Source organism: Hemicordylus capensis, chromosome 16, assembly GCF_027244095.1.
Source record: "Hemicordylus capensis ecotype Gifberg chromosome 16, rHemCap1.1.pri, whole genome shotgun sequence".
Taxonomy (NCBI): Eukaryota; Metazoa; Chordata; class Lepidosauria; order Squamata; family Cordylidae; genus Hemicordylus; species Hemicordylus capensis.
The window spans coordinates 307,843-1,434,166 of NC_069672.1; the positions used below are offsets into that span (position 1 = coordinate 307,843).

Consider the following 1,126,324-nt stretch of genomic DNA (forward strand, 5'->3'; position numbering starts at 1 on the left):
AACGCGCAAAAACACCTTAAAACGCGCATTTTTACCTCAGAAACACGCATTTTTACCTCAGAAACGCGCAAAAACACCTTAAAATGCGCATTTTTACCTCAGAAACACCTTAAAACGCTCACTTTTACCTCAGAAACGCGCAAAAACACCTTAAAACGCGCATTTTTACCTCAGAAACGCGCATTTTTACCTCAGAAATGCGCAAAAACACCTTAAAACGCGCACTTTTACCTCAGAAACGCGCAAAAACACCTCAAAACGCGCACTTTTACCTCAGAAACGCGCAAAAACACCTTAAAATGCGCACTTTTACCTCAGAAACGCGCAAAAACACCTTAAAACGCGCATTTTTACCTCAGAAACGCGCATTTTTACCTCAGAAACGCGCAAAAACACCTTAAAACGCGCATTTTTACCTCAGAAACGCGCAAAAACACCTTAAAACGCGCATTTTTACCCTAGAAACGCGCAAAAACACCTTAAAACACGCATTTTTACCTCAGAAACGCGCAAAAACACCTTAAAACGCGCATTTTTACCTCAGAAACGCGCAAAAACACCTTAAAACGCGCATTTTTACCTCAGAAACGCGCAAAAACACCTTAAAACGCGCATTTTTACCTCAGAAACGCGCATTTTTACCTCAGAAACGCGCAAAAACACCTTAAAACGCGAACTTTTACCTCAGAAACGCGCAAAAACACCTCAAAACGCGCACTTTTACCTCAGAAACGCGCATTTTTACCTCAGAAACGCGCAAAAACACCTTAAAACGCGCACTTTTACCTCAGAAACGCGCAAAAACACCTTAAAACGCGCATTTTTACCTCAGAAACGCGCATTTTTACCTCAGAAATGCGCAAAAACACCTTAAAACGCGCACTTTTACCTCAGAAACGCGCAAAAACACCTCAAAACGCGCACTTTTACCTCAGAAACGCGCAAAAACACCTTAAAATGCGCACTTTTACCTCAGAAACGCGCAAAAACACCTTAAAACGCGCATTTTTACCTCAGAAACGCGCATTTTTACCTCAGAAACGCGCAAAAACACCTTAAAACGCGCATTTTTACCTCAGAAACGCGCAAAAACACCTTAAAACGCGCATTTTTACCCTAGAAACGCGCAAAAACACCTTAAAACACGCATTTTTACCTCAGAAACGCGCAAAAACACCTTAAAACGCGCATTTTTACCTCAGAAACGCACAGAAACACCTTAAAACGCGCATTTTTACCTCAGAAACGCGCAAAAACACCTTAAAACGCGCATTTTTACCTCAGAAATGCGCATTTTTACCTCAGAAACGCGCAAAAACACCTTAAAACGCGCATTTTTACCTCAGAAACGCGCAAAAACACCTTAAAACGCGCATTTTTACCTCAGAAACGCGCATTTTTACCTCAAAAACGCGCAAAAACACCTTAAAACGCGCATTTTTACCTCAGAAACGCGCATTTTTACCTCAGAAACGCGCAAAAACACCTTAAAACGCGCATTTTTACCTCAGAAACGCGCAAAAACACCTTAAAACGCGCATTTTTACCTCAGAAACGCGCATTTTTACCTCAGAAATGCGCAAAAACACCTTAAAACGCGCACTTTTACCTCAGAAACGCGCAAAAACACCTCAAAACGCGCACTTTTACCTCAGAAACGCGCAAAAACACCTTAAAATGCGCACTTTTACCTCAGAAACGCGCAAAAACACCTTAAAACGCGCATTTTTACCTCAGAAACGCGCATTTTTACCTCAGAAACGCGCAAAAACACCTTAAAACGCGCATTTTTACCTCAGAAACGCGCAAAAACACCTTAAAACGCGCATTTTTACCCTAGAAACGCGCAAAAACACCTTAAAACACGCATTTTTACCTCAGAAACGCGCAAAAACACCTTAAAACGCGCATTTTTACCTCAGAAACGCACAGAAACACCTTAAAACGCGCATTTTTACCTCAGAAACGCGCAAAAACACCTTAAAACGCGCATTTTTACCTCAGAAATGCGCATTTTTACCTCAGAAACGCGCAAAAACACCTTAAAACGCGCATTTTTACCTCAGAAACGCGCAAAAACACCTTAAAACGCGCATTTTTACCTCAGAAACGCGCATTTTTACCTCAGAAACGCGCAAAAACACCTTAAAACGCGCACTTTTACCTCAGAAACGCGCAAAAACACCTCAAAACGCGCACTTTTACCTCAGAAACGCGCAAAAACACCTTAAAACGTGCATTTTTACCTCAGAAACGCGCAAAAACACCTTAAAACGTGCGTTTTTACCTCAGAAACGCGCATTTTTACCTCAGAAACGCGCAAAAACACCTTAAAACGCGCATTTTTACCTCAGAAACGCGCAAAAACACCTTAAAACGCGCGTTTTTACCTCAGAAACGCGCATTTTTACCTCAGAAACGCGCAAAAACACCTTAAAACGCGCATTTTTACCTCAGAAATGCGCATTTTTACCTCAGAAACGCGCAAAAACACCTTAAAACGCGCATTTTTACCTCAGAAACGGGCATTTTTACCTCAGAAACGCGCAAAAACACCTTAAAACGCGCATTTTTACCTCAGAAACGCGCAAAAACACCTTAAAACGTGCACTTTTACCTCAGAAACGCGCAAAAACACCTTAAAACGCGCACTTTTACCTCAGAAACGCGCATTTTTACCTCAGAAACGCGCAAAAACACCTTAAAACGCGCATTTTTACCTCAGAAACGCGCAAAAACACCTTAAAACGCGCATTTTTACCTCAGAAACGTGCAAAAACACCTTAAAACGCGCATTTTTACCTCAGAAATGCGCATTTTTACCTCAGAAACGCGCAAAAACACCTTAAAACGCGCATTTTTACCTCAGAAACACGCATTTTTACCTCAGAAACGCGCAAAAACACCTTAAAATGCGCATTTTTACCTCAGAAACACCTTAAAACGCTCACTTTTACCTCAGAAACGCGCAAAAACACCTTAAAACGCGCATTTTTACCTCAGAAACGCGCATTTTTACCTCAGAAATGCGCAAAAACACCTTAAAACGCGCACTTTTACCTCAGAAACGCGCAAAAACACCTCAAAACGCGCACTTTTACCTCAGAAACGCGCAAAAACACCTTAAAATGCGCACTTTTACCTCAGAAACGCGCAAAAACACCTTAAAACGCGCATTTTTACCTCAGAAACGCGCATTTTTACCTCAGAAACGCGCAAAAACACCTTAAAACGCGCATTTTTACCTCAGAAACGCGCAAAAACACCTTAAAACGCGCATTTTTACCCTAGAAACGCGCAAAAACACCTTAAAACACGCATTTTTACCTCAGAAACGCGCAAAAACACCTTAAAACGCGCATTTTTACCTCAGAAACGCACAGAAACACCTTAAAACGCGCATTTTTACCTCAGAAACGCGCAAAAACACCTTAAAACGCGCATTTTTACCTCAGAAATGCGCATTTTTACCTCAGAAACGCGCAAAAACACCTTAAAACGCGCATTTTTACCTCAGAAACGCGCAAAAACACCTTAAAACGCGCATTTTTACCTCAGAAACGCGCATTTTTACCTCAGAAACGCGCAAAAACACCTTAAAACGCGCACTTTTACCTCAGAAACGCGCAAAAACACCTCAAAACGCGCACTTTTACCTCAGAAACGCGCATTTTTACCTCAGAAACGCGCAAAAACACCTTAAAACGCGCACTTTTACCTCAGAAACGCGCAAAAACACCTTAAAACGCGCATTTTTACCTCAGAAACGCGCATTTTTACCTCAGAAATGCGCAAAAACACCTTAAAACGCGCACTTTTACCTCAGAAACGCGCAAAAACACCTCAAAACGCGCACTTTTACCTCAGAAACGCGCAAAAACACCTTAAAATGCGCACTTTTACCTCAGAAACGCGCAAAAACACCTTAAAACGCGCATTTTTACCTCAGAAACGCGCATTTTTACCTCAGAAACGCGCAAAAACACCTTAAAACGCGCATTTTTACCTCAGAAACGCGCAAAAACACCTTAAAACGCGCATTTTTACCCTAGAAACGCGCAAAAACACCTTAAAACACGCATTTTTACCTCAGAAACGCGCAAAAACACCTTAAAACGCGCATTTTTACCTCAGAAACGCACAGAAACACCTTAAAACGCGCATTTTTACCTCAGAAACGCGCAAAAACACCTTAAAACGCGCATTTTTACCTCAGAAATGCGCATTTTTACCTCAGAAACGCGCAAAAACACCTTAAAACGCGCATTTTTACCTCAGAAACGCGCAAAAACACCTTAAAACGCGCATTTTTACCTCAGAAACGCGCATTTTTACCTCAGAAACGCGCAAAAACACCTTAAAACGCGCACTTTTACCTCAGAAACGCGCAAAAACACCTCAAAACGCGCACTTTTACCTCAGAAACGCGCAAAAACACCTTAAAACGCGCATTTTTACCTCAGAAACGCGCAAAAACACCTTAAAACGCGCATTTTTACCTCAGAAACGCGCAAAAACACCTTAAAATGCGCATTTTTACCTCAGAAACGCGCATTTTTACCTCAGAAACGCGCAAAAACACCTTAAAACGCGCACTTTTACCTCAGAAACGCGCAAAAACACCTTAAAACGCGCATTTTTACCTCAGAAACGCGCAAAAACACCTTAAAACGCGCATTTTTACCTCAGAAACGCGCAAAAACACCTTAAAACGCGCATTTTTACCTCAGAAACGCGCATTTTTACCTCAGAAACGCGCAAAAACACCTTAAAACGCGCATTTTTACCTCAGAAATGCGCATTTTTACCTCAGAAATGCGCAAAAACACCTTAAAACGCGCACTTTTACCTCAGAAACGCGCAAAAACACCTTAAAACGCCAGGGTTTTTTTGTTGCTCCTGGAGTCTCCTCCTCTTTTCGATAGTTATGCCCCTTTGGGGGGCGAAGTCGAAGGTTTGATGTCACAGGTTTTGGAAGAGGATCCGTTAGGGTCAGAACGAGACCACTCTGAAGAGTTTCGGACCAGGGGTGCAGGATCTACACCCCCCTTTTCGATGAGGCCTACAGAAGTGCAATCAAAAGTGAAACCAGTGAGTAAAACTGATCTAAATTTCCTAGGGACAGACTCTATTTTATCGCGTCAAAAGGAAACCCCAGCGTCTAGAATTTCGGGAGAGCCAGCAATAGTTCCCCAAGAGCTTGGAGAAACTTTTGATTGTAATAAGAAAGGGGGATCCCTAAGTGAAGGACCCCAAAAAGCTGAAAGAAAAGAGGCTGTGTTATCCCCATTGCAAGGGAGGCCTGAAATACAAACAAAAGAGAAACTAATGCAACCTGTGGAGGCTTCTGCAGGAAAACTATCAGCAATGGCTGATATTATACCCCCTTCTCCTGAAAAGATTATCTCTGGGGCTGCTGGGGAGTATGCTAAAGCCGTAGAAGAAATATCTAAGAAGATGTTTTTAAGCAGCTCAACTTTGCTGCAAAAAACTGTGAGTGCAGAAAGTCTGGCTGAAGATCAGAGGGACAGATCTCCTATTAAAGGCCCTGAGTGGAATACCAGGTTTCAAGATACAGATTTTGAAGTCCCTGGGAAACATAGATCTCATCTTTCAGGGAAAAAACGTTTATCCCTATCTCTGGGTCAGATCAGGGATGAATCTATGATTGCTGAACTGAGTGCTTTAGATAATAATGCTGGAACTTTACCAGTAGCTGATGAGGCTGTACAAAATAGGAGAGAGGATTCTGGAAATGTTGAGGACATACAAATAGAAGAAGAGGATGCTAACCTCTCAGAATATGAATCTGTGAAAGAGTTTGAGTCTTCAGAAGACTTATCAGATGATTTATCAGGAGATGAAGCTTCTGAGTTAGAGGAAAATGATGCACAGCAGGAAAGTGAGGAGAATGTCTCTAAAACCAAAGGCTTGGAAAATTGGGAAGATTTTCTCTGTAGTGATGCTTTCCTAGAATCTGAAGCAAGACTGGTTTTGGAACAGGGGGGTAAATATACATCTTCTCAATGGAAAGATTTAATGAAAAAAGATATAAGAAATGTCTCAAGTTTTTTGCTAACATCAGAATATTACTCAATTGAGCTGTTTGAGTTTTGGGCCTTTTTTATAGCACATATTACTCTACCCAGATCAAAGGTTTCTGAATCCACTTGGAAGAACAAAAGCACATTTGAACACTGGAATAGACTGGAACGAGATTACCAACTTATTGTTCAATGGTTCCTGGGGGAGAATAAGAAATCTCAGCTCAAGGTGGCGCTTGCGGTAGATAGCAGCGCATTCATTTTGGAAAAACTGATGACTGAGGGACGTGTAAAAAATACAAAAGTGGGGAAAAAACCCAAAAAAGTATTGCAATTCCCAAAGTGCTTATGTGAATCTAATCTGTTAAAAGACTTTCAAAGAATAATTCGTTTTCTACAGACAAAAGATGCCACTGATGATATGATTTCTTTCTCTATGGGCACAGAAGAATCTGCCTCACCCATGTCAGTGGGTCAATGTGTGGACTGGCTTTTCACTATCACAACCTACCTGAAACAAAGACTGAAAGGGAAAAAAACTGACATAAAACAATTGATGGATAGATTAGGGAAAGAAGAAGTCTGTAGCATGGAGAGACCATCCTTGGAGGAGACACAATCTAGTTTACCTGAAACTGGATCACAACTTAAAACAGCTCCCAGAAGGTCATCTTTAAGATCCGGGAAGGCACTTGATAAAGAAAACCAGAGACAAGAACCATCACTATTGGTTGAGAAAGTGGCACAAGGCGATGCCTCAGGAAGTAATGCACCTAAGAGGCCTAGACTAGAAGAGACTCTGCAATTGAATACGACTCCAATTGAGAAAGGACAGGGTGACACTGTAGAACAGATAGCGTGTGGGCCTCATGAATTACAGACAAGGCCTCAGGAATTACAGACAAGGCCTCTGATAGAGGGTGAGATGGAGGTCTCGGTAGAGACTAGAGGAGTGGCCTCTGTAATGGCAGAAAACTCTCCAGTTGACCTAGAAGAAGCTTTATTTTTGAAAGAATTAGAAATGTATGCAAAAAAAGGAGCTAGGCCAAAGACCTCTCAAGGACAACTGACAAGAATACCTGTAATGGAAGGACGGACTGAAGGCTCGACATCCACTGTTGCTTCAGTGGCACATGGATCTGAGGAGTTATCTTCCGGAAAGGAAAGATCAACTTTAATACCGAGAGCAGGAACAACCAAACGAACTGACCCAATTGGACTGTCCGATACTTCTAAAGGAAAATCTCAACTTCCCCGTACTTTCGCTTCAGTAGCAGACCCGGATAGACGACAGAAGGGTGCTGCGAGGAAGCGGGGTGAGACAACAAATGAAGGTGGTGTGGATCCTAGAGCCCAATTTGAGCTTGAGGATGAGGTGATGGCGGCACTTCCGGATTCTCTGAATGAGAATGAAGACCCGAAAAAGCGCTTTGTCATCAGGCTGCGCTATGTGGGGACAGATGAAGAAAAAGCTACTAGGGAGTATGTAATCAAATCAATTCTGATAGATGCCATGGATTTTACACTCCCGTGGATACGTGCGGTCATCCAGTTGGAAGGCTCAAAGGAGATTGATGTCTGTCTCAGGCATCAAGTAGCGTATCATCGTTTCTGGTCGCAGTGCAGAATTGTAGACAAACTAATGCCACATTTGTTAGCAGGCTTTCAACTAGTCCCTTTATTCAAGGCGGACACGAGAGTTCTGACCATAGCCTTCCGGACGACTACAGTACCGGCTGAAGACGTGGCAATATGGCTGGAAAGACATGTAAAGGTGCTAATGGGTCCTTATGAACGCAAGGACGCCTATGGCATCTGGACAGGGGAATATCGCTGTATTATTGCGCTTCGTACGGATCCACAGACTGGTGCTCTGCAGCACCTCCCAAAATATTTCTTTTTGGGGTCAGACAGGGCCAGCCTTCGCTATAGTGGTCAACCTCCGGCCTGCTTCCATTGTGGCGCCTACGATCACATCAGGAGAGACTGTCAAGTTTCGCTTTGCTCCAAATGTGGTGTGCACGGGCACAGTACCATAAGTTGCCATAAAAGTATCCGGTGCAACTTGTGCCTTGGCATCGGACACACATATTTCTGGTGCCCGGAGGCGCATTACAATAAGATGGACAAGGAGAGAGCGGAAAAAGCGGCTAAAGTGGCTGAGATGGGAAGGAAGAGGGCGCAGCGACAGGAAAAGCGTCCGCAACCAGAATCGGGGAGCCGAGAGGAGAATGTGATGGAGACGGATCCGGCTTCGTCGACGGGTCCGGGTGAGCGGAGTGGCGGAGACAAAGAGATAGAAGACACCTCGCAATCCGCGTGGACACAAATTTCCTCACGAAAGAGGGAAAGGAAAAGACACTCGGGGGGAGGGAAAGATTTTCTGCCTGCTTTGGGAAATAGGTTTGAGTCTCTTGACGACTCAGGACCGGTGTCATTTGGCGCAAGTAGGTTTGACGTGCTGAATGTTGAAGAGGACGACCTTCCAGAGGACACTGGGGAGGCACCGGAGCCCCGCCGGTCCCCTAGTCGCCGACAGAACACTTCTCCTAAGGAACAACGAAAGCAGAAAAAGATGAAGGACATGAATAAGGCAAGATCTAGTGGTAATGGGCCCTCTGGACACCCTTTGGTGACCTCTGGGAAAGAGGACAAGAATGTACAAGAGCTTGTAAAAGAGTTACAACAAAAATTGATAGTGGAAAAAGATAAAAGGGAGGAGTTCTGGAGTCTTCGCCAGTACTCCAAGGATAAACTTAAGGATTTGGGGAAAGAAAAGGAGAAATTGTGTGAGATGATAGGAACAAAAAACCCCTTAGAAAAGGGAGATGGCAGTGAGGATGAAGAGGTGGGTAGACTAGACCAGGTATTGAGTAAAATTCAGAAAGAGAACAAGAATTTTAGATCTATAGATTCTAAATACTGTTATCATTTAAATATGGTGACAAAACTGGTGGAGGACATTGAGAACCTGCAACAACAGATGCAGGGTAACTCCTCAGTCTCTGATATGGATGGGGTGGAAGTTGAAGGACCAGAAGTAATTGTTCAGGAAATTGTAATCGATGCACCAGAGGTGGCAGACGACCCGTTACCGGAAGGGGAAACTCAAGAAATGATTACTGGTAAAAACTGGGAAGACCAGGTGGAACAGGTCTTCCCATTAGAAATTGTTTTAGAATCCGGTATGGAAGCTGAGAAAAATGTGGGGCATAGTGATAAAACCCCTGTGATCCCTCGGCCCTCTACCGTTACCCATACTACCGGAATTCCCGGACCCGATCCTGACCCCGGTCCTGACCCTCCTTCTTCCCGATTGTCCCCTTCCCTGTCCCTTATCCGGGATGCACACACAGCTAAAAGTAGGACTACACTCTCATATGGAAAAGGTATGGGAGGGGTAGAAGGTAGCTCTCCGATCCGAGAGGGCATTGAGGAAGTGGAATGATGGTAATTGTAAAATCTGCTGTATATTACGTCATCTTTTTAACCCTGAAGTTGATGTGTATATATATATATTCGTGTATATTTGACTTTATACTGCTCTTAAAGTGTCTGCTACTATTGATGGGTTCTCCTCTTGATAATGATTATATGATTCTTCTGTATTATTTCTATTATATTAAGTTTCCCTGGTTCACCTTAAGATTTATGTTTCCTTTATATTACTATCTTTATTTATGGCTATACCCTTTAATTTATTAACTTGGAATGTCCGTGGCCTGAAGTCTTTGGACAAAAGGCGGGACATTTTTCGATATATAACACGCCTAAATTATCATATTTATGTTCTTCAGGAAACACATTTTCAACATGAAGGGCAGCGTTTCTCGGCGCAGCAGCAATGGATGTGGGGCCCCTCCTATTGGTCTTATGATGGGAGTGGCCATGCGGGGGTGGCAGTGCTTTTCAAGAACAACCCCAATTTGAGAATCGATAGCGTGTTAGAGATTGAACCGGGGAGACTCATGTATATTGATTTTACCATTTTTGGGGACCAGGCTTCTGGAGCTCAATGGGGCGCATCTAATCGTATCTTCCGTCTGTGTGTAGTGTATGCCCCGGTGAAAGTTTCTCTGAGGAAAAAAGTATGGGCTAAACTAAAAGATATCACAATCACTAGACGTCATCTACTAGTTGTGGGCGATTTTAACAACAGGGCGCGCCCGGAGGATAGGAGGACCTTTATAGACGGATGTCCCATTTCATCCCCACATTCCTCTCTAACCGTAGAGGAGAGTAGTTTGCAATCTTACTTATCGAGAACTCTGGGGTTAGAGGACAAGGCTTTGGATGTGCACAATGTTATTGAGTTTTTTCCTATTTCTCATAAATTGGCCTTTCCTCTTAAGTATAAGCAAACATGTGAGTCTGAAAATAAATTCACCTATTTCCATCCGAGAGTAGCCAGCCGATTAGATAGACTATGGGCGCCTCCCTCCTTTCAGGTGTACGGCTGTAAATTAAGGTTGACTCCGTGGTCAGACCACGCTATGGTCGGATTCACATGTACCTATGGAGAGGTCTTGCCCAGAGGGAAATCGCTATGGCGCTTACAACCCAAGCATTTGAGTTCCGAAATTTTTAAGTCACTTTTGTTATTGGAGTTGGACCGGCAGACAAGACGGTTGTTAAATGCCGCTGAAGATGTCGTGGGGAACTGGGAGATCTTAAAGAGAAGGATCTCTCAGTGCGTGAGATTAGCTGACAGTAATATCTATAGGAAAGATGTTCAAGAGTACCAAAGAGCCATTGCTCAATTGTTAAGAATCACGGATAAGATGAATAAAGGGGAGGCTTTCGAAGAGGAGAGACTTAGGGGATGCAGAGCGACTATCCGTCGATTTCAGCACCAACTTCGTCAGAATCGGCTGACGAGTAAGATGTACAGGACTAGAGGTGCGCTAGTTGATAAAGATGAATGGGCTAAAGAGAACATGCCAAAACCGCATCTGGGCTTCCAAGGTCTGAGGACTGAGGAAGGAGTTCTAAAAACTGACCCTCGAGACATGCTCTGTGTCATGTCTAAATTTTACCAAAAGATGTATGCGGAACGAATCATCGAGGAAAAGGATGTGAACGTCTATTTGGAGAACTGTCGCGCGATGGCGGATACCAGAGAGGGTCGGCCCTTGACGGAGGAACGATGTGACTCGATGGTCCGACGGGTGACGCCCGAAGAAGTGAAGAAAGTCATCTCGGGAGGCAAAGGAAATTCGGCTCCAGGCCCGGATGGCCTGACGTGGGCCTTCTACAAAGAATTTGTGGACCTCCTGTTGCCGGTACTAGTCAAGTTATTCAACTCCTGTATGGAGAAGGGTGCTCTCGGTCGATCCTTCGCAGACGGGCTTTTGATCTTCTTCCCCAAAAAAGGGGATATCACTTTACCTAAGAATTGGAGACCCATCACGCTGACCAATGTCGATTACAGGATCTTGGCGAAGATCTTGAATCAGAGATTGGCGGCGACGGCGGCGGAGCTAATCCACAGCCTTCAGACGAGCGCCGTACCGGGCAGAAGCATGGTGGATTCTCTGTGTCTAGTGAGGGAAGTCTTTCAATCCATCCAAAAGGATCGATGGAAGGGTCATCTATTACTTCTCGACCAGATCAAGGCTTTCGATAAGATCAACCATACCTATCTGTGGGCACTACTCCGAAGCAAAGGAGTTCCTTCGAGATTTGTGGACTGGGTACGGATGTTGTATGCAGATGCGGGCGTGGTTCCGCAAGTAAACGGCTGGAGAGGAGACCGTATTGTCTTGCATTCGGGGGTTCGCCAGGGTTGCCCCCTGAGTCCATTATTATACGTCTTTGCTCTGGATCCAGTTTTGAGGAGAATACAATGTGAACCCCGTTTGCCTGGATTCGTGATTCCCCTACCTTCGCCGGGAGAGGTCTTCCCGGGATCTCGCGAGGAAGTGGAACCGGCGACCGCGACGATGTCCTCAGAATCGTCGCTTGACATCGGAAAAGGGGCCCTCGGGGACTTCCGTGTGAAGTTTATAGCGCACGCCGATGACGTGACTTTGCTCTTAACGGAGGAGAAGGAGGTCCGGGTGGCGCTGGACCTTTTTGCAGAATATGGAGCCATCTCGGGTTCAGAAGTGAACGTGGAGAAGAGCTTCTTCGTTGAAGTGGATCGGGGGAAGGGCCAATTACGTTATCGGCCGGTGACGGATCGAGCCGCGGATGACCCAGAGGAAGAAGGGACCTTGGGAGAATGGAAAGATGCAGTGCGCGTTTTAGGACTCGGATTTGGAGTAAAAAATCAGATCTGGAAGGAAGACTGGCTCGCGTGGGAAAAGAAAGTCACCACTAAAATCGCCCAGTGGAAAAACTGGAAACTGTCAATGTATCAAAGGGCGGTTTATGTCAGAACTTACCTCGTGCCCATGGCCCACAATCTGGCGACGGTATACCCCCCTCCGGCCGATCTGCTGAGGAGGGTAGAGGGACAAGTTTTTGCTTTCGTGTGGAAAATGCGCACCTTCCCGCTGCCCAGGGCGGTGGCCTACCAGACGGTGGAACAGGGAGGCCTGGCTCTTCCGGCGTTACAGTCTCTCTTTCTGGCCAAATTCGTGTCTTATAATTTTGGAATTTGGATTTTTTGCGTTGTCTACGACAGAGGGAATTTGTTACAGAGACTCTGGGCGGCATTATTCGCCACCGGATGGCGAAATTCCCGATGGGGAGTGGACTGGTGGGAGAAAGGCGCCTTTATCGGGAATGTGACCCGGAAGGTGAAAGAAGCTGTACCGGAGTATTTCGAGGATCTCATCGGATGGATGAAAAAAGGAAAAATCATACCCACCGTATTGAGGACGCCCCGGACCGTCCGGCAGATGAATAAGAATGTTTATGACACGGCGCTGACGGAGGGACCCTTTTCACGGGCACGGAGGCGCGGCTTGTCTCGAGCCGGGAGTTCACGACCCTTCTACCAGCTGGGCGAATCAGTCGCTTTCTTGAAGGAAAAAGAGATTCCCTTCCATCTTTGGGAATTTAGGTGGAGGATATACCATCGAGTGTTACCCCTTAATGGGAGTAAACCGTGGCTCTCGCCCGATCAACAGCTCTGCCCCAGAATACATTGCCAACAGGAGACCGCCTTTTCAGAAACGCCTCCGATAGAGACTCACGCTCATTTCCTCAAAGACTGCGTGACTGCGAAGGAAGTGTGGCGAAGGGCGGGGACCCTTTTCCGATGGCCCGAATTGGGTGAGCGGTCCTGGGAGGCTCTGACCACGGGCGAGGTTGGGGATCCTCTACCACCAGGCCCTAGTAAGGGAGTGGCTAGGAAGAGGGATAGGCTAGGGAGAGTGATAGAAAGTAAATGGAAGGTTCCGATCTATGTTTTTTGGGTAACAAGTCTGTACATTATGCATGCCATGTTTTTGCATCGTAACGGGGAAGTAAAACGAGACTATGAGATTGGAGCGGGAAAGACGATGCAGTTAGCCTGGAAAAGACTCTATGGTTTTGTTCAAAAGGAACGGAGCTCTTTAACGAGGGAGGAATGGCAAAAACGTTGGAAATGGACCATCGATGTCCCTCCCCCGATCACGTGAGAGTTCAACGTGTAATTTTGTTTCTATGGACTAATTTGTATTTCTTGGGTTTTAATCACTGTATTAGGGTATGTATGGCTAACCTGTGTATTCCTAAATTAGTGAATGTATCGTAATGTAAAATATTAGTAGTTTGTAAATCAATAAAGAAAACTTGTACCTTAAAAAAACTTGTACCTTAAAACGCGCACTTTTACCTCAGAAACGCGCAAAAAAACCCTTAAAATGGGCACTTTTACCTCAGAAACGCGCAAAAACACCTTAAAACGCGCATTTTTACCTCAGAAACGCGCATTTTTACCTCAGAAACGCGCAAAAACACCTTAAAACGCGCATTTTTATCTCAGAAACGCGCAAAAACACCTTAAAACGCGCACTTTTACCTCAGAAATGCGCAAAAACACCTTAAAACGCGCACTTTTACCTCAGAAACGCGCAAAAACACCTTAAAACTCGCACTTTTACCTCAGAAACGCGCAAAAACACCTTAAAACGCGCATTTTTACCTCAGAAACGCGCATTTTTACCTCAGAAACGCGCAAAAACACCTTAAAACGCGCATTTTTACCTCAGAAACGCGCATTTTTACCTCAGAAACGCGCAAAAACACCTTAAAACGCGCATTTTTACCTCAGAAACGCGCAAAAACACCTTAAAACGCGCACTTTTACCTCAGAAACGCGCAAAAAAACCCTTAAAATGGGCACTTTTACCTCAGAAACGCGCAAAAACACCTTAAAACGCGCATTTTTACCTCAGAAACGCGCATTTTTACCTCAGAAACGCGCAAAAACACCTTAAAACGCGCATTTTTATCTCAGAAACGCGCAAAAACACCTTAAAACGCACACTTTTACCTCAGAAACGCGCAAAAACACCTTAAAACGCGCACTTTTACCTCAGAAACGCGCAAAAACACCTTAAAACTCGCACTTTTACCTCAGAAACGCGCAAAAACACCTTAAAACGCGCATTTTTACCTCAGAAACGCGCATTTTTACCTCAGAAACGCGCAAAAACACCTTAAAACGCGCATTTTTACCTCAGAAACGCGCATTTTTACCTCAGAAACGCGCAAAAACACCTTAAAACGCGCATTTTTACCTCAGAAACGCGCAAAAACACCTTAAAACGCGCATTTTTACCTCAGAAACGCGCATTTTTACCTCAGAAACGCGCAAAAACACCTTAAAACGCGCATTTTTACCTCAGAAACGCGCACTTTTACCTCAGAAACGCGCAAAAACACCTTAAAACGCGCACTTTTACCTCAGAAACGCGCATTTTTACCTCAGAAACGCGCAAAAACACCTTAAAACGCGCACTTTTACCTCAGAAACGCGCAAAAACACCTTAAAACGCGCATTTTTACCTCAGAAACGCACAAAAACACCTTAAAACGTGCATTTTTACCTCAGAAACGCGCATTTTTACCTCAGAAACGCGCAAAAACACCTTAAAACGCGCATTTTTACCACAGAAACGCGCAAAAACACCTTAAAACGCGCGTTTTAACCTCAGAAACGCGCATTTTTACCTCAGAAACGCGCAAAAACACCTTAAAACGCGCACTTTTACCTCAGAAACGCGCAAAAACACCTTAAAAAGCGCATTTTTACCTCAGAAATGTGCATTTTTACCTCAGAAACGCGCAAAAACACCTTAAAACGCGCATTTTTACCTCAGAAACGCGCATTTTTACCTCAGAAACGCGCAAAAACACCTTAAAACGCGCACTTTTACCTCAGAAACGCGCAAAAACACCTTAAAACGCGCACTTTTACCTCAGAAACGCGCAAAAACACCTTAAAACGCGCATTTTTACCTCAGAAACGCGCAAAAACACCTTAAAACGCGCATTTTTACCTCAGAAACGCGCAAAAACACCTTAAAACGTGCATTTTTACCTCAGAAACGCGCAAAAACACCTTAAAACGTACATTTTAACCTCAGAAACGCGCATTTTTACCTCAGAAACGCGCAAAAACACCTTAAACACCTTAAAACGCGCATTTTTACCTCAGAAACGCGCATTTTTACCTCAGAAACGCGCAAAAACACCTTAAAACGCGCACTTTTACCTCAGAAACGCGCAAAAACACCTTAAAACGCGCACTTTTACCTCAGAAACGCGCAAAAACACCTTAAAACGCGCATTTTTACCTCAGAAACGCGCAAAAACACCTTAAAACGCGCATTTTTACCTCAGAAACGCGCATTTTTACCTCAGAAACGCGCAAAAACACCTTAAAACGCGCATTTTTACCTCAGAAACGCGCAAAAACACCTTAAAACGCGCATTTTTACCTCAGAAACACGCATTTTTACCTTAAAACGCGCAAAAACACCTTAAAACGCGCATTTCTACCTCAGAAACGCGCAAAAACACCTTAAAACGCGCATTTTTACCTCAGAAACGCGCATTTTTACCTCAGAAACGCGCAAAAACACCTTAAAACGCGCATTTTTACCTCAGAAACGCGCATTTTTACCTCAGAAACGCGCAAAAACACCTTAAAACGCGCATTTTTACCTCAGAAACGCGCAAAAACACCTTAAAACGTGCGTTTTTACCTCAGAAACGCGCATTTTTACCTCAGAAACGCGCAAAAACACCTTAAAACGCGCATTTTTACCTCAGAAACGCGCAAAAACACCTTAAAACGCGCGTTTTTACCTCAGAAACGCGCATTTTTACCTCAGAAACGCGCAAAAACACCTTAAAACGCGCATTTTTACCTCAGAAATGCGCATTTTTCCTCAGAAACGCGCAAAAACACCTTAAAACGCGCATTTTTACCTCAGAAACGGGCATTTTTACCTCAGAAACGCGCAAAAACACCTTAAAACGCGCATTTTTACCTCAGAAACGCGCAAAAACACCTTAAAACGTGCACTTTTACCTCAGAAACGCGCAAAAACACCTTAAAACGCGCACTTTTACCTCAGAAACGCGCATTTTTACCTCAGAAACGCGCAAAAACACCTTAAAACGCGCATTTTTACCTCAGAAACGCGCAAAAACACCTTAAAACGCGCATTTTTACCTCAGAAACGTGCAAAAACACCTTAAAACGCGCATTTTTACCTCAGAAATGCGCATTTTTACCTCAGAAACGCGCAAAAACACCTTAAAACGCGCATTTTTACCTCAGAAACGCGCAAAAACACCTTAAAACGCGCACTTTTACCTCAGAAACGCGCAAAAACACCTCAAAACGCGCACTTTTACCTCAGAAACGCGCAAAAACACCTTAAAACGTGCATTTTTACCTCAGAAACGCGCAAAAACACCTTAAAACGTGCGTTTTTACCTCAGAAACGCGCATTTTTACCTCAGAAACGCGCAAAAACACCTTAAAACGCGCATTTTTACCTCAGAAACGCGCAAAAACACCTTAAAACGCGCGTTTTTACCTCAGAAACGCGCATTTTTACCTCAGAAACGCGCAAAAACACCTTAAAACGCGCATTTTTACCTCAGAAATGCGCATTTTTCCTCAGAAACGCGCAAAAACACCTTAAAACGCGCATTTTTACCTCAGAAACGGGCATTTTTACCTCAGAAACGCGCAAAAACACCTTAAAACGCGCACTTTTACCTCAGAAACGCGCAAAAACACCTTAAAACGTGCACTTTTACCTCAGAAACGCGCAAAAACACCTTAAAACGCGCACTTTTACCTCAGAAACGCGCATTTTTACCTCAGAAACGCGCAAAAACACCTTAAAACGCGCATTTTTACCTCAGAAACGCGCAAAAACACCTTAAAACGCGCATTTTTACCTCAGAAACGTGCAAAAACACCTTAAAACGCGCATTTTTACCTCAGAAATGCGCATTTTTACCTCAGAAACGCGCAAAAACACCTTAAAACGCGCATTTTTACCTCAGAAACGCGCAAAAACACCTTAAAATGCGCACGTTTACCTCAGAAACGCGCAAAAACACCTTAAAACGCGCATTTTTACCTCAGAAACGGGCATTTTTACCTCAGAAATGCGCAAAAACACCTTAAAACGCGCATTTTTACCTCAGAAACGTGCAAAAACACCTTAAAACGCGCACTTTTACCTCAGAAACGCGCAAAAACACCTTAAAACTCGCACTTTTACCTCAGAAACGCGCAAAAACACCTTAAAACGCGCACTTTTACCTCAGAAACGCGCAAAAACACCTTAAAACGTGCACTTTTACCTCAGAAACGCGCAAAAACACCTTAAAACGCGCATTTTTACCTCAGAAACGCGCATTTTTACCTCAGAAACGCGGAAAAACACCTTAAAACGCGCATTTTTACCTCAGAAATGCGCATTTTTACCTCAGAAACGCGCAAAAACACCTTAAAACGCGCATTTTTACCTCAGAAACGCGCATTTTTACCTCAGAAACGCGCAAAAACACCTTAAAACGCGCACTTTTACCTCAGAAACGCGCAAAAACACCTTAAAACGCGCATTTTTACCTCAGAAACGCGCATTTTTACCTCAGAAACGCGCAAAAACACCTTAAAACGCGCATTTTTACCTCAGAAACGCGCAAAAACACCTTAAAACGCGCACTTTTACCTCAGAAACGCGCAAAAACACCTTAAAACTCGCACTTTTACCTCAGAAATGCGCAAAAACACCTTAAAACGCGCATTTTTACCTCAGAAACGCGCATTTTTACCTCAGAAACGCGCAAAAACACCTTAAAACGCGCATTTTTACCTCAGAAACGCGCAAAAACACCTTAAAACGCGCATTTTTACCTCAGAAACGCGCATTTTTACCTCAGAAACGCGCAAAAACACCTTAAAACGCGCATTTTTACCTCAGAAACGCGCAAAAACACCTTAAAACGCGCGTTTTTACCTCAGAAACGCGCATTTTTACCTCAGAAACGCGCAAAAACACCTTAAAACGCGCACTTTTACCTCAGAAACGCGCAAAAAAACCCTTAAAATGGGCACTTTTACCTCAGAAACGCGCAAAAACACCTTAAAACGCGCATTTTTACCTCAGAAACGCGCATTTTTACCTCAGAAACGCGCAAAAACACCTTAAAACGCGCATTTTTATCTCAGAAACGCGCAAAAACACCTTAAAACGCGCACTTTTACCTCAGAAATGCGCAAAAACACCTTAAAACGCGCACTTTTACCTCAGAAACGCGCAAAAACACCTTAAAACTCGCACTTTTACCTCAGAAACGCGCAAAAACACCTTAAAACGCGCATTTTTACCTCAGAAACGCGTATTTTTACCTCAGAAACGCGCAAAAACACCTTAAAACGCGCATTTTTACCTCAGAAACGCGCATTTTTACCTCAGAAACGCGCAAAAACACCTTAAAACGCGCATTTTTACCTCAGAAACGCGCAAAAACACCTTAAAACGTGCACTTTTACCTCAGAAACGCGCAAAAAAACCCTTAAAATGGGCACTTTTACCTCAGAAACGCGCAAAAACACCTTAAAACGCGCATTTTTACCTCAGAAACGCGCATTTTTACCTCAGAAACGCGCAAAAACACCTTAAAACGCGCATTTTTATCTCAGAAACGCGCAAAAACACCTTAAAACGCGCACTTTTACCTCAGAAACGCGCAAAGACACCTTAAAACGCGCACTTTTACCTCAGAAACGCGCAAAAACACCTTAAAACTCGCACTTTTACCTCAGAAACGCGCAAAAACACCTTAAAACGCGCATTTTTACCTCAGAAACGCGCATTTTTACCTCAGAAACGCGCAAAAACACCTTAAAACGCGCATTTTTACCTCAGAAACGCGCATTTTTACCTCAGAAACGCGCAAAAACACCTTAAAACGCGCATTTTTACCTCAGAAACGCGCAAAAACACCTTAAAACGCGCATTTTTACCTCAGAAACGAGCATTTTTACCTCAGAAACGCGCAAAAACACCTTAAAACGCGCATTTTTACCTCAGAAACGCGCACTTTTACCTCAGAAACGCGCAAAAACACCTTAAAACGCGCACTTTTACCTCAGAAACGCGCATTTTTACCTCAGAAACGCGCAAAAACACCTTAAAACGCGCACTTTTACCTCAGAAACGCGCAAAAACACCTTAAAACGCGCATTTTTACCTCAGAAACGCACAAAAACACCTTAAAACGTGCATTTTTACCTCAGAAACGCGCATTTTTACCTCAGAAACGCGCAAAAACACCTTAAAACGCGCATTTTTACCACAGAAACGCGCAAAAACACCTTAAAACGCGCGTTTTAACCTCAGAAACGCGCATTTTTACCTCAGAAACGCGCAAAAACACCTTAAAACGCGCACTTTTACCTCAGAAACGCGCAAAAACACCTTAAAAAGCGCATTTTTACCTCAGAAATGCGCATTTTTACCTCAGAAACGCGCAAAAACACCTTAAAACGCGCATTTTTACCTCAGAAACGCGCATTTTTACCTCAGAAACGCGCAAAAACACCTTAAAACGCGCACTTTTACCTCAGAAACGCGCAAAAACACCTTAAAACGCGCACTTTTACCTCAGAAACGCGCAAAAACACCTTAAAACGCGCATTTTTACCTCAGAAACGCGCATTTTTACCTCAGAAACGCGCAAAAACACCTTAAAACGCGCATTTTTACCTCAGAAACGCGCAAAAACACCTTAAAACGCGCGTTTTTACCTCAGAAACGCGCATTTTTACCTCAGAAACGCGCAAAAACACCTTAAAACGCGCACTTTTACCTCAGAAACGCGCAAAAAAACCCTTAAAATGGGCACTTTTACCTCAGAAACGCGCAAAAACACCTTAAAACGCGCATTTTTACCTCAGAAACGCGCATTTTTACCTCAGAAACGCGCAAAAACACCTTAAAACGCGCATTTTTATCTCAGAAACGCGCAAAAACACCTTAAAACGCGCACTTTTACCTCAGAAACGCGCAAAGACACCTTAAAACGCGCACTTTTACCTCAGAAACGCGCAAAAACACCTTAAAACTCGCACTTTTACCTCAGAAACGCGCAAAAACACCTTAAAACGCGCATTTTTACCTCAGAAACGCGCAAAAACACCTTAAAATGCGCACGTTTACCTCAGAAACGCTCAAAAACACCTTAAAACGCGCATTTTTACATCAGAAACGCGCATTTTTACCTCAGAAATGCGCAAAAACACCTTAAAACGCGCATTTTTACCTCAGAAACGTGCAAAAACACCTTAAAACGCGCACTTTTACCTCAGAAACGCGCAAAAACACCTTAAAACTCGCACTTTTACCTCAGAAACGCGCAAAAACACCTTAAAACGCGCATTTTTACCTCAGAAATGCGCATTTTTACCTCAGAAACGCGCAAAAACACCTTAAAACGCGCATTTTTACCTCAGAAACGCGCAAAAACACCTTAAAACGCGCATTTTTACCTCAGAAACGCGCATTTTTACCTCAAAAACGCGCAAAAACACCTTAAAACGCGCATTTTTACCTCAGAAACGCGCATTTTTACCTCAGAAACGCGCAAAAACACCTTAAAACGCGCATTTTTACCTCAGAAACGCGCAAAAACACCTTAAAACGCGCGTTTTTACCTCAGAAACGCGCATTTTTACCTCAGAAACGCGCAAAAACACCTTAAAACGCGCACTTTTACCTCAGAAACGCGCAAAAACACCTTAAAACGCGCATTTTTACCTCAGAAACGCGCATTTTTACCTCAGAAATGCGCAAAAACACCTTAAAACGCGCACTTTTACCTCAGAAACGCGCAAAAACACCTCAAAACGCGCACTTTTACCTCAGAAACGCGCAAAAACACCTTAAAATGCGCACTTTTACCTCAGAAACGCGCAAAAACACCTTAAAACGCGCATTTTTACCTCAGAAACGCGCATTTTTACCTCAGAAACGCGCAAAAACACCTTAAAACGCGCATTTTTACCTCAGAAACGCGCAAAAACACCTTAAAACGCGCATTTTTACCCTAGAAACGCGCAAAAACACCTTAAAACACGCATTTTTACCTCAGAAACGCGCAAAAACACCTTAAAACGCGCATTTTTACCTCAGAAACGCACAGAAACACCTTAAAACGCGCATTTTTACCTCAGAAACGCGCAAAAACACCTTAAAACGCGCATTTTTACCTCAGAAATGCGCATTTTTACCTCAGAAACGCGCAAAAACACCTTAAAACGCGCATTTTTACCTCAGAAACGCGCAAAAACACCTTAAAACGCGCATTTTTACCTCAGAAACGCGCATTTTTACCTCAGAAACGCGCAAAAACACCTTAAAACGCGCACTTTTACCTCAGAAACGCGCAAAAACACCTCAAAACGCGCACTTTTACCTCAGAAACGCGCAAAAACACCTTAAAACGTGCATTTTTACCTCAGAAACGCGCAAAAACACCTTAAAACGTGCGTTTTTACCTCAGAAACGCGCATTTTTACCTCAGAAACGCGCAAAAACACCTTAAAACGCGCATTTTTACCTCAGAAACGCGCAAAAACACCTTAAAACGCGCGTTTTTACCTCAGAAACGCGCATTTTTACCTCAGAAACGCGCAAAAACACCTTAAAACGCGCATTTTTACCTCAGAAATGCGCATTTTTCCTCAGAAACGCGCAAAAACACCTTAAAACGCGCATTTTTACCTCAGAAACGGGCATTTTTACCTCAGAAACGCGCAAAAACACCTTAAAACGCGCATTTTTACCTCAGAAACGCGCAAAAACACCTTAAAACGTGCACTTTTACCTCAGAAACGCGCAAAAACACCTTAAAACGCGCACTTTTACCTCAGAAACGCGCATTTTTACCTCAGAAACGCGCAAAAACACCTTAAAACGCGCATTTTTACCTCAGAAACGCGCAAAAACACCTTAAAACGCGCATTTTTACCTCAGAAACGTGCAAAAACACCTTAAAACGCGCATTTTTACCTCAGAAATGCGCATTTTTACCTCAGAAACGCGCAAAAACACCTTAAAACGCGCATTTTTACCTCAGAAACGCGCAAAAACACCTTAAAATGCGCACGTTTACCTCAGAAACGCGCAAAAACACCTTAAAACGCGCATTTTTACCTCAGAAACGGGCATTTTTACCTCAGAAATGCGCAAAAACACCTTAAAACGCGCATTTTTACCTCAGAAACGTGCAAAAACACCTTAAAACGCGCACTTTTACCTCAGAAACGCGCAAAAACACCTTAAAACTCGCACTTTTACCTCAGAAACGCGCAAAAACACCTTAAAACGCGCACTTTTACCTCAGAAACGCGCAAAAACACCTTAAAACGTGCACTTTTACCTCAGAAACGCGCAAAAACACCTTAAAACGCGCATTTTTACCTCAGAAACGCGCATTTTTACCTCAGAAACGCGCAAAAACACCTTAAAACGCGCATTTTTACCTCAGAAATGCGCATTTTTACCTCAGAAACGCGCAAAAACACCTTAAAACGCGCATTTTTACCTCAGAAACGCGCATTTTTACCTCAGAAACGCGCAAAAACACCTTAAAACGCGCACTTTTACCTCAGAAACGCGCAAAAACACCTTAAAACGCGCATTTTTACCTCAGAAACGCGCATTTTTACCTCAGAAACGCGCAAAAACACCTTAAAACGCGCATTTTTACCTCAGAAACGCGCAAAAACACCTTAAAACGCGCACTTTTACCTCAGAAACGCGCAAAAACACCTTAAAACTCGCACTTTTACCTCAGAAATGCGCAAAAACACCTTAAAACGCGCATTTTTACCTCAGAAACGCGCATTTTTACCTCAGAAACGCGCAAAAACACCTTAAAACGCGCATTTTTACCTCAGAAACGCGCAAAAACACCTTAAAACGCGCATTTTTACCTCAGAAACGCGCATTTTTACCTCAGAAACGCGCAAAAACACCTTAAAACGCGCATTTTTACCTCAGAAACGCGCAAAAACACCTTAAAACGCGCGTTTTTACCTCAGAAACGCGCATTTTTACCTCAGAAACGCGCAAAAACACCTTAAAACGCGCACTTTTACCTCAGAAACGCGCAAAAAAACCCTTAAAATGGGCACTTTTACCTCAGAAACGCGCAAAAACACCTTAAAACGCGCATTTTTACCTCAGAAACGCGCATTTTTACCTCAGAAACGCGCAAAAACACCTTAAAACGCGCATTTTTATCTCAGAAACGCGCAAAAACACCTTAAAACGCGCACTTTTACCTCAGAAATGCGCAAAAACACCTTAAAACGCGCACTTTTACCTCAGAAACGCGCAAAAACACCTTAAAACTCGCACTTTTACCTCAGAAACGCGCAAAAACACCTTAAAACGCGCATTTTTACCTCAGAAACGCGTATTTTTACCTCAGAAACGCGCAAAAACACCTTAAAACGCGCATTTTTACCTCAGAAACGCGCATTTTTACCTCAGAAACGCGCAAAAACACCTTAAAACGCGCATTTTTACCTCAGAAACGCGCAAAAACACCTTAAAACGCGCACTTTTACCTCAGAAACGCGCAAAAAAACCCTTAAAATGGGCACTTTTACCTCAGAAACGCGCAAAAACACCTTAAAACGCGCATTTTTACCTCAGAAACGCGCATTTTTACCTCAGAAACGCGCAAAAACACCTTAAAACGCGCATTTTTATCTCAGAAACGCGCAAAAACACCTTAAAACGCGCACTTTTACCTCAGAAACGCGCAAAGACACCTTAAAACGCGCACTTTTACCTCAGAAACGCGCAAAAACACCTTAAAACTCGCACTTTTACCTCAGAAACGCGCAAAAACACCTTAAAACGCGCATTTTTACCTCAGAAACGCGCATTTTTACCTCAGAAACGCGCAAAAACACCTTAAAACGCGCATTTTTACCTCAGAAACGCGCATTTTTACCTCAGAAACGCGCAAAAACACCTTAAAACGCGCATTTTTACCTCAGAAACGCGCAAAAACACCTTAAAACGCGCATTTTTACCTCAGAAACGAGCATTTTTACCTCAGAAACGCGCAAAAACACCTTAAAACGCGCATTTTTACCTCAGAAACGCGCACTTTTACCTCAGAAACGCGCAAAAACACCTTAAAACGCGCACTTTTACCTCAGAAACGCGCATTTTTACCTCAGAAACGCGCAAAAACACCTTAAAACGCGCACTTTTACCTCAGAAACGCGCAAAAACACCTTAAAACGCGCATTTTTACCTCAGAAACGCACAAAAACACCTTAAAACGTGCATTTTTACCTCAGAAACGCGCATTTTTACCTCAGAAACGCGCAAAAACACCTTAAAACGCGCATTTTTACCACAGAAACGCGCAAAAACACCTTAAAACGCGCGTTTTAACCTCAGAAACGCGCATTTTTACCTCAGAAACGCGCAAAAACACCTTAAAACGCGCACTTTTACCTCAGAAACGCGCAAAAACACCTTAAAAAGCGCATTTTTACCTCAGAAATGCGCATTTTTACCTCAGAAACGCGCAAAAACACCTTAAAACGCGCATTTTTACCTCAGAAACGCGCATTTTTACCTCAGAAACGCGCAAAAACACCTTAAAACGCGCACTTTTACCTCAGAAACGCGCAAAAACACCTTAAAACGCGCACTTTTACCTCAGAAACGCGCAAAAACACCTTAAAACGCGCATTTTTACCTCAGAAACGCGCATTTTTACCTCAGAAACGCGCAAAAACACCTTAAAACGCGCATTTTTACCTCAGAAACGCGCAAAAACACCTTAAAACGCGCGTTTTTACCTCAGAAACGCGCATTTTTACCTCAGAAACGCGCAAAAACACCTTAAAACGCGCACTTTTACCTCAGAAACGCGCAAAAAAACCCTTAAAATGGGCACTTTTACCTCAGAAACGCGCAAAAACACCTTAAAACGCGCATTTTTACCTCAGAAACGCGCATTTTTACCTCAGAAACGCGCAAAAACACCTTAAAACGCGCATTTTTATCTCAGAAACGCGCAAAAACACCTTAAAACGCGCACTTTTACCTCAGAAATGCGCAAAAACACCTTAAAACGCGCACTTTTACCTCAGAAACGCGCAAAAACACCTTAAAACTCGCACTTTTACCTCAGAAACGCGCAAAAACACCTTAAAACGCGCATTTTTACCTCAGAAACGCGCATTTTTACCTCAGAAACGCGCAAAAACACCTTAAAACGCGCATTTTTACCTCAGAAACGCGCATTTTTACCTCAGAAACGCGCAAAAACACCTTAAAACGCGCATTTTTACCTCAGAAACGCGCAAAAACACCTTAAAACGCGCACTTTTACCTCAGAAACGCGCAAAAAAACCCTTAAAATGGGCACTTTTACCTCAGAAACGCGCAAAAACACCTTAAAACGCGCATTTTTACCTCAGAAACGCGCATTTTTACCTCAGAAACGCGCAAAAACACCTTAAAACGCGCATTTTTATCTCAGAAACGCGCAAAAACACCTTAAAACGCACACTTTTACCTCAGAAACGCGCAAAAACACCTTAAAACGCGCACTTTTACCTCAGAAACGCGCAAAAACACCTTAAAACTCGCACTTTTACCTCAGAAACGCGCAAAAACACCTTAAAACGCGCATTTTTACCTCAGAAACGCGCATTTTTACCTCAGAAACGCGCAAAAACACCTTAAAACGCGCATTTTTACCTCAGAAACGCGCATTTTTACCTCAGAAACGCGCAAAAACACCTTAAAACGCGCATTTTTACCTCAGAAACGCGCAAAAACACCTTAAAACGCGCATTTTTACCTCAGAAACGCGCATTTTTACCTCAGAAACGCGCAAAAACACCTTAAAACGCGCATTTTTACCTCAGAAACGCGCACTTTTACCTCAGAAACGCGCAAAAACACCTTAAAACGCGCACTTTTACCTCAGAAACGCGCATTTTTACCTCAGAAACGCGCAAAAACACCTTAAAACGCGCACTTTTACCTCAGAAACGCGCAAAAACACCTTAAAACGCGCATTTTTACCTCAGAAACGCACAAAAACACCTTAAAACGTGCATTTTTACCTCAGAAACGCGCATTTTTACCTCAGAAACGCGCAAAAACACCTTAAAACGCGCATTTTTACCACAGAAACGCGCAAAAACACCTTAAAACGCGCGTTTTAACCTCAGAAACGCGCATTTTTACCTCAGAAACGCGCAAAAACACCTTAAAACGCGCACTTTTACCTCAGAAACGCGCAAAAACACCTTAAAAAGCGCATTTTTACCTCAGAAATGTGCATTTTTACCTCAGAAACGCGCAAAAACACCTTAAAACGCGCATTTTTACCTCAGAAACGCGCATTTTTACCTCAGAAACGCGCAAAAACACCTTAAAACGCGCACTTTTACCTCAGAAACGCGCAAAAACACCTTAAAACGCGCACTTTTACCTCAGAAACGCGCAAAAACACCTTAAAACGCGCATTTTTACCTCAGAAACGCGCAAAAACACCTTAAAACGCGCATTTTTACCTCAGAAACGCGCAAAAACACCTTAAAACGTGCATTTTTACCTCAGAAACGCGCAAAAACACCTTAAAACGTACATTTTAACCTCAGAAACGCGCATTTTTACCTCAGAAACGCGCAAAAACACCTTAAACACCTTAAAACGCGCATTTTTACCTCAGAAACGCGCATTTTTACCTCAGAAACGCGCAAAAACACCTTAAAACGCGCACTTTTACCTCAGAAACGCGCAAAAACACCTTAAAACGCGCACTTTTACCTCAGAAACGCGCAAAAACACCTTAAAACGCGCATTTTTACCTCAGAAACGCGCAAAAACACCTTAAAACGCGCATTTTTACCTCAGAAACGCGCATTTTTACCTCAGAAACGCGCAAAAACACCTTAAAACGCGCATTTTTACCTCAGAAACGCGCAAAAACACCTTAAAACGCGCATTTTTACCTCAGAAACACGCATTTTTACCTTAAAACGCGCAAAAACACCTTAAAACGCGCATTTCTACCTCAGAAACGCGCAAAAACACCTTAAAACGCGCATTTTTACCTCAGAAACGCGCATTTTTACCTCAGAAACGCGCAAAAACACCTTAAAACGCGCATTTTTACCTCAGAAACGCGCATTTTTACCTCAGAAACGCGCAAAAACACCTTAAAACGCGCATTTTTACCTCAGAAACGCGCAAAAACACCTTAAAACGCGCGTTTTTACCTCAGAAACGCGCATTTTAACCTCAGAAACGCGCAAAAACACCTTAAAACGCGCACTTTTACCTCAGAAACGCGCAAAAACACCTTAAAACGCGCATTTTTACCTCAGAAATGCGCATTTTTACCTCAGAAATGCGCAAAAACACCTTAAAACGCGCACTTTTACCTCAGAAACGCGCAAAAACACCTTAAAACGCGCACTTTTACCTCAGAAACGCGCAAAAACACCTTAAAATGCGCACTTTTACCTCAGAAACGCGCAAAAACACCTTAAAACGCGCATTTTTACCTCAGAAACGCGCATTTTTACCTCAGAAACGCGCAAAAACACCTTAAAACTCGCACTTTTACCTCAGAAACGCGCAAAAACACCTTAAAACGCGCATTTTTACCTCAGAAACGCGCATTTTTACCTTAAAACGCGCAAAAACACCTTAAAACGCGCACTTTTACCTCAGAAACGCGCAAAAAAACCCTTAAAATGGGCACTTTTACCTCAGAAACGCGCAAAAACACCTTAAAACGCGCATTTTACCTCAGAAACGCGCATTTTTACCTCAGAAACGCGCAAAAACACCTTAAAACGCGCATTTTTACCTCAGAAACGCGCAAAAACACCTTAAAACGCGCACTTTTACCTCAGAAACGCGCAAAAACACCTTAAAACGCGCACTTTTACCTCAGAAACGCGCAAAAACACCTTAAAACGCGCATTTTTACCTCAGAAACGCGCATTTTTACCTCAGAAACGCGCAAAAACACCTTAAAACGCGCATTTTTACCTCAGAAACGCGCATTTTTACCTCAGAAACGCGCAAAAACACCTTAAAACGCGCATTTTTACCTCAGAAACGCGCAAAAACACCTTAAAACGCGCATTTTTACCTCAGAAACGCGCAAAAACACCTTAAAACGTGCATTTTTACCTCAGAAACGCGCATTTTTACCTCAGAAACGCGCAAAAACACCTTAAACACCTTAAAACGCGCATTTTTACCTCAGAAACGCGCACTTTTACCTCAGAAACGCGCAAAAACACCTTAAAACGCGCATTTTTACCTCAGAAACGCGCATTTTTACCTCAGAAACGCGCAAAAACACCTTAAACACCTTAAAACGCGCATTTTTACCTCAGAAACGCGCATTTTTACCTCAGAAACGCGCAAAAACACCTTAAAACGCGCACTTTTACCTCAGAAACGCGCAAAAACACCTTAAAACGCGCACTTTTACCTCAGAAACGCGCAAAAACACCTTAAAACGCGCATTTTTACCTCAGAAACGCGCAAAAACACCTTAAAACGCGCATTTTTACCTCAGAAACGCGCAAAAACACCTTAAAACGCGCATTTTTACCTCAGAAACGCGCAAAAACACCTTAAAACGTGCACTTTTACCTCAGAAACGCGCAAAAACACCTTAAAACGCGCATTTTTACCTCAGAAACGCGCAAAAACACCTTAAAACGTGCATTTTTACCTCAGAAACGCGCAAAAACACCTTAAAACGCGCGTTTTTACCTCAGAAACGCGCAATTTTACCTCAGAAACGCGCAAAAACACCTTAAAACGCGCACTTTTACCTCAGAAACGCGCAAAAACACCTTAAAACGCGCATTTTTACCTCAGAAACGCGCAAAAACACCTTAAAACGCGCATTTTTACCTCAGAAACGCGCATTTTTACCTCAGAAACGCGCAAAAACACCTTAAAACTCGCACTTTTACCTCAGAAACGCGCAAAAACACCTTAAAACGCGCATTTTTACCTCAGAAACGCGCATTTTTACCTTAAAACGCGCAAAAACACCTTAAAACGCGCATTTCTACCTCAGAAACGCGCAAAAACACCTTAAAACGCGCATTTTTACCTCAGAAACGCGCATTTTTACCTCAGAAACGCGCAAAAACACCTTAAAACGCGCATTTTTACCTCAGAAACGCGCATTTTTACCTCAGAAACGCGCAAAAACACCTTAAAACGCGCATTTTTACCTCAGAAACGCGCAAAAACACCTTAAAACGCGCACTTTTACCTCAGAAACGCGCATTTTAACCTCAGAAACGCGCAAAAACACCTTAAAACGCGCACTTTTACCTCAGAAACGCGCAAAAACACCTTAAAACGCGCATTTTTACCTCAGAAATGCGCATTTTTACCTCAGAAATGCGCAAAAACACCTTAAAACGCGCACTTTTACCTCAGAAACGCGCAAAAACACCTTAAAACGCGCACTTTTACCTCAGAAACGCGCAAAAACACCTTAAAATGCGCACTTTTACCTCAGAAACGCGCAAAAACACCTTAAAACGCGCATTTTTACCTCAGAAACGCGCATTTTTACCTCAGAAACGCGCAAAAACACCTTAAAACGCACACTTTTACCTCAGAAACGCGCAAAAACACCTTAAAACGCGCATTTTTACCTCAGAAACGCGCAAAAACACCTTAAAACGTGCATTTTTACCTCAGAAACGCACAGAAACACCTTAAAACGCGCATTTTTACCTCAGAAACGCGCATTTTTACCTCAGAAACGCGCAAAAACACCTTAAAACGCGCATTTTTACCTCAGAAACGCGCAAAAACACCTTAAAACGCGCGTTTTTACCTCAGAAACGCGCATTTTTACCTCAGAAACGCGCAAAAACACCTTAAAACGCGCATTTTTACCTCAGAAATGCGCATTTTTACCTCAGAAACGCGCAAAAACACCTTAAAACGCGCATTTTTACCTCAGAAACGGGCATTTTTACCTCAGAAACGCGCAAAAACACCTTAAAACGCGCATTTTTACCTCAGAAACGCGCAAAAACACCTTAAAACGTGCACTTTTACCTCAGAAACGCGCAAAAACACCTTAAAACGCGCACTTTTACCTCAGAAACGCGCATTTTTACCTCAGAAACGCGCAAAAACACCTTAAAACGCGCATTTTTACCTCAGAAACGCGCAAAAACACCTTAAAACGCGCATTTTTACCTCAGAAACGTGCAAAAACACCTTAAAACGCGCATTTTTACCTCAGAAATGCGCATTTTTACCTCAGAAACGCGCAAAAACACCTTAAAACGCGCATTTTTACCTCAGAAACACGCATTTTTACCTCAGAAACGCGCAAAAACACCTTAAAATGCGCATTTTTACCTCAGAAACACCTTAAAACGCTCACTTTTACCTCAGAAACGCGCAAAAACACCTTAAAACGCGCATTTTTACCTCAGAAACGCGCATTTTTACCTCAGAAATGCGCAAAAACACCTTAAAACGCGCACTTTTACCTCAGAAACGCGCAAAAACACCTCAAAACGCGCACTTTTACCTCAGAAACGCGCAAAAACACCTTAAAATGCGCACTTTTACCTCAGAAACGCGCAAAAACACCTTAAAACGCGCATTTTTACCTCAGAAACGCGCATTTTTACCTCAGAAACGCGCAAAAACACCTTAAAACGCGCATTTTTACCTCAGAAACGCGCAAAAACACCTTAAAACGCGCATTTTTACCCTAGAAACGCGCAAAAACACCTTAAAACACGCATTTTTACCTCAGAAACGCGCAAAAACACCTTAAAACGCGCATTTTTACCTCAGAAACGCACAGAAACACCTTAAAACGCGCATTTTTACCTCAGAAACGCGCAAAAACACCTTAAAACGCGCATTTTTACCTCAGAAATGCGCATTTTTACCTCAGAAACGCGCAAAAACACCTTAAAACGCGCATTTTTACCTCAGAAACGCGCAAAAACACCTTAAAACGCGCATTTTTACCTCAGAAACGCGCATTTTTACCTCAGAAACGCGCAAAAACACCTTAAAACGCGCACTTTTACCTCAGAAACGCGCAAAAACACCTCAAAACGCGCACTTTTACCTCAGAAACGCGCATTTTTACCTCAGAAACGCGCAAAAACACCTTAAAACGCGCACTTTTACCTCAGAAACGCGCAAAAACACCTTAAAACGCGCATTTTTACCTCAGAAACGCGCATTTTTACCTCAGAAATGCGCAAAAACACCTTAAAACGCGCACTTTTACCTCAGAAACGCGCAAAAACACCTCAAAACGCGCACTTTTACCTCAGAAACGCGCAAAAACACCTTAAAATGCGCACTTTTACCTCAGAAACGCGCAAAAACACCTTAAAACGCGCATTTTTACCTCAGAAACGCGCATTTTTACCTCAGAAACGCGCAAAAACACCTTAAAACGCGCATTTTTACCTCAGAAACGCGCAAAAACACCTTAAAACGCGCATTTTTACCCTAGAAACGCGCAAAAACACCTTAAAACACGCATTTTTACCTCAGAAACGCGCAAAAACACCTTAAAACGCGCATTTTTACCTCAGAAACGCACAGAAACACCTTAAAACGCGCATTTTTACCTCAGAAACGCGCAAAAACACCTTAAAACGCGCATTTTTACCTCAGAAATGCGCATTTTTACCTCAGAAACGCGCAAAAACACCTTAAAACGCGCATTTTTACCTCAGAAACGCGCAAAAACACCTTAAAACGCGCATTTTTACCTCAGAAACGCGCATTTTTACCTCAGAAACGCGCAAAAACACCTTAAAACGCGCACTTTTACCTCAGAAACGCGCAAAAACACCTCAAAACGCGCACTTTTACCTCAGAAACGCGCAAAAACACCTTAAAACGCGCATTTTTACCTCAGAAACGCGCAAAAACACCTTAAAACGCGCATTTTTACCTCAGAAACGCGCAAAAACACCTTAAAATGCGCATTTTTACCTCAGAAACGCGCATTTTTACCTCAGAAACGCGCAAAAACACCTTAAAACGCGCACTTTTACCTCAGAAACGCGCAAAAACACCTTAAAACGCGCATTTTTACCTCAGAAACGCGCAAAAACACCTTAAAACGCGCATTTTTACCTCAGAAACGCGCAAAAACACCTTAAAACGCGCATTTTTACCTCAGAAACGCGCATTTTTACCTCAGAAACGCGCAAAAACACCTTAAAACGCGCATTTTTACCTCAGAAATGCGCATTTTTACCTCAGAAATGCGCAAAAACACCTTAAAACGCGCACTTTTACCTCAGAAACGCGCAAAAACACCTTAAAACGCCAGGGTTTTTTTGTTGCTCCTGGAGTCTCCTCCTCTTTTCGATAGTTATGCCCCTTTGGGGGGCGAAGTCGAAGGTTTGATGTCACAGGTTTTGGAAGAGGATCCGTTAGGGTCAGAACGAGACCACTCTGAAGAGTTTCGGACCAGGGGTGCAGGATCTACACCCCCCTTTTCGATGAGGCCTACAGAAGTGCAATCAAAAGTGAAACCAGTGAGTAAAACTGATCTAAATTTCCTAGGGACAGACTCTATTTTATCGCGTCAAAAGGAAACCCCAGCGTCTAGAATTTCGGGAGAGCCAGCAATAGTTCCCCAAGAGCTTGGAGAAACTTTTGATTGTAATAAGAAAGGGGGATCCCTAAGTGAAGGACCCCAAAAAGCTGAAAGAAAAGAGGCTGTGTTATCCCCATTGCAAGGGAGGCCTGAAATACAAACAAAAGAGAAACTAATGCAACCTGTGGAGGCTTCTGCAGGAAAACTATCAGCAATGGCTGATATTATACCCCCTTCTCCTGAAAAGATTATCTCTGGGGCTGCTGGGGAGTATGCTAAAGCCGTAGAAGAAATATCTAAGAAGATGTTTTTAAGCAGCTCAACTTTGCTGCAAAAAACTGTGAGTGCAGAAAGTCTGGCTGAAGATCAGAGGGACAGATCTCCTATTAAAGGCCCTGAGTGGAATACCAGGTTTCAAGATACAGATTTTGAAGTCCCTGGGAAACATAGATCTCATCTTTCAGGGAAAAAACGTTTATCCCTATCTCTGGGTCAGATCAGGGATGAATCTATGATTGCTGAACTGAGTGCTTTAGATAATAATGCTGGAACTTTACCAGTAGCTGATGAGGCTGTACAAAATAGGAGAGAGGATTCTGGAAATGTTGAGGACATACAAATAGAAGAAGAGGATGCTAACCTCTCAGAATATGAATCTGTGAAAGAGTTTGAGTCTTCAGAAGACTTATCAGATGATTTATCAGGAGATGAAGCTTCTGAGTTAGAGGAAAATGATGCACAGCAGGAAAGTGAGGAGAATGTCTCTAAAACCAAAGGCTTGGAAAATTGGGAAGATTTTCTCTGTAGTGATGCTTTCCTAGAATCTGAAGCAAGACTGGTTTTGGAACAGGGGGGTAAATATACATCTTCTCAATGGAAAGATTTAATGAAAAAAGATATAAGAAATGTCTCAAGTTTTTTGCTAACATCAGAATATTACTCAATTGAGCTGTTTGAGTTTTGGGCCTTTTTTATAGCACATATTACTCTACCCAGATCAAAGGTTTCTGAATCCACTTGGAAGAACAAAAGCACATTTGAACACTGGAATAGACTGGAACGAGATTACCAACTTATTGTTCAATGGTTCCTGGGGGAGAATAAGAAATCTCAGCTCAAGGTGGCGCTTGCGGTAGATAGCAGCGCATTCATTTTGGAAAAACTGATGACTGAGGGACGTGTAAAAAATACAAAAGTGGGGAAAAAACCCAAAAAAGTATTGCAATTCCCAAAGTGCTTATGTGAATCTAATCTGTTAAAAGACTTTCAAAGAATAATTCGTTTTCTACAGACAAAAGATGCCACTGATGATATGATTTCTTTCTCTATGGGCACAGAAGAATCTGCCTCACCCATGTCAGTGGGTCAATGTGTGGACTGGCTTTTCACTATCACAACCTACCTGAAACAAAGACTGAAAGGGAAAAAAACTGACATAAAACAATTGATGGATAGATTAGGGAAAGAAGAAGTCTGTAGCATGGAGAGACCATCCTTGGAGGAGACACAATCTAGTTTACCTGAAACTGGATCACAACTTAAAACAGCTCCCAGAAGGTCATCTTTAAGATCCGGGAAGGCACTTGATAAAGAAAACCAGAGACAAGAACCATCACTATTGGTTGAGAAAGTGGCACAAGGCGATGCCTCAGGAAGTAATGCACCTAAGAGGCCTAGACTAGAAGAGACTCTGCAATTGAATACGACTCCAATTGAGAAAGGACAGGGTGACACTGTAGAACAGATAGCGTGTGGGCCTCATGAATTACAGACAAGGCCTCAGGAATTACAGACAAGGCCTCTGATAGAGGGTGAGATGGAGGTCTCGGTAGAGACTAGAGGAGTGGCCTCTGTAATGGCAGAAAACTCTCCAGTTGACCTAGAAGAAGCTTTATTTTTGAAAGAATTAGAAATGTATGCAAAAAAAGGAGCTAGGCCAAAGACCTCTCAAGGACAACTGACAAGAATACCTGTAATGGAAGGACGGACTGAAGGCTCGACATCCACTGTTGCTTCAGTGGCACATGGATCTGAGGAGTTATCTTCCGGAAAGGAAAGATCAACTTTAATACCGAGAGCAGGAACAACCAAACGAACTGACCCAATTGGACTGTCCGATACTTCTAAAGGAAAATCTCAACTTCCCCGTACTTTCGCTTCAGTAGCAGACCCGGATAGACGACAGAAGGGTGCTGCGAGGAAGCGGGGTGAGACAACAAATGAAGGTGGTGTGGATCCTAGAGCCCAATTTGAGCTTGAGGATGAGGTGATGGCGGCACTTCCGGATTCTCTGAATGAGAATGAAGACCCGAAAAAGCGCTTTGTCATCAGGCTGCGCTATGTGGGGACAGATGAAGAAAAAGCTACTAGGGAGTATGTAATCAAATCAATTCTGATAGATGCCATGGATTTTACACTCCCGTGGATACGTGCGGTCATCCAGTTGGAAGGCTCAAAGGAGATTGATGTCTGTCTCAGGCATCAAGTAGCGTATCATCGTTTCTGGTCGCAGTGCAGAATTGTAGACAAACTAATGCCACATTTGTTAGCAGGCTTTCAACTAGTCCCTTTATTCAAGGCGGACACGAGAGTTCTGACCATAGCCTTCCGGACGACTACAGTACCGGCTGAAGACGTGGCAATATGGCTGGAAAGACATGTAAAGGTGCTAATGGGTCCTTATGAACGCAAGGACGCCTATGGCATCTGGACAGGGGAATATCGCTGTATTATTGCGCTTCGTACGGATCCACAGACTGGTGCTCTGCAGCACCTCCCAAAATATTTCTTTTTGGGGTCAGACAGGGCCAGCCTTCGCTATAGTGGTCAACCTCCGGCCTGCTTCCATTGTGGCGCCTACGATCACATCAGGAGAGACTGTCAAGTTTCGCTTTGCTCCAAATGTGGTGTGCACGGGCACAGTACCATAAGTTGCCATAAAAGTATCCGGTGCAACTTGTGCCTTGGCATCGGACACACATATTTCTGGTGCCCGGAGGCGCATTACAATAAGATGGACAAGGAGAGAGCGGAAAAAGCGGCTAAAGTGGCTGAGATGGGAAGGAAGAGGGCGCAGCGACAGGAAAAGCGTCCGCAACCAGAATCGGGGAGCCGAGAGGAGAATGTGATGGAGACGGATCCGGCTTCGTCGACGGGTCCGGGTGAGCGGAGTGGCGGAGACAAAGAGATAGAAGACACCTCGCAATCCGCGTGGACACAAATTTCCTCACGAAAGAGGGAAAGGAAAAGACACTCGGGGGGAGGGAAAGATTTTCTGCCTGCTTTGGGAAATAGGTTTGAGTCTCTTGACGACTCAGGACCGGTGTCATTTGGCGCAAGTAGGTTTGACGTGCTGAATGTTGAAGAGGACGACCTTCCAGAGGACACTGGGGAGGCACCGGAGCCCCGCCGGTCCCCTAGTCGCCGACAGAACACTTCTCCTAAGGAACAACGAAAGCAGAAAAAGATGAAGGACATGAATAAGGCAAGATCTAGTGGTAATGGGCCCTCTGGACACCCTTTGGTGACCTCTGGGAAAGAGGACAAGAATGTACAAGAGCTTGTAAAAGAGTTACAACAAAAATTGATAGTGGAAAAAGATAAAAGGGAGGAGTTCTGGAGTCTTCGCCAGTACTCCAAGGATAAACTTAAGGATTTGGGGAAAGAAAAGGAGAAATTGTGTGAGATGATAGGAACAAAAAACCCCTTAGAAAAGGGAGATGGCAGTGAGGATGAAGAGGTGGGTAGACTAGACCAGGTATTGAGTAAAATTCAGAAAGAGAACAAGAATTTTAGATCTATAGATTCTAAATACTGTTATCATTTAAATATGGTGACAAAACTGGTGGAGGACATTGAGAACCTGCAACAACAGATGCAGGGTAACTCCTCAGTCTCTGATATGGATGGGGTGGAAGTTGAAGGACCAGAAGTAATTGTTCAGGAAATTGTAATCGATGCACCAGAGGTGGCAGACGACCCGTTACCGGAAGGGGAAACTCAAGAAATGATTACTGGTAAAAACTGGGAAGACCAGGTGGAACAGGTCTTCCCATTAGAAATTGTTTTAGAATCCGGTATGGAAGCTGAGAAAAATGTGGGGCATAGTGATAAAACCCCTGTGATCCCTCGGCCCTCTACCGTTACCCATACTACCGGAATTCCCGGACCCGATCCTGACCCCGGTCCTGACCCTCCTTCTTCCCGATTGTCCCCTTCCCTGTCCCTTATCCGGGATGCACACACAGCTAAAAGTAGGACTACACTCTCATATGGAAAAGGTATGGGAGGGGTAGAAGGTAGCTCTCCGATCCGAGAGGGCATTGAGGAAGTGGAATGATGGTAATTGTAAAATCTGCTGTATATTACGTCATCTTTTTAACCCTGAAGTTGATGTGTATATATATATATTCGTGTATATTTGACTTTATACTGCTCTTAAAGTGTCTGCTACTATTGATGGGTTCTCCTCTTGATAATGATTATATGATTCTTCTGTATTATTTCTATTATATTAAGTTTCCCTGGTTCACCTTAAGATTTATGTTTCCTTTATATTACTATCTTTATTTATGGCTATACCCTTTAATTTATTAACTTGGAATGTCCGTGGCCTGAAGTCTTTGGACAAAAGGCGGGACATTTTTCGATATATAACACGCCTAAATTATCATATTTATGTTCTTCAGGAAACACATTTTCAACATGAAGGGCAGCGTTTCTCGGCGCAGCAGCAATGGATGTGGGGCCCCTCCTATTGGTCTTATGATGGGAGTGGCCATGCGGGGGTGGCAGTGCTTTTCAAGAACAACCCCAATTTGAGAATCGATAGCGTGTTAGAGATTGAACCGGGGAGACTCATGTATATTGATTTTACCATTTTTGGGGACCAGGCTTCTGGAGCTCAATGGGGCGCATCTAATCGTATCTTCCGTCTGTGTGTAGTGTATGCCCCGGTGAAAGTTTCTCTGAGGAAAAAAGTATGGGCTAAACTAAAAGATATCACAATCACTAGACGTCATCTACTAGTTGTGGGCGATTTTAACAACAGGGCGCGCCCGGAGGATAGGAGGACCTTTATAGACGGATGTCCCATTTCATCCCCACATTCCTCTCTAACCGTAGAGGAGAGTAGTTTGCAATCTTACTTATCGAGAACTCTGGGGTTAGAGGACAAGGCTTTGGATGTGCACAATGTTATTGAGTTTTTTCCTATTTCTCATAAATTGGCCTTTCCTCTTAAGTATAAGCAAACATGTGAGTCTGAAAATAAATTCACCTATTTCCATCCGAGAGTAGCCAGCCGATTAGATAGACTATGGGCGCCTCCCTCCTTTCAGGTGTACGGCTGTAAATTAAGGTTGACTCCGTGGTCAGACCACGCTATGGTCGGATTCACATGTACCTATGGAGAGGTCTTGCCCAGAGGGAAATCGCTATGGCGCTTACAACCCAAGCATTTGAGTTCCGAAATTTTTAAGTCACTTTTGTTATTGGAGTTGGACCGGCAGACAAGACGGTTGTTAAATGCCGCTGAAGATGTCGTGGGGAACTGGGAGATCTTAAAGAGAAGGATCTCTCAGTGCGTGAGATTAGCTGACAGTAATATCTATAGGAAAGATGTTCAAGAGTACCAAAGAGCCATTGCTCAATTGTTAAGAATCACGGATAAGATGAATAAAGGGGAGGCTTTCGAAGAGGAGAGACTTAGGGGATGCAGAGCGACTATCCGTCGATTTCAGCACCAACTTCGTCAGAATCGGCTGACGAGTAAGATGTACAGGACTAGAGGTGCGCTAGTTGATAAAGATGAATGGGCTAAAGAGAACATGCCAAAACCGCATCTGGGCTTCCAAGGTCTGAGGACTGAGGAAGGAGTTCTAAAAACTGACCCTCGAGACATGCTCTGTGTCATGTCTAAATTTTACCAAAAGATGTATGCGGAACGAATCATCGAGGAAAAGGATGTGAACGTATATTTGGAGAACTGTCGCGCGATGGCGGATACCAGAGAGGGTCGGCCCTTGACGGAGGAACAATGTGACTCGCTGGTCCGACGGGTGACGCCCGAAGAAGTGAAGAAAGTCATCTCGGGGGGCAAAGGAAATTCGGCTCCAGGCCCGGATGGCCTGACGTGGGCCTTCTACAAAGAATTTGTGGACCTCCTGTTGCCGGTACTAGTCAAGTTATTCAACTCCTGTATGGAGAAGGGTGCTCTCGGTCGATCCTTCGCAGACGGGCTTTTGATCTTCTTCCCCAAAAAAGGGGATATCACTTTACCTAAGAATTGGAGACCCATCACGCTGACCAATGTCGATTACAGGATCTTGGCGAAGATCTTGAATCAGAGATTGGCGGCGACGGCGGCGGAGCTAATCCACAGCCTTCAGACGAGCGCCGTACCGGGCAGAAGCATGGTGGATTCTCTGTGTCTAGTGAGGGAAGTCTTTCAATCCATCGAAAAGGATCGATGGAAGGGTCATCTATTACTTCTCGACCAGATCAAGGCTTTCGATAAGATCAACCATACCTATCTGTGGGCACTACTCCGAAGCAAAGGAGTTCCTTCGAGATTTGTGGACTGGGTACGGATGTTGTATGCAGATGCGGGCGTGGTTCCGCAAGTAAACGGCTGGAGAGGAGACCGTATTGTCTTGCATTCGGGGGTTCGCCAGGGTTGCCCCCTGAGTCCATTATTATACGTCTTTGCTCTGGATCCAGTTTTGAGGAGAATACAATGTGAACCCCGTTTGCCTGGATTCGTGATTCCCCTACCTTCGCCGGGAGAGGTCTTCCCGGGATCTCGCGAGGAAGTGGAACCGGCGACCGCGACGACGTCCTCAGAATCGTCGCTTGACATCGGAAAAGGGGCCCTCGGGGACTTCCGTGTGAAGTTTATAGCGCACGCCGATGACGTGACTTTGCTCTTAACGGAGGAGAAGGAGGTCCGGGTGGCGCTGGACCTTTTTGCAGAATATGGAGCCATCTCGGGTTCAGAAGTGAACGTGGAGAAGAGCTTCTTCGTTGAAGTGGATCGGGGGAAGGGCCGATTACGTTATCGGCCGGTGACGGATCGAGCCGCGGATGACCCAGAGGAAGAAGGGACCTTGGGAGAATGGAAAGATGCAGTGCGCGTTTTAGGACTCGGATTTGGAGTAAAAAATCAGATCTGGAAGGAAGACTGGCTCGCGTGGGAAAAGAAAGTCACCACTAAAATCGCCCAGTGGAAAAACTGGAAACTGTCAATGTATCAAAGGGCGGTTTATGTCAGAACTTACCTCGTGCCCATGGCCCACAATCTGGCGACGGTATACCCCCCTCCGGCCGATCTGCTGAGGAGGGTAGAGGGACAAGTTTTTGCTTTCGTGTGGAAAATGCGCACCTTCCCGCTGCCCAGGGCGGTGGCCTACCAGACGGTGGAACAGGGAGGCCTGGCTCTTCCGGCGTTACAGTCTCTCTTTCTGGCCAAATTCGTGTCTTATAATTTTGGAATTTGGATTTTTTGCGCTGTCTACGACAGAGGGAATTTGTTACAGAGACTCTGGGCGGCATTATTCGCCACCGGATGGCGAAATTCCCGATGGGGAGTGGACTGGTGGGAGAAAGGCGCCTTTATCGGGAACGTGACCCGGAAGGTGAAAGAAGCTGTACCGGAGTATTTCGAGGATCTCATCGGATGGATGAAAAAAGGAAAAATCATACCCACCGTATTGAGGACGCCCCGGACCGTCCGGCAGATGAATAAGAATGTTTATGACACGGCGCTGACGGAGGGACCCTTTTCACGGGCACGGAAGCGTGGCTTGTCTCGAGCCGGGAGTTCACGACCCTTCTACCAGCTGGGCGAATCAGTCGCTTTCTTGAAGGAAAAAGAGATTCCCTTCCATCTTTGGGAATTTAGGTGGAGGATATACCATCGAGTGTTACCCCTTAATGGGAGTAAACCGTGGCTCTCGCCCGATCAACAGCTCTGCCCCAGAATACATTGCCAACAGGAGACCGCCTTTTCAGAAACGCCTCCGATAGAGACTCACGCTCATTTCCTCAAAGACTGCGTGACTGCGAAGGAAGTGTGGCGAAGGGCGGGGACCCTTTTCCGATGGCCCGAATTGGGCGAGCAGTCCTGGGAGGCTCTGACCACGGGCGAGGTTGGGGATCCTCTACCACCAGGCCCTAGTAAGGGAGTGGCTAGGAAGAGGGATAGGCTAGGGAGAGTGATAGAAAGTAAATGGAAGGTTCCGATCTATGTTTTTTGGGTAACAAGTCTGTACATTATGCATGCCATGTTTTTGCATCGTAACGGGGAAGTAAAACGAGACTATGAGATTGGAGCGGGAAAGACGATGCAGTTAGCCTGGAAAAGACTCTATGGTTTTGTTCAAAAGGAACGGAGCTCTTTAACGAGGGAGGAATGGCAAAAACGTTGGAAATGGACCATCGATGTCCCTCCCCCGATCACGTGAGAGTTCAACGTGTAATTTTGTTTCTATGGACTAATTTGTATTTCTTGGGTTTTAATCACTGTATTAGGGTATGTATGGCTAACCTGTGTATTCCTAAATTAGTGAATGTATCGTAATGTAAAATATTAGTAGTTTGTAAATCAATAAAGAAAACTTGTACCTTGAAAAAAAAGAAAACTTGTACCTTAAAACGCGCACTTTTACCTCAGAAACGCTCAAAAACACCTTAAAACGCGCATTTTTACCTCAGAAACGCGCAAAAACACCTTAAAACGTGCATTTTTACCTCAGAAACGCACAGAAACACCTTAAAACGCGCATTTTTACCTCAGAAACGCGCAAAAACACCTTAAAACGCGCATTTTTACCTCAGAAACGCGCAAAAACACCTTAAAATGCGCACGTTTACCTCAGAAACGCTCAAAAACACCTTAAAACGCGCATTTTTACCTCAGAAACGCGCATTTTTACCTCAGAAATGCGCAAAAACACCTTAAAACGCGCATTTTTACCTCAGAAACGTGCAAAAACACCTTAAAACGCGCACTTTTACCTCAGAAACGCGCAAAAACACCTTAAAACTCGCACTTTTAACTCAGAAACGCGCAAAAACACCTTAAAACGCGCATTTTTACCTCAGAAATGCGCATTTTTACCTCAGAAACGCGCAAAAACACCTTAAAACGCGCATTTTTACCTCAGAAACGCGCAAAAACACCTTAAAACGCGCATTTTTACCTCAGAAACGCGCATTTTTACCTCAAAAACGCGCAAAAACACCTTAAAACGCGCATTTTTACCTCAGAAACGCGCATTTTTACCTCAGAAACGCGCAAAAACACCTTAAAACGCGCATTTTTACCTCAGAAACGCGCAAAAACACCTTAAAACGCGCATTTTTACCTCAGAAACGCGCATTTTTACCTCAGAAATGCGCAAAAACACCTTAAAACGCGCACTTTTACCTCAGAAACGCGCAAAAACACCTCAAAACGCGCACTTTTACCTCAGAAACGCGCAAAAACACCTTAAAATGCGCACTTTTACCTCAGAAACGCGCAAAAACACCTTAAAACGCGCATTTTTACCTCAGAAACGCGCATTTTTACCTCAGAAACGCGCAAAAACACCTTAAAACGCGCATTTTTACCTCAGAAACGCGCAAAAACACCTTAAAACGCGCATTTTTACCCTAGAAACGCGCAAAAACACCTTAAAACGCGCACTTTTACCTCAGAAACGCGCATTTTTACCTCAGAAACGCGCAAAAACACCTTAAAACGCGCACTTTTACCTCAGAAACGCGCAAAAACACCTTAAAACGCGCATTTTTACCTCAGAAACGCACAAAAACACCTTAAAACGTGCATTTTTACCTCAGAAACGCGCATTTTTACCTCAGAAACGCGCAAAAACACCTTAAAACGCGCATTTTTACCACAGAAACGCGCAAAAACACCTTAAAACGCGCGTTTTAACCTCAGAAACGCGCATTTTTACCTCAGAAACGCGCAAAAACACCTTAAAACGCGCACTTTTACCTCAGAAACGCGCAAAAACACCTTAAAAAGCGCATTTTTACCTCAGAAATGTGCATTTTTACCTCAGAAACGCGCAAAAACACCTTAAAACGCGCATTTTTACCTCAGAAACGCGCATTTTTACCTCAGAAACGCGCAAAAACACCTTAAAACGCGCACTTTTACCTCAGAAACGCGCAAAAACACCTTAAAACGCGCACTTTTACCTCAGAAACGCGCAAAAACACCTTAAAACGCGCATTTTTACCTCAGAAACGCGCAAAAACACCTTAAAACGCGCATTTTTACCTCAGAAACGCGCAAAAACACCTTAAAACGTGCATTTTTACCTCAGAAACGCGCAAAAACACCTTAAAACGTACATTTTAACCTCAGAAACGCGCATTTTTACCTCAGAAACGCGCAAAAACACCTTAAACACCTTAAAACGCGCATTTTTACCTCAGAAACGCGCATTTTTACCTCAGAAACGCGCAAAAACACCTTAAAACGCGCACTTTTACCTCAGAAACGCGCAAAAACACCTTAAAACGCGCACTTTTACCTCAGAAACGCGCAAAAACACCTTAAAACGCGCATTTTTACCTCAGAAACGCGCAAAAACACCTTAAAACGCGCATTTTTACCTCAGAAACGCGCATTTTTACCTCAGAAACGCGCAAAAACACCTTAAAACGCGCATTTTTACCTCAGAAACGCGCAAAAACACCTTAAAACGCGCATTTTTACCTCAGAAACACGCATTTTTACCTTAAAACGCGCAAAAACACCTTAAAACGCGCATTTCTACCTCAGAAACGCGCAAAAACACCTTAAAACGCGCATTTTTACCTCAGAAACGCGCATTTTTACCTCAGAAACGCGCAAAAACACCTTAAAACGCGCATTTTTACCTCAGAAACGCGCATTTTTACCTCAGAAACGCGCAAAAACACCTTAAAACGCGCATTTTTACCTCAGAAACGCGCAAAAACACCTTAAAACGCGCGTTTTTACCTCAGAAACGCGCATTTTAACCTCAGAAACGCGCAAAAACACCTTAAAACGCGCACTTTTACCTCAGAAACGCGCAAAAACACCTTAAAACGCGCATTTTTACCTCAGAAATGCGCATTTTTACCTCAGAAATGCGCAAAAACACCTTAAAACGCGCACTTTTACCTCAGAAACGCGCAAAAACACCTTAAAACGCGCACTTTTACCTCAGAAACGCGCAAAAACACCTTAAAATGCGCACTTTTACCTCAGAAACGCGCAAAAACACCTTAAAACGCGCATTTTTACCTCAGAAACGCGCATTTTTACCTCAGAAACGCGCAAAAACACCTTAAAACTCGCACTTTTACCTCAGAAACGCGCAAAAACACCTTAAAACGCGCATTTTTACCTCAGAAACGCGCATTTTTACCTTAAAACGCGCAAAAACACCTTAAAACGCGCACTTTTACCTCAGAAACGCGCAAAAAAACCCTTAAAATGGGCACTTTAACCTCAGAAACGCGCAAAAACACCTTAAAACGCGCATTTTACCTCAGAAACGCGCATTTTTACCTCAGAAACGCGCAAAAACACCTTAAAACGCGCATTTTTACCTCAGAAACGCGCAAAAACACCTTAAAACGCGCACTTTTACCTCAGAAACGCGCAAAAACACCTTAAAACGCGCACTTTTACCTCAGAAACGCGCAAAAACACCTTAAAACGCGCATTTTTACCTCAGAAACGCGCATTTTTACCTCAGAAACGCGCAAAAACACCTTAAAACGCGCATTTTTACCTCAGAAACGCGCATTTTTACCTCAGAAACGCGCAAAAACACCTTAAAACGCGCATTTTTACCTCAGAAACGCGCAAAAACACCTTAAAACGCGCATTTTTACCTCAGAAACGCGCAAAAACACCTTAAAACGTGCATTTTTACCTCAGAAACGCGCATTTTTACCTCAGAAACGCGCAAAAACACCTTAAACACCTTAAAACGCGCATTTTTACCTCAGAAACGCGCACTTTTACCTCAGAAACGCGCAAAAACACCTTAAAACGCGCATTTTTACCTCAGAAACGCGCATTTTTACCTCAGAAACGCGCAAAAACACCTTAAACACCTTAAAACGCGCATTTTTACCTCAGAAACGCGCATTTTTACCTCAGAAACGCGCAAAAACACCTTAAAACGCGCACTTTTACCTCAGAAACGCGCAAAAACACCTTAAAACGCGCACTTTTACCTCAGAAACGCGCAAAAACACCTTAAAACGCGCATTTTTACCTCAGAAACGCGCAAAAACACCTTAAAACGCGCATTTTTACCTCAGAAACGCGCAAAAACACCTTAAAACGCGCATTTTTACCTCAGAAACGCGCAAAAACACCTTAAAACGTGCACTTTTACCTCAGAAACGCGCAAAAACACCTTAAAACGCGCATTTTTACCTCAGAAACGCGCAAAAACACCTTAAAACGTGCATTTTTACCTCAGAAACGCGCAAAAACACCTTAAAACGCGCGTTTTTACCTCAGAAACGCGCAATTTTACCTCAGAAACGCGCAAAAACACCTTAAAACGCGCACTTTTACCTCAGAAACGCGCAAAAACACCTTAAAACGCGCATTTTTACCTCAGAAACGCGCAAAAACACCTTAAAACGCGCATTTTTACCTCAGAAACGCGCATTTTTACCTCAGAAACGCGCAAAAACACCTTAAAACTCGCACTTTTACCTCAGAAACGCGCAAAAACACCTTAAAACGCGCATTTTTACCTCAGAAACGCGCATTTTTACCTTAAAACGCGCAAAAACACCTTAAAACGCGCATTTCTACCTCAGAAACGCGCAAAAACACCTTAAAACGCGCATTTTTACCTCAGAAACGCGCATTTTTACCTCAGAAACGCGCAAAAACACCTTAAAACGCGCATTTTTACCTCAGAAACGCGCATTTTTACCTCAGAAACGCGCAAAAACACCTTAAAACGCGCATTTTTACCTCAGAAACGCGCAAAAACACCTTAAAACGCGCACTTTTACCTCAGAAACGCGCATTTTAACCTCAGAAACGCGCAAAAACACCTTAAAACGCGCACTTTTACCTCAGAAACGCGCAAAAACACCTTAAAACGCGCATTTTTACCTCAGAAATGCGCATTTTTACCTCAGAAATGCGCAAAAACACCTTAAAACGCGCACTTTTACCTCAGAAACGCGCAAAAACACCTTAAAACGCGCACTTTTACCTCAGAAACGCGCAAAAACACCTTAAAATGCGCACTTTTACCTCAGAAACGCGCAAAAACACCTTAAAACGCGCATTTTTACCTCAGAAACGCGCATTTTTACCTCAGAAACGCGCAAAAACACCTTAAAACGCACACTTTTACCTCAGAAACGCGCAAAAACACCTTAAAACGCGCACTTTTACCTCAGAAACGCTCAAAAACACCTTAAAACGCGCATTTTTACCTCAGAAACGCGCAAAAACACCTTAAAACGTGCATTTTTACCTCAGAAACGCACAGAAACACCTTAAAACGCGCATTTTTACCTCAGAAACGCGCAAAAACACCTTAAAACGCGCATTTTTACCTCAGAAACGCGCAAAAACACCTTAAAATGCGCACGTTTACCTCAGAAACGCTCAAAAACACCTTAAAACGCGCATTTTTACCTCAGAAACGCGCATTTTTACCTCAGAAATGCGCAAAAACACCTTAAAACGCGCATTTTTACCTCAGAAACGTGCAAAAACACCTTAAAACGCGCACTTTTACCTCAGAAACGCGCAAAAACACCTTAAAACTCGCACTTTTAACTCAGAAACGCGCAAAAACACCTTAAAACGCGCATTTTTACCTCAGAAATGCGCATTTTTACCTCAGAAACGCGCAAAAACACCTTAAAACGCGCATTTTTACCTCAGAAACGCGCAAAAACACCTTAAAACGCGCATTTTTACCTCAGAAACGCGCATTTTTACCTCAAAAACGCGCAAAAACACCTTAAAACGCGCATTTTTACCTCAGAAACGCGCATTTTTACCTCAGAAACGCGCAAAAACACCTTAAAACGCGCATTTTTACCTCAGAAACGCGCAAAAACACCTTAAAACGCGCATTTTTACCTCAGAAACGCGCATTTTTACCTCAGAAATGCGCAAAAACACCTTAAAACGCGCACTTTTACCTCAGAAACGCGCAAAAACACCTCAAAACGCGCACTTTTACCTCAGAAACGCGCAAAAACACCTTAAAATGCGCACTTTTACCTCAGAAACGCGCAAAAACACCTTAAAACGCGCATTTTTACCTCAGAAACGCGCATTTTTACCTCAGAAACGCGCAAAAACACCTTAAAACGCGCATTTTTACCTCAGAAACGCGCAAAAACACCTTAAAACGCGCATTTTTACCCTAGAAACGCGCAAAAACACCTTAAAACACGCATTTTTACCTCAGAAACGCGCAAAAACACCTTAAAACGCGCATTTTTACCTCAGAAACGCACAGAAACACCTTAAAACGCGCATTTTTACCTCAGAAACGCGCAAAAACACCTTAAAACGCGCATTTTTACCTCAGAAATGCGCATTTTTACCTCAGAAACGCGCAAAAACACCTTAAAACGCGCATTTTTACCTCAGAAACGCGCAAAAACACCTTAAAACGCGCATTTTTACCTCAGAAACGCGCATTTTTACCTCAGAAACGCGCAAAAACACCTTAAAACGCGCACTTTTACCTCAGAAACGCGCAAAAACACCTCAAAACGCGCACTTTTACCTCAGAAACGCGCAAAAACACCTTAAAACGTGCATTTTTACCTCAGAAACGCGCAAAAACACCTTAAAACGTGCGTTTTTACCTCAGAAACGCGCATTTTTACCTCAGAAACGCGCAAAAACACCTTAAAACGCGCATTTTTACCTCAGAAACGCGCAAAAACACCTTAAAACGCGCGTTTTTACCTCAGAAACGCGCATTTTTACCTCAGAAACGCGCAAAAACACCTTAAAACGCGCATTTTTACCTCAGAAATGCGCATTTTTACCTCAGAAACGCGCAAAAACACCTTAAAACGCGCATTTTTACCTCAGAAACGGGCATTTTTACCTCAGAAACGCGCAAAAACACCTTAAAACGCGCATTTTTACCTCAGAAACGCGCAAAAACACCTTAAAACGTGCACTTTTACCTCAGAAACGCGCAAAAACACCTTAAAACGCGCACTTTTACCTCAGAAACGCGCATTTTTACCTCAGAAACGCGCAAAAACACCTTAAAACGCGCATTTTTACCTCAGAAACGCGCAAAAACACCTTAAAACGCGCATTTTTACCTCAGAAACGTGCAAAAACACCTTAAAACGCGCATTTTTACCTCAGAAATGCGCATTTTTACCTCAGAAACGCGCAAAAACACCTTAAAACGCGCATTTTTACCTCAGAAACACGCATTTTTACCTCAGAAACGCGCAAAAACACCTTAAAATGCGCATTTTTACCTCAGAAACACCTTAAAACGCTCACTTTTACCTCAGAAACGCGCAAAAACACCTTAAAACGCGCATTTTTACCTCAGAAACGCGCATTTTTACCTCAGAAATGCGCAAAAACACCTTAAAACGCGCACTTTTACCTCAGAAACGCGCAAAAACACCTCAAAACGCGCACTTTTACCTCAGAAACGCGCAAAAACACCTTAAAATGCGCACTTTTACCTCAGAAACGCGCAAAAACACCTTAAAACGCGCATTTTTACCTCAGAAACGCGCATTTTTACCTCAGAAACGCGCAAAAACACCTTAAAACGCGCATTTTTACCTCAGAAACGCGCAAAAACACCTTAAAACGCGCATTTTTACCCTAGAAACGCGCAAAAACACCTTAAAACACGCATTTTTACCTCAGAAACGCGCAAAAACACCTTAAAACGCGCATTTTTACCTCAGAAACGCGCAAAAACACCTTAAAACGCGCATTTTTACCTCAGAAACGCGCAAAAACACCTTAAAACGCGCATTTTTACCTCAGAAACGCGCATTTTTACCTCAGAAATGCGCAAAAACACCTTAAAACGCGAACTTTTACCTCAGAAACGCGCAAAAACACCTCAAAACGCGCACTTTTACCTCAGAAACGCGCATTTTTACCTCAGAAACGCGCAAAAACACCTTAAAACGCGCACTTTTACCTCAGAAACGCGCAAAAACACCTTAAAACGCGCATTTTTACCTCAGAAACGCGCATTTTTACCTCAGAAATGCGCAAAAACACCTTAAAACGCGCACTTTTACCTCAGAAACGCGCAAAAACACCTCAAAACGCGCACTTTTACCTCAGAAACGCGCAAAAACACCTTAAAATGCGCACTTTTACCTCAGAAACGCGCAAAAACACCTTAAAACGCGCATTTTTACCTCAGAAACGCGCATTTTTACCTCAGAAACGCGCAAAAACACCTTAAAACGCGCATTTTTACCTCAGAAACGCGCAAAAACACCTTAAAACGCGCATTTTTACCCTAGAAACGCGCAAAAACACCTTAAAACACGCATTTTTACCTCAGAAACGCGCAAAAACACCTTAAAACGCGCATTTTTACCTCAGAAACGCACAGAAACACCTTAAAACGCGCATTTTTACCTCAGAAACGCGCAAAAACACCTTAAAACGCGCATTTTTACCTCAGAAATGCGCATTTTTACCTCAGAAACGCGCAAAAACACCTTAAAACGCGCATTTTTACCTCAGAAACGCGCAAAAACACCTTAAAACGCGCATTTTTACCTCAGAAACGCGCATTTTTACCTCAGAAACGCGCAAAAACACCTTAAAACGCGCACTTTTACCTCAGAAACGCGCAAAAACACCTCAAAACGCGCACTTTTACCTCAGAAACGCGCAAAAACACCTTAAAACGCGCATTTTTACCTCAGAAACGCGCAAAAACACCTTAAAACGCGCATTTTTACCTCAGAAACGCGCAAAAACACCTTAAAATGCGCATTTTTACCTCAGAAACGCGCATTTTTACCTCAGAAACGCGCAAAAACACCTTAAAACGCGCACTTTTACCTCAGAAACGCGCAAAAACACCTTAAAACGCGCATTTTTACCTCAGAAACGCGCAAAAACACCTTAAAACGCGCATTTTTACCTCAGAAACGCGCAAAAACACCTTAAAACGCGCATTTTTACCTCAGAAACGCGCATTTTTACCTCAGAAACGCGCAAAAACACCTTAAAACGCGCATTTTTACCTCAGAAATGCGCATTTTTACCTCAGAAATGCGCAAAAACACCTTAAAACGCGCACTTTTACCTCAGAAACGCGCAAAAACACCTTAAAACGCGCACTTTTACCTCAGAAACGCGCAAAAACACCTTAAAATGCGCACTTTTACCTCAGAAACGCGCAAAAACACCTTAAAACGCGCATTTTTACCTCAGAAACGCGCATTTTTACCTCAGAAACGCGCAAAAACACCTTAAAACTCGCACTTTTACCTCAGAAACGCGCAAAAACACCTTAAAACGCGCATTTTTACCTCAGAAACGCGCATTTTTACCTTAAAACGCGCAAAAACACCTTAAAACGCGCACTTTTACCTCAGAAACGCGCAAAAAAACCCTTAAAATGGGCACTTTTACCTCAGAAACGCGCAAAAACACCTTAAAACGCGCATTTTTACCTCAGAAACGCGCATTTTTACCTCAGAAACGCGCAAAAACACCTTAAAACGCGCATTTTTACCTCAGAAACGCGCAAAAACACCTTAAAACGCGCACTTTTACCTCAGAAACGCGCAAAAACACCTTAAAACGCGCACTTTTACCTCAGAAACGCGCAAAAACACCTTAAAACTCGCACTTTTACCTCAGAAACGCGCAAAAACACCTTAAAACGCGCATTTTTACCTCAGAAACGCGCATTTTTACCTCAGAAACGCGCAAAAACACCTTAAAACGCGCATTTTTACCTCAGAAACGCGCATTTTTACCTCAGAAACGCGCAAAAACACCTTAAAACGCGCATTTTTACCTCAGAAACGCGCAAAAACACCTTAAAACGCGCATTTTTACCTCAGAAACGCGCAAAAACACCTTAAAACGTGCATTTTTACCTCAGAAACGCGCATTTTTACCTCAGAAACGCGCAAAAACACCTTAAACACCTTAAAACGCGCATTTTTACCTCAGAAACGCGCACTTTTACCTCAGAAACGCGCAAAAACACCTTAAAACGCGCATTTTTACCTCAGAAACGCACATTTTTACCTCAGAAACGCGCAAAAACACCTTAAACACCTTAAAACGCGCATTTTTACCTCAGAAACGCGCATTTTTACCTCAGAAACGCGCAAAAACACCTTAAAACGCGCACTTTTACCTCAGAAACGCGCAAAAACACCTTAAAACGCGCACTTTTACCTCAGAAACGCGCAAAAACACCTTAAAACGCGCATTTTTACCTCAGAAACGCGCAAAAACACCTTAAAACGCGCATTTTTACCTCAGAAACGCGCAAAAACACCTTAAAACGCGTATTTTTACCTCAGAAACGCGCAAAAACACCTTAAAACGTGCACTTTTACCTCAGAAACGCGCAAAAACACCTTAAAACGCGCATTTTTACCTCAGAAACGCGCAAAAACACCTTAAAACGTGCATTTTTACCTCAGAAACGCGCAAAAACACCTTAAAACGCGCGTTTTTACCTCAGAAACGCGCAATTTTACCTCAGAAACGCGCAAAAACACCTTAAAACGCGCACTTTTACCTCAGAAACGCGCAAAAACACCTTAAAACGCGCATTTTTACCTCAGAAACGCGCAAAAACACCTTAAAACGCGCATTTTTACCTCAGAAACGCGCATTTTTACCTCAGAAACGCGCAAAAACACCTTAAAACTCGCACTTTTACCTCAGAAACGCGCAAAAACACCTTAAAACGCGCATTTTTACCTCAGAAACGCGCATTTTTACCTTAAAACGCGCAAAAACACCTTAAAACGCGCATTTCTACCTCAGAAACGCGCAAAAACACCTTAAAACGCGCATTTTTACCTCAGAAACGCGCATTTTTACCTCAGAAACGCGCAAAAACACCTTAAAACGCGCATTTTTACCTCAGAAACGCGCATTTTTACCTCAGAAACGCGCAAAAACACCTTAAAACGCGCATTTTTACCTCAGAAACGCGCAAAAACACCTTAAAACGCGCGTTTTTACCTCAGAAACGCGCAAAAACACCTTAAAATGCGCACTTTTACCTCAGAAACGCGCAAAAACACCTTAAAACGCGCATTTTTACCTCAGAAACGCGCATTTTTACCTCAGAAACGCGCAAAAACACCTTAAAACGCGCACTTTTACCTCAGAAACGCGCAAAAACACCTTAAAACGCGCACTTTTACCTCAGAAACGCTCAAAAACACCTTAAAACGCGCATTTTTACCTCAGAAACGCGCAAAAACACCTTAAAACGTGCATTTTTACCTCAGAAACGCACAGAAACACCTTAAAACGCGCATTTTTACCTCAGAAACGCGCAAAAACACCTTAAAACGCGCATTTTTACCTCAGAAACGCGCAAAAACACCTTAAAATGCGCACGTTTACCTCAGAAACGCGCATTTTTACCTCAGAAACGCGCAAAAACACCTTAAAACGCGCATTTTTACCTCAGAAACGCGCAAAAACACCTTAAAACGCGCGTTTTTACCTCAGAAACGCGCATTTTAACCTCAGAAACGCGCAAAAACACCTTAAAACGCGCACTTTTACCTCAGAAACGCGCAAAAACACCTTAAAACGCGCATTTTTACCTCAGAAATGCGCATTTTTACCTCAGAAATGCGCAAAAACACCTTAAAACGCGCACTTTTACCTCAGAAACGCGCAAAAACACCTTAAAACGCGCACTTTTACCTCAGAAACGCGCAAAAACACCTTAAAATGCGCACTTTTACCTCAGAAACGCGCAAAAACACCTTAAAACGCGCATTTTTACCTCAGAAACGCGCATTTTTACCTCAGAAACGCGCAAAAACACCTTAAAACGCGCACTTTTACCTCAGAAACGCGCAAAAACACCTCAAAACCCGCACTTTTACCTCAGAAACGCGCAAAAACACCTTAAAACGCGCATTTTTACCTCAGAAACGCGCAAAAACACCTTAAAACGTGCATTTTTACCTCAGAAACGCACAGAAACACCTTAAAACAGGCATTTTTACCTCAGAAACGCGCAAAAACACCTTAAAACGCGCATTTTTACCTCAGAAACGCGCAAAAACACCTTAAAATGCGCACGTTTACCTCAGAAACGCGCAAAAACACCTTAAAACGCGCATTTTTACCTCAGAAACGCGCATTTTTACCTCAGAAATGCGCAAAAACACCTTAAAACGCGCATTTTTACCTCAGAAACGTGCAAAAACACCTTAAAACGCGCACTTTTACCTCAGAAACGCGCAAAAACACCTTAAAACTCGCACTTTTACCTCAGAAACGCGCAAAAACACCTTAAAACGCGCATTTTTACCTCAGAAATGCGCATTTTTACCTCAGAAACGCGCAAAAACACCTTAAAACGCGCATTTTTACCTCAGAAATGCGCATTTTTACCACAGAAACGCGCAAAAACACCTTAAACACCTTAAAACGCGCATTTTTACCTCAGAAACGCGCATTTTTACCTCAGAAACGCGCAAAAACACCTTAAAACGCGCACTTTTACCTCAGAAACGCGCAAAAACACCTTAAAACGCGCACTTTTACCTCAGAAACGCGCAAAAACACCTTAAAACGCGCACTTTTACCTCAGAAACGCGCAAAAACACCTTAAAACGTGCACTTTTACCTCAGAAACGCGCAAAAACACCTTAAAACGCGCATTTTTACCTCAGAAACGCGCATTTTTACCTCAGAAACGCGCAAAAACACCTTAAAACGCGCATTTTTACCTCAGAAATGCGCATTTTTACCTCAGAAACGCGCAAAAACACCTTAAAACGCGCATTTTTACCTCAGAAACGCGCATTTTTACCTCAGAAACGCGCAAAAACACCTTAAAACGCGCACTTTTACCTCAGAAACGCGCAAAAACACCTTAAAACGCGCATTTTTACCTCAGAAACGCGCATTTTTACCTCAGAAACGCGCAAAAACACCTTAAAACGCGCATTTTTACCTCAGAAACGCGCAAAAACACCTTAAAACGCGCACTTTTACCTCAGAAACGCGCAAAAACACCTTAAAACTCGCACTTTTACCTCAGAAATGCGCAAAAACACCTTAAAACGCGCATTTTTACCTCAGAAACGCGCATTTTTACCTCAGAAACGCGCAAAAACACCTTAAAACGCGCATTTTTACCTCAGAAACGCGCAAAAACACCTTAAAACGCGCATTTTTACCTCAGAAACGCGCATTTTTACCTCAGAAACGCGCAAAAACACCTTAAAACGCGCATTTTTACCTCAGAAACGCGCAAAAACACCTTAAAACGCGCGTTTTTACCTCAGAAACGCGCATTTTTACCTCAGAAACGCGCAAAAACACCTTAAAACGCGCACTTTTACCTCAGAAACGCGCAAAAAAACCCTTAAAATGGGCACTTTTACCTCAGAAACGCGCAAAAACACCTTAAAACGCGCATTTTTACCTCAGAAACGCGCATTTTTACCTCAGAAACGCGCAAAAACACCTTAAAACTCGCACTTTTACCTCAGAAACGCGCAAAAACACCTTAAAACGCGCATTTTTACCTCAGAAACGCGCATTTTTACCTCAGAAACGCGCAAAAACACCTTAAAACGCGCACTTTTACCTCAGAAACGCGCAAAAAAACCCTTAAAATGGGCACTTTTACCTCAGAAACGCGCAAAAACACCTTAAAACGCGCATTTTTACCTCAGAAACGCGCAATTTTACCTCAGAAACGCGCAAAAACACCTTAAAACGCGCACTTTTACCTCAGAAACGCGCAAAAACACCTTAAAACGCGCATTTTTACCTCAGAAACGCGCAAAAACACCTTAAAACGTGCATTTTTACCTCAGAAACGCGCAAAAACACCTTAAAACGCGCGTTTTTACCTCAGAAACGCGCAATTTTACCTCAGAAACGCGCAAAAACACCTTAAAACGCGCACTTTTACCTCAGAAACGCGCAAAAACACCTTAAAACGCGCATTTTTACCTCAGAAACGCGCAAAAACACCTTAAAACGCGCATTTTTACCTCAGAAACGCGCATTTTTACCTCAGAAACGCGCAAAAACACCTTAAAACTCGCACTTTTACCTCAGAAACGCGCAAAAACACCTTAAAACGCGCATTTTTACCTCAGAAACGCGCATTTTTACCTTAAAACGCGCAAAAACACCTTAAAACGCGCATTTCTACCTCAGAAACGCGCAAAAACACCTTAAAACGCGCATTTTTACCTCAGAAACGCGCATTTTTACCTCAGAAACGCGCAAAAACACCTTAAAACGCGCATTTTTACCTCAGAAACGCGCATTTTTACCTCAGAAACGCGCAAAAACACCTTAAAACGCGCATTTTTACCTCAGAAACGCGCAAAAACACCTTAAAACGCGCACTTTTACCTCAGAAACGCGCATTTTAACCTCAGAAACGCGCAAAAACACCTTAAAACGCGCACTTTTACCTCAGAAACGCGCAAAAACACCTTAAAACGCGCATTTTTACCTCAGAAATGCGCATTTTTACCTCAGAAATGCGCAAAAACACCTTAAAACGCGCACTTTTACCTCAGAAACGCGCAAAAACACCTTAAAACGCGCACTTTTACCTCAGAAACGCGCAAAAACACCTTAAAATGCGCACTTTTACCTCAGAAACGCGCAAAAACACCTTAAAACGCGCATTTTTACCTCAGAAACGCGCATTTTTACCTCAGAAACGCGCAAAAACACCTTAAAACGCACACTTTTACCTCAGAAACGCGCAAAAACACCTTAAAACGCGCACTTTTACCTCAGAAACGCTCAAAAACACCTTAAAACGCGCATTTTTACCTCAGAAACGCGCAAAAACACCTTAAAACGTGCATTTTTACCTCAGAAACGCACAGAAACACCTTAAAACGCGCATTTTTACCTCAGAAACGCGCAAAAACACCTTAAAACGCGCATTTTTACCTCAGAAACGCGCAAAAACACCTTAAAATGCGCACGTTTACCTCAGAAACGCTCAAAAACACCTTAAAACGCGCATTTTTACCTCAGAAACGCGCATTTTTACCTCAGAAATGCGCAAAAACACCTTAAAACGCGCATTTTTACCTCAGAAACGTGCAAAAACACCTTAAAACGCGCACTTTTACCTCAGAAACGCGCAAAAACACCTTAAAACTCGCACTTTTAACTCAGAAACGCGCAAAAACACCTTAAAACGCGCATTTTTACCTCAGAAATGCGCATTTTTACCTCAGAAACGCGCAAAAACACCTTAAAACGCGCATTTTTACCTCAGAAACGCGCAAAAACACCTTAAAACGCGCATTTTTACCTCAGAAACGCGCATTTTTACCTCAAAAACGCGCAAAAACACCTTAAAACGCGCATTTTTACCTCAGAAACGCGCATTTTTACCTCAGAAACGCGCAAAAACACCTTAAAACGCGCATTTTTACCTCAGAAACGCGCAAAAACACCTTAAAACGCGCATTTTTACCTCAGAAACGCGCATTTTTACCTCAGAAATGCGCAAAAACACCTTAAAACGCGCACTTTTACCTCAGAAACGCGCAAAAACACCTCAAAACGCGCACTTTTACCTCAGAAACGCGCAAAAACACCTTAAAATGCGCACTTTTACCTCAGAAACGCGCAAAAACACCTTAAAACGCGCATTTTTACCTCAGAAACGCGCATTTTTACCTCAGAAACGCGCAAAAACACCTTAAAACGCGCATTTTTACCTCAGAAACGCGCAAAAACACCTTAAAACGCGCATTTTTACCCTAGAAACGCGCAAAAACACCTTAAAACACGCATTTTTACCTCAGAAACGCGCAAAAACACCTTAAAACGCGCATTTTTACCTCAGAAACGCACAGAAACACCTTAAAACGCGCATTTTTACCTCAGAAACGCGCAAAAACACCTTAAAACGCGCATTTTTACCTCAGAAATGCGCATTTTTACCTCAGAAACGCGCAAAAACACCTTAAAACGCGCATTTTTACCTCAGAAACGCGCAAAAACACCTTAAAACGCGCATTTTTACCTCAGAAACGCGCATTTTTACCTCAGAAACGCGCAAAAACACCTTAAAACGCGCACTTTTACCTCAGAAACGCGCAAAAACACCTCAAAACGCGCACTTTTACCTCAGAAACGCGCAAAAACACCTTAAAACGTGCATTTTTACCTCAGAAACGCGCAAAAACACCTTAAAACGTGCGTTTTTACCTCAGAAACGCGCATTTTTACCTCAGAAACGCGCAAAAACACCTTAAAACGCGCATTTTTACCTCAGAAACGCGCAAAAACACCTTAAAACGCGCGTTTTTACCTCAGAAACGCGCATTTTTACCTCAGAAACGCGCAAAAACACCTTAAAACGCGCATTTTTACCTCAGAAATGCGCATTTTTACCTCAGAAACGCGCAAAAACACCTTAAAACGCGCATTTTTACCTCAGAAACGGGCATTTTTACCTCAGAAACGCGCAAAAACACCTTAAAACGCGCATTTTTACCTCAGAAACGCGCAAAAACACCTTAAAACGTGCACTTTTACCTCAGAAACGCGCAAAAACACCTTAAAACGCGCACTTTTACCTCAGAAACGCGCATTTTTACCTCAGAAACGCGCAAAAACACCTTAAAACGCGCATTTTTACCTCAGAAACGCGCAAAAACACCTTAAAACGCGCATTTTTACCTCAGAAACGTGCAAAAACACCTTAAAACGCGCATTTTTACCTCAGAAATGCGCATTTTTACCTCAGAAACGCGCAAAAACACCTTAAAACGCGCATTTTTACCTCAGAAACACGCATTTTTACCTCAGAAACGCGCAAAAACACCTTAAAATGCGCATTTTTACCTCAGAAACACCTTAAAACGCTCACTTTTACCTCAGAAACGCGCAAAAACACCTTAAAACGCGCATTTTTACCTCAGAAACGCGCATTTTTACCTCAGAAATGCGCAAAAACACCTTAAAACGCGCACTTTTACCTCAGAAACGCGCAAAAACACCTCAAAACGCGCACTTTTACCTCAGAAACGCGCAAAAACACCTTAAAATGCGCACTTTTACCTCAGAAACGCGCAAAAACACCTTAAAACGCGCATTTTTACCTCAGAAACGCGCATTTTTACCTCAGAAACGCGCAAAAACACCTTAAAACGCGCATTTTTACCTCAGAAACGCGCAAAAACACCTTAAAACGCGCATTTTTACCCTAGAAACGCGCAAAAACACCTTAAAACACGCATTTTTACCTCAGAAACGCGCAAAAACACCTTAAAACGCGCATTTTTACCTCAGAAACGCACAGAAACACCTTAAAACGCGCATTTTTACCTCAGAAACGCGCAAAAACACCTTAAAACGCGCATTTTTACCTCAGAAATGCGCATTTTTACCTCAGAAACGCGCAAAAACACCTTAAAACGCGCATTTTTACCTCAGAAACGCGCAAAAACACCTTAAAACGCGCATTTTTACCTCAGAAACGCGCATTTTTACCTCAGAAACGCGCAAAAACACCTTAAAACGCGCACTTTTACCTCAGAAACGCGCAAAAACACCTCAAAACGCGCACTTTTACCTCAGAAACGCGCATTTTTACCTCAGAAACGCGCAAAAACACCTTAAAACGCGCACTTTTACCTCAGAAACGCGCAAAAACACCTTAAAACGCGCATTTTTACCTCAGAAACGCGCATTTTTACCTCAGAAATGCGCAAAAACACCTTAAAACGCGCACTTTTACCTCAGAAACGCGCAAAAACACCTCAAAACGCGCACTTTTACCTCAGAAACGCGCAAAAACACCTTAAAATGCGCACTTTTACCTCAGAAACGCGCAAAAACACCTTAAAACGCGCATTTTTACCTCAGAAACGCGCATTTTTACCTCAGAAACGCGCAAAAACACCTTAAAACGCGCATTTTTACCTCAGAAACGCGCAAAAACACCTTAAAACGCGCATTTTTACCCTAGAAACGCGCAAAAACACCTTAAAACACGCATTTTTACCTCAGAAACGCGCAAAAACACCTTAAAACGCGCATTTTTACCTCAGAAACGCACAGAAACACCTTAAAACGCGCATTTTTACCTCAGAAACGCGCAAAAACACCTTAAAACGCGCATTTTTACCTCAGAAATGCGCATTTTTACCTCAGAAACGCGCAAAAACACCTTAAAACGCGCATTTTTACCTCAGAAACGCGCAAAAACACCTTAAAACGCGCATTTTTACCTCAGAAACGCGCATTTTTACCTCAGAAACGCGCAAAAACACCTTAAAACGCGCACTTTTACCTCAGAAACGCGCAAAAACACCTCAAAACGCGCACTTTTACCTCAGAAACGCGCAAAAACACCTTAAAACGCGCATTTTTACCTCAGAAACGCGCAAAAACACCTTAAAACGCGCATTTTTACCTCAGAAACGCGCAAAAACACCTTAAAATGCGCATTTTTACCTCAGAAACGCGCATTTTTACCTCAGAAACGCGCAAAAACACCTTAAAACGCGCACTTTTACCTCAGAAACGCGCAAAAACACCTTAAAACGCGCATTTTTACCTCAGAAACGCGCAAAAACACCTTAAAACGCGCATTTTTACCTCAGAAACGCGCAAAAACACCTTAAAACGCGCATTTTTACCTCAGAAACGCGCATTTTTACCTCAGAAACGCGCAAAAACACCTTAAAACGCGCATTTTTACCTCAGAAATGCGCATTTTTACCTCAGAAATGCGCAAAAACACCTTAAAACGCGCACTTTTACCTCAGAAACGCGCAAAAACACCTTAAAACGCCAGGGTTTTTTTGTTGCTCCTGGAGTCTCCTCCTCTTTTCGATAGTTATGCCCCTTTGGGGGGCGAAGTCGAAGGTTTGATGTCACAGGTTTTGGAAGAGGATCCGTTAGGGTCAGAACGAGACCACTCTGAAGAGTTTCGGACCAGGGGTGCAGGATCTACACCCCCCTTTTCGATGAGGCCTACAGAAGTGCAATCAAAAGTGAAACCAGTGAGTAAAACTGATCTAAATTTCCTAGGGACAGACTCTATTTTATCGCGTCAAAAGGAAACCCCAGCGTCTAGAATTTCGGGAGAGCCAGCAATAGTTCCCCAAGAGCTTGGAGAAACTTTTGATTGTAATAAGAAAGGGGGATCCCTAAGTGAAGGACCCCAAAAAGCTGAAAGAAAAGAGGCTGTGTTATCCCCATTGCAAGGGAGGCCTGAAATACAAACAAAAGAGAAACTAATGCAACCTGTGGAGGCTTCTGCAGGAAAACTATCAGCAATGGCTGATATTATACCCCCTTCTCCTGAAAAGATTATCTCTGGGGCTGCTGGGGAGTATGCTAAAGCCGTAGAAGAAATATCTAAGAAGATGTTTTTAAGCAGCTCAACTTTGCTGCAAAAAACTGTGAGTGCAGAAAGTCTGGCTGAAGATCAGAGGGACAGATCTCCTATTAAAGGCCCTGAGTGGAATACCAGGTTTCAAGATACAGATTTTGAAGTCCCTGGGAAACATAGATCTCATCTTTCAGGGAAAAAACGTTTATCCCTATCTCTGGGTCAGATCAGGGATGAATCTATGATTGCTGAACTGAGTGCTTTAGATAATAATGCTGGAACTTTACCAGTAGCTGATGAGGCTGTACAAAATAGGAGAGAGGATTCTGGAAATGTTGAGGACATACAAATAGAAGAAGAGGATGCTAACCTCTCAGAATATGAATCTGTGAAAGAGTTTGAGTCTTCAGAAGACTTATCAGATGATTTATCAGGAGATGAAGCTTCTGAGTTAGAGGAAAATGATGCACAGCAGGAAAGTGAGGAGAATGTCTCTAAAACCAAAGGCTTGGAAAATTGGGAAGATTTTCTCTGTAGTGATGCTTTCCTAGAATCTGAAGCAAGACTGGTTTTGGAACAGGGGGGTAAATATACATCTTCTCAATGGAAAGATTTAATGAAAAAAGATATAAGAAATGTCTCAAGTTTTTTGCTAACATCAGAATATTACTCAATTGAGCTGTTTGAGTTTTGGGCCTTTTTTATAGCACATATTACTCTACCCAGATCAAAGGTTTCTGAATCCACTTGGAAGAACAAAAGCACATTTGAACACTGGAATAGACTGGAACGAGATTACCAACTTATTGTTCAATGGTTCCTGGGGGAGAATAAGAAATCTCAGCTCAAGGTGGCGCTTGCGGTAGATAGCAGCGCATTCATTTTGGAAAAACTGATGACTGAGGGACGTGTAAAAAATACAAAAGTGGGGAAAAAACCCAAAAAAGTATTGCAATTCCCAAAGTGCTTATGTGAATCTAATCTGTTAAAAGACTTTCAAAGAATAATTCGTTTTCTACAGACAAAAGATGCCACTGATGATATGATTTCTTTCTCTATGGGCACAGAAGAATCTGCCTCACCCATGTCAGTGGGTCAATGTGTGGACTGGCTTTTCACTATCACAACCTACCTGAAACAAAGACTGAAAGGGAAAAAAACTGACATAAAACAATTGATGGATAGATTAGGGAAAGAAGAAGTCTGTAGCATGGAGAGACCATCCTTGGAGGAGACACAATCTAGTTTACCTGAAACTGGATCACAACTTAAAACAGCTCCCAGAAGGTCATCTTTAAGATCCGGGAAGGCACTTGATAAAGAAAACCAGAGACAAGAACCATCACTATTGGTTGAGAAAGTGGCACAAGGCGATGCCTCAGGAAGTAATGCACCTAAGAGGCCTAGACTAGAAGAGACTCTGCAATTGAATACGACTCCAATTGAGAAAGGACAGGGTGACACTGTAGAACAGATAGCGTGTGGGCCTCATGAATTACAGACAAGGCCTCAGGAATTACAGACAAGGCCTCTGATAGAGGGTGAGATGGAGGTCTCGGTAGAGACTAGAGGAGTGGCCTCTGTAATGGCAGAAAACTCTCCAGTTGACCTAGAAGAAGCTTTATTTTTGAAAGAATTAGAAATGTATGCAAAAAAAGGAGCTAGGCCAAAGACCTCTCAAGGACAACTGACAAGAATACCTGTAATGGAAGGACGGACTGAAGGCTCGACATCCACTGTTGCTTCAGTGGCACATGGATCTGAGGAGTTATCTTCCGGAAAGGAAAGATCAACTTTAATACCGAGAGCAGGAACAACCAAACGAACTGACCCAATTGGACTGTCCGATACTTCTAAAGGAAAATCTCAACTTCCCCGTACTTTCGCTTCAGTAGCAGACCCGGATAGACGACAGAAGGGTGCTGCGAGGAAGCGGGGTGAGACAACAAATGAAGGTGGTGTGGATCCTAGAGCCCAATTTGAGCTTGAGGATGAGGTGATGGCGGCACTTCCGGATTCTCTGAATGAGAATGAAGACCCGAAAAAGCGCTTTGTCATCAGGCTGCGCTATGTGGGGACAGATGAAGAAAAAGCTACTAGGGAGTATGTAATCAAATCAATTCTGATAGATGCCATGGATTTTACACTCCCGTGGATACGTGCGGTCATCCAGTTGGAAGGCTCAAAGGAGATTGATGTCTGTCTCAGGCATCAAGTAGCGTATCATCGTTTCTGGTCGCAGTGCAGAATTGTAGACAAACTAATGCCACATTTGTTAGCAGGCTTTCAACTAGTCCCTTTATTCAAGGCGGACACGAGAGTTCTGACCATAGCCTTCCGGACGACTACAGTACCGGCTGAAGACGTGGCAATATGGCTGGAAAGACATGTAAAGGTGCTAATGGGTCCTTATGAACGCAAGGACGCCTATGGCATCTGGACAGGGGAATATCGCTGTATTATTGCGCTTCGTACGGATCCACAGACTGGTGCTCTGCAGCACCTCCCAAAATATTTCTTTTTGGGGTCAGACAGGGCCAGCCTTCGCTATAGTGGTCAACCTCCGGCCTGCTTCCATTGTGGCGCCTACGATCACATCAGGAGAGACTGTCAAGTTTCGCTTTGCTCCAAATGTGGTGTGCACGGGCACAGTACCATAAGTTGCCATAAAAGTATCCGGTGCAACTTGTGCCTTGGCATCGGACACACATATTTCTGGTGCCCGGAGGCGCATTACAATAAGATGGACAAGGAGAGAGCGGAAAAAGCGGCTAAAGTGGCTGAGATGGGAAGGAAGAGGGCGCAGCGACAGGAAAAGCGTCCGCAACCAGAATCGGGGAGCCGAGAGGAGAATGTGATGGAGACGGATCCGGCTTCGTCGACGGGTCCGGGTGAGCGGAGTGGCGGAGACAAAGAGATAGAAGACACCTCGCAATCCGCGTGGACACAAATTTCCTCACGAAAGAGGGAAAGGAAAAGACACTCGGGGGGAGGGAAAGATTTTCTGCCTGCTTTGGGAAATAGGTTTGAGTCTCTTGACGACTCAGGACCGGTGTCATTTGGCGCAAGTAGGTTTGACGTGCTGAATGTTGAAGAGGACGACCTTCCAGAGGACACTGGGGAGGCACCGGAGCCCCGCCGGTCCCCTAGTCGCCGACAGAACACTTCTCCTAAGGAACAACGAAAGCAGAAAAAGATGAAGGACATGAATAAGGCAAGATCTAGTGGTAATGGGCCCTCTGGACACCCTTTGGTGACCTCTGGGAAAGAGGACAAGAATGTACAAGAGCTTGTAAAAGAGTTACAACAAAAATTGATAGTGGAAAAAGATAAAAGGGAGGAGTTCTGGAGTCTTCGCCAGTACTCCAAGGATAAACTTAAGGATTTGGGGAAAGAAAAGGAGAAATTGTGTGAGATGATAGGAACAAAAAACCCCTTAGAAAAGGGAGATGGCAGTGAGGATGAAGAGGTGGGTAGACTAGACCAGGTATTGAGTAAAATTCAGAAAGAGAACAAGAATTTTAGATCTATAGATTCTAAATACTGTTATCATTTAAATATGGTGACAAAACTGGTGGAGGACATTGAGAACCTGCAACAACAGATGCAGGGTAACTCCTCAGTCTCTGATATGGATGGGGTGGAAGTTGAAGGACCAGAAGTAATTGTTCAGGAAATTGTAATCGATGCACCAGAGGTGGCAGACGACCCGTTACCGGAAGGGGAAACTCAAGAAATGATTACTGGTAAAAACTGGGAAGACCAGGTGGAACAGGTCTTCCCATTAGAAATTGTTTTAGAATCCGGTATGGAAGCTGAGAAAAATGTGGGGCATAGTGATAAAACCCCTGTGATCCCTCGGCCCTCTACCGTTACCCATACTACCGGAATTCCCGGACCCGATCCTGACCCCGGTCCTGACCCTCCTTCTTCCCGATTGTCCCCTTCCCTGTCCCTTATCCGGGATGCACACACAGCTAAAAGTAGGACTACACTCTCATATGGAAAAGGTATGGGAGGGGTAGAAGGTAGCTCTCCGATCCGAGAGGGCATTGAGGAAGTGGAATGATGGTAATTGTAAAATCTGCTGTATATTACGTCATCTTTTTAACCCTGAAGTTGATGTGTATATATATATATTCGTGTATATTTGACTTTATACTGCTCTTAAAGTGTCTGCTACTATTGATGGGTTCTCCTCTTGATAATGATTATATGATTCTTCTGTATTATTTCTATTATATTAAGTTTCCCTGGTTCACCTTAAGATTTATGTTTCCTTTATATTACTATCTTTATTTATGGCTATACCCTTTAATTTATTAACTTGGAATGTCCGTGGCCTGAAGTCTTTGGACAAAAGGCGGGACATTTTTCGATATATAACACGCCTAAATTATCATATTTATGTTCTTCAGGAAACACATTTTCAACATGAAGGGCAGCGTTTCTCGGCGCAGCAGCAATGGATGTGGGGCCCCTCCTATTGGTCTTATGATGGGAGTGGCCATGCGGGGGTGGCAGTGCTTTTCAAGAACAACCCCAATTTGAGAATCGATAGCGTGTTAGAGATTGAACCGGGGAGACTCATGTATATTGATTTTACCATTTTTGGGGACCAGGCTTCTGGAGCTCAATGGGGCGCATCTAATCGTATCTTCCGTCTGTGTGTAGTGTATGCCCCGGTGAAAGTTTCTCTGAGGAAAAAAGTATGGGCTAAACTAAAAGATATCACAATCACTAGACGTCATCTACTAGTTGTGGGCGATTTTAACAACAGGGCGCGCCCGGAGGATAGGAGGACCTTTATAGACGGATGTCCCATTTCATCCCCACATTCCTCTCTAACCGTAGAGGAGAGTAGTTTGCAATCTTACTTATCGAGAACTCTGGGGTTAGAGGACAAGGCTTTGGATGTGCACAATGTTATTGAGTTTTTTCCTATTTCTCATAAATTGGCCTTTCCTCTTAAGTATAAGCAAACATGTGAGTCTGAAAATAAATTCACCTATTTCCATCCGAGAGTAGCCAGCCGATTAGATAGACTATGGGCGCCTCCCTCCTTTCAGGTGTACGGCTGTAAATTAAGGTTGACTCCGTGGTCAGACCACGCTATGGTCGGATTCACATGTACCTATGGAGAGGTCTTGCCCAGAGGGAAATCGCTATGGCGCTTACAACCCAAGCATTTGAGTTCCGAAATTTTTAAGTCACTTTTGTTATTGGAGTTGGACCGGCAGACAAGACGGTTGTTAAATGCCGCTGAAGATGTCGTGGGGAACTGGGAGATCTTAAAGAGAAGGATCTCTCAGTGCGTGAGATTAGCTGACAGTAATATCTATAGGAAAGATGTTCAAGAGTACCAAAGAGCCATTGCTCAATTGTTAAGAATCACGGATAAGATGAATAAAGGGGAGGCTTTCGAAGAGGAGAGACTTAGGGGATGCAGAGCGACTATCCGTCGATTTCAGCACCAACTTCGTCAGAATCGGCTGACGAGTAAGATGTACAGGACTAGAGGTGCGCTAGTTGATAAAGATGAATGGGCTAAAGAGAACATGCCAAAACCGCATCTGGGCTTCCAAGGTCTGAGGACTGAGGAAGGAGTTCTAAAAACTGACCCTCGAGACATGCTCTGTGTCATGTCTAAATTTTACCAAAAGATGTATGCGGAACGAATCATCGAGGAAAAGGATGTGAACGTATATTTGGAGAACTGTCGCGCGATGGCGGATACCAGAGAGGGTCGGCCCTTGACGGAGGAACAATGTGACTCGCTGGTCCGACGGGTGACGCCCGAAGAAGTGAAGAAAGTCATCTCGGGGGGCAAAGGAAATTCGGCTCCAGGCCCGGATGGCCTGACGTGGGCCTTCTACAAAGAATTTGTGGACCTCCTGTTGCCGGTACTAGTCAAGTTATTCAACTCCTGTATGGAGAAGGGTGCTCTCGGTCGATCCTTCGCAGACGGGCTTTTGATCTTCTTCCCCAAAAAAGGGGATATCACTTTACCTAAGAATTGGAGACCCATCACGCTGACCAATGTCGATTACAGGATCTTGGCGAAGATCTTGAATCAGAGATTGGCGGCGACGGCGGCGGAGCTAATCCACAGCCTTCAGACGAGCGCCGTACCGGGCAGAAGCATGGTGGATTCTCTGTGTCTAGTGAGGGAAGTCTTTCAATCCATCGAAAAGGATCGATGGAAGGGTCATCTATTACTTCTCGACCAGATCAAGGCTTTCGATAAGATCAACCATACCTATCTGTGGGCACTACTCCGAAGCAAAGGAGTTCCTTCGAGATTTGTGGACTGGGTACGGATGTTGTATGCAGATGCGGGCGTGGTTCCGCAAGTAAACGGCTGGAGAGGAGACCGTATTGTCTTGCATTCGGGGGTTCGCCAGGGTTGCCCCCTGAGTCCATTATTATACGTCTTTGCTCTGGATCCAGTTTTGAGGAGAATACAATGTGAACCCCGTTTGCCTGGATTCGTGATTCCCCTACCTTCGCCGGGAGAGGTCTTCCCGGGATCTCGCGAGGAAGTGGAACCGGCGACCGCGACGACGTCCTCAGAATCGTCGCTTGACATCGGAAAAGGGGCCCTCGGGGACTTCCGTGTGAAGTTTATAGCGCACGCCGATGACGTGACTTTGCTCTTAACGGAGGAGAAGGAGGTCCGGGTGGCGCTGGACCTTTTTGCAGAATATGGAGCCATCTCGGGTTCAGAAGTGAACGTGGAGAAGAGCTTCTTCGTTGAAGTGGATCGGGGGAAGGGCCGATTACGTTATCGGCCGGTGACGGATCGAGCCGCGGATGGCCCAGAGGAAGAAGGGACCTTGGGAGAATGGAAAGATGCAGTGCGCGTTTTAGGACTCGGATTTGGAGTAAAAAATCAGATCTGGAAGGAAGACTGGCTCGCGTGGGAAAAGAAAGTCACCACTAAAATCGCCCAGTGGAAAAACTGGAAATTATCAATGTATCAAAGGGCGGTTTATGTCAGAACTTACCTTGTGCCCATGGCCCACAATCTGGCGACGGTATACCCCCCTCCGGCCGATCTGCTGAGGAGGGTAGAGGGACAAGTTTTTGCTTTCGTGTGGAAAATGCGCACCTTCCCGCTGCCCAGGGCGGTGGCCTACCAGACGGTGGAACAGGGAGGCCTGGCTCTTCCGGCGTTACAGTCTCTCTTTCTGGCCAAATTCGTGTCTTATAATTTTGGAATTTGGATTTTTTGCGTTGTCTACGACAGAGGGAATTTGTTACAGAGACTCTGGGCGGCATTATTCGCCACCGGATGGCGAAATTCCCGATGGGGAGTGGACTGGTGGGAGAAAGGCGCCTTAATCGGGAACGTGACCCGGAAGGTGAAAGAAGCTGTACCGGAGTATTTCGAGGATCTCATCGGATGGATGAAAAAAGGAAAAATCATACCCACCGTATTGAGGACGCCCCGGACCGTCCGGCAGATGAATAAGAATGTTTATGACACGGCGCTGACGGAGGGACCCTTTTCACGGGCACGGAAGCGCGGCTTGTCTCGAGCCGGGAGTTCACGACCCTTCTACCAGCTGGGCGAATCAGTCGCTTTCTTGAAGGAAAAAGAGATTCCCTTCCATCTTTGGGAATTTAGGTGGAGGATATACCATCGAGTGTTACCCCTTAATGGGAGTAAACCGTGGCTCTCGCCCGATCAACAGCTCTGCCCCAGAATACATTGCCAACAGGAGACCGCCTTTTTAGAAACGCCTCCGATAGAGACTCACGCTCATTTCCTCAAAGACTGCGTGACTGCGAAGGAAGTGTGGCGAAGGGCGGGGACCCTTTTCCGATGGCCCGAATTGGGCGAGCAGTCCTGGGAGGCTCTGACCACGGGCGAGGTTGGGGATCCTCTACCACCAGGCCCTAGTAAGGGAGTGGCTAGGAAGAGGGATAGGCTAGGGAGAGTGATAGAAAGTAAATGGAAGGTTCCGATCTATGTTTTTTGGGTAACAAGTCTATACATTATGCATGCCATGTTTTTACATCGTAACGGGGAAGTAAAACGAGACTATGAGATCGGAGCGGGAAAGACGATGCAGTTAGCCTGGAAAAGACTCTATGGTTTTGTTCAAAAGGAACGGAGCTCTTTAACGAGGGAGGAATGGCAAAAACGTTGGAAATGGACCATCGATGTCCCTCCCCCGATCACGTGAGAGTTCAACGTGTAATTTTGTTTCTATGGACTAATTTGTATTTCTTGGGTTTTAATCACTGTATTAGGGTATGTATGGCTAACCTGTGTATTCCTAAATTAGTGAATGTATCATAATGTAAAATATTAGTAGTTTGTAAATCAATAAAGAAAAACTTGTACCTTAAAAAAAAACTTGGACCTTTAAACGTGCACTTTTACCTCAGAAACGCACAACACCTTAAAACGGGCACTTTTACCTCAGAAACGCGCAAAAACACCATAAAACGGGCACTTTTACCTCAGAAACGCGCAAAAACACCTTAAAACGCCAGGGTTTTTTGTTGCTCCTGGAGTCTCCTCCTCTTTTCGATAGTTATGCCCCTTTGGGGGGCGAAGTCGAAGGTTTGATGTCACAGGTTTTGGAAGAGGATCCGTTAGGGTCAGAACGAGACCACTCTGAAGAGTTTCGGACCAGGGGTGCAGGATCTACACCCCCCTTTTCGATGAGGCCTACAGAAGTGCAATCAAAAGTGAAACCAGTGAGTAAAACTGATCTAAATTTCCTAGGGACAGACTCTATTTTATCGCGTCAAAAGGAAACCCCAGGGTCTAGAATTTCGGGAGAGCCAGCAATAGTTCCCCAAGAGCTTGGAGAAACTTTTGATTGTAATAAGAAAGGGGGATCCCTAAGTGAAGGACCCCAAAAAGCTGAAAGAAAAGAGGCTGTGTTATCCCCATTGCAAGGGAGGCCTGAAATACAAACAAAAGAGAAACTAATGCAACCTGTGGAGGCTTCTGCAGGAAAACTATCAGCAATGGCTGATATTATACCCCCTTCTCCTGAAAAGAGTATCTCTGGGGCTGCTGGGGAGTATGCTAAAGCCGTAGAAGAAATATCTAAGAAGATGTTTTTAAGCAGCTCAACTTTGCTGCAAAAAACTGTGAGTGCAGAATGTCTGGCTGAAGATCAGAGGGACAGATCTCCTATTAAAGGCCCCGAGTGGAATACCAGGTTTCAAGATACAGATTTTGAAGTTCCTGGGAAACATAGATCTCATCTTTCAGGGAAAAAACGTTTATCCCTATCTCTGGGTCAGATCAGGGATGAATCTATGATTGCTGAACTAAGTGCTTTAGATAATAATGCTGGAACTTTACCAGTAGCTGATGAGGCTGTACAAAATAGGAGAGAGGATTCTGGAAATGTTGAGGAAATACAAATAGAAGAAGAGGATGCTAACCTCTCAGAATATGAATCTGTGAAAGAGTTTGAGTCTTCAGAAGACTTATCAGATGATTTATCAGGAGATGAAGCTTCTGAGTTAGAGGAAAATGATGCACAGCAGGAAAGTGAGGAGAATGTCTCTAAAATCAAAGGCTTGGAACATTGGGAAGATGTTCTCTGTAGTGATGCTTTCCTAGAATCTGAAGCAAGACTGGTTTTGGAACAGGGGGGTAAATATACATCTTCTCAATGGAAAGACTTAATGAAAAAAGATATAAGAAATGTCTCAAGTTTTTTGCTAACATCAGAATATTATCCAATTGAGCTGTTTGAGTTTTGGGCCTTTTTTATAGCTCATATTACTCTACCCAGATCAAAGGTTTCTGAATCCACTTGGAAGAACAAAAGCACATTTGAACACTGGAATAGACTGGAACGAGATTACCAACTTATTGTTCAATGGTTCCTGGGGGAGAATAAGAAATCTCAGCTCAAGGTGGCGCTTGCAGTAGATAGCAGCGCATTTATTTTGGAAAAACTGATGACTGAGGGACGTGTAAAAAATACAAAAGTGGGGAAAAAACCCAAAAAAGTATTGCAATTCCCAAAGTGCTTATGTGAATCTAATCTGTTAAAAGACTTTCAAAGAATAATTCGTTTTCTACAGACAAAAGATGCCACTGATGATATGATTTCTTTCTCTATGGGCATAGAAGAATCTGCCTCACCCATGTCAGTGGGTCAATGTGTGGACTGGCTTTTCACGATCACAACCTACCTGAAACAAAGACTGAAAGGGAAAAAAACTGACATAAAACAATTGATGGATAGATTAGGGAAAGAAGAAGTCTGTAGCATGGAAAGATCATCCTTGAAGGAGACACGATCTGGTTTACCTGAAACTGGATCACAACTTAAAACAGCTCCCAGAAGGTCATCTTTAAGATCCGGGGAGGCACTTGATGAAGGAAACCAAAGACAAGAACCATCACTATTGGTTAAGAAAGTGACACAAGGCGATGCCTCAGGAAGTAATGCACCTAAGAGGCCTAGACTAGAAGAGACTCTGCAATTGAATACGACTCCAATTGAGAAAGGACAGGGTGACACTGTAGAACAGATAGCGTGTGGGCCTCGTGAATTACAGACAAGGCCTCAAGAATTACAGACAAGGCCTCTGACAGAGGGTGAGATGGAGGTCTCGGTAGAGACTAGAGGAGTGGCCTCTGAAATGGCAGAAAACTCTCCAGTTGACCTAGAAGAAGCTTTATTTTTAAAAGAATTAGAAATGTATGCAAAAGAAGGAGCTAGGCCAAAGGCCTCTCAAGGATAACTGACGAGGATACCTGTAATGGAAGGACTGACTGAAGGCTCAACATCCACTGGTGCTTCGGTGGCACATGGATCTGAGGAGTTATCTTCCAGAAAGGAAAGATCAACTCTAATACCGAGAGCAGGAACAACCAAAAGAACTGACCCAACTGGACTGTCCGATACTTCTAAAGAACAATCTCAACTTCCTCGTACTTTTGCTTCAGTAGCAGACCCGGATAGACGACAGAAGGGTGCCGCGAGGATGCGGGGTGAGACAACAAATGAAGGTGGTGAGGATCCTAAAGCCCAATTTGAGCTTGAGGATGAGGTGATGGCGGCACTTCCAGATTCTCTGAATGAGAATGAAGACCCGAAAAAGCGCTTTGTCATCAGGCTGCGCTATGTGGGGACAGATGAAGAAAAAGCCACTAGGGAGTATGTAATCAAATCAATTCTGATAGATGCCATGGATTTTACACTCCCGTGGTTACGTGCGGTCATCCAGTTGGAAGGCTCAAAGGAGATTGATGTCTGTCTCAGGCATCAAGTGGCGTATCATCGTTTCTGGTCGCAGTGCAGAATTGTAGACAAACTAATGCCACATTTGTTAGCAGGCTTTCAACTAGTCCCTCTATTCAAGGCGGACACGAGAGTTCTGACCATAGCCTTCCGGACGACTACAGTACCGGCTGAAGACGTGGCAATATGGCTGGAAAGACATGTAAAGGTGCTAATGGGTCCTTATGAACGCAAGGACGCCTATGGCATCTGGACAGGGGAATATCGCTGTATTATTGCGCTTCGTACGGATCCACAGACTGGTGCTCTGCAGCACCTCCCAAAATATTTCTTTTTGGGGTCAGACAGGGCCAGCCTTCGCTATAGTGGTCAACCTCCGGCCTGCTTTCATTGTGGCGCCTACGATCACATCAGGAGAGACTGTCACGTTTCGCTTTGCTCCAAATGTGGTGTGCACGGGCACAGTACCATAAGTTGCCATAAAAGTATCCGGTGCAATTTGTGCCTTGGCATCGGACACACATATTTCTGGTGCCCGGAGGCGCATTACAATAAGATGGATAAGGAGAGAGCGGAAAAAGCGATTAAAGTGGCTGAGATGGGAAGGAAGAGGGCGCAGCGACAGGAAAAGCGGCTGCAACCAGAATCGGGGAGCCGAGAGGAGAATGTGATGGAGATGGATCCGGCTTCATCGACGGGTCCGGGTGCGCGAAGTGGCGGAGACAAAGAGAGAGAAGACACCTCGCAATCCACGTGGACACAAATTTCCTCACGAAAGAGGGAAAGGAAAAGACACTCGGGGGGAGGGAAAGAGTTTCCGCCTGCTTTGGGAAAGAGGTTTGACTCTCTCGATAACTCAGGACCGGTGTCATTTGGCGCAAGTAGGTTTGACGTGCTGAGTGTTGAAGAGGACGACCTTCCAGAGGACACTGGGGAGGTACCGGAACTCCGCCGGTCCCCTAGTCACCAACAGAACACTTCTCCTAAGGAACAACGAAAGCAGAAAAAGATTAAGGACATGAATAAGGCAAGATCTAGTGGTAATGGGCCCTCTGGACACCCTTTGGTGACCTCTGGGCAAGAGGGCAAGAATGTACAAGAGCTCGTAAAAGAGCTAAAACAAAAATTGATAGTGGAAAAAGATAAAAGGGAGGAGTTCTGGAGTCTTCGCCAGTACTCCAAGGATAAGCTTAAGGAATTGGGGAAGGAAAAGGAGAAGTTGTGTGAGATGATAGGAACAAAAAAACCCTTAGAAAAGGGAGATGGCAGTGAGGATGAAGAGGTGGGTAAATTAGATCAGGTATTGAGTACAATTCAGAAAGAGAACAAGAATTTTAGATCTATAGATTCTAAATACTGTTATCATTTAAATATGGTGACAAAACTGGTGGAGGACATTGAGAACCTGCAACAACAGATGCAGGGTGACTCCTCAGTCTCTAATATGGATGGGGTGGAAGTTGGAGGACCAGAAGTAATTGTTCAAGAAATTGTAATCGATGCACCAGAGGTGGCAGACGACCCGTTGCCGGAAGGGGAAACTCAAGAAATGGTTACTGGTAAAAACTGGGAAGACCAGGTGGAACAGGTCTTCCCATTAGAAATTATTCTAGAAACCGGTGTGGAAGCCGAGGAAACTGTGTGGCATAGTGATAAACCCACTTTGATTCCTCAGCCCTCTACCGTCACCCATACTACCGAAATTCCCGGACCTGATCCTGACCCCGATCCTGATCCTCCTCTGACTCTTTCTTCCCGATTGTCCCCTTCCCTGTCCCTTATCCGGGATGCACACACGGCTAAAAGTAGGACTACACACTCATATGGAAAAGATATGGGAGGGGTAGAAGGTAGCTCTCCGATCCGAGAGGGCATCGAGGAAGTGGAATGATGGTAATTGTAAAATCTGCTGTATATTACGTCATCTTTCAACCCTGAAGTTGATGTGTATATATATATATATTCGTGTATATTTGACTTTATACTGCTCTTAAAGTGTCTGCTACTATTGATGGGTTCTCCTCTTGATAATGATTATATGATTTTTCTGTATTATTTCTATTATATTAAGTTTCCCTGGTTCACCATAAGATTTATGTTTCCTTTATATTACTATCTTTATTTATGGCTATACCCTTTAATTTATTAACTTGGAATGTCCGTGGCCTGAAGTCTTTGGACAAAAGGCGGGACATTTTTCGATATATAACACGCCTAAATTATCATATTTATATTCTTCAGGAAACACATTTTCAACATGAAGGGCAGCGTTTCTCGGCGCAGCAGCAATGGATGTGGGGCCCCTCCTATTGGTCTTATGATGGGAGTGGCCATGCGGGGGTGGCAGTGCTTTTCAAGAACAATCCCAATTTGAGAATCGATAGCGTGTTAGAGATTGAACCGGGGAGACTCATGTATATTGATTTTACCATTTTTGGGGACCAGGCTTCTGGAGCTCAATGGGGCGCATCTAATCGTATCTTCCGTCTGTGTGTAGTGTATGCCCCGGTGAAAGTTTCTCTGAGGAAAAAAGTATGGGCTAAACTAAAAGATATCACAATCACTAGACGTCATCTACTAGTTGTGGGCGATTTTAACAACAGGGCGCGCCCAGAGGATAGGAGGACCTTTATAGACGGATGTCCCATTTCATCCCCACATTCCTCTCTAACCGTAGAGGAGAGTAGTTTGCAATCTTACTTGTCGAGAACTCTGGGGTTAGAGGACAAGGCTTTGGATGTGCACAATGTCATTGAGTTTTTTCCTATTTCTCATAAATTGGCCTTTACTCTTAAGTATAAGCAAACATGTGAGTCTGAAAATAAATTCACCTATTTCCATCCGAGAGTAGCCAGCCGATTAGATAGACTATGGGCGCCTCCCTCCTTTCAGGTGTACGGCTGTAAATTAAGGTTGACTCCGTGGTCAGACCACGCTATGGTCGGATTCACATGTACCTATGGAGAGGTCTTGCCCAGAGGGAAATCGCTATGGCGCTTACAACCCAAGCATTTGAGTTCTGAAATTTTTAAGTCACTTTTGTTATTGGAGTTGGACCGGCAGACAAGAGGGTTGTTAAATGCCGCTGAAGATGTCGTGGGGAACTGGGAGATCTTAAAGAGAAGGATCTCTAAGTGCGTGAGATTAGCTGACAGTAATATCTATAGGAAAGATGTTCAAGAGTACCAAAGAGCCATTTCTCAATTGTTAAGAATCACGGATAGGATGAATAAAGGGGAGGCTTTCGAAGAGGAGAGACTTAGGGGATGCAGAGCTACTATCCGTCGATTTCAGCACCAACTTCGTCAGAATCGGCTGACGAGTAAGATGTACAGGACTAGAGGTGCGCTAGTTGATAAAGATGAATGGGCTAAAGAGAACATGCCAAAACCGCATCTGGGCTTCCAAGGTCTGAGGACTGAGGAAGGAGTTCTAAAAACTGACCCTCGAGACATGCTCTGTGTCATGTCTAAATTTTACCAAAAGCTGTATGCGGAACGAATCATCGAGGAAAAGGATGTGAACGTATATTTGGAGAACTGTCGCGCGATGGTGGATACCAGAGAGGGTCGGCCCTTGACGGAGGAACAATGTGACTCGCTGGTCCGACAGGTGACGCCCGAAGAAGTGAAGAAAGTCATCGCGGGAGGCAAAGGAAACTCGGCTCCAGGCCCGGATGGCCTGTCGTGGGCCTTCTACAAAGAATTTGTGGACCTCCTGTTGCCAGTACTAGTCAAGTTATTCAACTCCTGTATGGAGAAGGGTGCTCTTGGTCGATCCTTTGCAGACGGGCTTTTGATCTTCTTCCCCAAAAAAGGGGATAGCGCTTTACCTAAGAATTGGAGACCCATCACGCTGACCAATGTCGATTACAGGATCTTGGCGAAGATCTTGAATCAGAGATTGGCGGCGACGGCGGCGGAGCTAATCCACAGTCTTCAGACGAGCGCCGTACCGGGCAGAAGCATGGTGGATTCTCTGTGTCTAGTGAGGGAAGTCTTTCAATCCATCAAAAAGAATCGATGGAAGGGTCATCTATTACTTCTCGACCAGATCAAGGCTTTTGATAAGATCAACCGTACTTATCTGTGGGCACTACTCCGAAGCAAAGGAGTTCCTTCGAGATTTGTGGACTGGGTACGGATGTTGTACGCCGATGCGGGCGTGGTTCCGCAAGTAAACGGCTGGAGAGGAGACCGTATTGTCTTGCATTCAGAGGTTCGCCAGGGCTGCCCCCTGAGTCCATTATTATACGTCTTTGCTCTGGATCCAGTTTTGAGGAGGATACAATGTGAACCCCGTTTGCCTGGATTCGTGATTCCCCTACCTTCGCCGGGAGAGGTCTTCCCGGGATCTCGCGAGGAAGTGGAACCGGCGACCGCGGCGACGTCTTCGGAATCGTCTTTTGACATCGGAAAAGGGACCCCCGGGGACTTGCCCGTGAAGTTTATAGCGCACGCCGATGACATGACTTTGCTTTTAACGCCGTTTTAGAAACGCCTCCGATAGAGACTCACGCTCATTTCCTCAAAGACTGCGTGACTGCGAAGGAAGTGTGGCGAAGGGCGGGGACCCTTTTCCGATGGCCCGAATTGGGCGAGCAGTCCTGGGAGGCTCTGACTACGGGCGAGGTTGGAGATCCTCTACCACCAGGCCCTAGTAAGAAAGTGGCTACGAAGAGGGATAGGCTAGGGAGAGTGATAGAAAGTAACTGGAAGGTTCCGATTTATGTGTTTTGGTTAACCAGTTTGTATATTATGCATGCCATGTTCTTACATCGTAACGGGGAAGTAAAAAGAGACTATGAGATTGGAGCGGGAAAGACGCTGCATTTAGCCTGGAAAAGACTCTATGGTTTTGTTCAAAAGGAACGAAGCTCTTTAACGAGGGAGGAATGGCAAAAACGTTGGAAATGGACCATCGATGTCCCTCCCCCGATTACGTGAGAGTTCAAGGTGTAATTTTGTTTGTATGGACTAATTTGTACTTTCTGGGTTTTAATCGATGTATCAGAGTATGTATGGTTAACTTGTGTATTCCTAAATTAGTGAATGTATCGTAATGTAAAATATTAGTAGTTTGTAAATCAATAAAGAAAACCTTATACTGAAAACCTTATACTGAAAACCTTATACTGAAAAACGCGCACTTTTACCTCAGAAACACGCAAAAACACCTTAAAACGCGCACTATTACCTCATAAACGCGTAAAAACACTGAAAAACGGGCACTTTTACCTCAGAAACGTGCAAAAACACTGAAAAAAGCAGATTGGCTTTAATGGTTGTTTCCCGGGGGGACTCCTTTAGGAGTTGCGCCCATTGGCTTTAATGGTTGTTTCCCGGGGGGAAGCCTTTAGGGGTTGTGCCCATTGGCTTTAATGGTTGTTTCCCGGGGGGACGCCTTTAGGGGTTGCGCCCATTGGTTTTAATGGTTGTTTCCCGGGGGGATACCTTTAGGTGTTGCGCCCATTGGCTTTAATGGGGGGACACGTTTAGGCATTGCGCCCATTTTGTTTAATGGTTTTTTCCCGGGGGGACGCCTTTAGGAGTTGCGCCCACTGGCTTTTATGGGGGGACGCCTTTAGGGGTTGCGCCCATTGGCTTTAATGGTTGTTTCCCGGGGGGAAGCCTTTAGGGGTTGCACACCGATGGTTTGATCAAAGGGACAATCCCTATATAAGCCCAGATGAGGAGGACCAGGAGAAGGCACAAGTCTGGAAGAAGTCGTGGAGCTGTCTGGAATCTCAGAGGAGTGTCTACTCTGAGATTTGGCCTCCCTTGCCAGCTAAGCGGGCTAGACTGAGCCCTGATTGTTGAAGGTCGACATACTCAAGGCGTCTAGAGAAGATAGCAGCCACCCGAGCAGATGACCCACGGAAGCAGGCCGTCTTTCACAAGAGAGCTGCCTCTGCACTCCTTCCCCACCCCTCACTCTCATCTCCCACCACTTCATACCTATCCCTTATCACTCTCCCCCAGCACTCCCTGTCTGTCTCTCTCTCTCTCCTGAGCTCTCCGTCCTTTCTATGTCAGACTCTGAAGAATTATTGCTAGCTGGCTATATGAGGGTCGCACTGTGCCACCTTGTGGGCTTTTAGCAGCATTGCAGCTTTAAAGGAAATTCTGTAGATGTTGCCTCATATTTTACATGCAATTAACCACATAGCAGCTTTGAAACACACTTAAATAGATATTGTGCTAGTCTGTGATCATAATAAAGGAATTGAGTTGAATAGATATTGCTTTTTATATTTATTATATATTATATGCAATTAATACAGAGCAAAGTTTCTAAAACATGTTGGAAATGGAGTTCTGCATGTGTGTCTGTTCAAGAGAATGATGTATTTTGCCTTGCCTTTTACACCATGCATTGCTTTTCAAGGTACAGCTACTTTTTTAAAAACACACATGCAACACTTGTAGCACTACAATGCAAAGATAATATCTGAAAGGTGGCATCAGAAATGTGAACGGCACCTTGCTGTCCGTGCAGGGACTGCAAATGGAGGGAGAGACTATGGTGGGGGCTGCATTGTTCCTGCTGAGCTGACTCATGAGGAGGGAGGGGTGAAGCAAAAGCAAGCAGTAAGTAAGTGCAATGCATCTATGTGAAGTCAAATGGGGGAAAACAGGGAGAGAGGAGTGAAAAGGGGGCAGTTAAAGGGGGCAGTGTGGGGGAAGCTAAGCAAGATATGAAATGGAGGAGAGGCAAGGAGGGAAAGGAGGATGAAGAAGGAGCTAGCAAGGAAAGAGAGAGCCAGCCAGGCACAAGGAAAGGGAAAGGGAGGACACAGCGGTAGCAGCAGTTCAGTGGAGTGGGGGTGCTCAACATGGGGGGGCTCTTGCAGGCCGAGTCATCCATTCAATGCAGTGCTAAAGCACCTGGACAAATGAGTTTGACTTGCATCAAAACAAGACTGCAAACCAGTGGGTGGGTTTTTTTTAAAAAGCTTTTTTAAGGGAGATCTTTCCTTTAGGCCTCCTCCCAGGGGCGCCCTTCGCCCCGCCCCACTTTGGTCGACTGCGTGCCGAGCAGAACTTTGGCTGGCGCTTCTCAAGGCAAGCAAGCGGGCGACGGGGCCCACACAGGTGCGGCGCTATCTCTGCGCAGCCCACCGTCTGCCCCCATTCATCCGTTTCCCCCTACAAACCAGGGCCACTGGCTTCCAGGTGTGAGACACATCATGCTTTCCTTCTCATGGCCCAGATCTACAGTGCCCTCCTCCTCCTCCCCTGGCAGCTCCATCCTCTTGCCCCTCCTCCTCGACACCCCCACTGCTGTGTGGAGTTGGAGCAGAGCTGCTTCCCAGCCGGGCTGCCTCCTGCCATCTTGCCCTCTTTCCGCTTGGGTTTTTTGCATGTTGATGTTGCTGCTTCCGTTCCCCTGCCTGGTCTGTGGGGACTGAGCAACAGGGCTACACTACAACGTACTGTAGCCACGCAAAGGATGCAGAGCCTTCTTCCGGTGGAGTATCCGCAACATGCACATCAACAGATGCAGCCACAGCAGAAACTGGGTCATGTCCCACGAGCTGCGCAACCAGGGCCAGCACCCACCCAACAGGGGGGCATGAGTCCCAAGGTACCCTGTGTTGGAAATTCTGTGTGGTGAGAGAATCCCTTTCTCATTACAGCAGAGTGCACAGAGGCACAACACAGCGGAATCTACTTAGGCATGCGTGTGTGCTGAGAGTAAAGTAACTGGGAGCCAGTTCATAGTTTCAAATCAATATAAATGGTATTTATTAGAGAACTCCATTCTAGATAGGAAAGCGAGGAGTTAGGATCTCTACTCTAGCTAGCTAGCTGGATGCAGATGTATTCTGCATCTTCTCTGCACACATGGTGCAGGGAGAGAGGCTTGCCATGTTGCAAGGTAGAAGGGCAGGTAGGGAAGAGAGAGGGGAAAGGAAGTTAGTCCCTGAGATTAGCAATCTACATATCCAAAGGGATAGTGTCAGAGCAGTGGAGAAGGGGTGACCAATTTCTTGACCCTCTAGCCCAGTGTTTCTCAACCTTTTTGGAGTCAAGGACCGCTAAATTCTTCGTGCAGAGTTTCAAGGACCGCTACATTCTTCATGTGCAGTTTCCCGGACCAGCAGTTAGTAAAGGGGTTTCAAATCTATCTATCTATCTATCTATCTATCTATCTATCTATCTATCTATCTATCAGACTTCTATACTGCCCAAAACTTTCATCTCTGGGCAGTTTACAATTAAAATAATATAAGCATTAAAATAATTAAATTTGGAATCTTTTGCAAACATGGAATATTAGGGGTTCTCAACCTTGGGTCCCTCAGTTAAACTCCCATAACCCCCAACCACAATGGCATTTGGCCATTATGGCTGGGGATTATGGGAGTAGAAGTCCACCAACGTCTGGGTACCCAAGGTTGAGAACCCCTGAATCTAAAAGCCTGGGTGAACAAATTTGTCTCCAGTATGTCTTCAGTATGTGTGGGGTGGGGGTGGAGGTGCTTGTGATTACTCAGTGGAGAGGGGATGTTGGGCCATTAGAAAAATTCAAAAGCTACATGGGGGCAATGAAAACAGCACACAAGCAAGCTTTTGAATCCCCCAAAATGCTTCATCAGGCTGGATGTCAAGCAAAGCAAAAAGGAGGTGAGGAGAGGAGAGCAGGGCAAGCTCAGTAGAGCCGGAAATCTACAGTTTAACCCTCTCATGATGGAGGTGGAGTTTTAGCAGGAGTTGTGTAGTCGCAGGGCAGGATCCAGACAACGTTAGTCACGAGCACCCACTGAAATTAATTTAGTCATCTCTCATTTTTGTCAATGCTGCTTGGTCATGATCACCTGACTTGATCTGGATCCTGCTCTTAGATGTGCACTTTGTGAGGTGGACCTAATGAAACCCGTGCAGCTCCTCCAAAACTCGTTAAAAATGGTTACATAGCAGGTGCTGGGAATGGGTTTTTTTTTAATGGTGAAAGAAAATGTGAAGAAGAGCGGTGGAGACCTGGCATTAAAAGGAAGGGGGTGATTCTGAGATGGCGGAGGGTGTGGGGCGTTGTAGTGGTAGATGCCTCATTTTCCTCGCTGGGGAGACGAGGCACTGTTTAGGGTGGGTGAGGCAATGGTGCACCGGACTGCACTCGGAAGGTCGCCTGGGTCCAAGAGCTGCCGCCACTGTGCTTGCGCACCAGAGTGTAGCAAGTGTTCCCCATCCTCTCTCACAATGTGCACTTCTGTGCCCCCCTCCCAACTCCCCTGCGGGAGCCAATCACACCAGCCTGCCTTTGGGGCCACGCAGCTCACGTGGTCCCACATGCTGCCCGCGCATACCTGCGAGGTGAGCCAAGGCAGCCCTCCTCCCTCCCTCCTCTGCTTAGCCCTCACCGCGGCATGATCCCGGCCAGAGATTGTCCCCCGCACCCGGCGAGGTCATAAAGGGGACCGCCATCTTCCACCGGCAGTGCAGACCAGGGGGTTACAGGGGGCAGAGGGACCACAACACCCCACCGATGCAAGAGGGAAACAGCGTTCCCTCTCAAGGCGCCTCAATCACAATAGGCAGCTGGGTTTCAATCAATCAACCTTTGGCTGCAAACAATGAGCATGCAAGAACCAGCAGCCCTTCAAGTGGCAGCCCTTCAAGTGGCATACCTTTTCATGCCCCCGCACCGCATACAGTTTGAAGCTGTAAAGATAGGGAATAAAATAGCTGTAGGAAGTTCACAGCAGCACGTGGAGGCAAGGGACAAGAAGGTGATACTCTTCCTCTTCCGTATCATGTGCAAAATTGAGGAAGTGAGTGCCTTGATTGCAGTTGTTGGGGGGGGGGTTGACTCCCAGTCAGGGACCGGCGCTCAACCCTTCGGGGACCGGCAGCGGTCCCCGGACCGGTGGTTGAGAAACTCTGCTCTAGCCCTCTGACTCACTAGTCTGTCCTCCACTGTCTGAGACAAGAGACAGCGCAAAGTCCTTTAACTCCCAGCACCCTGGAGGGTGGCCTCACTCGTCCAAGTTCTGGTGCTCTCCACAGTGGGGACCCTCCTGGTCCTGCCCACCTTTGGCCTGCTTCCTTCCCCCCACCCCGCAGTCAGCGCAGGCGTTGCAGCCCCCCTTACCCCGACTCCCGAGATAAGTGGTCCAAACCAGGGCCTCTCTCCCCGAGGAGGAGCATGTGTGATTGTGTGATGAGGAGGAGGTCTTGCTGGGAGATAGGGGGCCCCTGGGTCACCTGGGGTTGTTGCTCCTCCTCGGCTCCTCCTCTTCCCCCCCTCTTCCCTAACCTCCTTGACCAGGGAACATGGATCTCCTCGTTTGGGGTTTGCACATCACTGATTCCATTTTTAGCCCACTGACTCCTGCACAAGCAGTTCGAGGTGCCAGAGAAGGTTCTCACCACCACCACCACCACCACCACCACCACATTAACCCCTCACAGAAGTTAGAGGCTGAGCCAAGCTTATTATGCAGGGAGGCTGATGATGCAATAAGGACACCTCACATAAGCTTCAGAAAAGTGATGACACTGTCTAGGGGCAGGCTAAAGGTCTGGTCCCCTAACCCACATGGCCTCCTCTCCGCTGAAAAATCAGATGACAAATTAGTCCAGACTGGGTTACAAAACCAGGAGCCTGCCAGGTTCCAGACACCGGGGTGGGGGGTCTGGGCAGGATACAGGCAGGACCCTAACTGAACAGCTGATGCTGCCCTGCCCTGCCCAGACTCAAGCATCGTCTCCTTTGGCAAGCAGCAGCAATCTCGGCTCAGCAGAGACAGGCCTCCTCTCCCACCACCGGCTTCCCCATCCTTTACCAGCTGCTGAGGATGCCAGGCACAGGGGAGCCAAGTGTGTCTCCTGCTGCACATCAGACAAGTGATCTGGTGCAGGGCTGTTGTGCCCCCTCCCTAATAACCTAAATCTGTGGATAGCCCTGCTGGGATGTCGTCATCTGACTGCATCCCATTTGAAGTGCCCGGACTCTCTCGAACCCCTGAAGAGAGGGCAGCAGCAGCCATGGCAGAGCCAGCGGCACTTTGAGAGGGAAGGACGTTTGGTGAGACTCACAGATCATTCCGTCCATTTATTTGCTTAGCCCTAACCATCACAAAAGTTCTGTCAAGGTTAATTTAAAAACATGTAGATTTCCCAAAAACTCATATCACAGAACATTGACTTGTAATAATAAAGCAAATGCCAACCCTTTTTTGGGAAAGTTTTTTGGAACATGAGACTTGGTGTCAGCTAATTAAAAAAATTAACATAAAACCCCAAGGACCTCCCACTATAGGGCATAAGGAGTGAATAAATATTTCACCTACTGTTATAAAAAGTATAGTGGAAAAAGTACATGACTCAAATCTTTCACTTTCCCAGACCCACATGGACACAAATGTTTTAGAATCAGAATTCCAGCCATACAACCTGGCAAGTGAGAAATCTCTCCTAAACCTTAACTGTCTCAAGTTTAATAGACAAAGAGCTGGAAAGGAAGAAGGTGAAAGATTAAGACAAGTAAGAAGAGAGGAACAATACTTCCTAGCTGAAGCTATTGTTCATTGGCAATCAATATCTAGAAGTCTTTCTGTAAAAGAGATTCTAGCTTTACAATACCCCACAATACTAGAACATCAAGTTGAAGGGAAGGCCGACATTATCCAACTTATACTGTCAAATTTCCGTCAAAGGACACACAAAGGAATATGCAGATACTCATGGTGATAATCCTTGAGCTGGAAAACATAATAGATTCAGCCCATCGTTTAAGGCAGCCAGTCACACTGTGTTCTATACAGTAGGTAAGCCAGCTTGCAAATGCACTCCATCGTTGGCTACACATTTGGGAACAGTCAGTCAGAAGAATAACTTGGGGGGGGAGGGGAATTCCTGAATGCAGGGACACCCAAACGTTGTCTTAGATCTTCCAGCAGTCACTTGAGAGTCCTCCTGCTGGAGAGTATCCAGATGGCTTCTGTATTGTCAGCTGTTTTATGGGCAGCAGGAAGGCACCTCTGTGCCTTCCCGGAGCTACAGAGAGGGTGGGAACCAAAAATGTTCCCAATGTTTCATTCTTTGGGGGGGATTCAGACAGAACAGATGCCACAAATCTCTTCCTGTGTCCTTTTGCTATCCATGTGGATTTACACACAAATTGTTCTTCGAAGTAGAGTTCTGCAGTGTGTCCTTCTCCCTCCCAGGCGTCCCTGCTGATGGCTTTGCATACCTGATGTCCTCTCCCATCATGATGTCTCCTCTGTCGAGATGAGATGTTGCCTGGTATTCATCGAGGCCCCTTTGTGCGGCTCTCCTATGAAACGGCCTGTGACAGGGTATTCATCTCCCTTCCTTTACCGCTTCATTTCAGCTTTGGCTGAACTGCTCGCCAAAAGACAGGCCCTTCCATTATGTCCCCAACTTGGAGAGGGACATATGGCTCTGTTTCTTTGAAACCTCCCTTTCAGGCTCTCCCTAATCCTTCCTCCGAAGGAAGCATTCACTCCAGCTGAGAGAAAGTTCCCTTCATAGCCCTCACACTGAATACCTCGTTCTTTCTACACACACACAAAAAGAGGGCGGCGGGGAGGGCATCTTCTCTTCACATCATACCATGTTTTGTTTGATGTGGTCGTGAATAAAGACAGGCCCCAAATCCCTGCTCACCAGGAGACACTTGGGATGCCATTCATCTTTCTTCTTCTTCTTCTTCCCCTCCATCAAGATCAGGCCTGTTGAGGCTTCACAAGACCCAAGCCAGGTGGGTCCATCTCTCCAAGCAGGGGGATGCCCATCGGCCATCTTGGCAAAGAGATGGCGGCAGGATGGCCCATGTGAGTGGGCGTCATCTCCCTTACCGGAGGCCCTTATGGGCAGTGCCTGCAAGTGTGGCATCTGTGAAGGGGGGTCTGTGAAGGCTAAGTGGTGTGTGTGTGTGTGTGTGTGTGTGTGTGTGTCCGTGAGCTCGTCAGTGTCTGTACTCCATTCGTACCTATGTAAACAACCCTGTTACGTGTCAACATCAGTCTTACTCTCCTGCCCCCACCTCCACCCCCTTTTCTAGCTTTAAGAGGCCTTAAACGGAAGGCATTATTGGAATCCCTGTAAAAGTTGAATCTTCCAGTCATATTTTTAAAGGGGTCCCACCATTCAAAATGGGGGCCCTGGGGTGTGTGTGTCAAAAGTCTTGCTGAAAGCCAGGCTGAACATCATCTAGGGCAGTTTTCACCATCCCCAAACAGGGCTGCTATATGGCTGCTCTGAATGTGCTTTGCTCTGAGACAGTAGAGTGCTTTCCAGACTAGCTGCTCAACAGCGGCAAAATGCCTCAATTGGGGCAAGTCGCATTCGAAATGTAAACAGTGGGGCGGGGGGGGCCGCTTGCAGCAACTAACCACCCAAAAAACCAGCAACTTTTTCACGCTGGATATATGACGACCTAGCTCTATATCACAGCCATTAAATTTGAAACAAGGCAATGGAAATGTGAACAGCCCCCTGCTCTCCACGTAGGGACTGGGGTGTCACAAACTGATCAAAGTCAAAGCAATCTAAGTCAGCATGATAGAAAACTGAATGGAATTTTGAAATGCAGTTAAGGGACACACTTTGTACAATGCAGCGAACGCAGATGTATTGACTTCCAAGGAGGAAGGGAAAGAGAAAGGTTCCGGGCAGTTGCATGCACAGCCTAACTCTGGCTAGGACGGCCCAGTGGCCTGGATGAGGCTGAATGTGCAAAGCACTAGGAGCAAGGTTGCGCCCTATGCTGCCCCTACCTGCACCAAGCCCCACTGCTGAACCTGGTATTTAGCCAAGGTTAAGCGGTCGGCCCTGTGGTTCGCTTAACCTTGGCTGGCAAGCACCTGGGCGAACCATCGCTGGATTAAACGGCTCCCCCCACCACCTGCCCCCATTTCCGACAGTGAGCGGGGGGGGGGGCTCCTGTGCCCCAAGGCACCCTGGGATGAGGGAGGGGGAAGAAGTCCTCCCGTTCCCAGCATCTCCCTTTGCCCTGCTGCCGCCATCCCAGTGTGGGGAGGACAGGAGCCAGCAGCCACTCATCTGCCAGCCCACACACCCTCCCCAGCAAGGCCTTGCAAACCTTTTCATGTGTTACAGAAACATCAAGCTGCATTTTATCCACTGTGTGGGCTCGGCTTGTTTGCTTCACTTTGCTTTTTCCGCGCGCGTGTGTGTGTGGCCTACTTTGCTTCTCTATCAAGTGCAAGTAGCACAACTTACTCAGCACTGTCTCAAGGCTACCTCTACAGTGAGCCAGGCTCCCTCAACCCCACCACCCTCTCCACACATGAGCCCTCCTCCCTCCGCGAGCTCAGACTGGCTCCTCCCCGTCTCCCCCAGCTCAGCTTGCCTCCCAGGGTCCTTGCTGGCTTCTTCCCTTATCAGTCAGCCTTGACTACAGCAGCAGTCAGCCCTGGAGGGGGCTCTGCCCTCCAACTCGCTTTCACTGTAGCCCTGCCCCCCCCATAAGTAGGCGCGGTTTAGACAGCAGGGACCCCCGGGTGGAGCTGCTGCCTCTCCCCCTCCTCCAGAGGCCAACCGTAAGTGCCCTGAAGACAGACGCCTCATTCCAGCCCAGAGCTTGGACCTGCTGTGGGGCTCAGAGTTGAGGGCATTTCAGTGAACTAGACTGTGTGTCAGTCTGCCTTGCTGGAGGAGTTTCCACTTCTGCTCGTTTAGGATGGAGACGCTTCTGTCTAAACCAACTGCCCAGCCTGTGAGGGGGGCTGCTTGTCATCATCACAAGGCTGCCTTTTCAGTGCCTACTGACTGGTTACAAAACCTTCTGTTATCTACAGATAAGCAAAGTGTGGAATTCCTCCTTTGCTGGCCGGGATCCAGACCCCTGGGCTGCCCGTGTTGGCGTTTCCCAGCATGCAGCATCCTCCACACAGCCTTTTGCGTCTGGGAAGCTGCCGTCCTGGCCCTCCTTGGCCATGGCAGGTCCATGAGAGCCACTGAGGCCTCTGTGTGCTGATTGCCTCCCCCCTTCTGCGTACCCTTCTCCCCCCTTTAAAGGGGGGGCCCCAGAAGGGCATTGTGTCATCTTTCTGGTGCCCTGATGCAGCTGCCTGCAGCCACCACCCTAACCATGGCCAGTCCCAGCTGCCAGGGAAACAGCCCAGGAACTGCTCGGAGGCCCTTCCTCCGGAACTCTGAGCCAGACTCCTGATCTGGGGCCCCATCTTGGTCCTCTCACCGGATGAGACACACCAGAGACCGACTTAATTGCAGTGCTGAGGCTGTTCCTGCACCAGCCAGCTGGAAAAACCTGCCAGGCCACTTTGCCTGGCTCCGATGGGCGGCTCTTCCATCCCGCAGAAGCCCTGCCAGCCACACTGAAGTGGCAGGAGGGGGGACCGACCGCCAGCAGCCCAAGAGGTGTGGGTGTGACCCTCCTGCCAAGAGCCTTGCAGGGCCAGAACCCCGCCCCCCCCCCCGCCCGCCGGTGGGAGGACTCGTGAACCACCCCCTTGCCACCCCCTTTGGCCTGCACAGAAATGCCAAGGCTACACTTAATGTCTCTGCTCAAGAGAAATGTCCAAGGAATTTTGAGGGACACTAAAAGAGGGTTGGGGGGGGAGGGGGGCTTTCACATGCCCCTGAACATGACTGTTTCTGCCACACCTGAAACCTACCACTAGATGGCATGTTGATTCCCTCCATTTAAATTTGTCTCCCAGTATATCCCAAAGGCTCAGAGTGGATTGGAGGAGAGCTGGTCTTGTGGTAGCAAGCATGACTTGTCCCTTAGCTAAGCAGGGTCCACCCTGGTTGCATATGGCTGGGTGACTAGAAGTGTGAGCAGCACTGGAAGAGATTCCCCCTCAGGGGATGGAGACGCTCTGGGAAGAGCTGAAGGTTCCCAGTTCCCTCCCTGGCGGCTTCTCCAAGACAGGGCTGAGAGAGACTCCTGCCTGCAACCTGGGAGAAGCCGCTGCCAGTCTGTGAAGACAATACTGAGCTAGAAGGACTCAGTATATGGCAGCTTCCTATGTTCCTATGATCATGGGTCTGATATCTATTTGTTTTTCAGCACAGAAAGTCAAACAAGATACTGTGTTTCTATGGTCTGAACTCAAAATGCAAGCTCAAGTGTGGACTTAAACTGCCCTCAGAAAATGCCACAGGCAGATTTAGAGATTCAGAACTACCTGGGGTACAGCCCCACTTGGGATTGTCTCACCTCAGAAGGCACTGGAGGGTTTGGAACACAAAGATGTCTGATTAGGCCGTGGACTGGCCTCACGACGCAGCCTGGCCTTTCCCCTAGGGCCGTCCCCCCCCCCCCCGGCTGCCAGGAGGGCCCTGCCTGGGAGCCTTGGGGAGAGCCCCTGGCCGGTGGTTTCCTCCTCCCACATGTCCTGGAGTGTTAAAAAACAAACGCTGGCTGCTTTTCTGGTTGAGTTCCGAGAACAAGCAGTGCCAGCCTGAGCTGGCCCAAGCACAAGGGCGGGGGGGCTGCTCCTCCTCCTCCCCCCCCAGCTGCCTCTCCCGCCCCCAGCGGGGCCCTGAGGTCACGCTCAGCCTGACACTGGAGCAAGGGCTGCCAAGGAGTCCGGCCGGGGCCAGACGCAAGAGCACAGCAGGCCTCCCCCCGCCATGTCTAGAAGAACACAAACACGCCAAGGGGACTGGGGGGGCAGGATCTCCCTCCACACAGAGTAAACGTCTGCCCGCCACCCACTCCGGCCTCCTCGAGGAAGCGCCGGCCCAGCTCAGCATGGTGGGGGGTGCTCAGCTCTCCTCCCAGCTCCAGGTAGCTGCAAACAAGGTCCGCACAACTGTGTGCAAAGCTGGAACGCCGCCGCCAACTGAGGGGGCTAATCAGTTGGCTGGCAGAAACGGCAACCTTTGGCCGCCCAAGGCCCAGCGTGAGCAGCAGCACGTTCGCCTGAAATGAAAGGAGTGAGGCCAGTTTTGGAGGCCCCTGGCTGGGAGAAGAAACACCTGAGGGATGCTTATTGGTTACCTTGCAAGACGCCTTTCTTCTGGCAAGGGACATGCGCCCCCCCCCCCCCCGCCAGCACACACACACTTTAAATCCTCCTCACAACTGCCACACTGTCCGAGAGAGACTGACCGCCCCACGGCCCCCTAGCGAGGGGGCGAATTGGGACCTGGATCTCCCAGGGCTCTGGTCACTCTGCCACACCAGCTCTCCTCTCATGTTGAGGGAAGGAAGCTAAACAAACACAAAACAGGCACTTCCTAGGGACTCGCAACAACTGTGGGGAGAAGAACACCCACCACCACCACCACACAGCCATCTCTCCTGAGTGCCCAGAGGGCAGAGACGAGCGCTCTTGCGGTGGAAAGGGGGCTCTCGGTGGCGCTTCCAGATGCAATGCTGGGGTGGGGGAGGTTTTCTCTCTTTCTTCCGAATCAACCGGGTGCAAATAATTGGAGCCTAATTATCTCTGGACAGAAGTGGTGCCTCTGCAGGACTGCAGTGGTGCCTGCATTTTGCCCGCTGCCGCCACCTCCTCCAGCAAGTCCTCATCTCCTCTCAGAGGGAAGTTCGGCAGCAGCAGCCTTCTCCGGAAGCGAGGAGGCTTCTCACCCTGCTAATGGAAGCCCAAGGAAGCAATTAGAAGCCCACTTCGGCTCAGCCTGTCACCCTGGGCAGAGCCCTGACATCCCTGCCAGTAATTCTCTTAATTGCAGTCGATCGTCATCGCAGTTCACCTGGGCCTGCTGCTTCGGAGGAGGCAGCGTTGCTCTCCAGAGGCTTCCGACCCATCTCAGCATTGCATCCCAGGGTCCTTGGACGGCTTTTCCTTTCTTTTCAACCTTCCAGCCCCTTTGTCTTATAGCCGCTTTCCTCACAAACACAAAGCGATCTTACATAGATTCCACCCAGAGTTGATTCAGAAACAAGCAACTCCATCCCCGTGACTGGGACAAACTTCTAAACGACAAAGCACAAAAGATACTGGATAGAACACAACCCCCTTCCACCCTGGGAGCCTTCTGGAGTCACGGGGGCAGCTGGCGGGGGGGGGCAGGCTTGATATGCAAGTGGGGGGCTGTGAGCTGATTCAGGCCATCAGAGCTACCACTGACCAAGGTAAGGGGGGGCGGGGGACACAACCATCTTGGGGGTCAGCTTGCTCTCTGCTCTGTCCCTCCTGAAGAAGAGAAGCAGCAGCAGCAGCAGCAGAGTGGAGAGGGGGGCCCACCTTCTCTCTCTGTCCCAGGGCCCACCCCAACTTTGCTGCACCCTGGAGCTGCTTGGCTGCTCCCTGCAGATCAGGGTCTGGCCCTTGCAGCACAAAGGGATCTCCACGTGCCCTCCTGACTAGGGATGGTCCTCTCTCTAGATGAGCAGTGCATGGGGCGGGGGGCAGGGTTTGGCAAGGGAGGGGTGAGTGTCTATGGAGGGAGGGGGTTGGTTTCCTTCGGCCTGCGGAGTAGTGCCTGCCTCTTTGCCTACACTCATGCCCTGTGGATGCCCTTCATATACCTTTAAATAAACAAAGGAGTTTTCAGAAAGACCCCAAGTCTCCTGTGTGCTCCCTCCCTCTCCCTGGAACTTCTCACAAAGCTGTCCTCAGGCTCCATTGCTGGGAACAGACCATGAGGAAAGAACTTTGCTAGGGATCAGCCGGCTTGCTTTTCCTAATTCCTCCAAATCCAGCGGAACTCAAAGATGATGTGAAATGGACTAGAGCAGCTTGGAAGGCACTTCTGGCTTTGTCAATATCAATAACACATGCGCTGGGAAGTTTGCATCGTTCTCACTTCCTAAGTTCACAGCTATTTACTCAGTTTTCTGTTTGTTTGTTTAATCTAAGAAATTTTATTTATTATTAACCAAATTTGACTGCCCCAAACTTCCTTCTCGGGGCAGTTTACAACACCACAAAACAAATGAAGACAAAAATTTAAAACCACAGGCAAGTTAAAAAGCTTAAATAAGTCTTTAAAGCCCTTTAAAAAGTTGTCAGAGATGGGGAGGCTCTTCTTTCAGCTGGGACTTGGACACACAGCAGCCTCTACCACACATTTACTGGGAGGCTTTACTGCAAACTTGAAGTTATCCAAACAAATCGACACAAATAGTGGATTTTTTTACCCCAGATATAAATCAGGCTACACTCTTAACACACAGTGTAAAACCCGAATTGTGTGCTCCCCAATAACTCACAGGGACTTGGGGATAAATCTGGCTGATATGTGAACACACCCCCTCCATTCTGGAGACGAGAGTTAAAGGGCTCCCAAGGCCCCGTGTGGGAAACTCCCAGAAGTCCTGGGGCAACAAGAGGAGAGTTGCTCCCCAGGGTGGTGGTGGTGAAGGGGGAAGTGTGCTTCGCACCCCCATCCCATGCCACTTGCGCCTGGTCTGCAGTCAATAGCCTGAGTCTCAGGGCGGCGGCTGCTGCTGCTGCTGGACCTGGCTTGTGAAACTAGCGGAGGGAGAGCTCACCGGGTGGGTCAGGATCCATCCCAGCTTGGAGAAGGAGTTGGCCCCTCCAGAAGACACCCCTGCCAGGAGTCTGGGGCCTCAGTGCCCCACCCGGCAGTGTCCTCCTGCTTCAGCCGTGGCCCACCCTGGTCATCCTCAGGATCCCTGGGCCAGTGCTGAACCAGGAGGAGCGAGCTTCCAATCGGTGGCCAAGAAAAGCACCCACCTGGCCAGCTGGAGCTCCCTTTCCTTGAGAGGAGGGAAAGCAAGCGTGCACACTTGCCAAGTGGGACACCAGCTGCAGGAGGGGGGGGTGGGCTTCCAGCACAGAGAGAAGCGCCTCACCCGATCACGCCGGACGGACCAGTGCTGGTCCCCGTTCAAGACTGGGAGTGTGCCTCCGAGCTCCATCCTCTGCCCCTGGCTGCCTGGCCTGTGCCTGGCCCTCCAGTGGTCCCCTGTCTGAAGCTTCACGTGCCTCACGGTTCTGCTCTGCCACTCCTCACACGGCCCTCCTTGTCCTCCTGGAGCAGAGAGACTGGCAGGTGGTGACTTCCTCACACACCCCTCTATCTCCAAGGCTCACTGGCCCAAATGCAGCCATTAGCGAGGTCAGCCTCAGGAAACCTGGGAAGCAGAGACCAAGCAGCTGAGGGAGTTGGGATCAAGGCACAGCGGCCCACCGTGTTCATTTCAGTGGGACTGTGCAGAGGACCATAAATCTCAAAGCCTCTTTGGCTTGGCGGAAATTGTCCCATTCCTGGGTGCTGGGAAGCCAGTTTGGGGGAAACCCTCCCCCATGCAAAACTGCACCCCTTTCCAGGGAAGCTGGTTAGAGAACTGGAGTTTTCTCCAACAGCATTTGGCCCCTTGGTCTTCTGATGGCCAGCAAGGCATTGCTTCTAACTAAAACAGATTATGAAGATAGATAGATAGATAGATAGACAGATAGATAGATAGACAGACAGACAATCTTTACTTTGGTCATTGACCAGCAGTGATTTTGAAGATTTGTGAAGGCACTTCCTTGCCCCGTTGAGGAAAGACTGTGGCAGCCCACAGTCTGGAAGGAGCAAGCGCTGGGCACGTTCCTTCTCCTACTCAGGTGGGAGCCTTGAATGGCTCCCTTGGGTGCTGCTGAAGAGAGCAACACCAGGAGGCCATCCTCAAGGGGGTGGTGTGCGCAGGGAGGCCCAGCACTCCCCTCAGCCCAGCAGCAGGGGGCAGCAGAGGGCAACACTGGCCCCTTGGTGGCCAGGCAGGATGAGGCCTCCAGCTGGGCCAGGCGGATGATCTTGGATAGAGCAAGAGCTTCTGCCCACCCGCCTCCTGCTTTTCCTCCAGAGTCCAGACAACACCCTCCTGGCTCCTGATTCCAGGGACTCTGTTCCTCCCTCTCAGGTGCTCTGAACTGGCAAGGCAAACATCACCCCCCACCCACCCAACCCCCAAGGACTGTCCATCTCTGGGAGCAGGAAAGACTAGCCAGAGCCAACTGGCTGCAGGTAGAAGAAGCCCCACCCAGGAGACAACCCTGCTGCTCTCTGTGGTCAGCGTGATCGCCCCTCCCTGCCTGCAGGATCCTCCCTGCGCCCCAGGACAGAAGCATCTTCTCCTTCCCTCAGTCCCCCAAGAGACACCAGTGCCGAGAGGAAACCAGCCGGCCTCTTCTCTCTTGGGATGCGGCCCCCAAGAAGCCAGCTGCAGGCTCACCTCTGAGGACGCTCAGTGCCAGCAGACCCCACCGTGCCTGGTGCCCAGATCCCACGCAGACTGATCCCACGCAGGCTAACCCCCCCCCCCCCACCGCCTCCCCTGCCTCTCTGGCAGGCCATTCTGAACCAGGCATGGCCTTCCACCTGGCACGGCCCAGACGGGTCACAGGGACAGAGGAAGCTGCCATAGACTGTCAGACCCCTGGGGGGTCCACCTAGCTCAGTATTGTCTGCACAGATTGGCAGCGGCGTCTCCAAGGTTGCAGGCAGGAGTCTCTCTCCCCCAGCCCTGTCTTGGAGATGCTTCCAGGGAGGGAACTTGGGACCACCTGCTTCCCAGAGGGGAAGATCTTCCAGTGCTGCTCACGCTTCTAGTCTCCCATTCATAGGAGGACCCTGCTTAGCTAAGGGGACAAGTCCTGCTTGCTGCCACCAGACCAGCTCTCCTTGCTGGTCTTGTGGCCACCCCATGTGCTGTTTTTAGCAGCTGGAGATCAGCCGTTCCACCTGGGCGCTTTCCAGATTACACCCTAGTACAGCCGTCAAATGCTTCGGCTTGGCAGGATTATATTGAAAATGACCCCCAGAATCTCAAACTCCTACAATGGGGAAATACAGCTATTTTTCTGTGACGGACTTGCAGCGTTGTAAGACTGTAATGCAAAGATAAAATCCAAAATAAAGCACCGTCAAAGTGGACAGCCCCTTGCTGTCAGTGCAGGGACAGGGGTAGTGTCCCCACAAAGGAAGTGCAGAAGCCCACTCAGCAGATCCATCGTCCTGCCCCTGAGGCGGAGTTTGATCTGGAAAGTGCCCTGCTGGGAAATGGTTCGCCACCTTGCTGGTGTTTGCTGGCTGTTGGTTTGCACAGCACATGGACCTGCAGGTTGCAAGCCCAGCTGGGAGGGAGGGGGAGACGAAAAGTGTCGTCGTCCGGGGCTTCTTCAGCACCTCCATCTATCTCTGCTTTGCCCAAAGGGGATCGCTGCACGGCTCCAGGATGCTCAAGCGGCTGAGTCTGCACAGCCATCACCACCTCTGGGCCGGTAAACAGAGCCAGCCTCTCTGTGTGTTTGCAGCCCTGCTCTGCCCACTCTGGGAAAGGAGCAAACAGATCCTTCCTTCCTGCCCTGCCAAAAGGGGCAAGGAAGCATGTGGGAGGGGAGAGTCCTCCGTTTGCTTAAACCAGATTCCTGGTTTGGAACCAGATTAACGGTGAGCGCACCTCCCCCACTCCTGGGGAGTGTGAGTTTGCGACAGTGAGGAGGTTGCACTGAAGGACTCTCTTTCTAGTCCCTCCACAGAACGGCAGTTTCTTGGGGGGCCTCGACAAACCAGTTTCAAACACGGAAGGGCCTCTGAACCGGAGAAGAATGTACACATTTGCTGGTCTGCAAACAGCAGCTCTACACATGCTCTTCTCTCTGGATCTTCCTTTCTTATAAAGGGGTCCGTTCTGCCAGGTGAGGCCTCTGGCCATGCTGCTCAGCCACAAGGCTGGGCCTGCCTTCACCAGGAGTTTCTTTTCCTGGGCAGGATTTCCTGCACAGTCTGAAGAACGACTCCAGAGGAGCTGTGGCTGTGCACTGGGCATGCAAAGACGGAGCTGCAAAGCCCCATAGAGGGGGCCAGCAAGGGGTGTATGTCATGGGCGCCTGTTGGGACTGCGCCCCCCCCCCGCCTGGGAAGGCAACCAGCAGCCAGCGCAGAGGAGGACCTGAGCTCCCTCCTCCCACTCAGCCAAGTGGCTGCCTTGGGTGGCCCCTGCGCCCAAGCCAGCGAATGCCACCGCAAGAGTTCAGAACCTGGGCGGAACGGCACACAGTTCCAGCCGGTATTACTCAGATCTGCCAAGCACTCCCAGTGGAATTGATTCTGTTAACTTCTGGCACACGAGATGAAGGCTGTCGAATTGGAGTCAGGAGGGAGGCAGTTTGGAGACGCCTGGCGATGAACTCCTGTCTTCCAGACTGATGGAGGCTGGAGCTTGAACTCATTAGCACGAGAGCTTGGACATCTTAGGTGAAGGGACCGTCCTTCTGCTGGGGATAAAGGTCTCTTTCTCAGAGGTAAACGAGGCACCCATGTTTTCACTGGCTCTCAAACGGAGACAGACACACAGGCCTGACCAAACTCTTCCTCACTGACACAGAGGAAGTCATTCTCCTAGAGTTACATACACCAGCAAGAACACTAACCATATCAGCCTGTCTTGCTGCTCCGTATGCATACTGAACCCATAATACTCAACCCCTCCTGTATTCTACCCAAGACAGCCACAGAGCTCTGTGGTTGCCAAGAGTCGACACTGACTCAACAGCACACTCTTACCTCTTTCCCTGAAGGGAAAAGCAGCTCTGCACATGCTCAGAGACCAGCATTCCTGAGTGCCAACCAAATAAGTTGCTCTCGAGCCCCTTTTTAAAAAGGTGTGTCCCCCACCTGCCAGGAGGCAGGTACAGAGTGGGGCCAGAGAACACATATGGCACATGTGGGGCTTCAGCATCTCTGCCCCACTTGTTTATGTTCTTTACTGGTGTGTGTTAAAATTCAGGAGAGCCAGTTTATAAATAAGAGGGGGAGTTATAAATAAGCTGGAGAAGTGTTCCCAAACGCCCAGCAGACCTAACAATCCCTCCAGCTGCAGGAGGAGGGAGAGGCACCAAATGGAAGAAGAGAGGGGGGTTGTCAACACAGATCTGTGAATGGGCCCCAAGAGAGACGCCAAGGCCCAGCAGGTCCTCTGCCCTGGGAGTGGCCGGCAGAGACTCACACGGCGGGGGCGGGGGGGGGCTTCTCCAAGGGGGAAAGGAAGGCTCCCCCCAGCGCCCCAGGCAGGCTTCCTCCAGCCATGCACTGAACACCCACTCATCCGCAAGAGGCATCGGATTTGGTTGAGGTCTCCCTCCATCCTGCCATGACTGTGGAAGTCGCGCTGCTGCTGTCCCATGATCTGCCCTCTGTTCTGGAAGCTTCTGCATCTTCTTGTCTTAGCTGGTTCTCTGAGAGAGTTTCCCTCCCAAGTGAGGTCCGTGTGGCTGCCTGAAGACTTGCAGGCTTGTGATCGGGGGGGGGAAACTGCCACAAATAGTGGTTTTTTAAAATCTTGGATATAAATCGGGCTACACTCTAACGCACAGTGAAAACCCTGAATTGTGTGTGAACTGCTCCCCGATAACTCACAAGGACTTCAGGATCTAAATCTGGCTGATATGTGAAAAAATACCCCTCCATTCCAGAGGAGGAGATGCAGATTAAAGGGCTTCAAAAGCCCCGTGTGAAAAGCTTCCAGTGAAACCAGAATGACAATGCCTCATTTTAAGACCCATTTTGAACACGTTCATTTTACATTTTGCCAGATTTCAGGGCATAGAATGGGCCTGTGTGGAAGAGTGGGTGGCCATTCCAGCCAAGGCCCAGTTTGAGTTCCCTCAACAGAGGAGGAGGAGGAGGAGGCGCAGAATGAAGCCGATTGGGGGCCACCAGCAGGCCCTTCTAGGTGGCCTTGTGAGAAGAGCCACCACTAGACCGACTGGCTGGTGGGGTGAGGCAAAGGTGGAGGAGGAGGAAGGAAATCTCTCCAGGTTCCTGACCCTGACCGGAATGTGGGGCAGTCAGTGGGGTGGCAGGCAGCAAGTGTCTCCCCACCCCCTGTTCAGCACAATGCAGACAAGCAGCTCTGCAAGTGGCAAGTGGCCCCTCAGTGAGCGTGTGCCCCCCCCGGCAGTCACCTGACACTTCTCCCAGGACGGCTGCTTGGGCTGAGGCCACAGGCAAGGGCCACGCCGCCAGCCCTCTGTGGTTCCAGCCTCATGTTTGATAATGGAAAACATAATGCAGGGCAAGATCTGCGTTAGAGTTTGCAAGTGCAGACGGCAAGTCCAAAATTAAATTCCTTCCCAGCCTCATGCCCTTAACTCTCCTCCAGAGCTTTGTTCAGCAACTGCCAGGGATGGAACCTAAGGCGGGAAAATGTGCATCCTGCAACATTTTGTCTTGTCATTTTAGCCTTTAATAAAACTCCATATAATTGGGAGGGTTGTGATAAAATCACAGCAGTTGTCAACCTGACGCTGAATGGGAAGTTATGAAGCATCCTACACAGTCTAAGAATAAATCACCAGTTGTGCTGTCTAATTGCTGGTGTGTGGCATCAATATTATGGGATGCCGTCTCTGTCCTGTTAGCTTACTCCTCTGCCAGGAAGCCAGAGGTCAGGAGGGACAGAAAGAAGAAAAGGCCAACCATGGAAAAGATTTTCTGTGAAAAGACCAGCCTCCCCCCCCCCCACCACCACCACACATGCATCAGAAGGCACCGGGCAGTTGCTTAAAGCAAAGGGACCATCTCCCACTTGCAGCCGCCGTCTTGGACTCCCACACTTCCTGCCTGGCCACAGTTCGCTTTTGTGGGATGCTGGAGAGGCACCCTACAGCACAAGCTCTGCGTGTAGGAGGAGCCTGTTGTGTCCCGTCCCACCCCCACACCCACCCCACAAGCCCACTGCCTGACGGTCTCCTGCTCAAAGGGTCTCAGGAAGCAGACCTGAAGAAGATGCTGCTGCCACTCAGGCCAAAGGGGCTGGGAGACCTCAAACCGAATCAGGGTGAAGAAGAAGAAGAAGAAGAAGAAGAAGAAGAAGAAGAAGAAGAAGAAGAAGAAGAAGGCTCCTGGCTTATGATTTCTCCTGCTGAAGTTTAGGAGCTGCAAAACCAAACATTTCCCAGTCCCAGAAATCAGCTGCTTCTCATATCCACCCAAGGCCCAACCTCTCTGATCTTATATTTCTATTATTTTCCTAAACAAACAAACAACTATTTATATACGGCTTTTCAACAAGGTAATTAGTAAGTAAGTAAGTAAGAAAAATAGGTTTGAAGGAAGGGCTCGCAAGCTAAAAAGAAATTTTAGGTAGACCCCAGCAACAGGCACTGGAGGGATGCTGTGCTGGGGACGGATAGGGCCAGTTGCTCTCCCCCTGCTAAATACAAGAGCATCACCCCGTTCAAAAGGTGCCTCTTCGCCCAGTTAGCACAGGTTGCACCTCTGTGTGAGGGTGCATTGGTAGTCACCTGCTGTAGAATTCTGTTCCTCATGAGGAGGGCTCAGGAGCTGAGTGGACGACTGGAACTCCCTGCCGCTGGGGCTTGACAGGGCCTGGTGGGCCTGGATTGGACAAGGACCTGACAAGGAGCAGTCCTGCAGCCAAGGCGGCACTCTGGCCACAGAGACATGATGCCGTGGAAACCGCACACGTGGGGGCCTCACAGGCCAGAGGGAAGCCCCCAGCGCGGCCAGGCTGCTGCAGAGAGGAAGTCCCTGGAGGGAAGAGACACACCCAGCCCTCTGCCTCCCCCCGGGGCAAGTGATGGGGTCAAATAACTCAAGGCCCCCTCCCCAGCTCCACCCCTCCCTATTTTCTTCATGTTCTCCCTCACTTCGAGGGGTGGACACTCACACTCACTCACACACACACTCCCGGCATCACCTCACGTTTACAGCCTAATCCTGATGAGGTGATTCCAGCTGCAATGTCCACAGCTGGTCCTGGGCAGCCACGTGAGAGGAGACGGTGTCAGAAGACGTCCAGAAGACGAGCAAAGCGGCAGCTACGGAAGCTTCACGAGGATGTTTCCGAAAGTGATATTCACGATGCCATAGCAACCACCCAGAAACCTGATCTTCAGCCCACGGGGAATGTTGGCCATTAGTTTACATACTGGAGCATGATGATGCATCATACTTGGCCTTTATATTTGGATCAAGTGTTCAGTGCACGCTGCAGAGATCACATCAGCCCTGTGAGGTAGTCCCGGAAATCACCCCCCAAATGCAGAGGGGCTGCTGGGCTACCCTCAGAATGGGGGGCCATCATCTCGCCCCAAGAGCAGAGCTTCCTGGCCAGTCACTGGCAAAGAGCCCACCTGGGCAGGCTTTGCCTTCGCTGCAGCAGGCTCTCTGGGGGCTGCCCTCCATGGCCTCACCCCCAGGGCTGGATGGCAAAGCAAAGGGGTCTCTTGGAGGCCAAGGGGCAGCTGTGGGGGCGGGTGGAGGCCCTCTGCTCTCCTGCCAGCTGTCAAATCTCATTTCTAACCTAAACATTTCAGACGGGAAAAGCCACTAACAAATGTATAGATGGGAGGCACGCTTGGCTTGCAGGATGGGTGGGACACCGAAACACCACCGAGTAGGCAGCCATGCTTGCGGCTGGGTGGCCTTGTTAATTAATCCCCTTGCTGCCATCTGTCTTTACTTTGCTAATCCTCCTGTGCGCACCCCCCCTGCAGATGGCGCTGGGAGGGGGCTCTCCCAGCCAGCCAGCTCTGAGCATTCCTTGCTAATATGGCTCAGCAGATGAGCCTCAGCAAAGCTCTCGGAGGTGGTGGTGCTGCTGCTGCAGACCAGGGTTGCTGGCGAGATGGTCATCTGGAAACATTTGGCCTGATGTCAGTGGACAGAACCCGGGATGGGGGAAGGCGGATGATCCCCGTCACCAGGGAGATTCAGACCGTGACTTCAGGCTCACCTCTGGTCTGCTGGCATCATTTCCGTCTCTTCCGTCTCTTCTTCACGAGCCACCTGACTGCCATGGGCAGATGCAAGGCTAGAGATGGCTGGCACAGAAGGTGCTGAGTGGGCTGGAGCAGGGAGGGAAGGGGCTTTGAGACTGGGGAGACCAGTCTCCCTCCCCGCAAGCATTCAGCACAGCTGCCTGCACTGGGGTGCAGGCCGAGAAAACCTGGGGGTCTGCCAGGCCAATTACTAGGCCACCCTAGAGGTCCTCAGAATGCAGCCACCCTGAAGAGTCATTCATTCATTCAATGCATAGACTGCCCTTCCTAAAGTGGCTCAGGTCAGGTTTATATTAAACTCAAACACACATAATAAAACGATTTTTAAAACACACAAACAAACCAGATTAGTTGCAGTGCTGTTGGTGTCCATTTGGGCAACCAAGTTCCGGGTTTCAACCCTGCCAGATACCTAAACCAGATAATTGTGCCAAAATACCACAGAGCTCTGACACAGGCGTGCTGCAACGCCTTGCAATCAGCAGTCCTGGAAGGGAGAGATCAAAAACTCCCCTACAAAGACGTCCTTGTCTCTGCAAATCGAGAGATACCGAAACAAGGGCTCGTGTGGTCATCCACTGCCAATGGAGTATACATATATGTATACTCCATATACATATATGACGGTGTATACATGTAACCCCTTTTATTCATTGCCATCCTGGTTGTACAGACTCTTTTTAGCTTGATTATCTTTTAAATGAACAGAATGACCTGAGATCCTATAATGTGGCTAAGTTCTGTTTGATAGCCAGTAAAACCCACCAGGAGTTCATTAAGAATCATTGGTAACTGATCTGTATGCTTAAGGATGTGCTCAACCACTGCCTTATAAATCTTTAGGTTATGTAGGTTTTTGTTGGACTTGTGTTTGTAAACCGTGCTGGTCTGTGGCCGTAATACAGGGATTGAACTGAACTGCAGGGCAGCCTCTTTGGAGCCACGGCTGCGGCTGTGCAGTGACCCTGCCCACCCCCTGCTACTCAGTGCCCCCCAGGAGAAGCCTTGGAGACTGAGCCAGGGGAGCGGCTGCCTGCAGAAAAGAAGGCTGGCCGGGGAGGGGGCGGCGGCTGGCCCACCACTTCATGGAAACAGGGCAAGAAATCAATCCAGATTTCACAACAGAACTGCAAACAGGGCCTCTCTGTGACCTCCTTACTCACACAGGGTTAGATTTTAACCAGTGACAGATATCAGAATATTTGTCTACCTGGGGGGTGGGGGGAAACCTGGCACCTTTCTTTCTTTTTTGCCCAGGTCTCAAAGGTTACATCACCGGTCCTCCTTCCTCGGATGATGCAACCCCAAGGAATGGGGTAGAACTGCTGTTTGCCCAGGAGGGTGTGAGCAGCAGCTGAAGGAACAGCCGGGAACTGAGGAGGGGGTGACCTCGTTGTCAACACACCGCAGCCGGGGGCTTGCAGGGCGAGTTCTCCTCCTCAGAGGCAACCCACCAGGCTCTGAGTGGCCACCCTGCCCGGCCGGCAGCCCCTTTGGGGGAGAGTGGGGCTTGAGCAGCAGGGCCAGAAGCGGCAGCTGTGCCCACAGGGTCACCCACCCCCTCAGGACCAAGGCTGGCCACAGGGACTGGGAGGCCCACCCGGCCACATCTCAGCCAGGAATGGGGTTGCCATGGCCCCCAGAAGGCAGGGCAGCCCCCAGATTTTGGCTCCTCCACCCGGCCGCTAAATTCCACCCAGATTTACACGGATTTCAAAGGTGCTGCCCAGATTGCCTGGATTTTACTCTGGATCCAATCACATGGGAGGGCAGAGAAGGCGGGGGAGTATGCAAATCTGTCAAATAAATAAATAAATAATGTGAATTAGTTGCCACATAATTTGCATAATATGCTAATTAGGCCACCCAGATTTTGGAAGCTTGAAGATGGCAACTCTAGCCACAAAGAAAGAGACAAACACGATGGGGTGACTGGAGATTTTGTCTCCATTTCTAAAACATGGAAAATAGCACTCTTATGGGCAGGATTTAGATGATGACCGTGGCACTGGTGGAGAGGGGATAGCCACCCCCCCCTGCTTTTTTTCTTGGTTGAAACTCTCCCCACACCCTCCCCCCACAACTGCAATTCACTACATGGGGGCAAGATTGTTGTCCAACCACATCTGGTGCCCTAAGGTTGGGATGGGAACCCAACGGAAGTGACAGGCCTCCTGCTCAGGGCGAAACTCTAGAGTTCCTCCAGGCTGTGCAGGATCATGGACGTTTTCCACACCAGACTTTTCATGCGCATCTCCTCTGGAATGGAGGGGGGACTGCATTCACAGATTGGCCAAATTAACCCCAAGGTCCCTGTGAGCTCTCGGGGAGCACTTCACACACCATTCGGGTTCTTCATCGCACATGAGGGTGTAGCTCGATTTACATCAGGGTTAAAAAAAACACCTCACTTTTTGCTTGGGTTTAAAAGGGCGACTTTGAACTCGAAGTAAAGCCTAGCAGAAAACCTGCTATCTGGGAAAGCTTCTATCCTCTTGTGCTCCCCACTCCCCACATAACCCGTAAGGCTCAGGGTCGTGGATGGCGCTCTTGAAGCCAAAGACAGGAGCCTGGTGGTTAGGGTGGTCCTTCCCCCACAGCTCTTAGATGCCACCGCTGGTGTCATTTGAGGTCTGCTCTGCTGCTGCCTGTGCTGAGGTCTCCACCTCCCCCACCAACCACCACTCCTGCGGCAACAACACTTGGGGACCCTGCTCTGCATCCATAAGATCCCAAGTCCAGAGCCACAAGGTGAAAGGCTGATTGTGCAGGATCGGAAGGAACTCCGGAGATGATTTTGACTGGCCAGTTCTGGATGCTTTTGATCAGCTTCAGCTCAGATGCCAGCTGCAGCCGTTCCTTGACCTCAGATGACCTCAGAACAGTGGTACCTATGCTGGTCACCTCTAGGCTGGATTACTGCAATGCGCTCGATGTGGAGCTGCCTTTGTACGTAGTCCGGAAACTGCATTTGGTCCAGAATGCAGCAGCCTGATTGGTTTCTGGGTCATCTAGGAGAGACTGTATCACTCCTGTGTTGAAGGAACTACACTGGCTGCCGACACGTTTCCAGGCAAAATACAAGCTGCTGGTTATTACCTATAAAGCCCTAAACAGCTTAGGCCCTGCTAGGTATTGAAGAGAACATCTTCGCCATGAGCCTCACCGCCTGTTAAGATCATCTGGAGAGGTTCATCTGCAGTTGCCGCAAACTCGTTTGTCGGCTACTCGGGGACGGGTCTTCTCTGTTGCTGCCCCTGGACTTTGGAATGTGCTCCCTGTTGAAATAAGAGCCACCCCCACCATCTCTGGCAACCTTTTAAAAGACACTGAAGACATATTTATTCATCCAGGCTTTTAATTAGATTTATAGTTTTAATATTTTTAATGTTGCGTTTTAAATGATTTTAATGTTAATGATTTTAATGTTTCAATGATTTTAATTGCAAACCGCCCAGAGATGCAAGTTTTGGGCGGTATAGAAATATGTTAAATACATACATACATACATGTCTGCTGTCTGCTGAGGAGACTCCAGATGTAACACACACACCCCTGGGTGCTTCCCAGATTCAACCCTATACCAGTGTCACGACAGATCTGCCAAGTGTGCTTCCGTCCTTCTTCTGTTGTGACACCGCAGTCCCTGTGCTGACAGCAAGTGGCCGTTCACATTTCCGATGCCGGGTTTCAGATTTTATCTTTGAGATTTAGTGCTACAACATTGCAAGTCCATTGCAGAAAAGTAGCTGCAGTTTCCCGTCACAGGAGTCTGAGATTCTGGGGATCATTTTCAATATGATCCTGCCAAGCCAAAGGAATTTTACTGTTGTTCTAGGGTGGAATCTGGAAAGCGCCCTGGTTGCAATCTCTCTCCCCCCCCCCCCCGCTCCACCCCAAGACTTTTCTCTGGCTGGAAAATTACAACCCTTTGCTCCAAGCCTGAACAAATGGCCAGGGCGACCTGCTGCTGTTGGAGATGCAGCTTCTGATGCCATCGAATCTTAGCACCAGCCACCCTATTGACCACAAGGGGCGTTGGAGGTAGAGGCAGCCAGGAAAGGCATTCCTCTCCTGACCATGCTTCTTCCGATAGCCTCAGGCTTCCACCTTCTCCCTTCCTCACTTCCTGTATGTAGCAAGCAATGAGGCATGCAGAGTTAATCTGTCTCCCTGATGGATTTCCTAAATCAATCCACGACTTTATTTGGAGCTTTTTTAACTCCATGTCTCCAGACAGTATTAATTATCAGTGCTCCCCTTACCTGTGTGCTTCTGCCGCAGCTGCTGGGGTAGTTACATGAATCTCCCACACACACTGTCTAACAGCTGCCGGGTAGGAAGTGATTCAAACCGCAGTCCGATTGCTTTCTTGGTTTCGCAACGTATGAGTAATTCTAGTCCTCCTTCCCACCACACACACACACACACAAACAGGTCATCTTTTTTCTCTTTGGATCCATTCCAAAGTAGCAGAAGGTAGAAAGGGGATTGGTTCAGCTGTTGTAATGTGCGGTGTTTATGCAGTGAATGTATTGTTGTTATCCTGGTTAGAGATCGAATTAAATTGAAATTGAAACTGTGCACTGCCAAGTGAGCCTGAGATAGTGGCAGGCCAGAGAGTAGGGCAGATGAAGAGGCCCTAACCCCCGAGCCGGGTTCGCATGGGCGTAGTGGGCAGTCCCCTTCAGGGGTCCTGGTCCCAGATGAGGCAGGGCTTTGAAAGGTGGTCGGCACTCTGGAGCCGTCTCAGCAGTGAACCAGTGCAGCTGGCATGAAGAAGAGGCATCACGCTAGGAGGGGCTGAGAGGCCCCCGTGAGCTCCTCAGGGTCACTTTCTGCACCTGCCGAAGCTTCCGAGCCCTTTTCAAGGCAGCCACAGTGCTGCTGCCAACCAGAATGAGACCCATGCATGGGAAACGGGTGTCAGGTCCACTCCTTCCAGGCAAGTGGCATCTCCACCGATGCTGAGAGAAGGTACTCCAAGCTTCCACTCACACCGGGACATCCAGAAGGATCCCCAGAGGGTGAACTGGGCCTTTTCTGGCCCTGTCATAGAAGGCAGCCAATGGGGAAAGCTCTGGGCTGAACTTGGCTTTCTGTTTCCGCTCCATCTGGCAAGCAGTCCTGGCACAGGGTTATGCTGCTTCTGTGTCCCAGACCCATCCCTGCTATGGCACCCAACCTGCAGCCATTTCCCAGCCTTGTTGTAGGGTCTCTAAAACCAGTCAATGAGCCGGCTGCCGCTTCTGGAGAACATTGCTGCCTCTGTCAACAGGGCTGCACAGTTGCCAATACATGTGGTGTGCCCTGGGTTCAAGTCCCACCTGGAATAAAGAGAGTGGATGGAGAGAAATTTTTCTCCCTCTCTCACAACACAAGAACCAGCATCATCTCATGAAACTGACAGCCGGGAAATTTAGGACCTACAAAAGGAAGTACAGTCATCCCTGACTTATCACGGTTTTCCCAGTCGCGGATTTGAGTATCTGTGACTGGGAAATTATGACCATCCTCACCAACTGCGGCCTGAGTATCTGTGGTTTGGTAATTTTTTAAAAAAATTGGTGTTTGGGGTCATTTGGGGGGTTCAGGGGGTCATTTCTGGGTCCAGAGGGTCAATTTCTAGGGTTTGGGGGTGATTTGGGGGGTTCAGGGGGATCGTTTCGGGGTCTGGGGGGAGATTCTTTCAACTTTTTACCTTGTTTTCAGTCACTTTGCACTTTGCAATGCCCCTAACCCCCCGTTTGCCATTGAAACCAATGGCTTGTCTACCACAAATTCACCAATTGCGAGGGTTTCCAGGAATGGATTTCCTAATGATTCCTTCAACTTGCACAGTTGTTGCAGGCATTTATAGATAATGGTAGCTGTTCATTTTCTTTGTTGCTGTTGAAGTTCCCTTTGACATAAGGCATAGTTTCTATTAGATGCAATTACTGAGGACGTTACCTTGCAATGTGGGGAGAAACTCTCGTAACAAGTATCTGCTTTCAAAGAACAAGCTTAATCCATGCAAAGAGGGCAAAACTCTTCCAGTGCAAGACTATTTCAGGTGGGATGGAGTGGGGAGAACCTCACTGGGTGCTCTGCTAAGAAAAAGGGTTGCCTGTGCATACGAAATGGACTATCAAATGCTGCTATTTATCTCTGCTGGCACAGACATTCCCACATGTCAGTGCAGCCCTTGGTTTTCTGCCCTTGAGGTGCAGGCATTCACTTTTCCAGTTCCAGTGGGGGACATGGGCTGGATGCAAAGGGAAGTCTGCAGAAGCCTCTCGACCATCCCACTGTGATGGTCCTGGATGTGTAGTGCCAGGGAGCAGCACCATGATCTGGGTCTCCTCCTTCACCCTAACCTTAACCCCATTGAAGAACCAAGAGTTGCAATGCTCAGATCTCCTGCGGTTCTCCTTGCCCATTTACTCAAACTGGCCCTCTCTCTCTGCTCAGCTTTTTCCTCTTTGCCAAAGTGGGCAAGCCACAGAGGTTACACTCAGGCTGTTTTAAGGCAGCCACTGGGCTCTCCCCACACCAGATTTTGCCCCCGTTTTTCAAGGGCTGGCACTCTTGTGACATCACCAGCCACCACCTTGTGGCATCAGCAGGCCCCGCCTCAGAGAAACCTCAGGATTTGGGATGTATCCAGCTCAGCAACTCTCTCTGCCAAGTAGCTGTCAGTGGCTTTGTCTTGTTCCAGCTCTGAGCCACCGGCACCGGAAGGGCTGCGTGCCCCACGCCCGGCCGTGGGTTCCGTGGCTCATCTTGACCTGCTGCCTGTTTGCCTGAGTCACCTGGTCACTGGCTCTCCAGCAGCTTTTCACACTGGCCTACAAGTGGAGGTGGTGTTTCCAGCTGTAACCTTGATCTCTCTCCATCTCTCTCCCCATCCTTGTCTTCAGGCCTCACCTGACATAAGGATTGCAGGCGACACCTAAACCAACCGGTTAGTGGAGTTTGCATTAACTCTTTCCTGAGCTTGCCATGCTCTCTTTGCAAAGAGCTTTCAAGTCTATATGGACGACACAGCAGAATCAATTTTCAGGTCCTATCGTCTCATGCTTGTCCCTTCCATTCTGCACATCTGCCCTGACATTTCCAAATCTGTTGCAAGAAATTCCACTTCCATGGTACTCTAAGATGGCATTTACTGCTTCAAAACCTAAGCTCTAGACAAATCCAAACCCTGCTTAGCTCTGGTGCTTGTAATATGCCTAACCCCCAAGCACCTGAGGAACAGCAGCAGATCACAAACTGGGCTGCTTCCCACAATCGGAAGCAAGGTGGAGGAGTTCCGTGTGTGCTCCTGAAAATGGATCGTGTGGGTGAAGGAAATGTTGGGCAGAAGGCCAGGAAGTGATCGTGTGTGAGGCCATGAGAGAACTGGTCCCACAAGCAAGCCTCGCTGTGCAAAAGGAGTCCCACCCACGCAGGGCTAACAACTCTTCAAGATCAGGCTGGGAGTCTCCACGAATTGGCAATCATCTCCAGGAGACTGAAGACGAAAGCAGCCCTGGAGGAGGTGCTAATGGCTTCATCTTGCAACTGAACAAACTGAGAAGAAATGCTGGGACTCAGATCTCCAGAACCGCTTCAGTCCGAGTTGGCTACATAACCTGGGTCCCACAGCAAAACAGCCAAGCCAGGGAGGGAAGGCCTTGGCGGTCCTCGAAGCAGCCGGATCTGGTGTCCTCAGCCCACCCAGACGGGAGCCCTGGCATTCTTTCGAGGACAGTGTTATTGAAGAAGGCAAAGAGATTCTGCCCTCAGAGATAAAATGCTGGCTATATCAGGGGCCCGGTGTGGTAAGGTCACACATCACAAGACAGCTTTCTTCTTCACGGCCTCTTAAGGCACAAAACTACATGCAAAGAACTCTGGAGCTTCCAAGAGACCAGCCTCATTGCAGCAGTTGGCACTGAGCATTAGCCAGAAGGCACCAGCTGGGTTTATTAGTGGAGTGCATATGAAGCAGCCTGATGCTCTTTAATTAGGAGATCATTCGGCACCACCACATGGGGTAGCTAGCTGTCCTTTGTGATGGCAGGTGTACAATCTGAAGTTTCACTGGAGAGCTGTTGCAAAGTGCACTTAAGTCATCGCTTCCTGGGATTAGCTGCTAGAAGAGATTCACACCCTGGAAAATAATGTGGAGGGAATAACTCATCTGCATATGTGTGCATGTGCACACATGCACACGCAGTGGTGCGCCAGGACCCTCCCTGTGAGCCTATCTGATCAGACCTGAAACCTCTAAGTTTGTGGTTTGGGGGAGGGGGGGAGGCATCCAGCTGCTGACCCCAGTATTATCTTTGAGAAACAAAACGCATTTGACAGAGTTCAAGTGTTGCAGCAGCAACAGGTGCAGATCTGCTGAGCACAAGCTGTTACTCCAAGGCCCGTCTCTGGCACTCCACTTGGAGCAAAACCTGTCTAGTAGGACTGCACTTGCCTAGAAAAGGAATGCTAGGAAGGATCTTGGAGGAACTGCCGAGTTTAGTTGGTGGGGTACAGCCGTAACTCAATGGTAGGCAGAGGTCAAGGTCACTCCCAGTTACACACACACACACACACACACACACACACACACACACACACACCCCTGGGCGGAAACCTCCCTCCGTCTGAACCCTCACCTTGGAAAGTGTTGTAGAGAGGGCTTGACTCAGGGGTCTGATTCCAGAAAATGAGCGAAAGTGCCCCCTGCCTCAAAGCCATCCCCTCTTCGAACTACTCCAGGCAGATGTGCAGATGAAGCAGAAGAACCCATGAGAGCCAGTTCTGCACCAAGTGGCTGAGAGTGTGAGCTGGGAAGCCTCCTCTTGAGTCACAAACATAGGAAGCTGCTCTTCTCGCAGCCGCAGCCTCCCTCTGTAATGTGGCGGGCAAGAACAAGCAGGTCTGGGAGAACCCCCAAGAGCCATGGGCGACCCGCAACAGCATGGCATTTCCAAGGAATGCCAGCTGCCTTTTTTCTTTTTTATTGGCAACTTTCTGGCCAGTTTCTGTGTGGCCAGTTCTTGCTGAGATCCCAGAAGCCAGAGGTGGGGAGGAAATAGGAGGCTGGACAGCCCAGTTAAGTGCTGGGGGAACTGGAATGAAGTTTGGTGTACTGGGATATCCAGGTTATTCCAGCACATGGCTCAGGGGAGGCAGCCGAGGGCTGGACCCCCCACCTCACTCCGCCATCGTTTTGCCCCCATTTTGCACCTGACTCCAACTGGAGGACCTCAAGTGTCTCCAAAACACAAAGTCAACCCTGTAAGCCTGAAGTCCGTGCCCCCCCCCCCCGCTGCCACCTCTGCTCCAAGTTTGCATAAAAATCCTCAAGCAAGTTTTGCCTTTGTTCTTCACAGTAAGAGGCTTGCAGTCTGTGCCCCCCCCCCGCCCGCCCGCCCGCTGCTGTGCCAGATCTCTGAGCCTTGGTTAAGAGTAGGCAGCCATTACACCTGCCATGCATTTGTCCTGTGGCCAGGATCCAAGCCCCTGGAGGGGGAGACCCCCACCACACACAGCCTACACTACAGAGCAGTGTCAGATATTCCCCTCAGGGGACGGCAGGGGCATAGCGAGGTTGGCGGTGGTCAGGGGACAAATCAGAGCTAGGGGGCCTCAAAGCACGCGTGTGCCCTAGTGCCCAAGCCACACCCCCTGCGCCTGATGTCAGAGGACAAGGGCAGGGCCACCTCCCCTTCCCCTCAGCTGGCTCACTTCCTGTGCAGAGTGGGAGGGTGCCGAGGAGCAGTGCCCGCTCGATGGTGTGGAGCTGGACCAGGCAGGGGGCCACCAGGGGTCGCCATCTGCCAGGGGTGGCAGCAGCGGATCCGGGCCAGGCAGCATGGAGGGCGGCGAGGGTCGGTCCACGGCCTGGGAGTAGGAAGCGAAGGGGAGAGGAGGAGGAAGGAAGCCCAGCCCGCCCCCCCCCGGGCGCTGCTTCTCTCCCCATCACACTCCGGAAGAGTGTGCGTGCCCCAGCTGCAGGGCACCCTTGTCCAATAGACCAGACACCCATGCTTGGGGGCCTCTGTGGGCCCAGCTGCATTTGTCGCCCCTTGTCCAATGGCAGCTACGCCCCTGGGGGGTGAGCAGAAGGCTCCAAGTTCCCTCCCTGGCAGCAGCATCCCCCAGGTAGGGCTGCCTGCCACCTTGGAGAAGCTGCTGCCAGTCTGTGAAGACAATGAGATGGACCCAGGGCCTGACTCTGGTAGAAGGCAGCTTCCTCTGTTCCTCTGTAAAGCTGGAGGGTTGCGGTTCTTGGCTGCGCTCTTGAGTTGCCCCTTTCCACTTTAAATGTTACGTTTTTCAACAGGGAAGTGGGTTGCCTCGTCAGATATTAGGAACAGGTTTCAATTCAAGCAGCAGCCACAGTTACTCTGCTTACTGTATTCGAAAGTGTTTGGGGTAGAAACAGCGTATATTTATAAACAATACCGGCGACTGGAGGTTCCACCCGGACTTTGCAAAGCTAACCTGAGCGATGGGATCTTCTGCAGAGTCCTGATCATTCCCTGCACCTCAAACAACGTGCAGAGCAGGGCTGTGGGAGCCGGCCAGCGGCAGCTTCTGCCTCCCCTCCCAGACCCCTCAGTCCCGCAACCCCCACCCCTGCGGCAACGGGCAGTCGCTAGCCTGCCAGACGGTTCCCTCCTCTTCTTCCAGGGCACCCTCAGAAACCACCCGTCTCCCAGACACCCCTGCCATCCGCCGCTGCTTCTGGGGGACAAGCAGGGCACACACACACACACACACACACACACAACCGGTGTGTGGCTACGGCCTTTCCCCATCACAGAGGCATGGCTGCTCTGCTTCCCTTCAGACTCGGGAAGAGACATGGCCTCCCGTGACGCCAGGGGTGGCAGCGGCCTCAGGAGGTGGGGGGGGGAGTCTGGATTTGCCACAAAAGCCTCTGGGAGGAGAGGGGGGCAGTTGGGTGGGGGGGGTCGTGCCCAGGCATTGCCTCCATTCAGAGGTGCACTTGGGCAATTTTGGAGCCTGGACCTAAAGGAAATTGGAGGCCCCCCTCCGTTGGAGGCCCCCCCAAATTGAGCACCATCTCCCTACACACACACACACACACACACACTATGACAAACTTGAGGGCACAGACAGCAACTGAACTCAAAAGAACGTCAGGATGCAAACCAAATATATTAATCCCAATCTGCAGTAGCGTGAACATTTCAACAGGCAACTTAACGTATTTCCATCCCCCACATTCCTTTCCCCCACTCCCCGCTCACACTCCGCTGCCCAGCGCAGCACACCACACCACCCGGGGACAGACGGAAGAGGCTTGGAGGGCCCCCTGGGGGGGTGGAGGCCCTGGATGCTGGCCCCGAAGCCCGGGGGTGAGAGCGCCCCTGCCTCCATCCAGCTGAGGGAGACTTGCACAAGAAGACCTGCCGGGATGAAGGGTGGTGTGTGTGCGCGCGCAGGCCAGTTGCACCTGTTTCCCCCCCAGGCACCAGCAACACGTCTTGACTTCACGGCAACATTTTGAACAGCACGATGGGAAAGGATCTCCCCCGTCATTCCCCCTGTCAAAGCAGCAGCTGGAGGGGAGGAGACGCCTCCTTGTGCCTGGGAGACGCCCCCCCCGCCCCCCCGGCAGGAGGAAAGACCTTTGCTTGTGCTCCGGAGACTCAACAAAGGAGCGAGCCACAGCTCACCACCGCCGCCATTAGTGTCACCAGGGAAGAGGATTTATGCGGGGGAGAGGAGGGCGGGCTGGCCTTCTCCGCACAATGCAGCCGATTGTCCCTGTCGGCCACATTCAGTCCAATGTTTACTTTTTTGTTTCACAACCAAACAGGAAGCCGGAGGTCAGCAAGGCCTCCCTTGGGGGCAAGGAGGGGTTTCCCTCTGTGCTTCAGCCATTCATCTCCAGCCAAGTCCCTGGCGGCCTTGCCATTCGCTCCACTTTCAGAAAGCTTGCAGAGGAGCCATCGGGTGGCAAATCAACAGGCCAACAGGCCTCCTCAGGCGCTCCCGCCGCCGCTGCCACCAACCCAGCCAGGAGGAGCAGGCCGGAGGGCCTGGTGTTCCCTCCCTCCCAGCTGGGCCCAGGGGTGGAGACGCAGGGAGGGGGGCTGACTGGCCCCAGCAGGCAACAGAGCCCCACTCTGCTCTTGGAAAAGCCACGGAGAGCAAAGCAAACTGAAAGGGAGCAGCAGAGCTTCCCCAACATGCAACAGCTGAGGCTGGCAGCAGCGCCTCATGAAATATCACACACACACACACACCCCCGTCAGCAGCCATGACAACTAGGGACCTATCCCAAGGCGTCTTGCTGCTGGTCACATGCTTGATCTGGGCTTTCACTCTGATCAGGGTGGTGTTCCGTGGGTGGGGACCCTTGTGATTTCCCCATTGTCATGGAGAGACCACCACCTGATTAAGGTTGGACTCACGGTCACTCCCCACCATTGCAAGGGCAAGTGGCCCATTAGAATGGTCCATCCGAGAAGGTTATTGGATCCAGTAGGGTTCCAAGAAGCCTTGGAGGGATTTAGTGTTGGCTCTGCCAGTGATCCTGCTGATGCCCGGGTGGAGAACTGGAGCAGTAAACTCACCAGGGCAGTAGACATGATCACTCTTAAGCGTCCTTTCCGACCCAATTCAAAATTGGCCTCTTGGTATACAGCAGAACAACGAGGGCTGAAGCAGCGAGGTAGGTGACTGGAGCGCAAGTGGAGGGAGACGCGACTCAAATCCGACCAATTACAGCATAGAGCACATTTTAAGATCTATGCTTTGGCAATACAGGCGGTAAAGAAGAGATTTTGAGCCCGTATTGTGTCCACAAGTTCACGTCCAGCGGAGTTGTTCAGGGTTGTGAGAGGGCTAGTAAAGGCCCCTCCTCCCTTGAATTGGAACTTGGTATTACCCACTGTGACATGTTTAATGAGATTTCGGGGCAGGGGGATAAAATCTCTTGTATTTGGGCCGACCTGGATTTAGACCCCACAATTACTGCAGTGTCTGAATCGGAGGTGTCCAGCGACTCCTCTTATGTGGTCAGGCTGGATCAGTTCCAGTTTGTGACTCCTGAGGATGTGGACAAGCTGCTTGGAGTGGTGCAGCCTACCACCTGTTTCCTTGACCCTTGCCCAACATGGCTTATACTATCTGGCAGGGGAGTTGTTGTAGAAGGCCTGGTAGAGATTATAAATGAGGGAGGGCAGGATGCCTCCTTGCCTTAAGGAGGCCATTATTAGACCTCTTTAGGCCTGCCTTGGATCCCTCAGAATTAAGTAACTATAGGCCTGTCTCCAACCTTCTGTGGCTGGGCAAGATAATTGAGAGGGTGGTGGCCTCCCAACTCCAGGCAATCTTGGATGAAACTAATTATCTAGACCCGTTTCAGACAGGCTTTCGGGTGGGGTATGGGGTGGAGACTGCCTTGGTCAGCCTGATGGATGACCTCCAATTGGGAATTGACAGAGGAAGTGTGACTCTGTTGGTCCTTTTGGACTTCTCGGCGGCTTTCGATAATTTCGACCATAGTATGCTTCTGGAGCATCTGAGGGGGTTGGGAGTGGGAGGCGCTGCTTTGCAGTGGTTCCACTCCTATCTCTCGGGCAGATTCCAGATGGTGTCTCTCGGGGACTGTTGTTCTTCAAAAACTGAACTTCGGTATGGTGTCCCTCAGGGCTCCATATTGTCTCCAATGTTGTTTAACATCTACATGAAACCGCTGGGAGAGATCATCAGGAGATTTGGTGCAGGGTGTTATCAGTATGCTGATGACACCCAAATCTTTTTCTCCATGTCAACATAATCAGGAGAAGGCATAACCTCCCTAAATGCCTGCCTGGAGATTGAGATGGGCTGGATGAAAGATAACAGGCTGAGACTGAATCCAGATAAGTCGGAGGTACTCAGGAGATGATTTTGATCTGCCTGTTCTGGATGGGGATCACACTTCCCCAGAAGGAACAGGTACGCAGTCTGGGGGTGCTTCCGGACACACACCTCTCCCTGGGGTCCCAGGTTCAGGCAGTGGCCGGAAGTGCCTTTTATCAGCTTCGGCTGATACGCCAGCTGCGTTCCTTTCTTGAGATGAATGACCTCAGAACAGGAGGACATCTGCTGGTCACCTCCAGACTTGACTACTGCAATGCGCTCTCTGTGGTAGTCTTTGCATATAGTCTGAAAACTGCAGTTGGTCCAGAATGCAGCATCCAGGTTGGTCTCTGGGTCAACTTGGAGAGATCATATCACTCCTGTCTTAAAAGATCTACAATGGTTACTGATAAGTTTCCAGGCAAATTACAAGTTATTTTGGTTATAACCTATAAAGCCTTAAACAGCTTGGGCCATGGGTACTTAAGAGAACGCCTTCTTTGCTATGAACCGCCCATTGAGATCATCTGGAGATATTCGTCTGCAGTTGCCATCAGCTCCTCTGGTGGCTACTTGGGGATGGGCCTTTTCCATTGCTGCCCTGAGGCTTTGGAACACTGCTGAAAATAAGAGCTTCCCCGTCACTTACAACTTTTTTAAAAGGCAGTCAAGACACATTTGTTCTCCCAGGTTTTTAATTAGATACGGCTCATTGTTTGATTATTTTTAATAGTTTTAACGTTTCAGATTTTAAATTGTTGTGATGCTTCAACCTTTTTCTTTGCTTGTTTTATTGTTTTGTTGAGGTAGATAAATATGTTAAACAAACAAACAAACAAACATGTATAAACAAACCATTGGCCCCAGCAAGTGTCACTCATCTCCACAGTAAGCGGGGGATGCTGAAGAGACCCTCGTCCTAAGCAGCACAGGGGACAACTGGAGAAAGGTTGCACTCCTGCAGGTGTGCAAATCCTCCCCCCCACCCATTAAAACAAAGTGTATCGGTCACATCAGAAGGCTGTGAGGTAGGAGTGGCACCCCTGCAAAGCAGTGCCTCCCACCCCCAACCTCCTCAGACGCTCCAGAAAGAGGGAGGAGAGCGGGGTGAGAGGCTGCTGCCAGTGTGGTCAGCCTGCCTGCCTGCCTGCCTGCCGTCCTCCTTGCTGTATCTCTCCCTCGCTCACTCTCTGCACAGAAAACGACAGAGATTCTGCTGGGAGAGGAATGTCGCAAACCAACCACAGAGAGTCGCTTCCCCTGGAGATTTCCAGGGTTTCAAGGTCTTCTTAGAAGCGATTCCACTGAGAGCCGGAGACTTGTAGCGTTCCTCAACGAGCCCATTTATTGGTCCAGTCAATAAGCAAAGCACTGAGGTGGCTTTTCAAAGTAATATATACATTTCAAAAACCTGAAAACGGCTGAAAATGAAGAGACCCACATCAGTCACCAGCCAGCCCTTTGCAGCTGCCAGAAGCAGCAACACTGGAGGTCAGGAAATGAAGGCGGTGGCGGCGGCGGCAACAGCAGGAGGGACCTCCCAGCTCCCTGCTCTGGGGGTGGGGGATTATGCACTGGGGTGGGGGGTGGATTTGCTGCTCTGAATGGTTCTGTTGAAAGCAGACGGTTGGATATAATAGTATTATTATTTAATTAACTATTTGTTAGCTGCCCCATAACAAATTGTTCTCTGAATGGCTCACAACACAACATTAAAATATAAAATAAAGACACACAACACATTAAAACTCAACAATCCAAATGATGGGGGGGGGAGAGACAGAATACAATACAAAACTATCTAAAAACTCTTTTAACATCAGTTAAAAATCAAATTTGAAAATCAAAATTTAAAAGGGCCAAGTGCACAAAAACGTCCCTACCTGGCATCTAAAAGAACAGAGTGACGAAGCCAGGCGAACCTCACTGGGGAGGCGATTTCGGTGCCACCACTGAAAAGGCCCTTTCCCTGGTAGCCACCCGCCTCACCTCGTTTGGCAGGGGCACTCAGAGCAGGGCCTCTGAAGAAGACCTTCAGGCCCTAGTTGGGCAAGGCACTCTCTCAGGTAACCCGGCCCCAAGCCATTTTATTTATTTATTTATTTATTTAATATAAAACGAAAGAATAGTGAGGATTCCAATGGGCTTACGACCTTAGTGACGGTTTGTGCATATTTTATTCAATGGCTGAATTTTATTTTGATGCACTTCTAAGGAATCCAGAGGGGTGGAGCACCCCCTCAACCACCATCCATCTTTGTGGCCACACTGATGTGCATTTCACTCCTGTCTTCATTTCTGTTTCCCAAGAAGCTCCACAAAACAAACCCTCCGTTCTGCGCAGTCCCTCCCCCTTGCAGAGGCTGTGAGGAGGAACAAGAGCATCGTGTGCCTGAAAACTATTGGTTGTGTCCTCAGTGACTGCAGCAGAAGCTCCTCTGTGTGGCAAACACAGCCAGTGGGGCACAACTTGGTCCGAGAAGAGCCTCCCCCAACCAGCACCTTTTGCAAAGAGGATGGGGGGGGGGGGCAACCAGCCAGGGCCAGCCAACCCAGGGAACTCCCTGCCAGCTGCCATGTTGCCCCCCCCCCCCGCTCTTTCCTCCTCCTCCTCCTGTGTCCAAAGGGGGCATTGGAGCCTGAACACGCACAACTCTCCCAGGCGGCTCCTTCCAGCCTCAGGCCCAGATGGTCCTCCTGGCTATATGTTGCGGGGTGGGGTGGGGAGGAGCCAGGGCAGGCACCCTTTGGAGCCAGGGGGGCCCTTCCACCCAGGCCATATGAGGCAGGGATCGTCCTCTCTCTCTGGGAGATGCTCTTCGGAGTCCAAGCCAAGGAGCCCGACAACGACGTGACTCAGGCCTGCTGCTGTATTGACTCTGCAGCCAACTCGGAGGGAGGAGGCTGGAGAAAGCGGGGGGGGGGGGGGCGCGGCGGCTTTCTAATTTTAGCTGTGTTTGCTTTAGAGTAAGATGTGGATGGTTCCCACTGAAATTCCTGGCCTGCTTAAGGGCTGAGTCACATCCATGGAACACAGAGCTGGCGGCCCAGGAAAGGATGCAGGTCAAGACCGCTTGGAGGAGCTGCCAGAGCACTTCTGAGTCATTCCGGAGCAAAGGGGAGGGGGGGGGGAGGATGTGCACCCCGTGCGCGGCGCGCCAGGCAAGGAGAGGCACTGTGCATCTAGCCAGCCATGCCTCCAGAAGGCAATGCCTCAGGGTCTGCAGCAGCATAACCGCCATAACTAAAACCAGCTTGTGGGAGGAGGAGGAGGAACATGGGAAGCGGCCATATCCTGAGTCAGACCCTTGGTCCACCTAGCTCAGTATTGTCTTCACAGACTGGCAGCGGCTTCTCCAAGGCTGCAGGCAGGAGTCTCTCTCCCAGCCCTATCTCGTTGGAGATGCTGCTGCCAGGGAGGGAACTGGGAAGCTTCTGCATGCAAGCAGGCAGGGGCTCCCCTTCCCAGAGCGGCCCCATCCCCTGAGGGCTCACGCACAGACCCTGCCTGGCAAAGGGGAGGAGGCATGCTTGCTACCACCAGACCAGCACTCCTCTCAAGCAGCTGCATCGCAGAGGCGATCCCTTGGCCATCGCTGAGAAAAGGCATTGCTGCAATTGTGGCATCTCCACGTTGGGGGAAACATGCAGGACGGCAGCTGGTGGTGGGGAACAGTCTGGTAAAATCAGCTGAGCCGTTGGCCTGGACCCCAGAGACGGCCCCCACGAGGCATCAGGGCCAGAAGGGGGCCCCAACAGAAGGGCCAGGCCAGCGGTGAGCGGAGACCCTCCTGCCCCCCAGGTCTTCCCTGCATGTCTTGGAGGGCAGACCCAGAACCCTCCCAGTGCTTGGGTGCTGCAGCTGGCGGCCTCCACCTCTTCCTCTGCTTATCGGCTTGTCATCCTCTCCACCGCCAGGCAGGCGAGACTCAAAAACGCTGAGAACGTGGCTCCAATTAGTTGCTTTAGGAAGCAGGTGTGGGCCCTGCCTGAGCCAAGCAGCCATCGGGTGTCTTCATTTCCCGCCCATCCCTGGAGCCATTTGGGGCATTTCAGAGTCACTTGATCTGCCAGACGCACCTTTTGTCAAAGGAGAACGGCTCCACCTGCCCCAGTCAAAGGCTTCAGTTTGACGCCACCAGATCTCCCTCCGACACTCAGGAAGGAGAACCGGGAGTCATGCAGGGCCGGAGGGAGAGCCAGAGCCAGAGCAGAGCAGAGGGAGGCCTGCTGGCGCTGCTGATCCCCTTGTCCCAACGCCTCTCTCTGCCAGTCAGCTCTCCTGGGACTCGGGGGCCCTTTTAAAAAAAAACACCCCACCCTTAGTGAGTTCAGGGAGACACATTAATCCACCATACAGGTCCTCCCGTGGGCCTCTTCCTCCCACGCTGCCAACATCTAGACTGCAAGTTCCTCAGGGCAGAGACCTGGGCTCTTTCTCATTAGGGGACTCTCCGAAGCACCACGAACAGCCATCCTCATAATGACGGCGACGATAATGAAGAACACAACAAGCTTCAGTCAAGTTAAGTGGCAGAGAAATCAAGTGAAGCTTTTGTTGGCTAATTGGTGGTGGCCAATTGAGTGGCTTGGAGAAGGGCCAGTCAGCCACTAAGACTCCTCTGAGGAGCCCGACAGGGTGTGTGCGCAGGGGTGTGTGTGTGGGGAGGCGGGCCCAGCTGGCCCCTGGATCATGGCAAGCAGCCCTGGCCTCCCAGTGGCCTGCAGAGGGGCCGATGCAGAGGAGCTGGAGGGGGAGCCAGGCCCCAGCCCTAGATTTTGCGGGGGGGGAGGGGGGAGCGAGTGGCTCGGTTGCTCCTCCTCCTCGTCTGCCCTCCCTCGTGTCGCCCCCCCCCCGGGGGTCCGTCCTGCTGCCAGGAGCTCAGTCAACAGGACCTTGGTGGGGACGTGGCGCTGGACTCCGCTCCCCCTGGGTCGGTCAGGGCACACCAGGCCTCCTCGGTCCCGGCTCTCCTGGCCCAGAGCGGCTCCACTTCAGCAAACACGTTTGGAGGGGCGAGAGGAGGAGGAGGAGGAGGAGGGCCGAGCCCTTCTGCTGACAGCTGTGAGGAGGACCTTGAGAGCAGCCCTGCTGCGGGATCAGGCCCACCCAGCCCAGCCTCCTGTTCCCCACCACAGTGGCCCACCCAATGCCTCGGAGAAGCCCCCAGGCCAGAGGGGTGGGCCTGCCCTCTCTCCTGCTGGGGCTACCCTGCAGCTGGGGCTGAGAGCCATCTGGCCTCTGAAGCTGGAGGTGGCCTGTAGCCAGCTGTCCCCAAGTCCCTTTCAAAGCCTGTCTGTGGGGCCTGCAGGTAGGGTGCTGTGGAGGGCGCAGGGGGGGCCGCACTCTCCAACCAGAGCCTTTGGGGTCCAGGCAGAACAGCAGGCTTGGCACCTGCTGACCTCCCCTCCCCACCCCACCCCCTTGAGGGAATGCATGGCCACAGCCGCCCCCACACCCCTGGGGGACAAGGGGGAGAAGAGGGCCACCCGGGGAGGGGCTGAGCTGCCCCAGGGACCCCAGGGCCTGTCTTGTGCTGCAAGGCCCCCCTGCCCACTGTCTCCCAGAGCAAGACCCATGGATGGTGGATGGTGCCTCCTCGCACTCGGGGCCGCAGCTAGAGCAGCTGATCATGCAGGGCCTATGGGGAGGGGCTGGTCTTGGGCCTGGCCGGGGGGGGGGAGGGAGCCTTGGCCTCCACTGCAGTACCAATCCAGGGGTGGTGGGAGGTCCTTGCTGCTGCTGCTGCTGCTGCTGCTTGACCCAGGTGGGGAAAGGGCTGAAGGAGCTTCCGGCAGAGAGAAGAAGGCCAATGCATCTGGGGCTGCCTGGGTGAACGCTCTGGGGAGAGGCGAGAGAGAAGAGTGCCTTGCTTCTTTTTGGAAAGTTAAAGGACTTTAACTTTCCAACAGGTTATGGGCCCAGCAAGGTACCGTAGTTTGATGATAGAGGCAATTTCCAACACTTCTGGCATCCTCAAGATGCTCCTGGCATCTGGAGTGCACTCCCTGTTGAAATAAGGGCCTCCCCCCATCTCTGGCAACCTTTAACACTGCACTGAAGACATATTTGTTCACCCAGGCTTTTAATTAGATGTATAGTTTCAATACTTTTAATGTTGGGTTTTAGATGATTTTAATTGTAAAACACCCAGAGACGCAAGTTTTGGGCAGTATAGAAATATGTTAAATAAATGAATAAATAGATCAGTCAATCAACCAGGAGACCCAAGAATGCTGATCAGCAGCACAGAAGGAAGGAAGGAAGGAAGGAAGGAAGGAAGGAAGGAAGCCGAGTGACCTGCACAGGCAGATTTCACCATCACAGGATGGTTGCCAGCCTAGAGTCAAACTAGACCAGATGTTAGAGCCCACAAGGGCTTGTTTCCCCCTCTAGAAATAGCCACTGTGGGAGAGGTGTGGACTGGGGCCCGGGGGGGGGGCGTGGGGCGGATTCCTACCCAGCCATGCTGATTTCCCCACCCAAAATGGCTCCGCAGCCAAGTGTCCGGAGGCCGCCTGCTCAGAGGCCGCCCCCCCCTCCACCCACCGCCCATCTGCTTCCTGGACGGCTGCTTCGGGCTGAGGCGGCAGCTGACCTGGTGCAAATGCTCCCTTCTTGGTTCTCCAGGGCGCCTTCCAGATGACACCCTGTTCTGCTCAGCAGGAAAATGCTTCTGGGTTTGGGAGGACCGTTCTGAACGACTTCTCCGCCACGATCCCCACCGCCATTGAGATCAGCCAGAAAGGTCCGTCTGGAGTTGCTGCCGCCGGCTTGTCTGGCGCCTACTCAGGAAGGGGCCTTCTCCGTTGTGGCCCCCCTGAGACCCTGGAATGCGGCGCTCCCTGCTGAAAGAAGAGCCTCCCCATCTCGGACCACTTTTAAGAAGTCATTGAAGACCTCCCCCCTCCCCAAGCTTTTTAACTTGACTGTGGTTTTAAATGGTTTCAAGGTCTTCATTTTTGTCTTACACTACAGCAACGCCCTGGAGGGATGTCACTCTGTCACTTCTCTCCCTTCGTTGGGGGGACGCAGGCTCAAACCCTCACTCAGCCACGAGATTCAGAAGGCGCTCTTCAGCCAGTCACCTTCCTGAAGGCTACCCTACCTCACAGGGCTGTTGTGAGGAGGATTCAAGCGGGGAGCACTGTCTCTCCCACTCTGCCAGGCTCCTTGGAAGGAGGGCAGGATTTGTGGCATGGAAGAAATCAAGACAGGGGAAGAAGCAGAGGAGAAAGCCGGCCACTCTGAGCCAGCACAGAGCTGGTCCAAGCCCCGATCAGGAGGAAGCAGGCCAGGTTTCCTTTTCTTCTGTAACTTGGGCAGCAGCACCAGGCTAGTAATGGTGAGCCAGTCCCAAAAGCCCACTCGCCAAGGCCCTCCCAAGTCCCTGGACACTGTGGGCTGTGCTGACCTCGCCAGGGAGGAATCCATCTCTTCTCGCAGGGCCCGGCAAGCACAGACGGACCAGGCTTTGGGGGGCTTGAGAACTGCCCAGGAACAAACTCAGGGCTTTGCTCATCGGTGAGTCACAGGATACAGCAAACCACCTACTGGAACAGCTGGCCAGATGTCACGCCCTGCCCACAAAGAGCTACAGTGCTCCAGGCTGAAGGAGGAAGCCACAGCTGGCCACCAGCTGCAGCGAGCCAGGCCGGTGGGGCCCCGGGACGGAGGAGAGATCCCTGCGTGGTGGCATCGCGCCAACTCCCAGGGCCGGCCCTCCCCTCCCCTCCCCCGGAGTCCCTCCGCATGCAGCTCCATGCATGCTTCTAGATCTCTCCTGTTAAAAGCTCCCTGCATGGAGTTTTCTAGAGCATCAGGCAGGGGAGACGACACTAAGCCAGAAGGGCTGGTTTCCTACATGCAGAGAGGAAGGAGGTGGTTCTGTGCAGTGCTGGTGGAAGGAAGATTTGGCCCAGCCATGGCAAACCCATCGCTTTTGTAGCAAAGCCTTTTCAATAAGTCAGCCAAGTAGGAACATAGGAAGCTGCCATACCCCGAGTCAGACCCTGGGTCCATCTCGCTCAGGACTCTGTTCAGCAGAAAAATGCCTGGGTTTGGTAGGATCGTTTTGAGCCCGTAAATGGCTTGTCCCACCCTCCTACGACGGAAATGGCAGACTGGCAGCGGCTTCTCTGAGGTTGCAGTGCCTGCAAGCAGGCCCCATTATCCCCTCAGGGGAAGATTTCACAGGGCTTGCACATGTGGTCTCCCATTCAAATGCAAACCAGGGTGGACTCTGGTTGGCAAAGACGACAATTCATGCTTGCTAACACAAGACTAGCTCTCCTCCCATTATAGTCGCAGGTGTCCCAAGCAACACATTTCTGTTCAAAAGCTCTGCCATTGAGCTCAGAAGATTTCTGTGTCCACCTGCGCTTCTTTTTCTCATTCTTCTTTGTGTTGTTTCATGGACATTAACACAGGCAGACCTTCTCTTTGTCCCTGCAGTCACGCTCCTTTTGCATGTTTACATTGTGTTTTAATAGTTTTAACTTTTTAATTTCAATTGTTGAAATGTTTTAATCTTTTATTGGCTGTTTTTATTGTTTTGTAAACCGCCAAGAGAACTTGCGTTTCAGGCGGTATAGAAATGGAATAAGTCAATAAAATACCGTGTTCCCTTGCACAAGACTAGCTCTCCTCCCATTACAGTTGCCTTGGAGTGAGCACCATGTTTTGCAGCTTCTCATCGGTGTCTGTTCACGAGAACTGTTTGCTCTGCCACATGGGTAGTTTCTTGGTCATGCTTGACAGTGGGGGCCCTGCTTTTTGTATGCCACAGAATGAGGCATGCAGAAAATAACTGGCATGTAGATAGTGTCTTAATTGTGTTTTAAAAGTTTTAACTTTTAAATTTTAATTGTTGAAATGTTTTAATCTTCTTATTGGTTGTTTTTATTCTCTTGTAAACCGCCCAGAGAACTTGCGTTTCGGGCAGTATAAAATATGGTGGTTAGTTAGTTAGCTGATTAATTAAATACAGACAAACCCAGGCAAGGCAAGGTCAGCGAGGAGGGCAGGGGCCCTCCTCCAGGGAGGTCTGAGGCAGTGCCAGAGAGGCTGGGGGGGCCTGGTTGCCTTCTTCCCACCTTCCCTTTGCTCCCAGACACTGGGAGAGCAAGGAGGCAAGGAGAAGGAGCTGGCACTGCAGGGAGGAACAGCTGCTGCTGCTGCTGCTGCTGCGGCACAGAAAAACCTTCCTCCAGCCTCTCCTGGTTTGCTTCCATTTCCACCCAGAGCCTGCCAGCACTGCTGAGGCATTGCTTTCTGCAACTAGCCAGCCGTGGAATTAAAACTGAAGTCTCCCGTAGCCCTTAATAGGGCATTGCAGTATCCTGCAATACCTTCCCCCAAGGCCCTGCTCCAAGGTCTACTCATGCGGAAGTTCCTTTCCGCAGAGGCCTCCACAGTGCTGAGTGAAAGCTTCCCATGTGCAGGCAGAACTGGTCTTACTGCTCCCTTGTTCAGCACGGCTGAGCGATTAGGCCTAAATTGCCCCTGATTTAGTCAGCTTTCATTTCTTTGCCCAAGGGAGTAGGTATGTGTCTGACATTACTGGCTCCTTGCCACGATCATCCCCCTCCCCTGCTCTTCTCTTTCCATTATGGTGAACTCGCTCTGATCCTGCAGCCATGGCAAGCAATAGATGAGCCTGCAAACAGGAAACTCCCCCCACCCAAGGAACTGTTGGTCTGCCCCCCCCTTTGGTTCAGAGTCCTGTTCTGTGGGCTCTCGAAGACCCGCCCTGCCCAGTGTGTGAGTTTTAAACCCTCAATAGCAGCAATAAATCGGACACAAACGGAGTATGGAAGAAGACAGGACCAAGAGAGAAAACGCCTGCAGCCCCTTGGCACGGAGAGATCCTCCAAATTCTCTGGGGGAAGTGCTGACCCCAGGACAGCAAATCCAGAGAAAAGTGCCGGCAGCAGCCCTGCCTGGCCTGAGCGCTGCTGCTGGGAGGGAGGGAGGTATGGCTGGTGAGGCTCTTGTTCATTTCGGACTTCTGCAGGAGAACTTCCCTGGCTAGCACTACAAGTAGTCTGCAAGTGGCAGGCCGCCGCTGGAGGAACCCTTTCCACTGGTGGCGCAGTGGTAAAACTGCAGCCCTGTAACCAGAAGGTTGCCAGTTCGATCCTGACCAGGGGCTCAGGGTTGACTCAGCCTTCCATCCTTCCAAGGTCGGTAAAATGAGTACCCAGAATGTTGGGGGCAATATGCTAAATCATTGCAAACCGCTTAGAGGGCTTCCAGCTATAGAGCGGTAGATAAATGTAAGTGCTATTGCTATTGCTATATACCATGGTGGGCGGGTGGGGAGAGAGAGAGAAACAGGTGACTGACTGCAGGCCTTTGATGTCACAAGCCTCCTTTCAGAGAGAGAGAGAGCGAGAGAGCGCAGACAGATGGAAAATATGCTCGACAGCCTTCCTCTTGAGTCTGGCCTGACCTGAAATTCCAGTTTCCCTGTAGCGGCAGCGGCGGGATGGGGTTTTTGCAACCGACAGACGTGCCACCCCAGCCAGTGGTGCTGCCTCCTCTTAACCCTTCAGTCCCTCATCCTTCCTGCCTGAGCCCAGCCTTTGCTGCTTGGTGCCTCTCTGGGGGTGGGGGCAGCAAGCCCGGCCTCTTGTCCTGGACTCAGCAGCAGCAGCAGCTGGCGCCAGGTCTGTGCCGTGCCTGCCTCCAGCATCAGGAACCCCAACCCATTCTCTTGTTGAGCTTTGAGCAGGAACCTCCTCTGTGAAGCAACACCACGGGGGCATGCAGCCGGGGCAGGCCAGTGGGGGGCAGAACGGGGGAAAGCTGCCCCCTTGCCAGGCCCAGCAGCAGCAGCAGGTTCCTCCCCCTCGGCTCCTAGAGGGCCGGGCATGAAGCAGGGCTCTGCAGCCCGACTGAGCCTCACCCCGCTCTGGGGAGCCACAAGGAGGGGCAACAGCCACCCCATGGGGCAAGCAAGCTGCCTGGCTCCAAGAGGCCAGAGGAGGAGAAGGGCAGGCCTCACTCCCGGCTCCCGGAGCCTCTGCTTGTGCCACTGGGCGGACTCCCCCTCCTGGCACTCAGCACCCTCCTGGTGAGCAGAAAGACCTCTGAGCCTGGCCCAGAGACACTCGCTTGCGCCTCCCCCCCACCCCCGGAGAGCACGGCTGGTCGGGAAGCAGCGAGGAGAGGCGTGTTCCGTTTCCAGGGCTGATTTTCCCAGAGACTGGCTGTGGAAGGAGGCGGCCTGGAATATGCAATCCATCAGTGCCCCCCCCAGGGCAAGGGAAGCCCCTCAGCAACAGACATCTGCAAATGCCATCCAGGAACAAGGGCCCGGAGAGCCCGTGTGTGCGCAAGTGTGTTTCTGCCGCAGCAGCAGCAGCGCCTGGGAGACAGGATGCCGAGTGCACCGTCCCTGGCAGGGCCGAGGGGCCCGTCGTGGCCAGGGATGAGTTATGGCCGCTCTGGCGTCATGGGGGGGGACTCTGGTCTCCTGCAGCCGCTCTCCAAAGGCCCAGAGGCAGAAGCTGGAAAGAACATCTCCTGCCTCTGCTCAGCCGGGGCGAGGAAGTGCTCGGCCTGAGCCAAAGGGCTGTGGGGAGAGAGGAGGGACGGTGAAGAAGCCGGCCAGCAAGCCAGGCAGGCAGACTGGCAGCTCCTGAGTAGGGAGTTACTGACGTAGCAAAACACTGGGAAAGAGCCAGAAGCGGAACAGCAGCCGCAGCCCCCCCTGGGAGGGAGGGGAGAAGAGGGGAGGGGGGCTGCACGGAGGAGTCCAGCCAGCCCCTCTCCAGACCGCCTCCCTGGAAAGCTCCGTCAGGCCACACAGCCAAACACACCCCCCCCCGTGGAAAGGCGGAAAGGCCACCAAGACTGCCTTGGGGTAGGGTGGCGGCGGGGGGGGGGGGCAGAAATCCTGAGCCTGCGGCAGGGAATACGGAGGGGAAGGAGCACGAGGGGCACAGAGGCCAGGAGCAGCCGGTAGCAGCTTCCAGCCAGCACTGCTGCTGTTCAGCAATCGGCAGCCCAGCCGGAAGCAGCGAGAGAGACCCCAGTTCTCACCAGGGCCCGGGGAGGGATAAGGCCAGGCTTTTACACACACACACACACACACACACACACACACACACACACACACACACAGAGTGGGATCTTGCCTCTGAGGCCAGAGGTGGCCTCTAGCCACCAGACCAATAGCCATTGGCAGACTTGTCCTCCATGAATCCGTCTCAGCCCCTTTTCAAGCCATCCAAGCTGTGGCCGTCACCACATCCCGTGGCACAGAACTCCATAGGTTGAATGATGTGCTGCTGTGTGGAAAAGGACTGCCTCTGGTTGGCCCGAAGTTTCCTGACTGGTTCTAGTGTTGTGTGAGAGGGAGAACATTTTCGTTTTCCAATCTAAATGGCCCACACAAACTGCGTTCCCCGCGGCAGCAGAAAAGAGATGGAGGCCACATGTGGGCGTTTGGATCCCACCTAAGCAGTGGCGGTGGCAGCGGCTGAGAGTGGGAGCGGGGCTGGGGGAGTGCTGGGGCCCTCCTCAGAAGCCCGCCCCCTGCCCAGGAGACTGATCTGGCCCCAGGCTAGAAAGCTGCAGCTCTGCTGCTGGGGGTCGTGTGAAGCGCTGGGCTCTGAGGTCTTGGAGAGTGGGTGCCTCCTCCAGGCTCCTTCCCCCCCCCCGGCAAAGCAGCAGGCTGGGGCTGGCTTTGGCTCCTCAGGACAAGCAGGGCTCTCTGGAAAAGGCGGGGGACCCATTCTGTGCCAGACGCAGGTCGCAGGCTCCCCACTCGCCTCATGCAGCTGGCCGGTTTGCAAATACGCCGAGGTTACAAAAGCACCAGCGTCCCTCTCTCTGCTGGCCCCCAAAGAGGGGTGTAGTGGAGGGAGGGTGTGCAAGGACTCCTCAGCTTCTCTGGCTGTTGGGGGGCTGTGGCCAAGGGGGCTGCTGGGGGCCCCACATCACGGAGGGCGCCTGAGAATGACTGGCCCACCGGCCACCTTGCTTCATGGGAGGGCCGGCCCTGCGGTCTCCGGCCCTGTCTTCTTCCTCACAAGGAAACAAGCCCCATCAAAGGCTGCCCACCTCCGGGAAGAAGGAAGCACAAACTTTACAAGGCCCCTGTTCAGACCTGCGGAAGAAGCAGGAGCGTTTTTAGCAGAGAGAACCCAAAACAAGAATTACGAGGCTGGAGGGTGGGGGCTGCTCTCTCTGTGCCGCTTTCTGGGTGTTTTTTTTAAAACCCTCCTCGTTCAGAGGCTGCTTCCCCGCACTGGTCCAGCATTCTGCCCTTTCCCCATTGCACAAACCTCCGAGGAGGAGGAGGAGGAGGAGATGAAAAGGGGGCGCTTGCAAGCCGTGGCCTGTGAAGATAGTTAAGGGAAGCTCTGCGCCTGGCAAGGATGATGGATTGGCTCCCTCTGAAGCCATGAACTTTGCAGAACATTGACAGTGTGTGGGAGACCGAGCTGCCCCACAGCCAGCTGCTTTCCTCCTCCAGGAGGCGTCCAGGCTTCCTCCCGGATCCAGACAGGGGGGTTTTGCTACAAAAGTAGCAATAATTAATGCAGCAAGATGTTAAGACGACAAAGAATATCATATGTAAGACAACCGGGAAAAGAAAAATAGGATAAAAGGGACTCTTCCTATTTCAGAGAGAAAGAACATCCTTCCAAAATGTATACCTGAGTCATGAAAGCTATCTGGATGCTTGTTTGTGCATGATCTAAGAGGATACCACCAGGGCAGGCCTTGCTTAGAATTCCGTTTCCTGACCAGCACAGATGGATCTTCCGAAGGAGGACCACTCTCTTGCGTTCCAAAGCAAGATTATTTGCAAAGGCTGGATCTGGAAAGCATAAGAACATGGGAAGAGCCCTGCTGGATCAGGCCCAAGGAAGCCCCTCCAGTCCAACATCCTGTTTCACACAGTGGCCCACCAGATGCCCTGAGAAGCCCTCTCTCTCTCTCTCTCTCCTGCTGCTCCCCTACAACTGGCAAGCACGAGGGTGAGCAGCATATGGACAGAACAAGTGCAGAAGGCAAGGCCACACAACAATCCTCGATGCCCAAGGCCAGCCAGCAGATCGCTGCCTGCTGGCCTGGCTGGCCTGGTCCTTGCTTTCACCCTGACTCCCCCTCTTATCAGCACAGACTTTAGGAAATGTACTGCCTCAGCACCTCTTAGCAGCTAAGGGCCGACTAGTTGTAATAGGAACATAGGAAGCTGCCATATACTGAGTCAGACCATTGGTCTATCTAGCTCAGTGTTGTCTTCACAGACTGGCAGTGGCTTCTCCAAGGTTGTAGGCAGGAATCTCTCTCAGCCCCATCTTGGAGATACTGCCAGGAAAGGAACTTGGAACCTTCTGCTCTTCCCAGAAAAGCTTCATCCCCTGAGGGGAATATCTTGCAGTGCTCACACAATAGTATTCGCTTGTACATACTGATGGAGAAATCCCGGGAATTCTGTGTTTGCTTAATGAGCAGAGGCCAAGCTGTCCGTCAAGGTTCAAGCTTTTATTGATCACGCATGCTCGGTGTCTGTCTTCCAAGAGCACACATTCAGGCTTTTGGGAAGAATCTTTTATACCGTTTACATACAGCCTATCAGAGGCCAACATTTCATGGTATACACCAATCATACTAGTCCAAGCAGAATAAAGCTTAGCCATTGGTAGACAAGGTGAACCATTGACAAGGCAGAAACCAGCAATAATGAACCAATCAGCTTTAGCTGTGTTTACGCCCAGTCAGGCAGGGCAAGCTATGGTCAACAGGAGCTTATTTCGACTCTGGCAGGGCAGAGTATTGTTTCCAAGAAAAGGGGCCCTGTAACAGCAGGGTGCAGAAACTTGTGGCCTTTGGGACTTATGTAGGAAACACAATTAGGTGAAAGGGGATAGTGGAATTTCCCTTCATCAATACAGGACAGGAGTCTTAAAAAAAATTCTGCCCTGCTATAAAATTGGTTCATTTTGTGTATTTATCAAATGCATTTATACCCCACTTTTAAGTCAGGAATATCCAAGTGGCTTACAAAAAAGAGAAACAGAATTTAGAATCCTGCAATCAGAAGATAAACCAGCCGAGCTGAGACGACACCACAGAACTAACAGCCTTCTGGTGCAAAACAGTCTTCTCTATCCATCTCAAGGTGGGGAGAGAAGGAGCCCGGCTGATCTCCCCAGGAGAGCACCCCACAGCTGTGGCAGCCGTGCGCAAGGCTCCTGTCTCTGGTGCCCAGCAAGAGGATTTCTACTACGGGTGAGCCTGCCCTAGTTGGGGCTGAAGGGGAGGGATCCCTAAAGGGGAATTAGTGGCACTTGGATCCCAGGGGTCTCTGCGGGAAGCCATGACAGACGGGCAAACCAGCACCCACCATCTAGATTGGCCGGCCATTTCTTTCATCCTGTGGATTTCATCCCAGCTGGATTTGGGTCACAGCAGGTCAGCCACTAAGAAGTGCTTTAAGGACGAGTAGCAGGCAGAGGGAGGTATGGCGGTGGGAGTTGGGCAGGCCGTTACAGGGGGAAACGGTCCAGGCAATTGAGGCCTGTTCCTTTTTCCGGCCCTTCTCCCAACCCTCTGACCCTAGGGAGCTCTGTGAACACTCCTTCGAGGATTAGGGTGCTGCTGCTGAATGCCAGGTCAGTTAACGCAAAAACATCTCTCATCCACGATTTGATTGTGGATGAGCGTGCTGACCTGGTATGTGTGACGGAGACCTGGCTGGATGCGCTGGGCGGGGTTGGTCTCTCTCTCAGCTTTGTCCTCCAGGTTTCCAGATCGTGCAGCAGCCCCGCCTCGAGGGCCGGGGAGGAGGCGTTGCAGTCATCTTTCAAGAGACCCTCCCCGTTTCCAGGTGCCCGGTCAGGCAATCTCAGAATTTCGAGTGTTTGTCCTTGAGGGTGGGCCTCTGAAATAGGCTGGGGATTCTGCTGGTGTACCGACCACCCCGCTGCACTTCAGTCTCCCTGCCTGAGCTGGCGGGGGTGGTCTCGGAGGTGGCCTTGGGTTCCCCCAGGCTAATTGTTTTGGGGGATTTCAATGTCCAGGCCCCCCTAGTGGATGCAGCTCAGGATTTCATGGCCTCCATGGCAACCATGGGCCTGTCTCAATTGGTATCGGGCCCTACCCACGTGGCGGGACACACTCTAGATCTGGTTTTTGCCGATCGGGAAATAAATGATCTGGAGGTGGGGGAATTTGAGACCACTCCCTTGTCATGGACAGATCATCACCTGGTGGGGTTTAGTTTGACTGCTCCGTCTGCCCTCTGCAGGGGTGGTGGGCCGATTAAGATGGTCCGCCCCCGGAGGCTTATGGATCCGCTTGGATTTCAGACAGCCCTCGGAGAGTTTCCAGTGTCCAGAGCTGGTGACCCTGTCGAGGCCTTGGTTGACCTCTGGAATGGAGAGATGGCCCGGGCTGTTGACACGGTTGCTCCTAAACGCCCTCTCTGGCTTGGTGGAGCCCGTTCTGCTCCTTGGTTTTCCTCGGAGCTTAGGGTGATGAAGCAACTCGGACGACGGCTAGAACAACGCTGGAGGAAGAGTCGTCACGAATCCGATCGAACACGGGCTAGAGCCCATTTTAGGGACTATGCCGTGGCGGTGGGGGCGATGAAGAAATGCTTTTTCTCCGCCTCCATTGCGTCTGCTCAGTGCAGGCAAACAGAGCTGTTTCGTGTGGTGAAAACCTTGCTCCACACATCCCCCCGGACAATGGGGGAGGAGTCATCTACAGCTCTTTGTGATCGGTTTGCCTGTTGCTTTGCAGATAAAGTCGCTTGCATCCGTGCTGACCTGGACTCCAGAGTTCTGGCAGTTCCGGCAGACGTGCCTTTGGTACCATCTGGTCCCGTTGTGTTGGATTCTTTTCAGTTGGTGCAGCCTGAGGATGTGGACAAGATCCTGGGCAGTGTGCGGGCGACTTCGTGCGCTCTTGACCCTTGCCCTTCATGGCTAATAAAAGCTGCCAGGGAGGGAACAGACAGACGGCTAGAGGTGATCGTTAATGCTTCATTAAGGGAGGGCAGGATGCCATCGTGCCTCAAGGAGGCGGTGGTAAGACCTCTATTAAAAAAGCCCTCCCTTGATCCCTCCAACCTGGACAACTATAGACCTGTGTCTAACCTCCCCTTTTTGGGCAAGGTGATGGAGCATGTGGTGGCGTCCCAGCTACAGAGGGTCTTGGATGATACGGATTATCTGGACCCTTTTGAATCTGGCTTCCGCCCCGGGTATGGGACTGAGACTGCCTTGGTCGCTCTAGTGGATGACCTACGCTGGGAACTAGACAGGGGGAGTGCGTCCCTGTTGGTTCTGCCGGACCTCTCGGCGGCGTTCGATACCATCAACCATGGTATCCTTCTGGGCCGCCTCTTGAGTATGGGAATCGGAGGCACTGCGTTGCAGTGGTTCCGGTCCTTTCCTGAGGGGAGGGTCCAGAAGGTGGTGCTGGGGGACTACTGCTCGGCCCCGTGGCCGTTGGCCTGTGGGGTCCCGCAGGGTTCGGTCTTGTCCCCCATGCTGTTTAACATCTACATGAAGCCGCTGGGAGAGGTCATCCGGGGATTTGGACTGAGTTGTCAGCAATATGCAGATGACACTCAGCTCTATCTCTCCTTGTCATCTGATCCTAGGGAGGCGGTGGATGTCCTGAATCGGGGGCTGGAGGCCGTGATGGGTTGGATGTGGGCTAACAAACTGAAATTGAATCCAGATAAGACGGAGGTACTGTTGGTCAGTAGGAGAGCCAATCGGGATGAGGAGATTTTACCGGTTCTGGATGGGGTTGCACTCCCCTTGAAGGAGCAAGTACGCAGCTTGGGGGTACTACTGGACCCGGCTCTGCTTTTGGAAGCTCAGGTGGAGGCGGTGGCCAGGGGTGCCTTTGCACAGCTTCGGCTGGTGCGCCAGCTGCGTCCCTTTCTCGAGAAGGCAGATCTGGCCATGGTTACCCACGCCTTAGTCACGTCACGGCTGGATTACTGTAACACGCTCTACGTGGGGCTGCCCTTGAAGAATATCCGGAAACTGCAGCTAGTGCAAAACACGGCAGCGAGGGTTTTATCCGGAACTGCCCATTGGGACCATATCACCCCCATTTTGAAAGAGCTGCACTGGCTACCGGTTCGTTTCCGGGTCCAATTCAAGGTGCTGGTTTTGACCTTTAAAGCCCTAAACAGAGCCCCTGGTGGCGCAGTGGTAAAACTGCTGCCCTGTAACCAGAAGGTTACAAGTTCGATCCTGACCAGGGGCTCAAGGTTGACTCAGCCTTCCATCCTTCCGAGGTCGGTAAAATGAGTACCCAGAATGTTGGGGGCAATATGCTAAATCATTGTAAACCGCTTAGAGAGCTTCCAGCTATAGAGCGGTATATAAATGTAAGTGCTATTGCTATTGCTATTGCTAAACGGTTTGGGCCCGGGGTATCTGAGGGACCGCCTGCTCCCAAGGGTTGCTGCCCGCTTGACGAGGACATCTGAGGGGGCCCTGCTCCGGGTGCCGACAATGAGAGAGGCCCGGCTGTCGTGCACTCAGGACAGGGCCTTCTCTGTTGCTGCCCCCAGACTCTGGAATGCTCTCCCAGTGGCCATTCGTTCCTTGGACTCCATCACGGCTTTTAGAAAACTTGTAAAGACTTGGCTTTTTACCCAGGCTTTTACATAATTGTTTTTACTGCTGCTCTGGGTGTTTTTATCTGTTGTATTGTTTTATGCCTGTTTTTATATGTTTTTATACTTTTAGCATGATGTTTTTATTGTATGTTTTTAACTTTTGTAAACCACCTTGGGGTTATCTTTTTAATGAAAGGCGGTATAAAAATGCAAAAATAAATAAATATAAATAAATAAAAGGATGTGGCAGCAGGCCGTCTGCGCCCCTTCCTCCCCTTTTGGCCCAAGGGGCATTGTTGGTGGCTGAGGGCACCCTCCTCCTCCCGCTGCCCCCGCCCAGCCCCCACAGAAACTAGGGAAGGAGCATGAGCAGCGGCTTGCTCACCGAGGAAGTGACCCCATCCCATGTGTCATGAGGACGACAAGCCTTGAGCTCCTGCGTCCGTCTGGGTGATGATGAGGTAACTGGGGCTCACTTTCCCTGTTCCCTGCACTGGCAAACTTGCAGGCATTAGGAAAGAGCTTGATGGCTCATTCCTTCTCTGCCAAACATTCTGGCCAGGAGTTCTCTGACCCCTGCAGGGAACAGGAATTCCAAGACAGACACTGAGCGTTTGGAGGCCTTTCCAGATGAAGTTGGTTTTGCCCAGGAATTTCTGCAGCTGCTGCTGCCGCCTATTTGCTGAGTGCAACCCAGGTGGTGCTCCTGCTGCAAGGACAGCTGTTGCTGCAAACAGCACCACAAAGGAGCCATTTTTGCCTCTGGGGAAAGCTGCCTAACCTGAGCCCCACCCACCCCTGGAACCAGCACCACACGCAGGATTGTGTCTGTGGTAAACCAAGAAGCAGAAGGCAGGAGATGCTGACGGGAATGAGGGATGCTGAGTGAAGAATGGGCCTGTGGACCCTTAAGGCGTCTGCTACAGGAAGTCTGCTCTCACTGCCTCAGATAGACTGCTCCTACCCAGAAGCTCTTCTGTGAAAGAGAAAAAGGAGAGACTGCAGCTGCTAACTAGAACAACTGGGCTGTGGCTTCTCCTCTTGCCCCTCACAGCAGCCTTTCTTGAGGGGCCTGGCTGAGCGTGCTGCACTGCATGCGCATGCAGCAAGCCCAGGGCCAGCCCTGCAGAGCCACCACTCTGGGTGACCTGCTGCTGTCCCCACTCAGCCCAACGCTGGTCTTTCTTTCCTTCCGTCCTCCTCAAAAAGTGACCAATAATGCTGTGCCGAGAATGTAAAAACTCCATCACTTAAGACCATGTCAAAAGATTCACTCCTGATGAGGCCGCTATGGGCCACACCCCAGCTGCTGCACACAAGACTCTGGCATTTAGTCCTCGGAAGGGAGCCCTTTCCCTTTCCCTCCCCTTGGGAGGTGCACCTTGTTTTGGGAGGTGGCTGGGGGGGGGGGCGCTGCTCTCTGCTGGTGCATTTGTCCGTAAACAGACCTCGCAGAAGAGAGACCATCCACCCCACCCCCTTGCTGGCTGCCGCTTGGGGCAGAAGAGCGGCTGCTCCTGGGTGCCTTTTGTCTTGCTTCACACGAAATCTCTTGCAGCCTCAGCGTGCACACAGGCAGCTCTGCAGGAACCAGGCTGGCGTGCCTCCGGCCCTGCAATCCAAAGGACACGATGGATGGAGGCATTCAGAGGGGAAACGGCACTGAGAAGCCCCCCTGGAAAGCTGTTCTGCCCACACAGCCACTGAGATGTCACCAATGGTCCCCTGGCCGGCTCTGAGTGCAAGTCAACAGAAAACGGCTTGGTGACTGCTTCTGGGGGAGGGCAGCGGCCAGGCAAGAAGGCCAGAAATGGCAACTTTGGGGTGGGGCGCTATATCACTCCCCCCAACAATTCCAGGCAACAGGGTTACCTCAGTTGTGTGGGTCTGGCCTGGATGCAAGAGATCCAAAGCATGAGCGCATACACACACACACCCCTGCATGGTGGCCTTTGCATGGAAGTCAGCTCCCAGTGGAACTTACTTCCCAGCTCCGTCAAATCCTACACTGCTGGAGGAAACTGAGGAAGCACTTCAGTGCAGCCTTCCCACCTCCTTGGAATAAGCTGAGGAGAAAGCTAAGCCAGACCCCAGACCACTTTCTTCCTCTGTGGGAGGTGAGGCTGCAGCTGCCCAGCAGCCCACTGCGATTCTCCCATGCAGAACCATCCATTTCCTGGGAAGGGAGGAGAGCACACCCTAGTGGCTAGTGAGAGATCCCGGGCCTGCTGAGCAGATCGAGAGGGAAGTCAGCGGGCAGGCAGGCGGGCAGGCCCCTGAAGTGCCATCCAATCAAAACGAGAGTGAAACAATGTGCTGCTTTCAAATATTCCTCTTGGAGAATCCAGTGAGGTCTGTATGAGCACCTCTGGAAGTTGCAATTCAGCACACAATCATCTGCCAGGCATTTCTCCTCCGTGGCTTCTGTCCCCTTCCCCAGATGCATGAGAGAACCGGATTTCCAGATGAAACGAGCATCTCACCACAAACACATTGTACTTTGTGGCTGGAGTCACACCGAGAAGGGGGAATCGCACCTTCTCAGCCGCCATTTCCCACACGGTCTTTGGTTTATCTCCTCCTCCAACCTTGGTTCTGATTGGACACATTTGCCCACATCTGTTTCTCCTTGCCATGGCCTGTCCCTGCTCCCCCAGAGTCTGTTCTGGACTATAAGCTCTTTGGAAGCAGAGGGACCTTCCCAACTCGGCAGCCGGTGTCCCTTGGTAAGGCCCGGTGCATCCACTGACGGGGTGGCATCGGCAATGCCTTGTTGTATCCAGGAGGCCGGAGGGAGCTCTGGCCAGCTGCAGCTCAGCACGCAGAAGTGGTGCACAGGCCTGGTGCCTTGTCGTCCCCTTTAAAGTGTGATTCAGCATTAAGAAAAAGAAGCTGGGAAGCACCCAACGAGGGGATCCAGAAGGTGCAGCAAGCAGGAGAATATCATTTGTAAAAATAAAATTAAAAATCCCACATTTCAAGTTTGCTTACTTGCTCCCCCCGCCCCAGGGCACTGCAACTACTCACAAGCCAAACAGCCGAAGAGTATCTCTCACACACCAACCCACACACACCCAGAAGAAGGGCCACTTCTTGGCATGGATCCAGGCTTTCACCTGTCCTCCAGCTCTCAGCTTAAGATAGCGCGGAGTCTGAAAAAAGGCCTCCGAGTCCAACTGAGGTCTGCACAGTAAAGAGATTCTGCTCAGGTACAAAAAGACCACGGACTCCACAGATGCACTTGCCCCCCTCCCCCCGGCTGTAGTTGTGGCCTGTCAGGACATCTGCCCCAGTGCCGTGGGAGTGACCCACAGGGGCACCGGACCTTGCCTTGCCGTTTCAGACCAACCATATGGGAGGGAGCTTGGCAGCCCTGGTCCCAAGGCAAGCACCACAGCCGAGTGAATCTTCCCCAGAAGGAGGGAGGGAGGAGGACAGGCGTCCCCCTCACCCCTGCCCTGCCCACGAGTCCATTATACAACTCCTAGCACAGGCTCGCCTTCAGTTCCTCAGAAGTGCCTTGGCTAGGATCAGGAGAGGGATCCACCCCACACACCAACCCAAGGAGCAGAGTCCATTCTGGACAAGTGAGGTGAGGTTCTGGTTCACTGCAAGCGAACTCAAGCACACCAGCATCTCTTCCAAGGGAAAGGGCCGGGCTCTGCCTTCCAAGGCAAAGGTGCTCCCCTCAAGCCCCCCAGCCGGCTTCACCTTCTGCCCTCTGATGGGATATCCTCTGCTCAGGACACCCTGCCCAGGTTCCTGCCCAGCCAGTGCCAAAGAAGGAGACTCTGCCCCCTGCGCTCCAGGACTCAGTCAGTGGGCCTCCTCTCCACATGGTTCTTGAATTTGTATTCCAAAAAGGCAACAACGTACATGTCAAGAACAACTCAAGCCCTACTTTCAGAGAAAAAGGAAGCCAAGTTGAGGGATGCCAGACAAACAGATTAATGCCATGCCCCCTGAAGATGGTGGAAGCGGTGATCTGGGGAGGTCAGCAGTTCCCAAACCATGCCGACCTCCTTACAAAAACATGTAACTGATCCCTGCAATCAGGCTCCGTACTGGAGGACTGGAAAGCAGCCAATGTGGCACCAATTTTCAAAAAGGCAGGGGGGGGGGTGTGTCTGGGAAATTGCAGGCCAGTTAGCTTAATGTCCATTCCAGGCAAATTGATGGAAAGCATCCTCAAGGATAAAACTGTTAAGCATATCGAAGAATAGGCTCTGCTGGCTTCTGCAAAGGGAAATCTTGCTGAACTTCTGGAGTTGAGAATGTCAACAGGCATGTGGATAAAGGGGGTCCAGTTGACATATTATTCTTGGACTTTGAAAAAGCTTTTGACAAAGTTCCTCATCAAAGACTCTTGAAAACCTAGTTTTGGCATAAGAGGACAGATTCATGTGTGGTTTGTAACTAGTCGAAGGACAGGAAACAGAGGGTAGGTATGAATGGACAATTATCTAAATGGAGGGAAGAAGTGGGGTCCCCCGGGGATCGGTCCTGGGATGGGACCACTGCTCTTTAACTTGTTCATAAATGATCTAGAAGTTGGGGTACGCAGCAAGGTGGCCAAATTTGCAGATGACACTAAACTATTGAGGGTAGTGAAATCCAAAGGAGATTGTGAGGAGCTCCAAAAGGATCTCTCCAAACTGGGGGAGTGGGCGACAAAATGGCAAATGCCAGTGTTGGCAGGTGTAAAGTGATACACACTGGGATGAAACACCCCAACTTCAAGAATATGCTGATGGGATCTGAGGTGACTGACCAAGAGAGGGATCTTGGAGTCTTGGTGGACAGCTCACTGAAAGTGTCAACTCAATGTGCGGCAGCTGTGAAAAAGGCCAGTTCCATGCTTGGAATAATTAGGAAGGGATCTGAAAATAAAACTGCTAATATAAAATAAAACTATGGTGCAGCCACACCTGGAGTACTGTGTACAGTTCCAGTCACCATATCTTAAGAAGGACATTGTAGAATAAGGTGCAGAAGAAAAAGAGGTGCAGAGGAAAAGGTGCAGAAGAGGACAAGCAAGATGTTCAAGGACTAGAACATCTTCCTTATGAGGCAAGGCTCCAACACCTGGGGCTGTTTAGTTTAGAAAAACAGGCAACTGAAGGGAGACATGACAGAGGCTTATAAAATCATGCATGGTGTGAAGAAAGTTTATAATTTTTTTTGTCCCTCTTGCATAACACTAGAACCAGGGGACATCCCATGAAACTGATTATCCAGAAATTTAGGACCAACAAGAAGTACTTTTTCCTCATCATGCATATCAACCTATGGAATTATCTGCCACAAGATGACAGCCAACAGCCTGGAGGGCTTTAAGAGGGGTCTAGATAAATTCATGAAGGACATTCTATCAATAGTCTGAGGGCTATAGGCCAGCCACAGAGGAAAGATGCCTCTAAATATCAGTTGCAGGGAGTAAGTAATAGTAGGAGAGAGGGAATGCCCTCAGCTCTTGCCTGTGGACTTCCCAGAGGCAGCTGGTGGGCCACTGCTGGTGGGGACAAGCTATCGCCCGCCAGATCAAAACGCTGGTATTGTTGCAGCAGGAAATCAGGGAGGCGTCAAGGAGAGGCAGGGTTGTCATAATGGGTGACTTCAATTACCCACACATAGACTGGGTAAATTCAGTCATGTCATGTCAAAGAGGTCAGATTTCTACATACGCTGAATGACTGTGCCCTAGAACAGTTGGTCTTGGAACCAACCAGAGAGAAGGCGACCTTGGACTTAATTCTGAGTGGCACTCAGGACCTGGTGCGGGATGTCAGTGTCATTGACCCTTTAGGGAACAGTGACCATAGTGCCATCAAATTCAGCATACATGTGGGGAGAGAATCAGCAAGGAAGTCTAACATAGACATTTTGAATTTCAGAAGAGGAAACTTCTCCAAAATGAGGAGTATCGTGAAAAGAAAGCTGAAAGGGAAAATAAAGAGAGTCACATTGCTCGAGAATGCACGGAGTTTACTCAAAACCACAATACTAGAAGCCCAGTTAGATTGTATACCCAAAAGGAGGAAAGGTACCACTAAGTCCAGGAGGATGGCAGCATGGCTAACGGGGAAAGTTAGCCATGCATAGTGGCCATGCATAGAAGCCAGCATAGTATAGTGGTTAGAGTGCTGCTGGTGGTTGGAGACTGGAATGCCAAAGTTGGAAATGGTAAGGAGGAAAACACAGTTGGACTGTTTGGCCTAGGAAACAGAAACGAAGCAGGAGAATGATCGCCAAGTCAATGATCTCTTCATTGCTAAAACATTCTTCATACAACCAGAGTGGTGCCTATGCACATGGACTTCATCAGAGGAGTACACAGGAATCAAATTGATTACATTATTGGTGGAAGAGCTCAGTTATAACAGCAAAGACGTGACCGGGGGCCAATTGTGGAACAGATCACGAACTGTTCATGTGCAAGTTTCAGGTCAAGCTAAAGTGGAAAAACAAAGCTACCCAGTTTCCATGGTATATTCCATCTCAAGAATATACCTAACATTTTCAAGGAGAACGTCAAGAACTGCTTTGAAGTTCTAAACCTCATTGATAGGGAACCAAAGGAACTGTTGAATGAAATCAAACAAGTTGTCAAGGACAAATGTGAAGAGAGACTGCCAAAGACCAAGAAACAGAAGAAAGCAAAATGGAAGTCAGAACAAATGGTAGAAATTGCCATGAAGAGGAGAGAAGTCAAAGTCAAGAAAGATAAAGACCTCAGGAAGGAACTTAATAGGAAATTTTAGAAAGGTGTTAGAAGAGACATGGAATAGTACTATCTGTAAAGACCTTGAGGATGGAAATAGTAATGGAAAAACAAGGAAAGTTTTCCAAAAGATCTCTGAACTCAGGAGGTTCCAACCTTGAATTGGTATGTTAAGGGATTCCAAAAGAGCAGATAATAACTGATTCAGAGATCAAACAGATGGAAGGCATATACTGAAAATCTGTACAGCAGGGACATCAACATCCAAGATTCTCTAGAATATATTCCCTATTTGCAAGAACCTCTAGTACAGGAAGATGAAGTTAGATCAGCACTCCGGTCATTACCAAGTTGGAAGGCTACAGGAATTGATGGAATAGCTACAGAAATATGGCAGGCAACAGAAGAATCTGTCAAGGCTCTAACCAAAATGAGTGGCCAACAGATTAGAAGAGGTCAGTCTACATACCCATGCCCAGGGGCATAGCTAGGGGAGAGAGGGCTTGTGTGTGCTCCTCTCCCTGGCAGCCCCTCAGAGTGAGGGAGATAATGAAGAAAATAGGGAGGGGTGGAGCTGGGGGCCCCAGGTTCCTTGAACCCATCTGCTCAATTATAGCTACATCCCTGCCCATACCAAAGAAAGGAGATTTAGCAGATTGCACAAACCACTGCACAAGATCCTTAATTTCATATGCTAGCAAAATAATGCTCAGGATCATCCAATGCATATTAAAGCCCTACATAGAAAGAGAATGCCAGATGTTCAAGCTGGTTTCAGAAAAGACCGAGGAACAAGAGACATCATTGCTGATGCACGCTGGATAACTGAGAAAGCCAAAGAATACCAGAAAGAAATCAATATGTGCTTTATTGACTACAGAAAAGCCTTTGATTGTGTCGACCATGTCAAGTTGTGGAATATCTTTAGGAAAATGGGTGTCCCAGAACATCTCATTGTTCGAGAGAAACCTATACACAGGACAGGAAGCCACAGTCCAGATGGAACACGGTGAAACAGACAGGTTCCAGATCAGCAGGGGAGCAAGACAAGGCTGTATACTTTCTCCTTTATTCAATGTATATGCTGAACATATACTGAGAGAAGCTGGATTGGAAGAAGATGAGCGTGGTTTTAAAGTTGGAGGAAGAAACATCAACAACTTGTGCTACACTGATACCACTCTGATAGCTGAGAACGCGGATGATCTGCAAGCTCTAGCAATGAAAGTCAAGGAGCACAGTGGGGAAAAATGGGACTACAATGAAATGTAAAGAAGACTAAACTAATGACAATGGGTACAGCAACCAGTCGCAGAATTGACAATGAAGACACTGAAGTGGTGGACAGTTTCTCTCTTTTAGGATCAACCATCAACAGTAAAGGATTCAGCAGTCAAGAAATATGCCACAGATTAGCACTTGGTAGGATTGAAATGAAGGCTTTGGAAAGGATATTTAGATGCCATGACGTGTCTACACCCACAAAGATTAGAATTGTCCAGACAATGGTTTTCCCCATGATACTCTATGGATGTGAAAGCTGAACTTAGAAGAAGAAAGATAGAAAAAGTATTGATGCTCTTGAACTTTGGTACTGGAGAAGACTTTTGAGGATACCATAGAGAGCCAGGAAAACAAATAAATGGATCCTAGAACAAATCAATCCATTTTTCACTTGAGGCACAAATGGCCAGGCTCAAACTATCATAGTTCAGACACATTATGTGAAGATCCAGCATGAAGCCATTTGTGAATAACTCCCGAGAGGCTTTACTGTGAGTTCAAAGTTGCCCCCAAAAACCAATGCAATGGCTTTTTGTTTTGTTTTTTAAACTCCAGATATAAATACGCAAGTCAAGAACTACAGGCCAATCTCACTCTTAAACAATGACTACAAACTTTTTGCCACCATTTTGGCAAGAAGAATGAAGGTTATATTAAGACTTTTTATTCATGAAGATCAAGCAGGTTTTTTGCCAAAACGGCAACTAAGAGATAATGTGAGAACAGTTTTGAATGTATTGGAGTATTACGAAAAACGCAATGATAAACAGATAGCTATGATTTTTCTGGACGCAGAGAAAGCTTTTGATAATGTCTCCTGGCAGTTTATGTGGAGGCTATTAGATGTAATGGGAGTTGGTAACAATTTCATTAGGGCTATCAAGACAATCTATTCAGAGCAATATGCTAAAATTATTATAAATGGGGAACTATCAGACAATTGTAAAATACAAAAAGGAACTAGACAAGGGTGTCCACTTTCCCCATTACTTTTTATATTAGTACTGGAAGTGCTTTGTAGAAATATTAGAGAAGATGATCAAATACAAGGCCCAAAAATTGGGAAACAGAAGTATAAACTAAGAGCCTCTGCAGATGATGTAGTGTTTTTTCTAGAAATTCATTAGAGAAGATCGGAAGACTCTTGGAAAAAAATACAACAATTTGGCTAACTGGCTGGGTTTTATATAAATAAGACTAAAACGAAGGTGTTGACAAAAAATATGGATCAGAAATTTAAGGATAGATTTTTTGAAATAAGTGAACTGAAAGTGGAGAAGAAAATTAAATACTTGGGTGTCTGGTTGACAAACAAAAACGCTTTGTTGTTTTTGAATAATTATATTAAAATATGGAATACAGTAAAAACTGACTTGCAAAGATGGACTAGAATGAACTTATCTTTAATGGGAAGAATTTCAGTTGTGAAGATGAATGTTTTACCTAAAATGCTGTTTCTTGTCCAGACTATTCCTATAATTAATATTTTAACTTGTTTTAAGCAATGGCAAAAGGACATGACCAAATTTGTTTGGCAAGGGAAAAGACCAAGAATTAATTTTAAAAATTTAACGGATGCTAAAGAAAGAGGTGGTCTTATCCTGCTAGACTTAAGGTTGTATTTTGATGCTGTTTGTTTGATGTGGTTAAAAGAATGGATAACATTAAGAAATCCCAGAATACTTGATCTGGAAGGATTTGATAGAAGGTTTGGATGGCATTCATATTTGTGGTATGATAAAAGTAAAGTACATAAAGATTTCCTTAATCACTATGTAAGAAGAAGTCTAATGAGAGTGTGGGTAAAATATAAAAAATGGTTGGAACCTAAAACTCCGTTATGGCTATCCCCGATTGAAGCTTTAGCACGTAAAGAGATAAATATGCAACCGGAATGGGGTACCTATAGGGATTTGTTATGTTTCCAAGAAAAGGGCTGTAAATTAAAAAACCTAATTGAAGTACAAAATTTGGTTAGTAATTGGTTTCAGTATCATCAGTTAAATGAAGTTTATAAGAAGGATCTTAAAGTTGGATTTGAGGATCAAATGTTGAGATTTGAGAAGGAGCTGTGTGAAAATGATGAAAAATTAGTTTCTAAGATGTATAGGCTGTTGCTTTTGGAGGAGACAAGAGATGAAGTGGTTAAAACAGCTATGATAAAATGGGCTCAAGATGTGGGTCATAATATAGATATGGCAGCTTGGGAAAAATTATGGAAAATGGATTTAAAGTTCACTGCATGTTATACTTTAAAAGAAAATTATTATAAGATGATGTACAGATGGTATTTGACACCTAAAAAATTAGCATTAATGTATAAAAATGTTTCAAACAAATGCTGGAAATGTGGACACTGTGAAGGAACTTTTTTTTCCATATGTGGTGGTCCTGTAGGAAGGCAAAGGCCTTTTGGGACATGATATATGAGTTAAAGAAAAAATTTAAAATGACATTTCCTAAGAGACCAGAATCCTTCCTGCTGGGAATAACGCAAGGGGAGTTTTCCACAAGAAATTTAACATTCTTTATGTATGCAACCATGGTGGCCAGAATAGTATATGCGCAGAAATGGAAGGATAATGAATTGCCCTCAAACGAAGATTGGTTGATAAAAATTTTGGAATATGCTGAGATGGCAAAACTTACAGTACTGATAAGAGATCAAAACTTGGAATGTTTTAAAGAAGATTGGAAACCATTCTTATTATGCCTAAAGAACTATTTTTCTAATATTGATTTTTCAACAGGGTTTGAAATTTAGTAATATTATCAGGTTGAGTAGAGTAAAAAATTCAATGGTTGAATTGTATAGTTAGTGATTTGCGCCGAATTGGTGAGCGGAAGTCAACATTTGTTTAATTGGATGTAACGAGATTGTTAAGATATTGTAAAAATCAATAAAAATTTTAAAAGCAAAAAAAAACACAACTCCAGATATAAATCAGGCTACACTCTTAATAATGTGCAGTGAAAAACCAGAATCGTGTGTGAAGTGCTCCCTGAGAGCTTGCAGGGACTTCGGGGTAATAGATAGATATAGATAGATATAGATATGAACACACAGCGTCCATTCCGGAGAAGCAGCGAACTAGAAGCTGGGTGTGGAAGACCCCCCAGTGGCTCCCTTTTAGAAGGGTTTCCAGCTCTGTGGGGCGGCTCCTGCAAAGGGGGCCTATCGGGGGTGTGGGGTGTGGAGGTTCTCTCTCTCTCTCTCTCGGAGTATCAAGACTTGGGGTCACTCCAAGAAACTAATGGGGGGCAGCAGCAGCGAGTTCTCCCTCGCCACAGGGTGTGGGGTGTCCAGGGGGCTCGGAAGAGGGGAGCACCCACCCCCGCCACGCCCCACAGCCCTGGAAGGGGGCGCCCCCATTGGCAGACTCATTGGCCGAGCAGCAGAGACGAGGCCAGGCGCCCCCTCCTCACCCCCCCCCGGCCTGGAGGGGGGTCTCTGGGCCCGCTTCGCTCCTCGCAGGGCTCTGCCGGCGTCCTTGCCGCAGCCGAGCAGGGCCGGGCGCCGCGGAGCCCCGACTCTGAACCCAACAGGAGGAAGAAGAGGCCGCGGGGTCGGGGTGGGGCTGACGCTGCTGCTGCAGCAAGACGGAGGGGCTTTTGCCGCCACCGCCGCCGCTGACCGCGAGGGGCTTCCAGGGAGCCCGGGAAGGCGACCCCCGCCCCGCGGCGACCCCCGCCCCGCGCACGAGGACGGCCGCCGAGGGCCCCCCCTGCCCCCCCGCCTGGCTCCCCCCCGCCGCCGCCGCCGCCGCCGGCCCTGCGGCCTGAGGAGGGCGGCCAGGCCAGCGGAAGGAGACGAGAGCCCAGCCGCTTCTCCGCCGCCGCCCCGGATTGTCCCCGCCCCTTCCGTTCCGCTCTCTGCGGCGTCATCGCCCTTTTAAGCCCCTGGCCCCGCCCCCTGGCCGAGAAGGAGGACTACGGCGGGCGAGCAGCGGCGGCCCCATTTCGCAGGGAAGCAGCCGCTGCGGGAAGAGCAGCCGCTGGGAGACAGCGCGTGCGCAGCAGCCGCAGCAGCCGCCCGGGAGGGACATGCCGAGCTACGGGGCTGCTCTCTGGGTAAGCGGGGGGCGGTTGCCATGGCGACACGCGAACGGTGGAGGAGAGGGGATCGCTCTTGTGGACCGGTGTACACGCGTCTCCTGGTGGGTGCCGAGTTGGGACAGGAGCCCCTCCGAGGCGCATCAGTGGGAGCCTCCCAGGGAGAAGGGCGCGGAATGGGGGGGGGGGCGGATCGGAGACACGCGGTGGTCGTCTGAAGGGGGCTTCGTCGGGGGGAAGGCGGGCCGGGGAAGGGGCGCTAGTCTCCTCGTCGCTCGCCCCCGATCGCCGCGGACCCCCCTCGGGCCAGCCCTCCTCCTCCTCCTCCTCCTCCCGCACCTGCCGCGCAGGCAGGACAGGACCGGCGCCAGGCAACCGTCCGGGCGAGGAGGAGGAGGAGGAGGAGGAGGAGGAGGAGGCCGGCGGGGGGGGGAGTCTCCCGCTGCTGCAACTCGCCCCAGCGCGGACGGGAGCCCCGCTGCCTGGCTGCTCGTCCGGTGGAGCTGGCTGCACGGTTAACCGCGCAGCTCTCCCTGACGGACGCCCAGCCTGCTGGCGGCGGAGGCTGCTCCCCGTGTTCCGGGTGCAGCAGCAGCCAGCGGGGCGACCCGCAGGAGGCGGAGGCGGAGGCGGAGGGCGATACAGGTCCTGCCGGATGGTTGTCGCGATGAGTCACTGCCAGCAGCAGCAGCAGCAGCAGCCGCCGGCCTGAGCCCGGCGCCGGAGCTGCTTCCTCCTGCTGCTCCTGCCGAGCGGCTGCCTGGCCGTCCGGAGCTGCCCTTCGGCTCCCTGGCTGGCTGGCTGCCCTTCGCGCCGGGGCGCGGGGAGGCGGCTTCCCTGCCGGTGCCGTGAGGACCACCCCGGGGCTGGGGAAGCGGCTGCCCCGGCCCCCCATGGCTGGCAGCAGCGCGCTCTCTCCAGGGCCTCCCGGAGGGACCCTCTGCCTGCTGGGCATCCGTGCGCGGCTGAGCCCTGGGAGGCGCCTTGGGGAGCCCCCTTGCCGCCTCCCTCAAACTCTGGCATCTCTTGAACCAGGCTGGGGAGCCGCTGGTTGTGGGGCTGCAGAATGCCATGGGGCACTCTGGTGTGTGTGGGGGGGGTGAGGGGGGTGGCGTGACGACAAGGCCAGAGGGTGGCCGGTTGGTTGGACTCCTGCGCCTGGCCGTGTCCCTGCCTGCGGCCGCCCAGCACTGCCTTCTGCTCCGCCAAAGCAGAGCTGCAGCCGGGGGGGGGGGGGCGGGGGGGGGGCTCTGTCCCTCCCTGCCTGGTGAGGCAGATCCGGGAGACAGCTCTGCTCCTCCGGGGCCACTGGGGATGGCCCAGGAGATCTTCCCAGGCAGCAGCCTGGCCTCCTGACGTGCTTTTCCTTCCTGAGGGGCAGCCCCCTCCATCCAGCCTTCCCTCCTCCCTGCGGAGGTTTGGGGCTTGGTAGGTTCACTGGGATGGAGAAGGGCCTGGGAGCCTCAGCGGCAGAGCCTGGCCTTGGTGGGCTGCCCAGGCGCCCCTGCTGGTCTCTGTCTGATGGGCTGGCCTGTTTGGCTGGGGGGCAGGGGGCGGGCTTCAGCCCCACTCTTGCCCCTGTGTGGGAAGTAGAGAGCTCCTGAAGAAAGCAGCTCCCCTCAGTGGGGGGGGGAGACACGGGAGGCCTCTGCTCTGGGCCCCCAAATGCTGCCTTGCAAGGGGTGTCCTCCGTGTGAGGAGGAATGAGGTGGGGGGGGCCAGCAGGGTCTTTCCAGGCAAAGAAGCCCTGGATTGCGGGGGGGGGGCGCTCACTCCTGGCTTTACTCTTTGGGCACAGGGCTGCAGGGTAAGCTGGGGGCGAAGGAAGACGCCCCCCTCCCCCTGTCTCCCTTGGCTGGGGGCGTTCCTCTTTGCCCAGGGCCCGCTCAGCTCACCTGCGACTAGCTCTTCTGTCCCCAGAGATCCCTCCTAGCCCCACTTCCCATGTGGAGAAGCCAGCAGGACTGGCCCTCCTCCCCTGCCCCCGAAGTGCGGGAGCCCTGGTGGGGGCACCAAGCAAAGAGCTCTCCTTGGGGAGGCCATTCAGGTGGCCCTTCCCAGGACTCTTTAGGGAGAGCAGGACCAGCCACTACTCCCAACACTGACCGGCCGCTTTTCAACACCAGTCCCCCACCAGAGCTGTCGGTCAGCCCCTGCAAGGGCTCCCTGCCCCCCAAGGGCACGCTGGCCACAGCCGCCCTCCACCCCGTGGAAAAGGGGCCTCTTGGCCCAGTGAGGAAGGAGGGAGGGAGGGTGGGGCTGGCCTGCCGTCTGGCTCTCTCTCTGGGGAGGGGGGCCCCTGCTTGCCAGCCAGCCTTGTGGCTGCCCCACAGGAGGGGCCCGGCCCAGTGTGTCCTGTGTGCTGCCCAGCAGGCCTTCCGCTCCTTCTGGCAGGGAGGCTTGCTGGGGCCACTGACGATGGTGTGGGGTAGTTCAGAAGCCAACCGGGGGTCCTTGTGGGCAGCAGGTGTAAGCCCCCCTCATACTAATTGCTCCGTAGCATGTGCAGAGTGCTCCCTCATGGGGGGGGGCAGCCTGGTAAGGTAGGCCAGTCCTGTCCTCCTCCCCATGAGGCAGGGTGGCTGAGGGGCTGCCTCCGGACGGCCGGGGCTGGGCCGGAGGCTCCCTGCCCTCTCGCTAAGATCCTAGTCCAGACCTGACCCCCCCCCGCCGCCGCCCCTCCCCTCATGCTGCTTCTCAGGCTGCGGGGTGTGCGCGCGTGCAGAAGGGTAGCTCCTCACTGCCGTCCCGCTTGGGGGTTTCTAGCGACAGGCTCCTGCTCCCCTCCCTGAGGCAGGGTGGTGTGGGGGGGGAGGCAGGCCAGACTGGCAGGGGAACGCCTGGCCTGCCCAGCTCTTTGGTCCCCTTGTGACCTCCTGCTGCTGCTGGGCCAGCAAGAGCTGGTCTTGCTCCCGGCTGGGAGACCCTCCGGCCAGGGCTTCTTCCATGGGCAGCCATTCCCGCCAGGCCCAGCTTCTTTCTGCACGCCCCACCCCCCACCGGTGCTCTGGTCAGGAGTGTGGGAGGCCTCGGGAATGGGGCTGGCAGCAGGCCCCGGGGAAGGCGCTCTCCCCCCTTCCGAAAGAGCAGAGTCCTGGGCCTCCTTCCGCAGAGAGAGGCTGCTGGAGAGAGCCGGTGGGGTGGGGTGGGGGGCTGCGCGGCCCGGGCCCCTTGGCAGAGGGGGCCTCTCCGGGAGGGAGGGACGGGCCTGGCCTCCTCCATGGGCTGCCAAGCGCAGCTTCCCTCCCTTGGCACAGACCCCCCCCCCCCCCGTGGCCCTCCCTCGTTTGGCCATTGGCAGGATCCAATGGCCTGGCCCAGCGGCTTCTCTCCCTCCTTCCGGCTGCTGCGTCCTCCTCCTCCTCCTCGCCGGCCACAGCTGCTAGCTAGCCAAGCCGCCTCCCACCCCTCCAGCCCTGGGAGGGGGTTCCTCCATGGGGGGCTGCCCCTCCTACCTGCCAGTGCCACACCTTCCCAGGGCGACCCAGGCAGCAGCCGAGAGATCTGGCTCCTGGGATCTGAATGCCTTGACTTCTGGCAGTGTGTCTGTGTGTGTGTGTGGCGGTGGGGGGGGGGGGGAGTATGCAGATCACGTGTGGGTCGCCCGGGGCAGGGGCAGAGCCTGCTCCCTCCCTTCAGCAGCATCCATGGAGCTTGGCTGGCCAATATTTGTATGCCGCTTTCCATCAAAAGTCCCCAAAGCGGCTCCCATAGATACAAATAAAGGGGATCACCACTTTAAAAAGGTGCTTTGCTCAGTCAGCAGGGGAGGACGGAGTTCGGGGGGTCTGCTCAGCGCTGGGCTGCCAGGCAGAACGTGGGGCCACGAGGCTCCCCCAGGCCCACCTTGGGCAAGGCACCGATTGCAGGCGGGGTCAGCCGGTTACTCGGCAACAGGTTTTGTGAAAGTCAGGGCGGGGGGGGGCACCCACCCTCGTGTTCCTGTGTCCGTCATTTGTGGCAGAGTGAAAGGCGGGGCTGGGGAAGGCAGAGGCTGTGGCTTGCTGCTGCCAGCCAGTGCAGGATGATAGGGACCTCGGGAGCAGGAGGCAGCTTGCTTGCAAAGGGCCAGTCGCAGTTTCTTCTGGGTGAGCAAGCGGTCAGATCCCACCGGTCAAACGATATCAGGACACAGAGATGTGTGTAGGAGGGTAGGCTGGCCACTTTAATTAAAAGCAACAAAGCAAACAAAATAAGCTTATCAGCAGGGCAGCATTCGTGATGCAGAGGAAATGACAAAGCGGTTGTAAACCCCCAGAGGTCTGTGGCAATCTGTGTGTTTTGTGGAGATCCGGATTTCCTGGCGTTTACCTGCACTTAAAGTGATGTAACCAGCCGTCCAAAGCGTGGCCTTTTATGACTTCCAGGAAGTGGATTATCCTTGCGGGCCGCCCATCTGGGGTGTGTGTGTGTGTGTGTGTTTTGCTGCAGGGGTTTCCTGGGCCCTGCGACTGCTCTGAGCTCTGAAGTAGCTGGACAGGCTCAGAGCCACCTCCAAACGGGCAGGTTGCCTTCTCAGCCAGGCTGGGAGGGGAAATGACGCCATCCCTCCCTCCCTCCCTCCTGCGGTTGTCAGACAAGGAACAGCAACAGGGTTGGCCGATGATTTGGCTGCTAGCAATGTGCCTCCTCCTCCTGCTGCTGCTGTGAGTCGCTTCTGAGATTCACTCCTGATTCTTGACGGTTAGGTAGGCAAAACTAGGTTACGGGCGGTGGGGGGGGAGAAGCTGCCTGATTCTCCCAATTAAAAAGTGGGGCAGCAAAAAGACAGCTCTCCGTTGCCCTGAGGACGGCCTGCCACCCCTTCCAGAGTGAGGCACAGTTGGATTCTGGTGGTGCTCCCGGGCCTGGGCAGATTTCTGGCGTGGTCTGCATCTGGTTTGGATGTGGGACTTCCCCCACCCCCAGCGGCAGAAGGGCCCCCTCTCCCTGTTTAGGGTTGGCAGAACTGACGGTGGCTTCTTCCCCTTCCACCTTGCGTCTCAGTGCCGTAAACCAGAGCTAAGAATCGGCTGCAAACTGGGATGGGAAACCAGTTTCAAAAAGGGTTTCTGGCCATGGGTCAGTGGTGCAAACTGTAGCTCGGACAGTTTTCCAGCCAACAGCCCCATCTTGGTGGGGTCTCCCTGCATCGCTCAGCCAGGGTCCTGCTGTTCTTTGGATATCAGCCAGGGTTAGGGTGAGGCCAGAGTTACGCTCTGGGCCTCAGGCAAGGCACACAGGGAAAGACAGACCCCGTGTGTGCCCCTGAGGTTTGGGACCTCCTGACAGGAGCCCTGGTTTATTTTCTAAATGTGTACTAGTTCCTAACAAGGAACTGTTCAGTCTGAGACAACCACTAGAAATAGATAAATAAAGATACACCCGGATAAAATGCAGTGGCAAGCGAGTAACACACAAAAGTACCTTCCGAGAGTCGTGAGAAGGAGCTTGGGCAGGTGGAGTTCATTGCCATGATACCCTCTTATGCAGAACTTGGATTTCGGCTGATGGAGCACCCGTTTCGGCTGCTCCAACTTGAGCGGGTCTCAAATGAATTGAGCGGACCCCCGTGAGTGTGTGCATGTGCAGATGCCTGAGAGGGAGCAGTGGTCCCCACAGCCGCCCTGGTCTTGCTGGATCTGGCCCAGCAAGGGAGGGGCTAGAGCAGACCCTGCCTCCGTCCAGGCGCGCTCTGCTCTGGGGTGGAGCGCTTGCCCCTGCTGCCTGCCCCTTTGCGGGGGGGGGGGGCTGGGGGGCGCTGCAGAAGCCAGACTGGGAGAGCTGGGCTACCTTTCAAGCTTTTTTAAAAAACCTGCGAGCAGCTGGGGGGTGGATTTGGTTGGGGCCGCCGAGCTGGGGAGGGGAGGGAGAGATGCCCCTTCCCACACTGCCCTGTCCCAGTCCAGGCTCACAGGCCTGGCTAGCTTGCCTGGATCTCCTGGTCTCTCGGTCTGTCCCTGTTTTCTCTTCTTGCCCTGCTCCCCTCTACAGGGTCCTCCCTCAGCAAGTCTGGTGATTTTGGCAGGTATCCATTATCTGACTCCTAAGCGTGGTGTAGTGGTTAGAGTGCTGGACTAGGACCGGGGAGACCCGAGTTCAAATCCCCATTCAGCCATGAGACTTGCTGGGTGACTCTGGGCCAGTCACTTCTCTCCCAGCCTCACCTACTCCACAGGGTTGTTGTGAGGAGAAACTCAAGTATGGAGTACACCGCTCAGGGCTCCTTGGAGGAAGAGCGGGATATAAATGTCCCTGGCCAGGGTGGCTTGTGTGTGTCGTCGGAACTGCCAGGCTGAGTCTTCGCCCGCTTTGTGGCCACGGGGCTGCCCCAAGGGGAGCCGCCTGGCCCTGCCAACGGGGGTGCAGTGGCGGGCCGGGAAATCCCCACATTGCAGACCTGGAACTGCCAGGTCAAGAAGGAGCTGCTGCTGCTGCTGTTGGGAGCCTCTGGAGCTGCGCTGCGCCCCCAGCAGACCCCGCTCCTGTCTGCTCTGCGGTCCTGACGCCGCCTCCTCCTCTCTTTTTCCCCTCTCCAAAGGGAGGAGAAGTTGCGGGTTGCCTGGCGAGGATGGCGGACTTCTGAGAGCCCAGCGCAAGCAGCCGGCCGCCAGCGAGGGCACGATGTCGACCGCAGGCCTCGCTGCTCCTGGGAGGAGCGTCCCCCCGCTGAAGAGCCGCTTCCTCCACGGCGGGCAGAGCGTGAGGGCCCTGAAGGCCTGCTGGAGCGGCCCCGCTGGGCTTGGGAAGTGAGTGCGGGGGGAGGAGAGCGCAGGGCCGCGGGAGGGCACCCCCCCGCCCCGCCCCGCTGAGCCCGCCTGCCCTCTCTTTCAGCTCTTTCTTCAGCGTGGAGCCTGTCTCCGTGGCCTGCGATGGGATGAACTCCCCAGCCCAGCAGCCCTGGGCACCTGCTGGTGAGTCCTTGGGAGGGGTGTGCTCTGGGGAAGCTCCAAGGCGGAGGGCGGCTGTGTTTTTGCCTGTAGGGAACCCCGAGCCTCCTCCTTCCCGCCCAAGCGAGCCATTTCGGTGCCTCCAGAGGGGTAGCTGAGTTAGTCTGCTGCTCAGGGGCCAACACGTTGGGGGCGAGTGCAGACAATCCTTGAAATCCTGGTTTAGATTCTTGAGAAAAGCCCGGAGAGCTGGAGAGGTGTGTGCTCCCCCCCCCAGCTCCTCATCAGGTGCACCAAGCAGGACGGAAGCTCGGTCTTGAGTTTGGGATGGACCTCTGGAACCATGCATTGCCCAGGCTCGAGGAGCTGTGTTTCCTCTGAACTCTGCTGGTTTGTGACCAACAATCTGAAACCATGGCTCGATCCTGGTTGGTTTTGTACATAGGAACATAGGCAGCTGCCACATACTGAGTCAGAACATTGGCCCATCTAGCTCAGTATTGTCTATACAGACTGGCAGCGGCTTCTCCAAGGTTGCAGGCAGGAATCGCTCCCAGGCCTATCTTGGAGATGCTGCCAGGGAGGGAACTTGGAGCCTAGTTGCTCTTCCCAGAGCGGCTCCATCCCCTGCTGAGGGGAATATCTTGCAGGGCTCACACATCAAGTCTCTCATTCACATGCAACCAGGGCGGACCCTGCTTAGCTATGGGGACAAGTCATGCTTACTACCACAAGACCAGCTCTCTGCGCTAATGTAATTGAAGCTAAGGACAGTTGCCCAGTTTCAGATGAGAGTGGAGCTGTGTTCAGTTGCAGATTTGAGAGCCAACCTCGCTCTCTTCCTCTGGCCCAGGAAGGCAGAGGAGTCCGGGGGGAGTGTGGGACTCCCCACTCCCACCCTCTGGGGCACATCCACAGCTGTCTGAACCTGCCTGTGTGGTGGCCGAGAGCCTGCTTGGTTGGCCGCCTGAAGAGTTGCGCCTGCAGACAGACATCTTGTCTCCCTCCATTGGGCTTCTCTCTGTGTCAGCTGAGGATCACACTTGGTGCATCCAGCCATGGGCTCCGCTCCGTGCCACGAAAGTGGCTGCCACGACAAGCCCATCTTCCAAGAGCGGCCAGGTCCCTCGGGTGTCGTTGCCCGTCCTTCTGGGCCCCCAAGGGAGGTGCCTCCACTGCTCTCTTCCCCACCCTGACTAGCTCACCAGTCGTTGAACATTGTGTTGTGCCTCGAGGCTTCCCAGCACTCTCTGGCGTAAAGGGCTTGAGGTATGCTGTGCACCTCCGCAGGAGGGGCTCTTGGTCTCTGCAGCAAGTGGCCAAGGCCTTCCTGACTTCTGCCGGTCTTCGCCTGCCCTCTAGTGATGGGACTTTGCCTCACAGTAGCACCTCAGAGGGCCAGAAGACGGGGAATTTCTTCCTGACAAACACTCAGGGCTATCTTTGGGTCATAACTGGTGCCGACAGGAGACCTCCCCAGTGGACTTCTGTAGGCAGGCACAGAACCATCTCCACAGGACAGCGTGACATGAGTATTATCCGCCGCTCCTGTGCAGGTCTGTGGCCAGGACCCCATAGAAATGTGGGACCCTGTCCGTGGATACATCTGTGGAGCGGGGCAGGGGAACATTTCCAAGGGCACGTTTGGGAGCGTCAGGACCTGGCCTCCTCCCTCCCTTTCTGGCCAAGAGGCTCTCCGAGGGGGCAGCCCCAGAGGCCTCTGCAGCAGCAATTGCACAGGCTTCGCTCCGGCCCTTCGGGGCCTGCATGGGGGGTGCTGGGGGTGTTCCAGAAATTTCCCGCTGGGGTAGTGGAAGCAGCCCCCCCACCCCATGTGGAGGGGCTGTTCAGCTGCCCTGGCTTCAGTGGGCGTGGAGTGCCCTGTGCCTGGTGTGAGCGCAGAAGGGGGCCCTCGTGGTGGGCCCTGTGCCCCACTGCCTCCCCCTCCCCTCTCCCACAGGGCATCAGGCAGCGGGGTAAGTGAGAGACCAGAATCCCTGTGGGAAGAAACTGTCCCTGTCAATGGAAAGAGATTGATTCCCAGCCTTCCCCGAGTCGTGACTTCCAGGCAGCAGCGTGTCTTTCTCTGGGGCCACAGACCCGCCCAGGAGCAGCGGGTCCCACTGGTGTCAGGCTGTCCTGTGGAGACGAGGCTTCTGGGGGTTCCCCTCCAGCCACTGGCCTGCCTGAGACCTGCTTAGCTTCAGCCAAGGGGCAGCACCAGACCCCCCCCCCCCCGCTCACAGTCCTGCTGTCCCCCTGACCCGCATTCTGGGCTGGGGGTGAGATGGAGAAGACCAGGGAGGCCATTGAAGGAGGAGGTGCTGGGACTTGCCTTGCGGACCGTGTGGAAGGGAAGCCTCTCGAGGCAAGGCCAGTGATGGCGCCTTGGGAGACGTAGGGAGCTGGGGCGGGGCGGGGCGGGGCGGGGGTGTCACCCGGGAGGGAGGGAGGAGGGAGGTCTACTCAGGGCTGCTAGCCAGGGGCAGGAGGCGGCTGAGGTACCAGGTGCCGGGGGGGTGTATGTGTGTCTGTCTGGGCTCCCAGCCAGCCAGGGGCATCTGGCCAGCTCCTCTGGGCCTGGAGGGGATGGCCCCGCCTTGGCCTCATCCAGCAGGGGAGCGCAGGGCTCTGCCGTGCAGGACCAGGTGCTCACGCTGGCTTTGCCTCTCGCCCCTTGCAGACCTCCGTCCGGCCAGCGAGCAGCACGGCAGCCAGGCCCGGCCTCGGAAAGGCGGCTCCCCTCCGCGGAGCCCCGGAAGCGAGAGGCCCGGCCCCGGAGACCCCCCCACCCTCCCCGGCTTCGGCAGACTCTCCGTCAGCACCGGCTGCGTTCCCGACGAGGCGCCTCCTCACGCCCCGGGGAAGAGCGGGCCGCTTCTCACGCCGCCGGCGCCCTCCACGGAGCGGAGCGCCAGGCCTCTGCCCCCCTTGCCCATCGCGGAGGACTCCCTGCATGACGAGGAGGAGGAGGAGGACCGGGAGGTCGAGTTCCTGACCAGCTCCGACACGGACTTCCTGCTCGAAGGCGGTGGAGCTGCTGGCGTGAAGCCCTCCGCCCCGGACAGGCGGAGCTTCCGGGACTGTGGGCAGATCAACTATGCCTACCTGGAGGCCCCAGTGGCGGGGCCTGAAGCCGGAGAGCCCTGCTCCGCAGCGGCCCCAGTGGCGGGGTGCGCGGCCAGCACCTGCCCTCCTCCACCACCTCCCCAGCAGCTGCACCGACGCCTGCGCCGCTCGCACTCGGGGCCTGCGGGGTCCTTCAACAAGCCGGTGGTGAGGATCGCGAGCCACTTCCACCGGGCCTCTCCCAGCTCCGACGACGACAAGCCCGAGGTGCCCCCCAGGGCCCCCATCCCTCCCAGGGCGCTCAAACCGGACTATCGGCGGTGGTCTGCCGAGGTGGCCTCCCACACTTACAGCGATGAGGACAAGCCTCCCAAGGTGCCTCCGAGAGAACCCCTGTCCCCCCGGAGCAACTCCCGGACACCCAGCCCCAAAAGCCTGCCCTTGTACCTCAACGGCATCATGCCGCCCACCCAGAGCTTTGCCCCGGACCCCAACTACGTCAGCAGCAAAGCTCTCCAGCGGCAGCACAGCGAGGGCTCGGCCCACAAGGTGCCCTGCATCCTGCCCATCATCGAGAATGGCAAGAAGGTCAGCTCCACCCACTACTACCTCTTGCCCGAAAGGCCTCCCTATCTGGACAAGTACGAGAAGTTCTTCCGGGAGGCGGAGGAGAGCACCGCAAGCGCAGATGGGCACCTGTGGGGCAGGGAGGCTGCCGCCGCCGCCACCACCAGGCTGGACTTGCAGGGCCCAGTGGCTGTGGAGGGCCCCGTGAAAAGCAGACACTGGCCCTGCATGGTTTCTCCGTAGGCCTGGCGGAGACGGTGCCTCCAAGTGGCAGAAGTGTCGGCCCCGGCCGGAGCGGTTTCCCAAGGGGGAAGTCCAGCAGCGCTGCTCTGGGTCTTCCCGGGGGGGGGGGGGGGAGTGGGCTGCCCCCACTGGCGTGGCTCCGGAAGAGGACCAGAGGAACGCTGGAGTCTGCGTAGCTATCCTTAGCCAGTTCTTCCTTATGCTAGAGTAATATATATCTATCTATATTTTTAGGAACTCACGGTAGTAGGGAAAAGAATTGCCGTCTTCTCACTCAGTGAGCAGCCGAAGCTGAACCCAGAGAGGGGCGCGCAGAGCTGTGTGGTCTGCTGGGCAAGGGACAACAGTGGCATCGGGGAGTCCTTCTTCTGAAAAACGTGGGTTGGCTCTTCTCCGCCTGCTGCCGGCCCGTGCCAGGAATGGCCCTGGCGGTGGCTGGGCTGCCCCCGTCTCTGGACTCCGAAAGGCCCCCCAGTGTCTGGAGAGGCGGCCTGAATTCTTCAAGGTGTGGGGTGGAGGTGGGGGCTCTCTGGCTGGGCTGGCCTCTCCGTCTTGCACGCCGCCGCCGGGCTTCTGCTTCGTGCAGTTCAGCCGACATTCCACTGACTGGGCCAGACCAATGTCTCTGCACCCCACGGTCATCCTCACGAACCCGAGGAAGGAGCCGTGTTGACCTGTTGGGAGCAAAAGGTGCGTCTCTGCACTGGGGTCGGAGTGATGTTGCCGAGGGAAAGGGGGGCGCCCCCTAGGCAAGAAGGAGACCCTTTATTTTTCCCCTTTTTGAGATGGACCAATGTCCGCCCCCCAGGCAGGAAGTCTGTTTCTATATAGCAAAGGGGCACAAGCTGGTCTTGGGCCTGATCCTGTTCAGTATTTTGCAGGGAGGTGGGCTTGGTTTGGTGAGCAAAGCCCCGGCCCCCCCTTGAAGGGGTGGGTTCTTCTGCCGCCCCCCCCCCAATCGCTGCCGGAGAGGCAGCCACGGAGTGCTGAGCCAAAGGCCGGGGGGGCTTTCCTTGCACATCCCCCCCACCCCACCCCCACCTTGAGCCACTGAAGGAGGCCCACGGCCAAAGGTGCTGCGGCAGCGGCGGAGGAGGGTCCGTGGCGGTGGGCTCCCCGGGGACCGAAGGCATCCGTTTACAGTTTCAGGAGCAGCCGCGGCTGCCACCAACTGCAGCTTCTGGGAAGCTGGCTTGGTTCTGGTTGACTCCCCAAATGAAGGGAAAGCGCAGGGTGTGTCCGAGGCGCGCCACGCACTGAGCATTCTGCACCAGGTGGACAGTATTGAGCGGGGAGGAAGTCGTCCTTCCCGTTGTGTTTGGGATCTTGCCACGTCTTGGACGGAATAAAGCGATCATGTCCTTATTTATCATAACGCCACGGCCTCTGGCCTCCTCTGTGGGCTGCCTGGGGCGGGGTCTCTGCTCAGGGTCATGGCGGCCTGGAGGCAGCGCTCCCCCCTCCTGGCTGGGCCGCCTCCCCTTCCTCGGCCCCAAGGCCAGAGCCGGGCCCCCCTTTTGGGGGGGGTGGGGCTGTCCAGCAGCTCCCTGCAGTCCTGCTGCAGGTGACTTGTCCAGATGGGGCAGCTCGGCACGCCTGCCCACCTCTGGGGCCAGCCCTTCTGTGGGCAGGCAGCAGGCGGGACGCCTGGGAAGGCTCTGCCTCTGCCCTGGCAAGCGCGGGGCGGGATCCTGGCTTGAAGCGGAGAGGCCGCTGGGTGTGGGGGGGAGAGATGGCGGCTGCAGGGCCTGTGGTCCCCTTTGGGGAGCGGGGAGGAACAGCCTGGCCAGGCGGGTGCAGGGGAGACTGGAGGGGGGCCGGGGGGGGCCGGCCGGAGCAACCGCTCTCCCGCTGGGGGGGGCTTTCCTGGGCCCTCCTGCCTGGTGGATTCAGCGTTGCCCAGCTTGGCCCCCTCTCTTCTGCCGCGCCCCCCCAGCAGGCTCTGAGGGGCTCTTCCCTAGAGAGAGAGATGGGGCATGGCGGTGGGCTCTTTGGCCTCTCCGCCAGCAGGGGCTCCTCCTCCTGCTCACCCTCCTGGGTTGCGTCTGCAGAGAGGTTTAGCAAGCCGAGGGGCTGAGCGGGCGGGTGGTGCCCAGGGGGCTGGCAGGCAGGCAGGCTGTGGGAGAGGGTGCTGCCCCCCAGAAGAGCCTTGGGGGCGGGTGGGGCTGGGGGGCTGCAGCTGCATTTGCAGGGGGGAACCTGCCCACCCCCAGCCGGCCTCTCGGCAGGCCCCCTTGGGACTGAGGCAAGCAGGCCACGTGCCCGAGGGAGACGGGCAGGGCGACCCTCTCCTTGTTGGGTCTGTCTCAAGGAAGCCTGTTGGTCTCCTCGTGGGCAGACCAGTCGCCCCTGGGCCTTGTGCACGGACGGGGGGACCTGCAAGGCAGGGAAATGCTCTGTCCCGCCTGCCAAGACTGTCGTAAGGACTGTTGAGACCATGTCTATGAAAAAGCATGAAGCCATCGGGGGAAGGGCTTCTCAGCCGGGGGACGCAGGAGAGGGGTGAGGGTCCAGAGGCGCTGTGGGGCCGCCCTGGTGTGGCACGTTCCCCCGTGTGGCTGCCTCTCCCATGGAGACATGGGAGGTCTTTGGGAAGAGATCCCGAAGAGGCTGACGGCGGAAGGTCCGTTCAAGATGGAGGCTCAGCCAAGGCCGGATGGGCTCCCAGTCCTTCCACCTCCTCCACGCCTGCGCTGATGTGGGGTGAAGCCCTCTTCACCCTGACGGCCCACGCCTGCCGTGTGGCCGTGCACTCCGGAGGGGACTCCCCGTTTGGGGAGGAGAATCTTCTGCGCCTTCTCTGTGTCTAGTCAAATCCTGTCTCTGGGACGATGGCAGTTTCATCCAAAAACTACAGAGAACACGGATCAAGCCGAGGAAAGGGCTGCCCTCTTGACGCTGGATCCCTATACGGATATTGATATACTGCTTTTCAACCAAAGTTCCCAAAGAGCTTTGCGTACAGAAATTCATTCATTGATTCATTGGCTCCCTGTCCCCAAAGGGTTCACAGTCTAAAAAAGGAACCTACTGTAGGAAAGGCACCTGCCACAGCCACTGGAGGGATGCTGTGCTGGGGTTGGAGAGGGTCAGTTGCTCTCCCCCTGCTCAATACAGAGAATCACCACTTTTAAACGGGACCTCTTGGCTCAGTTTGCAGGGGTACACAATAGATACAGATACAGTTAATAGGTCTACTTTGAAGTGCTTGACTAGGACACTCCAGTTATCCTTTGGGGTTGCCATGGGGAATCCGCTTGACTGTGGAGGAGCAATCTATTACAGTATTAATCGTGAGCAAAGCTAATTATTGTGAGCAGGGCAAATCTGGAAATGACGAAGTAACGCATATGCAGCTTAAAGATGTCTTTGAGGGGAACAGGGGTACAGAAAACGGAAAGTTGGTTAAACAAAGCAATAAATTCATTTAAAAACAAATAGTTAACAATCCTAACAAGGATCTCACAAAGAGGAATTTTAGCTTAAGGTCCAAGTTGGAAATAAATCCGCTTAAGGCTTGCCATAAAAAGGGCCTTGGGTGCTGAAATGAAAAGGAACGAGAAGTGGGCAAGGAGATTTTAAAGGGGCACAAGGTTCGTATGATGTGTCCTCGTCTGGGGGGCCCTTGCAGAGGAGCAGATTTCCTTGGGGGGGGGGAGGCAGCAAAAAAGCAGGAAGAAGAAGAAATGGCAAGTGGCCAAGAGCTACTGCTTGCCAGCTTGAGAACCAGGAGGGTCAAGGTCCGCATAGATTCAGATCCCCATTCAGATCCCCCAGACCACGTGGCTGGGCCAGGAGGACTTGGACTCCAAAATATAGCCAGGGGCGATGCACAAATCATTTGTGCATCGCCTCCCTGGAGGGGCAGAAGCTCGGGGAGAACCAGGGAGTTGGTGGTTGCAGGAGTTGGCCAGCTTGGCTGTGAACCCTCCGGACACAAGGCTGGAAATGGCTGGGGGAAGTCTGGGTGGAGGACTGGATAGGTGGCCCGTAGAAGCGGATCGGAGCACCTGGTGCTGGAGAGAGACGTTTTCCTTCAGTCGACTGGCTCCTTAGTCCTCCTTGCCAACTCATTCAGCTGTTGACAGGGGGGTGGGGATGCGCCCCACCTATCTGAGTGGCTGCAGAGGAGGGTTATCTCCTGCAGGAGGGAGGGAGGGAGCTCTCCCCTCTGTTTTTAACCTGCCCGCTTCGCCTTTTCTTTGACAGTCAGACAAGGAGAGGTCTGGGGGAGGATTCCCTTCAGTTCTATGTGGTGGTGACCAAATTGCATCCTTGGCCAAATGTGGGCATGCGCAGAGTGACTCATGATGCTGTGAGCTCAGGTCTCCCCAAACGGAAGCTGTGGTTCCCCCCTGCCCCCCCCCCACTCCAAAGCGTATAGAGGGCTCCTGTCTGCTGCCCCAAGACAAGCAGCTTGGGCAACAATAGTGGCCGGCAGCAGGAGAAGCTTCATCTCATAGACCAGTTGCCCGTGGGGGGTGGGGGGGGTGCCAGAGGAGGCAGCTTGGGTTGCTCCCCCCCGCCCCCCCACCCTTTGTGCTGCCTGCAGCCTGGAAATTCCTCTGGCAGAGCTCTACCTGATGGCTGGCCAGCCTGCAGGCAGCAGGGCTCTGGGGAGGGGCAGCAGGAGAGGGAGCAGCATCCTGAGCCGCCTCCTTGGGTGCCCCCCCCCGCAGCCCGTTGCTTGGCAACCTTTGCAGAAATAGCTTGGACCAAGAATTACTTGCTTTGCAACAGCAGCGTTGGGGGGGGGGCAGGGGTCTAGCTGGGGGGGCACCTTCTGTGGTCCTTGAAAGGGCCCCCCCCTCAGGTGCTGCTGGAATCTGAGCAAACACCCACACAACAGGCCTTGCTCAGTCATGTTCTGCAGGCTGCTGCACATTGCCAAGAAGAAACAGATGCAATCTTGGCTCCAAGCCGGGCACTCTGGAAGCAGCAGCAGCAGCAGCAGCAGGTTCTTCCTCCCTCTGGGTCACCCGACTGTGTTCGCATGGAGCTGCCGCCGCCGCCAGTGGGGGAACTGGGTGGGTCGGGGGGGGGCTATCCTTGTCCATGGCTCCTAAACAGAAAGGCTTGTGGCTCAGGCCTGCCTGCCAGTCTCTTTTCCCAAAAGGAACTTGAGGAGGGCAGTGTTAAGAAGCAGGGTCTGGGGGCGGGGGGGCACAGAGAGGTGAGAACCCCCTTGGTGGCCAGTCCCCTGCTGCAGAGCTTGCCCAGTCCCTGCCCAGCGCACCTGGCAGGCAGAAGGGGCCTTTGGGGTCCCAGCCCTGAAAGCATCTCCAGGGAGGGCAAGACCCCCCTCTCTGCCTGGAATGCTGCCAGCCAGTGCAGACGACAGGAGGCAGCTGCCTCTGTTGGCACCCGGGGCAAATGCGGGGAGGAGCCCTGAGAGCTAGGGGGACATGTGGGGCAGATCCCCAACAGCTGGCCTGGAAGCTGCAAGGCCAGACTCAGCTGGAGAAGCCAGCCAGGAAGGAAGCCGCTGAGCCCAAGGAAGGCTGCAGGTCAGCCAGGCTTGGGAAGGAGGAGAGCCAGCAGGGTGTGGAGAGGGAGGGAGCACCAACCCGCCCCCACCCACCACCACCCCACCATGGGAGAAGAAAGCCCTTCAGGGAGATCCCCTCTGACCAGCTGGGCCCTCTGGGAGTGGCTGGCTGGCGGAGCCACCCTGACCCCCTCCGTCCGTCCCACAAGGGAGGTGAGGCTGGAAGCAGGGAAGAAGCGGCATTTCCACTCCAGCCTTTCTCTGGCAAAGAGACGACAGACAGTTCTGAGCCACTGCACTGCAGGGAGGCTAAATGGTGCACACCCAAGGGAAGAACAAACCACAAGGTGGGGCAGGAAGGAATCTGTGGCCCAAACCCAAGCCTTCCTCCTCCTCCTCCTCCTCCCCCCCCCCCCACAGGATCCCTGTGCACCACCATCCACCCCGTCCCCTCTCCGAGGCAGGCACTGAGCACCACAAGAGTGTGGCCCACAGCAGTGCAGTGCAGGCTCCTAAGTCAGGTGGCTGGAGAGGCAGCCGGCCCCAGAGAGGGAGGAGGGTCCCAGTCTGGGATGAGCCCCCCGCCACCCTCCTGCTCTTGGGCCTGGCAGATGGGATGATGCTCGCAGGGGAGCAGAGTTGGTCCCACAGCAGGGGAGAGGACAGAATCAGCAAACAGGCCGCATGATGCCCTGAGGTGGGGTGGGGGGGTTGATTTTTCAAGGGTTTGCGGATCCTGTTCTCTCCCCTGCTGTACGACTAACTCAGCTCCAGGAGGAGGAGGAGGAGGAGGAGGAGGAAGGCTTGGGTTTGGGCCACAGATTCCTTCCTGCCCCACCTTGTGGTTTGTTCTTCCTTTGGGTGTCAACCATTTAGCCACTGGTGCAGCGCAGTGGCTCAGAACTGTGTGTCGTCTGTGTGGGGTCAGCGGGACGGTGCCACTCGGCCCATTTCTCCCTTGGTGAGCTGGAAGAAGATGGCAGCAGCAACCAGTTCTTCAAGGAAAGATTTCCTGTGTAGGCCACACGCCCCGAGAGAGAGAGAGAGAGAGAGAGAGCCGGCGTTGGGCAACAGCAGCAGCAGCAGCAGCCCGGGGCGGGGGAAGCTGGCTCTAGAGCCTGGCAGGAGCCCTGCTGCAGCCGCAAGATCACACAGAGCGCTGCCGCCGCCGCCGCCTGCCTGGGCGGATTCCAGGAGAGGCAGTGCCCATTTGCCCGGCTTCCCTGGAACTAGGAGCCTGGCCCTGCCTGCCCTCCTCCCTGAACCCGCGTCCATTTGGACCGCTTGGAGGAAAGACCAGCAGCGCCTGAGACTGCTGGGGGGTTAAAGGCCTTGCTCTTCCTGGCTGCCTGCTGTGTGTTTCTGCTCGGACAGAGCCGTTGGGCAGCAGCATGAAGCTAGGGCTGGCATGTCTCGGGGCGGGGGGGGGCTGTGAATTGGCCCCCGCCTTTACGAACGGGTCGGAGTGCTGTATGGAAAGCATCCGCACCCCAGAGGCCCGCGAGGGCTTCCCAAGGTGCCTCTGAGGGTGGGGAGGGGGCAGGAGACCCACCCTGAGACCCCGCTCTTTGGCCGGCACGCAGCAGCAGCAGCAGCACTCGGCGTCCTCCCACTTCCCCGCCCAGGAGAGGTGAGGGGCGGCTGCCACGGCATGCCTGCCTCTTCTGGAGGGTCCCCCGGTTGACAGCCGCCTTGCCCTGCATCCCCGGGTCAGGCCTCTGGGCTGAAGGAAAGGAAGAGACCCCCCCCCCACCGGCCCCACCCTGGCTGCTCTGCTGGAGGATGCATTCCTCCCCCTCCTCCTGCTCATCATTCGGGCAGAGAAGTGGGGAAGCTTTCCAAGCTGCTGCTGCTGCTGCTGCTTGAGAGGCAGGGAAACAAAGAGGCCTCTGGGCTGGGGAGGATCCGTGTGTCCCCCACCACCACCGCCCCTGGCCACACTCTTTTCAGGTGGACGTCCCTGGAATGGTGTTGCGGGGGGTGTTGGTGTTGGTGTTGAATCTGAGTCTTCAGAGGGTTCAACTGGCATTTTTTTAGGGTGTTCCCCACCCCCACCCCACCCCCGCTCAAAGCAGGGCCTTAGGGGGAAAGATTCCTTCCCCAGAGTCCTCTGTGGGGGGTGTGGGGGTCACACCGCCGGCTTGCGCTGCAGGCTTCATGATCTCCCACAGGAACAGGAGCTGCCCCGAGGTCCAAAGGCCGCCTCCTCCTCCTCTGGGGTGGCATTTTATTGAGTAGCCGGGTCATTCTGGGCTGCCTTTGGGGCTCGAGCAGAAAGCAGGAGGCTAGAAGAAAGCGTGGCCAGCAGCAGCACCCTCCTCCCAGCCCCTCCAGATGAGCGGGAAAGAAGCGGGTCACCTAGGGGGGTCCTTCTCCCTGCTTCTGGAAAAGGCACCTGCCGCCGCCGCCGCCTCCTCCTTGTGGGTCTCGCAGAGGCTGCTGCCGGCCGGGAAAGCCCAACCTCGCCTGGGACCATGGAGGGCGGCTCCTCCGGGGCTGCGAGCCACGCTGTTTTGCGTGACCACCACACGGTGGCGCCACAAGCAAGCCGAGTCTGCTGCCATCGCGGCGGCTGCGTTGGGAAGGTCTCCTCTGGCCAGTGTGAATGGTGGGACTGACCCTCCCTGAACACACCAGAACCCCCTCCAAAAGCAACAGCCTCCTTCCACCCACCCGACTAGAACCAGAGGATGCTTCTGTCAGATAAGCCGCATCGAATGCATTCGACACCATCGACCATGGTTTTTACTGCTGAACGGATTTTAAGGTTTTAAATGTCGTTTCTATGGAGTTTCATTGTCTTTTGACCTTTGTAAACCGCCTTGAGATGCATTATGAAAGGTGGTATAAATACTGAACAGTAAGTATAATCAATCAATGTTAGAGATGGAAGGGTCCCTGGAGGTCATCGAGTCCAGCCCCTGCCCGGTGGAGGATACTTCTGTGGGGAACCTCCAGCCACTGCATGAGGCAGACACTTCCACTGTCCAACAACCCTTACAGTCAGGAAATGCCTCCCAATGTCTAGCCTAAACCTGCTTCCTTGTCATTTCAACCCACTGACACTAGTCTTGCATTTATGGGTGGGTGGGTGGGCTGTCCCACCTAATAGATTTCTGAAACAGAAATGGGGGGGAGGGAGCTACGTGTCTGAGGGGGTGCTTGCCCTCCCCTCAAAGCCCCCCTTGCTGGAGCAACAGAGAACTTCTTCAGCCCTTCAGATATTGGAAGGCAGGGATTAGATACTTTTCGGGGCTGGGGAGAGGCGTTGCCATCATATTTTGGTGGTTCTGAAAAACGGCACCTCCCCGCCATTAAAGCCCCTGCCACGCTCACCTGACGATGAAGCTGAAGGGAGACTTTTAGGAGAAAAAGACCCCTTAAGCCAGACAGAAGCCTGAGCAGGAAGAGCTGGATGGATCCAACGCCAGTCAGTTGGATGAACCAGCTCAAACTGGTTGGGAGTGGTTCGCCATCAAGCCACTCAAACCAGACCAGTCCACGGTGGTCCGGTTCGTGACTGAAACAGTTCTGCACATCCCTACTCTCTATGGCAGGACTCAGTCGGCAGCATTTCATTCTCTTTGCCCATTTAAACAGACTTGATGTGTGAGCCCTGCAAGATATTCCCCTCAGTCGATGATGGAGCTGCTCTGGGAGGAGCAGAAGGTTCCCAGTTCCTTCCCTGGCAGCATCTCCAAGATAGGGCTGAGAGAGATTCCTGCCTGCAACCTTGGAGAAGCCGCTGCCAGTCTGGGTAGAAAATGCTGAGCTAGATGGACCAAGGGTCTGACTCAGTATATGGCAGCTTCCTATGTTCCTATGAACCAGGCTGGAGGATCAAGTGCAAAGCCTGCTGGGGGGAAAGCAGGACTGATTGACATGACTACCAAAAAAGTTAGTGGTGAGGTGTGGTAGATGCTCGAAAAAGCATCGAAACAGCACACGGTCGTTCTTAGGATGCTGCAGATACAAGAGTCTCCCTCAGAATGTGTTCCCAGAACATAAAGAGCCGTGGCAGCCTGTAAGGAAGCATCCGGCCAGAACGAGATCCCTGCCCGGGTGACTTTTCCGCTCTGCCTACTTTACCATAAAGCCAGGAGCAGAGCGGCTGGCCCTAAATAATGAGCCGTGGGGTGTGTGAGCTCCCCACCCCCACCCCACCCCACCCCGCCACCCTGTGCTGCCTGAAGGCCGGCCACTTGTCAGGTAGAGCTGTGGGGCTGGCTCCTCCCCCCTGCCCCCTATGGTCAACTCCCTCAGGCCAGGTGGTCACAGCTTTTTTTATTGCAATGGAACTGGAGAGAGGGGTGGGCTGGATTCCTGCAAATGCACAGGAGCACTGCCAGGAAAAGGCATGGCAACTCTTCCACCTTTGGGTAGCAGGACTGTGCTCCTCCGCTTTTCGGTCTGGCAGGTTCCCCACTTCCCTCTGGGCCGCAGCTGGTTCTCCGCCTTCCTCCCACATCCTCAACCCCCCCCCCACACACACAACATTAAGCAAAGCAGGCTCAGCTGCAGGCAAAACACCCCTCTCGGCAAACAGACCAAGGAGAGGAAGGCCCCAGAGCAGCTGCTGGCCTCCAGCCTCCCACCCACCTGGACCCCCTTCCCAAGGAGAACAAGGAGATGGTCTCCCCCGCTTGACCGGGCGGCTGCTCTTCGCACCCGGAGGAGGAGGAGGAGGAGGATGTGGTGGATGTGGCTGGCAGCAACAGCCCTCCTGGTGGGCCGCAGTGGAGGAGGAGGAGGAAGAGGAAGAGGAGGAGGAGGAGGAGGAACCCCCCCCAGCTCCTGCAGGTCTCTCTTCAGCCTGCCTGGGAAGTTTGTGATCGGCGGCCTCTTCCCAGTGCACAGCAATAGCACCCGGGGGAACCCCTGGCCTCTCCCACTGGAGCAGCCCATCTGTAAAGAGTGAGTGAGCGAGCCAGCCCTTGATGTGCGGGGGGGGGGGACGGGATGGGACTCCTCCTCCCCTCCCCTCCCCTCCCCACCCTACCCCGCTCCCTGCTTTCCTGCTGTGGGGGTGGGGGGCCAGTGGGGCTGGGGCTGTTCTCCTGCCCCCTTTGCTGCACAGCGCCACCCCCATCCCGCCTCTGTGCTTCAGACCCCCAAGCAATGTCTCCTCAAGTTGTGTCCCTGGCCAGCTCGCTGGTCACACACACACACACACATACACACACACACCCCAGGCACTGTGTCTTGCATGGGCAACCAGCGGGCAAGAGATGGCCAGCAGCACACGAAACATGGCGGGGGGAGAGGGAGGGGTGTGTGTGTGTGTCTTTCCCTGGATGGTCCCTGCACTGAGCACTGCTGCGCTCTCGGGAACCAAATGCCAGGAGTCTCTGTGGATATTGTGGGCTACCAGCCAACCGCCTCGCCTCATTCACCTAGTAGAGATGTGCTGGTCAGGTGGGGCGGCCACCCCAGTTCTCACAGTAGCACCCGCCTCCCCCCCCCACCACCGGCCAGTCACAGGAAGGAATGACTCCTCGTGGCAGCCCCCCCCATGCCGAAAGCCAGGCCCCTCCTTCAAGGACGGGCCTCGCAGCCCACGGAGACTTCCCCCTTTCTCTGTGAAAATATTTGGTCTGACTGGTAGCCCCACCACGGGGGCTGCTAAGCAGCATGGCGGTGGGGGCATCATCACTCGGTGGCAGAGCCCGGCTTTGCGCGCAGAAGGTCCCCGCTTCAATCTCTGGCGGCAGCGGCAGCAGCAGCCCCTCCAGGTAGGGCCGAGACATCAACTGCCTGAAACCGTCGAGAACTGCTGCCAGTCAGAGCAGGAGGCAATACTGAGGTGTCAGTCATGTCCGCAATCGCTGGGACCAGACTATGAGGCAGCTTCTTGTGCTCATCTGGCAGAGCGTTACTGTTTGTTTCTTAAATTTATGTCTGGTTGACAAACATCAGTGGATCTTGGTTGCCAGGGCCTTCTCCCTTGCAGGTGCCAGCACTTACTTCCTTCTAGCACACATTTGCACATGGCAGCCTTTGGCTCTTCTCAAAGCACCTCTCTCTGCATTATGGGGGGTGGTTCCTGTGGCTTGACGCAGTCTTGTGGGCCTTGTTTCTGCAGTTTGCATCCGTGGGGCTACACTCAGTTCCAAGCCATGCGGCTGGCCGTGGAAGAAATCAACAATTCCTCCCTCCTGCTGCCCAACGTCACCCTGGGCTACCACATTTGGGACACCTGCCAGAACCAGCTCTTCCTGCAGGCTGCCTTCCAGCTGGCCCCCGGGGAGCTGGGCTGCTCCCACAACGTGGTCGGCGTCGTGGGGCCTGACAGCACAGACATGACGGAACTGACGGCCCGGATCTTCACCCTGTATCGTTTCCCTCAGGTGAGCCGCAGCCCAGGCAGCCCGGCCATCCCAGCTCTCGGCTCAAGCAGACTTCAGCGTCCTTGCAGTGCAACCCGTGTGTGGTGTGTGAGCAAAGAGTGATGTGCAGGAGTGTGTTCCACGGGAGTGTGCCGGGTTTGCCTTGAAAATGAGCACGTGTCGTGTGGACAGAGACCTGCAGGCACATACAGCGCGATCTGGGCTGTCCATTGTCAGCAGACTGGTCCATGTCATTGACTGGAAGCCCAAACCCAAGAGCCCGGGGCGTAGACGCCAGCTGCTTGATATGCGGAAAGTCGCCTGGGAACCCCAATGCCTCAGAGGGACTCCCTGCTACTTGCTCAGCTCCCTGGCCATCTGCTGCTGCATCAGAGCCGCAGAGCCTGGGTCAGCCAGAGGTGGGCATCGGAGAAGGGGGAGAAGGTGGGGAGGTCCAAGGAGGCCAGGCCAGTTGGGCCCAGGGCAAAGGGGGGGCAGGATCTCAAGAGAGGAAGGCTCCACAAGACACACCACACACACACACACACCCGCCCTGCTGTGCTGCTGGGCCCTTCCTTTGTGTCTGATGATTTTGCTCAATTGTTGTGCAACTTTGTGCATGGTGGAAATGGCCGGACCAGGCCCTTCCTCCTGACTACAACAAGCCTCGTAGCAAACCTGTGTCTTTCTCCCCATCCGCCCATCCATCCAGATCAGCTACAGTGCCAAGAACGAGATCTTCACCAACAAGGACCTTTTCCCGCTCCTCTTCCGCATGGTCCCGAATGAGAACCACCAGATCGTGGGCCTCGTCTCTCTGATCAAAGCCTTCGACTGGAAGTGGGTCTCTGCTGTGGGCAGCGGCACCAGAGCCAGCCAAGCGTCTGTGCAGATGCTGATCCAGCAGGCTTCCCAGAGGGGCATCTGCATTTCATACCAGGGGGTCATGACAGCCGATGTGGCCATCTCCCGGCATCAGCTGCAGAGGGTGATTGAGAACATCCAGAAAGTCCAGACCAGCATCGTCCTCCTCCTAACTGGTGCCAACGTGGCTGAGAAGTTCTTCAAAGTCGTCATTGAGCTGAAGATCACGGGCAAAGTCTGGATCGCCCCCGAGACCTGGGTCTTGTCCCACTCGGTGGCTTCCATGCCGGGCATCGAGCAGACAGGCACGGTCCTCGGCCTCACCATTAAGCCCGTCCAGCTGCCCCAGTTCACCCACTTTGTGCAGAAGACGCTGCAGTGCTTCTCCTCTGCCAGGGCCACAGCCAGCCCCATGGAGAGCGGGGGGGAGGGGGAGGGGGTGGGGGGCTGCCGCCAGGCCTGCCAGGAGTGCCACTTGCTCTCCCCGGCGCTGCTGGCGGAGATCTTGAACTCTTCCATCTGGCACTGGTCCTTCTACTCCTACGCTGCGGTTTACTCTCTGGCCCAGGCCCTCCACAGTCTACTCGACTGCCGCCCAGAAGCGACCTGTCAAGCCGACAAGAAGTTTGAGCCCTGGCAGGTGAGTGCTGCCGCCCCCCCGCCCCCCTGTGTGTGCGGCAAGGCAAGGGGGCTCAGAGGAAGGGGGTCGGCACGGGGGGGGGCCGCGTGGGGTGGGCTTCCTCTCATGGGGGCAGCCGAGGACGAGTCGTGGAAGGCAATTGCACAGGCTGGGGAAGAGCTTGCTGAGGCTTCGGAAGCCGAATGCCCCACACCAGGCCAGGGAGGAGCTGCTGCCGCCGCCCCCACCTCATGACAAGTGTGGGATATGGAGGGAGGCGCCACAGAAGCACGGAGGGGGGCGGGTCTGGTGGTAGCGAGCAGAACTGGTCCCCCTAGCTAAGCAGGGTCCGCCCTGGTTGCATTTGAATGGGAGACTTGCACTGTAAGATCTTCCCCTCGGGGGATGCAGCCGCTCTGGGAAGAGCACCCAGGTTCCCAGTCCCCTCCCTGGCAGCATCTAGGTTCCTGCCTGCCACCTTGGAGAAGCTGCTGCCAGTCTGTGAAGACAATATCCCGACCGTCCTCTGCATGTAAAATAACAAAACAATAACCAGTCAACCTTTCTGCAAGAACCCAAGAATCCCCACTCTCCCATTCCTGCGTGCCTGATTCTGGTTTGCCAGCCCCTCCCCGCCAACCCCAAGTCCTGCGTCAGAATACCATGTTAAGCCCTGGTGAAGCTTCCATCACTTTGGTCCATCATCCTCTCTGTGCCAAACTTTAGAATTGCTAGAAGGAAGAAGAAATGCTTATAAGTTCCAAAAATGGTGTACAGAGCTGAGGAAGAGAGAGAATGAGAAGACGGTTCCCTGCCCCAAGGAGCTGACCTGCTGCTCCCAAGAAGCACAAGGAGAGGGTGAGCCCTAACCAGCAACAGCCACTGGGGGCCTGGGGCCCCCCCTCTATGCTGGACTACTGGAGAGGGACAGTTGCTCTCCCCCTGCTAAGTAGAAAAGCCCCACCCCCGCTTGACAAGGGGCCTGTGGGCTCAGAGAAGTGGGGTTCGCTCTGCTTCAGGCACGTTTCTGGTCTGGTTTGGTTTCTGCTTGTCTTGGCAAAAGAGACATCACATTTCGAAGGTTTCTGGTGGCCCTTTTAAAAAGTAGGTGTTTCTTTTTCTGAAGGAGTGGTGACTTACCGGGGCACCGGCTATGACAGCTAATCCAAAAGGTTTGTTGCTTTAAAAACTGTATCCTGCATTTCCATTTAAACAAATGTCCAGGGGGGGGGTGTTTATTCAAAACTAGCTCTTCCCACCCCTGGGGCTGTGCCACCTCCTCCGCCCACCCCTGGGGCTCTGCCACCTCCTCCGCCTGCAGAATATTGCTGTCTAATCCAGCAGAGGGCTGGGCTGGGCTGAGCTCTACTCTGGGGGATGCTAAGCCCCTTTCCTGAATTTCCAGCTGCTCCCCTGCCTGACATCTCTGCCATGAATTGGGGCACTGCAGGCGGGAATTTCGGCTGGGGAGCCCATTGCCCCTGTGTGGCGGGTTGTGGGTGTGCCGGGAGCAGATCCCGTGTGCCTGGAAGATTTGCCAAGCCCTTGGGGTGCGTGAGGAGCGGAGGACGAGATGACCGCCTGGGCTCCAGACGTCTCCGCCCAGCCACGATCCTATGACGACGACTACGGAGATTTATATCCCAACAAGTTTTTATATCCCGCTTTTCGACATAAGCCCCCAGACGATTTCCATCAGCATCGATCCATAAATAGACAGGCAGGCCCAGCCCTGCACCTGGACCCAGGTGGCCGCAGAGCATAGTCCAAGGGCCCAGGGCGATGAGGCAGCCGCCTGGCGGAAGCAGCACCACAGACCTTGGTGTGGCTCCCGCGTTGATGGTTCCAGCAGCAAAAAAGCACAACACCCTCCCAACAAGAAGTTGTGAGTAAATTAAAAGACATGAGTTTGGAAAATGCTCACAGCAGATAAAATCCACATTTCAAGAGCAGACAAGTGGACATATATAAAATATAACAAGGATGAATTACAGACTTTAAGAGCAAAGCCCTACACCGTAGAAGAAGGTGCAAGAAGCTTACTCAGCGCTGAGCAAATGGTGCCGTGAAAGAGGTCATGAGGAACGTCTTCCACAGAACAGCCGGCGCAGGGAGAGAGGCGAGAATCTGATGGGACTTTTGTGAAACGGCTGCCTTCTAGAGCAGCAGGTGGCATCTGTGGCCTGTGTCTGGATGGGAGACCCATGTATGCTGCTTTGGGGGGAAGGGGTCATAGCTCTGTTAGAGGTGGTTGATTTTTACCCACAATAATAGGTAAAACAGCAGAGCACTAAGGAATGAGCACACCCTCCAGTTACAGAGTAGGCAGCAGAGGATGGTTTGGATGTTGCAGCTGTTTAGAGAAAACACATGGAGATCCTTGTATGACTAAATACTAAACATTTATTGGTTAAATACACTTAGACAGGAAAGACCTATCTCTAATCTAAAGAACTACATAGTGGATAGGTAAGGAGAGAGAGAGAGAGAGAGGTTTCCATCTGCTCACTAAGAGGAAAGGAAGGATTGTGAAGTGCTGCAGAGTCAGTTCAGGGGTCATCGAGTAGGGACAGATAGGGAGACCCTGACTCACTGTCTCTACTCCCAATGCCCCTAGTGGTCACTGGGACAGTTGGTGCAAAAGGTCGATGCACTGGAAGTTCATCTCCAACAAGCTCAGGGTTAGAACATCTGCTGGGCATGCAGAAGGTCCTGCCAGGTTCAATCCCTGGCAGCATCTCCAGGTAGGGCTGAGAGAGCGACTCCTGCCTGCAACCTTCGAGAAGCTGCTGCCAGTCAGTGTAGACAATCCTGAGCTAGATGGACCAAGGGTCGGACTCCGTAGAAGGCAGCTTCCTGTGTTCTTAACTAGAGGGTCCGCCCTACTGCAGAGAGCGGTTAAAAGCTGAGATGCAAGGAACGTTGTTCCCTAAATTATTCTCTGTCAAATATTCACCATGCAGCCAACTGCTTGCTGAGACTACATGGTGAGTAGTAGAGAAGCAGCAGGGTACAGAAAGCAAGAGCCCCCAACCCCAACCCCACAGGGTCGCAAGAGTGCAATCGCAGCCAAATGACATCGCCGTGCCAGCAGGGTCTCCAAGTAGGAACCTCTACAGAAAAACGTGCAGTCACACCCGATCAAGGCAGAGAGCAGCCTCCGTTCCTCCAGCAGGACCCAGTCATGTCCATGTGTAAAGACCCTGACCCATGGGGATGATGCAGCATCCTCATGAAGGACTCCCCAGGGGGCAGGCAGCTGAGCAGCAGCAGCAGCGGCGGCGGAAGAAGAAGCCGTCTGCCACCTTGGGGAGGCCAAAGCCCTCGTTCAGACACGTTGGCCTGAGAATGGATGGCTTTAGCTGTGTGTGTGGCCAGAGATGACCACACAGGCTGTCCAAACAGACGTTGCCTATTATTCAACGACTCCATGGGATCTCTGTCGGACGTCCGATAGGACTGCATTTCCCCCTTCAGCCCTGATCCTTGCTGGGCGACTCTGGGCCAGTCACTTCTCTCTCAGCCTAGCCTACTTCGCAGGGTTGTGGTGAAAGAGAAACTTTAGTATGCAGTACACCACTCTGGGCTCCCTGGAAGAAGAGCAACATTTCAGTATTTGACGACTTGGCATGCTGACTATTTATTGACTTATTTCGTGCATTTTTATACTGCCCCCCCCGTATGTAATTCACTGGGCGGTTTCCAATTTTGACACACAATTAAAACATTAAGTCAAGTAAAGCAGTTTAAAATATAGATAGAAATAACTTTAAAACGAAGAACGGAAAGCCTGACTGAACCGGTAGGTCACGTATCGTCCCACTTTGTGCTGAGCGGCCCTGGCCGGCTGGCCACACCGTGGAGGTGGCCGGCGTGGGGAGGTGGTCCAGGGGGGCTTTTTGCCAGGGGACAATTCTCTGTTCTTTTCTCTCTCCTCAGCTTTATGAGAAGTTGTCTATGGTGGACTTCCCTCTGCAGAACAACACCATCAAATTCAGCGAGCAGGGGGACCTTTCCCTGGGCTACAACGTGATCACCTGGGCCTGGGAAAATGGCACTGCTGGATTCAGGACCATTGGCAGTTACGCTTCCAACCACCTGGCCATCAACCGGACCGAAATCATCTGGCTGGCGGGCGATGGGCAGGTAAAGCCAAACCTATGGATCTGCCAGCCACGCCCAATCTGCCTGAAGTGCCAGCCAGCCAGGAAGGCCTCCTTGACCTCTTCTTGGCCAGGGAGGGGCCGTCTGGGCAGAGAGAGCCTGGCCCCCCCAGGCCTGCTGCCGCCACCACTGCCTGCCGTCCCCTTCGCTCTTGGGTGCAGAAACCGGGCGCGGTGTTGCCCCTGATGAAGTTTGGCCTTCTTATGCTTGGAGGCATGAGGGAATCGAGGATGCCAAAGCGACACTGTGGCTGGCTCACCGGCGCTTTGAGCTCAGCACTGGCAGGCAGCGTCAAAGAGGCCATGCTCAGGATCAGAGACAAGCGCCAGCAAGGACAGATGCACATGGAGGAACCCATCACTCTCCGTCCAGGCCATTTACAGATCTGAAGGGAGAAGGAACCGACTTCTCCTCCCTCTGTTGTGCCCAAGGGCGGAGTAGAGCCAGTGGGCTGGGACAACAAGGAGCAGATTCAGGCTAGGCATGGAAAGGCGTTTTTCCCAGCTGCAGGAACTGTTCAACAGTAGAACAGGCTGCCTCATGCGGGGGGGGGGGCGCTCCCCTTGGCTGGGGGTTTCCAAACAGAGGCTGGGCAGCCACCGGCCCGGGAGGCTGGAGCAGTTTCCTGCCCTGAGCAGCGGGGTGGACGAGGAGATCACTCAGCCCAGGCCTTCACCTTCCGGCTCCACCTTCTGCCCCTGTCCGCAAAGGGTGCAATCTCCCCACCCCGGCGGCTGCTTTCCTCCTGGCCAATTGCTCTACCTAACCAACTGTGCCCTCTCCAGGTTCCAGAGTCGCCCTGTATCACGACGTGCATCCCGGGCAAAATCAAGAGCAGGCAAATGTTGGACGAGTGCTCTTGTCGCTGTGACGACTGCCAGGAGGGAACCTACCAGAACCAGACAGGTAGGGGGGCAGATTCAGGGCAGGCCTCCTTTTGGCATCTGTGCAGAGCTGTCTGTGGAGGCACCACCCAGGAGGAAGCTTCTGACCCCTGCGTGAATCTTGCAGAAAGGAAACCGAGCTGTCGTAAAAAGAGTGTCACCAGTTCAATAGTTTTCTTCCAAAGGTAGGCATTCAAAATCACAGACACCACCAAAAGTCTCTTAAAAGCCTCTCGTGTTTGTAGACGACTGGCTAAAATGGTTTCATTTCACAAGGCTTTGAAGGTGTTTGTAGGCACTTGATCTGTGTCATTTGTTTATTATGTTCTTGTTAATTTGGGAGGTATTTCAATAAGCTGCCTTCAGGACTCCTTGGGTACCAAAAGGTGCAGTCAGAAACAATTACATAAATAATTTCATAGGTAGAAATAAGCTCCCATATTCAGGACCAGAAAGCTTTAATTCAGTATTCCTCTGGTAAGAAGGTATCCCTTACCATTCTGATATTTATAAATTATTAGTATGTGTGGCCTGTTGGTGACCAGGCAAAGTCATTTTGCATAGATCACACTTACAGGAAAGTTCAAGGAATTAAGTATACGTAATAGAATCTTTGATTAATGTGCTTACAAAAAGGGAAGGTAAAAGATCAATTTGACATTTGCAGATTTTCATCTTCAAACATTACTGGTTTTATTGCATTACCATAAATCTGAATCATAGTCAATCTGAACCTGAGAAAGATCTTCTGCTTCTTTTGGCACGATGTGGCTTTGGAATTACTGATCTGATTATCGAGCGTTAACAATATGTTGAGAACAGTTAGAACTTCTTCTAAAATATAAAAGTTAACACATTTAAACCTTTTCCCCAGCATATTCTGGTGTAAAAAGTTGGTATCTGTAGGTTCTAGGAAGTAAGATTTTATTTTGCACAAACCAACCAACCAAAACAAAAAACAATTATTCAAGTTTCAGTTTAGTTTGTTTATGGTCACAGACCAAAAATGTAGAGTATACACAATAATAAAAAGTGTACACAAAAATACATAAAATATAAACATATATTCAAAAGGTCTAAAATTATATCACCCTAGTCAATATCTCCAGTTTACACAATTTGATTTACTATCTGTTGTCTAGCATTCTTAGCTGCCACACAAAACTTAGCAACTTTAGTTGTTACCTCCTCCTTCTGATCTGAGAGCAAATAATTAACATAAAATACATCTGTATGCCTATATTGGGAGATCAGCCAATAAAGGAAAGATGTAACAGAAGCAAAAATCCCTATAAAATGGGCAATGAAGTAAAATATGGAAAATTGATTCCCGTTCTCCAGAGCCCCAAGGGCATCATCTCTGCTCCTTAGGTATTCCTCTAAATCTGCCCTCTAGATCAGCTGAAGGTAACACATTAAATCTGGCCAAAGTAAACATCCTGCGATATTTGACAATTGTGAGTTTATCTAAATAATTCGCAGGTTTAATATTATAAGGTTGTAATCCCAAAATAACTTCCTTAAGAATTCAAGACCGATCAATCTGTATTTCCATGTCATGGGTCCGCTGTTTTAGTACCAGTCTTGGCACGAGAGAATATCATTTTCAATTAAACATCTGGACTAAAGCCATATAAACATAGTCTACGAGATATTGACAACTTTCAGCAAGAGTTGAAATTATCAGTAAAGATTAAATGGACAAGGCCTGTGGAGGGGGGAAGAATTCTGTGCCATCATTTTTTGACCTATTTGATTAAGGGTCAAAAATGATATTAATCAAAAATGATTAAGGGTCAAAAATGTTGAAAATGATAAAAGTCAAGTCTCTCCTGATTCTGCTACTGGGCGTTCCACATGTGATCCACAAGACCAGTGGTTTCTTTCTACTGTTGAAAAACTAATTAAACAACAGGAGCAAATTAATAAGCTTGCTTCCACCTGGTCCACTGAAATTCCTCTTATAAGAGCTTTTTTGGAGGAGTGCAAGAATCTTTGAATACGCTCACAGAAGTAGCTTTACAACTCCTTATCATTAAAGGTGAGGCCTTAGCAAATGATAATCACCCTTCATCCAGTTTGAATATACCTTTGGCTTCTATACAGCCAGATAAAGAGAAATCAATACGACCTGCCTATACATTCTCCTAAACGGAGGAGAAAGATCTTAAGAAGAAAAGTAAAAAATATAAAGACTTCTTTGTCTAGACGTGGAACTAAAATGAATTTAAACAAGCTTTTAAAGATTTTAGACGCACAGCAAAGCCCTCATGTTGGTAATAAGACTAAAGCTGGGAAATGTAAGACGGAGAGGAAGACCTCTACCAAGAATGCAGTAAATGTTGCCCCTGATCAAATCTCTGGAGCTGAAATTCCTTCTGAAAGGCCATCTGAGGGTCCTGAGATTCTGGAGCCCCTGGTGGCGCAGTGGTAAAAAACTGCCGCCCTGTAACCAGAAGGTTACAAGTTCGATCCTGACCAGGGGCTGAAGGCTGACTCAGCCTTCCATCCTTCCGAGGTCGGCAAAATGAGTACCCAGAATGTTGGGGGCAATATGCTAAATCATTGTAAACCGCTTAGAGAGCTCCGGCTATAAAGTGGTATATAAATGTAAGTGCTATTGCTATCCGGATCAGAATGATTGTATAATATATGGAGATGAGACCTCTCGGGAACCTTTTTCTCCAGTGATGTTGCCTAGACCTTCTTCCTCTCCATTATTAGAATCATTGGAACTCCAGAGACTTAGGAGACAGGAATTTATGTTATTTACAATTAGTCCCTCATAAAGTAGCTTTTATAAATTTCCCTAAGCCTAGAGGGTTTTTACCTCAGAGTGATCGTAAGTTGCATTTTATTCAATTAATGAAAGCATTTAATTTGACTTTTTTTTACTTTTCAAGATATTGTTGATGTCCAATATCTGTTTTATAATTATTGCAATGCTTGTGCTATAACAACTTTTTCTTCTAAGGTAATGGTCTCTAGATTGCTTAGTCATCAATATGTGCTCCAGGGCTGCAAAATGCGAGTAACCAGAGTTTTCCGATATTTAAGGCATATTGATGGATCTCAAGTGCAATCAATTGAGACATTACCTACCAAGGCTGTTGATAAACATTTAGATGGTTTCCTCCCTGAAGAGGAAGCATTGATTGCGAGCTTTTGGAAACTCCCAGCTAATGAACAAAGAGAAATTGTAACCAAATTAGCCAGTTTAAAAGATGCTCTTGTTAACAGAAGTTTGGGTTGTGATAGAACTCGGAGGGGGGGGGGTCTCACCTTTCAGAGGAATTACCTATTGGAACAAAAGATTCTGTGACCTCACCTTTGTTGCATAATGAGTTGGAATCTGCTTTGCTTTTGACTAAAAAGGGTCTTAGTGCATCTGAAAGGCTAGCTGGGGTTCAGCCTAGTTGAGGCCAATTGACTTGAAATGACAAACAATTCTTCAAAATATAGAACTGATATTGACACCATAAAATAGGCAATGGGGAAAATGCATGATTGCTACCTCCTTGATTTTACGTGTGCGTTAAGCAGTGAGTTCAGCTGATAGTTGATTACAAAGTGAATTGTCTGAGAATTATGTGTTTGTTCCTGTATATCTGATGCAACTTGGGAATGCTTGTTCCTTTAAAAAGAGAAGAGGGTTTCTTATTTGAAAATCAAAATAAGGTGTTGTTTTTTTAAAGCTACGTAAATCTAAGGAGCATTTCAGAGGACCGAGTGTGGCTGACCACAGGCAGGGTGAGATTCTCTTTGTTCCCTCCACATGCCTGACTGAGCTCAGGGCTTGCCACACGACCATGCCGGCACAGACAGGGCATTCCTCACGGCTGGAAACCCTTTCCCAGTCCCCAGGTCTCTGCTTCAAACAGCCTCTGTTCTCCGGAGAGAGAACTGTGCTTGGGGGCTTGAGGCAGCATTCGCACCCACCCCCACCCCCGGCCACGTTGGCCTCAGAGCCATCTGTGTGTGTGTCCAGGCCTGCTGCCGTCTGCTCACTGAGTCTTCCGCGAGGGCTCTCAGTTGGCACTCATCCAGCGGAGGAGCAAGGGGTGCTCTGGAAGAGTCCCAAGGCCAGCTGTCCCTAGCTGGGCCTGGGCCACTGGGAACATTCAAGCAAGAGAAAAGTGGTACCCACGGATGGAGGGACCATCATCGCAATGGTCCAGGCAGCACATCCAGAACGGTCCAGTGCCTCTCCCGTTGCCCTTTGCAGACAGCAGAGAGTGTCCTGCTTTGTCTTGAAGAAAGTTGCAACTGATCTTTATATTAGCTGGGGCCAGTTAATGGAATTGAGGGAAGGCTGACAAGCCAGCCACATTGGCTTTGCCCACTGACTAGCGGTCCACCGGCGGAAGGGAAGATCTCAGGGCCCCTTACCCGAGTCTCTTCTCAGCTCAGAAGCAGAAGCAGAACGGACAAATAAGGAGGGGGGAGGGGGGCTGAAGCTGGGGCTATTCTCAATAATAATGATGATGATGATGATGCCACAGAAATCACCATCAGCCAGTTACAAAAAGCAGCTTTACTGGGAACAGCCTATATTCTGCGACGATATCTATAACAACAGCAACAACATTGACAATAAAATTCAGCCACCCTAGGTCCTTGGGAAGGACTCGATGTCTGGATAAAACAAACCAGTCAATCACACCTGTCTGACTGTGTAAAATAATAAATAAATAAATAAATAAATAAATAAATAAATAATATTCTGGGTCCAAATGTGGGGCATTAGCCCCTGGAGCTAAGGGCCCCCTTCTCCCTCCCATAGATTGCTGCCAAGCAGAGCCCCCTGCCGCCCAAGCTCGCCAGCCCTTGACCTCCTCCTCCTCCTCCTCTGCAGATGCGGAGACCTGCCTCCCGTGCCCGCCGGAGACTTGGTCCCCCCTGGGGAGCGCAGAGTGCTTCCCGCCACGCATCACCTTCCTGGACACGACCGACCCCAACACCTCCGCCCTGGTGAGCGTGAGCATCCTCGGCTTCCTGCTGCTCAGCGGCTGCCTGCTGGTGTTTGCCACCCACTGGCAGACGCCTGTGGTCAAGGCCGCCGGGGGCAAGCTGGCGTTGGCCATGCTGGCCTCGCTGCTGGCCTCCTGCGCCAGCACCGCCCTCTTCGTCGGGAAGCCCAGCCAGGCCAGCTGCAGGGTCCGGCAGCCCTTCTTCGCCGTCAGCTTCACGTTCTGCGTCTCCTGCCTCCTGGTCCGCTCCTTCCAGATCCTCTTCGTCTTCAAGATGGCCAGCCGCCTCCCCCGGGCCCGGCACGCCTGGGTCCGGGCCAGGGGCGTCGGCTGCTGCGTGGGGCTCAGCACCGGCCTGCAGGCCTGCCTCTGCAGCCTCTGGCTGGCCTTCTCCCCGCCCAGCCTGCAGAGGGACCTGGTCAGCCCCCGGGAGACCTTCCTGCGCTGCTCCGAGGGCCACTTCTTGTGGCTGGGGGCCGTGCTGGGCTACCTCACGCTGCTGGGGGCGGCCTGCTTGGTGTGCGTCTTCTGGGGGCGGAACCTGCCCAAGAACTACAGCGAGGCCCGGCTGGTCACCCTCAGCCTGCTGCCTTTCCTGATGGGCTGGGGCTGCTTCCTGCTGCTCTACGCCACCACCGAGGGGAAGGGCAAGCAGGTCGCCACCCTGCAGATGTTCACCGTGCAGACCAGCATCTACGCCATCCTCGGCACCTTCTTCCTCCCCAAGTGCTACGTCATCCTCTGCCGGCCCCAGCACAACACCGTGGCCCACTTCCAGACCTGCATCCAGGCCTACACCACCAGCACCCGCCACCCCGAGCAGTGAGCGCCGCCCTCCTGGGGCCACTCGGCGGGGGGGGGCCTGCAAGCGGGCACCGCGGCCCCTCCTCCCTCTCCCCAAGAAAAGCCCCGCCGAGCGCTGGAGCCGAGGCGTGGCGGACACGGGGGAACAGCCACCAAGGGCCCCTGCACGGGGGGGGAGGGGAGGGGGCCGTGCAGGGCGAGGGGAGGGTCTGGCTCTGCATTGTGGGCAGCTCAGATTTCCAGGGTGCCGCACTTGCCCGTAGCCCAGAGCCTGAAGCGCGGTGGTGGGTAAGCAGATGGTCTCTCCAGGGCGGCCCTGAGCTCTCCAGCAGACCGAGAAAGGACCTCACAGGGCAGGGCTGGGGAAGGGCCAGAGGCCACGTGCCGAAGGCCACAGCCCAGGGCTAGTAGCCACATGGCCTGAGTGAATCTGTACAAGGCGGCCCTAGATGCCCCTCGGGTCCCACCTCCACCACTGCCCCACAGGCAGCTCGTCCGTTTAGCTTTCGTTCGGATAGGGACCCCACCCCACACAAGCACAAGCCCAGGTGATTCCCTGCCCCGTCTCCAGGGGCTGCGATCAAAGGGCCTTCCGGAAAGGGACCTGAGCGTGCGTGGGGCAGCCCTCCAGGAGTCTTGCCAGGGGGCTCTTCCTGGGCCGAGGGGCGGCTCCAGAGGGGGCCCTGGGAGGCACAGCCCCTTGGCAAGGCCGAACAAAGCCGAGGAGCAGCCGCCTCGCAAACCCACATCTGGCCGCACGTCTCGTGACCCAAGCGCATGGAATCGCCCGGGATGGATCCTGTGTGGAGGGGAGGCACGCAGGAGGGGGGGCGGCCCCAACACCCTCTCCGTGTTCTTCATCCTGGCGCCTGAGGGTGGCCAGTCAGAGCACTAGAAGGGCCAAGACCCGGCTCCGTCGAGGGCCGGGCCACTTCCGACGCAGGGTCAGCACACCGACCCCTCTGGCTGCCTTGCCCAGGCCTGAGCCCCCTGTTACAATCCTGCCTTTCAGTTCCTGGGGAAAGCTGCCTCTTCCTCCCTAGCAAAAAGGCGGCCAGGTGTGGAGACCACAACCAGCGGCAGAAGGCCAGGCTGGGCAGCCGCTTGCCTTCCAAGCAGCCAACTGGCTCCCATTTATCCGAAGGGGAGCAGCATTCCCAATCCGCCCTCCCCCCCCCCCCCCCGGCACTCTCCCTTGTAAACACCTATAAATAGCAGGTATGGAAATGCTGGCGCTTGGGAGTCATGGGGGCCTCATCAGCATGAGCCAGGGCTCTCTGGCAGGCTGTGCATTGGCCAAAATCCTCTCGCTCTCTGGGTTGCCTTTCTTCGACTGCCATTTGCATGGGATGACCAGTCAAACGACTTCATTTGGCAGGCAAAGAGGCCGTTTTGCATGGAGGTCAGAGAGGCGTTTTGCATCCGCCCCTCTGCCAAATTCTATGGAAGGGGCCGTGGAATGCACTCCCGGCAGAAATCTCTAATTTGAATTCATTACCGTCTTTCAGAAGAGCCCTTAAAACCTATCTGTTTGGCCTTGCTTTCCAGGGTTTTTCAACTGTTGTAAATCGTTTTAAATGTTTGCCCTGGTTTTCTAGGGTTTTTTATTGTTTGAATGTTTAATTGGTTTTATTCTGGTTTCTATAGTTTTGATTTTAATTGTTAGCTGGTTCTAATTGTTTTTGTTCTGTTGTAAACCGCCCTGAGCCATTTTGGAAGGGCGGTATATAAATCAGATCACTCAAAATAAATCAATCCTACAGAATAGCTGAGGCAGTTGCTTCAAGTGCTCTCTGACAACTTTCTCCTGCCACTCAGCCCGCCTAGTGCAGCGGTTCTGCACCCTGGCTCCCCAGATGTTGTCGTGGGACTTCAGCTCCCATAATCCCCCACCTCGAGGGCCTTTGGCCAAGTCTGTGGGTGCACTTGTACTTTGAACATGGGGCTGGATTTGCCCCACTCCTGAGCCCTGCACGACGGACCGGCAGGCCGGTTTCTGTGGGGCTTCCGTGGAAACTCAGGTCTCTGTTTTCGGTCATTTGGCCTTACGAGCATCTCCACCAGATCCATGAGCTAGTCTGGACCAGGGGTGTCGCAGGAGCCGGCGATGCCCTGAACCACCAACCGGACAGCCAGGAAATCCAGAACTGACAAAAGGGAAGGCTTTCCCCCGGCAGCAGCAGCAGCAGCGCACAGTCCATCTGTGGGATCCTCTGCCCTGGGACGGGGTGATGGCCACCAGCGCGGACGGCTTGAAGCCAGGCTTTGGCGGCTCTTGGCCACCGCCAGGCTCTCAGTTGCAGGGAGGGGTTGCCTCCGTCTGCTGGTTCGGGTTAGGCTTCCCACGGCATCTCGCGGGAAAGAGGACACTGGGCCAGCGAGGTGGCCTCAGGGCTGACCCAGCAGCAGGGCTGTCTGTCCTGGTTCTATCCCGGCCCTGCCGCCCCCTCTTGGCTTACCCTGCCGGGCACGTTTCCTTCCTTCCAGTCTACCCGCCCCAGTTTGCCACAAAGTCTGGCCTTTCTTCGTTCAGCCCACTTTCAAGGGTGGATGGTGGAGGGCGGGGGGGCTTGCTTAGATGCCTCCTCCTTTCTGCTCCCCCAGTCTTCTCCTAAGACTCTTTTGTTTGGGGTATTTTGGTCGTGTCTGGTCCGTCTTGTGCTTAGATGCTCTGAAGGGACCTTAACAACCCACCCACCCCAATGCCTGCTTGGCTCCAGAGTTTCCCCTGAAACCTGCAGTATACAGTTGGATGTTGGTTGTGTCTTCCGCTCTGTATAGAGGAGAGGAGATCTGGTCTGGTGGTAGCAAGCAGGACTTGCCCCCTTAGCTAAGCAGGGCCCACCCTGGTTGCATATGAATGGGAGACTAGACGTGTGAGCACATATTCCCCTCAGAGGGATAATGGGGCCACTCTGGGAAGAGCGTCTAGGTTCCCAGTTCCCTCCCTGGCAGCATCTCCAAGAGAGGGCCGAGAGAGACTCCTGCCTGCAACCTTGGAGAAGCTGCTGCCAGTCTGTGTAGAGAGAATACTGAGCTAGATGGACCAGTGGTCTGACTCAGTCTATGGCAGCTTCCGATGTTCCTAGATGGAAAGAGCCGAGGCAGTCAATTCCTAATAGACTAAGTCCGAGGCCCTTAAACTCTATGCAGACATTACCCTGTACAAGTGTACGGACATCTGTGCACTCAGGCATGTTTTTGTGCGAGTGACTACACCTGCATTCATTTTAAAAGCGGACCTGGGTCCAGGCCCCCTGGAATGCAGGATACAGATAGGGAGTGGACGTCTGGCCCCATGTACAACATGATGTGTGAATAACTGATCCGTGCAAGTGCATCGTGTGCACAGGCACAAGTGCTGAATCCACGTAAAGCTTTAGGTGTCCCTTAACGGGGTCTTTAGGGTGGCATTCAGGGGGCGTTGTGAGCAGCAGCAAGGAGAGGGAGCTGCAACTCCGCGGCAGAACGCCTCCCCCCACCCACTGGCTTTGCATGCAGGAGGCCAACACCGGCAACCCCCCCCCCCAAAAAAAAAACAACCACAACCCACTAGTCGCCACCCAGCACTCATCCAGAGAGCTCCTCTTTATTGAAGGCAAACAAGAAGTAACAGGAAGGCTACTGGGACCCAACCCGGTCCCGGGTTCTAGGTCATCCTCACGACTGCGGTGCTGAAGGGGAGTGAGCAAACCAGGCCTGTGTTGTGGCTCAGGTGGGCAGACCTGCTGCGGGCAGCGGCCCTAATCTTTCAGGACGAGGGGCACCTTCACCTGCTCGGCCGCCTCCTTCCCCAGCAACGCCTCCACAATCGCCAGGCCGAACTCAAAGCTGGTGCCCGGCCCCCGGCTGGTGAGGATGTGGCCGTCCTTCTCCACGCGGCTCTCGGAGTACGTGTAGTGACCTTGAGAAGGGACACACGGCACAGAAGGAGTGGCGAGGCGGGGGCCAGGCAGCCTGCCCCAGATCCAGCACACAGGGCCAGGAGCCCCCTCAGCATCTGTGGGGCAGGGCTCCCTCAGACGCTCGCCGCAGCATAGCAAGTAGGGAGGCCCCTGTCCGGAGCCCTCGGCTGCAAGCGCCTTCAGGTCATCTCCCGACTCCTTGAGGAGGAGAATCGGCCTGGTGGCAGCAAGCATGGATTGTCCCCTTTGCTAAGCAGGGTCCAGCTTGGCTTGCCTTGGGATGGGGGACTACACATGTGAGCACTGGAAGAGACTCCCCTTCTTAGGGGAGGAGGCCATCGCTCAGTGGTAGGGACCCCGTTTTGCATGCAGAAGGTCCCAAGATCCCTCCCTGGCAGCATCCCCAAGTAGGGCTGGGAGAGACTCCTGCCTGCAACCTGGGAGAAGCTGCTGCCAGCCAGAGTAGACAATACTGAGCTAGCTGGACCAAGGGTCTGACTCGGTAGAAGGCCGCTTCCTATGCTCCAGACTTCTGCTGCTGAAGACCCAAGCCTCCCAGGAAGCCAGCTCATGCAGGAGGGCCTTGGCACTGTTTCATGGGCACACGTGTTCCCCTTTCCAACCCGGAAGAGAATTGCAGCGCAGAGAACCCCTCCCAGGGCCACCTACCTCCGTTCATCATCTTGTCTTTGGCCAGGGGATGTGTGGTCACTTTGCTTCCAAACCCTATTCCGTGGGCCAGCAAAGCAGTGGGGCCTGAGAAGAGAGGAGGAGGAGGAAGCATCACCACAAATATGCAGAAATAAATATTTTATATGGTAGGGATTCTCCAATTTGGGTCCCCAAGATAATGCTGGTCTACAGCCGACCTGCTCAACTTTGGCCCTCCTGCAGATGTTGGCCTACAACTCCCATAAGTGTGGTGTTGTGGTCAGAGTGTTGGACTAGGACCGGGGAGACCCGAGTTCAAATCCCCATTCAGCCATGAAACTCACTGGGAGACTCTGGGCCAGTCATGCATATCTCAGCCTAAACTACCTCACAGGGTTGTTGTTGTGAGGATATACATAACCATAACTCTGGGCTCCTTAGAGGAAGAGCGGGATATAAATGTTATTTATTTCTCTCCCCCCCCACCGGCTATTGGCCTTTGTGGCTGGGGATTGTGGGAGTTGTAGTCCAAAAACTGCTGGGGGGGGCAAAGTTGAGCAGCCCTCGACTACAGCACCATTGCCCTCCCGCCCTTTCCATACATCTGGACCACCTGGAGACAGAAAATGCTGCCAGACCCCACACCAGCTTTCATAATGGTTGCCCCCAGGCTGTGGTGCTTCCTTGGGGCTGAAACAGGCACAGCTCCCTCTCTCCCAGCCTTTCGGAGGAACGTGAATCCTGCCCCTTTTTATCCAGTTTTTTTGCCCTTTTTAAAAGTTCAGCTGCATTTGTTTTTATTGAATTGTTTCTTCTTCTTGTGAACCACCCTGGGTTCTTAGGACAACAGGCAGCATACAAATATAAACAAACAAACAGACAGACTGGAAGTCACTTTGAGTAGTAAAGCCCATTTTTGGAAGGGCAGTATAGAAATTGAATGAATGAATGAATGAATGAATGAAGCAGACACCAACACAGATCACAGGAGTGTCTTTTGCACAGTGAAGGAGGCTCGGCCCACAGGCAGTCAAGGCACAGCAGCTGTTTCAAGGCGATGTTTTCCTGCAGCCCTAGAGAAACACCTGCGCTTCGGAGGGGCCTGGCTCTAAAAAGGAGCCATGAGACAAAGGCACGGGAGGTTTCTGGAGGCCAGGCGCTCTGAAAGGCTGCGCCTTTCCCAGGGCAAGCCTATGACACACTGTGAATTATGAATGCCATCATCACTGAGACTCAGAGCAAGTCAGCAGCAGGTGGGTTCTGGTAAAACCTACTCCAGGAAGGGCACCGGAAATGTGGTAAGACCTTTTGGGTGTGTGGGGCGACCACAGCACCCAGGGCCCACAACAGACACAAGCTCCTGCGTAGAAAGAATTTCCAGCCCGTCCTCTGACGAATCAATCCAGCCCTCAGAGGTGCCTTCTGAACGGGACGCTGCAAGCTGAGAGGCTCTGGGTTCTGGGCAGCCCCTCTTATCAGGCCCAGGACAGGCGGAAGCCACAGCCGAGGGGGCCAAGCCAGGGAAACGGTCCCCGTGGCCCAGAGACATCCAGGCACTCTGGGCTGCGAGTAACATGGCCGTGGGTCACATGGCCGCCACTCACCTTCAGTTGTGGGGGGAACCCTCTGGACTCTCCCCCCACCCACCCCCCGCCTAGCGCAGAGAAGGTTGTGGGAGAAGCAAGGCTCAGGGGCAGGGTCCCCAGATGACGTGAGACTACAACTCCCATCACCCCCGCCATCATGGCCAAAGGGCTGCTGTCTGGGTCCCCAGGTGCTGCTGTCCCCACAATCCTCTGGAGGGGACGGGCCCACGAGAGTCTGGGAGGACTCCCCAGAGATCAGCCCCTTCTCCCGCAAAGAGCTCTGCTCCATTTCCCCCAGGCTCACAGCATCCGTCCTCCCCCAGGCATAACGGACTCTCCAGCAAGCTTGGCATTAAGCCAGCCGAGACTGCCCCCCCCAACCCCAATCCGGGACTGGAGAGAGGCAGACCCAACCCCTGGAGTGGGCAGGGGAGGGCCCCAGCAACCTCCCTTCACACTGGGTGGCTCTCTGCCCCACAGGGGTGGGGAGGGCTTGATTTGCTGGGGCTGCAGGCACAGCTTCTAGCCCCTTTCCCTAAGCCATACAGCCTGTGCAGAATTGCTCTGATGCCTCTTGCCTTGGTGCAGACAGAGAAGCACCTGACGAGATTTGAAATACTGCCGGGGGCAGCGGGGGGGGGGGGGGAGGCCAATGCCAAGAAGCTGCCATATACTGAGTCAGACCCTTGGTCTATCTAGCTCAGTATTGCCTTCACAGACTGGCAGCGGCTTCTCCAAGGCAGCTCCATCCCTGGAGGGGAATCTTCTTCCAGTGCTCACACGTCTCCTTTCATATGCAACCGGGGCGGACAAGTCCTGCTTGCCACCACAAGACCAGCTCTCCTCTCCTCTCTTTCCTTTCCAAGAAGGGAAGGATCTGCAAGGGCTATGCACCGCCCCCCCCCCTCCACTCCATGCAGGCTCCGAGGACCCACTTCCTGCGCTCTCCTCTCCTCTCCTCTCCTGGGGGCAGCCCTCCTGAACCTGCAGGGCAAGCCCACCGCCCTGCAGGTCTGGCATTCCCAAAGGTGACCAGAAGAGATCCAGCCAGCCTTGCTTCCAGGAGGCGGCGTCATCCCTCGTAATCCTAGCCCGGCAGCCTCTAAAGGGCAAAAGGCAAGAGAAGGTCAAGCAGCAACTGCCAGGATGAACACGGAGCCAGCCAGCCAGGCCATCTCAAGACTGGCACCCAGAGAGCGGGAGGCGTCTGCTTCCAACGCAGCTGCTTCTGCTTTAAAGCTGCACGAAAGGACTTCTGGAGTGTGGCTGTTCTTGTTATTCCAAAAGGCCTTTTCTCTTGGGCATTTACTCAGAGAAGCGTCTAGCTTCTCTGGGGCCTCATTGACTGACTGACATGATGGAACTCCCAGAACAAACTGGGAAAGAGACAGATGCTGTTTCCACAGGGTTGGCTTTAAAGGGGGCTTAGACAAATCCATGGAGGGCAAGTCTAACCATGGCTACTCGACTGGGGGCTAGAGGCCGCCTCCAGCCTCAGAAGCACGATGCCTCTCAATACCGGCTGCAAGAGAGCAGTGGTGGCAGCAGCAGGAGGAGGAGGAGAGAGGGCCTGCACAGACCTTTTGCCTGTGGGCTCCCCAGAGGTGGTGTGAAACTGGATGCTGGACTAGAGAGGTCTTCCTGGGCCCGATCCAGCAGGGCTGTTCTGAAGCAGGCAGGTTCCAGACCTTGCCCAGACTACCAGAAAAACTGAAAAATTCCCCCACAAAGTTCTTAATTCCCGGGAAAATGCAGAAAAACTCTCGGACTTGAAATGCATGATACCTTTCTACAAACTTTGGCAGTTTTCTTGCGTGCCTTTTGAGAGACAACACGATTGCCTCCTCAAAACAAAGCAGCTCTTCCGTTCATCAACTAGCAGGGAGTGCAGTGGAGTCTCTGGTCTGTTCATGGCACAGGAAGGAGGCTTGCAAGACACAAGCCCCTTCACTAGGACCACCTGTTTTTACTACCATTTTAACCCTAACCCTAACCCTATTGCTGCCAGTCACCCTGTTCGCCCCTCAGTATGAAACACGGCGATTAATTCTGCGCAGTGTTCCTGCAGCTGCAGCAGGTCAGGTCAGGTGCAGAATGGCCTGCCCTAAAGGCTGCCTGCCTGCCTGCCGCAGAACTGGAGCGGGAATCCTCTGGCCTTGGTTTGTCTCCTGCCTCATCTCCAGGGCAGTGATGGGCCTCCGGGTGCCCCCCCGCCCCCCCACCCCCCGGAGGACTCTGAAGGGGCAGTGACAGAAAGCGGGCTCTGGGCCCAGGGGCCGTGGCCACCGTGAGGCCTGCCTCTACTTCCCTTTCAGCCACATAAAGCGATACGATCTTTGAGGTTCTCTCGGAACGGGTGTGACTGCTGCAGAACAGCAAAATAATTCGCAGAATTTCCATTCCCAGAAGGCCCCTGGAGGGTCAGTATGAGTCACACTTGCTGTCAAGGCACAGCGGAGCAAGTCAGCCCAAACCCCAGCACTGACGAGAGCCGCTGGAAGGCACACCGGGAACGGCGGGGGGGGGGGGCGTGCTCAGCAGAGCACCTGCTCCCCCCCCCTTGGGGGCTGCCTCCCTGCAAACAGGAGACGGTCCTCAGCGGTGCCCACCTGCACAGATGGCTGCAATCAGCCCTTTCCGGCCATCCTGGTCCTTCAAGACGTCCCTCACAGCAGGCGACTGGAAGCAAAGAGAAGAGTTGCCCTTGGTCAAGACACGGGTCTGTCCAGCCTGCCTAGGTAAGGGGGCTGCGAGGCGCTCGGCTGAAGACCAGAGTGGTGCTGATGTTTAGAAAGGCTCAGAACGCGGCAAGAGGTCCAGAGGGGCAACATGAGAGGCCCCATGAGAGGCCCCAAGGACGTCTCTCCATCCTCTATCCTCCCCGGGGACATGCACACCTGCACACACCTGCCCGTGGGGCATGGCATGAGGCACTGAAGAGGATGTGGTGCTCCCAGCACCAGGAGCCCGTGACTCACAGAACACACACACACCCCTTGCGGGGCAGGGGTTCCCAACGCTGGAAGGTCATGGGGGGTGATGGGAGTTGGAGTCCAACCAGGTGGGGAGCCAGCTTCACCGGGAGGGCCAGGAGGAGGAGCAGGCACCAGCACTGTCCTGCAAGGGGGCCCCAGGGACCCCCCAGCCCCCCCCGGCTCCCCTAAGCTGACAGCCAGCCCCGGGCTTCCGGGAGGAAAAGCCAGCCAGCTCCTCCCAGCAGCTGCGCTGGGCCCTGCCAAGAACGGGCAGACCTGGGCAAGACCACCCTCTGCGCCTCCGCCTGCAGCAGGGCCGAGCGCTTTCCCCACAGGGAGAGAACTCCCGGCACGTTCGCAGGGGCCTGCAGGGTTACCTCGGACAGGTTTTGGGCTCCCAGGTTCCCTCCTGGCAAGACCACCACATCGTAGGGCCCCTGAAAATGAGAAGAAAGGGTTGCTGGGCAGAAGAAAAGCCGCAAGGAGGGAGGCACCGAACAAGGCGACAAGCCAAACAGTATGGAACGCGTCTGCAAGGGCACGGCTAGAGGGGGAAACAGCCGTCACCCACCTCACTGGCAGGGATTCTTGGGGTTCAAAAACCGGGCAACTCTCGATTTGTCTGCCTAGAGGGCTGTGCTGCCCCCCCACCTAAAAGGCCCCTTCCCTGAGCAAAAAGGGGTTCAACAGCCCACCGCGCTCTCCCTGAAATGCTGCTCACCATACCGCCAACTTGGGTACCGTGTTGATTTCCAAGCGGGTGGGATGCCTGAGCACCAGAGCTGCGCACTGCCACCCAATTCAGCCGCGGGCCTGTCTGGGGTGGGGGGGGGGAGGCCAGAGCGCATCTCCAACGGAAGCTCGTTCATCCCAAGGGGAAAGAGGAGCAGAACCCACAGCCCCTGCAAGTTCTTGCCCCAGGGCCTCACCGCACCACAGACCAAGGCAGTGGCCACCACAGGGCCCAAGAGACCCCTCCCAGACCTGCAGGCCGCTCCCCAACTCTTTGCTTTTAGCACAGACTGCACAAAAACCGGTCTGGGGCCTCTTCTGGGTCTGGGCCCCAATAACTGGGCAACGAGACACCTTTTTAATGTGGCGATTCTCTTGTATTTAGCAGGGGGAGAGTCACTGGCCCTCCCCACCCCCAGCACAGCCTCCCTCCAGTGACTGTCGCTGGTGTCTGTCTTATGGGGTTTTTTTTAAGATTGTGAGCCTTTTGGGGACAGGGAGCCATCTCATTTATTTATTATTTGTCTCTGTAAACTGCTTTGGAAACTTTTGTTTCCAAATACATATATTTGTTGTTGTTGATATATATTTGTATATATTTGATATATTTGTTGTTGGGCAAGGGAGGCTGCACAAGGTTGACTGTGGGGGAGGAGGAGGAGGAGGAGGAGGCAGACCATAAGGTGGTTGAGGTGGCTGGCACGGACCCGTGGCAGGCACAGGTTGGTGCTTCGGGGGGGGCAGGGGGCATGGAAGATGCCCGAGAGCCCTCCTCCTCCTCCTCCGTGGCTGCAGCCACTGCCCAGCAGGGAGGTCCCCGAGTGGCGGTGGCATTCCCAATGGCCCAGGCCCAAACTGGCCGGCCCTCAATGCTGCCTGGTGCACACAGCCTGACGTGTCTTCATACGGGAACGGGAATGGGTGGGGTTCCCCACTGTGAAAGCATCTGGCTGCTAGATCAAGAGCCGTTCAGTTGAAATATTGCATGAAGGGAGTGGGGGGGAGACCCTGGGAGGAGAACAGCTTCTCTCTCTTTGAGTTTGGCCATTAAGCCAAGAACACAAATGATCTTTGATGAGTTGGGAATGTTAATGCTCCTGGATTATTTCATTATTTGCACATAAAGACATCTTATGTGCCAATCTGAGTTTCTACTAGGTTGTGTTTGTTTTCTTTTTTTGGTGGTCTGGAGGTCTGTGACAGTGACATGAAACAAAAAAACCGACTTGTCCATTCAAAATTCCAAGGAAACCTGCATTTCTCCTGCGGTTTCCACTGCGGTTCTGGGTGCCAACTGAAGGTGCCCCACAGCCCACAGTGACCCCTTGGGGACCTGTGGCAGAATCCAGGAGTGGCTACCTGGGCAGGTCACCCACGTCTGCACCTGAGACTCAGTTAGCAACTGACGGCCTAAAACAAACCCTCTGTGGAGGACCAAAAGGGAAGGCCAGAGAGTTCAGCAGGACTCACCTGCTTTCGGGCATCCTCCAGGCTCTTATCTGGACAAATGACGACATCCCGGCTGCACTGCACGGGGTCTTTCCCAGCCAGGCCCGCCACTGTCACGTGAATCTGAGAAGAAGACAGACAAACATCCTCACCTAGGGATGGATGCAGATCATGATCACTGTCCAACTGTATACGTGGCATCAGGCAACTGGGGCTCTTCCTGCCCAGTTCTTGCTGGGACCTTACAAGCTGCACCACCATCTTTTCTACCCAGTGAGTCAGGCCGCACAAGGAGTCACCATGTGATAGAGCAGCTGCCGACAGACAGACAGACAGACAGCCAGACCTCCCTCCCCAAACCAAGAAGACTCTTCTGGGGGGCTGCTGATCTAGCCTCGCCAACTGTCAGACACTTTGGCCTCTGGTGTGTGCAGGGAGGTGGTACGGAGGAACACTCGACTAGGCAGGTGCCTATTACACACCGCCTGAAACGGTACAATCCAGAACGGATCTGCCACAGGCACTGATGCTTCTGCAGATCGGCTGAAGTTTGGAGGCTCCAACGTTGGAGAAACGGCCCGGCTTTGGACTCTGGCTCTCTTGGGCCTTTCACGGCCATGCAGGTGATGCAGTGGATGCAGCTGCTCAGACCTCTCCAGAACTGCAGAGTGACAGGCTGCACCTCACCTGCACAACTCCTAACAGTCCCCAAGGGGGACCTCAGAGATCCCAGGTCCGGGCCCCCTTGGGCTGAGAGGCAGCGGGGGCAACCGAAGGACCCCTCCTCCCAGAGGCGCCTCGGAAGCCAGGCCACGCACTCACATTGGCCCTTCGCATGACGTCCGTGGGAATCACCGTCTCCATCTCCTCGGCTCCTTTGGCCAGAATCACCAGGGCTCTTTTGGAAGCCATTTGGACAGCCAGGGGTCTCGCTGCACGCTCTGAGGCTCAAAGGCCGATTCCTGCTGGGATCTTCCTCCTGCTGCACAAAACCAAAGAGGGACTATTCAGCAAGCCATACCTCTGCATGGGTGCGGACTCACCCACCCTCTTCTTGCTGCCCAGCAATGTTTGCAACTGGGGCCGTGCTCCAACCCCAGGAGATGGTGGGGTCCTGCAAGGCGAGGGAGGCTGCTGGCACAATTCCAACCAGGCCCAGCCGGCAAGAAGAAGCTCCTTGGAGCACTTGGGCGGGCCAGAGCTGGCAGCAGCAAAGACGGGCGGTGGGGTGGGGCTTGTGCCCCTGGAAAGCACTGCTCCCTGGCCTCTCAGGCGTGCCCGCAGGCAGACGCTCACCCCTTCCTGATGTCCCCTCCGTTCATTTTAGATCCCGCTCAGGCTGAACCAGGAAGGCCCCACTCGGAATGCGCATGGTGCACACACAGCGCCTGGATCCTGCCGCCCAGAAGAAAACTCATTCCGCCCAGAGATGGACAGAGATTAGAGGGCCCACTGCTGGAAAGGCCACAGCCCCCAGCTGAACACCTCTTTCCTGGAAGGGCGAGGGCCGAGTGGCTGCCTACCGCCTTCCTATCTCCCTATCTGATCGCAGCTGCTCCTGCGATCAGATAGGAGAGGAGAGCTGGTCTTGTGGCAGCAAGCATGACATGTCCCCTTAGCTAAGCAGGGTCCGCCCTGGTTGCATCTGAATGGGAGACTAGAAGTGTGAGCAGCACTGGAAGATATTCCCCCACTTAGGGGATAGAGACGCTCTGGAAGAGCAGAATGCTTCAGGTTCCCTCCCTGGCAGCATCTCCAAGAGAGGGCCGAGAGAGACTCCTGCCTGCAACCTGGGAGAAGCCGCTGCCAGTCTCTGAAGACAATACTGAGCTAGAGGGACCAAGGGTCTGACTCAGCATATGGCAGTTTCCTATGTTCCTATGTTCCACCTTGATCTTTGGGAGAAGTGAGGAGGAGAAGGTGGCCACAGATACCCACGGCTCACTTTAAGGAAAGGGAAGGCAGGGGCTCAGGGGAATGGCTTCATGTGCCTAGAAATTCACTCCTTCCCTCAGGTGTGCTGCAAGCGAGGAGGAGGGCGGCCTCCATATTGTCCAAGGCTTCACGCAAGCAAGCAAGAGAACCTGCATCTCGCCACCTGGCAAAGGATGGGGATGGGGTGGGGGAAATGTGCACAGAGGCCATTGTTGCTGCAGCTTGGCCAGTGGCTTCAGCCAGAGGCTATCCACCTTGTCCCTAGGTGTTGCCAGACTACAACCCCCATCATCCCCTGCCACAATGGCTGCAGGCCCATGAATGGAGTTGCAGGCCAACCACATCTAGGTGGGGAGTCTTTGCCCCTGCTCACTGGGCAAAGAGGTTTCAAAGAGTCTCTTAATGGAGCAGGCAGGGGGAGAGCAACTGGCCCTCTCCGTCCCCAGGCAGGGGGAGAGCAACTGGCCCTCTCCGTCCCCAGGCAGGGGGAGAGCAACTGGCCCTCTCCGTCCCCAGGCAGGGGGAGAGCAACTGGCCCTCTCCGTCCCCAGCACAGCATCTCGCCAGTGGCTGTTGCTGGTGTCTATTTCGCGTTCCTTTTTTAGATCGTGAGTCCTTTGGGAGCCGTTTTGTTTATTTACATTTCTTTATGTAAACTGCTTTGGAAAGGTATATAGATATTTTGCTGTTGTTGATTAAGAAGTGTGCTGAGCAGGCAAACATACAATGGAGTCGGGCTATTCTGCTGCACCCCCCTCACTTCCAGCCCAAACCCCTACCTCACTCCCCCCCTCACAAACACACACAAAAAGGACACCAGAGTGTGGGCCTGGCTGGACTCCAGCGCCCCCCATCAAGGCAGTTCGGGGGCTTGTTTCAGGGGGAAGAACCCACTTCGGGCAAGAGCTTTCGGTGTTTGTTTGGGGATTGGCCGATGACCCCGAAGGGCCTCGATCCAGGGCAAGCGAGCCACGCTTAAATCTCAGGGGCAGCAGGCACAGAAGTGAAGTCACTTGCAACGAGCAGAGTTCAAGGGCGCAGGAGGGAGCCCGGCCAACCGGGGCTGGATTGGGGCCACGACGGCACCCGCCGGTGCAGCAGACCCGGAGAGGAGAAGGACCAGGAAGCGGAGGGGCAGCCCACTCAGGCGGCGGCTCGCGGGGGGGGGGAGAGAGCGCCCCCTCCCCCCCCGAAGGGCGGAGGCGGGGCCAGCCGGGTCGCCCTTCACCTTCCTGCGAGAGAGACATCACCCCCCGCCCCGCCCCGCGCCTGGCTTGCAGGGAGGCCCCCAGCCCAGAGAGAGAGGCCTCCCGTTGCCTCGGCCCGGCTCAAGGGCCCCCGACTCCCTCCTGGGCCCCAGCGGCGCCTCGTGCACGCCGCGCCTCCCCGTTCCGACGTGCAAGGGAGGAGCCCCGCGACGCCAGCAGCCGCCTCAGCCCGCTCACCTCCGAGGACGCAGCAGGCCAGGCAGTGGCGGTGGCACCTCTTGGGCCGCGGCAGCGACGTGGGGCGACTCACGCGCGTGCCCGCCGGAGGAGGCGGGTCTCCTTCGCGTCCGCAGCTCCACGGCCGAATGGGGGTGGGGCCAGTCGGGAGCTCCGCCCCTCCCGGCCTCCTCGGTTAACCTCTTCCCCGCCGAGGCACACAGCGAAGCACCAGACCCCCCCCTCTCCGCCGCGGCTGCGGACGACGCGCGTCTCTGTTGCTTGCAGCACGCACACCGGACTGGAGCGAGGGGAGCGGCGCGGCGCGTTCTTTGCACGTCGGGATGCTTGTCTGTCTTAGCAATCACGTGCTTTGGACACCTTATTCAGACGGGAGGCAGAGGCTTGGGCGAGAACCTTTCTCCCGGGTGTTTGCATTTGTTGCAAAGGTGGCTTCATGGCTTTTATTGCTCTTTGTTTTCACCTGGTTGATCTCCACCTTGGGGTCCATGAATGGAAGGCACGATGTAAACAGAACTCACAGCCAGGACATCGCTGCACCATGGAGTGCATGGAATGGAGCTGGGGGTGTGGGGAGAGACGGCCAGTGTGAGAAACGACGGGAACTTCTGCCCACTTTCTTTGGTGCTGCCAAGGAGACGCCATCTGTGCCCAGTGGGATGACCATGCCTCTGCCCCAAGAAGCCTGTTCTTCTCCTCTGGTGTTTTGTGTGTGTGTGTCTGTCCATGTTGTGAGTGCAGGAAGGGGAGCAGATTAACCTGCATTCCCTGCTCCCTGGGGGTGCCGGCCATGATGGGGAAATGTGTCCCTGGTTTGACCTCCTCCTTTGAAGCAGAGGGTGCTGTCTGGAGGCTTCTGCTGTCTTGGGAAGGGCTGCTCTGCTCTGGCTAACCTTCCAGCAGGAGTTCCTAAACGTAGGAGTTCCCCCACCTGTGTTGCCGGACTACAACTCCCATCACCCCCAGCCGCCATGGCTAGTTTGGCAACTCACACAGGGAGAGGATGGGCAAGCCAAGGGGGCTCCCAGCCTGCAGCCCCCACTGCTGGCGAGCTCCTTCTCTCCCTCCTGCTTTGTTTGCCAAACGGCCCTGGTGGTTGGGGGCGATGCTCCCGGCACTGGGCAAGGGGTGTTGCGTGTCTCTGCTGGCCCGGACACCCCTCCTCACAGCCCAGCCCAGCCCAGCCCAGGGGCTCGGGGTGTGATGCTGGTACCCCCGCCCGCCAGCCCTCGCTTTGGAAATCTGGAGCCTCTGCAGGGCATCGGGGCAGGGACCCACCCCCACGCATCCGCCCTCGGGCCTCTTTGCTACGGCGGCGGCTTCCGCTCCGTGCCCTCTGGTTTCTGCAGGTGTCGTGCACCGGGGCTCTCCCGAGGCGGCCGCAGCGGCCGCTACGGAGGGGCTTTCCCCCCCCGCCGCCCCGACCTCAGCCCAGCGAGAAGGCGGGGGAGAGGCGGGGCTGACGTCACCAGTGACGGACCCAGGAGGCGGAGGTCGCTGGCCACGCCCACCGCCGGCAGCAGCCAATCGCAGCAGCCAGGCTTGCAAGCGCACTGGAGGCACCTCGCTCCGCTCCTGGCCGCTTCTTCGCCCCTCCGTTGCCTTCTCAGCCGGGCTCCTCCGGCGCCAGAAGAAGCCGTGGAGGAAGGAAGGAAGCCCTCTTCACACGTTCTGTTCAGTGCGCACCCTGACCCGCGTGTGCGGTACACGGGCACAGATCTGCACGCAGATGCGGTTACTCACACGTTATGTCCAGAGTTGGTCTTAGGAACGGAGGAAGCTGCCATACATACCGAGTCAGACCCTTGGTCCCTCTGGCTCAGTACTGTCTACCCAGACTGGCAGCGGCTTTTCCAAGGCTGCAGGCAGGAGTCTCTCTCTCAGCCCTCTCTTGGAGCTGCTGCCGTGGAGGGAACTGGGAAGCTTCTGCAGGCAGAGCGGCCCCATCATCCGCGGAGGGGAAGATCTTCCAGTGCTCACACACATAGTGACGCAAGCCAGGGTGGACCCTGCTTAGCAAGAGGGACCCTCCATGCTTGCTACACAAGACCAACTCTCTCTCCTCATTGGTAGCAAGCGCGACTGGTCCCCTTGGCTAAGCAGGGTCTGCCCTGGCTTGCATTTGCATGGGAGACTACTTGTGTGAGCACTGGAAGATGTTCCCTCCCTGGCAGCATCTCCCAGCTAGGACAAGATTTTTTTTTTTTAATTGAACCAACAAACTACCAAAGCATACAGTACGTTGCCAAAGCACAATTATATACAAAGTGGTTGTTTGTACATGATATATCTACAAAGATTTACACACAAGGATTTGGAAACCCACAAGGTTATGAGGTATATGCAGGTAGTACTGTAACTCGGGGGGTGGGGAATTTCCAGGCACATCAGGTAATGGGGGGGGGGGTACGTCCGACATCCATTTCCACAATTTGTCCCATTGCAACCCTGGAGAAGTTGCTGCTGCCTGTCTGTGCAGACAATCCTGAGCGAGATGGCTCAAGGGTCTGACTCGGTAGAGGGCAGCTTCCGGTGTCCTTTCCTTGCAGCCTTGAGATGGGGGTGGGTGGTGGGAGTGAGAAGAGTGGCACGGAGTCCCCGAGGCGGCTGCCCGGCTGCTGCCTGCGAAGCGCACCGTTGGCCGCCGCCGGCTCTCCTCCCTCCAGGACTCCCTCCCTCCTTATCCCCAACGGGGGCTGCGGCGGGGGCAGAGGCTTAGCCAGTGGACCCCCACCCGCGCCGGACTCACTGAGCCCGGGCAGGCAGGCGGCAGTGGCGGCGGCTCCCTCCCTCCCGCCGGCCCGGCTTGCTTCAGCTTGGCTGCCGCGCGTGGCGGGGTGAGCCAGGAGGGGCGGGCCGGGAGCAGCAGGGGGCGGGCCGGAGGGCGGGGCCGGCGGGGCCACCTGGCTGCGCCCCCGGCCGGACTGCACAGGGGCGGCAGCAGCAGCAGCATCTCTTGCCGGCGGCGACGACGCGCGCGGGGAAGGAGGACGGAGCCCAGCGCCCAGACAGAGAGCCGCCGCCGACAGGCACCGCCAGCCCGCCGCGACCACGAGCCGATGGGAGGCAGCCGAGGCCGGCGCCCGCCGCCCGCCGCTCTCCTCCTCCTCCTGCTGCTGCTGCAGCTGCTCCTCTGGAGCCCTGGCCGCGTCTGCGGGGAGCGCCCCTGCCCGACAGGTGAGCCTAGCCCGAACCGGCCCGGCTCCGCTGCCGCCGCGCTCCTCGGCTGGTTGGCTGCCACTCGGGGGCCGCGGTGCGGCGGGCGCTGGTGGCAGCAGAGACGGGGGTGATGGTACCTGGGGGTGTGTGTGTTGGGGTGGGGGTCTTTGCCGCGGCCGCCGCCTCCTCCTCCTCCTCCAGGGGCTGGGCGCGGAGCCCGGCGCCATCGCCACGGGCTGGACCCCCGCGCGCCTCCCCACGCCCCGGCAAAAGCCTGGGGGGCGGCTTCGCTTGCAGGTGTCTCCGCGTCCTCTCCGCGCGCCCCGCCTGCCTGCTGCCGCTCAGGGGTCCCCCCTCCCGCCCCGCCCCGCTGCAAGTCAAGAGGAGCAGCGCAGCAGTCAGACCCTCTGCAAGCACCGGCGGGCGGGCGGGCGCGGGCGACGCCGGCCGCCCTCCACCCACGGCGCGCGCTCTCTCGCTTTTCCAGCCACCTACCGCGACCACACCACAGGCGACTGTAAACTCTGCAAGACGTGCGATGGTAAGCAAGCGCCCGCCCCCCCCCCGCCAAGGTGGGCACCTGTGTCCGCGGCGGCCCCTCCTGCTGCAGACCCAGACGCCGGGTGGGAGAAGGAGCGTAGAGCCTGTGCCGGAAGGTGCCGCCCCGGGGCATCCTCGGCAGGCCTCCTCACCTGCCGCTGCCTTCTCGTGTCTGATGCTGGACCGTGGCTAGTCTCCTCCCTGTGGGGAGTCTCGCACCGTGGCCCAGGGGGCTCTTCCTCCTCGGGCAGCTGGGATGCCTGGATGGGCCACCTTGGCTCCAGACAGATGGGCCTGTGGCCCAAAACAGGATCCCTCGCCTTGGCACACCAGGGAGTCTGCTGGTAGCTGGTGGGGGCACAGAAATCAAAATTGAGAGGGGGGGAAATGCATTTATGGCTGGCCCTGCTGAAAGAGAATTGGGGGTGAGGGGAACGACTATTGGGGGGGTGCTTGCCCCCACTGGAGCCACCCTTACTGGTGACCCTCCAGTCGGCTGGGTGCCTCTTTGGGCAGAATGTGCTAACGCCCCCCCCCCACACACACCATAGGGCAGAGCTCCCCCTGCCCACCCGCCGTTCAGGCCACTCAGCAATTCCCTTTGTGACCCCCATCTCGGGGCGTTCAGTCAATGGCCCCCCTGCTGACCCCCACCAACAAAATCCATCACAAGTGCCTGTTGCCAGCAGAAGCGGGTTACCCGTCTGATTGCAACAGAGGCCTCCCCCCACTCAAAATATTTTGACTTGTTAGGAATCCGCGAATACGAAACGAAGTGCTCTGCAACTGCCAACGCCGTCTGTCGCTGCGTCCCGAAGTTTCGGTGTGGTTCGGGGAGCCTGTGTGAACTCTGTGAATGCACAGAAGGCCAAGAGCTGACCGAGCAAGGTGAGGCCGGCTCCTCTCCCGAAGGATCCTGCTGGCTGGGATGTATAATGCCTGGAGGTGACTTTGGGGGGCCACAGGCAGGAAGAAGGGCCCTGCTGCTGGCAGCCCCAAGGAGGCCTCTCTGGCCCGCCAGATGCTGCCGGGAGCCCACAGGCCAGAGGCGAGGAGGGCGTTTCTTCTCCGGCTGCTGTTGCTGCCCTGCAGGGGGGCTGAGAGGCATCTGGCCTCTCTCTGAGGCTGGAGGGGGCCGGTCGGCATGGACAGCCCTCGCCTCCATGGATTTGCCGAAGCCCCTTTTAAAGCCATCCCAGCCGGTGGCCATCCCCACCTCCTCCTGTGGCAGAGAAGTCCACGGCTCAGTCCTGCGCAGTGCGAATCAGTCCTTCCTCTGGTTGCCCCCCCCCCCAATTTCCAGCCAATCAGTCTCAGGGGATGCTGACCTCTGGTTCTGCTGTCATGGGAGGAGGGGGAGGAGGGAAACCCCCGCCTGCCCCCACAGCGACCGACCTCTCTCCTGCCTTCTCTTAGCCGCCTTTTTTCTACATGAAAAGCTTTGTGGAGCTAGAGGGGTGGGGGTGGGGTGGGGCAAAAGAGGGGCTGGGCACTCTCTCACTGGGTGGTGGTGGGGAGACTGAGCTTGGGGCAGGAGCAGCCAGGAGGCCAAGATGACCCACCTGCCCCCCACCCTGGGGCTGCTGTGCTCACCCCCACCCTGGTGGCAGCCCCTCCCTGGGCCCAGCTTCCAGCCCCCTCTTAGCCCAGCAGAGGGGTGAGCCTGAGGTGAGCCTGAGAACTCTGGTCCAGGTTGCTGCTGCTGCTGCTGCTGCTGCTGCCGCTTCCGTCTCCGGCCCCCTCGCCAGCTCTGCCCCCTCACTTTCCACTTGCGGCGGTGGAGCCTTTTCTCAGAAGCCACGAGCAGACCTTGAAGCTGGTACTGAGGGTGGTGGTGCTGTTGGAGCCTGGCAGGATCGTGCCAGCCCATCCGAGAGCCAAGCCGCAAAGAGACCGTTGTGCGGAAACACCCCCCCCGGAAACCCCTCCGCGGAGAGTCCACTGGCCAAGCAGAGCAGAGGAGACGGGGGGGGCTCCCGGGCAGGCCTCCCGCTGCTCTTGGGAAGTTGCCCCTCCGGGGGGGGGAGGGAGGGAGGGAGGGAGGGAGGGTCCTTGGCCCTGAGCCAGGCGTTGGCAAGTGCTGCCCAGATGTCGGGGGCGGGAAGAAATGTGGCTCCTGGCAGCCTCCCAATCCCACTGACGGATCTGCTGCCAACCAGCCCACAGGTTCCCTGGCCAGCTACTCCTCTCCCTTGAAAAGTCCACCAAGGGGCTGACCTAGAGAAACCAAGGAGAAACAAACAAGGGAGTTCCCAGAAGGGCTCACAATCTAACCCCCCCCACACACACACAAAGTCGCCACCAGCAACAGCCACGGGAAGGATGCTGCTCGGGGGGCGGAGGGGGCCAGGCACTCCCCGCCATGGAATAGAAGAGAAGGCCTCTTTCAAAGGTGCCTCTGTGCTCAGTTAGCGGGCGGGGGGGGGGGGCGTAACCCTAAGCCTGCCCTCTGGCTGCTGCGGCCCAGGCCTTGCAAGGGGGAAGACAAGACTCCCCGGCTGTCTCTCCCTGCCAGCCGTGGGGCCATGAGAGGCCAGCCTCCAGGTGGGGGGGGGTCAGCTGGCGGCCTGGAATTGACGCCTGCCTCTTCCTCAAAGGTTGCCAGAGCTGTCCTGAAGGGACATTTAATGACCGGCCTGCAGGGAGCTGCCAGCCCTGGAAGCAGTAAGTCCTCCTCCAGACCCAGAAATGCACACGCTCCGCGGCCTCATTGCGCTTGCTCTGGGGGGGTGGGGGGTGGGCTGTGCGCTGAACCCTCTTTGGTTGCCTGCAGATGTCCAGACAGCAGGCTCTTGAGGCCTGGAACCAAGACCTCCGATGCCGTTTGCATGTCGGAAGACCCAACGAGGAGACCCCGCTCCACCCGGCCCCCCTCCACCCGACCCAGCTCCACACGGCTCCCCCCATCGCCAGTCCCCCCCACCAAGATGTCAGGTCAGGTTAGGCTGTGTGGTGGACCCCTTGCCAGATGGGGGCTCTCAGTCCAGGGCAAGCTCTCTGGAGTGTGTGTGTGTGTGTGTGTGGGGGGCCTTCAGAAGGGAGGGGGGCTTAGTCAGCCGGTCTGGAGGGAAGCCGATGGGGGCAAGGCTAGCCGGGCAGCTGCAGCCAGGATGGCGGGAATGGGAGGTGCCGAGGCGAAGAAGCCCTTCTCAGATGCCCGCCTGCCGCCCACGTGGGCAGTTGCAGGGGCCGCTGTGGGGGTGCCCGTGCCCGCCTGGCTCCAGTGAATGCCCCGCTGCCGACGGCTTCTGCTTTTCGGCGGCTTTCTTTGAACTTTTTGTTCAGTGTGCCTTAGGACTGCTTTTTCCCCTTATGGTTCAAGATCACCTTATTTATTGTTGGGTTTTGAGTACTGTAAGAACCAACACCGCCCCCCCAACCCAAACCCAATCTATGCAGGGGGAAACCGGCTCCCCCAGCCACAACTGTGAAGAGGTACGATCCGGTCATGGGGGGGGGGAGAAGGGCCCTCTTCTCCTGCCACCACCCCGGGATCCCCCCCCCCTTTTAACATACTACTTCCAGTGTGCAATAAGACTGCCTTGTGCATTCTGCAAGCGAGCTGAGTTTGCCGTCTTTCGCGAGAGTTCAAGCTGGCTTCTCGGCAGCAGTGTATACGATGGACGGGTGGCCTGACTCTGTGTGTGCGGAGGGGTCCCGGCACAAAGGCTCGCCCTCTTTGGGAAGGGGGCTGAGGCCTGCTTTCTGCCTGCCTGTTTGCAGAGATGGACGACCAGCTGACCACCCTCCGAGTGGCCCTGATCCTGGCCTTGCTGCTGTGTGTCCTGCTCCTGCTGTTCTTCTGCTTCTTCTTCAGCTCCTGGATCTCCAAGCGGCTGCCAGCCATTTTCGCCAAATGTAAGGCCAGCCCCAGGCAGTTTGTCCCCGACACCAAAACTCTCCACACTAGACGGCTCGGTGCCCAGCTGCGTCTGGCCCCGAGTCCAGGTTAGATGGGAACCCAGGTGCTGAGAGGGCCCCCTGGCCAGATGGGGACGCTGTGCTGCCTCCAGGCAGATGGGAGGGGAGGGGGCTTCAGGGCCCTGAGGAGCTCCTGCCCCTCCCCATGACCAGCAAAACCAGCATCCTGCAAAACCGGGCGGGGGGGGGGGACAGCAGCACTGCAGATTCGAGGAGCTGGGTGTCTGCTTGCTCGGCACCTTTGAGAATGTCAGCCAGAGACCTTGCCTTACCTTGCCAGGTGGGGGTGGGGGGTGCTTTTGTTCAAGCACAGAGTAGACACAGCCCTCTGGTTCTCAGCCCACCCTCGCTCCCCATAGACCCTTGATTCTGGGGGTCTGAGGGCCCGTGCTTCCAGCCAGGAGGAGGCTTTGCCTTCCAGCATCCCGGGCCAAGCGGCCTCCACCTTCCCTGGCCTCTGCCATGAGAGCAGGCAGGGAAGATTCCATCCAGGGAAGGGCAGCCCAAGAGGGGCCCTTGGGGGCTGCCCCACAGTGGTGGCTTCCTGCAAGCAGGGTTAAACCAGGGCCAACTACTGGTGGGCACTGGAGGCCTGGCTGTGGCCGCAGGATGTCGTTTTTCATTTGAAAACGAAAGCCCCCATCCCCTGAGGGGAATCTCTTCCAGTGCTGTTCCCACTTCTAGTCTCCCTTTCATATGCAACCAGGGCGGACCCTGCTTAGCTAAGGGGACGGGTCGTGCTTCCTAACACCAGACCAGCTCTCCTGGGTTCCACTCCGGGGTGTGCCTGCCTCACTCACTCCAGGGGAGCAACGTCTGAGTCCCTTCCGGCTGCTGCATCCGGGACGGGCACCCGAGCCTGCTTGGGCACCGAGGCCTGAATCCTCCTTCCCCAGTACTGTGTGTGTGTGTGTGTGTGTGTGTGTGTGTGTGTGTGTGTGTGTGTGTGTGTGTGCGCGCGTGTGCAAAGCAGTTGCTCATGTTGTCGCCCCCCCCCCCCCCGCTTCTCTCCCTCGGCCCCATCCTGTAGTGCCCATTGGGCAGCTGGCCCAGGAAGTGGAGGACTGCAGCTACTGCTACCCGGAGGAAGAGGAGGGAGGAAGCAGCAGCAGCAGCAGCAGCAGCAAAGAAGCCGCGGCCCTGAAGGGAGAGCTGCTGGGGAGGAACCCTTGAGCGGCCCCAGGACCCCTCCCCGGGGAGCAGGAGGAGGTTGATGGTCCTCGGCAGCCTGGCTCAGGGATGTTGCCCCCATTGTTTAAAAAATCAACCTGCACGGCGGGGGCCTGGAGGGAGAGGGAGGCTCCGGCCCCCCAAGCACCTTTCCGCCCAGAGCGCAGCTGCACTGGGGCAAGGCGGGGGGGGGGGCAGGCAGACACCAGCAGGCCATGGGGGGCCAGCCCAGAAGGGCCCTCCTCTCCTGCTGCTGCTGCTCTGCCCCCTTCCCTTGAGGCTGGGCAGGAGAGCTTCCCGGGGGGCCATGGGAGGGCAAGCCTCTGGGGCTCCCTCCTCTGAAGCCAGGGCCGTGAAGCACCTTCTGTGGCAGGAGAGCCCCGGTGGTCGTGGAAACCTGTCCTGGCCCCAGAGGGGTGGCTGTTGCCTCCCACCCTGGCTGCGCTCCGCCCGCCCTGCCCTCTGGACCCACAAAAGCCCCCCTCCCAGTGACGGCATGACTCATCCAGCGACCTGCCCTTCGCCTCTGACATCAGCCAGCTCTGGAGGTTGGGGGTCGACGGAAACATTTGTGACGCCGCTGTGCGGTTTGTGTCTGTGATCTACCCACGACAGCCATGACTGCCTTCTTCCGGACCCATTTGCCATTTGCCTTTGAGCTCTGTGAACACAGCAGCTCACCACAGTTGTGGGGTGTGTGTGTGTGCGTGTGTAACACACTGGGCTCTCTGACTGTGGTTCTATATTTATACACCACCCACCCGCAAAGATGGAAAGATTTAACCAAGGAGGCGAATCTCTGCCTCCAAATCTGATGGGGGGGGGCTGGAAGTTTCCCAGGCAGCCCCTCGAGGCCAGCGGGAGGGAGGGAGGGAGGACCCTTCTCACCCCTAGCCAAGGACCCTCTGTAGATCCAATCAGGTCTAGCAGGCTCCCCCAGAAGCAAGACTCTGCACTTTTACGATGCAGCCAGCAACCTGTCATTTTTAAGTTCTTGACACAGACTTCACTCAGGGAGGGGTTGGCTTTGGAAAATGCAGACCTGGGTCAGGCAGGATCTTGATTTCCGATGAATTGGGTTATTACATGCGTGCATGTGCGCACACACACACAGACTTGGGAGCCTTGAAGGGGTTTTCAACCAAGATCTGAGAGATTCGGGGCAGTGAAGGTCAGTCCTGCCCATAATAGTAACAAATCTAAAGTGATTCCCCCCAAATTGGGGCTTTTCTCTCTCAAACCCAAAACGTAGCAACTCTTGGTGGGGGTGGGGCAGCCAAGTTGGGACTGAAGGGTTAGGGTTACAGCTCCCCCCCCCCCCGCCCGCCCGATCTGAATGCAGCTGCCATCTCTTGCAAAATCAAAACACAAAGCATATTCCAGCAGCGCTGGGCACGGCTTCCTGTAATGAATGTTTGCCCCCCCCCCCTTCTGCATCCCCGCCTTTGTCTCCCCTCTACCTCCTCTGTGTTGCACACCTTCGACTGTAAGCTCCTCGGGGCAGGAGCCTTCTCCTCTTGTGCTTGTTCAAGAGAAACCAAGAAATGCTCCTGGGGCTGAGCAGTGGCCATCTGGATTGGGCCCTCCCAGTTGGGCCTCCGAGGTTTGTTTCTGGCCGAGTTCTGTCGGGTTCTTTTTTACAGCCTATACAACTATAACTTATAGTTGTTTTATTATTGGGGGGGGGGAGTGTTTCTGGAGCAGCTCAGCCACACGCCTGACCTGCTCTTATGGGGCACAGAAGTAGATGCTTATTTTTGAAATAAATGGAAGCTTCAGACTTCAGGCCTTTCTCTCCGTCCCGCTTGCACGGCGACACCCAGGGGAAGCCACCCTCGGCCACCGTCCAGGCAGCTCTCAATAGGGCTGGGGGTGCAATGCCGCCTGCAGGAGGGTCCCAGAAGCACCGGATCTCCTGAAGTGCCCAAAGCAGATGGCTCAGCACTGGAGAGCCAAGCGGCCGAAGATGGCCCGAGTCGAGACACCCCTGGCTGCTGCTCTCCATCCGGCCCCCGTGATCTCCTTCCCAGCTTTGCTCCCTCAGTGTTCCTGGCAACAGATGGGCAGGCTGCTGATTCTGCATCCTCCCCCCCCCCCGTCTCTGGAAAGGGCTCAGGACTCCTTCACGGGCCTTGAGCTCCCCACGCCTGCCCGAGTAGTTGGGCTCTTGCCTCCCGTCACCAGGCAGGCAATGCCCAACAATGCTGCCTCCCCAGCAGCAGCAAAACGGGTCTCTAGCTGAAGCATGTTGATCCAGAAGGGAAACCACCACTGTCTGGGATTCCTGCATTGGTCCGTGGAGGAGGCGAGTGGCGCGCCGCGAAACCCGAGTGGCAGTGGCCGCCTTTTGCATCCACCACACCAGAGGTCTGATCCGAGGCACTGGCGACGGGTCATTCGAACCCAGACCCAGAAGCGGACTGCAGCACAGCAGACCTTGTCCCGTTCCGTCCGCCCCCTGGTGGGGCTGGAGGCCAGCGCTCTGGGGGCCGAGGGGGCGGCCGGGTGGCCCGGCACTCACTGCTGCTTGCAGCCTTCTTTCTTCTCCCGGGATTTCGGGCGGCCCGTCTTTTCCGGCTGTCGTTTGGTCGGGGACACGAAGGCGGCTTCCACGGCCTCATCCAGGTAATCGAAGAAGCCGTCCACTGGGACCAGACGCCCTGGGCTGGCGGCTAAAGGGAGGAGGGCAGAGGAGGAGGGAAGGGAAGGGAAGCTTCCTGCTGCTGGGACCGTGCCAAGGCCAGAGGCAGAGGGGCTCTTGGCTGCCCGCTCCCCTGCCCCCCAGTCCCCGGCCCCAAAGGCCACCACCTTCTCTTTCTGGGGGGCTCCCAAACTGCAGCCCCTGCCTCCTGCAGGTGAATCCTCCTCCTCCTCCCCCCTGACTGGTGGCCATTGGGACCCCTGGGTGCCTGGAAGGCCCTGGAGGCCAGGCCCAGGCCAGGGGGGCCGTCTCCACGTCGGCCGCCATTCAGTGCCCAGGCACGGTCCCTGGACACTCACGGCCACCCACCGTTGGCGGGGTGATGCTGCTGCCGCTGCCGCTGCTGCGAGGACCACACACAAGGGGGGAAGGTGAAGGAGCAGCACGGGCAGGCAGGCAGCGTGTGGGGGGGAGCGGAAAACCCCAGGGCAGGAACCTCTGGGCTGCCAGCCTCTCTCAGCCCGTCCGCCAGGGGCTCAGTGGGGGTCGGGCGGGGAAAGGGGGCACCCTACTGCTCATTGCTCCCCCTCCCCCAATCCCGCCAGATGTGCCCCCCCCACCAAAGCACCACCTTTGCCGTGCATGTGTAGGCACACGGACACGGTCTGTGCATGCGCTGCGGAACGGCTTGTGCCCACGTCCGTGGCCGCCTCCTGTGGGAACGTCATCGCTCCCTCTTTCCTTGATGGTGGCCTGCCTATCCCAGGCTTCCTCCAAGGAGCCCAGAGTGGCGCGTCGGGCAATGCTTATCCTCACCGCAGCCCTAGGAGTTCAGTGAAGCAGCGGGATAAGCGACTGAGCCAGAGGCCCCCAGCACGTGTCATGGCAGAGCGGGGATTCGAACTGGGGCCTCCTTGGTCCTGGCCCAGCACTCTCCCCACCACTGCGCCCTGCTGGCTCTCTCCAGCCCTTTAGGAGCACACGGTCCACTTTCACGAGGGAGGGGCAGGAGCCCTGCACGTTCCTTCCATGTTTGAGATGAAAGTAGCCTTTTTGCCAGTTTAGACTACTATTATTCAATAGTTCTAGCCTGCATTTCAACAACAACAACAACAAAGGTCTCAGGGCCATTTCCACGGCACGGCAGAAGGAGTGGAAAGATGGTTCTCTGACCCCAAGGGGCTCCCAATCTCAAAATAAAGTTGTGCAAGGGAGACCCCAGCAGGAGGGGCTGCCGAGGGGGGCACAGTTGCTCTCCGCTGAGCAGCAGAAGCCAGACCCGGACCTTCTTGGCCCAGTTAGCGGGTGGGGGCAGGGTCTGAAGGCACATTGTGCAAAAGGCGGCTGCAGAACAGGAGAAGCTGCCTTTCAAGGGGGCCGCTTGGCACGGCTGGTCTGGGCCGTTTCCTAGTGGGCTTTCCCCACCCGCTCCTGCCCGCTGCAGAGCGCTCACCACAGAAATGCTTGGGAACTCTCAGACAGTTGGGACAAACTGACTTGCAGTTGTAACAGGAACATCCCAGGTTTCAAGAAAGCAGAACACTGTGTGTGTGACCTCTCCGGTGCCCATAACGTGCTCCCCGTTTGGAACAAGCCGTATTGCACACACCCTTCTCAGTCTACCCCTGGCTGTCCTGAGTGAGTCAGGATCAGCTGCACGGATCCCTGCGCTTCAGAACTGGAAGAGCTTTGGAACTGTTCCCAGGGGCTGCCGACGTGCCAGAAACGGCCAGCAGAGGGGGCTGCAGGTGGGCGCTCTGGCATGACGCCCTGGCCGGCTGAAGCAAGCAATGACTCGCTCGCTGCTTTGATTTCAATGCTTCCTCAGGATCAGAACTACCCTTTCAAGGCGGAGACTCGCTCTCTTTTCAGCAGGGAGAGAGCAACTCGCCCTCTCCAGCCCCAGCGCAGCATCCCTCCAGTGGCTGTGGCTGGGGTCTACCTTTGAGTTGCCTTTTAGATTGTGAGCCCTTGGAGGGCAGGGAAGCACCTTCTCCTCCTTTTGCTGTGTAAACTGCCTTTTTTGTACTGAACAGGAGTCTATAAACAGGAGCAACCGTAGTCGAAGCCAGTAAGTTCTCTTCTTGCACAGCCAGAGAGCAGCACAGGACTGGGTGAGCCAGGGGTGCTTGGGTGGGTGTGTACAAGAAATACCCACCAGCCCTCCAAGCGACAGGGAGGTGCCCGTGCCTATCTTGGGGGGCTCACCAAAGCCCTGCTGCCCCCTGCCTCTCTCTTTTCAAAGGGGAGGGGGTGGAGCGGAAGGATCCTGAGAGGAGACGAACCCGCAGAGGGAAGGCTCCTCTCCTCTCCGGAAAGTGTGCCCAGGACTGAAGGCTCGTACCTTGAGAGCTGTGGGCAGCCGTCCCGTCCACAGGCGCCTCCGTCCTCTTGGCCTTAAAGGTGGGGTCCAGATCCTCAGCAATGTTCCGGCAAAGCTGCAGTCTAAGAGAGAACCGAGACTCCGAGGAGACCACCCCGGGGCTGCTCACGCCAAGCATCTTCAAGGCCAGCTTTCCCAATCTGCTCCTTGGCCACCAGGGCAGTCAGTGGGTTCCCAAAGGTGGCTTGAAAGAAAAAGCACCCTGGATCCCTCCCCGTCCGCCTGAGCACTGACCTGGGGTCTGCCTGGCCTCCTCTTGCTGGCACCGCCGACCTTCTCCCCAGGGACCGGATATGGGGGGCAGCTTCAAAGCCCGGAGGGGCCGCCTTCTGGCAAGAGAGCAACAAGACGCCCTGAGAGAGGAGAAAGGGGAGCCGGACCTGCCGGCTGGGGGCTTCCACGATTGACCCCGACCACAGTGCGCTTCCGTACTTCCTGGGCTGTGACAGCAAAGGGCCGTCCACATTTCCGAGGCCTTCCTTCGGATTTTATCTTTGCGATCTAGCGCTACAATGTTGCAAGTCCGTTGCAGAAAAGTAGCTGTATTTTCCCACTGAAGGTGTTTGAGATTCTGGGGGTCGTCTTCAATACGACCCTGCCAAGCCAAAGCCTTTGACTGCTGCTCTAGGGTGGAATCTGGGAAGCGCCCGGGGGGGGGAGGGGGAGGCAGCTGCCGGGCCCTTTCCCGATCCTGGATGAATGGGCACTTTCTCCACGGGCCAGTTCAGTGCTGCTGGAAAAGGCAGGGAGAAGCGGAGGGCCGTCCAAGGACCCCCCCCCGCCCCCAGCCCCAGAGAGCAGAGCAGACCCCCCCGCCCACCCCCCCGGGAGAAGGCGCTAGCCCTGGGGGGCCCAGAAGTTGTAGAGCTAGAACTCTCATCATCCTCAGCCACATCGGCCAATAGTCAGAGGTGATGGGCGTTGTAGTCCAACTCCTCCGGGGGAAGGAGGGGGCTGTTCTGGGCTGGACTAAAGGCCCCCAGCGCCCTTTGCCTGGCACCCTGGCTGCTGGCTCCTCCCCTCCCCGAGCCCAGCTGCCGCCAGCCTCTCCGCCTCTGCTCCCTGAGCCCAGACTCCCGAGGGGACAAGGGAGCTCCCCCTGGGCTGCAAATACATACGGCGGCTTCTTCTTCGCCCTTCTGGGAAGGCGGCGATGCCTCCATTCCTGCCGGGACCTCCTGCGCTGAGAGGCTGTGGGCCGCCCCCCTGACGCCTGGGCCCAGAGTCCTCTGCTGGGCTTCCAGCTCCTGCTCTTGCATGTACCGAGCAATCTCCTGCGTGATGGAGGAGGAGGAGGAGGGTGAGAGAGGCTGCCTGCCCACTCCTCTCCCGGCCGGAAAGCTGGGATGGGCAGGAGGGCCCCCGCCCCACTCCTGCCCCCAGAGCAGCCAGGGGGGCTCCAGACTGGGCTGCGTCTGCCACACCCCAAGGCAGGGAAGTGCCCCGGCTGCTAGAATCTCTGCAAGCCCCCGAAGCCAGCCTTTTCGGCCGAGGAGGCAGGCAGGCAGGATCCAGGGGGGACAGAGAGACCCTTCCCTCCCTCCCTCCCTCCCTCTCCCAGAATGCCAGGACCCAGGATCATATGGCTGGCTGCTTGCCCCCCCCCCGCCCCGTCAGCAGGCCCTGCAGCCACACCCAGAGCTCAGCCATGGGGAGCCCTGCTGGAGGCCAAGGAGAGGAGGGGGGGAAGCCGCTGGCACCTGACCTCATCCTGGGCCACCTGGGCAACTCTGTAGTCATCGTCACACTGCCGGGTCTTCCTGGCTCTCTGCATGGGGGGGGGGAGCAAACAGGAAACGACTTGGTGGGGGGGCGGAACCCTTTGGAGAAAGGAGCTCTCTCCCTGCCCCCCCACCCCATGCTCTCTCTCTCTCTCTCTCTCTCTCTCTCTCTGCAGAGACGACAGCTGCAAACCCCCCCCCCCGTAGTTTATTCCTCAGCCAGGCAAGGAGACGCTGGCTTATTCTCTGCAATGGTGTCCATTCTGGTAAAATATGCACCAGGCAAAGACGGATCCAGGTGTGAAGCTTCTCAGAAGGCAGAAGTTTTCTCAGTCTCTGGCGAGGGCTGATCCCAGCCCAGGACGGAGCCTGGAGCCTCCTGAGTCCACAGCAGGGGCCCTGCCACTCATGGGGGGTGGCCTGGGGCCATCTGAGGGAATGCGAAAGACAAGGCCGGAGGGGGCTGTTTATTCCATCAAGTAGGACTGTGCAACATCTTCTTTCTAAAGGCACCAGCATTGTGGTCTGGGCAAGATCCAAATGCATTGATATGTAAGAATTATATTGAATTAAACGGTGAATCAATTAAAGGCAGGTAATCAATCAACCGCGTAAGGAGAGCTCTGCTGGATCAAAGCCCAGCATCCAGTTTCCAACCGTGGTCAGCCTTTCTGAAGGCTGGGTCTGACTGTACAGTAGCCGCTGCTCCCAAGGGGGATCTTGGCCACCCCACAGGGTCGAGGGCTGCCTCCCCACAAACTCCTCGGTAAAGTAAAGTTGCGCCTCCGACTGGCCAAGAGGCCTAGTGGTCCCTCCCAGGAAGAGCGGCCGGCCCTCCTCTGCCCTGGCTGCTGCTGGCCACCTAAGGGGCGGGGCAGGTGTGGGGCACCCCCTGGTGGGGCACTCACCAGCCGCGTCTGCCGCTCCTCCTCCCGCTGCAGCCTCCGGGCCAGCTCTTCATCCTGCCGGAGCAGCAGCTCCCGGCTCCGGAGCGCCAGACCTGCCATGGCCCAGTTCAGAGGCACAAGACCATCCTCTGGACCAAACACACCAAAGGAAAAGGGGGGGGGAGCACAGCGGGCGTGAGGGGGCGAGGCGGGGGGAGAGGGTCCGCTGCCCGAGGAGGAGGCAGCCCTGTGCAGATGGCAGGGCTGGCGCTGGGCTGGGCACCTCCAGCTGTGGGTCAGACCCGGCAGGGCCCTCAAGCACAGCCAAGGCACAGCTGGACTCCCCCTGAGGGGCCCCTTTTCTTAAAGTGGCGATTCTCTTGTCTTCAGCAGGGGGAGAGCTACTGGTCCCATCCAACCCCAGCACAGCACCAGTGGTTGTTGCTGCTGCTGCCGCCGCCAGGTGGATGCTCTGGGTCCAGCTGCTGCCTCCCAGCTCCCTGCCTCCGCTGAGTCAAGTCAGCCCTCTTCCCGCCCTGCCCTGGCCTCTGAAAAGAGGCTCCAAAGGAAATTGCTGGCGAGGTCCTGAGAGGTCCTCTGCGTGCCAGTCCAAACTGCAGCCAGGGAGGGGCCCTCCTGGCCCTTGGTGCCCAGCAAGCCCTGCTCTGCTTGCAGCCAGCCACATTGCGGGCAGCGCTGGGGCCACCTGGGGCCACACACTCGGGTCCCGGAGGAGCAGGGCTGGAGCTGAGCTGCTCCAGGGTCCTGAACCGACTGTGCACCCCCCAGATCCCGAGGGGTCTTGGGGCTGACGGGTCAATGGGGAAAGGGCTCCAGGGACAGACTGCGGAAGCCGCTGCCTCAGACGGCCAAACACTCCAGCCGCCCTTGGTGAGACGGCGCAGTGGCTGAGAGCTCCGGGTTCAGCTCTTGCTCACCTGGTGACCTTGGGCTAGCAACCCCCCCCACTCTCAGCCTCCAGCCTGCACCACGGGGCTAGCCACGCTGGCCACCCTTGTATGGCCTTGGAAGGATGTTGCAGTCGGCCAGAAAGGGGCCTTCCAGGTCAGGGTGCTTTTTAAGAGGGCAAGGCCAATTCATGGGGGGGCAGGGGGGGCGACCACCAGCGGCTGTCAGCCACAAGCGCTAAATGGAGCATCTACACACATGGGCAGCATACTGCCGGCCACCTGTCTATGGAGGCCAGGTGCAAGGAATGCCCCCCTCCTCTGCCCCCCGCCCAGCCTGTGGGTTTTCCAGGGAACAGAATGCTGGGCTAGGTGGACTGGGGGCGAGGCAGGGTCTGATCCTGCAAAGCTGTCCTCATCTGGTTTGGCAACACGTCCCATTGGCTCATTTCCCAGTCATGGGGCAGTGCCAAGCCAGCCCAGAGCGGCCTTGCCCCCTCCCCTCCAGGGCCCACGTGGTCTGGCCAGCCTGTGGCAGGGAGGCAGGGGAAGCAGCAGGGCGCCCAGCACCACCCTGGCCTCCAGAAGGCAGCTACCTCTGGCCCGGCCTGGGCTCCCGAGGAGTCTCCGCTTCTGCTGGCGGCCGGCCGCCTCCTCCTCCAGGTCCTGCAGCCGCTGGGCTATTTCCTGGGCAGGGGAGAAAAAGCAGAGCCGGCTGGAGGGAAACAACAACTATTTATATTCCGCTTTTCAACAAAAGTTTCCAAAGCACTTTACACAGAAAAATAATAAATAGAAATAAGATGGCTCCCTGTCCCCAAAGGGCTCCCAATCTAACATTGTGAAACATCTTTCTAACGCGAGGAGTCTTCAGGCAACAACTGCTCCATAGACCTGCAGAATCTGCAAGTGTATTATTATTATTATTATTTTATTATTATTCTTACATTTATATCCCGCTCTTCCTCCAAGGAGCCCAGAGCGATGCACTACATACTTGAGCTTCTCTTGCACAACAACCCTGTGAAGTAGGCTAGGCTGAGAGAGAAGTGGCTGGCCCAGAGTCACCCAGCAAGTCTGAATGGGGATTTGAACTCAGCTCTCCACGGTCCTAGTCCAGCACTCTAACCACTATACCACGCTGGCTCTGTCATCACCACCACTTTAAAGTTGCGTGAAGATCCCTTTTGAATTCTGAACAGCTAAGAGGCAGAGGAAGGACCCCGTTCCTCTCTTGGGCTCTAGGAATCAAGAATTCCAAACGAAGAGCTTTGGGCAGACAGCAAACCACCCTTGTGAAAACAGGTTTCTGAGCTGGACAACCCTCATCATGCCACGAAAGAAGAGACACCAGGAGCTTTCCCAGACGGGCAGCTTTACTATGGCAGGAAGTTCCACAAGTTAAGCCGTTCTGAGCACTGCACCAAAGTGCTACTTTTTAAGGACGCACATAACTGTGAATCGTCAGCAGCAAAGCTGAATAATGCCGTTGGCTGTATGAGCAGCACCGTCCGTTGGCCGTCTTGACGTCGCAGTGAATGATTCCCTCGTATGAACTCCCCTCTCCCCCCAACACACACCCCTAAGTGTAGTGAAGTTCAGCTGCCACTTGGAAAAGCTCCAGGGAGCAAAAGACGACCAGCACAGCTCACCACTGGGGGCTAGTAATGGTTAGCCAAGAACTTCCAGGGCATTTTCCAGATTACACGCTGCAGATTTTGCAAGGTGTCCATTAAGCACCCCTCTGCATTTCTCATGTTGTGACATCACGGTCGCTGTGCGGTCACCAGGGCGCCGCCAATATTTCCGATGCCTTGATTCGGGTTTTATTGGTGTGTTTGGGCCCTATAACATTGGGCCTTATAGAATGTGCGTTTGGACCCTATAGAATGTGAGCCCTTTGGGGACAGGGAGCCATCTTGTTTGTTTTATTTCTCTTTGTAAACCGCCCTGAGCCATTTTTGGAAGGGCGGTATAGAAATCGACTAAATAATAATAATAATAATAACAACAACAACAACAACAACAACAACAACAACAACAACAACGTTGTAAAACTGTTGCAGGGAAGTGCTGTGTTTTTCCATTGTACAGAGGCTTGCCCCGTGTTTGACGCGGTGTGGGCTGGGCAGTTCACTTGGATTTGCCAATTTTTACTGCCCCTTTCCGCTCATTCCTGAAATAATGTTGCCACTCATGTAGTAGTAGTAGTAGTTGCTATTATTATTAATAGTTATTATTCTTATTTTCCGTGTAAGTTCTTGTGCAAGAGTGCAATCCACACTGATGCAACTTGTTTCTCATTTTCTTTTGGCTTTTGATTTTGATTGCTCATGTTTTTCATTAAGACTTTTTTTTGTGTGTGTGGACACATTCATGCTGTGGATTTGCTTGCTCATTCGGCAGATCAAGGAGCTGTTGATATGTAAAGCCACACAATAAATATTTTTGCACAACTGAAAGTAATTGTAAATTATGTTTGTAAGCTTGTTTCAATTCTTAGCCACCTGAAAACTAATGATAAATATTTGACAATGCAGATGTATTTTGATACACTGAAGCTTACTGTGCCCAACATCTGCTTCCTTGGTGTTTAAATTTGTGTTAAGACTGCTTTCAATGATTGTTTATGCCTGTTACTTTCAAGACCACACCTTTGCACAAAAGCACTGAGAAATGTTTTGGGTTTTTTTTTTAAAAAAAAGAGTTTGTTGTGTCAGCAGTTCCCCACTCCTTCCATGACCCTATTGTCCCTGGAATCTGATATGTCAAGCCGATTTTTCTTTTTACAAATATAGCTAATGTATTTCTGCTCGATTTCCACTTTCATCCTTGGCTTTTGATCCCATGGGTCTCGTGGCCCATGGTACTTCTGCTTGCACAAAAGCACCAAGAAATGGGTTTTTTTGTTATTTTTTTAAAAAAGAGTTGGTTGCGTCTCCACACTCTCCGCAACCCTATTGGCTGGAAATGGTAGAGGAGGAGGGGGCAGTGATTGCGATCCAGGTGGAATATGGACACCTGCCTGGAATATCCGCTGCAGTGGTGGGCAATATGAACAGCCCAAACCCTGCCATGTTGCATAGAAAAATGCATCAAAGCCGCTGCATTCATGCTTTCAAACTGCTGCCTAATTCCGCTGCACTATGCAACACTTTAACCGTTGCAAATCTCGTCATCCGGAAAACGCCCTGGAGCTTTCCCAGACAGCTGGCTTTCCTGCGAGTTTGAAGTTGCCCCCACAAACTGACGCAAAAAGTGGATTTTCTTAACCCCAGATATAAACCGGGCCACACTCTTAATGTGCAGTGAAAAACCCGAATTGTGTGTGAAGTGCTCCCCGAAAGCTCTCAGGGACTTCGGGGTAAGTTTGGCCGATATATGAACGCCCCCCCCATCCATTCTGGAGGAAATGAGAACGAAAAGCCGAGCATGAAAAACTTCCCTAGCATGCACAGGAGTCCTTGTGAAATGAATGCAACACATTCCATCCCCCTAGACAGCTCCCATCTAGTCGGCGCCCGGAAGGAATAGGAAGCCCCACAGAGACGCGGGACGCCCAATATCATAGGAGCCGGGCTCTCCCAGCCCTGAGCCTTGCTAAGAACCGGAGCCTCAAGCAGCCTTGCGGGCGGCCTGACACCCGTTGCCTGACGGAGGAGGCTGCCCAGACATTCGGAGCCTTTGCTCTCCGTGCTGGCAGCCCCTCCTCCTCCCCAGGGCGCCCCCCCCCCCCAGCCTCCACTTCCTGCCTCTGAGCTCTCTGCTCAGCAGCCTCTCTTCTCCTTCCGGGCTGATCTCCTGCAGGCCGCCGCACTCTGGATTCCAGCGTCATCCTTGGCACAGGACTGTGGCCAGCCACGAACTGCAGGGAGCGGGCAGCGGTTCTGCAGGGGCTTGGAGCAGCCAGGCCGGCAGCTCTCTCTGGGTTTCAGGGATGCCCCACGGCAATGTGCCCACTCCGCAGGGGAGGCGCGGCTCCCACACCCCTTGGAGGGGCCCCCTGGACCCCCTTTCGCTCAACTCGCACTTGAGCGGTCCAGAGCCCCAGCTGGCTCTCGGGGTGAGGCTGGGACAGGACACCGGGGGGGGGGGTGGCGGCACAGGGGTGGAATTCATCCCCCCAGGAAGGCCCGTCAGCTGCTAGGAAGCTGCCCCTTGCCAAGGAAGGGGAAGGCACGCCGGGCTCACCCCTTCCCTTCCCTTCCCACCTGCAGGCCATGTCTCTGACCCCCTCGATTCCCTGGTGCATCCTGGCATCCGGCCACTCTTGTAGGGCCACCAGCAGCAGCCCGACGGAAGAGACAGCCCGGCCTGCCCCTCGGAGGAAGGCGCAGGGCGGCCCCACTCCTGCCAAGTACCTGGTCTCGCTCCTCCCGCTGCCGACTCGCTCCGGCTTTCCTCCGAATGTCCTCCTGGACGGCGGCGCGGGCCGTGTGGGAGTCGCTCTCTTCACTGGGGAGGGAGGGAGCTGTGAGGGCGGCAGACCGAGGGGCAACCCAGCCAGCCCTGCAGGGCAGATCCCCAGCTCTGGCGCCTGCCCCACGGCCTGCCGCAGGGTGATTCTCCAGAGTGTCCAGCCGCAGCCCCGGAGGGGCCCACCAGAAGCAGCCGGACCCCAGGAGCGGCCCCCCCCCTCTGGCCTCCGAGCTTGTGCTCCCCACTGCCCCCAGGGGCTGGCAGGTCTGTGGGGCTGGGAGGCAGGCCTGGCCGGCACTGGGGTGACCCCAGATCCCCTCGTCCATGTGCACCACGAGGAACAGCAGCCCCCAAGAAGCAGCAGAAGCCTCCACCGGCTGCTGCCCAGGGAGATCCCAAGGCAACCTACATCTGCTGCTGCTGAGCGCTGTGCCGCTGGCTCCCTTCCTCCTCCTCCTCCCTGCCCTGAAGCTCTTTGGCGATCCGGATGTCCTTCTGGACCAGCCGGCTCTTCTGGACGTTGGAGGCATAATGCTGTTCAACTGGTGGAGAGACGAGAGGGACGGAAATCTCAGGGCTCCACCTCCCCTGCAGCCCCACTGCTCCTGCTGTGCCCCCCGCCCAGCGCCAAGAAGCAGCAGCCCCCTTCCCCAAAGGGACTGGATGGCAGCCCTCCCTGTCTGAGGTGCTTCCGACTAGGCGGAGTGGGGCGGGGGGGGCACCAAGGGGGAGATGGAGCCGGCCTCGCTTCGAGGGGGCAGCCAGCAAGGCAGGGCGTCCACCCGGATCACGCTTGTGCCCAGGCTGGCCGGGGCAACCCGTCAAGGAAGCTTGGAGGCAGCAGGCGCCCCGGCAGGAGGAGAGGGGCGGCCTGTTGCTCCGTGGCAGAGCCTCGGCCTGGCCTGCAGGACCCCCCCCCGCCCCCTCCAGGAAGGGCCCCCACCTGAAAGCCCAGAGAGCAGAGGAAGATGCTCAGGGCAGGGGGAGGGAGAGGGAGAGCCTCCCTTCCCAGCCCCACGGCTGGAAAATGGCCCCCCACTCAGGAAGCCGCGGGCTCTGCACGACCCCTTGGCCGGCAGGGAGCCCAGAGAGGCTCCTGCCAGTCCAGGGATGGGGCTGCCTCTGGGGCCCTTGTGCCCTCTGGAGGGGCCGGCAGGGCCAGATCGTCCCCTCCGGGGGTCATGGGGCCAGTCTGGGAAGAGCATCCAGGGGCCAAGTTGTTCCCTCCCTGGCAGAGAGAGTCCTGCCTGCAACCTGGGGAAAGTCGCTGCTGCCCGTCTGTGCAGACAAGGCTGAGCCAGAGGGACTCAGGGTCTTATCCTGAGGCAGCTGCCGCGGTTCCTCTGGGGACAAGATGGAGCAGCCGGGCCCCCCTTCCGCACCCCACCGGGACCCTCTGGCTGGACGCAGCCCTGCAGCCCTGGGCCTCGCCTGGACTCCTCCCTCCCACCCTGCCTGTCCACCCTCCACTGCCACTCACTCATCCCTGGCAGTGGGGGGGGGCGCAGGGGGGGGCAGAGAAGCCTCTGGGCTTTGGGCACGTCTTCCCTCCCTCCCTCCCTCCCTGCAGAGGGGAAGTCTTGACGTCAGGGGATGATTCACGAGCGCTGGCCGTGGCCGCCCAACCTGGCTGAGATGCGCAAGGAGACACCTCTGGGCTGGGGCCACGGCGGGGGGGGGGGGGGCGGGCCGGGATGGATCCCTGCAGGCAGCTGCCAGGAGAAGCCCCCACCCCGCCCTCTCCACAAGCAACCTTGAGAACGTCCCTCCAGGCAGCCCGACCCCCCTCGTTAAAACTCACCGGTTTGCGTCACAGAAGCGCTAGACTCCATTTAATTAACCAAAGTAGGATCGTAAAAGGACAGGAGCCAAGTCCCCCAGGCAGGCAGGCAGGCAGCCCCCCCCCCCCCGGGCAAGCAGGCGGTTTCCAGGGCAGCCGTCCTCCCTGGTGCCTCCTTGGCTCTCCGGGGCAGAGGCCGGGGCCACTGAGAAAGAGGCCCAGGCCAGCCCAAAGCAAGCCCACCCGACCCAACACCCATCCTTACTCTCTTGTTCCTGCAGGGAACAGGCCAGCGCTCCGTCTTCCAGGACAGCAAAGTCACGGCGGACTGCAGAGAGGAAGAGCAGGCAGCAGGAGCGACCAGGCTCCGCTCACAAGGAAGACCCCCGCCGCCCTCCCCCTTGCCCCCGTGGAGGCACACGCACACTCCCGCCCTCACACACAGGGCCTGGCCCTCCCTCGCACGCCCAGCAGTTTCCCTCCCGCCGGTCCTTCTCCTCCTGTCCGAACGTGCCCAGCCTCCAGCTTGCAGCCACCGACCGGCCCACCCCACCCACCCACCCACCCACCCTGGACACCCCGCGGCTGCCGCCAAGGGGGCTTCCCCATGCAACACCCAGCTCTCCACCCCCAGCTGGGGAGACCAGGCAAGGCTGGAAAGCAGAAGCAGCAGGGGGAGGGAGCGGGGCTCTCGGTGGCCATGGGGCCGCCCCACACCATGCCTTATACCCCCTGGGGTTTCTGGAGCACCTTCTGGAGCAGCCCCCTACAAGCGCCCCGGAAGCCAGTTCAGCAGGGCGATTCATTCCCATTTAGAGTCACTCAGCATTATTGCTGCATTCAGTAGGAGCATTACTCCCCCTGAAATGTCTTTATAGTTACCTTTATTCAGTGGGATTCTTATTTCCACATGTATTAATGTGAGACGCAACACAGGGGCAGCTCACAAGAAAAGAAACAACCACAACAAAGTGCGACAAATGTTGGGAGGTCAGAGAACCAGCACTCTGAATCTGGCCTGGAAGTCACCTGTTGCTGCAGGATTGGTGCCGTCCTGGTGGAGACCGCAATGCCCACAGGCTTCCTGAACCTGCTGAAGTTTTTGAACGGTCTCTGTAGGCAGCCCCACAGAGAGGGCACTGCAGCGACCCTCTCTGGATGCCACCCGCGCTGGGCTCAGGGGACCTCCGGAGGCGTGGAGGAGAGGGCCTTGCCTAAAGCAGTGGCCAGGGGTGAGAGTCATAGGAAGATAGGGACATAGGGAGCTGCCTTCTACCGAGTCAGACCCTTGGTCCATCTAGCTCAGGATTGTCTTCACAAACTGGCAGCGGCTTCTCCAAGGCTGCAGGCAGGAATCTCTCTCTCAGCCCTCTCTTGGAGATGCTGCTGCCAGGGAGGGAATTTGGAACTTCCTTCTGCTCTTCCCAGAGCAGCTCCATCATCCCCTACGGGGAATATCTTGCAGTGCTGCTCCCACATCAAGTCTCCCATTCATATGCAACCAGGGCAGACCCTGCTTAGCAAAGGGGACCAGTCCTGCTTGCTGCCCCCAGACCAGCTCTCCTCTCCTGGGCTGGTCTCCCCTCTGGGCTTCCCGGCTGACCCTCTTCTGAGTCCCAACGCGAGACCTCCCCAGGGGCAGGCGAGGGCTTTGCACACCACAGTGAGAGCCAGGAGGGCTTGACTGAGGCAGGGGTGGTCCGGGCTGGCTGCTGTGCCCCAGAGCCCGGCTGCTCCCCTCCAACAACCTGGCAACCTCGGCAGGCACCACACCAGGCATGGAGCCCGCCCAAGTCAGCAGGGCCCTCCCTGCAGGAGTTTGAGGGGTGGGACACACTGGCGAGACCCCGGAGACATCTTGGCACCGGCAAAGCCCCGCCCGCCTCCACACCCTGGCATGCAGCAGCAGCAGCAGCATTCCTCGGCCGCTCAGCTGGCAACAAGAGGGTGTGGAAAGCAGCGCCCCATCTGCCTGGGCTCTGGCAAGATTTATGTAACACCAGACGAGGGAGGGAGGGAGGGAACACGGAGGAGGCTTGCACACCTGAAGGCGATGATGATGCCGGGCCTGTGCCAGTGGGGCCTCTTGCAGAGCGACCCACAGCTCAGCCACGCGCCAGAGAGATGCTGGCCCACATCTGTGGGTTGCAGGAAGATCTCCTGCAGCTCAGGGGGTTCAGCCCAAAACAAAGGCCAAAAAAAGGGGCCAGAACTCCCCAGGAAATCCTGGTAGATTTACTCAGAATGTTTTTATTGGCACCTTCCGTAAAACTAGTTCAGTGTGGCCTGACACGTTTTGAGGGAACGCCTCTGAAGAAGAGCATTGCCTCAAAAGGCGCAAGGCAGCACTGAACCGATTTTATGAAAGGCTACCAATAACAACATACTGAGTCAATCTACCAGCACCTGGGGAGTTCTGTGCCCCCCCCCACAGCAGTCCGGATGAGAGCAGCAGTGCAGACTCACCCCACTCTTTCTGCCCCCAACTTGTGGGATTGATTACCCAGGAGAGTCAGTGCTGGGCGACCCCCCCTGCTCAGGGGATTTTAGGCCACACCCCACCCCACATGCCGGCCATAATGTCTAAAAGCAGAACATCCATCTCCAGGAGCAGGAGACCCCCCCCGAGGATCCAATGCTGGGGACATCTCCGTCACCTTGCCCTCCTCCGAACAAAGAACCCCTGTGACTTTCACCCCTTGAGGATCTGAATCCCATCCCGCCCCCCACCCCAAGCCCGCCCCAACAAATCAAGGCCAGGTCTAGGGAGGCTGGGCACCCAGCCAGATCCACGGCTTACCTTCCTGAACCGGAGGCAGACGGGAACTGTCCACTTGGACGTCGGTCATCTTCAGAGCCACGCTGCCAGCCAGCCAGCCCTGCTCCCTCGGGGGCCGCGCAGAGGCACTCTTGCGAGGAGAGAGGCGCCCTGGGAGGAAAGGCAGCCAGCTGGGACCGCAAGGAAGGATCCCCCGAGAGCCAGCTGGGTTTCCAAGGGGGCGCCAGAGGCAGCAGGCCACGGAACTGCCCGACCCCAGCAGGGGTGGCCTCCCTGGCAGCTTCCTGGCTCCCACCAGCAGCCAGAGCTGCTCCTCCCAAAAGCCTCTCCTGGGGCCGAGGGAAGAGGAGACGCTCCAGTCCGTGGAGATGCAGGCAGGGAGCCCCCAGAGAAGCTTCTCCCTGCCTTCCCAAGGAGAGGAACTGCTGAAGGCTCCTGCCACCCCCCAGCTCATGAGACGGCTGGGATCCCAAGAGCAGCCTCGAGTGGTGTCAGGCCCCCAGTGGGGGGGGTGGAGGACACGGGCTCCCCCCTCCAGTCCAGCAATGTCACCGTCGGCTTTCCAGGGGTGATGTGCTGTTCTTAATGGGCAAGGTGCCCTTTTCTCCCTGGGACTCCCAGCTCCAGAGCCCTGTCAGGAGACGGGCCCCTTAAGGAGAGACTCCACCCAGTTGGCAGCTGCACCAGGTGCTGCAAAGGAGGCTTCCCTCTCCCTTCCCAGGAGAGCCTGGAGCTGCCCAGGCATGCCGGGGCCCGAACAAGCCTCTCCCGGCGGGGGCGGGGCTGAGCACACCTTGGGTCTGCCAGCTGTCTCTTGGACCACAGCGCCCATCACCCCCAGCCAGAGGGGCCCACAGAGGGGAGTTGTAGGCCAGCATCGGCCTGAGGGGGAGTCGGGGTCTCCCGGCTTGCTCAGAGCTGTCTCCAAGCAGGAGCTGGGAAGCAGCAGCTTGGACCAAGTAAGGGCAGCAGCAGCAGCAGCCGCTCCCCCAGCGGCCAGCTTTCCCCGTCTTGACGGAGGCCAAGGCACTTCTCCTGCCCAGCGCCCAGGCGTCAGGCTGCAGCCGAGCAGGGCCAGACTCCAAGGGGGGGGGCAACCATGTCCCCTCTCAGGTGTGTGTGTGCACACGGTTTGTGCTGTCCGCACAGGTTGGATCAGGGAGGCCCCACCCTGCAGGCGCATGGTGCGCGCACACTGCCTGCATCCTGGTGCCCGGAACGCAACACACTCTGTGCACAGGCGGTGGTGATGGGGGGACCCCCAAGGAAGCCCTGGTGGCCCCCTGCCCCTCCATCCAGGCCAGGGTTTGGCCAGGACAGGACGGCACCAGGGGGGCCCCCTCCTGGTCAGAAGCCTCTGCCCCTTGGTCCAGGCCCAGCACAAGGCTCCTGCGTCCATGCCAGGGGGGCCCCAGCCAGGAGAGTTGACAAGCAGCCTGGCAGAGGGCAGTGGGCTCAGGAGGACCCCCCCCCAGTGCCACCCCAGCACCCAGGAGGGTGCTGCCGGGCTAGCTGTTGACCTCCTGGCCTGGCACCAGCAGGGCATCCTTTGAGGGCTACCCCTCAGGAGCACTGAGCCCCTCTTTCTGAAGAGACAAAGGAAAAGCAAGCGCTCTGCGCATGAGCAGAGGCACACTGGGTCTTTTCCTTTCAAAAGGGCCTCTGGGGGTGGGAAGCCTTTGTGGGGTGGGCTACAACTTGGGGGGGAGGGTCTGCAGAGGCGGCAAGCTGGCCTTCCAAAGATGCAAGAGAGAGGCACTCTGTGCATGAACAGAGGCACTCCTCAACCCTCGCCTCTCAAAAGGCACTTTGTAGTGGGGATGCTCCTTGGGGCATGGCCTTTGCAGACACGTGCCACAAGCCCATATGCCAAGGTCCCACCCCAGGCTGGCAAAGGAAGCCTCCTGCACCCCCAACCAGCCTACGCATGCTGCGGCTGCTGCCAGCCAGTATCTTCACCGCCCTGGGCCTGGGGCCTGACTCTGGCCGGCAGCGGGCCACCCTGACACCTGGCAGAGAGCCTGGAGGAGACCCAGGGAGCTCTGCACATGCACCCCAGTGCTTTTGCTGGGGAGGGGTTGGAGGGCGACAGAGAGGCACTCTGTGCTCCCCGGGACGGGGGAGGGGAGGGAATGGGAGAGGCGCCCCCCCCGCGAGGAGGGGAGGCCCCTCGCACGGGCGGCGGCGGCGGCAGTGGATCCTTTTACCTGGCAGGTGGGGGGGGGGGTGTGGAGGGGCCGCCGCGGCCAGCCCTCGGGCGGGGGTCTCCCGGCCTCTCCTCCTCCGCCTCCCGCGGCTCGCCCGGCTCGCCGTCTCCGCCCCCTGCAAGCAGCAGCAGCAGCAGCCCGGCCCCAAAGGGCTGGCCGGGGCGGAGCCGGGAGGCCGGCAGAGCGAGAGAGACCCTCCTCCCTCTTTCGCGGGGCGCCCCCCCCGCCTCTGCAAGGCACCCCCACGCGGGCTCGCCCTTCGCCAAGGACAGCCGCCGCAGCCGCAGCCGCAGAGGGGTCGCCGGCCCGGTTCCTTCCTTCTCTGCAGCCAGCGCCTCCCGCCTGCCCCACCGCAGCACCACTGCTGGTGCGCACCGGGAATGGGGCTGCTCGCCCGCCCGCCCCGCCCGCCCGCCGCGGCGCACCTGGCCCGGCCCCTGCAGGCAGCCCATCATCACTAGCCTCTGGGCTTGCTTTTCTCTTTCCCTCCGTCGTCCCCACGGGAGCCCAGGATGGGAGCTGCGCTGCCTCCTCCGCCGACCCAGTCAGACTCTTGGTCCATCCAGCTTATGGTTGTCTACCCAGACTGGCAGCAGCTTCTCCAAGGCTGGAGTCTCTCTCTCCCCGCCCTCTCTTGGAGATGCTGCCACGGAGGGAACCTGGGACGTTCTGCAGGCGAGCAGGCAGGTGCTCCTCTTCCCAGAGCGGCCCCATCACCCCCTGAGGGGCATACCTTCCAGTGCTCACACTTCTAGTCTCCCATTCAGATGCGAACCTGGGTGGACCCTGCTTAGCACAGGGGACCATTCATGCTTGCTACCACCAGACCAGCTCTCTTCCCGGCAGAGGAAAGCTGGTCTTGTGGTAGCAAGCATGACCTGTCCCCTTAGCTAAGCAGGGTCTGCCCTGGTTGCATATGAATGGGAGACTCGAAGTGTGAGCAGCACTGGAAGACCTTCCCCTCCGGGGATGATGGAGCCGCCACTCTGGGAAGAGCAGAAGGTTTCAAGTTCCCTCATCTCCAAGATAGAGTTGAGAGAGATTCCTACCTGCAACTTTAGCTCTCCGGAATCCTGATTATTCCTTCTGAATGAGCCCAACAAACTAGCTCTGTACAAACAAATCGTTCCCTCCCTAGCAGCGTTCCCTCCTATGGTTCTTTGGAGTAAAGCATGCTGAATACTGGAGGGAATGCTGCCTCCATGAAGATTTGCATGCATAAAGCTCCAGTTTATTGGGCTCATTCTGGACACTGGATTCCTCGGAAGAAGGAAGGTTTCTGAAATGGGCTTAGCAAAATCCCGGGTCAGCCTATTAGGATCTTGTCTGCGGCTCCCAGACAGAGGAGAGGAGAGCTGGTCTTGTGGTAGCAAGCATTGACTTGTCCCCATAGCTAAGCAGGGTTGCATATGAATGGGAGACTTGATGTGTGAGCACTGTAAGAGAGCAGAAGGTTTCAAGTTCCCTCCCTGGCTTCTCCAAGAAAGGACAAGATTTATTTATTTTTTACTAGGACAAGATTTTTTTATTGAACCAACAAACTACCAAAGCATACAGTACATTGCCAAAGCACAATTATATACAAAGTGGTTGTTTGTACATGATATATCTACAAAGATTTACACACAAGGATTTGGAAACCCACAAAGTTATGAGGTATATGCAGGTAGTACTGTAACTCGGGGGGTGGGGAATTTCCAGGCACATCAGGTAATGGGGGGGGGTTACGTCCGACATCCATTTCCACAATTTGTCCCATTGCTGTTTAGAAGAGATACTCTTGTCTTTTTGCACATAACCATACAAACTTTTCCAGAAGAGATTAACTGTCTCATCTGCGTGAACCTCTTGGTCGCGTCTTCCCTCCCTATTCCTATGCAGGAGCATTGCATAAATGACATACAGGTTTCCTAACCTGATTACGAGAAGGGGAACGTTCCAATTCCCTAGTATGAGGGCACCAGTTCTGTCCTGTTTCCTTGAAGGTTTCTTTCTGGGACCTCGAAAGGAGGTTCTATCGCTCAAACCAGAGGTTAGTTCTTCCCAAGTCTGTTTTTCCAAATCAGGCCACTCTAACAGCTTGCTTACTCCCTGCCACACTCTTTTGGCTACCACACACTCTTTTAAGAAATGTGAGTGGGTTTCCCTGAATGTTTTGCCTAGCTCACTAGCTTTCTGTTTGCAGGTGATTTTAGGGCACTCTTGCTGGTCCTCTGGGAGCCATGGCTTAGCCGCATTAAGTGGTAGTACTTGATAGGGCTGAGAGAGATTCCTGCCTGCAACCTTGGAGAAGCCATTGCCAGTCTGTGTGAAGACAATACTGAGCTAGATAGACCAAGGGTCTGACTCAGTATACGGCAGTTTCCTGTGTTCCTATGTTCCTATATGTTCCAGTATATGAATGGTTTTCAGCACAACTTGCAACTGGTTTCTGGAACTGTTACTAGTATGCTACTGTGCATCTGAGGACTGGAATTGCTATAGGTTTTGGTCTAAAGGGCTTGTTTTCTGCAACTCAAGGGTTTACTTTTGTTAATCCGTACACATTGAAAATATTGTTTTAGGATATGACAGTTTGTTTACAGAATTTGTTATTGTTTCTTGGTTTTTTGTTTTTCCATGATGCTATATACAGCCATTCATCATTTTTGTTGATTAAGTTTTGCAAAAAGCTGGTTTACTCAGGCTGTTATATATTATTTTGATTGTCACGTTTTATATGGGTTTCAAAACAGCAACTCTATTCAGTAGATAGATGGTATGTGTATTTTGTCAATGGGAACAACCTTAATTCCCCCCCCCCTATATATTGATACAGATTTTCAGGTTGCAGTTCTATCCATGGCATTCTAGCTTCACATCAAATTTATTTTTTTCTTTACCAGTAGTGTGCACGTTATTTCCGGCTTTGGTTTGCACTCTGTTTGTTTTTCTGAAAAAAAGGAGACCAAGCAGGACCTGATCCCCCCCTCGGCCCCTTTGGCTGCCTTGTAGCATCTTCAAGCTCAGCCAACTGAACGGGGCCAATCCAAGACTGGCATTTCGATCTAGAAACGGGATTCGACTGCACACATTCCTTGCCAAAGCTTCACACCTGGGAGTAAAAGCCCAGCCAGGGTGTCAGGGACTCCCCCCCCGCCGCCCCCAGCCACTGACCCAGAAGACCAGATCTGTCATGCACAATGTCGTCCTGGCACAACTTGTCACTTCTCTGCCTTTTTCTTTTTCCTTTTAATTGAATCCCCCCTTCGTGCAATCCTCATTTTATTGACTTTATCATTGGATCCAAACTCACTCCTGTCAGTTTAGTCACTTCCTCTGTCCTGGGCAGGCTCCTGCCTGCTGGTATGAAAAATGGCAGGGCGTCCAGCCCAGGGCGCCTGGCTGCCGCTACGGCTGTGCAGCCCCGGGACGGCCAGGCTGACAAAGACAAGGATGGCTTGGAGGGACCCCTCCAAGGAGAGAGCGGGGGGGGGGGGCAAGGACTTTGGCCACCAGCGGAAGGAGGGCTTCCAGAGATCCCGGGAGAGTTTCGGGTGGGCTCCTGACAGCCACATGCATGTCACTGGGGACCGGATGGCCTCCCCTTGGCAGCTGCCTGCCTGCCTTTCCCCACATGGTCAAGGTCTTTAGGCACGGCTGCCTTTTACACAATGAGGGGCAAAAACGACTCATGTTCACAGCCCTCTGTGGCTCATCACGCTACCAGGGTGGTCACAGGTGAGCCAGAAAACCGCTTCCTCTCCCTCCAGATGGCCCCCAACATCTCTTTGGGCCCATAAACCAAGACGTTACCTGCAGGCAGAAAACCCCACCACTACCTCCCTCCTCCTCTCCCTCCCTCCCTCCCTCCCAAAACTGAGTTGCCTTCTTTTAAAAAACCGTGTTGTTTACATCCATGTGGGATGCAGGCAGTGGAAATTAGGTCCTTGGAATCAACAATACTACGGCATTCCCAAAGGAGACACCCCCGCCTTCTAGAGGCTGCAAAGTCAAGACCCTCTTTGAGAAGCCCCCACACCTGAGAGCAACTCCATTAAGGAGGAGGCAGAGAGGAGGCCGATTCCACAGTCCGGGCACCAGAATCTGCTTCTTCAGGACATCCCCGTGAGAAGCGGGCCTGGCTCACACATGCATGTTTGCTGGTGGTGGTGCTGGGAGTGGGTTTGCAGGAGAGCTGCTCTGGTGGTAGCAAGCACAAGTTGGCTAAGCAGGGTCTGCCCTGGTTTTCATTTGGATGGGAGACCACAGGTGTGAGCACCACAACAGCACACACCTGTCAGCAGCACACACACTCCCTGGCGGGGTCCTCCACCGTGGCCCTGGAATCCTTGCCATTTCTGCTGCTTGACACCTATTGCATGCCCAAAGATGCCACCACCAGCAGAGCGTGGTCCCAGCTGACAAGGAGCAGAGGGCCTGATCCCCCCACCCCAGGCCACCACACTTAGGAACAGAGGCAGCTGCCATATACTGAGTCAGGCCCTGGGTCTGTCTCGCTCAGTATTGTCTACCCAGACTGGCAGCAGCTTCTCCCAGGTTGCAGGCAGGAATCTCTCTCAGCTTGAGCTTGGAGATGCCACCAGGGAGGGAACTTGGGACCTAGATGCTCTTCCCAGAATGGACCCATTATCCCCTGAGGGGCATCTCTTCCAATTCTGCTCACGCTTCTAGTCTCCCATTCAAATGCAAACCAGGGCAGACCCTGCTTAGCCCAGGGGACCAGCCATGCTTGCGGCCCCCAGACCAGCTCACCCCTTCCCTTGCTTCCTGAGGCTGCTGTGCCTGCTCTGGGAAGGGCTCTCCTCATTAGATTTCCAGGGAGGCGGCCGGAGCGCTTGTCATTGGGGATCTGCTGGAGGAGAAGGCAGAGCTGGAGGCCGCTGCGAGTCACGCCAGACCTCATTACTTGGAGGGGCTGATGAGTCACGGGGGAAGCGGGGGGGGGGGAGAGCTGGGCTGGTCTTCTGTCTGGCTGGGGGGGGCAGGGGGGTTAGGCTGGGCTACCAACCAGGGTCAGGACTCTGAGCTGGGGGCGCATCTGCTTCCTCCTGGATGAAGGAGCCCATCCAATTTAGATGAATCTGCATATTGCCAACACCTCAGCAGGGGGTCTTCCTGTCGCCCCCCAGTGGAGCCGGAGAGCCCCTGCCCTCCACCCTCCTTACCGCCAGGCCTCCCCATGGATGGAGAGGCAGCCTCACCAGGGAAGCTGCTGTGCACCACCCAGAGGACGCCCAGCGGCCCCCCTCGCCCCACCTCCGGCATGAAGGGAGGGAGGACTGGGGAGGGGCAGGGAAAAAGGGCCTTGCATGGAGACCCCAGGCTGGGGGGCTGGGCCGGAGCACCTTCCTGAAGCACCTGAGGCCCCGTAGCAACCTCGGAGGCAACTGCAGGAAGCAACTCCAGCAAACAGGGTGGGGGGACGCCATGGGGCCAAGGTGTCGAAGAGGATGCCTCCAGTGGAGAGAGCGATTCCTCTTCTTCTCTCCCCACACTAGATCCCATCCCATGAAACAGGAAGGCCCGGAAATTTAAGGACCAACAAGAGGAAGTCTTTTTCCACCCAGCCCATCATTCATTGATGGAATTCTCTGCCACTGGATGGGGTGATGGCCACCACTTTGGATGGCTTTCAAAGGGGCTGGGACAAATTCACGGCGGGCAGGCCCATCCGTGGCTACTGGTTGCCAGCTCCAACCCCAGAGGCCAGATGTTTCCAGTTCCAGGGGAGCAGCAGCAGGAGGGAGGTCAGACCCCCTTCAGCTCCCCAGAGGCATCGGGTGGGAAACAGGGTGCTGAGCTGGATGGGCTTCCTGGGCCTGATCCTGCAGGGCTGCTCTTCTTTCCTGGGGGAGACGCTCAGCCGGAGCCTTTGGAGAGCTGGGCCAACGGTGGGCCAACGGGCCGACTCCGGGTTCGGCAGAGGCTGCCCAGGATGCACACCCACACCTGCCTCACCCCCTCCCCCGGCCGGGGCCCTTCCTTTGCCCCCCTCCTTCGCAACACCAGTCAGGCCCCAGTGGAAGAAACAGACACCCCAGGCTGGAGCTGGGTGCCTCCCAGCCACTTCCAGCCAATGAGCAAGGCAGCCGGCTTCCCCTGCAGCCAGCCCTTGACAGACAGGCCTCCTCAGGACCCCTCCGCAAACACCACCACCCCAACACACAGCCAGGCCATGCGGGGCCCCACTGCTGCCCCACTGTCCTGACAAAAGGCTGCTCTGGGTCCCCTTTTCAGGCGGAGCAGCTGTTCCACCGGCAGGCCGGCCGGCTGGCCCGGGTTCCCTCCCTTGGCCTCAGGCTCTCTCCCCACCACCCATCCGACTAGGACACGCCTGGGCAGCAGTTCAGCTCCAAGGGGTTGCCAGCACAGCCACGCACCCCCCACCCCACCGGCCTCCGAGATCAGTGGGGCCCCATCCGCAGTGGATACGCTCAGCAGGAGGACCAGGCCGGGGAGGGCGGTGTGTCCTGCCCCCCCCCCCCCCGTGCTGAGCCAACCGAGGCATGAGCAACACGGATGGCCCGGGAGATGAAAGCCAGGCTGCTCAGGGCCAAGTGGCGGTCTCTGCATCACCCTTGAAAGAGGCTTTGGCAAGCAGGGAGAAGAAATAAACAGGCCCGGGAATGTCTGCCAGCATCCTTGCCTCACCTTCCCTTTGATGAGTCGGAGGGGTTGGGGGGGGAGGACAGAACGGAGCCTGAGCAGGATTGGATCTGGCATTGTCGTCCTCCCCCCCCCCCGTGGCCGCTCTTCCCTTGGCACACGGGCGCCTCCCTCGCCCCAGGACGTCTCCTCCATCCATCTCCCCCCCCCAAGGTGGGGGGAGGTCGCCCGCACCTTGCTCGCCGCGGGGTCTTGCGTCAGGCCCGCCCGGCTCCATAAATCAGCCGTTCCACTGCTCAGGTCACCGTCCATGACGTCCAGCCCTTCCGTTAGCTCATGATTGATCACGCCAAGGTGCTCTCCTCTGTTTTATGCCCAATTGATAAACTTTCTGCCTGTTCTCACCCGCCCCCTCTCCGAGAGAGCATGCTTGCCCACTGGGTGCACCAGGCAATGATGAGACAGGAAATTTATTGTCAATGATCATCTGCTCTTGGGAAAGATGACATCAATGCAAACGCGCATTTCTGTGGAGCGTCTCTGGGCCATCAATTCATTGGAGAATCCTCCTTGGGCGTCGTGAGGTCACGGGTGGCTCCCTTAGAGATGTGCGTGCGTGTGTGTCTATATATGTGCCCCCACACACCTGACAGGACTGACCACCAGCCAGGCAGCAGGCAACCCGAGGGTCTACTTGTTGCAGCTGGGCAGAGATGAGGGTGCCGCCGGGGACAGCCCGCTGGGGGCCATGGGGCAGTGGCGGCTGCTGCTGCTGCCTGCTGCTGCTGGGCCTCTCTGGGCCCCTCTGGGCTCTACCCCTGGGCAGCTCTGGGGAAATCGCCTCTTGGCTTGCAGGTAAGATGCCTCCCCCCTCCCTTGCTGCTCTCTGGCTCAGATCTGGGCAGCAGGAGGGCCCTCCTTCCCCAGCTCCCACCCCTCCTGAGCCCGGGACAAGGCTGGTGCCCGCAGAGATTGCTCCTCCGCTGCAGACAGCATTGCTCTGGGGCTTGAGGGGTCTGGGTGGAAGTCCAGCTGGCCGGCCTGCCTGTGGGCTTGCTCCGAGATGGCCTCTTCATACAGGATGCCAGCCAGCCAGCCCTGAGCAGGGACCAGGCACTGGCCAGAGGGCCCCTGCTGAGGGCATCCTCTGGCACAACAGCTCGCGCGCGGCCAAGCACTGCCTTCTGTAGGCTGGCCCTTGGGGAAGGGAGGGAGGCCGGCCGCTGCCCCCTGCGGCCAGGAGAGGCTTGCTCTGCTCGCTGACACCCCCCCCCCAGAGGGGGAAAAGCTGCAGGCAACAGGAACCCAGCAAACCAAGCCCCGGGGCTGCGGGGAGGAGAAGTGCCTCACGTTGAGCCCCTGGCAGTGGGACTTGGGTGTCAGGAGCAGGCAGCGAATGCCATACGAGGGACCCCCGCAAGCAAGCAAGGCACGGCTTTGTTTACTTCTCTCTTTTGGCGGGGGGGGCAGCCAGATATGAGCTGGCTGCTTGGGGGGGGGCTCTGCCGCCTGCATGTGTATGGGGCATTGAGCCGATTGGAACCCCCTTTCTAACTAAGGGCTCCCCCCCTCCCTCCCCCACCATGCCCCAGCCCACCAGCAGGGAGGATCTCTGGGCAAAGTGGGCCATGGACAAGCCAACCATGGGACCTCTTTGTGGTGCTGAATCATGGAAGATTTGCAACCCTTTGGGGGAGAGAAGTTCTCTAAAGGGACATCCAAATGCCGGCTTTGACGGTTTTTTTAACCTAGGCAATTGTTTGCTGTCTGGATGGCTGGCCTGGCTGGATGGTTTTGCTCTCGGCAGCAGGCTCTGAGAACAAAAACCAGAGCATGTCCCCGGTCACTTCTGCATGTCCTGTCCTCGTCCTTCCTTTGCTGCAAGGCAGAAAACACCAAGACCTGCCCACTCTAGAAATACCACCTCGGGGGAAACGCCATTTGCATGTCAGCCGTCAAAGAGCCGGTTAGGGTTAGTTTCCGGGTAACTCTGGAAGCACCTCAATTAGGAGAAGAGCCGGACAAGAGCGCTTGCACCCCCTCCCCCAAATGCCTTCCACTGCAATGTGCAGCCAGGCGAGGGGCTCGGGGATGTTGGAGGAAGACGAGGTCTCAGCCCCCCGTGGGGCAGGAGGGGGGGGAGAGCAGCATGCAGAGGAGGGGGGCTCCCTTCTGCTGCCCCTGTAAACCACATCCCCCCTCAACGTGGAAGGATTCTGTGGGGGCCATGTGAGGGAGTCCACTTCTGCAGGCATCAGTGCAGGAAGCATTAGCTGGAGGGAAAGCGTTTGTCAGCTGCTGCTGCGACTCGTCTGGTGGCTACACAGAGACGGGGCCTTCTCGGTCGCTGCCCCAGATTGTGGGATGCGCTCCCTGCTGAGATACAATCTTCCCCATCTCTGGCAATTTTCAGAAAACACCTGAAAACCCATCTTTTCGCCCAAGCTTTCTCAGCTTCCTAATATTTTGGGGTTTTAATTTCCGGTTATTTTAAAATGGTTAAATTGCTCTTAAGTTTTTGTATATGTTTTTAACTGGTTTTATGTTATTGTAAACTGCCCAGAGATGAAAATTTGGGGCAGTATACAAATTTGATAGATAAATAAATAAATATCAATACGGTCAAATACTACATTCCATTGCATGTTAGCTAACAAAAGCTGAAAACTGTCGACAGCCGGATGGGCTGGGAGCCATTCTGGTGGGCTGTCAGATCTGCTTAACTCACACTTGGAGGGTCCTGAAGCACCCCAGGACTATCTGAAGACCTTTGCAATCCCAGTCCCTGGAGGACACCCCTCTCTTGTCTCTCTTGTCTCTCCCCTCCCCTCACAGCAGCCGCCGACGCCGCCGATGCCAGGTTGAATCTGGAGGCACTGAACAGCAGGAGCGGAGGGCCCCAGTGGCAGGCAGTCCCGGGGCTGCTGGGTGCCCAGGCGAATGGCAGCCCAAGCAAAGCAGGTGAGCCTCCACACACCCATGAGAAGATGGGTGCTTAGGATGCAAAGCTCTGGGTGGAGAAGCAGAGGCCCCCTCACCCTCCCCGGGGATCTGCTGCACTTCTGAGGGAGGGAGGGAGGGAGGGAGGGGCTCTCTGAACATCTCTCCGTTTCCATTCCAGGTCATGGGCCCAACAGCTTCACCCCTAGGGAAAGCGTGAAAGAGGTAAGGCTGGACCAGGGAGCTGGTGGTGGTGGTGGTGGGGCCTTCCAAGCTGAAAATGGCTCCCCCCTCTGCCTCCCGGATGCTCAGGGGCAAGGGCGCACCCACCTCCCCCCCCCGGCCAGTTGGGTGCTCCAGAGAAGCCAGAAGGCAGCAGTGAGGGACATCCATCCCCCCCCAGTGCAAAATGGCTCTCTCTGTTGCCTCTCCTCCCCCCTCCCCCTCAGGAAACACGGCTTGCCCCTCTGTCCCTCCCTCAAGCACAGCCAGACCCACATGGGGGTGGGCAGCTGTGTGGGCTCATTGTCCAGCCCCCCCCCCCACGGCAGCCCCCTTCTCCACTTCCTGGTCCTGTCCAGGGCAGCCGAGTGACGGGGGGGGGTTCCGTCCAGGCGGCCAGAAGCTCCAGGCCAAAGCCGCCCCCCCCGTTTGAGATGCCAGCAGGTGGATCCTGGGCTCTGCCCACTGGGGCTGTGCTGAGGTCGGCAGACATCTGGCCACTTCCCTGCAGGAGCCACAAGCAGCCCCCCACTCAATTCCTGGCGTGGCGGCAAGGCTGACCCAGGCTGCACCCACTGCTGGTGGCTCCCCGCTGAGGCTGTGGCCGGGGGGTGGGTGGCGGGGGGGGGCTTCCCCAAGCCCATGACCCACGGTGAGGGTTTTGCACTGGGGCTCAACCAGGGCTTCCGGCCCCCCAAGAAGGCTGCTGGACCCCCCCCCCCCCCGGCATGCCCAGGCAGAGCCTTCAGTCCCGAACCACCAGAGCCAGCCAGGAGCTCGGCCAGCGCAGCTGCAGCCTGACACTGAGCGGCCAAGGGGGTGCCCCCCTGCCTGGCCTGCTGCCCCCCGGGGAGAGGAGTCCGCTGGCTGCAAACGTGGCAGGTCTGGATGCCCTGGGCCCTGGGCTGGCCGCCCTCTTGCACTTCTGTTCCCCCTCCTGGTCCTCCGCCCCCCCCGCCTTCTCCAGACTGCTGAGCGGCCTTTCTCCCCCCCCCTTTCCTCTGGCCCAGGTGCTCTTGGGAAGCCTTCCCCGCAACACTTGGCTGAGCCGCTTGCTGGGAAAGGAGAGGAAGCAGGACAAGAAACGAGGAGGCGGAGGCAACCTCCCCGAGTGCTTTTGGAAGTACTGCGTGTAACTGGCCCAGCTTTCTCCCCCCCACCACCCCCCAGCCCGGCCCCTTAATTTATGATGTGATCCAGGAGGGTCCCAGAGCCCTGCAGACAGAGGTGTGCACACTCCGACATGATGATGGTGACGACAGCAGCGAAGCAACATGGAACTGGCAAGAAAACCCACGTCCCCCTCCCTGGTGGTTAGAGAATAAACCAATCCTCCTTTTGCAGAGATCCGGTGAGCAGAGTCGTTTCTTCCGTCGTGGGAGGGAGCACAGGCTTCGGGGCCAAGGAGAGCCTCTTTCCAGCCCAGACCCCCTTGTTCCTTGGGGGAGGCCCTCACTCACTGACCACCCGCTCCCCCCGCAGGGTCCAGCCTCAGGGAGGCATGGATGGAGACCCTCTCCCCCTGGAAGGAGCCCCTTCTGAATCAGGACTCAGAGGGGTGCTCAGTCCCACCGTGTGGGGCCTGCCCACGGGGACCCCTTCCAGGGTGCAGTTGTCCTCTCACGCGCAAGCGCCCCAGCGAGGCCGGCTCTAAGCTGAGAGGGCTCCGATTGTGGTCCAAAGGGCTGCACAGGAGAACAAGTTGCAAAGCGGATCAAAGTGGCACCTGCGATCTCTCTCCGTACAAGCCCTCCCCGCTGAAAGAAGAGCCTCCCCATCTCTGACAACTCTCCAAAGACACAGTTCTTCACCCAAGCTTTTCAACTTGTGGTTTTGAATTGTTTTAGGGTTTTGATTTCTGTGTTAATTTGCTTTATGTTGCCATCAGCCGCCCAGAGATGGACACTGGTGGCGTCTCCTGGAGGTCACGCTGGAGGGCGGGCAACACTTTATACCTGTGTGGGTGGGCGGCGGATGGAGGAGGAGGAGGAGGAGGATCCCCCCTTTGCTGAAAAAGAGCCCTCCAAGTTCTTGACATAGGAAAGGGAATGACACCGAGACCCTTCCCTGGCCTAGAAGGGCTCACCGTCTACAAAGAAACACAAAGGTAGAGACCAGCAGCAGAAGTCACTGGGAGAGGGATGCTCTGCAGGGCTTCGGCGGGGGGGGGGGCTGCACCCCCTGCTAAATATGAGAGCCCCCCCCGCAAAGGTGCCTCTTGGGAGGGGTGGGAGCAGCCCCCCCACCGCAAGGCCGCAGAAGAGGAGGAGGAGGAGAGAGCGGCTCCTCGTGAGTTGCTGCGGATGAGTAGGGAGTCGTAGGATGAGAAGTGGTGTGGGAAGGGGCCGGGTGGGACATCTTTCCCCTTCTCCGCCTCCGGCTGCTGCCGCCGCCTCCCAGCTGGCTGTGTCCAGCTGGCTGCTTGGCTCCCCTCCTGGCTCCCTTGCTGTCCAGAGCACGGCACCACCCTCCAGGATTGGCTTCTGGTGGAGCTGGCTGTCCTTCCTTCCCAGCATCCCACCCTGACCCCATCCCAGCAAGACAGGAGGCCTTCCCCAGGAGGGACCCCCGTGGCCTGTAGGGCTTGCCGCCCCCACCACACGCAGGGATCCACCTTGTCACAGAGACCAGCCTGGCCACCAATCTGGGTCTTGTCTGGTAGACACCAAGGGGGGTCGGGGGGTGGTTAATCTTAGGAGTCCTCTTCTTGAGGTTGAAGGCAAACCCCAGGCTGGATCGGGTGGGGGCTTCTCTTCTCTTCTGGCAGGATCAGGTTGGAAGGCAGAGAATGGACCTCTAGGCACCCAGAAACAGGGCAGAGAAGGACGCCCCCCCCCACCGCCAGAATGGAACCCGGGGCCCCCAGGCCAACCCTTCGAGCCAAGGCCAGCTTCTCAGCACCCCCACCTGCCCCCTCCCGCCGTGGGCACAAACAAGCTTGCCTGCCCTTCGGCCTCACGTGAAGACGGCCGCCGCTGGCAGTGACGAATGGGGGGCAGCCCCCTCCCTGAAGCCCGCCATCCATCTCCATCCAGCTGGCCCAGAGCCCACTTCCCAGTCATATCAACCACATCCCATTTCCATGCATCCGAAACGAGGAAGCCACTACAGCGACGCGGCTGCAGCTACGACACTTGGCGAGGCATCCCAAATCTGCCCAGCAAACAGGCCTGTTGTCCTCAGACGCTGCGGAGGCCAAGGCAGGGCACGGAAACCCAGCCTGGAGGGGAAGGGTCCTGGGCCGCCATCGGGTGCACCCCCCCCCAGGACAGGCTCTGCCTCTCTTGTTATGGCTTCGTTAAGACCACCGGCCTCCAATCGGATGCTGCCAAGCCCCAAGTAGCACTTTCCACTCCCAATGCATGACGGTTCAGAGTGGCTGCAGATCCCTTTTGGGGCGGGGGGGAGGGAGCTTCTCTGGCTAGCTCCGTGGCCTCTGTCCCCTCTCCTGCTCATTCTGCCCGTCACTGCGTGCATCTGACTGTAGGCCACTCCTCCAAGTTGCTCCAGGGCAGGGTCCGAGCGGGCCGGCCTCTTCCGCCACACAGGCAGCAGTCAAGAGCAGGGGCCGCCCCTGTTGTGGGCCGAGGTGTTGCTGGACAACAACTCCCAGCACCCCCAGGGGGAGCGGCTGGCTGGCTGGCAGCATCTGGGCCCCCAAGGCTGGGAAGCCCCCTCCCCTCCCCCAAGCACGGAGGCTGGTCTGGGCCTAGAGAGGAGAAGCAGATCTCGCCTCCTCCAAGGGGGCTGCAAGTTGTCCCTTCGTGGAAGAAAGATGGGAGAGGGGCCTGGAAAATGCATCTTCTGGCACCGACACATACATTGAGAACGTCTTTGTTGAAAAGTGGTGTGTATGCACACACACACACACACACACACACTCTTACTCATAACCAACTGGGAGAACGTAAGCACGGCAAGGTGGCCGCTGCCCAGGAGCCCCCTGGGACTCCTAGCGGGTGGGGCAGCCCCACTGAGGGCATGGCCCTTTCCGCTCGGCCACGTGGGTCGGAGGCTGCTTGTGGCTGCAGCCAAAGTCCAAACCTGCCAGCCTGGACTCTTCGCTGCCCCTCAAAATGAGGGAACACGCTTCAGTGCTGAACCCCAGGAGGCCACGTGGAAGCGGGAAGATTTCCAGACTTTATTGTAAAAGGGGAGAGAACAAGACACACAACAGGACAGCTTGCAACACACCCCCCCCCCCCCAGCAGCCAGGCTCTCCTGGGAGGAGAAGGGGCAGGGGCTTCTGCAGCCGGGCGGCCTCCTCGTCCCCAGGGACTCTCAGCGCCTCCGACGGGGGCAGCAGCGGCCACTGGCTGCTTCCACAGCACATGACACTGGGGAGGAAAGCCAGCCCTGGGGGCCCACAGCGGCACATGGGGCCCAAGGCAGGCCAACCAAACAGGCCCCCCCCCCACCCCCAGAAGTTCTCCTCTGCGAGGCCCACTGACTGAAAGGAGCGGGGCCTGCTGGTGGGGGCTGCCCCAAGGGCCAGCCCCGTGTCCTGCTGGGGCTCTGAAAGCCACCTGCTCTCTCTGCTCCGTGCCCAAAACGCAGCGGGGTGCGGACCGGCCGGGCCAAGGCCTCCGGTTGGTGCCAGCGATGGGCGCAGCTTGCTTTGCGGCTTCCCTCCGGGGGGGGGTCTCCAGCTTCAGGGGTGGGGGTCCTGCAGCCAGCCAGCCCCCCTGCTGATGTCGCACGTGACGCAGCCCGAGGGAGGGGAAGGGAGCCAGGGATGGAGACGCACCTGCAGACCCCGAGGAGCAGGAACCCGCCCGGGCCAAAGCGCCAGCAGCCGGTCAGCACCTCGCCTGCAGCCAGGGCCAGAGAGGCCTTGCCGAGAGAGCGTCCCTGGCTGGGAGGGGGGGCTTCTGGACGGCCCAGCCAGCCTCACCGCTGGGAAGAGGAGACCCGGCACCTCTCGGCCCCCAAGAGCAGCTCTGTGGCTGGGGGAGCCTTTGTGCATTGGCCTCAAGCTCGTCCCCAGACTGAGAAGAGGCCACAAGAGTCGGTGAAGCAAAGGCCGCCAGAGGCAGCAGCGGCACCAGCCCTCGGCCAGAAGGCGGCCCTGGCCAGGAGAAGCCACCCACCAGTCGGGGTCCTGGGATTTCCACACGGATCCGAACCCCACCCAGCCCTCAGCAGCAGCCACGGGGGGGGGGGGGCTCGGAGAGCAGGGCGCAGGCCCCGGCTCCCTTACGTGGGCGTCCATTTCCTGCGGGAGGGTCTGGGTGCGAATCCAAGGGTGCACTCCAGCCAGCTCCTCCTTCTGCTCCTCTGTGAATCAGGGCTGAGGGGCCCCCAGGGCTGCCAGCTTCTCCAGGTCCTCCCTCAGCACCTCCTCTGTAATCCTGCACATGGGGTGGGGAGGGAGGCTGCTCAGCAAGGCAGGGCCCCCACACTCCCCGGGAATCCTCATAAACAACCCCCCCTCCTTTTTTTTGGTTAGCTGCCTCAGTGTCCCCTGCATGGCTTGCAACAAAGCATTAAAACATCAAGTAAAAATGCATCTCATGTAATAACCACCCCACCCCCCGCCCCACATACAAAGTAAGACAATTTTATTTAAAGTCAGTTTTAAAAATCAGATTTGAACATCAAGATTTAAGAAGCCCGAGTGAACCAGGTCTTCACCTGGCATCTAAACGAACAAAATGATGAACCCCACTGGGGAGGCTGTTCCAGGTGTGGCTTCAAAGGGTGGTGCGCCATCTGAGCTGGGGCCCTGCCTCGCCCCCAGCGAAGTGGGGAGCCGGCTTCGGGGGCCCCCAGGACTCTCCGCCCACCGGAAAGAGAGGGGTCTGCAAGGCAGGCAAGGAGCCAGCCCGACCGCCCTGGGCCCTGCAAGTCCAAGAGGAGGGCAGGCGTGGCCCCTGAACTTGGGACAGAGGGAGCTGCTGCCATCAGGGGCTGAGTCGGGCCCTGGGCCCCTCTCGCACAGGGCCGCCTGCCCAGGCTGGCAGCGGCTTCTCCTCCCAGGTGGCAGGCAGGGCAGGAGTCTCTCTCCCAGCCCCACCGTGGAGATCGAGATGCTGCTGACTGGGAGCCTTCTGCAGGCAGGCAGGCAGGCAGGCAGGCAGGCGGGCGCTCTCCCCCCCGCATCGTCCCTTGCAGGGCTCACTGATCCAGCAGTACCCCATCCAGATGCAAACCAGGGCAGACCCTGCTTAGCAGAGGGGACGTTCCACGCCGGCGGCGACCCCAAGGCCAGCTCTCCTCCCGGGGGGGGCCTGCAGACCCCCGGCCGGCCAGCCAGCCCCCATCTTCTTCCGCCCCCAGGTTGCTGCCCCCCCCCCCGCGCAGCCGCAGCTGCCTCCTCCTCCGCCTCCTCCTGCAATCTGCGGGCCTCGCCTCTCGCCTCGCTCACCCGGCGGCCCAACGTGACAGCAGCCCCGCCCCCCCGCGGGCGTTGGCCGGCGCGCCGTGCACCCGAGCCTCCGATTGGCCGCTGGCGCGGAGGGGCTCGGCCCGCGCGCTCCTATTGGTAGGCCGCGGAGAGGCCTACTCTCCAGGCCACACCCCCGCCTGCCGGGGCCAGGCCCCCCTCGCTGCCGCGCATGCCCGAGAGTCGAGTCCACCCCGTCCACCCCGGGCAGGCGGGCTCTCGCCTTTCCGGATGCTGCTGGACTACAACGCCCATCACCCCGTGCCATGAGAGAGTCGTTCGCCCGTTTGGCAGGGGATGATGAGAGCTGTAGTCCTGCAGCATTTGTGGCTTGACTTAAAGTAGTTTGACTTTGTAGTCAAATCACAAAGATACCCGCCCCCCAAGAGGGGCTGGCTAGGGAGAAGCTCCCCCCCATCACCCAGAGCTAATAGCAGAGCCCCTGCTGGAGCACCCCCCCACTGCAACACATGATGTGTGCTTGCTGCTGGGGGTGGGGGAGACTCCGGATGGGATAGGATACCCCCCCACCCCAGGCCAGACTGCCCCACCCAGAAGCAGCACCCTTGGAAACCCCAGGGGGTCTTTCTTGGAGGAGGGGGGTTGACCTTTGAAGGGGAGGTCCAAGACGCTTCCCTCCAGCCCACCATCCTCAGATTCCCCCCCCCCCCCCACAAGGGGGAGACTCCCCTTTGAGAGGCCACCACTGCACACCCCCCGCCCAAGACGCCAGCAAGGAGGAGGGAGACCTTTCAGAAGCCACTTTTATTTATTAGCTGTCCCAGGGTGTGAAAAGTTACCCCTTGCAAACACAACCAGGGGACCAGTCATGAAAGCGCGGTGCTAGTGACAATACTGACAAAAGCAACGGGGTGGGGTGGGGCTAGAAACAGGTTTGGTTAAAGCTTTTTTACATTTAGCCAAGTGGCAAAGTAATGCTTTGCACAATCATCCTACTGACAGTTGTTTTGTTATCAACAAAGACCAAAACTTTAGATATTGTTAAGTCAGTAAACAAACATTCTCAGGAACCACAGAAACAAAAGTGTTTCTACAATCAAGTCGGGCGAGTTATACCAATAAAGATACCGCAAAGACACAAATGTGAAGGAAAACCTAGTAAAAGAGCCTGTCCACTGATGGACCCCTGCACGCCCTTTTGAAATGTTCTTCATTCACTTTTACCACCTCGCCTTACCAATCGGATTTTCTAGTGATTTCCACCACATTATGAATAGGGGAGATATCCTAAGAGTACAAGAAAAATTTGGCCAGCTTTCTTGAAACCATTTAAACCCGCATAGCATGTCCCTAAGCTGAGGGAGCAAGAAAAAGAATACTTGAGATGGTGCAAAAAACCAAAAACCAAATAAAGGAGGTGTGGGGGAAGAAACAGCAAGGCCCGTCAGCATGTAAGAACTGCCGGAATGCCGAGGTATTTTACCTTCTGAAGTAGGGAGAAGAGGCAGCCACCTTCGGCCACCAAGGCTTCTTAAAACTGGTGTGGCAGGGTATCTGGACAACCCAAGCATGCTTTTGGGGACCAACAAGCACTCTTGAGCTCATGTCTATAACATCCTAATGATTTGGTCTAAGGACCGTAATAAATTTACTACTACTCCCAATGATATGCCAAGGAAAATCTTTCTTGCAGGGCTCGTTTTGCCAGAAAAGCCCAGATGCTTTTTGAATCAAATGCATCCAGAATCACAGAAGACAAACACAACTTTGTGGGGCTTGTGCTGATCCAAGTAATTTAAGGCACCCCTGTAGGGCAGTTTTAGAGCAAATGCCTCAAGCAATAAGTGGCTGTGGTTATTTTTTAAGTGCTCAGCAGCATATACAACTTCACCACAGAGTCATTAAAAAGCGTTCAGTGTGAGGTACAAAACGTTCAGTGTGATCTTGCCCACAATGGCCAATTTCCCCCAAATCAATCTGAAGGCACAATCTAACAAAGGCAACAACTGTTAATATATGGCATCGTTGTGGGAGGACGTTTCTCCCAGGAAGGCACAAATAAGAGCACTGACTCCCATCCCTGCAACAGGTCACGAGGGAAGTGGGCTAGAAGCAAGGCACTCGGGATCCATTAAAATGCACCCAGAAAGCAGAAGTTTCAAAACACTCCAGATCATGAAATTCTGAGGTTTTTCAAATGTTCTCTTTCTAGTTCACACAGATCTTAGCAACCTCAACTGCATCTACAAATCGGAGTGCATCACTTAAATAAAGGCACGAACACTTCTATCCAAAACAACATTTGGAAAGCTGGGCATTACTGCAGGTTAGATGTAGGAGACTGAAGTTTTTTGGGGTTGTTTGTTGTTGTTGTTGTTGTTGAAACAGCTTCATCAAGTTCAGGGTTTCTTCCAGCAACTCACGAGGACACACTCCAAACTATATTTTAAAAAAGAAGAAAGAGATGGTGGGGGAAATTTATAAAATTTGCCATCAAGGAGAATCATACGTTCTGCAGCTTTGAAAAACTAGGCCTGGTTTGCATTGTGGGTGGGGGGAGAGCTTCCTCCCTTGCCCTTTCTGTGGGCAGGGGGCTGCTGGAGGATCTGCCAGACCTTTAGTGGTGTTTTTGGCCACACTTGCCTCTGATCTTGCAAGGGAGTTTTATCACTATTGTGGAGGCGTTGCTATTACAAGAGGTGTCTGGGAGGGCATGTCCCTTGGGAGGGGCCCTTCCGGTCGAGGATGTCTTTGGCAGAGGGCGATCTGGAGGGGAGGGCAAGGCGGGCTGGCCATGCCAAAGCCATCACACCTTGCGGACCTCCCCTTCCACCCAAGAGAACTCCAGCAATGACCACAACAGCCCAGCTTGCCTGGAGCTTGTGCTACTGAACCCCAGGTCTGCAGGTGCAAAATCTACGGCTGTCCGGGTAGCTTTCCTTGGTGAGGATGCTGACCAGGTGAGTATCACAGAGACCTGGCTGGATGAGGGAGACAATGTTAATCTCCCCCAGTTGTGTCTGTCAGGTTTCCAGGTACAGCACCTGCCAGGTGGGGCGAGCAGGGAGGTGGGGTCACCTTGGACCATCGGGGAGACCAGCCTCCTCACCTTGTGCAACACACACACAATAATGACAGCCCACCCCCTCCTTTTAGAAAATGTAGGATCTCGCAGTTTCTCTGTTCTGCCTCCAGGCAGCACTAATCAAAGCACACACATTCACTGAAAGGTGAAGCGCAACATTTCTTTGTATCCAGCAAACCTGGATGTTAATTTTAAGTGTTGTACTAGATGCAGAAGGAAGGAGGAGGTGTTCGGGAGAAACTGACAGGCTCTGCTCCTCAAGCTGGCTGCAGTTCTCTTTGGCTGGTCCCAGTAAAGATATTTATTCCCATGGGCTAACCAAGGGTTTTAGGACTGCAACACAACTCTTGATTTGTGTCCATAGCAGCTGAAGCCCAGCTTTGCTGAGTCTCTCTCCAGGCCCTTTGCAGCCTTAAGACGCTATGAAGGAGAGGGAGAGAGAGGGCGGTGTGTGTGTGTGTGTTTGTGTGGGTTTCCATTATGTTGTTTCATGCCCAACCATCACTCACCAATGATGATGATCAAGAGGACGACCACAACCGCTATCAATATGGCCCACATCTGGGGAAGACACAGAAAAAACAGTTACGCCAATCTAGGAGGCCTCCAGAATTCGCAAAGATTAACCTATGGCCCCAACTGGGGTTCAGGTATGCCGAGAAGTCCAGCAAGAATTCAGAAGCTGCATTTTACTATGGAATCGGATCTTTTTTAAAGCACACTTTTACAATCTCAAACACTGCTTTTTCTGATGCCCAAATGGCCCAAGATACACAGCACTAAAGTTTCACGATTTGTGTCTTGGATTCTTTTCTCCTCTTAAAAAAAGAAGACGACACCAACAAGGGGCATTGTCTAGGAAATGAGAGCACACATGCGCCCATGAATGAGACCTTTAAATCCTTGTATGCAGTAAAGTAAAGTGTGCCATCAAGTCAATTTCGACTCCTGGCGCCCACAGAGCCTTGTGGTTTTCTTAGTATAATACAGGAGAGGTTGACCATTGCCTCCTCCTGAGAAATTCTGGCATCAGTTAACACAGAGTGAAACAGAGTAATCTTTCTCCCTGTACATGTTTCTTTATTGTGAAGATGGCGATGTCCAGATGGGAATGAATGGGCTCCACTGGATTTTTCTAGGGGAAGAAGTGAGCAAGGTTGCAGTCTGGGGCAGAGGACAGGTCTCAACTTCCCCACACCAAGAGGTTCCTCCCAGACCCTGGTCACTCCGGAACTTTCAGCATGGGCATACCAGCGACGAAAGAATTCCTGAAAGTTTGAGTCTGAAGATCTGGCAGAAACATTTCTTGATAGTTTGCCAAGGTCCTCGATGGAGGTAGTCAACTAAGCACGTGTTAAGTGGGTTCCCACGGATATAAAAGAACCAGCTTCTAAATATACCACCACCACCCTCCTTTCTGTGTAGCTCACACAGGCCGAAAGATGCGCCATCGACTACCTTGCAGTTCTTCCACCAATATTTTCTCTTCAGCTTGGCAGCGCTGGTCTCAAACTGAGCTGCCCCGGCTTGCAAAGCATCAGCCCGATCGTCCAGCTCAGACAGCTTCTGATCTCTTTCCAAAACCTTGTCCACATTGACTCTCATGATGTCCACCACCTGAGAAACATCAGATAACCCAAAGGGGATAAACATGGGTTCTTCCACACACCCAAAAACAGACTCACAAAACAAAACCAGCACATTTTCACAGGGCACAAAGTTAATGGGATCTCTGGATGGCTGAGAGAGCTTTTGGAATTTCTTCAAGATAGCAAGAACCCCAGTCAGCCGGGCTTAAATCTTCAGCCTGGATCACCCAGTCACTCTGCTCTGAGGCTTGTCAGCGGTCAGCGCACATCATGGAGCGAGATGCAGAAAGGGTCAGCCGCTTGCACTTGAACTCGGAGCCAGCCATCTCTCGCCCATCCAGCTTTCTTAGATTATAAGCTTAGTGTCCAACATCCCAAACAAGGCAACCTTTTTATCACCATGCGAAGCGTTTTCAGGATCTTGTAAGTGGAATAATATAAGGAGGCTGTTCTCATGCACAGTCAAAACTGGGTTAAGGAAGCCCAGCCCAGTTTTGCCTGCACATGAGAATCACCGAGAGCCGCCTGGCAAACCCGCCTCCAGAGCCCACCTCCAAAATGAAGTTGAGAGAGAGCAAGCACCCCCTTAGCCCCGTTTTCTGGTTCGTCTGTCAGCCCTGGCTGCTTGCAGCCTGCGGAGCTCTTGGCTGGCATCGGTGGAATCCCCACAATGCACTGCACACTCGTGTGGTGCACTATGGGGTTTTTTTTGGGGGGGGGGTGACACTTCCCGGCCCCCGTCGCTCCACACTGCCAGATGCAGCCAGCAATTGTCTGGGCGGGCGATCAGCCAGTCCAGCAAAGTCCGAGGGATCATCTGCGGGGACAGCACACCTGGACCGCCTTGCAGGGTTAGGCACTCTTGGCCAAGGCACAGATCTCCCCCGAAGGCACAGCCAGTGGCCTCTGGGGCCACCTTGTTGCAGCTCCCCGGAACAAGGCAACTGGGAAGAGAAGGCCAAGGAGCATTTGTGCACACACTGGAGAGGAGACAGAGCCAAGACTTCCCAGCTTCTACGGACGGGCTCAATGGAAGGAGGCGGCCACACTCACCTCATCGACTTGGTGCTGAGTCTGCTGCAGGCGGCGGTTGCTGCCAGGGGCAGCTCCAGCTGGACCACTGGTTGACCTGCAGCGGCAAGAGAGCCAACATGGTTATTTCTGGAGTGGTATCTAGCAAAGCCAGGCTGGAACCTGACAAAGCCTAGATTGCCCGGACGCATTAGGGCAACCCAAAGTGAACAGAAATTTGAACAAGATGTACACCCTGAAGTAGGGGGTCTCTAACCTTGGGACCCCAGAGGATGTTGGACTACAACTCCCATCACCTCCAGGCACAATGGCCTTAGATTGGTTCACTCAGAATTGCTGGTGTCTGGTTGCATTAAGAGAGGACCTCCGTGGGCACCGAGACTGTTCCATTGCAACCAGTGAAGGGTCTGTTGACTTGGCTGGCTCCACCTTGGTCTGCTTACGGGCTGTCGTTTGGAGGGGCCTTGGTGGTGGAATCCTGAGCCATCCAGGAGAAGAGCCCCACCACAGTGGAAAGGTCTTGTCCAACCCCAGCAGAGGAAGTTCTGCCAGCGGAGGTTGGGCCAGTGTGAAAGGCAACAGCATTGGCTACCGGCCAGGCCTAGCTCAACATTCTGAGCGGTGGGGCATAAACAGAGGGTCCGGACAGGCTCACAGGTCTGGGAGGGCTCTGCGGGGAGAAGAGCTCCAGGACATGAGCTGCAGCAGATCTCTCAGGGCCATAATAATGATAATAATAATAATAGTAATAATAATTTAAAAAGTGACGGTATCTATAGTAATAACAGGAACAATACTGATAATAAAATTCAGCCATCCCAGGTCCTTGGGAAGGACTCGATGTCTAGAAAAAACAAACCAGTCAATAACACCTGTCTGACTGTGTAAACAAAAATAATAATAGAAAGATCTACAAATTGAAATTGAAAGCCTGTGGCAGAAGACCACCAAAATAATCCCAGCAGTAACTGGCACCCTAGGTGCAATTCCAAAACATCTTGAAGAGCACCTCAACACCATCGGGGCCACAGAAATCACCATCAACCAACTACAAAAAACAACTTTACTGCGAACAGCCGACATTTTGCGGCGATACCTATAACAACAATATTTATAACACAATTCTGGCATCGCAGGTCCTTGGGAAGAACTCGATGTCTGGATAAAACAAACCAGTCAACAACACCTGTTTGACTGTGCAAACAAGAAATACTAATAATTTTGAGGCTTGGGTCACCAGGGGTGTGTGTGTGTGTGTGTGTGTGTGTGTGTGTGTGTGTGTGTGTGTGTGTGAGAGAGAGAGAGAGAGAGAGAGAGAGAGAGAGAGAGAGAGAGAGAGAGAGAGAGAGTAAGTATGTGTGTGTGTGAGAGAGAGAAAGTTATGGGAGATGCAGAAAGGAGATAGGGACCAGGTTTTGGTAGGATCAGGATGGGCTTAAATAAACCCTTCATGCTTTTAAGATGTATTTTAAATCCATGTAGTCTTGATTCACCCAGTTTAAATATATTTTTAATTGTTCCCTTGATTAAAAACAATTCTTTGCTGTTTACTTCAGCATTCTCAAAGCTCTCAGTGTGCAGGACCACCCCACACCAAAACTCCACATACTACCAGGGAGGAGAGGAAATTCATCGGGGTGAAGAGAGGCTCCAAGGGGTGGCAGTGGGGAGGTGGTGGTGGACTGCCCTCCTGCATATCAGTGGGGTGGTGAGACTTCACAGGGACAGCGTCAGGCTGGGGAGCCCTGACCTATAGCCAAGGTTACGTTACAGATATTTGCTAGGACAGGATGAGAGAGAAAGCCATTGCAGTGATGTGTCCTCCACTCCATTATCAACTTAACTCCAGGCTTAGGAGTAGAGAGATTTAAAATTAAAATATTTAAATCCTGCTTTTCAGTTTAGAGTCTCAGTATGAACCAATATATACAAGATCAATATTGCATTTTTGTGTATATACACACAAGATATACCAGATCAATCTTCTCTGGCTGAAGAGTGCCCAACCCTCTTGGTCGCAACAACATCTGTGCCGAGGCTGCCGATATCGCACCTAAGATCCCAGCATCCCTACAAGGATCCTGCCCGCGAGATCAGTGGCAGCCTCAGACACAACCCAGAGACACCTTCTGCAATGCGAGCGGTTGAAGCACCGGCTGGCATTTTGAGCAGGGAGATTTGGGCTACTGCTCCGGTTTCTCACTGCCACTGAAGCCCATTTAAATAACTGTGATTCTGTGCTATTGCCTGGCTTGCAAGCCATCGATTCTTTTTTACTAGCTACCTTAAATCCACCACAGCAAAAGTTGTTCAATGCCAGGAGATCCCACAAGGGGAAACGGCTTCATTCTCTACTGGAAAAAAGCCATGTGCTGAGGGAGCCACCCAGCAAGAGAACAAAGGCAGGATGTTTTCGTGGCCCAGGTACCCAGAGCAAGGCGCTAGTACTCGGAGCCCAGTTTGCTCAGGGGCTGCGTCACAGCCACAACTTTCTGTACACCAAACACCCAGGCATGCCCCCTGTGCCAAAGTCACACCCGTGCCAGTTCTGCAAGGGGTGCACACCTGGCACAGACACGGCTTCACCCACGGCCCAGCAGCATCCAGGTTTCTCCTCCTCCTCCACGCAGCACAATTGCCCTCTTCCTGCTGAGCACAAGAGCTGCCGGGAAGGAGGTCAACAGCCCCCCCCCCGGAGTGTCTCATCCCAGATCACTTCTACGGAGTCCGATACCAGCATCTCAGTTTGCATCCTCAGAGCAGTCCACGGCTCAAGTGTCCCCACAATGCATGTCAACCGCGCCTAAAGGGTCTCCAAGAAGGTTGCAGTAGGGAGCCCCTGAAGGGTCCCAGCCAGGCAGGGCTTTAAACACACACAAAAACCAGCCCCTTGAAATTGACTAGGAGCCCGCGAAGCTGTCTTGAGGCCGGCCAGTGCTGGTTAGTATTCTAGCGGCTGGATTTCGCACAAACGGGAGTTTCCAAACCATCTCTCAGGGCAGCCCCACGCACAAATCCAAATGATTCCCTGTACACAGCCATGGTTTCCAGCCTCTCTGTGGCGTTTTGCTTTTTTAAGAGCACAAAATCCAAAACGGACAAGTCCTGCTTGCTCACCCACCCACTGCTCCGGGTGTGCTGGAAGCGACACACACAGGGGGACTCCACACCCACCCACCCCCCTGGCCCAAGGCTCCCTTGTTAAGGAAAGAGGAAGCAAGCTGATCCTTGCCCCCAGGCGAAAGTCCCAGGTCACCGGCCTGCCAAAGGTGGCGCGGGGAGAAGTGCCAGGTACACCAGACCCCCCATGGGAAGGCCCCAGAGAGCCAGGAGGGACAGCAGGCGGGCCAGGTGTGAGACAGGAGGGCGGGGTTTTTGCACTGTTCACCGGGGAGGAAGAACAGAAAGTGCTAGAGAGAGCTGCAGGCCTTGCAGGGAGCCCCATTTCCTGCTGGGACGAGCCTCCAGCACCAGCGGAGCAAAGGAGGCCCCAGACTCAGGGTCCTGGGCGCAGGAAATCCCCGGTGCAAGAAAGAGGCAGCCTGGTGTCGATCTGGGCAGGAGGGAGACCTCAGCTAAGGACCCTCGAGGCGGGGTGGGGTGGGGGGGCTGTTGCCAGACAGACTACAGCTCCCATCAGCACAAGCTACAACATGCTCAGGGCTGATGGGAGTTGTAGTCCAGCAGCAGCTGGGCGAGCCTCCGGTGTCCCGCCCGCCCAGTCCAGAGAGAAATAAACAGAGCACACCGTTACTCATTCGCAGCTGCTGCCTGCCTGGGGAAGAGGAAGGGCCTCGCCAGCCGCCGCCTCCGGGGCAGCCTCCGCCCCCCTCGCTTGGAGGGCCCCGACCCACAGGCAGCAGCGGGGGCGGCGCCACTCCAGACCCAGCGGCACCCCCACGGGCTGCCGCCTCCGCCTCTGGGCGGTGGGGTGGGGTGGGGAGCGCGCGGCTGCCGCCCCGACCCGCAGCCCCGAGCAGGAGCCGCTCCCCCCGCACCTGCTGCGAGGAAGAAGCAGCCCCCAGGGACGCGGAGGGGGCGAGAGGCCGGCGGCGCTCTGCACAGGCCCAGGCGCCCCAGCGGGGCTCCAGGTCCCGCCGGCGGCGCCGTCACCCCACGCCGCGCCCTGCGGGGCCACAGCGGCTCACTCGCCCGCTCGGCGGGGCCCGAGGCCGGCCGGGCAGCCAGGCGGCAGGAAGCGAAAGCAGCAGCAGCAGCAGCAGCAGCAGCAGCTCCGCCGCCGGGCACTGGAGCCGGAGCCCGGAGCGCAACCGGCGCCCTGCAGCGGGGCGCGCCCGGAGAGGAGCGCAGGGAAGGGGCAGCCCCCGACTCACATGCTGGCGGCGGCGGAGCTCCACGCGAGGCCGAGCGGAAACTGCGCGGCGCGATCCTGCTGCGGCGGGGGCTTTTTGCGGGCGCGGCGCGGGCGGGGCGGGGCGGCCCCGGCAAGCCCCACCCTGGGAGGCGGGGGCCGGCGGGGAAGGGAGGAAGGGCTCGGCGCTGGCGGCAGCCGCGGGCAGGCAGGGCTCGCGCAGAGGGGCCGCCGCCGCCGCCGCTTCGCCCCTCCCGGTGCCTGCGCCTCCCCCCTGGGCGAGCCCGGGCGGTCCACAAGGACAGAGGCCGCTCCCCGTTGGCAGGCTGCGGTTCCCCAAGCAGCCGCCTCGCCTCGCCCCCGAGTCCCGGCTCCGGGCGCAGCCGGGCTGGGGGCGGGGGAAGGGAGGGGGTGGCCTGCCGCCCGGCCGCCCAGGAGCAAGTCCCCTGGAGTTCCACAGGTCCGTCCTGCGGCTGGAAGAGAAGAGGGCAGCTAAGTGGCGGCAGCTTGGCCATTCCTCCCTCGTCGTGTGCCTCCCTCCCTCCCCCCCCAGAAGCCCACCACCCCGCAACTCGCAGCACGAAAACAGGCAGCTCGGTGGGAGGACTGGGCGAGAACCAGCGCCGCGTTTTCTTCCTTGGAGCGCTTTTCGCCTGCAGGTAGGCTGGCCTGGAAGGCCGCAGGAGATACTCCTCTAGCGCCCCCCCCCCCCGCTTACACCCTCGTTAGCTGCGTGTATTTTATTTATTTTTATTTGTTTGTTTGTTTTGTATACCGCCCTTCCGAAATGGCTCAGGGCGGTGTAGGGATCTGGGATGCATTTTGGAGAGTTTGTGGGCGGATTTGTTTTTGCGAAATAAAGACAGACTTCCCAAGGACCTACAGAGTCCAAACTTGGCATGCACCACCCCGCCACTGAAATGAGATGAATGCGCTACTTTGGATGCCTGGCCTGGCTGTGCTCGCTGAAAAGCTCTTCTTCTGGATCGTTTAGAAGAAATGCTGAATAGAAGCCTCTTTGCACTGATATTAGCAACAGTTTTTTTTAAAACACTCACTCAGTACTCAGATCAATGATTCCAGAACGTCGTGCCCCAAAGAAGTAGAAATTTTATCTTGGATTCAAAGTTGCTGTGATTCAAATAGTGAATCATATATAGCCATTATTCAATAAAGCGAGTAATGTCTGAAGTTGAAATCCTACACGTTTCAAAGTGTCTGTTTACTTCCCTTTTGCAAGCACTTTCATACAATATTATGTTGCCTGGGTGACATTTCTTGCACTTCTCTGCTGGTGTAATCTTCAGAAATGGACTTTGCCCCCTCCCGGACAGGCCTGGTTTCATTTGCTTTTCCCCCCAGAGGGGCTTCCTCTCAGGCTGCAATTGGGGGGGCTCCCATGAAGCGGCCTAGCCCAGATGTGCTGGACTTCCTCCGTGCAAAGGACTCTGGGGCAGTGGAGAGCCATTGATTTAGCACAGGCTCCAATCTCTCGCAGTCTCAGGGAGTTCCGAGGGCTGGGTTAGGCCTTCTGCGCATTCTTTTTTGGGGTAACCCAATACGGGTCAAGAAGGTGGAGTCCAATCACAGGAAGCTGCCTTATACTGAGTCAGACCATCTGGCTCAGTATTGTCTACCCTGACTGGCAGCAGCTTCTCCAAGGCTGGGACTCGGATTCTCACTGAGCTCCTGTCCCAGGAGCCCTTCATGTACGGCCTGAAGGAGCCATCTCGCCATCCTTGTTCTGCCTACACACTGCTTTTGCATTCAATTCAACCATGAATGTATCCCGGGGGTGGGTGGGTGAGTTTTTTAAATCTTGCTAAGAAGCCCCCCCCCCCCGAAATAGCACTCCTGCATTTCAGGTAGCCTGTCCCTGAACAGGCAGGCTCTGTCTGGCTCTGTCACAGCTGTTTCTGAGTCTTCTCCCGCCACTCAGAGCTAGCGGCCAAAGGGCTCTGGGCCCTCCCTGGCACGTGAGACCCAGCTGCGGCCAAGAGGGCCTCTGTGTATTCTCCAGAGTTCCCTGACGTGCTGGGGGGGGGCGGGGGCGGTGCATGGCAGGCGCATCTTTGCGCTCCCCTCTGTGGGTGCCACTCGTGGCTCTGCCAGGGCTGGGCAGGTGTCAGTGTCTCCTTCTGCATTTTACTGGCAGGGGAGGGTGTGTGTGTGGACCTGCTGGCCAGCAGCCTGGCTACAGCTAGCCAGATGTGCTCAGGCAGGAGCTTGTGGGGCAGACCAGTGTGGTGGTGCTGCTGCTGCTGGCACAACCCCGCTTGCCCTTGGCCTCCTGAGGTGAAACCCTCGCGGGTTCTGCAGACAACCTGAGCACAAGAATGCAGCCTTGAGCCCCCCCCCCCCCCCAATATGGCTAGGCAACTGTCTCGTAACTTTGGTTGCCCAAGTGCAGTGTTTGCCCGGACTTTGGCTTCTGGGTTGTTTGACGTTTTCCTTGGCTTGCCTGGCACATCTTAATCTTGAACACGGCAGTAATCCTGGCGCTGAAGTCGGTGGAGTTGCTTCCTCTCTCGATTGCTGGGTGGCATCAGAAGATCAGGGTCCGTGAGCTGGGATCCTGTCTCGCTCGTCAGCTTTTCCTCCCTCGGACTTCCGTCTCTGTTTGACAGACGGACACGCCTTGTTGGGTCCGTGTCGCTGCGATGGAGCAGCCTGCCCGATTCGGGGGGAGCGGGACGTGTCACGTGGCGGTGGTGTCTCGGGGCCATCCTGCTGGGCGGCCGCCTCCCCCGGCCCTAGGCATGCAGGTACACCTGCCAGTGCTGTTGACTCTCTCTTGACCCGGACTCTCGGAGCGGGGTGGTTGGGGCAGAGCTGGGTGCCGGGGGCGGCCGGTGCGTGGGGCCCCATGACTGTGGCAGGCCCAGGAGGAGTGGGAGATGAAGCGGGGGCCCGGCTGTCTTCGCGATGCAGGCTTCAGCGGGGGCTCTGCTCCGTGACCCACCCCCATCTGAGGAGGGCTGTGGGTGGGTGGGCACGAAGGCCAGGGCCTTCCTGGGGGTGGTGCCCAGGCTGGGGAACTTGCTGCGGGCACGGGAGGTCCAGCCAGCAAGAAGCCCAGGGCTGCTCTTTGGGGGCGTTTTCCGGCAGCGCACCTGCTGTGCCTCTGCTGCCCGGCCCCAGGCTTTTCTCTTTGCGGGCCTGGCTGTTTCCACCAGGATCCTTTCAGGGCAGCTCTGTGGGCTGCCGGGAGGGTCTCTCTCTGGAGGGGCAGCAGCGGCAGCGATGGGGGGGGTCCCCCTTTGGGTAGACAGAGGCCTGCATCGCCTCACCGGAGTCCGGCCGCTGGGCTCGCTGCTCGAGGCCTTGAAGCCCACCGACGGCTGGCGAGTCCACAGACCCCGCAAGCAGGCTGGCCCGAGTGGCCGTTGTGCGGGGCCCCCGCTGTGGAATTCCGCCCGTGAAGCCAAGCAGGGCCTCGGATGGATGTGCTGGGCCCCTGGGAGCTTCCTCTGGGTTGCTCGCCCAGCCTTGGCTCCTTGCTTCCAGGGAAGGGCTGCAAGCCCAGATGGGGGGCCGGCCGGCCTCCGGCCTCCCTCCCTCCAGGCCCTTTGCAGGTGGGCCTGCGCCCCACTCCAGGGTTGGTGGCGGCGGCCCTTGGAGGCAGAGAGGCAGCCGCCGGGATGCCCTTGCCTGGTGAGCATGGCGGTGCCACCAGGGCAGCAAGCGAAGGCAGCTCTCCTTCCTGCCCGCCTGCCCGCCCCCTCCGGTCCCCTTGTCATAAAAGAGTCTCGTCACTGCTGCTGGTGGCGGCGGCGGCAGCAGCAGCAGTGGCTCATGGGCTCTGCAGTGCCGGGTTGCTGGGGATCTGAATGGGGGCGAAGCGCCTCCGATGCCGCAGCCACAGAAACCACCCCACTGAAAGGGACGCCGGGAGGAGGGCCTCGCGGAGCAGCAGGAAGCTCTGATCTCAGGGGTTGTGTCCCCCCCCGCCCCGTACATTTGACCCAGCAGCAGGCACCTGCTTGGGCACAGCCAGGGCCTGGCATTTGAGGCTGGCATCGGACGGGCCGATGGGCCTGCAGAAACAGGGGAGGCATTTCCAGCCTCCCCGGAAAGGGAGGCTCAGGCCAGCTCTGGCCTCCCTAGCCTCATAAGGCAGATGGCGCATCGTGGCTCATTTGTGCAACAAATGCCTCTTCTCCACCTCACATAAGTTGCACCCAGAGAGGCGACTCAGGCCTTGATCTGGAGCATCAGGGAGAGCGAGGAACGCCTTCGCTCTGACATCCCAAGCCCTGGCCAAGGCCACCCACGCCTGCTTTTCCCATCCCACCCCACCACGGAGACTCAGTGCCTGGATGTGCTGTACTGTCTTAGGCTGCGGGCTCAGGGCCTGGCTCCTTTTGCACGGAAATCACTGAGTGGCCCTGACTTCTTTTGCGCTGAAATCGGCCTGATTGTTCCACCCTGTAAGGCAGGGCCTCTCAGCCTTGGTTCCCCAGATGTTGTTGGACTACAACTCTCACCATCTGCATCCCTTCATTGGCTAAGGATGATGGGCGTTGAGGTCCTGAGCACATCTGCGGGTCCCCGGTAGGGTGCCTCTGTGGCTGCAAGGGATGTACACAGTGCCTTGGATCTCCGCTCCCCTCCACCCCTTCAGACGATGCAAAAAGCACAGGCTTCCAATGGGGAAATTTTCTTCATTTTTAATTTACAGCAGAAAGAATAGAAAGCATTCAGAAAACATTTTCCATATTTTAAGGGCCATTCAAACATTTTGCATGGTTCCAGCAGCTGAGTTCTTCAACAGATCCATTGATTCAGTGATGCTTTTCATGCAGTTACAAAAATAAAACTTACAAAAGAGACATCGATACTAGTTTGACATGCAAGTCCTGGAGACCCCCCCCTCCCCTCTGTTTGGGCGCCAACTACTGTGTGGAACTGCCATGACGCGTGCAGCCGCAGAGGGGGTTCATGTTATATTTCTTATTTCCTTCACACATGGGATGTCACACAAAGGAGCAATTCCAGATTGGGGGAGACGCAACAGGATCTTGTTCCCTGGCCCAGGGTGGGGGGAGCTCAGCTATCCAGGAAAGACGCCCCCTTTGGCCCCCCGCCCCGTTCCTAACCGAGTCCTCCAATTCAGGTAAGGGCAAGCAAGGACACCGGGGCGGGGCGGGGCGGGGCGGGGCGCTCTCTGGGGAGCATGTCTGAATGGATCGTGCCAGAGGCCACTGATATGTCCAGAAGTGATGGCCCTGATTCAGGAAGGCATCACGGCACACGTGTCAAACTTCCATAAGCACACAGGTAGTTCCAGCAACGAGGCCCCCCCCACTCCCCCGGGGCTCTCTGCAGGACTGGGGGAGGGAGGGTGGCCGTGACCCTCAGCCTGCCTTGCACAGCACCTTGAGGGCCAGGCTGCCCGTTGGGTGACGCACCACCCAGCCTGTGGATCGGGAAGGGTTAATGGCAAAACCCCCCCAGATCTCGGAACCCCCTTGAGACAAAACAGAAATGGCAGCAAAGTGTTCCTCTGGGGTCACGGCTCTGGTCAGGTGGGCAGGGGGAGCAACACTGAGGACACGAGGAGGAGGAGGAGGAGGAGGAGAGAAAAAGCACATCTTTTTCACAATGCCAGTCTGGAGACTGAGCATGCCAGGCCAAGCCAGAGGGCGGCCCTTTCAGCTTCCGAGGGAGGAACGAGAAGACGGCCTCTGCGGCCTCCTCCTTCCCTGGCTTATCCCACCCCCACCCGCACCCCCGTCTTTCTCCTGGCTGCAGCCCCTCAGCCCCACGGCAGAGCGTGCTGAGCACAAGCGGCAGCCCAACACAGTCTTGGCAGTGACAGGGAGGAGGACTTGCAAAGAGAGAGACACTTCGAACGAGAGAAAAGGCACCAAGAGCAGGGATCCCGGCGGGCTGGGTCTGTCTGTCCTCCCTCCCTCCCTCCCTTCTTGGTGGTCTGTGGCTTTGGTTTTGGCCACACACCCCCCCCCGCCGTGTGTTTAAACCTTCTTTTAAAGACACCAGTTTAAAAGCTTCACAGAATTGTGAGTATTTTTAGGCTTCACAACAAGCCTCTGAGCAAGACTGGACATTTCCTGGACCTGGATGCTCCTCAAGCACAGCCACAGGCCCTGCACCAAACATCTCTAGAAATGGACGACCCACCGACCCACCTGGAGCGTTTCAGCTGGCATTGAGCAAGAGCCACGGGGGGCCGGGGGGGGGGGCAGGCGGGACCCAGTCCAAAGCCCAAGAGGCCCCCCTGACTCCTGGCCTGGCAAGAGGCAGGGGGGCCTCCAGCGCTGCTGCCCCCCCTTCACATTCGCTTCCCTATTGAAACGGCTCATTTAAAACAGATTTCTTTGGCTCCTCTCTATGTGGAAATAGCAATATACCATGACACCCCTACAAAACCTGTTTGCATCTTTTAATTTTTTTTCTTTTTTTAAAAATTTTTGTGCAATTTTTAGTACATTGTCTGACTTCCAGCAGGAAACATGAACATGTGAAACGTATTTTTCTACTGTCATACTATTTCTTTTTATTTTGTTTTTTTTTAAAGTTAATGTTCATTCTAAGTGTTCTTTATTGGAGTGAGTGTATGGTGTTACGCTAGATACAATTTTGTATTCTTATGATTATCTGCTTTGCAAAATAACTTAATTTTTTCTTAAGCAATATTAGCATTCACTTTACTTGGCACCATTGGCAGAAAAGGAGAAACTAAATCAAAAATTTAAAAAGATAACCAAGAAGGTTAAAATCAATTTAAACAAATTCCTGGTAGCCAAAATCAAATGTAAACATCTCTTTTTTTAAAAAGTAATGTTACTTTGCCTTTTTTTCCTAAGTCTAAATACATTAGCTCTTTTTGTTTCTGCAGTTTAGTCATGCTTTAGCAAAATGTTCTTCTAAAGAACATTTAAAATAAAGTTTCTTATAGTGAAATAAAGTTTTTTTTTGTTTCATTTTACAGACCGTAGCCACTAATGCTTTGCTTTTTCATTTCTTTTTTTCCTGGAGTTCATGCACGTCTGCTTTAATATATACAATATGTACAAACATCCACACTCTGCGCCTTCATTCAGACAAAACTATACAAATACGCACATTTCTCTCGCCAAGTTATTAACCCTTTGTGAATAAAATACTTAGCAATTAATCAATATATTCCCTTTCAAATATTTATTTCTCATTTCCATTTCTACCTTCTCTCTATATACAGAAACTGCCTAGATTTTCATTTTTATTTTTTTGATGAAATAGCCAAAACAAGAAATTTACTGGCCGGGAAGCAGCACAACGCCGCTCCCCACCCCCAAATCGGTGGTCTAAATGTCCAGTCAGCTTATATGCATGACATGACTCTTCAATCGAACAAGAGGTCTGCAGGTTACTAAAATGCTTTACAAATCATTGTTAAGTAAATAAGTAAAAATCTTGTGTGAAGTAAGGCCAGAAAATAAAGTGCCAAACATGAGAAGTGCATTATGGCAGTTGATAGACTTGAAGGCTCGAGAGAGAGAGAGAGAGAGAGAGAGAGAGAGAAAAGAAAGACACCAAAAAAAGGAACTTTTTGCGTGAGCTGCTCACCCCTTCTCTCTCCCCTCCCCGCCCGCCCCTCCCCACCGCAAATACCCGTTTGCCTTAGAAACACTGACAGCTTTCTGGAAAAACTCCCACGGGATGTGTTGAAAACCAGCCGATCTCAAAAGTTCCATGAAAGTGGGTTGTAGAGATTCCGATGAAGAACAGAAAGACAGGCGTGCAAAGGAGATGGAGGAGGGAAGGCCTCCCCCTGCCCGCGCGGTGGAAAGGGACCAGCACCTTTCCGCGGAGAATCCTGACGCTTCCAGGTCTTGGAGATGATTCACAGGTGCAAGAAGAAGAAGAAGAGCATTCTTGGGTAGTGGCGGGGTTTTTGCGTTTTTGGTATAAGATTTGTACAGTTCCACACGTTGGTATTTTTGTTTTGCTTTTGTAATACAGCCCTATATGACAAGGATCGTTGCTTTTTTGGAGAGGAACAAAGCAACTCATGAAAACTCCTTTCGGGTGTCACTTTCCCCCCCCATGATCCAACCAAAGATTTGAGTTCCGAGATGTCTTGCTGAACAAATTAAAAGTTGTCCATGAAAGTGCAAATGTAATGACTAAACATTACCGTTAAAATCCTGCAGCTGATACTCTTGGTGCTGCAGTCAGTTTTTTTTTTAAAAATAATTAAATCATTTTTGTAATTGTTGTTGCATGTTTCTGCTAAAAACAGAAAATGAAAACAGTCTGAAAAGCAACGTCACATTGCTACGGGATGCTGCCGCCTCGCTCTTCAAGTTCCTTGGCCTTTTTCAATTCTTTCACTCTGAAAAGACAAAGAAGGAGAAAGGGAGCCCTGTCAAGCTTCCGTCCCCAAACCTCTCGGCTGCTAAGCATCGTGGAAGGTGCTCCTCCCTTTCTGGCCACGTCAGGTGCCCTGTGCAGTTTCTGAACCCTCTCATTCTCTCCCAAGTTTCCGCTCATGTTTGAACAGCATCAACTGCAAAACTGCACAGCCGTGAGGAAGAGAGAGGCTTGCAGGTGGGCACGGCCAGCAGCCCAGCAGAGGGGGCCGTCACCAGCCTCCTGGTTCGGGGTGCCTGCCTGGGCCTGCCAAGGCAGGGTGTGTCCACCAGCTCTGGGGCGGCCACAGGCGGGTGTCCAGCTCCCCAGGCTGCAGTGTGTGCAGGCCCTGATCCGGCTGACAGACAAACACGTGCTTGTGGGCAGGCAGCTGAGTGCATGAGAGATTGGGGTGTGGGAGAGACCTTGCTCAGCTTCCCGCAGGATGACCACCAGCAAAAGGAGGCACCTGGGGGGAGGGGGCCTGTGGAAGGCAAGCTGGGTGGCCGGAGGGAGAAGGCCAAGGCCCTCCTCGGCCACCTGCTCCTGGAAAAGGTCCTCCAGGAACCCCTCCAGCCTCGCAAGGTCACTCTGTCTCTTGGTTCCTGAGACTGCAGCGGAGGGCAGCCGCCTCCTGCCCCACCACAGGGCTGCCGGGAGGGCAGGAGGAAGCCCAGGGCAAGTAGCAGCCCTGCGCCCCTGACTACTACTGTGCATCTCCCGCTATTCAAGGGGGAAGGTCTCCAAGCAGTTTAAAGGGAAGAAGATGGCCGCCTGCCTGTCCCTCAAGGGGTCCACAAGGAAACATCAGGTCCACACCGGGCAGGGGCATATCTAGGGTAGGGCAGACAGGGCACATGCCCCGGGCGCCACTTGAAGGGGGGCACCATTTTAAAAAATTTAATATATTTTTTTTTAAAAATGGCCACCAAAAACAAAATGGCCACTGTGCATGCTGAAATGGCCTCTGTGAGGCCCAGGCCTCACAGAGGCCATTTGAGCATGCACGGCAGGCATTTTGTTTTCAGCTGCCATTTTGGACTATATATATATTTAAAATGGCCACCGCACATGCTCAAATGGTCCCTGCAAAGCCCTAGAGGCCATTGAGGGGAGCGGGAACCTTTGCAGACCCACCCCACAGCCTTTAGGAAGCCCCCGGAGGGGCTACAGGTGTTTTTTTTATTAATATAATATGTCACTGTACACATATTCAGTTTGGCACTATGTACAGAGAATAAGGGCTTGTGAATAATGAGCGGAACCTTATGAGCTAGGATTGTATTCATTTGCTCTTACTTTGCTTCTTGTGAGAAGTGAGTTAAATGTGTCTTTCTGAAATACTACAATATATTCCAAGCAGTGACACAGTTTACTCTGCATATCCTTTAATTATTTTCAGAGTATCTGGGAAAAGCCAAATTCTCCATTTATTTTTAAAACTTATGTAATAGTGATGCTACAATGCATAGTAGAGAATTAGACATTAGTTTTCCAAGTACACCTCCACATAGTATTGGGTATTTCATGAGCCCCCACATACTGAAATTTGTAGTTTTCCAGCATTTTTTGGTCTGGCTACGTCCACTGCTAAATAGTTTTTGAAATATTAAAAGATTAACGAACTTGACTTGTATTTTTTAGCTGATATGATGGTAAAGTTATCTGAAAGATGGGTGTCAGATGTCTGGCCAGGGGGCGCAATTTCAGTGCTTGCCCTTGGCGCTATTTTCCCTAGATACGCCTCTGACTCCGGGGTCCTAGCCACTGAAGGGAGGCTGTGTTGGGGATGGATAGGGCCAGTAGTCCTCCTCCAGTAAACAGAAGGGAGTCCTCTCTTTGAGAGGGGTCTCCCTGCCTAGTGAGCAGCAGGGGTCAGAGGGGCTCTTCTGTGGCTGGAGCCATTCGAGGTCTGGGGGAGAAGCCCTTTGGGAGGCAGGACAGGGAAAGGGGCTGCCTCCCTCCCACCCACCGACTCCAAATGCCAAAACCTCAGGGTGGATCCAGAGCGTCCCAGTCACCTCCTCAGCCTGGGAGCAGAGCCGTTAGGAGGTGAAAAAGCCACCCAGCAGGGAAATTCCGCCAGAGGAATCCTCCCATCACGGTCGCTGGCCTGATACTCCCGCCCCCCCACCGGCTGCCCTTTGCTCTGGATGCCCATCAGAGACGTGGTGCTCAGGCCTGCCTCCCTCCCTGGGGAAGCCCCTAGCAGCGGCCCACAAGCGGGGCACGCTCCACCTCCCTGCGTGGCCAGAGCCCCCCCCCTCCTCCAGCCGTGGCCTGGAGACGGCCCCAACCCAAGGGAGGCAATGCTGAGGTGGCGACGAGGAGGACGACGGAGCAGCCGCCCGGCCGCCATGCAGGGCCCCCCCCGCCCACCTCTTGTTCCGGGGCTCTTGTGGAGGACATGCATGACTGGCCCAAGCTGGTGGCCGCTGGGCGGGCAGGTGCCAAGGCATGCAAAGTCTAGGCTAGCAGCCCTTCTGCTGGGGCGGAGATGCAGGGCATGCTTGGCCGGGCCCAGCGGCCTTCACCATGCAAGCTCTGGCCAGGGGCCTTTCCTGGGGAGACGCATGCTTGCTGGTCCTTGCCACGTGCCACCCTCGCCTGAGCACGGAGGCTCCCTCCGGACAGTGACGCTGCCGCAGCCCTCTTGAGCCCTGGACTGTGGAACCACCCAGCGGCTGCTGGGCTGCAGTGGGGCCAAGGGGCCGCTGGGGCCACAGACTCCGGCTGTGTGGGCCAAGGCAAGTCGGTTCCAACCCCTGGCGCCCCCAGAGCCCCCCCCCGTGGTGTCTGCAGGGCCCAGTTCAGCAGCATCTCTGCCCCTGTGTTGGCCCGCCATGGCCTGGGGGGTGTTTCTCACGGCACTGCCCGTGGGCCTGGCTCCAGCCCACCGAGGCAGTGCCCAGCCAGACCCCACTGGCTTCATGGGCGCGGCTGAGACCTCCAGCCCCATGAGTCTCCCCCAGCGCGGCGTGACTGGAACTGGATCTGGGCCTTGGTTGGGGCTGAGGGGCCCAGACTAACTCGCTGGCTTCCATTTCACACACGGCTGGGTTTGCGATGCGGGCTTCCCAGGACCGTTTCAGGCGTGAGAGTATTGGTGTAAGAGGAGAGCGGTGGATCGAGCCAGACAGGCAGGCGGAAGACAGAGACCGCATCCAGGCAGCACAGCCCACCGCCTCGCCCGCCGTCACTCCAAAGCAAGCCCCGCGGTGGCCAATGGGGCTTCCTCCCGGGAAGAAGTGTGCAGAGGGCGGCATTCTGGGCTTGCCAGGCAGCTGGCTGCATCAGCCAGTGGAGCTCGGAGAGCAGAGCGAGAATTGGCCGAGTGCGGAGGAGGGTCCAGGCAAAGCCCAGACGGCTGCAGCTCCAGTCCCCCCAGGGCAAGGGTGAGGCTCGGGGCGGGGGCCTGGCTAGCCCCTCCCCTGAGGGAATGTACCCCCTAGAGCATGTCCCCAAGCCTGGCTCTCTGGTGGGAATCCCCCAAGGGCACCTGAAATATGGCACACCCCTAGGAAACAACGGGACACGGGACACTCGTCCGCCTCTCTACCATACCGTGCGTTGGGTGGGGTGGGGGGCCTTGAGAGTGCTTCCCCCAAATGTTTGACTGGGCACAAGCACCCCGGAGGGCAGAAAGGCTCCCTTCTGCTCACGCACTCTTGCTACAAGGCACTTGGACGTGACACACGCGTCGACCGAGAGGCCTGCAGGGGCATGTCTGCATCTTGCCCTCCCCAGCTGGTGGGCCTGGAGTGTATCCCAGAATGCTTGCCGTATCTCGACCCCACACAGAAAGCCTCTCTCGCATCCAGGAAACGGATGGTTATGACTAGAGAAGTCTGAAGTGGGCCACACGCCGGCTCCCCCCTTGCGATGGGAGGCCTCGGGACACCCCTCGTTCCCAGATGGCCACGGGGCGACTTCCCGGCCACGCAGAAAGGCCGAGGGTGTGCCGCTGCTTGCTGGGGAAGTCGGGAAAAGGGGCCGCCGTTTGCACTGCACGGCTAACACTCGGGGGCCCGGAAGACGACCACAGAGCGGAGTTTAGCATCCCAGCCCCGGAAATGGTTGGGGGCCGTGTTGGCCTGTGGGGATTCTCCACCCACTTCAGTCTGACATTTCGAGCCGCGGCCAGGAGCAGGTGCCCCTGCTTGCCGGCCGCAACCTCCACCTCCTATCGCCACAGCCCCTCGGCGCCTGAGGCCTCCCTGCCGCACCCGTCCCATCACGTCGCCTCTCGGCAAGAACCACGACCGCCCCCCCCGGCCCCCCCAGGTGGCGTCGCCTTCTTTTGCCAACTCAAGACACAGCCAAGGGGGTCGGTGCACACTATGCATCTTTGAAGCAATGGAAGAAGCAGAAGCCCTGGACAGCCAGTGGAGGGCGGGTGGGCAGAGGCTCTCGCGGGAGCCTTCTCCCCAGATGAGGAGCTGGTGAGCAAATGAGTCAAGTCGGGTGAGGACGTTCTGGTTGGGAAGAGCAGACGATGGCTGAGTGGGGGGGTGGGGGGGGAAGCGCATGGCCAAGCTGCCAGCCCACTCCTCCCAGAGGCCCAGCCAGAGAAACGCTGGATCATGGCGTGTGGCCAAGGCAGGCAGGCGGTCAGCAAGAGACCTGAGAAGGCGGAGCCCGGAGGCAGGGCTTCGGAGTCAGTTACCTGTGGCTCTCAGAGCAGAAATGGCTCGTGGGTAATTTAGGGAAGGGGGGCTCCTCCCTTTTTCCAGAGCTCTCATTTGGGGCGCAAAGCAAAGAGAGAGAGAGGCCCAATGAGAGAGAGAGCCCAGGGCAGCATGCGGCCTGCAATTTAACACGCAGCATTGTGCTTCGGAAGCGTTCGGCTCCTGAAAGAGGCAAACGGAACAACGTTACTTTGGAAACTCTGGCCGCAGCCGCACCGTGAGGACCACGCACGGTCCGCTCCGCCCTCAGCACGGGTTGCCGGGGGGCTGTGGCCAGAGCAGCCCCACGCCTTGCCTCCTGAAGGCACCAGGGCCTCTTACCCAGCACTGCTCCCCGGTCCCTGCTCGGCTGACTCTGCTTGGGCAATCGGAGACGGCCTCCGACAGCCAGCCTCTCTCCAGAGGACGGCAGCTGTAGCACCAGCTCCCTAGGCAAGGAGGGTCCCAGCAGCAGCAGCTGCTGCTTGACCCCCCATTTGAGGGGCTCTGGAAAGGCCAGTGCCCCCCCCCGCCTGGTGCTCTGCTTGGCACCTTGGGCTCTGTGCCCCCTTGTCTCCCCCCAGCTTGGCTCTCAGGCAGCGGCTCTCTCTAGACTAGTCCCCCAGGAAAGGAGCCTAGTAGCAACCTCTCCAGGCCCCTCTGCAGAAGCGGAGACCGGTGGCAGTGGCAGGCGGGCCTTGGAGCATGCATGTGCCGTGGCAAACTCCGGCTTGCTCCTGGGGCACGTCTGCCAGGAAGGCTCAAGCACCAGCCTCGCCCGGCCCTCCTGTATCTTGGCAAACTTGGCGGAGGAGCCGACTGGATTCTCCCCGGCCCCCAGGGCAGTTGCAGGCAGGCCGCGGGTTCTCACACGCCTGGCAGGAGAGCTCCTCTGGGCCTCAGGAGGCCACCGGTCAGGGGTTTCTGCTCCTGGCCAGCCCACCGTGTTGCCCTGAGGGCGGCTCGTGTCTGGAAGCTGCTGCCTTCAGCAGCCTTTCCGAAGGTTTCCTCTCTGGCTGGGAAGAGAAGGAGCCAGGAGACTCCGCCTCGGAGTGGGGCTGCCACTTGGCTCCAGCCCCGACTTTGTCTCTGGGCCTTCCTGGCCCCGCCCAGCGGCTTCCCTTCCTGGCCAGAGCAGCGCTTGTGCTCCTCTGCTCTCCCGTCAGCCCAGGGGGGTCTCCCTGCCCCCCCGCTTGAAACCCGCCTCTCCCCCCAGTTCCTGCTTCTACCGTCCCTTCCGTGAGTCTCCCACCCTTCCGGGAGAGGCTTCCAAGCTGTGCTTTGCAGACCGGACCCTAAAGCTAAGCACAGGTTTCTGTGCCCCGCGGAAGAGTCTGTGGAGAGCCCAGCAGGAAAGGCCGTTGGGGGTGGCCCTGCCAGCCGAGCCGCCACATCCCAGAGCCCTGTGTGGTCAGAGATGCGCCTGGCCTCTGGGGTGTCCAGCAGCTGGACTGGCACCAAGGGGAGCAGGGGCTTCCCCCCGGGGCTCATCCCAGCCAGGCCAGGCCCTCTGTGGACTCCCCTGACCTGCAGACCCCCAGACCAGCTGCTGCTCACCAGAGAGCACCAAAGCCCAACGGGTGGCTTGGCCCCACGACCGCCCCGAGAACAGGGTCCCTGCCGAATGGCTGCCTTGGCTGCTGCAGGGGTCTCCTCCGAGCAGCGCCCACCACTAGGCCTGCTGCCCGCCAGTGCCTCACGCTAGCTAGTCTGGACAAGGTGTGCGTTTTAGGACTCTTCATTCTTGAGAAGAGGCTGGGTTGTGCCCAAAGCGGAGAAGCCTTCGAGCTGCCAGCGGCTGGGGGGCCAGCCGGCTCAACGGGTGTTCTGGGGCCACCATGGAGAGCGTGTGGGGCTGGGCTCTTCCTGGAGATCCCGGGGTTGGGGGTCGAACCTGGCATCCCACTCACGAGCTCCCCCACGATGCCGCCTCCTCCCCACAACTGGGCCCACCATGTTGCGGTAAGCAGTGCAACCCCCACGGGGAGAGCCACCAGCCCCCCTTCCCGAGCAGGCCTGGTCTTCCGTGGCCTTCAGCCTTGGCGTTCCTACGGGTCCCCATGAACCAAATCGAGCGGCAGCCCCATTCAGGGCCCACAGGCAGCACTGCGCTGATGGGGCTCCGATGCGCAACGGGAGTGGGCCACGGTGGGCCAGGTACTGAAGACTGCCCCAGCCAGAGCGGGCGGACAGGTGGGGTCTGCTTGCCACCCGCTGGGGGGTGGGGTTGCTCTGCAGTCCGTGGCTTGAGCTGGGCAGGTCTTGCCAGGCTCCCCGGATGCCGCCGGGTCCTGGCCAGCGCAGAGGCCCTCCGGGAGCCAGGGCGGACGGGGCGCTTTCCTGGCTCCTCCGAGGCACACGGCAGCTCCCACCCCAGAGACCTTCCCGAGGCCCCGCCCTGGCGCCCCTGAGCACAGGGGCTTCTTAGCTGGGAAGACTCAGCGGGTCCCTCCAGCCACTGAGGCAGAACTCAGAACAGAGACTTCGGAACGTGCCGTGATGCTGCAGTGGAGACTAGTGGCCAGGCTACAGACATTTGGAATTGGGGGGCGGGGGAACAGGTGCCCCCCCCACCACAGATTAAGCTGCGAGGCACGGCAAACTCCGTCAACCTCCCAAGGTGGCTCTTTTGGTAATAAGGTTTCCTGCCCCATCCCCACCCCCAATTCCTCCGCATGCTCCATGATGGATGTAAAGACCACCCCTGTGTCCCCCCCCGACCCCCACTCGATTCATGCACCTGTTACAGCTACTGCAGACCGTCCCAAGTGGCAGCAGCAGCGGCGGCGGCAGCAGCAGCCGTGTTAGTAGCCGCCACCGAGTTAGTCAGCTGGCTACTCTGTTTCCGAGATTCCCTGGTGTCATCGCAGCTGCAGCCCCATGCAAGCAAGCAGAAAGCAAAAACCGAGAGAAAGGTACATATATATGTATATATGTATATATTTCGAGATATATAGATATATTTTAAATGGAAGAGAAACGGGCCAGCAGGCAGCTAAACTCACCCGTTTGTACCTCCTATGGTCCACCAGAGGGCTTTAGATGGCAAAATGATAGCAAAGAGCTATTAGCATACAGACGGCAAGAGAGACCTTATTCACAGCTTCAGACTGGGGGAGACCGATGGCTTGCCTGCTCTGGAGAACTGGGCGGGGGGGGGGTTTCCCCCACACAGGGCTGTCCTTAGGGCAGGGCAAGCAGGGCAACTGCCCCGGGCCCTACTCTTTTAATCCCCATTAAAACCGCCTTGGCTGGCATGCCCCTCGAAGGGCAGTCCTGCTCCCGCCTCACTCGGGGACTGCTGGTGTGCTTCCTCACACCAGCCCTTCTCCTGCACAGGCCGTCCCCTGGAGGCGGGGTGGGTGGGGAGATCAACATGGCCAGGAGCGAACCTGAAGGAAAACCAGTTGGCCTGGGTGGGGCAGAGGAGTCCCATGCTGACGCCGCTGTCCTGTACGGGGCCAGAGATCCCACCGCTGTGCTCGGTGGGACCTGCTCCTAGGCAAGGTCTGCGCAGGAGGGCAGTCTGAGTCTCCCCAGCCCCTTCTCCTTGCCCCCCACCCCCACCGCAGACAGGCTTAGTTTATTCACAGGAAGACTAGGTGGCAATGCCAGGCTGCAAACCCTGGAAGCAAAATGGACCCCCCACCCCAAAGATCAGAGCAGAGTATCTTCACATCACAGGCAAACATCTGATAGCCACATCAGTCCAGACAAGGAATGCCACTGCCCCATAGAGGACTCTCCAAGAGCCCATTCCAGTGATGGCTTGGCCCAACAAACCTCTTTGTACCCAGTTTAGAAGGCGGAGGGGCCTTTGCAGGAGGTTGCTATGTGCAAGATGGCAGCTGGGGACCCCACAACGCCCGAAGGACATCTCTGCAGCCGGCCAGACACACGATGCAACGGTGACTTGCAACCCACAGAAATGCTGCCGAGGAAGAAGCAACTCCACTGCTGGTGCCATGGAGGTTCGCTGCCCAAATGGCCCCCTGCCCTGCCTTCGGGCCACCAGCACAGGAGATTTGGCTTCTCTGCCTCGCTCAGCAGGGAGGGAACTGTGCCGACCTCGCCAGCAAACCCCACAGAGGCCCAGTGCAGATACAAAGCTGGCATGGGCCGGACTGGGTGCCTCAGCAGGTATTCGAGGCCTGGGCGTCCGAACAGCTTTCGGCCAAGTCCCTCATCGAAGGTTCCCGAGGAAGCTTCGTGCTCCGGGGATAAATAAGAGGAAGGGAGGGAGGGAGGGCAGCAAGCAAGCGAGCAGTAGGGGGTCCCCTCCCCCCAAGGATCTGGACTGGGATCGGTGCCTGCTGCTTCTTTGTTTGGGGTTCGTAAAGGATTCCACATAAGCAAAGTCAGCCCCCCGCCCATTTCTACTACATTTCGATTTCACTGTAAACCAAGTTCTTTCCACTAAAATTGAAATGTGAAAATAAATAAATGAATTTTCTCGGTATGTTTTAAAGAAACCACCCCAGGGTTGGCATCAGGGCGCCACGTATTTTGCAAACCACAGAACATGTGAGGACAGGGGAAGCTCCTTTGGGGAGGGGCAGAGCAGGACGGAGCCCAGGGGCCAGCGGCCACCCTCACTTGCCAGCCACCCACCCAGCCGGCCCTCCCAGCCAGTGCTGGCTCTGCCTGCCTGCCTGCCCTGCTCACCCACTACGAGCCCAGAGCGGGGCAAGCCCAGTCCCACCCACAATTCCGGTTTGGCCCTGTAGTGGCTGGGGGCGGGGGGGGGGGCTGGGGGTGTCACCTTTCCGGCCACAAATCCCTAGGCTATCCAGAACCCCCCGCCCTAAGCTGCAGCCTCGCTTGGGCTCCCAACTGGCTTCTCTCCCCTTCACCCGTCTCCAGCCAGGCCTGAGAAACCTCTCCTGCTTTCCCACCACTCTGCAGGAGGCGGGGGCCGGCCTCTCCGCTGCTGCGTGCCTTCAGACGGAGAGTGTGTGCTGATGGGGGGGGTCATCTTTGGGGCCTGCTCCCCCCTGCATGACCCTTCCGGCATGTGGTCATCTAGCACATCACCGGGGGTGGGTGGTGGGTGGGTGGGGGGCTCCCATAAACCTGACTCCTGGGTGGGGTGGTTTCTGGCAAGCAGGGGGGGTCTTGTCTTGTGCTGGGAAGGTGGGCTGCCATGCCCAGCTCTGACTTCACCCCCCATCCCCACCCCACAGTCTCCCTTCGGGGCAGGATCCAGGCTGTGCACTGGGGGCCCCCCAAAGGCCCGAGTCTGCTCCCTACAGAGCCCTGACCCACCTCCATGTCTCCTGGCCACCACCTGCTCCTGGCCACATCCTTCTGCCTGGACTTGAAAGGACCTGCAGTCTGTGTGCCCGGCAGAGCCACTTCTGGGAAGAATATGACCATGGGGCGAGGAAATACAGGCCCCCCACACATGGGCAGGCAGCCAGGGGTGGGGGTGGGGCTGCCAGGTACGATCCGGCTGCCCTGGGCTCCCTTCCCGCCCGGCTCGTTGATAGACAAAGAGGTCATTCACACAATCGAAAACTGTGTTCTACCCAGGTTTGAAAGCTGTGTGTGCGCCCAATTTTTGATTGTGTGGAAGCAAGGTAGGAGAAAAAGCTGGAGGGCATTTTCACCCCGGAGGCAAATGCAACCCCCCACCCCGCCCCATGCCTGTTGCCTGTCACTGTGGCTCCTCCAGTGGTCTTCTGTGCATTCACACGGATGGGATTTTGTGCCTGTGCAGACACCAGCTTCGGAACCTCCCAGAGGGAGAGATTTGGGGCGGCAACCTTGCCCCCTGCCTGTCCATCTGGTGCCCCCCTCCCACCCAGACACCTCAGTCGGAGCTCACTGGATGGAATGATGTATCAAAAGTGGCAGTGACTGAGGATTGACGGACGTTGTCCAGCAACCACCTCTGCACGCTTCTCATTCTCAGCCAGGCACGAGGAATGAGAAATGTGGTCCATGCCAGAAGCCCTAGGGATTGTCATTGCCTGTTGGGCCATCCAGGACCAGGACACACTGAATGGTGGGCAGCCAATGTAAGGTCTTGAATGTGATGCACAGCCAGGGAAGCAGAGGGGCTCTCCTGGAGTTGATGGTGATGACCTATGAACGCTGTAGACTGAGCCAGATCCGAGTTTGATTTTTCAGGTTCACACAAAATCCTAGGTAGGGACTGGAGAAAGATCCAGAGTGAAGGAAACATCTTCCTGTACACAGTGATGAGGCGACAAGAAGCCAATCGTTGATGTATGGAGGAATTTTCACCTGTCAGTGCAGACAAATCCATGGCGGACAGGTCTACCAATGGCTAATGGTCTGATGGCTATAGGCCACCTCCAGCCTCAGAGGCACGATGCCTCTGAATCCCAGTTGCAGGGGAGCAAGAGCAGCAGGAGAGAGGGCACGCCCTCCCCTCTTGCCCGTGGGCTTCCCGGGGCATTTGGTGACCCGCTGTGGGGGAAGCAGGAGGCTGGACTGGCTGGGCTTCCTTGGGCCTGATCCAGAAGGGCTGTTAGTACATTCTTATATGTTTTTAAGGTTGTGAACCCCTTCACTGCTGACATGAGGCTGAAAGGTAACACCCTAGAGCACAGTTTCAGGACCCGTTCCAGGGTCTTGTCTGTCTTGTCACCAAATAAGGCAGATGAGACCCATTCTTTTGGGGCTGAGCCAGATGCTAAGTCTGCAAGTTCTGATTGTGGCGCATTTGGGATCAGTGTCACAATTGGGGTTATCCTTGGGTTCAGTGCCCCAAACCTTTTAAGCATGCAGATGGGGCTTTTGGGTTTCAACCCACGCCCCAATTCTAGAACGAAGTCAAATATTATGACAATATTGGTAAGGTCTAGGGATATACTGCTGAGAAAGACTTGTTAGGTTCTATAATGCACCACTGAGCACTCAGATAAGGTGAAGCATAAGTTAGGATACGTTTTAGCTATGGATAAGGATAAAACTGGGAATGAGGATCCCTCTCTCGGTATTTTCTTTGCAAGCTGAGGTTTGGATGCACCCAGGCCCCCCCCAACAGGAGGTGGTTATGGGGAGCGCTCAATTTGGGGTGGCTGTCTGATCTTCAGTTGGCAAATAGGCCTGAGCAGAGCCATCTGGACACGAGAGGAACCAGTGTATGCTTCTGAGAGCAACACCTGGGTGCTTTCCAGAGTAGACCCTGCAACGGGGTCAAGATGTATCTTGGAAGTGGGCTTCCACACTTCCTTCATCGTGACACTGCAGTCCCTACGCGGAGAGCAGGGGGCCGTTCACATTTCCAATGCCTTCTTGCGAATTTAATCGCTGCGATATAGAACTAGGACGTCGTATTCCGGCGTGGAAAAAGCTGCTGTTTTTTCAGGTTGTTCGTTTGCTCGAGACGGCTCCCTCTGCTGTTTATGTTTCAAATGTGACTTGCCCCAAAAGAGGCATTTTGCTGCTGATGAGCACCTAGTCTGGAAAGCGCCCTGGTGTTGTGCACACCATGCCTGGCCTTGGTCTCCCCGCCAGGACAATGCTTGTTTTGAATTGGGGGGGGGGAGTGAGTGTGAAGCTGCTTATCAGAGGCCTGGACAGTGTCCTCAAGACAAGAAAGGAAAGATCTGGAGTGGCTGTCAGAAGGATTCGGTCTCGGAAGGTGATTTTTGTGCAAGTTGTTCCTGTGCTTTAGCAGAGAGAAACTGTTTTTCTTTCTAAAGCTTGCTTTCTGTGTTTTCTTCTGGTTCTGTATTTTAGATGAATATGACAAATATGACAAATAAATATGACAAAATATTTATATATGCCACTTTTCCACAAAAGTTCCCCAAAGCGGTTTACCAGGAAATAAAGGTAAATAAATAAATATGGAATGGCTAAAATGGCTCCCTGTCCCCAAAGGGCTCACAATCTAAACAAGAAACACAAGGCAGACCCCAGCAGCAGCCACTGGAAGGAAGCTGTGCTGCTGGGGACGGAGAAGGCCAGCTGTTCTCCCCCTGCTCAGTGAAGAGGACCACCAATCTAAAACGGTGCCTCTTTGCTCAGTTAGTGGGGGACAAGGATTTTGTACTGGCTACTGTCTTTGAAACGGAATACCTCTCTTTGAGTGTGTGTCTTGACCGTAGGTCAATGTTGGGTGATTACTCCCGTTACTGTTTTTCATTCTTGCAACAAAAGAGATATTAGGGGAGAACAGAATCTTCCTCCTCCTCCTCCTCCTCCTCCTCTATTTACCTGTCTGGACAATCTTTGGCCTGGCTTAGCCCAGGACCAGAGGCGTTCACTTTGTGGATGAGAGGCCCGCTTGGATCAGGCCCCCCAAGGAAGCCCCTCTAGTCCAGCCTCCTGTTTCACACAGTGGCCCACCAGATACGCCTGAGAAGCCCGCAGGCCGGAGTTGAAAGGGGCCTGCCCTCTCTCCTTGAAGGAAGGTGGGGAGCCAACGGGGGTTTCCTTTCGCGCTGGTGAAGGTGGTTGTGGGGCAAAAGGTCTCTGGGAAGTGATGCTGACCCACTGCGGTGGGTCCTGCCATGAAGGGCATGGGGCTGGGGATTGCAAACGGCCCCCTGTTGCCGGGGGAGGCCAAGTGCGGCCGGCAGCAGTGGTGGAGGCAATGTGGGGGACGTGATCTCCCTCTGGAGTGCCGGAAACGAGAGGGAAGCGCCCGTCCCTACAGGGTGGGGGGGTCCCCGTCTGGACACTCGGCTCCTTCCTGCCTGCTGAGTACAGTTCAGGCAGAGGGAACAGGAAGCCCTGGAGGGGCCCTCGGCGAAAGGCCACTGGCCGGCACACAAAAGGCATCTTTCAGAAGTTCCAGCCATCGGCTGGCCGGAGCGATCAAGGAAAGGGCTTGGGGGGTTCCTGGGCGAAACGAAAGGGCAAAATCGAAAGGAAGGAAGAACTGGAAAGGGACCGTCTGGAACAAAAGGCAAACAAGACGGGGAAGAAGGCTATTGGTGGGAAGAAAGAAGGCTCTTCTCCGTGAGAATAAATCTTTCCCTTTCTTGCAGGAGATGAGGTTTTCGGGTGTGGCACTTGATGAGCAGGTGGGGTGGGTGGGGGTGGGGTAGGGGGGTTACCTTCAATAATCTCTCTCACAAGCTGTGGAAGGTTTGGAAGCTGGTCTCTGGGCAGGCACGAAACCCCATCAGTGTGATGCGCAGAGACTGTGCGGGAGAATGCTCATTTGCACGACAAATGCTCCTCCCTCATCGCTTCTGTACGTCACAGATACAGGGCGAGAGGCAGACAGGCAACCTGAGTCTCACTTGTGGAAACGGGCACAGGAGGAGGCCAAGGCCCTGGCTTGGGACCCTCCTGGATTTCACGGGAGGGGACACACACACACACACACACACACACACACACACACACACAGCCCAGCCTCCCTGCTCACGAAGGCAGGTCCAACCGCTTTTCCAAGCCAGCAAGCCAACGCTTCCCAGCGAGAGAGGACTTGCTGGTCTTGCCTCCTTAACTCTCCCCAAGTCAGAGTTTGGCACGGCTTGAGGAGTCAGGACGGAAGGGGCCTCTGCCCACCCGGGAAACACAAAAGAACAGATGTAGGCAGGCAGGTCTGAAAAGCAGCCCACTCCCCGCCTCCGTGGCAGGGACCCACCACACAAGGGCCAATGCCAGCCGTGGGCTGGCCAATGGGCGGGCTGAGCGGGTCAGGCTGGGGGTGAGGGACGGCTACTGTGGCCACATGGCCCCGGGCGGTGCTCTGTACCCATTCCAGGTTCCAGCCCTCTTTGAAATGCCCCCCCCCTCACCCGCATTCATGTGTCCCTTCCTCATCTCTGAAGGAAAATAAGTGAGGCTGGCCTCTAGGAAGGCGGCAGCCACAGCAGCCCCCCAGCAGGCCAGGCGGCCGAGAGGCCTTCCCCAGCCCTGGAGTCAGAGACCCCTTGGCCAGGGATCGGGCTGGGGGAAGCCGCAGGGGCCCGTCCCACCCCCCCCCCCGCTTCTCAGACCAAGGCCCCAGCGAGCCTGGCAGGGGCCAGCCAACTCCCTTCCTCTCTCCTTCCCTCCCAGAGAAATCAGGAGCCGGGCTCTCCTGGGGTGGCCCACCTCAGGCTGGGCTGCGGCTCACGGGATGGAGTGAGGCAGGGATGGGTGGCAGCCTCTGCCTCTGGCAAGGGTGGGGGGGGAGGCACCCTTAGCGGTGGGGGGGGAGCAAGAGCCTCCCCCCACCCGCCCCACAAGTCACACGGCCTGCCTCTCAAGCATGGCGGAGGTCCTTCCCCGCAGGTGAAACAATTGCCCAGAGCCCCGTTCTGGGATTTTCCCCTCTTGCTTCTGGGTGGAGGGTGAAGGCAGACAAAGCTTCTGAATGGGGGGGGAGTGGCTGGAAAGCACACCAGCATTTTTCCATTCGGGAGGGAGCTCTGGGGGGGGGGAACAAACCCCTTCCCTGCACATTGCTGGTCTTTCAAGGAAGGTTGACCAGGCTGAGTACCTATTGGCTAGTGTCCGCAACATCACAAAGGACACCTTCCCTGGGCAATGAACTACCAGAACATTGGTTTTTGAAATGCTGATGGATTTGTTCGGATAAGGCGGAAGGATGGATGCAGACGCCTATAAATGTGTCACCTCCGCTAAACCAATTAAACTGGATTAAAAGGCAGGCAGCTTGCCTGAAGAAGGATGTGGCTCAGGACAGAGAGCAGACCCCCCGCTTGGGCAGAAGGCAAAAAAGAGCAGCCCCCCTCGCGCTGGTCTGGGCTCTCACTCACGAAGCCCGGCTCCCTCAGGCCCACACCAACCAGGCGAGGGTTTCTGGACTTCCCTGCCTCCTCCCACCCGAGGCCCTGCCTTTCGAGCCAGACCCCTTGCTGCGTGGGTGCGTTGGCTGGGAGCCAAGTGCCTGGACCTGGCCACTGGCCCTCGGCGGCCTCAGCTGGAACTCAGAGGAGGCCGAGTCCCCCCGAATCCTGGCAGCCGGGACCCTCCCTGCTTGCCCCAGGGAAGCCCACACGCTGGCGATGGCATACCTGTGGCGGCAGCGTCGTAGGAACCGCATGATTTTGCGTGCAGCTTGGTCCTGCTTCTTGGTGAGCAGGCTGCTTCTGGGGAGAGAGAGGGGGGCGGAGTGTCAGGGCGGGAGGCCACGGGCAGGCCACCCCGTCTTTTCAAAGAGGCGTTTCAATGTCCCGTCTCTCTTTCTATCTGGCAGGTTCTTTATAGTTTATAGTTCTCCGTTTTTAGCTTTTGAAACAACTTTTAATTTTAACTTGAAACTTTATTTTTTTTAATTTTCAATGTGGTTCTAGCTTGGCCTTTTAACTTGCTTAAATTAAATGTGGTTAACTTTGCTAGCCTCATTTTACATTGTCTCTTTTTATTATAAGCTGCCCTGAGCAGCAGCGTACTGGAGGGGCGGGCACTTTAAACCATCAAACCTCTGCACACGGTGCCCAAGACTCGCTCATCAAGCCCTACTGCGGCTGCAGAAGGCGACCACCCCAGGGACCCACATATTTAGAGTCGCCCTGCCCCCCGGAATTCCAGGTTTCACCCAGATTTTAAGCATCTCGCCCAGATTGCTTGGCCCACCCAGATTCTCCCAGATTTCAGATTTCATTTAAAAAACAGCCCCCCCCCCCACTAAGCTCTAGCCCTTGCAGAAGCAGAGTTACGGAGCAAAACGTGCAGCCACTCCTCTGCTCCACCATTATTTCCCAGCCGGTTGACGTCATATGCCAATGAGACCCTCGGATTTGGAAAGCCAGGCCACGGCCACCCTACACACATTGCCAGGCGGTGCTGCCGGGAGCCGAGAGTGTGGCAGCATCCAGGGGCGCAGCACAGAAGGGCTTGGGAGGAGAGGCCCCTCCGCTCACTTCAGGCCCAGAAGGGCCCGAGACTGGCAAGGCTGGCTCTGGCTGGGGCGCTGGCTAGCCTGGCGTCCTCTTCCCGCAGCGGCCCAACGGGGATCTCCCAGGCGGGGCTCCCAGGCCAGCGCCCTCCTCCTTCCGAGGAGCTCCTCAGGAAGCGGCATTCAGCGGTGCCTCCCCTGGGAGAGAGAAGTTGGTCCCTTTGGAAAACCAAGCAGTGCCGTGGCCTTGGCGAGAAGCACGCAGCCACGTTCTGCGGAGGACCCCTTGGGCGTTCCTCCCAGGCCTCCTGCCGTGCGGCCGTCTCCATCCCTGCCTCCACCCGGCCGCTCATCCCGCCCCCTCGCCTGCCTTCCCATGGGCCGCTCTCCCCACCCCTCACTTTCTGGGACGAGGGGGTTGCAGGGCTGCAGGCAGCAGGACCCCTCTTCAACTGTCCTCAGGGGGCTGCACTGGCTTAGAAAAGGACGGACGGCCATCCTTTCCATCCCTGTCGCCTCCTGCAGAGCTCTAGCCCCACCCCAAGGGGGCAACCGGGACACCACACAGGCCCAGTCAGGGCTGGGGCTTTGGTCCTGTGTGGGGCAGTTCCGCTGCTGCCCAGACACGTCTGCCGGGTGGATTTGGGGGGGGCAAGCCTCCCCCCCACCCCGCGGGGGCAGCATTTCTGCCAGCACACGGACAGGCCTGCCCTCGCCTGTCCGGCTGGGGCTCTCCAGCCAGCCAGCAGCAGGGCCGCCCACAGCCCCGGACGGAGGACTCCCGGCCTGCCCACCTGAGCTTCTGCTGGACGAGGGCGGCCGTCCTGCGACTCTGCCGCCTTTGGCCGCACTCCTTGTAGCTGCGGTAGAACTGCTGGATCAGCACCGCGGCTCTCCGGCTCTGCTGGAACTTCTTCTGCTCGTAATAGCTTCGGAATTTGCTCTGAATAAGGATGGCAGCTTGGATCATCTTTTTATAAAGTGCATACTGCAGGGGGGAGAAGGGGGGAGAGAGAGGGAGACTGAAGCCTTTCTGCAGCCAGCAGCGATTCCCCAGGCAAGCCGCCGAGCCGTCTCGGGACCCTAACTGGAAACACCCTTCTTTTTCTCTTCCCTTAAAGGTTGCGGGGGGAGACGAAGGGGGAACAACCAGAAGTATCCCTCCTTGCCCCCCCCCGTGCCCCCGCTTCCTCCTGCCCCCTCCCCCATCTTTCTCCATCACTGGCAGCGGAAGATGCCCACCGGCTCCTGCCAGCCAGCCAGCCAGGGAAGGCAGCGGCCACGGCCGGACTAGCAAGTCCCTGGAGACGGCTTCTCGAGAAAGGCCACTGGCACTCAACGGAGCGCAGGGGGCACAACCTCCGAGCGTCACGGTCAAATGGATGGACAGGCTGTGTGTCGCACCAATCCTGGCTCCAGGCCTGAAGCGCTGAGCCCCCCCTCCCCCCCCATTTTGTGTTCCTGGCAAAGCCGCCGGCTATCATGCACTCCCCGCATGGGGCGGCCAAAGGGTGGCCCTGCCCTGCAAAGACGGGGAGACGCGGGTGAGCCCCGGGGGGGGGGCATGCGTGCATTATTCATCATTACCTTCAAGGCTATCCAAGTCAGCTTGGGGGAGAAACAGAAAATACAAGATTAACGCTCAATGCCGGGCCAGTGAAGTTGGCATATGCCCAGAGGGCTGCTCCCCCCGCCCCGCAGGTCCCGGGCTGCTCTCCAACAGGGGAGCCGGCTCCGAATGCAAGCAGGTCCCCCCTTGGGTGCAGGGGCAGCAGCGCCCCCTGCTGTGAAGAGAGCGGAGAGGGGGGCTCCCGGCAGCCCGGCTGGGGCACGGCCTCCTTCTGTGGCAGAGAGCCCGGCACTCTGAGCACACACCCCCCCATGGCAACGGTGACCTGTTGAGTTTCAGCCCACAAAATGACTGGGACCGGAGCGCCACGCTGTGCTTCAGACCACGGCTGCTGGAGAGTCACGGGACTGTCTCCCCTCTGGCAGGGGTTCCCCACCTTGGGTTCCCAGATCCTGTTGGACTTCAACTCCCAGAATCCCCAGCCACAGGGCACTTGGGCGATCGGAGCTGGACTCTGACGACATCTGGGGCCCCAAAGCTAAGAACCCCTGACAGTGACAGGGATCCCCAGAAGTTGTGGACGACAACTCCCAAAACCCCCGAGCAAAAGCCACTGCAGCCGGGGATGCTGGGAGTTGTAGCCCACAACTTCTGGGGATCCCTGTTAGAGGGGACACGGACCCCTGCCCTGCGGGGCAATTCCTACACATGGAAGACCAGCATGTCAGGAGGAGGGCCAGACTCGAAGGCTCCTCCTTGAGACCCAGTTCTCTGTCGCCCTGTTCAGATGTCACCACACACACACACACACACAGCGAGCACCTGGAAGTCTCGGCCTGGCATGTGAGCGCCAAGACACACCCCGCCTTCCGTGCTCTCCCCACTCCTGGCATTTGAAGAGGAGGCAAATGCCGTGCAGGCGAGGGGTTGGAAGATGGGGATATCCCAGAAACGGAGGCCTTCATGCTGACGCCTCTTCGGATGCGGCAAGGGGGGAGAGCACACACAGGGGTGGCGTGCCTTGGGGGAGACTTCCAGGCTCTCTCTGGGGTGCTGTACACGAGTCCAGCATCCTTGTTTAAAAAATGCCCAAACAGGGTCATGCGTTGGAGGGCTGTTTTTTGCAATGAAGTGCCCCCCCCGTCGGTCATGTGCCGTGTGCACATGATGTGCCGTGTGCAGAGTTGGTGACCCAGAGCCTGCCTGCCTGCCTGCCTGGCCTGCTTTCAATGTCCCACAAAAGCGGGGAACCAGGAGGCAGCAGCAAGCTCAGGCGGCCTCTCTCTCTCGCTGCTTCTGGGGAGACGCGGGGCTGAGCCAGAGGGCCACCCCACCCCGCCCGCCCGCCCACCCAGCTTCAGAGTAAATCCCCACAAGGGAAAAAGAGAACAGCAGGTCCAGGTGGCGTTGAAGGACTGCTTGGGGAAAGGCTGGAAAAGGTTCCCTGTGGAAAGAGGTGGAGCCTCACTGGGGGCCTCGGCCTCCCCGGTGGCTTCTTGGGGGCGCTGAGGCACACCAGCCTGATGACGCCCAGAGAGTCCGTCCTTCTCCGGAGAGGAGTCGCCTCTGCATGGAGCGAGGGAGGAGGCCAGCCCAGCTCAGCCGGGGCCAGCCAGGGCCACTCCCCACAATGCTCACCTGTTTGTATTTTCGGTAACAACGCTGAATGACAGCAGCGGCCACTTCCTGTTGCTCCCGGAGGGGACGTTCCTGCAAGGGAAGGGGGAAAAAAAAAAGGTGGCAGAGCCCTCTGGGTTAGGGGGCCATCAGCACCACCACCACCACCCACCACCATGGGAAACTGGGTCCTGAATGCCTACAGGGCGCTTGAGACAGAAACAGGGATGGTCGCCACACGCGACACGAGGAAACAAAATGGCGAGGAGGACGAGGGGGTAGCAGCGAGGGGCGGCTACGGCAAGGCAGTAGCAAGGGCAGCCCACAGGGAGGCGAGCCCAGAAGGGGTGCAGCTGGAGGCGGGGAGTCCATGGCCCAAAGGGCTCCTTCCAGTAAAGATCTTCTTCAAAGGCAATGGCGGAGATCGGATTCTCTGTGAGAACTGGATCTACACGTGACCAAGAAACGTCTAGGGCAGCTTAGCCAGGGTGCTTTCCGGATCCAACCCTGCAACAGGGTCCTCCTCACCAGGGTCCCCTCTCACAGAGTTTCCCAGATGTCGTTGGCGACAACTCCCAGAATCCCCAAGCAAAAGCCATCGCAGCTGGAGATGCTGGGAGTGCACAACCTCTGGGAACCCCTCCGAGAGGGGTCAGGATGAATCTGCAGAGTGTGCTTCTTTGCTTCATGGGTGGAACTACCATTAGGCAAGGGGAGGCGGTTGCCTGGGGGGCCCCCAGAGACCCCTCACATGACTCCCCATTGCCCCCTGCCCAGCCCCAGGGCCCCTCAGCCACTTGCCCTGTTCGCCCTCCTCTCTCCTGCCTGCCCTCCTGGCCGCAATCTAAGCAGGGGACAAGCTGCCTGCAAAGAGATCCTTTTCTCCCCACTTGAACTGGAGTAGGCCTGCAGGCCCCAAGCAAGCAAGCAAGGAGGCAGGCAGGCAGGCAGAGTGGCCCCTACAGCTCTCTGCAGCAGACCCCCTGCCCAGCCCAGCATTTGCCAGGTAGGATGTGAACTCCTTTTTGTGGTCCCCCCCCCCATATATAGGGATCTGCTTGCCATAGGGTTTTGATATGGGGTGGGGGAGACTGAGAAGTCTCTGAATATTTAATTTAAAACAGCTTGGAAAATTTGCTGTCTTAAAAAAAAACCTGTCTAAAAAGTCCTATAAGTGGCTTGTTTCACAGCAGAAAATTATAAACACTTCTGGAACAAACAATATTATATTTATTCATTCATTCATTCATTCATAAATGCACTTATGTTCAGGTTGTTTTGCAACCCAGAAGGTCTGAGTGAGAACTGTGAAGCATGTGCTGTGCTCCTGTTTTATTTTATTTTTCTTGTGTGTGAACTGCTCCCCAATAACTTGCAGGGACTTCAGGGTCAATCTGGCCAACATGTGAATGCAGGACCTCCATAATTCCAGAGGAGAGGTGTGTTAAAGGGCCTTTAAAAGCCTCCTGTGAAAAACCTCCTGGAATCAAACTTTACTGAATTTCTTCAAAATTCTGAGAAAACATACATAGGCTCACCCTGCATGGTTGAAAGTCTCCTTTGCTAACCTGCAGCGAGGGGGCCATTGTAATAATTAGCATTGCTAGTGTGTTCTAGGCATTAAAAGTAGCACAAATATATAGTACTCAGTGTCTATCACTCTATATTGTGAAGTGTGTGTGTGTGTGTGTGTGTGTGTATTCAGTGAAATGTATTTCCAGGCAGCATGCTTATTTCAAAATATCAGACTTGAATCCTTGGGGGGGGGGCTGGGGTATGCAGAGGCCCTGGACTTTGAGGGGGGGGCCCATTTTAAAATCTCGTCTCTGGGCCCACTCCAGCCTTGCTACGCCCCTGCTTCCCGTGTTGTGACCCTGCGCTGACAGCAAGGGGCCGTGCACATTTCCGAGGCCTTACTTCGGATTTTATCTTTGTGTTATAGCAATACAACAGTTGCAAGTCTGTTGCAGAAAAACAGCCGCATTTCCCCTGGCAGGAGTCTGAGATTCTGGGGATTGTTCTCAAGAGGGTCCTGCCAAGCCGGAGCATTGCAGACAAGGGATATCCGCAGAAACCCAGAACAAGCAATGCCTTTAGCCAATCCTATAAGATGTAAATCCTCGTGGCCAGTTGAACTAGACCTGGTGTGGAGGGGAAGGCAAGGAGGGGAAGGCGGGGAGACTCCACGAGAGGCTGCCGGATCTGGGGGTGCCTCCATGGTTGGTGGCGCCTCAAGGGAGCATTGCCTTGACATCCGAAAACGCATCGCCAAGATGTTCGCTGCCGCTGAGCTGAGCGGGTGAGTGTGTGTTCTGCAAACATATTCACACCCCTCGAAAAACAGTGGCCATTTTCGGTGATTTTACGGCCGGGGGGCGGGGAGGGGGCAGTCAAAAGGATGTTGAATTATTCAGGGAGGGGGGAGAGAGCACGAGTCCTCGTTGCCTGGGCGACCCAGTGCCGTCCTTGGTTTCGCCACCCTGTGGGGATGCAGCCACCCGAGAGCAACACAGCCAGTGCTGGACCTGCTGCAGCACACCGGCCCTGCCCGACATGGCTTCCCAAAGGATGCGTCCCTGAAAGGGCCTCCCTGCACGCCCCCAAGCGCGTATTCTGGTGCGCCTGGAGCTGGCAGGCAGCAGGCTGCCACCCGGGTCCCAGAGCGAAGGGGCCTCTCCTCCCCAGAGATGTCTGGAGTCTCAAAGCGGGAGTGCGGGCAACCTCCTGCCGGCATCCATAGCCGGACGGGACTGGGGATTCTGCTATGGGTCAGCAGCAGCCGCCACCCCAGTCTCGTCCGGGGATGGTATCTGGAAGCAGCTCTGAGGAACCCCCCCATGCCTGGGGGCCCGAGGGACTCTTGGTGGCCCTGACCTTGTACTTCCTGAAGACGGTCTGGACGAGCTTGGCAGCTTCGTAGAGCTCTCTCTGCTCGTGGTCGGAGAGGGTCAGCTGTGCAAACTCGTTTTCGACCTTCTCGCTGGTGGAGGCGCTTAGGAATTCCGACCAGTCTGTTGCCGAGGGGAGGCTGGGCTTCTCAAAAGCCATCTCACTGACGGGCGGGCTCGCAGGGCTCAGGCTGGTGTGGGAAGAAGGGGGCAGGGGTCCACTGTACAGGCTTCTGCAAGGAAAGGCGCCCCCAGAGTCCGTCAGGACAGCACCTGCTGGAGAGAGGCTGGCCAGAGACACCCGCCGAAGCAGGGCCACACGTCTGGCAAGGGACGCCCGGCCCCCTCCACTAGATCGGAGCGGCGAGGGAGATCTGGGGCCACAGCAAGACATGGGGGCCTTGGGAAGGTGGGACGAGGAGCCCCCCCCCAACCCGCTTTTGCCTTTGTGGCTATTGCTCACTGGGCAAAGAGGCCCCTTTCTCACGGGGTGGTTGTCTCTAGTGAGCAGGGGGAGAGCAACTGGCCCTGACCACCCCCCGCCCGGCATCCCTCCAGGGGCTGTGGCTGGTGTCTGATTTTTGGTTCTTTTTAGACTGCGAGCCCTTTGGGGACAGGGAGCCATCTCATTGATTTATTTGCTGTTTCTCTATGTAGACCGCTTTGGAAACTTTGTTTGAAAAGCAGCATAGAGACATTGGTGGTGGTGGTGGTTGTTCTTGTGAGCCTGCGCCTCCCAGAAGCCTTGGAGGCCGGCCTCATTCGCCTCCTGCTCACTGCCGGAGCAGCGCAAGCATTGCACAAGAATGGCTGCCCAGCACCCCCCGCCCCCTGCCAAACGGGACGGTGTCATTGACTGGTCTGTTTTGTCCAGACATCGAGTCCTTCCCAAGGACCTGGGAGGGCGGAATTTTATGATCAATACTGTTGTTGTTATTATAGACGTCATCGCAGAATATAGGCTGTTCCCAGGAAAGGTGCTTTTTGTAGTGGGTTGGAGTTGGCGGCAGGGTGTGGGCCAGAGAGGTCAAGGGCAGGGGGGGAACCGCCCGTCTGAGCCAGCCTCTCCCTGCGAGGAGCCCCACAGACCTGATCTGAGCAGCGCTTGGCAAATGATCCACATCCGCGAGGTAACTGGCCAGCCAGCTCATCGAGGTGCTGATGGCGGCGCTCTCCGTCCTCTCGGCCAGCGGCGTCTCCATCGGCACAAAGTTTTCCCGCTTGATCCTCTCCGGTGTGGCTTCAATGATGTGCTCCGCCAGAGTCATCATGGTCACCTGCCAGGAGGGAAAGCTGTTACTGGGGGCTGTGGACACCCCCGCCACCGCCTCCGCCTCCGCCCTCCCATGCCAGGCCCAAGACCCAGCAAGTGGCAGGCGTTGAAGCTGTTCCCCATTCCCTGCCATTGCTCCCCCTTGGAAGGAATCCAACACACCCTTCCTTGGAAGTATATCCCTTTGCAATCCATGGGACTTCATCCCAGTAAACGCAAGGACGCTCAGGCCTAGGGGGTGTGCGTGTGTGTGTGTGTGTGAAGGTATATTGACACTTAATGGGACTTATTTATTTCTATATTTCTATCTTGCTCTTCCTCCAAGGAGTCCAGCGCGGTGTACATGGTTGTGTTCAGCCTCACAACAATCCTGTGAGGTAGGTTACGCTGGAAGATAAGTGACTGGGCCAGAGGCATCCCATGTGTTTCATGACTCAGGAACCACCACAGACCACACCACACCACACGGGCTCTCCGTTAATTAATGAATGCTTAATAATGACTGAAGGAATTCAATAAACTTAAAGGATCGTTAAAAGAGTGGCATGCTCTTTGGGGGTCTAAGAGCGACACGCGCTTCCAAGGAGAAGAACGGCTGCTGCAGCTACTATGACAAGTATTTGGGAAGCAGGAGCAAAGTACGAGACGTCCAGCCCAACAGGGCCGTTCTGGAGCATCTGCCAAGCACAGGCTGCTTTAAGCACAGCTCAGAGGAGAGCCGGTCTGGTGGCCGCAAGCAGGACTTGTCTCCTTAGCTAAGCAGGGTCTGCCCTGGTTGCATCTGAATGGGAGACTAGAAGTGTCAGCACTGGAAGAGATTCCCCCTCAGGGGATGGAGCCGCTCTGGGAAGGGCATCTAGGATCCAAGTTCCCTCCCTGGCAGCATCTCCAAGAGAGGGCTGAGAGAGATTCCTGCCTGCAGCCTTGGAGAAGCCGCTGCCACTCTGTGAAGACAATGCTGAGCTAGATAGACCAAGGCTCTGACTCAGTCTATGGCGGCTTCCTATGTTCCTACCACATCCCACAGCCGCTCTTGTCACGTGGCAAGACTTTGGGGCGTAGAGCGCAGACACGGCTCCTGCTCAACACCAGGACACAGGCAAGCTCCTCCACCCGCACCGCAAGCCATCCCTGGCGGGGAGCCACTGATAAGGCAGGCCCCAGCCCCCCCCCCCCCCACTGCCGATGCACGTACCTGCAGGTCGTCCATGTGGTGCAAACAGTCCTCGCCCTCCGTGCTGTCCCGGAAGGAGAGCAGCTCCGGATGGGCCATCTCCCGGTCAGCCATCATCAGCACCCCCATCTGCTCCCGCGGATGCAGCCGCTGAACCCCTGAGTCCTTCTTCCCCAGCGCCAGCCCCTTCGGGCTGCCCGTCCCCGGCACGGCGGAGACGCCGATGTAGGCCTCCTTCGGGCTCCACTTGAGCCCCGCCTGCCCGCCAGAGCCGCGGTACCCAGCCACCTCTGGGAGCAGCTCCCGGGCCAAGTCCTGCCCCCCGGGCCGGGGGCTGATTGTCTCGGGGAGGGATTGCTTTGCGCCGGAGCTCGCCTTCCGGGCACTGGGCCGCTCCAGGCTCAGGGCCGGGGAAAGAAGCTTCTCCTGCCGCGCGGAGAAGTAGTCGGGGTTCAGTTTGTGTTTTTTGGGCGCTGGGTAATCCTTGGGACTCTCGCTGCTGCTGCTGCTGCTGCTGCTGTAGTAACTGGAGGGCTCGGAGCGCGGCCGTCTCAGCTCTGGAAGCAAAGAGTGCGGAGGTCAGGGCCGGACCCGGCGACACTCCGCGGCTTGGCTGCAAAACCGATGCCCTCCTGCGGGCTCAGGTGGCTGGGAGGCCTCACGCAGAAGGAGGCAGCAAGCAAGTGGAGCCCGCCCCCCGCCCCCAGCTGGGTACTGTATGGGGGAAAGAGCCCTCGTTCCGCCTGCTTCCTGCCTCCAGCCCTCTGCCGCCTCTCCTGCCCTGCGCTGGGAAAGTCCTGCGGAGCGCCAGGCCTCCACCAGCCCCTCCGGACAGAGGGGAGAGCCGACGAGGCCGGCTGCTGGGCTGCAGAGGCCGGTCCGGACAGGCTCTGGAAGCTTACCTGCGTTGGCGCTGGGCAGGACGGTGACTCCCTTCTGGGCCTCCTGAGAGGCGACCATCTCACTGGGCCACTGGGCCATCCAGTTCTCGCTGCTGGGCTCCTCGCGTGAAGGGCAGGGGATCCGGGGAGGTGGCCTGAGTTGGGCTTGCTCTTCCCGCTGAAGCTGCTCAAGGCACTCGGCCAGCTTCACGTGGCCTCGGGACCGGGCAATGGCCAGGGGCAGCCTCCCCAGGGAATCGGGGATGGAGATGGCCCGGCGGTCCCACTTGTACAGGACCACGGCAGCCTCCAGGTGGCCCAGGGCGCACGCCCACATCTGGGGGAGAGAAGAAAGAGGGCCCATCACTAGGAGCTGGACCCAGACCCAGCCTCCCTGTTTACCTTACAGCCAATGGAAAGAGAGAGAGAGAGAGAGAGTGTGTGCGTGTGTGTGTGTGTGTGTGTGTGTGTGTGTGGGAGCTCCATGGGGAGAAACACAACCTTGCCTTCCAAACTTCTTGCCCTAGACTGGGAGTGCTTGCATACTCTAACAGATTCCCAGCCCCCATTTTTCACACACATGCGCGGTGGGCTTTACATCAGTTTGTTGGTAAAACTTCTTCTTTAACCAGCGAAAACCTTAAGCAAGCAGACTAATATTGTTCAAAAAAGTCAACTTGAGCATACACAGAGGTTTTGTAGCTAGAACTTGCAAAGAGTTTGCTTCCTGAAAACTGGTTTTTCCACTCTTCCACAGTGAAGCAAGCCAGCTCGATTTGCATTTCTAAAGAGCGATATCTGCATTCCCAAAGAATGTTTCCCTCTTATCATGTTAATGATTCTACCTCAGTGCCTCTCCCTATTTGCTCCAGCTTTTTAAATATCCAGAAATACATCGAGACAAGCTAGAATTTGGAAGACAAAGCCCGATTTGTGTGTGGGGTGCTTCCAAAGGTCTCAAATGGAGTTCGGGGTAGGTGTGGCCTGGTGTGTGCACACACTCTCTTCCGGAGGAGATTCGAGGTACCAGCCCGGTTTGGAAACGCGCCTGGAAATGGAGCCAACATGAAGCTTCCCAACTCAGAAAGTGGCACTGCTTTGAAATCAGGGACTCAATAGTCAGGAACTCCGCTGACAGGTGTATGATTGCTTACATATTTCCCTGTTTTCAGCCATGTTGAAGTATTGTGTTTGTAAAAACATTTAAAAATAACAAACTGCTTCAAAAAAATGTTTTTGTTTATAAACCATCTGACATCGCTCTGAATGAAATGTATCTACATCGATTCGAAACCATGCCAAAGTTTCTGGAACCAGTTTAAAGTTAGCGTCTGGACCAGAGAGAGTTAAAAAGAGACTGCCATGAAGAATAAGAATACAGCGGAAGTGGCGAACCCAACAGCAGCGCGCATTCAAGGGCGGCCTCCACCCCAAACGCTCAGAGGCAGACAAGCGTCTATCAACACAGCTGAATGGCTGCTCCCAAGGTTTTCCAGAGGGGCCCTTCAGCCCTCCGCCCCCCACAGGTCCCCACAAGCCCAGGAGGAGGCAGCCCTGAGCATCCCGTGGCCTTCGGCTTTCTAGGGCGGACGCAGCCTCGCCACTCACCAGCGGAGTGCAGGAGAAATGGTCCACATTCAGGGGGTCAACTTCCAGCTCCAGATCGATGCTGTCGGCCTGTTTGGTGCTGGGGGTCCAAGGAGGAGAAGAGACACTCCAGAGCTTTTGCCAAAGGGAAGCAGGGTCTTACCGGGGGAGGGGGACGAGCAGGGGGGCAAAGAGAGACCCCCCCCTCCGGGGAAGGCCGCTACACTGCGGTTGGCAAACAGGCCACCCCTGGGAAGCGCCACAAGCCCAAACGGGCAGGAAGTGCAAGGGCAATGGGGCAGGTGGCCGGGGTGGTGCCCCACCCTCTTTGGAGACCCGGGCGCTTTCCAGACTACCAAGGGGCCAAGTCGGATCTCGGAAGTGGGCTTCCACACTTCCGGCATCGCGACACCTCAGTCCAGATGAGGACGTCGTCTACCCGGCATGAGAAAGTTGCTGTTTTTCTGGGTTGTTAGTTCCCACAAGACAGCGGCCCTCCCTGCTGCTCACGTTCCAGATGCAACTTGCCTGAACGGAGGCATTTTGCTGCTGTTGAGCAGCTCGTCTGGAAAGCACCCAGGACGTGGAAAGGGGGCGGCCCCACCACAGCCCTGAAGCCCCGGGGGAGAGGGCTCACCCTCCCCTGTCCCATGAGGCAGCGCAGCTGCTTCCTCCCCCAGGCCCGCAGGCCCTTACCGCCACTTGAGGAGGGTCTGGATGAGGGTGGCGTAGCCCTGGGCGGCAGCCAGGTGCAGGAGGGTCATTCCCCGGAAGGTCTTGGAGTGGATCAGGTGCTTGGACTTGACCCAGCAGGCCCGGCTCATCATCTTCTCACACACCACCACCACCCGGCTCTCGAAGCAGTTGCCCAGGGCGGCGGCCTCCGAGACGCACTGCGGGGGCCAAGCGAGCCGGCTCAGGCCGGGGAGTGCTGTGGGCACATCGCCTCCTCCCCACCCAAAGGCTGCTGCAAGCAGGCTGCTGGCCACACTCCCTGCTCCACACAGCCAGCACCTGCCAGGCGCGGGGGGGGGGGGGCTGGAACCTGTTGGGTGGGGGGCCCCACAGCCAAGCGGGACCAGAGCAGGCAAGGCTGCCGTTCTGCGGGCCAGAGGAAACGGGGCAGGCCGTCTTTGCCAGCGGCAGTGACCCCCAGGAGGAGCCCCAAATGTCCCTGGCGGCCACACACACACACCACACACCACACACGATGTGCTCTGATGGCCGGAGTGGCCAACGCTGTGGTGGGCCAAGACGCAAGAGCCTGGGGCGCAGGGGCCAGGACGGGCCCCAAGGGAGCGGGGCAAGTGGGTAGAGCAGGGCCTGTGGCACGTACCTGTGCTTGGCTGCCGCCGCCGCCGCCGCTGCCTCCGCCTTGCTTGTGCTGCTGGGAGCCCGTCATCTCGGCCATCCGCCTCTCCATCTGCTCCAGGCGCTCCAAGATCGACATCCTGAACTGGTTGTCTGCATTGGAGGCAGCAAGACAGGGAGTCAGGCAGGCCGGCCGGCCTCAGGGGCCTGGCTGTGGCTACCCCACTGCAGCTCTGGGGGAGCCTCTTGCCGCAGAAAGGAGCCTCCATCGGCCTGCATGGGGGCTGGCAGGGGGTGGGGGGGGGCGAGTTTGGTTTCTGGGTCCGAAACCTGCTTTCCTTCCGCGGTGGGTTGGGGAGAGGCCTCTCTGTTTGCTCCCCCGCCCAAACCAGGACAAAAACACGTCGGAAAGGCTGCTCCTGTGTGCCGGAAAGACGGCCTCCCGCTGGCCTGTGCTTTGGCTACTCCTTGCAGCTGGCCCGGATGGCAAGCTCAGCGGACAGGCGGCTGGGAGCCATCATTCCACAGGCAGCCCCCAGGCAGAGAGGATAGCAACCTTCTCCAAGGAGGGCCCGTCTCCTCCGCAGAGGAGGCTCTGGCTGGACCCAGCCCACCCCCAGCAATGGAGGGAAGGCTCCTGGGGACCCCCTCCGAGGGCTGGGGGGGTTCCTGGGGGGGCAGCTCCCGATTCGCAGGCAGCCTGGGGGTCCAGCCCAGCCCAGCCCTCATTCTGCAACGTGGCGCCTGCCTGGCAAGGCTGTTGCAAGGGCAACTCACCCGGCACGTCCAGGGCGCGGAGTGAGCACCGTTCTGCCCGGCATTTCGACGGCCCGGGGCTAGCGTGGCACCCCGTGGAGGCAGCTGCCACTGAGGGGAAGTCTGCAGCCGCACAAGGGAGTCTCGGGAGGGGGGAGAGGAGAAGAGCTCCCTCTTGCCCTCCCTGGGGGGCACCATGGGGTGGGGGTGGGGCAGCCAGTGGATGCTCTCTCTCCTCCGCAGCAGGCACACGGCCTCCGCTCTCCGCGGGGGGATTGCCAGCCCGGCACTTCTGGGCCTCCAGCAGCTGCGCTTGCTGCAGTGCAGTGGAGCATCTGGCATCCGCCACCCAGCCCTCTCAGCTCTCCAGGAGGGAGGGCAGCCCCACCTCCCCGGCCTGGCTCCAGGGGGCCCTTCCTGGCTGCAGCTTGGCTCCCTCTCCCAAGCCCCTGTGGAGAGTCTTTGGATCTGCTCCAAGGGCAGAGACTGCCCCCATTTCATCTGTGAGGAAGAGCGTTGGTGGAGAAGGAGCAGCGTCTGCACACAGCTTCACGGAGGAGCAGCAGACGCGCTGCCAGAGCCGCTGGGCCCCTCCCCGGCCCAGAGAGCTCAGCGCCCCCCCCCGTGGCCATCTTGCTCCCCCGCCTTGCCCAGGAGCAAGAGGGCCTGCTGCCTCAGCCCACCATCATGCCCTACAAGAGCCAACGGCGAGTCTCTGGGGAGGTCCTGATCCTCCCAAGGCCTTTGCCCCCCAAGTGGGGGTGGGGATGGGAGAACCACGCCTGCTGCATCCCCACAGGGCCTGCCCCCTCCTTGCCCTGGACTCAGAGGCAGAGGTGGCGGAATAGCCCCGGGGGGGGGGTGGGAGTCGGGCCCCCCTTTCCATCCCCAGCCTGTTGCAGGGGGCAGCCCAGCTGTGCCTGGGAGGTGCAGCGGGGAGGGGGAGGAAAGGGGGGCGGAAGGGCGGTCTGTGCTCCAGGCCTGTGTGCATCTGCTGGAAAGACAAAGCAGCAAGCCCAGCACAAAGGCCCTTCTGGGTCACAGGCAAACACCCCCCCACACCCCCCACCCATGCATGTCCGGGGCGAAGGGAAGGAGGCAGAGAGACCCCCCACCCCAGACCTGCGAGGACGTCTTGGCCACAGAACTCCCAGCATCCTCTGGCAGCCATCAAGGACTAGAGACTTGCCCACCTCAAGACAGAGAGGTTCCCAGGAAGCCCCCCACCCCACCCCACCCCGGGGCCCAGGGCCTCATCCGGGGCGTTGTCTGCCCTGGCAGAGCGTCACAGCCAGAGAGTCTGCTCCGGGCCAGGGAGGGAGGCAGACAGAGGCAGGGGAGGAGGGGCCTTCCTTCCTCTCAGCAAGGGCGGGGTGGGGCCACATTCTCTGCCACGAGCAAGCCTGGGGCAGGAGCTCCGCTAACCCGGGGCCCACGTGTGGCCTCCGGGCTGGGCCCCAGTCCAGGAGTCCGGAGCACAGCGGGCAACTCTGGGATGGGGGACAGGCACCATGGCGTGCTTGCCACGTGGAGGGCAGGCAACAGATGAGGTGCCACCTCCAAAGAATGAAACGAAGCCAAGTGGAAGGCCAGAAGGCAGCTTCCGCTCACCGGCTGCTTTCTTTTCTGCCACGGCGCCTCCTTCCCTGAATATGTGTCTGAATTGAAGCATTCCACGCTGGCGCGAACCCCCACTCCCAAACCCCGAACCTAACCGGAGCTGTTGCTGGTTGGAGAGGAGCGAACCGAAGGACCCAGAGCCCAGAGAGACGGGGCATTTGGAGCTGCTGCGAGAATCCTCCCTCCCTCAAGACCTGGCAAGGGCACCTTCGCAAGTGCTGTGGGCACGCCCAAGACCTTGGCCCAAGGGAGCAGCACCAGAGTCAGGATCCGCCCCATTCAGCCCCTGAGAGGAGGAGGAGCTCAACCAAGCCCGGGGGACGGGGGGGGGGATCCTTGGGAGAGGATTCTGACATGACACCCCCCCCCGGTGGTTTCCAGAAAGCAAACTTCACAGCGCAAAAAGTGGCGTAAACTGCTTCGTGTAAACGAATTCTTGTGTGCCGAATTCAAACCACAGTTGAGATCCATTGTAAGTGGCAACGGGGAAATGCAGCTCTTTTTCTGTGATGCATTAAGTGACGTTCTACGGCTACAACGAAGCAACAAAATCCGAACGGCAGCGCTGCCAATAGGAACAGCATCTGGCCGGCAGCACCGGCAGTGTGGAAACACCCTCCAGAGAGAGATACCTGGCGACCCGGGGGTAGCGCACCTTCTGAAAGGGCCCCGGAGGGCCTCTGGCCAGGGAGGAGGGCCCGACTTGGCCCCGGAAGAACCCCGGCCCAAGGGGGGGTCCCCACAGGGCTCCTGAGGGAAATCCCGGCACCGCCCCTGCAGAGACCCAGGCCAAGAAGGACCCCAGCGGAGGCCCCCCTGAGCAAGGGCACCCCGGCCCCAGGCGGAACCCTGCGAGCCCAACGGGGGGGAGCGGCCAAGCCCCCAGAAGCTCCGTCGGGCCCGGGCTGACCGGCAGGAGTGGTGCGGAGAAGGGCGCGCCTGGCAGCGCTTACTGGGAAATGCCCTCCTCGGGAGCAGGAAGTCTACTCCCGAGGGACCCGTCTGGGCTGGAACGCCCTCCGAGCCTCCAAGGTCTCCAGGTGGCTGCAGGCAGGCCCAGCCGCTCTCCTGCTCCCCAGCACCCGTGCTCAGCTCCACCGCAGCATGGTTCTGAGCGCCTCCTTTCCTGCCCTACGGCCTCTGCACCTGGCGCCCTCCGGGGGACCCTGAGCAGCACTGGCCGGGCAGCCAGCGCTCCCTTTGCTCTCCCCTGGTGAGTGGCTGAGCCCAGGAAGGCAGGCAGGCCAGCCAGCGGCTCCCTCTGGGGACCCTTTCCCCGGCCCTGTGACAGATCCGTGCCACATCCACTTGGGCCCAGCAGTGACCCCAGTTGTCTCCCTACTCATTAAAAATGGGTCCCCAGATGGCCACATGGCCCCCCTTCCAGCAGGAAAGGGCCAGTGCATGTGGGGAGGGGGAACTTGCCTCCTCTCCCCCTCCTGAGAAAGGCCAGCTGTGAAGAAGGGCCCTCCGGGTCTGTCCTGCCCTACAAACAGAACTTGCCCCATTCCCGGGCCTTGGATTCCCCCCAGGCCTGAACAGCCCAGGCCAGCTTCCCCCCCTTCAAAGGCTTCCTTGGAGAAACAAAGATTCCCACCACCACTCCCTGGTGGGGCGGGTGGGGGGGGGAGATGCCACCCCTGGTGATTATGGCCCAGACCCAGGAGCGCCGTGGCCGGGGGTGGCCTTGCACAGGCTGCCCACTTCGCTCCAGTTCCCTGGTAAGCGTCCTTCGGAAGTCAGCCTGGGTCTGTTGACCCCCTCTTAGGGCCAGCAAGGAGGGGCCAGAGGCCAGAGGCCGGCTCTGTGGCGTGACTCGCGGGGAAGCCAATAAAACGGGGATTGAATGAAGGGAGATTTCTGTCCAGCTGCCCGACTGAGTCTTCTCCAGGTTTCCTGGATCGGGCCGTGCCTTCGTTTCGCTTTGGTTCCGCAGCAGAAAGCAGCCCCTGGGCTTTCAATGGTCCGAGCAGGGGTCGCTCAGCGCAACCAACAGCCCTACGGAGCTGTGCAGGAGAAGGTGGCGCTCGGCCCCCCGAGCGAGAGGCCTGGGGTCGCCCTGGTTCTTTAGACCCCCCTGCCTTTGGCCATTGCCTCTGGGGACGATGGGCATCGTAGTCTGACCGCATCTGGGGACGGAAGGCCGGGAACCTCTGCTTCAGAGGACTGGTGGCCCCCCTCAGCCAAAGCCCCCCCCAAGGATGCGAAGAGAGGAGGGGCATTTCTGAGCCCAGATCTCAGGCCAGAGGAAGAGCCCTGCTCTGCCCCCAGGGTGCTCACACTGCAGGAGAACAAAGGAACAGCCCAGCCGGATCAGGCCAACGGCCCCTCTCCAGTCCAGCGCCCAGTTTCCCACCGTGGCCCACCAGATGCCTCCGACAAGCCCCCGGGCACGAGCATCGCCACCACCGCCATTCAAGGTGGTTTGAAGAGGGTCGTAGACCAACCCACAGTCATCTATCAACGACTACTAGTGTCTGATGGCTACTAGTCCAGACCCCTGGCACCCTCTCTTGGAAGCCACAGAGCTGCGTCGAGAGGCTGCTTTGTTCTTGCCCCCCCGCCCCCCCCCCATGCTGTGTCTCTTCCCACCTGGGACCTTGGCTCAGAACAGCAGCCCTGAGAAGGGCAGGAGGCACCCCGGGGAGGGAGAGCTGAAATGCCAGCCGGGCCGTTGCAGAAGGAACCCCCCCCCGAGCAGGAGTGCCCGAGTGGGGGCCCCCCCGATGTTGCTGCCTCCCGCCACCCCCATCCACAACAGCCTTCGGTAGTCCCATGGCTTCTGGGGACCCCGGTGTGAGCACTGCTGCCCTAGAAAGTGTGGCCTAGTTCACACAAACACACACCGACACGTCTGCCTTTACTGAAGTTTGTTACACAGCTGAGCCCGCGTGTGGGCCCGCCCCCAAGGTGGCAAGTGTGGCCTGTGGCCCGATCCCACAGAACCACAGAACAGAAGGCAGGAGTCTCCTTCTCCGTGAGACTCTGTCCACACATGAGGCCACGCAGGGCCTTGAGGGCCACGAGCCACTAAAGCAGGCCCGGAGGAGGGTGGTGCCCATGTCTGGTTCACAGATGCAGGCTGCCTGCCTGACCTCTCCCCACAGCCTCCAGGGGCGAGGGGCAGAGGCGAGGCCGTCTGGGGTGGAGAGGCGTTGGGGTGGCTCCCTCCGGCTGGGGCCCAAGGGCCCCTGCAGAGACACTTTGCACCTTGCAGGGAATGGGAGCCGTAATAGCCAGGCAAGAGCATCCCCTGCCCCGACCCAGCACACACCTGTCTCTAGACTAGAAGCCCTCCTGGCCCTCGGAGCGCACACGGGACACCTCTTGGGGGCCTCTGCTACAAGCCAGGCAAGGGGTGAGTGGGGGGCTTGGGGGCACCCAGGTACAAAGCGGGCCTCGACTCTGCTCCTTGGAACAAAGACGCGCCCTTTGAGGAGGGGAACGGGTGCCTCCCCTTTCGCTGCCTGCCGCCTCTGCTCCCAACCGCGCCCCACGCCGAATTTCACGGTTTGGCCCAGGCACGGGGGTGGGGGTGGGGGGAGGGATCTCTAAAGGACCCCCTGCCGGTTCCGGCCAGCAGGCGCCCCCCCCGGAACCCCCCGCCCGCGAGGAGGACGGGCCCCTCCGGCACTGCACACCTTCGCACTCCGGCGCTTGCCAGTCTCCGCGCCGCGAGTTCCCACATTCCAGCAGCAGCGCGGAGCTCAGCGCGCGAACCTACGTGGGCACCCCGGGCGCAGCGACTTACCTGGGCCTCGCCCGTCCCATCTGGGGCGGCGGCGGCGGCTGGCGGCAGCCCGGGGAGCGGCGCCGCGGCGGCGGAGCTACGAGCCGCCCCGCCGCGTCCAGCCTCGCCCCCCGAGCCCCTGCCTGCCTTGCCGCCCGCCCGCCCGCCTGCCTGGGAGCGGGCGGCCAATCCGCGCCGCCGAAAGTGACATCAGCCCGCGACGGCTGTTTACACGCGCGCCGGAGCCGAGCAGGAGCCGTCGGAGAAAGCGGCGGCGGCGGCGGCTGCAGCACCAGCAGCAGCAGCAACAACAACAGCCGCGCAACAGGTGCCGCCGCCGGCCCGGGACGCCCCGTCCTGCGGGGCAAGGCTGGGAAACCGGGCAGGCAGGCAGGCAGGCGGATCCTCCCAACCCCGCCCCCCTCCCGCGCCGCGAAAAGGTCCCCGCCCGCGCGCGCGCGCACGCCTCGCCTCGCCTGCACTGGCCGCCGCTCCAGTCTGGGCGCCTGGGGGCTGCGCCGCCCCCGCCGGGGACATGCCCGGGACAGCCAGGCGCTCCGCTGGGGCCGCCCGCTCCGTCCAGCAGCTGAGGAGGAGCCCAGGCAGCGCCGCCGCTCTGCGCCCGCAATGCAGCCGCCGCCGCCGCCGTCGGGGGGAGGCGGGCGAGCGCGCTCCGCATTATGACAAGGCTCGGCCGGGCCGGAGGGCGCCCGCCGCGCTGCCACCTCGGAAAGCCGGAGCGCGCGCTGGCTGGCTGGCCGGCCCTGCCCGCCCCGTCCAGCCCCCCCCCACGCCCAGGCACGTCGCCCGGACGGCGGGACAGCTGCGGCAGCCTGGCCGGGCGCGCCCCGCCGCTGCCGCCACCCCAGCCCGCCTGCTTGCCCCGCCCGCCCGCCTCTGTCTCCCCAAGGGGGGGGGCTCGCGCACCGAGGTGCAGGCTGATCACCCCCCCCCCACCCGCCCGCTCCTTCCTTGGCATTTGCGGAGCCGCCCACTGGACCGAGCTCGCCCCACCAAGCCGAATGCCTGGATCTCCCCGCAGCAGCAGCAGCAGCAGCAGCAGCAGGGTCTTCCCTGCCCCCCGCCCCTCCGAGACCCCTGCGCCCACCCAGAGCCCCTCCTGTCCTGAACAGAAACCCCCACCCCAACCTCCAGGCCCATCATCGGGGAGCCGCGGGCAGCAGACGCCCCTCGCCCGCAACAAGACTCCTCTCCGCGGTGCTGTGCATGTGGGTCAGGGTGAGGGCGAGGCGCGCCTCCTCGGCTCTGTGCTCAGGAGAGCGGCGCTTCCCCAGAGGAGGAGGCCGGGCAGCTGCCCAGAGCCACCTGCTGCTTTTTTTAGGTCGGAATCAGAGCGCCCCCCCCCCCCGCCGATGGGTTCATAGAACTGCCCCCCAGCTCCCGAGGGCCCCCAGCCCACCTCCACCCCTCCCCATTTGCTTCATTCAATATCTCCTTCACTCCAAGGGGCCACCAGGGGGAGGAGAGAACAGGGCCCCCTCTCCACTAGCTATGCCCCTGGGCCCCCTTTCTCCTCCGCCCGGACAAAGAGCATCAGCCCTGCAGGAGAGCTGATCCTGTGGCAGCAAGCGTGAATGGTCCCCTTAGCTAAGCAGGGCCCACCTTGTTTTTTTAAAAACATTTTGTATCCCGCTCTTCCTCCAAGGAGCCCTGAGCGGTGTACTCCATACTTAAGTTTCTCCTCACAACAACCCTGTGACGTGGGCTAGGCTGAGAGAGAAGTGACTGGCCTAGAGTAATGGCAGGTGAGAGGGCCTGCCCTCAACTCCTGCCTGTGGCTTCCAGCGGCATCTGGTGGGCCACTGTGCGAAACAGGATGCTGGACTAGATGGGCCTCCTTGGGCCTGATCCAGCAGGGCTGTTCTGATGTTCTTATGTTCTAGAGTCACCCAGCAAGGATCAGGGCCAAATGGGGATTTGGACTCGGGTCTCCACGGCCTAGTCCAGCACTCTAACCACAACACCATGCTGGCTACACACTGGCATTTGAATGGGAGACTTCATGTGTCAGCACTGGAAGAGATTCCCCTCCTTAGGGGATGGAGCCACCGCTCTGGGAAGAGCATCTCGGCTCCAAGTTCCCTCCCTGGCAGCATCTCCAAGATCGGGCTGGGAGAGAGATTCCTGCCTGCAACCGCAGAGAAGCCGCTGCCAGTCTGTGCAGACGATACTGAGCTAGAGGGACCAAGGGTCTGACTCGGTCTATGGCAGCAGCTCCCTATGGAGGATGCAGCCGCCCCCCACCCCGCCCAAGCCACCCTCTGGGACACTGGAGGCTGCCGTAGGCCAAGTCAGGAGGCCCTCGGCCCATCCAGCTCAGTCACGTCTGCTGGGCTCAGGCTGGTTGGGCCCCTCGGAGCGGAGGGCGCCTCCTCCTCCTCCTCCACCTCTGGGGGCTGGGGGGGGGCACGGCGAAAAGCCAAACCTGGACTGCTGCTGGCCTCCCTTCCCACCTGCCCCCCCCCCCGACATCAGGCAAGCTCTCTTTTCCTCAACCCCCAGGAAGGTCTCCTGCCTCAAAGTGGACCCATTTCTGAGGTTTGCAGAATTCACGGTGCAAAGCAGTTGTGCTAAGGAGGAGAACTGGTGGTACCAAGTATGAAACTGCCCTCTGTGCTAAGCAGGGTCCACCCTGGTTTGCATTTGGATGGGAAACTACATCTGTCAGCACTGTAAGATTGGGGCCGCTCTGGGAAGAGCATCTGCCTGCTTGCATGCCGAAGGTTGCAAGTTCCCTCCCAGGCAGCATCTCCAAGAAAGGGCTGAGAGAAACACTCCAGCCTGCAACCTTGGAGAGGCCGCTGCCGGTCTGGGTAGACAATCCTAAGCGAGATGGACCAAGGCTCTGACTCAGTATATGGCAGCTTCCTCTGTTCCTAGAGAAGAGAGCTGCATTTTGTAACGGCAGTGGTGGGATTCAAGAGGAAATGACTGAGGCAAGGAACAGCGGCAAGGGGAATCCTTGCATTTTGCATCACCTGGAACTCCTAGGCGAAAAGCTACCAAGGGCACGGCATTTCTCACTGCAACTGGAGGTGGGAGAAGCGCCCCCCCCAACCCCTCAGTATCCTCTCACTTCCTTCTAGAGCTGCTGCGAGGGTTTCCTGGTGCCTGCTGTTGGGAGCCGTGTGGCTAGAAGAGTCGTGTGTGCCATGCTGGAAATGCCCCCTTCTGCATCCCCAGGGGCACCACTGCGTGGCCAGTGAGGGGCTGAGGGGTGCCCACGGCAGTGCCAGAAGCAGGCGGCTTAATGGGGCCTGGACCAGGTGGGGTCCTCTGATGTTATTGGACGATGACTCCCAGCATCCCTGGCCCAATGGATGGAGGGCTACAAAGCATTCCTCAGGACCCCACGGCTGGCTGGCTAGCGGGCTTCCGTCTCTTCCCGTCTCTGCCTCTTCTTCCCGGGGGCCAGTCCTTCTCCTTCCAAGCTCACCCAGGAAGTTTCCCACACCTGGCTTTCAGATGGCATCTTCTCCTTCGGAATCTATTTTATTATTTATTTATTGCATTTCGATACCGCCCAAAACTTGCGGAATGGAGCGGGCGCGTCCACATATTGGGCAGATTTATCCCGATGTCCCTGCAAGTTCTCGGGTTGCACTTCACACACACACGATTCGGGTTCTTCCTTGTGCATTTGAGTGTTGCCCGGTCTATATCCAGGGTAAAAAAAAAAATCCACTTTTTGCATTGGGTTTTGTGGATAGCGTTGAATTGGCTGCAAAGCCTGGCAGAAAACCTGTGGTCAAGCCTGCTGTGTGGAGAACGCCCAGCCATTCGGTCAAAAGCTTGGGGGAAGTCCGAGGATCTTGTGGCTTGGGAGGTTTTCCTGGTCTTGGTTCTGCTGTGTGTGAATCGTGATCCTTTTGTCCACTGCAAACATTCACCCTTGTCCGTCCCCTGCCCGCGAGACCCACAACTCTGCTCCAATGAATGCAACCACCAGGAGCACCCTGCTGGCCTCTGTGGGGGAAAGGGAGCCGGGGGACTGCTCTCCATTTCTCCCCGGCCCCCCACGTCCTCTTTTGTGAGCCTCCATCTGCCCAGGGGTCCGTGGGCCTGGCCAGCCCAGCCTCCTGGAAAGCGCCCAGGAGGGGGAAATCTCAAGGGTCCTGCTGGGGGAGGTGAGCTCGCCCCCCCCGGCACCACAGGCTCCATTTTGAAAAGGTGTACCCCATCTTTTGGAGGCAAGCAGAGTCAGACATCAAAGCCATAATAAAACCACAGCCAAAGCCCAAACCAGCCAGCCTCAAGATCACACAGGGCAGCTGGGTGGGGGTCAGAGCAGAGCAGATTCTTTGGGGAAGCCAGGTCAGTGGGGCAGAGGGAGGGACACCCGGCCCCCAGGCTCCTCAAGAACTCCCTTGCCCACGGGGCCTCAGCCTGCTCCAGCTGCCAGCCGGACATGGAGCTCTGTCTGGCCAGGAGGTCTGCTCCCTCTGCCCTGGGTTGGGGGAGGCCACCGGGCCCCCCCTGCTTGCCCCCACTAGCCCCGCGTGTGGGGAAGCACCCCAAAGATCTGGGCCGCCTGCTGGTGCTTCCTCGGGAAGAGGACAGAGGGACTGGCCGCTCCTCGGAGCAGACGCCTGCCAGAAAGGCAGGGAGGGTGCCGCACTCCTCCTCCTCCTCCTCACATGACCGGCCTCCGTTCTCTCCTCCCCAGGCCGCCTCGCTGCATTGCAGCTGACTGTCCTTTCTGTGTGTGTGTGTGTGTGTGTGTGTGTGTGCAGTGCCCTAGTTTGTTCTCTGCTGCATTCCTCACCCCCCCCGTCTCTCACTCGCTCCCCCCCCCGGCCTGGGTGTGCTCGCCTCCCGTTGCTTCCGCTGCACAACGGAGCTGGAGGAAGATCACAACATGCCGGTGGGGGGGGTGGGGGGCAGCCCCGGGAGCCATTCTGGGCACCGTGCCACTCCTGCTGGCTCACAGCTCTCCCGCCGCCCGGGCCTCACCCCTCTTCCCCCTCCATGCCAGGGCCTGGGAGGGGGCTTGGCTGCCCTGCCTGGCCCTGCCCGGCTGTCCCGGCGCCTGGCCCGCTCACCGCAGCACGGAGAGGCGGTGGGAGACAGGCCCAAGCTTGCTCGCAGGGGCGAGGGCTGCTGCCGCCCCTCTGGCAGGGCTCTGTGGCCCCCCATCGCCACACACAAATGGATCAGGTAAGCCCCCCCCCACGGGCTCCCTCTCCGGGGACACACAGCAGTGGGGCCCTTTCCGTGGGGCCTCTGTCACCGCCTGACCCAGCCCGCCTGTGGAGCTTTCTCTCCCAACAGTCGCTGAGTTGCTGGTGACCCTCCTCCCCACCCCCTCCACCTGCGCCGTCACCAGCACCAGCCTTTGGCTCCCAAGCAGGATACGCTTGACCATCGGACGGCTGCCTCCCAGAAGACCCCACCAGCTGCATTTTGCTTCTGCTTCTCTTTTTTTGGGGGGGGGGTAGGGGGGTAGGTTTCCCGATTGCATGGGAAGCACGTTCCGGCCTCTGCTCCCACATCACAGCAGGTGTGCAGCAATCTGAACGCGCCTGAGCAGGCTTGGCCCTCCACACGTTCCCTTCGCCCTGCAAGATCGTAACGGTCTCTCCCCCTCCGGCATCGGACACATGGCTTTGGCTTGGTTTTGGCTCCGTCTGCAGGGCTGCCCCTGCCACTCCAACCGGCCCTGCCGCTGCTTCAGCCTTCACAGGCGGCTCACAACAGGCGCATGAATCAGCCCCCCCCTCCCGTTCACACATGCCAACCTCCCCCTTGAATGGCTATGTGAACGGACGCTACAGAAAGACATCGCCACATCTGAAGTGGCCCTTTTGCCTGTCTGGCCCAGGAGGGATCGTTTCCACACACGGGAGGTGCTCGCCCAGCCACACAGCAAGCCAAGGAGCCAAGGAGTAGAAAGGCCAAAAGGGGGAGCAGGGGGGGACCCCGACATTCCCCAGTTATAGCTGGACCTCCCCCACCCCACCCCCCAACCAAGAAATATCACGGAGGGCCAAAGCACTCTCTCAAACCGCCACAGGCATTTCTCTCCTGCAAACGAGACATAATGGATACTCGGGCGCAGAAGAGGATTTCTTAAACCCCAGACATAAAGCGGGCTAGGTTCCGAGAGGGAGGGAAAAACCCGAAGCGCGTGCAAAGTGCCCTCTGAAACATCGCACGGACTACGGGGTAAATCTGGCCGATCTGTGAACGCAGAGCTACCCTCCCCAAGTAAAGCCGCAGTAAAGTCGCCGTCTGAAAAAGCCGCCGGGGGCCTTCCAGGTTTCACGCTGCACCAGGGCTTGGCAGGATCGCATTGAAAACGACCCCCAGCATCTCAAACTCCTCCCTACAGCTATTTTCCTGCCACGGACTTGCAACGTTGTAGCGCTAAATCGCAAGGACAAGATCCGGAAGGAGGCACCGGGAACGTGCACGGCCTCTTGCCGCCAGCACAAGGATTGCAGGGTCGCAACCCAGGCAGCACGGGGCCACACGCAGCCGATCCGTAGCCCCGGCCCTGCGGCGAGGGTGGGGTCTGGAAAGCGCCCGGCCCTCTGCACAGCTCCCCTCTCCGCTCTGCGGCTCAAGGGAGGGCCCTGTGGACCCCGCCTGGAGTCCCCTGGAGGGAAGGGCGGGAGGCCAATGGGGCGGCTGCTCTCCCTCATCCTGGCCTCAGAGTCGGGGGCGAAGGGGGGCCAGGCTGGGGCAAAGGGCTGCGGAAGATTCCTCAGCCCAGTCAGTGACCTGCCGACTGCGGTGCCTTTTACGAGAGAGAACGGAAGGCGACTCCGCCTCTCTCTGGGCCCACCTGCGGGTATCTTCACCCAAGCGGAGGGCTGGAGAAGGCAGGCCTCCCTCCGCTCTTGAGCTGGCCCCTCCCCACCTTCAGAAGACTGCCCCCCCCAGCCCAGCCCAGCCCAGCGAGTGGGGTGTCTCCAAGCCTTACCGTCCAGGGACAGCCAGTCGTGCTGGGAGGAGGGCAGGGTGGGCAAGGCCCGTGCTTTGTACTCAAAGACCACCGAGTTGGAGATGATCTGGTTGTCGAAGGCCACCTGCAGCGTGACGAGGCCCGTGTCGTGAGCTGGAAGACAAGCAGGGCCTCAGGCTGGGAGCCGGGCCGGCCCAGGCCACCCCGCTGGCTTCGGAGCAATGGCTGCAGCAGGCCCCGTGGGGGGGCAACGGTCCTCCCCAGCCCTGGCGGGCATCCCAAGGGGGGCTGGGCCCCCTTTCTGCCTGGGAGCCAATGGTGTTGGGGGACGCGTGGGCATGCATGGAAACCAGAGACCTCCGGGTGTCTGGACTTTGGACCTGAGCACACAGATCCGTCTCCATGCAGGCTCAATGGAAACCCACCCACCCCTCCACTGTCTGTGCAGGAGGTACTGGGGACAAGCCCTTTCCCAGAGGCATCTGGCTGTCTGCTGCTGGGAGCACAACTCGGCCAGACCAAGGTGGGGCACTCCGCCCCCCCCCCCCGCGCCTCTGGATTTTCTCCAGCCAAGAATCTCCTCCCTCCCCCTCTAATAGGAGTGCTGAGGGGCCTCACCTGGGCAGTAGCAGCGAAGCACTCCTGGCTGTATCAAGGAGGCCGGCACGGAGATCTGGTCGAAGAGGCAGCTGTAGTTATTGCTGGCTTCCTGCCAGGGGCCAGTGATCAGCACTTTCACGCCCCCCTGCAAAGGAAGCAGAGCAGACCATGATCCTCGCCTGTGCCTCGCCCGCCCTCCGGGTCTCGCTTCTCCTGTCTGCCCCACAGGATGCTCGCCTCTATGCCCCACAGAGACAGGAGAACAAGAGCCCCCCCCCACCCCACCCCGCCGCCTGGGCTCCCTGCACTGCAGGGCAGTGGACAGGCTGTGCCATGCAAAGGCGACCGACCCCCAAGTGAAGAGGGCACCGAGACATCGGAGCGGAGAGGCTTCCCTGTCCGCAGGGCAGCTTCTGGTCCTCCCAAAGCTGTTTCCAGCCCGGGAAGCAGAAGTGAGGGGCTGCCTCCTTCCCTCTGGGGCCTCCGATCTGCTCTGTGGTCAGAGAATGGCTGTCCCAGCGGCCAGGGATTGCACTGCCTGTTTCCTCAGATAATTTCCTTCAGCTGAGATTGTCCAGTGGGCAAGACGCTGCTCTGGGATTTGGCGGGTCTGGGTTCAGATCCCGCCTCTGCGGTCAGCTCACTCTGTGGCCTGAGTGGATGGCTGTCAGTCACAGCTTCTCACCAGAAAGAACAGAATGGTGGCCCCCATGGACTGACCAGCAGCTACTGTGTGTGCCACTCCCCAACCAGGAGGCTCCCGGAATGTTTTATATAGCCCCTTCTAAAACAGCAACATCGAAAGCCAATTGACTTCGGTCCCAATACAAGCTAGACTGGAAGCAGCAACGAGGTGCAGCCGGCTGCCCCGAAAGCCCTCCCGAAGCAAACACAGTCCCTGGAAGGGGAAGAGGAGGCTGGCTAGTGGCAGTGAGTTCTGCAGGGAGAGTGCCAGTGCTGAGAAGGCCCCTGTGGAGCCTCTCTTAGGAGTCGTCTTTGCGGCCAAAGTGGTTTGCTGAGCCCCAGCGTGAAAGCCAGCTCCTCTGATCCTCATCGCCCCCAGCCAAGCCACAGGCGCTGAGCACTCGGGGCGGAGCTAGACGCTGCCTGTCTTTTTTTGGAATGATGGATAAGATTACTTTGGAAGGCTAAATAAAAGTGTTCCACACACCCCCACCCCCCAGCTGCTTTTCTCACTGGTGGAAAAAGATACTGGCACTCATATTTCCTCCCCAACATGGATGGAGAAGCAGAGCCGGGCCGCGCCAGATTCAAGTGACAAATGGCCAGGAGGAAAAGGGCCCCGCAAGACTCAAAGCTGCAGCAACCCCTCCAAGCTGTTTCCCATGAGAAAGAAAAGGCCGCGGGGGGGGGGGGGGCAGCCTCCCCCAGGCCGTGATGAAGGGCAGAGTGGGAGGCAGGCAGGGAAGGTTTGCTCCCCCTGCTGCTGCTGCTGCTGCTGCTGCTGCGTGTGGGGACAGGTGCACTCCCTTCCCCGCTTGGCCTCCGGCCTGACGGGGGCCCTGGCATCAGGAGAGCCCGCCTGGCTCCTTCTGGACAGGGAAATGCACCTCTGGGAAGGAGAGGCAGAAACCCAGCAAAGACCCGTCTGGCGTTAGCTGCTCTTGTGCTGCCCCCCCGTGGCTCAAAGACTGAAGGACAGAACACCAGGCAGCTTCCCCAAAGAGTCTGCAGAGCGCCGGGCCTCGCCTGAGAGCCGCTCTGCCTGCAAGAGAGAGGAGCAGCTGACTCCCAAGTCAGGCGCGGACCGGCCCACTGGGCAACAGGGCACATTCCCGGTGCGCCCCACCTGACGTGTGAGCAGCCCTGTGAGCGAGTGGAAAAGCCAGAGCAGAGTGAGGGCAGGAGGAGGGAAGCTGTGGCCACGCTCTGAACGGGCTTTGTGACACCATCACATAGTCAGATCGCATTGGCCGGGTGGTGCTGCCCTGCCAGGAAACCTCGGTTCTTTCCACAGCCAGTTTGGCCTTCATCCAGCTCCTGGGTCCTCTCCGGAGCATTTCACAGGGGACCGCTGTGCTGGATGTTTGCCCCTGGAAAGCTTCCGAGCAAAAGGGGTCAGTGGCGGTCAGGGTGGGCTGGCTGGTTCCAAGCAGTCCTTCTGCGCAGCCAACATGGGGCCATCGGCCATTCTGAGCGAGGGAGGAGGGGGACCTCAGAGGACCCTACCCACCAGGCAGCTGCGGCTCTCCCCAGCCCCCTCCCCACTTTCCCCTGGATTACCTGAAATGGGGAGGAGGGCTGCAGTGGGGGTGGGCGGTGGGCAAGGAGCTGGGCAGCAACCCGAAAGGGAGGCCTCCCCCCGCCCCTCTTGGCCAGTCTCCCCTGGCTGAATCAGAGAGGGGCTTCCCCACCTTGGCTCCCTAGATGCTGTTGGACTACCACTCCCATCCTCCCTAGCCACCCAGGCCCCTGTGGCTGAGGGTGATGGGTTTTGTTGTCCAGCCACCCCCTCCCTGGCTTCTACATGGACAGACCCAGCCATGTACACTCCTCTGGGCTCCTGGGAGGAAGAGCAGGCTATGAATGGGGACACCCACACAGCCCCCCCCCCCGATCTCTTGAGGCTCTGTTTCCCGCGGCTGCCGCCCAGGAAGGGCTCAGTGGCCGGCTCACCTCCGGGTAGGACCACTCCGGCGAGTAGTCCGTCACCAGGAAGAGGCGCCCGCTCTGCTGGAGCAGGCCCAAGGTGTTCTGGGCCGCCGCGGCCGACACCACCTCGGTGACGTGCATGTAGGCCATGGTGCCGGCCCCGTTCTCCGCGCTGCTGAGGTGCAGGCTGGCCTGCTGGGGGCTGCAGCAGGGGATGCACATCTCGGCCTGGCTGTAGGGCACCCGGCTGCCGTCTTCGGGCGGCGCCAGCCCCGCCCCCTCCCCCGAGACCAGCTGGTGCCCGTAGAGGGCGTTGCCCCCGCCCTCCACCGAGATGAAGTCGTTGATCAGGTCGGAGAACTGGTTGCTGAAGGAGATGTCGAAGTGGTCCAGGCTGAGCTCCATGTTGGCGGCGTTGCTGAGGCCCGGGTGGCCGGCCGGGTAGAGGCCCTGCGCCATGTTCCCCTGCAGGACGGGCAGGACGCTCCCGTTCCGCAGGCCGCCGCCGTTGGCCTCCGGCTGCAGGTAGTGCTCCGCGGCACAGGCCTGGAGGCCGCCCGACTTCAGCAGGTTCTCGCTGCCTTCGGCCTGGGGCGAGGTCTCCATCGGGACTTCCCCTTCGGCCGCCATGGCCTGGAAGCTGGCCTGGAACTGCATGAGCTGCAGGGAAGAGCTGGGCTCGATCCGGGCCTCCACCGCGCCGTTGCAGTTGGAGGCGCTCTGGGAGGAGGCCTCGGTCTTGACGGCGGGGAGCCCCAGGGGGCTGGCGAAGGAGCTGCTGGCCTCGCCCAGGCTGCTGTGGGCGTTCGGCTCCAGCGGGAGGGCCTTGCTGGCGTCCTGCAGGAAGAAGCTGGGGGAGGGGGTCTGGTGGACGTGGTGGGGGCTCTGGACGGCCTGGCCGAAGCCGGAGGAGTAGTCCTTGTTGGAGTCGATGGCGCTGAAGTCCATTTGCTCCAGGGTGGTGCTGGGGCTCAGGCCCCCGCCGGACGGGAGCAGGCTGGAGCCGGCCGTCAGGGTGAGCGAGTGGGACGAAGAGGAGGCGGAGGAGAAGGCCTCTTTGGACAGCTGCTGCTCGAAGGACGTGTCCTCGGTCTTGATCTCCTTGGTGAGGGCCGTGCTGAAGTTGAAGACCCGCTCCGTGGTGGGCGACTGCCGGAGGTTGGAGCCCAGCCCGTCCCCCTTGGGGCCCCCTCCGCCGTAGGTCTGGCCCTGCTTGGGGTTGTTCAGGAAGCAGTCCGGGTCAAAGTTCATGGTGGTCTCGGGGATCTTCCTGCCGCTGTCCAGGGTCGTGGAGAGCACCAGCTCCTCAGAGACGCTGGCAGGCAGCATGGACAGACCCTCCGAGCTGCCGGCCGTGGGGAAGGCAAACTTGTGGCCGTCGGAGCTCACGGCCAGCACCAGCCCCTGCGCCGCCGCGTCCGAGGCGAGGAGGTGCTGATTGGGGCCAGTGGTGGGCGACATGGTGTAGACGGCCTCGCTGGTGACGTCCGACATGAAGACGGTGGCGCTCTGGGGCAAGCTGCCCATCACCGAGGCCACCGCCATGCTGGAGACCCCCGTGACCGCCGGACTGTCTGCCACATCCGGGTCGCTGTTCAAGCCGCTGCTGATGGACACGGGGGAGTTCTGGGTCGTGTCGGGGACCTCCACCTGGTTGGTCGAGGAGACCTCCGTGCTGTTCTGATGGAGCAGGACCGGCTTGGCCACTTTGCCGTTCCGCTTCTCCCGGCTGGAGGACTTGCTGTGGCTGTGCTCGTTCTTGCCTTCGGAGACGTCGTTGTTCTGCACCTCCGAGTGGGCGCTGTACCCGCCCGACCGCGGCTCGACCTTGGGGGAGATGATGCGGTGTTTGGCACTGTTGCACTTGTGGTGCACGCTGCTCCCTGCCCCTGTTCCGGGAGAAAAGAGACCCTGCGTCAGCCCAGACACCCCCAGCCCAAGACTGCCTCCGCGGGAGGGCGGCAGGCACAGAGCTCCCCGGGGCACGTTCTGCAGCAACGGCTGGAAGCGGCTCCAGAGGGCGAGTGGAGTCACGGCCCACTTCCGGAACCCCCGGCCAGGGCTCCTCCTGCGTCCGGACCAGGAGCCTCGTGGCTTGAGGCCGCTGAGGACTAGGGGGATGGGGGGGCCCTCAGGCCTCCAAGGCTGCAACAGCGGCTGCCTTGGGGCACAGCGACGAATGCCGATGAAGATGATGAAGATGGCGAAAAGAGCTGGTCTTGTGGCAGTGAGCATGAATTGCTCCCTTTGCTCAGCAGGTTCTGCCCTGCTTTGTGTCTGAATGGGAAGCAACACGTCTGGGCTCTGGGGAGAGCTCCTGCATGCTCGAATGCAGAAGGTCCCAAGTCCCCTCCCTGGCAGCAGCACCTCCAAGAGAGGGCGGAGAGAGACTCCTGCCTGCAACCTCGGAGAAGCCGCTGCCAGTCTGGGCAGACAGTACTGAGCTAGATGGACCAAGGGTCTGACTCGGTAGAAGGCAGCTTCCTAGGTTCCTATTTGTTAGCTGCCCAGTCACAAATTGGCCTCTGGGTGGGTTACAACACAACATTAAAACATGAGATGAAAAACACCCAACAAATTAAATCATAACAAAAGCTGGGGGAAAGGAAATACAAAATACAATACAAAACCATTTAAAAGGCTTAAAAAAAAATCCAGTTAAAACCAGGTCCAAATTTAAAATTTAAAAGGCCTGAGTGAACAAAAAGGTCTAAAAGAACAAAGTGATGAAGCCAGGCGAACCTCACTGCGGAGGCTATTCCATCAACAAGGAGCCACCACCGAAAAGGCCTTTGCCCTGGCAGCCACCGGCCTCCCCTCGTTTGGCAGAGGGGCACTCGGAGGAGGGCCTCTGAAGAAGACCTAAAGGTCCGGGTTGGGACATCTGGGGCAAGGCGCTCTCTCAGGTAACCCGGCCCCAAGCCCCCAGGACTCCCGCCTGCCTTTCCCAGCCCCGCAGCGCAGGACCAGTGCCCTCCATGAGGCCTTGCCCCCCTACTTCTTCTCCCCTGGGGCTAAAGATGCTCAGCCAGAGCCCCGCCAGTCTCACTCCAGGCAGAAATGCAGCCTCCCGCCCTGCACCCCTATCCCGGCTCTTCCTTTTCTGACCAGGAGGCGCCTTTCCAATGTATCCCCCCCCCCCGCATGGAAGGTTTCCTTTCTTCTTTTCCTCTCCAGCCTCCCTTCCCAGGTGCAAAGGGCCCTCCAGGGGTTTCACGTGCTACCCCCCACCCCCCGCCCAGCTGCTGGCATAAGGAATGTCTCTATTGGGGGAAAGACGGAGCAAAGGAGAGTCCGGCTGGAGCAGGGAGCCCCCCTCCTGCCCCCCGTCCAGTGCTTGGTCCCCGGCAGCCGCCAGAGGCCTGCGAGGTGCTTCCAAGCAGCCCCTGGGAGAGGCAAAGGCGCCTCTGAGCCTCTGTGGCCTGCCCAGTGCCTGGGACCTCCGGGGGCTTCCCTGGTGGCAGGGGGCCCAGCCCCGGCGTCTGTGCTCAGGGCCAGCTCCCAGCCCTGCGGCCAGGCCTTCCTCCTGGGCAACTGCAGAAGGTGTCTCCAGGTCCTGGAAGGGATTCCCAAGAAAGGACATGGTGTCTCCAGGGCCGACTGGCGTGCCAGCCCCTCTGTCCCTAGAATCTAGGCACGATAGCCTGCCTCTGTAGCTGGAGGCTCCCCGAACCGAACCTTCCCCACCTCCACCTTCCTCGCTCCTCCTCCTAGCTCCGCCGGGCTGCCCCCTCACCCCCCTCGCCCTGCTTACCCAAGCTGCCCGTGCAGAGGCAGTTGTGCGTCCGAGGCTGGGGCTTGGTCTGGTGGCTGTCCAGGATCTGCTGCACCAGCTGCTCCACCGAGAAGCCCGAGCTGCTGTTCCCGTTGCTGCATGTCCACTTGATGCCATGAACTGCGGAGAGAAAGAGAGTGGTGTCGGTCTCGGGGGCCACTCCGCAGGTGCCCTGCCGGGAGGGAGCCCCAAGCAGATCTCAGTCCGCGCAGCGGCCTTCCTGCCCGCTCAGGGGAGTCTAGCTGGCGTGAGAGGAGGTCCCCGCCCCACCCCTGGATGGCTCCCCTCTGCCCTGTGCGCCACGCCTCCCAAATTCCCCTTGGACGAGAGCCCTGTTGTTGAGTTACACCCCAACCAGGTTCAGAGGTGTGCACACAAGTACTACCCTGCCCACTGGGCCAAAAGGCCCCCTGTCCAAATTGGTTTATTCTCTTCTGTTTGGCAGGAGGAGAGCAACTGGCCCTATCCAGCCCCCGCATGACATCCCTCCAGTGGCTGCTGCTAGTGTCTGTCTTGTATTTCTTTTTAGACTGTGAGCCCTGCAGGGACAGGGAATCATCTTGACTGACTGACTGACTGACTGACTGATTGATTGAAGTGCTGCACTGGCTGCCAATTGGTTTCCAGATCCAATTCAAGGTGCTGTTTATTGCCTTTAAAGCCCTCCATGGTTTGTGCCCTGGATATCGGAAGGCCCGCCTGCTGCCAGGGGTTCCTGCCCGCCCAACCAGGTCACCAGAGGAGACTTTGCTCCATGTGCCGATGTTGAGAGAGGCTCAATTGCCCTGGAGGCGGGGCAGGGCCTTCTCGGTTCTTGCCCCCAGGCTCTGGCAGGCTCTCCCTGTGAATGTCTGCTCATTGACATCGGTGGCTGCTTTTAAAAAAAACAACTGAAGACCTTTATATTCCTTCAGGCTTTTACCCCTTAAGGGCTGCCAGGTCTCTTCGCTTTCCTGTTCCTGTTTGTCTTTTTTATGGCAGTTGTTTTTGGAGTCTTTTTACTGTTTAACTGATTTTAAGGTTTTAAATGTGATTTTTGTGGAGTTCTATTGTATTTTAATTTTTGTAAACCGCCTTGGGATGCCTTACGAAAGGCAGTAAAGAAACTGAACACAAAAGATAGATAGATAGATAGATAGATAGATAGATAGATAGATAGATTTACTGTTTGTTTTTCTAGGTAAACTGCTTTGGGAACTTTTGTTGAAAATGTTTGTAGTAGTAGGGGTGGTAATACAGGTTGTTGTGTGAATGACTGTGCCTGTGTCCATGTTAAAAGTGAACCTGGTACAGGCCCCTTGAAATGGAGGATACAGAAAGGAGGTGAACTGCGAGACCTGCATCCAACCTAACATGTGCACCGAGGTGATTTTGGCGCCTGGACCTCAATTGGAGGGAGGAAAAACCCTCTTTCTAAGCTTTTAAGAGATGTTTAAGCCCTGGAGATGTGAACTCTTGTGCAAGAAGGGAAGCGGAACCCTGTTCAATGAAAAAGAAAGTGGAGATGGCGAAGGCATAGCAGGAAAGACAGCTCTGTTAAGCGCAGCCATGATGAGACTGCCCCAGAGATGGGGAGGGAGTGGTTATTGAGCTTCCCTGATGGTACAGGCACTGGCCAATAGGCGCCCACCTCAGGTACTTGCACATCTGTGGACTCAGCCTTGGCTGCCTGTTGGGTGTGTGTGTGTGAACTGAGGTTTCCCATGTGCAGCTCGAAGTGCAGTGAACACCAGTCAAAGAAATCAGTGTAAGCAGAAACTGGAGCAGGACTGGGGGGGAGCATCACGTGTTCTGTGAGCGTCTACTATTATGGAGCCCGCCCCGGCAGCCTCCACTGGCCTTTCCTGGTCTGGATTGAGCCCTGGGTTTGAATCTCCTTCTTGCAAACATAGAACTGGGGGGGGGGCTTTCTAGGACGCTGCCTCTGCCCTCCTGGGGGCACTTCCTGAGGGTCCCTCCTTCACTCCACTCCTTCCTCCTCCTTGGTAGAGCAACCAGGGCTCTTGCTGCAAGTTCTGGGCCTGATGCAGAAGTGGCCAAAGCAGTTCCTGGACTATGAGATTTGTGATGGTTAAAGTGTTGCAAACTGCAACGGTATGAAGCAGTGGCTGGAAACCACGAGTACAGCGTTTCTTGATGCGTTTTTTCAATGCACCATGACAGGGTTTTTAAAAAATAATTCTCGGTTCCTTTGCGCAAAGCCGCCAGCAGGCGAAAGTGCAGCTAGGGCTGAAAGCTGACCCTTGAGCAAGAAACAGAGTGATTATACTGTGTGTGGTTTTTTTTTTGTGTGTGTGTGGCTTTACATATCAACAGATCCTCGATCTGCCAAATAAGCCAGCCAACTCACAGCACACAAAAAAAGGAGGAAACATGAACGTGTCCGAAAAATAAGTCTGATGAAAAACAAAAGCGAATGCCATCAAAATCAAGAGCCGAGAGCAGATGAAAACTGAGTTGCACCTTTGTGCAAAAACTTGGGTGGAAAAATTAATTTCATGGAAAGATTATTTCATGAAAGGGGCTGTAAAAATCAAGAAATCGTTGTACTGCGATTTGAACCGTCCACGCCACACCACGCTGCAACGCATAAATCATGGAACAAGCCTCCTACAACGGAAAATCACAGCTACTTTCCTGCAACGCACATACAACATTATAGGGCTTCAATGCATCAATAAAATCCGAAGCGAGGCATCAGAAAATATGAACGGCACCTGCTGACAGTGCAGTGACCACAACGTCAATAAAATCCGATGCTGCAAAATGTCGCAACACGGGCAATCTGGAGGAGCCCTTTGCGGACACTTAGCTGCAAAACTGTTGCAGCGTGTCAACGTCCAGGAGGGCTGCTGCAGCAGGCCTGGCCTTGGGAAAGAGGGACCCTGTCCCTGGCGGCACACACACTCGCCCCCTTGGCTTTACTGTCCCTGCTTTTGCAAGCTGGTCTCCTGGCAGTAGTGAGCACGAATGGCTCTCTTTGCTAAAGAGGGTCTGGTCTGCTCTGGCCTGCCTGTGTGAGTGCTGCAAGATCTCCCCCTGAGGGGATGGGGCCGCCACAGACTCCTGCCTGCAACCCTGGAGAAGCTGCTGCCAGTCTATGCAGACAATACCGAGCTAACTGGATTAAGAGTCTGACTCTGTCTAAGGCAGCTTCCTCTGCTCCAAGGAGAGGAGAGGAGAACTGGTCTGGTGGTAGCCAGCATGTCCTGTCCCCATAGCTAAGTAGGGTCCTCCCTAGTTGCATATGAATGGGAGACTTGATGTGTGAGCACTGCAAGAGATTCCCCTTCTTAGGGGATGAAGCCTTTCTGGGAAGAGCAGAAGGTCCCAAGTTCCCTCCCTGGCAGCATCTCCAAGATAGGGCTGGGAGAGACTCCTGCCTGCAAACTTGGAGAAGCTGCTGCCAGTCTATGAAGACAATACTGAGCTAGATAGACCCAGGGTCGGACTCAGTATATGGCAGCTTCCTTTGTTCCTAGGTTCAGACACATGACAGGAAAACAAGCCTAACCCACTTTTCCTAGAGAGGGCAGTCAGAGGAGAGGACTGCCCCGCTCAGCTCCCTGGCCAACAGGAGGAGGGTCTGGCCGCCTCCCGCTCTGCCCCCCACCCACCCCCCGCTCTGGCCGGGTCCTGGTCTGGAGCCAGGTTGCTGCTCCAAGTGGTGCTGCTGCTGCTCTCCCTTCTGTTGTGAAGGTTATAAAATGAAAAGCCACTGAAGGGTGACAGATTGCAAGGAGAGAATTTGGGGATGCTTAATGTAAATTACCGAGCGCCTTGGCACATCCAATATGTAGATAGTCTCGCTTTCCCTTGTGCAGCCGCCCCCCCCCCCAACCCGAAAGCCTCCTCTGAGCCAGCGAGCTGTTAGCACTGAATATAAAATACTGGCAAGATGGCTTTTAACGTGTCATGCTTGGCTTCTTGACACATAATGAATCAGCGGGAAGGGGCGGGCGGAGGGGGGGGGAGAGCATTACGGAGGGAAGGTTAGTAAAACAGCTCGCCCCCCCCTCCCCGAAAGGCTGAGAGACCAAGCCGGCTGGAAAAGCACACCCAGCTCCACTGGGAGCCCTGGGAAAGGCCAGCCGCCCGAGAAGGGGACTCCAGCCTTGGGCCCGTTGTCAACGCTACCCCTGCAAAGGGGCCCTGCGCTTCCGCCCCTCCTCTCCAGGGCCCAAAGCCCCCAAGGGGCGGCCCCCAGACCCCCAGACCTCTGCCAGGCAGGGAGGAGCACAGAGGCTGCTCCCGGAAGCCAGGCTGGGAGGAGGGGCGGCCCTCCCCGCCATCTTGCAGATCCGAGGCCCACACTGGACGCAGCGGTGAGCAGCCCGGCCTCCGACTCAGTTTGCCATCTGTGCAATGGGAAGGCTGGTGGTGGAAGGCCACGTGGGAGAGGGGGCCGAAGCCTGGGGAGGCGGGTGGGGGAGTTCAGGTCGCTCCCTTCCCCAAGTGAGAGCTGCCCCAGAGCCTCCCCTCTCTCCCTGGGGGGGGGCATAGCTCCGTGGCAGAGCCCCTGCTTGGCACGCAGAAGGGCCCTGGATCAACCTCCGGCTTCATCTCCAAGTAGGGCTGGGAAAGGCGCCTGGAGCTGAAATGCTGGAGAGCTGCTGCCAGTCAGTGTGGATGATGCTCAGCTAGATGGACCAAAGGCCTGACTCGGGGGACGGCAGCTTCCTATGGTCATCTAGGATGGCTGTTTCGGAGCTGGGGACGCTGCCAGGACCCTGAAGGGGGCCAGGGCCGGCTATGGACAGGAAGCCGGAAAATGTGGCTGTCCCTGGAAAACTGGGGCTGTAGAGAAGGACCCGGCCAAGCCAGAGGGGAGCAAAGCAGCCCTCACCCCTCCTGACTGCGTCCCAATGACCTTCCCGTATCGACTCAGTGGCTGCTCCATTCACGAGTCTGGTCAGGCATTTCGGTGGCCATCCGCAGCCCGTAAGAGGCAGAAAAGGGTTTCCGCTCACCGGCCAAGGAGCTCCCGACGGGGGCCAAGCTGGGGCCCTTCTCCTCCAGGGCCCCGCCGGCTTCTCCAGCCACTCCCAGCCCCCAGCGCAGCCCCCTTTCCGCAGGGCAGCCTTCTGTGCCCCCCAGGCCCCCTCCTGCTCTCCCCTGCTGGCAAAGCCCCTCCTCACTCCAGGGAGCCCAGAGAGGCCAGCCGGGCTGCCTTCCTGAGAGTCCCGCCAGCCACAGCTCCCCGGGCTGAGCCAAAGCGACTCCCACCAAGACTGCTGGGAAGAGGCTGCTTCCTGGTGGGCCCAGGGCATGGTCCACGTGGCGAAGGGCCACAGTTCTGCGGTGGGGCACCAGTGCAGGCCCCACATCTCCCTGGGCCAGAGGCAGGGTGTCAAATGCTGCCCCCCTCCTCTTTCTTCCTCTTAGGTGGTGGGTAGGAAGCGGGGGCAGAAGGGGGGCTTTTTGTTGCCCTGGCAAGCTGAGGTCGCCCAAGGAGAGCTGGTCTGGTGGTCGCCAGCAGGACTTGTCCCCTTAGCTAAGCAGGGTCTGCCCTGGTTGCATCTGAATGGGAGACTAGAAGTGTCAGCACTGGAAGAGATTCCCCCTCAGGGGATGGAGCCGCCACTCTGGGAAGGGCATCTAGGATCCAAGTTCCCTCCCTGGCAGCATCTCCAAGAGAGGGCTGAGAGAGATTCCTGCCTGAGACCTTGGAGAAGCTGCTGCCAGTCTGGGAAGACGATGCTGAGCTAGATGGACCAAGGCTCTGACTCAGTCTATGGCAGCTTCCTATGTTCCTATGTTGAGGGAGGCCGGCATCTCCACAAAGACCATCCATTGAGGATGGCAGCCCCCCCCCCCCCCCCACACACACTCTCTCTCTCTCTCTCACTCTGACAGAAATAAAGGCCTCACTTCTAGTTTTTCTCAGCTCAATTGGATGAAATTTTCATTCGATTTCTCTTTTCATACCTCGACGCCCACACAGAATTCAATTTTCACATGGCAGCTCAGTGTCCACTCCTCCTGCAGGTTAGGAAGGCAAATCTCTCTCTCTCTCTCTCTCTCTCTCTCTCTCTCTCTCTCTCTCTCTCTCTCTCTCTCTCTCTCACACACACACACACACACACACACACACTTCTCCCTCCCTCCCTGGGGGAACCCGAGCACCCCCCCCCCCCCGCTCTAGGCAACTGTGTGTGGATCCAGAGTTCGTTCTCACCAGCTAGTCGAAAAGGCAGAGCCGCAGAGGGTGGCTTCTCCTGGAGAGGAAAGGGTGCCTTCGGAGGCAGCTCCAGGGCGGCTCTTCCACGGCAGCAGGCGGGCATTCCACAGGGCAGGAGATTCCGCTGGGCTGCCTGCTTGGGCGAGTCCAGTGCCTGCCCGGGGGTGCTGCTCCCTTGCTCCCACGGAGCCCGGGCGCCTGGCTAAGAGCTCTGGGCTGGGCTGGGCAGTGGCCCCTCCTGGCTGCTCTTCCTGGGCTGACCTGGGCCCCGAGGCAAGCCCCCCCCCCGAGGCCTTCCCTGGGCCGGAACGGGCACCTGCCCCGGACCGGGAGAAAAGCTGCCCAGTGCCCAGTGCTGAGCCCGACAGCCCAGGAAGCTGCTGGGTCCCTCCAGCGCAGCCTGGCCCACACTGACTGGCAGTGACTCCCCAGGCTTTGGGGCAGGAGTCCCTCCCAGCCCGACCTGGGGGCCCTTCTGCAGATGCTCCTCCAGGGCGCTACAACGGAGCCCCCCCCCCTGTCTGCGTCCCCTGAGGGGGTCCTTGCGGCCCCTCGGAGGCTCCGCCCCATGCTGCTCCCGGAGCAGGCCGAGGGAGGGCTTCAGCTGGGCCCTTCTGCAAGCCTGGCAGGGAACGCCTCCTCCGGGACCCCTCCCTGCCCCGGGACAGGCCACAGCGGAGCCCCGGAGTCTGCTCTCCCGATAGGAACTCGCTTCCTCCCCACAGCCGGACCCGGAACGGAGCACCCAGCGCCCGGCAGAGCGGACCGGGGCCTGCAGCCTCCCACAGCGAAGGGCATCCGGCCACCGACTGCTAGTCCCCGAGGAAGCCAAAGCGGGGAAGTGTGTGTGTGTGTGTGTGTGTGTGTGTCACCTTGGACGGCCTGGAACATGCCCAGCAGAAAGGGAGGCTGCAAACGCCTTCCGCGGACGGACGGCCACCCGGCTGGAGCAGGAAGGCCCTGCAATCTCCCTCCTGACCCCTTGGGAGGCCCTGCCCCCCAGGCTGACGATGCCCCCGTGCAGATGCCTGAGGAAGGGGCAGAGAACTGGGGTCCTTCTCTGAGGAGCAAGGGCGTAGTAGACAGGGTCCTCTCTCACTCTCTCCATCGGTGCAGGGAGTGCATTTTGTTCCGGGCGGCAGGATCCAGGCAGCGCATGCCCGCCATGTGTATTCGGAGGCGGTGTGTGCGTGTGGGAGTGTCTTCCTGATGCCACCTGGACTGGGCCGACATCCAGAGATGTGTGACCCCGCACGCACACACCTGAGAGGGAACCCTGGATGCGACCTCCCAAATGCAGCCCTGCCCTGAGGCCAGTCCAGGGCCCCGTTGTTGCCTTCCAGGCTCCCCAGCTCCAGATTTCCAGGGCTGGGGGGCAGACCACCCTCTCCAGCAGGCCCTCCTGCTCACACTCCCCTGCCCCAGATCATCAGCCCTGGAGGCCCCACCTAGCCCCCCCCCCAGCCGTAATTTCTCAAGCTGACTAAAAATGTCAGGAACGACAGCTTCTCTCTCCACCGGGAGGTTTCTCCCCCCCCCCCCATGAAGGGCTATCACTCAAGGGGGCATTTCCCAGGCTGGAGCCTCTCTGGGGAAAGGGGCTTATCCAGGGAGGGGGAACTGCAGCGTTTTGCTTCTCCAGCACCCTGGACCCACGGGGCTGGATCCTGGCGTTCAGGGAAGGGCCACGGGGTGGGGAGGGGGTGCCCATGTGCAAGAGAGAGGGGACGCATGCGCATGCACAGAGGGGCCATCCTTGGTGGGGGGGGGGTGATGGGCTGCACTGCTCCTTCGCCCTCCTGACTGCTGGCTGCTGCATATGCTCAGGCAACCTGCCCCCCCCGCCCCGTCCTGGCCCACCCTTGGAAGCAGGCGACTTGCCAAAGTGACACCGTTTGGGAGGCTGCTCGTCCACACCAGCCACTCTCCCCATGCATGCAGGTGTGGCTACGCCTGTCACGCAGCCTCCCCCCCCGCCCCTCCTCCTCCTTGCATCGGGAACCTGCTCACAAGCAGAGTGCTCTCCAGACACCTGCCGGCGGGCTGATTCACACACACACACACACGGCCCTGGACTAGCCTCCTCGAGAGCAGGAACTGTAGCTCCGGGGGGGGGATGCACCACAGGCAGTGGGTCGGGCCTGGGTGCCCCTGGACTCAGGGGGCCTTTCCTCCGAGGGAACATGCCCAGCGTTGGTCTGTCGGAGAGCTGTTCCAAGCGCGCTGCCCCTGGAGCTTCCTGGCACTGCTGAGGCGAATGCCTGGAGGTTGTCCGCATCATGGGAGGGGGGCGCCAAAGAGGGGCCCTTGTCTTCGTCACTGGCCACAGACAGAGGCGCTTGTAATGCAGATGAGCACTCTGGCCCACGCAGGGTTGGCGCTCACACTGGAGAGTGGTCAGAGCGCGGACGGCTGCTTTGGAGCCTCGTGGGTGAAAACAGCCAGAGTGGCTCATTGGACTCGATCCAGGGTGAACCAAGAGGGGACGGACCGACCGACAGACTCCCTCCTCCGCCCCCTCACACTGGGGAGCCGCAGCCCGTGGAAAGGCACCGTTTGGGTGGCAGGTCTGGGTGCAGCCACGTGGAGGAGGAGGAGGAGGAGGCGGGCAGCGTTTCCCGCCTGCCACACGGTGGTGCTGTCTGATCAGGGAAGGCTTGGCAAGGGAGCGAAGGTGGTTAGGGGTCACCCCCCTTGAAACATTCCATCATCACCCAGATTACTACGGCCTGAAGGATTAGGCCGGCTGTTTCAGGCCTGCGCTTTGAATAATGAGGGGAAAGCAAGAACTTGCGGTGATTGTAGATCAGTGGCACAGAGGCCTGAGGCGGGAGGAGGGAGATGCTGGGCGGGAGGGCCGGCCAGCCTCCCCTTGAGACGGGCGCTGTGCCCAGCAGCTGCCTTAATGGGGCGCCTCACAGGGTGAACTAGCTGGAGGGGGTCCCTTTGTGAAATGGCTGGAGGTCCTGCAGGATTTTCACCAGCGACAAAACCAGCTCAAAGTGGGGACATTCTCTCCCCAGTACAGGATCATTGCCTTCCCAGATTGGGCCAAAGGTCCCCCCCCGAACAGCAGTCAACCAGAGGCCTCTCCAGCCCCCCCCCCAGCAGGGCACGGAGGTGGTGTCCCTGGCGCTCAGCATCCCGTATGTCCGCCTGCCCCTGGACACGGAAGGGGGCTCCATCCAGCTCAGGGCTGGGCTCTCAGACTTGAGTCCACAGAGCTTGTGGCCAACCTCTCCAGCGGTTGTTGGAGTGCCACCACCCCCAGCCAGAATACATTGTGCCTGGGGGTGATGGGATTTGTAGTCCAGCAGCATCCAGGAGCCCCTGATCTAGATGTCACGAAGCCCCATCACTCTGGACAACGCCTCCATCGGTGGACCCCTGGAAGCCTCGAAGCTGCCGGCTGCCCCCACCTCATGTAGAAATGCTGATGGGAAGCATTTGCTGTGGGGCAAGAGAGAAGCAGTCCCCGGTGCATGAGGGACAACCTTCGTTTGGGACTTCCCCAAAGCAGACACAGAGGGGTGCTCTTCTTTTGCGGCACCTCTGGGGGTCTTTCTTGGCTGCACGACTGCAACGGACAGAAAAGAGCCAACTGCTGGGAGGGGGTGGGGTGGGTGGGGGTCCTGCCGTGTCTCTCCAGTCCCTGCCGGAAGCGCCAGGCTTTGTGGCATTGGCCCCCTCTCTCGACGGGGGAAGGAGCAGAACAGGGGCAGCAGGCAGCCCCCTGCTCACGTGCAAGCAGAGGAGGAGGAGAGCAGGGATGCCCCCCACTCCAGGTCCCCCGTGGGGATCAAGCCACTGGAGGTGGAGGAGCCCAACGCCAGGCTGGTGCAGGCCATGCCGGAGGCATTTCCCCGACCCTGCTCCAGACTCCTTTGGACCTCCTCGGGACCCCCCAGATCCTTCTCATGCCCCTCCAGGGCTCAGCCAATCAAAGTGGCCTCCGGGTTCTGCTGCAGCTGTCCTCCGGTGGCCATCGGAAGACCCGCCGGGCAGCGTGAGTGAGTGGCCCAGACACCGGCCTGGCAGGCCAGGCACAAAGGTCAGGGCTGAGAGCGGCCCCCGCCGCCCCCGCAGGAGCTACGGACGCGCGAGAGGACGGGGACGTCCCCACCCAGAACCGGCACCTCTCTCCGTGTCTCTGGACGGAACCGGAAGGCTGTGGAGGGTCACCGCCACGCCAGCCCCTTGGTTCTCCCAGCTCAGCTGCCCCGACGTTGCTGGCCAGAGGGTGCTGCTGTCTCCTCCGAGGACACCCACGGATCTGGCTGGGGGAGCCACGAAGAAGGCCGGGGCCACGCACCAGGGCAGGCGCCTGGCTGTGGCTCCCAGCTGCCTCCGCAGAGGACCAGCAAAGGCTTCTGGGAGAGGAACCCCTGGCGCGCGGCTCCATTTCCGGCTCATGGGGGGCACAGATGCCCTCCCTGGGAGGGTGACGTTGGCAGCTCGACTTCACTCTTGGGTGGCCGGCCAGAGCGGCCGGCATGGGGGAGGCGCGGTGGAGGGAGGCGTCGGAGGACACAGCCAGGGCGGCGCCCGCCAAGGCCTTCTCCTTGCTCCCGAGCATAAAGGGTGGGGCCTCACAGCGCTGCCAGGACCCCTCTCTGCACCCCCCTGGCCTTCCTCCGCCCCTTGCAAGCAGCATCTCCCCGCTCTCGCGCTCCCCCTCCCACGGTCAAAATGGAGCTCTCGGGCCGAGGGCTTCCTTGCAGGGTTGTGGGCGAATGGGACCGAGCCTTGGCAAGGCCAAGGGCACCCGCAGGGCCCGGCTCCCCGCAAAGGGTGGAACGGGAGCTCTTCCTCCTCAAGGAGAGCTCCATTTTCTCAGCTTGAAAGGAAAGCCAGGGCGAGAGCAGCCATCATAAACCCTCCTCGAATCTGTCCCCAAGGAGATGGCATCGCGCAGTAATTAAGTGGCCGGCCAGGAGGTGCAGCCCCCCTTCTTGCGACCAGAGGCCTGCACTAGAATGCGACGGATGCAGGAACCTGGCGGAGCGAGAAGCACTTTGGCTCCCGGACGGAGCAGCCCGGCCCTGCCTTGGCACCCGAGCGGAGCCTCTGCTGGTACGGAGCACCGTGGCACACACACCCTGCCCCGGCCAAGCGCCCCCCGTCCCCCCCGTCCTGATCAGAATGGGAAGCTTCTCTGCACGCCTGCCCCACTTCCGAGGAAGCTTCTCCCAGGATGTGCGTCCATAAAAAGGGACGTGCAGGTGCCTAAGCAGGCTGAATAATTGGGCCGAACTCTGAGCTTCCCTCCTAAGGCATAGAAGAGATTTAGGGCCGGCTTGGGGGGGGGGGCGGTTCTCGCCTCCTGTTCCTGACGCACCACACACTTCCCAATGGCTGCCGCCCTCCTGGCCTCCTATGCAGCGCCACAAGCCTTCGGGGCTTGGATTGCCAGGATGCCCTCCACGGTCTTCACATGAGCTCTCCAGCCCGGGCGAGCCATTCTCCCCAACGTCTGGGTGGAAGCCTGCAAGAACGCAGGACCCCCTGCTCCTTCACACAGCCAGGGTCTGCTTGGGCTGTGCCCTGCCCAAGGCACCGGATGTGGCACTGTGGAGTACAGGATCCGGCCTCTGGCTAAACAGAGGCCAGCGTCTCACCCCTCTGGGCAAAGGCACGTGCAATGCCAGGGACAGCAGAGCAACGGGAGAGAAGTGCAGCGGGCAAGAAAAGGGCCTGGAAGCAACCTAGGTGGGGAGCTGGGCGAGAAGAGCCACCCGATGGATTCCAGACTTGCCCGATCGGGATCTCCCTTCCTGAGGACCGAATGGGGTGCCCTGCAGCACCCCATTAGGGGTCTGGACGCTGCTGCTGGCCCCCTTTCTCAGTAGAATGAGCTTGTTTTTCAGGGTTGGCCGCCTCTAGGGAAGGGCCGCCCAAGCCCTGACACAATCTCTGTCAAGATCCCAGACCCTAAAATCCCATAGCTGAGGGACGGGGCAGAGAGTCCAGAGGAGGAAACAGAAGGGGAGGCCCCAGCCAGCGCCCCTGCCGAAACCCAAGGACACTGCCTGGCCAACACTCCGCACGGTCACAGCAGAGGCTTCCCGGGGGCTGCAGAACTGGGCAAGGCCCCTTTGACCACAAAGGCCTGCCTGCGGAAGGGTCCGGGGGGGGGGGGCGGGAGCCACCCTGCCTATGAAGCCCAGCAGGCTGCTGGAGCAACCTTCTCGGGCTGCAGTGCTCAGCGCTTGGCTAGCTCTGTCCGTGGTGCTGGCCGGCCGCCTTGCGAGCTGTCCAGGGTGCTGAAGCATGCCTGGCCTTTGCCTCGAAGGAGATTGCAGTGCTGCCCGCAGCAGGAGAATTCTGCTCTCCTGGCATGAGCAAGAACAGCTGGGAGGAAGCCATGCTGGTGGGTCGCATCCAGACCACAGACCTCTCCAGAGGTGGCAGCGCATCCGTCCTAGCACACCCCTGAAGCAGAGCTTTCGGTTCTGATACTGCCTCTCCAGGGAGGGGGGGGCAGGGAGAGCCGAGGCAAAAGGCCACACATCCTGTCTGGCTGGTCAGAGTGGGACTTGTCAGACCGCAGCACTGGTTCCTGGACAGAACATGCTTTTGCGAGGGGAGCCAGGCTGTAATCCTGCCCCCAATTCACCCCGCTATCCTGGACATGCAAAAGGGTGCACTTCTTCAAGCAGCACACCACCAGCCTATGGAACTCACTGCCACATGATGTGGCAAGGGCCACTGCTTAGGCAGCTTTAAGGAGGGAAGAGCGCTTGACCAGCGGCTCTAGGGCAGGATGGCTAAATGGGACTGCCAGGTTCAGGGCAGCCACCCACCCCCTGATGGGGAGTGAGCACCGGGGGAAGGCTGCCAGCTTCCTAGAAGCCTCTGGCTGGGCACTGCAGGGAGCCGGAAGGAAGCAGGATGTGATCCAGGACCCACCTGGCCTGATGTGGATCTGCTCTCCCCAAGTGATCCTTGCCTCAGGCTTGGACCAGGCAGAAACCCCTCCCTGCAAGCCCCCAGGACTAGCCTCGCTCCAGGGCCTTGTGCAGTTTGGCCTGATTCAGTCCAGCTCCTGGCTGTGCACCACAGCTGCCCAGAGTTGTAGGAACAGAGGAAGCTGCCTGGTACTGAGCCGGACCCTCGGTCCATCCAGCTCAGTCCTGTCTACACTGACTGGCAGCAGCTCCCCAAGGTTGCAGGCAGGAGTCTCTCCCAGCCCTATCTGGAGATGCTGCCAGGGGTTGAACCTGGGGCCTGGGGACAGGCAGATGCTCTTCCACTGAGCTACGGCCCCATCCCCGAAGGGCTCACGTCTAGTCTCCCATCCAAATGCAAACCACAGCAGACCCTGCTTAGCAAAGGGGACAGTCAAGCTCGCGACCGCAAGCCCAGCTCTCCTACCCATAGATGGCCCTGTGGCCTGCCCTGCGCTGTGCCTCAGCGGCAGCAGCAGACCAGAAGGCCCGCACCCTCGGTCCTGTCTCTCGTTCCACAAACCCAGCCAGCCGCTCAGCAGCAGCAGAGGAGGAAACAAGGGCCATATCCCCGGAATAGGGCTCCCAGGTCCCTCCCTGGCAGCATCTCCAACGAGACAGGGCTGGGAGAGAGACTCTTGCTGCCTGCAACCTGGGAGAAGCCGCTGCCAGTCTGTGAAGACAATACTGAGCTAGATGGACCAAGGGTCTGACTCAGTATATGGCAGCTTCCTCTGTTCCTATGTTCCATGTCAATCAAAGAGATGACTTGTGGGCACTGAATCTGCGTGTGAGCGGGGAAAGAAAGTCAAGGCCTGGAGTGTGTTTGTGTGTTTGTGTGTGTGTGTGGGGGGGAACAGGCTGCTCTTCAAGCCACAGCCCTGGTTAGAGCTCAGGAGTCCCTGCATTTCTGGCTGACTGAAAGCCACATTAGGCATGAGGTGGGGAATGTTGCAAAATGCGGCAGCTGGGGTTGTATCCGGAGCTGCCTGTTGGGGCCATATCACCCTCACCCTGAAAGAGCTGCACTGGCTACCAGTTTGTTTCCAGATCCAGCTCAAGGCGCTGGCTTTGACCTGGAAAGCCCTAAATGGTTTGGACCCTCGATAGCTGATGGGCTGCCTGCTCCCAAGGGTTGCTGCCTGCCTGGCAAGGTCATCGGATGGGGAACTGCTCCACATGCTGACGGTGAGGGAGGCTCGGCTGTCGGGCATGCGGGACGGGGCCTTCTCGGTCATTGCCCCCCCCCGGCTTTGGAATGCTCTCCCAGCAGGCAATCACTCCTCGGCTCCTATGGCGGCTTTTAGAAAGCAAGTAAAAAGCCGGTTGTTTCTTTTAACCCAGGCTTTTAGCTGAGTGTTATGGTCTCTGCTGCTGCTGCTGCTCCTTCGGATATTGTTGTGTTTGGCTGTTTTACTGTGTATGTATTTTTAATGGATTTGTTTGATTTTTAACATTGAAATTTAATATTTGTATTGTTTTAAAGATACTGTAAACCGCCTTGGGATTTTTCAAATGAAAAGTGGAATAAAAATCTGACAACCAACCAACCAACCAACCAACCAACCAACCAACCAACCAACCAACCAACCAACCAACCAGCTGATCTTTTTGAAAAATTAAAGTCAGAGGTCAGAGCTGCTGCAGCCACACATCCCCCCCCATTCAGCCTGGGGCCAGAAAGCTGGCGGAGGGGAGCCTAACGTTCCTTTGCACCACTTTCCTGCTTTAAATCAAGGCCCCTCCCCAAACCACTCTTTGCCCTGGCTGGGGGGGAGGGAGGACGACCTCCCAGGACCCCCAGGGTGCCTGCATGCCTCCCTCCACAGTGCAAGAGGCAGCCGGCAGGCAAGCTTTGATCAGCATGGCTGCCCTCCACCAGTCTCTGCCCAATGGCTGCTTTTTGCCTCTTTTCATTTTCCTTGCTTTGAAGGTAGGAGGTCTGACCATGGATCTCCCACCACGGGTCATCTCCTGTTTGGCACGCGCCAGTTGCCAGTGCTCTGGTCACAGTGGAATGCTGCCCCCTGCAAGGCTCGTTCACAAGGCCTTGCTTAGCCAAGGGAACGTGGAGCCTGTTCAGCCTGGGTTCGTGGCCTGGCTGCGGCTACTGGAAGATGGGGATGGCCACCACTGTTCTGGAAATGCAACGTGGCTATTTTTTGCCATGAAATCTGGAATGGATCCCAGAGCAAAAGGAAGATTCTGCCCACCCCCGGCCCAAATGGGAAATGGCCCCTGATGGGACAGCCTCAGAGAATCACCGTGGACAGAGTCCGTTCAGCCTGGGACAGTTTGCGTTTGACCCGGAGAGAAGATGCCCCCCCCCATCTTTGGGCTTTGATAAACGGGCCCCTGGCCTCTCCCTTCCCCGGACACGTTCCAGCCCCGGAGGTCACTCACACATGGGCTTCAGCTGGCCGATGAGCTCCTCCTTCGTCCATTTTGCCCACTCCTTCTTGTCGGTGTTGATGGAGCACAGGATGGGCCCACACGGCTTCCCACAGTCCTCGATGGCGGGTACATTCAGGTAGTGCACCAGCACGATGTCGGGGTTCTGCAGGGAGGAAGGCAGAAGAGACGACATCAACACCACCACCACCATCATCATCATCACCACCACCGCCCTCCTCACCCTCCTCCCTGTTCATGGTGGCAGAACTCCTTCCAGCCACAAAAAGGAGGTTTGGACTAGCCAGACAGCAACGCCCGGCCATCCAGTTGACACTCAGACGCACCTACCCCGACCCCCACGATGCACTGGCTAGCTTGGTGATTACGCCACCATTCAAAGAAGCAGAAGCCGAAAGAGCAGCAGAAGAAGAGTGCGGCCAGGAGAGCCGTCAGCACCCTAGAGAACCGCCATCCTCTCCAGTGGGGGGGGGGGGAGAATGGCTGGGAGTGGGGTGGCAGTCTAGAACGTTCCTAGGTTTAGAGCCAACTTCCAGGACATTAGGGCCACCCTCTCCAGAAGACGCCCAGCCGCAACAGAGACATTGGGGGGGCCCTAATTCCCGACAGGAAACCGCGTGTCCACGGTGCGCTCGCCAGTGGCGTGCCCCACTTCCGAATCAAATCATCCGAGGATCAAGCCCTTTTCCAGCAGAGGAGGAGGATGCCTGCTGCAGCTCTGCATGGCTCCGTGCTTTGGTCTTGCCTCTGTCCTGCCCTTTCCCGACCCCGCCAGAGCTGGCAACGCTAGGCTGGGGCCCTTCTCCCTCCCTTTCGACATGCAGGGAGTGGTCTGTGCCCTGCCTGCAGCTGGCACCAACACCGCCGCCGCCGTGTCCTTGTGGGGGCTGCAGGGCACCTTGGACCCAGACAGCGCCCCCCCCGGCTTCTGGGCAATGGACTTGCTCCCTCCCACCTTGCAGGGGCCTTTGGCAGCAAGTCCACTGGCCGGCGGGAGCGGGAGGACCCCAGGACAGCGGTGGGAAGAGCCCGGCCCTTCCAGCCAGGGATGCTGCGTCCTCTCCTCTTCGGCGCCGTCTGCATGGAGGAATTCCAGACTCCCGACAGATCCCCCCCGGACTCCGAGCCGTGTGCGAACAATCGGAGAGATACACAGTCACCACAGACAGCGCCCGCAGATGGGTCTCCCGCCATGGATCCCAAAAGCTCTCTCGGGATGGGCAGAACGAGGAGGTCTCCGGCCGTGGGGGGTGCACTGCTCTGACCTCACAGAGGGGCAGGGCAGCAGTGAGCAGAGCTGGCTGCCAGGGCCCGAGAGACGGCGAGGGGCCCAAGGGGCGCTGCATGTCCGGGACTGGCCCGGACAGCCCAGGGCTCGGAGGCTCCGTCCAGTCGGGAGGGGAAACGCCACCCTGAATAAGACAAAATCTCCGGGAATTGGAGCGGGGAAGGTGGCTTTCACACCTCTGATGCAAATGGAGAGACAAAAGGCCCACAGTGCCGTCAACTGGTTTATTTAGGCCCCACGTGTATCGGCCGAAGCCTCCTTCGGGGGCCAAATATTCTCTAATGTCTTCAGAAATGGGTAACACTAACTCAGACTAGCCAAAGCTAATGGAGCACATTTGCCGATCTCTTCCTTGGGCACCTGGGCTCCTCAGTGGCTAGGTTGCCCTCCGCTCTCGCTCTCTCTGGCTCAGTAAACCTCTTCCCCGCCTTCTTGGATCAGCCCTAGAGCTTGCAAGCCCCCCTGGCTGGTTTAATGGGCCTCTGGGTCTAGGGGCAGAGAGAGCCCCCTTTTCTCTAGTGGTCTCATTGGAGTCCCACCGCTCTCTCGGACCCTCATTGCCTGATGCAGCCCCTGAAGGCCTGGGGGGGGGGGCGGTCCTCTGAGCCCACCGGAAGACTCTCCTGTGTGGGGCAGCAGTGGGGAGAAATGTGAGGAGCCCCAGGCCTCATGGGGTTTTATTAATTCAGGAGGGAGTGCAATAGTCCAGACTAGGTGGAATTCTAGAGTGTGCAATATTCTTGGGGCTTTTTTGCAGAGGGAGAGTCAACCCAGTTGTAGGCAATCAGTAACGCAATGACTTGAATGATGGCGGCTATGTGAAATATGGAACTCTGTTTTGTTCTAGTAGCGAATTGGTTCCAGGGAAAAGGGCAGCCCTGAGCAGTCTGTGCAATGTCAGTCTCTCCGGTATGTTTACAGCCAGGAAGTTCTAGGCAGGATCCGGCAGCAAGCGATGGGGCCGCAGACCCTGCCCTGCCCAAGGCCCTGGAAAGCGCTGCTACTCCAGATGCCGCTGAACTACAACTCCCATCATGCCCAGCTCCAATCCATTGTGGTTGCAGGTGCCGGGAGTCGTAGTTCATGCCACAGGTTGGGAAACCTCGGCGGAGAGCTGCAAGGCCGGACGGACCCCGGACAGCTTCCTGTCTTGTGTGTAGCGTGTCTAATCCTTGGGAACCAAGTAAATATTCCGCTTCTGTGTACAACGCAAATGTCTCTGTTTTGCCATAATATTTGAGAAGAGAGTCTTCGGCAATCAGGAGCAAAAGTGCTTAGGAGGGAAGCGTCTGGCATACTTAATCCACGAGTTGCTTTGAGAATCTTCCAGGCCAGGCGGAAGAGGTCTCCCGTCACTGCTTCATCGTATTTGGATTGCGGATTGTGGGTTGTGGAGTAGTAAGAAGCCTTGGCGATTTCTACTATGTCCCGTGGAATATGTATGCATGTGTATTACGTAAGGAATGTAGAGGTTCGGTGACGTGAAATGCCAGTGGAACAGAATTCACAACAAAAGCCAACGAAAGCCAAGCGGGGAGTCAGCGGGTTGAAGTCACAAGGAAGCAGATTTAGCTTAGGCATTAGGAAGAAGTCCCTGACTGTAAGAGCTGTTGGACCGTGGAACTGCCTGCCTCATGCCAAGCTGGGCTCTCCTTCACTGGAGGCTCCCAAACAGAGGCTGGGTGCCAACCTGCCAAGGGTGCTGGAGCAGATCCCTGCTCTGAGCAGGGGGTGGACTAGAAGACCTCCAGGGACCCTTCCCCTCTAACAGGCAGCCTCAGACTGTGCCAGCAATCCAGAACAGTCCGAACATGTGGGGGAAAGAAGAGGCAAAACCCAACAGGGCGAGGAGCGGGAAGTGAACCGAATGTCCCCGGGGGGCGAGGACGGTGGGTAGTCGTGAGGCCTGTGGGGTGGAGCCTGTGGTGGCAGAGGGCCAGCGTTGGCCACCCCCTGCACCCCCTCCGTTCCCCCCACGCCTGGGGAGACCACCTCACCCTGCGCCCTGGAAGGGCTGTGCCTGAAGTGGGAGGGACAGGAGAGGCTGTGGCGGCTGAGCACCCCAGCGGTGGCGAAGGGAGGCCTCTCCAAAGGGAGAAGGGGGCTGGGAGGCAGACGGGCACGGGGACCCCTCTCTCGGGGTAAGGGCAGCCTCCTGGCTTCGAAGGGGGAGAGGCTGCCTGTCTGCTAACTTCCCGGGGCGGCGGGGGGGGGGGGGTGGGATTAGCTGGGCTGTGTGTGTGTGTGTGTGTAAGAGTAGATGAGCTCGTGCCCACTGGGGATGCATAAGAACCGCCTGCTGGACCAGGGGCCCACCAGCGGCCTCGGAGAAGCCCACAGGCAAGAGGTGATGGCATGCCCTCCCTCCCGCTGCTGCTCCCCTGCAACTGGTATTCGGAGGCATCCTGCCTCTGAGGTTGGGGGTGGCCTTTAGCCATCAGGACTAGCAACCATGGATGGCCCCGTCCTCCATGAATTTGTCTAAGCCCCTTCTAAAGCCACTCAAGTTAGCGGCCATCACTACATCCTGTGGCAGAGAGTTCCGTGGGCTAATTGGTGAGCCCTAAACTTCTTGGCAGTCAAGATCCCGGGTTCTAGTGTTGTGGGAGAAAAACGTCTCTCTGTCCCTTTCATTGAGGCCTCCTTGCTCTCTCTCGGGTGTCTTATTGCTGCCTTCTCTTTTGAGGTTTCACTTGAAGAGAGAAGCCAGGCATGATACTACAAAACAAACTAGCCATGGTGGCCCTCTCATGCCCCTGTGACTCCTTCACCGAGTGCGGGGGCAACGGAGCCACGGGCTGGTGGAGAGCTCAGCCTGCCCACCATGAAACCCCCACAAAATCCTCCCAGAAGAAGCTACAGGGGAGCTGGTGGGGCCTGACCCCCGTCCTTCCCACCGGGGGGTTTGCTATGGGGCAGAGAAATGCGGAATCTTCCACACGACAGCCAGAAAACAGCCCCCACGACAGAGGACAGGAAGACGGGAAACTTTGAGTTCTTCTCTCCCTAAAGCCATTGACTCCTAAATTCACCAACTTTAATGACTGCTCTGGAATTATTTATAAAAATAAATAGGATAATGGTGTAATTAAAACTCTAATGTTTCATTAATGCCATTGGAGAGGGCGGGGTGCGACCGGCAGCAGGAGCTGCTTCCCTCCTGGCAGCAAATGAGCTCCGAGGCGGGAGAGGAGCTCTTCCCCGTGAAGGAGGAGAGGCCGCCCGGCAACCCACGGCTTGCCCTTCCGGGGGGCGGGGGCACCCGCCAAGGACCCAAACGAGCCATGGGGTGGCAGCGTCCGGAGGGCCAAGGACCACGATGGGGCCACCACGAGGGTGGGGAATTCGGGGAGGGACCCCTCCTTCCCACATGTCCGGGCACGGTCTGCTTGTGGGTCTGGAAAGTCCCCCCGCCAGGCGGGGTCTGGAGCCTTTTGGTGGCCCACCTGAGCTCTGAGGCTGGAATGCCCAAGCCGGCTCCATAACCCCTGGGATCTTGGGTCCGTCCAGCGCAGGGCTGCCTGCACAGACTGGCAGCAGCAGCTCTCCAGAGCTTCAGGCTCAGGGCCAGCCGAGCAGAAGGCCCCGGCGTCCCCCTAACCGCCATGGCGGTGGTTGAGGGCCTCCACCGCTAGGAACGCGGCTAGCATCGGAGGAGCCCTGGTGGCCCAGGCCAGACCAAAGGCCCACCCAGACCCTCCTTCCGCTTCCCCTGGTGGCCAACCAGGCTCCTCCAGGAAACCCACACCCGTGGGGCGTGAAGGCAGCAGCCCTCGGCTGCTCTGGGGAGTCCAACTGTCCTCCAGCAAGGAGGCTCCAAGCGGCCTCCACCACGGCACGGCTGGGCCTGGCTTCCTCCGGCCCGGCCCCTGGCAGGGCCCCCCCCCACTCCCACCATGGGGCCCAGCCTTCCTCCCTCATCGCCTTCCGCTCTCAGGGCCTCTGCCACCCAGAGTTCCCTCCAGCCCTTGTTTGAAGGAATTTGCAAGGGCATCTGGCGGGGGTCTTCTGGGCTGGTAATGGGCCCATAAAGCCAGCAGAGAGTCCCAGCACGAGGGGAGGGGCCAGCCGTGAGCGATGCAGTCACGGACCCATCGCTTCAGTAGAACTGGGAAAGTTCCCGGAGGCAAAGGCGCTCCTCTTCCCCTTGCTCGCTCCCACCGTCGGACTGTAATGGGTGTTATTAGGAATGTATCATATTTATTGTCCTATTATTGTGAATTAAGCCTGCCCTGGATGTCGTTATTTCAAAAATCTCATTGAGCACTTCACCCCAATCAGCTTTTATGGGAGCCCAAATGCCTCGTCCGTGCGCAGAGCCCTCCCTCTGCTCCTTCTGGCCACAGCAAACGTGGTCAGCTTTGCTGCTGCAGCAGCGCAGGATCCAAATGCAGGCATCCCACCCCCCACCCCCCACCCCTTGGTGCCGGGATGGATTCCAGCAAAGACGACACCAGGCACTGCTTACAAACCGAGCAGGAGAGAACATCTCCCAGCTGGACACTTCACCTTGCAAAGGCCCAAACAGGCAAGACCTACAACTTTGCCCCCTGCCCCAAAAGCACCGACCTCCAGAATGTCCACTGCTGGGGTTGCCTGAAGCCCAATCCTTGCACTCACAATCTCACTGAATGATGGGTTGTTCAGTTTTAAGGCTGTGTGATCGCACACGCTGAGTAGGCAACCCCTCCTGGGCGCTTTCCAGACTAGCTGCTCATCAGCAGCCAAATGCCTCCGTCCGGGCAAGTCGCATTCGGAACGTAAACAGCAGGGGGAGCAGCCTCGCGGAAACTAACCACCTGAAAAAGCAGCAGCTTTTTCACGCTGGATATACAACGTCCTAGCTCTATATCGCAGCGATTAAATTCGCAACAAGGCTTTAGAGATGTGAACGGCCCCCTGCTCTCCGCACAGGGACTGCAGTGTCATGATGCAGGAAGTGTGGAGCGCACGTCCGAGATACGTCCTGACCTCACTGTAGGGTCTAGTCTGGAAAGCGCCCAGCATTCCTTCTCCATTGTAAGAAGTCTGGGAAGTGGGGGTGTGGGGAGCCGTTGGGGCTGGAAGGAGAGCCCACTCCTCCGAGGGCTGCTGTCCCCATGGGGTAAGCCCCCAGGGCTACAGGGTGTGGCACATCGCCTGGGGGGATGCAGAGATGCCAGGGATGCTGGAGGCGACCCATGGACTCTTCTCAACAGGAAGGGCGAGGAGGGCTTCGTCTTTGCCTGAGCTAGAAGAGAATTCCAGGCTGCTCTGGACTCCGACAAGGGTGAGCTGAGAGGGAAACACCCTTGGCATGGGCGATGGAGGTGGGGCAAGAGGGGACAGTTGCCCCCCCTTGGTTTGAGCCATTCCTCACTGATTTCCAGTGGGGCATACTCCCAGGGAGGGGGCTACTGGATTACTGGCCTTAACCCCGCCCCCCAAAAGTCCTGTGGATGCCCATGGCACACAGTCGGGGGGAGGCAGATGCCCCTGCTCAAAATCTGTGGCTGTGGGGCTGTGGGGAGACTGCACTGTGTGGGGTGGTGGTGGTGGGGACTCAGCGCCCACCCACACTGGTGAAACTCTCTCTCTCTGGAATGGCAGCTGAGAAGAATTCCAAGGCATTCGTGGCTGCTCATGTATAATTCAGGCACAGGCCTGGTGATAAACACACACACACACACACACACACACACACACACACACACACAATTAGCTACCGCCTCCTCAAACCTGCCTGCATCAGCTAATTTCAGTTAATTAGTTATTGGGACGGTCTAGTTATGTAAGGCTAACGTGTTGCAGGAACGTCTCCTCAAAAAGGTTACTTTGACGCGGGGCTCGTGAAACAGGCAGGGTGCATCTCAGCCTGCCGACTCCACCCTCCGGCTGCCGCTCAGCTCAGGAAGCCTGCTGGGGGTCCCCGGGGAAGGCGATGCTATGCCAGCCCCCCTGCCTTTCCCAAGCACTGGGCCGGAGGGGTTCATCTCCATGTGAATGCAGGAAACCGGGGAGCCAGGCCAAGGGGAGATCCTGGCTGCTCTGGGCTCACAAAAGACCCTGCAGGTTCATTGGGGGGGGTGCAAGCTCTATGGGGTGGAGCCCATGGGGCAGAGCCTCTGCTCCTTGGCATGCAGAAGGCCCCAGGTTCAGCCCCACCCCCCGACTCTTACTGGGCATCTCACTCAGCCCCAGCTGCAGGGCTGCTCCACCACTTGGGCCCTCCCGCTGTTTGGGGACTCCCACAATCCCCAGCCACAGAAGCCAACAGCCAGGGGTTCTGGGAGTTGTGGGCCAGCACCTGCAGGAGGGCCGAAGTGGAGCAGCCCTGCCCTCTTGCCTTTGGCTTCGGAGGCGGCAGCAGGGCCAGGAATCCCGCCCTTTGGGAAATGCAAGCGGGAACACGCCGGAAGTCCGGTCCTGTGGCCAGGCTCGGCTTCCGCTCCACACGCCTGCAGAGTTCTAGCCACGGCGGCAACGGAGCCCCAGAGCCGGACAAGGCGGAAGGGAGACACCAGAGCCCAGGCATAAGGGGGTCCTCCCGGGGATCCTGAAGCGAGCAGGGAAGAGGCCGTTCTGCTGCCGCCAAGGAGGGCGCCTCCCTCCCTCCCTCCCTCCCTTGCTGAGTGCCACAGAGACAGCGAGCCCTTTCGCGAAGGAATCCACGCTGACGAGGAGTGTCGGCTTCCCTGCCACGACCGGCTCCAGGGCTGGCTCGCGTGGCCCAATCCAGCTCCTCCCACACAAATCTCTTCTGTTTGCGCACACCTGATATCATAGCACACTGACGCAGCTACCACCCCGCCCCCCTTCCCCTCGTCTGCTCCATCTGAAGAGCAGCCAGAGACCACAAGGGTGCCGCTGAGCTTTAGCGGAGAGCAATGCACTCCCTCCACCGGCCTAGCCACGCTCTCCTCCCTCCCACCATGTGCCACCTCTCGGGAACCAGGGAGAGGCTCTCCTCCTGCCTTACGGGGTCAAGATTCACCCCCACCTGTTCATGAGCAGCTGACTTCCAACTGGGGCTCATGACTCCCACGTTTGGCTCCCGCGTTCTACTCGGACGGACAAATTTGCTATTGATGTAAACGCTGGGAACCATAGGCAGCTGGGCCTCGTTTGACACCTCAGGCTTGTTAGCACGAGCCACTGCTGGTTCCTATCAAGAGCCCTCATTCTTGGGTCCCCAGATGTTGTGGGACTACAACTCCCATCATCCCCAGCCCAATGGCCTAGGGCCTGTCGGATGCTGAGCCCACCCTGGTCCGTTCCAGGCGGGTCGCTCTCTGGAGGCTCTCCTGTGTTTTAATGGCATGGCTCCATTGGATGTTTTCTCTCTCTCTCTCTCTCTTTTTTGGGCAAACCTGGGGATTCTGGAGGAGCTGGAGGCGGATCTCGCCGTAAATCCCTCCATGGCATCTTTATGCATTGACTCATCATCCAAACATGTTATGCCGCCCCCCCACCCGTGCACCCGGCATTTACTAGCTGTTGAGATCTGCTCTGTTGGGTTGTATGAGACAGTCATATGGGTGCCATGGGGCAGTCGATATATGACTCTGGGCTGCCACCTCCTCAGCCCTTCCCGGTGACAGGAGCTGAGCTGGGCTGAAAGGGAGGCCCCTCGGACTGTGGAAGGCGGAAGAGCAGTGGCTTGACACCGGTTTGTGGGACTGTCCTGCACAGAAGCCCCTCCTTGTTCATCCAGAGGAGTCAGGGCAGTTCACAACGCCCGACTGAGATCCATGCATAAAAACAGGATCCACTCGAACAGTGAAAGCAAGTTGCTGCCGCCTCTTAGTGACACTGGACTTCCTCAGTGGGGTCATCACAAATTAAAAGTTCAGGCACTCCCCATCCCAACTATGGCCACCTCGACAGCCATGCCCCATAGCCATACCCACCCCAATGCCCCCCCCAGATAGAGGCCATAATTTCAGGCCGGGTGGGTGGGTGTTCTGTTACAAGAAGGCAAGGATGGTTTCCTGACTCTACAGAGCTTGAAGCTCTTGTGGTTATCCACACCCAAACTGTCATCTAGATTGCCAGCCACAATGGGTTAGGGTTGTAACAGAAGACGGGGAAGATGTTGTTTGATATTCAGCTATGCAACAAACTGTTACACTAGCAAGAGAAGCATATTATTTCCCTTTAGAAAGCAAAGGGCTTTGTGTCCCTGCTGAGACCCTGGAGGGAAGGAGAGAAAAACAACTGGGATCATCCCAGCGGGCTGCTGCGGAAAAAATCCTGGCTGCTGCATTTCGCACTAGCTGCAGCTTCCAAATATTCTTCAGGGGCAGCCCCACGTAGAGCGTGTTACAGTAATCCAACCATGACGTGAATAAGGCATGGGTAACCGTGGCCAGATCTGCCTTCTCGAGAAAGGGATGCCGCTGGTGCAGTAGCCGAAGCTGAGCAAAGGCACCCCTGGCCTCTGCCTCCCCCTGAGCTTCCAAAAGCAGAGCTGGGACCAGTAATATGCACAGCATTGATGGCCACATTTGCACATAAGGGGGAACTGCAGGTCCGATGCACCCGCGGTTCCACTCTCCCCTCCAAATTAGGACGTTCAGCGGAGCAGTCTTTCTGCAGTCAGTAAGACTGCAGAGAGGCAGGACAGCGGGCAGTGAGGGCTCCCTTCTTTACTGAAGGACAGCCCCCGCAGCCAATCATGCTGGAGATGAGGGAGGCACTTCCCTCCTCAACTCTGGTTCCAGGGCCAGCAGCCTGAGGTTCCGAATCCAGACATACCGCAGGCTGCCTGGAACCTCAGTTTGCGGCAATGAAATCCACTACAGCCCGAGGGTTCAGACTGGAGTTCAAATTCGGAACCCTTGGTTTTGTCACCGTGCCGGACTCCAGTTCTGCACATCTGGACGTAACATCCGTGGAACTGCAGGCCTATTCAACTATGGCTCTGCAACGTGCGAACGTGGCCATGGTTGTTTCACATGTCTCAGGACTCGGCTTTGGCACAAGGCTTCTGGATCCGGCCATGCCTGGCCCCCAAGCCCCCAGGGCTGAATTCTGGCGGTCCCCACCGCAAAGAAATCAGCCCAGCTCTGTGGCTGGAGGTTGTCTGCCCGGTTACGCACAGCAAGCAGAACCCGGCGCTAGCAAGTGGTTAAAAATGCAAAAAGCTGTTGGTTTTGATAAAGAAAAATGCAGCTGCACCAGCTGTTTGACTCGTGGTTGCAGCTTCATCAATGCTAAGTGGTCAATAAATCAAAGCTGGCGTGGCGTTACGTTTCTTCTCTGGCTCCGTCATTAATCTCGTGCCGGTTCTCATGAAAAATGAAGGAGAGAGGCTGGGTGCTAGTGAAAATGTATACATTATCCAGAAAGTAATAATGGGTTGTAATGGTGCTGTGGACCTCCCAGCACGGGAGCCAGCGGAGAGACGCATGCGCCCGGCCCTCTCGGCTCTCGCCGCTACAAATTAGGCAAGTAAATCAGCCATTGTTTGTTCCAGCCCTCCCCCCCCACTTTATTCCCCATAGGAGCACCATAAAGGAAGACTCTTCTCCCAAGGCCCCAGGCAAGCCAAGTGCTTTCCCCAAGTTTTCAAATAAAGCTGGGAAAGAGCCGCATGAACGGAAGGGCAACAGCTGGCCCAAGCTGGCGGGCATGAATCAAGGACACGGCAAGCACAGAGGCTGGCAGAGGTGGGTGGCTCAGGAGACGGAACTGAAGGGAGCCCCGTGGTTGTCTTTGGTAGAAGAATACAGGAGGGGTTGGCCGTGGCCTCCTCCCACACAGTGTGAGATGATGCCTTTCAGCATCTTCCTATATCACTACTGCCCGATACTGTACCAGCAGGGATTCGAACCGGCAACCTTCTGCTTGTTAGTCAAGCATTTCCCCACTGGGCCACTTAAGGCGACATACATGAACTAGAGAGAGTGATATCAACTCTAAGCAATGTTTCCACCAAGACCTCTTGATTATGCAAAGATAAAATATGAAACAAAATTTCAATTTCTCTTCATCAGAAGAGAGTGCATAGAGAAAATCCCCCCCCCCTTCCTCACAACACTAGAACCAGGGGTCATCCCATGAAACTGAAGGCCAGGAAGTCTAGGACCCACACAGCACCTAATTAATCGATGGAGTTCTCTGCCACGAGAACTCTTTGGGATGTGGTGATGGCCACCAGCCTGGAAGGCTTTAAAGGGGCCTTAGACAAATTCATGCTCTATCCATGGCTACTAGTCTGAGGGCTACAGACCACCTCTCCAGGCTCAGAGGCAGGAGTCCTCTGAACACCATTTGCAGGGGAGCAACAGCAGTCGAGAGAGGGGCATGCCCTCCCCTCTTGGCTCCTGGGCTTCTCGGGGGCATCTGGCGGGCCATTGTGGGAAACAGAGGTTGGACTAGAAAGGCCTCCTTGGGCCTGGCCCAACAGGGGTGGATAATGGTCTCTTTTTTAATGCTTTCATTTTCATTTATCTAGAACAGAATGGATAGAACATGTCTCTGAAATATTCTCTTCAATTCTAATTAATGCATTGGCGGTTATTCTTTCCAAGTACGTTTTGAATGCAATAGGATTTTGTCCCAAGCAAGCACCCATATCCTTGCAGTCACACTCCCTGCAGCCCTGGGTCAGGGTGCAAGAGGAGGGAGTGGACCTCTGCTGCTCTTCAGCACCACCACTGCTAATGGTGGGAAAGGGTATTGCAGCTCTCAGCTCAGCAGGGGTCAGCAGGCTCCAGGGGCCCAGAAGGCTTTACTTGGCCAAGTAAAGCTGCTAACTTGGGCCTGGTTCCTCAGCAAGAACTGTTTCATTCCTCTGCTACGGACAGAGATGCTCTGTCTACCTTCCCGCTCGCTTCCAAACCAACAGCCCTTAGGGGGAGATGGGCAGGATGTCAAAAGGCCTAGGTTTGCTTCAGGCACAGAGTAAACATCATTGCCACTATTAAACAACAAAAAGGTTGCCCCTGGGGTCAAAAGAATGCCTGCCGAATCTACGTCCAGAGTTTGCTAGCATGCACCTTTGCTGGTGTCTAGAGCAAACAGTAGCAGCTCATCCTAAGGAGTTAGGGAGGTGCCAAAGGAAGCAGCTCAAGTTGTTCCTCTCTTCCACCCCACCTGAGAGCTGTACTGCTTGCAGGCTGGCCATTTGTCAGGTAGAGCTGGGCAGTTAACCATGCAGCTCTACCCAACGAATGGCCAGCCTGCAGGCAGCACAGCTCTCATAGGAACATAGGAAGCTGCCATATACTGAGTCAGACCCTTGGTCTATCTAGCTCAGTATTGTGTTCACAGACTGGCAGCACTTCTCCAAGGTTGCAGGCAGGAGTCTCTCTCAGCCGTCTCTTGGAGATGCTGCCAGGGAGGGAAATGGAAACCTTCTGCTCTTCGCAGAGTGGCCCCATTATCCCCTGAGAGGACGATCTTCCAGTGCTCACACTTCTAGTCTCCCATCCATATGCAACCAGGGTGGACCCTGCTTAGCTAAGGGGACAAGTCATGCTTGCTACCACCAGCCCAGCTTTCCTCTCCATCACCAACTCTCCTCTCTTTTCCTCTTGGGAGAGGCAGGGGAGAGAGAGGAGTAAGCAACCCTAGTTGCTGGGAAGCAGAGGCAGCTGCACCTCCTTGGGTCCCCCCCCCCGCGGATCATGAGGATGAGCTGGTACTGAGAGCACAGCAGCCTTTGCCTGGTGGAGGAGACCAGCACCTGCTGGATGGCCCTCCCTCCCTCCCCTGGCCCCAGAAAGGCAGGCAGCATCCGCTGCTCTCCTCGGAGGCCGGCTTATGGATGCCTGGGCCAGCCCACTCTCTGGAGCTGCCAGCGATGAATTGTAGAGCTTCCCAGGGTGATTTTTATGCCTGGGCCATGATAATAGCACCATTGCCTGCAATTGTTTTAAAGGGAATCATGCTTCAATGACACTGGATGCTTTTTTAATGTGCTCCCAGCTCCGATTTAATACCTCGGTAGGACAAAAGAAAGCGTGACCCCTCGCGAAACATTTGCCGGCCGGAGGGGGACAGCCTTGAATGGGCCTCCTTGTTCACGGCCTCCTTAATCCTCCTTTATCTCTGCTCTCCTTCCAGGCACTCCTGGCTCTCGCTGATAACCTGTCCGCTGCTGCCTCCACACAATCGGCCCTGTCTGTGGCCCACCTGCTCACCCACACTCTGGGCAAATTCCAGACGGCTTTGTCTTCGTCCTGCTGCCCTTCCTGCAGGAGGGGATGATGGCAGCGTCCTTCGCGGCTTGAGAAGCCAGCGGAGCCCAGAAGCTGCCGAGGAGGCCAGTGCTGGGGGCGGGGGGGGGGGGGGGAGAGCTCCCTCTGCAAGAGCATGGCCAGCAAGCGCTCTCCCAAGGCACGGAAGGCCCCTTTCCAGTCAATGGAGATGCTTCACCTGGACATTTGCGGGTGGCACCTGGGCCCTTCTGCACAGAGCCACGTGCTTTGTCACTCACCAAGAGCCCCCTCCTGACCAAGATGAATTCTACTCTCTCTTCGCCAGATGGAAACTTGGCCGAAGTCATCACTGTATGTGCGCCAGCACATTTATAGCTTTGGCACAAAACCCACACGTTCAGTGAATGCGGGGGGTGGGGGTGGCAGTGAGGAGACCTGGGCGGTCACAGCAGCAGGCTCTCCCTCTCCCTCCATACCTCCCGCTGAAGGGGGACCACAGCCAGGGAGCCCAACACATGGAGGTGCTGCCAGTGCTCTCAGGGACCCTGAGGAACATCGGAAGCGGCCATATACTGAGTCAGGCCCTTGGTCCATCTAGCCCAGTATTGTCTTCATAGACTGGCAGCAGCTTCTCCCAGGTTGCAGGCAGGAGTCTCTCTCAGCCCTCTCTTGGAGATGCTGCCAGGGAGGGAACTGGGAACCTTCAGCTCTTCCCAGAGCGGCTTCATCCCCTAAGTGGGGGAATCTCTTCCAGTGCTCACACTTCTAGTCTCCCTTTCATATGCAACCAGGGCAGACCCTGCTTAGCTATGGGGACAAGTCATGCTTGCGACCACAAGACCAGCTTTCCTCTCCTAAAAAGATCTCAAGTACAGAGCCAGGAATGATCTTAGGGAATATAGGAAGCTGCCATATACTGAGTCAGAGCCTTGGCCCACCTAGCTCAGTGTTGTCTTCACAGACTGGCAGCGGCTTCTCCAGGGCTGCAGGCAGGAGTCTCTCTCCCCCAGCCTTATCTTGGAGATGCTGCCAGGGAGGGAACTGGGAACCCAGATGCCCTTCCCAGAGCAGCTCCATCATCCCCTGTGGGGAATATCTTACGGTGCTCACACATCAAGTCTCCCATTCATATGCAACCAGGGCAGACCCTGCTTAGCTAAAGGGACAAGTCATGCTTGCTACTACCTTTGGCAGCCCTGTGAGCTGTCTGGATGGGGCCTCTCGTCAGCTGCTCTAAGCAGGGTCTCAGTACATGCCATCCATAAAGTGGTGCAGCCAAGTGCCAATGGCCAGATTCTCACAACACTCTCACCATGTACTGGAAACTGGAAACTGGTGCAGGGGTCGAGCACACATCTGATGATTATTATTATTATTCAGTTATTTATTTGATCTCTATACCGCCCTTCCAAAAATGGCTCAGGGCGGTTTACACAGAGAAATAATAAATTTCTCTGTGTAATAAATAAATAAAACGAAATGTAAAATAAATAAAATGGAATGGCTCCCTGTCCCCAAAGGGCTCACCATCTAAAAAGAAACAGAAGCTAGACACCAGCAACAGCCACGGGAGGTCCTGTGCTGGGGGTGGAGAGGGCCAGTTGCTCTCCCCCTGCTCAATACAAGAGAACCACCACGTTCTGATCCTCCTGACACAGAGAATTGCACCCACCTTTCAGTCTGGCCCTGAAGGGAGCGATGAGCACACAACATACCTGTGCAATGCCAGCCAGGTGAGCTGGGTGACAGGGCTTGCTTTTTGCAAGGCTCCCCCCTCACACCACCCCAAGGACACCAGGCTGGAGATGGGGGGGGGGCTGGATATGGGCCCAGAGTGGCCACCACCAGAGCAGTTGCGGGGGCTGCGGGGGGGGGCTCTGTCGAGTCTGCAAAGCCGGCTTTTGTCTGGAAGCTGCTTCTAAGGCAAGAGCACTTGGGCGAGGCAGGCGCACACGGTGTCTGCAGCGGGGGCAGAGAGAGAAGGCTCTAAAATCTGGCAGGGGATTGAAAAGTGCCTGTGAGGAATCCGAGGTGATGAGAAGAATGCGATTAAGCCGGGATTCAAGAGGCGCCGAGGGAGGCGCTCAAGGTGGCCTTCAGCAGGCAGTGCTGCCTCGCCTCGGGGAGGGTGGCACCGGGGGCCACCTCCCTTCCAAGCAACCTGCCGCCTGGTGGTGGCTAAGCGAAATGTGGCGTGGGTTCGCAGGAGGGGTGCTGGAGGTGGAGGAGCAGCAGGAGGAGGCTTGTGACCAGGCAGGGCTGCCCCTGATGATCTCACCTGCGGAAGAGGGGCAGGCAGGGTGGGGAGGCAGCAGTGCAGAGACCCACCCCTGGGGGCGCCAGCAACCCTCTGCCTTCTCTCCCCATAAGGAGGTGAATGAGCCTCTCCCCACTCCTACGGAAAGAAGAAAACGGAGGAGAATGGAACCCTAGAACGTTAGAATAGGGAGGGGACCATGGAGGTCATGTAGCCCACCCCCCACTCAGAGCTGGAATCTGCTGCAGCAACGGAGCCTCTCCAGGCTCCAGATGCCAGTAACGAGGATGGTCTCGTGCCGGCAATTAGGTGCAGCCTTGTTTAAACCACTGGGCAACAGGGCTGCATTCTCATGATCTCATTCTCCCAAGGGGAGGTGAAATGGATGTCAATGGGGGGAGGGGGGCAGACCTGGGACCATGAGTTTTTATCGTAGATTACCCACGATCCACCTGGGCTGGACAGGCAAAGGGCGCATTCCTCCCTCTTGAGGTGGTGTCCCCCATTGTGGGACCTTCTACTGCCATGGCGGAAAGGCAGGGAGTCAGGAAACCATGATGAAGTCAGCAAAGGCAGGTGCTGGAAGGAAGCGTCTCTCCCCCCCATCCTTCCCAGCTTCCAGGAGCAGCAGCCTCCAAACTGTGGAAGATGCCAACGTCGGGCTGCAAGGCCTGGCTGGAGGGGCAGGGAAGCCGGAATAAGAAAGAGACGGAGGAGCACTGGGAGAAGCTGAGGTGGCAAAGGCAGGAGGCCTGGTGGAGAGGCGAAGGCTGCACTTACTCGGAAGCAGGTAAGTGGACACTGAAGGCCTGACTTCTGCATAGACCTGCTCAGGATTGGGCTGCAGGGCTTTTGCCCACATGGTATTTGAATTATAGATCCAAATATTCTTTTCTGGATTAAGATGATGCATTATTTTCCCTGGAGGGGGAGCATTTATGTCTGGAAACATGGCGGGAAATGTCTAAATCCATCTGTCAATACATCTTCTCATCCTGATCACTTTGGTCTTTTTTATAACAAAAAACCTTTCAACAAAAGCCAGAAAAACACCACACAGGTAGGAAAAGAAGACGGCCCGGTCTTCTGCAGCTTGGCTTCCTTTTAGGCCCGCATGCCTGTCCCACGTGCCCCCCTCCCCAGTCAGCCGGGGAGAACAGTCACTCCTCACCTGGTGGTTCTGAGGACAGATTTCCCAGTTCCCCATTTGCATGTCAGACAGTCAGCAAAGAGGGGGTTACAGAGGGCAGATCAGAAGACCTCTACCTACAGGTGGTTCTTCTTCTTCTTCATGCTGGCCACTTCCTTCCAGGGCTTGGTCACAGAAGCTGAGAGATGGCCCAGGTGATGGCTTGTTCCCCAGGCTCCGTGACCACCCACCCCCCGGGCTGGCTCACAGTTACCTCTGGGGGTGTTTGCACAGTTCCAACTGGGCTATGGATGGCATCTATGACCCCCGCCACACATTTTGAAGGACAATGAAAAACAAGGGGGCCAGCAGGTCCCAAGCATGGGGACAATGGGGGCGTAGCTCGGAGGTCCTGGGCCCCACAGCCCCAGCTGCAACAAGAGAGCGTCTTCTTCACTACGAGCCCCACCGCCCATTGAGGTCACTTGAGGAGGTCCGTCTCCAGTTACCGCCAACTCGTCTGATGGCTACACAGAGATGGGCCTTCTTGGTTGCTGCCCTGAGATTGTGGAATGCGCTCCCCACTAAGATACGATCCTCCCCATCTCTGGCAATTTTTTTAAAAGACATCGAAAAACCCATCTTTTAAACCAAGCTTTCTCAGCCTTATAAAATTTGTGGGTTTTAATTTTGTGATGGATTTTAAATTGTTGAATTGTTTTAACTTTTTAATTAAAAGTGTTTTAATTGTTTTATGTTAACCACCCAGAGATGAAGATTTGGGTGATATATAAATGTGATGAATGAATGAATGAATAAGTGCACTGCCATGAGAAAAAGACCGAGGCTAAATTGCAGATCACGCCACGGAAGACAACGGTAGTGCAAACTTCCTTCCCTGTCTTCATCCGGCGTGTAACGTTGGCTGGAGCCAGGAAGCAGCCTTGGCAATTTGCCAGACAGCAAGCTGCCAGGATGGGTGCCGCACTCACTCGGTTCCTCAAACGCAGGCAGGCCGCCTAATTGGAACACTACACAAATTGTTTGCTAATTATGCAAAGCAACCAACTGTTGCATTGCCCAGTTGCTCCTGGCAACCATCTCAAACTGTTGGGGAAGGATCAGAGGAAGTGTCTTCTTGCCTGAGCAACTGCTCATGGGGGGCGGCAGTGGGGGGCGGATGTGCCGGTGCCTTCTTCTGAGACCCCGGTGGGGGAGAGAGCCTGCCGTTCTGTTCTGTGGCTCCAGCCATCCAGAGCTTTGCATTTGCTCAGCTAATGCACAACTCGAGATTCCAAGCACTCGGAGGAGGAGGCCCTTGTTTCCCTCCGGCCTCTTGAACTGCATCCACCAAGGACACGGCATGGGTTGTATGCTGCTTCTCACCCAGACTCATTGAAAGTTTAGCAACAGGTGAAGATGAAAGGCACAGTCTGCTGCCTAGCGGTGCCCTGTCACCATTCATCCCCCAGTATTAGACCGATTCAGACATGATGCTGTACAAGTTTACAGATGCCTGGGTTTGGGGGAATTACTGTTCACTGTACCTGTGTTCATTTTAAAAGTGAACCTGAGTCCAGGCCCTTCAGATGCCTGGGACATGCACCGGCACCTGTGCTCACTGTAACATGTGAATGGCTGTTCCTCAGTGCAGATCTATACCACTGGACATTCACTGTATGAGTGTTGAGCATAATGTGTGAATGGGTCTATAGTTTTACTGATCCTTCTTAGGACGCTATAAGGGCCATGAATTAATTCATGGACACTTATATGGTGTCCATGTTCTCTGCTATATGGGATGCTACCAGTCCACCCACTCTGCCAAACTGTTCCCATCAGTGGACCCCAACAGATCAAGCTGTGGGGAGGCCCACAGAAGATGTCAAGAGGCACGATAGGCAGTGAGGGGCAGGAATAAAGGTCAAGCACGCCGTCGAGTCACTGTCGACTCCTGTGGTTGTCTTGGGTAGAATCCAGGCGGGGTTGACCATGGCCTCCTCCCACACAGGATGAGATGAGGCCTTTCAGCACCTTCCTAGATTGCTGCTGCCTGACAGCGGTCTGGGAAACAGACCAGCGGGCATTTGAACCGGCAGGTGTACATCTAGGTAATTTTGGAGCCTGGACCTACAGGCCTTTGGAGAGCCCCCCTTGCCCCCAGCTGCAAGTTAAACACCCTCCTCCTACGCACACAAAACACCATCTGGAGGGCACAAACAGCAACTGGACTCACAAGAATGTAAGAATATAAAAGACCTATATGCACGCAAATACGCATTAGCAGAAACATTCCGACACGCAACATATCCCCATCCCACGCCTTTCTTTCCCCGCTCCCCCCTCTGTCTCTAAAGCACCCGGCACAGGTCATAATCACACTCAGCCACCTGGCACAGTACAGGCCAGCAGTGACCACACCACCTGGGGCAGATTGGGGGCCCCCCCAGGGGGTATGGAGGAGCTGGACCTTGGCCCCAAAGTCCAGGGGTAAGAGCGCCACTGGTGCAGGGCCACCATGCTGCCCTCACTGCTCTGCAAATGTTGTGTCTGCATCCAGCCTGTGTGGTGCCTGCCGTTCATTGCCACTGGTTTTCCTCACAAGTGAGGAGCCTCCTGAAGGAATTCCCCGGGGTGCTGCCTGCTTCCATCAAACTGCCTCCGTTTTTAATGCTAAGCGGGCACCTCCAAGTTCATCTCGAAGCTCCCCCCCAGCCGAAATGGGGCACCAGCTCTGCTGAGGAGCATGGGTGTCCTTTGTGGCACATGGCCACGTGCGCGCCTCCCGTTCCCCACCAAGGGGCTCTGGGGCCACAGGAAGGACTTTTGAAGCAGGCATGAGAAGCTGGCAAGCCCTGGAGCCCCCCAGGGGACCCCCAGACGCCTCCTTGTGAGACCACAGCCCCATCCGCCCAGAAGTTCCAGCTCTGGTGCATGGCTGCCCCTCGCTCTTCGTCTGGATAAAGAACCCACCCGATAAGACGACCACGGCAAGGCTTGCCTTTCCTCCCCACACCCTAATTGAAAAAGGCCTCCTTACTCTCGTGGGGCCCTCCACTGCATTTGCATCAGGAATCACTCCCGGATAATGGATTCTTGGGTGCACATTGTCCCCAGCCTGCCTGCAGCAACTCGTTTTGTAAGGGTTTGACTTTGAAATGTCTGCAGGGCGAGCGGCAATGCACACAACTTTTGGGTGGTGGGGTGTAATCTCCCACCCCTGATGAATGCTGGCAGCTGGGAGGTGCTGTGGTTTCCCTCTGTGATGCTTCTTGCCATGATATCTTATGGCCGGGTCACAATCTAAAAAGAAGCATAAGATCGACCCCAGCAACAGCCACTGGAGGGGGACCGTGCTGGGGGGGGGGGAGGAGATGGGGCCAGTGGTTCTCCCCCTGCTCAGTCAAGAGAATCGCCACGTTAAACAGGTGCCTCTTTGCCCAGGTAGCAGCAAAAACATTCCCGCGGGCTGAATCTGGGCAGGCTTGCCAACAAGGGAAGCAAAGCTGGGCTCTCATGATGGCCCTATGAAGAGTTTATGCAGTGGCAGGGGAGAAGTGCACCAAATGCCTACATGAAATAACCTCATGAAGTAGTTGGGCTGAGAGATGATGATGGTGATGGTGGTGGTGATGGATATTTATATCCTTCTTTTCACATTAAAAAAAGAGAAAGGAGATGGTTCTCTGTCCCAACAGGCCTCACCGTCTAACAAGGAACACAGGGCGGACACCAGCCACAGCCCCTGGGGAAATGGGGTGCTGGGCTCGGAGAGGGCCAGTTGCCAAACAGAAAAGCTGGGGGAGATGACCCCTGCTTACCTCTTGGCCCAGAGAGAGCAGGGGTCAGGGGTCAACAAAACAGCCCTGGCCCAAGGTCACCCAGTGAGCTTAGTGGGGCTTTGAGCGTGGGTGCATCCTAATGCATTTCTCCGGGCCAGGGATTTCAAGGTGCCTGGGCTGAGTGGGCAAAGGGCGGAGCCCCACCGATGCCGCAAGGAGTCCGTGTTCTAGGGACAGGCGGCTCCTCAGTCTCACCCGCCCTGCAGACTCTGCTGGTGCCTGCAGTGCCGCATCAGAGCCGATTTGCTGCTGGCATTTTGCTCTGCAGGTCTGCGGCTGCAGGGCAGGGACCTCAGGGGACCCCGGAAGGTGCCTGCCCCCTCAGGCCAGCCCCTGGGGGGAAATGGACTGCCGGTCCCAGCCAGTCTAATCCTCAGGAGCCAGAGAGGGAGAGGAGCTGCCGCCTCCAGGGGCCAGCGCCTGCCTAAATGGGCCAACTCCGTCCATCCGGGCCCTTTTCTGATTTGGCCATTCAGCCACTTCAGGAGTGGAGCCCACGGCTAACAGGCGAGACAACCTAGAAAGGGAGCAGAAAGTGCTGAACCCCAAGCAGAGAGCGCCGCCAGGATGAATGTTTAAGCAGGGAGCAGCGTGTGAAGCTGGGGGGAGGCAAGGGCAGCTGAGCACAGATCAAAGGCGCCTTTAGGCTTCTGACGTCCAGGGAATCCAAAGGAGCAGCATCTCAGGAAAGGGCGATGCAGAGGAAGGAAGAGACGGCTGCCTGGAATCCGGGGGGGGGGGCAAGCCGGGGAAGAGAGGCACCCCTGGACAGGGAAGCTGGAGAAAAACGGGACAGACTCTTTGGAAAAGCTGAACCCCAGATTCACTAGGACAGCCACGTCAGAGCCACACCCCTCCCCGCTCCCTTCCTCTTGCCCATTCCCAGCTGAGGAGGCTGGAGAAAGCCGTGGGGACCAGGAGGGCCCATCGAGACTAGCTGCGCACCCCCCTGGACTGCTGCAAAGGAGCTGTTTGCTGCCATCGGGATGTAAATTAGATATTTGGGGAACTGAATTAATGGCGACATTAACTTTCTTAACAGGCTTATTCACATGCAAAGCACTGGAAAATATTCACAGCTAGCACTTCCTTGGCTCCCCAGACGAAAGGAAATAGCATCTGTTGGTTTCAAAACCCTCTTCTTGACACCTCCCAGAGGGAAGAGGACAAAGGCACCGAGTGGTTGATGGACCCCCTTGACGTAAGAGACGCTGCTGCCCTCGTGGATAATGCTGTGTCCTTCCTGTGCAGAGAGGCCATGGCTGTGGGCCAGAGCCAGGGGGCACCAGAGACGGCCCTGGGAGAGCCCCCCTCAAATCAGGCCAAGGGGTGGCCTTAGGCAAAACCAAGCCCTAATTGGTGGGGAAGCACCGTGTCCGAAGGGCCATCCCTCCCAGGGGGAAGCTACCAATCCACTGCTCCAAGGAGGTTCTTCTACTCCCAAGGAGGGCAGTCAATAGCCCCTGCCCTTAAAATATTTCAGGGCAAGGTGATATCACAGATGTTGTGTGGTGTCAAGATCTAGGAGTGGGATGTGAAGGTTATTGATCCAATGGTCAACACTTTCCAAAGGAAGATTTTGGTCCTTCCCCTGCGCACTCTAAGTATGGAGACAGGGCCACCTTCAATCTCCGTCAGACTCCATCTAGCATTGCTAAGGTACTTTAAGAAAGTAGATCACCTCCCAGAACATCACTCAGCCAAATTTTGTTATTCACATTACAGTCGCCCCTCACCAACCGTGGGTTTCCCAACCGCAGATTTGTGTATCCGCGACTGGGGAATTGTGACTGGTCTTGCCAACCGCAACCCGAGTATGTGGTTTGGCGAGATTTTTTTTAAATTTGGAGTTTTTTTGTGGGGGATTCTGGGGGGTCATTTCTGGGGGTCAGGGGGCAATTTTGGGGGGACAGGGGGGATATTTCCTATTTCCTACTGTATCTTTTGGTGGTTTCGTGACCACGATTCCCCTAACTCCCTGTTTCCAATGATTCCCTATTGCTTCCCAACTGCGAATTTGCAAACTGTGAGGGCTTCCTGGAATGGAACCCGCATGGTTGGCGAGGGACACCTGTATATGGGCGAGAATCAATGGCCTAAACTTCTGTCTCATATCCTACAGTTGTGCTCCTTGCCTCCAGTGGGGGAATTTAGATCTTGGAGCAGGGGAAATATTGGAGATCGGCTCCTTGAACGGAGTGGCAGTAGAGATGCTGCTGTGATGCAGTCTTCAAAGTTTTCACCCTGGTACCACTACTATAAGGAAGTATCTCATGGTGTTTTGTTAATATTACCAGTGCACCACGGAGGAAAGCTTTCACAACATTTCACTTCAAAACTATTCCCACAGCATATCTTGAAGGGAAAATCCGCAAACTCCCAGTAGAACAGCGCCTTTGTCCTTGTGGTGCTGGCCAAGTGGAGGATATCATCCACTACGTCTTACAGTGCTCTAGCTAGGATGCGATCAGGGAAAATAGGAACATAGGAAGCTGCCATATGCTGAGTCAGACCATTGGTCTATCTAGCTCAGTATTGTCTTCACAGACTGGCAGTGGGTTCTCCAGGGTGGCAGGCAGGAATCTCTCTCAGCTCTGTCTTGGAGATGCTGCCAGGGAGGGAACTGGGAAGCTTCTGCTCTTCCCAGAGTGGCTCCATCCCTTAAGGGGAATCTCTTCCAGTGCTGCTCACACTTCTAGTCTCCCATTCATATGCAACCAGGGCTGACCCTACTTAGCTAAGGGGACAAGTCATGCTTGCTACCACAAGACCAGCTCTCCTCTCTGAGAACAATACACGGAGACAGATTATAGATAAATTTAAGGGTTGGGATGCAGAATGTTTGGCAGCTCCTTGTGGATGCAATTCTGTCTGTCAGTGGTCAAGATGCCACCTTTGTCTTGCTTGCTTTCTGATGGCAAGTGGGAACCTGCTTGTCCTCTTCCAGCACCTCCTTGAGAAGCTGCTGCCCATTCAATGGTTCCACCCCAATTCAGATCCACTGTTTTTACTCTGTTGTTGCTGGTTCAAGCTCTGCAGTCATGGATGTGTTAATGATTTGATGTAAGTGGCCTCCAGCACACCGAAGAACAAGGTGAGATAGAGATTTCTAGGGACAAATCATGCTTTTTTGTATTGTATTTTGTATGGAAAATTTTTGTTTTGAAAACTTTGTATTGAAAATGTTTGAAATGTAGTTTTTCTAAATTTTTGAATAATAATAAAAAATAATGATGATGATGATGATGATGATGATGATACTAATACTAATAATATCATGCCTCCATAAAAGAAACCAGTCCTGTCAGTTTGATATGGATCACCTGGCAAGATTCTAGAACAGATGATTAAGCAGTTGATCTATGATCACATAGAAGGGATCTGGTGATTGACAGGAGGCAGCATGGATTTGTTGAACAAGTCAGCCTAATCTCATCTTGTTTTCTGACAGTTACTAGTTTAGTAGATCAGAGGAATGTTGTGGACATAGTGTGTCTTGATTTCAGCAAATCATCTGACAAAGTCTCCCCAGGATATGGTAGTTGACAATGTAGGCTGGTTGATGGCACTGTCAGTTTACATCTTGTTGAATAAGCATACCCAGTGAGTGCTCATTAATGGCTCCACGCCAATTTGCAATACACGGGGAAAGAATTTAGGTGTCTAAATGAACTGCAAGTTGAACATGAGCCACCAGTGTGACGCAGCTGCTAAAAAGGCAAATGCCATCCTGGGCTACATTAGCCAAGGCTGAGCGTTTAGATCATGAGAAGTAACCAGTCCACCCTTTTCTGTGTTGGTCAGACCTCACTTGGAGTACTGTATCTAATTACAGAGGCCATATTTTTAGAAGTACATTTATGAACTGGAACTGATGCAGAGGAGGGCAAGCAAGATGGTGAGGGGTCTGGAAACCAACTGCACCCAAAGAGGTCACCTTCAACCTCTTCCCATCAGAGGGCAGCGGTGCATGCGCACTGCACAGCTCGTGACTTATTTCATGACAGCACCCTGTATGCACTTGGGACTTCCTGCAAAGAAGGCAGGCCCCTGCCCCAGGGAGATTCCAATCTGTACTTCAGTGGGAGAGAAGGAAACACAGGGCAGCGGGCAGCAAGGGTGAGAGGCAAGAGGCACAGCGGAGGTGGGATGGATCTGGGTGTGCTCAGTGTACTGGGACCAGCCCCGCACTGGAAGGAAGGGGGAAGAGGCCCCTGGTGTGTGTGTGTGTGAGTGTGTGGGGAGGATGCTCTGTGTCAAGCAGCAAGCAGGGAGGTGGATCAGGAAGGGAAAGGATACATCTGGGCAGGGTGACGCTAGCCAGGAAAGCTCCAAGCAGGCAGGAAGGAGACCCAGAGATAGCACTGGGCTGGATTCGAGGCAAAGTCTTAAGAAAAGGGCTAGCGGGAGTCAGGGAGTCCAAGCAGGCTGGCTCAGGGGTGGCTGCGCAGCGAAGGGGCCCCACACTCAAACTGCCCTCAAGCCTGCCAGCAGCACTGCCCTGCTGCCCTTTGTGGGAGCTGCTGGGAGGCTGGAGCAAAGGAAGCACCCGGGGAGTCTGCCCCACAGGGTAGGCCACCAGCACCAAGGAGCCACCCCCACCCTGTTGCCCCCCCCCAGCAACCGGGCCACTTCTCAGGCAGCCCCGTCTCTTTGCCTCGCCTGGCTTCCTCTGGGGGCCTTCTCCCCCAAGCCTACTCTTGGCCCTGACCCTTTTAGCGCTCTGATGTGTACATTTCACCTGCAACCATTGTCCGTGCTCTGGGCCTGATCCTGTGGGGAAGAGGCCTGTGCCTCTTTTCCAGACCCAAAAGGGCTCCTTTCCCAGGTCCCTCGGGGCTTGGATGAGTGGAGTCTGGGGCCCAGCTGGGCGAGCTGCTAGAGTGCCTCCAAGCCCCCTCCAAGCACAGCTGGGGGCGGGCAACGTGCAAGATGGGCCTCCAGCCTGCAGCTGGACTTCAATGGCCAAGCAAGCAAGCAAGGCCTCTTGCCAGCTCCCACAACCCACAGCCAACACCAGCGCCTTCCCTTCCCTTCAGACCAAGATCTGGGTGCTGCTGTCCTTGGTGCTGGTTTCTGCCTAAGAGTGATGGGTGCTGCTGTCCATGGTGCTGAAGGGCTGTGGGTGCGGCTGTCCATGGGGCTGGGTTGGTGCTGAAGGGCTGTGGGTGCTGCTGTCCATGGGGCTGGGTGCTTCCTGGGACCTCCTGCCTTCTTTCCTGGCTCACCAGCTCTGCTCCTGACAGTGGATGATGGGACGGCAGAGGGAGGCAGGGAGGGTGGCAGATAGGTGGCGTGGAGTGCACCCCCCCCAATGCTGTGCAGCCTCCTGCGAGGTAATGGAAGCACGTAGACAGTTCCAGCTTCAACCCCATTTTGGCCTAGTTTCAAAGCTGGGGGAAGGAAGGGGGAAAAAACCCTCTCACTGTCTATGAATAAATATTTAATGGCGACAGAACTGCAGGTGTTAGCCGAAATCCTCTCTAAGATGCTGGGAACGGAATTGCTTGGCTGACTCTGGGATTTTCTCTTCCCCCGCCGTTTGCTACGTGGATTTCATTTATTGATTTCAATTTTTAAGCCTGGCCCAGATGAAGCCGCTCATTTCAGGTGGCAGGTTCTGGCAGGGGGTGGGCGGGTGCCACATTCCTGCCTCTGACCCCATTTCAATGGGGCACTAACTATAAGCAGTGGTCAAAAGCAGGGAGAGGGGAGGGCCTCCCTGTTGTTGCAAACAAAAGTAAGGCCGCTCTGGGCCCCAAGCACTGCATGCCTGGGACTGGAGTTTTTTTTCAGGATTAAAATCAGACAGACGCTTCACTCCTGCTCTCAAGAAGTGCAGACAGATATTCCTCTGGCAGAATTTCCCCTCCTACACAACTTGTAAAGGTACCAGAGCCCTTGCAAGGCCCAAACCTCCCGACATTTGATAAGGTAAACAAGACAGAATCCTCGTTCCATCATGAAATACTTAGTGAGGTGCTTCTGACCAGCAATCTGTTACATGTTTGTGATAAATGCGATCTGCTAGAATCCCAACTTCTGCACACATTCCAGTGGACTAGAAGTTCGGTTTTCTGTTGCATGCTGAGAGTAGGCCCGTTTTAGCTTCCCAATAGCCAATCGGTGGTGCTTGTGGGCTCTTAACTTGAGGAGATGTATTTGCAAAGCTATCAGAGCTGGCCTCTCGCCTTGATCTCGGATAGGACCGGTGAGTGGGGGACGGGGGGAACGGGGAGGAGGCTGGTGGTAGAGGAGGGAGATTTGTGTCCAAACCCCTGTCCCGGCATGCAGCTTATTGGACAACTGGTCCTGATGGCTATAGGCTACCTCCTAGCTTAGAGGCAGGATGCTTCCAAATACCAAGTTACCAGGGAGGAGAGCTGGTCTTGTGGTAGCAAACATGCATTGCCCCCTTTCGCGACGCAGGGCCTGCCCTGGTTGCGTATGAACGGGAGACTACATATGGGGAGAGCACCTGCCTGCTTGCATGCAGAAAGTTCCACGTTTCCTCCCTGGCATCTTCAGAACAGGGCTGAGAGAGAGAAGCCACAGCCAGGCTGTGTGGACAAGAATGGGCTAGATGGACCAATGGTCTGACTTGGGATAAGGCAGCTTCCTATGTTCCTGTGTAACAGTTGCAGGGGAGCAGAGGCAGGAGAGGGGACAGGCCTTCATCTTCTGGCTGTGTGTCTTCCCAAGGCATCTGGTGGGCCACTGTGGGCATCAGGGTGCTGGACTGCAGAGACCTTGGCCTGATCCAGCAGGGTTCTTCTTACGTGAACTGTATTCACATGTCCGCTATGGTAACTATGATAAAGGGGTTGGCCAATCCCTCTCTCTCAAACTGACCTACCTCACAAGCTTGTTGTGAGGATAAAATAGGGTGTGGAAGAGAACCAAGCATCCTGCCTTGAAGCAGGGAATTCTGGAGGCACTTGCTTCATAGGAACACAGGAAGCTGCCATGGACTGAGTCAGTACATGGGTCCATCTGGGTCAGTATTGTCTACCCAGACTGGCAGCGGCTTCTCTAAGGTTGCAGGCAGGAGTCTCTCTCAGCCCTCTCTTGGAGATGCTGCCAGGGAGGGAACTGGGAAGCCTAAATCCCCTGAGGGGAATCTCTTCCAGTGCTGCTCACACTTCTGGTCTCCCATTCACATGCAACCAGGGCGGACCCTGCTTAGCTAAGGCGACAAGTCATGCTTGCGACCACCAGACCAGCTCTCCTCTCTTCCCAGGCAAAGGGAGAGGGGAGGAGACAAAGGGAACGCTTCCTGACTCTGGTGCTCCTCTTTCTCTTCAAAACAGACATACACATCAGGAGGTGGTGGTGGACTCTCAAAAGCCACGTCCAAGATGAAGGATTTCCGCGGCGGCGGCTGTCACGAAACCACCGACACCCTCCCGAGATGCAGCCAGGCAATAAAGCCGGGGAACTCATCAAGGGGAAGGAGGGAGGCGTTTGACGGATCTGAACGGCCCTGGCAGCTGACACTCAATTCCACCCAGGGGCACGTGGAAGCTGTGACAAGCGTGGCGTGTCCATGGAGGCGGTGACCCTGAGCCAGCCAGAACCGGCCGTTAATCTAAGGAGCTGCGGAAGTCGGCTCAGAGCGGGAGAGGAGAGGAGGTGCTGCTGGAGGCGGCTCGCTGGGCCTGGAGCCGAGGCTCTTTGGTAAGCCAGGCCTCGCCCCGCGGGAAGCAGGCGGGGGGCTCACAAGAACCCCTGGGGGTGGGGTCTGTAGCCCAGTGGCAGGGCAGCTGCGTGGCATGCAGAAGGCCCCGGGCGCCATCCCCAGCGGCAGCATCTCCAGGGAAAGGCCTCCCTCCCCCTCGGCGGTTTACAGGAGAGAGATGTGTTAGCACGGACTGACCTGGCACCCAACAGCAGCACCCTTGGCCCAGAGAGGGAGTGTCTCCAGAGTTCCCTGGGGCTGCAGGGTTGGGAGAAGAGCCGGAAAGAAGAGCAGGCCTCAAGGGCCTGGAGCGTCCCCACCCCCGTCACGGCCTGCCCAACTCCCAGCGCCGTCTCTCCCCTTGCCCGCTGCCCATCCCCACTCCTCTGTTCCCCAGCCCAAGCACCCCCAGCTCCTCTGGGGCAGTAACACCGGGCCCACAACCTCTGGCAAAGTCCTTGTGGGAAGCAAAGGGGGTCTCCTTGGCGCTTTCTGCTTCCGGGGCCCCAGTCTGCTCACTTCCAGGCTGGGAGCTCACTTGCACTGAGCCGGGGTGGAAGCGCTTCTCAAGCAGCCAGCCTTGCTGCTCCCTCTCCACTTGCGGGGGAAGGAGGCCAGACGGGCTCCCCGCCCCTCCTCAAACCCCCTCCAGGCTCTCGGCTTCTATGGAAGCTCCCCTTTCCCACCCCGCCGTCAGCCTCACTGCTCAGTCCTTGCCCCCCCCCCCAAGTGAAGCAAGGGCACCTGCTGACACCCACTTGCTTGGCCGGATCCTCGTCCCTCCCTCCCACTTCCCTCTTCCTCACTGCTGACAACTCAACTGCAAGCTTCTCAGGGCAGAGCCCTTTCCTCTTGCGCAGGCTAGCCTGTAACGTCCCTTGCCCTCTGAGGGGTTCCGGGGCGGAGCGGGCGGCTCGCCCCGGTGAGTGCCAGTCTCGACTCCTCTCTGCTCAGTCATTCAGCACTCGAGGTCGCTTCGCTTCTCTCCATGCACGCGGCCACTTAACACCCAGCCCAGCCATCGCTCACTAATTGCTCCTTAATTCCCTTTTGGCAAAGCAATAATAAAACAAACCCGGAACGCAGGCACCGCGCTCCCGCCCCGCACCTGCTCTACTCCACCGGCAGCACCTGGGCGCAAGAGCCGTGGCTTGATTAGCCTTGGCAGCTTTGGGGGCGGCAGAAGGGGGGAGTGTGTGGGGTGCACCCACTGGAAGCCGCCTCTCCCCCCCCAGTGCTTGGCTGGAGGCCTGCGGAGAGCTAACGAAGGGCAGGTTCTCAGCAACTTCTTCCTTTCAGCTCTCACAGATGGCCACTTGCACGGAGCAGCAACAGAGGCCCACAGGATCAGAGCCAAACTGCCCTGTGAGAAGAGGCGAAATCAGTTCCTCTGTGGAAGAGCAGCGGATATAGCAGGTCTTAACACAGGGACACAGGGCGCTGCCTTTTACTGAGTCCAACCCTTGGTCCATCTAGCTCAGTACTTTCAACACTGACTGGCAGCAGCCCTCCAAGGTTCCAGGCAGGAGTCTCTCCCAGCCCTGCCTGGAGATGCTGCCAGGGAGGGAACTTTGGACCTTCTGTATACAAAGCACCTGCTCTTCCACTGAGCGACAGCTCCTTCCCTTAAGGGGCATATCTTACAGCAGACAGTCCTCACCAGAAGTCCCCCACCCAAATGCAAACCACGGCAGACCCTGCTTAGCTCCCTCATGCTTGCTACCACAAGACCAGCTCTCTCCCCACTAAATCTGAGCCCGAAGTGAGCAGGGGTCCTCTGCACATGCTCAGGTGGCCCCCAAGGAGCTGGTAATGGGAGCTGAGGAAAAGGCTGGAGAGAGGGGTGATTTCATAGCACGGAAGGAGCCCTGGAGGTCTTGCTCAGGGCAAGAATCGGCGACAGCATCCCTGTCAGGTGGCCGCCCCGCCTCTGTCTGGAAACCTCCCATGAAGGAGGGCGCGCCACTGCAGGAGGCTCTTACAGTCCGGAGATCCCTCCAGAGCCTGAACCGGCTTCCTATTCATTTCTTTGGAATGCATTTCTTTAACCCTCCCTCCCTCCAAGGACCACCCTCCTTTCATCCTCAGAAGAGCCCTGCAAGGCAGGTCAGGCTGAGGCATGGTGACTGGCTCCCGCTCAGCCCCATAGCGGCATCTTGTCTGAGGGGGGATTTGGAACCCGCCTGCTGGCTGTTCTTGGAGTTCAGAGTTGGGCTCCTGCTCTACCTGCTGTTTTACGGCTCTCACAGCTTATGCCGTAATCCTGGAGATGATTCTAATATTGTTTTATATTTCGCCGCATGGTGAGCCACCTTGAACATGCACAAGAATTGTAAGGCAGGATAAAATATTCTTTAAATAAATAAATACCTCCCTCCCAACACCCAGCTCTCTCAAGTATAAATCCAGCACGCTCCTCACTATCTATCACACGGGCGCTTTGATTTAAGACACTTCTCTCCCGCCTTTCTTCCACACTGGGCATCCAAGGCTGCTAACAACTCAATTTAAAAGCACCTTCAATTGCCACAAACGAGGAACGAGACAGCCTCAAACCCGAGGAAGTAACAGCCACAGCAGGCAGGAAAGGACAGTCTCATGTTTACTATCAAAGGTCTGGAAGAAAAGGACACTTGTAGCCAGGCGCCCAAAGGAAGGCAGTGACACTAGGTATCCGGGAGGGAATTCTACCACGGGGAGCCACCACAGAGAGGGCCCTGCCAGATGCAGGATTGATGAAACTGATGGGCAAAAGGAAGCACACTGTGTAAACTTCATGATGGAATTCTCTGCCATGGAATGTGGTGATGGCCACCAGCTTGGAGAGCTTTAAGTGGGGCTTGGAAAAATTCAAAACCTGGGGAAAGACCTCTGAAGATAATATTGTCTGGAGGGGAGGTTCCTAGTGGGAGGTCTGTCCTTTAGACACCCTGGTCCAACATTATTTAGGATCTCCGCCATATGCACAGCAAGGAACTGCTCTTCTGTTGCGTGCAGGCCACATGGCAGTCTGGGCAGAAGGGAGGGGGTCGATAGCTCCCCTCTCCAACCTCAGGACAGGATTTGTGATTGGGAGTCAGGGCTAGTCCTGCCAAGAGGCCAGCTGTGAGAGACTGGCCCCAAGTTCATCCCGGATGTATCACCACCATCGTGGCGGAGCAGGGCCGGGTGCCCAAGCGTGGGTCTCCAGATGGTTTGGGACTAGAGCCCCCACCGTGGAGGGGGCTGGTGAGGGGAATAGGTGCTCTCGCGGCCCAGCATTTGGCCGAGAAGTTTCTGGTTTAGTGCTGTGCCGGCGGCCGAATGAAGTTGCCCTTTTTATAATGACAACCAAGAGAGAGGATTTGGCTGAGGACAAGAACGATGCTCACTGGAAGACTCCGGAGTCCGGGCCCATCTCAGGAGTCCCACAGAGCCCCAGACGGGCAAGACCACACAGGCAGATGCCCAGCAGCAAATGCTGTGGAAACCTGTGAGCTGGGCCAGCTTCTTCCTTACCTCCGCCACCTCCCCCCCGCCCTACCGTTGCTCCTGGAGATGCCAGCAGACAAGATATTCTGGGGCTCCAGGGAGCTGGATAGAAACAGACCTTCAGATTCAGGAGCCCGCCTGCTAATCCTGGACAAGTGGGGACTCCCTGGTGAGGGAAATGCACCCCACAGATGGTAAAAGGAGCCCCCCTCCTGTGCTCTTGCATCTATTTGCCACTCAGAATGGGGTTTATTCTCCGTAAAAAAAACCCCAAAAACCCCTCTTCAGATTGTTTTATTATCACTGTGCTTATATCCTTGAGGGGTTTTGAGTCTGTTGACTTCGTTGTTGTTTTTGCATTGTGTCTGTTATTTGTATTTATGATTTCATTGTGAGTTGCTTTGAACTCTGGTAAGAAAAACAAGATGTTTTGGAAATAAATCCATGCCAAGGCTGAGGCATTAGAGTCCAGGCTGCGCCGTGGAGGCCCAGGTTGACTGATCCGTTACATTTCAATCCCCGCTTCAGGGCGGCAGCATGTGGCTCCTCCCTGCCCATTTAATGCTGACAACCACCCTGTGAGGTAGGACAAGCTGAGAGACAGAGACTGGCCCAGGGTCACTCACTGGGCTTCAGGGCTGAGGAGGGGCTTGAGCCAGGCTGGTCTGGAGAGGGGCAAATCACGGGCTCCGCCACTGAGCTCTCCACTCTCCCTGGCCAAGTTGCTTAAACAAAACGCACACCAAGATATTTTAAGACGTGGGGCCGATTTTTACCGGCCCTCATCCTGAAGCAACTCTGCCCACTCCAGCAGCTCAGAAACACCCACAGCCTGAGTCAGACCAGAAGGAGACACAGCAGCACAGAGAGAGAAGCAGCTTCAAGGGTTCCCCAGCAATGAGGCCTGCCCCTCACCCCCACCCTGGGAGGAATCCACCACAGGGGCCCCCCAGTTGCAACAGGGGTTTCCAGACCAGGGGCGGGGAGGGGTTCCTCCAGTCACCCACAAAGCCAGCAGGGAGCTTGTGTGTGGGGGGGGAAATCCTGCTAGAAGAAAGGCTTGCTCCCAAGGAGTACTGCCCAAGGCCCCCTCCTCATCTGCATTTCTTTAAAGCCCCCAAAGAACTGATTAGAAGTTTTAATTGTTTCCCGAAACTTTGAAGCCATAAAGCTGAGTGGCAGGCCCGGCTCTAGACGCACGCGCAGGGCGATAAAAGCCGGCTCCCAAATCCTAGACTTAATTTATCCAAGAACTTGTTAAGATTCCCTCTGCGCAGTTGCTGAATGAATGCACTTTTGAAGTCATTTACTTACTAATAAATTACAATGGTCTGAAATCATTAGCAACAAAGTAAATTGTTTTAATTGATCTGAACTTCGTTACGACCCAAGAACCTCGTTTCTGTGCAACGGCACTTTCCAAAGGACTGAAATAACAAATTAATCTCTCTTGAAGCTTGTCATTTTGAGACTGTGCCTGTTCCAGAGGAACAAAAGAGCCGGATCAGCAGTCCAGACAGCAATCTCTCTCTCTCTCTCTCCCCCCGTGGAGAGAAGGGCGGCTCTGCACACAGCCGGGGTTCCTCGCGGCCGAAAGGCAAGCGTGGCGCAGCTCGGGGGGCCCCCAGATGAGGTGGCCGGCCGCAGGACGCACTGGCTACGTCCTGACCCTGACCCTGACCCTGACCCTGACCCTAGCTGGCTCCTGCCCACTCACCCTTTTCCTGGGAATGGAAGCATTCGGAGAATCTGTACCTCTGTTTCCTCTGCAAAGTGCATTGTCAGTATGCTTACAAGATTTCTGTGAAGGAGACACAGAAGCCTCAAGAAGGTCAGGATGGAAAATAAGGGCTGCCCCAGGGCTCAGAGGAGGGCGACTGGGAAGGGAACCAAGTCCTAAATCGACCCATCCATTCAAACCTATTTACACTCCTGCTTGGGGGGGGCGGGGGGGACATTAATAATGTAGCTACAATATAAAACAATACAAAATCAATGAAATTAAACAAGTTAAAAGACCAAGCTAAATTTGAAATTTAACCATATTTAAAATACGGTTAGACCACCATATTTAAAATTACAAATTTTTAAAGTTTCAAATTAAAAGATATAAGTAAAAGCTAAAAACTAAGAACCCCCAAACCTACAGATATAAGCAGTAGATAAAGCATTAAAAAGTCCCTCTACAAGATGTGCCTTTAATTTAATTTGGGGGGGGGACCCCCTCGGGGGGAGGGAGCATGGAGAAGCACTTCCAGGAGGGCGTCCCAAAGACAAAACTTCAGGAAACTTTAGCTGAAGAAAATAAGACTTCAGGGGTGGGGTGAGATACTAGGATGGGTTTCTTCAAATATTTGGAGGGCTGTCTCAGAGGAGGAAGAGAGAGGACCTGTTCTCATTTGCTCCTCCTGTGGGCAGGACGAGCTCCACCAAGGGGTTGAAATGGAAATAGCAGGAGGTTCTGCTCAACTGTGAGAGCTGTAATCTGTGGAACAGCCAGCCTCATACAGTGGAGGGATCTCTTGGCTAGAGGCTTTCCAGAAGAGGTCAGGCAAGGGATGCCACAACAGATTCCCGCACCAAGCAGCCGGGGGTTGCCTAGAAAGGCCTCCAAGGTCCATTCCGACTCCAAAATGCGAAGATCCCAGGAGCATCATCCGGCTTGCCCCTCCCTGCCTAGGAACCCAGGAAGCTGCCCTTCTACTGAGCCAGAGCCTTGGTCCCTCTAGCGCAGTCTTGTCTACACTGACTGGCAGCGGCTTCTCCCAGGAGTTGCAGGCAGGAGTCTCTCTCTCCCAGCCCTCTCTTGGAGAGGCTGCCAGGGAGGGAACCCGGGGCCTTCTAGCACTGAGTATCGGCTCCCCCATGGCCATTTCCCAACTCTCCTGACATCCCACCACACGCGGGGGTGACCAAGACATGGGGCCTGGGCAGGGCTAGGCAGCAACAGGACTGGCTCCCTCGGACATGCACCCCCCCTTGGATTCCAGGGGGCTCTCTCTGGGGCACGGCTGGGCAGGAGAGAGGCAGTCCCTTAGCTCTGGCATGGGGCTCACCTGGGCAGGCGACACCCCTCCAGCCCCACCTGCGTGGGGCCTCCCTTTACTTTCCTGGCATAGAAACACAACTACAAAATAAAAATGAAACAAACCCCTGGCTTCCACTCATTCTTTAAGGGGGGAACCAGCAAACAAGGGCTGTCCTTGGGCATACCTGTGCCTATGGGTGTGGGGGGGGGAGAATGTTTTCCCAGCATCAGGAATCCTATGGGGTGTGGAGGATTTGCAGGGGTCCGGGCAACATATGGGGCCTTCTTCCATTCACGCCCCCAAAGAGTAACCACTACCCGCCCCATCACATCTTGGGGGGGGGGGTCTCCAGATAGACCTGAGCCCTGGCACCTCTCTGGCTAGAAACCCACAGGGCGCAAGGCAGGGCCGTTTGCTTCCTGTGAGAAATCAAGGCCTCCTTCCTTGGGGCAGGGGCCACCAGCCCCCCCCGCCCCCCCACCAAACCAAAACGAAAGCGGAGCCAAGAGCACCCCCCTCCCTTTCAAAGCACTTCCCCTCATCGGCAGTTTTGCCCTGGCGGCTTGCAGACACTTGGCTACCGGCAGGATGGGGGCCGCATTAAATCCCCCGTCCTCCTCCTGCTCTGCGTCCTTTTACAACCAGGACCTGCCGTGCCTGCTGAATCTGTCCCAGGGTGGGGTGCTTTTACGGCAAGGGCTGTGAAGAGAGGAAAAACGAGGTGGGGGGGGGGAGGCCGAGAGGGGGCAGATTCCACCCAGGAGTGTCTGATGGAAGAGCCTCTCGCCAACTGCATTAGGAATCCGCCCTCCACAACGCATGTGGCAGCCACCGGAGGAGGGGAGCTCAGTTGCAGTCTGCCCCTCCCAACACATGGGCACCTGCACGTCAGAAGTGGGGGCACTACGGCTGTGTGTGTGTGTATGGGGGGGGCCTCCTTTCACTGCACACCCCCCGATTTAGTCAGGATGCTGTCCAGCAATGACGAAGATAGCCTCTCATCCTCTGCCACATCCTCTGAGCGGCTTTCAAGGTAACTGAAAACAAGGTTGTATAATCACAAGCGTGATCACTTGCTCAGTCGGCAGTGCTGCCCAGGGGGGGAGTCTGTGCCACAGGCTCCTCAGACCTTTTGTGTGTGGCCCACTTGTTCCCAGTCCAGGTTTCACGGGAGGACCCCCCCCCCCCGGTTCTGGTGTTGTGAGAGGGGGAGATCTCTCTCTCTCTCTCTCTCTCCCTCTCTCTCTCTCTCTCTCTCAAGACCCCTGTCATGTCTCCCCTCGGTTGCCTTTCCCCTAAACTAAGCCGGCCCAGATGTTGCAGCCTGGCCTGGTAAGCAGGGTGGTCCAGCCCCCTGGCCGTTTGGGTCGCCCTCTTCTGCTGCCGCCCCCTTTCCATCTCAGAGCTGCCTCCAGTGATTCCAGGCCCCCAGCTTCTCCTCGCTCCCTCTCGGCAACACCAGTCCAGGTGTCGGCATCGAGGCCACAGCGCAAAGGAGCAAACCCAAAGAGGTCGTAGGTGTGGCCGCAGTCAAGTCCGCACCGTGTGGCATTTCAGCCACTCCCCACGTGTACGTAGCTCTCGCACACATGGCCTTGGGGGAGACACTGCAGGAAGACGTAATGACACAGACAGCCACCCTGAGATGGCATCTTTGGAGTGTTTTCTCCATGCACATCAGTCTTTGGGGGGGGGGGCAGACATGAAGGGACTGAAGGCTGCTGCAGAGAATGCATGCACAGTCAAAGCACCCCAGAAGCAAAGCAACCGGCCAACGGAGCATTCCGAACGCACCCGTCCCACAAGACCAGAGTGCCAAATTCTGGAGAGACATTCAGAGGAGGAGCATTTCAGAAGAGCCCCTCAGCAGAAGGGGGGGGGTCTCCCAGAAGCAGCACAAGGCATCACAGCTCAGCCAGGCGTACTTGCTGACTTACTACTGGACAATAAATCTGTCCACACCAGGGAGGAGGAGGAGGAGGAGGAGGAGGAGGAGGGAGACTGACTGTGTGGGAGGTGGCTGGGCCCAGAATGTGGGCTGCTGTGCCCATCCTGCCCAGCTCCCAGCCCCCAGCCCGTCCCTCTCTTCCACTCCTACCTTGCTTGATGCATTCACCCGCCACCCCACCCACCCCCTGTCAGGAGCGCGCATGGGCTCCCACCCTGGCTGGGTGCTCCTCTGTCTCTGTCCAGGATCATGTGAACAGTCTGGATAGGTACACAATCCTATCAAGTGCTTCTCCACCCAGAAATTCTCAACACGGTTTGCAAAGCAAAGGTGTAATGGCCATAAGATGGTTCCCTGTTGCCTGAAGGGCTCGCAGTCCCGAAAGAAGCCCAAGGCAGACCCCAGCAACAGCTGCTGAGAAGTCTCTGTGCTGGGGCTGAAGAGAGATGGTTGCTCTCCTCCTCCTGCTCAACGGAAGGGGCCTCTCCCCCTCGGGAGTGAGCAGAGAGGGCTTGCCTTTCTCACGGCCACCCCGATGGGACCACCGCTAGGACAGGCTGGGCCCACGACCGAACAGCCCACTGGAAGTGGGAAGCCACTCTTGGGCCTCCGCTCTTGTTGCAGAAGCCCAAGGAGCCCCTGCCAGGAATTGCCAGCCCCCTCCCCTTTGTGGGGACTCCTGGCTGCAGCCTCATCGCACAGGGGATGCTAAGATCAGCAGAGGTGGCCTGTTCATCAAAGCCACTGCTGAGGTGGGCCAGGAAACAGGGAGACCAAACAGGGGGCTCTTGGCAGCTGGAGGCAGCCTTCGGAGCAGGCGCTGGATGAGGGAGGGAGCTCTGCCCACTTCCCAGGGACTGAATTATTCAGAGCCCAGCTGAAGGAGCCAGCCGAGCAGAAGAGGGAGCGCTCGCTGGCACGCCTCCTTCCCCACCAAGGTGAGATGCCATCCAGACTGGCATTGTGTGTGGGGGGGGGAGTGAGCGGCCCTGGAGTGGGGGGAGGCAGGCAGGCCTCCAGCAGGACGGAGAAGAGCAGCCTCTGCGCCTCCCCAGAGGACCGTGGGCCGTGCTCTGTGGCTCTCCCCAGTCGTGAGCAGGCGCAGCTCTCAGCCGTGGCAGGTTCCACGGCTGGAGGGGCGTTTCCCAAGATGGCGCAGGGTCCTACTGTGAAGTAGTGAAAGACTGAAGAAGTGCAGTCAAAGGAACGATTCCCGCTCCCCCCGCCCCCGTCTCCAGCACTGCTCAGCCATTTCATCGCCTTCTAAACGCAACTATTTTGTTTTCTCTTCTTGGCCACGGAAGACCAGAACGTTCCTCAGGGAGAGCTCGGAGCGGGGAGCTGGGCTGGGCTGAGTCAGTGCAGATGGATGTGGCGCAGTTTGTCCTGGACTGTACCAGTTCAGAACGGAAGTGTGAGTGTGTTTCATAACTGGATGCCTCCCTTCACACGACGCCGGTCACAAGCACAGTGTGTGTGTGGAAGTGAGGAGAGATAAGTAGCTCAGAAGTGATTTGGGAAAACTGTGGAAGACTGCTTGTAACTCCACTCTGGCCGTCTTTCTGCCTTTGATCAAGAAATCCTGGGTGAACTCTTAACCACCCGATTCCAGGGTGATAATTTCGTCACATGCCGTTCTCCAGAGCTCTTAACAGATGAAAAGGTGACCCAATGGGTGAGCAAGTATATGGTGGACGTTTCAGGAGGCTGGGCCATCATGATGGGATCATGGCAGCCATCACAAGAAGGAGAGGATTTCTACACACGACACAGTTGGGGCCACACTTGGCAGAGAGCCAGGCTTCCTCAGTAGGGTGTGTGCATGATTAGAGGAGAGCTGGCCTGGTGGTCGCAAGCCGGACTGGTCCCCTGAGCTAAGCAGGGTCTGCCCTGGTTGCATGTGAAGGGGAGACTTGATGTCTGAGCACTGGAGGAGATTCCCCTCCGCAGGGGATGGAGCTGCCGCTCTGGGAAGAGCAGGACATTCCCAGTTCCCTCCCTGGCAGCATCTCCAAGAGAGGGCTGAGAGAGACTCCTGCCTGCAGCCTTGGAGAAGCCGCTGCCAGTTTGTGAAGACAATCCTGAGCGAGATGGACCAAGGGTCTGACTCCATAGAAGGCAGCTTCCTATGTTCCTATGATTGATTGGCCACAACGCAATCTGGTGACAACACAACTAGGGAACGAAGGCATCAGTCCCAGTAGCCACTGGTTGCATGCAATAAATACAGGAGATTTTGCATGGTGGGTGTTGAGGGGGCATGGTTGGTGGGGCAACGCTGGGGTGCTCCTGGAATTCACTGATCAGCCCTGCGGATGATCAGGGAAGGAGGGGAGCAGCCGGGCAGACAGAAAGCTGAAGCCCAGTGATTGCTCCACACCAGCTCCTCTTCGCTTCTGTGGGGCTCCTTCGAGGACCCGGGCTCTGCTGGCATACTTGGTTCCTGAACTGCTGGACAGCTCACGGGCCTCACCAGCAATCTGGGGATCTGAGCAATGGTGCACAGCCCCACCAGGCGACCCCCACATGCTAGCCTTGTGTCCGAGAAAGAAAGGCTTCTCTCCATCTCCTTCCTCCACACGGTGGGTGATTTCCCCGCTCTCAGAGTTGTCTTTTCTCTACACGAAGATGCCCCGTTGCCTTCGCTTCCCCTCGCAGAGCAAGTGCTCCAACCTCCTGATCCTTTGGGTTGCTTTTCCGGCACTGTCTCCAGTTCTGCCATTCTATCATTTTTGTGAGAAGTCCACAGAATCCCAACTGCAGCTGCCCCCGAGATTTCTATCAGGGCATTACAAAGACAGGGTTTTTCTATCTCATTCCTACTAGGTCCCAGCGTGGAGAGATCCACCACGACCCCAAGAACTCTCTCCTGGCCAGTCACCTTTCTCTCAGCCTCAGAGGGGTCTATGTGAAGTTGGGATTTCTTGCCCCAATGCACATCCCTTCTGCTGTATTTGCACTTTGGCCATTTTGCTGCCCATTGACCCAGTCCTAGGAGACAGACCTGTCCTCCATGAATTTATCCAAACCCCTCTTGAAGCCATCCAGGTTATTGGCTGTCACCACATCTTGTGGCAGAGAATTCCAAAGGCTAATTATGCATTGTGTGAAAAAGTACTTTCCTAAATTTCATGGCGATCCCAGAGGCCAGTGAGGAGCCAGGAAGAGTGATCTCAGGCCACCACGGATCTGCAGCCACTGCAGCCACCACTAAACCAGGCAGGGAAGTGAAAGGAGGGGGGGGGTGGGGAAGGTGCCGGTGGGGTGGCGGCGGCTTGCAGGGAGGGTCACCTGAAGGGCAAATTCCTAGCCGGGCTTGGAGAAACCAAGCTATTTCTCCACTTTTCAGCTGACCAACCCTGATTCCAAATCAAGCCCAGGAGAAGATTGCCCAGCACTCAAGGGGACAGGCTGCAGTTGCTAGATTTGCAGCTATTTATATTTTAAAAAGGAGCCGGATTCTCCGGAAGCTGGACTCTGTCCCCACAACCACACCTGCCCTTTCTGAGTTCTCGGGGAATCCCACAGCCCTGCTTCTAGCCTGCAGATTTAGCTAACGCGCTTGGCTCCCACGGCTTGTGGGGCCAGCACCTCCTCAGCCGCAACCATGCCGTAGCTTCAAAAGGTTCCCCACCCCTCGGATCTGTGCCTCGGTTCTCTCGGCTGGAGAGCAACACGGAGCACGTCTGCCTCCATGGCTGGCTGGCCCCTTCCTGTTCCGAAGCAGAGTGTTGCTCGTTAAAACAGAAAATGCGCACAGACACACAAATGTTTCAGAGACACAAGTCATAACACACGGGGTGAATAAATTCTCTCTCTCTGACAAGGGGGATGATTCCCTTCATTAGACTGCTTAGCTTTCCAAACACACGCCGTCCTAATTAGATTTTGCATTTAATTTCTTGGAGTAGGTTGTGATGGGGAGACGTTATTTGTCCTAGATAAATGTATTCATTAAGAGAGTCTATTACAGTCTTCCCCACTCGGATTCCTTCTGGTAGGAGAATGGCAATTAAACATGACCTTGGTTTTCATTTTTAAGAAATCATGCTGGATTGGTCATAGCTTGCTTCTCCTTTCCCTGCCAGCCCAGAAATCATGTTGGCCATTTCATGCACCAGGGCCGTCTCTCTGCCTACCTGGGGCGGTCGCTCAGGGGCAGAGCTCTCGCTTTGCACGCAGAAAGTCCTCCCTGGTCACATCGGCAAGGCTGAGAAAGACCTTTTCCTGATTGCATCCCTGGAGAGCTGCTGCCAGCCTGTGCTCACACCGAGCTAGATGGACCAAGAGCCTGACTCAGCATAAGGCAGCTCCGCGTGGCAGCTGCCATATGTCCTGAACGCTTGGGCAGAAGAGTGTGCGTTCAGGGGAGTTGGATTCACAACCAGAACCTGATCCACGGATCAGGGATTCTTGTCCTAGGATGGCGGGAGAGGTCCCTGGGACCAGTACCTGGGGGAACCCGAAGGGCTGGTCAGCTTCCCTGCTGCACCATGACCCTAGGGGTCAACCCACAGTCGTAGGGCTCTCAGGAGCGGTGCCATCTTTTTGTGGGACCCCACGAAGCACGGAACGCACGAGCACAGAACTGGTTCACTCACGGTGTGACCTCACGCCAGGTGAGGAGATCGAAGCCCAGGGAGGCCCAGGGGGCCTGGGATGGCAGCCTCCCCGCACTCCTGGTCTCCCGAGTGCAGGGGGAGGAGGGGGCCATAACCAGGCTGGGGGGGGGGCAGAAGCACAGCCTTGCGCAGGAGACGCTCTCCTTGCCTGGACGGAAGGCAGCTCTGAGTCTTCACCCATGGCTTCCCAGAGGGAAAGCAGCATGGAAGGGTGGCTGGGCCTCTGTGGATTGTGCCAGGCTTGGGACTTGGTCGGTGGGTGCTCCAAGCCGTTTTGCCGGGTGCTGGCTTTGGCACGCCGTCACCGGGGGGGGGGAGACTCGGCAGCCCACCGAGGCGAAGGAGCCCCCAAGAGCACCGACTGCGGACGCCAACTCGGAAGACGGATCGAGGGGAGAATCAGCCCCTTTGCCTCCTCTCCGTGTAAAGACGCCGCCGACGCCAAGGAAGCCACATTAGGCCTGACACGAGGAAGCTGGAAGGCATCCGTCACCCTGATCAGTTCAATGGATCATTTAGAAACCGATCATCGGGGGTGGCGGGGAGAGAGGAGCCCTTAAATAGCTCGGAGGGGTGCACGGCTCAGGGGCCGCACGGCACCGTGTATGTTCCACGAGAAGCTGCTTGGCTGGCGGCACCAGCGGAGCCTGTTCCTTGGGAGCCTGCAGCCCGAGGGGGCCCGAGGCAGGCACCTGGGAGGGAGCTCTGCAAGTGCGGTCCTGGGCTGTGGGGGGTTTCGGGCGGGTTCCAGCCGTTGCTTTCAGAAGCCGAGGCTGCGGAGATGGCGGCAGGAGGGGCAGCCCCTCTCCCCAGCGAGCTGTGCGGCAAGCCAGGCGAGTCCTTCAGGGGGGCAGCCCCCTCCCCATCTCACCAGCCCCCTCCCCCCTCCGGCAGAGAGAGCGACTCCTGGCCTCCCAGGCTCTCTGCGGCTTCTGCCGCCATCCGTCCGGCAGTCTCAGACTCGGAGCTGTAAAAAACACAGTCAGGCTTGGGGGGCACAACTGAGTGTAATTACCAAGGGGGAGGGGAGGGCTGTGGGCCCGGCTCTTTCGAGCCACGCCCCCGCTGCAAACACCCCCCTCTCCAACTGGGGCAGAAGAGCAACTCCTTTGCAGGGCACATGGAAAAGCTGCTCAATGGGGCACCGGCTTAGGGACAGGGTGAGGGTGCCCTCAGCCCCTCAGTGCTGCTTCTGGGGGTTGGTGGCTAATCAGGGACAATCCTTGCACAGTGAATGAGAGGACATCGTAACACGAAAGAGCCAACCAGGTCAGTTGTAACGAGGAGGCCACGGAGGGCCAGTGAGAGCCGCTGAGGCCGAGAAAGCAAATGTTTTGGCAAGCTGAAAAAAGGCCTCATTTGAGGTGGCCAAAAAAGTTTTCAAAAGTGGTGCTTTGGCTCCACTTTCATTTTTGTCTGGGAGGGGGAGGAGGAGGAGGAGGAGGAGGAGAAGCGCCCAGGCCTTATGGATCAGACCCCGCTGCTTACCCCTCCCTTGAAAACCTGCTTCTTTGACCCTGACAGCATCGATCCCAGCCAGCCCCCAAGCACAATCCTCTCCTCTCCTCTGCGGGCAGCACTGACGCAGTTCACCGTTTACGGAAGGAGCTGGGGAGAAGAGAGCCTTATCACGCCGCCTGCTCTGTGAAGTGCTTTATCGCATTTATTTATTTATTTATTAAGCCCTGATAAAACCCACTCTCAGATAAAGGAAGAGGATTGCGGGGCACTGGGTTTAAAACCAAACCAAACCAAACCAAACCACAATGCTTCTCTTCTTCTGTGCACCCCAGACTCCTGGAAAGAAAATATTTGGCAGCTAATCTTCCCAAACCATCAATATATTATCGCCCCTGATCCTTGCCGCATTAATGAGCAGTGGAGCCTTCAGCCTCACTCAGCCTCAAAATGGTATCAGAGGAAATGAGATCGTGGCAAGTATCAGCTAGGAAATGCGGCGGGGGGGGGGGGGCAACATGCTGAGGCTGAGACACCTTCAATCCTCCCAAAGTGAGAGGCACCACTATCAAGAAGAAGGGATCAGACTGCTGGGGGCTGCTGATGTGTTAATTTGCCCATGCAAGAAGGAGAGGAGGTAACGTCCCTCCAGGTGAGGCTTCCTTGCTTGCCTAGGTTACAGGGGATGGAAAGGTGGATGTGGGGCAGAGGAACGGGAGGACGCAGCGGGGCTGCCAATAGCCAAACCATCTCCTGCTGGGGCAGAGCAATGACCTGGACAGGAACCTGCTTTGCGGACCTGCTCCCTCCTGGGGCCCCCAAAGCAGTCCCCGTTCTGCCCCTGGGCATCTGGCTGCTGCCCAAGTGGCCCCCAACTTCCTGGAGCCCAGGATTCCTGCAGCATGCTCTGCTGGGGGCCTTGGAAAAATATTTTGGAAGTGCAGCTGGTCCACCACGCTGTGGCCAGCTCCTGCTGGGAGCCAGGAGCAATGTTCCCTCTCACAGGAATTCCCAGATGTTCTTGACTACAACTCCCATAATCCCCAGCCAGAGGACATTGCAGCTGGGAATGCTGGGAGTTGTAGTCAACAACATCTGGGAATCACTGGCCAGGAGTACAGGGCTGGCTCGTTGTCGTGGGAATGGCACTGGGCCCCAACCCAGGTCTGGGCACAACACCAAGGGCTGGCTTTGACCTCTGCAGCCTTCAGCTGGGGGACCTCCAAGCGGAGCCCCCAGACGTGGCTGGCCTCCAGCTCCATCACTCCCAGCCACAGTGGCCATTATGGCAGGGGATGATGGGAGTGGAAGTCCAACAACATTTCTGGGGCCCCCGGTGGAAGATCAATGTCAACTGCAACAAAAACACATAGCGACAAAAGCCAAAGCAGCTTCAGAACAAAGTCCCCGAGGAAGATAGGGACATAGGAAGCTGCCATATACTGAGTCAGACTATTGGTCCGTCTAGCTCAGTATTGTCTACCCAGACTGGCAGCGGCTTCTCCAAGGCTGCAGGCAGGAATCTTTCTCAGCCCTATCTTGGAGATGCTGCCAGGGAGGGAACTTGGGACCTTCTGCTCTTCCCAGAGTGGCCCCATTATCCCCTGAGAGGAAGATCACACATCAAGTTTCCCATTCCTATGCAACCAGGGTGGACCCTGCTTAGCTACGGGGACAAGTCATGCTTGCTACCACCAGACCAGCTCTCCTCTAATCATGCACACACCCTCTGGCACCCTTCACCTTGGCCACCAGACCATCTGTCTTCCCCTTTAGTCTTTAGTCCACTTTTATGTTGTTCACCACCTTGAGTGTTTCAACGCACCGTGGAAAGGTGAGAGAGGACTAGTTGCAGCTAGCAAGTCAACGGCCTCCTTTCCGAGACTGTGTAGAGCCACAGAGCCAGCCCAGGCCTTGCCTCCCGCTCCCTGCTAGATGTGAACCAAAACAGGACCATGATCATGAATTTTAAGGCCATTGTGTGGATTTCGACCCGCTGGGTTCCATTCAGTTCTTTCACTCCTCATTTCCCCCCTCAACAATTAAAAAAGGTGTGAGAACATAGATTGAATCTTTGCAGAACAATTCAGTGGAGGGTGATTGCTTTGGGAAGCCACCTTTCCGCCCAGATTCATTTCAGCTCTAAGGCGAAGGCAGAAGAATGCTGGGATTTGGACGCTGCTCCAGCCTCAACAGCCCCCTGCAGCCTCTCCAGCGTGACAGCAGCAACATTTCACTCCCCTCTCGGCTCTCCCTCCCTCCTCCTGCATGCCTTTTATTTGCCGTTTAATGTCCAGGATGCTGCAGAGGCCACCACTTCTCCCTTATCTTTACAAGCCAGAGGGGGCCGGGGCCTCCTCTCATTTCGCCTGGCAGCGAAAGGGCCTTGTGGCCCAGACCTCCAGGCAAGTGCTGAAGGCCCTGAGAGGCCTGAGCTGGTGGCACCACTCGTGTGAGGCGCTGCTGGAGGAGCAGAGAGACCCACGGAGGGGAGGAGACCTTTCTGCTCACTGCAGCCATGGAACGTGTCCGAGGCCAAAGGGAGATCAGCTTGACTCGCAGGGATCAGGACCATGCTGCCCCTGCCGCTCAAGGTCCACCCCAAACCCGGAAGGGAAGTTCATGCCAGCCAGGATCCCCCATCACGGCAGTCCGGGACCATTCCAGAAGGGCATGGGCAACTCTGTCTCCGGGCCCATCCCATAAGCAGCCCACTGGCCCCCCACTTTGTTTCCAGTCGGGGGTCAGCTGTGCCCCTTGAAGCTTGGCCCGTCCACAGTGCTGGTCCCCAACATCAGGCACCTGGGCGGGGGCGGGGAATCCCTCCTACCCTCGGCCAAGCCAGGGCTCCAGGAGGGACACAGACCTCCTGCAGCTCGAGGGGAAGAGAGCTGGCACCACCCGACGGGTTAGGCCTGACTCTGTAGGGCGATGGCGGCACAGAGAAGGGCTGGGCCTGCCTGCCTGCCTGCCATTGGAAATGGCCGCGGGAAGGTCCGCTCCCAGCCTAGAGAGGACAGCATGTGCTGAGCTGTCTGGCCAGGGCAGGGCCTCAGGAGGGTCCGCCAAGAGCAGAGGTGGGTGTTCTGCCTGCCCGGCCTCCATGAGGCTTGCAGGGTCTCCGGCCGGCCTGCTGGCCCAGGATGCACCCAGGCTCAGGGGCAGCTTATGCAGTGGACCGAGGGGTCTTCACACCGAGAGCGTCAAGGAAGCCCCAGGGTTCCCGAGCCGGAGGTCTGGGGACTGGCAGAGCCATTGTGTCAGCAGCCGGTTGGAGACTCCGGTGGGCGTACATACATCGAAGTCTGCAGCTGGGCCTCGAGCCCCTGATCTGTTGCTGCTGCAGCTCCTGCCTTTGCCTCTGGCGGCCTTGAGGTGGTGGCAACCAGGCACAGCACGGCTCTTCTCATGCTGCTGGGGCTGATTTCATCTCCTACCACCAGCAAAACAGCCGGCAGAGGATCCCCTTCTTGCACAGGCGTAAGTGGCCCCAGCAGCAGCAGAGGAGGTCCACTTGCTTCCTCAGGTGTGGCCAGCTGGTGAGGGTGGCCCTGGATAAAGCTAGAGGCTCAGGATCTGGCCTTGGGTTTCAGCTGCGGCTACGGAGAGTCAAGATGGACTGGACCAGACCGACGGCTTCCTCGTCTGCACTGCTGTCATCTGGGCACACGGCACTTCCAGCCAGGGGGTGGCAGCCAGGGCCACTCGGTGCGGAGCTCTTGTCTACCTGGAGTGGGCTGACGGCCCGAACCACTTCCGCCTTCTGCCGCCAGACCCGTGTCTGCTGTAGCCATGCAGGGGCCTGTCCCCTCCCTGGAGATGAGCCAGGATTGCTTCAAGGCGCTGGTGGTCCTGCTAGCCCATTCCCTGGACACCGCAGACAGGCGACCTGGTGGAGCTTTCTGTGGCCACCACAGTGGAGAGCAGCCTCTTCTGCATGGGTGCCACATTCTGCTGTTCTTCAGTCAAGGCTGGGTGGGTAGGACTTCAGCACAGGCGCCGAGCTCAGCGCCATGACCAAGCGCCTTGCAGTGCCTTGCTTTGCCCCCAGCCAGCACCACGGACCCCTCCCTGGGGCTCATCGGGCAAAGTGGCTGAACACCTCCAAGATTCCTGCAGGGCTCTCCCAATGGCTCGGTCTCACCTGCTGCCCAGCGGAACTCCTCCGGGCGTGATTGCGTGGGCTGTGCCACAGCTTGGACCTTCTCCAGGTGGCAGCTGCTAGTCTCTGCCCTGGCCCTTCTCCACCCCTGCCCTTTCATGCCGGCCCTCCACTCCCGGAGGCTGCCGAACGGACGGCCTGCTTTCCTGGCAGCCTCTTTGTGTCTGCCTCAGAAACCTTCCCCCTGAAGAAGAGCTTCTAAAACCTGTTTCAGCTGCAACAGGAAGACATTTGGCAGTTGATGGAGCGGCCCCAGAAGGAAATACTGGCCATGCTGTGAGGACAACCACAGTGTGTGTGTGAGAAAGAAAGCGAGAGGGCGGGAGGGAGGTTGAAGATGCCGGCCAAGGGCAGTGGAGCAGGGAGGCCTTGGAAACTGTTCAGAGGATGGCTGCAGCAAGCAAGCGCTGGGAAGGACCCGTTTCCGGGAGATAAAAATAGGAGAGATTGCAATTGGCTTCTTTCCTGTCCTCTTTTTTTTGGGGGGGGAGCAGAAAACATGGATGCTTCTTCTTGGCGAGAGCCAAAAGGCAGCATTCTGTGGAGAACCAAGGGGAAACTTGCTTTGGTCCACTAAACCCACTTCACAGCACCTTCAGGAGCAGAAGGCATTCACATCTGATGATGTGGCCCTTCAGAACTCAGGCGGGCAGCAGAGGGCACAGTCCCAGCACCCTCCGGGCTTCAAGCAGGCCTCAAACTGCAGAATTCAGCTGCCAAACTTTCCCCAGACCGGTATGAGGTGGTTTGGGGGGGGGCACACTGAATGCTCCAACAGCTTCCCTTCACAGACAAAAGAGCCCCCCCCCGGCACATATTAAAAAGAAAGCTCCTCCATTCCGGAGGGGATGCAATGGTCCGTTAGCCGGCTGGGCGACTTTCTTCCCGATTGTCTAGGTGCAGAGAGATGTTTCAGTATTGGAGAGAACTCAAGCACTCGGCCTCCATGTCCCACCCCCCCACCCCCGTCCCCCTGAAATGGTAGAGTCCAGGAAAAAGCACCCCTTCTTGAGCCGAGGACGGCACAACACATTGCGCCTTGCACAGCAGAAGAAATGTGGGCAGTTGGGGGGGGGCAAGGGGAAGGTGCTTGCTAGGGGAGTACAAGAAGGGGGCAAATGATCCCCCCCCGCAACTGAAGTGTGACGTCCAGCAGTATTGATAGGAAACCTAGGAAGCTGCCTTCTACCGAGTCAGAGCCTTGGTCCATCTAGCTCAGTACTGCTTACACTGACTGGCAGCGGCTTCTCCCAGGCTGCAGGCAGGAGTCTCTCCTAGCCCTACCCGGAGATGCTGCCGCTGCCAGGGGCTGAGCCCGGGACCTTCTGCAGGCAAGCAGGCAGGTGCTCTTCCACTGAGCTCTGGCCCCCTCCCCTCCGGGGCATCTCTTCCATCAGCCAGTGCTCCCATGTAGTTGCCCATCCAAAGGCCAACCAGGGCAGGCTCTGCTTAGCAAATGGGGCAATTTGTTACTGACCGAGAACCGGCGACACTGAGTCACATTCCGTCTGTAGGCAAAGGGATGGGGAGGATTTGTTGGGCGACGCTGATGAAGAAGGCGGCTGCAGCAGCAACTGAGGTTTGTGGTCACGGCAAACCGGGTGCCTTTGCATCTGTTTGAAAAAATGGGTTGTGTGTGTGAATCATTTGCTGGGGCAGAAAATATGCCCCAGGAGACGGACAGTCCGGGGGCTTTGAGGGAGGGATCTGTGAATGGGAAGAGCGCCCCGCTGGGCACATTCCGCTCCATGCTTTGCTCTTGGCTGCTGCTAGACAAGGTTATGTTCTGACCCGATGCAAAGCGTTTTCAAAGAAACCTGACACATCCCCCCCCCCGTTTCTCTCTTCTTTTCCTCTCTCACTCGGTACACCTTTTTCATGGAACTGCTCCGTATAATACAAATGTCAAGACGATGCTTTCCTGCCTCGGGGTGCCCCAGGCGCTAATCAAACGCCTGTCGCTCCTAAGCCCCACCGAGAGGGCTTTGCTATCCTGCTCTTGGGGACACGGGGACAGCAAGGGCAAATCCTGCCTGCCAGTCCTGGTGCTGGTCAGGGGAGTAGCGAGGGGAGAGGGGGACCTGTGTCTGGAAGCCCCTCGGAGTGAGGGAGATCAAACGGGGAGGGTGGAGCTGGGGGGCCCGGGTTCTTTGAACCCCTCCACTCCATGATAGCGACACCCCTGCGCTGGGGGGGCTGAGCCCTCTAGGCATCAATCCTGCTGGGGGTGCAGAGCCTTTCTGTGCACAGTGAGAGGCGTGAGGCCCTCTCAGAGCTCCTCGCAGTGTTCAAGGCCCCTCTCTCGACATGCCCACCAGAAGAATTATCACCTTGGAGCATTTCCAGATGGCAGGCTTACTGCGAGGATTCTTTGAGAGTTCAAAGTTGCCCCCCCAAAAACCCGATGCAAAAGTGGATTTTTTTTTTAACCCTGGATGTAAATTGGGCTACACACACAGTGAAAAACCCGAATTATGTGCGCACTGCAGACTTCAGGGTAAATCTGGCCGATCTGTGAACGCATTCCGGAGCAGATGCGAACTAAAAGCCCCGTCTGAAATCCTTCAAGGACACGGCATGAGTCAGTGCTGGTGGAAAGGAAATGGAGCGCTCAGCTTTTGGGGGCGCCCGTCCTGGCCTCCATGGAGGACCGTCTGGGGATGTTGACGCTGCAGGCTATTCTCACCAGTCCTTGTGCAGAAGAGATGCTGCCCCAGCAGCTGGCCCTCCCCTCCCCGCTCACCTCCCGGCCTGAATTTCTTATTTCGAGCACATCTGCCCGGCTGCCAGACCAGTAAACAACCTCACACTTCATCATCCCTTCTCCTCTGGCAGCTAAACTGTCTTGGATGTAGCAGCGGCCAGAGCACCATCCATTTGGTGCGGCCTTAAGTGCTTTGAGTGCCTTTTAAGAACGCATCTCCTCTGGGGGGTGGCAGCCGCCGCCACGGAAGGGCAGCTGGAATGTGTGGTGAGCCTGATGGTGGGGTGAACTCAGGATGCGCCCAGCTGCCTCCAAATTTAGCAGGGATTAATTATGGACACTTCCCTGAAGAATCGCTGGGGGAAACCATCACACCTCGGCCCATGGCTCAGGGATAACGAGCAAAGTGCTGTATTCTCTCTAATCTTCTTTGGTCTTTTGTTGTTTGGACGTAGATAGCGTCTGTGTGGGGTCAGAAAGAACAGGAAGGCGAAGGAGAAAGTGGAGTCTGAATACTATCTGAATAGTATTACTATCTGAATAGTAGAATACTATTCAGAATACTAATTAGAATACTATTACTATTACTAATACTATTAGAATACTAATAGAATACTATCTGAATAGAAAGTGGAGTTCTGAATACTATCCCAGTTAAATCTACTTAAGTTGGCTTTGTGTTTAGGAGGGAAACCGGCTTGGATGGCTTGAAAAGGGGCTTAGACAGATTCATGGCGGACAGGTCTGTCAATGGCTACTCGTCTGGTGGCTGTGGGCCACCTCCAGGCTCAGAGGCACGATGCCTCTGAAACCCAGTTGCAAGGGAGCAGCAGCAGGAGAGAGGGCATGACCATATCTCTTGCCTGTGGGCTTCCCAGGAGCATCTGGGAGGAGGAGCAACGGAGAGGAGAGCTGGTCTTGTGGTAGCAAGCATGACTTGTCCCCATAGCTAAGCAGGGTCTGCCCTGGTTGCATCTGAATGGGAGACTTGATGTGTGAGCACGAAGATATTCCCCTCAGGGGATGGAGCCACTCTGGGAAGAGCATCAGAAGGTTCCAAGTTCCCTCCCTGGCAGCATCTCCAAGAGAGGGCCGAGAGAGACTCCTGCCTGCAACCTTGGAGAAGCCGCTGCCAGTCTCTGAAGACAACAATGAGCTAGATAGACCAAGGGTCTGACTCAGTATATGGCAGCTTCCTATGTTCCTCTCCTCCCAGGCAGCCCCGTGGTGGCTTCCCTTTAGCCAAATTCATGCTGTAGGCTGTTTTCAGGATGGCAACATTACCTTCCTGGATGGAGGGTGATTGCTGGGAAGATTGAGGTGTTCTTGGATGAGACTGATGATCGGGCCTCCTTCCAGTCTGGCTTCAGGTCCAGACACAGGAGCTGCTTGCGTTGCCCTGGTGGCTGACCTAGGCTAGGAGAAGGGGGTGGCGCCACTCTCCTTATCCTCCAGGAGTACCATCAATCATGGCATACCTTTAAGGAGGCAGTCTGAGTTGAGAGCTGGGGACACCATTTGTCAGCAATCTCACTCCTACTTGGACACCCAGAGGCTCTTTCTGCTCTCCCCGAGATCCCTACAGGGGCTCTGTCATGGCCTAGACGTCTGAGTCAGAAGAGTCAGAGGAGGAACGGGAGGACTTGGTTGGGAGTACAGACTCAGAGGCACAGCAGCAGGATTTGGCTGTGAGAACAGAATCTGAAACTGAGCTGGAACAGCAGCAAACAGGGGAATCTGAACAGCTGGTAGAGATGAGGGCTGAGGAGACTGATCAGGAGGAAGCTGGAATTTCACCTGTGTTAAGAAGACATCTCAGGAGAAAGGCTCAGTGGGAGACACGCAGGTGCAAGATCTCACAGGAGAGGGAATAGAAATGCTGAGTCAGGAAAGCCTGATTGGCTGCTGGTTATCTCGAGCCCTATATTAAGCAGATGCTGTTCCTGAGACAGATTACTGTCAGCAACATCGCCTATTGCAGACAGTGTTCCTACTTAAGAATTATTCAACCTTTTGTTCTACTTAAGAATTATTCAACCTTGAACCTGTCCTTGTTCTGTCCATTCCTTGCTCCATTATTTTCAGTTATTACTCAGTTATCATAGAGGGGGGTACCTAGTTCAGTTCAAGGGACTTTATTTTTGTTTATGCGACTTTTCTTTGTGAGTCATTTTTCGCTTTCCTTCGTGCAGCTAGGCTGCTACTCTTATCTCCAGACTTTCTATTTAACTCACAGAAGTAGAGCTGAAGGGATTGTAAATTCCTGTCAGGTCAGCCAAGCCAACAGATTTATGACCGGCTCCAGCTGAGCAGGTCCCTCCCACTCAAAGGTCACTTCGAGGGAAGGCACTTCCAGTCAGAGGTGCTCTTACCCCTCCACAGCCCCTGCCCCCCCCAATCCTCCTTAGTCTATCCTGGGTGGTGTGGTCCCCTGGTGGAGCATGATGATGCTTAATTTGCAGCGGGCGGGGGGGGGGGCTCCAAAGGTCTAGGCTCCCAAATTCCCTAGGTGCTCCTCTGCTTCCAGTTGCCCCCATTGAACCCCTGCGGATTTCCCAGCCACAGTCAGAGGTATCCACAGTAGAGACACTCATCTCTCATGTCTTGTTCTGCTGAGTTTTGTTCATTGTTATGGATGTTATTTTCACTACATTGCCTTGGAAAGGTGGTTAAGAAATGATTGTACATTTTTTAATTTGTCTTTTCTTCTTCCCACCAACCCCACATCTTCCTTCCTTCCCAACGGTGCTCAAACAACTGCTTCCAAATGTGTGGATATGTGCTTTAGAGCGGGCCCATTACAGGACAAACATGCATTTCATCCTCCCGGGCTTGTCTTGATATTCTTTTGCTTGGTCTACAAGAGACCTGGCTAGGGAAACCATCTTCTAAGAAATAATTCTTATATGACTTGTGTAACACTGATTTAATTTGTGAGGAAATTTTGCCCTGGCCCCAAATTGTCCATATTTTATCGAACCATAACTCAAGGCTGGCTGCTTTTTACTCTCTCAAGTGCTTTGCTATCGCATTCTTGATTGATACCAAGAGCATCATTGTCCATTATTTAACTACATTTTAATTTACTTCCAAGTGATGCAGAAATAGGGTCTCTGCTGATAACTCTGTAGCCTTGGACATAGCCACCACAGGTGGATGTACACGCCTATCTTGCCACATCTCCTCCAGCATTTGGATGAACATTCTGAATTCAGCATTTATATAGCACAGAGATAATGTTTTTAGGGGAATCTCCCCCCCCCATGATGATCAGTTGTTCTACCAATGTTGGGTGTCCCGTTTCCCCCAGATATCCGTTTTGTTCCCTGAAATGCTGAGTCTGCCACTATTCAAACCAGGGGACTGCACATCCAAATTCAGTTTCTAATTCAGCCTTGGATTTTCACCCTTCTTTGCCAACCATTTGGCTTACTTTACTAATAGTACTAATAGTGTGTGTTCTCCATACCCTCAAAGCTTTAGCACTTTGTCCTGGCATCCGAGGTTTTTGCCCTGAAAAGCTAGCTAGCTGCCATAAATATTTTCCTAGATGATTTGTTTATCCATGTATCCCATATTGCTAAGGGAGAGGCCAAAATTAAGTTTTTTTGGTATGGTTGTAAGCTGGAATGTTTGAGACCTGACTCCTGTCAAATGGTGTGTGTAGGGGGGGGGACCAAAGGGAAGGTTTACCTTCCAGGAGCAAAAAAACCCTTGATCAGCGAGGAAGCCCCACTTTTGTAGGGGCCAAGGAAGATCACCTGATGTGCTCTGGGTGAAAGGAGGAAGCCTCCTTGAATGGTCTCCCTGCAGTCTGTGGCATCCTTTAGCGTTCAGCCTCCATACTTGGCACATGAGCATCCACGTAAAGTCAGGACTGGCCCCACCAGGATCGCAATGACCACACCACACAAAAGCGGCACTGAGCCTTGAACTCACCCTCTCCCTGTGCCCCCCCCCCCACTGCATAAAGGCCTTCTCCCTCCTGCCTGCACTGCACGGGCAAAGTGCAGCTGCTTCTGGCTGATCCTCAAACGAAATGCAAACTCCACGGACGCTCCTTGGCTAAAAGAGTTAATTTCCAAGCCGAGCAGGGGGGGAGGGTTTCCCCAGGGAATGCAGTAATGAAGCCACTGGTGCTGGTTGCAAAACAAATAGATAAATCAATGTTCTCCGTGTGAGAGATGGGGCCGCGGTTGCTTAGCAATTCGAAGACCATCCTCCCTGGGAACTTTGCACGCGGGGAAACCAAAGTGGCCAGGCCACAGTGTGTGTGTGTGTGTGTGTGTGTGTCTGTGTGTGTGTGTGTGTGTGTGTGTGAGAACTGGGAGAGGCAGTGGATCCTGCATGTCCCCAGCAGGAGGATGGGGCTTCCCAACTGGCTTGAAGGGCTGGCCGCTGCAGAGCATGCTGGGAAATGCCAGGAGACACCCGTTCCAAGATGCTAAGGCACGTTTAATCAATGCGATCACCATGTTTGGTTTTAGAACAGCACTTTACTGAAGTGCTTGAACTGAGCCATCCGGGCACATTATCTGAGCAATCGGAGCAGCTCTGTATGGCAGCCAGTCTTCTTATCCTTCCATCTTACAGGCTCAGGCTGCTAAGCGGAGGCGCCCCCTGGCTTGACAGCTGAGGCCGGGAGCTTGTCTGCGATGAAACCTCCTTGGTCATGAGAAGCCAGTCCCTCCAGGAGAGGCCATGAGGACCCGAGGAGGTGGCTCTCCTCGCCTCCGCCACAGCGCTGCCGGCAGGCTTCCCGCGAGCTCCGGCCTTGAATTCCTCCCTGGTTCCAAATTACATGGTCTTGTTTCGGAAGTGAAATCCAGGCTTTAGGACCCCACCGCCATTCCGTTTTCCAAAGATTTCTGAATTCTGTCCAGAATGCTGCGCCCTGCTCATTTCGTGCCTCTCCCTGCTTCCTGCTGTGCTGGAGTGAGAGGCTGTGTTCCTAAGGAGGGTCCGGGGTGGGGGGTGGCGTCTCCCAGCCCCAGACCTCTTTCACCTCCGCAAGGTGGCTGCCTCCAGGGCCTGCAGACCAGACTCTGTCTGGTCCTGCTCCTTCCATTCATTTGCATCTTTGATCCCCTCTGTTCCCAAGGCGGGAGCCCAGAATGGCAAAACACAGCAAAAAAAAGGCAATCCTGACGCAATCATTGACTCGCCGCCCCTGGCCACCTGTCACCAGTGGGGATTGCCTGCCTCCTTTGGCTTCCTTACGAGGGAGGAGCTGCCTAGCAAGGCCACCCCGGTCCAAGGAGTGGCTGGGTCCAGGCCACGGATGCAAGCAATGAAGCACACCCCTCGCACCTGCCAACGCTCCCCCACAAGAAGCAAAGCCCAGTCTAGGAGCATCCCTTTGGAGAGGGGCCACACAGGTCCCTCGGGTGGTAGAGGCATGTCCATGAGAGGATTGGACGAAGAAGAGGAGAGACCCATGCAACTGGGGCAGGGGCCTGCTCTGGGTGGGCTCTGCCCGCCTAGATCCTGCTCACTCGCACCCCAGCAGCAGACAAATCCAGCCGGCCAAGCCCCTCTGCTCGCAATCCTCACCCCCACCCCTTTCCAAGCCCCAGGAGGATCCTGCGCTCTGCAAATGCTCGACCAAGTCCGCTGGCTTTGAAGTGTGTTTGCTGCCTCTCCCGCCCCCGACTGCAAGTCGCTCGGTGCCAGTCAAACGCCGGAGGAGGCTGTGCACAGCCACCCAACTCTCCCGGCCGGCCCTGCCAATCTGGCCTTCTCAGCGGCCTGCCAAGCTCTGCGCCTGGCAGCTGGCAACGCCATCCGAAGGGCAAGAGGGATTCTCAGACCTGACCGGCGGATGAGTGATGTCCTACAGACCCCGATAACCCCCTGCTTTGCTTTGCACAACCGTCTTTGACGGTTCTTTCCAGGGAAGAATGAGACTCTGCCACAGCAGGAGTGGGGAGGAGCAAGGGGGCCAAGCAAACTCAGAGGGAGCCCTCTGAGACAAGCCAAAGGGACTGGAAGAGAGCAGAACACCGGTGGGTGGGGGGAAGAGAATACGGCCATGCAGGTTGAGTTAGCTAGTCGTTTTCTGACGGGACCTCCCTTGCTAGAAATGCAACACCGTGGATTCTCCGACCATCCTGTTTCCACCGAGTGGACACCAGAGGGTGCTACGCCTTTGGCTAGAACACAGAGCGACGGCTCCTTTTTCTTTGCTGAGAGAGACAGCTCCTTCCCCCTCCGCCCCCCAGGCCACTTAAGCAAAACCGGACTAGGAAAATCCCTCCCCACTATGAAGGGTTCCGGCAGGCACCCCAGGTCCTAGCTGGTCACTGATGCAACTGCTGCTGCTGCTGCCACCTGGAGTGCTCAGGGTGGGATTTGGGGTTCCCCAAATGGAACAGTATTTTGGTTCTTCACCAGAGCAGCTTCCAAATTCCCAGGGGAACCCATTTTCATCCCACTGGGGAACCCCTTCCTGTCCAAAGGTGACTCTGTGAATGGCAAAAAGGAACCCCGTTAGCTGTGGCTGGAGAGAAACGTAGTCAGAGGCGCGAGTCTGCTCTTGAGACAAGTGGACCCAGGTCCTTTCTAAATGCTCAGAGTGACTTGATCATGTGCTGAGTTGGAAAAGGATGAAAAGGCAGGTCCTCCTTTGCCTGTTCCAGGAGCTTCACCAGGATAACTCCATGTGGTTCACTCAAGCACATTCATCACTTGATGGCCAAAGCACCAGGGGTGTCTGGCATGTGTGACTGGGCCGTCACAGCTCAAATATCATGACAGACCTTTAAAGCAACGGGAGACCCACTTGCTTTTTAGTGGGGATGAAGCACACAGTTACGGGGAAGAAGGTGGTGGCACCCTGCATCCTGTCTGGGTTAGAATAGTGATGGCGGGTCTAGTGACGGGGGACCTCCGTTGGGAATCAGCTCCCGAATTCACGTCACTCTTGACTTATATCCCACCTTCCCACTACTTAGGTCTTCAAGGAGGCTTATAAACATATTTAAATGAAGTTGTTTTCTGTTTCAGCAAGAACAAGCTTCCACAGGGAGATCTTCCACCCTAGAACAAGCCAGCAGATGCCAGACGCTCAGATGTCTGCTCTGGATGGCAGCCAAAAGCTTTATAGGAGGGCATGTGTGTGAGTGAGTGAGAGAGAGCGAGAGCACAGCCCTACTATTACTATTACTTATATACCACTTGTTAACAAACATTCCACAAAGCCTTTTACACAGAAAAAGAATAACAATAAGAGGGCTCCCAGTCCCCCAAAGGTTCCCAGTCTAGAACATAACATAAGAACAAATGATTATAAGAACAGCCCTGCTGGATCAGGCCCAAGAAGGACCATCTAGTCCAGCATCCTGCTTCACACAATGGCCCACCAGATGCCGCTGGAAGCCACAGGCAGGAGTTGAGGCCATGCCCTCCCTCCTGCTGTTACTCCCCTGCAACTGGTACTCAGAGGCATCCTGCCTTTGAGGCTGGAGGTGGCCTTTAGCCCTCCGACTAGTAGCCCTTGATGACTAGTCTCCTCCATGAAGTTATCCAAGCCTCTCTTAAAGCCATCCAGGTGGTTGGCTGTCACCACATCTTGGTAATTATGCGTTGTGTGAAAACGTACTTCCTCCCCCCCACCAAGAAATCTTTGCTTTTATTAGTAATATAAGTAAAAACAGAAAGGTTACATCTCTGAGATCAACAATGTCATATATGAGTAAGAGCAAGGGCTTGTCCACAGCCAAATGAACAGGAAAAAAGCAGAATAATAATATTTAAGTGAGTAAGGATAACCTGTAAGAACCTCTAAAAACTAAATCTAATTGTCACAGAAGAAATAGAATTTAAGCCTCTCACAGAACACTCCCCCTGAGTTTAATTAGTTATTAGGCAACTAAATATTCAAATGATTCAAAACAAGATTGATCCATGGAGAAGAAAATGAAAATAAAAAAACACTAGTTCTGCCATAACGGAAATAGTATATGTATTGTATATACAAAACCACATATCCACCAATATATAATCAAAATTCCCATCTCATCACATACAGGTGTACAACACGCCATAATAAAGTAATTGAAAAAAATCAGCTAAACCTTTAATAGTCCTCCTCTTCATATAACAAAAAAACAAAAACAAACCAGAGAGATAAATGGAAAAGTATTCTTTCATGAAGAGGAAGACTAAATTCAGCCGAAACTGATCTTTATAACCTGCAGCTGGGAGAAGAGGCCACCAAGCTATGACACTAAGATCTCCCCCCACCATACATATATATAATCCTTCTCAATTTCCTTCTAATTGTTTGCATCACAAATTGTTCATTCAACAGTTAAACTTCTCAAAGTATTATTATAAAGTATTCATAACGAACAATAAAAACCCATAGGGGAAAATGAAGGAAATAAAATAAAAATAATAATAAAAGCAACAATGGAAATAATAAAGAGCTATATTTCTGAAAAATTGAAGCTAAAAGCAGACAAAACAAAAAACAAAAATCTTCAGATGATTATCTTTCTTATCATTTTAAAACTATAATGTCATATAATAGAATATAACCAATAATCTTATTCCTTAAATTTGAAAATATTGTCAATATTGCATCCATTTATTTCTAAGGGTTAAATTTCCAAGTATATTCTCAGTTCTTCCCTAATTTCCCCATTCTTAATACATTCTCGTTTCTTCCATATAAAGCAAAGAAAAAAAACAAAAAGAAACAAAAGAAAGATACATGTGACAATTCCTTCAGTCATTAAAACTATCGGGTTTTTCATACAGCATCTTAATTCCTGATTAATTCCGTTTGTTGGTCCTAAATTTCCTGGAAATCAATTTCATGGGATGACCCCTAGTTCTCGTGTGATGGGAGAGGGAGAAGAATTTCTCTCTATCCACTTTCTCCACACCATGCATGATTTTATAGACCTCTCTCATGTCTCCTCGCAGTCATCTTTTTTCTAAATGATATAGCCCCAGGTGTTGTAGCCTTGCCTCGTAGGGAAGGTGCTCCAGGCCCCTGATCATCCGGGTTGCCCTCTCCTGCCCCTTTTTGAGCTCTACAATGTCCTCCTAAAAGTCTAAAAAGAAACAGAAGGCAGGCACCAGCCCCAGGGCCCCTGGAGGAATGTCTGCAACTATTCATGGAACACCCCCCCCCCCGCCCCCGCTATCATGCTATGGAAATTCCTAGCCTTGCTTCCCAGAGTCATAGGAGGACTGCTGGTTCCTGGAGGGTTGGCACCTGGGCATTCATGCACTAGTGCTGTACATTTGCAGGAAATGTCTCCTCCCCCCAAGCTGCATCACGCAAGAAGCACATTTCTCAAAGAGCCACGTCTCTGGACAGAGCAACCCCCACAGATTGTGTCTGTGTGGGACACACACACACACACACACACAGCACGTAGGCACATAGTCCGGAGGCTGCTGCGGCCACCTAGGAGACCACCTGCAGCCTCCTTAGTTCTGCTTCCCCTTTGGCTATGGCCCACAGGCCCCTCCCTTTCCCAGGAATTGCCCCACCACATCTCTTCAGGTTTTTGTCCAGGGCCTGGAGATGAAGACTCACCCCTCAGGCAGGGCTGTGCGGAAGTCCCCCAGGCATGTCCCTCCCTCTTCTTCAAGCTCCAGGAAACTGTGTTGCCTTTGAGCGACGGACTCACCAGGCAGAGAGGCTCCAGAGCCTGGGGAGCAAAGGGGGATCTGGGCAGCCCGGACCCCCACCAAGCTCAGGGGACCTTCTGCAAGAGACCAAGCGAAAGCTTGCCCAGGGTCCCTTGAGATCCTCTCTGCAAGCCAGGGATGGCCAGCCAGAGATTCTCCAGCAATGACTGGACTACAACTCCCGTCATCCCCAGTGGCAATTGCTGGAAACCCTTGGCTTGGCCACCCCTGCTGTGAGCCCTGGGCCACATGACTAGCAAGAGCTGGCCCCTTGAGTCGGGTGGCGTGGGCTAGGGACATGGGCCTGCCCAGAGGAGATGCAGGCATTTGCCCCTGCTTGAGGCAGTGGTGCTCTTTGGACCGGACTCCTAGGTGGAGGGCCAGTCCGCAGCTGGCCTGGGGGCCTCCAAATGCTGAGCGGTCCACTAATTTAAGTGGCAGGATTGTCCATGCAAAATGTGGCATCTCTCTGCAAGTCAGTGGGAAGTGTCTTATTCAGAGTCTCTTCTAAAATTAAATCAAAGTTTCCAGCTTTCCCTGAGCATGTTCTGGTGTAAAAAATTGAGCATTGCAGCTTCTCTGGTGGCGGCAGGGGCGGTGGTGGTTGGGGCGAGACCGCAAGAGGCCTTTCGGTCCAGGCTCCAAAATGACCCGGGTGCACCTCTGGCTTGAGGTCATCCCAGCTGGGCAGGGGCACTGGGGAGCGTGTGAGAGTAGTGCCATCAGCCAGGTGGAGTCAACGGTATGAATCTGGTCTGAATGAGACCGCCCTTAGCCCTGATATTAACTGACTCCTCTCCAGCACCGATGAAAGTGTGCTTTACCTGGCATGGGATTTAGGCCCCCTTCTGAACAGGGCTTGCTTTCACCACTAAGCACTGCAAAGAAACCCCCCTTAACAACTGGCAGCCGGCAGACCCACAGGACTCTCTCTTTCTGCTATATGCACACAGATCGCCCCATCCCTGTGCCCATCGGTCCTGTACACTGAGATTTCAGCAGTATGCAAATATATTCAAATGTGATTGATCCATTAAAAAGCAGATGATTAATCAACTAAACTTTTTCTTTAATTGGTTGACAGCCCTAATTTAAGCCACGGGTGCATCAAGCGATCCTTCACCTGCACGGCGGAGTCAATGTGCCAAAGCAAAGCTAGATAAGACATCAAAAGAGTGTGGGGGGAAACAGCCGCTGAGATTTGTTTCTCACGTCTCCGAAAGGAAGGCGATAACGTTGCTGGGGGTGCAAGGAACATGACAGGGAAACAAGCACCGCCTGTCAGGCAGGCGCAGGTAGGGTGGGGAGGGGCTGGGGAGGAGAGGGGAGGGGGGCGCAGCAAAGCTTGGTGGCATCATGGCAGGAAGCCTTTGGTCTCTGAGGCAACCAGAGCATCAATTATCCAGACTGCTGCAGCAGCTTCCGCTCAGATCGCTGCCGCGAGGAGGAGCCGGAATCAGGCTGAGTGATGCCCAACTGAGTTAAATACCTTTGAACATTGAAACACAATGAACTGTCCCCCCAACAATCCTTTGGATCGGATTCCTTCGCAGGGGAAGAGCTCCGTGAAAGACACATGCATGGGAACAGGCTCCAGATGGTGCTTGTACCGGGGTGGCAAAGTTTAGTTGACAATCACACCAATTCAAAACAATTTGATGTGCTAAAAGGGCACCTTGGAACAATCAGTCAGCAGATTGTCATGATTCCAGCCCCAGGACCCCCCCTCCAAACTGTGGGATGAGATGAACAGTGCAGGGAATGAGAAGACACTATGCTCAGGTGCCCCATCAGGAACCCACACATTAGGTGTGTGTGTGGGGGGGGCCAGAGCCAGCATGCCCACCATGACCCATGGGCACAGCCCTGCCTTCATCCTCACGGCCCAAGGAAAAGCCCCCCAAGTGCTGTCAGGGCCTGGGCCTAAAACGCAGAGCAAGGTCCCTTTAAACAAGTGAGCCTTCTCCAGGGAAGGGGAGTGGCCCATCCACGCCACCTGGGCAGCAGCTCTGAAAAGCAGAGAACAAGCTGATTCTCTGCTGGCCCCTCAGGGATCCAGGGACATTTGCCCCCCATCCTCTTCAACTATGGCTATGCCTCTGCTGGAGGACAGGCATGCACTGTCTACACACAAAGCAAGCTTGTTTTCCATCACAATTACGTGGTGGTTCTCAGATGCAAACTTAGCCCATTAATAAGGACACACCACTTCCTGGGGTTGCAAAGAGGACCCCGGCCAGCCCTGCACCATGCCTGGTTCTCTCCCCCAACGCAATACAACAAGCCGGAAATGGTGTGTGTGAGAATTGGAGGCGGCGGGGGGGGAACAGGCCAGAGAATGGAGAGCTGGACTCCGAGGCAGCAGGACACAGGTGAGGGCACATGGCTCCAGTTCCACAGTGAGTGAGAGGCCGACAGCTGTGGGCGGGGAAGGTGGGGGGGGGTGACAAGAAGACCCCTGGCTAGGAGGAGCTGAAAGCAAGGCAGAGGAAGGCAGAGTCCTCCTCCGCTGGGAGCTGTCCTCGGTCCTGTTTCCTGCCCTTGGATTTCCTGCCCTAGGGCTCAGCCACGGACTCAGAAGAAACCCCCAAATTCGAGAGCGCCACCTTCTGCACCATCCCCACCACACCTGAAGGCCATCTGAGGAGGTCCGTCTCCAGTTATCACCAGTACATCTGGGTGTGACTCAGAGCCACAACTTCTCTGCAGCTGCTCCTGGGTTGCAGAATGTACTCCCGGCAGAAATCCGCAATCTGAGTTCATTATTGGCCTTCAGGAGAGCCCACAAGACTTCTCTGTTTGGCCAGGCCTTCCAGAGTTGTATATGTTTTTAATCTGCTGTAACCTGGTTTTCCAGGGTTTTTAAACTGTGTTGAATGGTTTAATTGTTAATTGTTTTAGGGTGTTTTATAGTCTCTGTTTTCAACTCTTAATTGATTTTAATTGTTTTGTTTTAATGTGAGCCTTGAGCCATTTTTGGAAGGGCGGTATAGAAACTGAATGAATGAATGAATTTCTAAATTCATTAGAAATTGGCTGATTGCCTGATTGGTTTGTGGGCTGGGTGGTAGGTAGCACCCATCATGCCCTATTGCCCAACCCACGTGGGTATCCCTAGGCACTACCCATGGGGAATAATGGGCTGATTCAAGTTCCCATTATTCCTTATGGCCGAACTGGTTCAAACTGGTTAGAACAAATGAACCGGGCTGCCCAGCCGGTTCTAACAAGCCAGCCTGCACCTTCTCCCTCCACTCCACAGGGGGGACTACAACTTCAATACGGTTTTTCAACCAAAGTCCTCAAAGTGCTTTGCATAGAGGGAGCTGGATAATAACTAAATAAAGATGGCTCCCTGTCCTCAAAGGGATGTTTCCATCGCAGGTCTTGCCAGCAGTTTAGGGAAGAGTTCATTTCAGGGACTGCAAGGGGAGAGGGGAGGGCTTCTTTGGAGGCAGCAGGCAATCTGAGTGGCACAACTCTTTAGTGGAGTCAATGGGGTGGGGGACTAAGCTTGCGGATCGAGGCCAGGAGAAAGCCGGAGGGTCTGCTTGCTAAGGGAAGCCACTGTGCAGCTGAGGGAGGAGCCCAAAGGCAAAGTGAACTGACAATGTTCTCTGACAATTTTTAGAAAGCATTTGAAAACCCACCTCTTCACCCAAGCCTTTTCCGTTCTTTAAAATTTCAAGGTTTTAATTTGTCTATGATTTTAAATTGTTAAATTGTTTTAAGTTTTTGTATATATTTTAACTTGTTTTATACTATTGTTAGCCATCCAGAGATGAAAGTTTGGGGCGGTGTACACATGCAATAAAATAAATAAATAAATAATAAATAAACAAAAGTGGGCAGAATCACTCCCCTCTTCAAGGGCCTCCTTCCTGCATGGAGCAGGGGTTGGTCCAGAAGAGCTCCCGGTTCACTTGGGCCTCTAAGATGTGCAATGCCTGCACTTTTCCCAAATCCCCCTCCCTGCCCTGGCAAGACTGCCTGCCTTGCATGCTCTTCCATGCCCCCCCCGCTCTCCTCCTCCTCCCCCTCCTCCCCCCCTCCTAGGGGTGTAAAGGTGCTGAGTGGATGCTGGCCACTCTCCTGAGAGGACACTTGGGGGTGTGTGTGTGGCTGCTCACATGCAAAAGTGGGGGAGCAAGCAGAGGCCCCCTCGCAGCCCTCCTCTGCGTGGCCTGAGAGCTGGCAGGGAGTTCCCTGCTCCAAGGAAGTCTGGGGCTGGAGTCCGGCCTCGGTCTGCCCCGGCTGGGGACCTTCGCTGAGGACCTTCCCTCGGCTCCGGCTCCCCGTCTGCCCAGCACAGGCACACCCCCTGGTTTCCCTCCCAGAACCTTTGCCAAGGTGCACGAGAGAAGCAGCACAAGGCCTTGTGACAGACTCTGCGAGGCACAACTGGATGGGTTCTCCCGATGGACTCCTCAAGAGGAAGGGCAAGCAGAAGGGCAAAAGGGGGCCGGGGAGCTCAAACAGAAACACCCTGACTCAAGATGAATCCCGGAGCGGCAGGGGGCACGGGGTGTCCCAGCCAGCCCTCTGCTGGCAGCTGGGGGAAGGCGCCCACCTGGCTGACCCTTCCCACTTCTGGCCACCAGCTGGGTCATAATTCTGCAACCTGTGGAAATGGCCCATTGCAGAACCAACTCAGGAAGCAGGAAGGGGGCGCTGCTCAGTGGGCGCTGCAGGAGTGGATTTGGTCTCCAGCGGGAGGCTAGTCGCCAGGAGCCCCAAGGGAAGCCCCAGGCCCAGTTGGAGAGAGAAGCAGGCAGGCACGCCCTGGGGCAGGAGCTCAGGCAACCAGGCAGACGCCCCAGCCGATGGGCTCCCCCTAGAGGGAGGAGGCTGTGGGTCCAACAAGGTGGCCCGGAGACTACAAGGGGCGCCCCAGGCAGCAGCCTGAAAGGGAGCTCTTGATAGCCAAGTCAGCCCTCTCCTCACACAGAAACAGGCAGCTGCCTCCAGCGGAGCCAGGGCATGGTTCACCTGGCCCAGGGTCTGCCCGCACAGGCAGGCAGCAGCGCCCCAGGGTCTCAGGGAGAGGCCTTTCCCAGCCAAGATGCTTGAGGCCCCTCCAGCATCTCACTGTTCAAGGTGTTAGAATGCTTCAAACACACACACCATCTTCTAAGGGAATCAAAAGACACAACATCATGAGATGTTAGATGAAATCTCGAAGGACAAATACCCAGGTGAGCCTGGAAAGATCAGGAGGAAACCTGTATGGCACAGAACGAAACGAAGAAGTAAAATGGCAGTGATTTAAAGGGAACCGGAGGCAACGAGGATGAACCGCTCTGAAACGAAACAAAACGCAAAGCAAAATGCCAAGTAGGCAGACTTCGGCTTCCTCTCTGATGAGGCTGACCGTGCGCAGAAAAGAGCCTCAGATATGGAGCCCGGCACAGAGAACCAAGAGGCTGAAGCAGCAGGGAGGCAACCTGGGCTGCTTGGGACACACCAGGAAGTCTCCTGGGAAACCCTGGGAGGCCCAACTCCTAGCAGCCGGCCACCTGCTTTTGCAGGAAAAGGACGAGGGTCACTTGGGGACATGGCTGTGCGCACAGGGGAGGCCTCCCCTTGCTCCGGAGGAGATCACGATGGCTCAGACCTGCCCTGAGGCCTCTTCCCTGTTCCTCAGCTGCAGTGAGGCAGACGGTTGTGAGCTGGGCTGGCCTTTCCACTGGATGGCGTGAGGGTGCACCTCCTTGTCCCCCTAGCTAAGCAGGGTCCACCCTGGTTGCATGTGAATGGGAGACCAGAAGTGTGAGCACTGCAAGAGATTCCCCTCTTAGGGGATGGAGCAGATCTGGGAAGAGCAGAAGAAGGTCCCAAGTTCCCTCCCTGGCAGCAGCATCTCCAAGAGAGGGCTGAGAGAGAGATTCCTGCCTGCAACCTTGGAGAAGCTGCTGCCAGTCTCTGAAGACAACAATGAGCTAGATAGACCAAGGGTCTGACTCCGCAGATGGCAGCTTCCTCTGTTCGAAGCCTGCTCCAGTGCTAGTTTGTGCCAGTCTTGGAGGGGAAGAGCAGAGGGTCTGTTCAGCGCCGGCATTTTTCATTTGCAGTTGCAGGACGGAAGCGCCTGTGTGGATTTGCATAAACACCTGGCACTGAGCAGCTGTCAGGGCCATAATTCTTCCTGTCCCACATTTCATTCCTCCTGGAGTGGGGAGGCAGTGGGAGAGTGATGGATGGCCTCCTGCTCTGGAAACGGGGCCTGCTTGCTCCGCCAGAGGCTGTGGGAGCCCGGCAGACGGGGGGCTCTGCCTCCCCCCCCCGCTGCTTTTGCTGACTGGCAAGTTCGGCTTCCCCCTCCGGCTGGCGAGGTTAACCTTGCCCTGCTGCCCTGAGCTGCCAAGGGGCCTTCTTCTGCGTGGCCCCTTGCAGGACTGGCGCAAGATGCCACAGAGAGTGGGGGTGGGGTGGGGTGTTACGGTCTGAGCTGCCCTGGCCCTCGCGAGGGGGGACGCCGTTCACAAGGGCTGTGGCCCCAGGGAGCTGCCTTCTAGCCAGCCCGACCCTCGGGGCTCGTCCTCGGCCAACAGGCCTGGTGGGGCGGAGGGCTGGTGGGCGGCGGGTACCCGCCTGCCTGCCTCCCAGCACATGCCTGGACTCGGTGGACGGACTCGGCTTCTTGCACGGCGGCTCACGGGCTGCGCTGCGCTGTGGCGCAGCCACCAGGGGCTCCTTAATTTAGTAATCCCTAGCCACAGCGGCCGAAGGCCCTGATGGGAGCAGGACAGAGCTGCTCACCTTGGCCACCCCCCACAAGGAGCACAGGCCAGGAATGTCAGCAGGACATTTGACATTTGTCCAGGGCTCTTGAGGGTCCTGTGTTCTTGACAGGCACGATCTCGGTCAAATCCTCACGACACCCTTGCGAGGGATACCTCTTTGTCCCCACATGGCGGTTGCTGGCTGGGAGGGGCTCTGGCAGAAGGGAGACGGCAGTAGGACGGGAGGCTTCCCGAGCGCGCCTCCTCCTCGCCGCTGGGGGGCTCCGCCAGGCCTCTCCAGTGGCCTCCCACCCCCGGCGGGAGCAGACCCGAGCTTGCTGCGGCCCCTGGCGAAAAGGCCCACTTCCCTCCTTTCCCGGGAAGGCGTTTCAGAGGCGCCCAGCGACGGTTCCGCGCAGGTCCTCCGTGTCCAGGCACCACAGTGTGCACCACATGTCAGGACGCGGTTTCTTTCTCCTGCTTTTCTCTTTTCTCCTTTTAAATCCAATTAAATTAGGATACCAGAACCAAGTAAGGCTCTGCTCATTAGTGGGCCTTTTATCTTAATGACTACAGCGACTAAAATTACTCTCTAATTTTGATGGTATTGTTTTGCTGCCTGGCTTCATATCAGAGGACATTAATTTCAACCTGTGACAACAATACGTGGCCCGTGTTGATGTGAGGGGTCTGGAACGCAGCAGGGCAAGCGGAGCAGGAGACCGCCCTGGCAGAGACGGTGCCTGCAGGTCCTGGGTGGCCACCTACACCTGGCCTCCCTCCCCCTGGCTCAGGGTCCTCAGCACGGAGCTGAGGTGGTGGCGGACACCACCGACATTCACCAGAGCTGGTCTGGTGGCAGCAAGCAGGACTTGTCCCCTTAGCTAATCAGGGTCCGCCCTGGTTGCATATGAAAGGGAGACTAGAAGTGACAGCACTGGAAGAGATTCCCCCCCTCAGGGGATGGAGCTGCTCTGGGAAGAGCTGAAGGTTCCCTCCCTGGCAGCAGCATCTCCAAGAGAGGGCTGAGAGATTCCTGCTGCCTGCAACCTGGGAGAAGCCGCTGCCAGTCTGTGAAGACAATCCTGAGCCAGATGGACCGATGGTCTGACTCAGTCTATGGCAGCTGCCTCTGTTCCTATTCGGTTCTGGAAGGATAGAGTGGAGCCACCTGCAGCTCATCCAGGGGTGGCTCTGAGCACAGGCTGCCCTGCTGCAGAAAAGGGAGAGGTGTGGGGGGGAGGCATGGCGGGCATGCCCTGGAGGGTGTCAGCGGGACGAGCAGGGCTTGGTCTTTCCTGCCTGGCACAGGGTGGCTGCAGGTGCCCCCCAGGTGTGCCAGCTCTCTCCCTCGGAAGAGCTCGTGGCCTTCTTCCTTCTGCGGGGTGGGGGTTGCCGGTGCACTCAGGAGGAGGGTAGTCCCTCAATGCACGTCCTCCTCCAAGGAAGGGGCTGGCCGGCCACCCATCAGAGGGGCAGGGCCTGCACTCCTCCTCTGTGCCTCTGCAGGAAGGTACGGGGCGCCTCTGACTCTCTGCCTCCGCAAGGGAAGGAGAAGCCCCGCCAGCATTTGCCCCGAGGGGACCCTTTTCCGCTCTTGCCCCACTCCCAAACGGGGCCTAGCTGAGCTGTCTGGGCCAGGCTGCTCCCCAGGCTCAATGCTCGTCATCTCTTCCATCCCCGAACACTTCAGGAATGGGAGGGAGGAGGGAGGGAAGTCCTGGGGAACGGAGCGCGATCATCTCTGAGGAGGAGCCCTCATTTGTAACAGCTCCACGAGGAGCAGGCTGCCCCGCCGGAAGACATCTCCAGGCGCAGGAGTTCTGGAAACGGCAGATAAGAGGCCCCTCGACAACCGGGGGTGTTTCCAGATGGAAATTGGGAGGCTCAAGGTAGAAATGCACGGGGGGTGGGCGGTGGGGGGTGTGTGGGGGAGAAGCAGGGAGCTGCTGCTTTGCTGTGCAGGAAAACGCCAACACCAAACTCCACCTGGGTTCTGCTTGCCTGGAGCTGGCGGGGGGGAGCACGCAGGCTTCTCCCAGGAAAACACAAGGAGGCCTTCCCCTCCTTCCTCCAGCCAGAGGGTTCATCCAGTGGCCATCCGGAGGGCCTGGCCAATCCTACATTCCAAGGGGCTTAAGCCCGGGTTTCTCCAGCTCGGCCCCCCAGATGCTGCTGGACTTCCAAGGCAGCTGTGGCTGGGCTCCAACCACCTCGGGGGACCTCAGCTGGCCGAGCCTGGCCTTCAGTCCGAGGCCCTTCCTGCATCCGGACATCTTCCCAGCTTGGCCTCAAGGCTTTGCTGTAGCCCCGTGAACAGGCGCGGATGCACCCGGATCCCTTTCCTTGAGCAATGCGTCTGAAAATGTGCCTCATTCAAATGTCTTCCTGGATTTGGGAGTTCCAAATTTCCTGGTCTTTCTTGTTCTCGAAGTGAAACCACCCTATTGGGAACACTCCTCCCCCCCATGTTTTAATTCTGTGTATGTATCGTGCATGTGCCCTTTGCTGCTGTTTCCCAGGGGCTGAGGCCGGGTAGACCGGGCCTCCAGCGTCGGGGAGACGTGAAGCTCGCGCGCGATGCCCTAGCAAAAACCACGAGAGAGGCCCCTCCCTGAGCCACGCCTGGCTTGCCGGTGAGGGAGAGCAGCCTCTGCCTTCCAGCCTCTCCCACCGGCTGCAAGTGCTGGGAGGACACAGACGCCGCCGTTGCCTAGGGAAGCGTCAGAGGCATGAGCGGAGAGAACTTCACCAGCCTGTGGGCGTGGAGGCCTCACAGAGTGGGATGGGAAGAAGCATCTGACCAAGAACAGCCACACGTGACTCTGCTGGCATGCTGTGTCCAGACAGCCACGGGCCAAGGAATGGGAGCCAGGCAGGGCAGCCTGGCCGAGAGAGAGGCCGCCACCACCCAAACTCTGCACCCAGACAGAGCGGACGATGCCCACGGCTGGCTGACAAGTCATGAGCTGCAGCCGACACTTCCCATTCCAAAAGAGAAGCCCAGCCCTGCGCGACTTCTCCGAGGAGCTGCTTCCATTCACCAGCCGCAGGCTCAGGACACACAGAGTGGCCGTGCTTAGCCCCAGGAACCAAGAGCCACCCCGTTCAGCTTCTAGAGAAGGGGAGAGAGGAATTAAAGTGGCCCCCCTTGTAGTGGCTGCTGCTGCTGGTTGCTGGGACTGGGGTGCGTGCGTGCGTGAGTGTGCGTTGGGCAGGGCTGGTGATGGGTGGAGCCATAGGGAGTGAGGGGTGGAGCAAATTGTGAGCAGCTGCAGAGGTGGGGCCAGGACTAGGCGGGTGCCTGAGCAGTAGCTGGCAGAGGGCAGATCTGTCGCTAACAAGTCGGATCAAAATACAAACACAAGCACACAAATCTCAGTTGCTCATCAGCGGAGATGCAGAAAAATAGAGAAAACATCAGCTGCTTTATAGTGCTTAACAGGGCTAGAGTAGTGTGTAGTTTTGCATCTAACACGGCAGGATCAAAACACAAGCAAACACACACATGAAGAGAACTGTACAAGCCACAAGTCAAGCACAGACCAGCTACAAAAGGCTGCTTCTGTGGAGAGTTGATGCACTCCGAAGGCACCAGAGCAACTCTGTCTGCCTGGTTATTATTTCAAAAATGAACACCTCTAATAAATAATCACCACGACCACCAGAAAGAACTCTGAGCCAGAGTGGTGCAGTGGTTAGTGTGCTGGACTAGACTGGGGAAATCCAAGTCCAAATCCCCATTCAGCCACGAAACTCACTGGGTGACTCTGGGACAGTCACTTCTCTCTCAGCATAACCTTCCTCATAGGGCTGTGAGGAGGAGAAATGGAACCATGAGCACCACTCTGGGCTTCTTAGAGGAAGCACAGGCTATACATGGAAGAGCAAATAAATCTCTAGAGAAGCCACAGGTAAAGCAGAGACCAGCTACAGAAGTGGAGAGCAAATGCATTCTGAAGTTACAAGGCAGCTCTGCCTGCCTACTTCAAAAATGCATGCATAAATAATAGAAAAAGCACAGGTTTTTCAATGATGCCTGCTGCAGCTCCTGTCACTTAGAGGACACCATGGGGAGCAAAGATGCACTCTCTGCCCACCTTGGGTGTCCACCACTTAGCCTGGGTGTCCCATCCTAGCAAACAACAAATGTTTGTTTGTTTTTAATAGAGTTCACTTCCTTAATCCTTGCCCAATGAATCATAACCCCCAGTGGGCATATTAATGTTACAGTTACTGGCCACAATCCAGAGAAAAACTTGGTTAGCTCGCTGCATAGCAAATGGATTTTAAAAATTATTTTCCTTCCAACAGAATCCATTCCTTCTTGACGTACACCGCACCCACATGGAAAGCCACTTCTGCAATTATTTGAAAAGCAGCTTAGACTCAGAAATCCAGAACTTTCTGGCTCCTTGTGCCAGCCTCTAATCTAATTAGTCCAGTCTTACTGTTTGCTGTTCCTTCCAATGTTTTATGGCATGCCATTTTGAAAATGGGCCACAATGCTTTGCATACAGATCAGATCAGATCAGAGAGCAAGGGAGAGAAAGCAGAGGTTGCATTCCTCTCCTCCAAACAAACACAAAGAAGCCAGCAAAAAGTCAGATTTACCAACAGCCAGAAAGCCCACCTGCTGTCTGACTAAAATGGTGATTGGAGTCTTCTGAGTAGCTAAAATAAAAAGACTTGCCCACCCTCTGGGTGCTCTGATTGGCTGCCCGAGGAGTCAATCAGCCTTGCCTTTATCTGATTGGTTTATAAGGCTGTTTCTAAGACCACCCACTTTGCAAAACAAAAGTGAGCATGTTTATTGGCTCCTGCCTTATTGATATTAATATTTTTAAAGATCTGGGGCTTTTCATTTGTTCTGTGCTACCATCACCCACCCTCACAACTCATAAAGAGGCAGCAAGCTGCAGACAAGAGCAGAAGGGAACAACAGAGCAAGGCAGGAGGCCCACAAACGGAGGCAGAGACAACGTGGCTGACTGAGAAGTTCACTTTGCCCATAGATACGATCCGCTCCTGTTTCCCAGCCTTACCAAGCGAAGCTGCCACGGATCCAGCCTGGGACCTTCTGCATCAAAGCAGATGCTCTTCCACTGAGCTACAGCCCCATCTCCTCAGAGGAATATCTTACAGTGCTCACACGGGGTCTCCAATCCAAATGCAAACCAGGACAGACCCTGCTTCACCAAGGGGACAATTCATGCTCGCTACCACAAGACTGGCTAAGAGACTGAGGCAGAAGGAATCCCCACTGGGGAGTGGTTTCCAAAGCCTCAGAGCCCCTGTTCAAAAGACCCTGTGCCAAATCAGCCTCCATGAAATCAACCCCCGGCAGCAGAGAAATCCCGAGCAGGCCTCCGAAGACTAACTTGGAGGAGGCCAGGTAGGCTCCGCTGGGAGAAGACAGTCCTCCTGGTTTCCTTTGGATTTTACCTCAAGTGTCCTGAATCTGGACAGGACTGGGAAAATCCATAACTGAATGAGGACTGCGGAACGCTCCAGACCCCCACTCCCACCACTGAATGCAAAGTGAGAGAGCTCAGCTTTATTTACTACACAGCTCAGTCCAACTCCTCTGAATCTGCTCGGGGTTCTCTTTCATTATCATTCCTGAAGGCTCAGATCTTTGGCTGTTTGAGCTGCGGTGGGGTTCCTCCCCACCAAGTCCAAACCAAGTTGTAAGGCTTGCTATCTTTTTTTTTTTTTTTTGGTACGTGCATCTCTAAAATAAAACAGTGTCTCGCTGCTTCTTCTATAAATAGAAGCTTTTAAATTAAAAAGCTAATCCACTCCCCGGACGCCTGTACAGTGGGAAGCCAGGCTGCCAATCTGGGAGAGATTCGAGTCGGGAAGCCAAATTGCATTTGTTAGGCCAAGGAGGAGAGAACGACCCCCGCACTCATGCTGTGTTTGTGGGGAACCAGCGGGGTGTGCAAGTCCAGAGAGGCAAGGCTCTGCCCCATCATTGTCCCAGAGCGGCAGAGACATTGGGGTCACCCAGACTCCGTTCCTCCTGAACAGTTCACTCAGTATATTCTAGGGGGCTTGATTGGGGGGGGGGGAGGAGCCAGAGCAGAACCCCGTTGACTGAACCGGCAGGTGTGACAAACGCAGACCTCCATCATCTTGAAGGGAGAGCATCACTCCACACAGAGGGTCTCACACAGACCCTCCCTGCACCAATCCCCTAATCTTATCTGACCCAGGAGATAGGGCCACTTTGCCTCTCACCGCCCAGAGGGGAGGAAATTAGAATCCTCTTTGAACTACGGACAGGTGTGAAGCCCACAGTCCAGATCACCCCCTTCCTCCTGGCTTTAAAGCGAGAGGAGAAAGGCCTGGCCAGGGCTCACCCTTTCCCATCTGCAAATGGGTGTTCCCCAGGCGGCTCTTCCGCACCCGTCCCCTGGCTCCAATCACCCCCCGGCTCCAATCACCCCCCCCGGCTCCAATCCCCCCCCCAACCCACCCACAGTCCCAGGGGCCCCACTCAACCACCCTGCCAGACCCCCAGCAGGAGCCACCGGAAGCCTCCTCAGAGCAGGGCCCCTGTGGGGTCCAAGGGGCTGTGGGCACAGTGAGCTCTCAGTGGCCCTGCCCACTCCCATCTGGCCAGAAGCCCCACCTCCCATGGGCCCCAGCCAGGAATGGGGGACTCGGCCGAGGCTCACTCCCTGATGCCTTTCCCTGGTGCTCTTTAGACAGACCCTGTTTATTATCTAGATGTATCCTCTCTTTGTGATCAATAAAATAAACAAATATGGTTTTCTATCTAAAGTGTGGGATGCCAAGACCTGAAACTGGCTCAAGGCTTCAATGGTGGGCCAGCTTGGACCCCGAGAAGTTCTGAATGGCAGTCTGAGATGCAGCTGTGGGGAACAGCACCCTCCATCCATCCATCCATAGATACACACATATATCTACACATAGCTGGGTTCAGCACGCTGGAGTTGCAGTATTCTCTAGGCCACTGGGATGAAGAATACAAGGTGGTTTTGGTGCACTGTTGTTTGCGTGCGTGTGTGTGTGGTGGGAAGACTCAGCCATACCGGAAACGGTTCTCCAGAGAGTGGGGATATTGGGCCCTTACTGGTACGGCGCTCCGTGATGGACAGGCGGTGTGATTTATTCCACTCCTAGGCCGGGCACTGCGGCCTTGCAGAGCACACAGGCAGTGTAACAAGATGGAAGGCTGCCTTTCATCCCGGCCTTCTCATCATCACCTTGAATCAGAGGCCAGATTTATGAAATCTTCATGAGGCTCCAGAAGCAGCCTCCACATCTGTGAGGCCATTTGTTTTGAAAGCAGACAAACAACCACAACAAAATCATATTAAGGAAGCCAATCAGAGCCGCTGCAGACTCACCGATCCAAGTAGCAAAACCCCACGAGGCTACCCAGGAGTCCAGCCACTCTTCTCAGCCTCTCTCTTTTCAAAGGCAGCCAGCCCATCAACAGCCAGAGGGGTGTGTGGGTGTGTGTCTGCACACACTGGCCACGTCCAGTCCCTGCTCTGAAATATAGGGCTGGAGTGGGGAGAGAAGCAGAGTCCTGCCTAGCAAACGGCAGGGGTTGTTCTTGTGGGGCAGCAGTCTGGCCTGCCCTCTGAGGACAGATGAAGGGATGGAGGCGGGATGGGTGGGGAGAAGATACAGAGGCACACAGGAAAAGTGAGCGATTCTAGCACAAAGCCCATAGCCTAGTTGAGCAAAGAACAACGACCCTCAAACATTCTGAAACTGAAGTTGCAGGCAGGAGTCTCTCCCAACCCTACTGGAGGAGATGCTGCCAGGGAGTGAACCTGGGACCTTGGGGATGCAAAACAGATGCTCTACCACTGAGCTACGGCCTCGTCCCCTGCGGGGAATATCTCACAGCGCCCACATATGGTCACCCATCCAAATGCAAACCAGCATGGACCCTGCTTAGCAAAGGGGACAATTCATGCTCACCCCCACAAGACCAGCTCTCTTCCCAGCTGAGAAAATCCTCTGATGTTTCTCCTTCAATGAACCCTGAAATTATCTTTTGAAAATCACCTTGGAGAAATTTCTGTTCCAAGCACTTTTCAGCTCATGTCCAACCAATAACTTCTGGTTAAAGTAACTGACCCCTGGAGAGGTTCGGAGGCCAGAGCCCCAGGCCAGGTGGAGGCTCAGGGGCCCAGCTTGGGCGGGATCCAGCACATGTGGGGCGGCGCCAAGGGAAACATGGCGGGTCAGGCGAAGACGCAGCTGATGAGCGGCGCCTGGCATGGAATGGCTTCTGGCGCCCCGTAGGGGTCACCGGGCAGGACATGCTTTGGTCGAGGATGGTGCAGGGCTACCTCTCTCCGATGCCATGGATGCCTGTAAGCAGAAGCACTTGGCTTGCCACAGCCAACTGGACCATTGGGCAAGTGAAGGCCAAGGCAGGGAGGGCAGAGGAGAAGGAGGAATATGGCACCGAGGAGCAGCCGCCCCCGCCCCCAGGTGGACAGAAGGGTGGAACCAAAACCAAGTGGGCTGTCCGGTCAGGCGAGTGGCGTTTTTCCTGGCAGGGGGTGTGTGGCGGAGCGACTTCTGAGGCCAGCCTTTAAAAGGAGAGCTACTTGGCACCGTGGTGGATTGGACGGGGTGGGAGGGGAGGCGGCTCCTTGTGTGAGCAGCACCCAGTGAGGAACGGCTCTGGGATGATGAGATCTCAGGGAGCAACCCCGGGGGGGAAGGGGCCGCGAACCAGAGAAAGAGGGGAAAATGGGCTGTCACTAATTATATCCCGATGTTTTCACGGCGTGTTTAAATCACAAGTGACAGTTGCAAATCAATCCTGCTCTTTATTGGAGAGCTTTCCATGAAATATTCAGGCTCTAGGTGAGCCTGCATTTACTCTGATCAGTAATTTGACAAGCATCCATTAAAATAAACTGGGGGGTTGCTCGGGCCCCCTGAGGAGCTATGTTAGGCCAAGTGCTTTTCCACAGTGGGTGGCTTTGGAGAGAGGGGGGAGGAAGCTGTGTGGGGAAACTCATTTGGGAAGTTTATCTACTACCCGGAGGAGCGACCCCTGCCTCAAACGCAAACGCTCTGCAGTTGGGCTCCCATTTGTCAGCACACACCGCCCCCCCCCCGTCCCACCGTCAATCACAGCTTGGAATTCCAACTGGAAGGAGTCTGACACACCACCAGGGAGGAGGGAAGCGCCTCTGAAGTCACGTCTCCCACAGAGGATCCCTCCCTCCCTCCCACCCACGCGGCCGGCGGCGTGTAAACTGTCAACTCCAAATGCAGGCAGCTTTCCAAAACCCTCATCTGAATTTTCCCACAGTTTTTGAAGTTCTGAATGCATTTAGAAGCCTCCATCATTTACATTTTCTGCCTTTTCTTCTTTTTTTAAACAGAGTGCTCTGTTTTGACTGCTGCACACACATGCTAACAAACACTGGCAAAACCCCACCATCAAGCAAAGTTGATGCGATTCTACAAATGGTAGTATCAGGGGTGTGTGTGTGTGTGTGTGTGTGTGTGGTTAGGGTCAGCAGTCATATGTGAACACATAAAGATGGCTTTCTTTGCACTTTTTAGCAATACAGACGTCCGTACTGGTAATGAACTGGAGCAACCATAAGCTGCAGCGAATGGCTTAGGCTCCCATTCAGGAATAAATTTTTAAAAATGCTTCTGCTGAAACTGGAATCCAGGAAAGTGAAATGTCAGGCAGAGTGACCCAGAGGAGGAATTGGGCCCCCCCCTTTCCCTACAAATGCACAGCTATGGCTGAAACCTCTGCTGGATTTTCCGGAGGTTTGAGCCACGCCCAGCAGTACCTTGACGCCTGAGAACGTCCACACCCCAGAGACTGCAAAGAGAGGGACCCCGGGCCATTCCATGGAGGCAGGCATGGAGATGACCCCCCCTCCCCGGTGATTGGGGAGGGGGTTTGTGGCCCAGCAAGCAGGGAAATGCTGGCGCCAGATCTCCAGGGCTCCTGGGATGAGCACTGTGGAGCCAGGCCTGGAGGTTGGGGCTGGTGCCCGTCCCTTTCTGCCCCAGACAAGGGCTGCTGCCACGCGTCCAGTCTGGCACGAAAGCACAGCACCAGAAACAGAGCCTCGGAGGAGGCTGTCCCCGGACCCTCCCGTCTATTGCAGCATCGTATCTTCTGGCTGCTGTGCTGAGCGCACACAGGCAATGCTTTTAATGCATCACACGCAAATAAGATGTGTGATTGAGGAAAATGTGTGGACTTGGCATAATCAATAGCTCGCTGCAATCACGGCGGCAAAGCGGGATTTGCATTGTGCTTGCGTCAGATCAAAATGACTTTATTCTCCCAAACGTGCTCGAGACTGTCACACGGGTTTCACGGAGAGCAATTTGGAACTATTGGCCACATCAAGGCCCATGGCCGCTGGCTCAAGCCTGCCTCCAGCTCCTGCGACAGCCCCCATCAATAATTATGACAAGGGCTGCGGGTTCTTTCTTCCTGTGGAAGAGATGCCTATTGATGAGATCACTCGGGGAACAGAATGCCGTTGGAATCAGACGGGGTGGAGGGTCGTTCTGAAGGGGTGTTTGGAAGAGGAGTGTCTTTCTGGGTAGTTAACCCTTTCAGGATACCTGGATTCCAGCCATAGGCAGCACCCCCCCCACACACACACTTTCTCTTGGTAACTGAGACCCTTCTGGGGCTCCAAATAGTACCTAATGATCCAGGGACCAATTTCCTGCTGGGAAGTCGCTCTAATTGAGCTGGACAGACTGCCAGAACTTGAATCGGAATTAGATTGCACAAAATCCAAAACCTCTGCTTGCGTTAGAACAGAAGTCATGTGGCCTTAGTTGTTTCAACTGTTGCTCTGTGTTTACTAGTAAAAGCCACTGTTCCTTTAGGGGCAATGGCAAATTAAAGTAAATATTTGGACACAAAACCACGTAACACAATAATAAAACCATAAGACACTAGAAACCAACGAGCAATCTAGCTCAGCTTTATGGGCTCTACGGCCATAAAGGTTCAGGGAAGCAGAGCACCCTCTTGTCTATAGAGACCGGACTAAGATTCATAGGGAGTGCAGAAAGCCCCCTTGAGGTCTAGAAACAACAGAAACTCCATCCAGGGATTTTTGCCAGGAGGCAGAAGGACAGAAAGCAATGGAAAGTGGGCAACAGGTGGACAAAATGGAGAGAGGAGAGAGAGAGAGTTCCTTCCATCTCTAGGATGAACGCTGAGTCTTCCCTCCAATTTCACTTTTCCAGAAATGCCTCGTCCCATCCCAGGCTGGTCAGCCTGTCAAGCGGCACAGCCCCACAGGGGCATCCCCTCTGCCCCTGCTGTCCCTAGCTCCCACCTCCCTCCTGGCAAGCGGAGGAAAACGGGACGGGATGACAGGATGGGCACTCAGTGCTTTTCTCCCCGAGAAGAAAGTGACCGTGATGTATCTTCACAAGCACACACACACTCCAGGTGCAGGGCATAGCAAGGCTGGAGTGGGCCCAGAGACGAGATTTCAAAATGGGCCCCCAGACCCTCAAAGTCCAGGGCCTCCGCACACCCCAGCCCCCCCCCCAGGATTTAAGTCTGATATTCCAAAATAAGCATGCTGCCTGGAAATACATTTCACTGAATACACACACGCACACGTCACAATATATAGTGATAGACATTGAGTACTATACATCTGTGCTACTTTTAATGCCTAGAACACACTAGAAAGACAAATTATTAAAATAAGCCCCTCGCTGCAGATTAGCAAAGGAGACTTTCAACCCTGCAGGGTGAGCCTGTGTCTGTTTTCTCAGAATTCTGCACAAATTCAGTCAAGTTCGATTCCAGGAGGTTTTCCACAGGAGGCTTTTAAAGCCCTTTAACACACATCTGAGGTGCTGCATTCACAGGTGGGCCAGATTGACCCTGAAGTCCCTGCAAGTTATCGGGGAGCAGTTCACACACAAGAAAAATAAAACAAAATAAAAGCACCACACAGGCTTCACCGTTCTCCCTCAGACCTCCTGGGTTGCAAAACAACTTGAACAGAAGTGCATTTATCAATGAATGAATAAAATAAATATAATACTGTTTCTTCCAGAAGTTTTTGTAGTTTTCTGCCATGAAACAAGCTACTTATAGGACTTTTTAGGTAGTTTTTTTCAAGCCAGCAAAATTTCCCAGCTGTTTTAAAATAAAGAGTCAGAGACTTCTCAGTCCCTCCCCCCCCCCATTTCAAAGCCCCATGGCAAGCAGATCCCTATATATCTGGGGGGTGGGAAAGGTAACCACAAAAAGGAGTTCACACTCTACCTGGCAGCAAGGGGTCTTCTGCTGCAGGGAACAGGGGTGGCCACTCTGGCTGCCTCCTCCTTCCTTCCTTCCTTGCTGGCTGGCTTGGGCCCTACTCGAGTTCAGGCTTCACTGAGGCCTACACGGAGGAGGCCTCCCTGGAAGCCCCGCCCACCCGCCAATCAGCGGAGAGGCGGGAGGAAAGCAGCTCTTGGCAGCTGGGCTGCTGCCTCCATTGCCGGCCAGGAGAACAAGCTGGAGAGAGGAGGGGAAACAGGGTGAGGGGCTGAGGGGCCTTGGGGCTGGGCAGGGGGCAATGGGGAGCCACGTGAGGGGCCTCTGGGGGGGCCCTCCAGGCAGTGGGGCCCCCAGACAACTGCCTCCCCTTGCCCCATCCTTGTTACGCGCCTGTCCAGGTGGCAACATCAGCAGGGAGGGCACCTCATCACCGCTCCGGGAGGGGAACAGTTGGCTTGGCAGTGGTGTGTGTGTGCCCAGGGTCGGGTTTAAAAGGCAGCCATAAGCAGGGATTTGTCCCTTACTTCAGTCACGATGGCAAAGAAGGATTTGCACTGTGCTTGCGTCGGATCCAAATGGCTTCATCCTCCCAGACCATGACCAACCAATTTATATTTTGTGCACAGATATGTTGGGGAAGACCCTTCCCCTTGGGGGTATCTGTGTGGCCCCTGGGCTTACTCATGAGAAGGGCCGGGCAGCAGGAGCAGCACTGCCAACAATGAGAGGGGAGACTCCTCATCTGGGATGGCGATGGATGGTCTTCCTGAGCGGTATCAGGCCATGGTGACACCCTCTTACAACTCACGAGAAGAACCATCTCTGGGACAGGGGTGTTGTTGCGTAGAATCACTCACACTGTGTGACGGCATCCCCCCTTCTCCCACGGAGAGTGTCAGGCCACAGCAGCAGATGCCAGGTTGCTCTATAGTGGAAAGCCGCAGGGATGGGCATCCCAGCCACTGCCCTCCCTGTCTTCGCGACTGCCACCGAGAAGCGGTCAAAGCGTGCCCTCTGCCTACCCGTTTGCCCATTTGGACATGTGCGCCCTTGCTTGTGCCCCAAAGCAGCAAACCCGATCTCCTCCAGTCGCTGGAAACTAGGGCTCCCCTCTCCCGCAATTCCCCACGGCAGCAGATCTGCATATGTCACAACGCTGGCCCAAACCTGGGAATTTTGAACGAGAGTAAAGATCCGTCCCCACACCTGGTGTTCCCCTTGTCTGCACACGCAGCTAGGCTCTGACACGTGGAGCGTCACAATCTCCTTTGGGTCCATGCAAGGGTCCCCAAGGGAGGAGGGGGCTGCAGTGCAAAGGTTATCTCATGACCCGTAGAGAGTGGGGCCCCCCTTTGTTGGGTTAGCTCAACTCATGAATGCGAAGACTGAGGGTGTTTTACTCTATGGTCCTCCCCAGTAGACTAGCCCTCTCATGAGAGGACTAGTCCGCTGGCAGCAAGCTGCCAGGAGAGCAGGAGACTGGTTTGGTGTCCATGGGCTGCACAAGAGCATCCTAGGTCACAGTGGGACAATCCCCCCCCCAGATCCTTTGCCCTCTCTCATTTAAATACCCCCTCCTAGGGAATCATCATATTCCTTTCCCTTTCCAGAGTGAAAGCCAAAAAGTGTCCCCCAAGAACACCCTCCCCATAAATCGTGCTTGTGTGGACGGTTCTGTTGCAGGGCTCTTAGGAGGGTGGCAGTACAATCACTGTCAGAAGAAGCGTTGGCACGGCACGGCACGGCATGGCATTTAAATGCCCTTTCCATGAGGGCGGGCATCCGAAAATGCACAATCGCGCTTGGCACGCCCCCTTTAAGACTGTGGCCAATGGCAGCCACTCTGGTGACATGCTGATGCCTTGTCTACAGTCTGGCGACACAAGCGGTATCGAGCTTGGGGGGATGTGGCTTCGGCAGAACAGGAAGAGGGAGGGCTCCCCTCTCCTGAAACCAGAGGTTACCGGACTGTGGTTGGACCAACATCTTTGCTGTTATTTACGGCTTCAAATTGAAACGGTGGGTTTGTCCACCTCCAGTTCTTTGTTATGTGCAAATGCAGCCCATTTTCTGAGCTTTCTTCCAGACAAGACATTGTTCGTGCATTTGAGGGCATTGATGGTGCCAAACACCTCCACCACTCTTGAAGTCTCAGGTGTGCCTTCACCCCCCAGATAGGACAGGAGGGAAAGCATGGAGTTCCTGCAATATACCAAAAGCGGGGAGGAGGAGGAGGGGAAAGGGAAGCAGGAAACGGGATGAGAGCAAGGGAGAGAGAAAGAAATGCTGTGACCCTGTGTAATGATGATGTTGCCATGCAAAGGAAGGCCAAGGGCCACTTGAAGGTCATCACGTTTCCTTCCCGCTGCGCTGTCTAGAGCGCTGATGCTTCACTTCCCCTTCCAGATTTCGAGGTTAACACCAGCTGAACTGGCCGGGGCGTGAAGCCAAGCCGTTCCGTGCCTGGCTTATTTGCGAGACAGCAGTGACCTTCTCCGAGTTTCTGCAGAGAAGCAACTTTCTGTAACTAATCAACTCATTCATTAAACTTCCTCGAGGCAGGCAAAAGCTCATATGATCCAGTCAATTAATCACATCGCTAAAGTTGCGTGCGGTGTTTAGGTCTTAACAATCATTTATGTGACCTTTCTGACCGCTGACGCCTCCCTTGGTGGCCTTTAACCTGATGCATTATTCATGACCAACTGGCCAGCTGCTTCCCCCTGCACCGGGGACCGGGCAGAGGAGAGGAAGACCTGGCGGCTGGAGGCAGTGGATTCCAGGCGGGGCACGCAAGGAGGATTCCAACGGAAGAGCGCCGAGATTCCAGCTGCCGAGATTCCAGACACCACCTCTTGGCACTCCGTTCCCAGCCCCCTCGAGTCACCCAGCTGCACTGCCTCGGTGGCAGGCCTTCTAGGTCGTTGCAGAAGTCCGCCAGATATGGGGCTGCAATTTATGGCTTTCTAGAGGACGATTCCTCTAACTACCAAGGTGGGGAGGAGGAGGAGCGGAGAGGCCCCTTTGCCACCGCAGATCAAGTTAATGTGATGGGACTCTCTTCCAGAGCCATTCGCTCCTGCTGCTCCCTCCAAGATGGCAAGAATAGAGGAGATGGCACTCCCCTTTCCTCCAATGACGGCAGAGTGGGATTCTCCCAAGAAACTGGGCCAGTTGTCAAGTTCAGAATAAAAGGAACTCTGCTCACTGCCCTTGAAAATCCTCAAACGTTGCTCACAAGGTGGAGCCTTTGAATTCACCTGGCAATGTTGCTGGAAGGGGAACTGGGGGAGAACTCAAGCCCCAATTCTTGCCAACTTTGCCCCACTGCGTGGAGAGTTGCTTGACCAGCTCCAGACTCCCAACTGGACCCCCCCTTGTAGCAAGTGGGAGAGGACCAGGCCTGTGGCTGAGTCTGCCTCACAAGCTGCTTCCTTGTTTTCTGTGGGTGCCAGAAGGAGACGTGCCAAAGCCCACCCAAGGCATTTCACTAGCCTCGTTGAAACTCTCCTCCTCCTCCTCCTCTTCTTCTCCTTCTCCCCCCCCCCTCATGTGTTTGACCTAAGACTCAACATTCATTGGGAGGGGACATTCTGGGGCACTTCCAATTCATACAGGGATGTCTGAGCCTTGCCCCACTGTTCCCCTAGGGATGAGAGGGTTTCTCTCCTTCTGCAAGTTCTTCATGGTTTCTCTGGTGTGCTCTGCCCGGCATTCTCTTTCTCCAGAATTCCAGCGGAACTAGGAGCATTTCTACAATCCATTCATTGGCATGTGCAGAAGGCCAGTTTGCAGCTCCTTCGGTCTCTTGGCATCACACCAATCCCACATTGCTGATGTACTCCACAAAAGCAACCCAGCTGTGATGGTACACATGATGGCACCACCAGGGGCCTTTTTGTGTGGTGTTCTGTTGATGCTCACGTGTGCTCCTGCGCTTTTGGGAAAACACCACACAAAAAGACGCTTGACACAAGTGCCTGTGTAATCCCATGAACATGGCTTTTTGTAGTATTTTATGAATTTCCCCTTGGGCACATGTGGATCGGAAAAGCCCTGGAGGAAAATGGTCTTGATGGAACCATGCTTGCTGCAATCTCACCAAGATTTGTTTTTGGGATGCTTTGTTGGCAAAATGAGTGGATGGAAGGAACAACTCACTTCTGCAGCAGACTTCTGTGCATGGGCAGAACTCTGTACCAAAGAAGAGGGTTCTGAATGCCTTGGTTCTACTTCATTGGAAACAAGAGAGCAGGGAACCTGGTGCTCCATCATTCAGGGAGAAATTCAGAGGGAGGCACCTCTGGAGAGGCCGCAGCAAGAGAGACCATGGAGCAGGAAGAAGGCGAATTTCCTGAAGTTGAGCCGAGATGGAAGAAGCTTTGTTTGCAGCCCGCAGGGCACCCCAGAACAGAACCCTCGAGGCTCACCGGTAGGTGCCCGAATCCCGTGTGGCTGCCTGAAGGGGTGGAGCACCAGAGTGCTTTAGAACTGGGAGGGACCTACTCAGTGCAGCTCCAGGAAGGCCGTTGCCCCCAAACCAGGTCATGGGGCCTTCTCGTGATTTGGTGGCTGAGACCGGAGGCACAGAGAAGCAACATTCAAAGTGGTGATTCTCTTACACTGAGCAGGGGGAAAGCAACTGGCCCACTCCAACCCCTGCACAACATCCTTTTCAGGGGCTGATGCTGGGGTCTACCCTCCATTTCTTTGCTAGGCTGTGAGCCCTTTGGGGATAGGGAAACATCTGGTTATTTTTTAAACAAACAAACATTTTTTTATTATAATGTAAACCATTTTGAGAACTTGTTGGAAGTGGTATAAAATATTCATAATAATGGTCATGCTAATAATGTGAAATTTGAACGGCTTGGCTCAGAGTCCCCCTTCTCGGCTTGTAAGGCGAAAGCAGGCTCTGTGCCCAAGGAAACGTGCCGCCATCACCACCAGCAAGCAAGCAAGCAAGCACTCCAAATGGTGCTGAAGGCATCTGCCTCTCTCTCCTCCTGCAGGGACCCAGGTATCGGTCATGCCTGGAGAGCAACATGTCATTCCGCAGCAGACCATCCTGGGTGGCAATTCTGTCCCCAGAAATGAACCGGAAGGCACCAAGCCATTTCTCCAGCAGCCCCTCTGAAAGACACGGGGTTTTGCCTTCCGCCTACAGCCCCCAACCCCCCGCCCCGCCCACCGCTGAAGCCTGCACTTTCCAAGAGGAAACGGCGGATTCGCTTCCACCTCTGGGAGCCCAGTTCAAACTGTCCATCTGGAGTATCCATTTCCAAAGCCGTCCTTTTCTAAAGCTGCGTTTCCGTTCTTCGGCACAAATGGCCTGACGTGTTGCCTCCAGCGGATTCAGGCCTGATAAATGTATCACAGCGAGGAGGAGAAGGTGGTGTTTTATTAAACAGCCCTGAAGCTAGAAGTGGCCGCTTCTCTCCCCCCCCGCCCCCCCCCCCCGCCGCCTCCTGACGAGGAGGACTCAGATTCCACACCTTGATGTGGTGAAACCAGCTGGCACACTTGTCGGAGCGCATTAGTGTTGCCCTGAACATGGGGGTGGGGGGTGGGGTGGGGGGGAGGAGGAGGAGGAGGAGGGCCAGAGCAGATCCATCTGTGTCACACTTTTTGTTTTGCATCCACATTGATTCACTTCTAAGAAGCCACATGCCAAATATTATCTCTGTTAAGGACACTAGCGGGAGGGGGAGGGAAATCAATTCTCTCCCATCCGTGTTCTCTCTCTCTCTCTCTCTCACACACACACTTCCGATGCGCTTTGTCACACTCCCGGATACAGAACAGGGATGTGCACACAGGGGCGGCAGATCTAGTTCTGGAGGGTCCCAGGCCCAGGGAGAGGCAGCCCAGCAGTGCGTGGTGCTTCCCCAAGGACACCCCATGCGCAGACCCCCTGGGCTGGCTCCTGAGGGGGCTGTTCTGGGGTTGGGGGGGGTGTCTGTTCATTGCTGCTTTGGGGCCTCTATTCACTTAGGAAGCAGCCCAGGTCCCGACAGACTTGGGGCAGCATCCAGGGATTGGCTGAGCTGGGGTCCAAAGGGCAGTGGAGCGACTGTGGCAGACCAAGTCCCTCCGCACGGGCTGTTTCCTGGAGGCCCAAGCCAAGCCCTCCCCGGCTCCTCTGTGCAAAGCAGAGTCAGCCCAAGAGGACCACGGAGCACCTGTGAGGGGTGGGTGAGAAGGAAGGACGAAGCGAGGGACACTTTCCATAGGAACACAGGAAGCTGCCTCCGACCGAGCCACTCAGAGACTGGGTCCATCTCACTCAGGACGGTCTGCACTGGCTGGCAGCAGCTCTCCAAGGTTTCAGGCAGCTCTTCCCCAGCCCCACCTGGAGATGCTGCCAGGACGTGAACCTGGGACCTTCGGCATGTACAGCAGGTGCTCTTCCGCTGAGCTACGGCCCCATCCTCCAAGGGAATAGCTTTCCGCCCTCACATGTAGTTCCCCCATCCAAATGCAAATGAGGATGGACCCTGCTTAGCAGAAGGGACAATTCATGCTCGCTAGTACAAGATCAGCGCATGTGCTCTCTCTCTCACACACACACACACCCCTAATCCTTCAAACTCTCACTATTTGGGGGAGGAGGGCTGCCAGAGACCCTGAGACTGAACCCAACCACCTTCAGGGCATGTGGCTGGGATCAAGCCTGGCGGCGGCGGTGAACTCCTGCAAACTCAGGTGCAGAAGGGAACAGGGCGTGTGCCCAGAAGCCCCTCAGGCTGGCAGGCAGTGTGGAACGTCTGGGCAGGCCTGGCATGACCCGTGTTGGCCATCTGGCCCCCTTGTGGGCTTTCCTGGGGCTCCAGAGCTGGGCTCCAGTTCCGCTTCTCCAGCTCCTGAATTGCAGGACGCCCATTCCAGTCCTGCCTGGATTTGGGAAGGGGTACCCCATTGTGGCCAGAACCTAAGGGTTCATGAGTCAAATGGGCCGTAGCCCAAAATTTGGCTTTAAAAAAGCCAGATCTGGCAACAGAGGTCTACACCTTCCAGAGATGGACCCAGAGCTCATATAGGAAGCTCAGGCCCTGGGTCCATTTCGCCTCCTGCCTGGGACCTTGGAGAGCTTAGGCAAGACGGAGCTTTTAGTTCACTTCTCCTCCGGGATGGAGTTCACATATCGGCCAAATTTACCCCCACGTCCCTGCGAGCTCTCGGGGAGCACTTCACACACAGTTCGGGTTTTTCATTGCGGGTGAGAGTGTAGCCCAGTTTATATCCAGCGTAAAAAAATTCCACTTTTTGTGTTGGTTTTTTGGGGCAACTTAGAATTCACACTAAAGCCTTGCAGAAAACCTGTGGTAAAACCTGCTTTCTGGGAAAGCTCCTGGGGATTTTCCAGACTATAAGATTTGCAACGGGTAAAGCATTGCAAAGTGTGATGGAATAGTCCAAAGTTTTAAAACCGAGAGTGAAGCATTTTTCAATGCTTCGTTGTAGGCTGGTGGCGATTCATATTTTCCATCCACTGCAACGTGTTTTCAAGGCAGGACTGTTCATATTCTCCTTGAAACATGTTTATCTGCCCCTCCTCCTGCTCCATTTGGGCCAATGGAGTGGCAGGGGGCGGGGAGTGACATGAATTTTTTTGGGGGGGGGGGGGACTTCTTGGCTGCCGCCTTGCGCAAATCCGCCAGCAGGGGGAAGCATCGTTCCAAAACAAAAATCTAACGTTGTCTTGCATCATTCCAGTTTTGTGCAAGGAATAACCCGCGTGGGGGAAGGGGTTAAAAAAAAAGAAAAGAGGGGGAGTGGAGTGCCTTTGGAGTGACAAATATGGGAACTGCTTATTGGTAGTGGTGGAGAGCCCTGTGGTGAGCCAGGAAGGGGGAAAGAACTGGTGTGCCTCCAAAGAAATAGCTAGATGGATGGATGGATGGATAGATAGACAGATAAGAGGGAAGAGACAGAATGGGAGGTGAGTGCTCCTCCAGTGAGGGCTGTGGAATTGCACAAAAGTAAATGAATCATGATTCTGTTCAATAGGCTTCCTTTTAAGTAAGTGGCTGTTCTCTCTCCCTGCCCTTTGCCTTGTAGTATGCAAGTGGGATTGCACAGAAGTAAATGTTTTATTTCAAAGGGCTTCCTCTTCAGTAAAAAGTGCACGAGAAAGGGTTGGATTCAGAAATCTGCTCAGCTGCTCTCCCCTCCCCTTCTGTGTTGACAAGCTTAAGTTATATTGGAAGCAAGTGGAGGAGGAGAAGGGAGGTGTGGGGTTTGGGATTTTGGGGGAGGAAAGGCAGAGAAAGCTGAGATTTCTCCCTGCCTGTTTCGCTCCCTGAAGGGAGGGGATGGAGGATGCAAGCACGGGCAGCGGGGGAGGCACTGTCCATACTGCAACACGCTACAACGCATAAAATGCGGGGCAAGGCTCCCTACAATGGAAAAATACAGCGACTTCCCTGCAGCGCATTTACAGTGTTATGGGGCAAAAACGCATGGCTAAAATTCGAATCAAGGCGTGGGAAATATGAACGGCACTCTGCTGACAACACAGCGATACCAATGTGGAAACATGGGTAATACGGAGAGGCACGTAGCGGATACATTGCAGCGTGCAATCTGGAAAATGCCCTGGTGACAAGGAGCCAGCCTGATCTCTTGGGCACACACGGCAGGAGCGATTTAAAGGGAGAACCACCCAAGGACCGGCCATGCTGCAGGCTCCTCTCTGGCTGCTGTAGGTGATATCCATGGACTCCCTGCCACCTTCTTCCACCCAACCCAGGAGAAAGTTTGTTCTTTGGGTCAGAAATGTTCTAGGGAAGCACAGCAACTAGACTACTTTATCGATAGTCCATAAGATACCCCAGAAGCTGCCATGAATACGACAACAGGCTGCACATGGCGTTGTGCCTTGGGGTCCATGTGCCTGCAGCCGGACACACATGCCCTGGAGCCGAAAGGTCTCTCTCTCTCGCTCCTCCACACCCAGAGACTGAAATTCCAGAGACTCTGAGGAGGAGTGGGGATGGGCCAGGACTCAGGGGCAGAGCATCTGCTTTGCATGCAGGGGGTCCCAGGCTCACTCCCTGGCAGCATCTCCAGGGGGGCTGGGGAGGATCCTGTCTGGAACCTTGGAGAAGCTGCTGCCAGTCTGTGTAGCCATAGACAGTTCCGAGCTAGATGGACCGAGGGTCTGTCTCAGCAGGAGGCAGCTATATATCTGTCCATATATGTTCAAAGGAAGCTGAACCCCGAAGAATGAACACACGACTGCAAAAAGGGCAAACCTGATCCTCACAACAACTCTGGGCTGGGCACAGCGAGAGTGGCTGGCCCAAGGTCACGGGGTCAGCAGACGGGCCAGGCAGGAATGCGAACCCAGGTCCCCCCCCCCACTGTTTTAGTCCAACACTCAGAACGCCACATCACGATGGCAAACAACCACCAGCACAACGTCATCAAAATAATTCACACGTGGTCTCGGTAAACTTTACAACAACCTGGTAAGGCAGGCCACTATAATTATCCCCATATTGTGGACAGCATAACAGTTGGCCTGACTTCTGTTCTTCCGTTGTGCAGGAGGACCACAGACTGAAAGAAGCTCCTTGTTGGCAGCAGACAAACACACCAGCAGGATGGCCAGGGCACACTTCTGCCTTTCATGATACAGGCAGGGCAACTGCTTTTGGGGGTGGGGGAGCATTCCAAAATATCCCCCCCTCACTCACAGCAGCGGCCCCAACTGGAATCCACAACCACGACTGCTCTGAGACATGCTCCTAGAAGAAGCCACTGCAGGGAAATGCAGATGTGCAGAAGGGGCTCAAGGCGAGGGAGGGCCGGAATGGGGGGGGGGGCGACGGTGGCACTGGGGTGAGGAGTGAGCAAGAATGGCTGGCGGGGGGGCAGCCTCCTGCAGTTGGGCCTCTCTCTCTCCTTTTGCCCTGGACAACTGAGGCAGCCCCCCTTGGCCGGCAGCACCATCAGCAACAGCAGCGGATGCGTCTGACGGTGTCCTTCCAGCCGCCATCCCTGGCCCTCCCAGCAGGGCCCAGCAGTGACACCCCCTCATGAAGCAGAATCTTCCCAAGGGGACATCCAAGGGGGGGGGAAGGGGCTGGACAGAGCCCATCTCTAGGAAGAGGCAGAGTGAGTGGGCTGCACCCACTAGCCACAGGGACAGTTTTGAAAAGACCCCTGATGTAGGGAAAAAAGTTTTTAAAAAAGATAGAAGGAAGGACACATGACGCTGCCTCCACCGGCCAGGAGTGAATGACCCTAACCCCAAGGAACCAGAAGAATTTTGCACCCCACCCTTGCAAAAAACACAGAACGTCACCCATTTTCACCAGCTGGAAAATGAAGGTTCTGCAGCCATGGGCAGAAGGTATTTATTCATGGAACAATGAAGAAATACCTCTGTTTCTGGTGCTGTTTAATCTGCTGTGCCTAATTTTGCTGCTTTGTTATGTTAACTGTTTCCATTGTTTTTAAATTTATGTTGCTTTGTGTATTTCTAAATAGAAAAACATCCCAGAAACGCCTTGCAACAAAGAATGCAGCCAACAGGCCACCCCAACCAGGGCACCACCTCCGGCACGATGCTCTGCAGCATTTCCTCCCTGAATGGATTCCGTCCCACCGGGATTCGTCAGTCTACCAACCCCTCTTGGGCTTCCTGAGAAAGCGCTTTGGGAGGTGGGGTCATCACAAAGGGGCGGACCCACTTTAGATCTTGCCCGCCATTTCTCCAGCAACAGCAATTCGAGGCTGACCTGTTTTCTTTTTAAATAAACAAGCTACATAGGACATCCATAACAAAATGTCCCGGGGGTGGGTGGGGGCTGCAGTGTGGCCACACAAATGGGGCTGGGGGCCAGGTTTCCTTCCTTCCTTCCTTCCTTTTCTTTCTCATATTTCTATCCCACCTGGCAGTGTACATAAAACACATATAAAACAGGATAAAACAATTAAAACAATTTTTTATGATCTAAAACAAGCCATTTAAAATTAATTAATTAATTTTAATTAAGAAAATTAATTTCTTGTTTTCCTGAGAAAACAAGTGACTTAAGGTTTGTTTTTTTTTTTAAACCACCAGAGATGAAGAAGCTCTTATTTTGACAGGGAGCACATCCCAGGGCTCTGGGGGAGCCACAGAGAAGGCCTGGTCCCAAATAGCCACCAGATGAGCCGGTGGAAACTGGAAACGGAGCTCCCCAGATGATCTCCATAGGCGGGAGGGCTCATGACAAAGGAGGCGCTCTCTCAAATACCCTGGACCCACGCCGTGAAGATTTAAATCTCTCTATTTTAGGATTGGATGCTTCCGTCTGAACGTCAAAATGCCACAGCAACTCAATTCTCGCGCCATAGGGAAATTTCTGGCGAACATTGATTCTCTCTTTTCCTTTCCTTTCCTTCTCTCTTTAGAAAAAGAAAAGTGCAAAGAGAGAAAATGTTCTGTTCATCATCTTCAAGAGAAAAATTAGTTTCCAATTATCGTATCTAAAATTCATGATTCCTCCTAAATTTCTGGCTAATCAGGGATATCATAAGCCTAATCATTTAAGGTAATTATCTAAAAAAAATGTAATTTGTCCTATATTTCAAAACATAATGAGCTCCCAGGCGTATCTGAAAGGGAGGGATGGTAGAAGTTACAGATGTTAGAGAGAGAGAGAGAGAGAGAGAGAGAGAACAAACAAAGATTTTCTCTCTTCCGACTGCACCGATAGAAAACCTGCACAGACATCGGAGTGCTGGGATTCAGGTGAGCTGAAGCCCTGAAGGGAACAGGGGCCCCCGTGAGCTTATCCAGTCTGCCTGCTCATGTCCTTGGCTCCGAGGCGCGACTCTGGCCCCGGAAGAGCCCTCAGGAAGCTCCAGCAGGGATCCAACCACGGCGAAGCGGAATGTGCAGCACCAGCCTCATTTGCAACCAGCGGCAGAGGCACTGAACCTGCTTTGGGAGCGGACCGCTCCAGGCGGCAAGTTCTGTGCAGCTCTACCTGACGGATGGCCAGCCTGCAGGCAGTCTGGATCTCCTTAATGCGGAGGCAGGGCAAGATGGGGAATGGAGCTGCCACAAAGTGGGAGCAGCTGCGTCTTGTTAGGGTGAGTCGCTACTGGTGGGAGACACCTTTTGCTACCTTTATTCAGGTGATTTTTGTTCCCTCAAAACGCCCCAGGTGTTTCACCTGCCCAAGAAACCACACATCCACCTCAGAGTTTCACGTTAGGTTTTCCGCAGCGGCCAAATGCTCCTCAGCAGAGACCTCTTTCTAGAGCCTCTTTCCTCCATCCCTGAAACATCCTAAAGGATGCAAAAGTAAACTTTGCTTTAAGAGTGCTTGGAAATTTACTCATGAGCCTTTTGGCATGGACATTGTAAGTTAAGGTTCTCAGCCTTAACTTCAGCACCACACAAGCAGGAAACAAGTTCTCTGGTCTCAGTTTCATCTTTGTTGCCAGAAGAGAGTAGAATTTTATTTCTCACTAAAAATAATGGCCACTTTAAAAGACAACAACTTCGTGAAGGCACAACAGACTTCTGCTATTCCCTTGAACTTTTGGACATATTTAAAGCGGTATGGAAAAACAAAGGTGTGTTTTGTGGGGGTTAAAAGAGTCAGACTCAGGATAAAACTGCACAGAGAAGGAAATTTTTTGAGACAGCTGTATCTCAACCATTTTTTCAATTGATCTGTCTGAAATTCAGCCAGCTTATGGCACTCGATATGCAGATCACTGGTGTCAAATTTCAGGCAGTTTCAATGAATTGCCTGGATTTTATTAACATTTAGAACATCCAGGGCTCATAATGGCAGAATGCAATTTGATCACACTCAGGCTTCACTCTACTAATGCTACTGTGCTTGTATAACGGTGAAATGAAGATGGGGGGTAGAAAGTTAAGATGAAGAATGCTCGAAAGATTGCCTTGATGGATCTTCAGATGCCTCTCATTTGCCCGACCCACTTATTGGGGACAGCCTCTCCCTAACGCTGTGATGTGCAGCCCTACAGGAGACGACTGTGTCCCACTCAACCCCTCCCCTGACTTCCCTTTCCACTTGGTGATTCATGTATACAAAACACATGGAGGTGGTGGGTTTGGGGTAGGGATGTGCACAAAATCGGTTTGCCTGGTTTGGTTTGAATCTGGTTCAGATTCGAACCAGATTCGAACCAGACTGGGCATGTTTGATCTCTCACGGGCCATTTTGGCTCTTTGAGTGCACGTAGTGGCCATTTTCGAGGCCTCTGCGCATGCGCATTGGTCATTTGCGTGGCCGGGTCCTGACCCGGTTCAGGTTCAGTTCGGATTGAGGTCGAACCACTTGAACTGAGCCAGTTTGATTAGAACCAGTTTGCACATCTCTAGTTTGGGGATGGGGAGAGGCAGTTCAGTTTCCACCCCCAGCATGGATTTCTCAGGTTGGATTTTGATGCAAACTGAATGGGGCCACAGAAGCGGCTCAGGAAGGACCCCAGCCTAGCCCAGAGCACAGTTCCGGCATGCCGAAGCTCCCAAGTTCGATTCCTGGCATCTCCAGTCAGGTGGCCAGCTGGGCAAGTGCCTCCACTCTGCCTGGGCCCCGGCTCCCGTCAAAACAAGCGACAAGGTGAGGCTGGGGGGACAGAGAGGCCTGGCTGAGGATGAGGCAGCTCCGGGTGTGCCTCTAACCCCACTGACGCCCAGCTCCCATCCATCTTGCGTTTAGCTGGATGTTATTATGATTCTCACGTAAAGAGAAGACTAATGGATTTCTTCCTTGAGGCAATTAAAAAGTGATTTGTCACCCGCCAAGATGTATGGCTCCGTATTGGCAGATATTACTCTGCTGTGCCACTGACTGAGGCAGGGGAGAGAGAGAGAGAGAGACATTAAGGGGTGACAGGAAAGTTCAGCTAGTTGCTGACAACCAGGAAATGGCAACTTCCTCAACCTCTGAACATTGGCCAAGGCTGGATAAAGCAGATCAGTGAAGAAGGAGCCGGGAAGAGGGGTGGGGTGGGGTGGGGGAGGCGGGCCTTGACCAGGAAAGCCGGTGAGCAGTCAAGGTCTTTGCATTCATGGCCCAGCCTTGGGAGAGCAGCACCACCCCACTTCACAGCCAGTCGCGGGGTGCGGACCTCTGCCAAGAGCCCACCGGGGCCGGCCTGCCTGCGCCTCTTCTGTGGCTACAAGTCGTCTCCTCTCCCGGGCTCTGGCGCTGGCTGCTCTGCCCACCAAGGCCGGCCATAGACTCTCCTCCACAGGGAAGGCCGTTGTGGCTGGGGAGGAGTACGCCAGCCCTGATGGGGCTCTGATCCTTGAGAAGGGTCTCAGAGGGTGATCCTTATTTCCGGTTCCGGTTTTCTTGAAGACGTGGTCAATGTGTCTTGCCAATGAGAAAGCAAAGTAACGGGAAGGGGTCTTACACCCAGAAATGGGGGCAGTTCAGTGACTAGCATGGTGGGAACTGTTCCAGGCACAGGGAGGAAATGGACTGAACCGGGCCCCGCTCCGCTGCACAGGGCTGCCCTTTATCCTGACCACTCTGGAGCTATTTAGGTCGACAAACGTTGACTGTGGGTTTGTTCTCAGCGCTGGGTCTGGGCTTCTCCACTCCACCGAGGCCTCCTCAGGGGCCAGCTGCAGGAGGGTGAGATTCGGCCAAGACCACCTTTGGCCCTGGAGGGGCCCCACCGACCACCCCTCAGCCGGAGACGCCAACCCGCCTTGCCAGTCCTGCGAGGTGGCGCTGCCCTTTTGCAGATCAAAGGGGGCCTCGTTAATGCACATGGTAACCTTCCATTTCAAAAATCCTTTGATCCCCTGAAGGCTCCCAGCTCATCAAACTTTAAAGGACTGGTGTTATTTCTGAACACACAACAATACCAAAGTTCAAGGCGCGTCTTTTTCATCTCTCCTTTCAAAAAACCTCCTCCAAAACACAAAACACCCAAAAACTTTAAATCCCAAAGAGAGCGGTGAGCATCTCCGGGTTTCTTTGCCTGCTAATGGTTCCTGCCGATCATTTTAAAAGGGGAAGGGGACTCCTCCCGGCTCCCTCCCCCCCTCCCTCCCTCCTTCTGTAGCAGCTTGTGGCCTTCCGATGACCTTGGGAGCCCAGAGCCCCCCTCCTCATCCGCAAGCAGCAGCCTCCTTGGGGGGCAGATGAAAGACTCTCCTTCATGACTTGCCGTTGTTTCAGGGAATTTCCTGGGCCTTCTTTAAAAGGAAAAATTGACTCCGCGGAACATCAAACCCTTTCCTCCCATGAACAGAAGCTGCAGACATCACTTGGTATTCACACACGGGCTTGTTGAAGGTGTCTTTCCTTTATACTCCCGGGCAGGACTGGATCCCGTCTTCACTCTGCTTCTCTCAACCACCACCCTTGACTGCAGAAGAAGGCAGAGCCGGCATTTTCTGGGAGGGGGCTACACCTGGCCACTCCCGAGGCCAGAGTCAGACCTGTGCCGCTCCTGCTGCGGGTCTGCTTATGAGCTGGACGCAGGGCAGGGGCTGGATCCCTCAATCCATCCATGGCGGGTCTTTCTACGGGGGGCTGGGGGGGCTGGGGGGGGGGCTTCCAAAATTTGCCTCATTGGAATCTCGCCCAGGACTTGGAGCTCTGGACAACCTGCTCTTGCTCCAAAGTGGAGCAGACACATGGGCCCGTCTCCATTCCTCTGGTTCTTAGCTCTGGCTGGTGGGCTCAGCACGTTCAGGTCCACCCTCCCTCCAAGACTACCTTTATGCGCATGTGCACAGTGGCAACGCCCGGCCAAAAAGCAGCCTCGATGCAATTGTCCATAGGGTCGTATCCTGCCAAGGTGCAGCAGTCCCTCGGTATAGAACACCACACTTCAAGACTTTTCACGCAATCATAAGTAGACCGTGAGCTCCCCTCAGCCCGGGGCTTCCCCAGCACTGCAACCCGAGATCCATTGTCACTGGAGAGGCCACGCAGACTCCACCCCTGAACGCCAAGCACGTATTCCCCAGTGAGTGGCTGGTCTTCATGGGCCAGAGGGGCAGCAAAGGAGGCACAGCTGCCTCTGTTTCCTGGCAGCAGCTTGGGCGTGCTGCCTGCAGGCTGGCCATTCGCGGGTAGCTCAACCTGATGAATAGCCAGCCTGCAGGAAGCACGGAAGAGAGAGGAGCCGCCCAAGCTGTTGCTGGGAAGCCGAGACAGCTGCGCCTCTTTGGCGTCCTCCAGCTCACTAGGAGGAGCCCCTGTTGACCTTCCCCCAGAAATGGGCGGATGGAAAACCACTGTCCTGATCCTCAAGCTTCCCTTCCACCGAGGTCCAACTCCCCGAGGAAACCCTGCCGATCTCCCCTGCCCGCCACTCCGGCCTCAAATGTCCCCACATCTCCTCTGCACTCCAGTACTGGGGCTTGGATGGAAACCCATTGGTAAGACATATTTCTAATTCGCGGGTCTGTTTTTCAGCAACTATTGTTTTCCCGAACAAAAGACATTTATTAAGATTAATGCCAGGAAAAATCAGATTCTTCTTTTCTCTGATTTCCCCGAGGTCCTTCCTGTACTTCCCAGTGTATTGATGGAACGCAGGGCCCGCAGGAAACTCGCCGCTTCTCATATAATAGATCTGTGTTCTAGATAATGTACTCGCGGAGGGCCCGCCAGTGTGACGGGCCATGAGTGGTGTCAGCCCGCGCCTGACAGCCCCCACACACCCCTCCTCCAGCGTTTAAGTCAATTTATGCCCCAGCCTGAAAACGGAAGTACTTCGAAGGCAGTATCACCCACTCTGGCAGGCTCCTCCTGGGCCACGAATTTCTCCTGCCTGCCCCGGCCCGGAGTTCTCTGTTTTCCTGGGAAGTGCTCTGGATCCGCCTCCCGCTCTGAGGTCAGGCACCCTCGAGCCGCCATTGGCTTAGCTGCTCTGATGTCACGAGAAGGTCTGGGCTGGGGTCCCAGGCTGTTTTGGATGTTCAGGGGGAGATGGAGTGCAGAGCCGCGGTTTCCTCCAAGGTCTGTGAGCAACTAGTGCACCTAATGAGCAACCCTCCCCCTCGTCCATATTCTACAGCAAGAGGCCTTTGGTTTTTGAGCGGGGAAGTTAGGCTGAGTAGCCTCAGAGAAGGACATGCCCCCGTGCCGTGAGCCGGAGGAAATGCCAGCGGCAGTTAGGTGGTGGGCGGGGAGGGCAAGAGAGCAGATGCGGAGCCAGGCGAGGTCTTCTCTGGGGACAGAGGCTGTTCCGACTGGAGTGTGCCCGGAATGGTTTTATAGGGCCTGGTGTGCAGGGATTGGCCCTTGCAGGTCAGCTGACCTAGTGCTCAGCCAAGCGGCAGGGCAGGCATTGCAGGCTAGGTGGCGCTCTTGAGCTGTTCCAGTTAGGCCTGGATTCGGGCAAGCGCACCAGGGTCCCAGGGGAGGGCCGGGCACTGCAGCTGGGAGCCCTGGATTCTGGAGGCCCCCTTCCTGGCCCCTTGCAGAGACCCGCACTCCGAGACCTCCTCCCTGGCGCCATGCACTGTCTGAAGGGAGGGCGAGAGGGAGGGGCCCCGGGCTCCTTTCAGACCCACTCACCGCCCTCCAAGGGGTGGCTGCCCAGCACAGTCCCACCTGCAGAGCAAACGCCTTCAATGAGGAGCCCAAGAAGCCCGGTCCGGCTCCTTGCTCTTTTAGGAGGCCTCTTAAAAACGAATCAAAAATCAACACGCAGCACAAGCGGTTGGTAATTTCAAGACCGGGGGGGGGGTGGGTCTGGCGGGGGCCGGGAGGAAGCGCCAGGGATCAGCTGTCTGCTCCGCTGGCGCTGTGAAGGCACCGTGGACAGGCAGCTGGCCTTTCTCCAGTGCCGGCACGCCAGATGCCGACGGGACGGCCGCCTTGATGGGCAACAAAAGAGCCGGCGTTTTCTGCTTGTTCTTCTCATCATCTCCGCTCCACACAGAGCCGCTTGTTTCTCGGCAAACAAAGCCCCGGCCTTAAAAGCAGTGGCACACTGCCGCAATTTGTCTCCTTTATTGCATTTGGGAAGAAAGGCGCTTCTGTACGAATCCGGCTCCGGCAGAATCAATGAATTCCCAGGCTGTTGTTTTGTTTATGATTAAGCTCTTGAGCGTGATGTTCTCTGCCATGCCCTGGGCCACCAGCTCTTTTTGTTTCAAGATGAAACCCGTAAATGAGGAGGCTGGCGTGATCGGCAGCGTCTGTGGCGGCGGGAGCTCGGGATGCCGCTCTGCCAGACAGCGTTGCGTGCCGGGCGGCGCTGGTGGAGATCCGCCAGGCTTAATGGGATACCTACACCATTATATCGGTTCTTAATCACTTTGGAGGTTCTGCGCAGCCAGGCAGGCTGCAAAGTGGCCTTGTGACCGCCAGTGGCTGCAAGCCACCTCCGCGCTCCCTGGCTGGCTTCCTTAGCAGAATGAAATGGTAGAGTCCTCCGCTGCTAGAAAGGACTGTGCCAGTCCGGTCAGTAGATAAGGGGGTGCATGCCACTTTGGGCTGTTTCCCCCCACTTAAAGAAAAACCCTCTGTGCAATGTACACAGACAATTAGCACACCAGGGAGAAACATGCTGGCCTCTCCGTCTCTTCTACTTGCAGGAAGTTTCTTAACGGTTCCTCCACCTTAGGAACAGAGGAAGCTGCCTTCTACTGAGTCAGACCCTTGGTCCATCTAGCTCAGAATTGTCTACGCTGACTGGCAGCAGCTTCTCCAAGTTTTCAGTCTCTCCGAGGCCTACCTGGAGATGCTGTCAGGGATTGAACCTGGGACCTTCTGCATGCAGAGCAGATGATCTTACACTGAACTGTGGCCCCGTTCCCTAAGCGGGGGGGGGGATCTCTTCCAGTGCTCACACGTAGTTTCCCATCCAAATGCAAACCAGGGTGGACCCTGCTTGGCAAAGGAGCCGATTTATGCTCACGACCACGAAGACCAGCTCTCCTCCCCAGCCCTCTCCCTTTCTGCATCCAGCCTTCCCTTGGGCTCAGGCAGAGCCGTCTGAAAGGAAGCACATCAGATGCCTCCTGATCAGAAGGCCGAAAGGCTCCTCGAAGAGAGAAGACCCATCTCAGTCTCTCCAGGGAAGAGAGACTTTACTCATTACTTGCTCAAGTCTGTAGCACTAGCATCGCAAACTACCCTCCAGGCTGTGATGGAGTAGAAATGCTAGAGGTTGTGGTTTTTTTAAACTATTCCTTTCCTAAATTGCCAGTCTTGTCGAGGCTTTTGTCTGCATTTCATGAGCAAAAATAGCATTTTTGTTGTAAAATGCTCTAGACTGGAGAAATACTGCAAGCTCAAGAACACCCAGCTGCCAAATGTTCATGTAAGATTACTAGTATGAAAAGAGAGAGGCGGAGAGATGGGGAGGCAGCAGGAATCCATCCCTAAACACAAAGAGTTTCTCAACAGGCCTAAACATGGGCCACAGGCGGCCTCCTGGACTATCGCTCAGAGGTGTCCCATGACTTGGGAGGTGTTCGCGAGCCTGTAGGAGAGTCACTACCCTGTGGTGCCAAGCTCCGAAGAGGCACTTGTGCTCAGACCAAGGAAGGCTGAGGCAAAACCAGCTCAAGGCAATCTGGAGCCCTGACAATGTGAATTCCTGGCAAACAGGAACCAGAATGGCTAGCGCCAAGTTGCCCAACGTCAGCCCTCCAGTGTTGGTGGACTACAACTCCCATCATCCCTGACTATAGGTCACTGTGGCTGGGGAGATGAGTGCTGGAGTCCAACAAGAGCTGAAGTTGTGCAGCCCTGGGTTAGAGGGTAAGCCTACAGCCAGGGAGACCCAGGTATGGGTTCAAATCCCCATACAGTCATGAAATCCATTGGGTGGCCAAGCACTAGCTTCTATCTAGCCTATCTCAGAAGCTGTCATCAGGATAAAAGGGGGGAAGAAAATCATGAATGCCACCCTGAGCTCCTTGGAGGAACGTCAGGCTAAACATAAATATAGACATACTAGGGATGTGCAGAATGTCTCAAGATCGAAGCATTCCAACTTGAAATGGGCCATTTTGAGTGTTTCAAGCTCGAAACCGAACACCCTTCAAATTAATGACCCTGTTCTGAGTCTGAATGTTCTGAGCGCCATTTTGGAGGTATGTTTTCCCCTTGCTGACTGGTTTTGGCACTGGCTTCTGATTGGCTTGCAATCTCCTTCCTTCTTGGCTGGCCTGTTATCAGAGCTGTTTGGATGCGGCAGTATATAAATGTATTAAATAAATAAATACAAATCAACTTGATTTGTATGATAACAGGTCAACCAAGAATCAAGGAGATTGCAAGCCAATCGGTGCCCAAACCAGTCAGCAAGGGGGAAACATGCCTCCAAAATGGTGCCCGGAACTCCCAAAGCTTGTTCCATCGGAACAACCAGCTCGACCCGTTGTTGTGACAGAACATTCCAGGCCAATCCCATTTTGTGCACATCCCTAATAAATTCAGAACACAGTAGATACCACTAGCTGACAAATCACAAATTCCACCAGTTGACAAATCACAAATTCTATTTGCCCTCTTCTTTTGGACCAGAAGTGCCCTTTCTCCGAGACCCCAGGGCTGGGCTGTGTCCCCATCTTTTATTTTTCAGAGGCTCGTGGCTTTCTGGAGCAAGTTCCTTCCCCTCACACCCATCCCAAACATCCTCTTCCTAGTTCCAAATGTCTTCAAAATTAATGTTTTCAATAACCCCTGCTAACTGGGCAAAGAGGCACCTTTTACCGTGGTGATTCTCTTTATTTAACAGGGGGAGAGCAACTGGCCCTATCCACCCCCAGCACAGTACTTCCAGTGACTGTTGCTGGTGTCTATCTTATGTTTTGTTTTAGAATGTGAGCCCTTTGGGGACAGGGAGCCATCTTATTTATTTATTATTTCTCTGTGTAAACCACCCTGAGCTATTTTTGGAAGGGCGGTATAGAAATCAAAATAATAATAATAATAATAATAATAATAATAATTATTATTATTATTATTTATTTATTTATTTATTTATTTATTTATTTATTTTCCAAGGGGACTCACTATCCCCTCTATTGTTTGTAATCGCCATGACCCCACTTTCACAAATACTAAACAAAACAGGCCTCGGATACCAAACATCTAAAACATCAAGTCAAATCAACCATCTGCTGTACATGGACGATCTGAAGTTGTATGGAAAGTCCCAGTCAGAAATCGAATCACTGCTAAAAACTGTCCGTATATTCAGTAGTGATATAGCAATGGAGTTTGGACTAGACAAGTGTGCTGCATTAATAATGAACAGAGGGAAAATAACAAAAACAGAAGGAATAGAACTGCCCAATGGAAGCAACATCAAGAACCTGGAAGAGAAAGAACATTACAAATACTTGGGCATTCTCCAGGCTGATAACATCGCACACACTGAAGTTAAAAGAAAAATGGGAAGTGAATACATCAGGAGCGTTAGAAAAATCCTAAAGTCCAAACTCAATGGAAGGAACCATACAAACCATAAACACCCGGGCTATACCTGTTATCAGATACACTGCAGGAATAATAGACTGGACCCAGGCAGAGCTAGAGATGCTGGATCATAAGACCAGGAAAATAATGACCATCAATCATGCTCTGCACCCCCGCAGTGATGTCGATAGGCTCTACCTCCCTTGCAGCTCAGGTGGAAGAGGAATGCTGCAAGTCCATCAAACAGTAGAGGAGGAGAAAAGAGGCCCTGAAGAATATATCAAGGACAGTGAAGAAGATGCACTTAAAATGATCAATAACGAGAAACTATTCAACACCAATGAAAGAAAGCAGGCCTACAAGAAAGAACAAGTTAAGAACCAAGCAGAAAAATGGAAAAATAAGCCCCTGCATGGTCAATATTTGCACAATATAAGTGGAAAATCAGACATCACCAAGACCTGGCAATGGCTTAAGAATGGCAACTTGAAGAAAGAAACAGAGGGTTTAATACTGGCTGCACAAGAACAGGCACTAAGAACAAATGCAATAAGAGCAAAAGTAGAAAAGTCAACAACAAACAGCAAGTGTCGCCTTTGTAAAGAAGCAGATGAAAGAGTGGACCACCTAATCAGCTATTGTAAAAAGATCGCACAGACTGACTACAAGCAAAGGCATGACAAGGTAGCAGGGATGGTACACTGGAACATCTGCAAAAAATACAAGCTACCTGTAGCCAAAAATTGGTGGGACCATAAAATTGAAAAAGTTGAAGAAAATGAAGATGTAAAAATATTATGGGACTTCCGACTACAAACAGACAAACATCTGCCACACAATACACCAGATATCACTGTAGCCGAGAAGAAAGAAAAACAAGTTAAAATAATCGACATAGCAATACCAGGGGATAGCAGAATAGAAGAAAAAGAAATAGAAACAAATCACCAAATACAAAGATCTACAAACTGAAATTGAAAGGCTGTGGCAGAAAAAGACCAAAATAATCCCAGTGGTCATTGGCTCCCTGGGTGCAGTTCCAAAAGACCTTGAAGAGTACCTCAACACCATCGGGGCCACAGAAATCACCACCAGCCAATTACAAAAAGCAGCTTTACTGGGAACAGCCTATATTCTGCGAAGATATCTATAACAATTGGCAATAAAATCCAGCCATCCCAGGTCCTTGGGAAGGACTCGATGTCTGGATAAAACAAACCAGTCAATCACACCTGTCTGAAAACACAACACACAAGCATTCCTGGCCATTTCCAGTTTTGCATTGCAAAGAGGCGCCTGGCAAGGCCATTCAAACGGGATCTCAGAGGCTACAAGCCACATGGGTGCAGACCGCAACTCACAGCAGAAAGTCAGCATGGCCAAGGAACTGGCAGGATGAGGCCCACTCCCCACATTACACAAACCTTGCAGCTGTGAAAGAGCCAGGAAGGGAAATGGACAGCCTGGAGAAATTAGCTCCCCTCTTTGCAAAGGCCCATGGGTTGTTCACCCTTTTGACTAACTCTTCTGCTAAGGCCAGCATTTTCCTTCTTTCAAAAGGAGGCCCGGCTCTTTGACCAGCACTTTCTTATCTTCCCTTTGTTAACTCCTGCTTAAATCTTCTTGGCACCTCGTTATTATCTCCCCTTTGTTGAAAGTCCTTGGCTTGAAAAAGGGTGCCACGAGGCCAGGGCAAAGTAACCCATTAGCAAAAGGATCAGCCTCCTCCCTCCTCCAAAGACTAACCGTCACATTTCCCCACTAAATCCTTCAAAGCAGTCCAGTGCAGGGAGCCCTTTGAAGTCCACGCCAGACACGTGCTCGCCTTTGTTGGGAAGGAGGCATTGCATAATTTATGGTGTGCCAGAGGTTGGCCATTTATGCTCCAACACAAGAAACTCTTCCCTGTTTTGGACGAAAGTGCCCTCTGTTTGGACTGCATGTATTTATTCCCAAGGCAAACTGAGACGGAGAAAGAAGCCTTTGCAGTCTCCCTCCAGAATTAATAATGTGTCTGGCAGCTAATGAGCGACGTACTGGACAGTTTGCGTGCAATCCTTTCCCTGGAGAGGAGAACTGGTCTTGTGGTCGCAAGCATGCCTTGTCCCCTTAGCTAAGCAGGGTCTGCCCTGGCTGCATATGAATGGGAGACTAGAAGTGTCAGCAGTGGAAGAGATTCCCCTCAGCAGGGGATGGAGCCCCTCTGGGAAGAACTGAAGGTTCCCAGTTCCCACCCTGGCAGCATCTCCAAAATAGGGCTGAGAGAGCTTCCTGCCTGCAACCTTGGAGAAGCCGCTGCCAGTCTGTGAAGACAATACTCAGCTAGGTGGACCAAGGGCATATGGCAGCTTCCTCTGTTCCTGATGGAAAAGACTATTTCCCCTGTCAAAATCGACCTCACAGCTGCTGGTCTCTCGGCAAGAGAAAGGGATAGATGTACCCAGCACCTTTTGCCTGTGGGAAGAAAAGCATCTGGGATGGAGCTTCAGTGAGCAAAGGGTGCATGGAAGAGAAGCCGGACGGATCCCTTGGATCAAAGGGGGAGCTCCTTGATGCACCACTGCGGTAAAAATCCATTGGGAGACCCTTCAAATATCCCTCCCATAAAGTGGGCTTGCCCCTGAGCCCACTTCTACCTGGGGAAGTGGCTTTCCACATGTTTCCCCCCCGAGGAATGATTTCCATCTGCCACAGAATAACAAAGGAATCTGGGGCCGTATTCCAGGGCACACGCTCTGCTCACATGGGGCATTGGGCAGGCCTGTTGGGTTTCCATGTTGGCCCTAACATGTGGATGGAAAAAAGGAGGACGTCCCAATATGCCCCATATTCTCTTGTGGCTGAACAAGAGGGAAAGGGCCCATCGGTGAGCGGTAGAGCCCCTGCTGGGCCCCCAGAAGGTCCCAGGTCCCCTCCCTGGCAGCATCTCCAACGAGATAGGGCTGGGAGAGACTCCTGCCTGCAACCTTGGAGAAGCCGCTGCCAGTCTGGGCATTCAGTCCTGCGCTAGAGGGGCCTCGGAAGAAGGCAGCCTCCCATGTCCCTCTCTAACTCTGGGAAAGAAGACCGATGGCAGCAGTGGGCACTACAGCCCTTCCAGGCTCACCGCGAAGCCTGCTGCCTCTCCTGACCTCCTCATGGTGGAATCTCCGATCGACCTCTGAGGAGCCTGAACGGGCTCCCCAGAGCACAGCTTCAAAACCACCCGCCTAGTGGGTAGGGTCTCAACCAGGTTCCATCTCCACGTGCTCTCCGATGTCAATCAGTTCATTGCCACACAGGTATCACCCCCTCCCAAATACACCAGGCGGTATTTCTACAGGGAGTGAGGGAAGCAGGAAGGAAGTGAAGCAAGTGGGCAGGTCATGAGAGCTTGCCATTGGGGCTCCCCTCTCCACCCCATAAGGCGAGGAGGAGGAGGAGGAGGAGCCCTGTGGATGTTGAACGCCAGTGCTAAGCAGAGGGGGTGGCCTTCTGGAGGTCATGCTTGGGGGTGCTCCTTAAATGCAGCTCCCTGCTTTTCAGCTAGAGGACAGCGCCCTTCCAGAATGCCACTCCGTCCTCCAGAGCTCCCACCCCATCAGTGCTGGTGAAGTGACTTCTGGGGGTGTCTGACCCACGGAGACCTTGGGGTCCAGGCTGGAGGAGTTCTGGCCAGCGGAGCCAGTCTCAGCTGGCAGCTGGTTGTGCAGGCGGAGAAGGCCAGGGTTTCAGCAGCGCCAACACTCCCGGACGCGAAGTCAGGGGGAACCAGACACCCCGGAGGCTCTCCCCACACCACTGGGCGGCCCGGCGAATCCCTCCACATCTGGGATCATGGGGGGCAAAGGTTTCCATGGGGCTCAGAGGGAGTTTGGCACTCCATCCCCGGTTTGCAGTGCTGCCTTTGAGTTTCCTTTCAGGGGAAATCCATGGATCTTGGAGACCCCTGGGGGGGCTGGCGACCTCACCGCCGGCCCACCTAGCCTAGATCTGTCTGCTCCCCCTGGCAGCAGAGGGGCCTTTCCCGTCACTCCGGACAGCCCTTTGCCTGGAGAGATCTGGGGCGGAACCTGGCTGGGTCGTCCTGCAAGCGGGCAGGAGCTCTTCCAGGCAGCGAAGGCCCCTCCCAGGCGGTTTAAAGGCACACCCCAGCCCGTACAGTGCAGATGCCCCTGAGATGCAGCGGTGACGGACCGTTTGAGCAGGCTTCTGTGTCCTGTGCTCAGTGCAGCGATCTCACAGCATCCGTAACGGTGACTCTGGCTTCGATCTCCTCATGCGTGGCCATCCCCCCACCCCCGAGAGAAGGCTCCCCCCCCCGCCCCGGCCAGCCCTCTGTGGAGGATCATGGCTCCCTCCTGCCTCCCTGATGACTAATGGCTGGCTGGGATGGACAAAGTGGTGCTGGGCTCCGTGGCCCCTTCCCTCCTCGGCCCTCCACTTCTGCTGTTCTTTGGAGAGGAGGCCTCATTCTGCTGCCCAGGTTGCTGCTAACTGGACGGCAATCCGCTCCAGAGGACTCCGCCCAGCAGCAGCCGGTGACTATGAGGCCTGCTGCAGCCCCTTTGGAGGGAAGAAAGACCACAAAGCCAGGAATGCAGTGCCCACCTTTGCCGAGGCAGGACCTGCCTGGCAGCACCTTTGCTCTTTCCGCTGGTTTTCCAAGCTGATTGTTGTGTTAATGAAGACAAGTGGCTTTGGCATTTCGGAGCTGGCCAGCCTGGAGGTTTGCCTCTTTCTCCCAAGCAAGACGACCAAGTTTTAATAAGCGGAGGCTTTGCTACTGATCTGCACAAACCTGCCCCCACCGCTGCCCGCACCGTCCCATCTCCCTCCTCAAATGTCAGGCTTTGTACCTCGCTTCTGAAAAGTCCCTCCTTGCCCCTAACTCAACAAATTGGCTGACTACGGCAGCAATCCTCTTCATTCTTACTTGGGAGTAAGCCTCACTGAACCCAATGGGACTTCGTTCTAAGGAAGCACAGAATGTCCCCTCTTGTCTCTTAAGCGGCTGGTCTCTTTCCTATCATGCTGCATTTCTGAAAGACTTAAACGTTCTTGCCAGGGATTAGGAAGAAAAGTATTGCAGCCTCCATTTAAAAAGCAACCCAAAGAACACCAACGATTTGTTTGGAAGGAAACCTTGCAGTCCATCCCTCGTGGAAGACAGAGAGGTGCCCGGACTCCTCCTCGGCCTTGGAAGCCCTGCTCTCTGGCCCCGGAGGGATGCGGTGGGGCTGCCCAGCTTGCTCAGCGCAGCCAGAATGGGGCCTTCTGCAGGCTTGTGGGCCGATCAGAGAGGCTCAGGTCACTCCGGCAGAGCAACAAAAGGGGTCTTGCCTATTTTCAGCTTGCTTCCCTAAATTACTCCCAGGAAAAAGCATTTGTCTGAACAACTTTTTGAGATATAGGAAACAGCCTTCTACCGAGTCAGGCCCTGGGTCCATCTAGTTCAGCACGGTCTACACAGACTGGCAGAGGCTCTCCAGGGTTTCAGGCAGGAGTCTCTCCCAGCCCGACCTGGAGACTCTGCCAGGGGTTGAACCTGGGACTTGAACCTGGGACCAAGCAGATGCCCTTCCACTGAGCTCTGGCCCCATCCCCTATCAGGAATATCTTACGGCAGACAGCACTCACATGTAGTCACCCTTTCAAATGCAAACCAAGGTGATCCCTGCTTGGCAAAGGGGACGGCCACATTCACATGCAAGATGGAACTGCAGGTCCAATTGACTTGTGGTTCTGCGCCCCCTCCCCATGCTCTGCCATCCGAATTTGGACATACAGGAGAGCTCCCTCTCTGCAGTCAGTGAGACTGTAGAGAGGAAAGGGAACTGGCTGTGTGGGCTTCCTTTGTGACTGAAGGCACAGCCAATCACACCAGAGTTGAGAGAAGAGCTTCCTCCCTCAACTCCGGTTCGAGGGAACGCAGCCAGCAGCTCTGCACTCAGACATACCACAGGTTGTGTGGAATCTCAGGTTGTGGTGACAAAACTCACTCCAACCCAAGGATTCAGAATGGGTTTCCAAATCTGAACCTGCAGTTTCATCGCCACACCAAGCCCCATTTGCCCGCATTCGGATATAATGTCTGCAGAACCGCTGGCCCATCCAACTGCGGTTCTGCGTTACATGTGAATGCGGCCCACCATTTATGCTTGCTTTCCAAAGTACTCCCGGCCTCTCTGATTTTTGGAAGAGTTGATTTTTGGAAGAGCAGCCACTGGTGGCCCCACTTTCCCCAGCTTGTCTTTCTTGCAAAGAAGGAAGGAAGGAAGGAAGGAAGGAAGGAAGGAAGGCAGGCAGGCAGGCAGGAGCCGTGGAGTGATTGCGAAGAAAATTGCCTCTCTGGAGCGGCGCTGGCGCCCCGACATCTCTTGTCAAATTCATTAGAATTGCAGAAGTCTGGGAACGGCTGTGACAAGGAGGAAGGAGCCGGCTCCGCTCCTCTAAACTGCTGGCCTTGTCTCGGTGTCAACTGTTTAGCTTCCGTTGCTATAACGACGGGAAACATCTCTATATTGCCTGCGTGGCCCACACTGCCTGCCGCCCCCTCCAGCCCGCGTCTCACTCGCTGCCTCCGACTGTGATTTGATGTGATGTGGGAACAATGAGCCCCACTCCCCAGCAAGGAGATATGCCACGGGGGGGGGGCACAGATAAGCCTCTCACTGGGGCTCTAGAAGGCCAACTATGAGCACCACCACCACACACACACACACACCCCGCCGCCAAAAAAGAGGAAGCCCAAATGCTTGAAGGCATCTCTGAGGCTGGGAGGGCCTTTCCTTAGGGAGCGGAAGGGCCTTCTCTGGCTCTGTGAGAGGGACAGAGGACGCTGCCTTCTACTGAGCCAAGCCCTTCGTCCATCTAGCTCAGTACTGTCTGCACTGACTAGCAGCAGCTCTCCAAGGTCTTAGACAGGAAACGTTCCTCCAGCCCTACCTGGAGAGGCTGCCAGGGGTTGAACCAGGGACCTTCTGGGGCAAAGCAGAGGCGCTACCTCTGAGCTGCGGCCCCATCCCCAAATAGGAAGCTGCCTTAGACCGAGTTGGACCTCACCTTTTCAGCTCGGTGTTGTCTGCTCTGACTGGCAGCAGCTCTCAGAGCTGAAGCCTCAGGAGTCTCTCCTTGGCTCTCTACCTGCAGATGCTGCCAGGGACTGAATGGTGGGGGGGGGGGCTTCTGCATGCCAAGAAAGGTCTCTCTCCCTCCCTCCCTCTCTCTTGCTTTCTCCCCCACTGAGCCTCAGCTCCTCCTGCCCATTCTAAAAGTGTTCAGAACTTCAAATCATCATCCCAGCCATTCTTACAGTCACACTGCAGGTGATATTATTCTCCGTGTATTGCCGGTGCAGGGCCGAGAGGGGGGAGAGAGCGAGAGCACAGCTTGCCCCAAATTGGCCGGTCCATTCATGCCAGAGGCAAGAGTTGGACTGGGGACCAATCAGTGCCCCCCTCCGTCTCTGAGCTGCAGAGGGGCTGCCGTTTCTCTCCGCTGCCTGGTCCCCATAAGGTGTGAGGAGAACCATGGCCAGTCACAGGCTCCCTACAGCAGGGAGGGCGGAAGGCAGGAGGGGGCACTCGGAGTGTGAGCAGGATGGAGAAGGCGAGGAAGCGGCCATGCCCCCCCCCGGCCCTCCCTTCTCTCCTTCCGAAGCCCGTCCAGTTTCCCAGAGCAGGTCTGCCCCCCTGCCCCCCGGCCCGCCACCCCATCTCTGCCAGAAGGTGGTAACATGCCGACAGTTCATGAGCAAAATGCACCAATCTCTAGGATGAGGGGGTGCATTAAAAGGGGCGCAGAAGGCTGGCCTTGCTGGCAGGCTGGGCACCGTGTTTCCTCTGCTCATTTCGTCCTCCAGGATCTCCTCCAGATCCCCCTCAAGCTCCTGCCAGGGAGCATCTCCATCTGGTCTCTGCACCACCCAGTGTGGCGCTCAGTCAATCAATCCGCTCCCCCAGGGCTGGAATGCACCAGCACCTGCCAAGCCTGAGCCTGCCTTCGGATCTGGGGAAGACCAACTTCCCTCCCCCTTATTTTAAGATGAGAGAGTGTGGGCGGGGGAGAGAGATCTGTTCCCAACTCCCCCAATATTGTTATTCAGGTGTCAGTCAAGAAATGACAGCTGCAGAAATCAAAGTAGGAAACCTGGGGGGCGGGGGGGGGAGAGACAGAGGGATGTCGGCTGCCACAAGTCTATTCCCAGCCTCTCTCTGTGCCTGGGGAGTTCTCGGCTAATCTTCCGGCAGAAGCTTGACCAAACATTTTCGCGCCCAAGGAAAAGAGCTCCAGCCGATGGTTGCGGAAGGGGAGCCCCCTGTCCTTCCCAGATGCCAAAGCGCATTCCGGCCTAGAAGAGGGGTCTTGAAGCACTCCTTTTAAAGAGCCCAAGCATTTTCGGAAGGCAGGGGGTAAGCCGTGGAGCACAGGAGCCAAGGGGGCTGCAGAGCGGAAGAAGAGGCGGGTTGCCTGCCAGGCTCGGGTTGGGGGCAGAGTGTCCAGGCCAGAGGACTGGGCTTCCAGGCCGATGTGTGCCCCAGAACCTGTTTGCGGCGGAGCCTGGAGCCTTCACCATGCAAGTCCTCACAAGCCGGGCACAGTCAGCGTGGATGCGACAGGCTGGAAAGGCAACATTTTGCATCGCTTTGGAATGGCAGCTGGCGCCGCCTCCTCCTCCTCCTCCTCCTCCTCCTCCTCCTCCTCCTCCTCCTCCTCCTCCTCCTCCAAAGGGCTCCGAGCAGCTTGTGCCGGAGGGGGGGGCAGTGATTCCATGTCATCCTCACAGCAGCCCTGTGGGGTGGGCCAGGTGAAGAGAGCGGGCTTGGCCCAAGGGGCCCCCGTGAGCTTGAGGGCCGAGAGGAGACTGGGGCGCTGGCCGCCGTCCCGGATGCCCAGCCCTTGCCCTTCAACAGTGCTGTCAGTCAGCGGCTGCCAATGTCACTCCTGCACCCCACGATGCTCTTCGGGCCCTGCGGCTTCTTGCTGGGGTTGCCACCTGGGCCGGGCCGGGCCAGGGCCGCTGCAGGGAGGCGTTGATACCACAGGGGCTGGTTGAAGACGAGGGCAAGGTGGTTGCCGGGGGCGGAGGGGGGGGCTGTTGTTGACATGCTTCCCAGGTAGGCGCGGAGAAGCAGCCCCCACAAAAAACCCCACTCCATCCGTAAGGACGAACGAAGAGGCAGCCTTGGCGCTGGCAGCAGCTGATGATGACACAGGCTGCCTCTGTCATTACATTTCCCTGATTCCCAATGATCATGAGGAGGAAGAGAGAGGAGAGAATGTGCAGGCAAGCAAGAACCCCTTCAGAGGGCCCGGCTGAGGCACTGGGAGGCGGGTGGGCTGCTTGGCGCTGGCCCAGACGGAGGGCGGTGCCTCGGTGGAAACCGGGCACAGTTCTTCTGCCCCCCACCCCCCAGGGTCTGCTGCTGCTGCTCCGGATTCTGCGTGCCAGTGTCAGTTGCGCTGTGGGAGGAAGAAAGGAGAGAGCCGGACCCACACGCTCCCTGCAGACTGTCTTTCAGGCTCACTTGCAAACCCACAGGCCCTGTTTTAATGGATCCTGCCGCACCTGGAGCCACAAGGTAGCATTCTGGAGGCAAAACCAAGGCAGCACTCAGGGCCAGGCATGCACTTCCCGGCACGAAGAAGGATGGGGAGGAGATGGCAGCCTGGTTCTCCACCCCCCCAGCAAATGCAGTGGAACCAAATGAAGGCCCTGAGCTCAGGGAGGGAGACGTGGGGGGGGCACCTTCTCTGCTCCCCTTGCCCTGGATCACGGGGTCTCCCGATAAGGCGCTGCGCTCCACACGGCTGTGCAGCCCTCGCTTGCAGCAGAGCCTGCCGGGGGGGGGGGGAGCCGTGCCTGGCAGGATCTGGCTGTCTGTGGGGGAGCCTGGCAAAACCAGTGGGGTGTGGGCCCCACTGGCTTTCCAGAGCCCTGGGAGGGGACCTGCTCCTGGCAGGAGGCAACGGTGCTAGTGGCACCCGGGCAAGGCTGCTGGTGGTGGCCAAGCTGGATGCAGGTGCCCCCTCCACACCACTGCCTGGGTGCCCGGAGAGGCTGACTCCTGGGTGGGCAGCCACAGAAGAGGCCTCTTCTGGGGAGAGGAGCGCTGGTGGTCTGGTGGCAGCAAGCAGGACTTGTCCCCTCAGCCAAGCGGGGTCCGCCCTGGTTGCAAATGGGAGATTTGCACTGTAAGAGAGTCCCCTCCGGGGGTAATGGGGCCATTCTGGGAAGAGCATCTGAGGTTCCCAGTCCCCTCCTCCCTGGCAGCAGCATCTCCAAGAAAGGGCTGAGAGAGAGAGACTCCTGCCTGCAACCCGGGAGAAGCCGCTGCCAGTCTGGGTAGACAATCCTGAGCGAGATGGACCCCTGGTTTGACTCAATCTATGGCAGCTGCCTCTCTCCCCCTCTCCCTCTTGCTCAGATCCTCCAGCCCCCCATGCTTGCTTGCTGCAGAGTCCCCCTCCGTCCACCCACCCTTCCTCCCCGCCCCCTCCTCACAGCACCGGTGGGGGGGCTTCTCTATCCCCATCACTCTGCCCAGTGGCTTTCTTCCTCAGCTGCTGCCTCTGCCTCTGGCTCCGAAGGGCCGGTTGTGTTGAGGCAGCAGTGGATTACTTGCTCCCTTGAGGTTTCCACGCGCAAAGCAAGGCAAGAGCCCGAGAACCCCCAGCTGCCGGGAGTGGGCGCTGCAGCCGCAGCAGCTCCAAAGGCAACCCCCCCCCCACCCCAACTTGCAAAACAAAGACCTGAGTTGCTCTTTCTCTGGCCAAATCCAAAGGGCTCCCCTCTCTCGCTTTCCTGGCACAAACACTTCTCTTTCAACCCAGGGCCCACTGAGTCATTACCAAGAGGTAAGCCCAGGTAGGCAGCATGCTGAGGCGATGCTCCCGAGGCGGCAGCAGCCAGTCCTGGTTTCCAGTCCTGGTGCCACCAGCATGATACAGGCATTTCCAGACACCCTTCTTGGGTCTCCCCACACCTTAACCCTTTTCTGTGTCTACGTGTGAACATGAGAGCGTCAGGAAAAGCCCGGCTGGGTCAGGCCAGAGGCCCAGCTGGTCCGGCACCCGGCTTCGTGAAGTGGCCGACCAGGTGCATCTGGGAAGCCGGCAAGTGAGGGAAAGGGCAGGGCAGTGACTGCCTCATGAGGACAGGCGGACAGCCCACCAAGGAAGCCCATCGGGTCCAGCCTCCTGTTCCACACAGGGGCCCTCCAGGGGCCTCCAAGAAGCCCCCCCAGGCAAGAGCTGAAGGCCGGTCCGGTCCTCCTCTCCTCCGGCAGTTGCTGCCCTGCCACCGGGATGGAGAGGCATCCTGCCGCCTCTGAGGCTGGAGGGGGCCCACAGCCACCACCTTCCTCCCGAGCACCTGGCCTCTGACAGAGGTGTATCTAGGGAAATAAGTGCCTAGGGCAAACACTGAAATTGCGCCCCCGTCCAAGCATCTGACACCCATCTTTCAGATAACTTTACCATAATATCAGCTCAAAAATGCAAGTCAAGCTCATTAATCTTTTAATATTTCAAAAACTATTTAGCAGTGGACTTAGCCAGACCAAAAAACGCTGGAAATCTACAAATTTCAGTATGTGGGGGCTCATGAAATACCCAAATACTATGTGGAGATGTACTTGAAGTGCCTGTCTAATTCTCTACTATGCATTGTAGCATCACCATTACATAAGTTTTAAAAATCAATGGAGAATTTGACTTTTCCCAGATACTCTGAGAATAATTAAAGGATATGCAGAGTAAACTGTGTCACTGCTTGGAATATATTCTAGTCTTTCAGAAAGAAAGTTGAAATGAGAGAAAGAGAGCAAGAAACTCCCAGTGGGCCTTAATATTAAGGGTTTCACACTGATTCAAAGACAAACTCACCATTAATAGCCATATTAGCAAGACATCACATTTAACTCACTTATCACAAGAAGCAAAGTAAGAGCAAATGAATACAATCCTAGCTCTTAAGCGTCAGCTCAGTATTCACAAGCCCTGATTCTCTGTACATAGTGCCAATCTGAATATGTGTACAGTGTCTTATATTATATTTTTATTGTTATTATTTTTACCCATAGCCCCTTTGGGGGGCTTCCTAAAGGCTGGGGGGGTTTTGCAAAGATCCCCCCTCACCCCGCTGGCCTCTAGGGCCTCGCAGGGACCATTTGAGCATGTGCAGTGGCCATTTTAAAAAATAATCTTTATTTTTAAAAAGGCCACTGAAAACGAAATGGCCACCACACATGCTCAAATGGCCTCTGCAAAGCCTGGCATGACCTAGAGCCTCACAGAGGCCATTTGAGCATGCACGGTGGCCATTTTTTTTGGCAGCCATTTTTTAAAAAAAAGTAATTTTACAAAATGGCGCCCCCCCTTCAAGTGGCGCCCGGGGCATGTGCCCTGCCTGCCCTACCCCTAGATACGCCCCTGGCCTCTGATCCTGAGGGGAGAGTTCAGCTTTCCAGTCTTGTAGCCATTGATAGCCCTGCCCGCCAGCAGGAATCGGAGTGTGTGTGTGTGTGTGCGCACATTCCATTTTCAAGTGTCATGTGGAAAGCGGCCCTCAGATGGAGCCAGACTTTTCCATAGTTTCTCCCCACCTTGCAGGGGAGGATGACTGCATGAGAAAAGAGGGGAAAGGGTCCCTCTCTTCACTTGGTGTTGCATTCAGAACCAAATCTCTCTCCCCCCACCACGTACACACAAGCCAGGCCCAAACCCCCACGGAACCTGAGCCCCCCCCCCACCCACCGCGCCTGTGCTCCCCTCTGCACTCCCTTCCCCTCCACTTTTTGATATTGTGGGAAGAGGAAGGGGAGTGGGGAGGGGCCGGGGTGGGGAGGTGGCGATTGAGCCTGGGGGTGTACGTGGGGTGCCTCCAATCGGCCGCCTCCGCCCCCTGAGGGGGCTGCCTCACTGTGTCTCATTAGCGGCCCGGCCCAGCACGCACACCAATTATATGGCCAAAAGAGTTTTATCCCTCCCCCCAAAAGATGCAGTTGGTCTATTTTGGGTCTCCGCACACGGTGAAAGTTTTATAGCCAAGTTATAAAGCTCTGAAAAATGGGGTTTATAATAGAAACTCTGACACCGTCTAAAAATATAGCCACGCTGTTGGGTGCAGCTATAATACAGCCCTAATTTATAAAGCACTCAGGATTCCTTTGCTGTTTCGAAACTTATGGATAATAATCCAGCTAAAAAAGAGTAAACTGGAACACAAAAAAATGGCATTGGGGCCTGTGAGCGATAACACTCGGGCCGGCGAGCAATTTGGAAATCAGGACGGATGCCACGATACGCTGAATCCCCGGCCTCCGCGCAATAAAAACACGAGGTTGCCAAGAACGCAGGTATATTTTACCCAGCGCTCCATGCCATTTGCTTCCCTGGGTGCTGTATTTCTGCAGCCCGGAGTTGATCTAAGCAGCTGCAAGAGAGACGGAGGGGGAGGGGGAGACGCTACATTTTCCGGCTTGATGTAATCGGGGCTTCTGCAAAAGGACTGCAATGCACTCTGGTCTCAAGCGAGGGGAAGAAGAAACGGGGGCCAAGGGAAACCAATGGCTTACTCACGGGCGGGGGGGGGGAGATGAGTGTTTATCACTGAAGGTTAGCCAGAAGCTCTCACTGCTTCCTGCTAAGGGGTCTTGGAGAGGCAAGAAGACACAACACTAGAAGACACAACACTCCATCTCAGCAGTCGAGGCCCGAGTGCTGCGGGAGCTCAGAACTGGTTTCCTCCCATTAGGTTCGCCAGGAACCTGTTTCCAAAAATCTCCACAAGGATGCTGAGATGCTAAAAAACACCGAGCAGCTTTTCCGGCCGGCTTCACGGGCATTGCCCCGCCGTGACGCTCCCCGCCAACCTCCGCCCTGCTCTGGGCCCTTCACTGGGCCGCCACCACCACCCCGGTCTCAGCACCTGACTGGCACCCTCCAGCTGCCGGTAGGGCCACATGGCATCGGAGTCATGGGGCTGCCACCAGGTTTGGCCTCAGGCTGGCCCCACAGTGAGGGCTGACCTCTCCATGCAGGCAAAGCAGAAGTGGGATGAGAGAAGTGGCAAGGTTTCCCGGTTGAGCTGGGCTCCTCTCGAGGAGCCGCCACTGAGCGTTCACCGAGCTGTAGTGGGAGGAGAGCTGACCTTGGGCTGGCCAGCATGAGTGGTCCCCTTGGCTAGGCAGGCTCCACCCTGGTTGCATTTGGATGGGAGACTAGAAGGGGGAGCAGTGTGAGAGATTCCCCTCAAGGGATGGGGCCACTCTGGGAAGAAAGAGCCCTTGCCTGCTTGCCTGCAGAAGGTCCCAAGTTCCCTCCTTGGCAGCATCTCCAAAGAGGGCTGAGAGAGAGACTCCTGCCTGCAACCTGGGAGAAGCTGCTGCCAGCCTGGGTAGACAACACTGAGCCAATGGTCTGACTCGGCAGGAGGCCGCTTCCTAGGACTCTAGAATTCAAAGGGAATCTGGCAAGTCCGGCTCAGATGAAGCCTCAGTAAGAAGGCCGAGCAGCCTCCTGCTGTCAGGGTGACCCGCTGCTGCCAGAGGTCTCCGCCCTGGGCTCTGTGGCGAGGAGGAGCTCAGCTGAAGTCTGGTTCCTAAACAGCCGCCTCACTCCGGCAAGGCCCAGCTCTCCAGTCCACCAAGGACACTTGCTCCACTCTTCCCTCTGCAACTGGCTGCTAGTGGGCTCCCCTTCCGGGCTATAAGCCTCCTCTCCTCCTGGGCGGAGCTCAGACACTGGTGCGGCTAGATCCCTCCTCCGCCCCACTCCAGACTGGGACCAACGCCTCTCCTCTGGCGTCCTCCTCTGGCTCAAGCTCCCACTCGCCCTTGGATTCCTGGTGGCCCAACGGCCTCCTCCCTCAGTCAGGTGCCTCGGCCACTTGGGAAGATCCAGCCAGGCGGTATTCTCTGCCCTGCTTGACACTCCCAGACCTTGACCCTGCAGGGAAGCAGGAGCATCCCGTCCCAATGAGCGGGTGGCTCCTCTCTCTCCTGCCCCGTTTGAGAGCTGTGCTGCCTGCAGGCAGGCCATTCATCAGGTAGAGCTGCATGACTAACCACACTGCTCTGCCTGATGGGTGGCCAGCCTGCAGGCAGCACAGGGGGACAGGACAGAGAGGAGGCACCCCAGCCGGCAGCTGCCTCCTTGGTGGTGCCCCCTGCCTCATTAGGACCAGCCGCTACTGCAGAGAAGCACCACACGCCTGGGGGCAGGACAGCTCCAGGGACTGGAGAAAGGGGGCTGAGGACCACAAGCCTATTCGGGGAGGCCTGAAGCTGTCATAACGAGGAGCAGTCCCTTTCCAAAGGCAGACGAAAGCAGACCCCACAGCTGTGGCTGCTGAGGGCACATATTGGCTAGTACCCGGGGCCTCAGGGGAGCTCAGTGACACGCGCCTCTTTCAGGCAGAGATGCTACAGTTCCAGAGCAACTTCCTGCCCTCACTTTTGCACAACAGGAATTTTAGCCGCGGCCTGTTTCAGGAGCTAGACAGCCATTAAAACATGTCGAGGAGGTCAGGGGGCCTGGCCGGGGAAGGGAGGGGTTTGCTTTGAGGTGGGGGGGGAAACAACTTATTTGCTCATTTTACAAAAAGAGATGTCAAGTGCCTGGAGATATTAGGCCTTCTGCTCAGAATGGGAGGCGGAATGGGAGTTTAGCGCTGGCTGGGGGGGGGGGAGAGGAGAGAAATGAACGCTGTTTTCCATGACTCCCCCCGCCCCCGCAAGAAGACTGTAACGTGATCGTGAAACAGTGGGGCAGTGTGGGGCAGGGGAGTGGGGTGAGCAGGTAGCCTTGCCCTATTGTCTTCCCTTTCTAAGAGCAACCTCTGCATCAATGTGCACATCTGGTCTTGGTCCATCTTACTCGAGAAAACCTAATAAACGTCTTTTGAAACAGTTGCAAAGGGCACTCTGGGTCTGGGGACAGTGGTGCAACTAGGGGGCGGGGCGATCACAGGAGGTGGGGCACTTGCTTTGGGTGCACCCTGGAGTACAAAAGAGGGGTCCAAGTGGTCCAACTGGGAGGCAATGTCCTCCTTGCTCAGAGGCTTAGTGGGAGCAGCAGGCCAGACAGCGTGGCACAGGTGCCGCTCCGCTTGGGCTGGCTGCATGCAGCCTCACACAGGACAACACACTCAGTCCTGGAGGTCGGCTGGTGGGGAAGGAGCTCATCGAAAACTCTTCTACAGAGGCAGCAAGTAGACGCTTTGCACAACAGTTTCTGTGGGGGGTGGGGAAGCATTCTGAGTTGTGAGCATGAGACCCACTGCCATTATGACAGCCCCAGCGCTGACTCTGGGGAGACGGTAGGGGTGCATGACCCAAGTGCAAAAATGGCCAGATACAGCACTGTCTGGGGATATGTGTAAGAAGTGCGTTACTGAGCTCCACTGATGTTCCGGGCACTAGCCAATACGTGCCCACAACAGCCATAGCTCTGGAATCTGCCTTCCTCTTCCTTCAGGAAGAGGAAAAAGAGTTTAGCCCTCGGAGAAAGGAAACCAGGTTGGAGAACGTATCAACAAATATTTTCATCCTGTACCACTAATGCAATCCCATCAAAACATACCCCCAGAAATTAAATGTGAGATCTAATTAGGATGGATTGTGTTTGGAAAGCTAAGCACTCTTCACAAAGGGAATTGCTTCCTCTGTCAAGCAAGGGAAAACAGCCAGTTGGCATATTCTGGGGCTTAATGACTTATGGTGGTTCAGAGATGTGAATGCAGATGAAAGAGGGAAGCAGTCCGGAGTTCCTGAGGAAGCGAAGAGGCCTGCATTGGAATGACGGCCAGAGAGCCAAGCAGTCGAAGTCCTGTGGCTCAAGGAGGCCCTGGGGGGGGGGGCACAACTGGGTGCCGGCTTGCCAAGTTTTGGGGATGCACACACACACACACACACACACACAGATGGACAGCAAGGCAGTCTCATACGAGTACTTTCCCCGCAGAAAGTAGGCTCATTTTTTAAAAGGTGGGGAGGAGGAAGATGGAGCAGCCAGAATTCTGTAAGCCCCTTGAGTCTGCTGGGCCCTTGATTGTCCAAAGAGCTGTGCTGCCCCCAAAGAAGGTGCTAGCTCTCAGCACGGCTTCCCCTTCCCGGCACATGTGCCTGATTCCCTTGCAAAGCCACCCATCCACCCACGCAGGAGGCGGTATCCCTGCTGCCCCGGCTGTCTCTCTTGAAGGAAGCTCAGAGCTGGAGAGAGAGAGCGAGCGGCAAAGCGCGTCACGCAAGCTGAGGACGGCTCCTTCCTCCCTGCCCCGCCGTCACGCCAAAGGCTGCTGCCTTAACCACCGAAGTGGACTGGGGAGGAGAAGGGCTTCTCAGAGATGACCTTGGCGAGCTAGAGATGACCGCAGAGGAGGCCCGGCCTGCTCAGACCCAGGAATTCCGCGCGGAAACGCAAGGAAAAGAAGACTCCGGGGGCAGGGAGTCCCCCGGGGGGCGGATTCTGCCCAAAGAGTCGTGGGAGAAGACAGGCCTCTTGCCTTCTGTGCAGAGGAGCAGAGCGGGAGGGAGAGCACCCACTCTGGGCTTGGCATGGGCATTCATTGCCAGGGGCTCCAGGCAGCGAACCTATCAACGCGGTGCTGCTTTCAGAGCTTCTCTGAGTGTGTTCTGGGGCGGGGTGGGGGGCCACGTTGCAGCCCACGGTCCAGCTGTCCAACTCAGCTGATCAGGGGCAGCCTGGATTTTCAGGTCTCTCTCCTTGGCAAATACCTTCTCTGTCTTGTGTTAGTGAATTGTCCCCTGTGCTAAGCAGGGTCTGCCCTGGTTTGCATTTGGATGGGGAACGGCATGTTTCCTTTTGACTGCAAGTTCAAAGTTGCATCCCAAAACTGACGCAAATAGTGGATTTTTTCTTTTTACTCCGATATAAATCGAGCTACACTCTAACGCCCAAAGGAAAACCTGAATTGTGTGTGAAGTGCTCCCTAATAGCTCGCAGGGACTTCTGGGTAAATTTGGCCAATATGTGAATGCACATATTCATTCAGGGAGGATAAGTGAACTAAAAGATAGGTGTGAAAAACTTCCAGGAGAGGAATCTTGGGGTCCTGGTGGACAGCTCATTGAAAGTGTCGGCTCAGTGCACGGCCCCTGTGAAAAAGGCCAATTCCACGCTAGGGATCGTTAGGAAGGGGACTGAAAATAAAAATTCTAACATTATCATGCCCTTATACAAGTCTACGGTGCAGCCACATTGGGAGTACTGTGTGCAGTTCTGGTCACTGTATCTTAACAAAGACATTGTAGAACTGGAAAAGGTGCAGAAGAGGGCAACCAAGATGATCAGGGCAGAGGCGTATCTAGGGGAAATAGCGCCTAGGGCAAAAACTGAAATTGCGCCCCCGTCCAAGCATCTGACACCCATCTTTCAGATAACTTTACCATAATATCAGCTCAAAAATACAAGTCAAGCTCGTTAATCTTTTAATATTTCAAAAACTATTTAGCAGTGGACTTAGCCAGACCAAAAAATGCTGGAAAACTACAAATTTCAGTATGTGGGGGCTCATGAAATACCCAAATACTATGTGGAGATGTACTTGGAAAACTAATGTCTAATTCTCTACTATGCATTGTAGCATCACCATTACATAAGTATTAAAAATCAATGGAGAATTTGACTTTTCCCAGATACTCTGTAAATAATTAAAGGATATGCAGAGTAAACTGTGTCACTGCTTGGAATATATTCTAGTCTTTCAGAAAGACAGTTAAAATGAGAGAAAGAGAGCAAGAAACTCCCAGTGGGCCTTAATACTAAGGATTACACCTGATTCAAAGACAAACTCACCATTAATAGCCATATAATTAAGACATCACATTTAACTCACTTCTCACAAGAAGCAAAGTAAGAGCAAATGAATACAATCCTAGCTCTTAAGCGTCAGCTCAGTATTCACAAGCCCTGATTCTCTGTACATAGTGCCAATCTGAATATGTGTACAGTGTCTTATATTATATTATATTATATTATATTATATTATATTATATTATATTATAATTATTATTATTACCCATAGCCCAATTTGGGGGGCTTCCTAAAGGCTGGGTTTTTTTTTTTGCAAAGATTCCCCCTCACCCCGGTGGCCTCTAGGGCCTCGCAGGGACCATTTGAGCATGTGCAGTGGCCGTTTTTAAAAATAATCTTTTTTTTAAAGGCCACTGAAAACAAAATTTCCACTGCGCATGCTCAAATGGCCTCTGCAAAGCCTGGCATGACCTAGAGTCTCACAGAGGCCATTTGAGCATGCACGGTGGCCATTTTGTTTTTGGCAGCCATTTTTTTAAAAAAAAATAATTTTACAAAATGGCGTGCCCCTTCACGTGACGCCCGGGGCAAGTGCCCTGCCTGCCCTACCCCTAGATATGACTCTGGATCAGGGGCCTGGAGCACCTTCCTTAGGAGGCAAGGCTACAACACCTGGGGCTTTTTCGTTTTTGAAAAAGACGACTGCTGGGAGGCACGATTGAGGTTCATAAAATTATGCATGGAGTAGAGAGACTGGGCAGAGAAGAATCTCTCTCTCTCTCTCTCTCTCTCCCCCCCCCCCACAACACTAGAACCAGGGGTCACCCCATGAAGCTGAAGGTCAGGAAATTAAGGGCCAACAAAAGGAGGGACTTTTTCACACAGCATGTAATTAATTTGTGGAATTCTGATGTGGTAGAAGGCAGCTTCCTATGTGCCTAGATTCCCGTTCAGGCTTTCTCTCCAAGACACCAGCAGGCATCTTGTTAGCCACCAGAGAGGAGGAGACAACCGGTTTGTTCAGGGGGCCCTGGCCATTCTCAAAATAAAGGGCTGCAGCCACATGGAGCCCCTCCCAGAGCATGCAATCCTGGCTCACTTCCACTCTCACTAAGCCCCCCCACCCCGATAACAACTTGAGCAGATGGGCAGCAGGGGCCCAATTCAGGCTGGTCCACATCCTGCAGCCAGGAAACGGCCACGCTGAAGAAGGGCCCCCCTGAGGAAAGCCCTGGAGGCAGCTGGAAATCAGCCTCCCGCAGAACACCCCCCCCCGCATGCACTTTTGTACAGGAGACCCAAGGGGGCGAGGCAGGGTGGGGGAGAGAGGCCTGTGGCCCCCCTCCCTGCCACTAACGGCCTGCAGAAACATTTCCCCAGTCAGCCTTGGCCATCTGCAGTGATGGATCAGAGGAAGCCGCCGGATAATGCCCCCCAGAGCCCCTCGATGCAGGGCCATCACTCTCGGAGGTGCCACAAGCAAGCCTCTCTGGTTCGAAGCCGGCGGCCAGTCAGGGAGCTCAGTTCCCGCAGAGCACCCCCCCAGCTAGGGAGTCCCCCTCACGGCCCCAGAAAGTTCTGCTGTGGGAGCGGCACAAGCGGGATATTTCGCCACCCAAGCGGACATGCCGTTTTCAGCAGGACAGGCCTGGAGCACCTGAGCGTTCCTGCGTTCTGCTGCTGGTCTTCCACGGAAAGGGACGGAGTCCGGATGAGAGGCACGGAGGCACGGCCGTTCATTCGGCACTGTGTCTATGCGACAAAGCCGGGGAGGGCGGGGGGGGGGGGCACCAAAGGAGACAAAGCAGCATCTGGTTTCCAGCAAGCCCCCTCTCTCCTCTCCCACCCTGGCAAGCGCTGTGCTGCCTGCAGGCGGGCCATACGTCAGGTAGAGCAGCTCCACCTGATGAGTGGCCAGCCTGCAGGCAGCACAGCTCTCATTAACCCTGAGGAGGAGGGGGAGAGAGAGGAGCAGCTGAGTCTCGTCCCTCCCACCCCCCCTCGCCAGTTTGTTATGAGGAGCTGCTATTGCTCAAGGGAGTTCGGGGGGGGGCCCTCAGGCTGCCTTTTTCGGTGCCCCCCTTTTGCCATTCCTCCCCACTGGCCTGCCGCATTCCTGGGCCCCCACACGGCTGCATTTTGCATTCCAAGCAAATGCGAGCATCATAAGACGATAAATCAAAATTTATTGCACTCTCACCCACTAAAACCTGGCAAATTTATTGTGATTTCTCAACAGGCTCCACAACGTAACATAAATCAGGTGCACTTGGCTTCTCAACAGCTCCCCGGCTGCCCCACAGGGCCACAACTCCCCCTGGGCTGCCTTCACGTGGGTGAAGAAGCCGAGCCCGTGACCTCCGTGAGGAATCTGAGGATCGAGGCAACGGGAGGCACTGGGGGAGACGGAAATGCGGGGAAAGAACTGGGGATTGGGGCCAGCCAGGCCTGGAGCAGGCAAAGAGTCCAGCGGAGGATCCCTCGAGGTGAACAGCCCCCGCGTGGGAGGCGAGGGATTACTTTCACACTTATATCCCACTCTCCCTCCAAAGGGCCCAGAGAAGTTGACATGGTTATGTTTATCCTCATAACAACCCTGTGAGGTAGGCTAGGCTGAGAAAGGAGGGACTGGCCTGGGTCACCCAGCAGGTTTCATGGCTGAAGAGGGATTTGAACTCGGCCCGGTTCCCTTCTAGGATTCCCTGGCCTCAGCACACACACACAGGCGATGGGGATTCATCGGACCAGGCCCCAGCTGCAGTTCCCAAGACGCCCCCCACCGGCTCACACCCCAGGGACCCCGACACAGAGGGAGGCAGCCTCAAGGGGGAGACCAGCCCGTGGCTGCCGCTGCCCCCCTTCCGTCAGAAACTCCGGGGAGAGGAAGGGCCCCTTCTTCATATACTGGTTAACAAGCTAAGAGTTCATTTGCAGTGGGAAAGGATGTACTAAAAACGGAAAATACTCCCGAGGAGGAAACCTTAAAAAGATGATTCTGCTGAGCTATAGCACCGCATCAAATTTTTATTGGATGCATTTCTGCCAAGAACCTCTGCCCTAAAACCAGCCAGAATCCTGGTAGCAGGGAATAAATTCAAGGCGGCGGCAGCTCCTCGGCAATCCCTCACAAGGGCAAAGAGGGCACCCCGTTGGGAAGGCAGGCGCCCCGCCCCGGGCCACCCCGCCCTGTTGTAAAGGAACCGCGAGGAGATGCCAACCCTCCAAATGGAGGGGTGGCCTCCAAAATGGCCCCCGCGAGGGAGAAAGGCTATATATATATATATATATATATATATATATATATATATATATATATATATTTAAAAAACACTTAAAAATGACCACGAATCCCCCGAACAGCCAGGTGTGTGAGTGAGGTTTGGGTCTGAGGTTGAGCCGAACCGGGGGTGGTTTGGCTTGACCCTGAACCGTCGAACCGAACCGGTTCTATGTGGAACCAGTTCAACATCGAACCAGTTTGCACATTGTCTCTGCGGACCCCCGGCCTGGGCCACGAGGCCCCAGGCTGTCTCCAGCGCCTGTGGGGCTCTCCTCCAGGTGTGCCCCAGCCGTGCTGTACAGCCCCGTCCCAGCCTCTCATGCCCGGTCACTTCCTTCTCCTTTACAAAGAAGAAGGGGTTGCGATAGCGGGAGGGAGAGGCCGCTTTTGGTGCCCAGAATGACGCCAAGAAGACTGACCCGCGTTGCCTCAACCGGAAGAGCTCTGAGGGGATCCTGCTTTGCTCTCTCGGCCCCTCTGAGGCGCCACGGAACAAAATGTCTGCCCCTCTCCTCCAAGCTCTTGAACAGAAAGTCACATGGGTGGCTTCTTCTAAAATGCTATTATCGGGCTTGAAAGCGAGAGATAAAGGGACGCCTTAGCAAGAAAATGATATTTGCTTAAGCTGCTGCTCTCTCGCATTTTGAAAACATCACCCTTCAACTGGGTTCTGCAATCAGAGGGCTGGAAGGGACCTCGGAGGTCTTTGTCCACCCCTCCCCGCTCAGGGCAGGAAGCTGCTCCAGCATCCCTGAGAGGTGAATGTCCCGCCTCTGTTAAAAAAAAACCCAACAAAGGAGAGCCCCCCCCACACTGCATGAGGCAGGCTGTTCCACTGTCCAACAGCTCTTGCAGTTAGGAAATTGCTCCTAATGGCTAGGCTGAATCTGCTTCCGGGTCAGGTCAACTTCTTGGTTCTAGTGTGGCTCTCAGGAGCCACAGAGAGCAAACCTGCACCTTCCTCTGGGCAGCAGCCCTTCCAGTATCCAGAGAAGGCTCTCATATCCTGCTCCCCCAGGGGCGTAACGATAGGGGGGGCAGGCAGGGCACATGCCCTGGGCGCCACTTTGGTGGGTCACGTGGGGGGCGCCAAAAAGTGCCACGACCCCCCGATCCCCCCCTGGATCGCATGGCGCGCGGCGGTGGATCGTCATGCCCCTGGGTGGTGGTGAGCGCGGCAGTGGCGGATCGTGCGGCGGCGGCGGATCGCTGAGTGCAGCAGAGCGATGCCGAGGCCTGCCGTCTGGCCTGGCGTTGCTTCCCAACAGTGTGTCAATGCCTTCCTTGAAATGTGGTGCCCAGAACAAGATATTCTTGTCCCTTCCAGAGATCTGCTCTTAAAAATAAAGAATCCTCTTTTAATTCCTCTGGTTTCTAAAGTATCTCCAGTGAATTATTCCCTCCTCCCATCAAAGGATGTGCAGCTTTGGCCCCCTCGGACCCCAATACCCAAGGAAACGTGTCTGGTTTCAGTAAATTGCCTTTTTTACGCTGCTTCTGCGCCTCCTCCCAATGGCGACAGCTTTATATGGATCTGAAGTCCAGTAAGCACACAACCACAATGGATGCAGAACTGGAGCCTCTGGCCTTTTCTGCCGTCCGGCGGGATGACAATTACACCCTCCCCGACCGGTGGTGGATTTCTCCTGCCTGCACCATTCCCTTGTAAATCCACTGGGGTTGCCAACTGTCCCTCATTAGGCAGGATGTCCCTCATTCCCAGGGATGAAATGTTGGTCCCTAATAGGGACAGCACTTGCCCTTCATTTATTCAGCCGCAGATCATCCCATGACATCGACGTCCATGAGACTCAGGCTCTCAGTCCCCACTGCAGACGCCTCCCAGCCCCACCAGCCAACATCCACAAACTTGTGTCCCTCATTCTGGCCATGAAATGTTGGCAGCCCTAAAAACCATCCTGTGGATGCTCCTGTCAGGCGTCTCCCACCTCCTTTGTGCCTCCTTTGCCACCCCCACCCCCCCTCAGCTCGCTAGGACCACCCACGACCCGCAGAGGCTGCGCTCGATCTATACGCTCACAAGCAGCCGGCTATGCAGACACCACCATGGGACCCCAGTGCTCCCCCAGTGAATCTGAGCCCGTCAAGGCAGCCTGGAGAAGAGGACCCGGAGGCAGGGCCGGGGGGGGCGGGGGGAGACGAGTGCTGATGACAGGTGGCCCCCTTCTTATTTTAACAGCCCTCCACAGGACGCAGGGATTGGCTCCCGGAGAAGCACACCATTTCATAAGCCATTTACTCAAGATCCAAGGTGGAGTCAATTTACCGTGCACAAGGTCTCAAAATAGCATTCGAATTCAATTTAAGTGCCACCAAAAAAGAGCGCGCGAGAGAGCAAGAGAGCGAGCGAGCGAGCGGCTAATCTTTGGAGGAGAAGAACACAATAATGACGAAAAGAGGCCCTACCTTGGATGTGATTGTGCTCCCCACTGAGCGGTGCTTAGTGCTCGCCTTGACTCTTGCAGGGAGGAGAACTCAAGGGAAGCAGCCGGGATTCTAGGGAGGGGGCACCCAATGGAGCCTGTAGAACAAAGATGAAGGAGCAGGGGGTGCTTAGCCTCGAGAGGAGGAGGAGACTGAGGGGTGGGGGGGGCGGCGGGGGGGGCTGTCTTTCCAGGTCTGATGCACAGAAGAGGGAACGGGCCTCTTCTCTGCGGAGGTGGGGTGGTGGCCAGGGAGCAGGGGCAGCCTAGAGCTGTTAGACAGTGGAACTGTCTGCCTCATGCCCTGCTGGACTCTGCTTTGCCAGATATTTTCAAACAGAAGTGGGAGGGCCACCTCTCAGGGCTGCTGGAACAGTTGGATTTGCAGGCAGAAGGTTCCTTATTCCCTCCCTGGCAGCAGCATCGCCAAGAGCGGGCTGAGAGAGACTCCTGCCTGCCACCTTGGAGAGTCCGCTGCCAGTCTGGGTCGGCAATGCTGAGCGAGATGCGCCAATGGCTCGACTCGGTAGAAGGCAGCTGCCTACGCTCCCAAGACCCCCAAGGTCCCTCCCCAGGCTAACAATGCATGAGGTCAGAGAAGGGTTTACTGTAGTTCGAAACCCAGAAGTCCAGAGCTGCCATCAGTCTCTTTTATTGTGTGTACCCAGAGGCCATAACCAGGGAGCTGGGAGCATCGCGCAGGAGACGCCCCCTCGCAGCACTTCTCGGCTAATGATGAGTCCAGCCCAGCACAGAAGAACAGAAGGAAAGCCCTGCTGGGTCAGGCCAAGGGAGCGGCCAGTCCAGCATCCTGCCTCACCCGCGGTGGCCAACCAGGGGCATCGGGGAAGCCTGCACGTGGAGGAAGGGACTCAATTGGGGCTCAACTCATAATTCATGCTGTGGGAGCCAGCAGGACTCGTCTCCTTAGCTAAGCAGGGTCCGCCCTGGTTGCATATGAAAGGGAGACTAGAAGTGTGAGCAGAACTGCAAGATATTCCCCTCAGGGGATGGAGCCGCTCTGGGAAGAGCTGAAGGTTCCCAGTTCCCTCCCTGGCAGCATCTCCAGATAGGGCTGAGAGAGATTCCTGACTGCAACCTTAGAGAAGCTGCTGCCAGTCTGGTTAGACAATACTGAGCTAGAGGGACCAAGGGTCTGACTCGGTAAATGGCAGCTTCCTCGGTTCCTCTTCCCCACTAACAGACCTCGTGGTGGTTTGATGGTTATAATCAGGAGAGCTGCTTCTGTGGAGCAGGAGAACGGGAACCGCACTGGGTACTGTTGTTTCCCTGGGTATTTTTTTCGGGGTGGGGGGTACTTTGTAAGGACCCTGAGGAACGGCCATTGCTGGCAACCCCGTCCCTTGCAATGTCAGTTACGTCAGCCTCCTGCAGACTGACTCTGCTGCACGTCTCTAGAACAGCAGAAATGCCATTTTCGCCAACTGCAGCTCCCAATTCCCTGTGGCTCGTGACCGGCCCGTTAATTCTGTGGCTTTATGCCTTTGCTCCCCACTCAAAAGCTCAGACATCTCCCGCTCCAGGATAACCCAGACCTCAATCATGGCTGCCCGCTGCGGGCTGAATTTAGGGCACCACCAAAGACAACTGAACCACTCAATTTATTAGGGGCTTAGGGTTCACACAGAAGCCACCTAATGGCGCAGGGGGAAATGACTTGGCTAGCAAGCCAGAGGTTGCTAGTTCAAACCCCCGCTGGTATGGGAAACACCCAGAACGTGCAGCAGCAATCTAGGAAGATGCTGAAAGGCACCATCTCCTACTGCCATGGCCAACCCCCCCTGTATTCTACCCAGGACAACCACAGGGCTCTGTGGGTGCCAGGAGTCAACACCGACCCGAGGACACCCTTTAGGGTTCACACATTTGGCTGAGCCACCGAGTGGCAAAATCGAGTGGCACAGATGCACGTATGGACTAGCTCTGCGCCTGTTCCGCGGTGCCAGTGGGACCAGACCACAGATGTTCCTGCCATCTAGCTGTGCTTTGGGCCAAGGCAAGTGGGATGATGAGCCGGAGTCCTCTTCATGCAGCCTTTGGGGGGAAGTGGGGGGAGCACAGCTGCTTCAGAGAACAGCCGCTGCTCCTGGAGGAAGCCTGGCCGCATGGCCCATTTGTCACTCCCACGCAGGCCAGATTCCCGCCCCCGACTGCTGCCCGCTGCCCCTCGGCCTGGCTGCCGTTGCTATTTTGCCTTTTGCGAGCTGGGCCAACAGCAAATGGCAGAGCCGTGGTGACTATAAAACGACAGATCTGCTTCTCTCAGCCCCCTGAGTCAGATGCAAAAGTGCGAACGATGCCTCCTTTCCACAAAGAGCCAGAAGCATTAAATCTGCTTCTCATTTTTTCTCCAGCACAAACCGGCCATGTTCAGAGCTCTCCGTTTTATGAGTCTCTGATAATAGACTCCCAGCAATTAGCAACAGAACCACATCCCAGGGCAGAGTGGGGAACACAGCCTCCCCCCCCACCCCAATGGATTATTTAAGCAGAAACCGGAGGCTTTGGGCTGCTTCTTCCTTTTCCTTGCATTGATGTCGGTTTTCCCGTTATTCCCAGGGAATGACTCTTTGCATTTCTTTTCCATCTGTGTGCACGCACGTGTGTATGTTTAAAGCCAGCAAGGGAAAGGGTGCTACAAAAATTTAGGCATTGCAGCACAAATGAAGTTGTGCGGCGGGGAACTTTGTTTCTGCATCGTGCAGCCAGCCTGGTTTCTTTCCTGGAACGGGAATCTTTGCACTGGCTGTTTGCAGAAGGAGGGTCAGGCAGCATCAAATAAATAACAACTCCGGACAGAACCTTGCCAAAGATGTCAAAGACACGCGACCTCCTGGCAACACGTTCCCGGCCTCCAAGTGGCAGCTTGTCTGCAAACCCGGAGACATTCTCCCTGAGCCCAAATGTCAGCAGAAGGTCGATGGAGCCTTTTGAGGCCAGCCGGGCTCTGCTCTTCCGACAGGCGTCAAGGGGCCTGTTACCTCGGGAGCAACGCTGGCTGCCTCGCTCATAACAGGAGGAGGATCTGCAAACTCTGACTGCGGCCCCTGAAAGAACAAAGGCTTCTCGGGGAACCTTCAGGGCACCCCCGACTATCAGCAACAAGGCAGCCGAGGCAGGGCTGGGATGGATTTGTGGTCCTGGGAGATTCAAACAGCTTCCTTGTTTCAGGGAAACTGCCCATCCCCACTGCGCAAGGGGTGCCCTCCTGTTGCTAGGAAAACCAAGTGCTGTCCCAGATGCGTGGGACCCTTGGAGTGTTGGTTGGAATGCCCGGCCCTCATAGGAACACAGGAAGTGGCCTTCTACTGAGTCAGACCCTTGGTCCAGCTCGCTCAGGATTGTCTACCCAGACTGGCAGCGGCTTCTCCCAGGTTGCAGGCAGGGGTCTCTCCCAGCCCTATCTCATTGGAGATGCTGCCAGGGAGGGGACTTGGGACCTCCTGCAGGCAAGCAGGCAGGTGCTCTTCCACTGAGTGTGCAGACTGTAAGATGCCCCCCTTTGGGCATGGGGCACCAACTCCTCCATGGGGTGGAGCCTCGGCTTGGCATGCAGAAGGGCCTGCGTTCAATCCCTGGCAGCATCTCCAGGCCAGGCAGTGGAAGACCCCTGCCTGAAACCTTGGAGAGATGCTTCCAGCAAGTGTAGATGATACTCAGGACCAAGGGTCTGACTCGGGATGGAGAAGCTTCCTATGTTCCCGTGACAAGGAATCCAAGCACGCCCCCTCTCCTCTTGGTGGGGCTGGGGCTTCCCTGGGATGCATCTTTTGTGATCGGGGCTCAACCCCTCTTTGTCCTCGGGGCTCCCTCCAAGGCCCCTAACTGGCCCCTGGGCCTCAGCCAGGTGCTGACCTGCTGACTGCAAGTGCCAGCCGGCCCGATCCTGCTGGGCCTGCCAAGAGGAGGAGGAGGAGGAGGAGGAGTGTGTGGAGGCTGAATCCCAGCAGGCCAAGTGTGGAGAAGCCCCTTGAGGGGGCTGGGCAGGAAGAAGGACGCCGCAACCAGGCCCTGAGGCCCCGCATGGGGCGCTGGGTGCAGCAAGGGGCATCTCCCGCCCCGGAGCCAGACCCAGCCCTCCCCAGGACGCCGGCCTCTCCTCCCACTCCGGCCTGGGAGCGGCACAGTTTCCCCGAGGTGGCACAAACGAGCGTGTCGGAGAGAACCAGAGGAGCTGTCGCGGCAGGTGACGCTCAGTGCCCATCACGCGCCTTGGCAGAGACAGCTGGCGGCCTGTCCCCTCGCTTGCCTGAGCCAGACATGATGGCCCGGCGCGCCTCCGGCAGACGCTGGGATGAGCGGGAGGGAGGGAGGGAGGCTGACACATGGCAGGCCGGCAGCAGCAGCCAAGCCCGTCCACAACCGGCAGCCGCGGGAGCCGCGCTGGAGCCCAGCAGGCAGCTCCCGAGCCCGCTCTGGGAACTCGCAGCAGCTGGCCACAGTGGACCGCTCCCTCCTGACGCGGTGCAGCAGAGAAGGCCAGCAGCCACACTGGCCCAGAGGCTAACGGCGGGGGGGGGGGGTTGAACAAAGAGGGAGCACAATACAGGTTGGCAATATGGGAGGGAGGAGTTGCAGTGGGTTCAAGGAGGAGAGCTGGTCTTGCGGCAGCCAGCGTGAATTTGCCAAGCAGGGTCCACCTGGTTTGCATTTGGATGGGAGACTCCCTGTGTGAGCACGGCAAGGTCTCCCCCACAGGGGATGGGGCCGCAGCTCAGTGGAAGAGCCCCTGCCTGCTTGCCTGCAGAAGGTCCCCAGCTCCCTCCCTGGCAGCAGCATCTCCAATGAGAGAGGGCTGAGAGAGAGACGCCTGCCTGCAGCCTGGGAGAAGCCGCTGCCAGTCTGGGTAGACGACCCCCTTCTGGCCTGCTGCTTCTGGGCTTCCCGGGGCATCCCACTGTGGGAAGCCGGCGGCTGGGCCAGATGGAGCCACTCGGGGTCCTCCTATGCCGCAGGGCTCTTCTTGGGTAGAAGGCAGCGTCCGGGTCAGGCCAGCTTCTCCACTGGCGAAAAGGACCAGAACCCCCCACCTCTCTCCCTTCCCTGCCCGTCCTATCTGGCCAGCCTTTGACTAGCGGCAGGTGCAAAGGCACCAGCGGGCCAGAGGCAGCCTCCCAAGATGGAAAGATCCAAGCCCTGCTTCCCCGCCTGCAGCTCCCTCCGGTGTCCAGCCCTCCTCGTGTGCCGCTGCACAGCCCTGTCCGGAGGGGCGCGAGGGAAGCGCTTGTCTGGCCTGACAAAGGGAGGCGGCAACGGCGGCGGCGGCAACCCCGAGCCCCTCGCCTCGCGCGTCCCCTTGCTAAGCAATTCTTTCGCAAAGCTGACAGAACCAGCCGCCAGCAGCACAAAGCCCTGAGCATCGCCGAGGATTAGCCAACTGACAAGCTCTGGATAATAAGCCTAATTAATAATTTCCATCTCTAAGGAGGCCACATCTCATTCTGCTTCCATTTGTCTCCTCTCTTTATCTTGGGGCTTAGCAGTCAGGTCCTCTAAATTATGACAGACGACTGGAGACCGTAATGACTGGAGTAAACAAACGGCCGGCAGGGCTGCGGGCTTGGAGTGGGGCCGGGGAGAGGGCGCCCCTTTCTTGGACCGGCAGCTCCTCCTCCCCACCTGCAGGCTCCTCCGGGCACCTCCTCTTCGGCTGCGTGCTGGATGAAGTCCTGCCACCCCCCCACCCTTTCGGAGACGTCTCAGTTGTTTGGGGGCCCAGAAGGCCCCGCAAGTGGCGGGTGCACAATCAAGAGGCAAACCGAAAGCCCCCCTCCCAGCCCCAGCCTGCCTCTGGACTGGGGTGGGCCGCCAGGAAGCCAAGCCAGGGGCCGGGAGACGACCCCCTCCTGCATCGCTCCGCCCCATTCAAAGGCGGCAGCTCTCCAGCGAGGCCCAGGGCAACGCAGCACCCAGCCCCTGGCCACCCACTCCTGGGCCCAGCGTGCCTCCACCTCCGCCGAGCAGCACCCATGCAGGAAGGGTTAGGGTAACTAACCCTAACCCTGTCCTTGAGTGGTGCCCCCGAGGCAGCAAGGAGGCCTTTGGCCTGCAATCCAGCATCTCATCCTGCGCCTGGCTGGCTCCACAGGCTGCCTGTGAGCAAACAAACCTAAGAACAGCCCTGCCGGATCAGGCCCAAGGAGGCCCATCATCCGGTCCAGCCTCCTCTTTCCCACAGTGGCCCACCAGACGCCTCTGGGGAGCCCACAGGCAAGAGGGGAGGGCAGGCCCCATCTCCTGCTGTCACCCCACTGCAACTGGGATTGAGAGGCATCCTGCCTCTGAGGCTGGAGGTGGCTTATAGCAATCAAGACTAGTCGCCATGGATTGGCCTCTCCTCCATGAATTTGTCCAAGCTCCCTTGGAAAGCCATCCAAGCTAGTGGCCACCACCACATCCTGTGGCAGAGAATTCCGTAGGTGAATTATGCACTGTGTGGAAGAGTGCTTCCTTTTCTTGGTCCTCAGTTTCCTGGCCCTCAGTTTCATGGGGTGACCCCTGGTTCTAGGGCTGCGAGAGAGGGAGGGATTTCTCTCCGTGTCCACTACGCTCTCCAACCCAAAGGAGCCCCCGACACTTCCACCCTCAGACGATGCCCTGGCCCTCAGTCTGAGAAAGCTGTCTCCACAGAGAAGCTGCCCCAGCGCCACCCTCTCCTTGCCTGGCCTGCTTGGGGCCTGCCCTGCTCCACCCTCCGCTCTCCCTCCTCCTTTGCCCCCACGGCTACCATCTGGAGCCTTCCGATTACAAGGCCTCCGTCAGGCTGAGTCCAGACCTCGGCATCACCCGGCCAGCTCAGCCGAGGATTAACGCCGTGCACGTCCTGTCTCCCTGTTCATCTGGGACGGGCATCGCAACAGCTGCCTGTGCTGAACTGCTGCTGTCGTTACATTCCTCGTGCAATGTGCCCTTGCTGTTGAAGCCCAGGGAAGGGGGTGGGGGTGACCTCAAAGGGGCCTTCCTGCAAAGCGGGCAACCCTGCTGGGCTGATTGGCTGGCTGGATGTACAGCCACGTGCATCATATTAAGAAATAGCATCACAGGCAGGCTGGAGGGGAGGTTGCACTGATTCAATGCATGTTTTTATCAACCACAATAAATATCTCCACATATCTCTCCGAGACAGAGAGAGCGAGAATAGTTGTGTATGCCTTCCAGTCCTCATACTGCAGACATATAACAGGTAGTAGCTATTAGGTACACACACCGCACTCATTTTTCCTTCTTCCTTGCTCCGAAAATGAATGGTCTGCCGGAGGCCAGCTTGGCTCGCTGAGTTCCAGCACCACGGCCAGCTCCCTGACCAAGCCGGGAGAGAGGGGCCACGAAGAGACGCTGGAAGCCAGGCGGCTGCTGATTCAGGAGCCCGGATTCTGGGGCCCGTTTGCCAAGCCCACTGGCCTCTTGCACAGATGGCCCCAGTGGATGTGTGTAGCATTTGGTAATTGCCCCACTCAAGATTCAGTCCACACGGATCACAGAATCACAAAGCTGCCGGCAATGGCTGGACACTTCCCCCCACTGATCTCACTGAAGGGAGGCTGCAGCTGACTGGCCGTGGGGCTGGAAAGAGTGCAGGCCTCAGGACTCAACCCTGCTGTGTGTGTCCTGAGCCTGGAGCCTCGAGGAGGCCAGGTGGTTTCCTGGGCAAAGCCGGATGCTGCAGGGAAGAAGCCAGACCAGCCAAGCTGCCTCTCCGGATGGGCACCCTTCCCAAATCCATCTCGTCCCAACTTCTCCCTATTTCTCATTCCCAGTTTCTGCACAGGGCCCTGTCCATGTGCAGCTTACAGCTTGCCACAACTCTCTGCTCCTGGGGCGTATCTGTGACTCCCCCAGACAGTGGACCTGGGAACATGGATCAGACACGCCCAGTGCCAACCTTGATGTGATCCTCAAACACACGACTGAGTCCATCTACTTTTGGTGTGGTCTCTACCAATGCCTGTGTGCATTGGTGTGTACTGATAGGACACCACCAAAAGGCAGGCTAGATTGGGCTGCACCTCTGCCCCAGGGCGGGCCAAGCTGCGGCTGTCCAACTGGGAAGGCTGGCTGGCCAACAGCCGTAATAAAAACTGATTGCACTGGGAAGGCTTGACGCCATCCTAGCAGAGTTCTCCCCATTGCGGATCAGGTCCCCTGACTGCTGGTGGGGAAGTTGCTGCTGACGGGTCTGATTTTTCCAGCCACATTTGCTCCTAAGGTCTCTCTCTCTCTGTAGGGTTTTTTTAAAAAAATGATTTTGTTAATTCCATATTGATTTTTATTGACATTTAAATTGATTCTGCTACTTAGTCACCTTGGATCTCTTTGAAAGACGGGATGCATGTCTTTTATTTATTAAAACTCCCGCACATGCACTGACGCAGCAGCGGACTTTGTGTGCCTGATCTGTGGCACGTGACAATGCATGCGCAGAATCTCATTTGCTCTTCCGAGCCGAGGAAAGGTCCCTGCAGGAAACCGAAACCGAGCTCGATCCATCATGCAGTGGAGCGGGAGAAGCAGTACGCGTTGGCATATTGAGCCAAGATCCTTGGTGTTATCGCGAGATGAGTCCATGGATGCCACACACACACACACACACACACACACACACACACCCCACACACACACTGGTCAGCCCTTTGCACTGTCCCACATGCCGCAGTGACTACTCCTAGGACAGATGCATCCCTGTGCCCACATTTGCAACCCTCTCTGGCTGGCTGCAAACCTTGTTGCTCCGAAAAGAAAGGATCCCTGATGTGGTCAAATCAAATCACCGACACGCTCCCAACAGCTGGGGAGGTTTTTATCGGAATGAAAATTCAGCAGTTTCATTTCCTCAGCCTGGCTGGCCTGCGCTCTTGTCAAGGAAAAAGGTATTACTGACCTCCCTTTGTTATGACGTTTGTCGTCACCTTATCGGCTGAGCGCAGCAAGCAGGAAAGATAGTTTTGAAAAGACAAATAATTAAAAGGATGAAATGTGAAGGGAACAAAAATCTACAGTTCAGCTCCATTTAAGATACTGTGAAGTCAACACTCAGAGTCAAGGTGCCAATTTGAAAAGCTCTCTCCACCTTGTTAGAAAGCGATAATATGTTGCCACGGGCGAAGTTCACAAGAGCTTTTAACACCCTCCTATACATCAGGCAGACATATATGGCCAGGGCCTACTTGCTAAGCATGATTTCCAGGGGAACAAGGCGGGGGGGGGGAGAAGTGATTGGAGGAGAAGCTCCCTACATACATCCGAGGGTTTATTGTACATTTACGGCTAGGAAAGAGCTCATGCTCATCCGCAAGGCCTCTTTTATGGTGCAATAATGTCCTTCTCTCCCAAGGGGCCAGAAATTAACACACGCCATTTAGGGGGCGATCCAAGAGGTGTCTCGGGGAGTGGGGGGGCGGGGGGGGGGGCTGGCTGCCCCAGGACATCCTCACCTTGGGGCAAGGCAAGTGTCCCCCTGGGGAGAGGAGAGTGTTCTCCCCCCAGGGACTTGTGGCCAGGGCTTGAAGACCTCTTTCCTCCAGGGCTTCCGACAAGGAGCTCAGGGCAGTGTGGGCGGCCCCTCCCTCCGCCCCCCTGTCCCCATTCCACCCTCACAACCACCTGGGGAGAAATGTCTGGGCAGAGACAGTCCCAAGGTCACTGCCTGCTTCTTGTCTCCAGACCGCCAGCAACAGGGGACCCCCCCCCGATCTGCCCCCTCCCCTCCTCCTGGTCCTGCCTGACCCCCCCAGCTTTGGTACCTGCCCTCACCCTCCTTGCATGGGCATCCCACAAGGATGACGGCTGCCCGTTCTCCTCCAGCACGGACCAGTCTAGTCTGTCAGCAATCCGGAGAGGCTGGGTGGTGGGCTCATCTGACCGAGGGGATCCTGCAGGGTCCTGAGCCAGGCGGGGAATTTCCCCTCTCTTTGGTGTGCTCCTGATCCTGCAGGGAGAGGCCGCGGCCCAGGCTCTCTCCTTGCACCGCGCCTCCCTCTTCCGGGCACATTTGCACCCCAAGGCTTGCAGGGTCGTGGTTCTGTTTGCAGCAGACGGACTGTAAGGCGAGGGGTGCTTGGGAGGCCGGGAGGGTGGGGTGGAGAGCTTCTGTGGGGCAGGAGGGGGCTGCCTGGAGGCTGGTGCCAAGTGGGCATCAGAGAGACTCGGAGGCAATTTTGGAGCCTGGGCCTAAAGGCCTTGGGAGCCTCCACCCCCCCCCCACACACACACTGCTGCAAGTTAAGCGTCACCCCTCTACACACACACACACACACACACACGGAACACACAGTATTTTCAACACGTGGGTTCTTGAGGGCACAAACAGCAACTGAACTCACACGAATGTAAGACTTTCTTAAAATAATAAATAAAATAAAGTAAAATAAAAACAATAACAGGTCTATTTATGCCAATCTGTATGAGCAGAAACATTTCAGCAGGCAACTGAGCATATCCCCACCCCACACGTTCCTTTCCCCATTCCCCGCTCTCTCTCGCTCTCTCTCAAGCAGAGGTCACCCTTGGCTCCCCCTCATCCACCTGGCATGGCGCGGTGACCACACCACCTGGGACAGACTAAAGAGCACTTGGGGGCCCCCAGGAGGTGTGGAGGCCCTGGACCTTGGCCCCCAAATCCAGGGGGAAGAGTGCCTCAGGCCCAGGGCCGTGGGGCTGTCCAGTGCATTCCCAGAGGCCCAGCACCCACGGCGCGATCTGCTTGTGGGTACAAGTGAGCAAGTCCACAGCGAAGGCACGGCCGTGCACAGCTCCAGGGCACTGGCCCCCAGCACCGCGCCCATTCCCAGAGGCAGCGGCTGGGAGAATGCAGCCCTTCCTACTCGCGTTGCACTGGGAAGGCAACAGCAGCCTCACCTGCGGCTTCCGGGAGCCGAAGCGGCCCGGCTGGTGGGACAGGAGCCCTCTCTGGACGGGAGGCTCCCTCTCTTCTGGTGGCCAAGAGAAGGTCCCGTCCCCGCCTGGTCTGGGGGCAGCAGCGGCCGCGCCAGGGGGAGCGGGGAGCCAGCCCAAGCCTCAGCCCCCCCCAGCCAGCTGTGAGTGAGTCTCCCAAGCTGCTAACTGTCAGCAGCAGAAGGGGAGCGCTTCTCCTCTCTGCCATTCAACGGGGCCCAGGTTGGCAGCCAAACCAACTCACATTCCTGGTGGCCTTCATCGCTGTAGACACAGGCTTGCTCTGCATGGCTCGAAGCCCGGTACTGTCTAAACACAGCCCCCCCCCCAGTGGGTGCACAGCCTCTGCACGCGCACACACACACCCCAGCCCACTTTCCCTGGGAGCGGAGCTGGGGATGGGCAGGCGCTTCCAAGGCTCGGAGAAGGAAGGCCCCAACACGGACAGCCGAGCGGAAGGAGAGAGCCTCCCTGGCCGGCTGCGTGGGGAATGGCACCACCAGCAGCTTGCCGCTCTGCACTGGAATTCAGCTTTCGGAGCGGGATGCTGGCGCTGCCCCCCAAGCAAGCTTCCTGGGAGGAAGGACATTCGCTTGCAAGCCGGGCCTCAAAGCACCGAGAATGCCCTCCCCCCCCGCCCCCCGGAGAGCAAGACACGCCCCACCGCATGACCAAGAAAGGGAGTTCTACTCGAGGGATGCAAGTGCCCTGCACTGAGGCTTCAGCCAGCTCCATCCAGCTCCGTCTTGGCCACACTGACTGGCAGCGGCTCTGCAGAGTTCCAAGCAGGCATCGCGCCCAGGCCCACCTGGAGATGCTGCCAAGGAGTCAACCTGGGGCCTTCTGCCTGCCAAGCCAAGGGGCCGGTGGCTGACAGTGCTCACTCCAGGGAGTCCCCGGCCCCAGTGCAAGCCAAGGCGGACCCTCCTCCTAACAGCGTGGCCAGAGTGAGGGAAGGCAGGGCTCCCGGGGGCAGAGGCCTCACCCAGGATCCCCCGCGCCCACTTGCATGTCTGAATGGCCAGAGTGGCGCAGACAGCAGCTGCACACACGGAGGGCTCTCTCTACGGAACTGGAAACCCGGGAAGAGAAGGGGCTCCTAGCCAGCGCCCTCCCCTCTGAGCCCATCCTGTGGTGCTTTGGGATGGCCCTGACGCAGGGCAAAGTTCTCCCGTCCAGAGACATGGGTTGGGGCGGTGCTGGCGGGGAATGAAAAGGAGCCTTTCTGATAGCTGAAGAGCACATATTGATCACCAGCCTCATCACTGCCATCGGTTATTTGTCCAGGACCGTCGAGACAGCTGGCCCAAGACAGACTTCCCAAAGCACAATGTAGACCTCTGCCCCATGGAGCATACAGTCCGAATGCTGACGGGGCGCCTTCCAGATGGCAAGCTACCACAGTGTCACAACGGAGCCCTTGAGTGCGCCTCCTGCCGTTCACATTTCCAATGCCTCCTTTCGGATCTTGTTGCTGCGTTGTAGCCCTATAACGTCGCATGTGCGTGTCACAGGAAAATAGCTGCATTTCCCTGTTGTAGCTTACAGTGGATTTCAATAGAGATCCAGCACAGTGTAGTGGTTAGAGTGTTGGACTAGGACCAGGAAGACCTGAATTCAAATCCCCATTCAGCCATGAAACTCACTGGGTGACGCTGAGCCAGTCATGTGTCTCTCAGCCTAACCTACCTCACAAGGTTGTTGTGAGGAAGAGCGGGATATTAATGTAAAAAACAACAACTGACATGAACTGACATGAACCCCACTGCCCATTGAGATCATCAGGGGAGGTCCGTCTCCATTTGCCACCGGCTCGTCTGGTGGCTACTTCTCCGCTGCTGCCCCAAAGCTTTGGAACGCACTCCCTGCTGAAATAAGAGCCTCCCCATCTCTGACAATTTTGCAAAAAGCTTTAAATATGCATCTGTTCACCCAGGCTTTTAATTAAATACAATTGTAATCGTTTTAACATGGTTTTAACATTGTTTTAAAATGTTAAATTGTCGTAAATTGATTTCTCTGCCATTGATTTGTTTTAACTAATGTTTTAACTTTTCTGTGGTCATTTTTTGTTGCTGTAAACCACCCAGAGCCGTATGTTTTGGGCGGTATCAATATATTTTAAACAAACAACCAAACAACTGCGGTTTGAATTCAGCACACAAAAACATTGCCGTTGACACCACTTTTTGCACCTGGAAACCAACCAGCAGGAGAAATGGGAGCCAGAGGCGGAGAGGCAAGGGTCCGCCCCAGGAGCGCCAGAAGTCTGGGCCAGGGAAGCCTCACTCCGGTTGCCTCTCCTTTGACTAGAGCTCCCATCATCCCGGTGGCTGGTGGGAATGATGGGAGTTGTAGTCCCCGAAGAGCAGGAGGGCCGCAGTGGGGCAGCCAGGGTCTAGAGGGTCTCACGGAGGCTGTCTGGGTGGGCCTGCCATCCCTCTGTCCCTCCGCAAAGCCAGAGGCAGCTCCCATCATTAAAGGCATCAGAGTAGCAATCTCAGACCACAAGAGGAGGCAAAAGCAGGCTCCCCACGAAGCAGCCCAGAGAAGAAGGTCTCCCAAGAACCCCCAAGGCAGCAGAAAGCAGCCACTTGATGGCTGCCGCTGAGCTCTGTGGCCCGGCCTCTGCATGGACAGGGGTGGCGCTGAAAGCTCCCTCCCCCCCCACCTGCCAGCGCCTTCCTTTGGCCCTTCCTCCCTGATGGAACTTGCAAATGGTTCCAGATTCAAAGTCAAGTTGTGCCTTTGAGTCCTGGAGGCTTGGCAGACAGGGCTTCTGCCCCGAATCTCCTCTGGGAGAGAGAGTGTGTGCGTTCACACACCAGTCAAACCTACCCCAAAGTCCCTCCGAGATCCTTGGACCCCCTCCACACACACGTCAGGCTTTGTCTTGCCAATTCTAGCTTCTCTCAACATATTTCTGGGTTTTAAAAATGCTTGTTCTAAGCTACTTTTTCTGAAAACGCCGGAGCAAATAGGGAGAGGCACTGAGGTAGAATCATTAGTGTGATAAGAGGGAAGCTCTCTTTAGAAATGCAGATGTAACTCTTTAGGAAGCTCCCCCACCACCACCACCCAGCCTGCAATTGGCTAGAAGACGGGGCATGCCATGTGAACTGGTTTCAAAACAAAATCCGAGAGCAGTGGTGAGGAGATGCTTCCCTCAATGCTGCGAGTGTAGTCTGAAGTGGCTTTGCTCAACATTTACCCCTCAGCATGACACCACATGTGAATAATTCCCTGGCGAGGACAGAGCCCTGTGGTTGTCTTGGGTAGAAAACAGGAAGGGTTGACCATTGCCACCTCCCATGCAGTATGAGATGATGCCTTTCCGCACCTTCCTAGATCGCTGCTGCCCAGTAGAGGTGTTCCCCATAGTCTGAGGAACATACCAGCAGGGATTCGATCCGGCACCCTCTGGCTTGATAATAAAGTCACTTCCCCGCTGCGCCATTAAGTGGCTCTGTTCTCAGTACCCCTCACAAATGTAGCAGTCCTCTTCTATTTAAAATATCCATCCTTAGCCATTCAGTGGGACCTCCTAAGACGTGCCATGGGGCAGGCCTAGAAGGGGCCCCCTCTGTGGTCCCTTGAGATGCAGATTGCCAAAACCCAATTTGCAAACTAAAGCGGGCAGGAGAGAAAATGCAAGCTGACTCTGTCTCTGGAAGATTTAGTGAGCTGCTGAAAGGTTCATTCACCTGAGGGAACTCAGTCATTCTGGAAAACAAGCCTGCTTCAGAAATGCAAAGAAACTACATTTGCAAGTGTCAAGGACTTTTGAGGTAGCTTTGTCAATTACAGGGAATTGCCCAAGTTCTGGAACCAGCAGCAGCAGCAGCCTTGCTTGCTTGCTTGAGCAGGCCAGGAGAAGAGGCCTCCAGGGGTGTAGCTATAATTGAGTGGGTGGGGTCAAAGAACCCAGCCCCCCAACTCCTGAGGGCCCCCCAGCTCTACCCCTCCCTATTTTCTTCATGGTCTCCCTCATGTGCCCCCTTCTCCCCTAGCGACCTCCCATCACCACTCAGAAGCATCCTAGACCAGGCAGCAGAGATGTCCTCCGATCACTCTGGAAGCCCTTCTTACATTAACTCCAGGAATCCCTTTTCCCGAACAAGGGGGAATCGAGGTGGGGCCAACAGGATGTGGAGCCCAAAGGTGGACGCTGCTGCCGAGGCTGTGGAGTCCAACGCGCGGCTCATATTTCTGCGCACAGAGCAGCTGCCTCTGGAGGGCCCCGGGAAAGCGACCCTGAAACTCAACACCCACTCCGAGATGGTGTTTCCATTTGGTTTGGTGCTCTGCAGGGTGTTTGCCCGGAGCCAGACTGCTCACCGGTCCAATCCAAGGAGAGAAACAATCTCGGCTGTGGCGGATGGCAAGACGGCCGTGAGATTGCTGTCCTCCAGCTCAGGCAGATAATTATTTAATGCCCAGGTTCATTATAAACAAACCGGAGAGTGGAGCAGGCCTGGGAGGGCAGAGAGAGAGGGGAGCCTTCGGTTTTGCATCCTGAGCGGAGACCGACAACCCCACAGCAGTCAAGGCCTCCGGACTCCAGTCTGAAGGAATTCTGCCCGAAAGCAGCAGCACCAGATTCCTGAGGATGCCACTGCTGTGGCAGCCAAGAGGGGCAGACCAGGAGAAGGTCCGGAAAGAAAGCCTGGATGGGACGCAGGAGGGGTCCCTTCCAGCCCACAATCCGCTCTGAGCATGTGCAGCTGCCCCAAGGCCTCTGACTCAGCAAGGGGGCAGCTGAGGTGGGGAAGGCTGAGGGAGCCAGGAAGGTCGCCAGGCCCCAGCAGACCCCTCCCCGCAAAAAGCTAGTGTGGGAGGTGGGCTCATCTCTTCCCACAGGGAACGGTTCCAGCATCCATCCTCCCCATCACCCGCAGCCGGCAGAGGGGAAGTCTGCGAGGGCTTCTGCTGATCTGCCACCAGGCCTCTCCCCTCAACCCCACCAGGGCAAACGGGGCTCAGAAGCCAGTGGAATATGATGGGCTGGGGGCCGGGGGGGACTCTTTCATCCAGAAGGGCCCAGGTCCCTCCCTGGCAGCAGCATCTCCAGGCAGTGCTGAGAGGGACTCCTGCCTGCAACCTGGGAGAAGCCGCTGCCAGTCTGGGTAGACAACCCTGAGCCAGATGGACCGAGGGTCTGACTGGGTAGAAGGCAGCTTCCTAGGGGTTTGGGGACCTCACTTTTGAGACACCTGTCCCTGCCAGGGCATGGCATTCTTGGCCTGAGTGCACCCAGAGGGTCTTTCATCCTGCAGTGCTCCAACTGGGATGCAGGTGTTGGGAAGAGAGAACCGCACACGTAGGGTGCCAAAGCCAGGGTGTTACTTGTGCCGGCAGAACGGCTGCCTTTCACAAGCCCCCACAGAGAAGCCTGCCAGACAGTCACCCCCCCCTAAAAAGACCCCGCTGGGGAGGGCACTGAGAGTGCGGCTAAAGGCTGGTCCGCAAAGGGCCCGCGTGTTCTGTTCAGGGAGGTGTGAGTGTGTGCGGTGGGGGGGACCGTGGCAATGAGGGCAAAAGCGTTTGGGAGTCGGTGTAGGAGGCCTGTGTGTGAACCAAGCACGGGAGGGTCACGGTGTGGGAGGAGGTGTGGGGAGTACATGGGGCGGGGAGCTCTCTTTCTTTGAGTACACGCAACATCCCTCGGCTGTAGCCCACACATGCCCCACATGTCAGGCGCATGGGGACTGAACACAGCAGCTGCGGAGGCGGGGAAGGAGGCGCACCACCGGGGTCCTTGGAGCTGGTCTCGTGGGAATGATCCTTTACTAAGCAGGATCTGCCCCGGTTTGCATTTGAATGGGAGACTACCTGAGGGGAGGGGGCCGCTCTGGGAAGAACCTCTGCCTGCTTACATCCAGGAGGTTCCCAGTTCCCTCCCTGGCAGCATCTCCAAGAAAGGGCTGGGAGAGAGAGACTCCTGCCTGCAACCTGGGAGAAGCCGCTGCCAGTCTGTGAAGAGATGACACCGAGCAAGATGGTCCAAGGGTCGGACTCAGTATATGGCAGCTTCCTCTGTTCCTAGGATAGAGCCAGAGATGCCGTCCCCAGGACCGGCAGGGAATTGTCTTCACGTGCAGGAGCTTCCAGACATTTTAGCCCACCCTTCAGTGGCACAGTCCATCCCGAGATGTGACCACGGCAGGCTTCCGGTCGAGCGCTCCAGCCCCCGGCCCCCACACATTTGCAGCTGGCCCTGGAATCCCCCCCCCACTTCTGTGCTGGCATGGATCACCTTTGTCCTGTGCAGAGGGGAATTCGGGCACTAAAAGCATGAATCCAGAGTGATTAATTGATGACCGCATTAATTGCAGATTAAGCTGGGGATTCTTAAACCGGAGTTTAATTGGCGCTGACCTTTTGTCAAAGGGCCTTCTCTTCTGATGGCATTCTGGAGAGGGAGCCGCCTCTCCCTTCCGGCAGGGCACAGAGAAGGGCTGGTGGAGAAACAGCCACACGCTCTGACTGGCTTTCCAGTTCAGGGGGGGGGGCAGATGGGCAACTGGCAGCCTTTGTGTCTCAGCAGGGATCGGGCTCCAGGCTGCCACTGGACACCCCAGGAGGCAGCTGGACATCCCAGCGGGCCAGCGTGGCACAGTGGTTAGAGTGCTGGACTCGGATCGGGGAGACCCGAGTTCAAATCCCTGCTGGGTGACTCTGGGCCAGTCGCTTCTCTCTCAGCCTAATCTGCTTCACAGGGTTGTTGTCAGGAGGAACTCAAGTATGGAGTACACCGCTCTGGGCTCCTTGGAGGAAGAGCGGGATATTAAATGTAAAATAGTTTTTTTTTAAAGTGCATGGTCCAAGGTAGGATTCGAGTGAGTGGCCAGAAGCAGGTGTGCCCTCAAAGCGAGTGGTAGCGAGCAAGGACTGCCCCCTTAGTTAAGCAAGGTCTGCCTTGGCTTGCATTTGGATGGGAGACTACTGCTGAGCATTGTAAGCCGGCATTTCCCTGAGGGGAGGGGGCCAGAGCTGAGGGGAAGAGGGTCTGGGGGGCATGCAGGAGGTTCCAGGTTCACTCCCTGGGGCTTGAAAGGGGGGGAAAGCGAGAGGACCTTTAGTGTCCGGTTGTGCTGCAAAATTTGGGCCCCTCCCCACACACCCCATAGAGGTAACCACGTGCAATGCAGCCCCATCGGGAGGTGCGTGTTCAGGGACAACCCTCAGGGGCGGGCGGGCAGAGCCCCCTCTGTGGCTCTGGAGCAAGCGGATGCCCGGATGCCCGGCCCTGCAGCAGAAGAGGCCGACCCAGCCCCTTCAAGAACCTGCCTGCAGGCATTAGCAGTGAGGAGCCCCACGCGGAAGCCGCTGAGGGGCAAAGGCCAGGGGGAGAATTACACCGCCCCCCCTCCCCCCGCCACAGATGACAGAGGGCTGAGCGGCTCACAGGTCACCGGAGGTGAAAGCCTCCCTGGGAATTGCTCTGGTTTTAAAGAGCAAACCCAACAGCAGCCGAGGAAGCAGCCTGCATTTTTAATGTTCTTGTCTAATTTTAACAAGCAGCTGCCATGAGCCAGGAACCCAGTCCTGGACAAAGGAGCCCGGCTGGTGCTGATCCCGAAAGGAAGAGCGGAGGGGAGGGGCAGGGGCAGGCAGAACAACCGTCTTTAGAGGGAAAGGTGCAGAATTCGGGGCAGGTAAGGTCAGGCGACCAAAACTCAGACTCCACACGCACCTTGAGAGAGGAATATGGGAAGCTGCCTTCGACTGAGTCAGACCACTGGTCCATCTAGCTCAGTATTGTCAACACTGACTGGCAGCGGCTTCTCCAAGGTGGCAGGCAGGCGTTCCTCCCAGCCCTTCCTGGAGAGGCTGCCAGGGATTTAATCCAGGGCCTTCTGCACACAAAGCAGACGTCCTTCTTCCCCTAAGAGAAATATCTCACAGCGCTCACATGTAACCTCCCATCCAAATGCAAACCAGGGCAGACTCTGCTTCGCAAAGGGGAGCATCCATGCTCACTACCACACAACCAGCTCTCTTCCCCACAGGGGTTTCTTGCCGCTGCCTCCGCTGGAGGAAACAGAGTTCTGGGGGTTAGGGATAGGGTTACTACCCACCCCGGGGGCCTCCGGGAGGCAAGGCTGGCCTTGGCAGAGAGACCTGGTCCTCCGATGCCAGAAGCCAGAGCAGCGCAGGTGGCCCTGAGCATTCTGCCCTGGAGAGGACGGTCGGCCGGCCAATGCTCGGAAACCGCCCCTCTCCTTGCCACGCTCCGAAACAGAGGCGGCAGCCGGTGGAAACGGGGCTTCCTCCTCAGCGCCTCCTTGGGCCCTGCCTGGCTCTCCACCCTCCTTCCCTCCCTTGACGTGGCAGAATGGATGCCTCCCTTCTCTGGAAGCGGCTCATCCCTCCCTGGCCGCCACCGTCTCCCTCTCGCTCTTTTCCAAGTTGCCTGACCTTGAGGACAGGCTCCAAGGACGCCCAGGGCAGCCGAGAAGAGGCTCCTAGGAATCACAGGCCCGGCCTGGAGACGCAGCCCGTCCCTGGAGCGGATGAGGGGAGGCTTCCTTCAGCTCCCCCCCCCTCGCCCCCCTCTGCCACCCCCCATGAATGGGCTGCTGGAGTAATGGGCTTCCCACCCGCTCGCCTGCATCCCAATCCATTCTCCGGTCTGAGGAGGAGAACCTTTCGCAGGAGCTGACAAGCAGATATTTCCACCCCAGGCAAAGATCCGTGGATGGACGGGAGGCGCAGAAGCCGACTGGCTGCCTTGCCCTGTGGAAGGAGCAGGCATGAAAGGGAAGCAGGGAGAAGAGTCTGAATCTTTCGCCAGCCCTTTTCACACCCTGCAGCGATCGATTCTTTCTTTCTTTCTTACACGGTGCAACTGCCCTCCCCAGTGGCTGGCCTGGCGTGTCCCCCATGGCACAGGATTCTCCCTGCACTCGAGAACTCCCTCCATCTGGAGAACTAGGAGTCAGAACGAGATGCCATTTGTCCCTTCTTTTCAGAGAATGGGAAGAACCCACAGCTCAGTCAGATCCACCCAGTTATTTTCACGAATGATGGGAAGAATTAATGGGCTCCAGCTCCTTTCCCTTCTCCTTCTTCCCTAGCAGGGATTACTCGGTGGGGCTGCAGGGTTAGGGCTGCCAACAGACCCCTATTACAAAACATGGACAGTCATCCATGATTGGCCAACTCCGCCTCATCCCGGTATCAGCAGCACAGAAGTCATGCACAGGTTGGTGGCTGCCAGAGAGTGCTCCTGTGTGACACCTATTCTTTTTTTTTACTGGCTATCCGTGTTTCTCTTTCTAGCAAACAAAATGGCACCACACCCAGTTGGGCTAACCATGGCTCCATCAATCAGCAGAGGAGAACCAAGCGAGGTTGTACTTCAACCGTAATGCCAGTTGGAAGTGGTGAAAACACAGACGGCACTCAGGCTCCCAATGACTCCCACCCACTCCCTGCCTCATCCAGAGGACCTGCTCTTTCCGGGGGTGGGGTGGGTGGGGGGCTTTGCCAGCTTCCCAGGCCCAGACAGACCAAGGAGCTGCTGCCCAGCAGGGAAGGACTTGCATGAACATTTCCAGGGAGAGTTGCCATCAAGAGGCAGCAGAATCGGACTCCAGCTGGGCCAAGGTTTAAGCTTCCCGCCCCCACAAACAGGTTGAAACCAAAACGAAACCCAACGGAGGAGATGGATGTGTAGGGAGAGCCAAGACCTGGCATGATCCAGACCCCCACTGTATTCCGAACCATTCAGGAGGGTTGTCAGAAGAGAGGACTTGGGGGTGCAAATGCTCTTCCAGACCTAGGCCAGGCCACTGAGGGAAAATGCTCGCCCTGTGAAGCCCCCCAGCAGAAAAGATGTCATTTTCTATTGACTTCAGAAAGACCAGGAGAGCTTGAAAGTGGGACTCAGTGGACTGTTTGGTGGCTTGGAAGATGAAGAGAGGCCGGGAGGCAGGAATGAGAGGAAGAGAAGAGAGCCCCTCCTTCCTTCCGGGACCCTCCCCACTCTCTCTCCCCTCCCCTCCTTTCAGAGCCCCAAAGTGGGAACTGTCACACCCCAGAGTCCCTCTGACTCCCCCGGCCCCACCCTTTCCCTGGGCTGACGCAGAACAACACACAGCTACCAGAAGTTACCAGAATTAATAGGAATGTCCCATTAATCTCAATGGACTCTATAGATTTTCCCTGGATGTTGACCAGGGACTTCTCCCCCCCCGCCCCCCCCCGCATCACCATCCATCAACCAGCTGCAAAACCTGGATCTGGCCTCCCATGTGGAAAGAATCTCCAAATCGTGTGCCACTTTCCAGCACACCATCATGAGAACGGGTTTCCCTAACAATGGACACTTTTAATTTTGCTCCACTCTGGAGAAATGCAGCGGCCCATCAGCATCAGGCCCGCCTTAGTCCCCTCTTCACTGAGCCAAGCGGCCCCTTTTCAAAGGGGCGATTCTCTTGATGGAGCAGGGGGAGAGCAACTGGCCCTCTCCGTCCCCAGCACAGCATCATCCTCCCAGTGGCTGTTGCTGGCGTCTCTCTTATGTTTCTCTTTTAAATTCGGAGACCTTTAAGGACAGGGAGCCATCCTGTTGGTTTGTTGGTTTGTTGGTTTGTTTGTTTATATCTACGTAAACTGCTTTGGGGACTTTGGTTGAAAAGCAGTCTATAGATATTTGTCTTATTCACACACTCCTCAACACACTGGCATTTCCTTGCACACTGCCAGAACCTCCCAAATGCAAGCGGAGACCCAGAAATGCCCCAGCCCGGAATGAGGCCCCTCCTCTTTCACCTGGGACCACTTTGCTCACTCTGAACTGATGCACAGACCCCCCCCCTTTTTTTTACACACTGGCGATTTCAGCTTCACACATGACACCAAAGACACCACACCACGCTAAAGCCTGATCACAATCCATCTCATCAGAGCCATAAGCCTTCCTCAGTAGTGTGCGAATGAAGCAACAGCAAAGGAGCCACAAAACCCTTTAACCAACAGTGCTTGAATGACAGCCAGAAGCTCTGCAAGGGGGCAGAAGAGGGGCTGGCCCGAGAGACCACCCATTGGTTGAGAGTTGAGTCCAGGAGTGTCTGTCAAGCAGGGCTCCATCCTGCACCCCACCAGCCAGGTTAAGGGGGGAGCTGAAGGCAGAGCAACCAGGCCAATGAGAGCACCTCTTCCTAAGCCAGAGGCCAGGTGGTCCTCCCGGGCTCCCATCAGGGCTTCTGGGTGAGGCGAGGAGGAGGAGGAGGAGGAGGAGGGTCTATTCTGGTTGCTGCTCGCACGGTGCAGCCACCCACCCACCCCTTCATTCTGAACTTGTTTCACTTCCGCTTCACCCCCAAATTGGAGGAGAGCTGCATCCTGAAGCCACAGGAGTCCTTTACTTTCTTGGCTCAAAGGAACCGCAGTCAATCCGCTGAAGAAACGCTGCTGCCCCCATCCATCCATCCATCCATCCCAGGCCCCCTTGTAATTCAAGCACTGTTGGCCAATTTGCCCCTTGGCCCAAGGCCAACCCCTGCCCATCCACCCAAAAGCCGTCCGCCTGGAGTTCCTCTCCCCTCCTCGCACGCGCCCACCGTTTTCTCTCCAAAACACCGCAATGATACACAAGAACCAGACAAGCCTTGGCTCACTGAATCACTTCAGCTGGAAAACTGGGGCACACACACACACAGAGGCACTGAGCAACATCATGGAAGCATTTGTCGCGTTCCCAACCATGGAGAAAAGGAAACGTCCAAGAGGCCAAAGCCACGGCCCGGAAGCCCACGCCAGCCGGAGCCCTCCACAACCCGCACAGAGCCAACATAAGAGACAAATGCCACCAGGTCTTACCTGCAGCAGCCAGTAGCACCTTCTGTGGAACGTGGGGATGATGGAGGAATGGACGTAGCAGCCGTAGAGGCACTAGAGACAAGGGGGAGAGAAAGAGAGAGGGGAGGCAGCGTTACTGGAGGAAATCGCCAGCGGGGTGGCCTTCATCATGGACCGGGTCCACTCACTGACATGGAAACCCACCATATTCCGCATCACTGCAGGCACAGGACATATCCAGGCACCAGCTCTGGGGGCGGATGTTGCTTGTCAACATCTCCCGAGGACATTTGCTTTTGCATCCATTCAAATGGGTCGGTTCTCATGGCTTGTGGATCTCAGCACAACCTCGTCCTTCTGTGGACAACCCAGGTCCCTGTTTCGTGGCTGCCAGTGCTCTGAGAGGGCTGAATCCATGGGGGTCCACAGGACCTTTCCCGGGGAACGGGGGCAAAGACTGCAGCCCTAGGCACACTTACCTGGGAGTAAGCCCCATTGAATTCAATGGGATTGGCACAATCTGGGTAGGGGCAACTGTCCCTCTAGTCTCTGCTTGGGATGCCACTTAATCAGTTTAAAAGCTTCAATAAGACCCAAGGGACTCAACCTGGGTGAAGAAATGTGTGCTTGCTTGGGGCTGAAATGAGAGGTTAAAAGGAATGTAGGAAGCTGCTCCCGCACAGTGTGAGATGATGCCTTTCAGCATCTTCCCGCTGCTGCCCAATAGAGGTGTCTCCCATAGTCTGGGGAACACACCAGTGGGGATTCAAACCAGCAACCTCTGGAAAAATCAAACAGAGACTCAGGAAGCAAGGCCAGAGGCCCCGAGGCAGACGGCTTTGAGTTCCTACCCAAGCCCCCTGATGGAGAGGAGGATGGGGTCTACAGCATCACCGGGGGAACGGGGCCAACTGGCCTGGGTCTGGGGTTGTCCTCCACAGACCCCCTTCAGCCAGCAAACAGGCCACCCTTCGGTGCCCAAGCATTTTAAAATATTAACGCGATTAAGAGCCACACACACACACGGCCAATCTTTCAAAATGAGCTGCTCTGTGTAAATATTCGCAGCACCCGGATGCCATGAGCCAGAGGATTAAGATAAAGCAGTTTCCAGATAAAGCAGAACTGGTGCGCCCGGCTTCTGAAATAAATACCAAGCCTGAATAAGTGATGAGCCGGGCTGCCCTCTTCTGAAGACGCTGGCTTTTTTCTCCGGGAGTATCATGGATTGCTTAAGAACACAAAGCCCCCCGATGGCAGAGGGTGTGCCATTCACAAATAGCCTGGAAAGCTATGGGGGTTGGAGACGATCTGCCTCTGTCTCCTGAGAAGCCGAATCCCAGTGTTGCAGGGGTCCTCAGAGGCCATCTATTCCAGCCCCCGCTCCGTGCTACAGCGCCCCCAACAGGCTACAGCACCCTTCTACATGAATGCCTCCAGTGCAAAAGAGCCCACCCCCTGCTCTACAGGTAACCGGTTCCATCCAGAATCACAGAGTTGAAAAGATTCTGTGATCCAAAGTAGACAGTCTTTCCGGGTCCCTTGACTGCTGTGGCAACTTCCACCCTCTCATAGGAACACAGGAAGCTCTGCCTTCTACTGAGTCCGACCCTTGGCCCGTCTAGCTGAATATTGTCCACACAGACTGGCAGCGGCTTCTCCAAGGTCACAGGTCGGGATCTCTCTCAGCCCTCTCTTGGAGATGCTGCTGCCAGGGAGGGAACTTGCCAGCACGGTATCTTCAGGTAGCCTTGCCATGTCCCCCGGGATTTAGGACAGCCCCCGGATTTCGGCTCCTCCACCTGGCTGCTAAATTCCACCCGGATTGACCAGGATTTCAAAGGCGCCGCCTGGTATGCCTGGATTTTACTTTGGATCTGATCACCTGGGAGGGAAGAGGAGGAGGCAAAAGGCAGCGTTGCCCTTTGCCATTGGCTCCACTGTTTCTCCGCAGGCATTGGTTTGTGTTATGGTTCTAAACCACTTAGAGACTTGGGTAGTGGCAGGCAGTATAAAAATCTGTCAAATAAATAAATAAATATGCACATTAGTTGCAACATAATTTGCATAATATGCAGATAATCTGCACAATATGCAAATAATTTGCATACTATGCAAACTGGGCCACCGGGATGTGGGAAGCTCGAATATGGCAGCCCTATGTTCAGGACACTTATCCACACAAGTGTGCGGTGTTTGCAAGGCAGATCTGAATCCCTGCTGGGCACCACGTGCAACGCTGTTGCCAGCATCGTGGCCACCTCACGTGACCCACTCCAAGCAAGCCCAGGCAGCTCTCGAAGCCCAGAAGCGCAGCGCGGAATCCTGGCTGCACATCGCATGCGCACTGAGCCTGGGCTCGGCCCTTTCCCTGGGCAGACCACCCTCCACACCACAGGGCTGGCTGGGGAGAATCCGTTGCACACCCCCAGTGACCCCTTTGCTCCATGGGCAAGCAGAGCACCGCCTTGCTTGCGCATGCCATGCCCACCGATCCTCTGCCTCGGGCACCACCATGCTGCCATGTCCGGGCGCCTTGCTGAACGGGTGCCTGAGCATGCCCGAGCCCGCCATGAAACTGCACCCCAACTCACACCTCCTCCTATCAACCACCCTCAGCCTCAGTTCACCACTACAGCACCACCCACCTGCAGGGAGCTGCACAAAGAATGTTCCCAGGGACCTGCCACCCAGCAACCGACATGGGAAACCACAAAGGAAGGGGAGGCAGAGCAGAGGCCTGCTTCAGATGCCCATTTACTTGTTTATTCAAAGAGTCCATATACCGCCCCATCCACAGACTCAGGGCGGTGTACAAAGCAAGAACAGCTTCTGAGATAAAAAACTTAAATTAAATGGCAAATGCCTGGTGGAAAAGAAATGTCTTCAATAAGGATTAAAAGGCTGAAAGGGAGGAGGCAGACCGAATCTGGGGGCGGGGAAGAGATTCCCAGAGTGAAGGGGCAGCAACATCAAAAGCCCTTCCACGGGCCCTAGTACTATGGACCTCTCTGAGACCAGGGGCCAAAAGAAGAACCTGAGAAGATCTCACAGGACGGGACAGAATTGGCCAGGAGAGGCGGTCTTGCAGGTAAGCAGGTGCTAAGCTCTGAAGGGTTTTAAAGCTGAGAACCAGCACTTTGAATTGGACCCGGAAGCAGATAGGTAACCAGTGCAGGGACCGCAAGAGAGGAGTCACACGGTCTTCTCTCCTAGCGCCCATAAGCAGGTGAAGTTTCTGGGTCATCTTCCAAGGCAACCCCAGGGAGAGCGCATGGCAGTAATCCAGACGAGAGATGACCTTTGCCAGGTCACTATATAAGCTCAGATATTGGGAGGTGGGGCTGGGGGTGAGGGGGTTCCTGTGCCCAAGGTGTCAGGACGGGAGGAAGGGGGAGGCCTCACACAGGGCTTCTGGAAGGGGCCACCAGGGAGAAAGGCAGCCAGAGGGCTGCGAGTGGTGGAGGAGGAGGGGCAAAGGTGGGTCCCAGGCAGGAGTGGTCCAGGAACGTGAGGTCCTGAGAGGGACAGGAGAGGGAGAGGCAAAGCCAGCAGGGGCTTGGGCGGGAAGTCGTTTGGGCTGGATCGGAGAGCAGATGGGTAGCCAGTGAAGGGACCGAAGGAGGGTGTGACGGGGCCAGAACCATGAGAGAGGTGAATGCTTTTAGCCACCAAGTGTGACATGGAGGTGAGAGGACCACCATGAGCCAGCAGAGACCTTATCGCAGACCCCAATGACGAAGAGTCCGAGCGGAAGTCCAGGCAAGAAGGCACAGTGCCCAGCCTCAAGCATGAGCCATTCCACACCTGAGCCTGGAGAAGTCCGAACATAAGCAGCCTTTGGATCGGGGCCCTAATGATGCTCTGGGGGGGGGGGGGGCGAGGCAGCCAGGCCAGCTAGGAAGCCTCTCGCCTGCTGCCAGGCTGCTGCCGGCACAACATCTCACCCAACTCTCAGGAGGACAGCTCCCTTGCGGATTCCGCACACCAGCTTGCCTGGGGCCACTTCTTGCCCTGCGGAGCCACTTCCTGGCCATGCCAGCCATCTAAGCCACGCAAGAGCAGCAGAGACGGGGCAATCTGCCAGCCTTGTGACAAGCTCCCCGATGCCGGATTCCTGGCTGCTGCATCCCCACACAAAGGCCTCCACCATCGCTTCCAAAGGATCATTCTTCTTCAGCACCAAAGGCTCCTTTGGAAACCCAAAGAAAACACTCTCCGGAGAACAAGGAAAGCCTCCCTGGCCTTGCATCATTAGCAGGGCTCACAACAGGATCAGCAGGAGGAGGGAAGATGTCGATGCAGGTGAGTCATGAAAAGGACCCCCTCGTCAGGGAGGGCGCTGCCACGAGAGGAGACGCGGCTCGGGCCGCTCCAGATAATCACTCACAAGGTTGACTTGAATTAAGGAGGATTTTCAAGGCTGACGGCTCTTCTGTTGCAGAGTTATTTTTGCAAACATGAAATGCCAGCACTTAATAATGTTTTCAAAATATGTCTGGGGGAAGAATTGACACCCCCTGCTGAAAAGGAGGAGGAGGAGGAGGAGAAGACAGAGGAGAAGTCAAAGGAAAAAGGAAAGTGTGGCATGTTAATCCCACTATTCAGAGGCCAGCTCCGTGGATCCTTTGCATAAGCTGCAGAAGTAGCCGGGCGGTTTTCATCTGAAGGCCCGAAAGGGCTCCGTCTAACGGCCTGACAGTGGGAGCAACACTTGGGAGCCATCTGGGCCCCCCAACGCGGTGCCGGCACTGAGGGGAAAGGGGTGCGCAGCGGAGCGTGCCCTGTGGAAAGGTATCCCCGGTGTGGCTTAGGACAACTCCCAGCACCCCCAGAAGACCATGCTGGGAGTTGTCGCCAACCCCATCGAGGACGCCCGGCTGTCCCAGGAAAGACTGGTGGGCCAGAACAGCGTCTCCAAGGGCAGCTTGAAGCCTCTGGATTTGCTCAAGGGAGCAGAAATGGCGGGGAGGCTGGGCTGGGCCTGGCTGGGCCAAGAGAGAGCTCTGTCTTCTGCTTGCTCTGCCCTAACACGCAACCCAGCAACGGACCTGGGGGGCCCCAACCTGGAGAATACCTGCTCTGCCTGGATTTGGGTAGCGTCGTCTACCCCCGGGGTTCTCAAATCTGGGCCCCCAGGTGTTGCTGAACTACAACTTCCATCACTCCCAGCCACAACGATGGCCATTGGGACTGGGGGTGGTGGGAGTTGTAGTCCAACAGCATCCGGGGACCCAGCTTTGAGAACCCCAGATCAACAGCCTGGACTGGCCCTCATACGGGGTCACTTTCTGAACTTCCTTTCTGGGATTCTTTGAAATGCTTTACGGCATGTATCTTGTGGCGGGGGGGGGCGCTCTGTGGGGCCCCCCTCTCCCCCCACAGATGCTGGGCCGCTTACGCCTGCAGGCTGTCTCCTGCAGGGACCCCGGGACTGGTGGCTCCAACTTTGTGCTTCAGAAGAATTAACACAGTTGGAGCAGGAGGAGGAGGAGGAGGAGGAGGAAACAAATCTTAATAAATCCAATTGCTGGAATAAAGACGGCATGAGTGAGGACTGCAATAAAAATTAAATGCATTTCCAGATAAAACGACATAAAATTCATGTTGGAGACATAAATTTGGGAGGAAGGGAGGGGCCCTTCTTTTCTTTGGAAGAGCAGGAGGCCGGATTTCCAAGATTAATAATAGAGCGAGGGCTATAAAGTGAAATAACAGCTAAAAAATTGATAACATGTTACCACTGGATTTGAAGAAATCAGGGAGTGGTGAGGGGGGAGGCAGGTTTCATTGGCACGGGGCTCAGGGCGCTGTTCTCGGGAAGGCCCGGCCGGCCGGCCAGGAAGCCCTTCTGAGAGAGGGCAGGACCCCCCTCTGCCCCCTTCTCCCAAGCAGATCTCTGCCCCAGCAGCCGGGCGATGAGGGCCCGATGCAGAAGCTAAGCGAGGCTGGGGTCTCCACGCCTTGGCCTTCCACAACTCCGAGGCTCTTTCTGATGGCCACAACCTTTCAGTGGAGCCTTTCTTGGGGTCAGTGTGTCCCCCACATCTGTCGGTCACCACTGGCTTTTGCACAACGGAGAGTGAGTTTGGAGGGCCCCCTCCCCCAAGCAAAACCCCTGGGGAATACGGAAGGAAGGGCGACAAGACCCCGACAACACTCCGCAAGGGCTTTGCATGGAAGCTGCCGCAGCCCCCTGAGGAGATCCAAAGAGAACCACCATCACCAGCCAGCCACATGGACAAGGCCAAGTAGCCGGGAATTTCCAACCCAACGGCACCCTGCTTCCCTCCCTCTTTCCCAGGCTGGTTACGGGGAGGCGGCAAGGGTGGGCAAGCCCCCCCGGCAAGAATGATGCCCCCCCACCTGCCCCTCCATTTCTGTTTCAGAAATCTAACATCGGGCACAGCCCGCCCGCCCACCAACACACCTTGCCCATTCTCTGACACCCTTCCACTTTTGTATGGTGCCACCCTCCCCCCGCCCCACCCAAGTGGGTGCCGCAGAGCAGTTCCAAGAGACCCAAACATTTGGCCCTGAGTGTCGGGTACATGACACACATCTTGTTCCTGCACGGAGTATGTATTTCTCTAAGACACGGATTGCCCTGCCTTCCACATACAGTGCCTCCCAAGGCAACTCGCAATAAAATAAAACAGCCCCACAGGGAAGCGCTCCACACATCCCACAGGGCCCATCTCTCTGTGTGTGCAGCACATACATTGAGGGGACATCCGAGGTCACTCCGGTCGCAACTGAGCAGCGTACGGAAACTCAGGCAGAGACTCACACGGGAAAAAAGCGGCTTCTGCTGGCTGCCACGGACGTCCAGAGCGGGCTCTCCTCCAATGGAAGCCGTAGCTTTTTGTTACTTTTTTTTTACGACAGCCACATTAATGCTAAATGAGTTGATTATGATCAGTTTATCACAATGAATTAATGATAGGGAAATGAAAGCATTTCCCTGTTTACTGCTGCCGCCCTTGAAACACTGGAGTTCCCATCACTGTGACTGAAGAGCTGAGCGCCCACATTGCTGAGTTTTTCCGTTGGAGGAGGGTTTAGGGGACCCTTCCGAGGGAGGTCTGTAAGTGCCGTAGTAATGAAGCTGAAGACGCAGCCCACTGGGAACCTCTCGGAGGAGCAACGGGCGCTGTGAAAAAGCACTTCTATTTCAGTGGGCCTCTTGTGCAGGAAACCTTCCCGGGGCGGGCGGGCGGGGGGGTGTCTTCCTACACTGCCTACCAACCCTGACCTGGATGCATAATCAGCGTTTGGCATTCACTCCAAGGCGCAGTGCTATGGCCACTAGCTTGCAAAGATATCCGAGCAGGGGTCCCAAGAGGGATCTTTTAGAAATGTGCAACCAGACACAAAATGTGCACTTCTACAAGAGCATCTGTGCAGTTCAAAAATCCAAGCCATGCGAAAGTTGCACTATGTAAGAAGTGACCGACACGAATGAGAAAAGGGAAGCAATTCTAGTCCAGGCTCCTCTAGAATCCAGTCCCAGGCCAAGCGGCCCCATTTCTCTCCCTCCCCTGCCAAAGAGGCTTCCTGCAGACCCCACTGCTGATCCCCACAGACCCTTCCCCGACTGCTCTTCTACAGCTGTGCTGTCAAATCCCAGAGCAGGGGATTCCCCCACCCGCCCCGCCACGCTGTGTTGGCTTCCAAATGTCTGGCATGGCACTCTGGGCCAAAACATGAAGGGGTGTGTCGTGGCAGCCCTCACTCACACACCATCACGCAGCTCTGAGTTTTCCTATCTAAAAGCTCTGATTCTCAACCCTGAATCCCCAGATGTTGTTCAACTACAACTCCCATCATCCCCAGCTGCGACAGCCTTCAGCACTGGTGAGTTCATGGAGGAGAACGAGAGGAACCTCGGGAGGAGAGCAACGGGTGCTCCTTCACCTGCCCCTCACAGACCTTGGTTTCCAGTGCTTGTGCAGCAAGCAGCGGTGGGGGTGTTTTGTCTTGTCTCGTTGGAAACTTACTGCCCTGGTCCATTGCAGTTTGCTTCCTGACTCCTGTTCTCTTGTGCTAGCTGCAGTTTGAATCCCCGCCCTGCCCAAAGCAAAGAACCACACGTTTACTCCCAGCAGTGGGTTTGGTATAAGACCTGGTGAGAGTCTTTCTTGCAAGGAATGCAACCGGGGCCCCACCGCGGTTAAGGCGCCGGCACACCACACCCTCCCCTCAAATATCGCCACCTCCACAGCTGCCCCGACTATCTCATTGCGAGCCAAGAAGCCAGGATCTGGCTCTCTGGCGGCAGCGGGATTGGGGAGCCACCGCACCCATTTCCCAATCTGCCCCTGCCCAGGCCAGTCACTGGCCGGCTAGAGGGTCAGTGGAGCCCTCAGTGGAGGGAGCAAGGAAATCCACGCATGGCAAGCAGGGTGACCACCGTGGCGGGCCCCACCCCCATGAGAATCCATGGGGCCCTGCACTGGCTGATTGGCCCTAGGCCCTGGCGCCCCCTGCCCGGGCTCTCTAAGGACCGCCCTGGCCTCCAAGAGCTGGCTCCCCAGCCCTGCCGAGGCAAAGAGCTTGGCCGGCCTCAACCCGAGACCCGGCTGCTGCCCGGGCCAAAGGGATCCCCGCGGCCGACTCCTCCACACGCCCAGCAGGAGACCCTGCTCCTTCCCAGAACACAACCGAGCCCCAAGCAAGCGTCTGGCCAGCCCCAGGGCCACCAAGCCACGCCGGTGAGAGAGACCCCGCCTGGGGTAGTGCTGAAGCCACACATCTCACCCGCCACACCCAAGCCGCTGACTCACAAGAAAGCACCGGGGATGCACAAGGCACAGAGCTGAGAGGCAGGTCTCCGTCCAAAGCAGTTGACATGCAGACAGCCCAGGGAGGGAAAGGCAAGGTTCCCATGGGACGGCTCGGGGTCCAAGGGTCCAGAGTGGCAGTGAGATGCCCTCCACCGCGTTTACTCGGAAGCGAGCCCCACGGATCCCAGAGGGACCTCCTTCCCGGGGACATCCTGCATGCTGCTCAGGGCTCAGCTTTAAGCTGTGCCTTGGCTGAAGAGGCCGGCCAAGGGCTACGTGAAAGGGGTCATGGGGACAGCGGCTCTTGAGGAGGGAGGGGTTCGGTCAGGGGCAGCAGCAGCAGCAGCACCCCAGTGTTTGGGGAGGGAGTCCCAGGTCTTAGTGCAGCCAGGGAGGGAGACGGTCACAAGCCATCGGCAGCTTTGGGAGGCCAGCCCTGCCTGCGGCTGGAGCAACGGCCACAATTTACAGGTCGTTTATTTTCCCTCCAGCAGAAAACATCCTATTGTGGTGGCGAAGTAATATCATAAAAGGAAGCCTCACATCTCAGCATTATTGATTCCGGCATTGAAGATGGCAAAAGCGTCTCCCCTTTCAAAGCCAGACCCATCATGGCCAATAACATTTCTTCCAATTGCTCGCCAGATTCTGCCTGCTGCTCTCAGGGTTCTGGGCCTCGGGATAGACAGCAAAAGGCAACCGAAGGTTTATCTTGGATTAACCCACCATGAGCTCACGATCACCCCCCCCGCTCTAGTTTCCAGTCTGGGTCCGTCAACAAACCTACAGTGACGTGGCCACTGCTTGTTGCTGAATGCTGGGACAGGCGGTTATGGGAGCCAGGTGAGGAGCAGTTGAGAAGCATCCTGAACTGGGCAGGGGTTGTAGGGAAGAGAGGGGAGAGCCAGGAGGTGGTGGACTTGCTGCCTGGAAGGGAGCAAGAGACCCGTCAGGTGGCAGCCAGCCAATGGGATCGCCATTCTGTCGCAGCATTCTGTTACTTGAGCCACTCCTAAAGGAAAGGTGAAGTCTGCCGTCAAGGCGATGTCGACTCCTGGCGCCCCCAGAGCCCTGTGGTTTTCTTTTGGGAGAATACAGGAGGGGTTGGCCATGGCCTCTTCCCGTGCAGTCTGAGATGATGATGCCTTTCAGCACCCTCCTAGCAATGCCAAAAGGCCTTCCCAAAGACATTTCCCTGGAAGGGATGCACGCCCACGCCTCCTCCTCCTCCTCCTCCTCCTCCTCCTCCTCCTCCTCCTCCTCCGGCCTCTTTGCAGCCAGGGAGTGGCAGCCCCCCCGCCATGTGCCCAGCAAGAGAAATGCTCCTGCTTCTCCCGCTACAGGAAGGCCCCCCTCCACACGGTCCCTGGACTGCACAGGCAGGAGGGAAGCCACGTCCAACCGCAGGCCTTGGCCTAATGGAAAAATCCATGCCCATTTGCTTCTGCGAGGCCTCGTGGCTCGACTCCTGCTTACCATAATTTAATATTTCAATCAGGCCCTTTGGGCGGGGGGGTCGGTTTCCGCTTTAGCGGCCTGAGCAGAGTGGAGCTGCTCCTCTCCGCAACGGGATGCAAATGCTTGCGCTCCCTGAAGAGGATGTAATTATTCTCACCGTGGGCTCCGCGTCCTCCAGCCCAGAGCCCGGCCACACGGCAGCCAGCGCCCTTGGGGGCAGACTCTGGCAGAGACCCACTTCAAAGGGCGGGGAAGAGACGTGGCTGACCCCCACGGCGCTGGGGGGAGGAGGCAGTGCCCGTCCCAGCTGCCATATGGCTTGGCGCTCCACATTGGCCCGCTGGGGACCCACATTCCCCGGAGAAGCTCCCCGTCCCTTAGGCTAGTCCTCGGCTGCAATCCGAAGGGCACGTCACTGGCAAGCAACCAGTCAGCTCGCTGCAGCAGCCCTGCTCAGCGGGGACAGCCCCTCTTGGTTTTTGGGCTGGGGCGCGGGGTCCCTGGTGCTCAGCCCAAGAAAGCCATGCTCAGGACCCCACGGCCAGGAGAGATGCAGTGGGGGGGGCATGGGGGACGGAAGGGGCCTCGGCCAAGGGGTGCCGAATCAGTGCACCCCACTGCCTAGGGGGACCCGCTCTCCTCTTCTAGGGCAGATGCCCCCCTCAGGTGAGGCTGGGCAACACAAGGCTCCTGCCCAGATTCTGGCTTTGCAGCAGACCGAAGGGGGCTGGCCCTAGAGCTGTGAAGTGTATGTGTCTGGGGGGGGGACCATCCCCCCTGAAAACAACCTCCCCCCCAGGCTTCCCCCCCACACCCTGGCCTTCATCTCTAACTGGCCCACAGGCTAACAGACAGGACCCAGAGGGGGCTCAGCTGGGGGGGGTCTGCAGAGCAGCAAGGGGGTGGGCCAGTCCCCGGGAGGTGCAGGGCTGCAGGGGGAAGTCCCACCGCCCCAGGAAGGTGGGAGCTTTGGCCTCAGCAGGGAGTTTGTGGGGGGAGGAGGAGGAGGAGGAGGAGGCAGGTCGCCGGCGGACCCTGAAGCCCAAGGGGGGCCTTGGGAGCCCCACAGCCTCCGCTGGAGGGGTGCACCGTGGGGTGTCCCCTGGTGAGCAGGGCTCCCACGTGGCGGCTTCCCTGGAGCATCCTCTCTGCCTGAGTAGCTGCTGGCCTCAGGCCCCAAGTCAGGACGGATTCTGACGTGTCTGCCGGGCTCCCTTCGCCATATCGCGGCAGGCAGCTAAGAGACTTTTCACGAACGGGGCGGCTGCTGGGGGGGCAGATATTGGGCTTTGTGCTGCTTGGAGCCCAAATGCCTTCTTGCAGTCAGCTGTGATCTAGGAGGGATTCCAGGGATTCCATGACCCGTCTGGTCTTCTTGGTGAGCGGCTTGGGGAACGGCCTGACAGCAGCATTGGCCTTTCCCTGCCAAGGGGATCTCCAGACTTCCAGCCTGTCGGGAGAAATCGCAGCGGCAAGGCAGCTCTGGAACCTGCTTCCTGGAAGAGGCGGGGAGGGCTCCCAGCTAGCCCACACCTGCTGCTCCAACCCCCGGGGAAGCCAGCTGCCTTCCCATAACCCGGCGTTTCTAACAGGATCCTGCATGCTCTGTTGGACGTCGGAAAGCCCTGGCTCCTTTGGCATCTCATTTCTTCTCTTGGGCAACCAGCCATCCAGCACAGAGGAGGAGGAGGGCGACGGCAGGGAGTTGGCATGTCTCTTGCAGAGGCCGGGGTCACCCGAAGAGCCCAGGCTGGCTTTCAACCCTATCCTTAATGGGGGGAGAAGAGAAGGGGACCCTTGAAAGCGCTGCAGTGCAAACTCCCTTTTTCTGTGCCAGTTCCTGGCAGAGGAGAAACTCTGGCCAAGGCTGCTGGGAAGCGGGTGGGACACACACACACACACACACACACACACACACACACACACACACAAAGCCGCTGCTTAGCCTGTCCACCTCCTTCCTGCCACCGAGAGTCCTTTGCAGACACACAGAACAAAGACTGGCGCTGGGCTGTGGGGACGCAGCCTTTCACCTCTGGGTCGCGTCTTTGGGTCTTGGCTCTTGCCTGGCTGGAAGCTGCTCTCAGGATGCCATGTGGCCATTCATGGGGCAGGACACTGACAATTAGATTGGGGGGGGAGGAGGAGGAGGAGGAGGCGGCATTTCCAAGACCGCCGGCCTAAACACTGCTCTGCCAGCAGCATTTCAAGTCAAGGAACCCAGCTGAGCCCCAGGGCCCAGGGCAGGCCACCAAGGGGATGATGAGGGCATCTCCCTTTGGCAGGATGAGCCCCGCCCAGCAGACAGACTCTGTTGGCAGCAGAGAGGGGAGGTGGGGAAGACGCCTCCTCCTCCAGTGGCTCCGCCGGAGAATTGAGGCTCCCCTTTTGTCTTCTTCTTTGGGCTGGCTCTCTTGAGCGTCTGGCCACCCTCAAGGTGGGATGTGCATTGGAAAAAGGAACCCCTCCGCCAGCAAGCAGCACAGGCTCAAGACTGACCGTGCACCTCCAAGAAGGGGCCCGTCGACCGGCAAGCCCGTGTGGCTGCCAGATCCCGGTGGCGGATCTCCCCCCTCGCCCGCAAAAGGTGCTTTGCAGAGCCTGGGAACAACGCCACTTGGTGACCCCCAAGGACGAGCCAGGAGCCCGTGTCAAGACACAAAGGAGGAGGAGTCATGCCCGAGCCAGGCAGGGGGCAGCCAGCCAGGTGGCAAGGAGCTGGCTCTTCTTCAGAGGCCCCCAGAAACCACCCGGCGGGGAGGGTCCTGCTTCCTGGGCCTGAGCACCAGGATTTGTGCTTGCCGGCTTCAACGGCCTCTGGCCACTTTGAGGGGGTGGCTTTCCATGCAAAGGGTGCCAGAGGCCAGCATAAGCAGTCTTTGTCACGGGGAGACTCCCAGCGAATGTCAGGGGCGCGCCCAGGAACATCTGGCCGCTGGCGCTGACCATGCTCCACATTGCCTGGGTCTTTGCATGAGGCCAGCAGTGGTGCAGGATGTGCCCCCGGAATGGGCAACGCCAGGCAGGAGCTGTTTGATGCAGCACCAGACCCCGGGGCCCATCTAGCCCGAGGGGCCCCAGCTGTGGCCAGACTCCAACACCAAGGCTGAAGGCCATTGTGGCTGGGGATGATGGGAGTTGTAGTCCAACCACATCTGGGGACCCCGGAGCTGGCTCAGTGGCTCTCGGACAGGGGGAGGCCTTGCCTGGCTGTCCCTGGAGACGCTGCCCGCGACCGGGGATCCCAAGGCCTTCTGCATGCCCAGCAGCCGCCACGGCCCCTCCCCAAATGCGGAGAGCAAACCCCAGCAAGGTCGGGGAGAAGCGGCACAAAAGGGCATCCGAGAAGACGGACCTTCGGGGAGGTGGGGATCCTTTCCTGGCAATGGCTTTGGCTGCACGCAAGAGGCTAATTTCCAGGCAAATCTCCCGATGAGCACATCTCTGGCACCGGCCGCTGCTCCCAAGCCACCAGGCAGGGGACTGGCCAAGCTCTTGCCCAGGTCCCTTGCATCCCTGCTCCCGGCCGCCTCCTTCTCTCCCCGCCTTGCCAGGCCAGCGGCCAGGAGGCCCGTCTCCTGCCACGGCCACAGGGAGCCCGTGCACTTTCTCGCCAGGCCTGCCTCCTCCTTTAATGCACTTTGTTAAAGGAGTTCTTAAAATGGATTCGTGCTTACAACATGCAAAGGGGGTTCATTAGCCTGGTTTTTTTTTAATTGAACGGGGGCGGGGGGGGGGGACACACACCAGAACCCAACCAACCAACAACAAACAAAACAGAGATGCTTGTGTATCTGTGGCCATGTTAATGCTACGCTGGGCTGAGAGCCAAAGCATTAAGGGAAATCGAATTCCTAAAACCAGCTTTAATCAGCAGATTTTTATGGTTAGAATTACTCTCTCCTCTAGAAGGCTCTGCCAAGGTTAATTCTGTCCTGAGCATGCAGAATTAATGGGCTGGACAGAGACGGGTGGAGTACCCCACCCCCACCCCCATCACCCTCCTGTGTCCACAGCTTTCTTTTAACTCTGTGTGTGTGTGGTGTGTATTCCCATGATAAAGAAAAGCTGTGATGTTTCTGAAGGCAAGGGGAGCACTACTCAGGCAGAGGAAACCAGGGCCTGTGGTCCGTCCAGGTCCAGAGACACTCCCACCTCACAGGAACAGAGGAAGCTCTCTTATGTCAGACCCTTGGTCCATCTCGCTCAGTACTGTCTGCACAGACAGGAGTCTCTCCCAGCCCTAGCTGGAGACAAGGAGACCCAAACACCAGAGCAGCCCTTCAGGAGCCGGCCCAAGGAAGCCCACCCATCAGCCCAGCATCCCACCAGATGCCTCTGGGAGGCCCACAGGCAAGAGGTCTGTGCCTGGCTTCTCTCCTGCTGTGGCTGCCCTGCAGCTGGTTTTTAGAGGCATCTGCTTCTGCGGCTGGAGGTGGCCTACTAGTCACCAGACTAGCAGCAACTGATAAACCATGAATCTGTCTAAGCCCCTTTTAAAGCCATCCAAGCTGGTGGCCATCACCCCATCCAGTGGCAGAGAATTCCATCGATGAATGATGGGCTGGGTGGAAAAGGACTTCCTCTTGTTGGTCCTTAAATTTCTGGGCCTTCAGTTTCATGGGATGGCCCCTGGATCTAGTGTTATGTGATAGAGCTCTCTCTCCACTCTCTCCACACCATGCATGATTTTATAGATCTCTGTCATGTCTCCCCTCCTCAGTTGTCTAAAAGGCCCAGGTGTTGTAGCTTTGCCTTGTAAGGAAAGTGCTCCAGACCCCTAATCATCACGGTGGCCCACTTCTGCACCTTCTCCAGTTCTATGATGTCCTTTCTGAGGTATGGTGACCAGAACTGTATGCAGTAGTGCTCCAAATGTGGTTGTACAAAAGATTTGTTTAACGGCATTATGATATTAGCAGTTTTATTTCCAATCCCCTTCCTAACGATTCCGAGCATGGAATTGACCTTTTCCACAGCTGCTGTGCACTGAGTTGATACTTTCAATGAGCTGTCAACTATGATCACAAGATATCTCTCCTGGTCAGTCACCAGCAGCTCAGACCCCCATGAGTATATAAATGACATTGGGGTTTTTTGCCCCAATGTGCATCACTTTACACTTGTTAACACTGAACGGCATTTGCCACTCTTTGTCACCCACTCCCCCAGTTTGGAGAGATCCTTTTGGAGCTTCTCACAATCTCTTTTGGATTCCACTACCCTAAATCATTTGGTGTCATCTGCAAGTTTCGCCACCTCACTGCTTACCTAGAGAATTTATGAATAATTAAAGATCACCGGTCCCAGTACCAATCCCTGGGTGACTCCACTTCTTTCTTCCCTCCATTGTGAAAACTCTCCATTTATTCCTACTCTCAGTTTCCTCTCCTTCAACCAGTTACCGATCCACACATGAAGCTGTCTCCTTATCCCATGACTGCTAAGTTTGCTCAAGAGCCTTTGGTGGGGAACTCTGTCAGAAGCTTTTTGGAAGTCCAAGTATACTAAGTCAAGCAGATCACATTTATCCACATGCCTGTTGATGCTCTCAAATAACTCCAAATGGTTAGTGAGGCAAGACTGGCCCTTGCAGAAGCCCGGCTGGTTCTCCTTCAAGAAGGCCGGCTCTGCTATTTGTTTAACAGTTTTATCTTTGAGAAAGATGCTGCCAGGGAGGGGACTGGGAACCTTCTGCATGTAACCTTCTTCCCAGAGCAGCCCCACCCCCTGAGGGGAATCTCTTGCAGTGCTCACACATCAAGTCTCCCATTCAGATGGAACCAGGGCGGACCCTGCTTAGCTAAGGGGACATGTCATGCTTGCTACCACACGGCCAGCTCTCCTCCCCATCCACCCCTGACCCGACGTGGCCATAAATACCTCCAGGTCCGCCTGGGCTAGCAGCCACACCCCGGCTTGGGGAGTGTGGTTCCCTCTCCTCTCGCAGCAGAGGCCTGCCCAGGCCCCCTCCATCTCCCTCCTTGACAGTTTCCTTCCATACTTGCTTCCGCCTTCCTTTCTGCCCCCTTTGGACAGACCACCCTCCTGTGGGCCTGCCCCAAGCCCTACCAGGACTTGCATCATCAGCACCCCCTGTGTAGGGCTGCGTACAGCCGGCTTGGGGGCTTGTGGCTCACGTAAGCGGCACACTCGTTTGCTCCCAGCCACTGGCCAGCCGGGTGTGCACACGTGCCTGCCCGCAGGGGTCAGTTTCTGGCAGCCCTTCACCCCCTGACCTTTGGCAGGTTTGGAGCACAAAGATCTCGCTCGAGCATTCTCCTCTCAAAATGTGGAGACGGTCAGGAGGGGGACCCTCCAATGAGCCCTTTGGGCCCAAGCCCACCCTGGGCTCAGTGGCTGGGCCACAGTCCGTTCTCGGTGGTCTTAAAGCCAGGAGGCTGGTGGTCCTTGGGGTTTAAGAGAGAGAGAGTGAGAGCAAGAGAGGGAGAGAGGGAGAAGTCACTGCCTTACCAAAGGTTGTCATGAGTCCCAAAGATCCCCTTGCAGCTGTGGCTTGAAGGTGGCAGGTTGCATGTCACCTGCGGCCTTACTAGTGCCCATGTGCAGGCCTATGTGCCCATGTGCCCATGTGCCCAGGCCAAGGCACAGCTGCTTCCCACTCGGGAGATTGATCTTCTAGGGCTGGGGGCAGTGGGACGGGGCGGGGAGCGGGATGCAAACGGAGCCTGGAGCGATCTGGGGAGGAGTGTGAGCCCTGAGACACGACAGCGCTAGCCAGACAGAAAAATGGGCACCACACTCCACCAGGGTGGAGGGACCAGGAATTCGTTGACCAGCTCAGTCAACGGGCCTGTCCACACCATTGTTTGCCTCTAGGCCTAACGCTGGGTATCAGCACTGAAGTCACGGTGTGAACCCATGCCAGGGTGGGAACCTGGGGCCATTGCCCAGTTTGGCCTGGGCGCCCCCCCGCCCCCCTTCTTCAGTGCCGGCTCCTCGTATCAGGAGATCAGCAGCAACAGCCAAGCTTCCCGGAAAGGGATCCTGCTTGCCACAGCTGTGGGCTGCTGATGGCTGGGCGTGGCAGAGGCCAGCCCCAGTGTCCTCCCCACTGGGCAACCGGGAGGCGCCCCGAATCCTCAGCAGAGAGCCTGAGTTCATCGCCACCAGAAACCGCATGTGGACTGAGACCCCAGGGGATGTGTGTGACGTCCCCCGCGCCTGCTGCCTCCTCTGAGCAGCTCCTCTGCTGGGATTCTCCTCTTGCGGCAAATTCCCCGTCTCATGTGGCCACCCCCTCCGAAAGCTGGGTGAGGAACCTCCCCCTCCCCTCCGATGCCCTCGAAGTTGCGGTGGCTTATTTAAAAATCACACACCAACGTTGCAGAGGTGCCTTCCCTTTAATGAGACCACCTTGGGGGATGCAGGGAGGAAAAGCAAAGCAAAAGAAATCAGGCATCCAAGCTCAGGTTGGACAAGCTTTGAAATCTACTCCCTGCTGAATTACGCCAGCGGCGGGGGGCGGGGGCGGGGAGAGAAATATATATTTAAATAAAATCTATTTTTTTCTTCAAACCCCTTCTGGATTTGGTTAAGTTTTTTTCCACATGCAATCCCCCAATTCCCCTAACAAGAAGCTAAATCAATCTTTAGAGAGAACAAATCACATAAAACCCTCTGCTCTAAAAAGTTTATATATGCATATGTGGATAAATTAAGGTCCTGGGCCTCCGCGTTCTTGCAGCGCTTGCAAAGGTGACAAAGGATTGGGGTGGGGGGCGGAGGCTGGTGGGGGGGCGGTTGTTGCTTCTCCGGCTTCAGCACTGGACAGAGCAGGGTTGTGGGGCTCCTTCCTCCGGAGTGGAAGGTCACACCTCCTATTTGCCAATGGGGGTAAATACTCCCTCTGGCAGCAATGAACTGCCCAGAGCCTTTGGATGGGGCAGTCTAGAAATGTATTAGATAGATAGATAGATAGATAGATAGATAGATAGATAGATAGATAGATAGATAGATAGATAGATAGATGCAGAGCAGCCATGGAGGGGCAATCCAGATCAGAATTGTGGGCGGGGGGGAGGGTGAAAGCCCCCTGCCCTGGCCCTGATCCATGGGGGGCCTAGCTATCACTATGGGTCATTGCATCATGCTGGGAGTTACATGAAGTTAGTTTGGCTCTTAGTAATCTTTCCTCTAAACAAAGACACACACCCCCCCCCACCCGCTTTAGTTTTTTTCTTAGGAAAAGTTCTGAACTTGCACATGCCGATCGATGGGAAAAGGCAGGAAGAATTCTGCCCTGGTCTTGTGGCAGCAAACATGACTTGCCCCACTTGCTAAGCAGGGTCCACCCTGGTTTGCATATGGATGGGAGACTACATGTGTGAGCACCGTAAGAAATTCCCCTTAGGGGATGGGGCTGCTCTGGGAAGAGCACCTGCTTGCTGCATGCAGAAGGATCCAAGTTCCCTCCCTGGCAGCATCTCCAAGACAGAGCTGAGAGAGACTCGGTGAGTCTCTAAAAGCAGCTCCTTTAAAATATGAGCAGCCGGGCTTCCAATGCAGCGCTATTGGATGTTGCAAGGCTAATGGAGAAGCCGGCTGGCCGGCCTCTGAGCGCCCCAGGCACGTGCCAGCAATTTCGTCCCCCGTTTCCGCGATGCTGACCAAGAAACCCTGGTGGGGAAGCGGGGGAGGGTGCCGCACGGATGGATTCTCCTCTCCCGAAGCCCTCCGCCTTCATGACCGCTTCACAGAGACCTGTCTCTCGGGGCCAACGGCTCTGGGTGCCAGAACTCACTAGGGCTTCAGTTGGGGAGCCCAGCCTGGGGGGCCAGAGGCCATTGGACTGCAACACCCATCACGGCCCCACCCCACGGTCTTTCTCCCAGACGTCTCCATGGGGTGGTTGGCCCTTACTCTGCTGGGCCCCACGAGCAGCTTCCCAGAAGGGTCTCGGCACACCCTGGGGGGAACCTGCACCCCAGTGCTGTGGGGAGTCCTGCTCTCGTGCCGCCTGACCCCACAGACGTGCCATGTGGCCTGAAGGGAGGGTGTCTGGCCCCAGGAGGAGGGGGTGCACAAAGCCCCCCCCCCGGCGATGCTTCCCTGAGGCCGGCCCTGGGAGGCTCTCTCCTTCCGGCAGCCGCCCCCCCCGGCCCCCGCCACTGTCCACTGCAGCTGCTCCTGCGGGAAGAGACACGGCCTCTCCAGCGGCATCAGCATTCACAACAGGTTGGCCGTGGCTGGCCGCTTGCAAAGGATTTTGCACACAGGGGCCATTTCCCCCCATCTGTGTTTGCAAAGCAATGCCGGAGGAAAGAAACCCCAAATGGGAAGGAGGCCAGGAAGGAGAGAGGTGGGGGACCAACGGACCCCCCCCCCCGAGGACACCAGCGAGCCTCTTGCAGGCAACCCCAGGCTCTCCTCCACCCCAAAGCGGCCGATGGTCTTTGCGGGAAAGCCCAGGACAACCCCCCCAGGCCCCACCTGCGACAGCAGTGTCACCGGCCTCTCTCTGCACAGAGCCAGGACTGGCGCCCGCGGAGAGCCAGCTATCATGCAGCAGATGGTCTTTCCTTCAGGACTCGGAGGCTCCAGCCACAGACACATTCCAAAATCCATTTAAACACCAGATTACCCTCATTCCTGTCAGCTAAAGGAGCTGGGAGACATCAGCAGTTCCAGCCTGCTCCATTAATCAAAATTCAGTGAGGAAAGCCAACACGTAGCTATAACCACCACCACCACCCCCGGCCGCCCGACTCCCTGCCAGGGCCATGCACAGGCAAACAGACCCATCAATCTTGATTTCTCCAGGCCGGAAGAGCCCCGGGGCCAGGAGGGTCCTCCTCGTGAACACAGGGACCCGGAAGGTCCCCGGGGAAGGCAGAGCTGCATTTCCCCAAACGGATCCTCCTGGGTCTCCCTCGGTGGCTCCCCCCCTCCATGCTCTCGCCACGGCTAAGCTGCCGATTGGAAGCTCCGCGGGGCAGAGAGCTGCCTTTTAAAGAAACTGAAGGGGCCACAGCCTTTTCACAATCTAGGCTTGCTGTTTGCCTCAATGCATTTTGAAGAGGTGTGCTTTCAAGGCGGAGAGCCGCTTCTTGGGGGGGGGGAGGGAGGGAGGGAGCTGGTGTGTCTTGATGGGACCATACCAGGTGGGAGGGGACGCTTCCCCTACAGAGTCGTATCCTGGATGGAAGCTGCCATCTACTGAATCAGACCCTGGCGCCATCTAGCTCAGTGTCATCTACACAATTGTATACAAAGGGGAAAAAGAACCAAGTGGTTTTAGTATAAAATGCAGGGGGGGGGACGCCACAACACCTTTTTTTTTAAAAAAAAAAATTGTTTGAATAAATAATATTGTAAAAGCAGCTTCTCCCAGGCTGCAGGCAGGAGTCTCTCTCAACCCTGTCTGGAGACGCTGCTGCCAGGGAGGGAACGTGGGACCTCCTGCATGCAAGCCTCCTTCCCACAGCAGCCCCGTCCCCAAAGGGGGCCCCTTGACAGAATATCGAAGGGGAAATCTCCCAGGCCCACCTGGAGAAGCAGCAAGCAGAAGCACCAGTGGGAGCTCCATCCCCATCCCCCAGGAGTCACACGTGTAGTCTCCGATCCCAACGCAAACGCAGGCAGACTCTGCTTAGGAAACGAGTCCATTCCTGCTTGCTACCACAAGACCAGCTCTCCTCCCCTAGAATTGCCCCCAAAGCGGAGATGAGAAGTAAAGCAACCATCGCTGCTGCTATGACCAGGCCATGTCCAGCTCACGCCCCCCTTTTAACCGCAGCAGATCCCAGCACCGCCGCTGGAGAGAGCCGTCAGGAACAGGAGCTTCCTCCCTGCAAGGCCTGCCCAAGAGAGGAGTTCCCTGGCCCTGATCCCCTTTCCCTCCACTGCTCGCCTCCTCCACACACGCCACGCTCAGCACACGGCGACAGCCACACTCAGGCTGGCTTTCATCTATCAAGCACTTAAACTTTTACGACAGTAATTCTTTTAATAAGAGTTCTTTAAATATTTACGACACAAAGCTATGTGAGTCGCTTGGTGAAAAATGAGGACTTCAATCGAGGTTCCAGAACGCTCCCCGCCCCCCCCCCAGTCCCCGTCACGCTCTTGCCCCGGAGGCTGAAGGAGAGGCATTGCGGGAGCCCCTCTGATTCATCCAGGGGGTCTGCCGTGCTCCCAAGGGGCTGGGTATATGAGTCTTGTAGGGCAGAAGGGAAGATGCAGAATCAGCCTCTGGGATTGGCAGGCAGGACGGAGACCCTGGATTGGACAAGGCTGGTCCAAATCCTGGGCACCTGACCTTTTGCACGCGCTCTTGCATATCGCTGCTTGCGGAGGAGGATGGATAAGACGGTAATCATCATGACATCGTCCTAACATCATCATGTCTTCAGACTTAGCACTGTGCTTTCATCACCAAAATCACATGGGGCTCCACAGCCAATTGGGTGGACCAACAAGGCAATGGACTAGGGGTGTGCAAAATATTTTGACATCAAAACATGTCGACTCAAAACGGGCTGTTTTGAGTATTTCAAGTTTCAAACAAAATTCCCTTGAAATAAAGGGCCTGCTTTGAGCTCAGAACAAAATGACCCTTTTCCGAGTCGAAACGTTTTGACGTTTCCAGCACCATTTTGGAGCATTTCCCTTGATGACTGGTTTTCTACAATCCTATAGGATCCTATGGGAGTGAGGTTAAGCATTTGTTTAAAATCGGGCTGCTTGCCCATTTCTTTTGTGGGCTGGGTGATAGGTAGCACCCATCATGCCCTACCACACAACCCACTTTGGTGTCCCTAGGAGCTACCCATGGGGAACAAACAGTGTGGTGTTTTGAATTTCCCCATTGTTCCCTATGGCTGAAACACTTGAAACGTTTTGAGTTTTGTTTCGCCAAAACAACTAGTTTGACCGCTGTTTCGAAGAAATGTTTCAGCCACCCATCCATCCATTCAGCTCGAAACAAAATGCAAAATCCATGTTGTGCACATCCCTACAATGGACTGTGAGGGCGAAAAAGGAGGAAGAAAATGGAACAGAGGACGACAGCCTCAGAAGGACGCAATGGCTTTGGCATGCCAGCCTGGCCATCTCAGCTGGCTGGAGAACAGCCACCTCCCTTGTTAAGGCCTTTGCCCTCGCAAAAGGAGACCAGGTCAACCTTGGCTTTAGGCCTCTGTTTCAAACCTCGGTGGCACCAAGGCAGAGAGAGCAAGACCTGCAGCAGATCTTCTGGGAGTGGAAGATTCCCAACAGTGTGATCTCTTGCTCTTCTTTCCCCAGGACCAACATGGACCAAATGAGCCTTGCCAAATTGCCCGGGAGCTGCAAGAGGGAGACCATTCCAGGCATCACACAGCTAGGAGAGAGGGATTCGCTTGCACCTTGCGAGAGCCCCCAACTGGTACGCAAGCTCCCCCAACAACAGCAAGCTTATTCAACGGGGATACTTTAATCTCAGCCTAATTTTTTCTTGGGAGAAGCTGCATTCCTCGGCTGCCTGCAGCCAAAACCTGCCGGATGCGCCCGACCAATTTGTATTCCAGGCGCTGCACCGTGCCTGTCAACATGTTTGCCTCCTGTATCTACCATCTCTTATTTATAATCTGGCTGCGATTAATGAATGACAGTGGTTCTCATCACAGGAAATTTGATTAATCAATTTAAGTGCTTAATCACCACAGTCTTGGTGCGAATACGACAGACGGAGGGGATCTCTCACTTTGATGTACAGGAATTGGGGAGCAAGTGGGGAGGGGGGGGAAAGAGGGAAGAAAGGAAGGAATTAAAACTTTACCAGAAAAGGAGTTAGAAACGAGCCCCCCCCCGTTCCATTCCTCTATTGTTCCTCTGGTTCACTCTGTTTTGAGTTCCTCTCCTCCTGAATTCTGCTTTAGTGGTGGGAATTTGTAATATGAATTATTGAATGGAAGCGTGCACCATTTCCTTCAGCTTTCCATTCTTTGGGTTCGTTTGCATCTTTATTCCCCTCTCTGTTACTGGTCTGTGTTGACACACACTGACAAAACCCTGCAAAAAAGCCATTCTGCTCTGATCGTACAGAAGCAGGCATCAGAACTCTCCTTCCGCAGTGTTTCAGTGATGCTCACATGTGCTGCTCCTGCTAGAACTGATCCACAGTGCCCCTTCCATACTCTCTGGTGGAGAAAAGAGGGAAGGCAATTTCTGCAATTTGGGGTGTGCCTTTTTAATTTTTAAAAAAGAAATTTCGAGACATTTCTCAGTCTATTGGAAGCTGCCATTTTTGCAGTGCGGATGACGGGAGCTGTCACCTCAGGTTGTCCCCTCCCCTGCAGTCTAATCTATTCTGCAATGGCAAGGAAGCGGAATAGTCAGCACCATGGTCTGTACCACAAAGGATGTGCCATGTGGGAGCAGCCAAGTCCAGAGACCAGCTGAACCTTCCTATATCCCAGGCAAGCCTGATGGCCACCTGAGCAACTCGGCACACACTCAGCTCCAAATCATGGGGTAAGAGAATTAGAGGTATGCACCAAACTGGAAAACCCGGCTCAGCACGAATCCAACCAGACTCGAGACGAACTGGGTCCGGTTCAGTTTTGTGCACACTTGAGCTGGGCCCAGTTTGATTCAGACCAAGTCTGGCTCAAGTCAACTTGGAAATTAATGGTAAAGGGGAATCTGATAAGGAAGCTTTACCTCTGGCTTGAACCAAACTGGGGCCGATTTTGCTGGAATTTGGGCCGAAGCAGGCCTGGTTTGGTTTGAGTCGAGATGGCTCTCTCTCTCTCTCTCTCTCTCTCTCTCTCTCTCTCTCTCTCTCTCTCTCTCACACACACACACACACACACACACACAAACACACACCCCTGGAAAAAACCATGTCTTTGGGGGAGGTCTTACGTGGATTACTGCAATATTCTCTCCATGGAGCTGCCCTTAAAAGACAATTTTGAAGTTTCAGCCAGCCCAGGATGTGTTTATGAACTGATGCTCTCTGTTGAGCTCTAGCTCTGCTAAGATGGCCCATCAGGCTCAACTTATGTTGCTGCTACCTTGAAAGCCCTCCATGGCCTGGATCCAGGGTATCTTGGGGGATCCCCTTTTCTCATATGAGCCTCCCAACCCCAAATACTTAAGAGGACACCCTTTGAGGTCCAGCTCCAGGATCATCCAAGCCAGAGCGACCATTTCAAAGGGAGAGACTTTCTCTGTGGACCTCTTTCCCAAGGGACGTTCCCTCCTTTCACCTTAGGAGACCAGCTGCAACCCATTCATCCCAGAATCCCTAGCTGGCAATCTTGGCTATCATATGCTCACGTCAGGACAGATTCTTGAGAATTCGAGGTTGTGTCAACAGTTTTAATTAGGTTCTATTGGTGCTCTTAGGTGGGTTTCCCCCTTGTATCTTGGAGAAAATTCTCCAGTTATAGTCAGAAAAGTAGAGTCTAAATTGCACAAACAAAAGAACACCATGTATCAAGAGGCACCTTGAGATGCAGGGGAAGCTGGGTGAGCACGTTTTTAATGGGAAGAAATCAATGTCCAGCCACGTGGCCACACATTCCCCGTGGCTCAGCCCTTGCAGCCTGGATTTCCGACACCCTCCCTGCCCTTCCAAACTTGCCTCGGCAGCGACACGCCTGACATCTTTGTCGGAGCCAAACTCAACATCCCGTCTGTACCTGCGAGCAAAGTGGGCCTTAATTGACCTTGCATCTGCCTGCCGCTTCGGTGGTGGCAGCTCTTTTGTGGGAGAAGAGCAAACAAAACCCACAGACTACAAAGCTGCAAATTCTCATCCAAGTCATTTTGCAAACTGCCTAATCCAGGCAGAGAACAATAGGGGGAGAGAAAAGGAATCTCCCCAGCCTGCTTCCTCACCGACCAGCAGGGAGGCGTCGGGAGGAGCCAGCCGGGGGCCTGGCTGCGGGTTTATGAGGACTCCCTCTGCCGCCTGCCCCTGCCAGCCCCATGGAAGCCATTGCGGAATGAGAAGTCCCTCTCCTCACCCTGTTGTCTGTGGCTGGGGTAAAGATAAATTCTAATTAAAAAGGGAAATAATCATTAAAAGATGTATCCACGCTGAACAGCGTAATTAATCAAGCACGTTGTTAATACATATTCATATTTGTTGCCTCACTTTTGAGTCAGGAAATTGGATGCGCCGCACGCACCACTGAGGCAGGGAGCCGGCCATGGTGGGGGCCGTGCACAGCCTCTGCCTCCCCTCGGGAGAGGGACCCGGGCTGGGCTTCGCTGCCGCCGCCGCCGCCTCCCCAGTTTTCCCTGCTCCTTTGCCAATCATGGGGGAGGAGGTTTGCCACTTTTTGGCCGGAGGGGGGGGGGTTGCCCATCAAAGTGGTGGAAACCATTGGGGGGGGGGGGAGGAGATTGACCAGCAGCAGGGCGGCCGATCTCTTCCTCTTTAAGCAGAACGACGGCAGCATCTCTGCCCAGCTCCGTGCCTGCTGGCCTTTCTTTCGGGCAGCTGCTACCCACCACGTTCTTCCCCAGCATGCACTGGGAGCCCCTGCGGCACCCTGGGAAAGGAAACGGCAGGCGGCAGATAATGGGAACATCGGCGGCACGACTCGGGGTCTCTGCTGCAGTCGCCACCCGCAGAGACGGCCCCGTTTCCTTGAAGAAGCTGCTGCCAGTCCGTGTAAACAATCCTGAGCTAGATGGACCAAGGGTCTGACTCAGTAAATGACAGCATCCTATGTTCCTATGTTCACCAAAATGCATTTTGCGGTCTACATTCAGCAGAATGGCTGGTTTGTGTGGGTAGGAGAAGGCCCTTTATCGACTGCTGTGTTTGCGGAGGGGCCCACTTGACAGCAGAAAGAGATGTGCTGCACACCTGAAAGGATCCTTTGGCCAACTGTGTAATCCTAGGGAGGCACGATAAACACCAGCCTACTCAGTCTCCTGGGAGCCTCTGCAAAAACAGACCGGAATTAGCAACGCCAAAAATACCAGATTGAAGGTGCTTCACAGCAGTTTAGCGGGAGTGGTGCTGCTGCCCTGACAGCTGATATCCATCACTGCCAAGGCAAAAGGAATAATTAAGTTCAAGAGGAGTCAGGTAATTAGCCATTGAGGAGGAAACCCAGTGTTCACTCTGACAAGGCATGCCGCACAACCCGGAGAGCCAGGTCTCCCACGGATCCCGGGATCCCTTCTGTGGAGAAAGGAGGTGGGAGGCGAAGGGTGGGGGCAGCGAGGGGAGGGAGGAGAGAGGAGTCCCTCCCTCCTTCCACCCTTTCCCGGTTCTCTCTGCCTTGGGTGCCACTCTGCCAGCTTCAAGGAGGCTTTCGAAAATGAACTGTAGCTTCGGAATGTATGCCATTCGCCATCACATTCAGTTCCGCCAGTTCATTTATATCCCCCCAATTGATGATGATGATGATGATGATGATGATACAAACTTATGGCTCACACCACAGCATTAAGACAGAAAATTAAAACACACAACTCATTAAATCATAACAGACCAAAAGGGAAAACAAATAACAAAACACGATACAAAGCAGTATAAACACTCCTTCAAAATCAGTTTAAAATCCAATTTAAAAATCAATATTTAAATTTAAAAGGCCTCAGTGAACAAAAAGGTCTTCACCTGGCATCTAAAAGAACCAAGTGATGAAGCCAGGTGAACCTCACTGGGGAGGCTGTTCCGTAAATGAGGAGCCACCACCGAAAAGGCCCTCTCCCAGGTAGCCACCTGCCTTGACCCCACGTAGGGTTGCATCAAGATACTTTTCACACCTTGTTACACTGATGTAGAGATGCCCTCCTCAGTAAACCACCACACAAAGAGCCTTGACACAGCCATGTGCACGAGCCAATCATGGTTCCTAGTTATTTGTTTGGGAGTGTGCAATCAACGTGTAGGTGCATCTGAGAACACAGAAGAGCAAGAGAGGCCTGAAGGAACGGAAAGGGGCAGGGAGTCAGGCATGCCATGGGTTGCTCACCAAGAAACACACCAAGAGCAACTCACGCGTTGCTTCCACTTCAGGAGCAAGACCAGGTAACCTGGACTGCCAAAATCCAGGGAGAAATACGACAAATACAGCATGTATTTATGTATTGCTTTTCAACAGAAGGTCCCAGAGGTTTACACACATTTCACCACCTAGAGTCTTTGGAGGAGGCGGTATATAAGAAAATTTAAATCCTATATAATAAAGTGCTTGGCGTGCGTCCGTGCCTCCCACGGCTGTTCTGGGCATGCGCGCAGCGTGGCCACCGGCATCAGGCAGCCATGTTGGCCGGTTGGTCGGCCCAGCTGCTGGGATGCCAGCTGCGGCAGCGGTGGGTCTGGGCTGGCCGTGGGGAGGGCAGAGGCGGCGGGGTATCCGGACCGGCCGCGGGGAGGGGAAAAATGGCGGCGGTGGGTGGCATTCTGGGTGGCGGCGAAAGTCTCCGCACGAAGGCCAGAGGCGGCGACAGCGGGTCTGGCCCGCCCCTACTAGCGTCCGTTATTTAACAGGCTTAAAAATACTAGTAAATAAATACATAGATAGATAAATAAATAAATAAAAGAAACAGAAGGCAGACACCAGCAACAGCCCCTGGAAGGATGCTGTGTTGGGGCTGGAAAGGGGCAGTTGCTCTCCCTCTGCTCAATAAAGAGAATCGCCACTTTGAAAAGGGGCCTCTTGGCTCAGTTAGCAGAGGGCTATATGGAGGAGGGACATTTGGACGACGACGACTACAGATATTTATATAACGCTTGTCAACTACAGTTCTCAAAGTGGTTTACATAGACATGAATGAATGAATGGCAGCTCTTTGTCCCCAAAGGGCTCGCAATGGAAAAGAAACATAAGGCAGACACCGCCATGAGCCACTGGAGAAGTGAGGTTGTGATGGGGTTCCTGAAGCCCCCCTAGAGAAGGGAGGCTCTCCAGGCTCAGGAGAAAGTCTCTGAGGGCCAGAAATGATGGCTTCCTGTATTTCCAGCAATTCAACGTATTGGCAGCTGCCTGCAGAAACAGGGGTACAGGTTGGGCTGAGAGGACACCAGCAGCAGACGAGGGATTCCCAGATGCTGTTGACTACCACCATCCTCAACCAAAGGCCATTGCAGCAGGGAATGATGGGAGTTGTAGTCAACAACCCCTGGGAATCCCTTGTTCACTTTAAGCAGGGGCAATGCTTGGTGACCCCAGGGAAGGAGATCTGAAACTCAGGGTCAGGTTGGACCAGACATTGAACAGGGGAGGGCTTCTAACCAAGTGCATTTCCCCATCTGAAATAGCAGCCATTGCAGGGGGTGGGGGGGAGAAGAATCCAGATGGGGAGCACAGCCTCAGTGGGGGAGGGGCTCCACCCCTTTGCCCCGTGGCCGTTCTCCCAACAAAAAGAGCTCCTTGCCCTCAAAGGCAGCAATGCAAAAAGAGCCAGTTTTTGGTGGGGAAAGGGTTCAGGTCTTCACACCACTACCTCCATCTCGGACCCCCCCCCACACTGTTGCTGCCACCCTAAACAGGAAGACACACACACACACACAGGCGACAAGACCCACCAAAGGCTCCCGGGGCCACGCATGTGGGGCGTTCCCTAGAGCTGCGAGCTTCAGGGCCAGCTGGACATGAAATGGGTCCACATGGAGGGCCCTGCCTGACTGCCACCTCTGGGTTATTTTGGCAGGCATCCCTGGCAAATGCTCGCAACTCTCCTCCAAATGCGCTTGCATGTCTCTTCTTGAATACTAGAGTTCGCAACGCACAGACTCTCCAGTTCTACTTCATGTCAGCTAGGAAATACTATCAAATATGAAAATACTACTGACTGTGGGAGACAAATATCAAAAATCAAATATCTCAGTGTCAAAAAACAGATAAAGGGGCAATTGCCCCCCCCCTTCTGCTCTCCCCAGAGCGGCTCCATCCCCTGAGGGGGACATCTTACAGTGGTGCTCACACATCGTCTCCCATTCAAATGCAACCAGGGTGGGCACTGCTTAGCTAAGGGGACAAGTCATGCTTGCTACCACAAGACCAGCTCTCCGTTCCACATTATGCACATGTGGGGCATTATATTACAGCTAGGAAGGGGCAATAAACAGAGGCAGAGGAGAAAGAGGAGAGAACACGTGGTGACTGTAGTGATATGCAATGAGTTCGGCTTGGATAACAACAACAACAACAACAAAAACATCAGGAGAGTCAGAAAAATCCTCAAGTCCAAACTCAATGGCGGGAACACCATACAAGCCATAAACACCTGGGCTATACCTGTTATCAGATACACTGCAGGAATAATAGACTGGACCCAGGCAGAGCTAGAGACGCTGGATCGTAAGACCAGGAAAATCATGACCATCAATCATGCTCTGCACCCCCGCAGTGATGTCGATAGGCTCTACCTCCCTCGCAGCTCAGGTGGAAGAGGAATGCTGCAAGTCCATCAAACAGTAGAGGAGGAGGAAAGAGGCCTTGAAGAATAGATCAAGGACAGTGAAGAAGATGCACTTCAAATGGTCAATAATGAGAAACTATTCAACACCAATGAAACAAAGCAGGCCTACAAGAAAGAACAAGTCAAGAACCGAGCAGAAAAATGGAAAAATAAGCCCCTGCATGGTCAATATTTGCACAATATAAGTGGAAAATCAGACATCACCAAGATCTGGCAATGGCTTAAGAATGGCAACTTGAAGAAAGAAACAGAGGGTTTAATACTGGCTGCACAAGAACAGGCACTAAGAACAAATGCAATAAGAGCAAAAGTAGAAAAGTCAACAACAAACAGCAAGTGCCGCCTTTGTAGAGAAGCAGATGAAACCGTGGACCACCTAATCAGCTGTTGTAAAAAGATCGCACAGACTGACTACAAGCAAAGGCATGACAAGGTAGCAGGGATGATACACTGGAACATCTGCAAAAAATACAAGCTACCCGTAGCCAAAAATTGGTGGGACCATACAATTGAAAAAGTTGTAGAAAATGAAGAAGCAAAAATATTATGGGACTCCCGACTACAAACAGACAAACATCTGCCACACAATACACCAGATATAAATGTAGTTGAGAAGAAAGAAAAACAAGTCAAAATAATCGACATAACAATACCAAGGGATAGCAGAATAGAAGAAAAAGAAATAGAAAAAATCACCAAATACAAAGATCTACCAATTGAAATTGAAAGGCTGTGGCAGAAAAAGACCAAAATAATCCCAGTGGTCATTGGCGCCCTGGGTGCAGTTCCAAAAGACCTTGAAGAGCACCTCAACACCAGAGGGGCCACAGAAATCACCACCAGCCAATTACAAAAAGCAACTTACTGGGAACAGTCTATATTTTGCAACAATATCTATAATATCCAACAGTATTGATGATAAAATTCAGCCATCCCAGGTCCTTGGGAAGGACTCGATGTTTGGATAATACAAACCAGTCAATAACACCTGTTTGACTGTGTAAACAAGAAATAATAATAAAAATTGAAAATGTTGTAGAAAATGAAGATACAAAAATATTATGAGACTTCTGACTACAAACAGACAAACAACTGCCACACAACACACCAGATATAACTGTAGTCGAGAAGAAAGAAAAACAAGTCAAAATAATCGACATAGCAATACCAGGGGATAGCAGAATAGAAAAAAAGGAAATAGAAAAAATCACCAAATGCAAAGATCTACAAATTGAAATTGAAAGGCTGTGGCAGAAAAAGACCAAAATAATCCCAGTGGTCATTGGTGCCCTAGCTGCAATTCCAAAACAACTTGAAGAGCACCTCAACACCATAGGGGCCAAAGAAATTACCATCAGCCAATTACAAAAAGCAACTTAACTGGGAATAACCTATATTCTGCGACGATATCTATAATAATAACAGCAACAATACTGATAATAAAATTCAGCCATCCCAGGTCCTTGGGAAGGACTCGATGTCTGGATAAAACAAACCAGTCAATAACACCTGTCTGACTGTGTAAACAAGAAATAATAATAATAATAATAATAATAATAATAATAATAATAATAATAATAATAATAATAATAATATCCTTTATGTGTTAGCGGCCCCATAACAAATTGTTCTCTGGGCACCCCACGAGAGAGAGAGTGAGGTTCAGGGCTTGTGCCACGGGCTTCATGGGAAAGGAGAGTTTTGTGGAGGGATTTGAGGAGACATTTGGGCAACCCCTGAACACTGGCAGAATATTTGGCATCAGCATTCTCAGAAGAAGAGAAGTTGAGGGTCATGTTGAGGCACAAACGTGTCCTGGCTCTTGAGGAATGGGGCTTGCTCAAACCGGGAGGTTGGGCCCTGCAAAGGAGGACCCCAAGGTGCCTGGCCATCTCCAAGAGCAATGCTGAACCTGCCGGGAATCCTGTTCTCTTTTGCTGCTGGGAGCTGAGGCAATCTGCCGGCACATTCACAGTTCATTACTGCAAGTTTATATCCGACCGTTCCCCCCCCCCTTTTTTTTGCTGCCAATATGATGAAAACCTTCCAGTAAAATCTTCATTAACTCTTGTCACAGCTCAGCTCCAACATTATTTTTCCTTATATTAGGATTTCAAGCTCAGCTCGGATGTAATTTCTTTTCTTTTCTTTTTTTGCTGTCGGGCTAGAAGGAAAACACTTGTCTAATTTGCAGCATCCCCATTCTGTGCCTTTTATAACGGTTGCTAACGGAGAATAAATATGAAATAGTTCTCTGCATCACAGCTGTATTTCCATACGACTTTAATGCACGGCGGGCTTTCTCCTCCCCCTCCCCCGCTCGCAACTCTCCCCACCTGGTGATGACAGCCAAGAAATCATCACACCTGCAAGGAAAAAATGCACCTCTTCCCAAGTGAGCCGAGAGAGGGCTTGGGAGGAGAGCTGGTCTTGTGGCAGCAAGCATCAACTGCCCCCTTTGCTAAGCAGGGTCCACCCTGCTTTGCATTTGAATGGGAGACTCCATGTGTGAGCAGCACTGTAAGAGATCCCCCTTAGGGGATGGAGCCGCTCTGGAAAGGCCATCTGCATGCCTATCTATCTATCTATCTATCTATCTATCTATCTATCTATCTATCTATCTATCTATCTAATTTGTACACCACCCCAAACTTTTGTTTCTTGTATATAAGTTTCAAGTTCCCTCCCTGGCAGCATCTCCAAGATAGGGCTGAGAGAGACTCTTGCCTGCAGCCTTGGAGAAGCCGCTGCCAGTCTGTGAAGATAATACTAAGCTAAGAACATAAGAACAGTCCTGCAGGATCAGACCCAAGGAAGCCCATCTAGTCCAGCCTCCTGTTTCACACAGTGCCCCACCAGATGCCTCTGAGAAGCCCACAGGCAGGAGTTGAGGGCATGCCCTCTCTCCTGCTGCTGCTGTGACTCTCCTGCAACTGGGACTCAGAGGCATCTTGCATTTGAGGCTGGAGGTGGCCTTTAGCCCTCCGACTAGTAGCCCTTGATAGACCTCTCCTCCATGAAGTGATCCAAACCCCAAGCCATCCAGGTTGTTGGCTGTCACCACATCTCATGGCAGAGGATTCCACAAGTTGATTATGTGTTATGTGAAAAAGCACTTCCTTTTGTTGGTCCTAGATTTCCTGGCAATCAATTTCATGGGATGACCCCTGGTTCTAGTGTTATGGGAGAGGGAGAAGAATTGGTCTGACTATACTGAGTCAATGGTCTGACTCTGTATAGGGTGGCTTTCTATGTTCCTAGGGCGTTGTGTTCCTGGCAAGAGAGGGACTCTAGGCTTGCCCTAGAATGCCCTAACCTTGTAGCAACCGGGAAGAAGAGGAACCAAAACAGCATTGAAACACACACCTTATTTGGAAATATCACCTGGTATTTACCTTCCTGGACTCGTCCACTTGGGGCTGCAGGGAGGGAACCACGAATGTTTAGCTTCTGGTGAACAGCGAGAGACTGTTTTTTTATATGGAGGTTTTATTTCACTGCTACTAGTATAGCTGAAAAAGTAACATTTTAGTGAAATTTCAAACTTCACTGTACTGTGAAGTCAACATCTGCCCTCCAGCGTCTATATTTGGGTTTGAAATCTGAGAACTGATATGGAATTTCAAGATGTGTTTTGCTTTTTTTTTTTTTTTTAAGCTATTGAAAAGGCTTTGGGAAGATGAAGTCAGTGACTTTTTTCTATGGCTTGCTATTGAGAGTCAAGCTGCCACACCGAGCCTGCTCCTGAGGAGCAGCAGTGAAATACTGCCACATGTTGACATGCTACATGTCAGACTCTGTCAGATCTCGCCTGTCACTCGACATCAGCCATCAGAGAGATCAGATCTCAACTGGCAAGAGATAGGCGGCGTGAAATATGGGCACGACATATCATTGGCTGTCAAATGCCGCTGTAGCAGACATCTACCAAATACTTGCCCGTGGGGCAAGCATGACTTGTCCCCTTTGCCGAGCAGGGTCCAGCCTGGTGTGCATTTGAATGGGAGACCACATGTGTGAGCACTGTGAGATATACCCCTGAGGGGATGGGGCCATTGCTCAATGGAAGAGCACCTGCAGGCTTGCATGCAGAAGGCTCCCAGTTCCCTCCCTGGCAGCATCTCCAAGACAGAGCTGAGAGAGAGATTCCTGCCTGCACCCTCGGAGGAGCCGCTGCCAGTCTGTGAAGACAATCCTGAGCAAAAGAGACCAATGGTCTGACTCAGTCTCTGGCAGCTTCCTATGTTCCTCTAACGATTGTAATGAGCAGGCCTTCACCTCGCCAGAAACCCCTCCTTGAGCGAAGCAGGGTGCAAATAATTCACCAGGATTCACATCTGGCTGGGCCGCACTGCCCCCTGACAATAAAAAAGCCCCAGAAAGGCATGTTCCCAGCACTGCTGCCAGGCATTTCCTGTGATGGCCTTTGGTTGCATCCCACTCCTTGATTATCTTTAAAGATAAGGCCTTCATTACGCTTTGGAGGGTGCATAATGACCAGCGCTCAAAGCCTTCCCCAGAGTGATCAGTTTAAACTCCTTCTCCGGAGTGGATAAAGGCAGGAGGGAGTGTGGGGCGCGGGCGGCAGGGGGCCCTGCGAACACACCAACCCGCCCAGCACTCTGGTGGTTTATGTTCCCGTTTCTAGCCAGCAAAGGACTTCCTGTGCCAAGTCAGCTGAGGACCCGGGAAGAGTCTGGGCATTCCTTTTCCAGGGCAAAGCTGGGGTGGCAGCAGCAGGCTGCCTGGGCCAGCCTCTAAAGGCTTGTAAAGTGGGGGTGGGGGGTGGGGGGTGGCGATCTGAAGTGCAGCCAAAGTGAGCAGGAAGGAAAGGAGGGGGGAGGAGGAGGAGGAAAACTGCACCAGATCTGCTGGTTCTTCTTCTCCCAGGGGGTCTCCGCGTCCCAAAGTGGCTAGAAGCAAGGCCACAGGGATGAAAAGCCGAGCACCCCCCCACACACCGGGGTTTCAATCATCCTCACCCTGCTTTACCAGGAGCCAGTTGGCCTGGATCGGGACCTGCAGTCGTCACAGGGTGGCCCACGAAGTATGCTCTGGAAGTGGCGAGGTCTGACCTTCAAGTGTCCTTTGGACAACTCCCTGCATGGAATACTATTTATACAGCCAAAAGCAAATTATTGTGTCTGTCGGTCTTAAATCTTCCTGCTCCAATTGAAGAACCTCCCTGGCCTTTCACGATCGCTCACCAGCTCTGACAATAAGGAAGCCTTTAAGAAAGGCTTACTGGACAGGCAGCCGTGAAAATACCAAGTTTACATTGCCCACAATCAACTAATAAATTTTCCACTTCCCCCCAAAACTCAAACGGGGGGTGCATGCGCCTCTCCTGATTAGTCTGGCAAAATTTACCAAAGTTCACGAGGAGCCCACGGAGCTCAGCTTTCTTGACATTCAATAAGCAGCGAAAAAGGTCGACATTTTACTTGTATTAATTTTTTATCAAAGGCTGAAAAGCTCATTTTCATGGGAGATAATAAATGCCGTAGGAGAGCCTGCTCCCGCAAGATATACGGGGCCAGTCGATTCCGCCACATGAAAAATGGCAGGACTCCACAGCCCTCTCCCTTGTCTTCTGGGCCGACCTTCTCTCCCCAGTCCCGTAAATTATGGCTTTGTTTCGTCAAGAGTTGTCTGGGACAATGCAATAGTTGGTGACACGGAGGAAGCTGAGCCAGCAGAAAGCGGGGCCTGGCAAAGCAGCCGCCGCCGCCACCTTGAGCCTCCCTCCCCGGCAGCCAAGAGCTTGCCCCCTGCCCCCACACCCAACAGGCCGGGGGGGGGGGTGTCTTCTCCCTCTTGGCTCCTCTGTGGGGCTCTGCCCGGAGTTCCGCTCCTCTGGAATTCTGGCGCAACTGGGAGGGTTTCTAACACGACGCTCCAGCATTGGAGACTGCGCAGGGTCGCCATTGCATGCGGTTCTCACACTGCAAAAAGGCAATCTTGATGTGGGGAAGGGGAACCCACGTTGGCTTCTTTGTGGGCTGTGTTTCCAGAGGTGCTCATCCCCCTGGACTTCCGGGCCAAAGTCCAGGGCCTCCACATTCCCGGGGGGGCCCCCTCCGAATCCTCTTTAGTCTGCCCCGGGTGGTGTGGCTGCCACGCTGGCCACCAGCCCACACTACGCTGTCCGGCTGAGACAAAGGGGGTGGGGAGTGTGGAAAGACATAAGTGGGATGTGAATCTGCGAAGTTGTGTGTCGAAATGCTAATGCACATTTGCAAAAATATACCCATTTTCTAATCTTGTGAGTTCAGTTGCTGTTTGTGCCCTCAAGAAGCCACGTGTTTAAAATACTGTGTGCGCCATGGTGTGTATGGTGTGTGTGGGACGATGCTTCACTTGTGGGGGTGGGGGGCGCTGCAAAGGCTTTTAAGCCCAGGCTTCAAAACTACCTCGGTGCGCCCCTGTGTGCACGCCTGAACGTTAGTTAAAAATGCCACCCTGCTAGCTGGGCCACAAAGTGGCGATTCCCTTGTATTTAGCAGGGGGAGGGGAAGCACTGGGCCTGTCCACCCCCTGCCCCCACCCCCTGGGGCTGCGGCTGGGGTCTCCCGTGGATTCCTTTCCTTGTTAGACTGTGAGCCCTTTGGGGCCTGGGAGCCCCCTTCTAGTCTCCTTGGCTACGTGAAGCCTTTGCTGGAGCTTTTGTGGGAAAGTGGTATATAAATATTAGTGACATTAAGAAGAACAAGAAGAAAGGAATCTGGATTTAATTGTATGCGGGCCATACTGTGTTTGGGGTTGGAGGTTTGTTTACATTCCTGCAGAGAAGTGCAGCTATGCATGTGGGACCCTCCATATACAAAGCCCCGAAGCAACTGGACTTGGACCCTTCTGCTCTTCCCAGAGTGGCGGCTCCACCATCCCCTGAAGGGGAATCTCTTCCAGTGCTCGGACATCCAGTCTCCCATTCACATGCAACCAGGGCAGACGCTGCTTAGCTCGGGGACACGTCATGCTTGCTACCACAAGGCCAGATCTTTGGTCCATCTGGCTCTGGACTGTCTACCCAGGCTGGCAGCGGCTTCTCCCAGGTTGCAGGCAGGAGTCTCTCTCAGCCCTCTCTTGGAGATGCTGCCAGGGAGGGAACTTGGAACCTTCTGCTCTTCCCAGAGCGGCAGCTCCATCCCCTGCGGAGGGGAATCTCCTCCAGTGCTCACCCATCAAGTCTCCCCTTCATATGCAACCAGGGTGGACCTTGCTTAGCTCAGAGGAGAAGTCATGCTGGCTACCACCAGACCACCAGCTCTCCTCCTCCCAGCTCGGGGCCACCTCCAGACACGCCATGAGGCAGAGATACTACAGGAAGAGGAGTGAGCCCCTCTCTTCAGCACCCCCTTCTTATCAGCCCCCCCCCCCCGGTTAGGGCCCAAGAGCCTGCCTGGGAATTAAGCCTGGGCACCACCGGCAGCAGCTGGCCAGTTAACCCGATGGGCCCTGTCCACGCAAGGGCTGTGGTGGGAGGCCCGGGGAAGGAAGCTGGGAGGCATCTTCTTGTTTTAGAACAAAGAGGCAGAAAATGCGAACAAATAGTATCAATCCAATCAATACAGTTATTTCGGCGGTAATAGGATCCCAGGCAGAATGCTGGCGTCGGCACTTTCGGCACCGCAGCACTCCTGCTGCCGCTCTCCCAGGCCTCCGTGCTCAGGGGCCGGTCGATGCTCCGAGGCGGGGCCCGGCTCAGGCCGAAATGCAGCTGCCTCCTCTGATCGCTTCAGGCTGCCCGCTCTGCTCGGGCTCTTCCGACAGGCCCTCGGCTGTGGCCGGCAGGCAATCAGGCGGTGCCGGTCTCCCTGTCCTTGGGGATGGAGGCCAGTGGCACAAGCTGGTCGCTGGCAGCAGTCCCCGGGAATCTGCTGTTCAGCCAGGCGGGCAACAAGCACGAGCACCCCAACCCCCCCCCACACACACACCCCTTGCCAGGTGGTGTTCCAGGGGGCCCTGGGTCTCCTCTGCAGCCTGTGAGTGTGGTGAGGGCCCAGCAGAGCACCTCTTGCTCCGCTCGGCTCCAGCCTCCAGTGGCTGCTTCTCACTAGCCCCCCAAGGCCACAGAAGAGTTACCCAGAATTCTGTGGGAGATGCAGCATGGCCCTTGGGCAGCAGCAGAAAAAGGACAGTTTTTCAGTTTGGGAGGGTGGCTGTCAGAATCCCGGTGGAATTCCTGGCCATTCATGGCACATCGGCCCTGCCAGGAGAACAGCCTAGCTGGGCAACCGAGCCATGCGCTTGCTTGCTCTCTCCTTCTCACTCAAAAACACCTCATATTTGTTCGGGCAGCACTTGCATTCCTAGGAACAGAGGAAGCTGCCTCCTACGGAGTCAGACCCTTGGTCCATCCAGCTCAGGACTGTCCACCCAGACTGGAAGCAGCTTCTCCCAGGTGGCAGGCAGGAGTCTCTCTCAGCCCCCTCTTGGAGGTGCCACCAGGGAGGGAACTCGGGACCTTCTGCTTGCTAGCAGGCAGGTGCTCCTCCCAGAGCGAAGGGGAAGATCTTCCGGTGCTCACATAGGTCATCTCCCAGCCAAATGCAGACCAGGGAGGACAATTCATGTTTGCTGCCCCAAGACCAGGGCTCCCCAGAGGGCTCTCAGGGGAGGAAGGAGACGCCACCAGCGCAAGTGGGCGATTGCTGGGAAATCATTCCAGGGTGGAGGCCACAGCTGGAGGCTGCGGGAAGCTCAGGTTGCATCTTGGGAGGGGCGGAGAGGTGGCACCACCAGCAGCAGACAGTGATGTGCAAAGAGGCAAGGGGGCCCCACGGCGTTGGGGTCTCCGGGGGAAGGGAGCCTCCATCACCTGCAGGCCACTGGGACTGGGACGAACTCTGGGCGGGTGGGGGCCACCTATGAGGCTGCCAAGCACTTCAGAATGACTTTGATGCAGACCGACACATGATCTCTTTGCCGACTTCCATGGCCCACATCTAATGATGTGAAATGGGCTGACGCTTGTGCGTGCGATGGGCATCAGGGGGACCTCCTCCAGAGCCACATGCCCGCTCAGAGGGAGCTTGTTTCTCGTAAAGAGCTTTCCGCCAGCATCCCAGGCAAGCGGCTGCAGGAAGAGACACTCAAGTGCCTCCTGACTGTCAAGTGAAAAGACTTCACGGAGATTGACCATGTGCCGAATCTGCTCGTGGCCGTGAACGGCCATAAATCAAAGAGGCCGTATTTCCTCACCCCTCACAGCCGACGTGTGTTTGTCTCCGACTGAGGGAAGAGCCGGGCCTGTTTGCTTCCCAGAGTCAGAGATAAGCGGGATGTTCACACACAAAAAAGTATCATTAAAAACGGGTCCCCCAGGAGTACAGGCAGCTCTTCTCTCAGCCCTCCGATTCATCAATTTTCGCCGATCTGCTGTCTGCCATTTTTCAAGTCACACAGAATTTACCAAGAGGACTTTCATAAGTAATAGCCCACGATAGATCATCAGCTGGAGGAAGCTTGGGCAATGTAAACGAGGGTTATTGCCATGCCACATTTAATTACTGGCAATTGTCAAGGAATCATCCCTTTTTGAAAAGCCGTCTGGGCCTCGGGGGGCAAGGAAGCCCCCCGCAGTCCCGCCTGGCTGTCTTGGGGTTAAATGCAAGTGGCAGCTCTTGGTCTGCCTCGGCCTCACAGGGACCCGCTTCCCAGCATCCCTTGCCAAAGGAAACAGCTGCCTGGTGAGGCAAGGGCCAGTCCTCGCTCCCAGCACACCCGGCAGTGGTGATGCAGCAGCCGCAGTACTGCCGAAAGAGCCCGGATGGACGGAGAGGGTTGCCTCCACAGAGAGGGACATCGCCTCCCATGTCTCTTGGTCCCACTGAGCCAGTCAGCACAGGGGTGCTCTGTTGGGGACCAGAGGATACTACTGGGGTGGCCAGTGGAGAAAGGGCATTTTGAGGCCTGATGATTAAGAACATAAGAACAGCCCTGCTGGATCAGGCCCAAGGAGGCCCATCTGGTCCAGCATCCTGTTTCGTACAGTGGCCCACCAGATGCTGATGGAAGCCACAGGCAGGAGTTGAAAGGGGGCTGCCCTCTCTCCTGCTGTTACTCCCCTGGAACTGGTACTCAGAGGCATCCTGCAGAGGCATCAGAGGCTGGGGGTGGCCTATAGCCCTCCGACTAGTAGCCCTTGATAGACCTCTCCTCCATGAAGTGATCCAAACCCATCTTCAAGCCATCCAGGATGCTGTCACCACATCTTGTGGCAGAGAATTCCACAAGTGGATTATGCATTGTGTGAAAAAGCACTTCCGTTTGTTGGGCCTAGATTTCCTAGATTTTATAGACTTCTATCATGTCTCTATCAAACATGATTGATTGATTAAGTACCGTCCAGTCGATGTCAACTCTTAGCGACCACATAGATAGACTCTCTCCAGGATGATCCGTCTTCCACTTGGCCTTGAAGGTCTCTCAGTGGTGCATCCATTGCTGTCGTCATCGTGTCCATCCACCTTGCTGCTGGTCGTCCTCTTCTTCTCTTTCCTTCCACTTTCCCCAGCATTATGGACTTCTCAAGGGAGCTGGGTCTTCACACAGTGTGTCTGAAGTAGGTTAGTTTGTGCCTGGTCATTTGTGCCTTGAGTGAAAATTCTGGATCAATTTGTCCTGTGGTCCCTTTGTTTGTTTTCCTGGCTGTCCATGGTATCCTCAAAAGTCTTCTCCAGCACCAGAGTTCAAAAGCGTCAATGCTTTTTCTGTCTTTCTTCTTCAAGCTTTAACATCCATAGAGTGTCAGGGGAAAAACATGCTCCAAAGGATTCTAATCTTTGTAGCTCTAGACACATCACAACATCTCCATCTCCTTTCCAAGGCCATCACTGCAACCCTACCAAGTGCTAGTCTGAGGCCTGATCTAGTGCCTCCAAGGATATAACAAGGTAGTCGCTGCCCTGTATGGCCCACAGTCAAAGACAGGAAGCCAAAGAGGCAGTGAAAAAGAAGGGAATGTGCCTCAGCAGATCACTGCCTGCAGCGGAGGCATCCAAGGGCTGATGCTCCTGTTTCGTTGTGCTATTTCACATGGATCTCACCTGGCTAAACCTGTTCTTAGCAGCCACAGAGCTCTGTAGAACACTGCAAATTCCTGATCTCTCTGACACCCCTGTCTTCTGGGAGTCGGACACCGGCTGCCAGACCCCTCTGCCACCCCAGCGAGGTGGGCCGCTGTGCCATTTCAAGCAACACGATCCAGGGCTGAAATGACAGCTGGGCTTTTAAATGCTGGGCACGGTATGAGATTCTGGATGAGCCATGCAGACGTGAGGAGGGACCAGAGGCCAGCTCGGCTGGGTGATCATTGCTTCTCCGCTGCCATGGGTACATGTCCTGCCCTGTCCAGAGGCAGCCCTCCTCAGGACCAAGAGGAAACATAGAAACCTAGGCAGCCGCCTTGGGCCGAGTCAGTGCCTGGTTCCATCTGGCTTAGCATTGTCCACACTGACCGGCAGCAACTCTCTAGGGTTTCTGGTGAGGGGCTCTTCCAGTCCTACCTGAAGATGCAGACAGGAATGGAGCCAGGAAGCTTCTGCAGGCAAGTGTGCCAATGCCGTGCCCCAGCCTATGGCCCCATCCCAGTCAACAGCGGGCGGCTGGCTATCTTCCCAGCTCATGTGTGGGCACCGCAGAGGCAGCTGGCCAGCTGGGTGTTGGACAAGACAGCTCTTGGTCCGATCAGCAAGGCCACTTGTAAGTCCACGGGAGGATCTCGGCTGGTGTCTCACCCGGCTCCAAGCAGGCCTTTTCTGCAGCGTGACGTGGCTGCGGACGCTGGATTCTGTACAGCGCGGAGTGCTCAGCCCTCCACCCCTCTGCCGCTTGTGCTGAGCTTGCAAGGGGAGCCCTGGGAATTCTCTGCACACTTTGGCTTCTGGAGAATATGTACACAGCTTGCTGAGTCCAAATATTGGCACTTCCCTGGGCCGAGACCGTCTCAACACACAAAGTTTCTCGCTGACCATGGAGCCGCCAGGAGGAGAAAATACAAATCAATTCCAGGCCAAGCGCCTCAGGAAGAGCGAGGGGGAAATCCCAGGCTGCCCTCAGGCCTCAGGCCTCGCAGAGCAGGAGAAGTGCCCCACGGCCAGCCCTGGCAAAGCTTCTCGCTCACCTTTCTGCTGACATTTCTATCCAGCCATGAGCTGTTCAGGCGGCCCTGGCAATGCCCTTGTTTCCCAGGCTCAGTCTCCGAATCTCTAAAATGGGCCTGTTTGTCAGCGCCCTCACGGTCTTGCAACAGCAGTGAAGCAGCTGAAGACTGTGTCTTGATTCCAAGCGGTGTAGAAAGTATTGACGGAGGTGACTATTCCCTTCTTTTGGTATCTGTGTCAGAATAAGCGATTTTGCGGGAGTGGAATCCCAACCCCCCAATGCCGCCTGCTTTGCTGGCTGCTGCTCCCCACTTCCTGCACTGATCCCAGCCCGTCAGAGATCACAGCACAACATTACACGGCCAGTCAGAGCTGGCTGCGTGAGAATGTCAGGGAGGACACGTTTGAATGGATCGATGAGCATCTCCTCAAGGGGTGCAAAAGACTTGGGCAGGGGTGGAGGATCTATGGAGAAACTCTGGATTTTTAGTTGAGTTATAAAGCTGAGCAGGAGAAATATTGTGGTTTAACCTTTTAAAGCCCTTCTTGGGGAGTCCCAAGAGGACCGCAGGTACAAGATATCACATGGCCGGGGGAAGAAAGGGAGGGGGTCATGGGTCAGCGGCAGAGCCCCCATTCTGCACGCAGAAGGGCGTGGGGCGGAGAAAGACCCCTGAGACCCCAGAGAGGAGAGCTGGTCTTGTGGTAGCAAGCAGGACTGGTCCCCTTAGCTAAGCAGGGTCTGCCCTGGTTGCATCTGAATGGGAGACTAGAATGTGAGCACTGGAAGATATTCCCCTCAAGGGATGGAGCCACTCTGGGAAGAGCATCAGAAGGTTCCAAGTTCCCTCCCTGGCAGCATCTCCAAGAGAGGGCTGAGAGAGATTCCTGCCTGAGACCTTGGAGAAGCTGCTGCCAGTCTGGGAAGACAATACTGAGCTAGATAGACCAAGGGTCTTCCTCTGTTCCTATGAGGCGGAAGCCTTGGAAAGCTGCTGCCGGTCCGTGCAGACAGTTCCGAGTCCGACTCGGGAGAAGGCAGCTTCCTCTCTTCCTCTGAATACAGACCGTGAAGTGCACGCCGGCAGGAGCCCACCAAGCACGCCCTGCAGGCCATCCTGAGTTTTTAAAAATCATTTCAAAGTTTCCCTGCCAGCGGCATCAGAGGCAGAAGCCGGCACTGGACAGCTGGCATGGATCAGAGCCATAAAGCGGCGCAACGTTGCCCGGCCGAGTTCTGGATGTGTTACAGGACATTACAGGGAATGAGCAATTATAAGATTTTATGCGGCAGAATAAAGCAAATAATGTGGAGCCCCACCGGTCCCCTGGCAGCTTCCGGCAACCGTTGCCTGCAGGCGTCTGTGCCGCTATAAAGGGCCAGATTTCTGCCATGCCGGAAGCCGCTCCGGTGCCCAGTTGGCAGAGCGCGGCCATGCCAGGGAGGGGCAGAGATCCCCCAGGCACAGCCGGCTGCTGTTGTGCCGCGGTCCACACACCTCTTCCAAACTTTTGATAGATTCACATGTGAAACTGCAATTAACACCTTTCACAGGTCGCCCCACAAGATTAATTTCCCGAACATAGATTAATGAAAATGCGCACAAAAACATTTTCTCTATTAATCTCAATCAGGAACAGATTACAGCTGTGGGTGGCCAATGAAGACATTGCTGTAGCCAGGCAAGCGCACAGAGGCTGCTGCTGGCCCCCGACAGAAGGAAGCCCTTGCCAGGCCTCTCCAGGGGGGCAGGGCGGGTGTGTGTGTGTGCGTGTGCGCACGATGTTGTTATTAACATGCATTTATAAAATGATCTTCAGTTCCACACACACAAAGTGTTGCAGGACAAACCAATGAAAATGGTGCCAAAAATCAAATCAAATCAGCAAACCTATTTGTTGTTCGTCTCAGCTGACCCTGTTCATGTCACCGATAGGTTGATGCAGGATTCTCCAACTTGGCTCCCCAGATGTTGCTGGACTTCAGCTCCCATAATCCCCAGCCACAATGCCCAAAGGCCACTGTGGCTGGGGATTATGGGAATTGAAGTCTGACAACAGCTGGGGGCCCAAGTGGGAGACCCCTGCCTTGATGCATGGGGGGGGGAGGGAAGTGTCATGAGAGAGCAGTCCAGCTTGCACCTGAGTGGTGGCTTGCCCAGCTGAGAAGCCAGGACCACCAGGTGGAACTGAAATGGCTCTTCTCTCACCCCAGTGCAATACCAGCTCTGGCCATCTGCTGTGGCGGTGCAGAAGAGCAGATAAGAGCAGCTCAGCAACTCCCTTCCCTGGCAAGCTGCCCATCATGGTGCAGAGAGCAAGGGCCCTGCATCCTGCCGCCAACCCTTGGTGTGAGGCCCCAGGCTCATCTCACAGGAGAACCAATAAACCATGATGAAGCTGGTAAGGGAAACAGAGATAACGTCTCCAGGCTGCCTTTCCGGCCTGGATTGAAATCAAGTCCCCCCGCCTTTTCTTTTTACATGGAGAGATGTTACCCATGCTTCTTCCATGCAGTACCTCTGCAGGCCTCAAATGGGTGGGGTTGTGTACTGATGGGGCCCTCTGGGGGTGTGCCGTGTGCTCTGAGGAAGGGACACCCGGCACGCACACTCAGGCGCGGCAGGGCTGCTGTCAGCAAGGGACGAGCCACCCCGGGTGAGGGCGAGAGTCCACCCGACAGAGCTCCCGGTGCCCCTCCTTGATCTGGGCTGCCCATGCAGGGGGTGCAGGCCGGCTTCCTGCCTGCGGGATCCCCTCCCCTCGCCCCTGAGAATGAAGCCAGCCTCTCCGTGCACAGGATGGGGCCAGCAGGCGCTGCAGGAGCAAGTTCTATCCCCTGATGGCCCCAGCAGAGCAGGCGAGTGGGATCCAGCAGCGGTGCTGGGGACCGGTCAGGATGAGGATGCAGAGCAGGCTGACTTCATCCCCGCGGCCCCGCCTGGCCTGCAACTCCCCTGGCAGAGGGAGACGGCCCTGGCGGAGGGGAGCGACCAGGCCGGCCCTGGCCGAGAAAGCCATGCAGCCGGCACCGCCTTCTCCGGCACGTCAAGAATGAAGGATGGGGCACTTTCTTAAAAATGACTGAAATTACTGTCATGAGGTCACCAGCTCTGCCCTGCACGGATGCTTATTGATTGCTCAGACAGCTCAGAATGTGAAAGATCTCTTTTTAAGCAGGCCTGTCCCCTTCATCCCAATGAACAGAGCAAGACAAACTCCTTGGCAAACCAATTCTACTGCGCCAGGGCATAGATCACCCATTCTCAGTAAAAAGAAAATGGGGGGGAGGGGAGGGGGAGGAGGAGGAGGAGGAGGAGGAGGGAGGGAATCCAGGCTGGATTTTTTTTAAAAAGGGCAGCAGCAAAATCCAGAATACATTTCCGTGCTGAGTAGCAGAGTGCAACCCCCTAACAAATGTGTCTCTGAGAAGCATTTTGTTATGGTCCCGACATTTCCATATAAGTCACACAGAATCTATGTTTCTGTGACGTTAAGGAGTTTGCAACCTTCAAGGGACTTTTATTTATAGCCACAAGCCTGGTCACTGAAATACAACAGAATGCCACAAAAATGGTGACGAATTGGTCAGACTGTCGCCAGCTGGGGCCTTTTGCAAACATGTTTTAAGGTCTCCACACTCGAGGAGTGGCCACAGCCCCCCCTTATCTCAGTGTCTATTTCCCTGCAACATCTCATTGCACGGACCCTTCTTGTGGCCACCCCCAAAGCCACATCCCGTTCAAACCCCTGTGAGTGTGCAGGTTAAGAACCGAGATGGGGGGACGGGCAGGAAATCATCTCCTCTGGCTCAAGTTTTCTGCCACTGCCTAATTTGTTAAGGTGATGGGAGTGCTCCCCCCGTTGGTAAGACAACATCCCCCCCCCACAATCACTGAATTTGCCCCCTCCCCAATTCAATAGTTTGCAGATGGGGTTGTGACATTTGGGGGTGGGGGTAGATTGGTTGGACCTAGCTTTGTTCCAAATTCCTTTTGCAGCAATTATTCCAATAAACCCTCTTCAGATATTGTGCCCCCACGTAGATCAAATGCATGGAAGAGCAGAGGGATTGTGGCCACAAGCCAGACACCAAGGGGCTCACTGGCCATGGTAACTGGGCCACCACACATCTGGTGTCTGCTTGCGGGGGGGGGGCACCACTGACACAGCCCTCCTACAGAGCATCTGGCCTCTGCTGAGACACTTCTTAGGCTAAGGAAAGCCGCCCAGCATCCTGCAGGACTATTTAAGCCAAGCCCACCATTGGCTCCCCCATCTCGGTGCCCACCGAGAGCTGTCCATGGTCCTGACTACCTGCAGCCTGTTCTAGAGGCTTAAGAACAGAAGAACAGCATTGCTGGATCAGGCCCAAGGAAGCCCATCTAGTCCAGCATCCTGTTCCACACAGTGACCCACCAGATGCCTCTAGGGAGTCCACAGGCAAGAGGTGTGTGCCTGCCCTCTCTCCTACTGCTGTTGCTCCCCTGCAACTGGGATTGAGAGGCATCCTGCCTCTGAGGCTGGAGGTGGCCTGTAGCCACCAGACTAGTAGTCATTGATAGGCCTGTCCTCCATGAATCTGTCTAAGACCCTTTTAAAGCCATCCAAGCTGGTGGTCATCACCACATCCCATGGCAAAGAATTCCATAGATTAATTATGCACTGTGTGAAAAAATGCTTCCTCTTGTCAGTCCTAAATTTCCTGACCTTCAGTTTCCTGGGTTGACCCCTGGTTCTAGTGTTGGGAGAGAGGGAGAAAGATTTCTCTCTGTCTACCTCCTCCACTCCATGCATAATTTTATACACCTCAATCATGTCTCCACTTAGTCGCCAAGGCAAAGAGCCCCAGATGCTGTAACCTAGCCTCATAAGGAAGTTGCTCCAGGCCCCTGATCATTTTGGTTGCTCTCTTCTGCACCTTCTCCAGTTCTACAACGTCCTTCTTAAGATATGGTGAGCAAAGCTGTACGCAGTACTCCAGATGTGGCCACACCATAGATTTGTATAAGGGCATTAGAATATTAGCATTTTTATTTTCAATCCCCTTCCTAATGATTTCTAGCATGGAATTAGCCTTTTTCACAGCTGCTGAACACTGACACTTTCTATGAGCTGCCCACAACGACCCCAAGATCTCTCTCCAGGTCAGTCACCAACAGCTCAGATCCTATCAGTGTATATGTGAAGTTGGTGTTTTTAACCCCAATGTGCATCACTTTACACTTGCTTACATTGAACCGCATTTGCCATTTTGTCACCCACTCACCCAGTTGAGAGAGATCCTTTTGGAGCTCCTCTCAATCCGTTGTGGATTTCACTACCCTAAATAGTTGAGTGCCATCTTCAAATTTGGCCACTTTGCTGGTCGCCCCAACTTGTAGGTCGTTTATGAACCAGTTAAAGAGCACAGATCCAGTACCGATCCCCGGGGGACCCTACTTCCTACCTACCTCCACTGGGAAAACTATCCATTGATTCCTACTCTCTGTTTCCTGTCCTTCAACCAGTTAATGGTCCACACATGAACCTGCCCCCTTATTCCATGACTGCTAAGTTTACTCAAGAGCCTTTGGTGGGGAACTTTGTCAAACGTTCTTTGGAAGTCCAAGTATACAATGCCAACCGGATCATCTTTATCCACATGCCTGTTGACTCTCTCTCTCTCTCTCTCTCCCCCACTTTATTTTTATTAGTTTTCTACATTACAATGTGACTTCCTGTTCATCTTTCAACACAGTTATACTGCAACATCCATATTTGCTCTTATGTAAATATTTTCTTCGTATTTATGTCCCAATCCTTGTTTTCATCACCTTAGTAATCTATTAGTTTCATTACTATAACAAATTCCCCAACTGTTATTTTCAGCCTGTTGACACTCTCAAAGAACTCTGCAAGGTCAGTGAGGCAAGACTTCCCCATGCAGAAGCCAGGCTGGTTCTCCTTCAGCGAGGCCTTTTCTTCTCTATGTTTGACAATTGTGTCCTTAAGTCTGCTTTCCATACTTGCTGTGGGTGGCCAGGGTGCCCTTTCAGTGTCTCCCCCAGAACAAGCCAAGAGCCAGGAAGGACTAGCATGGCCACTGCAACCTGACATCGAATCCGTGTTTCCCATGAATGCCCTCCCTGTTGAGGGCAACCAGCAGCCGGGCTGCATCGTGGGAGGAGCCATCCTGAGTGGGAGAAGGGGCTGAGCTGCAAGCCAGCCTGCATCTTGCCTCTCTGTCCTGATCCCACCAGGCAGCCAGTGGCAGGCTGCTGCTCCCTCTCCGCCTCAGCTACACCCGGGGGATCATCACATGGGCTTAGCTTGCAGGGCTCTTGTAAGGACTGCCTCCAGACAATACATGTGAGGTACTTTGTACACTCAAGAAACACGGTGAGACTGGGATGTATGCCCCCCTGGGAGCCCTTCCCTGCCTAGAGAGATGCTCCAGCCGAGTGTAGGCCCCCCTTCTCCGGCCACAGAAGCCCTGTCCACGCATTCGGCAGCCTGACATCGAGTCCTCAAGCAACAGACACATGCATGCGCGAGCCAGCCCAAAGAGCACCGAGCCAGGCACAGCCTTCCAGACCAGCAGGACATCTCAGCACTGTCCATCTTCATAAGGAGATCTTTTATTCCAGCTCTATTGTTCAATTATCAGAGAACTTACAGTTATGTTGAGAGCGAGTGAGCGAGCTGTATTTTATGCTGATAATTAATTAAGGCAGTTAATTCACACTTGAGATTTGTTACATTAGAGGCCATCGAAATTGCCTCAATCCATTATTTTGCTTGGTGTCGACCTGCTCCTTATAAAATATTGAAAACGGGCTTGCAAGTCAGGAGAAAAATGCATGCAGATCTCCTCACCTTCCTGCCACCTTGAGAGAGGAGCAGCTGGAAGAGGTCAAGAGGGCAGGATGGGGAGGCCGTGCACTCTCCCACCAGCAGGTTGATTAGAGGGGGCTGCGGATCTGAGCCCCGACTTGTCCTCCCCCTCTGGGAGACCTTGGGCAAGTGGCCAGGCTCATCCCTAAAGCTGGAAGAAGAAGAGCGGCCCAATTCTGACCCACCCCTGTGTGCGCCAGGCTGACAGGATCAGCCTCCGCTCTAGCACGATCTGGAAGTCAGAGTCCGGCGGGACCGCTGGCTCCGAGGAATCCCCAGAGCCCCGTCACACCTCCCTGGGGGCCACTGGCATGGCACAGGACGTTCTCCCATGACTTGGCCATCCCATGTGATGCCATGATCCAAATGTCCCGCCTGGGACCCAGCCACAAGCAGGGAACCACCACACTGCATTGGCACCTCGTGAATGAGGAATCCAGGCCAGTCCTGTGAGAACAGCCCCTTGTCTTCCTCTTTCCTTCACTTTATATTTTACCTAAGCAGGGACCTCTGAACAGGTCTTGCTTTGGGTTAAAGGCAGTGGCCAGTTCGGTCCTCCAGGCCGCCTTGGCCTTGCTTGCGGCAGCAGGAGAGGTCTCCCTCCAGTCCTGGACCCCCAACAGGACAGCCAGTGGTGGAGAGAGACAGAGCTGAGAATCCCATGTCTGGGTGGGAGGATCGTGGGTGGGGCTCAGGAACTGGCTGAGTGGCAGCAGGGCAGACAGGATCGGATCCCATCACCTCTCTGCTCTCTGGTACAATGGGGCCCCATTAATCCAAATTTGCTGGGATTAGGTCATGTTCTTTCTCAATTAGAAGGGAAAATAACCATGGACAGCCCGTAAAACAAACAAATGGATCCAGAATTTTCACTCGAGGCACAAATGACCAGGTTCAAACTATCCTGCTTCGGACACATTATGCGAAGAAGACCCAGCTCCCTTGAGAAGTCCATAATGCTGGGGAAAGTTGAAGGAAAGAGAAGAAGAGGACAGCCAGCAGCAAGGTGGATGGACTCGATCATGACAACAATGGATGCACCACTGAGAGGCCTGAAAGGCCAAGTGGAAGACAGATCATCCTGGAGAGAATCTCTCTATGCGGTCCCTAAGAGTTGACACCAACTTGATGGCACTGAATGAATGAATCAATCAATCAACCAACCAACCAACTCTGAGCTGATGCAATCCAAGTCTAGGGGAACCCACCCACCTGTAGCAAACAGACCTCATCCCTCGCTGAGAACTTTGCTCCTCTGATCAACTCTCTTTCTTTCCTTGCAAGTCCTCCTGAGCAGGGACCTCCACATCAGCCTCAAAGTGCGGACTTAGTTGAACGTTGGCGGTTGCTTTAGCCTGCCTCTAGCCTGGCATCCTCCTCTAAAGACTGCTTGCCAGGATGCATAGGTGGATAGTCACAGGTGAAAGCATGGTGCTGAGTGCAAGGAGTGCCAAGGAGCTGACAAAACAGCTGATGTAGAACACACACACACACACACACACAGAGCCCAGAGGACATAGCAGGGTGAGAGAGAAAACCCCTCCTGTTTGCCTGAACCTAACAACAACAACAACAACAACAAAAACAAATATGTATATGCCGCTTTTCAACAAAAGTGTTCAAAGTGGTTTATATAGAGAAATAACAAATAAATCAAGAAGATGGCTCCCTATCCCTGAAGGGCTCACAGTAAAAAAAAGAAACATAAGATAGACACCAGCAACAGTCACTGGAGGGATGCTGTGCTGGGGGTGGAGAGGGCCAGTTGCTTTCCCCCTGCTCAAGAAAGAGAACCGCCACGTTAAAAGGGGGCTCATTGCCCAGTGAGCAGGGACATAACATAAAGGCCGTGCAGGAGGGGCTCTGGAAAGGAGGAGGTGCGGCCCCTGCCAGGGGATCTGGCCCTCAGACAGCTGCCTCCAGCTCCTTCTCTCCAACCCTGGCCAAAGTGAGCTCAAGGGGGACATGCTGTTGAAGGGGAAAGGACGCCAGAGAGCTGGTTTGCACCAGGGCTCAGATGCCTCAAGGGGGTGAAACCCAGGCTGGCGGGGCTGGTGGTGGTGGATGATGCCAGCAAGCTCCCAGGGCTGCTGCTGCTGCTTCCCAACAAGCTCCCAGCTGAAAAGAGAGAGGTTTCAGGTGGGCGAAGAAGTCTAAGGCATTCCAGAGAGAGAGAGAGAGTGGAGACTCTTGACTGACAACCTCTCTCTCTCTCTCCCCTCATCCCCACACTGAGCCAATTGTCAGAGTCCCTTCTCTTTACTCCTTGCAGCTATCGACTTTTCATTGGCCAGGTATGACTGAGTCATCAAGGCACTGAAAAGACGTCCTGCCCACACGCCACGGTGCGCAGCGGAGGCGGGCAGGCCAGCTCGCAGGGCTTCTCAGGAGCCTGGCAGCCGTCTCCACCCCAGTCCTGACCGTGTGGGAAGAGGGCGTGTGCTGTCTGGCCGGGATGTCAAACTCAATCACTCCCAAGTCATCGATCCTCATAAGCAGATCTTGCCCGCTCTCAAAGGTGCCTCGTGCGCACGTATCCAGAAGCATCCAAGCAGCAAAGGCTTCCGTTTCAATTAACCGGACGCCCCTTTGGGAGGCCGGCGTATGACAAGCCTCAAGTTAAAATAAAAACAATACGGAGAAAAATGCTCCTCACAAATCTAGCAGCTGCTTGGACTTCTTGGGCTGCTTCTGGGGGAAAAGGCAGCTAGAACCACAGAGTCAGAGGGGCTGCCTGGAGGCCATCTAGTCCAACCCCCTGGTTGCTGGAAATCCAGAGCTAGCGTGTCCCCAACAGGTAGCTAACCGGCCTCTGCCTGAAGACATCCAGGGATGGATGATTCTACAGTTTAGGAAAAAAGACGAGCATGAAGAGATGGGGGGCGGGGAGGGAGGAGGCATGATGGAGGCTTATAAAATAATGTTGTATGGAGAACATAGACAGAGATCAGTGTTTCTCTCTCTGTGCCAGGAGCCGCCTGGGTTGGCCAAGAGCCAAAGACTCAATCTACAGCTGCCCTGTGTGGTAGAGCAGTCTGCCCCCCAAATGGCACTCACGGGCTGCAAACGGACCACACCCAGCCTGAAGAGGAAGGACTGTCGAGGCTTCCAGCTGGAACTATGGCTCTGTTGCACGGTCAAGGCCTCCCTGGCGTGTTGGGTCTGCTCATCCTGGCTCCTGGCCTGTTTGTCTGGCAAGACAAACAGGCCAGGGACAAACTGGCTTTGTCTCTGCTCTTGGCCTGTTTGTTCTGCTAGGTCCATGGCCCCTGACTCGGACTTCCGGCTATCGTGTGTTCCAGGCAAGGGTTTGCTGGGTTCCAGGAGGTCAAGTGTGGAAGAGAATCAGCCCCGGTCAGGAAACCGACCGAGGATCAGGACCACGGCCAGCTCCCAGGGCAGAATCAGCATTTGGACAGCTCCCAGGGCTGGGTGGAGGACATGCAGCTGGTGAGAGACCGGAGAGAGCGGTGCTTCAGCAGAGAGACTGGTCCCAGCGGAGGCTTCCAAGAGCTCTTCCGCTGGGTGCCCCTGCTAACTGAGGTGAGGTGGCTACTAGGGAGAGGGCCTTTTTGGTGGTGGCACCCCGTTTAGGGGATATTTATTTATTTATGTATTCAGTTTCCATACTGCCCTTCCAAAATGGCTCAGGGAGGTTTACAATTAAAACCTAGCCTCCCCAGTGAGGTTCACCTGGCTTCATCAGTTTGTTCTTTTAGATGCCAGGTGGAGACCTTGCTGTTCAATTTTTCAATTTAGATTTTTAACATTTTTTGATGTGATTGTAACTGATTTGTTTTAAAAAAGTTTTAAAAATGGTTTTTGTTTGGTATTTTGTATTTTCTCTCCCCTTCTTTTGTTCTATGATTTAATGTGTGTTTTTATTTCCACTCCCCGCTTCCACAGAGCACCTCTTCGAAGGAGCAAAACCCTTTGTCAGGGGCCTCCCTGCCTCTCTCTGTTTCCCCTCCCATTCCTTCCTTTCACCCTTCCTGGCAGTCAGAACAAACAAGATAAATTGCCTGGCATGCGTGCAAAGCAGCAGCACACAGACAGCCCCCCCCCCCCGCAGTCTTGGCAGACCGAGATTTCAAAGGGACCAGTCAAGGGTAATTCAGCGAGGCCATTTTATGCCCATTGTTTATTCATTACGCTTATTATGTAATGCTAATTCAAGGTGTTACTAGTCTGCATTAAGGAACTTGGAGGGAACAGACACAACACACACACGCACACGCACACACACACACACCCCAGCCTTTTCTCTGCCTGCTTCTAATCTAAGCAGCCTCTGCGTGTACACACACACACACACACACACACACAGACAATCTGCAAACACAGGAACCTACTGAGCATATGCAGGAGGAGATGGTATTTCTCCCAGGCCTGGCCAATGTGGAGATTTCAAGGGAAGATGCCTGCTGCTGAGTCAGGGCCTTGGTCCCCCTAGCTCAGTATTGCCGACCCTGACTGGCAGCGGCTTCTCCAAGGGGGCAGGCTCAGGGGTCTCTCTCAGCCCCCCCCCGGAGATGCTGCTGCTGCTGCCGCCAGGGATGGAGCCGAAGGCCCTCCTGCTCTTCCACTGAACTATGGCCCCACAGCCAAAGGGGAATAGCTTACCCCACTCACACGTCGTCTCCCCTGCAAATGCATCCCCAGGAAGACCCTGCTTAGCGAAGGGGACATTTCATGCTTGCTACCACCAGGTCAGCACAGATCCTGCCTGCCAGACACAAGGGCTGCCATTTGTCTTGTGGTAGCAAGCATGACTTGTCCCCTTAAGCTAAGCAAGACCCACCCTGGTTGCATACGAAAAGGAGACTAGAAGTGAAGCTGTAAGATATTCCCCTCTTAGGGGGAAGAGCATCTGGGAAGAGCATCTAGGCTCCAAGTTCCCTCCCTGGCAGCATCTCCAAGATGGGGCTGAGAGAGGTCCCTGCTGCCTGCAACCTTGGAGACCTTGGAGAAGCCACTGCCAGTCTGTGAAGACAATAGTGAGCTAGGTGGACCAAGGGTCTGACTCAGTATATGGCAGCTTCCTCTGTTCCTCTGTTCCATTCTGGGCCTGAGGAAGGTGCTGAGCACCCACCAGTAGCTCACAGAGCTGAGCCTCAGGACCTGCAGTTGCTGGCTGGAGCCCCCAAGTCCCTGCCTGAGGCGGAAGGAGGTGCCTTCTCGTGCACTCCACCAGCGGCACGGCTCCATGCCAGACGGCCGATTCAATCCCGCTTGTGCTCAAGTGCATCGCGTCCCTCTGTGTCCCCCCCCCCCGCGCCTGGTCCTCCTGCCCCCGCCATTAATACCATTAGCCCGGCCAATGCTCCATGTCAAAGCAAATCCGTTCCCTCGATATGCAAAAGGTTACAAATAATTGCCATGTTGAGCTAAATGTCCCCCTTTCCAGGCCATTTGTAAGAATAGTTAAGAGATTAGTGAGGAGTAAAAGATGGATCCTCCCGCCTCCCGCACTGTGCAGCCCGTCCGCATTCATGAATTGCCAAGCGTCTGCTTGAGCTTGGAGAAGGAGAGGGCTTTGGCCAAGGACAGAGCGAACCGCCCTCGGCTTCCTCCTCGCGGCCATGACAGCCCCTCTGTCTGTCTGTGTGTGTGCTCAGCGGGAGAGGGGCTGGCCCTTCAGGAGAGCTCTCCCCCCTCCCTCGGGACTCCGCCCTGTGGGAGGGGGCACCCAAACTCTTAGCGGTCTGCACATGGAGCTCTGCTCAGCCCTTCGTCAGCAGCCAAGGAGGTGGCGAGGAAGCACACAGGGCAGAGTGGCGATGCCGTGATGCCACAACACGAGGCACCCGACGCAATGGGTTATGGGGCAGCGGAGCATGGCCAGTCCCATGAAATGAGTCATGGGAGGAGCCACAGATGAGCAGGGAGGCCCTCTTGCTCCAGTTGGGGGCACATGGATTGCCTCTGTGCTGACCCCTCTGCCTGGCACTCTTGCCCTCCTCTCGAGGTCCCTTTTAAGGACAACCCACAGGGAGGCCCAGAATCGGGGCTTCCACCTTGTGCCACCACGTCCTGTTCCCTCAGGCCATGTGGATCTTTCTGAACACATGCACACACCAACAAAACACCACAACCCAGCAGTCATCCTAGGCAGGATCGCCCTGCCCAGACACAGTGTGGCTGGTGCTCCCCCCCATTCGCAGATGCTCTCCTGCACTTTCCAGATTAACGCTCCCACAGAGTCACAACCTATCTGCTAAGTGTGCTTCCGCACTTCCTGTGTTGTGACACCGCAGTCCCTGTGCTGACAGCAGGAGGCCGTTCACATTTTGGATACCTTCTTTCAGATTTTATCGCTGCGGTTTAGTGCTGTAACGTCACATGTCCGTTGCAAAAAGGTAGTTGGATTTTCCCGTTGTAGGGAAATTTTCCCATTGTGAATTCTGGGGATCATTTTCAATTCGATCCTGCCAAGCTGAAGCATTTCCCCACAGTTGTAGCCTGTAATCTGGAAAGCGCCAGGGAGAAGCAAACATACAGTTTTGCACAACAGTTTTCACCAGCTATTATCGACTGGTGTGGCTGGAGCTTCGCCACTCCGCCCTTCACAGATGCTCTCCTGCACAGCGTAAGGAGAACTGACCTCATAAACTGACCTCAGTGCCACCATCAGGGATCTGGGGTGGAATTTGTTCCCCCACACTTTGTTTTTCCATGGAAGATTTTTTCCATTTCTAAAACTTTTGGGACACAGTAAGGGGAAATTAATCTGATGGAGGGTTTCTTTTTTAAAAAGTTATTAATAGATCAAATAGCATGTCAAATAAGGTCACAATTTATTTAGGGCATCAGGAAAATGTATATACTGATTTTTTGAGGGGGGAAATTAATGCAAATTTTATGCAAACAAGGGGGAAATTTGCCTGGGATTTTTTTTTTTCCTCCAGGAAAAAAAAAAATCAAATTCTCTGGAAAATGCACATCTCTGGCCACCACATCAAGACTGTGTTTTTACAGGGTTTGAAGTATCAATGTGATGGAGCGAGGGAAAATTAATGGAGAAAATCAACTGACAATGAACTTTCGCAATATGGATATGCACTGAGCACTCGGCACAAAATTCAAAACCCAAAGGCAAAGCAACAGAGAAGTGTCTGTTCTGCTTTGGAAACCAGATAACTTGGAACTAGGGAGGAGAGCTGGTCTTGTCGGCTTTGCTAAGCAGCCCTGGTTTGCTTTTGAATGGGGGACTCCATGTGGGAGCAAGGTAAGATGTTCCCCTGAGGGGATGGGGCTGCTCTGGGAAGAGCACCTGCTTGCTTGCCTGCAGAAGGTTCTCCCTGGCAGCATCTCCAAGATAGGGCTGGGGAGAGATTGCAGAAGCTGCTGCCAGTCTGTGTAGGTAACAGTGAACTAGATGGACGCATGGTCTGACTCAGTAGAAGGCAGCTTCCCATTTTCCTCTGATCCTAACTCCAAACACTGGGGAGAAATTTGGAAGCATCCTTAGAAATGTTCACAGACAGAGCCATCTCCATTTAACAGCGTCTCAGGAAGTCCTCTCTCTTACAGCCTAGGGGGAGTTCCAGGGTGGGTGGGATATTGGTCTGACTCTGCGCAGGACCACTTCTGATGTCCCCATGACGCATCCAGCCGGCCGGACCCCAATTCCAGCCCCCTCCACGACCCACTGAGGTCTATTAATAGGCCAAACGGATTTGCTCTCTGGGGCCTCCCAATCCTTCCTCTCCCAGAGCTCAATGCTCCTCCAGAAGGAAAGAGCTCCGGTTACCCTTTTGCATGCAAAGGGGAGTTGGTTTTGTGAGCTATTCCCCGAGATGTCTCTTTCTGTTTCACTTCACTTAACAGGCTTTGCTTATGATGGGGAAATTTAAACATTCACAACATCCCCCCAGAGAAAGAGAGGGATGGGGGGGAGAGAGTTGAAATAAATATATTCAAACTAGGAGTTAAGAGCCTGGAGCAAACACTGGAGAAACCTTATTTGCTGGAGAAATATTGGATGCTGCGGCTTCCCGGGGAAGATTAAGAGGGCTATTAATAGCCCAGGCACGCAAGGACAGCAAAGGACCCCAGCCTGCCAGAGACAGGCAAGCGGGAGGCCAGAGGGCAGCTGGGCTGGTGGTGGCAGGATTCGCCCAGGCAGGGCTCGTTGGACCTGGCATGGAGGTTCCGGGCACCCCAAAGGCACTGCCCCAAAATCACACCAGCCGTATCTGCAGGGCTCTCGTTGAACCTGCAGCTTACCTTGGAAGCAGCCTCCTACGGAGTCAGACCCTGGCTCCCGCTAGCCCAGTACTGTCTGCACTGACGGGCAGCGGCTTCTCCAGGGTTGCAGGCAGGCGTCTCTCCCAGCCCTACCTGGAGATGCTGCCAGGGAGGGAACGTGGGACCTTCTGCCTGCCAAGCAGATCCTCTGCCACTGAGCTGCATCTCGCTACACTAAATAGTTTGGTGTCATCTGCAAATCTGGCCACCTCACAGCTTACCCTGACTTCCAGATCATTTATGAACAATGGTCCCAGTACCGATCCCTGGGGGACCCCACTTCTTACTTCCCTCCATTTAGAGAACTCTCCAGTTATTCCTGCCCTCTGAGGCTGCTGTTCCCAGCTCTCTTGATCTCCTGCTCCGAGCTCTCCGGGGTCCTCCTGACCCTTTCTCCTTGGAGCCGTCTGAGGTCTGTGTGTCCCCCCCCCAGACACTCACCCCCACGCGTGGCCTGGCAAAGGACCTTTTGTGAGAGCTGGTGTGCTGGAGCAGCAAGCTCGAGGAGAGAAGAGCTGGGCAGTGCCTGGCCCTTGCTCTCGGCTCTCGGCCAGAAGCAAGCTGTCCCTCTCTCAGCCGCGGTCTCCCCATCTGCAGCACGGGGGTGAAAACCTCTTCACAGGCACCTTAAATGCTTGGAAGGCCCGACATCCATGTGTCTTAGTTAATCCTCTCAAGGAAGCCTGGAATCTTGCACAAATAAAGTGCTGAGAACCGCTCAGCGCCCGATGCCCCTGCCTGTACTGCCTGTGTTGCCAAGAGAGAGAAAATCCTGGCCCTTTCCAGGTGTTCTCGGGCTGGTTGCCTGCCATTTGGCTTTGCTTCTAGAACGGCACAAAAATATCATCCTAGCAGGCTGGACCACGGCTACTGATGCCCTCCCCCTGCTCTGCCCCACACTGCCGGACGCGGAATCCTAGAAAGCAATGCCGAGTCTCCCTCTTTAAGGGAAGAGACACACAGACAGGCTAGAAGGCAAGGCATTCTGGATGCATGACTGACCTGCCACAGTTCTGAAAGTGCAAAACAATTATAAGGAATTAACTCGGAGGTAGAAATAACAGAAGGCTTGATTGCCTAATAGCTGGGAGTCCTCCCTCCAATCTGTCCTCTCCGCTCCTCAAATTAAATTTTCCAACAAGGCCTGCCCAATGACGTCGCTTCCCGCTGGAGAAAGTTTAGCAAATTCCGGACGTCTCCTTGAAGTCACCTTGGGCTAAGTGCGACTCAGGGGTACGGAGTGGCATTTAGGCAGATAACCCTTCTACATATAGATAGACACACACTCCCAAACTCTTTTCTTTGGCTGTGGCTAGGAAGTCTTGGAGGGTCGAAGGAGCCTGGAGAAGACAAAGAGGCTATTCTCACGCGCACCCAAACCCAGGGTAGAGAAGTCTAGCCTGGGTTAGGCTGTGTTTGAAAACTGCTGGGATCAGGCCCAATCCTGGCAGGGCAGTGCTGCCTAGCCTTGCTTTCAAACCCAGCTCTTAGCCAGGGTCAAGGGCTTGAGTGAGCCTTTAACCCAAGCTCTGGGATCGTGTGTTTGCTGGGGCTATGTTTAGCCTAGGGTCTCCTGGGGAAATTTCCCAATGTGTTGTGCACTGTGCATTGTGGGATATCTGGAGGCTGGGACGCGGTGAGTTTAACCAGCCTCCCCCACCGCCCACCTGCCTGGTCATGTGAATGACCTCTCAGGGGCGATATGACAGCCACCTTCAACTATCTGAAGGGCTATCATGGAGAAGAAGGAGCAGGCGTGTTCTCTGTTGCTCCCGAGGATTAGAACTTGAAATTGCAAGGAAGCAGATTCAGACCAGGCATTATAGATTTTGGTTTTTTGACATATTTATATACCACCCCAAACTTACATCTCAGGGCAGCTCACAATAAAATACAAATCACAACAAAATAAAAAGGCTAAAGCCACAATTTAAAATTTAATACATTAAAAACTATCAAAACAGCAACTAATTAAAAGCCTGGGTGAACAAATGTATCTTGAAAGACTTCTTAAAAGTTGTCAGAGATGGGGAGGCTCTTATTTCAGCAGGGAGTGCGTTCCAGAGTCTCGGGGCAGCAATGGAGAAGAAGGCCCGTCCCTGAGTAGCCACCAGACGAGCTGGTGGCAACTGTAGATGAACCTTTCCGGATGACCTCAATGGGCAGTGGGGCTCATGGCAAAGAAGACACTCTCTGAAATACTCAGGGACTGAGCCATTTAGGGCTTTATAGGTTGTAACCAGCACCTTGTATTTTGCCCAGAAACTTATCGGCAGCCAGTGAAGCTCTCTCAATACTAGAGAGAGATGGTCTCTCCGAGATGACCCAGAGACGAACCTGGCTGCCACATTCTGGATCAACTGCAGTTTCTGGACTACGTACAAAGACAGCCCCACATAGAGGACATTGCAGTAGTCAAGTCTGGAGGTTGCCAGAAGATGTACTACCATTAGGAGGAATTCTATAAGATCAGGCCCAAGAAGGCCCATCTAGTCCAGCTTCCTGTTTCACACAGTGGTCCACCAGATGTCTCTGGGGAACCCACAGGCGAGAGCTAAGGGCATGCCCTCTTTCCTGCTGTGACTCCCCTGCAACTGGTACTCAGAGGCATTCTGCGTCTGAGGCTGGAGGTGGCCTATAGCCCTCTGACTAGTAGCCATTGATAGACCTCTCCTCCCTGTCTGTAAGGGCTGTTGGACAGTGGAACAGCTGGCCTTGCGGTGGCGGGGGTGGGGGGAGGTTCTTGGCTGGCGATTCCCAACAGAGGCTGGGTGGGCATCTGTCCTCGACTGAACCGGGGGTTGAAGAGAAGGCCTTGAAGGTCCCTCCCAACTCTACGGTTCTACGATTCTCTCCATTTCTTTCAACTAAGTTGTTGTCTTTAACCTCTTTCCTAAATCAGTGGCAACCAGTTTCAAATATGTGCTTCAGATATCAGGCACTGAGCTTCTAGTTGGATGATTAAGGTTTTTATTGACCTGGGTTGTATGCATTTTGTTGGGAAAACCTTACACAAAATTAAAAACAAACAGTTTAAAGATCAATATTTTTCTCAGCTGTATCCATTTTAGAGACTTGCACAGTAAGCAAAGGAGTTCAACAGCATTCTGTATAACATGTACCTACACCAGTTCAAAACTGGATCAAAGTGCCTGAACTAGCTGCTGAACCACAACTGAGGGCTTGTGTCTGAGCCGGAACGGAACCAGAGAGTTAAGAAACACAACTGAACCTGAACCAGAAGCGAATCTGCATTTTGCAGGGTTAAACTTCCTGACTGTAGATGGAAATTCTGACATCCAAAAACGTTCAGTTTAAGATGAGAGTTAAGATGCTTTTCATTTTCACTTGTGCTCTAAAAAGGATGGAAATTGCAAGTGAAGGGGCCCACCTCAACTTCCGTGCCACAGAAGCTGTAAAGACTTTGTACAGTCCGGTATCTGATGATGGCTTTAGAAGTGAAACTCTCACAGCCCCATGTCCAGCTGAAAGACCAAGGTGCATGGAGCCTCATTTCTGAAGCCATCATCCGATACCAGACAGTACAAAGTCTTTACGGCTTCTATGGTACGGAAATTAAGACAGGCACCTTCACTTGCAATTTCCATTTTTTTAGAGCACAAGTGAAAATGTAACACATTCTAACTCATCCCAAACCGAAAGTTTTTGGATTTCTGAATTTCTTGGTGTTTTAAAAATAAAATCTGATTAGACACTATGGGGAAGAGCTTACTGAAACCACAAGGTAAAACGTCCTAATGATGAACACCAAAAACTTTGCAAAACCTTCAACTAAGATAAAGTCACACAACACGCCCCCCCCCCCAAAACACAACGGAATGAAATTCATGGATTCAGTGATAGTGATTGTGTGACCCCATCTCATGATTATTCAGCAGAGAATAAGGACCCTTATGCTTCATGTTTTCCCTTTTCTTAAAAACAGACAAACATACAAACAACGGTAATTAAAAATAACAAATGTTCTTACAACCACGTCCAAAACCACAGATTCTCTTCCCAGAAATTTCCCATAAACCATAAACCTCACAGTTCTCCTGCCTGATTTAATTGCCTCCAGTATGGTGTTATCAGCAAAATAGTGTACCAGTTGTATATAAGTAAAGTGGCCTCTCTCTCTCTCTCTCTCTCTCTCTCTCTCTCTCTCTCTCTCTCACACACACACACACACACACACTCACACACACACTGACACAGCCCAATTGTGAAATAACCATTGATTGGGTCCCAGAAGGATATGCAAAAGGCACTCTTCTGGCATGCAGGCTAAAGGCTGAAACTATGCAAATAGACGACAAAACCATTTAAATACCACTTCCTCAATCCCTTTAAGCCCCTGTTCAAAAGAGGGGGAAACTTTTAACTGGTCTATCCAACCCAATGGAACATCACCAAAGTTGCAGGGCAAGTTTGAACTTTTCAATGGAACATCACCAAACTTGCAGGGCAGGTGTCTCGTATTACCTAGTGAATGTGTGCTGATGGCCAGGCAGATCAGACAAATGGTTTTGATTGTATAAGCAACAGAATGTCCAGGGCTTATAATGGTGGAACGTTGAAACTAGGACCGTAGGTTGATTGTACTGCCATGTCGGTGTCGACTCCTGGCAACCACAGAGCCATGTGGTTTTCTTGGTAAAATACAGGAGGGGTTGACCATGGCCTCCTCCCACACAGAATGAGATGATGCCTCTTTCAGCACCTTCCCATATCGCTGCTGCCCGAGAGAGGTGTTTCCCATAGTCGGGGAAACAGATCAGCGGGGATTCGAACCGGCAACCTCTGGCTTGCTAGTCGAGTCATTTCCTTGCAACTAAGATATTATAACCATGGGAAGAACGACGATGCACTCAATCTAGGAACCGAGCAGCAGGGAGAGAGGAAAGAGGCGGGGCGGAGAGGAGCAGGTACGGAGCTCCCAACCAGCTCCTGAAGAGAAGCGCTTCCCACCCTGCCATCCCGTGCATGAGGCGCTGGTGCACATCTCTACCCCTGGTTACCCCGGCCTCACCCTTTCCTTTCTCCTATCTGGCAGATGTTGACTGCAAGCTCTTTGGGGCAGGGGACGGTTACTCTTGCTTGCTCCTGTCACTCAGAGCCATCATGATGGATCGAGTTGTAGGGAAACCAGGGCAGCAATGGGGCAGTTGACCCCAGACCCCACCAAGCCCCCCGGACTGGCTCTGCTCGGCCCCTCCACAATGAGAACACCACAACAGCCCCCTTAGAAACGCCAGGAGCCAGGCCGAACCACCAGGCCTCACAGGATGCCGACGGTTTCTCAGCAAGGAGGGACGGAGAGTGGGAGCAGCAGCTCCTCTGCCGGCTGCTCCTGTCCCAGCCTGTTCCCCCCACACCGGCCACAGGCTGATTATCTGCCATTAACATATTGTGTCCTCTGCCTTTAACTTCCTTAATAAAGTTTACCTCCAAGGAAATTTTGCAGAAAAGACTGGATTTGCATATAAATAATAGACATGTCAAAACATAAGATGGCGGGATTTGGTATGCTTAGCCGGATTGTAAGACACCATTTGTTCCTTAAATTCCAGAGCAACGCAATTCCCGCCAAAGGCACAATCCAATTACTTGCACCCCCACCCACCCCCACCCCCACGACTGTTTACCTCCCTCGGGGCAGCTGAATCAGCCAGTGGCCCTGGGCCCCCTGCCCCACGCGCCATCCCAGCACGATGATCCTCTTGCATCAGCAGAGCATCATTTTAATTGTGCGTCTTGTGGAGGGGACAGAGAGCCAGGGATTGAGCAGAAGGAGGGGGAAGAGGGCTCTTGTTCCCAAGGAGGGAAAGGGAGGCAGCGGCAGATGTGTCAGGAGCAGCAGAGCTGCCCTCCCTGGTCTGGGGCCCAGCTGAGGCTCCTTCGGGCTACTCCCAACCCACATTTCCTCTGCTGATGGAACATTTCCCCACATTTCCCACCCAGAAGCCTGAACTTGCAACAAGGGCTTTTGTGGGGCCCAAACTGGCAGCGTTCAGGTTTAAAAAGAAAGATGGAAGGAAGCAGATAACCTCTGGGACTCCTTGACTCAGGATGTGATGGATGCAATGTATACATGGCTTTTTAAAAGGCTGTTTCACTTCTTAAAAGAAAAGATATCGTTTTCTCTGCTGTGAGGTCTTCTGGGTTATAATTTTGATTGGCTGGGTTGATAATTCAAAGTTTGTTGTAATTGATGTATGCAATTGATGACTGGAGTTCAGTTGGATTTTCTCTGCATGGTTTTTTTAAGGGAAATTAATCCAATTCATAAGCAAATGAACTTGAGACATGTTATTGTCTAAAGCAGTGTTTCTCAAACTTTTTGGAGTCAAGGACCGCTAAATTCTTTGTGCAGAGTTTCAAGGACCGCTACATTCTTCATGCGCAGTTTCCCGGACCAGCAGTTAGTAAAGGGGTTTCAAGTCTGTCTATCTATCTCTCTATCAGACTTCTATACTGCCCCAAACATGCATCTCTGGGCAGTTTAGAATGAAAATAATATAAGCATTAAAATAATTAAATTTGGAATCTTTTGCAAACATGGAATATTAGGGGTTCTTAACCTTGGGTCTCTCAGTTAAACTCCCATAACCCCCAACAACAATGGCATTTGGCCATTATGGCTGGGGATTATGGGAGTAGAAGTCCACCAATGTCTGGGTACCCAAGGTTGAGAACCCCTGAATCTAAAAGCCTGGGTGAACAAATTTGTCTCCAGTATGTCTTCAGTATGTGCGGGGTGGGGGTGGAGGTGCTTCTGATTACTCAGTGGATAGGGTATGTTGGGCCATTAGAAAAATTCAAAAGCTACATGGGGCCAATGAAAACAACATACAAGCAAGCCCCACTGATGCAAGAGGGAAACAGCGTTCCCTCTCAAGGCGCCTCGACCACAACAGGCAGCTGGGTTTCAATCAACCAACCTTTGGCTGCAAATAATGAGCATGCAAGAACCAGCAGCCCTTCAAGTGGTGCCCACTGCCATACTTTTTCCTCCATGCCCCCGCACCGCATACAGTTTGAAGCTGTAAAGATAGGGAATAAGATAGCTGTAGGAAGATCTCAGCAGCACGTGGAGGCAAGGCACAAGAAGGGTCCCACGCCTCCGTGATACTCTTCCTCTTCCGTGCCATGTGCAAAATTGAGTAAGTGAGTGCCTTGATTTCAGTTTGGGGGGGGGTTGACTCCCAGTCAGGGACCGGCACTCAAGCCTTCGGGGACCGGCAGCGGTCCAGGGACCGGTGGTTGAGAAACACTGGTCTAAAGCATAGACTTCTGGTGTATACCCAGTGCCCAGACTATCAGGTATAAGACGTGTCATTGATAAACAATCAAACCAGATGGCAATCTCCTTCCCTTTTTATAACGTTGATGGATTTGAATGGTGTGCTTTCTTGCCTTATTTGTAACGGTTCTTGGAAATGAAACTGAAATAAAAGCAAATTGCAAAAGGCTATTGGTGCAATAGAACGACAGCCAAAAGGCTTAGAGATCAGCCTGTCCAAAACTTCTGATAGCTAAAGGACTCTTCGATTCTGAATTTAAAGAGAGAGAGAGAGAGAGAGAGAGAGAGAGAGAGAGAGAGCGAGCGCAAGGGGCCACCCTTCCCTAATATACCTGGGAAAGGGCTTATTTTACAGCGTGTGCAAGTATAAGACAGGGCCATAGCTCAGTGCTCTTGCATCCTGTTTTATAGCTGCTTCCCTCACAAACACAAAGTCAACTTAGACAGATGTAATGAAAGTTTGATTCAGAAACAACTCCATTTCCCCTCCCTTTTCCTTGGACAAACTTCTGAACAGCAAAACGTAAACGATGACTGGATAGACGACAACATGTCTGCTTGGCCTGCAGAAGGTCCCCGGTTCCGTTCCCGGCAGCAGCAGCAGCTCCAGGTAGGGCTGGGAGCGACTCCTGGCTTGAAACCGTGGAGAGCCGCTGCCAGTCTGTGCAGGCCATACTGAACTGGATGGACCAGAGGTCTGACCCAGCAGACGGCAGCTTCCCATGTCCCTAGGAAGAACCTGCCCTCCATGGAGCGATCCCTGTGCTGCTGCTTCCTGAGTCACAGAGCTGGACACAGCTTGACTAGAAGAAGGCCAGGCCAGAGAGCAGCCACTCCAGCAGAGGCACAACAGGAGCCTTCTGGGAGGACCCCTAATTCTGCTTCCGAGTCAGACTGATCCAGGCGCAATCGCTGCCGAGAAGGGATGGCATTCCCGACTCCCTCCCCCAAAGCCAACTGGACAGGAGCAAAGGCAGAGCGGCCAATCCCGCAGGGACTCGGCAGGGAGCCTCCTCCGGGGGTGGGTGCCACTCAGAGAAGCGATCCATGGGTGTCTCCTAATTGTGCGCAACTGGCAAGGACTGGATTAGAGAAAAGCTAGCTTGCGATCCCTCAAGGAGAGCTTCCAGCCTTAGAGACAACGTATCGGAGGCCCAGACCACAAATAGCCCAGCTGTTGGGGCAAAGAGCCACCCCCACCCAGGTAATCAGGCCTAGGAGGAAGCCCCACCGGCCAGAGGAAAGGGTAATCACCTTTGGCCAGTTCACTTTCAGGGTTGGGGCTAACAGTAGCCCATGGGGGCATCTTCCCCAGGTTAGGAACCTCCTCCAAACTCTTGGCTTGGGGCCATCTGTAGAGGAGGCTCCTTAGGTCTCCATGGATGGCCCCTCAACCTCTCCCTGCCAGCAGTCAGGGCAGGAGATCAATGGCCGTGCTTCCGCCGCCCGCCACCCACCAAGCCATCCCTCTCAGCAGTCCCCAAGACATCGCCAGCGCAATCGCCTCCCCCGCCCCGAAGGAGGGTTAATCTCTGAAGGGGACTGTGCTCCACAATGGATTTTGAACCACAGCCATCAAAAGGAGTGGCGGGGAAAGGCTGCGGAGTTACAACAGGTGCATTTCAATTAGGGACCCCTTGCTCATTTCACTCCAGACCACAGTCAAAATGCACATGGCTGCCGAGAGTGCAAATCTCCTGTGAGCGCCTCTTTGAAAAGAGGCTGCTTGCTTAAGAAGCGGAGTTCGACAAGACGCCTTCTCCAGGGCATCAAGGGAGCCGCGTGGAGTATGAAATGTAATTCCGACGCGCAGATCTGAGCATATTGACATTATGAAAACCGGGGAGCAATGGGAAATAATATTTTTACAAAGGCTGCGAAGATACACGCGAGACCTCAGGGCACTTTCCTACATGCTGAAGGAAAACGGGGAGTGATGGCTCCCGCCGCGCGGGGCTGAGAGACCAGCCTTAAGCAGCAAGGGGGCGTGGGGGGCGGGCAGGGGCCCCTGGTGGCCCTCCCCGATCTGGGCCCTTGGGGGGCTCCCGCCTAATTGCTAAGCAGGCGACTGTGACTTAGAAAACCGCTGCCGTGTGGCCTGCTGGGCTGGACGGTCCCACCGAGGGGTGGGTGGCTTTGGCATGGCTGCCCGAGTCCCCGGGGATCAGACACCCCAGACGGAGCCTTCGGGCCAGCTGGAGCAGCTTGAAACACACCTTAGCCCGAGTCAGCCTGTCCAGCTCGGTCTTGTCTCCACTCACTGGCAGCGGCTTCTCCGAGGTTGCAGGCCAGAGTCTCTCCCAGCCCTCCCTGGAGAGGCTGCCCGGGGTTGTTCCCTCTAACAGGGATCCCCAGCTGTTGTTGGCGACAACTCCCAGAATTGTCAACAACATCTGGGGATCCCTGTTGAGGGAACACAGCCGGGGGCCTTGTGCATGGGAAGCAGGTGCCCTACCAGAGCCACGGCACGCTGCCAAGCGTTAGGCCTGCATGTGTGAACATGACGCAGAGCACCCGACAAGCCCCGGCTTCCTCTTGTTCCACCACTGCAAAGAGACCTGGTTGTCAGAAGGGCAAGTGAGGGCCAATTCTCGCAGCGAGCCTGGAAACAAATCCATGTCGAGGACAGTCATTAAAATCCTCGCGGGGAGGTGGAACTAGATTCTGGGCGCCAAGAAGAGCAGGGGGACTGTGCCGAGAACAGAAGAGCAGCCCTTGCTGGATCAGGCCCATCTAGTCCAGCCTCTTGTCTCCCACAGTGCCCCCCCCCGATGCTGCTGGGGAGCCCCCAGGCAAGAGGTCTGTGCACGCCCCCTCTCCTGTTGTTGCTGCTGCTCTCCCGAAACTGGTACTCAGAGGCTCCCTGCCTTGGAGGCTGGGGGTGGCCTATCGCCCTCCGAAAGACCAAGCCCTGTGAGCACTGGCACAGCCACAGCAGGGCAGCTGGGCTGCAGCACCCTGGAGAGCTCCCAGGGGGAAACTGGCTTGGAAAAGGGCCCGGGTGGGTGGGTGGGTGGGTGGGACCCACCTCCCTGCCTGGAGAGCAGACAGCTGCAAACAGAGCCAGGTGGAGGGAGCCAGCGCCTGGGCAGAGGCACTGCACACCGCCCATACCACCAGCGCTCGCTGGGCTGCAATTCTCACCGGGGGAGGAGAACGCCGCCCAGATGGGGAGAAGTGTCCCATCACAGAGGAAGAGTGGTGCCAGGGGTCCCCTATTCCCAAGATCGCTCGTTTCAGCTGCTAGAGTCCCTTGCCTACCCACATCCGCCCCATCTCTGTGACTCTCCCTTGCCCCGAGCATGTGCCTGCCCCACGGATGGGAGACCAGGACAAATGCCACCCAGCCTTACTTAACAAGGAGTCTGGCCCTAGTGGAGCTGGATCCCAGCCACAGCAGACCAGTTCCAGCGGGGATTTCCCCCTTGCCCCCCAGAGAAGGGCAGCCATGCATGCAGACAAGCCAGGAAGCCGGTGGGCCCCAGGAAACTTTGAGGCACAACCAGACCATCGGCAGGAAATGCGCCCTTGTTACTGCCAACATTTTAGGAATTTTCTGCTTTGAAGAGCAGAAGGATCCTATTACAGAAGCCTGGAAAAAGCAAAGCGCGGCCTCCTAGGAGCCTATCCATGACCTTAAATTATTTATCCTGCCTTCCCTATTAACTGTCTTAAATGCCGAACAAAGTGTCGACTCAGCTGCTAAAATAACAAGGGGGACAAACAGAATAACAACTAGATCTCTCTCTCTCTCTCTCTCTCTCTCTCTCTCATATAGAGACTCCCACAGATATAGACATGCCTCAGAGGAATCTCTTCCTCCTCCTCTTCATCATCTCACTGCCTCCTTCAAATCCTCTCTCAGGACCCACCAAATCCGGGAAGGGGCAATAGCTTCCCTGTAGCTGAGGACAGAGACAGGACGCCTTTGAATACCAATTTCATGGAGAGTATAATAGCAAGGGGAAAGTGGAAAGGAAGAGAAGAAGGGGACGGCCAGCAGCCAGGTGGATGGACTCGATGACGACCGCCATGAAGGCACCACTGAGAGACCTTCAAGGCCAAGCTGAAGACCGATCAGCCTGGAGAGAATCTATTTATGTGGCAGCTAAGAGTTGACACCGACTTGACGGCACAGAATCAATCATCAATCAATCAATGACAGCAAGGGGAGACTGCTGCCTTCCTGCCCTGCCTTTGGGCTTCCTGGAGGCCGCTATATAGGAACACCGGAAGCTGCCTTCGCCTGAGTCAGACCCTTGGACCATCGAGCTCAGTCTTGTCTACACTGACAGGTTCCAAGGTTGCAGGCAGGAGTCTCTTTCCCAGCCCTGCCTGGGACCTTCTGCACGTGAGCAGATGCAGACGCGCTTCCACTGGGCCCTGGCCGGCAATGGCTCTCACATGTAGTCCCCCATTCAAATGCAGACCGAGGCGGACCTGCTTAGCAAAGAGGAGGAGGGCACCACCGCAGGAAAGAGGGCATGCCTCCATCTCCTGCCGCTGGGCTTCCAGAGGCCTCTGGAGGGTGCTGGCCCAAACGGGCTGTCCTTCGGTCCTTCAAGGCGGCTGTCCGTGAGAACAGCTCCCCTCTGGCTGGCCACTGCGGTCACCCCGATGGCTGGGGCTTTGCTCCGACCTGGCCGGGCTCCCCTCCTCTCCCTGACATCCACTTCCAAACACAGCCCCTCCCCTCCTCCCAGCCTCTGAATGGGTAACGTGCCCCCCCCACCCCCTTGCACCCAGAGAATCTATCTGCAGAGCACTCTTGGGGTGTGTGTGTGGGGGGGATCCCCTATGATGAAGTTCTGGCACCTGCCTGCCTGCCTCTCTGCCCAGGAGCCCAGAACCCTGTCCGTGGAAAGAGAGGCCTCCCCCTTCTCCCCTCTCTCCTTCCTGCTTGCAGCTGATAAAACGTCGGAGGAGGAGAGCTGTTCTGCTCACATAGATCAAGGGTCTCCCCTTCTCTCCCCAGAACCACCTGCCAGGGACATAAGTTCTTGCAGCAGCTTTATAGCCTCTGCAAACCAGGGCTGGCAGCCATCTGTCTTGTGGCACTCCAGTGAGGCATGGGGGAGAAGGGAGGGTCAGCGTGTGTCGGGGGCCCCGGATGGCCAGCTGGGAACTTCAGCTGTGCCTGGGACTTCTGGCTACAAAGGCTGCCATACTTCCAGGAACAGAGGCAGCTGCCATATACTGAGTCAAACCATTGGTCCGTCTGGCTCAGTATTATCTACCCAGACTGGCAGCGGCTTCTCCAAGGTTGCAGGCAGGAGTCTCTCTCTCTCTCAGCCTTATCTTGGAGATGCTGCTGCCAGGGAGGGAACCCGGAACATTCTTGCTCTTCCCAGAGTGGCGGCTCCATCCCACTGCGGGGAATCTCTTCCAGTTCTGCTCACACTTCTAGTCTCCCTTTCATTTGCAACCAAGGCGGACCCTGCTTGGCCAAAGGGACAAGGCATGCTTGCTGCCACCAGACCAGCTCTCCTGGCGGGATACAGAGAGGGATACAAGCCCACTTTGCTCTCTGAGCTGCCTTTCTCCCAGCTTCCCCCACCCCCATCCTGGACTTGGAAAGCGACGTTCTTAATGGGTGCCATTTGTCCCCTTGCAGGAAGCAGTCTGTCCCTTCCAGGAGGGAGAAAGAGCAAATGGCCTGTCAGTGACGGTCCTGGACACACTGGCAGAGAAGAAGGGAGGCTGCCAGTTCTGGGTGGGTGAGGAGAGGGTTAGGGTTAGCACAGCTCCTGGCCGGTAAAGCTCAGTGGACCCTCCAGATTCCATGAGGCCGGAAAGGGCTGACGGGTCCTCTTGGCACGAGGAGGGAGAAGGCGGCAAGTGCGGCCCGCGGCCCACCATCACTCTCGGGCCCAAGAGCACCACAACGTCCAGGTGGGGGTGCAGAAACCCCCAGCGCCAAGCGCAACCTGTAGACCAGCCTCACAGGACAGCCCTCCTGCTGCTCCCAATGCAAGGAGAGAGGCACCGGCTAAGAACAGGACTGAGCCACCTGACAGGCACACAAAGGGAGAAAAACCCACACTGTCCTTTCAAGAAAAAGGCACAGAGAAGACCTCCAGGATGCTAGCTTTCTGGAGGGGAGCATTCCCACATGGGGACCTCCGCCTGCATGCCGTGGAAAGTGGTGCAGAGAACACAGACAGCTTGCAAGACCCCAACAAGACCACTTTGCCACTCCACAACCCGGGGGGGGGAGGATCCAGATGGAGGGGATTGTGGAAGCCTCCCCGGAAGAGGCCAGCCAGGGAGCTCTCCACCCATGTGGCCCTGACTGGCCCTTCGCTTCCTCTCTCTCAGGTGAGGGGAGAAACAGCCATTTTCTGCGCTTCAGTGTGGGAGTTCTTTATTCCCCAGGGAAACCGAGGATGTCCAATTGTGAGTGGGAGATACATCACTGCTCCCAGCTAAATGGCGTAGTGCAGATCTGCGGAGAAACCCTGCCTTTTATCAACAGTGCAAATAATGAAGATTCCATGCACTGAGGACAATGAAATGAGCCGCTGCGCCGTTGATGGGGTATTTGTACAACTCCATGAGTTATGTTGCAAAATTCGACTCCATTAAAGATGCAGCACGGGGGTGGGTGGGGGGGAGAGGGAAAGGGAACATGCATGCCATGCCACAAACAAAGAACCAAGGTCGGCAGACGGGTTCTAAAATCTCTTGCCTCTGTTTGCACAAATCCTGGCCTTCAAACCGACCTCGTCCAAGGATTCTCAAAGCAGATGCACTGAACGCCGTTCAAGGCAGAAAATGGTGCTCAGACCTCTCTGCAGGCTAAAAACAAACCCACAAAATCCCAGTGGTAATCATAATAAGTGTGCTCTAGCTGGGGATGTGTGTGTGTGTGTGTGTGTGTGTGTGTGTGTGTGTGTGCGCGCGTGCACAGGGCAGGGGGACCCTGGGAAATTGTGCTACTGCCCCTGAAACTCTCTTTGCTTCCGCCAAGGTTTCCCAGAGCAGAGCAGGAACCTTCAAACGGGCTGCAAATTTTGCTTCAGGCACAATGCAGTGAACGTTTAGGGAGAGAGGGTCCCAGCCACCCATTCCCAAGAAATGTTGCTAGCCTCACGTTTCTGGCTTTCCTTGCTATTCCACAGACCTTTCACCTAAGAAAGGACCGCTTCCCCTCCATTCACTTGCGTGGAGATTTCTGTAGCGACTCTGAATCAAGGCAAACCTAAGCACTGAAGGATGCCAGGGGACTTGGAAGCCTTTCAAGACTTCCCCGAAGAGGAGATCAGCCAGAGCAGGCCTGGAGCTTCGGATTCCAGAAGCCAGACTGCAGGCCTTCTGCTGGGCTAGTGCCACAGAGAGCCCTCTGCGAAGGGGAGCCAGGGGGTCCTTGGCCCACACAGGACGGGAGACCACTTAGAAGGGGCCACTCCCAGAGTGGGCAGACACCCGGCAGCAGGAAAAGCAGCCCCAAAGTGTCTCATGTTGTGCCTGAGAAAAAGAAAAGAAATGGCAAACAGCAGGCCCACCACAGCTGTGACAATCTTCTTTATATATAATATATTTATTTATTTATTTATTTATTTATTTATTTATTATTTCTCTGTGTAAACCACCCTGAGCCATTTTTGGAAGGGCGGTATAGAAATTGAATCTCTCTCTCTCTCTCTCTCTTCAATGTACCTGTCGCTAATCCCATGCGTGGCAGCTCTCGCGAGAGTTCGTGAGCAGCTGCCGAATAGGATAGCGACAGGGATGGGAGAGGAAATAGTGATGCCGGCTGGCGAGAGCAGGAGGCAGCGGCGGGCCAGCCCAGCCCGGCCCGGCAGGAGGAGGCGGCCACTGCTGGGAGTTGGCGGTGGGCGGGAGGAGGTAGCAGGCTGTCTTTCCGGCCGGCCAGCCAACCAGAAAGTGTTGGGGGGGGGCGGAACAGAAAAGTGGGGGAGAAGAAGTGGGCTGGTCAGCAGAAAGCCCAGTTGGCCGGATGGGTGGGGAGATGAAGCCAGAACGCGCAGGGAGGGGGGGGACGAGAAGCGGGCGTGGGGGGGGGGGAGAAGTGGGCCTTAAGCTTAAGCTTCAATAGGAGAAGCACAGCAGCTATTAACTGGTGTTATCAAGTCTACACAGACGGGGAGCGGCTTCTCCAAGGTTGCAGGCAAGAGACGCTGCCAGGGAGAGAACTGGGAGCCTTCTGCATGCCCAGCAGATGCTCTGCCATTGAGCAGCTACGGCCCCATCGTGGCCTCTAAACCTGCACCTGCAGAGTCCTGTTTCTTCGGGGACCTGCTTTTGAGTCTGAAAGGAGACCCACCGGCTCAGTGCCATCAGCAGCCGCGTCTCCTGGGGTCAGAAATGCAAACTCCTCGTTTGTTCTCCAGGCAAGCGAGGGCCCAGGGAGGACATGCCGCTTTGCAGAGGCTGTCATAAAAGGTGGCAGCTGAAGATTTTCTCCCTGCATTTAGTTGAAACGGGGAACTTTGTCATCTTAAAGCCATTTCAGCTTGAAGAGCCAGGGCACAAATACGATGGGAATAAAACCCAGCCAACAACTCCGTTTCTCTTCCCAGCTCTGTAATATTTTAATAACACTTGTCAATAAATAACTATTTGCGAAACATGAAACGCTTAGAAGCCGACTCTTCCCACTTGAATTCCACCTTCCCTGGAAATGGATCCGTTTATTCTACTTCTTTATATGCAATTTTTTAAAACATATATTTAAAAACCCCTGGGTTCCAGTGCACCTTATTACATTTAAAGCCTTCAGATTGTAGCAGAAGAGGTTCTGCTCTATAAAGCTTACAGCACGCAGGATGTTGGATGGGTTCGCTTCTATTTTCTACCCCACAAAACAGTTTTTCTAAATGCCATTAAAATTTAGCCTGCGCTGTAATACCCAAACTGCACGGATGCCTTGCTGAAGCCAGTCGCCTTCCTGGGTTTTGATCTCCGCCCCCCCTGCCCCCACCCAACTTGTGGCGGGTGAATTAAAAGTTGTGTTTTGGGCCTGAAGGGATGGAATGTGAGAAGCGTCATTTTGGAAGGGGCACCATCTCAGGAACAGTTGGTGTTGCTCAAGGCGGGCAGGAGGGCAGGATGCCTGGGGTGTGTCAGGGCCATGCCCAGATCCAGGTCTGAAGGGGATATTCTGCAACAGAGGCTTCACCTGGATCTGGGAACTGCCCCCACCCAGACACTAGGGAGAGGAGAGCTGGTCTGGTGGGAGCAAGCATGACTTGTCCCCATAGCTAAGCAGGGTCTCCCCTGGTTGCATATGGATAGGAGACTAGATGTGTGAGCAGCACTGGAAGATCTTCCCCTCAGGGGATGGAGCCGCTCTGGGAAAAGCAGAAGGTTCCAAGTTCCCTCCCTGGCGGCATCTCCAAGGTAGGGCTGGGAGAGACTCCTGCCTGCAGCCTTGGAGAAGCCGCTGCCAGTCTGTGAAGACGATGCTGAGCTAGATAGACCAAGGGTCCATCTAGAGGACCCTTGGCGGAGACAATATTGGTAAGACAATACTGAGCTAGATAGACCAATGGTCTGACTCAGTCTATGGCAGCTTCCTATGTTCCTATGACACTCTCTGTGCTCCTGAGTGACTCTGCCCTCTCAGGCTGGACGCAGGCTCCCTTCACTGGGAAGAACCATCACCACTTCCTGAGCAGGCGGAAGGTGTTGGGGTTTGCCCAGATGCCAACTGGACCCCAGGGAGAGTCCAGCCTGTCTTGGAGAAAGTGGATGCCTTTGAGGATGCATACGACTCAGGTGGGGCTGCTGGCTTTGGTGGGTGACAGCTGCCCACACTGGTTTCCAAAGAGAAAATGGCAGAAAACAAAAAAACCCAACGGAGTGCATTTCATTCCTGCCAGGTGGTGTCTGCATCGGGATCTAAAAGCCATGGGTAATCACAGAGCCCCGAATGCACGCCTCCCCAGTTAAAGCAGCACCGTCTCTGTCAGCAAGCGCCTCCACCGTTTCCACATGGCACTTTGTGTGGCACACGCTCTCTGCCCAGGGGGCTCATGCCGGGCACGGGAGAGAGAGGGGAGGGGGAGACAGAGTTCGGCTAGGAACAGGAACTGACCAACTACGACGACTATTACTACTACTACTACTCCCCCAAATATTCATATACCGCTTTTCAACAGAAGTTTTCAAAGCAGTTTACACAGAGAAATATTATTATTATTATTATTATTATTATTATTATTATTAATTCAATTTAATATAAATAATTTAATATGAATTTGTATAAATATAAATAAACCGAGCACCCCTACCAGCAGGGGGTGGGGGGAAAGAGAAGCAGACCATGTCTGCAGAGCCTGTCCATGGCCTTCCCCAGCCAGCTCTGTGTCCTGAAGACAGTTGTTAGCACAACCCACCAGACGAGGCAGTGCTGGGGACTCGGGAAAGCGAGGACTCTATTCTCGCCATTGATCTCGGAATGCAGAAGGGAGATCAATTCCAGCCAGCTGCACATTCATAAATCCACCTCCCTGCTTCCTTCTCCAACATGCCGCTTCAATCCTGAGACTGCAGGGAACGTGGAACCCGCGGAGGCCAAACACAGGGTTGTGGGGAGGCGTGCCAAGTCTTCTGGTCAGAAGAGCTGATTCCACGCCAGTCTGGGAGAGACCCCAGCTGGGATCGTGGGGAGCATGTGGGGAGGGAGAAGTTAATTCTCTCCCCACTGAGGCCAATTGGCACTTTGGTGGGAAATTACCACTCCAGGGTAGATTTTTTTTTTTGGTGGGGGGGAGACAGTGCAAGGAGGAAGAGGTCACCTCCCCACTCCTCACGATCTCATCTGGGACCCTTCCCCCTGTGTGGCTGCTCCGGGGGCGAAAGAGGCGCTTCTGGCTGGAAGGACACCTGCCCCCCAACCTGTGCTGTGGCTCTCCAATCTGGTGTCCCCTTCCGAAGAACATAAGAGGAGCCTCATTGATTGGGTCAGGCTCTCGGCATCTTGCCCCATGCAGTGGCCAATCAGGTACAAGTGGCGGGGGGAAGCGGGAAACCGCCCCCTCTGCTGGTGCCCCCTAGCAGCTGGTGTGCAGGGTCATGCCCCCTCCCAGCCTGGCGGGGGCATCTGACTAGGCAGGCGAGTAGCCACTGGCAGCCCCATTCCCCCTCAACGTCGCATCGGGTCCCTTTGCAAGATGGCCTAGACTGGTGGTCATTGTCCGGTCCGGCAGCAGCCAATTCCAGACTTCAACCACACGCGAAATAATAGCCAATTACTTGATCTTGTCTGTCTTTACACTGGTCCAGTGTTCCCTCCAACAGGGATTCCCAGAGGTTGTTGACTACAACTCCCAGAATCCCCAGGCAAAAGCCGCTGCAGCTGGGGATTCTGGGAGTTGCAGTCCACACCATCTGGGCCTCCCTGTTAGAGGGAACACTGCACAGGCCCCATCATCTCTCCAGCTCCGAAAGTGTGCAGGCAGCAGAGCGAGGAGAGGCCAGAGGATGGCAGTTCATCAAGGCAGATGCATGGCGGCAGCATGGCGGCCGCCCTCCTTGTTTTTACGAGAAGCCACGGAGGAGTTTTCCATGTGGAAAGCAAGAAGACCTGCCCAGGACCTCTGAGCCGTTCTGGCAGGCCTTCTCAAGCTCGGAGGATCCCTAGATGTTGTTACCCCTGCTCACCGGGTAAAGAGGGGTGATTCTCTTGATGGAGCAGGGGGAGAGCAACTGGCCCTCTCCGTCCCCAGCACAGCATCCCTCCAATGGCTGCTGCTGGTGCCTGTCTTATGTTCCTTTTAAGATTGCGAGCCCTTTGGGGACCGGGAGCCATATTCTTTATTTATTTCTCTACGTAAACTGCTTTGGAACCTTTTGTTGAAAACTGGTATATAAATTATTACTGTTGTTTGTTTGTTGTTGTTGTTAAAGGCCATTGTGTCTGTAGCCCCACAACTCAGGGCTAGCAATCCTTCCCTGAGGGGAGACATAAGGGCAGCCCTCCGGGATCAGACCCCAGCTCCAGCTCCCCCGGCAGCATCATGTGACTGGGCACCCGGATGCCTTCAGGAGCTCACCGACAGGACACTAAATGCTGCCACTGAACATGGAGGTTCCATGTAGCCACTGCGGACCGCTCTTCCAGGAGGTGGCCTAATCCCCCTTTAAAATGCTCTACGGCGTTACTGGCTAAATGAAGCGTCCGTGGTGTGATGAAGAGGCACTTGCTTTGGCTGATCCAGAAGCCTGTGCCCATCCATTGCATTGGACTGTAGAGTGAGGCAGTATCATAACTGCAGCATGATGAGAGAGAGAGAGAGAGAGAGAGAGAGAGAGGAGTCCACCTGTGTCCCGTCTGCCTCCACAGCCTGCATAGTCTTATAAACCTCTGTGTCTCGTCCCCCATTGTGGCGCTCCCTGTTAACAAATCGTGACCATCCTAAATGAGCACATTTCACCTGTGACCAACACTGCAGCCTTTCCTGGGAGTGAAGGCGCTCCAGCCCTGGGGTCACTTCTGCTTGCCCTTCCTTCCAGCTTGGGGAGGTCACTTCTGGGTTGGGGTGAGAGCTAAACCTGGCGGATCCTCTGGAGAGAAACGTCCCTGGAATTCGGAGAGAGGCCAACGTGTCCCCATCCATCCCAGTGGCGACAGGGTCAGGGGAGAGTGCCCTTCTGCACAAATCTGCAGCCCGGCCACCTCTGCCCACCAGTTTGCACACCCAGCCCAAGTGGATCACGGCAGCCGTCGTGGGATCTGGCAGAAGGAGGGTGGCGCAGAAGGTCGCGAGTCCAGCGAAATTGCCGGGGTGATGCAAAGTTTGCTTTCCTGCCTTTTGGCGTCTCAGGGGAGCACCCTGGCAGCCCCCTCCCTCTCACCTGGGGCTCTGCTCTTTGCAGCAAATTGGACCTTCCTTTCAGGAAGAAATAATTACTCTCCGAGGAGTGGGGAGCTGGCCATGAATGCTGATATGACAAGCAATGTCACCTTGCCACTCAAGGCAGGGCTCCGGTGTGGCGTTTGGGCGCCGGCCAAGAGCGGGTTCCTCTCTCATAATGGAGGTCACCTCTCGATAGGATTTGTTGACAGTTTCCAAAATGACGCCGCAGGAGAAAGGCCCTGTCAGCGTTTTCTTCCTCCCTGAAAGAGGCCAGGACTGCCAAGGGGGCTGGGAAGTGGGGGACAGCCAAGCGGGAGGGAGGCCGGCCGGCAAAGGTCACGCTGGGCATACATGGGGAAAGGGCGGCCGTGTGCCGCCAGGCTGACCACGACGAGAGGGGGGACCGGAGGCACCGGACTCTGAGAGGCCGCAGCAGGAAGACGCGCCGGTTGGAGCAGAGGCCGGCTGCCGGTAGGGCCTGCTGGGTTTCAAAGGAGGCGCCGGAAACGGAGGTCTGGGGAAGCAGAGGAGGGAGAAGATGCCGGTGAAGGGGAGGGGAGCCACATCCGCGCAGGAGGATCCAAGGCACAGGTGCACATCGAAGCCTTGGGCCGGAGGAGGTCCGTCTGCATTGCCAGACGCCTCCCTCTCTTCTCCCAGCCCAGGACTCTCCGTCTAAGCCTGGAAGGTTGCCATCTCCTGCATCACAATGCCTGGCAACGGGGGCCCCATGGGGGCTCTTCGGCTTGAGGCAGCACTGGGTGAACCGCCCCCTACCCCGCCCGCCTCCGATTGGTAACCGAGGTGCACATTGCAAGCGCCATTGCTGAATGCTTGGGCAAAGGGCCACTTTTTGCATCCCGAGCCATAAATGGCTTCTTCTCAGTGCTCGGTGCGCTCATGGTCCCAGAGCGCCAGTTAGGAAGTGCGGTGCCAGCGCCGAGGAAGGCAGCGCTGGCGTTTCTGAGACCAGAGCGTGAAGCGGCAAATGGCCCGGGTGGGGCGGGCCTGCTCGGCACACACAAGCAAAGGAAGCAACCCTGGAAGAGCCTCTCCAGTGACCTCCGGGGAGGCATCCTGGGAGCGAGGCTCACGCCAAAGGGGGAGGCAGACCCACCCCCACCCCCCGGCTAGTGGCCTAGCCGCTGGGGAATTCTTCCATACCAAAGCCCCCATTCGACAATTCCAAGTCCAACTGAGAAACCAAAGTTTGATTCAAGAGGAAGGGGTTAAAACAACCAGTTTCTGAGCATGTGCAAAGAGCAGCTACGGGTCTGGAGGCCTAGTCTGATGAACGCCACCCGTACACTCACCCTGGCACCCACACTTGCAACGCACCTCGAGTGTAATCACAAACAAAGCAAAATGTCAAGGCAAAGGAGCTGGACTCATAACACCACTGAACATTGTGAGCGGAGAACGTGGGTATTCCGAGATGCTTATATTTGAACTTTGGCAGCATCATGGGTTTAACAGCCTGGGCCTTGCCAGTCCCTCTGCCTGCAGAGGGGACCACCTTCCTTAGGAAAATGCAGTTGACACAGCAGTGGGATTCCCAATGACAGGACCCAGAACGGATGAGCAACGCCTGATTTCTGTCGGGGGACCAGAAATGCAGAGTCTTGTGCCCACTTCAGAAACCACAAGTCAGCAATCACAACAAAGGAGCTCCAAAAACTTGGAAAAGTTTCCAGTAGACAACCCCCCCCACACACACACACTCTCCCGAGACAGCAGCAGCAAGAAAAGAAGTGCTTGGGGGGTTCAAGGCCACCAACTGACCACTCCAGCATCCCAGACCTCAACAGAGGAGACCATACTAGATGCCAGCCTAGGGGGCTGGTTCTTTCCGAAGCCTCTCCTGCCCTCATATTTGAGATGTTCCCTTCCAGAGAACTCTTCCCATCCTCAGAACGGCTTAGAAACACAGGAACCTGCCATATCAGACTATTGGCCTATCTAGCTCAGTATTGTCTGTGCCCGTTTTATCGAGATCAATGACTTCAAAACTGTGGTGCATCTGTTGGTGACCTCCAGACTTGACTTTTGTAATGCGCTCTACGTGGGGCTGCCTTTGTACATAGTCCGGAAACTTCAGTTGGTCCAGAATGCGGCAGCCAGGTTGGTCTCTGGGTCATCTCGGAGAGACCATGTTACTCCTTTACTGATGGAGTTACACTGGCTGCCAATAGGTTCCCGGACAAAATACAAACCCTAAACGGCTTAGGCCCTGGGTATCTAAGAGAGCGTCTTCTTCATTACAAGTCCCACCGCCCATTGAGGTCATCTGAGGAGGTCCGTCTCCAGTTACCGCCAACCCGTCTGGTGGCTACACAGAGACGGGGCCTTCTCGGTCGCTGCCCCGAGATTGTGGAATGCGCTTCCTGCTAAGAGACGATCCTCCCCATCTCTGGCAATTTTCAAAAAACACCTGAAAACCCATCTTTTCACCCAAGCTTTCTCAGCTTCTGAAATTTTGGGGGTTTTAATATCTGATCTATTTTAAAATTAAAAACCCGATTTCGGGGTTTTTAATCACTGTAATTGTTTAATTATTGTTTTAAAATGTTTTTTAATTGTTAATTGTTATATTGTTTTTTAATTTGTTTTAGCTCTTTACTGTTTTAGTGGTTTGTTCTAATTGTAAATCACCCTTAGCCATTGTGGAAGTGTGGTATACAAATCAAATCAAATCAAATCAAATCAATCAATCAATCAATAATACTCAGACTGGCAGCGGCTTCTCCAAGGTTGCAGGCAGGAGTTTCTCTCTTTCAGTCCTATCTTGGAGATGCTGCCAGGGAGGGAACTTGGACCCTTCTGCTCTTCCCAGAGCAGCTCCATCCCTAAGGGGGAATATCTTACAGTGCTCACACTTCTGGTCTCCCATTCATATGCAACCAGGGGAGACCCTGCTTAGCTAAGGGGACAAGCCATGCTGGCGACCACCAGACCAGCTCTCCTCCTGGGTCCAGCCTAAAATCAATACTGATGAAGGTGGAAGCAGAAACACCTCCCTCATGCCCAGCCTCTCTGTTGTGTTATATGGACCTGCTGCTGTTTATCTACCAATAGTTTGTATGTCCTTCCAGGAGTCTGTGCCAGGCTTCTGGGATCTTTCTTCATTTCAGCAGCCCCCCCCCCCCCGCCCGTGCCCCCCCCCCAAGCAAGCCTTTGTGCTCAGAAGCCCATCCTCCCATCCTGATCTACTGCAAACCACTCAGGGATCTTCCCGTGGCTGTGACCCACCTCCTGCTCACCCTGATCAGGATTCTGACCTCCCCATTCCTTGCACCAAGCAGGGGGCGGGCCTAGAAGACCTTTGGGTCCCTTCTGACCCAAAAATGCTAGGTGGAGAGGAAAACGCAGCCACTCAGCAGCTAAGCTGGCCAGACGTTGTGGTCTAATTTCATCACTAAAAATGGCACTTTGCGTATTTTCTGGCCTGAGTGGCTTCAGGTGCCTTGATTTGAAAATCAATACCACTCGTTTCCTGCAGAGGAGAAAATGAAAAATGTTTGCCGTGACACCGTTTAAGGAAAGCATTCTTCCAAAGAGCCAAAGTTGTTGTTTTTCTTTTGGAGGTTTTAAAACCTCGCCATTCGCTTCGGTATGAGAGATCTCAAAGCCAGAAGATCTCACAGGCGAGGAGGAGACTCGAAATGTTTGCAGATGCCTTTCAACATACTGAGGCAGCCACAAATGTGAGGATTTTATGTACTGCAAAGCATCAAAATTTTTGCTAGGCACTTAGGTGTTCGATTTTTGCTGCGTGCAGGATTCAGCTTCTACCCTCAATGGATCCCTCTGTTGTTTAGGGAGCTGAATCACAACCAAGCAAAGAGAGCTGCTTCTCCGCTCTCTCCTTGTCTTGCTCTGACAGGGCTGCAGACCCCTCCTAAGCATTGGATGAGTCCCCCCCCCTCGTTTCAGTCAATTTCCAATATTCGGAGGAGGAGGAGGAGGAGGCGTTGCATTCATTGGACTGAACCCGCCTCAGCACATGTGTTTCTCCCCCGAAAACTGCCTTTCCTCTCCCGCCAAAGGATGTGCACAAGCTCCTCCAGTCCAGCTCTCCCTCTGTCTGCACCCCATCTGTGCTCTGATGTGGCAAGGGCGGGAAGGCACATGCTGGAGTTCCTCTGTGCAGGGGCATATCTAGGATGGGGCAGGCAGGGCACGTGCCCCGGGCGCCACTTGAAGGGGGGGGCAATTTTTTAAAATGAACATTTAAAAAAAAAAAAGGCTGCCAAAAACAAAATAGCCACTGCGCATGCTCAAATGGCCTCTGTGAGGCCATTTGAGCATGTGCGGTTGCCATTTTATTTTTGGCGGCCATTTTTTTTTAAAAAAAACAACATTATTTTTTAAAATGGCCACCGAACATGCTCCAATGGTCCCTGTGAGGCCCTAGGATCTAGGCCTTGTTAGGCTTTGCAGAGGCCATTTGAGCATGCATGGCGGTCTCCAAAATGACCACCATGCTGATCTTTGTAGGCCCAAACAGGCCCAAAAACTAGCCCAGGTCAGGCTGCAGTAGTGAATTAAGAGGCTGGCAGGGGGATGGGGGTCTTTGCAGCCCCCCACCATGGCCTTTAGGAAGCCCCCGAAGGGGCTACAGGTAATTTTTAAAAATTTAATATGTCACTGTACATATACATATACAGTGTACACTGTAATATAAGTCACTGTAAGTCACTGAGACGCGTTCAATGTGGTCAGGGCTTCCCAGAGATGGATTCCCACATGCACCTCCTCATGCGTGGAACCTCTGCTTTGCCTGTTCTGGAACCCAGAGAAAGGCAGCTGATCTGCCTCCAGCATCAAAAGCAGGAGATGAGAGAGAGAGAGAGAGAGACTCTTCCCCATTTCTGGAGAGGAGGAGGAGGAGGAGGGACTAGGCATGAGAGGGGTTCCTCCCTCCATCGGTTTGCCATTGCCCTGCTGTTCACTCGGTCCCAGGCTTGCGGAACTCTGGGTTAATTTGGATCCTTTCCAAAACCAGTTCTGGACCTAAAGGATGCCCAGTGTGCTGCTGCCGCCGCCGCTGCCACTTAGGGTTCCTCCCGCTCGGGAGTTCTTCCCAACCTGTGGCATTGTTCCAGATGTTGCTGAACTACAACTCCCGCCATCCCCACCGATGTTAATACCAGGCCAAGGCAGCAGGCTGCTAGCAGGGCCAGTGAGGCCCCTGTGCTTTGAATGGGCTGGTGCTGAGCCCTGCGGGGGGGGGGCGGGGTCTCCGGACAGAGCAGCTCTCCCGCCTCCCCATGTTGCTGCTCAGGGGAAGGAGCCTGCTCTCCTCACCCCGACCCTAAAGCCAGTGGGGGGCAGGGTGGGAGGGGCTCAAATGCAGAGATCGGAGAGCTCGGCCCTCCCCTTTCTAGCTGGGACCAAGCAGCCCCATGGCTGGGCCCCTCCTGATGCCGCAGAAGGAGTCCTTGCGACTTCAAGGGAAGGCACAGACAAGGCCAGAAACCCCCCCCCCCATCTCCTGGAGGGGAACAAAAGAGAAAGAAGATCGCCAGCCCTGGAAACCGGTGTTAAAGTGAAAGATCAAGCACAGCTCCCCGTGACAGATGGTGTTCTCCAAAAGGTCAACCCTTGGCTCCTTCTGCGGCTCATTATTTATTAACCACCTCTTCGACATTAACGGTACATCCGTTGTCGTCGGGCTCCATGCGGATGATGAAATATGATTTTATAGTTCAAGGTCTCCGACAGGTGTCGCCGGGAAGGGGGAGGGGAAGAGCTGACAACGGAACCGTGCTGCCCCCCCCCCCGCCCGGAGCACGTCCCGCAGGGAAGACTCCTGCCCCCCCCCGCCAGAAGTGGCGGCCAACAGAGACAGGCCCGGGGTGGTGGGGGCTGTCATCGCAGGGCTCCCCCTCTTTGGAAGGCCAATGGAGCTGGCACGGTGTCTCCGGGGCATCCAGACTAGCACTGCCCTAGAGCCCGGGCGTTGCGCTAGCCTTCCGTGTGAGTGTTGCGCTGGGGACGGACTGCGCAACACTCCTCACGCCATCGCCGTTGCAAAGCGGCAGCCTCTCTTTGGTATGCAAGCACAACCCTTGCGCGGCAGGCTGAGAAGGGCAGAGAGGGTGCCACTCTGCCCACCCGCTCTCCTACGCGGCCACCTTGCCGGTGTGCCTCTTTTGTTCCTTGCAGTAGCATCGCGTCCGTCTGGGTTTCAGCCAGTGCATAGAATTACAATTATTTCTTAAGCACTCCACAACCCAGCAGGTGCTGCACCAACAATACCTCATGATAAGCAAGCCCCCAGCCTCCCATTTGCAATACAACACTGCAGGTCTACCTTGCAGGGGTGTTCAGAAGATGCTTGGTATCGAGTGTGCAAAGTATGGTGATGGGTCGAGGCTGCCTCCCCCTTTGCCGTTAAGCCTCACAACAACCTCGTGAGGTAGGTGAGGCTAAGAGAAGGTCACCCGGCGGGCAAGCTGCCTAGGCCTGACCATGGATCTCCACAGTCTAAGTTGGGCCCTCTGAACACTTTTCTCCACACTGCTTTGAACTCCCGGACCAGGCTGTGCAAAAGGCCAGGGGTCACTCTTTCCTTAACTCCACAGACTCAGACTTGCTCTGGACGATGCTGGTTAGATTAAGAGCCACGAACAAGGAGTGAGTTATTCTTAGCGGAAAACTTTTCTATTAATTGTTTCTGCGCATAGCGGCTCTATTTTGACTTTTGATTCAAACGGTAAATCTGCATTGATGTATATTTATAGTAATTGGTTTGGTTGTATTTAATGGTTCTGTGGAGTGAAACTTTGGAATGCAAAAGGAGTTTTATTTTCCAACTCCTTTTTTACGGCCAGCACAGACGATTAATGTTTCCTTTCTCTCCCTTTGTGTGCTTGAATGGCGGGAGAGAGGACTGGGTGAGCAGAGTCAGTGTGTGATATTAATATTATTTATATACTCCCCCCCCCGGCGCCCCCAGCAAACAAGTTCACAGAGCAGCTTACGTAGCACAGAAGGATGAGAAAACGGCTCCGTGTTCCAAAAGGACTTGCAAGGAAACCAGAAGGGCCAGTTGCCAGTTACTTGTTGTGGGAACAAAAGGGAGCACTGCACACTGCCCATGGATGAAGCGTGGCCGGGACCACACAAATATCCGCACGCAGAGATGCACCGTCAATTTGTGGCCCGCCTCCCAGGCAGGCTGCAGCTATGGGGCATCCAACCAGCCCCTAGGCAAGGGGTCAGAGGGCTGGAGACAGAGACACGGCCCAGGCTGGCAGGGGAGTCGAATGCCAGAGCAGGCGGGCCGAGGTCAGAAGGGCCAGAGGCAGAGAGCCTGTGCAGGGCTGAGGGAAGGCGAGGGGAGTCTGCTTCTCTACCAGTGAAGTTGCTCTGACTGGGGAAGAGAAGGCATTGCTTCTCTAGGGCCAGGCAGGCTCTTACTGGGCAGTTATTTACCTGGGCAGGGGAGCTGCAGTACCGGCTGCAGGCAAGCAAGGGGTGGCGCTGCAGAGCAGCAGAGAACAGGCTGGCCACTCCCTGTGCCTGGGAGTCGTTCCGGTGGGGCTGGGGGCTGCCGCCTGGGCCGAGACCCCCTCACCGTATGCACACACACAGGCCAGTTGACCCCAGAAAGGGGAAAGCAAGCTCCCCTCTCTGCAGTCGTCCTGAGCAACCCCCTGTCTTTCCTTCCCTGTTGCCGCTACTGGTGCCCTCTGCCTTTGCTCACAGGGACTCCTCAGTGGGGAACATTTGATTCCAACCCCCAAGGCCCATGGACTGTACTCCGCCTCCCCTCCACACACACACCCTGCTCCAGAATGAATCCTGAGCGGCTTGTTGGGACTGAGCTGCCCTAAGAAGGAGCACCTTTTGGCTAGTGGAGGGCAGCTTCTTCGGAGGCCCTGCCTCCCCGAGCAATTGGACTGGCAGGCCCCAGAGAGCCCTTCCTGGCAACGGGGTGCCACAGCTCTGCGGCACCCTCCCCCCACTGAAATCCAACCAGCCCCCTCCCTGCCCGTTTCAAAACGGAGAGCGGAAATGTTTCTTTTCTGCAGGGCCTTTCCAATGGTTTTGATCAGCTCTTATCTGTATTTGCTCCCTGCTGGGATCTGTTGTCTAAGTGTAGATTCTTTGGGATTTATATTTGTGTTTGAAAGCGTATTTATCTCATTAGCCACCCTGGACTGTAATTTACAGGGAAACCAGGGCAAACATCAATGAATCAAATCAAATCAAATCAGACGGGCTTTGTCCGGACCCCTTCTCAGGAGGCACCAAGAGCACCCCCAGTCCCTCCCCATGGATCTGCCCCCTCCATTTTGTTTCCATTTTTAACAGCTGAGAAACGCGCTGTCCCCCAGAGGGTTCTCCTTTCCAAGGCGGGGGGGGGGGGGAGGAAGCCTCTTTGGGGCTGTAATAGTCTGTATGAAATGAGATCGAGAAACGAAGAGGAAGAAGGAAAACCAATTTGCTTCCTTCTATTATGGGAGAAAGGATGGCTAATGGTGGTATCTGTGGGGTGATCTCCAGAGCCCTCGCTCAAAGAGCCAGCCCAGAAGAGCCGGCAAGATGGACGGACGGATGGACGGCGGAGCAGAGAGCCCCCACTTCTCCCCAGCCCTCCGCTCAGCCGAGAGGCCCCAGCTCTCCCGGCAGCCTCAGCCGCCCGCCGAAAAGGGCTCCTGCATTTTTCAGTGGCTCAGCCCATTAACGCCGGCCTCTGCTCTTCCCGTCCCCAAGCCTCAGCAAACTATGGCCAGATTTATGGCCCCAGGAAAATGACCCTATTACTTGCAGCAGTAAACTTCTTTTTGCAAAGGGGAAAAAATATATATAACCCGCCCGTGCCCAGATTGCAAACAGAGATGAATTGCAGCAGAGATGAAGACATAGAAATATCACGCTGGACGTTGACTAAGCACTTTGCTCGCTGGGCCTCTTCGGCTTCCTCATTGCAGCAGCCGGCATCTTCCCTCACTGGCCTGATCAAGGGCGAGCCCCCTCCCGCGGAGGGATGGAGCCAGCTCCCACTTAGTCATAATTCCAGGGGTGGGTGGCCCCCTGAGCTGCTCCAACTCCCAATCCCCAGCTGCAGAGTACTCAGCTCCCTTTCTGAAGACAAGCGTGAAGGAGCACAAGTCATTCACCCTCAAACCTATGTGCACCCCTGTGATTCGAGCCCCCAGAACCTCCCCTCCTCTGCCCAGTCTGCCGACCCTGATTTCTCATGCACTTGGAACCTTTCTTGGCTTCCAAGGACATCTTCATGGGGCCATCTCTCTCTCTCTCTCTCTCTCTCTCTCTCTCTCTCTCTCTCTCCTCTCCCAAAAATCCACATATTTTCCATTGGCCTAACCATCACTGGGTCATCATTACTGGGTCCTCAGATGTTGCTGTACTACAACTCCCATCATACCTAGCCCCATTGGCCAAAGGTGGCCCTCTGAGAAGCCGACAGGCAATGGGCATGCCCTCTCCCCTGCTGCTGCTCCCCTGCAACTGGGATTGAGAGGCATCTTGCCTCTGAGGCTGGCCGATAGCCCTCAGACCAGTAGCCACTGATAAACCTTTCCTCCATGGAAGTTCAACACGCCGCTCAGAGCAGGAATGGCTGGGGAAAGGACAGGAGAAGCCCCTCACTGCGCAAGGGAGCCTGTCCACGGCCCAACAGCTCTTCCAGACAGGACATTCCTCTGGTGCCTAACTTAAAGCTGCTTCCTGCTCTGGTCAATCCCTTGGTTCTAGTCCTGCTCAGGGGAGCCACCGAGAACAAGCCTGCTCCTCCTTCTGGGCAGTTGCCCTTCAGATATTCAGTACTTATTTGAGGAGGAGACCTGGTCTTGGGGCAGCAAGCATGAATGGTCCCCTTTGCTAAGAAGGGTCCACTCTGGTTTGTATCTGAATGGGAGGCTACATGATGTGAGTACTCTAAGAGATTCCCCTTAGGGGATGGGGCCGCCCTGGAAAGAGCACCTGCCTGCTTGCATGCAGAGGGTTCCAGGTTCCCTCCCTGGCAGCATCTCCAAGGCAGGGCTGAGTGAGATTCCTGCCTGCCGCCTTGGAGAAGCCAGCCACTGCCAGTCTGTGCAGACAATACTGAGCTAGGTGGACCAAGGGCCTGACTCAGTAGAAGGCAGCTTCCTATTTTCCTATGTTTCTCCTTCCAAATGACCATGGAGTTAAATTCAGTGCATCCCATGGCCCTTTGGAAGGAACCAGGGCCTTTCAGTGGGTATTCCTTGTCATTAATTTTAGTACATTCCCTAAAGCATCGGCTATGCATGCAGAAGGCTCCAGGTCCCCTCCCTGGCGGTATCGCCAAGAGAGGGCTGAGAGAGACTCCTGCCTGCAACCTTTGGAGAAGCCGCTGCCAGTCTGGGTAGATGATTCTGAGCTAGACAGACCAAGGATCTGACTCGGTGGAAGGAAGTTTGTTTACTGTAGCAAAAAGCAGCTTGTGATTATCATGGAGACCTAGGAAAGGTGAGAGCAGGGAGCCAGGAGATTTCCCCTAGAGCTGGCACCAAAGTGAAATCAGAAGCAAAGGTCGCCGGCTCCGAGAATTTCCACGGGAAGCCCAACGGAGCTTCTATAATACCTGTGATATGTTCCAGGGGTGGGGGTTGCCCAGCCCCAGGTACACAAAGCATCCTCTGGAGGGAGCAGATCCCCCTGGCTTTGTTTGCCAGTTCTAGGGATGAGTTTCAAGCATGAATGTTAAAACCGATGGGCAGCCGTGATGGGAGCTGCTCAGATGCAAGAAAAGGGTGAAGGAAGGAAGGGTTGGCTGAATCTTTACGTCAGCCATTGACCAGAATAAACATGCAACATACACGTTTGCAAGCACATTTACACTTGGTACAAGTCTAATGCATCGTACATACTGCATAATACCGAACATCTACAATATAACCACTCAACCCATGGCCATAAAGAAAACATACAACCCTACCATACAATTTACTATTCTAACGAGGCAACCACCTTCGTAAGCATTTCATTTGCCATCGAACGAAACTTGGCAATGTTTATAGACATCAAATCATTTAAATCGGACAAAAGAAAATTTGCATTAAAAGTGTCTGGAAGACGTCCTGGACAGTCTTTTAGAAAAGGAAGCCAATAATGAGGAAGAAAGGCTGGGAGACGGCATTCATTAGGCTGCCGGACACCCCTCCCCCCCACTCTCGGTCCGAAGGTGGAGCGTAACGGATTCCGTTATAAATCACCGACCCGGCCACTGCCGTGTGCGGAGCATTGCCACACAAGCATGACGAGATCAATAAAAAAAATACAAACAGTGTAAAAAGTAGTCATGCAAAGATACGTTTATTACTCATTATGAGCTGCTTGACATGCCCCAACTCCTCGTAAAATAAATGAAGTCCATTTTTAATATCTGCTGGCGTGACTAGGAGATAATAGACGGACGGGCTTCAAGGTCACATCTCATTTGTCAAGTCAGGGGTTTTAACTCCATGCACAGAAACCAACAAAGGATTTCACTTCCTGTTACATTTAGCCCTGAAGACACCAGCCAACTTGGCCACGTTTCCGGGGCTCCTTCTGTCAAGTTGAACCGGTCTCAGGAGCCCAAGAGCTTGTGCGGGAGAAGGACCCAGAGAAACCACGAGGAGGGAGGTGTGGGCATCTCTGCCTCAGCTCCCCACACAGTGCCTTGTATCTTTCTCAAAACCATCTTATTTATTTATTATTTCTCTTTGTAAACCGCCCTGAGCCATTTTTGGAAGGGCGGTATAGAAATCGAATAAATAATAATAAATAAATAATAATAAAACCAGATCTTTCCACTCTCTCCTGTGCTTAATTTCTCACCTTCCACAAAGCCATGCACCTGAGGCTCATGGTGGTTTTAGTGTGGCATGAATTTGTCCCATGCGCCCGTGTGTGTGTGTGCATGAGAACTTGAGACTAGATACAGGTCAAGATACGAAGCTGCCTGGTACCGAGTCGGGCTCTTGGCCCATCTAAGGCAGTTCTGTCTCCTTCCGCTGGAAGGCGCAATCTCCAGGGCCTCAAGAGCAGGTCTGTCCCAGCTGGGCTACCTGTAGAAGGAGGTCTTGTCAGGCCGTGAGCCTGTGACTTTCTACCCGTCCCCCTGTGGACAGCCAAAGGAAGCCTGTGCCAATCCCACCAAAATGTTTTCGCCATTTCTAGCCTAATACTAAGTGCCTCCATTCAGATGAAGTTATGGAAAATCACAAGTTATGGAAAATCCCAAGTAACTGAGTCAACAGCAAGGCTTCCTCAATGCAGAAGGCTCATCACCATATAAGGATAAGTTGGCTTGCTCTAGGAAATGAATAGATGGAGTTTCCAACTGCCTAAGATGCGTGCGCACACTTTGTAACTCATGCTAGGTATCGCACAATTTCCTGTAAGTTCTTCTGTCAGAAGGACCACTTATGGAACCAATACTGTATTTTCCTTGTTGAAAGAAAAATTTACAGGGAAATTTTAAAGGGAAATCTAGATATATCACCGTGATAGATAGATAGATAGATAGATAGATAGATAGATAGATAGATAGATAGATAGATAGATAGATAGATAGATAGATAGAAGGTATAGGTGGAACTTTCCACTAAGTTGTTCTACGCATGTCCAATCTAGGTAACGTCAGCCTTCCAATAACATAAAAATAGCGGGCTGCGCCCTGCAGATTTGCCCAAGAGCCAGACCCTGCCTCAAGACACCCCCTAGGCCTGGCCAGGAAGTGCCTTGCTTAGACGACCAGTGGGGCGGGCAGGCAGGCAGGCAGGCAGGCAGGGGGAAACGCTTTGGCCCTTCTCAGCTGAGAAGAACTTTGCATCAAAGTCACTCCAGGTATTCAACCTGAGTGTGAAGACGGCCTTTTCTTCCACGAAAGAGAGATGATCTCGATATCGATACCAGCAGCTCACCTACAACACACGGGACGCACCCTTGGTTTCAAACATGCTTGGCTGGACCCCTCCTAACATGACATGAAAAGGGGGCAGGGTCCCTCCCCCCCAGCCCCAGGGGGCCCTCCTTGTTGGGCTTGCCCTTCACCTGCCGCAGCAGCCCCCAAGAGTTGTGGGAGGGAACTCTGGAGGGAGGCGCCCGGAGCAGCCATCCCCGGGTCGGCAGCCCGGCTTCCTCAGCCAGGCAGGCTTTTGTCTCGGGTGCCCCTGGACCTGACACTTTCATGATGGTTTCAATTTTCTGCTCTCCGCTTTCCTGTTTTATAGCTGGCAGCATTAAAAGCTGGAGTGCATCTCTTTGTTCTCTTTCCCATCACGGCGCCTCTCGCACACTGGCCTCGCCTTCTCCCCTGGCCGGAGCCTGGCAGCTTGGCAGGAATAACACCGTGTTTATCCTGGCCGTAAATGTCAGGGCCAAATAACGGATGGCAATTGACTCTGATCCCGCAACACGTGGGGGGATTTATCAAACACGCAGAGCCTCAATAAACAAACAGATAAATAAACAAATAAATAACGGAGGGGGTGGACTTGGGACGGTACCACTGTGGGGCCCTCAACATGCGCATGGTGCATGGAAGGCTGGTCTGAGAAGCTGGGAGGACCCGGCTGCCGTGTAGTGTGATCAGCAGCAGAAGGGGGCTGCTGGGTGGCCAGGGGAGGCCCCCGCCAGGATGGGGAGCCCAGCGGGCAGCAGGGATCGGGGGGGGGTCTGTTGGCAGCTATTAGAGCGATGCTCAGGGATGCAACATGCAACAAAGGATGCAACAAAGCAGAGCTTTGCTTTTAACTTTCTGCAGCACCAAGTGGTTTGGGGATGATGATGATGATGACGATGATGACGACGATGATGAATGTTTTCAAGATCTTAGATGAAAAGTCAGACTTGAGCTGGCTGAGAGGCTTAGTGAGGGCAGCCGGTCAGGCCGAGTGGGACCCATGTGGCTTCTCATGGGCTCTGGGCTGATGAAGCCCCCCCCCCAAATGAAGCAACCTCCCCCCACCCCCACAGAAAACTGTGGAATGTGGCAGAGAGGTGAGCCTCAGGGCCGTGTGATGAGGGACAGCAGAAGCCAGACAGAGAGATATGATTATTTAAAGTGTCTCTCTCTCTCTCATACACACACACAACACAACACACACACACTGCTCTGCCCCTGAATTCTGCCGTTACATGATCAAATGGAGAGTGAATGTGGAGAAGCCTCTTTGCTCATCCAAATGAAGTACCTTTTTGAAGCACATGGCACAGAATTCCCCGGGCTGTATCATTTAGGATGCTTCAGAATCCCCACCCATGGAAAACAAGTCTTCCTCCATCATCATCAATCATCATCATCATCATCATCATCATCATCATCATCCAAAATGCAGGTTTTAACCTTTAAAGTCCTAAATGGCTTGGGACTGGGTTACCTGAGAGAGCGCCTGGCCCCAGATGTCCCAACCCGGACCTTAAGATCTTCTTTGGAGACCCTCTTCCGGGGGCCCCTGCCAAATGAGGCGAGGAGGGTGGCTATGAGGGAGAGGGCCTTTTCAGTGGTGGCACCTCGTTTATGGAACAGCCTCCCTAGTGAGGTTCGCCTGGCTTCATCACTTTCTTCTTTTAGATGCCAGGTTTTCAGATTCAATCTGATTTTTAACTAAATTTTAAAATGAGCTTTTAAGCTTCTTGTATTTTGTATTTTCTTTTCTTCTTTGTCTGTTATGATTTAATGTGTTATGTGTTTTTATTGTATGTATTAATCCTCTGTCGTGAGCCATGCAGAGAACAATTTGTTATGGGGCGGCTGACAAATAAAGTTTATCCTCCTCCACCTCCTGAATGTTATAGGCATTATTTCAACCGTCCTTACAACAGGTCTATAAGGTAGGCCAGTTTTATCTCAGTTGGGTGTGGGGATCTGACCACCTAGCAGCTTGCTTAATACCACCAAGGAACCTACTCTCTGAGGTGCTAGATTTCTATCAGCAGGGAGAGCTTTTTAAAACACATATGGGAGAGTGAATTGAATTAATGACGAATTTGGCTCTGCCGTGCCAATTGCCTGAAATGGAGAGATCTCTTGTCTGCCACTCTGAGGCAGCAGCAAGAACCCCCAAATTGCATTCCGTGCCCTTTCCTTGACCCTAACTGTCCCCCTCCCCAGTGGCTTTAAAGTCTGTGAGGTCAACCTCCCTGAGAAAGCCCTGTGACCGCCTTCTCCCTCTTCGCTCCCAGCCAAAGGTTCTGAGCAATGTTGAATCTTCCCTGGGAAGGAAATCTCTCCCCTCTCTCTTTCTCTTTCTCTTTCTCTTTCTCTTTCTCTTTCTCTTTCCCTCAGCACTAGGAAATCCCGTCTTCATTTTGAGGTGGATGTTCTCATTCTCTTGGCTGCCTCCCTCGGGATGCAAAGCTAAGGTGGTTAAACCTGCAGATCAGGTGCTGCCTTGCTAACTGAGCCGGCAAGGCTGTGAGGCATTTGCAAATGATGACATTTGTGTCAAAATGTCAGCCTGAGTCCAAAACGCGGAGATGCTCCACTGAGGTCTCAGCCGCCTCTCGCAGAACAGCCCACGCTCCTGCGCCGTTATTAAAAAGCAGGCGGCAAACAGAAATGCACCAAAAACCTTCCGTCTGCTCCACACCTCTGCTGAAGCGGAGTCATCCCTGAGCACCTGGGGATGGATCCCTGTGAAAAACATCATGGACTTTCAAGGGCTCCCTGAGAGACATATTCATGTTGGCGGGAGAAGCGTCCAGCGCATCTGAGCCGCACAACATGCTCAGCTCCTGTGAAAAGGTACCCGGAAAGGTGCAGTCAGGGCAGCAGGGCGAGACTCTGGAAGACTGCTGGGAACTGCATTCAGCAGGAAGCTGCCTCTAGGCGGCCCCATTCCCACAGTGGTCACTAACTTTGCAAGGCAGAGGGAAGGACAAGGAGTGGGTGTTGAACCCCTGGGCTGCAAGCTTCTCAAACCCTCCCCATCGCCCTCTCTCCCTGGATTTTGGAGTTCCCGCTCTTGTCTCTGTTGCCAGCACTGCCGTTCTGTGGGTTCCCAGAAGCCTCTCTGCTCATGCCTGGGACTAAAGGCTTGTCGTTCCCACTTGTGACATGCTCAGAACCTCGCAGGATCGTGGCTCACTGCTTGTCAATATATGGGGACAGGTCACTTAGTAGGCACCAGCTATCATGCAAATCAGAAGGGGACTAGACTCGTGCCTTTCCCTCTATTGGGAGCGTCTAAGCAGATCTGAATTAGCTTCCGAGTTAACTTCGAGGTCTCTCTACCCAGGGACTGACCCTGTTACCTCCCCTCTTTGGTGGCCTCAAACAAGTCAAACTAACCATCTCAGCAGGAAAGCAGATAAGGCACTGCAGACACTCCTCTCCTCCCCAACAAAAGGGCTAATGGGCCATAGGCACTCCAGAGATGCATTAAAAATACTCATTAAAAATACGGACATCTATTCAGTCTATTTACATACAGGTTGCTCTTGCCACTGTGCTTACACGAGCACAACCAACAAAGACAATGAATTGTTTCGAGAGCCACAGGAATCCCCCTCCTCGGGCAGGAAGAACAGTCAACATTTTGCCCCAGGGCACATTCTGGGTGAGAGCATCCTGGCCCCAGGCTCCTGAACCTATGTGCTTCCCTGGTCTCGACACCTCGGAGTCACCCACTGTTGGGGCGATTGACCTGACACCCGCCATAACACCAGGCTGTGTTTTGCTCGTCACGCCATTCCTGCTCTCAGCCTCCAGGTCGACTTTCTTCGCTGGTCTGATCTGCCCAGTAGGCCTCGTTGCTAAGAGAAGCTGGCAGCACGAAACTGGGCCCCTTTGGGATTTACTCCTGCTGCCGAACCCCTGAATGGCATTTGGTTTCCCGTTGCTGGTCCATTCTTTTGGTTGCATCTGAGCCACAAGGGTCCAATCACCACTAAAGGGAGGAACGAGGTCGTATAATAACCAGTGGCCCCTTTAATTTTTTTTCATCTCTGCGCAGAATGAGTTTTGTTCTTGGTGGCAGGATCAAGGCAGTGTGCGCACACCATGTGCATTCAGAGTGGGGCCCTCATGATTCGACCTGAGTGGGATCTAAAATGAACTGAGTGGACATCCAAAAACTTGTGAGTGTGCGCATGTGTGCATGCCTTAGAGGGAACAGGGATAATAACCACTGCACCCCTCTGGGCTTCTCCCTATCCCTGTTCTTTCCTAAATCCCAAAACCTGTTTCTCTAAAGCTTCCTTTCTCTAGCTGTCCTGGAGTCATCTGTCTTGGACACCAAGCTAAATGGCCTCTTTGCAAGCTACCCGGTTAATCTCTGGGATGTATTGTAGTAATAATATTGCCTTAATCAACTCTTTTTCCATGGTACCCCTCCAATAAACTGATTGTATTTGGGTATCTCAGCCTGCTCTCTGTCAGTTTATTTCTTTCCCCGGGACCAGAACTCTGCACAAACCTATTCTGACATGGGACGGATCCATCCTACTGCTCCAGCCTTGTGTGGGGAAACTGCTAATTTCCCCACCCAAGCTCGAACACAGTTAGGGGTGTTCGCCAGTCACCCTGGAGCAGTTCCAATAACGTCTCTGAAGTGGAACTGGGCATTTTCTGAAGTGGGGGCTCTCTCATATTTAGGATGGAGAGGGGAGTAAATCTCATCTTTAGGGGGAGAGCAACCATCCCTGACCATCCCTGGCACAGCATCCCTTCCAGTGGACCTCGCTGGTGTCTCCCTTGGGTTTCTTTTTAGATTGTGAGCCCTCCGAGGACAGGGAACCATTTTCTTATAATGTTGCTGTGTTAATCATTTAGAAACGACTGTGCTGAAAAGAGGTATATCAATGTAATTACAATGATTTGGAATTCTCCATTTTTTATTTTTTTTAAATGTTGGAGTTTTGTACAAAGTGCTGAGCATGTGCAGCTAGCTGCTCAAGCCTGCTCCCTCCTCTGCATTGCCAGTGCTTGTGTGCAGATGGTTATGACACTGCAAACACACAAACACACACACTGACTGCACACATGATTGGGCTGGAATTCGTTTTGTGTGGTGTTTTACTGATGCCCAGGAACATGTGTGCACACACCAGTCAGACACCACACCAAAGAATCCTGATGCAATCACGAGCACAATCAGATGCAGAATGAACGCATCTGAATGTTTTCTTCCTGTTTTTGCAGCATTTTCACAATGCATACAATAGTGCTGGTAACACACAACTGAGCAAGTTCAGCTGCTGGCTGGCTGCGAGGAGGGTCAGTGGTGCCGGATACTCCCCGCCCCCCAAATGCACCCTGTGAGCACGCGGTGTATTATGGGGATCCCCCCTCCCCTCCCCCTGGACCCGCCTCCTGGGGACCTGCCCCAGCACCCCACCCCCACCCAAAGCCCCAGGCCCCCTGCCAGGAGCCCCTGCCCTCCGGTGCCTGTACGCGAGGCTGCCTGCACCCAGGAATCCTGGCCTCTCTTGTCCTCCCTCTGCGGGATCTCCACAAAGCTCCTGCAACCCACAACACAGCTCGGCCATGGCAAGGCCACTGCAAGGCAATACAGAAAGGAGGAGGAGGAGGAGGAGGAGGAGGAAAGGGGACAGCCACAGAAGCAGCGGCTTCTTGACAGAAGAGCAAGCAATGAATGAAAAAAGCCAGGGAGGGGAGGGAGTCAAGGGTTGCCTCCCCAGACCCCTCTGTAAGCGGACGGTAATGCAATAAGGAGAATTATTACGCCAAGAAGCCGGCATAATTAACTGGCAGCCATGGGATATTTTCCTTATTGAACGCCATGAAGGGCTTCGATTTTGCTGACTTCGGGGGGGACAAACGGTGTATAAATAAATGTAAAGTACACCGGCGATGATGTTAAATGATGCTTCATCTAATTATCGCTATTCCGCGGTGTCATTAACATGCGCAAGCATGGAATGCTAATGGCTTTTAAGTTGATATCACAGCTACAATTTGTTGTCTCAACCCCTCTGCATGGAATAAAATATTCCAACGGATACAGCTGTTAAGATCTGCAGAGAGCAGAGCGGGGGAGAAACGGGCCCCATCCGTCAAACGGACGGAGGACGCAAGTCCTGCTCCGAAGTTCTGGGCCATAACTCATCAGAGGCGGAACCGACGTGCGGAGACTGACAGGAGAGGGAGTGTTTGGGAAAGGCACAAGCGTGACTTCCCTTCCCCACCGGTCAGCCATCAGCCTGAGCCAGATGATCTCCTCGGAGTTGGGCCCTTCGGAAGGGGACGCTTCCGCCTCCTCCAAAGTCAGTGCCGGCAGGACTCGCCTTTAGCTGGACCCGGCAGTGTCGCAAGAGCTGAACCCACCCCTGCCTCCCTACGGAATGGAACAAATCAATGATAATCAAGTTTTATTATCATATTGTTATTTTGTATTCCCCTCCCCCCCCCGCACTTTTTGGTCTGTTATGATTTAATGTGCTGTGTGTTTTCATTGGAAGTTTTAATCTTGTGCTGTGAGCTGCCCAGAGAACACTTTGTTATGGGGCGGCTAATAAATAAAGTTTTATGATGACGACGACGACGATTGATTGATTGATTGATTGATTGATTATTAGTAGCAGCAGCAGCAACAACAGCAACAACAATAACAATAATAAGCAGTCCAGGAAAAGTTGAAGGGGTGCAAGCTCAACAACTGTCCCGCCGCCCGGGGTCCTCAGTGGTCCAAAACGAGCCTCGACAGCATCCGCCCAGAGGGCCGTCTCAGCCTGCCTGAGCTTCCGGCCATCCGCTAACCCTCGGGGGGGCCAACCCCGATCGACACACCAGGCCCTAGAAAGCCCTGGCCCTGGGGCCGGAGCCGCTCCTCTCTGCCCTCGGCATTCCTCCCTCTCCAGCCCCGAAGGGCTTCTTCTGCGGTTGGGTGGTGGGGTGTTGTGGGTTTCTTTTGGCCTGGCCTGATCCTGCACCCGCCTCCAGCCATCGGTCTGCCTTCAGGAGGCTCTGAGCCTCCCTCTTTGGGGCCGCAGTTCTGTGCCCTCCACCCCCTGGACTGACCGGCAGCTTCTGGGCGTGTGGCCTCTTGACAGGTGCCCACCCTGGCAACTGCCTTGTGAGGAGTCCAAGCGCGGCCGAGGAGGCAGAGAGGTGCATGCCTTTCTCTCCAACGCCCCCCCCACTTGGATCCTGCCAGCCCCCACCCCCAAAGGCCCACCCCCAGCCTCCCGGAGACACGGAGGAGGAGGAGGAGCGTGAGTTGAGCAGCACAGCCCTCTTCCCCCCAGCCCTCTTCCTCCCCTCCCGGCTCCATTCGGAGCCATTCTCGCTGCAATGAGACGCAGCCAGAGCGCGCAGCGGGGGGGGGGGGGGAGAGCAGCCAGCCCCAGGTTCTGTCTCTGCCAACGGTTCCCGCCTGACCTTTTGTCCTTCAACAGCTCATCAGCCAGGAACTGAGCTGAAAAATGGCTCCCAGCCTCCCTGTGCCCGCTCCAGAGCCAGCCGCCCTGCAAGCACGTACGCGCCCCCCCCCGCCCCACTCCCGCTCTAATGACACTTCTCTCGCGCAGCCCACGGAGCTGGGGGTGCAAACACAAGCCTGTCACTGGACCATCTCTGCGCACCCAAACTGACAAGCCCAATTAATAGGCTTGTATCGATTGAAAGGGCTACTCAGGATCGGAGCACCGGTGCATACAGATGATGGCGGGGATGCCTCGGGTGAGCACAGCCCTCCTTTCGTGATCAGCTTTGGAAAAGGCCTGGCGGCGGCAGCAGAACAGAAGGCTGCGTTCAGGGAGTCCAAGCCCTCCTAACTGGTCGGCACAGCAGGGCCCCTGCTCTGCCAAGGCCTGCCCTCTCCTGCTGAGGGTCCCTCCACCTCAGCACTGCCTCTGACTCCTTCGCCGGCTCTCCTGGAAGTCCTATTGCTCTGCCTGGGAGCTGTCCCTGGTCCTGCAGGCCCACTTCAAGCCTTGGTTTGCCATTCCCTGGAACTGGCTCCCCCTTCCGAGTGCTGGTGCTGCAGCCACATGCCTCTGAGCACCCCCAGGGGGGGTCCTAGTGCCCCACCAGAAGAAGGTCCGGCATCAGACGGCAGAATTGGTCCCTTCTGCGAGGGGCAGCGGACTCCACTCCGCATCTCCACTGGCGAGGCGAAGGAGCTGCCCAGGAGGGGTGGGAGCCGGTTCCAGGACAGGGCTGTTGCTCTTGCAGGGGGAGTTCACCAGTCAGGCGGGGGGGGGGCTCCTACAGATGGGGAGCTGAGCAGCGGAGCACGGACGTCTCTGCCTGCTGCATTTCCGGAGCCGTCTGCTCCACACTCCGCAGGCCTGGACTCGGCTGGAGCCCCGAATGGCATGCTTCTCCCCCCCCCATCACACCAGAGGGGGGAGTCACCTTCCCTGGGGGCCATCTCCCTCCCTCTGGGCACAAAGAGCAAACGGTGCTGGTCCCAATCGCATTTGCCAAGGGGCTTCTCCACACTGATCAGGGAAGAGACCGCTGGAGGGTCACGGAAAAGCCGAGCAGCAATAAAGCCGGTCCCCAGAAGGGAGTTCTCCTCGCTGTCGCTCTCGTCGCTGCACTGCAGAGGGAGAGCAGCTTCCATCGATAGCCAGAGCCCAGCAGCGGAAACTTCCGGGGGAGGCAAAGCCCCACGTGGAGGAATTCTCAGCTCAGGAGGACGTTCCGCAGTGCAGATTCCAAGCACCCACATGGTCCCCGGGAGCTGATCTCTGGGCATTTGCGTGCCAGCAAAGGGCCTGCCAGAATGGGGCCCTCTATTTCCCACCTCATCCCCATCCAACAACCTCTTGCAGTCCTTCTCTCAACCTCGACCCCCAACAGTAGCCACCTTGGGGTGAGCGCTACCTGTTGAATTCATTTGCAGCTCTGAAAGGCACCAGACTCCAGTCTATGGAGGCAGGCGGGTCTGGAGAGCTGCACGTCCTGAGGCAGGCCCTGCCCCCCTGCATTATGGGCTGCAGCACTAGTGATCCCAGGCAGGGGGGAGATCCCTCCCCAACAGGAGGAGGCCGCTTGCCCTTCAGCCCAAGCATGAAAAGAGAAAGCATGAAAAGGAGGGACACCCAAGGCTGGGTCATCTCAGAGGGACCACCTCACTCCTGTGTTGAGAGAGCTACACGGACAGCCGATACGTTTCCAGGCAAAATACAAGGTCTTCGTTATAACCTATACAGCCCTAAATAGCCTGGGCCCTGGGTATTTAAGAACACGTCTTCTTCGTCATGAACCCCACCGCCCACTGAGATCATCAGGAGAGGTCCGTCTACAGTTGCCACCAGCTCGTCTGGTGGCTACTCAGGGAGGGGCCTTCTCCGTTGCTGCCCCGAGACTCTGGAATGCGCTCCCTGCTGAAAGAAGAGCCTCCCCATCTTGGACAACTTTTTAAAAGTCCTGAAAGACTTATTTTTTTCACCAAAGCTTTTTAACTTGATTGTGGTTTTAAGGTTTTAATTTCTGTTTTAATTTATTTGTGTTCGAAGCGACTGCAATAAAAGTTTAAGGACACTAAAAACAATGACCTCCCCGATTCTACCCCTGAGGCACTTCACTTCTCTTCCCCCTCCCTATAAAGAACCAGAAATACGCCCTCCCCGGCCACCAGCACAAGAGAGACTGTGTTGCTGCTGCTGCTGCTGCAGTATCAGCCTTCTCAGAGGGCTCTCTAAAAACAGACGCGCAAAGATACCTCGACTTGCCTGCACCGCCCCCCCCCCCCCGTGAATCTGAATTCGTGTTGCCCTGATTCATTTCCCAGGTCCAATTTATGTGCCTCCCAGGTACACCAAGCTAGTCTTAATCCCAGGGATGACACAGTGATGATAGATGTCAACTGGGTCTTTTTTCTGGTGTGTGTGTGTGTGTGTGTGTGTGTGTGTGTGTGTGTGTGTATATATATATATATATATATATATATATATATATATATATATGTATAAAAATCCCAGCATCCCATGTGGTTAAGAGCTAAGAAAGTGGCTCCGATGGTGTGAGCTGCAAAATAGTTTGAGATCCCTGGCTATTGACAGCTTGCTGCTAGTTTAACTGTAATTTAACCTCCATGTTTTCTTTGATAAATGTGCCAATAGACATTTGTTGCCTATAAATTGTCGGTCCAAGGGAAAGCAAGAGTCAATTTGCTTTAAAAGAAATTGATTAAAGGGTGCGATATTCATCATCTCGCTGGAAAACAACAGAGTCTGAATAGCAATTATGGGTCCCACCAATAACTTTAGCTGAACTTTGTTTTCCTGCTAAGAGATGGGATCAGCTTTGGCTGGCAACCCCTGGGCCTCCATCCTCTTGGCCGTCTTCTCTTCCGCCCAATTATGATCTATGAGCTGCATCAACCGGGCGGGGGCATGCTATTAGCCACAGCATCTAAATGGACCCTCCATGCTCAGAGGCAGTATACCATGGAATGTCAGTTGCTGGGGAGCAACCTCAGCCAAAGGGCAAATGTCTTCAAGGCAGCTGGTTGGCCACTGCTGGAAACAGGATGCGGGACTCTACGGGCCCAGCAAGGGGTCTTGGAAGAGCAACCTTGGAAAAGCAGGCAGCAGGGAGGGGGAGGGCGTGGGCTGCTAAGGATCCACCCGACAAGCAGCCGGCAACAAAGCAGGCGCCCAGGGAGGGATGCCCCCTGGCTCTGTCTGTGCAACGAAGCACCTCCTGGAGGCCGCCTGAACCCGGCGGGACAGATGTGCTCCTGCCCTGGCCAAGCAGCCTCCAAGAGGGGCTTCACTGCACAGACAGACGGAGGCCCAGGGGCTGGAGAGCAGCTCACTGGGAACGGGGGGCAGAATCCTGGACTCGGACTGGGGAGGCCTGAAGGTCACGGGGCCACCTTGCAGCCTCTCCGCCACAGGAACAAAAAGAGAAAGAGGCGGGCAGAGGAAGAGACCACACGTGGCGCAAGGGAAGGGCTGGAGCGGGGCCGGGAAGCTGCTGGGAGCCCCCGTGGCCTGCGGATCAGGCCCCTCTCCAAGGCCTCCTGTGGGGGACGCTGGCCCAACCCACCACGGGGAGGCCACCCGGCTCCAGAGGGGAGCCTCCGCTTGCCGCTGGGCTGGACCCCTCCCACGGTCAGCCTGTGCTCCAGATGCCAGGTGAGAAGAATCACCCATGCCGTGCCCTCAATCTCGCAAAGCCATCGGCTTGATGCTGCTGCCGCTGCCGCAATTCAGCTGCGCTCCATTAGCAGAGAGAACGGCAGCCGACAGGAAAGCGTTGCATGTGGCGCGGCCGGCCGTCTCCTCCTCCTCAGCTGCCAGGGCCAGGTCATTTGACACAAACATCTGGCAAGCGTTTTCTGGGTTTTTTATTTTTATTTTTAGTTCTAATCAGGTTCTCTCCCGGGAATGTCAGGAGATGCGCGGAGAAAGCTTCCCCCGAGGGCACAAGCTGGCATTTTGGCCTCTTCCCTCGAACAAGAGCTGACTCCCCTCATTTCCCTCCGTGATACAATCCACAGGGATGCAAAGAACGGTCTCTTGTGCAGGAGCAAGTTGTGATGATGGGACTCCACCATGCAAGGAGGACTTCCTGAGCAAGCCAACCTCGCCAGCAAAAGGTGGCCATGATGAGGCACTTGCTTTCCTGCAGGAAGGCAGCGGGTGGGTGGGAGGGGGGTGAGGAGGAGCTGAAACAAACTAGCCTCCACGGGGTCCTGCAAATGCAAACCGGCCGAGGCTGGCAAAATAAGTTTCCGGGCAAAATACAAGGTTTTGGATATAACCTATACAGCCCTAAACAGCTTGGGCCCTGGGTATTGAAGAGAACGCCTTCTTCGCTATGAATCACACCACCCATTGAGATCATCTGGAGAGGTTCATCTGCAGTAGCCACCAGCTCATCTGGTGGCTGCTCAGGGACGGGCCTTCTCCATTGCTGCCCCGAGGCTTTGGAACACACTTCCTGCTGAAATAAGAGCCTCCCCATCTCTTATAACTTTTTAAAAGGCAGTCAAGACACATTTGTTCACCCAGGTTAATTAGATAAACAATATCTAATTGTTTAATTAGATATTATTTTAATTGTGCTTTTAATAGTTTTAATGTTTTGAATTTTAAATTGTTGTAATGTTTTTATTTGTTGTATTTATTGTTTTGTTGTAAACCGCCTAGGCTTGCGTTTTGCACGCTACTTACATAAAATAAACAACGGAAGCTGATGGGCTGAGAACTCACCCTCTGGGAGAGGAGAGCTGGTCTTGTGGCAGCAAGCATGACTTGTCCCCCTAGCTAAGCAGGGCCTGCCCTGGTTGTATATGAAAGGGAGACTAGAAGTGCGAGCACTGGAAGAGATTCCCCCTCAGGGGATGGAGCCGCTCTGGGAAGAGCAGAAGGTTCCACGTTCCCTCCCTGGCAGCATCTCCAAGATAGGGCTGGGAGAGACTCCTGCCTGCAAACTTGGAGAAGCCGCTGCCAGTCTGTGAAGACCATACTGAGCTAGGTGGACCAAGGGTCGGACTCGGTATATGGCAGCTCCCTATGTTCCTATGTAACCACAGGAGTCCGTTCCACGAGGCACTTCTGCTCCCGGCACGGGCCAGCAAGCAGCCCTTCAAAAGGGGTGCGCAAAGTTTGGACACTTCACAGACCTCATTTTGATTAGCCTCTCTGGGAAAATTCAGCTCTAATTGAGAATGTCTTTTCTGGCATCACGTCAGCATTTCATCTCTTTGACGAGTTAAAAATAGTGCTGTCCTTTACCCCGAAGCAGCCGTGCGGGTCAGTTGCGACGAAGGAGAAGGCGGCCTCTGCCGAGAAGCAGCTGAGCTCCCGCCTCCCCTCCCTTCTTTCAACACAAACAATCCAAAGGCAGCCAAAAAACCCCCAACCCCCCTCTCCACCTTGTCATATAGTCTATTACAATGTAAACAGTGCAGAAACTTTGGCACAAACTGTAAATATGTTTCATTCAGCAGCAGGAAGGGCTTTCGAAGGCCAAGTGCAGCGTGCCCAAGTCAACAGGGTTAGTGCGTTCCCATGAGAAACCATGGCTAGGCCTTGGCTGGAGAGTAAGAATGCAAACGCAGCCCTGCTGGATCAGACCAAGGTGGGGCCATCTAGCCCAGCACCCTGTTCCCAACAGGGGACAGCCAAATATTTCTGGGAAGTCCACAGCAGGACTGGAAGGCAAAAGCCCGCACTTGCTGCTTTCTACCAACTGGCTCTTCAGTGGCCTATTCAGCCTCTGGGACAGAAGTTTTCCTTCGCGAGCAATGGAAATCATTTGCTCTCTTCCTCCACAAAACCATTTTATCCAGAGGTCCCCTCAATTTCACTGGAGAGCCACATGTTCTCGTATTAATACAGACGCCAAGCAATCTCTCTCTCTCTCTCTGCTCTCTCCGCACCAGGCCCCCAACGATGCCTCTCCACCTTGCTCCTCAACTTTCTGCTTTGCTAAAGCTGATCCTTCCAGTTGCCCTTCCCTGCACTTCTTGCAGCTCTACAGCCCCTTCGAAGACGTCGCACCCAGACATCGCACACAGGAGTCCACATGCAGATGCCCCACAGATAAAGCCGCTAGCTCTCCAGCCCCTTGGCTAAGAATACCTAGCGTGGGCCTTGCCTCTTCTCGCCCCTGCGGCACACGAGGTGGAGGTTTCCAGCCAGCTTTCCACGAACCAAAACCCCGAGAAGAGCTCAGCGGACTGGCAGGGCGATGGCTCCCACCTCTCCAAGGAGCACGTCCTTCCTCCCTGCCAGGGCTCCTTCGTGCTTCCACTACCCTTGTGCCTCCATCCCATCCCTCTGCAATTTCCAGCCATTTTCCGAGGCTGGACGACATCTGAGCCAGGCATGAGCTTCCGTTCCAGACTGCTGCTACGAGAGTTTGCACTCCGGGCTCCTTTCTGAAGGTGGCATTGCGGGCTGAGAGGCAACGTCACTCTCCAAACCATCAGCACAAATCCACACACATCTCCCCTTTGAGCTCCTAAGGCGGTGCTTCCAAGAGCCGAGCAACAGCTACTAGTCTGAGGGCTAGAGACCTCCTCTCCAGGCACCGAGGCAGGAGGCCTCCGGATCCCAGTTGCAGGGGAGCAACAGCTGGAGAGAGGGCAGGCCCTCACGCCTATGGGCTTCTCAGAGGCATCTAGTGGTCCATGGTGGGAAACAGGATGCCGGACGAGGGAGGCTTCTTTGGCGGGCCTGATCCAGCAGGGCTGTTCTTAGGACCTTACGGTACGCTCAGCGTCTCTGCCCTGGGACCAACAGGAGCCAGAGTCAGGACATCTCCATCTCCAGATCCTGGTCCTTAATAGTGCTCAGCCAACAGCTAAGGAAGCCCTGCGTCCTGTGAACACACCGGCATTCACCCCAGCTCCTCCTACCCCTGGCCAAGGTTGTGGTGCTTGGCTGGACGGGCAAACCTCCTCCTTTCCAGCACAGTGTTTTGTTTTTTAATTTATTTAGCAAATTTATTGACCACCTAACTTGAGGTGGTTTACATAAATTAAAACAACAGCATGGGGGGGTGGGGGGAGAACGGAAGGAAGGAAGGAAGTGGGGGGGGGACACACACACGGTTGTGTTCTATACTTTAATTCGTGACAGCTTCATTCATAAACTGACACCCACGGTGAATGCCCTAACAGGGTGGGAGCGAATCAAAAACAGGAGACAGACATTTAGTTAAATCTGCTAACAACACGATTCAGCCTGAGGCAGACCTCAGGCATGGCAACTGCAGGCCACAGGATTAAGGTCTGGTGAAGCGATAAAGCCTCCAGAAGCCAGAATTCCTCCAGGGAAAGGAGAGACAAGCTCCTCCCATGGAGGGACCACCCACCGCCAGATCCACCGGTGGCCTCCTCTACACGGCAGCTCTGATGGCCTTCCTCCTTGGGAAGGTCTCCAAAGGAAACGCCGCTCTCCGGCCTGCCAAGGCGGAGCCAGAAATCTGGCCGCGCGTCCAGTGCAAGCACCCTGAGCGTCACTGCGATGGACCTTTGTGCCACCAGGGCGGTGCTGATGCTCAGGGAGACGGGAAGCCACCCCTGACGCAGAGTCAGTCGCTCCGTGGTATTGACCCAGGCTGCAGGCAGGCGTCTGTCCCAGCCCTCCCTGGAGATGCTGCCGCCAGGGACGGAACCGGCCGCCTGCTCTCCCACTGAGCTCCGGCCCCCTCCCCCAAAAGGAGATTTCTCAGACTGCTGACTCCAGCACAGATCCCGCCGCACTCGCACAGCGCAATCGCAGATGCACAGAATGAACTCTTGATGGCCCTCGATGGCTCCTACATGCGACAGCTCCAAGGGATGACTCAGACAAGGGAGCCATTCGTCCCCGGCCTGCCCCGCTGCAAACAGCCCCGCCACATTTTGAGCCCAACTGCCGCCGCCGCCACCCCTATCGATCAAAGTGCGTTTTGCAATGGACGGGGATTTTCTCAGAAATATGCTCCGTTTGTCTATATACGCATGGCTGTAACTATGCAATTTTTTAAACAAACTCTTTGCTCATCATAAGGCAGCAGTACTCATCGGATGTTCCTTTTGGTCTGTTGTGATTTAATGTGTAATGTGTTTTAACTTGATGTTTTGATGCTGTGTTGTGAGTCACCCAGAGATCAATTTGTTATGGGGCGCTGGCTAACAAATAAAGTTCATTATTTATTATTCCCTTCGACCTGTGATGAAACGGAGACTAGCCCACTCTCCTGTATCTCTCCTGTGCACTAAGCCCCAGCTGAAAGAGTGGAGGATGCTCTCGATGCCCGTGGCTGTTCTACGAGGATGGAACTCCCACCCACTGGAGATCCGCCCAAGCCTGACCCCTGCTTCACCTGTCACTTGATGGCCACAACTTCAAGCTGACGACCTCAGTTCATACTGAGTCAGCTGAGACGTCCATATGTTTCTCTGCACAGAGTTCAAGGATGAGAAAGCCAAAGCTGGGCACGGACAGGTGAATAGTGCCTAAACATGGAGTCCAACACCTTGTTCCTTAGCTCGAGTCATGATGGTCAGAGCTGGACGGCCCCTTGGGGGAACTCAAGGGGAGAGCCCAGCGCGCGCACACAGCCGCCCCTGGCCACCTGTGAGCTTTCACTCCAGACGCATCGCTTGGGGAGGCCCGAAAACTAGTTCCCACCAGGCACGCGGCTCTCTCCGTAGCAACTCTGGTGCGCTGGTACTCTCGTCGGAGAGGGCTTCACTCAGTCTCTTCCCTGCCAACTTTCCGGGGGGTGGTCAGCACTTCTGGAAGGGGCCGAGGATTTCCAAGGGCCCCTGAAGTCCCTGCTCTGCCCTGGACGGCCGGCTGCTTCTAAGAGCCCTGTTGCTGCTGCTGCTGCTTTTATGGTTTGGCGGCTGCTGTTTCTCTGATTTCATTTTGGGCTGGGTGAGTGTTTTTAAATTTGTAAACCGCCGTGGAAATCTTATGCGAAGGAGAAGAGGTTTGGCTTTGGGGGCGGGGCGGGGGCAGCAGAATCTGTTTCACAGAATCTGTAGCAGTGTGTGCAAAGAAAATGAAGCGAAATACACAAAATGCAAATCACACACGCGTGCGGAAAGTGACCACAACGCCCACCCCCCTTCTGCCCACTGAACTGAACTGGCAGCTAAATCTCTCCAGATTGTCAAGACCTGCACCTGGCAGAGAAATTACCTGATTAGCAGTTGTTTCACTGAACTAATAAAAGTGAAATGGGCCGGGGGGGCGGGGGGTGTTTATAAGTGACAGCGCCATGTGAATGATAGATACCACGCCGGGTTCCCCAGACGGCCTGCCCCTAGAGCGAGTGCTGTAGGGCTCTGCATTAAAAATAGAACAGATTCCTGCAAACAGCCTTGTATTTATATGGAGTGTTGTGACAACTGTCATCCCGCATTCATCAGGATGATCCCCCGAGACCCGCACAAGTATTAAACTTACCCATCCCCCCCCCCCCCCGTTTGCTGACAAAATAGAATATGAACCAGCCTCCAAGAGAGTATTCTGATGGGGCTGATTCTCCCCTCCCTGAAGTCATTCATAAAATAAATATGTTCTTTGAGGTTTGCTGGAATACCTGGATTTGAAGATGAGGCGCTGAAGTGGGGCGAGAGAGAGAGAGAGAAAAGGCAACTCATCCTGCTGGGTGCTCAGTGGACCTGGGCTAGCTGCCGAGTTCCGCCCAACCCAGGCCAGGAAGAAGAACTGTGTGAGCCCTGGAAGAGCTTCCCCGGAGGGGACGGGGCTGCAGCGCCGCGGAAGAGCCCTGCCCGCTTGCCCGCAAGAGGCCCCACGTTCCCGCCCCGGCAGCATCTCCAGAGAGGGCTGGGAGGAGAGACTCCTGCCTGCAACCCCGGAGAAGCTGCCGCTGCCAGTCTGTGCAGACCACACAGAGCGAGACGGGCCAGTTCCGCTGTCCCTGTGGCCAGTCCAAGGTGGGGCCACCCAAGAGACTAGAAGGGGTTTGGCTTTGGGCCACTCTGGCCACTTCTTCATGATACTAATGGGAGGGCGGCAGGCAGAAGCCGAGAGCAAGGGCCCACATCCGGAGCACGATCCCCCCATCACCCGTAAGGGCTGCGTCCTCCTCACCGCTTCCAGCACAAAGCAGCACAACGGCTCCTCCCACCCAGGGGCTGCCAAAGCCACACCATGAAGCGGGGGTCGGAAGCCGGCAGACGGCTGGTTTTGAAGTGACGCCAGTGCTGGCTTCCTTGGCGTTCAAAATGCCCACAGGCCAGTGGGATTTCTCTTTCGAGGCTGGCACGCTTGCTTCGGTCTTGTGAAACGGGACCACTGCTCAGCTGGGCCGGCCGAGGGTATCCGGCTGCCGGAGGCCGGGAGTCCAAATGGCAACGCCCCACACCAAGGAGCCAGGCACAAGCCCACCAGACACTTCTCCGTAGAGCGGAGCCAAAAGGGCCCACAGGATTCTACCCACTCCGTGGCCACGTCTTCATCGTTCTTCAGCACTCCTCATGGAAACAATAGCTTCTTCCTTGACATGGCCCTTGCCTGCCCTAAGAAATGCTGTGATGTCACAGGGACAGAGGAAGCTGCCGGGTCAGACCCTTGGTCCATCTCGCTCTGTATTGTCTACCCAGACTGGCAGCGGCTTCTCCAAGGTTGCAGGCAGGAGTCTCTCCTCCCAGCCCTGTCTTGGAGATGCTGCCAGGGAGGGAACTGGGGACCTTCTTCAGGCAGTCAGGTGATCTTCCACTGAGCTATGGCCCCGTCCTCTGAGGGGAAGATCTTACAATGCCCCCACCCAAATGCAAACCAGGGCAGACCCTGCTTAGCAACCGGGACAACTCATGCTTGCTACCACAAGACCAGTTCTCCTCATCCTACCAAAAGGGCTCCTCCCAGTTGGTTGGGAGGGGGGAAAGAAGCATCAGTTACCAGGGGGAAAGTCAGCTCTAAGCAGACTCCGGATGGGTGAATGTTTGCCCCCCCCCTTAAGTGTTTAGGTGCTTTTTGCAGGGGGCGGCCACTTCCACTCCACAAAAACTGCAAATTTGTCCCTGGAATCTGGAACTGGAAGATATTCAGTGGAGCTCTCCTTTTCCTATGGAAACTACTCGGGGATTGAATGGCAGCTGTTCAAGAGCTCTCTGGTCCTTCCTGGTCACTGCAACAGGCTGGGGGAGCGGAGAACAGCTCGGTGCTTTGTGTCCTGGGAGTCAAGACTGCCTGTCTCCCACACGGCTTCCACCCACAACAGCACCCTGAACCCTACACACCTCCGCATGATAGTGTCACCTGCATGAAGCTATTTGAGATGCAGGGAAATCCCCGCCGCCCAGATTGCATGGCAGTGCAAACAAAAAAAACCCAGATGTGTCTAACCTCCATCCCCATCAAAACAACCACAAGGAAATAAAGCTAAATCACTCGCTTCTGTCCTGGCCCCTGTAGCCGAAACAACCAATTAGCACAAATCAACCTGATTAAATAATTGCTTCATATTTTCTGCAAATCCATACCCTTGTCCTAGGCATGATTAAAGATATCTTCATTTGGAATGCAAATTCCACCATGAGAAAATGAAGCCAACGTCAACTAGTCGGCCCGGAGTGAACTATTGTTTAGGGACAGCGGATTAAACAAGATCGCCAGCCAGAACTCCCACCAAGTACGTGCAGAGAGGCCACGCCGCTCCTCCCAAGGAGGGAAACACACACATTCACCCCACTGACAGGACCATAGATACCTGGGTACAGCATCTGACCCGGGTATAGATGCTTCCTGACACAGAACGCAACAGACAAAACCAGCTGAGGAGACCACTGAAGAGGGTCTCATGCTTTGCCCTTGACTTGCCCAAAGCGGTGGTTGCCACTCGTGGGGGGCGGAGTCACAGCACTGAATGGTACAGCTTTTAAAAGGCTGGTTAAGACGCATTGACTCACCCAAGCTTTTAATGAGACTGAGAGAATCTACGGTTGTTTTCAGTTCTTTTCTATTAAAAATCTGTGCTGCTTTATTGTAAACCTCCCAGAGACATCCGTTTTGGGTGGGATACAAATATGCTCAGTAAATAAATGACTGCCTGGTGGGAAGTGTGCTTCTGTGCAGCAAAATGTGTGAAGGGCTGTCCCTGTGTACAGATCTGCAACTGTGCACTCGTTGTATGAGTGTTGGACGTAACGTATGAATATGGTCAAAAGTGGCCGAGGGAGGCGTTTCTGCCTGTGCCCGGCTGCATGTTTCCTGGGAGGGCCGGTGGTGGAAATGGCCGTGGAGCAAGCCCCAGGCAGACACAGGCTGGCACAGCAGTGGCGCTGGAGGCCTTCTCGGCAGGGACGCACCCTGTCATTCCCCAGTGCATTCTGGGTTAAAAAAGCCCCAGGGGCGGCCAGAAGCCAACCCCCAGGGGTCCCCCTTGTGCTTCCAGCCCTGTGGCTGCTACCAGCACAGGTGTGTGGGGCTAAAGAGAAAAAACGTTAAAGACATCGGCGCTTTCAGGTGAAAACCAGATTAAAATCCCCCCTGTTCTGCTGATAATGGGGGGCACTTCCGGGGCCACAGGAATACTACACCTTTAGGGCCTTTTCAGATGCAGAGATTCAAAAGGCCTTTGAACAGAGAGGGGATTTTCCTTCCTCCCTTCCTTTATTTTTGGTCTGGTTTGCTGCCCCTCAATTTCTCGTGAGTTCTGTTTGTTTGTTTGTTTCTTTGTTTGTTTATATGCTGCCCCAAACTTGCATCTCTGGATGGTTTACAATGGAAATCATTTAAACATTAAACCCCTGCTAACTTGGCAATGAGGCCCCTTTTAACGTGGCGGTTCTCTTTCTTGAGCAGGGGGAAAGCAACTGGCCCTCTCCACCCCCAGCACAGCATCCCTCCAGTGACTGTTGCTGGGGTCTATCTTAGGTTTCTTTTTAGATGGTGAGCCCTTTGGGGACAGGGATCCATCTTATTTATTTATTATTTCTCTTTGTAAACCGCCCTGAGCTATTTTTGGAAGGACGGTATAGAAAGCGAATAAATAAATAAAACAAACAAATAAACCGATTAAACAATTGAAATAATTTAAACATTAAACTCATTAACATTAAAATCATTGAAAACCCAACATGAAAAATATTAAGAAATAATAATAAATACAAATATGATTTATCTAGGAGTTGACAAGCTGAAGCCATCTGGCATGTGGCCAGACACGGAACGCGGCTGATGCTCTGACTCCATTTCAGAAACAAGACCAGCTAAGGCGGAACGCCACACTCCAGGGGGAAATTCAGAGGGTGACCATTTGGGAAGCACCCCCACCTGCACTGAGGGAACCCCACAACCAGGGTTTTTTTTTTGGGGGGGGGGTCTCTGAAAAAGGCAATACTAGCAGGCAGAAAAAAATATCTGTGCAAAGAGAGGGCCAGGCTTCACACATCCCTAGCAGAGCAACATCAGGTGCCCACACGTTGTGCTACGACATCTCTATCAGAACAGGTAGGGCTTAGGTGTGGTCCCTGCAATCTGATGGGGCTGCGTGTTAGTTTTAAAGCCCATCAGAGGCACGGCAGTTTTAAAGGATGCCTGCTTTATGCTGGGAACCATCTGCCATTCCTTCTTTTCTGGAGCTTCCCCAGAGTATGGAATTCTTGGGGACTTGGCTGCACGGCTCTTCTCTCTGGCTTTAAGATAGAGAGAGAGAGAGAGTGTGTGTGTGTGTGTGTGTGTGTGTGTGCGCGCGCGCGCGTGTACACACACACACACACACACGCACAAAAATCAGAGTGATAAGTAAACTTGCTGAGTGGACAGGAAACACGTTGTTCCCCACTCTGCTTAATTGACAGCCTGTAACTGGTGATAAACGATGCTGGAAACCAACCACCACTGGTCCACTTGGACGTCTCGCATCCCTTCCCTTGGCCACATCCTGGAAACCTGCCACTTGGAGATTAGCAGAGGCTGGAGGTCTTGGAGCCTGTAAACCATAATGCAGAGGTGTCGATGCTTTCAAAGCTTTCCCTTTGCATTGACTTTCCCCTTGGCATTCTCCTTTGGACGGTCTTGGGAAGGAAAACTTCAGGGAGAAAGGCAATGAGGGCCAAAGACTCAGGAATCCAAGGGCAGCTTTGCTCAGGATGTGAGTGTTGGAGGAGTCCAGTCAATGATGACTAGTCAGGAAGTAAGGAAGTCAGACTTCCTTCCACCAGGAAGTCAGACTTCTCATGGCCCAGCTCTTTGGAACAACTTCTTCTGACCTTCAGGAAATGTTGCAAGCCCTAGCTCTTTGAGGCTGACTCCTTCTGGAAGCTGGATCGCTGTAGCTTCCAACTCTCTTTGTTTTTTTTTATTATTTCCTATGCTAATTGCTCATTACTGAGGTTTTAATTATGCATGTGTGCCCAAAGGACTTTGTCCTAGTGGAACAAATGTTAGAAGAGCACTCTGTCTGTGGTCCCGCCTTCCCTTGATGGGTTTTTTTGGGGGGGGGGTGGCTCAAAAGACCAAGCTTGGCCCCCTCACCCCATTCGTCCCTGAGGGAGAGCCTGGCAGCTCACGACCCGCCCCTTCCCTCCCTGACAGTCATTAGGAGAGAAATCCTGCTGGAAGTGTGCCCCGGACTGCACGGCAGCTGCATATGGCAAAGAAGAACGGAGCGCCCTTCAAGGGCTTGGCTCTTCCAAGTCCCGAGCAATGGAAGCCGGCCTCTCCAAGAAGGCCTCGGAGTCCCGCTTTCACTCACAGCGCGAAATCCATCGCACCCACACGCCAAGAGTGTATTCTCCACAGGCATGCACCTGCACTCAGCCTGCAAACTTGCCAATGCCTTAAGCCTCTGTGAAGGCATTCTCCGCTGCCCGCCGCCCCGCTTTATCGTCCCTTTGGGGGCCGTAGCTCTTTCCCCATCCACCTTGCAACTCTTCTCTCTCTCTCTCTCATAAAACTCCAGGCCCCAAGGAGATCCCAGGCAGGCAGCAAGCAAGGCAAACCCGGCAAGAGAGGACCCGCGGGAGCAGGAAATGTCTCTCCGGGCTGTTTGTCATCCCTTACCCTGGCAGGACTTGAGCCTGGAGGATGTGTGGGGCTGTGGAGGCAGGAGAGGAAGAGGCTCTCTCGGCCTCTCTGAGAACAGGCAGAAGAGGCCATTCCTAGCCGCCAGCGGAGAGCAGAGCCACCTCTCCTGTAGCACAACCCACAAGGCCCAAGGTCCCGAGGAAGGCACCCCAGGAGGATTCTCTGCTGCTGCTTTCCCGAGCAGGGCTTTAAGTCCCCTGGAAAAGTGACTGTCCACTGCTGGACTTCTTAGCCGACTCCTTTTATGGGAAGACGACAGCTAGGAAAGGGGAGGGGAAGGTGGACAGGAGAGGGGAGCAGCTGGAACCTGACTCAACAAGGATGGGGAAGCCCTGGACAGGAATGTGCCTACTAGTCTGGGCTCAAATGTATTTTGTGTCTATCCTCTAGGCAGTATCCAGGGGGTGGAATGGGGGATTCTCAAGCAATCTCCCATCCAGGCAATGACCAGACCAAAATCTCCTTTGCCACAGCAAAGGCCTTTGGACCATGCTCTGCAAACGACACACGGTTAAAATTCTGCACCAAAAGAAACCAGATTCTGCCCAAAGAAAAAGTGAATTCTGTGTTCCGAATAAAGCATGCAAATCAAGCCCATTTGTCATCCTCCACTTTCCATGATTCGACATAATTTATATGGATCCTCTTAGTTACAGGAGAGGGACAAAAGGCTCCTTGGGGAGGGGGGGGGTCTGACCCCCCCCAAAAAAGGAGGCACTCCTTTTGCTTCCAGTCATTCCAGTCATTCTAAGGCAGGCCAGCACAACATAAGGCCCGGGGGGGGGGGCGGATCTGGCTCACGGGGACTCCTTTGCTGGCCCCAGGGATGGGCCTGAGGTGAGGTGGAAAAATGGTGCCTTGCCCCATGGTCCTGGGAGGGGTCAAACCCCTTTCAAAATTAAGCTTTGAAAGTGCACGAGGGGCAGAGAGGAGCCACTCACTGGCCTCGGCTCGGCCTGCACCCACTGTGGCCACCGCCTCACATTCCTTGAATTCCAAATTTCTAGCCTGTCCGTCAAGGTCAGCAGCCCTGTAGATGCAGCCCAGTGCAGCGAGAAAACTGGGAAGTCCCACCAGTGGCCCTGTGGGGTGCTGCGGTTCGGAACAGGCGCCCTGCCAGCAGCACGGAGGGAGAGCTCTGGGAGCGGCATCCGATGGCCTGCAGCCGGCGCGACCACCCCTGTCCACTGGGGCACCCTGGACAAGGAGCCTGTCCACACATGAGGAGGCAGCAGCACCTGGCTGTGCCCTTCACAGGGGGCGGCAGCCATGCCTGGCAGAGCTCGGGTGCATGAAGGGTGCAGGTGTGCCTAAACGCACAGCCCATGTCAGAGCTTTAGGGAAATGTGAAGGGAGGGGGGGGGACCTGGGACAGGGAGCTGGGCCATGCAGTGTTTGCCTCGCTCTCCAGCCACAGCATCTCAGCAGTAGCACCTGCCCATGCAAGCGCCTTCAGAGGCAGGGCTGCTAGACTTGGGCACAGCGGCCGCTCCACCCTCCGCATGACAAATCCAGCTCTGTGCCTGCCGCCGCCTGACCCCCAACTTTCCAGCATTTGCCTCTTCCTCGCCAGAGGCGGCCTTGCTGGCTCCTGGCGTTCCTCAAATTCAAATCTCCAGCACTGACAATCCATCAGCAGCCCTTTTGACATTCAAATTGCCCCTCTTGTGTTGCTCCAATTCTGAGGGTGTCTTGGCCTGTTTGTACTGATGGAAAAGTCACGGGGAGGAACACACGAGGCAGGCAGCTTCCCATTCGATTCGGGAGGCCGGGGATTTGTCCAGCGACGTCGCCACCTTCTCCGCGCGCCTTTCAGCCAGTCTGATGCGTACCATGATAGATATATTCCGTTTGCCCTCCAAAGACCTCCCCATCCCTCCTCCAGCACAGACAGATAATCCATCTCTCTCAAACAATATTGCTGCCTGCTGATCCTCTGGAACAAACACCGACCTTCTGGAATCCATAACCCATACGAAGTTGCCAGTTTGGCTCTTGACGCTTGGGGCGGGGGCAGTGGGGGGGACGGGGCTGCTTCTCGGCCACAGAAGTTTCATTGCTGCAAAACTTCTCCCTTTCAGCAGACATTAAAAAAAAATCTATCTGATGCCTTTCTCTCCTGCCTTATCCAAATTAAGATCAAGACGGCTTGCAAGATTGACAAAGAAATAGCACCACTCTGAAAACAGCAAACAACATACAGCAATAAGACGCAGCAGCCGGGCCGGGCCGGTGGGAGGGTGGGACTGAAACCACAGCTGATGAAGACAGTGGCAAAGGGAGACACAGAACAAGAGCAGACATCAGCAGGGAGGGGAAACGTCCAAGGAAACGGGGGAGGCTCCTCACCTGGCAAGCCACCTAATGGTGGAGCGGGGAAATGACTTGCCTAGCAAGCATGCGGTTGCCGGTTCAAATCCCCACTGGTATCTTTCCCAGACTATGGGAAACGCCAGTATCGGGCAGCAGTGATATAGAAAGATGCTGATAGGCATCATCTCATACTGCGCAGGAGGAGGCAGTGGTCAACCCCTCCTGTATTCTACCAAAGACAACCAGAGGCCTCTGTGGGAGCCAGGAGCCAACACCGACTCAACAACACACTTTACCATGCATGGGATTAGCGATGGGTACGCCTTAGAGAAATATGAAGAGCGATAAGGCTGGAGCCTCCATTGATCCAGACTCCAGGCACCTGCTCAGATATCCACAGACTCACGAAGTCAGGTGTGTGTGTGTGTGTGTGTGTGTGTGTGTGTGTGTGTGTGTGTGTGAAAGAGAGAGCGTGAGCGCATCCCGAGGACATCCACTGCCCAGCTTCCTTCTAAGCCTCTCCCAGGGGTTTCATGCAGGTGCTGGACAGCATGGGGTAGGGGGCAACACTGAACGCTGAGGAGGAGCTCAGCTGCCCCAGGGCAAAGCAACAGTCCCCCAGCACCACTTTCTGGAAACCAGCTGCCAAGTTGGAGGGCAGAGCCAGCCCCTGCTGCCCCAAACCGGGACAGCTGCTGATGGGATCAGCAGTTGCTGAGGGGCCAGGAAGACCCACAGACACACCGCCCCGCCCCTCGCCTGGCATTTTGGAGGGGAGGGCATGTGACTGATGGCCTGCATGCTTCTCCCCGCTGTTCCTGGAGGCCATTTTCAGGAGAGCCCATCTTTGAATCGAATGAGTCCATGGGGAAGTTTGGAGGTCACGTCAGTCAACCACATTCCTCTGCGTTGTGCTTTTCACCAGGACATAAGATATCAGTTAATTCCACCATGTTTAAGGAAATGTCCTCGATCAGTAGACTTTTATATTCGGCTGCTCCTCCTCCTGATCAAAACCCAGCTATATCTTGTGACATGGCCAAGCTTTGCTTGGAAGGGAACATCCAGCAGTAAGCCAGCATATAAGCCTGGAAGTAAGATTTTTAAGATATATAGGCGCAGAGCTAATTTCCAAGGTATGAATAAAGTTGAGTGGGCTGTTAGATGTTCCCTTTGACTAGTGGGTTTTGTTTTGTTTGTTTGTTTGTTATTCTTACAAGTTATTCTTATCCATTCCATTGTAATGGTGTATACTGCTTTGAATTCTGTTTTCTGTAGTTCATTTAAGACTGGCCACATGATTCTCTTTGTCTTCTACTGACTGGCAGTCCTGTGCACTGGTAGGACTCTGCAAGAAAGAACCTTGATACAACGGCAAAGGTAATCACGGTACGATTGTCCTTTTTTTAAAAAAAAACACTTGGCCACGTTCATCATCAAGATGCACCAATGAACAGAACGAACAGAAAGCTGCAAGCAGCTGCCGAGGGCTGTGCAGAACACGGGCACTCAAGCAACAGAACCGTGGAGAATTCTCGGAAGGCATTGGTTCCACTTCAAAACCAGCACCCGGTTATTCAGAAAGCTAAAATCCAGGGAGACATTCAGACCAGGGGGATTCCACACAGATCTCCTCATTCAATACAGCGGGCCCGGTCAGAAAACGTCATGATCCACGTAGGGGCATAAACTTGGTGAGGGTGGCGGGGCTCAAGCCCTCCTCCGGATTTCCTGGGGGAGGCAATGCCCCCGCCTCTGGCAGCCAGCAAGCTCTCCTGCTCAGGTCCATCATTCAGCTGAACAACCCAGTCAGCCCTGTGTTGTTTTTGCAGAAGCTCAGCAAGTCCTTAGGAGGCACGGCGGCTGCCTCTCCGGCCCTTCCGCTCTATGACTGGAAGCAGTAGCACAAGGAGAAGAGCTAGAGGTGCTCTCTGCATGCATTATCCCCTCAGGGGAATCTCTTGCAGTGCTCACATGTAGTTCCCCATTCAAATGCAAACCAGGGTGCACCCTGCTTAGCAAAGGGGGGAATTCATGCCGGCTACCATAAGACCTCTCCCACCATGTCCCATGACCCCCTCCCCAGGAAACTGAGAAGTCTACACCCCTGGATTTTATTTCTTTCTTTCTTTATTTATTTTTAACATTTCTATCCCGCTTTTCCTCCCAGAAGCCCTGAGCAATGTACATAGTTAGGCTTCTCCTGACAACAACCCTGTGAAGTAGGTTAGGCTGAGAGAGAAGTGACTGGCCCAGAGTCACCCAGCAAGTCTCATGGCTGAAGGGGGATTTGAACTTGGGTCTCCCCGGTCCTAGTCCAGCACTCTAACCACTACACCACGCTGGCTCCCATAAACAACAACAACATAAGGCAGAAGCAGCAACATCAAAGCTACACCTGCGGGGTCTGTTCTTGAACCCGGGCCCCCCAAGATCAGGCGCTGGTGTGAGTGTGAGGCAGGCAGGCAGTTCTGCTCTCTTGACCAACCACAAGTCAGAGGCTGGCCTCTAGAGCCTGATTTCTCCTAAAGGTAAAGTAAAGGTAAAGTTGTGCCGTCGAGTCAGTGTCGACTCCTGGAGCCTACAGAGCCCTGTGGCTGTCTTTGGGAGAATACAGGAAGGGTTGACCAAGGCCTCCTCCCGTGCAGTATGAGATGATGCCTTTCAGCATCTTCCTCGATCATGGCTGCCCAATATCGCACCAGCAGGGATTCATACCAGCCACCTTCTGCTTGTTAGTCAAGCATTTCCCCGCTGTGCCACTTCAAGGGGTTCTGATGTCTCCTAGGCCTGTCAGATCCAGACTGCCTAGCCTCTGCTGCCGTCCCTTTCCGTCTTCCGCAGCCGAAGGTGGCCTGGCCACTGACAGCCCCAGGCGGCTCTCTGAGCCATGTCTGAGCCTTAGGCCACGGAGACCCCCCCCCTTGAGCCCCTCCTATGTGGGCACCTCAAGAACACCAAGAGATGTTAGAGCAGCGGCTCTGTGGACAGAAGTGCTTCCCTGCCCCGACTCCTCTCCCAGTCACACCGGAGGAACTGGCGGCCAGTGGACGAATCCTGCACAGGGCTAGGCGGGCCCAGGAGCGGACTCCGCCGAAGGCAGCTTCCCACAGTCACTTCAGGGCCTCACAGTGCCACTGGGCCAAGCAATTATCAGATACTTTTTAATGAGCCATCAAGGTAATTAGGAATGTCAAACGTTTCACGTGCAAAACAGACAGGGGAGGAATTTCCGTGTGGTGGCCTCCAGTTCCCCGACTGGTGCCATAGAGGCGAGAGGGGGGAGATCCCGCCAGAGATGGATCCGGCAGGGGTCCCTCTGCCCCCGACATATCCCCCCAGCCAGCCCTGGAGCTGCAGCACGGATCCAAAGCACAGTTTAGCAGCTACATTCAAAGAGGGGCACTTTATGCTTTGCTGTCTGGATAACTAAAGGTTTATGGCAGGCATCCCAAGACTGCGGCCCTCCAGATGTTGCTGAACTACAATTCCCATCACCCCCAGCTACAATGTATTGTGGCTGGGATGATGGGAATTGTAGTTCAGCAACACCTGGAGGGCCGCAGTTTGGGGATGCCTGGTTTATGGCATAATGGAATTAATATTTACTCTACGAGTTATGTAGAGTGCTAAAATAACGGGAGAGGTGCGTTCACCAGGGTATGAATTCTTGTTTTTACAACTCACTTTTAATGCTAGAAATGTACAGATATTGGTACCAAACTCCTATGCCCCACGGTCATTAAGCACCACTCGGAGTTGTTTTCCTAATTCCAAAGAAAAACGAAAAGAGTAAAGCTGAAGGAAATTATTTAAACAAAAATTAGCGGCAGTTCCAAACAGTGTTTGTTGGGAAACATGAACAATTAGACTGTAGGATGTTTGGATGGCTGATGAGATTTCTCTCCCTATTATGCTTTTACCCCCCAAGGGACAAAAATAAGCAGTGAGGGAATCATGACACACATTTCCTTGACAGCCAACAACTTCAACATCATCTCGATAATGATACAGGCCCTCACACTTCACTGTACAGAGAGGGAACCTGAACCAAGAGGGATGAGTGGGGTGGTGGGGGGGTGGTGGTGGAAAGGAAAACCAGCGTTTAAAAGAAAGCTCTGTCCATGCAGCTGGACATGGATGGGGCAGGGGTGCTGTGATTTACTGGAAAAACAAGTCCCCAGGGGAGGAAGGGATTCCTGGGACATTTGCACAAGGGGTGCCACTGAAACTCATTTAACGCCCACGTTCCAAACCTTGGGTCCCCAGATGTTGTTGGACTTCAACTCCCATAATCCCCAGTCCCAATGGCCAAAGGCAGCGGCTTCTCCAAGCTTGCAGGCAGGAGTCTCTCTCAGCCCTCTCTTGGAGATGCTGCCAGGGAGAGAACCTGGGATCTTCTGTGTGCAAAGCAGGAGGCTGCCTTCTGCCGAGTCAGACCCTTGGTCCATCTAGCTCAGTATTGTCTACACGGACTGGCAGTAATTCTGCAAGGGGTCAGGCAGGAAATGCTCCCAGCCTGATCGGGAGATGCTTTCAAGGAGTGTACCTGGGCCCTTCTACATGCAAGCAAGCAAATGCTCTTACACCGAGCTATGGCCCGATCGCTGAAGGGGAATATCTTACAGTGCTGACACAGGCAGTTTCCCATTCAAATGCAGACCAGAGTGAACCCTGCTTAGCAAAGAGGACAAGCCATGCTTGCTACCCCAAGACCAGCTCTCCTCTCCTAAGACCAGAAAGAGAACTGCCTGGGTCTCTTTCACCTCCTGCAAACTAAGATTTAACACCACCTTAAGTCTGTGTCACTCACTGTAGTGCTGACTTGCCTTCAACAAAAGTAGTTATTTTCCATCAACATGTTTCATTGGGAGACTCTTTTGGTGACCAGTATCCAGGGGATGGGTTTTTTAAAAAAAATCTTGGCCCACTAAGTCATAGCAGCTGCAATGGAAGAGTACGCAGACGTGTGAGGAACCCGTCCTCATGTAAAACTGGATTCTTTGAAAACAAATATAACACATGCAGGAATTATAACATGAATTATACAATGATCAATGTATGTGTGATGGTTATTGAGTTGGGGAGGAGAGCTGGTCGCACGCATGGATTGTCCTCTTTGCTAAGCAGGGTCCACCCTGGCTTGCATTTGGATGGGAGACTACCTGTGGGAGCCCTGTGAGATATCCCCCTCAGGGGATGGGGCCGTAGCTCTGTGGAAGAGAACCTGCTTGCTTGCATGCAAAAAGTCCTAGTTACACCCCCTTGGAGAGATGCTGCGGCTAGTCAGTGTAGATGAGACTGAGTTCGATGGACCAGTGCTCTGACTCGGTAAAAGGCAGCTTCCTATGTTCCTGTGACTTGGGGCGCCTCTATATTATTGCAGGTTATCCGAAACTAAAACCTGTTGCCCTCAACGTGGCAGATCCAATGGTATCTGCCTCTCCTTTCCCACGTTTGAGCTGCATCACAAGCTTATCCAGTTTAACAAGTTCACATACTTCCCGGAGCTGTTCTCTCGCAGATGCAAGATCTGATGTCCTTCCATTTGATGGAGTCAAAAGCTTAGCGAAGGGTTACTCTCCTTCTGTTCTGAATCCCTTCTTGTGATCTGGGGTGGAAAAGGTTCCCCTTTGTTCCTCCAGACATAAAAGAGGAAGCCCCCCACCCCACCCACCGCGTTGCAGGTTCCCTTGTTCCAGGGAGTCCACAAGCCCACCTCGTACCAAAGAGGCCTCGTCTTTTTGATCATAACTGCTCCTCTGCTTTCTACCAGGCCTCTTCTCTCCATTTGGATCTGGGAAAATGGCAAGTTGGCAACCAAACCACAGATTTCTATTAAGGCTGGACAAAAGACACAGGCAACTGTGCTTTGCAGCCACACAGAGAACGGGAGAAGCGAGCTGATGGTTTCAAGCCGGATTACAGACGTCTCCAAGTCCAGCACAGAGAAGCAGGAGAGGAGGACTTTGAACATCTCAGTGTGGCCTTTTTTTTTTTTTTTTAAAAAGGACCTGTTTGAATATATGTAAGCTGCTGTTCAAAAGGATAAGATAGCTCCATTTTTATTTATTACATGATTTATACCCCAACTCTCTCTTCTGCCGAGGCAGCTCACAACCAAATGTCAATAGACATAGTAAAAATATGATTTTTTATAAAAGAAAAAGCAGTAAGACATCACCACAGCAGAAATTAATAAATAAATACAAACATCTGCAGACAACATTCCTATGTGGAAAGGATGCTGGGCAGAATGTAGTGACTGATGGCTTCACCAGGACCCTTCTCACCCTTTGGAGAAACGATGCCTCAGCCCTGGGAGTTGCCACCAGTCCACAGAGAAAACAGGGAGGGATTCCTGGAGGGATCCCTGCCCCTCCAGGCCTTTTCCCTCCCCAGGCCAGCAGGCACTGAACCAGCGGCTCAGGAGTGGGCTTGCCCTCACAGCCCCCCCCCCAGCTGTTCTAGCCGGGCAAATCACCAGCAGAAGGCCAGACCAGCCCCACCACCTCCTCAAGCTCTCTAGAAAGGGCTGTCGGGGGGGAACACGCCCCACCACCCGGGTTACGGGAAGACGTACCAATTTTCCTAATCAGTTAGCAATTTTGCAGCACAGAGGAAGCTTGCAAAAACAGTAATTAGTTCCTCAGCTGTGGGTAGCAGGTACCAATCAGGGAGAGAGGCACTCTTGCTTACGCGGCGACGGAGAGCAGCGTTGCTTTTGCCCTGGGCACGGCTTGCTCTGGAGGCCACGGGCCCCTGGAACGGATGGAGCAAAGTCGGCAGGAAAGCAGGGCAGGGGCGCCCGCAGGAGTTGGGTTTTTAGCCGGCTCTGCCCTGAAGGCTCAGGGTGCTCACAAACGGAACGGGTCAGGGAGCGGGAAGGAAACACTGCTGTTTAGAAACACACACAAAACCAACACCAGCAGCAGCAGAGAAAGGCAAAAACCTCTGCAGAAACCATCCAGTTTCCATCTCCCCTTGCTGAACTCCACAAAGTGTAGGTTCTCTTGGCCTATTCCCTTGACACCAGGCTCTATCTCCACAGATCCCTGTGTCCTTCTCAAAGCCATCCCACCCGTTAGTCCTGGATCTCACCTTCCCACCCACGCCCAGCCTCTCAACTCTCACCAGGAACCAGCCACCCCCTCAGGTGCCACAGAGGGCTCCAACTGCTGGTGCTCCAGGCCCTGGAGCGCTCCCCTGAGCACCCTGTTTGGCACATGAAGCTCTCCAGCTGTCTCTCTTTGGGGTTCTGCCATGGCAGCTCATGCGCCCTCAAGCCTGGAAAGGCCTCGTGGGCAGGGTCACCGCAGGGAGGTGGGGAAGAGCGACTGGTGCTGAAAAGAACTCCCCTCCAAGGCACGGCCAGCTGCAGACCCTGCCCCGCCTCAAGGGGGCAGAGCAGACGACGGGGCCAAGCGCCCGGCGGTCTGGAAGGCGGCTCTCAACACGGGGACATCACCAAGGCCCACGTTAGCACCGCGGCCCAGATTTCATGAACACCTTTCCTTTTTTATACACACTGTCTTTTAGGAGGCGGGCTTGTTTTAAGGTACCTTCCTTGTTTATGACAACAGGCATGCAAAAATGACGGCAAAAAGCGCCCCCATAAAGACCGACTCTGGCACACTGCTGAGATATGCACTTGGGTCAGAGAGAAGTCATAATCCTCACGAACAGGTTTATGGTACTGTAAAACCTTGCAGTCCTTAGCAACACCGCATTCCTCCATTTTTATGGGGAAACGCTACATATTTGTGGCAGGAAGCAACCAGGACCAAAGGAGCAAGTCAGGAAGGCAGCGAAGGGAGCTCTGGAAGCAGAACCCCTGGCCAGGGAATCCTGCGGGACTGCAGGAGGTCGGGGGAGGTCAGGAGAAGTTAAGTGCTCCATTTCACAACGCCATTCTCCTGGCGAAATTGCAGCCACGCGTGTGTCGTTGTCAGGTTCCGGCAGCCCTGCTGAGCAGCTGCATCGAAATGGCCCCCCAGCCCCTACCAGGAGCAGCCTTCCGTGCCTGGCCGGCCAAACCCATGCCGGAGGGAAGACGGGAGGGGACTCCACCCAGTCATGGGGGCTGCCTCCACCTCCAACAACTTCGCTCCAGGGTTCAGCAGACATGGGGGAGGAGAGCTGGTCTTGTGGAAGCAAGCCTGCATGGTCCCCTCTGCTAACTCGGGTTTGCATTTGCACGGGAGACTACCGGTGTGAGCACTGTAAGATATTCCCCTGTTGCGGATGGGGAATCCACTCTGGGAAGAGCATCTGCCTGCTTGCATGTGGAAGGTTCCTCCCTGGCACTAGCATCTCCAAGAGAGGGCTGGGAGAGATTCCCACCTGCAGCCTTGGAGAAGCCGCTGCCAGTCTGGGTAGACAATACTGAGCTAGATGGACCAAGGGTCCGACTCAGTAGAAGGCCGCTTCCTGTGTTCCTCTGTTCCCAGCTTGCAAACGGCCTTGGAGCAGGAGGGGTATTTCCTCCTCTACCAAGTGGGAGTGGGCTCTCCGGGCCCCTCTTCTCAGGGGGTTGAGAGGCTGCCCAGGAGCAAAGAGGTCCCAGGGGCTGCTTCTTCTCTTCCTGGGCTGGGCCCCTGCAGTGCAGCAAGCTGTGCCATGGGGAGGAGAAAGGAGACCCCTCACTGCAATGGTGTTTGAGTCACAAGTGCCACTAGTAGCCACAAACATTTCTGGTGGGCCCCCCCACTGCGTACAGGTGGCCCGCCCACCGCGGTTTCGTGTGTCCGTGGTGGGGCAATATACACCAGGCTTCATTACCTGCGGTTTTAAAAATAGGCAACATTTGATGTCATTTCTGGCCACCATTGTGTGGCTCTGAAAAATAATTTCCAATAATTTTTTTTTGGGGGGGGGGATTCAAATTTGGGAGGATTGTGTGTTTTGGGGGCCCTTCTGGAGAGCTGGAGGCCTGGAGAGCTAGGCACTGTACTTCATTCCCTTCATTTCTGCTTTTTTGGGCCCATGTTTAGGCTCACCTAACCCCCCCCCCCATCCCCAATGCGTGAAGGCACGTTGGCGATTTTCAGTCATACCTGGAAGACGAGGGCCACGGGGCAGCAGGGAAGCACGCTGCCTCCCCGATGGGGCATGAAAGAAACACAGACGCCGGGGGGGGGGAGTGGCGGGAGGGGGTCAGTCTCCTCTTAAAGGGAGACCCCCGCTGCCTTCGAGCCTCTCTTCTGCAGTTCCGTGCACATCCCTAGTCTAGACCTGAGAGATGGTTTAGACCTGCCTGTTCTGGAGGGTTTACACTCCCCCTGAAAGGTCAGGTACGTAGCTTGGGAGTGCTCCTGGATCCCAAACGCTCTCTGGTTTCTCAGGTTGAAGCAGTGGCCAGGAGCGCTTCATATCAGCTTCGGCTGATACGTCAGCTGTGCCCATTTCTGGAGGTCAATGACATAAGAACGTAAGAACAGCCTTGCTGCTGGATCGGGCCCAAGGAGGCCCATCTAGTCCTGCATCCTGTTTCACACAGTGGCCCATCAGGTGCCACTGGAAGCCTACAGCAGGAGGCTTCCTTGAAACAGCAGCACATAGGCTGGTGACCTCCATGCTTGACTACTGTAATGCACTCTACATGGGGCTGCCTTTGTACATAGTTTGGAAACGGCAACTGGTGCAGAACGCGGCAGCCAGGCTGGTCTCTGGGACGACCTGAAGGGACCATATAACACTGATTCTGGAAGAATTGCACTGGTTGCCAATATGTTTCCAAGTGAAATACAACATGCTGGTCATGACCTATAAAGCCCTCAATGGCTTGGGTCCAGGATACTTAGGAGAGCGCCTCCTTTGTCATGATCTCTGCCACCTATTAAGATCATCTGGGGAGGTGCGGTTACAGTTGCCGCTGGCTCACCTGGTGGCGACTCGGGGCCGGGCCTTCTCGGTGGCTGCCCCAGGGCGCTGGGATGTGCTCCCTGTCACAATAAGAGCTTCTCCATCTCTGCTTGCTTTTTAAAAGACCCTCAAGACACACCTGTTTTCTCAGGCTTTTAATTAAGAATCATTTCAAACTGTTTAGCTGTTTTTATCCTGTGAACTTGTTTTAATTGTTTCACTCTGTGAGTTGCTTTTAATTGTTTGTATTCCGTGTTTTAATTGTTTGCTTTTATTTTTATATTGTCATTTGGACTGTATATGCCGCCTAGAGTTGTAGATGCCAGGTGGTATATAAATAAGGTGAATGGAGGCACGCAGGGACCGACCGAGCCACCAGCCACAGCCCCTGGAGGACGACGCTGTGCTGGGACTGGCCTGGGCTGGCTCTTCTCCTGGCCACTTGGAAGCATGCCTCTTGGCTCAGCTGGAGGGACACGCAGGTCCCCGCCGGGCGGCAGTGCTCCAGCCTGGGCCTGGGGAGAAGCGGGTCCAGGCCCCTGCCCAGCGAGGCAGCCGCTCCCGGCAGGCTGGGCTCAGCAGCCTCCTCTGGGGCCTGCTCTGTCTGGGTGGGCAGCGACTTCCCAGGGCTTCCCAGTCCTGCCTGGAGATGCTCAGGACTGGGCACCAGACCCTCTGCGTGCAAAGGGGGAGGCGGACAGGAGACACCCCCAGGGCGCAGTGCTGCAGCCCCAGCCCCTCCAGCTCTCCTTTGCTTCCTCAGTGGAAGTCATGGGCAGCTCTGACTAGGCCAGGAGTTGGATGCGTCCCAGAGGATTGCTCCCTCCTCCTCCTCCTCCTCCTCCAAGCTTCTCTTACGAGGAGAATCCGCCACCCTTTGTGGTCCACACTCCAGACTGCTCTCTCAGGTGGACAGCCACACGAGGTTCAAGCTCTGTGGGGGATGAGGAAGCCACCCTTGACTCCTTGGAACGGAAACTCCCCCCCCCCAATGATTGCATCTATCTAAGTGTGTGTGGTGGGGGTGGGGGGGGGCCATTGGGGTGTGGCTGTCACGGGGGCTGTCTGCACTCCTGAACGTGTGACGGTCCCACTGTTTGGCCCCAATGCGATGCCACAGAGGCTGGCCTGGCACCTGCTCTGCCTTTAGGAGGACCCCAAGTCCGCCGGCCAGATCACAACGGTGGCTCTGCTGACCTCCTGCGCTGACTGAGCTGTAGGCAGTGGGCAGGATCCGGCACAGCTAGTCGTGACTAAGCCCCACTGAAAAGAGGGGACCTTAAAATGAGTCACACCTCCTCAAATGAGTCACTGGGGCTTAGTCATCACTAGCGTCACCTGGATCTGGCCCTGCGCTTTTGAGCTGCCTCGAAGCAGGAAACGAGGAGATAAACCGGTTAAGGGCACGAGGCAGACGTCATCACACGGGGGGGACCTGCAGGCAGAAACGCAGCTCTCCGTTTGAGCTCCGGCAGGTCAGGGATTCAGAGAGTCCGATTTGGTGAGCAGCTGCAGCAGAGAGGACTTTTGTCGTGGCTCTTGTCAAACTTTGGGGGTCATAGGAACATAGGAGGCTGCCGTCAGACCCTGGGTCCATCTAGCTCAGTCTTGTCTTCACAGACTAGCAGCAGCGGCTTCTCCAAGGCTGCAGGCAGGAGTCTCTCTCCCAGCCCGATCTTGGAGATGCTGCCAGGGAGGGAACTGGGAACCTTCTGCTCTTCCCAGAGCGGCTCCATCCCCTGAAGGGGAATCTCTTCCAGTGCTCACACTTCTAGTCTCCCATTCATATGCAACCAGGGTGGGTCCTGCTTAGCTAAGGGGACCAGTCCTGCTTGCTGCCACCAGACCGGCTCTCCTCAGACACCCTGGCTGATCAGCTGCCCAACAGACACACCCTCTACAGGCCTCTCCACCCATTATTAACACCTAAGCAAGAGACACTACTTGGGTGTCATTCAGATGGAGATTCGCCAGCTCAGGGCCCGGAGGTCAACCAGAGGCTCAGCAGCTGCTGTGGTGCAACTACAACTCCCATCATCAGGGTGTCTGCAGCTGCCACGGAAAAACAGCTAGACAGGGAGGGAAAGCACAAAAGCGCAGCTTCAGAGAACTCGGGGCCTGTCCCTCGATCTGAACTTGCCTTGCTGGACAGCAACCCAACCTGGATGGAACAAAGGGAACCTAGCCAAGGCGTCACTCAGGGCTGGCAGCCAGAAATGGGGCCAGGGCACACACACCCCCTTCATTAGCTTTAGACCCATAAGCAAGGAGACCTCCAGAGACCCCTGCCCCCTTCCCTCCTCAGTGGGGCTGCAGCCTGCCCACTTCCCCCTGTCTGAGAAATGCTGGATTAGAAGTGTGAAGGCTCGGCTGGGCGGGGGGGGGGGGGGGAGAGCGTGAAAAACCGAAAGCCCTTTGACGAAATATTTCCTCTTGAGAGGTTTGTTTTTTTAAAGCAGTTTTCAAAAATATTTTGTTGCAGCAAATTTACGCTGCTGTAAATCTCTTAGATCCCAGATTCCAAGGTAGTAAAAGGTGAGCAACGGCCGCTTTGCAAGGGAGCTGGCTCTGCTGCTCCAGCCGTCCTGCAGCCATCAAGGGGAGTTTCAGGGGAAGGCAGGCAGGCTCAGGCCTCAAGCATCGCATCGCTCCTGTGCAGGACCCGGCCAGGCGGCTGGCTGCTGGGGCCCCTATCCTGAGCTGGGAAGACGCGCCTGCAACGGGACGGGTGTGCGGACCTCCCTCCTCCCTCTCTCCTGCCGGGGCTCGTCTGGGACCCAGGGAGGCGCGTGGACACAGATGTCTTCTTTCTCTGGGAGCCGTGCTCTCGGCCATTCCGGGAGATCTGCCACGTGTCCCCGCCGGACACGGGGAAAGGGGACGGCCGCGGCTCTGACCTGTGGGCCTCAGGGGCACAAGTCGCCCACCGGCTGGATCCCCAGGGCCCAGGAGACAAATCTGGCGTCACGTGTAAAGTTGCTGCCAGGGGGAGAACTTCCTCCCCAAGCCTTGATGGGGTTGCAGCTGTCAGACTATGCTCTTGTGACAGGGGGAGAGCTGGTCTGGTGGTAGCAAGCATGAACCGTCCCGTTTGCTAAGTATGGCCTGCCCTGGTTTGCATTCAAATGGGAGACTACCTGTGTGAGCACTGCAAGATCTTCCCCTTGGGGGATGGGGCCGCTCTGGGAGGGGCATCTGAGGCTCCAAGTGTCCCCCCGTCCCCCCGGCAGCAGCATCTCCAAGAAAGGGCTGGGAGAGGCTCCTGCCTGCAACCTTGGAGAAGCTGCTGCCAGCCTGTGTAGGCAACACTGAGCTAGATGGACCGTGGGTCTGACTCAGTCGGGCAGCTTCCTAGGTTCCTATGAATTCCATGTGTCTTGGAAGAGGGGGGAGTTTTTGCCCACACAGGCTGAATTCGATCTCTCTGGCCGTGGAGTATCAGTTTGAGGGGCACCGCGCTTCACCAAGGCAAGGAAATATGGCCGTGGGTTTCCTCTGGGACCAGCAGCGTACTCAGCATTGACCTGAGTGCTGGGTATCATTCAGGATCTGACCTTTTTAGATTATTTTGCTATCTTGGTTGCAGCCCATTCATGCTGATTATGATTAGAACAACACATTTGAGTTATGACAGCATTTTCAAGAATATATCAAATATTTACTAGGATGCAGACACATAGAAACCTAACCAGAAAAGCCAGTGAATTTCCCCTGACTCCTGTTACTATGACACGCACAGCTCTAATCCTAGACGCGCTTGCACAGGATCAAGTCCCACTGAGTTCCGTGGGGTTTACTCCCAGGGAAGCGTACACAGGATGGCAGCCTTCCTCTGTCTAATGACGCAGTCGCGTTAAGCTCATCAGCGATATTAGGAAGTGCAACTTGATACCGTAACGTATATAATTACAGTTTAGTGGTGTTTATTTCCTGAGCATTTTTCTCTAAGAAAGGGGGTGGGGGGGAGCCACACAAGTCCCCACTGTTTCTGCAGGACAATGCTGAGGTGCCCCTGCTCTTTCTAGGTCCAGGTCATAAAGCCATCCGCTTGCGAAGTGCAGGAGTGATGCTTTCTGCTTTCAAGCATTATTTCTCTCCCCCCCAGTTTTCTGAACCAGGACAACACAAGCCCAGCAACTAAGACATTCTTAGTTACCTTAAAAGTGCACCTGTCTGCAACTCCACTTCTAACACTAGGTATATTCATAATTACTGTTTTCAGAAAATAGAGGCACTTCTCCTTTTAAACTGGGTCAATTTACCTGTCAATCAGTCCGTCAATCTAGTTCACTCCTTGACCAGCAAAAATGAACACTAATATGTCAAACAGTGCATTGTTATGTGAGCGGCAGAGAGAACACTGGAATGGCAAATAAATAAAGTTGTTAACAACAACAACTTTATTTGTTAGCTGCCCCATAACAAATTGTTCTCTGGGCAGCTCACAATAGTGAGGATTAAAACAGACAGAAAGAAAGAAAATACCAAAAAAACAACAACAACAACAAAACAAAACAAAAACCCCAACAAAGCAGCTTAAAAACTCATTTTAAAATTAGTTAAAAATCAGATCACATCTGAAAACCCGAATTTAAAAGGCCTGGGTGAGGAAAAAGGTCTTCACCTGGTGTCTAAAAGAACAAAGTGATGAAGCCTGGCGAACCTCACTGGGGAAGCTGTTCCATAAGTGGGGTGCCACCATCGAAAAGGCCCTCTCCCTGGGAGCCACCTGCCTCACCTCTTTTGGCAGGGGCACTTGGAAGAGGGCCTCCAAAGATGCTCCTAAGGTTCGGGTTCGGACATCTGGGGCCAGGCATTCTCTCAGGTAACCCGGTCCCAGGTAACCCGGCCATTGAGGGCTTCAAAGGTTAAAACCAGCACTTTGAATTGGGCCCGGAAAGGGACTGGGAGCCAGGGCAGCTGATGAAGCACTGGCGTGATCTGATCCAAGTGCCCGGTCCCAGTTAATCATCTTGCAGCCCTATTTTGTACCAGCTGCAGTTTGCGGACCGTTTTCAAAGGCAGCCCCATGTACAACGCCCTGCAGTAATCTAAGCGAGAGGTGAGCAGAGCGTGAGCAACTGTGGCCAAGCTCTCTCGTTCTTGTGATCACCATTGCCATTGCCATCATCCACAACATCTTCCCTAGTCATGAAGCTCAGTTCGATGCCTCTTGACGTGGGAGTAAGTCCCACGGCATTTAATAAGGCGCACTTCCTAGTTAGTGCAGCTGGGATTGCAACCTTGGAGCAGTAACACAACTGATAATAAAGACAGGAGTGCAAATGTTTCATAGCGCCCCCACCCCCCTGTCCCCGTCCCCCACACCATGTTGACTTTTTCCAAACCAAAGGAAAAAGGGGGGGGGAAGAGTATTCTCGCCACTCCACGGTCTCAACATTTCTGGAAATTGCGCCTCTCTGTATTGGATTAAGAATCCACACACGGAGCAAGGCTGCGGATGTCAGGGTGTCTCCCTTCCTTTCCAAGGAGACTTTGGCTCTTCCCTGGACAGATGCAGTTAAAGTTGGAGATCCACAAGGTGGCGGCAGAAATAAGAAAATGCCACCGAGGATGAATAGATCCTCACCAGGCCAGTGCTCTCTAAAGGGGCCAGAGCGGAAGAAACAAGGCTAACCTGGGAAGGGAGAGAGGTGAGGAGTCAGAATCCCTCTAAGACGGATTCCCAGATGTGGTTGACTACAACTCCCAGAATCCCCACACAAAAGCCATTGCAGAGGGGGGTTCTGGGAGTTGTAGTCAACCACATCTGGGGATCCCTGTTAGAGGGAATGCGGGTGGAGAAGCTCCTGGGCCTTTTGGGGGGCATTTCACAAGGTGCCTCCTTCCCCACCACGGCGTGACACGCTGGACCTGCCAAACTCCTCCTTCTGCACAATACTTATTATTAGGATTGATTTATAAGCCACTTCCCAGTGGGACAGTTCCCAAAGTGGTGTACGAGTACGAGAGCTGCAGGAAACGCCAGCCGCCGCCTCCGGCCACCCAACGCTGCTCGCCCAAGAGACAGAGGTGCCCCCTGCTCTTTCTAGGTCCAGGTCATAAAGCCACCCTCTTGTTCCGTACAGCAGTGATGCCTTCTGCTTTCAAGCATTATTTCTCTCTCCTAGTTTTCTGAACCAGGACAACACAAGCCCAACAACTAAGATATCCCCTAGTCACCTTAAAAGTGCAGCTGTTTGCAACTCCACTTCTAACGCTAGGTATGTTTCATAATTACTGCTTTCAGAAAATAGAGGCACTTCTCCTTCTAAATTGGGTCGATTGACCTGTCAATCAGTCCGTCACTCTTTCGTCCACTCCTTGACTAGCAACGGAACACCAATACATGTCCCAAAGCGCAGGGTTAGGTGAGCGGCAGAGAGAACGCTGGCTGGCAGCTCTGCCCGCCTGGGCTGGCCTGTGGTTCTCCTCCAGGGGAAGGAGGTCCAACCATCGGCTGGAGAACTGCCTCCTGGGGATGCTCCAGCTCTGGATTCCCTGCATCCAGCTGCAGGGAGGGGCCCTCCAGCTCTCGGCTGCTGGGTTAGTCTTCCCGGTGCCAGGCTTGGTTTCTGGCCCCTGCCTCTGGCTGCAGCTTGGCTCTTCTGACACTTTCCCAGAGCGATAAAACCACCCCTTGCTGCTGACTTGGGTGGCTTTGGGCTGGTCTTGTGGCAGGGAGCATGAATGGCCCCCGGTGCTAAGCAGGGTCTGCCTTGATTTGCATTTGGAGGGGAGACTACACGTGAGTGCTGTAAGAGATTCCCCTGAGGAATCAAGGCCCCCCAGGCTGTTTTTGAGCGACAACTCTCACAAACCCCAGCCATACCAGCCAATAGCCAGGGATTATGGGGACTGTAGGCCAACATCTGCAGGAGGGTCGGAGCTGAGCAGCCCTGCCGAAGGAGATGAGGCCGTCGCTCAGTGGGAGGGCATCTGCTTGCATGCCGGAGGTCCCCGGTTCAATCCCTGGCAGGCTCTCCAGGGCTGGGGGCTGGGAGAGACGCCTCCTGCCTGTAGTCTTGGAGAGCTGCTGCCAGTCAGTGAAGACATCTACCGAGCAAGGGTCTGACTCAGTTTAAGGAGCATCCTGCATCCCTGTGTTCTGTGAGCTGAAGCAGTGGGTGGAAATGTCTTTTGCATTAAAAAAAAGGAGCCCCGCGCAGTATACGCAGTATTTGAATAATGGCTGTCCCCCGGCCTCCTCGCTTGTGGTCTGGCCCTGCAGAGTGCAAAATGTCTTCTCAGGAGCCGGGTGACAAAAAGCGGCCTCTGATGCAAAAGCTACCCGCCCCACCCCGGGAGCTTCTCCTCTACCCCCCCCCTCCTCTCTAGCAGCCGGAGAGACCGCAGAGCCCTCCGTGGCACTGCACTTAGCACGTGCCATCAAGGCCACGCTCCGCTCCTCACCCCGCGCCCCACCAGCCATGATGTCAACTTGGTTAAACAGGCTCAAGCGGCCTCCTCGTTAGCCTCCTTCTGCTTAAACGGCTTATTGGACAGTCGCACAGCAAAGCCCTTCTCCTCCAGCAACTGTCAGAGAGGCACTTAGGAGAAGAGAGAGCCTTGTTCTTGTGCAAAACATTTAAATGACTAAAACGAGATTATGACGGGGGGTGGCGGGGTGGGGGAGAGAACCTGATGATACAGCAACAACCCAGTTTGGCAATTACCATCCTTTGCAATGTAGGACGAAGACGACACTGGAGCTCAATGGCAGCAGGGAAGGGGCAGAGATGGGAAGGGGCAGAGTGCCGGGGCTGGGGGGGGGCACCGAGTTGCCAGGCCCCCTGGAATTCTCTGTTTCGCCTGGATTTTAAGCATATCTCACCCAGATTGCTTCGCCCGCCCACCCAGATTCACCAGGATTTCAGCTTTCATTTAATTTTTTTTTTTTAAGCTAAGCTCGCGCCCTTGTAGAAGCGGAGTGATGGAGCAAAAGGTGCAGCCACTCTTCTGCTCAGAAATGATTTCCCAGCGCATTTACAGAATATGCAGATTAGGCACCTGGACTTGGAGAGCCAGAATAGGGCCGCCCGAGCCCAGGGGCAGCATCCAGAAGAGCCCCCCCCCAACCCCCAGAGGGGACACACACTCCAAAGCAGGAGCTCAGCACTGATTCCGAGCTGGCTGCATCGACCGGGTCGGTGAAGCGCAAGGTCTTCCGTTGGAGTCCCTGAAACGGTCACAGCATCTCCTCCTGTCCCCGCTGGCCTCGGTTTCCCTCCTCTTGGTCTGCTGTGGTCTCCTGGGTTGAATTCCGGACTGCAAGCTCCCTGGAGCAGCCAAGCCAAGCACTGATGCCAACGCCTTGTTCCCAGCTCCCATCTGTGCCCAAAGAGGCTCCAGTGCCTGAGCGCCCACGGTCCACAGCAGCCAAGCCCCAGGATGAGGCCACAAGCCTCTCCATGCCTGTCCCCATCACGTCCCTCACGCCAAGCAGCCCCCAGAGGATTGCAAACAAGTGGTGGAACAACAGAAGCTGTGGCATGAAATGTTTGCTTAACTTTCCAGCATGCGATATTTCAGGCTGTATTTTCTTTCTTAAAAAAAGAAAAGAAAAGAAAAAAGAATTCTATTGATTGAGAAAGAAAAAGTCAGACTTTTCTGGGAGGGGTGGGTGGGGTGGGGGCTCTTATTCTAAATTGCAAAGCTCCAGAAAGCCCAGTGCAAACTACCGAGAAGGAGTTCAGCCAATAAACCTCCCTACCCTTCCTCCAATCCCTGGCTACAGATTCAACAATCCAATCTCCATATTGTTTATTCTTAAAATATTTCATTTCGGGCCCTCAATCTTTAGATCTGCTATTGGATTTGGTTTCTGTAAAACGATTTTTTTCCCCGAGTGCCGGCAGAAAGGTATATTTCATTTCAGATTCCTTCAAACTGAAAGAGTCAATATAAATGTCAGGGCGCATTTTCGCCCTGCCTTTCTCATGCCGTGATTGAAGTCGGCTGGTGGCGTGTCGATGGAGGCTGCACAGCCAGCACACCCCCTTCGCGATCCGGGAGCTTTGCTCGGGCTCCATTCTGCCTTCCTCCTTCCTCACCCTCGTCTGCATTCAGCTCATCCTGGCTCCTGGTGTGACTCGGAGAATCCCTAAAATTAATTGCAGAGAGGAAACTGGCTCTGTTGGCTGTCACTTTCTGTGCACCGGCAGGGTTTCACTCCTCTACATTCGACACACACACCCCGGATACAGCACGACAAAAAGGCAGTCTTGATGGCACGGCCTGCGCGGCTGTGTCCAGGCTGGTGAAGTGGGCCTCAGTCAGGAGAACCACACTCCAGAGTTCACGTGTGCACTGAGACAACTCCATGCCAGAGGAGGCTTCATGCCGTCACAAAGCAAGACGACCTTTCTGCAGCGTGCCATCAATGTGCACACAGGCTGAGAAGAGACACCAGTGGACGTAAGGAACAGAAACCTGCAGCCATTTGCACATGCATCAGTGCACTGCACAAGAGTTGGAAACATCAGCAACAACATAAAGGGTGGCAGAGTGGCAGCAAAGATTCCTAGTCAATTCCTCAACTTGGAACTTCAACGTTTGGGGAGATTTTTGGATGAGGATTCATGAAGCAGCCCTGGTGCAATGACCCCACCTCCCGCTGTCCTGGAAAATGCCACTGGTCTCCACAAAATCCTTGGCTTCCTTTCAACATCCCTCACACCCAAGCAGGAGCCTCCACTCTTGCCTGAGATCTCACTTGGGCAGAATTCAGTGGCAGCCAACCAGGTGCAGGATAGCCCTGAGGTCGTCCGCTCTCCTTAGGAACAGCCCCCTTGGCAGCTTCCCTGAGCTGCGCACAGTCGTGTTTTGCTTGGATCTTCTAGGACACTCAGTTTGGGACACTCTTAACAGCTATGAACATTATTCAGCAAGTGCAAAACTGGCCTGAGAAAGTCAAGAAATGGGAGGGAGGGAGGCAGCCCTGGAAACCCCACAGAAAGCAGGAGACCAGGAGCAAGTCTGACCTGGAAGCATGAATGGGGCACAGGCAGGACCCCCCACCCCCAGCATCGGCCTCCGGCTATTCAGAAGCAGCCATTCGGGGTTCCCAGTGGCTCCCTCCTTGAAGATGGCAGGGAAGCAAACTCCTGACCTCCCTGTCATCAAGTCCCAGGTTCAAGACTGACTCTGGCTTGAGTTCTGACAAGCCTCTGTGATTCTGGGTTTTGTCTTTCCTCTAAAAAGGGAAATTAGTCCTTTTGGTCACTTTTAAGTCATAAAGAAGGAAGACTCCGAGCATCTGGGGGATGCAATTTCAGCCCGCCTGATCCTTGGCTGAGTTTTTCAGAATCGGTTGCTTGGCTTCTATCAGTCCATGTGGCACTGAGGCAACGTCCCCTTCCTCTGGCAGAGAGGCTTCTCTCTATCCCAGCAACGCACTACAGCAATGCCCGAGAGGCGAAGGGTCCCCAGTGCCCCCCTCGGCCACCACTACCAGCTGCTGCCACTTCTCCAGGGGCCACCGGGCCCCACTTCTTCTCATGGAGGCCTGCAGAACCACCCACTGTCCTGTGAACAGGGGGAGAAGCCACCCTGGCCAAACACACCACCACGACCCATTTATTGCTTTAATTATTTGCTGCTTGGACTGAAGTTACATAAGCCGCTTGGGAAGCCATGCTGACTCCAGAATGCATGGAGTTTATTTTAAAACCACAACACTAGAAGCCCAGTTAGAATGTATGCCAAAAAAGGAGGAAAGGTACCACCAAGTCCAGGAGGATGCCAGCAAGGCTAACGGGTACCGTCAAGGAAGCCATACAAGGGAAGGAGACTTCCTGCAGAAATTGAAAGGTCTGCCCAAATGAAGAGAACAGAAAGGAACACAAACTCTGGCAAAAGAAATGCAAGGAGACAATAAGGGAGGTGAAAAGAGAGTTTGAGAAGCATATAGCTGGAAGAGTCAAGGGGAATAACAACTTTAAATATATCAGAAACAGAAGACCTGCCAGGGAGGCGGTTGGAACCTTAGACGATGTGGGAGTGAAAGGGATCATTAAGGAGGATAAGGAAATTTCAGAGAAGCTGAATGAGTTCTTTGCATCTGTCTTCATGGCAGAGGATACTGAGCGTATACCTGTACCTGAACCTGGCTTCTCAGGGACAAAGGTTAAAGAACTGAGTCAGATAGAGGTGACGAGAGATGATGTTCGAAACTGTCTGGAAAAATTAACAATTAACAAACCACCAGGGCGAGATAGCATCCACTCAAGAGTCTTTCAGAACTCAAATGTGAAATTGTCAACCTCCTTGCAAAAATATGCAACTTATCCCTACAATCAGGCTCTGTACTAGAGGACTGGAAAGTAGCCAGTGTAACACCAATTTTCAAAAAGGGATCCAGAGGGGATCTGGAAAATTACAGGCTGGTTAGCTTAATGTCTGTTCTGGGAAAATTGATGGAAAGCATTCTCAAGGATAACATTGTTAAGAATATAGAAGAACAGGCCCTGCTGAGGGAGAACCAGCATGGCTTCTGCAAAGGTAAATCTTGCCTCACTAACCTTTTGGAGGTCTTTGAGAATGTCAACAAGCATGTGGATAAAGGTGGACCAGTTGACATATTATTCTTGGACTTTCAAAAAGCATTTTTTAAATAAAGGTTCCCCACCAAAGGCTCTTGAGTAACTTCAGCAGTCATGGGATAAGGGGACAGGTTCATGTGTGGATCAGTAACTGATTGAAGGACAGACAGGAAACAGAGGGCAGGTATGGATGGAAAATTATCTAAAAAGAGGGAAGTAAGAAGTGGGGTCCCCCAGGGATCTGTACTGGGACCAGTGCTCTTTAACTTGTTCATAAATGATCCAGAAGTCAGGGCAAGCTGCTAGGTAGCCAAATTTGCAGATGACACCAAACTATTCAGGGTAGTGAGATGCAAAACAGATTGCATTTCTCCTTCCCAATTAACACTAGAACCAGGGGTCATCATCCCATGAGACTGATTGCCAAGAAATTTAGGACTGACAAAAGGAAGTGCCTTTTCACACAATGCATAATTAAACTATGGAATTCTCTGCCACAAGATGTGGTGAGAGCCACCAGCCTGGATGGCTTTAAGAAGGGTTTAGATAAATTCACGAAGGACAGGTCTTTCAACGGCTACTAGTCGGAGGGCTATAGGCCACCTCCAGTCTCAGAGGCAAGAGGCCTCTAAATCCCAGTTGCAGGGGACAGGCAGCAGCAGGAGAGAGGGCACGCCCTCACCCCCTGCCTGTGGGGTTCTCGGAGGCATCGGGTGGGCCACTGTGGGAAACAGGAGGCTGGACTCCTTGTGCTCTTAGCTCCTTAAGAGTGGAATAAAAAGGCTTACAGTACAGAAATAAGCAACCAAAAAGAGTCACGGCCTCAATCATCACAGCAATAAAAACAAAGAGCCCAAGAAGGCAAATGGGAATCCCCAAAGCACACGGTTATGGAAACCAAAGCAGAGGGTGAAAAGAAGGCATTCGAACCGGGGAGCAGGCCAGAAAGGCTGAGCTCAAAAAGAGAGCACCTTCCCGTTGGGTCTCAGGTGGCTCAAGGGCCGATTTGGACACACCTGTTGAGGAAGGGCAGGAATCCCCTTTGGCAGTTGGGGCTGGGGGTGATGGGAGCTGTAGTCCAACCACCTCTGGGGACCCAGATCTGAGGGCCTCTGGCCTATGGAGAGGAAGGCTTATATATTGCTTTTCAAAAAACAAAAAATCCCTCCTCCAAACAGCTCATATTAAAAAGTCGTGAGATGGCTATAGAGATCCACTTCTGGCACTCACCAACACAGCCTCAAATCCGACCAGATCAGAGTCTCCCTTCAACAAGCAAGGCCCCTAGCACTGATAAATAAGAACATTATGAGTCTTGCAGAGTTTGAAAGGGTAAAACCGGCACCCGGCGTGGAGCTGAGTAACCAAGAGGGAACAGCCTCGGCCTCTCAGGGCATGAGCAACGTTCTCCCTACAACAGAACCCGCAAGAACAATTTTGGGCCAACCGACATTTGCAACCAAGCCCCAGAATTAACAGGGGAGACACAAGCGTGGGACAGAAAGGAGCCCAAACTGTATGCAGCTGGACAGCTGAATTGTTAAACTCTGTTTGCAAATGGCTTGGTCCCACCAACGCAGGCCATTTGGGGGTAATCGGCCCCCGCCGGACTCACCCCACAGTCGAGGCAGCCGTGCCCAGTTTCTGAGCCCTTGAGGTGCCAGAAAGGTTTGCTGCAGAAGGACAGGCTGGATCACCCCCACCCAAGCGCATTACCCCTGGGTAAATGAAGTGACCCAGGCTCAAAGGGTTGGGGTCTCATTTCCTGTCAAGCTCTCTAATGCTGAGAAATCGGGCTGGAGACCACCCCGCTTCTCTCCAGTGGATGCCTCCGGGTTCTTCCCAACAAACCAGCTTGGACCTTTCTTCTAACCTCGGGGTCATCAGTTGCTGCTAGATTACAACTCCCCTCGTGCTTTAAGATCTCCATGCCTCTGTCCACCACACTGACATCCCAGCACATGGAAGACACACACACACACACACACACACACACACACACACCCAGCATCCTCTCCTTACCACCAGCAACTTCCACCCCAAGGTCAACTTGGATCATGTGGGAGAAACCACTGAACGTGTTGCCACGTCTGAGTGCCAAACTCCGCCTGGATTGTTCGGGAATCATCCTGATGCTTATTAACAGAATTCTTAGTTATAAGAACTTTGTTAGAGATCTATTTTTAAAATGTTTATTGCATTACTGCTAGAAATGAATCATGTCGCTCGGGATTGCTATTGGATTCATTTTTATGAATTTAACAGATTTATCGTGCTGTCAATACCGCCTTGATATGAACTAGGTTTTTGATTTATGTTGATATATTATTGTATTTTGTTATAGTGATTGTTATCTTGATATTTTAATTGTCCTGCCCTGAGTTGCTCTTAGCTGCTTCAAGGAAGGGAGGAAAGCAGGTTACAAGCAATAAATGAAACCAAGATCCCCAAGATTCAGCCTTTGAAAGAAGCAGCTAGTGAAAGATTTCCATTCCTGGGGTGGGGTGGCGGGAGAAAGCACCACCACTAAAAGCCAGTGCAGGGGGGAGGAGGGCTTACCCTTCAGAAGACATTCCCTAATTGGTTGCCTTACAGGGGCCAGAACAAAGCTGTGCTCCCCCCACCCCGCCCCCCACACACTCAGCAATGGGGGTAAAGGGAAGGAATGGGGTCCTAAGCCATTTTCAAGGGCAGTTGGGCATGGAGAGAACGCTGACAGCTGACAGGCGGAAGACAGGAAGACAGGAGGCGGCCGCCGACTGAGTCAGACCCTTGGTCCGTCTAGCTCAGGATCGTCTACCCAGACTGGCAGCGGCTCCTCCAAGGTTCCTTCCCTTGGAGTGGGTGCTGTTGCCACACCGGCTGATGCTGGTCAAACACTCTGACGTGCAGCCGGAGCCGGTTCGCTGCCTCCTCCCTCACAGAGAGCACTAATTTGTTCCCGGGTGTTGGTGGTAATCAGTCCCGATGGCCAAGAGACAGGCTGCAGGCATCTCCCGGGATTGCAAGTGACAGTTTCTCCGGGCACTGCCCGGCCTTTAATAGCGCCACGCTGCCGAACGCTGCCTCCCCGCTCCTAATTGCAGACTAATGCCGATGGAAAATTGACTGGCACTCCTCAACACAGCAGCGGCTGACAGAAGGGCATGCGTGGACCAGCCTGCTCATCAGAAGATGCCTTTCCTTCCAGAGAGCGGGACGAGCGCTGCCAGCACAGGCACGGAGGGAACTTGGTCCATCGGAATTTTCAGGCAATCCTGGTCCAACCACATTCCGATCCTGGTTATCTGTTCAGTTAAATGCAGATTAACTACAGCAGTTTGGCCAGGATTGCTCAGAAATTCTGGGCTCTCAAAACCAGCGTAAAAGGCTCAGGAATCCTGGTTAACTTTTTCACCAGGACCGCTGAGATTGTCTGAATGCAGCCTCAGTAAAATCTGGGTCTGGATCCCGACTAAGTGCCATTGAAAGAAACTAATCGTGACCAATCTCTCATTTATTTCAATGATGCTGACAGACCTACTTCAGACTGGATCCTGCCCAGTTTTCACAGCACAAAAATCACAATGCACCGTAACTGCAAGGAAAGCACGTATGCATGACAACTGTGAAGTCTTTGTGCTGTTTGAAGGCTGCAAAACCCATGCTGCGTTGCGATCATGAATGAAAATGCTCTGGCAAAACGGCTGGAGACTTCAAGGGAACAAATAGAAAATGCAGTGAAGGATGAAAGGCCGTGTGGAAATCGGTTGCATGGCCGACACAGGAAAACGGAATTACCTACAGAATTGCTTCAATGAACTCTGTGCTTCCCACGTTTTAAGCGCCTGGAGGCCGAAGGAAGCGGCTTAGAAGTGGCTCCCTGAGATGTTCTTGGCTTCGGGGACCTGTGCAGATGCTAGGTGCTTCCCCACTCCTCAAAGGTATAAGCAGGGGAGTCTCAGTCATCTCTTTATGAGAGGGACGTCTCTATTCCTGCAGTGCCCCTGGACACCTCTGTTGTTTATCAATGAGTGATCGGTCTGTTTTGGCCTGCTAATCGTGAGAATCGCACTGCACAGACCTGCACGCTCGTGTCCTGCTCCCATGAATTTATTTAGCATATTTTTTATACCACTCAAACCTTGCGTCTCTGGGCGATTTACGACAAAGTGTACCATGAATGGCTCTCCTCTGGTGCCAAGGAGCTTATGGGGAAACCCTCGCCCATGACCCCGCCTCCTTCGTCTTCCTGGTCACCCACCCTCCTGCTGTCTGCATTTCTGCTCCATCAAGCCAAAGGCCCCAAACTCAGCTGTGACAGAGGCTAAGAGGCGTCCTGGCCACTGGTGACGAATTCACCGAACCCGACAGCACTGCTCTTTCCTCGCTGGAAGGGTTCGCTTGCTGGGGGGCGACCTTGCCCAGAGGGACTCAGCTGTGCTGGACCTCTGGCTTCTCCCGTTCTTGTTCTTCCAGGCTGTCCACACAGCCGAAAACGAGGTAAGACAGACAGGTGCCCGACCCAGGTTTGGGAGCAGCGCATGCTCCCACTTTTCGGTGGTGTGGGAGCAAACAAGGAGGAGGGAGAAGTGATTGTGTGGGAGGCGGGAGCTGGGGAGGGCAGCGGCGTCTGGCCCAGCTTCCATCCCCGGCCACTGACCAAGGGAAGAGGAATAGCTGCCCAGCCTCCGGCCACTTCTGGCTCTACTCATTACAGCTGCCCACAGCTACCATCAACGGATTTTGCTCTCAGAAATCACACCGGAGGCACTCAACCCCACCTTAATTGAAATGTTGCATTCTTTAGGCATCCCATACAAGCCACTTCCATTCCCAGGCATAACTGTGTCTAAAGGAGTGGGGAGAGGAGGGAGGATCTAATTACAGAGCTCTTTGGCTTCTCCGTTCTCCAGCTGATGGATGTTGCTGCTGGGGTGTGATTCTGCCGCTTGCAAGGGACGCCGCCTCCCGTGAGTGACAGGCCCAGATGGTTCCGATTACAGACCAGCCGCTGCAGAGCAGATGCCAGCAGAGACATCCCTCCTCGCCAGAGAGCAATCCTCCGGGGGCCGCCTCCCCTCCCAGCCACTTGCTCTCTTCTGGAAGGGCCATTCGGGTTACTTTGATAGCTGGAGACGTCTGAGGTGTCTGGGAAGGACTTGGAGCCTCTCCGAGGAAGGAGGCGCGGAGACCTGCTGCTCCGTGACAGGTTTTGTGGGTTTGCATGTGGCTAGAGAACCCAAGCGCTCTGCGTTTGGCAGCCAGGCAGGGCAGGAGGGTGTCAGGACTAGCCTGGCCCCAGACCAGAAGGAGACCGCCGGAGAAGACGAGAGCCCCACCGCCGCCAGCCCCAGCACATCCTGGGACTGAGAGGCACCAACAGACACTGATGGACACCAAGAGGGTCCCAGCGGCCCAGGAGGTGCTCCACCTGGAGAGAGTCAGGGGGCCTGATGCGCACTAAGTGGAAACTCCCACCCAGCTGCACAACCACCTCCAGAACCCCAGAAGCAGAGGGGGTTTAAAAAAGACCCACCTGCATATCTGGCAGAATGAGGTCCCCCATCTCTGAGCCCGACTCAGGAGGAGGAACTGTGAACCTAAGCCTGCTCTGGATCAGCAGCCTGCTGGTGCTCCAGGAAAGGGCAGGTAACAGGACCAGCGTTTCACACAACGCATCATCCACTTGTGGAATTCTCTGCCACAAGCTGTGGTGACAGCCAACAACTTGGATGGCTTGAAGAGGGGTTTGGAGAACTTCATGGAGGAGAGGTCTAGTCGGAGGGCTACAGGCCACCTCCGGTCTCAGAGGCTGCAGGATGCCTCTGAGTCCCAGTTGCAGGGGAGCAACAGCAGGAGATGAGAGGGCAGGCACACACCTCTGGCCTGCGGGCTGCTCCCCAGAGGCATCTGGTGGGCCACTTTGGGAAACAGGATGCTGGACTCGATGGGCCTCCTTGGGCCTGATCCAGCGGGGCTGGTCTTGTGTTCTTATAAAGCTGCCCCCTTGCTGCTGGAGGACTGTTGCTGGTGCCACGGAGTTCCTGGCTGGCTGGATCCTCTGGGCCGCGTCTTGTCTTGGACCTGATCCTGCTGCTTTGGCCTTGATTGGACAATTCCCCAGCCTCACTACAACAACAACGGAGGATGAAACCAGACCTCTGAGGGCTGGCAGGAATGGTGTGTGTGGGGGTGGGGGGGGCTGTTGGGGTTTGTTGAGGGCAAAGCTGTTTGGAGCTTAGTACTGCTTGCATCTCACCTGCTCAACCCATACATTTGCAAGTAAATAATGTATTTCCGAAGGCACTGCAAGTACCGGCCATGTAAGGGACACTTCCAGTTGTCCTGTAAGGGGGGGTGGAGCCCAAACTAACAAGTCACTCCTGATATACAGGAGTGTATATCAAAGCACATTTTCACTCACTGACACTCTGCAGCATCTATACTATTACGCTACACCTAACTTTCAAAAGGGAGGACGGTTTCCAGAATCCAAAACAGAAGAGTAAAATCATCAGGCCTAGAGCTCAGCTCAGCTACTGTGCTAGCCAAAGAGAAATTCCAGGAACGCATGAAACATAGGTACAAATTCAGCCCACAGAGCAAAGAATTCTGGACCTTTTCAACAGGGACAGGAAGGAAGAGCTCTCTCTCAGCTAGGGATGTGCACAAAACAGATTTTGTGTTTCGCTTTGAGCTCAAAATGAAATGCAAAACAGCTGAAACGTTTCACTGAACCGTCTGTTTTGACAAAACAACTTGAAACACTCATTTCGAGTGTTTCAGCCATAGGGAACAATGGGGAAACTCAAAACCCCACTGTTCCCCATGGGTAGCTCCTATAGACAGTGGGCTGGGTGGTAGGGCATAATGGATGTTACCTACCACCCAACCCACAACAGAAATGGGCAAGCTGTCATGCCCTCGATCTCAGATAGCGAGGAGGAAGGGGAAGCTGACAGCCTCTCAGCCAATGCAGGGATGCCTGAGGGGCAGAGCCCGGCTGTCAGTTCCCAAGAGACAGCTGAGCAAGGTCTGGCTGATGTTTCAGAGCAGGCACAGCAGTCTGAGGCAGCAGAGACAGCGACGGACAGACTAGAAGATGAGCTGTGCAGGCAACCCCCAGTGACTCCACAGCAAAGGCGTGTCACAAGGCGAAGAGCACATCTGGAAACTATCAGGAGGAGTAAACGCCTCTTGCGTTTGCGTCTGATAAGCCTTGAATCCCTGCCAGCTGAGAGTTATCAGCTTGGACTATAACGCACGTCAACAGCTTTCTCTTAGCCGCTGGAAGACAACATTTGTCAACCCTCGTGTCGACAGCTTTCAGCCTGAGCCTGATACAGATTATTCCAAGCCGTGTTTCGTTTCTGCAGCCCAGTTTGTATTGTGGACTGTCTTCCTGGACTTCCCTTCTGGGTGGCCAGATTGCTGACACAAGCATGTGATTTTAAACAAATTTTTAACCTTTCCCCCAACCCCAACCCCCCAGGAGCCTATGACTCCCTACATTCCTTGCATTGCAAAAACTGCCAGAGCAGCACCCTGAGCAGCAAGCAGCATAGCTATACATTCAGCTAAAGCCACATCAGCCACATTTTGACTGAGTACTCCTCCTTGCAACGCAGATTGCAGAGCAGACCAGAGCAGTGAGTGAAGCACAAGTTAGTCTCAAGGCCAGACATGGAGCTCATCACAGCAATCACCAAGAAATGTTTCATACACACATGCACAGCTGCCACTGTCCATTTCTCACCACAACACTATCTTACAAACAAAACCAACCACAACTCAAGAAAGGCAGACACCCCAAGTTCTGCCTTTGTCAATCTGAGATCGAGCAAAATCAGATTGTTATAGCAGCTACAGCAGAGCATATTATACTTGGTGGTGAGAAAACCACAACATCAAAGCCTCCTTGATTCCTTCCTCCTCTCCTCCTGATGTGTATCCTCTTCAAGACAAGCACACTATACAGGCTCTCTCTGCCTCCCCATCCCTTTGGATACATGTTGAAATTCCCTCCCAAAGTGATCCTCTCTCTGCTCTCTCCCCCACAGCCAATGGGGGAACAGCTGCCCATGACAACACTTGATTTGTATGATAACAAGTCAACCAAGAAGCAAGGAGATCGCAAACCAATCAGGAGCCAGTGCCAGAAAAGGGAAGAACAGGTCCCCCAAATAGCGGCAGTGCTCAAAACACTGAAACATTTCAATCAAAAGGGGGTTGTTCGGCTCCGAGCTTGAAAGGGGCCCTTTTTAAAGAGGGTGCTTTGTGTTGAGCTCAAAACACTCAAAAGGGCCCGTCAAATTGTTCTGCTCTGCTTTTCCTCTTGCAATGGAAGAAATTTGGGTTCCACATACATAAACTTGTCAAGATCCCCCCGCATGAATCGCTTCGTCTTTGTAGCTCTTCTCCGATCCTAGCAACAGCAAAAAGGTGGACCTGAGAGAAAGGCTGTTTATTGGGAAGGCCCCTGGAACCTGTGCAAGGGGTCATCAGAGTACTGGGCACAGCACTCCATTGAGTTCAGCACCCTGGGTCCCACAGAGGGCAACCAGGTGCCTTAGGAAGGCTACAGGCCCCCTTCTTGCTTGGCCCTCCCATCGCTACTGAACAAGGAGGCTCTCAGGCGGGACATTGCCCGGCATTTTCATTCCTGCACATTCCATTGTGCCAGCTCCAAATTCAGACTGGCTTGACAAACAAGCAGAGAACTCTTCCCAGTTCCTTGTTGCTGCTGTTGATGTGGCTCAACCAATCTGGAATGATCCTCAGGGAAGTCACCAAGGGTTGTGCCTGATCGGTTGCGCGACTCGCCCCAAAGAATTCGACTGGCATCTCTCTGTTGAGTCAGCTGCAGCGGCATAGCCACGCCCAACTGCACAGCCATGCCTTCGATTCGGTTTCTCGGCACGTTGCCAGAATGTTCCAGAATGTGGGTCTTTTACAAGGGCGACAAAGAGGGGAATGTTGGGGACCGATTCTGTTACGCAGGCAGATATTCCTGGTGGCATCCTTCCAAGTTTGCAGCCTGTCCTGTCCCCAATCCTCCAGGGAACTCTGAAGGGGTGGCGTCACGGCTTCCTTCTCTTCCTCCTCTGTCCGTGTGCCCAGCATTACAGTCTCCAGGGCTTCAATCCATCCAGACCCTGATGTCATTAGTTTACCAAGATCCTTTTGGAATAATTCACCCAGGAACTTGCCTTTCAATGCAAAATGAAAAATGGGCTGCTTTTACGGAATGGAATTTGAAACACAATCCCACCACATGTGGCTCGGCTTTATTCCTGCTATTTATTAAACGGGGGTGGGGGGAGTTGAAGCAGTCAATTACAAAGCAATTACCAAGGCCTTTCTCGCAAGCTGGATGCCGCACAATGCAATGGAAACAACCCCTTGCAGCGGGGAGACCGTCGGCCTTGAGCGACACGGAGTTCGCACGCCGGAAGGCAACAAGGGGCTCCGCTCGGGAACCACGTGGTCTGGGGTCCTGCCTGGAGGACGTCCGAAGGCTCTGTGCCCCCTTTGGAGAGAGAGAGAAGACTGCAGAGCTGAAAAACAACAGCCCCTGAGCCTGCCAGTGGGGTGGGGGGAAACGCCACCTTCTGTCCGTTCTTGGCAGGAAAGGCTGAAGAAGGGGGCCTCCTTCCTCACAAAGGGACCAGACAGGGAGGAACTCTCAGAGCCCAGCTCTGGGTCGTCTCTCAGGTGGGCTGCATGGACCTTCTTGCTGCTGGCCTTCTGTGGAAACAGCGCCACTCAGGACTCCGCCACCCAAACCATCGACCTCTCCCATTGTGTAGGAAAAGGAAAGGCGGTGCTGTCGAGTGAGTGTTGACTCCTGGCGCCCACAGAGCCCTGTGGTTGTCTTGGGTAGAATACAGGAGGGGTTGGCCATTGTTTCCTCCCACGCAGTATGAGATGATTCTTTTTAGCACCTTCTTAGATCGCTGCTGCCTGATATAGGTGCTTCCCAGAGTCTGGGAAACAGACCAGCGGGGATTCGATCCAACAGCCTCCTGCTCTCTAGGTAGGTTGCTTCCCTGCTGTGCCATTAGGTGGAGAGCTCCCATTTTGGGCCCCTGCCTCAGTTTCTTAAATGCAACTCTCATTCTCGTCTGTGCCTCCAGGTCTACCCCTCTCAACCAATGGGACAATCTCCTGCTACCTTCAAGAGCCAGCATGGTGTAGTGGTTAGAGTGCTGGACTAGGACTGGGGAGACTCGAGTTCAAATCCCCATTCAGCCATGAAACTAGCTGGGTGACTCTGGGCCAGTCACTTCTCTCTCAGCCTAACCTACTTCACAGGGTTGTTGTGGGGAGAAACTCAAGTATGTAGTACACCGCTCTGGGCTCCTTGGAGGAAGAGTGGGGATATATAATGGGGGGGAAATGCCTCTTCTCCCTTGCTGCCCTTTATGCCTGCCCTTCAAATCCCTCCTCAAACAGAACCCACTTTTCCAAGGAAGCCTCTCCCTTCGCTTAAGCCCGGAACCACTTCTCCTTCATCCCCAAAAGCCTACGGCCCAACTTGCATGACAAAACTGTTTTTGAATGGGAGACCACATGTGTGAGCAGTGGAAGCGATTCCCCACAGGGGGTGGAGCCGCTCTGGGAAGAGCATCAGAAGGTTCTTCCAAGTTCCCTCCCTGGCAGCAGCATCTCCAAGAGAGGGCTGAGAGAGACTCTCCTGCCTGCCACCTGGGAGAAGCTGCTGCCGGTCTGGGTAGACAAGACCGAGCGAGATGGGTCTGACTCAGTCTATGGCAGCTCCCGCTGTCCCTATGAAGGGCGCTTTATAAACAGCCATCAGTGCGCTGCTCGGCATCCCCAGCGGGCAGCTCTCAAGGCGACAGCCTGGGGAAACGCTCTCCCGGAGGCCCCAGAGCGCCTCCGCCAGCCAGCCGGCTGCGGCAGATCATCTTGGGCTGGACGAGGCGAGCCATGTGGGTCCGGCCCTTATTCCCCACCTTTGGAACCAGGAGACAACGAAGCTGAGTGGGCGAGTGTGGGGTGGGGCTGGACCAGGCGAGGGTCTGGTGGGGAGCAGCCTCCCTGAAGCTTAGCAGATCTGGGGGCTGGTCAGTGCCTGGATGAGCACATGTCCGGGAGCCAGAGTGCCTTGTGACAGGGGCTCCCAGATATTTTTGACTACAACTCCCATCATCCCAGTTCCAATGGCCTTTGGTTGGGGGTCATGGGAGTTGTAGTCAACCACATCTGGGAGTCCCTGTTACATGGAATGCTGCGGGGAACCCCACATACATCACCATGAGTGGGAACAGAAACAGAACACACACACACACACACACACACACACACACACACAACTGCCAGCCGGTGGGGGGGCGGGTGTCACAGCCTGTCACGATCTTACAGCAAGAGCTGAGGACAGAGAGACTCTGAGATCTTTTCTGGATGCAGCTCTGGAAGGGCATTGCTGTCCTCAGAGCTGCAACTCTTGGCACAAAGCCTCCTCTGGATTCTACCGGGGATGTTGCTATAGTCCCAGGAGGTAGCCGGGAGGCAGGTTTAGGAGCCACTAGCCCTCTGGCCTTGCCGCTCAGGCAGAGAGGAGCCCTGAGCCATCTGGATGGCGTCCCTTGATTAACCCGCGGGCATTTCCGGATCAGGTGAAAGCAGACACAACGCTTTTGCTCCCTGTTTGTTTGTTTGTTTGTTTGAGGCACCCTGAAAAGCAGGATCCTTCTCTTTTTTAAATCCTGCATTAAAAGAAAGAGAGACCAGAGAGCAAAGAGGCATTTCCATCCCTTTGAAGGCATATATTGCTCTCCGTCCCAACAGGTTGCTCAGAGAATGGTTGCAGCACAGAAGAGAATCTACATTCACTGGAAGCCAGGAGTGGACTCCCAGGATGGTTAGGAACAGACCCAGTGCGTGTCCAGTCCAGTTGCTAGATGCTTGCCTTGCAGAAGGGCAGGTTGAAACGAGAGATCTATAGACGCACACCCAGCAGTATGACCTGGGAAAGGGAGCGATGAATGAGAGCTTTGGTTGTATGAATGAAACGTGTGGTCTCAGGAGCCCCTGTGAGAAGTCTTTGCCGCTGACCAATAAAAGCAGAGAGGGGACCAAATCTATGACGGAAGGGATTGCTCCCCAGACCTTCCACCCAGGATCCTAACAAAAAAACAACAGCCCAGAGGGGGAACAGAAAAGCCATTGTGCTATCTCAGATCAGAAAGACTCCTGAGATGACAGACTGTCGAGAACACCCCCTGATACACTGGACGTTTCCCCCTTCCCTTCCCTCAGAACTCCACAGATGGTTCCCTCAAGTGGGAACACCCAAACCTGGGGTTTAAATGGACTGTGAGCAACGCTCAGAGACAATGAGATGAGTCTCCCCCCCCCCCCAAAAAAAAAGAAAAGAAAGAAATCTGACCCAGCTTCTGGGGGGCTCATCCATGTTCTCTCTCATTGTTTTCATCCGAGTGCAGAATGAGTTCTGGGCAGCAAGAGCCAGGCATGCACGCACACCGTGCCCATTCAGTGGGGCCTCCCTGATTCAGCCCGAGCGGGATCCACAATGAACTGAGTGGACATCAAAAGCAGTGTGAGCAGAAGAGGCACATGTGCACACTCACCCCTGGCTGGCAGAAGGCGGCAAGCCCAGGGGCTCAGGCAGAGAGGCACCAGAGGTCTGCCCCAAGCCAAGCCATTCCTCGGCATTGCTCCTTCCAGGGGCCCGGCCTCCTTCCACGCTGGGAGGGAGTTCTGGCCCCATCTTTGCGCCGGGTATGACCGCAGCACAGCGTTCTTCCCCCTACAGAGGCACAGGGGAGGCTCCCTGCCTCCAGAGGGAAGCTGCCTGTTGCCCCTCTGCCCGAGGCACGGCTCTCAGCTTGCCTCCTCCCAGTCCAGAGGTGCCCTCCAAACAGCAGCTCATGCAGAAGCACTGCAGGCAGGCAGGCGGGCACCCCCAAAGGCAAGCCACTCTTGCTCCTCTGCACCCACAAAGCCAGCCTCCCCAGGCTTAAGGCTGAAGCCTTCCTTTATTGGGGGGGGAGCCTGCCTGAGCGTCAGAAGAGGGGGCGATGCTGCAGCGGGGGCCCTGCAAGCCGCCCCCCACCCGCAGGCCTCTCTCTCACAATCTGCAGCCCCGGGGCGGGGATGGGGGGCTGAGCGACGGCACTCTCTGCAAAGTGTGGTGGCAGACGACGGACGGGGGGCCCCAACAGGGCCGCTTTGCCAGAGAGCACCGGATCCCTCGTCTGTTTCCTTTAATGAGAACCATTCCAGCTCCGTTGCAGATCCATCACCCTAACGTTCCTTACCGTTACAATTCATAATTAATCTCCACAATTATAAATAATGCAACCTTTGTTTATTGCCCTGCTGCTGGTAAGCATGAGAGCCCTGCTGGTCTGACTCCAGCACCGAGCCGTCTCCGAGCTGCCCTGCAATGGGCCCGGCACCAAGCCTCCCTCGCACATGGGTGTGTGTGTGTGTGTGTGTGTGTGTGTGTGTGTTTCGCACAGGGAAGCTGTGCAGAAGCGGTGCGGGGGGGGGGCAGGGCGGTGGAAGCAGCACTGGCACCTTCCAACAGGTAGGATTTGCCCTTTGGGGAGCGGGGGGCAGCAAGGCAGCAACTTCCGAGGAAGCGTTACTCCCCTAATGCACGTGGCCAGAGCCGGGTTCTCTCTCGTTTTGCTCAGCCGTGTGCAGAAGAAGTTTCGTTCTGGGCGGCGGTATCAAGGCACCATGCACATTCAGGGTGGGGCCTTCCGGATGCAACTTGAGCTGGATCTAAAATGAACTAAATGAATAAAATCAACATACGTGTGAGCGCACAAACATGCGCATGCCTTAGAAGGAACCCTGGGCAGGAGTGCTCAGCTTGTGCCGCCCTTGCCGTCCTCCTCACAAGTGGTTAAGCTAAGGTGAGGGAGGCATTTGCCTGATCCGAGAAGGCCAAAAGAGAGAGAAGACCTCGTGGACAAGACAGTGTCCCTTTGGACTCCTGTCAGCCACACCTGGTTTGGCCCATAAGCCCTCTGAGAATGACACGATGATGATGATGATGATGATGATGATGATGATGATGATGATGATGCAGAAGGATCATTCTGAGGAGATTTATGGGTAAAGCGGTGGGACATAATGCTGGTCACCTCTAGGCTGGATTGCTGCAATGCACTCTCTGTGGGGCTGCCTTTGTACGTAGTCCGGAAACTACAGTTGGTCCAGAATGGGGCAGCCAGGTTGGTCTCTGGGCCATCTCAGAGAGACCACATTACTCCTTTACTGATGGAGCTACACTGGCTGCCGATATGTTTCTGGGCAAAATACAAGCTGCTGGTTATTACCTATAAAGCCCTAAACAGCTTAGGCCCTGCTAGGTATTTAAGGGAACATCTTCTTCGCCATGAAGCCCACCACCTGTTGAGATCATCTAGAGAGGTTCGTCTGTGGTTGCCAACTCATTTGGCGGTTACCCGGGAACGGGTCTTCTCCATTACTGCCCCTGGACTTTGGAATGTGCTCCCTGTTGAAAGAAGAGCCTCCCCATCTCTAGCAACTTTAAAAATGGCACTGAAGACACTTTTATTCACCTAGGCTTTTAATTAGATTTATAGTTTTAATATTTTTAATGTTGGGTTTTCAATGTTTTCAATGGTTTTAATTGTTAATTGATTTGATGTTTTAAATGATTTTAATTGTAAACCGCCCAGAGATGCAAGTATTGGGCCGTACAGAAATATTTTAAGTGAAATAAATAAATAAATAAATAAATAAATAAATAAGAACAACCAGTCCATCAAAATGGCAGCCAGTCAGTCAGTCCTTTATTACGGTCATGGACCAGTGCAACAAAATGGCAGCTGGCAGGCATTGGGAAGGCCACACCCACCACCATGAAACAAGCAGCAGCCGTGAAACCTGGTCAACCACGGGCTGACCTGGATTCCTTTGGGTTCCTCTGGCCCCATCTCCCATGCCCCCCCCCCGTTTCAGCCAAAAGCACTCCAGGAAGGAGATTTGACTTATGCTCAAACACACACACACAGACACAGACACACACACACGCAGAGTATAAGTTGCACAGAACTGGGGCGGCCCCATTTCCCTGCATGCAGGGTGCCCAGGGTAGACGGAAGCCATGCGGGGGGGGGGGGCTTTGGCTGTCCCTGACATGCCTGGGCACAGGACCAGGATGTGCTGTTGGCACACAAGCCAGGACTCTGGACCTTCTTTCCTAATAATATGCCAGCCACCCCAAGGTCTGGAAGTCCCCCCCCCCCTCAGCTAGAGAGACACAGAGATGTCCGAGGCTGGAGGAGGCGGCCTTGGCCACCCTCTGGGCGGCCTCCGTGAAGCCCTGACTTGCCTGTGGCAGGAGCTCTCCAAGGTGCTGCCGCTCTCTGACCACCCTCTTGCTTCTAGCTCTGACCATGTCCATCTGCCGAAAAGTCAGGCTGCAGCCTTAGCAATCCTCACCTGGGAGTAAATCTCATGAAATGCGCTAGGACCTTCTTCTGAGTAAGCGTGCATAGGATTGCACTGCAGAACTCAGGAATGCCTAACCGACTTGGTACGTATTCCTTTCCTTCCATTCTCCTTCCCCGTGCTACTCCATATCAAACTCTGTTTAAAGGTCCTCCATATGCCTCAGAGGCAGAGCGAAGGAGGGAGGGAGGAATGATGGGATAGACCAAAAGGAAGGAAGGAAGGAAGGAAGGAGGGGAGGGTTTTGGATTCCTTCCAAGTTTAGGCTCACAGTCAGTTAATTCCCAGGTAGCAGATAAATTCCAAAAGTATAAAGGAAACGTTCTAGCTTCAATACATAAGCAAAACTCATGGCAGTTCTCAGAATACCAGGCAATTCTGGCTGGATCCCCCTGAACACAACCCAGTCTCACCTCCTGCTTCTAGCCGGGGAGCTCCCACCCAGGGCCTGGCCTTACCCTCTTAACTGCCTCTGAGCAGGGAGGCTCTGCTTTTCACTGTCACGACAAGTCGCCCGACACCGACTCCTCCTCCGCGAGCATCTGACCCGCCTTACAAGCCATCTCAGCTGGTGGTCATTGCTACAGAGTGAGATGGTGAATCCCACAAGTCTCATTACATGTAATCAATCATGGGGATCAAAAATAATCCACAACAGCGTCACATTTTGGAACAGTTCATCGACCTCTACTCTTCAAAGTCCACCTAAGCCAGCAGTTCCCAATCTTTGGTCCCCAGATGTCCATGGACTACAACTCCCATGATCCCAGGGGCCGAGCCACCATTGAGTGGATGGGTTCAAAGAACCCGTACCACCGCCCCTGAGGGGCCGCACCTCAGACATCAGACGCGCGGTCATGGTTTAGTACTAAGCGGCCAACGATGCATTTTAACAGCAGGGAGAGATGCTCTTGGCCCGATTTAGCTTCCATATGGGACCACGGGGCACTGTTTGGGAGTTAAACCACACCCCCATATCTAACGTCTGGTGCAGGGGTCATGGCTAAATGCACCCCACATCTGATGTCAGACGCAGGGGGTGGTCCTAGGGGGTCCGAGCTGGCGGCAGAACCTGGGCCACCACTGGCCTCACTCCGCACCTGCATGGCCCCCAGCCCCAATGGTCGAAGGAGTTGTAGTCCATCATCATCTGTGCCCTGGGCCAACCAATCTTCCCTATAGAATCTGAGGTCATTGCTTAGAAAAGAAACTCTGCCAGGGGAGCTTTGTAGCCCAAAGACCAACTGCTGACAGGTTTCTACCAGGCATCTGCAAGAGTAATGAACAAAAACACCCAGAATGAAACTGCTCCACTCTGCAAAAGGACTGCAAAAGAGAATGAACCATGAGCCACAGACAACGCTTGGCCCTAAAGAACCAACCTGGATTGGGAAATGTGGATTATTTTCTAGGAAACAGCCCCGTTTCCAGAGGGATCAGCGACACGGTTCCTGTTTCTCTCTCTTATTATTATTTTTTTTTAAAGCAAGTTGGTACTAAATTACAGTGAGCCTATCAGGAATTTTGATCCAGGAGCCCACGTTTTGCTAGAGGTTCCCTCAGCAAAGATAATGAGTTGTATAATTTATGCTGCCTTAAACATTCACTGGATGGAACATGAAAGCACAATATTAATTTGAGATGCATCGGGGAGTAAAAACCTTTTTTTTTTTAAGCTGGATATTGCACCCAACACTTCAGCATTCTTCTTCCCCTTCTTCTATTAATAATTTTCTTGCAATGTAGAAACTACAGATGGAGGACACAGGGCGGGTGTTTACAACCAAGAATGGAAATCCATTCAATATTGAATTCACAAGTTTAAAAATGGATTTGCTGGAGAAATTACTTAAATTTACAAGACACAAATTACTAATAAAATGTGTATATGGATCTCGGTGTTGGAAAACTATTCACAAATTCAGATGTATATTTATTGCATTATTTTGCTGCTTAAAACATCCTCAAATGGGAGGACAACATTTTCTGCAATATGTCTCCCCCGCCGCACCCTCCATCCCAGTTTACAAACCAACTCCGCCACCAGATCATCTTTGGAACGGAAAGACGAGGCCGCCTGCCTGCCATGAGCAACTGCCTCTTTTGCAAAGCTATGAGAGAAGCAAGGCAATCCCTTCTTCTTCGGGGATGCATTGCGGGGGGCTCTAAGTGTCTTGACACCGCAGTGCTTAACATAACTGTATTAAAGGACATTAAAAATGCACGGAGAGATAATTAAGCAAAATAAATTAAATACGCTTCCTGAGATATTCTGCAAGACAAACACTTTTCTGCCGCTTAAATGTTTTCCAAGCAGATGTTTGCCCCTCCGCTTGCTTATCCTTCGGTGAAATTCAGAACACAAAATGTTTAGAAGGAAGCACACGCCTCTGTGCACAGCCCGGCTCTTAAAACCCTCCCATAAATGTTACTGCAGCAAAAGGCATTCACAAAAGCAAGGAGACAAACTGTTCAGGAGGTGGGGGGGGCAGAGCTCCCACCCTTTATCCGTTCTGCAGACCCAAGCCTATTTTTGGAGGGCCAGGTTCCCCCGGCCCCCACGGCACGAGACCAGGGAGGACACCAGGGCGCTTTCCAGATTAACCCCTACCACGGGGTCACTACTAGGGGTCTGCAAAGTGTGCTTCTGGACTTCCTGTGTCGTGACACTGCAGTCCCTGCGCTGAGCAGCAAGGGGCCGTTCGCATTTCCGACGTCTTCCTTCGGATTTTATCTTTGCATTAGAGTGCTACCACATTGCAAGTCCATTGCAGAAAAGTAGCTGTGTTTTCCTGTAGTAGGAGTTTGAGATTCGGGGGATTGCTTTCAATGCGATCCTGCCAAGCCGAAGCATTTGACTGCTGTTCTAGGGTGTAATCTGGAAAGCACCCGAGAGAACAAGAGTCCTGAAGCTGTGATGGGAGAGAGGCCGGATCAGGATTAAGCTTTCCTGGCAGCACCCAGCTCCAGTGAAAAGTGGGGATGAGCTTCCTGTGAAGGAAACCTTCCTTGGAAAAACTAATCAAAGGGGAGATGCCCCATCAGAGAGAAGAGGGGAGGGAGACCACCCTCCTATTCACCAGGGTTGTTCCCCCCTCTGAAAGAGCTACAGGAGTACTTGTGGGGATCAGCACAGGAGCCCACAGGCAATTATTTAATGAAAATTAAGTATAAAAGAGACAGAACAGTGTACCACCAATATTTGGGTGAGCACGACTGGGACGGAACTGTATGTCCATGAGGATGTCACTGACACTGTCCAATAGGTGCTGGCAGACATCCAACAGATATGGGGAAAAGGCTACTAACCAGCTTCTAGCATCGCCCTGTGATGTGGCCATGGCCTTTGCTTAGATACAGGCTTAAAGGGGGGCTTGACAAATTTGTGACACGTAGCTCTGCCATCTACCCGTCCCAACATTGTGCTGTCTCCCAATACCAGTGGCTGGAGGACACAGAGGGGTGGAGCTGAAGCCCCTACTTGCATGCAGAGGGCCCTGGGCAGCAGATCCAGGAAGGCCCTTCTTTGTCTGGAACCCTGATGAGCTGCTGCCAGTCAGAGTAGGCAATACTGAGTGAGGTGGACTGACTCAGTGGGAGGCAGCGCCCTACGTCTAGCAAACAAGGAGGGCCCAGCTACTGCTGGAAAGAGGCTGGTGATGAGGTCCCGGCGACTGACTGGTACGGAGGTGACCAGAGCTGGACCCCAGCCGGAGAGGACCCTGCCCCGGCTGCAGCCCTGGGCTGCGGCTGGAAGGGAGAGCCTCTTTGCCCTGCCTTCCCCCCTCTCCAGCAGCACAGCAACCCGCCCTCTGTGCAGCCCCCGGCTGCAAAAGTCCCCCCCCCTTCAAGGACTGAAAGCGGGGGAGTGAGGAGCAACGGATTTCTGGAGACTCTGGGGGGTGCCCCTGCCGTAGCTGGGAGGCAGCCACGAGAGTGGGCCTTTTGTGCAGCCGACTCCATCTCCTCTCGCTTAATCACGTGAGAGGAAAACAGAGGAGCCAAGTTGGGAACTAATTGACTGTAAAAAAAGTTGCCTTGCATTCCACCCGCTCAAGCCCCTGCCCCGAAGCGCTCCTCCCTCCCTGGCTTTCTGATCATTCAGCCCATTCCCAATATGTTGTTTCAGGAGGAATTAGCTGCAAGAGAGGCAGACAAAGAAATAGTCTCTCCCCTTCTTGGCGGATTTATTGCCCTCTCCTTCCCTTCTGGGGCTGCTTAAAACCATCAAGCAATTCCATCTGGGACGGAAAGCATTCTCATTTTATAAACAAACAGATCCGTCCCTCCAAGGCAGCCCCACTCCTGCCACTGAAACAAACCCAGCCATCTACTGTAGCTCAGCAAGACGCTTCTCAGGCTGGGCAAGCAGTTGCCACTGGGAGGCCAACAAGGAGGGCATCAGAAGAACAGCCTCCCCGCTTGTCTCTCATCCGCTAAGGTAGATTTCCTCTGCAGATGGAGGTTCCGTTGACTGGCACAGAGTGCTTAGGCCACAGACTCTCAGGTATTAGCCCCCCTAAACATTGTGATTTATAAGAAAAGAAAGTGGAGTGCTTTAAAAACAATCAGCCTAGGCATGGCATATTTGGCAACCCTGAAGAAGATGTGCTCTTCTTGAGCGTTCTGGGGAGAGAGCAGCAGCACAGCACAAGAGGAAAGCTGTTTGCTTTTAATTTATGTCTCTGCACATGAATACATTAGGATCCCCAATACGAAAGAAAAGGGATTGTTGCAATGCACGTCCCCTTCCGAAGAGACCCTCTCGGGGCCCATTGGAGAATTAATAACAATCCATATCCCCCCTTCAGAAACTGTAAAGGAGAGCGCCGATTTCCCTTGTGTGGCCTTTGATGCATGAATCGTTAAGGAGCTGTAATGACCGCAAGTCCAGTATATCACCCGCCATGGCAAATATTTTCTAAAATAAATCCCAAATAATCAATTTGTGAAGAGTCGACATTTTTTAAACACTCCTTGTAATAAACGCCTGCCTATCACATCCATCACCAAGATGGCGCTGGATTTACGGCTGCCCAGATCGCAGTTAACAGGCAGAGAGGTTTCTGCTACTGTCATGTAAATGCTGGAAGTGGGGAGGAATAAGAGAGACTGCCGTCCGTCCGCAGCACACAGGCTGGGGCCATCTTATGAGACGGAACGGCCGGACTCTGGGCCGTTATCAGAGGCCGCCTGGAGAGTTTCCTCCCCCACCCTCGCTCTCAAAGAAGGAGAGCTCTAAGCCCACCGTTCCCACCATTTTGCCTTTGCCCCAAAGCAGAGGTCACGAGACCTGGCCACGATCATCCATGCCTCGGGTGCCTTCCAGGGCAGGCTGAAAGATGGGGCTGCCCTGGAGGACTGCCCAGAACTTAGTTGCCCTGCCCCCCGGAAACCCCCCTGGGTTTCACCCAGATTGCTTGGCCCACCCGGATTCACCCGGATTTCAGCTTTCTTTCTTTTTCTTTCTTTTTAAAGCTAAGCTCTAGCCCTTGTGGAAGCGGGGTGGAGCAAAACGTGCAGTCACTATTCCGCTCAAAAATTAGTTTCCAGCCAATTTACATAATATGCAAATTAGGCACCTGGGTTGGGAACGCCAGTCTATGGCCACCCTAGCAGCACCTCCATTCGGATGCAGGATCGCAGCTGCCCTAAATGGAGAGAGGAAAGTGCTTCTCTCTTCTGATTGGGGTCATCCAATGCAATTGATTGGCAAAAGATCCCAAGAAAAGAAAGGACTTCTACACACGCGGCATCATTAATAGGTGGGTTTCCCGGCCATATGATGCACCAGCCACAAGCTCAGATGGTTTCAAATGGGGATTAGACAAATTCATGGGGGAGGAGAAGTCCATCACTGGTGATTAGCCGCAAAGAGGAAAAACAAAGCCTCCATGTGCAGGAGCACCATGCTGCCAAGGACCAGCTGCCGGGGAGCAGCAGCAAGAGAGGGGTTCCAAGATGAAGCACTCGGCAGGCCTGTTCCACTGTCTAGGTTACTGCGGAGCTCTTGGTGCCCCATTCGGCAAGCGCCATTTTCCTTCGCCCTGCAGAGGCTGTTGGACTTCCCACGGCTCCAGACCCGCCTCCCCCAAGACTCGCTCCCTTCCCCACAAATCAAAGTCAATCCAGAACCGGAGAGCTGGAAACGGGTGGGCTGCCTCCCGAGAGAAGGGCTGTCCTTGGGGCGAGACCAAGGCGACTCTCTGGCCTGGACATGCTGGGGTGCTGAGCCCTGCCCCCCACCCCCGACACGAGAAGGTGCCAGCTCAGCACAGCAGCACCCAAGAGGCTCACCTCCCTCTGAAGGCCGCCCTTCCGCTTCTGTTTTGCTGGCATGCAGGAAGCCGGCGGTCTGAGCAACATGAGCCTAATTAGTTTGCAAGCGGCACGGCTCACCTCCGATGGAGAGCAAAACCCATGTTGAATTACAGCAGATCAGAACATCCGAGGAATAGTTTTGCAAGATTAGCTCTGGTCTCACAAGTGGCTTTGCCCTCTGGTAAGAACCCGGGAGTACATTTTGCCGACAATCACAGAGAGCGGCGTAAGGCGAGGGAGCGTGCGCAATTCCAGAACCAGCCGGGGACTCTTCATATACTGCCAGGAAAACACACCGGCCACTTCCAAAGAGGAGAGGGAGGAAGAGGGAGAGGAAGGTGCGGGGGGGGCCCTCCCAAACCCTCCCAAGCTGTGCTAATAAGACTACGCGGTCATCACCGTGGCTATCCTGCCAACCTGACAGGCCACCTGTGCGAGCAGCACGCTTAAACCCGACCACCGTAGACGCCTTTTGTGAATTTGGACAGCAATCTGCAAGGGCTTACAAAGTAATTGGAAACTTTCAGGGGGGAAATCCACACACACCCTTGACGTGCTGGTCTGTAATAAGGTTCAGGGGCTGCTGGGATGATCATGCAAATGTGAACGAAATTCACAGGGAGTAAAAGAATGGTGGGTGGGAGGGGATGCAAAATAATCAGCTGTACCCCCCAAACTCCACATCCAGAGCTTGCAGGAGAGACCGGAGTGTGTGTGTGTGTGTGTGTGTGTGAAACTACGGATCCCCTGAAGTCACCTTGTGCTCAACACTCTCAGAGCTGAGATGTCAATTTTGGGGCCACGTGGCAAACCTGCAGACGTGCAAAATCTCCCGAGAAGAAATTGTGCTAGCCTGGTTGGACTCTAGAGTCCCCCTGGACATCCCTCCCAATGTACACAGACCGCCACATTCATGCTGATGAAGCTCTCCTTAGGAAAAAGAAAAATGCCGGCCACTCTGCTCTGAGATGGTGAGCCAGGAGCAACCCAGCAGATGCTCCTCCTCCACCGCGTCCCAAGACCCCTCTGGAATCCCAGCCTCAGGGCTCCGGCTGAAGCCCAGCCTGCCTACACTTCCTACAGCATCTTTGCTGCTAGGTTTCCCTGCCCCTTAGTGGCCCTACATCCCAAGACCTTTACCCAGTCCTCGTCCGGCCACGGGCAAGGCTTTAAACCCAGCCAAACTGACAACTATCCCTTCCCTCACAGAATCCGGACCACAGCTGGTTTACATTCCCAGGGCAACTCAGCATTCCCAGTCAGTGCCAGCGGCTTCCCTGACACAAGAAGAATGGCATGTAACCTGAGCCCAAGCCTATGGGACATACATGGGCCTTAATACATGCCCTCACCAAGAAGGACAGGCCCCCTTGTCACAAACACACACAAAATGGAGGTTTTCATCTGATAGGAAATGGTACCTTTTGGACCACTGAGAGAGAGAGAGAGAGATTTCTAATACTTTTTAAAAAACCCACCTGTTGTTCCCCCCCCCACACACACACCCGACCCCAAAGAGTATAGGGAAGTCCATTCTGCATTCATGTGTACCATTCATGGATATTTATAGAACGCCATGCACAAGGAAACAGCAGGCACATTAACTAAACCAACCATCTGTAAATTCACTGCAATGTCAGCCCAGAAAGGAGCTGGTGTTACCTGAAGCCCTCCGCTTTACCTCTGTTTATTCACAGAATTTTTTAATTATACCAAATTGATTGTGCTAGCTAATTAAAAGTTCAAGGAGGACAGTGGACTGGGGAATCTTGAACAGCTCCCACCGAGCGACAGAAATGGAGGCCGGCCAATGGCATCTCGTGGCTGGTCTACCTGGAGCCATCAACATGGTGATAACTTTTGAAAAGACTGCTTCCAGGAAGCCCCCAAGAGGGCCACTGCTGCCCAGCAAGTGGCATGCAGAGGTAGACTGCTGTTGGATTGGGAGGCTCAACCTTAACCACTCACTCACATTGGCTGGGATCATGGGAGTGAACAGCCGCAGGGGATGATTCTGGCAGAGACGCTGCTGTTCATACTAGGGGGAGGTGCATGATAGTTGTGGGTGGGGTGGGGTGGGGTGGGGAGGGGAGGCCTTGCAACCCGGGATTGCGATGCTGCTGCAGATGGCAGAAGGGAGGGAGTCTCTGTGGGGGAGAATGAGGCCCCTGGGCTGGCTGTTCCTGCTATCAGAACGGTTTACAGCCGGTTCCTTGATAAATATTCTCCCCACCCTGGTAAGTAGGATGCTGATTTATATTCTGGCAGCAAATCAGAGCCGGAGTGATCTGGCAGAGCTGTCATTTCATGACCAGTTAATACCGAATGTGGCAAGTATGATCTTGTGCCAGGTGGAGTCCTTGCTAACCTGCTGCTGCCTCAGAGTTTCTTTGCCGGAATGAATCTTAAGGGGGGGGGGGGACAATCCTTCTCCCCACCCTTGGATGAAGGACATGCTCACCACAAGCCACAACCTGGTGCTATGCTCAACTCATACCTGCAGAAATCCCCCCTCCCCATTTGTGGTGGCAGAGGGAAACGGGGACCCTGCCCCCCTCACCCCCTGAGTGACACAGCAGGACTGGCACCACGGAGACCACCACCCCTGGCTGGTTGTGTGTGTGTGTTTAACCCAGTCCCCCAAAGTGCTTGCAGCTCTGTTGAAGTCTGTATTCTCTCCTAAGTGGACACACTTCCCTTCATCCAAGTCACGTATGAAGAACTCTTATTTGTTTATTTATCTGTGTGTTGTTAAATGTATCCACCTCCTTTCATGCAAACAATCCCAAGAGTACCACCCTCTCGGGACAAGCCCCTCCCCAGCACTTCCAGAGGGTTTGTCCAGCCAAATAAGGGACGGCTGCTTCTTGCTGGACACGCCTAAGGTGCCTCCGTGCAAAAGTGACCACCCAGGCCTTGAGTGAGTCCTGAAGGGCTCCCCAGGAGAACGGAGGCCAGCGTTTCCAGAGCACACGAGCCAGAAGGGAGGCTGGGAGGGGACACACCTCCATGTGTGTGTGTGTGGCCAGTTATTGGGGTGGGGGGCTGCTAGCAGCCCCTCTCCCCCTAATAGGTCGCTTCAAGGCATGATGCGGCACCACCACATCCCAGATTTCCCTGTCCCCCCTGAAAGGGGCAGCCAGTGAACCAGAAGCAAGGCAGGGGAAGGCTGAACGGGATGACCTCAGAGCATGCTTTTTTCTAAACCAGATCACACCGAGGAGACGGGTGGAAGTAGGGCCAGGAGCCGGGGGCAGGCCTTTCCTGCTCAGCGACGCCCAGAGAAACCGGGCCATTTGGACATACAGAGAGGCACACAAGGCGTGCAAGCAGGAAGCGTGCCCCCCCCCTTGCAATCAAGGGACACTGAAAGCCTTTGCCAACCTACCACCAACTCAAGGATTCTTGACATGTCACAAAGCCTGCACTTTTCCCCTGGCTCCAGCACTGTGACCCGGGGGGGGGGGGCGGGGGGGAGGTTCCCTCTTTTCTGAAGAGGGCAGGGGTGGGGAACAGGCACCACGTCAAAGCAGCCATGGCATCGTGGCCCACACCGGGTGCGGAAGAAGACCCAGCAAACACCCTGCACTCGTCCCCAGTCTTGATGAGGAGCCGGATCAAGGCCCAACTCTGGGAGTTGGTGGCAAATTGCTGTGGGAGGATTTCCCAGTGCAGGTGGGCCCCAGAATTAACAGGGGGGAGAGGAGAGGGGAAAGGCTGGGTGGAGGGCTCCAGGGGCACGTGGAGGAGGGGGGAGAACCGAAAGATACTGAGAACCCTTTTTTCAAAAAGACAGAACTGGCTCGCCAGCAGAAATCGGACCTTTTTGGAATGCAGGAATAGCCAGTCAAAACTAAGACACGTGGATGAGGCACGGCAAAAAGGAACGCTCATTGTATTGAAAGGACTTTCTGCACCATCATCACAACATCTGAACACACCCAAGGGCGTTTGGGGATGTGGCTGTTGCTATTACTGTTGCCATCCGCTTTCCTAATTCCAGAAGCCCTTCCTGCCCACACCTTGGCTTTCAGAAGCAAAAGGGACCAAACTGAGTTGGGACACACACACATTTCTGCCATCAAGTCCCTCAGTCGGTTTCTCAGGAGAAATAATTCCTGACCGCAAAGCCATTGATGGGCACACGCCACCCACGATGGGTTTCGGACACAGCGGCCCAACGCTTCCCACAACAGTTGCCAACGCAGGGCACGTCCTCCGGGTCCAGAAACAAAACCGGCCCTTGCCTCATTTTGAAAGCAAGATCACTGGCCAAGGCATAGCAAGGAGAGCCACAAGAGCACCCACGTCCACAATGCAGCTTCTCTAAGCCCCGCTCTTGCTGCAGCAACACAGTGCCAGGGAGCCCTCCCCGCCCCGGAACAATCCCCCCACGGAGCCCCCACCTCCAGAGCACCCCTCCAGCCCCACCAAGAAGCAACCAAACAGCAAAAACAGGCGGCAGTGAGAGGGGTGGGTGGAAGGAGCACACAGACCACTCTTTGCAGGGAACGGAAGCAGAGGTGTCTCTGTTCAAAAGGACAAAGCAAGCAAGACATTGAGCCCACCGTGCCGAGGCGGCCCCCACCCCCAAGCCCCCGCCTGGTGCCTACCTCCACTCCCTGCACCTTCAGCTTCATGTGATCCTCTCGGGTGGTCTTCCCGTCTTTCCGCTTTTTCCAGCAATATCCATCTTTCCTGTATTTCACCTTCTTCCTGTTGTATAGGATCATAGAGCCATTCTGGGGCCTGGAAAGCAAAAGAAAGGCATTCTGTTATATGACTGAGCAGAGCAGGGGAGGCCCCAAGGGAGGAGCTGGTTCACACACGCCCATCGCAACTCTGGGCTGATGACCCCCACGTGTGAACGGACCACCCCAGGGAGTCACATCTCTGAGGGATGGCCTCACACAGGCAGAGGGGCCAAGCCTTGTCATGGAGTGAGTTCACACATGTAGGGGCCAGGAATCACGGGGTGGCCAGTCACGCATCTCAGCCGTGGGGGGAAACAGAAAGGACACGCTTCCAGCGGGCAGACAATGAACTCCCTTTCTTGCATTGCTGATGCTTGCTGGGTTGGTGGGTTGGTTTTTATACATTTGTATACCACCCCAAACCGATGTCTCTGGATGGTTTACAAGAAGATGAGACAAACTAAAACAAACAAACAAAAAGGCGAAAACAGTACAACAATTTAAAACGTAGCACAGTGTTAAAACTATTAGAACTGTACGTCTAATTAGAAGCCTGGGCGAACAAACGTGTCTTAACTGCCCTTTTAAAAGTTGCCTTTAAAAAACACACACCCAAAACCCGCCGTTTAAAAACTGCCTTTTTAAAAGATGGGGAGACTCTTCTTTCAGCAGGGAGTGCATTCCAGAGTGTCGAGGCAGCAACAGAGAAGGACCACCCCTGTACAGCCACCAGACAAGCCGGGGGCAACTGCAGATGAACCTCCCCAGATGATCTTAACAGGCGGTGGGGCTCATGGTGAAGAAGACGTTCTCTTGAATACCCAGGGCCCAAGCCATTTAGGGCTTCATAGGTTACAACCAACACTTTGTATTTCGCCCGGAAGCCTATTGGCAGCCAGTGTAACTCCATCAGTAAAGGAGTAACATGGTCTCTCCGAGATGACCCAGAGACCAATCTGGCTGCCGCATTCTGGACCAACTGCAGTTTCCGGACTATGTACAAAGGCAGCCCCACAGAGAGCGCATTGCAGAAGTCCAGTCTGGAGGTGCCCAACAAATGTACTACTGTTCTGAGCTGTTCATCTCAACCTCATTTTGAATCACATTTTGCAGCCTACAAAAATGCACTTGTGAACTCCCAGTGGAAGGAATTAAGCGTGAGAATAAGGGTCAGGACGCAGAATCACAACCAAGTGTGTGAACTGGAAAGTAACCATTCAAATCTGGAGTAAGGAGCACACAAAATCAGGTACAGCATTAATTATTATTATTATTAATTTGCATTGCAGGTACGAGCCTAGGTTATGCGCTGGAGCTCCCCTGGTCCAGTTTCAGCACGGCCATTTAGTGATTGATTAAAATTTTCTAATATACCGCCTCCTCTAAAGACTCTAGGCGGTGAACAACAACAATACCAATAACAATTATTTAAAATAACAACAAGAACTAAAGGGCAACCGTCTGGCAAAACAGATGGGTCTTAAGAAAGCACCCAGGGAGGGGGCTGAACAAGTCAGGGGGTGGGGGGGGGAAGAGTGTTGCAAAGAAGAGGGGCGGCCACAGAGAAGGCCCTCCTACGGGCCCAACTATCTGCGCTCTGTGTGGCCAGACACTGTCGGTCTGGGGCTGCAAAAACAAACCTCCTCAGCTGAGACAGGAATGCACAGGCAGGGTGAGGCGGCTGCTGTTCGTCAGGGGAGGTCAGGGAGCTGACAGACTCCAGCCCTCTCCACCCTCTCCAGTCTCTCAGACACTCTTGGCGTGCCTGCCTCCCAGATATGCTGCCAAGGCCTCCAGAAACGTCTCCTCTCAGGAGAGATCTCTCTGGGCCTTGGGGCCAGGTGCAGCGAGTCAGGCACTCAGGCAGGAGGCACAGGTGGGAGAGGGCAGCAATCAGGCAGCCCCAAGCCGGCCCTTCAGCAGCTCTGGGGCTGCCAAAGCAAGCCTCCTCGGCCGAGACAGGGACGCCGCACAGGCAGGGAGAGGCGGCTGCTGTGCGTCCGGGGAGCTGACAGACTCCAGCCCCCTCCCCTCTCCACCCTCTTCCATCTCCCCATAATCTATCATAATCATCAATCTATTGATTTCACGACCCTGGATGGTTTAGTATCATCTGCAAATCTGGCCACCTCGCTGCTTACCCGGCTTCTAGATCATTTATGAATACATTAAGAAGCACTTGCCCCAGTACCGCTCCCTGGGGAACCCCACGTCTTACTTCCCTTCATTGTGATAACTGTCCATTTATTCCTACTCTCTGTTTCCTGTCCTTCAACCAGTTAGCAATCCACACATTAACCTGGCTATGGTGCAGCCACATCTGGAGTACTGCGTACAGTTCTGGTCACCCTGTCTCAAAAAGGACATTGCAGAACTGGGGAAGGTGCAGAAGAGGGGGGCGACCCAGAGGAACAGGGGCCTGGAGCCCCTTCCTTAGGAGGCCAGGCTACAGCCTCATCTGGGGCTCTTTACTTTGGAAAAGAGGCAACTAAGGGAAGACAGGATAGAGGTCTATAAAATTATGCATGGAGTGGAGAGGGTGGACAGAGAGAGTGTTGTTCTCTCTCACAACACTAGAACCAGGGGTCATCCCATGAAATGGAAGGTTGGGCAATTTGGGACCGACAAAAGGAAGTATTTTTTCATACTGCACATAATTATGGAATTCCCTGCCACGGGATGTGGTGATGGCCACTAGCTTGGATGGCTTTAAAAGGGGCTTAGACAAATTCATGGAGGACAGGGCTATTTTCTGGTAGCTACAGGCCACCTCCAGCCTTAGAGGGAAGATGCCTCTCAATCCCAGTTGCAGGGGAGCCACAGCAGCAGGAGAGAGGGCAGGCACACACCTCTGGCCTGTGGGCTGCTCCCCAGAGGCATCTGGTGGGCCACTGTGGGGAACAGGAGGCTGGACTAGATAGGCTTCCTTGGGCCCGATCCAGAAGGGCTGTTCTTATGTTGGAAGGAAGGAAGGAAGGAAGGAATCTACTGGACAAATATTGCCCTGAAACCTGCCATTCCATAGTAATATAAAAGTTGACTACTTCTGTACAACTGATTGCTATACAAAAGATTCTCTCCAGCTTGGTTACAGCAGTTAGGTTTCGACATGACCTGCCGTCACACCCTAGCTTCTAAAAATCCCGTCTGCCCAAAGTGAGGGGGGCAGCTGATGGGTGTCCTTCTCCAGCTGTTGGGTGTCAGATCTGGGCTCTGCTGATGTCTCCTGCTTTTTGCTGCTTGATCCAGACTCTCTCTTTCTTTCTTCTATTGATGCCTCCTGGTGGTATTGCATTGCTAACTGCTTTGGATTTTGCAAAAGTAACATGGAACTTTTTTTAAAGCTATTGTGCATTATGATTATTGTATGCACATAATTTCCCCCCAACATGGTGTAACATTCAAAGATGAACCTGACATGGTAGAGTCCTGACTTCTACTGGCTTCATCTTCTACCCTCTGCACAGGATGGCAATAACTGGTCTACGTGGAGGGGGGGGCCTAAATGGTGAGCAGGGGTGGGGGGAGAGGATGCTGCTGGTTTTGTTGCCTACACCATTTCTCACCTCCGAAGGAATTTTAGCAGCAAACAGGACATGTTAGCAACGAGATAAAACACAACCACACATGACAGGCACCAGGGCTGGGTTTCCTCCCCAGATCAGAGAGGATTTGCTGCCCGCACGCAAGAGCAACAGTCCCTTCGGCTTGGTCTTCATCACCTCCACAGAGTGCCCAGCCATCTTTCCCGCTCAGAAATGTTCTCTCTTCAGCATCTTTGGACCGGGACTGGCATGGTGCACCAGCCATTTGTCCAAGGAGCCATTTCGCAGCCTTTTCGGTCCAAACGTGGCTCTACACCCCCTGCCCTGCCCCCGCCCCCCATGGCTTCACCATATGGCCAACTGATAGGATGGCAATGCCATCCTTGTGCAACATTTCGGGGGGGGGACACAACCCCCACTGCAAACCAGAATCCGCTAAGAAGAGGCCATGCATCATCCTCAGGCAGACGCCATGGAGATGGTTGCAAAAATTTATAGAAGTACATTAGTCACAGTAATTTGGCTTTGGAACACCAAGAACAGAAAGAAATACAACAACATTAGCAGCAGTTGCGGCAATAAACCACTTCCGGAGAAAAAGCTGGAGTTGGCAGCATTCGGTCACGTAAATCTCCCGGAGCTGGAAAAATGAGGCCCAACCCAAGAAAGCAGAGGGCGGAAGAGAGGCTGAGCCCTGAACCCCCCCTCCGCCCGCAGCAGGCGCAGCCACGGCCTCCGTTGCCCTCGGGCCAACACTCCCACTCTTTGAAGCGCTCTGCCTGGAGAGCCGGAAGGGGGCTGCTACTGGCCTGGGCCCTCCTCCGTTCTGCACGTTTCGGGAGGCCCTCCAAAAGACGCTTGGCCAGGGATGGCATCTGTGGGGCAATAGCTGTAGGGCAACATGGATCCACACACACACACACACACAAGGGGGGTGAGGTGGGCAGTTCAGGAGATGAGCCAGGGTGGGAAGAGCCTATGACCCCACATCACTAGGTCACCCCACATCACTAGGATCCCCTCACTCAGATAACAGCGGGGACACGAGCCTGGAGACCCCCACACAGCCGGCAGCCCCAGCCCTGCCTTCATCCTCTAACTCGAAGGAGTCCTCCAGGGGCATTGCTGGAGTCAGCCCCGACAAAACCGGGCAAGGCCCCTTTAAGGAAGAGACCCTTCCCCAAGACAGCACTCTACCCAGGCAGCAGCAGCAGCAGCCTTACAAGCAGCCTTACAAGCTCAGAGACATTGCCGGAGCAACATCCCATTCATGTTGCATTATCCAGCTCCCCCCGTGACTCTGCATGGCACTAGTCCACATGTGGGCTCCATGTGGGCATTCAGGCCAAAGAGTGAGGGTGCAGTCGGAGTCAGGGGCACGATCCCACGCTCTCTTATCGTTCTCTGCTAGTGTGTCTTCTGAACCAGAGGAGTGATTATTACCACCAGGCGCCCCTTGACATCCCTGCCCCCCCCCGGCTTTCCCCAACTTTCCCCTCCCCTCCCCCATGCGAGCTATAGATGGTGCGTCTCCTGTAGACGGGGCCTCTTGATTTCCATTCTTGTACTGTACAGAGCAATGCTAGGTGCTTTATACATTAATAATAGCCATACGGTTGAATCACTTTTGCAGGAGAATTTTTAAAGTGTAGGCTAAAGGTATAAGGTGGTTGGAATCACGAAATGTTAGAGTTAGAAGGGACCTCAGAGGCCTTTTAGTCCACTCCTCTGGGAAAGAAACGGCTCCGGCATCCCAGACTCCCCAACCTCTGTTTGGAAACCTGCAGCAAAGGAGAGCCCCCACTCCTGCCCCCCCACTGCAGGAGGCCGGCTGCCCCACTGTTGATCAGCCCTTTTCTCCTGATGTCCAGGCTGCATCTGCTTCCTGGTCCTTTCAGCCCCTCCCTCAGATCTCCTCCGATCCCCCTTGCTGTTCATTAAGGTCTCTCCCAAAATGCAGGGTGGGCCTTCTTGGGCCTGATCCAGCAGGGCTGTTCTGGTGTTCTCAGGTCCCGTCCTTCCCGTCATACTCTGCTTCTTCTGCGTTTCCCTTCAGGGTTTGCTTGGACTGCGTGACATAAGTAAGGACAGCTTCCTGGCACTCTTTGGATGCTCAGCACATAATTAGAAATACTCTGGAGACGCCGATGCAAGGCTTCCTTGGGCTGCTGTTTTCTAGAGCATGACAACTCCCAGGCCTTGACCAAATGTCCTTCGTGCTGTTTTGTTTGCTCGCTCGCTTGTTTTTTAAGGGAGCTGATGACAGGTCCCGATAACCGATCCCGAGACAACCTCTGGTTTCAATAATTGTCCTTCGCGCCAACTCAAGGCCTGGAGAACATGGCCAGTTCGTAGATATCGCTGTAACAAGCGAGGGTCAAATTTAACCAGATATAAGTCCTTCCTAGAGAATTTGTTCTCTTGTTGGAAAAGTGAGGGGCGGGGAGAGAACACAGAAGGAGAGAGAGAAAGAAAAGGAGGCTGAGGAAATATGTCTCCCCTGCTTATCTCTCTCAAACACAAACACAGCCAGGAGTAATAAATTGATGGCGAAGGCAAGGCGGAGAAGATCGAGATTGGATAGAAAGCTCGGAACGCTCAGCGGCTACGTTCCCGAAAATAAAACACAACACCTTCCCCAAACCAATCTTGCCCAGAGGTTGAGCCTGTAAACTTTCCTTTGGGGATTTCTCCCATCAAATTTATATCAGACATCCTAGATTCTGGGCAGTACTGAGCACCTCTGGCTTTTCAGGACTGGGCTCCTTTCTAGTATATCATTGCTGATGTCAGATGAGCTCTGCTGGATCAGACCCAAGGCGGCAGCGGCGGGGTGGGGGGGCAGACTCAGACCATGAGAGGGAGAGCTGGTCTTGTGGAAGCAAGCATGAATTGCTAAGCAGGGTCCACCTGGTTTGCATTTAAATGGGAGACTACAGGTGAGAACTGTAGGGGTGTGCACGGAACCAGTTTGGCGGGTTCGGTTCCGAGTCCAGCTGAACTGGATCCAGTCTGGTTTGGCCACTGAACCAGGCTGAACCAGCCCATGAACCGGTTAGGGATATACTTGTAAAAGGATTCCCCTTGACAAGTAAAGAAGGGCATTGCCTATAGTAAGGCGGGGGGGGGCAGAGAAAGGGTGTTTTGTACCTTATCTGTGGCAGCGAAGGTGGCAGAGACAGTGGCGGCAGCAGCAGGTGGTGTGGGGCGGCCTCCTCCAAACCTCCTGCCACTCTCCTGAAGGACATCCTCGGCCACAGCAGATCAGTTACGAAGTACTCTTTCTCTCACCCCACCCCCGGCCTGACTATAGGGAATGGCCCTCTCACTGGATCTTTTCCTTAGCCAGATATATTTCCAAACTGGTCAAAACTGGTTCTTTGAGAACCGGGGCTGCTCCAGTTCAAACTCGGATCACCAAGGGGCTGGTCTGTTTTGAATGGAGCCGGCTCGCACATCCCTAGAGCACTGTAAGATGTTCCCTTTAGGGGATGGAGCCACTCCGGGAACATCCGTCTGCTTGCATGCAGAGGTTCTCCTGTTCCCTCCCGGGCGGCATCTCCAAGATAGCGTTGAGAGAGACTCCTGCCTGCAACCCTGGAGAAGTTGCTACCGGTCTGTGTAGACAATACTCAGCTAGTCTGGTCTGACTTGGTAGAAGGCAGCTTCCTATGTTCCCCCTTCCAAACGGCCATGGAATGCATTGCATTTCCGAATGGCCAATGGCTATTTGGAAATTTCATGTATTCTGGTGGCCCTTAGGAAGGAACCAGGGCTTTTAAGAACATAAGAACAGCCCTGCTGGATCAGGCCCAAGGAAGCCCATCTAGTCCAGCATCCTGTTCCACACAGTGGCCCACCAGATGCCTCTGGGGAACCCACAGGCAAGAGGCATGTGTATGCCTTCTCTCCTACTGCTGTTGCTCCCCTGCAACTGGTATTGAGGCATCGTGCCTGTGAGGCTGGAGGTGGCCCACAGCCACCAGACTAGTAGCCATTGATAGACCTGCCTGCCATGAATTTGTCCAGGTCCCTTTTAAAGCCATCCAAGCTGGTGGTCATCACCACATCCCATGTCAAAGAATTCCATAGATTAATTATGCGCTGTGTGAAAAAGGACTTCCTCTTGTCGGTCCTAAATTTCCCAACCTTCAGTTTCATGGGGTGACCCCTGGTTCTAGTGTTGGGAGAGGGGGAGGAACATTTCTCTGTCCACCCTCTCTACTCCATGCATAATTTTATAGACCTCTATCATGTCTCCCCTTAGTTGCCTCTTTTCCAAACTAAAAAGCCCCAGGTGCTGTAGCTTTGCCTCCTAAGGAAGGTGCTCCAGACCCCTGATCGTCTTGGTTGCCCTCTTCTGCACCATTCCCAGTTCTACAATATCCTTCTTAAATACCGCAACCAAAGCTGTACACAGTACTCCAGATGTGGCCGCACCATAGATTCGTATAAGTGCATGATAATGTTAGCATTTTTATTTTCATTCCCCTTCTAATGATTCCTAGCATGGAATTAGCCTTTTTCACAGCTGCCGCACACTGAGACGACACTTTCAATGAGCTATCCACCAGGACCCCAAGATCTCTCTCCTTGTTAGTCTCTGACAGAGCCCATCAGCGTATAAGTTCCTATGTTCCTAAGTGAAGTTGGGGTTTTTTGCCCCACTGTGCATCACTTGACACTTGCTTACGTTCAGTGGGCATTCCCTGTCATTCATTTTAGTACATTATCTAGAGCCTCTGTGTTAGCTGCAGAAGGTTTCCAGTTCCCTCCCTGGCAGCATCTCCAAGAGAGGACTGAGAGAGAGACTCCTGCCTGCAACCTGGGAGAAGCCGCTGCCAGTCTGGGTAGACAATACTGAGCTAGATGGACCAAGGGTCTGACAGTATATGGCAGCTTCCTACGTTCATTTGTGTGTGTGTGTAGGGGGGCGTATTTCACCAATCCACATGTGCACACCACTGGAAACTGAGGCAAATGACATATGAACCAATTCCAAAATATGTTCCTAAATTCCTGAAATTCCCCAAGATAATGCAGAAGCCAGAGGGCGGGGACCCAACCCACAGAGCAGCAGCAAGATGGCGCATGGGCTGCCCCACTCCGCTCTTGCCCATTCACAGTGCCACAGGCTCCTCTAGCATCTTCTGCCTTCCCTGCAGTTGCCCTTATTTCTAACCTAAAAGCCCCCCCCCCCACACACACACCATTTCAGCCTCCTCTCCTGTCAACAGGTGCCAGGAAAGATGGGTACATATTATTGACTCATTGTGGCTATTGAATTATTAAATTGTTTATCATTGAATATTAAATGCCCTTTCTCCCTAATGTACAGTTAATAAAAAGGGGGGAGATGATTCCACCGCCCCCCGCCCCACACCCCGCTGGAATGGTTCATTAATCACCTTGAAGACAGGCCAAGAAAAGGACCAGCTTTGCTTTTACACTCTCACGGCAGGCGACATTCATCAACTCCCAATCCAAAAGGGAAAGAGGGTGAACCAAAGTAATTTAATTGCGTCCCTTCGGGGCAGAGCAGAAGTACGCAAGAGGAAGGAAGCCGGACAATATGCAAATGGCGAACGCCCGTGGTACGTTATCGGAAGCAAGAATTATCTGAAATTATTACCCTCCGGCCCCTCAGAGGAACACCACAGCCATGTGGGCCATTAGCTTTAAATATTGCAGGGAGGGATAAAAAATATTATTCTGCTGAATGAGGAACTCAGACTTGCCGGGGACTTATTAAAGACAGAGATGCCTCCTCCTCCCCCGTTATCCTAAGCAAATATTTAGCTATGGGAAGGAAAGCGGTCGGAAGACCATCCATTTCCCAGATTCAAAAAGGAGCTCTGCATTCCCACTAGTCAGGGCACCCAGTCCTGGTCTCTTTGGCGCTTCAGATCTCCACTTTGGCGCTTCAGATCTCCGCAGACAGAGGTTGGGCAGCCCTCCGCCAGGAGTGCTGCAGCAAGCAGGGGGTGGACTAGAAGACCTCCCAGGACCCTCCCCACTCTAACATTCTGCGATCCTGCGCTTGGATGGTGCTGGGGTCCCCAACTCTCTGACGGAGGCTTCCAGCCATGAGACTCCCCTATGCCTTTCCTCCTGTGCCATTGGCAGACTGGGCTTCAAGGGCGCCATCTTGGCTACACAACCAGCTGGCCTGAGGACCCAGTCAACTGACCAGCAAAGTCCAATCGCAGCCCACCCACCCCCAGGCATCCTCATAGCTAAAGCCCCCGCCTCTGGGTTTGCTGCCCCACTGGAGTGACCCGCCACTAGCAGAAGGGCCCTGCCTCAGTCCCCACTCTCTTGGGCCTGGACTCTGCAGGGGTTTCTCGGGCCCAGTCCTCCACAGCTGCTCTGGGACCCAACCACTGCCTCCCCCTTTTGGACCACTGGCCTGCTCCTCTTGGGCCCTCTTGGGCAGACAGCCGGCTCTTCTGGAACCAGACTGTCTGCAGCCTGAATTCGGAGAGGGGATTCCAGCCTCTTGGGCCCAACGTGGACCCTGCTCAAGCTAGTATTGCATCATGGTCAAGAGCAGAAGCTACGAGCCAGAGGACTTCAGCTGGAATGGATTGCCAGTCACAAACCCACTGCCTGGGTGGTGGGCTGCATTCAAACCTCGCTCTCCAGATCGGCTGCCCACCAGCAACATAAAGCTGAGGAGAGCCACGACACAGAAATAATCCCGCCCTCTCTTTACAAATAGGGTTATTCTCCATGTTACTAAGATAGCAGACACAAAGCACTTAGGAGTCCTATACCCCTCTTTCCTTTTTGCACGCGTCCTCCTAGGCCCCCTAAATAGGTAGAAGTCAGAACGCTCAAATACAGGGCCTTCAAAGTGATAACTGAAGCTTGTCCTTAAGAGACGGTGCCCCATTTTGGCAGGGGAGACAACCTCTTCAGCCTCCACAAGATGCCGAAGTGCAGGCCAGTGGGAGGAATTTGCACAGGGTCTTACTAGCTACAACCCATGTGGGAGGAAATGGAAATCATGGGTTATGGGTTCCTTCTCACAAGCTTCCAAGATCCAAGGGCCAAATGCACAGGGAAAGTGATTCAGCTGAACAGAACTTTAATTCTATACCCAACTTTGGTAAGGCTCTAATTTCACAGCTGAATGTGAAAAATGAAAGCATTGTCTTGAAGAGTCAACTGAAAAGCCCCTCTTGTCTGGCGTTTTGTCTCCAAGAGGTAACCAGCTAGATACCTCTGGGGAGCCCACACATAGGAAATCACCGGCCATGTGACCCCATCAACCAGCAAACTGAAGAACACTGCCCCCAATCATGGAAGCTCTATCTCACTTGTAATCATCAATATCCAATAAGACGACACTGGTGTGAATTCCTTGTCAAATGGCTTTCACTACTGAAACGGCACAGGATATTTTAAGGACGAGCTTTAAATGATAACTTTGAAATTCCTCTCTTTTATAGCTCTGTGGCATTTAGAAACTGCTGCCTCGTCTCTTCTGGTGTCTTATTTGGGGCCTGGGGGAAGGACACCAAGAGCAATTTCAAAGCAAAGGATGGTTTGTCCCGGGCGCATGTGAAATTTAAGATGTCTATCTCCCCATCTTCTATTTATCACCACAACTGTCAGCTGCATCGGGCATTTCAGAAAATGGGCTGCTTCTATCCCAGCTCCTGAAATACTTCACTTTTTTGCCTGTTTCTCTCTTTCTTTCTCTTTTTTACAGAAGGCAGATTCTCAAATGAAACAAAGATGATTTCCTATGATCAGGCAAGCTTTTCTGTTTGTATCACGTGAGCAGTTTGCACCTCAAAGGCCTGGTGTGGGCATCTCGTCCCCCATCTCAAGTGGGCCATGGGTCGTGTGCCATCTGGGCATCTCCTACACCTCCCAAGTGAAACCCTTCCCTGCACCACGACCACCACTGGCAACCTGAATGAGGTGTCTGCTTCAGCATTAGCATGCATGGTCTTGTGGAGAGCAATCTGGTGGTCACAAACCCATGCGGGGTCCACCTTGGTTTGCACTTGGAGGGGAGGCTACATGTGAGCACTGTATTTATTTTATTATTATTATTTTTTTATTATTTTATTATTAATTTCTGAGCAGCCCATAACAAGCAATATACAGACATAATCAAAACCAACAAACTAGATAAGCAGTCTGAAATGATTTTAAAACAGTTTTAAAACCCTGGAAGGCCAGGCCAAAAAAGTAAGTCTTCAGGGCTTTCTTGAAGGCCAATAAGATGGTTAAGTCCTGGATTTCCAAGCAGAGGCTGGGGGGCAGGGGGGGCCGTCTGGCAGGGCTGCCATAGCAGATCCCTGACTGAGCAGGAGGTGGACTCGATGACCTCTAGAGTCTCTTCCCATTCTGAAATGCGAGGATTCTGTGATTGCACTGATAAAAGAAAACAGAGCAAAAAAGCAGACCATGGGATATAAAAGGAGGAGGGATCCGACTCGGGATCAGGCCTCCTTCAGAGCTGCTCCTTGGCTCTGGAATGCACTCCCTACGGATCTTAGAGGCTTCAGAGTTTTGGCTGCCTTCAAAGGAGCCCTTCTATGTCTTTTTAGCCTGGCCTATAGTGATTACTGGGATTGTTTTAAACTGGTTTTAATTTTGTTTGAATGAGTTATTTATTTGGGTTTTTTTTAATCTGTTTTTATTTTTGAGAACTGCCTGGAGCCATCTGGGTGAGGCGGCATAAACAAACAAATACATACGGTGGGATCCAACCCAAAGAAAGGCAGGGCCAGGAAGGCACCGACAGAGACTGCCGTCTCCGAAGGCCCCTCCCATTCTAAGACCCCCGTCAATGAGAGGTAACGTAAGGTTCAAAGATTTGGAGGACTGGCTTCTGGAACCTCTCTAGCCCAGCCCATAAATTCCCAGCCCCTTTGGTCTCTGTGGCCATGGTATCCCCCTCATCACATTACTGCAATATTAATAAGGCTGTTTAACACAACCAGTTTCTTCTAAATTGTCACATAAAAATTTGGTAAATGTCAGGCGTATAATTTAATCGAAAACTGTGTTTTACAGCCAGGGAGCTCCAGATTCACAGTAAATACTGCAAAGCTAACAGTGACTCAAAGTTTTTGGGAACAAAGGAGTAAGGTCATTCCAAACCCTGCTTTGAGAAGGGCCTTTTTTTCTGAAATTGATTTTTCCCCTCCATCCAGCTTTTTCACTATTCCACCCTTCTAATTATTTCAGATGTCTGCTGAGAAGAAAATTCAGAAGGCTTCAGACCCATCACCATAAAACTGGAAAATTAGTTCAGAAAGGGAAAGGCCAACAAGGTCAGCCGGCATTAGCAATAGGATCCTCATTTGGATGAAAAGCATTAGAGGGCTTTAAGAAGGGGGGTGGGGTGTAGAGACACAACAATCTTAACAATCTTGTTAAGATCCCACTTTCCCTAGCCAAGGTTTCAATTAAAGACATGTGTCCACACGTTCAGAAAGTCTGGTCAAATGCCCCCACCCCTTCTGAGCATCAAACATAGGAACATAGGAACTGCCACATACTGAGTCAGACCCTTGGTCCATCTCGCTCAGTATTGTCTACCCAGACTGGCAGCAGCTTCTCCAAGGCTGCAGGCAGGAGTCTCTTTCAGCCCTATCTGAAGATGCTGCCAGGGAGGGAACCTGGAACCTCGATGCTCTTCCCAGAGCGGCTCCATCCCCTGAGGGGGAATATCTTACAGTGCTCACACTTCTGGTCTCCCATTCATATGCAACCAGGGCAGATCCTGCTTAGCTAAGGGGACAAGTCATGTTTGCTACCACAAGGCCATCTCTCTTCTCCCATTTGCTTCAACAAATTCTGAGCAACGTGAACAAGGGAAAGTGCAGCATGCTACACATTGGCAAACTCCACAGCAAGGAGAGTTGTGACCCACTGCCATTCAAGTGCACTCCCGGCCGTGAGCCGAGGACCAACAGATTTCCCTCCTTCTGTGCGTATATTGCTTATTCTTTCCAAATGCAGCTCTATGTTTCACTCCTTAATCTTGGTTTGATAAGGTGTTAAATTTTGGTTTAAGAGGAGTTGTTGATTCAGAGGATGCACACACAGAAGGGAAGAGAGCTGGTCTTGTGGCAGCAAGCATGGGTTGCCCTGTTTCATAAGCAGGGTCCACCTTGGTTTGCATCTGGAGGGGTGACTACATGTGAGAGCGCACTGTCAGAACTTCCCCTTGGCGAGGGGGCCGTTGCTCAGGGTCGGGCAGGGAAAGAAGATCCGTCTCTAAAACCCCGGGGAGCTGCTTCCAGACAAGGCAGACAATCCTGAGCTAGAAGGAACAATGGTTTGACACAGGAGAAGGCAGCTTCCGATGTTCCTTCTCAGCTTCCAGGTCTCTGCATCTTGACCTCGCAGCTTTGCTCCCAGGCTTGACCATCCAGCCAGAGAATCCTTGATTCGCCCACCTTGGTGTGCTTGCCAGTAGGACTCAGTTGGGAGACGGGGGTTGCAGGGCGGGAAGAGACACGGAAACGTACCCCCTTGTTGGGGAGAGCCCGATTACTCTGCTGCGGGCCCTGACTTCGGGGGAGGGGATGGTACCCTTGATGGGGGCATGTTGGGGCTGAACTGGCCCAAAGAGAGAGGGATACCTGTCAGTGTGGCCAGGACTGGGGCTTTGGATGATCTGCGGGGACTCTCGTGAGACCGGGGCAAGCTCTTGTTGTGGCCCGCGGTCCCTTGAGGGTTGCCGTGATGGCCAAGAGCTATATAAAGAGCGGACGGCCAATGAGGAGGGGCCAGCCGCTGATGAGAGCAGCTCAGGCTGGCAGGAGCTCTGCAGGTCAGTTAAGGAGCACACCTGGGAGGTCCTGGGAATGAACTCCGCCCCCATCTCAGTGGTGCTCTCTACAACCGCTGAGGCTGAACAGGAAAGGAGGCTTGGCGGACTCCATCAGATGAGCTCCTGGGCTGTGTGCTTCCCGATGTGCTTCACTAAAACACCATAAAAGGTGGGTCTCCATGCAGGTCAGCGCATGGGCACATCAAGAGGGCTTATTTGTTGGATTCCTTCATTGCACATTTGTGCAAAGGTGGAAAGATATGAAAGCTGAGGTCAGCTGCCGATACAGAGCAGTCCCGTGATGCTGGTCTGTTTCAAATTGTTACAAGCCATGGGCATATAATAGAAATATATTGCTGCTGCTACTACTACTGCTGCTGCTACAACACAGAGTTCTGTATAACATTGAGGACTTTTTTTTTAAAAAAAAATGGGCATTTCTAATGCTTCATTTCCACTTTGGAAACAGGACGAAAGCATCCTGAAGACCAGGAGGAGAGCTGGTTGGGTGGTAGCAAGCATGACTTGCCCCCTTAGCTAAGCAGGGTCTGCCCTGGTTGCAAATGAATGAGAGACTAGAAGTGTGAGCAGCACTGCAAGATATTCCCCTCAGGAGATGGAGCCAGGACTCTGGGAAGAGCAGAAGGTTTCAAGTTCCCTCCCTGGCAGCATCTCCAAGATAGGGCTGAGAGAGATTCCTGCCTGCAACCTTGGAGAAGCCACTGCCAGTCTGTGTGGACAATACTGAGCTAGATGGACCAAGGGTCTGACTCAGTATATGGCAGCTTCCTCTGTTCCTATGAACTGCAAAATCGGGGTGGGGGAGGCCTCAAAACACACGGAGCTACAGCCCTTCTTCCGTGGCTACACTCCCTCAGCCTGGCCATCGGCTCTCCTCAACAGACCAGCATTTTCTGAAGCCAAGAATGGGCAACCCTACCAAGGCACAGCCATGGATGTATCACACTGGAGGCTGGTGTTGACCCTGCATTCTTCTGCCCGGAGCAATAGACAGCCAGCAGTTACCCCAAATGCTGGAAGGCAGCATGGAGGAATTGCACCTCCCCTCGGACTTGAAGGGCCCTGCTTTGAGCTGCCTCCAAAGCCACCGCCTTTGGGATTGCCAAGCCTGGAGTGATCTTACAGCTGCTGGGAGCGGGCAGAGATGAGAAAACGGAGCGGATTCCCCTTTCTTTGGAAATCTCGGCATTCTCATCTAAGCGACAACAACCATTTCCATTCTGAAGGAGCAGAGCTGCTGGTGCAGAACCCGGCAGCTGGGGACTCCACAGGAGGGCCTGGGAGAGAGTCAGCCGAAGGAATCACGGCTTGGAATGATGATGGCCTCGGCTCCCGCCCCACCCAGAGCAGGGCAGGTAAAAGGAGCCGGCGTCCTCAGCGCCTTTCCATGTCCCCAGAGAAAGGTGGGCACTGATGGAGTCAAGTCCTCACCTGAGCTCTTGACAGATTAAAGCATGGTAGTTAATTCATTTCATCGGCCTTTTCACTGACTCTAGTTACCTAAATATGCCAAAACCTCAATGAAGGAGCCTTTTTGAGGTACTGAATGAAGTGTAAACTCATTCTGAAATTTATAAATCAACCCAGTTAATAGCAGGGACCATCTCCAATACTTTCTTTTAGAATTACAACTTATTAAAGTCAGAGCCACCAAGAAGGAACGCACACACCTTTGACGGAGGGTCCCCTGAATAAAATGTTCCTCCCATTAAAGCTAGAGTTGAGTAGACCATCTGCAATCCCTGTCCATTATGCAAGCATCCCCAGGGCATCAGGCAGGTCATATGGATCCATCCATCCATCCATCCCTCTATCCCAACTGTACTACTACAAATATTTATAAACAGCTTTTCAACAACAACAACAACAAACCCTCAGAACAAACAGAATGCACCAAGAGAGTCCACGGATGGTCATTTGATCCCTACTGGATCCAGCACCACAGCATGAATCCTGGTTCACACCAGAGCATAGGACTGGGGCCCATAAGGTGGGAGCCTCTGGATGAACAGGGCCCAGCCTGTTTGCACCCTCTGATGGCTTCCTCCGAATCGCATCTGGAGCCCCACTCCTGAAAACGGCACTTTATTCATGGCCAACGCTGCTCCATGGCAGGCACCCCCAGAGGACCGTCTGCATCAAAATCAGCATCTAGCAAACATCAGGGAACAGCAGGCATTGTGGGCAATTTCCAAGCAGAAGAGCAACCGAGCCCCCAACAACACAGAGAGCTTTGCAGTTTCTGCTTCAAAGAAAAGAAGGGGCAAGAGCCTTTGTTCTGCAGGTAAAAGCCACAAAAGAGGAGTTTCCAAACCAGAATCCACCTTTGGGGCATGAGTGGCCAATACGACCCCACTGGCAGGCCGCCATGGACTCTGCGAATGTCCTGGCCGGTGCTCTTTAGCGCTGGAGTTAGAAGTGGAGAGAAATTCTCGACACCAATTTGGAGAAGAGCTGGACTTTCCGCCAGCAGCCCTGAGGTTAGTATTCAAGCCCCAGAGTGTCCAGCCCCTAGGGCTGCTGTATTCCAGCTTCCCAAATCCAGGTGGCCTAATTTGCATATTATGTTAATTATGCGGCAACTAATTTGCATTTATTTATTTATTTATTTGATCTGTATACTTCCCCCTCCTTCTCTGCCCTCCCATGTGATCGGATCCAAAGTAAAATCCAGGCATACCAGGCGGTGCCTTTGAAGCCGGGGGGCGGGGGCAGTGTGAGCCAGGAGGCCTTGAAGGATTCCCTCCAGCCCTGGCTGCAGCGGTTTGCCTTGCACCATCGGGAGCCGCTTTACACCGAATCAGACCCTGGGTCCATCCAGCTCCGCATGGCCGACACAACTCTGACTGGCAGCTGCTCTTCAGAGCTCCAGGCAGGAGACTTCCCCAGTCCCATGTGGAGATGCTGCCGCCAGGGACTGAAGGGGGGGGGACACAGGACCTTCTGCAGGGGCTCTGCCAATGAGCTACGCTCCTCCCCCTCCAGGGAATACCTTGCAGCATTCCCAGGGAGCGAAGGGGGCCATTCGTGCTGGCTCCCACTGGACCAGCTCTCCTCCCGCTCCTTGCCTTGCAGTGCCCGGGTTCCAGGACCATCCACCCCAGAGCCGTTCTTGTCTGCCATGCTGCTGGCTCTTCGGCCTTAGGCTGACTTCAGAATAGGGTCCCCGCTAAAAAAATGAAGCCCAGTCGTAAACCAGTGTCCCACAACTCTTGCTTTGGGGTTCCTCTGGTGGGCCAGCACAGCCGCCTGCCATTTCTAGGTGCTGCCGCTCTAGGCCGACCCTGGTCATCTCGCCCTCTGCTGCGCGGACAGCCTGGTGGGGGGAAACAGCCCCCCCGAGATGCCTCTGCCTTTGCAAGCGGTGCTGCTGCCACTGCTGCTGCCGCTGCTGCTGCCGCCACCCTCCACACCATCCATCACTCCTCGGCTGTCTGTTTGCTTTGCAAAATAAGCACTTGCCTTTTAGCCTTGAGATATGGTTTGTGTTCTGGCTGCTGGCGGGAGGAGGAGAAATATCTCCGCTCACGTTCTCGTAGCAGAGCCACAAAGCAAAGGCGCGCCGCCCGCCTGCTCCAGCAGCCGGACACAAATCCGCCGCACTTGACGCCTTGAGCTGCAGCCTCGGCAGCTCTTCATCTTGCGCGGGGGGCGGGGGGGGCGCGAGTGATAGGCCTCTCCCCGAAGGACTCGGCTCCCTCCGGCTGGCATGGAGCCTGCTCAGGGCCTGGCGGGGAGCGGAGTTATGCCCGCCCGCAGCTTACCTGGCTCTCGGGACTCCACATGGGATGGCATTAAGATTCTAGCGGCGAGATCCTCCTCTACCAGGCAGGGAGCAACATAAATCCCACACACACACACACACGCCAATGTAAAATGTACATACGCCAACCTTTCCTATGGGTTTTCCAATACTGAAACCAATTTGCATTCCAGATGAAAGCCCGGGCACCTCCATCGCCGCCGCAATATTTTCGAAAAAGTTAAAGCCTGAAAGTAACAGACGTGGCAATTTTTATCCAGAGTCGCAGTCAAGAGAGTGACTAATCCCATCAAGGAAGCATTAATTGGCGCGGGATGTGGCTGCTCCGAGCCGCGGTCGGCCACCGAGCTTAATCCTCCCCTCTACTTTCCAGCAGGCCCCTGGCCTCATCAACACAACTCATGCCATTTATCAGAGGCGGGCATAATGACCCACGGCTCTGCCGACAGCAATAAGTGGTGTGGGGCTGAGGGGGTGTCTGCCTGGCCCTGAGAGAGGCCTGGTTCCGATGTGGGGCAAGAGAGCCCTGGATCCAGCACTCTCTGGATCAACTGGTCATATTAATCAATTACGAACCTTCCACCAGTTTTGAAAGTTGCTCTTGATGAAAGAAGCAGATGTTTTAAAAACTGTTAAATTTATTTAACAAGGACTGTAGCATTTACCTCAATTTTAAAACGCGTGATCAATAAAGATATGCCCAGATTAATTGGGCAGCAGGGTCATAGGAACATAGGAAACACAGGAAGCTGCCATATCCTGAGTCAGACCCTGGTCTATCTAGCTATCTTGGAGAACCCAGGGAGGGAACTTGGGACCTTCTGCTCTTCCCAGAGCGGCTTCATCCCCTGAGGGGAATCTCTTGCAGGGCTCACACATCAAGTCTCCCATCCATATGCAACCAGGGCAGACCCTGCTTAGCTAAGTGGACAAGCCATGCTTGCTACCACAAGACCAGCTCTCCTCTCCAATTTTATTTTAATGATTCTTAATGGGAGTGCTTTTAAAAACGGCAGGTGGGAAGCCCCATCCTAGGAGAGGTGTTCCCCCTGTTCTCTGCCCGGCAGGCAGGCAGGCGAGAGTGCTTCTTCCCAGCTGAGGACTCCTGAGGCCTGTCCCTGCCCTCCTTAAAAACAAAAGGCTTTTCTCCTTGAGAAGTGTTGCTTTATGCCTATGCAAATGTATGCAGATGAACCCATTATATGGATTCACACTCATGTGATTAATTGACGGGGTTTTCTTCCACAGGGCCACTGCCTTAAAGAGCAGGTTTCCTCTTCCAAATGGGATGCCTCTTTGCAAACTCTCTCAGTGCAAAAGAAGATGGTCTTTCCCAGCTCAGGGTATTTATGGCATGGGGGGGGGGAGGCAGGGGCCTGGGTCCAGGCGTCCCCCCCCTTCGGTTCCGGGAAGGGCAGAAGCCAAAGCAGCTGGCCACCACTGGTTGGTGCCACCACAGATGCATCAAAGCAGCGGGTGCCCACACTGGCAGGGACCCCTCCTCGCCCCAGGTGGGGGCTGCTTCAGCAGAGCACCACTAACTAGCTCCGGCCAGCTCACTGGTCAGCCTTGCTCACTGGTCAGCCTTGGGTCCCCAGATGGGGTGGGGTTACCAAGCCCTTCACCCCCTGCCACAACAGCCGGGGGGACCCAAGGCTGAGAACCAGGGGACAGAGGACCCAATAACTCCCAGCATGCCCGGCTGCGAGTTGTAGTCAGCAACAGCTGGGATTCTCTCTGTTACAGGGAACACTGCTGAGAACTGCCTGCCCCCAGTGGGAGGGAGGAGGGAGGGAGGGCTGGTCTTGGACAGGGAACCTCCAGGAACTGCCAGGGCTAGGAATGGGGACCTCCAGGCTCTGTGCCTGCCTGCCCGCCCCACATGCTGAGCGGCAAGCACCACACACGAGAGCCCCCAGGAGCCACCCACCCCGCACCAGGACACAACGCTGACCACAAAGCCTGCCCATGCTCCACTGTGCCCAGAAAGACCCCCCTCCCCTCCTTCCATGCCACAGGTTGGGGGCAGCCATGCCAGCTCCCCGGAGACCCGCCCGGGGGGCTCCGTGGCTGCGTGCTGTGCCACCAGCACCCTCACCACAATGGGAAGGGGGCCCCTTCCCCTTTGCAAGGAACCCAACGATAAGATCAGATGTTGATAATTCCATCTTTGCCACTCAATTTGAGAAATTTTTCCCGAAACAATTTTATGGGCTGCTCCATATAGCGAGCAATTTGAATCCTCTCCATAACGATTTAGGGCCGAAGCCGGGAATATTAAAATTGCCATTAAGTAGAATGCAGACGAAATACTAAAAGTCGGCTGATGAATAATTTCTGGTTCTAATGACGTGCTGTAGACCTAAATCTTGGTACTAGACACGAGAAAAGACAGTTAAATCAACTTTGTCCATTTAAATATAATTTTAAGGGAACTCGGAGCCATCCCTTTATTGCGGGACAACCTTCAGCAATTTCTCCTGCCCTCATTTATTTCTGGCTCCTTTGGGGAATGCAGTTTGATTTATTGAAAATTAGTCCTTACAGCAAGTGAATGTTTTAAACTGTTTTCGTATAAATCACTCACATATCTGTTAGTGCACCTAGGAGAAGCCGGTTTGATCTATATTTTCAAATATAGCTACAGGGTTTCCAAAGCTGCTCTTTGTGTTAACTGTCGTTTCGCGTTATTGACTGTTCTCTCCATGGAAACAAGTCATTATCTCAAGAAGCCGGAGTTCCAATTTAAAAGTGGGGGGGACACATATACACCCACTTCAACACACACACACACACACACACACACACACACTTTATTTTAACAAGGTGTGAATGTGAATGTTGCATTTCACTGCCAAGCAAACACCCCCTTTCCCCTGCTCAAGCAGGGCTTCAGTCCGTCTCTCTTAGCAAAGAGGGTGCAAAAGAAAACGACACACCTGCCTTTTCCTGCACAACCTGCGCAAGAGGGCACTCGAGATTTAATCTCTCGCTCTCTTTTTTTAAGAACACGGCCGTTCTGGGAACACACTGCAAAGTTCAATGAACACTTTTGGAGCGGGGGGGGGGGGGTGGTGGTGGTCTGCTATTGCAGCTTCCTGCTGTCTCATTCCTATAAGACAAACTACACTTTTTTAAAAATAGCCCTACTAGACTGATCCTTTTAGGCTGACTAAGATGAATCAGAAGGGGCCGCAATACAAACAAAGAAGTGGGCAAGGCAAGACCCTCTCCAGAGTATCCCAATCTTTGGAAGTGTGGTGGGTGGCAGCAGGCCTTCCCAGTCTTGGCGCCTGGCCTCTGGAACTCCCTCCCACTGTTCATTTCTCAAGCTCCCTCTGCTGACTTCCTTTCCAAATGAATCTTCAGATGCTGCTCTCTTCTGTTTCTAATACAGCCTGTTCAGATGCTGCTGCTGCAATGTCTACATTTTAATTTTGCTTTGCTTGTTCATGTTTTGATAGCTTTACTGCAATGTTATGTTGTTAATCGCTTCACAAATCCCTGTGATTAAGAGGCAAGAAACAAATACTTTAAAATAAAATAAAATATATGTGTGTGAAATATATGTGTGTGTGTAATTTTCTGCAGACACCACAGCATAAAATCTGGACTTGCATCCAGAACTCTCTCACATACTGTGAAATGTAAAGCGGAAGAGCTGAACCCAGGCAGAAGCCAGCCCCTTCTGAAACCCACTGTGTGTGTTACACACACTTCCTGTATTAATGGATAGGCAGGCCCCAGATTTGCACATATGCAAACTGGTCACACACTGCATCATGAGTTCTGTGTTTTGTTTTGTTCCCCTTTTATATCCTTGTATATTCAGCTGTTGCTTGGAGGCTTGTGTATATTTTAAAGAAAGACTAAAATAAAATAAAAAATAAAAAATGAGTCCTATGGTTACTAACAGCAAATATTTATCTACAACTTTTCAACAAAAATGTTCCCAAAGCAGTTTACAAACAGAAAATACTTCCCTGTCCTAAAAGGGCTCACAACACACACAGACACACATGACACCAGAATAGGGACATTGCTCCCCCCCACTAGTAGTAGTTGTTTTAATTAATCAGTCAGTTAATTAATTTCTATGCCACCTGACTCCAAAGGCTCTAGGCATTTCATAAAAATAAACACAATAGAAACAGAATAAAACCAACTATTAAACAACAATTTTTTAAAAAAATTAAAACATTCAGATTAAAAAAATTAAAACATTCAGACAGCAATTAAAAAATCTAAACAGCAATTAAAGATTTAAAACATTCAGAGATTACTAAAAGCCTGGCTAAAAAAGTGTGTCTTAAGGGCTCTTTTAAAGGCTGGCAAAAATATTAAACCACGAACGTCTACAGGGAGCACATTCCACAGCCCAGGAGCGACTACGGAGAAGGCCCGTTCCCAAGTCACTGCCAGATGAGCCAGAGGCATCTGGAGACAGATCTCTCTCTCGAGGAGCTTCATGTGAGTGGGGATCATGCAGAAGAAGGCGCTCTCCCAGGTAGCCTGGTTCTAAGCCATTTAGGGCTTTAAGCACTTTGTATTTTGCTCGGAAACCTATTGGCAGCCAATGCAGTTGTTTCAAAAGAGGCATAATATGGTCTCTGTGAGAAACCCCAGAGACCAATCTAGCCGCTGCATTTTGAACCAACTGAAGTTTCCAAACTAGATACAAAGGCAGCCCCAGATAAAGCGCATTGCAGTTGTCAAGCCTAGAGGTTACCAGAACGTGCACCACCGTTCTGAAATCATTGTCTTCAAAAAAAGGACACAGCTATCGTATCAACCAAAGTTGATAGAAAGCACTTCTGGCCTGAGAAACCAGAGTGAGGCCTGGGTCCAGAAGCACTCCCAAGCTACCTGTTCCTTTGGGGGGAGTGTAACCCCACCCAGAACAGGAAGATCGATCATGTCCCTCATAGTATGACCCCCTTACCATGAATACCTCCATCTTACTTGGATTCCGCTTCAATTTATTATCCCTCATCCAGTTCATTACTGCCTGTAGGCAGACATTTAGTGGGGCTATGCAATTTCCTGGTGATGATGTCATGGAGAAATAGATTTGGGTGTCATTAGCATATTGATAACACTCTGCTCAAAATCTCCTGATGATCTCTCCCAACGGTTTCATGTAGATGTTAAAAAGCATCAGAGATAGGATGGAGTCCTGCGGAACACCATACGATAGCTCTCATTTTAGAGAGCAACTATCTCCGAGCGACACTATCTGGAATCTACCAGAGAGATAGGAACAGAACTACTGCAAAGCACTACCACCTATTCCCAAATCTCCCAAGCAATCCAGAAGGATACCATGGTCGATAGTATCGAAAGCCGCAGAAAGGTCCAAAAGAACCAATAGAGTCACACTCCCTCTGTCCATTTCTTGGTAGAGATCATCCATCAGGCTGACCAAGGCTGTCTCCACCCCATAGCCCACTCTCAAAAGCCAGTTTGGAGTGGATCTAGATCATCAGTCTCTTCCAAAGCTGCCTGGAGTTAGTTCACCAGCTGCCACCTTCTCAGTCATCTTGCCCACCCAAGGCTCTCCATACCTTTAAGGCAGGGAGAGTTGCCCCAGCCCATGCTGCCCAACGCAGCGCGGGCCACGCAACGCCGTTTGGGAGGGAGACCACGTTTCCCACGTCTAATGTCAGATGCGTGGGTGTGGCTAGCTGGGCCCCTGCGTCTGATGTCAGATGCGGGGGGCGGGGCCGTGGGGCCGTGGCGGCGGCCACACACTGGCCACCAACAGCCTCCCTGCACTGCTGCACACACTCAGTGTGGTCCAGTTGTGTCACAGGGATCCTGGTAAGGGAGATGTGACTCCGATGGCTCACAAGGGTGGCTGTGGAAGCTGGCAACCGGTCTGCCTCCCGCTTCTGGGGCACAGCTTTGCTTAGCTGGACGGTGGCCCCGATTCCATAAGCCCAATTTGGTGCTGGGTAAAACTGCAGAAAACTCCAAGGAGAGAAGTTAGGGGAAGGCTCGGCTTCCTTGACAGCCTCTGAATGTGTTGCTGCCAAATGGTGCTCTGCCTGCCGACTTCTCTTTGGAGCCTTCAGGCCAGTAAGAAAGAGCCTTGGCTTGTTTTCAGAAAGGCGGCCTCCTCCGGGCAACCTTCTCCCCCAGCAGCAGCGAGGGCCGGCTGCCACCGGAAGCAGCCTGGGGAAGGATCCTATAGAGAAATCATCTCCAAAGGTGAGGCTGTGATGGCAGACGTGATGAAGGACCCTGCCCATCCATCTTCATGAGAAATTGCCGGCGGCGGGACTAAAGATTTATCCTCCCAAATATACCATTCACATCGCCACTAATATTTAGGAGAAGGGATTTACTAGGGCTGGGCATAAGGTTCTCTTATCTCAATCCCACTTCAAAGGTAACACATTCAATGCAGTGAAAAATCACTGGAACAAATATATGCATCTCACCGACACTTGCATCGTTTCGGGGCTGGTCAGTGCCCTTTCGTAACCGGCACCATTTGATTTTTGATCCTTAACCCTCACTGACCATGGCCTCCTATGCCCTCACTGCCCTTCAACCCAACTGGCTGCGTTCACCCTCACAAGCTTGCAAGGCAAGACCTGCGGCGTGATCGAAAACAGAGCCTTGTGTGCTCCTCTACGCCCTATGGGTCACCACAGTCCATGGGATGGAGTGATGGGAGGACAGTGAGGGCAGAGGAGCTGGAAAGAGCAGCATGGAACCCACACGAACCTGTTCAGAACAAGGGTCCGGGAACGGAAGGCCTTTTCGGATGCCCTCAAACAGAGACACAAGGAGGCCGCCTGGATCAGCGTGGGGCCAGGGCTGGCCTAGAAGGGCCACTTCCTTCCGAGGCCAGGCTGGAAGCCCAGCACAGCAGCTGAGGTTGCCACTCTCCCTACCAGGGAGGTGGGCAAATCCTTCCAGGGCTGGCAACATTCAAGGGAGCACCAGCCTTTCACTCGGCATCCCTGTGTTTTGCAGCAGATGTGCAGAAAATTGCACGTTCCCTGAAACTTAACAACCAGGTTTAACCCAATTTGGAGCTAATCAGAGCTGTGAGAAGCTTATTATTAATCTAATTGGTTTTTTAAGGAGTTTTAACACAATACGCCTGGAATTGCCTTTGTTACAGGGGCTCCTGGTTGAAAAATTTAAGGAGAGATGCAAGCAGGAGCAGCTCCTCCGAACGAGCTGGGGGTGCGTGTGTGGGGTGGGGGAAGGACCCACGGAGTCAGGGCGCTGCCTCTCCTGCCGGTCGCCCCGTTTGCTCCTCTTTTCCCCAGCCCACCCTGCTCCAGCATCAGTGAAAGCCACACTGCCTGCAGGTTGGTTGTTCGTCAGGTAAAGCTGCACAGTTAACTGCAGCTCTACCTGACGAATAGCCAGCCTTCAGGCAGTGCAGAACAGGAGAGGGAGCAGCAAAGCGAGTTCTCGGCAGGAGAGGCAGCCGGGGTCCTCCTTTGGCGCCCAACCCCACACACACACACCCCGCCCGCCAGCTACTTAGGACAAGCTGCTCCTGGACAGGAGCACTGAGAGAAACGCCAATTATGCAACCACAAAACACTCCTGAGTCTGGTTTACATTTAATCAGGATAATCGAAGAGCAGGTTGCTGGCAGGGAGCCCGTTCGGAGCATTTTGGAGGTAGCATTTAGACAGAAAAGATGCTAATGCCTCCAACTCAGAAATTAAAAATGCTGTTTCATAGAACGAAAGAATAATAAACTAGCTTGATGAATCCAGTCTCCAATCAACAGTGCTGAAACATACACACACGTAATTTCATGTGCCTGGAAATGTCACGGTGGAAAACGCGGCAGCTAGGCTGCTACAGGTGTGTGTGTGTGTGTGTGTGGTAGGGAGGGAGGAGGATAGTCTGAATTTCTAACCCACAATACCACTATTGGTTCCTGATTAGTTTCTGGCAACAGCTTCCTTGATTTCCGATTAATTCCCAGGTCCAAAAAGTGCCAGGTTTGACCTTCAAGGCTGTAAACAGATTGAGACCTGGATGTCTAAAGGGATGCATGCCTCTGTGCACCTTCTACCGAGTCAGAGGCTTGGTCCATCTAGCTCAGTTTTGCTTGCACTGACTGGCAGCAGCACTCTGCATGGTTTCAGGCTCAGATCAGCGTCGCCCAGCTGGCCCCCTCCTCACCCTGCCCTGCTCACCACTGTGGCCTTCCGAGGATGCTCTGCTCCATGCTCCACCTTGCTAGTGGGGGCGTGGAACAGGGGCTTATCCGTGGTGACTCCCAGGCTGGGGGCCTCCCTGCTGAAGCCCGCCCTGCAGCCTGCCTCCCTCTGTGCCTTGAGGGGTCAGCTCCTTCTTACCAACACAGCCTCCTTCCTGCCAACTTTTCAGGGGGGCATCTGTGGATCGTTTAATTTAACACCTGCCCTGTTTTCTGCTCTGCTGGGTTTTGTGGTTGACTGGCGGCAGGGTTTCTTTATGTTTAAGGTCCATGAACGCCTCCAGAGAGGGAGAGGGAGGTCACCCCTGTACGCGGAAGGCGGTTGGACAGATCTTGCGGCTCGGACATCCGCCCTAGTCTCCAGCCTGAATCTGCTTCCTTGTCACGGCAGCCCAAGCCCTGCCCTTTGAAGCCTCTGCAATATCCAGACAGATAAAGCACTTTGGCCAAACTCACTCAAGGACAAGAAACTCCCAGATCAAACCACAAAAGACGGAAACGTGGCCGTTTCTGCGGGGAGGTTCTGAACCTGGCCCAGACCACCACCAGAACCCCAAACCCCGGGGAAATTCATTAATATCTCGGAAAATGTGGGGAAGCTCTCCCACTGGAAAGCATGGGGAACAATAGCTGATAGTGGTAGGAAAAGGCTAGAGTCACCGTGCCATAAGGTTGTATTGTGATGCTGTACGTTTGCTGGTCTATGACTGTAACAAACATTACTATCCCCTCTGTTGTTTGTAATCGCCATGACCCCACTTTCACAAATACTAAACAAAACAGGCCTCGGATACCAAACATCTAAAACATCCAGTCAAATCAACCATCTGCTGTACATGGACGATCTGAAGTTGTATGGAAAGTCCCAGTCAGAAATCGAATCACTGCTAAAAACTGTCCGTATATTCAGTAGCGATATAGCAATGGAGTTTGGACTAGACAACTGTATGAGGAAAAATAAGAAAAAGAAGAATAGAGCTGCCCAATGGAAGCAACATCAAGAACCTGGAAGAGAAAGAACATTACAAATACTTGGGCATTCTCCAGGTTGATAACATCGCACACACTGAAGTTAAAAGAAAAATGGGAAGTGAATACATCAGGAGAGTTAGAAAAATCCTCAAGTCCAAACTCAATGGCGGGAACACCATACAAACCATAAACACCTGGGCTATACCTGTTATCAGATACACTGCAGGAATAATAGACTGGACCCAGGCAGAGCTAGAGACGCTAGATCGTAAGACCAGAAAAATCATGACCATCAATCATGCTCTGCACCCCTGCAGTGATGTCGATAGGCTATACCTCCCTCGCAGCTCAGGTGGAAGAGGAATGCTGCAAGTCCATCAAACAGTAGAGGAGGAGAAAAGAGGCCTTGAAGAATATATCAAGGACAGTGAAGAAGATGCACTTCAGATGGTGAAGAATGAGAAAATATTCAACACCAATGAAAGAAAGCAGGCCTACAAGAAAGAACAAGTCCAGAACCGAGCAGAAAAATGGAAAAATAAGCCCCTGCATGGTCAATATTTGCACAATATAAGTGGAAAATCAGACATCACCAAGACCTGGCAATGGCTTAAGAATGGCAACTTGAAGAAAGAAACCGAGGGGTTTAATACTGGCTGCGCAAGAACAGGCACTAAGAACAAATGCAATAAGAGCAAAAGTCGAAAAGTCAACAACAAACAGCAAGTGCCGCCTTTGTAAAGAAGCAGATGAAAGAGTGGACCACCTAATCAGCTGTTGTAAAAAGATCGCACAGACTGACTACAAGCAAAGGCATGACAAGGTAGCAGGGATGATACACTGGAACATCTGCAAAAAATACAAGCTACCTGTAGCCAAGAATTGGTGGGACCATACAATTGAAAAAGTTGAAGAGAATGAAGATGTAAAAATATTATGGGACTCCCGACTACAAACAGACAAACATCTGCCACACAATACACCAGATATAACTGTAGTCGAGAAGAAAGAAAAACAAGTCAAAATAATCGACATAGCAATACCAGGGGATAGCAGAATAGAAGAAAAAGAAATAGAAAAAAATCACCAAATACAAAGATCTACAAATTGAAATTGAAAGGCTGTGGCAGAAAAAGACCCAAATAACCCCAGTGGTAATTGGCGCCCTGGGTGCAGTTCCAAAAGACCTTGAAGAGCACCTCAACGCCAGAGGGGCCACAGAAATCACCACCAGCCAATTACAAAAAGCAGCTTTACTGGGAACAGCCTATATACTGCGGCGATATCTATAACAACAGCAACAACACTGACAATAAAATTCAGCCATCCCAGGTCCTTGGGAAGGACTCGATGTCTGGATAAAACAAACCAGTCAATAACACTGTCTGACTGTGTAAAATAAATAATAACAACAACAATAATAAACAAACATGCTTGCAAACAGCAAGCCCTGTTTTACTAGTATATAAGTATAAAGAAGGAGAGAGGGGACCACGAAAAGAAATAAAAACGAAAGAGTTGAGGGGAAGGACTCCAGTGCGTGGGGCAGGGTGAGATGGGCCTGGCCTGTGCCCACAGCATCGCTTCTGGAAGCCCTCTGTGCAGCCGCCAGGGGGCTGGTGTGTCACCCAAACGTCCCTGGATCTGCCTCTTGCGAGGTGTCGTGCCTGGCAGAGGACTCCAGATATTATAAACTCAGTAAATATTTGAAAATGGAATAACAACTTGTTAATTATAAATTTTAATTGAGAAGCACTTCAAACCAATATTACGTTTCTGACAGCCTGCAAACGCTTCCCTGGGCACCAGTCAATGCAAGGGCTGGGCGGACTGAGATTGCAGACCTCAATTTGCAACCACCCACCCCCAGCACCGTGGAGACCCCGGAGGGCTCCCGTCTCTGCTCCGGCAAGAGGAAAGAGCCCCGTGAGGCTGGAGGGCTGCTGGGCCTGGCCTGCAGGGCACATCCAGGAGAAGAAGGTGGCCGGGCAGGGAGACCGCACCACTTCGGACTGCTGGGCGGGGAGGCTTAGTTCAATGCAAAAGGGATCCCTGCACAGGGCTGCCCCCCCCACCCCCACACACGCAGTGGGCCTACTCAGGAGGAGGAGGAGGGGGTGGTTGTCAGCTTGCTCTAGAGCAGGGCTGGCCTGAAGGGCTCTTGCTGGCTACAGACACCGTCATCGCGCCCCAGCCTTTTGCTGGAGCAACAGCACCCTTGGTGAGCTCCCGCCTCCAGCTGCCTCGCAGCCTCTCCTGAGCTGGGCACGGACCAGATGGCTGCTCAGCAACTCTCAGACCCAGCAGCAGCTTCCCTCACTCCCGCTGTGGGCGGCCAGAGACTCTGGTTTTAGACATGCCATTGCCAGGAAGGCTTTGCCGCCCAGCCCGCCGGGAAACCCGTTTCTTCGGGCACCTGGCAGCTGGCCACACCGGAAGGCAAAAGGCAGGCAAGGCCGAGCTGCTTCTCCCCCCACCCCCCCGCCAGCCCCCTGATTAGCAGAAGCCGGAAGCTGCAGCCAGCGACCACACAAGCCCCCGAGGCTAATGAAGCGGCCCGGTGAAGAGGGGAAGGCAGGCGGTGAGGAGCCAGCAAGCTCCCTTTCTCCACGCAGTCAGAAAATATTTTACGCAACACGGCAAATCTAATTAAAAAACGTTGATTTACTCAAGAGCTCTCGTTTGATTGTTGATTAATACTAATTATGTACATAAATCCGGGCTGACCCAGGGCTGAGAGATATTCAGTGCATCATGTAAATCAGGCCTGGTGTGCGGGGGTGAGGACAGCGACCTCTTCCTATCCCCCCTCTCCCCCACCCACCCCCCTGCGTCAGATTCCAGACATTTATATCTATCTGGAACTCAGCGTGAAGTTTCTCTGCCAGGGCTGGGAGGGAAGGTTTCTGGGGGAAAGATGGGCCTCCTCCTGATGACAGCCCCCCCCCCAGTTTGCTGTGATGAAGTGGGGGGAATAGCAAAGAAGTGGTTGCACAGTGTGGAGCTCAGGACTGCCCCCCCCCAGGACAGCAGAGCCACGGGGACCCCACCCCCATAATAGGGCAGTTCCCCGGATCATTGGCTGGGTAGGACGGGCCCCCTAGTGGCTTCGGGAGCTGAGCACACGGCCAACGGTCAATCATGTGCTCGAAGGGAACACCCGAGGTAGGGAGGGGGAGGGGGAGTGGCTGTCGTGGAGGCGGGAGCTGGGGAGGGCCGCTTGCCCCACCCAAGTCATGAGCACAGGAGCAGCCTCAAGATCGAGTTCAGCCTACCAGGTGAGACCCCATGGCCAGTCCCAGCACCAAGGGGACTTGGCACAGCCCAAGCCCCCCACCCCACCCCATGGGAGATGCCTGCACAATCCGATGCCCCTCTCCTGGACATGGACACACATACACACACACACACACCAGACCCTCCACCATCACCCCAGGAGGAGAGATGCCTATGAGACTGAACTGCAGCCCAGACCCGAAGAGGCGGCGTCCAGCTGGCCTTCCATCTTGCAGCCCTACTGGAAGGGGAGAGGGGAGGACCGCAGAGCCCAGCAGATCAGGGCCCTGCCTGTACTCTAGGAAGGGGAGGGGCAGCTGAACGGGCTACAAAACTCTTCCCCCCGCCCCCCGTTGCCTCTTGGACCCACCTCCTGAGGTCCAGCTCCTTGTGGAGCTCCTGCACGTGGCTGCCACGATGCGCCCGAGAGAGCAGCAGGTCTCCCTCCCCGCCTGCACATTGCAAGGAGCAGCAGAAATCGTCTTTGCACAGGTGCTGGCCACGTTCTCTCCCCACGCACCATTTCTGGCCGGAGAAGGGGCCTCATTCATGGGTGTCTCAGTGCCTCGGTAATCTCCTGGGCCCCGTCTCACGGGCTGGCCTTCGGCTGCGTGCCCCAGAGAGGGTCCCTCCTTCCCTCCCTGCTCCCAGGCTCCAAATGCACCTCGGACCCCTCACCGATTTATTCATCTCGCCTCCCAGACATCAATTAATGAGGACAAGGCAATTAAAGTGGGAAACGAGAGAGGGACAAGGGGCGCAAGGCCCATTTGTTGTCGCCTTGCCTTTTTGGAGAAAATCTATTCCATCTTTCCAATCAGATTTCATTAACACAAACTGTCCCAGCGAAATGCAGCAATCAAGATCTACACGGAGGTCGCCGGAATGAACCGGGACGTGGCAGGCAGCTGAGGAATGGGAGGGAGCAGGAATAAAGGCTATTTGTCAGCAGAACCACCACGGAGGGGCGGACGGGACGGGCCTTGCAACCTGCAGGCCGCTCCCAGGCCAAAGTGGGCCGCCCCATTGACTGCACAGCAGCAAACCCCACCCCAGACTCAGCCCCTCTGCGGCAGCTAACATGTGTTCAGGGAGTGAGCAGGTGGGATGTCCGGGGCCAAGAGGGCGAAAGAGAGTCGCTTCTCAGTATAGCTCAAGATAGAGATGTCTATATTAGGCGGTATAGAAATATGATAGCTAGCCGGATAGATAGATAGATAGATAGATAGATAGATAGATAGATAGATAGATAGATAGATAGATAGATAGTCTAAGCAAGCTGTATTATACTTTTAAAATTTGATTATTATCAATAATACTCCTAAGAGAACGCCTTCTTCGCTATGAACCACATCACCCATTGAGATCATCTGGAGAGGCTTGTCTGCAGTAGCCACCGGCTCGTCTGGTGGCTACTCAGGGATGGGCCATCTCCATTGCTGCCCAGAGGCTTTGGAACACACTTCCTGCTGAAATAAGAGCCTCCCCATCTCTGACAACTTTTTAAAAAGGCAGTCAAGAGACATTTGTTCACCCAGGCTTTTAATTAGATATTGTTTTAATTGAGTTTTTAATAGTGTTAACATTTTAAATTTTAATTGTTGTGATGTTTTAATCTTTTTATCTGTTTTTGTTGTTTTGTTGTGAACCTCCCGAGCAGGGGCGTAACTACCATTAGGCAAGGGGAGGCGGCTGCCTGGGGGCCCCCATGCCTCGAGGGACCCCCCAGAGGCAAGTCACATGACTATATATTGTGAAGTGTGTGTGTGCATCAGCGAGGGGCCCATTTTAAAATTTTGTCTCTGGGCCAACTCCAGCCTTGTTACGCCCCTGCTCCCGAGACTTGTGTTTTGGGCGTTAGATAAATGTTTTAAATGAATAAAAAGATATTCTTGCAAAGAATTATGTCATGGCATGACAAATCCCAGGCACCAGGGAGCCGTGGCACCTAGAAATTTGACCATGGTGCCTAACTCGTCTATTCAGAGGTGGAATGATGTGATATTTCATGATGTGTCTTCCGTGCTCATTCTTTCAGTGTCCACCTGAGAAAGAAGCCCAGATTTAGGAACATGGGAAGCTGCCATATACTGAGTCAGGCCCTTGGTCCCTCTCGCTCAGTATTGTCTATCCAGACTGGCAGCGGCTTCTCCAAGGTTGCAGGCAGGAGTCTTTCTCTCATCTGGAGATGCTGCCGGGGAGGGGACTTGGAACCTTCTGCACGCAGGTGCTCTTCCACTGAGCTGCGGCCCCATCCCCTAAGGGGGGAACATCTTACAGTGCTTACACATGGGGGTCTCCCATTCAAATGCAAACCAGGGTGTACCCTGCTTGGCAAAGGGGACCATTCATGCTTGCTACCACATGACCAGCTCTCTTTGCCCCCTCCCCCAAGGGCTAAAGATGCACCTGTGGGACATGCACCCCACAGCATGAGCTCCCCGCCATGCCTTTGGGGCTGGTTGTCCTGCCGAAGCGGTGTGTGCCTCCCCTCTTCATTCGATGTGGCTCTTTTCTTTCTGAGTGCATCACATCCGAGTCACGCTCCGGAGCAACGCCTCAACCTGTCTCGGCCGTGGCCCATCCTTTGACAGATTGTACAATATCTCCGACTTGTTCTAAAGTTATTTCCAATCAGAAATGGCTTTATCTCCCTCCCTCTGCAGGCTCTCACATGCTATAGGCATAAGATAAACGTCTTGCCACAATCAAAATATTCCAATGTGCAGTCAGGATATTTATTCCGGATGTCCAGCGTTTTTAATAGTGATTTATTCTCCATACTCCTAGTGCGGAAAAGATACTGAAAATGTAACCTTCGGAGGGGGAAAAGCCACCTGACAAAACTTCTGAATGCCGCATCCATCACTGTGCTGGCATTTGCCGACGCACCGTCCCAAGAAATAAACACTTCCAAGTATTCTCTCTCGCGCATTTTTTATTCCGATTATACTCTGCCACAATACCGGCCCTATTTTACAAGTTGCCTTTTATGATAAAGATAGGAGCACCTTAATGGAATTGCGTTATCAGGCGCAGCCCGTCCAACTGTTTAAATAAGATACCGTCGGCAGGCTGCGTACCTGGAACATCCAGCAAGAAAACTCCATGCAAAAGAGGAAGTTTGCATATTTCACCCTGACATTTCAACTGGAGCCGACTCTGGAGGCAGGGAAGTCACCCAGTGCATCTGTGAGGAGGAGGAGGAGGAGGAGGAGGAGGAGGCAAAGATCACTCAAGTCCCAAGGAGAATTCAGATACTCTTGCCTGATGTCACGGGGCCTGCTAGCAAATGTCAGACCAGAGCAGCTGAAATCACCTTGAAACCAGAAGGATCTGTGTCAAATCTGCTGCCTGCAAGGGCTTCTCCTGCATGGGACCCACCACATTCACCTTGGGTGTCAAGGTAGGCACAATCTGAGCCCGGTTCACAGGTTGCATTCAACGCACATATGAGTATACAGTGTCCACAGCTCCAGCTGGTCACACGTTATACTGGACACAGGTTCAGCAGTACACCTCCTGTCTGTACAGCACATAATTAATCGATGGGATTCTTTGCCATGGGATGTGGTGATGGCCACCAGCTTGGATGGCTTTAAAAGAGGCTTATACAGATTCATGGCGGGCAGGTCTATCAGTGGCTACTAGTCTGGTGGCTGTGGGCCACCTCCAGCCTCAGAGGAAGGACGTCTCTCAATACCAGTTGCAGGAGAGCAGAAACAAGAGAGAGGGCATGTCCTACGCTCATGCCTGTGGGCTCCCCAGAGGCATCTGGTGGGCCACTGTGTGAAGCAAGATGCTGAACTAGATGGGCTTCCTTGGGCCTGATCCAGCAGGGCTGTTCTTATGTTCTTTTGTTATAAACCATGCATTTCAGGGGCCTGTGACCAGGGTTCACTCTGAAAATGATCCACACAAAGATATGTCCTAGTGCACAGGCATCGGCACATGTGTGCAGCATCATGTCTGAATCCTGCCAGCCTTGAGAAACCGAGGAGTGGATGCTCCTAAGCCAGCGTGGCCAGAACCTAAGGGGTATACTCATGAGTCAAACGGGCCGTAACGCAAAATTTAGCTTTAAAAACCCCAAATCTGGCAACAGAGCTAAGCACCACCTGCCACTTGCAAGGAGAAGCTCCCCCATTCACATTCCTTCATGGCTTCCATGAGTCATGCTATTCTGCATTCCTCTCCTCCTGAATTCCAGTTGGAGGAGGAGCATTTCTGAAGCCCACCCCTGAACTGGAGCACGTCCCGCGCGCCCAAACATTCATTTTCTTCTCAGTGGTCGTGGCTGGTTTCCATCGCATGTTTCTTTTCGGGTGGTGAGCCCCTTTAGGAGAATCGCTATCTTACGTAGTCTTTATTTGCTGCTTCCATGTAAACCACTCTGAGCACCTGTGGAAAAGCACCATATAGATACCCTCAGCCCATTCATTTGCTTCTTGGCTCCCTCTGTGCTACCGATACATGCACTGATAAGCAGAGCAGCAGCAGCAGCAACGAAGCCAAAGTTGCTGGTCACAGGTAAAGTGGTCTTAATAGTCTTCTGACATGGCGTGTTGACGAAGAGCCCCCAGAGTGTTAAAGCACCACGTGAGAAGGATCCTGAGGCAACAGGATCCCTTTGCTTCCTGGCACTGCTTGATCAAGGGTGCTGGTGGTGCCTGGAGGCAACCGGGCTTACAAGGGTGGAGGGAGTTAAATCTGTGACACTATTACAGAAGAGGATTCCTAAGGCAACTGGTCACGCGCAGCTCCAACTCCGGGAGAAATGTGCAAGAGGAACCTTTCCGCGGCGGCTCTGCAGGAGACAGCAGCCTGCCTTCCACACAGGATGGGAGGCAGCCACACCCAGAGAGGCTCTTCTCCACCATCCTGCATAATCAGCGGGGCATATGGAGGACATGAAACGGGGGGTGATTTAACACACCCACCATTTACGGCTGTGCTCCTTCTTTCCTTTTTACCTTTATCAGTAATTTGTACGGCAGGACAGCCTGCTAATTCAACATGCTGGTAGTTACTGCCATCTGCTATAAAGAACCCCTTTTATTGTTTTTCTTCCCCCCACCCTTTTTTAGAGGCAATACTTAGTGTCTCTACTCAAAAAGGTGAAAGAAAGAAAGAAAGAAGAGAGAGAGAGAGAGAGAGAGAGAGAGAGAGAGAGAGAGAGAGAGAGAAAGAAAGAAAGAAAGAAAGAAAGAAAGAAAGAAAGAAAGAAAGAAAGAAAGAAAGAAAGAAGAGAGAGAGAAAGAGAAGGAAGGAAGGAGGGAGGGGGGACTCCATCCCAGAACAGCAAAGGGTGTTTGCAGAATGCAACATCCATGCACTGTGGGGAGGGGGGAATTATAGGGGTAAAAGGTGCTGCAGAGGCTGGTTGCAAGACGGTCCCGCTCCAGGGCACGGCCTCTCTCTCTTCCCAGACCAGACCCAGAGAAGCCCCAGACCTTGGACAGCTCCCAGGGCTAGAGAGGTAAAATCTCCAGAAATTTTGAAGTCATGAAAAAACCTGGCTTTTCCCCATTTGAGGGTGTGTGTGTGTGGAAATTTGGGGGAAATTTGAAATATAATCAATACCCTTTTTTATCGCCCTTTACAGGTCTAAAGTCACATTGTTTCTTTATTTATAATGTATAACCTGTTTTGCTCATGACATGGATCATGTTTGGTATATTATGACAAATATTTATACACCGCTTTTCAACAAAAGTTCCCAAGACTATACATAGATATAAACCAACCAACCAATGAAAATCAACCAATAAATAAGATGTCTCCCTGTCCCCAAAGGGCTCACAACCTAAAAAAGAAACGCAAGAGAGACCCCGGCAGCAGCCTCTGGAGGGATGCTGTGCTGGGGACGGAGAGGGCCAGTTGCTCTCCCCCTGCTCAGTCAAGAGAACCACCACTTTGAAAAGGGCCTCTTGGCTCAGCTGAAATAGAGTTTATGCAGAAAATCAGTCCAAATGCAGCCATTTACTTTTAAAATTTATCCCTCTCAGCAGTTTCTGCTTCTTCGGGTGCTTCATTTCTATCCTCTTAATGACTCAGGGAAACTGACTGGCCAGGATTGAGACAGCTTCGCTGCCTTTTCACGTGTGCTTTTATTTCGTGACCTGCTCTATTTCCAGACATAGGCCGGTTCCTTTCACATGATGCTGCAGAAGCCGGGGGAATCCAAAGCCAGCAAGACGTTAGGGAGAGTAAAGGCCAGAACACCTTCCCTTCTATGAATATATCTGTACAGCATTTATTAAATAGTTTCTTCATAATTCCAAAAGAAAAAAATTCATAGTCCATCCTCTGCCCCCCATTTTTTAAGAAAACAAACAAACAAGTCCTTAGGGGGAAACTGGTTCCCTCCGAATGTTCCCGTGCACCCCCCCCCCCAAACGGGCCTTCACATCTCTATCCAGGGAAACAGGTCAGCACCACGGTCAGCACCCATCAGGAGAATTCAGAGCTGCAACATACAGGAAGCTGCCCTATGCGGAGTCAGACCGTTAGTCCATCTAGTCCAGGACTGCCTACACTGACTGGCAGCAGCTCTCCAATATTTCAGGCAGGGGCCTCTCCCAGCCCTACCTGGAGATGCTACCAGGGAGGGAACCGGGGGCCTTCTGCAGGCAGGCAGGTGTCCTGTCCCCTGGTCACCCATCCGAAGGTAAACCATTTGCCTTGCTTAGCAGAGGGGACCATTCACGCTCACGATCGCAAGACCAGTTCTTCTCCCCATAGCGTCACAACCAAAAGGACTGTTTCTACGCAGCGATGCTGGAGGGCTTCCATCAAGCCCCCCTGGGAGGTTCTGGGGAGGTTCCTCTGAACCAGAAGGCATTGCCAAGGCCGTGTCCTTGCATCCTGGCAGCGGTACTGGCTGTATCCCTGCCCCCAGGGGTTCCTCATGGCAGCGTGCCAAGAGGTGCCTGGTCAAGGCCGCCTCCCCATCCAACTTCTCTCCCAGACTCTCCTCCACTGCCCGCGGGTGGGGACTCCGGGATCCGGGCTGAGGAGAGGACAAGTCCTGAAAAGCTAGGAGGCCCCATCCCAAGTGCTGGCAAAGATCTCACCAGAGGCTGAGGCTGTTCTTCAGACCCACGGTCCCAACAGGGCCGGGCTAGGAGAGAGTGCCCTGAGGGGGTGCAAACCGTGTTGCCCCATTTACCGAGCAGGCAATTGAGGGAAGGGCTGGAAGAGGGAGCTGCTGGCCACCTCCGCCCACTTCAGCCTCTCCACCACCAGAGAATCTCCTTGAGCAGAAGTGAATCCTACGGACCTGAGTGGTTTGGCCAAGGACACCAGAAAAAGAAGGCCGTTTCTTCCTTCTCCCATCATAGCAGAGCCCAGGTCCACTAGAGAGCCTGTTGCAGGACAGGCTGGACTTCTTCCCGTTATGCCCAGTTAGTCGGTTTGTGGGATTCCTTGCCACTTTATGTGAGCTCTCTCCGTGGCTGTTAGTCCTGCTGCCGGAGCAAAACCTCCATGCTCAGGAACAGAATGCTCCTGGAGACGGAGCCTCCTGGCAAAGGAGGTGGCGCAGCCCTTCACATGATCACACCCAGGTGGATATTTCACTCTCTCAATGTGCACCAGTAACAGAGAGGGAGAGAAGCGTCCTGGGAGAGAAGCGGGCAAACCCAGGGGAGGAGCCGGGTGGCAAACTGCACAGAGGCCAGTTCTAGAATTAAAGGGGTCCTCGTTAAACTGGACTCTAGCAGGCATGGGGCCCAGAGCAGAGGGGCACGGAAGGGGGGGGAATCCTCTCTCATCAGCCCCCCCAAGCTGCTGCTGCTGCTGCCACCTCCTTCCGCTTGGTGAAATTTGCAGAGGTGAAGTAACGGTAGATCACCTCACGCTAGCTGAAGCCGAAGCCAAAGGGGGGTGGGGTGGGGGGCTCCTGAGAGCCTCCAGCTTGAAGCCGCTCATCCAGTTTCTGACAGTGGGATACAGATGGGCAGAGTCAGCACAAAAACTCTGACAAAATGATTCATGGCCCTGCAGTTGGGCAGATGACCCTTTTTAGTAAAAAATTAATTGATGGCACGATACTCGATCCCAGGACGCCCCAAGCGAGACCCTGCTGGTCGGAGGCCGACTGCCAGGAAGCCCACAGATCTGGACGGGGGCAAAGGCAGACTCCCCAGCCCCGCCGGCCAGCTTCCGTCCAGAGGTCCCTCCGCCACGCTCCAAGGTTGCGCCAAGAACGTTCGCTCACCACTTGTGTGTTTCCTTCTCGGAGCTGCAGCCTTTCCATTCAGGAGGCAACCGGTATGAAAAACACCCGTCCCTGGAAGGGAATCTCCCCCCTGTAATTCCCTTCATTAACTGCATCTCTTCTTACAGCAGAAGCTGATGGGTTGTAAGGAGCACTGGACAAACACCAATCAGCCCAAAAGGACAGGGTGGGCCAGACTTAGTGAGGAAGTCCAACTGGTCAAGCGGACCCAGTCGCCTGCCTGGGAAGAGCAGAAAGTTCCAAGTTCCCTCCCTGGCAGCATCTCCAACGAGATAGGGCTGGGAGAGAGACTCCTGCCTGCCACCTTGGAGAAGCCGCTGCCAGTCTGTGAAGACCATACTGAGCTAGATGGACCAAGGGTCTGACTCCGTATATGGCAGCTTCCTAGGTTCCCTTCCCAAGAAGAAACCATGCTTAGAGAGGAGAGCTGGTCCTGTGGTAGCAAGCATGACTTGTCCCCCTAGCTAAGCAGGGTCTGCCCTGGTTGCATATGAATGGGAGACTAGAAGTGTGAGCAGCACTGGAAGAGATTCCCCTCTGCAGGGGATGATGGAGCCGCTCTGGGAAGAGCATCTCCAGGTTGCAAGTTCATTCCCTGGTGGAATCTCCAAGAGAGGGCTGAGAGAGAGAGATTCCTGCCTGCCACCTTGGAGAAGCCGCTGCCAGTCTGGGTAGACGATACTAAGTGGGATGGAGCAATGCTCTGACTCAGTATATGGCAGCTGCCTAAGTTCCTATCTTCCTCTCTCTCTTTTTAAAAAAAACAAGTTTCTAACCCTGATGACGACGATTCCTAAACCGTGTTGTGCCATGGGAGGGTGGAGATGCTGAAGAGGTTGGTGGGGGCCTCGTACCACTGCCTTAACCCGTAAGACCCCGGTGCTCTGTCAGTCACAAGGCTGGCAGGCTGAGGGCCACACTCCACAACCACAACAGTAGCCATGGGGTTCATCCTTCCCCTGCACCATTTCCCTGCACCCCACAAAACCTCTCAAGAAAACAGAAGCACATAAGAGCAGCCCTGCTGGGTCTAGTCCAACACCCTGTCCACACAGTGGCCCACCAGATGCCTCTGGGGACCCCCAGGCAAGAGGGGAAGGCAGGCCCCCTCCCTGAAACTGGCCTCCGGAAGCATCCTGCCTCTGAGCCTGGAAGCAGCCTCTGGGCGGGGCAGGTGTGTAGCAAGGCAGTCCAGAAGGCAAGCAGGAGTAAAAAGAGCCGCGGTCAGGGGCAGAAGGAGCCCAGAGTCCAGCATGGACCAAGAGCCAGGGAACCCCACAGCAAGACGAACGAGGAAGCAGAGCTGGGTGCCCACCAACAAGGGTGCTGGAGCGAGAAGCAGCACCCAAGCCGGGCGCGTCCTGGGTCCTCGAGGGCCCGACTCCTCAATTCCTGGCGCTGGCTCTGGCGGGGCTGAGTAGCTGCCAGCAGCGGTCCTGATGCAGCTTCATCATCCGAGTCCCAGGACAAGGGTAGGGGGGTGTTGAGGGGCGGAGGCCCCTCGGGCCCCTCCTCCTCCGTGTCAGGTTGTGGGCTCTTGCCTGCCTCCTCCAGCGAAGCCTCCTCCGGGCCAGACCCAGGTGCCACGATATCCTTCTGTGGGGCGGTCTTCTGCCAGGACCCACCCTGATGCATTGCGAGCACAGATTAAGGTGACCTCTGAGCTCCGCTGGGCTTCTTCTCTGACCCCCTCCCACTCCTTTCCCTGATGCAAAATGCAGATTTCAAATAACTAATAATATTTAAAACTCGCAAGCCGGCTGCTTTTCCAAACAGCTTAAGGTTCTTAAAAGACCATAAATCAGCAGCATCACACCACCAGACCTTATCAAAATGTCAAAATCCATTCCGCTGTTCAGCTTTGCACCGGACTGAGGATGCACCGCTTTTTAGGGAGAAAGAAAACCACAGAGACCAAACACTATTGCATAATCCCACCCACAGAGTATGCAGAGAAAACACTGGAAACTCAGAGCCTCCTTTTGGAGATGCAGGAAAACAAGCCCAGAAGCTAACAAACAGCAGAGCAAAATGGCAGATGGGACGAAAACAGATTAAAATGGGAAAACCCAATTAAAACCAGTTTTAAAATGCTACTTTGAAAAGGAGAGTTTTCAGGTTCTTTTCAAAACTAGTCAAAGAGGGAGCCTGGAGAAGCTCTTCTGGGAGAGCATCCTAGAGACGGGGGTCGCTACCAAGGAGGCCCTGCCCCAGGCCCCCGCCAGCTGAATCTGTGTCAATGGTGGAGCCAGGGTGAAAGCAGTCTGACAGGCACCCGCAGTCCCAAGCCGTGTGCAGGGCGCTGATGGTCAAAACCAGCACTTGGAATCTGGCCTGGAAGCAAACTGTCAGCCACTGAAGCTGCCAGAGGATTGATGTGACCCTTGTGAAGCGACATGTACCCCCAAGCAGAGGGGAGGAGAGCTGGTCTGGTGGGAGCAAGCCTGGATGGGCCCCTTGGCTGAGCAGGGTCTGCCCTGGTTTGCATCTGAATGGGAGACTCCATGTGTCAGCTCTGTAAGCTATTCCCCTGAGGGGATGATGGGGCCGCTCTGGGAAGAGCACCTGCCGGCTTGCCTGCAGAAGGCTCCGAGTTCCCTCCCTGGCAGCATCTCCAAGAGAGGGCTGAGAGAGAGAATCCTGCCTGCAGCCTTGGAGAAGCCGCTGCCAGTCTGGGTAGACAATCCTGAGCTAGACGGACCAAGGGTCGGACTCGGTAGAAGGCAGCTTCCTCTGTTCCTAAGCACCTTTGTGGAAGGATTCTGGACCAATCAAGGGGTCTGAACTGTCTTCAAGGGCTGCCCCACAGCGACCCAATTTGGACACAACCGAGGTGAGAGGTGGTTTCTTCAGGTAGGCTCAGGGCTGCGGTGCCTGCCAGAAGTGGCAAGAGGAACTCCTGCCCTCTGCTGCCACCCGTGTGCCCAGAGCTGCCTCTTGGCCCCTCAGCTGAGCAGCAACAGGATGCCTGGGCCCAGCCCTGGGAGGGAGGGAGGGAGGGAGGGAGAGAGAGGCCAGCTTTCCTGGGCTGAGCCTCACCTTGCTGGGAAGCCAGCCGGGGTTCGTCTTCCCAGCAGCCCTCTGGCTGCTGACCGCATCCTTCCCAGAGGACAGGCAGAAACGAACTTGCTGTTGATACATAGGCAATGGAAAACCACGCACAGGGGGCCACCCGTTTGCAGAGAGCGTGCCCCGCAACCTCCCCCCAGCCCCAGACAATTTCCTTTGCCCTCGTGCGCGCCTCTGCCGCCTGTTTACCTGCCCCCTCGGCTCAGGCAGAAAGCAAGCGCTTTTGTTTAAAAACACAGCCGGAAAGGCCATCTTCACCACCGTGCGGATCCAATTCCAGCCCGACAGAGATGTAATCACCGCGCTTGCAAGAGAGCTGCAGCCACAGCAACGTGGAGCAAGCTCCTGGCACACAATCGCGGCAATCTCCCGGAGAGCACCCAGCTTATCTCGAGGTCACAGCTAATTATGGAGCCCGAGTTTCCCCCCTTCCACTCACTCCAAACTGAATCATAACACTCTTAAGACCCAACACATTTATTACGGCGACTCTGAACCAGAGAGTATTAAAAACTTGTGAAAGTGACTTTGCAAATTGCCAAACAGTCACCGGCCTAATGAAGCGGGACTTCTAAAGTGACTGAGAAATAATTCCCATATTACAGAGACAGCAACCGAGAGCACAGCAGAGCCCGGGGAGGAAGGGGGAAGAGGGGGAAGAAACGGCCACCACGGCAAAGGAGCCCACTCCGACGCTGGAGGGAGGAAGAGACACTTGCTCACTGGGGACAAGAAAAGGAGCAGAAATGGCCATCTCCTCGCAAGAAGCATGCCTCTCCTCCTCCTCCTCCTCCTCCTCCTCCTCCTCCTCCTCCTCCTCCTCCATGAGGGGTCCCCTTTGCTGAGCAGGGTCCACCCTGGTTTGCATTTGAAAGGGAGACCACAAGTGAGCACGGTAAGATCTTTCCCTGAGGGGATGGAGCTGCAGCTCAGTGGAAGAGCATCTGCTGTCCCAGGTTCCATCTCTGGCGGCAGCATCTCCACCTAGGACTGGGAGAGAGACTCCTGCCTGAAACCTCGGAGGGCTGCTGCCAGTCAGGGCAGACAACCCTGTGCTAGAGGGCCCCAGGGTCTGGCTGGGTATCAGGCAGCTCCCCCGGCTCTTCTGCTCGGTCCGGTGACCTTACCGGGCTCCTCTGCTGCTGCTTGAGGGCTATTGCTTGTGACTTCCCGAGGGCCTTGGGCGGCGGGCGGCTCCTTGTTGGAACCTGGCCATGCCCGACTCCAGAGCAGGGCTTCCTCCAGTGAGCAGAAGGAGCAGACCTCAGCCAGGACCCCCAGCATTGGGAGGGAGGAAAGGAGGGAGGGGGAGCCCCCCAGGACCTGGAGCTCACCGCTCTTACAGAAGCCTTACAGAAGAGAGAGCTCTTCCGTGCAAGGCCCGGGGGGGGGGCAGTGGCAGCCCCCATCAGCCCTGAGTGCGACTCCCTGGCTGGCGGAGCGGGCCTGTGTCCAGCACTGTGGATGACCCACTTCGCCCCCTCAGGCCAGAGGGACGGGGACTCCTGCAGACTTGGAGGAGTAATTTGGTGGGAGAGAGAGCGCGCGCAGAGGGCAGCCTTTTAAGTCTGACCTGAAAGGCTGAGGGGAGCTACAAGGGCTCACCTCATCAGAGCACATCATAAGCTCAAGGCTGCAGCCGCCTTTGGAATCGGCAAGGAGGACAAAAAGGCGCCACAGACCAGCCCAAGGAGGCAGCCTCTGTGCCCTGTTCAAAAAGCCCCCCCCCCGTCCCTCCAGCGACCTGGGCCAAAAAAGGCTCAGGGAAGGAGGAAGGAAACAGGGCAGGGTGCAACAGCAGCTTATTGAAGCTTATTGATCCCGAGGAGAACCCTTCTTCAGGGGAAGTGGCTTACAAAGCCCAATACTCAAGCAAGCTGCTGAGAAGCTGAGTATTGTGCTTTGCATCCCTGCCGGCGTCCGTCCTTCCTTCCTTCCCACCTACTGGCGGGGTGCCTTCCCCTCCTATGTGCTTCTGCCAAAACCTCAGGGCCACCACTGGGAAAGGCCCTGCTCTCCGCTCCCCCCGCCCACAAGTCACCCCACCCAAGGAGGAGTTAGGGAGAACCCGAGGGAGGTCAGAGGGCACCGCAACGTTTCCGAGGACCCTCCGGATGCCCTCTGGCAGAAACCATTCCCTTCCACAGGTTGGCTCTCTACTTGCTAGCTTTCCATGTGGCTTTTCAACGGCACCCTCCACCTTCCGTCTGAGGTGGGACAGTCCAAGCTACCCCCTCATGATGACGGGGGGTGCCTGGGGTGGCATCGGGGGGGGCAGCCGTCGCCACTCTCACCAGGCAGAGGCGAGAAGTTTGTCAGTAGATGCGGAAAAGAGCTGTGCGGGCAAAGCCACGCCTGGGGGGCAACATGGGTGGCTGCCAACCCTGGGGGCCCCACACCTGCCTGATGGGCAGCTAGAACAGGCTCGGGGGGGGAGGCCGGACCTCCTCCCATCCCACTTCCACCCCCGCTTCCCACTACCAGGTGAGGAGGGCAGAGACGGGAACGCGCCCCCCCCCCCACAAGTGGCCACGTCAAGGAAGGGTCAGTCCTGTGCTGTAATGGCTGACAGCAACTGGAAGGCTGGCCGATGGCTACACCAAGCCATGGCTCTTGGTCTGTTTGCTTGCTAAATTTCATTTCATTTATATTCTGCCCATCCCAGAATGGCTCAGGGCAGTTCACATCCCAACCACTTAACATTAAACATAGAATTAAAGCAGTTAAAATGTTAATATAAATATATTAATAGTTATGTTAATATATAGTTAAGATTATTTATATAACATTATGATATAAATATAATTTTATTTATATTATCATATCATTTATTATATAATTAATATAATTAATATTAATATAATATTAATGTAATATATTAATATTAAAATATTAATCTACAACTCATTTTCAAAACCAATTAAATATTATTAAAAGCCAGGCTGAAAAGATGGCTCTTTGAGGCTCTCTTGAAGGCCCCCAGAGATGAGAAGCCCCTTAGACCCACGGGAAGCACGTTTCACAGCCCGCCACCAGATGAACCGCTGGCACCCAGAGATGATGATGATGATGATGATGATGATGATTTTTACATTTATATCCCGCTCTTCCTCCAAGGAGCCCAGAGCGGTGTACTCCATACTTGAGTTTCTCCTCACAACAACCCTGTGGAGTAGGTTAGGCTGGGAGAGAAGTGACTGGCGCAGAGTCACCCAGCTAGTTTCATGGCTGAATGGGGATTTGAACTCAGGTCTCCCCGGTCCTAGTCCAGCACTCTAACCACTACACCACGCTGGCTCTCTGGGAGATGGACCCCACCCGATGACCTCAAGGAGCCGTGGGCAGTGTTCCCTCTAACAGGGATCCCCAGATTTTGTTGACTACAACTCCCAGAATCCTCAACCAAAGGCCACTGCAGTTAAGAATGCTGGGAGCTGTAGTGAGCCACATCTCGGAATCCCGATTAGAGGGAACACTGGTGCTGGGGGGGGTGTGATCTGGCAGGGAAGGGCATTATCTCAGGTAACGCGGCCCTAAGCCATTCAAGGCTTTAAAAAACAGTGGTACATCTGCTGGTCACCTCCAGACCTGACTACCGCAATGCGCTCTATGTGGGGCTGCCCTTGTATGTGGTCCGGAAACTACAGCTGGTCCAGAATGTGGCAACCAGGTTGGTCTCTGGGTCATCTTGGAGAGACCATATCACTCCTCTCTTAAAAGGTCTACACTGGCTGCCGATATGTTTCCTGACAAAATACAAAGTGCTAGTTATAACCTATAAAGCCCTAAACGGTTTAGGCCCTGGGTATTTAAGAGGCCGTCTTCTTCCTCATGAACCCCACCGCCCACTAAGATCATCTGGAGAGGTTTGTCTGCATTTGCCACCAGCTCATCTGGTGGCCACTCAGGGAGGGGCCTTTTTCTCCGCTGCTGCCCTGAGGCTTTGGAATGTGCTCTCTAGTGAAATAAGAGCCTCCCCATCTCTGACAGCTTTAAAAAAGTCTTTAAGGACACATCTGTTCACCCAGGCTCTTAATTAATATTTTTTTAATGGTTTTAATGTTGTTTTAAAATATTGTTTAAAATTTTTTAACTTGTTATCATGTTTTAAACTTTTTGTTTTTGTTTTAACTAATGTTTTACTTTCTGTTTTTATTTTGTTATAAACCGCCCGGAGACGTAGTATTAAAAATATGTTAAATAAAAACAACAGCAATAATAATAAAGGTAATAACCAGCACTTTATATTTTGCCCGGAACATGCTGGCAGCCCGGATTTGAGATTTGGTCTCAAATTTAGAATGTTCGGTTCGTTTTACGACATGCTGCAGTGGAGAACTCAACTCCTTCCCCATACCCCCCCCCCTCGGCCCCACATTTCTCAGGCCAACAGAGGACAAACCACAGCTCAACCGCAGAGTGTCTGGTTTGCAGGCACCTGCTTCAGGCTGACGGATCGCCACTTGCAAAGACCTCAGACTGGCACCGGTTGGAGGCGGCAGCCTGGATTCAAGGAACGGACGGCCTGATTCCGGAGAAAGCCGCGGCTCCCTGTGCTGGTGCCCCGCCAGGCCTGCAGGCAGCTGGACCTGGATCCCAGACCCGCTCCGGTCCTGGTTCGCCACTGAGGTCAGAGCCCGAACTGGGGGCTTGGCCTGGAAGCAGAAGCAGGCAGGCTGGGCAGCTGGAAACGAAGCGGAATTAGGGATTCTGGAAGAAGTCAAGGGAATCAGTTTGGATACCGCCTGTGAAGTTGCTTGGAGAGGGGAGTGGGGGGGCCGTATAGCGCTAGCCAAGACTGGCCAGCCACTCAATTCCCAACAGTGTCCAACAGCATCAAAGCCGAACTGAGCACCTGCCAGGTGGACTCACCCTCGCCCAACATCGCCTGCCCAGACAGATTCTTGCTTGCCTGCTAGTCCCGGGCCTGGCGACGCTTCTCCCAAGGGCCGGCTGGGGCCGCCGGCAATGCTGAGCAGCAGCCCCATAAACGGCCGGCTCCCACCCAGCCGCTCGATCAAGCCCTCAGAGCGGCCCGCCTAACCCGTTTTGTCATCCAGCTCTATCATCCGGCTCTCTTTCGCCTGGCGCTGTCGGGGTGCGTTAGCAGCACCAGCCGGGGTTGCTTCTCTCAATGAGGCTTCTATGCATTTTCCCAGGGAGCTGGTGACAGGAGATGCCGGCTCTTGGCTGGCGCTTCCGGCAAGAGGAAAGAGATGGCTTGTGAAAAGAGCCCAGGCAGCCCCCACCCGCCAAAAGCAAGCCGGTCCATCACAGAGGCGGAAAGCGAGAGGAGGACGAGGCCTGCCTCACAGTCACTGGTGTCAAGAGGGCTCTGTCGGGTGAGCCTGCCGGGGCGGAACGGCAGGAAGATCCCCGTCAATGAGAGACACCCGCACTGGGGCCAGAGGATGCCATGTGGCTGGACTGCACCACTTCAGACCGGAGGGGGGGGGAGCTGGATTCAATGTCCCAGATACACCACCCGGGGTGTGTGTGTGTGTGTGTGTGTGTGTGTGCGCGCGCGCGCAAAGAGGCACCTTTTTATGTGGTGATTCTCTTTATTGAGCAGGGGGAGAGCAACTGGCCCTCTCCATCCCCTGCACAGCAGCCCTCCAGTGGCTGTGGCCGGGATCTTATCTTATGTTTCTTTTCAGATTGGGAGCCCTTTGGGGACAGGGAGCCATCTTCTTCATTTATTTATATCTATGTAAACCACCTTGGGAACTTTGGCTGAATAGTGGTATATAAACATTGTTTGCTGGTCAATGACCAAATAAACTTATAACTAACTAAACATTGCGGTGGGGGGGGGGCTGTTATACACACACACACACACACACACACACGGAACTAACATGCTGTAGAGAATCTTATCATAGCATCGTAGAAGCTTAGACTCAGCAGGAAATTCGGAGGCCTTTTCCTCCAACTCCCTCCACAGAATGATAGGATGTAAGGTTGAGACCTTGCTCAGCGCAGGAAACGGCTACAGCCCCCCAGTCGATGGCCATGCAGCCCCTAGCAAAGAAGGGCCCCCCACGGCATGAGGCCGGCTGTTCCGCTGCCACCCGGCTCTTCCAGTCAGGAAGTTCCTCCTAATGGCTAGCCCGAATCTGCTTCCTTGCCCTCTCGGCTCCCTGCCCTCGGGAGGAGCGACAGAGAACAAGGCCACTGTTTCTTCCACCTGAGGGCCAGGCTGCAGAGAGGAGCCAAGGCAAAGCATAGTCCTCCTGGGGCCCTCTTCCTGCCCCCTGCCCCCAATAGGCGGGGGGTCCTCAGCCATGTCGGGCCCCAGGGCAGGCGACAGCCCTCCCGGGATCAACCCTCTGTGGCGATCTTCACCCTGGACAGGACAACCGCCACACCCCTCCCTGGTTTGCTGAGGTGGACACACAAGCTTCAAGCAGAGACTCTGCGCCTCAGTGAGAAGAACCACAGATGCACCTCCGGAAAGCATTTCTCTCGGGCAGGCGGGATGATCAGAGAGCCGGGACGGCCTGTGGCTTCCTGCCCAACTGGCACACTGGTGGGCACCCCCAGGGCTTCTGGGGGCCCCAGGGCACTGGCGGAGCCAGACAGCAGCACCCGCCACTCAGCGATGAGCCCGTCTGAGGCGCTGCGGCCGTTGCCCCACGGCTGCGGCTGGCAGCCCTGCCCTGAAGGGAGCAAGCATATGCCTCACCCTTGGATGAATGGAGTCGTCCTGGTGTCATGAGCCCAAGAGCAAGCAGAGGCTGGGGTGGAGAGTCTGCAGGGGGGTCAGAAGGGGAGGCCCCACCAACCCAGGCGCCTGCCGACCCCCTGCCATTAGGAGCCCCCGCACCGGGTGAACCAGAAGGACCCCAAGGGGTCCCCCGCAAAGCTCAAGGGGACGGCTCTCTCAGGGTCCTCGGACTCAGAGGAATCGGCCATGACGGAATCCCCCCCCCCCCGGCACCACCATGCAGGAACTCCCCCTTCTGCTGGGACGCCCAGCTCCAGGTTCTCCTGCCTAGCGTGGTCTGTGGTCCTGGCCCTGAGATGAGAACCCATCGTCTACATCCGGCACGTCCAGGGAGAGCAACGCCACAGCCTCTCTCTTGCTCTCTGCCATCTCTCCTGCCTCCTTTTTAAAAGGCACTGAGGGAAGAGCAGCAGAGCGATGACCTGTTGGGCTCAAAAACGCCACTTGGGGCCCCCCGAGGTGGCTGGACCCGAGCTCCCCTCACCCCCCTCCGCTCCCGGGCCACTCGGGCTGAAGGCGGGGGGGCGGCGGGAGTTCTCCTGGCCTGCCGCTGCTGTCCTGGGCTCTGTCCACGGCCGAGCACCCCTGCTCAGCGGTGTGCCTTCAGGGCTGCCAGTTTCGCCACTGGGCGTGCGTTCAGAGCCAGCTGTGGTCCCTGAGCAAGCCATTCCCCACGGGACGCTGGGTGAGCGCACCAAAGCCAGGCCGGCGGGTGATCGGCCCATGTGCGGGAGTTCTCTGGAAGTGGCTCCAAGAGGAGGGATTGGTTTCTGGAAACCAAGGCCTGGATGCCGGCACGCTGGGGTGGGGCAGGCAATGGAGAGGCCCCTCCTCGAAGCTGGCTCTGCCAGGGCAAAGGCCTCGCAGCTGGATGAATGCCCCCAGTCTGAAATGCCCATGCCAAGGCAATGTGCTGGGCAGCAGGCTGACTCCCCCCACCCCAGAAACACGACTGGCCACACCATGGGAAGGACAGCATGGCCCCTGTGATCCGGTTGCTGCCGGGGAAGTCGCCAGCCCCGTCTGCTTGGCCTTGCCCTTCTTGCCTGCCTGCCTCTTGAGCCTTTCCCTTGCATCTGGGCGAGAGGGCAGGGCCCCACTTCTGCCCTTGAGGAGGGTTCCCCCCTCCTTCCTCCTTATTTATTCTTCAGTTTTTACACTGCCTTTCATAAAGCACCCCAAGGCCGTTTGCAAAAGTCCAAATACAGTCCCATCCCATGCAGACCATTTTAAACCTTGACACCAGCTAACAGTAAAAACCAACACACACACCCCCCAAACCCCAACCAGCATACAAAAGCAACCATCACAAAAAGTGTCCAGCAGGGAAGGGAATGAGATTCCACTTTAACAGATGCTTCCAGGAAATGACCCAGTTTGCATTTAATGGTTCAAGCCCTCTATTTGCCGGATGCAGAAGATTACTGAACAATACACAGAAAAGACTTTCCGGACCAATCTCCATGCTCAGAAAAACTAAGCGCCACACAGCATTCTTGGGGACCAGCCCAGCTCAGGAGGCAGGAGGAGGGTCATATACTGCAGGGGCCCTCAAAGCAGGGGATGATGGGGACTGTAGTGCTGCAACATCTGGGCACCCGAGAAGGTTGGGAAACCCTGATAACATGATGAGCGGTCATCTGTCTATGTGGAAACCCATTGCTGGGGGGCAGGGGCTCTTGGCTCAATTGATCATCTTGGAGTCTGTGGGGGAAGGAAAGGGAATCAGGAGCCCCTTCGAGTATCTTGGCCCCACGCTCATTAGGGCTTCAAATTTTATTGATTGATTGATTGATTGATTGATAAATTTATATACTGCCTTTCATCAAAACAATCCCAAGGCGGTTCACAAACAAAAATTAAAACAAGGCTATAAAAAACCACACAGTTAAAATATAAGCTAAAATATAAAAACAGATCTGACTAAAAAGATTTACAATTCAAGCATAAAATAACCATCCAAAATACAAAGAAGCAGCAGTAGAGACAATCATATAAAAGCCTGGGTGAGAAGCCAAGATTTCAAACACTTTCTAAAAAAACAAACAACCTGCTGGAGACCAAGGCTCGAATGGTCACCAGGAGAGCATTCCAGAGTCTGGGGGCAGCCACAGAGAAGGCCCTGCCTGCCCCGCATGCACGACAACCGAGCCTCCCTCATTGCTGGCACCCGGAGCAGAGCCCCTTCAGATGACCGGGTCAAGCAGGCAGCAACCCTTGGGAGCAGGTGGTCCCTCAGGTATCCCGGGCCTGATTAAGGGCTTTCAAGGTCAAAATCCGCACCTTGAACTGGTGCTGGTTTTATACAAATACCCCAAGCCGACACTTTCACTTCTTGGCCTGGGAACTATCGAGGAAGCCAGCACCCTAGAACCGCTAATTCTTTGGCCTAAATGGCTCATGAGCTTTGCTGGGTCGCCTTCCGTTTCCAGCAGGACGGCACAACAGAGCCCACGGTTCTCCTCCAGCCCCGTCTTCCAAAACGCTCATTAGAGCATCTCAAGTTCGGCTCCTGCCTTCCGCTTAGCTCTCACTTTCCGAGCCGAAGAACCCCAGATCTTTTTAGCCTCTCCTCGTGTGGTTCCCCCCTCCATACTCAGCAGCAAGCAAAAGCACACGTAGTCGCCTTCCTCAGCAGTTGAGCCATCAGGAAATGTGGCAAAGGGGTGATTAACTCACACGGAGAAACAATACTTCAGAGAGCAGAAACGGCTCTTCACTGCTGACTGGCCTGCCTGACTTCTGCCTGTGGCTCCCCCCCCCACTCAAAAATGCCACGCAAGCCGTACCCAACCTCCACAGCAAAGAGTCAGCGCCAGATGCACAGAGACAGGCAAGGGACCCATGCGCTGGATCCAGCTTAGAGACTGCTCCCCCTCAGGGGCTGGAGGTGGGTCCGGGACAGGCCTGGCTGCTCCGTGCCCAAAAAGGAGAGTGCAGGAGAGGCACAGCAGGCCCAACAACAGCTGGCTACCAACCGTGGTCCAAAGGCTGGAAGACTGTCCCAACAAGGACAGGCTGAAGTGTTTGGGTCTTTGGGGTTTAAGAAAGCCAGACAACTAAGAGGGGGGGGGACATGGCAGAAGTTTACACAATTATGCAGGGCATGGGGAACATCTGCGTCCCCCCCATGTGCCCCCCTGCCCAACTGAGGGGAAGCTGCTGAGAAGTGTGTGCAAATATCACAGCCGTGGGAGCAGGCCCCATCCTCCATGGGTCTTCCTCACCTGATGGCCCCTGCCTCCAAGAGCTGGGAGCCCCAGAGCGGATGGGCAGCCCCTCAGAAGAGCGGCCCACTGAGTCCCACCAGGCCTTCTGCAGCTGCCAACTCAAGCCTGCCAGGTTCTACCATGTTGTGCCCCCTGCGGGGGGGGCAGGCTTTTGCGCCTCCAAGCCAGCCCTCTCCGTAGGGGCAACCGTTGGTTCCCCTTGCAGTGGGGAGGCCCCAGGGAGATTCCTGTCTGAAGAAAGCTCCCTCCCAGGGCCTCCTTGGTGCTGGGCTCTCCATCCTCTGGCTCCGTTTCTGGCTTCCGGCTTGCCGACCTGGGCTGACCCTGGACTCCGTTCCTGCCCTCCAGCTGGGCTCTGCTCCGACCTTTAGCTCTGTGTAATCCTGGCCGGCCCAACCCAGTTCCCAACCCCTGGCTTGGATCCCGACTGCCCCCTTCCCTCCTGTCCGTGCCTGATTGCCTGGGGGGGCTCCTGACCAGGGACCCTGCAGCCTTCAAGGGAGCGGCCCACAGCTCGGCTCCGACTCAGAGACCCTCCGTGGAGTCGGTCTCCCTTGGCACCCCCGCCTCCCATCCTTTTTAAAATCGGGGGGGGGGGAAGGAAGCGCTTTCTCTCTCCTATCCATAAAGAGTCCAATTTTCCTTGCTCTATTAAGCAGGCTCTCAATGACTGTCCTGTGCGTGTTGAATTAAACTCTTTGTTAAAAAATGTCCTTATACATTTTTCCATAAATATAGTCAATTAACATGCTGGCAGACCAGCGAAACCTTTATTAAAGGCAACACTGAACAGCAGCAGCCTGAAGACCTGGCAAGGCAGCAATAAACGGGGTGGAGGAGAACCCATAAACACTGATTACGTGTGGCAGAGAGACAGCAGGAGTCCTTCGCCTTGGACGCCATCCTCTTCCATTGGCAACGCAAGAGAGAAGTCCCTTGGCCAAATCAAGGACCGGTTCACGGAAGAAGAAGAAATGGCTCCCAAGTCTCTCTCTCTCACCCATCTGCACTACAAATCTAAGCCCGCCGGGAACTGATTCAGCTGGCCTATACCCACCCACCCCAAAGAACAGAAGAATCTACAAAAGACTGTCGATTCTTCCAAGACGACAGTCTCTGGAGATCTCTAACTGGGCATCATAACAGTTGAGCAGGTCTGAAACCAATTCAAAGTGTGTGGTGTAAATATACAATGCTCTCACCTCTATTTCTGGGGGGAGCTTTGGGACTTGGTGTGGAGGAGGCGTCAGAAACGGAATCCTGACAAAACGAAGAGCTGAACTCCACATCTAGGAGGATCTGGCTGCTGCGCATCTCTCTTAGGAATGCCCCTTTTCAGGATTAGGTTCTTGGACGTCTCTCCCAACGGACTTCCACACAGAAAACCAGCACAGAAAGAAGGCTGGGCAACATTCGTTTCCTACATCTTGGAAACCTTTTCTTCCTTTTTGTGCACGATACAACCGATACAACCGCGGACAAACACCTCTTGATTGAAATCCCCTCAGGCCACCGGTTGCCAGGAAAATGGCTTGGCGGGGGGGTGGGCTGTCAGCTCCAGCCTGCGGGCCACTCCTGGACCACCCATGCCGAGGAGGAGGAGGAGGAGGGTCTTTCCAAAAGAGCACCGTTGAAGGTGCGTGCCAAGGTCAGGAGCACAAGCAACGTCTGGGCCCAGCCAGCCCGCCAAACTGTACCAGAGTCAGCAGGGAGGGGAGCGACCCCCGCCTTCCATCAAGAGGACCGAGGAACCACGAGTCAGGCGGCAACACACCCGGCTGGCCTGGTCCCCTCCGCGCCTGCCCCCTGACAGTGATGCATTGGCCCATCACGCGTATTTACAGGAGGACTTGGAATATACAACCTCATTTCCCTTGTAAACACGCTGCCATCCTGCCATCTGTATCACTCAGTGTCACTGTCCCTGCTGAGATACGGCGGCAGCAGCAGCAGACCCAGGCACTGCTGCCACCCGGCCTTCGCCATGGCTTTTCTTAAGCAGCAGCAGCAGCAGCAGTCGGGGGCCACCCAAAGGCGGGGGGGGGAGAGCCGAGCGGGCCAGGGGAGCTGCAGCCCAGGAGAGATTGGGGCTCTGGGCATTGTGCGTTGAGTTCCTATTCGCTGTTCTCTGGCTCAGGGGGTCCCAACTAGGTCAGGAGCTGGAAGACAGAAGGGCCTGCCCCATGGACTAGGTGGGGGGCAAGAAGCAGGCTCCTCCCCGTCATATCCAGCAGGGGCAAAGCAGAGACGTCACCCTCCCTGCCAATCCCCGAAGCCGAGGCCGCACAACCCGGTCCCCTCCTGGGCCTGAAGCGGGCGCTGAGGTCCAGCGGGAAAAGCCCAGCAGCCCGGTGAGTGGAAATCCAACCTGGTTAGAAGACCACTGGGGGTGGGGGTGGGGCGGGACCCAGCATCGGATCCTGGAGCCGGGGGGGGAGTGTTTTTATTTTAAATAGAGCAGAAGTGGCAGCTTCACCCCTGGGCTCTGTGGTCCTTCCAACGCTGCACAACCTCCTCAAAGACCTGAGATGACAGCAGGAGCAAAGAAATGCACGAGGGCTCCAACAGCAGCAGCAACACGTAGAGGGCAGCTCTATAACAGGCTGCTAGTCTGGGGGCTGGGGGCCCCCTCCAGCCTCAGAGGCACGATGCCTCTCAATCCCAGGGGCAGGGGAGCCCCAGCAGCAGGAGAGGGGGCCTGCCCTTAGCTCTTGCCTCTGGGCTCCCCAGGGGCATCTGGTGGGCCACTGTGTGGGAGACAGGATGCTGGACTAGATGGGCCTCCTTGGCCCAATCCAGCAGCGGGGCTGTGCTTATGTTCACACCCTCCTTCTCCCTCTGAAATGACATTCGGGCATCTCTTCCGTAGCCTCCTTCCAGCCCTGAAGACCAAGCCCTTTCCCAAGAACCGCCTCCAGATCACAGTTGCAATTATGTAAGAGCTCGGGGCATCCTGGAGTATTAAGATCATGGTAGTCCCCCACAGCGCCCCCCACTGCTTCATTTCAAAAGGCTGCACCCTCTGCACATTGTACGCCAGACCTGCCAGGTGGCCTGGCCACTCCCCTACACCTTAACAGCTTGGGTCCAGGGTCTTTAAGACAGTGCCACCTTCGTTATGAACCCTCCTGCCTCTCAAGATCATCTGGGGAGGTCCACCGATGGCTACCACAGGCTCGTTTGCTGGCTGCTCAGGATGAGGCCTTCTCTGGGGCTGCCTCGGGGCTCTGGAATGCGCTCTCTGTAAAAATCAGAGTTTCTCCATCTCTGCCTGCTTTTAAAAAGGCCCTTAAGGCACACCTTTTTCTCAGGCTTTTAGTGAGTTGGTTAATTTTAAATGGCTTCTTCTAGATCATAAAATGGTTCTAATCATTTTATCCTGTTTTAGATTTGTTGCATTTTAACTTATGTGCATTGCCTAGGAATGCACATGTCAGGTGGGATAGAAAGATGAGAAATGAATGAATGAATGAATGGCCGCAGGGCCAGCGGGCACAATCCTGCTTGACCTTTCATGTATCCGGTTGATGCTCGGCGGGAGGGAATGAGCGAGCCATCCCAGGGTCAAAGCCGTGGCAAGATTCCTGCAGGCTGCAACGCAAAGGTTGGACAAAACCTCGAGGCCATTGGGCCCACTTTGGCCCCTGCCCATAACAAAAGGCCTTGCCAATGACCAGGTAGCCGGGGAACTCTTCCAGCAAGGACAGCGGGGACGAAGAGCAAGACACCGCCAAAGAAAACCTCACCCTGCAACCACCTCTACAGCCACGGCAACATGGAGTCCAGGAGCCAATAAAAGCCAGAGGCGGTGTGTGTCTTTCTGTTCCTCTCCACTAGCGGATAATCCAGCCACCTTGGAGCATGAACTGCACAGTCCGAAGCGGAGTCCATCAGCAGCAGCATCGCTCCCAAGCTCCAAAGAGAGCAAAGCCTCTCCCTGGCAGTGCCAGGAAGAAGCCAGCAGACATTGAAGCAGCTGGAAGCATCCCGTTCCAGCCGGCCAAGCCCGGCCAGGCCTCCAGGGGCAGCAGCTTCCTTTGTTTTTTTACACTCCATGCCTCTGATGAGCTGGACTGCAGGCCACGGAAACTTCTGCTCTAATTGGCCAGGCTGGAGGCACCACAAGGCTCTCTCCTCCTTGGGCGGCTGCTGCGGCTGCGGCTGCAGACCAACACGGCTATCCCCGGGACACGGTTTGTTCATAACAGGGGTGGCCAGTGTGAGGCTCTCTCACTGCGGTTGGACTACAACTCCCATCATCAGTTGCAGCTGGGGATTGCAGTCAGTTGCAGTAGTTCAACATCAGCTGGAAAGCCTCGTTTTGGCCACTACTGGTTGGCAGCATCCCCAAGAGAGGGCTGAGAGAGATTCCTGCTTGCAACCTTGGAGAAGCTGCTGCCAGTCTGGGTAGACAAGACTGAGCTAGATGGACCAAGGGTCTGACTCAGTATATGGCAGCTGCCTATGTTCCTATGACAATACATTACAAGCCACATAGCATACTCAGAGTATCAAGGGCACCTTCAGCCAATGGCCCACAATTGTGGCTAATTGTGGTTTTTATTTTTTATTATTTTATTTTATTAACATATTTTTATACCGCCCAAAACTTATGTCTCTGGGCGTTGATGGGGGTGAGGAGGGGGAGAGGCCAGATTCAGAAGTAACATGAAACTGGAGTTAAACAGGGCAGAGGTTGGGACTCTGAATACATGAAACCTGTTCCAGCAACCGGATTTGTGAAACCTCAGTTTTGCCACAAAAGCGACCTGCAGTTTGCACAAAGGTTTGCCACTGAGGTTACGCCTGAACCCCGACACCAGCATAACCGCGGCTTCGTGTCAATTCTGAAACTGGAACCATTGAGGCGGCGGCACAGAGTGTGCCCTCTGCCAGCCCCTGTGGACACGTGTGTCCTTGCTTGTTCCTCCAAATGGCAACCCCGCTCTCCCGGGGTCACTGGAAATCAGGGGGCCCCTCTCCCATGATTCCCCATGCCAGCAGATCTGCATACAGTGCAATGCTGGACTGAGCCCGGGAATTTGAAATGGGTTGTAAAGATCCTTCCACGCAGCTGGTGTCCCCCCGGCCATGCATGCAGCCTGGCTCTGACGGACGGAGTGACAAAATCTCCTCTGGGTGGATGCAAGGCTTCACAGGGAAGGCCGGGGCAGGGGGCGGGTTGAGCAGCGATTCTGTTCCATTTTTTACCATGGAGAGTTGGGGGGCCCACACAAACAGGGCCCCTTTTGTGGGTTAGCTCAACCCGTGAGCATGCTGTCCGATGGGAGACCCAAGCTGTCCCAACCAACGTTCCTCCCCAGTCGACTGGCCTTCTCATGAGAAGGCGAGCCCACTGGAAACAAGCTGCCAGTGGAGAGCAGGCATGTAGTTTGGACTGCTTGGATGGGGCGTCCCTCGCAACAGCATCCTGGGTCATGGCGGGAAACACACACCACCACCCCCAGGATCCTTTGGCCTCCCTCATGTACATATCCCCTCCGAGAAAGTCTCCATGTCCCCTTCCCTTTCCAGAGTCGCCGGGCAATATAGTGCCCCATCCAGCCCCAGCCCACCCAGAGAGTGCTTGTGGGGGACTATTTGGGTGCCGGGCTCCTTAGGGGGCAGCGGTGCCATCGCTGTCAGAAGAAGGGCTGCCATGGCCTGCTCTGGAGAGGGACTTAAATGCCCAACCCCTTCCGAGGGCAGGCGGTCCGTGCCGAAAAGGCACAATCGCGCTTGGCATGCCCCCTTCAAGATCGTGGCCAGTCGCAGCCGCTCCGCTGACGTGCCGACACTCAGCCCCATGGTCTGGCTGTGGAGCTTGCTGAGACCAGCCTGGGGGGGGCAGTGAGCAGCAGGGAGGGGCTCCCCCCTTCTAGAAGCGGAGGCTGGTGGGCAAAGGTCTGCGGTGCAACTTACAGTTTAAAACTGAAACCGCGGCTTCACCAACTTCCGGTTTTGTGTGACGTCTGAATCTAGCCAGAGGGAGGGAGGGAGGGAGGGAGAGCCACTGGCTTGCGAAAGGCATTTGCAGCTCCATCCAGTTCTGTGGCTGCAGATGGTTCTGAACGGCTTCCAAGAGCGGAGACTCGGGCCCTTGGAGGCTGGGAAGAGTTCAGCTAGCACGTGCCGTTTGAGGTGGGAGGATCCCCGCTCCCCGCTTTTTGGTAACAGGGGCTGTTTGCTTCCTCTCCCTCCCCCCCTCCCCCTTTCCCCTTAGAGGCAACTTAAATATTAATCTGTAGTCTAAATGCAAAGCCGTAAGTCAGTTGCTGGCAGCTCCTGGGCCAAACCTGCCTGCTGAAGGGCGTCAAGCAAGGTCACAGCCGGCCCACCTGGAGAGGAGGAGAGCTGGCCTTGTGGCCGCAAGCAGGAATGGCCCCCTTTGCTAAGCAGGGCCTGCCCTGGTTTGCATCTGAATGGGAGACGCTGTCAGAGATTCCCCTCAGTGGATGGGGCACTCGGGAAAGAGCACCTGCCTGCTTGCGCGCAGAAGGCTCCCAGTTCCCTCCCTGGCAGCAGCATCTCCAGGATAGGTCTGAGAGAGAGACTCCTGCCTGCAGCCTTGGAGAAGCCGCTGCCAGTCTGTGAAGAGACAACACTGAGCTAGATGGACCAAGGGTCGGACTCAGTAGAAGGCAGCTTCCTCTGTTGCACCTGGGCACCTCCCTCTCCCTCTCATCTGTGGGGAGAGCAAGGAATGCATGGCGATCTTCCCAGCTTGGCCCCAGACTACCAAAGTGTAGGGGAGTGAGGGCTGAAGGGCCGGTTTCCCAGCATTTCCCCCAGTTCCGTCCTCTCTGGCTGCAGCAGGGCAAGGACAGCGGAGAGCTTTCCACCCTCCTTCCCTGCAAGGGATGTGGACAGAGGAAGAGGGTTCGTAGCAGACGGCCTGCCCCAGCCACACACAAGCACGCCGCCCCATTGCCCAGTGCCAAGCCCCCGGCTGAGGGGGCACAACCTTGCCACAACCGCCTTGAACCTATGCAGCATTTGTCAAAGTCTGCAGGTCAGCCAGGACTTCACAGGGCTAGCTAGTCCTGGCCAATCCCCAAACTGCACCCCAGACCCAGGAGTGGCCTCAGAACCCCCTTTTGCCTGGAAGATCTCAAAGCACACTGAGAACGAGGACTGTGCCTATGGGCATGCACAGAGTGCCCTTCCCTCAAAAGTGACGACTGCTGCTTGCAAAACATTTGGCCCTTGGGCACAGGTGTGAGAGTACAAGACGCATGAATATCCCAACAGTCGTCAAAGTCTGGGCTTTGTGCATTTGGCCCTTTGTGCCAATGCCTAAGCCAGAGAGGACCCTTCTGCATTCGCCAGTGGTGCCACAAGACCTCAAGACATTTGGGATGGGGGTGTGTGTGTCTCTCCAGCACCGAAAGGGCTGCTCTGAAAGAAGATTAAGCCCGAGTCACCCCTCACATGAGGAGCAGACAGCCGCACCTGGGAGCCCTGGAGAGGGGGAGGGACTCTGCTGAAGCCCTTCCGCTAGAGCAGGGGAGGGGACCTTGGCTCTCCAGCTGCTGTGGTTGAATTCCAACTCCCATCATCCCCACCCACAATACACTGTGTCTGTGGATGATGGGAGTTGTGGTTCAGCAGCCGCTGGAGAGTCCAGCTGGCCTTCCCGGGAGCTAGAGGGAAAGCCAGGCAGACGCAAGACCCTCTCTGGGCTGCTTCCCTAGCGGAGCGGTGGATGACGAGGGGAACGAACGGAGGGTCCTGCCTGCCCAGCTCCCTGAAGCTCTTCTCTGCCCCTGGAGAGAGACATACCTGGGGAGGCCGCTGAGGCGTGCCCCACACATCTCCCCAAAGTGACAAGCAACCCAGGGGCCAATTGGCACGTGCAAGGAGACACGGCCATGCGGGATCTGCCAGAAAGAGCTAGACCCCAAAGGGCGTCGTTAAGGGTTGGCCCATGGGGCTCGGGGCCCCAGGGAATGGCTCGGGGCCCCGAATGAATCTCACCAGCCACCTCCCTTTCAAATGTGGGAGGGGCGGCTGCCTCTGCTGGTGGCTTCCTGCCTCCATCTCCTCCCCCCAAGGCACTGGGCTGGGGACACAGCAGACGCTGTAGCCCCTCGTAGAGCACTGGCCGCCCCAGTTTTGCTGGGGGTGGGGGGAGGAGCCGGACGAAACTATTGCAGGGGGAGGCACGGTTGAGTGTAAGTACCCCAAGGGGGGCTGTGGGCTCTGGCCCCCCAGATCTTTGGAGTCCCTGGCAGTGCCCCTAGCTAGACTGGACCTTTGCTGGCCCAGGAGGGCTTCCATGGTGGGACCAGCCTGCCTACCCTGTATCCAGCCCAGCCCGTGGCAGTGCAAAGGTCCACTCCAGCGGCTTCCGCTGCCAGCTGGGGTCCCCCCCCCGCCACCCCAGCCCTTCTCACTCCCGGCCGCCAGCCCCCCCCCCCCCTCCGTGCACTCCGGAGATAGCAACTGACATTCAGGTTCTGTCTCTGCAACACTCACACTGCTGTCAGAAGGTTAATTAAAATGAGGAAATGTCACAAAAGTTCTCGGGATCTTCCTTCGCAAACCCCTTCGGCGAATCCTAAACCCATCAAATGACAACGCTGGAGAATTAATGTGCCCAACTACCCTTGTTGTTACTGGCAGCGGGGTGAGGAGTTGCTAGACCTCATCGTTGCTCTCCAAAAAGCTTGAAAAGACCCGGCCTGCAAGACACCACATTTACGGAGTGTTGCTCCAAGAGCAGCAGCCGGACCCCGGATATCTGCCCTGCCTTCATCGTGCTGCACAAGTTTATATTTCTCCAGATTCTGTCGTGAGACTGACTTGATAGTGTTCCAAACCTCACAGAAAGAGGCTGCAGACATTTCCGATGGATTAATCGAAAGGCAGACACAATCAGGGATGCACGAGGGATCCAGGCGTAAGTCTGGAATGGATGGGTGATGGTCCACTACACGGCCCTGTTGAATTAAAAACCCCAGAGAAGCACTGACTTGCTTCAACAAAACGGGGCTTCCTTTGGAAACTCCTCCAAGAGCTCAGGGAGGATTTCGAAAAAATGATTCTTTCAGTGTGACCTTCCCATCCCACCTCTCCTCCCAGCAGTGTTTGTCCCTTTCCCATTTTAACCTCACAGCCAGGGAGCGGCCCCCAGTCGCCCAGAGAGCTGGGGGGGGAGCAGGTGTGTGGGCCTGGGTCTCCCCCTCCTGGGCCAAGCCCAGCCTGCCCACCTCCGCCATCTGTGGCTGGCAGACTACCCAGGGCTTGATCACGGTTCCTGCTTTTTGCTACCAAATGGGACGGGCGCGCCGTGGGCGTCAACAGAAACAGCCTCGCCAACAAGTCTGAGATGATGCTCTTCAGTGCCTCAAGAATTCAGAACGACAAAAAGGGAAACTGACAAAGAGTCCTGTGGAACCCTCACAAGCGCTCGGTTTCTTCACTACGTTTTTCGGAAGTACCACTACTTCTGGAGTTGACATTCTCCAGCTCCTTCCCCAACCTCTGGAGCAGTAATGGCCACCCTGAAGAGGTTCTCCAGTTCCTGCTGGACTACAACTCCCACCATCAATGTATTGCAGCAGAGGATGATGGGAGTTGTAGTTGAGCAACAGCCTCTGGTGGCCCAGCCCTGCTCTAAAAGCTACATCTCCGGGTGGGGGAGGAGGCGGTTTCCACTCTCTGAACATCCACGCATGGGAGCGTTAATGTGGCGTGGAGCTGCTACTTCCTGTGCTGGTGAGGCTCACGGTGGACTGTGGTAGCAGATGGTGGGAGGACAATTATGTCTTTTCCTGCTGTATCTTTAACACGGAGAACAAGGACCATCTTGCTTTTTAAAACGGTGCAGGACAAGCTGTTGCAGATGAGCGGATATGGTGACATGATTAATACAGCAGACAGAGCAAAGCTTTCAGGAGGGCAGAGGAAGGGGTCTCAGGCAGCAACGCTTGCTAGGAGGACAGAGGTGTCCCGGACATATCCTTGCCTTCATCTGTGAAGGGCTGATTTAGCTTGAAATGTGGGCAGGCACTCCCACTCCCAGCTTTTGCATCCAGAGCAGCTGATCCACACATGGGGGCTTATTTATTTCTGCTTAGCAGCAGCCAGTGAAATAATCCAGCAGGAATCTGATCACTGCAGCCATGTGGCAACAGAGGAGAGGGAAGACCCAACCATTACCAAGGTGAGTCGCAACGCAACGACGGAGTCATGGGAGGCTAGTGCAGCGCTGCACATGCGTACGGCATGGTACCCACGCATGCATCCCTCACCACCGTGCCCCTTGGGCTGGAAAGAGCATGGGGCCATCCTCCTCCTCCATCTCCATCTCCATCTCATTCCAGCCATGCTACTCCCCAGCGACTGCTGTTTCTACACAGGGCTTGTGTTTGCTGGATCAGGGCAAACCCCTGTGAATTTCAAGAGAAGGAAACAACATGGCGGGGGGCAGGGGCAGGTTGGTGGGAGTTACAGTCAAGATGGTCTGTGTGGATGTTAAGCTTTAAAAGGTATATTTTTAATTAAAAGAAAAAGACCAAAGCTGCGATGCACCATCATAAAGCAGATAATTTTACAGCTGGATAGTCTCCCTCTGATGTACTTGAAAACCATTTTCAAGCGACATAAAGTTTAACATACCGGTACATCTGCCTACCCACTAGATTCTACATGGAATTTTAAATTTAATTATATTAAAGTATTGTTACAGAGCGCCTAGCAAGAATGCTAACCAACTGGAACTGGGAGAAAAGCGTCTCGCTCTCTCTTTTTTACAACCAGATTCTCCTTTTGAAATCTGTTTCTCACCAGGCTGAAAAATCATTTTGACACCTGGATTTATGCTGCTGCTGCTCTCTATATTTATCGATTACCAAGCAATCCAGCCTAGACCTGAAAATGTTTATCCACTTGTACGCTATTTTCTGGCACACAAGCCCTGCCTGCCCCTGTATCTTATCTCTGCCCAGGATTGAAAGCCTCTGCTCAGATACTGCCCAGAAAACAAGACCTAAAAATATTACATATAATCTCATTAGCAGCGCAAAGGACAGTGCAAAAGACCTACATATTTATAACTCGTCCTATTCACAGAGGCTGAAGGTGAGTAAAACACACACACACACACACACACACACCATATTGGGAAGAGGAAAATCACCACCACACAGAGAAACCGCAAAAGTTAGAGAAGATAGGCACAATCCAGCCAATGTGATTCATAATGCATCTGCTTCACTGTCCAGATATTCACCAGAGCATGTCACCATTTCCCTCCCTCTGTCCTTGGTCAACCCCTTGTGAGGAAAAGATTCCTTTAAGAGCTTTCATTGTGTGCTGGTCAGCCTTCCCTTGGAATCCCGTGTCCTGTTCTGGGCCACACATTCGAAGGAGGACATTGACAAATTGGAAGGAGTTCAGAAGAGGGCAACCAAGATGGTGAGAGGTCTGGAAATCAAGTCTGATGATGAGGCATGATTGAAGGTGCTCCCTATGCTTAGCCTGGAGGAGAAGAGAAGGGGAGACATGGTTGCCATCTTCCAATGTCTGAAGGGCTGACCCAGAGAAGGAGCAGCAGCTCTGTTGTCTTCTGTGGCTCCAGAGGACGGGAGTGGAACCCATGGGCTGAAATGACCAGGAAGTTGATTCAGGCAAGCCATCTGGAGGAATTTCCCAACAGTAAGAGCTGTTCAACACTGGAACAGTTGGCCTCATGCAGTGGTAGTAGGCGCTCTCTCTTTTGCTGGAGATGTTCAAACAGAAGGTGGATGGCCAGTTGCCAGGGTTGTTGGAGCATCTTCCTGCACAGAGCAGGGGTGTGTGTGTGGACTAGAAGATCTCCCAGGTCTCTTCCAACTCTAACATTCTTTGGTTCTAAGAAATGGGCTGGAAGGAACAACCAGACAGAGAACATGACATGAATGGTGTGGCCAAGCCTAGCAGAGAAAAAGAAGCTGCCATATTCTCTGCTATGGGGGCCTTGCTAATATTTGGTGGCGAATGTGGGCATCAAAAAGGTTACTGTTGAGGGCTGGTTACTAGTATACCTTCATGCTTGCATTGTTCCTGAACATGGACGACACACCACCTGGTACCAGGAATGGGTCCAGACCTACAGAGCAGAACATAGGAAGCTGCCTTCTACTGAACCAGACCTTTGGTCCATCTTGCTCAGTACTGTCTACACAGACTGGGGACAGGAAAGTCAGAAGCCAAGGGGAGCAGCTCAGAGTCCCAGCAATGCTACATCTCTCCAACCACGCTGCAGACAACCAGAGATGGTTTAAACAGCCATTTGCTTTGTTCCTGGAAGCCAGTGGGAGCATGGAGAAGACAGAGGAGAGGGAGGGAGCCTCTTTCTGGACCATGCAGAGCCTCAAGCTGCGGTTGTCCCCCACCACACACACACACACACACACACACACACACACACACACACACCCCATACCTTCTCACTAACTACAGAGGCAAAGTCTAAACATGATATTATGATCAACAAGTTTGAGAAATGCTGTACACCTAGTAGAACTGAGCCATTGGAGAGGTCTGTCTTGCATTCCAGGAAATAAAATGAGGTTGAGACCTTTCAGACTGCTGAGGCTGCCTTGAGAAAGCCGCATCAGGTGTGAAGATTTGGGGCCCTTGCTGACTCACTCTAAGGGGTCGAAAGGTCTGACTGAGGGCAACCCGGTTGCAAAGTAAGAGGCAGGTTGCTCGGAATTAAAGGTCTTGCATGGCGAAGGCAACTGGAATGTGCCAAGCTGCAAAAATCACTCAGGAGAGAGCAGACGAGTTGGGGAGGAAGATTCCTGCTGAGGCTGTAGACAGGATGGTGCTTTTTGTCTGTCCTAAGAGAATGCAGAGAGGCCTGCCGAGGTCTTGGCTGGCTCCTATGGAACACCATGCGAGTAACTGCACACAGTGTGGGAGCAAAGTGCACCGCAGCAATGCCAGGCTTGTGGGCAAACACACCTTTTGCTGGAATTGGCAAACAGCAGTAGAGCAACAAGGAGAAACAGCAGAGTAGCCAGGCGGTGGTCCAGGGAGGGAGGTGGAGCAGCCTCTGAAGGGCGAAGGGGAGTTCTTTCCAGTAGGGGTTCCCAACCTTGGGTCTCTGGGTTGGGTTGGCTTGGCACCATCACTAACCCCTTAGGAAGCCCTGCCTTACAGCAGCGCCATCAAGGCCCCGGGATATCAGCTTGGAGACCTGGACACTGAGATCCCTGAAGGTCTGGGCACTGGGGAGCAGAGGAAACCCACGACTAAGACAAAGGGGCGCTGTGAGTGTGAGGAGAACAGAATTGCAGCTGTGGGTGCCTGTGGCCAAGTGGGAATTCAGGGTTCAAATGCGATGTTTGCCGCTGCACAGGATTACGAGGAGTTATTTGGGCTTGACAGGAGTGAAGTGCCCGTCTAACACACACACACTCTGCTGCCAAGATGTCTACTCTTTTTGAGGCACAAACCTTGGTGATTGCGGGAGGCTGCTAGAGCAACATTTCTGAAGGAACTGGCAAACTATGCATGGGATACAGCATCGAGTCAATTCCAAGGAACCAAACAACTCCCTAGAAACTTCCCCCGAGCAAAGTGAAGGGGGGAAAAGAGAGCTGGATGGGATAAATTGCTTGACTTACAAGTCATAGAAAAGGTTGACGAGCATCGTGAGTGGATTCACTCTTTGGGGAGTGTCGGGGGAAAGGGTGACTCCCTTGGCTCATGTCTAGACCCCAAACAATGAAAATGTATGTTTCAAGTGAGAACAGTTTCCTCTTCCCACAAGGGAAGAAATCTTGCATAAACTGGTAGAGGCAAAATATTTCACTGTCTGGATGTCTCACGTGGACTTTAGCAAGTGCCTCTCCCAAACCTCAGTGCACGAGAACACATGGATAACACACCACTTGGGAGCGATCTTTTATAAAGACTTTAAGTTTGGCTTTAAATCACAGGAAAGTGCAGCAACTGTTTGGGGGCACAGAGGGCACAGAAGTGCATCTGGGCATCCTCCTCCTGCAGGGCCAGGCCCCGGGAGAGGCATCCGCAGAGATGGCACAGCCTGCTTCATGGGCTCAGGCAGAAGGCGCTACATTGAGCAAGCAGAAGTGCAACTTCCAGCTGCAAGACGAAACACGCTGAAGGGACAGACTGACCTCTGGAAGAGTTCCAGTGGATCCCTCAGAAATACTGGCAGTCTCAAACATGTCCACACCCACAGGCAGGTGGGTTGAACCAAAAGGAGGCTCAAAGCTCTCTCAGAACGATAAATTTGGTAGGAGGATGTATCCCCAGCCAAGCTGAAGGTACCACCAGGCACCATGGCTATGGCACCAAAATACCCACGGCCATGGAAAAGCCATCCCTAGACAGAGAGGCTGTTCCCACAAACAGCCAAGCCTGGGCTTGGCTGCCCATGAGAACCAGCAGGATCCACGCAGACATCCTGGTGGTGCTACAGTGCTAAACCAAAGCCCCAAAGCCCAGCTCTTCGCCAAGGTGACGGGAGCAAACGTGCCCTTAACCTGGCTGCCGGGGTCGAGGGTCAGTGTGAACTGCTTGGAGCTCACTGACACAGAGACGGGTTCCTAGAGTGCCCGTCCCTTGGAGGAATCCCCAGGGCACTGTGGGATACCCGGAGGCCAGGACGACGAGTCCCAGCCTCAGAACAATCGGCCCTGCCCTGCACATGATCGTGTGGGAGGATGGAGTGTGCAGCAAGCAACGAATGGGGGAAAGGCAAAGTTTGGGGAAAGCCTCCTCCTGCCCGACTGCCCACCCACCCGGTAGGTTGTGTGAATGGCCCCAGAGTTTGAAATGGCTCCAGTGCTTGTTTATGATGAGAGTGCCTGTCAGACCAAAGACCTCTTTAGAAGTGTCTAAAGAGGACTCAGACCCAGACAGAATGCAACCCTGCACAGAAAGGCAGAAGAGGCATTAGGCCTGGTGCAATCACTTGGGGAGTCCGCAGAGATACACTGGTTAGCCCCCCAGATCCACAATCACCCCAGACTCCAGGAGCAGAGACGGCAATAAGTCCCAGTTGAAGTCCAGATCGGAAGGCGGAGCCCACAGCTGGTGGCGCAAGGCCCTTCGTCCCAGCCTGGATACTGCGGGTGCGAGGAGGCCCTCTCCTGGCCAGCTCCTTGGCCTGCTCTGGTGGCCGGCTGGACAGCTCCCCTGAAGTCACAGCAGCCTGATCCTGCCTCACTCTTAGACAGGGGACTTGACTCTACAGCTCCTGAGGTGCTGGTCAGAAGGCCACAGAGGGCAGGGCAGGTCGTAAGCTGGACTCCATGTTGCAAGGACAGCCCCTTGCTGCAGGCAATGAGAATGTGACGCCATCCGCTAAGCCAGAAGGAAAGAGTCCTCTGTCCCAAGGAACCGACATCCCCAACATCTCCCAGAGTGGGCAGACAAGCCGTGAGCAAGCGAGGGCCAGGAATGGAAGCTGCATGACAAGGGACAGAGTCAGCAAAGGCAGGGAGAGAGGAGGAGACGCAAACAGCGACCGGCCGTTTGGCAAAGCCAGCAGCAGCAAATCCGCCAATTTGGTTGCCGGAGACAGCTGCTTTCAGGGGTGGCCAGATGCTTCCAGTAGGCAGTGAGGGAGAAACCGCTTGGGAGAGGCTCGAGGATGAAGAGGCTCAGGGGGCTCAGAGTCCGTAGGGACTTGTGAGAGGCAGCAGCAGTTGAGGAAACGGAAGAGGGAGCCCAGACGGTTTATTCAGTCCAGGCCTCGCCATCTCCTTCCAGTGGATAATGTCGGGCCGGAGGAGTCTGTCCTCACACGGGAGGCCTGCTTGGGGACCGCAGGAAGACAGGCAGGCCTGTCCGTGCCTTCTGCGTTACCTTCACGCTTGATGGTTCAACGGGGACCTGAAGGAGGCTTCCGCCCTCAATTAAGCCAGCCGGATTATGAATGCCGACACCACATCTCCAGCTCGCCCTGGCGTCTTGCAGCTTCCTTCAGGGTCCTCCCAACTCCCACTCTAATAAGGCTTGCAAAGAACCCAAAAGGTCCAGGGCTCCAAACAATTAGCAGGTGCAGAAATCATGATTGGCAATGGCCGTTATCATCATGCTGAAGTGCTTGAAGATCTGCCCAGCCTCCGCGAGGAGGCTGCAAACTGCCGGGGGTAAAACTGGAGCAGAACCTGACATCTTGGGCCATGAGGTTCCATGTGGCCCTGAACCAGCCCCAGGAGACCCCAGAGAGATGGAGGAGCCCTGGGCAAGAAGACACTCTGCCTCGGTTTCCCTTCGGCCGGATGGAATCAACAGTGACCACAACTCTCTGCTTGGTGGGACTGAAAGCATTTTGGACTCCTTTGGAAAATGGACACAGACACCGTCATTCACACAAGCACTGCCCTGTGTCTTCAGACTCTGGTGGAGGTTCTGGCTTGGGTCCCCCCCTCTGTTACGCTGGTGGTGCAGGGTCTCCCCATCCTGAAGCCTCCACTGAAGTGTCTACCTCATCCCCCAGGTGGGGGAGAATCCTGGATCCGGGCTCATGCCAATTGGCTGGATAGTCCCAATCGGAGCGCTAGATCAAGGAGGGGATCCAAGGGCTGACCAGACGGTTGCCCAGGCCAGTGGCTAGTCCAGGAGAGCCAGTGCAGGGGGGCATACCAGACGCCCCTGCTGCTAGCAAGAATGGGCACCACTTTCGGAGGGGAGGGCCCGGGGGGATGTAGCCACCGCCTGCCCAGGCACTGTGCTTTCCAGAAGGCCTGGAGGGCAGGGCAGGGGCTGGGGTTGCTGCTTAGCTTTGGGTCTTCGGGGGCCATTCAAACATCCACTTCTCCAAATTGATTTCTACCTCACTTTTCTATTCAAAGCAGCGGACCATGAAATCATGACCTAAAATGAGCGTGCTAAAAGAAAGCATGCCAGCAGCCAAAGGGTCACGGGAAACACCGCAAAGGTGGCAGCCATCCATGGTCAAGACTCTGCTGGAACCCACGTGCCGAGGCACCGGAGGAGAAGGGCCCAAAGGGACTCCCCAGGGTGGCACGTGGCTGCTTTGGGACCACCCCCCACCTTGGACAGGACACGGAGCAGACGCTCCTGCACGATCCACCTTGGACCGGAGCCCTGAAGGCGATCCTAAGGCACAGGCAGGTCACAAGGGAGGCAGCAGGTCTCAGGATCTCCTGGCCCCGAACTCTGTAGAGCTCTGAAGGGTGAAACCAGCCCCTTGAGCTGAGCCCAGGAACAGGGAACCGAGGCCCGCAGATCCGAATTCTATGACCTCCTCAGCAGGCCCTGGTGGCTGCACTGAGGACCGAACGATGTTCAAGAACAGGCTCCGAGGCAGCAGCCTTGAAAAGGTGGGAGGGGGACATGGGGAGGCCAGGAGGCCGAAAACAGCACTTTGAAGCTGGGAAGAAGCCGGGGCTTCTGCCGGGAGATGCCGCCTGCAAGGAATCACAGGCCCATCAGAAGCTGCCTTCTACCGAGTCAGGCCCTTGGTCCATCTAGCTCCGTATTGTCTGCACAAACTGGCAGCGGCTTCTCCAAGGTGGCAGGCAGGAGATGCCAGGAAGGGAATCTGGGACCTTCTCCATGCAAGCAGGCAGGAGCTCTTCCACTAAGCTATGGCCCCTTCCCCTAATGGGAAGATCTCGCCGTGCTCACACATGTGGTCCCCCATTCAAATGCAAGCCAGGGTGGACCTTGCTTAGCAAAGGGGACCGTTCATGCTCATGACCACAAGACCAGCTCTCTTTCTCCCCAGCCTGGAGAGGAGGCATACAAGAGAGGTATGTTAGGACCTGAGCAGAAGCTTGGGGGAGAGGACAGACGGGGGCATTGCTCCAAAAAGGGCCGGCCAGGGAATGATCCGAAGGTGCAGGAGGCGGTTGGCCTGGGGCAGCCCCTACAGGCTGCGAGGATGGGGGCCCAGCTGGGAGCCAGACGCAAGCAGGAGCTGGGGGGAGAAGTGTCTGGGCAGTGACACCTCCAATGGGGGCAGGTCTAGGAGGTCAGAGCTGGCTGCGGACCTGGTGGTCCCAGTTTGAGAGGGGTCCCCGGATGTTGGGCCCACCCGCCCTCTGGAAAAGCAGAGCCGGGAGAGGTTGCCGGAGGAGAGCCCCCATTAGCCAGCTGCCGGAGAGCGGCTTGCCCGTGCGGAAGGCGGCACCAGCCCGGCTGGGCTTCCGTCTCATCAGTCATTGTCCATTAGGCGGAACAATTAAACCCTTAGTTGGTGCTTACTTTACCGATTGTGTTCACAATTGCCTGGAACAAATAGATGGGTGGCAAATTGGAAGCCGAGCATTGCAGAACACAAGAGCCATGCCGACGGATTCTTAAGCAGCCCAGGCTGGGCCCAGAGCGGTGCATGCCAGACGCTTCCGTCAGCGCTGGGGGAAGCCCCGAGAATCCAAGAGCGGGGCAGAAAATGCTTCCTGACAGGACAGGCCTGGAGACGTGGAGGCCACGGAAGGGCCAGGAGGAAGCAGGACCAGCAAGCACTCTTGAACCCGGGGCCAGAGCGGCCGGCCGGCAAGCAGGCAGGGGCCACGTGTCCCGCTCAGGAGCAGGAGCCACTGGCCAGAGAGCCAGGCAGGGCAGAGACAGGCCCTTCAGCTCCCTGCTCAGACCGAGGGGGGCCACGGGGTCCTCCCTGGCCCAGACGAGCCCTCGCAACCCCCCCCCCTGAAGGCTAGTCCGTCTCTGCCTTTCCTTGGGGCAAGGAGTGCCTTCAAGGGGCAGCTCTCTGGCCTGGCACCTCCAGTCGGCCTCCTGGCCAGTTCGCCGGTAGGAATTTGACCCACCTGTGAGGATTAGGTCAAGGTTTAGAGGCAGACCGATCTAGACAAACAGAGCTATCCGTGGACTGTGTCACTTCAGGGATGGGGTTCTCTGTCTCCCATAGAAATCTGTTTTGTATGTAATAGATTCCGTGTGTGTGTGTGTGTGTGTGTGTGTGTGTGTGTGTGTGTGTGTGTACATATATGCATTTGTATTTGTATTTACCTATAAGGTTCCTTTTATTTGATCTGGATTGTATACTTTGATCAAAGATTGCAATGAAATGGAACTGAACTGCCTTCCACTGAGTCAGGCCCTCGGTCCATCTGGCTCAGTATTGTCAGCACTGACTTGGTAGCGGCTCTCCCAGGTTCCAGGCAGGTGCCTCTTTCCCAGACCGACCTGGAGAGACTGCCAGAGACAGAATCTGGGGCCTTCTGCATGCAAGGCAGGGGCTCTACCAATGAGTTGCAGCCTGATCCCCCAAATGTCTGACTCCTGCAAGAGCCAAAGCACTCTCCATACAACACCCAGCCCCGGCCAGCAATCTCCTAAATGTACAGGGACAGAGGAAGCTGCCGTCCACGGAGCCAGACCACTGGTCCTTCTAGCCCAGTACAGTCGACCCTGACAGGCAGCAGCTTCTCCCAGGATTCAGGCAGGAGGGGTCTCTCCCAGCCCTACCACTGTCCTCCGCTTAAAGCTGGGGGGCTCCAACCTGGGCCCCCAGATGTGTCTGCACCCATCATCCTCAGGCACAATGGCCACGGGGCACTCTGGCTAACGGGACCTGAAGTCCAGCCACCTCTGGGGATGCCCGTTGGAGCCCCCTGCCCCAGGCTTCGAGGGCAAGCCAGTCCTCCTGCAAGAGGCCCCCAAAACAGAATCTGCAAAGACTGAGCAGCAGCCACCCCCCTTGACAGCAGCCCCACTGCGCTGGGGTGTCTTTTTACCCATTGCACTTTAAGAAATGCTTAACCCAACATGCAGCACAAGAACGGGGGTGGGTGGGTGTTGGAATATTTCCATTTAAATGCAAAGTGGATGCAATAAGTTAAGAGGCCAAGATAAAAGCAATGCACGAATGATTTCTCTCCAGGTAAACTCAGTAGGCGATGCTCCGCTCTTCCCACCCGCCACCCCCTTCCCCATCAACGGCTTGCAAGTTGTTTGCTTGTGGGTCTTGAAATTACGTTGGCTCCCCCCCGCCCGCCCCCCTCCTGCTTAAATTGGCTTCAGAGCTCCAGCCAGGCAGGTTCTGGTAACAAGTTTCCAACCACCAGGTGCTTCAAATGAGAGAGAGAGAGAGAGAGAGAGAGAGAGAGAGAGAGAGAGAGAGAGAGAGAGAGAGAGAGAGAGATGCCAGAGCACACCAGACTGTTATCTGCACAGGTGAGCCGGCAGAAACAAAGGAGTCCAAGCTGCAAGGGAGGAGGCCGCCATCATTACGGATTCATCAGCCCAGCAGGAGGCAAAAGCACCAGCACGAGGACGCCTGGCATCAACCACCCTGCCGAGCTCCCCAGCAAAGCCGCTAAAAACTCACAGCAAGGAGAAGAAATGCAGAGGAGGAGACCCCTCGGCGTTGGAACAAGCAGCACGAAGCCAGCTCTGAACAGGAGAGTACGGAGGGAAGGTGGAAGTTGGTGGCCACAGCAGAGAGTCACACACACAAACCTTTGCTGCTGGCATCCGGGACTGGTATTGAGAGGCACCTTGCTTCTGAGGCTGGAGGTGGCCTGTAGCCCTCCGACTAGTAGCCCTTGATAGACCTCTCCTCCATGAAGTGATCCAAACCCCTCTTCAAGCCATCCAGGTGGTTGGCTGTCACCACCTCTTGTGGCAGAGAGTTCCACAAGCAGTGTCAGGAGAGAGGGAGAAAAACTTCTCTCACTCCACTTTCTCCACATCTTGCATGATCTTATAGCCCTCTATCCTGTCTCCCTAGAGCAGGGATTCTCAACATGTGGGTCCCCAGATGTAATTGGACTTCAGCTCCCACAATTCCCAACCAAAGGCCACTGGGACTGGGGATTATGGGAGGTGAAGTCCAATAACATCTGGGAACCCACACAGTGAGAAGCCCTGCCCTAGAGTCATCTTTTTTCTAAACTAAATGGCCCCAGGTGTTGTAGCCTTGCCTCCACGAGGAAGGTGCTCCAGGCCCCTGACCCTCTGGGTTGCCCTCTCCTGCCCCTTCCCCAGTTCTTCAATGCTCCATCTAGCTTGGCTCACAGTGTGGCATCAAGCCAAGGAGCCCTTCAGTGCTGCCGAGAAGGCTGCTGCTAGAAGAAGGTGGGGAACCCACCGGAGCAAATGCTCTGATGCTCCTCTTGGGGAAGAACCTGGTGCGGGGGGCGGGGGGGGGGCATCCACTTTCCATCTTCACTCTGGGGAAATGTTGGTTCCGGGCTAGCGGGAGCAGCTGCCCGCAGCCTCTGCATCATCCTTCCGATCTCTCCGTCCCCACCCAGCAGAGCTCCAGCTGCAGTCTCTGTGCCACCAGCTCTACCAGCCGGGGACACCCAAAAGGTCCCCTGCCCCCTTGAAAGATGCCCCCTTGCCTCCCCCCTGCTTCTTATGGCCGGAGCGTCTGTGCGGCTTCAACTCCAGGTGGCTTTCGGCCAGGGGTGCCTCCGAAATTCTCCCCAACCCAACGTCCCCCCAGACTGCCCTGTTCTTGCTCCCAAGACGGAACTCATGCAACACCCCCCCCTCTCCATGTGCGGGTTTCCAGTTCCACATTTTGTAAGTCGTCTCATGCACACGCCCTTCCGTTCTTCCGCTCTCTCTTTTCCCTGCCCCACATGGCCAAAGCACCAAGGAATAAAAGGCAATATTGATGCAGTTGTGCATGCAATTGGCTCAAGATTGTTTTGTACAACATTTAGATGCAGTCAAATGCCTACTTTTCCGCTGTCTTTTATCCATGCTCCCATCTGTAATACAAAGTGTGTGTGGAGGGGGTGGGGGGGGGGAGATGAACTGGAGGGCCTGAACAGTGCAGCAAACTGCACAGGATCCAGTTCCCAAAGTATATCAAGAACTTACGCTAGTTAGTCCGGAACGGAGGAAGAGGAGGAAACAGCATGGAGCAACTCAGAGGAACGAGCCAGGAGGAGAAGCTTCCTTGCCCAGCTGGGACAAGGCCCAGGCACCAAAAATGGAAAGGAAGCTTACATGCATAGGGACAGAGGAAGCTGCCTTATGCCGAGTCAGACCCTTGGTCCATCTGGCTCAGTATTGTCTACACAGACTGGCAGCGGCTTCTCCCAGGTTGCAGGCAGGAGTCTCTCTCTCAGCCCTTTCTTGGAGATGCTGCCAGGGAGGGAAAGTGGAACCTTCTGCATGCTAGCAGGCAGGCGCTCTCCCTCTGAGCTTCAGCCCCAGGTAGTCTCCCATCCAAATGCAAGCCAGGGCAGACCCTGCTCAGCAAAGGGGGCAGTTCATGCTTGCTACCACAAGACCAGCTCCCCTCTCCTAGTCTTTGTTTGTGCCTGGGAGAATTTGACAGCCCATTTGGGGGCCACCTGCCGGATCCTGGCCCCCAGAGGCCTGCTCCCCCCACCCCCACCATCTCTCCTGCAGCCAGTCACCTTTCATTTGCAAACACTGCCCGTCTTCTGGTAGCATTTATCGGGGGGGGGGGGCGAGTCTCTTTCAGAGACGTTAACGCTTCTGCAGATAACATCAAAAGGACTCCAGAATCAATGCAGCCGCCTCGCCTGGCCCCGAAATGTATTCCGTCCAATTAAACAGCCTGTTTTGCCTGACTTACAAGCGCCACACCCGCCCCGGTGGATCAAATGCTGCATCCACCGCAGGCTGGCTCCTTGGGAACTCTGGCCGCTTGGAGGAAGCACTGGGCCGCGAGATGTGCAGCCGGCAGGAGGGAGGGGGCCTGGACCTCCCTGGAGGGCGGGGGGCAGGGCCCTCCTCCAAGCCAAGCCGAGGCTCCAGACTCAGGGTCGGGCCCTGGCCTGGCGCCCGCTTCTGCTCCTGGAGGGGTTTGGCTGGAGGGCCTCGGAAGGGCCCCAGGTGAGCACGGCGGCCGTTCCCAAGAGCATTGGGCAGGGAGGCCACCTTCCTGGCGCGGCTGCAGCAGGAGAGGAAACCTTCCTCTTGACTGAGACCTCAACGCACAGACTCCAATGCAGCCGCACAGCCCTGGTCCCCCGGGAGTCTGGCCTTGCAGCTCCAAGGTGGAGGGACGGAAACCTCCCGACACCGACAGAGGCCAGAGGGAGCCGGGGGACACTCCGTGGCCCCCTCAGGAAGGAGGAGCTTCCGGGCCCACCTTGACCAGGGACTCCCCCACTGCGCTTCCTTGCTGGCTCAAGACCACCGTGGCCTCAGCTCCCCTCTGCTCCAGGGGGGCCCAGATCTCTCCCGCAGGTGCACACACACTGAGCCTGCTTGGCCCAGGGACCCATTCCTGCCCGCCAGTCCCTTTTTTAGGTGGGGCTTCTCACACAAATCCATCGGCAAAGCTTGCAGGCAGCCGCCATCTCCCCAGCATGCCCCCTCCCTCCCTCCACTGCCTTTGCCCCCACACACACACATCAAAGTCCATTCAAGGGCGCAAAGAGATGAGACCAAAGAGCAGGTGTGCACGGAGGCTGGAGCACAATTTCCCTTGCAAAAACTATATTGGTTTTATGATAAATACGACTTTCTTTTTAAAGGGGGGGGCACCCACCTAGGGCTGCATAATATAAGCACATTTGCATATTGCTTTTAATAAGGCACCTTTGTTTCAGCGGCTCACAGGAGACTGGGAGGTAATTGAGAAAGTTGGCTCCAATCTCCAGCCTTTCTGTTTTGTGCCAGGTTTCCAGGAGGAAGAAACTTTGCAAATAAATAACCCCAATACTAAAAGGGTGCCCCCCCCCACGTTTAACACCTTCCGTGCCCTGCTGGCCGCCGAGCAGACAGGCAAGGACCTTAGCAACCGACTCCTTACCCCAAGTTGCATTTCCTGATATGCAAAAAACAAAATTGGTAAAGTGGAGGGGATATCATTAAAGGTTAATTATGAACAACTTAAAGGTTATTTTTGCATATCTCACCTCCTGGACAAAAGCTGGCTCTTCATTAACATGCCAGAATATAAATTAAGCTGTGAAGGCATTTAAAATGCCACAAAAGTCTTTCATTTTATTACCCAGTTAAATATCATGAATAAATATGAGTTTGCTGGGTCCCCCTGAAATGCACAGACTTTTCGCCAAGGAGAACTGCGCCGAGATGGCCAGAGACCCAAAGAAGTAAACTGATGGATCCTGAAGTGCATCTGTCTTGCGGACGCCTCTCTCCCTTCCTCATGACCTGTGTACAAGAGAGTGTTCGGCAGCAGAGTGGGATGGCTTGGAGGACTCTTCTTCCGCAAAGCTGCTGATAAAAACCCACTCTTCGAGGAACAGCCCTCTTCACTCGGTTATTCTATGGAGGGCCGGTTTTGAAGAATGCCGCTTTCTGAACAGGCCAGCAGGGGTGAAACCTCGCCGCTTTTGCACAGCCCAGTCATACCAATATTGGGTCTTGCAGCATTTCATCCGTGCACCCTGATCCTGTGGGAATGGTCCGGTGAGCCGACGCAGATGAGCAGAAGGAATGGGGAGCTCTGTCAAACTGCACTTGCGCCAGTACCAAGACTAATTCTGCAGATCCTCCTAGTTAATCTGGATCCAGGAGGAGTGGGACACAGCCCAGGGCAAACCAGAGGGACGATTATGGTAAGGAGCTGGGGAAATCCTCCCTTTCTTCGTATCACTGGCACTCCAGGAATGCTAGAGTTGGAGGGGACCTCAGAGGCCATCCACGAAATCCAGAGCAAGATCATCCCCGACAAGTGTGGCCATCCAAGCTGTGCTTCAGCAAGAGAGAGCCCACCACCACCGCCCTGGGAAACTGATTCCGTGGCTGAACTGCTCTGACCGCTAAGAAATCTCCCCCAACCTTTATCCAGAATCCATCTGTAACTTAAAGGCCTATGAGAGCCAGCCCTGCCCTCTGGGGTGAAACAGGAAACATGTTTCTGCTGCCTTCTGTGTGGCAGCCATTAGGAACAGAGGAGGCTGCCATATACTGAGTCAGACCCTTGGTGCATCTAGCTCAGTCTTGTCAATCCAGACTGGCAGCAGCTTCTCCAAGGTTGCAGGCAGGAATCTCTCTCTCAGCTGTCTCTTGGAGATGCTGCCAGGGAGGGAGCTTGGGACCTTCTGCATGCAAGCAGGCCGGTGCTCTTCCCTGAGCTACGGCACCATTATTATCCCCTACGCAAGGGGAATCTCTTACAGCACTCACACATGGAGTCTCCCTTTCATCCCCTCCCCATCTCTGGCATTTTTCGAAAAAACAAAACAAAACACACACACACACCTGAAAACCATCTTTTCGCTCAAGCTTTCTCAGCTTCCTAATTTTTTTTTTTAGGTTTTAATCTCTGGTTTGTTTTTAAATTGTTAAATTGTTTTAAGTTTTTTGTATATGTTTTTAACTTGTTTTATGCTATTGTTAACCGCCCAGAGACGAAAGTTTGGGGCCGTGTACAAATTTGATAAATAAATAAATTATGCAACCAGGGCGGATACACCCTTGACCACCTTTGTTGACCTCCTACAGCCTTGTTTCTATTTCCCTACATCTTTCTTCAAGTGTGGAGCCAGCCCAGGGCGCAGCGGGGAAATCACTTGCCTAGCAAGCCAGAGATTGCCGGTCTGAATCCCTGCTGGTATGTTTCCCAGGCTACCTATACTAGGCAGCAGCAATACAGGAAGATGCCGAAAGGCATCATCATCTCATCCTGCGTGGGAGGAGGCCATGGTCAACCCCTCCTGGATTCTACCAAAAGAAAACCACAGGGCTCTGTGGGCGCCAGGAGTCAGACTCGACAGCACACTTTACTGTACTTTTCTTCAAGTGTGGTGCCCAGAAAGAGGTTGGTGTGACCCGGCCAGCCTCTTTCCTCGAGAACATTTTAGTGCTGACACTGTGCATATCCCATTTTTTTTTAAAGCATCCAAAGGCATATTTATTCAGTATCAAACACACACACACACCCTGCCCCGCCCGCCACACACACTTCTTTGCCTGACTCCCAAGTTCAGCAAACTGCCTTACACAGCACTTTGGGCAGAATTGAAATATCAACATCTGTACCAATTAAGTCCCAGGATTAGGATACAAGGCTCTCTTCTTATCCGCCGAAGTTAGCAGATCTTGTCTATCACAGCACAGCCGTTCGCCTGCGTTACCAGCCAAGTCTTAAATAAAACAAGCCGTACAAGGAGAGCCGGGCTCTCACCTGCTGTCTAGCTGAATAATTCATGGAAAACATCTTTAAAATGAAAGAGTCAAAGACAATGAACTGATCTCGACCACTCCGGCACTTCTGCTATTAGGGCATTTTAAAACCAAAAGGAGATGAGCTGTTGAAAGGATTAATTATCGGCTTTCCAACTCCAGTGAACTTCCCCGACTATAAGGGGAGGGGGAGATCTTTGCCAATCGATGGCTATTATATCACCAGCATATAGCTTGGACATAAAGGGTCTCGGCCTTAACAGCAGGCGGCTGGAGTTCAGAACTTCCGATGCTCAGGCCCCACACTGCTCTTCATGGGAGGAGAGCTGGCCTGGCGGTAGTGGGCACGAAGTGTCACCTTTGCTAAGCAGGGTCCACCCTGGTTTGTATTTGAATGGGAGACTGCATAGGTAAGCACTGGAAGAGATTCCCCTGAGGGGACGGGGCTGCTCTGGGAACTTAGGAGCCAGAGCAACTCCATCCCCTAAGGGGGAATATTTTCCAGTGCTCACACTTCTAGCCTCCCATACATATGCAACCAGGGCAGACCCTGCTTAGCTAGGGGAACAAGTCATGCTGGCTACCATCAGACCAGCTCTCCTCCCATGAAGAACAGAAGGTCCCGAGTTTCTTCCCTGGCCTCTCCAATATAAGGTTGGAAGAGACTCCCGCCTGCAACCTTGGAGAAGCCGCTGCCAGTCTGTGAAGGCAATACTGAGCTAGACGGACCTATGGTCTGATTCGGCATATGGCAGCTTCCTCTGTTCCTTATTCCCAAGGCTCTGGAACATCTCTGGGTTCATAGCTCCTTAAAAATCACCCTGGGTGGAAGGAGGTATTTGCACATCGCTTTCTGTGAACTGAGATTAGCACCCGTGACTTGGACAGGAAGAGCGATGGAATTTTGAAGAGCAGCTGAAAACCATAGAATGTTAGAGTTGGGAGGTCCCCTGCAGGTCTTCTAGTCCACCCTCAGAGCGGGAATCTGCTACAGCATTCCTGAAAGGTAGGCACCCGGCCTCTGTTTGGAAACTTCTTGTGAATAAGAGTCCATCACTGCATGAGGCGGACTGTTCCACTGTCCAGCAGCTCTTGCCATCAGGAAATTCTTCTCAAGGTCTAGCCTAAACCAGCTTCCTTGCCATTTCCACCCCTAATCCTGCTCTCAGGAGCAACAGGGATCCACCCTCCTTCTCTGTGACAGTCCTTCAGGTATTTGAGGACAGTGATCATCTCTCCCCTGAGTCTTCTCTTCTCCAGGCTAAGCCTCCAAGCTCCATCAACCATTCCTCAAAGGACTGGGGTTTCCAGACTCCTCCCCATCTTGGCTGGCCTCCTCTGAACCATTTTCACTTAATCAACATACTTCTTAAAATGGGGTGCCTAGAAGTGGGCACAGGATTCCAAGGGAGGTCTGACCAGCGCAGAACAGAATGGAGGGTGACTTTCAGCAGTCTGGACGCTGTGCGACCGTTGATGCAGCCTAGGATCGCATTGGCCTTTTTAACAGCTGCATCACACTGCTGGCTCATGTTCAGACCTTGTTGTCTGCTAAGAGACCCAGGTCCCTCTGATACGAACTGCTGCAGGCTCAGGGCTTCCCCCATCCATCCTATACTGGTGCATTGCATTTTTCTTACCCCAGTGCAGGACTTCACATTTTCCCCTGTTGAACTGAGTGGAGGAGGCACAGCCAATAGTATGAACCCATCTTGAATGTTGAAAACACCCATTAATACACTTGTTTTGCAGATGTCTGTTCTGCCTTTCACCAGAAGGATCCTCAAGGCAATTTGCAGCAGATGGCCACAATGTCAGTGCAATCTGTGGAGCCACCCGCATCCACATAAACACACAACTCTCCGCCACCTCCCATCTCCTGCCCAGAGCCTGAGCCAGACTGTGCCTGTGGTTCCACAGGTCCCAGGCAGCTGGGGCAGAGGGTGGGGGTACCACTCCTGCAGCCGCTCCGTCTCTGCCAGTGATGGGGCCACCTCGGCTGCCCCTCTCCTGACCATGAGATGCTTCCTGAGAGGCAGGGGGCGCGACTTCCCCGAGGCCATTAGCCCCTGGCCGGTGGCCTTTATTTCCCCCTCCTCTGATGTTGCTTCCAACTGCTGGCCCGACTCCTCATCGAGCCCAGGAGTGTGGCCTCACCATCTGCAGCTGCTCTTCCGATGCCATCTCTCTTTCTGTCCACGTCATGGAGCCAAGCCCCAACCCTCAGGGAGGGCCCAGCAGCTGAGCTCTAGGGTGTGCTGCCAGGCACAGCCAACTCCCCCTAAATAACTCTGAGCCTCTCTCATGCCACGTGTGAACATGGCTCATGGGAGAGAGTGATGTCCGCCTCTTCACACGTTACGCCCAACACCTGTAGAACAAGCGCTCTTCATGCACAGGGGCAGATCTGGACAAGGTACAAATATTCACCGGTTCCAAGGAAAGCAGGCATGGCGGAGTCTCCCCTCCATCTGCACCCTGCCCTGGAGGGGCCTGTGCCCAGATCCCCTTGGAACATGAACGCAGGTGCCAAAGAAACACATGGACAGGCATCGGCGCACTCGCACGGCATCGTGTCCGACTAGGGCTATCCGGTGCAGTCGTTCTTGTGAGTGGCTGAAATCTAAAAAGTGACCCGAGGCAGTCCGAGGGCGGGGACTTGCACATTCTGTTCCCTTCGAACAGCAGCCCCTCTCCTCACCACCACACACAAAAATTGCATTTGAAGGACAGGGAATTCTGGCCAGCCGTGGGGCAGGGAGCGGAGTGCAGATCAAGGCACATCAGTCTTGGCTGCCAGCACCAGCTCAGTAGCTCTTTGGATTTTGGCCGATCTTCACAGTGCAGACCCCAATATAAGCAGAATTGAGATTTAAGACGCACACCCGAAGACCCCCAAAGATTTGCCTGCAATTTAGTAGAAAAGCCTCTGGATCCTCTAGCTCAAGGCGTGTTTCTGTTATCGCCAATCCAATCCCTTTAAAAAATAATAATAATAATAATCTCTTCAGTGCAAAGAGTGATGACTGTGGTATAATGACCTTAACACTGTAAATTAATTCAACAGCACAATTGTTTTCAATCTTCGTTTAAAACCAACTCCGGTTAATCTCCCTTTAATGACACAGGAAATGGAAATTCCCTTAATAAAATAAGTTATTAATATTTATTGCCCCTATTTTTACCTGAAAATTGAATCATTCATCAATTAACTTTACAATTAATTATATAATGCAAAATTAACATACCACAGAGATTCCAGAATACCCACCGAACCCCGTGGCATGAAGAATCAGAGCATCATGGAATTAACCAGTGCCCACAGATGGGCTGCCAGAGGAGTGTGAATTCCGTGCTAGGAATGAGATGTTGGCATATATTGGTTCACTTAACTCCTTTGAGCCACACGCACATTCCTACTGCAGAACCCAAGGAAGCATCCGTGGGGCTCCCTAGCAGCCTCCCATCCAAGAGATAGCCAGAGCAAGACCTGCTTAGCTTCAGAAAAGTAGCCACCTCCAGGCCAGGCCCCGAGACACGCGGAGCCCTGAAGGTCTTGCCTGGTGGCGACGCCACGGGCAAGAACAAGCTCTGCAGCCTCCTGCCCCCAAGGGCCCTTGGCTCGGATCGGCTCAGCAGTTCTCATCCAAAGGAGCTCTGCCAGGCACCGACTCCATTTCTCCAAGGCCAGCGTGAACTGCAGCGGGGGGGGGGAGGAGCAGAGGGCTGAGCGAGGGAGGGGCCCAGAGGACGCTTCACCGCCTTGCCCACATTTCGGTTGGAAGACAGTCGAGGCAGGTTGCAAACAGATGCAACAAGAAGGCCGGCCAGAGAGAGGTGCATTGCTCTTAGGAGGGAAATGCAGCAGGGAAAGGCGGCGGCGGGGGGCGCTCGTGGAGTTTGGCAGCTGGAGGGGAGCCCGAGCTATTCCAGCCCACACCACTGCTCAACGCGGGAAACGGCTACAGCATCCCTAGGGGGTGGCCACAGCCGAGCCTGCCAGGTCCAGACGAGGCACAAGGGTCCCGGTGACTCAGCCTCCTCCTCGGCAGGTATCCTTCAAAACTAGGCTCTGGTTGCATGGTGGGCGGGGGTGGGGGGGGGAGAGACATAGAAGGGCCCTGCTTTAGCCGTTATCTCTTTTCCAGAATAACAGCACTTTTGTCAGCATTACTGATCAAGAGGGTGGCTTGAAAAGGGACTTGGACGAATCCATGGAGGACAGAGTTATCAGTGGCTGCTAGTCTGCTGGCTGTGGGCCACCTCCCAGTTGCAGGGGAGCCACAGCAGCAGCAGGAGAGAGGGCAGGCCCCTTTCAGCTCTTGCCTGGGGGCTCCCCAGCGGCATCTGGTGGGCCACTGTGTGAAACAGGAGCCTGGGCTAGATGGGCTTCCTCAGGCCTGATCCAGCAGGGCTGTTCTTAGGTTCTTATGTAATGCACGAGAAGCACCCTGGACATTTGGAATGTGCTAAATAAGTGCCAATAATTATCCCCCTCAACCGATCAATCCCGAGCAGCTGTACACTCCCCTAGGAGGTGGGGAGAATGGGGGGGGGTTCAAGGGTGCCCTTTAGCCCAGCACTGAGCAGCCAGAGGGTCACCCCCTGGCAAAATCAGGAGTGGGTCGGACTCAAAGCAGATGGTCAAGGTGACTCTGGCCTTGGAGTGGTGCTGCTCTCCATGGTGCTGAAGACCCTTCGCCTGCCCTTGGGACTTGCCTTCTGGCTCTGCTGCTTCACTGCCAACCCCTTTCCCATCAAAACAAACACACAAAAAGCCAACAAGGAAAAATATGGGATTCTCACTTCATGCTGATGACCCAAGAAGAATCCAAAAGCAAGAAACCAATATCAAGCCTATCAATACATTTAGACTTCAAAAACAATACCAGTGATAAATAATAAGCTCATTTTAAAAAATCATATCCATATACATACAGCACAAATTAGAAATTTGTCAAACAATACTTGTGAGAAATTAAAACACAACACAAAAACAGCAACCCATAGTTTAAGCCTCTTGAAATTCTTAGATACTGCCGGTCATCAAGTTACCAAAAATGTTCTCAAAGGAATGAGCCAGATTTAGCCTGTCATTACCAACGAGAATTGTTCCAAAAAGTCTTCATTCCCTTGAAATCCCTAAACACTACTGACCCCTAGACTACCAAAATACAAATCCTCTCTCCGAAAAGGGGGCCAAATGTGTGCCAAACACATTTCGGCCAATCGTTGGTCTTCTTCTTTAGTGGCAGCAGCTGAGAATCTCCTTATAAAAAAGCTCATACTAAAACTGAACGTCACACAAGCAGATATCAGCCTTTCACAGTATGTAGCTAGAAAAAGTATCCTCCTGTTAAAGTGTGCCCACAAGGGGGTGGCCCCTTGCCCTTCCCACGGATCCTGGGGGCATGTGCCAGCTCTACGGCTTCATGGCCAACTTGGTGCCCAGCTTAGCTGTCCCTGCCTGCCCCTTCAGCCTCCATCTCTTGCCTCTGCCATTCGTGCAAGTCCCCTAGGGCTGGACCCAAGCAGTGTTCCCTGTAAGAGGGATCCCCAGATGTTGTTGACGACAACTCTCATAATCGCCAAGCAAAAGCCATTTCAGCGGGGGATTCTGGGAGTTGTAGTGAGCAACATCTGGGAACCCCTATTCATCTTATTTATTTACTGTTTCTCTGTGTACACCGCCCTGAGCCTGGACTCAAGTCTCTGGGCTCCGGCTCCGCTGGAACAGGACAACTTCCTGCCAACACTGAAAACCCGGGATAGATGCTTTGCCACTGCAGGGGATGTGGGATGTGGGGAGGCGGGCCCCTGGCCAAATCTCCACAGAGATCCAGCATTCCGACGGGAAGCGAGAGGAGAGCGAAGGCAAGGACCCAGCACGGTCAGCCACAACAGAGGCACCAACTGCCTACTGGCCAACGAGGCAGAAGCAGCCCGAGGTGGGAGTCACGGAATCTCGAGGAGGAGGAAACAGGTGCCCAGGAACCCTCTCCCTCTCCCACTGACTGAGGCCTCCAGGGATGGATGATGGAGGAGTGGGGCTGGAAGAACTGGCAGGAGACCCCGACTGGTATTAGGACGTTTGCCCTTGGCCGACCTCCCTGCCTCCTCTCCAGGGGCCCCGTGGCTGTCCCCCTCCTAGGCTTAGGGCCCCCCAAACGCCCTCTAGCCGCACCGCTGGCGTCCTCCCCACGACTGACACAGCAGCAGCAGCCCCTCGAGAGCATCCCCCACATTTCTGCACCTCACCGTCGGGGGCGCGAGAGCAGTGCGTGCAGCGCCAGTGTGCAGGAGGGGGGCGCTTGCAGAGGCCTTGCAGAGCCGCGAGCATTTCAAAGAGCAGCTCCCGTGCCGTGACGGAGCCGTTGGGAAGGGGGAGCAACAGGACCTCACTTTTAAAACCAAAGTTTATTTTCTGAGGAAGGGGGTCTTTCAAAACGCCCGGTGATTTATTGGGTTAGGATTGATCAACGGGGGAACGGCAGCCCAGGCAGCCCATAGTCCTCGTCTGCCAAAGGGGGGGAAGTGACTCTTGTTTGCCTAAAAGCTGGCGGAGGGAAATTAAAATGCTAAAAATAAAAGCAGGAGGTAGCCGGAGTGAAACGAAATTACCACAAATAGACACTGACACCGCATGCAAATTGCTATTGATTCATCAGAGTGCAGAGCCACAGAACTTGGGGGTTTCAGAAATATTCGTCAGTGCCAAGTCCCGCTGCCGAGAGAGGCTGCCCGCTCGCGGCAAGGGCCCGAAGGGGGAGGGAAAGGGGCTTGCAGGACATCCAGGGTTTGTCCCTGAACATCTGTCCGTCGTGCAAACGTGCCTTTGGAAGAGAGAGCCCCTCCCTTCCCTCCAGTCACACACACACACACCTTGGCCTGAAGGGCCCTGAGGATTCGGGGTCGGGGAGGAGCATCTGGAAGTGTGGGGGATGCCCCTTCCCCGCCAGAGCTGCAGGGTGGAGAGCTCAGCCACGGACTGGAATCACAAGGCGGCCACCCATCGCAGCCAGACGCCCAGCAGGGCGCAGACAAGGGGAGGCAGAAGAGGCCCCCTCGAATTGCCTGCTGTCAGAGGCCCTACGCAGGAGCGAGGCCTGCATGCGTCCGGAGGAGCCATCTGCTCCTGGAAGGGCTTTCCCAGGCAGAGAGTCCTTGCAGCCCCATCTCAGGCCGGTGCCCGGAAGAGCTGGGCACCTCCTTGCGGGGGGGGGCTCTGGGTCAGCAGCCAGGGAGGATTCTCGAGCTTTGGAACCCCCACAGCCCCAGGACGCCCCCCCCACCCCACCCACAGCATGCCCTGGTGCCCCAAGAACCAAGACAGCAACCAGCCCAGTCAGAAGCCACTGTGGGGAGGAAGGTGGAGGGCACAGCTGCCAATGCAGGGGGGTCCGCCCTCCCCACAGCCCTGCTCCTGAGACCCAGACTCAAGAGCTTCCAGGATAAGGGCCAGGAAGAAGGGGGTGCCAAGCCTCCCCCACGACCCATCAGCTGCTCAACACAAGGGCCTCCGACTGACTCCGTGTCCTCTCCCGGCACAGAGGCGCCCAACCTTGAGTCCCCGGCTGTGGCTGGACTGCAGCTCCCATCACCCTCCACGAGTACCATTGTGACTGGGGATGATGGGAACTGTAGTCCAATGTCTTCTGGGTCCCGCCGCCACCTGTGTCTTAGCAGCAGCCTCCTTCCTTGATGTCCAGCCACCTTCTTTCCCTCGCAGACCCTGGACTCCAAGAGCAGCACCTGCAGGGCTGGTGGGGAGGGGACTCCACCATCCCGGCCCCCCTTTGGGACCTGCCCCAGAGGACCCACACAGGGTCAGACTTGGCATCTCGCTGCAGGGAGGCTGATGAGCTTCAGAGTCAGGCGGCCACCGGGAAAGCAAAGCTCCCCCTGGCAGAATGAAAGCTCCTTCCAGGTCTCACAGAAGTCCTGCCCTGAAGACGGCTGCCCAGACGGCCTCCTAGAACAGAGGCCGCCCCTCGCCAAGTGGCCACCACCACTCAGGCACTGCTCCTCACAGAGGAAGCTGCCTTCTACCGAGTCCATCTAGCTCATCGTTGTCTACACAAACTGGCAGCGGCTTCTCCCAGGTTGCAGGCAGGAGTCTCTCCCAGCCCTCTCTTGGAGATGCTGCCAGGAAAGGGGTCTGAAACCTTCTGCATACAAGCAGGCAGCTACAGCCCCATCCCCTCAGGGGAACAGCATGCAGTGCTCACACAGGTGCTCTCCCATTCACATGCAAACCAGGGTAGACCCTGCTTAGCAAAGGGGGCCATTCATGCTTGCTACCACAAGGCCAGCTCTCCTCCCCTTCAGTATGGGCACACCTTCAAAGAATGTTGATGATGCCAGGCTAACACACACACACACACACACACACACACACACACATTCATTCACATCAGATTTATTTTTATGGAACTAAAACCCATTAGCAAAATCTGCAGCGGCCAACAGAAAATCAACACGAGAAAGGTAAATAATGCTCCCTCAAAGAGAAGCTATGAGCAGGATGGGAGGAGAAGACATTACCTCATCTTCAATAATCCATACCTGAATCCTAACCCTCAGCAAAGAGGCAGGGCAGGGCAGGCAGTCCGGTCTAGCACAGAGGTTCTCAACCTTGGGACCCCAGATGTTGCTGGACAAAGTCGCAATGGACTATGGGAGCTGTAGTCCAGCAACATGTGGGGACCCAAGGTTGAGAGATGCTCGTCTAGTGGATGAAACTGCCCACCGAATGGATAAGACTTTGAAACAATGGGGCTTACGATGGTTTCATTTAACCCTGGTGAAGACGGCGTCAAGGCTTCAGCCGGCAGCAAGATTGAACTCAGAGGTGACCCAAAAGATGTCATAGGAACACAGGAAGCTGCCATATACCGAGTCAGGCCATTGGTCTATCTATCTCTGGCAGCCGCTTCTCCAGGATGGCAGGCAGGAATCTCTCTCAGCCCCATCTTGGGGATGCTGCCAGGGAGGGAACTTGGAACCTTCTGCTCTTCCCAGAGCGGCTCCATCCCCTGAGGGGAAGATCTTTCAGTGCTGCTCACACTTCTAGTCTCCCATTCAGATGCAACCAGGGCAGACCCTGCTTAGCTAAGGGGACAAGTCAGGCTTGCTACCACCAGACCAGCTCTCCCCAGACGGAGACGGAGACGGAGATCTCGTCTGTGCACCACCACCCAGCCCCCTGGCGGCCAAAGGGGGAACAGCATAGAGGCCTGCCATGGGATTCTCTTGGCACCAGCACATCAGGGACAGGCAGGGAATAACCCCTGGTCTCCGTAGAAGGAACATAGGAAGAGAGGAAGCTGCCTTCTACCGAGTCAGACCACAGGTTCATCCCACTCAGCCTTGACTAAACACCGCTTGGCAGCAGCTTCTCCGAGGTGGCGGGCAGGTCTCTCTCCCGGCCCTTTCTGGAGCTGCCAAGGAGGGAACCTGGGACCTTCTGCATGCAAGCAGGCAGGTGTTTTCCCACTGAGCGATGGCCCCATCCCCAAAGGGATCCTCTTACAGCGCCCACACATGCCGTCTCCCATCCAAATGCAAGCCAGGGTGGACCCTGCTCAGCTAAGGGGACAAGCCATGCTGGCTACCACAGGACCAGTTCTCCTCCCCTATGTCCCCATGAATACAGATGCTCTTCTCATTTTTCTCCTTTGGCCTGACAAGCGCTTTAAACGGAATAAGCTTTATATATATATATTTCTCCTGGGTGTGCCACGGAATGGGCGTCCCGGCAGCCCAGCTGATTGGCTGGGCTGCAGAGGCACCTGATTGGCCGGCGCACCCAGGCCAGGAAGAGAATTGGATGGCCAGGCGGCGATGACAAGGCGGAGACAAGGTGGCGGCCGCGGGCCCAGCGTGACACTCAGCCCGGCAGCCTGGACCCGCACCCGCCTGGAGACAGGGAAAGAAGGTGGGGGAGGGGGCCGGCCACCTCTCCAGCAAGCGGCGGCAGCGGGCCCAGCGGGCCGTGGAGGCGGCACTTGGCATGGCGGCAGGCCAGGCCACGGAGGTGGCTCTCGGACAGCCGTGGGAGGCTGGGGTGGGAGGGAACCGGGCGGCGGAACTTCCCTGGTTGCCACCCGGGAAGAGAATTGGCGGCGGCGGGGCACTTTTTGGCCGCCTGCCACACCTGGTAAAGTAAAATAAAATGCAGGGGGAGGAGAGCGGAGGGAGGGAGGAAGGGCAAGAGTGTGGGGCAGAAGGGAGAGAGAGTGGGGCAGGAGGGAGGGGGGGAACAGCCAGCCCCAAAGACCGCACAGATGCTCTGTGCGGGTTGGCTAGTATTTATTTAAAACAGAAAATGCTCCAGGAGGTCTTCTTGAAGAAGGCATGGCAGCGAAGGTGGAGAATTCCTAGGGCAAGGTTATATTTTCCAGGTGAGTCATGATTTCAGAAACCTGGATGGCATTCAACAGAATACCTCTTTCTCCTTCTCCCCCACATCCCTCTCTTTGGTCTCAACAAGGCGGCCTAATTAGTTTCCAGGATTTTGTATTGAAACGGCAAAGTATTTCAGATTTCTGTGATGCTGCTACAGTACTTCACGGCTATTCCATGTTTTTATTTTGACAAATTTGTTCTAATGATTATCGACTCCATCGTGGATTAGCTGGCCATTTTTTTTTTAAGCAAGCAAACAAATGTGATTACAAGAGAAACATCAAAGGAAGCACATCACAAAATGTACTTTGTTAATTTATCTTGATGTGGGATTTAGTTTTTAATTAGTTTTAATAATGCTCAAGTTCTTTTATTAGCATATTTTCCAGCAACCACCAACCAGAAAAAAGGAAGCAGCCGCAGCTATTTCATGGCCGTGGTCCACCTGCATTTGGGTGGAAAGCCCATTGTGGCTGGGGCTTAGTTTTTATTGTCCTGAAGACATTGACGGAAGTACAAAGCACAGAATCCTTTGAGGTGGGCAAGCAACCTCAGCCAAGAGCGCATGGGCTCCCTACAGGAGCCTGCCACACCATTCCTCCTTGGCATGACGCTGTTCCCAGGGATTGTTGCAAGCTGTCACTTCCCAGACAGCTTGATTGCCCTACTCGGCAATAAGTGGATGCTATCCAAAACAATCACCCAAGAGAGCAGATCTGGGGAAGCCATCTCCCCACAGTGGCCATTTATCACTTGGGGATGTTTGACGTTGGAGTCCCTCAACCAAGGATTCTGCTGGTTGTTACGGATCAATAAGTGAACTCCAGCCTGCCGTGTGTCTGCAGTGTCTGGCCACATACACAGCGCCTCTGTGCCTCTTCCCAAGTCTCCAGTTTCCTTTGTATTGCCCTCTAAGCATCCCTCTCGGAGGATCAGCAGAGCTCTGGCTGGATCAAACCCAAGGTCCACCTGGCCCAGCACTGGGCTTCCTCTCAACAGCAGCCAGCCAAAGGCCTCTGGGAAGCCCAAGACACAAGGGCTGAAGCAACTGCCCTCACCTGCATGCGCGCGCACACACACACACACACACACACACACACACACACACACACACACACAGCAAATGGCATTCAGAATGCCTCTGAGCAGGGAGGTTCCATAGAGTCATCATTCACTTGTCAATGTCTCTAACCGCAGGGATAGGAACCTAGGAAGCTGCCTTCTACCGAGTCAGACCCTTGGTCCCTCTAGCTCAGTATTGTCTTCACAGACTGGCAGCGGCTTCTCCCAGGCTGCAGGCAGGAATCTCTCTCAGCCCTCTCTTGGAGATGCTGCCAGGGAGGGAACTGGGAACCTTCTACATGCAAGCAGGCAGGAGCTCTTCCACTGAGCTACGGCCCCATCCCCTGAAGGGAATATCTTACAGTGCTCACACAGGTAGCCTTCCATTCAAATGGAAACCAGGGCAGACCCTGCTTAGCAAAGGGGATAATTCATGCTTACTACCACAAGGCCAGCTCTTGAGTTGATGCACAGCTCATACGCCCCAGTGGGCCGGAACCAACCACGACACAGTGTTTGAGGGCCAATTTTCAGTGCATTCTTACGTTCAAGTTAATTATTAAAAATACTACTGAAAACAATTATTACTTACTCTGGGATATTTCCCTTTCATCAAGGGATCCACAGTTTTAAGCAAGGATATCTGTGGCCAGGAAACAGGCCCTGTCTCTGCTCAGTCCATGAGACCCCTGGATGCCAGCCCCGAACACATGCCCAGCCCTCTCCTCTCCCTCAATCGCTGTTGCTTTCAGGCTGCAGTCCTAGGCATGCTTACTTGGGAGTAAGCCTCGCAGGGAGCCCTGCGGGGATCTTTCTGCATAACTCTACAGAGGACGGCATTGCAAGGCAGTTTCAGAGAGGACAGCGGCTGGCCGCCTCCAAGAAGGAGGAACTCTCCCAAGAGTGGCTCTCCGCCTTTCTGGCTTGCTGCGGGATAGTCCTAGTCCAGCCTCTAACTGCCACTGTGTCCACGGCCACCACACGGGCCTCCTCTTGCCCTGGCCATCTCCTCCCAGCCCTCCTTTCCGAGGACCTCCCTGGCTCCTCTGCTGGCTGCTTCCTAGTAGAAGCCTTGCTTTCCCCAACACACCCAGGATCGGTTCCTCTGAGCCAATGGCAGCCACAGACCCTTCTCCCAGACCCTCCTCCTCTGGGACATGCAGGGAGCTCAGCCAGTGACTGCCCAGCCTCCTCTCCTGCCACCCAATCTCCTCAGGGAAGGCAAGACAGATTGCAGGAAGCTCTTTGGGCACGGGCGCAAATCAGGAGGTTTCTTGCCGATGGAGGCACTTTTGAGACAGAGGAGTGAGCAACAGCCAGGCGTGCTCCGATTCAGCCGGAGATGTGGGCCAGGCACAGAGGCACCCCTCCCCTCCTCTGGCCCCCTCTTGCTCAGTCAGTTGGACTCACAGCATGGCCGCAGCGGGTCCAACAACTGCTCTGTGGAGCTGGGCGTGCCAGGTCCCCGAGCCCTGCACTGCCATGAGCCCAGCCCTCAGAAGAGACTCCGGGCCTGACCTTGAGTGGGGCATGATCGGCCCCACACTCAGTCACAGCCCTGGCACTGGGCCATGGTCTGAAAGAACCCAGGGCTGGAGTCTCTCCCCTAGGAAGAGCTGGACGCTCAGGACCCAAGGCCCCTGGCGAGCCAGTCCTTCCCGGATCAGTGCCCTGCACTCCCCAGGACTTGCACACCAGCAGCAGGAGAGGCAGGATCAGGTCAAGAGGAGGAGGAGGAGGAGTGCCAGGCAGCAGCCCTTTGAAGGCTCCCACGCCTCAGGCAGGGAGGCAGAGCCCAAGAGCTCAGTCTGGCGCCTGGCGCGGTTGGACTTGGCCGAGGGAGCTGTCCATGGTGCTGAGAAGCCAGCTGGCCCGGCTGTGGGGCTCTGGGACCAGGCAGGGCAGGGCTGGCGCTGCTGGGAGCCCTCCTCCTGCTTGGCACGGCACTCCCTTAACAAATCCAGACTCCGCTCTCCCAGCAGCTGTTCAGAGGGAGTGAGGACCAACAGTAAACAGGACGACAACCCTATCAAAGCAGAATTAAAGGGCGGAGGGGAGCCAGAGACTGTATCAGCTGGCCTAGGGAGAAACCAGGCGGGGGGGGGAGGCGTTGCAGCCCTTCTGTGATGCAAGCCATGAGGCCCACCCCACCCCCAGCTCCAGAGGGAGGCAGTTCCACAGTCTCAGGGGCACCGCTGGACTGTTGCTGCCACATGGTGTTAGTCGGTGTCGCTACTAGTCGGAAGGCTAGAGGCCGCCTCCAGTCTCAGAGGCTGCAGGATGCCTCTGAGGAGTGCCAGTTGCAGGGGAGTCACAGCAGCAGGAGAGAGGGCATGCACAGACCTCTGGCCTGGGGGCTCCCCAGAGGCATCTGGTGGGCCGCGGTGGGAAACAGGAGGCTGGCCTAGAGGGGCCTCCTTGGGCCTGATCCAGCAGGGCTGTGCTTACGTTTGTATGTGTTGCATGGACAGAAGGCAGCTGAAGGAGGGCCTGGCGTGATGATGTGGGGCACGCCGGGCTCTAAAATGCTCTGCGGGTCCCAGGGCAGGGCTCCACGGGACAAGACCAGCGCCTCGGATTGGCCCTGGAGCCATACCAGCGCCCAGCTCCCCAGCCCCCCACTCCGGGCATGAAGCAGAGGCGGAGGCGGCAGCATCCCCACACATGCCCCGCCCACAGGGCTTCCTCCCCAGGACCCTGCAGCCAGCTAGGATGTGGGGCATCTGGGGTGGAGGATCCCCCGCTGGGATCTGTGGGGAGGCCTCCAAAGGAGCTCAGCAGCTCCACCACAGCCAGCTCGCTTCTGGGTCACAGGGACGCCTCAGCAGCCATTAATTCCAATATATTACATACATTCCAGAGCAAATTCAAACAAGTAATGGAAGGTCCTTAAACAGCAACCGCGCGTGCGCGCGCGCGCACACACACACACACACACACACACACACGCAGGCCGTGTTTTACTCCTGGGACATTATGCTTTCAAGTATAAACACAGAGGAGCCGGATATTGTAATATTAATAGAAACCTTGCTATTTCCGTGCCTTGCCTTTAGCAGACTAAACAAATCCTCCAAGTTCTATGGGGAAAGAGCCCCCTCTGCACACACATCTCTAATCAGAGGCTTTAATGGCTCTGATGATATTTCCCCTGACTTGGCACAAGAGCACTCAACAGGCCGACACGGCCGCGGCTCAAGACGCCGCTCTCTGGCCTCCATGACATCTCACCAGCTCCTGGGTCAGGAAATGGCATTTCCAGTCTTCTTCAGCAGGTGGAGACAGCCGGGGTGGGGGGGCAGAATCCTTCACCCCGTGAGGTGACAGCAGCAACTGGGGCCCAGGCAGGAATTAGGATGGGAAGATAGGAAGCTGCCAAATACCGAGTCAGACCCTTGGTCCATCTAGCTCAGTACTGTCTACCCAGACTGGCAGCAGCTTCTCCAAGGTGGCAGGAGGGAGTCTCTCCCAGCCCTGTCTTGGAGGGGTGTGTGTGTGTGTGTGTGTGTGTGTGTGTGTGTGTGTGTGTGTGTAAAATATGTGCCACAATTTCATCCTAAACTATTTTTTAAAAGGTGTTGTAAATTGTGGACGATGCAAGTCATTGAATGGTCCTAGAGAAAGACCTGCTGTTCTGGTAGCTCCAGGTCTTCACACTCACATCAATTTGGGAGGATGAATCCAACTGAAGGAAGCCCAGGCAGGTGATCGGCTGGGGGAGTCAGTCATGTGACTTGCCTCGGGGGGGGGGCAAGGCAGTGGGTCCTCAGACAACTGTCTCCCCTTGCCCTATTACCCTTACGCCCCTGGTGCGTTGCTTCTGGAAGTTGGGAGCTTCCCTCTAGGGACTTTGGCAACAGCTGCAGAGAGACATCTCCTCCATGAATGTGTCTCCTTGCCCTCCAGAGCCAGCACCTGGCCCTTTTTGGCCATCAGGGCAAATGGGCTCCGTAGGGGCTGGGCCACCCCACAAGGCACAGGGCCCTCCTCCCCCCCCCCACTTGTAGCAGGCAGTGAGTCTTTGTACCCCAGATTCCCTGGCATGGAGAGAGCAAGGGGGCCCAAAGAGGCCCGGGGCCGGTCTTCCAAGCCTCATGCATCCTGGTCCTCCCAGAGGAACGAGAGGCTGGGAAGGAACCAGGGGCTGACAGAGGGGGAAGCACCAGGTAAAAGGTCTATCAGATGCACCTCCAGTAGGCTGTCTTCCAAGCTGCAAGGGAGAGGAGCAGGCTCCATGCGCCGCAGGCAGACACTCCCAGCTCCCACCCCTGCTCTCTCTCTCTCTCTCTCCAGGTTGAGGAGCCTGGGAAAGACCCCGCTTTGCCCCCGGACTCACGGCTTGGCTCAAGAGACGGCCGCCCTTCCCAAGGTGGCAGCAGGCAAGCGCACCAGGCGCCCACCAGCTCCTCCGAGCCTGAGTGGAGCTCGCCCACCCCGCTGCCATCGGAGGGGAAGTTGAGCGGGGCGCTGTTCCACGCGCTGTCACCAACCTTCTTATGAAACATGACGGGCTATAAACTTATATATGGGTGATAAACTTATATTAAAATACAGCCCATTTAAAGTAAATGGACCGTGCGGCTGGTCTGCCTGCTGGGAGGGGCAACGCGGGGATTCTTATGGAGCCTTAAAAAAACAACCCCCCCTGGCAAGACGGGTCTCCTCAGCCTCCATCTCAGCTGCAAACTGCAAAGCACTGAGAGAACTAATCTGTACCATTTGTTACGGTCAATAACAGTCCTTGAGCCTTGCTAATTTCTCAACAAGATATGATGCCAGATCAGGCAGCGGACCATTCAAGAGTTTCCTTGGTGTTGCTTGTGCACAGCTGGACAGAGAAGAGAAGGAAACCGAGTCTGAGCGCGGAGTGGGAGTTTCTGCTTCTCCAACCCACCCCAGCATCTCCGTGCAGCTCTCCTCCCGCAAGGGCCAGACTTGGGCAAAGGTTCAGATTTCGAGAGTGAAGCAGAGAGCTCTTCCAAAATTTCGGCTGCTTCGACATTTGGCTCAAGAAAGGAGGCTTCGGAGGCACAACCATGATCTGAACTTTTGCTTCGCCGTCTTGAAATTTGTCCAGGTATGTCAAACAAATGCTTGAGAGACAGAAAGAGAGGCTCTACTCCCCTGGGAAGGCATTCCTGGAATTCTACTGGGCCAATTCTCAGTCATCTCAAATTAGGAAAACAGGAACATAGGAAGCTGTCACACCATTGGTCTATCTAGCGCAGTCTTGTCTACCCAGACTGGCAGCGGCTTCTCCAAGGTTGCAGCAGGAATCTGTCTCAGCCTTTTCTTGGAGATGCTGCCAGGGAGGGAACTTGGAGCCTTCTTCATGCAAGTGCTCTTTCCAGAGCGACCCCATCCCCTCAGGGGGGATGGACATCTTAACAGTGCTCACACATGTCTCCCATTCAAACACAAACCAGGCTGGACCCTGCTTAGCTGAGGGGACAAGTCATGCTTGCTCCCGCAAGACCAGTTCTCCTCCCATTAAATGCTGGAAAACGACAAATTTCAGTATGCTGGGGCTCATGAAATACCCAAATACTATGTGGAGGTGTACTTGGAAAACTAAACAGAAGTGCCTTTCTGATTCTCTACTATGCATTGTAGCATCACCATTACATAAGTTTTAAAAATCAATGGAGAATTTGACTTTTCCCAGATACTCTGGAAATAATTAAAGGCTATGCAGAGTAAACTGTGTCACTGCTTGGAATATATTCTAGTCTTTCAGAAAGACAGTTAAAATGAGAGAAAGAGCAAGAAACTCCTGCTGGGCCTTAATATTAAGGGTTTCACACTGATTCAAAGACAAACTCACCATTAATAGCCATATAATTAAGACATCACATTTAACTCACTTCTCACAAGAAGCAAAGTAAGAGCAAATGAATACAATCCTAGCTCTTAAGCGTCAGCTCAGTATTCACAAGCCCTGATTCTCTGTACATAGTGCCAGTCTGAATATGTGTACAGTGACTTATATTATATATTATTATTTTTTTACCTGTAGGCCCTTTGGAGGGCTTCCTAAAGGCTGGGGGGTTTGCAAAGGTTCCTCCTCCCCCCACTGGCCTCTAGGGCCTCGCAGGGACCATTTGAGCATGTGCAGTGGACATTTTTAAAAACATTTTTTTTAAAAAATGGCCACTGAAAACAAAATGGCCACCACGCATGCTCAAATGGCCTCTGCAAGGCCTGGCATGACCTAGGACCTCACAGAGGCCATTTGAGCATGCACGGTGGCCATTTTGTTTTTGGCAGCCATTTTTTAAAAAAAACATTACAAAATGGCGCCCCCCTTCAAGTGGCACCCTGGGCATGTGCCCTGCCTGCCCTACCCCTAGATACGCCCCTGATTGCACACTTACCTGAGAGTAAGCCCCCTGAAGATCGTAGGATGTACCTCTGACCGTATGTATAGGATCAAGCTCTAAAGTACCCACTAAAGTTTGAGAAGAACTTTTCCTAGTCAGAATTCATATGAAATTTCAACTTTCTGAATGGCAAACTTGAATGTTTCCCATATTTCAAAATTTTGCAAATATTCATTTCTGTTCCAACTTAATTTATACTATGTAGTCAAAACAAGCGTCAGGTGATACATACCACCCCTAAAATATGCAGTTCAAGCTCTGAAGTAAAACCACCTTTTATTCAAATGTTGCATTCATCTGTACTTGATATTCTGAGGCAAAGACACCGTTGAAGATAAATAACATTTCCAGCTACAGAAAGCCACCAAAACCACTGCACAGGCCCTGAAGTTGGTGCCGCTCTGCTACAAAGAATGGGTTTACAGACCAGTGCGAGAGCTTCTCCATGGTTCTTAACCCTACCAACAATGTCAATGTCAAGCAAACACCTGCAGATTCCTCCCCCTTCCAAGCTCTAAGTGTCCCGAAGAGGCTGTGGGAGTGAAAAGGTTGTGGTGACACTGGGGAGACCATCGAACTGCACAAAACGTCAAAAGCGCATGTCCCATTTTGACTTTTGCGTGGAATAGAGAGAGAATTCCACTCCAGTGGGCACTTAACCCAACAGGTAAAGGATCCACGGGGGTTGGGGGTGGGAAACGTCTCCGATTCACTTCCACTGGCTTTTCCTTCTCTTTTGTTTTCCTTTCTGGTCCAAAGAGTTTGTGACAATTGGGAACGCCACAGAGATGTGCAGGCTACACCCCTCCGCTCAGCCAAGCCTTTTCAACCCATCGCTCTCAACAGATATAATTAAACATTCAGCCACCGGGTTCAAAATCCCCCCCCCCACCTGTCACGGCTGCAGATGGTCTGGTTTTAATCAATCTGATTCTGTTCAATAAAATACTCATTAAGTCAATTAATGAGACTTTGGTGTCATGAGCTGCTATCAGCCATGACTCCCTGGGCTGTTCCTGCTCCCCTCCACCCCACTGAGCCCCCGGCCTTCACTTGGTGACCAATGAATTGATTCAGCAAGTCGAGCAGAAATCAAGAGAAATGCAGATCAATGGATGCCCCTTACCTGGTCTTAGGTGAGGTCGTTAGCCATTCTTCGTGTTTTTCAAATGTTATTAGATATGCAGCAATTTCCTGAAAGAGCAGAAAAAAATGGCTTTTAGAAATGCGGTGCTTCCACCCAACTAAACTTGGATAAACACCACTTTTGCTTGACAAGTGCCACATCAGAGCTTATGGGCCTCATGGGCCTGGCATGTTCAGGGTTGCCCCGAGAGCAGGCTGCAACCCTCTGGGCCCCCGAAAAGGGGTCCCCTCCAGGCCCCCAAGCACGGCGATGCTGCCAGCTGAGAGAAGAGACCCCAAACAGACCCAGGAGTGCAGGCCAGGGGCTCCCCCTAAGACCACTATCGACAGGCCACCTTTCGACAGAAGTTCTCAAAGTGGATTACACAGAAAACGTAAATAAATAAAGATGGCTCCCTGTCACCAGAGGGCTCACAACCTAAAAAGGAAATGTAAGGTAGACCCCAGCCACAGGAGGGATGCTACACAGAAGAGAAGCACCACTTTCAATATAAAGATACTGAACATAAAAGAATCATGACTTTCTACCCTATCATGGGATTCCTCAAGAGGAAGGGGAACCAGCAGCAGAAGGACTCCTCATGAGCAAGGTTTTCTTGGCTCAAGCAGGGAAGGGGGTGGCCCTGATGGCCTCTCTCTGCAATTGCCTCTGCTCAGTCTGGCGGGGGGGGGGGTCTCGGCCTCCAGAGCCGGCTGCCACCCCTGGAACACAGTGAGCTGCCATGTACTGAGTCAGACCCTTGCTCTATCTAGCTCATTATTGTCTTCCCAGGCTGGCAGCAACTTCTCCAAGGTGGCAGGAGGGAGTCTCTCCCAGCCCTCTCTTGGAGATGCTGCCAGGGAGGGAACCTGGGACCTAGATGCTCTTCTCAGAGCGGCTCCATCCCCTCAGGGGAAGATCTTACACTGGCTCACACATCAAGTCCTCTCCCATTCAAATGCAACCAGGGCGGACCCTGCTTAGCTAAGGGGACAAGCCATGCTTCCTCCCCCCAGACCAGCTCTCCTCTCCCTAGCGAGTGCCTTCTCTCCCTGCTGGCCAGTCCTGCTTTGTGGATGCCACTGCCCTCTCCATGACTGAACAGACCCATTGCCCCTGTTTGCAAACCTCCCGTGAGGGAGAGCCCTCCACTGCATGAGGCAGGCTGTTCCACTGTCCAACAGCTCAGCCAGCCAGGAAATCCACTTCTAGCCTGGACCTGCTTCCTCCTTATTTCTGGTCCTAATCCTGCCCTCGGGAGCAAGCCTGCTCCTCCTCCTCCTCCTCCTCCTGCTCTCCGACAGCCCTTCAGATCCTGGACAATGGCTCTCCGGTGGAGTGTGCACAGCTCCTCCAATGTTCCTCGTAGGCGCAGTTGGCTGCCCCGAGGGCTGGGCCTCCGTCTAGTCCAGGTAGCAGCCCCGGCGGACGGAGGTGGCTGCCGTGCCTCTGGCCGTCCCTCACTCAGCCTGTCACAATTTGGAAGGCCCCATGTGCCTGCAGTCTTGACGCTGCCGAGTCAGCGACACAGTCTCTTGATCTGGCCCCTGGCCCTTCAGGGGCTGCTAACTGGATGGCCAGCCCAGTTTGGACAGACGGACAGGAAACCCGGCTGCCAAGCCACTGGCCACCAGCAGGGCCCACAGCCAGCCTCCCCCCCCCCGTCCCCAGCAGCACTCGGATGCTTTATCCCCGACACAAGACCATTTCTATTTCCCCACTTCTATATTGCACAGCCTGAGGGGTGAAAACCTCGATGTAGGGAGGGCAGGAGGGCTGATGTCTGTGCAGCCATAAGGCAACCGCCCGCCTTGGGGAGACTGTGCAGGAGCTTGGCTCGAACCCGGGTGCAAAAGAGCCAGGGGGCCAGGGCCGTCTTCCCTCCCTGCAGCAACAGAGTTCATAGTTTAGAGGCAGTCCCTCCTACGAGCCAAGATGCCCACATCATGTCCATGCAGGAGGCACCCTCAGGGCAGCCGAGGCTGCTGGAGCCCAAGAGAGCCTCTGTGGGCCGTTGAGTCACTCTGCAGATTCCGTTGCCTTTTGTGCCAGGCCTCATGGCTGCCCTCGAGATGCCTGGATTCCCAGGACCGTCTGCATGCCCAGCAGAGGCGCCCCCACCTCTGATCAAGTCAGCCCAGTCCACGTGAAGCCCCCTGGCCCTGGGCCAGGACTCGGATCCATCGGGCCCCGGATGTCCAACCCTGACTGGCAGCAGCCTTCCAGGGTCCACAACGGGGGTCTTTTCCAAATGTGCGATTCAACTTGGTTTTTTAACCAGACCTGTCTTGGGTTATCTATTGTGTAAACTGGTGGGCAAGGACTTATTATCACTGTTAATTGTATGGATGAACAAGGCCCTGTTTCTTAGGTGCTTAAGAAGTAATATATCTTGTAGTATTATTATTGAACTCTGCAAATTGAGTGTGTGTACGTGTGTGTGTCTGTGTGTGTGTTCAACCTTTGTGGCTGCTCTTCTTCTGTTTCGGGACCCAAACAGACCTCATTCCATCTCCCTCAAGGTGACCCAAAGGCCTGGAAAGATAGAAGGGGGTGCTGGAAACCTGCCTCTGCCTCTGTGGCTTCCCCTCAGCATAATCAAGGCTGTCCCTCGACATTTAGAAGAGGCAAGCAGTTTGGCAGAGAGGAAGGGGAGCTCAGCCTGGAAGAGATCGCAGCAGAACGAACCTCCTCTGCAGATTTCAGTGGCCAAAGGCATGGGGATGTGCAAAGATGCTGGGGCGCGTTGGCAAGCCTTCGGCATTCAGAATCGATGCTTTGCTTCTGAAGGTTCTGCTGCTGCAGCTGTAGGCGCTGGAGGAGAGCAGCCGACCGATGATGCAGCAGAATTGAACCAGCCTGCTCTCACAATTCATTCAGCGTTCCATTTCAATGCCAACTTCTGGTGCTCACATTCAAAGGCTAAATTATGAGATCACGGACTGAGATGTCTAAATCCTAGTTGTAGAATGTCGCCGCATTTTGCAAAACTTTGCTGCGGCTCCCTAGTAATCCCCAAAGTTGGCGGGGGCACCTCAATCAGCAAGGGCAGGACTAGCCCCCGCCGCAGGTTGCAGAAGGACCCCCCCCTTTTGCCACGCCCTCAACCTGCTCCGGCTACCCTGACTGGGTGCTTCAGGACCTGCGGCTCGTCTCTCAGAGAAGCCACTTGGGAGCATCAATCCTGCCTGCTTCTATGCACTGCCTTGCGGAGTCCCTGGAATTGAGAGCATCCAGCACTGGACACACTTCCACCCTTTAAGAGGAATGGGGAGGCCCTCCTTTGGCAGAGAGGCTTCTCTGGATCTAGACCTTCAGGAAAAGGGCAGGAAAGCTTGCCTGGGTGCTGGGTTGCTTTATAATATCCCCCCCCCCCCGAAAAAAAATCACAAATTGCTGGCAAAAACAGGAAAGTAGCCGCCACCTAGTGGCACAGTGGGGAAGCAACCTGCCTAGAAAGCAAGAGGCCGTTGGTTCAAATCCCCGCTGCTGGGATGTTCCCCAGACTACGGGAAACCCCTCGATCGGGCAGCAGCGATCTAGGAAGGTGCTGAAAGGCATCCTCTCATACTGCGCAGGAGGAGGCAATGGCAAACCCCTCCTGCATTCTACCCAAGACAACCTCAGGGCTCTGCGGTCGCCAGGAGTCGACACCAACTCGACGGCACAACTTTACTTTAGCCTTCCGGTGGGACAACTGGGGGGGGTGGGACCTGGCTCTGGGCACAGCTTGGATTGAGCAGACATTAAAGTAATGCTATGTTAGATCATGCCTGGAGCTTTAGTTTAGGGGTAAAAAGGCTACTTAAAGGGGGACAATACAGAGGTTTTAAAAAACGAGGCATGACATTAATCGGCAGTAGAGTCACGAGAGAAAAGCACTTCCACGTGCAAAAGTAATCTGTGGAACTCACGACCACAAGATGTGGGGATCACCACTAGCTCAGGCAGCTTTAAAGGGGGATTAGACAAATTCATGGAGGAGAGGGCCATAAGGGCTAATAGCCAGTGATGGACACCTGTGGGCCCTCTGTGCTCAAAGGCAATATGCTGCGGCATATCATTTGCCAGGGAGGTGGGGGGGCACAGGGAGGGCTACTGCCTTCAAGCCCTGTTCAGGGGTGTTCTGGAGGCATCTGTCAACCCCGGCTGGAAGGAGAGTGCTGGATCAAAGTGGCCCTTTGTCTGACCCAACAGGGCTCTCTCGACATGCTTATGAGTGGGTCCAAGATGGGAGATGCAAACCAGGCTGAAGCCCGCTCAGAGGCTTGGTGAGGGCAGCCGGCTAGGCAGAGGGGCACTGCTTTGACTGATCACACGCCTGCAGCCTAGAACAGTCACGAGCTTTGCTGAAGGCTGCTGGGTGGAGGGGAAGGAGCAAGCGGAGGAGGCAGGAGCCGTCAGAAAGTGGCCCCAGACTAAGCTGGCTTCTCAGGGGCCTCAGCCACGCTCAGCCCAATGCGGATCCTGGGGGCAGCTTGACTGAGTGGGACGGAGGGGAGCAACACAGGCCTCCCCCCTGCTGGTTCAAGCACAGGCAGCCGGGGACTCTCCAGTCAGAGGCAGGAAAAAGACTTGCGTCGGTTTGATTTTAAGAGTGAGGTTTTTATAGAAAAAGCTTTTTCTGTACGGTACCGGATCTAAACAGTGCATGTGGTTTGTGGGGGGGGGCTCCACTTCTCCAACCAGCTGGCCCAGGCATCTGGTAGAGCCACGAAATGCAATTATGTTATTCCCCAATGAGACACAAAAATATCTTGTTTCCAATCGTCTTCGTTTTAAGGCGCACACTTCACATCCTCTGGGCATTTCCGTGGTGCCAGATCTCTGCGTTGTGCACTTTATTAGAATTGCGTGGATGTCATATTAATGACTTTGGAGCAACGCATTTACCCAGCAAAGAGGTTCTCCCAGAATCCATTTTGCAAACATGAACCCTCCTCCTTGAAAAACAGAAAGACAGGCACACGGGCAGGTCCCAAAGGGCCCGGGGACAGTAGCCCAGGCGGCCCCAGTCAAGAGGCATTCAGCGGAACGGCAGGCCCCGGAGCGGGCTTCTCTTAACCCCTGCGACTGACTACCCAATGTCAGCCTCTTCACTCCGAGCATTCATTCCCCGCCTTCCATTCCGACAAAGGCGAAGAACGGATGAGCAGAAAGTGGCGTAAAATCCACCCGGGGGGGGTCATGACTCCACCCCAAACATCTGGCGCAGCAAACACATCACAGCCAAGCACTGGACACCCACCAGTGAGGGGGCCAGGCAGGCCTCCCAGGGAAAGAATTCCGCACTCTGGGTGCTGCAACAGAAAAGGCCCTGCTATGCTTCTCCACCCATTGGATCTCCTGAAGCAGCAGGGGGTGGTGATGCCGGGCCTCTCCGGGGGACCCAAGCAGGTGCGCGGATGCACAAGGGGAAAGGCCATCCTTCAGAGGATGGAGTCAGCGTGGTGTAGTGGTTAGAGTGCTGGACTAGGACTGGGGAGACCCGAGTTCAAATCCCCACTCAGCCAAATACTTGCTGGGTGACTCTGGGCCAGTCACCTACGTTGCAGGGTTGTTGTGAGGAGAAATTGAAGTATGTAGTACACCGCTCTGGGCTCCTTGGAGGAAGAGCGGGATATAAATGTTAATAATAATAATAATAATAATACACCAGAATACAAAGATCTACAAATTGAAATTGAAAGGCTGTGGCAGAAAAAGACCAAATCATCCCAGTGGTCATTGGCGCCCTGGGTGCAGTTCCAAAAGGCCTTGAAGAGCACCTCAACACCATCGGGGCCACAGAAATCACCATCAGCCAATTACAAAAAGAAACTTTACTGGGAACAGCCTATATTCTGCAACGATATCTATAACAACAGCAACAACACTGACAATAAAATTCAGCCATCCCAGGTCCTTGGGAAGGACTCGATGTCTGGATAAAACAAACCAGTCCATAACACCTGTCTGACTGTGTAAACAATAAATACACCAGATATCACTGTAGTCGAGAAGAAAGAAAAACAAGTCAAAATAATCGACATAGCAATACCAGGGGACAGCAGAATAGAAGAAAAAGAAATAGAAAAAATCACCAAATACAAAGATCTACAAATTGAAATTGAAAGGCTGTGGCAGAAGAAGACCAAAATAATCCCAGTGGTCATTGGCGCCCTGGGTGCAGTTCCAAAAGACTTTGAAGAGCACCTCAACACCAGAGGGGCGACAGAAATCACCATCAGCCAATTACAAAAAGCAGCTTTACTGGGAACAGCCTAAATTCTATGATGATATCTATAATAATAACAGCAACAATATTGACAATAAGTCATCCCAGCTCCTTGGGAAGGACTTGATGTCTGGATAAAACAAACCAGTCAATAACACCTGTATGACTGTGTAAACAAGAAATTATTATTATTATTATTATTATTATTATTATTATTAATAAATGCCCGAGTCCCAAACAATGTTGGGCTCCAAAGGTGACCAGCAGCACCTTGGATTGTGTCCACGTGGCACAAAATGGGGACACCATGCGATCCTAAACAGAGGCTCCAGCAAGGTGCGCAGGCACTGGTTCCTGTGCCAGTCTAAGCTTCCAAATACTCTTCAAGGGCAGTCCGCGCAGAGGTGGCCAGGGCCTCTGTAAGACTTGCCCCAATGCCCAAGGAACACTTCCCTCACTCCCGACCCAGGGTGTAAGAAGAGTCCAGCCGGATCACTCCCAGGTCTGACCCAGCAGCCTGTTTCCAGCGGTGACCAGACTGATGTCTCACAGAGATACATTGCCTTTGAAGATGGAGGCTCCATTTAGGCCAACTCCACCGAGAGTCCAGAGCTACGTTCAATGGAGGGGGAGGAAATCTCTGCCCACCCGCTAGAGCCCACCAAGGACCACGCCAGCCCCATCTGCTCCGGGTTTGGCAAGACCAAGAATCCAGCTGTGACGGAAAGCAAAAGGCACAATGCAGAGGGCCAGCTGGAGCGCTTCAGGAGGGGGCGCTTGAGAGGGCGAGGGGGGTGCCTCTCTCCGCTCTCTGCCCAGACACACTTCATTGTCTGCCTGCCGGGGGGCCGGCTGACCCACACCCTCCTCACCACACTGCCCCCAGTCAGGGGTGCTAACACCGGGGTCCCCAGATGTTGTGGGATCACAACTCCCATCATCCCTAGCCACAATGGCCTTCAGCCAAGTGGGAGGCCCAACACAAGCCTGCATCCTTCTCCAAGCAAGGTGGGAGTGAGCCCTGGGGAAGGACTCAAGGGGGGGGCACCTTCTTCTTCCTCACCTCCGGAGAGGCAGAGAGCAGAGAGCAAGCGGGGGCCCCCCAGCCAGCAGGCTCCCCCTTTCTTTGGGGCCCAGGGCCATCTGGGTCTGCTCCCCTTCCCACGGCAGCCTGGCCTGTTCCCTCCCACTCCCCCATCGCACCACAGCAAGGCAGAGAGTGCTGGCCGTGAGTTTGGATTCCGGCCCTTTTTTAACAACCAACAACCCCCCCCCCACACACACACACACAGCACACTTGCCAGTGGCAAGTTTAAAGAGGCCAGTGCTTTCCAGCCGGCTACCTGGGGGCTTCTCCTCCTGCAGGCAGGCAGGTTCCTTCCAGGGCTGCTGCTGCTGCTGCTGCTCCTTCTCCTGGCTGCAGCCTTTGCTGGGGTTGGGGCCGCCCAGCCAGAGGCCAGACCCCCGACTGCTGCCCTCTTCCTTCTCTCCGAGGGCGTGACTTGCTGCACCTGCCCCAGGGAGCAGAGCTCTTGCTGGAGGCCCTGGCAGCATATCTGGGACTCTGGGAGACCGGGGAGGGTGGAGAGGGGAGGGGGCTGGAGTCTGTCAGCTCCCCGGACGCACAGCAGCCGCCTCTCCCTGCCTGTGCGGCGTCCCTGTCTCGGCCGAGGAGGCTTGCTTTGGCAGCCCCAGAGCTGCTGAAGGGCCGGCTTGGGGCTGCCTGATTGCTGCCCTCTCCCACCTGTGCCTCCTGCCTGAGTGCCTGACTCGCTGCACCTGGCCCCAATCCCAGAGAGATCTCTCCTGAGAGGAGACGTTTCTGGAGGCCTTGGCAGCATATCTGGGAGGCAGGCAGGCAGGCTGGAGGGGTAGCCAGCTGCCCAAGGGGGCCAGCCTTTGGTGTGGGGCTGGGGGAGTTATACGGTGGGGTTGGAGGTCTGGGTTGAATGCTGTCAGTCTTCCCTTTTATTGGGTTGTGCCAGGCCTTCTGTTGCCATGTCCTACTTCACAGGGTTGTTGTGAGGAGAAACGGAAGTATGGAGTACACCGCTCTGGGCTCCTTGGAGGAAGAGCGGGGTAGAAAGTGTAAATAAATAAATAATAATAATAATAATAATGTGTTTGGGTTCTCTTGGGCAGAATGATGCCGGGTGTGTGTCCAGTGGCTCTGGGGCAGCTATTACCGTGGTGGGGGCAGAAGAATTGGCGCTGGCAGAGCAGCTGGCCATTACAGGGGAAGGGAAACCAGTAATTGAGTAACTGTTTCCACATCTGGCTGCCCTGTCAGCTCTCTGGCCTCGGGGAACAGGTCCAACTTCCCCCAGAACCCAGCCTTGCTCCTTTGCAATGCCAGGTCGGTTCAGAATAAGACCGGGATGTGGGCGGGGGGTGGGGGGCATGGAGTGGCTGTGGGCCATAAGGATACCTTTCCCCTCACCAGAGCCCCATCTGCATGCAAGCAGGCACTTCCCAGGACGGCCCCCTGATCCCCTCAGGGGAACATCTTCCAGGGCTCACGCATGTAGTCTCCATCCAAATGCAGACCAGGCTGGAGCCTGCTTAGCAAAGAGGACGATTCATGCTTGCTACCACAAGACCAGCATATGGGTGGGAGGGAGGGAGGGAGGGAGGGAAGGGGGGCTCCCTCCTGTGCCCCCCACCCCATCCACAGGGTTGTCTACCCAGGACTCTTGTCCACCAGCGGCTGGGGGCCCGTCGCCCGCCTCCACCACTTTCCCTCCTGAGCCCCGAAAGGGCCTTGCAGAGATATGCGGCCCCCGCCCCGCCGCCCCCCGCTTGCCAAAGGGCGCCGTTCCATAACACAGAACCGTGTGAAAGGCCTTCGGGCGGCGCTGGGGCCTCTGCAGGCGGTCCTGGAGCTGCAGCCCATCACGGCAATCCTACCCAGAGCGGCTCCGGCTGCAAGGTGCCCATAGAGACATCTCAGGCCAAACTCCTACAAAGAGATCAGGTGCTGGGCGAGGTGACGATAAAGGGAGAGCAATGTGATGAGAGAGGGATTTCTGTCCTTTGGGCCACATCAGAGATGAAGGGGGGGCAGAATGGCTCGCCCACCCGCCAGCAGCTGCCCCACCCAAAGCCCTGCTTCAGGGGGGGCTTTGATTAACTCTTTGGACTGCTGATGGCTGGGCTTGGAGGCCATGAACTCTGCTACACTTTCCCCTCCTGCCGTATTGGTTTGATGCGTGGGACTTTTACGATTCAGAGCCACAGATGGGAGAGGAAGGACTCCAACAAGCAAGCCCAATAATCCCAGATATCAATTCCCTTGGGATTTTAGTGGCTGTCAGCAGGTTTTTTAAAGTCATGATTTTAAAACAAACTAGCTGGCCTGGGTGCAGAGCATCTGCCCCTCTAGTTCCCCCAGCAGCCCCCATTTTCTCCCTGCCCCGCTGCTGCTGCTTCCTCCCCCCCCCAATTCCCCTGTTCCCTTTTTTGTCCCCACCTTGTGTACAGATCTCTGAGCGAGCACAGGCTGCTGCAGGCTTCAGGACCCTCTGCTAGTCCCTGCCTTTCTCCTCCCCACTTGACATTGGCAATGCACACAGGTGTTTAGTGGTTTGTTTTTTAATGGCCAAAGAGAGAGACGCTGGTGGTGTGTGTGTGTGTGTGTGGCTGCTTCAAGGGCACTTGTGGCCTGGTGTGCATGAGAAGCTGCCTCCTACTGAGTCCGGTGCGTGGTCCATCTAGCTCGCAACTGTCTGCACTGACTGGTAGAGGTTCTCCGGGGTTTCAGGCAGAGTCTCTGCTGGCCCCACCTGGAGATGTTTCCAGGGAATGGAGCTGGGACCTCCTGCTGCATGAAAGAGCAGATGCTCTGCCTCTGACCTTGGGCCCAATCCCCCAAGGGGGCAGATCTGACAGCGCTGCTCACATGTAGCCACCCATCCAAATGCAGACCAATACAGACCCTGCTTAGCAAAGGGGACAGTTCATGCGCGCCAGCAGCGATATGGGAAGACGCTGAAAGGCGGCATCATCTCACACACTGTGTAGGAGGAGGCCATGGCCAACCCCTCCTGTATTCTACCCAAGACAACCACAGGGCTCTGTGGGCACCAGGAGTCGACACCAACTCGAGGGCACATTTTACCTTTTACCACAAGACCAGCTCTGCATCTTGATGCAATTAGCCATAGAGTCAGGATGGGGAGGGGGGGGCAGATTTTGCAGCCTTTCGTTCAGGTCCATGAGTAACACGGACAGAATGAAGATGCAACTCAACTGTGGAACTCACGGCTGATGAAACCCAGGGAGTAATCAACACAGAGGTTCTCAGCCTTGGGTCCCCTCCCCTTTGGCCACCGTGGCTGGGAGTTGTGGTCCAAGGACGTCTAGGACGACACCCCTGCCCTCACCCCTTAATCCCTACTGTGTGGGAGTGGACAGGTCCGAAGCCCTTGCCTGACTTGGAAAGCCAGCAGCAAGGCAGGGTGGGAGAGTGGGCTTCTTGTGGCCTCTGCCTTGGGCCACCTCGAGGGCCACCTGACTCTCAGCCAAATGACAGGTCCTACATTCGAGCAATATGCAAACTGAAGAAGACAAACTGAGGCTCAGTGCTCGGCCTCGGTGCTCTCCAAGAGGCATTTAAGAGGCATTCAAAGACAGTCTTCATCAGGTCAGGAGGCACCAGAGGATTAATGCTCACAACAGGAAGTGCCATCCCTCAAAGATCTGGACGGGGACTGGGGCTTTTTAACTTCTCCATCAATGAACTGGAATTGGGGATAAGCAGCAAGGTGGCCAAGATGCAAAGATCTCCCCAAAGTTCTCTCCAAACTGGGTGAGTGGGCCACAAAACAGCAAATTTGGGCTCAGTGCAAATAAGTGTCACGTGATGCAAACTGGGGTGAAGAAATTCCAACCTCCCATAGACGCAGACGGGGGTTGAGCCGTCGTGACTAACTCAGAAAGAGATGCTGGGGTTCTAGTGGATGGCTCAATGGACACGTCAGCCTAGTGCGTGGCAACTGTGAAAACGGCAATTTCCTTGCTATGGCTCATTAGGAAAGGGACCGAAAAGAAAACTGCTAATATCATAATTCCCTGATACAAAACGGTGGTGCGGCCACATTTGGAATCCTGTGTACCGTTCTGGTCGCCAAAAAGATGTTGTGGAGCTGGAAAAGGTGCAGAAGCAGCCAACCAAGATGATCAGGGGGCTGGAGCACCTTCCTTAGGAAGCATTTGGGACCACTGAGTGGGGTGAGTAAGGGGTGACATGACTGAGGCTTATAAAACCAGGCCTGGTATGGAGAACATGGATAGGCTGACGTTTTTCTCCCTCTCTCACAACACTAGAGCCAGGGGTCATCCCATGAACCCGAAGGCTGGGGATTTTAGGACCGGCACAAGGAAGTACTTTTCCACCTAGTGTATCATTAATCTCTGGAATTCTCTGCCACAGGATGTGGTGGTGGCCACTAGCTGGGATGGCTTTAAAAGGGGCCATGCTCGTAACACATCAGTCTCAGCCTGGAAGTCACCACCACCAGGATGCGATCCTGGAGGCTCCATTCGCAGCTCTGTTCTCTTCCCTCCACAACAACCTGCCCTCTGCGGAGTTCAAAGCCAAGGAGGGGCTGTTTGTGCGTTGGGTTAAAGACAGATGAGGAGAACCAGCTCTGCCTGCAAAAGGCGAGACACAGACCTCAGCCACCCTGACCCAGAGCTGGGACTTCCAGACACCCGCGGGAGGAGGCTGGACCCTGAGCAGTAACCACACGAGCAACACACCCTCCTCCTGATCTTTTAACAAGGCACCTCCCCAAGGATGAAACAGGGGCCGAGACTGACCAGAGAGCTGTAACTGCGAACAGGAATTGTCCCTGGAGAATGAGACTGAAATATCAATGTCCTGCAGTGGTCCCTCTAATTTTTTCCATTGATGTTCTGGGCGGCAGGATCAAGGCAGTGTGTGTGCATGTGTAGTCAAAGTGGGGCCTTCCTGATTCAACTGGAGCGGAATCTAAAATGAACTGGGTAGACATCAGATAATGTGTGAGCACATGCACAGGCCTTGGAACATAGGAACATAGGAAGCTGCCATATACTGAGTCAGACCATAGGTCCATCTAGCTCAGTATTGTCTACACAGACTGGCAGCAGCCTCTCCAAGGTTGCAGGCAGGACAATCTCTCCTAGCCCTATCTTGGAGATGCTGCCAGGGAGGGAACTTGGGACCTTCCCAGAGCGGCTTCATCCCCTAAGTGGGGGAATCTCTTCCAGTGCTCACACTTCTAGTCTCCCATTCATATGCAACCAGGGAGGACCCTGCTCACCTAAGGGGACAAGTCATGCTTGCTACCAGCAGACCAGCTCTCCTCTCCTTAGAGGGAACAGTGACGTCCAGCACCAAAGTAACCCAAATTTTGGCAAGGAACACTGAATTCTGTAACCTCTAGAAAGGACTTGACACTTCAGGATTTGACATTGGACATTCCAGGCTCTCTCTATTTCCGTGACTTATTCTGTAGTGCCCCCCCGCTCCCCCCCCCCCAACACACCCTTTAAACACTACTCTGCATACTGTACTTTGTTCTGCTGAGTCATGGGGAGGGAAGGACCAGCGGTTGAAAGGCTGAAGCCTCACCCACCCGACCACCCCATCCAGATCTCGTTCAGCCTTTGGAATTTCACAGTCACACACATTCAAGGTCCTAGCATCCCTAAGGACCAGACATTTGATTTGTTCAGCTGAATGCTAAGATCGTTATAAGCCAGGCTGTGGAACCCACTTCACATTCTCTGCCTTGGATCTCAACTCCGATAATCCCCAGGCGCAATGGTCAAAGGCTAAGGCTTATGGGAGTTGATGTCCAACCACATCTGGGGGCCCAGGTTGGACAACCCCTGTGGATTTGCGGTCTATGTGCTGCCCTCGCGGTCGTCTGGCTTTGCATCTCTACATTTTGTTCAATCCGTGTATCCTTGTTGACCTTTGTCTTTGGTGATATTATGCAAATGTTTTATAGTGTGTCTCTGAGAATGTGTTTTCCCCCCCTTACAAAATATATGGGGGAGAAACAGGAAAAACAAAGCAAAATAAATTATTTCAAAGCTTTTAGCGCAGAAGCTACAGGGACCTTTTAATCAGGCCTTCCATTCTTGGCTTTTGTGGCGTGAAAGCACCACATCTATTCACTCCGTGCATGCAATCACCATCATTTATGGCGGGGTGGGGGAAGGAAAGAGATTTTGCACGACTGGAGATAACAAAGATGTCATTAAAATCATAATTAAAAAACAAAGCTGCACGTGTGTGCAGTGAGTGTTCTGCGATAATAAAGCGCATTTCTGTGTGCATTAAGTCCCCTAATGATCGACTCAGTGTGTCTTACAGGGTCAAATCAATGTCTTTACACAAAAAAGGGAAACCAAGAAAAGGAAAATCAATTAAACCCCATCCATTGTGCCTTCCAGGCGGGCCCTTTGTTGGAGCTTGTCTCCTATCTCGCCATTTGTCACTTGCATTTTTGCCCAATTTTGCAAACAAAAGCCAGAATGTCACCTCCAAGGTCAGAGGAGCCCGATTGCACTCCTGCACAATGCCAGGCCTTTCCTCTCCCTCCTTTTCTAGCTTGCATTGAAATGGTAAGATGGAAGGGGAGGGAGCGGGAAGAGAAGGCTTAATTTTGCCCTAAACACACACCAACTCCACATTGGGGAGATCTCCCCTGCTTGCTCAGGCCACGCGTGGCTAACCCTGGGTCCCCAGATGTTGTGGGACTACAACGCCTATCATCCCCAGCCACAGTGGCCAAAGGCCTTGATAGACATCCGGGGGGCATGGCTGCCTCTGGGATCCTGCGTCCCACCCTGGCAGTCACTCTTGAAAGACGTGGACACAGAGCTGGAGAAGGTGCGGAGAAGAAGGGCCCCCCCCCATGGCCAGGGGGTCATTGGGAAGGTGCAGCAGAGGAAGGCCAAACTGTCCCTGGCTGGACACAGGAACCCCATTCCGGGTGGGATATCTGTGTGCCAACAAGGACTCGCCAGAGACTCGCCAGAGGCAGCGTGTGGTGGTCACACAACAGGTGGGAACAAATTGCTCCCTCTCATCTCGCATTCAAGCACTGATGGGTTCTGACAGCTGAAAGGATTGTGCAGGTATATATGACTGAACACAGCGCCAGGTAATTCGCCTCTCGCCACCGCTGCCGTCTCCATTAGTCATTAAAAATGGGGAGTTCAGGAGGCTGGCGTGGCCGGTGTTCTCTCGGCCCATCTCTGCGTGCCTCGAGGTTAGTCATCTGGCCGGGCGCCCTCATTTCAGGCAATCAAAATGCAGCCAGCAGATGCATCCGTCCCAGCCTCAACCGGCAGCCACAGCAGGCAGAGAGAGAGAGAGAGAGAGAGAGAGAGAGAGAGAGAGAGAGAGAGAGAGAGAGAGAGAGAGAGAGAGAGAGATCACCAGCCGGAGAGAACCCAGTCGCTTGTTACCAAGACAAAGCAAGGTGTGTGCAGGACTGCAGGCCACAGATCCTGGCCCTCAGAGCTGTCAGGGAAGGATCCGGGGGGTTCTGGTGGATGGATGGAAGGTTACCGTCACAGAGGACCTCTTCTGTGGAGAGGTCTTGCCTGCCACAAAGGGTGCCACCAGGCAGGCCAGGAAGCCCACCTTGACACCAACAGAACCCACCATGTCTCTGCAGGATTGGATGGCATTTCCCTCCTTCTCATATTGTCCATTTATACACACACACACACACACACTCCCCCCAGAGCAATTTTCCAGTCTAAAGAAACACGGCACGCCAAGCATGCATATAAATTACAAACACAGAAAATAATGCCCAGTTCCAAATTTGCACACAGCATAAAACTCACATAAAACCCTGCTGTGCCACTTAAGGTGCATTGAATAGGTGGGGGACCCCTTAAAAACAAGGCAAGGGGGGGGACCTGGAGGATCTCTCCAAGGTGCACAGCCAGCCAAAGGCCAGTGGCAGTTTCCTGCTGCTCCAGAAAGCACAGCCAGGAGGTCCCCTCTCTGCTCCGCCTGCCTTCCGGGGGCAGGGAAAGGCTCCCCTGACTTGGCTGATGGCAACACGGTTTCAGGCAATTAGATAATTTATGCTTGAAATCCTGGTCTGCGATGCTTCCCACCCCCCAACCACCACTCCCACCCCCCCGACCAGGCCCCCAGCACATCCCATTTATGGTGCTATAATTCACACATTGTCATTCTGGGTGAGATGCACTTTAGTCAGCAGAGCTGTTATTTTTATTTCCTGTTCCTTACATTTGTTAAGATGATTAGTCTCGACGCATCAAAGAGAAATAACCACAAGCCATTAAGCGATAAACAGGAGCCGTTCATATTAGCCAGGCATTCCCCACTTAGAAAGAACCTGCTTTCCGCAAAAAGGGATTTCGCGACGCTTTTGATCTGGCGCCTTTGAAAGCGCAGCAAGACAGACGCACACCAAAGAGCGCCAAGGAGAGGAAACGGCCCGCCAGGATCCTGGCCCACACAGCAGAGACGCGAGGGCTTGCGGAAAGCAGATGGTGAGCTCTGATTCGAAGGAAGCGCAGAGCCAGGCAGGCAGGGCACAAGGAGGCATACGGCTGGCCTCAGGCTGCCTTTCTCACCTTCCTCATAGCTGAGGGACACTCCCCCCCCACTTTTGAATTATGACATTGGGGGGGGGTCTAGATTTGGGACATAGGAAGCTGCTATATCCTGAGTCAGACCTCTGGTCCATCTAGTTCAGTCGTGCCTGCCCTGACTGGCAGCGGCTTCTCCAAGGTTCCAGGCAGGCGGTCTCTCCCAGCCCGACCTGGAGATGCTGCGCTACAGCCTCATATCTTACAGAGCTCGCATGTAGCCTCCAATCCGGATGCAAACCGAGGTGGACCTTGCTTAGCTAAGGGGACTCCCCACAAGGCCAGCTCCCCTCCAAGGTCTGCAAGAGGTCCCTCCCTGTGCCATCCACAGGATCAGGTCAAGGCCCAGCACAGCCGCTGCTGGCATCTTTTTTACCAGCACTAACACACAAGCCCCAACCAAGCAACCCGCACCTCATCACGTGAGCCCATTAACGTCTGTAAGGATGATGGGAATTGTAGCCAACAACATCCAGCCCATTGTAGCCAACAACGCCACATCACGGCGCGTGCTGCTGATTCACACAAAGCCGTGTTGTTCATTTGGTGCTGCCGGTGCCACTGCTCAGCCAGGGGCGTGAAACTGTGGAAAGGATCCCATCGGCCCTGGAGAGACAAATGTGCTCTGGGTGGGGGTTGATCTGGGGCAGCTGATTCACACATGCAAGCTATCACTTGATGCTACTGTGATGGAAATGCTCTCTCTCGCGCTCGCTCGCTCGCTCACCTAGCAGCAACGCTTTCCAAATAAGACAATTTCAGTTTATCAGATCTCTGGCTGAAAACAATCAGAAACTACCCCAAAAGGAGAGCACTCCGAAGGCACTGGGGAGGACAGACACAGCTTCTTGGAAACTCGCAGAGAATTAGGGACGGCTGCAGCTGGACCGTCTAAGTAACTGCCAACATGCCGCTTTCGGGAAATATAAATGCCGTCTCCCCAGGCTGTGGCGTCTCTCCTCTTTCATTTCTCTCTCCATCTCTCTGGCATCGGGTCGGTTCTGACTCAGTCACTGGTTGTTTGGGGGCAACTTCTGTGACTCTGTTCTTTAAACAAACAGGAGGGCGAGGGAAAGACTTCTTAGATGATGATGATGATGATGATGATGATGATGATGACAACGCCATCATAATAGAGGGCACTTTACAGTAACGTGCGCAAAATGTCCCTGCCCCAAAGTGCTTACAGTCTCTATTTTGACAATAAGGCATTTGTTGGTCAATGGACCGAATAAAGATAACTGGCTGATTGACAACAAGGCAAGGAAAGCAGGAGCAAGATAAACAAGGGATTTATCAGCAAACTGTACAGCAGGGCTGTATTATTATTGTGGCAGGGGGTGATGGGAGTTGTAGTTGAACAACAGCTGGAGAGCGCAGGTTGCCCACTCCCACACTACGACAATGAGCCATTCATATATGAGTCATATATATATATATATATATATATATATATATATATATATATAGTTTCTTTCTTTAAACATCCCAGCATCACGATTGGATTCAAATGGTGCTTGCTTGGTGTCCCACTTGCAAAACTTGAGAACGCCCAAAGGGCAGAACGCTAGATCCTCCAGATAATGTAATTAGAAAGTTTTTAAAGCATTGTTTCCCAAAGTGGAGCATTCTCCCATCCAGATTCCCTTTAATTAAAAACGCCTTTGCCTTCATGACTGCAGGTAGTTTTCCAGGCAGGTTTCGTTCATCTCAATGTACATATTAATCAGTCAGCGCAAGAAAGGGGAGGGGTGTGTGTGTGTGTGTGAAGTCCAGGATGGCTTGCGATTCTAAAGGACTGTGCACAGCAGCGTTTTTCCTGGGAGACGTTCCAAAGAGGGGGGCGCCGTCCTCAGCAAGAAATCCTGGGTGGGTGGGAAGGCTCCGATTCCAGCACGTGCCTGGAGCACGCACCCCCCCCCCGGCCGCCGCCACCCAAGGAAGCTCTTGCTGTGGGAATTGGACGCTGCTCTTTTCTTGCCGCCTCTGTGGTTTTATTCTGTTTTGAGGAGAACACAAAATACACATTTTTGCTCTTTGCAAAACAGCATCTGCAGCCAACTCCCCAGCATACAGCTTAGCTGCACAGTCAGCAAATCCACAGTCTGCCGTGGAGAAATCAGCAACGTGAATTCGTACGGCCCAGCTCAGAATGGCGCATTTCGGCAGCTCGGAAAGCCCACTCCAAATGCTCGGCGACCACTCCAGCCCCGAAAGTTCTTCGCCCGCCCTGGTTCCAGTCCAAGCTGAGATGCGGCCTCGCCCCTTGCCAAACCGAGCCCTGCAAGCTTTGAGAGCGGCCAGGGCAAGGAAGGTGGGGCCAGCAGACCCCTCTCCTCTCCTCCTCCTGCCTCCTGCAAGGTTGGCATGGAGGGTGAGGAGAGGTGAAGCGCCGTGCAAAGTTTGCGAGGGGATGAGCTGCCCCAAGGAGTTGCTCTGGTGGGGATGGCGGCAGGCATCTTGCCCCCCGCTGGCCCCCCAGAAGTCTGCCCCCTGGCCTCAGGGGCGTAACTATCATAGGGCAAGGGGAGACAATTGTCTGGGGGCCCACTGCCTTGCCCCCCCCTGGAAAGTCATATGACTGACTCCCCCACCGCACACCTTCAGTTGTATTCATGCTCCGAAACTGATGTGAGTGTTAAGACCTGGAGCGACCAGAACAGCAGGTCTTTCTCTAGGACCATGAAATGACTGGCATCGTCCACAATTTACAAAACCTTTTTAAAAATAATTTAGGATGATGTTCTATGGTGGCACATAGGTTATACCTCTAGCTCTAGCTCTCTATCTAAGCTATAAATAAATAAATTTCACTATGCTTTTTGTTACCACTATTCAGCCTCATTTAATATTTTTTTACTTCATGAGCTGAGCTTCAGTGAGCAGGGGTCCCATTTTAAAATCTTGTCTCTGGGCCCCCTCCCACCTTGCTACGCCCCGCCTGGCCTCCTGAAAGGGACGCCTCTCCCGCCTCTCTCCCTCCTCCCACCCACCTGACAGGCCCCCTCCCTCCTGCCTGCCTGCCTCCCACCCACTCACTGCCCCTTCTTCCAGCAGAGCAGCAGGAGGATGAATGCCCCCCCCGCCCTGGCTCCTCCTGTATGTAAAGCTCCAGGGGGGGTGATGGGGGGGAGAGGGACACCAGAGCAGCAGGCCAGGCCAGCAGCCGGACAGGGACCGATGTTTGGGCTGGGGGGGGCTGAGAGGAATGAGCCCCATCACGCTGACAATGGGGGGCGTGGGGGTGGGGGGGTGCTGATTTGGCCTAGAATAAGACAAACTCTTTCCCTGCTTGGGCAAGAGCACAGCGGAGTGTTCTGAGCCTGGCAGTGGGAATTTGCCCCACGGAGGAGGAGGAGGAGGTCTCCTTGTGGAGCCAAGGAGGATGCTGCTTGTCAGAAAGAAGAGGGGCAGAGGGGTCCAAATGAAGGGGTGGGAATGGCGGAGGACACCGGGGTGGTGGTGGAATGGGACGGCAGGTAGGACAGGGGAGGGTGGAGGCGGCGTCCCTGAGGCTTGCACCAAACGCTGCCCAGAATCCCCGGAAGGTCCCTTCTTCTTTCTCTCCTGGCCTGAGCACTGTTCTCCTTCCTCAGCCCAATCTGGAGAGGCCACTTGAGCTTCCCAGGGCGCCTAACTAGTCTCGGCACCACCGCTGATCCAGGGCACCTTTGGGGGTGCAGACGCCCCCTGCCTCTGAAGAGGAGAAGCCAAAGGTTCGCGGAGCAGGAGAACGGAGGAGACCAAGCCTCTCCTCTGCCCCAGCAAGAACTCCCAGGTGTCCTGAGAGAAGGAGTGATGAGCCCAGAGGCCGCCTGCCCTACTCCTCAGTGGGTCCTCCCACACCCCTCAGTGTCAAATTATGTTCACTTTCATGAGCAACAAAACCCCATTTTCCAAAGGAGAATTGAGGCCAGGTATCATCGCTTCCAACTCAGCTTTAATGACATGCAGAGGTCTCCCCCCCCTTCATTAAATCCCCCTTTTTAATAATCACAGAAGGGGCTGATCCGGAGGTGCCCCATGGGAGCAGTTGTGAGGAGGCCCTGGAGGGCTCTCTGGTCACTCAAGTGATATCATGTGTTTATCAATAAAAATCGATAGATGCCGTGCGGATTGTGTGTCCCCCGGGGGAAAGTGACTGGAGTGGCCGGCAGAAAAAGCCTTGAGTCAATCCAGAAAGGGACTCAGGCCAGGTGAGGGAAGAGCAGGCAGGGCCAGACGCAGAGATGCTGAAGGGAATTAGAAAGAGCCAGAGGCAGGGGGGGGGGAGAAAGAGGAGGAGGAGGAGGAGGAGGAGAGGGAAGAGGAGGAGGGTGGAGGAGAAAGAAGAAAGAGGAGGAGGAGAGGGAAGAGGAGGAGAAGGAGGGTGAAGGAGAAAGAAGAAAGAGGAGGAGGAGAGGGAAGAGGAGGAGGAGGGTGGAGGAAAAAGAAGAAAGAGGAGGAGGAGGAGAGGGAAGAGGAGGAGGAGGAGGAGAAGGAGGGTGGAGGAGAAAGAAGAAAGAGGAGGAGGAGGAGGAGAGGGAAGAGGAGGAGGGTGGAGGAGAAAGAAGAAAGAGGAGGAGGAGAGGGAAGAGGAGGAGGAGGAGGGTGAAGGAGAAAGAAGAAAGAGAAGGAGGAGAGGGAAGAGGAGGAGGAGGGTGGAGGAAAAAGAAGAAAGAGGAGGAGGAGGAGGAGAGGGAAGAGGAGGAGGAGGAGAAGGAGGGTGGAGGAGAAAGAAGAAAGAGGAGGAGGAGGAGAGGGAAGAGGAGGAGGGTGGAGGAGAAAGAAGAAAGAGGAGGAGGAGGAGGAGAGGGAAGAGGAGGAGGAGAAGGAGGGTGGAGGAGAAAGAAGAAAGAGGAGGAGGAGAGGGAAGAGGAGGAGGAGGGTGGAGGAAAAAAGAAGAAAGAGGAGGAGGAGGAGAGGGAAGAGGAGGAGGAGGTGGAGGAGGAGGAGGAGGAGGGTGGAGGAGAAAGAAGAAAGAGGAGGAGGAGAGGGAAGAGGAGGAGGGTGGAGGAAAAAGAAGAAAGAGGAGGAGAAGGAGGAGGAGGAGGAGGAGGGTGGAGGAGAAAGAAAGAAAAGAGGAGGAGGAGGAGGGTGGAGGAGAAAGAAGAAAGAGGAGGAGGAGAGGAAAGAGGAGGAGGAGGAGGAGGAGGAGGAGGAGGAGGAGGAGAGTGGGTGAGGTAGGGAGAAAAATAAAAATATGGGCTGCATCACCTGACTAAAAGAGGCTAGGATATGGTGATGGCCACCAGCTTGGGTGGCTTTAAAGAGGGTTGAGACAAATTCATGGCGTTAAGAGCTCTCCGTGGCTTCTAGTCCTGATGGCTGTAGGCCACCCTCAGCCTCAGGGGCATAATGCCCCTGGATACCTGTTGCAGGGGAGCCACAGCAGCAGGAGAGAGGAGATGCCCTCCCCTCTTGCCTATGGGCTTCTCAGAGGCATCTGGTGGGCCACTGTGGGAAAGAGGAGGCTGGACTGGATGATGGGCTTCCTTGGGCCTAGTGCAGCAGCAGGGCTGTTTCTTATGTTCTTATGGTGGCTGGTCCAGGCCACCCAGCAAGCATCATGGTTGAGGCAGGATTGGAACCCAGACCTTAAGAAGGGTCCCATGGGCAAAGACCAAAGTGGGTCCCTCTAGTCCAGCACCCTACAGTGGCCAACTTGATGCCTCTGGAGAACTCACAAGCAAGGCAGGAAAGCAAACGCTCTTCTTTACTTTATGCCACCGGCATACTGCCTCTGAACATGGAGGCTCCATTTAGCTGCCATGGACAATAATCAGTGATCGACTGCTCCCCCATCTCCATTATTTTTGTCCAAATCCTTTTTAGAGCTGCCTTAGTCAGTTACAGCCATCTGGCGACGGGGCCGGAGCTCTGTGCTAGGGCGCCTGCTTTCCCGGCAGAGGGCTCCCCGTCCCCTCCCTGGCGGCAGCATCTCCAAGAGGGGGCTGAGAGATTCTCCTGCCTGCAACCTGGGAGAAGCCGCTGCCAGTCAGTGCACACCGTACAGAGAGAGAGGGACCAAGGGCCTGGCCCGTCGGCAGAGGCAGCTTCCGATGTCCCTCTCAAGTAGCACAGCTAGGAGGGACCCCCCCCCCAAGCCGCCTGGGGCCTTGGAGAGCTTCTGCTGGCCAGAGCAGGCAGGGCTGGGCTGGCTGGGTCCATGGTCCGACTCCATGCAGAGCAGCTTCTCCTTCTGTCAACCACCCTGCCCAGGACAGGCCCGTCTGGCAAAAAGGTGAGCTGGGTTTGGGCAGGACAGAGGCACCACCACTGCGGGGCCCACCAGCTGCCCATGAAGCTGGCTTCCTCTTCGAGGAATTGGCTTGACCGCGTCGGATTGCAATTCTGCAACCCCCAAAGCAGGACAGAAGCGCCTCCTTAAGAAGGAGCAGAGTGCCAGCTGATGATCACCTGCACAGAGCCCATGCGGGTTGGGGGGGGGGTGTAGGCCCTGGCCACAAATGCCAGAGAGGGAGGGGGGCACCAGCAGTCCAGGTGATGGAGGAAGTTCTCCGGCTGCAACTGTTGCTGATGGAAGGGGGTGCCTGGACATCTTCCCTCCAGACAGGCGCCTCGCTCCAGGAGGGACCCCTGCCCCCAAAGGATGGAGGCCCTCAAGGAGGAAACTGCCAGGCGTTATGAGGGGCAAACCCCACACCTGCCCAAGGGGCATTCCTTGGTCCTGCTAGAGACAGGAGGCCAAGAGACAGGCGGCCAGAACCAGCCTGACGATGTGAGGTCTTTCTCCAGTTGATTTTCAACTCATCCAAGCATCTTCAACGTCTTTCAGCTTATCCAAGCACCTCTAATTTTGAGGCAGGCAAAGTGAAGGTAACAGAACCTTTCCTTGTTGTGACCGTTCCCCCGAAGCATACTGTGGGGATTGACAAGCGGTCTCCCCCCCAACCCCAGCGATCACCAGTGGCCAAAGTGATTTCTCAGCTCCTGGTAAATGCGGAGCCTTTCCGCAGCCCTTTCCGGTTCAGAATCCTGCACCGTCTTTGAGGAAGTCGTGTGAAGATGGACCTGACTCTGCAGCCTGCCTGCTCATTCCCAGCGCCAGGAAGGTTTCCCTGGGCGTCTCGGTCGCCTCCCAGCAAGCACCATCCCTTCCTGGAACCTTGCAGCCTCCCAAAGGGAAGCCGTCAAGGAAGGATCTCCACCAGGCTCTGGAGAGCTCTTGGGAATCTCCTGGCCTGCACAGACCAGACCTTCCAAATGACAAGACCTTCCAAATGCTGTAAGGCCGACATCTCAGGGAGCAGCTGCCAGAGGGCACAAGGTGAGAGAGGGAAGAAGAAGAAGAAGAAGAAGAAGAAGAAGAAGAAGAAGAAGAAGAAGAAGAAGAAGAAGAAGAAGAAGAAGAAGAAGAAGAAGAAGAAGAAGAAGAAGATCAGCCGGGGGTGGCCCTTCCGGATCCTAGACCAGCACAGGCGTCTCCACAAGCTGACGGCCCTCCGCGCCAAGGCAGGGCTTGCGCTCAATATCACCAACAAATCCAGACCCCTACCTGGCAAGCCAGCCCCGCCCTCAGCTCCATTCCCACCCTCACTTCCCCCGCTGCGCACCTGAACTAAAGGCACAAATAAATTAAAACTTCATCTAAAATGCATTTTTCTAATTGAGGAAGGATACACCGACTAATGTCCTCCCTAATTAGTCAGAAGCCGGGGTTTTATTATCAACATCTGAAGCCAGCTCTAATTGACTCGTTTGGAGTCTCCTCTGCTCCGCGGACAGGCCTGCTTCGCCGGCAACCCAGCCAGCCGCCGTCAGCAAGGGGAGAGCCCCCACCCCTACCCCCACGACCTTGGAAGCTCACAGTAGACCAGATGCCAAGAGCTCCCCCAGCCCAGCTCCCCCCTCCATGGCAGGGCCTGGTGCTGCCAACTCTGCTTACCACAGGGTGGCAACATGGACCGCCGGTGCAAAAGCCAATTAAATGGTGAAAAATTACCGCCAATAAAATTAAGCATGCAAGTGCCAGGTGCCCATGCCTTTGCATTCATTGGCCAGAATGTGGGGAGGCAGGATATGGCAGACCTACTCGCTGTCCCATTGGGTAGAATCCTGCTGCTACACGCGCGCCCCTCCCCCCCTGTGGAATTCTGATTGTCTTTATTGTTATTTACATGTTTATTCTGGCCTCTCTTTTTTAACAATAAAGAACAAGCATGCCCCTTGCCCCCAGCAAGAATCCACTCCCACTGCCCACCAACTGGCCCTCTACCCTCCCAATAGGTACATCGGAAGCAACCTCATGCTGAGCCAGACCCTTGGTCCCTCCAGATCAATCAATCAGTCATCTTTATTATGGTCATAGGCCAGCATAAGAGCAAGACAGAAAGGTATAATAGCATAAAAGCAAATAACAGACTGTAAAACCATAACACTGTAAAAATGATAAAACAGTATAAAATCTGCAACTGCAGAGTATGAAGCTATGGACCCCCCAGCTCAGTCCTGCCTGCACTAATAGGTAAAGGAGAGGAGAGCTGGTCTGGTGGTAGCGGAGCAAGCATGACTGGTCCCCTTAGCTAAGCAGGGTCCACCCTGGTTGCATTTGAATGGGAGACTAGAAGTGTGAGCAGCACTGGAAGATCGTCCCCTCAGGGGATGGAGCCACTCTGGGAAGAGCAGAAGGTTCCCAGTTCCCTCCCTGGCAGCATCTCCAAGATAGGGCTGAGAAAGATTCCTGCCTGCAACCTTGGAGAAGCCGCTGCCAGTCTGGTTAAACAATACTGAGCTAGATGGACCAAGGGTCTGACTCAGTATATGGTAGCTTCCTATGTTCCTAAAGTAAAGTTCTGCCATCGAGTCGGTGTCGACTCCTGGCGCCCACAGAGCCCTGTGGTTGTCTTGGGTAGAATACAGGAGGGGCTGACCATTGCCTCCTCCCACACAGTATGAGATGCTGATGCCTTTCAGCATCTTCCTAGATCGCTGCTGCCTGATATAGGAGTCTCCCATAGTCTGGGGAACATTCCAGCGGGGATCGGAACCGGCAAGTAGCAGGCTGCAGCTCTCCATGGCTTCAGGCAGGCGTCTCTCCCAGCCCTACCTGGCGATGCTGCCAGGGATTGAGCCTGAGACCATCTGCATGCAAAGAAGATGCACTTCCACTGAGCTGCAACTCTTCCCCGGAGTAATTTTACATAGGAAGCTTTCTTAGCATGAGTCAGACCCTTGGTCCATCCAGGTCAGTACCGTCCACTCTGACTGGCAATAGCTCTGCACGGTTTCAGACAGGGGTCTTCCTCTACTGGATCTGTCTATCTGTCTATCTATAGTTGGAGGAAGAAACATCAATAACTTGCACGACGCTGATGACACCCCCCTGATAGCTGAGAATGCGAATGATCTGCAAGCTCTAGTAATGAAAGCCAAGGGGCACAGTGGAAAAATGGGGCTACGACTAAATGTCAAGAGGCGTGTCTAGGGAAAATAGCGCCCAGGGCAAGCACTGAAATTGCGCCCCCTGGCCAAACATCTGACACCCATCTTTCAGATAACTTTACCGTAATATCAACTGAAAAATACAAGTCAAGTTCGTTAATCTTTTACTATTTCAAAAACTATTTAGCAGTGGACGTAGCCAGACCAAGAAAATGCTGGAAAACGACAAATTTCAGTATGCTGGGGCTCATGAAATACCTAAATATTATGCGGAGGTATACTTGGAAAAACTAAATAGAAGTGCCTGTCTAATTCTCTGCTATACATTGTAGCATCATGATTACATAAGTTTTAAAAATAAATGGAGAATTTGACTTTTCCCAGATACTCTGAAAATAATTAAACGATATGCAGAGTAAACTGTGTCACTGCTTGGAATATATTCCAGTATTTCAGAAAGACAGTTAAAATGAGAGAAAGAGCAAGAAACTCCCAGTGGGCCTTAATACTAAGGATTTCACACTGATTCAAAGACAAACTCACCATTAATAGCCATATTATTAAGACATCACATTTAACTCACTTATCACAAGAAGCAAAGTAAGAGCAAATGAATACAATCTTAGCTCATAAACTTCAGCACAGTATTTACAAGCCCAGATTCTCTGTACATAGTGCCAATCTGAATATGTGTACAGTGACCTATATTATATTAATTTTTAAAAAAAAAAATACCTGTAGCCCCTTCGGGGGTCTGCTGTGGGGAGTCTGCAAAATTTCCCCCTCCTCCCACTGGCCTCTAGGGCCTCAAAGGCACCATTTGAGTATGTGTGGTGGTCATTTTTTAAAATAATTGTCTTTTTAAAAATGGCCACTGAAAACAAAATGGCCACCACGCTTGCTCAAATGGCCTCTGCAAGGCCTGGCATGGTCTAGAGCCTCACAGAGGCCATTTGAGCATGTCCAGTGGCCATTTTGTTTTTGGTGGCATTTAATTTTTTTTTTTAATTTTAAGAAATGGTGCCCCCTTCAAGTGGCACCTGGGGCACGTGCCCTGCCTGCCCCACCCTAGATACGCCCCTGGTCAAAAAGATTCAACTAACAACAATGGGTACAGCAACCAGCCTCGGAATTGACAATGAAGACGCTGAAGTGGTGGGTAGCTTCTGCCTTTTAGGATCGACCATCAACAGTCAAGGATCCAGCAGTCAAGAAATACGCCGCAGACTAGCACTTGGCAGGCTTGCAATAAAGGCCTCAGAAAGGATATTTAGGTGCTGTGGCGTGTCTACACCTACAAAGACTAGAATTGTTCGGACCATGGTTTTTCCCGTGACACTCTATGGATGAGAAAGCTGGACTTTGAAGAAGTAGCACAGAAAAAGCATTGACGCTTTTGAACTTTGGTGCTGGAGAAGACTTTTGAGGAGACCACGGACAGCCAGGAAAACAAACACATGGATACTAGAACAAATCAATCCAGAGTTTTCACTCAAGGCACAAATGACCAGGCTCAAACTATCATACTTTGGACACATTATGCAAAAATCCAGCTCCCTTGAGAAGTCCATAATGCTGGGGTAAGTGGAAGGAAAGAGAAGAAGACGACGATCAGCAGCCAGGTGGATGGACTTGATTATGACAGTAATGAAGGCACCACTGGGAGACCTTCAAGGCCAAGTGGGAGACAGATGATCATCCTGGAGAGAATGTATCTATGTGGTCACGAAGAGTCTACACCAACTTGATGGCACTTAATCAACTATCTATCTGTCTATCTATCTATCTATCTATCTATCTATCTATCTATCTATCTATCTATCTAATTTCTATACTGCCTGCCACATAAGTTAAAATACAGTTTAAAAAGCAGGATAAATTTTAAAAAATAAAAATAAAATAAAAATAAATTTATAAATATAAAATCTGTTACAATTAATTAAAAGCCGGAGACAACGGGTGTGTCTTGAGGGTCTTCCTAAAAGCAAACAGAGATGGAGATGCTCTTATTTCAACAGGGAGCATATTCCACAGCCCTGGGGCAGCCACAGAGAAGGCCCAGTCCCGAATCGCCACCAAATGACAAAGTGGCAACCGTAACCGGACCTCCCCAGATGATCTCAGTAGGCCGCGGGGTTCATGACCAAGGAGGCCTCTCTTCAGTACCCTGGACCCAAGCCGTTGAGGGCTTTTAGAGATTTGTTTATTTATTTATTTATTATTTAACATATTTCTATACTGCCCAAACGTCTCTGGGTGGTTTACGTCTCTGGGTGGAGATAACCTCCAGCACTTGGTATTGTGCTCAGGAACACAGTGGCAGCCCGAGCCGTTTTTAAGACGGGTGTTCTGTGGTCTCTCCAGGTTATCCTGGAGACCAACTCTCATTTCGCGACTACGTACAAATGACTACATGCAACCTGCAGAAGCTGCCAGAGATTGTGCCTGGGGCCTTCTGTGTGCAAAGCCGGGCTCTCCCCAAGAGAGGTCATGATTTTACCCCCTTCCCAAGGGAAGGGGAGGAAAGGCCCCCGCCTTGCAGAACTTGAACCGGACAAAGACCAGCCCAGCACCAGGAAGGGGACACTGACTCGCCCTTCTCACTGCGCTCTGAACTTGCATCCACACCGTGCCAGCTTCCTTGTCATGCAGCACAGAGCGGAGGAGAGGACTGCTGAAGGGCCCCGGAGGAGGGATCCATCCAGCCCGAGGGCTGGCCACCCTCTCTTTGTGTCCCTGAGGAGAAGGCAGGGGTCCGGGCGTCCCAGCACGTTTCGAGGCGCACCCCGGGTCCCTCCAAAGCAGCCGAGCCAGCCCTGATCAGAATTCAGTCCAGGCAGCAACGAGGCAGGGAAGGGAAGGAGCTGGAAGGAGAGGGCAGAGCCCAGACAGCCGGCTCAGGGAGGGGGCACCAGAGGAGGCTCAGCCAAGGAACTGCACAGCCCACCTGCCAATCTGCCTGCCAGCCGCTCCTTCTGGCTGCCTCTGACAGGAGCTGCTGCAGGCAGGCGGAGGGCAGAGGAGTTCAAGGGAAGCTGGGAAGCTGTCTTCTCTGGAGGCAGACCTTTGGCCCACCCAAGCCCGAACTGCCTGCTCTGACTGGCAGCAGCTTGCCGAGGTCCGCCCCGGCCTGCTACCTGCGGTGCTTCAACCGGAGAAGCCAGGAACGGAACCTGGGGCCTTCTGCATGCCAAGCATGAACTCTGGCTCTGGGCCATATGCCCCCCTAGCCCCCGCAGCTGAACACAGCGAGCAGCACTGCCATGTTTCCTCCAGAATCTGCCTCACACCAAACAGACGGCTGACAGCAGCCACCAGTGCATGACTCCTCAGAAGCAACCCCCGCTGTGTGCCATGGGCCCGGTTTCCAGGGAAATGTGCACAGGCAGGCAGCCGGAGAACTCCTCTCCTTCCCCAGCCCCGGGACCCTCGACATGGCCGGGGGGGGGCGGGTTGGGAGTCTGAATCTGGCAATCTTCTGCATGCAAAGCTGATGCACTAGCTTTGAGCCGCAGCTCTTCCCGAGTTGAGTTTCACACCAACCCTGCAAGCAGGCCAGGGTGGACGTCGGGGAGCAACAGCATTCTTTGTCCCTGCAAAGCGCAGATCCCCTCCAAGGGTTAGGGGGCAGTCCCGGCCACCACCAGCCATTTCCCGGGAAGGGCAAGCACCTTCCGCAGGTCGGCTCCCTGCCTCCCACTTATGCAACAAGACGAGTGGTGAGATTTTCACACAGCGGGATGTTTCCATTAATAACAAAGTCTTATTAAGTATCTGTTAAAAGGTCTGTACCGCTAATTTAGCTGGAAAAATTGAACAGATTACTCTTACCGGTTTCAATTAAACTAACATGATGCCTTCAAACTGATACCTTAATTAGGCATTATAAAATGACATTTAGGAATCTGGGATTCCCATTAGCCAATGAAATTGCCTGGCTGTGAAGAAGTTTCCCAACAGCAAAAGCCTTCATCATGGGGGGCAGCCGCCTCATCTCCTCACCCCCCCTCTGGAAATTCAGTCCCGCCCAGGTTTTCCATTGCCCCCTTAGGCAAGGCTGGAGACAGACAAGGCTTTTTCGGAGAGTTGAAAGTGTCATTATAGAAAGAGGTGGCTTCCTGTGGTTTCCTTTGTCCTGATCTTGCTTCTCACCGAAATGAGATTTACAAGTTTGTGGAAGCCCTTCAGAAGCTTCGAACATGGACGACAGAGGCAAGACCCTTCACAACAACCTTTTTCTTGGTGGCGAATGCCACAAATATGACATACGTAGACAAGAACCCTGAACACGTTTGAGGACTAGTAACTTGAGCAGTCAGTGGGGCTGCAGCTGGAATGCCCCCTAGGTCCAAGGCCTTGGAGAGCAGCTGCCAGTCAGAGCAGACAGTCCTGGGCTGGAGAGATCAAGGGTCTGACTCAGTTTAAGGAGGCTCCACCTGTCCCCGGAAGTACTTGTCCTTCATTGTTACATGAATGAAGAGAGACGCAGACGCCCTCTGCTAGCCATCCCGTGTAACTCTGGCTCTGTGTGTGTGTGTGTGTGTCTCAGCACCACCATCTGGGCAGGATCTCACCGATGCAATTGTGGTCTGCAGCCCAAGGAGCCAGATCTAAGACTCTTTCGCTCTTTGGGCTGGGGTTTCTTTTTCTTTTTTCTTTCCATATACAGTAAAGTTAATTTATGTCAGAGAAGCAGCGACTGAAGCAGCCCTCTGAGCAGGCTGTGCATTATTAATTTAATCCTTTCTCCTGCTTCGTTTGGGTTTAAGTACCACATCATCAGCAAATGGGAGTTTAACTTCTTTCCCCGCCATCATCAAAAACCAGGCAGCTCAGAAAGTGCCGGAGACCATGCGGGGTGTGCGTCTTGTTGTCTCTAATGGGGGCAGAAGCAGGAGCCCTTGTGAAAGGGGACTGGACTCCCCTCCGATCCATCGGGAAAGGCACCCACCGGACTGCTGGTTTCAGCGCTGAACTCCAGATCAATTCCTTCCACAGGTCTCAGGCTTGCGGTGTGAACCACATCCTGACTTTTGACAAGCAACCTCCCAGTCGGGCTGCCAACCTTTCATGGCCAGAATGAGGGGCACAAGTTTGTGGGGGCTGGCTGGGAGGTCTCTGCAGTGGCGATCAAGAGCCTGCGTCTCATCGACGTCTATGCAACTGACTTATACGCTATTGAGTAAATGAGGGGCCAATGCTGTCCCTCTAGGGACCAACAGCTCATCCCTGAAATGAGGGACATCCTGCGTAATGAGAGACCGTTGGCAACCCGACTTCCCAGGGAGTGTGGACCACTAGGAATGGAAACGGGGCAAACCCCAAGCGCCATCCCTAGCCTCTCCCCCCCCACACACACACACACGTCTCCTGAAGTCGGGGCTCAGGAAGGACTCTCCTGTTCTCGCAAGCTTTTAATTAGAATTAATTTTAATAATTCTAATAATTTGTTTTATACTGCTTTTTATTGTTTTATCCATTTTAATCTGTGGTTTTTAATATTAAAATCTGTGCACCGCCTCGAGATGTACGTATGAGGTGGTATAACGATATGATAAATACAAATAAATAATAAAAATAAAGCCTGCCCCCTCCCCTGCGGGGCCACCTTCCCCACCCAGCTTGGCTGAGGGACGCCTCCGTGGCCTGGGCTCCCGTGTCGCGGCTGGGCCAGGGAGGCCACGGCCCGGGAGTGCTCAGCCCCCACTGGCAGCAGGGTGTGTGCGTGGGGGGGGGCACTGCGCTCTCCTCCAGCTCCGGCAGTCACATGCCCTGGGCTGCCCCCCCCACCCCGCCCCAGACACAAGAACCTTCTGCCGAGTCTGGCTCTTGGTCCATCCTGCTCAATATCTGCCGTGACTCATCCCAAGTTGCAGGCAGGGGTCGCTCATAAGAACACAAGAACGTAAGAACAGCCCGGCTGGATCAGGCCCAAGGAGGCCCGTCTAGTCCAGCATCTCATTTCGCACCGTGGCCCACCAGATGCCGCTGGAAGCCACAGGCAGGAGCTGAAAGGGGCAGGCCCTCTCTCCTGCTGTTACTCCCCTGCAACTGGGACTCAGAGGCATCCCGCCCCTGAGGCTGGAGGTGGCCTGTAGCCCTCCGACTAGTAGCCGTCAACAGACCTCTCCTCCATGAAGTGATCCAAACCCCTCTTCATAAGAACTGGCCCCACCTGGAGAGGCTGCCAGGGAGGGGACCCGGGGCCTTCGGCATGCAAAGCAGCAGGAGCACGGCCACCAAGCAGCTAAGGGCCCCCCGTCCCCGAAGAGTGTCCCGCCCAGGCCACAAGCAGGAAGCCACCAAGAGCAGCCGAGGGACGTGCCTGGGGAAGGACAAGATCTGCCCTCAGCCGAGCCAGCAGAGCGTCTCCTCCTGGGTGGGGGGCTGGTCTCTACCTGGCCTGCACAACCGGGCCAGCATTCAAAGAGCTGTGCTGCCTACCTGCTTGTTTCCAGGGCCGAGGGCTGGCTGGCAACTTGGGGCGCCCTAAACAGTGTGGGGGGTTCCACTTCCTGAGGGGCCAGCTCTCTCCAAATGAGCCTGCTCGGCCTTGACCATCACTCCCTGCCACTGCTCGGGGTGCCTGCCCGCACCTCCCACGAATAAAAGGCTGGGGACGAGGAGGCTTGTGGGTGCCGGCCCCGGTTCCTGCAGTCCCCTCTCCCGAGGGATCCACGAGGCTCCTGCATCATCATCATCATCATCATCATCATCATCATCATCATCATCATCATCACCATCGCTGAGGCACTGGCTGAAGACTTCTCCATCCGTCCGGGCTCCGAAATGTTTCCGCTTGTCCTGCCGGCGGCTTCTCCTTCCTTGTCCTGCTGATGGGCAGTGCTGTGGCTTGCAAGTTTCAACGTCTCAGTCCTGGAAGTTGCGTTGGAGACTGGTTTGTGGGGAAGCAACCCCGACACGCTTCAAATAAACCAGCAAAGCTGAGAATTGGCTCTTTCGCTGTTCTGGGACTCCCGAAACGAAACCGAGACGGGGGGCCGGGCACTTGGCGTGGAACCGGCCCGGAGTCTGGCTGCGCAGGCCGGATCGATGCCTGCACTCCGGCAACACGTTGCAAACAACTTGGGGAGCCTGGAAACGTGAGGAGGGCCGGAGAGGAGGGCAGCATCTGCCTGCCGCGGCTGCCACCCACCTCTCCAGCTGTGGCTCCGGCCATTTGGCGAAGGATCCGCAGGCAAACTCCCTCTCACAGAACGCCAAAAATTAATACGCCCCCCGCGCCCCCCCCCGCAGTCCTCACGAGCACGTTCAGCCCAGGCAGGGCGAGCGAGCAGCGGTCCCTCGTTTGGGGTCCCTCGTTTGGCTCAGCGGCGGCAGCAACGACACACACACACACACACACACACACACCCGCGAGGGATGGGGGAGGCATCACCTTTCCGCAAAGCTCATCTGTCCTCACATCACTTTCAGTATGTAATACAAGCGAGTGACTCCAAATTAGTCAAATCAAGATACTGTGCCGCGGTTGTAATTATCTTTTTTTTTAATTGCTAATTTCGCAATCTTAATTTACAGCTCAGAAACACTGTGTGTGTGTGTGTGTTTTAAATAACAAGATTGGGAAACAAAAGCACCCAAACAAAAACACCCGGCATTATAGTTCCCAAATACCGAAGGAAAAACTCCTCCCCAACCTCTGGTGGTTTCACTTTGCAGGGAAATGGGTATTCCTGTAAATGAGGAAATCAGCGGCGGGACATCACCAGGGACATATTTGTTGTTTCCTTGATTCTGTTTATTTACATTTCCATCCCACTCTGCCTCCAAGGAGTGGTGGATGTGGTTATGTTTATCCTCACAACAGCCCTGTGATGTAGGCTAGGCTTAGAGAGAAGTGACTGGCCTAGGGTCACCCCGTGAGTTTCATGACTGAAGGGAGATTTGAACTCGGGTCTCCCCAGACCCATAACCACTGCACCACACTGGCTTATAATAGGGATTTCACATGTGGTGCCATCCAACCCACCTCCGGTCAGAGAAGGAAGCCCCATTAAGTGCAGTGGGACTTAAAATATGCACAGGACTGCAGTCTTGGTCACAAGTGACAAGAGGATACCAAGAACCTCTGGATTGTCTCGTCTGCTGGACCAGATGAAGGAGGATGAATTCAGTCCCACGGCAGTCAGCAGATGCCTCCTCCAGAAACCCCACAAGCAGGGCATGGAAGGAAGAGTCCCTCCCGGTAGCTCGTTGCCCAACGGCTGGCGCTCAGTGGTAGGCTGCTACTGTATAGGGAGGTTCCATTGAACCAACTTGACCAACAGTCAGATCCATAGGGAGGACAGGCCTTTTCAAGCCATGAGAGGCCATCGCCACCTTTGAGGCTGGACTGCTCTAGAATCCACCACTGGGGACGAGGGGGAACAACTTGCCCTTTGCTTATCCCGTCTCTTGGTCACATAGGAAACTGCCTTCTACCGAGTCAGGCCCTCGGTCCCTCTAGCTCAGTCTTGTCTACACTGACTGGCAGTGGCTTCTCCAAGGGTTCCAGGCAGGAGTCTCTCTCGGACCTCTCTTGGAGGGGACTCGGGAGCCTCTGACTAGGGCAATGGGCCTCCTGCCTGAGCCTGAAGCCCTCCCCTCACAGGGACCCCTCCCTCCCTCCCATGCCTGTCTGTCTTGGCACCGCAGGCGGCCTGGCCAGAGCAGACTCCGTCTCCCATCCTGGGTCCCGCATTCTGAGAAGGGCCCCCACCCCCCGCCAGATGAAGGTCTGGAAACCTTGACGGAGCCGGGAATGTTTCTCCTGGAGAAGAGGAGACTGTCCCAAAAGGGGAGCAGCGGGCAGGACTGGGGTCAAGGGGCCAAAAAGGCCTGGAAGCTGCTTCCGGGGGGATGTCCTGACCGCAAGAACTGTTGGACAGCGGAACACCCTGCCTCATGCAGTAGAGAGGGGCTCTCCTTCACGGGGGGGGGGGTTCCAAACAGAGGCCACTCGTCAGTAGATTCCGGCCCTGAGCAGGGGGGTGGACTAGAAGCCCTCCGAGGCCCCTTCCCGCTCTGATATGCTAGGGCTCTTCTGCGATAACGTAGCACACTCCCACAGGCCTCCTTTGAGCGGGACATGGGGCGGGGGGGGGGCAGTGCATCTCTGGGCAAAGCACACACCACGCAGACCCAGCCAGATCTCCGGGCAAGACAGAGGCCCCTCTCTCCACACACAGCCCAGCTGTTTTGATGGCTGCCATTTCCCTTGTCTAGGCCAAAGGTAGAGCTCAGCCCACCCACAGACCACTGGCCCATTCCAGCTGGATCACCCAGCACCTCTCCAGCCCAGAACGTGGCTCCCCCCACTGGGTGGCCATATGCCTCCAGAAAGCAAACCAGCAGGGCACTGAAGCCAGCAGGCCTCCTCTGCTGTGGCTCCCCAGCAAGGAGTCCTCCGCAGCAGACTGCTCCTAGCCATGGAGGCTCTAGATAGGCGTCGTGATATGCCACAGATAAGCCTCCCTCCGTCTTCTGCACATTTGTCCGATCCCCTAATTTAAGGCCACACAAGCTGGTGCCCATCACCACATCCTGTGCACTTCCTTTCAGGGGGGGCCCTTGCCGAGAATGCTGGGTGGGATCTGACCTTGGCCTCATCCAGCAAGCCAGTGGGGATCTTTTTTCAGCCAGAGCACAGACTCGCTTAAGATGGACTTGTGAGGCCTCCATCAATGTCCAATCACCCAGAGACGTATGCTTTGGGCGGTATAAAAATGCGTCAAATAAATAAATAAGTTCCTGCCCGTTGATGGACCATCAGAGACGCAAGTGAGGCGCTTCCAGGCCTGAGGGAGAAACCTCCCGGCCGGTGGCTGAGCTCCCACGGGGGGGGGGGGGGGGCCTTGCACTGCTCGGCTTCCCTCCTTTGTTCCAGGACCGTCTGGGCTGCATGGGCTGAGAATATCAATGCTTCCGCCATCTTCCTTTATCTATAACGAGGCATCAGCAAACCTTTCTGCCAAGGAATTGTACAAGGATCATTAAAAGGAAAATGTCCGCGGTAATTGTTCTTCTTTTGCATATCCTTCCCTCCAATATCCCCGGAACATAATAACGTTCCACATTTCTGCAGAACTGTCTTTTCAGCATGTTTTCGCATTACGCCTAATTTTGTACGAGTTTTTCAGGCCCACATAACGACACAGTTCAATGCAAAATCAGATATAAATCTGGCTTAAGACACTCTCGGCAGGAATTCATTTAAAACTGTAAATGTTAAAAGATTCAGCTTCTGATTTATGGTGGAGGGTTCCCCCCCCCTCTCCATTTCAAACAGGGAATTAAAATGCTTTTTAAAAGGAAGATGCACATTAAATCACTGACAAAATTATGTTAAGAGTGATGATTCCGGAATCTATCAAGGCTACGAAGGAAGGCAACTCAGATGCTTCGTGGGCAGGGGGCTCCCTCTCCAGCCCCTCCCGACACTTGGGCTGCTATCTCACCTGCATCTAGGCCGCCTGGTGACGAGGGATTCATAATCACGTCCCCAAGTGTTATTTAGAGCCAACGGTATTTACATAATCAGCTCCTCTGTGGGAACTGTATGCAGTTGAAGGTGGGAGCCTTGGCTTGGCCGCAGGACCTACGGAAAGGGCCTCGGTGTCTTCGGGGACCACAAGCTGAACACGAGCCAGCAGCGTGACGTGGCAGCTTAAAAAGCCAATGCAATCCTGGGCGGCGTTAAGGCATTGTGTCCAGATAACCAGGCACGAACGTTCGGCTCTCAAGAACTGTGTCCAGTTCTGGACACTGCATGGAAAGGAGGATGTTGATAAGCCGGAGGGAGTGCAGAGGAGGGCAACCCAGAGAGTGACGGACCGGGAAACCAAACCCTCGGAGCAACAGCTGAAGGAGCTGTTTAGCACAGAGAAGGGAAGGCTCAGGGGAGACGTGATTGCTGCCTTTCGTTGTCTGAAGGGCTGCCCCACAGAAGGCGGCACAGGCTTGTGTTCCGTGGCTACGGAGGCCCCCAGCTGGAACCACTGAGTTCAAAGGAGAAGGAAGCGGACGCAGGCGAGACATGAGGGGGGACTTCCCACTTCTCCTGTAAGAGCTGCTGGACAGCGGATCAGCCAGCCTTGGGCAGGGGTGGGCCCTCCTCTGCAGGGGGGTGGGTTGCGGACAAAGGTGGAACCACCACCTGCCAGGGATGCTGTAACAAATCCCTGCTCTGGACGAGGAGACCGCCAAGGGCCCTCTGGACTCTGGCGCTTTATGATTCGGTTGACCGCTGTTGGAAGAAGGACAGCGACACGGGAAGCGGCTGTCTACTGAGTCAGGCCATTGGTCCCTCTCACCCAGCGGGGCGGGTGGTGGGAGAGACACCAGCTGGCGTCCTGGCCATGGTGGCTTGCGCAAGGCAGTTCCACCCACTCTGGAGCTCACCTTCCAGTGGCCCCGCTGCAGGCAAGATGACGCTTCCTTTAAGAGGGGCTTGGAGAACGTCATGGAGGAGAAGTCTATCAAGGGCTACTAGTCGGAGGGCTACAGGCCATTTCCAGCCTCAGAGGCACAATGCCAGTTGCAGGGGAGTAACAGCAGGAGGGAGGGCCTGCCCCTTTCATCTCCGGCCTGTGCACTCCCCAGAGGCATCTGGTGGGCCACTGTGGGGAACAGGAGGCTGGACTAGATGGGCCTCCTTGGGCCTGATCCAGCAGGGCTGTTCTCATGTTCTTATGTTCAATGACACACAACCTGCGGCAACCTTGTGTGCGAAACTCTTGTGCAATGGCACCCTTCCAGAAAACCCCGTGGCTCTGTGTCGCCGCACAATCTTCTCTCACCAGCGCAACCATCACACAAGGGCTCCCTCGGTCAGGATGTCGGCCACCGTCTTGGGGCCTCTCTTGGGGCCACCAGGCCTGGGAGCTTCCCCTGGCCCAATTCAGAAGGACTCCGGAGAGGGCCCTTCAGCGAGGGCATCCCTGCCCAACGAGCCTCTGGCCCAGGGAAGACGGGGCTTCTCTCTGACGCGGATGACCCACCTCTGCTCCTCCAGCGCCACCCGCAGGAGTGCGCTCGCTCCTTAGCCCTCTCCTGCTCGCTTGGAGGAAGGCAGGCAGGAGCTGCCTCTGGGGGGAGAGAGACTGCAGAGGGAGCTCTGGAACCCTGCTGGTGGTGGTGGTGGTGGTGGTGGTGGTGACAGGTGTTGTGCTTGCTTTCACAAACACACTCTTCTAGTGGGCTCTTGATAGATTTAATGAATACGAAGGGTCCATTAGCGGCCGCTGTGTAAGCCCGTATTAAAGCAGCTTTTAAATGTTTACAAGGCTAAACCGTAATGGCGCCAAAGGGGCCGTTATAGCCAGACGCTCATGGAAGCCCGGACCCATCCCATTCTGCGGCTACCATCTCTCCCGAACACATTCCTTTTTATTTCATTTTTAAGCAACGGAGAGTCCTGTGTCTTCTTGAAGACTGATTCTCTTCTTACAGAGACTCCACAAGCAGCTGCTTTCTACCGAGTCAGACCCCGGGTCCATCTCGCTCAGTCTTGTCTACCCAGACTGGCAGCAGCTTCTCCCAGGTTGCAGGCAGGAGTCTCTCCCAGCCCTATCTTGGCGATACCGCCAGGGAGGGGACCTGGAGCCTTCTGCATGCCCAGCAGACACTCTGCCTCCGGCCTTGGGCCCAGCATAGGAACGGGGGGGCTGCCTTATGCACTCCTCTTTAGGAAGGGTGCAGGAGCCCAAACCCCCTCCGAATAAGACCACCTGGATCCAGGGAAAGAAGCCTCTGCACACCCCACACAACGATGTCTCCGAGAGCAACAGGAGGCCTGGCAGCAGCCAAGTTCACTGGCCTCGCGGCAAAGCTCCGAGCCTGATTTCAGGAGAAGGAAAAGGCCGGGGGGGGGAGCGGGGGGTGGCTCCCCGTGGAGAAGCCAAGCACAGATGGGGCCCTTTCTCCTCTCCCCTGTGGAAAGCAGCCTTCCCAGACACCCCACAGGCCCGGGCTGGTGCAGGGGCAGCCCGCTGGCACCTAGCAATGCAGCCCGGCTTTCAGAGAGGCTGAGTCGTCATCCAGTCTCGCTCCTCGCTGCGAAGGCCCCCTTGCAATGGTGATAGACACATTCCTTGCAAGAGAGACACACACACAGAGAGTGATTCAATTTCATGAGGCGGGGAAGACGGCCAGGGAGAGCAGCAAACATGCATGCACCCTGCGCACGGGCTGCATACCCAGCGAAGGACAGAAGAGAGAGCTTGCAGAGGGCGGGAGGGAAGCAGGATCTGGCATCCCTCCATCTCCAAGGTCAACTGGGGGAGAGAGCGAGCAGTGAGTGCTTCCGGATAGGAAGTCCTCTAGTTGAATTGCCTGCTAATTGGACTTGGGGAAACGGGGTCTGATCTTCACCGTGCCCCCCTCCCGACCCCTCCCGTGCCAATGGGTCAGGAGAAGCCGTGCTGCTCGAGGCCAGCTGCGGGCTTGTGGGGCACCAAAGGAGTCCCCGAGGGGGCTGGCTGGGAGCAGGGCTTCTCTGCAGGGCCCCGCAGGGTGGCCAGGGAGGAAAGCAGGTGGCGAGCCCACAGGAGACAAAGCTGACTGAGATTGGTCAGCCCGAGGAGGGACTGGACACGGCCAGCCCTTCCGCTCCAGCTCCAGCTCACCGAGGGGGTGCCCGGGCTTTGTCCCCTGCCTTCAGTGGGGGCCCCACTCATGCAAACCTTTGCAAAGGCCTTGCACTGAGTCCAGCCATGCCTGACAAGTTCAGGACACCCCCTCCAGCACGCCCTTGACGACTGTAGACTGCAAACCTTGGGCCTCCCGATGCGGTTGGACTACAACTCCCATCATCCCCAGCCATGATGGGACGATGGGAGTGGGCCACTGTGGCTGGCAACCATGGGAGTTGCCGTCCAACCACATTGGGGGATCCAGGGCTTAGAAGTCAGGCAGAATGCCATGCTTCTGCGCCCAGCTGGGGCCACCAAGTACAGGAGACCTTGGAGAGATGGGTTTGCAGAGTGTTTGATCAGGGAGCCGGGCACGATCCTCTCCTCCGCTCTCAGCACGAGGGGATACTGGTGCCCGCCCACCCCAATGCTGAATCAGATCTCCTGGTCTGAGCAGACCATATGCACCTGCTATGCTGCATGGCCAGTCCTTGGCCCAAATTCCCCCCGTGGAGAGGTCAATGGCTCCTTAAGCCTCCTCATTCCACCAGCAACCCCCCTTCCTTCCACAAGCTGCCCACCCAGAAGCAGTGCTTTTCTGGGGCTTCTCTTTCGGAGCCCCAAACAGACTCTGCTGTTGCAGGCAGCGATCCTCGGAGGCCTCGCTTTTGCAGAGGGAAGGGAGGAGAGGGAGAGGGAGAGCTCCTCGAGGTCAAGTTTGGAGAAGGTGGCGAACAAACGCTGATTAATGGGCAAGATCAGCTGCTCTGCAACTCGTTCCGCCCACGGCTGCCATGAAACCGTCCTCTCTTTCACAATTTCACGCAGGACATAAAAGTGAAAATATTTTTGGCTTGCGTAAGGAGCAGGCGGTGAATATTAAAGCAGCCCCCTATTATCAATTCCATGCCATTCATTTTAAGCAGGCACCGAGGAAGCAGCCCAAGAGCCCTCCTGCCACCCCCCGCCTGAGGGAAGGGCCGCCCCAGCCCTGCGACCTGAAGCGGTGCAGGCCAGGCAGCGCTCGCTCACTGGGCCCAGCTGAATGGACAAACGGAATCTGTGGAGTGGAGAGGGAGCAGGCGCCAAGCACCCAGCGTTTGCACGGCCTGGGCCCAGAGCGGCCCCAGAGCAGCACCGAAATACAAGACGGGTTGCACAGAAGGCAGGCAAGCAGAGTGAGAGCCACGGCTCCAGCCACGCAGGAGCTCCATGCGTGGCTCTTGAGAACCGTCGGAGCCCTCAGAGCATCACCAGATCTTCCTGCGAGCTGAGCAGCACCCTCCGAGGTCTTGAGTGCGGGTATCACACCGAGGCCACAGAGACCTGCGTTCAGAGCCCGACTCAACCGCAAAGCTCATGGCGCAACCCTGGGCTAGTCACCATCTCTCAACCCATCGCGGGAAGCTGACTTATACCAAGTCCTTATACCAAGTCCGGCCACTGGCCCATCGAGCTGAGTATTGTCCACACAGACTTACCCAAGGCTTCAGGTGGGAGTCTTCCCCAGCCCTACCTGGAGAGTTGCTGCCAGGGGTTGAGCCGGGGACCTTCTGCACGCAAAGCAGATGCTCTTCCACTGAGCCACACCTCTTGAGGAGAAGATCTTAGGGTGTTCAAATGCAGTCACCCATCCAAATGCAAACCAAGGCAGACCCTGCTTAGCAGAGGGGATAATTCATGCTCGCGGCCAGAAGTCAGGATCTCCAACCCATCTCACAAGTCATTCTGAGGACAGAGGGAAGAACCATGCAGGCCACCCTGAGCTACTTGGGGGAAGGCTTAGGGGTTCTCAAAGGGGGGTCCCCAGACGTTGTCCTGGGCACAATAGCCAAAGGCCCTTGGGAGCTGTAGTCCCACAACATCTGGGGAGCCACGTTTGAGCAGCCCTGGCTTGGGACATAAAACGGTGCCAAGTAATAAACCTCCCCTCACCCCCACGGCTGCAATAAATGCCCAATGTTTACTATTCACATCCATGGAGCCTTTGGTGTGTCACTCCCTGCAGGAAATGTGGGGGCGAGGGGGCATCAGGCGCCTTTGCACCCTTTTGAAGCAGAACTGGGCAAGTTTGGGCTGTTTGCTTTTTAATTATCATGGCATGGCTCTAGTCTCTAGGCACTTTCGGTCAGGGGAAAAGAGATAAGACAAAGGGATTAGGCACCCAGAATCAGATTCCTGGGGACATCTCAGTCATGGGACATCTCTGTGAGAATCTCCTTCTTCGGCTCCTCACATCTTATCTCTCTTCTCCTCTAATCTCTCGGTTTGTTTTGTTTTCCTTTTCTCTTTCCGGGATCAATCTTTGCACTTAACCTCTGGTTCTCTTCCTTCCTTCCAGGCCTCTCTTTTTGCTAGGCATCCATCCCTTTGCTTCTGTGTACAGGAACTTTGCCTCTGTCCTCATCGGCATGTTTCCTTTTTCTAAGCTTGGAGAAGGCAGAGAGCTTCCTACGTAGGAGCAGGAAGGGCAAGGAAGGGTAGAGCTTGCAGAAATATTTAACCATTTGTTTCAGAATCATGCATCGCTAAGGATGTGCTTGCTTTCTGTTTCAATTAGGTTGCTGTCATTCCGTCACTTGGGAGTTGTAGCTGGTGCTCAATCAACCACTTCTCATCCATTTCCGTTAAACCGGGGATATTAGTGATCCGTGAGTCTGTGGGCCTTCCTTTCTGATTGAGCATCTAGCCACAGGGTTTTGCCCACTGGAGCACTTCAAGGACCATTTCCCCATTATTCTGCTCAGAGAACGTAGAAAGCTGCCTCCTTCGCCTGAGATGGCCATTGGTCCATCTGGTCCAGAAGTGTCTACTCTGACTGGCAGCAGCTTTTCAGAACAAGGTCATTCCTGGTCCCACCAGTGGAGATCCTTCCAAACTAGAGATGCTGAGGGCTGGAACTGGGGACTTCTGGAGGCCAAACAGGGGCAGATTGATGCTCTGCACCCACGCCCTCCTCCCCCTCTGGAGCAATGCCTCTGCTTTCACGCAGTGAACAATGCTGTGCTATGCAGCCCGTGGTGGGCAAGGAAACACACGCATTGCCCAGCAACCATTCCGTATGCTCCAGCTGCCCCTGTTTACTGGTCCCCTGGAAAATGGCGGGTCTAGGGTGGCTCCTTTGGGCCCTTGTGATAGGTGAGCTGCCTCTTGCTGGTGCCATCCAGAGTCCGATCTCTGAGTGGGGACGGGATGCGTCTTCTCTGCCACACGCAGATATGCAAGTGCCTGGCTGTGCAAACTCTTGTGCCCCCTGCAGCCCTCCGCCTCCCACCTCGCACCCTGACACTGGCCCAAGTATATGTGCACCCACTGAGGACATCTAGTAGGCCCACGCACTCCGTTTGGCTCGGCCTTCCCGGGGCGTTGCCAGGGACCCACAAGTTCTCTTTCCCACAGGCCTTTGAGTTACTGAAATGCCGCCCTTGATCCCCCGGGAAGAGCGGTGGTAGCCTCAGCCTTGCTTCCAGCTTCCTCCTGCCACCTGCACAATCCCTGCACAATAGCTCATGCAAGAGAACAGTTTCCAAAGGTTAAGCACTAGATAAACATTCCGAGGTTCTCGGCGCTTTTTAAATGGTTGCTTTTGATTCTTGCGCGGGGGAAACCTGCCTCAACATCTGTCCGCTGGTGCTTCTGGCAAGATTCAAAGAGGTGCCCACAGCGAGAGCCGTCTCCGGATCAGCTGATCCGTTCCAGTTCAGCAGGGACCCCAGCTCCATCCGGCTAGATTCCACTGTCACATTTTTCACTGTCACAGCCAGGCGGGGACACCATTCATCTTTACCATTACCCCCAAAGAACAGGGGAAAGAAATGCACCACCATGTAAATTTCAGAGCGGTTCCGTTCAGCTGGGGTTTTATTGTGCGGAGCAGCCGGGGAGGGAGGCTTGCCAGGAGGACAGAAGAAGGCCCCAAGGGTGCTCGGGTGACGGGTTAGCGTGTAGGTAATACAAGTGTTATCGGAACGAAAGGAAATCGAATGTTCAGAATGGGAAGCTGGGATCCGAGTGGCCCCCTCTGAACTGGTGTTCTGTGCTGATAACGCCATCAAAAATAGCTAGGGCTTATAATGAGCTCTCTTTTGAGAGGAAAGGCAAGGAGGTAAAAGGCTCCCCATACACAGCAAAAAGAGGCCCCGCGTTATGCCGGTCAGGGGTGGATGGGTGGAGGGCGAGCCAGGATAGCTCTTGCAGGGAGGAGGGGGGTGTGTGTGTGCGTGTGCAGCCGATTTCCATGTGCTTTGGGCAAGAGGGATGTTTCTGGGATTTCCCTGAGTGTCTCAGCACTTGTGCAGACTGTTCCAGGCCGTCCTGGTGGGTCCTGAATCCCTTCCACAGAATGGTGCCGCTGCCCATGTGTCTCTGAATGGGAGCATGGGAAGCTGCCTCAGACTGAGTCAGACCCTTGGTCCATCTAGCCAAGCAGTGTCTGCACTGAGTGGCAGCGGCTTCTCCAAGGTTGCAGACAGCAGGAGTCTCTCTCCCAGCCCTCTCTCCCAGGAGAGGAGAGCTGGTCTGGTGGGAGCAAGCCTGACTTGTCCCCCTAGCTAACCAGGGTCCGCCTGGGTTGCATATGAATGGGAGACTAGAAGTGTGGGCACTGGAAGATTATGTTCCCCTCAAGAGATGGAGTCACTCTGGGAAGAGCATCCAGGCTCCAAGTTCCCTCCCTGGCAGCATCTCCAAGAGAGGGCTGAGAGAGATCCCTGCCTGCAACCTGGGAGAAGCTGCTGCCAGTCTGTGAAGACAATAGTGAGCTAGGTGGACCAAGGGTCTGACTCGGCACATGGCAGCTTCCTCTGTTCCTATGCGATGCCGCCAGGGAGGGAATCCGGGACCTTCTGCATGCAAAGCTGATGCTCTTCCCCTGAGCGATGGCCCATCCCCAGAGGGATCTCTCTGCTCCAGTGGGCATGGCATGGTGGGTGCATCCCAGCAGATGCCTTCCATTGTTACGCCACGCCACCAGACTTTCTTGCAGCACCCCCTCTGGGACCCGTCATACTCATGGGTGGTCTCAGAATGATCCTGGTGGCCAGGAGAGAAGCTGGCAAGCTGGCACATGGTGCCTTGCGCATGTCCCCGGGACTGGCCCAGGAAGAACTCCCAGGGGACTGAGCAGGAGGCGGCCTCCGGTGGGTCTGAGCCTTCTGCCCCCTCCGGGTGCAAGAGGGCCCCTCGTCCAGGTGTTGCGCTCTGCATCATGCGGGAGCGCAAAGATTTCCTCTTGCCAGGGCACCGCTCAGCAGCCCAAGCTGCTCAGGCACCGTCTCTACTGTGCAGCCCGCAACGGCTCCAGGGGTGAACTGGAGGCGCAAGGGAGGGCGATCCTAATGGAAGTGTCCTGGGCCCCTCATCCAGCAATCATTCCCAGCATTCCTGGGGGGAAGCTGTGGCAGTTCAACCCACGCAAAACTAAGTCTGCCGTGAGACTTGCCCTCATCGGCCCCAGAAGGGCTCCCCCTCATCAGATAATGGCTGATTAGGCCCTGTGGAAATCCAACCCAAGTCGGATGCTCCAACCATGATAAGAGGGAAACACTCTTTCGGAATGCAAATCGAGCTGGCTTGCCCAGCTGCAAAGAGTAGGGAAGCCAGTTTTCAGGAAGCAAACTTTTTGAATGTTCTAGTTACAAAAGTAAAACCAATGCCTTTGCTCAAGTTGACTTTTTTGAACGCTATTAGCAATGCCACCACTTAGCAATGGATGCCTGCTCTCACACGAAGCAAATTGCAGCCCTGACTTGCCGTGCTTGCTTCTGCGTTCTGCTTAACTGGGGCAGGGGCCAGCCGGTAGCCTGGAGGACTCGCGCTCCCCCCACCTAAGTTCAGAGAGACCAAATGGAGACGGAGCTCACCGGGCCTCCCGGGCCTCCAGCAAGGGAAGCATTTCTGCATCGAGAAATAGGTGCCTGTTTCCAGAAAGATGAATAGAGCTCTAGCTGTTTACCTCTGATCACTATTAAGCCAGGTCATCCTTCTTCATCTATCGGATAAGGATGATGCCAATTTAATATCCATGCTCCAACTGCAGGCAATTCATCAGTTGCCTCCATCAGTAACTGTCTTGGATCCCATTCTGCTTTATTCTAGTTAGAAAACCAAATTCTGCTTAGAAGACAGAGCTACATCAGAAAGTGCCGTTCCTGAAGCTGGGAGAATGGGTGCTAATGAGTGGGTCTGGAGTTGTCGAGGGGTCAGGTGGCCTTTAATACTTTCACGTTAAAGTAATCTTCCTCTCGCTTGATGAAGGTGTCTTTATCACATTCACAGGGGATGCAAAACTGGGAGGTAATCCAAGCAGTGTAGAAGACAAGTGAGAAATGCAAAAGAATTACTTATTTCTCCACTCATTACCTTTTTAGGCCTCTGCCAGTAATATCTAGAGGCCCCTATAGGGGTTGCCCAAAGGTGGTGAAACCCGAGAGGAGAGTCAAAGCACCTGACTCACTTCGGAAGCCCAGTTTGGCCTGCTTTGCTGTGGACGGGACCAGCCAGCGCGTTGCCAGTTCAGATCTGAATCAAAGCTTTGGTATTCAAACAGAAAGCCACTTCTGAATCAAACTGGCCACCAAAGATTCTCACAGCCCTCCTAGATGGGGATAGGGACATCTCATTCATCCTCATGGTTCCCGATGCTGCCTGCACAGGGGGACGGAAAGCAGTGTTCTTTAGAGCCTATGGAAATCCAGCACTCAAAAGCAGCAGGCCCAAGAAGGACTGGACTGTATCCTTACATTGTACCAGGAGAGCTGGACTTGTGGTAGCATGCAGGAATCATCCCCTTCCCTAAGCAAGGTCTGCCTTGGATGGCATTCGGATGGGAGACGACATGTGAGCCCTAAAAACTTGCTTGTTTGGCCTGGCCTTCCAAGGTTTTTAAATTGTTTAAAGTAGTTTGATTAGTTTTAAATGGTTTTTAATGGTTTTGGAATTGTTTTTATATTGAATTTAGCACTGTGTCTTAAACTGTGTGTGATCTTATGTCTTTTTAAATTTGTTGTACTCCACCCAGAGCCTTTGGATGGGGTGGTTTATAAATGAAACCAACCAACCAACAAATGTGAGCACTGTAAGATATTCCCCTTAAGGGATGGGACTGTAGCCCAGTGGAAGAGCAGAATGTCCCAGGTTCAATCTCTGGCAGCATCTCCAAGTAGGGGTGGGAGAAACTCCTGCCTGGAATCTTGGAGAGAAGCTGCCAGTCAGTGTAGACAATACACAGCTAGACGGACCAAGGGTCTGACTCAGTAGAAGGCAGCGTCCTAAGTTCCTATTCCACAAATATCCCTGCTTTCCCCATCTTACTCAGTGCCATGATTTCTTCCGGCTGTGGCTATTTCCTCCTTCCCGGATTATCCCCATGGGCAATCCCACCCTATCAGGGATCACACAGTGAATGGGACGCCACTGCAATGCAGCCAAGCCAGTCACCTGATGATGGCAAGTGAGGGCAAGTGAAAGTGAGAGCAAGATAAACAAATCAGCAAACCTTTCTTGAAGGGATAACCCAGACATTGCCTGAAGGGCAGGTGACTGTGGGCACGGCCAAAAACATGGGCGGGAACCAAGCGCAACCAGTTCCCTTTCCGTTTCCATTTGACCTACAAGGACTTCTCCAGGTCAGCATGGCGAAGGGGCAATTACCGAAGGAAATGGCTCTCCAGCAAAGCCACCGTTTCCTGTGTTTTCTGTCCATTCACAGATGGAAGTGGGGAAAATATTGAGTCTGTTTTGAAGCCAATGCTCCTTCAAGTGCCGGGAGGGATAATGGGCTCAAGGTTCTTCATGCAGGCCCTCAAGGACAGAGAACGCTTTTCTTTTCTCCGGGATAAAGCGGGCCACTAATGGGGCCTCCTGGTGCCGTCGGGGTTGCTGTGGCAAGTTGCTATGGTGCAGGGTTCCCGCCCGCAGGCATTGGCTTGGTTGCTGGAAATAAACGCCCAACCAGAAGGAAAGCTTCGTCGCACTCCAGTTGGGGGGAATGGCTTGTGTGGGGTGGGGGGATCTTTATTATGTTTCCATCAAATCACTGGGCATCGGAGAAGTTTTATCGTCTCCCCTGCTTCCCACTTTCCTAACAAGCAGGAGGTTTTGAGGAGGGGGAGGGATGACCATCTTTTGCAGGTTCCTTGAGAGGAAGAAGGACACTAATGCATGACGGTGGGGCTTTTTATTTTATTTTATTTTATTTGTACTATCTGCTTCTATAAGAACATGCAAGGAGCCCCGCTAGAACCAAGCAGAGGTCTATCAACCGGCTTCCCAGAGTGGCCAGCCAGACACCTCTGAGAAAACGAGCAGCGAGATAAGGAGGCAAGAACCCTCCTGCTGCTGCCGCCGCCACCTAGCAAATGGTTTTCAGGTAGTCCGCCTCTGAACATGGAGGTTCCACTTAGCCATCATGACTAATAGTCATTGAAAGATGACGACGACTCACCCTCATTCTCCTCCTCCTCCTCGTCCTCCTCAAATCTGTATGACCCCCTGTTAAAGTGATCTAAGCTAGTGGCCATCACTATTTTGAGCAGAAAGGGCACAAGGCAAGCACCCAGGAAAGTTGTGCTGTGTGCCCTTGGTGACCCCTCCCTCCCTCCCCAACCAACTCCTGCTTCCTGCACGGAGGTTCCTTCCCCTGAGCAGACAGCGTGTCCAGAGGGAAGGAGCCACCAGCCATCAACACTTCTTAAAACAAGCCTCTCCCAGCTGTCTAGGCCCGTCACAGAAGCATCTTTAGCTATTAGCGAGATGAAAGCCTGATTAGACAGTCACAACAAAGAGAGCTTCCATTTACAAAAAACTCATAAAGGATGTGAAGGCAACCACACTCTTTGGAAAGGACAATATGTTTTCTATTGAGGCCACGATGGCAGGACTCTAAATCGGGAGAGTGTTGACATCTTTTCCTGGCAGCAGAAAGAGCTTATTATTTAATTTGTGTGTGTGGGAGGGAGGTGAACTGGACCGAGGAAAGTCCCCCAAATTGCCCTGATCACAGTTGTGCTGATCACGGTGTTCTGACGTTATAAAAGAAACAAGAGGTTTTGAAATCGGTTTCATATCTCAGCTCACAAGGAAATTTGATCTGAGGGATAGTCAGGCTCCATCTTAGATGCCTCCAGGACAGCACAGGAAACTGGATGAGTGGGGCTTCCTTTTATTTTCCATCCAGCAATAAAGATGAGACAAGCTCGGATTTTTACTGCTGCGGAGTCAACAGAAGTCACCACACGGGCATCTGAGATGCTCTCCCTGGTTCCAGGTGGTGCTACGGAAAGGGCCGATGGGCCATCAGAGCCAACCCCCTCTCTGTCCTGAGGCAAGCAAGGCCCAGCCCCACAGCAGGCCCTCCACGCTATAGGGCCACTCAAGGAGAGGACGGTCAGCCCAGTGTATTGCAGACAGGTGCCTACGCAGCAGGGACTCCAGGTCACTCCAAGGGCCAATCGACAACATTCAGCAAAGTGCACAATAAATGCATTTTGTCTTCTATTGTGAGACTCCGCGACAAGTCATAGGAACATAGGGAGCTGCCTTACACCAGGTCAGACCCTTGGTCCATGGAGCTCGGTATTGTCTGCACAGGGACTGAACCTGGGGCCTTCTGCAGGCCGTCCCACCCACCCACTCCCACCAGCACATCATCACCAGTCTCTATGGGAGCCTATGAGGTCCCCCGGGGTCCTTAGCAAGTCCTGTCAATTTCACTGGGCTTTTGCAGAAATGAAATCGACAAGGTTTCCTTCTTTTCTCAGAAAGAAATCGGAGCTGTTATGCTGGTGTAAAGACTTTCCTGACCTCACCAGGTTTCAAGTGAAGTACCAGACAATGGTGCAGTGGGAAATGACTCACAGGCAGAAGGTTGCCGGTTCAAATCCCTGGCTGGTCTGTTCCCCAGACTATGGGAAACGCCAATATCAGGCAGCAGCGATATGGGAAGATGCTGAAAGGCGGCATCATCGTCTCACACTGTGTGGGAGGAGGCAATGGTCAGCCCCTCCTGTATTCTACCCAAGACAACCACACAGGGCTCTGTGAGTGCCAGGAGTCAACACCGACTCGACGGCACACTTTGTGTAGGAGGAAAAGCCGCCCGACCCCGCTCCTGGCTCCCACAGGATCACTCCCCCTGCCTCCTACCTTGATGTTGGCAAACACATGACCAGAAATCAGAAGCCTGTGGTGGAGCCAACCTGCTGGTGGCTGCCTGCACAAGCTAACTACGTCCCTCTCCTGCAAGGCCTGCCAGCGCCTTTCCGTTCCGAGGGCTGGCTCTGAGCAATGAAGCCCTCCAGCAGCTGGGAAGGACCACCTTCTCCTAGCTGAGCCTGCTCGCCCCCACCCCCGCCCCGAGGTGATGGCTAGACAGAAAGCCGCTTCTGCTGGGGCCCTGCTGGGTCTCTGGAACTCTTTCCCCCAAGAGGCCCGCTTGGCACCTTCACACTTGGCACTGGCCTCTTCCTAGGTCCTTTGGCCTGATGTCTAGCTGTCCTGAATGCCTCTGTAGGGGCAGCATCCATTCCCTGCTGCTGATTCTGTCCTTGTTGCTACTTGAATAAGCTTTTGTTATTTCAACATGTGATGTTACTGTGATTCATTTGTCAGTGGGTTTGGATAACCCCTTTCCCTTGGAAAAGCAGGTGAGCAGTGTTTCCACACAAACAAGTTTGTGAGGTCTCCTAGGCCAAAGCTCTCAGAAGAGAGCGGGCCTGGTGGCAGCAAGCATGACTTGTCCCCCTAGCTAAGCAGGGTCCACCTTAGTTGCATATGAATGGGAGACCACATGTGAGCACTGCAAGATATTCTGTTTGGGGGATGGAGCCTCTGTGGGAAGAGCATCTAGGTTCCCAGTTCCCTCCCTGGCAGCATCTCCAAGATAGGACTGAGAGAGACTCCTTCCTGCAACCTGGGAGAAGCCGCTGCCAGTCTGTGCAGACAATACTGAGCTAGATAGACCAATGGTCTGACTCAGTATATGGCAGCTTCCTATGTTCATAAGTTTTAAAACCTCTCACAGCCTGGGAACTGCAGACCTCAGAGACTGTGTGAGCCCCAGAATCTTTTGAAGTTGTCTGCACAGTCCATGTGCCCAGGGCCAATGGCGAGGTAGTTAAGAAATGCCAAGGCCTTCTGAGAGGGGCCCTCCCCACTTTCTATGGAATGTCCTCCCCAGACAAATCCATGGAGTGCCCATTTGTTGGGTCCGTTTTCTCTGCCAGGGCTTTTCACTACGGGGCTGAATTTCCCATCTCCGTTGCATGTTTTCTCTAGTCTAATTGTTATTGCCTTACAGCTCTAATTATTATAAATCATACTGTTCATTTTCTGCAACCCCCTTGAGGACTTAATTGTGGAAAGGCAGGATATAAATATTTTAAATAGACAAACAGATCAACATGCAATGGTATTCAGTGTTTGACAGCTGGCAGCTTGCAACGATTCAGATTTGATTCCTGCCAACATCAAAGCCATCAGGAGATGCCAACATCAAAGCCATCAGGAGATGCCAACCAAAATGTGTCCCGGTTGCCAGCTGAGAGTCTCCTAGCAGACATCCACATGCAAATTGGAAGCCACACACCCAAAATTTGACTGGAGAAACTGGAGAAATTTCAGCAAATTTCAAAAATCTGCATATACGGTAGGAGTTACCACTGTTACTCAAATGGCCCAAAGCACATGACTCCTTGTAGCAGAAGCCTTTCCTATAAAATCATGCATGGTGTGGAGAAAGTAGATAGAGAGAAATTCTTCTCCCTCTTACGCAACACTAGAACCAGGGGTCACTCCATGAAATTGATTGCCAGGAAATCTAGGATCAATCAACAGAGGTACTTTTTCACACAACGCATAATCCACTTGTGGAATTCTCTGCCACAAGATGTGGTGACAGCCAACAACCTGGATGGCTTGAAGAGGGGTTTGGATAGCTTCATGGAGGAGAGGTCTATCAAGGGCTACTAGTCGGAGGGCTACAGGCCACCTCCAGCCTCCAAGGCAGGATGCCTCTGAGTCCTAGTTGCAGGGGAGTAACAGTGGTAACAGTTGCAGGGGAGTAACAGTCCCAGTTGCAGGGGAGTAACAGTGGAGAGAGGGCCTGCCCCTTTCAACTCCTGCCTGTGGCTTCCAGCGGCATCTGGTGGGCCACGGTGTGAAACAGGAGGCTGGACTAGATGGCCTCCTTGGGCCTGATCCAGCAGGGCTGTGCTTAGGTTCTCATGTTCCCTGCACCCCCTTCGCTTGCACACTCACACATCACCACCCCCATCTTTTCCTCCCTCCCACTCTGTCTCACAGCAGTCAGGGGGTTAAGAGTCTTTCCTGTCCTCACCATCAAGCATGTGATGCCAGCCAGTCACTGGGAAATGATTTTGAGGAAGCCAAGTTCATTTTCCTCTCAGGCATTCTTTTAATTTCAGGATATCATTTGTAAAAAGGCAGCTATGAATGTGCAGAGAGAGAGAAAGAGAGAGAGGGAGGGAGGGAGAGGGAGGGGCATAATGAATTGCGAAGTGCACTTCACTCGGGGAAAACGGACCGGGGGAGGGGGGGACATATTAATTGGGCCTAATTGAGAATCCAGCCTGGCCACTGTTTTGATTACGAACCGCAATTTATAGGCAGAAAGAAAACAGCGTTCCCAGCTCCCTGCTGAGAGCCAATTGCATGGTCACTCTTTGCTCGTTAATGTTTGCTTTTTAATATACAGGGGAAATAACACGCTTGGCTTCGTGGTTCTGGCCCCTTCCTGAGCTTCTACCACTAATTGGAGCCATTGCTCTGGATGCCAGGCGGCTACTGGGCCCGATTCACAGTGGCCTCCAAAGCCCTGCAACGGCTGGACTGAGCACCCTGTGCAGAGTGCCTGCTTCAGACTCTTAGATCAAGAGAGGATAAGCCCCTCTGAGTCACCCCGCGAGGGGTCTCATCTTCAGAGCAGGGCATTCCTCGGCAGTTGGGCCAGCTCTCGTGGGCCCAGCCCTGAGAGATGGCCAGGCCTTGGACAGAGGGCGAGAAGTCAGACAGATCTCTCTGACCGCTCCTAGCCACTGAGCACAGAATCAATGGACCAGGCAGCAAGGACTCCCAGAGTACTAAGCCCGGACTCCCAGAGGCAGCCTCATCTGAGCCAGACCCACCCAGCGTGTGAGACCTCTCACTCTTCGGTGGCTGCTTAATGATGCAGGGAACACATCTGGTGAAAGGCGGCAGAGAGCTCAGCTCCAAGTTGGGGGGTGTCCCTCTGAAGACCCTCACCACAGAAGCGGGGGGGAGTAGGAGTAGTAGTCAGGGCCTGAAGAGGTAGTTTATAAATGTTATAAATGTAATAAATAAATAAATAAAATAAGAAATTGATGAAGCTGGGACTTTTGCCAGAGCAAGTGGCCCTGTGGTGCTATCCAAGGTCCTGGAGCTGTCCAGGGTGCTGAAGCCCAGCCCAGCCCAGCGTTTGGGATGCCCTTAAAGCAGAGAGCTGGTCTTCTGATGGCAAGCATGGATTCGCCTTTTTGGTAAGCAGGATCCACCCTTGTTGACATCTGAATGGGAGACTACGTGCGTCAGCACTGCAAGATATTCTCCTTAGTGGATGGGGCAATGGTTTGGTGGCATGCTTGCAAGCAGAAGGTTCCAAGTTCCCTCCCTGGCAGCATCTCCAGAGAGGGCTGGGAGGAGAGACTCCTGCCTGCAACACAGGAGAAGCCGCTGCCAGTCTGGGTAGACAATACTGAGCTAGATGGACCAAGGGTCTGACTCAGTATATGGCAGCTTCCTATGTCCCTTCTTCCAGATGGCCATAGAATGAATTGAATTTTCAACTGGCCAACGGCCACTGGAAAATTCCATGCATTCCTATAGCCCTTTGGAAGGATTTTTTAGATTGTGAGCCCTTTGGGGACAGGGTTCCATCTTATTTGTTTGTTATTTCTCTGTGTAGACCACCCTGAGCCATTTTTGGAAGGGTGGTATAGAAATCGAATAAATGAGAATAAATAAATAAAATAACCAGGGCTTGCTTTACTGATTGACTGACTGACTTATTTGATTTCTAGACCGCACTTCCAAAAATGGCTCTGGGCGGTTTACACAGAGAAACAATAAATAAATAAGATGGCTCCCTGTCCCCAAAGGGCTCACAATCTAACAAGAAACATAAAGAGAGACACCAGCAACAATCACTGGAGGTCCTGTGCTGGGGGTGGATAGGGCCAGTTACTCTCCCCCTGCTCAATAAAGAGAATCACCATGTTAAAAGGTTCTTCTCTGCCAAGTTAGCAGAGGTTTACTTCAAAGTAGGAAGCCACAACTGGTTTGAGGGACCAAACAGACCTCTCAGTGAAGACTAATCCAATATAATCATTTTTATAATTTTAATGATGATAGTTGTTTACTGCTTACTGATTGGATCTCACCTGATTACGTGTTTTACATGACCAAGCCCCCCCAAGAATTATCCCCAATTCTGTCATGCATAACACGTCAATCTACAGGATGCCTGCAGTTACTCCCCACCACCACCACCTTTTTTTCCTGCCTCCATGTAGAAATTCCACCATTGCTTCACTACCTGTTTACCACTTTGCAATTATCAGCAAAACATTTCCAAGCAGAAACAGCAAAACAACCGCCTACCATCTTATATCAGCTAATCAGGCCTGTGCAAAAAGTTTGGTCAAGCTAAAAACTCTCCATATCAATAGTATTGTCAATATGCTTCTAATAATCAGAAATTATGCAACTAAACTTCCAAGACCTAAAGCATCTGTTTTGCATGCAGAAGGCCCCAAGTTCCCTCCCTGGCAGCATCTCCAAGCTCAGGCTGAGAGAGATTCCTGCCTGAAGCTTTGGAGAAGCCGCTGCCAGTCTGGGTAGACAATCCTGAGCTAGAGGGACCAAGGGTCTGACTCAGTATCTGGCAGCTCCCTGTGTCCCTATATCCTTTCTGGAGTGCCCCTGTGTGTCTATGTCGCATGTTGCCCATCTCCCACCAAGACGAGCCCCTTTGGAGACTCTCCCATCACTGGGTCATCTCCTTTTCTATGTATACCAATTTGGAAAGTGGAAGCCACACAAAAATATTCACGACCGCCAGCACCACCAGGGACATGCTGGGAGGACTCAGCGCTCACACAACAGGCCAGACCTGCTCTTAGGAATGAGACCCCCGGCAAAGCCACACAGACTCCCTGAGCAACCCCTCGTAGAATGGGGGGAACCGCACAGAGCAGAGCGCCAGGGCAGTTGGCTACATGCCGCTCCGGATGCTCGGCAGAGGCAGGCCGCTGGAGGAGCCAGGCAAGGAGGAAGGGCCAGCCGTGCAGAGGCCAGAAGCCCACCGGCCGAGGCCGCTTGGGATCCTGCTGCAAACCTGGAAAGGCCAGAAAGGCTTCCTGCTCGGGAGAGCGCAGGTAAGGGAGCCCTGACGGGAGACAGGGACCTGAAGCTCCAAATGGGGTAGTTTACGGAGGGAATCCATCCGGGAGATGGACTGAGACCGACATGCCTCCTTGCTAGCTACATACAGGGAGAGGGGGAGGGAGAAGGCGGAAGCCTCTCTCTCTCTCTCTCAGGTGGGAGGATGGAACCTCTCAGTCTAACAGAGGACAGAGAACGCCTGGCCAGGGGAGGAAGGCCTTGACTGGCTGCCTCGACCCCTAATGCTGCTAGTGGTCAAGAGGGCTGCTGGTGTGAAGAGGTGATGATGCCATCAGGAGCGGCATCTCCAGCAGATCTGACCCCCACTCATCAGCCCACGGCTCAGCCACGGCACCCACCGGAAGGAGAACAACGGGAGGACCCGTCAAGCGGCCCGATCTACAGGAACACACACACACACCCCGGCCTCTCCTTTGACCTCCACCCACCCACCCAAGGAAGGGGCTCGGCTCACCCTTCTACATCTCCCCTTCCCTTCCCTTCGCCTCCTACCCCTGCCCCCCACGCCCTGGCTCCTTTGCCCCAGCGGCTGCTGCTCCTGCCCCTCAGGCTCTGCTGGCTGAGCCACCCACGGTTCCAGCCTCGCCTGTGAAAACGCCATGAAAGAGATCCGGCAGCCTGTTTTGTTGCTGGCATGTTTTCTTCCCTCCCCGCCGCAGCGTTCCCTAAGCCTGTCTTCCTGAAATATAAGCCTCTTTGCTTGATTATCTGGAGCAGCAGAGAACAATTGGATTCCAACTTCTTCATGGCTGACTTTTGACTATTTGGAGATTGTTATCAAGTTCCCCCCTTAATCTTCTTTCCTCTCAGCTCCAGCAGCGGGTTCCCTTCACCTTCCCTGGAACAGCCAGCCTGCCTCTCGACTCCTTTCTGAGGCAGAAGCCGCCCCCAGAGGAGGAAGCCGCCTGCCCGGCCCCTCTTCGCCTCCCAGGCCCCAGTGAGACGTGGCAGCCAGCAACCCATCTCCAGGGGCACAGGCGCCTACGGGCACATCTTGGCCGTGCAAAGGACCGGCCCGTGGCCAGGGGAGGGCAGGACCCGCTTCGGGACTTGTCCCCAGAGGCTGCCAAGAGGGAAAGCCTGTTGCAGATCAGCTCCAGCCCCTGCCAGAAGCACAGTCCCAGATCTCTGGAAGCGCCTGGAGCCTGGGCAGTGGCACAGTGGCACTCTGTGGACACCAGGAGGCACCGCCGTTCAGCACCGAGCAAGGCCACCCCACGGAGCCCTCCCGGTGAGAGACACCATTCCCAGAGTTGGCATGGGTGCCGGATCGGGAAACGGGCCAAGTCAGGACCACGCTAGACAAGAAGATGGGGGACCTGTGGCGGGGTGCCTGCATTTTCATTTTCAGTGCAAAGTGGCTGGGGGGCAGGAGGGGGGTCAAAGCACAAGAACACAAGAAGCAGCCCTGCTGGATCCGGCCCCAGGAAGCCCATCGTCCAGCCCAGCATCCGGCTTCACACAGTGGCCTGCCGGGTGCATCTGGGCAGGTCGCAAGTTGGGGAAGGAGGGCAATCTCCCCACCTCCAGGGATCTGGCCAATCCCCTTTTAAACCCGTCTAGCTTGGTGGCCGCCACCACCTCCAGGGGCCGCCCATTCCATAGTCTCACGACACACTGTGCGGAGTAGTCCGCTTCCTTTTGTCCCTCCGGCATCTCCTAGCAGCTGGCTTCAACGGATGCCTCCGGGTTCTAGTATTGCGAGACAGAGAGAGAAACTTCTCTCTGTCTACTTGATCCACACCAAGCATGGGGGCAAACTGGTCCGAGAGCCGCCGCGGGGGAGGCGTGCAGGTAGACAGACACTCAACGCCGCAGGGAAGCCCGGCACCTTGGGCTGAAGTGAGAGGTGCCTCGGATTCTCCCGCTGCTCCCGCAGAGGTCTGGAGACCACCGGGCTCTTCTATGGAGCAGCAAAACCAGCATCATTTGCTCCCTTCACTTGCCTGAGGCCAGACTGGTCTAGTGGAGAGTCAATAGGGCAGGGTTTCTCAACTCTGGGTCCCCAGGTGCTGCTGGACATCGACTCTCATCAGCCTTCGGCCGTTTTGGCTGGGGATGATGGGAGTTGTAGTCCAACAGCATCTAGGGACCCAAGGTTGCTCTGATTCCCTGAGAGCATAGAGTGAATTGCACTTGTAGAATACAGCTGTCTGACAACCCAACCCACTTTGAGCCTGCCGGAGGCCCTGGATAGCTGCTTCCGGTCAGTGTCAACAATACTGAGCTGGATGGATCTCAGTAATTTGAGACAGGGCCACACACCAGCAGCAGAGCATCTGCTTGGCATGCAGAAGGTCCCAGCCAGGATCCCGTCCCTGGCAGCATCTGCAGATAGGGCTGGGAGAGACGCCTGCTTGAAATCCTGCAGAGTTGCTGCCAGTCAGTATAGACAATATTGAGTTGAACCAACCGAGCATCTGACTCAGCAGAAAGCAGCTTGCAACATGGCTTGTGTAGTTTGCTTGGATGTAAGACCTGGCCCCCGGGGTGGGGGCAGGTTAGAAGTCTTAAAAATGAAGGATTGGAGCGGGGGGGTCCCTTCCTTTGCTCAGATGAGCTTTTGTTACAGCAGATCTAGACCCTTCAGGGGGAAGGGGCTCATTGATTTCCTCCAAATATATTTTGAGTGAAGCATTTGCCATGAAAGTCCTCTTAAGTGGCTCAAGAAAGGTATCCTGCCCGGAGGAAGGAGCCTCACAGGGAAATATTTCAGAAGCAAATTTTCCCAGGGAAAGAAGGTCTACAAAGAGCTTTTCGCCACTTCTGTCTCCAGAACGGCTTCCACAGCCACCAAGGATTGAAGCCTCTTCTTCTATTTATTTCTCCTGACTTTTATCCTTTAATTCCAGGGATGTGTCAGTTAGATGCTGCTATTTAATATATGCAAATTATGTTAAATTTTTCATACGTTAAAAAGCTCAGGTTATTATTGAATTGTACCTTAAGCAGTAGGGAAAGTTAATTCCTTTTCTTTCTTTGCACTTATCCAGTAATGGGAAATAACCACCTGAAATGAATATTTTACAGTCCCACCGAAGAGGAGGGGACACTCATTAGACCCTCTGCGGCCCCTCCTGCTTCCTTGCAGAGCTAACCCTAAGCAGCCGCCTGCCCACCAGCCTTTAAGCAGAGAAGTCTAAAAGAGGAGGGGAACTTTTCCTTGGGAAGGCAGGCACCAGACGCCTCCCCCGCGCTGCGCTGACGAAGGAAACACACTGCGAGTTGCGAATGGTTTTGTGAGCACACACGCAGCAGCCCCTTCAACACACCCGCACGGTTCACATTGAACATCCCACAGGTATCTTGCCGTACTTCAGGTACCCATGTTTAAAAAGTAAAGAATGAATCCGTTCTAAGCGGCAGCAGAACAAAGCCCCCATCCCAGAGGTCATTTTCAGAATCCACCAGCCATAGGAAGCGGTTTCTATGGAAATCTGCTTTATACAGTCAGACGCTTGTACATCCTAAAGTTGCTTTAAATCAGGTAAGACAGCAGGGAGGCAAACTGCTGGTGTTCTTCCTTGCTCTTTGCTTTAATTCAAGGGCATCGATGTTTTCACGCGTATTCATTCATGCGCATAGAAGTGTTGGGGGGCGGGAGGCAGATCTAAAGCTGTATAAACCACAGGCTGCTCTTGTGCAAATTTCACTTTTTGCTCATGGTTGCACAGCATCATGGGCTCTTGCACCTACATATTTGGCTGGACATAGAGAGGTGCCTTCTACTGAGTCAGTCCTTTGGTCCATCTGGCTCAGCCGTGTCTACACTGACTGCCAGCAGCTCTCCCAGGCTGCAGGCAGGAGTCTCTCCCAGCCCTACCTGGAGAGGCTGCTGGCAAATGAACCTGGGACCTTCTGCATGCCAAGCAGATACTCTACCACTGAGCCATGATCCCATCCCCTAAGAGGGATATCATATAGCACTCACATGTAGCAGCCCAGCCAAATGCAAACCAGGGTTGGCCCTGCTTAGCAAAGGGGCAATTCATGCTCGCTGCCACCAGACCAGATCTCCTCTCATCCTGGAAGATGAGAAATTTGGGACGGTTAAAGGAGATGGGCTGGTACCAAAGAGTTAACATTTCACGAGTAGGAAAATGGTCTCACGTAAGGCACAAGAATACTGTGTTGTGTGTCAGTCTAATCATGATTAAACAATGGGGGGAAATGTAGTCCTGTGTGAAAGTGCAGTGGACAAATATAAATGGTTGTGGATTTAGGCACAGTCACCAAAATCCGGAGCAGGATCCAAAATGGGCTACAACATTTGAGCGAGAACCCAGCTCCCTTGAGAAGTCCATAATGCTGGCGAAAGTTGAAGGCAAGAGAAGAAGAGGACAACCAGCAGCAAGGTGAATGGACTCGATGACGACAGCAATGAAGGCACCACTGAGAGACCTTAAAGACCAAGTCTTGGAGAGAATCTATCTAGGTTGTCACTAAGAGTCGACACCAACTTGATGGCACTTAATCAGTCACAAAATTTGATGCAGTTCTGCTTTGCTTTTCTTGACTTTGTTTTCTTGTCTTTTCTAATCAAATGTTAATTTTTCCTCTCCAGCACCACACCATGCTGATACAACTCATTCCTGAAAAATAGTGGAACTATTTCAAGAAGGGAGCTTGAACCAGAAATCTTGGGGTCAGAGGCCATATCAACACAAGAACATAAGAGCAAACCTGATGGATCAGGCCCAAGGAAGCCTCTCTAGTCCAGCTTCCTGTTTCACACAGTGGCCCACCAGATGCCTCTGGGAAGCCCACAGGCAAGAGGTCTGTGGGATTCAAGGCTTCCTTCCAGCTTCAGCTCATCTGAGCCCTTTGCTGGCAGGGAGCTCTCCGGGGTGCTGAAAGCCCAGCTGCGTCGCCTCGCTGGTTCTTAATTGAAGGAGAGGATGCACCCTCTCAGACCTCTATGACAACAACGACAAATATTTATATACCGCTTTTCAACCAACGTTCTCAAAGTGGTTTACACAGAAACAAGATTGTTCCCTGTCCTAATCTAAAAGGAAACAAGGTAGACACCAGCAACAGCCACTGGAAAGAGGCATAGATTTGGGCATGGCCGCTCACAGCCCTGACCCGGCCAGGGAGGGAGTTGCCATGTGGGTGGTCCACGGAAGAGCACATGTGACACCTTGGAACCCGGCCCTGTTTGGATCCAGAGACGAGGCTGCATCGCACCACCCCTTGCCTCTCCTCCTCGCCTTTCAGAAAGTGTGCTCCAGCAGAAGACACGTGCCTGCCATTTCAATGCGGCCTTGTTCTAATCCCTGTAAACACGGCAAGCAAATGCATCTTCCATCAACGTGACATTTGAAACATCCCTGCATTTGCTGGTAGGTGAAGGTTATGTCAAGTGTGTTTCAACAGCGAATACAGGCTTCATCCATTCAGAGGCACGGGATGTCACGGCAACAGAGCTATCCAAGGCTACGCAGTCTCCTTTTATTGATTTGTGAGGAAGGGAGGAATGCTGGGAGGCAGAGCCCACGAAGAGGTGAGGCAGGGAACTAATTGCTGGTGTGTGGAACAGGGGGACCTGCCCATCCCCAGAGGCGGGTTGGGGTGAAGGCAGCCTTCCTCACCCCTGCCTATCACTTCACAGCCTTTACAGCAGGGCTGCACAACGTCGGCTCTCCAGCTGTTTTCAAACTACAACTCCCATCATCCCCAACCACCGTGGCCAATAGCCAGGGATGATGGGAGCTGTAGGCCAACATCTGCAGGACGGCTGGAGCTGTGCAGTTCTGCTTCACAATGGTGGGATCAGGAGGGATCATCTGGTCCCTTCCAGTCCTCTAAAGCAGATCCACCAGGGATCAGACTCCATCAACAAAACACACAGAGACCCTGCATCCATTCCCCATCATCACCCAGGCTCAGCTAAGTGTTGCAGTCAGGGAAGATGTAAGGCAACCCTGAGAGGCCAGCTGGTGAATCAGGCCGAAGGTTCCTCTCGGCCAGTCAGATGCTTCTGGGAGCCCATCAGTGGGGCATGAAGGCAGCAGCCGTCTCTCACTGCTGTTCCCCAGAGCAACGCTCCAGGGCTTCAGGCAGGAGTCTCTCTCAGCCCTACCTGGAGATGCTGCCAGGGGAGGAACTTGTATGCAAAGCGGATGTTCTACCATTGAGTCATTGCCCCATCCCCGAAGGGCATGACAGCACTGACATGAAATCACCCATCCAAATGCAATACAGGGTGGACCCTGCTTAGCAAAGGGGACAACCCATGCTTCCTACAGCAAGACCAACTCTTCTGGAATCCTGCTGCTGCTGAATGTGGAGGTTCTGTTCAGGAAGTCTATCCTCCTCCATGAGTTTATCTAACCCTCTTCTAAACTTAATCTCTGGAATCAAATTCCAAAGTTCAAATGGTGTGTTGTGTGAAGGAGGACTTTCCTTTGCCTGTCCTGAACCTGCTGCCAGTCAGAGACACTGGGTAACCCCATGCTAAATGCAGTAATCCAACAGGTGCAGCTCCACTCAGCACTGAGTCTCTGTGCTCCAAAGACTGCCCCTTCTCCATTTTTGCATGCCAGCCAGTTGTTAAAGGCACAAATCCTGGAAAAACAGTGACAAGAACCTCAACACACACACACACACACCTGCCACACCACTGCTTTATGATTAACCCCTTGAAATAAGACGCTGAGGACATCTTCCAGCCCTAAGGAGGCAAAATGGGTGGTTTTTTAACCGCCAGTTCAGCAGGTAAACAAAGCCATCTCCAGGTGAAGTTGCTGCCCTGGCCAAATCCACCGCCAGTGAAGTGGCTGGTGACAAACGCAGTTCCCTCTCTCTCCTCCTGCTGCCTAGGATGTCGCTCATCTAGCAAAATCAAATGGTTTTACCTCAAGCAAAATGCAGCATTATGAGGTTTTTAAAAAACCGCTTCCTTTCCCTTCATGTAGAGGGAAAAGAAAGAGATGAGACGTCGGACAGATTTGTGCGGCAGACAGACTCAAATTGTCTCGGCTGTCAGGGTGAAGGCAGACGTACCAAAGCAGACAGGACGCCCAGCCTGTCATCATTAGCGTGGAGAGACTCCGTTTGCCTTTGAGAAGCAGCAGCAGCCAGACTGGGGGCCCCTCCGGCTGGGACCACAGAAGCGGGGAGGAGGCTTTAAGCCTGCCCCACTGCCGTCCCAATCCAGGCCAGGTCCTCCACCACTGACGTTATAGCAAAGACAAAAACTGGAGGGACACGGGACACCCACGCGGACCCCTGGCTCATCGAGCTCAGGACTGTCCACACTGACTGGCAGCAGCTTTTCAAGGTTGCAGGCAGGAGTCTCTCTCCCAGCCCTCTCTTGGAGATGCTGCCAGGGATGGACCCTGGGACCTCCTCCCTGCAAAGCAGATGCTCTCTAAGACTGAGCTGCGACACAACACCAGCCCTTAAGGATCTTGCAGCACTCCCATGGAGTCACCCAACCAAAGGCAAACCAAGGCAGACCCTCCTTAGCAAAGGGGACAATTCATGCTCGCTGGGGCTCCCCACTGGGGGAGGGCATCATGTGCCAGGTGCACTTCACACACACATATTCGGAGGCATTTCTGGCCAGGGTGGCCAAGGGAGGCCCCATCCAGTTCCCCACACCCTGGGACAGATCTTGTTCTCACCCTTCTTCACTCTTTGTCCCTTCCAGAGCTCTGGGCACTACAATTGGGACATGGGGGCATCAGACTGGAGATCTATTAAAACAAATCTCCACACCCTTAGAAACGGCAATAGCCACAGTTCCTCTGGAGAGGCCAAGATTGCTCATCTGCATGCACTCCATAACCGTTTGCATGTGGATGGGCCCTTGGTCCAAACGGCCATGGCCACTGTGGCAGGGGATGATGGATGTTGTAGTCCAGCAACATCTGGGGTCCCCAGGTTAGGAAACCCTGTTGTATTTTATTCGGGCTATAAAATATGGTGAAAGTTGTAAATGGTGCCGAGAAATTCCTAAACCCCCTGGTACGATCACGACGGCCATCTTTATCCATAATGAGCACCACTATTCAGCATTACAATGGTGGTAAGTAAAAGAATCATTGGAGAGACCCTTAACAGTTCATCAGTATTTTCTTATCCACATAAATACTTTCCTTATCTGCTATGCATAATCTCAAAGGATGAGCATGGTTCCATCCTGGGCTGTCGTAAGATTTACATGCAATGCCCAGGATGCAGCATTGGGAAGACCTGAAAGTGCTCTACAGATGTGAGTCGTCTTCATGCTGTTTCACACCAAAGACCACGCCACGGCCCTCAACCTCTCCACTGTTGCACACGGCTGAAAGCTCTATGCTCCCTTCTGTCTGCTGCATTCGCTTCCTCTGGAAGAACCATCCTCCAGTGATCAAAAGTCAAGAGGGTGTCAAGGAACAAAGATATACTCGGAGAGCATAACTGCCCTTGTGACAAGGCAGGGTTAGGGTCAGGGTTAGGGTTAGGCAGGGATGACTCTATGCTTTCCTAGAGATTGCTCTGATCCCAAATCTAGGAGCACGCCGCTCCTTCGAGGTAGGCTGCCACCAGCTGAAGACTGATCTAAAGCCACTGACCAGGCTCAGACACGGTTCCAACTACCGAGAACTGTCTAGCTTTGGACTTACAGGCACTGTACAGCCAGAGTCCACACAACCCAGCTCTAGACAACAATGTATGATTCTGAAAACCACTCAACAGTAGTGGGTGTCTTTATGAGGCGCATGGGGAAGAGTTTTGCAAGTAACCCTCCAGAACCTTTCAAACCAGACAGAAGCCACTTCTATGAACTTTATTAAGAAACTAGGGTTGCACACAGAATAAGGAACTGGGGGAAATAGTGGGGACTGGCACACAGGAATTCAAAAGAAAATACAAAAACCTTAACTAGCTAGCGAGCTAGCACTGAGTTTTATCTGAGTCTAGCAGGAGGCAGGTCCTTGGCTGAGAGAATGATAATCTCTATGGCTTCTCCTGTGGCAGCCCCATTAGCCTATGGGGAAATGATGACTCCGGCCCCCTATTCTTATAGCCATTATCGAGGGGGAGGGCTGTGCTCCTCTTCCCAGGACAGACTCCTCTTGGATCCAATGAGAAGGCCTGGCCCATCTCTGATGTCACACTGGTTTGGGGCCAGTTGGGATTTGAGATTTCCCCTCCAAACTGGAGGTTCCTCTTCCTCAATGGGCCTAAACCTACATGTCTAAAGGGGTGTTTGGTTTGAGCCGGTTACCTATTGTGGAAAAGGGTTTAGGACAAAAGTAAGAGGCTGTAACAAACGGGAGGAATGTCCCCCCATATGGAGTCTCCGTGTAAGACATTCTGGAGCTAAGATGGAGAGCTGCATTTCGTCACAGCCCTATAATGTGTTATGAATACATGAAGCTGCTTTCTACTGAGTCAGACTCTCGGTCTACCTAGCTCAGTACTGTCTGCACAGACTGGCAGCGGCTTCTCCAATGCTGCAGGCTGGAGTGTTTCTCTCAGCTCTATCTTGGAGATGCTACCAGGGAGCGAACTTGCAACCTTCTGCATGCAAGCAGGCAAGTGCTCTTCCCAGAGCGGCCCCATGCCCTGAGAGGAATCTCTTACAGGACTCACACATGGAGTCTCCCATTCAGATGAAAACCAGGGAGGACCCTGCTTAGCTAAGGGAACAAGTCATGCTTGCTGCCACAAGGCCAGCTCCCCTCCTGAAGAATGATGAAATGTCCCCAAAAGCAAAAGGAGGGGCTGAACTTTCCCTCTGCCAAGGATCAGAAAACAGGCAGTGTCCTTAAGCGTCAGCATGGGGGCCGAGTAGTGGCAGATCAAGGGTTAATGAAAGCCTGCCCAAGAGAAGAGTCCTGCCTATTTGGTTAATTTCTTTTCTAACCGACTAATCCACCCCCTTGCCCGCTTTGTCATTATCTAGAGCCACAGAATGTCATTTCATAATGCAATTCTTTTGAAAATTAATGTATTTTGTGCTAGCCAATTACAAGAACCCCTGACTTTCATTTTTAATATCAACAATAACAAACAACAATTAAAAAAACAACAACACCCCGTCTGGCCATTTTTAAGTTAAAAGAACCCGGTGGGGGTCGGTGGGGAGGGGGGCGGGGGGGAGGCACTCCATGCCATGCCATGCGTGTGTATATAACCCAAGGGCAGCTTAGCTGTTAAAAAATGAAATTATCCCCGTTACAGTCCATAACTAAGTGCTCCAGGTTCTTTTGGAGTTTAATAATAAAAAAAATAAGGGCAAAGATAACGCTAATAATAATAATAATAATTAAGAATTTGAAGCCGCAAGGAGCGAGGTGGGAAAGCCGCCCCCGCCTGAGCGCCCGGTTCTCATCCTCCGGTGCTTCAGCAAGACAGGTTTGAAGGAGTGTCCAACTGCCCTGTCAGCCTCCCGTGATCCTTCCTTCTGAGAGGGAGAGACCGGCCTGGGCGATGCATCCCCAAAAGCATAGAGGCAGGATGGGTGTCCATTGCGGGCACAGATCCCTCAAGAGCAAAGGGCTTCTACCAGACAACAGGAGGCTGCCCGCTGCCTCTCTGTGTGAGTCAGTGCTCTGCCTTGCCCCTTTCCCGCCAGCCCCAGCCGGGAGGGGTAATGCCACTCCATCCCCGCCATGAGTGGGATCGCATCCTCCATGTGTAGACGCCACAGAACCGCTTGCCCTCAGAGGAGGCTGCCTGTTGCTTCCCTGTCGGAGTCACTTCCCTGCGCTGGCTTTCTCCCACATTAGAAAGGCTCCCGGAAGGGCCAGTCACACAGAGACAGGGGGGGCGGGCGGGGGGGGGCTGCTTCGCGGTTTGAGCAGCTGCTATACTTCTACAGGCCAAATGGCACGTGATGTTCAGCCCAACTTGGAAGAGACGGGCTCCAACGAGGACCAAAAGTGTCCCTTTTATGTTAAAACAAAAAACAAAAAACCAGCCACCAGAAGGAGGGAGCCCAATCTGGATCAAGTCGGCTGCCAGACATGGAGTTTGCTCTTCCTCCTGCACTATTTTCCGGCTACAAATCCATGCCTACCCAAAAAGGGGTATTTTGCCGCTCTGGGGGACATTGGCATCAAGGGGAACGACGACAAATATTTGCAATGAATATGTATATATTGCTTTTCAACCAAGGCTCACAAAGCAGTTCACAGAGATATAAATAAATAAATAAAAATGTTTCCCTGTCCCCAAAGGGCTCACAATCTAAAAAGAAACATAAGGTAGACACCAGCAACTGCCACTGGAAGGATGCTGTGCTGGGGGTGGGCACGGCCAGTTGCTCTCCCCCTGCTCAATAGAAGAGAATCACCACTTGAAAAAGGTGCCTCTTTGCTGAGGAATTACCCCGCCTCCCCATGTGCCATATTGCCCCTCCCTGCAGCTTTCTTTCTTTTTTAATATAAAAGGGACACTTGCAAACAAACCATGCTTTTTACCTTTTCAAGTAGCAATTGGGGTGAACTGCATTTCCACACAATTAAGAAGGGAGAAGGATATATAGATACTAAATTTATTGCAAGAAGATGTGGTGACAGACACTGTCTTAGATGGCTTTAAAGGGGGATTATTAGTCCTATTGAGGGGGAAAGGAGAGGAGTCTCTCACCAGCTATTAGTCATGATGGTCAAATGGAACTTCCATGTTCAGGGACAGTCTACCTTGGCTGGTGTTGGGCACGAACCATAGGCTGAGCTAGGGGGTCTCCTCGCCTGCAACAAACAAAACCCAACCCATTGGCTCAGTTTGCAAATCTGCATTATGACAAAACAGCCAAATTCTGGAGCTGACACCTTTCCCGTTGATCTCACTCAAGCGGTTCCATCAGCTACCAAAAGAAATAAAAACAAAATCAAAATTAAAACCGCCAATCGGTGAACCGAAGAAAAAGTGGTGCCCTTTTCCACACATATGCAAATAAAGAGGTTTACAGCCTCATTTATGAGTAATACCAGAGCAGGCCCCTTGAGCCAGGGGCTCTCGTAAATCTCGTCTAGGGGGTAAAAAGTTTCAATTCCCATCTGAAATATGCAAAAGAGCCTCCATGCTGTAAATCTTCCTTTTTGGCTCTAAGGAGATAAGTAGGACCTATTAACCTTCCATGTTATTTTCAACTTCATTATTTGAGCTGACACTACAAGGGGATGTCGCTGTGACGGCTCTTTTGGGCAGAGTGCATGTAAATTGCTTCCTCAAAGGAAATTACTTCTCTGGGCTGAACGTTATTAATCTAAATTCTCCGTTAGTCAAATTGTTGCTCATAATAAATATGGAACAGGTGATGATACTCATCTCCAACGGCTGTTTGTTGCAGGGGCAATGCCCACCACCGCACACACACCCATCTCTCGATCCCCTTTTTGGAAGCCCCATGTTCAAGAGGGAGGGTCTGGATCTGTGTCATCTGACTGAGAGCCTCTTTATACATGGCCCAGAAGATGCTGCAGCAGCAGGGGCGTATCTAGGGTGCGGCAGGCAGGGCACGTGCCCTGGGCACCACTTGAAGTGGAGCGCCATTTTTTGAAATTAAATTATTTTTTAAATGGCCACCGAGGGAGCAGGGTGGGGGGCAATTTGGGCATGTTGCTGCAAAATATAAAATATTATAAAATGTTTTAAAACATTAAATTTTTAAAAAAGGCCACCGAAAACAAAATTTGCCACTGTGCATGCTCAAATGGCCTCTGCATGGTGGCCATTTTGTTTTCAGCGGCCATTTTTTAAAATTATTTTTTTAAAGGCCACTGCACTTGCTCAAATGGTCCCTGTGAGGCCCTAGAGGCCAGTGGGGGGGAGGAGGAACCTTTGCAGACCCCCCCTCCCATGGCCTTTAGGAAGCCCCCCAAAGGGCCTACAGGTAATAATAATAATAATATAAGTCTCTGTACACATATTTAGTTTGGCACTGTGTACAGAGAATCAGGGCTTGTGAATACTGAGCTGAAGCTTATGAGCTAGGATTGTATTCATTTGCTCTTACTTTGCTTCTTGTGATGTGAGTTAAATGTGATGTCTTAATAATATAGCTATTAATGGTGAGTTTGTCCTTGAATCAGTGTGAAATCCTTAATATTAAGGCCCACTGGGAGTTTCTTGCTCTCTTTCTCTCATTTTAACTGTCTTTCTGAAAGACTAGAATGTATTCCAAGCAGTGACACAGTTTACTCTGCATATCGTTTAATTATTTTCAGAGTATCTGGGAAAAGTCAAATTCTCCATTGATTTTTAAAACATGTAATGGTGATGCTACAATGCATAGTAGAGAATTAGACAGGCACTTCTGTTTAGTGTTCCCAAGTACACCTCCGCAGAATATTTGGGTATTTCATGAGCCCCAGCATACTGAAATTTGTTGTTTTCCTGCATATTTTGGTCTGGCTACGTCCACTGCTAAATAGTTTTTGAAATATTAAAAGATGAACGAGCTTGACTTGTATTTTTCAGCTGATATTATGGTAAAATTATCTGAAAGATGGATGCCAGATGCTTGGACAGGGGGCGCAATTTCAGTGCTTGCCCTAGGCGCTGTTTTCCCTAGATACGCCTCTGTGCAGCAGCTAGCCTGACCAAATTACTCCTGGGTTGTCCTATTGAAATCCAGTAGTTCTGTAAACTGCTTCTGGGGAGGGCGGGTGGAGAAGGACTGGTCATGTGGCAGCAAGCATGAACTGATCTCACCCCCTTGCAAAGCAGGGTCTGCCTTGGTTTGCATTTGGATGGGTGACTACATGTGAGCACTGTGAGACGTTCTCCTGAGGGGATGGCACCGTAGCTCAGTGGAAGAGCACCTAAGGCCCCTTCACAGCATCTCCAGGTAGGATCTGTCTGGTTATGAAAACGGGGCTGTAGCTCAGTGGAAGAGCAACTGCTTTGCTTGCAAAAAAGGGTCCCAGCTTCAGTCCTCGGCAACATCTGCAAAACAGGGCTGGGAGAGACTCCTGCCTGGAACCTGGGAGAAGCCGCTGCCAGTCAGTGTAGACGATACTGAGCTAGAGGGACCAAACGTCAGACTCAGTAGAAGGCAGCTTCCTATGTCCCGATGTACTTTGGGAGATGGCGCCAAAGCTCGGGGGAACCCGGCTCACTGAGCCAAGAGACACCTTTTCAAGTGGTGATTCTCTCCTATTTAGCAGGAAGAGAGCAACTGGCCCGATCCAATCCCTGCACAGCATCCCTCCAGTGACTGTTTCTGGGGTCTATCTTATGTTTCTTTTTAGATTGTGAGCCCTTTGGGGACAAAGATCCATCTTATTTATGTATTTTTCTATGTAAGCTGCTTTGTGAACTTTTGTTGAAGAGTGGTATATAAATATCAGTAGTAGTAGTAGTAGTAGTAGTTGTTGTTGTTGTCGTCATTGTCGTTTGCATGCAGAAGGTCCCAGCGAGGAACGGGGCCTCCTCAGCGGGGGCACCTCACTCTGAAACTCCCTCCGTCTGTCCACTCTGCCAACTTAAAGCACGAATTAGAAAGCTCAGCTGTTCTCTTCAACTTCCAGTATGATCTATTTCTGGACTCTAATTGCTCTTTTAAAAGCTTGCTGTGATGTTGTAGACTCATGAGCCACCTCGTGCATCCCTATGATTCAGAGGCACGGAGTATAAACACTACAAAACGAAGCTGCATTAAAGGCATCCCTTGTGTTTTGCACCACTTCATTATTTGAAGCCTTGGGGAATGCTGGCTAGCATTAGGAAGCGCTGGAAAAGCTGCATCTGCTAAAATTCCCCCTTTCATGCCATTCTTCAAAGGAATGCGGCTTTGCCAACTCTTTGCATCTGGTGCCTCTGGCTCTCTCCTTTTCTTAAGCGGGAAAGTGAGCAAACAGTCCAAAAGGGGTGTTGAGACCATGGGCCTGTGACTGCACCCACCAGCACGCAACCTAATCCCATCGTGTCTCAGAAAAAATGAGGGCCGTGCTGAACGTTTGCCTGTTTCGGATTGGGGGGGAAGCGTCGTGCTGCCCGCGAGATGGTTCTTCCTTTTAATGACCTCTGGGCTACTGCAATGCCAGTTCCCCCGTGGCTCCCCTTCCTCCTTCAGAGAACAATCCTGGCCAATGAGGACACGACGGCATCACAGCACGGCACAGCCAGTCAGATTGGGCTAGGTGCTGAGGTCACAAATGAAGCCAGTGTAGAGTGACGGCCAAGTTTCTTAGCCTGGCCACAGCCCAGGACGGATCCTAGCCATCCAAGAGGGCAGGGGCAAAGGAAGCTGGTCTTGTGGTAGGAAGCATGGCTTGTCCCCGTTGCTAAGCAAGTTCCACCCTGGTTTGAATTTGGAGAGGAGACTACATGTGTGAGCACTGTAAGATATGCACTTAGGGGATGGAGCCACTCTGGGAAGACCACATGTCTACTTGCATGCAGAAGGCTCCAGGTTCCCTGCTTGGCATCCCCAGAGAGGGCTGGCAGAGACTCTTGTCTTTAAAAACTGGAGACGCCGCTGCCAGTCTGTGAAGACAATACTGAGCCAGGTGGGCCAAGGGTCTGGCTTGGGAGAAGGCCACTTCCTCTGCTCCTAGGAAGCCCGTCAGAGCCAGACTCCTTGTACAGAGGTTCGCTTCTGTTGCTTTCACAGCAGTCCATCAAGGAGGGCCAGCAGGGCTTGCCTTTCAGCGCCGACCAAAGCCCCCCTGAAATTCTCCACTGCACCCCCCACGCCATCAGCTCAGCCCCACATGGAACCTGAGCGGGTCCATTCAGTGCCGTTGCCAAGCTATGGCGGTCAATCTGTGGGTCTGACACGCCAGCTGAAGTCCAAAGAGAGCAATCCCTACCCAAATCTGGCACTGGGGTGTCTGGAGAGACGCTGAGGAACCATTTCGGTGAAGTGGCTTCTGCACCGTCATCCCACCCGCAGACCTGTATGCAATGATGGCCAAAGGGAGAGCTGTCTGCGTGCTGCTCTTCTGGGTTTATCCAGGGTAACCACACCAAGGAGTCAGAATCCATCCCGGAGCTGCCGTCCCTGACACGGATTCCCATCCCCGCCCCTCCGCACCATCCCACCATCTGTATTATGCATAAATCAGACTGCAGAAAGCGAGGGCATGATGGGAAACTGCGACGAGCAGCCGCACACTCTGAGTCCTTAAGAGACTCCGTATGTGTCGTGCTCGGAAGAGCGCAGCGGCTCCTCCCAGGGTTTCAGCTTCGCAGTCATTTCTCACACAGGTGTGTACTGAGGCAGCTAAGGAGGCAGTGAGGATACTGCAGAGGAGGCTGTCATTCGCCCCAAATCTAACCCCCACGTGCCAGGGTCTGGTTAGAGGAGGAGGAAGGAAGAGGAGGGGGAGGAGGAGGAGGAGGAGGAGTTCCAGGGGCCTTCGACACCAGCCCACCAACCCATAGGAACATAAGAAGCTGCCATATACTACTGAGTCAGACCACTGGTCTATCTAGCTCAGGATTGTCTGCACAGAATGGCCAATGGAAGAAGGCCAAGGTGCACAGGAGGTCACTCTAAGCAGCCTATGACAATATGGAGGGCAGGGCAGACAAGACCAAAGCACCAGCAGCGGAAGAGCCAAGGAGCCAACGGAAGAGGCTTGCTGGACTCCTCAGGAGGAAGAGAACGTCCCGGTGTGTCCTTGAGGGGAGCATTGTTGCCCTTAGCATTCACATTGCTCGTTCTCTACAGAGTCTCTCAAAGCCAGGCCTTCTCTTGAAGATTTGAGGGGGCAGAATCCAAGCGTGAAGGAAGAGAGTGTGGCCTAAGGTGACCTATTCTGTGAATGGCAGAGGTGACATTTGACCAGGGACTTCCACAGCCACACAGCCGAACTGCCCACGTTCACAGCCACATGGCACGACTTGGTCTCCCCGAGTCTGATGCAGCCGTCTTCTGGGGCTCTTTGCTTGCTTCCGCAGTCAAAGCAGATCCTGATTCCATCTTTCTGGCGCGTGATAATGGAACAAGAAAAACTGGGGTGGAGCGCGCGCGCACACACACACACACTCGACAAAGCCGAGACCAGAAGGTGTGATATGCATGGCTGCCTACATGAGGCACTCCATTTCTGAACCTACTCAAGAGGAGGGACAATGAATTCAAGTACAGGTCACAAGGAGAGTTCAGGAAGGAGCAGGGCAGGAAGGCTAGCGGCTAACGTCTTTCACTGGCTGCCTGGCTGTTGCTGGTGCAACGCCTCCTTCTCCCTGCCTCTCTTTTCATTGCTGATGCCTCCGCTGGACAGCTCCCCTGCTGCTTCCCGCAACCTTGCTGGAGACCTCCTCTTCCCTCTGAGGGACAGATTCCCCCGCCGTGCTGGCGAGATAGCAACTCCAAGCCTCACAGCAGAGAAGCAAACACCCCGGCCCTCAGAGCCCCCTTCCCCGGGTGACTTTGCCTCGGCGCAGAGAGAGTTAATCTCCCGCGCCGCTCCAGGTTAGGGGAGATTAAAGCCCTGACGTACACAGAGGTAGGGAGAGCTTTGGAAGCAGCAGCAGCAGCAGCGTTATAAATCTACCAGTCCAGAAAGGCCTTTTCCTCATTTGTTAGCCAGCGAGGTGTGAAAATGTTAATGAAGGGAGCGATAATCTATGAGAATCCTGCCATTAGAATGGAGCCCACGTCTGAAGGCTCCTGTGACGGTGGCGTGGCCCCCTCCAATGGGTTCCTAATAACAGGTGTAATTGCCTGCGCCTGTCTGGCCACTCTCACCCTGCCACGTCGAAGATTTGCTGGAAAGGTTGCGGTGGGAAAGATTTCCGTTCTCTTCGGCTGGCCTTTTGTTGTGGGGATTCTGGAAAGGAGAGGAGAGACGGGCACGCGGAGATCTCTCACCTCTTGCCTTCGAGCAGCAGGCCGGGGAAGGCAACCCCCGTGAGCAGCAGCCTAACACGGGGGTGCAAACAGAGCGGTACACGGATCTGGCCCAGTGCACCTCTCTTTTTACGCAGCAGCCGGCGAAAGTAGTTTGGGAGCTCACTAAATGCGGTGGGGGGGGGGCTGTTCCTGCGTTGAGAGCAAAGAGGGCCTCTGAACCCCGTTGCGCTTGCCAGCTAATCTTCCGGCTCCGCAGCGCAGCTTGAAACAGCCCAGCAGCTTCTCATGTGCCGTGCAGCCGCCGCTGAGAGCACATTGTCAGAACGCCGAGCAAACAGCTGGGGCGGATTCAAACATTTGTGAGGAAACACAAATGGAAGCGAAAATGGCTGCACACGCTTCCACGGGGCCCGTTTGCCAAGAGAATCCCCGAAGCCGAGTCGGCTCCACATTTCAACACACACAGCCCCGGTTGTCTTGGCACAATGGCAAATGGGTTGCTTCCTATTATTCCCTTCCCAAGAGCAAGTAAACAAGGCCTCGTGGCATATGATTAGGGTGCTGTCGGATGATGCCGTCAGCAGCAGCAGCAGCAGCGGTGGAAACTCATGTGTCATTGAAATGCAGCCACTCTGAGCCAGCTCTCTCCAGTTGGGAAAAGCCGCTTCCAAGAGATTATTTATTCTGTGAGGTTCAGCATATTTTTTTAAAGCTCTGCTTCTTTCTACTTAGCAGACTTTCTACTAATGTCAGGAACTTCAGAGTGACTAAGAGCCAGGAACGCCTCCCCTGCCACCCCTTCAAGGATTGCTTCTGCCATGCATTCACTGGGGGGAGCCTTACCAATCAGGGATCCTGGCCAGAAGACAAAAGCCAACTGTGGCATAATTTTCTGGGATTGCTCATCCGACAGCCTCCTTGACCCTCACCAAAAAGACCCTGGCAGATTCAATCTCACCAGCAGGCGGAACTAGGGATGTGCACGGACCAGGTCCAGGCCGGTTCGGCGGTCTGCAAAAGGGCCACCGAACCGGTTCGTGCACCTCCCTAGGCAGAACCCAAACTAGAGCTCCTCCCATGGAGCTGAACAAGAAATGGGCAGGACAAAGGAGTCGATAAGATCTTCTCTTCCACTTGCTGGTACACACCTCACTCACTCCTGTTGTTATCACTAGATTACAGCCCCCATAAATCTCTCAGCAGGTGGAATTTCCTCATGTCTATTTTGGAACCAATATTTTGTTTGTTTGCTTGCTTAAATGCATTTTCATGTAAATATTGAGTTTGTTTTACAAGGCAGCTAACAACATTTACAGCCGCTGCAATAACACAGAGCTAAAAGAGATTCAACTCTGAAAGGCTTGCAAAAGACCAAGGGCTTAAGGGCTTCCTTAAAAGCAGCAAGAGTGGGAGCAGCCTGATGAACTTCCTTGGGGAGAACAGCACAGCACTGCAGTGCCACCACGTGAGGACCCCAAGCCCTGGTCCCTGCAACTGAACTGGAGTCAACGCCGACCAGAAAAGAGGGCTGAGGTTGAACAGGCTCATGGGGAGCAACTGCCTACACGTGGCATATTTGGGGGTACCTAGGAACAGAGGAAGCTGCCATATACCGAGTCAGAGCCTTGGTCCATCTAGCTCAGTATTGTCTACACAAACTGGCAGCAGCTTCTCCAAGTTTGCAGGCAGGATTCTCTTTCAGCCCTATCTGAGAGAGGAGAGCTGGTCTTGTGGTAGCAAACATGAACCGTCCCCTTTGTTAAGATGGGTCCACTCTGGTTTGCATTTGAATGGGAGACTACATGTGTGATCACTGTAAGATATTGGGGCCACTCTGGGAAGAGCATCTGTCTGCTTGCATGCCAAAGGTTCCAAGTTCCCTCCCTGGCAGCATCTTTCCAAGACAGGACTGAGAGAGACTCCTGCCTGCAACCTTGGAGAAGCTGCTGCCAGTCTGTGTAGACAATACTGAGCTAGATGGACCAAGGGCCTGACTCGGTAAAGGGCAGCTTCCTCTGTCCCTCACATGCTGCTCCAAATCCAGACACTGTCAGCTCCATTTCTCTTACCTGACTGATTCCCTCAACCCCAACTCCGTACCTAACTTCCCATGGTTTGGGGGTGGGAAATAGGTGCACTTTAGAGATGGAGAAAATATGAGTATGTGTTGTGATACCACCTCTCTATTCCCAAAGCAAACAACTGTGTATTCACAGTGATGGATAAGTGTCCATGGAGGGAACTTGGGACCTTTTGCATGCAAGCAGGAAGGCGCTCTTCCCAGAGCGGCCCCATAAGGTGAATATTTTCCATTGCTCACACATGTAGTCCCCTACTCAAACGCAAACCAGGGCAGACCCTGCTCAGCAAAGGGGACTCTTCGTGCCCTCTACCACAAGACCAGCTCTCCTCCCTCTCCTCCTCCTGGAGGTTTGCACTCAGCACTGACATGCATCATTGCAGGAAACGGCGTGAGGAGCTGGGGCGGGGGGGGCAGCGGCAGCAGCAATCTGTCAAGAGGCAGAGGGTGTGCAGCCCCCCTTCGACCCAGGAGCGGAGCCAGGCAGGAAGAGGGAACCCTAATAAAAAGCGAGGCAGGCTCTCAAAAAATTACCGCTGCTCCCTCAGCCTTGTGATTTTTAATTTCCCTCTAATTTCAGGACTGCAGTGCCGATATAAAAATCCCTTAGAAGTGTTTTAGGGAGATGGTAATGGTCCCATACTAAAATAATTCAACCAACACTATAATTTTACTACCACCATCAAAATGAAATAATGGCTGTTTACCGCGTTACACCTTTGAAATGACCTTCATCTGAATACAAATTGTAGGCTGAGAAGCCGAAAAAAGCAACTCTGTCTTCCGGAGGCCACAAAACAGAGGCTGTTTACTTGGGGTTTGCTCATCCGCTGCAGTTCCTCAGCATAAGTGCCCAGATTAAATGGATTTCTCTCCAAGGAGCTCTGAGACACTCGTTTCAAGTCATGTCCCCTCATCACCTCACCACTGCTGGCAGAGCCCACCCAGATGCCTTTTCCCGAGTCAAAGGGAGCAGAAAGTGGTGAGAGAAGCTAGTGAAAGAAGCCAGGCGACAGGGCAGAGCCAAGGAGCAGAAGGTGGCAAGGGACACTAGTGGAAGAAGCCAGGCGGCGAAGGGCAGAGCCAAGGAGCAGAAGGTGCCAAGGGACACTAGTGGAAGAAGCCAGGCGGCGAAGGGCAGAGCCAAGGAGCAGAAGGTGGCAAGGAACACTAGTGGAAGAAGCCAGGCGGCGAAGGGCAGAGCCAAGGAGCAGAAGGTGGCAAGGGACAATAGTGTAAAAAGCCTGGCAGCAAAGGGCAGAGCCAAGGAGCAGAAGGTGGCAATGAATACTAGTGGAAGAAGCCAGGCGGTGAAGGGCAAAGCCAAGGAGCAGAAGGTGCCGAGGGACACTAGTGGAAGAAGTCAGGCGGTGAAGGGCAAAGCCAAGGCCTCTGGCATGGAAGTTCTTGGCGACAGCAGGTGGCTATCTGGTGAGCCAATGCAGAGTAGTCTTAGGAGAGAGCCACATGCCACAAAGAATACCACTCTGCCGCCCAAAAAGCAGCCCTGTGTTGAGTTCCCACCTCCTCCTCACCTAAACCCACCTCTAAGGAGAGCCGACATTCCCACAAAGCTGCCCCTCTGCTGGGACTGTCATCAGAGCCCCTCTCTTGAGTGAAGAGCCCCCCCACACACACCTTTGGGAGTCAGGTGCTGGTGTCCGGAGAGAGGAGATCCTCTGTAGTGATGCCAAACTGGGATGCATGCACGCCACCGACTCGGTCACCTGGTGCCATCTTGGCTACCTTGCAGACACCAGACAAAGTCTGTGATGATCGGATGCCTTTGATGGTATTGGAGACCCTCTCACGTTATTTTTAGTGGTAGTTTTTAACCCTTCTGGTTTTACCATTGGGGCTTGGGGTTGTCTGCATCTTGCTGTATTTTGCTAAGTGTTTTAGATCCCTTTGAGGGCATTCCAGTCAAATCCCACCGGTCAATCAAAACCACCAGGAAGAAAAATGGTTAGGGGGGAAGTGTGGGCTTTTGCATCCATGACTGACACATGTTGTGAGGGTTCAAGAAAAAAACCAAGAGTGGGACAAATGTATGATTCTTTGGTTATTTTTCATACAATTTTTTGCCAAGTGTACAGTCCTGTTTTCTGATACTCTAACATCATTATGCAAGATCACCCGTATTTAGGCAGTATTTCTAACTTGCAGTGGTATGTGTTTCCATGTATAGAATTAAGCATTTTAGGGCTATATGGACAGAGGAAGCTGCCTTCTACCTAGAGTCAGACCGTGGGGCCATCTCACTCAGTATTGTCTGCACAGACTGGCAGCAGCGTCTCCAAGGTCACAGGCAGGAGCCTCTCCCAGCCCTATCTGGAGATGCTGCCAGGGAGGGAACCTGCTGGTCCCTTGCGCATGCCAGTGCTCTCCCCAGAGCAGCCCCACCCCCTCAGGGGAAGATCTTGCAGGGCTCAGGCATGTAGTCTCCCATCCAAATGCAAGCCAGGACAGACCCTGCTTAGCAAAGGGGACGATTCTCTTTGTCCTGTAGCCTGGCAGACCGTGGGTTGCCTTTCGTTTGCCTTCTGTGCCACCAGTTTGCTGTTCTCTCTCTTTGGCATCTAAGACAGCAAAAGAGAAAGGATCTCCCCCATCCTCCCGCCACCTGATTGGCTGCAGCGGGGCGTCACCTGGGTCACGAGGGCTGGGCAGAGAGTCAGCTGAACTAGACTCTGCAGAGCAGGGCAGGATGGCCTCAACACAAGGCTGCCCTTGGAAGCATCTCAGATTCAGGGCTCAGCAACGGAGCGGGGGCGGGGGGGGGGAGATTTCACTTTCAAAAGCCTGCAAGGGATTGCCTGGAACCGAGTCAGAGCCGACCGAGGCCTCTCTGACGCTCATTGCCAAAGAAGACAGTCCAGGGTCTCCAGCAGTGCCGGGGAAGCCCAGGCATCTCCGGAGAAAGCAGGCTGACAGGCCACGAGGAGCCCGAGATGCTGGACGCAGCAGCAGCCCCACTGGCCGTGAACTGCGGCCTGCCAGATGTTGCCTCTGCCTCTGGAGCCAGCAGCAAAAACCGCAGCAGCAGAGCTGCCAAGTGGCCGGCAGGAAACATCTGGCTGGGGGCTGGATTCAGCTCGGTGGGTCACCAGTGGGGCAGGCCTGAGTTGGAGGGTCTCGTCCCCTCCAAGCTGCAGCACCCAAGTGGTGGCTGAAGTGGTGCTTGGCACCTCTGGTCGACGTGCCCCTCCTCCTGTGAGCTGTGCACCATCGGAACAGAGGAGGAAGCTGCCTTCTACCGAGTCCGGCCCTTGGTCCATCTAGCTCAGGACGGTCTACCCAGACTGGCAGCGGCTTCTCCCAGGTTGCAGGCAGGGGGTCTCTCTCCCAGCCCTAACTGGAGATGCAGTCAGGGAGGGAACTGGGAACCTTCTGCATGCAAATATGCAATGCTCTTCCACTAAGCCAAAGCCCCCTCCCCTAAGGGGAAGATCTTCCAGTGCTCACACGCCGTCACCCATCCAAATGCAAGCCACTACGAACCCTGCTTAGCAAAGGGGATGGCTCATGCTTGCTGCCACGAGACCGGCTCAAACACTGTCTCCTCCCCCCCCCCCCGCTTCCACACCCTCAAGCCATTTTGGAATCTGCCTGCCTGGAATGCACCTTTGGGGAGGCACATGGGAAGGCACCTTCCACTGAGTCAGCCCCTTGGCCCGTGCCCGGATTTCAGGACCGCTATAAGCAGACAGCTGGACGTGGGCCTTGCTACACCAAGGATATGTTCTGTCATCACTGAGCGGCAGACTTATCCCAGCCAAGGTCTCTTGCAGCCAAAAGGCCAATGGCGATTAACGGGTGATTAACGTGCTTGCTTTAGGAGAAATGGGGAGGGGCACTGTCCAGCTCCCTCATCCTTATTGCACAGTCAGAAGGGGCTGCCCCACACGCGTTCCGGCCTCACAGAAAGCTGCGCCTGACCCCACAAGGTCTGCGTGTTCTTCACTGGAAGGGATGCCAAGGTCAACAACCAAACCAATGCAAAAAAAAGAGACCACAACGGGGCATGGAAACAGGATGCTGGACTAGATATGTCTTTGGTCAGATCCAGTGGGGCTCTTCTGGTGTCCTTAAGAGAAACAAAGAGCTTCCCCCAGTTTGGACGACAGTTATTCGGCGCAGGAGCAGGCACGCTCTCAAGGTCACACAGAATTCTTCATCCGATAGAACGTACTCATTTGCTGATTCTTTTGCCACCTCCTATGGTCATAATGCAATGTGATCCTGATATACCCAGCATCTTTGGGACCAACATGGCACATGGCTCCCCATGAAAAGTGACCGGCCACAGCGTGATGGGCAGTGTAGAGTCGTATGTGAGGCTGAGAAGGAAGGTCGCACAGGGTGTCAATACATACGTACGTGGCCAATGAAAAATTAACTAACTACCTTATCTGTCTTATGTTTCTTTTTAGATGGTGAGCCCTCTGGGGACAGGGATCCATCTTATGTATTTATTATTTCTCTGTGTCAACCGCCCTGAGCCATTTTTGGAAGGGCGGTCTAGAAATCGAATGAATGAATGAATGAATGACTATATTCAGGGCAGGCACCAGAAGCATTTCCTCAGCCAAGACCCAGAGAAACTGTGAATCTAAGTCGGGGGCCCAAGAGGCTCGTGAGTTATTTTTCTCTAACAGTTTCAAAAGTAATTTACAGTGCAATTTTGTGGGTCAGGGTGGGGGGAGCAGAGGAGCTGTTGCTAAAATAAGATAGAATAAACTTCAAAACTCAACTTGGCTAGTGAGATTCCCTTAAAGGATCCTATGCAATTATTTGGAGCCCACTTCTTGTATACAAAATACAAATGGTGAGGGAGTGGGTGGAGTATTGAATGATGAACAGAAACATTGCTTAGCCAGTGGAACAACCCGCCTCATGGACTGGTGAGCACTCCTTCCCTGGAGCTTCTCAAACACCTGCCAGACAACCACTTGCCGGGGATGCCGTGGCAGCTCCTGGCACTGAGCAGGTGGGGTGGACTAGAGGACCTCCGAGGCCCCGTCCGACTCTGACATTCTAGGATGCCATTATTCTATTCCCTCATTAATCCTTGCAATAATCCAGTCAAATAAACAAGCATTATTATTGTATACTGGAAATATTTTCATCCCCAGAAAGCAGCCTATAAGATTAAACGATTAAAACGTGAGAAGTACATAAATCCTACAATTAAGAAAATAAAAACAATCCATCACGAAACTGTCCACACAGCCAGCAGCGGCAGCAGCCGCCAGGGGGGAAGAGGGAGGGGGGAGGGGGGAGAGCGCAGCCCACTTGCCCTGTTTGCGGATGCTGACCCTGAAACAGGAGGGCTCCGGTGGAGAGGGCAGGTGGCCCCCCAGGCAAAGGGATGCTGCTCCAGAGGCTGGGGGCACCGAGGGAGAAGGGGCTGCCATATGTGGCCACTTGCCCCACTGGGGGGAAGGCGGCAGGGCGAGGGCCATGATGATGGGCCATGATGATGGACCCAGTGCCTGGGAAATCTGGGGCTGGCGGAGGGGGTCCTTCAAAATCTGGGGCTGGCGGAGGGGGTCCTTCAAAATCTGGGGCTGGCGGAGGGGGTCCTTCGAAATCTGGGGCTGGCGGAGGGGGTCCTTCGAAATCTGGGGCTGGTGGAGGGGGTCCTTCGAAATCTGGGGCTGGCGGAGGGGGTCCGAAATCTGGGGCTGGCGGAGGGGGTCCTTCGAAATCTGGGGCTGGCGGAGGGGGTCCTTCGAACGCCGCCAGTCCATGGAGGAGATTAGAAATCTACGGCCACCCCCACCCCATTACACAGGTGGAGACCGGACAGGGGTCATTTGCACAGGGCCACCGGCTGAGCTCACAGCAGAGGCAGGCTTCAAAGGGGGGCTGCCCAGCACGGAGCTTTTGCCAGCCGGCCAGACCGCATTGGCAAACCCCGCCTGGACTCCACCCAAGACAACCACGGGGCCCTGCGGCTGCCTGGAGTTGACACCGACTGGACGGCGCGCGGCACCTGCTTATACCAGCTCCGCCCCCACCCTCCAGAAATAACAGCCAAGGTGCTGTTGGGCCCGGGGCCAGTTTCTGAGTCAGGATTGCAGGGTCTTGTGGGAGCAAGAACGAACTGTAGGCTTTGCTAAGCAGGGTCCACCCTGCTTTGCATTTGGGGGGGAGCGGACACCGCCTGGCCTTTCCTTGCATTTGCTTTTCTGGGACCAGGGAGGGTCAAGGAGTGGGGGGAACAGCCCTGGAAGCCATTAATAAAACTGGGGGCCGGGGAGCGGGGGGATGCCTCCAGCAGAAGGGGGCAAAGGGGAAGCCCTCCTGATGAAAGCGGAGGAGGAGGGCATGGGAGGGGAGAAGATGCTGCTGGGCTTTGTTCCTTCGGCTGAAGACTCTCTCCTCCTTCTCTCCCCCCCCACACACACCCGCCCACCCCCCAATTCTATTAATTACTTCCAAGGCTTCTTCGCTCCTTGACACTCCCTGGTCCTAGAAGCATTACGAGCCGCATTCGGGCGCAGACTAAATCACCAGCGGGCTCTGCTCTTGGCACTTCTTAGAGGGAAAATGGTTGATGAAGAGTTGGGGGGCTGGGGGGGGTGGAGAACACACACACCAGACGTGGCAGGAGGAAGAAATGGCTTCCCCTTCGGTGCTTCTGAGCGCCCCTCGGCTTGTTTGATGTGGGCAAAATCAGAGGCCGATGTGGGTGTCCCTCCTTGGGCAAAAGGTGTGAGGATGCTCAAGGAAAGTCACAGACATTTCAAAAAGATGGGGGGGGATCAGAGGGGGGTCCCCACCCCCAGCCACCTCTCAAGGTTGGCACCAGGCTGAACGGCCACTGCTGTGAAGGGCTCTGGGTGGAAGAGCAGATAGAAGGGACGGCCCCCGGCCCCGAAGAGGGTGATGCATCAGTACATCAGCACAGCCCTGCCGGATCAGGCCCAAGCAGGCCCATCTAGTCCAGCATCCTGCTTCCCACCGTGGCCCCCCAGATGCCTCCGAGAAGCCCACAGGCAAGAGGGGAGGGAAGACGAGGGGTAGGAAGCAGGCGGCAGGGCTCACAAGGGAGGAAGGCAGCAAGCTCAGAGGTCCATGACGATGAGAGTTCGGAGGACAAGAGGAAGCAGGCGCCATGCTGCTCGGAGGAGTGGGAGCTGCAGGCATAGGGGCCAGCAGGGGGGCCGGGCAGCGTTCTCAGGGCAGGCCAGAGTGGCTGAGTGGGAAGGATGAAATGGGGGGGGCAGGGGGGTTAACAGGGAAGAGAGGCCAAGGCCACGGATGGCTCTGCCAATGAGGAGGACAAAGAGTCAGGCCACGCAAGGAGAGCCCGCCAGACCAAAGGCCCCTTCCCATATGCCAGAGCTTGCGCAAGACGTGGAAGCGGAAGGATGCCAGGATGCTGACTCGTGGAGGAGGAGGAGGAGGAGGAGGAGGCACCAGCCGTGCACAGGACCGTGGGGGCAAACCATTTCTGGGGACATTTCGGGGGGGGGAGCGGGGCCTCAAGGCCACCCCTCAGGGCCCTCCTCTGCCCCTCCCTCGGCCTGGTTCACAGCTGCCTGACGCTCCACTCCAGGCGGTTCCGGCATAGCTGTCCATTTTCTGCTTCATGCAAAGACCTGGCAATGTACTGGCGCTCTTTGGGCTCAGGTATGAGCACTCCGTGTGTATTTAAGGCGGCCTTGGTAATTAACGGCCGTGCAACGCTGCCCAGATGCCGCAAGCGAACCAGGGATGCCGTGATGTTTACACAGGGACGTTGTCCTCAGGGGAAAGGCCGTGAGTCATCTCGGCGCTGGCGTCTGCTCACGGATGGACTTTCTGTTCAACTTCACATCCCCGCCACGGATTGCACCCGTCTGCTAGATTAGCGTCAATTCACTCCCAGCAAGGGGGCGGCACTCCCCGGCCCCAGCAGCCCCGCGACAGGACGGAGCTCCCTCCAACCAGCTCAGGTGCCCCTCGGGGGCTCTCTAAGGGTGGCTCAGCACCAGTCCCGGAAGGGCACCTGGCCCGCCACAATCAGGAGCTCAGCAGCCAAGGTCAGATTCCAGTGGCCAGAGAGGCTGCAAGGAGGCAAGAGGGGAGGGCCCAGCCAGGATGGGATTTGTCGCCCCAAACGGGAAGCCAAGCTAATGGTGCCCCACTTTCCCTGCCAGACGGGCACCTTGGATTCAGGAGGCAGTGGGGGTGGGCAGGCCAGAATGCCAGCCTCTTCCCAGCACGTATTCGCAGGAAAGCCCCCATCAGCTCCACTCCCCTACCAGTCGCAGGAGAGCAACAGCAGCAGGAGAGGGGAGGGGGCAGGCCCTCCCCTCTTGCCTGTGGGCTTCCCAGGGGCATCTGGTGGGCCACAGTGTGAAACAGGAGGCTGGACTAGATGGGCCTCCTTGCAGGGCCTGATCCAGCAGGGCTGTTCTGATGGTCTTAAGAGACTGCAGGCATCCTTCCTCACGCCAATAAATAAACCATCCAAAGCATCCAAGCCTCACCAAGAATAATCCACCAGGAGGATTCCCCACCAGTCTTCTCTGTCCCAGGGATTCCCAGATGTTGTGGACTACAACTCCCATAATCCCCAGCCAAAGGCCACTGCAGCCGGGGATGCTGAGAGGGAGTTGTGGTCAGCAACATCTGGGAATCCCTCTTCCAGGAAGACTGTCCCCGACCCCTTCAAGCAGGCCAACGCACGTCACACCTGCCTCCTGGCTCTGAATGCCCCGGACGCAGCCAGCACTTGGCTTTCAACCCGGGCCATGCTGCCGTCTGCACCGCTCTCACCCTTGGCACTCCCTACATGCATTGAGCCTCTTCCCCCAATGCCTGGAACAAGCCGCCACCCATTTGGCTCAGGAAGAGACGCAACAGAGCCTGACGGGAAGGCACATTCTGCCACTTGGGGTGCCCGAGAGGCCGCCATCAGACCCGGAGTGCACTGCCCGCCCACCAGAGGATTCTCAGGGGTTGCGGAGAAGGCACAACAGGGAGACCCGTATCCATCACCAGTTGGAGGCCAAAAGAGCTGCACAGCCTGAGCTAGCCCTGGACATGGGAGAGCGCCAGCCTCTAGCCCTGGACTCGCACTCGCTGCCATCTTCCAGGGGCCCCTTCAGCCAGAGGCTCTCCCACTTGGGGCCCCAGATGTTGCTGGACTAGAGTCCCCATCATCATCCCCAGCCAACATGGCTTTCAGCAGGTCCAGGAAACGAGTTCAGGAAGCAATGAAGACACAACCATGTCCTCCTGCCACAGTGGCTAGGGATGATGGGCATTGTAGTCCAGCAACGTCTGAAGACCCCGGCTTGAGAACCCTTGGGCTCAGGCAGGGATTCCCAGGTAGGGGGCTGTGGGTTAACAGGAGCCTGCCCTGGGTTAACAGGAGCCTGCCCTGGGGGTCCTCTGGGGCTGCCCCCTGCCCCACCAGCTGGCTGGAGGTCCACTCTAAGGAAGAGCCACCCCACCCAGAAGACGAAAACCTGGTGCCTGACTCTTGGGAAGAACTAGGTTCCTCCCTCTCGCTCCTCCAAGCAAGCCAGCGATGCTGCAATGAGCTGAGCTGTGACCACTAAGTTCCCACTAGCCCACTGGGCAGGGGCTGGGGCCTGCAAGTACGCAAGTCAGCCTTTTATTACGGCCAATGACCAGTCAACATACACACCCAAATATAAATCAGCGTGAAACAAAACAAAACCAAAACAGTAAAAGTTGATAACGCCACATCAGGTTATGCACAAATCTCAGTGACAACTAAGCTGTTCCCGCCTCACTTTACAGGCTGCTGCACAGAATCTTGCTGTCCCCGCTGTGACAACTGCCTGTTGATCCGCCAAGAGATAGGAAATGTAATACTCTGCTGATTGTCCAGGCCTATTTTTAAAAAATGGTTCCATCCAGAGAGTGCAAATGCCCCTATATTAGGCACAGTGTAAAAGAACATGTAAGACAGACTCAATGTCACCCGAACCACATGGACATAACGGGTTCCTTAGCAGTATCCCCTTAAATCTGCCCTCCCAAACGGCCGAAGGCAAGGCGTTAAACCGGGCCAGCGGAAAGGCTCTCCTCTGGTTGAAGGGGGTCCAGTGGGTGAGGTAGGCAGCTGGCTGGGGGTAGTTTGGAAAACCACCTCCGGTGCTACTGGTGATCACCAGACTCAAACCCAATTGCTTCTCCATATCTGCCACAAGCTGTTTAATCATTTCTTTGGCAGCATCAGGACCCAAAGCCAACAAAGACTGTGGTGAGAAGAAGCCAAATCTCCCAGGATTGGGCAGACCCGGCTGCTTCTGTGCTTTGTGGCGCTCAGAGGAGAGTCCAAGCGGATGGGTGATTTGGGAGCTGTCCAGGGTCCTGAACAGCCCTGGCTAGCTAAGGCTGGAGTCCACGCTGGGTTGCCCAGATGTGGGTGGGTTGCCAAAGCCTGGAGTTGAGGGAGCTGCATCTGGGGAGAGAGCCTGGGTCCTGTTTGCATGGCCCAGGCCAGACGCCCAACTGGATCAGGACAGCCCCTTCCTTGCGCAAAAACGGGGGGGCGGGCGCAAAACACAGCGGCCCGGCCCGGCTCCTGCACTTCCCCCTCCCGTTCTCCATGGAGGCGCTTGGCTCTGCCACCCACAAAGGGGGCGCTGCCTTTTGCAGGCTGCAGGTGCATCTCGCCTGGGTGGGGGCCCTTCCAGAGCCAGTTCTGGTCCACTTGGGACAGGCAGCTCCAAGTCCTTTGCAGGAGGCCCAAAGAGGAGCTCAGCCACCAGCCTGCTTTTCTGGGAGATCCGGAGAGAATCGGATTCTCCTTCATGATGACATTGTTGAGGAAGAAGCCCTGCGCTAAACAATGGATGTTTTCTGTAATGTCGGAAAACAAGACAAATTAGTCATTAAAAATTAATTTCAGAAAATTACGGAGCTCTGCTAATGGACCCGCTGCTGCTGCTGCTGCTGCTTCACACTCCCGTCCCTCCGAAGGCAGACACACGAGGAAGGGCATCTCAAAGCCCGTCCAACTTCATTCCATCAAGCACTGGAAAGAGGGAGACACCTATCTGGGGCTGGGAGGGCTGCTGCTTAGCACCAATCCACACCCGCTCGCTGGAAACGTAAGTGGGAGGGGATCCCAAAAGCAGCACCAGCAGCCAGAGGCCTCCCCCCCACCCCTCCCCCCAGAACTCCCCCTCCTCTTCCTCCGAGCCCCTCTGCAGGCTTCCTTGCGAGTGCATCTCCGTTTACTTCACCAGATGCAAAAGATTCCCAGTTCCCAGCCCCAGAGCAGCAGAGGGCATCATCCATCCCAGTCCTGGGTGAGGCTGAGCATGGATGGGCCAGCAAGGCAAGCCTTGTCTGCGTGCTGAGCGAGGGTGGCGAGGGGCAGACCAGCCTGGGTGCAAGTGGGCGAGGAGCAGGAGGGACAGGCGAGGATGGGCCAAGGCCAGCTCCGGGGTCAGGCAAGTGGGGGGCAGAGGTGGGGGCCCCTGGCGCGTGTCAGGCGCAGATGGAGAGCGATAGCTCAGTGCCAGAGCATCTGCTTTATGCTTTACTTTACTTTGCATGCTGCCCTGCACCCTAAGACCCCAGGCGGGCTAACAACAAGAAAACAACAATGCAATTAAAACCCATCACACAAATGCAGCTAAAAGTTGAAAAAGAGTAAAAGGACAGATCTCTGGCCAAACGCCCGGATACAAAGGGCAGCCTTCTCTTTCCTCCTAAAGGCTGGGAGAGAGGGATCAAATGCCACAGGCTGGGGGTAACCACTGAGAAGTCCTGTCCAAGCGCTCAGCAAATGGACATGAATTGTCCCCTTTGCTAAGCAGGGTCCACCTTGGTTTGCATTTGAATGGGAGACTATATGTGTGAGCACTGTAAGATAATCCCCTGAGGGGATGGAGCCGCTCTGGGAAGAGCAGCTGCCTGCTTGTGTGGAGAAGGTTCCAAGTTCCCTCCCTGGCAGCATCTCCAAGAGAGGCCTGCAACCTTGGAGACGCCGCTGCCAGTCTGTGCAGACAATACTGAGCTCGATGGACCAAGGGTCTGACTCAGTAGGTGGCAAACAAGCACACTGCTGTCCTCTTGGGCAATTTCCTTTGACTTCAAAAGGGCTTGACAGAAGAAGACCTTCTCAACAGGAGGGCAACCCGGCTTCTCCACTGGAAAAGGCCAGAAAGAATGCCAGGCCTTGCCAGAGCGGACACACAGAATGCAAAACGCAGTCGCCACTAAACTCATCCTGAAAACACAGCCTGAAATGCCCTCCGTCCCCTTGAGAAAACTGTGCCCAGAACCTTCCTCACTAATTCACAGCAAATTATAAAACCTATGCGGCTCTCCACGCAAGGGCAGCAAATATTTCCAGGCTCTTTTGAAGGCTCCTCCAGAGCCATTCTTTTCAGCACAGCTTCTGGACACAGTGCCAAGTGTGTAGAATAAGAAGGGAGTGCAGCAGAGGAGAAGAGAGATGGATTTCCAAAAGAGCTCAGAGCTCTTCGACAGGAATCCTCCCGAGACCCTGACTTCCTACCAATCTGTTCTCCTAGCAACTCTCAATACTTTATTGGCTGAGCAAAGGCAGGTCTTTGGCATTTTTTTCCTTTCTGCAGGATATCTCACCTAAACCCCAGATGCTTTCCCCCTTCCTTGTAGGGGGGATGCTTCAATCTACTGATTATTCTGGTTGCCCTGATCTGCACCTCGACCGCAAAGTGCAGGGAATTTGACAGGTTCGGATGGCCCACCCTCTTCACAGCCCACAAGGGGCCTTCCAAATGCCTAATTTCAATGTTGCCTGTTGGAACTGGGGTGGGAGCATGCCTGCGTTAATCACCCTTCTCAAGCAGAAATGCCAACCTGCCCTGCCCTACAGAGACGCATGTCCCCGCCTAAGCAGTCTGCCTCTCCTCTGGTGCCAGACGCCCAAGGACAGCTCTTGGGCCCACAGGCTTTCGCAACAGCGGCAGCAAAGGGTAATCCCATTAGGACGTGTCCAGCCATGGCAAAGGTTAACCCAGAAGCCCGGGGGGGGGGAAAGGGCCCAAAAGTGTTTCCAAGTCCAGGAGGGCCAAGCGTGACAATCCAGCACCCAATACTGACCACCGGAGGAAGTGCCTGAAGGGGAGACAAGAATCCCCCAGCAGGACGCAAGGGGTCTCAACGCCCAGCCTCGTGCCTGCATTTTCCGGAGCGGAGAACCACAATGTAGGTCAGTCGCAAGCCGTGCCATCCGGAACGTTTCCTCCGTCTCCAACAGAGACGTTCCTCCCGTCATGTCTCAGGACGGAAACTATTTCCAGGTTTTGCTGACATGCCGTAGCAGCAGGTGTGGGAGCAAAATCCATTAAGCAAAGAGTGGCACTCTGTGCAAACATCAGCGACGCCATCCCAGGAAGGTAGCCCAAGGTGAACGTGTGCCTGCCCCTTCCGGCAGCCTTCTCCAAGGAGCAAGCGCGCAGATCCGCAGCGTGCGATGCCCGTCATGCAGCCGGAGGAGTGGTCAGTGTGGAAGGTGGACCTCTCCCCTACGCTGGGGCGCCCATTCCTCTCAGATGGAGAGTGGTGCGTTCCCAAGCTTTCAAGCCTGGCGGGACTGAGAGCTTCGAAGGGGAAGGGCTGTATTACTTAGTGTGCTGGACTAGGACCGGGGAGTCCCGAGTTCAAATCCTCATTCAGTCACGAATGCCACTGGGTGACTCTGGGCCAGCCACTCTCATGTGCACCATTCTGGGCTCCCGGGAGGAAGAGTGGGATAGAAATGTAAAAACAAATAAATAGATAAATCTGCATTCCCCAAACCATGTGCCAGTAAACACAATGAGCTACAGTGCCAGGGGAAATGAGTCCTGGTGACCCATCTATTCCAGCCTCCTGCACCCCCCCCCCACCTGCAGTGGCCACCCTACGCCTCTGGGAAGCCCACAAGCAGGAGAGGAAGGCATGCCCACTCTCCCACTGTGGCTCCATGGCAACTGGTATTCCGTGACATACTGGCTCTGAACATGGAGGCTCCATTTAGCTGCCATGATTGATAGCTACTGTTAAAAACTTCTCCTCCATGAATTTGTCCGATCCCCTGTTAAAGCCATCCAAGGTATATGCAGTAAGAGGGAAAATGTGATTTGGGGTAGGGGTGTGTAGGTGAGGGAACGTGACCAAATAAGAATTATGGATGGATGGATTGATTGATTTTGCATAGAGCTGATTGTACACAAGGAAGAGAAACAAACAAACTTTCCTTCTGTATTTACAGATCAAGGATGTGATTAAAAGAATATAAAAAGAAGAAAAATACACAAACTAGCAAGAAATTCAGCCAAGTTTGAATGGCTGGCGATGCCACGGACTTCCTTTAGAGGACTTTATCTTGAAAACACATGGCCCTCTCAGGGAGCTTGATCCGATGAAAGTATCAGATCAATTGGGAAGGAGCTCTCCAAAGCACTCTGTCAGTTTCCTAGTGTGAATTTGTCTGCAAAATGGCTCAAAATGGTCTTTAGCCATGGGCATCACACACCCAGGAAAAGGTCCACATGCAGCTGGTGCTGCATTAAGGCCAACGTGAAATTTATGTGGAACTGGAAGACATGCAATCTGGATTTTTTTTAAAAACAGGCAATCTGGATTGTTTGGAGCAGTTAAGCCCTTGCAAAAACCAGTCAACCATCTGTATAATCTGACATATCCAACCCACAGAAGAGCCCGCTAGCCTGGATGGATGTGTTGCCCTCTGTGGTATTAGAGGGTAGATTGAGGAGGGTTCCTTTTTTAGAGAGATAGTATCCTTGTGGCAATAGCGAAGTTGAAACAGTAGGTTTTGTATTGCTCATTTTATCGTGATCTGCGTCTTAGACTCATTGCTCCTCTTGTTTTTAGATATCCAGATAGGTATTTTTCTGATACCTATACCAAGGTCTTGCATCTGGTGGCCAGATTCTGTACAGCTGCGATTAAGACCCACCCACAATGTGTCGGAGATGGTTAATACAGGCTCTTAATTCATTTTGTGTTTATTTTGTCATCTTATTCCATTTTTTATTTTATGTAATAGTTCTTAATTGTATATTTTATGTGTGTGTGTGCATATATATATATATATATATATATATATATATATATATATATATACACACACACACACACGCACTGGTATTGATGTTCACTTTTGGGGACTCATGTATCTGGATTTGAACTGTGTGCTGATCTTTGATTGTAATAAACTGAATTGAATTGAAGGAAATCTGGATTTGTGTGTTTTTTTTAAAAAAAACAGACCAGGGCAGGGAGATCAGAGGTCATGAGATGTCTGGGAGTTCACAAGTAATTCTGCTGTGGGTTTAGGAATGACCTGAGAGAAGGGAGAGCATTGGACTGACTTGGAATCTTATGATGATGATGACAAAACTCTGCTTGCTAAATATTGGGGAAAGGAATCAATGCCTACGGTGGAGGAACGGCTGAGACAGGTTTGGCATACTAAGCCGGTGAGCAAAATTCCTTGCTCTAGGCACCTCTGGGATGACTGTTCATCCCACCAGGCTGTTTCCGGGTATTTGGAGAGCTTTCATTTTGTATTGGAATGGGACGGGGGGAGACCAACACTTTAATCATTTCTATTATTAAAGTGTGTGTGGGGGGGGGGGTAATGTAATTATGATGAGCTACTTTCTGTGCCATCTTTTAGGTGTCTTTACTTTTGCCCAGCCTACATTTAAACTGTATACAGCATTTTTTAAAAAAAGCCAAAGGAGACATATCAGGATGCTCAGTTCTTCAGGGGTGCAGATCCAATGAAATGGGGCATTTCCCCATCCTGGCTCAGGACACAGGGACAGGTCCTAAGCAGCGGTGTACTTAGGTAATTGTGGAGCCTGGACCTAAAGGCCTTTGGAGCCCCCTCGCCCCACTGCAAGTATCCTCATGCTCAGCTAGGCAACCACACCACTGGGACAGACTGAAAAGGATTTGGGGGCCCCCAGGGGCTGTGGAGACCCTGGGCTTTGGCCCTGAAGTCCAGGGGTAAGAGTGCCTCTGGTCCTAAGTACAGATGACAATCCTCACCTGCTTTCTCTTTCCAAAGTATCATTCCTTGCAGAATCACAGAACGTTAGAGTGGGAAGGGGCTGTCGAGGTCTTCTAGTCTGACCCCACCCCCTGCTCAGTGCAGGAATCCCATCAGCATCCCTGAGAGATGACCGTCCAGCCTCTGCTTGGAAACCTCCAGTGAAGAAGAGTCCGCCACTGCATGAGGCGGGCTGTTCCACGGTCCAACGGGTCTTACTGCCAGGCAAGTCAGTTTAATGCCTGAACCTGCTTCCTTGTTATTTCAGCCCATGGCTTCTGGTCCTGCCCTCAGGAGCCAAGAGAACAAGCACACTCCTCCTTCTAGGGGGCAGCCCTTCAGACATTTGAAGACAACTCTCCTATCCCCACTTAGTCTTTTCTCCTCCAGGCTAAACATCCCCGGCTCCTTCACCTGTGCCTCCGAGGACTGGATTCCCAGAGCCCTCACCATCTTTGTTGCCCTCCTCTGAACAGCACTTCTTACAATGAGGGGCTCAGAACTGGTCAAGGGGTTCCTAGTGAGCTCCGACAAGCACAGAATAGAGTGGAGCAATTGCTTCTCGTGATCGGAGCGCAGTTAATGTAGCTAGGATTGTACTGGCTTTTTTAGCAGCTGCATCACAATACTGGCTCGTGTTCAACTTGTGGCCCATCTAGGCCCTCTTCCTTCTCACGCGTACAGGCTCCAAGCTCAGAAAATGCTGGGTCCTCTCATCCACTACAAGAGCAGCCAAGATGCTTCCCCTCAGTCCCTGCACATGCCTCCTTCCAATGAGCACCATCACCAGAGGCCAAGCAATGAGATACTTGGTGGAGAAGCCTTTAGGGGGCTGCCCTTTGGGCAACCTACCGCACCAAGGCCAAGCATCATGTGAAATTATTCGCCTGCTTTCCCTTGCATTTGTTTTCTTTAAAAAAAAAAAATCAAAATCAAAAACTGCAAGATGATCCCTATGACAGATTAAAATTCAGATTTAGCCTGGCTTCATTCCCAGGGAACAGAAAACGTCTGCCTCTGTGAGAGGACTTCTTTCTAAGGATACTACCAAACAGGGCTGGCCCTTCTAAATTCTGGGTATCTTCGTCTCGGGTCTCCTGAGTCCCCTCTTGGGCAAAAGGCGCTTCGGTGGAAGCGAGAACTGCAGAAAGGTGTCTAAATGCAAGTCCGCCGAAGCCAGAGTTCAGGCCCCATCACGATTTCAGCCGTTTGAGTTTGTCAGGTGCGTTCTGTGGGCTTAAAGGTCAGGTTGGCAGGCTGAGGAAACCTTTCGACATGATCTTCCAAAGTGAGCTTCTGTTTGCCGGCAAAGAAATCAGAGAACGGCAGCTCCTAAGCAGAAATCGGCGAGGACAGCACAGGAAAGGAGCCCTTGACTCCACCCAACTCTATTTCTGCAGCAATGCGGGGCTAAAACCAGCCCTTGGCTTGTACTTCCAGGAGGGAAGTCAGCTAGAGGTGGGGGGAAGGTTATCCAAGCACCACCACCCCAGTCTACAGGCAGGGCTAAAAGAGACCCAGGAGGAGCTTGGAAACTGCCAATACTGCCTCCGTGGACAACCTGGAAGAATCCTGTGCAAGGTCAAATATTGCTGGGTGGCCCAGAGAGAGACTCACAGTTACATGGTTCAACTGAAAAACTAGACTGGAGAGAGGTCAGCGTTCAGTGGCGGAGTATATACTTGGCATGCCTACAAGCCCACCCCCGGCAGCATCTCCACAGAGGGCTGAGAGGAGAGACTCCTGCCTGCAACCCGGGGGAAGCTGCTGCCAGTCCGTGCAGACTGTCCTGAGCGAGATGGGCCCTGACCAGGAGGCAGCTCCCAGGGTCCTGCGTAAGCCGTCTCTCCTTGCCTGGAAGAGAGAGTCAACCCAGCTTGCAAGAGCTTTCAGTTGCTGAAGCCCCTGACACGGGGGGGGGGGCTTGCTCGCCACCTCCAGCCCCGCCCCTCTGCCGCCTCCTGAGGAGCAGGTGTGGGTCCTGCCCCTGAGCTGGCCCTTCTCCACGGCAGTCACCTTCGGGGAGGTTTCTGCAGCAGCTGGGGGGGGAGGGGGGCAGGCAAAGCAAACCAGTTGCTTGGTAATCAAGGCAAATGCTGCTAATTGACTGCTGCGCCCACGCCTGCAGTGCCCATTGCGTTTCACATGGATCCTCCTCGTTAGGCCGGTAATGAAAGGAAGGTCTCTGGTGCTCAGGGAGCGTGCCGAGCAGGGAGAGGGGGGCCGAGAGGCAGGGAGAGGGGCCTGGCACCCACCAAGGCAGTGCTTGGGGAACAGCTGCCTCCCCACCGCCTCCCCCTGTGCCAAGGACCTGGGCAATGCCTGAGGGCCCCCTCAAGAAGGAGCCGGCCCCATCCCCCCCTCCAGCCCTGGCCATGGTATGGATTTCAGGGAGCCGCAAACCCTGCTGGGCCCTGAGTCCCCATCGCCGCTGCTGCTCTCCGCTCGCTCTCCACTGCCCATTTCACACCCAGGCTCCTTGGATTCCCCTCCAGCCTCCTGCTCCCACCACCTCCATCCTGCCCTCCAAGGTCAGAGCGAATCTGCTCTCCTCTCCTTCCACATCTTGAAGGGGGCAAAGCACAGGAGGGGTGGAGGAGCAGTGCAAGGGGGCACTGGCCACAGGGTACCTCTGAGGACATGCCCAAGGCCAGCAAAAGGCTGCCCCCAGAGCTATTTGGATGACTGTTCAGCATTGCGCATAATCATTTCCCACTGTGATCATGGTGTTTGTGTGCGCACGCTGAGGTTGATCTCAAGGAAGTGCGTGCGAGAGAGAGAGAGAGAGAGAGAACTTTCTACATCATCTATAATGGAGAAGCCTCCTTCATGAGAACTAGGAACATTTCTGAAACTGTTCAGGGCTGGCGGTCTGGAGCACAAGCACAGTCCAGCTGGAGAGGCAGCAGAGAAGGGAAGCAGATGAGCAGGCAATGAAATGAAGCAAGAAAGTTACATAGGAAGCTGCCTTCTACTGAGTCAGGCCCTTGGTCCATCGAGCTCAGTATTATCTACACTGACTGGCAGAAGCTTCTCCAAGAAGTCTCCCTCAGCCCTATCTTCGAGATGCCGCCAGGGAGGGAACTTGGAACCTTCTGCATGCAGATGGACAGATGTTCTTCCACTGAGCTATTCCCCCCCTCCCCTAAGGGGAATATCTTGCAGTGCTCACATGCAGTCACCCATCCAAATGCAAACCTAATCAGACCCTGCTTAGCAAAGGGGACCATTCATGCGCCCTACCACAAGACCAGCTCTGAACAGGGTTAGGGTGTTCTGTCCAAGGGAGCTTCTAGAGGGAAGACGGCAGCTGTTATCAGGCTGGGAAATTTGAGGGCTGGGATTCCAGACGCATCCCCGGATGACCTCTGACCATTCCTATCAACGGTGTGGCGGCCATCCTACGTGTCCCTCTCGGCCTTGAGCCTGCCCCCCACATTTCTGGGAGCCCGCATGGGCGGCTCCTCTTGCATGAAAGGAACGGACTACTTGAGTCTTCGCCCCAGAAATTCTCCGTTCGATTTGCCAGCATCCGTTTTGAATGCTTGACAGCAAAGTCTGCGCAGGAGACGTCAAGGTCAGGAGACCAGCATGATTCTCGGCAATCTGTACCTCTTAAAACAGTGACAAATATGTTATTTAATTTTAATGAGCTTTTTTGCATCTCAAATCTAATTACAGCATTATCAAGTACTGCTTTGAACTGCAGGTGGCTTCTCGCTACTTGCATGGTGGCTGCCACAAGCCGTTTTTTTGTGAATACTAATAACTGCTTAATTTTACTATAATTTTTAGGAGGGAAACAAAGAAACAAAGGAAGGAACGAAAGAGGAAGGGCGGCTTTGTGCGCTCTCCGAAACGACGCCCAGACTGCTCGAGGGGTGGAAGGGAGTCTTGCCTGCTTGGAAAACATTTGGCAGGTCTACCCGAGACAGCTTTGACGGGCAGAAGAGAGGTGGGAGGGCCTTGGGGGACGTGGCACTGGCTGTCAGGGGCTGCGAGAGGCCTCCTGCCCGCTCTGCCCACCGCTCCGCTGCTGCTCCCGAAGGAGAAGTGTGAGGGCAACAGGTTTTCTAGGTGGGGAAGCCATGGCGGGCCTGTGACCAGTGTTCCCTGGAAGAAGGAGGACCCAATGTTGTTGATGACAATTCCCAGCATCCCCGACTGCGAGGGCCTTTGGCTGGGGGTTGTGGGAGTTGTCGTCAACAACATCTGGGAATCCCTCTTCCAGGGAACACTGCATGTGATGCTGACGAAGACTCCCGAGTCAGCCCCTTCACCCCGATATTGATTGGTGCATTTCCGTCCCCTGATTTGGCAGGCTGCCTTCCCTCCTGTCGGCTCCCGCCCCGCCAGGAAGGGCCTGGCACTGTCCTGCTGCCACCTGTGTCCTTGGGGGCCTCCACTGAGCCGTGACTCCCTCCTCTAAGTGGGGGTCAGAAGTGGCAAGAAGCGTGCACTGGAGTCAGCAAACTGCCTCGGGGCTGGGTACAAGCCAGGGACCGATGCTTGCAACGGCCCAAGTCCGAGGCAACGGGACACACAAACCCTGTAGGGAGGTCAGGGACCAATGCAATACAAGATGGGACACTGGAGCATCTCCCAGGACCGTGCATGTTTCCAAATCCAGAAAGCTAGATCAAGTACAACGACGGAATCATGTTTGCGTGGGAAGGGACCTGGCAGGTCTTCTAGTCAATTCCCCTGCTCACCACAGGAATCTTCTCCAGCACCCCGACAGGTGGGCACCCAGCCTCTGTTCGGAAACCTCCAGTGAGGAAGAGTCCATCGCTGCATGAGGCGGGCTGTTCCACTGCCCAACAGCTCTTCCAGTTCAGAGATCCCTCCTAATAGCCAGCCGGAGCCTGCTTCCCTGCCATCTCAGCTCTGCAGAAGCTGTCAAAATAAGGGGAGCCCCAAGCTGACTGAGAACCCCGGGCGCAACAGATTCTTGCTCACCTCTGCCCTTCAAAACCAAACACACTTCCCCACAAAACAAGCTCGGAAGGAAGCAAAGGCCAAGTGCGAATGAGAAGGCAATTCCATGCTGCTCCACTCCTCCTTCCCTGTGACTGTCCTTCAGAGATGGGAAGGGGGCTACCATCTCCCCGCTGCTCCGTAGTCTTCTCTTCCTCCTCTTAGCGGGTGGGGCCTTTGCTCAAAGGACGAGCATCTGCAGGCTTGCAAGCAAGAGGTCCCCGGTCCAGGCCAGGGAAGCCCCTCCTGGCTGAAACCTGGGAGAGCCACTGCCAGCCAGCGCAGACAGGGGTCGAGCTAGAATCAGAGGGGCACAACTCAAACGTCCCAGTGGGCCAGAAGCAACCATGGCGATGTATGGCGGGGGGGGGGCAAAGTCAATTTTCAGTGCATTGATTATTGCAGTAAAACTAATTATAAAGATCAATATTAAAGCAATTACTAGTTAGTTGCAGGTCCTTCCCTCCCCCGCAGGGGCCTACAATTTTAACCAAGGATAGTGGCCAGAAAATAAACCCTCAGTCAGTGGGCGCCTGACTGTTCCAGCCCCACACAAATGCCAAACGTTGGGGGCTCCTGCTGTTGCTGGCTCCCTGGGCCAATAAAAATGTCCCCACGGGTCGGATCTGGGCCCTGGGCCTTCTGTTGTGCAGGGCGGACTAGATGGAACCGGGGTCTGACTCGGGAGACGGCCGCTTCCTGTGTCCCTGGGCGGCCCTCGTCTCCAACCAACCTTGCCAAGGCCAAGAGAGAGTCCCAGTTCTCTCCTCGCCAATCCCTCTTCCCACAGAGGCAGCAGCAGCTCACCCTCCCGGGCGACAGACCTGCAATCTGCCCAGCAGCAAAGGAATGACCCGCCAGGAACTAGAAGTCTGGAGAGTTTCTTCTTTGTCCTGCACCGAGAACTTCTGAAAAGCTTTACGGCTGCCAGATGAAGACGGGGAGCAGGGAGGGAGCCGGAGGGGTGTCCGGGAGGCACAGAGCTCCCGGGCCAGCCAGAGACCCTGAAGCTGCCCGCTTTGCAGCAGATGGCATTTGTGCCAAGCCGTGAAGGCCGTGCCGACATCACTTTCGCCACTTCGCTTGTTCCGGGGAGGGGAGGGGGAAGGGATTGTGGGGAAGAATTATCACTGCTCCACAGACACCCTCTTAATTTTTCATTCCCTGAGATTTAAGTGGATTATCTCCAAACCCAGAAGAGAACTTTTTTTTTTTTTTTTTGAATTATGCTCCCGTAAATTAGCATTCTGTCAGCAATCAGGTAGCTCAGAGGGAAAGTCCAGAGCAATATATGGGGGGACGTGGAGAGCTTTCTCTTTCCAAGAGCAGACAGCTGAGCTTGATTTCAGATGCCATATTTCCCGGGTCTCGCTATTTACGGCCCTGGATCTTCCCAGAGGGAGCTCCAGAATCCCATCAATAACCAAGCCTGGGCACTGGCAGCAGAAGGGGATACAGGCTGGAGTCTGCAAAAGGGACGGCAGAGCATCAGGCAGCCAGCAGGTGCTTTGGGCCACCCAGCGGAGCTCCTCCCAGACTCTGCAGAAAACCTTCCTCTCGCAAAAGGCAAGATGCCGCCCAAGCAAGCGATTCCAAGAGCAAGCTGGGCGCAGGGCAGGGGGGCGCTTTCCCAGTAGCGACTGTGGGGATGAGAGCTGGGGAGGTGGAAAGCAGGGGCAGGAAGCATCTTGGCTCTCCAGATGTTGCTGAACGACAACTCCCCTCATCCCCAGGGCCATGTCCCAGGGCAGGGATGGGGAACCTTGGCACTCCTGCAGATGTTGGCCTACAATTCCCATAATCCCTAGCTATTGGACTCTGTGGCTGGGGATTATGGGAGTTGTAGTCCAAAAACAGCTGGAGTGCCAAGGTTCCCCACCCCTGTCCTAGGGCATGCTTCTGTGTCAAGAGGCGCAAGCCAGCTCGGGGCAGCGAGCAGAGAGGGGAGAAGCAAGCCGACGGTCAGTGAAGGCATTTGCTCCCACAGCCCCCCTGGTTCTGTTTTCTGGGACCCGCCCATGGCAAACAAGGGTCTGCAATTGGCCTTTGTGGGGGGGGAGGTTGCAGGAGGGGGTGGTTTCTACAAGCGCTTCTTTAGCGACGTCCTTCCATGGAACTCCAAGCAGAGTCCAGAGGGGTTTCAGCTTCAGCAAGAGGGCAGCTGCTTCACGGGCCCTCAAGCCATGAGCAGACCCTTGGCCTGCACTCCAGAAATGGGGGTCAGCCTCAGCAGCTGGAGGTGCCGCCTCTTCCCATCTCCCGCTCCTCCTTCCCAGGTCCCTGGAATTCAGTGGCTGAGCTGGGAGGGATTTGCCTCCACACACCCAGCAGGCAAAGGCACCCCATTTCTCAGGCTGCTGCAAGTGGTGAAGCCCATATGCTTAGACCCTGACCACAGGCTGGGCAACCAGGGTCCCCTCTAACAGGGGTGCCCAGATGTGGTTGACTACAACCCCAGCATCCCCAGCTGCAAGGGCTTTGGCTTGGCGATTCTGGGAGTTGTGGTCAACCACATCTGGGGATCCCTGTTGGAAAGAAGGCTGGCTGGGTAGTGTGCAAGCCGTGTCAGCTGGCCACCACTGTCCTACCCAAATGGCACCAACACATGGTCACTCTCCCATCTTCTGACCTTGATGCTTGCCAACACATGGCCTGTTCTTGGGAGCACACACAGGTTGGAGATCCTGGCTGGACACTCCGCCTAACCCGGCTTGTGATCGTGCCCATTACAGGGAAAGGGTGCGAGCAACATATTCTAGGTCGCGCTTTTCTAGGGGGTCTAGAGCAAAGGAACTCAACAGGCAGGGAAGAGCCTTCAGCAATGCAAATGCAAATCGGTATGCAAATGCCCCAAGATGCTCCCCTTAAAAGCCCATGAATTCCTATGTTTGCCCAAAGCTAAGGAATTCCCCCTTTCCCCCCAAGAAGGACCATCTCACACAACGCCTTGCCAGACAGAGACAGCAAGAGAACTGGGCAAGTTCGGGGGGGGGGGCGGCAAGAAGAGAGCCCTGGACCGAGAACTCCACCTGTTAGGGGACTTTGCATCCCCTTTTCTTCCTCCTCCTCCTCTTCATCCTCCTCCTCCTCTCTGCCACACAAAACCATAACAAAGCCCACCAAAATTTGGAGGGTGTGTGTGTAAGCTGTATTGCACCACCTCCTTTAAATATGCAAATCAATCCGCTGTAAGCAGACTTTGCAGAATTCATCTTGCACAGAGAAAACAGGCTTTCTGGTCAAAGCGCCAGGAATCCCCAACCAAGAAAAACACAGAGACATTATTATTTGCATCTGACATGTCCTTCATCCCCATCCTGGTGATCTTATTGTTCAACCAAAGGTCCCTGCAATGTGGGGTGGGGTGGGGTGGAGACCATGCACAATTAAAAACATCAGGAGGCTTTAATGAAATTTTCAGCACAACTGTCAAGTAAGTTGAAAATGTGCATGATTTCCATTGAGGACGGGTTATGCCCTCCAGGGACAGCCCTCTCCTTTCTCCAATGGAACACAGGAACATAGGAAACTGCCATATCCTGAGTCAGACCATTGGTCTATCTAGCTCAGTATTGTCTTCACAGACTGGCAGCGGCTTCTCCAAGGTTGCAGGCAGGAGTCTCTCTCAGCCCTGTCTTGGAGATGCTGCCAGGGAGGGAACTGGGAACCTTCTTCTGCTCTTCCCAGAGAGGCTCCATCCCCTAAGGAGGGGAATCTCTTCCAGTGCTCACACTTCTAGTCTCCCATTCAAATGCAACCAGGGCAGACCCTACTTAGCTAGGGGGACAAGTCATGCTTGCGACCACCAGACCAGCTCTCCTCTCCTAGTGCACCTCTGTTGCCCAGTGCCTGGCCTGTCAAATAACTTGGAGGAAGACACTACAATGGCTGCTCAAAAGGGGCTCAGCCTAAATATAGACTCCATTCTACCTGGACCGTGAACTTTTCAGCCCCCACCAATTGACAGGCATAGGGACTGTGATTTAAATTTAAAATTTCCAGGTTAGATAAAATGGCAACGATATTTGGAAATTTAGAAGAGCCACGTTGGTACACCCCCCTGGGCACCAGTGAAGGGCACTCCATGCTACTACAAACATTTATACACCACTCCTCGACCAAAGTTCTCAAAGCAGTTTACATATGAGAGAGAGAGAGAGAGAGAGAGAGAGAGAGAGAGAGAGAGAGAATGACTCCCTGTCCCCAAAGTCCTCACAATCTAAAAAGAAACACAACAGCCACTGGAGGGATGCTGTGCTGGGGCTGGATAGGGCCAGTTGCTCTCCTCCTGCTAAATACCAGAGAATCTCCACTTTAAAAGGTGTCTCTTTGCTCGGTGAACAGGGGCTCACTGATAACTAATACGCGTGTTCTCTGCTGGCAGAGAAGCCCCCCGCCCCACCCGGGCAAGAGAGCTGCTCCTGTTCCTGAAGGTCCCGCTCCTGGTTCTCGGCCGTGTGCTTGCCGAAACCTAGACAGGAGGAGGGGAGGGTGATCATGAAGACAAGCCTGCCCTCCCCAGATTCCATCCTGAGAGGTAGGAGGAAAAGCCGTCCCACCCAGCTCCAGGCGCCCCCATGAACACTCTCCCCACCTCCTACTTTGAGGTCCACAAGCACCCCACCAAAAATTGGGAGAGTCCCCCACCCCGGCTCCCTTACCCAGGCAGGGCGCTTCTCCCACCCCACCCTGCCCGGGGTCATGTGAAGGTGCCTCTTGCCCTTGACTCCCGTTCTGCCAACGCTGCCCCCTCCTGCTCTCTGCTGCCTGGCTCCCTCCACTGGCTTTCACTGAAAGGTCTGGCTCATCCAGCACTGCCAAGGTACATCGGACTGTTGCGTCAAGGGCGGGGGGCAGTGCAAGAGGGAACACAACAGATTACCTTCTCCAGAGGGCTAAGACTTTGCCACGAAATTGGGTACACGTCAACCCGGAACAGGAGTCTATGCTTTGCTCCAATATCAGATCAACACCTCCCCACTCCACTCCGCACACAGGAACAGAGGAAGCTGCCTTACTCTGAGTCAGACCCTTGGTCTATCTCGCCCAGTCTTGTCTACCCAGACTGGCAGAGGCTTCTCCAAGGTTGCAGGCAGGAGTCTCTCTTGGACCTATCTTGGAGATGCTGCCAGGGAGGGAACTTGGGACCTTCTGCATGCAAGTAGGCAGGTGCTCTTCCCAGAGCAGCCCCATCCCAAAGGGAATATCTCACAGTGCTCACACATGTAGTCTCTCATCCAAATGCAAACCAGGGTGGACCCTGTTTAGCAAGGGGGACCATTCATGCTCACTGCCACAAGCAGGCCAGGAAAGATATAACCACCCAACACCAAGAGTTCTCTCCCTTGAAGATCAAAATGTCCGGATGAAAGTTGGTGTGCACATTCACAAGTTTAGGTGACACACACCCACCACACCTGCCTGCTTCCATGGGAGACCAGGAAAGATGCTGAACAGACCAGAATGTGGCAACTGGAGCGAGACCTCTCTTGCTGGACCTTCCTAGTTTTACATCAAGAGGGTGAGAATTGCCAGCTTCTGGCATTCAGAAGGAGTGTTACATTGCATTTTGCTCTTTGCAATTAGCAGTGTATTTAATTAGCTTAAATGCTTCCTCACTCTCTGTGAAAACAGCTTTTGTACTCCAGGATTCCATTAAGAAAAATGGCTGGGTCTGTTATTCTGGTTGCCGGGTTCCCCGCTGCCACAGACACCTTTCCCATGCAAAATCTACCCAGATGAGTGTCTGGGAGGCTGAGCATGTGTGGAGCCCAGGAAGGCTGAGTGCTCCCTGCCCTTATTTTAAGTGAGCAGCTTGTGGGGCGGGTCCCCGAGGCCTGGTGATGGAGAGGGGCGCATCCCCACCCCTGAGTCTCCCCAGAGGCTGTTGGGTATCAACTCCCCTCCCCTCCAGGAGGCACAATGGCCTTCTGAGAACCCCTGGACCAAAGGGTGGTCATGCTGGGGGCCATCACCTGCCCGCCCCCCGGCCCAGCGTCAAGGGTGCTGGGTCCTTTCAAGGATGCCGCAGTCCTCTGTTGCAAGTGGCCCTCAACTCTTGGGAGGAGGACCGAGGCCTGGCCTGAAGAGAAGCCACCGCTCTTATCATCACGGTCCCACTCCTCTCCAAGGAAACCACCTCAGGAAGGCTCCTTGCCTCCGACCAAAAACTGTCCAGAAAACTGGCCTTTTCAAAACTCCTGACACGCTACTGAGGAGTCCACCATCACTCCTGGAAATGTGCGATGAGTAATTAAAAGAGAAGCAGCTTCTTTTTAATTAAGACATGATACACAGAGAGGAAAGCGAGGCTTGTGTGATTAAACCACATCACTGCCCACTTGGGAATGCGGCGCCAGCATCCACCCACTTCCAAGGAGTCTCCTCTTCCCTTCCTCCAGCAACAGAGACTCAGTGATGAAATGCTGATGGCACTTTAAAGTGGAGGAGCGTCCCCTGCGCCCATCAAGAGGACGAGAGCTGCTGCGTTTGAGAGCTGCCCCACGGACAGAAGAGAGGGCTGCTAATGGGCCCACACTCAGCCCTTTGTTTCCGGAAGAGCAGCAGCAGCAGCAGCGGTCCTGATGGCAGAGAACAAAGTGCCTTTCTTTCCTCCGCCCGGCTATTCGCGGGGCTCCTTCGCTGAGCCCATTAAGTCTAGTTATCTCTTACCAAACACGGCCACGCAGGTACCATTCCCAGAGACAAGTTCATTTAAGAGAATTTATAGCCGCCTCGTGCAGCTGTTGCCTTCCGAGTCCGTGCAAAGAGATGGTGACGCAAGCCCCGTCATAATGTGGTCACGTTTTCATCTCACAACTGTACTATAATTACCATGGTTAACAGCCAGCAGTAAACAGAACAGTAAATACCACACAGCCCAAGTCGTGAATCAGAGGGCTGTCCCTGGCAAGGGGGCTGCATCGCGGGTGTGGAGGCCTTCCTTGGCAGGGGCAGGGGGAGAGGCCTTGGGGAGGGGGGGTGGAAGGGGGGTGCCCCAAGCGAGGGCTAGGCGGGCAGCTTGGCTGGGTGACCTTCAGTCTGGAGATTCAGGCGCTTGAACGTCGTCCACGACCGCAAGCTAAAGCTGGGACTTCCGACTATGCCGAGATGTTTGTGGCCAAATGGCCCGAATGTTATTTTTATAGGGTGGATTTATTTTCAAAGCACCTTCAAGGCAGTTCACAAAGGATAACTTCCATTTCGACATCAAAAATAACAGTGTCTGTTACAGGCGGACAGGCTGGCCAGCCACACCGACCAGAATCGCGTCATTGCAAGCCGGTGCCTAAAAAGCAGTCAAGTTGGTGCCCTGTGAGGGTCCTGCAGACGGGCCCCCTCTCTTGCCCGCACCGCCGAGAATGCCACCACCCCGGTCATCCTAGGCTCCTAGGAGGTTAAAAGCTGGAGGGAGGGACGCCGACGGTCTCCAAGTCCAGGCCCCCGCTCAACCCGGGAGATGGCTCCAGCAGGGCTGCACAAATGTGGCCTGCAGATGTTGCTGGACTACAACACCTATCATCCCTGGCTACTGGCCACTGTGGCTGGGGGTGATGGGAGTTGTAGCCCAACAACCGCTAGAGGGCCAGAGTCATGCCGTTCAGTGCTACAGCCTCCTTGGCCGTCCATCTTGCTGTTCCGAGAAGCACCATGCACATGGACAGGGATAGATAGATAGATAGATAGATAGATAGATAGATAGATAGATAGATAGCCACCTAATGACACAGTGAGGAAATGACTTGACTAGCAAGCCAGAGGTTGCTGGTTCGGATCCCTGCTGGTATGTTTCCCAGACTATGGGAAACACCCATATTGGGCAGCGGTGATATAGGAAGATACTGAAAGGCATCATCTCATACTGTGCAGGAGATGGCAATGGTATTGCCCTCCTGTATCCTACCAAAGAAGAACCCTACCAAAGAAAACCACGTGGCTCTATGGTCACCAGGAGTCGACCCCGACTCGACAGCACACTTTACCTATATTTAATAGATAGATAGATAGATAGATAGATAGATAGATAGATAGATAGATAGATAGATAGATAGATAGATAGATATACTCACAGAGATCCTAGTTAAAGAGTTAACCTCACAAATAACTAGTTAAAGAGTTAACTAGGATAGCTGAGCCCTGCAGAGCTGATTATTTATTTATTTATTTATTTAGCAAGCACATTTTTATACTGCCCTAACCCAAGGTCTCATTGTGAGAACCCCAACATTTTTCAGGCAATCCTGGCCAAACTGCTCTAGAGAATCTGCATTTAACCAGGAGAGCCAGGATCAGTTGAAGTTTCAAGGCAATCCTGGTCAATTTCGGGGTTCTCACAATCAGCTCTGCAGGGCTCACTAACCCGGATCAAATGTTTCACCGGGATCCTTGCGGTCATGTGAGCCCAACCTAAAAAAGTAAGGCACACCACTCTCAGCACTCTGCACAGTGTCACATCAGGTGGCCTTTTCTGAACAGGCTTCTGGGTCAATCTTTCAAGGCGGCCCAGCTGGTGGTGAGGGCTGGCGCTGGGGTTTCGTTGGGGGGGGGGCGTGTGGGGCTCCTGCCCGGCGTGCCCAGGGCCGTGTTTCTGGCCTTGCTGCAGGTGCAATTCCCGCCCAGACGCTGCTGCCCTGAAGCAAAGGGAGCAGCCGCCCTCCTGCAGTTCGGCTCCAGCCGTGAGCTGGGAGGCGCTTGCTGGAACTGATTAGTGGGCATCGGAGGCGCCTGGCCTGGCTGCAAGGGAGCTAACGAGGCTGGGCTTTGTGCCGCTCAGCCAGAGTCGCCGGAGAAGAGGCAGAAACCAAGACGGCAGGGCAGAGATCCATAGGAGCGGGCCCCTTTCTTCCGAAGCAGGAGGAGAGAGGCTAAGGAAAGTCGATAGGACAACAAGGCGGGCTTGCAGGAGGACCTGCTCCGGTCTGGAAACATTCCTGCCAGCCACGGAGAAGCCAGAGAAGAGGGAAGGGTGCCCAGCGTGATGTCCTCAGCTGGGCTCGACACCCACTCGCCAGCCGGGCAGTGTTCCCTCCAACAGGGATGCCCAGACGTTGTGGACTACAATCCCCAGAATCCCCAGCTGCAATGGCTTTTGCTGGGGGATTGAAGGAGTTGTAGTCCACAAGCTCTCGGAATCCCTGTCAGAGGGGACCCTGGAGGGCAGGACACCCCGACCCCTCCAGGCTGCTGGCCAGCTGGTCTGGGTCTCACCACCGCTTCACCTGCACCGAGTGAGCCAGCATGGGGCCCAGGCTGCCCGTGTCCCTGATCTTTTAGGAACATCTTTTACTGAGTCAGGCCCTTGGTCCATCTCGCTCAGTATTGTCTTCATAGACTGGCAGCAGCTTCTCCAAGGCCACAGGCAGAGTCTCTCTCAGCCCTATCTCGTTGGAGATGCTGCCAGGGAGGGAACTTGGGACCTTCTGCAGGCAAGCCGGCAGGGGCTCTTCCACTGAGCTACGGCCCTATCTCCTACCTTGCAGTGCTCAGACATGGTCTCCCATCCAAGTGCAACCAGGGTGGGCCCTGCTTAGCAAAGGAGGCCATGCATGCCAGCATCACTTCCTCAGAGCCAGAGAGAGCCACACCTTTCTCAGAGCCACCCCACCCACCCCCCGCTTGCAGCCAGAATGCCCAGCTCCTCTTCTGCACCAAGGTGATGCCACGCAGACCCGGCTCTTGGTGGCCTCTGGGGGTGAGCTCTGTAGCATCAGCTGCCTCTTTGACGACGATGCAACAGCAGCAAGCAGCATGGCCAGCCCTTGATCCCCAGCTGGGGGGCCTCGGGGGCCACATGGGGCCGCCAGACTCTTCTGTGCTCCCGTGTAGGCTGCCTAGTCGTGGCTGCTGCCGCATTTCCTCCCCCGAGGACCTGCTAGAAGCGGGAGGCCCCCAGCTTTGGGTCCGCCGGTGTCGTGAGGCAAGAGCTCTCCTCCCCCCTCAGCCGCAAAGGCCAAAGGATTGCCGGAGGAGAAGTCCAGGCTTACCGAAGGACCCCAGGCCCAGACCTCTCGGTCGAAGTTCCAGAAGCTGGAAAGGGGGAGGAGAGAAGGGCAAAGACGCCCAGCTGCGGGAGCCAGGCAGGCCGTGGAAGGAGAGCCAGGCGGGTCCCTGAGTGGGTCACAAAAGCCACGCCAGAAGAGCCTGCCGCGAAGCCACTGAGCAGCTCGTGGAGAGGCGTCCTGCCCTCCCGCTCTTCACAGGCGGCGGCAGGGGGGCTCCGGTGCTCTTGGGACGCTCTGCGCATCACAGCCGCCACGCTGCGTCTTCACCTGCATAACCTGCTGCCGGAGGCTCTTCCCGGCCTGATGCGGACCGGCTCCGCAGTAGCTGACCCTGAAGGGGTTTCTGGGGCAGGGGAGCTGCCTGCCTGGAGAGCAATATGGGGGGGGGGGGAGATGCCGCTGCCAGAGGAATCCATGCGCAATGGATAGGCGGGCCGACTGGAGAAAAGATGCATCAGTTCCCAGGGGGGTGACCTGGAGCGGGGCTGAGAGCCCAAGGCTCAGCTAATGCACACACACCGCTCTTTTAAAGGACAAGCTCCGCATCTCCTCCATGGAAGGCCAAAGCAGGAGAAACCAAGCATGGCGGGTTGCTGGGGGTGTGTGTGGAGAGGAGAGGGGCCCCCCCGGTCAAGAGGGACCGCGGAGGGTGGAGGGGGTGCTCTCCTGCCCGGCAGCCGCCCGGGAGCCCCGGCCACTCACTCCGGCGCAAGGGAGCCGGGATAGGAGCCAAGCCGGGGAGGAAGACAGATGACCGCAGTGGCAGCCCTCACCCCCAGACTCGCGAGGAGCTCGCAGGCCCCGTGAGCGCCACTCTGCTGCTCTGGGAGGCTTCCCGCAGCACAGCAACCGTGGTTTTATGGTGCGGTGCTGTATTTTAATAGTCAATTGAGGCAGCGATTAAAATTCCGCTTTGCCCATTAAAATCCCTACTGCAGATGTAGGAACATGAGGTGCCGTTGTACGACACAGCAAACTGGACGGGCTTCCGAGGCAGCGGCTGCACGGAGCGGGCCCGCTGCCCCCCGCCCCCTATGCCTGCCTGGGGCTGCCAGCAGAGGTGGGGACCAAAAAACCCACCTTCTGCACCAAGGTCACCGGCACTCTGCACCACGGCAACCCGACTGCTGCCAACTCCATGGCATTTCTCTGATTCGGCACGATTTATTCTGCTAGACTTGGGCAGGGTCAAGGCGCTGCAGGGGGCACACCGATCCCACCGCGTGACCTCGTTTAACACCACACACACACACCCGCTTGGGCTTCTGAGACTTCAGCGTTGGTCGCGCTTTTCAACCACAAGGAAAGCTCAGATTCTCAGCTTGCTGCTGAATTCTGTGCTCAGAACCACATTCCGCGCCTTTTCTCTGCCCCAGGACAGAACTGCAGCCTGCTTGCGGCCCCTTCACCAGTCCGACGCAGGGCTTCTTAAGGCTGAAGCATCGGCCTGAGCAGGGGAGGGCAGTTCCCAGGGACTAGAGGGGCTTTGCCCACCCAGCTGCAGGCTGGCCCTGGGCTCTCCTCAGCAGAAAGGACCCAGAATGCTCCCTCTCTACGCTGGACCTTTGCCTGGGCTGGGCTGGTGGTAGCAAGCAGGACTTGTCCCCTGAGCTAAGCAGGGTCCACCCTGGTTGCATTAGAATGGGAGTCTGGAAGTGTGAGCACTGGAAGAGATTCCCCTCTTAGGGGATGGAGCTGCTCTGGGAAGAGCAGAAGGTTCCAAGTTCCCTCCCTGGCAGCATCTCCAACGAGATAGGGCTGGGAGAGATTCCTGCCTGCAACCTTGGAGAAGCGGCTGCCGGTCTGGGTAGACAATACTGAGCTAGATGGACCAAGGGTCTGACTCAGTCTATGGCAGCTCCCTATGTTCCTATGTTTGGGCAGTGATGGGCTTTCCTGGCTCTGGGTTCACCCTGACTTCTGGCTTGTTCCCCAGTGTGACCTCCCAGTGCTGCTGCTGCTGACCCCGGCAGGACTTCTGGCTTGGAGACAGCATCTGCTAGAAGTCAAAGGGCCTGAGGAGGAAACCGGCCCTGCAGCCCCCCCCCCCCAACTCCCAGGAGCAGCAGCAGCAGCATTCCCTTGTCCGTGGAAAGAGAGCATTGCATATTGGCCGTCTCCGGGATGGGGACTCCCCGCTGGAGAATTAAAGCACAATTGGGACAGCAACAACAAAACAATGATTGTTTTGAATTAACCATAAATTCTGATGATAAAAATGGGTAACTGGATTAGTCACAGTGAGTGGATTAGTTGCGGGCGGGGACGACAATGCCCTTTCCTGGAGCAAAAGAGCCTCTCTTGTCACGGGGAGTGAAAACAAAAACAGGGCCGACAACCAACTGGAGGAAGGAGATAAACACGTTTGTCATTGAAAGAACAAACTGGGAGATGCGCGATGGACTGGGGGGGGGGATTCCACGGATCGCTCTGTTCCTCCTCAGACTCCCTGTGAGGAGGCTGGTGCCGTGAATGGCCCCCATGGCGGCAGCAGCAGCACCGCCCCACACCGGGCAGGAGTTTGTTCGCCACTGGCGCCTCCCAGCAGCAGTGGGTGGCTGCGAACCGGCCAAGCAGCAAGGAGCCTGCAAGCAGCCCAAGCGTCCACACAAGCAGGGAATCAGGGTTCAGGGCGCACTTGCTCCCTTAGCCCCGGCTAACAGCCAGGCTACGGAGCCCGGCTTGGCAGAGCGACAGTGCCAGGATCCACGTGGATCCTGGCGATTCTCACGGGCAGCCAAGCTCAGGCTACCCACCCTATGAGCACTGGAAGAGACTCCCCTGAGGGGATGGGGCCGCTCGGGGAAGAGCCCCTGCCTGCTTGCCTGCAGAAGGCTCCAAGTCCCCTGGCAGCATCTCCAGGGGGGACTGGGAGAGACTCCTGCCTGCAACCTTGGAGAAGCCGTGGACAGCACTGAGCTAGATGGACCAGGGTCTGACCTGGTTCGAACTCGAGGAGGACCTCAGTTAGGACTCGGTTGATTCTCTCTCCAAGGAGGGTCACCCAGTGCGCCCCCCCCCCCCCCATCACCATCTTTGAGGCACCAGACTGACTCTATCCAGCCTTTAGGTTTAGGCTGTACCCTGCTACTTTTATCCAGCACTGCTAGTTTTATAAAAACGGGGCTGCTATTTTGTTTCCTTTTAGGAGGGGTTGTTTTGGAGCTGGTTTTGCTTTTATTTGTATGCATGCATGCATGCATATGCAGCTTCCACCTTAAAAGCTGCTTTCACCTTAAAATCCAAGCTGCTTACAACGCACAGATAGAAATGCTACAGTAAAGCAGGCAATAAATACAGCAGCAAATTCAAAGAGAGAGAGAGAGAGAGAGTGGCAGCAGTCTTAGAATGCAGCAAGAGATAAAACCTTTCCAAGCAGTGGGATTCAAAGCCGCCTAAAGCAAGGAGCCTCCCTAGTTTCATTGGAGAGGGAATCCCACAACTATGGTCTCTCTGGTTCCCACCAACCTAACGTCTTTTACTGGCCAGCCAGGCCCCTGGAAGAGAAGGTGGCCCTCAATACATGGGACCAGTGTCCTCTCTCATTTCTTTTCATCTGTGTGCAGAATGAGTTCTGTTCTGGGCAGCAATATCAAGGCAGTGTGTGTGCGCACATGCATTCAGAGTGGGGCCTTCCCGATTCAACCTGAGCAGGAACTAAAATTAACTGGGCGGACATCAAAAAACATGTAAGCCAACGCACACGCCTTAGAGGGAACAGTTCACAGGAAGAGCCCTCGCTCTGAAGAGCGGGAACACCCTCTGTTCAGTCAAAAGATGGTGTGGCATTTTTAAGGAGTTGCAAGTGTGTCGTACATTCCTCCTCCGTTCTCTCTCTGTTCCAAACGTCTTGCTCTGGGATCATTTGCTGCCTTTTCATTTCATTGGCTGCCTTTTTCACCCTCCTCCTCTCCCACCCCCCTGCTTCTTCCAAGCCTGCCTGCCTTCTGCTTGCCTTGCCCCTCTGTGACATCAGGGCAGCCTAGCCAATCCTATCCAGAGGCTCCACCATGGCCTCCGGATCCCTCGGGGCATGCCCATATGGATTTTCCCCATCAGCCATTGGCAGGTGAGACCACGCTCCCTTATCCACAAGCACGTTTAAAGTTCAAAGAGCCGCTCAGGAGAATTCCCTTTCGCTCAGTGGGGCATTCTGTTTCCCTTCTCGTTTAAGCTGCCTGGAAATATCTGATTTCCGCTGGATCGAAGCAGGCGCAAGCCTTAACTGCCGCCAAAATATATGGCAGACATCAGGCAAGCTGGACTCACAGGGCACTGTAAGTAGGCTTTGTATTAAAACATAAAACGCTTAATAAAAATTAATGTGGGAGGGATGGGTACCTCTGCGTTGCTTTGGAGAAGAGACACACTCATGCCTCCGTGTTGCCTGGGATCCCTCTGATGATGAGCCCGTAACGGCCTGTCTCTTCTCTCCTGACCTTGATGCAATCTGCAAGGCTCTTCCTCAAAGGCCTGCCTGTGCGCCTCTCTCTCTCCCTCCCTTTCTCTTTTAAAACCACTCCAGTCAATTATGGGCCACATGATTGTTTAATTATATTTGCCTGCACATCATCACAATTGCTGTTGGTATTACTCGAATGTCACGCAACGATTACCAGATAAAAGGGAATGTTTCCTGAGATAATTGGAACTGAGCACTGGTTTTGTTTTCCTTGACAGAACTTGAGGCTCTCTGGGACAGTGGCAGGCAGCCGGGGAGGAGATGGAGTGTTGTGCCGGCCGTGGCTTCCCCAGGAGGACGCAAAGGGGCACGTGGACAGCAGCGTGGAGGACAAAGGCAGGCGGAAGACAGCACTGGCCTGGGTGGCCCGGCTGTGTCTGGGTTCATCTTTGCAGGGGTGGCAGTCTGGAAGCCAAGGCAGTCTGGTAGTCAAGGGAGGCAGGGCTGGGCAGTCAATGCCTGCAGGACAAGTTTCGGGCGAGGAGCCGGGCCAGAGTCAGCACCTCCGCAGGGCGAGGTGCAACTCTGACCCTTTTCGGGCTGGCAACTGCAGCACCACCCTGCACAGCAAGTTCTGTTGCCAGAACCTAAGGGGTATACTCAGGGGTCAAATGGGCCGTAACCCAGAATTTGGCTTTTAAAAAGCCAAATCTGGCAACAGAGGCTCCCCCTCCTTTCAGCAGTCTCACTGACTGCAGGCTTCTCTGCTCTCCATTATGTCCGAATTCGGACAGGATAGCGGCAGCGGGGTACGGAACCGTGGGACCGTGGGACCCGTGGTTCCACATTACGTGCAAATATGGCCATCCTGTCCATTGTCTTTACAGAGCTCACTTCAGTGACATTCGTTGGTCTGAACAGAAAAGCTGAAGGGAACTTGTGACAGTCCTGGTTGCCCAACCCAACCTCCTGAGCAGCCTCAAAGCTCCCTGGGACATCTGCAGCAGCCCTCTGCCTCCATGACGCTGCACATTCTGCCAGCCATTCTCTATGGCACAGGGGAAAGGCCCCTTGGGTCTCCAGCCATTGCTGAACTACAACTCCCATCATCCCCAGACACAATTTGGCTGGGGATGATGGAAGTTGTAGTTCAGCAATAGCTGGAAAGCCAAGGTGGCCTACCCCGGGTCTATTGGGAAACCCTTTTTCAGATTGTGTCATTGCCTTTATCAACTTCATTTTTAGTATTCCGCTTAGCTTAGATATGTTGGTTTTAATGTGATTTTTTTTCAAGCTTATTGTTCTCCAACAGGCTAGTAATTGCCGAATTGGACTACTATTGAATTCTTCTCTAGGATGTTGATAATCTTACTGTATTATTATTGTTTGGATGTGATTTGACTTTGTCCTTTTTGGGCTCGTATTTTGACGTTGTGGGTTGCCTTGAGTTCCTGCCAGTCACTCTGGGTCATCCTTTCCCTTCTTCTCTCTTGGCCTCCAGCTCTGCTCCCTTCATCTGCTGCACCACAAGCTGCCATGATGGTTCCAGTCCAAAGAGCCCCTTTAGCCTCCCACTCATCCCCCACAGAGCCACAGGCACACAAGGCAGACTGCCATCTCCTTCCATTTGTCTCCAGCATTTGGTGATCAGAACACTGCCCCTGAATATGGAGGCTCCATTTCTAGCCACTACACCTGAAACTAGTCGTTGTCAGGTCTTGCCCTGGGTGACCCAGAACACTCTTCGGAGAGAGCTGGCCCGAGAGGGCAAACAAGGCATCTGACCAGCCAGTGCTGGAATCGGGAAGCCAGAGGAGAGGAGAGGCCTCGTCCGCTGGTCTGAGCCATGCACCTCCGCCTGCTCCAAGAATTCCACTTTCTGCCCAAACAAATATTTGTATCTGAGCAAGGCAAGTGAGCAGGAAAGGTTCACACAACATATGCAAACATCTATAAATCTTATTTATTCCCCAAATGTATCTTGTGCGCAGAATTGGGGGTGGGCGGTGGAGGGGAACAGTGGGAGGGGCTTGGCGCGGAGCAGCACTCACACCTCTGCGCGAGGCAATTTGGTTGGAGGTGTTCGGTTTTGCTTCCCTGCGAAATGTTTTATTTACCAACGCAGGGGGAAGTTGCTGTGAAGTCAATCGGATCAGACAATTAACAGGAGCCAATGCGGCCCCAATCTGCATTTGCTCAGCTGCTCCTTCGCAGCGTGCGCCACCTTCCCGCCTCCCACCAGTCAATTTGCCCAGGGAGATCAGCCTCTCCTCTAGATAAGCACATTGGCTTTAAAATAAAGTGCGCGCCAACAGCTGCGGCGCCCGAGACGAGAGCAGACAGGGATGTGGCGCGGAATGATAATGAAAGGCATTTTCTTCTGCCGTCCTTTCCCCCCCACCCTCTGCAGGTGCCGCTGGGGTTATAAATCGCAGCTCGCCTCTTCCTGGCCGCCGGAGCGGCTCAGCAACGCGAGGTCTCTGGGACCCGCGGCAGAGGGGCACCAAGGCAAGGGCCCTGGCCGTGCTCTCCCTCCGTCTGTAGCCAGCCCAAGTGGGCAACCAGGAGGCAACCGGCGGTGCTTCTCCAGAAGGTGCTGAGCCAACACTCCCATTCGCCTCAGCTGTAATAAATTGGGGCAGAAGGTGATGGGATTGGGAGCTCAGCAACCTCCGGGGGGGGGGCAAGGGCCCTGATCCAGGGCCACGCGGTCAGTGGCCTTAGACAGAGTCAGGCCATGGGCCGGCCATCCACCCCAGCCTGCTCTGCCCAGCCTGGCAACGGCCCAGCTCTGCTCCCTCAGTGGCGAGGCCAGGGATCGAACCCGGGGGCTTCTGCTCATAGAGCGGCTGCTCTGCCCAGGCCAGGCCAAAGATGAGACCCCAGAGAGTTCCATCTCCTGGCCAGTGGGTCGGGCCAGCTGCCACCAGGAATCAGAGGATTTGGGGACGGGAAGGGGCCCTGGAGGCTTTCTGGTCCAGCCGCCTGCTCAGGACAGGGCCCTGCTACAGATGTGGATTGGCCGCCCAGTCCCTGTCTGATAAGCTCCAGCGCAGGAGAGCCCCCCACTGCATGAGGCAGGCTGTTCCACTGTCCAATGGCTCTAACGGCCAGGAAATGCTTGTGGGTCGGGGAGGAGAGAGGATTCCGTGCACATGGCTTACTCCTCGTAGGGGCGCACACGTCCAATGGTACATTACCTCCTGGAGGGGAGGAGGCCGCCCACAGCTCTCTTCTGACCCTGGCCTGGTCGTGCTTGGGGACCAATGTGGCAGATGTCCGCTCAGTTCATTCTAGATCCCGCTCAGGAAGGCCCCACTCGGAATGCAGAGGGTGCGCGCACACGGCCTTGAGAGCAAAACTCATTCCGCACCCAGATGGAAAAAATTAGAGAGAACACTGGGGCAGGGCGGGGGGGGGGGTGTTCTGTCCCGAGGAGAGTTTCCTAAGCCTACGGAGCTTGAAGCTCAGCTGGGTGGCCATTCGCCCCCAAGAGCCAGCTGGCCGGTCAGCCACAAAGGGTGGCGGATCCTCCTGGGAACAGAAGCCGGGAGGAAGGGTCCAATATTGAGTTGTGCAACCAACTGCCGGACTAGCAAGAGCGGCCATTCAGAAAGCAAAGGGCTTTGGGTCCCTGCTGAGACCCGGGAGGGGGAAGGGGTCTGGCTGCATCGCTGCCCGTCCCTGCAGGCAGCAGTTCCACAGTGGGAGCTGGCAAGCCTCCTCTGGCTGGAGGGCTTCTGCCGCCACCCGCCTTGCTATTCCGGGCCAGAGCCCCACCTCCTGCCCCTGTGGGGCCTCAGGCTCCCCCAAGGCCCAGCTCCCCCCATCCCACCCCCCCACCCCCGGGATCCCAGCCAGTTGGCACAGGAGGGTTGCAGGCCCCCAGGCAAGTGGTGAGCTGCCCCACACACTCCCTGTGGCCCCACATGGCATCTTGGGGTGCCGCCGGCCCCTTGTCACTCGGCATGAGGAAGGGCTCCCCCTTTCGTGTCTCTCTTGCCTTCCACGGTGTGGAGTGGCTGCAGGGCTGCCTCCGGTCAGCGTGGCCGGCCGGCCGGCCCTTTGCACTGGAAACGGCTGCTTTGGAAAAGCTGCCCCCCTCCGCGTTTTCAGCACCTCCGGTGGCTCCCAGTTGCTTCGTGTCAGGGTTTCCTCAAATAACTTGGCTCATGAATACTTCAAAGTACAGCAGAGGCAGCAGAAAGCTGAGCTAGGGGTGGAATTTAAAATTTCCAAGAGAGGGCCACAGCAGACAGAAAGCCCAGCACACTCCAGGAGAGGGAGAGAGAGCGCGAGCACACAGGAGACACACACATTTCAAAGGCAGGCAGGAATAGGGGAGGCCAAGCTCATGCAAAACTCCAACTTGTAAGGAGGACAGAAACCAAACATTTACTGTAAGAGGCCCAGAAACTGAAGCAGATTCGAGAGTCCGGAAAGTCTGACCGGAGGGACGGGGAGTGGAGGGATGCGAGCCCTGGCTCCCGAGCAAAACCTTCTCACCAACAGAGTGAGGCACAAGGGGACCCCAACGGCCTCTTGCAAATGCTGCAAACCCCAGAATTCCATGAGCCGGCCAAGACGTCGGCCATCGTCCTGGGAATCCCGTCGGCAAAGGGGAATCGGCTGCATGCTCTCCCCAAAAAGGTTGTGTGCCAATACAATTCTGTAGCCATGTGCGCACACACACACACAAGCACATGTCTGGGAATGATAAACAAGAATGATAAACAGGGAGGGAGGGGAGCTGTGTGCTCCATCACTCCCCCATTCAGAAGAGGAACTTCTGGAGACCGCAGGGAGGGAGCTGAACCTAGACGGAGGAGGACAACTCTGTCATCTCACCTTCGACGTTTTCAAAAGACAAAGACGGGGCGCCAGAGACGGGATCTGGCAGCAAGGACCACCCCTCACAAGACAGGACAACAACGGGGACGTTGCCAGTTCTAGACCTCCGTTGCAAATATGGGCTTAAAGGGTCTCCGGGGTTAGTGGCGCACCTGTCCAGGCATATTTATGTGAGCCGGGGGAGGCTTAGAAACAAGCAAGCAGGATAGAGAGCAGGAGGTCATTCTCCTTCATCCCAGACAGCCCCAGGTGAGCCTAGACCAGCAGCACCCCCCTTCTCCTCTCAGATGTGGGGCTTCCTGACCTTGGGACCCCCAGACAGGAACATTGGGAGCTGCCGCCTTACACAGAGTCAGACCTTTGGTCCATCTAGTTCAGTATCAAGAGGGCTGCTCAACTTCAGTCCTCCAGCTGTTTGGGGAAGAACCCGGGTCCTTCTGCATCCACTCTGCCACTGAGTTATGGCCTCATCCATCTGGAGGACTACAGTTCCCATCATCCCCTTAGGCTGTTGTGGCCAGGGATGATGGGAGTTGTAGTCCAGCCACAGCTGGGGACACAAGCGCTGCTGCGCGAGCCCCCCTGACTAGGGAGCGTGGGGGGCATCTTGCTGCCGCGTCAGGGTTTGTGCCAGTCCGTTTGCTTTCTTCTGCAGGAAAAATGTCCAACTGTTACTCCTCGAAAGTACTGAATAAATCTCACACGGAGCGAGATAAAAGGAGCCGATTTCTTTTGCCTGAGTAATGCTTGCTCTGTGTGTGTGCCTATTTTTTCTCCTCTCCCCTCCCTACATTTATTTTTGGTGCCGTTTCCTTTTTCATTCCGACGCCGGCCTAAACAAACCCAGGCAGGTTGGCTGGCTCACCATATGCTGCTCCTCTCGCAAGCTGTAAAAATAGTCACTGGCCAGCAACGGAATGCTTGCAAGCGAAAGCATCCAGGGAAACGCAAAGGGAAAGGGGCTGCCGGGGCCGGATGGACTGGCACTTCCGTTGTGAACGGTGGCTTAACTTGGCCATCCCTCCCTCCTGCCTGCCCCTAGTATCTGAGATAATTCACAGAGCTGTCAATTTATGGACTGGCGCACTCGGCTATGAGGTCAGCTACTTGTAATGGGAGCCGCTTCCTCCTGCAGGCTAGCTGAGCCTTTTGCCTGACCTGGTGGAATGGAGTCGGCCGCCTTTTGCACAGGGAATGTCTGAGATGCGGATTAATAGAGCGGCAGGAGGAGGCCGGAGCAGCCGGCCCTTCCTTCTCCAAGTCACCTCGCTGGAGCTCAAGGAGAGGGGCAGTCGCGGCGGGTCCCTCCTGGGTTGTGGAATGCGCTGCTGGACATTCATGGACAAAAGACAAGCGGTTGCCCTGTTCCTTCCTAGAGGGCGGGCTGGGGCAGTGGGGCAGCAGGCCCTGGCTGCAGTCCGGGCAAGAAGCAGAGCCCTGCGGGAACAGACCAAAATCGGTAGACCAGCTTTGTCGGATTCAAACCAACCCGGCCTGGTTCGGGTTTGGTTCTAGTCGAACCGGACCTGGTCCAGTTCAACCACCAGACCGGTTCAAATGGGTTCAGTGCTCAACTGGTAAAGGGGAATCCAGTGAGGATTCCCCTTTACCAGTAAAGGGGCAGAGGGGATTCCCTAAGCCTAGAGGGGGCGGAAGGGGAGTCAGTCACCCCTGCTAATTGAGCAAAGAGGCACCTTTTAAAGTGGCGATTCTCTAAGATTTAGCTGGGGAAAGCAACTGGCCCTACCCAGCCCCAACACAGCTTCCCTCCCGTGGCTGTTGCTGGTTTCTGCCTTATGTTTCTCTTTAGATTGTGAGCCCTTTGGGGGCAGGAAGCCATGTATTTTTTCTTTTTCTATGTAAACCGCTTTGAGAATTTTGTTGAAGAACGGTATATACATTGGGCAGCAGCAATAAAGGAAGGTGCTGAAAGGCATCACCATCTCACACTGCGCGGGAGGAGGCCATGGTCAACCCCTCCTGTATTCTACCAAAGGCAACCACAGGGCTCTCTGGTCGCCAGGAGTCGACACCGACTTGATGGCACACTTTACCTTTTACCCAAGCTGAACGTTTGTAGCAGAAGGGGTACATTTATGAGAAAAGGTTGGGGACTCCTGATCTAGCCCATATCCTGCTTCCAACAGTGGCCGAACATAGAAGGGTGGATCTTTCATGAAGCAGGTTTGGGCGGCATCTGACAGGGCAGCAAGACTCCCGCACGGCACCTGCTGCCGCCTCACCAGCCACCATGCCGCAAAGATCCGCTCCGAGAGGATCTGCTGCCGATGCTTCCTCCTAACCCACTGTGCCCTCCCCTGCCATTCTCTGCACCAGGCTAGGAGAGAAGGGGGGCGTGTTGGGAGGGCAGTAGAGTGCTGGAGGGGACCTCTAGAGAGCACCTCCCGCACTCTATTGCCTGGTCATTGTTTCCTCTTCCACTTCTTTCCCCTTTTCATCATTAGCCCAGTGGGAGGGAGGGAGAGGAGGAGGAGTTCACGCCAGGCCTGGAGGTGGAGGCGGGTGTTCATGCACAAGTTCTTGGCCTGCAACTCGGCACCTCCAGAAAGCCCACATGCAGGGAATGAAGCTCTGCTCTCTCCTACTCTGGGAAGGCAGTATGAGGAGACTTGCAAAGTCCCTTCCAGCTCCAATATTCTATGACAGCAACACAGACATTCCCCAGTTGTATGTCTCCAGCACGCGGCATCCAGATATACTGCCCTTGAACATGGAGGTTCTGTTTTAAACTCTCCTGGCTAATAGCAACTGGCAAATCTCTCTTCCTGAAGAGGGACCCTTGCTTAGTCCTTCTCATTGCCACCAGTTCCCAGCCCCTGGCTAGGGAAGTGGTGTGGCAATCACACCACCCAGGACAGACTAAAGAGGATTTGGGGGGCTCTAGGGCTATGGGGGCCCTGGACTTCAGCCCCAAAGTCCAGGGATAAGAGCGCCTCTGCCAGCAGGTTCAAGGAAACCACAGTATCGGAATGCTTGACCTACACCCCCAACACGGAGTTAGGTTCCACTGGTCAATAATCCACTCCTGCCACAAGAGTGGCTGAAGCAGCCTGCGCAGGGAGAGTGGCTATTTAAACTTTAAACCTCTCCAAGCATCAGCTGACAAGCAGGGAGGGTTTAAAGCTGAAACTGCCCCTTGCATCAGCTGAGAAGCTACCTACCACCCAACCCACAAAAGAAATGGGGAAGGAGGCGATTTTTAACCTTTCCCCCAAACCCCCATCATGCCCTACCACACAACCCACTTGGGTGTCCCTAGGAGCTACCCATGGGGAACAATGGGGTGCTTTGAGTTTCCCCATTGTTCCCTATGGCCGGAACACTCGAAACATTTCGGGTTTTGTTCCGTCGAAACAACCGGTTCAACCGCTGTTTTGACAAATCTCGTCTCGAGCAAAATCCGTTTCATGCACATCCCTCGCCAGCATCCCCCCTCCTCTTCTTGCACGCTTGCAAAGCTTGTGGGGGCCAGATGGGTCCCAAAGAGCTGCTCTGATGGCGGCAGAGGGAGGGAGGGAGGGAGGGAGGATCCTGCCACCCTAGAGGCTTCCCTGTAACCCACCGCCCACAGTGACTGCCTCTCCTCGCCTCAGGGAAGGACCGCCCCTGCCCAGAAGGCAAGAACAAGGGCAGTGCACAGAAAATAGGGGCCGCCCCTGCTCAATGGGACTGCTGGGGCCGGGCAGCACAACTCAGCCCTCCAGCTGAGGTCAGACCGCAACTCACCTCAGCCCCAAATATTGGCCACTGTGGCTGGAGATGGTGAGAGTTGCAGCTGGTGCAACGTAATATTTTGGTTTGCAGCACACAGACGTTTTTGTGTCTTTGGGGTTTCCATGATTTCTAAACTCTGTCGTCCACTTCCCAATGGGATCTGAGTTTGGCTGAACGAGAGGAGGCCCGGTGAGGGTCTCGCCTCTCCTCAGTAGCTGCTGTTCTTGTATCAGGCACGTGTTTGTACAGAAAATGGAAAATACGATGCCGTTTCCATAATCCTTTTTTAAAAAAACCATCCAAAGCATTCCAGAAACGATCATCCCGCCTGGCCAACAGGTAACCTCTGCCGCCTAACAGACGCAAACCCTTCCACTTGCTGCCTCCATACCGCGTGCTGAGCTCTACCCGTTGAAAAGCTGGCAGGCAAGCAATTAAGAGCAAATGTCAAACGCTGTGTCAGGATAATGGTCTCCTGATGCCAGGTAAGTGCCATTGTGAAGCTGGGGCATTTTTCAAACATTAAAAACACCGCAGGAAAAAAACAAAGCATTTATTTGCAATGGGAAGACATCCATCCCCCTGTGCTATTCTCTCCCGGTGCTTTTTTTCTGCTTTTTGTTGTGGCAGCCAGAGATTAACGATGCAAATTTTGTCATTTCCCGTGATGGATGGTGGCAGAGCAGAGTGGCAACTGGGCTCGTTAGTTAGCAAGTGCCGCATTTTGATTGGCTTCATGCATGGACCCGCCCCCTGCCTCGGTCAAAATCACTGTACGGTGAGGAGTACACCAATCCGGTTGGCCGGGGAATTCTTCATTTGTCTGTCAACGGGGGTAATTCATCCAGCAGAGAGGCTGGCTGACACCAATCTCCATTGGAAAAATGACGCAGAGACTCCGGTGCTGGCAGTGCAATTGTGAGCCGTGCCCACAATTCTGCTCTTTTCGGAAACGTCCCCCCAGCAGGCCGACACCGTCCGACAAGCCTGCAGGAACAAGGACTCCCGTGGATGCATCGTCTTAACCAATTAAGTGCATCACATTTAAATGAATCTGCATAGCACCAAAAACTCAGCATAAGTGCCTTCCTGAGACGCCGGAGGAAGAGCAGATAATTGAGAAATTAATGACAGAATGCCACTGTACACTGGAAGAAGGAAAGGCCCTGCCTTTATTGTTCCCTTGTCTGTGGCCTGTTGCAGAAATGCACAGGAAGCATCTGACAAAGCGGATCCTGCCCTATGAGCTGCCACATTAAACCTGGAAGTCTTGATGGTGCTGGGAGACCCTGGGGGGGGGGGGTTCCCCTGCTAACTGGGCAAGGAGAGCCCCTTTTAAAGTGGCGATTATCTTGTATTTAGCAGGGACTGATTGAATGATTGTATTTAGCAGGGGGAGAGCAACTGGCCCTATCCAGCCCCAGCACAGCATCATCCCTCCAGCAGCTGTGGCTGGGGTCTGTCTTATGCTTCTTTTTCAGATTGTGAGCCCTTTGGGACAGGGAGCCATTTCATTTGTGTATGTATTATTTCTCTATGTAAACCGCTTTAGAAACCTTTGTTGAACAGTGGTCTAGAAATACTTGTGGTAGTTGTTGCAGTAGTTTTGCTGCAAAAGAGTCACATGGCTACCCCTCTAGAATTAACCAGGAATCTTACAATTCTTACAGGTCTTCTACTCCAGCGCCGTGCACAGGGCAGGAAACTGCAACAACATCCCTGACAAGGGGGCCCCCAGTCTCTGCTTGAGAACCTCAACAAATCCAGGAGAGCCTCAAGCATGGCCAGATTCACAGCCCCAGCGACTCAAAGCAGACCTCACCAACCCACCCAAGTAATCCGCTGCTTCAGCCCCTTAAAATGTGCAGCCCCAGGGAAAAACGTGACACAACAGCAATTGTGCACAATTTTCTGGAAGTTGCAATTGTGTGTGTGGGGGGGGGGGAGGGGGTTAAAGAAACAAAGCATTTAATAACTTCGACTTGCCTGTAAACAAAACCTCAAGGTGATTAGATCAAACGCACAGCAAATTAGCAGAATGTTCCCCCCACCCCACCCGGAGCTGTCTGGAAATAATTCACCATTCATAGGAGATAACGCGGGGAGCCCTCAATGCGAGTGGCCTCCTCTCACAGGCACCAGGCTCCTTAATCTGGTCATCTTTGGGGGGGGGGCTTTCTTGGAAAGGACCCTAATCTAATCTGAGAGGTACTTGAGGTCTGAAGGGGGGAGAGGGGGACAAAACAAAGCGCCAGAGCAAAAGCCGCCCCCCCTCCCCGCCCAGATCCCAGCCCTGGGTTCACAGGGAGGAGGAGGGCAGGCTTCCTCCTCAAGTATCTCAGCAGGACTCACATTCACTGCTGTGGATAACCCTCCGTCTGTGTGAGGGAGAGCAAGAGAAAGTCACTTGGCATTAACTGCTCTGCAGTTTTATCTCCTGACTCTCAGAGAAACAAACAGGCCAACACTTAGAACTGCTGCAATGCCTTGGCTGAGCTGGATGGAAGAGACAGCAAGGGGAACCCCCCCGCCCTCCATCTCCCCCCCCAGCCCCCTCCCCAAAGGTTCTGCCTTTCCTTCCAGAGGGACTCCCAGCTTCAGCATCCTTGCTGATGACCTTGGCCCTCAACACCCTGGCCTGCCCCGAGATCTCCTCCTTCCTTCCCCGCTTTGCTCCCCCAGATGCCCAGAACCTCTGTGTGGAGACGGGGCCATCGTTCAGTGGCGGAGCCTTGGAAAAGCTGCTGCCAGTCGGTGTGGACCATGCTGAGCTCGGTGGACCCGAGTTCTGACTCGGCAGAAGGCAGCTTCCTACACACCCTCGTGTGATGCTGCCTCTTTCGCTCGCTGCAAGTCTCGCCCCAGAAGCCGCCTTTCCCAAGGACCCTTTGCTGAGACCAAACGCTCTTATGTCTGCAGTTGCCCGAGGGCTTCCCTCTCCTGTGAGCTCCGGGCAGAGCGGGCTCAGGGCGTATTCCACGCGGAACACAAGGCTCGAACCACTTCAGTTCCTGCAAGCTCTCAGCAGGTAGGCAGGTTTGGGCGCCCAGCCGGTCTGCTGCAGGGCTACGGAGCTGGGATGCCTGCGAAAGCCACCTCCACCTCGGAGAGGAGAGCTGGTCTGGTGGTCGCAAGCATGACTTGTCCCCATAGCTAAGCAGGGTCCGCCCTGGTTGCTTATGAAAGGGAGACTAGAAGTGTGAGCACTGGAAGAGACTCCCCTTCAGGGGACGGAGCCGCTCTGGGAAGAGCATCTGGGTTCCAAGTTCCCTCCCTGGCAGCATCTCCAACGGGATAGGGCTGGGAGAGAGATTCCTGCCTGCAACCTGGGAGAAGCCGCTGCCAGTCTGTGAAGACAATACTGAGCTAGATAGACCAAGGGTCTGACTCCGTATATGGCAGCTTCCTATGTTCCTATGTTCCTATGAGGCAAAGGGAGAAAGCGGGGAGGATGTTCAAGGGAGTAGGAGGCTTTGGGGGAGCTGGGAGCAGGAGCAGTCATGCCTTTTGGGTCCAGAGAATCCCGAGGTCAGCCAGCCCAAGCAACATAGGAACAGAGGCAGCTGCCATCTACTGAGTCAGACATAAATCGGATGAATAAATACATAATAAATAATATTGTCTACCCAAACTGGCAGCAGCTTCTCCAGGTTTGCAGGCAGGGATCTCTCTCAGCCCTGTCTTGGAGATGCTGCCAGGGAGGGGACTTGGGAACCGAGATGCTCTTCCCAGAGCGGCCCCCCCATCCCCCTGTATATTTGATGTACAAACAACCACTTTGTATATAATTGTGCTTTGGTAACGTACTGTATGCTTTGGTAGTTTGTTGGTTCAATAAAAAGTTTTGTTGTCCTAAAAATAAATAAATAGATCTTGTTGTCCTATCTTGGAGCTGCTGCCAGGAAGGGAACCTGGAATCTTCTGCATGCAAGCCGGCAGATGCTCTTCCGAGAGCGGCCCCATCATCCCCTCAGGGGAATATCTTGCTGTGCTCACATGTAGTCTCCCATTCAAATGCAAAACAGGGTGAACCCTGCTTAGCAAAGGGGGGATTCATGCTTGCGACCACAAGGTCGGGTCTTTGCCCATCTCAGTGGTGCAGCTTCACTGCAATGTGAGCTTCCTTAACCCTGCTCTAAAGGGCGGGTGGGGGGAGAGACAGGACTTGCCACCTCGCATGCTCTGTTTTACGAGACATTTCACCAGGGGAGACGCCACACGGATGTTGTCGCCAGTCCCACCAGCCACCCATTCTCCATCCCACCCAGTTCCAGCCTAATTGCTCTGCCGGAATTCATCTTCTACCTGGATTTCATCAGCATCAGCCTAGGAGAGCAGAGGGGGAAAGGGCACCTCCGCCTTATCTGGATGCTGCCACTCCCAAGCCAGAAAGTGGCTTGCCTGGCCGGCCCTCTAGAAGGCAACTGGATCAAGAGCGCCATGGGTACACCATCAGACACAGTTTCTTGCGGGGGGCTGGGAGGGGATCAAAAGACGGCTCAACCCTTTGTCTGGCTCTGGAGCATCTCTGAATTCCAAGAGCAGCTATAAAGGGAAAGCAGAACCACCATCAGGATAGAGGGAGGCATGCCTGCTCTCCCCTTCGCCCGCTCAGGACACACCACAGAGTTCCCTGCACCACTGCCAGAGGGAATCACACACGGAGAGCAAATGAGGAGCCACACCGAAGGTCTCTTGCCCCGAGAGGGCAACTCTGGAAAAGGAGTGTTGACTGGAGAGCAGGGACCCAGCTGCTGACCTCAGCACCCTGGGGGCTGAGGGGTGCCTGTGAGAAAAGCCCCTCCCTGGGACATCCTGAAGCCAGGCCTCTGGAGGCACCCCAGGTAGCAACCCGGACCTTAACATGCCCCTGCATGCAACAAGTGATCCCGTGTGAAACATCCCGGGGCTATTTAGTTTTAGAAAAATGACAGCTGTGGGGAGACAGGATGGAGGTCTATAAAATCATCCACGGTGTGGAGACAGTAGAGAGAGGGAAATGTTTCTCCCTCTCCCGTAACACTAGAACCAGGGGTCGTCTCATGAAATTGACTGCCAGGAAATTTAGGACCAACAAACAGAAGTGCTTTTTCACACAACGCATCATCAACTTGTGGAATCCTCTGCCACAAGATGTGGTGACAGCCAACCACCTGGATGGCTTGAAGAGGGGTTTGGATCAAATCATGGAGGAGAGGTCTATCAAGGGCTACTAGTCGGAGGACTAAAGGCCCCCTCCAGCCCCAAAGGCAGCATGCCTTTGAGTCCCAGTTGCAGGGGAGCAACAGCAGGAGAGAGGGCATGCCCTTAGCCCTTGCCTGTGGGCTCCCCAGCTGGACTTGATGGGCCTCCTTGGGCCTGATCCAGCAGAGCTGTTCTTATCCTCCCCACAGGCAGGGCTGCTTGACCGCCCCTTGCTGGACCAGCGGAACTTGCTGGACAGTCTTTGAGGGAAACCCAGTACAGAGTGCTTTGCAGTAGTCTGTCAGGCACCAGTGCATTCTGGCAATCCATTCTGCTTGTCTAGAAGACTGTTTCAAGCAGCTCCAGGTTTGACCTTGCACGCCATTTACCTGTGGAATGCACTGCCACAAGATGCAGTGAAAAGCACTTGCTCTGATGGCTTTTTAAGAGGACAGAGGAATTCATGGGGGAAAAGAGGTCTCTCAAAAGACAAAAGCCATGGTCCCTAATGGGGATCTCCATTCACAGAAGCCACATAAGGCAGAAGAGCAGGTGTGGAGGATGGCCACCATCTCTACCTCGCCCTGCTTGTGAACTTCCCAGAGGCTAGAAAAAAGGACGCTGGACCACATGACCGGCAAGGCAGCTCCTATGCACTAATGCTGATGCTTCCACACAGAAAACTACACAAGGACCCGCAAGAGAAGCCAGCGGGCAAAGAAGTGCATGTTCCCCAAGAGTCTCGGAAAGCCTGCTCTGCAACAGCGATCAAGCTAGCCACCGACGCAGAACTTGATGGTTCGACTCGTAGTCGACACTCGGACGTGGCCACATTTGGCGAGGATCTGTGGAAGGCAACATTTGCAAAGGAACATTCCCAGCAGCTGCCTGGGCAATATCCCTCGACCTCAAACGCAATAAAGAACAGAGCCACTGAAGCAAGGGCGATGGCAATCTGTTGGGCGGCTATGAAGAGCTCTCCCACCGAAATGCAACCTTCGAGGGAGGGGCCGGGGGGGAGGCAAGTTCAGTGCAACCTTGGCCGGCCTGGGGCTCTCCTTGGGGGAAGCAGCGACTGAAACTCAGCCCAACACAATCACCTTGCCAGATTCAGAGAGCAACTGAGCTGCATGGGACTGGCCAGGGATCACCTCCAGTTGAGAAAATCCTTCGCCTCACCGAGCAACCCTCCCCTCGGAAACTGGTTGCAAAGCAGTGGGGGCCACCAGCAGCGTCACAACCAGATCTGCGTGTGCTAAACAAAGCCATACAGAAAAATAGACTGCAACAAGGACAACTGGATGCTGCGGTAGACCTTAGGCACAAGTGAACCACTTCTGGTTTTGCACACTCTTGATTGTATCTCTGCTGGCCAGGGAGGGCAAGAGCCATGCAGGGCACAAAGTCCTATCCTCTTGGAACCCTGGAAATCTTACGCAGAGATTCCTCCAGCTTCTAAGGTGCTCAGCAGGCACTGTTCACCGTTTTGGCACCACAAGGACTAGCAACTTGATTTTTTAAAAAAAAATGAAAGCTGAGATTCTCAGGAACTTGAACTCTGCAGCCAATAAATGTGCCCTGGAAGTTTTCTGCACACTCTGGAAATTACAGCTCGAACACAGCCCTTCCTTCTCCTTCCTTGGAGAGGAGAGCTGGACTTGTGGTAGCAAGCATGACTTGTCCCCATAGCTAAGCAGGGTCTGCCCTGGTTGCATCTGAATGGGAGACTTGATGTGTGAGCCCTGCAAGATCTTCCCCTCAGGGGATGGAGCCGCTCTGGGAAGAGCAGAAGGTTCCAAGTTCCCTCCCTGGCAGCATCTCCAAGAAAGGGCTGAGAGAGATTCCTGCCTGCAACCTCGGAGAAGCCGCTGCCAGTCTGTGAAGACAATACTGAGCTAGATAGACCAATGGTCTGACTCAGGATATGGCAGCTTCCTATGTTCCTATGTTCAACCCACCAGCTCCAACCAACCTTTTCCAGATGACTTTAGCTGAAATGGTTGTGCAACAGCTCAGTGACAACCGCACAGCATCCAGTTGTCTTTCCTCAAAGCAAGAAACGCTAATCTCTCCCCCCCGCCCCTGATCCATGCTGCATCATCTTGTCGCTGAAACAACACACAGCAGATGGTGCATTTGCTGTCAGAACTCATAACCCTAACTCATAGACCATGAGTGCACAAGTATCATCAGCGCCTATCGGCCAATTCCAGAGCATGTCAAGTGGTCATTCCTTCAGGCATTGTGTGTCCTGGACACCAGTGGAGTCAAAGGTTCACTGGCGGGTGGGGTGGGGGGGTGATATTTCCTTCATCTTCTGCAGCATGTTTTAGGAGATGCCGATATTGAGCAAAGGGTGGCTTAGAATGGACCGGGATATGGGTAGTGGTTTCCTTTCAGTGCTGGCCTATGGAGGGATGGCACAAGCCACAGGCAGGAAACCTTGAAAATGTTGTCACTCTGTCAGACACCGGTGATCAATGTCTTGAAAATACAGTGTGGCATGCCTGACTCTCACAGTCACCTGCTGGAATGGTCCTGTGGCCCTCCTCCGGGTCCAGGGACTCTCGGTGGGGCAGCAGAAGGCCAGAGAGCTATGCAGAGTAGTCAGGCCTCGGGCATCTGGGGGGGGGGGGGCAGGCAATTCCCAACAGGCAGTCCAGACAGAGAAGAGAACCTGTGGCAGGGCTGCAGGGAAGAAAATCCAAAGGAAGGGCAAAGCAGAGAGCAAAATTGGTGAGCTCCACACATAGGAAAATAGTCAGACCATCGGTCCATCTAGCTCAGTGTTGTCTTCACAGACTGGCAGCGGCTTCTCCCAGGTGGCAGGCAGGAGTCTCTCTGCCAGCCCTATCTCGTTGGAGATGCTGCCAGGGAGGGAACTGGGAACCTTCTGCTCTTCCCAGAGTGGTGGCTCCATCCCCTGAGGGGGAGTTTCTTCCAGTGCTGACACTTCTAGTCTCCCTTTCATATGCAACCAGGGCGGACCCTGCTTAGCTAAGGGGACAAGGCATGCTTGCGACCACAAGACCAGCTCTCCTCTCCCCACAAGCATGACCCACTCCTGCATCCTCGGCCTCCAGTTCTGAGTCACTCCTCAGCCACACTTGGCCCATACTTGGGGATGGGAGAGGGTCTTCTGCAAAGGGGAGGGGGCACCAGCCTTTGCAGCCTTGCTGATTCCACATGGGCACATCAGGCTGGAATCCTGCGCAGGGCGAGGGATTTGTCAAAGTCCCCCTTAAGCATTCCACTCGCCGGGATGACCCCGCTTGCAGCTTTTTGTAACAAACAAAATCAAACCCACAGGGACCAGAGACCAAGGGGATGGCGCTGCCTCCTTGACAGCTCCCAGACAAACCAGCCAAAAAGACAACATGGAGGAGAACCCAGGCAGAGAGATGTCACTGGGTAGTTCAAAGCTTTCCTATTCCGTCCCCACAACTGTTTTCAATGCAAAGACCCAAAAAGACACACAGTCCGGGACGTCTCAATGCTGGCTCTGGCTTCACTTAGGCAACGGTTCGGTTCTCCAAGCTGGCTGTCCCGAAGGTGTCAAGACAGATCCAGCACTTCGGCAGCAGCGTTACACACAGACATCCGAAGAGACGGAGCCCCGCTCGGGCAGGCGCTTCCACTCCAGGGCTAAGCCTTGCCTCCTAGCCAGAAAAGAGGCAAAGGCAGGGGCACAGAAGGTCCCGGCCACTAGAAGGGCCTCCTCATGTGTGCCTGCCCACAAGAGTTGTGACATACGGACGGAGGAGGCTGCCCACACCAAGTCTGACCATTGCTCCATCTAGCCCACTGTTGCTGACACTGACTGGCAGCAGCTCTCCATGGCCTCAGGCTGGAGTCTCGCCCGCCTTACCTGGAGATGCTGCCAGGGGCGGATACCTTCTGCATGGGAAGCAGATGCTCCACACCTGAGCGACATGTCCTTTTATTTATGGCCGGGGCAAGGCCACAGGCTAAGCTGCTCGCTCCCCTTTCTGGAGCCACTGAACTTCTGATTGGTTTAGTGTTGCCATGTGCTGGTATGGGGAAACCGTGGCAGAAAGGCTACAGACAGAGGGACAGGCGATGAATGCACAAAATCACCTCCAGACACCCTAAAAGTCAACCGTCCAACAGTCAAACCTGGCGGTGCACAGAGGTTGTTGAGTTAACCCGGGAGTTCTCCAACTTGGGCCCCCAGATGTTGTTGGACTTCAACTCCCATCATCCCCAGCCACAATGACGTTTGGGGATGATGGGAGTTGAAGTCCAACAACATCTGGGGGCCCAAGCAGGAGAGCCCCTGGGTTATCCCATGCCAGGTGTTCCCAGGATGAGGAGAGTGAAGGCGGAAATGGCAGGCTGGCAGGGTCTCCCACGGCAGGACTTCCTCCCTTCTCCGCTTATTCCGAGCTCCCTCCCAGCTCAGAGAAGCAGCCCAAGGCGCCTCCCTGCAGAACGGGAGCCTGATCCCCCGGCCGGAGGCCCCCTCCGATCCGGCTGTCCTTCGGCGAGGTTCAGATCCAAATCACTCATCGTTACCCATCGATCTCCCTACTCACGGCTATTATTGGGCTTTGCTATGTTATCCTTTGATCTGACGCCTTTTAATTAAATTGAAATTGACTGCACCGTTTCTGGCATCGACTTCAGTTGTTGGGCTATTTTTAAGAAGGCTGAAGGCGGCTGAATTAGGATGGCACGTTCGGCTGCCGATAAAAGCTTACGATGAAAAATAACAGAGTGTGAGCCTTGGGCCAGGGAGGCCACAGCCAGCTCTGAGGCCATCCACAGGCAGAGGGCAAAGAGGGGCCCCACCAGGGATCTCGCCGCCCCCCCAGGTGGAACCACCTCTCTGGCTATACCTCCTTTCCCTGCCTGCAGGACTATCACCAAGACTGCTTGTGAAGTAGGGAGGTGGGGGAAAGGGTAGACCCCACCATGGTTCCTTGTGCCCCTCCTTGGGCAGAGTAACTCTTTGCAACTTTGTTGGGAGCATATCAGGGGACTTCTAGCCCCAGCTAGTCCTGGACACAATCTACTCCCTTTCCCTTATCTCTATTTGCCCAGCTTTTCTGGACAGAATAGTTTGGTCGCTTGAGCACCATTTCAAGCACACACACACAGAGACCCACACAGTACAACCAGCTCTGATTAACAGAGGCTCTTAGCTGGAGATGGTGCAGTGGACAGGCATCTTCATAAACAGAGAAGAGAAACCCACCTGCATCTTAGAGCCCTGGTCAATTTGTAGTTTTATTAAAGAGGGAAGGAGAGTCGAAGGCTCCCTTGGACTCCTTTGTTAAATTAAAAGCTGGAGACGTTTGAATATTTATGTCACGAGTTGATGAACTGTAAGAAAGCCCCCCAGAGAACAGCCCCATGTCCCTAATGCATGATAGACAATCCCCCCCACCTTTTAAATAATCATCTTGTTTTACCTGCCTCCATTTAAGTATATCAATTAAAAATGCATAACCTCTTAATGTATATGACAAGGATTACCGGCAAGGTTATTTCACTGCCGGCAGAAACTCCAGCCTAACCTCATTTTCTGTATCAGTGGGGTAGAACCAGTACAAAATGGAAGTCTTTTATTTTGTTCTGTGCATGGCACCCTATAGCGACAAGTCATTTTATTTTAAGTCAAGGGGAGAGAAGCAAGGAAAGGAAACCCACAGAATTTTACCCGCTGCATGGCAGCATTAAAAAGCAGCCAAAAGAATTCCCCACACACCAGCCCCCAGCTCCCCCACCTTCTGTGGATTCAAATGAGCAACAAAAGCAAAAACTGCGAGAAGGGTTGGGTTGGGTTGTGTGGATACATAGGAAGCAAATTACCTGGTTGATTGGCCTTCAGGGACTTCATGCACAAGAGTAAAACTGGATTCCCAGATGACAGGTGATGGCCACTTTGCTTTGACTACTGCAGGAGTTCCAAACACGGGGTCCCCAAAAGTTGCTGGACTTCAACTCCAGTCACCCCCAGCCACAATGGCTATGGATAATGAGAGTTGTAGCCCAACATCTCTAGACCCCAAACTGAGAACCCTGGACTTCTGTGACAGCCTCGGGAAAAGAAAGGTTGTGCCGCAGAGTCAGTGTCAACTCCTGGCGACCACAGAGCCATGTGGTTTTTCTTGGTAGAATACAGGAAGGGTTTACCATTGCCTCCTCCCACACAGTCTGAGATTATGATGCCTTTCAGCACCTTCCTATATTGCTGCTGCCCGGTATAGGAGTTTCCCATAATCTGGGGATTCGAACCAACAGCCTCCTGCTCTCTAGGCAGGTTGCTTCCCCGCTGCGCCATTAGGTGGCTTAGGATAGCCTTATGGAGAGTCAGATCCTTGGTCCTTCTGACTGGTAGCAGCTTCTCCACGCTTTCAGGCAGGCATCTCTCCCAGTCCTACCTGGAGATGCCACCAGGGATTGAGCCTTGGACCTTCTGCATGCAAGCAGGCAGGTGTTCTTCCACTGAGGTATGGCCCCACCCCCCTCAGGGGAGTATTTTAGGGAACTCAAGTGTCATCTCCCATCCAAATTCAAACCAAGGCAGATCCTGCTTAGTAAAAAGGACAATTCATGCTCACTACCACAAGCCCAGCTCTCCTCCCTGCCACTGCTCACTTTTCATATTCACACCACACACACCCAGTACAGATAAGGGAGGACCCACTTGGACATCTACACCTGAGAAAAAGGGTGAAGACAGGTATAACCGTGGGGCTGCCTCGAAGCCCCCCATCCTGGAGAAGGGAAATCTATTTCCCCTGGATTCATCACAGGTCCCTGGAGACAGCAGCAAGAGCAGCAGGGACGCCAGAGAGATGGGAAGAGGCTTTTACATCACATTCTGGGCCACTCCACCAAGAGATAAGTTAATTACTTTGCACTGAAACCCCTCTGGAAGTTGTACTGAATTGTTATAATCTCTTGTAAACCACCTTGGGGATCATCTGATTGAAAGGTGGGGTATGCAACTTTAAAATGGATGAGTCTTCCAGTCCAGAACCCACACTCTGGAAAAACACACAGCCCTTCAAACATGTGGCAAAAAAACAGCCATGGGCAGTGCTGATGGGCCAGCGCTTGTGATGTCACCAAAACACGCCCCCCCATCCCCAAAGCATATTTTCAAAATGTTCATTTTTGTCTAAAGAAATCAAAGACTGAGTGTACATTTATACATTCAGCACTTCAAAAGTGTTTGCCTTCAGAAGGGCAGGCAGCTTTCCGGAATACTGATGGCTAATCCAGTATTTTACCTGATAAAATGTACGGCTGTCAAGTAAGCTGCAAAGACTGGCTCACACACTTCTTGGCCACTCTGTGGCTTCCCTTTCAGAGCAATGCCTCCTTCACTCGCAAACACTTTAAATGCTCAAAAGCATTATACAAATGCTGAACTTTAGGGGGCCATGACCAAGATTTCAAGAGCCAGTCCTGGGAAGGGATGGTGGGAGTGGGGTGGCAAGGTAACTCTGAGATATCCAGCCATTCTTCTGACCCAGGTCAATACGCTTGTGACAACGCAGCAGAAGTGAAATGTTCCATACTGTCTCCAATGTTCTTTAACATCTACGTGAAACCGCTGGGAGAGATCATCGGGAGATTTGGTGCAGGGTCTTGTCTTAGTATGCCGATGACACCCAGATCTGTTTCTCCATGTCAGCATCATCAGGAGAAGGCATAACCTCCCTAAATACCTGCCTGGAGGCGGCAATGGGCTGGATGAGGGATAACAAAAGGAGACTGAATCCAGATAAGACAGAGGTACTTATTGTGCGGGGTCAGAACTTGGGAGTCTATCTTGATCTGCCAGTTCTGGATGGGGTCATACTTCCCCAGAAGGAACAGGTACGCAGTCTGGGGGTGCTTCTGGATCCCAACCTCTCCCTGGTGTCCCAGGTTGAGACGGTGGCTCTAGAATGAGCTCCCTGCTCAAGCCTTCCCATCTCCGACAGCATTTTAAAAGTCTCTATAGATGTGTTTTTTCACCCATGCTTTTTAACTAGATTGTGGTTTTAAATTGTTTTAAGCTTTCATTTTTAATCTGTTTGATGTTGTAAACTGCCCAGAGACGGAAGTTTGGGGCAATCTACAAATTTGAACAATAAATAAATTCACATCACATTTTTAGGTGCACACCTAAGAGATCTGTGAAATGAATACCTAGGAGTTGAATGTATGTATGAGACAAGTGTGTATTTGGAAACATGGGAATCCCACTCACAGTGCTTGTCAAGACTGACTGCAGATTTATGCTGTCACAAACTCAGGTTTACTGTCACCCATCCGTGTAAAGGCCTGGCAGATTAGTCCAGGTGAACCCAGAGAAATCATCATGATTTTTATTATTCATGATGATGGCCGAGTGGAACTTCCACACCAGAAGGCAGTCTACCCCAGGTCCCCAGATACTTGGGGCAAAATGGGAGAGGGCCTTCACACCCTGCTCGCGGGGTACTTGCCTGCTTCCTGCAGGCACCTGGTTGGCTGCTGTGGGGAGGAGGATTCTGAGCACCTCCGTCTCAGCCAGGCAGGCTCCTCTTCCGTCCCTTAACCTAAGCAGTAATCTCTCCTTGCCCCATCCTTAGGAACATAGGAAGCTGCCATACTGAGTCAGACCATAGCTCCATCTAGCTCAGTATTGTCTTCTTCAAAGACTGGCCTCGGCTTCTCCAAGGTTGCAGGCAGGAATCTCTCTCAGAGGTCAGAGCAGTTATCTCAGCGGGAAAGAACACATTGGCCCCGGGGCCTGATGGTCTGACATGGCCTTTCTATAAGATTTACGCAGACCAGCTACTACCAGTTTTAGTAAAATTATTTAATTTTGTCCTAGACAATGGGCATTTAAATCAGTCCTTTGGGGACGGCCTCTTAATTTTTTCCCCCAAGAAAGGTGACACCACTTTACCACAAAACTGGAGACCGATAACCCTCACAAATATCAATTACAGAATCTTTGCCAAAATCCTAAATAATAGATTGGCGAAAGTGGCCCCTAAATTGGTCCACAGCTTGCAGACAAGCGCTATCTCGGGAAGAAAGATGACAGACTCATTGTGTCTGCTGAGAGAACTTTTTTACTCTATACAGAATGAAAGTTAGAAAGGTCACCTCCTCTTATTGGATCAGGTTAAGGCCTTTGACAAAGTGAACCACAATTATCTGTGGACATTGTTGAAAGCTAAAGGTATACCACCCCTATTCATTACTTAGATACAGCTGCTCTATACGAATGCAAAGGTGACACCACAGATTAAGGGATGGCAGGGCGACCCGATCATTTTGCCTTCGGGTGTCCGCCAAGGATGCCCACTGAGCCCATTACTTTATGTTTTTGCCCTGGATCCGATCCTGATCAGGATTCAGAGAGAACCCCATCTGCAAGGACTCTCGGTCTCTATCCCTCCGCCCTGCGAGATCTTCCCGGGAGAGAGGAGGAGGGAGAGTGAGGGGATAGCCGAACCACCTGTCCACTCAGAACCGCATTCTGAGTTTAGGGTAAAATTTGTAGCTCATGCCAATGATGTTACATTACTGTTATCGAATGAAAATGAAATATCTGTAATACTAGACCTCTTCTGGGAATATGGCAAGATCTCGGGCTCAGAATTAAATGCTGGCAAAAGTGTATTTGTTAAAATGGACCCCGGACGCCAACAACTCTCGTGCCTACCCATCTCTGAATGTAAAAGCGAAGGGGCCCCAGAGTCCAAACTGAAGTGGGTAGATACAGTAAATATTTTTGGGATTGAATATGGGATTAAGGAAAAAGTCGGGGGGGGGGGAATTGGACAGATTTGGAAGAAACAGTAATGCTTAAAATCACCATGTGGAAAACATGGAGCCTCGCCATGTACCAGAAAGCGGTTTACATCCGTACTTACCTGATACCCCCGGTGCATAACCTGGCGGTAGTCTGTCCTCCCCCGCTCAATCTCCTTCGGAGAGTTGAAAGCTAGATCTTCCATCTAGTATGGCACACAGCGTCCTTCCCTTTGGCCCGTGCGGTAGCATTTAAGGAGGTTGAGCGGGGAGGCCTAGCCCTACCTGCCCTGCAACCCTATTTTGTAACTGAATTCATGTCCTACAATTTTGGAAACTGGATTTTCGTGAATGTGCATAATATGTCCAACCTCCTGCAAAAAACCTGGGTCTCGCTTTTCGCTCTGCCTTGGTGCAAGTCAGCATGGGGCATAGCATGGTGGGGGAAAGGATCTTTCAATGGTAATATCACACAAATATTAAAAAGAGAACACCCGGACTACTTGAGAGATTTGTTATTCTCACTTAAAAAATGGAAGGTTGAACCGGATCTATTTAAAGGATCCTCCTCAGTTAAGCAGCTAAGGAAAACAATTTATGGAGAGATTCTAGAAGTGGGTTTCTTAAAACCTGATTTAGAATGTAAACGCTACAAACACCGCACTTCACAGTACTTGTTGCAACCCGATCACCCTATCGCTCTCTTTAAGGAGAAAAAAGTCCCTTTCCATTTATGGGAAACAAGGTGGCGCTTATACCATCAAGTACTACCACTTAATGCGGCTAAGCCATGGCTCCCAGAGGACCAGCAAGAGTGCCCTAAAATCACCTGCAAACAGAAAGCTAGTGAGCTAGGCAAAACATTCAGGGAAACCCACTCACATTTCTTAAAAGAGTGTGTGGTAGCCAAAAGAGTGTGGCAGGGAGTAAGCAAGCTGTTAGAGTGGCCTGATTTGGAAAAACAGACTTGGGAAGAAGAAACCTCGGGTTTGAGCGATAGAACCTCCTTTCGAGGTCCCAGAAAGAAACCTTCAAGGAAACGGGACAGAACGGGTGCCCTCATACTAGGGAATTGGAACGTTCCCCTTCTCGTAATCAGGTTAGTAAACCTGTATGTCATTTATGCCAGAGTTTCTCAACCACCGGTCCGGGGACCGCTGCCGGTCCCCGAAGGGTTGAGCGCCGGTCCCTGACTGGGAGTCAAACCCCCCCCCCCCCCAACAACTGCAATCAAGGCACTCACTTCCTCAATTTTGCACATGGTACGGAAGAGGAAGAGTATCACCTTCTTGTCCCTTGCCTCCACGTGCTGCTGTGATCTTCCTACAGCTATTTTATTCCCTATCTTTACAGCTTCAAACTGTATGCGGTGTGGGGGCATGAAAAGGTATGCCACCTGAAGGGCTGCCACTTGAAGGGCTGCTGGTTCTTGCATGCTCATTGTTTGCAGCCAAAGGTTGATTGATTGAAACCCAGCTGCCTATTGTGGTCGAGGCGCCTTGAGGGGGAACGCTGTTTCCCTCTTGCATCGGTGGGGTGTTGTGGTCCCTCTGCCCCCTGTAACCCCCTGGTCTGCACCGCCGGTGGAGGACGGCGGTCCCCTTTATGACCTCGCCGGGTGCGGGGGACAATCTCTGGCCGGGATCATGCCGCGGTGAGGGCTAAGCAGAGGAGGGAGGGAGGAGGGCCGCCCTGGCTCACCTCACAGGTATGCGCGGGCAGCATGTGGGACCACGTGAGCTGCGTGGCCCCAAAGGCAGGCTGGTGTGATTGGCTCCCGCAGGGGAGTTGGGAGGGGGGCACAGAAGTGCACATTGTGAGAGAGGATGGGGAACACTTGCTACACTCTGGTGCGCAAGCACAGTGGCGGCAGCTCTTGGACCCAGGCGACCTTCCGAGTGCAGTCCGGTGCACCATTGCCTCACCCACCCTGAACAGTGCCTCGTCTCCCCAGCGAGGAAAATGAGGCATCTACCACTACAACGCCCCACACCCTCCGCCATCTCAGAATCACCCCCTTTCTTTTAATGCCAGGTCTCCACCGCTCTTCTTCACATTTTCTTTCACCATTTAAAAAAACCCAATTCCCAGCACCTGCCATGTAACAAATTTAACGAGTTTTGGAGGAGCTGCACGGGTTTCATTAGGTCCACCTCACAAAGTGCACATCTAAGAGCAGGATCCAGATCAAGTCAGGTGATCATGACCAAGCAGCATTGACACAAATGAGAGATGATTAAATTAATTTCAGTGGGTGGTCGTGACTAACGTTGTCTGGATCCTGCCCTGCGACTACACAACTCCTGCTAAAACTCCACCTCCATCATGAGAGGGTTAAACTGTAGATTTCCGGCTCTACTGAGCTTGCCCTGCTCTCCTCTCCTCACCTCCTTTTTGCTTTGCTTGACATCCAGCCTGATGAAGCATTTGGGGGGATTCAAAGCTTGCTTGTGTGTTGTTTTCATTGCCCCCATGTAGCTTTTGAATTTTTCTAATGGCCCAACATCCCCTCTCCATTGAGTAATCACAAGCACCTCCACCCCCACCCCACACATACTGAAGACATACTGGAGACAAATTTGTTCACCCAGGCTTTTAGATTCAGGGGTTCTCAACCTTGGGTATCCAGACGTTGGTGGACTTCTACTCCCATAATCCCCAGCCATAATGGCCAAATGCCATTGTGGTTGGGGGTTATGGGAGTTTAACTGAGGGACCCAAGGTTGAGAACCCCTAATATTCCATGTTTGCAAAAGATTCCAAATTTAATTATTTTAATGCTTATATTATTTTCATTCTAAACTGCCCAGAGATGCAAGTTTTGGGCAGTATAGAAGTCTGATAGATAGATAGATAGATAGATAGATAGATAGATAGATAGATAGATAGATAGATAGATAGACAGATAGATTTGAAACCCCTTTACTAACTGCCGGTCCGGGAAACTGCGCATGAAGAATGTAGCGGTCCTTGAAACTCTGCACGAAGAATTTAGCGGTCCTTGACTCCAAAAAGGTTGAGAAACACTGATTTATGCAATGCTCCTGCATAGGAATAGGGAGGGAAGACGCGACCAAGAGGTTCACGCAGATGAGACAGTAAATCTCTTCTGGAAAAGTTTGTACGGTTAGTGCAAAAAGACAAGAGTATCTCTTCTAAACAGCAATGGGACAAATTGTGGAAATGGACGTTGGACGTAACACACACACACACCCCATTACCTGATGTGCCTTGAAATCCCCCACCCCCGAGTTACAGTACTACCTGCATATACTTCATAACCTTGTGGGTTTCCAAATCCTTGTGTGTAAATCTTTGTAGATATATCATGTACAAACAACCACTTTGTATATAATTGTGCTTTGGCAACGTACTGTATGCTTTGGTAGTTTGTTGGTTCAATAAAAAAATCTTGTCCTATCTTGGAGATGCCAGGGAAGGAACTTGGAGTCTAGCTGCTCTTCCCAGAGCAGCTCCATCCCCTGAGGGGAATCTCTTGCAGTGCTCATACTTCTAGTCTCCCATTCATATGCAAGCAGGGAGGACCCTGCTCAGCTAAGGAGACAAGGCATGCTTGCTACCACAAGACTAGCTCTCTTCCCTTAGCAAGGCTATTCATCAAAAGGCACTGATCATCTAGGTTCTGGGGTTCCCAATCTTCGGTCCCCAGCTGCTGCTGGACTACAACTCCCATGCAGCCATTGTGACTGGGGATGATGGGAGTTATAGTCCAACAATATCTGCAGACCCCTGGGCTATATAGCTCCTGCATGTTAGATTAAAGAAAACCTTGAGTGTAACAAATCTACACATCTCCAACCCCTCACTGGACAAAGCAGCACCCTTTTAAAATCGTGGATTCTCTCATGTTTAGCAGGAGGAGAGCAACTGGCCCTATCCAACCTGAGCACACCATCTCTCCAGTGGCTGTTGCTAATGTCTACTTTATGTTTCTTTTTAGATTTGGAGACAGGGGACTACCTTTTTATTTATGTTTTATGTAAACCACGGCAAGGCCTTTTTTTTTTTTTTTTGAAAAGCAGTCTATAAATATTCATAGTCATAGCAGTAAGTGCGATGTTTGTGTGTGTGTGTGTGTGTGTGTGCGCGCGCGCACACACACACACACACACAAAAACCCACCAGGCTTCAGGGAGTCTGTAAGCCCAGCAGTATTTTTCAGAATCAAAGCAGGGAGAGAAAGGGGCCTCAGAGGTCTCAATTATAAGTTATTGGCACTTGTGACTCAACAGAAAAAGCAAGGAGGAATCATATCTGAGATTTAAACAAACCCACCACAAAAATCTTCCTTTAATACAGTGACGTTACGAACTTCACAAAGTTTAAGATTTGATTACTGGAACACAAAGGAAGAAGAGAGAAAGGGCAGCCCATTCATTACGGGCTTTGACAGGCGCCTGGGTTTAAAAATGCTGATTTCCACCACCCTCTTCCCCTCCTTCCCCCTCGCCCCAGCATCCACCCTGCCTGCCCCTCGAGAAGTTGTTTTTGGGGCCGGCCCAGCCAGCCAAGACGGCGGCAGCCGCAAGGGACAGCAGGATGTCCAGTGTTGATTGGGAAATCCCTCAAGGGGAAACACACCCAGTCCCTGCCCAGGGGGGCGATGGGCCAAGAGGGTCTCTGTGCTGCAGTGCCCACTGATAGATCCCTCCTCTCCATTCTGTTGTACAGAAGGCGGCGGAGGGGGGAGCTGTAATGGGGAGTGAGGAGAACACACGATTGCGCCTCCCCATGAGACAACAAAGCAGTGAGGGAGGCAAAATTACCCACCCACCCCAAAAAAGCATGAGGCCACCCGTCTTCACTCAGAGTCGCACCACTGAAGATGAACTGCTTGAGAGTCAACACACTGCCCATTGGGGCAAAGGCTATGGGGTGGGAGGTGTGGAGTCAAGGGCTCCCCATCCCTAATCTGGGGGCATTGGGGGTCATTGACAAGCTGTTCCTCTGCTCACACTTATCAATAGTTAATTGGATGCTTTTCTGTTCCAAAGAGCACACAGAAGGGAAACCTACATAGGAGGCTGCCATATACCGAGTCAGACCACTGGCCCAGCTGGGTTAGCACTGTCTACTCAGATTGGCAGCAGCTTCTCCAAGGAGTCTCTCTGAGCCCTACTTGGAGATGCCGCTGTGGAGGGGACTTGGGGCCTTTGGCATGCAAGTAGGCAGGTGAGCTATGCCCCCCTCCCTGGGGAATATTTTACAGTGCTCACACATCTCCCATCCAAATGGAAACCAGGGCAGACCCTGCTTAGCCAAGGGGGCAATTCCTGCTCGCTACCACAAGACCGGCTCTCCTCTAGTTGGTGAGGCAGTTATCACAGGGAGGAGGTCCTCAGCTGAGCGGCCATGGCTGGAATCAAAATGCTGGGTCCATTGTAGAAAACACATCCAGCAGTTTGATTACAAGGATATTCGAATTAATTTTATTTCTTCTTTTGTAATGGAATTTCCTGGCCACACCGATGAGTTTCATTTAGATTATTTGCAGTCAAATTTTAAAGACTTAGTTTCTTGGAATGTTTGCAAAGAACTCACCATCTGGTTATTGTTTGCAGTTGTTGTCTGTTTATTATTGCTGGTCAGTGACCGAAATAAAGATATCTATCTATCCATCCATCCATCCAGCAGTTTGACATCGTAAGTGTGTCTCTTCCTATTGTTGTGCATTATTTCCCTCCCCAAATAATGTGTTGGAATTCAGCCCAAACAGCAAAGGTTGTGTCATTCAGAGAGCATTTCCTGCTGGTGTCTTGGTATTCTTCGGCTTGTGATTTGCCAACTGCAAGAAGCTAATGCAGGACGCATCTATTTAAATGGGCCTCTTGAGTGGCCCTTCTTGCTCCCCCCAGTTTCCCTGTGGAGTCCAGACACCCCCCCTCCTATCTCAGGAATCCTCTTCGCCTGTTTGTCCCTGCTTGGCCAAAGAGGGTCTGAGAACGCCACGGCCTTTTCTGCTCTCCGAGCTTCAACTTGGCTGATTGCTGGACCAGGGCTGGAATCATAATTCCGGCTGGCACGCCGACAACCATGGCTTCTGGCGCTGCGTGCACATCCTGTTTGGGCAGCACAGCTAAGACTCTTGCGCCTGTTTCCTAAGCAAGGCTCCATTCTGAATGGCGGGGTGTGCTCACTGCAAAGCGGCGAGGAAAAGAGCACACGGCAGCATCCAAGCGCAGCCCTGTAGCAGTTTCTCCAGCAGAGAGGATGTGGCAGCCACGGGGCTTGCATTCAGAAGGGCACTGTGGGCCTCGCAGGCACTTTGGTCTGCTGCTTATAAACGGATTTCAACCGTTCTGCACCGGGAGGCAACCAGTGCCCTCAGCTAACAGCAGGTGACACAGTGCTCTGACACCAGAGATGTAATCCAGGGTTGACAGCTGGTGGCTCCATTTCAGTTCTCACTAGGCAACCCTGCATCCGTCCGCAGAGGATGTTGGGCAACATCCTCCCTTGTGGCTGGAGAGGAGGGCCGTGGTAGTCCCACAACATCTGGGGACCGCCGCCCCCCCGCCCCCCCGGCCACCAAGGCTGGCAACTCCCAGCTTAGGAGGCTGCCAGGGAGCAAGAAAGGGGGGGCTTGCGGATGGCTCTGGCAAGGTGCTGCAAGTTGGCCAGCATGGCCGGCTGTGAGCATGATCCGCGAGCCCAACTCGGCAACATACACTGGTGGAGACAAGCTCTTGGATGCTGCCTCCACCATGTTGGGAAAACGTACACAATCCAGAGGTCACTGTTCAGCAACCGCGGCAAAAGCTCAAATGACTGGTAGCCAAACCTTTTAATTCCAACAACCACAACCCTCCTTCTGACTTGGAAATATTCCCTATAAATCACCCTCCTGAGGATCCAGAAAGAACAAGGACAGCTTCTGGATTTGTAGGTTTAACTCCCTAAACCCCGCGTCACCCCCTCCCCATGGCCTCAATCTGGAAGGTAAGCCCCAATTTTCATCTAGCCTTATGATCCTTTTTAAAAGGAAACCGAAAGGGGGAAACAACCCCCTTCCGAGGGGCCCTCTCCAGAGAATTCTTCCCTCTCCAGCGTTCTAAAAACTGTCACCTTGGCTCCTTGTGTTCATCTGAAATCTTCACAGCGTTACTGATGAAGGCAGAAGCCCACATGCTTAACTAAACAGTTTTAAACCTCTCCTCTCTGGCTATTCACTTATTTACATAAATTATAACAGCCTCCTTCCAGGATCCAGGGTCTGCAGCAGTGCTGCTTCGTTTGTGCTTGCTCTCAATTACGTACAGTAGATCTAATTTCACATCTTGGAAGGACGTTGCCCACCATCTCCCCCCACTACGAAGGCAACTATATGGGTCAGGAACCGATGGGTCTTTCCCAGAATGCACCGGTGGTTTCAGGGGCCGCTGGGAAAAAGAGGGAGCGGAGCAGATGAGCTACAGGCTAAAATCTAATTCTTGCAATAACATTTACTGCTTAAAAAAAAAAAAAGCAGCTAGATGCTTTCCCAGAAGTGTGTGTGTGTTTAAAGAAGAGAGAAAGTGAGGGAGGGAGTGCCCTGCATCATCTAGGAGAAGAAACAAGGGCAAAGAAAAGTCACTTACAACTGCAATCTTTGTTGGGTCATTTAAATTTTGCCTGCAGGGTAATCCCAGCAGGTTGGGGATCTGCATGTTATTCGGCAGCATCCACAGTAGGGAGGAAAGAGCCTAATCACTCTGCTCAGATAACAAGAGCGGATTTAGGCCCGGAGGTGGGAGGCAGATTCGGAGAGATTCAGCCGAGCAGCAGGAACTGCCAGGAAAGTTGGGCAAGTCTGCTGGAAGTGGCAGGTTGCACTGCACAGTCAGATCACGAATCGCACAGGCGATTTCTGCTGGGCTGGAGGAGGAGGACTGGGTGGCCCTTGCCACAGCACCCCTGAAACACGGATACGGACACTGGTGGGTGCACAAAGCGTCCAGAGGAGAGCCCCACCCCTGCACAGGCACTGCACGCCTGGAGGTGTCCAAGGGGGCTGGGGCAGGCTGCAGAAGGCAGTGGGGGAGCCGTGCGCGGGGCCAGAGGACCAGCCACACCCGCATAACCTTGGAAGTGTGCGCACGGGCGGTGGGGAGGATCAGCATGTGCCTTCGCTCTCTTTCCTCCAACTGAAGGGGGCTCTTTCTCCCAGAATGTACACACACCACATTGCACTGGAGCACCGTTATGTCTTTAAGGAAGGGCTGTGGTGCCAAGCCGATGGTGGAAGGCGCAGGTGGAGGGCTGTGTCTTGTGGGCCACGTGAGGGTGCCTGGCCTCCAAGGAATGGAGGGAAAGGCTCACCCAGAGTCAGAAGCCAACTGGGATTTCGAACGGAAGGGCAAAGGGGCAGGCGAGAGCCCCGGCAGGGATGTTCTACCCGGAGCAAAGGCAGGGAGAAGGGCCGGACTTCCTGCTACCTGAAAGTTACCTGAGAATTCCTGACTCCTGGGAGCAAGGAATGGAAGTTAATGACCTCCTACTCTGAGGGAGAAATAAAGTCTCTCAGCAGAATCCTGCAACCTTCTCAGCAATGGCTGAAACTCTCTCTCCTAATGGTCTAGCTAGCTCGTCTACCTGGAAACCACTTAGAGCAGGGGTGGGTGGGCAAACAAGGTGGGCAAACTACAGCCTGTGGCTGGGGATGATGGGAGTTGTAGTTCAACAACAGCTGGAGGGCCAAGTTTGCCCACCCCTGGTTTAGATGCAATGCATGTGTTGACTAACCTAAAAGGCTCCAGTGGGTCTGAATCTCTTGCAAGGAAGGAGGAAAGGAGGGAAGGAAGACACGCACGTAAGATACTGTCTTCTACTGAGTCAGACTCTTGGTTCATCTGGCTCAGACTTGTCTACCCAGACTGGCAGTAGCTTCTCCAAGGTTGCAGGCAGGGGTCTCTCTCAGCCCTACCTGGAGATGCTGCCAGGGAAGGAACTTGGGGCCTTCTGCATGCAAGCAGGCAAGTGCTCTCCCCCTGAGCTAAGCCGACATCCCCTATGAGGAATGTCTCACAGTGCTCACAGGTAGTCTCAGGGCAGACCCTCCCTAGCAAAGAGGGTGATTCATGCTTGCTAAAGACCATCTCTCTCTCTCTCTCTCTCTCTCCTCCTCCTCCCCCCCCATATACACATACATACATAAATACAAATACACACACACACACACACACACACAACTTTCCTTTCAAGCCCATCCATCTGAAAAAAAAGAGTCTACAAATTCACAGCCGGTGGGGACCACTGTTCCCTTTAAGGCATGCGCACGCTCACAAGTTTTCTGATGTCCGCTCAGTTCATTTTAGATCCCGCTCAGGTTGAACCAGGAAGGCCCCATTCTGAATGCACATGGTGCGCAAACCCTGCTTTGATACTGCCACCCAGAACAAAACTCATTCTGCACAGAGATGGGGAAGAAATAGAGGGACCACTGCCAGTGGGGACCGAGATGTCCATGACGTTCACTGCAAGCTTCCATATAGTGTGCTCTATCCCTTTGCTTAGCACGTGTGCTCACTTGCATTAATATCATGGCTCTGAAATACCATTCATTGAGTTAAGTCTGGTTCTCCCACGGAGGGCAGCGAGGGCCATCTTGCTTTGTGCTGGAGCACTGCAACCCTCACCCTCTGCAACCACCCCTCTCCCTGGAAAGATGCAACCCCCCTGCAACAATGGTGTGCAGCAGTGAGGTTGTTTGGGGGCACTAGCCTGCAGGCTTACTTACGGAGGAGTACAGTATCAGGGAGCAGGGGCCTCTACAAAGCCAATACACAGAGCATGGAGGTGATGGCCTTCTTCTGTTTGTCCCAAGCAACTGATACTCAGATATACTGCCCCTGAACACCTAGCTAGCAAAACCAAGGGAGACAGAGCTCTCCTCCTCCTCAAACATATCTAAAACTGTTTCTCTGCTAGTGGCCACCCTCACATCCTGGGGCAATGAACTTCATAATTACACATCAGTACAATTTAACAGGCACCAATATTAAAGGAACCTGTGAACGCATCAAGAGAATAAAGGTGTCATTTGATTGTGATTTGTCACTCCGCTAGAGAAGCAGCAAGCTCAATATTACATTTTGCAGGGGAGGAGAAATATCCCCCTCCACACAGACTTTCTTGCAGGTCAGGACGGTGGTTACTTCTCAAAGGTTCCCACAGTTAATTAAAGTTTTGAAGAGGGTTGGAGGAGAGCAGGGAGAAGATTTTAATTTAAAGTTATGCTTAATCCCAGACTTGTTTATGGCACTTCAGAGGCCACATTGAGGAAGAATCAGAAATATGCCACGACAAATTAAGAGCTCTACCATCTTAGAAATTCAGTAGCTTTGGATAAATGCCATGGACATTTACACATTTTCTTCTTAAGGCATTTCTATAGCCCACCTCTCAAGCCATATCATCCGCAAGGCAGCTGACAATATTACAATCAGAACATCATAAAACTGTTGGACAGGAAAAGAATTGCAAAGGTTGCGACCACTTTGAGAGACGACTTCCTTCTATCTCCCCCACATCATGATATTTCAGACCCACAGAGTGCTCAGAGGTGAGTTCTTGATGGCTGGTTGCCAACTCTGAAGCTACCCTACTCCCAGGGACATGCCAAAACCCAACCATGAAGGTATCAGGGAAATAATCTAAGTCCGCAAGTGTTAATTAAACATTAATTCACGAGTGTTAATTAAAAAGGTGGATCAATAATGGTGAGCTTTTTTAAAAAAAACAAAACAAGTTAATCTTTCATAGACAAGCGAGCCACAATCCTAGGCTGCAAGTGCCACCTTAGAGTGGAGGTTCTCAAACTCGGATCTCCAGATGTTGCTGGACTTCAACTTCCAAAATCCGCAGCCACAACAGCCAAAGGGCATCAGCCTTTAGGGAAGTTGAAGTCCAGCAACAAGTGCAGATCCAAGTTTGAGCACACCCGTCTTAGAGCAATGCCTTCTCCTCTCATCCACAGGAAGGAATAGGCTTGCAAAATGAATGAAGGAGGATGGCCAAGTGGCTTTATTTATCACATTAACGGTTTGGGCCCTGGTTACCTGAAGGACCCACCTGCTTCCAAGGGTTTCTGCCCACCCAATAAAATCGTTAGGGAGGCCTTTGCTCCATGTGCCAACATTGAGAGAGGCTAGGTTCCCGTGCACACAGGACAGGGCCTTCTCTGTTGTTGCCCCAAGACACTGGAATGCTCTCCCAGTGAGTGTTCACTCTATGTCAGCTGTGGCTCCTTTTCAAAAGCAACTCAAGACCTTTTTATTTACTCAGGCTTTTACCTCCTAGAGCAGGGGTGGGGAACCTTGGCCCTCCAGCTGTTTTTGAACTACAACTCCCATCATCCCCAGGGCTGGGGATGGTGGGAGTTGTAGTTCAAAAACAGCTGGAGGGCCAAGGTTCCCCACCCCTGTCCTAGAGGCTGCCAGGTTTCTCAGCTTTCTCCTGTTTCTTGGTGTTTTATGATTTTAATGTTTGATCAGTTTTAAGTTTTTAAATGCTACTTTTATGGAATTTTATTGAATTTCAACTTTTGTAAACTGCCTTGAGATGCTTAATGATAGGTGGCATAAAAACCGAACAATAAATAAATAAACTTATATACCACCCCATATAAAATCTCTAGGCAGTTGACAATTTAACATACAAAAATTAAAACCTTAAATTACACAAAACAAATTAAAATAGCCATCAATAAAATGGTAACACATTATCAATAGACACCCTGATAAAATAGGTGTATTGTCAAGAGTTTCCGGTGACTATACAAGTACGACACACAGAGGACCTTTGCCGAAAGTGCGTTTCAACCAAAGGTCTTCCTCGGGAGCAATTTTCACAAGGTAAAATGTCTGCCTTCAAGCCCCAGCCTCTTCGGCCATTGCGGCTGCTGGGGATTATGGAAGTTGTAGTCCAAAAACAGCAGGAGGGCCGAAGTTGAGCAGTCCTGTTCTAGAGCAGAGGTTCTCAATGTTGGGACCCCAGATGTTCAACTCCCATAATCCCCAACCAAAAGCCACTAGGGCTGGGGATTATGGGAGTTGAAGTCCAATAACATCTGGGGACCCCAACACTGAGAATCCCTGTTCAAGAGGCTGTGGAGAGAAGAGGGGAGAAAGAGGCATCTGGTCCGAAGATGGGACCACTGAGAGGCAAGAGACATACCCGAGAGACGTGGCTGAGCTAGAACTGTGATGCCCAAATAGATCTAGAGGAATCCCAGCATTCACACCCGGGGCTCCCCAATGAGAAGTGAAAGCAGCTGGGAAAGAGAGCTGGTCTTGCGGTGGCGAGCATAAATTGCCCCCTTTTCTAAGCAGGGCTGACCCTGGTTTGGGTTTAGCACTTACATTTATTTATATACCGCTCTATAGCCGGAGCTCTCTAAGCGGTTTACAATGATTTAGCATATTGCCCCCCAACATTCTGGGTACTCATTTTACCAACCTCGGAAGGATGGAAGGCTGAGTCAACCTTGAGCCCCTGGTCAGGATCGAACTTGTAACCTTCTGGTTACAGGGTAGCAGTTTTACCACTGCGCCACCAGGGGCTCATAGATGGGTTTAGATGGGTGACCCCACCTGAGCACCGTCTGCTGTGAGATATCCCCCTTAAGGGATGGGGCCATAGCTCAGGGGCAGAGCTCCTGCTTGCATACAGAAGAAGGTCCCAAGCTCTCTGCCTGGCAGCATCTCCCGACAGGGCTGGGAGAGACTCCTGCCTGGAAACTTTGCAGTGCCACTGCCAGTCAGTGCAGACAGTACTGAATTAGTTGGATCAAGGGCCTGACTTGGTAAAAGGCAGCCTCCTCGGTTCCTTCCAGTTCGTCCATCAGTACTGACCTTCCTTTATGTGTGCGGCCACAGAGAGAGAGGGAGGCGACGTCTAGGGTGTGCTCCCCGTTCACACAGCAAAAACACAAGTCTAAAGGGCCTGGGCACGTCCTCACTGTGCAACCCTCAACCCTTTCACTCCACACACAGAATCAATGGCAGACGCTATGTTTCTCCTTATACTTCTTTTATGCAGAAGTATAAAAGGGCTGGCAGAGGGCAGGATGTCTGAGAGCTGATCTATAGGATTAGCCACTTAGAGACGCGTAGGGGGAAGCTGAACAGGCCAAGACCTCCAATTTGTCACCCAGGTGGGCTTTGCCCCATATCACCACACTACTGCTAAATTGCCCAAAAATATAGAGCTCAAGGGCTTAGCCACGAGTCAAAATTACAGGAAAATGTGTGTAAATGCAAGCTGTCATTTCTATTAAGAACAGTAACCCTGCTTGGAATTTATTATATGCTGAGACACTTAAAACAGCTAGTCCAGCAATAACATATTTCCATTCAAAAAATCATTTTCATTTTCCCCCCTCTAATGATTTTCTTGCGGATTAAACCCAATCCAGCTGCAACCACAAGCAAGTTAAACATTTCCTTTCTATTAAAACATCTAAATCAGAAGATTAAAAACCTGCTTTGCATTTTTACAGAAAGGAACCGTCAAATCAGCAAGGCGGCCGCTTAGCTTGTATTTAATGCCAAAGAGTTCTGATGTTGAGAGGTAATCAATTTAGGTGGGAGGGGATTGCTTTAAACTTCTCAGAAGGTGAAAACAACCCCACACTTAAACAAAGCTTTTAATTATAGTATCTCTCAATGAACTCCTTCCAAAGCAGCCTTTCCTGCCAAAGCTAAGACGTTCTTTTTAAAAGGAAGTTATTGCCCCAGATTTTAGTCAAAATTTGTGTGCCAGTTCAAATGTACCAGTTTTTGAAGGCTTCTCAATTCAAAAAGGAGGTTCTAGAGGTAAAAATGCTAATGGCAGCTTAATACGGTGTACTATAAATCTCACACACAGGATGCCAAGGAGGAAATTTCTGATTTCTAGCTTCTGACATGCCTCCCACAGTCTTCCTTCCTAACTGGGCAAAGAGGGTCCTTTGGAGGGGATGGTTCTCTTGTACCCAGCTCGGGGAGAGCTGAGCGGCCAGAATTCTCCAGCGGCTCTTGCTGGCTATGAGCCCTTTGTGGAGAGGGAATCATCTTCCTACTCTTTTTTTCTATGCTTTGAAAACTTTTCTGCTGAAAGTAAATAAATACTACAGGTTTGCTGAAATGATGATGTGCCGTGGTTAAAGGAGGAGTGGGCTGTGTGCTTCCCCCACCCCCTTGAACAAACACCAACTCGATTAGCTTTGCTGTTAACCCTTCGCCATGGTTAACAGCTGTGATAACCAAAGACTGACTTTGAAACTAGTTCCAAAACCCTGGTTAACAGTGAACCCCAGTTAGCACTGACCTTTGCCAAGGCTGGTAACAGACATTATTAATTATTATATGATTATTACTATTATTATTATTTATTCGACACCACCCTTCCAAAAGTGGTTCAGGGCAGTTTACACAGAGAAATAATAAATAGATAAGATAAGATAAGATAAGATAAGATAAGATAAGATAAGATAAGATAAGATAAGATAAGATAAGATAAGATAAGATAAGATAAGATGGATCTTTGTCCCCAAATGGCTCACAATCTAAAAAGAAACAAGAGACAGACACCAGCAACAGTCACTGGAGGGATGCTGTGCTGGGGGTGGAGAGGGCCAGTTACTCTCCCCTTGCTGAATAAAGGGAACCACCACATTAAAAGGTGCCTCTTTGCCAAGTTAGCAGGGGTGAGATTAAGGCAACAAGGGGAAATTCATGCAAGAGGAGAAAGAGCAGAGAGAGAGCATCCAAGGATGCTGGTCACAAGCTTAAGAGGAACCATGACATCTGCACAGGCCGTTAGAACTGTTCTTGTCTTTGGTGTGATTCTGTCTTCTGCATGGAGCTCTATTCTTTGTTTTGTTTTGTTTTTATTTACAAAACAAGAGGGCGAACCTTCCAATTCGGTAGCAGAGGCTCAAAAATTTAATGGATGTTTTAAAAGATTATAATTATCAAATTATTAAATATTAAAACTGTTTGTGAATAATAGCAAGGTAATTATTTATGCCCCCATAGTGCTTCACAGTGTAAAGAAGCAATGCAGAACCAGAGAGGTTCAATAGCTGTGATCCATACTTTATACTCCTGTTTTCAGATCATTTTTAAATTGAAGCTGAATAAATCTCAGGTCTAAATTATTGATTGTGCTTTAGACGGGGCAGTAATTTATCTGTGCCTTGACAGAGTTCCAGAAACTCGGGCACATCAATTGATTTGCACCATGTATTATAATAATAATACTTAGCATTTATACAGCAGTTTTCATTTTCAAAGACAGTCACACACGTCAATTAATGACTTTTAAGAGCCTGCTCTTCTCAGGGAAAGAAACAAGTTGGCTGCAATTTATTCCTCCCACTGTTCTCCAAAGTTCCTAGTTCTCATCAATACAGGACAGTTTAAGCAAGCAGTTTCTTTCAACCCTGACAGGCAGGCCAAGAGTAGCGTCAGCAGCAGCATCTAATTCTGTGTGAAATGACAGAGATAGAATGTCTTTGTATACTGGGTTGCTCAAGGGCAGCTGACTGCACCCCACAGGGTGGTATAATCCACTGGCATAATTCTTGGTTTTAACATATTCTACACACCACTACTACTACTACTTATACACTGCTTTTCCACAGAAGTCCTCACAGCGGTTTATATAGGGAAGCAAATAAGGTGGTCTCCTATCCACAAAAGGCTCAGTCTAAAAAGAAATGTAAGGTAGACACCAGCAACAGCCACTGGAGGGATGCCGTGCTGGGGCTGGATAAGGCCAGTTGCTCTCCCCCTACTAAATGAAAGAGAATCGCCACTTTAAAGGGTTCATCCTGGCCCAGTGAGCTGCTGTATTGGTGCCTCCATGTGAAAAGACCACTTGTGTGCCATAAAAGAGGGCAACACGTGGACAGCAGCCAAGCTGAGCTTCCTGGGTCTGCGGGAATTCTGGCAGCCGCCTCCTTCCCAATAAGGTGCTTCTTCAGCAAAGCCTGGAGAGTCCTTCAAGCACATCCCTTCCTCTTCCTCCCAGACAGGAGAAGCCCAGCCATGCCCAGGAGAGGAGAGCTGGTCTGGTGGGAGCAAGCGTGACTGGTCCCCTTAGCTAAGCAGGGTCTGCCCTGAATGTATATGAATGGGTGACTAGATGTGTGAGCACTGGAAGATATTCCCCTTAGGGGATGGAGCCGCTCTGGGAAGAGCATCTGAGGTCCCAGGTCCCCTCCCTGGCAGCATCTCCAAGATAGGGCTGGGAGAGACTCCGGCCTGCAACCTTGGAGAAGCTGCTGCTAGTCTGTGAAGACAATACTGAGCCAGAAGGACCTATGGTCTGATTCAGTATATGGCAGCTTCCTAGGTTCCACTGCCACCGTCACACACACAGCCTGCCCGCCCGCCCGCCCCATAAGAGCAGTCTCCCCTTCCTCTCTGATATCTCTGGCATGTCTGATCTTCCCTAACAGTTCGGAGAGCGAAAACCAGCTTGCTGACTTCCTCTGGAGAGGCCAGCTTGCATGCGATTATTCATGGGCAGCAAGAATATATATTTTATTTATTACATTTTTATACTGCCAAAAAGGGGCATCTCATGGCGGCGCACACAAAAACAGAACCAGCCCAAGCACCAATAGAAGCAAATATATGCAGAGTGGCTTGCAGACATTTGAGAGCCCTAGGGAGTTGACAGAGCCCACAGCAGCCCCCCAGGGAGGGCAGCCGCTGCAGGAACAGCCCAGCAGAGTCAATGCTGCACCTCAGCCACGATCCTTTTGAGGGGTGCAGTTCCCTCAAACTAACACTGACCCAGAGCAAAACAGGTTAATACTTCACGTTAAGACGGTGCTATTTATGCAGCCTCCATGTTCAGAGGATGCAAAGCCAGGTCACCAGCAACAGACCAGAATATTTGACACTGTTGATTTCCCAAGGTCATTCTTGGGGCAGGGGGGACCACACCCCAATGCAGAGAGCTCAGTAATACGGCTTTCCACCACACACACACAAACACACACACACACCACGTTGCTAGAATGAGGCATCGTACTGTCAGCCTCCGGCTACACATGGCCAGTTCGACTCAAGTGTGAAACTAGATTTCAAAATTGCCTTCCAACGTGGGCAGCAAGCTTCCCCGCGCCCTGCCCCGCCCCGCCAATAGTCAAGTCTTCATTATGATTCCTTAAAACAAATTCTGGTTATAAAGCTGTTGCCATTCTAATGCCCCATTTGATTCCCAGCGTATTATTCAGTTACTTCCCCCAATAAGATAATTAGAATTGTGAAAGGATGAGGAAATCAGCTAACGAGCAAGCTTTTCGGAATTGTTTATTGGATTTTTGCGTATATGTATCTTATTAAAAGGCCCCGAGAAACAAAGCAGGGAGCTCTGAAGCAGCAAAGAAGCAAGCAAGCAAGCAAGCGAGAGAAAGCTATTAGCTGCCTCCTTGCCACACTGCTTCAGCTGCAGCCCCACAACTCTAGAGGAGGGCGGGAGGGAGGGCTTCAACTAGAAGCCTTAGGCAAACTTATGCGGGGGGGGGAGGCTCTTGCAGCTCTTGCTCTCTCCCCCAGGCTGAAGGGCCAACTTGAGGCTCTCACTACAACTCCCACCATCCCAAGCAACAACTGCAGTCGTCCAGCAGCTGGAGAGCCCTGCCCAAGGGCTTGACACTAGCGGCCAGTTGGGCCAACTAACCACATTGATTTAAAGCCTTTTCAACAGAACTAGCTCAATAAGCTCCATTTTAAGTGTCCTCGCCACCTAATGGCGCAGCGGGGAAATGACTTGCCTAGCGAGCAAGAGGGTGCCAGTTCGAATCCCCGCTGGTATGAGGAACACCTATATCAATATAGCAGCGATCCAGGAAGGTGCTGAAAGGTGTCTTCTCCTATGGTCAACCCCTCCTGTATTCCACCAAGAAAACCACAGGGCTCTGTGGGCACCAAAGGAGTCGACACCAACTCGAGCGCACTTTACTTTACTTTAGTCCGGGCAGGAAGCCCAGGAGGAGGAGACAAACTCTCTCTCCACTTTCTCCACACCATATCAAGTTTTATACGCCTCTATTATCATGCCTAAACTAAACAGGCCCCAAATTGTTGGCCGTTCCTCATACAGGTGTTCCAAGCCCTGGTCATTTGGGCTGCACCTTTTCCAGTTCTACAATATCCTTTTTGAGAGGGGATGACCAGAACTCCGCACGGGACTCCAAGGTGGCACCACCACTTGTTATAAGCGCACAATGATCCTGGCAGTTTTCAATCCCCGCGTGTGCAGTTGCCTACCCCATGGAATAACCTGCCTCACGGGGTGGTTGTGAGAATAAACTGTGCCGTGGCAAGCAAACCACACGCACTGCCCTGAGCTCCCTGGAGGAAGAATGGCATGGAAGTGAGTTTAGGTGTTTTACAAAGTCACCAACAAGAAGCCCGCAACAGAATGTCAGCACAAGGGAAGTTGAGAGATGGCAACCTAAGGACACTCTCTGTACCGAGTATTTGAAGCCACTTACTGAAGCAGATGTGCAGCCTCACCTTCTGTTATCCCAAAAGTATTTTATTTATTTATCTATTATTTTTTACATTTCTATCCTGCTCTTCCTCCAAGGAGCCCAGAGCGGTGTACTACATACTTAGGTTTCTCCTCACAACAACCCTGTGAAGTAGGTTAGGCTGAGAGAGAAGTGACTGGCCCAGAGTCACTCAGCTAGTATCATGGCTGAATGGGGATTTGAATGAGTCTCCCTGGTCCAAGTCCAGCACTCTAACCACTACACCACGCTGGCTCTTTATACAAGCTTGGGCTCAGAATCTGGATTCATCCACCTGCTGCAGCTCAACTGGGCTCCCTCTGCTTTGAATGACATTTGTGGGAGAAAGGGTGGGTGGGAACAAAACCACTAACACATTGCATCCCAGTGAATCCCAGGCACTCTCCAATGCTCCAAGAACATTATGCACGCACATGAAAACTCCCATGCATTTCAATGGCAGGGGCACATTTCTTTTGTATGCATGGGTCAACTCTCTCCTCTGAAATGAACAGGGAAGTTTTCAAGGCAATGAATGTGTATGAATTTCCATTCCCAGAAGAGAGGGGGTCGGATCACACCAAGTGCTCACAAAAGACTCCTTAAGAGGACTCAAGAGGTATGTGTTATCACAGTGCAAGGACATTTTCTTTCTTTTGGCACTGAGCCTTGAATGTGGTGGTGCAGGTGCCGGCGAGAGAAGAGAGGCGTCTGGAGCTCACTTCACAAGCCTGGGTGCTCCCCTCTTGGTTTTTAAAGTGCCTGAGCAGCAGCCCCCAGATACCACTCAGGAATTCTCAACCACTGGCACAGTTGGGACCTCACACTAAACCACAATCAATAAGCTCCCTAAATACTGTAAACAGCCAACAAAAACAGTATGAAGATAGAAGGTCGGCAGGGGAAGGGGCACTTCCCAGTGTATTGCACAGAGTGCCACATGTACAACTATTTGCCCCATGGGCAGAAGTCATGGGTGTGTGCTCGGTGCAAGGAGCTCCTGGCTCTCAGGGGACAAATCCGTTCCCTTCAGACCAAGGTGGCGGATCTGGAGAAGCTCAGAGAGACAGAGAGGCATGTGGACGAGACCTTCAGGGATGTGATAGAGGCATCCCACTCCAGGGCTGGTAGCTCCTCTGCTGTCAGGGAGAATGAAGGTCTTGGGCGAGGAGGACATCGGTCTGAGGAAGAGGGAAATGCTCCTTTAGAAGGGACCCCTTCCATGGATGATGAGCCCATATCCTCTCGCACGGGGGATACTCCTCTGGGGGGTGGGGGCCTCCTTGTAGTGGGAGATTCGATCATTAGGGGGATAGAGAGATGGGTTTGTGACCTGCGTGTTGACCACACGGTGACTTGCCTGCCTGGTGCGAAGGTTGCGGACATTACGCAGCGTCTAGACAGGCTCCTAGGCAGTGCTGGGGAGGAGACAGCTGTCGTGGTGCTGGGGAGGAGACAGCTGTCGGGGAGTGCTGGGGAGGAGACAGCTGTCGGCACCAACTATGTGGGGAAATGCAGTCGGGAGGTCCTGGAAGCCAAATTTAGGCTGATAGGTAGCATTTTGAAGTCCAGGACCCCCAAGGTAGCATTCTCAGAAATGCTACCTGTTCCACGCACAAGTACAGTGAGACAGGCAGAGCTGAGGGGTTTCAATGTGTGGATGAGACGTTGGTGCCGGGAGGAGGGGTTTAGATTTGTTAGGCACTGGGACACATTTTGGGGCAAGCAAGGCCTGTACAAAAGGGACGGGCTGCACTTGAACCAAGATGGAACCAGACTGCTGGCGCTTAAAATCAAAAAGGTTGCAGAGCAGCTTTTAAAATGACAGCTGGGGAACAGCCGATGGGAGCTGGGCAGTATCCCGTTTGGCAAAAGCCATCCTTTAAAGTGTGAGGCGGCAAAGAATTCAGATAAAACAGGGGACAGAGCAGAACCGCATAAAGAGCAGACGGGAGCCTGTGCCAGCAGGTCAAAGAGTCAAAAGAATAGCATACATCAGGGGAGAGATTCAGTGTATAGGTGCTTGTATGCCAGTGCCAGAAGCCTCCGAGCCAAGATGGGTGAGCTGGAGTGCTTGGTTGCTAAAGCAGAAATAGATATAGTGGGCATAACAGAAACATGGTGGAACAGTGAGAACCAGTGGGACACTGTTATCCCTGGGTATAAACTCTATAGAAAGGACAGGGAGGGGCGCCTTGGAGGAAGGGTAGCACTGTATGTTAAAGAAGGGATAGAATCTAACAAGCTAGAAAACCTAGGTGGACTGGAGTCCTCCACAGAAACCCTGTGGGTGACTATACAAGGCCGGAAAGGGAACGTGCTACTGGGGACATGCTATCGCCCTCCGGATCATAATGCCGACAGTGACTGGGAGTTGCAGGAGGAAATCAGGGAGGCGTCAAGGAGAGGCAGGGCTGTAATTATGGATGATTTCAATTACCCACACATAGACTGGGTAAATTCACATTCAAGTCAGAACAAAGAGGTCAAATTTCTAGATACGCTAAATGACTGTGCACTAGAACAGTTGGTCATGGAACCGACCAGAGAGAAGGCGACCTTGGATCTAATTCTGAGTGACACCCAGGACCTGGTGCGTGATGTCAGTGTCATCGACCCTTTAGGGAACAGTGACCACAGTGCCATCAAATTCAGCATACATGCGGGGAGAGAATCACCAAGGATGTCTAACACAGACATTTTGAATTTCAGAAGAGGAAACTTCTCCAAAATGAGGAGTATGGTGAAAAGAAAGCTGAGGGGGGAAATCAGGAGAGTCACTTCACTCCAGAGTGCATGGAGTTTACTCAAAACCACAATACTATAAGTCCAGTTAGATTGTATACCCAGAAGGAGGAAAGGTACCACTAAGGCCAGGAGGATGCCAGCATGGCTAACGGGTACCGTCAAGGAAGCCATAAAAGGGAAGACTTCCTTCCGAAATTGGAAGGCCTGTCCAAACGAAGAGAACAGAAAGGAACACAAACTCTGGCAAAAGAAATGCAAGGTGACAATAAGGGAGGCAAAAAGAGAGTTTGAGGAACATTTAGCCAAAAGTATCAAGGGGAACAACAAAAACTTCTTTAAGTACATCAGAAGCAGGAAACCTGCCAGGGAGGCAGTTGGACCATTAGACAATGAGGGAGTGAAAGGGATTATTAAGGAGGATATGGAGGTTGCAGAGAAGCTGAATGAGTTCTTTGCATCTGTCTTCACGGCAGAGGATACTGATCATATACCTGTTCCTGAACCAGGCTTTTTAGGGATGGAGGCTAGAGAGCTGAGTCAGATAGAAGTGACAAGGGATGATGTTCTAAACTGTCTGGAAAAACTGAAAGCTAACAAATCGCCAGGGCCGGATGGCATCCATCCAAGAGTCCTCAAAGAACTCAAATGTGAAATTGCCGACCTCCTTGCTAAAATATTTAACTTATCCCTGAAATCGGGCTCTGTACCAGAGGACTGGAGAGTAGTAAATGTAACACCGATTTTCAAAAAGGGATCCAGGGGCGATCTGGGAAATTACAGGCCGGTTAGCCTAACGTCCGTTCCAGGCAAATTGATGGAAAGCATCCTCAAAGATAAAACTGTAAAGCACCTAGAAGAACAGGCCCTGCTGGGAGTGAGCCAGCATGGCTTCCACAAAGGTAAATCTTGCCTCACCAACCTTTTGGACTTCTTTGAGAGTGTCAACGAGTGTGTGGATCAAGGTGATCCAGTTGACATAGTCTACCTGGACTTCCAAAAAGCTTTTGACAAAGTTCCTCATCAAAGACTCCTGAGGAAACTTAGCGGTCATGGGATAAGGGGACTAGTACATGTGTCGATTGCTAACTGGTTGAAAGACAGGAAACACAGGGTAGGTATAAATGGAGAGTTTTCACAATGGAGGGAAGTAAGAAGTGGGGTCCCCCAGGGATCTGTACTGGGACCGGTGCTTTTTAATTTATTCATAAATGATCTAGAAGCAGGGGTAAGCAGCGATGTGGCCAGATTTGCAGATGATACCAAACTCTTTTGGGTAGTGAAATCCAAAATGGATTGTGAGCAGCTCCAAAAGGATCTCTCCAAACTGGGGGAGTGGGCGACAAAATGGCAAATGCGGTTCAATGTTAGCAAGTGTAAAGTGATGCACATTGGGACAAAAAACCCCAACTTCAAGTATATGCTGATGGGATCTGAGCTGTCGGTGACGGACCAGGAGAGGGGATCTTGGGGTTGTGGTGGACAGCTCATTGAAACTGTCGACTCAATGTGCGGCAGCTGTGAAAAAGGCAAATTCCATGCTAGGGATCATTAGAAAGGGGATTGAAAATAAAACGGCTAACATTATAATGCCCCTATACAAAACTATGGTGCAGCCACACTTGGAGTACTGCGTACAATTCTGGTCACCACATCTTAAAAAGGACATTGTTGAACTGGAGAAGGTACAGAAGAGGGCAACCAAGATGATCAGGGGCCCTGCCTGGAGCACCTTTCTTATGAGGCTAGGCTACAACACCTGGAGCTTTTAAGTTTAGAAAAAAGACGACTGCGGGGAGACATGATAGAGGTCTATAAAATGCATGGTGTGGAGAAAGTGGAGAGAGAGAGAAATTCTTTTCCCTCTCACACAACACTAGAACCAGGGGTCACTCCATGAAATTGATTGCCAGGAGGTCTAGGACCAACAAACGGAAGTACTTTTTCACACAATGCGTGATCCACTTGTGGAACTCTCTGCCACAGGATGTGGTGACAGCCAACAACCTGGATGGCTTTAAGAGGGGTTTGGATGACTTCATGGAGGAGAAGTCTATCAATGGCTACTAGTCGGAGGGCTGTGGGCCACCTCCAGCCTCAAAGGCAGGATGCCTCTGAGAACCAGTTGCAGGGGAGTAATGGCAGGAGAGAGGGCATGCCCTCAACTCCTGTCTGTGGCTTCCAGCGGCATCTGGTGGGCCACTGTGCGAAACAGGATGCTGGACTAGATGGGCCTTGGGCCTGATCCAGCGGGGCTGTTCTTATGTTCTTTAAGGGAAAGGCAGCAACCATCAGTAGACAAAACCCAACCAAACAGACTTCGAAGCAACAAAATAATATTTAGCGAGCCTGTCAGAAACCTTGCACAGTGAGGTGGGATGTTTCCTCTTCCGCTAGCGATTTCCAAGGCAAGAGGATTTGCAGGGATGTCAAAACCAAGCAAATCCTGGCTTATTTTAACCACAGTTTGTGAAACAGCCAGGATTGTAGAAGTGGGATTGAATCCCAGACTGTCAAGGATTGAATCCCACAGGAGTGGGATTAAATCCCAGCCACTGGGAGGGACAAGTATCAAATCCACTCTCAACTATCACACTGAGGCACCTCAAGATGGTAAAACATGCATGCCAGCACATTTCAAGAACAGGCTCATTGGGGAACAGACAGGAAATATCAGTCTATACATTAATAATTTCCTAACCTGAATATACTTCTACTCTTCTCCTTTCTCTCCAATTTTTTTTTTAAAAGAACGTGGAGGATTTAAGAAAAACCAGTTTAGCTTTGGCACTTTGACAGAAAGGTGGGTCTATTAATGCAGCAAACATTCATTCCCAGTACAAGTGGTATCACCGATCTTAGTCCTGTATCTGTCCATACCTCATATTTAGCAGAAGGAGACAACCATCCTTAATCAAGCCAGCATATTGCCCCTCCAATGGCTATTGCTGGTACCTCCCTTCCACTTCCTTCTGGATAAAGGGTCTCCCAGGACCAGCAGCCCTCTTCTCATTCCTTGAGGAGAATGAATTCGGGCAGCCGTTAGGCGTACAGTGCAGAAGCTGGGGTGCAATGCAATGTACAAGGCAGAACAGGAGAGGGGAGCTGGCCTTGTGGTAGCAAGCATGAATGGCCCCCTTTGCTAAGCAGGGTCCACCCTGGTTTGCATGTGACTGGGAGGCTGCATGTGTTAGCACCATAAGATATCCCCCCAGAGGGGATGGAGCATCTGCATGCTTGATTGCAGGAGGTCCCAGATTCAGTCCCTGGCAGCACCTCCAGATCGGGCTGGGAGAGACCTCCAAGGCCTGCAACCTTGGAGAAGCTGCTGCCAGTCTGGGTCAACAATACTGAGCTAGATGGACCCAGGGTCTGACTCAGCAGAAGGCAGCTTCCTATGTTCCTAAGCCACCACTGAAACACAAACACAAAGTTTGCTGCACAAACTGACTAGCGCAGACAGAGCCTGTGACTCTCTGCACCCTGCACTCCTCGGCCCATTTGTTACCCCGTAATGGCTCTCTCAAAACTGGCTTCAAGGGGGGAAACTCTTCATTTACGCTACCCCCATTTTAATACTGCATTTGTGAAGAAAATTGTTTTCTTTCTAATATTGATACCCAAGGCGAATGCTCAGAGCTTATTAGCTGAATGAATCTTGTTCATGTGGCATTTTAAACCCTAGAGCGATTCTGGCTAACCAGCTTCTTTTGGTGCAAGCAAGAATGATCATGCAGTTAACACACACGAGGCAAGCCCAGAACTCCCAAGCTCTCCTCCCAATTTTGCCACGATCTCCCATGTGATGCTGGTTGAATTACGGGCCTCCAAACACAGCAGGAAGTGCGCAGCCCCCAAACGGAGATCAGGGCCTTGCCAGAGCAATTGCAGCACCAAGACTCCATGTGACAACAGCAGCAGAGGTGTGTGTGATGAGACAGCGGTGGTGGCAGCAGGTGCAAGGGTGGAGAGGAGAGTGGGCCTTGTGGTAGCAAGCATGCATTGACCCTTTTGCTGAGCTGGGTCTGCCCTGCTTTGCATTCGAATGGGAGGCTACATGTGTGAGCACTGGAAGATGGGGCTGCTCTGTGGAGAGCACTTGCATAAGGAAGGTTCCAAGTTCCCTCCCTGGCAGCATCTCCAAGACAGGGCTGAGAGAGACTCCTGCCTGTAACTTCAGAGAAGCCACTGTTCCATCTGAGAGGGATGCCCAGATGGTGTTGACTACAACTCCCAGAATCCCCAAGTGCAATGGCTTTGGCTTGGGGATTCTGGGAGCTGTAGTCAACAACATCTGGGAATCCCTGTTAGAGGGAACACTGGCTAGATAGACCAAAGTCTGACTCAGCAAAAAGCAGCTTCTAATGTTCCTCCGAAGTCACCTTTAGCGATTATCCACAGGGCAAAAATGACTTCATGGCTGGACAGTACATAAACAGGCAAGAGACACAGTGGAGAAGATCTGGCCAGTCGCCATCACCCAGGCTCAGACACTGTGGTGCCCAGACTTACACAGAAGTGGCAAAGCGTTCCCCATCTTCAGGCACCAACACAGTGCCCAGGGAAGGTTCCTGCTCAAGCCAAGGAAATGATGGTCCTTCTGGCTCCAATGTCTGCCCCTCATGAAAAAGAGCCAGAGGAACTGGTGCAAAGCAGGGGAGGGACCAGGAAGTCTAACCCTAGGCCCTCCAGACTCACCACCCACCATTCAAGCCTTCAGGGTCCATTCCCAGATTTAGCAAGGAGACGTCTATAGATTCCCCATACTTCCCCATTCCAACCGTCACATTATGCAGCATTTTACCCTGGGAAGAGACATTAATCCATCTGTCACTGGGGAGAGAGACATGGGCCAGGATCCCACGGGGCAGCCGTGATGTTCACACTGGAGATCTTGGGCCAGTCCAACTCGTTTGCAGCCTAACCTGCCTCAAAGGTTGTCACAGGTATAAAGCGCGTGGTTGGTGGGGCGGGGGCGGGGGGGGTGCTGCCGCCATGAGGGTCAAGCACTGTGCTCAGTCACAATGTAACCCAATGAGCCAGAAGAGGGCGTCACCAACTCCTCCCTTCCCTCGCCTGCTTCACCAAGCATCACGGGAGCCATGCCTCCTCAGTAAGAAAGAAAAGGGGCCCATAATAAATAAAAGACAGGAATTTCAATGCTCTGCATTCCATTTCCCTTCACAACTTGCCAAGTTTCTCCTGAAAGCTTCCAGAGAGCACTAGTTGAAAATTGGACTTTCCCCCTACTTCTTCCCATATTTATTTCATTTGCCTTCCCACACAATGACTTGAAGTGGGATGGACGAGGCTTAGAGGCAATCCGCTTTATTTTACAAGAAAGCTTTTAAGGCTGTCATGTTAGCAGCAGTCTAAGGAAGAAAAATACTTTTAAAAGGTTCCATCTAAAATGCATAATGACCACCCATATGCCTCCGTAAGGGGGAGGGGGAGACTTGAGTCACACCCAACCTGATTCCCCACCCCCACCCCCACCCCAGGAAAACTGACAATTGATTGCATTTTCTTAGTCCAGAGTAAACTCTTAATGGCTCTTTCCTTTCTTTGTGTTGGCGTTTGACTAGAAAGTTCTAGTTAAGTTTTGGAAGTGCGATGGAAGGAGTTTGCCAAGAGCTGGGGGGAAGAGCAAGCCCACAAAGCTCTTAACCTGTGGAGCATCAGAGCAGTGACCAACTCCAGGTAAAGCCGCATCTGGAAAGAGAGCAGGGAAGAGGTGAACCTTCAGGAGAGACCTTCGAAGCCTTGACATTTCTGCTGAGGTTAACTTGCAATGGGGAGTGGGGGGGGGGAGGATTCCACATCAGTGCAATGCAACAACTGCTTGCTAAACAACAGAGTCAAGCGCAGCAAGTATTTCTGAATGCCATTTTTTAAAGTGCCACTCTCCCCTGCCAAGCAGCTAGAAACAGAAAAGGGATTGCTTCAGAGCACAGGTTCAAGAGCAAACGCCCCTCACTGACAAGTAAAATAAGCTTTCTGAACCTCTAACCTTTGTAAGCTCATTCTGGACCTGGAGAAGCATGACTGGCTCTTTTATCGTCACACCATATGGCTGGTTGATTCAGTTTTTTTAAAAAAAACCACCCTACAGACGTCGCAAAATCTGATTGTTAAGCTCTGTAATGGTTCCCACTTCCATTTTTTGCAAGGGATTCTCCTTGTGCACAAAAACAGAATTATCTTCCCACATTCCTTCCACCTACCATCTGCTCAGCCAGTCCCTTTTTATACCTGCAGGACTTTGACATGCCTAACTCAAGCAGATTTACAGTCCAATTCTGCTCCTAAACTCGTCAGCAAAAGCGAGTCTCAGTTATTTCAATTGAACCTACTTGGAAAGGGCTTGGGACCTCAGCCCAACAGCTCCATTCTAGAGTGTACTTTTAGCAGAGCAGAATCCCTGGCTGTTAACAGCTAAAGTATTGAGCGGCAATATGGAAATCCAGTTCCAAATGCACACTGCAATGAAGCTCTCTAAGGGCCAGGGCTGGAATCTGGCCGTGCTTCTGAAATGAGAACTAAACCTTGCCATCTCCACCCCTGGGACTGGGGCCCCTCCTCACAGAGGTCAGAAGAACCACCAACTGCTCTGTGAGCAGGATTAGCAGCCGTCAAAGGCAACACCTTTCCTTGTTTTAATAATTTGCTGTTTTTATTGATTTTATGTACAGGTGAGCCTCTTTATCCGCAGGGATTCCATTCTCCGCCAATTTGGCTGAAGAACAGGGTGAAAATGCTTAAAGCATGGGAGCACCCCCAAGTTGATTCCAACTATTTACAGTATGTTAATTAGATGATAGGAGAGTGAAAGTACTAGCACAAGAGGGGGAGACAGTGCCTCCCCCAGCCCATTCCTGAGTCAAACTCGAGTAGCACTATGTCTGCAACTAGACCCTTCAAGAGCCCAAACAAATCACTCATACAGCCTCACCTACTTCACAGGGTTGTTGCGATGATGCAATGAAATAACACCACATGACATACCAAGCCTCTTTGGAGGAAAGGCAGGATAAAGTATTTTATTTTTCTATTCGTTACATTTCTATACCGCCCCAAATCAATTATCTCTAGGAGGTTTTTGTATTTAGAAATCAATGAAGTAGGATTGACAAGTAATTTTGGTGCCTTTTGCACAACCAGCACAGCACCCCCAAGTGGTCACTGCTGGTCTCTATCGTACATTTCTTTTTAGCCTGGGATCCCCTTGAGGACAGCTTATTGATTTTTCTATGTAAACTGCTCTGAGAACTTTGTTGGTATATAAATATTTGTAGTAGTATCCATTTTTATTTTATTTTTTGTCTGTTATGATTTAATGTGTTATTTAAGTCCTCTGTCGTGAGCCACCCAGAAAACAATTTATTACGGGGCGGCTTACAAATGAAGTCATTATTATTTTAATTTTTATTGTTTACATAGTCAGACAGGTGTTATTGACTGGTTTGTTTTATCCAGACATCGAGTCCTTCCAAGGACCTGGGATGGCTGAATTTTATTGTCAATTGTTATAGATATCATCACAGAATATCGGCTGTTCCCAGTAAAGCTGCTTTTTGTAACTGGCTGATGGTGATTTCTGTGGCCCCTCTGGTGCTGAGGTGCTCTTCAAGGAGTTTTGGAATTGCACCTAGGGAGCCAATTACTACTGGGATTATTTTGGTTTTCTTCTGCCACAGCCTTTCAATTTCAATTTGTGGGTCTTTGTATTTTGTTATTTTTTCTATTTCTTTTTCTTCTATTCTGCTACCCCCTGGTATTGCTATGTCGATTGTTTTAACTTGTTTTTCTTTCTTCTCGACTACACTTATATCTGATTATTGTGTGGCGGCAGTTTGTCCGTTTGTAGTCGGAAGTCCTATAATATTTTTGCATCTTCATTTTCTACAACTTTTTCAATTTTATGGTCCTACCAATTTTTGGCTACAGGTAGCTTGTATTTTTTGCAGATGTTCCAGTGTATCATCCCTGCTACCTTGTCATGCCTTTGTTTGTAGTCAGTCTGTGCGATCTTTTTACAACAGCTGATTAGGTGGTCCACTGTTTCATCTGCTTCTTTACAAAGGCGGCACTTGCTGTTTGTTGTTGACTTTTCGACTTTTGCTCTTATTGCATTTGTTCTTAGTGCCTGTTCTTGTGCAGCCAGTATCAAACCCTCTGTTTCTTTCTTCAAGTTTCCATTCTTAAGCCATTGCCAGGTCTTGGTGATGTCTGATTTTCCACTTATATTGTGCAAATATTGACCATGCAGGGGCTTTTTTTTTTCATTTTTCTGCTCAGTTCTTGACTTGTTCTTTCTTGTAGGCCTGCTTTCTTTCATTGGTGTTGAATAGTTTCGCATTATTGACCATTTGAAGTGCATCTTCTTCACTGTCCTTGATCTATTCTTCAAGGCCTCTTTTCTCCTCCTCTACTGTTTGATGGACTTGCAGCATTCCTCTTCCACCTGAGCTGCGAGGGAGGTAGAGCCTATCGACATCACTGCAGGGGTGCAGAGCATGATTGATGGTCATGATTTTCCTGGTCTTACGATCTAGCGTCTCTAGCTCTGCCTGGGTCCAGTCTATTATTCCTGCAGTGTATCTGATAACAGGTATAGCCCAGGTGTTTATGGTTTGTATGGTTCCCACCATTGAGTTTGGACTTTAGGATTTTTCTAACTCTCCTGATGTATTCACTTACAATTTTTCTTTTAACTTCAGTGTGTGCAGTGTTATCAGCCTGGAGAATGCCCAAGTATTTGTAATGTTCTTTCTCTTCCAGGTTCTTGATGTTGCTTCCATTGGGCAGCTCTATTCCTTCTGTTTTTCTTATTTTTCCTCATACAGTTGTCTAGTCCAAACTCCATTGCTATATCGCTACTGAATATATGGACAGTGTTTAGCAGTGATTTGATTTCTGATTGGGACTTTCCATACAGCTTCAAATCGTCCATGTACAGCAGATGGTTTATTTTACTTGATGTTTTAGATGTTTGGTATCCGAGGCCTGTTTTGTTAAGTATTTGTGAAAGTGGCGTCATGGCGATTACAAACAACAGAGGGGATAGTGAGTCCCCTTGGAAAATACCTCTTCTAATGCTAACCTGTCCAAGTGTCTCGCCATTGATTGTTTACTCCACATGCTCATTGCTTTTTAAATAAATATCTGGATGTTTTTGCTGACACCAGTTGTTTCTAAACATTTTAGTATCCATGTATGAGGCAATGAGTTATTATTATTGTTTACACAGACAGGTGTTATTGACTAGTTTGTTTTATCCAGACATCAAGTCCTTCCCAAGGACCTGGGGTGGCTGAATTTTATTATCAATATTGTTGCTGTTATTATCTCTTGTTTACACAGTCAGACAGGTGTTATTGACTGGTTTGTTTTATCTAGACATCGAGTCCTTCCCAAGGACCTGGGATGCCAGAATTTTATTGTCAATTGTTATAGATATCGTCACAGAATATACAGGTGAAACTCGGAAAATTAGAATATCGTGCAAAAGTCCATTAATTTCAGTAATGCAAATTAAGAGGTGAAAGTGATATATGAGACAGATGCATTACATGCAAAGTCAAGCCTTAATTTGTTATAATTGTGATGATCATGGCGTACAGCTCATGAAAACCCCAAATCCACAGTCCCAGAAAATTAGAATATTACATGGAACCAAGAAGACAAGGATTGAAGAATAGAACAATATCAGAGCTCTGAAAAGTATAAGCATGCATATGTATTCAGTACTTGGTTTGGGCCCCTTTTGCAGCAATTACTGCCTCAATGCGGCGTGGCATGGATGCTATCAGCCTGTGGCACTGATGAGGTATTATGGAAGACCAGGATGCTTCATTAGTGGCCTTCAGCAATTCTGCACTGTTTGGTCTCATGTCTCTCATCCTTCTCTTGGCAATGCCCCATAGATTCTCTATGGGGTCAGGTCAGGCGAGTTTGCTGGCCAATCAAGCACAGTACACTGTATACTTTTCAGAGGTCCGATACTGTTCTATTCTTCAATCCTTGTCTTCTTGGTTCCATGTAATATTCTAATTTTCTGGGATTGTGGATTTGGGGTTTTCATGAGCTGTACGCCATGATCATCACAATTATAACAAATTAAGACTTGACTTATCTCGCTTTGCATGTAATGCGTCTGTCTCATATATCAGTTTCACCTTTTAATTTGCATTACTGAAATTAATGGTATTTTGCACGATATTCTAATTTTCCGAGTTTCACCTGTAGGCTGTTCCCACTAAAGCTGCTTTTTGTAATTCGCTGATGGCGATTTCTGTGGCCCCAATGGTGTTGAGGTGCTCTTCAAGGGCTTTTGGAACTGCACCCAGGGCGCCAATTACCACTGAGATTATTTTGGTCTTATTATTGGTCTTATTTTTTTTATTATTATTATTATTATTATTATTATTATTATTATTATTATTATTATTATTATTATTTCTTCTGAATTCCATATGCCAGCTAAGCAAAGATATTCTAGCAGCGGGAGAGGACTGGCCTCCAAGAGCTCCAGATTGCTAGTACAACCCAAATTGTCATCTGCAGTTGTAATGAACAAAAGTTTCCCAGACAAAGGCAGCTCCAAGAGGACCTAAACCCATTTCAGCGTTCATTTAGCAGCTTCAGCTGTGTGCAATTAAAACTTCAGTATTAAATGTTAGAGAATAAAATAATGAGGCACTTAAAAAATAATCTGTGCTCCACTGGGCCATGCTCAGCACAGATTTCGTCAGATCATTTGTAAGACAAAAATAGATTCCTACCAAAGTCACAGCCATTGTCCTGACTGCCTGGAGTGTCAACCCCTTTTGAAAAGGCTCTACGCAGTCAGGTGATCCTGGCGGCTCTTGGTGCCAGCCATTCTGTGATCCTTTACAGAGCACAGTGGGGCTGCTTCTTGCGCAATCCTATGAACTCCTGCCTGCCAGTAAAGTTCTCTGAAATAAAAGGGATCTGTAAACACCCCTTTAAAATTCCTAATTTCATCTTCATTAGCTACCCCACAAAGTCTGCAAGCTCAGTTCCTTTCAAGCTTAATGTTTCATCTCTTCCCTAGAGTCTGGCCCTGATGCAAACGGAGAAGAAGAACCCTGCTACCCCACGCTCCCTTGCAAGGGAATGTAGGACCAACTATTTGACACTCCTCTGTTCTGGGGAACAGAAGTTGTTTTGAATCCCAAAACCGTCTGCACTGGGGTTTTTAAAGGATGCTCAGACCTAGTGCTCTGTCTTCCAGGAATAACGAAATCTAATATAACATGTTACTACTAGAAGTAGGAGAGGGAAGGAGCGGTGGGGGGGGAGGGGGGGAGCATGAGCAAGAGTACACACATGTACACACACACTCTACAGCAATAAGACATTAAACAAATGTGAACACACCCAACACAGCATTGGTATTAAAATCAGACAAGCACTATATCACATCAATAATTACGGAAATTTTGTATGTGAAACACACATTCCCCACAACAGTTTGTTTTAAAACAAAGAAAAGGGTAAACTAACTAAGCGAAACCAAGAAGACAGCATTTTGTTGAAATTAAGTTTCTACAGGAGAATAACAAGGCAAACTATTTAAGATGAGTTTCAAAGCCTTATTTTCTTTCCTACAAAACACAGCCCTGAGCTGTTCTCATGATTTCAGTTAAAGCTGCTAAAACATGACTTGGGCAAGGAAAAGGTATCAAGAATATGAAGCTTAAAACTTGCATTTTTTTAAAAAAGGTTAGTTTATAAGTTCTTTAAACAAATGGCTAGGGAAAAACATACTATATAAGAACATGCACTCTGTTAAACACTAAAGAAAAACAATGAGAACGTCATATTTTTTAAAAACTGAAATGAATTTTAATACAGAAAATGAGGCTAATATTTTACAATATTTACAGGTAAACAGAGTACTTATATTTAGGGAAATCAAAGAATGTTACAATTTAAGAAGGTGAAATGTTACAAGCTTGCACACCAAAAATCAAAAAATGAAAATTAAATTAAAAATGAAATGGTTACCAAGATAATGCAGGTCAGGGGATCAAAGGTGAAGGGTCACACATTATTAAAAAGAAATCCAAAATGGCGGCTGCATCAAGATCTCTGCAAAACAAAGGAGCTACAGTAAGTAAAAAACTAATACCATGCACAAATTCACATTTACTGACAATGAATCTAATAATGCAATGTTGTGAAATATCAGCATTACAGTCACCTTCAATTCAGTACCAAGATCTACTTCTACTAACTTAGAAAATCATTGATGTAGATAGGCTAAAACTTTCCTTACCACCACCCCCCTCCAAAATTAAAGGCCTTCATAGTTGATTTCGAAGCTGCCTATTAATTAAAATTAAAAGCGTGTTCGGTCGCTGAGAGAGCTGGTCGTAGAGTGATCCTGTAATCCATGGTTATTATGTCATGTGGAATGAGTATTGTACGGGGTTGTGGTTTATGAGGCTATGTAAGATATATTTTTATGGAATTGTGTCTCTGTGTATGTTATTGCTTGTAAGCCACCCTGAGTCCTATGGGAGTAGGGGGACATATAAATCTAAATAAATAAATAAATAAATAAATAAATAAATAAATAATCTAGAAAAAGCATGCCACAATGAACCACCAGCACACAACCCAATCATTTTGTGAAAGGTTAGATGAAGCTTATTGAAATCACACTGACAGATTTAACAGTTTAAAATCTTTCATTTCAAAATATGCTGTCAACTGCTATACAAAATGAAAAACATCTTTCTTTCTTTTAAAAAAGAGCCCAATCCCAACCCAGTTAGCCCAATGTATTGACACCAAAAGGCCTTTATTGATCTATTGGCTGCCCTTGATTTAGCAGACATTATAAATGCTGACACACATAAATTAGTGCTTAAGTACCAGTTTAACTCAACAATAAAAAGGCCCCTAAAATGTTTACCACTAAAGGTACCTAAGTGACTAAAATTCTGCTACATGGTGAAGAACATTTGGTATATTTTCTTGCTGATTTCAAAGAAATACCCAAGTCATCCTGAAAGCAGGAGCATTATGGTCAGTCCTTTCATGCTCTATAATAAAAGGCTTGGGCGTGCGCCCGTGTCATTTCTCGGCCGGTGTCTTTCTTGGCCGTTCTGGGCATGCACGGAGCGCATGCCCAGAACGTCCGAGAAAGATATGGCTGCCCAGACACGGGCGGCCATGTTGAGCGACAGCAGGGGGAGCGGGAGGACAGAGGCAGCAGCGGGGGAACCGGGAGAGCAGAGGCGGCAGCGGGGAACAAAAAAAAAAAAAAAACCCAGCGGGGAGAAAAGAAACGAGTAAAAAGACGGGCCCGCGGGGGGACCGGGAGAGCAGAGACGGCAATGGCGGGAGTTAAAAACTGAAGCGGCGGGGAGATTAGAGCGGGGAGAAGAGACCGGCCCGACCAGCAGCGGAAACATAATGGCGACAAAAAAAGAAAAAAGAAAGAGAGGCGGGGACCGGGAAGGGCAGAGGGGAGCCCTGGCTTTTCCTCCTACTACTCTCGGCTGCCAAGACGCCGCCGGGAGGGAATCACCTCGGGTCTGCGAGGGGCACTAAGCAGGCGCTTTTCCAAGGCTGTGGCGGCAGCAGCTTCTGCAGGTGCTGCTGGCCCTGCTGCCCACGCCCCGAGTGCTGCTGGGCGACAGGCAAGCGGCACGCACCATCTCCTGCTGCTGCCCGGGAACGTGTGGTCGCTCGCTGACGCCGCCTCAGCGCGGCCAAGCACACACACCCCTGGCAGGGGCCCGCCTTCCCAGGCCACCAGCAGGACTACGAGCTTTCGGCGGCAAAGGTCAGCTAGCCTTCTTCCCGGCGGGAGAGCCCAGCAAGAGGCAAGGCACTCCGGGAAGGAAGGAAGGACCCAGCAGCAGCCGCCACCAAGTGCAGCCGACAGCTCCGCCTCCTCCCTGATTTCACAGCGCCTCGCCGCGGTGTTCCTACCCCATGCAGCGAAGCAGGGGCTCTTGCCGCTGCTCTCTCTCAGGAACCCATTCTTCGCTGTCAGTCAGAGGCACGCTGAACCGCAACCTGTTTACAATGACAAGGTTCCGCTTTGGCCCATGGGAACGAAGTCTTCCTCAAGAGTGACCGAGAACATGTACAGAGTGCCCTTCCGCCTTCCCGTTGTGTAACCAAGTCCATGGCCCGCCCATTTTCCTAGGTGTGAGATTATGAGGTCAGGTTTCCTAGGGCAAGTGGCATAAAGGTGAGATTGAATCCCAAGACTTATCTTTGTAGAGAGTAACTTCTACACTGAACAGGAGGAGTAGGACAATAGAAAGATGGAAAGAAGAAAAGAAGGAAGGAGAGAAAAGAGAGTGAGGGGAGAGACAAGGACAAAAGAAAGAAGGAGGGAGGTAAAGAAGGAAGGAAGGAAGGAAGGAAGGAAGGAAGGAAGGAAGGAAGGAGAAAGAAAAAGGAGAAAGGAGTGAGGGAGAAGGACAAAAGAAAGACGGGAGGGAGGGAGGAGCAGCCAGCCCCAAAGAGCAAGCCCGTTAAAGGAAGAAAAGAGGAAAAGAGAAAGAAAACAGAAAGAAGGGAGTGAGAAGAGGTGGAAGAAAGGAAGGAAAGGAGGGAGAGGAGAGAGAGAGAGAGAGAGAGAGAGAGAGAGAGAGAGAGAGAGAGAGAGAGAGAGAGAGAAAGGAAGGCAAGGAGGGCGAGAGGGAGGGAGAAGGAAGAAATGGAGAGAGAGAGAGAGAGAGAGAGAGAGAAGAAAGGAAGGAAAGAGAAAGAAAAAAGAAAGAAGGGAAGGAGAAGAGGGGGAAGAAAGGAAGGAAAGGAAGGAATGAAAGAGAGAGGGGGGAAAGGGGGGAAGAAGGAAAGGAGGGCAAGAGAGAGGGAGAAGGAAGAAAGGGGGGAAGGTACTAGCGCCCGTTATTTTAACGGGCTAAAAAATACTAGTTTTAAATACAGGTGAAACTCGGAAAATTAGAATATCATGCAAAAGTACATTAATTTCAGTAATGCAAATTAAAAGGTGAAACTGATATATGAGACAGACGCATTACATGCAAAGCGAGATGTCAAGCCTTAATTTGTTATAATTGTGATGATCATGGCGTACAGCCCATGAAAACCCCAAATCCACAATCTCAGAAAATTAGAATATTACATGGAACCAATAAGACAAGGATTGAAGAATAGAACAATATCAGAGCTCTGAAAAGTATAAGCATGCATATGTATTCAGTACTTGGTTTGGGCCCCTTTTGCAGCAATTACTGCCTCAATGCGGCGTGGCATGGATGCTATCAGCCTGTGGCACTGATGAGGTATTATGGAAGACCAGGATGCTTCATTAGCGGCCTTCAGCAATTCTGCACTGTTTGGTCTCATGTCTCTCATCCTTCTCTTGACAATGCCCCATAGATTCTCTATGGGGTCAGGTCAGGCGAGTTTGCTGGCCAATCAAGCACAGTACACTGTATACTTTTCAGAGGTCCAATATTGTTCTATTCTTCAATCCTTGTCTTCTTGGTTCCATGTAATATTCTAATTTTCTGGGATTGTGGATTTGGGGTTTTCATGAGCTGTACGCCATGATCATCAAAATTATAACAAATTAAGGCTTGACTTATCTCGCTTTGCATGTAATGCGTCTGTCTCATATATCAGTTTCACCTTTTAACTTGCATTACTGAAATTAATGGACTTTTGCACGATATTCTAATTTTCCGATTTCACCTGTAAAGTGTGCTGTCAAGTCGATTTCGACTCCTAGCGCCCACAGAGTCCTGTGGTTGTCTTTGGTAGAATACAGGAGGGGTTTACCATTGCCTCCTCCTGTGCAGTGTGAGTTGATGTCTTTCAGCATCTTCCTATATCACTGCTGCCCAATATGGTACCAGCGGGGACTTGAACCGGCAACCTCATGCTTGTTAGTCCAGCATTTCCCCACTGAACCACACAAGGTCGAGCGTCTCATTTTACTATCTTTTATTCTCCACAAAATTAAAAGTTGTAAGCAGCTCCATTTATCATATCAGGCATGGAGGAAGAAGAACTACTGAATCCAGCCACTGATGTAAATGTTGACATGCACATCCCACATAGACCAAATCAAACGTGATTTATTAAACCCATTTCTATAATTCAAGCTGAATTACAAAAAACTATACAGAATCATACCACTTGAAAAAGCAGCACCCTCACGTTCTGAAGGTGTGAGGCCTCTAGGAGCTTCCCATCTCCTTTCACCTCACTAGTTCCCCACTGCTCTACTGAATCTTCCAGTGTATCAGACGGTTGGATACCAAATACATTTTGTGCAATTGCCTTATTGACACTGCAAATTTCAGAGACAGCCTTAGTTGTAGGTTCAAGACCCAAGTCAGCATACTTCTCAAAGCTCAGCAACTGGCTTAACTAATTTCTTCCACAAAGCAACTTTTTAATTAGTCTTAGACAGGGGCCACCAATTCACTACCCTTGCTCACCATGAGCCTTTGCAAATTTCCGGAGTTGGAGCTTGTGACTCCCCCTGCAAGGCTGCTCCAGAGGAGGCTGTGGATAATCCCTGACCTCATGTGATGCTTCAATGCACTCCAAGCACCTCTGAAGCTCAGCATGATGGACACAGCCCCCTCCACTGAGTTGGGAAGGAGCTGGATCGTGGCACCTGCCAATTTTAGCCACTATCCAGGCCAACCAAACTTTGTGTCTTGGATATTAATGGAGTTTGCTTCCGGGCAAACCTTTCTCCTGTCACACCTGCCCTAGCCAAGCAAGAAGGGCACCAAGGCCCTTCTTCCAGCCTCACCCACTGGCCCTGAACTCTGGTGAAAGGACTGCATTCCCTCACAAGCGAGTGCCAGGCTCTCATGAGGAAATGGCATGACACCCCATCCCGTCCCAAGTGCCTGCCTGGAGGCAATATTGGGCTGGATGAGGGACAACAGGCTGAAGTTGAATCCAAAAAAATCAGAGGTACTGTCTGTAGAGGGTTGGGATCTGAGAGATGTTTTAGATCTGCCAATTCTGGATGGGGTTATAATCCCCCTAAAAGATCAGGTTCATAGTCTGGGAGTGCTCCTGGATCCCAAAGCTCTCCCTGGTTTCTCTGGTTGAGGCTGTGACCAGGAGTGCTTTTTATCAGCTTCGGCTGATACACCAGATACATCCATTTCTGGAGACAAAAGACCTTAAAACAGTGGTACATATGTTGGTAACCTCTAAACTTGACTACTGCAATGTACTCTATGTGGGGCTGCCTTTGTACGTAGTTTGGAAACTACAATTGGTACAGAATGCAGCAGCAAGATTGGTCTCTGGGTTTACCCAAAGAGATCATATAACACCGATTCTAAAAGAACTGCACTGCATTTTTTTTGTTTTTATCTATTATGATTTTTAATTTTTTATGAATTTTAAATGTGTTATATTTTATATTACCTTTTAATTCTGTACACCACCTAGAGATTTCAATATTAGGTGGTATATAAAATCAATCAATTAAAAAATTAAATAATTGATTAAGAGCTCGTCTTCTCATGCTGGTGGCATGCCTGGCACCCTGGCAATGGGGCCAGTGCCATTCTTGTAAAAGGTTTTGCTATACACCCCACTGTCCCCTCCTATTTTGTGCCTATACCTCTGGACTATGCTTGCTTGGGGCTCTAGATATTAACATTTAAATGGCTAAACAATATAATGCTAATCATTTAAAGCGATAGTTTTAAAAATTATATTCACATCCCTGTTTAGCACACCAATAGATACACCGGGTGGTGATATAAATTGGACACCAGTTGGTACCTGTTTGCATTGACACCCACATTTTAGAATGGAACATTCCAGGTTTCCAGACTGAGGCCCAGCGAAGATGCAGTACTGCCCAATTATAGAACCATGGTTGTGGAGAAAGGAATACCCCATGGACTTGTAGATTCAGTCTAATGGGGCATCCCCCCACACCCGGGGCATCTCCCACCAGCACCATCCCACAGTTATGCCTGCACTGATACTTACACTAAGTACAGGGAGTCCAAACGCTCATTTCCAAAACTGTTTCTAACCATGGTTGCAAACAGTTGTTTAGTGCTGCCAACTACGGGTACTGAAAGCGCCAGTACAGGTGCAACACCCACTCAAGGTGCACGCTGGAACAACTGGAAGGAAGGGGAATGACTGTGTAGGAGGTGAGCCCAAGCAGGTGCTCCTCCCCCGCTAACTGTGCCAAGGCAGCCACCCAGTGTGGCTTCTGTGCTGGGCCTGAAGGCAGAGGGGCATGGTTAAAGTTTCTTGCGGGAATCAATATATTGCTTCTTCTCATCTCCATCATTCTATTTATGCCCTCTCCACATCAAGCACTAAACATCTGAAATTGGTTACAGAACAAGACAAATCAGAATCAAAATGCATCCTGAAAGGAGACCCTACTAGCTCGCAGCAACCAAACCTGCACACACAGAAACGAAGCCTGGCCGCTCCTTGAAATTAGGCTTTATTAAAATCAGTTCCAGCTTCATACCTGGGGGCTGCCTGCCTGCAGAAGAACAAGGGCCGGGGCCCCGCCCCCTCCCCTCTTTGCATAGTGCCCCCTCCCCACCGGACGGCAACACCAACCCTCCATCATTTTATTTCTACTGGAGTTCTCATCTCATATTGCATCTGTCATATGTATTCACTGCTGGGAGGCATGCAAGCCATTTTAAACGTTACAGAAAGAATCAATATCCCATCACAATGTCAGTATGAGGCACACAATCCTTCAGAGGCAGCATTATTTGTATTGTTCTAGTCTTTGAAGGGGGGAAGCTAAGAAATCAGACAAGTCATAAAAGCAAGAAGTCCAATTCATCTCTGTAAACATCGGCGGGGGGTGGGGTTGGAATTAAACACTTCAGATGAAGCAGCTTTATTACGTCAGCAACATTTCCCCACTAACCCTAAGCCCATCACTTTTGCACATAGGAGCCATCATGAAACCGAGTTGACAATAAACATCCCAACTCTTCTGGTCAGGCATTTAGGCTACATTTCAGCAATAAATTGCTTCTATCCAACACTATAAAGCTCCTCGAGAAGGAGACAGCAATCCAAACTTACATATTCGAAAGGTCAATCCATATAACTATAGACTTGAATTTTGGAGTCTTTCATTTTTACCGCTAAAGCCAAGCCAAAAGGTATATAACCGTAAGCGGCTTAGGAATATGCTCCCTGCTGAAATAAGAGCATCTCCTTCTCTATTTTCAGGAAGACCCTCAAGACTCTCCTGTTTCCACAGGCTTTTGATTAGAATTAATTTTTAAGCATTTTAACAATTTGTTTTAATAACTGTTTTATGCTGTTCATATTGTGTCATGTTTTGTGTAACCTGTTTTGACTTCTAAATGTTTTAAATTTTGTATACCGCCTAGAGATGTACGTATCAGGCAGTATAAAAATATGATAGATGGATAAGATAAGATAAGATAAGATAAGATAAGATAAGATAAGATAAAAGCTGTATGGGCAACGACTTGATTCATGTATATCCTGCCTCTCCGCATCTTGCCTAAAGCAGCTTAAAGAAACAAAAACATAAGATATATTGCATTAACACAAGAGTACCACAGCAACCCGAAACTGAAAAACTAGATAAACCATCAATAAAGCTGCAGCTAACACTGTGTTTGAACAGCTTAAAATACTGGATATGTTCACACCTACATCCAACAGCGACATCATCTTGAAATTACCTGCTTAATGGCAGGGCAGTAATGCAGGCTCCATTCTCCCCCATTTGTTAAAGTGTGAACCAATGTGCATCACTGCAACTTTATTTTCTGGAGCTCTCGTGATAAAACAAAAAAACTTGTTTGATTAATACAGCCTGAGCATGCCACTCTGGGAAGCTATAGATCGTGTGGCAGTGTGGAGATTTCCCCCCACTGCTGTGTCTGCATCAGCCTGTTGCCGATGGTATGTCCCACCTATGCCATTTGCTGTAAGAAAAGTAAAGGAAAAGGAAAAGTTGTGCCGTCGAGTCAGTGTCGACTCCTGGCAACCACAGAGCCATGTGGTTTTCTTGGGAGAACACAGGAGAAGTTTACCATTGCCTTCTCCCACGCAGCATGAGATGATGCCTTTCAGCACCTTCCTGTATCACTGCTGCCCGATATAGGAATTTCTCATATTCTGGGAAACACACCAGTGGGAATTTGAACCAACAGCCTCCTGCTCTCTAGGCAGGTTGCTTCCCCACTGCGCCATTAGGTGGCTGTAAGGAAAGGAGGAGGAACATATTGTTGAACCACCCTAGGTTTTAACTATATAAAAGAGATCATCCTAGAAGAAGAGGAGTGAGAGAGATTGGGATGCGGAAATAGTAATACTGTAAGGCTATGCTTGAGTTTCCATAATTTTTAAACACAGTAATACTGAATGAAAAATGTGGCCTTTAAGCATGAATTAACAATTCTGAAATTACGAAAGCTGAATTACAATTGCACAATTCTGACTCCAAGTAGTTATCTGGATACAAGGCGAGGAGAGCTGGTCTTGGTGTAGCAAGCGTAAATTGTCCCCTTTGATAAGCAGGCTGCACCCTGGTTTGCATCTGGATGGGAGACTACATGTATGCGCACTTAGATATTCCCCTGAAGGATTGGGGCCGCTATGGGAAGAGCAACTGCCTGCATGTAGAAGGCCCCAGGTTCCCTCCCGGGCAACAGCATCTCCAAGACAGGGCTAGGAGAGACTCCTGCCTGTAACCTGGGAGAAGAGACTGCCAGTCTGTGCAGACAATACTGAGCTAAATGGACCAAGAGTCTGACTCAGTAGAAGGCAGCTTCCTATGTGCTTTTCACTTTATAGATTTATATTAAACTTTACTGGACTCAAAAGCAAAAATGCCCAAGTGCTACATTACACTGGGGGGAAATGTGACCCCGTTGTCTTCCAGCCATGTGCACAGACACGCGTGGCGATGAGCCTCCAGCAGAGCTCGGCCACCCAAGAGGCAAACAGTTCATCCGACTCCATGCCATGCCGTCCTTGTGCAGGCTGAGCAGCCCGATTGTGCTGCTCACTCTCTGTCTAAGTTCTCCATCTGCTGAATGAGAACAGCAGCCACCTCTCACAGAGTTGGGAAATGGACCAACATTTTTTAAAACTGTAAAACCTTTTCATTTTCAGAGTGTCACATGAATGGGGCTGTGGCTTATTTTCATCCAACTCTCTCTGTATATTTTTCATGACCTTAGCAGATATCAATCTACAATATTCTGTCTCTGAAAACATTCCACATCAAACCTAAATTCTGGGTTAAGTATTGTCAGCAAATCCATTCTGCCCCCAAATTTGTTACCCCCACCCCCAAAACCTGGTTCTCTGCATGGCTTCAAAATTCCTGAAACAATTTACATCCCTGTTAAAGGAAATGTCAATTCTCGCATGCCACAAGCCACCAGGCAAATAGCTACTTGCAAGCCAGATGCAGTGATTCCAAATGCTTTGTTGGCAATTTGCATTTTACAAGTTATTAGAAATTACTCATAATTGTATTCCTCCTCCAATACACAAACATCTCAAAACATGCTACAAAAGCCGCAGAAAAATGCAAACATTGGCAGAGATGCAATAATTTGTTTAATTTTACTTGAGTGTCAATTGCTGCTTCTGTCCGGTAGATAGGCAGATGAGCTGCTGTTGCATCACAAGCACCCAGGCGCAAGAAAGCCGCACTTTCCAGGAAATGCTCTGTGATGTGCATTGCAGGCTCCTAGTCCTTTACACAGTATTTTACAAGGAAACTATTTTCCAAAGTCAATTTAAAAACCTTTGTGCAAGGGACTAGAATAAAAAAGGCAGATGAACCGGTTCACTTATCAAATGAATTGGGAATGAAGACTATTACATTTTCTAAGTTGTTGAAATGGTGCCTTTTCAATCTCACACTCGATGCTTCCAAGGGGGACAATTTCATATAGGAAACAAAAGCAACATGAGAAGAGAGTGAGAGGAAAATAGAACTGCACAAATAAAAGGGGCCCATCAAAGAAAACACTAAAGAATTGATTTCTGCAAAGAAAAGCCAAATGTTCTAAATATATCCCAACTATAGAAAGCTGTACACAAAAGCAAGCAGCCACTGCTTTAAAGGTGGGGGGTGGATTGGCGGGGGGTGGGTGGAGGAGGAGATGCTACCTGTTTACAGTCACCTGCTATAAGTAGCATCTAGAGAAATCATAATGCCTATCAAGTGTTCATGGGTCAGAGAGAGCCGCCCCAAAACAAGAAGCAGGAGAGAAACCTCTGAGGCACCAAAGGTGTATTGCAGGCCTGATCAGCAAGCCAGTTTACCAGAAGCTGGCAAATATATTCAAAAAGGGACACAGCTAGGCCATTAACCCTCAAAGTTAATGACCTCTGGAGAGAGACAGAACACCTGCCAATCAGGTCACAGGCAGGCAGCCCCAGTTCTTCACCTGCAAGGGTGAGTTAGGGTCCAGTTTACCATTTCACACCATCAGCCAGGCTGGCAGAGTTCAGGATCCCATTAAAAGGCAGTAAGCAGTCAATTGTCACTTTTCTCACTGGGGAGAGGCACACATTGGGGATTTGTCTCCAGACATCTCGGACCCTGATGTGCATACAGCAAAGCAATTCAAGGAGGCTGAGCGGGTGAAGACACCATACATGAAATACAGGGCATAATCTCTACATCAACATGTAGGGATACAGCAATTATGTGGCTACCCAAAGTGCTGGCTGCTATCCACGTTTATGACCTCCTACTGGTGTGGGACATTATTTACACAGTTACAGCACCCAGAAGGATCATGTTGCTGACCTGTACCCAGTAGGAGACAGCCCAGAACCTGCCCGAGGAAACTGGTGTGAGGGTGGGGAAGAGACACACAGGCTTCAAAGAGCCTTTGGAGAACACAGCAGAAGAGCACTCAGCCTGCAAAACAAGTATCAAGAAAGAGAAATGCTGAGAGAAAATGGATTGCAGGAGATAAAGACTAAAGGGACAGAGCAGCTTAAAAAACTAGCAGCAGGAAAAACCCCTTGGGAAATGAAGCAACGATTCAGCCACAGAAAATGCCCTGCAAAGCAAAGCAGAAGGTTTTTTCGGCTCCCAATGAGCAGTTTATTATTTACCTACCTAGCAAGTATCTTCAACAGGCTCTCCACTTACACAAGAAAAACTGAACAGCTGCTTCTAATTTTGGAGGGCAATGCTCCCCATTTGTTTTAGTCCATAAACAAGCCTCAACCCATCTCCTTTCTAAAACTGGACATGCACATTAGACCGGATCCTGTGCTTTTAAGTTGAGGCAGAAATAGGTCAGTTTCCTGACCTGCTTAGTAGAGAGTGGGTAAACTGGGAAGCATTTGAGCACAGCAGCAGCTGGGCTATATTGTGGCAAGCACTACGACATTGTAAAAATGGATATGGGCACAGTAAAAGGCACTGTGGGAAAATCGTATCCATCTATTTTTCAAAGGACTATAACAGTATGGTAGTGTCAGATGACAAGGAATGGGGTCCTGCTTAAAAGACCGCAGTCAGGGAAGGTGGACCACAGGAGGAGGAGCATCAGCACCTTTGAGACAGACGGGACACAGAAGAGGGAGGCTTCTTGTCTCTAAGGGAGGATGGAGGTTTTACTTAGTAATGTAAAAGCCACCCTTCAGTATAAAGCTTCCAGAGTAGATTATGCTTTTAAAAAACTGGCTCACACACAAAATCTGCCAAGTCACAGCTAATAAAAGGCAAGAAAACGGCAGTTAAAGCCAGCTCCACAACATCCCAGAATGACCAGCCCCACAAAAAGGTCTTTGCCTGACACCAAAGGAACATCAAAGCTGGCCACAGGCAAGTTCCTCTGCGGAGGGTCTTCCTAATAGGAGGCGCCTGGGCAGAGGTGGGTGGCTCTCTCTCTCCAGCCAGCCTCTCTGCCTTAATCTCTGATGGCAGGAGAGCACCAGAGGCCTCAGGTCAAGAGGGAAGGGTCCAGGCGGGCTCCGGTTGAAGAGAGTCCCCAAGTGGTTACAACTTCACAGGTCACACACAGCACTTTGGACTGCGCCTGGGGAAAGACCAGCAAGGAGCACATCTGCCTAAATCTGAGCCAGTGTGGTGTAGCAGTTAGAGTGTTGGACTAGGACCGGGGAGGAGACCCAAGTTCAAATCCCCACTCGGCCCTGAAAGTCACTGGGTGACTCTGGGTCAGTTATGCCTATCTCAGCCTAACCTGTCCTCACAGGGCTGTTGTGAGGATCAACATGACCATGTACACCTCTGGGCTCCTTGGAGGAAGAGCAGGATATAAATGTAATAATAAATAATTAATAATTACCTGTCAAACCACATTCACCCATATAAATCTGCCAGGGCCCTCCGATCATCATCTCAGGCCCTGCTGATGGCCCCGCCACTAACTGAGACAGTTAGTGGGGACTAGAGACAGGGCCTTTTCGGTTGTGGCCCTTCAGCTTTGGAACGCCCTCCCTGGATAGCTTCGCCATGCTCCCTCCCTCAGCGTTGTTAAAAAACATCTTAAAACACACCTTTTTAAGGAGGCTTTTTAATATTATTTTGTTATATGTTTTATAATTTTCAGTTTTAATTTGAACCTAATAATTGTTTTTAATCTGACTTGTTTTAAAAAATTTGATTTTAATACTTGTATCAGTGTCTATGTTATTGTTGAAAGACGCCCCAAGCAGTATTGCACTGGAGGGGCGGGGTATAAATATTTATGTATTTATTTATTTATTTACAAACAAACAGACCAAACATACTGGTGACAGACAGACACATCCTACAGCTGGTCCTGATTCATAACCCAGCAGCTACTGTTTAGTTTGCCTGTTGGCCTTGAAGGGAGGAAGCAACATTCCTGAGGAGAGTCAGGTGCTTGCTGGCCTTGAAGAAAAAGGAAGCAACAAGCTTGTATTTCTCTCCTAAAGAAGATGCCAAGCAAGGGAACACAGCAAGGAAATGAAATGAAATGAAATAACTCACCAATAAACAGGAGGGGAAGAGGAAGCTAAGTTTGTTAGGGCTGCTAATTTTCTAGGGTTTGATTTCTGGCCAGGTGGAAGTGTTTGTCTTTGACAGAGGAGTAGCCCAAGTGGAGGATTCATTCCAGGTGAGTGCCTCGGCTTGTGGGAGGGGCCACATTCCTGAGGAGAGTCAGTTTGCCTCTTGGTCTTGAATATAAGGCTCAGAACAGAGGAGAACTGCTCCCAGTTACTTTCTGAACAAGAGTTTGCAAACAGATAAAGGAATTTTGCAGGAAATTGGCAGGGAACTCTGTGGGGATGCACATGTGGTCCCCCCCACCCCCCTCATCATGTAGGAGGCACCCAGTACAAGAATAAGGTGAGTGAGTACTACCTGACTTTTGTAATTTTCTTGGAGAACAAAGCTAAAAACCTTTAACTAGCATCTCCTAGCAAAAATATCTAACTTGTCCTACTATCAGGCTCTGTACCAGAGGACTGGAAAGTAGCCAATATGACTCTGATTTTCAAAAAGGGATCTGGGGGGGATCTGGCCAGTCAGCTTAATTTGGGTGCTGGGTGATTTGATGGAAAGCATACTTAAGGACAAAACTGTTAATAGCAATAGCACTTAAATTTATATACCGCTCTATAGCTGGAGCTCTCTAAGCGGTTTACAATGATTTAGCATATTGCCCCCAACATTCTGGGTACTCATTTTGCCGACCTCAGAAGGATGGAAGGCTGAGTCAACCTTGAGCCCCTGGTCAGGGTCGAACTTGCAACCTTCTGGTTACAGGGCGGCAGTTTTACCACTGTGCCACCAGGGGCTCTTGCTAAGCATATAGAAGAAAAGGCCTTGCTGAAGGAGAACCAGCATGGCTTCTGCAAGGGCAAGTCTTACCTCACTAACCGTTTGGAGTTATTTGAGAGCATCAACAGGCATGTGGATAAATGTGATCTGGTTGACTTAGTATACTTGGACTTCCAAAAAGCTTTTGACAGTTACCCCACTTGGCTCTTGAGTAAAAGGGACAGGTTCATGTATGGGTCGGTAACTCGTTGAAGGACAGGCAACAGAGAGTAGGAATAAATTGAGTTTTCACAATGCAAAGAGGTAGGAAGTGGGTTCCCCAGGGGTTGGTACTGGAACCAGTGCTCTTTAGCATGTTCATAAATGACCTACAAGCTGGAGTGAGCAGCAAAGTGGCCAAATTTCCAGATGACACTAAACTATTCAGGGTAGTGAAACCCACAACAGATTGAGGAGCTCCAAAAGGATCTCTCCAAATTGGGGAGTGGACGACAACATGGAAAATGCAGTTCAATATAAGCAAGTATAAAGTGATGCCCATTGGGGCAAAACAACCCAGCTTCACATATACACTGATGGGATCTGAGCCGCCACTGATCAGGAAAGAGATCTTGGGGTCATGGTGGACAGCTCATTGGAAGTTGTCAACTCAGTGTGCAGCAGCTGTGAAAAGGCTAATTCCATACTAGGAGTCATTAGGAAGGGGAATGAAAATAAAAATGCTAACATTATCATGCCCTTATACAAATCTATGGTGTGGCCACATCTGGAGTACTGTGTACAGCTTTGGTCACCGTATCTTAAGTAGGATATTGTAGAACTGGAAAAGGTGCAGAAGAGGGCAACCAAGATGATCAGGGGCCAGGAGCACCTTCCTTATGAGGCAAGACAACAGCACCTGGGGCTTTTTAGTTTGGAAAAGAGGCAACTAAGGGGAGACATGATAGAGGTCTATAAAATTATGCATGGAGTAGAGAGGGTGGACAGAGAAATGTTTCTCCCTCTCTCATAACACTAGAACCAGGGGTCACCCCATTAAACTGAAGGTCTGGAAATTTAGGACCGACAAGAGGAAGTACTTTTTCACACAGTGAATAATCTATGGAATTCTTTGACATGGGTTGTGATGACGACCACCAGCTTGGATGGCTTTAAAAGGGGCCTGGACAAATTCAGGGCAGGCAGGTCTATCAATGGCTACTAGTCTGGTGGCTGTGGGCCACCTCCAGCCTCACAGGCACGATGCCTCAATACCAGCTGCAGGGGAGCAACAGCAGTAGGAGAGAGGGCATACACATAACTCTTGCCTGGGGGCTCCCCAGAGGCATCTGGTGGGCCACTGTGTGGAACAGGATGCTGGACTAGATGGGCTTCCTTGGGCCTGATCCAGCAGGGCTGTTCATATGTTCTTAAGTTCCCAACCAACCACCGAAGGCAGCTCCACATACTAAATAATGGGGCACAGGATGGCGAAGGAGATGGTCTGTAAGCCTGAAACGCAACTGCTGCCTTCTTCTGCCCACCATGTTAACACAGATCCTCACTGCTCAAGCACATTACCTCAACATGCTGGCTCCATTTGCAGCTGGCTCCTCTTCTGATCACAAGTCTGCATCTTGCAGCAGCATGCTCCAGAGTTTTCATAGCTTGGTACAGTTTCTTTCTCTCTCAAACAGAACTACAGGTGTACTTCACTCAAGAACAAGTGTTCTTGACCACCTCCAACAAGGGGCAGGCACCCTCTTTGCAACCATTAACTGCCCCCTGAAGCTCCCTTGGTCCAGTCACTCAAGGAAGGGGCCCTGCTTTCTGGAAAAGGGGATGTTTCTGGGATTCCCAGGCACCTGCTGCCTCCTGGAGCGCAGATGGCATCATGGAATCCCAACACATCCTCCTTCCAGACAAGGATGTTGCCCATGTACAGGCAGAGGGAGGATGGGGAGTGGGGAGAGAGCATCAAGGCTTGAAGGAGGAGAGCTGGTCTTGTGGGAGCGAGCATGAACTGCCCCCTTGGCTAAGCAGGATCTGCCCTGGTTTGTATCTGGATGGGGGACGACATGTGAGCACTGAAAGCTATTCCCCTGAAGGGACGCGGCCACTCTGGGAAGAACACCTGCTTGCTTGTGTGCAGAATGTTCCAGGTTTACTCCCTGGCAGCAGCTCCAGAGAGTGCTGGGAGAGACTCCTGCCTGCAACCTTGGAGAAGCCAAGTCCAGAAAGTCAATACTGAGCCAGATGGAACAAGGGTCTAAGTATAAGGAAGCTTCCTATGTTTCTATGGGGCCTCCCTGCTCTAGCAGGCATAGAGCAGTGAATGCATCCCTGATTAGATAGTGCTTCACATTTCCAGGCATGTTTTAGTCCCTCTCATGGCACACAGCAAGGGAATGACTGGATGTTGAGCCACTACACTGAAAGATACTTTTCTCTTTAACACATCGCACATTGCTCATATTTTTACAATAGACACTATGCAGGGGGAAATGCTTAGCATTTCTGGAGAGCTTCCTATTGTTCCAGAATTATTCTTCCCTGCCAATTTATTCCAACCAAGAATGTATATTTTTCAGTTTATGTACATTGTCAAAGAGTTCTTTGTTAACATGGGTGAACACAACAGTATCCCAGACACTGTCAGTGGCAGCACTGACAGAGAAGTATGAGCAAATGACTGTTCCTCTGGAGATCAATCCCATTTCTAAATCAATCAGTGGAAAGCAAGTACTTTTGCACACTTCTGTTCAACCTTTGGAGGCATTTTTATCAGCTGAAATAATGTAATCAAGACAGTCAGGCAGAATTCTATTCCAAAGAATACATGTGTTCCCACTGGATCATTTTACTTCCAAAACAAAAAACCCTTTGTACTACAGACAAGGACATAAGGCGCTGAAACACATGGGTATCTAATATTTCCCCAATACTGCTGAAGTTGGAATTCTTAGCAAAGTATCACCAGGACATAGTTTACAAATTCAATGGAATATGGTGGTCCAAGTTTTGTGCCTCACAAGGAGCATATTCCTATTCCTTCCATTGCCTTCTAACATTAATGTTAGAGAAAAAGCAAAGAATTGTTGGCATGGTATATAGGCGAGATCTCTCTACACTTTGATTCGGTACAACCAGGCCCACAGCCCCTTATGTCTAAGTTCTGTTCCCAGAATCCCAAGGCCGAAGAGAAAAGAGAAGGTATATCCAGGACGGCACACTGTGAATGCTGCATTATGCATGCCCCAAGATAACAGCCACTGTACAAATCCTCTAGTTTGGTGTCCTAACAGAAATTCCTAGGGCAGCTATGGATTGAGAAATGACTAACCCAAAGACGGTCTTGTACAGGAGAGGGAGGATATAATTATAAATATGCAAGCCTCACCAATGTTCTATTTCCCCCAGAAAGAGTCGATGATGAAAGACTACCACAGTGGAGAGACGGCTAGGGAAGGGGGGGATATATTGCACCATCAGCTAAAGCCTCATCTACTTTTTGTAAACTCAACATGCTAATTGGGTTCAAGCACAGTGACTATTCAATTATTTTTCAGAAGAGTCCATGAGGATCTGCCAGTCACTCTGCAGCATTTCCCCCACTTCTGAGTAGGCCCAGAACTGCCATATTCTAAGATACCAGAGGGCCCGTTTGCCTGTTTGCTTTCCGTCCCAGGTTGAGATGGGGAGGCAGGGAAAGCATTTAAGACATTGCCTGGTGCGTGCGGGCTGGGTTTTTCCTCTCCTCTTCAGTGAAACCTCTCACTGAAATATAGATGAACTGAAAAATTGGTGTTTAAGCAGTTTTCATGCTTCTCAACAATATAATTTCATCTCAAGCTTCTTTGAAATATTCATTTGTAATAATTAAGCAATGCACATTACAAGTATATTAACTCATTCAACAGCTTTTAAATATTAAAAACTTGCATTCAAAGATCTGTTAAAATGTGATTGATTTAGAGTGTTAGATAAGAGCAACCAGTTGTAATGGCCTATGGCTAGAAAAACGAAGATGGGTTGATAATATGCACAACAACCACAGAAGTGCTATTTTTCCATGCAGTCATTGAAGGGGAGGGGGGGGAAAGAGACAGCCCTGCTTTGTCCCCCTTCTTTGGAAGCCTACCAGTTCATAGTGTTTGTTTAAAAATCAGCCAGAACGATAACCTTTCAATTGTGTGAAATTACTGAGCCTACTCAGAGCATTTGCTAATTCTGTAAACATGAGTGGAAACATGCAGCAGGCAACATTAATGGCAGATTCTGCACTATGTAAATTTAACACAGCACAGAGGAATTTCAATTCTGCCTCAAGGTTCTTTTAAATAATAAACCTGCAGTTAAATGCAATTCAAAGGAGCCCAAATGAAGAAGGATCAGTTCTGTGTGGACGAAGTGCCAGGTTCCAAAAAGGGTTCAAGTTTCCAGCTCTGCTATGAAGCTTGCTGGGTGGGTCCCGAGCAAATGACTATCCCTCAGCAGAAATTTAGGAATGAGGAGAGCAACACTGACATTCTAGGAGCACATTATGCCACACACACACACACTCCATGCCCTTCTGTGCTGGACACACCCACACTACACAGTTATATTCCTACTGAAGCCCATATCAGGCTGATATGTGCAAATACAACCATCTTTCCTGCAAAATTAAGTGATGAATTGCTGTAACATCAGAGAACCTTCCACCGCCTCAAAAGCAATGTTTTGCAATTCAGCCAGTTTATGCATCCAGTTGCCAGTCATCAAGTATAAATGTGCACGTGAAAGTGAATGAGACGAATTACTTTACATTTGTGCTGTAGGTGACTACCAGGCAAAATCTTTTAAAAGCTTTGAAAGAAGTGGAAAGTGGAGCTACTCAGTGGCTCGGCCTAGCCTACTTTACAGGTCTATTGTGATGATAAATGGGGGTGGGGAATATGTACAAATATGAATACAACTAATATTTATATACCAAATATTTTTTTCCAAAAAATTTGTTTTTGTCTACAAAAGTTCCCAAAGTGGTTTATGTAGATATAAATATATAAACAAACAAAATGGCTCCCTTGCCTCCAAAGGGTTCGCAATCTAAAAAAGAAACATAAGACAGACACCACCAACAGCCACTGGAGGGATGCTATGCTGGAGATGGAGAGGGTCAGTTGCTCTCCCCCTGCTCAATGAAGCGAATCACCACTTTTAAAAGGTGCCTCTTTGTTCAGTTAGCAGGGTACCTTGCCCTGAGATCCTTTTAGGAATGGTGAAACAAAAAACACAAACCAAAAGGGGGCGGGGGGATAACCCAAACATTTTTTTAAAACTATCAGTTACAAATCTCTTAAATAACTTGGTTTAAACCTGAGTTCAATACAAACAAGTCTACATGCCATCTTAAAATACTCACAGCCCACTTCTCGATGCATCACAAATAAACCAGGGCAAAAACTGCCCCTTGTTCCATGCAAGTGACTCTGCAGCGGGAGTCTGGAATGTGCACTGCTGTACACACACAATATTAGTCCAGAGATCAGCCAATGACACTTTAGAAATGGAAAGAGTATGGAAGTGTTCTCCCTCGCATCTTTGGGCCAGAGGGTGGAGAGTCGTCCCGCCAATTGTGCTGTGGCCCACTCCAAGCAAAAGGGCCGTACTGAAGCCACTAAGCAGCACTTCCCTGGGCAATTTGACCGGAAGACACCCCTTTTTGCTTGCATAACACTTTTTAACCCAAAGGCTCAGATCCAGCAGGTGGGCAGGCAAGGGGGGGTGGGGGAGAAGTGCCCATATTTGTGTTTGGCGAGCACTTCAGATATGCTGTGAAAACATTATAAGTGACTACCTTGACCGTGAAGTACTCAATACATGGCCTTTACATGCAACACAAAAAACAGCAGTGGAGAGCTCTTAGGAATTTCTGTGCTGTGGCTAAGCATACTAGAGAGTTAATATTGCATTTTCAGGAAAATTCCCAGGACATTAGGTCGAGTGGAAGTACCCGATCTGGGCACTAGGGGAATAATACGGCACATTCTTTAGATAAAAAGAGTTCACAGCCAAACATGTCAGCGTATTAATCCCATCTCCTGCTGCTGCTGCCACCACCGCCCTCCTCCTCTGTGTGTGTGTGTGTGTGTGTGTGGCAGGGGGATTCTCCTTCTACTCACTCACTAAGGGGCAGCTGGGATCCATGTAGGCACAATTTGGAAAGAAAATGGACTGAAGCTTCATAGCCAACCCACCTTACAGGATCACTTAGGAGAAAAAGCTGCCACTCTCCCAGTCGCTTTCCTGTATTAGGGAGGCTGAGACTGATTCATACCCAGAGCTGCCGTGACAAGCTGGCTATGAGGCGCTCAGAAGAAGAATGGCAGCAAAATGGCAGATATTGACCTTCCTTTGAGATGCTCGGTGGTTCTGCAGAGTTCCTCCCTTCCCCTCCTGTATTCCTCGGTGGTTACCAGCTTCCTGATCCATCAGCATTTCGGCTCTCCACACACATGTGGCTGCTTAGAAGGCAGAATGGTTTTCACAGGGATTTATTTTATTTTATTGTCAGGGAGAAGAGGAGGACACAGGCGCTTCAGATTTAGGAGCAACTGGTGTTGCATGACACGCCTGGAGTTCTGCAAGAGCTCAGCTATTTGGGGGAGAGACAAGTGTACACAAGTGCCAGTATTCATCTATAGCGATCTCCTACACTTTCTTCCGATGGTAGTGGTTAGAAATGGAAGAATGATCCCAGCTGCCAATACCAGCAATTTATTGAAAGATCAGATGGGAGACACACTGGCGTTGCCACCACACAGGGCACCTGGAGACTGGGATGAAACTCACAGGTCATTTCTTCTCTTGCATGAGGAAAAACATGAATTGGGCAGCCACAATGCTGTTGCAATCGTGAAGCAGTGTGTGTGTTTTACTGAGGCATTTTCTACAGAATGCAGTACAAATTGGCTTGGTGCTCAGCACACAAACGGCAGGAGACCATAGGAGGGAGCCTTTGGTGATTCTAAACTAAAGATGTGCAAATCTTCTTGCTTATACTACTGGTTCTTAAACACATAGCAAGTCCACAGCTTTGATGTTTCTTGAAGGAGAAAGATCACTACAGTACATTCCGATACTCCAGCTCTAAACTTCACAATAGACAGCTGTGCCTGTGATTAACAGCAGGTAACCTCAGTTTCTGTCAATTTAATGAACTCTGCCAAGACAGAAAGGCACTCGGCAAGCCAAGAGGCAATAACACGTCCCTGGGTAAAGGGAATTCAGAAGCTGCACCAGGAAGAAGCCTGGTCTATTGAACTTCTTCACATGGATTATTTCTTCCAGGATAAAGTAATGTTTGGAATACTGTGCAAATAAAAATAATAATGCTAGAACTAAATTAAACTGACACCTTCTGGAACTGATGAGCTGTTAACTTTTTATCACATGAGCATTAAATTATGCAACATTCAGTGGGAGCAAATCACCAAGTGCTACAGCTCTGGAATATGAATCCCCTCATTCAGTGGGACCTGTACGAGCCTCTTTGAAGTCAAAAGCAGCTCTGCAAGAACACTTTGAGAGTTGCTGGTATCCCCACCCATCTTGCCTACTTGCTGTGTGGAGTTTACAGAAAGCTGCCTCCATTTGCATAGTCAAGATGGTTCCCTTTGCAAAGTCTGGCTTTGAGATCCGTACAAAGCCTGTCCTCACTGCTGCCTCAGAATATGCACTTAGGAAAAGCTAGCTCTCGCTTCCTGAAAAGGCTGTGCCAGAGTCATAACTAAAGGAGTTCAGGAGTACCTTACTGACCCACCTGATCCACAGGTCTATGCCGTTTAAGAACATGCTACCCAGTCTGGCCAGTCCAAGCTCAACTACCTACCCAGGGGTCCCAACCAGCCAATGCTGCCAGTTAGTGAAACGTTAAGGGAGAGCACCTTGTTTCTTTGCAGATGGCACTGAAAGCTGAATTCTCTCACCAGCTTTGATTAGTGGATTTCAAACAGTGGATGGAAGTGCTACTTATACAAGGGCCCTATGCACCTTGCAATTCACAAAGGCAGGTTCTTCCACCTTTCCAGAACAGAGCTGTCTTGTACTGTGAAACACGGAACTATTTCAGATCTTTGCAACATCCTGCAAGGAATATCGACTATTTTCATGCGGTACAATGAAGCAGACCTCTACTCTCAAACCCTCTTCTCCTTTTCTTATTGTCACCACTGAATCAAGCCCAGCTCAATCCCATTCCCAACTCTTATAGCTAGTAAGATCTGCGCTTGCTACCACCTGCCGGTCACGCCCAGACAGAGCAGTCTGGAGTGGATAAGCATCCATGAGGGCTTGGCTGTCCAGCATAAAGGCTTCTGGCCCTTAAGAACATAAGAAGAGCCCTGCTGGATCAGGCCCAAGGAGGCCCATCTAGTCCAGCATCCTGTTTCGCACAGTGGCCCACCAGATGTCTCTGGGGAACCCACAGGCAAGAGCTAACGGCATGCCCTCTCTCCTGCTGTTGCTCCCCTGCAGCTGGTACTCAGAGGCATCCTGCCTTTGAGGCTGGAGGTGGCCTTTAGCCCTCCGACTAGTAGTCATTGATAGACCTCTCCCCTCCACCCTTCCATTGCCCACTCCCATCATCTGCAGCTACATGCTTGCACCCAGAGCAAATGGCTTTGGGCACCCTTCCTTCTAACTGCAACACCCAAGGGGACAATTCCCACTGTCACAATTCTGTGTGAGAGAAAGCTCATGATCACAGATCTAGGGATGGTTCGTAGGATCAGAGTGACACAACACAAACATCACATACTGCTAGCTCCACAGCCACAGAGTTTGTGGGTAGCAGATCCCAGGTGCTGAGCAGTCATACGCATTTCCGCTTTTAAACCACCACCACCCCATCAAGGGCACGTACACTAGCAAGCCTGAAACATGTTAAAGCCCCAACGAAATGGCTAGGGCTAGACCCATGATAAATTTACCATCTCCAGTTTAAAGGAGGGACATTTTTTACAAAGCACTTTCTTCAGGACAAAAACAGACACTAAAAACGTGATTTAAAAAGAGATGGCATTTTGATAAGAATATATATATTTCCACCTAACATTTTAAGGAAAGCTGCATAAACCGACAGCAAATCTCTCAGGAGGAGGCCATATACATGTTAAAATGCCATTTCTCTCGCTGCTTCAAACACTGTACTAAACATAAGAGAGGTTTTTTGGTTTGTTTTTTTAAGTGTTCCTTCTTTCCAGGACTTTGTCTGAACAGCTGCTCTGCCCATCTTAGAGATGAGAACATGCAGTCTGTGGTCAACCAACTGCTCTTTCTAAGAGACGGCAGTACAGATGAAGGTCTAGATCAGAGCTTCCAAATCACTTGCATCCATTTCTCAACAAAGGCCCACCTTCAGCTTCAAGAAGACCATCTGCAAAGCCAACCACTTATTTCTTAGTGGATCACACAACTGTTTATGATTAATACATACACACACACACACACACACAGAGACAGTATACTTGTGACTGCATTTGTTCTGCTTTTTGCATACAGAAGTGCAGCCTCACGCACCACGACCCTTCTTTTCATCAGGGTTCCTGAATCGTCCCCCTTCTCCCACGGAACACAAGTCAATGGAGGCCATGTGGTAACACTGCTTGAGGGATCTGAAGTGAATGCAAGCTGCCCTTTCCAGAGACCCTCATGCACAATGCATTTGGGCAGCTTCCTCTCATGTCTAAGACTGCTTCATTGGATAGTTTCAAATATCTTCCTATGTTCTTAAAAACAGAGAATGACTATTAGGAATTTTGCTTCCTAGGAGTCTGAGGAAGAATCAGTAAGATAGATTGTCAGACTCCCAGAGGACACAGGGTGGGCTCCTAGCCTTTCTTAGACTCAAGACGACTGGGTCAGGCCCAAAAAAGGTCAGCCTCAGGAACAGCCAGGGGAGGAGGCAAGTTTGTCACCTGAGTCCTCCTGGCTTGCTGCATTCAGCCAGTTCCATCCCCTGGAGAACTCCTGGCTCCCGTACTCAGAAGCAACAGCCCCTCAACACCAGCTGCCTTGTCTTTAAATACCCCAGTACAGAGCAGACAGGGCTTAATGCCTACTTCCAGCCCCGCCCCCTTCCTGACCTGGCTTCCTGTTTCCTGCCACACCCAACCTAGCTGTCTCCCTGGAGCTGTTCCCTGCAGCTCTCCCTGCCTTGCCATCTCAACCCCACTGGGATCTGACCAGCCTGGACCCTTCTCATCCCTACTGCCCTCTGAAGGGAATGAAAGCCCCACAGGAGGAATGCTATGCTCTTCTCCAGACTCCACAGGGCCACCCAAACCACCAGGTAACATGGCATCCCAACATAGCTATAGCTGGACAAAAGCATTTCCATCTCTCACTTTCCAGAGGTCTCCCTTTGGAAAACTCACTGTGCCTGTGTAGACTGCATTATGATCAACACTATATCTAAACGACGATTTCAGCAATGCAGCTGTCTTTTTACCATGGCCATCTCCCATTTAAATCCAACAAGGAATTCGGATCTCCAGTATCTTTTTCTTTTGTGTTTTGTTTTTTCTTCGTTGCTGTTTTAATTTATGTAAACCGCCTTGAGTCTAAGGAATTCAGGTGGTCAATCAATTTGCTAAATAAAATAAATAAATAAATGACTCTCTAGAAATTCCAGCCCCAAGGAATTAACTGGTTTATAGTGTTCAGTTTAGTAACTCTTATGAATTGCATATGTGTTTTCATAGCCTTCACAGGCAACTTAAAAGTCCAGAGATGGCAAAAACCAAAGCACTGCACACTTTTAAGACAGAAGTTACTATCCCAGAGGTTTGTTCTTCCCTTTATGTAGAATTAAGCTTCCTTTCCCCCTCATCCCCAAAAGGATGCAAATGGTAACATTGGGAGCTGGGAAACCTTTACTAGATTAAAGAATGGCATTTCAACCGTGCATAACTTCCACACAAATAGCCAAGAATAATACCAAACACTGATGTAAAGTTTTCTTCTAAAAGAACTAGATGGCCAATACTAGAGACAGACAGACAGACATTATTAACTATGTACCAAAAGAAGTCAGATCTGCCATAGCATATGCTATGGCAGGCAAGGGGGAAGGGAGGGTACAGTTTTATAGTTCATTTTTTGTTTTGTTTTTTAAGTTATCCTGACCCTGCAAGGTGCCTCTTATCACGAACACGAACCTGCCAAAGCTGTATACATGTTTACATTTTTCCTTCTGAACTCTGTGGGATTTAAGAGTGCTTCGTTTTTGCTTGATCATAGAGTTACAGTTACATTAAGTAAACACACAGTAAATATAGTTTTCCCTGAAGCTTGTTCGCCTCACACTTTCACGAGTCCTCAAATTATCAATTCTTGCCAGACGCTCAGACCCCTCTATCAAGCTGTTGCTAAAACCTTACATGCTGCAATTTTTTTTTCATACAATTATTTCCAAAGTCACTTTAATCAAAAGACTTGGACACTTACAGTACAAATGACTTAAGTTCTCAGGGCACAATCCAGTCTGAGTGGAGCGCTTCCATTCATGTCATTGGGAAAGACTTAAGCATTACTTTCAGAAAGACTAGATTGTACTTGCACGTTACACAGTGCTAAACGATGCCTGACAACCATGTCTTGGAACAAAACGGGTGTGATTAGAGGGCGGAATAAGAACCCTGCCCTCCTCAGACTGAAGCAAAACCTGAATTCCAAAAGCCTAGGCGCACATTGTCAATATATTCACATGAGACTAAGCTTAATTCTTTGCACACTCTCAGAAGGCACTACATGAAACAATTTCTAAAGCAGGGAGATTATTGTGCAACTAAAGCCAAGAGTTTTTCGACTGCTGGGAAGTTTCATCATTTTCCTTCTCTATCTTTATCCAACTAACACTTGAGACAGTGGCATGCCAAAGCTACATCTTCATTAATTCCTGACAAGTGTAAGAGCATTTAAACCAGATACACAGATTTTAACTATACCTTGGAGAGAAGCAAAATGCAAGATAGGCAAAGAAATGCCAACACCTGCCACATGAAGCAGATCCTATATTGCCTCTATTTAAAAATAACACACATACACACAAGCTCATGCGCTACAGTTATTTCCTACTACTTCTTCAACAGGTTTTGCAAAACATGAGCACGTTTGCTCAGCACAGAGAGTGGCAGAGCACCGCTGCGTAGGATTTTGATTCCAACATCCTGAGGTTTAACCAAAGCAGCCAGTGAATGTACAGAAGTTGGCTCTACCTACCTCATTAGTGTTCCAACGGTGCCTCTCTTTTGGTAAACTGGAACATTTTGGTAGACATTCAAGCAGCTTTTTCGGCAAGAAGATTTTCACATGACTTCCATTGCTGTTCCCATGATCATCTAGAAGGAAGCAAAGCAATACATCTGCATCAGAAAGAGAACCTGATATCTCTGGGCTAAGAGAGCATGTTTGTACACAAATATTCAGCTCAGTTATTTGTCATCTCAACACACACTTCACTATTTGTGGCTGTAAGTAAGCCAAGGCCACCAGCCTGCCACCACAGAACCAAAAAGTTGGCCTTATTCCTGTCCCTGTGCCTTTAACTCACAAAGGTAAGTGATCATGGCCCATATAAACTGGAGGGCTGCAGTCTCTCCAGGCCTGCCAACCAACTGCTCCTGTTGTCAAAACATTTGCCAAGCTATACCGAACAAAGCTTAAGACGCAACACACCATCTTTTAATTAGTGGATTAAGCTACAGGAGAGCGCCAAGAAAACAGGTGTTGCTTTTTTATTCTTTCCCATTTTCACTGCTCCTTGTATGGACACCTTTTGGCATCCTAGGCTGACTCCTGTAAGAGGGACAGCTCAAGAAACCCTTTGAACTGTAATCCAGTTTGAACCAGGACCATTTCTGCACGATAGCCCAGATCCAGAAGAGAGTAAGGCTGACAAAATGAAGAACTGGGGAGGGAAGAGGCTTGCAACTCCTGTGAAGGCCAAACATTGATAATGGGCAGGTTCTCAAGTGATCACTCCGCATTTAAGCAAATAAAAGAAGTTGGATTTTTGCTGGCATTCAGATGAACACAACATTTTCCTTCCTGAAAATATATTTGGATGAAAACTTTGTGTGACAGATCACCATCAAGCAAAGAATCTTCCCCTTGAAGCTGGGATAGTTAACCAAGAGCATTCACTTAATGTGAGCCAATATTGTTGTTATGAGCAGAGGGCGGGGGGTGAGCTGCCTGTTTCCCAGCAGCAGCTCAGGTGGCTCTTCTCTCTCCCGTGCCGACTTCAGGCTAGCCATTCATCATGTAGAGATGTGCTGTTAACCATGCAGCTCTACCTGACAAATGGCCAGCCTGTAGGCAGCATAGCTCTTGGGCAGACGAGAGAGAGAGGGGCAATTCAAGCTGCTGCCGGGAGGCCGAGGCAGCTGCAACTCCTTCGGCACCCACTAGCTTGCCAGGACAAGCCGCTACCAATGTGAACACACACTTGGGCAGAGGGAAGTGGAGCCCTTTATGATATGCCTAGTGTGGGGCAAGTCCTGAATGAGAGCTAATGCCTCAATTTACTCATTTAAAGGAGCATTAACCTTCAGAATTAAAAAATAATCCCTTGACTTCTGTGAAACTGGGCAAGTTGCTTAGTAGAAACCAGAGGATGGAGCCATGGATTTGGTCCTAAGTGCCAAAGCACAGAACATTAACCACCTACTGGTTAAGGTGATTGTACGGATGAAGCAAGAGAAAACAGAAAAGAGATAAGTGAGTTGCCCAGCTGGGGATCGGGGAGGTGGAGTACAGACACACCAGCTCCTGACTTTAGAAGTCAAGCACTAGAGAGAGGCAAAAGGCTGCAATAGGGATCACTGCTCTGGTCCCTCCTCCTGGAGCTCAGCCTCTGATGGTCCATTGCAGTTAGCACACCTTCCGTGTCAAGGGCTCTTCCTAATCCTGCAAACAAAAAAAACCCACCCTGGACTTTGTTACTTGGAGAGCACTAGATAGGGAGGACACTCAGCAACTTGCACAGGAAGAAAAAACCCCAAACCACACAGGTAACTGATGACAGGTTATTGGTCACTGAAGCTAGGGATGATGGGAGTTGTAGTCCAACAACATCTGGGGACCCAAGTTTGAGAACCCCTGCTGTAGCCTGTAAACCTCAACTCCACAGAGCAGTCTAATGATGGAAAGAACAGGCAAAAAGGCCGCTTATCCCATTCTCAGTAGCTTTTCAGTTCTCCATATTATCACTTTAAGCTCAATTTTGTCCTTGCTCTTCACATTCATCAACACACACAGCCTGGGGGCTAGCAGTCATCATCCCCATCTTCAAAAAAAGGCAGAAAGGATCACCCCTCAAACTATAAACCTATCAGCCTACTCAGCAGAGTCAGCAAGCTCTGTGCTAGGCATCTATACTGGAAGCTTAGGATCTGGCTGGACCAAGCAAATCTTGAGGAGGAGCAGGCCAGTTTCAGGGAGGACCGATCCATGATTTGATCATCTTATTGAAAAAATATTCCACCCATATCACAACCATCTTGTATGAAGCTTTTATAGACCTCAAGGCAGCATTTGATTCCATCCTGCGAGTGGGAGAAGCTGGAAGCCTCCTCAGTCGGCCAGCACCTGCTACATCTCATACACATCCCTCAAAGCAAGGTGCAATTCCACAAAGTCACCTCTCCAGCGCCGTCCCAACCCAGAAGGGCATCAAACAAGGCTGCATCCTTGCCCCGCTCCTTTTCAACTTCTATCTCAGTGCCATGGTGGGTCATGTTAACAAATCAGATGTCCACGCTCCCAAGCTCTCAGACACACACAGACACAAAGACACACACCTCTACTCTGCTCTTTGCAGATCACACAGCAATTAACTCAAGGATCCCCAAAGATCTCTGAAGAGCTCTGAGGGCCCTTGCCCAATACTGCAAGGAAGACCAGCTGGAAGTCAACTACCATAAAACCAAAATCATGGCTTTGGCTAATTCTGGTGCATAAACAGGCACAAAATTGAGTATGTCTCATACTTTGAAATACCTGGAGGTATTTTAAAACATGAGGGGAGGCCAATACTTACCTGCAGCCCTCAAACTGTTTGAAGCCAAGCCACTGGTGCAACTCCTCTACAGCGCCCAATTGGGCTCCTTTTCCAACTTTGCCCCACTGGAGCTCAACAAGTACAAATTCCTAAGAACAGTTCTCCAAGTCCCATGGTGTGCTCACCTACGTCTGGAGACCAGTCAGGTGAAAGTGGAGGCCAGAGTTTGGATGGCCATACTCAACTACTGGCTAAGACTATCCTTCAGGCCACTAGGTCTAGCCCCCCAAACACAGCAGGACAACCACCAGTCCAATTGGAAATGACATATCTGACAAAAAAATCTCATCTCTGGGACTCTTCCCCACCCACCACCACCACCTCCTGGCCATGGGCTATATAACATAAGAACAAGAACAGCCCTGCTGGATCAGGCCCAAGGCCCATCTAATCCAGCATTCTGTTTTGCACAGTGGCTCACCAGATGCCGCTGGAAGCCACAGGCAGGAGTTGAGGGCAGGCCCTCTCTCCTGCTCTTACTCCCCGGAACTGGTACTCAGAGGCATCCTGCCTTTGAGGCTGGAGGTGGCCCACAGCCCTCCGACTAGTAGCCATTGATAGACTTTTCCTCCATGAAGTTATCAAAAGCCTTCTTAAAGCCATCCAGGTTGTTGGCTGTTGCCACATCTTGTGGCAGAGAATTCCCAAAGTGGATTATGCATTGTGTGAAAAAGTACTTCCATTTGTTGGTCCTAGATTTCCCGGCAATCAATTGGGATGGGATGACCCCTGGTTCTAGTGTTATGTGAGAGGGAGAATAATTTCTCTCTCTCCACTTTCTCCACACCATGCATTTTATAGACCTCTATCATGTCTCCCCGCAGTTGTCTTTTTTCTAAACTAAAAAGCCCCAGGTGTTGTAGCCTTGCCTCAAAAGAAAGGTGCTCTAGGCCCCTGATCACCTTGGTTGCCCTCTTCTGCACCTTTTCCAGTTCTACAATGTCCTTTTTTGATGTGGTGACCAGAATTGTACGCAGTACACCAAGTGTGGTCGCACCATAGTTTTGTATACAAACAGGCAAAAACAATCAAACAGTGCATAATGGGCAAAGAGCGCCAAACCCATCTAGAAGTGTCCTGAACTTCCTCACCACCAAAAGACTAAGATACACTGCATCCCCACCATATACCTAACGCAGTTGGAAGTCCCAAATCACAGAAGGGCCTTTACTCAGGCCCGATGCGGTGCCTTTCCCTCAGCTGTGCTAGAAGGCAGATACAGGAAGACCCCTTTCTTGCAACCCCTGTCCCCCTGAGATTCTGGGCAAGTGGAAACAACACAGCATGTCCTCCTCTATTGCCCATTCTACATAGACATTCATACCACACTCATTCTCCCTCAATCACTCAAGTCCCCAGGCCATTCAAGCCAACTCGACACCTCTCTCCTGCTCTCTGACTCCAATCCTGCCACCACACATAACGATGCCAAGTTCTGCATGGCAGCGTGCAAAATCCATCGGGTGCTGACAAGCAGCAAGATCTAAGCAGGCCTGACACAGCACACAGTTTTACAGTTCAGTTTTAGAATTTACAATAGCATTTTATAACCAGTATTTTATAGTTTTGCAGCTCTACAGATTTTAGGATTTTTAGATAGTGAGATTCTGAGGTGTTTAAGCCTTGGGAATTAGGCTTTTAGGATTTAGAGATTCTGGGATTTTAATCATTTTTATGCCACTTCTAAACCTTTTTAAAAATGCCATCTTTGTATCCTATTTTATGCTGGTCAAAGACCATAATAAAGATTTGGTTTGGTTTGATCTGATCACTTTGGTGATGGGTAAGGCACACATTTAAATGAAAAAGCAAAATGACACCTTAGTTTTCAACTGAAATGAATAGTACTGGGGTAAGCTGGTTACCCCTGAACTCTCATCTTCAAGGACAGGATAACCAAAAGCCCCACATCATGATTCAGGAGTCCATACAGCGAAACAGAACCACAACTCCCACGACCAAGTACCGAGGCAAGTACTCGGTCAAGGAAGCCACCATATAAATAAATTTTCTGTCCCACCACACAGTCCCACGAATGAACCCCTAAAGGTGATTGCTTGTTTTACATTTGAAGTATGTATTCCATACCTTGCCACCCATAAGGCAGATCCTATAAATAAGACACAGTCATCCCTTGCCAACCACGGTTTGACCAACCGCTGTTAGTATATGCAAATAGGAAATTGTGACAGGTCTTGCCAACCGAGACCAAAGCATCCGTGATTGGCAAGGTTTTTTAGTGATTTGGGAGGGGGGTTAAGTGATTTTGGGCGTTCAGAGGTTCAATCTGCTCATTCCTCTTAGTGACCCTTGCAGCCATTGCTGTTCCTTGCCAATTTAAAATGCCTTTGCATGATTTTGCGGGGGTTAAAACATTTCTAGAGGTTCGATCTTGGTGACTCTTGGCGATATTACAGGATTTTTTGTGATTTTCTTTAGCAATTTTTTTGGTATTGTTTCCTTTATTTTTAGGTCTCTTTGTGGTCATAGTTCCCCTAACCCCCTGTTTCCCAAAGACTTTAATGCCTCGCCAACCACGAAATTGCCAAAGGCGAGGTTTTGCCAGAACAGAACCCTAGCAGTTGGCGAGGGATGATCGTAGTACATTGGAGAGAACAGCAACCAGAATGCAATGCATTTGTATACAAGCCTCTGAGAATGCCGAGGTCTGTTCCTTCAGTCACGTCTGCCTTACAGCCAATTCTGGGAGACACACCCTATGCGGATTCTTTCAGTTTTTCTTCACACTACTTCCACTGCAAGTCTTTTTTTTTAAAAAAAAAACTTTTTATTGCTCTGCCTTGGATGTATCTCTTCCAGTACATCAAAATCCTTCTTCAAACTAAGAAGTCAGAGCTGCAACCAGCATTCCATCTGACGCCAGAATTAAACAACTTCTATATTTGACATTTCTTCAGATTTGGCAAAAGGCAACCTTTTGCCAAAAGGTTGGTAAAAAGAAGTAAAAAACAGCAGGATCCCAATCTTGTATTATGATTTGGCAGCATCTGTTATTTCTGAGGTATAAAAATTATGGTAAGGAGACAACCCAATTCATTCAAGTTTGGAAAGATGTGTTTTAGCAGGACCAAGAATGACGCTGTAGAATGTTATATGTTTAATGTTTTGCACTCAGAGGCTTGGGTCTGTTTTTTCTCTCTGCTTTTTAATGAGGGTTTTTATAAATGTATTGTAATGGTGTCTGGAGACGGACGGACGGACGTCTTCTGCCTGAGTGCCAGAAGAGGATCTGAGGGAAAGCGAGGGGATTGGTGGCAACCACAAATAATGGCTGGCTAGTGATCTAAGCATAGATTTGTGGACCCGATCATGTATCGAGACAAAAATGGAACTGCAGGTACCAACTAGTTCTCATTAAGGTGATCAGTCTGTGTCTGGCCTATACCCCTCAGACAGAAGGTGAGGGCTCAAACGACTAAATGCTTTCCCATAAAATAGGTTCCTAGTTCTCTTTAGAGGAGCATTCAATCTCAAGCTGTCATTTGATCTGGTACAGGCTGGACACTGGCTTAATCTTAGTGAGGCCTACATCCAATTCAACATCAGATTGCTTTGAGCAAGTTCTTGCAGCCATTAGCCAAGTTAATCCAAAATAAACTACGCCTGCTAGTTCAACAGGCCTACTCAGATGCTCTTCTCAGGCCATTTCCCACTGCTAAGGAGAACAGCGATGTCAGTTCACGTCTTCGGCTGCCCCTATTATTCCAGATATTCAGATGAGATCACAACAGGTAGAAGTTGCATTTTGAGCAATTTGTCACACGAGACCAAGAGGTGCATAGGAAGCCACAACAGTAGCAGGAAACTTCCAAATTCAGCAGCAAGCCCATGAGTGGAAATAAGGGAAAGTGTTAACCAGGTTACCACTCAGGGGCAGAATTGCTAGATTATTCCTCTAGGCAATTTTAGTGTCAAGAGAAGTATTTTTGGGAGATGAAATAAATGTGTCATTGGAGACATATTGCTGCACGATTATCCAATTCAAGGCTTTCCTTCTGAAGCTTTGAAAAATAATATATTACATTGAACATCCCATCCTGTATTTAGCTAGCATACAATTTTTCTAGATCACAAGCAGACTGATAACTTGATGGAATTCATCTCTATATAGTAATGTGAAGGTGCAGTGATGCAAGTCACACCACCACTTTGTTGTCCAACAGAGCGCTGTGCAGGTAAGCAGGGAGGGAGGTTACGTGTTTTAAGCCCCAGCAGCATCCAGGACACATTGCGCCAAAACTCTAGACCACATTTCAAGAAACCACTCCCAGGTTTCCTTGCACAGGAGTGGGTGGTGAAACCTAAATACATGGAATGAGCTGCCCAAGTCAGAATCCTGGCTCAAAATCACTGAGCGATATCAAATACATCTAAGAATAATCTTTAACAAGGGGGGTGGACGGGGGGGGATATACTGGAAAGCAGGAGTAGTGCTAAAAATAGGCATCTGGGTGACAGACTGCAAGCTCAACATGCGCTGGAAGATGAACAGAGCAGCCATCTATAACCAAAGCAATGTTCAGCTCTGTGTAGATAGCCAGCTTCTCTCCTATCAAGCCCTGGAGTCACAGCATTTGTACCATTTAGGTTTGCTCCTAGGCACTCATTTTTCACAGTCTGCAAAATAAATTTCTTTCCTTTCTGCAGCTAGAGCACTTAGCTTTAATAATAATAATTAGAGAAGAGCTAAGGAAGTGAGAGGGATCTATGAACACCTTTAAAAGTGAACAAGATGAAACTAAAAACAGAAGAGCTATTTGCACAGAAATATCTGCAAGTAATGACAATTAGAAAGGACCTCCCTTGTATTATGAGAAATAAATATCAAAGTTTTCACACACAGTTGTAGGCAATTGCCTCTCTGCCAAAGAAGTTTGCTGAGACCCTAAGATGTACCCTTTTTTCAAATATTTATGTCCCAAATTTCTGTCCCATTCAAGGGATTATCATGTCAGCTAACATTCCCTAAAAGACGAGACACCAAGTAAAAGGGTGGAAACAGATTAAAACAAGAGAGCCATTACAATTAGAATTTTCTTAACACAATAGAGGTATAAAACAGTAAGAAAGAGAGGGCAAGAGATCAGTAAAGTGCCAGGCAGAGGTAGCATGTGACAGTACAGTCTGTCCAACTGCAAAAGAAGGCAGGACAAACACACACTGCCTGAGGAGGTGGCAGCAGCATTTTCTCCCCAATGGCAGAGATACTGATGCAGGCACAAGACAAGCCCTGCTGAGCTAGACCTCTAAAGGCCCGACTAGTCCAGCATCCTCTTTCCTGGTGGCCAAGCCGATGTCTCTGGAAAAGCCACAAGCAGAGCATGAAGGAGAGACCCCTCCCAACTGACAGGCGCATACTTTCCCCTGAATGTGAAAAGTCAGTTTAGTCTGATCCCGCAGAGTCACCTGGCCGAGTGGCCATCACCACAACTTGTAGAAGCAAACTTCATATATTAAATGGGCTGGGTGAAGAAGGATCCTCTTTGGTCTGACCTGAATCCACTGAATCCACTTTCACTGGGTGACCCACATTCAGTGGAAGGAGAAAATACTCGCTTTCCACAAACCTCAATGTCATCTCCTTTTTATTCATCTTTCTTCTAAACTAAAAAGCCCCAAATGCCTTAGCCTTTTTTTGTAAAGGAAAGTATTCCAACACCTTGATCGCCTCAGCTGAGCCTGTTCTGTTCCTAAAAATATCCCTTTTGAGATGAGAAGCGTGTGACATGTTTCAAATGCAGCCTCACTACCGATCTATATGGAGGCATTACAATACAGGCCATTTTGGTTTTATTCCCATTCCTAGCATAGAATCCGTCTTTCTCATTGCCATCACAATCACTTCGAAATGGTCTACTACTCCAACGGAGCCAGGGAGTCACAGAAGCCTTGAGAGTCCTTTGCCAGCGGTGATGGCCAGCAAGCAAGCAAGCAACTAGCACATCCGCTACAGGGGCTGAAATCAACAGGAGAGATCCTAAACTGTGCAACGTTGTGACGGGATTGTGAGTGTCCAAGTATCAAAATCCATGCTGAAATTCCAGAACCTGTGGTAAGGAGGATACAGGTGGCCCTCGTTATCTGTGGTCCCATCACCCACAGCTTCACATATTTGCGGTCGGGCAATATAGACCCGACCTTGTTATATGTGGTGGTGTTTAAAACAAAAAAATAGGCAAAATTAACCTATCCATGGTTCCTGGGTGGCCAGAAATGATTTCTGATATCATTTCTGGCCACCATTTTGCAGCATGGAGCTATTTTGTGGTTTAATTCCCCCCCCACCAAAAAGTTGGGGGGGGATTCTCAGAAATTTCAAAGGTTTGCAAGTGGGGGCGCTTTCTGGAGAGCAAAGTACTGTGCTTTACTCCCTTTATTTCTGCTTTTTTGTACCTTTTTTTAGGCTCAAGGAACCTAACCCCCCCCCCAATTCCCATAGATGTTATTTGCAGGTTCATTGTCCATGTCTGTAGGCTGGAAGGGAACCCCCACAAATAATGAGGGCCATCTGTACTAACAGAAGACTCTGTCTATATCAAGAACCCTTACTTTTATACAAGGTGGATTGATTCAAGTAAAGATGATTTAAAACATTGATTTAAATCACCAAGAGAAAACCTCAGTTTAAACCACTAATTTAAATCAAGTTTTCCACTGATACTTCTTCACATATTTCTTAAACAATGATGCAAATCTGAACAATGAAGCACGTTTATTGAGTTGTGAAGTGAACATTTACAACATCTAGGATGGTATACTTCTTGTAGTTTTTTAGATAATTTGATTTTTACTATTTCAGGAAATAATATACAATACCCATTTGCTTTTTAATGTCATGGATACCATTACTTGTGCCTTGCGTATCCTGGTAGTACTGCTTATACTTGGTACATTTTCCTTTTACCTAGACAAGGGGTTTCTTCAAAATATTCCCTGATGGGGTGTTTCCTACACCCAGAAGCTCTGGCAGTTTTTCACAGCAGCAAAATGTGAGGCAATACAAGAGCCAGATACTTCAAAATGCCTCCCCCCGCTCCTCCTTTCCTGTATTGCTTCTCCTTTCCTGTACTGCGTCTCTCTTTTTAACTCCTCTGCCTCGGCCCAGCACCACCACAAAGCACCCACCTACTATCCAGCCTATGTCTTTGCACATGAAAAGCAGGCTAACTAACCCAATGAAAGCCCAGGAATTTACAGAGGCAAGAGCTGGTAGTTGCTGGGCACTGCAGCAGACCAGAGCCATGTCCATGAGAGGAAACTGAAATGAATGCCTGTGTTAGACTGGTAGGTAACTCAAATGTGTGAGAGATAGGAGTCATTAATTCTCTAAGCGTAAGTGCTGGTGTAGCAACCAGGAGGTATAGCATGCTTGTACTTGTAATTAGATTTAATTTAAAACCACCACCATCCCCTTTTTTAAAAATACACAAGAACTGGAAATTTAGTATTTTTTGTATTTATTTTTTAAAAAAAAACCAATTTAAATCTGATTTTAAAACTGCAATTGTTTCATTTTTATGGGGGGGGGGAATAACAGATTTTTATCTACCTTGCATTTATAACAGCTGTTACACTTCTGTGTATATGCAAATGTTGATTAATATTTCTAAGAGGGTCAAAGATCTTCTATATTATTAACAGAGAGCATACTTCCTTTAAAATCAACCCACCTATCACCCCAACAGCAACCCTCTCTTTTATTTAACACGGAAGGACCTGCAAGGCAGCCAAGAGTTAGAACTCTCTCTCTCTCTCCCCCCCCTCGGCTACCAAGCAGGGAAAGCTCAAGGACAGCTCTGGCTTCCCACAAATCCTCCAGGTAATCAGGTAAGCTGTGATAGACTAGCAGCAAATTCCACTGCAGAGATCTTTCTGTTGATGATTTGCTGCCCCCAGCCTACGGCCGGTCAATAAAGCGGGAACTCAGCAGCTGAGCTGCAGCAGCTGGCGTACTACGTTTTGCAGGCACGGGAATCAAAGCCGACAGCCACACGAGATTCCCTTCAAGGTCCAAATTCCAATATGGACACGGCATTCAGGCACTTGTTTACCCAACTGCAGAGGTTAACAAGCAGAGCACCAGATTTTAAAGCTTTTCTAGTTCATTCAAAAGGCAGATCACAACACATCTAGGGTTGGCAACAGAGATTGTCCTCAGAAGTCTCTGTCCAGCAGTCCAGCTGCTGAAGTTTGCTAACGACAGGCACAGTCGATATTCCCCCTTAGCTCTTCTTCCAGCAGACCCTGGCCGTTCAATGAAAATGCTTGTTTTGCCAAGAAGTAGCTCCGCAACTGCCCCTACGTTCATCTAGAAAATACACTCAGCACAGTCATCTGTATCCACCTATTAACTAATCATTGTCCTCCTCACCTCTTGGTATAAATATTTACTTAAACACCACACGCTTCGAAACCCAAGCACACCCTTTGACATTTGACTGGCAGCCAGGGAAAACCAGGTACATTATATTCAATTTTGTTTTTATTTGTTTGTTTCCCTAATGGGAACATCTTACAATGCTCACACATGTAGCCTCCCATTTAAATGCAAACCAGTGCAGACTCTGCTCATTTAAGATGATCCCCTTAAAAAGCAGAGGTTAGATACAGGTTAAACGTGCCTTTACTCAAAGCAACAGGACTCTGAATTCCTGATTTCTAATATCAAAAAACTTGGAAAAAACCTAGTCTTGGATTCAGGAAAATATAAGAGAGAAAATGTGAATGCAAACGATCCACACAACAATGCCAGGGGAGGAGCGAGAAACAGAACATGATGGAAAGGACAGCAAACAGTCTAGAGGTCTTCAGAACAGCATTGATGCAGCACACATGCTGGAATGAGGCTCTTCCTGCTGGGCATGCTGCAAGCCCCTGCCACCCAGGACAGCGGCAGAGGCACAGGACAGCTGGGCAGCAGCTTTAACCTTATGCCCCTGCCCCCAGTTTCTCTCTCTTCGCTGTCCCCATCCACATAACCCCTGCCCCATTGAGTGAAGAGGCACTTTTCCAAGTGATGACTCTCTTCTGTTTATCAGGGGGAGAGGAACTGGCTCCATTCATCTCAACACAGCATCCATCCCAGGGGCAGCTGGGGGTGCTCTTCTGTATTTCTTTCCAGATTGTGAGCCCTTTGGGGACATCAAACCATTTTCCCACGCTATATGCTATGCAAATCACGAAGGGAACTTATAGGTTAAGAAGTAGAATGCAAATATTTGTATGAATAATAACAACATTGTATTGTATGGTATAAATCATTATAAGGTAAAGTGTGCCGTCAAGTCAATTTCAACTCCTGGCGCCCACAGAACACTGTGGTTTTCTTTGGTAGAATACAGGAAGGATTTACCATGGCCTCCTCCCATGCAGTAAATCCTCTGATACCTTTCAGCATCTTCCTCTATTGCTGCTGCCCGATATTGGCGTTTCCCATAGTCTAGGGAAATACCAGCGGGGATTCTAACCGGCAACCTTCTGCTTGTTAGTCAAGCTTTCCCCGCTGCGCCACTTAAGGTGACTCATAAATCATTGTAGGGCTTGACAAATTCTAGGTGCCAGGGAGCCATGGTACCTAGAAATTTAAACATGATAACTAGTCTAGAATATTTAGAGGTCAGAGGTATTTAATGAAATCTTTATTTGTCCCAGGAAGCCCTGTTTCTGTTCTAAGAGAAACCCATTTACCCTCCCTGCATAACGTCCATCACTAAGTGTTCATTGCCTAGCTCTAATTTTTTGGAAGGGCTCCTAGATACCAATTAAATCTGTCAAGGCCTGATCTATTGTAAGCCACCTTGGATTTCTTTTAAGCATTGGTATAAGAAGATCAGAAGCTGCCTTCTACCGAGACAGACCCTTGGTCCATCAATACAGTCTGTGTATTGTCTACACAGACTGGCAGCAGCTTCTCCAAGAAGTCTCTCTCAGCCCTATCTTGGAGATGCTGCCAGAGAGGGAACTTGGAGCCTTCCCAAAGCAGCCCCATCCCCCAAGGGGAATATCTTACAGTGCTCACATGTAGTCTCCCATCCAAGAGGCAGACCCTGCTTAGCAAAGGGGACAATTCATGCTTGTTACCACAAGACTAATAGTATATTAGAGATTGAGCTACAGGTTTGAATCTCGCCGCTGCCATGTGTTCACGTGATGGCCGTAGACAAGCCATTCCCCCTAAGCTTCAGTGCCGCCCCCACCATCCACAGTTTGGGGAAGATACTACCCCACAGATTTGCTGCAACTACCTCACAAAGTTGTTGTAAAACTTACAGCACGATAATATGCAAGAAGCACTCTGGACACTGGAAAATGCTATACAAATGCAAAGGATTGCTTTAGACTAAAAGGCAAGGTACAAATCTTTTTAAAATAAAAATATGCCTGCTCTTGAGAAGGAAAGTGTGTGGCAAACACATTTCAGTGACTACCTCTATTACAGATGGTAAAGACCAATTAAGAGGTAGTTACTCTCAACCAAGAAACATGAGAATAAAGCCCATGCATTAAATGTAACTGCCTCAAAAGGATGTGGGTTTCCCGTGTTCTCAGTTCACGCTAAAGTGCAGGGGGTGGGGTGGGAGAGAATACATTCCTCCTAAAAGTAGCCATGCTGCTGCACATCCGGAGTCTTTCCGGACTCAGGCTAACCCTGCTGAACTGGGCATGTGGATCGAGGGTCCTATGCTGGCACTGCAACTTCCAACTTCTGTAGGACGGATGGTCGATGCAAACATCAACTGGCTCCATTTTCCACTGGAATGAGTAAGGTCTCCATAAAAATGATATCCTTTATCATCCTGTTAAAATTCTGGATAATGGGCACTTGTGCCTTGAATATGTATATACCGCTTTTCAAAAAGCGGTATATACATTCAAAAGTTCCCAAAGCGGTTTACATAGAGAAATATAAATTAAGAAGATAGATCCCTGTCCCCAAAAGGGTCACATTACATAATATTAAGTAACATTACAACAGTGGACAGACCTATCCATAAAAGTCTAAGCAGAGATGCCCGTCAGGGGCATTCTGAACGGTCACCTCCATGGACAAGGGGCACACAGGCCCAGAAACGGAACTGACCGAGTAACTCTCCAAGGGTCCTCGTCACGCAGCCAATGGCTTATGATATACAGGAAGGATTTCAATCCTGTAGATGGTCAGCCCTCCTGATTTCACAGACAGTTAAGTCCAGAGATTATTAAACATTAAGTTTTATAAGTTAACCAGAGCAGCATCTCCAATTATTAGCGCGACTAGTGAAATACTTGTCTTTGTACAATCATTAAAAAGGAGAGAAATTGCTCCCTTTATACTTTTGACAGAGGTTAAGTGTCTTGTGATTAAGCAAGGAATATTTTGTCATTTCTCTCCTGGAAAATGTATGTATGAAGAGAGAGTGTGTGCACACCCAATATACAAATAAGGTCAGCACAGGAAAATTACAACAAATATTTACCAAGTGGAAAATAATGATGGTCAGGTTGTCTAGAACAACCTGAGCTTCCGTAAAGGACAGTGTAACCCACTTTAAAATTACGCAAGACAAGCTTGGTTTCACTCAGACACAGAAAGTTAACACAAACTAGCAAGGATAAGATGTTCTGTAGAGAAAGAAAACCAAGAAGCTTGAAATATGGCAAGCTCAGAGCGTCCACATGGTGCCAAGTACATTACAAGCATATTTTCCCCATTTCTACCAATATTGCCTCAGAGCACCGAGACCACCATTGTGGGAGAGCAACCTGGAAGAGGTATTTCAGATGACCAGAACATGACAACTCCCATCCCATAAAGACAAGCCTGCATGAAGCCGTCATGCTTTAAAAAACAGGAGCATCAGCTGAAGTCCGTGGCCGAGCTTTCTAGAGTAATAAATTACTGAAATAAATGACCTTGTTGGTTTATCACCTCAACCCATTCGCAGCCACTGAACCCCAGAAGAACCACCCTTCCCAAAGATATCACAAGAACTAAGTTTAAAACGTCATCCAAACGGCTAGCCCACATGAAATCTACTCACCTTACATAACAGCTGTACCAAACCAGTACAGAGAACCACCTTTTTACATGGGAGAAATGCTACTGCACGCCCATCTAAATGCTTAAAAGGTAGAGCCAGCATGCCACCCTCCACTTCCTCTCTCAGTTCAGCTGTGCTAGCCTGACTTAGACCACTGTTTCTACGAGGATATACAAGCTCTGAATCCTCTATAGATCAAAGCACAACAACATGCAGAAATAATGAATTCAGGCGCTCAAACCACTGATTTTGTGGATGCAAAACACAGTTATCAGGGCCCTATTTATGATGGCACGTTCCATTTAATAAGCACAGCCACAAATAAAGAGCTTTTAAGGCAAGAAAAGCGACAAACCTGGTAGAAGCACTGAATGACATTTTTTGCCTGCCACATTAAAAGACATTTTTGCTTTATCCATTATCAGCATGCCGCTACTCTTAATCCTTCTACTGTTGTTCAAATGCCACTGCATTCTACATTGCTTTACCACCACCTCCCAGCATCTTTTTGCTCCCCAACCTTCAGCTCCCCATTCATAGGTGAGTGCGAAGACCAGTGTGAGGCTATAGGCAACCTGGGTCTGTTTCAGTACAGAGCTAGAAATGACCCAGGAGATCCCAAGCGCCTGGTCACCCAAGGGCCCGGCAATTTCATGAAGCTGTGCAAGGCTTCCACACAATTTGATGTTAGTGGCACACACACACACACACACACACACACACATCTAGAAATCCTAAATAAAAAGCTTTCCAGTCTTGCTGGTGTTACACAATGCAGGAGATGTGGCATAATGTTTCTGACAAAGTTATGTAAACAGAAGAAAAAGAACCAGCACAGCAGAAGAAAAACACTTGCATATGGTTTGTGTGTGTTCTTGTTAAACTCCTCTGGATCTGATTATTATTCAGAACAGTAAACATCCCCTCCTTGTCATGGTGAAGCTATTACTACATCCATATGGCTGAAGGCTGGGCACAGCTTCCTTCCACTCCACCCCATTCCATCTTAGTGCTTGTGAAGTTCTGAAATATTTTGCAACTGATGCCCTAGCAGTCTTATATGGAGACACACACTGAAGCAGGAGAAGAGCATTTGACCATTCAAAGAATAAACCGGTGCGTAATCAAAATAAAGGCAGAATGTTTAACTCTTAAAAATATTTACCTTTGAAACTCTTGTAAAGATCTCATTAAGTTAAGATGCAAATATACTCTCTTGATCTGTCTATGTGAATAGTTTTTGAAAGGATCAGCCAATACTTCTGCTCCAAATCTCTTCAGCAGTGCATCACTACCCCCTTGTGGATATGCAATAAAAGCCTCATCTCGGATCTTCTAGTTTGCAAACCTGTATTCTCTCCATGCAAGTTTCCAGGCATTAACTCTTTCGTTCACAAGTCCTAATAGTTTTCTATTAGGTTTGCTCATTAGTTCCAAGAGAACCTCAACACCATTTTATATCATAAAACAGCCCCCACTGAGAAACCGCCACCACATTTAATCCTATTTTACAAAAAGGAACCAATTTAAGAAACACAACAAACATCTTCTTGCCTATTTTCAACTCTAGGCAGAGCTTTCCATTACTATCACCTTTGTTTCAAGGGGTGCAATTAACACTTCATGGCCATTTGTAGTAATATTTGTTTGAACTGTGAATATGCTGTATAACCATTTCATTTCATAATCCCAAACAGATTATTCAGGTGAAATGTCACCCACCCTTGGCCTAATAAGTCAATAGCTTCTTTTCTTTTGACACACAAAACATGCAATCTCTTAGGATGGTTCAACACTGCTCTCATATTCTGGGATATTCCACATCCCAGATGTATTTTTATTACTTTCCAGAGCAGACAGTGCCTCAACATGAGATGTTTGGCCTCCAGCATCTCCAAAGCATTAGAAATACCTCAAGGCAAGACATGCCCTCATAAATCAAAACAGGGGTGTACATGCAACTTCTGACTACCAGACATTGCAAGTATTTTATGGGACTCCAATAATAAACACCTACACCACCATGAGAACATTATAAATGTACATTACTATTTATACATTGCATGAAGTCAGACACCAGGCACACAAGGACATAAGCAGCTCCACCTGATGGAGGCAGGCATGCACGCACATACACACATTCCAAGCATGAATGCCGATCTATTGATCTGTACAAGCAATATGTGCGCATGGTCAATTTGAAAAGGAGGAGGGAAGTGGAGAAGAAGACTTCTCCACTAAGGCAAAATATATGCAGCACTTTAAAAAAAACCATCTGAACGTAACAAGTGAGTGATCCCCAACCTCCTGCCAGCTCAAAGAGAGTGATGCTTTTTGAAAAACCGGCTCTCTTTATGAGAACAGGAGAGGGGATCCAAGACCTACCATCCTCCCTGTTCTACACACTCTTTTGCCTTCTACATGAACTGTATGCAAATTAAGAGGGGGTGGGGATTGCTGAAATCCCATATTAAGACCATTTTATGGGGCGGGCATATGATAATGAACAGCAATTACCGTGTGCTCTGCTGTGATCAGAGAGTGCTCCCAGCACCAAAAGAACCCCAGCCAAGAACAGATGGCAGTTGTCCCCACTTTGAGGAGTCCTACTTACTGCTAAGAATGCCAATCCCCTCCCGTTAGGGAACAGATATACAACTGGCTTCGTTTGCCCTTTTAGTTCGCATGGGCGACTTGTCGTCACCTTCCCCTTACTTGTGCACAGTGACGAGACTTGCTCTGCTCTCCACATAATGCAAGTCAAACCGAGAGCACCTATACTTGACCAACAGGCAACCGAGGCAGATTTTGATAGCCCAGTAGCTGCAAGGCCATAACTAGGCATTGGAGTGCATGTGGGGGAAACCAGAGAGATAACACACGAAGGTGAAATAAAAGCACAACTGCAGAAGTCGATTCAGCGTGGCCCCCTTCATATGTCTGGCACCATGAACGAGAAGATTAAGAACGTCTTCAGTATGCCAAGGGTTAAAACAGACTCTGCCCCATTAAGCTTACAGTGTGCACAAGCAAAACACATGGGGGGGGGAGCGTCATAAGAAAATTAACCATACAAGTTGTGTAAATGCTACCCAGTGGAATTGCCTTCTCTGTATAGGGAGGAACACAGCCCAAGGGTGTCTGCATACCACAGCCCTGTCCTCTATCCAGAGGCAGGAAGAAGACCCCCCCCAGTCCCACAGACTGCAGCCTAGAATGTACCACGCTCCGCACTGGACCATATATATCCACTTGTCTATACACGTTGCTCTCTATCTGCTTGTGCATGCCGCACATCTCCCAAGCAAGGCATTGCCTCTTGCGCCTCCACATCTTCTTCTTGAACCGCACCAGAAGAGTGACCATATTGGGGAGAATCTCCCAAAGCATCTACTGCCATGAGACAAGAAGCTCCCGTCCTCTGCACAACCTGCCCCCTCCCCTACAGAGGGGAGCAGAAGTGAACCAACTATCCCGAGTCAGCTTGGCCTCCGCCATACATTTTACAAGAGCTGCACACGCACTTCACAAGATCATAACCCATTGCTGTACCAAAACAGAGAGAGAGAGAGTGTGTGTGTGTGTGTGTGTATCTCTCTCTCTCTCTCTGCCCCCATACACTTGTTTTTACAAGGAACAGTGCCCACCTCTACGGCCAGCAGATGAGCAATCCTACACCCACTGCTCCCCATGCGTTCAGGAAGTGAAATGATTGAACACTTTACCCTGCCTGTGTTGACTAAGGAGGAGAAACGGATTGGCTTTATTCTCCTGGGCCTTGCCCTCAGCAGAGGCAACAGGACACCACTGCCCTATCTAAAGGCAGGATGCACAGGTCTTCCTGTCCCCTCACCGCACCTTGTCTGTCCTGCGTGTAGCTGACACAAACCCACCCACCCACCTCCACACTCTCCCCCTAACATCAGGAGCAGCAAATCGCATTCCTTCCCTCCAAGTGCGTGTAAATGCTTGTGACCTCTGCGTGGCTCCTATCTAAAGCCTGCTTTAGATAGTAGCTGGACCTGCCCCGCCACTCCTGCCACCAGAGCATCTGCATGCCCCTGTCTGCTGCCCTCGGTCCTCCCGAGGTGAAGGTTCCCGCTTCTGCCTACAACCTGCTCTGCGGGCAGAAGTATTCCAAGGCAAGAGAAGAAGACACCAGGCCCCATACGCCAACTCCACTGCCCCCAGAGAGGTGAGGCTGGCAGAGAGGTGAGGCAGAGAGGTGAGGCTGGGCACCCATCTCTCTTCCCCTCGGTGCCTGAGAGTGACGCCCACAGACAGGTGCCAGGCAGAACAGATGCACAGGCCCCCTTGGCACGCCTGGGTGGCCGGCTCCCCAGGGCGCTCGAGGCTACGGCCGCCCTCTGGCAACCCCCCACTCCGTGTGCAGACGCAAAGAGAGGCACAAGCGGCCCCCACTTGTGGTGCACACGAGGGTGCCCCAGGGTGCCGGGCAGCCACCCCACTGGGCATGGCAAACCCGGCCAGCCGAGGGCCAGCACATGCTGCTGGCCCTCCTCTCCTCCCTCCCGCGGGGGGGTCTACATCCCCGGGGGCAGCCTCCAGGGGGGCTTCTCGGCCAGCAGAGCCCCCCTCCCGCTACCCGCTCGAGCACGTGGGAGGCGCGTGCCTGCCCCTCTCGGGCCTGCCACCTGCCGGACCCCCACTCCGGAGGCTCCTCTCGGCCTCCCCCAGGGGAACGGGCACTGAGGCTGGGAGGAGGAGGGAGAGGAGGGGGAGCGCCCATTAGGGGCAGAGAGCGGGGGGGCGGGAATAGCGGGCGAGCTGTGGAGGCCCTCCTCCCACGTGCGGGGTTTCTGGAACAGGAACGACGGGGGGGCGCAAGCCACTGGTCCAGACGGGGGGGGGCTTGCTGCTGCTGCCCCCTCCTCCTCCTCCCCCCTCTGCGGGGAGCGGCCTGCCCGAGGCGAGAGGAGGAAGCCCCGAGGAAGCAGAGCCAGGAGCCGAGGGAGAGAAGGAGGGAGGGAAGGAGGAGGGGCTCTGTCTGCCCCCCCGGACTGCTGCGCCCCCTTCGGAACTTCCCGGGCTGGGCGAGAGCGGCGGGGGGGACAGAGGGAGAACAGTGAGCCGCGCGCATGCGCGCTCCCGCCCGCGCCCCTCAGCCAGCCAGCCGGCGTGTCCGCGTGTCGTCCCCTCCCTCGGCCGCCGCCGCCGCCGCTCACCTTCCGGCTTGTTTTCGGCGGCCATTTCCCCTCCGCGCGCCACATCCTCCTCCGCCGCCGCCTTCTCCTCGCGACCGGGACCCGCGCGCCGCCGCCTTGCCGCCGCCTCCCGCGACTTCCGCTTCCGCCGCCGCGGCCCCGCCTCCACCTCGACCTCCTCCTCCGCCTGGCAGCGCCTCCGCCGTTGCGGCTGCTGGTGGGGGTGTTCCGGCGGCGGCGGCGTCTCCCTCGCCTGGCCGGCCCGCCTTCCTGCCTTCCCTCACGGCCACCTTCTTCTTTTCCTCCTCCGGCCGGCTACCGCCGCGCGCGTCGCCTGCTCGTCCTCCTCACACACACCCCAGGCTCGCCATTGGGCCCGGGCCCGGAGCGACGCTCCCCTCAGCCAATCGTGACAGGCCGGAGGCGGGCCGGAAGAGAGGATGGGCCTGACAGACAGTCCCGGCGGCCTACCGCGACCCGGCTCGACGGGAGGGCGGGAGCCGAGGGGAGGGGCGGTTCGGAGGCACTCCGGCGGCCATGATAGGAGGGGAGGGGGGGGAAGCAGCAGGACGGGGGCAGCCGGCGCTGGGCGCGGGCGGGCGGCCAATCGCGTTCGGAGGAGGAGGAGGCGGGGAAGGCGCGGTCGAGCGACAGCCGCCTCGACCAATGGCGGCCCAGGGGGAGAGTGCAGGGGCGTGGGGGGGGCGAGAGCCAGTGACGCCAATGCCGGACCACGAATGAGCGGGATCCAGGCGGCAGGAGGCCCCGCCCCCGGAGAGAGGGAAGCCGGCCGAGCTGCACGCGCTCCCATTGGCCGGCAGCCCTGACAGGCAGCCGCGCCCCTCCTCGCCCGAAAGCGGCGCGCGGATTGGCGGAGGCGCTTCGGGCCCGGCGGCCAATTGGCGAGGTGCTGGATCCTTCCCGGGCGCTGCTGGGGCAGCGGGTTCTCCCCGCGGTCCGCATCTTCGGACCCTGGTGGTGACCCCTTGAAAGGATTCTCCTTTGCCCAGGGAGCTCTGAGGATCCACCCGCAGCCGCCTCCCTGGCTGCTCCCTCCTCTGCCCTTGGAGGAGCCTCTGGTGCCTGTTTGGATTCCATCCATCGCCGGATGCCCGAGTAGCTGCAGCTGCTTCCCCGGGATCCGGGACCTTCCTCCTCCTCCTCCTCCAGTGCCAGGAGGACTCACTGGGAAGGCCATGAACAGCCGCCCTGGAAGTCCCTCAGCTGATTGGCAAGAGGCTACATCAATAAAATGCAGAAGAAGAAAATTTGTTTCTATCCATTACTGCGCGTCAGTTACTGCATTGTCTCCCTAAGGGTTTGGCACTTGCTTACCAAAGGATGGCTTCCAGTCGCGATGGAAATCACAAATGGCGAAGAAATTCTATTGACTTGGATTCCCTCCTGAGCTATTGATAGTGTGGGGCCATGAATGGGCCCAGTTAGCGCTCAAAGGATCCTGGATGTCAAACACCAAAACAATATTATTATTATTAATTTATTTATTTATTTTATATCCCACTCTTCCTCCCAATAGCCCAGAGCGGTGTACTACATACTTAAGTTTCTCCTCACAACAACCCTGTGAAGGAGGTTAGTCTGAGAGAAGTGACTGGCCCAGAGTCACCCAATGACTTTCAGGGCTGAGTGGGGATTTGAACTCAGGTCTCCCCATCCTAGTCCAGCACTCTAACCACTACACTACGCTGGCTCTCATTAAGTTATGTTGCAAATAAGAGTCGCCGTCAAGAGTCCGACACCGACTTGACGGCACTTAATAAATCAAACAATTGTTGTGCGCACCATCATTAATACAATGCAACCCTTTCAGGCATGAACTTTTAAATCTTATTTTATTTTGTATATATACCACCCCAAAACCCACGCCTCTGGGTGCTTTGCAATAAAATAATAAATAAATTAAAGCAAGAATTGTTGAAACATTTAACAATTCACACATTCAACTTCAAGTGGAGAGGCAAACAGGAGAGAAGGAAGGCAAAAAGGAGGCGGCGGCAAAAAGGCCGGGCGGGGGGAGGTCTTGAGAGGGGAGGGAGACACAGTCATTTGGATCTAGGTTTAATGTGAGTTACCAAGACTGAAGTGATGTTGTGGAGGACCCAGGCCAAAGTGGTTTATGGCCCAAGATTCCCACCCTGACCTGGATCCAAACGCATGTGTGAACAGACCTACTGAGTAACTGGTTCTCTTTTGCTGAGCATAATAGAGATAGAGATGCATCTCTGATGCGTGTAAGATTGCTTCAGCCAGCAATTCCCAGCCTTAGGTACCTAGAGGCTGTGGGACTACAACTCCCATCTCCCCCACCCACAATGGCCAACAACATCTGAGGACTCAAGGCTAGGAACCCTGGTTTGAATTGCATTGGAAAGCACAACCACTAGGGAGCCCGTTTCATCGAAGTCGGTGGGACTGACTTCTGAATTGGGACTGCGTCGGAGAAGGAGGTGCAGGAGCCCTGATGGCACTGGATGAATGTCGGGTTCTTGCGATTGAACTCACCCACAATACACTGGTGGAGACTGGAGAGATGAAGTAACTTGCCTAGGGAGCCAGAGGTTGCCGGTTCGAATCCCCGCTGGTCTGTTTCCAGGACTATGGGAGACACACATCTTGGGCAGCAGTGATCTAGGAAGATGCTGAAAGGCATCATCTCATACTGTGTGGGAGGGTGTAATGGTCAACCCCTCCTGTATTCTACCAAAGACAACCATAGGGCTCTGTGGGAGCCAGGAGTCGACAACAACTCAACAGCACACTTTACCTTTCCTTTACTGGAATGTATCAGGCAAAGGAAGCAGGGTTGCTTTTTACTTTTTACTGCTGGTTGCAAATTTTTTTACTGCTGGCTGCAAAAAGAAGCAGTCCTGGCCTAGAGGGATTTTGCTCCTTTGGAGTAGGAAGGGCTGATATGGCTTTGAAGACTAGCCCTGTCTGACCGGGTGATCACCTGCTCCCCTCTGCTCAGCTTGTGATACTGTAATATTGCAAAGAGAAGCCAGGAGACTCCGAGAGGCAAACCCTCACCAGGAAAACCACTCCGTAAAAAGCTGCCCCAGAGGTTTCCCACTGCTTGGACAAGTGGCGAGCTGGAAACAATGCGTCACTGTTGCTGAAGTATCCCGTGTATTTCTACAGCGGCCTGCATCCCCGAACATGCCAACCCCAGTTGGACTGCTAACACTTTCACGTTTCATAAAGCCAGAACCGGCTTGGGTAGGTACAAGCATCCTCCAAACAGAGGCCCCTTCTCTGCAAAGTTGATACGGTTTTAATAGCTTTCGTGGGAAATGAATGTCTTTAGAACCAACAATTCTGTGATGGATACTCGGAGATGCTCAGCATTAACCTTCCTCCCTTTGCCTCCCAGTGATGATTTATCCCTGCTTTGTTTTCTGCAATCTCTTGGCCAGTTTCTAATCCATAACAGATCTTTACCTCTCACCCTGTGCCTACCTAGTTTTCTTAATAGCCCCTTGTGAGGAACTTTATCAAAGACTTTTGAAAAGTCTAATAAATTTTATCTGCCAGTGCTCCTTTATCCGCAGAGTTGCTGGCTCCCTCCAAGAATCTTATTAGGCTGGAGAGGCAGTGCTTTTCCCTCTGCCGAGGTCCCCACTGCTGCTCTGCCCTATCGCATCGTGCCATCTTTAATTATTTTTTGCAGCTAATTTACCTGGTTCTAAAGTCAGACTTACTGGTCTGTAATTCCCAAGATCACCCTCAGGCCTTTTTCAAACGGAGGAGCAAAGCTATGGCTACCCTTCAGTACAAGAACAGATTTTAATGATAGATTATGTTTGTACTTTTTTCTTAAGCAGTGCAGCTGTTCAATTCTTAAAATCTTGCTGAATTCTTGAATAAATACATTCTAACCCTGGTGATTAATTGCAGTTTACTATATTAATTTGTTCCACTGCCTCCTCTTTGACATCTGTCTCTAATAGGCAAAAAAAGGGGGGCTTTCCTTGTAGAGAAGTCAGTGAAGTGAACCCTTTCACTCGATTTCTTGCCTACTACCTCCCATTGTTGAGAAGGCAGAAAAGCCTGGGGCAGAGGCCAGAGTGTCCATTTCATAGCCGAGCACAGGTGTTCCCAAATAGGGGTCCCCAGTAGTTCTTGGACTACAAATCCCATCATCCTTGGGCCTTCAGCCTTAGTGGCTGGGGATGATGGGGATTGTGATGCAACAACATCTGGGGACCTAAGTCTGAGCACCCCTGCCCTAAGGTCTTCTAAGTTAACAGGGATGTTTAATTTTAAACCATCCGTCACCCCTACATCCAGAAAGGTAGCTTCCTAACTGTATTCCGGGGAGCTGAATGTTCCTTGGAGCAGTAAAGCTTCACAGTCAAGAGCACCTCCTTCTTCAGATACATGACTGTCATGGCCCAGAACTCTGAGTCAGATGAGGAGCAGGAGGATTTGGTTGGGAGAGCAGGCTCAGAAGCACAGCAGGAGGGTTTGGCTGTGAGAACAGAATCTGAAACTGAGCTGGGACGGAAGCAGACAGAGGAATCTGAACAGCTGGCAGAGATGAGGGCTGAGGAGACTGATCAGGTGGAAGCTGGAATCTCACCTGTGTTAAGAAGGCGTCTCAAGAGAAAGGCTCAGTGGGAGACTCACAGCTGCAAGATCTCACAGGAGAGGGAATAGAAGTGCTGAGTCAGGAAAGCCTGATTGGCTGCTGGTTATCTCAAGCCCTATATCAAGCAAACGCTGTTCCTGGGACAATACTGTCAGCAACATTGCCTACTACAGACAGTGTTCCTTGCGCTTATCATTGTTCAATCTTTCTTGTTTCAGCTTGTTCTCTTCCTTCCTTGCTCCTTTATTTCAGTTATTGCACAGATATCATAGAGGGGGGTACCTAGTTTAGTTTCAAGGGGACTTTATTTTGTTTCTACTACTTTATCTTTGAGAGTCATTCTTTGCTTTCCTCTCTGCAGCTAAGCTGCTACTTATCTACAGAATTTCTATCCTGACTCACAGAAGTGGATCTGGAAGGACCATAAATCCTGTCAGGTCAGCCATGCCAACATATTTACAACAATGACACACACCATAAGCACACAAGAACAGCCTTCCTGGATCAGACCGCCACCCCCCTGGGAAGCCACACATCCCAGAGATTGCAGGCCTGTCCACTCTCCTGCAACGGGTCTCTGGAGCTATCCTCTGACCCCTGAGCCTGGAGGCAGCCTATAGCTGCCCTTCAGCGCTAGGAGGCACTGGTAGATTCGTCCTCCATGAACTTGTCCAAGCCCATAATGCAGCCAATGATGAATATATCTTTCCCCACCCAATGGACATCCACCGAGGTTGGAGTGAGCTGACTGGAGAAGACACAAAACCACCAGCAATTCTGCTCCAGCCCATGCCAGCTTGAAGAATGTGAGCTCCTTCTTCCCCTGGGGATGAGGCCGTAGCTCAAGGCTGGGGCAAGCACTTGGCATGCAGAAGGCCCAGCGGCATCTCCAGGCGGGGACAGGAGAGACTCCTGCCTGCAACCTTGGAGAAGCTGCTGCCCGTCTGTGTAGCCAATACTGAGCTAGAGAGGGTCCAAAGGTCTAGCTCAGCATGAAGCAGCTTCCAATGTTCCATCAAGAGCACTGAGGATGAATGTTGTGCTTTGCTCAGCTATGTTTTGCACATTGCCTGCTTAATATATGCAAAGTCTCCATGTCGGCTTCATAACATATCCGGGCCATATGCGCACCTTCCAAGCAGAGGCGATGTGCCTTGATTGGCCCGTGTGCCTGCTTAGCTGATTGACGACATCCTCTTTCTCAAGCATCAGCTGGAGACCCTGCATGTTGATCACACACAGGCAAAAGCTGCTTCCTCCCACACCTGTCTGTGTGCATTTTGCATGCTTTCACGTGAATGTGTGCAATCAGCAGCACTTATGCGCAGTGGCCGCACTTGCATTCATCCGGCATATTATATCTCTGCGCATAGACATATGGATGGGCTTGGGTGGGATCTCTTTTGCAAGAGGCGTCCCAGAAATGAACTGACCTAGACTGAAAGCAAAGATATCACATGAACTGAACAAGATCCACTCACCAGCTGCCGACAAATCCATTGAGGTAAATGGGCACCAAGCGTACCCAGTAGCCAGTAATTTTATTTTACCTTTATTCTTTTACATTTATATCCCACTCTTCCTCCAAGGAGCCCAGAGCGGTGTGCTACATACTTGAGTTTCTCTTTCACAACAACCCTGTGAAGTAGGTTAGGATGAGTCATTGCAATTCATGCAAAAACTTACACAATTATATTACTTCATAAAGTTTATACGTGTGAGTGATTTCTATGTGCTGTCCCTTGTATTTAGATTTTATCCCTGCATTCAGTTGTGCACAAAAGGTTTTCTAATCCAAACTATGTTGGGCCCATAAAAGATGACCAAGAGGCTTCTGAGGGTCTCCTCTCATTTTCTGTTTCCCCCATAGTCCAATGAGGTTGCCTGTTCCAGATCTGCCCCTCTGTCCTCCAGCTGAGCCAGCCTTGGGCAACACCACCGGAGTGTGCCATGTGCTCAGAGCCAGAGGGGGTCAGGCAGACGCTGCTCCTTGGGGGCAAAGGAACCGCCTCCTGAGTGGTCCTGACCCTGTGGACTCCAAAGCCAGCCCCACTGAGCTCATTGGGACTTGCTGCCTAGCATCCGGAGAGGCGTGACTCTCTTGTCACGATGGCTAGATGGAACTTCCATGTTCAGAGGCAGCATCACTCTGGACATGAGATATTTGGGATAAGCCACGGGGAGAGCTCTGGCCTCCTTCCACTGCCGGCTTGCGAGCTTCCAGAGGCATCAGCTTGGCCACTGCAGGCAGGAGGAAGCTGGACCAGGTAGAGCCCTGTTCGGTCTCACCCAGCGAGACTCTGTGTCTGTCCTCACAGTTATTGGGTCCAGCCAGCAGCTAGGATTCCGTGGCCTTTGGAAGTTGCCTCCGTCAGCAACGCTGGCCTCTGTGTCTGGGCAGGCTCTCCGGTTGGTGTGCTTGGCTCCCAGCTGGAAAGAGCAGGGCTCCAACTTCTGGTCTCCCTTCTTGCTCCCCTTGAGAACCAGCCCGGCTGGCTGCAGAGGGAGTGGAAAGCTCAGCGGCAGCCCAGAGAATGAAATCCTTTGGCTGCAATCGGAGATTATTCTCCGCGGATGAACCTGGCAAAAACAGAGGCCCGCCTTGAGCGGGCTCAGCCTCCTCTGTGCAAGTCCCTCTGGAACCCAGCTTTGCAGAAGCAGAAAGAGCGAAACTATTTACTTGCAGCAAGGAAGAGGCGGAGATCTGATGAGAGATGGCTCTTCAGACAGAAGCATCGGCACTCTGTCAGTCATGGAGGCCCGGGACTTGGGTTCCAAGCCAAACTGGTTTGGCAAGCATACGGGATTATTTTGACCGCCTGATACGGCCAGGGAGAGGGTGTGTTTGCAGAGGGACATCTTTTGGCTCCCACTGAGTCTATGGGCAGAAAGCATATACCTAGGGTAGGGGTGGGGCGGGGGAGAAGGGTTGGAGCTCAAACACTTGCTATCCTGACAGCATATTTGATAAAGGAGATTCTCCAAATCAAGAAGGGCCAAATCCTGCATTCCTGGGGGCCGCCCCATCCTCCCAATGCTGGGCCAGGGCTGGGACTCTCCAACTATGACCAGGCTGTATAGGAAGCTGCTGCCGCCTACTGAGCGTCAGACCCCTGGTCCATCTAGCTCAGTATTGTCAGCACGGACTGGCAGCCTCTCTCCCAAATTGCAGGCAGGAGTCTCTCCCTGCCCTACCTGGAGATGCTGCCAGGGAGGGAACCCAGGACCTTCTGCATTCCAAGCAAGGGGGTCTGCCCCGAGCTCTGGTCCTTTCCTTCCTTCCTTCCTTCTTTATTTATTTATTATTGCATTTTATATCCCGCTCTTCCTCCAAGGAGTCCAGGGCGGTGTACTACATACTTGAGTTTCTCTTTCACAACAACCCTGTGAAGTAGGTTAGGCGGAGAGAGAAGAGACTGGCCCCGAGTCACCCAGCAAGTCTCATGGCTGAAGGGGGATTTGAACTCGGGTCTCCCCGGTCTGAGTCCAGCACTCTAGCCACTACACCACGCTGGCTCTCTTATATATAAGCTGCCTTATGCCAGTTCAGTCGACCTTGGTCCATCTGGCTCAGGATGGTCTGCACTGACTACCAGTGGCTTTTACAAGGCGTCAGGCAGGAGTTTCCCCCAGCCCTACCTTGAGATGCTGCCATGGATGGATGAAGCTGGGACCTTCCGCATGCGGAGCAAGTGCTTCCCCGTTGAGTTACGGTCTTTCCTTCTTTTAAAATTTCCTTATATGGAGTCAGGCCCTTAGTCCGTTTGGCTCAGACGTGTCCACACTGATTGGCGGCAGCTTTTCCAGGAGTCTGGAAAAGGGGTCTTTCCCAGCCCTATTTGGTGATGTTGTCTGGGATGGGACAAAGAGCCTTCCGCAAAGGGAGCAGATCCTCCACCCCTGAGCTAGGGGCAGCCCCATCCGCTGGCCAAGGAATGGACGTATTCCTGGAGGCAGACGGACAGAAGCATTCTGGGGGTGGCAGTATATTGGGTAGGAAATGCACGTGGAGACTCCATGCTTTACTTTAAAGAGAAAGAGAGGCCAAATTATTGGTTATTACCTTTAAAGCCCTGAACGGCTTAGGTCCAGGTTACCTTAGAGAGCGCCTTCTTCTGCATGACCCCCACCGCACACGAAGGTCATCTGAGGAGGTCCGTCTCCAGTTACCACCTGTACGTCTGGGTGTGACTCAGAGCCACAACTTCTCTGCAGCTGCTCCTGGGTTGCAGAATGTACTCCCGGCAGAAATCCACAATCTGAGTTCATTATTGGCCTTCAGGAGAGCCCACAAGACCTCTCTGTTTGGCCAGGCCTTCCAGAGTTTTTAAATTGTTGCAAATGGTTTTAAGGTGGTAACTTGGTTTTTCAGGGTTTTTAATCTGTTTTGAATGTTTTAACTGCTATTGTTTTATGGTGTTTTGCAACTTCTGTTTTAAACTGCTAATTGGTTTTAATTGTTTTGTTTTAATGTAAACTGCCCTGAGCCATTTTGGAAGGGCGGTATAGAAAGCAGATAGATCAATCAATCGATACAATTAAGAACATCAGGACTCCTGCTGGATCAGTCACTCTCATAACAGTCCCCACTTCGCAGAATCCCATCATCCCGCTGGAGAGAAAGGTTTTGGTTTGCTTGGTTTTCTGAGGGCTTTTTCCCCCATCCAGCCTCAAGAGAGCAATGCAAATGGACAAGATTTATGCTGGTATTTTAGGACTTCCGAGGTCTTAATCCAGAGAAAAAAATCATTGTACTATGTCCCATTTAAATTAATTGGATTTGTTACTTCAGCAGTGTTCAGCACAGCTGTATGTTCCCTGGATTGGGGCCTGTTGCTTTCCTGGTGCTGCCAGTGGGGTGTGACCCTCAGTTTGTCACGGTGGGTGTGAAGATCATACCACTCAAGAGAATTTGACCATTGATACAGGCAGGAGGATCTCTCTGGGCCTGAATTCCCCACCTGGAAAAGAGCACAATTAATTATCACAGCATTTTCTGATTGATTGATTGATTAAGTGCCGTCAAGTTGGTGTTGACTGTTAGCGACCACATAGAGAGATAGACTCTCTCCAGGATGATCTGTCTTCCACTTGGCCTTGAAGGTCTCTCAGTGGTGCATTGATTACTGTCATCATCGTGTCCCTCCACCTTGCTGCTGGTCATCCTCTTCTTTTCTTTCCTTCAACTTTCCCCAGCTTTATGGACTTCTCAAGGGAGCTGGGTCTTTTGCCTAATGTGTCCAAAGTATGATAGTTTGAGCCTCGTCATTTGTGCCTCGAGCGAAAATTCTGGATCAATTTGTTCCATGATCCATTTGTTTCTTTTCCTGGCTGTCCATGGTATCCTCAAAAGTCTTCTCCAGCACCAACATTCAAAAGCGTCAATACTTTTCCTATCTTGCTTCTTCAAATTCGAGCTTTTGCATCCATAGAGTGCCATGGGAAAAACCAATGTCTGAATGATTCTAATCTTTGTAGGTATAGACACGTCAGGGCATCTAAATATCCTTTCCAAGACCTTCATTGAAACCCTACCAAGTGTTATTCTGCAGAGTATTTCATGACTGCTATTGATGGATCCTTTACTATTGATACTTGATCCTAAAAGGCAGAAGCTACCCACCACTTCAATGTCTTCATTGTCAATTCTGAGGCTGGTTGCTGTACCCATTGTCATTGGGTTCATCTTCTTTACATTTACATTTAATTGTAGTCCCATTTTTTCCACTGTGCTCCTTGATTTTCATTACTAGAGCTTGCAGATCATCTGCATTCTCGGCTATCAGAGGGGTGTCATGAGCGTAGCACAGGTTATTGATGTTTCTTCCTCCAACTTTAAAACCACGCTCAACTTCTTCCAATCCAGCTTCTTTCAGTACATGTTCAGCATATAAATTGAATAAAGAAGGAGCAAGTAGACAGCCTTGGCTTACTCCTTTGCCAATCTGGAACCAGTCTGTTTCACCATGTTCCTGTCCTGTGAATAGGTTTCTCATGAGAACAATGAGATGTTCTGGGACGCCTGTTTTCCAAAGGATATTCCACAACTTGAATATAAGAAACAGCATTTCCTAGCACAGAGTAAATCACTCCTCTCTTTTTTTCTTAGGGTGAGAAGCGACATTTGGTCGTCGTGAAAGATGAGAAGCTAATTGCTTCTGATCCCAGAAAGTATTTCTCTTTGCTCAGTCACAGAACCACCAGCTTCTTATTTGCCTTTGAAGAGACGGATGGGCAAAGTGGCTGCGGCCGGGATCCTAAATCTGTCCTGGCTGCCGGCCCATTCATCCTTCCTTATTTGAAGATTCTTGGCGGTGGGGGGCGTGGGGGCTGTGTCTGCCTGCACATCTCTTTCTTATCTCTTGCCACTTTCCCCCTTTAAGACAAACACCTGGGGTCCCTTTTGTTTAAGGAGAGCTGTCTGATTTCCTGCCAAGCCCGTTCAGGACATGAATGAGGAACCTCTTGGCCTGAATGGGCTACCTGTGACCATGCACACTTCAGCTCCTTTCAGCAAAGAAGGGGTGTTCACCACTGCCCCCCCGCCCCCGCATACAGTGTGATGATGCCTCTGCACTGGCCAGACCTGCTGGGACAGAGACTCACAGGCTTGCCTTCCACTCTTTTCTGGACTTAGGAGCCGATGGAGCAGCCTTCTGCTGAGCCTGACTCTTGCTCCATCTCATTCAGTATTGCCTGCAAGGACTGGCAGCAGCTCCCCCGAGTTCCAGGCCCAGAGGTCTTTCCTCAGCTTTCTGTCTGGAGATGCCAGGGATTGAACCTGGGGCTCTGCCATGCAGCTAGCCGGGGCCACAGCCGGGGCCCCTGAGAGTCTTCCTCCGTTGCTTCCTTTCTGACCACCAGCATCCAGCTCAGCTTGAACTGGGCTCTTCTCTTCCACATATTCATTTTGGCAAAAGCACCTAAAATGGGCAGGGCAGGAGAGAAACAGGCCATTTGGGTTCACACTCTAAATAAGGCCATGAAGCAAAGAGAAAGGATACGGATACGGATACGACGGATATTTATATTCCGCTTTTCAACCAAAGTTCCCCAAACAGTTTACATACAGAAATCAATAAAATAAAACAATTTATTAATTAAATGGCTCTAACCCTCCCTTTCCAATCCCCTCTTTGCTTCTCACCAGTCAAGAACAAAAAGCAGGAAGGCTGAGATCCAGAAAATGCTGGGGCAAATTTGGATAAAGACAAACCCAACACCCTCAACCGCAGTCACAAGGAGTTCCTTGCCTACACACACACACACACACACACACACACAGCGCTCTGTCTTGCATCTCCCATTGTGCCTCAGGTGAGCTGGCCACCTTTGAGAACCTTGCATATTTTAAAGCCGCTTGTATGCATGCACTAGGCATCCACCTGACAAAACACATTTGTTCAAAGGACTCCCAGACTGGCTTCACCAGGGTTTGTGAGCGAGGAGAGCATTGGAGATGGCATGGATGCTAACCAGTAGGCACTCACCACAGCCAGTCTCTCCCCATCAGGCTGGGAAAGTACAGAACCCGTTTTTACAGAGCTTGCTGCAGGGTCGGAAAATGTCTCTGTGTCTCCAGGGCAGCAAAGGCCCTTCCAAAGCACCTCCACCACACTTCAAATAACTTCCATCTGGCTGGGCCCTGAATCCTCCGTTCGTGAGCACAACACAGTCCAAGGATCCAAGCCCGCCCAGCTTGCCTAGCCCTGATGTCAAGGAGCTGGAGCTATAAAAACTCCCTCCAGAAACAAAGCAAATGGCTCTGTCCTTTTTAAAATGGAGAGCGCCTTGGCAGGGTGATGTGTTATTTGCCTGGCTGGGTTTCCTCCCCACAAAGCGCGAGACGTCCTGGCACTTCTGTCTTCTCAAGCAAAGCCTTTGGTAACTGGACCACATCTAATGCCTGCACAATGCAAATGAAGATTGAAACGGCTGTTTCCTTTGATGTGTGTGACTAAACACTCCAAAGGGATATTTTCCTCTCTGGTCCTCCTCGGGAGAAGGAGCCTCCTTTGGAAATGACCTGTTGGCTTCCTGCGTCTGAGGAGGAGGAGGAGGACGAGGAGGATAGCAGCCACTTCTGGGGCAGGCTTGTGAGTGCTTGTGAGTGCCCTGCCCTTCCCTGGTTGCTGGCGGCGGAGAATCAGCCCCATCAAGGCGCTTGGTTTGGCTACTTACACCTACTCCTGAGCAGCCCCATTGCTGGGCAAGGGTTGGGCTGCAAGGTGTGCGCTCCTGTGCTTGGCAGTTAGTACCTCCTTCAACTTGTGTTGCCAACTTGTTGTGGCGACCAGTGGAGTATTTGGGGGCCTGAGCCAGGGTGCCCCAGCACCACCGGTAGCTTCTGGGGGATTGGTGCTGGGTTCTGGGATCTACCTCTGAGCCCTGTGGCTACCAGCATGCTCCTCCCTGGTTCTGAGATTTTGGGAGGGGGGTCTGCTGTTGGAGATCCTCCTTCTTCCCTGGTGGGGCTGCCTTGGTCAGAGTGACTTGGGGTGAGTTGTGCCAGGCCTGGAGTCGGGAGCTCTGCAGCAGCATCCTGGAGCTCAGGGCCTGCTGGCTGTTTGGGTTGAGGCTCTCTCTTTGTCAGAGGACATTTTTGTGTCTCTCGAGTAGTCCTCAGAGGGTCCGGAGATGGTTCTGACATCACACGTAGCTGGTCTTACAAGAAGGTGACACACATTCATGTTCTATTCACCACTCCTAGTTACGATAATGAAATTGAGCCTCCATGTACCGAAGCAGTAGCCTGAGCCTGAACTTCGGTTGCCAGGGACATCTCAGGAGAGTGGGGAAATGCTGCTGATGGACTAGAGGGTCCCCAACCCTGATGGGAATTGTAGTTCAGCAACATCTGGGGAACCAGCCAAGACTGGACAAGATGGGACTTGGTCTGATCCAGCCAAGCAGCCCTTCCATCCCTCCATGCTTGGCCCAATGACAATCAATGCACATTGACTGATTGATTGATTGATTTTCTATCCCACCCTTCCAAAAGTGGCTCAGCGTGGTTTACACCCAAATACGAACAACTAAAATCAATTGACAGTTAAAAACAGAAACCATAGAAACAACATGAAACCATTAACAATTAAAACAGTTTTTTAAAAAATGCTCTGAGCCAATTTTGGAAGGGTGGTAGAGAAATCAAATCAAATCAAATCAATCAATCAATCAATACCCTGGAAAACCAGACCAAACCAGGTTTAAAAACAGTTTTTAAAAACCCTGGAAGGCCAGACCAAACAGAGAGGTCTTAAGGGCTCTCCTGAAGGCCAATAATGAATTCAGATTATTGATGTCTGCCGGGCTACAGAGAAGGCCCGCCTCTGAGTTTCCACCAGACGTCCTGCTGGTAACTGAAGACGGACCTCTCCAGATGACCTGAACATGCAGTAGGGATCATGCAGGAGAAGAAGGCGCTCTCTAAGATTGAGAATGGAATGGTCTCCTTAAGCGACAAGCTGTGCCATATGGAGGGCACTGGGCATTTGCCAGCCCTCTTCTCCGTGTGGCCTGCCACGCATGCTTTACCAGACATGGACATTTGCCTTCTCTCTCTTCTTTAACAAACCTTCTGCCCCATCCCACCCTGGCAAAGACAGCTCCACTGAGGGGCTTTGCCGGCATCAAATTCAATTAAACCATGATTTACGACCTCTTCATTACGGCCCTCCAATCTGTCCAAGTGACGCAGGATGTGACCTGAAGTCAGATTTCCACCAGGGTATCTGAAAGGTTTCCTGGCCATTACTCTGCCGCAAGGTCCTGAGTCACGTGTCCCATTTACACTTGGAAGTTGAACATAATTTGAAGGGCTGAATGCTTTGACCAATTTAATAGGTCCATTAATCAACGGAAGCTGTCACAGCCCCGTCTTGTGTGGGACTACCAAGAGTAAGTCCTACTGTGTTCAGGCCTAAAGTCTAAACTGATTAGTCAGCAGAGCAGGGCCCTTGCCAGTGTGGGCCGTGTGAGTTGAAGGGACGATATTTGTGTGGGGAGGTATTTGGGTCTGTTGTGTTACTGCAATAGCAAAGGGAGGAGGGAGACCTGGCAGCTGTTATGGAAAGGAGCCCTTCCATTTTCAAAATGGAAAGGTAGGTTCTCTGATGCATCCTGAGAAAAACACAAAACCTTTTGGGATTCATCAATATATTGCAATATCAACGGATAATCCAAGTACTATCTGTTAATGTTTTAATATAATACTAATGAGACTATATTTAAGAGAACGACTTCTTGGCTATGAGCCCCACCGCCCCTTGAGATCATCAGGAGAGGTCCGTCTGCTTTTGCCCCCGAAGCTCGTCTGGTGGTTACTCGGGGACCGGCCTTCTCCGCCGCTGCTCTGAGGCTTTGGAACGTGCTCCCTGCTGAAATAAGAGCCTCCCCATCTCTGACAACTTTTAAAAAGTCTCTAAAGATGCACCTATTCACCCAGGCTTTTAATTAAATATTGTTTTAATAGTTTTAATGCTGTTTTAAAATATTATTTTAAATTTTTTAAATTTTTGTCATTTTAAACTTTTTTTTAAACTAATGTTTTACTTTTTTTGTTTTTATTTTGTTGTAAACCACCCAGAGACATAAGTTTTGGGCGGTATAAAAATATGTTAAATAAATAAATTTTGTTTTTGAAAGCTGTCCTGACTACATAAAATATAATCAAAGTCAATAAAATAAAGTACATCAATATATCACAACAAGGTTCATGAGAAATGAACAATAAGACCTCATAATGACCTGAGCCATTTTTGGAAGGGTGGTATAGAAATCGGATAGATAGATAGATAGATAGATAGATAGATAGATAGATAGATAGATAGATAATAGTGATCACTTTATGTCCAACGAAGCTAATTAGATCCGGTGATTCATTTCCAAAGTGTCATACGGTGAAGAAGTACAGAAAATTTTCCCGCGTGATACGTGCAGTATCACGTATTGATTGAGAGACGAAATATCCAGTCTGTCTTGTAAGATTGCCAAATGCGTTTCGACCAACCTGAGTCTTCTGCAGTAGCAATTATCAATTAATCCCATCATGGGGGTTAAACTGGCAATAGCCAGAGAAACCAGTTGAATCCCCATGATGGGATTGGAGACTACTAGTCAAGTGGGACTTGTTTGATAATTGCCACAGGAGAAGACTAATGAGTAGAAACTGACATGTTTGGTTTAAGTTTAGTTTAAGTTTAGTTTAGTTTGTAAGTTAGTAAACACATTTGGCAATATTGCAAGATGGACTGGATATTTCATCTCTCAGGCTGAGAGGCACCAGGGCTTTGGAGCGGCTCAGAGTATTTAACCACATCGCTGCTGCCCAGAAAATATGAAGGGCTGACAAGACACCTAACATTTTCCTGGACGCAGGTTCAGCTTTGTTTTGACCTGATGCAGGCAGCAGGCAGCTGCAGGAGGAATACCTGCTTGCCCTTTAACTGCCAGAAATTAAGTACTCAGAGGTGTCAAAAGCTCACGAAGTCATCAGATGAGTGTAATGCTGTGTGTGTGTGTGTGTGTGTGTGTATGTGTGTGAGAGAGAGAGAGAGAGAGAGAGAGAGAGAGAGAGAGAGAGAGAGAAGAGCACATACTGGCAGTTGGTTTTCCTGCTAAATTCCTTTTCTTGAAAAGGTTAAAATGTGGGGGGAAGAGGATGTGGAAAGATACTCTCCCCTCCTCTTTATTGTCATTCCATGGCAGCTGCAGGATAAGCTTGGTTAATTGGGTTAATGTGATGATAAGGCAGGAGAGAGAAAGAGCTTTCCAAAGCCTTGCTAGGGATTATCAGCAAATGTCACATGCACAGTGGATGTGGCAAGCACAGGAACGAAACATTTGAAGTGGTGAATCTCCCCTTGCATAGCAGTCGTCCGTCCCCCCACCCCCACTCTTGGCCTCTGCCACATCAGTTGGACGTGGGAGACCCAGTCCAAAAGCTGCCGCTGCCAAGAAGGGGCCCCTGGTTGGTTCTGTAGGGAGGCGGCTTTCAGGGGAACGTCTTCCCCCCTCCTTGCAAATAAGCCAAGGGGGCATTCAGTGTGCCCTGGAGGAAGCTGAGCAGCACAGCAGGCTGAGCAACACAGCCCTTCCTCACATGCTCAGCTCTTCCTAACCCAAGAGCTGCATGCTGGTTGCCCATTTCGGGCACAGCCTGCCCCCTTCCCCTGAGATGGTTCCCGTTGCAGGGATCCTGATCAGACCAGGTCAGGGGGGAAGCGGAGGGCTCTGGCAGTCTGACCTCCACAGAGTCCCCTTTTGCACAGACCGCGGAGTGAGCTTTCCTGGAGACGGAGCTGGAAGGCACCAGTGCCCCTGTGTCTCCAACTGGGGCTCCCAAGCGTCGCCTTCTTGCCCTGTCACCAGCGCTCTGTGGCCAAGGAAGCCCCGCTGACTGAGCCTGGTGCTCGAGGGCGCCCTCTAGGCTGCAGTCCCTGCCTGCTGGCGCATCCAGTCAGCTGACCCTCAAGGGCCAATCCCGGCCCACCAGCCCCTATAAAGCCCGAGCCCCAGCGCTCACTTCTCCAGTCTGAGTCGGCCGTCTGCTGTGCGGCTGCTGGCGGCTTCTCTGATTCCAGGGGTCCCCAGCCAGGGGTACTCCAGACCTGGCTAAAGAACAACCACCACCACAAACAGCTCTGTACCGCTTTTCAGCGAAAGGTTTCCAAAGCGGTTTACATAGAGAAACAAGAAACAGATAAAGTATAAGCGACAACTCCTCTCATTCCCAGCTACAATGTATTGTGGCTGGGGGTGATGGGAGTTGTCATTCAGCCACCTCTGGAGTACCACTGGTGGGAACCCCTGCCTGGCCTCCTCCTTGCTGTGGTCAGATTCAGGGCTGGGGGAGCATCCAGCCAGGCAGCAAGCCCCGTGTGCCCTCCTGAGGAATGGCCGTGGGTCAGCGGACTTCGAGGTAGCGATCATGTGCTGGATGCAATCTGGGGAGGCTGGCTTTCTCAGCCTGGTGTCAAGGATGGAGCGGGGAGCTGGTCCCTCCCACCGCGCCCTGCCCAGGCTAGGGGGCCAGCAGACGACCACTTCCCCCTCCTCCTGCCTCGAGGTTTGCTGACACACCACCACGGCCGTTTCTCGGGGCTTGGGGCCTGGCTGGATGGGCCCCCTGCCCCGACTTTGGCCATTGGTCTTGTGATTCCCACCTTGGCCCTCAGCCCCCCTTGGATCACACGCTTGCTCCTGGCCCCCTTGAACGGGCTGCCTGCTGCTGGGCCAAGGCCGGACACCACGGGCACTACCACGTGGCCTGCAGCCGGGCGGACTGCTGCCCCAGAGGCTTCTACGCCTCTCTGGCCCCCTTGCAGTGCCCTCCTTGGGCTGCCTGATGCCCCTCAGACTCCCACCCTGGCAGCTGCCGTGGGCTGCCGCCTTGCCAAAAAGACGTTTCCTGACCATGGCATGTGTTGCCCCGGGGGCTTAGCTAGGGGCAGCAGGCCACATGCCCCCCCCCACCGCCCCAGCATCCTTTGGCTTGTGCTATGTCGAATGGGACAGAGGGTTCCATCTTACGATCCTTTTTATTGTTCAAAAACAAAGAACCGTGTGGCACCATGAAGACTAGCCATTATTGGGGCAGGAGCGAGCATCCACGGACCACAGCCCCCTGTGCCGGTTACAGCCGCAAATGTGCACAGAATTAAAAAAACCCACCTGGAGCGACTTCCTTGCCTTTCATTCCATTTCATTTGGTGCCTCTGTTTCCCTTGGTTCCCCTCCGTCCGTACCCCTGTCTATCTGTCTAATATATGCCAATGGAGGCTAACTTTGCATGCCTCTGGCAGAGTCATAACCTACAGAAGCCTTTGCCTCCATAAATCTGTCCGTCTTTACGGTGCCTTTGTGGTCTCTCCCATGTTCTTATCGTGCTGCAGGCTAGCGTGGCAACTTCTCTAAACGTTTCTGTTCTTGCAGTGGCACTTTGCGTTTCCACTGGAACTTTGCTCGGCTCCCCCCCCGCCCCGCCCCCCACTTTACAGAGTTGCAAAGAAGAGCAGCAGAACTATCCACACACAAACACACCTCGCTCTGCAAGCCTGTGATCTGGCTGACTTGGTGGGCCGTTGCGAGCACAGCTACTCTGTATGTGCCAGAGGTCTTGGCAAGAAAAGGCAAGACTAAGAGGAGAAACACACCTGTCCTCCCATCACACACGTACACACACACACACACACCAATCCCCCTTCCCTCCATTATGTGGGGATGGGGAGTTGCAGGAGCAAGGCTTTCAGGAATAGCCCACCAAGGATGGAAGACGGACAGAGCAGCTTGTCTGGCGGCATCAGGAAGAGACCCTTTGGCCCAATTCGCACAAACAGCAGGTGAGCAGGGAAACCTGTATCTGGATTCTTCCATGATCTACTACAGATTGTGGCGGCGGGGGGCGGGGGGTGTCGTCACATGATTGAACATTGCCCCATGAGTGGTGGGGGGTCTCTGCATACCAGCTAGCACACTGAAGAGGAGCACAGGCTGAAACCTTTCTTCTTGACATCCTGTTTCGGGCCATTTTTATACGAAGGAACAAAGCCGCCTTCTGCCGAGTCAGACCCTTGGTCCATCTCGCTCAGTCTTGTCTACCCAACTGGCAGCAGCTTCTCCGAGGTTGCAGGCAGGAGTCTCTCTCAGCCGTCTCTTGGAGGTGCTGCTGCCAGTGTTTGGATGCTGCTCCACTGAGCTTTAGTCCTTGTCCCCTCGATGCTGGGCCCAGCACTGGGAGCCAACCCTTCCTTCAAGAGGTCTCATTGGGCTCTGGTGGTTTTGGTCAAGGGCTGGTCCTGACAGGCAGGAGGTGGGACACGTGTCCAGGGGCCAACGGAGTCCCATGAAAAGGCTTGTGGCTATCAGACTCCACTTGAGCTCCTCTGTCGGATCAAGCGCTTACTCCGGCTAGACCGAACCCACTCCTGTGCCTCTGCAAGACCACCAGACTGTTTCCAGCTCACCTCTGGCTGGCCAGTGCTGACACCCGCCGCCCGTCAAAGCTGGGATGGTGAAGACACACCACCGAAAGCAGGGCCAGGTGCTCTTATCGCCAGAGGCTGGGAATCCACACATAGCAGTGAACAGTTAAAAATGGCAGAGAGGAGTGTTTCCCTCTTGTCAACAATAAACCTGGCTGCTGATCTTTGGTTGCTGAGACAAGCGCATCAATTATTTACAGAATAAAGATGGTTAAATATTAAATATTTCAGCCTGGGATGGAGCAAGGGTAAAACCTTGTCAGAGCAGTAAATGTGGGATGGCTTTTGCAAAGACGCGCAGGCAAAGACAGACAGATATATTAGATTAGCCCACAATTCGCTGGGGGGAGCTGATAGAGCCCTCTGGAAGAAATAAAAACCTCCCTCCATTTGTCCATGGCACCTACCCTCTGGCAGTCTTTATCATCAGCAGAGTACTACAAAGGATAAAAGCCCTGTCCTGCCGCACGTGCACAACTCCTTGCCAGGACCTCTCATCTCTGGCTTGTCCACTCTCCAGACCGGCCAGTATCCTGTTTCCCGGGCTCTTTGCCGAAGCGTCCCAACAGCCTGTCTGGAGATGACAGGTAGGACTGAGGCAATCGCACAGACTGGGCCAGAAAGGAGCTGCTAAGGGACCCAATCCAGACCCCTTGGCCTGTTTGGAGTTTAGGGTCTCGTTGCATCCTTGAGATCTTGGCTGGAGATTTATTGGTAAGTCCTGGATGGCAGTGAGGGGTGTAGAATCCAAGGGGGAAAGAGTTGTGTTATGCAAGGACAAGGCAGTGGGGTGGAATCAGGAATACTGACAGTTCAGTGAAATTAAGGTTGTGTACTGTGAGGCAAGTGAATGGTGCTCTTCGGTGCTCTTGCGGCTGGCTGTATGTAAGCCCTGCCTCTACTCCAGGACTGGAATTGATGATTGATTGATTGATTGATTGATTAAGTGTCGTCAAGTCAGTGTCGACTCTTAGCGACCACCTAGATAGATTCTCTCCAGGATGATCCGTCTTCAACTTGGCTGGCTGTATGTAAGCCCTGCCTCTACTCCAGGACTGGAATTGATGATTGATTGATTGATTGATTGATTGATTAAGTGTCGTCAAGTCAGTGTCGACTCTTAGCGACCACCTAGATAGATTCTCTCCAGGATGATCCGTCTTCAACTTGGCTGGCTGTATGTAAGCCCTGCCTCTACTCCAGGACTGGAATTGATGACTGATTGATTGATTAAGTGTCGTCAAGTCGGTGTCGACTCTTAATGACCACCTAGATAGATTCTCTCCAGGATGATCCGTCTTCAACTTGGCCTTGATGGTCTCCCAGTGGGACATTCATTGTTGTCGTTATCAAGTCCATCCACCTTGCTGCTGGTCGTCCTCTTCTTCTCTTGCCTTCCACTTTCCCCAGCATAATGGACTTCTCAAGGGAGCTGGGTCTTCGCATAATGTGTCCAAAGTATGATAGTTTGAGCCTCCTCATTTGTTCCTCAAGTGAAAATTCTGGAGGGATTTGTTTTAGGATCCATTGGTTTGTTTTCCTGGCTGTCCATGGTATCCTCAAAAGTCTTCTCCAGCACCAAAGTTCAAAAGCATCAAAGCTTTTTCTATCTTGCTTCTTCAAAATCCAGCTTTTGCATTTTTGAAGAAAAACTCATATCCAGGATGTATGGCCTATTACTATTGGAAGACACAAGAACGGAGGTAGTAAAAACCTCAATGATTAAATGGGCCCAGGACCTTGGTTATAACATCGATCTGGAAAAATGGGGAAAACCTTGGATAAAAGATATAAAATTTACTGCTTGCTCTAATTTAAAGGAAAATATTTTGAAAATGATGTACAGATGGCATCTTACGCCCAAAAAGCTGGCCGTAATCTACAAGAATATGTCAAATAAATGTTGGAAATGTAAGAAAGTAGAGGGTTCCTATATACATTTATGGTGGACATGCAATAAATCGAGAGGTTATTGGGACTTAATATATAACGAGCTTTAAAAAGTATTCAAAATGACTTTTCCCAAGAGTCCAGAATCAATACTATTAGGTATTGATAACAATGCTCTCCCGAGGAAATATTGCACCCTCTTCATGTACTTAACAGTGGCAGCAAGACTGACATTTGCGCGCAAATGGAAAGACAGTCAATGCCCATCTAAAGAGGATTGGATTCTTAAAGTACTAGAATTGGCAGAAATGGCGAAATTAACATCACTACTAAGAAATAAATTAGAAGATTTTAAAAAATAATGGGCCCCTCTTCTTGTCTATTTAAAAATACATCACAAAATGGATTTTTGTTAGGCTTTTGAGGGCTAACAACAAATGTTTCCAAAACACTCTTTTGGGTATTCTTTGGCTTTCTCAATTGTCCAGTGAGCATCCATAATAATGTCTCTTTTTCCTCCACCTTTTCTGAAACCAGCCTGACCATCCGGCATTTCCCTTTCCATGGACAGGAATACAAGTAACTAAAGCCCCATTCAAAAGCTGGCCTGAATCAAAGAATGGATTAACCAAAACCACCACAAAGGGTTCTTGTTTTCTAATCCCCACCTTAAAGAACAAATTATTACAAGAACAGCCCTGCTGGATCAGGCCCAGGGCTCTTCTAGTCCAGCATCCTGTTCCGCACAATGCCTTCCAGACCCCTTGGGAAGCCACACTACCAGGAATCAGTGGTACACCCTCCATCTCACCGATGCTGCCCTACAGTTGGTACTTACAGACATCCTGCCTCTCAGCCTGAAGGTTTGATATCCCTCTCCTCCATGAATTTGTCTAGGCCCCCTTTTAAGCCATCCAAGTTGGTGGCCAACTCCGCCTCCCCTGACATAAACATCCACAAATTAATTTTGTGCTGTCTGGGGAAGGTGCTTCATTTTGTCGGTCCTAAATTTCCTGCCAATCCGTTTCATGGGATGACCCCTGGTCCTTGCGCTGTGAGAAACATACCTCCCTATCCGCTCTCCCCACACCATGCATAATTTTGTAGACCACTCTAATGTCTCCCCTTAGTCACCCTTTTTCTAAACCAAAGTAAAGAGCCCCAGATGAGGCTGTAGCCTCGCCTCCTAAGGAAGGGGCTCCAGGCCCCTGATCATCTTGGGTGCCCTCTTCTGCACCTTGCCCAGTTTGACAGTGTCCCCTTTGAGATACGACGACTGTTGCTTTTAAAAGCCACGTTCAAGCAGCATCTTGTCCTGGCCAAGGAGTGGAAGGACGGACGGAAGGAGGCCCCACCTTGCATATTAGCTGATGCAGAGATGGAGACGGAGGGAGCATTTCATATGGGGTGCATCTTTCTGCTCTAGATTTACAGATGATGAGGATACAAGCGCAAAACACGTGGCAGCTTCTGTGCTTGGAATGCATTCTAGTTTGCCCTGATTAATGCTTGACTTGCTTGAACCCTATGATTTTATTCTCTTACTTCTGGCTTCAGCTGCAAGCTACCTTGAGTACTTTTTGGACCGGTGAGGAGTTAAACTTTTAAAAACAAAGTGTTTCTTCTTTTTTAAAAAAGAATGAATGAATGAATGAAATCTGAATAGCCCTCCCTCCCAGGTTAGGGAGTCCACACCCTAACAGGAAAGACCCCCTCTAAGTTTTACATATTAGGGCTAAGGGCACTCTGGGGGAGGGGGGGGACCCGAAACTCCCAGCTGTGGTTGGACTGTGACTCCCATCATCCCTAGCTGAGACATATTGCAGCTGGAGATGATGAGATTTGTAGTCCAGCAACAACCAGAGAGCTTCAGGCTGGCCACCTTGATCTATGCAGTAGCACAATCACAAGATGCCCTTGCAGGAGAGTTTCCTAAAACGTCGGGGGACTTCATGCACAAAGCATTGCTACTGCACCAGAGAGAAACACAGGGACAGAGGGAGCTCAGCTGCCTTCTACCTTGGTCCATCTAGCTCAGTTTTGTCTACCCAGACTGGCAGCGGCTTCTCCAAGGTTGTAGGCAGGAGTCTCTCTCAGCCTTGTCTTGGAGATACTGCCAGGGAGGGACCTTGGAAGCTTCTACCTGCAAGCAGGCAGGTGCACTTCCCAGAGCAGCCCCATGACCCCCTCAGGGGAATAGCTTACAGTGCTCATGCATGTAGTCTCCCATTCAAATGCAAACCAGGGCAGACCCTGCTTAGCAAAGGGGACAAGTCATGCTTGCCACCACAAGACCAACTCTTCTCTCTGTCCCTCTCATTTTTTTTACGCATTGAGGCCTTCCCTTCCCTTTTTCCAGGGAACCTGGAGGGGTTCTGCTGTTTCCTTGTGGCCATTTATTTTGTACCTCAACCCCTTGCCTCTCTTGCAGTAGAGAACCCTAACACGCCCCCCCCACACACACACACACTGAACTCCCATTCACACACAGAGCCGGCCCACTTAGCTTCAGCAAAGTGGCCCATCCTGGTCTTCCCACTGTCCTTGCCCTCCTCTCTGCGCTTTGGGTCTTGCCTGCTTTTGCTTTTCTGCCTTTCATATTCTAAATGGCTCAACCACCTTGAGTGCCTTAAAAGCAAAGCGGGCCTCTAAATGCGCTAAAGACATAAACAGGCCAGCAAAGGCCGGTGTGGGACCCAAGAGGAGGCAAACGGATCCCAGCACAAAGCCCCTGCTGCGGTCTTTGCTTCCCCAAGTCACTCTTCATTATCGGCAGAGTGTTTGAGGTTATTGTCCAGGTGCAATTCATCCACTTAGGAGGGGAAAGCAAGGAAGAGACCGAGACACCGAGAGAGAGTGATTTCTTCCCCCTTTGCTAAAAGGCCTTGAAAATAAAGGCCATTTAGTGGAGTGCCTTGTTTATGCATCAGCCACGCAAAGATAGTCTGCTTTTTTTCCCAGAGAACTCTCTCCGATCATGAGCCCTGCGGGTCTCGGCACTCTCCTACGTCTCTTATTTAAGATATATGTCAGGCCATTAGGAGAAGCGGCAAGATGCGGAGGCTCTGATGACAGGTAATGCTCTAACACCCATCTTTACAGCTTCTTCTGGCCCATATTGCAGCAGGGAGGGGGCAGGGAGCTCTAGCCAGCTGCCCAGGAGGCTGGCTGCAATAAATACCACCACTGCGGAAAGGAGGAGCTGCCCCCCCCCAGGCCCACAAGGAAGAAGAAGAAGGCAGAGACGGCTGAGGGGGGAGGCAAGGGGGGGCGCAGGAGGACTGAGAGAACCTCACAGGGCAGCCGGGGCTCCTGGATGAGCAGAGCCGAAGTGGCTGCCATGGACCAGCCCAGGTGGCCACTGGGCTTCTCACGCCAGCCAGCCAGCTGGGCAGGAAAGGATCGGGGGGAGCTTTTCCTGGCATGGAGGGAAGCAGTGGGAGAAGCTGCAGGAACTGTTTTAAAGGAGAGGTCCAGATCCCAGTATTCTTATTGTTATGCATAATAATACCACTTCTCAAGAAACAGTCCACACAAAGTGCTTTGTTTGCCTAGCAGCAGCAGAGCCCATTTTGTGTGCTATGCTCAGTGACTGTGGCCCGTTCTGCTTCTGCTCCGGGCCAGGATCCATGCATGTGGCCAACAAGTCAGTACTTGGTGGGAATTACCCTGCTGGGTGAAAGCGAAGGACCTTTCTAGCTCAGCAAGCTCTCCTTTCCAAGAGTGTTCAGCCAGAGCCCTCTGCGAGCACCGTGCCCTGCAATCTCCACTAGGCAGGGTACACTTTTTTGTGCCAACTGAAACTGGAGGGCTCTAGGCCACCTCCGGTCTCAGAGGCAAGATGCTTCTGAATACCAGTTGCAGGGGAGTAACGGCAGGAGAGAAGGCATGCCCTCAACTCCTAGTTTGTGGGCTTCCCAGAGGCCTCTCGTAGGCCCCTGGGGGAAGCTGGATTCGGGACCAGCGAGGCCTCCTTGGGCCTGATCCCACAGGGCTGCTCTTAGGTTCTTAAATGCACCACAGAGACCTAACAGCTAGGCCCTCTGCCGTTGCATTTGTACGGTTCTCCTGCTTCTGTTGCAGATGCACAGAAGGAAAAGCCGTTCCCATTCCTCACTCCAAAATAGTAGTCAAGCAAAGCCCTAAAAAAGCTGAGGATGAGAGCTGAGAGCTGGCCGGCGGGGGGGGGGGGAGGGGATGCAAGTGTGAGGGGAGGCTGGCAATGAAGGGTGACAAGAACATTTCTCCCTGCTCCCCGCAGGGCAAAATGGACATAAGATTCATTTCTGGCACTCTGGTTTACGGAGGAGCTTGGAGATAGTTTAATGCAGCCCTCAGGGGGCACGGAAAGGGGCCTTCACACTTTTCCCTTGATCTCTCTCCCCACCCCACCTCTGCAGCCTCCCGAAGGGGTCAGCTCAGCGGCATTTTGAAACTGGTCAGGTCCTCCTCTGCTCCTCTCTGCAGGCAACCATCATCTCAGCAGCCTCTCCGGTTCTTCCTCGAGGGAAGAGTTTCCATTATAGGAGTCTCCTCTCCTGCTTCGAAATTTAGGAAGAAATATATTCCTATAAAATATTGATGGAGGGGGTGGAAAAATAAATGGAATCATTTGAAATATATATAACCGGCTTTAAAAGGTGGGATTCGAGGTCACGTCTTTGTTGAATAAAAGTTGAGAGAGAGAGAGAGAGAGAGAGAGAGAGAGAGAGAGAGAGAGAGAGATGGTTTTTTCCATATGCTCCACCCGCCAACCCCCCAAAATAAAACAGATATTGTTGCATCTTTCTCATGATGACCCAATGCTTTCCAAAATCCTGACAAATTAATCTAGATGCTTACAAAGCCAGGGCACGTCTCTTCTGTAGGGAATTTCAGACAAGGGGTGTGTGTGATTCTCCGCCCCCGCCCCAACAAGAGCCATCAAGACAATTGGGGGGGGGCGGAATAACTAACTTATGAACAAGCAAGCAAATAAAATCTCTTCTAGGGGAACTTCTTTGGTGTGTGCAGAGATGCTGCATAATGCAAGCGCCAGACTCTCGGCTGCCCTCACCACGTGAAATCTCTCTGCCTGTTGAAAATGCTGAAGGAGTCTCCACCGAGAGGAAGAAAACGACAGAGGAGAAACAAATCACACACAGAGACAGGGAAGGCGGAGCCACTGGCTGCCTCGCTCTGCCTGTACTTTATCTCCCATTTCTCCTTAACAGCTAATTTTCTCCCGGAGTTGGGAAGGGGAGGAACTGGGGGAATTAGTCACAGAGGAGGTCTTCTGTGCATTGCCTGGTCAACAGAGCAATGCCTCCTGCCCAGGGCCCTTGGGATGGAGCAGGTAGGCCATCGGCTCTCTTAACTCAACCACTTTGACAATGGCCCCAACATGGTACTCCTTCATACAATGCATCATTCATTGGTGGACTTCACTGCCACAGGTTGTGGTGGCCACTGGTTGAGATAACTTGAACGGAGGTGTTACAGGCCACTGTGTGGCTGCCACTTGTCATGGCTGGTCTCAACCAGCCCCATGTCTTTTGACCACTACCACACCAAGCAGACCTTTAGGCTTTCTTGGGCTGAATCTACTGTCTGAAACAGCTTTCCAGACCTCTGTTGTACCAAAAACTGGCCTTGATTGGCCCATGTCCCTGCTTACGTGATTGACGATGTCCTCTTACGTGCTTTCTCAAATATCAGCTGGAGACCTTGCATGTTGATCACACACAGGCAAAAGCTGCTTCCTCCCACACCTGTTTGTGCGCATTTTGCATGCTTTGACATGAATGTGTGCAATCAGCAGCACTTATGTGCAGGGGTCATTCAACTTGCATTCATCCAACCAATTTATATCTCTGTGCATAGACACATGGATGTACGGATGGGCTTGGGCGGGATCTCTTTTGCAAGAAGGGATTGGCAATCCATAAATGAATTGACATAGGCTGAAAGCAAAGATATCACGCATAAACCAGTCACATGAACATGAACCTCCTTTAGTAGAATGGTAAAGGCTTTAAGTGGAGAAGACAGACAGAAGCTATAGATACAAGCAAGAAATTTTACTGTGAAAATAGCCCAGTTTAAACCAATAGTTTCTTTGAAAGGTTTAGCATCAAAACAGCAACCAAGTGGGCATAAGGAAGGAATGAAATGTGACCCCAAAACATCCAAACTGACCTGTCTAATACTGGGCCCTAACTCAGAGTCCTCTGAAGTCACCTCAGCTTTTCCAGCCAACTGGCTTGTCCCTGGTTCAGCCTCAGGTCCTGCTCTCCTTCATAGTTCTGGCGGTTCAGCCCCAGACTGTTTCTTCTTGCTGGTGAGTGATTTAGCTCTCCAAAGTGTTTCCACTCTCTGCCAGTGATTTCTCAGCTCTTTCCAGCTCCAGCTCTGATTCTCTCTCAGACCGTGCCAGCACTTCCTCCACTTGTCTTGGACTCTTCAGTTCTGCACTCTCTTCTTCCAACTTGGACTGCCCACTCTTGGACTCCTCTTCCAGCACTAAAACTCTGCTGAAGGCAGCCTCCTTATATACTTTAACTTCCCTCCCATTTTTCCAAACCACCCAATCAATATAACTTAGGTTCCCTCCATTTCTTATAACATAACCAATAAAATCAAACCTCCCCTTCCCTCCAAACTTTTAACTGTCAAACTGTTCTCCCTCATAAATGAAACTATAGAGCAGGAGCCACAAACCTTTGACCCCTGCTCAGCTTTCTTAATACAGTGAACAGCAAGGCAATTTACAATATAAACTTTTATTTACAAAAAGAAGAGATTTAGGCTTCATTCCTTCACAGGAGGATTGCACACTTTGGTGGAGGAGGAGGGGGACTGTCTCAATGGTGTTTAGCTTAGATGGCTAAATGGAACATCCAAATTCAGAGGCAGTCTACCTTTAAATAGCAATTGCTGGGTGCTACTGCAGGAGGGAACTGCTGCCATCATGCCCTGGACTTCCCAGGAGCATTGGGTGAGCCACTGTGGGGAGCAGGATTTCGGACTTGGGTCTGATCCATTTGGGCTCTTTTTACCAAGATACAGAAAATAAAGGGGGGCAGAGGCCCAAGGCCTTGCTAAGAGGCAGATTTGCCTGCCTGGCTGGCTGCTTCCATGTCTGGGATTTGGTCTGTCTTTGGGCTCGTTTACCACTTGCCTCTAACCTGACTGCGGCATCTGGAGCTCAGTGCATATGCAACATTAAATGCCTCGTTCATTTTGAGGATGTACATAACTCTTTTCCTTGGAGTCATGTAGATAATAGACTTGACTTTTTCCACTGTACACCCACCAAAATGCATAAAAGAAAGGTTACACCAGTGAGCAGGAAGTAGCGAGTTTAATTAATCCCAAAGTGTGCTCTTCATTGCAGAAATGCAGCCCAACCAGAACCTTCTGTTTACTGAACTAGATTCGGAGGACCATTATACCTCCACTGAAGGCAGGTTGTTTTTTTTCTCAGGGATTTCTCCATCCCTAGCGCTCCTGTCGGCTCTCCCATTAAAAGTAAGATGTACGCAGGGAGGGAACCGTGATTAACCAGCGCTGAAGAGACTACGTGTCCCCTGGCAGAAGTAATTGGTGTCGTGGCATTTGGAGGGAAGCATCTGACTTTTCCCTTCTGCGGCTTCTGACTTGCTTCCGGCTTGAGCACCCCAGCTGCAGAAGAGAACCCCTGGGCCTATATCCACCTGCCCCACTCATTTTAGGAACTTAGGGTTAGACCCTTGGTCCTTCTAGCTTAGCATTGTCTACACCAGGCCTGCTCAACTTAGGCCCCCCAGCTGTTTTTGGACTACAACTCCCATAATTCCCAGCCACTGTAGCCAATAGCCAGGGATTATGGGAGTTGTAGGCCAACATCTGCAGGAGGGCCGAAGTTGAGCAGGCCTGGTCTTCACAGACTGGCAGCGGCTTCTCCAAGGTTGCAGTCAGGAGTCTCTCTCCCAGCACTATCTCATTGGAGATGCGGCCAGGGAGGGAACTGGGAACCTTCTGCATGGAAGCATAGGTGCTCTACCATGGAGCCATGGTGCCATCCCCTCAAGGGAATCTCTTACAGTGCTCACTCGTGTCGTCTCCCATTCAAATGCAAAGCAGGTGGACCCTGCTTAGCAAGGGGGACAATTCATGCTTGCAACCACATCCAGCTCTCCTCCCATTTGAGGATGGCACAAGAAGGGCAGGTGTGTCACACATGGGGGAGGAGGACTGCCACAGCCCCCACCCCCGCTACCTCCCAGTTGGAACCAGCCCAGAACCAGCACTGGATGAGGCTTGCTCAGGGAAGGAGGAGCAGACTCAGGTCCAAGCTCGGAGAGCCCAGAGGAACCACCCTGAGCCTATATGGTGTTCTCTGGCTCTGGGACCCACAGATGCTCCAGGGAGGTGGGGGCAGCAAGGCCACCAGAAACCCCTTGCTGCTGAGCTGCTGTTGCTTCAGCATCTCCTTCCGCCGAGCTCCTGGTCCTGAGGGTTAGTTCTCACTCTTTCCTGGACAATCCTCCTGAGCTATTGCCAGCACCATATTTACCTGAATCCAAGGCTAGTTTTCCACCAAGCCCCCCTCCCCAGTTCTTTGATGTTAGAAATGGCAGATGGGGAGGGTCATCTTACATTTCTCCTCCCAACACAACAGCCCTGCGAGGAAGGTTTTGCTGAGAGAGAAGTGACTGTCCCAGAGTCACCCAGTGAGTTTCATGGCTGAATGGGGATTTGGACTTGGATTTCCCCAGTCTAGTCCAGCACACTAACCACTGCACCACTCTGACTCAGAGTTCTTTCTGGTGGTGGTGGTGGTTATTTATTAGAGGTGTTCATTTTTGAAATAATAACCAGGCAGACAGAGTTGCTCTGGTGCCTTCGGAGTGCATCAACTCTCCACAGAAGCAGCCTTTTGTAGCTGGTCTGTGCTTGACTTGTGGCTTGTACAGTTCTCTTCATCTGTGTGTTTGCTTGTGTTTTGATCCTGCCATGTTAGATGCAAAACTACACATTACTCTAGTCCTGTTAAGCACTATAAAGCAGCTGAAGTTTTCAACGTTTCTCTGTATCTCTGTTGATGAGCAATTGAGATTTGTGTGCTTGTGTGTGTTTTGATTGCACTCCTTAGTGACAAATCTGCACATTGCCGGTTATTGCGAAGGCACCCGCCTGGTCCTGGCTCCACCTCCCAATTGGTTCCACCTCTCGCTACCTGTGGCTCCACCTACCACCTGCCCTGCCCAGCACACAGACACCCCCGGTCCCAGGAGCCGCCAGCCACCACTGCTGGGCAAGACTCCAGCCTCAAACCTTTAAGAGCTGCTGCCAGTCAGGGTAGACACTCCTGAGCTAGGTGGGCCAAGGGTCAGACTCGGTAGAAGGCCACTTCCTTTGCTCCAAAGGTACAACCACATTCCACGGGGCAGTTCCAAAGTTTTCATCTGAAGAGCCCTGTCAGAGCCTGGTCCACAGAGCTGGGCCTTCTGCATCCTGCTACCTGCCCCTGGGGGCCCTCAAAGCGGTTCTCCTTCCAAAGGGCCGCTCAGGCAGGGATGTGCTGATGCTGCCAAGGGAGTGGGGTACAAGGGAGCGCTCTTGGGGGGCGGGCCATGGGAACCGCTGCCCACAGAGGACCTGGCAGAGGAGGAGTGAGCCTGCAGGGAAGGGAGCTGGTGGTGACAAGGACTTCCCTGTGCTGCGGGCAGCCAATGCCATCAGCCTCTCCTCCTTTTCAATGAGAGTTGGGCTTGCATTATTCATGGCACGATGCATTTGCACAGGAGTGTCTGGGCGGACAGCCTCGCTGGTGATCTTCTGGTCGTTCTTTCCAGCTTCCTGAGAGCGTCAACTGTCCTGGTCTTGAAAAAAGAGAGGAGCCAGAGAGCCAGAGAGAGTAAAAGTCCAGCCCCTCTGAAGGGAAACCTGCGGGAGCAATGTCTGCGGAGGTTTCAGAATACCTTTGAGGGTAAAGCAGTCCACCCTTGTGGGTTGTTCCTTGGGCAGGACAAGCCCCATGCCATGCCTTGAGAGCTGAACACAGAAGCACTCTTATCCTTGGACTTCGGGGCCAAAGTCCAGGGCCTCCACAGCCCCTGGGAGCCCCCAAATCCCCTTTAGTCTGTCCTAGGGAGTGTGGTCACCTGGCAGAGCATGGCAATATTTAATTCCCAGTGGCGGGGGGCTCCAAAGGCATATAGGTCCAGGCTCCAAAGTTACCTAGGTGCACCTCTGGCTGAACACACTCCCAATGTTCAATTGCGTACTAGCAAAACACCTGGAGAGCCTGCAAGGGAAGGGCTGGGCAGGTCCCAGATTCAGTCCCTAGTATGGGGCTGCTCAACCTCAGCCCTCCTGCAAATGTTGGCCAACAACTCCCATAATCCCTGGCAATTGGCCACTGTGGCTGGGGATTCTGGGAGTTGTAGTACAAAAACAGCTGGGGGGCTTAGGGCATAGTCAGCTGCCTTCTACGGAGTCAGACCATTGTTGGTCTGTCTAGCTCAGTATTGTCTTCACAGACTGGCAGCGGCTTCTCCAAGGCTGCAGACAGGAGTCTCTCTCACCCAGCCCTATCTTGGAGATGCTGCCAGGGAGGGAACTTGGAGCCTTCTGCATGTAAAGCAGATGCTTTAGGGAATGTACTAAAATGAATGAACGCCCACTAAAAAGCCCTGGCTCCTTCCAATGGCCATTTGGAAATTCCAATGCATTTTATGGCCATTTGGAATACAGGAAGCTGCCTTCTACCGAGTCAGACCCTTGGTCCATAGAGCTCTGTATTGTCTACCCAGGTTGCAGGCAGGAGTCTCTCCCAGCCCTCTCTTGGAGATGCTGCCAGGGAGGGAAGGTGGAACCTTCTGCCTTCCCTAAGGGGAATATCTTACAGTGCTCACACATGTGGTCTCCCATTCAAATGCAAACCGAAAGACTGCTTTCTGAGACCTTGGCTGCCATTCAGAGTAAAGAGGATGGAGCTAGATGGAGCAGCGGTTTGGTACAGCTGACAACAGCTTCACAGGCTCATTTTGCTGAATTGCTGAGGCCAAATATGCAGGAGCACATCTGCCCCTAAAGCGCTCTCTCTCTCTCTCTCTCTCTCTCTCACACACACACACACACACACACTTCAACAGAGAAGTGTATTTAATAATTGGAAATATCAGTATTCTTTTCCTCTGCTTGAAAAATTACCTTTGTGAAAAGTAAGGGCTCTACACATTTATTCTCACAAAGTCTGAAGAATCTAATGCTGTGTTCTAGATCATTAATTTTTGCCACATCTGGGTGCATGGGGTATATATATACACCATGCCCCAGGTCACATGACAAACGTTATGGAAAATACTCATATTTCACATTTGTTTTTCCCTATAAAACCCCTTGTCTAAAATGTTCAGAATCAGAGTGCTTTTACTGCATACATTTCAATACATTAGGTAAGTCCCGGCTGCTTCCTGAGCTGATAGCAGAGGGGCTGAGCTGAGCACGGCACACAAAAACGAAATGGTCAGTGTGGCACAAGCCAGAAGCCTCCCGTCCAGGGACTTCTTTGGACACATTTAGACCAACCGAGTGGGGAGACCTGACTCTGTCCCCACTGCCCTGTTTTGAGTGCAGTCTGGCTGTTGCGGGTTCCGCAGCCAGGGAGGAAACATAGGAGACATAGGAAACTGCCATATACTGAGTCAGACCATTGGTCTATCTAGCTCAGTAATGTCTTCACAGACTGGCAGCGGCTTCTCCAAGGTTGCAGGCAGGAATCTCTCTCAGCCCTATCTTGGAGATGCTGCCAGGGAGGGAACTGGGAACCTTCTGCTCTTCCCAGAGTGGCTCCATCCCTAAAGGGGAATATCTTGCAGTGCTCACACATCAAGTCTCCCATTCAGATGCAACCAGGGCAGACCCTGCTTAGCTATGGGGACAAGTCATGCTTGCTACCACAAGACCAGCTCTCCTCTCCTAGAGAGGAGGCACCCACCGGTGCCGTTTGGGGACTCACTTCTTGGGACACTTTGGGGTCCCCCCTCAAAAAAGCTTGCACTTTGTCAGGGCACGCTGGGAGAACCTGTCCCCAAAGAAGTGGCCCAAACTCCATTCCAGGAAAAAAGCCTGCAGCAAGGCCAACAGTCTGTGCAGAATGAAGGCCCAAGAACGCCAGACAACCAAGGGAAGGCTAGACACTGGGCAACCATCAGATGGATGCCTACTGTGACGATCTTCAGTATTTTTCAAGCAGGGGCCACTTTGGCAAAAAAAAACCACCCCAAAAACGTCAACGTGAGAGCCATTTCTTTCCCATGGACTGTGGTGATGGCCACCAGCTTGGATGGCTTTAAAGGGGGCTTAGACAGATTCATGGCGGGCAGGTCTATCAATGGCTACTAGTCTGGTGGTTGTGGGCCACCTCCGGCCTCAGAGGCAGGATGCCTCTCAATCCCAGTTGCAGGGGAGCCACATCAGGAGAGAGGGAATATGCCTTCACCTTCTGCTTGTGGTTTCCCCAGAGGCATCTGGTGGGCCACTGTGTGAAACAGGAGGCTGGACTAGGTGGGCCTCCTTGGGCCTGATCCAGCAGGGCTGTTCTTACATTCTTCAGAGCTCTGTGGGGAAGTGCTGGGAAGAGCTCCACTTCCCAGCACGCTGCGCAGGCCTTCCAAGATGGTGCAGGGACTCAAGAGGGAACCCACCAGCACTGGGCAAAACACAGCACTTCACAATGAGGATGGCTGCCTCCACATGGTGCTGGGGAGCAGCTCTATCTATCTATCTATCTATCTATCTATCTATCTATCTATCTATCTATCTATCTATCTAAACATTTACATCCTATTCTTCCTCCAAGGAGCCCTTGGAGTGGTATACATGGTTAGGTTCACCCTCACAACAACCCTGTGAGGTAGGCTAGGCTGAGAGAGAAGTGACTGGCACAGAGTCACCCAGTGAGTTTCATGGCTGAACCGAAATTTGAACTCAGGTCTCCCCGGTCCTAGTCCAACATTCTAACCACTGCAACACCTGAGCTTGATTTATTTGGCTTTGACTGAAGCTTCTTCACACAGGCCCACTGAGGACGTCAGGGGACCACACTAATGGTGATGGGGAATGCCACTCCCCCCACCACCGGCCTTATTCTATTCTATTCTATTCTATTCTATTCTATTCTATTCTATTCTATTCTATCTATCTTATGTTTATATCGCCTGATATGTACATCTCTAGGTGAGAACCCTAACCCTTACCATGAAGAATCTTGCCTACTGGTTGTAAACTGGTTGAAATCTGCCGTGGAGATGTGGCCTTGGATATTTTGGCCTTGTTGCAGCCTGGCCTGACTTAGTGTGAGGCTAATGGAAGCTGGGAGGGGGGAAAGGGGAGGCACCCCCTGGACTGAGGAAGCCCCCCCACACACACACTCTGCTTTTATACAACTGGGTTGTGGGGGACGGGGGGGCAGTGTTGACACATATCTAACTGTCAAGGCAGACATACAGCGGGGTGGGGGTGGAGATGGAATTTGGGACTCTTCATTCTTCACTTAAAGTAAAGGTAAAGTTGTGCCGTCGAGTCGGTGTTGAAACCTGGCGCCCACAGAGCCCTGTGGTTGTTTGGGGTAGAATCCAGGAGGGGTTGACCATTGCCTCCTCCCGCACAGTATGAGATGATGCCTTTCAGCATCTTCCTCTATCGCTGCTGCCCGACAGAGGTGCTTCCCATAGTCTGGGAAACAGACCAGCAGGGGTTCCAACCAGCAACCTCTTGCTCCCTAGGCAAGTTATTTCCCTGCTGCGCCATTTTTTTGCTTTTTTGTGGGGGGGAATCTCCCAAAGCTCTTGAATTCTCTGCTGCCCACTATCCTATCTCCAAGACGAATGGTAAGTGCTAAATTTCCACCATGTCCTTCCTTGGCCATATTTGCGGGTATTAGGAGTCTGTGGAGATAATGTCTCTTCCCATATAAAAGATGCTATTGATTTCCTGTTATGGTTATCCTGAGTAGAGCTCTGTATGTCTACGGAGCAATGACAATCCTCCATCCCCAGCTTTATGGAGAAAGAATGGTTATTGAATTCCTTCCCATAAAATATAATCTCTTTTTCGTTTCCAGAAATTTGTCAGGGCTCCTGGGAATCTCCCACCTTAGATCTGTTTCAGCAAACTGATTTTTTCTTTCTTTTATCACCCTGGGCTCATCTGTTCCTCCCCTTCCCCTCCCTCTGTCTTTTTTTAATTGTGGCTCATCCAAACTGAGCAATTGAACCTTTGCTCACATTTAAGTCTGGCTTTCAGAGTTATTATTAGAGCTTCTGTCTCAGTTAAAAATAAAGAGGTGATTTTCACATTTTAGGGCATTTAAAAAAAGAGAGACATCTGTATGACTCCACTTGACATTTTGCAGCGTGAGTCACAGCCCTGATAATTCCTTCTTTCCAGGGTGATCTTAGAGGATTTTCATCACACTTTTTCAGCGGCTGGCAGAAGTTGGGTCAGTGCCTAAAAAAATCTCCATAGTGGTAGGTTAGGAGTGGGAGGAGAGCTGGTCTCATGACAGCAAGCATGAATGGTCCCCTTTGCTAAGCAGGGTCTGCCCTGGTTTTCATTTGGATGGGAGTCTACGTGTGTGAGCACTGAGAGATATTCCCCTGAGGGGATGGAGAAGAGCATCTAGGGAAGAGTATCTAGGTTCCAGGTTCCTTCCCTGGCAGCATCTCCAAGATAGGGCTGAGAGAGATTCCTGCCTGCAACCTTGGAGAAGCTTCTGCCAGTCTGTGAAGACAATACTGAGCTAGATAGACCAATGGTCTGACTCAGTATATGGCAGCTTCCTTTGTTCCTATCAGACAGTGTTGTTGTAGGTGACTGTTGTAGGTGAAGGAAATGACACCGTTTGCAAAAGCAAGTTGGAGCAGGGCGGGGGGGGGGGGGAGATGACCTTTGCACTGGGAAATTACCTTTCCTGATATGATATATGTGTTGCTTTGTTCGAGTAGTGGGAAATTGTGAGACCCTTCGGTTTCGGTCATTAAGCAGCAACCAGGTTCCAGACACCAGGAAGAAGGTTATAAGGCCAGCAGAGACACAGCCCACAGGGAGCAAGACAAAAGTCAATAAGAAAATGTAAACTGACTTCCTGTTGGAGCTGGGGGGGCGAATTCCTCTCTTCACTCCAGAAGAAGGATGGGGCTTCTTTTGCAGAGAAAGACTTAGGAGGGTGATTGGACACCTGCTGGATATGCAAGAAGTCCCAGGCAGTGTTCCTTCTAAGGTGTGCGCACACATACATGTGCACACATACAGTGTGTTGTGTTTGCTTTTTTAATGTCCACTCAGTTAATTTAGATCCCGCTCCGATTTTTATTTTTATTTATTTAACATATTTTTATACCACCCAAAACTTGTGTCTCCGGAAGGTCCCACTCTGAATATACGTGCACGCACACTGCCTTGATACCCTTCTAGCTCAGGATTGTCGCCACTGGCTGGTAGCATCAGCTTCTCCAGGGCTTCAGGCAAGAGTCTCTCCCATCTACCTGGAGATGCCACCAAGGAGTGAACCTGGGACCTTCTGCATACCAAGCAGAGGTTCTGCCCAAGAGCTGTGGCCCCATTATCCCCGAAGGGGAATAGCTTGCCGTGCTCACCTGTAGTCTCCCAGCCAAATGCTAACCAGGGTGGGCCCTGCTTGGCAATGGGGGCAATGAAGGCTCGCTCGCTCAAGACCAGCTCTCCTCTGATTATAGTGCTGCTAGTCAGAGTAGACCGTAGCCAGATAAATGGGCCAATGGCCTGACTCCTTTGAAAGCAGCTTCATGTCATGTGATCTGCTCGGGGGGTGGGGTGGGGGAATCAAAAATTCTGTGCCCAGCCAGTCCAAATTCTCTGCCAAGAAATTCCGATTCCTGTATCCATTATGCAAATAGAGGACACGAGCAAATGGCCCCGGTGTTGCACAATCAGTTCTGTCGTTTTTCTTCTTCTGTGCAATCCGTCCCAGTTTTTCTCAGTTTGGGAGGGAGAGGCCAGACCCTCTCAGTCACACCCCTGCCCCCCAGATGCTGAGAATCTTAATATTCAACCACCCTGGCAGATTTCCTCAGGCCGTGTCTGAGCAGCTACAAGCACGACTTTGCAGCTAAAAGAGCTTGAAATGTGATTTTTGAAAATGAATCAATAACTAAATGCAAAGGAGCTTCTGAAGCCGTTTCTGCAGGCCAGAACCACACACTAGGCCTTCTCTGCACTCCTGCACAGTTGCAGCAGAGATGCCACCGCCCCCGTCCCGGGTGCTCCGTTGCAGGTGTCTTGAGGTTAACCTTGATCTATTTATGTACAGAAATGTTACCCTGTCCGGCTTCAAGCAAAGCTTCTCATTTAACCTTTCTGACAGCCATGGCATGGTCCCCCTTTAAAGCCTGAGGAATCTTCTCTCCGTGCAGCAGTGGGGGAAACCTCCCCTTCCCTCTGACTCGAAGCATACGGACAGAAGTGACAGGAAGGGTACAAACTGCCCCAGCCTGACCTCAGAGAGAGCTGACCTGAGTTCTGCCATCTCACAAGCTGGGGGCAGTTTCCATTTCTCAGGCCTGCCCTGATGAAGTTGCGGCCTTATCCTACAGGGGGTCATGGGCTGAGCTGGGGCTTTAGGTGAGGCCACGTAAATCGTAAATCCCCAGTAGGCAATTCAGGACCCTGGACAGCTCTGAGGAAGTCGAGGAGTCAAGCAAAGCAGTCAGTACCTTGGACAGCTCTAAACAGTGGAGCTGCTGAGTCTCTCACCTCAGGCAGGATATTCATCATTGCTAAGATTGCCTGTCATCCCCTGACTACATACAAGGGCAGCCCCACATAGAGCGCATTGCAGTAATCCAATCTGGAGGTTACCAGCAGATGTACCACTGTTTTGGTACATCTGCTGTACCTAACAACAACAACAACAACAACAACAACAACCAAAATAATCCCAGTGGTAATTGGCATCCTGGGTGCAGTTCCAAAAGACCTTGAAGAGCACCTCAACACCATCGGGGCCGCAGAAATCACCATCAGCCAGTTACAAAAAGCAGCTTTACTGGGAACAGCCTATATTCTGCGTCGATATCTATAACAACAGCAACAACATTGACAATAAAATCCAGCCATCCCAGGTCCTTGGGAAGGACTCAATGTCTGGATAAAACAAACCAGTCAATAACACCTGTCTGACTGTGTAAACAAGAAATAATAATAATAATAATAATAATAATAAATTGGTACATCTGCTGTAAATCATCATCATCATCATCATCATCATCATCATCATCAACAACCAATTAAAATTTTTAAAAAATTGAACCAAATTAAAATTAAAACGAGACATCATTAAAAGCCAGGCTAAAAAGAGGGATCTTTAAGGCTCTCCTGAAGGCCTCCAATGAAGATAATCCTCTCATATCCATAGGGAGCCTGTTCCACAACTTGGGGCAACAACTGAGAAGGCCCAACCCCAGGTTGCCACCAGATGAGCTGTTGGCACCCGAAGGCAGACCCTGCTTGACTATCTCAATGGGTCCCCTGAGGGACTCCAGAGAGCAGCTCCCATTTTGAAGAGCCCCACACCATCTGAAATCTATCTGAGACACAGGAGTGGAACCACTGTAAAATGGTGCCTCCTGTCCCCAAATCCCTCAGGAGATCCAGAAGGATACCATGGTCGATGGCATTGAAAGCTGCGGAAAGATCGACAGAGCCTGGGTTGGACTCGGGAGGAGGGGACATCCAATGTCCCCCTGAGAGACCCCCTGAGACCAGGGCACTCCCGTGCATCATGTCCACCCTCAGGCCAGGGAATTCCCAGCGCACGCAGCACCGGCACCTCTGGCAGATGGCCAGCGAACACCCTCGGGCCCTCCCTTGACTGCTGGAAGGGCACGCTCCTCCTCCGTGGCCCTTGGCTTCCCTGCTCAGCCTGCAAGCCGGCCACCCACTCCCAGAAGCAGCTTGCAGGCTGTCCAGGCTCCCACGCACCACACTCGCTCGTTGGCTCGCTTTCTTTTTAACAACATTTTGCGTAAACACTTTATGGCTGCCCAAGGGACTCATCTCTTATTGGCAGTTTCATTCAGAGAAATTATCTTTATAACGAAGGCATGATCATCCATTTGGGGCCTGCGGGGAATTCGGGCAGAGGCTGCCTCCCGTCTGTGCTCAGCCACGGCGCAAGACCTTCTCAAATCCTTACGTGGAAAGACCCTCTGCGAAAGGGTGGCCACAGAAGCTGTGTGGACACAACCCTGGGAACAAGCAGTCGTCGTCATGATGGCTCAGAATGGAGCCTCTGCGTTCAGGGGAAGTGGGGCTCTGTGTATCAGTTGCCGGGGACGAACAACAGGGGCAGAGGACATCCTGCTCATCAGATCCCCGGAGGCCCCAGGCTGCCCACTGACAGGAACAGGATGCTAGGCTAGAGGGACACAACTGAGCCAGCCCCAGAAGGGCTCCTTTCCAGTGCTCGCCCTGCCAGCTGGAGTAGACGGCGGGCTCATGCTGGGATTCCGAGCGAGGCAGAAAAGCTTCCTTTCCTCTCGCCGCCAAGATGGTTTTCCTCTGGCACATGATCAGGGCCTCGCCTTGCCCAAACCAAGCCCTGGGGAGATAAACCCGCCACGAAGCAGGATCCTCTCTCTTATCAGCCTCCCCAGCTGTGAGGGGTGCTTGTGCCCAGCAACCAAGCAGCCGTGCACCGTGGTGGTTTCCAGCCGGCTTTTATCCGGCAGACACAGATGGCTGCGTGCCACTGGCTCCTGAGCCGATCCCTCTCAGCACGGACCGGGAGCCAAACTTCTGCAGCCAGAGGGCAGGGAAGGGGGGGACAGGCATTGCAGGACAGTGTGGGTTGGGAGAGCATCTTCACTGGCGTCCGGAACTCCAGGCTGGGGGGTTGGGGACCAGAAAAACCAGATAGTGGTGAAGAAGAGGAAGAGGGACCCAACCCCAAGAGGGTGCAGCTTTTACAGACGTTCTTCTTCGTATTCCAGGGAACTGACCAGCTGTCTCCATGCCAACACGTTACTTCTGTGCCGAGGCACAAGCCTCTTCTTTCTCCCCCCCTCCTGTGAGCGACTTGGTCTTTGCAAAAGAACCAAAGAAAGAGACAGAGATTAAAGTTCAGAGGTGTGGCATCACCATGGCAATGCCCTAGATTTCCTAAAAAGCTGTGCCCTGCAGTGATAGGAAGGGCCAGTGAGGGAATTGCTGGATCCTGGCCAGAGGTGGCAAAAGGGGCCCTGCGCTCTCTCCCTCTCCATTCTCACCCCCCCACACACACACACACACCATGTTGCAATTCAACAATGTGGCTGTGAAACAGACACACAGATGCACAGCTGCTCGGTTGCTCTAGGAAACGGAGGCTTGACACCGCCAGTGTTATTCTCTGACCATTGCAGCCACAGAGCTGATCTTGTGGTCGCAAGCATGCCTTGTCCCCTTAGCTAACAGACGTGAGAGCACTGGAAGAGATTCCCCTCGGGGAATGCAGCCGCTCTGGGGAGAGCAGAAGGTTCCCAGTTCCTTGGAGAAGCTGCTGCCAGTCTGTGAAGACAAAACTGAGCTAGATGGACCTATGGTCTGACTCGGTATATGTCAGCTGCCTACATTCCTGTCTGTCTCTGGCCCCCATGCTGTGTACAAATGTGGGCAAGATCTACCTGTGTGCCCATCCTTTGGAATTCTTTTCATCTGGTGACACTTGGCAGCCTCTCAGTGGGTCTGACGGCACACTGGGTGAGGAGGTATGGAGAGCCCAGAGTCCTGGTTTCCTGAGGTCAGGGTTGGGTGAAGCTGCAGCAGGTCTCCTTCCATTTGGGCATCCAGGGTCTGCTGGTCTGCAGAGTGAGCTACCCTCTCCCACAGGGCATGTATGATTCTTTGCTGCCTCCTCTCCAGTAGAGCCGGGACAGGCAGAGCCCTTTTCTCCCAGATCCTTTCAGCTGGAGAGGCACAGAAAGCAAGGAGTCCAGGACAGAGCTACAGCCCTTCCTCGTATTTTGCAGTCCGTTGGATCAGGGGTGCTGCTGAGTGGCTGCCAGTATCCAAAATGAAATGGGGTCCCAGATGCCAAAGGCAGCCAGAAACCCCTGTCCAGGGAGGGCAGGGAAAGACTCCGGCCGGAAACCTTGGAGAGCTGCTGCCGGTCATTGGAGACAATACTGAGCTAGAGGGACCAAGGGTCTGTAAAAGGCAGCTCCGCATTTCCCTAAGGAAAGTCACTCTTTGACCTGCCTTGATGACGTTGCTATCTAGTCCTTCCGAATCATAAAACAGGCGTCGCAGCAAACACTGTTCAATGAATGCACTTTGGGGTTGTTGATGTTATTGTGGTTTAATCATGAACGTCTCCAACGGCAGGAGGTCTCCAATGTAACCTTGCTGAGAATTTTGCCTGTCTCCCCTTTCAAATATCCCCCCCTCCCCATCTCAAATGGCAGCCAGGATTGCTCAAGGCCAGTATTTACACCCCTCCCCAACTGATCTCCATTGAGCTGTGCTGTTATTCAGGACACCCCTGATGTGGGTGAACTGGAAATGTCCCTGTTCAGCAGTTTTCTGCCTGCCTGCCTGCCTGCCCTCCCTCCCTCCCTCCTAAGTCGTCCTGTTTTTCATGTGAGCAAGAGGCAAAGCAGTCAGGAAAATGATAAAAATAGCCTTAAATCCCCATCTCGACTCAATGACAGAAGAATAATACAAAGATTATAGGTAATTTCTCCTTATGAATTATAGAGGAGGGCTTAGATTCCGCTGTGACACAGAGCAGAGTCTGCAGCCCCGTGATGATGATCCTGCCCTCCTTCAAACGCGATCCTGTGACCTTTGGGACAAGCCAGCCACAGGCAGGGCAGGGGACGGATTTCCCCACACAGAGACCCACTCCTGCCCTAGATGGGCACATGGTCTGGATGGCCACAGAGTGGGGAGCAGGCAGGATAAACTGTTTTGGAGATAAGCGCCAGCAAGAATGGATTTCAGACCCTCGCTTCGCTTCTGTGGTACAAATAGTTCTGCTGGTCCGCTTTCGGTGGGGAGGAAATAGCGAAGAATAAAAATAAGTGTTCACGGCGGGGAGGGGCTGAAAATCTGAGGCTGGCCGTGGGGTGCTTGACCAACTCGTCTGTGGCTGCTGTTCTCCCACCTAGCCTCGGTTAAGGGCGCTCCGCCAGCCCAGAGATACAAAGCAGCCTTTACTTCCCCCTGAGAGAAAGGAGGCTTCAGGCCTGGCAGACATGTGCTTCACCATCCCAAATCACAAGCGTACTGTGAAACCGCATGCAAAAGGACCAGGACTGACTGGACAGCACACCAGCACAGCTGGCTTAGCATTCTATTGTTAAAATTTACCTGTGATGTATTTATCCCACCTTTCCAACATGGAGCTCAGGGTGAAGTACATGGTTCTCCCCCCATTTTATCTGCACAAGCACCCTGTGAGTTTGGGCGGAGAGAGCCACCCAATGAGCTGCAGAGCTGAGCAGGGGCTGGAAGCCAGGTCCCCCTTTCACCCAGGGGTCTCCAGCCGTGGTCTCCAGCAGATGTCGGCCTAGAACTGCCATCCTCCCTGGCGACCGGCCGGATATTATAGCGGGGGGAAATGGGAGCTGCCGTCTATCAACAGCTGGAGGCACACCCCAGTATAAAACTCCTGCTTTAAACACTACAAATGTAGATATTTCAACACAATTCTCAAAGCGGTTCACATAGAAATAAATGAAAGGGCTCCCTGTCCCCAAAGGGCTCACAGTCCAAAAAGGAACACAAGATAGACCCCAGCCACAACCACTGGAGGGATGCTGTGCCGGGGCTGGAGAGGGCCAGTTGCTCTCCCCCTGCTCAATAGAAGAGAGTCGCCATTTTGAAAGCTGTCTCTTGGCTCAGTTAAGCAACTCCTGCGTGGGTGGGAATGAGATGCCAGCCTCGAGTATTCTGCCTCACACGGAGAATTGGTGAGACAGGACTCTCTGGGGAGACTGGGAAGGAGAGCTGGTCTTGGGGTAGTGTGAGCATGAATCCTCCCCTTGGCTAAGCAAGCTCCATCTTGGTTTGCATTTGGATGGGAGACTACATGTGAGCGCTGTAAGGTCTTCCCCTGAGGGGATGGGGCTGCTCTGGGAAGAGCAACTGCATGGCTTGCATGTGGAAAGTTCCAAGTTCCCTCCCTGGCAGCATCTCCAAGAAAGGGCTGAGAGAGATTCCTGTCCTGCCTGCAACCTTGGAGAAGCTGCTGCCAATGTGGGTAGACAATACTGAGCCAGATGGACCAAGGGTCTGACTCAGGAGAAGGCAGCTTTGTGTTCTATGTTCTATCCCTGGCATAAGCCAATAGGATTTATGGGACTCTGGAGAGAGAAAACAGCGGGGAGAGAGACAGAGTCCATGCACAAAGGTGGGCAGGGCAGATTCTCAGTGAAACCGCTTGTCCAGGGCTGCACAGTCTCGGCCCTCCAGATGTTCTTGGACTACAACTCCCATCACCCTCAGCTCCAATGGCCAATTGTCAGGGATGATGGGAGTTGTCGTCCAACAGCTGTTGGAGGGCCTGATCTTGCCTGTCAGGGCAGGCTGGGAACTCCACCGTCGCAAGCAGTGACAGAAATACGGACAGTCCTCAGTAGCTACGAGTCATGATGCCTGGATGGAACCTCCAGTGTTCAGAGGCACTAGACCTTTGAGTACCAGGCACGAGGCACAAATGGCAGGGAGAGGCTGGGGCCTTCACGGCCCTGTTTTTCAGCTCCCGAAAGAGATTTGTCTGGCTGCTCTTGGGGAAAGGACGGCGTTGGATGAAGCAGAGCTTTGGTTATACCCAGCATATGTTCCTGTCCCGACCACGGTTCTCCTTGGACTTCTTTCCAAGTCCGGATGCCGAGGAGTCCAGCCAAAGCGGGCAGAGGAGGAAAGGGGGAAGATCAGCGTCAAGAAGCATCCGCCAGGCAGCTCTCCGCAGCTGCCAAGACTACCCACAGGAAGAGCGCTCCTCCAGCCTTTGCTCAGAACCAGACTCCGTGCTTATGCACCCAGACCGGCAGAGAATCTCACTCCGGCAGGTCTGCTCCCAGGCAGCTTGGGCCGATTTGAAGGGGGAAGAGGCGTGGCTTCCAGTCCAGCTGTCCTGTGGTCAGCCGCATCGGCTCCTTCCTGCAGCCTTGGTGGTGCAGCCTTGGTCATCGCTGGGCTCATTCACAGGACCACCAGCGGGATGGGGGATTCCCCCACGTGGATAGGATTGCCAGGCCTGACCCCGATGTTTAGTTGTGTGTGCTTCCAAACTTGAATGGAGGAGGACGGGGAGCACAGCTGTGTGCGAGGTGGCTGCTGTGTAGGACAAGCACACCCTCCCCACAGTCTATCCCCTTTGTTAAGCAGGGTCTACCCTGGTTTGCATTTGGGAGGGAGACTACATGTGTGGGCACTGTAAGATATTCCCCTTAGGGGAGGGGGCACCCGCCTGCTTGCATACAGAAGCTACTTTTCAAGTCCCCTCCCTGGTGGCATCTCCACGACAAGGGCTGAGAGAGATTCTTGCCTGCAACCTTGGAAAAGCCGCTGCCAGTCTGTGTAGACAATACTGGGCTAGATAGACCAATGGTCTGACTCAGTCTATAGCAGCTCCCTATGTGCAGTCCTATGCTGATTTACCTGGGAGTAAGTAAGCCCTTCTGAGACTTACTTCTGAGTAAAAATGCATGGAGCCAGGCAGTTCGTCAGCCCTGCCAACTTTCCTTTTCATCATTGTACAATTTCCCCAAACATTTACAGAGTTTAAATTATAGAACAGATAGATTTTAAATGATCTTCCCAAGGAAGGACACCCAATTTAATTAATTAGACTTCGCAATGCAATATGTATCAGAGGCAGAAATTTACATGAAAATTACCTTTCCAAATATAGGACTGCAGGTATGTAAATGGACTCAAAGCAATTAAGCGAGGAGACAAAACGGTTGCTGCCTCAGCATGCAAGCTGCACAAATAATGAAAAAGGTGTTTGTAAAATGCGCGGCAGTAATGAGAAGGACCTTTCGCCATCTGTAGCGAAGGAGGGTCATAGCGAAGAGCGCAAGACCCCTGTAGGGTCAGGTGGCCTAGCTAGCCCAGAACCCTGCTTCCCATGGTGGGCAGCCAAACGGCTCTGGAAAGCCCACAGGTTGGGCTGGTATTGAGGGGTATGCTGCTTCTGAACATGGAAGTTCTATTATGACTAATAGCCACTGTGACTTGTCCAATATGTTCTTAACAACAATAACAACAACAACAATTTATATACTGCTTTTCAACAAAAGTTTCCAAAGTGGTTTGCAGAGAGAAATAATAAATAAATAAGATGGATCTATCTGTTCTTAAAGCAATCTAAGTCATGACCTCCACATACACTGGGGGCAGTGAATTCCATCCACTCGTTCCGCATTGTATAAGGGAGTACAGTACTTTCTTCTCTCTATCTGCCCCCAAATCCACTTTTTAATTGGATCACTCAGAAGTCTAATATTATGGGAGAAAACCCACTTTCCATCCGTTTTCTCCATGGCATGCATAATTTCGTAAGCCTCTTCCCCGTCCTTCTGCTCCTCCCCATGCTGCAGTTTTTCTAAACCAAAAAAAAATCTCAGATGCTTTTGTCTTTCCTCACTGGGGAGGAAAAGGGCCTGGCTTACATGGTCATGTCAATAACTGGGAGGGACTGGTTTTGAGGTGTGCGTACTTAAGCATACATCCCATAAGAACCTAAGAACAGCCCTGCTGGATCAGGCCCAAGAAGGCCCACCTAGTCCAGCCTCCTGTTTCCCACAGTGGCCCACCAGATGCCGCTGGGAAGCCCACAGGCACGAGGTATGTGCCTGCCCTCTCTCCTGCTGTTGCTCCTCTGCAACTGGGATTCGGGGGCACATGGACAGCTGAGCCTCCCCATTGAGGTCTGATTTATATCCTGCTCTGCCTCCGAGTAGCCTAGAGCGCTTATATTTGTCCTCACAACAACCCTGTGAGGTAGGCTAGGCTGGAAGTTAAGTGACTGGCCCAGAATCACCCAGTGGGTTTCATGGCTGAGCAGGGATTTGAACTCGGGGCTATGCCGTCCTAGTCCAATACTCTTGCCACTACACCGGACAGGCTCAAACCATCAGCTGAAACTGGTTTACTATCATCTCCCAGGGAACTGTGGCTCTGTGTGTGCAGGTTTCAAGCAGAATCCAGCTTCTGCTGGCTACCCCTGTCCAGTCGCCTGGCACCTGATTCACCTCACCTGTTACCTGCCCTGAGCCCCTGGAATGGGGCAAGCAGGCCGCAAGTTCAAGTGCATCCATCACACAGATTCCCCCTTGCTGATTGCCCCATGTTCTGTGGGCTCCCCGCACCAGTATCACTAATTACTTAGACTCATTAGCAAAGTGCATGCACATAGAAATCCCGAGGATGCCCCAGCTACACACACCCTTGCCGAAGCTCTTGTGCGGCGCGTGCATTCCTTTAAAATTAATTGCTTCGGATTAATTAATTCATTAATTCCACGTCAATTAATTAGGGGACCCATTAGGGGATCCCCCCAGGGGGCTTCAGACACCCACCCCTCCCCACTCTTGCCTGCTCCTCTATCTCATTCCCGCCTCCCTTTATATATTTATATATATTATATATATTCTACATTTATTCCCATTTCAACAGCCAAGAGCCGAGGGGAGGAGCTACAGACCGCGGTCACACCCCCTCCATGCGTGGGCGGAGCCGCACCTCCTCCTTGGTATAAGAATTAGCGTGAGCCAGGGCGCGCGTGCGCAATCGCGCGCGAGCAGCAGCACCTTCTCCCAACGCCTTAGTAGCCCGGCTGAGTTCGCGCAGGCGCCATGTAACCCTAACTTGCTCCTACGCATGCGCGACCGTTCTCTCTCCCCCGCCCCCTCCCCACGCCATTCCGCTCCTTTCAGCCTCGGCCGCCTCCTGGGTGAGTCGCGTCTTTCCAGGCTACGCCTGCAGGGGGCGCCCGCGGAGGCGGCCTCCTCCTGAGTCCCTGCCTAGAGCGGCGGCGGCGACCCACTCTTCCGGCGCATAGGCGCGCCTGCGCGCGAGAGCCGGGTGAGAGGTCGGCAAGATGGCAGCGGCCTCGGGGGATGAGGCGCCGCCGGACAACGAGGACTACTACGCGCTGCTCAACGTCCGGCGGGAGGTGAGGACGGGGAGGGCGGGATGGGGTCCCACAGGCCGGCGGGGGGTCGGGGATCGGGGGTCGTCGTCGGCGTGGTCCCCGTTCCTCCCTGGGGAGGCCGCGGCGGGGCAGGGCAGGCGCCGCCCGGAGAGCCCGGGAAGCAGCAGGCCTCTCCTCCTCCTCCTTCTGCACTCGCCGGCACTCGCAGGTAGACTGCCTCGGGGCGTGGAGGCTCCACTCCAGCGGGCGTGGAGGAGAGCTGGCCTGGCGGCAGCGACCGTGGCTGAGCAGGTTCCGCCCTGGTCTGCATTCGGGTGGGAGGCTCCCTGTGTGAGCCCTGTAAGGTCTGGAGCCCTGGCTCCGTGGCGGCAGAGCGCCTGCCTGCTTGGAGGCATGCAGAAGGTCCCCTCGCCGGCAGCAGCATCCCCAGCCTTGGAGAAGCCGCTGCCAGTCTGGCTAGACTAGGGCTGCTCAACTTTGTCTCCTCCCTCAGCTGTTTTTGGACTACAACTCCTATCATCCCCAGCCACAGCAGTCAATAGTGGTTTTTTTTTTGTTTGTTACATTTATGTCTCTCTTTTTCTCCAAGGAGCCCATAGCCCATACATGGTTATGTTTAGCCTCACAACAACCCTGTGAGGTAGGTTAGGCTGAGACATGTGTGACTGGCCAGAGTCACCCAGTGAGTTTCTTGGCTGAATGGTAGTTTGAACTCAGATCTCCCTGTTAACTCTCTGCTAACTCAGCAAAGAGACACCTTTTAAAAGTGGTGATTCTCTTTATTTAGCAGGAGAAGAGCAACTGGCCCGATCCAGCCCCAGCACAGCATCCCTCCAGTGGCTGTTGCGGGTGTCTTTCTTATGTTTCTTTTTAGATTGTGAGCCCTTTGGGGACAGGGAGCCATTTTATTTATTTACTTATATTTCTCTATGCAAACCACTTTGGGAACTTGGATTGAAACTATCTGGAGTTGCTGCCAGGAAGGGAACCTGAAACCCTCTGCATCCTTTGGCCAAAATGTACAGAGCTGTCCTAGAGCCATCCTTTCTCCTTTGTTTCGTGTATTTATCTGTCTTCATATTTATATACACAAAAGGTGGTGTACACAATTCAAGTTACAATATAAAAACAAAAGCAAATACTTTCACAGAATAGAACAATAAAAACAGTGCACAGAGTAAAACAATGGGAACAATTCCACAGAATTAAACAATGGAACAGTTAGAAATTATTTTTAATTAAGAGCCTGAGAAAACAGGTGTGTCTTAAGAGTCTTTCAAAAGTAGTCAGAGTAGGAGTACAGCAGCTAGAATCTGTGGGCTCCCAGACTTGGATTCCCAGTTGTTGTTGGGCTACAAGGCTGGCTGGGTGCGGGTGGTGACAGCTCTCATCCAACAACATCTGGAAAGGCGAGTTTGAGAGCTGCTGGGCTAATCTGTCTTGGGCAGTGCGGATAACATGGGAGGTGGGGAAGCATATCTCCCTGAGAGAAAGGGTGGGAGATAAGTTAGAGCGTGCAGCAGCACAGGAATGTAGGCAAGGCATGGGGTTGCTGCTCTGAGAGAGAAAATGTGTCAGACACATTGGCTCAGTCTGTTTATGTCTCGCCTTTATTTATTGTTAAATGTTTATACTGTTTGTCATTAAGACAATCTCAAGGTGGTTTACGAAAATTTAAAACAATATAAGACTGTAACAATGACACAACAAAAATATCAAAATGGAATATAAAAATACGAATCTAATTAAAAGTTTAAAACACACACAGACAATATAACCAATATAACACCACCACTCATAGAAAAGCCTGGGTTTTTCAAGATTTTACTAGCTTTCTAAAAACTGTGATGGAGACTGGGGAGCGGATGCTCACTCTCTGGGGGGCAACAACTGAGAAGGCCCTGCCCTGCATGAATGACAGCTGAGCCTCCCTCATTGTTGGCACGTGGAGCAGACCCCCCTCTCCAATGACCTTGTCAAGGGGGCAGAAACCATTGGGAGCAGGCTGTCCCTCAGGTATCCAGGGCATGTGCTGGATCCAGACCTTCAGCTTCAGCAACATGGTTCTATCCTGTGCATTCGGACAATAACTGGTGCTTCTGATTGTGTGTGAAGGTGCTGGTCATCCTGCTGATTATTTTTTCCTGAGCTTACAGTTGATTTAATACAAGGTCTATGCACGCGTTATGTTCAGTATTTGTATGAGTGTGCACAAGCATGGATTTCTACACAGTTGCAGTTATTCACAGATTATGCTGAATGCAGTTACAGCAGTACACTTCCTGTCCACACCATGCATTTGAGGGGCCTGTATCCAGGTTCACTTTAAAAATGAATGCAGGTATAGTCGCTCACACAAAAACATGTCCAAGGGTACAGATGTCTGCATACAACATGATGTCTGAATAGGGCTATGATCTCTACCCTCAGTGACAAAAGTGGTCTTCTCTCTTCTTTCATATACGCCTGGCCCATCAAAAGCCGGTCACCTTTGATGCTCAGCCGCGAGCCAGGCCTGTGCTGCTGCAGGGCTTCTCCTGGTGGCTTCTGATGTCCTTTTTAAAGACCGTACTACTACTATGAATAGTTCTGTTCCGCTTTTCAACAAACGTTCCCAAAGCAGTTTACATAGAGAAATATAAGTAAATAAATAAAATGGCTCCCTGTCCCCAAAAGACTCACAATCTGAAAAGAAACGTAAGATAGACACCAGCACCAACCACTGGAGGGATGCTGTGCTGGGGACGGAGAGGGCCAGTTGCTCTCCCCCTGCTCAATGAAGAGAATCACCGCTTTGAAAAGGTGCCTCTTTGCTCAGTTAGCAGTAGTATTTTTAGCACAAGTTAGTCACATGTGTCTAGAGATCAGTGTTCCCTCTAAGGTGTGCACATGTGCATGCACTCACAAGTCTTTGATGTATGCTCAGTTAATTTTAGATCCCACTAAGGTTGAATCAGGAAGGCCCCATTCGGAATGTACATGCGTGCACACTGCTTTGATACTGCCACTCATAACAAAACTCATTCCGCACACAGATGAGAAAAATTAGAGAGAGCACTGCTAGAGATGTAAAATTTCTGGAAATCTTGAACTCATGGAACCCCCCGCCCCTGGTTTTTTGGGGGGAGAGGTAGAAATTTTGGGGAAAACTGAAAAATATGTAATTCCTTTTTTTCCTAGTGCCCTTTACGGGTTTAAAGGGCAATAGGACCACTTTATTGATTTATATTTATGTCTTATACTCCTTTGGGAACTTTTGTTGAAAAGTGGTATATAAATATTCATTATACTCATAAAGCCGCATTGTTTCTTTAGGAGTAGTTATTATGTATAATCTGCTTGGCTCATAACATTGATCATTTTTGGTATATTATATTTCGGAGTACTGTATCACTACCAGAAGTCTCTACTTGTTTTGATCCTTCATTTTTATGCTCATAATGAATTATGAAAACTGACTTGCCAGTATTGAGACAGCCTCTCTGCCTCTTCACCTTTTCGTCTTGACCTGGTCTATTTCCAGACATAGACCAGTTTCTTTCACATGCTGTAGAAGCCGGGGAAATCTGAAGCAAGCAAGAAGTTAGTGCTTTGTTTTGGCACAGCCGAAGCCAAATCATCTGCACCACCCCCTCGGAAGTGCGTGGGGACAGCCGCGTGCTGTAGTAGTCTTCTGCGCAGGACTGCTCACTTGGGGGGGGGGGACTCCCTTATGGAGCGCAAGGCCTGTACAACACTGGCATGCAGTGGGAGGAGTGCTGGGTGGGGTAGTCCTTTCCCTGCTTCCCATCGCAATCTGCATGCCATCCCAGCCGCCACTGAGGACCCTGCTTTCCATAAGGGCGGCCCTGCATGTGCCAGCAGTGGGCATTGCTGTGTGGAGACTGGCGCACTCTGATCAGCTGTCTCTGCATGGTGCAGATTATTCTCAGCTTTGGCGGCTACTGAAGCACAGCTCTAGTGTCTAGTGTGTGGGACTAGGCCTGGAGGAGACCCACGTTCAAATTTCCACTTCGCCAGAAAGCTCACTGGGTGATCTTGGGCCAACAATGACCTACCTCACTGTGGTGAGGGTAGAATGGGTGGGGTGAGGAGAGGAGGCTAGCACGTGTGCTGCGGCGGCTCTGGTTTCCTTGGAGAAAGAGCATGGTAAGAATGCAGCTGATGGTAACTCTGAGTAGGTTGATTGGCGAGTGGGTTGGTGCACCCAGCTCTGCTGCCTGCCCTGCTCACCGGGTTTTCCCGAATCGAAGCCGACTCTGAATTTGAGACAGCCCCCTTAAAAAGTAGAGGCTAAATACAGGTTGTACCTGCATTTACTCGGAAGGGATGGGACTCTGGATTTGAGACGACCCGATTTCTATCATCAAAAAAACTGGGGGAAACCTAGTCTTGGATTCATGTGAATACTGTACGATTCGCATCCGTTTCCAATCCTTTAATATTTTTGCCCTGGCATTTCAAGTATGTGCGTATAGGAGCATCTGTTCTCTTTTACAAGGGCTACCAAAAGATTGCATGTTGGGAAGTGGGAGAAATATTGATGGTTGCAGCAATCTGAGTGGGTGTGTGGGGTCTAAGTCGATCGTCAACTTGGCTTCCTAGAATTCTGCAGTTAAAATCTGGTCTACCCGGGGGTGGGGGAAGGGGGAATTGAGTCAAATGATGCCGCTTTCTCTCCCTGCTGTAGAGGCTGGATGTCCACGTGTCGGGGAGACTGCTCCTCTGAGCAGGGGGTGGACTAGATGACCTCTAAGGTCCCTTCCCATTTTGAAATTCTGTGATTCTCTTTCATCGTTAACATTACACAATAGATTATTTGCCTGAACAATCTGGATAGAAAGGGCCTCTGTTCTGTATGGGCGCTGAGAGCATACAATAAGAATCAAATTCAAACAATAAGCATCTTAGCTCTCCCAGTGAGTTTCTATACTGCAGCCCTGCAAAGATGTCTGAAAAGGGAGTGACAAGAATGCTAAATGGTTGTGGGGTGGGTGGGGGGAGAAGGGGTACAAATAAGGGTTCGTTGTTGTTTTCATCTTGGTGTAGGAAGGAGTAGGGGTCTTCATGTCTTGTTTCTGCTTTGCGCTGTTCAGAGGAATGATTTTCAGCCCGTTAGTTCTGTGCCAAGTAGCTGTGCTGCTCACGACAGATTTCCAGCGCAGGCCTTTTTTTGTAGTCCATTCCACTTTTAAGTGTGTGAAGTCTGAAGGGACTGTGGTTGTTATATGGCGCGCCTCACGCAAGTGATGTTTTTACAAGCTCATGGCACTGATCTCTGCCTGAGCAGCTGCTAAGGTGAGGCTCTGGTGATGCGAGCAGCTCAAAGGGACTGGTGTGGTGGAACTGCCACCTTCATGGCTGGGGAGCAAAATCGGGAAATGAGATGTGGTGGTGGTCTCTTTCCTGCCGTGTTCTAGGCTGGTAAATGGCCACGTGTCTGCCTGTGGCAGGCAAGAATGGCTTGTGGGGGGATGTGGAAACAAGTCTGTTAATACCAGAAGCCATACCAGTCGGTCATAGCAAGGGGGAGGGGGAAGACCCACCCACCCCCCAAAAGATAGACAGATTGGTTGTGAAAGAGGCTTGGTAGGTAGGTAGATCTGGCTTCATCCCATTCGTGATAAGGACGCACCAGAAGCTTCTTTTTTTCAAATACAGAACACCTTGACGTGGTTGCCAACTCTGAGTTAATGCAGGGGTTCTCTAACTTGGGTCCCCCCAGGTGTTGCTGGATTATCGCTCCCCTTATCCCTAGCCTTTGGCCGTTGTGGCTGGGCATCATGGGAGCGGTAGTCCAGTAAAATGGGGGGACCCAAGTTTGAGAACCTCTGAACTGATGGCTTTGTCTCAGTGTTGTGTTTAGACCATGGTGTGTGAGAGCTTCTTTTCTTGACTGCACGTTGATGCTTCTGATGCCAGTTGCTAAAAAACAACTACTACTTCCACCGAACACATTTTTGTGGGCAATGCATTTTTGCTAACTTGGTTATACTGATATCCAAGCAAGGTTGCTGCTGATCAGAATTCTGTAGCAATTCATAATGTGCAAAATGCTTTATTTGCTCATTGTCTGTCACAACAGCCAGTGAGTTGGTTGTTATTTTACTTTATAGTTTGGGAAACTGAGAGCAAGAGACCTGCCAAGAGGTACCTGGTGAATCCATGACAGATAGCCCAGTCCTGTGCATATTTACTTGGAAGCAAGTTCCACTAAATTCAGTTGCATTTACTCATAAATAAGCATGAATAGGGTTGCAGCTGGAGTGGCATCTCAATGCACATCTAGGGATTGGTCAGTGGAATGATCAAATCAAGCCTCAAGTTTTTTTTCTGGAACTAGGAGCCAGCCCACAATTTAGGAACTGGACAACAGACACTTGACAAAATTGCCAGACTTAGTGATGGACATTGTGGAGAGAGAGTAAATGGGCTTCTCTTTATCGTTTATCCCCTGTACAAGCAACTTCTTTAGACCAAAAAACAGGTTGTGCCTGGGTCACATAATATTTTATTAAATATAACTCTGTGAGTATCCTAGTCTAGGCACCATGGTTAAATGTCTAGGTGCCATGGCAACAATTCTGTTGCGTCCGATTTCTCTAACCATGATTTGACACAGGGTTTAGTATTTTTAAAACACTGGTTTTGTTCGAACAACCAACAGAAAAGAGACGTTAATCTTCATCAGGGTTTGCTGTCTGTGCTAATTACAAAGAAAGCTAGTTAACATTTGTGAAACTGTAAAATTAAGTTTTGGGGAAAGTAATGAATTATAACTTCTAGTTAGTTAAGGTTTCTGTTCATGTGAATGAGTCCCTGAGGAGTTTTTCACTTTGGTTTTTATCCTGCAATGCCAGGGCAGCTTGTAGTTACGCTTTAAAACAACAAAGTAAATGGTCAGTTCACTGGCTCACCTGGACCCTGGGTGGTGGTTATGACGCATATACACATTACTATACTAGCCACTGATATTTGAAATTTGGCCAGCTTCCGATGCAGCTTAGTTGATAGAAGCGTGAAGCATGGTGTTAACCAAGGGAAGCACGTTTTCCTTGGCTTACTCTGCTGCGGTTTTATTAGGAAAGATGTCTATTCCCAGAGCGCTACAGCTATCAGTGAGGACGTACAGGCAAAAGGTTTTATCAAGGTGATGTTCTTTACAGTTATTAATTTTGGTTCCGTTCAGAACACAAGAAACACAGAATTGTGTTTATGAAATGGAAAAGACGGTGTTGTTGGCAGGGAAACAGGGAGGGCTGGTTTCCATGATTCCCAGAAGATTTACCGTGATGAAAACATGAAATATATGTGAACTGAGAAATGGGACTTGTCAGAGTCCTTTCAAAATGGAAGAGCATTATGACAGATCATTTAATTGGATAGCTCATAAATCAAGGCTGAAGCAAGGTACCTCTTCTCTGTGGTTCCAGTGCAGAATGCTGACTCGGGAGGAAGGAATTGCAGATGATAATTGCTCCTCCCGTCCCTGAAATACTTTTTAAAAAAGTAGTACAGTAGTTAAAAATTAAAACAAACCCAAGTGATTTTTGTGTTCTTAATTCTGGGGTGGTGTTATGGCCCCGTCAGAAGACATTGCATAATACTGTGACCTTGCACATAATGCTGAAGAGCCATCGGGCCACGATTTAGTAGCCTTCCCATTTGTAAAGTTTTGCTTGATCTCAGTTCTTCCTTGCTCTGGGCAACCAGGCAAGTGGCTAATAACAAGCCTGAAATTAAGGTGGTGTGTGCTGTTGGCTATCCTAATACAAAACATGAAAGGTTCTGGGAAGCATTTAGGATCAGAGGGCTGGTGAGGAAAGTGTTGAACCACTAATTGACATCACCTCTGCCCTCAGCGAAGGTGTTCTTTGTTTATTTTGGCATCCCCCAGTTTGGAGGTGGTGCTGGAGGACAGGGCCAGCTCCCTAAGAAGCTTTCCTCCAGAACTGAGCAAAAACATAGGCTAGAAAAAGCCCAACATTATGGCACGCAGAGTCAGATTCTTGGGACACTCGAGAGACACTGTGCATGCACACCTGCACACGTTGCATCCCTCTCCATGGGGTGCTCATGGGGGGACTGGGCTACCCAGGGTGGCGAGCAGACTTCTGCCCCCCTCCTTGCAATGGTGTCCCTGGATGAGTGAGCAGAAGTGAGTGAAAGGGGGGCCCCTCCAAATGCTGTTGGGTGGGGGAGCTAAATGTGTCCCCCTCACTTGTCATGCCATCTTATCTCAACTGGGTCTCAAGTTGCAACCTTTTCGCTTTGTCCCATTGAATGAAATGGGAGCAATTTGCTGATTGGTTGGTTATATTTTCAAGCTTCCCGTCTGCTAATGTACCCTGCTCCTTGAAGTGGAATGGGAACACGCAGCCTTTGATGATGGGAGTGTGTTTTCCGCATTTCCAACTACTGACTTAACATTAAATCAATGGAAGAAGCGAGATTGTCATCAGGAGACGGGGGTTTTGTGTGTGTTTTTTTAAAAAGATGTAACATGGCTTCAAAAGACTGAACAGTTTGTTCTGGTGGCTTTTCTCAAGTACCTCTCACAGATGGGCAATTAGCAACAGCAAACGTGGCCTCTTTAAGATAGGGTAAAAGATGTTTCTGAGTCATCCACCACCCTTGTTCTCAGAGGTCAATGGAGCCCCTTGGTATTGTACAATCAGATTCTGCCGTGTGGTTGGGAGCTGTTTAGTGGAGCTACAAAATTCTCGTTTTGGAGAACTCCCTCTCCAAGGTTTTGGCAGAGGCCCTTTGCTGTGTTGGGTGTCAGGCAGAACTCCATTCCCCTTGAGACTCTTGTGTTTGTGGGAAGGAGGTGGGTGAGGATTTATCTCACCCTTTGCTGAAGCCTTATTATTTATAAGGAGGGGGAGGCACAGATTTTTGGAATCAGATCTTTCTCATACGGGTCAAATCAACAGAGAGGCTGATTTTTTGCTCATCATGCAAGAGGACCACATTCTTGTCTTGAATTTCTCTTGCGAAATTGGCAAATGAAAAGGTAGCCTCCTTTGCTTTTGTTGCAGTGTGCATCTGTCAAATGGAAAAGGTAAATAAGATTAAATTCAGGTCTTGACAGCACTCACAAGAGGTTCTGGGAGGGAGAAGCCAAACAACAGTCGGTCCTGGCCAGGCTGGTGAGGAGGAGGCCGCAGCGGCCTGGCTTTCTTGCCTCTCCCTCTGATGCAGGCAGTGGAATAGCTGCTGATGGCAACAGTTCTGGAAGAGGAAGAGCCAAAGGTTCTCAGCCAAGCTGATGGAGGGGACCGTGCTGTCCCACCAAATCTCTGCATAGTTCCACCCCTTTCCCCTACAGGACTGCCTAGATGTGCCAGAATACTGTGGGACCCAAGCCTTGGCTTTCGCATGCCCTGTCGCCGGTTTATAGACTCCCACCAAACCAAGCCAGATGTCTAGACCATGAAGGACAACCTGTGGGGTCCGTTTGTCGAGCTCCTCCCTGCACCTGTCCTCGCCCAGCATTGGAGAATCTTTAACACGATGCACAGGAGAGGCCTTCAGAGTGAATTCTGCATAACTGAATTGGCTTCAAGGCCCCAAATGTGAGAAAATTCTGCAGTACTTTCCCCCTACAAAGGGCAAACCTGATTCTATTGCACACTGTCTAACCTGAAAATAATAGGTCCCTAAACTTTATGGGCCTGCGGAGGAGGAGGAGGAGGAAGACGACAAAGAGCAGTCTCTGGCAATTTGCTCGTATATGGCCATTTAATCTGTAATAGATTTACATCGCGCGGAGATGTAACTGGATGATTGAGATGTGAAGTGCATGTGCTTAATCCCCCGAATAGCATGATGGCGGGCCTCTTAATTTTGCCCTGAGTCTGAGTAATAAGAATCTAACTTAAAATATCATTATTAGTGACTTATGTATCTCATTACAATTTGAAATGTTGTCAGTATTTTCAGCAGTGGCTGGAGAGAGGTTATCACTCATGAAATATTGAACCAATGACCTTAGTGATTCACTTATGATGAAAGGCCCAATCTAACGTTTTATTGAACATGATATTTGTGAAAAATGGAACTGCTCATTTCTATTACTTAATCAATAGCACATTAAGCCATTTATCATTAATTTGATTAAGGAAGGTCATTGCCGAGCTCGAATTTCCACTCCCTTCTCATCTACTTTAATTCTAATAACCAAGAGAGTGGAAAGAGATAGCAGGTGGTAGGAAAGAGTGGCTCAGCTGCCCTGTGGGGAGTGTGTGTGTGTGTGTGTGTGTAGGCAGGCACTAGGCAGGTCTGCCCGAGATGCCCCTGCCGGACTCGGAAGCGTGAAGAAGAAACGAAAGACACTTCCCGGCTCCAGCTCGCTGCCAAGATGGCTCAGGTCCCACTCGGCTGCCTATTACAAGCAGCCTTGCAGTTTTGTGATGTTAAGGGGTGTGTGTGTGCTTGAGAGAGCAGATTAGCCTTCTGTACAAAGCCCCCTGGCCTTTTGTTTCTGAAGTAAACCGCTGGGCACACCTCTGCATTGAGGAGAGGGGATTAAGGCCCCTGCGTTCTTGGGATGTGTTTTTGAAAACCTGCCTGTCTTTGAAAGTCGGTCTCTATCTCGCTGGCACCGTTTTGCCCTAGTCCTCTGCTTGGGAGATCAGTGGGGATCTCCAGAGACCTGGCTGGGCCCCTGACGTGGCTGTAGCCAACAGGCAAGGACCACCAACATCATGGCTCACATCAATATTCAGTGGCTTTGTCCCCCCACCTCATCCCCCTTGGCTGCCCCTCAGGCTTGCAACTCCCTCCCAGAATGTTTAGGTGGTGGGTCTGCTTAGTGCCTGCTCTTAGCGCCCGGCTGAGAGCGCTACCCAGGCCAACCACACTGGCTGCAGCTGCTCTACCTGGGGTCTCTTCCAGCCCTGCAACCTGAGAGCCATTAAACTGGATATGCCAGGGAGAGTGCACAGGCAAAGCCTACTCTCTGCTGCTGAGCAACGCCCGGCTGCACATGGTGCCATCTCCCTGTCTTGCCTCTTCTCTGAAGCTCCTGGCTTAATGCCTGCCTCTCCTTCTGCGTCCCAAGTGTGTGTGTGTGTGTGTGTGGGTGTCTGCATTTCCTCTTCCCCTTCCTATCGCCACATCCTTTCTAATTTTGGAAGTCGCACGGACTTGATGTCAGCATCCTGGCTGGGCCCAGTGAGCCACTAGCCACGCTGGGCTTCTTCCATTCAACAGCAGGTCCTGTCTGCGTCTCAGAAGCACTTCACAGAGTGGGGGCATGGCAGCTAGAGCAAGGCTGCTCAACTTCAGCCCTTCTGCAGACGTTGGCCTACAACTCCCATAACCCCTGGCTATTGACCATTGTGGCTGGGCATTATGGGAGCTGTCGTCCAAAAACAGCTCAAACCTATGTTGAGCAGGCCTGAGCTAGAGAAATGCAAGCCCAAAGCCCCGTTGGGTGCCCAGACGTCTTTGGATTGCAGCCTGTGCATGCAAGATCCCCAGCAGAATGCCGAAAGAATCCACGCAACAGTTGCCAAGACAGGTCGTGCCATGTCCTGCTGGCCCATTTCAGGGCAACTTCCGGCTGACGAGCCCCACAAACGTTGCTGGTGAAAACACCTGTTCTGTCGTGCTGTGCCCAGCAAAGCCAGGTTGCCGGTGAGGCGGAGGGTGAGCTAGGAGGCCCTCAGTCCAGACCTCGCCTCGCTGAGCCAGCCATGCAAAGAAGCCTGTGGACTTGGTATTTGCTGGGCCTTCTGCCCACCTAATCTGCTGTCCACTGAGGTCTTGTGGTGGTGTTTTTTTAACATGATCTGTGTGGAAAAAACACATCTCTGCCTGGTCCCTTGGAGTTGAAATGGCTTTGCCACAAGCAACCAGACGAGTGACTGTGCACAAATCTGCCCCTCCAAGGCTCCCTCCTCTGAAAGAGGGGGGTCCTGATAGTTATGCAGCCACCCCCACCCCCAGGCTGACACTGCAGTCTCCGGACCCTCATCAGTCGGCCTGAGCACATGTGACTGGGCGGAATGCCCTGTGCTGCTCCTGGTTCCCTGCCTGCCTTGGTCAAGTTTTAGATGGCAAGCTCTTTGGGACAAGGACCTGGTGCTTTAGAAGCACCAGGCGTCTCGATGGAGCGGTATCCTGACTCTTTATCATCATGGCCCCTCTCCTCACAGGGCTTCGTATAGGGACTACTAAGGCAGCATATGTGAAGTGATCTGGACACGAAACCTGCTATACAAATGCTTTATTATTTATTGTTTGTTGCTTTTTTATTATCATCATCATTGAGGTGCATAACGGATGGTGGAGTGAAATGGTTTCAAAGAAAGGGCCAAGCAGGTGCCGGTTGATTATCCTCCCTGTAGAGTGGAGCGAAATGCACTGGAGTGCGTCTGATGGGTTCCCGTTTCTGGGCAGATTTTGAAGATGATAGTGGCTTAACGGCATTGATTGTGCTGTAATTGGATTCCTTTTCTTCTCGCAGGCCTCGCAGGAAGAGCTGAAAGCCGCCTACCGCAGGCTGTGCATGTTGTACCATCCCGACAAGCACAGAGACCCGGAGCTCAAAAGGCAGGCCGAGCAGCTGTTCAACCTCCTTCACCAAGCTTATGAAGGTCAGTGGAGGATGCAGGCGAGTGGCTGGCCTGGCCTGGCCTGCAGCAGCCGCCACCGAGATTGGATTTTCCAGTCGGCGTGTTCTTGGAGCCCAGGGGGCGGTGCTGCTTTTTGTGCTCCTTAAAAGCAGTGGTTGGTTTTGCACGCTTCCTTCGGGAGAATCAATCCCAGGATGACCAGTATTTGCCAAACAAAATTCTGAGTGGGTGGGGGGGGGTGTTTCATATTTTGGATATAATGTAGAGGAATCTGAGACGGAGTGTCTTTCAAGCCAGCAAGGTCATCCTCTCTGCTAATAGCAGCCAGAGACAGGGGAGCAAACTTGCCTCTCTGGCTAACACTCATGATAGCCTCACAGGAAACAGCCCTGCTGGATCAGGCCCAAGGAGGCCCATCTAGTCCCGCATCCTGTTTCACACAGTGGCCTACCAGATGCCTCTGAGAAGCCTACAGGCAAGGCAGTGTGCTCTCTCTCTCCTGCTGTTGCTCCCCTGCAGCTGGGAATTGGAGGCAAGACTCTGAGATGCTGTGCATGCGCGCGCATACATGTGCATGCATGTGTCTGCTTGCCTGCCTGCCTTCCATAAGAGGCTAACGTGGCTACTCCTCTAGAGTTTGCTTTAAGACAATCAGCAGAATATACTCAGGGAAGACCTCCAACCTGTGGGTGAGTACGTAACCCCAGAGCACCTAGCTAGTGAAACACTGCTGTTATTTCTAGGAACGTAGGAAGCTGCCTTCTACCAAGTCAGACCATTGGTCTACCTAGCTCAGTATCGTCTGCACAGACTGGCAGCGGCTTCTCCAAGGTTACAGGCAGGAATCTCTCTCAGCCCTCTCTTGGAGATGCTGCCGCCAGGGAGGGAACCTGGGACCATCTGCATGCAGGTTCTCTTCCCAGAGTGGCTCCATCCCTTAAGGAGAATATCTTACAGTGCTCACAATGTAGTCTCCCATTCAAATGCAACCCAGAGCAGACCCTTCTTAGCAAAGGGAGTAATTCATGCTTGCTATCACAGGACCAGCTCTCCTGCCTAGTTTCTGTTGGACCTGCAACAAAACCCAGGTGTCAAAAGGTTTCCAGTCTTGCCTTGGAGTATCTGCTGTGGAGTTTGGGCAAGGACCAATCGGCCCCACAATTCCAACTGTACTGTGTGGTGTGAGCCCAGAGGCAGGATCCTCCCCCCGCCCCCCCGAGCTGCCTTGTGAATGCCAGGCTCTCCAGTGAGCTTCTTCTGGTGTGAGCTGCGGAGATGATGTGTGTTCAGGGAACGGGGGTGCTGCTTTTTGCTCAGCATCAAGTAGGCAGAAGTTCATGGTCTGTAAAGGAAAATTAAAAAAAGAAATTCAACTGTGTCAGCACTGAAATAGGCATCTGAAGCAGCCATAACTGTAAGTGTTTCTCATCAGGCTGGTTTTCCTTTCCGTGAAGGATTACAGTCGAGATGAGAATTTCTTCCATCAGAGAAAGTGCTGGTTATAATTCATGGAAGATGCTGTTTGCAAAGCTTGGCATGCAATTCGCCTATAATTAGGCTTAACTAAGTATCAGGGAAGATGTTCCTCTCTGAAATAAAGACTTCTCCCAATCTCCTATAAAAGCTTATCTCCTATCTCGGCTGCAGGGGTGTGTGTGTGTGTTTTGCTGAAAAATTAGGTGTTAATGGCCGTTGGGAAGCTCCAGCGTGTGCTGGGTGATGAATCTGCATAGCTGAGATAATGTGATCTCGCCAGATTCTTAGCTCTGCCGTTGCCAGCAGATGGGCTGAGTGTTTCCACGAGGCTTTGATTCAAATGCTTGCCCTTCTGACTATGTTGCGTTATCTGGGTTTGGTGGAATGAATCTTGCATGCATCTGAATTATTGATAGTTTGTTTGCTGTGGTTTTGGAGATTTGGGGAGAAGCAGCTGAAACTCAAGTGAATTAGGAACTGGCCAGATATATATGTTTTTTCTGTAGCAAAAATGCAGCAACAGCAGAGTCTGTCGCCCAGTGGTTTGGCCTAGAGGGAAGCGAAAGTGAAAGGGTGAATAAATGATTTCTTATTAAATCCTAGAGATTAGCTAAAGAAATTTGGCTTTGGTGTTTTCTGAATGGTCAGCATTTCTTTCCTCCCATTAGGTTGGAACGTGGGTGGAATCGTTTACAGTGTTCTTAATTAGGCCTTGGGATACATGGTAACGAGCTTTAGGAGGGAGGGGGAAACCCCACAGAGACCTTGAAATGGGTGATGATGTTGGGGGAAGAGGAACTCCTCAACCTTCACACTCCAAAAACTGCGCTTTGAAAAACAGGTTCTAGGTAAGGTCTGTGAGCAGGACACTCGTTGACATCACTTTCACACGTTGCCGTTCATAGGGGTGCACTCAGGGTGTTTTAGGCGTAAGCTTAGAATTGTAAATCTGAGAATGCGACAGAAGCGTTTGCAAACAAGGGTGTCCTATAGGGATGCTTGTCAGGCAGTCAGAATTGGTCTCCACCTTGGTGTGCCCTTGATGGTTGGATTTTGCCTTCCTAAAAGCTCAATTTTAAGATGCTGGCGTGCGTGTGCATGTAGGCATGTGTGAGCTCTTCTCCTTGAGTTTTGCTGAGAAATCCACAGGCTCTGAACGTCTTTTGGTTTGCTTTTCAGTGCTCAGTGACCCACAGACAAGAGCCATCTATGACATATACGGGAAGAGAGGCCTCGAAATGGAAGGATGGGAGGTAAGGCGCATGGTGCTGGGAAGGAGGGGGGAGTCACGGAGTCCCGTGGAAACCGCCAGCCCACTTCAGTTTGCATTGTCCAGGTTCTGATATGCCACAAGCAGCTGGCAGTCTGAATGCCCCCCCAATCCTAGTGGTGCTTTAGTAGAACAAAGAGAGTGTTCCCCGGGAGAGTGCCGCCTTCTGCATCATCCTTACTGCCGCACATTCAGCTCCAAGAGAGAGAGAGAGAGGTCCATCTCCGTAGACTGCCAGCCTGTCTGGCGGTGACTCGGGAGTGGGCCTTCTCTATAGTCCTTCTCTATAGTCGTTCCTGGGCTGTGGAATGCTCTCACTATAGAAATTTGTGGCTTGACATCTTTATCAGCCTTCAAAAGAGCCTTTAAGACACATTTTTTAAGCCAGGCTTTTTGTAATCTTGGAATGCTTTAAATTTTGTAAATTGCTGTTTTAACAGTTGTGTATTGTTTTTATTGTAGTGTGTGTGTGTGTGTGTGTGTGTGTGTGTGTGTGTGTGTGTGTGTGAGAACCGCCTTTGGAGTCAGACGGTATATAAATTAATTAAATAAATATAATACTACTACTACTAGTAGTCAAGGTGTTTGTCCCTGGGACTGGGACCGGCTTGCCCCTCCCCTCCCCTCTTCAGGGCTAATGACCTGCTTGGCCTATCAAGGCAGCAGTCTGGTGCAGCGTGAGTTGAGAAATAGCTTCTGCGTTGGAAGGTGAGGTCTAGATTTCTCCTCTGTGGCACCACCTTGGTGCTTAAGGCAGGACAAATGCGAGTGCAAGAAAAGAAAGAAGGCCATTAGTTTGACAGCGTGGTTGGTCTTTGTTTTTTGGTCACTCCGTTCCATTTGGATAGAGTTTTGGAGGGTTGCTGTTTTAAGCTCGCTTGGTGCATGGGTACCGTAATTCCCGTGCTTGGACACCCCACCATGGAATACTGCACTGCCCCATCTAGGAATACTTCCAGGTGCCCCAGCAGCTTCATAGCCATGTTCTCAGTAGGCCAGCCAGCCTTCTCCTCGCCATACTGCAGCAGGTGTTGGGGTTCGGACTGAGAGAGAGCGGCTTGCCTGTTCTAGCAAGTCTGTGGCTGAGGTGAGATTTGAATAAGGGGCCACCCCGGCCCGCACTCGCAGCCCTTGCATTCCGCTAGCCCTGGCTGAGGACTGGCAGGGCCTTCAGGACAGGCACCAAAAATGACCTGAATGGCACAAGGCACAATTCCCGCGTGGAGTGGTCTGCCGCAAGGTGTGGTGATGTCCTCCACTGGCTTTGGCAGCTGCAAAAGAGGGGTAGGAGCACAAGAAGCTGTTTTATGCCACGTCAGATCCTCGCTCAGCATTGCCTACTCGGATTGGGAGCATCTCTCCTAGGTCCCAGGCAGGGGTCTCTCCCAGCCCTGGCTGGAGATGCTGCTGCCGCCAGCGATGGAGCCGGGGACCGTCAGCAGGCCAAGCAGATGCTCTGCCACTGAGCTACGGCCCCGGCCCCTAAGGTGGGGCCGCACAGCTTGGTCCCTCCAGCTGTTTCTGGACAGCCACTCCCAGCATCCCTGACTGCTGGCCCTTGTGGCTGGGAATGATGGGAGTGGTTGTCCAGCCACAGCTGGAGGGAGGACCAGAGTTGTGCAGCCCGGCCCTCAGGGGGATATCGCACCGTGCTGAGATGTGGAGTTGCCCATCCAGATGCAAACTGAGGCCGAGCCTGCTCAGCAAAGGGGGCGCTCCGTGCTCGCTCCCACAAGACCAGCTCTCTGTATTCATGGAGGAGGAGGTGGTCTGTCAACAGCCACACTTGTTAAATGGAACCTCCAGGTTCAGAGAGGGTGTATCTCTCTGTCCCAGATTGGTGGGGGAGGGAGCAGGGTAAACAGTGGGGTTGCATGTCCTGCTGCTGAGCTTCCTGGAGATATCTGGTTGAGCACTCAGTGAAACAGGGAGCAGGACTAGATGGACCTTTGATCCTGACCTGGTGAAGCAGTTCCTCATGTTCTCAAGGCTTCGGGGCCCACAGAATGTGGCTTCCAGATCTCCTCTTAACCTCACCCTTCTCATGTTCAGAAATGAGCACTGCCCATGCCACTGACTCAGAACTTTGGCCCTCTTTCCTTCCAGTCCAAGAAGCCTTGTTTCTGCAGACACTTGTGAATGTCCAGGTGGGGGCGTCTGCCTTGGGCTTCTGTCTCTTTCCCCTCTTTTGGGGGGTGGGGTGGTGGTGCATGATCTAGCTGCCCTGTGGGTCACAGCGGGGCCAGGTGGAAATGCAGGGGCTCCCCCAGTGCCCTCAAATCATTCTCTTCTGTGCCCAGACAGAGTCTGGCACTGGGGTGTTATGGACAGGGGTGCTCCGACCCCTCGAGCAGACCAGCCACCTCCTGCTGTGGCTGCTCCAAGTCAAGGGCGAAGAGGCAACTGAACAGGAACAAAACACACACACACCCCCAGCCCGATCCCGCAGTTGAGAGAATGCAGCGTGTTATCCCAGGTGATGAATGTTTCTTTGGAAACAGGAATTTTAATAAATTGGATTTGTAGTTAAGAGGCAGAGTGGACCAGCCAAGTTCTCATACATCAGAGTTGTATCCTAAGGTCTGATGATGATGATAAAGGGCTGTGACGGGGCCTTCTTCGCTGAAAGATTAAAAACCGCCTTTAGCGTGCGGTATACAAAGCGCCTCCCCAGGTATTAACTCAGCAATGTATCGGGGATAATGCTCCGTGGATAAAATGAGCCCATTACTTATATTGTAAAGCCCAATCTAACCGACGGAGCTCGTTTTATGGGGCCGCCATCAGCAGCCTTCAAGGAGTGTTCCCGCAGCTGCTGGATGAATTGTTTAATATAGCTCCTGTCCCACTTCAGTAATAGCCATCGCTCTGGGGAGGCAGCAGGATTAGTTTCAAAGCAGCTGCCAGTATTTTAAGTGCTATTAAGCTCTCTTGCCCTTGGTTGGCTTCCTGTTGCAATTGGTGGGCTGTTGGCCAAAGGCAAGCGGGGAGGAAGGGGTCTATCCGCAGCAGCAGTAGGGTGGAGTGCCTTCTCCCCATCTGCTCTGAGTCGGCCGCCTTGGGGCTGATGCCTCCTGCAAAGCACTGCCTGTACAAAACCCAAAAATGAGGGGCCTTGCCTGCAGCAGACGCTCCATCGAAAGCTTGCCTGGGGAAGGGGAAGGGAAGAGGGTCACGGGAGAAAGCCAGCGAGGCAGGGAGGTGTCTCAGCGAGTGCCTGGAGGTGTAGTAACCCATCCGATTCGGAAGACCAGTTAGCAGAGAATTTTAGGGGGGGTGGGATCACGCCCCCGACTCTGGCTTGGCCCTCATTCTCTGACCTGAAGGAGAGGTCACAGAGCCTATGCCTAGAGGTGTGCCCTCTCTGGGTCAGCCCTCTGCCTTTTTTTAGGGCACAGGTGGCAGGGCTGGAGCCTAACCAGGGCCGTCCCTGATTTGTTTTTACATTTGCGTCCTGCTCTTCCTCCAAGAAGCCCAGAGGATAAGCGTGCAGTCATGTTTATCCTCGCCACCCCCACCCTGTGAGGTAGGCTAGGCTGAGAGAGAAGGGTCCGGCCCAGAGTTACCCCGAGAGCTTCATGGCTGAGCGTGAAGACGTGGGTTCATGTCTCTTCCAACAGGCCATGCCGACAAATTATTTCTGAAAATCACTTTGCAAGCTTCATGCAAGAAAAGCTCTTTGCAAGAACAGGGAAGTCCGGCTGTAGGTCCGATAGACGGGTTTAGGTGGTTACAGGTCTGATTAGATACCATAGATAGGCTGATTAGATACCATAGATAGCCTGTTTTATAACGGGAAAAACCACAGTAAGACAGCTGGGGCTTTTTTCTGCTGAGAATTTGCTCTTTGGTCCTAGTCTTCCGACAGCCGATGTCACCTAATTCATAATTTCTTTCAAATGCAACAGTCAGCAATTCACAATTATTGCAAACGAGTCAATAATAATCAGTTTTTAGTTCTATTCTAAAATGATGTTTTTCTAATTAAGATGGGTGGTCTCTTCTCATTAGAAGTGACCTATCACAGTTTAACAAGTACCCCGAAACCTTTCCCTTGGGAGGCTAAGACCTTCCCCTGAGGCAAGGGACTACAAACATTTAGGTCATGGGTTTCGTTTTTGGAATCTTCCTCCTTTTTCTCCGTTCTTCTTCTCTTTGAGCTTTAAGCTCTGGCTGTAGGTGTGCCCCCCCCCCCCTCTGATCTTCCACCAGGTCCCCTGTTCTGGTTTCTATCCTTCGCAGATTTCCTGGAGTGGTAAGCTACCTCCTGAATGATTTTAATATGTTTAGATTTGTTAGGACCAGTTCCTCTAAACTGTTTCAAGTGTAATTCAAATAAAACGTTAACTTGATTTCTGGAGTGTGTGCTTCATTTTCTGGGCAGGGGGCAAGCAGCTGGTCACGAACCAATAACCCCGTAGCTAAAATTTGGCTACTGGGGAATTATTGGTAATCAGTAACTCTAACACTTTGTTCTGGAGCGGCAAGGTGAAGAACTAGTCTGGTGCCTTTTGTAAATGCCATGGCCTGGACTGGGCAGATGTCCCGTTCCTTATGGCTGCAGACCTGCCTCCGTGCCTGCCTCAGGGTTTGTCCTGGCTCCAACATCAAGATGCAAGTCCAATTGCAGAATCTGAGCTTTCTGGAGAGGGCATCTGCCCAGAACACTGGCATTGGCTCCCATCAGGCGTGCAGCTGGCATGGAATTGTGCCACTTGCCAGAATGCCACATCTGCCTCTCCCATTGTGCGTTCACACACACACACACACACCTCCATTGTGACGCAAGGAGTAACATTCAAAGGGACACTCTTCCCTTTCCTTAGAGTCTATTCCCTGAGCTGGGAACTTTAAAATCTGCACCAAGGAAATCTAGGTTCTGCAAGCCTCGTATCAATGATTCAAGTGGAGGGAATTTGTATGATTGCCTCTTTTGCATAACGTATTCTGCAGCATTGGTAGTTGTGGGAGGCCTGCTTGAGAATGAAGCTGCCTTGCTGATAACGGCTGCAAATCTTAATCACCCACCTGCCTGAAGAAGCGCATGCGCGTACACACACATACACATTTTTTGCAGCCATAAGGGCTAGAAATTTGCATTTTAAGTGGAGACTGAGATTCTCCGGAAGTTGACTTCAGCTCCTGTGGATCTGCCTGCCGCACACACGCCCTTCCCTGCCTGTTCCTTGACGCTCCAACTGTATCACTGCTGCCTTGGGCCTGTGAGCTGCAAACGTCCTTCTTCCCACTTTCCTCTTCCGGTTCTTGCCTTCCCGTCCCACCCCCATCATGGCCTCTTCCTTAAATGCCTCGCCAGACACTTTTCTTCCTGCCATCCCTCTTCTGGAAGATCCATGGATCCTTACCTCTTCCTGTTTGCTTTTGGTTGGCTGAGATAAAGAGAGCTTGTAGAGGCAAGTGCTGATGGCCACCGTGGCCAAGGGGGGGTGATGGAAGTTGTAGTCTCAACAGCATCTGGGGAGACTACAATTCCCATCACCTTCCCTTGGCCATGGTGGCCATCAGCCACTTGACCCAAGTTTGAGAACCCCTGTGTATTGGTTTGGGGCGGGAGGGCTCCAAGTGTCCCACCAGGTCAGTGGAATGGAGAGCTGGTCTTGGAGTAGCTTGGAGCAGGAATTGTCCCCTTTGTTCAGCAGGGTTCACCTTGGTTTGCATTTACGTGGGTGACTGCATACATGTGAGCACTGTCTGCTGTGAGATATCCCCCTCAAGGGAATGGAGCCATTGCTCAGGGGATGCTTTGCATGCAGAAGGTCAAACCCTGGCAGCAGCAGCAGCATCTCCAAGGTTGGTCTGAGAGAGACTCCTTCCTGCACCCTTGGAGAGCCACTGCCAGTCAGTGTAGGCAAGGCATAGCTGGATGGACCATGGTTCTGACTCGGTATGAAGCAGCTTCCTACGTTGCCTGTGGAGGTCACTGGTTGGGCAAGCCACTTCCTGCCAGAATTGTTGTGAGGCCAAAATGGCACCCCTTAGAGGGAGGGCCAATGGCAACGCACTACAGATGCTGGCGGCTGAGAAACCCCGAATAAACGTCCCAGCTTGAGCATGAAAGATGGGCCGAGCTCTTCCTGGCCTCGTTGGGATGCCAAGGAGCAGGCCGTTTTCACCTTGCAGTTAGCCCTGCTAGATGTGTGCGGAATGCATAACTTGCTCTATCATCTGATGACTAGAAATTGAGTGAATTGAGGCCCGTGGAGCCATTTTCTTTTCCTCCTGCCACAAGGAATGTCGGAGATAAAGTAATTTCAAGTCATCAATTCAGGCTTGCAGAGGTTAAGCGGCTTGGAGTCTCCACAACAAATCTCCCCTTTTCTGGCCCTTGCCAGACCTTGCTGATTTAATCCCCTGGTTTCCATCAAGTAGTTTCAGAGTTGGGTATCGGGCGGGGGTGTTTTGCTCTCCCGACTTAGGCCTGGAGGTTTCTGCTGCCACCGCCTGTTTTCAGAGTGAGTAAACTCTGTAGTTTATTAATCAAAGCTCTGCAGTGAAGGAAAACATCGCTGTTCTGGAGGAAACTCTGTCCCCCCATCTTCAAATTGCAGCATTTTGCTGCAAAAAGGCAGTTTTTAATCCAGATAACAGGATCGTTGTGATGGCTTCTTTTCCCTGGGGTCCCTCTGGGTGACTGTCCTGGGTTCCATTTGCTAAGCCAGAAAAGCTGGCGTCCGTATCTTCTCTCTGCCATGAATTTAGGCAAGTCATTCTCTGCAAGATGGAGAGGATAAAACTGGCCTTATCTTACAGATATGTTGATAAGATGGGAATAGGAACTTCTAGGAAGCACTTTGGGGCACAAAAATCCAGGGACCTAAAAAAATTAGCAACATAGGCAGCTGCCATATACCAAGTCAGACCCTTGGTCTGTCTAGCTCAGTATTGTCCACACAGACTGGCAGTGGTTTCTCCAAGGTTGCAGGCAGGAATCGAAACTTGGAACCTCCTGCTCTCCCCAGAGCTGCGACTCCATCCCCTGAGGGGCATAGCTAACGGTGCTCACACTTTTAGTCTCCCATTCATTTGCAACCAGGGTGGACTCTGCTTAGCAAAGGGGGCAAGTCATGCTTGCTACCACCAGACCAGCTCTCCTCAGAGAGTACTGCTGAGGTCAGGAAGCAGGATGCATTGCTTAAGTTCTGCAAAAAGAACTCTGGGTTGGGGGACACACGACCCAGTTGCTTATTAAGGAGAGGAGAGGAGAGCTGGTCTGGTGGTCGCAAGCAGGACTTGTCCCCTTAGCTAAGCAGGGTCCACCCTGGTTGCATATGAAAGGGAGACTAGAAGTGTCAGCACTGGAAGAGATTCCCCTCTTAGGGGATGGAGCCGCTCTGGGAAGAGCAGAAGGTTCCGAGTTCCCTCCCTAGCAGCATCTCCAACGAGATAGGGCTGGGAGAGAGACTCCTGCCTGCAACCTTGCAGAAGCCGCTGCCAGTCTGTGAAGACGATACTGAGCTAGATGGACCGATGGTCTGACTCAGTATATGGCAGCTTCCTAGGTTCCTATGTAAGGTGGATTGTGTGTGCAGGGGGGACGGCAAGCATTTGCTGCCATGGGATCTGCCCCGGAGGGGAGGAATTTCATGAGTCAGTGTGGGTGAGGTTCAGCACTCCCCACCTGTGTTGGGGTTGTGCCCTCAGGGGTGCAGCTCCTCCTCAAATGGCCCCAGGCAGGTAAGCTCTGCACGGCCTTCACGTGCCTTGGCCTGTGAGCCTCGCAGCTCTCCCTCCCTCTTGCACCAGCCTCTGCTGAGGCCTGGCACTCTGGGGTGCCTCGGTGGGCCTGCCTCCCTCGCCTCCTCTTCTCAGCCGCGAGGCCTCCCTCTGCAGAGCCCAGCCCACTCCGCCCCCCCCCCCCCGCTGCCGCCCTGGGCCTTGCTCCTGCCTGTAAGCTTGGGGAAGCCGCTGCCAGTCTGGGTAGCCCACGTCAGCTCCACCTCGGCCTGCTATTGGCCACTGTGGCTGGGGATTATGGGAGTTGTCATCCAGAAACAGCTGGCAGGGGGCCTAAGTTGAGCAGTCCTGAGCTGGATGGACCAAGGGCCTGACTCGCTATGTGGCAGCTTCTTGCGTCCTGGGCAGCCTCCATCACACCTACCGGGGAGGCAGGAGGGCAGAGAGCTCTGTGCCCCGGGGGGCAGAATGCCACCCTGTGCTGCTCTTGCTGGGTTGGCCCTGGCCCCTCGTGGGGCTGGGGTGGGGTTGGCAGAGCCCCCAGGCCCCCCCCTTGGCCCCTTTCAGTGGCAGACCCAGGCTTGGGGAGACGGGACCCGTGCACACAGTGTGAGCTACAAGAGAAGTGAACCTGCTTCTTGGCAGCTCTTGGCACAAGTGCCCAGAGAAGTGTATGTGTACGCTTGTGCACACACGCACGCACGCACACACTCACACACGTACGCACTTGGTGTTGCATTATCTGAGCCTCTGCTGTCAGGTGACGCATCAGTCCAGCAACCCAAACGGTGTGCTTAAAATTCATGGATCTCGGTGCCAGGCACACCCCGCCCCAAGCAGAGGTCTCTCTTAGGGAAGGAGTGGAGTGTTTGGCTGATTGGTATATTAGCATAACCTCTGTTCGGAGAGTCCTGTGGTGTGCACGGGCTGCCCGTTAGGCAGGCTATCTGGATCATGTTTCTTTTTTATAATTGTCTTGCCATCTCTCTGTGTTTTGCTCTTTTCAAATCCCTGAACGAAGGGTGGGATCCGAAACTGCAAGGCCAAATACAATAATCAAAGTTATGCAGCTTGATTTAGGAGTGACTGACAGAGAAAAAGGATGTTGCCTGCACAGAGGAAGCGGGATTGAAGGCCCTCCAGAGCCTGTCTGTATGCAGAGAAAGAGAAGCCCTCGAGCGTTTCCACTGGCCTCCCTGATTAAATTCCCCCCCTATGGTGTCCGTGTTCATGTGTGCTTGCCGGCCAACTCACTCGGCTGCCAGCTAACTTCCGCTGCTCAATTCCTTCGCCTGCAGGTGGTGGAGAGGAGGAGGACACCTGCTGAAATCAGGGAGGAGTTTGAACGTTTGCAGAGAGAGAGGGAAGAGAGAAGACTCCAGCAGCGGACAAACCCAAAGGTAAAAAACGGGGAGGCCCACTTGGTTTGGGAAATGTTTGTGCATCTCCCCCCCCCCACACGCACACACCCAAAGTTACGTATAACAGGCCTGAAGATGCATTGCCCATGTGGTTGTTTTTCTTAGCTTCAAAAATCCATGCTTTTGCCCTTGTTTGTTTTTACTGCCACTTACTGGAGGGATGCATGGGAGGTGAAGTCAGGTTTTCACAAAGGCCCCCGTGACTCTGGGGAGGTGGGGTCTTACTGGTGTGTGAGTGCAACCCCCGCGGGGAGGCACGGTGGTCTCTGCCAAGGGTTTGCTCCATGGCTTGAATGTTTTTTCTACTGCGCGGCCTCAAGCCTTGCACAGGTAGAAGCTTTCTTTGGCTGCTGCGGGGCAGTGCCAAGACCTGTCTCTCCGCCTGACCCAGAGAGATCATTCGTTGAACATGGTTCTTGTCGTACCAGCAGTGTTCATGGTGGTTTACAAAGTCACATACGCAAGAAGGCAGATTGCTGCCCCAAGGAGCTTACAATCCCAAGTTAGAAGTGGAGTGGGGAGGATGGCAAAGAGGAGGGTGGAAGTTAGCAGAGATCAATATAAGCATATGCAGGCACGTGTCCCTGAGCTCTCTCTTGATGAGGCTTTAACCAAAGGTTTCTTAGAAATGGTGAGTTTTAAGGAGGGCTTTGGAGGGAGGGGTCACCATTGGTGTTCAGGGTGGGGGTTCCAGGCATAGGAGGCGGCAGTGCCTCAGGAGCAAAGGTCAAAAGCTGGGATGGCTTGGGAGGGAAGGGCTGAGAGAGAGAGGTGGGGCAAAGCTAGGGAGATCCTCCAGGGGAAGCTTCCCGCAGTCCTCCAGTCACCCTCCTCCACCATGGCCGGCAGCGGCAGCCGCCATGCAGCCAGACACATCCCTGAAGTCGAGCAAGAAAGCGTAGCAGCAAGAAACCTGCCACCAGCGGAACCGCGGGAGCACTGCAGCCGCAGCTGAGAATGGCAAGAGCCGTGCCAGCGCGCTGGAGTCTTTCCAGAGGCACAGCAAGGGCCTGTGTTGGAGAGAACTTCGTAATGTTCTCAGGACACACCATGGTTCTTGATGGGGCTGTCCCCAGCCCAAGAAGCACTAATAAACCAGCAACTTCCGCATTTGCAGCCGAGTGTATTTTGCAGCAGTCAAAACGTCAAGCAAAGCCGCGGTACGGAGGGCCCCTGGCCTGCTGTAGACTTGCGTCTGTGCAGGCCGGGCTTCAAAGCGCCTTTCCCCGAAGAGCAGCTTTACTCCTGGGTCTCGGGGGGGGGTCCCGTAACTGCTCTCTTGAGGCAGTGCCCCCCTGCCTGCTGGCGCTGTGTGCACCAGGCTCGGGGGCCTGGCTGAGATGCCCATTCCCACCGCAGTTGTGTTCAGCAGCCACGTGGCGCTGCGGCCTTTGCCGAATCTCAGCCTGGAGGTCCCCCAGTTCAGTGGCCTCTTTCGCAGCCCGAAGTGTAGCAGGCGGAAGGCCCCGCTCTGCTGGCAAAGGCTCCTGGCACTTCCACCTGGCCGGCCTGCCAGTTGCCCACGCCCATCTTGCTCACCTTGGGTCCCTGCTGCAGGGGACCAGTGTGCCCTCTCACAGGGATTCCCAGACCTTGTGGACTACAACTCCCAGAATCCTCAGCTGCAAAGGCTTGGGCTGGGGGTTTCTGGGAGTTGTAGTCAACAACCTCTGGGAGTCCCTGCGGGAGGGCATGCTGCAGGGGACTCCGAGGCCCGAGCGCATGCAGCCCGGGCTTGCTCACGAGGCCTCTGGCCCTGCTGGTCCTTGCCCCTGCCTACCCTTCACTCAGGGCTCACAGCCAGGCTTACCTCCTGCGGGGTCCAGCCTCTAGGCCAGAGCCGCTCAACTCCAGCCCTCCTGCAGGTGTTGGCCTACAGTTCCCATAATCCCTGGCTATTGGCCACTGTGGCTGGGGATGATGGGAGTTGTAGTTCAGAAGCAGCTGGGGCAGGTGCTACGCTGAGCAGGTCTCCTCCCAGAGGGAGGAGGAGCTTCAGCTCAGCAGTGCAGCCCTGCTTTGCCTGCAGGAGGCCCCAGAAAGGCCGAGCGAAATTAGAGCACTGACAAGGGGGACAATCCTGAGCTAGGTCCACTGATGGCAGCCTTCTGGGTGCCTGACTGCGCATGCTTCGTTGGAGACCTGACCCAAGGCGTCCAGATGCAGTGTGAGCAAAGGCAGCGGCTTGGGGATGGGGCTGCAGTTCAGTGGTAGAGCAAGCAGGAGGCCCTTGGCAGCTTCTCCGGTTCCAAGGACTTCCGCAAGCAGCGCTAGGGGAGATCTCTCTGCCTGGTGTGCTGAAGAGCTGCTGCTGGGAGTAGGCTGCACTGGGCGAGATGCTCTGCTTCCGTGGAAGGCAGCTTCGTATGGCCGCGCAGTTGAGGAGCACCCCAAGGCTGAGTTTACAGTGGCGTCCATCACGGGGGCCCTCAGGCGTTCAGGCTCGTGGCTTGAGTCTTGCCCTGCAGGTTGGGGTTCAGGTGGGCTGCAGGGCTGTCTGGTGCCCCAAAAGGTTTCTGTGTGTTTGGGGCCTTGACGTGGTGGAAAGGTACCCGATGCGCAAGTCAGCCTAGGACACGGCGCCTTCTTTTTCTTTCTTCAGAGTGTTCGCTCAGACTCCAAAATGTATTTATTTCTAAATTCATATTCAGCCCTCTCTCCAAGCCGGAGCTTCTTACAGCCTCCTTAAAAATAAAGCTTATATAAAATGCCAAATATATTACGGATATAAACATGCAACAAAAATAACACGACATCAGTGCGATCCCCGCCAGCTAAAAGCTCGTCCAAATAAAAGTGTCGTCCCGATACGACAGTGTTTCGCTTCTCTTTTCATTATCTCCCCCCCGCCCCCAGCTGGCGCTTTATATTCATCATTGTCGTTAGTGTTTGGCTGCTCTCTCATTTCGGTTGTTTACTCCGCATGCGGTGCGGCGAATTTGTTATGAAGTTTACGGGCACCATTTCGTGCGTGCTAAAGTGAAGTTTAGGATTCCTTCCCGCCCTGCTCTAGACACGCTCGTAAGAGTGCAAGCCGAGTCCTGCTGGAACAGACCAAAGGTTCAGCGTTCTGATCCCAGCAGTGGCCACCTGGATGTCTGTGGGCCTCCGGGGCAGGCCGTGAAGGCAGCAGGCCCTCCTTCCCTCCCTCTGTGTCTGCCCCAGAGCACCTAATATTGAGTGGCAGGTGGCTTCTGAATGAGAAGCGGCCTTGGCTACACCCCGTGGCAGTGAATTGCGTGGCCTGGTTCCTGCCCAAAAGCATGTCCTTAGCACCCAGACCATGGTGAGGAGCCAGCTTGATTTGGGGGCTGCCCAAGTGAGGTCGAGTGAGAAGGGCAACCTGATAATCCCATGGCAGGTAAGGCTGTGGTCCCCTGCTCACTGGGCAAAGAGGCACCTTTTTAACGTGGTGGTTCTCTTTATTGAACAGGGGGAGAGCAACTGGCCCTATCCAGCCCCAGCACAGCATCATCCTTCCAGGGGCTGTTGCTGGTGTCTTATCTTATGTTTCTTTTTAGATTGTGAGCACTTTGGAGACAGGGAGCCTTCTTATTTGTTTGTTATTTCTCCATGTAAACAGCTTTGGAAATGTTTGTTGAAAAGTGGTATATAAATATTTCTTCTTGTAGCTGTTGTGGCTGAGGGAGTCATTCCTGAAGTCGTTCCTGCTCCACTGCTTAGGGCCAGCTTTTCTTCTTCTTGGCCAAGCTGGTCACTGGCCCTTACCTCTGACTTCCAGAAATGTGCCCCTCCTTGGATTTTGTGATTTCAGCAAGAATTGCTCTCCTAGCTTTCAAGTCTGTCTTTGCACCCGTAAGGGCTAGAATCTTGACTCTTCAAAAGAGACAGCAAAGGTTCCTAGGAAGCTTCAACCTGTGCTTTCCGGGTGCTTGCGGGAATCGCCGAATGAACCTGAAGGGATCACATTTACAGGAGAGGATTCCCACATGCCTTGCAGGCTTCTGATCCGAAGCTCCCAGGAGGAGGATATGCCCCCCGCAATGGCTCGTGAGTCTCCAGCCAGGCTTGGGGTTCAGGCAGGAGGGATGAAGAGCTTGTGCCCTTGATCGTCTGGGTTCCCTGCAGGCCGGGCAGAATGAGGGGGTGTGCACCTAAAAGTGTCCGTGGCACTGGCTCTGAAATTTAAATGCGCTCTAAAAATACCTCGGTTGTCCAGCCTTGGCATTTGGTCGCTGCCCTTTCTCTGCTTGGCTGACTCACTGCATAATTAGAGGGGGTGGTAATGAGTTTTCTAGGTTCAAAGAGACTGCAAGAGAAGCTTCTACAACCGTAGCAGAAAATAGCCTCTTGGGCCAGGCAGAGGTGAGGCACGGCAGGGTTGGCCTGTGGAGGCTTCCCCTCCGGACTGACTCAGCTCCCCTCGTGGCTGCAGCCGGCAGACCTTACGTATTGACCTGTAGCATGTCGTTTTGAACAATTGCAGATTGTTCTTAATTCAGGTACCTAAGAGAGCCGTGGATGGCAGGAGCCATCTTAGCAGAGGCCGCCTTCTTCTTCTTCCTTCACTTTTTTGCAGGAAAGAGTGCCTCTTCTAAGGGAGTGGGGGTGGTGCTGCTGCAAGAGATTCATTCGTCGTACGGGGCCATAGCTCCGTGGAAGAGCGTCTGCTTTGCATGCAGAAGGTCCCAGGCTCAGCTGCTGGCAGCGTCTCCAGCTTGGGCTTGGGAGGACTCCTGCCTGAATCCTTGGAGAGCTGTTTGGAGACCCCATGCACACCTGTGGCCACTGGGGAGGAACCAGTGCATGTCAGTGGGCATTTTTGGTCGCTTCCTTTTTGGATGAGGCTATCGCTCGGTGGAAGAGTGTCTGCTTTGCCTGCATGCAGAAAGTCCCAGAAAGTAGCCTGTAGCAGAAAATCAGTCCCTGTTAGCATCTCCAGAGAGGGTTGAGAGAGACTCCTGCCTGTAACCTTGGAGAAGCTGCTGCCAGTCAGTGTGGACAACACTGAGCTAGCGGCACCGAGGGCCTGACTCGGTAGAAGGCAGCTCGCTATGTTTCCGTGTCTGTCTCGTCTGGGGCTGTGCTAGGCCAGGGGTTCCCAACTTGGGGTTGGGACTACAACTTCCATCGTCCCCAGCTACGGTGGACAAAGGAGTTGCCGTCCCACAACATCTGGGGACTCAAGATTGGGAACCCCTCTTCTAGACAGGTGCAGTTTTCACTTGAAACTACAGCTTGCTTCAGAATGCGGGGTTGGGGAGCCTTCTCTTTGGGGACGGCCTCTCCCCCCCCCCCCCCGTGCCCTCATTGGTCCCATCCTGATTTCCTCGAACTCCCGTGGGGAGTGTGGATGACCGCAGACATCCGACCAGCCCAGCTCTGTCTTGCGCTTGCCGCCCCCATGGAGATGGCGAGGCCCAGTTGGAGGCTGGTTTGCACATTGGGGTCGGGGGGCAAGTCTGGCTGGATCAAACCAGGGGTCGGCTCCTTGCCGCGGAGCGTGCAGAGGGGAGGCGTACAGAGGGCCACGGCTTCTCCTGGTGGTGCCAGCGTTGTGTCGGCAGAGTCTGCCCTGCGGCCTCCGGCCCTTCCTCCTGGAAAGGTTTCCCTCCTGCGTTGGCAGCCCAGCAATGGGAACGGAAGGCAGCCTGCGCGGAGAATGCAAAGGCTTATCTGTCGACGTCTCCTGAACAACAGTTGGCTCCCTGCTTGGTCCCGGGGGAGGCAAGCCATTTTACAGTATATAATTTAATTCTTTTCTTTTATGGCAGCCTCTTCCTCTTCGGCTCCAACAGTGTTATCGCTGGAAAATTAAATTAAAACTGCTAAGGGAGCAATCCACCAAGCACTGCTGAGGCACAGGAGCCATGGAAATGGATGACGGCTGAGCCACGGCCGAGTTGGGTGGATGGCCCCCTCCGCCCGGCCGGGGCTTGCCTTTTGAAGGCTGCTCTCCCAGTGCCGGCAGGAGCTTAGAATCCCCCGGTGGACGGTGACAGTGTGTGCTCTGGGTCATGGATGCAGGTCTCTCCAGAGAAGGGGGCGGTAACCTTGGCTCTCCAGCTCGTGGGGGACTACAACTCCCATTTTCCCTAGCGACAGCTTGTTGTGACTGGGGGTGATGGGATTTGTAGTTCCACAGCAGCTGGAGAGCCAGGCTTGCCTACCCCTGTCCTGGACCCTCAACAGTAAGGACAGGCTTTGGAATTTATTTATATTTATGCAATTTAAATATTCAGCATTAAAACAAATATTTAAAATATATATTGAGTCTCTTCAGAATTATGATGCGAATTCTGTACTGGAGTCATCTCACCAGTGGTCCTTAGCAACATATCAAATTTCGGTGCAGGAAAAACTGCCTGTAATTTCTAAGGAAAAAATGTTTTCAAGGTGTGTGTGTGTGTGTGTGTGTGTGTGTGTGTGTGTGTGTGTGTGTGTGAGAGAGAGAGAGAGAGAGAGAGAGAGAGAGATTCCACAGTCAACGTTGCTTAATTCCAAAGCATTTTGCTTTTTATGCAAAGCATAAATGTGTAATTTTGCATATAATGCTCTGCTTGAGCGCATGTTCCATTTAGAGCATTTTTACTCTGCCTTTTACTATAATATGTTCTAGGCAGCATACCACAAATGTGTAGAATAGCAATATAAACATTTAAGCACAACAGTTTCCCCTCAGCGGCTAAGGTTCTCCAGAGCAAAAACTAAAACTTGATTTAGAGACAGTTCAAAGCCCAGGAGAACCATGGCTGTGCTTGCTGTGAAGCCGGTTAGGGTGAGCAGATAAGACAAGGAGGGAGTCACTGAGGACCCCAACTGAAAAGGCCCTATTCCTGCTAGTTTTGTTTTATTTTATTTATTTATTTTACATATTTTTATACCGCCCAAAACTTATGTCTCTGGGCAGTTTACAACAAGATAATAACAACATTAAAACATTAGTTAAAAAACAAAACCAAGAAATTTAAAACATAACAATTAATTTAAAGCATATTCTAAAACAACATTAAAAACAATCAAAACAGCCTGGGTTGTTAAAAGCCTGGGTGAACAGATGCGTCTTTAAAGACTTTTTAAAAAATTGTCAGAGATGGGGAGGCTCTTATTTCAGCAGGGAGCACGTTCCAAAGCCTTGGGGCAGCAATGGAGAAGAAGGCCCGTCCCTGGGTAGCCACCAGATGAGCTGGTGGCAAATGCAGACAGACCTCTCCTGATGATCTCAATGGGCAGTGGGGTTCATGATGAAGAAGACGTGTTCTTAAATACCCAGGGCCCAAGCTGTTTAGGGCTTTATAGGTTATAACTAAGACCTTGTATTTTGCCCAGAAACGTATCGGCAGCCAGTGTAGTTCCTACAATACAGGAGTAATATGGTCTCTCCGAGATGACCCAGAGACCAGCCTGGCTGCCACATTCTGAACCAACTTTCGTTTCCGGACTACATACAAGGGCAGCCCCACATAGAGCACATTACAGTAACCCAGTCTGGAGGTTAACCACGTTGCCTCTGAAGGTGGGGTTTGGGGTGGTCTTCAGAACTGAGCCTCTGAAGGATAGATGTAGTGACCAGCCAGGCTCATACAGAAGCAGGAGACCCTTCAAATGTTCTGGCCCTGGGCCATTAGGGCTTTAATCCAGTGCTTTGAATCGCCCTCCGAAGTGAGCATACCGTTACATATATGCACTCCCAAGGCTACAGGCCCTGCCACTGGATGGCCCCATCTTTTCTAACCACTCATATTGGTGGGAGGTGTCTGTCTGGATGTGTTTTATAAAACTCCCAGACCCCTTTCTGTAGGAAAGGTTTCCCCTGAGAATACAAAAGCTGACCCTCTTTAATGTAGGGGGCAGCCAGATTCTAACCCGCCAGTTTCCTCCTATTCTCTCCCAGTCCCTTGCATAGAATGTTCCCAGCATGGGGTCCCCAGATGTTGTTGGACTACAGCTCCCATCATCCCCAGCCACAGAGGGAGCTGTTGTCCTTCTGCATTTGGGAACCCCTGGCCTAGAGAGCCTGAGCCTGTCTCCTTTTGCAAGGAAAGCTGTCCTGGGCCCTGATACCTTGTGGATGGAGATGCAAGTGTCGCTGCATCCCTGCCCTCTCTTCTGAGCACAGCCGGCCACACGAGACGTAATGCCAGGAGCCTCGATTGGGGCTGCTTTGGTGCCGAACCCCCTCGGGCTGTCCCCTTCCCAGCAGCTCACCAGGGGCACCCACCAGGCCTAGAGACCTAAAAAGCTGCCTTGGGGAGAGCCCAGCCCTCCATCCCTCTCGCTCGGTCTTCTCTGCACTGGCTCTCCAAGGCTTCAGGCAGGAGTCTCTCCCCACACAACCCCGGGAGAGATGCCGGCACCTTCTGCAGGCAAGCATGATGTAGATGCTCTTCCACTGAGCTACGGGAGGAGGAGTATCTTACAGCACTTGCACGTCGTCGCCTGTCCAAAGGGAAGGGGACAGTTGATGCTTCCTCCCCTGGAGACCCACTCCTTTGGGGCCCGATGGCCCTATCCATCCCCCAGCACAGCATCTGGTTGGCCACTGTGTGAAACAGGAGGCTGGTCCTGATAGGCCTTGGGCCTCATCCAGCAGGGCTGCTCTTGTGGTCTGATCCCTCCTGAGTCTCTTACGTTTCTTGCTTAGAGGGTGAGCCCTTGGAGGACAGGGGGCCGTCTGTCTGTCTGTCTGTCCATCCAGCTTTGTGAACTTCTGTTGAAAAGCAGTATATCAGTATCCAGCATCTTCATATTCTCCAGCCCCTGGGCTCTCTGCCGGCTCCTCTCCTCCCTTGGCCGATGGCCACACATTCTGCACTAAGCCATTAGTCACCTGCAGAGTGGGCCAGGGCTTGGCAGGCCCCCCATGGGTAACACGCCCCCCCCCACATACCTGAGGCACGTTGTGGGGAGGGGGCTACCCCGCGAGGGACGGGTGAGAGTGTGCGTCCCGCTCCGTGGCTTGACATTTCCGCTGCCGAGTGATCTCAAGAGGCGTGTGCGGCATGGTGAACGGCATGGTGAAACCAGCCATCTGGGTGTTGACAGCCATTGCTCATTGGCATTCTGTGGAAATGCCTCTCCCGGCAGCGTCCTGTGGAATTAGGTAGTGCCGCTGGGATTGTTTCATACCAGAATGCCAGTTATTTTAGAATTTCCAACGGCTTATTCGTTCTCGAAAAGGGGCTCCAAATAAGTCAGCATTTCTAACCAGAAGTGGGAGCAGGAACCAGATGCCGGCGGCTTGGTGGCCCGCAGGCCCTGCCTGGGTTCTGTGCATGCCGAGCTGTCTCTTCCTCGCTTCCAAGATGACGCCGCGGCGGCAGCGCTGGAAGACCGGAGGATGTCAGCGGCCTGCTGTGAGAAGCATGAGCGTTCCCGCTGAGCAGAAGGGGCCTCTGCTTTGCTGGCAGGAGTGTGGCGGCCTCGGTGGGAAGGCGGAGGGCCGCGGGGACGGTCCGGTGGCCCGTGCCATTTCCAGTCCCAGGCAGGCGGCTGTGGCCCCCGCTGGGAAGCACTCAGGGGCCCAGAGAGCCATAGAGTGGGCGTTTCCCACAGCAGCCTGCTTTCCCTGTGGGGCATGATGCAGTCCCAGGAATAGTTCATTTGGCCCTGCTCGGAGCCAAAATGGTACGTGGGCACATGGGCAGCTGCCTTATGCCGAGTCAGGCCCTGGGCCCGTCTAGCTCTGGAATGGTCTGCACTGACTGGCAGCAGCTGCTCCTAGGTCCCAGGCCTTGGAGGTCTCTCCCAGCCCTGCTTGGAAGTGCCGCCAGGGAGGGAACCTCTGCCTGCCACTTGGCAGCTCCTCTGCCACTGAGCTACGGCCCCAGCTCCTGCCACGTCCTTTTCTTTCAGCGCCTCCATTTCCACTTCTCTCCACGTTCCAAGCGGCTCCTTTCTTCAGTACATGCATGGTGACCAGCAAGAAAGAAATCCAGCCCCCCACCTTCCTGGGCGCTTCCCCCACCTTGCATCCCTGAACATCCTGTGAGGCTCTGAAAGTGTGCAGTGCTGCCCTGTGGCTCCTTGTCTGCTGACATGCACCACCTTCCTGGTTTTGTGGGTGTCTCCATCTCGAGTGGCAGCTACAAACATCTCCAGTCGCCCGAAATGCTCCTTGTGTGTTTCCGCCAGCAGTCTCTCAGTTGCTGGGTGTGTGTGTGAGTGTGTGAGAGAGAGAGAGAGATTGCAGCCTTCTTTGTTTCTGCTCTGTGGCTTGTGAGCAGAAGGACGTTCAGCCATGGCCCCCCCCCCCTCCTCCTCCTCCAAAGTCACGGACCGCGGTCCCCGCAGGATACAAATGCCAGTTTCCTTCTCTGCCCTCCCTGTTGGCCAGAACCTGTCTTGGATAACACTCAGATTCTCATTTTCGGCCTAGTGCAAATGAAAGGGGAGTTGTGATGGGCAGAGCAACATCACCCAGAAGAGAGAGGCCTTCTGAAATAAAATTGCAGGGTGCACACAGAAAGGTTGGCCCAGTAATACTGAAAGCACATCTTAGGCTGTCACCTCAAAGCAGCAGAAGATTGCGCGGTGACCTTGTTCCCCCTCGGTGTGAGGAATGCGTCTCGGCCTGCCTTTCTCATCTCACCTTTCTCATGAATGGTGGATTTAGTTTAGCAGAAAGATGTGCTGCTCCTGAATTGAGATTCCCAGAGGGGCCACGCTGGCATTTCTTGCTGGCTGCACTCCATCAGGCTCTGCTCTCACTCAAGGCTTGTAGAAATTAATTTCGGGCTCTCTGTGTGTGTGTGTGTGTGTGTGTGTGTGTGTGTCGCATATAGTGGCCTTCAGTTGCAGCCGTGGGGTTTTGGCTTGGCTAGTCCTGGGGCTGCGGCAGGCCTGTGCCCGCTTCACTTGATTTCTCATGGAACCAAGGACTGAGGGCTAGCAGCTGAGTGTGTGCACTCTCCAAGGTTTCAGGCAGGAGTCTTAAACCTTGTTCAAGACACACACACCCCAACCTAAATTCTGGGCCTGGGGCTGATCTCCTAGAGGGGTTCCCAACCCAAGGCCACTGAGGTGATGGGAGTTGAAGCCCAGCCACATCTGGGGACCCCACTTGTGGACCCCAGTTGTTGTCATTGCTTCACCTAAAATAGGCTTGGTTCCATTTTTAATCTGTGCCTGGAGTGAGCGGCTGCAAGCCAAGCTGGAAGCCTCGGCTTTGATCGCTCCATTATATAATTACGTTGCTCTTGCTCCTTGCGGAATAGTGCTTTTAATTTAGGGCTGGTTGTTTGCTGTTTTGCTCTCTGCCTCTCTCTCTCGGCCCGTTCCGGCTTGGCTCTGTGACGTGTGCCTGTGACCTTGGAGCAAGGACCGTCCCTCGGTGGTGGCAGCGTCCCAGCCCCCCTGGAAGGCTCGGGGTTGTCCCTAGGCCTGTGTCTGTGACTAGCCTGATATGGGAGCAGTCGCCTTGTTGGCCGGGGATGGGGTGGCCAGGCTTCCAGAAGCATCTCCCACATTCTGCAGAAAGGGGCCTTGTCATGGAAATCACGCTTTCTGATTTTAAAGACCTGTGCTCTCTAAAATGGTTTAATTAAGAGCATTGAAGAAGAAAAAAGATTCAGAATTTCACACGAGGGCAGGACTTGAAATAGCAAACCATTGATTATGGAAAGCAGTTTCCCTCTGAACAGATTTCCAGCTCAGCAAAAAGAGAGACCATTTGCAGCACAGTCATACTCTCTGGATTGTAATCTTACAGCCTCTTGGTTCTCTCGAAAATGCATCGATGGCACCAGGTTGGTTTGTGGCTTTCCCGAGTCCGAGGGAGCGTTTGAACCGTCTTTGCTAAATTGCCTGAAAGGATCCCTTCCCAGCCCAAACGGTGAAATTCTGAGCTTTCTGATTCCTTCTTCCGGCCAGCAAGATTTATCAGTCAGGGGTTCTCAGAACCAGCATCACACCATGCTGAAGCCTGAACTTTCATCTGGGGTCTGGTGCTTTCCCTCCTGTGCCATTATCTCCCTTTTCGGGGTGGGGAGCTGGCCTTGTGATAGCAAGCATGAATTGTCCCCTTTGCTGAGCAGAGTCTGTCCTGGTTTGCATTTAGATGGGTGGACCTGCTGTAAGATATCCCCCTGAGGGGCTGGCACTGCAGCTCAGTGGTAGAGCAGAAGGTCCCAAGTTCCCTCGCTGGCAGCGTCTCCAGGTAGGGTCAGGGAAAGACCAGTGCCCAAAACTGCGAAACCCACAGGCCTTGCCGAAGCTCCCACGCCCTTTTGCTGGCCTTGGATCTTGGCCCCTTGCCTGCTCGGACCACCCGCTTGCTTCCGTGGTCCTGGCTTGCTGCTCTGGAGCTCAGCCCCTGCCTCTTTGGGACCGTGCCTCCTTGAGCTGACAACCCACTCCCCTCCAGGCAGCTGGACTCCGGGACACGAGCGCTTTGCCCTGGTGGGGTGTCTGCCCACACTTGCCGTGCAGCGGCTGTGGATGTCCTGCTGGTTTCTTCCCACCTCGAGCTTGGAGGCCTGCTTGGAGAAGCAGGCTGCAGCTGCCCAGCGCCCAGAGGTGGCACCCTTCTCTGATTCTGAACTGGGGGGGATGATGAGAGTCTGGTCACCCCCACAGCCCGGTCATGAGATCGAGAGACTCCCTGAAACCGTGAGCCGGGATTTGGACCAGGAGACCTTCAAGGCTGCTTCCAGTGCTAAGCTTCTTGGATTCTGTGACCAGTTCTTGGACGTGACCCTGGGGGACTCCAGCCGATCCTGGCTTCAGTGTTGGCCTTGCTCCGAGTGGCCACTGCCTCTTCCCACAGAGCTGTTGCCCTGTTCAGGAGCCACACAGAGCCGTTTCCATGGCCTCCGCTGCCTTCCCTCCCCTTCTGGTGGGGTTCTGGCGTGCGCTGCTGGGAACAGGTGGCGGAGGCCAGGCGGAGGCAACTCAGCAAGCCCTGCTTCCTCCCGGCCTGAGGCAGAAGCGGGGTCCTCCTTCCCTGGGGTTATTTTTAACCACCCGCCATCTGCTGTTTTTCCTTGCCTTGGCGGTGCGCGCCAGATTCCCTTGCCAGAGCCTCGGTGGGCTCTTTGGGGTGACCTCACCACTTGCTCAGTGCCTCGGCTCTCTGGCCTGTGCCTGGCAAAACAAGCAAGCAAAGAGAGCCATGCTGGAAAGGAAAATATCCTGGCGGCGGCCGGTGGTCTCCGGCGGGTCCGATGAGCTCAGTGGAGCGCTGCATGGGGCCTGCTTCAGCTGGGACCTGGTTGGGCTGCTCAGCCCGGTGGGATCACACCCCTCTAGTCCAGGAATGCCAGGCCGTGGAGTGGCGTGTCCCCAGGCCCCACCACCACCACCACCACGCTTGCCCTGGGCAACAACTGGTGGTTTGTGGACAAAGATGAGCAGCGTTGGGGTTCTAAGAAACTGGAAGGGGTTCCGAGGAGGGCGGCCAGGAGAGCGCGGGGTCTGCAAGCCAAGTCCTGTGAAGAAGAGTTGCTGGGGATGCTTAGCCTGGAGAAGAGAAGACTGGGGCAGGGGTTGGGAGGTGGGGATGGGCGGGTTTATATGAGGGCCAGCTGCAAATATCTGAAGGGCTGCCCCGTGGAAGGAGGAGCGTGCTTGTTCTCTGATGCTGCTGAGGGCAGGGCTAGAACCCCTGGGTTGAAATGGCAAGGAGCCAGATTCAGGAGGCATTCCTAAGCCTTATCTAAGAGCTGTTGGACAGTGGAACAGCCTGCCTCATGCTCTCCTTTGCTGGAGGCTGTTTCCTGCACTGAGCAGAGGGTGGGACAAGAAGACCTCTGAGGTCCCTTTCGGTTCTGCTGCTCAGTAATAATCTGTGGATCTACTTGCAGAATCAGAGCCAGCTTGTCTCTCTTTGAGGGGGCGCTTACTACACGTTTAGGGGGACAATTGGAGGATTGGAATAAAGCATGGGACACGCAGATGTGCAGGAAAACAGTGGCTTTGTCAGTTCAGCCTACCAAAACGGAAGCGTTCAACAAAAGGAAAACACTGAAGCCAAGGCAGACTGCAGTCTTCTTCCAAACCTCCGTGACTCTGGCTTCTGTGGACTGAAATGAACCCTCCCTAGTAATTGACTCTCGGCCGCTGTGGTGTTATGGAATATTCATGAACATTCCCCCTACTCAGACATTTAGAAACTGCGTCAGCACCCAAGGCCTTGCGCAGGCTTGTAAATAGCTGGACATCTGGGAGCTTGTAGCGAGTGAGGATTGCTTCTGGAAGACCAGAGTTGGCTGCTCTTTTGCATTCTGGGCTGTTGACTGACCCACGTGTGGGCAGGCAAGCCTCATAGGCACGTTTGTGGGGAAGGGAATTCTCCCAGACTCCGTTGCTCGGCGGGTTTGGTGACAGATGGGCTGAGTCCTGCTGGCAGGAAGGAGAGAGCCCCCAACGTGCGTGTCGGAAAGCATCCCGGGAATGGCGTGTGTGTATCGGACCGTGGTCTCTGAACTGAAGGGGGCTGCGACCCCAGAAAGTTCAGCATTGCAAAGCAAGCTTGCCTTGTTAGCCCAGTGGCTGCCCAAAGGTGATTGTCACACCATCCTTGCCCACAGCTGAAAACTGGCAAGGATCGCCCGGGTGGGAGATGAAGACCAGCACAGGAGGCTGTGAGTTCAGAGGACGCTGTGGAAAAGCAGAAGAGACTCCCGGGCGGGGGGGGGGGGCGCACAAGCCCCCAGCAGGCGCTGGGTCTCTTCTAGGCGCTGGAAATGGGCTGATTGCTTCCCCCTTGCTGAGAAGGAGGGGAGGGTTGCATCCACTCCTCGGGCTGGCCATTTGGAGCCTTGTTTCTGTAGCCCCCGGAGGGGCTGTTGCTTACTCCTTTGCTGCACGTCCCTTGCCCAATTGGATCATGCCCGGGGAAGGCTGCTTGTCAGCATTGTGTGAGCCCTGGAGAAATGGAGGCTGCTGGGGCAAGAGCCAGTGAAAAGGGGGGGGCGGGGGGGGGCCGCTGCCGCAGGAGACCCCGAGAGTTCGGCACCCAGTCTCAGTGGATCCTTCTGCTAGAGCAGGGGAGGCCGCCTGGGCTCTCCAGCGGTTGCTGAACTTCAACGTCCCAATAAATGGCGGTTGCGGGTGGTGGGAGTTGGAGAGCCAAGGTTGCCTCCCCCCCTGGGCTCTGCTCTCTCCTGCGCACGGCTCTCCCACCCCTGTCGCCTTAGCCAGTCCGGCATGTGGACTTCCTGGAGGCCAGGCAAAGTTGGGCTAGACAGACCCCCTCTCTGCTCCAGCAGGTCCCTCGTGGGCTCTTGGTAGGGAGTCAGGCTTGTGGGGGAGCAGCCTCTCCTCTGGGTGTGTGCCTCCCCTCTGCTCCACCCTCTGGCCTTTTCCCTAAAAGTCCCCCTTGAAGAGAGGAGGCCTCGGTGGCACTATGGCAAGCACCTCCTCCCTCTTCCAGGGGTTTCCTCTCCCACCCGGCTGGCTCTTCTTCCAAGCCAAGCACGTTGGCAGCCAAGGATCCTGCCCCGGCAGCAGCGGAGGCCAGGGGCTGGCGACCAGAAGCCGGCCCTCCGTGGAGCTGTCGATGTTGGGCTGCATCAACCTCCCCGTCTTTGCAGAGCTGCCGTTTTGAGAGCCTGCCGTGCGCACCCCAATCCCACCCCTTGCCGTCGGGGGGGGGGGGGTGGACCACCGGCTTCGGTCTGTGCATATGAGGGCGGTCCATCCCTAGGGGTGCAGTCGGGCTCTTGCCACAAAAAGGAGTCCTCCCGCCCCTGCTCTCCCTTCCAAACCCTGGACAGCGGTTTGCTTTTTCAGGAAGGACTTGGGGGGTTTGTGTTTTGTCTTCAACCCGTTTTGAGTGCATCCCTGTGCGAACTTGACAGGCGAGAGATGATGGAAGCTCGGCCCAGGAGAGCCTGAATATGCAGCAGCCTCGACAGAGGACAGGTCTGAGAAAGCAGAACTCCCGCCTCGCCTGGCAAGCAAGTGCTGCCGCTCGCCGGCTGGAAGGCCTCCCCGCTCTCTGCCTTGATTCCGAATCAGAGCCCAGGCCCCTTCCTGCTGGCTCATCCCTGGAGCCGAGGATGCTCCTTCGTCCCTTCCCGTCCTGTCAAAGCCTTTTCAACAGGAGCGGAGGACAGCGAGGCCAGACCCCAGGAAAGGGGCTCAGCTCTGCCGAGCTTGGAGGCAGGCAGGCAGCCAGCCAGCCAGCTAGCCAGCTGTGTCCCAGCCAAGAGAAGCCTGACTCTGGGGTTTGAATACATCCATACACATTGAGCCGAGCTGCACAAGGCCTCTCCTTTCCCCGCATGTCTTCTGGGCTTGCCAGTCGGGGGGCTGGGGGAGGTGGCAGGGGGGTGAGGCCCTGGCCAGGATTCGGAAGCCTTCTTTCCAAAGAGCTGCAACGCTTTTGGCCCCAGTGCTGGCTGCGGAGAGTTCCACAGACCCGTCCGTCCCTTGCCCGCCCTCACGCCTCTCTCTGTAGCCATCAGGGCTGGGGCCGTCTCTCTTTCTGAATGAGTCAATGCGACCCCAGGGGAGGCTCAGGTCTCTGGAAGCTGACGTGTGTGTCCAGGTGCCGTCTGCCGCACTCCCCTGGGATGGCACACAGCCCTGGCGCTGAGGGCTGCGTTTTGGGGAGGCCAGAGGCGGGTCTCTCCCCGGCAGATGATGTCCAGAGAGCCTCTTGGTTCGGCTTTGGCTCTGCTAGAAGGGACGGGCTCATATTTCTCAAGCGGTGGCTCTCCAGGTTGGCGCCCAAGGGCCCTGCTTCCTCTCGCCTTTCCCTCCTTCCTTCCTCGCTTTCCAGAGGCCTGGAATTGGCACGGTGGTAACCTCAGGAGGAGAGGGAGTTCCAGAGTGGCTGGTGGGGTGTGTGTGTGTGTGTGTGTGTGTGTGTGTGTGTGTGTGTGTGTGTGTGTTGGGGCTTGAAACCCAAGAGATGCTGCAAGCCAGATGACCCTTCAGGGGCTCCGCGAGCCAGAGGGGGGGGGGCTCTGCTCCCACCACTCCCCTTTTCGCGTTGGCTCTCTCTGCCCCCTCGACTGTGAGCCTGCAGGCTGGGGTCCTGGCCTTTTCCTTTGTGTCCGGGGCAGAGTGTTTGAGCGCTGTGGAAATCAGGGCTCTGTTTCCTCTAGTCCAGGGAGGCCTTGGAGAACTTTGGGGGCAGGCAGGGGGAGGCACATCCTTCCTGGAGAAAGACCGCCGTTGCAGGATGAGCAGCTGGGAAGCCGGGGGCCTGAGCCAGGCTGACAAGGACAGCCTCTTCCCCCTGCTCCAAGGACCTGCCTTGGCCAGGTGTTGGTTCTTCGCCGGCACTTGGTTCCACCCCGCTGGGTGTGATGGTGGGTGGGAAGTGGCTGGTGAGTCCCCCCTCCCCGCTTTGGGGTTTTTAAGGCGTCTGGAGGGACACTGGCGAATCTGCCTCTCCTCTCCTCTCCTCTGATTGCGGCGCAGGGCTTAATTTGATCAGACCTTGCCTACATCCTGAGGACTTCAGAGCTCCTAATTGAAGCCTTGATTGCCAGCCAGGACAAGGGGTGCAGCTGCAGAAATCAGCATTCTCTCTCTCTCCTCTCTCTGTCTCTCTGAGTGTTTCTAAAATCTGGGTTGTTTTTCTAAATAGACATCTGAGTTAACAGTCTGCAGTCCAAAGATGGGTCTTTCGCTTCCGATCAGGGATCGAGGGCGGGGGCGGGGGGGGCCTTAATCTCTGCCCAAGCCCACCTCCAAAATAGATAGTGACGCATCAGGTGGCTTGCATGTTCGTGGAGGTGGATGTGATTTGCATAATGGCCTGTGCTTCTTGTATTGCTGATTTATTGCCATTTCCTCCCCCGCCTCTTCCAAGAAGAACCTCAGAGCAGCAGCCTGCCTGGTGCTTCTCTGCTCCCCCCACCCCACTTGATCCTCAGAACCAGCCCAGTGAGCTGGTGGGTCAGGCTGGAGGAGGAGGAGGAGGACCAGCCCAGGCTCACCCAGGGAACTCCATGCCTGAGTGGGGAGCTGAATGGGGTCTCTTGGGTGGAGGTCCGTGCTGGCGATGAGCCCCCTCGGCATTCAGGACGCGTCCCCTGGCCCTTTGGAAAGCCCCAGTGTTAGCACTGTGTCCATGGCCCATCCTGGTCCTGTAGAGCCATCCCAGTGTGCGTGGGGCATTGCGGTGGCCTCATCAGGCGTCCACGAACCCACCGGCCAGTGTCGGGCTGCACCACACCAACCCCCTCCCCTGAGCTCTCCTTTCTTCTTCTGTTTTTGAGATGGCAAGAGTGGGAGAAATCCTTTTCTGAGCAGAAGGAGAGGGCTACCCCTACCTCTTACCACCTCCATCTCCCAGGACAAATGAAAGGAGACCCACTTCTCTCCTGTCCCCAGTGCCTGTGTGCCAGAAAGGGAGAGAGAGGGGATTGCTGGCAACTGGTTTGCGTCTGAATGGGAGACTGTGTGTGCGAGCACTGTAAGAGACTCCCCTCAGGGGGATGGAGCCACTCCGGAAAGAGCACCTGCCGGCTTGCATGAATGGGAGACCCGAAGTGTGAGCACTGCAAGATCTTCCCCTTGGGGGATGGAGCCACTCCGGAAAGAGCGTCGAGGCTCCAGGTTCCCTCCCTGGCAGCATCTCCAAGAGAGGGCTGAGAGAGACTCCTGCCTGCAACCTGGGAGAAGCCGCTGCCAGTCTGTGAAGACAATACTGAGCTAGAGGGACCAAGGGTCCAACTCGGTATAAGGCACCTTCCTATGCGACCCCTCTTCCAAATCCCCTTCAGTTCTCTGAAATCAACAGTGGTCCATCTCCGGCTACCTTTTCTAGGGAAGGATGCCTGGGGCCAAGCCAGGCCCACACAACCAAAATATCACACGGCTTAACTCCCCCCCACTCCAACCCCTTGCTTAGCCTCTTCTGAGTCCTCCTGCTCTTTGCCCCTTTCCGACTATCCTTCCCCTAAGCAGAGTCATGCTGCTTCAAATGGCTTTTGAGGCCACTTGGCACGTTAGCATACACGGCTTTAAGTCTCTGGCCTTGAAGACTCTCAACCGAAGGTGCAAACTGGTTCCGCTTTTGAGGATTTCTGCCTTGGAGGCCACCTGAGCGTATTTCTGCACTGTTTGGCCTGTGGCGACTCATTCCACACAACCAGCTTGCCTGGCCATATGCTGCTGTTGTCAGCGAGTGATTGAGTCAGCCTGTCTGGACCCGACTGTAGAAGAGGTCCCGAGATGTGCATTGTTTGTGAGTAGCACAGAAATACAGGTCCCTGCCCCTAAGAGTTTGCAATCTGCAGTAAGTTTGACTGTCAAGAGGAGATGGTATAAGAGAGGATGAGGGAAGAGGAGGTAACGAGGGATAAACTGAGCACACACGGTTGCACAGGCTGAAACTTGATGGCGGTTTGGGATGTGCCTGAAGGGTTTAACCCAGGGGTTCTCGGCCTTGGGCTCCCAGGTGATGTTGGACAACAAATCCCATCATCCTTGGCTGCAGTGGCCTTTGGCTGTTGCTGATGGGAGTTGTTGCCCAACAACATCTGGGGATCAAGTTCTGGAGCCAGCCAGGGGGGGAAGGCGGGTGTTGAGGCGGAATTACTTCCGCCAAGGTCTTCCTGGATGGGCAAAAGGAGCCGCAGGGGGGGACGGGCAGGGTTGCTGGAGAGAGCAGGCTCCTGGAAGGTGGCCGAGGGTGGCCCCCGTCTCACGCTGGGCTTGTGTTGGTTTCTCCAGGGGACGATTAGCGTTGGAATCGACGCCACCGACCTCTTTGACCGGTATGATGAGGAGTACGAAGATGTGCCCGGGAGCGGCTTCCCCCAGATCGAAATCAACAAAATGCACATCTCCCAGTCCATCGAGGTAACGTTGTGGGTCTGCATGCTGGGCAGCACACCGCCTCGCTCGCTCTGGGCTCTGGAGGCGGGGGGGCAGCTCTGCCAAGGTAGCTCTCTTGGCTTCACAAGCTGCCTCAGAGGGGGCGATACGCGAGGCCCTCCCCCCCAAGCCTGTAGGAGCCTCTCTGTCTCCCCCCGCCCCCCGCCCCTCAACGCACACTTTATAAGCACCCCGGCTCGCTGGCTGTAACATCTATGCGCCATCTTTCCATTTCCCAAAGTGAAGGGCTCAAGCTGACGTACAGAACAGAAAGGAAACAGGCAAAATTGTTGTTAAAGATGCAGAATTGCACAAAATAAGAGACATGATGGACACTTGCTCAGTTTCAGGGATCTGTTCAGGGCACAGAATTCAGCTTTTTCTCCCTGCAGAATTTGGACTCCTTGCATACAGAACGCTAACTTTTCACTAAGCCTTCACACTTGCAGCCAAATCTCCACATCCATCAAGGGCTGGAAACTTGCTTTTTGTTTCCAGCCCTTTCTCAGGGAGTTGAATTCTTACACCCCGTGCCACTTCTGTGTCCTCCCCCACCCGCCCCCATGGCTTCACAGAACCATGGTGTACATGTCATAAAAGTAATTATAAAATAATGTAATAAAAATGAAACACTTTATTAGTGATCTTTCTTACAAAAAACAGCGGAAGTGTTGAGGAGCAGAGGGCCTTGTTCATAGAATGCTGGCATCTAGTGCAGCTTCTGTGAGGTCAGTGAAAAGTCAGTTTGGCGGGGAGGTGATGGGCGGACGTGCAAGGTGTCAGCCCGGGCAGAGCCTGTGCCTTGCTGCCAGCAATTGGCCAATTGCCTGGAAACTGCCTGGAACAAGAGCACGTGGAGAGTCTATCCCCTCGGCCTCAGTTCATCCTTTTTTTCTGGTCTGCACCAGCTGATTTCCTTTGTGATGGCAGTCTCGTCTTCTATGCCTTTTGCACATTTTCTGTGTGTGTATGCGTGTGCCTGCCAACCGTCTGTACACTCGGCACATGGCCGGTGTTGTTGTAGTCGTCTTACAGACATGGATGTGCTTTGCTTTTCAGCAAAGAAGTTCTCAAAGTGGTTTCGATAGAGGAGGAAGCCAGAGAGTCCCCTGTCCCCAGAGGGCTCGCCGGCTAAAAGAGGAACCCTACAGCAGCCACCAGCAACAGCCCCGGCAGGCCTGGATAGGGACGGCGGGGAATGGCAGCCCAGCACGGCTCTGAGCGGAAGTAGAGGGGTGCCCTCAGGGACCCCACCAGGCACAGCGCCATGGTGGTGTGGCCCTGCTGTGGGTGTCTCCAGCTCTTCCGGATGAAGTCTGCTTCTCCTTGTGGGATCCCATCAGAGTAAAGGTGGAGGGTGCCGTCCAGTCGGTGCCGACTCCTGGCGCCCACAGAGCCCCGTGGTTTTCTTTGGGGAGGATACAGGAGGGGCTGACCATTGCCGCCTCCTGCGCAGTCTGAGAGGATGAGGCCTTTCAGCACCTTCCTAGATCGCTGCTGCCCAGTAGGGTCCCAGCAGGGATTCAAATCGGCGACCTCATGCTGGTTAGTCCAGCCTTTCCCCGCTGTGCCCCTGAAGGCGACTCCCCTCGGAGTCCACCCCAGAAAGAGCGAGGCTGCAGAAGTCCGTGTCAGTGTAGATGAGTTTTTGGCTCCTCGTGGGAAAGCCGGCCGGTGCGGCTGTGTCTCCCCCCGCCAAGCGCGCGCTGCCTGGGTTGCTGCAGGCTGGGCTCAAGTGCCCCTCCCTGGTCCGCTTGTCTTCCAGGCTCCGCTGACCGCCACGGACACTGCAGTCCTGTCCGGAAACCTCTCCACCCAGAATGGAAACGGGGGCGGCTCTGTGAACTTGGCCCTCCGGCGAGTGACCTCTGCCAAAGGCTGGGGGGAGGTAAGGAGGCCGATCCCCACCACGGGCTCCTTTTCTGGCTCGTTCTGTCTGCAGGGTCTCGGGACAGTTTCGCAGAAACCAGCTCCCCTTGTTGCAACCGAGCGGGGAGCATCGTCAGTCAAGATCTCAGTCTCCAAAGGAGTGTAGAGTTGGGGCCAGTTTTCAGAAGCGCAGTCATCGGGGCGTAGGGAGCTGCCTTCTACTGAGTCAGACCCTGGGTCCATCTAGCTCAGTATCGCCTGCACTGACTGGCAGCAGCTCTCCAGAGTTGCCGGCAAGGGGTCTCTCCCAGCCCTCCCTGGAGATGCTGCCGAGGAGTGAGTTTAGGAGCTGCTGCTTGTCTGCTGAGCTGTGGCCCCATATCTTACGGAGGTCCTGTGTAGTCCCCCATCCAGATGCAAACCGAGGTGGACCTTGCTTAGCAAAGGGAACAAACCCTATGCTGGCTGCCACAAGACCAGTTCTCCTCCCCTTAGCAGCTCTTGCCAAGGCTGAGAGAGACGTTCCAGGCTCATCCAAGTGAGTCTTCTGCGTGAGCAGGATTTGAACCTGGCTCTCCCCGCCCAGCTGCCGCGCTGCGCCGTGCCACCTCCCCAGATCAGACATGGCGCACCTTGGGGGGCTAGTGCCTCTCTTGGACACTGGCCGCCATAAATGGGGGGAGGGGGTGTGCAGGTGGCCTTCCCCACCCTGTCTTCCTCCTCCCTTGTTGGGGGCAGGAGCTCTGAGGACAGGCCTGCGTGGAGGAGGGGGCCCGGAAACGCAGCCCCTTCCTCTCCCAGCGGGCTTGGACCGCAGCTCTTCACTCTGCTCTGTCTTTTGTCTGCGCAGCTCGAGTTTGGAGCCGGAGACCTCCAGGGGCCTTTATTTGGCCTGAAGGTGTTCCGGAATCTCACACAGCGATGGTGAGCCTTGGAGAAGGGATTCTGTGGCCCCGTGCCGGGGATGGGGATGCAGCGGGGGGGGACAGGGCTTCCTGAGCCCTCCTGAGACGGAGCCGCCGCCTGGCTGGACCTCCTGCTGTCGCTAGCCGCTCCCGCCTCTCCCTCCAGGCCTCCATGCGTGGCAGAGGTGGAGCCCCCCAGGCTGTGGGGAAAGTCAGCGCCAGGGCAGAGACGCTTGCTTGCTGTGCCTCGCCTGCTCCAGCGCAGAGTGGTGCAGGGGGGAGGAACCACCACCCCCCCCGGCCAGAGCGCTCCCAGGAGAGGGGAGGAGGAGACGTGCATAGGGCCTCCTGCAGATGCCGCTCCCACCATCTCTGACTCCTGGCCCCGGTGGCTGGAGGTGATGGGAGTTGTAGTCCAGCTTTATCTGCAGGGTTGACGTTGGGTAGCCCTGGGCTCTTTCTCGCCTTCTGCAGGCCTCCGTACAGACGAACCAAGAGCCCCTGGCCGGTCTTGGTGGGCCCTGCCTCCGAAACCACCTCTCGTGCCTGGGGAAGGGTAGCAAGTGCCCTTGCTCTTGGGCTGCGTCCCGCTGCCGGTGCGGCTGGGACGTGCCCCCCCCCCCCTGCCGCTTTCAAGGGACACCCCGGAGCAGCCCAGCTGCCAAGGGCAGACCATCTCGCCGCAAGGGAGCTTGGCCGGCTCCCTCCTCTTCCCCCCCCCACCCCGGGTGGAATACTGGGGGTTTTCTGGGGTCTTTTTTTGGCGGCAGGAAGACGGGGGAAGGCAGGAGTGGCCGGCCCCTGTCCTTGTCATCCTGGCCAGCCCTCTCTGGGCTCCTTCGAGGAGGGGCAGGCAGGTGAGAGACAAGCCGGTGCTTTTGAGCTGAGTGACGGAGGTCTTCGGGGGGTGGCAGGCTTGGTTCTTAGAAGGAGCTGTCTTCCAAGGGGGCGGGGGGGGGAGAGACACGCGCCGCCAGACACGCAGAAGTGCCTCCCACGTGAGTTGGGTCCGAGGAAGTTGGGGATGGCGCTCCTGGGCCTGCGGCACCCTCTTGCATGCTGGAGGAGTGTCCCAAGGACCGCTTCCTCCTTCTGAGGCTGCCATATCCCTCCGTGGCCAGGAGATGGCATGTTCTGCCTGTTTATAGAAAAACACTTTGATCCCATCCTCCTGCCAAGGAATTCTGGGCAGCATCCACGTCTCCCCCCACCTCTCTCATTTCACTCTCACAACCGTCCTGAGAGGAAGGCCAGGCTGAGCAAGAGCGATTGGCCCATGGTGACCCAGCGGGCTTCGTGGCAGAGTGGGGCTTCGCACCTGGGTCTTTGGCCTTCTGCCCTCCCCTCCCAGAAGCGGTTCTCTGGCCCTCCCTCCAGCACAGCGCTGCCTGGCTGCGGGGAGGCTGCAGCACTTTGAATTCAGGCCCTCTCTTTGGAGCTGGAGTGTGATGGCAAAGAGGCTGCGTTGCCTTGAGGGCAGCAGACAGGACTGCTGCCTGTTGGGGGCGACGAAGCTTGGAGGGGCCGGATGGAGCTGAGGGCCAGGGTGCGAGCAGCAGCTGTCGGTTCTCCCTGCACAGATCCCCCCCCCCACAGGCTGCGGTTCCTGGCGTCTGCCGTGCTGGAGGCCTGGGAGGGAGGGGCCTGGTGAGCATTCCCAAGACCCGTGGCTGGCCCCGGGGGAAGCCAGGGCTCTCAGCTTGCGTCCCGCCACTCAACCCTCCAAGCAAGCAAGCGGCGGGGGAAGTGTAGGGTGCAAATCGAATGAATAAATAAAAGAAGAGCGCCCCCCCCTCCACCTCTGAGCCCTGGAGAGCTTTAGGCAGCAGCAGCAGCAGCAGCCAGAGGAGCGAGGTGATCTGCTGGAGGAAGGATGCCTGTCCCAAGTTGGGGACAGGAAAGAGGAAAGGTGGAGCTGGGCTTGCTCACCTGCCTATCCTGCACCCTGCTGGGCTCCAGAGACCACGATGAAGGCGTGCCCCAGTGGGATGGGCGGAGCTAGGGGCACCCTGGGCCAGGCAGGCAGCCGACTTATTGGCTGCACACAGAGAGAGAATCCTCCTCCTCCTCCTCCTCCTCAGGACCCTGCCGCTCTCCCCTTGTTTCCAGCTTCATCACGACAAACGGTGCGCTGCAGTTCTCCTCCCGCGGGATCCGCCCGGGCCTCACGACGGTCCTGGCGCGGAACCTCGACAAGAACACCATGGGGTACCTGCAGTGGCGCTGGGGCATCCAGTCGGCCATGAACACGAGCATCGTCCGGGATACCAAAGCCAGCCACTTCACGATGGCCTTCCAGGTGAGACACCCGGGCCCCACCCACGGCCACGAGAGCTCTTGGAGACAGGGGGTGGGGCTAGCAGGGCAGGGGTGCTTTGCGCCAAACCTCGGCCCAGCTGTCACATTGTGGGGAGCTGGTCTGGTGGCAGCAAGCACAACTTGTCCCCTTAGCTGAGCAGCGTCCACCCTGGTTGCATAGGAAAGGGAGACTAGAAGTGTGAGCAGCCCTGGAAGAGATTCCCCTTAGGGGATGATGGAGCTGCTCTGGGAAGAGCATCTAGGTGCCAAGTTCCCTCCCTGGCAGCATCTCCAAGATAGGCCTGGGAGCGATTCCTGCCTGCAAGCTTGGAGAAGCTGCTGCCGGCCCGTGTAGACAATACTGAGCTAGGTGGACCAAGGGGTCTGACTTAATATACGGCAGCTTCGTGTGTTCCTAAAGTGGGATGGCTGCGGTCTGCTGTATGTTGCTCCATGAAAGTCCCAGGTAACCATTAGGGGAGATGGATCTCTCCTCTGTGAATCAGCCTGACCCACTTCTAAAACCATCTCAGTGAGTGGCCACTTCCACACCTTGGAACAGTGAAAGCCCCCGAGTTAAGTTTGCATTGTGTGAAGAAAGACGTCCTCGTGTCTCTCCTGGCCTGTCCATCGGCTTGTGTCGGAGCCTCCTAAGAGATGAGGAGGAGGCGGCGGGCAGGCGGGGGATGTGAAGAAGAGGGAGAAGGCCCTGCCGCTGACTCTCTGGCTCTCTCTGCGTCCGTCTCCCTCCCTCCCTCCCTCCCGTGTTGCAGCTGGGGATCCCTCACTCCTTCATGATGGTCAGCTACCAGCACAAGTTTCAGGATGAGGATCAGACGCGGGTGAAAGGATCTCTCAAGTGAGTCTGAGCATTTGCTGCCAGGGCTCTGTCTAGCCAGGGACGGCGCAGGTTGCGGGGCTCCCTCGAGGTGGCCTGTGCCCAACCCTCCGAGCAGGAATGGTGGCTCTTGAGCATAATGAATAATCATCCACGTTATTTGTTAGCCACCCCATCACAACTTGTGCTCTGGGTGCCCCACAACAGGGTTGGGTCCCCAACTTTCCCTAACAAGTGTGTCCCCTTCGGTGGCAAACCTTCAGCTCAGGAAAGCTGAGATTTGTGTCCGCTTGTGCATGCACTTGTGTATACACACGTATACACAAAGCCACACATTTAAGGGTCCCGGTTAGGGAGACAGACTTCTCCAGTCACGGGCTCACCTCCACCCTGAGTTACTCACAAGCGGTTTGCTTGCAATGGATGGGATCAACTTGCTTGTGCTGTTAACTTGGTGCTCCTTTTCTGAAGCCGGAGGGGAGGGGTCTGCTGAGCTTCAGCAGCCAGCCAGCCAGCCAGGAGCTGGCTGAGGACACCTCAGCTTCATGCCGGCAACCCTCAGGTGGGGGACAAGCAGGGCAGCTGCTGCCTGGGGCGGTAGGAGGGTGCTGAGGACCCCCCGGGACCCCTTCAGGTACACCCTCCATGGGGAACCCTTGGCCTGGAGGGAAGATGGCACCTCATCCCAGACGCTGCATCCCCTGTCACTGTCCTAAGACTTCTGCACATGCAGGGCACGATCTCAGCATCCTGCCTGCTCTGGCCAGAGAGGGCGGGGAGGGGGCCGGTCAGAGGGGGGAATGGCCGGGGCCATCCTGCATCCCTGCCCGTCATCCGCCAAGAGGTGGCGGTGCCCACACTGGCCAGGGGGAGCCGTCTCGCAGGGCAACACCTGCTCTCCTTTTCACGGCGCCTGGACTCTTTTGTTCCAGAGTCGGTTTCTTTGGGACCATTGTGGAGTATGGAGCCGAGCGGAAGATCTCCCGGCACAGCGTCCTCGGAGCCACCGTCAGTGTTGGCGTCCCCCAGGGAGTGTCTCTGAAAATCAAGTGAGTGGCAGAGCCCAGCTGCACCTCCTGGGGGTCCCTCTTGCCTTTCTGTGGGTGGGGGGGCACCCTCAGGGGTCCCTCTCATTTTTTCGTCTCTGTGCGGAATGAGTTTTGTTCTGGGCGTCAGGATCAGGGCAGTGTGTGCGCGCACCATGTGCATTCGGAGTGGGGCCTTCCTGATTCAACCTGAGCGCAATCTAAAATGAACTGAGCGGACATCTGAAAGTTTGTGAGCGCATGCACATGCGCACGCCTTAGAGGGAGCAGTGGGCACCCTGCCTGCGATAGCAGAAGGCCTCTGGGCCAGGCAGTGTCCCAGGAGCCCCGGATGACCTTGAGAGGCTTTGCCAGTCCAGGGAACAAGCAGGACGGAGCCCTGGCCCAGTTGCTCAGACAGAGGCTACAGCCCCTATCATCCCCAGCCACAGTGGCCGGTTATGGCTGGGGATGATGGGAGTTGTAGTCGAGCAACATCTGGGGACCCCAAGGTGGAGAAGCCTTGCATTAAATAAACATCTTCATGATGGACCAGTGTGATGGAGGGGGCGGGGGGCGGAATGGGACAGGACCCAGAAACAGATACGGTCATTTAGGCAGCTAGAGCATGTGGATGTACAGCTGGCACTCCGTTCTTCAACGGAGAGGGATGTAGCCGAATGCGGAAGGGGCTGAGCTGCAATCCAGGACTCCCCTGGTTCAAATCCCACCTCCGCTTTTGGCAACTCCATCTCTCCCAGCCTCCTCTCCCACTGTCTGCAATGTGGGACTGGTCATGTTGGCCCACTCTACAGAGTTATTGTAAAGATCGCATCAAGGTCAAGTCTTGGATGCCATCTTTGAAGCTTTGAACAGTCCCCTTGAATGTTGAAAGGCATTATAATCCTCCTCCTTCTTCCTCCTCCTCCTCCTCCTCTTACCACCCCCAGCCCCACCACCATTCAGGGCTATTTATTTAATTTGTAGGTTTAAAGGATCCAGATTAAAAACCTCTGAGTGGCTTTAGGAACATAGGAAGCTGCCTTCTGCCAAGTCAGACCCTGGGTCCATCTCGCTCAGGAATGTCTACCCAGACTGGCAGCGGCTTCTCCAAGGCTTCAGGCAGGAATCTCTCCCAGCCCTATCGGGAGACTCTGCCAGGCCATGAACCTGGGACCTTCTGCATGCCAAGCAGATGTTCTAACATTGAGCTAACTTAAAGATAAAACATAAATATGAAGACATCAAAATAGAGCAGAGAAACAGAAGTGACAACATGAAACCACAAAGTCTTAAGCCTGCTCAAACAAGCATGTTTTCAACTGGTGCTTAAAAGGACATAAAGTTGACGTCAGGCACACTGATTTGGGAAGGGAATCCCTTAGGTGAGGTTAAAATCCAGGCAGGTGAATGTGAGAAAAGGTGGTCCGTTAAAGACCCCAGTCCCACCACATTTCTCTCTCTCATCTCTCTCTCTGTCTGTTATATCTGTACACTGCCCCAATCCTCTGTTTCTGGCTGGTTTACAACAACATGAAACAAATCAAAACCTTAAAACAGTTTGAAACCACAATCAAGTTAAAAAGCTTGGGTGAAAAAATAAGTCTTTAAGGACTTTTAAAAGTAGTCAGGAATGGGGAGGCTCTTCTTTCAGCAGGGAGTGCGTTCCAGAGTCTTGGGGCCCCAACAGAGAAGGCCCATCCCTGAGTAGCCACCAGTCACGCCGGTGGCAACTGCAAACGAGCCTCTCCGGATGATCGCAATGGGCAGTGATCCAGGCAGGCATTTAGGGAGGTTGTGCTTCCCTAGGGCTTGAAAGGTTAAAACCACCCTTAGAATTGTGGCTTGGAATGAGCTGTGAGCCAGCAGAGGGGTTTCAATGCTTGCATGGTGTGTTCCCTGTGCCTCACCGCAGTCTGCAGAATTGCAACGGCATTTTGCACTGCTTGTGGTTTCTGAACAGCCTTCAAGGGCAGTCCCGCACACAATGTATTGCAGTAGCCCAAACAAGACATTAATTGGTGCATGGATGGCCAGGCTGTCTCTGTCTAGGAGGGGCCACTGCTGGCCCCCGGCCTCAGAGGCTACTTGGGCCCCCAAAGATAAGGCCAGATCTTAAAGCACCACCAGACTGTGGACCTGGCCCTCCAAGGGGAGTGCAGCCTTCTCCAGAATAGGGTGGGTACCACCATCCAGCCCAGACAAAGGCCCCACAAGTGAGGATCTTCATCTCAATTGGCATGAAAGAGAGCGGCGGAGCAGGATGGCCTCCGCATACTGATCAGACCAGCCTCTGGATCCCTGCGTGACCTTTCTGGCTGATTTGCCCCAGGGGACCCCAGAGCACTTGAGATGACAGAGGCGGCTGCTGCAGGATGCACGGAGGAGCATTGGATCCTGCTCATTCTTCGCGAAGCCGTGAGCGGTCAAAGGGCCACACTCCTCAGTAGGCCAAGGCGGTGCCTTTTTCCTGTCTGTGGAGGAGGTTGTGGGCCAGCAAAAGCGTGCCCCCCTTTAGGGGAAGCGTGTCTCCCTTTCCCTGCCAGGTTGCCCCGTCTCCCTTTCTCTGGAGTCTTGCTCCTTGGCAACCACCCCGCCACCTTGTGAGTCCGGCATGCATGTTTTGGTTGGGCCAGCAGAGGGCTCCAGAGCACCCCCAAACTCTCTGGAAAGCAAGAAGATCCATGCTCAGAATGTGGAGCAGTTTCTTCCGTCTCTCCCTTCCTCCCTGGCTCAAGGAGCATCAATTTCCTTGGCCCAAACCCGGCTGCTCGAGCACCCTAAGCCTGTGCAGGTAGGTAGGTGTTTTGTGTCAACTTGGTGGCTCACGAGCTGTGGAAACTCCAGAGGCAGACCCTTAAGATGGGATGGTGAGGTTTGTGGCCGCTGACTGGGGGCGGCTGCTTGCACATTTCCCTGGGATCTGCCCTCCGTAGAGAGATTGCTCTGATCCCAGGTGAGGAGGAGCACACCATTCCTTCGAGGTAGGCTGCCACCAGTGGGAAGACTGACCTCAAGCCACTGATCAGGCATAGACACGGCTTCAGAACTGTCTGGCTTGGCTCTGGACAGCCCAGAGAGCCCAGCTCTAGACAGATAGTCTAAAAAGACATCCTCAGTAGCACCTGGCCGTTCGAGGCAGTTTTGCAAGTGACCCTCCAGGACTTTTAAAACCAGACTGAAGCCAGACCTCTAAATATAGGAAACATATTAAGAAATAAGAGTTGCACACAAAATAAGGAAATGGGAAATCAACACAGGAATGGCAAAGAAAATACAAAAACATCAACACGGAGTTGAATGTATATTTTGTATGGTATTGGTACCGTATCTGGCCTTATTGAATGTGTGTTTGGGGGCCAGAGATAAACTGGGGCTTCTGTGGGTGTACTGAACACCCTGCTGCCCAACAGAGTCCCTAACTGAGCTGACGGACTTGGTCTCGGGTTTCGTGTTGGAGTCTCCCAGGCTTGCAGTGCTGGGGGACTTCAGTGTTCACTTCAGGACCAATTTGTCTGGGGCGGCTCAGGAGGTCATAGCAGCCATGACAACTGTGGTCCAATCCCAAGCGGTCTCAGGAGCAATGCATGTTGCTGGTCACACGCGTGATCTGGTCTTTTACTCTGATCAGGGTGGTGTTCCGTGGGTGGGGACTCCTGCGATTTCCCCATTGTCCTAGATGGACCACCATCTGGTTAAGGTTGGACTCACAGTCACACCCCACCTTCGCACAGGTGAGGGGCCTATTAGGGGAGGAGAGCTGGTCTTGTGGTAAAAGGAAAAGTTGTTCCATCGAGCCAGTGTTGACTCCTGGGTCCCACAGAGCCCTGTGGTTGTCTCTGGTAGAGTACAGGAGGGGTTGACCATTGCCTCCTCCCACGCAGTATGAGATGATGCCTTTTCTCATCTTCCTATGTCGCTGATGCCTGATATAGGTGTTTCCCATAGTCTCAACAGCTTCCTGTGTTCCTCTTGGCCCCTATTTATATATTTATTCTATTATATATATTTTGAAGGATTTATTTGTGTGAAATAGTTGTAATTCCCAATGACCTACAGTTACCAAATTTTTCATATACAATCCTGCCACTGAAATTAGCTGAATGCACCACTTTTTACACCAGCGTATACTCAAGGGAATTTTAAATATTTTTTTGTAGTTTTTTGAAGAATTTCTGAATCTCATTCTTCCCAATTACCTACAGATATCAAACTTTTGCATGAACACACCTGCCTCTTAAAGTCGCTGAATGCACTACTTTTTACACTGGAATATGCTTGGGGACATGTTTAAATCATTTTGGGGTTTTTTTTAGCAAAGATTCTGAGTTAATAATCATATTTTGACTGTTCTTGTTCTCAACAAATTTTTAACACTCAGTCATCAAATCAATAATTCCAGAATGCCCAAGACAAGCAGAAAATCCTTCTCAGATTCAAATTTACTACGATTCAAATTCACCATATATGGCCATTATACAGTAAAACATATAGTGCTTGAAGTTGAAATCCTACACATTTCAAACTGTTCTTTTACTTCACTTCTGCAAGCACATTACTAAAAAAAACTCTGTTACGTATATTTAATTTCTTGAACTTCCCTACTAGTAAGGGGGAGAAGGCTTTCCCACTCTTCCAGAGAAGAGCAGTTCTTGGAGCCAGTGAGAACCTCAGGACTGGCATATCTCTGATGGGGGCGCTGGTCTTGGGCCAACCAATCTCAGGTGGTCTCCAGACTGAATGTCCTTAATGGGTTTTAACTTGCATGTCTGAAGGTGGCTCTGGTTTGAGCCGGCTTCCTATTGTGGAAAAGGGATTAAGTCTCTGCCTTGAGAGCCAAGTACAAGAGGCAAGGATGGCCCTCCTTCCATCGCAAAGGATGGCCCTCCTTCCATCCCATTCAGATCCCTGAGGGTGGAGGGGAAGGATGAGGCATTCCTGAGCTCAGGCGGAGATCTGCCTTTTGTCAGTGGGTGGAGTTGGGGCTGCTCTCTGCCCCTCTCTGCTGCAAGCCCACCCTCCCTCCAGAATGCCCTATGAAGAAGCCCTGGGATGCTGATCTCCTCTGCTCCACCACACCGCCTCTTCTGCTCCTCACTGCCTTCTCCTTTTCAATATGGCACAGGGGTGGAGGAGGAGGAGGAGGAGGAAGGGAGCAGGAGTAGTTTGCCCCGGAGGGGAGAAAAGACCAGTGGTGGGGCAAGGTGAAGGCAGCGAGGGAGAGGAGGGCAGCAGATAGGGTTGGTCTGTGATTCGTGGGGGGAGAGCTTTGCACGTGCGTATATGCGCTCACACACACACACCCTGTCTGAGCAGGTAGCAAGGAAGAGGTTTTGTTGGGCTGGTAATCTTGGTGGTTTTTATTGGGCTGACTTCTCTGAAGAGTTTGAGGTGTTTGTGGGGGCAGCCATGGGCAGGGTGGCCTTTTAACGGGATTAGGTAAGAGTAAGTAAGAATGGCCGGAGGCGCGAGGGGACTCTGCAGCCTGATAACCTCTGGGGGCCGAAGTCCGAGGTCCCCTCCACCCCAAGGACTGGGGAGCTCAGATTGCCTTGGGAAGTGAAAGGCAATTTCCCTGGAAAGTTCAGCTGTAGGTTGGGAGGTCAAAAATAGTCAGCTGTAATAAGGGAAGCCCCCTTAGTCAGCGTCAGGGCTGGCTTCAGGTCTTCCTTCTGTCTTCCTTCTGAAAAAAAGCCTAGTCAGTTGCTCAGTCGCTCTCAGCAGGATAAACAGCCATCAGAAAAGGATAACATGAAGGAAGTGTTTATGTTACTGCTGAAGACCTGCTTGTTTGTGTTCCAACTTGGGTGGCGTTCTGGCTGGCAAAGCCCTGTGCCTGAAGAGACGCATCCAAACATCCACATTTAGTTATTTATTTAACACATTTTTCTGGGCGGTTTGCAACAAAATAAAAACAGAAAGTAAAACATTAGTTAAAACAAAAACAAAAAGTTTAAAACACCGCAACAATTTTAAGTTTTTAAAACAATATTTTTAAAACAGCATTAAAACCATTAAAACAATATTGATTAAAAGCCTGGGTGAACAGATGCGTCTTTAAAGACTTTTTAAAAAATTGTCAGAGATGGGGAGGCTCTTATTTCAGCAGGGAGCTTGTTCCAAAGCCACAGGGCAGCAATGGAGAAGAAGGCCCCTCCCTGAGTATCCACCAGATGAGCTGGTGGCAAATGCAGAGGGACCTCTCCTGATGATCTCAGTGGGCAGTGGGGTTCATGACGAAGAAGCCGTTCTCTTAAATACCCAGGGCCCAAACTGTTTAGGGCTTTATAGGTTATAACCAGCACCTTGTGTTTTGCCCAGAAACATATCGGCAGCCAGTGTAGCTCCTTCAATACGGGAATAATATGGTCTCTCTGAGATGACCCAGAGACCAACCTGGCTGCCACATTCTGGACCAACTGTAGTTTCCGGACCACATACAAGGGCAGCCCCACATAGAGCGCATTGCGGTAGTCAAGTCTGGAGGTGACCAGCAGAGGTACCACTGTTTTGAGGTCATTCATCTCAAGAAACGGACGCAGCTGGCATATCAACTGAAGCTGATAGAAGGCACTTCTGGCCACTGCCTCAACCTGGGACACCAGGGAGAGGTGTGTGTCCAGAAGCACCCCCAGACTGCGTACCTGTTCCTTCTGGGGAAGTGTGACCCCATCCAGAACAGGCAGATCAACATCGTCTCTCGAGTTCCGACCCCGTCTCATCTGGGTTCAGTCTCAGTTTGTCATCTCTTGGTTTCTGCAGTTTGTTATTGCTGCAGGAGAGAGAAGAGCTGCAGAGACCGGTTACTTTGAAGGCGGGGAGGTTGCTGGTCTATTTAGCACGCGCCTGGGTCTGGTCCGGCAGGATGTTCTTGCACTCTGGTTTTAAAACTGACAGCCATGCAGGACGAATGAGAAGCCTGCTTGGCACTTTTAAAAGCGTCTCACGTGCTGCTGTCGTCCTTGCAACGGCCTTGAAAGGCCAAAGGCCCATGTCTTCCTCCTGCTGGGGTTGGCAATTAAAACTGGAAGCTCGGGGGGGGGGTTCTTCCAGCTGACTCCTCTCCTCCCTCCCTCCCCCCTCCCTCTTGTGTCCCAGGCTGAACAGAGCCAGCCAGACCTACTTCTTCCCGGTCCACCTGACAGACCAGCTGCTGCCCAGCGCAGTCTTCTACGCCACTGTGGGTCCCCTGGTGGTCTACCTGGCCATGCACCGGCTCATCATCCGGCCCTACCTCCGAGCACAGAAGGAGAAGTGAGTGCCTCCCACCCTCAGTCTCTGGGCTTCTAGTCTGGTGGCTATAGGCCATCTCCAGCCTCAGAGGCAAGATGCCTCTGAGTCCCAGTTGCAGGGGAGTCAGAGCAGCAGGAGAGAGGCCACACCCTCCCCTCTTGCCCGTGGGGGCTTCCCGGGGCATTTGGTGAGCCGCTGTGGGGAGAGCAGGAGGTTGGACTGGATGGGCCTTGAGCCGGATCCAGCGGGGCTGTTCTTGTGTACTCATGAAACCTCCTGATGCCTGGGGTTCTCAGACTTGGGTCTCCAGATGATGTGGGACTCCAACTCCTGTAATGGGGAGTGAAGTTTGAGAGCCCCTACTATCAAAGTTAGGGTTGGGGGGAAACAGGAAATAGCTCATCTCTGGGTCACAGACTGGGCTCAGATATGCCTTGTGCATTAGCGCCTGTGCCAGAGAAGCTCCTGGTGGTTTGCATCTCATGGCTTCGATCCCCTCTCTGCCTCCGCTCTGCCACCCTTCCCGGCCCCCAAAAGCCTCTTTCTGGGGCGGCCACTCGTTAGCTGAGTCGCGTTCCAGGCAACCAAAAACATGGGGAGGGGACCAGCAGGGAGGGCAGGAATCCAAAGCCAGTGCCCAGAATTCACAGCCAACTGGCTTTGTTTCACCAGAGATCTGGAGAAGCATCGGGAGAGCACGGCCAGCGACACTTTGCAGAAGAAGCAGGAAGCCGAAGCTGCAGTAAGTCCTTGCCTCTGGCCTTTTCCTTGGAGGGGAGAGCTGGTCTGGTGGGAGCCAGCAGGACTTGTCCCCCTCGCTAAGCAGGGTCCACCCTGGTTGCATCTGAATGGGAGACTTGATGTGTGAGCACTGCAAGATATTCCCCTGAGGGGATGATGGAGCCGCTCTGGGAAGAGCATCTAGGTTCCAAGTTCCCTCCCTGGCAGCATCTCCAAGATAGGGCTGAGAGAGATTCCTGCCTGCAGCCTTGGAGAAGCCGCTGCCAGTCTGTGAAGACAATACTGAGCTAGATAGACCAATGGTCTGACTCAGAATATGGCAGCTTCCTATGTACTGTTCCTAGAGAAATTGTGTAATTTCCTCTTTCTTGTTTGTGTTCATTTGTTTGGAGACAATTTGGGTGATTTTTATTTAAATAACATGTTCCTGCTGGACAGGGTTTAAGCTGGGCTGTAGGGAAGGCTCTGTGAGTGCCAAAGTCCCTTGCAAGGGCAGATGTTCAGCTTTCTCTGGGCTATTTGTTTTTGCTTAACAAGTTTCTAGTCCTTCTGGTCGCAGAGCTAAGCTTGAGAGTGTGCACAGTCTCAAAACACACAACACAAGTCTTTATGGTAGCCTCCTTGTCCCTTTTGTTTTGGGAGTGCTTGTGCTGGAGAACATCCAAGTCTCCCCTGGGCTTAGGCCTTCCCGCCAGTTTTATTTCAGTCTTATTGATGCTTCCAGATAAAAAACGGCTCTCGCCACCCTGCATGCCCTCTTCTCCTGACTGCTGCTGCCGCCCCCACACACCTCCCCTCTTTTTCTCTGAGCAGCAGAGCCGGTGTTGATGCTGGACTCGATTTTGTCCCCTTGCGCAGGTGCGGTTGATGCAGGAATCTGTCCGGAGGATCATTGAGGCTGAGGAAGCCAGGATGGGTAAGGGCTGCTGGTTTCCTTGATCCCAGATGCCTGTGCTGCTTGCGGTGCTTGTACGTCCCTCAGCTCTCGTTCCTAAATGCCGCTGGCGGCGGCTGCTGTTGCTTGATCACCCAAACCGAACAGGAGACGCTGGGCTGAAATGGGGACAGGAGGTGCCTTGGAACGTGTGCCTTCCAGTTTCAGGGTTGTTTCAGGAGTCAGTGGCCATGTCAGTTACTCCTCCGCAGGGCGGTGGGTGTTCTGCGGTGGTGGGTGGTTGCAGAATTCAGCCTCCCAGGGTCTTTGGTTCTTCAGTCACTCAAGCGATCGACTCCAAAAAGAGACGAAACCTTGGGGTAGCAGATGTCAAGACTTAGCACAGTTTGCAGTGGGCCACCTTCAGGCCTTCATATGATTCTTTGCCCCTCCGGATGATGAGCGGAAGCAGAGTGATGCAGCCTGGCCGAATAGATGCCTAATTTATCCGCTCAGCTCTGCGGAGTACAGAATCGGGGATCCCCCCTCCCCCCCGAAGCCTTGCTTGTCCGAGAGGCCATTTCCCCTTGGAAGGCATCCACAGGCTTGTCTTTTTGGTGTCATGCAGCAGGATAGTTCCATGCTGGGAATGCTCTGCCTTTGCCAGACCTGCTTTCAGACTCACCGATCCTCCTCTTTGGTTTCCCTTGCAGGCCTGATCATCGTGAATGCCTGGTACGGGAAATTCGTCAACGACCAGAGCAGGAGGAACGAGAAGGTGAAGGTCATTGATGTGACTGTCCCCTTGCAGTGCCTGGTCAAAGACTCCAAGCTGATGCTCACGGAAGCCTCCAAGGTAGGGGCGGGGGGGGGAGGGCCCCCTCTTCCCAAGCTCAGCCTGCAGAGCTCATGGGGAGAGCGGGGGAGTGTGCAAGGGAGCCAGAGACCTGGCCTGCCCATCTGCTCTTTGGATGTCTTTATGGGAAGACAGCAGTGCCTTCCGCATGGCTATTAAATAAAAAGAAAAAAAAGATTTGCACTTGAGAAATTAGATTGGAAAACCTCACTTGCTCTTCTGTGATGGTTTCGAAGATTTATAACCCCCTTTTGGACCATACGATCCCCGAGATGGCTCACAACAGATTGTGACAATGAACTCATCTCCTGGAGAGGGTAGTCGGGAGAGATGCTGGGGAGATGTGATGTGAACGTCTCTCTTGCTGCTGCTGCTGCTGCCTTTGCCAAGCCGGTGGTGAGAGCCCAGGGGAAGCGAGCGTTTCCCACCCCTACCCCGGAAGCCGGCTTGCAGGCAGTGCTGGATGTTGCGTTTGAACTGTGTGGCTCGCAGCGGATCAGCAGGGGCTCTCCCACGTTGGGGTGCAGGAGCCCAGCCCCGTGGCTGCTGCAGGGGGCCTGGCCTTGTGGGCTGCCTCTGCCACCGCCACCTGGGGCTGAGCAGGTGGCCATTCCTCCCCCACAGGCCGGCCTGCCTGGGTTCTACGACCCCTGCGTTGGAGAGGAGAAGAGCCTGAAAGTTCTCTACCAGTTCCGAGGAGTTCTGCATCAAGTGATGTCTGGCGACAACGAAGCCCTTAGGATACCAAAGCAATGTGAGTAGCGGAGCTGGGCGGACCACCCTGGCCTCTCGGGGAAAGGAAGGCATCTCGGCAGGCAGCTCTCGTGCGGAGCTGGATCAGGCCCCCCAAGGAAGCTCCTCTAGGCCAGCCTCCTGTTTCTCGCAGTGGCCCACCAGATGCCTCTCGGAAGCCACACAGGCAGGAGGTGAAGGCACGCGCCCTCCCTCTCCCGCTGCTGCTGCTGCTGCTGCTCTCCTGCACCTGGGATCCGGAGGCATCCTGCCTCTGAGCCGGGAGGTGGCCTATCGCCGTCAAGGCTGGTCGGCCTGTCCTTCGTGAACTATGCCAACGCTCTGTCCAGCCTGAACAAAACAATAATTAGTGCTGATTTTCCCAACAATAAAACACACCAGCTGCATTGCCTCAGTCTCAGCCCCAATGAAACATCCTCTCTCTCTCTCTCTCTCTCTCTCTCTCTCTCCCCCCGCACGCCCCCCCCCCCCCATCCCAACAGCTCACCGGATTGATACGGACAGCTAATCTGGTGGGGAAGCAGAGAAGGCGTCTGGTTCTGTGCTGGGATCAACAGACACTGTGTGGGTTCTCCTCCCTGGATTCGACACGTCTTCTGCCCGTGGAGAGACTGCTTTTTTAATGATCTACACAGAAGGTGGTTTTACACCCGTTGCGTTGGGGTGGGGGGAGCGAGAGGGAGCCGCTTTTTACGAGACGGTGGCCCTGCAGTGCTCCTCCCCAGGGGCGTGGCTTGAGCAAGCCCGTGTTTCCCGTCTGCCCATCCCCCAGGTGTGGGGGCGGGGGGGTTGCAGTCTGGGAAACCCCCCCCCCACTGCAGGAACCCATGTGTTCAGCCAGGGCCGCTCTGGCGAGAGAAGGGGAAGGGGTGAGCCGGAGACGTCTCTTCAGACTTGCGGCGAGGGGGTTGCTTCAGAGAGCGTGGAGAGGGGGTGGGCGCGGTGGCCTCAGCTCCCCTTCCCCCCTGGAGGGAAAAGCCAAACGTACAGCCGCCTCTGTGCAGACCTCGTTGCCCGTCAGTGGCGCGGTTCACATCCGAAATCACACACAGGTTGGGGAGATCCATCGGGAAGCATTTATTTTCACGCTCAGACCTTCCTGACCCCCATCTGGGCAGCGACTGGATGCTGCGCACTCAGGAAGAGCGACGCCCCTCTCACCTTGACCCTCTCCCAAGCATGCTGGTTCAGAAAGGAACTCTGCTTGGGGACCCGTTGAAAAGCTTTCTGCATGCTAGGAAAAGGGGGCGGGGGGAGGCTAGACCAGACCTAGAGAGGAATTCACTGGCAGGCTGCTGATGCGGGTGCTTAACCTTTCCTCCAGCCCGGGGGCTGTCGCAGCCTCTGGCCTGTCTCTGGGGCAAGAGCGGGGAAAGGCCCTGTCCTGATGATGGCTCGGTCCTCGGAGCCCCACCTTCTGCAAGAGCCTCAAGAATCTGCACCCAAACGAGAATGCATGTGGTGGGGGGGGTGTCTCTTGGCCGGCTCTTCTTCTAAACGATCTATTGGTAGGTAAACTTCTGAGCAGCATGATCAGATTCCCAGGATCCCAGGAGCGGCTCACCCCCCCCCCACACACACACACCCATTGCCCTTGGAATCATGCCCCTTTCCTTCTGATTTGACCGGCTGGCATTGAGCCGAAGGGCTCTCCATTGATGTCTGTTTCCCTTGTGAACCGTCAGTTGTGCAGTAAAGATGATCGTTTGGCCCTTTCCTCCAGGTGGATTCTCCCAGCTTCTTCTCAAGCTGACTCAATGAGAGAAGCACTGAGTGGCCAGGAACCCTAGTACCTTTTGGAAAGCAGGGGGCCGTGAGCACCCCGGAGGCCGCCCGGTTTGGGTGGCGTCTTTGGGGCAGGACCGGCCCACTGGCATCTGCTGCTTTCCAGACCCGTTGAGCGATGGGCTCCCCTCTGCCTCTTCTCTCCCCACCCCTTGTGTTATTGGGAACCTTGCAAGTGCATGACCCGCTGACGAGGGCCGAGCTCCTGGTTTCTGTTGTAACCAAGAAGGACAATAAAATAACCCACTTTCATGAAGGGGGTGGTGTCTTCTGTGAGAATGGTGTGTGGGGCGAGGGAGAATCGCCGGTGGGAAAGGAGCTCTTCCAGGGAGCTCTGAGACTGCTGCTAAGTTCGGGGTGTGGCTGTGTGTGTGTGTGTGCTTAAAAGAGGCTGAGAAGAACCAGACGAGCAACCTCTGTGCACAGAAGGGGAGCCGCTTTCCTGACCCTTTTGGCCGATGAAATGAGATGGTTTCTGGAGATGGGTCTGTTTTGGTGCACTGTGCGTCCTAGCATAGACGGGAAAGCAGAGCGCAGGTCCAGAGATGTGATGGTGGGTGGAGAGTGTGTTGTTGCTAGGAGCATAGGGAGCTGCCTTCTCCCATGCCAGACCCTTGGTGCCTCTAGCTCAGTCTTGTCTACCCAGACTGGCAGTGGCTTCTCCAAGGTGGCAGGCAGCAGGAATCTCTCCGCCAATCTTGGAGATGCTGCCAGGGAGGGAACTGGGAACCTACTGCTCTTCCCAGGGCGGCTCCATCCCCTTAAGCGGAATATCTCACAGTGCTCACACAGGTAGTCTCCCATCCAGATGCAAACCAGGGCAGACCCTGCACCCTACCTCAGTTGCGGCTGAGAATGAAGAGTTGTAGTTCAGCAACAGCTGGAGAGCCCAGTCCCCACCTTTTCAACTCCATTTAAAAACAAAAACGAAATCTCTGAACTCCAGAGCCAGCCTTCCTCTCTTATGAGTGGGGCAGGTCCATCAGGTTAGTGCTGGGAAGCTGGGCAGAGCCTCTCAGCCCCTTGCACTCTGGCCTGCGTTTGCCCCAGAGGGCCACCTCCTCCCCTCCATGGCAGGCAAGGGCTCATGGACAGCTGCTCTGGCATCCCTTGCAGAAATGACTGGTGCCTCCTAAGGGTTTGCCTTACTGGCCTCCTCTGTGGTGCTGGAGACGTGCCCTGGCAAGGAGGTGGCGGGCAGCACACCTGTAAGGCAAGCAGAGATGCTCAGAGCTTGTGGCTTTCTTTGTTTTTTGCTGCCCACCTCGGTCCCTGCTATAAACCAAGCTAAGGAGAAATCTCTGGAGTGGGGTTTTGCTCCCTGGTAAAAACTCACCCGCCCAGCAGTTCTGACCCCTCTTCCTTCCTCGCATCAGCTGCAGAGGGACCTGTGCGCTGCTCACCTCTGCCCTGGGTGCTGATGCTGCTCTTACCTAGGAAGCTGCCATAGACTTGAGTCAGGCCCTGGGTCCATCTAGCTCAGCATTGCCTACGAACCCAGACTGGCAGCGGCTTCTCCCGGGTTGCAGGCAGGAGTCTCTCCCAGCCCTCTCTTGGAGATGCTGCCGCCAAGGAGGGAACTTGGGACCTAGATGCTCTTCCCAGAGTGGCGAATCTCTCCCAGTGCTCACACTTCTAGTCTCCCCTTCATATGCAGCCAGGGCAGACGGCTGCTTAGCTAAGGGGACGAGTCGTGCTGCCTAACACCAGACCAGCTCTCCGCTGCAGAGCTGAGCCTCTCTGGGCGCTGGCGCTGCCTGGAGTCAAGATTAAAGATGCTCCACGGAGGAAAGGGCGCCTCCTCTCCCTCCCTCCCTCCCCGGCGCTTGCCCCCGCATGGATTGGTCGCATCGCTGCAAGTGGGAGCCGGCAGTGAAGGTCGCGTACGGCGCTCGGTTTTGTGCATCTCTTTGGAGGAAACGCGAGGCAGGGCATAGAGGAGGACGGAGGCTAGAGGTGCGTCCTCGGCGCCTGCTTCCGGGCGCCTTCTGAATTCTGCCTCTGCGGGGAGACTGAGTCAGCGGGGTGCTGGCGCGGCTCTTGACCTAGTGGCTGTACGTTCCGGCGGCGCTCAGCAAAAATGGCTGCCGGCGCCGCCCTGGAAGGCTGTCCTGTGACCCGGAACCGGCCGGCCGGCACCTGGTTGGAGGTAAATGACCTGGCGGCGCCAGCAGGGAGCCTCCGGCACACGCTCGGTCAGAAGGCGAGCTCCTCTCCCTCGGCAAGCCCCGCTCTGGGCTGCTGTGCTCTGCACAGTCTCAGAGGCTCTCTTGCTGCTGCATATATTGCAGGGCTCCGCAGCTCTGAGACCATTCTGGCCCTCACGGCCCTCCCCCTCAAGGGACCCCCCCCCAGTCCTCGGCTGCTTTGCTTAGGCGTAGGGAGCTGCTCCAAGAACCGTCTGCTGGGCCAGGGCTGGCCAACCTGAACCTCTCCTGCTGCTGTTAGACTACAACTCCCATCACCCACCCCCAACTGCAACCCACCCCTGACCTTTTTGCTGGCTGCCCAGCTCCTCGCCACTATTACTCACTTTATATTTAGGATTCATACAGCACTTAAGCATTTGCCGCCTTCTTCTTCTTCTTCAGACCTCTGGTCCAGCCAACTTGATCTTGTCTGCACTGACGGGCAGCAGCTCTTTCCCGGCCCTCCCTGGAGATGCTGCCAGGCCTCGAACTTGGGGCCTTCTGCATGCCAGGCAGGGGCTCTGCCCCCCAGCCACAGCCCCCTCCCTGCCGCAGGGCAGCCCACAGACGGGATTTCGTTTTTGGGTCAGAGACAGACAGGAGGCCTTTTAGTCCATAAAAGGAAAAAAAAATATTTTATTTTTAAAAATCAAAGCTCTCGGACTGAGATGGTACATGGATAAACTCACAAACATGCGGCTGTTTATTTTTCTGCTGACAACCCAACCAGCCGAGGTTTGAGACGCGCCCCCCCCCCCATGTGATAAAAAGGGAAACAGAACAAGAACTACTGCCATGAGGACACCCTCCTCCCAACGCCCATCAGCCCGGTCATTGCGGCTGGGGCGGACAATCTGGGGCCCCGAGGCTGGGAAAGCGCTGCACAAGACGCTCGAGCTGGACCCCAGCAGGAGCCTCCTCTCGCGCCCAAGCCCCACTGTGACCCATAGAGCCCAAGCCAGCTGCTTCCCAAAGCCTCTGACCCGCCCCACAGAGCAAGGACAGCAGCCTGAGGCGGAAACCCTGCGGCCAGTGGCCAAAGCCCCAGGAAAACCCCAATCCCACCTCCTGCACCGGAGAGCCAAGTTCTCCCCGCAAGTGTGCTCTCGAGGGAGAAGATCACACGGGGGGCTGCAAAGCCGTCCTGCCGGAACTTGCTGGGGGTGGCGGATTACCCACCCCTCCCTGTTCCCTACCCTCCGCTCAAGGCCCTGCACAGGCTCACATCCAGAAGGAAGAAGACGCACAACCCTGACTGCTGCGGGTGCTCCATCTGGGTCTCCACCTTCCCTTCCCCCCCTTAAAAGAGCCGGCATGGTGTAGTGGTGAGAGTGCTGGACTAGGACCGGGGAGACCTGAGTTCAAATCCCCCTTCAGCCATGAGACTTGCTGGGTGACTCTGGGCCAGTCACTTCTCTCTCAGCCTAACCTACTTCGCAGGGTTGTTGTGAAAGAGGAACTCAAGAATGTAGTACACTGCTCTGGGCTCCTTGGAGGAAGAGCGGGATATAAATGCAAAATAATAATAATAATAATAATAATAAATAATTTAAGAAGAGCTCTCCCCTCAGCTCGTGGCCCCATCGGCCGCAGAATCTTCTCTCCAACAAGGATCCACCCACTGCACCATCTGGCCGCTGCAAGGGAAGCACCTTTGGCCTCTTTGCATCCACCCCCCCCCAGCAGCTCCAAGGTCAGAACCCACAGCAGGTGCTTGTTAAGCCCATGGCGAGCCAGCGGGGGGGGGGCAGGTTCCCCCTCCACCCCGGAACGGCCACTCGCCTGACTTCCAGCCCAGAAGCCTTCCGCGAGCAAGAGTCCAGCTGGCTCCCTCCCCCAGAGACCTCTCAGCCAGCCCCCCAAGCCGTTTCCCTGCCTCTTCCTGCCTGGCCCTCCTCAAGGAAAGCCCGAGCGGGAGGCCAAAGCCGTCAGGATCCGGGGGGGGGGGGGGAGAAGCCAGGGGAGCTGTGGCCCTCGCCAGGAGGGGGTGGCTTCCCCCACTGAGCTGCTGGAAGCCAAAGGGTGGCTTCTACCGGAGGAGCCAGAGGTCCCTTAGTGGGGGGAGGGAGGGAGGGAGGGAGGCGGTGGTGCTTCCCTGCGGCCCCAACCCGCCAGGTGGGCGGCAGCTTGCTCATGTCCCCGCATCGCTGAGGGGGGTCCCAGAGGAGGGAAGCCCCTTGTCCCTCTGATTCTCAGCCTGCCTCATCCCCTCTCGGGGCATGTCGGGGGCTGCCAGCCAACCTCGCCCCTTCCCACTGGGATCTGAGATGGGGGGGAAGGAGCGAGGGCCCCCAGAGCTGGGCAGGGGCTCCTTCTCGTGGCCCCGGCCTCCCCCAGGCCCTTCTGGCGTTCTGGGCCGGCCCCTTTCCCAGCAGCAGCAGCAGCGGCGGCGGCTCAGGCGGGCCCCCGGCAGGAGGCAACCCGCCCCGCCTGCGTTTCCGCTCCTCCTTGGCCGGCCGGAGCCTGGTGCTCCTCGGCGGGGCCCTCTCGGCAGCGGCCCCCCTCCGCCCGCTAGTCCAGGAAGCGCCGGCGAGAGTCCGTGCGGGAGCGGTTGGAGCGCCGGATGTCAAACTTGGCGTCCCGGCACTTCTGGCAGACGTAGACCTCGGGGACGTTGGCCTTGCGGATCTTGGCGCAGGAGAGGTGGACCCAGGTGTGGCACTCGCTGCACTCGATCATGGGGCGCCCGGCGAAGGGCTTCAGGCAGAAGCAGGTCACCAGGTCCCAGGAGTCGTCGTCTGGGGGGGGGGGAGGGAGAAGAGAGGGGCACAGCGCCAGCCAGGGAAGGGGGCCGCCCTCGTCGGTCGCGCTGGGCCAGGAGGGCAGCCCTGCCTGGGAGGGCGGGAAGGGAGGCCGAGGAGGGGGGTGCTTTGAGGCACGGCACGGCCCTGCCCTCGAAGGCCGGTGGGAAGACGCGCCAGCCAAAGCTGGACCCTTGCAGCTGGAGGTGACCCTTGCCCTTGGGTGGGCCCTTGGGTGGGGGGCCCTGCTCCTTTAAGGGAGCCCTCCCGAGCCCCCCCCCCGCCCCCCGCATCTTGGGAGGTGTGCACAGAGTGCTGGGCAATGCAGCCCTTCCCAGCACTCTCCTGCCCAAGCTCTGAAGACAGCTTGGATCTCCTCTGCACATCAGGGAACGGCTCCCGCACGGAAGGTTTCGTGCCCAAAGCGCCCCCACGCGAAAAACGGGGGAGAGCATCGCACCAGAGGCGCCTGAAAGCAATGCCCGGGTGGAGAAAGGAGAGGCGCGTTTTCCTCCCTCTTTCCCCAGAGCAGCAGAGCTCCGGAGCATCCAATTAAACTGATTGGCGGGAGGCCCGGGACAAACACAAGCCCCTCCTTCGTCACACCACAGAGGACGGGTGGATGAGGTTTGCTGCCACGAGATGGGCGAGACTCCCGGAGCTCAAGGGGTCTCTCGGTGGCTGTCAGTCCCAACGGCTGCATGGAGCCTCCACATTCAGAGGCAGTATATCCCTACATGCAAACAGCAGCGCGGGGGGCGGGGGCAGACACTGGAGCGGAGCTGCAGGCCTGCTCTAGCCAGCTTCCCAGTGACAGGCCAGCCCTCTTCGGACCCCTGAGGCTCCACTCTGCCCCACAGGGCTGCAGAACCAGCCCCCCCCCCCCCGGGGCTCACGCCACTGGACCGCTTCCCTCCTCCCCCCCCCCCGGGCCACAGAGCTCTCCCCGTCTTTGCCCAGAGAGGGGAGCCGCCCCTCCCACCCCCCTACCTGAGTCCACCATGATGTCCTCGTCGTCCCCGCTGCCGTCCTCGTCGCGGAAGACCACCTGCTTGCCCTGGCGGATGATGGTGCGCTTGCCCACCGTCTGGATCAGGCCCTGCTCCTCGGGGGCCGCCGGCGGGTACGAGGAGGCGCTGGACGGCGTGTCCGAGTCCCAGCGTTCGGCGGAGGACTGCGCGTCGCCTTCGGAGGAGGGGCTCAGGGGCCCCAGCTCCCCATAGGGCTCCTCCCGGGGGGGCACGGCCGCGCCCCTCCCCAGCAGCTGCCTCTTCCTGCACACCTGCTTCTTGGTGGCCTTCCGCTCTGCCCGGAAGCCGCCGTGGGGCTCGGCTGCCCACTGGCACAGGGCCGAGTAGGCTTTGCTGTGCTTGAGCAGGCTGAAGCTCTTCCGGGACTTCTTCGCCGGCAGGGAGGCGGCCTGCGGGAGGTCGCCAAAGCGGGGCTCCCCACCGCTGTCGCTGTCGGTGGTGCCGCCGGTGCTGTTGGCGGGGCTGGGGCTGCTCCGGACAGAGGAGTCCTGCCAAGGAGGGCAGAGACGGTGGTCTCACAGCCGGAGGGCCCAGGGACAGGAGCTCTCCCTTCAGACTGGGGGGTCTCCTCTTTGGGCCGGGGGACTACAGCTCCCATCAGCCCCTGCCACGACCGGAGAGGAGAGCCGGTCTGGTGGGAGCCAGCATGACTTGGCTAGTGGCCTGACTCCTTATGGGGCAAGCTGCCTGTGTTCCTTGCAGCCCCCCCCCCCCCGTTGAGAAGAGCCCCTGCTTTGGAGAAGGAAACCCTCCTTTGCCCACCCCCCTGGGAGCCTGTTTGTGAGACGGGGCATTTGTAGGTCAGGGGGCGGCAGCCTGCCTGCCGCTTCCTCACTGGGGGTGGGCGCAGGGGCAAGCATGAACGGCCCCCTCTGCAAAGCAGGGTCCACCCTGGCTTGCATTTGGAGGGGTGACAACACGTGAGCCCGGCTGGCTGGCGGAGATTCCCCTGGAGGGGATGGAGAATGGAGTGGCCCCTGGAGGGAGCCAGGACTCAGAGGAAGAGCCCCAGCTTGGCCTGCAGGTGGTCCCGGGGGGCCAACCCCTGGCGGCAGCCCCAAGCAGGGCCGGGAGAGACTCCCGCGTGGACCCCTGGAGAGCCGCTGCCAGTCTGGGCAGACAGTCCTGGGCTAGAGGAAGCAGCACAAGACAACTTGGGGGCACCAGCAGGAGGGCCGGGCGGAGACTTGGCCCCAGGGACCCCCAGCCCTAGCCAGACACGCCCCCCCAGGACCTCTTCCAGGAGCGCTTGGGAACCCCCAGAGTCCCTCCTCCCCAAAGCAAGGCGGGTGCCAGCAGCCTCCTCTGGAGGAATGGAGGGGCCCCTCCCTCCGGCCAGCCCCCCAGAGCACCCACGGCCCGGCTCTCCCTGCGACCGAGGCCCCCCCCCGGGCTCCCGGGCTCAGCATGGCCCCCCTTCCCTCGCCCAAGGGTGCCGCCGCCGCCCCCCCGTAGTACCTCTTGCGGGTAGGGGGTGTAGCCGGCGTAGGCCAAGACGAAGGTGCAGAACTTGTTGAAGTCCTCCACTGTCCGCCGCCTCTTGCAGCAGCCGGGGGAGAAGTCCTGGCGGGGGGGGGAGGAGAGAGTGAGGGGGGGGCTTGCACGGAGGAGGAGGAGGGGCCAGGAGAGGCGCCCCGCCCCAGAGCGGAGGGGAGGAGGAAACTTTGGCGCCGGGGGGGGGGGCGGGGAGCGGCTGCAGCAGACGAGGGGCTGCGGGGGGGACCCTGCTTGCAACACCCCCTCCCCACCCCCCTTTCCTGGCAGATCCAGCGCTAGGGAGGGCGGCGACGGCGCCGCTGCTCAGGGTCTCTCCCGTGCAGCGGAGGGGGGGCTGCCTCCACCTATTCCTCCGGGGGAGAGAAGCCCCCCCGCCCCGCCCCCCCCGCCGCTACTGCTGCTGCTCAGCCAGGGGCCAAATCTAGATGGGTGGGGGGAGCAGCAGCAGCACAAGCACATAATACGCCCCTTCCGAGTTGGGGGGGGGGAGAAAAGGGGGCAATCTCGGGGGGGGCGATGCTCCTGCTGCTGCCTCCGCCTCCCGCCTCCCCCCCTTCTTCCAGCGCCCCTTCCCCAAAGGGGCTGCCAAGACCCTCCCAAAGGGGGCAGCCCCACTGCTAGGGCGAAGAACGAGGGGCTGCAGGGTCTTCCCTCCCGCGGGGTGGGGGTCTCACCTCGGGGGTCGGCGGGGGCGAGGCGCAGGAGTCCGAGTCCATGGCGGGGGCGGCGGCGGAGGCTCCGAGCAGGTACCGGCAGCGGAGCGGGAGGAGGGCGAGCCGGCGGGGGGAGGGGCGGGCACCGGAGCCCCGCCCCTCCCGCCCACACGGGGCGGGGCCTCCTGCTGCAGTTGCGCCTGCGCGCGTCCCGGGGCTTCTCGGGAGTCGTAGTCTTCATGCTCTGCCGCGCGGCACGCCGGGAGAGGTAGTCCTCGGCTGCACACAGACTGTACTCTCTCTCCTCGTGAGGAGGAGGAGGAGGAGGCCCGTCCTTAGGCAGCTGCTTCCTACCGAGTCGGACCCTTGCTCCATCTAGCTCAGCATTGCCTACGAACCCAGACTGGCAGCGGCTTCTCCCAGGTTGCGGGCAGGAGACTCTCTCTTTCAGCCCTATCTTGGAGATGCTGCCCGGGAGGGAACCTGGATCCTTCTCCCCCAAGGGGAAGATCTTGCAGTGCTGCCTCACACAGGTAGTCTCCCGTTCGAATGCAGACCAGGGCAGGCGCTGCTTAGCAAAGAGGACCATTCATCATGGTGGCACCCACAAGACCGGGCACATCTTCCCTGACCAGGCACATTTTGCGTAGATTACGCTACTAGGAAAGCTCAAGAAATGCAATATATATATAATGGATGGATTCTTTTTTAAATGCTTCTGCTTGCAAACGGGGAGTAAAAGACCAGTTTGAAAAAACTCTCACTATATTCGTTATAGTGAGATATATAGATATATAGACCTGTGTGTTTTGGGGTGGGGAGACCTGGTCTTGGAGTAGCAAGCCTGACTTGTCCCTTTAGCTAAGCAGGGCCCACCCTGGCTTGCATTTGAACGGGAGGCTACATATGTGAGCACTGGAAGATATTCCCCTGAGGGGGATGGAGCCGCTTTGGGAGGAGTAGAAGGTTTAGAGTTCCCTCCCTGGCAGCAACTCCAAGAGAGGGCTGAGAGAGAGACTCCTGCCTGCAGCCTTGGAGAAGCTGCTTCCAGTCTGTGAAGACAAAGTTGAGCTAGATGGACCAAGGGTCTGACTCAGTACATGGCAGCTGCCTAAATTCGTGTGTGCATTCTAAGTTGACGGTGTGGTCACAGCACTCTGCACATGCTCAGAGAGACAGAGAGTTGCTGGCCGGGGGCGGAGCTCTGTCAGCCCCCGCCCCCTTTCAGGGAGCTTGTTTGCTGCTGGCGGGAGCTCGGCTCTCCCGGGCTGCTGCGCGCTCCCTTCCGCCCCGCTCTCTCTGCGCCTGGGGGCGCGCGGCGGCGGGGACGTCTGCAGGGGCCCCTCCAGGCGGGGAGAGGGGGGCTGCCCTCCTAGGGTGGGGGAGAGGGGAGGCCGAGCAGGCTGGAGGCAGGGGGGCTGCTTCAGCGGGAGAGCCCCCCGGCTGGGCTGGGCAAGCGCCCCCCCCTCCCAGCAGCAGCGGCGAGCCAGCGTGCCTGCTTGGCCCTTCCGGGAGGCAGAGAGCGGCTCCCCTCCCGGAAAGGGGGCACTGTCTGGGGGGCTCCCTCTGCCTGCCGCGGGGGGCGGGCGGGGGTGTCTTCATGGCGGCGGCTGCTTCTAGCCCAGGTCTCAGGAGGGCAGCGGTCTTGCTGCTTTGAAGGGATGCTGCGGCTGCAGAGCGCGAGCCTGAGGGGGACCAGCCCTGGCTCGCCCTGATGACAGTGGAGGGCGGGGGAAGAACTCGGGAGCACCCTGGGGAGGGGCGGGGCCCCTGGGAAATAACCTCCACTGGTCACCAGTACTGAGCCCACCTGGAGTGCCCACCCGGCCCCTCTGTCTGCCTTAGCCATTGAAAACGACCACCCCCACCCCATGGCCTACCGTTTTAAAAGGCTGGCCAGCTCTTTTCATCCAGCATTTCCACCCCCTCGTCCATTCTTTCACCGGTAGGGGGGACAGAGCAGCACCCTGAGTGGAAAGAGAATTCAAATCCGTGGGGTGGCAGGGTCCAGGCCACCTGCCGACAGACATCCCTATTCAAAATCGGAATTTCCTGGGGCTTGTCCATGTCCCCCCTGCTAACTGCTGGGCCAAGCGGCTCATTTCCAAGTGGGGGTCTCGTAGACTGGGCACAAACTGGCCGGCAGGCAGCAACAGGCCCTATTCAGCTCAGCACAGCATCCTTGCCAGTGGCCCTGTCTGTCTCTGTCTGTGTGTGTGTGTGTGTAAGATTGTGAGCCTTTTTAGAATCATAGTACTTGTATGTTAGAGCTGGAAGGGGCGGGGGGGGGGTCTTCTCCTCCTGCTCAGTGTGGGCATCTCCCCCGCAGATGCCTCTCCAGGCTCTGTTTTAAGACCATTTTTAAATCTGCCCAGCCTCTGCTTGAAAACCTTCAACAAAGGCAAGCCCACCATTGCATGAGGCAGGCAGTTCCACTGTCCAACAGCTCTTGCCATCAGGAAATTCCTCCTGGTGACTAGCCTGAACCGACTTCCTTGTAATTTAAGGCCCTTGGTTCTCAACTGGCTCCCAGGACCCACAGAGAAAAGTCCGCCCTTTCTTCTTGGTGGCAGCCTTTCTGAAACCTGGAGATGGCTCTCCTATCCCCCTCCATCTTCTCTCCTCCAGGCTGAACAAACCCACCACCCCTCTTCTTCTTCTGTGTAAACCACTTTTGAGATTATTTCGTGGCTGCTGTCAAGTGGCGTATCAACCACCCTTTGGGCTCCTGGAAGTCACTGGGTACCTGGGCGTGTGGTGAGGGTGAGGCCCCTGCTGTTGTGTGACCCAGGTTCTTGGGATGTCCTCCTCCTTCAAGCTCCCACATGGAGCTTGGCTGGCGCTTGGCTGGCTGGTGAGAGATTTCAACCCCCCTCCCGCCCCTGCTCCGTGTCCAGGCTTACTAGGCAAGTTACTTGAACCCAGAAAGGGAGGCTGCACTGAAAAATGAACTTTTTTGGAGCTACAGAGATGCCCCATGCCGCCCCCCTGCCCCGGAAGGGGGGACTCGCCTTGCAAGTGTTTACAGGTTTCTCTTGCAAACAAGTCCCAAGTTCTGATCCATGTTGCAAGGGGACAAGGTCAGCATAACATCTTGCCGGACGGGAATGCTTGGGGGCTCGCCACAGTTGAGTCAAACGACTGGCACGTGTGTTAGGAAATGTCCCCGGCTGGCTGTCTGGCTGCTAAGCGGGGAAAGAGTTTTCTCCACCCCTTGAACTGGCAGCCACGGTCCCCCCACTTTCCTGGCCATGGTAGGACATTTTTCCTCCAGTCTTATATAATGTGCACCGTGATTATCCCAGAGGAGGGAGGGGGAGTCCTGTTTAAAAAGTTCCTGCTTTATAAGTTTCCTTGTAGAGGCGGACGGCCTGGAGGTTTTCTTGCCAGGAGACCGAGCCGGAGAGTTTTTGCTCTGAAGCATTTTGGCAACAAGGACTTTTTTTGGGTTGACCATTGAGCACATGAAATCTGTGTGGCTCCAAAACTGTGCCCGAGTGAGATGGACGTTCTGGGCTGGGGCAGCAGCCTGCCTCCTGCTGGGTCTATATCTTTGCCATTAGTCTTGGAGTCTTATAGAAATTGCACGTCGCAGTGTTGGCCCATTAGCACAAAAGCCAAACGCTGCAGTCTGGTAACACCTTTATTGGGCGGTGGGGTGCGGGCAAAGGCTTCAGCAGCCTGCTTAAGAGTACTCCAGAATTCTTCAGGAGGTGATTGATTGATTGATTAAGTGCCGTCAAGTCGGTGTCGACTCTCAGTGACCACAGAGAGAGATTCTCTCCAGGATGATCATCTGTCTCCCACTTGGCCTTTGAGGTCTCTCCGTGGTGCCTTCATGGCTGTCCTGATTGAGTCCCTCCACCTTGCTGCTGGCCGTCCTCTTCTTCTCTTGCCTTCCACTTTCCCCAGCATGATGGACTTCTCCAGGGAGCTGGGTTATAACAACCTTAAAATGGAGTGTAGGGGGCGCAATGTCGACTGGATTAATGAGATGCCCAGGTGCTGGTTTCAGGATGCCCTGGGGGCTTCTGGGTTCCCCTTTTTAAGAAAGACGTAATTATCTAGCATCATTTATCTGTTCTGTCTCCAGCATGGGCCTCTTGAGCAAGAGGAAAAGCTTTTGAGTCCTCCAGAGCGCTCCATGAGGCTGGACGTTAGGCAGGGCTCCAGACTCCTGGTCTTTTCAGATGGAGCCGGTTAGGGTGCAAAATCTGGGGGTTTACTAATAAGCCTGCGGGTGCTGCTGCTGTGCTCTGTTCCCCCTCCCTTACCAGCTAGTAAGGGCCAATGTCTTGGAAAGAGTTACGGTACTACTTCTTGGGCTACTCAGGAAGTCGCTGCAGGTTCAGATCTCAGCAGAAAGCTGTGAAAGCAGGCAGCTGTGGTGGGGGCAAGTAACCAGTAAGTTAACAGGCAAGCAGTTGGGGATGGGATAAGCATTTCTAGGGGACAGCAGCCCTCCTTTGCTAATCCTGCAGTGCCTTGTTGACAGCAAAGGCATCCCTTTTGGTATTCCTTCTGCTCCCTCCCTCTGGAGGGAAGGACCTGGACCTGCTTCCGGGGGGGGGGGGACGGGAACGGGACAGCATCAGTGCCAAAATACAAAGTGCTGGTTATAACCTATAAAGCCCTAAATGGACCCAGGGTATTTAAGAGGCCGTCTTCTTTGCCATGAGCCCCACCGCCCACTGAGATCATCCGGAGAAGTCCGTCTGCTTTTGCCCCCGAGGCTCTTCTGGTGGCTACTCCGGGACGGGCCTTCTCCGTTGCTGCCCCGAGACTCTGGAATGCACTCCCTGCTGAAAGAAGAGCCTCCCCATCTCTGGCAACTTTTAAAAGGTCAGTCAAGACACATCCAGGCTTGTAATTAGACTTAGTTTTAATAGTTAACACTTGTAACATGTTATAAATTTTAGATTGTTTTAATTTTGTTTTAATGGTACTTTTACGGCAAACCACCCAGAGCCATGGGTTTGGGGCGGGGTAGAAATGTGTTCAACAAACGACTGATAAATCACACTCCTGCCATCTCTTTTTCCATCACATCTTTGTGCAGATTTTAAGCAGGAGTCACCCTCGCCTGAAAAGTGGGGCACAAATGTAAGACACAGTATTTTCCACACGCGGGTTCTTGAGGGCACAAACAGCAACCAAACTCACAGGAATGTAAAAATATAAAACAAGTATGTCAAGATCCATTAGCAGAAACATTTCAACATGCAGCTGAACATATTCCCAGCCCACATCTTGCTTCCCCCACTCCAGTGTGGCTGGCAATAGGGCAACGACACCACCCGGGACAGACTGAAGAGGAGTTGGGGGCCTGCCGGGGGTGTGGAGGCCCTGGACTTTGGGGGTAAGAGCGCCTCTGCTTCTGCTGCCCAGCGAATGAGGTGTAGGCCTTTCCTCTGGCACCTTCCTGCTGTCTCTAAAGATCCTCCTGGCTCTGTAGCTGCTGCTGCTGCACCCTCCTCTCCTCTGCAAGCACCTTGTCCCCACTGAAAAGGGGGGTGGTTTGTGGGGCCTGCCCCCATGCCCTCCACTCCACAAAGCAGTGGGTTTCCCTGCTCTCTGCTCAGTGTCCAGCAAGCCCTGCTCCAGACTGGGGGGATGTTTACAGCTCAGCGGGCTTCGCGCCTGCTCCTTGCGTAAGCTGTTGACATGGTCTGTGCCGGTCAGCAGTCGAAGCCCAGGGCTGGACCTGTGAGAGAGAGAGAGCCTGGCTGACTCCCAGGGCTTATTGCTGCTGCTGCTGCTGCGTGTTTATAACCGGAGGAGGGACAACTGAGGCTGGACACTTTCTGGGAAGGGCCTGCCCTGGGGGGTGCGCAGGCTGATGATGACTCGGCCCAAGCACATGCATGCACACACGCATACGCACACACACACAGAGGCCCTATTCAGACATGGTGCTGTGTATGCCTGTGTCTGTACACACGGGGGCATCGTGTGGCCTGGGCAACTGCACCTGCCTGCCTTTTCCAGGGAATCCGGGCCCCGGGGCCCTCAGAAGCAGGGCACAGATAGGACGTGTGTACATGCCTTGAGCATACGGCCTGGATAACCACATGCCCACACTGGGCGCAGCTTGTACACGTGTTAAACAAAACGGGGGGATCGTTTCGACGGTCGTTTTAAGAGCAAACTTGGGACCCGGCCGATCGAATAGGGATGGAGAGACAGGCGGCTACTGAATGTGCGTGGCACTTGTGGACAACGGCACGATGCAGCAGACTGGAAGGGCGCCGAGCAGAGGGGCCGCCGACTTCTCCCTCCCGCCCGCCCTCCGGTCGCCGCACTGTAGGCAGCTGCTGATGCCCGCCGGGCCGGGGAGGCGCGACCTCCCCGTCGGAGGCTTGCCGAGCAGCGCAGCCCTGCGGCTCCACGCAGAGCGAGGGGGCGGCTGCTGCTGCTGCTGCTGCCGGCCGGGGGCGGCGCCCAGTGGGAATAGGCGCCCCGCCGCCGGCGCGTGAACTGAGGCGAGGGAGGACGAGCGCGGAGCGCCGCCCGCCGCCGGGAAGGAGGAGCCGGCGAGGAGGGCAGTGACAGTCAGCGAGCGCGGCGGAGGAGGCGGAGGATGGAGCCCGAGCGAGGCGCCGCGCTGCCGCCGGAGGCCCCGGAGACGGCGCAGGCGGTGCTGGTGCTGCGCGGGCTGCGGGCGCTGCGCGCCGAGCGGGCGCTGCTGGACGTGACGCTGGTGGCGGAGGGCGAGGCGGAGTTCGGGGCGCACCGCGCGGTGCTGGCGGCGGCCTCGGGCTACTTCCGCGCCATGTTCGGCGGCGGGCTCCGCGAGGCGCGCGCGGCGCGCGTCCGGCTGCACGGGGTGGAGGCCGAGTGCCTGGCGCGCCTGCTCGACTTCGCCTACAGCGGCCGCCTGGCCGCCCCCGACGGGCCCGAGGGCGCCGCGCGGCTGCTGCGCGCCGCCGACCTGCTGCAGTTCGGCGCGGTGAAGGAGGCCTGCGGGGCCTGGCTGGCGGCGCGGCTGGAGCCGGCGGCCGCCCTGGAGCTGCAGGACTTCGGCGAGGCCTTCGCCTGCGCGCCGCTGGCCGCCGCCGCGCGCCGCTGCGTCCTGCGCCACGCCGCCGCCGCCGAGGAGGGCTCGGAGCTGGGCGCGCAGCTGGCGCGGGTGCCGCTGGCCCGCCTGCTCTCCTACCTGCGCGACGACGCGCTGCGCGTGCCCAAGGAGGAGGCCGCCTTCGCCCTGGCCCTGCGCTGGGTGCGCGCCGACGCCGGGCCGCGCGGCGCGCTCCTGCCCCAGCTGCTGGCCCACGTGCGCCTGCCCTTCGTGCGCCGCTTCGCGCTGCTGGCCCAGGTGGAGGGCGAGGCGCTGGTGGCGCGCTCGGCCGCCTGCCGGCGCCTGGTGGCCGAGGCGCGCCTCTTCCAGGACGGCCGCCTGGACCGGCACGAGCGCGCGCCCTGCGCCCGCCTCCGCCCGCGCCCCTCCACCGGCCTGGCCGAGATCCTGCTGGTGCTGGGCGGCTGCGACCGCGACTGCGACGAGCTGGCCACCCTCGACGGCTTCGACCCGCGCACCGGCCACTGGCGCTACCTGGCCGAGTTCCCCGAGCACCTGGGCGGGGGCTACGGCGCCGCCGCCCTGGGCAACGACCTCTACGTCACCGGTGAGCAGGTGGGGGGGGTCTTCCTCTTGCGCGAGAAGCCCTGGGGTGAGGTCGCCCCCCCCCGTGGGCACTGCGGGCCTGGTGACTGGGGTGCGGGCAATGATTGAGTCCGGTTATGGGGGAGGGCTGTGAGCCCCGGACCTCGGACTTCTATAGTGCCCAGCGAGGCCCCTGCAGCCCAGGGTCGGGATCGGGGTTTGGGGTGGGGGGCAGGCAGTCTGTTTGGCTTCAGTAGTCTGCCACACACACACACACTCACTCTCTCTCCAGTCTGTCCCCCCAGGGAAAATGAAGGTGCGCCTCGTTTGTTTCGCGGCTGATCAAAGAGGCGAGGAGGGTGCTGAACAGGGGTGCTCTAGAAGCTCAGAGCTGTGGGTTTCCTTTCTCATCTCCCCCTTCTTAAGCCAAATATTGTAAGAAACGTTTGTAGTGAAGAGTGTAGGACCAAAGAGAGCCCCGTTCCAGTCCCCGTTCCGTGACTGCCTGATTCGGGGCCAGTCGCTTCTCTCTCAGCCTAACCTACCTCACAGGGTTGTTGTGTGAGACGAAGCATAAATGCCACTCTGGGCTCTTGGAGGAAGAGCTGGATCTAGGTGTAAAAAACGAAGGAACGGACACATCCACTGCAGCATCCATGAGAGTCCCTCACTGACAGGGCCTCTGCTTTCCATTCACAAAGTTTCCAGGTCATGGCTCCCAGGCACCGGGCTGGGAAAGAGAGCTGCTGCCAGTCAGAGCGCCCCCCTGAGACGGCTGCTGCCAGCCCGAGCAGGCAGAGCAATGGTCTGACACGGCATGGAGCCGCTTCTTTATGTCCGGCCGTGGCTTGCTTGACCCTCACCGTCTAAGTGGGGGGCAAAGGGTTGGCCCTGCCCTCCGTGCGCCCCATCTGTACCCGCGGCATGTCGTGCTCTCCCCTAGGAGGCTCTGACGGCTCCCGGCTCTACGACTCCGTCTGGAGGTACAACTCCAGCGTGAACGAGTGGACGGAGGTGTCCCCCATGCTGAAAGCCCGGGAGTACCACAGCTCGGCGGTCCTGGACGGACTCCTCTACGTCGTCGCCTCGGACAGCACCGAGCGCTACGACCACACGCTGGACTCCTGGGAGGCCCTGCAGCCCATGCTCTACCCCATGGACAACTGCTCCACCGCCAGCTGCCGCGGCAAGCTCTACGCCACCGGCTCCCTGGCCGGCAAGGAGTCCATGGTGATCCAGTGCTACGACCCCGAGACGGACCTCTGGTCCCTGGTGAACTGTGGGCCGCTGCCCTCCTGGTCCTTCACGCCCAAGACGGTGGCGCTCAGCGGGCTGATGTACTTCGTGAGGTAAGGGCCGTCCTCCTCCTCTCCAGTCTTCCGATTCTCCCCGGTAGCCTCTTGCTGGGCGACCCGGGGCAAGTAGCTGTCGCCTCCAAACCTCCAGCTGTGGCCGCGACGGTTCTGGAGGTTCTCAGACAGAGGCGGGAAGGACGTTCCTCAGGGATGCTGGGCCACATTTTGGCCCTGAGCAGGGGTCAGACTAGAAGACCTTCAGGGTCCCTTCCAGCTGTGATATTCTGTGATTCGTGGGGGGAGAGCTTTGCACGTGCGTATATGCTCCCGTGCACACACCCACACCCACCCCGTCTGGGCAGATAGCAAGGAAGAGGTTTTGTTGGGCTGGTAATCTTGGTGGTTTTTATTGGGCTGACTTCTCTGAAGAGTTTGAGGTGTTTGTGGGGGCAGCCATGGGCAGGGTGGCCTTTTAACGGGATTAGGTAAGAGTAAGTAAGAATGGCCGAAGGCGAGAGGGGACTCTGCAGCCGGATAACCTCTGGGGGCCGAAGTCCGAGGTCCCCTCCACCCCAAGGACTGGGGAGCTCAGATTGCCTTGGGAAGTGAAAGGCAATTTCCCTGGAAAGTTCAGCTGTAGGTTGGGAGGTTAAAAATAGTCAGCTGTAATAAGGGAAGCCCCATTAGTCAGAGTCAGGGCTGGCTTCAGGTCTTCCTTCTGAAAAAAAGCCTAGTCAGTTGCTCAGTCACTCTCAGCAGGATAAACAGCCATCAGAAAAGGATAACATGAAGGAAGTGTTTATGTTACTGCTGAAGACCTGCTTGTTTGTGTTCCAACTTGGGTGGCGTTCTGGCTGGCAAAGCCCTGTGCCTGAAGAGACGCATCCAAACATCCACATTTAGTTATTTATTTAACACATTTTTCTGGGCGGTTTGCAACAAAATCAAAACAGAAAGTAAAACATTAGTTAAAACAAAAACAAAAAGTTTAAAACACCGCAACAATTTTATGTTTTTAAAACAGTAGTAATATGGTCTCTCTGAGATGACCCAGAGACCAACCTGGCTGCCGCATTCTGGACCAACTGTAGTTTCCGGACCACATACAAGGGCAGCCCCACATAGAGCGCATTGCGGTAGTCAAGTCTGGAGGTGACCAGCAGAGGTACCACTGTTTTGAGGTCGTTCATCTCAAGAAACGGACGCAGCTGGCGTATGGTGTGACCCCATCCAGAACAGGCAGATCAACATCGTCTCTCGAGTTCCGACCCCATCTTATCTGGGTTCAGTCTCAGTTTGTCATCTTTTAGTTTCTGCGGTTTGTTATTGCTGCAGGAGAGAGAAGAGCTGTAGAGACCGGTTACTTTGAAGGCGGGGAGGTTGCTGGTCTATTTAGCACGCGCCTGGGTCTGGTCCGGCAGGATGTTCTTGCACTCTGGTTTTAAAACTGACAGCCATGCAGGACGAATGAGAAGCCTTCTTGGCACTTTTTAAAGCGTCTCATGTGCTGCTGTCGTCCTTGCAACGGCCTTGAAATGCAGGCCGGTATAGTAGGAAATCCTGCAGAGTGGGGGACATGGAGTCACCCAGCAGCGCGTTTGTAGCTGTGAGGTGTGGACCGGAGGAGGTTTTCCAGGTCCACAGCTCGACTGCATCACCCCTGCGCTGCGGTCCCCCTCACAGCTGGGGAGTTGTGCTCTTGCTTTCCTCCCCTGCAGTGCCAGATCCTGCCGCCTCCTTTGGGGAGGGGGACAGCAGCTTAATCTGGGGCAGAAAATGCACCCATCTTTCCCGACATGGAGGAATCCCTGTCGGAAGGAGCGACCCACTCATCCGGACCCCAGGGAGGGATCTGAGCAGCTGGAAAGACGCTGTGCCGTCTTTCAAGCGGGCACGGATCTGCTTGCGTAGAGTTTCCCCAGTGGGTGGGCAGCTGTGAGCTTGGAATTCCTCCTGGGGGACCCTCCCCACGAGCCCCATTGAACTCCGCAGGTGCTCAGCGCTAGGCCTTAGTGGCTTTGCTCGTCTCTACAGCCGTCGCTGAACGAATTTCCAGCAGGGCAGGTGTTGGGACACCCCCACCCCACCAGAGCGGGTCTCAGAAAATATTTCAAATTCCTGTGTAGGCCTGAGAAAAACCTCACAGCTCCCACAACTGCTGGCGTTGCTTGGGAGGCCCTCTGCCCTTCTGTGGGCTGCCCTTCTCCTTCCTGTCCCTGCCAGCGATCTTTTTATTCCAAATTTCCCTTTAAATGGAAGCCCCCTTTCATTTTAGCAGGGTAGCCCATCAGAGACACGGAAGGAGCACAGCCGGGGTTCGTTGTGGCTGCAATGCGTTGAGGCTGCATGGAGGGGCTCAGAGGAGCCAGCCCCGGAGAAATGCACGTCCTCAGTTTAGATCTCGCCCTGGATTGGGTGCTGCCGCTTAGCTGACTTCCCTGTCTGCAGTCCAAGGTTAGCAAAGTGAAATTTAGGACCCACAAGAGGAAGTACTTTTTTCCACATGGCGCATAATTAATCTTTGGAACTCTCTGCCACAGGATGTGGAGATGGCCACCAGCTTGGATGGCTTTAAAAGGGGCTTAGACCAATTCATGGAGGACAGGCCTATCAATGGCTACTAGTCTGGTGGCATGATGCCTCTCAATACCAGTTGCAGGGGAGCAACAGCAGCAGGAGAGGGGGCATGCACAGACCTCTTGCTTGTGGCATCTGATGGGCCACTGTGGGGAACAGGATGCTGGACCGGATGGGCTTCCTTGGGCCTGATCCAGCGGGGCTGTTCTTATGTCCTCAAGTGCACCTCTTGGGCCATCAGCATCTCCCCCCCTCCCACCGTTGCTGTCAAGCTCCCCATGTCATGAACGGAACAAGCCAGTGGGCTGGAGTGCAGCGTCTGAATCCTCCGGGGTGGGACGGTGAGCCTCCCCTGCTGCTCGGTCTGGAAATATATTTGGGTCACGTTTGGGAGCCTCCTTTAGTGCAGTCCTTGGTCTCTGTGTCTTTGCGTTTGGGCCCTGTGGAAGCGAATGGGGGCGGGTGGGGGGGAGAAGCACAAACTCAGCAGAAGCCGCTGGCTGGGCAGGGCTGGGGGGTGACGCTGCAGTCCCCGGAACCTCTCTTGGTCGGAGCAAGTGATAGAAAGCAGGCCACCCCGGCTGAATACCGAAGTTCCGCTAGGGAGCAGTTTCCAGCTCATGAAGCATGTAGCCGCTGTCCGGGCTGCACCTACCAAAGTTCATCCCAGGTGCTTTTTAAAAAAATCTCCTCCAACTAGGAGGGGCCCCCCTGGGGGTCAAGCCCCCTTTCCTAGCCCTCTGGAGTCCAGGGTGAGAAGAGATGTCAGCAGACCGAGGGGGGGCCTTGGCCACCCCGCCTCCTTTATCGCTCTGGTCTGTCGGTGCTGGTAGCAGGTACCAGTCGTCCCCCCGGATGTCCGGGGATGTGTGGGCGAGTGGTGGGTTCACCCCAAGGCCACGGAGAAGGAGGCGAGAATGCAGAGATCGGGCATTCTTCAGAGGCTTGGGGATTGCTTTGTATTACACAGACTTCTTATGTAGTTTGTTCCGATTGCCAGGGCCGTTCAGTTTGCTGGATCCTTTTCTGCACATTTGGAAAATCTTACCTTTTCCCTCCTCAACTACCTGATGATGTGCTCTTGAAGGCTGTGGATCTAATCCAGGGGAATAACCGTGAGACAGACGAGAGACTAGCTGGGGTGGGATAATAGCTCCATGGCAGAGGAGGAGAGCTGGTCTTGCTAAGCAGGGTCTGCCCTGGTTTTCATTTGAATGGGAGACTAGAAGTGTGAGCACTGGAAGATCTTCCCCTCAGGGGATGGAGCCGCTCTGGGAAGAGCATCTGAGGTCCCAAGTTCCCTCCCTGGCAGCATCTCCAAGATAGGGCTGGGAGAGATTCCTGCCTGCAACCTTGGAGAAGCCGCTGCCAGTCTGTGAAGACAATGCTGAGCTAGATGGACCAAGGGTCTGACTTGGCAGAAGGCAGCTTCCACTGTTCCAGAGCCCCCCTTTTGCACGCAGAAGGTCCCAAGTTCAGTCCCTGACAGCATCTCCAGTCTGACCAGACAGTACTGGGAAAGAGGAGCTGGTGGTTGGTCTGGGGATAAGACAGCTTCCCATGTTCCTATGACGAGAACGAGGAGATCACCCACTGAGAATCAGGGTATTGTCTCATGAAGTACCCTGTAACGTGATTCTACCCCGTGAGGATGAGTGACTGATTCTGAGGCTGATAAAAACTGTTAAGTGGTGTACTATTTCAGCAGCAACATATTCCCTGGTTGTGTACTTGTCAAACAGCTTCTCTTGGGCAGGACAGCTGGCCTTGCGGTACTTGGCAAGGATTGTCCCCTTTGCTAAGCAGGGTCTGCCCTGGTCTGCATTTGGATGGGACACTACATGTGTGAGCACTGGAAGACGTCCTCCCGAGGGGATGGGGCCATCGCTCAGCGGAGTGCATCTGCCTGTTTCGTGCAGAAGGTTCCATCTTTCCTCCTGGGCACAGCATCTCTAGGCTGGGCTGATAAAATAGTCGGACCTGGCATAAGTTGTGGGGTGGGACCATAACTCTGAGGAAGAGCATCTGCTTTGCATGCAGGAGGTCCCAGGGAGGTCTGGGAGAGGCTCCCGCCTGAAACCTGGGAGAGCCGTTGACCGTCCGTGCAGACAAGACTGAGTGAGATGACCTGGGCAGTTCCCCATGTTCAAATGCGGCTAAATGTCAACGGTTTGGTTTGGGCAAGAGGTCAGAGATGGGTGAGCTGGTTTTAATATCTTTCCTCAAAACTAAAGTAAAGTTGTGCCGTGAAGTCGGTGTCAAGTTTATTTATTATTATTTATTATTATTTATTATTTATTTATTATTATTTATTATTATTTATTGTCTTCCACACAAAATGCAAGTCTCTGGGCAGTTTACAACTAAACAATAAAAGCAACAGATAGAAAGGTTAGAACATAACAATTAACATTTAAAACGTTAAAACTATTTAAAACACAATTAAAGCAATATCTAATTAAAAGCTTGGGTGAACAAATGTGTCTTGACTGCCTTTTAAAAAGTTGTAAGAGATGGAGAGGCTCTTATTTCAGCAGGAAGTGTGTTCCGAAGCCTCGGGGCAGTAATGGAGAAGGCCCGTCCCCGAGTAGCCACCAAACGAGCCGGTGGCAACTGCAGACGAACCTCTCCTGATGATCTCAAGGGGCGGTGTGGTTCATAACAAAGAAGACGTTCTCTTAAATACCCAGGGCCCAAGCTGTTTAGGGCTTTATAGGTTATAACCAAAAGCTTGTACTTTGCCCGGAAACTCGGCAGACAGTGTAGATCAGTGATTCTCAAACTTGGGTCCTCAGGTGTTATTGGACTTCAACTCCCATAATCCCCAACCAAAGGCCACTGAGGCCTTTTAAGATAGGAGTGACACGGTCCCTCCGAGATGACCCAGAGACCAACCTGGCTGCCGCATTCTGGACCAACTGCAGTTTCTGGACTACGTACAAAGGCAGCCCCACATAGAGCTCATTGGAGTAGTCAAGTCTGGAGGTGACCAGCAGATGGACTACTGTTCTGAGGTCATTTATCTCAAGAAATAGACGCAGCTGGCGTATCAGCCGAAGCTGATAAAAAGCACCTCTGGCCACTGCCTCAACCTGGGACCCAACGAGAGTTTTGTGTCCAGAAGCACCTCCAGATTGCGTACCCGTTCCTTCTGGGGAAGTGTGACCCCATCCAGAATTGGCAGATCAAAATCATCTCCCAAGTTCTGCACAATAAGTACCTCCGTCTTATCTGGATTCAGCCTCAGCCTGTTATCTCTCATCCAGCCCATTACCGCTTCCAGGCAAGCATTTAGGGAGGTTATGCCTTCTGATGATGTTGACATGGAGAAAAATATTTGGGTGTCATCAGCATACTGATAACACCCTGCACCCAATCTCCAGATGTTCTCTCCCAGCAGTTACATGTAGATGTTAAACAACATTGGAGACACTACAGAGCCCTGAGGGACACTGCTACTCAAAACTAGCTAGAGTTTAATCAGATGGTGCACGCGGCACATTTGACAGGTGGAGTAGGGAGAGAAAAAGCCAAGAAGCAAGCAGATTTCCTATGTGCACGGAGGTCTTCTCCATGCCTTCCTTTCATGGGCAGCAGAGGTGGAGTGTTTGTGCACAATTTGATGTTCTGGGCTATTTAGGAGGGAACCTGGAAGCCCTGAGGTGGCCTTTGGTACCGAGCACTGGAGGGCTGGGTGGATCAGGCCCTCCTGGGCAGTTTGGGAGTGAAGCAGAGAGACGGCGCCGTGCTTACCGTCCTTCCACTCAAGTCTTTTCAGGAACCTTTTGCTTTGGTTTTCTTCTCCAGAGATGATTCTGCTGAGGTGGATGTCTATAACCCAGTGAAGAATGAATGGGACAAAATCCCTCCGATGTTGCAGGTGGGGATCTCAAAATCTTCAAGGAGAATTTTTTTTTAAAAAAAGGAAGAGAAAGTGTTAAGAATTTGGGTCTAAAGATGGTAACGGCAGAAGTCTTGATTTGGAAAAACACCTTCTGCAAAAGATCTTGCTGGGTCACAGAATCCAAACATCATCTTGTGGGCAGCTCCAAGGATAACGGAATCAGGCAGAACACCACCTTTTTTCCAATTACTGTAGCCATAAGCAAATTTTCAAGTTAATTCTATATGAACTGTCAAGACAACATCATCTGCAATAGGGCCATATTTTTACAAACCCCTTAAATAGTAGAGATGGTGTATGAAATGTGCAAAACACGTCAGTAACAGAATCAAAAACTATGTCCAAAAGTTTTGATTCCATTACCAACACATTTTTCACGTTTCAAGCACTATAATATTTATAAGAGTCTTGTAAAAATATGGCCTTATAGTAGGAGATATTCTTTTACCAATGGGTATATATGATATCAGCTTGAAAGTTTGCTTATAGCAGCGATCTAGGAAGATGCTGAAAGGCATCATCTCAGACTACATGGGAGGAGGCAATGGTCAACCCCTCCTGTATTCTACCAAAGACAACCACAGGGCTCTGTGGGCACCAGGAGTTGGCACTGACCCAACGGCACACTTTACTGTTGTTGAAAAAGTGGCACCATGCCTGATTCTGTTACCTTTGAAATCACCCTTGCAGTTGTTGCTGGGAAGATTGGGGGCTGGGGGCAGTCGTTTCAGAGAAGAAATGCTTCAGTGGTTGTGGTGTGCCACGTCTGCAGCCAGCAAACCGCTTTTTGAGCTTTGCTGGGAACAGACGGCCATGTGGTCGAAGGGGCTGGGACTTTCCTGACCGTGACGGTGATGGAAAAGGTAGTTTTAACAATACGGTTGATTGATTAATTGGCACCTTTTAAATCCAAGTGTTTCTTAATCAAATTGATGAATACACTGGACCTTGCAGTCCTGACTAGAAGGACCTGTCTTCTGTGGAGCCAGGCCGTTGGTACGTGTCCTGGGCAGAGGGAGACCGTCTCCAGCATCCGTTTTGAGTTCCTCGTTAAAATGGGAGGTGCTGGGCCCATTGAACCCGGGACCTTCTCCCATGCAGAATGGGCAGAGCGCCCCTGAGCATGCCTCTCCCTCCCCAGTCCTTACCTCTCTGTCTTTCTCCTCCTACCAGGTGCACGTCGGGGGGAGTCTGGCGGTCCTGGGGGGAAAGCTCTACGTCTCGGGGGGCTACGACAGCACCTTCGAACTTTCCGGGATGGTGGAGTCCTACGACCCCGAGGCGCGCCTGTGGAGTGTGGCCGGCCAGCTGCCCGAGCCCATTTTCTGGCACAGCACCGTCAGCATCTTCCGCCAGTTCATGCCGGAGATGTCCGAGGAGGAGGAGGAGGCGGAGGAAGAGGAGAGGCTCCCCTTGGATAACGCAACCAACCTGAACCGGCCATGCCAGGATCGGAATCGCTACACCCGATATCTGAGCGTGTTCCACTGACGGCGGGACAGCTTGCCTCCGTGGCGTGGCGTGGGCCTGCTGCCCGGAACCGGCATCACTTCTAGGGGAGGCAAGCTGGCAAATTGGACCCCGAAGCAGGCCGGAGGAGTCCGAGGGGAGGGCCGAGCAGGGAGTCCTTTGGGGCCGGCCTCCCTGTGGCTGGGGAGGAGCAGTGTGGCCAGAGGATTCCTGAAACGTGGACTCGGCTCTGCCCTTTGACCCTGGGAGGGAGCTGGAATCGTTGGGTCAGGCGGAAAGGTTTGGAGCTTGTAGTTTAGAGAGAAGAACCTAGGCAAAAATCCCGCGATAGAAGTCCGTAGCGTGCATGGCGTGGCTAGAGCAGAGAGTGAAATGTTTTTCTCCTCCCCGAACACTAGGACTTGGGGGACACCCCATGAAAGGCAGAACAGGCCAAACATGGAATTAATGTATGGAACTCCTTGCCACAAGATGTACCAGGATGATGGCCGCCCGCTGGGATGGCTTTAAAGGAGGACGAGAGACACTTGTGGAGGAGAAGACTGTCATCAACAAAGTGGACCCCCCCACGGGCAGAGAGGGTTGCTAGCAGGGCAAAGCCACCCAGGGGAGACGGTCGTCACCTGCCTGCCTGCCTTCCGAGCTTTCCATGGGGCCCTCTGAGTGTCCCTTTGGGGAGCAGGATGCGGCTGGACTGGGTGCCCCCCACTTGCTCTGATCCTGCAGGGGGCCCTTCTTAAGGACCCCACGGCCCCCCGTCCTGCACTTGACACTGCGTGGCCTTTGCAACGGAAGCCTCTGCCCGCCCCCCAGCAAAGAGCAAGCTCTTGGGGCACTGTTGGACCCCATGGGCTGCGTGGGCAGCAGGCTGCCTCTTGGGTCTCTCGAAGGCCGGAAAGGGAGATGGTTTGGGCTGCTCTTCTCACCCAGAGTCCGTGTGCCTTGTAGGAGGGAAGCCCCTCGTGCTTGGGGGAGGAGTGGGGGGGGGAGGCTTCTGCTCGCCCACTCCAGTGCCCCCCCTTCTCCCTCCCAGAGGGTGTCGATTGCCTACCAGACCTTCTGGGGGGGGAGGAGCACTTTCCTCTGGTGTGTTCTGGTCAGGCTGGAGTCTCCCTGTCGCCAGGGCTGGCCCTGCGTCCTCCTCTTCTGCGCTGGGGAAGGGAGTTCTCCAGATGCCTTTCCTTTCTGAGAACAGACATCAGGCGCAGGTGACGAGGAGGAGGACCGAGGAAGGGGCTGCTGGCTCTTCCCTTTTTGAGCCTCTTGCTAGCCGGCGTTTGATAAGATAACCGGAGGAGCTGAACTCTGGGCAAAGGCTAAGCAGATCGTTGCAGTTAACACTTGGAGGCGCCTAGGGAAGCCCAACTGGCAGCAACGGCCTGTCCAGACCGTGCTCAGCGAGGGGCGGCCCCTTCCTGTTGGAGGGGAGAGGCTCACGTTGGAGCCAGGGGGCCCTTCGAGAACCCTGCCTCCCCATTCCCCTCTAACCAGAGCCCGCCTCGGGGTCTCCTGCTCGTCCTTTGCAGGGTCTGAGGCTTGTGCTCCTTCAGCCTCCGAGTGACCGCGGCCCTCTTTAGCAGTCAGAGCGAGCGGCTGGGCCGTCTCCCTGCGACACCAGCTCCTCCGTCCCCTCCTGCTTGCTGCTGGAAGGGAAGGCTTGGAGGGCTCCTTCCGGCTCCCTGCGCGGACTCGAGGCTCTCGCCTTTGTCCCCTGAACCGCAGTGACCAGCTTTTTGCAGCCGGAGCCCCGTTTTGGTGGGGGGGGGTCACACTTTGGGAGCTTGCTTTGAGGTCCTCCCTGCCAGTGCCTTACTGGGACGCAGCTCGGGAGAAGGCCGGGGGGGGGGGGCGCCTGGAGGCCGAGTGCTCACCCCAGGGGGGCGGTGTGTGTGTGACATTGGGTGGCTCTGTGTGTGTGTCCTTGAGGGCAGCCTTGAGGCGGCGGCTGCTTCGCCAGGCACAGGGGAGTGTGGCTATTTCTGGGGTTTTTTTCTGGCTGGCTGGCCGGCCAGCTGAGCAAGGGCTTGCGGCCTATTTATAGGTGTCCTTCCCACCCATCGCAGTCGGTAACAGGCCTGTGGGGTGGGCGAGTGCCTTGTGCGGGACCTGCTGGACTGGCCACACAGCACCCATGCTTGGGGGCAGGCGGGAGGTGCATCTCCTTGTGTGACGGACTCGGGGGCGGCACAAGCCTGGCCCTCCAGCCCTTGTTGGACTACAACTCCCCTCGCCCCATGCATGGTGGGAGCGTGCCCACCCCTGCTCAGGCCCCCCCCCCCCCCCGGCTGCATTTCCCCTCCACCTCTGGGTGGGTGCAAAGTGCAGGGCGGTCCTCTCCTCTTGCTCTCTCCGCCTAGTGTGGGAGCTGTGCGGAGGAGTGGCTGGCCCCGGACACCCCCCCCCCCCCGAAACCGAAACCCCAACTCCAGCTGGGGCTGGGCTGCAAAAGGCTGGGCAGGGGTGGGAGTTGCCGCCCAGTGAGGCCTTACCCCCCGCCGTCCAAGGAAAGGTCACGTTGCCAGAGGATTGGTTTCCCACGCTGCGCTGTTTACAGACACCGACTGCTGCTGCTGCTGCCGCCTCCATCTTCTTGAGTGTCCCTTAATCCGTAAAGTTGAGTATTTTGTGCCAGGCTGTTTTAAAGCCTCTTAATAGCCAGCTCTGTAGCCTCTCGGGAGCGCTAGAGCCGGACGAATAGCTGTGTATTTATTTGACTTGAATGTAGATAACTGTGTTTGGCCTTAAGTCCTGTATGAGAACATCCTTTGAAGCAAAGGGGTTGCCGATATATATTTTGTAATTCCCTCCTCCCTGCCCCTCTTAAACTTGAAACCCTAAAGTTAAATAAAGGTGTGTGTTAAATATTACGACTTGCTTGTTCTTTTGAAACGGAGTCTCCAGGGTGAAGAAATGGATTCAAAGAGGCTTGTTCCAAGAACAGAGCAGAGGGGAGGGCAGGGCCCAAACCCTCCCTCCTAAAATTAGGAGACCCCCCAGGCAGGGTGGCCTGCTGCAGGACCGCCCCTTTTCCCCAGAGAGGGCCAAGGACCCCCCTCCCTGGGGGGTCACATTCTGTCCTAGAGCTACCGGCAGACCTTGTTATCCACGATTCCAACGTTCGTGGATTCACGGATCTGCCGTTTTTCGTGGCTAACCTCCAACCTCTCGATAAGGCTGTGATCTTCCTGCATGTGCTCTGGGTTGAGAGGGGTCTGGAAGATTGTTTTGGTGGCGTGTTTTTCCATGGGGTGGGGTGGGGGAACCTACAGCTTTTGGCAGCAGAGCGGAGGCTTGGTCTCCTCTGGGAGCCTTTCCTCTTAGCTTTTGCTAACTCCGCAGCTGTTTTCCTTTTTGTTTCGCCAGCCAAGGAAACTGGATGGAGTGCGGGAACTCCCCTGTGTGTGCACTTGCTTCCTTGACCTGACTCTGACACTGCAATGCCTCAGACGTGCTGAACTTGAACATCGTGGGGTGAGGAAACCACCCCTTGGGGGCTTCCTTGAACTGTCTCTCATGCTGGGATGCCTCCCTGGCCAACCTGACAACCGATGAGGCCAGGGGTTCGTGCGGCTACATGCTGGAGGACAGCAGCCAGGGGAGGGTTCTTTGATCTGGCTTGACAGCATTCCTGGAGGGAAGCTAGAGAGTGGGAGAGCACAATAGCTGAGGCGGCCAAGGCACACTCTGGGGCACTATCCCGGGGGGTGGAGATGGGGGGCTTTTCTCCCTGGGGTTATGGGAATTTCTCAGCCCATTTTCGGAGACTCCGGAACCTAACCCTCAAGTTCCCATTGACCCAATGCTTCGTTGTTGGTGGCTGTAGGCATAACAGGGTCCGCCTGTGTTGAGCAGCAAGGCACCCTGCCCGTCCCAGGTCCACAGCTGAGGCACCACCTGCTAAGTCCAAGGCTCAGGGCCGCTAGTGAAATGCAGAATAGCTCAAAACCTGCGACACCCATTTTGTCTTCTCTGACAGACCAGAGTGAAGATTTGGTCAGGCGGCCTGGGGCCGGATCAACTGGGTTTCCACCAGCCAGCTGTTGCTACGGGAGGGCTAGCTGCTTTCCTTTGTGAACGGCCAAGGAAGCCAGCCTTCCCGTGGTCCACTCGGGCTTCTAAATCCGCCTTGGAAATTCTGCTGCCATGCCTGGATTACGGCACCGTCTGACCCCGTTCTCCGGCCAGATCCTTTTGGGCCCCTTCCAGTATGAAGAGCACCCATACAGCACCTCTCTGGGAAGCACGCACATCTTTTTTGCACAACTGCTGAAGTGTTCCACTCTAGGAGGCAGAACAAGGCGCACTTGACTCTTAAGGGCTCGACGGGGCTCCCTGGGTTTGCCTCCCGCCCTGGGCCAGCCAGCTTCAGCCACCAGGAGGGAGACCACCTGCCTTTATTGGGGAAGGGGCTTGACAGGGGGGAGGAGGCGGCTACGTTTCACAGTCCTCTGGGATGGTGATGATGAGCGAATGTCCAAGGACCTCCGTGGGGGCAAAGTTCTCGTTGGAGCAGAGTCTGGGCCCAGGCAGCTCCGGCTGGCCCAGCGACTCCACAATGACTTCCGCCGAGTCCACCTCGAGGACCTGGGGCGACTGCAGGGCCACCACCACCGCCTTCTCGTCCTCGATGATCAGGTTCCGCAGCTTGCGCTGGCGGGGGTTGTAGTTCTCCACCCGGTCGTGGATCTCCATGTGGCGCCTCAAATGGGCCTGTGGGGAAGCAAGGCGAGGGGGCCCGTCACGGGCCTCTCCAGCTCCAGGCAGAGGGGAGGGAGGCGGGCAGCTATGAGCCAGAGCGTCCTGGCTTTGGCTCCGACCTCACGAGGAAGCCTTGGGCGAGTCTCTCTCTGCCAGGCCCTGGTCTGCAGTCTAGGGACAGGAACGTGGGGAGCTGCCTGAGGGAGACCGAGTCAGGCGCTGGGTCCATCTCGCTCAGGACTGTCTACACGGACTGGCAGCAGCTCTCCAGCCCCACCTGGGGATGCTGCCAGGGAGTGAATCTGGGACTTCCCGCATGCTAAGGAGATGCTCTTCGAGTGAGCTATGGCCCCTGCCCCTGAGGGAAGTCTCTTGGGGTGCTTGCAGGTCGTCTCCCCTCCAAAGGCGACAAATCATGCCCAGGGGCGTAGCAAGGTTGGAGGGGCCCAGAGACAAGATTTTAAAATGGGCCCCTCGCGGATATACAGACACAAACACACTTCACAATCGATCGTGCACTCACACCCACATCCCCATTATGAATACGGTGAATATCTAAGTTCACATTGAATCTCAGTTTTTTTACTCTCTGCTCCTGCCGATCTCCAAGAGACTCAACGTAATTCATAGGGGGTGCAACATGGGCGGGTGGGGAGTCTTGTGATGTGCCTCTGGGGGGCCCCTCGAGGCGGGGGGGGGCCCAAGACGACTGCCTCCCCTTGCCTAAGGGTAGTTACGCCCCTGAGCATGCCTGCTACCCCAAGGCCAGCTCTCCTCCTGTAAGTGCTGAGTGTTGATATCATGGAGGTTAACTTCTGAACAGTGTCCCCGTGCCCTGATGTGGGGGAGAGCAATGTACGTTTTGTTAAGAGAGGAGGAGGCAAGGGGCAGAGGGGGACAGGCTTGGTGTCCTCTCCCCACTCAGGCCTGCCCCCTCCCACCACCGTCTGCCTCCAGAGTGCAATCATTCGGAATCAGCACACGCACCCCCCATACCTGCCGCGTGAACTTGTAGCCGCACTCCGTGCATTCGAACTTCCGCACTCCTTTGTGCCTGCGGACATGGACCCGCAGCTGCTCCACCGCTGAGGAGGCAAAGTCAGGAGCCTGTTAGGTTTCTGCCCCAGGGTCTGGGGGGGGGGTGCTTCCCTATCATCAGCTATATACTGTGTTCTTCCAACCAAGAGTTCTCAAAGCAGTTTACCTAGGAAAATAAGATTCCCCTTTGGGACAAAGAACTATTAAGGAGACTGCCGGCCCCTTTGAGAACCAGCTGAGGAAGAAGCACAAGTGAGGTGACCTCAACAGCCACAGGAGGGCTGGGGTTGAAAAGGGATGTCTTGGGATGCCTGCTCAGCACCTTTCCCATCGCAAAGCCGCCAAGTAGCAAGAGCAAAAGGATCATTCCTTCGATGCGGGGGCGTCAGCTCCACCTTGCTGCGGGGGACGCTCTCCCCCAGCCCAGGACCCACAGTGTGCAGAGGCCCCCCCTCCCCACGTCTCATGCCAAGGCTGGGAACCCGGTTCCCCCCCCCCCCTGCAAAACAGGCACTTGACTCGGCCACTGAGCTCTACGGCGCCTCCCTCTGGCCGGTGGTGGCCTCCCCGGAGCTGAACTTGAGCTCTGGGACTCGGAGGAGGCCGAGGCGGCAGCAGCAGCAGCCGCCTTCTACCGAGTCAGGCCCTGGGTCCCTCTAGCTCAGTACGGTCTGCGCTGACTGGCAGCGGCTGTCCGGGGTTCCTGGCAGGTGCCTGCCGCTCTCTCAGCCCTGCCTGGAGATGCTGCCGCCGCCGCCGCCGGGGCCTGGATGTGAGTGAGGCCTCCTCCCTGCCAAGCAGAGGCTCTGTCCCTGAGCCCCAGCGCCCATCGGCCCGGCTCTGCTGCTCCCAGGCACCCCTCCCTCCAGCCCCATTCCCCCCCCGCAGAGCTCCCTCCTGGCTACCTTTGAAGGTTTTCCCACAGATCTGGCAGAAGTGGGGCCTCCCCTCCTGGTGCCGGCTGGCGATGTGTCGCAGCAGCGGGCCCTTCTCCGTGAACCTCTGGTCGCAGAACTCGCAGCTGAAAGGCCGCTCGCCCGTGTGGGTCCGGTTGTGCTTATCGAGGCTTGCTGGCAGGTGCACAGGGGAGAGACCAGGAGTCAGGGGGCCGGAAGGAAGGGCCTTCCCAGGGCGGGCCACAGCTGGCCTCGGCTCGGGAGAGGCGGCTCGGGCAGGTCCTAACCTGCCCCCCGCCACTCCGATTCCTGGCTGTAACATATGCAAAAGCTGCGCAGAGCCTGTCTTACGACTAGAGCCTCCAACAGCGAGCAATCCCTATACAGGAGGAACCCCGGAGGGCTACAAAACGCAGGATGCAAAGGCCTTCCAAACCCTCTAACAAATCCCCTCGGCAACCAGAAACAGAAGCAGCGGCCCAAACAGGACCTAGGAAGCTGCCATATACCACGCCAGACCCTTGGTCCATCTCGCTCAGGATTGCCTACCCAGACAGGATTGCCTACCCAGCTGCGGCTTCTCCCAGGTTGCAGGCAGGAGTCTCTCTCAGCCCTCTCTTTGGAGATGCTGCCAGGGAGGGAACTGGGAACCTTCTGCTCTTCCCAGAGCGGCTCCGTCCCCTAAGTGGGGGAATCTCTTCCAGTGCTCACACTTCTAGTCTCCCTTTCATATGCAACCAGGGCAGACCCTGCTTAGCTATGGGGACAAGGCATGCTTGCGACCACAAGACCAGCTTTCCTCTCCTAAAAAGATCTCAAGTGCAGAGCCAGGAAAGATCTTAGGGAATATAGGAAGCTGCCATATACGGAGTCAGACCCTTGGCCCACCTAGCTCAGTATTGTCCCATGTTCCTATGACTGTTGTTGTCCTGTCTTGTCCTGTCCAGCTCCTCTCTCCCAGACAGTGGCTTCCTCGCTCTCTGTCCTGCTTTTCCTCTCACAATCCAGCACAAAACGGGAGCACAGACAGCTCCCAATCTGGCACCCCCCAATAATAACCATGTGTTAAGTGGGTGTATACGCCTGGCAACACACATGGGAAGGGGACTCACAATGTCTCCTTAAGGACCTTCATTGATGGCGTAACCTCAACGCAACGTTGCACAAAATTCCACGGCATCAACGAAGGTCCTTCCGGAGAAATCCTCAGCGTGGGAAGAAGCCTACTGACTGGCAGCCGCGCTCTCCCCTCCGGGGCATCCGGCAGGAGTCTCTCCCCCAGCGCCACCTGCAGAGGCGGCCAGGGACCCACGGATCCTGGGACCGCCTTGTGCGTGCCAGGCAAGGGCTCAGCCCCCTCCCGCCCGGCCCCTGCACCTTGCGTGCGGAAGGTCTTGCCGCAGAGATGGCACTGGAAGGGCTTCTCTCCCGTGTGGGTCCGGAGGTGCATGTTGAGGTTGGCCTTCTGGGTGAAGGCGTGGTGGCAGAACTCGCACACGTAGGGCCGCTCGTTCCTAGCGGGGGGAGGAACCGTCACTCGGGGAGACCCAGCAGAGGCACCGGCTGCGGCGGAAGCCACCAAGGCACCCCCCGGCCGCCCACTCACCCCCCCCGGCCCCCGCACAGACCTGTGCTTGGCCTTGATGTGCATCTGCAGCCCGTTGCGGCTGGAGGCTCGGTGGCCACACTCCTCGCAGACAAACAGCTTCTCCCCGCGGTGCTTGAAGGCCTCGTGGAGGCGCAGCTCCGTCCGGGAGAGGAAGCACTTGGAGCAGGCGGAGCACTGCCGGCCAGAGGGGAGGGGAGCAGCACTGGCGTCAGGCGGGAGGCCCCCCCCCCAGCTTCCCCGGCCCCCACGTGGCAACCTCGCAAGGTGCTGCTGCCTTCACCCCAAGCGGGTGCGCCACACGGCCTCTTGCGCGAGAGAAGCACCTGCAGCCCAACACCTCGCAGGAGAACGCAACAGACCTTGTTGGGAGCAGAGGAAGCTGCCATCTACTGAGTCAGACCCTTGGTCCACCTGGCTCAGTACGGTCTACCCAGACTGGCAGCAGCTTCTCCCAGGTGGCAGGCAGGAGCCTCTCTCTCTCAGCCCTCTCTTGGGAGATGCTGCCAGGGAGGAAACTTGGGAACCTCGATGCTCTTCCCAGAGCGGCCCCGTTATCCCCTGAGGGGAAGATCTCCCAGTGGTGCTCACACTCCTAGTCTCCCCTTCAGATGCAACCAGGGCAGACCCTGCTTAGCTCAGGGGACCACCCGTGCTTGCTGCCACCAGGCCAGCTATCCTCCTGGCGTCCCCACGCTGTTTGGGGCCTGTCCGCAGCTCGCCCCGGGAGTGCCTCTCTTCCCTGCCTCCACTGCTCTTTGCCTTCTCTTCCAGCAGCACACTGGGAAGGCACGCAGGCAAGCACCGCCCCCCCCCCCGCAAGAGTCCACCCTCCTGGGCTTACCGCGTGGGGCTTGGGGGCCCCGTGGAGCTTGATCAAATGGCTTTGCAGGTCCTTCTTCTGCATGAACTGCTGGACGCACGAAGAGCACTGGGGCACAAGAGGGCGGCCCGTCAGTCTCAATGGCGGATGCTGGCGGCCAGTCGGGGCCCACGAGGAACCCGCTCAATGCAGACAGCCCAACTGGCGGGGATGGGGGGGGGGGACAGCTGCTCCCCTCCCTAGCCTCAAAGATACGGCCAAAAACCTGCAAGCAGCTGCTGCTGAGCCATGCAAATTGGGGCCAAGCTGCAGGGGTCAGGGAGGCTGCTTTTCTACTGGGCACAGCACCTGAACCCTCCCTCCCACACATGCAAGTGCTAACTGGAACGGGGGGGGGCACGCTCCTCTGCCCTTTCTTGCTGCAAAGGCCTCCTTGCCCCCACCCCCCCCGTAATAGTCGAGGGTGGGACTGGCTGACCTTGTAGGGCATCTCTCCCGTGTGGGACACCATGTGCATCCGCAGCTCCATCCGCCTCTTAAACACCTCTTGGCAGACAGAACATGTGAATGCCTGGAGAGAAAGGAAGCAAGGCGGTCGGAAGGAAGGCCAGCAGGCAGGCAGGCAGGGGGCACCGTTGCCCAGAACTGCCAGCAGAGGGCAGGCCCGCCCCTTCAGAGAACGCAGGCGGCACAGCCCGCCAGGGACTGGGGGTGGGGGGGCACCACCGCAATGGACTGCTCCCCACATCAGAACCTAGCACAGGGGGCTGCATCCTGAAGCAGGACAGTCTGAGGAGAACTGGGCCACCTGCTTTGCCTGAGCTTGTGGGTCGGCTGCCTGATGGTTCCTAAAAGCTGCCCGTTTTGAGCGAGGGCTGAATCCCAGCTTGGCTCCAACGAAGCTGCTCAGGACCCCATTTCTCAATTCTAGACGGAGACTCAGCAGAGAGGAGACTTCGCCGTTGCTTGCCGTTCTTACGGCTCTGGTGCGAGACACCTCTTGGGGGCCTGAGCACGGCCCCACCTCCCGCACAGCCCCACTGGTCCTCCCTGACCTGGACCAGCCATGAATCCGGCCCGGCCAGGCCTGAGCCGTGGTCTGAGCCTCTCTCCACCAAGGCTGGCCTGGCTTGCTCAGAGCCGCTTGGGAACTGCCTCCGTGGGACTGCTAACCCCAAACTGGGCTCTGGGCCCATCCCGCTCCTCCTGGGGGACAGTCCCAGCTCTCCAGCAGACTTCGGTCCCTATCCTGACAGGCCCCGTGACCTTGGCTGCCTACAGACCAGTGCAGAGGCAGCAAGCAATGGCCCAAAGCAACTTCATGCGCGGAGAGAGGAGGGGTGTCCAGACCTTCCGGATTCCCACCTCCCCACCCCCAGCCCACTGAGGGGATCACGGCCGCTGCTTCAACAGTTCTGCCGGGGTTTCCCACCAGCCGCTACCCCGGCCGATACCTGCTCGGAGCGGTTCATGCAGTTCCTCGCCTCGTGCTCCAGCAGGTTTTCCTTCCGGAAGTAGCACTTCCCACACTTGGAGCACTCAAAGGGCTTCTCACCGGTGTGTTTCCTGCAGGTAGTGGGGACAAAGAGAGTAGCTGTGACCCACTGCAAGGAGCCCTGTAGGCACACCACGCTGCTCACGCAAGGGCACTGGTTGGACACAAGAGGTGGGAAGCCAGCAACGCCCTGGAAAACCCACAGGCCAGCCTTGCACAGAAATGCACAGTACTGTGACCTTAACCAACTCACAATTTTTGTAATCGGCTAAAAAATAAATAAATCCATCATTAATCAGGCAACAGGTTTCTCTTTAAGAAAACTTTCTGGTGCCTGCTTACAGGGGCACCATAAAAGACAAAAGAAATCCTGTTTTTGTCTCCAAAACTATTGCTATAGTCACATGCAAATGAATGCTGATTTAACAGAATGCAACTCATTTGATTACTCAACTATGATTTATTTAACCAAGTGACAGAACTACTAGCAAGGTTTGAGGGCTGCTTCTCATACCAGCATTTATATGCACTTATAAATATATACATATGTATATCAATTGTGAACTGCCCAGGGACTTTTTCCGTATAGGGCAGAAGACAAAATAAATAAATAAATAAATTTATACACACACACACAATCTACACACACTTTAATATTGAGCTAGATGGACCAAGGGTCTGACTCAGTATATGGCAGCTCCCTATGTTCCTATTTCAGATGCTTTTAAGGAGAGGAGAGCTGGTCTTGTGGTAGCAAGCAGGACTGGTCCCCTTAGCAGAGGAGGGTCCACCCTGGTTGCATTTGAATGTGAAACCACATGCGTGAGCACTGGAAGATCTTCTCCTCAGGGGGTGGCGCTTCTCTGGGAAGAAGATCTAGGTTCCCAGTTCCCTCCCTGGCAGCATCTCCAAGATAGGGCTGAGAGAGATTCCTGCCTGCAACCTTGGAGAAGTGGCTGCGTCTGTGAAGACAATACTGAGCTAGATGGACCAATCTAGGTTGTTGGCTTTCCAGAGGCATCTAGTGGGCCACTGTGGGGAACAGGGTGCTGGACTAGATTGACCTTGGGCCTGATCCAGCAGGGCTCTTAGGTTCTTATGCATAAACAAGTCTGGGTGCTGGCACTGCTTGGACTCTACGGGAATCCGTCCTAATGGGACAGACTGTCGGCCGCTGTCCCGGGCCCCTTCCCCAGGTGAGCAGAAGGCGCAAGGACGACTTGCCTGTTATGCACTTTCAGGTAATACTTGCTGAGGAAGGACTTGTGGCAGGTGGGGCACTCCACGGGCTCACTGGCGCCTCTGCGGCTGGCGAGCGCTGCGGTCTCCAGGTCACCATTCCCTGCGGTCTCGGAGCTGCTGGGCTTTGGGGTCAAATGAGCTCTCCTTTTGGTCCTCAGGTTCTTCTTCCCCGGAATGTAATCCTCATCAGTGTCCTCCTGGCCCTTGACTTCGGCGTCCTCTTTGGCGGAGGGGTTACTGGACCCCAGAACCGCCTCTGTGTCCTGCTGGGATGAAGCGGGGCGGTTACTTCTACACATTCACCACAGTGAGATCGCATTTACCACCACCACCACCACCGAATCCTCGCATGAGGGCTAGCCACTTGGTCAGCTTAAAACAAAACAAAAGCAAAAAACAACAACAAACCAACCACTGGCCAGTTATGCTCAAAAATGGCCAACCATTTGAAGTCTTAATTGAATAGCATTGCGACAAAGAGACAGATTACAAACCCCAAACTAGTTCATTGTTCTGAAACAGAAATTCCAAACGTTATTATTACTTGTTGCTAATCATGCTGTGCAAATACAGACAGGTGTGATGAAGAGATGGAATCGTTTGTCTCCATTTTCATCCTAGAATTCCAGGAACAGCCCAATTGTTGTACATTTACAATGAAAGCAAAGACTATGTGCATGGCAACTAATGCAGAGGAGGAGCTGGTCTGGTGGTAGCAAGCATGAATGTTCCCCTTTGCTCAGCAGGGTCCGCCTCAGCTTGCATTTGAATGGGAGACTCCATGTGTGAGCAGCACTGTAAGGGATTCCTTCTTAGGAGATGGGGCCATAACTCAGTGGCAGAGCCCCTGCCTGCTTGCCTGCAGAAGGTTCCCAGGTTCCCTCCCTGGCAGCATCTCCAGGTAGGGCTGAGAGAGACTCCTGCCTGCCACCTTGGAGAAGCCGCTGCCAGTCTGTGAAGACAATACTGAGCTAGATAGACCAAGGGTCTGACTCAGTATATGGCAGCTTCCTATGTTCCCATGAGGGAGTGCCTGCAGAGAGAGAGAGAGAGAGAGAGAGAGAGAGAGAGAACGAGAACGAGAACGAGAGAACGCGCACACATGTGGGATATTCAACACCCAGGTCAAACTTGGGTGAGTGACAGGGTATGCACCCGACAGAGCACTGCTGCAGCTGATCCCAACTCCCTAACAAGTGAAACTGAACCACATCTGTGCTTACTGCCCTTTAGATGTCTAGGGGTACACTGAGAACACCTTTGGTGTACACCTGAAGACACCAAGCCAGTTCACCTGACTGTCATCAGGTCAGGGCAAGTGCCCCAGCATCGTTTGGGAGCTGCTGCACACACCCTAGTTTCTTGTGATCTTGTGCAAGCGAAACAGCAAGCCCAGAGGGGAAGGAAGGGGTGACCTGGGAGAGAGGAGGAGCTGGGCCAGACAGTGATTCCTCCTGCCTTGGAAAAGTGCTGGGGACCAGAGAGCTGGGCAGGCCACTGACAAGGCTCATGGTATTTCCGGAGCCTTTTGCACAGCTCTTGCAAGACGTGCCTCATTCGTTATGTTGAGCTGAGCTTTGCGGCCAAAGGCGGACTCTAAAGGGCCCTGGCGCTCTTTGCTGGCAAAAGGGGCTCCAGGTCCTAAACCTGCTCCCTGAGATAAGAGATGACTCCCCACTCCCATCTGCGGATACTGAAGCACAAACAGCAGGCGGGGCTTGGAAGGAGAGCTGCGTGCAGTGAGGGCAGAGAGACTACTGCTTACACTTGCTTTCTATTAGTTCGTGCTGTACTAGGACAAAATTCATGGATTTGCTAGTCTTTGCTGACAGTTGTGCTTTTGTGCGTTTGGGATGGAGGAATCAGCAGCACTCTGGCATTAATGGTAAGCGTGTGGGGAGGGGCGGGGGGGGGGGGAGAAAACCACAGCTTTCTAAAACTGCTGTTGAAGCAGCAGCACTACCAGTGCTCCCCAATGCATATCCAGGGTTTCCCTACGCTTATCCGTATGCACACTAGGTTAAAATATATATACACATCAGAATGCTGCAGTTGGGCAGTTTAAATCCTGTCCCATGAAGAGCTCAATGCCTCAATCTGGAAAAGGTTTTCGTTTTAACAAAATGCAAGTTGTGATGTATTTCTGACCCATCTATTTATTGTTTTGTTCCAGTTAAGCATTATTTCAACTGGCAGCAAAGAAACAAGGGCAGGTTTTTAAAGAGTCACGATCTGGTTTTCCCACAGCTGCCATGCAAATTTACACACACACAAAAAGTAACTGCACACACAAAAAGAACCCTTAGAGACCCATGTGCACAGCGATACTAAAAATCCTGACAGATCAGGTCAAGGATGGATAACACACATAACTTGCAGACTCCTCTCTGAGTCCCAAGAATTTGTACTATGTACAGCCAAGTTTCTAGCCCTCATGGCTCCTCAGACAAGCAAGAGCATGAGGAGTTTGCATCTGCAGGGCCAGCTCACCAACCCAAAGACCCCGACAGCCGCAATGTCCCCTTAAGTGCATTCTGTGCCTATTGCCAGGGGTTCTGGTTCCTAGCTCCAGACTGATCTTGATTAGCCCCAGCTTGCTGCCCTATTCAATCCAGTGCTGGTTGCTGGCGTTTCCTTTGTTGCGTTTACACTGTGAGCCGCTTGGAGAACCTTTTTCTCAGCCCTTTGGCTACATAAACAACTTGGGTGTTGTTGAAAAGCGGTATCTAAATATTATCCACAACAACATATCCAGGAACAACAGACCCACTGCAAACACAACACAGTTGCCTGCCATTGCTGATCTTCCTTTGCAATGCTACAGGGATGGGCACAAACACCTTCGGGAGGCCCGGGGTGGTGGTGGTTTCTTTAAGGCACAGGGAGGGTGCTCTCACCTCCCCCGCCACATTCCCCCCTCTGGCACTCATCCCAAAGTCACTGCTGCGGGGCTGCAACATACCTCTTTGCAGCGTCCTACCAGAAGTGGCTGATGTAGCCTCATGGCAGCAATTCTGGGGAAAGTGCTCGAAGGGAAAATGCAGTGGTGGTGTGGAGCGAGGGGAAGAGCACCCTCCCTGTGCCTTAAAGAAATCCCCCTCCCACCCAAACCAGCTTGAATGCTGGACATCTGAACCAGTTCATGCACATCCTTACTGGCTACCTCCCAGGGCCAGCTCCTGGTCCACGCAGGCCTCACAAGGACCCTGCACAAACTAGGTGGACATTCTGAGCTGGCCTGCAATTTACAGGGTGTTCTGCAAGAGATGGACTCGGTCTGAAAAGGTTCCAGCTCTGAAGTACCAAACACACAGAAACAGTCCATGAGCCAGCTGGGCTGATTGGTACCATCAAGGGTGGAGAGGACACATACTCAGGGCAATTGCTGGAAAGGTCTGCACTCCCAGAGATGGAAAACTGCTGATAGCATGGCCAGACTTTCAGCTTTCAGGGTGTTCTCATGCTTTGATTCTTCTGATCTGCAGTGGCCAAATTTCTAGCAGTGCCTTAAAAGCTTTGGAAAAATTTTAAAACTCAAACAACTACTATAAAATTGTATCGGTGTTGTCAGAGGAATGGAAATGAAAATTGGCAGGAAAGATTGTGCCATGGAGAGAGAGTTCCATTTGTTCATCGTCAACCTAACCCTTTCCTTTGCGCAAAAATGACTGCAATTTTACCCTATTCATTTGGGGGCAGGGCTAAACAAGGGGGGATAGCACCCAGAAAGCTGCAAGAGCAAAAACCAGTTTTCCACCCATAGGGGGAGACCTTGTCAAAAACCACTATAAGCATTCATCCCTGAGTTCGTAAAAGTCAAGTCAAGTGTGCCATCGAGTCGGTGTCGACTCCTGGCGAGCACAGAGCCCTGTGCCAAAATTGGTGGTCCTGGCTCATGGAGTGCAAACCCACAGGCCTCATAGCCGCCCCCTTCCCTTTGGGACCCAATCCCAGGGAAGACCCTCATGTTGTGCTCCCTTTGCCCTCTCCCACATAGACGGCCAGCAAATTTGTACAGGTGCTGCTTTGGCTCCAGCATCTCTTGCTGCTTTAAGGCGCCATTACTCTCTCCCAGGAATGGGTCTGAAAGGGACCAAGGCCACCCCCAGGTAGGACCCCACAGGACCCCACACGCCACCTCGTGCCTGGCGCCCGCGTCCTCGGTGGCTCCTCTTTTCAGTGGCCTTTTTAGTTCTCTCCATTCCGGGGCGCTCTTTACTTCACCTGCATCGCTCAGGGCATGGCTTTTGGGAGCCCTTTTCAACCTTCCCCGGAGGAGGCAGGGTCTCTCTCTCTGCCCCTGGCCCGCTTTGCCCCCTTGCCCCCGGGGGCAGGGGCCGGGGCTGGCTTCCTGGGCCGAGACACTTTCGGGCACGGCCTGGGGGGCCGGCGGTGGCTCCCCGGGCGCATCCGGGAGCTGCTTGGCAGGCCCGCCGAGGCCTTTGTCGTGCGGAAGCTGGCCATTCTGGCCACTGCTCTCTGGGCGCTTGGGCTTGAACTCCTGGCACAACCGGACCGCTTCAGGGACACAGAGCTCCTTGGCGGCAGCCAGGAGGGTCTCCCAGTTCTCTGGGGTGACCGCCAGGTGCCCCGTGTAGAAGAAGTCGAGGAGGAGCGCGAAGATCTCCACAAAGGTCTCCGGCAGGATGACACGGCTGGAACACCCGTCATACATGCTCTGGAAGAAGGAGCTGCAGCACGCCAGGACGCTCCAGTGCGCCTTGAACACCAGGCTGCCCACTGCCAGGGTGGCGTCACAGTACTGCCCGCTCTCCCGCTGCTTGTTCAGTTCCTGCAGAACTCGCACGCTGTGCTGGACAAAGGAGCCTTCCATGGCCTGCTGCAAGGGAAAGAGAGACACGTGAGGCGAGTGGGGGGAGAGGGCAAGGCATGCCTCACCCCTCCAAAACCATGCCTTAAAGCAGCAGTTCCCAACAGAGGGTACTTGAAGGAATCCAAGGGGGTACTCAGAACCCCCCTGCCTAAGTTGCTCATACATTTCAAACTTCATTTTACATTTCTATCCCGCTCTTTCTCCAAAGAGTCCAGAGCAGTGTACATGGTTAGGTTTATCCACACAACAACCCTGTGAGGCAGACTAGGCTGAGAGAGAAGCGACCGGCCCAGAATCACCCAGTGAGTTTCATGGCTGAATGGGGATTAGAACTCAGGTCTCCCCAGTCCTAGACCCAACACTCTAACCTCTATGCCACACTAGCTCTTTCATAAAGAGTGCTTTTCATAAGCAGTCTTGCTGAAATTAATGGGACAAGTTTACTTGTCCTATTAATTTTTATTTTTATATCCTGCTCTTCCTCCAAGGAGCCCAGAGCGGTGTACTGCATACTTAGGTTTCTCCTCACAACAACCCTGTGAAGTAGGTTAGGCTGAGAGAGAAATGACTGGCCCAGAGTCACCCAGCTAGTATCATGGCTGGATGGGGATTTGAACCCGGGTCTCCCCGGTCCTAGTCCTAGTCCTCCCCGGTCCTAACCCTAACCGGCTCTAACCACTACACCACATTGGCTCGTTCAGTGCAATGCAAGTACTCATGAGTAACTTAGTTTGGATGCGAGTCAGTGACTGGAGTAGCATGTCTCATGGCTGTAACATTTAAATGAGTGTGCATACACAACACACACAGAATCTCTATGAGGTACCTGAGCAGAAGGTCTGCAACAAGAGGAGTTTTTTTTAATAAACTGCATTGGACAAGCCTCATCTGAATAACGTGGATCTTTCATGCTCCAGCAACACACACACACACTTATATTTATAAAAATATGAACGGATGAAATAAACACAGGATGATATAGACAACAATCTGCCTGACCTTTCAAAACTCATGCACATATAATCTTTTAAAATCCACATTATCTTTTCTAGCTCAACGGTAACACCTTACAGCTCTTAAGGTCATTCCCAGCTTAGTCAGAGGTGGGCTCACGGTACGGTCAGACCTTGACTCAAAGAGCAATCTTATCCAGCAGCTATTAAACAGGAGCAAAGGAAGCGGCCTTTTGCCGAGCCAGACCTCTGGTCTCTCTATCTAGCTCGGTACTGTCAGCACTGACCGGCAGCGGCGCTCCAGGGCTCCAGGCAGGCGGCTTCCCCAGCCCTCTCTCGGAGATGCTGCCCACCTGGGCCCTTCTGCATGCCAAGCAGGGGCTCTGCCACTGAGCTACGTCCCCCCATCTCCAAGCAAGTTGCTGCCTGCTGAGTCAGACCTAGCGCAGTCTTGTCTACCCGGATGGGCAGCGACTCTCCAAGGCTCCAGGCCCTCCCTGGAGATGCTGCCAGGGAGCCCTCCTCCTGGGAACCTTCTGGACCAGGCAGAGGAGCGGACGAACTCCGGCCCCACCATCCCCTGAGGGGAATACCTTGCAGCAGCAGCAGCAGCAGCAGCAGCAGCGCTCACAGGCCAGCCCTGCACAGCCAAGGGGTCAACAAGGCAGGCTGCTGGCTGGGCTACCACAAGCCCAGCTCTCCTCCCCAAAGCCCCTCCACTCCTGTGCCCCACAGGGCATGGAGGGGGGAGGCAGGACTCCTGCTCTAGGAAGGGGGAGTTGCTGCCCCCCCAGCCAGCCAGCCAGCCAGTGGCCACCCGCCCCCCGCCCCCCACTACCCCAGAGGCAGAGGGGCAGCCAAGAGCAGCAGAGCCCCCCTGCACGTCCTCCTCCTGGGGAGGGAGGGAGCAGCTCGGCCCGGAAGAGGAGGAGGAGGAGGAGGAGGAGGAGGACTTCTCGGCAAGCGCCAGCCAGGAGTGGCCACCAGGAGGTGGGAGCTCGAGGGAGCTGGCTGGGAGGAGGGACTCCTTCATGGGGGGCGGGTGGGTGGGGCGGGAGCGGGTGCTGTTGTTGTTGTCGTCATGGGCACATTATTATGGGCAGGCAGCTGGAGAGTACCAGGACTGGCGTGTTCCAGGATTATTACTGTTGCCATTATTGTTAATTATTATTATTGCTGCTGCTGCTGTCGGGTTATTCCTGACCCGCCCCTCCCCCCAGCAGGGCTGCAGAAGGAGGTGAAGTTGTGCCTCTGAGGGGGAAATGAAGGCCACTGATGGAGTGCGGGGTGGGGGGGTGGACAGGGTTGCACCCCCCCTTGCTGCTCCGCCTCCTCTTCCTCCCCCCCCAGCTCTGGGGTGCTGGAATTTGGAAAAAAGACAAGACAAAATAATAAGCAACCCCAACCCCCCCCCTTTGCATGCATGCACACACGCCTCCCCCCCCTTTACCTCGGCCTTCTCCCCTCCCCCCACTACGGCGCGCGCAGCCCAAGCGAGGCTAGAGAGCGGAGCCAGACCGCCGCCATCTTGTCCGCCGTGACGTCAGCGCAGAGGGCGGGGCTGGGAGGAGGCACGGCGCACGTCTGGGCGGGGACATGCGGATGAAAGGGCGGGGCCACGGGGGGCGGCCCCGCCCCGCCCCGCCCCGCCCGCCTTTCCTGGCCGCTGCCGGGCTGAATTCGGATTAAAGGCGGTGTACTGCTTCTGCTGCGTGCGGGCGCCTTTTCCTCCGGGCTGGGAGGGTGGCGGGAGCAAGCATTGCCAGATTCATAGTCGCTGCGTTTTGGTTCTGAGGACTGTGAAAAATTAAATCCTCCTGGGTTGCGTGGGGAGGGAAAAAATGGCAAGAGATGCCGCTGAGCATGTGCAGAGTGCATATTTTGCTCATTGTCACCGCCCAGAGATGCAGGTTTTGTCCGGTACTGCATATAAATGTGTTACATAAATAAATGTTTGCTGGTATTTTTCCAGGGGTGGCCAGCCTGACCACAGAACAGCCCTTCTGGATCAGGCCCAAGGCTGATCTAGTCCAGTGTGATCCTGTTTCCCACAGCGGCCCACCAGAGGTTCTCCAGCTGTGGCTATACCACAACTCCCCCCTCATCTGCAGCTGGGAGTAATGCGGTCTGTAGTCCAACCTCCCCGTACCTGACCTCTTACCTGGCAGTACAAGGTACTTACCTTTACAAATGAAGTGGATTGTGGAATTCAGTTGATTCAAAGAGTTTTTAGTTAGGCTTGGCATTAGGCTTGATTCCGATTGCTGAAGGATGAGATTTTGCTATGCATTATTATTGGATTCTTGCCTCCAGCCTCAGAAGCAAGAATCCTCTCAATGCCAGTTGCAGGGGAGCAACAGCAGGGGAAAGAGACGGTCACACACACACCCCACTTTTGCCTGTGGGCTTCTCAGGGGCATCTGGTGGACCTCTGTGTGCTGGACTAGATGGGCTTCCTTGCAGGGCCTGATCCAGCAGGGCTGTTCTTATGTACTGTAACTTTGTTGTTTCTAATCTGCCTCCTTGGGCACATCCATGTAGGGGAAAAAAACATGACATGAAACGTTGCTGCTGCTGCTGCTGCCGCCTCTGGGCCCCCACCCACCACTGAGCAACTGCAGTCAAGCCATTTTCTTCCAGGTGTTTTATTTTGAACAGTTGACAGCCTATTGTACTGCCATTTGTGTTTTCCTCACACATCCATAAGCGAGGGTGCAAACCCCACCTTTATTTTTAAACCAGCACAGGGCAGGCGATTGCAGAGTGAATGGACACAGCATCCAGCAGGCAGAGCATGGCAGTGGGTGTGTCTGTGCCTTGGTGGCCACGCAGCATGGCAGGGACCCATTTTCACCTGAAAACAGACTGGAAGAGGCAGGACGTGATCTTACTGTGCGCTTTCTGTTAAATAAGTAAAAGGTCTTTTCTTAACCAGTCCTTTTAAGCGGGCCGACTGCAGCTGATAAACATCAAATAGATTCCACGCTTGGACATATTTATGCCTTGTGAGTGTTGAAAGCGCAGACTCTCCTTGGAGAGTAAGGCTGCCGGATCTAGGCTCTGTACCAAGAAAAGCAGCCTAGAAATTAACCAGGTGTGGTGTTTCCCATTCCATGCTTCAGGGACCACAGAAGGCGCACACAATATTATTTCCCCCTCTGTGCGATTCTCCATAACTGCTTTGAGAACTTTTAAATTGAAAAAAGCAGTGTATTAATAATAAATAGTAATAATCAAAAGTACGGGCCCAACCGCCTTCAGGTTCTGGATTGAGCAACCCTACAAGGGGAAAAAAGTGAGTGAGTGCCCATGCCAAGATAGGGAGAATTTGGACCATAAACTCGTTTAAGCTTTCCTGCACACATCTGTCAGCAGATGACATGTGCCAGGATTGTTATTTTTATTTTTCTTTATTATATTTCTATGCTGCCATCTGTTAACTCTGAGCAGCTTACAACAAACAAAACAAAACATAATCACTGAAAACCAGTAAAACAATGCAAAACAAAAACCACATAAACAGTTTGAAAACTCTGGAAGGCCGGACGAGAAGAGCAGGTCCTGAGAGCTCTCTTGAAGGATATCAACGTTGTTAAGCTCTGGATTTCTGCGGGCAGGGCATCCCTCAGCTTAGGAGCAGCTATGGAGAAAATCTGGTCCCAAGTCGCCACCAGAGGAACCAGTGGCATCTCTCCAGATGCCTGTGCAGTGAGGATCAGGCAGAAAACGGTGCTCTCTGAGGTCACCTGGACCTGAGCCGCTCAGAGCTTTGAAGGTGATCACCCACTGCACTTTGTTTTGCCTGGAGGCATATCGGCAGCCAATGCAACTGTCTAAGTACAGGCATGCTGTGATCTCTCCGGGGTGCCATGTGCTTCTTCCCCCCTCCCCTCTGCTTCTTGGGCTCAAAGCTGCCCCTCCCACAGCTGGTGCTGTGACATGCGTTGGCCTGCACGACCGGGCCACTAGCTCAGGGGTTCCATACCTTAGGTCCCCAGCTTTTGGCTCCTGTGGCTGGGGGCCGTGGGAGTTGCAAGCCCAGCACCCTCTGGGTGAGCCGAGGTTGGGAACGCCTGCTCTAGAGGCCTCCCTGGATTCTTGGCTGCCACCTCGCACAGCCGCCTGCAGGGCCCTTGGGGTTGGGCGTGGAGGCTGGCCCTGCCTCCATCCACCCACACGGCCGGGCTTCTCTACCTCCTCACTCATGGCCCCTCTGCGTGTAGCTCTGGATGGACATCTGGAAGTGTTCGTTGGTGTTGCGTTCGGGTCGGCAGAGGATGACGTAGGCCTTGGGGGCGAAGTAGTTCCCGAACATCCCACAGAGAGTGGTGAAGTGGGAGGCCATGATGATGGCCTGCAGGTATTTGCCGTGGTACATGCCCAAGACGGTGGAGTAGAAGAGGAAGGAGAGGAAGTAGAGGAAGAGGCTGCCGGTGATGCACTTGGCCTCGTTGTAGCTGTTGGGCAGGTCCTTCCCAATGTAGCAGATGGCAAAGCAAAGGAGGCCCAGCAGGCCGTTGTAGAGCGGCCCAAATTCCAGGATCAGCGCACAGCTGCTCTGGCACTCGAGGACCACCAGGCCCTGAAAGGCGTAGTTCTTTTGGGGAACGGACAGGCCGCCGTGGCTCAGGTAGAGGAGGAGGATCAGACCTTGCAGAGCGACGACGGTGCCGATGAGCCAGAGAGGCCCATGGCGCGCCCTCCAGGCCTCGTACAGGCGGGGCACCTTGGAGGCCCACTTGAAGACGATGACGATCTGCACCGAGCGGGCCAACATGCAGGAGAGGCAGATGGTGAGGCTGAGGTTGTACATAGGGTATCTCAGCGGGCAGGAGAGTCTGTTGGGGGCCCCGAAGTAGCAATAGAGGCTGAGGCTGGCACAGGCCAGGGAGGCCAGCATGGCGAAGCACAGCCAGCCCCCGGCCGACCTCACCACGGGCGTGTGCCGGTGCTGGGCAAAGACGGCCATGGTCCCAAGCAGCAGCACCAGCAGGAGGGTGATGGCCACCAGGAGGGCCAGAGAGATTTTGTCGCCCCACGGCAGGAACACGGCGACGCGGCTGAAGCAGGCCTCGCTCCTGGCCGGGGCCCACTGGTCTTCCCTGCACTCCTGACAGGCATAGACGTCTGTGGGGCGGAAGCAGGGGTCTCAGTCGAGGCGGAAACCGTGTGCCTTAAACTCCCCTGGCCAGAAGCTCTGCCCCACAGCAGGGAGGAACCTAATCTGTAGAAACCCTGCAGGCCTTGGCCATGCAGGAGCTGTGCCAGCACCACACACCATCTCAGGAGCTGGCTAAAAAAACCCAAGACTTGGGGCTTAGAGTATTTATTATTTATATATGTGTTTGACATATTTATATCCTGCCCAAAACTTACGTCTCTGACTATCCATACTGCAGCAGTGCTGCAAGAGCCTGGAGGGGGCCAAGTTCCCTTTTCAGGAGACAGGGTCACCATCTGGAGGGGCTTTTGGACCCAGCCATGCCCTGGGACAGGGCTTCCCAACTGTGGGTTCAGAAGAACAGCCCTGTGGGATCAGGTCCAAGCATCTCATTTCATATAGTGGCCCACCAGAATGCCTCTGGGAAGCCCACAGGCAAGAGGTATGTGTATGCCCCCTCTCCTGCTGCTGTTGCTCCCCTGCAACTGGTATTGAGTGACATCCTGCCTCTGAGGCTGGAGGGGGCCCACAGCCACCAGACTAGTAGCCACTGATAGACCTGCCCTCCATGAATCTGTCTAAGTCCCATTTAAAGCCATCTAAACTAATGGCCATCACCACATCCCATGGCACAGAATTCCATAGATTAGCTATGCACTGTGAGAAAAAGCCCTTCCTTTTGTCAGTCCTAATTTCCTGGATTTCTGTTTCATGGGATGACCCCTGGTTCTAGTCAGGTGAGAGAGGGAGAAAAATTTCTCTCTGTCCACTCTCTCTACTCCATGCATAATCTTATATATCTCTTTCAAGAATCCCCTCAGTTGTGTCTTTTTTTCTAAATGAAAAAGCCCCAGATGCTGTAGCCTAGCCTCATAAGCAAGGAGTTCCAGGCCCCTGATCATCTTGGTTGCCCTCTTCTGCACCTTGTCCAGTTCTACAATGTTCTTCTTAAGATATGGTGACTAGAACTGTATGCAATACTCCAAATGTGGCCATACTATAGATTTGCATAAGGGCATTAAATGTTAGCATTTTTATTTTCAGTCCCCTTCCTAATGTTCCCTAGCATGGAATTGGCCTTTTTCACAGAGTCAACATTTTCAATGAGCTGTCCACCATGACCCCAAGATCTCTCTCCTGGTTAGTCTCTGACAGAGCCCATCAGTATATAAGTGAAGTTGGGTTTTTTTTGCCCCAATATGCATCACTTTACACTTGCTTACATTGAACCACATTTGCCATTTTGTCGTCCACTCCCCCAGTTCGGAGAGATCCTTTTGGAGCTCCTCACAATCTGTTTTGGATTCCACGACCCTGAATAGTTTAGGGTCACCTGCAAATTTGGCCACCTTGCTGCTTACCCAAACTTCTAGATCATTTATGAACAAGTTAAAGAGCAGTACAGTACAGATCATAGGAATATAGAAAGCTGCCAAATACTGAGTCAGACCATAGGTCCATCTAGCTCAGTATTGTCTTCACAGACTAGCAGCAGCTTCTCCATGGTTGCAGGCAGGAATCTCTCTCAACCCTCTCTTGGAGATGCTGCCAGGGAAGGAACCTGGAACCTAGATGCTCTTCCCTAGATGCTCTTCTCCATCCCCAAGGGGAATCTCTTCCAGTGCTCACACATCTAGTCTCCCATTTATATGCAACCAGGGTGGACCCTGCTTAGCTAAGGGGACAAATCATGTTTGCTACCACAAGACCAGCTCCAGAGCCCCGGGGGACCCCACAACTTACTTCCCTCCTTTGTGAAAACTGTCAATTTATTCCTATCCTCTGTTTCCTACCCTTGCTACCAATCCATAATTGAACCTCTCCCCTTATCCTATGACTCAGATGTTGTTGGACTACAACTCCCATCATCCCCAGCTGCAATAAACCGGAGACTCTCAGGCTGGCCACCTCGGATCTAAATGATCAGAAACACTGCAGCCTTCTTAGAGATGGAAGCAGTGGATGATGCAACAGCCTTTTTCTCTGCTGCTCTCTCCGCTGGGTTGGGATCAGTGACCCACCCACCAGCGGGGACATTTCCATGTTGCTCTTCCTCCAACAACACTTGGCAGGAGTTCTTTCTGTCCCTGGTCACGGCCAACTGAGCCAGGCCTTCCTCCCAAAGGATGCAGGTGTGACCACAATCCCCCTCCCAAAACCACAGTCAGGGCCAAGGTCAGGAGCATCAAGAGTCAAGCAAGCTTCTAAAAGCACCAGCTCGTGGGAGCATGCGGCTGATGGTGGGGTGGAAGGAGGCCACCCCCAGGGCTTTGAACCTTGGGACTCATGCAGACCCAGCCCAGCTCCAGATAATGCTAGGAGAGGGTTGCTGAGTGGATTTTTACCCACACCAGCAAACATGGCTTGAGGTCGCCTTGCTTACACACCACCCGGAAGCATCCCCTTCTCAGAACCAGAGCTTTGTTGAGGGCAAACTCCACTCCGATCCCTAAGGAGGGAATCTGCATCTTCACATTCAGCCCCCACACCCTGGCAGGGAAATGGGTTTGAGACAGGAGGCAAGACGGACCCTCCCTCCCTCTCTCACACACAGCATTGCTCATCTGATGGCTTCGTGATTCTCTCTCTCTCATGCTGCTGCCTGCTCCAAGCTCTACTCACTGCTTTTGTTCAGGAAGGTCCCTGCGGAACAGGCCACGCAGTGGAAGCAGCACCGGTGTATCCCGTGGCGCACCTTCTGCTCTCCCACGCCACACTCTTGGGAGCACACGGAGACAGGAACCTGAGAAGGCGGAGTGCCAACACTGAACCCAGCAGCCAAGCCACAGCTGCACGCACAAGCCGGGTTGTGCTCCCTGTGGCAAGACAGGTTGTGTGCGCAACCCGCCCCTGTTATATCTGGTGGGGGAAATTCCAGGCAGGTAGAAATCTCACATTACTAGATCTCAGTGAGAATTTCCCCTCACCAGGGAGAACTGGGCGTGCACAGCACATCTGGCCACAGGTGGAGGCATTACAAGTGGGACGTCCACTTGTCTTTCAATAGTAGTGAGAGAAGATGGCCGGAGGGTGGGGCGGGGGGAGTGACACGAGATTTCAGTCTGTCTGGAACTTCCCTCACGAATGTATTTTATATTTTGTATTATGTTTTTAATTCCTAGAGATTTTATATTAGGCCGCATATAAATTCATTAAATAAATAAATTCAATCAATAATAAATAAGTGAAAGAACTAGATGTGCACAGCCTTTTTTGCTACATCCCCGTGGCTGGGCGAATGGGTTTTTCGAGACCGCAAAAGCAAGCCTACAGGCCCGTCTTCCCATTCAGAAGCGACGTGAGCGATCGCCTTGTGAAGTGCTCCTCCTTAGAACAAGCAGGTGGGTGGCAATGCAGGACGGGAGGTTCTGTGTCGTCAAAACCTCTCTGCCTGCAGAAAGGTGCGTTAACAGTGGGGTGGGGTGGAGAGAGAGGCTGCTGGTAACCAGCAGTGACTGAGTCTCATTTGATGACCCCCCCCCCCGCCATGCCACACCCAGGCTCCTCAGAACGAGCTCCTAATCTGTCCCCAGGCCTTCTCTCCCAGCAGTCTCTCCCGACTGTGCCCAGATGCGCCTCGGCACGCCCAGAGATGCCTCGTTACCTGATTATCTTCCGTGTGCCACAGCAGCCTTTCCCAGTTGATGCTCAGGCGGTCTGGATTCCTGTCGAAAGAGCCAATGATGCTGTAGGACCAGGCCCGGCCCATCCATTTCCACAGGACGACATCATAGCCCGTCAGAGGATCCCCGAAGGAGTCGAAATGGATCTCCCTGCCGCTCAGGCTGAACTTCACCTGCTTCACTTCCTTCAGGAGCTGCCGAAGAGAGAGCCAGAGCAGTCCAAGAGAAGACCAGGGAAAGGGCTGTCCACACTACAAACCTGGACTGGTTTTATACCAGTTTAGCAGTCATGGCTCTCGCCTTACCCAAGACTTTTGGGGGGTTTGGCTAGAGGCTGACCAGTCTCTGTTGGAGATTCCCCTCCCTCCTGCACAGAACAGCAGCCCCCAGAGTCATCTGGGGAGAGGAATCACTGTTAAGCCAGTTTAGGTATGTGGTGTAGACATACCCCAGGAGGTCTCATCTGTAGGCTGGGCCTTGAACCAAATGAAAGGGCTATACGAGGAGCATACTGACCTAAAACACACACACACAGAGGTCATTCACACAAGCGAAAACTGCGTTCAGCCCTGGTTCAGGAGTTCCTAATTTTCTGTTGTGTAAACAACTAGGTAGGAGCTGGGAGAAGTGATTGCATAGAAGCAAGGTAGGAGGGAAACCTGGGTAGCCTTTCCTCCTACCTTGCTTCCAGGCAGTCACTTCTCCCAGCTCCTACCCAGTTGTTCGCACCCACACAACCCAATATTGGGAGCATGCACGGCTCCCAAACCTGGGTTGAACACAGTTTTCACTTGTGTGAATGACCTTACACTTGCATTGAAAAATATTATTTGTAACGTTTTAGAATAATATAATGCATGGTCATATCCACCCTTAGGGGTCCCCCCACCGCCTGCCGTTGTCATTTCCTTTCTTTGTTTTTGAGTGTCTTCTATTTTTCAAAACAATTTTTTTCCCATGCCCTGTTGCTGGACCAGAAGCATCTTATTGATGCTAAAAGCTCGACTCACCCAGGCCTCAAGCATGGGTGTGGGAAGGGGAGCAGGGGACAGAAAACGTCAGCGACGGTCCCTGCTACCACAAGAGCCTGACTGCTGAATGCTGCCTGCTGGGGCACACCTCTTCGTTCCCTTCCCCTGACTTGAGCTAGGAATGACCCTGCCATAGGGACACAGGAAGCTGCCTTATACTGAGTCAGACCCTCGGCCCATCTAGCACAGGACTGACCACACTGACTGGCAGGGGCTCTCCAAGGTTTCATGCAGGAGTCCTTCCCGGCCCTACTTGGAGATGCTGCCAGAGACTGAAGCTGGGACCTTCTGCATGCCAAGCAGATGCTCTGTCACAGAGCTATGGCCCCATCCCCTCAGGGGAACATCTTACAGCACTCATGTCTTCTCCCATCCAAATGCAAACCAAGGCAGGCCTTGCTTAGCAAAGGGGACAATTCATGCTTGCTGCCAAGAGACTGACCAACTCTCCTCCTCGTCACCAAATGGTGACGTTGTTTGAGCAGGCTTGTCTGTGGTGGCGGTGATGGCTGCAGCAGCCACAGCGTGGCCTGAGGATGCTGAGCCCCTACCTGCAGGTGGAAGGGCTCTCCCCTGCTTGACCTCTGCCCCAGGCAGCCATATGTCTTGGGCTGCCTCTCTCTGTCCAGATTCTGTGCACCCTGCTGGACGTTCTAGGCCAAGGGTTCCCAACCCCTGGTCCCATTCGTGGTGACTGGGGATGATGGGAGTTGTAGTGCCACCGCATCGGGAGGGCCACAGGTTGGGAAGCCTGGCTCTACGCAATTTTCAAGAATGCTTTCCTACTCTGGGGTTAATGCAATAAGCAGAGGATATATAAAAACTATTTTTAAGTTTTTTAAAGCTCTTCCCCCTCCTCTCTAGGAATTCTTTCTCCACGGACTGGCAGCAGCTTCTCCAAGGTTGCAGGCAGCAGCAGCATTTCCCTCCAACCCACCCTCTCTTTTTCGTCTCAGGTCTTTTCCAGTCCATGCACCTGTGGGGGGGGGGGGGCTTGTGTGTTTTCCCTTTTTCTGCACAGCCTATGCAGCGCAGTGTTCTTCCTGGGGCGGCCCCTATCAACCCCCCACGTGGCTCCCTCACTAACTGTTTTATTGGGCCTGTGTGAAGCTTTGGCTGGAGCTGGATCCTTTGCAGTCTCCCTGGCACCCTGGAGAAGCTGCTGCCAGTCTGTGTAGACAATTCTGAGCTAGACGGACCAAGGGTCAGACTCAGTTGAAGGCAGCTTCCTAGGTTCCTATGACTGTTCCCACCGTGCAGTGCTGTGCCCAGTGGCTGAGGGGCGGGAATCTCCTTTGCGGGAAACGGAGCCCTCTTGAGCCCCTGCCCCTTCTTGGGAGGCGTGCACAGAGTGCTGGGGAGTGCAGCCCTTCCCAGCGCTTTCTTCCTAGAGCAGAGGCCAGCACAGTGGGAAATGGCTCTCAAAAAAACCTCCGTGAAGATTTTCTGCCCAAATAGCTCCCGCTCGAAAAAGAGTGGAGACCACTGACCTAGCACGGATCAGGCCCGCTTAGTGACGAAGCCCCGCCAGGGAGACCCACCTGCCAGGGGTAGACGGTGTCCTTGCGGCACGTGCCCGCCTGGCAACCCAGCAAGCCATGGAGGCTGTGTGCCAGGGCATACACGGCCACGTAGACATTAAAGGCCCCCTGCATGTCGTAGGGCGAAGCCTCCTGCCTGGCGGCTGCAAGGGGCCTGGAGAACTGGGTGCAGAGCGGGCTGCAGTCTTCCCCGGAGTCCTGGCGGAGGGAGGCGCTGCTGCCCCAGCGGTCCAGGTGGGCGCTGGCGTTCTCCACACGGGCAGAAGCCGCTTCAAAGGGCTTCAGTCCCGGCAGGTGCTCCCGCTGGACGGAGAGCCCTAGGACGGTGCCGGTGCCGCAGACGCCGGGGATCTCCCAGATTTCTTGGGCCAGAGACCAGTCCTCGGTGCCCAGCCACACCATCCCGGTCACGTTCTGCCGAACCACTTCGTGGAAGAACGGGAGGGCGCTGTGCTTGTTGGCGAAGACGATGGCGACGTGGGCGCGGGAGCCCACCAGCTCCTGCACCGGGGCCACCAGCGCCAGGCTCCCGATGGGCTCGTCGCTGGGCATGACGCCCTGGTAGGCGAAGCAGAGGCCCGTGTTGGTGGCCACTTCCCGCAGCATCTGCAGCCCCTGGCGGCCGTAGGTGTTGTCGCTGCTCACCACCGCCACCCACGTCCAGTTGAACGTCCCCAGCAGGCGCACCAGGGCCTCCACCTGCAGGCGGTCACTGGGGATGGTGCGCAGGAAGGAGGGGTAGGTGCGCTTCTCGCTCAGCGTGGGGCTGGAGGCTTCGTAGCTCACCTGGAAGAGAGGGGCAGGCAGGCGGAGGAGAGGGCCACAGCCAGGCGGCGGGGGGAGGGAAGGGCCAGGGGGCTTGATGGCGGAGGAGAGACGGGTGGGAAAGCCCTGCTCCAGGCGACAAGAGGGAGACAGGTAGGGGGTGTCCAGCACCCAGGAGCCACCAGCCAGCCACGGGGATTTAGGTTTCCCTCTTCGAGCCCCCACTGCCCATTTAGAGAAACAGAACGAGCAACTTATGATCTCAAAGGCTGAAGGGAAGGTTGTGCTTGCAAAGATCAAGGGAGGAGGCAGCTGAGGAGGAAGACCCAGAGTCCATCCCCAGCTTGTTACCAAGGTGGGAGGAAAGGCCGCCCTGCCCCACTGCTGCCTCACACGCAACCCCCTAACTTAATGCTTGCAAGCACAGCCGGGAGCCCGCCCGGCACCCCTGCTAGGCTGAGCACTCCCCCTACCCTGTGGGCAGCCATGTGGGTGACCCTCTTCTAAGTCATCCTTGAAAACAGGAGCAGAAACATATTATTATTTATTTAAAGTATTTATACCCTGCCCCTCCAGTACACGACAGGTTGGGACAGCTCACACCATGAATACAAAGATACAATGTAAAAAGTAAAACAAGACTAATAAAGTTAACCAAATTAAAGTTAAACAAGTTAAAACCAGGCTAAAACCACATTTAATGTGACTTTTTTTTTTAAAGTTCCAAATTAAAAGTGATTTTAAAAGCTAAAAACGGAGAACCATAAAAACTAAAGAACCTACCAGATATAAACAGAGATGGAACATTAAAAAGTCTTGTTAAAAAGACGTGTTTTCAAATGTTTTTTAAAAACACTGAGGGAGGCAGCATGGCGAAGCTCTTCGGGGAGGGTGTTCCAAAGCCGAGGGGCCACAACTGAAAAGGCCCTGTCTCAAGTCCCCGCCAACCAGATCCCAAACACGACTGCCTCCTACACAAAGAGCGCCTCCACCCCCCAAGTACCTGAGGGTACAGAGGATTACCCAAGCCCCACATGCAAGAGGGTCGCAGCCGGTCTCTGTGTGCCCCACCCGTCCATTCCGCAGTTACCTCTGGCACTTGGAAGAGGCCCAGCAGACCGGCTGTTGTGAGCGCATTTTCGCTGGCGTCGGGTCCAATTACAGCCACCGCTGTGGGCAGGTAGGACGTGTAGTTGGCAGCTACTGCGAGGTGCCGGCGGCCCTTGCCCTGGGCCAGGAGGCTCAGCGTGGCGTAGATGGTGGACGAGAGGGAGCAGGTGTCATAGATCTCATAGCCCAGGGTGAGGCCGGGCAGGAGGTTGCTGGCATTGTTGATTTCCTCCACGGCAAACCGCATGGCCTGGACCAGGTGGTACCCGTGGAGACTCGGCTCAGGTATGCTGCAGAGAGGAGAAAAGCCACAGAGAAGCACAGAACTCATGCATTCATTCATTCCTTTTCTTATTGGCTTCAGTTCTACACCGTCCATCCGAGCACGGCTCAGGGAAGTTTACAGCAATCATTCAACCCGTTTAAAATTCAACATAAAACACAAAACAAAAGCAGTTGAAATATTAACATAAAATTCATTTTTAAAACCACTGTAGACCAATCAAATATGACTAAAAGCCTGGGCTGAAAAGATGGGTCTTTTTGGCTCTCTTAAAGGCTTCCAAAGAAGAGTCTCTTATACCCACAGGAAGCACGTTCCACAACCGAGGGCAACAACTGAGAAAGCACTCGGCATCGCTGGAAGCTTAATTTATGCCACCTATTAACTGCCTTTCCCACTGAATATTAGCTCAAAACAATGTTTTGAAACAAAACTGCTAAAATTAAGAAACACACAAAATATCAACCAGCGAGTGAGAAACCCAAACAATGCCCCACAGTGGCTCATCCTAAAGAGCCAGGGGCAGGGTGGGTGGAGATGCCTCAAAGGAGGCACAGCTGCCTCTGGGTCCCGGCAGCTCCGGTTGTGCCTCTCTCTTCCATCCCGCCCTGCCCCAGCCATGGTGAGAGCCGCACTGCCTGCAGGCTGGCCATCTGTCAGGTAGAGCGGCATGGTTAACTGCACAGCTCTACCTGACGCATGACCAGCCTTCAGGCAGCGCTGCTCCCAGGTGGGGCAGAAGAGAGAGGAGCAACCAGAGCTGCCGGGACCCAGAAGCAGCTGTGCCCCATTTGGTGCGTGTACACACACACACACACACACACACACACGCTCATTAGGACAAGCCTCTGCTACCAATACCAAATCAGCAGCAAGTGTTTTTTTCTAGTGTCAGTGAAGACTTCGAGGGCAGGGGGAATAAACTTTCTTCAGCAGGCCACAAAACACATCTAGGAAGGGGGGCATCCTAAGTGCCTTGAGAAGGGCACTCCAACAGATGGGTGCCACCACAGAAAAGGTCCTGCCACCTCCTTTTTCGTTTGCACAAATGGCAAGACAGAAAGGGACTCTCCTTTAACGTCTGTAGCCTGCCCTTCAGTTCTTCTCAGAAGCTTGCAAGCCAGGATTAAGACAATCAGCATATAAAACCACGGCGGTTTCAAAACAGATCTAGCAAACACTGCCAGACGTACAGAGCAAGGATGCACAGGCGCCACCGGAGAGCAGCCGCACAGAACTTCCCAACTCACTGCACTGGCGCAGTGGGGAAAGAGTCATTTTTGACGCCCCCCCCTTCTCCTGGAAGTCCTCGGTGCCACCCCCAAATCTCTAAAAATACGGATGGTCAGGCTATCTCTCTACACATGGCTTGTTTGTTCACATTTGGTCTGTTTACATTTAAATCCCGCTCTTCCTCCAAGGAGCCCAAAGCAATGGGAGAAGACGCTCTCTCCCTCCAATACGTGAGCCCAGGGTTTTAGAGATTAGGGAGGAACAGCAACATCCAGCGGAGGGTAGTCAGGCCTTCACCCTCACCCCGCAGCCCTCTGTCCTGCAGCGTCCTGGTCCTTCTTGCTTACCTCTCACAAACATCCACCTCTGGCCTGGTTTTCTTCCGGTAGCCCCTCATGCGGTGAATTGGGAACAGCCCTGCAATGGTGTGATCTCCGTCCAGCCTCAGGGGAGAAGGCAGGCCTGGGCCTTGACTCTGGACTACGTCCTGACCCAGGACTAAGAGCAGCAGCCACGGCAGGGTTGGGAGCGATGGGCCCATGCTGCAGGTGCGCAGGGGTCCAGGGGAGACTCTGTGGCATCCCCAAGAATGCTCTGCTTGCAGGGGGCGGGGGCGCTGTGGCCACCGGTGTCCCTGAATCGCCCGACATCATTTCCATAGAAAGCTGCACACCTGCCAACGCCTCAGAGACAAGGCGTACACAGGAAGCAGGCGAGGGCATCTCCCGGGAGGCCACAGGATGTGGTCCGGAAACCAAGCAAATTGTGGGGTTGGATTTTCCTACTGGGTTTGCAGGAGAGCAAGAAAAAAGTCATCTACTTCTCTTGGGCTCCCTGTGGACCTGGGGAGGAAAAAACCCCGGTAACCATTTGCCCCACATTGGGGTGGTCAACAGACAAGTACATAAATAGCGATAGCTATATAACCAGTGTGTGCTTTCTGTGTTTATTTGTGACATGGTGCCTCTACGCTAGCGCAAGATATGGGCTAAGCTAGGGGGACGAGTCATGCTTGCTGCCACCAGCCCGGCTCTCCACGGTGCAGACAGGGCCGTGCCCCGACACGGGATTCAAAGGGGCAAGTCTTCCACAGAGCCCAAGGCATGAGCGGCCCGGGAAGCGACCACGGCTGGAGTCTCTACGCTTCGCGAGTCTACGTAGGACCAGCCGCGCCCCCGGGCGTTCACACCAGAGACTCCGCCCCTCCGCCGCTCTAGCTAGCCTCCCTCGCTCTCTATGGTCCTCGGCTGCTTCTCGCGACATCATCCCCCGCAAGTCTCGCGAGAGGCTGAGCGTCCTCCCGCGGGCTCCTCCAACATGGCGAGCCGCCGCTCCGGCTCCCTGGGCCTCCTCGGGCGCCGGCGGAGGCTTCGGCTGCGGAGGCGCGTCGGGGCCCCGCGGCGCCCGGCCCGCCCCCCGCGCTCCGCCGCCGCCGAGCAGGAGCCCGACGCCTGGCGGGACTACGCCGCCGCCTTCGTGGCCGCGGGGCTGGTGGCTGCGCCGCCCCCGCCGGAGGAGGAGGAGCCCGAGCGGGGGGAGCGCCCGGCGCTGGCGGCCGTCGAAGCCAAGGAGAGCGGCGCGGTCCTGCTTCTCCCTCAGGGGCAGGTGAGCCCGGCGGGGGGCGTGGCCGCGGCCAGGCGAAGGGGCGTGGCTGCAGAGCCCGAGGGGCGGGGCGGGGTCGTATGCAGACCGGAGCGCGCCATCGGAGGGGCGGGGCGGGGCGTACGCAAGCCTAGGGCGTGGCCATGCAAACGAGGCATCTTCGCCAGAGGAGGTGAGTGGGCGCGGCCTTGGCCCCATGATCTGCGGGGATGCCGCTGTGTTCGCGAGGGGGCGTGGCCCCTGCATGGGGGCGGGGCCATAGGCCGGGGCGCCCCCCGCCCCCTTTGTGCGGGGCTAGGCTGCTGGTTGGGCGGGGCTTCTGCGTCCTGTCCTTACACGTGGGTCTGGTAGAAGGGGATGGCAGCATTGTGTGTACTAATAACTTTTTGTGTGTGTGTGCAAATTTGTATGTGCGGCTTTTCAGCAGGTGGTCAGGGTCCCTTCTCTTAAGACAGGGGTTCTCCTCAGCTGTTGTTGGACTACAACTCCCCTCCGCAATGGCTGGGGGGATCAGTGGACTCTCTCACAAGGGTCCCCAGAGGTAGTTGACTTCAACTCCCAGAATCCCAAGCTGCAATGGGGATTCTGAGCATTGTAGTCAACAACATCTGGGAATCCCTGTGGGAGGGGATGCTGCTGGGGATGATGGGAGTTGTAGTCTGGCAATAGCTGGGGACCACTGTTTGAGAACCTCTACCCTGAGGGACTTATTTTGTGGGTCGTATGCCCTGCTTTCTCCTTGGGTGCCCAAGTATTTATTTATTTGTTACATTCATATCCCGCTCTTCCTCCAAGGGGCCCAGAGCGGTGTACTACATACTTGAGTTTCTCTTTCACAGCAACCCTGTGAAATAGGTTAGGCTGAGAGAGAAGAAGCCCAGAGTCACGCAGCTGAATGGGGAGTTGAACTCAGGTCTCCCCGGTCCTAGTCCAGCACTCTAACCACTACACCATGCTGGCTCCTTTCTCCTGGCTGCAGTCAGCCCTGCATTTAAGTGTAATGGGAAGACTTACCTGGAACAGGTAAGGCTTGAAGAACCGACATATTGGCATTTGTGGGCTCTCAAGTTGCTGTTGGGTTAATCGGATGGATCCTTCAGATGAGGTGGAGGAAGCTGAAGTGATGTAGATCTTAGCAGATGTGAGGAGAGGAGAGCTGGTCATGTGGTAGCAAGCATGACTTGTCCCCATAGCTAAGCAGGGTCCACCCTGGTTGCATCTGAATGGGAGACTTGATGTGTGAGCATTGTAAGATATTCCCCCACTTAGGGGATGGAGCTGCTCTGGGAAGAGCATCTTCCAAGTTCCCTCCCTGGCAGCATCTCCAAGATCGGGCTGAGAGAGATTCCTGCCTGCAACCCTGGAGAAGCCGCTGCCAGTCTGTGAAGACAATACTGAGCTAGATAGACCAATGGTCTGACTCAGTATATGGCAGTTTCCTATGTTCCTATGTGTCTTTGAAGTGCCTCCGAATGCATTCCTTGCAGGCTGGGCTCGCCAGATGGTTGTCTGGCCCAGGTAACCTTTTGGAACTGCCTTCTGCTCTCCTTCCCCAGACGCTGACGTTCACGGGCAAGTGCTTCCTGACGTGCCTGTATGGCTCTGTGCAGGTGTTTGGGTTCAACATTGCCCAGGACCAGCCCCCTTACAGCCTCTTCTCCCCCCATTCCCACTGCGCTCTCACCATTGAAGCCGTGGCCTACAAGGAGCTGGATAAGTCCAAGAAAGAGAAGAGGACAGAGGCCAAGGCCATCCTCAAAGCACACCGGGTACCCCAAGGTCAGTTTGGCTGGTGGCTGCAGGCATTCCGGTCCCTTGGAGAGGGCGCTGAGGCCATTGGAGGGTTGCAGGGTCCTGCTTGCACATTATCTCTGCCTCAAGGTTTGGATTATGAAGAAGGAAGCCTTTGGAGTGTGCAGCAGTCTAGTAGAGATGTGCACGCTTCTCCCGGGAAATACTGTTGGAGTGTCTGTACATCTTTGAACATTTGGCCGTGCATGGGCACAGCTTGTGGCCTTATGTGGGATCTTTGACGGCCAGGCTGTTTTGCCATTCGAGTCCCAGACCCAGCAGGGGTGATGTGGCGCTTATTGGATGGGACGCTGCTCATGGAGATGAGCGTTCACCAGCTGTTCAGCTCTTATTACAGGAAACGAGCATTGCAGCCACTGGGCTTGAGGCTGCTTTTTGCAAGGGGTCTGGATTCCATGGATGGGGCCCTAACTGGCATCTGCAGCTGAAGAATCACAGGAGAGCCTGTGTGATGTGGCTCTGGGGGGCTGGGTGGGGCTGGATTCAGACCTCTAATCCACTGTGAAAGACCCCCTGAGCAAGGTGCTGCTTCTCAACCCGACTGGCTTCACAAGGTTGTTGGGATAACATGGGGGAGGAGAGCTGGTCTTGTAGGGAGCGTGAATTGTCTGTGTTGCCAAGCAGGGCCAGTCCTGGTTTGCATTTGGACGGGTGGCTGCATGTGAGCACTATCTGTGGCGTCGGGGCGTAGCTCAGTAGCAGAACTCATCCTTGCTTGCTTGCTAGCAGAAGGCTCCACGTTCCCTCCCTGGCAGCACCTCCAGGTAGGGCTGGGAGAGTCTCCTGCCTGCAACCTGGGAGAGCCACTGCCCGTCCGTGTCGCCCAGGGGTAAGTAACCCGGACTCTCCAGCTGTTGCTTAACACCAGCGTCCCCACAGACTGGTTGGGGATGGTGGGGGTTCTAGCTGAACAACAGCTGGAGAGCCAAGCTTGCCCACCCCTGGCGTGGACGGCACAGAGCTAGGCGGACCAAGGGCCTGACTTGGTCAAGGCCGCTTCCTCTTTTCCTCTTTGGAAGGAGGCTGGGAGACGTTGCGGAGGGTGGCAGGATGGGGGGGGGGGCGGGGCGGGGAGGGAAAGACCCTCCAGAGCTGTAGCTAACCAGAGTGGCTTGTACTCGGGCTGGTGGCCTGGAAAGGTGGGGAGAGCCAAGCGAGGGCGAGGAGGTATTGGTGCCAGATACTTGAGCAGCGCCTGCTTTTGAGCGTGGTCCGTGGCCGGTGGCTTCACCCCTTCCTCTCCTGCCTTCCAGAAGCAAGATGCCGCCTGATGAAGAGCTTTGCCCCCCAGTGTTCCGTGGTGTTGTTGGAGCATCTGGATACTCCAGGGACGAGGTTCATTCTCAGCCACTCCTGTTTCTCCCACATTTTCAGAGCCAAGGTGAGCTCCCTCGTCCTCCGGGTGGTTCGCCCTTTGATTTTCAAGGCATGGATACTGATTTTGGGTGGCTCTAGGGCAGGGCTGGGCAACTTTGGCTCTCCAGTTGTTGAACTATAACTCCCAAGGTTGCCCACCCTGTGTGAATGTTACAGTTCCTGTTCAAATGTTGAACAGAACATTTTGAGCATCTGTCTGTCTATCTATCTATCTATCTATCTATCTATCTATCTATCTATCTATCTATCTATTTCTCTAAGGCGTACCCATAGCTAATCCCATGCGTGGCAGCTCTCGTGAGATTTCGCGAGGGGAGGGGGAGAGGAAGGCGAGTGGCCAGGCCAGCTGCCAGGCGGAGAGAACGAACTGGAGCTGAAGGGAGCGGGGGGAGAGACAGGGAGAACTAGGAGCGCAGATGCTCTGTGCCAGGTCAGCTAGTATGTTATTTTCTGAATTTATGCCGCATTTTAGTAGTCCAAAGACAATGCAAGTGGGTTAACATCAGAATTGTAACTGGCACCCCCCAAAGTCGCCTCCTCTGTCTTTACTGTTTTTGTTTTGTGTTTTGCTGAAACCTCTTTCAGAGAAATGCTTCTTCATCCTTAGAGAAACAAGACTCCCTCTTTCACCCCAGAAGATGCCGTGCTGGCTTCCACGGGCGTTGGGAGGCAGGATCCAGGGAGCGGCCTGCTTATGTCGGACAGTGCACTTTCAGCGGTCGAGGAGCTCATCCAGGTGTGCCAAGGTAAGCAGCTTAATGCTAAAAGGCAAAGCTAGGCTGAGCAGGTGGGCATGCTCAGGACAGCTGATGTCAGTGGGGCTCTGTCCATAGGTGGAGACTCTGCTTCCAGGCTTGACGGGAGAGTCTTTGGCTTGACGTCTCTGTGATGCTGAAAGTGGAAGAGTTGGATTAACCAGGGGAGGGTCTTGTGCTGCCGTATGAATGGCTGAGAGGGATGGGGTGGGGGTGTACACACACAAGTGCCGGCTTCCTAGAGGGAGCATTTGGGATTGCAGGGGAGTTGGGTTCCCCGATGAACCCTAACCGGCTCTGAAGAGTCCCTTTCTGAAGAGTTCATTTTTCGGGTGGTTTTTCTGTCATGGTTCCTTGGCTCTGGAGTGCCCTCTCCAGGGCTGCACAACAGCTGCAGACTCTTTTGAGTTCTGGGCATCAGGTAAAAAGGTTATTTCTTTGCCAAAACGTTTTGACTTGGAACTTTGTGCGTCTGCCTGCTGTTAGTGAGTTCACGTCGGTTTTTATCCTCCCGCTTCAAACAGCGGTGCTAATGTTGCTAGATTTCAATGTTAATCTTGCACTGGCCGCCTTGAAATAGCTCAGGATACAGTGGGAGAGACCTACGTCACAGAAACAATTCGAACGGCCTCCACAGGTATTCTCCCATTCAAGCTATCTATCTATTTATTTATTTACTTATTTATTAATTTTACATTTGTACAGCGCCCCAAACTTTCGTCTCTGGGTGGTTTACAATAGTATAAAACAAGTTAAAATATATACAAAAACTTAAAACAATTTAACAATTTAAAAAATCAGCCACGAATTAAAACCTTAAAATTTTGTCTTGGCTTTTCAGAGGAAGACGAGAACTGCCCAGTTATCCTCGTTTGTGGCTCCAAAAGTGTTGGGAAGTCGACTTTTAACAGATACCTCATTAATCTTTTGCTGAACCGGTGAGTGTTCTCTGGCCCAGAAGCATCACACTGCTGTGGCCTCTTCCTCTCAGCCACGCATCTCTTTCCCTGGGGAGCAGGAGAGGAGAGCTGGCCTTGTGGTAGCAAGCATGACTTGTCCCATAGCTAAGCAGGGTCTGCCCTGGTTGCATCTGAATGGGAGACTTGATGTATGAGCACTGGAAGAGATTCCCCTCAGAGGATGGAGCCGCTCTGGGGAGAGCATCTAGGTTCCAAGTTCCCTCCCTGGCAGCATCTCCAAGATAGGGCTGAGAGAGATTCCTGCCTGCAGCCTTGGAGAAGCCGCTGCCAGTCTGTGAAGACAATACTGAGCTAGATAGACCAAGGGTCTGACTCAGTATATGGCAGCTTCCTATGTTCCTATCTCATCCCAAAGCGAGGCTCCTCTCGTCTCGGCCCTCTGAGCTTTGTCCATTCGTCCTGCTGGTCTTTTGCATCATTTTGCCAAGGGAGTCTGTTGGCTTTCCTGCATGGATAACTTCCTGTTTCACATCTTCAGCGGGTAGCTCAAGCCTCTTTATACATTATAGAGCAAAATATAGTGAACAGGTCCTGCAGATGGGAAACTGAATCACAGAGAGGAGACTCTGCCCCATCAGGCGGGGATGAGAATTGCACTCTGTTCTGTTTTTCTCGGGAAAGGAGTGTGCTTTCAGTTGCTCCATGCTCACGATACCTGTTCTCAGATGGAAGAGCTCAGAGGGATATAGGAAGCTGCCTGCTACCAAGTCAGACCCCTGCTCCAACTCGCTCAGTATTGTCTACACTGACAGATAGCATCTCTCCAAGGTTGCAGGCAGGAGTCTCTCTCCCAGCCCGACCTGGAGATGCTGCCAGGGAATGAACCGGGGACCTTCTCCATGCAAGCAGGCAGGTGTTCTTCCACTGAGCTACAGCCCCATCCCCTGAGGGGAATATCTCTCAGTGCTCACACATGTGGTCTCCCATCCCAATGCAAACCAAGGTAGAGCTTGCTTAGCAAAAGGGACCATTCATGCTTGCTGCCACAAGATCAGCTCTCCTCCCCCAGAGAAAAGGCTAGGCTTGGGGATGGTCCTTCTGCTATCAAAGCACTTTGCTGCTTGTGCTCAAGAGTTGCTGCACAGAGGGAGGTTGCTGGTCTTGACTTCAGGAAACCAGCCCTTGCTTTTGGTTCAGGTTGGGTTTCCTTTTGACTGCCATCTAAGGGATTGTCCTAACATTTCTCCTCCTTATTTTTTCTTTTCCATTGTAGGCTTCCCTGCATTGAGTTCTTGGAATGTGATCTGGGGCAGCCTGAGTTCACACCCCCTGGCTGCGTTTCCCTCATTAATGTGACGGAGCCGCTTCTGGGTACGTGCTTTGAAGTCATTGGCAGAAGCGTGTCTGGTCCTCCTGTTCCAAGTGGCTCGTGTGCTGGAACTGCTCTTGGAACATCAGCCCAAAGGGACCAAACCAGAACTGAGGAATGACTGCTTTGGCTGAATCCAAGGAGAAAGCCGGTTTGGGGGGCAAGGAAGTCCTCCTTCCCGTTTGCTTTCTGTTTGAATTTCATGTGGTTCTTGAGCATCTGCAGTTCCATCTGAACTTTTGGGTTTGTTTTGGTCTTGTTTAGGTCCACCATTCACTCACCAGCGCACCCCACGCAAAATGGTCTACTTTGGGGAGACCAGCTGCGAACAAGACACCGAAAGATACATCGACACTCTGAAATACGTGTTCAGTGCCTACGAGAGAGACGTGCCTCTCTTAATCAATACAATGGGATGGGTGAAAGGTACGATGCATGAAACATAGCCCTGGGGGCAGGTTTGCCAACGCTGCTTCTTTTTGCTAGAGTTCCTTTTGCATGAGGCTGTGCCTAGCCACGACGGCCAACCTCCCAACCAACATTGCACAAGCGGATGGATATCCCACTTGTGTGAGAGCAGGGAGGAGGTTTCTGGTGATCGCCTCTCCAGTGTCCCTAGATCTGTCCCTGAGGGTCGCCCAATATAGAACAGGATGGTGACCAAATCTAGTGTGGGGTTCTGCTAAAGCCAGGATAAAAATGCCACTTTATAAGAACTCAGTGTTACTGTGAGGAAACTTCAAAACCCAAAAACTGTTGTCAGAGGCAGAGCAAAGCTTGCAGTTCTTCAGTGTACCTGGGAGAGATTTCTCCATTGGACACAGTGATCATGTGAACTACTAAGAAGATTCTTGCCACTGCAATAACAGAAGCAGGACTCGAATGAGATCTTGCAAAATCTCTCCTCCTTTAGTGAAAAAGGCCTCCTTTGGAAGCCAAGTGGTGCTGGGCTGTAGTCATGTGGGGCAGACCCCAGAGTCTCAGCCCCTCTCATTCTGAGCTGGCCTCTCTGGCATCCCTCTCCAACCACGGGGCTTGCACCTCTTCATGAAGCAATTCAAGCACACCTGTTTTACTGGGGCACAGAAAGTGTCCTTTCGTGCAGCTTTTGGAGAATACTGGCCTTAATTCTTAGAAGAGCAAATGTCTAAATCTTCAGGTGAGCTGGAAAGCATTTGGGCAATAGGCCTGCTGTGGTCTCCGAAGCCAGAGAGGTAATCGGATAAGATCTTTGGGGATCAAGGGGCTGGGGTTTCAGTGTCTTGCAAAGCTCTTCTTCCCAGCTCCACTGCAGAACCAGAATCAGTGATGTCTTGTGCTCTGCTCTGCACTTGAAAGTTGAAATCGCCTGGAAGCTGCAGCCTTCCCCAGATCCCGCCCCTGCATGCCGAAGCGTCCTCTGCCCTCTCCCCCTCATGCGCTTCTGTTGCCTCCCTCTCTTCCAGGGGCTGGGCTGCTCCTCCTGGTTGACATCATCCGGCTGCTGTCACCCAGCCACCTTGTCCAGATCAGTGCTCAGGACTTCACGGACATGCCCACGCTTTCCCCGGAATATATCCGCTGTGCCGCGGGCCTGCATACCAGAGGCAAAGTGGCCCCCCGCTGCAAGAATCTGGGGAGTGGGCTGGGGGACTTGGAGCCGTGCCGGGGCCAAGGAGACTCCCTCCCCCCACACAAGCTGCTGTGTGTCCAGCCACAGTTTCCAGGAGCAGGGGTTGCTGGCGATGGGTACGTACCAAGCGGCAGGGGTGGGGGAGAAGGGGAGAGAGCAATGTATCTGCAAAGGTCTGGGTGTTGTTTTTAAAAGAGTCGGTTTGTAGGAGAGAGAACTTTCTGTGGAGGGTCCTCCCCTGCCCCGTTGCCCGCCCTCCCACCTCCCCTACCCCACTGCCTTCTGCCTTGTCTGTCTGCTGTATGTCACAAGCTCCCTTGGGAGGAGGGACTGTGCCTTGCATTCTGCACCGTACCTGGCTCCCTTTTAAGAACAAACTTGGGTACGCTGATGCCATCCTGCTCCCAGACCCCAGGCACCTTCATCCTCGTTGGGGCCTTGGATTTCCACATTGCACCCCAGCTTTGGGGCTTTAAGGCCTCTCGCACAATCATTAATTGGGCAGGACAGCTATCCTACCTAGCTTCAGAGCGGGGCATGCTCCCAATTTTTTAGCAGTAGGCTTGTGAAAACCAGGGTGTGATGGGGGCAAGGGGGAGTGAGCATCTGTGAGAGAGGAGCTGGACAGGGTGGCATTTCCTCCTCCCTTGTCATAATGCAGAGGAGGAGGACGGTGTCGTCTTCTTCTTCGGGTCCTTGCCCAGCCACCTCACTCCTGGCCGCCTAGCGCCAGGTCAGTGCAAAGACCTTCTTGTTTTAGGAGACCTCTGGGGTCTGCCTGAAGCAGCCATGTCCCTTGCGTGTTCCCGTGGGTGTTTGCTTAGTGTCTTGGGATGTTTCTCTGCTGCTTTCACCATTTGTGTTGCATGGCGTTGGGTTCGGTTTTTATTTTAAAAAGCATTTTATACTTTTGTTTGCTGCTTTGAATGTCACTGCAGCATAAAAATGGAAGATACACATGTGGCGGTAAAAAATAAGTGGCTCTAAGAACAGCCCTGCTGGGTCAGGCCCAAGAAACCCTCTCTAGTCCAGCCTCCTGTTTCACACAGTGGCCCACCAGATGCCTCTGAGAAGCCCACAGGCAAGATTTCCTGCCACCAGTTCCGTGCGCCCTGGTTCTAGTGTCAGAGCGGGAGAAAGGCGTGTCTGTCTCTCCACACCATGCGTAATTTTATAGACCTCTATCCTGTCTCCCCTCAGTCACCTCGTTTCCAAACTGAAAAGCCCCAGATGCCGTAGCCTTGCCTCCGTAAGGAAGGTGCTCCAGGCCCTTGGTCATCTGGGTTGCCCTCTTCTGCCCCTTCTCCAGTTCTACAATGTCCTTCTTGAGATGGGGTGACCAGAACTGTGCACTCCAATTAGTGGGGTGCTCCAGTTGTAGGAGCCCGGCTGGAGTTGCTCCCGTACTCTGGGCAACGAAACAGAGATCTGCAGGATCTAGAAGATGGTAGCCCCCAGAAGACTTTCACTGGCCGACCCATCCCTGTGTTAGTCACTTGATTCTTCCTTGAGGCAAGTCCAGCCTGGATTCACGCAGTGGTCTGGGGCTCACCGTTCACATGGGGAGAGCTCCGTGGGCTGGTGCTGAGGAGTCCTTCCAACGATGGCGTGTGAAGGCGGCCAGCTGCGGTGCGTGTCGTCCGCTGCACGCCCTGAGCACACCCTCCCACCTGTCTTCCTCCAGGCGAACCCACAGCAGTGTCCTGCGGGATATGGCCGTCTTGGGCTACCTGGGCCAGTTGCAGCCCCCAGAGGTGGACCCGGTGCTTCCTTTACACAGCCTGGTGCCCTATCAGGTAAATGGAGGGTCTGGGAATGCTGGGGATGCCGACCGCACCGGGCTTTGGGATCCTGGAACTGTAGTCACGGAGGGCTTGGGCTGGAGAGCCGGTCTTGTGGTGGCTCACAGGGGCTGCCCCCTATGGCGTGGGGCCAGAGCTCCCTGGAAGGGCATCTGCTTGGCATGCAGAGGGTCCCCGGTTCACTCCCTGGCAGCATCTCCAGGTAGGGCTGGGAGAGACTCCTTCCTGCAGCCTTGGAGAAGCTGCTGCCAGTCAGTGTCGGCAGTCTTGAGTTAGATGGGCCAAGGGTCTGGCACGGTACGAGGCAGCTTCCTCTGGCTTGTTCTAACTGATCAGGTCAGCAGGATAACCGCTCTGAGAGAACTCTGGATCCTGAGCAGAGAATTCCAGAATGTCTCGTGTGAAACTGTCTCCAACGGACCAGACTGCTGGTCCTTCTGTCCCCGTATTGCTCACTCGGGCACTGCAGGCTCCCAGGGCTTTCCCTCTTAGCTGAAAGCCTTTGCACCTTCTAACTGGAAGATGTCTGGGACTGGACCTGGGACGTTAAGGTGGCCCCTTCTCTGCTGCAGAGCCAGGCCCTTCTCCAGCGTCGCTCCTTGTTTGAGCCCAGTCCTCTTGGCAACGGGAGCCTGCAGAACAGGAGATCCTGTCCAGCCTGCAGAACAGGAGATCCCGTCCTCGGCCGTTGTGCCCGATGGACACAAACGGATCTGGCCTCCATACATGTTGTGAGGCGAAGCACTCGGCTGATGCTCTTGCCTGTCTTGTTTCCTAGGTGCCTTTCAACGCTGTCGCCCTCAAGGTCATCCATGCTGATGTGGCTCCTGCCCATATCCTGTACTCTCTCAATGCCAGCTGGGTTGGCCTCTGTCGGATACCGGATGAGGTCCGGGGCAAGAGTGACGGGCCCGTCGTGCTCACACAGACTCCCATCTGTGACTGCCTGGGCTTTGGTCAGTGGGCTGCCCGTGAAGTCTAATCCTGCGGCTTCATTCTAAGCCACTCACGGTCTTGATGCTAAGCCTTTCATAACATGAGAGTGAGCGTGTGTGCACACCCCCATCTGCTTGGCTGAAAGAAGTTCAAAAAGAAAACTGTCTAGGCAGGTGGCTGCAGACTTGGCCTGGCTTTAGTAGCCAGTCCAAAAGTTTGGCCTGTCACTGACCCCTCCCCTGAGCAGGACAGGTGGGATCTTGTCTGTTCTGTTACGCTTGGAGGTGGTCTGAGGCCCAGCACAGCTCTCAGCTGCATAGTGGCGGGCAGGGCGCTTGTCTCGGAGGAGTCTTGGGAAGTGGCAAGGCACCTTGTGCTCAGGGCTTCTCTCAAGTCAGAGAGAGCTCGTGCCGCCTTCGTCCAGGCTCCACAAAAAGGTGGGCGGCTCTTACTAGTGGCAAGCTCACGTGTGGATTCCTGTAAGGGGGCTTCTCACCTGCAGACAAGGGGGCATAGATTTCTGCTTGCTGGCACTTGGACCCCTGAACCTTTCTGTTTTTGTTTCCCTTCTCAGCAAGTTTCAAGGCTTCATGGGGACATCGCTCACACCACTGTCAATAACTAATGGTGTGCACGAACTGGTTGGTGCGGTTCGAACCGAACCGTGGGCACGCAGACCAGTTCGGCCAAACCGATCAGCTGGGCCGGTCGGTTTGAACCAGAGCAGTTTGCAACCAGACCGGCCTGGTTCACTGCGGTCCGGTTCAATCGCAAACTGGTTCTGCCCTTTCCCATAACTCTCTCTGCTGAAGGCTCAAACACAACTGGGTGCTCTGAACTGGGCTTCAAGCAGTCAAGGGTGGTGTGGTGCTGGTTGGCTCTTCTTCACAGCTCTTAACTCTCCCCCGATGCATATTGAATGGCATGTTTCACATTAGCATAACTAGTTCAGAGTAAGGATATCGGCGTCGGTGGATTTGCCCACCAACTGGCATGTCTCTGACTCCTGTGTAAATGAGAAAGTGTGTCATGGATCCACACAAAACTGGGTCAGTTGGCTGCCGATCTCTGGTTCATGCAGCTTTTCTGAAATCACACCTGGCATTAAGCCAATTCCTCTCCCCTCAGCTTGATTTCTCCTGCATCCCAAATTCAGTTTCTGGGAATTCACAAGCCTTTGCCAGAATGGCTAGCCGGACCATAATTGTGCCACCTTCCTAAATCGTTCATGAGTCTTCAGCTCTCTTCTCTATATGTCGCCCCTACCCCCACCCCGCAGGAATTGTCAGAGGGATAGACATGGATAAGAAGCGTTACTACATTCTGACCCCTGTAGCTCCAGAGAACCTGAGACGAGTGAACTGTTTACTGATTGGAAGTATTCCCATTCCAAACTGCATCTTCCTGAACCAAGTAAGGACCAGTCAAATGTGCTGAAAAGGGGGGCTGGTCTGGGCATCTGTTGGGCTGCCATGGATTTAGCCCCTTTGGCGCCACATGACCGCCTGGGTGGCTCAAGGGGACGGGAGAAGCCACAGACCCCGAACTCTGTGTTGTCGATTAGGCCGTGCAGTTTTTGCTTGCACATCCTGGGCTCTGAAGGATGCTTACCTGATGGCGGTTGGCTGGGTGGCTTGGAGCCTTTTAGTGCAGGGCTTCTCGAACCTGGGTCCCAGAAACCCCGTGTTGGTGGAAGCTGGTCAGCAACTTGTGTATGTGATCCTGTTTTCCAGCAGGCTTACCCACGGTGTGCCTGTTGGAACAGAAGGATGTTTGGGGCATAAAATTGATAACTCCCATAAAAGCCCCCTCCAGCTTCTTGGACAAAGGAGCATACATCAGGTATGCTGGATGAATAGAAACTGAGGGATGGGTGTGTGTGGGCACCTGCGTACGAAGCACATGGTGAGACCAGCTTTGTTTCTTTTAAAAAGCAGTCAAGTTTCTAGCTCTCAAGTCTGCCACGAGATGCTTGAAAGAATATGGGCTACGGCTGCTGCTGTAGAAATCTGAAAAACTGGGAAGGGTTAAATGAGATTCCTGGCAGGGCTGGGGTTAGGACTCCATCGCCCTGTGTGCTTCACTGCCTCTTGCCACGAGCACAGGACTATCATGCGCCCGTTATTCATATTGGTATAATTAAGAGGGGTTGCAGAATCTGGCTTTTTCCTGTCGCCCAAATAGGATTATCTTGGCACAGACTCTCCCTGGTCCCCAGTGTGAAGTGCATACAGTTTTATTCCTGTGTTTATTTTTGTTAAACTTTCTACACTGTCTCTGTTATGCAATTACTCAAAGCACTTTGAAGAAAAGTTTACATTATAACTATAACAAATTCAAAAACAAAACAAAAAGAGAGAATTTGACCAGCAAAGAATGAAAATAAAATGGAATTGAAGCACCGTGTAAAAGGCGAGAGAAAAGCCACAGGCCGAGCCACGTGCTCCGTGAAAGAGGGTGGGCTTAACAGTCCTCCGAAATGCAGGGAAAGAAGGGGCCGGCTGGGCATCCTGGGGAAAGGAGTTCGATAGTCTCTGCGTAGCTACCGAGTAGCCTCCATCCCTGCTTCCGATGGCCTCTCCAGATGACCTTGTTAAGTGGGCAGGCTCATAGCGAGAAAGGTGGTCCTTCAGGGACCCTGGGCCCAAACTCTGTAGGGCCAGGCTTCTCGAACTCAGGTCCCCAGATTTTGTTGGACTTTAATCGCCAGCCACAATAGCTGGGGATTATGGGAGTGGAAGTCCAACAACTTCTGGGGACCCGCATTCGAGAACTCCTGGTGTAGGGCTTTGAAAGTTATAGCCGGCAGCCAGAAATGAATCAGGAGCCAATGCAGCTCAACGGAGATGGGAGAGATCTGCTCAGACACCCAGGCGTTGGGCATGACCCTGACTGCATCCTTCCTTTGCAGCTGCAGCGTCCAAACATTTTCCAGGGGCAACCCCGTTCAGGGCCTGTCCCAGTAGCCTCTCTGGAGTGCAGTGCACGCCCCTGTGCCAGCTTTGAGTGCAAAGAGGCACTGCCAAACCGTTGGCAGACCCTTGGAGGGCCCAGCCCAGGGCTGTCTCCTCAGGCCAGTAGCAGCTCTCCACATTCCTGGAGGACTCTCACCCGCCCAGAGGCTTGGGGCCCTCCTTGGCTGGAGCTGCCAGGATGTGAATCTGGAGCCCTGCACAGGCCGATCGTGGCCTCCGCTCCTGAGCGGCGACTCCTCCGTCCCTTTGCTCCTCCATGGTGAGACTCCTGGGCTTCTCCCTTGGATGGTGGCTGGACAGAAGAACACAGCCCTGCTGGACCAGGCCCGAGGCCAGCCTAGTCCAGCACCCTGTTTAAAAGCAGATGCTCCTGGGAGGCCCACGGGCAGGAGCTGAGGCATGCCCTCTCTCGCTGCTGCTGCTCTCCCGCCTGCGATATCTGGGATTCAGAGCCTCTGAGGCTGGAGGTGGCCTATAACCACCTGATGAAGAGCCACGGAGAGCTGTTCCAAGTGGCAGGTGGAAGGCCTGGCTCGCTCCACGCAGGTGCAGCAGGGCGGTGGCTGCCTTGGGGAGCTCCTGGAGGCAGCTGTGCCCAGGCAGTTGGGGAGGCTTAATTGACTGACTGGCCTCTCCTCCGCCTCCTCCTCCATACACTTGTCTCACCCACTTTTTGCTGCCTGAGACAGCTGCCCAGACTGTGGATTGTGGGAAGGGAGTCTTCCTTCTCTTTGCTCTGGATTGGCTGCCAGTTGGAGTCGGTGGCCAATCTGAACGTGAATATTCAGAGAGAGAATAGAATTCCCCTCTCTTGGCTTCCATGGCATCCTTCACAACTTTCATATTCACTCTGTCCTCAGGATTTGCTTCTTTGAGAGGAAGGAGAAATGCATGGCTGCTTGGCTTGGATTCTTTTAAACCTACCGTGTGTCTTCTGGCGACATTCGCTCTGTGCGGTGCGCATATAAATATTGTGGGTGTGTTGTGGGTGAGTTGGGAGAAACAAAGTGTCCGGTAATGCGCTTTCCCTTTTTTCCTTCCCTTTCCAGCCGGGGATTGAAGGGGAGATACCGTACGTTACATCGCAGTATAACTATGACATTTCAGGCGCTGGGAAACTGAAGCTGAAAAAGCATCTCAAGAGGAGGGAACACAACCAGCCATGAGCTCCTTTTAAAGCCGCCTCCACGGGCACGGCTTCAGCTCAGAGGACTTGGCACGTTCTCAGGAGAGAGCAGTTTCAGTATTCACGGCCGCTGGCGTCATGCTGATCCGCCCCCGCGTCTTTTGTTATGGTGTGTGTTTTCCCCTTTCTGATTTGGACATTAAACATTTTGGCATAAAACTCCTATTTTGGTATCGGAGTCTTTGAGCTCCTTGTTGGAGAATTCACCCCAAAGCAGCGTGTCCTTCAGCGTGGGTGAAATGAGGCTGCTGTTGTTGTTTCTTCACTTGGTGTCCTGTGTTGGCACCTCAGTCCCGTTTTTATGAGAGTCAGTTGGGGATGGGGCCGTAGCTCAGGACGCAGGAGGTCCCCGGTTCAGTCCCTGGCAGCATCTCCAGGTAGGGCTGGGAAAGATCCCTACCTTGAAACCCCGGAGAGATGCTCCCAGACGATACTGAGCTGGATGGACCATTGGCCCGACTCCCTATCAAGCCGCTTCCCCTCTGCTCAGTCCAGTTTGGGCTGTCCAGTGGGAGGAGGTGGTGGGGAGGAGGAGGGAGAGAGGGGGGGGACGCTCCTCCTGGAACCACAAAGCGGCCTGCTTTTCGGCTCCTATAACTGCTGCCTGAAAGGGCTTTGCTGTTCCGCCCTGCAGGGTGAGACATCTAAGAGCAGGTGGCTGAAAACCAGCGGAGAGGAGTTCCAGCAGAGGCTCTGCTGCCATCAGGCCTCAGCTCTCATCTGCGAGGGCTCCCCAGAGGCATCTGGTGGGCCACTGTGTGAAACAGGAGGCTGGACTAGGGAGGCTTCCTTGGGCCTGATCCAGCAGGGCTTTGCTTGCCTTCTTTTTGTACAGCTCCCAGAGAAACTGCAGTACTCCTGTTAGGGCCAAATAGCCATCTCTGTGTATCTGCAGGGTTCTGCCGCTTGTGTCCTAATGCATCCATTAGACTTCAAGGTGCTGCTTAGAGCTGCTGTGCCACCTGGAATTCTGGGTTTCACCAGGATTTTAAGCATCTCGCTTAGCCCTCCCGGATCCGCCCGGATTTCAGCTTCAATTTTTATTTTTATTTTTAAAAAGCTAAGCTCAAGCCCTTGTAGAAGCAGAGTTATGGAGCAAAACGTGCAGTCCCTCTTCTGCTCAGAAATTATTTTCAAGCCCATTTATGCAATATGCAAACTAGGCACCCGGATTTGGAAAGCCAGAATAGGGCCACCCTAGTGCTGGCAGACCCACAGGTATTCCACAGGTACAGTTTTCAAGACTGTACCTTCAACAGGGATGGCAGCCCATGTGTGAAGTGACTCTCCCGCTGGCAAATAAAATGTCGTCTCTCCTGGCTTTGAACATCCCTTGGCCTGGGAGAACGACTCTTCTTGTGGAGTTCAGATCTGTGGCTACCTCAAAGCAACGCAGAGTACTCCAGAGAGAGCTCAAAATGCTTTTTTATCTGTTGACTTGGAAAACCAACCCACTCTTCTTCTCCCCATTAACTCTTTCCTGGGCCAAGGAGAGGTGGTCTGGTGGTCGCCAGCATGACTTGTCCCCTTAGCTAAGCAGGGTCCACCCTGGTTGCATAAGAATGGGAGATTACAAGTGTGAGCACTGGAAGAGATTCCCCCTCAGGGGATGGAGAAGAGCATCGAGGTTCCCAGTTCCCTCCCTGGCATCATCTCCAGATAGGGCTGAGAGAGACTCCTGCCTGCAAGCTTGGAGAAGCCGCTGCCAGTCTGGGTAGACAATACTGAGCCAGGTGGACCAAGGGTCTGACT

General features: G+C 53.5%; 14 protein-coding genes across 41 annotated transcripts; 7 read left to right on the top strand and 7 right to left on the bottom strand.

The window, feature by feature from the left end:
• Positions 1-144,042: 144,042 nt before the first annotated feature.
• On the top strand, positions 144,043-156,304 carry ERRFI1 (ERBB receptor feedback inhibitor 1). 3 transcript variants are annotated; one of them, XM_053281420.1, is made up of 4 exons: positions 144,043-144,199; positions 150,702-150,909; positions 150,995-151,074; positions 153,734-156,304. In XM_053281420.1, exons 2-4 carry the CDS (start codon positions 150,785-150,787, stop codon positions 154,927-154,929), a joined length of 1,401 nt encoding a protein of 466 aa, XP_053137395.1. In that variant the 5' UTR covers positions 144,043-144,199; positions 150,702-150,784; the 3' UTR covers positions 154,930-156,304. The 3 variants fall into 3 exon arrangements, with proteins under 3 accessions (XP_053137395.1, XP_053137396.1, XP_053137397.1); XM_053281421.1 differs by having other exon boundaries at positions 144,180-144,285; XM_053281422.1 differs by lacking the exon at positions 144,043-144,199 and adding an exon at positions 147,744-148,869.
• A 10,188-nt stretch (positions 156,305-166,492) lies between these two features.
• LOC128338606 (taste receptor type 1 member 1-like) lies at positions 166,493-179,201 on the top strand. Its single transcript, XM_053281327.1, has 6 exons — positions 166,493-166,764; positions 167,456-167,968; positions 168,074-168,247; positions 172,166-172,372; positions 173,176-173,296; positions 178,130-179,201. The coding sequence occupies exons 1-6, from the start codon at positions 166,534-166,536 to the stop codon at positions 179,068-179,070; spliced, it is 2,187 nt and encodes a 728-aa protein (XP_053137302.1). The 5' UTR covers positions 166,493-166,533; the 3' UTR covers positions 179,071-179,201.
• Positions 179,202-182,601: 3,400 nt separating this feature from the next.
• Positions 182,602-193,937, bottom strand: PARK7 (Parkinsonism associated deglycase). Of its 2 annotated transcripts, none has more exons than XM_053281500.1 (7): positions 193,727-193,937; positions 191,169-191,325; positions 190,368-190,469; positions 188,543-188,602; positions 187,800-187,869; positions 183,623-183,709; positions 182,602-182,952 (listed from the first exon to the last, which is right to left on the bottom strand). In XM_053281500.1, exons 2-7 carry the CDS (start codon positions 191,256-191,258, stop codon positions 182,792-182,794), a joined length of 570 nt encoding a protein of 189 aa, XP_053137475.1. In that variant the 5' UTR covers positions 191,259-191,325; positions 193,727-193,937; the 3' UTR covers positions 182,602-182,791. The 2 variants fall into 2 exon arrangements, with proteins under 2 accessions (XP_053137475.1, XP_053137474.1); XM_053281499.1 differs by having other exon boundaries at positions 191,169-191,328; positions 193,727-193,935.
• Positions 193,938-196,668: 2,731 nt separating this feature from the next.
• On the top strand, positions 196,669-203,369 carry TNFRSF9 (TNF receptor superfamily member 9). Of its 2 annotated transcripts, XM_053281581.1 has the most exons (7): positions 196,669-196,903; positions 197,373-197,426; positions 198,179-198,313; positions 200,023-200,089; positions 200,199-200,359; positions 201,149-201,283; positions 202,377-202,624. In XM_053281581.1, exons 1-7 carry the CDS (start codon positions 196,786-196,788, stop codon positions 202,517-202,519), a joined length of 813 nt encoding a protein of 270 aa, XP_053137556.1. In that variant the 5' UTR covers positions 196,669-196,785; the 3' UTR covers positions 202,520-202,624. The 2 variants fall into 2 exon arrangements, with proteins under 2 accessions (XP_053137556.1, XP_053137557.1); XM_053281582.1 differs by lacking the exon at positions 200,199-200,359 and having other exon boundaries at positions 202,377-203,369.
• Positions 203,370-204,169: 800 nt separating this feature from the next.
• LOC128338737 (coiled-coil domain-containing protein 50-like) lies at positions 204,170-222,899 on the bottom strand. Of its 4 annotated transcripts, XM_053281580.1 has the most exons (12): positions 222,667-222,899; positions 220,056-220,184; positions 217,521-217,583; positions 215,885-216,017; positions 215,418-215,511; positions 211,653-211,743; positions 210,170-210,297; positions 209,246-209,308; positions 208,659-208,814; positions 207,775-207,869; positions 207,502-207,602; positions 204,170-205,188 (listed from the first exon to the last, which is right to left on the bottom strand). In XM_053281580.1, the coding sequence occupies exons 2-12, from the start codon at positions 220,102-220,104 to the stop codon at positions 205,034-205,036; spliced, it is 1,128 nt and encodes a 375-aa protein (XP_053137555.1). In that variant the 5' UTR covers positions 220,105-220,184; positions 222,667-222,899; the 3' UTR covers positions 204,170-205,033. The 4 variants fall into 4 exon arrangements, with proteins under 4 accessions (XP_053137555.1, XP_053137552.1, XP_053137551.1 ...); XM_053281577.1 differs by lacking the exon at positions 222,667-222,899 and having other exon boundaries at positions 207,775-207,866; positions 220,056-220,586; XM_053281576.1 differs by lacking the exon at positions 222,667-222,899 and having other exon boundaries at positions 220,056-220,586.
• A 6,535-nt stretch (positions 222,900-229,434) lies between these two features.
• UTS2 (urotensin 2) lies at positions 229,435-233,342 on the top strand. 2 transcript variants are annotated; one of them, XM_053281418.1, is made up of 4 exons: positions 229,435-229,705; positions 231,689-231,811; positions 231,972-232,015; positions 233,023-233,342. In XM_053281418.1, the coding sequence occupies exons 1-4, from the start codon at positions 229,564-229,566 to the stop codon at positions 233,146-233,148; spliced, it is 435 nt and encodes a 144-aa protein (XP_053137393.1). In that variant the 5' UTR covers positions 229,435-229,563; the 3' UTR covers positions 233,149-233,342. The 2 variants fall into 2 exon arrangements, with proteins under 2 accessions (XP_053137393.1, XP_053137392.1); XM_053281417.1 differs by having other exon boundaries at positions 229,442-229,705; positions 231,686-231,811.
• Positions 233,343-239,147: 5,805 nt separating this feature from the next.
• Positions 239,148-251,102, bottom strand: VAMP3 (vesicle associated membrane protein 3). Its single transcript, XM_053281328.1, has 6 exons — positions 250,862-251,102; positions 248,399-248,849; positions 244,086-244,161; positions 242,902-243,060; positions 241,953-242,004; positions 239,148-240,797 (listed from the first exon to the last, which is right to left on the bottom strand). Exons 1-6 carry the CDS (start codon positions 251,100-251,102, stop codon positions 240,778-240,780), a joined length of 999 nt encoding a protein of 332 aa, XP_053137303.1. The 3' UTR covers positions 239,148-240,777.
• A 1,924-nt stretch (positions 251,103-253,026) lies between these two features.
• On the bottom strand, positions 253,027-940,491 carry CAMTA1 (calmodulin binding transcription activator 1). 13 transcript variants are annotated; one of them, XM_053280668.1, is made up of 24 exons: positions 939,958-940,490; positions 919,889-920,007; positions 727,515-727,582; positions 630,564-630,699; positions 468,052-468,123; positions 321,035-321,188; positions 305,483-305,623; positions 301,753-303,617; positions 299,134-299,260; positions 298,534-298,668; positions 285,507-285,634; positions 284,867-285,063; positions 284,192-284,270; positions 282,605-282,920; positions 281,724-282,259; positions 280,345-280,532; positions 279,242-279,446; positions 276,389-276,460; positions 274,768-274,788; positions 273,975-274,168; positions 272,357-272,431; positions 264,407-264,437; positions 261,401-261,584; positions 253,027-256,717 (listed from the first exon to the last, which is right to left on the bottom strand). In XM_053280668.1, exons 1-24 carry the CDS (start codon positions 939,980-939,982, stop codon positions 256,713-256,715), a joined length of 5,073 nt encoding a protein of 1,690 aa, XP_053136643.1. In that variant the 5' UTR covers positions 939,983-940,490; the 3' UTR covers positions 253,027-256,712. The 13 variants fall into 13 exon arrangements, with proteins under 13 accessions (XP_053136643.1, XP_053136641.1, XP_053136640.1 ...); XM_053280666.1 differs by having other exon boundaries at positions 279,242-279,485; XM_053280665.1 differs by having other exon boundaries at positions 272,357-272,428; positions 279,242-279,488; positions 939,958-940,489.
• A 46,948-nt stretch (positions 940,492-987,439) lies between these two features.
• On the top strand, positions 987,440-1,051,190 carry DNAJC11 (DnaJ heat shock protein family (Hsp40) member C11). 2 transcript variants are annotated; one of them, XM_053281384.1, is made up of 16 exons: positions 987,440-987,592; positions 1,000,047-1,000,176; positions 1,002,811-1,002,884; positions 1,011,895-1,011,996; positions 1,031,614-1,031,742; positions 1,033,523-1,033,645; positions 1,034,477-1,034,550; positions 1,036,641-1,036,830; positions 1,037,603-1,037,688; positions 1,038,600-1,038,716; positions 1,045,791-1,045,946; positions 1,046,598-1,046,667; positions 1,047,525-1,047,582; positions 1,048,254-1,048,396; positions 1,049,021-1,049,150; positions 1,049,632-1,051,190. In XM_053281384.1, the coding sequence occupies exons 1-16, from the start codon at positions 987,518-987,520 to the stop codon at positions 1,049,655-1,049,657; spliced, it is 1,683 nt and encodes a 560-aa protein (XP_053137359.1). In that variant the 5' UTR covers positions 987,440-987,517; the 3' UTR covers positions 1,049,658-1,051,190. The 2 variants fall into 2 exon arrangements, with proteins under 2 accessions (XP_053137359.1, XP_053137358.1); XM_053281383.1 differs by lacking the exon at positions 1,049,632-1,051,190 and adding an exon at positions 1,049,283-1,049,538.
• A 2,552-nt stretch (positions 1,051,191-1,053,742) lies between these two features.
• PHF13 (PHD finger protein 13) lies at positions 1,053,743-1,059,203 on the bottom strand. Its single transcript, XM_053280572.1, has 4 exons — positions 1,059,067-1,059,203; positions 1,058,354-1,058,458; positions 1,056,855-1,057,383; positions 1,053,743-1,055,861 (listed from the first exon to the last, which is right to left on the bottom strand). Exons 1-4 carry the CDS (start codon positions 1,059,106-1,059,108, stop codon positions 1,055,635-1,055,637), a joined length of 903 nt encoding a protein of 300 aa, XP_053136547.1. The 5' UTR covers positions 1,059,109-1,059,203; the 3' UTR covers positions 1,053,743-1,055,634.
• Positions 1,059,204-1,065,501: 6,298 nt separating this feature from the next.
• KLHL21 (kelch like family member 21) lies at positions 1,065,502-1,078,761 on the top strand. Of its 2 annotated transcripts, XM_053280949.1 has the most exons (4): positions 1,065,507-1,066,670; positions 1,067,592-1,067,997; positions 1,074,328-1,074,400; positions 1,075,598-1,078,761. In XM_053280949.1, the coding sequence occupies exons 1-4, from the start codon at positions 1,065,626-1,065,628 to the stop codon at positions 1,075,913-1,075,915; spliced, it is 1,842 nt and encodes a 613-aa protein (XP_053136924.1). In that variant the 5' UTR covers positions 1,065,507-1,065,625; the 3' UTR covers positions 1,075,916-1,078,761. The 2 variants fall into 2 exon arrangements, with proteins under 2 accessions (XP_053136925.1, XP_053136924.1); XM_053280950.1 differs by lacking the exon at positions 1,074,328-1,074,400 and having other exon boundaries at positions 1,065,502-1,066,670.
• Positions 1,078,762-1,080,270: 1,509 nt separating this feature from the next.
• On the bottom strand, positions 1,080,271-1,095,082 carry ZBTB48 (zinc finger and BTB domain containing 48). Of its 2 annotated transcripts, none has more exons than XM_053280948.1 (11): positions 1,094,930-1,095,082; positions 1,091,831-1,092,532; positions 1,087,675-1,087,955; positions 1,086,410-1,086,521; positions 1,085,434-1,085,526; positions 1,084,977-1,085,063; positions 1,084,155-1,084,309; positions 1,083,904-1,084,040; positions 1,082,536-1,082,700; positions 1,081,589-1,081,677; positions 1,080,271-1,080,604 (listed from the first exon to the last, which is right to left on the bottom strand). In XM_053280948.1, the coding sequence occupies exons 2-11, from the start codon at positions 1,092,524-1,092,526 to the stop codon at positions 1,080,326-1,080,328; spliced, it is 2,094 nt and encodes a 697-aa protein (XP_053136923.1). In that variant the 5' UTR covers positions 1,092,527-1,092,532; positions 1,094,930-1,095,082; the 3' UTR covers positions 1,080,271-1,080,325. The 2 variants fall into 2 exon arrangements, with proteins under 2 accessions (XP_053136923.1, XP_053136922.1); XM_053280947.1 differs by having other exon boundaries at positions 1,087,675-1,087,958.
• Positions 1,095,083-1,096,820: 1,738 nt separating this feature from the next.
• Positions 1,096,821-1,109,514, bottom strand: TAS1R1 (taste 1 receptor member 1). Of its 3 annotated transcripts, XM_053281059.1 has the most exons (7): positions 1,109,416-1,109,514; positions 1,108,574-1,109,068; positions 1,106,691-1,107,000; positions 1,104,836-1,105,621; positions 1,102,245-1,102,457; positions 1,101,263-1,101,383; positions 1,096,821-1,098,606 (listed from the first exon to the last, which is right to left on the bottom strand). In XM_053281059.1, exons 2-7 carry the CDS (start codon positions 1,108,765-1,108,767, stop codon positions 1,097,678-1,097,680), a joined length of 2,553 nt encoding a protein of 850 aa, XP_053137034.1. In that variant the 5' UTR covers positions 1,108,768-1,109,068; positions 1,109,416-1,109,514; the 3' UTR covers positions 1,096,821-1,097,677. The 3 variants fall into 3 exon arrangements, with proteins under 3 accessions (XP_053137034.1, XP_053137033.1, XP_053137035.1); XM_053281058.1 differs by having other exon boundaries at positions 1,108,574-1,109,514; XM_053281060.1 differs by lacking the exon at positions 1,104,836-1,105,621 and having other exon boundaries at positions 1,108,574-1,109,514.
• Positions 1,109,515-1,109,543: 29 nt separating this feature from the next.
• Positions 1,109,544-1,124,735, top strand: NOL9 (nucleolar protein 9). Of its 3 annotated transcripts, XR_008312641.1 has the most exons (13): positions 1,109,544-1,109,831; positions 1,111,385-1,111,607; positions 1,112,894-1,113,021; positions 1,113,625-1,113,763; positions 1,114,614-1,114,710; positions 1,115,966-1,116,063; positions 1,116,326-1,116,487; positions 1,117,507-1,117,789; positions 1,119,358-1,119,469; positions 1,120,254-1,120,431; positions 1,121,691-1,121,824; positions 1,122,145-1,122,253; positions 1,124,436-1,124,735. XR_008312641.1 is itself a non-coding variant. In XM_053281061.1 (12 exons), the coding sequence occupies exons 1-12, from the start codon at positions 1,109,544-1,109,546 to the stop codon at positions 1,124,550-1,124,552; spliced, it is 1,959 nt and encodes a 652-aa protein (XP_053137036.1). In that variant the 3' UTR covers positions 1,124,553-1,124,735. The 3 variants fall into 3 exon arrangements, 1 of the variants encoding a protein (XP_053137036.1); XM_053281061.1 differs by lacking the exon at positions 1,122,145-1,122,253; XR_008312642.1 differs by lacking the exons at positions 1,122,145-1,122,253; positions 1,124,436-1,124,735 and having other exon boundaries at positions 1,120,254-1,120,517.
• Positions 1,124,736-1,126,324: the final 1,589 nt, after the last annotated feature.

Bases quoted from the DNA above. Each gene is read 5' to 3' on its own strand.
- KLHL21 (XM_053280949.1), top strand. From the start codon at position 1,065,626: ATGGAGCCCGAGCGAGGCGCCGCGCTGCCGCCGGAGGCCCCGGAGACG. The intron at 1,067,998-1,074,327 runs GTAAGGGCCGTC...TTTCTTCTCCAG, and splicing joins GGGCTGATGTACTTCGTGAG to AGATGATTCTGCTGAGGTGG. The intron at 1,074,401-1,075,597 runs GTGGGGATCTCA...TCCTCCTACCAG, and splicing joins AAATCCCTCCGATGTTGCAG to GTGCACGTCGGGGGGAGTCT.
- DNAJC11 (XM_053281383.1), top strand. From the start codon at position 987,518: ATGGCAGCGGCCTCGGGGGATGAGGCGCCGCCGGACAACGAGGACTAC. The intron at 1,045,947-1,046,597 runs GTGAGTGCCTCC...TTGTTTCACCAG, and splicing joins CTCCGAGCACAGAAGGAGAA to AGATCTGGAGAAGCATCGGG. The intron at 1,049,151-1,049,282 runs GTGAGTAGCGGA...TGTTTCTCGCAG, and splicing joins CCTTAGGATACCAAAGCAAT to TGGCCCACCAGATGCCTCTC.
- ERRFI1 (XM_053281420.1), top strand. From the start codon at position 150,785: ATGTCGACCGCAGGCCTCGCTGCTCCTGGGAGGAGCGTCCCCCCGCTG. The intron at 150,910-150,994 runs GTGAGTGCGGGG...CCTCTCTTTCAG, and splicing joins GGCCCCGCTGGGCTTGGGAA to CTCTTTCTTCAGCGTGGAGC. The intron at 151,075-153,733 runs GTGAGTCCTTGG...CGCCCCTTGCAG, and splicing joins GCAGCCCTGGGCACCTGCTG to ACCTCCGTCCGGCCAGCGAG.
- TAS1R1 (XM_053281059.1), bottom strand. From the start codon at position 1,108,767: ATGGGCCCATCGCTCCCAACCCTGCCGTGGCTGCTGCTCTTAGTCCTG. The intron at 1,107,001-1,108,573 runs GTAAGCAAGAAG...TCCTCTCTGCAG, and splicing joins GAGGTGGATGTTTGTGAGAG to CATACCTGAGCCGAGTCTCC. The intron at 1,102,458-1,104,835 runs GTGGGTCTCCCT...TCTCTTCGGCAG, and splicing joins ACACCGTCTACCCCTGGCAG to CTCCTGAAGGAAGTGAAGCA.
- PARK7 (XM_053281500.1), bottom strand. From the start codon at position 191,258: ATGGCTTCCAAAAGAGCCCTGGTGATTCTGGCCAAAGGAGCCGAGGAG. The intron at 190,470-191,168 runs GTGAGTGCGTGG...TCTTCTTCTCAG, and splicing joins ACGTCATGCGAAGGGCCAAT to ATTCACGTGACAGTGGCGGG. The intron at 183,710-187,799 runs GTGGGCACCGCT...CTCTCTTCTCAG, and splicing joins GATTGCAGCCATCTGTGCAG to GCCCCACTGCTTTGCTGGCC.
- TNFRSF9 (XM_053281581.1), top strand. From the start codon at position 196,786: ATGGGAGGCAGCCGAGGCCGGCGCCCGCCGCCCGCCGCTCTCCTCCTC. The intron at 197,427-198,178 runs GTAAGCAAGCGC...TTGACTTGTTAG, and splicing joins ACTCTGCAAGACGTGCGATG to GAATCCGCGAATACGAAACG. The intron at 198,314-200,022 runs GTGAGGCCGGCT...TCTTCCTCAAAG, and splicing joins CCAAGAGCTGACCGAGCAAG to GTTGCCAGAGCTGTCCTGAA.
- LOC128338606 (XM_053281327.1), top strand. From the start codon at position 166,534: ATGCGGCTGGCCGTGGAAGAAATCAACAATTCCTCCCTCCTGCTGCCC. The intron at 168,248-172,165 runs GTGAGTGCTGCC...CTCTCTCCTCAG, and splicing joins AGAAGTTTGAGCCCTGGCAG to CTTTATGAGAAGTTGTCTAT. The intron at 173,297-178,129 runs GTAGGGGGGCAG...CCTCCTCTGCAG, and splicing joins AACCTACCAGAACCAGACAG to ATGCGGAGACCTGCCTCCCG.
- ZBTB48 (XM_053280947.1), bottom strand. From the start codon at position 1,092,526: ATGGAAGGCTCCTTTGTCCAGCACAGCGTGCGAGTTCTGCAGGAACTG. The intron at 1,086,522-1,087,674 runs GCAAGTCGTCCT...CACTACCTGCAG, and splicing joins TACCTGAAAGTGCATAACAG to GAAACACACCGGTGAGAAGC. The intron at 1,080,605-1,081,588 runs GTATGGGGGGTG...GCTTCCCCACAG, and splicing joins GCTACAAGTTCACGCGGCAG to GCCCATTTGAGGCGCCACAT.
- UTS2 (XM_053281417.1), top strand. From the start codon at position 229,564: ATGAGGGTGCCGCCGGGGACAGCCCGCTGGGGGCCATGGGGCAGTGGC. The intron at 229,706-231,685 runs GTAAGATGCCTC...CTCCCCTCACAG, and splicing joins AATCGCCTCTTGGCTTGCAG to CAGCCGCCGACGCCGCCGAT. The intron at 232,016-233,022 runs GTAAGGCTGGAC...CCTCTGGCCCAG, and splicing joins CTAGGGAAAGCGTGAAAGAG to GTGCTCTTGGGAAGCCTTCC.
- LOC128338737 (XM_053281576.1), bottom strand. From the start codon at position 220,488: ATGAGCTGGGGGGTGGCAGGAGCCTTCAGCAGTTCCTCTCCTTGGGAA. The intron at 211,744-215,417 runs GTACTTGGCAGG...TCCCCTGCCCAG, and splicing joins AGCGGGAGGAGCGAGACCAG to GAAATAGCCCAGCGGCTGCA. The intron at 207,603-207,774 runs GTCAGTGCTCAG...GTTCTCTCTTAG, and splicing joins GGAGGCCAGGCAGACCCCAG to ACTGCAGCTTTGCCGGAACA.
- NOL9 (XM_053281061.1), top strand. From the start codon at position 1,109,544: ATGGCGAGCCGCCGCTCCGGCTCCCTGGGCCTCCTCGGGCGCCGGCGG. The intron at 1,109,832-1,111,384 runs GTGAGCCCGGCG...CTCCTTCCCCAG, and splicing joins TGCTTCTCCCTCAGGGGCAG to ACGCTGACGTTCACGGGCAA. The intron at 1,113,022-1,113,624 runs GTGAGCTCCCTC...CTTCATCCTTAG, and splicing joins CCCACATTTTCAGAGCCAAG to AGAAACAAGACTCCCTCTTT.
- CAMTA1 (XM_053280664.1), bottom strand. From the start codon at position 939,982: ATGGCCGCCGAAAACAAGCCGGAAG. The intron at 285,635-298,533 runs GTAAGGCTTGGA...CCTCCAATGCAG, and splicing joins CGACTGGCTGTCCCTGGACG to ACAACCAGTTCAGGATGTCG. The intron at 274,169-274,767 runs GTAATGATGAAT...TCCCCCCTGCAG, and splicing joins TGACTTGGATAGCCTTGAAG to TATGCACTTTATAAAAAGAT.
- VAMP3 (XM_053281328.1), bottom strand. From the start codon at position 251,102: ATGGCCCCGAGACACCACCGCCACGTGACACGTCCCGCTCCCCCCGAA. The intron at 244,162-248,398 runs GTGAGTCGGGGG...TTGCCGCTGCAG, and splicing joins AGCTCCGCCGCCGCCAGCAT to GTCAACCAGTGGTCCAGCTG. The intron at 240,798-241,952 runs GTGAGTGATGGT...TTTAAAATATAG, and splicing joins CCTCTTGATCATCATCATTG to TTTGGAGTGTGTCCTCGTGA.
- PHF13 (XM_053280572.1), bottom strand. From the start codon at position 1,059,108: ATGGACTCGGACTCCTGCGCCTCGCCCCCGCCGACCCCCGAG. The intron at 1,057,384-1,058,353 runs GTACTACGGGGG...CCTCCTTGGCAG, and splicing joins ACACCCCCTACCCGCAAGAG to GACTCCTCTGTCCGGAGCAG. The intron at 1,055,862-1,056,854 runs GTAGGGGGGTGG...CCCCCCCCCCAG, and splicing joins GGACATCATGGTGGACTCAG to ACGACGACTCCTGGGACCTG.